At 37.4% G+C, this 1127654-nt stretch overlaps 6 protein-coding genes and 1 pseudogene across 11 annotated transcripts; 3 read left to right on the forward strand and 4 right to left on the reverse strand.

The window, feature by feature from the left end:
• Window positions 1-18041: 18041 nt before the first annotated feature.
• Window positions 18042-527798, forward strand: HMCN1 (hemicentin 1; the record flags this gene model as incomplete). Its single annotated transcript, XM_084251187.1, has 107 exons — window positions 18042-18294; window positions 130346-130416; window positions 145013-145171; window positions 146000-146122; window positions 180933-181104; window positions 184117-184223; window positions 194295-194415; window positions 195322-195585; window positions 196740-196884; window positions 203531-203652; window positions 208732-209007; window positions 236151-236292; window positions 237938-238065; window positions 241052-241165; window positions 247714-247872; window positions 261436-261630; window positions 264633-264728; window positions 265914-266041; window positions 269546-269690; window positions 273590-273702; window positions 278210-278369; window positions 278992-279160; window positions 281498-281625; window positions 283369-283641; window positions 284925-285020; window positions 287812-288006; window positions 288958-289088; window positions 289735-289882; window positions 295074-295200; window positions 297729-297883; window positions 305577-305855; window positions 306639-306920; window positions 307720-307828; window positions 308722-308891; window positions 310001-310155; window positions 318322-318445; window positions 333787-333888; window positions 334708-334884; window positions 335493-335644; window positions 336481-336604; window positions 352939-353114; window positions 354888-354984; window positions 360183-360305; window positions 361097-361258; window positions 362618-362899; window positions 364170-364337; window positions 376156-376269; window positions 376734-376820; window positions 381679-381870; window positions 386418-386591; window positions 387870-387983; window positions 388823-388968; window positions 393323-393473; window positions 395002-395196; window positions 396919-397032; window positions 400708-400895; window positions 402417-402513; window positions 407871-408032; window positions 409056-409169; window positions 409281-409483; window positions 409773-409854; window positions 409956-410087; window positions 410441-410590; window positions 412643-412802; window positions 416205-416329; window positions 423341-423524; window positions 424429-424526; window positions 425343-425621; window positions 439213-439409; window positions 443211-443292; window positions 444881-445017; window positions 448734-448875; window positions 449923-450067; window positions 450506-450633; window positions 451200-451356; window positions 452876-452997; window positions 453190-453354; window positions 454798-454905; window positions 455329-455466; window positions 455591-455725; window positions 460583-460852; window positions 463895-464085; window positions 468022-468235; window positions 469807-469941; window positions 470328-470518; window positions 472644-472725; window positions 476983-477252; window positions 478280-478450; window positions 478583-478753; window positions 483981-484151; window positions 484327-484497; window positions 485134-485304; window positions 485605-485775; window positions 491197-491346; window positions 491629-491766; window positions 492880-493001; window positions 493618-493855; window positions 499378-499440; window positions 500682-500801; window positions 501752-501886; window positions 511071-511184; window positions 511708-511833; window positions 514135-514263; window positions 515745-516095; window positions 519660-519779; window positions 525812-525938; window positions 527432-527798. 107 exons carry the CDS (start codon window positions 18042-18044, stop codon window positions 527796-527798), a joined length of 16893 nt encoding a protein of 5630 aa, XP_084107313.1.
• A 115606-nt stretch (window positions 527799-643404) lies between these two features.
• Window positions 643405-658858, forward strand: PRG4 (proteoglycan 4; the record flags this gene model as incomplete). Its single annotated transcript, XM_084250598.1, has 12 exons — window positions 643405-643480; window positions 645934-646056; window positions 647485-647604; window positions 649963-650112; window positions 650598-650720; window positions 652380-654644; window positions 655319-655396; window positions 656193-656329; window positions 656584-656740; window positions 657174-657371; window positions 657853-657978; window positions 658761-658858. The coding sequence occupies 12 exons, from the start codon at window positions 643405-643407 to the stop codon at window positions 658856-658858; spliced, it is 3651 nt and encodes a 1216-aa protein (XP_084106724.1).
• Window positions 658859-659047: 189 nt separating this feature from the next.
• Window positions 659048-723648, reverse strand: TPR (translocated promoter region, nuclear basket protein; the record flags this gene model as incomplete). Its single annotated transcript, XM_084251132.1, has 52 exons — window positions 659048-659103; window positions 659675-659770; window positions 665342-665460; window positions 667136-667292; window positions 667424-667519; window positions 668742-668848; window positions 671552-671646; window positions 671762-671830; window positions 673851-674035; window positions 676496-676586; window positions 676794-676925; window positions 678075-678272; window positions 680571-680654; window positions 681036-681184; window positions 682823-683095; window positions 685151-685359; window positions 685971-686032; window positions 686516-686721; window positions 688822-689020; window positions 689328-689465; window positions 690419-690629; window positions 691204-691334; window positions 692236-692367; window positions 692469-692606; window positions 694155-694302; window positions 695044-695228; window positions 695732-695935; window positions 697994-698110; window positions 698472-698624; window positions 699540-699706; window positions 700488-700653; window positions 701560-701700; window positions 702162-702296; window positions 703514-703676; window positions 704940-705088; window positions 705178-705311; window positions 706609-706772; window positions 707623-707849; window positions 708745-708852; window positions 711258-711455; window positions 712550-712641; window positions 713048-713188; window positions 713859-713946; window positions 714026-714106; window positions 714512-714604; window positions 715020-715184; window positions 715452-715555; window positions 716760-716856; window positions 719500-719573; window positions 721511-721615; window positions 722925-723233; window positions 723579-723648. The coding sequence occupies 52 exons, from the start codon at window positions 723646-723648 to the stop codon at window positions 659048-659050; spliced, it is 7311 nt and encodes a 2436-aa protein (XP_084107258.1).
• A 3250-nt stretch (window positions 723649-726898) lies between these two features.
• Window positions 726899-751505, forward strand: ODR4 (odr-4 GPCR localization factor homolog; the record flags this gene model as incomplete). 5 transcript variants are annotated; one of them, XM_084249710.1, is made up of 13 exons in its annotated part: window positions 726899-726997; window positions 727852-727986; window positions 731072-731167; window positions 733797-733903; window positions 735253-735289; window positions 736050-736190; window positions 736972-737067; window positions 737889-737957; window positions 740549-740677; window positions 741357-741453; window positions 745223-745408; window positions 750144-750254; window positions 751438-751505. In XM_084249710.1, 13 exons carry the CDS (start codon window positions 726899-726901, stop codon window positions 751503-751505), a joined length of 1371 nt encoding a protein of 456 aa, XP_084105836.1. The 5 variants fall into 5 exon arrangements, with proteins under 5 accessions (XP_084105836.1, XP_084105837.1, XP_084105838.1 ...); XM_084249711.1 differs by having other exon boundaries at window positions 741357-741446; window positions 745237-745408; XM_084249712.1 differs by lacking the exon at window positions 737889-737957.
• Window positions 751506-766147: 14642 nt separating this feature from the next.
• Window positions 766148-773153, reverse strand: PDC (phosducin; the record flags this gene model as incomplete). The annotated part of the gene is made up of 3 exons (XM_084251515.1): window positions 772963-773153; window positions 770530-770678; window positions 766148-766669 (listed from the first exon to the last, which is right to left on the reverse strand). Exons 1-3 carry the CDS (start codon window positions 773021-773023, stop codon window positions 766148-766150), a joined length of 732 nt encoding a protein of 243 aa, XP_084107641.1. The 5' UTR covers window positions 773024-773153.
• A 166539-nt stretch (window positions 773154-939692) lies between these two features.
• On the reverse strand, window positions 939693-945413 carry PTGS2 (prostaglandin-endoperoxide synthase 2; the record flags this gene model as incomplete). Its single annotated transcript, XM_084249033.1, has 10 exons — window positions 939693-940102; window positions 940242-940389; window positions 940809-941095; window positions 941412-941658; window positions 941787-941870; window positions 942489-942670; window positions 943427-943570; window positions 944249-944392; window positions 944511-944627; window positions 945362-945413. The coding sequence occupies 10 exons, from the start codon at window positions 945411-945413 to the stop codon at window positions 939693-939695; spliced, it is 1815 nt and encodes a 604-aa protein (XP_084105159.1).
• A 107953-nt stretch (window positions 945414-1053366) lies between these two features.
• On the reverse strand, window positions 1053367-1058804 carry LOC311181602 (lysine--tRNA ligase-like; annotated as a pseudogene). Its single transcript has 2 exons — window positions 1058460-1058804; window positions 1053367-1054371 (listed from the first exon to the last, which is right to left on the reverse strand). The product of its transcript is annotated as a lysine--tRNA ligase-like (transcript).
• Between the last annotated feature and the right edge of the window lie 68850 nt (window positions 1058805-1127654).

Raw genomic sequence — 1127654 nt, forward strand, 5'->3', positions numbered from 1 at the left:
GTCAGGCACTTTGAATATTTTGTCTTAAGCCTACAGCAGCATATTTTACAGAGAAGAGAGCTGAAGTTAGAGAGGGTAGGTGGCTTTTCTGCCACAGAGAGATAGGCCTTAAATCCAAGTCTGTCAAACTCCAAAGCATATGTTCTTCCAAAATACTATATACCACCTTCTAGCCTAAGTATTTTGTTAAGAAACACATCAGATTTGGTTAACCATCATAAATGGAATAGGTCAATTTATTTATCCACTCAACAACTTTCCCTAAACATCTACAACCTCTGGGACACTGTAGTAGAAATTTAAGTACTAGAAATACAAAGACGTAATGAAAGAACACTTTCTTACAACCAAAGTTTCTTGTATCCACAGACAGGTATGAGGGAGTGAGGGAGAGAGAGGGAGACTTATTAAAGACTTATGGAAGCACCTCTCATCCCTCCCCCACTAGCAAGAATGAAATCTTTTTTAAAAAAAGATTTTATTTCATAAACCTCTCAATTTATTAACACAGGATCCTGCAAAACTGATCGTTTATGCAAATATCTTGAAAGAGTCACACTCCCAAATTTTATTCCAGATCTGAAGTTTTAACTGGAGTGAATTTATGCACCTCAATGGTGAAAGGAGAGGCATAATTGTCTGTAATTGTCTCTTACAGGGACTGAAAAAGACTGGTCCAACTTAACAGTTATTCTTCTGGAGGCTGCAGTGTCTGATTAAAATATTCCTGAATTTTGAACCATGACCATGTCTGATATGTTGTGGGAATAACTGTGTTTTAAAGTACATTTATTGTGGTTGCTGCTGACTGTGTTTATCATTATTGCCTAGACACACAGACTTTTATTTCAGAAGAAATTCCAAATATTATTGATGAGAAGCAAACTCTAATCTCTTAATGTTAAAAAGTATCCCCAAAGACTGAGGAATAAGATACAAATGGCAAGACAAACACAATGCTTTTTACTTGAGGATCTGCCAGCAGAGGGCAATATTAGTTTTCACACTTTCCTAATACCCCTGCTGATCTTAAACCATTCAGTATGAAATAGCTATTTTGTAGAAATCTTAAGTTATCCATTTCTTTTTGTTCTAAGCAAGTTAAGACCAATAATATGGTAGAAGCAAAGATAAGGGATAATGTTGATTGTTAAGCTTCCAACATCTCTGATAAGAATGAAGCTTATTTATATTGCCAGGAAAATTCTAGATATTTGCTGATTGCAATGCAGCTGGCCAGTTGCCATCTTTTGTGGTATTTCCCTAGTATCTAACATATAGAAGTTTCTCAATGACTAGTTATTGAATGATTTATGAGTAAATGAATGATGATTAAATATATACCTGTGTGAGTTAGGGTGAAGTCTATAAGAGGCTGAAAACTTTTCAAACTTTCCTCTCATTTAGAATGTAATAATTTTTTGTTATAATGTGGTTTCTTTGAACACTTCCAGTAGCACCTTAGAAAGTGTTTTCTGGTCATTCTGCAAATTTTATGGTAACCTTGAATTACTGAGTTTAATATTCATAGCTTTGTATTAGTAGAAAACAAACATTATTGCGGAATTTTCCATAGAAGTGCTCCAAGGTTTTCTTAATATTCTTAAAGAGAGTTGGCTGGACTGGATTTGTGAAGAATAAGATTACAAAAATTAAAATATTGTTTATCAATTATTGGTTGAATTAAATGAACCACTTGATGGAACTAAAGTCAGAAGACTGGAACTGATTTTTTAAGACTGAATTCAGTTGAGAACTATAATACAAATTGTGAGGCTGTGTCTGCTGGTATCTATGTGTCTTTATTTTGTTATTTTTGGTGTGCAGTTATTTTATTATTTTTTCCTTACATAGAATGATAGCAGCAGTGTTGAATTTATTGGCATAATGCCCAACTTTTCCCCAACATCTGTTAAATGAGGTTCTAATTTTATACCCTCAGTTTCTGTATATAGCTAAATATTTAGCATTAAGGAATGCCCTCTGGGAATGACTGAATGAATTTTCATGCTTCCAATAGTTCATTCTGCATTTGTGTTTAAAAATCATCCTTAAGGCATAAACTACAGGTCCAGTGGGAATAAACCTTTTCTGTTACACACTTGATGCTTCATTCTTTGGCCAGCCTATAAGTCACAGCTAAAGAAATTTACAGAGATGCTTTAAGTGCAGTACAGAAAATCCTCTATCAGGGGACCTGGGATTAGCTACAGTGTGAGTGAAAGGATTTTGCTGAAATTTGTCCATCATATCTCAGCAAATTTCTCCCATTAGAGTCATTTATGGTGTAACTTGCTTTGCCTCTGCTCAGATTCTCCGCCTGGCTTAATATAGAACAAGTTTCATAAGACAATAACATACCCGTTCTATCATCAGTAAGATGTTCTGTTTAAGCAATTTTTCCAGAGCAGGATTTAAATTTCTGTTGAGCTAGGCACACTCTTGCCCCAGCAAACTGGTATTGGGCTGGAGTTTGTCACCATACATAGTCAAATTGGGCCTCTAATAAGGCATAAGGGGTTGAAATCTCTGTGCTATCCACTGCAGCAAGAGTTCAATCCCTGTCCAGGGAGCTAACCCACATGGCACAGCAGACCTCTCCTGTCTCACCCACTGCTCCCTTCATCAGTGTATTTCAGTAGATCCACCTATTCTGCTTCCCACTCTGTCTCTAGTGAGTCCTCTCAGCCCACATATCTCTGCCTTACATTCCAGCTCTTGTGTGCATAAATAAAAATATGAAATTGTATACAAAAAAGAGAGATCTATATGCTAATGACTTTGGTTTCATTAGCAAGTTGTTCTGATTAACTGGGTAAAGTAGTTGCATTTATTTAAAGGTAGGATTTTTGGGGGGTAAATTATTACTATCTTCTACATCAATGTTTCAATAACTAACACTAGACCTTCTAAGTTTTGCTTAAGTAACAATGATTTGCCATAAGGCAATGTGCAGCTGTAGTATTATTGCTTCAGGGTATGTTTCAATGTTTATTTATGCTACTGTAGGGTAAATGGTTGAAAGATTATCAGGTGGAGAGGCAGGATGGCTCAGGGCAGGATCTCCATGACCAAGCAGATGAGTGAAGGAGTCCTGGAGCTCTTGGTGGCTTTTTCAGGCTTTTATTGGGATTTACCAGGTACACAGCAGGCAGGGTTATGTGTGTGTGTGTGTGTGGGGGAGGGGTCCGGAGGCTGGCAGGTCTCCCAGACCCCAGCAAGTCTTCATTCTTTCTGGGCTCTCTGGTGTTCTTTCGTGGCCTCTGCTTCTCTGCTCCTTTCCTCTTGTCCTGGTGTCCCTGTGACACCACCCTTAAGTCCAGTCTCTCAGCCCAGGTGTGCCCATTTTCATATGCCCACACCCTTATTCCAGGACCACAGGGATCCATTATTAATCCTAATGGTGGGAGGGCAGAAAAGCCTGATATAGGGTAAGGTAAAAAGTATCAGGCTTTTCTGCCCTCCCACCATCAGGACTGATGATGGATCCCTGTGGTCCTGAATGCATGCCTCATGGTGGGCACCTGGAGTAGGGTGTGGGCATACGTAGGTAGGCACACCTGGGCTGAGAGACTGAGCTCATATAGGACAGTGTCAGGGGATGCCAGAGGAAATAAAGAAAACCAGAAGGGGAACAAGCAGAGAAGAGGAAAGGAACAGACCAGAAAGAGAATGAGACCATGAAAGAATGCCAGAGAGACCAGGAAGAGTGAAGACTTGCTGGGGGCTGGAAGGCCTCCCAGGCTCCCCGGCCCTCCAGCACCCCAGCCTTCGAAGTATCTGGCAGAATCCCAATAAAAGCTTGAAAAAGCCACCGAGGGCTCCAGGAATCCTCCTTTACTCATTACCTGTCTGGTCTGATCATAGAGATCTGCACTGTGCCTTCCTGCCCCTATAGCTACATAATGCCTTTAGCCTGATTTCCAATAGACCCAATAGAATTTCTTTCAGATGTTTTTCCTTTTAAGTGTAAGATATTTTTCTGCAGGTAAAAACATTCCTGAATTATGTATCATTTAATTAATATGATAAATGAAATTATTTGTGTTTTTTGATGTTACCACATTCAAGCCTCCTTAAAAATGGGTTTGAGGCAAAGTTTGCCATTCATTTTTTTGACTAAGTAGCCTTTTTGTTTTATAATCCTTTTAGATTTATAGAAAAGTCACAAAGATAGAACAGAAATCCCTGTAGACCCCACATCCAATTTTGCCTATTGTTAACATCTTTCATCGGCTTGGTACGCTTGTTACAAGTAAATCAATATTAGCTAAATGCCACAGTTTATTCATCTTTGCTCACTTTTAACCTAAGCTTCTTTTCTGGTCTAGGATCCGATCCAGGATACCATATTTCACATTAAGCTTCTCTACAATGTGCCAGGAAGTCCTGGCTGGGAGGGCTGGAAGGAAGAGGACAGATGCTATTCTCACCTCCTCCTATCAACGTACATGCTTTCAACATGACTTATCATTGTTGATGTTGACCTTGATGACCTGCTGGAGTTAGTGTTAACCAAGTTTCTCTTCTGCAAGTAAAATGTTTCACCCTTTCTTGTATTCTTGAGGATATTCTTTGTGCAGCCCACTTTAAGGGGTGGCTTATCCTTCATCTCCTTGAGTGGGGGTATGGCATTTATTATTTGGAATTCTTTAGCATGGCAGAAACTCCATTTACTTATTTATTCAATTATTTATTTGTATCCCTATGAACTTAGGGCTATTTCTTTCATACTTGGGGCTATATTTCAATATTATATCATTTGGTGCTCAAATTGTTCCAGTTTTGACCACTGGGAGTTTTTTCAGTTGGCTCCTATCTCCCTTTTGACAAATCCTGTGTGTGTGTGTGTGTGTGTGTGTGTGTGTGTGAAGATCATTTTGTAAATTTCCTGTCCCACGGTTAGACTCAGTCATTTCTGCAAGGAACCCTGGTTTCTTTTATTGGAAATTGTCTTAGAAACAGAGATGTGGGGACAAAGTGTGCTCATTGCTGCTGGAATCTCCTTGCTCCAAGGCCCTCTCAGCTGACCAAAGAGATGTATGTGTGTATATTAACCTGTAGACATACATCTCTGTAATTATTTATATAAAAATATATACACATATATACATATATACGTATCCATCTATATCTATAGTAGGTGAAACTTGACTTCATTTATGTTTGTGCATGTTATCATTCTTCCATCTCAGTGTAGTTAGGGGCTGTAGTTAGGGGGCTGTAGGTACATGGTTATGGATAGGGAAGGTGTATGCTCTGTTGTCAACCTTGCCTGGCTGTCTGGACTCCTGTCATTTCTCAGTGCAGTTATCTCTCCTGCAGAATAAGGTCTTTCCTCCTTCCATACTTTCATGCATTCACCATTTGTATAGTATTTCCGGCGACTGGGGTGTCCAAGATTCTGGTAGGTGGGGTGTCTGGTAAGGACTCACTTTCCATTTCTGCGGGCTGATATGGTGCAGGGGCCACAAACTTGACTGGCATCTCCAACTCTAATCTATCACTGCATCATGTTAGCTTTTTTTTTAACTTAAAAAATTTCAAAAAATCTTGATTTTTAACTAAGGATAGCCTGAAAACAAAAAGGAAGGAAAGAGTGAAGATTGGTTTCAGGATATATTCCTTCATTTCTTCAGAAGATCCTAGAGTTGCTTATTTTATTTTAATTAATGTGATTGGAATAAGATCAAGGTAGCTTTTTAAGTAAAGGCAGAACATCAGGATCCAGTTTATTATTAATGGAGCCAACACTTACCCCTTTAATTAATTGACATAGAAAAAAAAGTTTCATTAATTGACAGGAAAAAAAAGTATGCGGAAGGTTGTGACCAGTTATAGTTCTTCTGAAAACAGAATAAGAAGAGGCTTTAAACATATAGGAAAAAATATTCTGACAGAGTTATTGAATGTTGGATTGTAAGATAAAAAGAAAACTTAGAATTTCTTCCTCTGTTCTTTAAAATGAGGACAGATTCCCAGTTGTCCAGAATAATAGGTATTTTCTGATTTTCAAAACTCATTTCCCTGCTTGAATTCTGGAACTCTTTACACCCATAATTAAAGTCTTGTTCTAGGAAAGACCCTGTTTTAAAGACATGGGAGGGAGAGTGCAAGAAGAGAAGAAAGAAGGTTTTTTCTTTAAAAATCTTAGAATAAAGGTAAAAGCAGAAAACTTGTTTTGTATCTACCACCTAAGTGTTCCTGATACCTTTTCATGTGCTTTAGTATCAGGTAAATCATATTATAGCATTGATCTTCCCCTTTCAGATATCCCTGGTGGTTAACAGAAACTGATCACTGGTGCTAATGGATGTCTCCTGTGAAATTGGAATTCCCACTTGTAGTGTGCGGCCTGCAGACAGTCCCACCCCATGTGCCAGGCCCACCCCCTGTGCTGGTTGGGTGTGAATAATGCAACCTGCCCTACACTCCAGGCCCCAGCTGTAGCCACTTGGGCAAGCCTGGTGGGAGATTCCCTGCCCACCTCCCAAGCACGCAGCCTGTGGCAGCATTCAGGCAGGCCACTGTAAAAGCAGCACCTGCAGAGGGGGTTTTACAGCTTGCCACCCTCAGTGTCAGCTGCCCGCTGGGGTTCAGGCTGCCCGCAGCAACAGGCACTGGCAGCAGGTGGCGATCTTTTCTCTATCTGATCTGGCTCCTTGGCTCCTGGCCAGCTCCTGAAGGAGTGTTGTGCCAGGCTGGGCCAGCTCTGGCACCCTGGAGTTGAGAGCAGTGGAGGCTCAAGGAGGGTCAGGCCAACATGGCAATCTTCCAGTGGATCCCATCCTGTAGCTGCTGGGGCCCACATCCCAGTGCTGCTGCAGTTTCCCTCTCTCCCTTCCTACCCACCACCCTTGGCATAGTTACTCTGGGCCCTGCTTAAGGACCAGGGCAGTACGCTCCTGGCCCCACTAAGGCTGGCTTCAGCCATGGTTTCACGTAGCCCACAGGCCCATGAAACTTCTCAGACCTCTGGGGAAGGTGAGTCTGTGCAGGTGCTTGACTTTTCCCTTTTATATTTTGTGCTTTTCCCTTTTATATTTGGTGCTTTTGGATCGTAAATGAGTCAATCAGGTTTGTGCTCAGTTTGTGAGTAGATTATTTGGACTGAAAAATGGAAGCAAGCTGGTAGCAGTCAGATGCTTAGATTGAAAATGTTTCAATAGACTTGTAGGGTGGGGGAACCTGAAAGAGGATATAAGGCAGGGAAGGAGTCAGCCTGGATTCATTCTGCTCCTGGCCTCTGAAGAGAGAAGGACTCTGCAGCCAACTTCCAAAGAAGCATCAAACGGATAATGTTTGTGGGGTTCAGTATACCTGTAGACCTCTAAGCCTCAATAGACCTTTGTAGAGATCTGGCCACTGCATCTGCCTCCACCCTACCTCTGACACTGCCTGCAAAGAGCACCCCTGGCCTGGTCCAGTGTCTCAAAAAAAGCTGGTTGCTTTTAGCTTATGCCGATAACTCAAAAAGAACTATTCATTATTGGTATAGGCCAACAACTCACAAAGAGTTGCAACACAGGTGTCTCTGACACACTGCCTCCTGGTGATTGATGGTGACTGACACCACTGACAAGTGCTAATCAGTGCTGTTGATAGATGACCAGGACCCTGTGTCCAGCTACCTTTGAAAACTGTTCACCACTTCCGATTTTCTGTACCACTCCTGGTGCTGTTGCCTCCATTGCTACCCAGTATGGTATCCAGTGCTATCCAGCCTGGCCTCTAGGCTGTTGCTGTAGCCTGCTGTGGTGTCATCTCAGTGGCCTCACCAGTGAGCACCTCCTGCTACCATCATGCATTGAGCCATGGTGCACTGATGAGCAGTGTGCTACCAACTCCTGGCCCTCATTGATGGGACAGTATCATTTTGCATGAGCAGCCTTTGTTTGGAACTACTGGACACTGTGGAAAATCTCTGGGGTAAGATAGCTGGTCACTTGTGGCCTGAAGAACTCTTTTGTTTCCCCAAAATCCTGTTCGTTAAATAAAACCCGCTCTTGTTCCCTGAGCCTGAGTGGCCAGCAATTTTGAATGCATGAGTGCGAAGACACAGAGAGTGACCTGTCCCCGACCTGGACACTGTCCTTTGACACTCATTTAGCACTGCTTTACTAGTACTAATAGATGAATGATTATATATATATATTTTAAAGCTACAGTCTGCAAAATTGTCCTCTGTAACTCTTCAAGTATCTATCTAGAGCTAAATAAGATAATTTCCACGTAAGATGATTTAAATAATTACTTTGGCATTAGAGTGCTTAATTTTCTCTACAAAACATTCATTTTCCAAAAAATGTCATGTTCAGGCTAATCATATTGCATGGTGTCAATTATATTGCATGGTGTCAATGGGATGTAATGGAAACAGTCTTGAAAGACCTGGGTTTTACTCTTAGGACTGAGGTGATGTTGGGGAAGTTGCTTGCCATGCTGAGTTTAGTCTGCTTGTCTTTGGAATGATTATAGAAATACTTATACCATCATGGTAAACATTGACTATATTTATGTACATGAGCTCATCTATGTGTTAAAAAACATGGTTGAGGTACTTATAAGACATAATTTGTTTTTATTGTTGTTATTAATATCAATCATTATGAATTCAGCAATTTATTAAAAAAAACATGTTGAATTCCTGCTGTGTGTTGGGCACAGCAGACGTTGCTGGGAACTAACAAGCACTCTACATATTTAGCTAGTGTATCAATGAGGAGGAAGAATGATTATGACAGGTCTAGAATATACTTCGAGCATATTTCAGAATTGTATGAGATCCTGGACTAGTCATTATCTGCACCCAGTTTTCTCTCTGTAAAATGAAGGCCCTGGCATGGAAAAATGAATTAGGCTAAATGAATGGAAAAGATTGACTATGTTGTGAATGTCTCCTGAATCCTGGCGTTTATAGGGATGACAGCTACCTTGAGTGAGATCAGAGGTTTGAGAGGACATCAGAGAGGGGTCATTGCGGATAAACTTCCATTTCTTCAATATTTTTCCCCAGCAAGTTAAGCTGAGACATTCTTGTTCAAGCCTCTCTACTCTATGAAGCATTAAGTTAGACTAGTTAGATTTTCAAGACATTTCTCTAAGTAGTATGAAAGCAGCTGGGTAGGTCTCTTGGTCTTTATTTGGGGAGAGAGTGGATTGCTGAGATCCTTATAGAGACGATAACAATTGAAAGGAAAATGGAGAATCATGAGTCTGAGAGGATGAGGACATGACTGAGTCCAAAGGGAGACTCCCTTTGACAAGCTACCAGACACATGTGGCCTGTGTCTCTCTGCTGCTGCCAGGAGTCAGTTCCTCCCCACCAGACAGTGAATTCCTCATTCCATTACAGGCAATGGGAGGTTTGCCTATATAAGGAATAGGAGACCAGGTCTCTGATACTTTCCCCTCTTTTGCTGTCCCCTTTGCTGACCACAGGCTTTGCGGTTTCATTTAAAAAAAGTAAAAGCAGAGTGTTACATTCCCCAAAGTATGCCATGACATAGTTATTCTGTGCTTTCTTCTCTTGACATTACTACCAAAGGAGAATAAGAATGTAAACATCTGTTTTATATAAGCCAATTCCAGACTTATAACTTGATTAGTATAAGAGAATATTTGATGTGATTAATTTTCCAGTTACAATGTGATGGCTTTCCGTCCTTTTATTGCCTTCTTAAGGGAGACAAGAGAAGAAAAAATAATCTAACTTTTTTTTTGTTTTGTTTCTTAGTAGTGCCAAGTATAACCATTATGGTTGGTGCAAAAGTGTTCTATTTTTAATTCAGTTGTAATAGCAAGTTACTTGCCCTGTAGAAATGTACTAGAGTAAACAGAGAATAATCCTGGGTCTTATTACGTAGAGAACCAGACATTTTGGGGAGAGTCATTGAGGAAAACATTGAACCCTTTAGTGATTTGTAGGAAGCGGCTTATCATAAAGCAGTGCAACTTTGGAGCAGTCATCTTCAGGTTTTTATGCATTTAAGTCAATGTTTTTGAGAGCTGGGTTTTATCAACCCCAGTGTGATAAGTGCTTCCAACTAGGTGGCCAGTTAAACTACTTACTCAGTGGGCAGAGTCTTTTCTTCAAGGGAGAAAACTGACATGGAGGGAGGATTTTAGAATTGATTTTGCTATAAGTGTGCTGGAATTCTTTTAAAAAATGTTACCTTTTCATATTCTTCCCCTCGAAAATAAAACATTCATGATGGAAATCTATGGAGAGAGATTTTTGAGAGTATTAGCCTGAAACTGGTAACGTTCTGCAATGTGCAATCTGTCACTGCAAAGTCTACTATTCTGTATAATCTCCACAGGAAACTAATTCCTTCTCCACTCCCAGCCCCAACCTTCTAGGATCTTCTAGGACTTTCTGGAAGTACAGACATGTATCAGCTCCTGTTAAACTAAAAAAATGCCTTTACATTTCCAGTTATTCCTGTTTCTATTCCAAGAACATTTAAAAGTGTCTTGGACTTGTGTTTGTTTGGAGTTACTTATACAGATATTTTCATTCAAAGTAACTAGAAATTATCAAGTAACTTTGATATGGTATTTCCAGTCTAACCTTGTGCTCTCCATTACTATTGTTTTAGTTCATGTCCCCATAACTTAGAGCCTGAGGGTAATATTGCAAACCAATGAAGTCACAGGTTTGGGAGTCATCCTACCTGAGTTCAAGTCCTTATTCTACTCCTCATTAATTAACATTGACCTTCAGCAAACTGCTGTAATTCTCCAAGTCTCAGTTTTCTTAGGTGAAGGGTGTGGTCTAATATTGTTGCTACAGCCTATTCCTATTCCTTTTTTTTTTTTTTATAGAGGCATGTTTTATTTATTTATTTGTTTGTTTTTTGTTTATACATGCACTGGGTACAGTCAGAAGCGCAGGAGGGTGAGAGAATTCACCAGAGCCAGAGCAGGGAGCAGAGCAGGCAGAAGGACCGAAGTACACTGCTGAGGGGAGCAGCGGGCGGCAGGAGAGGTCTGCGCGCCATGTGGGACCCTCCTCTGGTGGCCGGGGAGCAGCCAGGGATCGAACCGGCGCCGCAGAGGCCGCGGGCAGCTTCGCAACCCAGCGCTCAACCGCTGCGCCACCGGGGAGGCCCTATTCCTATTCCTATCTTTGTTCTTCACCCCAATTAACTTTCCTTCTTACATTTTTCACTCTTTGCCTGACTGATTTTGCTGAAGTTTAAGCTCTTTGGCTTGAGTTCCTTCAGTGTCTTTATATGTCTTCCAGATAGGGTCCCAGTTCCACCAGCTTCAGGCAGGTGGCACCTGACAGTACCTTGTGGCAGGCATCTCCTATGTGTCTCAAGTCTCTGTCCTGGTATTTCCTCTGATGCCTGGCAGCAGATGCCAAGGAAACCAGATCAGCATCCGTGTATGTGATAACCAAAAGTATGGGATTGTTTAAACCCTTTGGGGAAGCTTTTGACCAATGTGAGTGGGAGCTGATGGGTAAGTTCTTTCTCCTTTTATTCCATACTCTCCCCTTTCTTCTTCACAGCCTTGAGACACCCAAATAAGGGTTATCTGACAGTTGCACAGGACCCAGCACCCAGCTAATAGCAGAGTGCAAGTTGATATTGTGCCCTTGTGCTGGCTCTCCTTTCGACCCTGCATCATTCCCTTTATCCCTCATGCCTGCACCCTGGGACTTGCATTCCATACCTTCATCTGAGGCTCTAGCAAACTTTAGCTAAGATCATCAGAGAATGTTACTGATGAAATGAATTTAGAAATAACTCTGCAGGATCTGAATAATAGAGTGATAGAACTGAAACAATTAGTGACTACATTAGGACAAGATTTACCAACCAGTTCTTTTTTCTACCTGGCAGAGACTGTTTTCAATGACAAAAGCAGAAAAAGGGTAGGTTATATCATTATTTCCAGGTAATGGTCTGATTTAAGTGTCACTTGCTTATTTGCCCAATCCTTCTTATCCCCACCTTAGGTCATGTCCTCTACCCAACTTATTCACTTTTCCAACTTACATTCTTGGTGTTATCATCTGACTGCCAAAATGTACTTTCAGGAACCCATTTATATTTTAATAAGATTTCTGTACAAAGAGCTACCTTGTCCCCAGAGATCTATATCTCAGCAGAGATTAAACTTTATTGAAAAGGAATGTGACATGGGCCTCCCTTGTGGCACAAGGGGTTAAGCGTCAGCTGCTGCAGCGTGAGTTCGATCCCAGGCCTGCTAGGGAGTGGCTCACATGGCTCAGCAGACCTCTACTGTCTTGCCTGCTGCTCTCCTCAGCAGTGTATTTCAGCCAGTCTGCCTGTTCTGCTCCCCACTCTGTCTCTGGTGAACCCTCTCTCCCCCTGAACCTCTGGCCTGTACCCCAGTTCTTGTATGCATAAATAAATAAAAATCTTAAAAAAAAGGAGTAGGACAGCCCATTGTCCTTTCTCTTGTGTCCCAGATCAAGTAGTTATTAATTTCATGAGACTAAGGAAGGGAGATGCACTTGGAATTGCATACGTGCAGATGGGATCACGGAAGACAAAAGTGTGTTTTTACAACTATACATCGGTCAGTAAAATGCCTTTGATAATTTAAAGGTCCCTTCAGTGTCTTTATATGTCTTCCAGACAGGATCCCAGTTCCACCAGTTTCAGGGAAGTGCCACCTGCCAGTACCTTGTGGCCATAGAAAGTTGCCACCATCTTTCTGTACTACAGTGCCTGTGGACCTTAAACATGTTCTTAAGTGCTACCATTCAGATTTCAGGATGTCAGTGAATTAGTGAAGCTATGGAGGTCTTCTATAAATAAACACATTAAAAAGCCTCTGTGGTCATCTGTTCCTTCCAAAGCATTATGGATCCCATGCACACACACATATGTTCACACTTTCAAAGTTGTATCCTCAAATATAATATTTAAATAATAAGAATATTTAACTTTCATTGAGTGCTTGCTTCATTGTGAGGCACTGGGTTAAATGCATTATAAGCACACTTTCATTTGATTCTCAAGCAAAGAAAGAGAATAACCCTAGAAAAATGAAAAGCAAATGAGGAAAATTCTATTATCTGTTTACCACCTTCAAAAGTTTCCAAGTCATGGTGGAACCAATATGGACCCCAGCAGGCTGTCTGTATTGAGATGCAGCTGAAAGTCCAGGGAGATGAGGAAAGCAGAGAACTATGTAGACAGAAAACTCCAGAACATGAAAATATCCCCTTCATATATTCTGCTGAGGACTGACCAGTACATGCATGGAATATACCCAAGACCCAGGAATGAACCACTTGAAAGGATGAAAGGAGACAGTGCCCATATGCACATAGGTGTGTGCTACCCGCACCAGCCAGACCAGAAAGCCTCCAGATTCCAAGAGTATCAGTAAGAGTTGGTAGAAGGGCCTTTTCTCAGTAATGAGGAACAATTAGTTCTAGACTGAATATTGCATTGGTATCTAACCAATTTTAAAGGTAAGTCCCCAACGGATCACTTGGTTTCCAAATAACTTAACTCTACCCCAAATCATGGCTCAAGGATATTTATAGAAATACAAAAGCATTTAGTACCCAAGTAGATAATATTCACTATGTCTGATGTCAAATCAAATATTCTGTGGTGTGAAAGGAAATAAAACATAACTTGTAAGAAGGAAAACCAGGGATCAGTTGAAACTGATGAGGAACTGACACAGATGTTAACTTTACCAATCTAGGCTATTAAAACAGTGATTGTAACTGTGTTCTATATATTCACATTCTTAAATGGGACATGGAAGATATTAAAAAGATCCAAATGGAACTTCTAGGCGTAAGAACTGCAATGCGTGAAATGAAAACTACATTGGGTGGGGCAATTGTCAGAACAGACAGTAAGGAAAAAAAAAAACGATTAGTGCATTTGAAGGAATAACTATAGACACTATCAAAAATGAAATGAGAAATGAAAATAATAACTCTATAACTTAAAATGAACAGAGCATTGTAAACTGTGCAACAACTTCAAGTGGCCTCAGACATGCGAATTGGGGTTCCCAAAGGAAAGAAGTAAAAATATTTGAAGAAATAAAGCCCTCAAATTCCAGTTTTAATGAAAACCATATTCTCACAGATGCAACAATCCCTAAGTACAAGAAATATGAGGGAAACCACAGCAAGGCACATCATAATCAAATTACGAGTGTGTTTTATTTTTAAATTTTTTAAGTTGAAGTAACATTGCATTATAACATTATATAAGTTTCAGGTGTGCATCAATACAAATTAATGTCAGTATATACTACATTAAATTCACCACTAAAAGTCCAATTTCATCCATCACCATACAGTTGACCCTTTTACCTGATTGACTTACTCCTCTTTCCACTTCCCTTTTAGTAACCACTAATCTGGTCTTATAGACTAAATGTTTTGTTTACCTCATTCATTTGTTTTGTTTATATACTGCATGTGAGTGGACTCATATGTTATTTAGTTTATTTTTCTCCCTCTGACTTATTCACTTAGCACAAACCTTCTAAGTTCATCCGTGTTGTGGCAAATGGCAGGATTTCATCTATTTTTATAGCTGAGTAGTATTTCATTGTATCTGTATACCAGGACTTTATCTATTTTCCTGTCAATGGGCCATAAAAAACTCTGAAAAACATAAGGAGAAAAAAAGAAAGGAACAAATATAAATATGATAGAGAGATGCTGCTGGGAATGATGCAAGCGAGAAGACAGTGGAGTAACATTTAAAGCACTGAAATAAAAATAAAAATATAAACGTGTTCATTTAGAATCCTCTGCCCAACAAAAAGAAATCTTTCAAAACCAACAGTGAAATTAAGATTTTTTTTTTAAAAAACTGAAATGTGAAAGAATTCATCGCTAACAGAATTACAGTATTGGTTATATTAAAGCAAGTGTTCTAGGGAGAAAGAAAATCAAACAGCTAGAAATTCAGATCTATACAAAGAAATAAACAGCACCAGATATAGTAACTGCATAAGTATAGATTTTTTTTCTTACTGAGATTAAAAAAAATTGACCATTTGAACAAAATATCAATGTAATAAGAGGTTTCAAACACAGTAATGTAAAATAAAATGGATGCCAATAGCAAAAAAAGGTCAGTAGGGGAGTAATGAAAAAATACTATGAGGTTATTTTACTATACATGAAGTAGTAAAATATTACTGGAGGAATACTATGATAAATGAAAGATGTATGCTGTAACTCTAAAGCAATCATTAAAAGTTATCACTAATAAGTTAGAAATGGAGGTAAAGTTGAATCCTGAAAAATATTCAATAAATCCAAAAGAAGGCAGAAAAGTGGTAAAAGGAACAAAGAACAGATGGAACAAATAGATCCAAATAATGAGAAGATAAATTTAAATCTACCACTGTTCATAGTCACATTGAATGTAAATGTTCTAAATGGTTCAAGTAAAAGACAGAGCTTGTTCAATTGCCATTTTTTCATAGAGGCTGCACCAAATCGTATTCTATCAGTGCACGAGCATTCCTTTTTCTCCACAGCCTTGCCAACATTTGTTGAAGAAACACACTTTAACTGTGAAAGACACCGAGAGGTCAAAAGTAAAAAGATAGAAAATAATATGACATGTTAATCAAGAGAGAGTTGAGGTGACCATATTATTATTAGACAAAGCATATTTCAGAGTGAATAATATTACCAGGGATAATGAAAGTAACTTAGTAATGCTAAAGGTGTCAATTAGTCTAGTGGTCAAAATAATCCTAAATATTTGTGTATCTAATTATGTGACTTCTAAATATATGAAGCAAAAAAAAAAATATATGAAGCAAAAACTCATGGATGAAATTCACAAATCTACAATTATGGTCATTCAGAGATTTCAGTACCTCTCTCAGTAAATGATAGAACAAGCAGGGATATAGGAGATTTGAGTAACAGTATCCAAACCCTTTGACCTAATTGACATTTATAGAACATTCCACCCAATAACTTTCTTTTCAACCATGTGGAACATTTACTGAGAAGGATCATTTAATGAATCCTTATTAGGTAGATGCTATCAGTACTCCTATTTACAGCTGAATAAAGGCAGGCAGGAAGAAATTAGGTAATTTGTTGAAGACACACTACTGCTTTGAATCTAGGCGACAGAACTCTTAATCACCAGTTCTAGGACCTCCCTTGAACACCTGGAACAGCTCAGGTCTCAGTGAAAACTCTGTGACTTAGAATGCAATCCCCTTTAAATAAACAAAGGCTAGGCTGCTCAAATAGCATTCTCTAAATACTACTTGGAAAGGAAGTATGTCCCCCTTCTCCTCTTGTATCCCCAGTCGAAATGGCCTGTCTGCTTCCTTTAAGAGACATGACTTATTGGTATCATAAACTCAGGTTCCAAAGCTGCTGGGGCTGAAAGAGAAGACAGTTACAGACCATAAAAGACTCAGGGGAGCTGACTCTTCCAGGCTGCCTCACTATGGGATGGGTGATCTAAAACACATTTGAACACCAATCAAGATGTCTGTTTACCCCTCTTTAAATGTCAGGATCCAGACCACTGCCCTTTTTTTTTTTTTTAAAGATTTATTTATTTATACATACAAGAACTGGGGTATAGGCCAGAGTTTTGGAGGTTGAGAGGATTCACCAGAGACAGAGGGGGGGAACAGAACACTGAAAAACACTGCTGAGAGGCGCAGCGGGCGAGTCAGGAAAGGTCTGCTGCGCTATGTGGGTAGCTCCCTGGTGGTGGATGGAACTTGTGCTGCAGTGGCTTCGGTGAGCTTCAGAGGTTGCGTCTTAATCCCTTGCGCCACCAGGGAGGCCCCAGACCACTGTTTTTGCAGGAAGGAAATAAGTTTTTATTAAAATGAAGTAAAGAAGCCTTAGTTTAGAGCCGACTTTCTTTGTGCAGCTTCTTATCTCAGTGATTAGTACTACAATGTATATAATAATTACAACATGGAAAAAGTTTGTAATGATTTCCAGGGTGAGGTTTCCTTACTTATCAGCAAGAAAACGTCATAGAGGGGGCCACCTTTTTAATAGATCTTGGACCTAGACTTGGCACATGGCAGTCCTATGAGAGGAAATGTGAATGGGGATATTATTCTGCCTCACCACACTAAGGCCAGGATTCAAACTGCCCAGCAAGCATGTGTCTCGATAATAAGATTTCAAAAAAAATCTGTCTTCTCTTTGAGATCTTTCTCTCTCACCAGGCACCATCTTTTCTACTGAATTTCCATCCTGTTTTCACACCCAGTTTCCTTCCTTCTACCATCTTTCCTAACTACCACCGGCGACTTCCCTCTCTTGTACGCTCTCATTTCCAACAACCTCGACTTCTTTTTCCTCCTTGAGTCTCCTCCCTTCCTCCCCCACAGCCTCCAGCGCCCCCTCCTGGCTGGGCCGTGTGGGTGAGCGACTGGAGGCCCGGTGGGCATCTTGACTTCTGGGGGGCTGTGCTGAAGGAGGTGTCTGAAGCAGCGGTGCACACAGCACAAAGAGAACATCCCCTTTTTGCGAGTTAATGTGTGTCCCTTAGCGTGCGTCTTGGCGCACGTTTTGGAAGCCGTTGTCTTCCGGGGCTCTGTGGACTGGGAGCGGGGCGCTGGAACGGGTCTGGCCCTGGGACCCCAGGCTCGGGGGCCGAGCCGACAGGGGAGGGGGTGCGGGGGAGCGCGGAGCGGCGGCCAATCAGGAGGCGAAGCCGCGCCCCCTCCCGCTCCGGCGGCAGGCGGGCGGCGGGGAGCCGGGGCGGCGGGACTCGGCGGGACGCGGGAGCACTGAGCGCCCCGGGGCATGGACCGCGCGCTGCCCGCACTCCTACACGCCGGGCGGGGGGCGCACCCAGGCCGGGAGGAGCTGCGTCCGCACAGAGTCGCCCGCCCAGGCCCGCTGGGGTCCGGGTTCGCCGCTAGTCCCCTTCTGACTCCCAGCTGCAAACTTGGTGCCAGTTCCCAGACATTTCCAGAGTCTCATGAGCGGCTCTGAGAGGAAAGCCTCTGCCTGTTGTTGAGGAGGGCTGAGCCCAGAGCGGAGACACTCAGAAAGAAAAGGAAAGAAAATGATTTCCTGGGACACTGCCCGCACCGCGTTGCTGTCTGCGCTCCTTTATTGTGCCCTAGCTCAAGAGGCGAGCCCCCCGGAGGACATCCCCGAGGGGGCCTCCACCTTGGCTTTTGTGTTTGATGTGACTGGGTCCATGTACGATGATTTGGTTCAGGTTATCGAAGGGGCGTCCAAGATTCTGGAGACGTCTTTGAAAAGACCCAAGAGACCTCTTTACAACTTTGCTTTGGTGCCTTTCCACGATCCAGGTAAGGGAAACGTTTATTCTTTGTGTTTATTTCTTAGGATTACTTTATTTCTATGCTGTGAGATCGCCTTTGACAGGAATTCCAAAACCGTTTTTTATGTGTAGCTAGCTGCAGTCGTAACAAAGAATTGCTGGCTGGCATCTGGCTTGCTCCTTATACCTACTCCAGTCTCCGCCAGGGGCTAGATGGCTTGTGGGGGATGCTTTGTACCGTGGACCCCAAAGCTGGAAGTATGGAATTACGGAAAGCAGAGCCCAAAGTCTTGAGCTATGACATCAGTATCAGAGGGCACTGACTTTTGAATTTTAGAACTAAAGAAATGTTTAATTACCAAGGCCGATTGGGACATGGCTATTCAGCAGCAGTGCTTGAAGAGCTATCATCCAGGTTGAGCGCACACTTAGGATAAACCCACATGACAAGGGAAGAAACTTGTGTGTGAGACATGAGGAAGCTTGTAGGTAATAACTACTGGGGAGGAGAAAATAAGAGAGAAGCCATTCATTTCTTAACCGAGTCTATTCATCTTTGCACCAGATCATCATTAGTTAGGCTCACAGATGGTTATAAACATTATGTCCTTGTTTCATCCAGAAACGCGTGTAATTTGGAATGGCGGTGTTCTTTAAAGGTAGTTGAAGCAAACTCACTTTATTTTTTGCCCTAAAGCCATGGGTTTCAGCTGCTCCACTGTAATATGATCCTATTTATTTATTTATTTCCCCCTCAGCTTCTCTTTAAAGTGGCACCTTTTTGTGAGGCTTCCAGGAGCCCTCCTTGTCCTTCCCCAGGGCAGCATTCAAGAGGGAGCCTGGGGCTGCCTGTCTAACTTTCACCTGAGTTTCATTAGTTCAGATCGCTGCCTACATGAAGAAATAAAGCAGTGGTTTCTTAAAGTCCTCCCCCACTGTTCTCCCACATTTCCCCTGCTTTGAAATTCTCTCTCCTCAGAAAGACCTTGACACAACCCCTTCCCAGTGAGAGCTTGATGTGAGTCTCAAATTCTTTCCTTGTGCATTTGACAAACATACATGTGTTGAAATTTTTGGTAGCTGTTAAATGTGGCAGGTTTCAGCTATTAAAAAAATGGCACTGGGAGAAGTTTAGAAGGAAATAGAACTTTCTGGTATTATTTTGCTCTGTAGATGATGAAAACAATAACCTATATTACTCTTCTAGCATATACATGTGTATTAGTAATTTCTGCATTGAGGAAACATGAAATGTCCCTTATATTTGAATAAGTAAGTGGATGGTTATTTATTGTGTTTGCTGTCTTAGTGAGATACCTTATGTGTTATACTGTTTTAATTTTTTAAATGTCAAGGTGCCAATTGTGATGCAGTTCAAGATTTTTGGAATTAAACAAATTCCAAAATTTGGAATAGCCTAAACATGTTTCTCTATAGGGATGAATCTGAAGTTGGCTGAAAAATAAGTAAAAATTGTTTTCTCTAATTAACACCACAATTTGCTTTTATCCAAAAGCCCTTATGAAATGATGTTGCTGTAACAAGAACACAAAAAAATTGCCTCAAGTCATAAATGGAAACTGAATCATCTTATTTTGATGTGATATGAAAAATTATTGGAATTGTGTTGTAATGTGTCGCCTTTCAATTGTTACCAAATGGGAAAGTTTGCTGTAGTAGACTTTCCTATAGTTTAGCAATCATGATTCAAAGTGGGGCAAACTTGGCATGCCAATAAAGATGACTAATAAATTAGAGCTTTTTTTAATTGAACAATGAAAGAATGATTAATTTTCATATTAATGCAGAATTATGAATACTTTATAGTTATGCATAATTCAGAAAAATTATTAATTTCAATTCCATTGTGATTCAAGATAGAAATAGCCAGTGTTTGTTATCTAAGACTATTTAAAGTATTATTGAAAATAAAGTGGGAAATAGAAGGTAAAATATATTAATAGCCTTTAGTTTACTGATCCACTTTAAAGGATTATATTTGTGTGACATTTTCTGTGCGTGTGTATTATCCTTAAGAATTTTTGATTCCCATTTATTTCTGATTGACAATCTTCTCCAACTAACACACAAAGGGCCTTGAATGGGGGTTTGACTGTTTCTCTGAGTGCAATTTTAAAAATCATTTTTTCTCTTTGAAACTATTTCCTCAACTTGTGAAATGAGAGGCTTGGAGTTGGACATCTCTCAGGTCACTTTTACTATGGCATCTGATGATTGTCTTTCACATGTAGCTATTTTTCATAGTTATAACACTTACTCCTATGATTGGGTAATGCAACTAACATGAAAAGAAACAATGTGTGGAATTTAATATAAAATTATATTAATAACCTTGAATATTTACAGCTTTCAAAGCCCATTTACATCTGCCATTATATTTGGCCAGACCAAATAAGTAATGATACGACCTGGGATATAGTTTAAGATATTTGACAAAAACACAGGGTTTTGCAGGTGATTATATAGATCTCTGGATTACAGTTTGGGATAGGTGCATGTTTGCAAGTGGAGATAAAAAAAAACCCATGGTAAAAATAGATATAGAGGCTAAAAACCGTCTAACAAGTTATGTAATCAGCTGACAATGAGGGGATGAAGTCACTTGGAATGTGTGCATGAGGCAGCCAACCTTGGAGGACCAGCAGCTCACCCTGGAAGAAGGCTGCATTGGAGAGCACCAGGGGTCTTGAAAGCCAAGCAATCTGTGATGCTGACTGTGATTAAGATTTGTTTTTCACTTCTGTTATCACATTTACGCTATTAATTTTAACAAGTTTAATGAGATACAATTTCCTTATCATGCAATAATGTGTTTAAAATGTACATTTCAATAGTTCAGTCTGTGGTGTATTCCCAGATATGTATGACCCTGTATACAGTCAATTTTAGAATATTTTCATCACCTCAAAGAGAAACCCCTTACTTTTCAGCTCCTTAATTATCAAATCCTTAATCCTCTATTACACTTGCCCAATCCCTAATCAACTGTTAATCTACTTTTACCTCTATAGAGTTTTCTTTTCTGGATGTACGTATGAATGGATTCATATAAATATATGGTATTTTTTGGCTGGATTCTTTAACTTTAGTATTTTTCAAGGTTCATCCATATTTAGTTTGTATCCTTTTTATGACCAGATAATATTCCGTTGTATGGATATACCACATCTTGTTTATCCATTAATTAATTATAGACATTATGGATATTTGGGTTTCCATTTTTTTGGCCGTTGTGAATAATGCTGCCATAAGCCTTTGTGTACAAGTTTGTGTGGCCATGTACTTTCATTCCTCTTGGGTATGTAGCTGGGAGCCAATCGTGGTAACTCTGTGTTTAATTGAGGAACTGCCAGAATGTTTTCCAAACCAGCTGCACCATTTTACAGCCCTACCAGCAGTGTTATGAGGGTTCTGATTTGTTTACATCTCATTTATACTAGCTTATTAATTAAGCTTTTTAATTCTTTTTTTAAGATTTATTTATTTATGCATACAAGAACTGTGGTACAGGCCAGAGGTGTGGGGGGTGAGAGGATTCACTAGAGACAGAGTGGGAATCGAACAGGTGGATCTACTGAAATACACTGCTGAGGGGAACAGTGGGCAAGTCAGGAGATGTCTGCTGCGCCATGTGGGTAGCTCCCTGGCCGGCCGGGGATCAAACTCATGCTGCAGTGGCTGTGCATAGCTTCATATGCTGCGTCTTAACCTCTTGCGCCAGCAAGGAGGCTCTAAAATTTTAATTCTTATGTGTTAATTTTTGCTAGGCTTTTATAACACTGAAAATGTATTTGTCTTCCTTAGAGCAAAACTTTGGGGAGGACTCATGGTCTATGTGTGACTACAGCTTCTTTACTCACCTGTCTTTCCTTTTCCCTCCCCCCCTTAATGCCCAAGCAGAGAGGGGGAAGAACATGGAATAGTGTATTTTAATGAGGCACTTCATATAAGGAAGGTTTCTTTTCTTCTGCTTCACAATTATGTCTCCATTCCCCCCCACCAGGAAATCTTATATAAGTCTTCATTCATTTATTCATTCACTAACCTATTATGTTTAAGGCATTGCTTTAGATATTGGGGATAGAAAGGAGCAAAATGGATGAAAGCTCTTGCATTCATGGAGCTTACATTCTTTTGGGAGGAAAAAAGCAAAATAGAAAATAATTAAAATACATGTCGTATGTTTGTTGGTGATAATTGCTTTGGAGAAAAGTTTTAAAAAGACACGTATGGGGAGTTTGAGGTGGACTCAGTGGTATAGTTTTGAGTGTGATCAGGGAAGCTTCCACTGGAAAAGGTCACATTTGAACAAAGGCTTAAAGAGGAAGAAAAGAGCAATGATGATATCTGAAGAAAGACTTGCAGAAAGAGGAATAATAAACGAAAAGCCTTAATGGCAAGTGTCCTGACTTTTTCATTAAAAGACTGGTTTATGTAGAGCACAACAATAGACGTAGGAAGTGAGGCCAGAAAGATGTTGCAGCTGGGTGAAAGGGTTCTTTAGCTATTGTGAGATGGCTTTTCTCTGAGTGAGGTAGGAATCACTTTAGGGTCTTGAACAGAGCAGTGGCATGATCTGATTTATGCATCCACATAAGCATTCTGACTGTTGTTTGGAAATAGTCTAAAGTGGAGCGAGGGCAGAAACAGGGAGGATATAGGGTTGTTGTATTTTATTATATCTTTCTGGCAGAGGGGAGTGGTATACCAGAGGTGAGGCTGGTCCCTGTAGAAGTTTTGAGAAACAATCAGATTACATATCCATATTGAAGATAAAACCTAAGGGATTTATGATGAACTGGATGGACAGTGTGAGAAACAAGATAGATTCTGAAGAGTTGGTTTGAGTGGACACAATCATACCATAAACATTTACTGAGATAGAGAAGGATGAGCAAGAAGCAGGTTTAATAAAGAGTGGGAAGATGAGGTCTTCCTTTTTGGATATATAAAAGTTTGAGATGTCTTTTGGGACCCAAGTGGAGATAGTAAGATGGCAGTTGGATATATGAGGTTAGAATTCACGAGGAGAGGTCTGGGTCAGAGATATAAATTTTGAATCCAAAGACATTCATAAAGAGGGTTATTTAGGGCTGCAAGACTGGGTGAGGCTACTGAGGACTGATTAAATGAAGCATAAGAAAGATTTTACGACCTAGCCCTGGGACACTTTGAATTTTTGCAGTCAGACAGATGAGAATAAACTGGCAAAGTAGCTTGAGCAATTAAAGCCAGAGAGTGAGGAAAAACTTGTTATCTCAGAAATAAAGAGTGTTTTAAGGAAGGACCTCTAATTGGTTAATTAAGAGGGGGGCTTAAAATTGGCTAATCAGTTGAGCAGTGTGGAAGTCATTTGTGACTTAAGTATAGTGAAGTAAGTGGCAGGAGTGAAAGCCTGTCTGGAGAGATTTCAGAAAGGCTTGGGAGAAAAGGAATTAGAAATCTTAGAATTATTTTGTTGTGTCCAACTACTGGAATGGTTGCTCTATTTACAAAGCTAAAGTTGAAACTAGTTTGACAAATGATTCCACCAGTGTTTTACAAAATACATTTGCAATGAAGTAGAAAGAACATCCAATTTGGAACAGAATATCTGCGTTCTCTTATTTTTGTTATTTAAACAAATTATTTAACCTTGCCAGACTTCTGTTTGTCTGTCTACAAAATTAGTCTTTTGGTAGGTTGTGAGCAGAGCCCATGACTTTTTAGCCTATATATTGCCAAAATGAGTACCAAACTCTGTGATTTCAATATTCACGATATACAGAAAGATAAATGCCTGCAAGGACATTCAGAGTAGCAAGGGCTTGATTCACTGGGAGAAATATCACCATTACATGTCTCTACCCTAGCAGTTTCGTTGTCGTAGAACCAGTGAGACCTCAGTGACTTGGTATGTTTCTGAAGGACTATAAGGTGCTAAGAAAATATTCCAGGACTTCTTTTATGCAAAGTTCTTCTTAGACTATGACAAAATCGCCTGAAACCATATGAATAGAAACAGTTTTTTTTTTAAAGACTTTTTTTTTTTAGATTTATTTATTGATTTATACAAGCACTGGGTACAGTCAGAAGCGTGGGAGGGTGAGAAAATTCACCAGAGCCAGAGTGGGGAGCAAAACAGGCAGACTGACGAAGTACACTGCTGAGGGGAGCAGTGGACATGGCAGGAGAGGTCTGTGCGCCATGTGGGACCCTTGCCGGTGGCCGGGGATGGAACCGGCGCTGCAGAGGCTGCGGGCAGCTTTGCAACCCAGCGCTTAACCGCTGCACCATCAAGGAGGCCCTGAATAGAAACAGTTTTTACAAGAAAATATTGCACATGCAGACCTTGAAAAACTATACCAATTTATATGAACTAGACTTCAAATTGAACTGTTTTTAGTTTCAATACGTATAGGAAAAAAGTCAGGAAGCTATTAGTCTTCCTTTCTCATATCCTACAAGAAGGGTTTTCATGAAGGGGAGGATTAGTCTTTTAAGTCCAAGAGAAAGCCAATGGAAGGAAATGCACCAAAATTTAAGACACAGAGATTTTGTGGGTTGGGATGTTAGAATATTTTAAACTGAGAGAGTGGATCCTATGTCACTGGATATTTTGTGAGGATATGTGGAGATGTTTTATTATGCACAATGAAAACATTTTCCTAAAATATGAGTACCAAATTGTGATGAATCATATATGTTGAATGTGTTAGGGATGTTTCTACTTTACATAATCCTCTCTGACTCCTGTGGAATGAAGGTTTTTTTGTTTTTGTTAAGTCAGAGAATAGCCCTCTGTGATAAATCAAAAATTGGGTTTGCTTGTAGTCTGTCAGGTCAAACAGACAATAACCATTGTTGATGGTTGAGATAACTCGGCTTATCTCCCTATCTATCAGGGTCAGCATGCAGTGGAAACTCAACAAATACTTCATAAATGAATAAATGAGTGAATGATGCTGCAAACAAGAACTGCTTTCTCTGGGCATTTTAATCTTTCCTTTCATGTCCATGGTTTTACTTTTTAAACCATACCAGCAAAGAATAAAACTTAGCTATATGATCATTTGCGGGTTAGATCTTTTAGGTGATATGTATCTTCCCTCCAAGATTGAATATGAGATGGAGGGATCATTGTGTCCAACTAATATCCAAGTACTGTGGGCATTGAATGTTTGTATGACAGGTGGTTTTGGTGGGGAGGTTTCTGTGGAGTTTGGAATGATCATGTACTTGATGTAAGACAATCTGCTTCCAGACCAACTGGACTGGCTAAAGGAGGTCACAGAAAATATAATAATGCCCAAGCAGATTGACTCAAATGAAAGTTTGATATCATTGGTGCTTCTTATAACTCTATGGGAATTCTCAGCCTGGTTTTGTCTTTTTTGATACATCTCCATGTGGAGCTCCCATATCTACAGAGAATAGGAAAAATTAAAAAAATGGACTTTTGTGTAATGATATTAACTTTTCCCACTTTAGTGATATTATCATGGTTATATAAGTGAAAGGACTTTAAAAGTGCTATAGAATCATTGGTATTGCTCTCATTGAATGACTCACACGTGTCTATAAAAATTGAATAGGTACTGTAGGGAAGCCAGTTATCAAGGAAAATAATAGAACATTTATGTAATAAGACTGAAAAAATTAACTTGGAAAAATACCTACTTGATCATTTGAAGTAATCAATCACAGGCAAAGTACAATTAAGACAAGTTCAAATGTAACATTATTCTAATACACTCCATGTTTAAAAGCATTTATTCATGGCTAACTGTCCTCTTGAGCCTGAGACCACTGCTTCATGATTGGAAAACCAGCAGGAGAATTTAAAATCCTAAGGTAAGCCATTATATTCATTCATTCAACAATGGATTCCTTACTATTTGTCAAGAGTGTTGCTAGGGGCTCTTGATTTTGACAATGAGTCATATAGCTTATGAGAATCTAAGAGTCTGTGGGGAAAAGCCTGAGAGAAGCAACGATACCATGTGCCATTGTGAACTTCATAGTAGAAGGAAACACCCCAGGGTGCTGGGGAATCCAGAACAGTGCTTCTGAGTTAAGAGGGTGATGATGGTCAGCAACAGTTTTCTGGAAGAAGTGTGCCCTGCGCTGAAACCTGAGAAACGTGCTTGAGTAAAAGCAGTTTAATCAAAATATTAAGGAGCTCAGATTTCATCCTGAAAGCTATTGGGAGCTTGAAAGAATCATAAGTGAGGAGTGACATGATTGAGCTTTCATTTCAGATCTCTATCTCCCAATGCAGTTCTGAGAGGGGAGCTATGAAATCTGAGGCCATCATAGCAATTCACAGGGGCGATATTGAAGTGACTTGGAATTAAGGAGAAGAATATAGATTTCTGAGAGCTATAAAGAAAGTTCAATGGGCTGGACTTGGCCCAAGAAGATGAAAAAGGAGAAACATGACTGCTTTCCGGTTAAAAAATGAAATTAATGTACAATGGAAGTGAAAAGATATGCAAAGTTAGCTTTAAGAGATGTTACTTCCAGAACACTAAGTCTTGACAGTAAGTTTCTTATATGTTCTTTTGTCCAAAATAAAATATCAACCAAAACTATGGGGGTGGGGGAGGTGGTCAGCAATGAAAAAGAGACTCACAGAAGCAGACTGAGTGATTTTACAGTCATGTTTTATCTAGAACTCAGGGTACTCACGCTATACTTGAATAGCCTCTTTACTTCTCAGCAAAATTACAACAGTGGTGGTGGACAGTTCATTCTTATAAATATGGGATGATGTCATATGATCTCTTCCTGTTCTGGTTGCGTGTTTATCAAACAACCTTCTGATAATTTAATGAACTTCCCTTATGGGGAGAGAATGCACTTGTGAGACTGATACAGACAGCAGATTCACCAGACAGTTATGTTCCTCATTGGCAACTCGTATTTTGTCATACCAATTTTATACATCAGTTCTATTGTTTAAAATACTCTGGCAGTGTCAAGTTCAAGTTCTAAGTTTGTAAGTCTAAGAGCTAGACTATGGGTCATAGTGAATTTATCACAGTACGTGTCTCCCTGTGTGGCTCTGTTTGGGTGGCTGGTCTGCCTCCAGGTATCACCCCCTCTGCATTTACAACTGTCATTGTTAGTGTGACTAGTGCCAAGTAACTGTTCTGTCCACTTGAAATTTATATAGATGACAGCTGGAATCAATGGAATAAATGAGATCATCCAAGGAAAGTATGTGGACTGAGTAAAAAAGGGAGACAGGATAGGTCTATGGAGAACACAAACATATAAAAGACAATGAGAGCAAAGGAAGTTCATACAGCATACTGGGAGGGAGAGTTCAGGTAAGCAGCAAGAGTAACAGGAATGAGCAGTGCCTGGGAATGAAAAAGTTGTGGGTTTTAAGCAGGAGAGATTTGTGTCCACTTATAAGCTAGCAAAATTAAAAGCCAAGTTAAAAGCCTAAAAATGACAGTTTCAGGGCCTCCCTGGTGGTGCAGGCAGTTGAGCGCCACACTGTGAAGCTGTCTGCAGCCTTTGCAGTGCGGGTTCGATCCCTGCCGGCCGGCGAGAATCCCAGATGGTATGGCAAACCTCTCCTGTCTCTCCCGCTGCTCCCCTCTGCAGTGTATTTCATCAGTCTGTCTGTTCTGTTCCCTGCGCTGTCTCCGGTGAATCCTCTCACCCTCCCGCGCATCTGGCCTGTACCCCAGTTCTTGTATAAATAAATAAATCTTAAAAAAAAATAAAAGGACAGACCTTTAAAAAAATGACAGTTTCATTGGAGCTGTATAGTCAGGAGACTGAAATGACAGGTAAGAAAGTGGAGGTGAGAATTCAGTGTTTCTTCCATGAAACATAGCGTCATGGTTTAAATGCATAGGCTCTAGGGCCTGATGTCTGGATCCATCGATTACTTGGTCAATGATCTTATCTTCTTTATGCTTTGGTTTTAGTAAATGGGGATAATACTATCTACTTTATAAGGAGGACTGACAAAATAGGTGTTCAAAATTTAGTGTAATCCCTTGCACAGAGTAAATTTTTAAAAAATGCTAGTGAATGGGACTTAGAGTTGGTAAAGGACATTTTTCTGATATTAAAAAGAGGAGGGAATGTTTAAGTAGAGTAGAAGAAATAGAAAATTCCAATGACAAGCCAGGTAATTTATAAAACCAGGACTTTGAAAAAGCAGTAGAGGATGGGATGCAAAAATAGGGGGATGGATTGGTAGGGAAGAGAAAAGCTTGGTGCAGTGTGAGAGGAGAGTGGCAGACTATGCTTGACATGTCATGGACAAGGTGTTAGGTGAGAGGCTGGTTGTCTCTCTGTTTGATGGACTCTTTTTTCTCCTAAAGAAGTAGAAAGGAGAGTAGTCATTTGATGAGAGGAGAGAATGAGAGAAGAGTAAGTATGGGACTTTAGAGGAATATTGGAGTTCTAGATGTAAAGGTGACTTTAGACATGTAGAAGGTTTCCCAGGATGAGATATAGTCAGAAGATGAATTTGTAATGCTTGATGACTGCTTAGCAGTATGATTTTCTCAGACAGCTCTCAGCATCCTGGGCATAACTGCTGAGATTGACCACTATTTTGATCTGAGACTGGGATTTTGTTGAGCAGGTGTGACTAAAGAAATAGAATATGGTGGAGAAAAATATCATTAAGAGAGAGACTGAAGTGACAGACAATAAGGCTAAATCTGCATGTACTGGGCTGATAGAAGTACAGATTTCAATGGGAAGGACAGCATGACAAGGAAGTTGAGATTATTGGTAAAAGTAGTCAGAGTGATTGGTCATAGACTTCAGTTTGCGTAGAAAAGGAAGTTAAACTAGAATAGAATGAAGATCATGGAACTTGGGGCTTCAGAGTTGAACATGGATGTTAAAATAATCTACATCCAGAGTGGTGAGGATGACAGTGAGGAGGGTATCACATTTTTATTTAATAAGAATTATTGAAGTCTCTGTGTGGCTGACAATGATGAAGAGGGGTGGGGGATGTATTAGGTGACATACACCTGAAAATGGCAGATGTGTTCTCTTAACGTAGAGAAATAACTGGGAGTGTATAAGTGTTGTGTCTCCTGACCCTTTCGTGTCTGGGGTGTAGAGAATTAGCAGACCCAAGTGGGAAAAAACTAGCGGAGGTGGTAACAAAAAATCCATTTCATTTGAAGTGAGGAGTTAGGTGGAGGCTGCCTGTAGGAGGATGGATTGGAAAGTCACAGGATATGGGTGTGAACTGACATTGAAAGAAGGAGAGGATGCAGGTGAGAGCAAAGTAGAATAGTTTGTATTTGGGGCAGTGACCACAGAAGGGGGTGGTGTAAAGCAGGGTGGGATATGCTTCTTACTGGGGCTTGGGTATAAATGTGAGATACCAGTTTGGGCCCTCCGTCTTATGGCAGCGCGGTGGGCAGGGACGCTAAGGCACCTCGTCTTATTGACACGGGCTTAGTAGTAAAATTTTCATTTCCAATGATAACAGCTCCCATGTTATTCTTTGAGTTATTACTATGGACTGCACATTGAACTAAATATATTCCATACTTTACCTCATTTAAGGTTCACAAAAACTCATGGTGGATGTTAATCTTTATTTTACACAAGACACAATGGAGGCTTGTATTATAGGAGCTCTTGCAAAATGGACCAAATTTCCTGAAAAGGACTAACTTTCTATAAACTAATTTTTGGCAGCTCCTCTATCGAGAAATATGTGAGATTGAGATGTGCCCAAAAAGATGTGGCAAAGGGACCATGGTGTTAATTTGCTAGGGTGACCGCAACAATGTGCCACAGATTGGGTGGCTTTGGTAACAGGAATGTGTCATCTCCCAGTTCTGGAGTCTAGAAGTCTAAGACTGAGGTGTTGGCAGGCTTGTTTCTTTCTGAAGTATGGGAGGGAGAATCTGTTCCCTGCTTTCCTCCCAGCTTCTGGTGTCTTGCTGTTGATCTTTGGTGTTCCTTGGCTTGTACATATACTGATTTCTGCCTTCATATTCCCAGAGCAGTCTCCCAAGTGCTGTGTCAAATTTCCCCCCCCCTTTTTTTTTTATAAGGATACCAGTCATATTAGATTATTGGCCCAGTCTCCTCCAGTGTGATCTCATCTTAACGCACTACATCTGCCACAACCTTATTTCCAAATAAGGTCACATTCTGAGGTGCTGGGGAATAGGACTATGTGAATTTTGGGGGGACATAGTTCAGCCCCTGGCCAACCACTCTTAAGTAATGTTTAAAAAACAACTATTTAACTCTTTATTAGAGCAACTCAGCTTGTTCTGCTCATGAGTAGCAGATCCAAATACTGTTGAAAGTATTTGTATCCGGGAGTATCGTGGATTCTGATCTCAGATTCCTTTTGGATAGGAACAAGGGTCTCAGTGGATTTTTGGAGGGGACTATTTAAGCTATTTAAATCATTATGAAATGATTTGGACTTTTTAAAAATGTGATTTCCACTCTTAAAGCATAACATTTGATTTTATTTGATTTTTGGGGGATGTCGAAACATTAGTTTTATTAAATTTTTTTCCTCTAAGTCTTCATTTTAATTTTATTTTTTTATTGTTATCATTTATTTTTTGAATTGCGATAGCATTAGGATCTTCCCCTTTGCCCTCCTCCATAAGGTATCACTGTTGAAATGGGGGAAAATTATATAGGAACTAGGAATTCTGGAAATTCTGTGTGAATTCCAAAATATTTTGACTTTGTATACATCTAGGTTTCTTTTCTTGGAAACATCAAACACCCTAATTGGAACAATTTTCCATTAGCACCAAATCTCTGAGAGCATTCCTGCGAGCAGGTGGGAGGAAGTCCTTGATGTTCCCAGGCTGGGAGGCATTCTGATGGCCATTGAAAATGCTTCAAGGGCCATTTGTAGCTCTTCCTGCAAAGATATGACAGGGAGAGGTGGGTTTAATAAGACGGACAGGTATGGAGAAGGCATAAATATGTGAGATGGAGCTTGTGCTTTCATATTTTTTACCAAGTAGAGGGTCGAGAAAATACAAGATTTCATTAAGCAGTAGAGAGCAAAATTCTAAAACATGTTGTACTATCTGGAATATCATTTTTTTGAGATTCAAAGTGAAATCTGTTTTGTTTTTTGTTTACTTCATTATTTGCACTTTGAAGTCCATTGCCAGAGTATATAGACAGCCTCATTTCTATTGTTTCATATTCCCCAGGGGTCCTTCCCTATTCTTCTTGGATAAACATACTCACCTGATCCCTTAGATCAGATGCTCACACCCTGTCTTGAAGTTTTCTTCTGAGTCAAACCATGTGATGGAATGTCTCACTGTATGCCAGACATTTTTTTCCTTTTTAATTAAAAGATTTTTCAAAATTTTACCTCTTCTAAGGAATTTTCCTGGAATATTGAAAAAGTGTCATTCAATACTGAATTCCCCTTTTATATTTATTTTATCATTTATGGATTTAATTTGTGCCATTGATAACTTCTTTCCCTCCCTCCTACATTATAACAAAAATAGTTGATTTGATTTATCTTGGCAAAGTAAAATTTGGTAGAATTAAAATGGTAGAGGTTTAGAGTGAATGGATTTTAATATCAAATAGACCAAGGTTTGATTGTTAGTATTCACTAACTTCTCAAAATCTGAGCCCTTATTGTTATGGTGGAAATAATAATCATGCTTTCTTTGTAGAATTGTGAGGTTACAAGAGAAAATGCACATAAAGCATTTGTTACAAAGTTTGGCATAAAGTAAGGACTTAAAAGGTTCTATAAGGGAAATGACACTGGACATAGAGTCCAGACATTGGGTCCTGGCTTTGTAACTGGGCAGGCCTATTGACTGTGAAGAGTCTGTAAAGTTTCTGTCTATCTAAAATAAGTATATAGTGCAACTTTTATGGAAGGCAAAAAGGATTTAACTTAAAAATCTAAAAATAGAAATACCAGAGGGCCCAGCAATCCTACTCTTGGGCAGATGCCCAAAGACTATCAAAACAAAATTCCATATATATTGCACAGAGCTGATAACAGTATTATGTACAATCGATTGGACATTGAAGCAGCCTAATAGTCTGTTGACAGACAGCTGGATCAAGATAATGTGACATATCCTCACTATGGAATACTATGTAGCCATAAAAAAGGATGAATTGCAGCCATTTTCAACAAAATGGAGGGAGTTTGAGAAAATTTTGTGTAGTAAAGCAAGTTAGAACAACAAGAACAAAACACTGGACATTTTCATAGAGATAAACACTTGGCAAAAAAAAAAACTAGTGGACATCAATTGAACACTGACTGGAGTTTGAATTTAAGAAGGAGTTGGGAAGGGAATGGAAGAAGGGGATTAAAGGATGATAATGGGGAAAAAAGTGTGGGGCTTATATAAAATGAGAAAAAGAATGATTATAAGCTGGTAGATAAAAAGCGAAACAAACATTAAAAAAAATCAAATAAGATGAGTGAGTGACCCTCATGAGTAGCAGATCCATTGCTTTGTTTAGTGAAACAAATTTAGTAAGTGTAGAAATCAAAATAGTTCTATATTTAGGTTGACTGGTCAAGATGAAATTATTTTTAAACCAACATGTATTAGCTATATGAAAATTTACTTTGTGTATTTTTAAGTGGAAATAAAAATAATATTCTGTTGGAAAAAGTATATAATCAGTGGTGTGCTGGTGTGAAACCTCTGGCTCAGAGGTGGGTGTGGGAGAGGCATTTGTGGCATCTGCCAATTTCTAAGATGTAAACACTCACCCTAGCCAATTTCAAGCTATTGACTTGATGTCCCTGGATGAGAGCTGACAGTAGATGTGCACTAGTCTCACTTTCTCTTAAAATCCTGGACACAACAGTTAATCTATGAAAGAGAAGCCAAGAATATACTCTGGAGAAAGAAAACCTCTTCAAGTAATGGTGCTGAGAAAATGAACAGCCACATCCAAAAGAATGAAAGTTGATTATTTTCTTAGACACACACACACACAAAATTAACTCAACATGGATAAAAGTCTTATATGTAAGATCTGAAATCATAAAATACATAGAAGAAAACATAGGGAAAACACTTCCCGACATCAAGGAAAACACTTCTCCAACATCAAGGAAAACAAAAGGAGATATAAACAATTGGGACTACTTCAAACTTAAACACTTTTGCACAGCAAAAACAGCTGTCACTAAAACAAAAAGACACCCTCCTAAATGGGAAAAAATAGCCCTGACAAGGGGCTGATATCCAAGTCTACAAAGAGCTCATGCAACTTAACCAGGAAACAAATCATCTAATAAATAAATACGCAGAAGAGCTAAATAAGTTCTTCTCCAAAGAAGATGTGCACAGGTCTGGACCTGTGGAAAACAGTATGGGCATTTACATAGGACATTCAAAATACTGAAAATAGATCTATGATATGATGTATTAATTCTACTTCTAGGTATCCACCTGAAGAATACAAAAGCACTAATTAGAAGAGAAATATGCACTCCTGTGTTCATTGCAGAACTATTACAATAGCCAAGCTATGGAAACAATGAAGTTCCCTAAAACAGATGAGTGAATCAGGGAGATGTGGTGTAGAGACACAATGGGATACTGCTCAGCTAGAAGTAAAGATAAACTATTACCATTTGTGACAACATGGATGGAGCTGGAAGGGATTGTGTTAAGCAAAATAGGCCAGACAGAGAAAGACAAATACTGAATGGTTTCATGGAATATAGAGAAACAAAGCAAAGAGTCAGATAAAGCCAAAATAAAAATGAACCCTAGAAATCTTACTGCAGAACTGAGGTTACCAAAGAAGGAGAAGGAGGGGAAGAGCAAGAAGGGAGAGAGCAGAGTGGAGTATGGTGCAGGACTATGGGTGTTTTAGGTGGTAGGTGTGGTGTAGAAATAACACCTGAAGCGCGAGATCCTATCCCTCTACATCACAACATTGTAGACCAATGTTACCTTAATAAAAAAATTCCTGGCCACAAAGGGGGATATTTATGTTTTAATGAGTCAGCATTTGCAAGGACTTAGTGTGATAGACGTTCTTTAAATACTAGCTTAATCTTGCTTGGAAAAAGTCCTTTAGATGGGTACAATAGTGAGGGTAGAATTTGTTTGAACAGAGAAAGCAGATTTGAGTGTTTTCTCCTTCATGATTTTGAGAGGCAGGCCAGCAATGCCAATGTAGAAGTGGAAAAGGAGACACCTACTACCTTAAAAACATCATAAACTGATAGGGCAAAGAAATAAAAATCATTAGAAATATAAATTTCAATAGTAGTTGTACCTATTCTGTAGCACTTACTCTATGACAGGCCTCTTCTAAATACTTCACATATTAATTAACTGATATGATAGAGGTATAAAGGAATCATCTACTGTTATGATTAAATGCCCCGTGTAAATCTTAAAAAAACCCAAACAACTAGGGAACGTTAAGATGCATCTCATATTTACCAGCACTTGCTCCCAGCCTGAAAAGGGACTTCTCCTGTGTTCCCTATCTTGATAAACTGCTATCATTTCCACAGTTGTTTGAACAAAATCCTTGGTTATCTTGGACTCTATTTCATGGCCCACATCCAATCTCTTATCAAATTTCTTTGGCTTGACCTTTAAGATAACTTTAATTTGACCACTGCTCAGTCCTCTACTCCTACTCCTGTAAGCTTGAGCCACTTTAGTCTCTCTGCTACTCTTTTCCAGAGCTACCAGAAGGATCCTTTCGGAAGGATGAAAGGCAGATCACATTATTTCCAGCTCCCACTTCTCACCTCCTCACTCACTTCACTATGCATATTGGATGTTTTATTGTTTCTTACAAACTAGATACCTCCCTTTTGAGACCACTGCCGCTTGCTCTGTCTCCAGATGCTTGTATAACTTATGTCATGGTTTAGTTTGGTTCTTATCTCAAAGTCACCTCTTCGGAGAGATCCTCCCTGACTACCCAGTGTAACATAATTACCCACATGACTGTCCTTTTGACTTGCTTTAGTTTTTTTCTGATAGCTCTTAGCATTGCTTTAACATTAGAGATGACACAAATCCATTTATGTAAGGTCTATCTCTCCCAGTCAGTATAAACTCCATAAGGGCAGAAACTTAATTTTCATGACTGCATTTCCCAGAACTTCATATAGAAGGTCTCTGGCATGTAAAAGTTATGCAATAAATAGTTATCTAATGAACGGATGAACTTTTGTAAATGTTCCATATGTACTTAAAAAAATCTAATTATTGCATGCTAAGTTCCAAATACATCCATAAACTCCAGCTTGTTGATAATATTGTTCAAATAAGCTTTCTAAAAAATCGTTGAAACTTTCGTGAACCAGTTTGGTCATTTATTATTTTCTAAACTTTTTTTTAAAGATTTATTTATTTATTTATACATGAACCAGGGTACAGGCCAGATTGCGCGGGAGGGTGAGAGGATTCACCAGAGCCAGAGCGGGGAACAGAATAGGCAGACTGACGAAATACACTGCTGAGGGGAGCAGTGGGCAAGGCAGGAGATGTCTGCCGTGTCATGTGGGACTCTCGCCAGCCGGCCAGGCTTGAACCGGCGCTGCAGAGGCTGCGGGCAGCTTCACAGAGCTGCGCTCAACCGCCTGCGCCACCAGGGGAAACCCTATTTTCTAAACATTTTTAATGTTTGAAATAAGGGAGTATTCTCTTTTTGTAGGGTCTATGATTCTTTAAATATATTTTAGATCAGTTGTTAATTTTATTGTATAAACAGGCAATATAATGTAACAGTAAGGAATATAGGTTCTCGAGAAAACAGCTTGAGTTTCAATCCTGGCTCTACTCAAAATTCATGAACTTGAGTATAATTTCTCTATCATCAGTTTCTTCATCTGTAAAATGTGGAGAGTATTTGTACTTTCTCATGGGGTGGTTTTTAGTGTTAAATCAATTAATATGTGAAGTATTTAGAACAGGCCTGTCATATAGTAAGTACTCCAGAATAGATACTACTACTGTTGAAATTTATATTTCTAATGATTTTTATTTGTTTGCCCTATCAGTTTATGACAGAGGTATAAAGGAATCATCTTCTGTATTTGATTTTTTTCTCTGTGTACTTCGGTCAGTCTTTCCTCTCTCTGTTGTAAATCTATAATGGTGTGTCCATATGAAATTATTATATTTACATGGGGTATTTATCCACTTTTTTGTGATATTGTAGTATCCTTTTTAATCCAGGATTTGTATTTGACCTAAGATATTTTATGAGAAATCCACACCCTGTGGATTATGTGGCTTGGCCTGCAGCCAACTCAGGAGATTGTCCAGGAAGCTTGAAACTGTCTAGGCCAAATAGCATCACAACTGGTCAAACCCTGTCTCTCTGGTTTTCCACTGCGTGGTGCTGTTGGCCCTCAGGGCACAGTTTATGTTAAGGCTCAAGCTCATCCTTAGCCACTGGATACCATTGTGAGGTGCTTGGACCTTCCTGAATGAGTTGGGTAACCCAGAATGAGAAGCCTCATGTTGCCTGTCAACCAGCTGAAATCACAGTTGCTCTAAAACCCACATCTGGAGTTCAGGAGTAGACTGAGGGCTGAGCAGGCCAGGCAGCCACAGCTGCTGAGAGAGGACAGTGGAAGCTTCATTGTTCTGTGGGGTGGCAGATGGGATGGGAACAAAGGAGCTACTCATGAATGAAGCAAAGGAGAAACAAGTTCTTACTCCTCTGTAGTAGCTTCAGAAAGCACGGACTCTTCTAGAATATCAAATTTCCAGGATAGAAAGACAGTGCTCGCAAATAAAGTTTTGGCAGTGGAAATCAATAAGACATGTTTTTGAGTGAGTCTGGAGGATTCTTTATGCCAAGATTTTTACAGAGCATCCATAGTGAAATTCTGGGAGAAGATATCACTGTCAAAAGCTGTATCCCAGTTCAAGTTCCTGCTATTCCTCTTTAAACATGCATTCTACCATCAAACTGACTAAAGGTTTCCCGTGCATAGTTTCCCACCCTTAGGTCCTTGCTACCACCTTTCTTATAGCGCTAGGGAGATACGAAGTCATAATGGACATAGGTTCTGCTGCAGATGGACCTGGATTATAAATCGTCCTCTCCTAATCATGGGACCCGGGCAACCTACTCAATACATTTCCTCTTAATTTTACTGCAGTAAAAAAGGAAGGAGGTTGTAATAGTATCTACCTCCATCATTATTGGGAGGATTAAATGAAATAATAAAATACTTAGAAATCACAGGTGAAGAATAAAGGAGAATTACTTGCCTTTTTTCTCTATCAATATTCCAGATGGTCAAGTTAAGCAATTTTACATTTCAATGGTGTAAATAATATTTTACATTATGTTTTCTTACACACACACACACACACACACACACACACACACACATACATGCACATACGGAGTCAACAAAGTTTGTTTTCTCTGAGTCCAATATACAGACTGGATCTGCTCATTTCTTTCAGTTGCCACAACTATCAACTATCACGTTCATCATCTCTCTTCATCTGATCTTAGCTGAAAGGCTGAGAAGCCATCATCACCTCTCTTCTACACTAGCTTTCTAGCTGGTTTCCATGCTGCCAATCTTAATCTTGACCTCTATCCTCACAATAGCCATGGTAGTCTTTTAAAAATGAAAATAAATTACATCAACTATAAGAAAGCAAACACAGAGCAATTTCCTGTGGGTTTTAAGTAAAATCTAAATTCCTTTCGGTTGCTATGAGGCTTGATGTGAACTTGCCCATGTATATATACTTGTCCCCTCTCTGACCCTTATTCCAGCTTTCTTACCAATGCTCTCTGATACTCAGCTCCTTCTCATTTCAGGGTCTTGCACCTCCTATTCCCTCTGCCCAGAAAGTTTTCAGGTCTCAGCTCAACTGTGAAAACTTCTTCCTGGGCTGCTTTATCTGTAGTTGTTGTTTCTTGCCCCACATTATTCACTATCAGATTACCCGATTTTAATTTATTCTGAAGCAATTGTCTTCATCTAAAATGATTATTATACATGTGAAAATGCATATTCTTGTCTATTGTTTTCTTTCTCTAGAGTAAAGTATCACCCATCTTGATTACGGATGTGTGTCTGACTCCTTAAATGCTGCCTGGTATATGGGAAAATGTCAGCATATATTTGCTTAATACGTGCATGCATGAATGAAGATTATTTCTTCATGAAGCCATTTTAGAGTGCTCCCACTTAGCTAATTCTTTTCATCTTGGAGTCCCCATTACATTTTTTACTAGTTCCTTGCACTTCTGGGTTATTATGGTTCTTATGGGTTATTATCATATATCCGCTACTAGTCTGTAAAGTGCTGGAGGGCAGGATTGGAGTACAAGCATTCCATAAATATTGGTTGAATTGATGAATCAGTTATGAAAAATAAAAGCATCTTTACTTAAATTCCTGAGAGAGGAGGCAGTGCTAAAAATGGCTATCGCCAGATTTATTGCATTTCTCAACATGCTTTGACCATTTTATCTTCTGGACCATAACCAGGCTTGTTGAAAGATATACCAGTCCTCCAGACCACCTCAACATGCCTGTGATCTTTTCTAAGACTACTTAGATTTGTACAATGAATTAATTTTTTTATTCACTTATACATAGCATCTTGAACAAACCACTAGTTTATCACTTTATTTCTTTTTATTCTTTGAATTTCATAGCTGTCCTGCTTTTGAAACCAGGGGCTATAATTTCCTTACTCGACATTCATGATTTAACCCCTGGCCTCCCATTGCCTTTATCTTCCTCATCCCTTCCCACTTCTCCTCTTGCACTTAGTCCTTTTCTTCCTCTTCTTTCCTCATCTCTTCCTCATTTTTTACAAATGATTTTTTTTTTAAGATTTATTTATTTATACAAGAGCTGGGGTACAGGCCAGAGGCACAGGAGGGTGAGAGAACTCACCAGAGACAGAGCAGGGAACAGAACAGGCAGGCGGACTGAAATACACTGCTGAGGGGAGCAGCAGGCTAGACAGGAGAGATCTGCTGCGTCATGTGGGGATCTCCCTGGCTGGCTGGGAATTGAACCTGTGCCACAGAGGCTGTGAACAGCTTCACAGCGTAGTGCTCAAACTGCTGTGCCACCAGGGAGGCCCACAAATGGATTTTTTTTAAATAAAGATTTATTTATTTATTTACTTATTTATTTATTTATACAAGCCCTAGGTACAATCAGCAGCGTGGGAGGGTGAGAATTCAGAAGAGCCAAAGTGGGGAGCAGAGCAGGCAGAAGGACTGAAGTACACTGCTGAGGGGGAGCAGCGGGCGGCAGGAGAGGTCTGTGCGCCATATGGGACTCTCCTCCGGTGGCTGGGGAGCAGCCGGGGATTGAACCGGCACTGCAGAGGCTGCGGGTAGCTTCGCAGCCCAGCACTCAGCCGCTGCGCCATCGGGGAGGCCCCATAAATGGAATTTTGATAGTAATCAGAGAGCCCAAATTTGCATGGCATTTTCATATAGTTTTGTTTTTATCCTTATAGCAAATGTGTCCAGTAGCTGTGATTTCTACCATTTTGTAGATGAAAATGAGAGAGGCAAAGAGCTCACTCAAGACTTCCACAGGTGGTGAGGTAGAGTTAGACCTAGGGAGTCCTGCTTCCCCACTCATAACTCCAGAATAATATCACACTATTCCTTGGAAAGGTATTTAATAGATAAAACAGAAAAAAAACATTACTGAAGGCTGTAGTTGAAGATTTATTAACAGAAATTACATTTATTCTTGAAAGGTGGTAGCTGTATTGGACAAAAAATTGTAGTCATGTGAATATAATTTTACTAAAATCTGTTTTTTTTTTTGTACTATGATTATAAACACTTGTCCTTCCCCTTATTTTCTTCTTGCTGTGAACATACTTAACTGCTTTAAATGTAGCAGTCATGTGAGTACACTGTATAGATGAGGAGAAAAATGGAGGGATCTATACCTGTTGAACTTTGCTTCTCTCCTTGTCTTTCCTGGGAATGTTCCTGCAATATAAAGAGTAGGGAATTATAACGAATTAGTTTTTCTACTCTATCCTGATCTAAAAATGCAGAGTCATAAGGACAGAAAATCCATTTGAATATATTCTGCATATATGGGAGAGATTTATTAAAAATAATGTTTCAAAAAAGGTGATTTCACCCTCTATTCTTCAAGGTCATATTGGTGCCTTTTTTTTCTTGGAAAGTTCTGTTTTTATTACAAATGCTTAAATGTTATTTTACCCTATATTTAAACTAGCTTGTGAACTGTTAAAGGTCTGAAGTATGATTTATTCATCTCTATCTTTTATCTTAATTCATGGTAATATAGTAGGAATTTAAAAATGTTTTTGAATGATCAGATGAAATAATATTGTTTTAGTATTTCTGATATGGATGTGTATATACCCAACCATGGTCTCTTTAGTTTGACACACTTTCTATTACACATCATGGACAGTGGGATGGAGTTATGAATGTGGGATAATTTTGAACATTACAAGTTATAAAACATAGAAGGGTAAAATGATACTGAATTTATTGAGTCATTTCATTATTAACAATACTGTTTGACATTGTACCATAATGACAAAGTGACAAATAATAGAACTACCTAATTCGTGAGCAAAGCTATATTTTGGGTATCAATGTCCTCACTTGTCGATTGATGGGGGACAGACTATAGACTAGCTGTGAGGAAATGCTTGTCCAGGTGAAGTAACAGCAGGGTATTTCAATATAGAGGGTGCAAAGTGATAGAAATAGTCCAGGAAACAAGCCAAGTCCAAATACCCAGCAAATCTAAGAACTGAGAAGTTTAGTCTGGGAGTCACGTCATCAAGTTAGAGAATTCCAACAGCAGACTCAAGACCAAAAACCTCAGCATAGCAGTTTCCTATATAATTAGTCGCCAAAAAAAAAAAAAAAAAAAAGGAAAAGAAAAAGAATTCAATCTTGTGTTTTAGGATGAAGGGCAGAAAAATGTTTTTAAAATAGACTTACAGAGGATAACTTCCCAGCCTGTTAAAAAAGGCCTGCTGAAGGCATTCCAACCTCACCAGTTGTAGGGGACCCTAAGAATTTCTATGTAGAATTCTTCATGTGATTTGCACTCTCGGGAAAGAAAAAGGTTAAGAGTATTTGAGAACAATGATCTCCTCTGTTTCTAGAAAACCTAAACTCTACTCTGTATTTCAATTCTGTCTAGAAAGGAATAACTGACATTATTATTATTTTTTAGAAGGGATTTCCTTGAAAAGTTTCAGATGTCTCTACCCCCCCCCTTTTTTAAAAAAAAAAAGTACAATCATTTGTTTTAATGAACTTCTAGTTTCAGCAGGAACATATTTGCAGATGTTATTTAGGATTTACACTTAAAGATGTCCTCATGTGCATTTGATGGCTGGTCATATGGGTACTTGTCACTCAGATTTTGCTTGGATACTAATGAAACTAAAGTAAATGAGGTCCATGCTTGAGCTTTTTAGGTCAGTTGTGAAACTTAACTTCCATAGGCATGGAAATAAATCAGAGGAGTAGAGAAGCTGGAAGTTTCTGTTCTATCAGCCTATCAATAGGCTACTCAGAGGAGAAGGAAATTTTAGCTGTTTCAATGATAAAGTCAGGCAGAGAGGCTAACTAACAATATAGGCACAGGGAATTCAGCAGCATTGTCCATAAGTGTAAGATATGTGATTAAATAAATCTATTTAACACTGTCTCTGACAATATGTGTAAACAAACAATATCCTAAAAGGAAAAACACCCCAGGCACCTGAATTGAAAGCTCTCAGTGAAGAGATATAATGTTGGTTAGAAAACCAAGCTATTTCAATGACAAGGATGTTGATGCAATTTTTTTATTTTTAAATTTTTCTGTTTTTGGCAAACATCTAATAGCTCTGCCCATCCCCCAATCCATTATACCCATTTGACTCTTTCTTTGTTCCTCCTCCCTCTTAAGTTCAGAAACCTATGTTTACTAGCATCTGCCAGTTTTTCAAAGTATTTTGCTTTACTGAATCATCCAGTATGTAAATATTCAATATTTGTCTTTGTCATTTTGACTTGCTGCACTGCACCTCAAACTCCTTCCATTTTGTGGTAAATGGCTGCATTTTTTTATGGCTGAATCGTATTCCATTGTGTAAATATACCACATCTTCTTAATCCAGTCCTCCTATCAGTGGAGATTTAGGTTGTTTCCCTATCCTGGATATTGTAAATAATGCTGCAGTTAACTTTGTAGAATATATAAATTTTGTGTTTGATGGTTTCAGATTCTTTGCATAGAAGCCCAAGAGTGGGGTCCTCAGTCATATGGTATTTACATTTTTAGTTTTTTCAGGTAAATCCAGATCACTTTTCAAAATGGTTGCACCAGCTTATATTCCTACCAAATAGGATTCCTCTTTGTCAGCATCCTCTCCATTGTTGGGAATTTTTTTTAAATATCTATAATGCTCATGGATATGAGATGGCAATGTCATTTTAGTTTTGACCTGTATCTTCCTTATTGAAATGTGATGATGAACAGTTTTTCATATGTCTCTTGGCCTTATTGATATCCTCTTTGGTGAATTGTCTTTTCCAATCTGCTGCCCGTTTATTAATTAGGCTATTCACATTTTTATTGTTAGATTATTTGAATTTATTTGTGTGTGTGTCTTGGATATTAATCCCTTGTTGGTTGTATAATGTGTAAATATATTGTCCCATTTAGTAGAATGTCTTTTTAATCTACTTATATGGTCTTTCCTTGCAATACCTTTTTAACTTGAGGAAATTCAATCTCTTGATTTTTGCTTTTATTTCCCTTGCAGTGGTGGCCAAGTCTTCAAAACATCTTGATCACTGATATCATGAAATGTATAGCCACTGCTTTCTTCTATATATCTTATTTTTCTAGGTTCTGTATTTTTTTAAAAGATTTATTTATTTATGCATACAAGAGCTGGGGTACAGGCCAGAGTTGTGGGGGGTGAGAGGATTCATCAGAGACAGAGTGGGGAACAGAACAGGCAGACTGACCAAAATACACTGCTGAGGGGAACAGCAGTTGACTCAGGAAAGGTCTGCTGCCCTATGTGGCTTAGCTCCCTAGCCAGGTATCAAATTCATGCTGAAGTGGCTGGTGATAGCTTGATAGTGCTTAGACTTTAACCCCTGCACCACTAGGGAGGCTCAGGGTTGATGTTTTTATAGGGGTTGTGTTAGATTTATATCACTTTTGGTAGAATAGTAATTTTTAATACATTGATTCTCCCCATTTATGAAGATGGAATTTCTTTCTGTCTCCTTATGTCATGATAAGTCCTTTAATAAATTCTTACAATTTTCACTGTATAATTTCTTTACCACCTTGGTTAGTTTAATTCTGAGGTATTTGATTATTTTTGACATGATTGTAGATAGAATTATTATCTTAATTTCTTTTCTCATTCATTCTTTGTATATAAAAATGCAAGGGATTTTGTATGTTGATTTTGTAACCTGCCAGTCTATTGTGTTTATTTGTTGTTTATAAATGCTTTTTGGTGGGAAACTTTTTACACATTGATAGCAATTTTTGTTCTTTCCTCTAATATTACCTCTTTCTTATCTTCCTCAAATCATAGAAATTTCTTCCATGGTTAACTTATTTATATATTTATTTATATTCACAGCTATCATAGCTGAAATGTTAAGGAATAGAGTTAGGGGTATGAGAAGAACATAAGAAATCTGCCCTCCTTGGATTTGGAATGCCTAAGCTCCCAAACCAGGGGCACTGGTAAATTGATCATGTCTGGGAAGATTGCATTTTTTTGCAGCAAAATGTGAGGGAGAACTGATATCAGATATGGTATCAGACACCCGAGAACAAGCAGTGGGGCAGCTGGAGAAAGACTGACAAACAGACTGCGATGAACTTAGACCTGAGGGAAAATTCCAGGGGTGAAGTGTGGGGTCAATAGCTGGCAGGGATTATGGAGAAACAAAGGGAGATTCCAAAAATGAGAGGTTTTGGTTGCTGATCAAATTTACTTGCATGGGGAGCAGAATAATCAAAGTGAAGGCAGAGACACAAGATGAGATTTTCTCTAAAATGGTATTCTTTATGGGTGCTCCCTACCTTTGTGAAGACATAACTCTTTATAGTAATTAAATTTTTGAATATAAGAAAATGGTAGGTTTTCCAGGAACTTCACAGTACTTCATCTTTGATGCTTAGTGAAAATAAAGAGCTACATCATATTCCAATACAGTTATATATATATATATATATATATTTGAAGATTTATATTTATACATATAAGAGCTGGGGTGTAGGCCAGAGGTGCAGGGGGAGGGGGTGAGAGGATTCACCAGAGATAGAGTGGGGAGTAGAACGGACAGACTGACTGAAATATACTGCTGAGGGGAGCAGTGAGTGAGACAGGAGAGGTCTGCTGCACCATGTGGGTCATCTCCTTGGCCGGGGATTGAACTAGCACTGCAGTGGCTGCAGGTAGCCTCATAGTCTGAGACTTAACCCCTTGCACCACAAGGGAGACCCTTACAGCTGTTCTATATTGCAAAAGATCCCTTATAGTTTTTTAAAAAACAGTCTTTCAAGTGCTAATGTGTACTATGTCTTTAACTCTTACAGTTATGACATGTATTCCCACTTCACAGAAGAGAAAGGTAATTCATCTAAAGTCACTTAGACCATGTTTCCTCTATTGGGCATTTACTCTGATGTTCTGAGTTTTTTGTGCTGGCATATTTGTAATAATTATTTTACAATTAAAAATTCAAATAATATAAGACAATGTTACATAATCGAGGAATACCTGCTTAAGTACAAGTAATTTATTCAGGTCAAGAAGAGAAGAATGTATTCTAGGGCCCAGGCGCTGGATATTAACTCTGGGTTGAGGTCCATGAGAATAAAGGTTCTTATCCTTCAGGAGGAGAAAGCCAGTTTCCTTAGTGGGGAGCAAAAATATACAATCAAGCATAGTTCAAAATAGTTAATAAAACAAACTTCTTGAGCCAGCTGTGTCACTCCCAAAAAATGAATACAGAAAGGATAAGTATATATCTACATACTATGTTAATGGACATTTTGAGATGAGAAACCTACATTATTTTTTACTTCTTTTTTTTCCTAAAGATTTATTTATTGATTGTTTGAGTGATACATACATACAAGTACTGGGTACAGTCAGAAGCGCGGGAGGGTGAGAGAATTCACCAGAGCCAGAGTGGGGAGCAGAGCAGGCAGAAGGACCAAAGTACACTGCTGAGGGGAGCAGTGGGCGGCAGGAGAGGTCTGCGTGCCATGTGGGATCCTCCTCTGATGGCCGGGGAGCAGCCGGGGATTGAACTGGCACTGCAGAGGCTGCGGGCAGCTTCACAACCCAACGCTCAACCGCTGCGCCACCGGGGAGGCCCTATTTTTTACTTCTTTGGATGGTGGAGAGTGCAGATGTGTAAGTATGTGGTATATTTTAGCATTACAAATAGGGCAGTAGAGATTTTGATAAACACATAGATGATGAATCTACAACCAGCATTTCTTTAAAAAGATAAGAGTTATAGTGGTTGATATTTCAAGATAGTATTTTTTTTTAAAGATTTATTTATTTATTTATACAAGCACTGGGTACAGTCAGAAGTGCAGGAGGGTGAGAGAATTCACCAGAGCCAGAGCGGGGAGCAGAGCAGGCAGAAGGACCAAAGTACACTGTTGAGGGGAGCAGTGGGCGGCAGGAGAGGTCTGCACGCCATGTGGAACCTTCCTCCTGTGGCCGGAGGACAGCGGGGGATCGAACCGGTGCTGCAGAGGCTGCGAGCAGCTTCGCAACCCAGCACTCAACCGCTGAGCCACTCGGGAGGCCCTTCAAGATAGTATTTTTAAAGCAACTTTGTATAAAATTATTATCTGATGCCAGTTTTGGAAAAAGTTGTATTGTTTTAATTCACATTGATATTTGCAGTGGTCTTCATGTTTGTATTATTTGTTTTACTCTGAATATTACTTTTCAATTATCTCCATAAATCATCTCTTCTATCATGCTTTCTGACTGATGCACCCAATATATTAATATCAAAACAGATAATATAAATATATACTTTGGAGAGCTTCACCCTAAAATAAGCTTCTCCTCTTTTTATTTACACTCAGTACAGATTTCCTACTATACTTGTTACTGACAACCTCCAATATATGTGGAATACATGACATGAAAGCTCAGATATATTTAAGTAAGGTCTATATAGAAAAGTAGGGAAATTTAATTTTAATGAGAACAGATTAAGCAACAACATTTAATATTTGTAAGCCTGTAATGATATTTCTTAGACATGTCAGTCATGTTGTCTGCCATGTGCCCAGGCCTTTCTAGGTGAATCTTCCCCATTTATCGTCACTGCAGTCCTGTGCAGCCTCATTTTACTCTGCTCAGTCTTCCTCATCCTGCTGCACAATGGCTGATTAGGCCAGACATAGTGAAGAGCAGTGAGAAGATTCCTGGATTTCTTAATAATCTGTGATGTGGCTTAGCAGCAAAAAAAAAGAAAGTAAAAGAATGTATGGACTAGTCAGATTCAATCTCCAGAATTTAAACTAAGAAAGATGCATATAACTGAGTATATAATAGCCGTTATTAAACTTAAAAGATGAAATGGGGAAGTCTTAAAGATAGTCATGCAAGTAGATAGTGTCTAATGTATAAGCATCATGGTAAAAGCCTAAGAAAGATGTACTCAAATATCTTAAAAGTGTAAGAGAGAAAGAAGAAAGAAATGTTTGGGGGGAGAGATGTGGAGAGAGAAAAAAGGGGAAAAGCAAGTTACTAATAAGAGGTAAAATTAGACATACATAAAAGGAGAATAAATACTAATATATAATTTATTTAAAATAGGTGAGTAGTAATAATAATAATATAATAGAATAATATAATAGATAAGGATTCTGAGTCACTGAGACAGGAAACTGAGCCATGGGGAGGCAGAATGGCATGTGTGGGTGACACAAATGCAGTGGATGGGGAATGAGCGTTGGTTTCTCAGCAGTGACACTTCAGAACCTTCCTCTTCAACAGTGAGGTGGCTGAACAGTGGTTCTCAATTGGTGGGTCCCTGGAGCAGCAGCAATGGGGAACTTTGTAGAAATGCAAATTTTCATTTTTGCAACTCTACAGGTGGGACTCACCCAGCATTCTGTATTTTAATAGCCCTGAAAATGATTGTGATTTTTTCCTCAGGTTTGGGAAACTTTGTGGTAGAGAAGGCCCATGGTCTCCTACCATTTTCAATTCTTCCTGTCTCTTCATGGCCCATCATGGAAAGTGCCTCCTCTTCCTGTGGTTTGGGTTGTTTAATCAACAACAAGGTCCTGCGCATCCTTATCCTTATAACTACTCTCAGTTATCTGAGATGGTTTGAGTTTTTTGTTACTTGAAATTAAAAGATCTAGCTAAAACAAACATTTTAGACTACTGGACTATGTTTGCTTTGATGGGATTTATTACCCAGGGAAGGTTCTATTTCTGGAAGCATGTAGTAGGCTAGGACACTCATACCTATGCTATACACATGCCACAGGAAATAGCTAAGAAAGGTGGTATGAACACATCCATAATCTTCAAAGCACCAGAGAATTAAAAAAAAAAAAAACAATAAAGGATCAGCTGGCCAAAATCTCAGAGGGAAGTGGGAACCCAGAAATGTCCATGGAACACCGAAATCACTTCTGCTTGAGAACCCTGGCCACATATTATTCTAAGTTGGGGAACCTGGTCACTGTGAGCATAGGACTCACACATGGTAGGGAGAATAAGAGGAGACATTTTTCCTGTAGGAAGCTGAAATCCCAAGGACTATACCCCCAGAATAAGGGGGAATGAGAAGTCAGCACTCGCTGCCCTCCTGTGCCAAAAGTGGTCACTTTAGTGCTTAGTAGAAGGCACAAAACTCCAAGCCAGGTGGAATAAACCAGTCATTGAGAAGCACTGCTGTTCTCCAGGATGTGCTGCTTGAAAACCCCCACCTGTGCTATTGAAGGAATGGTAGGTGTTAGTACCCTGTGTGTGCTAGGCATCTGATGTATGTCTAGTAAAAACAATTGCAAATCCTAGGCTTCCGAAAATTCCCGCAAATAATGTCATGAGTAAAATGGGAAAATAACAGTAAAATGTAACCAAACACACAAGGAAGCTAGTCACTAAGGACAAGAACTAGCAGGAACAATCAACTATCCAAAAAGACCTACAAAAGCTTAAGACTTAGGCAGTGTTACACAGATTATAGAATACAATACTCTCTTTAAAGAAGTAAAATAAACTTGAAAATAGTTTAAGGAAAAAGGAAACTAAAATCCTAGTCTATTTGCAAAAAAAAAATGAGAATTTAGAGAAATGATAAAGAAAAATTTAACTTATGGGTTGAAAACAAAGTATTAATACACATTTTCTACTTGGAGTAACCTGTATTTTTGACGAGTCGATTTTGCAAGATGTATTTTATGCAGTTAACTTTCTATTGAAATTTATTTGAAATTAATGCATTAATGACATACTTTGATTAGTATTTTAAATTCTGTGTTGTCAGTATGCAAAGATAATTAAAGATCTTTTCCAAATTCAACTGAAATATAGATACAGACATTGATGTAGTTTTTGAACAAGCTCTTAACAGAATAAGCAATTGTCTAACATTGATCTTGATTACCTGAATATATATGAACACTTAGTGATTTTAAGTCTAAATATTTCAGTTAAATGGGGTTGTTTTTCTATTTTATTTATAAATTTGTATTAAAGTGTTTAAGGGAGGAGATGTGCCCACCCAGTGGACTATGATGGAAGATTATTGGTGCTTTGGTGGTTGTGTTACAGGACAGGGAGCAGGACACCCCAAAACCTCCAAACCTGCCTGCTCTAACTAGATTCTGCCATTCCACAACATCAAGACAAAGCATACACTAGTGAGTAACACTTCCAATGGAAAGGAACTTTAATACAATTAGTGTGCAATACAGAAAAGGGAGAGAATGGGGAAGAATATAGTTTTCAAATCAAGCACCCGGAGTACCCATCCCCTCATGGGTAAATGCCCAGCCAGACAGGGTTGGCCCAAAGCAAGGCCACTGCGGCCTGAAAGCCTTCCACAAGTCTAAGGCACCTCCTGGGGGGACCCATAGAAAAAGGCAGAAGGGACCCATCATATCTGGGGCAAAAGGAGCAAAATCAAGACAAATGCTGCCATTGTTAACCTCCCCACGGGTCTCTCACCCACATCTGTTTCAACCAGTCCAAGGCCAAGAAGCAAGCTCAGTTTCTTCACATGTCTCTGCTCCATGTGCCTCCTCCTGGTCTCCTTCTGGCTCTCATCCTTCTTCCTCTTTCACCAGTCTCTTCCCTAGCTTCTTCTCTCTGTTCATCTTCACCCTACCTTGGGTGGGGCAGGGAATCTGGAACCTCCCCTTTTTCTAGGGACCACCCTGTTACAGTGGGTGTGGTGTGATAACATATTTGTACAGTGTGACCCTGTACTCCTAAATCACATACAGTATTGTAAATCAGCATTACCTTAATAAACATAATTAAAAAATAGACTATCAGTACATTTGGAAGAAATGCAAAGATATGATTATAAGGTCAATTTTCTAAGCATGCAAATGGAGAGTTTGGACCCTGCCGGCAAGTAACTGATTAAACAGTAAAACGATCTATGTTCCCTAGAGAGTAATCTCAGTTTTCAGAACTGGTAGAATTTATAATTGAGGCTTAGAGTGTAGAAAGGATAGAACCACTGTTTTCTAACTGTGAATAAAGGAATCTGCAAATGTTGGATAGGTAATACCCAACTCATCCCTGGAGATGCTAATTATTCTTTAAGAATGTGGTAATGAGGTGAAACATACTGTGTGCCAGCAGGCATAATAGATCATATTTCATATCACTCATTTAAATCAGGGCATTCATTTTCATTACAAGATAGAGTCAGCGATAGAAACGGAGGCAAATTGTGGGGAAAATAAAGTTTAGCAAGTACAGACAATACGCCACACAATAGTTGGCTCTTGAAATGCTGATCTCATTTACTTGCAGCCAGACTTGTTGAAAGATGGTGATAGGAAGAAAAACAAAAATCCCCTCAGTGGTGCAATATTAATAGCCCTTAGCAAGGAAAAATATAAAGTTCATATTAAATGCCATAAAAGATAATTTTGTTTTATGCAACACAAAGCCAAGGAGGAGGGGGGTATAGTTTCCACTTAAAATATTTCCTCAACCTTCATTTACCAAATACCCATTATTTCAAAATATAAGGGAAGAGATAGATCTCGTCCAAAAAGTGTACAATATGTATAATCAAGAGCCAGGTGCACCTTATAGGTGAGAGTAAGTTGCATCTTACATATAATGAATGTTTTCATGTCTTGATTTGTGCTCTGTTTTTTAAAAAATTCATTTATTTATGCATATAAGAGCTGGGGTATAGACTGGAGGTGTGTGTGTGGGGGGTGTGAGGATTCACCAAAGACAGAGTGGGGAGCAGAACAGGCAGATTGACTGAAATACACTGCTGAGGGGAGCAGTGAGCGGGTGAGACAGGAGAGGTCTGCTGCACCATGTGGGTCAGCTCCCTGGCTGGGGATAGAGCTCATATTCAAGTGACTGGCCATAGCTTCCTAGAGCTGAGACTTAACCCTTTGCACCACCAGGGAGACCCTGTGCTATGCTTTTGTGCTCTTCTCCTATACTTCAGCTGTGAATTAAAAGACAGGTTGGTCAAAGTGAGAACATTTAGAGGAGAGGGCTGATTTAACAGGAAAATCCACATTGAAATGAGTTGGTGAGATCTTGGAGGTAAGACCTTGGAGTAGGTAAGACCTTGGAGTAGGTGAGACCTTGGAGTAGGTGAGACTTTGGAGATGCTCCAGAGAATGGTGGAACTGAAAGAGTTCATACATTTATGCTGCATCTGCCACTTGAAAGAGTCAACAAACAAATTTAAGGAGTTTGGCTTTAGTTCTATGAGTTGATGCAAGTGCCATAAAAGATAATTTTGCTGAATGCAACACAAAGCCAAGGAGGAGGGAGATAGAGTTTTTATATGTCTAAGTCTTTAAGAAATTAGGGTATTAGTCACATACCTTCAAAATAAAAAGCAACCAGTCTGGTTTAATGGAAAAAGCAGATTTTGGAATCAGAAAGATGTAAATTTGATTATTAGCTCTGAACACTCATTTACTTTTTGATCTTGAAAAAATATTTAATCATATTAACCTATTTCTCATTTAGGAAAGCATATAGTCAGGTTATAATCCTAGAATGATTTTTAAAAAGAATTGACCTTATAATCATATCTTTGCATTTCTTCCAAATGTACTGATAGTCTATTTTTTAATTATGTTTATTAAGGTAATGCTGATTTACAATACTGTATGTGATTTGTTTTATTTTTTTAATGATTAATTTATTTTTATACAAGAGCTGGGGTACCGGCCAGAGGCATGGGAGGGTGAGAGGATTCACCAGAGACAGAGTGGGAGCAGAACAGGCAGAAAGACCAAAAACACTGCCGAGGGGAGCATCAGGTAAGACAGGAGAGATCTGCTGCACAATATGGGAATCTCCTTGGCCAGCCAGGAATTGAACCTGTTCTGCAGAGGCTGTGGACAGCTTCATAGTGCTGCACTCAACCCACTGTGCCACTGGGGAGGCCCTAAAAATTTTGTTTTTATATTACTATGATATGTTGCATAACGACAAGGATACATTCTGAGAAGCGTGTGTGATTTTGTTATTGTGCAAACATCATAGAGTTTACATTCACAAACTGAGATGGTACAGACTCTATATACCTAGGCTATTTATAGTGACCACTGTCATATATTCTTGCCATCATTGACTGAAACTTTGTTATGCCACACATGACGGTGTCTAAAAATTGTGTAAGTAAGCATAATCTAAAGTATTTGATTCTTGAGGGAAATTTTACATAATACCTCCTTTGACATCATTGTGATGAAAAACAGCCTTTCTGAGTGTTTGGGAATGAGGAGAATTTTTGCATTGGTGTCTAAGAATTTATAGTATGCAGCTCTATCAGTTACCTTTTGTTGTGTAACAAATAAACCAAAACTCAGTGGTAGAAAATAACTATAATTTAATAAAGTTCACAGCGCTGTGGGTCAGCAATTTTGACTGTGCTCAGTTGGCTGGTTTTTTGGTCTTGGCTGGATTCACTGATACTTCTGTGAGAAGCTGCTGACTCAGCCTTGATAGTCTAGGATAACTGCATCTGAATGTCTCACTCAGCCCAGTGTGGTCCTGCATTCTCCAGGATGCTAGCTTAGGCTTTATCCAAGAGAGCAAGTATGCAAATTCTTTGAAAGTTCTGTTTTGGAACTGGGGGGACTGGTCACTGGATTCTCACCCATTCACTTGCAATTTCAAGACACCACTCAGACTCAGGGTGCAACAACAATGGGGTTTATTAACAAAAGGGTAATTGGGGAAACAAAAAGTATCTAAGGCCACAAATGGCTGGCCACCCTACACCAGATAGTGTCTGCAGTGTCCGGTAGTCCAAATCAAAGTCTGCTGGTACCAGATGGCACAATTCAGTGAGAGCCTGGAGACTTTGTCAGGAAGCAGTAGACCAAGTTCCAACTCATGGCAACAGCCGGAAGTGCTCACAAGTGGCACCCACAGAAAAAAATTTATTTAGCTTTACCCTTTAAATTAGATAAAATGTTGAAGGCAATAATCAGGTCATTACAATATAGAGAAAAACAAGTGGTTTGCATATATTAAAAAAGAAGAGAAAATAATCACACAAGGAAATTCAGACATGATTATATATAATATACTAAATATTACATGTATCACATATATAATGTATGTCATAATATAACCTATGTGGTTTTTTTCCCTGTAGAAATATGGTGCTTTTTTTTTTAAACAATAAAGCAGTGCACTCCACGTTATACTACCAAAATGCAAAAAGAAATGTTTTTTAAAGATTTATTTATTTATGCATACAAGAACTGGGATACAGGCCAGAGGCATATGTTTGGGGGAGGGGGTGAGAAGATTCACCAGAGACAGAGTGGGGAACAGAACAGGCTGACTGACTGAAATGCACTGCTGAGGGGAGCAGCAGATGAAACAGGAGAGGTCTGCTGCACCATATGGGTAGCTCCCTGGATCTAACTCCTGCTGCAGAGGCTGCGGATAGCTTCACAGTGCTTTGTGGTGCTTTGCACCACCAGGGAGGCCCTCACATAGAAATTTTTAAGAAATTTGATCTTTGTGAACCTTTAAATAGGACTGGGGAAGGGAGAGTTCTCTTCAGCCCTACACCCTGCCTCCACTTCCAGCTTTCTGGAGATGGCCTTTATCCATTTTCAGAATTTATAATCTTTATGTGCCCACCACTAATATTTATTTGCTTCCACCATGGGGCAAAAAATTAGCAACACTTTTCTTTCTATTCTGGCTGAATGAGTAGGAAGTGAAAATACAAGAGACATTTAAGTGCCAACCCTCATGAAGGAAGTATTTCTGATCACCAGATATTAATTAAAGGTAATAGGTTCATGCTGCACCCAGCTCAGCACTGGGCTGTCTTACTTGTTTTTACCTCTCCCTTGGTGCGGTAACAGTTTTATGCCATTTCAGAGGAGAGCTGTGTGTATCCTTGCCTATTCCTGGCAAATGGGGCTAATAGAAATCAATGAGGATAGGCCTCCTTGTAACATTATTATCGGAATCTCACTTCAGATATAAGATTTAGCAAGGTGTTATTGGTACACTATTACGTTTCTCTAAATAGATTTAAGGGATCGTTCTTATATATGCTCAAAAAGAGGAAGTCCTTGGAACTGTAGCATTCCCAAATCCTGATTCCTTTGTACCATGATCAACAGGCTAACAATGTCAAGGTCCCGAACAAAGAGTAGTAACAGTCACCTAGGTTTGGCAGGTCACCACCACGATTAAGGTTCTCTCTCTGAGAAGAAAATTTTAGATGTTTCTGAGTGGCCCTTGTCAACTGGGTTTAGCTAATCCATATCCTTTTGGACAAGATTCATCAGGCTTATGACTTCAATTCTGAGTTCAGTTCCAAGATTCTGGGACTTTCTAAGAATTGACTTCAAACAGGGTGTTTATAAGGCCTGTGTAGACCTTCCTTAGTGATAATCCATCCCGACACTGGTCTTACATGAAGATGGTACTGTATGCTTTCTATGCTCAAAGGCATGTCTCAGTGGACAACATTTAATTATGACTGCATTGGTGGTTCTCCTGCTGACTTGAAGTTAAACTTTTTAAAAGTAATATACCTCAAGTATAGAATATTTGGATGATAATGACACTATAAAATTTAGAGATTGCTAACACTCTGTCATAGCCATTATCATCTTAGGTGTATTTTGGCAGCGCCTATCCATTTATAATTTTTTTCTTGATGTAATTGTGACTAGAACATACTCATATGTCATGGTTTCCTGTGCTGCGTAGTCTTTAGAGCAATTTCACTGAGTAAATGTAAAAAAAAATATAATTATTATACTAGATATGTAGGTACTTCCACTTTTTGTTCATAAGGAATGCCGTAGAAACATCTTTGTACTAACAGACTTCCTTCTGGGTTTTTGATTGTTTGCTTGGCAAAGATCCCAGACTGGAACCTCTGTGACAAAGAAAGATAACAATAGACTAAAAGCAATTAAGCAAAATTCAGTTTCTACTTTGGCTTGACAATTTTTTTAACACTCCTTATCTTCCAGAAATGTGGTTTTTGCTTGTTTTCTCAGACCTGATTGCTTTTCTAGTTTAGTAACTTTTGGAGTCCAAGGACCATCCTGTTCTAGAGCCTGTTCTCAGAGACCCCAACCATGCCTCCTCTTAGGGCGTGAAGGATGAGGAGTGATTTGGACAGTCTCTAGGAATGCACTTGTATAATGACTTCTCTGAATCATTCAGAGAATTGGAAATTATTGTCCCTCTTAACATTTTAATGATTTTATACTTGATTTGCTGGATTTTTGTCACACTGATTTTTCAATTATAATTTTTTATTTATTATTAATTGAGGGACTATTTGTATATCCCCATCAGGTATTACCACATTGGTGCACCCACCACCAAATCACCCATCAAACACCACCATAGTCATTGTGCTTCCTTCTCTCTTTGTTCTTACCCTTCCCCACCCTTTGACACACCGATTTTTGGTGTTTTGATTTGACTATTGAGCAAGTATTAACATTTTATAGGATATACACATTTTTCAGATAATTTGACATTATTAGAATGCTGACTGATTAGACTTAGTCCCGGAGACTCATAATTTTTGGCAAATACATTGAAATGAATTCATTTTACTCATTTCATCATCCCTGCATTTAGAGCCATCATGTTATGTTCTAAGCACTGTGCCAGGAGTTGTTGATATTCTTGGAGATAATGCCTCACTTTAAGCAGTGCATGATCTAGCTGGGCAGGCTGAATAAAGTTATAATATGATTCATTAAATCCTTCAGTTAAAATTATATTTTAATTTTATAAAAAGTCCTCTGGGAATTCAGCTGCTATAGTAATTTATTTTCTCATGGGATGAATAGAAGTCATCAAAAAAGAAATGATGCATAAGAATTATAAAGGACATGAAGAAAGATTAAGAAGTCAAAGTAGGTCCTCCCTGATGGCGCAAAGGGTTAAGCACAGCACAGTGAAGCTATCTGCAGCCTCTGCAACATGAGTTCGATCCTGACCGGCCAGGGAGCAACCCACATGGTGCAGCAGACCTCTCCTGACTTGCCCGCTGCTCCCCTCAGCAGTGTATTTCAGTCAGTCTGCCTGTTCTGTTCACCACTCTGTCTGGTGAATATTCTCACCCCCAGAACTTCTGGCCTATACCCCAGTTCTTGTAGGCATAAACAAAAACAAATCTTTAAAAAAAGAAGTAAAAGTGGAAAGTTTATTTCAGACAGAAGGACTAACACAAGAAAGTCACTGATTTATCAGATGGCATGTCTAGTTTGAAGAACGATAAATAGGCTGGAGTGGTAAAAAAAATAAGATAAGCAGGTGCCAGGAGCTGAAGCTGTAACCACAGAAGGGATAAATCACTAAGGACTATCTATGAAGATTTTCAGTTTAGATTTGTGGTTGGTGAGAAGTCATCAAATGGTTTTAAATTGGTGAGTGATGTCATAAGATTTGTCCTTTACAAGATAAATTTTGGGTCTCCCCAGTGGCACAGTGGGTTGCACGCAGCACTGTGAAGCTGTCTTTAGCCTCTACAGCATGGGTTCAATTCCCGGCCAGCCAGGGAGATACCCACATGGTGCAGCAGTCCTCTCCTGTCTCACCCACTGCTCCCCTCAGCAGTGTTTTCGGTCTGTCTGCCTGTTCTGTTCCCCACTCTGTCTCTGGTTAATCCTCTCACCCTCCCATGTCTCTGGCCTGTACCCCAGCTCTTGTATAAATAAATAAAACCTTTAAAAAAAAAAGATAACTTTAGGGCCTCCCTGCTGGCGCAGTGGTTGAGCGCTGGGTTGCGAGGCTTCCCGCTACCTCTGCAGCACTGGTTCGATCCCCTGCCGCTAGGCGAGGGTCCCACATGGCGCAGACCTCTTCTGCCGCCTGCTGCTCCCCTCAGCAGTGTATTTCGTCAGTCTGCCTGTTCTGTTCCCCACTCTGGCTCTGGTGAATTCTCTCGCCTTCCCGCGCTTCTGACTGTACCTAGTGCTTGTATAAATAAATAAATAAATCTTAAAAAAAAAGATACTCACTTTCTTATTCATTTTCCTGATCCCTTATTTAGGTTTTCTAGATTCCTGCTATGAGTGAGACCATTCGGTATTTTTCTTTTTCTTTCTGGCTAATCAAAATCAACAAAAAACTATGAACCAGAGACACTTTTTGGGGGGTGGGGGGCGGTAGGGGAGGGATTGGGGTCAGAATGGGGGGGTTGCAATTGTATGGGGAATATAAAAATAAAATTTATTTAAAAAAATAAAAAAAAATAAGACGAGTACTAAAAAAAAAAGATAACTTTCAAAACTGTAGGAAATTCTAGATGACAAAAACAGAGTGGTCACTGATCACATAGTTACTTAGGTGACAGTGGAAATGAGAACAATTCTACAAGATGCTTCATTATCAATGTTGATAGGACTGTGGGTGACTGGACATAGGTGGCAATAAGGGGCATTTGAGTATGACTCCCAGGTTTTTGTTTTGATCATTGAGTATCTAGAGAGTAATATACTAGTTAATGTTGAGACTTGAGGAGGAGAAATATAATTTTGGAGGTGGGAGTAGAAAACATTTGATTTTGAGCATTATAGTGGTCACTATTGAATGCCTAATCAACATTCATTATCTACCTTCTTAAGATGATACTTTTTTTAAAAAAAAAAAGCTATATCATGGTTAGTAGTATATCAGCTAAGTTGGTAGTTCTCACTCTGGGGTGATTTTTGCCCCACCTCAGGGGACATTTGGCAAAGTGTGAAGATTTTTGGTTGTCACAAATGGGGAATGTTGTGGGCATGTAGTGAGTAGGGCCAAATGGTGCTGCCTAGCATTCTAAAATGCATGGAACAAGCCCTCTACAACAAGGCACTACCTAGCCCTAAATGTCAAATTCTGGTCAAAGCTACGTATGGCAATACCATTCCATCTGTCAGTGATGGTTTAGGAATAATCATGGATCTCATTCAGTGGGACTTTCATCAACTTCTCTTAAGGATGTGAAACACTTCCTCTTATGGTTGATGGTAGGATAGAAGGTGACCCCAGAATTGTTGTATTCATCTTGCCAACAGCTCGAGAAGTTCCAGACAAAACAGGCCACATGTAGAGGTGGGGACAGCCAGAAAAAAAAAAGTACAGAGAGGATTCAGGTCCTTGCTATACATTTAAACAGTGCCAGTAGTCTGTTCTACCTATTGTTAAATGGGACTGTAAATTTACTTATGATCCAAGATAGAATCAGTAGACACTTTTTGTTACTTATAACCCAAAGCATCCTGATACTGCCATGTTGAATGGCTTGTAGATGATTCATAGTGGTAGTGTTAAGTAAAGTGTTGAAAATGTGAGTTTGGAGTTTAACTATGTAAGATTTTACATAGAAGTGATAGGTGTAGATAATCTAATCCAAGCAGGGCTTAGAGAGAAAGGAGATACGGCAATAAAAATAAAATATTAGAATGAGCTCCTCAATTGCAAATCTGAGAAAAAAATATTTCGTTAAAGGCTGGCTGAAAGGTGTCAGAAAAGCTAAGCACAGGTGTGATACAGACAACTTGCTGTCTACCGAAAAGTTGTGCTTTTTGTTCCACACTATAGAATAGTCCCTGGTATGCTGATGTTCAGCCAGAAACGACATTGCTCAGACTTCCTCAAAAATCAAGGAAGTTTAATGGGAGAGAATTTTTTATTTGCAGTTTTGAGCATGAGTTATAAGCAGAAGGGAGAAAGGGTCTCTGGAGTAGAAGAGAAACACTGATAAAAGAAATGGGAGATGTGGGCCTCCCTGGTAGCTCAAGGGGTTAAGATGCAACCTATGAATCTATCTGCAGCCACTGCAGCATGAGTTCGATCCCCAGCCAGGGAACTACCCACATGTTGCAGCAGACCTCTCCTGGCTCACCTGCTGCTCCTCTTAGCAGTGTACTTTGGTCATTCTGCCTTTTCTATTCCTCACTCTCCCTGGTGAATCCTCTCACACCTCTACCACCCACACCTCTGGCCTGCACCCCAGTTCTTGTATGCATAAATAAATAAATCTTTAAAGAAAAAGAAATGGAACATGTGATTTAGAGACAACTTTAGAAGAGAGGTGGAGAGCTGCATTTGAATCATGAAGGAGGGAATAGCTTTGGAAAAACACTGAAACAGGGCTAGAGCCATCCAAGATCAGCGCCCAAGAGAGGACAGGTCACTGTCTGTGGGTTTTCACCTGTGTGCACAATTTCAAGACCACTCAGTTTCAGAGAACAACAACAATGGGGTATATTTAACAAACGGGAGACAGAGGCTCTAAGGCCACAGGTGGCCAACTATTTCCCCCCAAAGATGTTCCAAACAAAAGGTCATTTATCCAAGATAACATTGTCCTGCCAACAAGGGTCTAGTCTAGAGCACGTGGCACACCATCACATTGGACCAGGATCCAACTCACTGCAGCTACAGGTGCTCACAGGCAGGGCCGCTGAGATGACGCCACAGCATCGCAGCAACAGTGTGGACAGCATGGGACACTGGACCAGATAGCAATGGAGGCAACAGCACCACGAGGCAGTGCCAGATGATCACATCTAGTTCTTTGTGAGTTGTTGGCCCACACTGACAATAAAAAGCTCTTTGAGATACCAGGTCTGAGGCCTTTGGTGCTATTTTCAGGAGGTGGCACTGGTAGGACTGGCGGCAGGAGAAGACATCCAGTGCTGCAAAGGTCGAATAAGATATAAATGAAGAAAAGGGAAGTTGAAGGAGTTCATGGCTAAAGTCTTCTCTTTTTCTTTTATTTTTTTAAAGATTTATTTATTTATGCATACAAGAACTGAGGTACAGGCCAGAAGCATGGGGGGTAAGAGGATTCACCAGAGACAGAGTGGGGAACAGAACAGGTGGATTGACTGAATGCACTGCTGAGGGGAGCAGCGGGGGAGTCAGGAGAAGTCTGCTGTGCCATGTGGGTAGCTCCCTGGCCGGGAATTGAACTCGTGCTGCAGGATCTACGGACAGCTTCATAGGTTGCATCTTAACACTTGCGCCACCAGAGAGGCCCTCTTTTTTCTTTTCTTTTCTTTTCTTTCCTTTTTTTTTTTTTTTTTTTTCTGGAAAGTTGTCTGCTCAGAACAAGGAAGGCAGAAACAAAAGCAGGGAGTCTAGTGCTTGAACTGACTGATGAAGGTTTGCAAGAATTACTTTTAGACACTGAAAAAGGGAGCAGAGAATAAATAAATTAATGGTTTGCTGAGCAGCTGGAGTTGAATCTCATAAATTTGTGATGGATCCAATTAACATATTTATGTGATTCCCTCTGGCAATGCTCAGTGACCCTTAAAAGGAAATAAGATGGTTATGTTAATCTAAGTTTGGGGATTGGAAGGAGTAGTGGAATTAGAAGGTAAGCTGACAAAGTAATAATTGAAAATGCTAGTAGGGATGTTACTGAAATTATTAATAGTACATTGTCAACAGAAATACATTCGGATAAATTCTGCAACTTAAGATATTGAAGAGAATATTAGGAATAATGAATGGTTGGAATGGCTCATTAGCCGCCCATTAACCTTCAGGAATGAAGTTTAGGGGTGAGGGTTGGGCTTACACTAATTTAAAATGAGAGCTCCCACTCTGTAATTGAAGACAGCAGACCACTTCTTGGATAGATGCTGCTTCATAAATTAGTAACGCTTTGACGTAGAAATGGAATTAACAAAAATTACCCATTTTGCAGTTAATGAATGTGAGCTTCTGAGATGCCAAAGGTCGTTACTGAGATAACCGGGAGTTCTGTTCTCTGTTGAGTGTGGTTTTCCTGGAGCCCTTCCAACCCAGAGGATATGACTGAAAGATACTTGCCCAAGACTCAAGAAAAGTACAAGAAAGGGAACAAGTGGTTTTCTTTAATGAAACAAATCTTGCACATGCCTTAGTTGCTTTGGGGAGTTACTTTGGAAACATTTTTCTCTCTGTCATATTAAAGAAATTCTAGAAGGCTCCTCATATCTATGGAGGCCAGTTCCTATCATCTGGGAGGGGCCTGGTTGGCAGGGAATCTGGATGCAAGCCAGAGGAAGCATTTGTTTAGGAGTCAAGTAACAGAGTGACAAAATGTCACTGGTGGGAAACAAAAGGGGATTTGATGTTAACTAATTGATTGTGAATGTGGCCTGCAGCCTGCGAATTGGGGGAAACCTTCACAGTCCACTGACTAAGTATGTGCTTTCTAATCAAGAGGGCTAGTGTTCATGTGAGTCCTATTTCTCTTTTTGAAAGGGGCTTATTCATGGAGGCAAGTTATTGGGAACATGTGTTTATTAGGCTGAGATGGTGAAAGCTTTAACATTGTTGAAAGAGTTCAGTCTGTTACTCAACCTCTGCTGTACACTAAGGTAATTGACAAAGCTGCTTAATGGCAGTGGGCTGTATGGAGTTGTGTTTTTCCCTTAAGGGTTTATTGACTTTTCGATATGTTAAAATATAATGCTGTGAAGTCTGGGTTTGACTTCATAGGTGACCCGAATCATGGCTCAGAGCATATGGTTTACTAGGTGATAAGCCATTGGTATTTTCTATTTCTATTTATTATTAGCTCCAGCTTGTTTTCATATTTCAATTCATGGTAAGCTTGCTCTTGTTAGCTTCTTAGAGTTGTTTATGAATTTAAATTGTCTCTCTTGTGCTTATAATAATTAGAGAGCGGAGTTGTCTTTCTGCGTTTTAATTAGATAATGTGTTTTTTAGGGTCTTCACTGTTTGGGTGGAATGCCAATTACTGTCATTGAATTTTTCCATACCTAAGCAAGAGGGGAACATGCCCTTCCCGGGGTGATTAAATTTCAGTATCAGCATTAATTATATACACTTTTTCCTTCAGTCTTTACTCAGTGAAATAGCCAGACTGTAATGTGGAACAAATAATGACTTTTTTCTGTAATTAAAAAAAAAAATTTCCCTGGGCCTCCCCTAGTGGTGCAGCGGTTGAGTGCTGGGCCAGCGAAGCTGCCGCAGCCTCTGCAGGGCCGGTTCGATCCCCGGCCACCGGGCAAGTGTCCCACCTGGCGCGCAGACCTCTCCTGCCACCCACTGCTCCCCTCAGTGGTGTACTTCTTCGTCAGTCTGCCTGTTCTGCTCCCCGTTCTGGCTCTGATGAATTCTCTTACCCTCCAGTGCTTCTGACTGTACCCACTGCTTGTATAAATAAATAAATAAATCTTAAAAAAATTTAAAATAAAATAAATAAATAAAAATTTCCCTAAGGATAAAGTTTGTGCTATTAGATTATTATGTCTCTGCTACGGGTAAATTGTTTTGGAAGCTTGATAAAATAAATAGTGTTATTATGCAAGTGGGAAAAATATATCAGCTTTTAGCATTCACAGATGCTTCAGTTTTTAGGACTAACAGAAAGCATGATTCTATGAAAATGCACATATGAATGGCACATATTCTGGTTGTCTATGTAGAATGTTTACTTTTCTTTTATCTCCTTCCAGGTGGATTATTCATTATTTGTAAGACTACAGATTTTGTTTCAATAATTGCTGCTTTTATTTGGTCAACTCCACTTTGTAAATATTACTGTTTATTGTTAAGACTGGGGCTTGCATTGCCTTTGAAAGTTTATAGTTGGCTGAAAAACAAGTGTAAGAAAGTGGTTAGTTATGCAGCATGGTTTTTTGCAGTGTAAAGGTGAAGTCTCTACCTCAACATAGGACAGTACTTTCTGTACTACTTCGTCTTACTTTGCATCTCATCATTACTGTGGAGCTGCTTTAACCTGTTGTCCAGGGCCTTTTCCCATCCTTCATTCCTTCTTTCTCCCTTTGACTGCTTCAATGATGGGTGGGAAGGAGGAGGAGATGTAGATGTAGGTTTCTTGCTCTCTCCCTTCCGTCTGCTTCTGCTCAAAGACCCAGTGCACAGTGGTTCATCTGCTATGTCCACAAGGCATGTATGGTCACATTCAGTGACGTGCCCTTCATCATCTTGCACTTGTATTATGAAATATTCTACACTTTACTATGTTTGATACAATGTTAATGTAGGATTACTGGGTCCCTAGTCTGCACAATGTTTCTGGTGCTCCGTGCCATTGTATTGTGTCTTATTCCTTTTTGATGTGGGTGCCTCCATCACCCTCTAATTGATTTTGATACAGTTTTGATGTATCTCCTTGCCTTCACCCCCAGCGAGGCTTTGTTAGTCTCTTAACTGTTCTTCCACGACTGGGTATATTGAACCTTCAATGTGCTTTTCTTTGATCTGACAGCATGGGGATAGAGGAGAGTAGAAGTTGATAGAGAGTGTGGTTGGCTGTGGTGATGGGTGGACCCACCTATGTTTATATAAAGGTCATTGAAAACACTTGGCCTATGGTTTCTCCCACCTGTTTGAGAGAAGTTTCTTATTTCTGTGGGTTTCAGATATTTCTCCAGGTTTAAGATGAACCACAGAACCCTCACTGCTTTCAAAGATAATTGACACTTTGTGTTTACTGACTTGTCTCAACTGCTCTTTTAGTTAGTGACAGGGAGATTCTGGGTTTAGGCCACATCCTCTTACTTCCCAGAGGAGTGGAGACTTTCATAGGACCTGCCATGTGTTTGTCTCCCGTTTTCCCTGAAAGTCATCGTATTTTCTCTTTTGTTTTTTCTCCTGTCAAATCCCTCTTTATTGTTGGTGATGTGCTGGGTTGATTTTGATAGTCCTGCCTTGTCATCCCAACTTTCCTTCTAGGCATGAAAAAATTAGTTGGGCAGACTCCATAGAAATTTCTGAAACTGTGACAGAGATTTGTTCATGTTGGTGTTACTATATGTGAATTACAAAATGATTACCTTTTCATGCTTAAAAGTTTTATTTATTTATTTTCTTTAAAGATTTATTTATTTATTTATACAAGCCCAGGGTACTTTATACAGGCACTGGGAAACGTGGGAGGGTGAGAGAATTCACCAGAGCCAGAACGGGGAACATAACAGACAGACTGACAAAATACACTGCTGAGGGGAGCAGCAGGTGGCAGGAGAGGTCTGAGAACCATGTGGGACCCTCGTCGGTGACCGGGGATCGAACCGGCGCTTCAGAGGCTGCGGGCAGTTTTGCAGCCCAGCACTCAACCACAACGCCACCAGGGGAGGCCCTATGTTTAAAAGTTTTAAATAAATGGGCCTTTGTTCATGTTGGTGGTTTCTGTGCTTTTATTCTTGGGCTGTCCAGTTATCCCTTCAGCTGCTGCTGCTTTTATTCATTTACTTAAAACTTTTATCTTTGAGATTTATTTTATTTATTTATGCATTCAAGAACTGGGGTACAGGCCAGAGGTGTGGGAGGTGAGAGAATTCACCAGAGACAGAGTGGGGAGCAGAACAGGCAGAGTGACTGAAATACACTGCTGAGGGGAACAGCAGGCCAGACAGGAGAGGTCTGCTGGGCCATGTGGGTCAGCAACCTGGCCGGGGATCGATCTCATGCTGAAGTGGCTGGCGATAGCTTCCTAGTGCTGAGGCTTAGCCCATTGTGTTACCAGGGAGGCCCATTTATTTAAAACTTTTAAGCATAAAAAGGTTATCATTTTGTAATTCACATATAGTGAAGTGTATAGATTTTAAGTGTATGGCTTGATGGGTTTGACATATGTATATGTCGTGTTATCTACAGGAAGGGACCATCAAGATAGAGAACTACATTTCCTCAGATATTGCCTACGAGCCCTGTCTGTCAGTCTTTTCATCAGACAGGCAACTATTTTTCTGGACACTATCATCATGGATTAAGTTTGCATGTAAGCAGAATCAGGATTATCTGCTCATTTGTGTCTGACATCTTTCACTCAGTTCTATGTCTTTTATGTAATGATTCCTTATTATGAAATAATATTCAACTGTGTGACTGTAATACAATTGGTTTATCCATTCTCCTGTTGATAGATACTTGTGTTGCTTCTGGTTTTGGCTATTCTGAATATTCTTGCACAAGTCTTTTTGAGAAATGTTTTCATTTCTTGTAAATAAAAATCTGAAAATACATTTGCTTGGTCATAGGATCTAGGTCTGTTGCTCAGACTATTTCTTTAAAAAATAACTGGGAATGTGAATAGAAAAGTTGGGTATTTTATCCACTCACTGCTCTTCCTTACTGCTCTGGTGTACAAGGATGTGGTTTGATGACTGAGTCACTTTTTAGAATCTTTACTCTCACCTCTGGCCATATTTCTTTAAAAAAATAAATTGTGCTTCCTACTTTCATTGCTTTGAAATATTTCTTGGTCAGTTTGTTAGTTTGTGAGAAAGAAGAGTCTGTGATCTGACTTTAAGAATATAGTGCTTTGCAAACGCGGATTGGGATCGCGGCTGCCCAGGTCCCCGCGCCTACGACCTAGGCTTGCAGGGAGACGCGCGCGAAGACCCTCACTGAGGTGAAAGTCCCTCACTGAGTATCCAGGAACCAGGCACCCAGGCACGGGAGCGGGGTGCAAAAGACGCCATTCTGTGGACACTGAACTGGGCTACAGCCCGCGTTCTGGACCTGAGGGCTTTGGAACTGAGATCTGGGGCACAAAATTCGGGGCGTGGGTTCTCCACGACGGTGGGGCACAAGGCAGACACAGCACCCCAAAGCCGTTGAGGTTTACCCTACCATTCCCGCTCTGTTTCCTGTCCCACGGGGTGAAAAAAAAAAAACACAGCTCCCCAAGGGCTCTAGGAGAGATCTCTGGAGCCACCTAGCGACTTGAAACCAGCAGAGGCTCCTGGAGGAGCCAGTGGCCAGCTGGGAAGTTAGCCCACGCTGGGACCCTGCCGACCAGTAGTCTGAGCCCACAGGGGGAGCGAGTATCCAAAGCCGGGGCAGAACAGGTGCGCAGAAGAGTGTGCCTGAGACTGGACACGCAGGGAGTGTGTCCCGCATTGCCATTTTAGAACAGGGACATTTCTTCAGTAAAGACTGCCTGCAGAAGGCTCCCTCAGGAGCCAGAGGTGAGCCGGGGAAGTTCGCCCACACCAGAACACCTCTGGCCTGCAGTCCAAGCCCAGAGGGGGAGAGGGAACCCACCGCCGGGGCAGACCAGGAGCACAGGGGAGTGTGTCCCCACATCGGCATTTTAGAACAGGGACCTTTCTTCAGTAAAGACTGCTTGAAACTGACAGATGGCTCCCGGAGGAGCCAGAGGGGAGCAGAGAAGCTCACCCAAGATGCCGGCCAGTCCTAGCAATACAGTGTCCCAACGCATACGGCAAATTGGAAAACAGACAGTAGGGAGTAGAAGAACCACACACAACATAGCAACTCCTCAGGGAAGAAGCACACCACAAAAAGTAAACCAGCCCCCAGATTGCAACGACAGTAACTTGGAAGAACTTCTGAGCCTTCCAGAAAGAGAATTTAAAATTGCCATGATTAAAAAAATGACAGAACTCATAAAGGAAAACAATGATAAGGGGAAAATAATCAACGATCAGAAGAATGAAATTGAGTCCCTAAAGAGGGAAGTAAAAGAAATGCAGGAGATCAAAAAATTAATGGAAGAACTAAAAAATTCTGGGAAAAGCAATGAAAGCAGAATAGATAAATGGAAGAACAAATAAGTTCTCTTGAAGACACAGAAATAAAAAGAACCATAACAGAAAAGGAAAGAGAAGTACGAAGGAAAAAGAACGAAGAAAGACTTCGGGAACTATCTCACACCATGAGGAAAGGGAATATAAGAGTTATAGGAATACCAGAAGGAGAGGAGAGAGATGTAGGAACAGAGAAAATATTCCAGGAGATAATTGAAGAGAACTTCCCAAATGTGAAGAAGGAGCTGCAAATTGATATACAAGAAGCAAGAAGAACACCAAACTTCCATGACGAAAGGAAAAATACAGCAAGACACGTAATAGCGAAGCTCCCAAGAATCCAGGACAAGGAAAAAATAATGAAGCTGACAAGAGGGAAGAAACAAATAGCATTCAAAGGAAAACCAATCAGGCTGATATCAGACTTCTCTGAAGAAACACTACGGGCAAGGAGAGAGTGGAAGGACATAGTCAACAGACTCCAAGAAAACAGATGTCAACCAAGAATACTCTATGCTGCAAAGCTTTCCTTCTTCTATGAAGAAAGAATAAGGACCTTCCCAGACAAACAGAAACTATGGAACTTCATTACCAATAAACCCCCACTCCAAAAAATACTACAAGGAGTCCTAAAGCCAGAACCTCAGAGGGACGAATAACAACGAAAGAAGGCAAGGAAAAAAAAAGATATTAAAAGAATAAATAAAATCAAAGGAAAGACAAACACAATGGCAAATACAGATGCTAACATATCAATATTAACCCTAAATGTAAATGGACTAAACTCTTCAATAAAAAGACACAGAGTTGCAGCCTGGATTAAGAAACAAAACCCAACCTTTTGCTGTCTCCAGGAAACACATTTAGCTACAAAAGATAAAAATAGACTCAAAGTTAAAGGATGGAAAACAATCCTACAAGCAAATGGACCAAAAAAGAAAGCAGGAACAGCTATACTTATATCAGATAAAACAGATTTCAAACTCAAAAAAATAAAAAGGGATCCCAACGGTCACTACATTATGATCAAAGGGACAATACTTCAAGAAGAAATAACACTAATTAACATATACTCACCAAACGAAGGAGCACCAAAATATATCAGACAACTGTTGTCATCTCTGAAAACAGACATCAGAGAAAACACATATGTAGTGGGAGACTTCAACACACCACTATCAACAATGGATAGATCAACAAGACAAAAAATAAGTAAAGACACTAAAGCTCTAAATAAGGATCTAGAGAGCTTGTGCTTAACAGACATCTATAGAACACTAAACCCCCAAAAAACGGATTACACATATTTCTCAAGCGCACAGAGATCATTCTCCAGGATCGATCACATACTGGGGCACAAGACAAACATCAACAGATACACCAAGATTAAAATCATACCAATGATCTTTTCTGACCATGAAGGCATCAAGCTAGAAATAAACCATAAAAAGAAGGCAAGGAACTTTCCTACCTCATGGAGACTAAAAACCACACTACTGGAAGACCATTGGACTAATGAGGAGATCAAAGAGGAAATTTAAAAATTCTATGAATTGAATGACAAGGAGGACACCAATATCCTGAATGTATGGGACGCAGCAAAAGCAGTAATAAGAGGAAAATATATAGCAATAGAAGCTCACATCAAGAAACAAGAAAGAACTCAAAGAAAAAACTTAATCTCGAACCTCAAAGATCTAGAAAAAGAACAGCAAAAAACCCCCAAAACCAGCAGAAGGAAAGAAATAATAAAAACCAAAGCAGAAATAAATGAAATTGAAACTAAAAAAACAATTCAAAAGATTAATGAAACCAAGAGCTGGTTCTTCCAAAAAATCAATAAAATAGACAAACCCTTGCCAGGCTCACAAAGGAAAAAAAGGGAGAAAGCACAAATAAACAGGATCAGAAATGAAAGAGGAGAAATCACAACGGACACAGCAGAAATAAAAAGAATAATCAGTAACTACTATGAAGAGTTGTATGGAAACAAGTTCAACAATCTAGAGGAGATGGACAAATTCCTACAACTCTACAATCACCCAAAGCTAGATAAAGAAGAAATAGAACACCTAAACAGACCAATTACAAGCAGCGAAATTGAAATGGTAATCAAAAAGCTCCCCAAAAACAAAAGCCCAGGACCTGATGGATTTACAAACGAATTCTACCAAACATTCAGAGATGAATTGGTGCCTATCCTTCACAAACTCTTCCAAAAAATTGAGAAGGAAGAGACAATACCAAACACGTTCTATGAAGCCAACATTACACTAATACCAAAACCAAACAAGGACAACACAAAAAAGGAAAACTACAGGCCAATCTCCCTAATGAACACTGATGCAAAAATCCTCAATAAAATTTTAGCTATCAGAATCCAACAATGTATCCATAAGATAATTCACCACGACCAAGTAGGATTCATTCCAGGGACACAAGGATAGTTTAACATCCGAAAATCAATCAACGTTATCCAACACATCAACAAAAAGAAATATAAAAACCATATGATAATATCAATAGATGCTGAGAAAGCTTTCGACAAAGTGCAACACCCATTCATGATAAAAGCCCTTGAAATTCTTGGGATACAAGGAACAAACCTCAACAACATAAAGGCCATCTATGTGAAGCCAACAGCCAGTATCTTTCTCAATGGTGAAAAGCTGAAAGCAATTCCATTAAGATCTGGAACAAGACAAGGATGCCCATTCTCACCACTGCTTTTCAATATAATACTGGAAGTCCTAGCCAGAGAAATAAGACAAGAGAAAGACATCCAAGGAATCCAAATAGGAAAAGAAGAAGTCAAACTATCACTATTTGCAGATGATATGATAATCTACATAGTGAACCCCAAAAACTCCACAGAAAAACTAATTCAACTAATCAATCAGTAAAGTGGCAGGATACAAAATCAACACACAAAAGTCAGTAGCCTTCTATACACAAACAATAAATCTGAAGAAGAAGAAATAAAAAAAATCCCTTTTATTATTGAAACAAAATATCAAATATTTGGGAATAAATCTAACAAAAGAGGTAAAGGACCTATACAAAGAAAGCTATAAAACACTGTTAAAAGAAATAGAAGAAGACACAAAGAAATGGAAAGACATCCCCTGCTCATGGATTGGAAGAATAAACATTATTAAAATGGCCATCCTACCAAAAGCAATATACAGATTCAATGCTATTCCAATCAAAATTTCAATGTCATTCTTCAAAGAAATAGAACAATTATTGATGAAATTCATATGGAATCACAAAAAACCCCGAATAGCCAAAGCTCTCCTGAAAAAAAAAGAAGGGAATGGAGGCATCAGACTCCCAGACTTCAAACTATACTACAAAGCCATAATCATCAAAACTGCATGGTATTGGAACAAGAACAGACATACAGACCAATGGAATCGAATAGAAAATCCAGAAATAAACCCACAGATTTATGTTCAACTAATCTTTGACAAAGGAGCAAAGACTATGCATTGGAGCAAAGAAAGTTTGTTCAATAAATGGTGCTGGGAAAACTGGGTCGCTACATGCAAAAGAATGAAGCTTGACCACTACCTCACACCATACACAAAAATCAACTCAAAATGGATTAAAGAACTAGACATAAGACCTGAAACCATAAAATATATAGAAGGAAATATAGGCGAAACACTACGTGATTTGCACATCAAAGACATCTTTACAGATACATCACCCAAAGCACTGATAGTGAAGGCAAAGATAAACAGCTGGGACTATATCAAATTAAGGAGCTTCTGCACAGCAAAAGAGACAATAACAAAAACAAAGAGAAACCCCACTGACTGGGAGAACATTTTTGCACCCAACACTAATGATAAAGGACTGATCACAAAAATCTGCAAAGAGCTGATGAGACTCAACAACAACAAAGAAAATAACCCAGTCAAAAAATGGGCAGAAGAGCTAAAAAGAAACTTCTCTGAAGAGGAAATGCAAATGGCCAACAGACATATGAAAAAATTTTCAACATCACTTGTCATCAGGGAAATGCAAATCAAAACTACCATGAGATACCATCTCACACCAGTGAGAATGGCACATATTAAAAAAAACTAGCAACAACAAATGTTGGCGAGGTTGTGGAGAAAAAGGAACTCTCCTGCACTGTTGGTGGGAGTGCAAACTGGTCCAACCACTATGGAGAGCTGTGTGGAGATTTCTTGACCTACTAAACATAGAGCTGCCATATGATCCAGCAATTCCACTCCTAGGTATTTACCCAAAGGACACAGAAACATCCATTCCAAAGAGCACCTGCACACCTATGTTTATAGCAGCACTGTTTACAATAGCTAAGCTTTGGAAACAGCCCAAATGCCCAAAAATAGATGACTGGATAAAGAAGATGTGGTACATATATACCATGGAATATTACTCAGCATTCAAAAAAGATAAACACATGCAATTTGCAGCAACATGGATGGCACTGGAAGGGATCATGCTCAGTGAAATAAGCCAGAAAGAAAAAGAAAAATACCAGATGGTCTCACTCATAGCAGGAATCTAGAAAACTTAAATAAGGGACCAGGAAAATGAATAACTATAAGAAAGTGAAAATCAAAATCAACAAAAAACTATGAACCAGAGATACTTTTTGGGGGGTGGGTGCCAGGAGGGGAGGGATTGGGGTCAGAATGGGGGGGGTTGCAATTGTATGGGGAATATAAAAATAAAATTTATTATAAAAAAAAAGAATATAGTGCTTTGGAGGTCTAATTTAGCAGAGAAAATATTGAAAATTACATGATTAATGCAGAGTTCTTCTCTCTTTGCATGTCATATATATATGTATACTTATACATATATATATTTCTCAAAAATGGATATGTTTTAGAACCAAATTTGGCTTGATTCTGCCATCTTGCCTGAGATGTCCAACAATTCTGCTTTGAAGGCCAAAGAGGGAATATTTTTCTGCAGCATGACAGATGTAATGCGATACTGTTTGTTGCTAATAGCAGATTCTCTGTCCTTAAAATTCAAGCACTTCATTTACATGAGTAAATCCTAGAACAATTCTGAAAAAGATTCTATTCTCTAGTAGGATGCTTTAAAACCACCAGGGATCATAAAAACCCCTCATGGCAATCTAAGTGATTCTGTTGTAATATACTCAATTTTAAAGCAGTATTGTCTATTCAGTAGAGGGGTCTGTTTTATAAATTGGGTGACATGGTGCTTAATCCAGTCTCCTCTTATCACCTGTGGTTGGCAACTCATTACTTTTTTTAATAAAATATTTATTTATTTATGTATATAAGAACTGGAGGTATAAGCCAGAGGTGCAGGGCATGAGAGTATTCACCAGAGAGAGTGGGGAGCAGAACAGAGTGACTGAAACACACCGCTGAGTGGAGCTGCGGGCAAGGCAGGAGAGGTCTGCTACGCCATGTGGGTTAGCTCTCTGGCTGGAAATTGAACTCAATGCAATGGCTGGTGATAGCTTGATAGCACTGTTATTAACTCCTGTGCCACCAGGGAGGCCCCAGCAACTCATTACTTTTAACATGATTAAAATTCTTAAGTTATCAAATGTTGCATGTATATCTCAGAGAATGTTGTGCAGTTGACACAAAGATGCCTGTCAGACATTTTGAGATATTTTAAAAGAATGCATTGTTATTTTATAACATCGTGGCTATCTTGTTATTTATCTGGCTCCAAGGAGGCCTCTTTAAGTTTCCAAATGGAAGGCCCAGAAATCATTTTCCCTAACTTAAGGTTTTCCATGGAAATGCAGAAAACAGTATTTGGAACTTAAACATTTGTACAATACATATCCTTCCATGTTCTCTCTGTATTTGGCCCTCCCCCACCCCATTTACATTGGTTATCCTTTTCTTCTGTCATTTATTTCTTTATAGGGAGATCATTATTTGGCCAATGAGAAGCAATTCTAATTTTGTCTTAGAACCAAAATGTACATAGGCAAAGGGAGTCTGGGCTTTGTATTAAAAATGGTCTCTTGGCTCTCTTGGCCTCATCTGGGGTTCTTTTGTATCTTGGCTCTCTTTGACTTCCTTGGAAATCTGTTCTATGGCTCAGTCTGGTTCCAGCGGTCGCAATGTATCATTGTACAAACCTTTGCTAGCTGCAAATACCCTCTTAAAAGTGTATTTAACCACAGATTTCAATCTGCAAATTATTAATGTTAAAACTATTTGAAGAAGGACACATTTCCAGACACCAAGCCAACATGAAGCTTTTACATAAATCAAATATGGCAGAACCAAATTGAAGCTATGAGTTTTTCTCAGTCTCCAGCTTGGGCTGTGGTGATGGCCTGCTTTCCCGTTTGTGGTTCGCATCATCATGTCCTCCGCTGTGGGTCTCCTCAATGCTGTGCTTGCTAGCGTTGGGTCTGGAGCCTTTTCCCTCCATGCTTGTTCAAAGTTAAATGTGGGATGGAGATACATGCTCTTTTGAGTTGGCTCTGGAAACATGAGATGATTTTGCTTTTCAATATTTTCAATTTCCCTTCCTCTATGTTAATGTAATTTCATTAGGTAAAATGTGTTCCTTTAAATTTGAATATGTGGGTGAATGTGTGCAACTGTGTAGAGTAGAAGAGAAAAAAGGGCATGGGCACTATGTCATATATGTTTTCTTGAGGAGAAATTGACCTGAAAGGCAGATAGAAAAGATATACCTCCTGGGAAACCCCTTGTATCAGATAGGAGAGAAATTAGGTTAAGATTGGGCCTGAGGGTAGCCAAGAACACCCCTCTTCAAAGCTGCTTAGTCTCTTACTGTGGCCTTCAGAGGGGCAGACTATGCCATACAGAATTGGACTCTGGAGAGTTTGGCAGAAGTGCATCCAGTACCCAGGGATGTCACTTGCTCAAACATGCTATGCTAACCATTTAAAACCAACTGAGAACTCACAGGAAAGTGTGTTGGGAGGGAGTAACCATTGTGGAAACAACGAAGAGATAAAACCACAATGGAATGAACACTGCTGTTGCCATATTTCAGCTGTTCTTGACAAGTCCTTACTCTTGGTGACTGAAATCCTTCATTAACAAAATGCCAGCATATATTTTATCTGTGTCTCTCACAATAGGAGCAAATGCTGGAGGGGAGAGTAGAAAGGAAACTAACTAATAGCCATTCTGCTTATATATGCATTTTTTCCTCTTTTAATCCTATGAGGTAGGATTTGTATTTTTATACCATATTACAGTAATAAGGTAAAGTCAATTCACTACTGAGATTTTTTAAAAAAGATTTATTCATTTATTTTTGCACAGAACAACTGGGGTGTAGGCTGGAGGTGTGGTGGGTGAGAGGATTCACCAGAGACAGAGTGGGGAGCAGAGCAGATGGATTTACTAAAAAAACACTGCTGAGGGGAGCAGCAGGCAAGACAGGAGCAGTCAGCTGTGCCATATGTGGCTTAGCTCCCTGGCCGGGGATCGAACTCAGCCTGAGATATTGAGATCTTAAATAGTAGTCATGTCTATATTAAAATCACTTTAATTTGCTCTCGCTATAGGCCATAATCCAGTGAATTAAATTCAGCTGATTTTAGACAGTTTGGTGAGTTTGAAAACCACCTTCTATTTTGATTTTTGTTTTTGACTTCAAGGATTTTTTGCAGAGTTTTTGTATTATCCTGTTTCCAGTGCAACAGGTGAAAAGAGGACATAACGTTATCTCTGGTTTTACATGCCATTTTAAAAAATTCAGTCCAGCACATCTGCATACACATATGTAAGGCATTGTCCTCAGCCATCCCCTCTCCTTACTCCATGTGCAAAAAAAGAGTGAAAATTAATATTACATTAGAATGCATAATAGTTTCTTTTTATTTTTGTGGCATGTAAAACATGTGGAACCTGAAACAGAAAAGATTTACTATTGACGATAAAAGCACAGATCAGATTTTAAATAATAGATGTTTTAACCTATGCTAGAGGTTTGGTTGGAGTTTTGCCATATTGTTTGAATCAGCCTCATTGCCTAGAGGGGGCTTTTTCAGGAAGCCATTGTAATTTTCATCCCTTCGACACTGGTATTTTCATGAGCTGAAGTTAAGTGTCTCAGGGGATAATGGAATATCACTAAAACATTTCCTGAGGCTGCACATGGGTATGCCCAAGTCTACTCTCAGAAGAATAGAGCTTTGTTCCATTTTTTTGAGGAAATGATGTTTCACCCAAGTACAATTTTTCTTTTTAATGGAGATTAAAAATATTGTATTCAGAAAAAATAGTTCAAGTAATTTATTCAGTACAAATGTCCCTTACTTAGTTTTCAAGAATGATAGGGATTTGATTATTTTTATTTGTCTTATAATACCTAAGTTATAAAGCAACGAATTCATAATATTTGACCATCCAAAGGTTTAATATGAAATAAAAATAAAGTGAATGAAATAAAGTGAAAAAAATATGAAATAAAGTAAAACTTCATAGACATTTTGAGGTAGAGAAATAACACTTTACACTCGTTTTTATGAGACATTTCCAAAGACTTGTAAGTTATTTTTTTAAATCAAAATTCATATACAACAATCATCAAAACTTTTCCTGTGTGATATCTATAAAGCAGTAAGAAGCTGTGATAAACAATGCTACCTTATTGGCTATTAATGCAACTGGCAGACTTCTGTTTTTTGGTTCTAGCATCACAGTTGGATGAATGAGTTTTCTGTTAGTTAAGAGATGGAATGAGGGTGTGTAGAAAATAACAAGCTGCCTAAAGCAGTTTGTGAGGGCACTTGTGAGGCATCACAGATGCTGGCAGCCAGCTCATGGAGGTTTGTCTGGACCTTCGTTCTGCTCAGGTAACATTTTGCAATCGCCCTGTTTTCACGATAATATAAAAAAGAACACTTGGGTACATGGATTAGAAAGCAAGTCATATACATTCATGACGTTGTGATATTGTGCAACAGAAATATTATAAATCTTACACAGTAGAAATATTGGAAAGTTTACCTACGTTGTGCCACTGAATGAGATATGGGTCTAATTCAAACAACATGGCATCATTACCTAAACGTATGCCGGGCTTTCTTACAAACCCTGTGAAGGAGGTTGTGTAATAGAGAACATTTCTGAGTAGAGACCATTTCTTTGATTGTGACCCTGTGATTAAACTAGATATATCTTGTGATGATCTTTCAATAATTTCAGGTAATCTGCTTTGGCTCTTGTCAGAGGCAATTTTATTTGCTATCTCTTAGCTCCAGTGGGCTGAAGCAAAGAAGCTCTGTTCAAGGTCAAAGATAATTCTGAGTTTACTGCTTACTGGTGCAGTTGTTAACTATGTTTAGGCCTGACTGCATCTCTGGACTCCACCCACCAAGATCTATAGAATCTCCCTGAGTCTTTCTGTTTGAAAGATCTTCAGTACCTGAGTATTTGTCAGATCCTTCCTTCCTAGAAAAATACCTGTTCTTGTTCTATTCTTTCAATACTGTCTTCTTTACTCAGTTTTGACTGACACTTGCAAATGGTCTCTCTTATGCTTTTTGAGACACACACACATACACACACACAACCCAATACCCCAAATAGTCTGAGCAAAACAAAAACAGTAAGAACAAAAACTTGCTGGTACAACATAATTTTTTCAACCTTTAATATCATGCATTCCTTCATTGTCAAATTTATTGAAAGCACATTTTAAACCTACTCAAAATTTCCACTTCCTAATCACCCCTTCCTGTATTCCTTGTAATAAAGCTACTATTTTCCAAGGTCGCCAACAACATGCTTGTTGCCAAAACAAACCATGATTTGGTCAGTCTTACTCTCCTTCCCTTTTCTGTAGATTGTGATGCTGTTGACTGCTTGCTCAGTCCTTTCTAAAACACAGTCTTGCGCTTGTTTTTTAGACCATGGCTTTCTCCTGACACGTGGCAGGAGTGGGGCTTTGCGATCACATAACTTTGACAGGCATCTTAGACTCAGTGTGATCTTTACTATCTGCACGTGGGCACCATATTGCACTTCTGGGCATTCGGGTCAGGAGACACTGAAAGAAGAGTGGAGTGGAAGGGCATTTGGTAGTGCTTGGCCTACAGCAGTGCATTTCAATGGGGTCTTACTGGCTTTGGGCTGGGCCTGGTCTTCTTTGTGAGGAAAGAACACATGTCCAAAGCATGGCAGGAGTTTTGGCATCCCTGAGCACAAGGCACTACTAATTGCACCATTGTACCAACTGAAAAATGCCCCACACATTCCCAAATGTGCACTAGGAAGTGCATCTGTCCTGGGCTGATGAGAAGGGGAAGGTTATGGTTAACTTGTTTTGGCAATTCTTTCACGTTGCATATAAATACTTTCACACTTTCTTCTTTTGAGAGATGAGTGTTGTACATCAATCCTCTATCATTGATTTTCATTACTTCATTACATAGTATGCACCTCATGTATTGTCCTATTTATACTTTTCCACATTGCTTTTGTCTTCATTTCCAAGTCTCAGTCTTTATTGATGGGGCACTGCTTGCAGAGATCCTACTTATTATATTTTGCATTTTGTTTAGACCTAAATTCCTTGACCCCCACCCCCCAATTTTGGAGCAGCCTCCTAGCATTTCATCAACATATGGCATTTACCGCATTGAATTCCTCCACCATCTTCATGTCTTAAAGATATGAGACTGTCTTGTTCATGTTTACCTCATGTTCTTGTTCACATCATAGTGTCTGGCACATAGTAGATCCTCAATAAATATTTACTGATGTGCAAATAAAACACACAAAAAGAAAAGTATGGTATGATTCACAAAAGATGTAGTGTAGGTAGAAAAAGATGTGGAACATATGTTAGTTGGCCACAAACATTGGAGAGTGCTGTGGGTTCTGTTAAAACTGGAAGTATGGAGGGAAATTTCACCATAATTTTTTTATCCTGGCAGTGCATAGAGCACCTGGACTACAAGGTATAGCACAAACTCCCATCTGAGCTCAGAAAGTATTTCTTTGTAGTAAACTTTACTTTTATTAAAGTCATTTTCAATCACCCCAGAGCAAGACAGAAAGAAGTGTAAAGATGCTCATTCAGAAACATTTTCAAAGAATTGGAAAAGGAGGACCAGTTGAGGCCCCTCATAACAAGAAGAAATTTTAAAAATGCAGTGAATAGCACTTCTTTAACACAGAGATATAAATGGATTTTGAGAATTTTATTTTTTATCTTCTCTGAACCCATCCTCTTTATTACTTATTATAAGACTCAGCTTTTCAGTTGCCAAGTTATAGTCTCAAAATTCTATTGAATTTATTCTTATGAACATGTCTTCAATTCTCCTTCCTTTATTCCAGCAATTAACAGTGGTCACAGCCAGTCTGTATAGAAGTCTTCCTCCCCTGCCTCCCCACTTAACCCATAAATACTAGGGGCTACTCTGGGCATGAGCACATCTGTTGGTTTTTATCTGGTTGTAAATATTCACTTTATTTGGTTCTATTTAAGATTTTATGTGGCTCAAGAGACAGTACACTGATTTTATTTTCTAGAGATGTTCTAACTTTGTCAATAAAAACTTTGTTCTATAGAAAATGAACTAAATCATTAGCCAAATGTCTTTTGTAATTTTCTTATTCTGTAATCAAGAAAGCTAGTAAAGAGATCTTTGTCCTAGGACATCAATTAACTAATGTAACCTCTTCTGTGTAATAATGCAGATAATCACATTTATAACAACAATAATGAAATAAAATCTCTTGTTTGGAAATAAAAATTTAGTTAATCTACAAGATAAGAAAAATTAATGTTTAATACTTATTTTTTGCTGATTTTTTTGGGTAATGTTTGAACCACTGATTGCTAAAGAATATATTTCTGCATTTGTTTAAGAAAAAAATAAAACCCTGGAATTCTCACAAGAACTAAATTAGCCATGATTGGTTCCTAACTACAAATTAAATGATGTAACTTTTAACATACCAGAAACTTTCAGAAATCTGAAATAACTTAAGCAAATTCATGGAAATCTGAGCTTATAGCAGGTGAGTTTGCTGTCCTTGTCTTGGGATGTACTTTACCCTGATATTCACCAAGATGAGACTGAAGGGTGCTGATGGTTGCATGGATTTATTAATTGAGCAGACGTTTAAAAATTGCTTACAATGTTTTGGGTAATATGTATATAAATTTAAGTAAATGGACATGAAAAGTAGTTATAATAAAAATTAAAAAGCCATGCAATAAATGTATAGAAGTCATTTTAGAAGGACAACTCTGAAGGTGGTGTTATGATAAGATTGGTTGACTCTCTTAGAGAAGAGCATTAACCATGCTCATAATAAACCGGAATCTCCACAAAAAGTGGAGGATCCAGGTTCCCTGCCCCACCTAATGAAGTGTGAATTTGAACAGCGAGGGGAAGCTAGAGAAGACTTGGAGGAGACATGTGGGGCAGAGATACATCTGAAGAAAAAAAATGCCTTCTTGCTTCTCGGCTTTGGACTCGTACCAGGGACCTGGGAGATGTTGATAAATCACATGGGTGAAAGACATGGGGAGACTGAAAATGGCAACCTTATCTTGACTTGTACTTTGATTTTTTTTCTCCTTTCCTTCCAGACCTGCCTAGCCCCTTCTGCCCCTTCCCCATGGGTCAAGCTTTTGGTCCTCACTGGTCCTGCTTTGGGTCAACCCTATTTGGGTGGGTTTTTTACTCACGAGGGAATGGGTAACTTTGGGGTGTTTCTTGGGAAACTATATCCTTTCTCTTCTTCCCTCTCTATGCACACTAGTCTATTACACATTAAGAGTATGCTTTGTTTTAATGCAGTGGATAGCAGAATCTCTTTAAAATATGCAAGTTTGGGGGAGGTCCCAAGGTACCTCTTAGTCTGCATACTAACAATAAGAGAATTATTTACACTTGCATAAACCATGTAGCATCCATCCATTCTGTAACTATGTATTCCCTATCACAGCCTTGTGGTAGATGAGGTATAGATATAACATTTTAATGCACTGGCATAAAGACTCCACAACTATAAAGCAAACCTTTCAAAATCTCTTACTAGGATTCCCCCCCTCCAATGCCCTAGTGCTGCCATCTTATTGAGTAAAAAATAATTTCCTCAGCATGTCCATGTTCAAGACAGGAACTATTTGAATTAATGATATATTGAAATTTAAATATCTTAACTCCAAAAGAACATAATATCAGAATATAAACTTGATCCACCTGATTCCAGCATCTTTTTTGCGCCTTTCCTTTTTGTGCATTTTTCTTGTTTTTTTTATTTCTATTATATAAATTAAGGAATAGTAGTTATGACCCAAGTTTTAATGATTAAATTTCTGAAGGTGATCGCTATCTGAAAGATATAAATGTGAGAGAATGGTTTCCACTGGGAATTTTCCAGTTATCCCACATCACATCACATCACATCACATCACATCACATCACATCACATCACATCACATCACATCACATCACATCACATCACATCACATCACATCACATCACCTCTCAATGCTTCCTGTGACTGTAGCTCATTTGTATATTTCATGATTGGGGTTGCAGTGATATTACCTTCCAGTCACTGGTAGGTCCATGATCACCCCTTACACTACAGAAAACTATGCTGTAATTATTAAAATGAAAGGATTAAAAATGGGTGTTCATTAACATAGTATTTTTTAGCAATTTTATAATTGTTATTAATTATTAATACAATCTTTATAATAACATGTCAATGTCTGGACTTATGGGCAATCTAGTGTGTAAGAGGTATCAACATTTCATTGGGAAAATAACCTACTGATATGTATGATTTCAATGCTTTTTCTCTTGATTTTGTCTAGACACATTCAAGTTAACACAATATAAGTCAATTATTTTTTAAAAAAATGATTTATTTATTTATGAATACAAGAACTGTGTTACAGGACAGAGGTGTGGGGGAGGGTGTGAGAGGATTCACCAGAGACAGAGTGGGAAAGAGAACAGGTGGACTGACTGAAACACACTGCTGAGGGGAGCAGCGGGTGAGTCAGGAGAGGTCTGCTGTGCCATGTGGGTCATGGCCGGGGATCGAACTTGTGCTGCAATGGCTTCACAGTGCTGTGTCTTAACCCCTTGTGCCACCAGAGAGGCCCAATTTAAGTCAATTCTTGCTTGAACTCCATGGCTGATGACTCCTGTTGTTACTAGGACTTTTGATTCCTTTGTCATTTTTTCTTCTACTACCTTTTCCCTCTTGCCTCCTCTGTAAGGGCTTTTGTGATTACACTGGGCCTACCTGACTGGTCAGGACAACCTCCCTCTAGCTAGATCCTAAGTCACATCTGCAGTGTCACATTTGCTATATAAGGTAACATATTTTCAGGTTCCAGGGATTAAGATGTGGATATTCTTTGGAGGAGGCATTTTTCTCTCTGTCTAAAAATAAGTGCCTAAATCATTAAGCAGTATTTAAGAATTTAAATGCTGGTTAAAGGCAAAACAAGACTGTTACCAAATATTAGAATTTATAATTTTTATTTATTTATTTATTTTTAAAGATTTCTTTATTTATACAAGCACTAGGTACAGTCAGAAGTGCGGGAGGGTGAGAGTATTCACCAGAGCCAGAGTGGGGAACAGAACAGGCAGACTGACGAAATACACTGCTGAGGGGAGCAGCGGGCTTGGCAGGAGAGGTCTGTCGTGCCATATGGGACCCTCTCCGGCGGCCAGGGATCGAACTGGTGCTGCAGAGGCTGCAGGCAGCTTCGCAGCCCAGCGCTCAACTGCTGTGCCACCAGGGGAGGCCCAGAATTTATGATTTTTAAAGTAGCTCACGGGGGAGCATTTTAGGAATCATCCAGGATTTAGAGGGGCATTTTTCAAATAGCATGTGTCTCCAAGAAGATTCTTATATATTCCACCTTGAGGCTGAGGGCTGCCTTCCGTTCCTCTCCCTTCAGTTGAGAATCACTGTATTTAATGAGAGATATTACTAATTGGAGTGTCCTGTGCAGATGAACTGTCTGCAGACTTAAAAAATGGTTCTGAAAAAAAAAAAAAATGGTTCTGAACCAGTGAGTTAAATTTTTGTTAAGAACTATCAGGAGGTTGAGCCATTAACTGCATTTAGATAAGCAGTATCCATGCATTCCACATGCTAATCATTTCTGACTATGCTTTTACTTGATTTCTGTGAAACTTCCCGATAAGTAGACAGCTCTGGGAAATGTAATGATTAGTCTCAATTATCCAAAGTTTTCTCTTTATTTGATAGGTTCTCTTGTCATTTTATTTTCTCTTTGTACAAGGAGAAAATGGTTTAATACCATCTTGAAAAAAGTAGAGGCATTCGACCACGTCTGTAATGCAGACACACCCAGGTCTAAATGACATGTTTAGCGATGCCTCCTTGAATGAATGCAGGACATTGATTTAAAAATTGTTGCCAACATGACTTTCATAAGGAAAATGAAAGTAATGCCACTATATTTGGAGTGGGGATTCCTTTTTTTTTAAGATTTATTTTTGTTTATTTATGCATACAAGAACTGGGGTGAGGGCCAGATTTGTGGGGGATGAGAGGATTCACCAGAGACAGAGTTGGGAGCAGGACAGGCGGATCTATTTAACTACACTGCTGAGAGCTGTAGCGGGTGACACAGGAGAGGTCTGCTACTTCATGTGGATCAGCTGTCTGGCCAGGGATTGAACTCATGCTGCAGTGGCTGGTGATAGCTTCGTAGTGCTGAGACTTGCACCACCAGGGAGGCCCTAGAATGGGAATTCTTAAATGAGAAGCTTGATATTTAGAATATTTCATCAGTTTTGAAATTGTTTCTATTTCCCTTTAAGCTCCATTGTCTGATTCTGGGAGCAGCTAGAAGTAGTCTTGACTTACTGTTGAAGGAACAATGTGTATGTTGCATTAGAAAGACATAAACATCCATTAATGACTATACTCCACTCTGGACTGCACAAAAAGGTCCCCCAACCAAGGGTAGAGTTTTAAAGGTAGGCTTGATCATGGCTGTGAAATTTTTTTCCCATAATAATTGGCCACTAGCTGAAAGAAGCTGTAGTGCCTTTGACTTATTTATAACTTTCTGTTGCCAGTCCAAATATTTCAGTTTCCTAGTTGTACAAAAAAAAGTACATTTTTATTGTGTTACTTTACATGATCACTCAATCTTAAAAAAATAAAATCATTCAAAATCTTTTCCCAGGAGAACCTTCCTCCTCCCACCCTCCATAAGGAGCTGTATGTTGAGTTGGTTGCATTACAAATCAACCCATTTCTGACAGTTGAAATGACCTGGTGGTAACATACTAAATTTAGTGCCCTCGTGCCAAGGACGCAACTCAAAAGATCATGATGAGCATTTGGGTGCCAAATTATACTTCCTAGTTCCTCAGAGGAATGTCTTGAATGTGGGGATCTCTTCTCACTGCCTAACAATCTCAGAAAAAGATGTAATCTCTATTTGCATTGATAGTTCTTGAAGAGGTGTTTGTCCAATTTATGAAAAATAAGAATTTTTCCCACCACTTTAATACTAGAAAACATTTACTTGAAAACCAAGGTCTTGGGGTTTCCCTTTTAAATTGCAACACTGATTCTTCTTATATAGGTTTTTAAAAATTTGCTAAAATCCTTGAAAAGTGTTAAGGGCTGGGTCTATAGTAGGTGCTCACTAAATACTTATTGATCAATTAAATGAATACTGTTAGTGGTACTCATCATACTTATGTCACTTTTTTATACATATTTCATTTTTTATTTTTTCACTGAGGTACAATATAGGTTTACAATACTGTACATGATTTAGGGGTGTAGGTTCATACCTCTTCAAAAATATGTTACCACACCATATCTACCACCAAAGTACCTATAGTCCTGCACCAGAGTCCATTGGACCTTTCTCCCTTTGTTCCCTTTCCTCAGCCAAGGCTTCCCTTGGTAGCCTCAGTTCTACAGTCATATATCTAGGGTTTGTTTGGGTTTAGTTTTGTCTGTTCCTTTGTTGTGTTTCTTTGTACTCCATATATGAATGAAATCATCCAGTATTTATTTATCTTTCTCCTTCTGACTTATTTTGCTTAGCATAATCTGTCCAGGCTGACCATGTTGTCACAAATAGCAAGATTTCAATTTTCTTTTATATAGCTAAGTGGTAGATATGGTGTGGTAACATAAGTATGATGAGTACCACTAACAGTATTCATTTAATTTATCAATAAGTATTTAGTGAGCACCTATGCTATTGTATATATGTGCCACACCTTCTTTATCCATTTATCTGCTGTTAGGCATAGTGTGGCCATAGTAAATAGTGTTGCAGTGAATATAGAAGTACCTATATCTCCCTTTGAATTAGTGTTGTTGTATTCTTTGGGTAGATACCTAGGAGAGGGATTACTGGATCTTATGGAAAATCTAATACATAGTAGATGCTTATTAAATGGTTGGGAATGTTGTTATAATTTTATATGGAATAATTCTAACTTTAAATATTTCATGTTTATATTTCTTTGCAAATGTGTTAGACTTTTCAGTAAGAATTTCCATGTATCAAAGTACTTTGAATTTATCACATCTAACTTATGGATTATTTATCCATTTAATAAATTGTTTATTCAAAGAGAAAAGAAGTGATTACCATTAAAACTGTTAGACTATGTATGAGATATAAGTATCTGATGATATCTCTTCTGTTTTATTCTTGTGGAAAATAAAGATTAATAAGGCAACTAAGGGCCTCCCCTGGTGGCGCAGCGGTTGAGCACTGGGTTGCGAAGCTGCCCGCAGCCTCTGCAGCTCCGGTTCGATCCCAGGCCTCCAGCGAGGAGCCCACATGGCGCAGCAGACCTCTCCTGCCGCCCACTGCTCCCCTCAGCATAATATTTCATCAGTCTGTCTGTTCTGCTCCCTGCTCTATCTCTGGTGGATTCTCTCACCCTCCTGCGCTTCAGACTCTACTCAGTGCTTGCATAAATAAACAAATAAATCTTTAAAAAAAAGAATTAAAACTAAGAGATATCATAGCATTAACATGTTTACAAGAGCATAGAGAAAAGGATCAGATCTCTGTCCCATGGTCTGAGGGACATGGGGCACTTTCTACTAGGGGCGGAGATTAGCTGATCCTTGCCTTGTCCTTAGAATGGGATGGGGTGCGGAGTAATTCATAATGAATATTTGAATCCCGTCAAAGATAAGCTGTATTGAGCTCCTATGTGGAGACAGGTATTACATTGCCAGTCAATAGGCTGCAATTTAATAGTTAAGATAAGATGTATATTAAGAAAATTAAATCGTTCTTATAAGAGTAAATATGCATATTAATGATAATTGACATCTTCCGTTTGCAAATGTAGAGGCTAATATTTTGATGTATGAACTGGCATGTTTTCCCTCCATAATTCTTGTTACCTGTGCACATAAGCTTTCTTGGCATACTGTCTCGGGGATGGGACCATACTATAGAACAAAAGAGGCAATTTCTTGCGTTTTGAATGTCGAAACCTGAAAGCTTGGCAAACACAATCTGTTTGGAAGAAAGATAAAACTGGAAATGGTCATAGATTTTTTTCTATTCCTAAGATAAAGTAAAATCCAAAGAAAAAGAAGGGCCTCCCCAGTGGCTCAGCGCCAGTTCGTTCCCCAGCCGCCGGCGAGGGTCCCACCAAAAAAGAAAAAAAAAAAAAAAAAAAAAAAAAAGGCAGCTAAGAAAATAAACTATCTCACAGAGCAAAAGATGAACTGCTTCGGAAACATTTAAAAGTAAAATAAAACCAAATAATTACAATCAAGCAAATATATACAGAAGTAGAGCTTCTGTTGCAATACTTGGTGCACAGGAGACACTTCTTGTTTTCAATTGAATTCACTAGAACAACAGCTCCTCTGTGAATGAAAATCATATACTGCTACTATGATGAGTTGTCTGGTTAGGAGAATTTGGTCAGTAATTCATTATGTTATTGATGAGTGCCAAAACATAAAAACGTCAGTTGACCAAGCTATTGTTACTTGCATGCTAAAAGAAGGAAATGTTCTTAGATCTGTAGTTACCAGAGGGGGAGGGGATAAAGAGCGAGAGGGGTAAAGGGCCTGATTTATGATGGTGGATAGAAACTAGACTTTTTGTGGTGATCATGTATTAGTATAGCAGTTATTTCATTTAGTGTTGTTTTCATTGTAATGTTGACGAGAAAAAAAGAAATCCTTGCTGATGTTGAATAAAATTACTTGAGGGTTTGCTTTTGTTATATTCCATGTTGCTCAAAGTCCCAGTTTCCAAGAACCTATTGGTGACATGAGGTGATGATTTAGTATATACAGATGGCAAATTATAATGGTGTACACCTGTAACTTAAATGATTTTTTAATCTCATGTTACTGCAATAAAAATTTACACAAAAAAGAAAAGTTTAAACTTTGCAGAAATGTAGAGAACAGAATACTTCAAGAATGTTGGTGGTACTTGAAAAAGTATGAAAAATATTAAAAATGTGTTAAGACAATTAGGTGTACTAAGCAGAAAGATGAATGCCAAAGGAACCTGTGGCATAAGCTGGAAAAGCTCATGAAATTTAATTTTTCTAAAGAAACAGAACTTAAAATTTAAACATGTTATGTCTGGCAAAGCAGGATGACAAAATTTGACCTTACATATATTTAAATGTTTCATAAATTATTGTTGTCTTTTTGTCACACCAGGATAGTTTTTTCCCTAATAAACAACCTCTGTTAGAATGAGAAAAAAGACAATGTATTCTGGAAAAAATAGTAGCCAAAATGAATGAATACATTCTTCTTCTATTTCTTGCTTGAAATTGCCAATAATTGTAAGTTGTCATAATGGTTCAATATTATGAGCTTCTAGTTTGGTCATTTACTCTTTCATTCTACAAGTACCGTTTACACAGTGGGATAGGTTCTCACTTGGCATGAAGATGCTTGAAGAGCAAAAACAGATGCAGTGCCTTCCTCTGGCTACAGAGTGACAGAAATGGATTAAATAGTCAGTTGAAATGTAAAATTTGGTTTAAGAGTATGAAGTAGTTGGGGAGTTCAGGCAAGGCTTCCTGAAGGTAGTGAAGGCAGAGCTAAATGCCAAGGAGGAATAGGAGCTAGGCAGAGAAAAAAAACGGTGGAGGGAAAAACACTCTTGGATGAAGACCAAAGGGAATGTCTGGTGGAATAGGAGTGTGCAGGGTAAATAAGAAAATCTAAGGCATGGGGAGAATTAGGGATTGTTGGGGGAATAGGTAGAAGCCATGAGGGACATTGTAGTCCAGGTTTGGGAGTTTCAACATCATTCCAAGAGCACTAGAAAGTGGAATGTTTTAATTAGTAGATGGTGGAATAAAATTATTTCAGAACAATCACTGGCTCCCTGTTGGGAGTAGATTAAGGAAATTCATAGTGGATGATGGAAGCTCTCTTAAGGTTTCTTCCTGTAGTCTTAGTCCTTTAAGAAACGGAAGATGATAGAAGTAGGGCTAATATTGTGATTGAGGACATGGAAAAAAGTAGAAGGGTTTCAGAGTTCTTTAAGGGTAAAATGGTTAGGATTTAATGATGTTTTGGGTAACGAAGGAGTGACTACAGGGTGGTGATGAATAATGATAATTTCTGTTTTTGTATTTGTAGCTAGATGGATGTATGCATTTCTCATACAGATGGGACCCAATGGTGACAAAGAAGAATGGAGGGTAGAGATAAAATCATGTTTTTTCTTAATATATTGAACTGTATGTAAGTTAGAGACTGCTGAGAATATAAACTGAAGATGTACATTTGTGAGTGTCCTATGTATATATTCTAACTGAAACCATTGGCATAGATGAGATCACCTAGGGAATGTGTAGGTAAGAAGGCATAGGAGTGAGCCTTTGGAACTGCAACATCTTTTTAGCAAGGCAAGGAGAATGAATGTGCAATGGAGAGATCCAGAATCAGAGATAAAACAGAGGGAAAAACCCAGATCAATGTTATGTCAAGGTCACCAAGCAGAATGAGTGTTTCAAGAAAGAGGGATAAGTATGCCAAGTGCTGCTGACAGAACTTGCAAGATGTGTACTGTGTATGGAGTGTGGTGAAGGTCATGGGTGATGTGACCCAACTTTATTGACTAAAGTTGAGGCTTTAGAGGGAGATGAAGGAAATACAAGGACAAATATTTGACAAGTTGTCTATAAGGGGAAGAAAAAGATAGCATGGCTTGGAGGAGTTTTCTTGCTTTAATTGAGGAACTTTGAAAGGTTGTAAAACTAATGTGAAAGAGGGAAAGTTTGGATATATGTATCAGAGAGATTGAATATAGAAAATAAGGCTTCTACTGCATGTTTGGAATTTGTTTTCTCTCTTAGGCTCCTGGAATCTGATTGCTCATTTATACCAACCCATAAGAAGAGAAATATCTGAATTTTAGGTGAACTTCTTGGTTCCCCCCAAGTTAATCTTTACAGAAGGAAAAAGATCATCTTTATTAGATGCCTTCTCTAAAATTCGCAGAACAAAGTAAGCAAGTAGAAAATTACTCTAGTGAGTAAACATGGTGAGATAAGAAAAAAAGGAAAGATAAATTCCACTGAACTTAACTTTTTAAAAGACCTTCAAGTATATGTAATATATATCATACATATAAAATTATATACTTATATTACTACAAAGGAGTTCCATAACAAACATCCACCATAGTAACTTCAGTTTATAGAGACAAAGATAAATATTTATCTGTGGAATTCAGGCAACATCTGGTTGTTTAAGGTGAAAGATCCATTATTTTTTTTCTTCAATAGCATTTTTTCCCAGTCAGTTTTACCTTCCCAAATTATTTGTGGTGGGAATAAAAAGGAGCTTAAAAACAAATCTCTATGGCACATGTTCTCCCAACATTTAAAAAATGGGACAGAAAAAAGGATGAGACAGGAAAGGTACTTTTTAAGATTCAGAGGAAAGAATTAAGTAGTATCTCAGTTTATAAAATTCCTTATATATCAGTTACCAATATTTATGTCCATTTTCCCCATTTCTGTTGAAACCTTTTCATCATCTCTTATACTTTTCAGTAACTAGTTGTGTAAGCTTAGGTAAGTCCACCTTCCAGTTTGTTATCTATCAAACAAAATGATTGGTAGAGATAACATCCAAGTTTCCTTCCTGATCCAAGATTCCAGGATTCAGGAAATTGCTGTTTCTTGACTATGACTCAGTAACAGTGTTCTCAGAATGAGTCTTCTTGGGTCCTTTGGTTATCTGTCAACAAAAATAAATTCTTTATTTCTTTTTTCTTTCTTTTTTATTGTGAAACTTTATTTTGATTATTTTATTTATTTAATATTTTATTTTATATAATTCTTACATCACTTCTCATTTTTGCACAATGTATGCATTTTCATTTTGGTTATATTCCTTATACAATTGTATCCCCCACCCCTTATTTTGACCCTAATCCTTCCTATCCCGCCCCCCCTCCCATAGTGTGTCTCTCGTTTATAGTTGCTTGTTGATTTTGATTTTTACTTGGTATTAATTAATCTTTTTTCCTGGTCCCTTATTTAGTTTTTCTAAATTCCTGCTATGAGTGAGACCATCTGGTATTTTTCTTTTTCTTTCTGACTTATTTCACTGAGCATGATCTCTTCTAGCTCCATCCATGTTCCTGCAAACTGCATGTGTTTATCTTTTTTGATTGCTGAGTAATATTCCATTGTGTACATGTACCACATCTTCTTGATCCAGTCCTCTATTTTTGGGCATTTGGGTTGTTTCCATAGCTTACCTACTGTAAACATTGCTGCTATAAACATAGCGGTGCAGGTACCCTTTGGAAGTAATGTTTCTGTGTCATTTGGGTAAATACCTAGGAATGGAATTGCTGGATCATACGGAAGCTCTATCTTTAGTAGGTTGAGGAATCTCCACACAGCTTTCCATAGTGGTTGGACCAGTTTGCACTCCCACCAGCAGTGCAGGAGAGTTCCTTTTTCTCTACACCTCACCAACATTTGTTGTTGTTAGTTTTTTTAATATGTGCCATTCTTACTGGTGTAAGATGGTATCTCATTGTAGTTTTGATTTGCATTTCCCTGATTACAAGTGATGTTGAACATTTTTTCATATGCCTGTTGGCCATTTGCATTTCCTCTTTAGAGAAGTTTCTTTTTAGCTCTTCTGCCCATTTTTTGACTGGATTATTTTCTTTGTTTTTGTTGAGTATCGTCAGCTCTTTGTAGATTTTTGTGATCAGTCCTTTATCATTAGTGTTGTGTGCAAAACTTTCTCCCAGTCAGTGGGGTTTCTCTTTGTTTTTGTTATTGTCTCTTTTGCTGTGCAGAAGCTCTTTAATTTGATGTAGTCCCAGCTGTTTATCTTTACCTTCATTATCACTGAAAGGGTAAAGGGGCAGGATACAAAATCAACATGCAAAAATCAGTAGCCTTCCTATACACAAACAATAAATCTGAAGAAGAAAAATAAAAAAAAAACTTTTATTATTGAAACAAAAAAAAATAAAATACTTGGGGATAAACCTAACAAAAGAGGACCTATACAAAGAAAACTATAAAACACTGTTAAAAGAAATAGAAGAAGACAAAAAGAAATGGAAAAACATCCCCTGCTCATGGATTGGAAGAATTAACATTATCAAAATGGCCATCCTACCAAAAGCAATTTACAGATTCAATGCTATTTCAATAAAAATTTCAATGGCATTCTTCAAAGAAATAGAACAATTATTGATGAAATTCATATGGAATCACCAAAAACCCCAAATAGCCAAAGCTATCCTGAAAAAAATAGAAGGGAATGGAGGCATCACATGCCCAGATTTCAAACTATACTACAAAGCCATAATCATCAAAACTGCATAGTATTGGCACAAGAACAGACACATGGCCCAATGGAACCAAATAGAAAATCCAGAAATAATCCCACAGATTTATGGTCAACTAATCTTTGACAAAAGAGCAAAGAATATGCACTGGAGCAAAGAAAGTTTGTTCAATAAATGGTGCTGGGAAAACTTGGCTGCTACATGCAAAAGAATGAAGTTTGATTACTGCCTCACACCATGTACAAAAACCAGCTCAAAATGGATTAAAGAACTCGACATAAGACCTGAAACCATAAAATATATAGAAGGGAATATAGGTGAAACACTACATGACATGCACCTCAAAGACATCTTTTACAGACACATTACCCAAATTCTTCATTTCTAAAATAGCCCTCTTAGAGACTCAGATATGTGAATTGGTACAGAAAAATGAAATCATTTTTACTCATCTCTCACTATCCTAACTCAGCTGAATTATAAGAATTTGTATGTCTGTGTTGTTTTGTTTTCATTTGAAAATTGAAATGGTTAAAGGTGAACACCATATACTTTATGCTTTCAACATATATTTTTAGTAATCAAAGTATGCTTGTGATAATTCCAGCTGTAATAATTTTCATTGAGTATCACAAAAATTGCACCAAACAAACCTTGTTTAGCAGAATGTCTGCTTTCTGAGGCAGTGCCTGAGACTTGCATGTCATAAACTGTGGTCACGAGTGGTGTTTTTTGAATTGTTGTGTGTCTGTTGGATTTTCTTCTGTAACATTTACTACCTAAGCTAAAATATCTAGTTATTTTTTCCCAAATATCTTGAGACTGCTTCATGGACTAATTGATAAAAAAGGCTGATTTACCTCAAGGTCAGTACAGCTTTATTTCCTGCATATCTCAGATTGTATAATATTTGTAGGTTTTTAAAAAACACTATTATGACTTTCAATTCAAAAAACTTTCATGTGCTTTAAAATGGGTACTTTTAGCACCAAAATGATCTCCTATCCTCTCTTCCACTCATTACATAATTACTTGTCTGTTGTTCTCACCTTCTGGACATTTCTTCAATGTGTCCTTACTTTGACCTGATTGTGCGGAAATTCTTATTTATGTCTTAATTGTTTCCTGTCCTGACTGTGGAAGTTCCCCCTTTATAGTCCTCCTAAGTCCTTGCTCTCTAAACTTCAGAGGGATCTTAGAATGTTATGGTGGGAATACAGATTCCTGCTTTTTTGACCTAGCATTTTTTTTAACTATACAATTTCCCTATTGACTTGTTATGACTGTTTGATTAGAAAAGAGATGAGGCAAGTATTTGGAGGGAATTGCATACCTGACAGATTCTATTGGAAAATGGATCCTGAATCATTTCAATTAGATATTTGGTGGGGATACATTATGATGATGGTAGATCTTCCCTAAATGTATGGTATATTTTTATTTAAGTTTCATTTATCTAGCTTAAGACAGGGAGGTTGAGAAATACATATGGAATATAATCACATTTCTCTTATTTTCAAAACATTAAAATGCTTTTAACAGTTATAGTAGAATTTGTAGTATTTAATATTATGTTTCTGAAATATTTTTTATTAGTAAGCTAAACTTTCTCCCCCCCATGTGTTTATGAAATGGAGAGTGGGCAGTTTTGCTCACTCCCGTTTCATAATTATGGAGTGGAGAGGTTAAGGTTCAAATATTTTCCCCCTGGAAATAGTAAAATTTTATTATTTTAGAGGTAATATTAGCGGATGTGTCAGTTTTTTGTATGTGGCAGGAAAGTAACTGAATGTCAAATAAAATTTGGTAGACACTTCTGAGCTTTATGGTTTTGTCACACCTTATAGTAATTCTAAGTACGCGTAGCCTTGGCTGAATAGTAATCATAGAAATGATGATGATGATGATGATTATAGATGTCTCCTATTGAAAGCTTGTCATATATTACCAGTATTATTTCTACAAATTTTATTTAAATGTGCAATAATTCTACAAAGTAGTTCTGTTATTTTGTGGATGAGGAAACTGACTGGCATTAAGAGGTTAAATGTTCAAACAGCTAAAGAGAGAGAAATGAAATTTGAACAGTCTCACTCTATAGAATCCACATTCTTAAGCAGTTGACATTACTGCCTCTGAATTCTAGGGAGTGCTTTTCTTAGATTTATTTTATGTGTTTATGAGGTCTAAGAGGAGCCTGTTTCATTTAGCAGTATTTACCAAGCTTCTCTCAGGTATGCTAACCTTGCTTCTGCCTTCATTTACCTTTATAATCTGTCTTGCATCTTAGAAAGAGCCTTTCATTTTGCTAGTTTGAAAATGTAATGTAACCCCTTATGAAGATTTGTATTATTGTAACATTATGAATACATATGAAAAATGCCCACCGTGTTTTGATTATGTTTACTTTATTTGACATGGCTTAATGCAGGCAATATGTTGAGAGGGTTGAATGAATCTTGCTATGAGAGGCTTCCCATTTTCATTTCCTGCCTTATAAAATTTTTCGCAACATTTCATTAATGAAACATTTTCCACACTGATTGAAAAAGTCTAAAATTTTACATTTGACTTTGAATTAACTTTAACTTAATTAGAATTTGTGATTGCAATAGTAGTTAGTAAAATAATGACTGATTAAGTTTATAAAATAAGTAAAATGGCTTTTCTGTTAAAAGTAAGTCTTAACCCATCTATTTAAGAATGTTCACAAACCCTGAATGATATGGAAAATTTGAACACTTCAGTGTGATTGTTTCCTGTTGAATATTACATAGTTCTTGTAGAATAAAGAGTTCTATGTTGGAACCATCCTGTCACTACTGTATCCAATATTTGCATGTAGTGTTTCAGCTCTGTTACAATTCTACATAGTCCACAAGCAAGAAAATAGGTTGCTTCTTAGACTATGAAGAATAAATATGACAAAGGAAAGCAAAACAGTGCAGTCACATGTGTAGTCACATGTAAACACAGACACACTCAACACATTCATCACTCACAAATGTACCACACTCTTGGATAAATGCATGATCAAGCATACCCATGCACACCTCCTAGCTTACAAAGACACACATATGTATGCACACATACATACATACATGTTCATGCACACTTACACAGGTAGGGTCACAGAGAAATGTACACATAGATACATACATAGTGTACAGAGGGTCACACTTATTTGAAAGTTAGACTAGTTTGGGCAAAAAGGCTGTTTTGATATACTTGTTTTGGTGTTGGATTCAAAAACTTTAAAATATGCCTTCCGACATTATTTATAATTTGTGGGAATAAACCTAGCATTCCTTTCTTTAGTATCACTTCCTTCATGTTTATAAATTTTGTATCTTTACGTTGGATGCTTTCTTCAAAAATTCTTTCATGATAAGGATACTCCCCCCCCCTTGCTGTCTGAAAGATAAGAGATAACTAATTAAGTGATATAACTTCATTAGTTTTCTAAAAAGTAAATATCATGGAAACATTATTATTTTCAGAAAAAGAATTGACAAATATTCTTGTTTAGAAACACTTAAGGCATGGAACTTTCTGGTCTGATTTTTGGATGTAGAGAGACAGTTCTTGTTTGGTTGATATTACCAAATAGATATATAAATAATTAATTGTGAAATCACCTAAAACTCAGAAATTTGTCCCATACTTATTCTTGTTATAGCTTGTGTTAGGGACTACTTATTAAAATTTTGATTGGGTTGTGATACTTCCTATAGATTTTATTTTGTGGGAATAAACCTATAGCTGCATTTCATATTAATTTTTTATCTTTGCAACATGATAAGCCATGAAGTAAAGGAATCTTTCAGAGTGTATTCTGCTTTCTCTAATCCTGAGGCATCCGAATGGCAAGAGGTTAACTGTTCCATTATCTTGGCAGGCCAATATTTCTTTCTTTGACTCTTAATGATGTGATGGCATCCGACATGGGTCTTTGGGCAACTCTTACAAGAGTCAGAAATATTCAGAAGGGAAATAGCAATAGGCAGTATGTAATGGATTAACTCTTTGGAATGGATAGCTATTAATTTATACCAGACCACTTGTTCAGGATTATTTTACCCACCCTCCTCTTCTGTTGTCCAGAGTCAGAGGATTCAAATGCATAAATTACCTTTTGTCAAACTGTATTTTGACTTACCTTATGATAGCACTTGGTATAGTTTGCCTCCCAAAGGACACATAAGCCCTTTATTAATAGGTCTTTCATTCCTAACATATGTCTAAGAATAAATAGAGGCCAAGTTTTTTCCTTCACCATAGTAAAAACCCCATTTTACAGACAAGGCTGGAGATTAAGGACCATTTTCTAAAAATGGATTTTGGCAGTTTTCTGCAAGTATTTTAATTTCAAAATACTCCTTTAATAGGCTTTGTTAATAAGAATCTTTTAGATATTGAATAAAATATGTTCTCTTTTTTCCTACTATACTGGCAATTATATGTATGCATATATGCATATGCAGACATACACACTTGATTATATATGTATATATGTAACTAGGAATTTGTAGGCATTATGTGTTATATAAGTTATAATTATAAATTAAATTATTGTATAATAAATACTAGTTTCAGGTATTCCTGAAATGCCAACTATGCATCTAAATTAAATTGGGTGATGAAGATAAGCATATAATGTTGATAAAAAATGCAGTTGGCATTTCTGAAAATAATATTAAGTAGGATCTTAACATACTTGTATGATATATGGATGTTGGAATCAGTCAGGTATGAAGTACTCCAAAAATATTTAGATCTTGTCTGCACTTATCAGATTTAGTAAATTACTTTCAGTCACTACTTACTCCTCTGAAGGGCTTATGATAGTTTTTGAGGCAATTAAAACTCTTAGCACTACCACTAGATACTACAAAATATTTGTTGCAGGTTTTAATTCCTTTTTCCTTATTGACTGTAAATCTTCTCTACTGAACAAACTAATGTTTTGATACAGTTGCTCTGGTGAGAAACTGTGCTCTTGAAGCCTATACAATCTATAAACTCTTTCCTCAATTAAAAAAATAAAAGTAAGAAGGTAAAGTTAGAAATTAAAAAAAAAAAGCAAAGGTCATCTTTGACACTTTTGTTATAGCACAGCAAAATGTAAGAGTCAGCGTCATTTGAGCTTTCATCACACTATTTAATAGAAAGAGGAGTTAGACATGTTCTTTATTTAAATTATTCAACCTGGTCCCCTTTCATACGATTTTTACAATATATATATTTATATATTTTTTACATTGTTGTTCATTTTTGTACAATGTTTGATTTTCTCCTGTCAGGTTTAATCCCCATAAAATTACCACCACCAAGACACCCATGGACAGTCACCGTAGTCTCTTGTGCTCGTCCCTCCCCTGTTTTGATTCCCCTCATATGATTTTTTAATTAATCAATGAGTTATTAGTATTTCAGTAGATCAACTGTTATAAATAAATTTAGAACGTTTTCTTAATGATTGGTACAATTTTGCATTTTGTTGGGAAGAGATGGAAGTGAAGCTTATGAAATATACTCAGTGAACATTCTAAGTCTAAAAGGATAAAATATAATTTAGCCTAATAAAAAGATCAGATGCAGCACAGTAATGACTGAAAGAGGCTCAAATACAAAATAAACATGTATTAGTGTTTTACTTGTTGATTAATTTTTTCTAACTTGACTTCACTGTAGGTAGTTTTGCACATTACATAAAGATTGATCTAGACTGCTGTATATAGTAAAATGAAATATTTAATCTCATAATCTGCTTATAGACAACTTTCAATATGTTCCTAGAGTGTCTGTTGAATAAATATTAACTGGTGTGTGTGTATATGTGCATGTACATTGTGCTAAGACTATGAATTCTTTCCATAATTATTAAATGTTACGAAGTATATGGCAAAGTAAATTAAAAGTTGTACAAAATATTCAGAAAATTTAAAATATATAAGTTCTAACCAAAATTCAATAAATTCTGTTTTTCAGACTTCTGCAGGGTGGTGGTTTAAGACAAAAAAAAAATTCAGACATTTCAACATTGTTTGCTTATGGAAAACATTTGCAATTTTGTTAGCAGAGAACAGTGTCAAACAATCTAAATGTTTTTCCCTCAACATCTGCATTTGCTTATTAAAAATCACCCCACACCCCCATTCTCTCAAACAAGTTAAGTCTGTCACGGAATGTTTTTCAATCTCATAACTTCCAATCTCAAAGTTTTAGGGGCATCTATGCATTTTAGTCTGTTTGTTTATTTCATTTCCACTTGTCCTTATGTTAAGGACTTGAGAGGGGCCTTATAAAATTTTGGAAAAATGCTCAAATAAGTTGGGACCTCCCTGGTGGCCTAGGGGTTAAGTCTCATTATTACCACCTGGAAGGCCCACCAAGAGGGCCTAAGATGTATCCCAGGTTAGGAAGCAACCCACATGGCATAGCAGACCTCTCCAGTTTCGCCTGCTGCTCCCCTTAGCAGTGTATTTCAGTAGATGTGCCTGTTTTGCTCCCTACTCTGTCTCTGGTGAATCCTCTCACTGCCCTCTCTACCCCCCACCCTGACCTACCCCCAGCAATTTTGCACAAAACTAAATAAAATCTTTTTTTTTTTTTAAAGTTATTTTGAAGTTTCAATCTGAGAAAGGTGTGCTAGAGGGGCAGGGTAGATTCTCTTATGCAGGCTCAACAAAGAAATATGTGTGTCCTGTCCTCCATGGGTGTGTAATCAGCTGAAATTCATCTATTTTTTTAGTCCCATGATGTATGCCGTTTCCCACATATCAGACTACTTGAAACAGAACTATATCTTGATAGATGTGTGTGAGCCTTTGCTGGTAGAACCCATTTTTTTAATGGATGTGGGTTTTAAGCTAGGAGACTAGAGAGAAAAATGGGCAATGTGATCTCTTTTTCTTGCCCTGAAAAATAAATATGTTTATAAATACATATGCATCTGCCTTCATTGGATGGCTTGAACAAAAAGATCGAAAGAAAATTATGTACCTAGTGATCAAAGCTAATTTTAGGACTTTCCTTCTTGACATTTTTGCACATTTTTCTTTTTAGTATTTGTTAGATAGTTTTAAGATCACCTTAGTTAATGAAATTAACTAATATGTAGGGCATTTCCTTAAGAATTGTGATGTTAGGGGCCTCCCTGGTGGTGCAGGCGATTGAGCGCTGCACTGTGAAGCTGTCCGCAGCCTCTGCAGCGCATGTTCGAGCCTGTCCAGGGAGAATCCCACATGGAGAGGCAGACCTCTCCTGTCTTACCCTGCTGCTCCTCTCAGCAGTGTATTTCGTCACTCTGCCTGTTCTGTTCCCCACTGTCTCCGGTGAATCCTCTCGCCCTCCCACGCATCTGGCCTGTACCCCAGCTCTTGTATAAAAATAAATAAATCTTTTTAAAAAATAGGATTTGTGATGTTAGAAAACTGGGGGCTGATTTAATAATGTTTACAAAAGTAATTTTTTTTAGGATTTATTTATTTATGCATACAAGAGCTGGGGTACAGGCCAGACATGCAGGGGATGAGAGGATTCACCAGAGACAGAGTAGGGAACAGAACAGGCAGACTGAGTGAAATACACTGCTGAGGGGAGCAGCGGGCGAGGCAGAAGAGATCTGCTGCACCATGTGGGTTGCTCCCAGCTGGCTGGAGATTGAACTCATGCTGCAGAGGCTGCGGATTGCTTCATAGTGCTGTGCCTAACCCCTTGTGCCACCAGGGAGGCCCCTGCAGAAGCAATTTTTAATTTGAAGCAGATCCTGTTAATTTGTACTGTAGAGTATTAGCTTTTAGTAACCCCATCTGCCTAATATCTAGGTACTACACAGTTGTTTCAGATGGTCAACTTTTAAAAATTTATAGGTGCTTAATAATATGTTAATTTTACAAGATATTAGTGATAGTAAGAAAAGTAAGTACCTGAGTGATCTGTGAATGGACTGATTGCTACCGTGTTTTCTAAATTATTTGGTTGATTTTCTCTCAGTCAATATATTTCACCAAAATATAGTTTTACTGTATTATTTAACTGAAAAATATAACACATACATACACATACACTCAAATCAGTGGAACACACATACAGAAGAGATTGGTTATCTTAAAACTAATTGGCATGGAAAAATGATTGTTTGGACTTACTGAACCTATTTCAAAAAAGAGATGAGTGGCCATATGCAGCTTCAAGAAAAACTCAAGTGATTCTTTATTTGAAATGCCTATTAGCTTTTTCGTGTTCTCCAGCTATCTTTAGTTATTTGAGATCTAAGAAGTGAAAATTATATTTATGATCTACTTCCCATTTACACAGTCCCCTTGTTAATTTTTAAAGGCAGATTTTTAAAGGTAATTTTCAAGGTGATATATATCATATTTTGAAACAGTTTATGTATTTGTACATAAAGCAAGAATAATTGAGGATTAGAGATGGATAATAGTCCAAAGTGTCCCCAGCAGGCTTTTGATATAATATGTGTCACCTTGACATGCAGTGCAAAGGTCAGTTGGAGCCCTGTGGGCTTTAAGATAAACTGTCACCATTGCCTTAAAGAATGTTGATTGCCCAGATTTATGGTCATCTCTGGAAACAATCCCCCCCCCTTTTTTTAAATTAGAGAAACCTATCTTAACGCAGGATAAACATCTCGAGCATCTGGTTTTGTCATATGAGTCACCCTCTCCAGATCAATTGAGACCCCTTCTCTTTCCCTGAAGCCTCAGGCTCCTATCTCATTCCTTAGCTCAGTAAAAAATCCTCAGTCTGCCTCATTTACTCTAGAATTTACAACCAAGTAAATTCTTCATATGTATCTAATTAAACTTATTCTTTTTTCTTGCTAATCTGTCTGATGTTAATTTGTTTGCTCCACTAGCCCAAGAAGAACCCAGAGGGATATAGGGGATTTCTCCCCTTGAAGCCAACAGATGAAAGTATTGAAAATTATTTTGGCAATTACTTGTCCCTAAATTGCTTCCTAGCTCCTTTTTCTCCCCCAGAAGTGACACTAGCTTGCAGTAAGTATACACATATACATAAACTCACACACATATTCCTTCACTGATACACATCAGAATCAATAAGATGGGAATGAGCCCTAAATCCTTTTCTTATGTAAGAAAGAAAATATGTAGCATAAACATTCAAAATTTACAATTCTGTGACTTTACAGAGATAACTGTTATAAGTTTTCTCTGCATGGCGTACATGGGTATGATTTTCACATGCTTTTCTTATGATAGCATTTCCTGATGATTTCCTCATTGCATTAGATTGCAGTGATAGTGAATAAGGACATTTTTTGTCACTCAGTTACATATATAATCCATTAATCCATGTCTGCCTTGCTCAATTTTGATCCCGGAGCCTAAAATGGGACTTGGACCTGGATAAGTAGGTGCTCAATTAAATTTGTGAGTGAATGAAGGAATGAATAGGTGGATATATACTGAATTATATAGCTTTACATAGCTTTTATTCACTCATTTAAATTCAAATGTGGGTGTTTGGGAACAGGGCAAATTTAAATTCAAATGTGTATATATTTGACTACTTATTTCAAATGTGAAAATATAAGCCAGTAATGTTACCCTCCCTTAAATTTCTCTGGTCATCAAATACAAGATGGCATATGTTGTGAATTCTATTTTACTGAATACTTTAACGTCAAAGTAATTTTGTTTAATTTTACTTTTGGTTCAATATTAAGTAAAATAAATTTTGAATTATTCTTGTGAAATGTATAGGAAGCTTTAGATGAGTATAAAATAAACGGAAATTAAGAAAGAATAATAGCTTACAAAAGATTTTTAACATAGATCTGGAAGTACCAGTAGGTGGCGCTGTATTCCAGCACTGAAAAACAAATGGACTCTTCTAGAGGGTTGACTCATGTGGTAGAACCAAAATCCCAATTAATAATTTTATAAGTATACCATAACTTTTTGATCCATTTGTCTGTTTTGGAGTGGAGGGAGAACTATGTAGACTACAACAATGTAAGGGGAAAAATAAGAAAAAATAATTTTATAAGGAATTCTGTATAACAGTATGAAGCGCACATTTTAAATCTGCAAATACTGTAGCCCATAATTTGGAGTTTAATAAAAATAGCTTTTTGACTCATTATTTTTTTGATTTGAACCATGGGTTTGCTATCATGAAAATAGTTATAATTTTGCTACATTGCATTTAATTTTCTTTGAATGTATACAAATAATATATACACAAACCAGGAATTGAAACAGAAGTAAGTACAATACCAAGTTTAGACTTATCGTGAAGAGTGTTGAATAAGATAATGGAATTTATTCAAGAGTGATGGGGAAGCTATACTTGGAGTTTTGGTGTTGTTAGTTTAACTGAGCATTTTTGACTTATATGTCACTTCTACATTGATGGCTTTTTGTTATTCACTGTTGAAGCACTGCATATTTTGTTCTGAGCAGTAGACTGGAATTTCAAGATGTGAAAACGAAATTTTGGTATGAACCGTCAAGTTCATAACCTCTATTTTGAAGAGAAATAGAAAATTTGAAGAGGTTTTCAAATTTGATTCTTGGCTTCTTTCTTTAAACCCACAAGTATAAAGCTAAAATTTTATAATTGTTGGTAAGACTCTGACTTAAATGCTTTGTTCTCTTGCTTTTTAAGTAGATGATTTTTTTTCTGGAACATCTGTATACTAAAACATTGAAAATTGGTGCTAGAAACAAGAGTAGGGAAATATTCCCCACTGTGTAGTGAGGGTGTTCAAAATTCAGTACATTTGAATACGTAATTGAGGGCCTCCCCGGTGGCGCAGCGGTTGAGCGCTGGGTTGCGAAGCTGCCTGCGGCCTCTGCGGCGCCGGTTCGATCCCCGGCTGCTCCCCGGCCACCGGAGGAGGATCCCACATGGTGCGCAGGCCTCTCCTGCCGCCCGCTGCTCCCCTCAGCAGTGTGCTTCGGTCCCTCTGCCTGCTCTGCTCCCCACTCTGGCTCTGGTGAATTCTCTCACCCTCCCGCGCTTCTGACTGTACCCAGTGCATGTATAAACAAAACAAACAAACAAATATAATAAATAAATAAAAACATGCCTCTATTAAAAAAAAAAAAAAAATAAAATAAAATAAAAAAAAAATGAATACGTAATTGAAGTTGTGTTCTTCTGAGAAATTATTCCCTAAGTGTAGTTGAAGATGAGCATCTTTTATATAAACAATAATTTAAATAATTATTAAACAATAATTTAAACATAGTCAATAGAAGGCAAATTTGGTGTCTGGTGATTTTTAATCAATTAGCACTCTTGGTACTCATTGACAACAAATACATCTATTGTATCCTACTTATTGTTTCTTAGAGGCTATCTTTTAATTATATCATCAAATAGTATTTATTGAATATTACTATATAGTTATCATAAATAGGGGAGGTAAAAAATATCAAGATTCCTTTCTGAAACAGAGAAAGTGGGCAATCTCGTTGGTTAGTCAAGGAAAAAGATTGCTTGAAACCTATGGCAAACAGAAGAGCTTTATATCTCAATGATTTTATACTTATAATACTAACTAGATCATTATTTTGCTGAACAATATTCTGAGAATGACCTAATTAACCTTCAAAACATATTGTTTGACATAGACTATGCAGGAAGTGGGATGAGAAATTTGTCAAGGAATAAGAGGTGTGTGTGTGTGCGCGCGTGTTGTATACAAATTGAAAAAACTATTTTTCTTAAGGTTGTAGGTGTCTTCTGTCATTTGGAATTCTTGTAAGTGGATTCCCTGTTTTATCATCCACACTGACTAGAGCTGTGCTCACATATAGAAAGTGTTCCAGGAAGATTCTGTGAATGAGAGAATGAATTTATTTTCAGTGGGAATTGTCAAATCCCTGCTTCCATTGTTTAGATTATTTGCTGTGGTGGTAATTTTGCTATTTAGTGTGAAAACCATCAAAACAAGTGTTCTAGACCTTACTACCAAATTAACAGTTTTGACCAACTAGGAGAAAAGTGATTTATCTTTGGTATTCACTGACAAGTTAGTAACAATTATGTAAATAGCTGTTTTCTCTGACTTTGAAAAGGCACCTATGCTCAAAGGAAAGCAATTAGAACTATAATAGTGCCATCAGGTTTTGCCAACCTGGCTGACTAGGAAAACAACCCTTGGTTTTGAGACTGTTGCTCTTTCCACAGATTGTTACTTCATTCTCATTGTTGCCACCTAAGACTTAAGATGTCTGGAATTCTTTGCTAAAATGTTTAGTATTTCATAGTGCTGAATAAATTATATTTATTATTTTATATTTCCAGTTTGATTTATTATTATAATTTCAAATTCTACTTTGTGCTCCACAACTCCTCCAATTTTCTTTAGCAATATTGTACCCATGAGACTGTGTAATGAATACTAAGAGGTCAGAATCCAGGCAAGAATGCATGGACTAAGTTTGACATAAGACAAAATTGGGACTAGTAGAATGGGAAAGTCTTTTCTTTACCCAGGAAAATTCCATTTTGTTTCCTGTTTAAGGAAGTATATCTAACATGGTTATGGGATGTGTCACTATCTGATCAGCATGGAAGGTTGAGAGAACTAAAAGGAGAACAAATAATACAGGATGTCACACAGACTCATCCATCTATGTACTAAGCTATGTACTTCAAAAAGAAGTTGTCAGTGATAGCTACTTTTAGCGCTTCAATAGTTGAAAAGTGGTCACTGTATATTGAAGTACCAGGCAGTTCATCACAGCAGTTTGAGGATGCTAATAATATTTTAAATGGAAAAGAGATTCTCAGAACTTTCCATAGCTTAATCAGCTTTCAAATCATCTGTATAGTACGCACCCTACGTTGACTTCCCAGTCTATATTCAGTTTATTAGTTATAGGAAAAGAGATTAAAACAATTTGTCTCCACCATGCCCATAACAGCATAAGTTTCAGATAATGATGGTTGATTTTTTTATGTTAATGTCAGCTGTATCTGATTAGCATTAAAGGCAAATTGGAACATAATGTGGAAAAACCAGTGGTCAGTGTTGGGTAATCTAGCAGCCTAGCAGCAAGAATGACTCAGTACTAATGCCCTAATGTGGGGGCTGAGGCATTTAAGTCCATTTTAGGATTTTATTTTTGTTAAGTACATCTTTAGGATTTTGTGAATTTGGAAAAACTATCAGGGTAAACACCTTGGATTGGATACTTCCGTGAGTCTGACTAAGGAGGTACTGGGAGACAAAAAGAAGTGGAAAGTGACAGGGGTTCATTATTGGTTGCTGCGTGCTTTGGTGGCCAACCGCAGGGAGTTCTTGATGCTATGGTTAGACTTCTTTCTCATCTGCTGCATAGACCTCTCTCTAGTCCCCAGTAGAAGTTCCATGAAGGCAGGATTTGCTAGTTGGGGTTTTTTTTCCACCTGTGTATCTTCAGTGTCTGGGACAGTGCCTGACATGTAGTAAGAGTTGTTAAAATATTTGTGAATAAAATTGCATAAATATTTGCTGAGAGATTATTCTGAACAAGATGCTGTCCTTGATGTGACAGGAGAAACAAAAATGAATGAAAAACTCTCCCTTCTTCAGCCAGCCTGGAGACCAGTAGGGAAGCACATGTTGTGGTTACAAAAGATGATCCAGAATATCTCAAGGGCTGTGGATCCAGAGGAAGCTGGGGCAGATTATTTATGAGGGCTGATGGCAAAGCATGATAAAACAGTTTATGTTTTACTTAGAATTAGAGGCTTGTGCATGTTTTAAGGGTTATGAATGGTGAGTTCTAAAATCTCAATGTCATTAGTCACAGTTTATACTTTTTAACATATTACAGTTTCAAAAAATCATTGATTAGATTGCTTCAGCCTTAAATTCACTATAGTGACTGCAATATATCTAATACATTTATCATAAAGTCTGTGCAGTATATTTACATATTTATTCTAAAGTGACCCAGGGAAGAACCAGTCCTTCATTACTGTCTACTTCTGAAAGAGGAAAGGAAGGTTGAGAAAACCGAAAATTCATTATTGTGTGTGGGGCACAGAAAGCTGTTTTGCTCATAGAATCTCAGGGGTTGAAAAGCAATTGAACCAACTTTAAATATGTTTAGACCCATACTTTTAGTATTTTTTCTCCCATATTAATGGTTTTATCTGTATTGTTTTCCTCAGTCCTTTGAACTGTCCATCTCCTGCATTTGATTAATCTCAACTGTAGTGGCAGGATGGACACTGTGCAGGTTTTCTGATCCAGCAGACCGGGGAAAGGAGGAATCCTGAAGCCCTCAGTGGCTTTTGCAGGCTTTTATTGAAATTACCAGGTACATGGCAGGCAGGGGCACTGGGGGGCCTGGAGGCTGGCAGGCCTCCCAGCCCCCAGCAAGTTTTCACTCTGGGCTCTCTGGCCTTCTCTCATGTTCTCTCTGCTCTTCTCATGGCTCTGCTTTTCTCTCGGCTTCTCTGCTCTTCTGCTTCTTTCTCGGCTTCTGCTGGCGTCCCCACGCCACCGCCCCTAAAAGCCCAGTCTCAGCCTAGGTGAATCCCATCTACGCGTGCCCATACCCTACTCCAGGTGCCCGCCATCAGGCATACATTCAGGACCTCAGGGTTCCATCATCTATCCTAATGGCGGGAGGGCAGAAAAACCTGATACTTTTTACCTTATCCTACACCAACACTTTCTTCAAAACTCAGATCATTTGTTATTTCTTCTGGGCTTCTGCAGAACCTTCCTTCAATTTCTTCAACTCTGTGTGAGGCAGGACCTACCTTTGTCTGCACCCAGGCATATCCTTTCCATAGTTCTTTCACTGTACAGTAATTATCTTTGATTTCAAGAACAAACTAATCACCATTTATTCTGAGCCCCACTACAACTTCCTTAGTTGATCATCTAAACTGCTCTGAAACACTCTGAGTGACAGCATATATCTCATCTTATACCAGTTTTAATTATTAGAAAATTCTTCATCATATCGAGCTAGATCTGTTTATCTGTTTCTTCTAAAAGACATTACTGTGTGTGGAGATGATCATCCTATTACTTAATGTTTGTATAATTTGATTTCTAGGTTGAGACTTCCTGCAACTTGATAGCTATTTCTGAATACATTCTACTTAATTGTTTTTGCTCATAAATGTGCAATTCTATATAATTTTCAAGATGTGAATCAAATAGAACTGAGTATGGTAAATTCTTACCTCCTTGATATAACACAGTAATTTTATTAGCCTCTTAAGAACTTTACCTTTGGTGATCACATCTTTGGGTGATATAAAGCTTGGAATTGGCTCAAGTCTGAGCTGAACACATTTTTTGTTCAACTGTAGTGGTATGTACCCAAAAATTGTGGGTATAAATGGGTAAATGAATAACAAATTTAACACTACATTTTTGAAAACTTATATGTAGGATGTAATTTATCCTCACTAAATCTTATTTTAAAAAACTTTCACTTGGATTCAGGTTTTTGTTTTTTTTTTAAATAAGATGCTCTAATTTTTTTTTAAGTTTTATTTATTTATTTATACAAGCACTGGGTACAGTCAGAAGTGCGGGAGGGTGAGAGAATTCACCAGAGCCAGAGTGGAGAGCAGGGCAGGCAGACTGAGGAAATACACTGCTGAGGGGAGCAGCGGGCAGCAGGAGAAGTCTGTGTGCCATGTGGGATCCTCGCCAGTGGCCGGGGATCGAACAGGCGCTGCAGAGGCTGCTGGCAGCTTCGCAACCCAGTGCTCAACCACTGCACCACTGGGGAGGCCCGTTTTTGTTTTTTTTTTTAAAGATTTATTTATAACAAGAACCGGAGTATAGGCCACATGTGCGGGAGGGTGAGAGGATTCACTAGAGAGAGAGAGCGGGGAACAGAACAGACAGACTGACTGAAATACACTGCTGAGGGGAGCAGCGGGCAAGACAGGAGATGTCTGCCGCACCATGTGGGTATCTCGCCAGCCGACTGGGTTTGAACCTGCGCTGCAGAGGCTGCTGACAGCTTCATAGCGCCACTCTCAACCACCTGCGCCACCAGGGGAGGCCCTGGATTCAGGTTTGTATCTCCTTGAACATGAATAATTTAAGAAAGTTTACATTTTTTTCCTGAAATGAAGTTATATTATGCAGTTCCTTAATCACCATAGAAGCCGTGTTTAGAAAAGGGACTGTTGTGTACAAAAATTTTCTCCCAACAGTGCCTTTTTTAAACACAGCTTCTATGGTGATTAAGGAGCTGCATAATATAACTTTATTTCAGGAAAGAAAGCAACACTAATGATAAAGGACTGATCACAAAATCTACAAAGAGCTGATGAGACTCAACAAAAACAAAGTAAATAATCCAGTCAAAAAATGGACAGAAGAGCTAAAAAGAAAATTCTCCAAAGAGGAAACGCAAATGGCCAACAGGCATATGAAAAAATGTTCAACATCACTTGTAATCAGGGAACTGCAAATCAAAACTACAATGAGATACCATCTTATACCAGTGAGAATGGCACATATTAAAAAAAAAAAAAACTAGCAACAACAAATGTTGGAGAGATTGTGGGGAAAAAGGAATTCTCCTGCACTGTTGGTGGGAGTGAAAACTGGTTCAACCACTATGGAGAGCTGTGTGGAGATTCCTCAACCTGCTAAAAATGGAGCTTCCATATGACCCACTCCTAGTTGTTTACCCAAAGGACACAGAAACATTAATTCAAAAGGGCACCTGCACCCCTATGCTTATAGCAGCTCTACTTACAATAGGTAAGCTATGGAAACAACCCAAATGCCCCAAAATAAAGGACTGGATCAAGAAGATGTGGTACATACACTCAATGAAATATTACTCAGTAATCAAGAAAGATAAACTCATGCAGTTTGCAGCAACTTGGATGGAGCTGGAAGGGATCATGCTCAGTGAAATAAGCTAGAAAGAAAAAGAAAAATACCAGATGGTCTCACTCATAGCAGGAATTTAGAAAACCTAAATAAGGGACCAGGAAAAAGACTAATTATAATAAAGTAAAAATCAAAATCAACAAGCAACTATAAACCAGAGACATGCTACAGGGTGTGGGTGAGAAGGGAGTAGGATCAAAATAAGGGAGGTGGGAATTGTATGGGGACTATAACCAAGATGAAAATGCATACATTGTGCAAAAATGAAAACTTATATAAAAATATGTAAAGTAAAATAAAAAACAAATAAATAAATGAATGAATGAATGCCATCCACAACTTAAAGCAATATTGTGTAAACATACTAGTTGATTCTAATAAAAACAACTTAAAAAAATAAAAAAGGGACTGTTGCTGGTTTGATATATTTTGTTTTTTATTCACACACGATTACATATTTTCCTTGTAATCATGACTATTTCAGGCATTTTTTTTATTTAAAGTTATATTAACAAGTCCTTGTATACTTTCCAACATTTGTCACTCTCTCCCACTTTTATGAAAATAATGTTGTTTTCTACTTTTTATTTTACATATTCTCATTATCCATAATTTCTCAGGTATTACATAAATCTGTAACCTCATATATGTTCTTTGAGAAACTAAAACATTTTAATTGTAGAAATTGGAGCAAAACATCTTACTCAAATTCTTTGATTATTCTTTTCCTGTCTTTTCAATGATTATGCACTTCTCTGATTACAATGTTTATTTTTTAAAAATAATTCCTTATAATGTCTCTTAAATATCTTACTTTAAAAATATTCTTCTGTTGTTTGGAGAGAATTGTAATCTTATAAGCAATTGCTCCAAATATATAAAAATAAGAGAAATCCAAAACAAATGAAGGAATTGAATTGGACCATAGGATGTGTTCACAGTGGAAATAATCACTACAACAATTCAGCATTTTATGACCCTCAGTCAGGATTCTGAACTGTAGTTTTATTTTCCTTTTGCTAACAATGCATCCTATCATTCAGCATGTTTAACATGGCCTCTGAAAGGTGCAGAAAGGCACAGAAGAAGGAAATAAAAACCCTGAGAAGGAGCAGGAAGGAGATAAAGGAAGTAACAAAGGAAGAAAGCACAATAAAGTGTGATAAAGGGGGCAGAAGGCTAGGGCAGCCCTGCCAATGGGCTGAGGATATGTGTTTGCTGTTGGCTTTGAATGGACACTGTCAGCAGGATAAAGTGTTGGTGTGATCTTGGAGTTACTTTTTCTTATTCTCTGAGAACTGAAACTGTTTTGGGTTCTGGATCCCAAATGAGATCAGTCTTCTCTTTCAATTCACCTGGCTTCCTCACTGAAGGACAGAGGTTCCATTTTAGTCATAAAAGGGTAAAGTTATTGGGCCATGTAAATAAGCATTTGGGATTGAATCTTGCTGTATTGACTTTATTACTCAAGGCATTCTTCATTCATGTCTTTTAAACTGCAATTTAACATTATGAAGATGAGATGGTCCCAAATAATAGATGCTCTTAATTAGTAGATTATCAACAAATCTATATCAAACTAGTCATAAGAAAGACTTGGTTCCCAGTGACTTCAATTTTAAAGAAATCTCTTTCTTTCTCTCTGAAATTATTTTTTTTCCTTTTATTCAAATAAGGCTCTAAATAGTAGATTTAAAGCATAATTTGAAAGTATAGTTAAGCTTTTGGTACATGTTTCTCTGTAGAGCTTTGGAATTTAGGGGATTAGTATGATTAAAATCAAGCTGAAGGTCAACAGCTAAAAGCCTTTGAGTTATCAGAGAATACTTTGCAAGAAACAATTTTGATTGACTGCATTATTTTAATGCTGTATTACATAATTGAACTAAAGATACACACTTTGAGAGGAATTCTGAAGAAATTAGTTCCAACTCTTGTTTTCTCTCAAGTTCATGATAACTATCCCTTATATCAAACATGTATCATTAGGTATTTGACATATGTTTGATATAAGGGAAAAGAAGTATATTATGGATAGATAGCAGGGTTTAGGAAATTCATATTCTATATTAGTAAAAAATAATAGATGATAACCAAGCTTAAGGGTAGAATACTGTAATCTCTACTGACTTACCCACAGCAGTGGAGACTTTATTTCCCCAGAATTGATAAATATAATGTGGGCAACCAAACCAGCTTTCTAGAATGTGTTCCCTTATCAGAAGTCTGGTAGTCTGATGACATCCATATAACATCTGGGTTTCAGTCCTGCTCTAGTTCAGCCTTTTCAGCTTTGTTGGGATTTACGGGACCAATCTCATTGTACTTTACTTTTTAAATTGAGGAGAAAGCTTAGCAGCAGGGCTTGCCCAAACTCCTCTTCTAATTGGCCAACTTGCGGAGTGCTCAGGAGAGCCAAAGAGAAGGCTGGCATTGGGAAGTGCCTGGCTGGAAGAATAGTTGATTCTGTAGGGATGAGAGATAGTGTACCCCACCCTGGAAAGTGAAGCTACCTGTTGGTTGTTTTCCTGAAAATTAAACTATGTTCTCCATGCTGGAGAACTAGGAGCCCCAAATATAAAACCTGGTTTTCTAGCTCCAGCCTCCCTGGTCAATATTCTCTTATTAACCTAAAGGACTAGATGATGTTTATTATAAATTTAATCCTTCCTCACACAGCTACATGCATGTGTCTGATTCTGCAGAATACCCAAGAGTGCATTCTTTCTGTACTCATTGGTGTTTTTGACTAAAGGGTCAATTATCATAGGTTAGCATAAGGAATTAGTCTGTTATTGAGTCTGTTTCAGTGAGATTCAGTGACTCATTGGCTGCCTGTTAGAAGTTGATGCATTCAAATGCATTCATTTAGTTGGAAGATATGGGATTCCTCATTTGTGATTCATAGTTTAAAAAACTCATAGTTTTCCTTTCACATTATATTTCTATGTAGTGGGCAGGAGTTATCCTACTTGACAGGGAATAATTTAGATTTAAGGCTTTTTGTTTGTGTGCTAATGAAAGCATTTCATGTTCCTTGCAGAAAATTTGGAAGCTATATAAAAATATAATGAACAGCAAAATCATCAAAAATTCCAATAATCTCACTCTTGAAATTTGGCAGATTTCATTTGTCTCCCCCAGTTTTTCTTTACTTCTTTCACTATTCTTTTCATTTTAAATGGAGGTTACATGTGATATTTTGTTTTATACTTCACTTCTCTTCCCCCTACAGAATATTATGAGTATTCACATGGGTACTTAAGATCATTCTAAAACATCATTTAACATAACACATATGGGCCATCATGTATTCCATTGTCTCCTATTGAAGACATTAGATATTTTTTCCATTAATATGATGTAATTTCTTGGGCATAATGTATTTTTAGATGTATTATATTATGGAAAAAAAGGTAGTCCATTCCCCCCCCTCCCCACAGCAACATTTAAAATCTTTATGCTGACATTTCCACAAGTTTCCTGTCTTAGCTAAGGCAAATATGAAAACCAATTGTCATCACACTTTTTTTAAAATAAAGCATTTTTAAGCATGTAATAACTAAAAACATTGCTCTTGGGAATTTAAGGTAAAGTGTAAATGATGTTTGATGCTAATTTTATAGTGATAAATATTGACAAGCAGTTTTTTGTTGATCTCGTTGCTTTAATTGGCTACAAGTTTGATGTTGCCCCAATTCACTACAGATTTCTGGCAAAGATACTTATTTTTATTATCAAAGTTAGTCATGAGCTTCCCAGGCGCCATTTCTGAGCTTTGTGGTTTTAGTGAAATCCAAGTCAGGTCACGTGAGGAGAGCCATAAGATAGAACTAAAACTGAGAAACCACCCAAATGACCTTTGTGTCTTTCATTAACTTCTTTTTATTTCTAATTTAAGAACAAAAATTCAAACAAGAAGCCACACTTTCAATTTAGTATTAAAACAATCCAAACTTGTAGAAACAAGTGATAAATCACTAAATTCATAGTCCAATCAAGTGCGTCACTCTATTTTTACTGCTTTTCTAATATGCTGCTATTTCTATTTTTTTTCTTCCTGATACATCTGGGCACTTTGGAACTAACAGCAAGTAGGTGCTTGTTTGTATTATCACCAATATGAACATTCTTTGAGGGAACTGGCAGCGTATCTTTGATAGAAGTCAGAGTGAATGTCAAAATATTCTGTGTGCACTGAGAGTTTAGGTGATTGCAACAATATTACCATTAATTCACAAATGTCTTAGGCACTGGACTTTGTGCTTCAGTTTTTTTTTTTTTAATTCTCTCAACAACCTTTTTCTAAAGATGAAGAATCTGAGGCTAGAAATATTAAGTGACTTGCCCATAGTCATGCATCTAGAAAGTGGTGATGGCCCAGATGAAGGGGATAGTCCATCTTCCCCAAGAGTACTGGGAGTACTGGGGCTTTGCTTCCACCCCACTTCTGTCACATAGTCTTGTTTGCACTTACCTTTTTCACATTTTTATCTTCCTCCTAAATTGTAGGCTTGTTGGGATTAGGGGTTGAAAAAGTGAGAATTCTAAAAATGTTTAATCCAACAGAATACACCCTCTTGCGAGATATATAATGCATTCTAACAGGAAACTAATAAATATTTAAGTACTAACACCAACTATGACTGAGCTCCAGCTAGATCCCAGGGATAAATTGGACACATACACTGATTGTAAATTCAGTTGAAACTGTCGAGTTTTGTAGTTTTCATGGGGAAGGAGCTCACCTTTACTGAATGCCTACAGTATTTTTTACATACCTGTCCCATTTAGTTCAAAACAATCTGTTAAAAGTTTACAGGTTAGAAAACTATCACTCAGAAATATTAAACAATTTGTTATATAGCTAGCAAGCAGCAAAGCCAGTATTGGTGTCATGTTTATTCTAGTCTATATTTTTTCAAAGTTTTCTTATTCTGTCAAAGCAATAGGTCAAATTTGTTTTTTAAAAAATCTTAAAATAGTATAGTGAACTTCTGGGTCCCTTCTAAAGTGAAGTCTTGCTTATATATTGTGGCCAAAGATAGAGGATGAAACAAGTAGACTATTAATATCCAAAGCTAATTATAATGGCTGATATATCCTTGAGAAAAATTATCAGTTGAATTTTATATTATTTATATTATTTTATATTATTTATATTATCATTGTATTAGATTTTTAAAACACCAGAAAGGAAAAACAAAAATTGTGCAAAAGGTTTTTCAGTTCAATAAGTACTTACTGAACATCTATGTATTATGAACCATGGTAGCTGTTTACACAGATACTACTAACACAGAAACATTTAGGAGAAACATTTCTCAGTCTAATGAAGATCCAAGTGCACTGAAACTTAGAAAATTAAGAAACTTATCTTAATTCACATTATGGACAGTGTAGAAGTGGTATGAAAACACAGGTCTTGCCTTGAAAATCAGGACTCTTCTGTGTTTTTCTTTAGTGCTATATTTTGAGGATATCTATTATACATATTGATAAAACTTTATTTTGAAAGGAAGAGGGAATTTGTGCAGTAGTTTCTTTGTTTTGAATGGCAAGAATAGTATGGTAGCAGTTGCTTATTTCTATCATTAACTGTGCTTGGAATATTGGATGTCTGGAGTTTTCATAATATAGCAAGCTCAAAACCTTCATGAAATAATTATAATAATTCTGAAGCATTTACAAGCTTACTCTCAAATTCTTTGTTACTTGAATGATCACCAGTTTGTTATTTATGTTATGTTTATTTAAAGCTCATTTTTTAGGTAAAGGGTGTATCAACATTTTTCATCTTTGTCAAATTCACTGGCACACAAATTTATAGTAGTGTTTGGTCAGTTGCTTAGGGGACAAAACCAAACAGCATATTGGTTGTGTTATGTTGGATCTTGTGGTTTTACAGTCTAGGAAGTTCAGTCCTTGTTCAATAACATGCAATCATTTGTGCTCTAAAAATTTCCTCCTATATGTAACCAGTGGCATAATAAAAAAGTATTTGGAGGAGACTTAGGAGGTTTAGACCCTACAGCAAAGGAATAATGCCACAATCTAATTGATCAGGTATTATTCCACAGCAATTAAAGATTTTAAAATTATGTTTAGAAAATAAAAATTTATTCAAGCATGGTTTGTAATAAGGGATGGGGATCCAGATTGATATCTGGGCTCTGCTATTCATTAGTAAAATGAAGGTTATAATACTTAATTTGCTGTATATAATACTTAATAAATGTATGTGTATATATAGTGCCAGACACTAAACAGATGGCTGCTATTACTTTTTGGTACTTCCAGCTCAATTCCTATACATAGAAAACCTGTGGGTCTAGAGAATGTTGAATTGTTAAGACTAAAAATTCAAAAATTTAGCATGGACTTCAACATTCATATTTGAATGTTGGTAGTTTAAAGTCATACTATCGACTCTTCTTACAGAAATTATCCAAAGCAGGAAGGTAAAAGAGAAACAGAAATATGAACAGCCATTTTAGTGAGATTAGGAGACTGCTGAAACCCCACATCTCAAAAAAAGGTGAATTTTTGCAAAAAACTGTGGCCATAATATAGCAGAATGTGGAGGTGGGCAAGAGGACACTTAATGCAGACTCTGCACTAAAAAAGGGCTGTTTCTGAAGACAAAGGGCAATGTCTGAATTCCACTTTTTTGGGTTTTTTTTTTTTTTTTTTTTTTTGCATAGAAGAACTGGAGTATAGGCTAAAGGTGGGAGGAGGGTGAGAGAATTCTCCAGAGACAGAGTGGGGATCAAAACAGGCAGATCTACCAAAACACACTGTTGAGGGGAGCAGTGGGAGAGACAGGAGAGGTCTGCTGCTCTCTGGCCAGGGATCAAACTCAGGCCATGGAGGTAATAGTGCTGACACTTAACCCCTAGGCTGCCAGGGAGGCCCTGAATTCATTTTCATTCCAAGACAAAATGGGTGCTGCCATAGAGGACAGGTTCTTTGTCAGATGCAGGTTGGCTTTCCGCTGTAAGAAGTACGATTAACCACATGAACATATAGGTCATAGGTTCAGCAAGCAACCTGTTTCTGTTGCAGTGGACAAGAGAAGGTCGGAGGTGTGAAAACCACCACAGCTGCCATGTCCATTGGTTGAGGAAATGTAAAGGGCAAATAAACCTACACAATAAAAGTCTTTGTGATGAGAAAAAGTGCTATGAGCCTAGAACATGTTCCTGGACCCTTCCCCACATGAGCCTCCAGCAAAACAAACAGTATAGACAAAACCAGTTTCAACACTGTTTTGAAACTCTGCATGGTGATGGATATCAACTAGATTTTTTTTTATTGTGGTGGTAAATTCACATTAGATGCAAATATCAAATCCTTATGTTGTACACCTGAAACTAATGTAATGGTCTATGTCAATTATATCTAAATAAAAAAATATATTAAGCTTCAATAATTAAGACAATTCGGTTCTGTGCGTAAAGGGAAAGATGAATGGAATAGAATATGGAATGCATATGTGAATCATAACAGCATGTAGTATGGATTTTGAAAAATGGATTTTTCATCAAATAATGATCAGCCAACAAGGTAGCCATCTGGGGAAAAAGGATCAATATCTCATATATTTTATCAGAAGAACAAATGGATTATAGATGTAAATGTAAAACATAAACCATAAAAGTATTAGAAGACATCATGGGGAAATTCTATATAATGTCAGCATAAAAGAAAGGATTCCCAACTATTATAAAAACCAGGAACTATGAGAAGAGGAGTAATAAATTTTACTTACTACATAAGAAAATGATTTCTACATGGCCAAAGCTGTTTTAGGAAACATCAAACTAGAGGAAAGTTTTCACAACTTCATCACATACAAAAACTTAGGTACTTAATGTGTAAAGAGTGTCTACAAATTGACACAGAATACCAAAAACCCAATATAAACATAAAGATAAGAGACATTCATTTTATACACAGGAAATAAAGTCTTTTGATACTGTATTATTAAAAACAGCCTCTCTCCCTGTTAATTCTGTCTCAGTAGTCTGCATAGTTTCAGATTAGCACTTACTCCAACTTGATGCTATTTTTTCTCATTACTTGTTTACTGATTTTATCCTCTTTCCTCTCTAAAGCTCTGAATTCCTTAAGGAAAGGGTTCATGTTCTCTTCTACAATTGGTTCTGTGGTAACAGTGCTATACGCTATGCGATGCTTAGTAGGCTGTTCTGTTCCTTCTCTAGAAAAATGCCTTCTAAATATACATCCATATCATCTGTGCCAAACAGTCAAATTTTTTACAGCAAACTTGATAGGTGGGTTGAGATATATATAGAAATGAAGGAAAGTTACATAAATTCACACAGTAGCTAAAGATACAAATTGTACTGTCTTATGAGGGATTCAATGGTCAGGCTTAAGCATGGTGCATGATTATGTGGTAGGGACTTAAATATTATGGAATTAAAAAGTATCAAAAAAAGGAGTGTTTGCTAGAAGAGATCTTAAATTTCTGTAACTTGTACTGCTTTGTTAATGACTTTAGAATCTTGAATTCAACTTCAGTTGCTTTGAATTCTCTTCAGTTCTTTCATCTGTCTCTGACTTCATTTATCATGATGAGATTGCATTAGAATAATATATGAGTGACTTCAGAAGTTCTACTAATGTTCACTATTTTTAAAATATTTTTGAGGATTAAGTATCATGATTGTTTTATTTCAGGAGAGTTTATAATATTGAGTATTTTCTTTTCTTAAATATATTTCAGACAGCCATACTAAAGATTTCCAGTTTATCCAGTCACCACACTTTTTATTTCCTTAATTATCACTTAAATGTTAAACTCTACTAATGTTGGTCATTTATGTATCTGTGTGTCTCCATAGTGGGCATATACTTATTATAAGCCATACATCTACACATACATTCATTTATATATTCCTAGTTTTGCAAATTAAACAACAGATTCTTGAAGACAGATACTATTATTTATTTCCTTCATAAATTACTATGGTATCTATTTTAAAGTAATTCTTTGTATATACTGTTCAAAGTTGTGTAAGTATTTCTTTAATTCATTATTATCAGACAGTGAGAGTCCTTGTCCAAGTGCTGGAGCTTAAAACTATCCCTGTTGCTGTCATCAGATCTGGTATAATCTAACTGGGGAGACCGAATGTCGAATTAAATGAAGGTAGCTGCATACGGCTGCATTAAAAATTATTCCAAAACCTAATGTTGTAACACAACTCGCATTTGTCATATCACAGTTTTTGTGAGTTAGGTGTCCCAGCTCAAGTTAACTGACTGCTTCAGATTAGGGTCTCTCCCAAGCCTGTGAACAAGGGGCTGGCTTGTAATTGAGATGATTATTGGCAGGGTTGAATTCCTAATGAACTGTTGGACTGAGGCTCTCAGGTCCTTGCTGGCAGTTGGTGGGAGGCTCTGTTCAATTTCTTAGGCTTTTTGGTTGAAAATGAGGTAGCTCATATCAGAAAGCAAGACAGAAGCCACAGACTCTTTGTAACTTAATCTCAGTGGTGACATTCTGTCACTTTTACACTATTCTTTTTTGATTTTTTTAAAAATATAAATTAAACAAATTAAATGTTTTTTTGTTTTTGTACAGTAATTGATTTCTCCCCTCAGGTGTAGTCCCACCACAGTAGCACCCGTGAACCATCACCACAGTCCCCTTGTGCTCTTCCCTCCGCTGTTTTGGTCCCTCTCCCTCCCTGTACCCTGCTGTATGCCTCATACCCATGGTCACCTGGCAAGTTTCATCTTTTTCTTGATCCTTTGTTCAGTTTCCCTATAAGTGAGACCATCCATTATTTTTCTTTTTCCTTCTGACTTATTTCATTTAGCATAATCCCTTCATTTTTTGGTCTTGATTACTTTGGGAGAGGTGAATAGAAAATATAACTAGACAGTAGTATGTTTATGTAAGTGTTAATTAGATATCCTTCATCAGACTCCTATTTTCTAGTTTTGGTAAATCCTGATTTTTATCTCAAGTCTTGTTTGGATATTAATATTTTTGAGTATCAGAGTTGTGGAAATTAAAGATCAAGCATAGTTCTAGAATACAGTATCATGTAATTTCAAATTCTGAGGTCTGGTTTAATGACAAATATTGGAAATTATGTTTTATTATCTCAAAAGGCAAGAAAATAAATCTTAGTAATCTAAAAACTCATGTAAACATGATCCACGTTTGACTTTTTCAACTTATGCAAGGTAAAAATACACATTTTTTTCGAAGCATGATTTAATTAGAATTTTTTTTGAGAAGGGGATTCAAATCCATTCCATTGTTTTAAATAGTGATAAACACAAGAAAAGTGCTTTTAAAAAACTCATTCCCAAGTTGAAATTGATCTTTGTATTATAGTAGATACTTATTGAACTAGTATTTATTTTACATTGTTATGAAAATTACTGGTAGTAGCGCAGTAGCAACAGCAGAGTTAATGTTTAATCTACCCCAAGCATTGCGCTATGCGTGTCAATCTCATTAAATTGTCACAACCACTCTGTGGTATATGATTACTAATCCCCAGTTTATAGATGAGGAAAGTGAAAGTCACTGAGATTTAGGAACATGACAAAAATTAAGTATAAAACAAAACACAAATATGTGTCAAATCCTTGATTCTAGCCCAAGAGGTTTTGATTTCACTGCCTGAGCTCTTAACCAAAACAACAGACTGCCTCTTAGGTCAGACATTTAGGAAATGAGGGCCATGTGAAAGAAAAATTCCAAATCATATGGCACTTTTCATCTTGGCTATGTAGAAATTCTGGTGGGGTCTGGACCAGCACCAACCTAAGCACCATTAATCAGTGTCTTCACTTGGCCAAATCTCCCTTTCAGTGTCTCTGCTAATTGTTATTAATGGATGCCTGTAAAACACATGTTAATTATTACATTTTGGTTTGAGTACAAACAAAGAATCGACTGTACAACAGAGTCGACTCTTGCTTTTTGAAGTTTAGGTCTTAAAAGGGAGGGTTGATATAATCAGTCGGCAAGAAGTTTAGGAGTGAAGTAGAGAAGCATGGGAGCTTGGGACGGAGGGATTGAAACTCTGAGTGGTATGAATTGGTAAGAGAGGATTGATGACTCTGATGACTGTGATGCCACAGAATGTTTTTTGTCTTTTGTTCCGTCCACAGTTTTTGGGAAGAGGATGTGTGCCACAGCCTGTTGGGGTGGATGCAGATACACAAACCTCTCCTTATGGTTGCAGGGGTACATTGGTGACTTGTGAAGAGAGGAAGGGCAAAGATGCCAGTGTGGGTGTTTTCCCACTTCCAGATGTGGCCCAGTTTGTCTTGGGTTGAAAATGGCTCTGGAGAAGATTGAAACTGGAACACAGTTCCAGGTGTGTTCCAGGTGGAACACATTCAACTTAATGAGACCATTTTCCAAACATAGTTAATATAGTTACCAACTAAGATGTAAGGTGAATATTCTGAGCTTTTTCCTTTTAGGAGAGGTATTTAAATTTAAAATGGATGCACACATTGGTGATTCAGTTTCATGTTTGATGTTTACAATTGTACCAGATCGTTTATATTTTCAGTATTTTTTTAAAGATTTATTTTATGGATACAAGAACTGGGGTATAGGCCAGAGGGGTTGGGGATAAGCAAATTCCCCAAAGACAGAGTGGGGAAAAGAACAGGCAGATTGACTGAAATACACTGCTGAGGGGAGCAGTGGGCAAGGCAGGAAAGGTCTGTTCGCTTTGTGGGTCACCTCCTTGGCTTGGCTGGGGATTGAATTCATGCTGCAGTGGCTACAGTTAGCTTCATAGTGCTGCATCTTAACCCCTTGTGCCACCAGGGAGGTCCCTATTTCTGTATTTCTTCTATGAAAAAAAAAGCAGGACAGATACATGTGTGCCATCAGTAGACAGACATCAGTGCAAGAATGTACAGAGAAAATAAAAATCAATAATAGGCAGAAGGAGATAACCACAATTTGATTGTTATTTAATTTTAGTGTTAAAAGTATGAAGAGTGTTTTATTTCATTTAATCAAAAAGGAATTCTTTTATATTCAATAACGACGAACTAGCAGCGAGAAGATAGCCTTGCCAAGAGTTGTGCATTTGAAAGATGATAACTTGAAGTGAGGGCATTGGGAAAAAAAAAAAAAACAACATATCCAGGTAATGACTCATTTTGATGAGATTCTAAATACTTAAAATATTTCACCTCCCAGCACTAATAGTGTCTCAAAACAATGCGTTCCTTGTCATTTTGCTTAATGCTAAGAAATATTTTTCTACCTTTGTCTAGTGACCATTATAAACAATAACCATTCTCAGCCAAAATTTATAAATACAACCTCAAACTTGTATGTGAACAAGTGAAATGACTTCCTTATGCTTAAATTTAAATACAATGATTTAAAAATTTGAAAATACTACTAGTTATTCCACTTAAAGATTAATTTTTACTCTGATGTAACCTTACAGAATTTGTCCTTAAGCAGATCTGTCTTTGTGGATGATAATCAAAGAGTACATACAATTCTATATTTTACTTCTTTATTTAACATTATATAATAAAATTTTATTTCTGTTTTTACATGGAACAATAGATGTCTGATTTACTTACCTAATCATATATTTTATTCATTCTGTCATTTTACATTATTTATTGTTGTCTTAGGAATGTCAGTGTCTTCTTATTTTCATTGAATTATAACGAGGGAAATGACTATCACAAGATAACTCTTATTTTTTTTAAAGATTTTTATTTATTTATCTATACAAGAACTAGGGTACAGGCCAGATTTGTGGGAGGGTGAGAGGATTTACCAGAGCCAGAGCGGGGAACAGAACAGGCAGACTGACGAAATACACTGCTAAGGGGAGCAGTGGGTGTGACATGAGAGGTTTGCTGCACCATGTGGGACTCTTGCTGGCTGTCTGGGATCGAACCGGCACTGCAGAGGCTGCAGACAGCTTCACAGCACTTCACTCAACCGCCTGTGCCACCAGGGGAAGCACTATCACAAGATAACTTTTAAGGCTTGAAATGCCTATAATATGCATAACTAATTTCATGAAGTGGCAACCATATATAATCTTAGCAGCAGTGCAGCTATTCCAGTTTTATTGTGACTCTGGTTGAAGTGCTATTCTTTTAAAAAGTTGTTTTCTCAGGGGAGGGAAGAACACAGGAGACTATGGTGATGGTTCATAGGTGACTTGATGGTGGGAATTTTATGGGAACTATACCTGAAACATGGTACAAAAATGAACAATGATGTAAGAAAGTATATATATAAACAAAAATATTTTAAAAGACAGTAGTTTCCTTTCTTACAATGTGTTCTTTGAATTTACTGCAGTAGTTACTTTTACTGTAATTAAATCTGAGCATTTGCTCCTGGCCTTGTGGTAGCCTTATTTCAATGAAGAATATGACATAGTTATTTGTGCTTGAATGATCTCTTCAGATGGTATATATATTTTAAAGATTTATTTGTTTTTATGCATACAAGAACTGGGGTGTACGCTGGAGGTATGGGGGTTGAGAGGATTCATCAGAGACAGAGTGGGGAGCAGAACAGGCAGATTGACTGAAATACACTGCTGAGAGGAGCATCGCGTGAGACAGGAGAGGTCTGCTGCGCCATGTGGGTCAGCTCCAGGGCTGATGATCCAGCTCACACTGCAGTGGCTGGTGATAGCTTGATAGAGCTGAGACTTTAACCCCTGCCGCGAGGGAGACACAGATGGTATAGGTTTAAATCTGTTTTAATTGATGACGTAAATGTTTTTAAATTGGCTTTATATTTTAATTTTCATTTTACTTTTTAATTTGATTTTAATTTTCATTTGATTTTTTATATTCACACCTATCAATATTTTCCCTTGTGATTTCTTACATTACTTTAAAAAGAAAATGTTTAATCTCCTATAGTCCTGATATATATTCTAATTAAGTTTTACTTGAAATAAATATAATGGTTATATTTAACCATTCAGTGTCTTGATAAATCTGGAAGTCACACTGTTGCCCAGATTTTAAATGAATAATTCCTTCTTCAACTTTCCTACTTTGGCTGTTTGTCTCTTCTGGAGGCACCATTTAGCATCAGCCACAAAATACTTATTGTATAATTTGGGTGAAATCGCATATAGTTAAATGTCCTAATATTTGCCTTTATTTATTTTTTAACGGTTTATTTATGCATACAAGAACTGGGTATAGGCCAGAGGTGTGGGGGGTTGGAGTGAAGTCTCACCAGAGACAGAGTGGGGAACAGAACAGACAGATAGACTGAAATACACTGCTGAGGGGAGCAGTGGGCGAGTCAGGACAGGTCTGTTGCACCATGTGCATAGCTCTGGCTGGGGATGGAACTTGTGCTACAGTGGCTGCGGATAGCTTCATAGGTTGTGTCTTAACCCCTTGCACCACCAGGGAGGCCCACTATTTGCATTTAAAAATGACTTTACATAGGGCTTCCCTGGTGGCACAGTGGGTTTAGTCTCAGCACCATGAATCCATTGGCATCCACTGCTGTACAAGTTCTATCCCTGGCCAGGGAGCTAACCCACATGGTGCAGCAGACCTCTCCTGTCCCACCCACTGCTCCCCTCAGCAGTGTTATTTCAGTCAGTCCACTTGTTCTTTTCCCTACTCTGTCTCTGGTGAATCCTCTCACCACCACTATCCCCCACACCTCTGGCCTGTACCCCAGCTCTTGTATGCATAAATAAATAAATCTTTTAAGTAGACTTTACGTAAAACAAAGATGAAATGTAAAATTCATCTAAGTTTTAATTCAGTCTGACCTTATGGTTAGAAGAAGAAAAATCTCATGCAGACTTGAGTGCCCCTGGGTGCCAGGATATTTGTGGGCAAAGTATGGACCCTTCTAGTCTTGGAGGTCCTGCCTGGGATGCTGCCTACCCTGGTGTGGGGGTGCTGACCATCTTCCGCCTCTATGCTGAGGGATTCCCCCACAACCAGAGCGCTCTGCCCCTCTTCCCAGGGCACTGCTGCCTCAGCACCCAGTAGATTGGAGACACACTGGATTTTTAAACCTTGGCTCTGGGATGTGCTAGGGACCCTGATTGGGACTGCATTCATAGGCTTGTCCAGGCTGTGGTGTGACCTCTAGTTTTGCCAGTGCTCACACCCTACTCAGCCCTCCCTCCCGCACTCCCTAAAGTCCAGGTCCCTGCTGGGCTGAATGGGGACAGTCTGCAGAAGCTGGACAGGTAACTGAACACTGTCCCGAATGGTGATAGAAAGGGGAGCACTCATGAAATAAAATTATTTCAAGACAACACTGCAAAGCACTAATTCCCCAGGCAGGAGTCCTTTTGAGAGCAGGGCCTTGTACCACCATGTTGGTTATAAATCCATGTCCTGGGTCCATTAATTTGTTAAACACATCCAGGTATTTCTGACTGTTAGGCTCAAGACTCCTCTTTTTCAGTGCATTTGTTTTTTTCTGTACAATTTGAGCTAGCTTTAAGGATATAGTGCTTGTTTGTTGAATGAAGGAACACAAATATTTAGGGAAAACCATTCACATTATCACATATATAAACACACACAAAAGCATCTATCATATTTTAGCAGTATCTGTGATTCCCATATTTTGAAAATAAAATGTTTACTTCATAAATGTGTTTTCGATCACTGAATTGTATTATCTCTGAAAACATGATCAAAACACTGCATATATTTGCTTAATGTTGGAGCAATCAGGACTGAAGCTAGTTGGAAATTTCAACAATATTAACAGTTCTCTTCTAAGGATTTGCAAATATATATTTTTCTTCTTAAATAACATCTTAACCTCTCTTTTGGAATTTTTCTTTTCTTTATCTCTCACTGATGTTCATACAATTAATGCAATGAATTGATTGTCTAAGGCAGCAATTAAAACATTGAAATTAATTCTAATATTTTTATCTTAAACTGTAAATCACATGTGTCTATGAGAATATCATTATTTAAATTTTAAAATGTTCTTGTACATGGCATTAACTTTCCTTCTGTCTGCCATTGGGTAACTTGATCACATTAGAAAGTTTGTTAATTAAATCTTACTAAACAGTATGACTTACAGTTTTCTTCTCTCTGAGTATACTTTATCAAACCATGGATACATTTTGATGTGAAAAATGCTATTTTATCCGTAGAATTACAGGTAAAACTGAGAATCTGCATTTTGTTGATTATTAAAAATCCCGTGCCTGTTTTGTAAGTGGGCTTGTGGCTCTGGCCAAAGCCCAGTCTAAGCAATAACATCCTATTCAGTATACCTCAAAGTCCTATATCAATTATTAAGGCATTCTTCTTTGCTTCCTGTTCTAAACAGCTGGGTAACATTGCAGAATTCATGTTCAAAATTTTTTGTGCTCACAATTTTTTCTATATCCTGTTCAGTAGTCCATGTGACCCTTGCATTGTATGTGTACTATCTACAATTTTGTTAAGTGCAGACATTTAAAGTTATGCAGCTTATTGTTAAATGAATAATATCTTTGGATAATGGAGGAAAATGCTGTTTAATCAATATTTGATAAAATGCTCTGGTGAATTCATCATTGACTTAGACTTTAATAAAGCAACCAAATACATTACTTTGTGTCAAAGCAGTCATTTAGGGCCATTAAGTAGTCTTGAAAATTACCTGTTCTAATGTGAGCAGGAATGGATTCAATTAAATGAGTTCTGAAATATACTTGGCATTAGTTCATCTCAAAGTAGGGAAACAGTTCAGTGTTTATAGATTAGATGCAGAAAATGTATAAATGGTGTTGGACAGCAACATTATAATTCACTGAGGATAGTGATATCTGGAAAGAGTGTGTTGTAGATTACATTGAAAATGGCAACAGTAAATATAGTTATTAATATGATTTTCTGTAGCATCCCAAAGCAGGGAACGTAATTTATTAAATTTTATTCAGACAACAACTTTAATGCTTTGACTAGGTGTAATTATTCTGGCAATTTTGCACATAGACTTTATGAGTGCATTGGGTTTAATTAATTGACCGAAAGTGGAACATATTACGATTCAGCTTATGGAAGGAATTTTAAGCAGACATGTCCCAATGCCTCGAATTTCTTCGTTCTTTGTCACCCTCACCCTCTGTTAACCCAATATTCTCTTAAAGTTTCAGCTCATTCCATATTTCCTCACTGATGCCTTTATTATATATTTTCCTGGAGCTCAAAGGTCTCTATTCTTTCTGGACACTAAGAAAATTTGCTCTCTCTGCATTTGTATCACTTGTCCCTTCTTTGATGCTGTGGTTATCTTTTAAACTTTTCATAGCTTGCTATTTTTAATGTTTTCAACTGTATTTAAATTTCGTGATGGCAGGCCTTGTGATTAATGTTTTTCTTTATTTCTTTGATTCCTCTATGATGCCTTGCAAATATTGATTTACATATAGTAAAATTTAGAAGTTTTGCTTTACTTTATTATATTTATGTGTAATTACAAATATAATGTTAAGAACTGTGTATGTTTTAAATAGACAAAGAAATTGTGAACACTATTATCCAACCATGGACAGGCAGTGTTGGGACCCCAGCAGGCAGCAGTAAATATTCCTTATTATCGAGGAACCACTTTGAGTGACGAAAAACTGTAAGGAGCAGAACTCTGTTAGTGGAAAGGAAAAAGGAAGTGAGGAACTGTATATCAATCTTGCCAAGTGAAGCAGGGAAAGAAAATATTACATTGTGAACTTCTTTCCATTATTTTCTCAAATACAATCCAGCAACCCAGATTAAGAGAACAATGGCTGAGATGCTGGAAATAAATCCAACCCATCTGATAAATCCCTGGAAACAGGAAATAACAAAATTAATGAGAAAAGAAACATTTCCTTAGAGTTGCAGATGCTGTTTTTTTTATTTTAATCAAAAATGGTCTCCTGATGAATAGCATATTGCTTATATTTGTAATAATACTGATTACCTTAATGTTTCTTTTGTTTTTAAAAATAAACCAGGGCCTCCATGGTTGTACAGGTGGTTGTGCAGCCTCTGCAGTATGGGTTAGATCCTGGCCAGGCGGGGAATAACCCACATGGAGCAGCAGACCTCTCCTGTCTCACCCGTTGCTCCCATCAGCAGTATATTTCAGTCACTCTGCCTGTGCTGTTCCCTGCTCTGTCTCTGGTGAATCCTGTCACCCTCCACATATCTGGCCTGTGCCCAGGTTCTTGTATGCATGAATAAATAAATCTTAAAAAAAAAATTAAAAATGTGGAAAATGCTATTTTAATTATTTGCATCACTATCTTGATTAAAGAACCAAATCTTCTGGTTAAAGCAGGACACTGCATTGTACTGTTTTTGTAGTATAGTCCTTTGCTATGGCATGGCGGCTTTGTGGTGTAATGAAAAGAAGAAATAAAGGATCTGAAGGATTTAAATGTTATTCTCAAAAGTTTAAACTTTATTCTCTTTTTTCTTCTCTCCCATTCTTCCCATCTTCAAACATTTATTGAGAATCTGCTGAGACTGTTTATCACCTGGCTGTGCTGACAAAGGAGACACAAGGGTGATGACACTCATAGTATGTGGTAGATGCTTTCTTGTCCCCGCCCCTCCCCCCATAGGGTAGTGTAGGAACTTCCAAGGGACTGGGCACCTCTGACTTATCTCCTGATCTTCCATTGTCTGTATATCTGTTTTACATTCTTTATGAGGTTGTGGTGAGGGTGAAAGGGAATCACTATATGTTAAAAGTGTTATGAATTGTAAAAATATTTGCAAGTACAGTTATAGGAAGTAACAGTAATTTAATAGAATATGGGAACATTAATATATAGACTTGAAGAAGGAATTAGCTTTAATAGAGATTTATTTGTTTTCTCTAGTTTAAAATCCCAATTTTAAAATTTTTTATTATTTTATTTTATGTATTTTTTACATCTTATTTAAAAAGGATTTATTTATGCATACAGGAGCTGGGGTACAGGCCAGAGGTGTGGGGAGGTGAGAAGATTCACCAGAGACAGAGTGGGGAACAGAACAGGCAGATTGACCAAAGTACACTGCTGAGGGGAGCAGCGGGTGAGTCAGGAGAGGTCTGCTGCACCATGTGGGTTGCTCCCAGGCTGGCCGGGAATGGAGCTCATGCTGCAGAGGCTGCGGAGAGCTTCATAGTTGCATCTTAATCCCTTGTGCCACCAGGGAGGCCTTAGATCATTTTTAATTTCTGCACAATGTATGCATTTTCATCTTGGTTATAGTCCCCATACAATTCCCACCCCCTTATTTTGACCATAATCCCTCCCCCACCACCCGTAGTATGTCTCTGGTTTATAGTTGCTTGTTGATTTTGTAAAATCCCAAATTTTTATCTCTGTTGTGAAATCTACTTTGGTTCTTTCTGGAAAAAAATGAAGTCCTCTATGTTAATTAGTGCACCCACACTACCTTTTCTATTTCTGTTTTCTATGCTTCTATTTCTTGCCATACTCATTGTACCGCCATGACATATTTACAGTTTTATCTTCTCCACTAGGCCATCAGGACTTTGAGGGTGGGATTCATGTTTGTTCATCTTTTATGTTACCGGAGCATCTGTACAGAGCAGGTGCTCAGTGTCTAATTGTTAAATAGATTCCAGAAGGAACTTTCCAGAGATATTTCTTTGTATGTTTAATTACAATAACTGCTAGGCAAGAGGGATAATTTTCCTTGGTCTGTTAAACATAAAATCCACGCATGAGACAATACAGAATTCTGGATTTTGTGTGCATCACATTAGGCCTATCCTGTCATGGTCCATAAGAAAGAAGAAAGTTAACAGTCATAGAATCTTTGATAGGGTGGAGATCTGGAAATGAGGAAATATTAGTGAGCTGCACAGGTATTATCAGGGAACTTGACCTTACTTTACCACCAAAGTGATTTTGCCACTGCACCAAAAGTAGAGATAAGGGGATTGAACCAAATGATCTTTAATGCCTTTGTAGTTTGATTCTGTTTGGAGATTGGTGTTTTGTTTTTGTATTTATTTTTGGTGGATTTTCTTTGTTTTTTTATTTTTTATCAATAGTTATTTTTATTTATTTTTACTTTTTTATTATTTAAATTTAAATTTTATTTTTATATTCCCCATACAATTACAACCCCCTTATTTTGACCCCTACCCCTCCTCTCCCCACCCCCCACCCTCCTTGTTGATTTTGGTATTTTCTTTCTTATAGTTATTCTTTTTCCTGGTCCCTTATTTAAGTTTTCTAGATTCCTGCAATGAGTGAGACCATCTGGTATTTTTCTTTTTCTTTCTGGCTTATTTCGCTGAGCATGATCCCTTCCAGCTCCATCCATGTCGCTGCAAATTGCATGTGTTTATCTTTTTTGAATGCTAAGTAATATTCCATGGTGTATATGTACCACATCTTCTTGATCCAGTCATCTATTTTTGGGCATTTGGGTTGTTTCCAAAGCTTAGCTATTGTAAACAGTGCTGCTGTAAACATAGGGGTGCAGGTGCTCTTTGGAATTGATGTTTCTGTGTCCTTTGGGTAAATACCTAGGAGTGAAATTGCTGGATCATATGGAAGCTCTATGTTTAGTAGGTCCAGAAATCTCCACACAGCTCTCCATAGTGGTTGGACCAGTTTGCACTCCCACAAACAGTGCAGGAGGATTTTCTTTGTAAACAATTAGTTAGAATTAACTGAAAACGCTCAGCATAGATGAGCTCTGTAAATGTTAAATCTTATACAAATTCATTATATGTTAATGTTCATGACAGCACTAAAGTAATTTGGAGAAAAGGCAAAACACTGAAGGAGATACAACTTAAATCAGACTTTGTAGAAGGAGAGGGTAGATGAAGGACAGTGGGGGTGGAAACACAGCAGCTTCATGCTGAGGGTGTCGCCTAAGTTTGAAAATTGGATTGATAGAAAAGAGGTCCTTGGAGACTTCCATTTAATTCTCCAAGCAATAAAGGGCCATGTTCAGGCTGGAGCATACAGTTATACCTACTGAATGTCATCAAAGACTTGGCAGGGGATGAAACCAACATGAGCAAAAGGAAGAGAAAAGGAAATTGCTCATGACACAGTTGGCACAAGGCTCTCTTAGGTGAAGAGAAAGACTGGAAAGGGAGCAAGACTTAAAAGGGAGCAAGGCTAATTTTGTGAAATAGTCATCATTTAATTCAAGAGTTGGAAAGGATGATTATAGATGGAGGGATATGGCGGCTCAGCAAGCCTCTACTTCTCTTGAGTACATCTCATAACTAATAATAGATTTATCTCAGCTCTCCAGTGTAGTTTGTAAAAATGTTTATTAATGAACTTCAGGAGAGATTTGTTTAAAACAAGCATATTGGAGTTATGGCTTACTAAATAAAGGTTAATCAGTCCTCATTTTAATATCATCTCCTAATCTCCACTCTTGAAGAACAAGCATATATCCAAGGCTTATTTTTTAAAAATTTTATAGGGAATAGTCTTTATGTTCTTTTGGCACCTTCACATTTAAACTCTAGGATTATTTAAGTATTATGCCACATAGGGACATAGAAGTTTGACTTGACAATGTTGTTGACAGTTTATATGTCAGCATGTAACTGCCTGCCATTTTCTTTACTGTTTTGCATTCTTTTGCAAAAAGTATGCCTTTGTTTAGTCTTGAGGGAGTAAGCTTCCTGATTTGTCATATACTTGAGACATGACTTTTATATAGCTAATGACTGTTGTTTTGTATGGAATGCAGATGTTTGCATTTTCATACAATTTCCCCAATATCCTTTCCATTCCTTTTGCATACTGCAAGGTGTCTAATTGATAGTAAATGATGGAGGCATTTTTCCATGTACGTTTTCAGAAAAATGACATTGGTTATAGTAGACACATTTTTCTGCCATTCCAATTTGCATCATTTATTTCTAAAACCCCATAGTCTGTTTTGTATCACATTTAGCACATAATGGAAGGCCTGGCTAATTAATTTTTATCCTTTGAGTTCACTGAGTTTTTTTTTTTTCTAGCAATATGCCTTAGAAGCTCGAAAATGTCTTATGAGCTAATATTATGTATTTTGTATGTATACTATTTTTTATGTAGTTGCATATTATGGTTTAAATACCGCATATAGCTTCACTAGATTAAACAGGAAACTTTATATCCACCATGAGAATGTAAAATAGTACATCCACACACATAATACTCAGATAAATTCAAATACTATTATTAAAATATGTGGCTTTTCCCAGAGAAAGTAATAGATACATGTGCTGTGATACTTTATGCTTATCTATTTTAAAGGTTTGTTTTTTTTAGAATAATTTTTAGTGAGTTAAAAAAGTGTTTTATATATTTGTACTGAATGCTATGAAAAATTGCCTATTTAACGCAAACTGGTATCTGGGCTCCTCTTCATCTGGCTTTGCAGGGAAAGCCATGACCAACCCCTCTACTTCCACTTGAAGTCACGGTTTGTGCAAACCTCCGGACAGATGTGAAGGTAGCTGCTACCACAAATAAATTATGGTGTTTAAACCAATTCAGGAGAACATTTATAGTGATGCACAACACCTCAGCCGTGGGGAAGAGAGGGAAAAGGATGATTTCCTGAACTTCTAACATTCTCATGTCTGTGCTTTTGCAGGTTCTTAAAAATGAAGGGTATTTTTTATTTTTGTGTATTATTAAAATTTTCATTTTGAGTTAATTTGACTTACAGAAAAGTTGCAGAACTATTTAGTACTTACAGTTGGGAAAACAGAATTACAGGATAAATAAGTGATTTGTTTAAAATCTAACAGCAAAGTAAGTGCTCAATAAATATTCAGTGACCAGTGAGAGTCAAAAAGGACTAAAGATGGGGTCTCCTTCCTCTTTGTCATATGATATTTTTCATTACCTGTCTGCATTTCTCAAGGCTGAAAATGCCCTTTTAGATACACATAATTTACAGTAAATTGTAAGTTACTCTTTGGTTACTTATAGTTATAAACTGAGAAAGTATCTTTGTTCTGTTCCTATTTTTTATTATAAATAACCATGGAATACACAGTGAAAAGACATTTGTAAACACAGCAAAGTAATGTTTTTAATGCTATTGTTTATTATTATTAATTGACCTAGGTAATTTTTGTCTTCACAGAAATTGGCCCAGTGACAATTACTACAGATCCCAAGAAATTTCAATTTGAACTCAGAGAACTATATGTTCAGGTGAGTGCTTTTCAGTTTTATTTTATGAGTATAATCTGAATTATTGGCTTCTAAATTACAAGACTGCTTCTTTTTCTCACCTGAGTCCTGAATGAATGGAACAATAGTTTGGAGTGTGGGGCAGATTGGGTTCAATTTATCCCTCCTTTATGCATTATCCATGGCTGTTTTCATGCAGCAAGGGCAGAATCGAGTAATTGTGACAGCCTGACCCACAAAGCCCAAGATATTTACTATCTGGCCTTAGCAGATAATGTTTATTCATTCCTACTATAGATGAGTCCTTTCACTAATTCTTCCCTAATACTTATAACTAAGGGAATGTGACTTTCTATGCTATAGTCAACTATACACAATTTTTTTTTTTTTTGCATAGAACTGAGGTGCAGTCCAAAGAACAGGGAGTGAGAGGATTCACCAGGGACAGAGTGGGGAGCAGAATAGATAGATTTACTGAAATATGCTGCAAAAGGGAGCAGTGGGCAAGACAGGAGAGGTCTGCGGTGCCATAATGGGTCAGCTCTCTGGCTGGGGCATCAAACTCAGGATGTTGTGGTGATAGTGCTGAGCCTAGGCCACTGGGAAGCCCTTTATACAATTTTTGAATGTAAGTATAATTTTTATCAGAGAAGATAAATAACATTAGTTAAATGTTACTTTGAAAATAGGACTTAAAGATAAATTTGAGATGAACTTTTGCTCCTGTGCTGCTTTGAGATCATTATTCCTAAATACATTCATTAAAACAAACAAACAAAATAAATGAAACACTTGCTTCTTGTACATGGTTTAAATATGCTACTTTCCATGTATGGAAGTGATCTAGTTAGAATCTTCTCTCCTCAGTTCCTTGATCTGCAACTTAGACATCCTCTAGACCTTACTGTCATCTCAGTCCACTCCATTGCTCAAATTGTTAATTCTAGCAGCTTAGTTTCCAGCAAGAAGCATCTGTCCCACCAGGTTTGTTGGTGCAACTTCTTACACTATAACTGCTCCTTCACCTTCATCAAATTCTGCAGTCTATTAACCCAAACTATCCCATCTCCCCTCTCTTGCACTTTAATCTAGCTCAGAGTCCTGTCATTTCAAAAACACTCTTATTTTCTTCTTTGTTCATTGCCTTTTTTTCCAAAAGGAAAAACCTCATTTCCTAATGACCCTATATATCTTTATTACTCATGTCCATCCACCAGTGACCAAGTGCTGTTGATATCTCCCAATATGGCAGGTTGATTCCACTGTAAATGCATAATAATTTATCTCAACTGGAATCTTCATACTCCTGTGTTCCTACTGTAGTACATTGGTCAATTAAATCTCCCATTTTCCCAGTGACAGTTTTTCTTTCATTCTTCTTAAATCTCCATTCCATCACTTTCACTTTGGTCTATTTCAGCAAACTTTCTACTCTGACTTCACTTACTGTTTCACAGTCACAAAAAATGGAAGCCACCTATTTCCTCATACCTAGCTTGTAATCCAGTACCCTACTTGATCTCAACATAGATCCAGTACCCTACTTAATCTCAACTCCTTGGCTTTCTTAGGATCTTAACACTATCAGATTATTTCTCTCAACTGTGTGAAAATTCTCATTTATTTTTAAATATGATCAAGTCTCTCCAAAAATCAAACAAATCCCAACAAACCAAACCATCAAAGCCAAAACAAAATAAACAATATTCTATTTTTTCTCAAATTCTCTTGCAAATACTATCCTTTTTTTAAAGATTGATTTATTTATGCATACAAGCAATTTCTATCCTGTACATGGATCACACTAAATTAGAAATTATATTGGCCTGATTGTTAAATTGTTTATGTTCTCCCGTTCTACTGGGAACTGAATGGCAAATGCCTTGTCCTCTCACTGAGCCTCTGATCCTGTGGAATGAGCCAGCATCTGCAACAGAGTGGACTTAAATGACTATTGAATAAAATGTTATTTGAGGGTGACTTCCTTTTTTTTTTTTTTGTGGGACCCTCGCCGGCGGCTGGGGAACGAACCTGCGCTGCAGAGGCTGCAGGCAGCCTCGCAGCCCAGCACTCAACCGCTGCACCACCAGGGGAGCCCTGAGGGTGACTTCTTTTAAAAATACACCATGGAATATTACTCAGCAATCAAAAAAGATAAACACATGCAATTTGCAGCAACACGGATGGTGCTGGAAGGGATCATGCTCAGCAAAATAAGCCAGAAAGGAAAAAAAAAATACTTGATGGTCTCACTCATAGCAGGAATCTAGAAAACTTAAATGAGGGACCAGGAAAATGAATAACTATAAGAAAGTGAAAATCAAAATCAACAAAAACTATGAACCAGAGACACTCTATGAGAGGTGGGGGGTGGGGAAGGGAGGGATTGGGGTCAAAATAAGGGGTTGCAATTGTATGGGGAATATAAAAATAAAATTTATAAAAATTAAAAAAAATATATAACAGTCAAAATTGAACAACAAAATATATCAAATATAATTTAAATATTACTTGATATTATAAAAGATGCCTTAAAAGCCTAATACATTTTCATTACATAGATATTTAGAAGGGCAAAGACATAAACATTTCTGATAGAATATTAGGAAGGGATTTACTGTACTCATTTATTTATTTATTTGCAAGATTAGAGCCAAATTATATTCTTGGATATCTGGCCAGAATGAAAGTACCTATATTCTCAATGAGACTTGGCATGGGCCCTTCCTGATTTCCTGCCTCTCCCTTTCTTTTGTTCTCAAAGATCTTCAGGGAGTGCCCTACTCTCTTTGCTCCATTTGTCTCCGGGGGTGGAGGATCCTAACTTCTGACTCATACTGCATTGATTCCCTAACCAGGGCCCTCCCTTCCCACCCTCTGGAATGGAATCTGATACCGATGACTCCATAGGGTCATGTAGCATCTCTGTTTAGGAAAATAATCTTTCTTTCTCCCCTGGAATGGAAGCTGGTGTCCATTTCTCTGGTGGTTTCCTCTGGGCTGACTTCAAGAGATTTTTTTTTTTTTTTTTGCATTGTTTGGGGATCCAAGAGGATGTAGAACAACTAGCCTGGGAAGAAATCAAATATTTACTTTGCCCTTCATTTGACATTGGGCACTGTTCTAGGCATGGAGGTTACCATGAAAGTGTTTTTATTTTCAAAATTTCTAGTGAATTCTTTTTTTAAATTAATGGCAAAAATTTTCATTAAGTAAGGGTTAAACATGAAAAGACTTTAGATTATATTACTTAACATCTAGTTTAAAGAATATGTTTTGGGCCTCCCTGGTGGTGCAAGGGGTTGAACACCGCACTATGAAGCAATCGTAGCCTCTGTGGCACGAGTTCGATCCCCGGCCAGCCAGAGAGAAACCCACATGGTGCAGCAGACCTCTCCTGCCTTGCCCACTGCTCCCCTCAGCAGTGTATTTCAGTCGATCTGCCTCTTCTGTTCCCTTCTCTGTCTCTGGTGAATCCTCTCACCACCCCCCATACACACACACCTCTGGCCTATATGCCAGCTCTTGTATGCATAAAGAAATATTTTTTAAAAACTTATTGAAAAAAAGGAATATTTTTTTTGTGTGTTGGCTTGGAGAATATTTTGTTATTTCATAAATCGAGACAATAAGCTTCCAAAATTTCATAAAATAGCGCAAGATACACTTATTTAATTCCCTTCCTGTCATTTCTAATAACTTCCTCAAAGTCACTGATATCAAAAGCATTAAGATTGCAGTCCTGTTAAAACCAACTTGGATTAAAAAAAAAAACTTTAAAAATATCCCTTTCATATTTGTAATAGTTTTGAAAACAAGAAAATTCAGTTTGAAATAAATTAATCACCCACTAACATTACACTAGGCTCAGCTGTTTTTCTTACAGAGATATGGAATTAACTTGAGGAAAAGTAATTTAAATTTTTCTAAGAAAAATGTAGCCAAAACCCACTAAACTTAAATCATTAAATTTAGAACATTAATTTTATTGTGATTTATCCTCTTTTATCTGGAATACAGAGAAAAAACTTGAAAAGCAACTGAGATTTCTCTTGGGGAAAAGAAGGGAAGACAAATGAGAACAAATGGTATTCAAATCACATAGAGCTTTGGGAATTAATATCCTTGTAAATATCAGTGCAAAGCCCTGCCTCGGGTCACATTCTTTATAAGAAGCTATAAAGTTTGTTGATTTTTAGAAAATGGTGTTGGCAGTAATATGCTTTCAAGCCTTTTATCCTTGTATTTTAAAGAACAAAAAACACATTAGTCAAACATTTGAAATGTAAAAAATAGAAGATATTTCTATAATAATGGAATTATAGTTCTAACTTTTATATAGATAGTTGTTCCCCCCAAACTGAGAAGTTTCACATGTAATTTGATTTTCCTTTGTGAAGATTCAGTAATTTAATTTTTAAAAAGGAAGATTAAAATTAAAAATAGGTGGAACAGCATTATCACATAGCAATAAGATAAAGTTATGAAGAAGACTAAGACCTAGTTATTGTCATTCTTTAACAGAAACAGAACACTGGATTTAAACTGTAACAGACGAAGATTGGGGGAAAATATTTTGCTGTAGAAAAGTCCTAGCAGTTGATGTTAGAATTAAATCCATGAAAAACCACAGCCAGATAGGCAATAACTGTGAAAAAGAAGGGGATATGATAATGGTGATTTCAGAATATTTTCCTCTGCCAACTTTGTATATGCTTTATCTAATTTCTAGTGTCCTAAACTATGCTATCATGTAAAAGTTGTTATGCGTTTTTTGTTACACATGCTTTTATGTTTTTTGTTCTTTAAAATACAAGGATAAAGGGCATGAAAGCATATTACATATGCTCTAGATTTCTAATGAATCCTAAACGAATGAAAATAATCAAACTGATATAAAACAAAAAAATTAAGAAAGAAAAATAAAAAAATTGACTTGAAAGAAAAGGGGAGGGATTTTATGTCAGCATGTAGGTAGAGTAGAGCTGTAAGAGATGTGATTTTCATTTTTCATTGAACATGATTCAGCTTCAGAAAGCAGGTTTTATTTCCATTTAAGTTTATCTTAATGCATTTGATTTACAAATGACATATACATGTCTGTCTAGGAAGATAAGAGTCTAACTCACATTATATATAAAAGCTTCCAGAACAGTAGAACTAGCTTCTGGATCCAAATCAGAGTTCAGTATGTGTTAGCCATTAATACTACTGTTACTACTACTACTAGCATTCTAAATTCTTATAAGGGAAATAATCACTAAATGTTTCTACCATAAAGGAGCAATAATCGTGGAATGTGTACCTTTTAAAAGGCTTTGAAATTATTTTAAATATAATTACTTTAGTTCAAGCTCACACAAATATTTCTATTGCATTTTACAAATGATACTCAAGTGTTGAGATTAATTTCTCAACCTGTCTTAGGTCACCAGTCTGGCAAGTAGCAAAACTGGAAGTATTTAATGCCAAAGTCAGTTTCCTTTATCACTTTGCTACTTTCCTTCTAAATATTATTTTAAGTAACCTTATTAATCTAATCAAATTAACTTATTTATATAACCTCTCTTTGTGTTTTATTTGAAAGTAGGGCAGTAGAGGATTAAAGACAGATGCAAGTCTGGGGCTGGTCTCATCCTCAATGAAGTACCTTTGTTTCAAGATTTTAGCTTCCATTTCTAACTCCGGTCACTGAATGATTGGTGCACCTAAAATTTCAAAATAGCAAGTGACAATGTTATTATAAATAAAAAGCTACTTCCTTTCCTGCACATGTTCTTGCTACTTAGTGTTTTAACTTATTTAGGTATGACCTCACAAACACCTCAAAGAAACACAACGAGGAGCATTTTAAGAGACAGAAAGATAATATTTATACTGTATGCATATTTATAGGTTTTGATTATTTTTATTGTTAGAGTTGAAACTTGGAATCTGAAGCTAGTAAAACTATAGTTTGCTGCTAGATTCTCTAGAGAAAAATTATCTTATATTCTTCAGGAGTGAAAGATGGAACTGAGATAGGAGAGTAGAGGCACTGGGGGGGAATGCTTGGCTCTTTCTTGCCATCCATCCTGGGATCTATGATTGTTAACTGATCTATGATGCCTGAATTCATACCATGCAAAACAGGCCCCTATCCTCCTATATTCACATTGACTTTCAAGAAGCAAATAACTGGTTGATTTCTTTATAATCGTTGGTATATACTTCAAAGGACATAGGACAGAGTTTAGAAGGATATGCTGACTATTAGGCTTTTTCAGAGCAGGATATATAGCTGGTTAATATGGAAGGATGTGGATTTTGATGGGAAATTTCTTAATTTTCTTTACAAGTGTGCACATGTGGGGATGTTCTTAAAGGTAAATAAGCAATTCATTGCAGGGTAAATATATGAGACAAAATAATGTTGAACAAGAGGAATAACTGATCTATGATGCCTGAATTCATCCCATGCAAAACAGGCCTCTATCCTCCTATATTCACATTGACTTTCAAGAATCCTCATTTGTCATGTGTGTGTGTGTGTGTGTGTGTATTTCCCCCTCATTTGGGATAATCTAGTACTTAGTTCACCAAGATTTGACACATGAACTTTGTCTGTCTTAAACTTCTCTCATAAATGATAATGATTTAATTAGTAAAATGCTCTGTATTGATTTTTTTCCCAAGACAAAATTGCATAAGATAATATTTTATCACATTAAATGAAAGTCACAGTACTGCAATATCCTTTAACTAATCAATGATGAGGTTAATAGCAAATATGCTCCATATGTGAATGTTGGAACAGATTGTCAGAAGATTTTAGTGGGCAGGCAGCTGAGCAGTGGAGAAGAAAGAGGGAGATACTTCCTAGGAGAGGGGGGATGGGGAGAAAGGAAGCCTGCCCAGGGGAAGGACAAACAGAGTAAAGGCCTAGTCCTTGAGTAAGCTGCTGATTGGCCATCTGGACATCCTTAGACCCTCAGCCTGTCTCCTCCTGCCTCATTCTTCCCAAGTAAACAGAAGAGCCATCTGTTAGGACAGACCAGGAATCTATCCCAATAAAGCAGCAGGATAATGTATTAATTTGAGGGGAAAAGAGGTCACAGTAAAATGGTAGAGTACTTGAAGGGGAAAGAGGAGTTACTACTCAGCAATCAAAAAAGATAAACTCATGCTACTCACAGCAACATGGAGGAAGCTGGGATTATGCTCAGTGAAATAAGTCAGAAGGGAAAAGAAAAATATCAGATGGTTTCACTTACAGGAGGAATATAGGGAAACTCAACAAGGGGTCAGAAAAAAAGAAGACAAAATTTCCAAGCAAACTATAAATTGATACATACAGTAGGGGAGGGGTGGGGTCAGGGGCCAAAACAGGGGAGGGAAGAGCACAAGAGACTATGGGTGATTTGGTGGTGGGGATTTTATGGAGATTACATCTGAGGGGTGAAATCAAACATTGTACAAAAATGAACAATTATAAATAAATAAATAAATACATAAAATTTAAAAAAGAAGTAGAGAAGTATTGAATTGGAGACTGAGAATACCAAGACATCATTTCTTGGCTTCCCATTTTTGCCTAGTATTAACCCTGTGTACTTCCACATCTTTTCATAATTAGAAGCTATAACATGATATTTTGTTATGCATGGTTGCCTTCATGCAGTCTCTTGAAGGGACCATGGCCCATTATAATTCATGTGAATTATGAAATTTTGCAATGTTTTAAAATATGAAGGCTCATTATTTTCTGGTTTATTAATGAAAATATTGAGTGCCTGCTACACATTGTATGTTTATGATTGCTTGAATTGAAGGGAACTGCATCTCCTTCAAAGATCCAACATGAAAGAATGCCCAAGTGAAAAGATCAATTGCTAAAGAGTTAGAGCCTTACTGCCGACAGGTGATTGTGTGAAAGCCTGGAAATGGTTGTAAATGTTCACCTTTAATGCATGTGGACTGGAGGTCAGCGGTTCTCTGATACTTTGGCTTGGATTCCACCTTCTTAAAGCTTGTTTGGTGATCACTGTAAAGAGTGTCATAGCAGGATCCCTGGGTTGTAACATTTTTGTTGTTAATTATGGAAATCTTAGTTTTGGGCCCTGAAAAGCTCTGTAGTAGTATATCTTTCCATATTTTCTATGAATGTTGAAGCCCAGCACATGTCACTGAGAAGCTAGGACTCTGTAGTCATTCTGATTTATTTTATACTTGCCTGGATGCAACTTTAAATTAGATTCAATTCAGGCTAATGATTTCCACATGTACATTCTGTTTTCTTGGTCATAGGATCGCAAAACTGTATTTTAAGAAAAAGAACTGAGGATTGTTTTAAGAAAGAAGACTGAGGGTTGTAACATTTGCTCAGCTTGCAACTGAGTTTCATTCCTAAAATTTTATAGGTAAAGGGCAAGTTAAACACATAAGGCATTTCAAGAAATGGGTGTTTCATGTGAAAAGAATACAGTCTGACTTTGAAACCAGGCTTAGTAGGATGCACTGTTTGTCAATGCCAGTACAGATTCTTTTAGACTCAGTGAAGTCTCAGCCTACCAGTGAAGTCTCATTTTCTGATTGCTTAGTTAGGCATACCTGGAAAACAACTGGCGTAAACACTAGTTCATTGAAAATAGATAATGAGAATAGATGAATTGAAATGGGTTAATAGAAGAGAAAGAGCAGGCCCAGGCAAATGCTTGTTCCAAGATTAGTGTGTTCCCTGTTCTCTGATCCCTTGTTTGAAGAACATTTTCCCATTAGGTTTTGGACAGGGACCTCATTTTTCACCGGCTCCTCTCAAGGTTTAAAGGTTCAATTTATTCTAGTGCCACTCCCACACTCTTGTATTTAGAAAAGACGGCACCTTTATCTATGTTTTATTACTCCCTTGACTGATAGGGTTTCTATTTATTCTTATTTAATACTGCTTTCCAGGAATTTATTTTTTTTACATAATTATCACTGTAACTCTGAGGTTACAGATAATTTTTTCCTTTAATTCCAGGAGCAACATTTACTGTGAAAGGTCAGATGTTTCTGTTTTTTCAACACAAATTCTTTTCTCTCTGAAATGTCTTGGCAACTTAGTAGATAGTTACCATCAGTAGAATTGTAGAGATAAGATGAATATCAAAATACTGAGCAAGAATGTGCCTACTGGTACCAATTAATTATGTTTTAGTGTTCAAATAAAAACTCAAAGTTAACAAAGTCAGACCCTTCTTGTATGCATTTAGGGAATTATGTAATTCAATGCATTATGCACTTCAACTCCCTCACACCTTTCATTTTCATGTGTGTGCAGATTTATGTGGTTTGGAGGGATACATTTACATAGCTGTGTTTGTTTTCTTTTGTTAAGTATTAAACCTGACTGCATGCCAGGATGAAAGCGAGAGACCAAGAGACAAAACAGAGACTGAGAGAGATGGGACATGGGAGGAATTAGTTTTATATTCCACCGAATATAACACACACACATCATACATATTATTATTATTATATACATATTATATATATTATTGTTGGTTAAAGAGAAACTTTCGACATTCATACTTTTAGGGGACTTAGCTTTGGAATTACATCACAGGAAATGAGATGGAGTAGGCTTGCGTAAAGCTCAGGTTAGTTATAACAACAGTGCTTATGGATTGTTTCAAGATTCCTTGCTCAAATTAACAATGATGTAAGAAAATAAGTAAGTATAATAAAAAAATAAAGATTCTTTGCACAATCTCACTCACTTATTTACTTACTTTTCATTCATCGATCTGTTTATTTGTTAAACAACAATGAAGCCCTTGCTAAATTACTTGACAAACAAAGATCTAGGAAAAAATAAATTATAACACAATGTAGGAAATGCTACAATAGAAAAATGAACAATATTCTATGGGCATCTGGAAGGATAGGAATAGCTTCCTCTGCTTTTGTAATGTCCCTGACAAGCTACTTGCTTGCAGCCACAGAAATTGATAAAGATAATAAAAGCCCTCACTGGATTTTCCATGAACCCTTAGGCCAGACAGAAATGAGTTAAAATCTCTCCTCTTTACCTACTAGCTATGTGATCCCAGATGCCCTGTTTGAAATAAAATGTGCCAAAAATGATACCTACATCATCTGTTGATGGAGAGTAACACAGTGTATGTGACAATACTGTCTCAAGGGAGCCATCCACTAAGCTCTTATAGAGTGCCTTATTACAAGTAGAAGAATTAAATTAATGAGGCTTTTCATAGATTCAACTTCATCAATTCCAAATTTCTCCATCATAGGATGTTTTATGGTATGTAATTTTCCCTTTTTTCCTATTTGGTATTCAGGTCAAAACAAAAAAGAATACTTTTAGTGTTATTTTTTTTTTAACTTTGGCCTTAAAACTTAAAGTACTTCATTTTTATAGTTTTAACCACAATCCCTTGCCCTCAAATTTAAAATACCACATGAGTTTGACACAAATCAACCTAATGTATCTGACTTTGCCAGATTCATATATAAGCATGGATATTTACCAGTTCTCTTTTTTGGCTACATTTAAAAATCAGACATCAGTTGCTAATTTGGGGAACACTGTAACAAACATGTGGGTTAAATCCTGGGGGTGTGTGTGTGTGTGTGTGTGTGTGTGTATGACTGTGAAAGGTGACATAATTCTGCTTTTTCAGTATTTCTTTTTACTTTTTCTTTTTTTTTTGAAGATTTATTTATTTATGCATACAAGAGCTGGGGTACAGGCCAGAGGTGCAGGGGGTGAGAGGATTCACCAGAGACAGAGAGGAGAGCAGAACAGGCAGACTGACTAAAATACACTGCTGAGAGGAGCAGTGGGTGTGGCAGGTGAGGTCAGGTGCACCATGTGGGGAGCTCCTTGGCTGGCTGGGTATCAAACTCATCCTGCAGAGGCTATGGATAGCTTCATAGTGCTGTGCTTAGCCCTTTGCACCACCAGGGAGGCCCCAGTATTGATTTTTTCTATCTGAAGTGCCTTTCACAACTTAGTAAGTTATAACCATCAATAGAATTATAATTTGTATAGCTATGTATAAATATGAAAACTTTATTTATAAAATTTGTACACTATTTAACCAAAATCAATAATCTGTGGTTTTTTTAGGTAGATCGTATCTTGATTCCTGACCTTTAGTAGATTAAAGCAACTTGAATTTTTGTTTCTAATAACTTCTGATAGGAAATAAAGTTCGTGGAGAATGTTTGGGTCAATGCATCTACTTTGTAGATATTAATCTAGAATAAAGTCTAGGTTATTAAGCCAAGCATATCATTCTGAAGCAGTGCTGTCCAACAAAAATATATGAGCCACATAAGTCATTTTTTAAAAGTTGAAATTAATTTAAAAAATCCATTTAACCCAATGTATCCAAGATGTTTTAACATGTCATCAATATAAAATATAAAATTAATACTTCTTTCATTTCCTAATTTAAATTTCAGTCAATTATGTTCAGCAACTGTTTGGGGAATGGATAAATTATATCATGATTCATATCATGATTCATAATCAGTTGTACAATATGAGCATAGAGGAGTATTTTTGTTTAAACTTTTAAAAAATACATCAGTAATTTAAACTTTTTGCATAAACCCAAATATCCATTATAAATATGCAAAGGTGGCCAAAGTAAAAATTATTCCCACACAACAGACTAAAATTACTAATGTGCCCAGTATCTCTTTCCCACATTCCTAGCACACAGGTGCTCAGTGAGGGTATTTGTTGCATGAGATAATTTCCCAAATAACCATTACACAAAGGAAATTATTTTATGGATCATTAAAGAGTAAAGGGTATAACAGTACATCTGTAGAGCAAGGAAGTATGACTGACTGGAAGAAAAGAGAAAGTTTTAAAGAGAGGAAAGCAGATTATCTCAACTTTTGACCAAAAAAAGTCTAATTTGACAAATATTTACTCAGTGATTTTTTTATGCTGGCAAATACTATGACCTGAGGGTTCAAAGACACAGCAAAGCAGTTTCTGCCTTCAAAAAGCTTATAGAAAATGGAAAAATCTAGATTTGTGACAAATGTTTTAGATACAAAGTAGTAGAAAAATCACTTGAATGGAAGGACTAAAGTCATTAAGGTGTGCAGCCAGCAGCATATTCAAAGAACAGGAAATAGTTTCAGCAGAAACAAAACAACTTGTGGAGAGAGAGCAGCAGGAGATAGAAAATAGAAAGATAATTTGATACAACACAAGTTGTTAGTGAAGGATTTTAAGTAGGAATAAATGATATATTTATATGTCTTTACTACAGGGGAAAATAAAGTTTGGTAATAGAAGGAGCAGAAGATTAGATAGGAGCTTATACTTGTAATGAAATCAACAGTAAGAAGAGTGCATTGTAGGAAGAGGAAGGGAAGGGACAGATTCATCTTAGGAGTAGAAGGAATATGGTGTGACCAGTGCTTAGGTGAAGGATATAGGAGGAGTCAGTGATGATTCACATTTGGAACCTGAATGTTAAGGCAGATGGTAACATCAACAAACAAATATAGGGATAACATGTTGGAGAACGATATAATGAGTTCCATTTTAGATGCATTGAATTATGGAGACCCTTACAACATTCAGGAGTACATGTGTAATGGGCCATTAAAAATTGAAAACTGAAGCTTGAGAGATAATTTCTCTAAAGATACAAGTATACAAATCATTGAGAGCAGTCTTCCCTGTTCAACTAAAGGCATGAAAAATACACATAAGTGATAGAGGACATGAGATAAGTTCCACAAATATAGAAGAGTTTTATAACTCAGTAACTTTCTGGGAATCTATAGCTTATATCATCTCAAATTTGAAAATCAAGTTACTATAGCTTTCAGTACCTATCACTAAGAAAGTGACATAATATTTAAAGGCTCTCTCAATTTATAATAGGGAATTTACAATAATTTCTCTTCTCTTCTAGCCCATTTAATGACTAGTACTCAAAGGCTATACATTTTGAGAGGGATCCAATACAAGATTCTCTAATTTGTCCAGACTGCAATGTAAACAGTTCTAATTTTTGTTTCTTGGGACCTTGATTGAATCTGGGGTGCTCAGGATATGTGTCTGAGAATCTGAGGCTGGAGCCTGGAGAAAGCCCCATAGGAGAACCAAATAGAATTTCAGAGTTCAAAGATAAAACCCTGTCCTTTTCATCAAGTTACTATTTTCTTTTTGAGAAAGGGGTCTTAATTCTTAAATTCTGCAGATATTATTCTGTTTCTGATGAAACTATTTCCTATTCTTTGAATATGCTGCTGGCTGCACACCTTAATGACTTTAGTCCTTTACTTCAAGGTTGCCCATGACCCCAAGCTGTCCTGCTTTTAATTTGTTTGTTTTCTCTCCTTATAAACTAGAATCTTATTCATTGCTCAAAGCATAGGGTTGAAAAACCATTCCCTTGGCCCTATAGTTATTAACATTCATGATAGGAAAATAATCAGACATGATATAATATAGGTCATATATACTTAGAATAATTTTGTATTTATATTTGTAATAGAGGAAAATTTGAAAGAGCCTTAATATTCATCAGTAGAGACATGGTGACAAAATTATGGGATGTAGACCTAATAGAATATTATGTAGTCATTAAAACCTGTGATCTTAAAATATGTTGATGACATGGAAATAGAAGCAGGGTAAAAGGGGTCAATTATATGGTGAAGGATGGAATTAGTCCGTTAGTAGTATACGTAATGTAGTATATACAGATGTTGATTTATAAAGTTGTATAGGGCTTCCCTGGTGGTGCAGGCAGTTGAACACAGCATTGTGAAGCTCTCTGCAGCCTCTGCAGTGTGGATTCGATTCTGGCCAACCAGGGAGATACCCACATAGTGCAGCAGACCTCTCCTGTCTTGCCCGCTGCTCCCCTCAGCAATGTATTTCAGTCAGTCTGCCTGTTCTGTTCCTTGCTCTGTCTCCAGTCAATCCTCTCACCCTCCGGCATATCTGGCCTATACCCTGGTTCTTGTATGCATAAATAAATAAATCTTTAAAATAAAAATAAAGTTGTATACCTGAGACCTATGTAATGTTATAAACTAATGTTACTCCCATAGAAACTTAAAAATTATATTCCTAAAATAAAATATTAAGTGTAAAACTGTAGATATAACATGCTCACAATTGTAGCTATAAATTTTTATATTTTTGAAGGAAATAAATGAGACCAGAATTCCTCTTAGGGTGAGGACAATTTTTGTTTCAGAAAATATGTTGACTTTATTCAAGTAGAAAAGACAATAGAGATTGAGTTCATAGGAAAAATAAAGCAAGTATAAAAAATATGAAGGGGTTGACAAGTGTGGTGTACTTTATAAAATGTAGTCATAGAAGGCTTTTCTGGTGGGTGACATTTGAGCAGAAATGTGGGGTCTTGGAGCTATGCCAGGGTGCTTGCATGCTGGTGGCAAAATAAGCCTGATGTGAAAAATTGCCATGTGCAAATTGCCACATACTGGTGGCAAATTGACAGCAAATAATATTGAAGAGAACTTATTTGGTTCTAAAGCTTCTAAGGCAACTTGCTATCACTCAAATAGCCCTTTTTTTCCTGCTGATGGAACAGTTTCATTTTTGCACTCTGCTCCTTAACAGGGTGGTGGTGATTGTCCAGAAATGAGTATTGGAGCCATAAAAATTGCCTTGGAAATTTCTCTTCCTGGTTCTTTCATCTATGTCTTCACGGATGCTCGGTCCAAGGATTATCGGCTCACTCATGAGGTGCTGCAGCTTATCCAACAGAAACAGTCACAAGTAAGTAGCATGAACACTCATACATTCCCATCTATCAGGAACATAGAATGGGAGGCTTCCTTTCCTGTTATGTGTCAAATATCAATGTTTTCATTTACTGATGCATATATGTAGGTGTCATATAGGTGTTATTGGCGCCTAGCATATGAATGCCATGTTTTTCAATAGAGAAGTGTTTAATTAAGGTGCTTATCCTTATAATTGACAAAAAAAGAGCCTTAAAAATGGCCTGAATTTCAAATGACCCCTGATAGGTGGAATCTTAATCAGAGTTACTCATTGTATCAATTAGCAACATGTTTTCTCACAGCCTTAAAACAGTAAACAGTTATTTCTCACATGTTTGCAGAACACTGTTGATCTAGATCTGCCTTGTTCATCTGTGTGTAGACAGAATAGTCTGGGTTTAATTCATCTGTGCTGGTCTCTGGACTGTTGTATCTTTGCCTCTTGGGTTTTCTCAGCCTCTTTATGAAACCAGTAGGCTAGTTTAGAAATGTACTTCTCACACCCATGGCAGAAACACTCGAGATCAACTAGAAATACACAGAGGATCTCTTCAGTCTAGCCTTATATTTGTAGAAGGTGCCTTTTTCATTGTGCTACTTGCCCAAGCACATCACATAATCAAAGTTGACAAATTTAGGCTCCACGTCTATAGTGAAAGGAACTTCAAACTTTTGATAAACTGCATGGATACAAGGAGGAATACAGAGAGGGTAGTGTGTTAACTTGTCTAGTTCTATGTTGACACATAATATGTAATGAATAAATAAATATTGAATTCTGAAAAATCTTTTAATTGTCTTTTTTTTTAAAAAATGATAGGTAGTATTTGTGCTCACTGGAGATTGTGATGACAGGGGTCATATTGGATATAAAGTGTATGAAGAAATTGCTTCTACAAGTTCTGGTCAAGTGTTTCATCTGGACAAAAAACAAGTGAATGAGGTTAGTTTAATAAAGTTGTTCTATTTTATTACTAGTTTTTCATACCAAAATCAGTCAGGCCAATCTAATTCTGATAGATTTTGAGAAAAATAATTTGGACAAACAGATTTTTTTTCTTGGCTGCAGGTTAATAAAATCATCAAACCAATATGGAGAAGCATGAATTTATCTAATACTAACTTCTAGACTGCATTATCCTGTATTGAGAAAATATTTGATTTAAATGTATTTAACATTTATTTAGCAGGAATTGAAAATGTTTTTAGTTCTTGTTCTTTAATAAGGTCATTTGTGTTTCTGATACATGACTTGGATAATGGGTTAAATGAGGTTTGACTGCTTATTGAATTAGAATGTGAGAAACCTAGAACAAAAAATGTGAATGTGAGAAAGTTATGAACAAAATTCTGAAATTTGATCTTTCAGAGTAAAAGCCAAAAACTATAATAACTATATAATATCTTTTATGATAATACCTATACTTAGTAAGAAAATCTTATTATTTTCTTAAAATATTTGAGGTTTGGTTGGTTCTTAAAAGTATTGGAGATATGTCTATTTGTCATGATTCTTTCTCTTTTTGTTATATTGTCTTGACATCACTCGTGATAAAATATGTATTTATAATTTATTTATTTGGCACCTGCTTATGCTTCTAGGAATATACCAAAAAAAATTATGTAGGCATAATTAACATTTGATTGATACGGTCACTATATCTAAACAAGCTCTATTAATTTTACTATATGCTCTTTTATGACTTGAATGAAATGATTCAGTAGTCCTTTTACGTTTAAAGAGTTATTATATCATAGTGGAACTAATAAGACCATTGCAAATTTTTAGGCTAAACAGTCTAGCAAAAACATTTTTATCAACCTACTGAGATGCAAACCTAAAAGGTGACTTTAGTCTATAACTTTTTTTTTTTAAGAAACTCACTTATAAAAGGTGCTAACTTAAGTCCTGTTGTGCCCACAGTAACCACACATAAAGGTCTGGACAAGAGAGCTTAGAAGTGGCTAGAGAGACAGATTTTTCTTTTTCCTATGTGTAAGAAAGATACTGGAACTGTTTAAACCAACATGTACCTTAAAGTCACAAAGGTTGAAGATTTTGTTTACCAAAAAGCAGTGACAGTATTAAAATGGAATTCACAAAGTTTTTACTATTTCGCCATGTATTTTCCTTTTCTTGTAACTTCAAATTGTCTAATTATAGAAACACTATAAATTTAGAGAAAACAGATGCTATCATGATATTTACACATTTAATAGACAAGAGCTTCAGGGAATTCATATTTATATTGAATCATTTTACTTGAGAGAAATTTTTCATCTAAGATTTCTAAAGGAAATTGTTGAATAGTATGCTTAACCCTCTTAACCTATTTCATCAATCTCCAAGCCTAGTGGGGCATATTTTATGTCAGTTTGATCTAAATTGAAGATTTTTCTTTCTTCATATTTTCTAACAAAATTGTGATTAAATAGACGATCTGGGCATCTTTCATCTTTATTTTGCATAAAAGGAAAATCAAAGTGAAGAAATTATCTGGTTGAGTGAGAGTCTGTAAGTCACTGTATGGTATGCCATACACAAGTTAAGATACGTCTCAAGGATAAATTTTAACAATTCGCCTTTGAAGATTAAAAAAGTACTAAGCCACTGCAATTTGCTTCTTCATTTTTTTGCAAGCTAGATAATTGTCAATTAATGCTTCCTTTTGGTAGAAGAAAAAGTCCAAATATAAAATCTCAAAGATTCACTGATGCTATATCCTTGTGTCAAAGAAGCTAGCACAGAAGATCCACTGGATATTAAGTGGATATTTCAGTTGTTCTGAGATTCCTTATCCCTTCTCCCAACTCATGTCTTCAAACTCTCTCTCAGTCCCCCTCTCCCTAAAAACCTACCTGGATATCCCAGCCTGGTGGATTGGTCTCATTCCTCACTACTAAATAATGCTGGTTGATAATATTGGAAGGAAGTTTCATCAATAAAGGAAAAATTAGCAGGTTTTGAAGGAAGTAAATGATACCTGAGAGACCCACAATGTCTCATCTTTGAATGGACAGGGCTTTGATGTGGATGCTTTGATTCCAGGGTTCCTATGAGGTATTTCATGCTTTCTTTTGAGTGATTCCCTGTGCTGCTGTCTGGTACAGGCGTACTCTGTTTCACCCTAAGTCTCCGTTAGATATGAATGGCTTCCACAACTCATTCCTTTCTTCCGTAATAGTTCTGTGGTTAAGAAAATAATCAGGGGCCTCCCTGGTGGTGCAAAGGTTTAAGCATCAGCACTGTGAAGCTATCGGCAACTACTGCAGCATGAGTTTCATCCCCAGACAACAGTGTATTTCAGTCAATCAACTTGTTCTGCTCCCCACTCTGTCTCTGGTGAATCCTTTCATCCCCTGCACCTCTGGCCTGTACCCCAGTTCTTGAATGCATTAATAAATAAATCTTTAAAAAAAGAATCAGGTGATTAAGACCCGAGTTGAATGACTCTCTGTCTTAAGATAGTTGAACAATTGGATGTAAATTTTTATTACTTCTCCAAGACTTTATTCACGTGAGAATAGGTATATTAATTAAATAAAGTAAGGAATATACATAGTAAGCTGAATAGAATCCCGGAAGAATGGAAATCACCCAGCCTGCAGGTTCCTAGGATAGGAATTGCTCATTTGCCAAAGAAGGTATCCACAGGTTTGCTTTCATTTAGGTCCTTGGTGCACTGTTACCCTACAGAGGGCTCAGAAGAAGGGTATTTTGGTGAGCCCCACTTTTACAAATAAATGATCAAGGAAAAGTGAACTCATTACTTCTAAAGATTATTTTAAGATTCTTAAACTTTTGTCATTTCCCTATACTTGTCAGTTTGTTAGAAGACAGAATGAAGGGCACCCTGGCAGCCCCAAACCTTGTATGCTGTAAGTAGTTTCTGCCATCTGCCTCATAAAGACAAGACATACTGTTAGTGTGTAAGAACTTCAATAGAAAAAACTTGAATAGAATTTGTGTTCAATAAAGAGAAGAATGGGTAACAGTTTCCAATAAAATACCCAAAATTACCTATCCTTGTGGATAAATGCCAGCCAAACAGGTTTGGCTCAAAGCAGGGCCATTGAGGCCGAAAAGCTTGCCACAAGTCTAAGGCACCTTCTGCCGGGAACTATAGGAAAGGGGCAGAAGAAACCAGGAAAGTGTGGAAGGAAAGGAGCAAATCAAAGTACAGGTCAAGATAAAGGCTGCCATTATCAGTCTTCCCATGTATCTCTCTTGTCTCTCCCATGTGTCTTCTTTCATGTCCCCCAAGTTTCTTGTGCAAGCCCCAGGCTGAGAAGCAAGCAAGGCTGTTCTTCATGTGTCTCATTGTTCTATGTGCCCCCTCCAGTTCTAAGACTTCTCTCCCAAGTGGTTTTTAGCTTATCCTCAGCTCCACTCTTCACTAGGTAGAGCAGAGAACATAGGACCTCCCCTTTTTACATTATACTGTTACAACTTTTCTTATTTACACATTTGGTAAAACTTTTAAAAGGTAAAAGATTTAACTGCTTATTTTAGGAACAATTATCACAGCAATAATAATTATGATTATATGGATAACTATCATGGAGTGTTTACTATATTCCAGACTCCACGCTGACTGTGTACCTTCAACTTCTTATGGGTCTATGGGCTACAGATCATTCTCCAAACTATAAATTATTGTCATGGTGTCATGACAATAATCTAAGGCTAAAAACTAAGTCCTCACTCCTTGCCCAGCAGGTAAGTTTGGAAAACTTGAATGGGTAAGAGGAATTGGGACAGCCATGGGAGCTGGGCCATTAAGCAGATGATCCAGATGGCGAGTCAGGACCCACCCAAGGCTAGATATCTAGCCCATTACTGACACCTGGAGTATAAATAGAGCTTCGGGACCCTCTGTCAGCGCAGAGGACCTCTCCTGTCTTGCCTGCTGCTCCTCTAAGCAGTGTATTTCAATGAACCCCCCTTTTGTTTTCTGTCTCTGGTGAATTCCTTCACCCCTGCGCCTCCAGCGTATACCCAGATTCTTCAGCTCAACATTCATGTTATTTTGTGTTTCTTCTATACAAATGGAAACAGTATACATAGCTTCATTTAACGATGATGATGATGATGATGATAAAGATGATGACATAACATAATAACATAATAAGCACTCTATATGTTGTTGGGGCACAAAGGAAATCATCCTCTGCCCCTCTGAATTCTTCTAGGCTGGCAAATAATCAAGCAAGCATCAGACAGGTTGATAAGAGAAAACATTAAAAAGTTGAATAATAACATTTTGCTTCCTGTACACATGGAGGAGACCCAGCATGACTGAGCAACTAAGCCTGCTACAGATGCCGTCTTAAATAACTTAGCTAAGACTGGAGAGACTCGGGGGAGAGAAAGTGGAAGTTTAGTTAGAAGGTTTATCAAGGAAGGCACAGTAGGAAAGATAAGCAGACTTGCATTCTGCCTTCTTCATTGAAAAGAAATAAGGGAGGGGGCCTTCAAAAAGAGAAGTTTATATATATATATATATATATATATATATATATATATATATATATATACACACACACACATACATATAAATATATATATATTTTTTTTTTCCAAAATCAACCTCCACCCAGCCTCAGAGCCCTTTCCATGAAATCAACCTTTTGTCAAAGACATATTTTGGGGTGACCGATATTTGCAGAGTTTGCTCCCCTACAAGGCAGTGAGGGAAAGCCCTAAGGAGATGCCCCTTCTGGAGTTGGTGTATGTACTTGCAGATCCCAGGAGCAGGAAAAGTGGTCAGTGGGCCCAGTGCCCTTCGTGGAACAGAGGATTAGGGCCTGGAACACCTTGGTCCTTGGAGTTCTTCTGAGGACGATAGAGTGGATGAGGCTCTGTTCTGTCTGTAACAGGAAGTGAGGCTCAAAAATAAAGAAACATCTCCATTTTCCACTGAGGAAGTTCCAATGGGAAGGGAAGAGTTGAACTAAAACCCAGGAAAATGAAGTTACAATCTTGTAACTAAATCTGTGAAAAATACCAACAACCTGACAACAAAAAACTTCATAGATGAGAGAATATTGAATCTATTTCTCTGCTAGTATGATAATCATTTTCACTGGGGTGAGTACTAATATTAGAAAAACCTCTAAACTCTGTTGGAATATGAATTCAACACAATACTTTCCTGCTATTTTGGCTAAAGGCCAGATGACTAGCAATCCACTAAGAACTTTCTACATCTGGGCTTATGATGGGGCCTAAAACCCAGGGCATTGTACAGTGAGGGCTCTGGAATTGGGTGTCTACCATTTTGTTTTCCCTTATTCTGAGTTTCTTTCCAGATGTTATTTGAAAACCACAACCTTACTGCTGACCTTGAAAACCAGTAGAAATGGGTGTTTCCTCTGAAATTTGAAAATGTATGACAATTGTAATATTCTAGAAAGCTAACAGGAAATGTGTGAAAACAATGTGTAAATGATTCCACTAATCCTTCTGAATTTGCCTAATTAAATGTTGAAAATGAAATGGAGAGCTCAGAATTCATAGTTTAAAATAAAAGGAATGTCTCTATAGCCATAAGCATACCTGAAATGGAATACTTATTTTGCTGAGATCGACATGATGCCCTTATGAGTGTCTGTGCAGAGTGCTAATGCTACAGTCATATAGCTGGTTTGTCGCTCTAAGGGCCCTTGGGGTGCTTTATAGATCACTAATATGGTTAAATGAAGCCATTGTACTTTATGTTTCTATTTGTTTACCAAAAAAACCACAAACAAAAACATAAACTCTTATCTAAAACAATTATTGTTCATAGGCCTCTGAGCATGTGAAGTTTTCAATGTTACATTTAAAATGTACATTGCACATTATATTCCTTGCAAGTGGAGAAAGATGACTCTCCTCAATAGAATCCCACTTAGGCATAAATATATATCTATATATCCTATATATACATATATACATATATATGCAAATACACACAATATATATGCATGTGGAACAGTAAGGATAGGGAATAGGGGATGCATTTTTAAAAATATTTATTTATTTATGCATACAAGAACTGGGGTACAGGCCAGAGGTGTGGGGGGGTGAGAGAATTCACCAGAGACAGAGGAGTGGGGAACAGAACAGGCAGACTGACGAAATACATTGTTGAGGGGAACAGCAGGTGAGACAGGTGAGGTCTGCTGCACCATGTGGGTATCTCCCTGGCTGGGGATCGAACTTGTGCTGCAGTGGCTGCAGATAATGTCATAGGTTGTGTCTTAACCCCTTACGCCACCACGGAGGCCCAGGGATATATTTTAAAGGGCTAAACCCTCTAAAATGAGAGGGTTCACCTTCTACTTCATGGTTTCTTGTACTGGCTCTGGGAACTGTGTGAAGCACTAATTTTAAATGGTTGGCAGCACAGTCTGTGAGATGTAATGGGTTCATGCCTACCAAACAAAATTTGCTGTCCATGAAATGTAAGTTTCAGTATGAAAGTGCTGTCCCACAGACCATCAGACATAGTCATGATAATTTGAGCCCTGGTATTGTCATAAAATTAAAATGACAGAATGGATCTGCCCACTAAAACATATTCCAAAAATACAAAAAAAAAAAAAAAAGCAAAAAAGAAAAAGCAAAAGGAGAGAGAAACTTTCATAAATGCCTAAAAGAACATTTATCAAAAGAATAAAAAAGAAAAAAAGGGTTTTTTTTAAAGGTTATTTATTTGTGCATACAAGAACTGAGGTACAGGCCAGAGGTGTAGGGGGTGAGATGATTCACTGGAGACAGAGTGAGGAACAGAACAGGCAGACAGACTGAAATCCACTGCTGAGGGGAACAGCAGGAGAGACAAGAGCAGTCTGCCGTGCCATGTGGGTCAGCTCCCTGGCCGGGGATCTAACTGGTGCTGCAGTGGTTGTAGATGACCTCATAAGCTGCGTCTTAACCCCTTGTGCCACCAATGGAGGCCCGAAAGAAATGCCCAAAAGTAGATGACTGGATCAAGAAGATGTGGTACATATGCACAATGGAATATTACTCAGCAATCAAAAAATAAACACATGCAGTTTGCAGCAACATGGATGGAGCTGGAAGGGCTCATGCTCAGCCAGAAAGAAAAAGAAAAATACAGGATTGTCTCACTCATAGCAGGAATCTAGAAAACCTAAATAAAGGACCAGGAAAAAGAGTAACTATAAGAAAGAAAAAATCAAAATCAACAAACAACTATGAACCAGAGACACACTGTGGGTGGGGGGTGGCGGCGAAAAGAGGGATTGGGGTCAAAATAAGGGAGGTGCAATTGTATGGGGAATATAAAAATAAAAAAAATTAAAAAAAAGAAAGGTTATTTAAGGGCATGTATTAGTTGATAGCTTTCATGCATTCAACAGGACCAAAATAAGTAGAAAAAGACATAAACCTGTTTACTTTGCTGACTCTATTTTGATTAGAAGCTGAAATGAAATTCCTATTTGATGTTAGTTAAAGATGTCAGCCTTAACTGAATTAACCAATCACTTGCATAACTAATTCTAGGCTTGCAAGAGTCTTAACTATAAAAAAGTTAGTGTCAATTTCAAAGTTAGTGTCAATTTCATTTAATCTCAAAAATACCTAGTATAATTAGGCTTGCATGCTTTATTAAAATGTAATAAGAAAAATTTGGGACCATATCGAAATACTTTCCATCTGCTTCTTTGCATGGTCAACCTGAAACTAACTTAATCTAACAAAGGGAATGGTCACTAAAGGGTTATTTTGTTCCTATACTGTTCCTGAGTCTTCAAATTGCACCAAAAAGGCATTAAAGCATACTTTACAAATTATGGCTTGCACACCATATAAAATAGAGAAAGCTACCTCTATATTTCAGATGACATTCTTTTCCCCAGTATTGGTTAGACTTTAAAAGAAAAAATATACAAGTACTATGGGTTTACATAGCTGTTAGTTTTTTAAGTATTGGGTTTCCCCAGCCCCCAGATGCAGTCAACATAGTGCATTCACCACCAAATTCACCACCAAATTAATTCAGATCTGCACTGACTTGAAAGAGATTATCTGTTCTTCCCATTTAGGAGGCTTGGTCTTTACTTTTACTGGAGTAATATAACTGAAGATTGGGTTGAGGGAAAAATGTGCCATCCCTGATATTTCTCACTGAAACAACTAGAAAACCTCTGAAGTCACTGTGATTTCCTGAGTTAACCTATTAGAAACCACAGCAGATCACAAGAAAACATGAAGAATGTCTGAAACCTGAGAAAATAAAATTCAATCAAGTCCTGTGTACAGAGCCCTAAACAATTTGGATAGTTTCTTTCATATTATGTCTATTTAAATTTTAAAGATTTATTTTAAAGTTTTCTGTTTAGAAAAAGCACATGTCTGTGATCAAATAATAAGCATGCCTTGCTCCTCTCCTTGCCTCTCTGTCTCCCTCTGCTCCGGTTCCATCTCTTCTTCCCTAGCCTTCTCATCTTCTGCCCCCTCATTCCTCTGCTTTTCTCTCTTTCTATGTGTTTGTGTTGTGTAGATACATACATACTAGAGTATATCTAATCTTATAAGAATTGAGAAAGAATAAGAACATGAACACATTTAAGAGGTTATAAGTCTGTTGTTTCAAAATATATATTGTATTTTATGAAGAATTTTAATCATTGTTAAGGGTACAACTACATTTTAATCATCTAATTTAGGAACTCTAAAAACATGCAGGAAAATGTTTTGTGGAAAACCAATGAGATCATGTGTCCAAAGGTCTTATAAAGGACTTAATTTTGAAAACTGGGAAGAATTTTAGAATCTTGGTCTCTTCTTTTGCAAAGGGCTTCTGTACATTTAGGTTAATTGGTCCAACCCAACAAGAAATCCCTGTGCCCAGAATATTAAAATGTGACCTCATCTATTGCAGAAGGAAAAAAATATCAGTTTTGTTCATTATACTTTGACTTCAGAGGAAGAGGTGTCCACTGCCCTTACATTTATGTAATTGAGAGAAAAACACACTAGTAATTTTCCTTAAGTAGTGATATTAAATAGTGTAGCCCAAGGTAATCTCTAGAAACAAAAGCTTACATAAATACTTTTTAAATTCTCTTTTCCTGATTACTTGCCCAGGAATCCTATTATATAATTACTGTTCATTTGAAAGAAAAAGTTATAGCATTTATATTAACACAGTAGCTGCTTTAAACATTTTAAGAAAACAGGAGAAGACTTCAGCAGAAGTAATTATAATAGTTAAAAGTAACTTAACAAACATGGAGAAAGACATTGAATAATGTTTCTTTAAAGGCAGTATAAGGGGCTTTACATACAAAGAATGAAGTAAACTGAAGGCCTTATTTTCAATATTTGTGTAATATGAACCAATAGACTGAGAACAGTATCTTTTCTAATAATATTGTGAATAGTTTGCGAAGATGTTCAGTTTCAAGTGTGTCTAAACCTCAAATATAGCTCATGATATATCCTTAGGTGCACTTCTTTCAATGTAAATAAAAACATTCATCAGGACCTTTTTATTTTGCAAGAGAGAAGAGGAGATGAGAGGGTTAATGGTCTAAGTAAAGGAAGTTTTAAAAAATTTCCTTATGACCTAGGATACATAAATGGAAGCAGAATCCATGCTTCATAAATATTCCAGGTTTCCTTATGCATTCTTAGGCTGTGTAATAGGTTCATAAAAACAAAATCTTTTGAGAGGTGGTAGGAACTATTTTTGAGAGACCTCTCATAACATTCTGATCATTACTTTGGCTTTGTGACAAAAACTGCAAATGACTTTGCTCTTTCTTGCTAAAGGCCCCAGATGAAAAATGTGTTTTCCCCCTTACCATATCATTTAAATGGCCTTGGTGGAAGTGACTGAATAAAAAGAAAGGAAAATTTTGTTTCAAATTTTCAATTATAATTTAAGTAGGCACAAATCACTTATTTACTTTATATCATTATTTTTTTTATCATCTTTAAAAATTGTGAACCTGAGAAAAAGACACTGGTATGGTCAAACTATTTAAAAGTTGAGTATTAAAATCTGTGAATAGGAAAAATGTCTTCTAGAATTAGTGAAACGGATTGTGAAAATTTGGTTATTGTTCATTCAAACAATATTTTTATATTAACACATTAACTTAATGTGATAATTAAAACCTATTTTAAATAATAAATTGATAAAAACAAGTATTAAAATTATTCCTACTTTAATGTCTGTTAACATTAATCAGGTAAGATTGCACTTTTTTAAAAAATACTTATTTATGCGTACAAGAATTGGGGAGTAGGCCAGAGGTGCTGGGGGTGAGAGGATTCACCAGAGACAGAGTGGGGAACAGAACAGGCAGATTGACTGAAATACACTGCTGAGGGGAGCAGCGGGAGAGTCAGGAGAGGTCTGCTATGCAATGTGGAGGCTCCCTAGCTGGGAATCGAACTCGTGCTGCAGTGGCTCAAATAGCTTCATAGGTTGAGTCTTTTTTTTTTTTTAATAGAGGTATGTTTTATTTATTTATTTGTTTGTTTGTTTGTTTTGTTTATACATGCACTGGGTACAGTCAGAAGCGTGGGAGGGTGAGAGAATTCACCAGAGCCAGAGCGGGGAGCAGAACAGGCAGAAGGACAGAAGTACACTGCTGAGGGGAGCAGCGGGCAGCAGGAGAGGTCTGCGCACCATGTGGGACCCTCCTCCGGTGGCAGGGGAGCAGCTGGGGATCGAACCGGCGCCACAGAGGCCGTGGGCAGCTTCGCAACCCAGCGCTCAACCACTGCGCCACCAGGGAGGCCCCATAGGTTGAGTCTTAACCCCTTGTGCCACCAGGGAGGCCCTAAATAAATAAATCTTAAAAAAAAAATCAAATAGAGATTTTTCCTTTGTAAATGTAAATCTTTTTTACATTTGCTTAAAAATAACGAGCTCAAAGTCATCACTATACCAAAGAGGCATATTTTGGAGTGGTATATTTTGCTCCCCTACACTTCAATCTCATGTTAGAAATGTTTTCCCTGTGACCAGTTCTGACTCCCCAGGTTTGGGTTAGGTGTCTGTAATTTGTCCTTTCATCTTTTCATCCTATTGTATTACAATAGCAATGTGTTCCTTGGGTAAATACATAGGAGAGGGATTGTTGGGTCATAAGGTAGATCTGCTTGAAATGTTTTGGGAAACCGCCATACTGTTTTCCATAGAAGCTCAACTAATCTACATTCCAAGCAACAATGTATGAGGCCTCCTTTTCTCCATCTTCTCACTAGTCAACACTTGTTTATCCTGGTCTGTTTGATGTGGATCTGTCTGCCAGGAAGAGGTAATATCTCCTTGTCGTTTTGGTTTGCATTTCCCTGATGATAAGTGATGATGAGCTATTTTTCATGTGCCTGTTAGTGATCTGTATGTCTTTTTGGAGATTTAGCTTTTCTATCTAATTTTTAGATTGACTTATTTGTTTTCTTGTTGAGTTTTAGGAATTCTCTGTGGATTTTTGGATATTGGTCCCTTGTCAAATATAATGTGCAAATATATTCTCTCATTTAATGGGATGTCTTTTTTTTTAATGATTGTTTCTTTCGTTCTGCAGTAACAGTTTCATTGGATGTAGTCCCATTTTATTTTTTTATTTTGCTTTTATTTTACTTGCCATTGTCATTGAACCTCTAGAGCCATCACTGAAAAACCAATAGGACGAATTATGTCACCAATCTTTTCTTCTGTGTATTTTATGGTTTCAGGTCTTACATACAGGTCTTTGGAATTAATTTTTGTGTATGGTATGATATAGTCCTATCACTTCATTCTTCTGTATGTAGGTGTCCAATTTTCCCAATACCATTTGTTCAAGCAATTTTTCCTTTCTCTGTTGTATTCTCTTGGCTCTTTAATTATAAATTAACTGTCCAAATAACTATTGGTTTATTTCTGGGCTCTCACTTCCATTCATTGATAGTGTGTCTGATTTTCCTTCACTTTACTCCTTCCTAGCTAAGAAAGTCTAACTCATGGCATATTGGGAGTTGTAACCCAAGGCAGCCGCATGTAAGTGGGGGCAGGGAAAATGGTGCCTGTTCACTGTGTTGCAGTGCTCCTTCCCCTTTCACAGAATGCAGTGCATTCTGTAACAGTAATACTTTGCAGAGAATGCTTTACACAGGGCCTATGAGGGTCAAATGGAGGGGCTTGGTACCTTAGAATCAGTTAGAGTTATTTTACTTTATGATGTCATATAATGGTCATTCTGGAAGAAAAAGTCTTAAAGACTGTTTTTTGTTATTTTAAAGGGTTGAACAGTGCTGATTTAGGGAAGAATGGAAATTATTATGTATAAAATGATAATAGGTTAGTATAAATAAAACCTAAAATCATAAAATCTTGTATTGTTTAATAGTGATAATTAAAGAGTAATCTCACACTAATATATCTTTGAGTGGTTTCTAATAAGCCATGATAAAAAGCATCTTTGAACACACCTTTATAGTTTTTTGTCCTTGTTTCTTGCAAGAACTGTGAAAAACTTGAATTCATAGGAACAAAAGTTACTGAAGAAATTGTAAATTTAGTATATAAGAAAATATTATTTATTATTTTCAAGAATGAAGATATAGGGGGCCCCCTGGTGGTGCAGGGGTTAAAGTCTCAGCACTATCAATCTGTCACCACCACTGCACCTGAGTTCCATCCCTGGCCAGGGTGCTACCCACATGGCACAGTAGACCTCTCCTGTCTCTCCCACTGCTCCCCTCAGCAGTGTATTTCAGTAGTTCTGCTTGTTCTGCTCCCCACTCTGTCTCTGATGAATCCTCTCACCGCCCCACCTCTGGCCTACACCCTGGTTCTTGTATGCATAAATAAATGAAAAATAAATCTTAAAAATGTAGTTATGAAAAAATATGAATATATTTTACTAAATTACTTTATAGATATGAAGGTATATATGGAAGATGGTAGATGATATCTCAACAGCCTTATACAGGGAAGAACAAGAATAATTATAGATTGATTACATAAAGCCAAATAGTTTGCTTATGTAAAGATTATAGTTTGCTTACATAGATATAATGATTATATAGCTTTTGAAAATCATTGAATAACATTTATTGTCATGTCACTTGAGAGTTATAGATATAGTTGATAGCTGGATAATCTGATTCTATCCCTTTCTGAATTATTATATTCCATAGGTTAATAGTAAGTCTCTTTCATTGCTAGTACTACTTTATTACTTTTATGCTATAACGACCAATTTCCCAAAGGATTTCTTTGTTTCTCTTCTTTTCTAAATTACTAGCATGTGTATCCCTATGGTAAATGACTATGTCACCATATTCAGTCTGCTAAATTAGGTTTCTTTTTTTTGTTTTATTAAATATATTTATTTCAATGTGTATATATATTTTACATCATTGTTCATTTTTGTATAATGTTTGATTTTTCCCCTCAGATGTAGTCGCCATAAAATTCAAATTATGGGGAATTTTTTTTGTTTTTTATTTTTATTTAAATATTTTTTTATATAATTCTTACATATTTTTTCATCTTTGCACAATGTATGCATTTTCATTTTGGTTATATTCCCCATACAATTGCACCCCCCCCCTTATTTTGACTCTAGTCCTTCATTTCCCTGCCCCTACCCCCCCATAGTGTGTCTCTGGTTTATAGTTGCTTGTTGGTTTTGATTTTTACTTTGTATTGATTAGTCTTTTTCCTGGTCTCTTATTTAGGTTTCCTAAATTCCTGCTATGAGTGAGACCATCCAGTATTTTTCTTTTTCTTTCTGGCTTATTTTGCTGAGCATGATCCCTTCTAGCTCCATCCATGTTGCTGCAAACTGCATGTGTTTATCTTTTTTGAATGTTGAGTAATATTCCATGGTGTATATGTACCACATCTTCTTGATCCAGTAATCTATTTTTGGGCATTTGGGTTGTTTCCATAGCTTAGCTATTGTAAATAGTGCTGCTATAAACATAGGGGTGCAGGTGCCCTTTGGAATTACTGTTTCTGTGACATTTGGGTAAATACCTAGGAGTGGAATTGCTGGATCATATGGAAGCTCTATGTTTAGTAGGTCAAGAAATCTTCACACAGCTCTCCATAGTGGTTGGACCAGTTTGCACTCCCACCAGCAGTGCAAGAGAGTTCCTTTTTCTCCACAACCTCACCAACATTTGTTGTTGCTAGTTTTTTTAATATGTGCCATTCTCACTGGTGTGAGATGGTATCTCATTGTAGTTTTGATTTGCTTTTCCCTGATTACAAGTGATGTTGAACATTTTTCATATGCCTGTTGGCCATTTGGATTTCCTCTTTAGAGAAGTTTCTTTTTAGCTCTTCTGCCCATTTTTTGACTGGATTATTTTCTTTGTTTTTGTTGAGTCTCATCAGCTCTTTGAAGATTTTTGTGATCAGTTCTTTATCGTTAGCGTTGTGTGTACAAATGTTCTCCCAGTCAGTGGGGTTTCTCTTTGTTTTGGTTATTGTCTCTTTTGCTGTGCAGAAGCTCTTTAATTTGATGTAGTCCCAGCTGTTTATCTTTGCCTTCACTATCACTGCTTTGGGTGATGTGTCTGTAAAGATGTCTTTGAGGTGCATGTCATGTAGTGTTTTGCCTATATTTTCTTCTATGTATTTTATGGTTTCAGGTCTTATATCTATTTCTTTAATCCATTTTGAGTTGGTTTTGTGCATGGTGTGTGGTAGTGGTCAAGCTTCATTCTTTGCATGTAGCAACCAAGTTTTCCCAGCACCATTTATTGAACAAACTTTCTTTGCTCCAGTGCATATCCTTTGCTCCTTTGTCAAATATTAGTTTACCATAAATCTGTGGGTTTATTTCTGGATTTTCTATTCGATTCCATTGGTCTGTGTATCTGTACTTGTTCCAATACCATGCAGTTTTGATGATTATGGCTTTGTAGTATAGTTTGAAGTCTGGGAGTGTGATGCCTCCATTCCCTTCTTTTTTTTTCAGGAGACCTTTGGCTATTCAGGGTTTTTGGTGATTCCATATGAATTTCATCAATAATTGCTCTATTTCTTTGAAGAATGTCATTGAAATTTTTATTGGAATAGCACTGAATCTGTATATTGCTTTTGGTAGGATGGCCATTTTGATGATGTTAATTCTTCCAATCCATGAGCAGGAGATGTCTTTCCATTTCTTTGTGTCTTCTTCTATTTCTTTTAAAAGCGTTTTATAGTTTTCTTTGTATAGGTCCTTTACCTCTTTTGTTAGATTTATTCCCAAGTATTTGATTTTTTTTTTGGTTTGATAATAAAAAGGGATTTTTTTAAATTTCTTCTTCAGATTTATTGTTTGTGTATAGGAAGGCTACTGATTTTTGCATGTTGATTTTGTATCCTGCCACTTTACTAAACTGATTGATGAGTTGAATTAGTTTTTCTGTGGAGTTTTTGGGGTTCTCTCTATATATTATCATATCATCTGCAAATAGTGATAGTTTGACTTCTTCTTTTCCTATTTGGATTCCTTGTATGTCTTTCTCTTGTCTTATTGCTCTGGCTAGGACTTCCAGTATTATATTGAAAAGCATTGGTGAGAGTTTTCTCTTTTGCTGTGTAATAATACTTTTCATTATGACTCAGGGGACTAGTTCTGTATCATACATGTGATACCAAATTTAAGTAGTCTTTAGAGTTATGTGGTCATTCTGAAAGGTTAATCAATTGAAAAGCTACCTTTTTAATTTAAGAAGTGCTTAAATACTTATTGTTTACCAACAATTTGTATAAAGACAAATAATCCATCATTTGCATAACTCAGCGATAAAGATCACACAGATTTTGCCCATTTCAGTAGACAAAGCACTTGACTTAATATTCTAAGCCTTAATGTTAGTATAAAGATTATAAATGCTTAAAGCTCTGTATTCTGCTGCATAAAAGAAAAAAGAATATAGTTAGAGATGAAAAGGGGTGGGGGGGATACTAGAAAAGAAAGACCAAATATGTACATGTGCAATGGCTTATAGTCATGCCTGATCTACATGAAATTAGCATTCGACATACATTTAAGTAGGTAGGCTCCCAAGAGATAATTTAGCTATGTATTTGGAAACTTTAGGTCTTTAGAAACTTAAAGATAAGGCTAGAATGAATCTCCTTTGAAAAAGTTGGGGAGGGCCTCCCTGGTGGCACAGGGGTTAAGCACAGCACTGTGAAGCTATCTGCAGCATGAGTTCAATTCCCTACAGGCCAGAGAGCTACCCACATGGCACAGCAGACCTCTCCTTTCTTGTCTGCTGCTCACCTCAGCAATGTATTTCAGTCATTCTTCCTGTTCTGTTCCCCACTCTGTTTCTGGTGAATTCTTTTACCCTCTATACCTCTGAACTGTACCCCAGTTCTTGTATGCATAAATAAATAAATCTCTAAAAAAATGAAAAGGTTGGGCATATTTATTTTCATTATAAAGCTTTTTTTCATCTCCTCTCTTTGCACAAAATATATTTATAGATCAAAAACATATTCATATTTCCAATCTAAAGTCAAATGTTTCATAAAAAAAGCAGAGTTTCATTTTAGGATGTTATACTTACTACAAGATCAAAATTAGTTTTATATAAAGTATGGACCATAAAGATACACTTTGCAATTTTCATTTAATGCATGTTCTAGTGTAGCACTCTAGCCTAAGTCTTCATCACTTCACACCTGTGTTGCTGCAATAATTTCTTCTTTCTATAGTTGTAGTTTCCCCCTTTCAATTCAATAAAATAAGTTTCCTTAAATATCACTTCAATCCCATCTGGCCCCTGTTCTTAAACCAGCTCTAACTGCCAATTGAGTGGTGTCCAAATTGTTTCTGTTGGAATTCCAATTCCTCTATAATCTGGCCTCTCCTTGGCACCAGATATATCTCCAGATATTTCCTAATACTCATTTCCCCACTCTAATTAGTCTATCTCCACCCCGCCTCTATATAGTGTTAAGTACTTTGCTGCCTCTGCACTTTTCAAGCTTTGTTCACCTGGCATAACCTCACTTTCCAGCTTTTAACTTCCTTTCTTTATACCATGCAAGGACCATCATTTATCCCACTTAATGTGTGACTTCTACCTAGAGAGTGCTTGCTACATGGACCCTTTCCTAGTCTGATTGTCTACTACTATGTCTCTGTAATGGCATATTTCTCATTTATTTTAAGAGACACTTATATTTATAATTTATATATAATGCCTTTTCCATTGAATGGAGATATGGAGATTAGGTTTTCTCAATAGAGGCTTTACAGAGATTAGTTTACATTTAAGTATATTTTTCAAAAGCAACTTTACCCAGCCTTCAGAAATACTCCAATGAAATCAAATTTTTTGCTCCTCTACTATCCTGCCTTTAGAATTTCTATCCCGCCTTTAGAATTTCTCAAGACGTTCCACAATACAGAAATTGAATTGTTTAACTATTTCATATAACTAACCTCTTTATTTTGAGATGAGATCAGTCAAATGAAAGATTTGTGTCCAATTTTTAGGGGTATTCCTGTAGGTGGGCCCCAAAGTGAAACCTATATTGTACAAGCAATAAGAGGCATTTCTATGGAAACAAAAGAAAAACAAAGATTATAGATTGAAGTAAAAGAGATATGGTAGTTTCTGAGAAATAAAAAAAAGCAGTGTGTAAAAGAGATGCTTGTTTGTAACCACATCTAAGCATTACTCTGAAATATACATGTGTGCATGTGTATAAAATGATTGAAATAAACCACAAAATCAGTTGGGTAGTCCTGAGGGAAGCTAGTTGAGATTTCTAGATGTTGGGTAGAAGCATCCTCAGAAGGAGTAAGGGTAACCAGTGGTTTCCCTGTTGTAGTTTGATGTCATTAGGTATTTAGAAAAAGAGCCACATTGTGGGGAAGGCCCATGCACAGCCATTGTATGATCTCTGAGGCTGAGTGACAGCAGACTCTCCTTTTCTAGCTTGTGTGGTTTCAGAAAGAGTAGTTTTCGTTTTCAATGAATCAAAGCTAGACTGGGAAATTGGGAGAAAGACCGGAAGCATTAGTTTGGAAAGTCATAGCCAGATACTAGAAAAATTCAGGTTCCAGGACAGCTTATATGTAGAAAACAAAAATCTCAAAAATTATGATGAGAACTAAACTTTGATGTCCACAAAAAGATATATAACTATTTTTTTCTTGCTATAATAATCACTCCAGTTCTACCAAATAATTACAGTAAAATTGAAGTGTACGTGCTGTATGATTTCACACCAATCATAGTTGTCTTTTTTTTTTTTTTTTTTGCATGAGCACACTAAGAACAAAAACAAGCATATAAACAAGCACATAGACTCTTTTAATCTTTTTGCTGGAAATTTTTATAGGTGTCTTTGAATGAGGTCTTAGTAGCCTCATAATGCTCAGAGCAATGCCAAGCTCTCAAAAGACTTCACCTGTAATATTCATACCGTAGGGTAAATTCTTTTCTTCTTGAAATCCACAAAGTGTCCTGAGTGTGCAGGTCTGCATGGAGTGACCTTCTTTATCCTTTCCTGATCCAGCTTTGGGAATTAAGGAGTCAGGCTGAAATAAACATATTTTAAACAGAACTTTTTACACTCAATGTCATGTCATAGATTGATTGGAAGTATTTTTTCCTTCTAATCGTTACATAAAAAAATTGCATCCTACAATTTACAGTATCTTAGGAGTCAAAAAAATCAATAAATATGTTATTATTCATTATTTTCTAATGGCTCACTGTGTAGTTGGTGGGTTGCCCAGCATTATTAAAAAATCTACTATTATGGAAATATTTTCCCTTTTTCCATTTTACTTATTTTGAATACCCAATAGTTCTAGGTATATAGTTGAACTTCTTAAAGTTAATTGTGAAATTTATTTTAATTGAATTTAATAAAGAAATGAATATGCTTGGCTTGAAGGTGCTTTTAAGAATTATTAATTTTTCTATCATTATAAGCTTTTCATTGATATATTATGTACATAGAGAAGAGTGCACATAAGTAATCAGCTTAATGCATTTTCACAAACTCTGTACATTGTGCATAATTAACATACACAGATGGACAAACAATGCATTACCGAGACCCCAGAAACTCTTCGTCAGGCTACCTTTCTGTCACAGGGTTTACCATTATCCTGATCTCCAAAAGCATAGATTGGTTTGGGAAATTCTGTCTCTTCTATCAATGAAATCATACAGCATGTACACTTCAATATCTTGTTTCTTTATTTCAACATAGTATTTGTGAGACTCAACCAAATTATTGCCTTGTAGATCATTCATTCCCTTCCACATATTGAATTACATTTTATGGACATACAACAATCTATTTACCATTCTATTGTTGATGCGTTTTGGGGTAAATTTCAGGTTTCATATAATTCAGATAGATAGTGCTGCTTTGAACATTCAAGGATTTATACAAATGTATTCATTTCTCCTGGTCAAATATTTGAAGGAGGGATGTTGGGTCACAGAGCATATATTTACCTTCTGTAAGTGCCACCTAACTCTTTCCCAAATTTGATTTAGCTCACACTCATACCAGTATATAAGAATCCTAACTGTTTCACATTTTTGCCAACACTTGGTGTTTTCTTTTTCATTTTAACCATCCTTGTAGGTATGTGGTGAATCATCATTATTTCTTTTTGCACACATTTAATAAATGCTTCCCGCCAATTTCTAAAAATTTCCTTTTGAAATATGACAGTTATTGAATATAAGCACTTCAGATTGAGTTATAAGTATCCACATGAAAATAGTTACTGAAATTATTACAATTTCTCATTTGGGAAAGTTCCTTGACTATAATTCAATGCCTGTATGACTAATAAATTCTGTATTTTGGATTCTTTCTGATGCTATCTTTCTGGTAATAGTTAACTATAATGTAATAATTTTTGACTTGTGTAAATTTACTGACCATCTCATTATTTAGTCTCCAGATTTATCTATTTGGTTCTGCTAACTGTTGAGTCAAGAATTAGGCTAATTCCTGGGAGTTAATTAATATTTGTTTATTACCTCTTTTGATTAATATGTTACTTTTTGTTTATAAATGTCTCTGGTTAATAATAACATTATTTGCTAGGCAAAGTTGGAAATAAAATACTTGAGTCCCACTGATGCTATGACTATTATCTGTTGTAATTGTATGTTGCTAGTGAAAGCCATGGTTGGAAATCTACACATTAAATCTCTAATAAATTAATTTTTTGTATTGATTTGTCCAAGCTATTTTATGTACTCAACATATTAGATAATTAGCTATAATTTCATTTCTCTACCCTATGATTAATTAGAGAAATACTGTGGTCATTTTTCTTTCCTATGTTCTTTCCTACTCAGATTCAGGCCAAGAGACTTGGTTTCTTACTAAATCATAAAGCAATATTTTTTAATTGCTTTAAAATCAAAGATGCTGACTTTGGTATATTTAACTCCAGAAGTCTGAACAGATTGTGTGACTGGTTACCATAAAAATTAATTATGGAACAGAAATGAGAAAGGTGTACCCCTTCTGTCTATTACAATGTTCCATTTACAAAACAAGGACTTATAAAATAAGTAGTTATTAATGCAATAGTTTTCTGAACTCATGATGAATTTCCAGCTATTTCTTTTGTGGTTTGGAAACTCAAAGTGCTGAGTTTAATCAGTCTTGAGGAATGGCATTTGAATTGCTTCAGTGAATTAGCAAGTGTAAGACCTTTCTTAGATCATTCAGTGAAGATTATCTAGACAGGATCTGTCTCTTGCCCTGGTAGACTTGAAACTGATTAGTTCATTAACTATAACCTGCAGTATTTAGTTTGTCTCCTAACTCTAAGTATCTTATTATAATTTCATTTAATAATTAAAAAATCTGCTTCAAGACATGAATTCTGTGTAATTTCTTGTGTATTTGCAAATGTCTACTATATGGGTAAGTAAATGTTGTGTTTATAAATAGGTACTCAAAGAATGATACAATATGTGTATTAAAATCCTAATTATGTCAATGAGTTTTGTGTATGCATACATACACACCACAAAAAAAAAAACCCACCAAAATACTGAATAATGTATTGCAGATAGTATAATAATGTGTGATATTTATTTTCTCCTATATAATTATCTCTTTTTCAACTTTTGTTTTACATAGTACATGTTGGTATTATAAGAAGTTTTAATATAACATTTGAAAATAAAAAAGTTAATATAAAATAATTTAATTTGTGCTCTATAAACAGCAGGATCCTTAGAATTAATCCCTTCCCCCAAATTTAGCCAAACCAAATTGCAGTATTATCAAATTGATAGAAAAATGAGGATTTTTCTAATTGCTTCAATATATAGTTCATTTTAGCAGTCAGAATATAGAAACTTTGTAGTCATTCTATTATAGTATAGGAATCCAAAGCTTACCAACCATTGAATGTGTGGATATACTATAACTTGAATTTCTCTCATTCTTTATAAAAACTGCGATCATTTATAATTAATATGTCATTTTGCCTTGATAGCAGATTTTAAACATATTTTCAGGTTTTAGTTTTCCTTTTTCTTCTTAATAATTGGATTATTTGTCTTTTAAAGGAATGACTCTTGAACTTCAGTCTCCTTTTGTATTTAGATCATTGTTAAACAACATAATTAGTTTCTTATTTCTCAAGCCTGAAATCTGAAAGTCATTTCACACTTCCCTTCTTTTTCATGTATCACATTACATTGCCACTTAGTAATGTTGAATCTGAGATATCTTTGACTCTATTTCCTCTTCTTCCTTCCCTCAGTCATTGGTTCTTTACTATTTTTTTTTTTTTTGCCTAGTCTATTTGAAATGCCACATTGTTGTTCCCTCTGTTTCTAATCTTTTTTTTCTCTTTTTTTTCTCATGTAGATAGTTTTATTTTTTTTATATTCCCCATACAATTGCAACCCCAATTTGGACCCTAATACCTCCTTTCCCTCCCCTCAAAAGAGTGTCTCTGGTTCATAGTTGTTTGTTGATTTTGACTTTTTTCTTTCTTATAGTTATTCATTTTCCTGGTCCCTTATTTAAGTTTTCTAGATTCCTGCTATGAGTGAGACCATCTGGTATTTTTATTTTTCTTTCTGGCTTATTTCGCTGAGCATGATCCCTTCCAGCTCCATCCATTTTGCTGCAAATTGCGTGCGTTTATCTTTTTTGAATGCTGAGTAATATTCCATGGTGTATATGTACCACATCTTCTTGATCCAGTCCCTTCTATTTCATCCTCCAGGTTCTTCCCTGTGATCCTTTATTTATTTATTTATTTTAAATTGAGGTGACATTAGCTTAGAACACCATCTATTATTTAGAGTATTCAGATGTGTGTAACCACACCAAACCCACAACCCATAGTCCACGCGGCCTCACCACATGTTGTTCTCCCCACCCCTTCCTCTTCTAGTAGCCTCAATTTACAGTCAGATTTCTAGGGTTTGTTACTGATTTGGTTTTATATGGCCCTTTGTTTCTCTATATTCCACATATATATGAAACCATCTGGAATTTGTCTTTCTCTTTCTTACTTAATTTTTCTTACCACAATCCCCTCCATTTCTATCCATGTTGTTGCAAATGGCAGTTTATTTTTTTTTATAGCTGAGTACCCCATTGTGTACATATATATTGCATCTTAAGGAAACTATCACTAAAACGGAAATACACCTGACTGAATGAAGAAAATATTTCTGCACCATATCTGGCAAAGGGCTGATATCCAGATTCTACAAAGAACTCAAGCAACTCACCAAAGAGGAAACAAATAATCCAATGTGATCCTTCTTAAATATAAACTGGATTGTGATTATTCTGTTTCCAGAATGACTTCAACAGGCCGTCAGGCCAGGCCTGACATGTAGCATGGCTTGTGGCCTGACATGTAGCATGGCTTCCTGTCCCTTTCTGTCCCCACTTCATATGCACACTAGCCATGGAATACTTTTGCACCTTCAGATGAGTCATATTATATCTTAACTCAGTAACTTTGACCTTGTTACTGCTTTTGTCACAAATGCTTTTCCTCTGACTGTGTGTTTGACTTCTGCTCATCCCTCTAACTTCATCTCAAGCATGCAGGGCCCACTTTCCAAATAAATACAGAATTAATCTTCTTCTGTACCAATATACCTGGTATTCATTTTAATTACTATGCTTATTATACTGTTATGGTTTATTTACCTGTTTATAAACTATGCAAATAGTATATCCATTCTTTACTCCTTGTCAATTCTTGATAGCATGGGAATACTTTCCTATTTGCTACCTGACTTTGAGAGATTGTCTTTTTTTTAAGCAAATTATATAATTTTTTATTTAAATTTAGAGAACTCTTTTTTTAGTGACTGTTTATTTTCTTTTTTTTAATTTTTTTATATAATTTTTTTTTATTTTTATATTCCCCATGCAATTGCAACCCCCTTATTTTGACCCCAATCCCTCCCCTCCCCACCCCCCCACCCATCATAGAGTGTCTCTGGTTCATAGTTGTTTGTTGATTTTGATTTTTAGTTTCTTATAGTTATTCTTTTTCCTGGTCCCTTATTTAAGTTTTCTAGATTCCTGCTATGAGTGAGACCATCCGGTATTTTTCTTTTTCTTTCTGGCTGAGCATGAGCCCTTCCAGCGCCATCCATGTTGCTGCAAATTGCATGTGTTTATCTTTTTTTGAATGCTGAGAGATTAAGTCTTTGTCTTTTAGCGGTAAACTTAATGTAGTAAATATGCATGTTGGGGGGCCTCCTTGGTGGTGCATGGGATTAAGTTGCAATACTATGAAGCTACCTGCAACCATTACAGCATGAGTTCTATCCCCAGCCAGGGAGCTACCCGCATGGTGCAGCAGACCTCTCCTGTCTTGCCCGCTGCTCTCCTCAGCAGTGTATTTCAGTACATCTGCCTGTTCTGTGCCCCGCTCTGTCTCTGGTGAATCCCCTCACCCCCATACCTCAGGCCTACACTCCAGCTCTTGTATGCACAAATAAATAAATCTTAAATATACACCCCCCCCACACACACATACACATACACATACATATTGATTCTCAATGGTGCAGACCTGAAACTGATATGACATAACACTGTATTACTTCAGTTAAAAAAATAAATAAGATTTAAAGAAGAGATTAGCTCTCATCTTGATATTTAACACTGCACCTATCCCCCACAGGCTACCCTCTTTATGGGTAATAAAGATTGCAAGAAATCACTTCACCCACCAGACCTACTCCTCCAATTGATTTGATAAGATGGGAAAAATAAGTCAATTTTTTCAATAGGGATCATAATAACATTATTAATGGCAAACCTGAATTGCAAACTAGAGAAGGACCTTCTTTCTCTTTTATCTTATGTCATATTTACCTGTTACCACAGTCATTGGCAGTGAAGCTGGAGACTGGTTGATCTCTTCCTATGAAGAAGAATCCCAGTGTATTACAGCAATGGATGAAATACAAAGAACTGGGTATGGAGGAGCTGCACGTTTACATTAGGGCCAATTGAGAGACTTAGATAAAACTACTTGTGAGCAGTGAGTCTGCTCCTGGATACTCTGGGAAAATGGACTCAGTAAAGTGCTGCTTTACTACCCATGAGAAGGAATACATATGGAACCTGAAAGAAGGGTCTAAATTGTTCACTCCCTTTCTCCCAGTGTCTGAAGATTGGATCCATGTCTGTGGTCTCAACAGGAATGAAGTTTTGGAAATTTTCTGAGAGCAAAAAATTTGCTGAGAGCCAATTAAAATAGAAGGAGATTAATTCTTTTAACTGAAAAGACAGATGTTTCAATAGGAGTACCTCACACATCAGGGAAGATGAGTTCTAGCTTGTGGGGACCTTGACAGATGGTCAGGATCTTTGAGCCCATTTCTGATAGTCTTCATGCTTTTGTGGGACCTGTTTTTAAGCAATAAGCCTAGGTCTCAGCCTCAGAGCCTCAGAGCCTGCCCCCTGGGACTTCCACATAACTAGTTTAGTTCATTTTAGTGATTTTGTAGAACCTGATGACAATTACTGAAAATGGTCCTTGGTCATTTACTCGTTAGTGACTTTTAATCCAGGAATGTGATATAATTGTATCTCTGGCTGTTACCAGGTAAGGAAGGTAGAGAAAGCCATTAGTGATTTGTTTTCAAGCAGAAACAAAAAAGAAAAGAAAAAATATCTGGTATTGATTATTGTCACTTGATTGGTGTGTTAAGTGGGCAAGGAAATAACAATTAATGTGTCCTCTAAAGGAGTGGAGAGAGATTTACAGTGAAGGTAATGCAGTTTAAATCTCAGGAATCTACTTTTGTATAAACCTTTTCAATTTCATTAAAAATTCACTTCTGGGCCTCCCTGGTGGCGCAGCGGTTGAGCGCTGGCTTGTGAAGCTGTCCACAGCCTCTGCAGCGCTGGTTCGATACCCGGCCGCTGGGTGAGGGTCCCACATGGCACGCAGACCTCTCCTGCCGCCTGCTGCTCCCCTCAGCAGTGTACTTCATCAGTCTACCTGCTCTGCTCTCCGCTCTAACTCTGGTGAATTCTCTCACCCTCCCGCTCTTCTGACTGTACCCAGTGCTTGTATAAATAAATAAATAAATATTAAAAAAAAATCACTTCCAAGGATCTGGGAAGAGATCTGAAATGTGCTCACAAAGTTAAATTGGAGGTGGGGTTTGTAAAACATATTTAAACTGTGATTGGTTAAGACCCCTATTTCCTTCAACTTGGACTGGCCCTTTGGAACACTTGCCCTTGTATCCAGTGGCATTGGATGACCTTGGCTATATATTTTTTAGATCCATAGCTTTAATAGCTAAACACAAAGTATGCCCATGTATGAAACTGAAAGCTTTAAAGCACCCCAGATAAGGATAAAAAACGTTTTTTGAAAACATATTAAAGAAACTACTAAATTATTCAGCTTTTTTGTTTATTTTGGTAAAAATATTTAATTTATATTCTCTTACATTTCTTTTTTAAATTCCTTCCTTATCTCTTTTTATTTTACTTCTTTTTCATTAAAGATTTATGTATTTATGCCTACAAGAATTGGGGTACAGACTAGAGGTCTGTGGGTGTGTGTGAGAGGAGTACAGAGACAGAGTGGAAAACAGAACAGGCAGATTGACTGAAATACACTGGTGTGGGGAACAGCGGGTAAGACAGGAGAGGTCTGCTGCACCATGTGGGTCACCTCCCTAGCTGGGGATCAAACTTGTGGTGCAGAAGCTGTGGATAGCTTCATAATGCTGATGCTTAACCCCTTGTACTACCAGGGATGCCCCTTCTCTTACATTGCTATTATACAATACAGGGGCATTAGCATGGCATCAATTATTTGTGAAAACTTAAAAAAATAGAGTCAAAATCAAAGAACAGTGAAAGAGTTGTTTCTAGGGGCTGCAGGATGGGGAAAATAGGGAGCAGTGGGTAAAAGGTACAAACTTTCAGTAGTGGGATGAATAAGGTCTGAGGAGCTAATGCATAAAAGTTAATCTTTCATATTTATTCTTAAATAATGCATATTTTTGGCAAGCTAAATTTCCTCAATCATTTATATGTCATTGAAGTTGTGACACACAAGAATTTTATGAAGATAAATTAATGAAATATACTTTGGCACTTTAAAATAGCTAGCAGAAATGATTTCACCCTTCAAAAATGCCTGAAGTATGCTGTTGTTTTTTCAGCTGTTGTGTATTAGGGAACTTTCATCATGTTGAAGGTGCAGTAGTTTTACACAAGTTTTAGGGGTTCATAGAGTCGACGTTGAGGTTCATTTTTGTCATTAATCCTCTCTTGTGTCCTTATTGATTTCAAAGTTTGTAATGTTCTTTCAATTTTCTACTTTTCCCGTAACCCATATTCTTTATATGACTTTTTTTTTTAAAGATTCACTTATTTCTGCATATAAGAGTTGGGGCACAGGCCAGAGATTTGGGGGTGGGGTGGTGAGAGGATTCACCAGAGACAGAGTGGGGAGCAGAATAGGCAGACTAACTAAAATACACTGCTGAGGGGAATGGTGGGTGAGACAGGAGAGGTCTGCTTCGCCATGTGGGTTGCTCCCTGGCTGGGGATCAAACTCATGCTGTAGAGGCTGCAGATTGCTTCATAGTACTGCTGATTAACCCCTTGTGCCTCTAGGGAGGCCCTTGGGTAAAATTTTAGTTTCAATAGAAAGTCTGGTTTTGCAAAAACCTTATAGCACATCAATTATTTCCTATTTTGCACACCTGCACAAATATTTATGCCCTATACAATGACTCACCAATCACACATACTTATCAGTACTTTTGAAAAAGGCTTATTCTAGAATTTTCCAAATTAAGTAGGCATCAGATACACGAAGAACAATACAAATGGGTATTGCCTGTTGACAACCTCAAGGAACTTCAAAGTGTGACATCTCTTTGGTGGATTTGCTGAGATTTGCAAATGATGAAGCTGAGTTTGTCAGCATTCTAAGGGGAGACCCATCCTCAACAATAGAGTCTCATGAACCAAATTCAGAGTGTGTTGTATATGTCAACATGCTGGCTAATTCATCTACCATGAGGTGTCTAATTGCTGCAAGTCTAGAACACTCTCTTTGGCATCATTCATTCATTTGCACACTATGAGTGCATAAGAGGGTGAATCATCAACTGAAGGTTGCCTAGAATCAGAACAAAGGGAGACTTGTTCCAAAACACTATTCTGAGCCACTATGTGTTGATGTAGAAGTTTATTTTCACAAGATGATGATGTTTAAGGATGATTTATTTCTTACTTTGTGTAATTCTTCATTGGGAAGAGGGTGCAGGGGAGCTTTGTGGCTTGAAATTGCATGATATCTCCCACCTGGACCTCTCCACTGAACTCCACATCATCCATATTTCTGACCACCTCCTTCATACTTACACCTGGACATCTGATTAGTGTCTCAAATTTAGCATGCCCCAAACTGATAGTGTGAGCTCTCCTACTCATTCTAGTCTCTGCAATCTGAGTTAATGGCAATTGAAGTATCATCTCTGACATTAAGTCTTCAGTAAACCCTATCAAGTCTGACTTCACTAGAAATCCAGAGCTGGCCACTTCCCAGTCTCCAATGGTCACAACCCTAGGCTGAGTAACCATCACCTCTCACCTGGGTTACTGAAATGCCGTCCTGTTTGATCTCCTTGTTTTTGACCTTGTATTCCCTACAGTGTGATTTTAACACATAAGTCATATTGTGTCACTCCCAGGATAGCAAAGTTGAGCTGGAATATATTGTCTAAATACAGGACTATGTAGAATCAAAACACTTCATTCTAACTCTTGAAATGAAAATGAGTAACAGAATTTGCCTGATGATGTGTCTGATGTATAACTGGAAGTTACCTGAATTATTTTGCAGAATATGATGTTTCCAAAGGAAAAGTAGTAAAAATGTGACAATTTGTAGCTCATATGTATTTTTGAAATTCAACAGTAATCAAAGCAATTGTTTAGAACATAGAGCAACAGACGATTTTGTTTCAAAAGGAATCCTTAATCCACATTGTCTAGAATTACCCAGGTCTGGTGATATTAAAAAATTTCAACTTCTCGGGTTTTTAAGTTCTCCACACGTAGTGCATCCTTTTATTACCTACACCCAGGGTGTACCTCTCCCATTGGCAGCACTTACTAGACTTTTCCCTTGGGCTTTATTTTGTACGTAACCAGAACCATTAAGACATTTTAAATAGAAAAGTGCATCACAGTTTAGAACTATAAATTGAGCATTTCAATAATTTTTAAATGAGAGTTTTTTTAAAGATTTATTTATTTATGCATACAAGAACTAGGGTACAGGCCAGAGGTGTGGGGGTGAGAGGATTCACCAGAGACAGAGTGGGGAACAGAACAGACAGATTGACTGAAATACACTGCTGAGGGGAGTAGTGGGAGAGACACGAGAGGTCTGCTGCACCATGTGGGTAGTTCCCTGGCCAGCAGGGTATCAACCTCCTGCTGCAGGGTATCAAACTCCTGCTAAGCAGAGGCTGCAGATAGCTTCATAGGTTGCGTCTTAACCCCTTGCACCATGAGGGAGGCCCCTTAATTGAGCATTTCTATACTGACCCTACTTACATGTACTTGACAATACCTGCTGGATTAATTTGTTTTTTAATGTCTGTTCTATATCTCCAACTGGACTGTCATGCTTTACAAACAGAAAATGTATTTTTTTCTTTGGTATTCTCCACAATGTCCTGTATCATCCTTTATATTCGATAGATAATAAATACTCTGTGACTTCCAAGAAAATTTTGAATTATGGGCTCTAAGCTATACTGAAGGGTAGAAATGAAGTAGAGTTGGAGCGGAGGGTGGGAGAAGCTCTCCTGATTATCCACAGGAGCATCTCTTTCTTAGTTGGGTCCAAGGTGAGTACAATAAGCCTTTCCCGTCATGGCGGGTTTATCATAGAACAATTCTTGGAAATGTTGCAAGTCTTTCTACATGAAATACAACATAGATTAAAGATGTTAAAATTTAATATCACTTAATTCTTTACAGTGTGCTAGCCAAATATGGTAAAAAAAATATGCAGCTACTCAAATTACTGTGCTTTGCAACTCTCTTTAAGAGCACCTGTATTGGATTTTTGGTTTAAGCTAGCTACTATTTCTCCTTTTCTCTCCTTGCATTGTCCTTTACTATGCCTACCTAATCCTTTTACACTCTCTTGCCTTGTAGCATTTATTTTCTGAGCAATTTTCTATCATTAATGAACTTGAAAAAATAAGTATCTGGTGCCTTAGAAAAGCATATGCATGAGAATTTTTCAAATTCTTGCTTAATTTTAAAACTTTCTCCCTTGAATTTTTAAGTCCCAGGCTAACTAGCCAAAAAAAGAAGCAACTAAAAGTTAAATAGAGCCTAATGCTCCCATGTAAGACTGCACATGCATGTTTGTACCCTGTTCGGCTTCAGTGTTGAAAATTGAGTGCTTGTTACAGTGAGCACAGGGCCCTAGTGCTACCTTTTCACACATTCTTGTTTTTTGTTTGTTTGTTTTTGTTTTTGTTTTTTCTTTCTTTTTTTTATTTTATATATTTTTTACATCATTATTCATTTTTGCACAATGTATGCATTTTCATTTTGGTTATAGTCCCCATACAATTTCCACCCTCTTTGTTTTGATCCTACTCTCTCCTCCCCGCCCCTGTAGTGTGTGTCTGGTTTATAGTTGCTTGTTGAGTTTGATTTTTACTTTATCATAATTAGTCTTTTTCCTGGTTACACATTCTTAAGTCTGAGGTTAAAGATCTGACAGAGTGTCTTCCTACCTTCTCTCTGTTTTCTTCATATACCCACCACCCTTTCTTTTTCACATATTTATTAGGAATCTACTATGTCTCAGGCACTGTATTAGGCTCAGGGATTATAGTAGTGAACAAATGAGCTGTAGTCCCTCTTTCTCACTGGAAATTAAGGTTTAGTGGGAAGATAGATGATAAACAACAAAAATACAAAGATGTGCATAATTACAAATTGTGTTTAATACTTACCCTATTTATTTATTTCCCCTTTCCTAACAAACCCCATCCCCTCATGTTCTGGGAAAATTCATGAGTGTGTAGTCGTTACATTAAAAAATCCTTCCAGATAAAGCTATTCTTTAAGTTCAGTTCTTGAAGATTTATCAAAATTTGACTTCACTTTACTTTCTACTTAATACTATTGTATTACATAATATGTAGTAATGTATGCTGTTTTTATGTTTGGAGACAATTTTACATCTCTTTTCATAGTGTAATATCCATAGGAAGTCACTACTGAGTATTGATTATCATATAGAACACAAAATCTTTAAATTTGACCAGAGTTTCTTCAGGAACACAGGCTTATATATGAAATAACAACTGAGCCAGAATCAATCTGCTTACATATTTAACAGGTACAAGAATTCTTTCAAATATCAGTTTCCTCATTTACAAAATAAAGAACTGGATTAGATGGTCCCAATGGCCTTTTGGAATATAAACTGCTACAAATCATCAGAGAACATTTTTACATTAAAACTTTTAATGTACATTTAACTGTTCCCTGGTGGTTTGAAAAAGTTTTTATGTAAGTATAAATGCACCAATCCAAACACTTACATTTTTCCAGTTCTATTTCATGTCATTTTACTTTATCATTTCCAATCTCATGAGAAGAAGATCATTTCCAATCTCATGAGAACATTTGTCATAGTTAGAAAATTAGAGATGTTTTTCCTTATGAGGGGCAACTTGGGATACCAGAAAACTCACTTGTGGTGGATTCTGTAGCCTGATTGTCAATAAGTAATAAATACCTTGGTAATAACTATATTTTTCTAATGAAATGGGTTGCATCTGTTTTCAATTTAATTTTTTTTCTTGAAAGTGGATGAAAAATGTGATTTGAGACTCTTGACAAGATGTCTGTACTTTGTCTTTCCCAAAAAGTAATATTATGATCCATGGTAATCCCTCTGTGAAAGCCTCACAAATGTTGATGAATGGGAAGTGGTATTAAGAATAAACCAAAGCCTGCTTATGTTCTCTACCATTTGAACACTTGCCTTTTGAAAATGCAACTGAATTAGAACATCTTTTATTTTCATAAGAAATTTTACTTTATAAGAATATCTTGCAAAGTTTTAGGGGTTTGGTTTCCATGTGTAGCTATGAGCAAGCAGGATAGATTTCCAGTGATATTGGTTTGAAGGAAAGATATACTTGAGGAACCACCCTGGAATATACTATATTTAAAGAAGTTTTAAGGAAGGCTGCATAAAAATATTGATGTCATTTCCATTTTTTTCTTAACACTATTGCAGTCCATTGTTAAACTTGAGATATTCTTGTTTTGAATTATTTTTCTTCCTTTTCCATTGAGAATAATTTGTGATCACACTGTGTATCTTGCCTTTAATACAAATTTTCTGTCCATTTATTTGCTTTGTTTTGTTCTTTGCCCACTTTAGTCTCTACGTGAGACATTATCTTCAAAGTTAATCAGTATGTCAAGTTTATTTAATCATTTTCCAGGTAGTAAGTCCTTTCCGTTTCCTTGAATTAGATAACCATATCAAGTGCAGAAGATATAAAATGTCAACTTTCTGATTATTAAAATGTGTTCTATTTATGGTTAAATATTAGTTACAATCAGTCTCAATTATGTAGCCATTGGATAGATTTGATTTGTGTTCTGTTCAAACAAAATAGATCACTCAAATGATTTTTTCCAAAAATGGTATCTCTTTTTGACAAATTTAGTGATGCATTCTTTATTACATATGTAAAATTCTAGGTGCTTTATAATGTGAAAATGTGAGAAAATCTGTCATTTGATTTATGAATTAATTAACCATGGATTTTGTTTTCTACCCAATTTATCCATGATACTGCTATAGGTTTTTCTTCACAAAATATCACATTCAATGTATTACTCTTCTACATAAAGCCCTTCAGCAAATTTTCTGTGACAGCTTTATAACAGATTCCAAATGTCATAGCCTGGTCTTGACATAAGCTTCCAGCTTCATCTTTTGCATCGCCATTTTGTGAACACTTTGCTGTAGCTGTTGGACTTGCTTATGTTCCCAATACATCTACAAGATTCCTGTCTCAGTGCATTTTCTCAGGTCTTCTCTTCTACTTGATATGACTTCACCTCTCCTTTTCATTTGCAGAAATCTTACCTAACTTTGATGGATAATTTTTTTTAACAGTACACAAAGTTTTCTTATTTTTTTCTTTTTTTAATTTAAATTTTATTTTTATGTTCCCCATACAATTACAACCCCCTTATTTTTACCCCAAGCCCTCCTTTCCCTGCCCCCCACCCCCATATAGTGTCTCTTGTTCATAGTTATTTGTTGATTTTGATATTTTCTTTCTTATAGTTATTCTTTTTATTGGTCCCTTATTTAAGTTTTCTAGATTCGTGCTATGAGTGAGACCATCCGGTATTTTTCTTTTTCTTTCTGGCTTATTTCGCTGAGCATGATCCCTTCCAGTGCCATCCATGTTGCTGCATATGATGCCATAGTTGAAATAGTCAGTTAAGGGAAGAGAAGAGAGGTTAGAGAGGAAAGAAGTCATTTGAGCGTTTACTAATGTGATAGGTACTCTGGTGGCTCTTTACAAACATTACTTCAACAAGGGACCCTTGTATCTTGAATTCCCAGAACATTCTTTAAGACCAACCTCACTGACATTAGTTCATACCCTACCTTTGATATGTGTAGAGCATGTCACTTGGTTTTGGGTCCACAAAGATAAAGGAGATCTGGATATTGACCCTGGAAGAAAGCCAAGAAGATTTTTAAAAACAAATGACATGTAATAAGTGCAAAATACTTAGTATATACTCATCCAGAGAATAAGAGTGGCTACCAAATATTGGCTAAAAATATGCTCATCAATACTTATTCAGTACCTGGAAGAAGTACCTTGAACAATAAACAATTGTTTTATGAATGAACATAATTACCTCACATTGTTAATTACTTGATAATATGTCTTAGCCACTTGCCTCATCCTTGAGGACAAAAACAGGAATGCTTTTTATAGAGAATGAAGTTATTGCACAGTATTTATTGCTTAATTAATTGATTTATAATGATCACTGTTGAAATTAAAGAAAATGTTTTTATTTTTAATAACTTGGCTGCAGCTTAATATATAGCTCTGTTCAATTTTTTATGAACAATTATAAGGGAAGTTGTTCACAAAAGGATATATGAACCAGAGAAAGATCTTAGGGGGATTAAAAATGAAAATGATTTAGAATTAATTGTAAGTTCAAGTAAACAACACATGTCTAGACATGCACTGTTTGTCTAATGAAGAATTGTATTTGCTGTTGCAATATCCTTCTGTGAATTGGAAGTTTTACTTTCTCACAGTGAGGCATTAACACCCTTCGACAACCCAATTTCTTAATATTTTACCAAAAACTAGTTTTCAAGAATATGTAAGTAGATTATAACTCGAAATATTTTTCTATTTTTTAACATACAATTATTTCTTTTTGCATTATTTTTTATTCTTATTCAATTTATCATAAAAATGAGCATTTTGCTGGTATTGCAGTTAGTTTTCAACAATATACATATTATAATACATGTGATTACAGTATAATACATTATAATAATTAATAGACCAAATATATTGAAATTAGAATTGGTAATTTGCTAAGTAGGTACCTTTGGTAAATTGCATCTTGGAAGAAAACTAGAAGAAACAATGGAAGGAAAAGGGATCACAAAATATTGGCAATACATGTTTTTTATTGGCTCTTTTTTTTGAGAAGTAGAAAACTGTAAGATCTCTGCATGTCTCATGTAACTGTTTTTTTTTTTGACACTAATCTCATTCTGAATATATTATCATAAAATAGAAAACTTGAAATTTGAGCATGGGATCACAAAAATATTGGCAATACATGTTTTTTATTGGCTCTTTTTTTTGAGAAGTAGAAAACTGTAAGATCTCTGCATGTCTCATGTAACTGTTTTTTTTTTTTTGACACTAATCTCATTCTGAATATATTATCATAAAATAGAAAACTTGAAATTTGAGCATGGGTTGAACCAGCTTTTTGTTCTGAATCTACTATAATAACTGGGTGTAGGCAAAGGGTTTGTCTTTGCTATGAAGGAAATAAACCTCACATCATTACAGGAAGTGTCTAAGTCATGCAATTAACTGAGGTCAACTGTAAGTCATGGTGGTATTGGTTATGGGACTGTAAATGCCGTCTTAGGTCACTTATACTCTTTTTCTCTTATAGGTGTTAAAATGGGTAGAAGAAGCAGTGCAGGCCTCCAAAGTTCATCTCTTATCCACAGACCATTTGGAACAGGCTGTAAACACTTGGAAAATTCCTTTTGATCCCAGCCTAAAAGAGGTTACTGTGTCTCTGAGTGGCGCTTCTCCAATGATTGAAATTCGCAATCCTTTAGGTGAGATATATGAAACATCATATAATGAAATAAAAAATCCATCAAAGAGAGGTTTTTTTTCATGCTCGCTTGTGTCAAGTTAACGCTAACATCATAAATAAATTCATACTTGATCATAAGTATTGTTAAATTAACATGAAATTTAAAAAGGCAAAATTGCCTGGTAATTTAAACAGATCAGATTTAGTATCTTAATTGTACTAAAATACCCAAAAGAAAAATATTTAAATTGAATATGAAATTATGTTTTTTACAAATGAAAATATCTCACAATAACTTATTCTTTAAAATTCAGTATTTCATATTATTTTAAAAAGAATCACATGAAAGAACTCCTTTTAAGAAAGCTGTTTTTCATTTTATCATTACCTTGATAAGGTTTAATTTTGCAGAATATTGTTGTTAAAAAAGCACACTATAGGGCCTCCCCTGGCAATGCAGCCGTTGAGCCCTAAGCTGTGAAGCTCCCCACAGCCTCTGCAGTGCCGGTTGGATCCCTGGCCACCGGCGAGGGTCCCACATGGCACACAGACCTCTCCTGCTGCACCCGCAACTCCCCTCAGCAGTATACTTTGGTCCTTCTGCCTGTTCTGCAACCCACTCTGGCTCTGGTGAATTCTCTCACCCTCCCGCACTTCTGACTGTACCCAGTGCTTGTATAGATAAATAAATAAATCTTAAAAAAAAAAGGACCAGAGAATAAAAATCCTTAAAAAAAAAAAAAAGCACACTATACACATATTAGAATAATTTTTTTATTTATTCTGCTTCCTTAATTACTTGTAATTATCATAAGATTTAGACTCATTCCATTGCTGGTTGAATATTACAATAAAGTTTACATTAAAGACGTTACATTATAAAACAAAAACCTCATTTTCCCTAATATTGCATTTTGAATTATTTTGCCTATTGATGTTTGTGAAATAAGTTTATTTTCATTGTGGCTTTAGTTTATGTTGTATTTTTTTTTTTGCTATTTATTTATTTATCTGTAACTGGGGAGGGAGTAACTAGGTTGCTCACTTTATTTGAGTCTTAGAAAATAAGACCTAAAAGAAACAACATATGAAATTGTCCTCAAAGACTACCTCTGTACTAGCAATTGGATAAAAATTTATAAAACAGAGCCTCCCTGGTGGCGGAAGGGGTTAAGTCTCAGCTCTGTGAAGCTATCCACAGCAACTACAGCACAATTTCAATCCCCGGCCAGGGAGCTGACCCACATGGTGCAGCAGACCTCTCCTGTCTTGCCTGCTGCTCTCCTTAGCAGTGTATTTCAATAGATCTGCCTGTTCTGCTCCCCACTCTGACTCTGGTGAATCCTCTCATCTCCCACACCTCTGGCCTGCACCCCAGTTCTTGTATGCATAAATAAATAAATCTTTAAAAAATAAAATAAAATTTATAAAACAAAACCTATTTTTTAAGACTTCTATAAATTTGTACGTGGATTTGCCTGTTGATAGCATTCTACTAACATCCCTCTTTGTGTTTTTCATAAATTGGGCACTGAAAAGTAGCCATACCCACTGCATTATGTCATTAACATTAACATTTATGTTTAAAATGTCATTAAAAATATTATAAAGCTCTTGATATAAGCATCAGATTCTTATAGTTGATTGTATAAATAATTGCAGAAGTAGTCTTTTGGGGAACTAATAGTACAGTGAATAACTGAACTATGTCTTAACTGTGCATTTGCTTTTCTTCCTCTCAAGTTCCAACTATTGAATACTTTAGATAAATCTCAGGTCAGTAGGAGCTGGTATCATACTGTTTCAGTAGGCTGCCTCCATTAACTTTTCCTCAGCCAGTTGGAACCTCGTGCGCTTCATGGAAAACTAGTTAAGGCTGAGACAGGGCAAGCTAGGATTATTAGGCAGTTTTAGGGATAGTGCAGGAGGGGACCTCTGAAAAATTTAGGGAGGCTTCAGAGATAAGGACAAGCAAGGGAAAGTAACCCATTCCATTAGGAAAAACAAACATGCCAGGACCAAGGACAACATTGTTAACGCTGGTCCTGGTTTCCTTCAGGTGGTAAAGGGAGGCGGAGATTGGAGAAATGGAGAGTGGTTTAATTTATGGTCACATTAGAAGGACAGCTGTTTAACTTCAATGCAGGGATGCCCATCCAGAAGACTGGGCCATAAATTTAAAGATGCAACAAATGGGGAAAGAAAAAGCTGTTAGATAAGAAATGTGAAGATCTCCCACTCAGTAACAAATTAAGTAAGACAGCCGAGAACTAACCAATCACAGAGAGACTGGTAAAGTTTTAGAATAATGAGGGAAAAAAGATATATATTCCCTAAGACACGACTCTACTTTGGCTTCCTTGCCCCTCCCAGGCCTGGTTCCCTGGCCTGGGAGTCCCACTTTATTTCTGCTCTTTTCCTCCTCAATAAACTTTTTCTTCTAAACAAACCTGACCTGCCTCTTCTTGCTTGCTTGCCTGAGCGTCTGCGAAGTCCCTGCTGCGGCTTCGTGAGACACCAACCCGTGGGGGTCTAGTGGCTGGGGCTCAGTGCTGCCCTGCAGCCTGAGATCCGTTCCTGGCTGGGAGACTAGACCTGACAATTCCGGTATCAAGGTTTTGCACTCTGCAAAGATATGCTTAGGGCTCTCATGTTAGTGATACCTTGAGAGATCTCCAAGGTGACATTTACTCTGGGATACTGTTTTTGCCATCTATTCAACTGCAATGTCTCTAGTGACCACACATAACTTCTCGGTAGCCCTAAAATCGACACCTACGCTGCCTTTGGAAATATGATTACAGTCTGCCAAGTTTATTCTCATCTTAATATCCAATCAGCGTAGTAAATGGGAATCTGTTACTTCAATTCCATGCCAGAAACCCTAAAATAAAGTATACATGAGAGATAAATAAAATGTTTTGAGATAGGGGAACAACTGTTCATCAGGCATTTGTACTGGAAATGTATACAGCTAATATACATAGCTTAAAGACAGATTATGCTTGTTTCCTTTATGTCTGTCTTTCAGGGAAGCTGATAAAAAAGGGATTTGGCCTGAATGAACTATTAAATATCCATAACTCTGCCAAAGTGGTGAATGTTAAAGAGCCAGAGGCTGGAATGTGGACAGTGAAGGTACTGTTATTTTACAAAGTCTATTTATTATTTTATTTTGACATTGGTGTGTTATATAAAGTGTACACAATAGTTTACTTATCTCCCCTGGCTATCATGAAAGTGCCTTTTTTCCTCCCAAATTACATTTATTGAAGTCAAGTAGGTTTTTACATCTTTATGTCTGCTTTGGGATTTATAGGTTCAAATCTCTACAAGTGTATAATTTTCATACCCTGTCCACTTACAGTGCCCCAACATTCCTCTACCATGTTCCATAGGGTCTCTTCCACCCCTGTTCCCACCCCACCAACTTCCCCCTGTGGTTGCCTCAGTTTTGCAGGCAGATGTGAAGAGTTTATTATTGGTTTGGTTTTGATTGTCCCTTTGTTATGTTTCTTTATATTCCATAAATGGAGAGTGTGTTTACTAAAAAGCAGTATACATAGTGCATTCGTAGGTGGTATCTTGATCACATGAATTTGGTAGTGGCATGTTTTTATGACCATGAAAATCATTGATACCTCATGATACACTTAAAATTCTCAAATCATTTTCATACTCTCTAATCTCTACACTGATTATATTACCCACCTTCTGCCTCTGGAACATCAGAGATTGAGTCAATAGAGAATAATGGTTAGGGGTCTGCTATGGAAAAAGTGAGTTTTAATCTCACCACCACCCCTTAGAGGCTGTAGTGCCTGAGGTCCATAGCTTCTCTGTGACTTGCTTTCCTGCTCTGTAATGTAGAGAGGGCAGTAATAGTCTTACTTCATATAATTGGGATGAGAATTAAAAAAGGTTGACAAAAGTGCAATTCACCACATAGGTCCTGTTAAAAAGTAAGCATTCGTTCAGGTACTGTTGGCTATTGTTATTTGGTGACTCTGCATTCATTGTTTCCTTTAACACAAAATGGTGTATTTGTATTCTAGAATTATACTCAGTAGTATGTATCCACTCTAAGAAGGCATTGTATTTTGACACTATGGAGAAAAGAACATATCCCTAAAATTCAGGTTACTGTACAACTGGGCATTAGCTCCACCATAAAATATATGTAGTGATGCTGAGTGACATGTCCTCGTTTCTCAGACTTTTCTGTGTACTCTGCCCTGTTTCCAACTCTTGTATCTGCATGTGTGTGTCTGAGGGTTTATTCTAGAACAGGAGAAGGTTGTTTTCCTGGAGAATTGCACTTCTCAGGAGCAGCTGTCCTACCTTGTAGGAATTAGCTCTAGTTGTCCACAGTGGGAGCAGGCTTAACAGCACCGTCCACTGGCAACATTCCTTTTCCTGTTAACATCCCTGCACCTCTCAGATAAACAAAACTAGAATCCTTTTGGACCACCTCAAATGAAGATACTCTGCATTTTTTACTCTTTCCTTGTTTCAGTAAACGTAGGATCAGTCATCTCATACTCAAATTACAGCACTTTAGTGAAAGTGCACGGGGTGTTATGCCATAGAAATCCAAGGTTCCATTTCTCCATGCCAAGTTTTGTTTTTTTCAAAAAAACCTGTATTAACTTTCCCAATTTAGAGTGAAAGTTTCCATTGTAACTCCATTCCAATCTTTGAATATCAGTGCTTTATTCTCAGAACTCTAAGCCCTTGTAGGGAAAATAGAAACTATAACAAGGATTGTTCTTGATGCCATTCTGTGGTCTTAATATTTGTTATGAAGCAGTTGAATCCATTTTACAGGTGATTTGGATTATTCCCAGTGGTATTTCCTCCAGTAAAACTCTTGCCTAGAAGAGGATTATTGCAGGTGTGTTGTTTGACCTGGTGCCTACTACATCTATTCAGTCATCTATTCAATAAACATTTATTTAGTGTCTGCTATTGGCCATGTTCCCTGATATTTCATGGGCATGCAGCCCATTTTAATTGATAATTAGAACAGAGAAGCACCGAGGATTAGTTAGTGAGGAAGGAGATGATAAAATGATGAGGTGATGGGAGCTGTTATGACAAGTCTCTAAGCTCAGTCTCCTATAATTAATAAAACAATAAAAGTACCCAGTACCTATTATTATATCATTTTAATTTATGTCTAGTCCTCACCCAAAAAGCCTCTGGTTCTGATGTTACACCATTTCTAGAGTACAATTAGTGGTAACCAAACAAAAGGATAAGCGTTGCAAAGCAACTTAAAAAATAAGCTTATGTTTCTTGTATATAAGATATCAAAATAATGTATCCAGTTAATGCAAAAAAAAAATGAACTGAAGTACTGACATAAATATTCTTCCTGACTTTGGATCTCCTTTTTGGATGGCTAATGAAATGTGGTATTTTATGTGTGTGCTTTCTCAAGAAGAGAAATATCTGAGATTAGATAGTATATCCCTGGTGCTATCTCCTGCACACTTTGCTATCTGGAAAATGTCTACCATATCAGGAGAATTAATAATGGCTTTTTGAATGTTTCACGTAACAGTTTTTATCAAAAGTATGGCGAGAAGTCTATTATTTAACCTTAGCATGGTATTAAATGGCCACCCCAGTGAACCTCAACCAGTCTCCCTGATTATTTCCCATCAGTGGCCTTTACTATCTGATCAGATATAACATGGTACTTTCTTTTTATTTTTTTTAATTTTTTTATTTAAATATATTACTTTATATAATTGTTACAGCTTTTTTCATCTTTGCACAATGTATGCATTTTCATTTTGGTTATATTCCCCATACAATTGCACCCCCCCTTATTTTGACTCTAATCCTTCCTTTCCCCGCCCCTCCCTCCCCCTCACCCCCGTAGTGTGTCTCTGGTTTATAGTTGCTTGTTGATTTTGGTTTTTACTTTGTATTGATTAGTCTTTTTCCTGGTCTCTTATTTAGGTTTCCTAAATTCCTGCTATGAGTGAGACCATCCGGTATTTTTCTTTTTCTTTCTGACTTATTTTGCTGAGCATGATCCCTTCTAGCACCATCCATGTTGCTGCAAACTGCATGTGTTTATCTTTTTTGATTGTTGAGTAATATTCCATTGTGTACCACATCTTCTTGATCCAGTCATCTATTTTTGGGCATTTGGGTTGTTTCCATAGCTTAGCTATTGTAAATAGTGCTGCTATAAACATAGGGATGCAGGTGTCCTTTGGAATTAATGTTTCTGTGTCATTTTCATTAATACCTAGGAGTGGAATTGCTGGATCATATGGAAGCTCGATGTTTAGTAGGTCAAGAAATCTCCACACAGCTCTCCATAGCGGTTGGACCAATTTGCACTCCCACCAGCAGTGCAGGAGAGTTCCTTTTTCTCCACAACCTCACCAACATTTGTTGTTGCTAGTTTTTTTAATATGTGCCATTCTTACTGGTGTGAGATAGTATCTCATAGTAGTTTTGATTTGCATTTACCTGATTGCAAGTGATGTTGAACATTTTTTCATATGCCTGTTGGCCATTTGCATTTCTTAGTGTTGTGTGCAAAAATGTTCTCCCAGTCGGTGGGGTTTCTCTTTGTTTTGGTTATTGTCTCTTTTGCTGTGCAGAAGCTCTTTAATTTGATGTAGTCCCAGCTGTTTATCTTTGCCTTCACTATCACTGCTTTGGGTGAGGTGTCTGTAAAGATGTTTTTGAGGTGCATGTCATGTAGTGTTTCGCCTATATTTTCTTCTATGTATTTTATGGTTTCAGGTCTTATGTCTAGTTCTTTAATCCATTTTGGGTTGGTTTTTGTGCAATTCATTTTGAGTTGATTTTGGTGTGAGGTAGTGTCAAGCTTCATTCTTTTGCATGTAGCAACCCAGTTTTTCCAGCATCATTTATTGAACAAATTTTCCTTGCTCCAGTGCATATTCTTTGCTCCTTTGTCAAATATTAGTTGACCATAAATCTGTGGGTTTATTTCTAGGTTTTCTATTCGATTCCATTGGTCTGTGTGTCTGTTCTTGTTCCAATATAACATGGTACTTTCTTAAACCCTGTCTCTCCCTCATGCCCTTGTCCCATACCTCTCTCAAGCTATTCCTTTTCTCTTGTAGCTCCTTCCCTTCTTACTTTACAAATCAGACTCATAAATGTACCCTAAAGCCCAGTTCTTTAAGACTTTTCTGACTTTTCCATCTAAAATACTCTCTTTCCCCTTGATTTCCTACTGCAGTTTTTCTGCACTTCCCTTTTGCTTTATTTAGTCATATTTACTTCTGTATATATAGATTTTCGTTTCCTATTTTACTATAGAGCTTGTCACTAGTATGTGCCACAATGCATGGGAAAGAACTGTGCGGATACCCATGACTAAAAACAAATACATTTATCCTGATGATTTCTAGGGACTAGGCTGAAGGTTTGGTGTGGCTGGCCTGCAGTTGGTTCATAGAACACTGTAACTTGTGTATTGTTTAAAATGTCATGAGCTATGAGCGTGGTGATTTCTTCTCTTCTATGTTTGCCTTCTGATACCCTCTGATACCACTTCCCCTAAACATAGAAAATGGGTCAATCATGTGTAGATCACAGAAATGACTCAAATGTTTTAGATTGCCTCTAATGCAGGTAAAATCCTCTGAAGAGGTATGAACATACCTCTAAACCACATACAGTAGTGAACCAACATTGCCTCAAAAAATACATTTTTAAAAAAGGAAGTAATTGAAAATAATGTAATGTTTTATTGAAAACAAAAGAGGAGGTTGTTTTATGTCCCTAAATTTCCAGGTGTAGGGAAGCTACAAGTCTTGGATGTATTTATAATTGTCAATATAAATTTCCCCTTCAGATATCAATATACTTCTAGGGGTATTAAAACATGGACCAGGAAAATGAATAACTGTAAGAAAGAAAATATCAAAATCAACAAACAACTATGAACCAGAGATACTCTATGGGGGATGAGGGGGGCGGGAAAAGGAGGGATTGGGGTCAAAATAAGGGGGTTGTAATTGTATGGGGAATATAAAAATAAAATTTAAATAAAAAATAAATTAAAAAAATAAAACTATTCTACAGTGGAAAAAAAACAAACAAACACAAAACATAGCCACAGAAACTCCCAGACTGGATCTCCCGGTGGTGTAGCAGGTTGAGCACAGCGCTGTGAAGCTGTCCACAGCTTCTGCGGTGCAGGTTCGATTCCCAGCCGGCCAGGGAGATTCCCACTCCTGCCTCGCCTGCTGCTCCCCTCAGCGGTGCTTTTGGTCTGTCTGCCTGTTCTGCTCCCCACTCTGTTTCTGGTAAATCCTCTCACCCCCCAACTCCCATGCCTCTGATCCGTACCCCAGCTATTGTATAAATAAAAAATTAATAAATCTTTAAAAAAATGTAAAAGCTAAAAAATCCAGGAGCAAAATATTTGAAAAAAAAAAAAAGAAACTCCCAGACTAAGTTTTTGTCCTTTGCTCTTTAGAAAAACTCCTTGCAAAGATATTACGTAATTGTGAGCAACCATTGGGTTTAGGTGGTATAAACTCCTTCTATTAGTTTAGGATTATCAGTGTGATCTTGTAATTTTACACATATCCTGGGGTGTGTTTCCATTAAGTAAATGTGGATAAACTGTTCTTTTGTAAGTTCCCGAGTAGAGAAAGGAGTGTACCTAGATACATGAGTATACATGAGTATATTTTAGATATCATACTCAAGTAGCATAAGCTTGCTTGGGAGGGGTCATAATTAAACAAATCTGTAGTCTACATAGGACCACACAAGAAGATTATTGAGCTGGTCTCCAGTTATTCTTACCTGGTGACTCTGTTAAATAAACTTGCAAACTATATAGCAGGTGTGTTTTTTAAATGGATTAGGCATAGTATTAATTCAAGTTTTGGGCCAATGGAATGCTTTAGAGTAAATTTTCTTGGAGAATTTCCCAGTTATTTTGGTCTGCCAGTAACAGATTGTCAGCCAAATGGAATGTTTCCTTTTTTTTAAAAAAAAAAGTTTGTACTCTTTTTTCATATATAAATGTGTATATGTATGAAAGTGCATTTGAATTAATTTGTTCTATATTTTGAGCTCATTTTTTTCTTATCTTTCTCTAAGCATGTAATACCTAATAAAAAGATAAGTATTTTTATATCTATGTGTCTGGCACAATGCTTAGCCCATGGTGTGCTCTAAATAAATATTTGATTGAAACTATCCTGTTCTTTAATTTGTAAAGAATGGTATGTTATTTAAGAGTAAATACTTGGAAAAGAGCTGAGAGTCTACTTGAATTCAAGATACACTACTTAATATCTTTCTGACCTTGAGGAAATTACCAAACCTCCTCAAGTCTGCAAAAAATTAAGAAAAATAATACCTACTTCACATTGTCATGATTAAATTAGATGCTGGTAAAAAAATTAGTGCTTACAGAAGAGCTTAAAAGAAACTTCTCTGAAGAGGAAATGCAAATGGCCAACAGGCATATGAAAAAATGTTCAACATCACTTGTCATCAGGGAAATGCAAATCAAAACTACCATGAGATACCATCTTACACCAGTGAGAATGGCACATATTAAAAAAACTAGCAACAACAAATGTTGGCGAGGGTGTGGAGAAAAAGGAACTCTTCTGCACTGTTGGTGGGAGTGCAAACTGGTCCAACCACTGTGGAAAGCTGTGTGGAGATTTCTGGACCTACTAAACATAGAGCTTCCATATGACCCAGCAATTCCACTCCTAGGTATTTACCCAAAGGACACAGAAACATCAATTCCAAAGAACACCTGCACCCCTATGTTTATAGCAGCACTGTTTACAATAGCTAAGCTTTGGAAACAACCCAAATGCCCAAAAATAGATGACTGGATCAAGAAGATGTGGTACATATATACCATGGAATATTACTCAGCATTCAAAAAAGATAAACACATGCAATTTGCAGCAACATGGATGGCGCTGGAAGGGATCATGCTCAGCGAAATAAGCCAAAAAGAAAAAGAAAAATACCGGATGGTCTCACTCATAGCAGGAATCTAGAAAACTTAAATAAGGGACCAGGAAAATGAATAACTATAAGAAAGTGAAAATCAAAATCAACAAAAAACTATGAACCAGAGACACTTTTAGGGGGGCGGGGGCGGGAGGGGAGGGATTGGGGTCAGAATGGGGGGCTGCAATTGTATGGGGAATATAACAATAAAATTTATAAAAAAAAAAAATAAAAAAATAAACAAGCAAAAAAAAAAAATTAGTGCTTAAACTGCTTTTGATGTATGAATGATAAAACTAATTAAATGAGCTGTTCTGTTGAAAATTTGTCAACAATAAACTGTATATATAATCTATTAATGAAGAAACACAAAGTTTCTTATATTAGGCTTGTTTATTATTTTATGAAACATTTACTGAAGGAAAGTCAGCTCTATAGATCATATTTTAATTCAATTTATAACAGGTCAGGCTTCACATTTAGTACTGGGTAGAATTCTGACTTTTCATTCTTCACCAAAGTTACTTTTCCAGTGGGGGTGACAGGATGTTCTTTACACAGGCACTCAGGAACCCAAACTGATGGAGGCTCTACCAAGCTTTAGAACATGTGGCCTTTTCAGTTACTTTAGTGGAGGAGAATGCTGGAGAGTGCACACTGAATAAAAATAAAGGCATTTATGTCACTTCCAAGATGAAACAGACATCTCTAGGAGTAGTAGACACCCTTTGGGGCTTATTGGCCAGAAATATTAACTACCTAATGGTGTGCTAGAGTTAACTCATAAAGTCTTGTGAAAGTCATGTATTCACTTTCTCTTCACAATTCTATGTTCAGTGACATCACATTGGGAGCTTGAAATTAGTCATTGTGTTAGTGGCCTTTTTTTCCTTTCAAAAAGAGGTTTAGTAACACTCCACTAACTTGACTCCTCCCAAGTTAAAGCATATTGTGAATGGCAAATGCAGTGCTGGAGAGTATTATTGTCTACCATGCCCTCGGGTCCAAATGAACCCAGAGATTTTGTTATCTTAAAATTCTATGCATAGATAAGGTCAGGTACTATATAAAGAGCATTGAACTTGTAATAACTGCTATTTAACTTACTGTCTAAACCTGGGCAAGTTATCATTTTTTTGAACTTCAGCATCTTTATCATGCTATAAAATCATCTTCAGAGGTAATAGAATATTATGAGCTAATGTGTGAACGTGTTTAGCATGATACCTGTAGAAAAATTCAATAAAGTGTCAATGAATCTGCCTTTAACTAATCATGAATTGTTGATGAATCTGCCTTTAACTGATCCTAAGGGAATCTAAGGAAAAGCATGAACATTAGAATTTTGCATCAATTTATTAAACCTATAAGTATTAAGTACATTTTGAGTGATATTTTGTAGGTGATAGATATGACATAGTTATTGCTTTAAGGGACTTTTGATACAGAGAAATATGTGCTGACCTTCATCTTTGAACTGAGTGAATCTATTTGCAGTAGAGCTAATAAGAAAATTATCAGGAGCAACTGTGTCCCTGGAGCTCTCCATGGTGCTTGCTCCAGGGTATTTCTGCCTGTCCTGCTCTTTTACTAAACTTGTAGAAATTCAGAAACCTAGAAACTCTGATCCATTGTGTTCCTTCTTTTCTCTTATTGTCTTGTGAATCAAGAACACCTATTTACAATTTTAGGATGCCAGTAGGTATGAGATATGATTTCATCTTTGCCTTTATTCTGTTCACAGAGCAGCAACCTGTATCTTGCTCAATCTAGCCCTTTTACTATTTGACCAACATGACATTCTAGTTCAGCATAGTTATGTAGCTCATTGTGAACTTTAAAAACTGTATATATAAATAGACTTTGAAATACAACGCTCAGAATTTCTAGCCCATACAAACCCTGTCCATTGTCCACTGTCTAAAAAATTTCCTGTTTTGATTGAAGCCATTATGTTGTTCCCTCCTCCTAACAACAGAAGTCATGAGGTTAGGAAGCTTCTGCAAGGCTGATGTACCTTAAAATACTCTGCCTTAAAATAGAGACACTTTTTGGAACCAAATTCTAATTTTATTGTAACCTATAGGTTGAATCTGTATGATATAAAGACCAAATTAAAAAAAACATTAAATTAGTAATCTTGATCTTAATAATTTTATTGAATGCATAAAACATGATCTTAAGATTGCTAAGATTATTTGGAAGAAAAGAGAAGGGGGATAAACATAATAGCTGAACTGTCCCTGCTTGGCTCAGTACAGAATTAGCTTAATTTTATTTGCCTCACCAAGATCTTAGAATCATTTAGTTCTTTTCCAGCCTGATAAAGGTCCATAACATGTGAGAATCCAAAGCTTCTCCCGACATTTCTGTGTTTCCTGAAAGTTTACTGTCTTATGGTCTCTTTACCTCCTGATAATTTGTGTGCTTATTCTAATCTTTCATACTATGATTAAGGAAAAAGCTTTACACCTTCAAAATGGCACAGGAAATTCACTAATACATATTTTGTGAGTTTAGTGGGTTTGCCTGTAGATTTGGGGATGTCTGCAAACATTGTGTTCTTCTCCTTACAACTTCCCTCCATCCTTTCCCCCCCGCCCTGTTATGTCTCTGCTTCTCTCCTCTCAAGAGTTCCAGCTCTTCCTGTTATGTAGAGCATAGTGGTATATAGGTTCACACTTCTTCAGGTGTATGTTACCTCACCATACCCCCCCACCAAGGCACCCATTATCCACCATCATAGATCATCAGACCCCCTCCAACTTTTCTTCCCCTCCCCTGTTCTCTCTCTCTGGTAGTCTCAATTCCACACACAGATTTCTAGGATTTGTTGATATATAATGATGCACACCTGAATCTTATATATTATTATGTAGTGTTACTTCAATTTAAAAAAATAAAAATTCATGACCTCATGGATTTTTTACAGATTTTCAAATCCATTCACTAGAGACTCATCACCAATATTTTTTACCATTGGGCATGCAATGTGTTACTGAATCATATTTTCGAACAGTCCCCTGGGATCTATATTATAAAACTTGCATTTAAGATATAAAAGCGTAGTCCAATTCACAACACCTGGATCGGAATCTGGGTGAAGGAATGTCAGTGCTAATTAAATGTTGTGGTTTTGTTTCCTACTGAGTGTTCAGTGTGACAGGAAACCTGGATCAGCTGCTGACAAATTTTGTCATTGACATGTTTCAGACTTCCAGCAGTGGAAGGCACTCCGTTCGCATCACTGGCCTCAGTACTATTGATTTTCGAGCTGGTTTTTCCCGAATGCCCACCCTGGACTTCAAGAAAACAGTCAGCAGACCCGTACAAGGTGTGTGTTTGTGTACATATTACTTAGATTGGTAGAGTAGAAATCCAAGTGCAGAGTATTTCTCAGACTGTGACTATATAATAGTCTCGTTTTCAATAAAATTCACAAACATATTATCTGTACTTTAAGTGTGACTATGGCCTGGTTACTATTTCTCAAAGTTTACTTCCAAGACCAGTGATATGGAAATTACTCCAGGAATTTGTCAAAATGAAGATTCCTGGACCCCACCATAGATCTCCAAAATTGGAACCACACAAAGGAGTGCCCAGGGCTGTTGTACCCCAGTTAATTCCTAAGCTTACTAAACTTTGAAAAACTACTGACCTAGATCTTGAGACTTTTTCTTACTAACAGCTACAAATTGCTTTGTTGTCAAGGTGAAAATGTGAATTGTGTGTGTACATGTACCTAAAAAACTAAAGGCACTGTGTATCATTGTATGTTTACAGATGAAATTGCTAATTTTTAAGACTTGTTCTTCCTCTTATTAATGCATGAAGATTTATAATTTTTTAGCTAAAAGGAAAACTGAATCATACTGTGCCTCCAATATTTTTTGTTTGTTTATTTTTATTATGGCAGTTTCTAAGACACAAAACAGTAGATCTTTAAAAATATTCATGTCATCAAACATCTTACAACACAGTATTCACTGGTCCAAGTTTTCTACAATAAGCATAATTAAAATGCTATAAAAGTCATTACTTCGGTTTTATACATTTTTCTGGATTTGAATAAACAATCTTGTACATGAAAGGACTCTACAATGGGCCATAATTTGTAGGGCAGCATGTGGTACTCATTTTATTATATTTGTTACCTGTTATTATAATGTAATTACTTATTTGATCTGTAACTTTAAGTGCATGTTACCTGTAAATGATGACAGTTTTTCTCTTGTAGGAATACCTACCTATGTGCTGCTGAATACGTCTGGAATTTCACCTCCAGCCAGAGTAGATCGTCTTGAACTTCTGAGTATTTCAGGCCGATCTCTTAAGACTATTCCTGTTAAATATTACCCAGATAGAAAACCTTATGGCATATGGAATATTTCTGATTTTATACCTCCAAATGAAGCTTTCTTTCTCAAAGTAACAGGCTATGATAAGGACGATTACCTCTTTCAGAGAGTATCCAGTGTTTCCTTCTCCAGTATTATCCCTGGTGAGAGATCATTTTATTCAACACTGGGATATTGATAGCTTAAGGGGATAATGTGGTCCTACAGGTAAAGAATGGACTATAAAATTACTGTGTCAGCAGACTGATGAACATTTACACTTTGAGTAATGCAACTTTTCTTAACCATAAAATAGTACATCTAAAGTTTCATGTTAAATTTCATTGATTATAGATCTGAAGTTTTGATATATCAGTGTAAGAATGTGAGCTGGGAAATTCTGGTGCCAAGAAATCCTGGCACATGTGTTTAATATCTGACTAAACAATCCCAATTATCTAAATGTTTATATATGATTGTCGGAAGTCTTCTACTTTGTGTACAGTAGTTTATTGTAAACAAAAGGTAACAATTCTGCCTTTTTGTGATTATTTAATTAGGAAGCCGGTACTTACAATATATATTCAATATACAGAAATGAGATTACTGATTAGGGATTATTTGGAAGCACAGATAGCATTTCAATTTGTGTATATTTGAGCTAATTCTTAATACTGATAACTCCTAAAATTGCAGTTTGAATGATGAATTAACAAAGATAGAGAAGGATTGTTTCTAATCATTTGCTCTTTGATGGAGGGACAATTATTTATCATTTAAACATAAGCTTGTGATTTGGGAATGCAGGAACATCTCTATAGCTGTTTAATAGTTGTAGAATGAGGACAATAAAACAAATCTTGATGTTTCCTTATGTACAATATACAAAGTTTGTTGGTTTGGCCTCTAAGTTCAACGCTACAAAAATCTATTAGATTCTTAAAAATCACATTCTCCACCCCTTTTGCGAAAACAATTACCCTAAGCATTTGATTCTAAAATATGTGTTTTACAATTGATGATGCGTTGTAACTTATTCAATATTTTTTTTCTATTGTGATGGTACAAAAAAGAAACAATGTTGTGTCTGAAAATTAATGGAATCTTAGATTCAGCAAATATTTATTAAAGGGATCATGAAGATATGCAGAAATTAATAAGCTTTGAACAAAGAAAGATAATTAAAATGATTTTAAGTGATTTAGATTACTCGGAATGCAGAGAATTTACTGGAATAATGTAAGCATGAAGCTTTTAAGTGGTTTAATAGGAAGTATTAATATCATCATGACCTTTTTGCCATGTTCTTTTTTTCTAGATGCTCCCAAAGTCACAATGCCTAAGAAAACCCCAGGATACTACCTGCAACTGGGCCAGATTCCTTGCTCTGTTGAGAGTCTTTTGCCCTTCACTTTGAGCTTTGTCAGAAATGGAGCTACACTTGGAGTAGACCAGTATTTAAAGTGCGTAAATAATTTAGAGCATTAAGCAGCTAGATTCACCTTGATACTTTTTTATTTCCATTGGAAGTTCTCATTTATTTGCTCTATAGTTTTGGAACATAACAGTGAATTAAACAGACATAAAGTCTGTGCCCTAGTGGAGCTTGTATTCTCATAGAGGAGCATAAAAAACAGATAATAGATTTAATATGATAATATAATAAATGCTAGGTTGCATTCAAGGGTTGATTAAGGTTTTATAGAATGTGAATTTTATATAATTTAAGAGTTTCTTGCTGAGACTCATAAATTTAAGAAGGCAAAGTTAGATACCTTGGAAGGCCCTGAAGCTTAAGCTTTTAGGTAAACATGTCTCTAAATCTGATTTAAAGTATTATGATAAATGAAACTGACAAGTGAGGTGGCAAAAGATAGATCAGGTTAATTGACATGCATTAGATTAGTAGGTGGGATATATATTGTTTTGGTCAAATTGTAATTTTAAAATTCAGGATAAGGGGTGTTTGAGCAAAAACCTGAAATTGTTGAGAAAAAAGTTCATGCAAATTTCCAAGGATGGGTACCCACACCCCAGATAGCAAGTGTAATTGCAAAAGGCCAGAATGGACCCAGCATATGGGAAGGAAAGATAGGCAGGAACTGCGTGGTGGGAGCTCAGTGAGATAGGATGAGAAGGGAAAAAGATGAGGTCAGGGAGACCTGTGATGTGTTGGACGGGGTCATGGGGGAGCAGAAGCCCGTGTGGCAATTACATAAAACAATCAGCTGGAGTGGGCTACATGGCAGTGGCTTCCTTTGTGAAGATGGGTGAATTTTTTAGTAACCTACTGGTAAAAATTAAGTATACTTCCAAAGCTGGAGGATAATATCTGGAAAATAATTTTTAGCTTACTATAAAACAAATTACATTTGGGGAACCCTAGGTATTATTTTGCAAAATTTTTATGTTGTTAGTTCAATATTGACATAAATAACTTGTTTAAGATATTAAATATTTGACAGTGTTAGCTTATACGATCTTTTTATGAGGTTCACTTCAAGCAAAAACTATGACAGGAAAGTTCATTATAACTTTAGAAAGTTTTCCTTTGTTTAAAGATTGAACTGTATTATTTCCTGCTACATTTTTTTAAACTTAGTATATCTTCATGATTTATTTAGTTGCATGTTTAATAGCCAGCCACATAACTGATTGATGAAATCAACTAATTCTATTTCATGTATAAATAGTAACATTTTCCAAAGACACTTGAGATTCTTTATAAATATTAATTCATTAATTCCACACAGTTCCTGGGAGGTAAACCACAAATGTTCTTTCTCTCATTCTTCCAGCTCTGTGACCCAGAGCTGTGGTAATCAAAATGTGATCAGAACAAGCAATGATGCTAGTAGTGTATTAGTTAGGAATGATAATAGAAGTTTTATTATTCTTCCTTGGTTTGTACTAAGACTGACTGATGAGAAATCAGCTGTACTGGTTAATTCTAAAAGAATAGGAGCCTGTTGATATATATTAAGTCCTTTGGACGTGAAAGGCTGATGACAAAATTAGGGATGGTCGGTGATGGATGAATAAATATTCCAATCCTGATTCAATCTCAGGTTGCTGCCCTAGATTATTTATTTATTTATTTATTTATTTATTTGAAAGATTTATTCATTATTTTATGCATACATTAACTGGGCTACAGGCCAGAGGTGTGGGGGTTTGAGAGGATTCACCAGAGACAGAGTGGGGAACAGAACAGGCAGATCGACTGAAACACACTGCTTAGGGGAGCAGTGGGTGAGACAGGAGAGGTCTCCTGCAGCATGTGGGTTGCTCGCTGCCCGGGGATCGAACTCATGCTGCAGTGGCTGTGGATAGCCTCATAGGTTGTGTCTTAACCCCTTGCGCCACCAGTGAGGTCCACCTTAGATTATTTAAATTTGAGACATGGGATTTAATTTTTATGTGATTAACTGATTCACTAGGGGATATAAGAAAGCTAGTTAAATTAGAAGCTGGATGTGTTTTTATTTAACATGTTCTTTCCCCTAGTCCTGAAACCATCCTGTCAAAATTTTTGTTGTAACCATATTGTAATTTTATTGTCAACTGAGAAGGCAACATGAAAAAAAATTATAATTTTCATATCCTATTTCATAAACAAGAGAGTAAAGAATATTCTTCAAGCAATCCATCAATTAGTTCTGTACCTTAAAAACAATCACATGTCCTTTCTGGATATCGACTTTCTTTTTTTTTTTTTTAAATGGGGGACTTAGGACTAGACAAGTTGTTGCTTTCTGTTCTAAAAGTTTCCATGTGCAGTTTTGATAAATTCTAATGTACGGTTAGCTCTAAATTAGGCACTGCAGAGGACATGAAAGACATGTATTTGAATTTCTTTCCTTCCTGGAACTTATGAGTACCTACTAGACACTGTATTTTATACACTTATGCTTTGCATATTTCTCTAAACTTTTAGGATACAGTGTGGATGATCAATGTAACACAGAGTCAAGTTATATTTCACTTTCTCCTGAATGTGACAATAATGACCACTGGCACCTTGTGAACATACAATTTAGAAGTAACGGTCATTGAAGTGAATATTCTTTATTCTTTATTATTTTTTTAAAGATTTATTTTATTTATACAAGAACTGGGGTACAGGCCAGATGTGTGGGAGGGTGAGAGGACTCACTAGAGACAGAGTGGGGAACAGAACAGGCAGACTGACAAAACACACTGCTGAGGGAGCATCTGGCAAGACAGAAAAGGTTTGCTCGCCGTGTGGGTTGCTCGGAGGCCAGTGGGAATGAAACTGGCACTGGCGAGGCTGCTTACAGCTTCACAGTGCTGCGCTCAACAGCCTGTGCCACCAGGGAGGCCCTTCTTTATTATTTAAATATCTGAACAATGACCTTGCTTAGTTTATTTTCCATAGCAGAAATTTGTGCCTTGATTTTTTTCTCATAAGCAGTAAGTTGGTGCATATATATATATATATATACATATATATGTGTGTATGTGTGTGTATGTAGACTCAATGGACAGTGTCTTGGATCCACAATATGCTTTTCATTTATTCTCAATCTTGAATATTTAAAAAGGTTATAAATAGCCACAGGTTAAGAGATAGTATATGAAAATATTTATGACATTTAATATTTTATTTTTTTTACTTTTTAAAAATTTTTTAACATTTTGTTTTATATAATTCTTACATCATTTTTTATCTTTGCACAATGTATGCATTTTCATTATGGTTATATTCCCCATACAATTGCACCCCCCCCCTTATTTTGACTCTAGTCCTTCCTCTCCCCCTCCTTCCAGCCCCGGCCCTCATAGTGTGTCTCTGGTTTATAGTTGCTTGTTGATTTTGATTTTTACTTTCTATTGATTAGTCTTTTTCCTGGTCTCTTATTTAAGTTTTCTAAATTCCTGCTGTGAGAGAGACCATCCGATATTTTTCTTTTTCTTTCTGACTTATTTTGCTGAGCATGATCCCTTCTTAAAACAAAATAATACCCGTTTTGTAAATTATTAGAATCATTTAAATATTAAATTAAATGATTGATTTTTTTTAAAGTATTACTGCTTTTTTTAAAAAAATATTTATTTATTTATTTATACAAGTACTGGGTATAGTCAGAAGCGCGGGAGGGTGAGAGAAATCACCAGGGCCAGAGCTGGGAGCAGAGCAGGCAGACTGACAAAGTACACTGCTGAGGGGAGCAGCGGGCGTCAGGAGAGATCTGCGCACCATGCGGGACCATCCTCCAGTGGCCGGGGAGCAGCCGGGGATCGAACCGGTGTTGCAGAGGCTGCGGGCAGCTTCTCAACCCAGTGCTCAACCGCTGCGCCACCAGGGAGGCCCATGATTGAATATTTTTTTAAACAATTACATGTCATATTTGATTTTTTATGTTTAGATTTATGTAACTAGTTATGTTACTATATTTATTTATTTTCTTTTTCTTTTTTTAATTATTTTTTACATCATTGTTCATTTTTAAACAATATTTGCTTCCCCCCTCCCTCAGGTGTAGTCCCCATAGAGTTTCCTTCACCAATGCACCAGTGCACCATCACCACAGCCCCCTGTGCTCCTCCCTCCCTCCCTCTGAGGTTTCTCCCTCCCCCTCCCCTGCAGGATGTCTCTAGTTTATAATTTTCTGTTTGTTTTTGTTTTGTTTGTATTATTTTTTTTCCTCTGATGTCTTATTTGGTTCCTTTATATTCCTGTTATAAGTGAAGCCATCCGATATTTTTCTTTTTCCTTCTGGCTTATTTCACTGAGCATAATTCCTTCTAGCTCCATTCACCTTGCTGTGAATGGCATGAGTTTATAGGTTTTGATTGCTGAATAATATTCCATTGTGTATATAGACCACATCTTCTTGATCCAGTCATCTATTTTTGGGCATTTGGGTTGTTTCCAGTTTTTACCTATTGTAAATAGTGCTGCAATAAACATAGGGGTACAGGTATTCTTTTGAATCAATGTGTTTATGTCCTTTGAGTAAATCCCTAGGTGTGGAATTGCTGGGTCATGTGGTAGCTCCATTTTTAGTAGACTGAGGAACCTCCAGACAGCTTTTCATAGTGGTTGGACCAGTTTGCACTCCCACCAGCAATGTAGGAGAGTTCCTTTTTCACCACATCCTCACCAACATTTGTTGTGGCTTGTTTTTTTGATATGTGCCATTCTTACTGGTATAAGGTGGTATCTCAATGTGGTTTTGATTTGCATTTCCCTGATGATAAGGGATGTTGAAAATTTTTTCATATGCCTGTTGATCATTTGCATTTCCTTTTTGGAGAAATGTCTTTTGAGTTCTTCTGCCCATTTCTGACTGGATTGTTAACTTTGTTTTTGTTGAGCTGTGTGAATTCTTTGTATATCTTCGTGATCAGTCCCTTATCAGTTGGATGAAGTGCAAACATTTTTTCCCAATCAGTGGGGTGTCTCTTTGTTTTGGTTAATGTCTCTTTTGCTGTATAGAAGCTTTTTAGTTTGATGTAATCCCAGGTGTTTATCTTTTCCTTGACTTTCTTTGCTTTGAGTGATGAGTCTAGATATGTTTTTGAGATGTATGTCTTGTGGCGTTTTACCTATATTTTCTCCTATATATTTTATGGTTTCAGGTCTTATGTCCAGTTCTTTTATCCATTTTGAGTTGATTTTTGTGCATGGTGAGAGGTAGTGGTCTAGTTTCAATTTTTTGCATGTGGTTGTCCAGTTTTCCCAGCACCATTTATTTTTTTTTAATTTTTTTTAAAAGATTTATTTATACAAGCACTGGGTACAGTCAGAAGCGCAGGAGGGTGAGAGAATTCACAAGAGTTAGAGCAGAGAGCAGAGCAAGTGGACTGACGAAGTACAATGCTAAGGGAAGCAGCAGGAGGCAGGAGAGGTCTGTGCGCCATGTGGGACCCTCCTCCGGTGGCCAGGGAGCAGCCGGGATCTAACCAGCGCTACAGAGGCTGCGGGCAGCTTCACAACCCAGCGCTCAACCGCTGTGCCACCGGGGAGGCCCCCAGCACCATTTTTTGAACAAACTGTCCATATTCCATTGCATATTCTTTGCTCCTTTGTCAAAGATCAGTTGTCCATACAAGTGTGGCTTTTAAATTATTGAATATTAAATTAAATATCTATTGCTAAAACATTTCCAGAAAATGAGAAATAATTTGAATGCTGAAATAATTTGTCCTTATAAAGTATATTTTTTAAATGAACAAATGTGTAATATCGCAAAGTTTTTTTATGTAGATGATAACTGACTATAACACAAACAATGATGTAAACCAAGGTTACTGAAATAAAACATTTTTTTAAAGATTTATTTATGTATGTATACAAGAACTGGGGTACAGGCCAGAGATGTGGGGGGTGAGAGGATTCACCAGAGACAGAGTAGGGAACAGAACAGGCAGATTGACTGAAATACACTGCTGAGGATGGCAGTGAGCGAGTCAGAAGAGGTCTGCTGCACCATGTGGGTAGCTCCTTGGCTGGGGATCAAACTCATGCTTCAGTGGCTGCGGATAGCTTCATACGTTGCATCCTAACCCCTTGTGCCACCAGAGAGGCCCAGAAATAAAACATTTTTTCAAAGAAAAGTACTGACAGACTGAAGCAGATACGGTAAATATGGTAGGTAGCCTTCATGCGGGCCTTGTATATAAGAATGTGACAGAGAATTTGCCTTTTTGGAATTAAAAATAATCTATTTTATACCATCAGACTTGTGAATTTTCTAGTTTAAAACCAGGTTAAAAACCCTGCTTAACATTACCAAAAAACTGGGAATGATAGAGAAGGAGACAGAGAGGATTTAATGAATGTTTGTCTGCTGGCTCTTTTTATTTTGACATACCCAGAAAATGTCTCTTGAAAAATTTAAAATCTGTTTAACTTAGTGTCTTTTTTGTGTTTTTCACTCTGAGTAGAAAGCTTAATTTTGTAATCTAAAAAAATCAAAAATGTGTAATTTCAAGCTATAAAGAACTCTGTAGTAATCAAAATTGTTTTTTTACATTTTTTAAAATGAATGCTTCAAAAAAAAATATAAGCGGTGGGATCACTGCTTTCCCTTTGGTCTTGAATTTACAGTATCTGAAAGCACTTGTATTTTCTTCCTCCAGAGAATCTGGCAGTGTGAGCTGGGACATCGAAAAGGTCACTCTGTCGGATGAAGGCCTCTACGAATGCATCGCTGTCAGCAATGCAGGCACTGGCCGGGCACAGACTTTTTTTGACGTGTCAGGTAGTTATCAGTTGCCTGGGAATTTATGCAGCTATGGAAGAAGTAGGCTGTTTACTAATCTTGGGTTCATTACATTTTAGCTGTTTGACCTTCTGTAGGCCAATTCTTTAGAACTCAGTGTCTTTGTTTCCTTGTTTCCCTAACTGTAAAATGAGGAAAATAAGTCTCTATTGCATGGAGTAGCTGTGAATATCAATTGAGACAGTATATATAAAGCATTTAGAGGAGAGCCTGGTACACACAAATGCTTTATAGACATTAGCTGTTATTACTGTTGTTCTTCTCTTTATCGTTATCACTATAGAAGAAACTTAATAGCTATTTTTGGTTATATATCATCTCCCATTGAGAAGATAAAATTTAAAAATAAAATTTAAGAAAAGAAGATAAAATTTTAGAAAATTTTTTCTAATAATATCTACGTTGAACTTTCCCTTTCCTACTCCTACATTCATAATGAACAGTGAGCTTTTATGAATGGATTCTGATATATGAATTTAAGACAGTAATAAGAGTGATCAAACTAGAAACATAGAACTTCAATGGCTATGATATTGCTATGAAGAATGGGAGAAGACATTCTAATTACTTTACATTTAGATAGTACACTTCCTGTGAATAAACAGGAGGCTAAACTCATTTTATAACTGTAAATAGTTATAGAATTATTTTAGTGGGAAAATAATTTTTCCTCTAATCTCTAATAATTATGAAATTAAATTAAAAAATACTACTGTAGATTGTAAGTGATCAGGATTTGAGTCACTCGTTTTATATACCTAGAATTTATAGGAAATTTGGTTTTGACTTAGTTATTTATTTTTCTTCCTAGTGTGTAAGACCTTTAATAGAAAATGATTTTAATGCAATTAGTGTGTAATAAAGAGAGGAGAAGGAATATTGTTCAAAATAGTTTCCAGTTAAGAACTCAAAGTTATCCATCCTCTTGTAGGTAAATGCTCAGCTAATATTGTCTTACAGACTAATGTAGTTGTGTGTTTGTCACATTGTGACCTAAGTGTGGCTGTTGAATTTATAGCAATGTCTGTACCTGCATTCAGTATTGATGTTCATTTTCTTGAGACAATTTAAGACAAAAGAATCTTTATAACTGTAGGACTGTGGTAAACAAAAGCCAAGAATTATGTTTCCTATCAATAAGCCCAAGTTGAACTTTAAAACAGAGGCATGCAAACATGTTCTCCTTACAGTAAATTATTTGTATTCCCTTATTCTTAGAAAAATAAAGTTTGTCTTCTGAAACAATTTAGCAACTTGACATGCCTCATAAACTATTCATTTTCTCCATCTCATGTAATTATAAAAAGCATTGGAACAGTGTCAACATTCCTCAGCTTCTGGGAAAACAAACACTTGAGAGCACTTGAGTTCCCCCACCACAGCAATATTGATTAAGGAAAAGAGGTTTTGAGTGAGTTGATTTGGATATCTGCATAAGTAATTGGGAAGTGGAAATAAGAACTTGCAAATTTTCTTTAAGAATTTGACTCACTTTGCAGCATCTGTATGTATACCCTACACATGCTCTGTTAGAATTAATCTGTGCCAAACAGTGGTCTCACTGTCCCCAAGCCAGTTTTCAGGAATTGTATTCCACATTGTCAATTATGAAAGAAGGGGACAGAGACACTGATGGTTATGTCAATGACTGTAACAGCAGAAGTAACAAGTAAGTAAATACCCTTTTGGACTTGAAAGAGAGGACATTTCTTTATGGGTTAACTGTTACCTTCCCTCCAGCCTCAAAAGACTACCAAATTCTGAAGCTCCCTTAATCTCTTAGCCTTGGTTGGAGGCCCCACTGATGGAATTAGTAACCTGCCCACTGGCTCAAGTGTGAATTCACAAAAGAGTAAGAGCTTACATTTGTACAGGAGTGTAAGGAAGTGAGACATGAGATAGTGATAGTCTTTTGTGACTGTGGACATTATTTTATCAAGCAATAGGACATACACAAACATCTTTTAAAAAAGATCACATTTTATTAATATGTTCCTTCAATTTTTTTCCAGCATTTTCTTTAGTTGAAGTATTTAAGGATTTTGGACTTACTGGAAATACTGGTTATTGATCATTTTAAATGAAAAGTGAATGTAAAATATATTGTGTCTTTTATTGCATATAAACACATAGAAACTAATGAATAAAACTGCAGAAGAAGGAAAGAATTCTTTTCAAAAGATATTTGGTAGTTTAGGACATGTACAGTTATGTTAATTTTCTCTACTGGCTTTTCTTGTTTTAGGTAAAACATTGAATAAAGAAAGTTTTCAAGGGTCTGTCAATGACAGACAATCTTAAATTATATTTATAAGATGTCTTTTTAGAATAGGATGCAACTTGGAAATAATCTTTTACCACCTTATCATTTTACAGCTATATAATCTGAAACCCAGAGCAGGCAAGTGACCCATTTTTAATCATATGGGTTGGTGAGAAAAAGCAAATTCCAAGACAGTTCAGTGGTCTTTACATATGTGATCTCCATGGCCATAAGAACTATATTTGTCATACTTCATGTCTCAGTTTTGGGTCCATCTCTTGTCCTTTAATCCTCACCTCAGGCATTCTTCACTTAGGAATGCCTCTTATATTCCTAAAACCAGGCTATGGTAATTTGTAATCTTGGCCTCCTTCTCTAATCTTGGCCTCCTTCTCTAACTTCCATAATTCTCTCTCATCATCTCCCTCAGCCCCACCAAATTTAACTATGCATGCATAAATATTTCAGTGTGGATAATATTTATTATCTCTAGGTATTTATGCAATGATGGTATTGTATGTCCTTGTTTCAAATGTCATCTGTGCCTGTTTGTTATTAAAAAGTTGGCATTTTACTTATTTAAATTTATGTTTGAAAGGGAATGGAAACTCAGGCAGAGTTTATATGCAAGAAGGCTATTGGGGAATTTTCTAGGGTAAAAGCTCCTGTAAGGGAATAAAGGAAATAGAAGTTGTTAAATGGTGATGAAGTCCCTACAGGGACCTCAGCTGATCTCACCAGGTGCTCTGGAACTGGGATAGCCATAAATTGAGGCAAATATGGCTGATTAAGTGATTTTCTGTGCTGCACTGCAAAATACACAGGCTTATCCCTGAGAGTGTTAGCTCCCTTGGCTATCAGTTCTCAGCAGCTGATAAAGACCTGCTAGGGAATGTGTGCCTTGGTATTTAAGGGGAATCTCAGTGTTCCCTCAGCATTGCCTACATAATCTTCATTTTATGTTCTCTAAAATTTACCCAAAATCTCTAGTCTAAGAGGGTGGCTACAGGGTCTATGATGGTAAATTATGGGTTTATGTTGGTGAGCGTGCTATGGCAACAATGCCTGCAGCATTATATCCTATTCTTCTATTATAGAAACAATGATGTAAACCAATATTAACTCAATAAAACATATTTAAAAAATAAAATTAGGTTTTCTACTCCATCACCCAAAATAAAATTTCTAATCTAGTTGAAGACATTTGTTTTAAGAGAGCTAAAAAGGAAAACTATAAAATATCTTGTGTTCTTTAGAAAGATTTGATAGTGTGAACACACACACAATCATTTCTGTTTTTTTTGGTCTACACTCTCTTATATGGTAGAATTACATAGATCCTTAGCATGGAAGGTATCTTTAGGATCACCTGACTTTATCTCATTTTTTCAGCTAGCAAAGCAAACACTGTGAATACCTTGGCTTTATCTAAGGTCACACAGCTAGGTAGGGGTAGAAGTAGAGTGACTGTGTAGTAAACCAGATTCAGCAAATGGAAACTTATGATGTCCAGTTAAATTTGAATCTCACATAAGTGTGTTCCAAATATTTCATGAGGCATTCTGAAATATTATTTAATGTTTATAAGAAATTCAAATTTAACAAAGTATCCTAGAGTTTAATCTAAAATTAGCCAAACCCAAATCAGAGCTACCCAACTTTGTCATGTACTTTCTATGTGATGCACCAGCTATTTTTGTAGCAAATTTTTAGAAATATAGTTTAATGATAAGAATTCTGTTTTTTTAAATAATTTAAAGTAGCATAAACTCCTAAAGTGTTTAGAAAACAGGGATAAATATAGAAGAAATATGGAAAATACACACATTTCTCTTACTCAGAGACAACTACTCTGGTCTTGTCATAATGGGTCCATGCTTATGTCATTTATCTGAACTTAATGCAGTGTTAAATAAAGAGTGACAAAATTTGATCTTGAATATGATGTTTTTCATGTCTACAATTAAGCAGACACAAGGATGTCCTGGTAACATAGCTCACCAAAGTTTTTAATGCCACATTATTGCTCAGTGTAGATCATTTAAGAGAATTTGGGAAAAATGGACCTTAGACGGGCACTTAGATTTACCCTCAACTCTGAGGAGTAGTGATTCTCTCTAGAAATGTTGGTTAAATATTTAATCAGAAAGTGACTTTTGACCATGAAATATGCATGCATTACCCGATGCCTTCTCTGTAGGTGACTTTCTGTTTATAAGCTGCATTGAAGGTCTTTCCCTACTGTTTACTCCATCTTTTGATGTCAAAACATTCTTCATCCATAATGGGAGATCATTCATCTTTCTGTGTTGTATTGTGTCTTAATGAGACCGTAACTGCCCTTAAAGTTAATATTGTCATATCTTTGCCGTGTCTACCATACTACCATACTTTATGTATGCTCTTTTCTATAAAAGACTAAATATGTGTATTTGAATTAAAAAAAAAAACATTTCTTAAAACTTCAATGCTTTCTTCAAAACTCAATCAAAATTTGCTTCACTCCACAATCCTAAATCAATCTAACCTACCCTTTGGTCATTCTTCTTTGACTCTCACACTGCTACTTTATAGATTTGGATTTGTATATACTTTGTTATGTAAATGTGTCCTGTTTTTAAAGCATCTTTGAATTAGATTGATACATTTCTTGAGGTCAAAGACATAAGTATTAATGAATGAGTTCTGTTGTACTGCATCTTTCCTAATAAATATTCAGTACATCCTCGCTAAATTTTTAAACCTCATCACTGTGTGTCTCTTGACTTGAGTTTTTTTTTTTTCCTTTCACACAGAGCCCCCTCCAGTCCTCCAAGTGCCTAATAACATTACAGTCGCTCCTGGAGAAAGAGCAGTTTTGACATGTTTTGTTATCAGTGCAGTAGATTACAATCTAACCTGGTACAGAAGTGACAGAGACACCAGACTGGCAGATCCAGCAAGAATGAGGATCTTGGCGAACCTCTCATTGGAGCTAAGGAGTGTGAAATTTACTGATGCTGGAGAGTATCATTGTGTAGTTTCCAATGAAGGAGGATCAGCAGCTGCTTCTGTGTTCCTCACAGTGCAAGGTACTGTGTCTATAGTAACTTGGGTGTTTTCTGTCTTCTTTTGATCTCTGGTCCTTACATTGGATGTCCAAAAGTGACAATATTTACCCGAACAATAGCAGTTTGTGATGATAGAATGTTGAGGATCTTGAGTGATCTAAAGCTGACTAAACTTTTGAGTGGTCTAAAGCTGACCAACCATCACTAACAAATAGGTGTCATTTAGACAGACTAATCATAGTAATTGAAGACTTTTAAAGAGACTATAAGAAGAAATTGTCTATGGATGATTCAGTAGTCTGAATCATCTACGATGTGGATTTAAAGAACATTGGATTTAAAGTCTACTATGTGGATTTAAATTCTACCATGTGGATTTAAAGAACATTCTAATTGACTTAACAATTGGTTCAAAAAATTCCTTTCTAATTTCAGTATTATTTACATTTATAGCTAATTTACTTTGATTGTCTTAATTAAGTTTTAAGATGTTTCTCATCTTGGTGAAATTTTATTGGAACTTTAGCAAAGTTGTTTTTTCCTAATTATCTCACACATACACATACATACAAGAGTTTTATTGAAAATAAACCAGTGGAAAGCCCATCTTGAATTATGGCTGCATAGACTATATATTCGTATAGCTAAAACAGGTGAATAAACAGTGTGGTTTAATGACTATGGAATATATATATGTATATTATTCAGGATCATCAAATGAACATCAGAAATTTCAGAGTATCTCTTTCAGCAGAATCATTGGACTTCTAAATGTCTGTAGACCAGCATGGGATCTTAATGCAATGAGCAAATTACCTTTGGCAGTGTTTCTTAAGCTGAAAGATTTGGTTGCTGCCTCAGCAGCTTTTCATTTCAAATCCTTGGATGTGGGAGACTGATTACATCAGAATTGTTTTTTGCTGCTTATAGTATTAGAAACAACTTTATAACATGCCTGAAATAATGCTCTCAGATGAATTTCTAACAAGGTTATCAAAGAGAATAACCTTTGAGTTTCAAGGTAATTCTTAGAAGGTTATTTACAGCAGGAAAGTGAAACTACCATAAGAATTAATAGAACGGTGACATCTGAGTCTGGTTTTCTCACAGGTGGTTGAGATATGTGTGCAGTCCAATGCATGCCTGTTGTTCATTGAGCTGGAGAAGCCGCTGGGGAAACATTTCTTTTGTAAATGGCTCAGTACCCTTCCATCTGGGAACTGCCTAGATAATTTGAGACAATCCAAGTAGTGACTTGAGTTACTAGAGTTTGGGAACTATTTACCAAATTGCTTCAGATAGAATAGATGCTAATGGACTTCTGAAATTTGATTTTGGTTCTTTACATGCAATCCCTCAGAATGGGATTGCAAAATAAAATCAGAGTCTGTCTTGTTTCTCCCCATTAGATTTTCCATCAGTTGATCCAGAGATTCTAGCTCCATAGATTTGGTGAATGGTCTGGAATCTGCATTTTTAACAAACTCTCAGGTGGTTTCATGGATAACATTTTCTGAAAAACAACATTAGAATCTGTTCTAAAGAATGAGGCATAAGCTCTAGAAGGTATATTTTTAAAGGAAGTGATTAATTGTCTTCTTTGTGGTCCAATAAAACCATGATTATCCAATAATTTCAGTGCATATTGAGGTAAGATGTTATGTAACACACAAAGCATAAATTCTGAAAGCATATGTCATTTTGTGATCATGGGCTAGTTTGTTATAATCTCTAGTGGTATAAATCTGTTTAGAGGCATTATTTTGTGGTCTGTCTAGTTGGCCTTGAATTTGAGAGACTACTTTTGATTAAAGATGTTTTAAAAATATAGTGAAAATATGAAGGGGACTAGAAGGAATTCTGCTAGACAAAATAAGTCAGAAGAAAAATGGTAAATATCGGATGTTTCCACTTGTATGTGGAATACAGAGAAATCAAACAAAAGGTCAAGAAAAAGACAAAACTAGCAAGCTAATCATAGACCTGAGGCATATGGCAAGGAAGAGGGAGGAAGGGGGTTCAAAACAGGAAAGAAGAACACAAAGGGCTATGGTGATGGTTCACAGGTAATAGATGGTGGGAAAACTATGGGGACTACAATGATGTAAGCAAATTAAAAAAAGAATAACAATTTAAAAAAAATCTACTGAAAATATATTCTAAAATTGCTGAAATGGTTAATGAAAGTAAGAAACTAGGTAAGTTATAGTCATGTGAGTGTATTATTTTTTATAATTAAATACTGCATTGAAAGGCTATGGATGTCTGATGAAACAAACTTGTACCTATGGTTATAATGCATGAAAATATAAAATGCTTATCAACTGTTGACATTGGATCTTATAAGTTAATTTGATTTTTATTCAGTTCAATGTTTTAAAATGTGGGAATAAGAAATAGTTCCAAAAGATGAAAAGATAAAATAGTTTCATTTTACACAGCTTATTATTTGCATCTCCATGGGGCTAGATTGTATTCCTCTCCAGCCGGTGTACTCATTTTTTTTTGTTTGTTTTTTAAAGGTTTATTTATTTATGCATACAAGAGCTGGGGTACAGGCCAGAGGTATGGTGGATGAGAGGATTCACCAGAGACAGTGGGGAATAGAATAGGCAGATTAACTGAAATATACTGCTGAGGGGAGCAGCAGGCAAGTCAGGAGAGGTCTGCTGTGCCAAGTAGGTAGCTCTCTGGCCAGGGATCAAACTCATGCTACAGTGGCTGTGGACAGCTTCATAGATTGCGTCTTAACCCCTGTGCCACCAGGGAGGCCCCAGTGTACTCATTTTTATTTCTCCCATGCTTTCACTTTCTCACCTTGTCAGCAGTTTCAAAAGCTTTCACTGAGAAAGTAATATTTTCTTTATTAATTAAAGATAGTGGGCCTTGAAAAATAGCTATTACATTGAACATATATTTTAGGAATAATTTTCTTGCTTACAGGGGAAATAATAACTTAATTCATAGACTTATTTATGTTGCCATGCCTCACAGGTCTATCTGAAAACTGTTTCTCTCTGAACTATTTTAAGAGTTAAACATCCAGATTTTACAAAATTTTGGTAGTAATTTTACAAAATGTAAGTAGCAGGAATTTTCTGGTGTAAAGTAGTATGGAAAGATACTATGGTAACCACACCTGAGGGGAGAAATCTTTTATTTTCAAAATATTAATAAAGATGTAAAATGAAGGCACTTCATTAATAAAAAATTCATTAATTAAAAACATTAAAATTAAAATAGTGTATGTCTAGTTATTGCAACCCCTTCCCTTATAAAAATACCTATCAAGACCCCAAAAAATACAAAATTAAAAAATAGTATAAACCAATGGCAATTAACAGTAATAAAAATCTGGGGAGAAAGTCTGTATATATGTATAATATTCAAATATTTATATAAATGTATATGTAATATACATGTGTGAATATAATATTTATATTTTAAGGTCATTGGAATGAAAATCTCTATTAGTGATTTTTTTATATTCACATGATAGCATGGAGGATGTGTTTTGGTTCCTCTGTTTCAGTTTGTTGTTGTGACAAGAATTTTATTGCCACTTTGCAGAGGGACTACAATGAGGGATGCAACAGCCATGGAGCAGGTTAGCAAGGCAAGAATCTGCTACTCGAGTGGAAGTGCTATTTATTGAAAGCATACAGGCTAGTAAAGGCTGATCATGCCACAATGGTATAAGGTGCAAGGTCTGGGGGCGAAGTGGGGTAAAGTTTTATGAACAGAGAAGGGGACGTCATGAACATACGTCAAGAAATAGTTGCATCGGCAAAATATATGTGCTGATGTGATCACAGGCAGAGTTATCCTGAGACCACCATGGCCTTTGTCATGTAATCAGGTCCACAGTGGCCTAAGCTTCCCTGGGCCTGCCTTTTGATACAGGCTATTGTCTGCAGGTAGTCATGGAATGCTCTGTTGTGATTTGCAGATAGCAAATAGTTCACTGTTACCCATGAGTGGCCAGCATATAAAAACCCACAGTTTATCCCCCAAAGAAAATATTACTCTTTAGATAGCCTGAATGGGGCCTCCCCGGTGGCGCAGCAGGTTGAGCACTGTGCCGTGAAGCTGTCCGCAGCTTCTGCGGCGCGAGTTCGATTCCTGACCAGCCAGGGAAAATCCCACATGGCATGGCAGACCTCTCCTGTCGCGCCTACTGCTCCACTCAGCAGTGTCTTTGGTCCGTCTGCCTGTTCTGCTTCCCACTCTGTCTCTGGTGAATTCTCTCACCCTCCTGCACCTCTGACCTGTACCCCAGTTCTTGTATAAATAAATAAAATCTTAAAAAAAAAAAAGAAAGCCAGAATGCCATTTCCATATACCTATTAATAACGCTAACTATCCAGTTAGGAAAACAGCAGGAGAGGAAGGGGGCAGTCAACAGAGATTCAGGTATTAAAGTATAGTCTGAGGGGCCTCCCTGGTGGCGCAAGTGGTTAAGCTGCAGCACTATGAAGCTATCTGCTGTCACTGGAGCACACTTCCATCCCCAGCCAGGGAACTACCCACATGGTGCAGCCCACCTTTCCTTTCTTGCCTGCTGCTCCCCTCTGCAGTGTATTTCAGTCAGTCTTCCTGTTCTGCTCCCCACTCTGTCTCTGGTGAATCCTCTCACCCCCCGCACCTCTGGCCTGCACCCTAGTTCTTGTATGCATAAATAAATAAATCTTTCTTTAAAAAAAGTATAGCCTGAGATACATGTTTCTTTTTTTTTTTAAGATTTTTTTTTTTAATTTATGCAAGAACTGGGTACAGTCAGAAGCGCAGGAGGATGAGAATTCACCAGAGCCAGAGCAGGGAACAAAACAGGCAGACTGGCAAAATACACTGCTGAGCGGAGCAGTTCACGGTGGAAGAGGTCTGTGCATCACGTGGGAGCCTCCCCAGCGGCTGGGGATCCAATGGTCGCTGCAGAGGCTGCGGGCAGCTTCGCAGCCCAGCGCTCAACCGCTGAGCCGCCAGGGGAGGCCCCATGAGATACATGTTTCTTACCAATAAAAATATTTGAAACCAGAGAAACATTGATAAGAGTTTTGGGCAGGGATTTCAGAGTCAGATGGTGGCAGAGGTAAGCCTCCCATCCCAGTCATAAGAGCATCGTGGATCAGAGTCTGGCAAGGGCTATGCACACCAGGCTCTCACTTAGCTGCAGAAAGGAAAAGGGGGTTCAACTAGAGCAGAAGCAATCAGAGCATAAAGAGCTCCATACGAATTCTTTGTTGACAGATGTGAAGTCTAGATGGATGTCACCTCATCTGAGGATGAATAAACAGAAAATTACTAAAACAAATAAAACAGGAAAAAAAATATTAAGAATAGAGCCTAGCAAAAAATACTTGGCACCAAGGCAAGGACTGGGGGATCTTAGAAGAAAGGAAAAAAAAAATATTTGGTGTCATCAATGTCTTTCAAAAAGATCTGTCCTCCTTTTATTTATTTTTTCAATTAAACTTTTTTATTTATTTTCTTATATCACTTTTTTTGGTGCAATATTTGATTTCTCCCCTCAAGTATAGTCCCGTAGTTCTCCCACCAACATAGCATCTGTTAACTGTCATCATAGAAAGTACTGGATAACATAATAGGACCATAGCATGTATGATAGATAAAAGAGAAAACTTTTTGATTTTAAAAAATTCAGCATTACATGGGGTGGGCCTCCTCAGTGGCTCAGTGGTTGAGTGCTGGGCTGCAAAGCTGCCCGCAGCCTCTGCAGCGACAGTTCGATCCCCGGCCACCACGAGGGTCCCACATGGTGTGCAGACCTCTCCTGCCAAGCCGGCTGCTCCCCTCAGCAGTGTACTTCATTGGGCTGCCTGTTCTGCTCCCCGCTCTGGCTCTGGTGAATTCTCTCACCCTCCCGAGCTTCTGATTGTACCCAGTGCTTGTATAAATAAATAAATAAATCTTAAAAAAAAAACACAGCATTATAATGTAATTTTAATAAGAGGTAATTAAAAGCAGAATTTATAATACATAAAAATAAAATCAGGGATGTGATGCATAAACTTGAGAATTTCGTTCAGAATGTTGAGAAAAAGAGCTGAGAGTTACATGATACAATTTTCTTTAAGTAGAAATAAAAACAAAGAATGGAACTTCAGTCTAAGATTCATAGGTATACAGCTAATATGGGTTATGTAGCAACTGCAAATGAAACAAAAGAAGTAAGTCGTCAAAGATATAATTAAAGAAATTTGCCTAAAGGGGGAAAAGAAATGTTCTTTGTGAGCAAACAGACAAGATTAATGGAAGGGAAAACTTCATTTAGGCAGATCCTTGCTGAAATTTCAGTTTACTAATATGAAGGGGAAAAACTCCACAAGCATATATACTAAACCAATATATTGTAAAAAGAAAGATAAAATCAGACTAGTATCAGACTTCTCAAATAAGCTAAGGCTGGAAGATAGCTGTGTGGATAGTTTTCATATTTTGACTATTAGTGTTTGAATATTTCCTCTAATTTGGGGAAATCTTTTGGGAAGCAGAAAACAAATTGGATAATTCTCTTTCCTCAACCCTTAGCAGATCGCACGATCTGCTACAGTCAGCCATTCTGATCTTGCTAAGACCTTGGAAATTCAAAATATTTCAATTATGGTGGTATCAAGGAATTTAAGAGTCCAGCATGAGTAGAAGCAAATGTCCCAGTGATCCTTTGAATCATTTTAGCGGTCATAGGTTGTGTTCCAAGTGCCTAACCTCCTTTGATTTCTACTGATATCCAGTATCTTTATAGTATGAAGATCAAAAAATGTGCTTTCAGTGAATTCCTACTGCTTAACTTAGTCAACTCTGGTTTCTGTTGTTTGCAGTAGAGAACTTTAACTGGCATTGTAATGAAAACGGTTTACATACTTTTGAAAGAAGAAATTGGAATTCAAGAATTTAAGATCTTGTTAAATTGTCTTTTTTATAAAAAACCATCAAGGAGATATTCTCAGATGTTTAAGGATTTAGGAAAAATAGCTCAAACATAAACTTCTTAATAAGATTTATCAAAAATGCCAGTTAACCACCAGAAGAGGATTTCTTTTAAAGAAAAGATAACAAAATTGGAGAGCTATGTTATAAAAGACTGGTGAATTTCCCTCAGTGTCTATTAGGGTCTTTGTTCACTGAGAAAAAGAGCGTTGAGAAGAATAATTCATCTCAGAAACTATAGCTGAACCAGTCATAGTAATAGGCATCAAAGAATATGAATAGGATTGATATGCTTATTTCATTATGAGAATTCCTCAAAATGGAGATGATGGTATAATTAGGCAAATTCCTTAGAAAAGGGATCCCCTCGAGTTGGATTTTCTACAAGACTCAGCAGTACAGCTATGCAAACAAATAAACAGATAGATGCTTTATTATAATTCGTTTTTTTCCTGGTCCCTTATTTAGGTGTTCTAAATTCCTGCTATGAGTGAGACCATCTGGTATTTTTATTTTTCTTTTCTGGCTTATTTCACTGAGCATGATCCCTTCCAGCTCCATCCATATTGCTGCAAATTGCATGAGTTTATCTTTTTTGATTGCTGAGTAATATTCCATTGTGTATATGTACCACATCTTCTTGATCCAGTCTTCTATTTTTGGGCATTTGGGTTGTTTCCATAGTTTAGCTATTGTAGATAGTGCTGCTAATAAAGTAAAAATCAAAATCAACAAGCAATTGTAAACCAGGGACACACTACAGAGGGGGGGAGGAGGGAGTAGAATCAAAACAAGGTGGGTGGGAATTGTATGGGGACTATAACCAAGATGAAAATGCATACATTGTACAAAAATAAAAAATTATGTAACAAATATGTAAAATAAAAAAAATAAAAATAACAGATGCCACCCACAACTATGCTAGAAGGAAAAAAAGCAGATTGCTGTAATAAAATGTGAATATGATTGTTTGGAGACATGGAACTATAAGTGATTCTTTACTAATGCTTTTCTATTACTTAGAGAAAGATAAATATTGGATGGTGTCACTTCTATGGGGAATATAGAAAAACCAAACAAAGTATCAGAAAAAGACAAACTTAAAACCAACCCTTGAAAGTTGGCCGTAGGTCTATGACTTTCAGAGTGGGGAGGGGTATTATGGACTTTGTTGGAGGACTATGGGTACTTAGTTGGTGGGAGAGCTAAGGTGACCGACTACACCTAAGGAGAGAAATACTATATTGTCAAAACACTGGAAAGGATGTGGAGCAATGGTACTTCAATAACATTAAATATATTTATATATATTTAAAAAAAAGATAAAGAGGAGGGAGAACAATGAATGATGGTGATGGACTATGGGTGATTTGGTGGAACATGCACTGCAATGTGATTGGGGAATGAGGGGGGAGTTCCTATACTTCAAAAATACCAAAAGAGATGTAAGTCAATGTTACCTAAAAAAAAAAAAAAAAAAGGAAAAGGAAAAAAAAAAGGTATTTATTAGGAATGGATTATTTAAAAACTTTGTATAAGTAACAGTTAAAATTTTTTAAAATGCTCACATAATATCATGATGTACCTGAATTAACAATGAATAATCCCTTCCAGATCCATCCATGTTGCCGAAAATGGCATGAGTTTAACTTTTTGATTGCTGAGGAGTATTCCATTGTGTGTGTATACCACACCTTCTTTATCCATTCATCTGTTTTGGGGCATTTAGGTTGGTCCCATATCTTAGCTACTGTAAATAGTGCTACAATAAACATAGGAGTGCAGGTTTCCCTTCAAATAAGTGTTTTTGTGTCCTTTGGGCATATTCCTAGGAGTGGAATCACTGGATTATATGGTAGCTCCATTTTATTGTTTTGAGAGTCCTCCATATAGCTTTCCATAGTGGCTAGACCAGGTTGCATTTCCACCAGCAATGCATATATCCTCACCAGCATGTGTTGTTTCCAGTTTGCTTTCTTTCTTTCTATTTTTTTTAACATGGCCATTCTCACAGGTGTGAGATGGTATCTCATTGTGGGTTTGATTTGAATTTCTCTGGTTATGAGTGACAGTGAACATTTTTTCATTGTTGGTCTTTTGCATTTCTTCTTTTGAAAATTGTCTTTTTAGCTCTGCTGCCCATTTTTTGATTGTGCTTTTTGCTTTGTTTTTATTGAGTTGTGTAAGCTCTTTGTAGATCTTTGATATCAGTCCCACTAAGGGAATATTAACACTTGATAACAACATAAGATCTTATGTAGTCTCCGTTGTGTCATCACTTATTTACTTCAGCTTTCACATTTTATATGGTTTAACTTGGGTTTCCTTTTCATGTTCAAAATGCAGCTCACTTAGTAAAAACTCTCATGGCTAAGTTTGCTCCCTCATACTCTAACTCTGGCGATTTAACTGTCACCTCTGGAGATGGACCTCGCTTAACTTGTTGGTATAGGATATCACTTTTATTTCTGGGGGCTAATGAGCTCGCCTCTCCAAGTTGCTGTTTTATATGTAATAAAAATAGACATCTTTGCTCTTTCACTTTTTTCTTCCATCATTGTTTAAACATGTCCATCTGGTGTCACACTCCTGAGTTCCCCACGATGCAGGCGTAACTTACATGAATAAAAATCTCCTATCAGAAAAATTTACTTTTGCAAAGACTTGCTAATATGAAATTTGTTTTCCTGCATTTGCTAGCCAGCTAGAAATTTCTTTCACAAGGCTGCATATTTCCTTCTCTAAAGACTTTAAAAATAGTTAAGAGTATGAATTTACCTGATGGCAGAATTAAGATATTGACCTCACTTGGTCTCCAGAAAGGATTACTTGTGAGTTCTATTTATTTGGGAGATATATTTCATACCTATAAAAATTCAGGTTTATTCTATATAACTTTAAATATCTTTGGTACTTAACAAAGTTTACACAAGTAGTGTTTTATAAATTAAGAATTTCATAAAGTGGCTAATATGTCAAGTTAGAATTTGTGACAGTACAAAGACTATATTTGTAAACTTAAGGGTCTGGAATTTTGTAGGACTACACATTACAGAGTAAGCTACTATAAAATCCTTTCTAAAGCAATGGAAGTTCTAAAAAATGAGTAAGTGCAGAATTTTAGTTCCTCACTATGTTAGGTTTTCTTATACTGAATAACCTAGTAAATGAGCCACAGAAAATCATTTCAATATCCTCTAACTTTCTTCTTTGTAAGATTTTCACATCAACACATTTTGACTTGCAGAAGTATATATCCATGTTTGAATATTGAACACTGATTTTTATATTTTTACTTAACATGCATGAAAGTCTTGTTAAATTTCTCAGTTTTAGACATTGGTCTGAGCCACATATATATCTGCTTTAAACATTTGTGACATCTTTGTGGATTTCATTTAGGTGGGGTGAAATCACATACTTAAAATGAAAACTCCCAAATCGTTATTTGCTCTGTGCCTTGATTGTTTGATGTCCCAGTATGAATGGACATGCATGAATAAGATGTTCTGTCAACATGCTGGTTTTTCTTATCTTCTGGATCACAGATCTAATGAGGACAAAGTTGTAGGTCTTCAGATTTGAAGGAATGTATTCCAGTGAAGTTTTGCATCAAGCAAGATTCATCACAGTAATATCTAAGGGATGTGTAGTTTTCCTATTGTAGTGTTTGCTTTCCTAATTCTTTCTATGGTGATGTAAACTTTATGAAGAACAAAGTTTAATACTCACTTATTTTATCTGACAAATATCTTTTATTCACCCCAGGGGTAGAGGCAAGCTTCTGTTATAACACTCTCCAATTCTATGCAATAAAATGTATAAATTAATAGCATATGTTTCATTTTCTTTGGTCTTTCATCCAAGGCATCTCTGAGCCGTGTAGATGTTAGACCACTTTATTATAGGTGGAAAGAATCCTCTCTCTCTAAAGCTTAGAATAGAGAAATATTATTAAAATGCCTTGAAAAATAAGTTAGAAGGAAAGTTTAAAGAATTAGATTTATTTACATTGTAAAGTGAAAAGAAAGAGATGAGGCAATGCCATAAATACCTGAAGTGTCTGAGAAATTGTTACAAAGAAGCTGGGCACCAAGGACATTTTAATTTCCAACAAAAATATACCATGAGAAAATATGTCCCATGCCAAGTCTGATGGAGTTAAATGCACTAGAAAGGAAGATGTGCAGATGTTGAAGAGGTTAGATTCAGGAATGTGATAACCAGGGCCAGGTACTCATGCTTTCACTGTGAGAGGGTGATTGGGAAGAAACAGAATGCAACAGGAGTCCACAGATGAATCAATCTCCTAAATTGTTGCCATAAAGCTAAAACGTCAAGCAAATTTGAGAGTTTATGACATACACTTTGTCATCTAACCCTGAACAGATTGTGGTATTTGTGTCTGTATTTTGCCCATAAGGAGGTGGTGTCTCTGAGGGGTTAGTAGGTTTCCTTGGTGACAAAGGGGGCGACAAAGCTGACAGCCTAGATCTGAATGAGGACTTTGCATTGTTCTGTATTCCATACAGACATCCTGCATGTGGTATTAGCAGGCCTAAGGTACAGTTAAATAAAGGAACATGGAAAAAGAAAATAAGCAAAGCGTTCTGGAGTATGGACAAAAAAGAGAGAGTGCTGAATTAAAAAAACAAAAACAGAAAAAATACTAAGTGGCTGTGTTCCCTGTGGTATCAGTAGGGAACCTCTGGAAATCTTAGCATTGTATAGAATGATAACTTAGAGAAATCACTGATGGTTGTACTTCCCCACCTCTCCCTTACTCCTTCCTTCTCTGGTGCCTGTGAAAGTAGACTAGGTACATTCTGAAAGTTTGATGAATCCTTTCATGTAAGTCTGATAGAGTAGCTGCTAAGGAATAGAGAGAGAAAAATTGTAAATGTGTTAGGACAAACATCTAGAGAAAATATAGGAAGACTAATTTGTTAAGTTTTATCAAGATGTGACCCAATTTTCTTTACTTTTGTTTCTTTAGACTCTGACATAACATTCAGCACTCAGCATTGCATCCATGCATGTCTGGGGAAAGACTGAATGGGAAGCAAAGTGTTTAGAGAAGGAAACTTACCAACTATGAAAAAATACGTCTGTCATAGCATTAGCATGTAGTCAAAAATTATTTGATTCAAATTCCCCCAAACATTGAATAATGTGTGTTATTATTAGATATTTGTAATGCAGGAGACAAAACAATAAGTTGCTCTTCTTATACATGAAGAAGGATCGTGGTATTTGATAATTATGAGTAAAAATGCAATTAGAGTCAATATTCCAAAGTAGGAGTAGTTATTGCTATACTTGTCGAAAAATATGTTGGGAGCACTTAGTTACTGAAAGTGCGAAGACTGGTAGATAATCATTGTGATGATTCATTTATGGGACTCTTCATTTATGATATTTCCCACAACACTTTTAAAGTGTACCTTGGCACATATATACTGTTTCCCATAATAATGAAAAAGTGCTGAAATTCACAGAGTGCTAGGCATTGTCTACTGAGGTTATCAGTGAGAAGAAAACATCTTCCCTTCAATAAGCCTATAATATGAAAAAAGAAGTAGGGTCTCCCCAGTGGCTCAGCAGTTGAGCGCTGGGCTGCGAAGCCACCCACAGCCTCTGCAGCGCCGGTTCGATCCCCAGCCGCCGGCGAGAGTCCCACATGGTGCAACAGACCTCTCCTGCCACGTCCACTGCTCCCCTCAGCAGTGTACTTCCTCAGTCTGCCTGTTCTGCTCCCCGCTCTGGCTCTGGTGAATTCTCTCACCCTCCCTCGCTTCTGACTGTACCCAGTGCTTGTATAAATAAATAAAATAAAGCTTTTAAAAAAATTTAAAAAGAAGTAATTCAATTATTTTTCCCCAACCCTGGAAGTAAGTTAATTATAATAAATGAATAAATAGTTGTGATGTGATGTGATAAGATCTCACCCAGGTAATACAGGAGCCTTTTTCTCTGGCTCAGGATGAGTAGAGATTGAGAAGAGCTTCCCACAGGAGATGGTACATGAGGTATTCACTGGAATATGAGTCAGCATTTTCCTGGTAGAAGTCAAGAAAGCCTTTCTAGGAAAAAAAAGTACCTGGGCTTGCTCAGGGTGGAGGCTGTGGCTGAATAGGGAGTTAGTGTCACCATCAGTGTGCAATTTTCGTTTGTCCTGCTTTCTTCATTAGCCTTTTTTTTTTTTAAGATTTATTTATTTATTTATTTATACAAGAACCAGGGTACAGACTAGATTCCCAGGAGAGTGAGAGGATTCACCAGAGACAGAGCAGCAAACAGAACAGGCAGACTGACGAAATACTCTGCTGAGGGGAGCAGTGGGCCCAACAGGAGAGGTCTGCCGCGTCATGTGGGACCTTGCCTCAGCTAGAATCGAACAGACATTGCAGAGGCTGTGGACAGCTTCACAGTGCAACACTCAACCACCTGCTCCACCAGGGGAGGCTCTTCATTACCCTTTTTAAATACTAGTAGAGAATCCTTATAGTTTGCGGTTTTGTGCAGTTGGTTCAACAAGGAAATAATGGAGAGTAGTGCTTACTGTGCTGTTTGGTGGGGTTTAGACTGGATAAGGAAGAAGGGCACGTTAAAGACCATGGTCTGGTAAATGGAATAGAAGGGAAGGTTCAAGGAAGATGTGGCCATGATGAAGCTGGAGAGAACTGAAGTCGGGGGTGACAGCTGGAAGGAGGGGACATTGTGAGCTTCAGTGAGGTAGGTGTTATTTCAATAGCATTGTGAGTTGCTTCCCTGATAAAATAACTGAGATAGCTAATGAATTTGTCTAGCAACATAAATTAACCGCCAGAATTAGGTCTTTTTGTTCAAGAAGTGCTATGTAAAACCACTTCCATATATTTTTGTTTCTATAATTGTTACTTCTTTATGTAAAATTATCCTTTTTTGAGTATCATAATTGACTTAAAAAGGTTTTATTTTTTTAGAGCAGTTTTAGGTTTACAGCAAAATGAATATGCAGGATATACCCCCATCTCCACACATGCACAGCTGCCCCCATTACTAACATCCCCACCAACTGATGAACCTGCACTGATACATTAGAATCAAAGTTGCATTTTACGTTAGGGAGCACACTTGGTTGTGTACACTTTATGCATTTGGACAAATGTACATTGACATGTATTTACCTGTATAGTCACACAAAATTTATACTGCCCTTAAAGTCCTCTTGCTCTACCTACTCATGTTACTCCCCCACCCCCAACTCCTGGATACCAGTGATCATATTACTGGCTCCCTAGTTTTGTCTTTTCCAGAACATGATGTAATTGGAATTATACAGTGTCAGCCTATTCAGATCATATTCTTTCACTTAATAATATGTACTTCAAGTCCCTCTGTTTTTTGATGGTTTAATAGTTCATTCTTTTTAGTACCAAGTAATAATTTATTATTCAGATATACAAAACCTATTTTTGTTAGCCAATAGATATCTTTGCCCTAATTGAGTCTGGATTAGGAGATCCATGTGCATATATAATGTGTTATTTATTTAATTTTATTTATTTTTGTGTAGAAGAACTATGGCATAGGCCAGAGGTGTGTGTGTGTGGGGGGTGGGGTGAGAGGATTCACTAAAGACAGAGCAGGGAGCAGAACAGGGGGGATTGACTGAAATACAGTGCTAAGGGGAGAAGCAGCGAGCAGCAAGAGAGGTCCACTGCACCGTGTAGGTTAGCTCCCTGGCTGGGGATAAAAGTCAGGCCTCAGTAGTGATAGCCAGTGATAGCCAGTGATAGCCGGTGATAGCACTAAGACTTAACCCTTGGGCCTCGGGGCAGCCCTATGTATAGTATCCTTTTAATGTGCCATGAAGTAATACTGCTAATTGTGATTTGCTACCTTTTTCTAAGTAGAACAATAATGTAAATCTAAACTTTGGTCATCTTGTATTACTCAGAATTTCTGTGATTTGGAAAAAAAGTATTATAGAGAGGATCCAATAAAGAAAAAGATGATGCAGTTGTCATGTTAGACCTCATTTAAATGAAGGTTTTTTTTTCTTTTTTTTTTAAGATTTATTTATTTATGTATACAAGAACTGTTATACAGGCCAGAGATGGGGGGGGGGCGGGATTGAGAGGATTCACAGAGAGAGTAGAGAACAGAAGAGGCAGGTTGACTGAAATACACTGCTGAGGGGAGCAGAGGGTGAGATAGGAGAGGTCTGCTGTGCCATGTGGGCAGCTTCCTGGCCAGGGATTGAACTCTTGCTGCAGAGGCTGCGGACAGCTTCACAGTGCTGTGCTTAACCCCTTGCACCAACAGAGAGGCCCAAGATGAAGATTTTTCTAAGAATGAATAAAATTCTTATATTCTTTCATTCTTATGTTATATGTATTATGCAAATCACCCAGAGAAGCTCTGAATCATGAAGTTTTTGTTAAGGAAAGAAAAAATACATAGCATTAAATAGAAATTACATTAAAGTACATATGTAATTTTATATTAGGAATTACATAAAATGTATATCAAGGCAGTAAACATTAGTAACATATACGTATCCTTATATCTTATTTTTTTTTGTTAAATGTCTCCATAAGGATTTTATTTTTTTATATAAATTTTATTGTTATATTCCCCATACAATTGCAGCCCCCCCATTCTGACCCCAGTCCCTCCCCTCCCGCCCCCGCCCCCCTAAGAGTGTCTCTGGTTCATAGTTTTTTGTTGATTTTGATTTTCACTTTCTTATATTCATTTTCCTGGTCCCTTATTTAAGTTTTCTAGATTCCTGCTATGAGTGAGACCATCCGGTATTTTTCTTTTTCTTTTTGGCTTATTTCGCTGAGCATGATCCCTTCCAGCGCCATCCATGTTGCTGCAAATTGCATGTGTTTATCTTTTTTGAATGCTGAGTAAGATTCCATGGTATATATGTACCACATCTTCTTGATCCAGTCATCTATTTTTGGGCATTTGGGTTGTTTCCAAAGCTTAGCTATTGTAAACAGTGCTGCTATAAACATAGGGGTGCAGGTGTTCTTTGGAATTAATGTTTCTGTGTCCTTTGGGTAAATACCTAGGAGTGGAATTGCTGGATCATATGGAAGCTCTATGTTTAGTAGGTCCAGAAATCTCCACACAGCTTTCCACAGTGGTTGGACCAGTTTGCACTCCCACCAACAGTGCAGAAGAGTTCCTTATATCTTATATTGGGAAAATACAAATTATAAATTTGTAGGGAAGAGATCTTGATGCATATTTGTTGTTATGATTTTGTCAAATAAAATGGAATTTTTCATTGTACAGCTCTAAAATTACTGCCTTTCTCTTTCATAACTACGTTGGTATTTGGGTGGGGAATTTTTTGCAAATCTAGCATAAAACTGTCAATATATCATCCATTTCTGTGCTTTGTTGTCAATGCACTACCTACTCATTAGTCAATGAACTGACAACCTTTTTCTCTGAGGCTTGATAGACCTCTGTATTCTAGCACTGCCCAGTAAAACTTTCTATAATGATAAAAATGTGTATCTGTGCTGGCCCATGTGGCAATACTTGCTATATGTGGCAGTTAAGCACTTAAGATATGATTAGTGCACTTAAGGCATTTGTGTTGCACTTTGGTTTAGTTGTAGATAGTTTAAATTTGAATTTAAATAAACATGGCTAGTGGCTACCACAGTAAACTGTATAGCTTTAGTCTTTCCCAGAGAAAAGGTGTAGGCCAGAGATGTGGGGGGGGGGGGGCAGTGCATTTAAATCTGAAAGGATTTACCAGAGACAGAGTGGGAAGCAAAACAGGTGTATCTACTGGAATATGCTGCTGAGGGGAGCAGTGGGTGAGATAGGAGAGGTTTGCTGAGCCATGTGGGTAGCTCTCTGGCTGGGGATCGAACTCGTGCTTGCAGTGGCTGCCAATTGCTTGATAGCGCTGAGACTTTAACCCCTGAGCCACCAAAGAGGCCCCCTCAGCACTACTCTTGACATGTCTGCAATCTCCAGAGGTAGGTTTGGATGGTGTGAGGTAAATGAATATTGCTTCTGCGGCCTTGAATTCAGGAGGCACTTAGGAGCGTAGGCGAGCGGTACACATGCCGGATGGTGGACACCTTGAGGGTAGTGTGGGCATGTGTTAGTGGGCACACCTGAACTGAGAGACTGAGCATATAAGGGCAGCATCACACAGAGTGGTGCACAGCGGCGGAATGCCTATGAATGGATGAGACTACCAGATGATGCCAGAGACCCCAGAGAGAGTAAAGATTCAAAGGGGGCCAGGAGGCCAGCCAGCCTGACCTCCTGCCCCACCGCCTGCCCTGTGCCTGGTTGCCTCACTGCAAATGGTGTAGAAAAATCATTAAAAACCTGAAAAAGCTACTGAGGGTTCCAGGACTCTCTTTTTTTACCCATCTGCCTGGATCCATAGAGAACCTGCCTTACGCCTTCCTGGCACGACAAATGTCCATTGAAGGATTCTGTGCCAAACTTCATGCTCACTGTGCTGTCAGTGCACTTCTGTGGGTACCGCTCTGTTATTTCCTGCTCTGTTATGTCCTAGCCATCCACGATTTGCCCTAACTCCACTTCCCACCATTTGAGTTGTAGAGGCATCCCAACTGCCTGCAATTTACAACATTCTCATTCCAGTTCTCTGACTTATCTCCCCATTTAAGTCCTATCATGTGAGTTGCTTGGATAAAGCACCTCTTTTCTCAGTACTGTTGGTCTTTTTGTTCTGGAGTCCTACAGAAGCTTTCGTTTTTTTGCATTTAGTTTTGCATTTAGTCACCATCACTTTCATGGGCTTGCTTGTTTTCCCCGATCATATTCTATGTACTATGAGATAGTTATTGCCCTCTTACCTTTTTTAGTAACCATATTACTTTGCACAGAGGGGAAAATATAGTTGCACCTGGGAGGTGTGTTCTCCTTAATTGTTGAATGGGTCCCAAAGTAGCAAAAACAGGTCATAGGGAAGATTTGGGTTGGCAGCTTTATCTTTCATGTTTCTGTGATAGCATCAGCGACTTGTTGGAATCACATCAAACTTCAGATTTCACCATGTAAGTACTTCATTTTCAGTTGCAGCACATACCAATACATTATTTCTTACATTTTAAACCCATTATTACCAAATCTGATCATTGCCTCATGTAAATTAATAGAGTTGGTACTTTGTTACACTTTTATTATTTTTGATAATTTTAATTTTATTTCTGGTGGAATTAAATATGTATAACAGGTGAAATTAAATGTATAATACTTTGTGATACACAGTATCAAATATTCTAAAACTGTAGACTTGGATTCTTACTTAGGCAGCTTCTCACAGTAAATGGCAACTCTACATGTGCAGTCATTTAACATATTGTTCTGTGCTAGAAATGCACATTGGGAGAGTACACATGGGGTGAGCCTTTCCCCATCATCATGGAGCTCACATTCTTTTTTTTTTTTCATTTTTTAAATTCTCTGTTAAGATAATGTTGATTAAAAGCACTATGTATTTTTTAGGGGTTTGGGGTCCTACCTCTACAAATACATCTTATTATACTAGGCTTACCACCAAATCCCTAATAATTCTCCACTTTAATCCACTGAGCTGCCTTCCTCCTTTACTCATAGCCCTATCCCTCTCCATTTGGCAGCCTCTATTCAGTAGTCAGATTTCAAATATTTGTTTTGGTTTACTTTTATCAGTTCCCTTGTTTTTGCTGCTCTATATTCCACATGTGAGTGAAATTATCTGGTATTTGTCATTCTCCTTCTGATTTATTAGACTTAGCATAATCGTCTCTAGTTCCATCCATGTATGGCAAGAGTTTATCTTTTTTAATAGCTGAGTAGTATTTCACTGTATTTACCACATCTTTTTTATCTACTTCTCTGTTCTTGGGCACTTAGTTTGTTTCCATAACTTGGCTATTGTAGATAGTGTTGCAGTGAACATGGAAATGTATATATCCCTTTTAATTAGCATTTTTGCATTCATCAGAAACACAGGAGTAGATCATACAGATCATATGGTAGATCTGTTGTTTTTATTTTGAAAAAACTCTATGCTGTTTATCCTTGGGCCTGGGCAAGTCTACTTTCCCACCAACTGTGAACAGCTCCTGTTGTTTCTGATCTTTTTGATGTGGGTCATTCTCACAGGTGTGAAATGGTATCTCATTGTGATTTTAATTTGCATTTTCCTGATAATAAGTGATGATTGTATTATTTCATGAATCTGTGGTCATCTGCATGTCTTCCTTGGAGAAGAGTTGCCCATTTTTTGAGTGGGTTATTGTTTTCTTTAGTTGAGATGTATGAGTTCTTTCTAAATCTTGGATATCAGTCCCTTGCCAGATATATGGTGTGCAGATATTGTCTTTCATTCAGTAGAGTGTCTGTGTTTTAATAATAGTTTCTTCTATTGCACAGAAGCTTTTTAGTTTGATGTAGTCCTCTTTGTTTATAGTCTTCTTTGTCTCACTTGCTGTTGGAGACAGATCCATAAAGTCATCACTGAAGCCAATGTTGTGGAGTGCTTTGCCTAAGTTCTATGTGTTTTATGTTTTCAGATCTTATATCTAAGTCTTTAATTATTTTTTAGTTCAATTTTTGTGTATGGGTGCAAGATAGTGGTCTAATTTCATTCTCCTATATGTAGTTGTTCATTTTCCCACCGCAATTTGTTTAGGAGGCTTTCCTTTCTCCAGTTTATATTCTTGGTTCCTTTGTTGTAGCTTAGCTCATTGTATAAGCTTGGGTTTAGTTCTGGACTCAAAATTCTGCTCCATTGATCTATCTGTTTTTATTCTAGTACCACCTTGTTTCAGTTAATGTAGCTTTGTAGCATAGTTTGAGGTTTGATGCCACCATTCTTTTTCATTTCTGTCAGGATTGCTTTAGGTATTCAGTGTCCTTTGTAGTTCTATATGAATTTAATATTTGTTTTATTTCTGATGAATGATATTGAAACTTGATAGGGGTTGCATTGAATCTGTATATTTCTTTGGTAAGATGACCATTTTTACATCCAAAAATTGATCATTATAATTCACAACATCAATACAAAGAAAAATAAAAATCAGATGATCATATCAATAAAAGCAGAAAAAATATTTGATAATATTCAACATCCATTTATGACAAAATCCTTCTAAAAATGTAGATAGATGGAACATTCTTCAACATAATAGAGCCTATATATGACAAATCGCAGTTTACACCCCTCTCAAAGATTAAAAAAAAAAACAAACTAAAAGCTTTTCCTCTAAGATCTGGTGCAAGACTGGATATCCAATCTTACCACTACTATTAATTACAGCCCTAGCTAGAGCAATTAGGCAATAGAAAAGGAATCCAAATTAGGAAAGAAGAAGTAAACCTATCACTATATGCCAATTATGTAATAATATATATCAAAACCCCTAAAGATGCCACTAAAATACTAATTGTAACAATCAGTACAGCAATAAAATAAATTTTGTTCCTGTATGCAGACAATGAGCTAGAAGAGGAAAAATTTAAAAAAAGTTCCCATTTACAAACATATCAAAATGATTGAAATACCTAACAGTAAACTTAACAAAAAAGGGGAAGGACCTATACAATGAAAAATGTAAGATATTGTTAAAAGAAATGGAAGAATACACAAAAAAATGGACAGATATTCCATACTCATGGATTAGAAGAATTATCATATGAGTGAATTTTGCAAAATTTTATAAAATAGCCTATAATAATTTGTCAGTTTCGAGGTGACATATTTGAATTTGTTAAATTCAGGCTGCTAAATTTCCAAATACTTATACTGGCCAGATTTAGAGATTAGACTAAATGCATGTATATGGTCTGAATTTCAAGTTTAAGAGAATCTTCCTATTTATCTGGGAAGAGAAAAATTTTCTATTGATTCCACTAATTACTCATTTATGAGGAATATTTTTGTAGTTGAAGATGATCATGAGTATCCTCCTTAGATTAAAGTATATTCAGTAGATAACTAACATTTTTCTCCATCAGTGCCGCCACATGGAAATCAAGGAGCCAAACAATACCTCCTTTCCTATCTAATGCCTTTTCTGTATGAATATTAAAAGTTTTCATTTGTCTTCTATGGTGTCAGGAAAGGGTGGATGCCTGTCACTAATTAGTCCATGTTGTGACAGAGAACATTGCAATAAAAAAGAAAGTATTTTTCAAGATGATTGATAAAGTCCCAAAGGACCTAAATTACTTCACTCTAAGATTAACATTATCATAACCACAGGCTCATGACATCATTATAACTCTTTTTTAACCTGTGCCAGGTGTCATAGATTTTAATATGTCTTTGTAATCAGCAAAATATGGAAAATTAGTCTATTTTTTATTGAAATTTCTAATAAACTTGAGTATATAGAAATGTCTGAAATTTCAGTATTAAATAAGATACAATAAATATTTATTAATAGGTATAGAATATAAATAGAATATTCAGGGCCTCCCCTGGTGGCGCAGTGGTTGAGCACTGGGCTGCGAAGCTGCCCGCAGCCTCTGCAGTGATTGGTTCGATCCCCGGCCACCGGTGAGTATCCCACATGGCACACAGACCTCTCCTGCAGTGCCCGCTGCTCCCCTCAGCAGTGTATTTTGTCAGTCTGCCTGTTCTGCTCCCTGCTCTGGCTCTGGTGAATTCTCTCACCCCCCTGAGCTTCTGACTGTACCCAGTGCTTGTATAAATAAATAAAATAAATTTAAAAAAATAAATAGAATATTCAGATATGAGAATTGTGATCAAATTTTATTTATAAATATCTATATAATGTATAGGTACATATATTTTAAATAATACCATACTTTATTACTCTTTGTCGTACTTTACCATGTAGTAGAATATTTATTTTTTTAAGTATTTTATTTATTATTTTTTAAAGATTTATTTATTTATGTGTACAAGAGCTGGGGTACAGGCCAGAGGTGCGGGGGTGAGAGGAGTCACCAGAGACAGCGTGGGTAACAAAACAGGCAGATTGAGCCGCGGCAAGACAGAAGAGGTCTGCTGCACCATGTGGGTTGCTCCCTGGCCAACTGGGGATCAAACTTGTGCTGCAGAGACTGCATATTGCTTCATAGTGCTGTGCTTAACCCCTTGCGCCACCAGGGAGGCCCAATGTAGTAGCATATTTATAACAGCAATAATCACATAGTACCTACTATTTTCCAAGACTTATTATAAATTTTTATGAATAATAATTTAGATAATCCACAATAATTCTATGAAGTAGGTGTTGTTATTATCTTCACTAAGATATAGACACACTGGTTTATTTTGAACCTTAGTTTCTTTATCTGTCAAATATCAGTTCACATAGTTATTGTTCAAATGTCACATGGTTATTGTGGAAAATGATGGGTCTAGACTTAGACACCTGGCACTCAATAAGTTGCCCACCTTCCTATTTTAATTAATAGACTACTGACTATTAGAAGTAGTTTTAGTCACTGATTTGATTGCAAATGCCTTTGTATATAATGTGCTATGAGATCTTTGAAGGCATAAAATGTTGAAACATAGAAGTCAGTAAATGTTTGTTGTTTGAAAGAATGAAAAACCAAAGAAATTGGCCTAAATACTCTCATTATACTACTGGCATAAAATATACTACTGTTATAAAAATATACTACTGGTGAAAAAATATTTTAAATCATTACTAAGGTAATCCAAAGAATTACCATTATCTGATTAATTTATCGATAATGATTAAATCAACTAGAAGAGAAAGTCTTTAGTCATTTGTTTGAGAGTTTCCTATAAGAATCACACCCCTTTGACTCCTAACAGCATGCTTTCTGCATATGAAGAAGACATTGATGATTTCCAAGGGTTAGGTGAGATTTTATCTGTCATAGTCCTTGTAGGTAGAGCAATGGCTGTGTTCGTGGTCACTTATAATACATTTTGTTGTGCATTAAAACATCCAAGTCTTAAATAAGTGTTTGTTTTTCTCGGCACTACATAATCTGTTTCATTCTTTGAAATAACTGGTGCTTTTGTTATGATTAAAATAAAAAAAAAAAACTGAATGGATGCCTTAATACCTAATAGAGTGTCATATTCCTATTACGTTTACTACCTGGAAGCAGGTGGTTACTTATGAGGATAAGGTTGGTGGTTGATGATGGTGGTAGCGATGATAATGGTGGTAATGCTAATGATTATGGTGGTAAAGTGAGCTTGAAAACCAACTCAGGGTGTGTGAGTCTCCTCATCTTTACTTTTATTTTTTTTAAAGATTTATTTATTTATTTATACAAGCACTAGGTACAGTCAGAAGCACGGGAGGGTGAGAGAATTCACCAGAGCCAGAACGGGGAGCAGAGCAGGCAGAAGGACCGAAGTACACTGGTGAGGGGAGCAATGGGAGGCAGGAGAGGTCTGTGCGCCATGTGGGATCCTCACCAGCAGCCAGGGATTGAACCAGCGCTGCAGAGGCTGCGGGCAGCTTCACAGCCCAGTGCTCAACTGCTGCGATACCGAGGAGGCCCTCCCCATCTTTAGTCAACTATTATTTGGCCAACTTTATTCAACTATTAATCCAACTTTGCTTCCCTATGCTTATTCAAATCCTTTATGATTTTCTTATCAGCAAAAATTTTCTTTCCAGAGCAATGGTAAATTTCTCACCTTCAAGGGATGATGTCATCCCATCTGTATTTTGCACACACTTATTTTATGACCTTGAGCAGTACTCCGTATCCAGGCTTAATTTGAGAAATGACCCCTTAGCTCTCTACATCCTTGTTTGGGTAACTGACATTTATTTTCTCTTTGATATCTGAACTCTTGAGTCTACCTGTGGGATTTGTTCTGGGAGAGAAATGCCAGGCCAATTCTGGCAGACTCCTTTGGAAGACACCATATTTACATGAAAGTCTTGAGAGCTGCTGAATATTTGCAGCAATTCTATGTCAAAATGAATCAACCATGAGAAACATTTTTTTGTAGAAAGATAGGAGAGAATAACTGTGGATATTAAATGATATTTGTAAAAATGAAAGAAGTGCTTATTACCCTCCCTCATCCCCTGAAGACTATCTTCCATAACCCCAGCATCTCAAATTGATGAACTCCAGATGGAATCACAATTTGAATTTACAGGACATCACCATTGCATCTTTGACCTCATACATTTCCCTAGCCCTATGTTCACCAAAAAGAATCCATGGAATAATGAGACTATCAATCCAGCCTCTCAGGCCGGAAAAACCCTTCAAACATTAACTTCAAAGACAATCATAATTTGAAAAACACAATCTAAACAGGAAATAAAAGGGGGGAGGGCAATTGTAAGCTGCTAGCAATTAGGTGCTAATTATGTTTGTTCAGTTTTGTAGCTGCCCCCACCCAATCATACCACTTGTATCACTTTCCGATGTGTGAGGCTTCCTCAGATTAATTTTTGTAAGTGAACCAAGCCACAATTTGTATACTAATATAAAAAAGATATGCCATAAATATGAACAGATCCGACTAGCTGAACTTCTTATTTTCATTTATATTAAAAACCCAGTTAAATGCAAAGTTGACATCATGTTTGTTTGGCTCATCAGTGTATTTCTACTAGTGAGCACAGAGCCTGGGACTTAATAACTGTGCAAAAAATGTATGTATCAATTTATTTATTCTTGTTAATACTCATGTTAATACTTATGAGGTCTTTTCTAAACATTGTAGATATGAATTCACTTTCATTTATTTTATTAAGTGGAGGATATTTATACCATGAAATATATTTAATATTTCCTTCATGGTATGTACCTTCTCTGAAAATTAGTTTTCACTCTGTGGTACTATAGATATAAACCATGTAACTGATTAGACCTGACATATCACTATCTCAGTTACCCCAGAGAATTTTTGTTTGTTTGTTTGTTTGTTTGAGAAGGCTCAAAGCAGGAAGAAAGAATAGATGGATGTTAGGTAAAGCTTTATCAAGGAGGTGAATTTGGAGACAAAGGCTGAAGGATCGGATTTTGACAGAAGATTTTTGTGGTTAGGGAGAACACACAAGCAAAGGCATAGAATAACTACTATGAAAAGTATAAAGCAGGTTGAGTAAATGGTGAAATCTAAGGTAAATGTCATATAGTGGTAAGAGAGGGTGGGAAAAGTGAAGCAAGGTTATATAATGGATGACTGAGGGTGTCAGGGTGATGACTGGTGCTCAATTTAAGTGATAGGGAGCAGATAAAATTTATTAAAGCCAACAGGGCTATAATCATGGTAATTAATTAGGAAGATTATGTTTTATTTTGTTTTGCTTTTAAAGATTTCATTTATTTATTTATACAAGCACTGGGTACAGTCAGAAGCGCGGGAGGGTGAGAGAACTCACCAGAGCCAGAGCGGGGAGCAGAGCAGGCAGAAGGACCGAAGCACACTGCTGAGGGGAGCAGCGGGTGGCAGGAGAGGTCTGCGCGCCATGTGGGACCCGCCTCCGGTGGCCGGGGAGCAGCCAGGGATCGAACCGGCACTGCAGAGGCTGCGGGCAGCTTCGCAACCCAGCGCTCAACCGCTGCGCCACCGGGGAGGCCCAGGAAGATTATGTTTTTAGTGGATGACTAGGGAGGCAGATGCCAGGGGGCTTTCACTACACAGATGACAAATTTCTATGTTGAGTTCTGTGTTACCAGATGGCATCTGTCTATAAAAGCAAAATGAAGTTCTTCCAAAATTTCCATTACCTTTATTTATGTGCACACTAATAGCTAGATTCACAAACACACAAATACTGAGTTTCACCAAATTAGAGAACATCTTGGGGTATAGTCAAAATACAGAATTTGTGGTCTATATAAAATTACTGTGGGAAACTCTGGAAAGCATTTTAAAAAGATAAGCAGTCATCCTCCAAGGTCAATAAGATCCTACAATTTTGGGGGTTTAGGAGAGACACTCCACAAGATGCTGAGAAAAAAAAAAGAAGAACAGGGTTTCAAAGACAAGCCCCAAATTGAAAATCGAAGGAGCAGAGGCTCCAGTTTGAAGACACTGATACACAGCTGGGTGCTTCTCATTCTGGATGACATGATAAGGATAAATCTTTAAAAAAAAAAAAAAAGAAAAGAAAACAGCAGAAAACTTCTGAGCAAGCTTCTTTGCTGTTTTCTTTTTTAAGATTTATTTATTTATTTATACAAGCACTGGGTACAGTCAGAAGCACAGGAGGGTGAGAAAATTCACCAGAGCCAGAGCTGGGAGCAGGACAGGCAGACTGACAAAATACACTGCTGAGGGGAGCAGCGGGCACAGCAGCAAAGGTCTGCACACCATGTGGAACCCTGGCCGGCGGCTGGGATCAAACTGGCGCTGCAGAGGCTGCTGGCAGCTTCACAGCCCAGCGCTCAACCACTGTGCCATCAGGGGAGGCCCAGAATTTTTGTTTTCTATGTGATAATAAATTCCTGATTTCATATTTCATTTCTGAAAGTTCATTTTTTCTTCCATGGAAGTGTAATGCAATAGGAACTTTGAAAAACTTATATTATTTTCTGAAGTGGAGAACCTGTGAATCCTTGCATGTGAGGCAAATGATCAATAGAGCAGGATCTTGAGAGGCTGGGAGTCGTGAAAATTCTCAGAGCCTATATTCTACCAACAGTTGTAAGTGTCTGTAATTTACAGGTCACTACATAACATGCAAAGGATTTTAAAATACTGTAGAATATAGTAGAATGTAGAATCCCATGAAAGACATAATCTCTGCCTCAACAAATTTACAATCTAATTGATAAAAGGAGAAAGAGCAGCAGTTCAAATAAAGCAGGGAGCAGCCAGGACAAGTTTTGGCTCCAAACCGGTCATCACTATAAGGAAAGAGGCACAAGTTCCTATCTAGACTTTTCTGGAAAACAGGCTTATATTGAAGTTCTGTATAAGCAGATGGAGACCAGTTGTCAGAGGTGGAAGCAAAGTAGCAAGGGGTCACATGGTAACCACTGGAGACACAGAAACATGACATCAGGTTCCAACGCATTTTATCCTCCAGGAGAATTTGCTTCCTCTGCTCTCATTGCTGTTGGTATTACTCTCCTGCACGGATGGACCAGATCTCTGATATGGGCCACTCAGAGAGGAAGACAATCAAGGGGTGGTGGTGAGAAGCTCACAAATCTGCTAACAGAGGAAGCTCCTCAAAACAAGGTGGACTGGCATTTCACTACAGATTTTGTTTTTTATTTTCTATTTGCAGAACCACCCAAAGTCACTGTGATGCCCAAAAATCAGTCTTTCACAGGAGGATCTGAGGTCTCCATTATGTGTTCTGCAACGGGTTATCCCAAACCAAAGATCGCCTGGACTGTTAACGATATGTTAATCATGGGTTCACACAGGTACTGGGTTTGTATCATGTTCTTTGTTTTTATTGAGAAAAGTTGATGGAATTTCCAGACAAAACAAATCTGACAAAATCCCTGAAAGGTTCGGCACAGTAAAGAACAGCCAGGCCAAGCTTCCTTGGGGGAAGGGAAAGTTTATTGCTCCCGGGCGGACCTCACAGACCCAAGGCAGGGGTCAGTGGAGTCGAGCACGTTGTTAGGGGGAAGCAGAGTTTTATAGGGTGAGGAGAGGTCAGGTGGGCTCATTCGGCGGGAAAAGTTTGTAGGGCACAAAAAGGTTCCGGGCAGGTAGGGGGTTCTTTGTCTGAGAAGAGACTTGTGAGGGGGACGGGGGAGGTGCGCTGCCTGAATCCTCCAGGCAGGTATCCACATTCCTGCCCCCCAGGTGGGCTTCCTGGTTGGCTCCTGCATTCTGGCCCCCTGCATGGACCTTTCAATCCCTAAGATTAAGGGAGGTTTAACTAAAATCCACAGCTTTAGATTTTCTAATAATTCAGGAAATTAAAAAAAAATAATGATGAATTTATGGAGGTTGAGGTTTTAAAGTCTTGAACTTAGTAGCTGGTATCAAGTACTTCCCAATACTTTGAGATGGAGAATAATACCATAACACTTGGTTTACCTTGAATCATTGAAATGAGGATAATAAACATTTTGTGGCATAACATGTTGTTTTAATAAATTTGTAAAAGGTGGGGTCATGGTATTCAACAGTAAAGAGAAAAAGAGACAGAACAGGAGCTCTAGAGTGTGTGTAATGCACTTTGTACCTCCCATTCACATTAGTCACACTATATCGAGAGGCATTTTATTGTGTTGGATGCTTTTCAAAGACATTGAATCCTCTCAAGTTCAAGTAGTAAAGTGAGCATGTGGAACATAACAAAGTTTCCAGCCATCAGGCTCCTATTGCTCTTGGTTTGGCATAAGGAAGAAGGCCTAGGTATAAGCTGGTTTTTTTTTTAAAGATTTATTTTATTTGTACAAGAACTGGGGTACAGGCCAGAGCGCAGGAGGGTGAGAAGATTCACCAGAGACAGAGTGGGAAGCAGAACAGGCAGACGGACCAAAGACACTGCTTAAGGGAGCAGCGGGTAAGTCAGGCGAGGTCCTCTGCGCCTTGTGAGTTTCTCCCTGGCCAGCTGGGAATCGAACCCACACTGCAGAGGCTGCGGACAGCTTCACAGTGCTGTGCTCAACCCACTGAGCCACCAGGGAGACCCTAAGCTGATTTTTATCCATAGCCTGATCCCAGACTCTGTGTAACATGAGGCCTTGCTTCTCTCAGGTTTTCATTGTGAGGAACCATTGGCATAGCTGTGCCTTCGAAGCAAAATTACTTAGTACAGTTTCCGTTTCTTCTGTTACCTCTGACTTTGGGCAAGTTATATCATCTCTTTGCTCATCTGTAAAACATAGATAGTAATATTTAACCCATTGGGTTGTTCTGAATTTTTTAAATGCTAATAAAGTTTCTAGATCGGTCCCTGGCACGTAGCCAGGTGATACATGCATGTATTATTATTATTGCAACATTTTTTATTACAAAGTGATGCTGATCATTTCTGAAATTAGAGCCAAAAATGTAATTCCAAAATATTTGAAGATATTTGAAAAGAATTTGTTTCTTTATCCATAGGTATAGGATGACATCAGAAGGTACCTTGTTTATCAAAAGTGCAATTGCCAAAGATGCAGGGATCTATGGCTGCCTGGCAAGTAATTCAGCTGGAACAGATAAACAGACTTCTATTCTCAGATACGTTGGCAAGTATAATCAGTTTTTAAAGTAATTGAAATAGAGTGGATATCATATTAAGCAATGTAAAAGTATTTTTCTAAAAGTTAATATTAGGGCTGAGTTATACTCCATCTTAAAATGTACTATTCATTTCATACACTGATTAAAGTAAATATTATAACTTGTTCAAGTTAAAAATTCAGGAAATGAACAACTTCATTAGTCAACAGAAATCAAAGAAGCTAATAGATTATGGAAACTTCCAGAATGTCCACAGAGTTCTGTAGTTCTATAGTTCATCTATTCTCTGTAACATTTCAGTTATACACAATTAATTCTATAATGTTTCTAGTTTACTGCAAATTCATGCTATATTTTCCACTTACATTCAAAACTTTTTTATTGGGGCCTCCCTGGTGGCGCAGTGGTTGAGCGCTGGGTTGCGAAGCTGCCCGCGGCCTCTGCGGCGCCGGTTCGATCCCCGGCTGCTCCCTGGCCACCGGAGGAGGGTCCCACATGGCGTGCAGACCTCTCCTGCCGCCCGTTGCTCCCCTCAGCAGTGTGCTTCGGTCCTTCTGCCTGTTCTGCTCTCCGCTCTGGCTCTGGTGAATTCTCTCATCCTCCCGCACTTCTGACTGTACCCAGTGCTTGTATGCATATATGTATAAATCAATCAATCAATCAATAAATAAATCTTAAAAAAAAACCTTTTATATTGTTTCTATTAAAATTAAAATTTTCCTTTATCTGAATATTTTCATTTTCTATTTTCAGTTTTTCTCTTGTAATCTCAAATGTTTATTGAGATGAACATTATTCTATAATATAGTATTCCTCAATAGAATATTATTCTGATATATAGTATGTATATAATGTAATATAGTATGTAATATAATCTATTCTAAGAAAATAGAATAGAATGCTTCTTTTAATTTGTTCTTTCTTAGATAAATAAAGGATTAAGATACTACATACTCAGTGTTAATTTGTAAGTTGTGAATAATTAATGGCCAGCAACCCACCCTTTCGCTCATTCTCATTCACCATCATTCATGATGAGTTAGTGAAACTGAGTGGAGAGTAAGACATACAGAAGAGCCCCAATTTAGAGAATTTAATTTAGGCAAGTGTAGTAACAAAAGAATCACAAGTATTAAACCTAGAAGGCTGTAAAAAAAAAAAATGGTCTCAGCTATAGATAAGCTCTATAGAGCTTAGAAAGAAAAATGGGCTCAGTTTTGATGATAGCAATTAAAAATGTTCACAGAACACCCAAGTGGGGAGGGAACTGACAAATGTGTAGACAGAGTTGAAGCATATAAGTCATTACAGAAATTGAATTTTGTTCATTCATAATGGAGCCAAAATACTCATTAATTTAACTTATTAATCACCCAGGGTGTAAAAGATGATGTGCAAGAGATTGTGCAGTGAAGCATAAGCAATGTGAGTCATGAAGTCCTTATTTTTCAAGAGCTTGTATAATAGGAGTTGATATACATGAAGTAATATCATAAGACAGACGGATAAGTACTATAGCGGATGGTTGGCAGAGGGGAAGATTGATTCTGACTGGGGAATTTACAAAGATTTCTCTAAGGAGACAGAATTTAAGCTCTGTCTGGAAGAATGAACGGGATTTGAAGAGTTGTGGCAAAGAGCTTGAAAGGATAATGCTAAGCAAAGTAAGTCAGAAGGAGAAAGATAAAATACCAGATGGTGTCACTAATATAATATGTGGAATATAAAGTAACTAAATGAATAGTCAGATGAAGGCAAGCTGAACAATTTATGCTTGATAGGTTGCAGACTACAGACTGACTACAGAACTGAGATACCAAGGGGGAAGGGGGTAGGGGAGAGGAAAGAACAGGGAGGGAAGGATGGACAATGGTCTGTGGTGGTAGATGCACTATGGTGAGGATACTCCAATGTTACCTCAGTTAAAATAAATAGTTAAAAATAAGTAAATAATAATCATAAAAAATGACAAATGAACAAATGGACTATGTGCATTAAGGATGCATGTGACCAATAAAATGATGAAATATATAAAAAAAAGAGTTGTGGCAAAGGGCATTTTAGGCAGGGGAAACAGTTTTAACAAAAGCAGGAAGACAGGAGTGTAAGGGGCATTTTGGACTATCAGTAGCTTCTTGCTTTATAAGTGAGGACATGTCATGGAAGGCAAAGTTAAAAAGAAAAAGTTTGTAATTTTTGAAAGCCAACTAGAGGATTATGGAGAGCAATCACTGAAGATTTTCTCATAGGAGAGTAACATGGTCTTTGATAATTTAACTCTTGGCTTTGTTTAAAATCATCTCAGTGGAAGCAAGGAAGTTCTAAATATCCCATTAAGAGAAAATGTGTGAGTAAATTAAAGTATTAGGCAAGAGGGTGAAGCAAACAGAGCTGAGGAAAGAAACGAGAATATCCGTAGTGAACAACAAAGGATAATAGAGACTCAAAATGGAGAATATCTACTTTTTGTATTTTATGCAAATTTTAGCCTCAGACTGCAAGTGTCTCTCTTAAACATGAATATTATAAAATCATAGAAACCTTTACAACAAATTCACCTGTGTTATCCTTGAGTCGTCACTTAGCCAAGTCATTTTTATCACCATAGCTCTTTTGATTCTATTTTTATTACTACTATCCTTCTGTCTTGTTTCTTTAGTATGGTTTCTATAGGATAGAAGCTTTTTTCTTTCCTCATGTACCTCATTTTTCATAATATCCTTTCATTTAATTTCCTAAAATATTTGGACTTTGTTTTATCAGAATGACTTTTGCCTAATAACCTTTTTTTTTTTGGTGTTAGTAAATGATCTTTCATCACATACCTGTGTGTGCATGTATATAATAAGCATTCCTTTTTTTTTAATAAATGATGAAGTGACCTAAAGCACATCAATACTAATAGATTTTTTAAAATTGGTTCATTTAGTAAATGTAAACAGGGTTCATGTGGCATTGTGGACATGTTAACTATTTGCATGTTTTCTTCAGAAACCCCAAAGCTGATCGTCGTTCAGAGTGAGCTCTTGGTTGCCCTTGGGGACACAACAATTATGGAATGTAAAACCTCTGGCGTTCCTCCACCTCAAGTTAAATGGTTTAAAGGTACTGTTCTTAAGTATGTTCATGTCTGGTTCACTTAGCTTTGTTTTCTCTTTAAAAAAAGTTATTTGTTAAAAATTTGTTTTGGTGCATGACTTAGCAGCCCCATAAAATGTGTTTATGATCTCACTAGAAATGATGCTTCACAATTCTGAACTCTAAATTTCAGGATTTGACATCTGGTGTGGATTATAGGACCGTGAAAATCAAAGCAGGAAAAGTTCGCCTTTGCTAATCCAGCTGAACATTCTCTTTGTTAGTTTAGGATTGTTTCCTGAAGAAAATTGTCCAAGAATACTCAGTTAACATTTAAAATATCTTCGCTGATTTTGGTTCACTTTTCTTAGAGATAATGACTCTCCCTCATAGAAAGTTTCCTAGATTCATAAGGACATATTCAATAAAAACACACATAGAAGTTAAAATAAAGACACACATAGAAACTCACACATAACTGAGAGACAAATGTAATGCTGGTCAGCTGCATCATGCATAGAAGATACTTAAGCATAGAAATGATCTGCCACTATTTGTAACATAAAGATCACGCCCCTGTAGTTCTCTAATAAAACAACTGTTGTGTGTCATCCGTCCTTAGTGAGGATACAATTGGGTCCAGGCCCAGACCCAGATGCTGACAGCAGATACCTGTGTAAAGCATCCTTCTTCATTTCTTTCTATTCTTCCAGTTTATGAGAAAGAAAAATACCCAAAAACACCATAACAGGGAGGTTGCTAGGATTATTGAGATGCAGCTTGCAAAATACTTTTTAATCTTCAGATGAAAAATGCTAAATAGTACAAAGCACTATTGTTATGATTCTGTTTGTTAAATCACAGGCATTCCCATAGCAACAGGTTGATGTCATAATCACAAAATTATGAATTCACCTCGGGTTCAAACTCTTGGGGAACATGAGGTGAAAAGAAGAACTTTATGTAGAAAAGAAACACTTTCAAATAATACAAATCAAAAACAAGGATGGAAACTAGGGAATAATGTCATTTTCACAGTTTTCCACATTAAGGAAAAAGTCTTTCTGTTTCCTCTGATAAGGCAGTTTTTATTTAATTTAGTGAAGTTTTATTTTTCAAATGTGCAGTTGATGGGACCTGTTCATGCATCTTCTTCCCCAGCAGCTGTGGCATCTCCACTTCTGGTTTCTGGTGTGAATTACTAGAGCTCTCTATTTTGAAACCAACTTGATAAGTTCTTTATTAGCTTGGGAGTTTCTGAGGAGCTGCCCTGGCCAAGGAACCACAAATGTTCAGCTCTCAGACACTACAGCTGGGTTATAAGCTTACATTTGGGAACTTCCTTACAGAGTTTGTCATTTGTAGCTTTGTCAGACAAGACTAGTTATTGAGCTTGTCCCAATCTTTGCCTTTGGACCACATCTTCTCTGTGGCCTTGCCTCGAGGTTTCTTCAATGGGTCTTTGTCTTTCTTGGCCAACTTATTGGCATCTTTCTCCTTATCATCCTTGGGTGGCATCACAAAGCTTGGAGCAGCAACTACCATGGCAGCTTCACTTAGATGTTGGACAAAAAGAAAGTCAAGAAAGTATATTTGGATTTGCTTTTTTACCTAGGTTTATTTCAGTTATTGTAAACTAATTTTACCTATTTAAAATACTCAAGTCTTTGAATTACAAGTGAAATAGGTATCAATTTTAAACTCACATCATAATGAATCCAGAAAAATATCCAGGCAGTATTTTAAAAAACAGCAGTCAGTAATTTATGTTCAAAATAAAAACACAAAGAATAAATGTGAAAAAAACTTTTTAAAAATTAGCGGAACCTGCTGATTTCTCTGCCTGTTTATAGCAGAGTCATACAGAGCCTTGCATTCTCCCAAATTGAGGCTACTTTCCTGAATAACTTATTGTTCCTCTCAGCCTTGTCCCCATTAATAGCTTGGAAGCTGGAGGAGGAATTAGGAAGCCCCTCCAAACATGCAACTGAGTACCTATTAGTTCAGTGGGCCTAGTAAGTAACATGCATTTCTCTGTCTGAGTTATAAACCAATAGAGCTAGAATATGGGCATTAAATACTGGCAGATGACGTTGGAGGAATGCGCCAAATCTCATGCACAATAGGCAGTATTGCCTCGAACTGGAAGACATTAGGCCAACTAACTCTCCTGGTCACAGGCAGACAACTGTATAAGTAGAATCTAGATCATCAGAGCAAAACTTGAGATCAGACACTTCTACATTCAGACCAGCTATAAAAAGAATGGGTGCCAGGGAGGCATAGGCCTTCCTTTCCCATCTCCACTGGGGATCGGACTCCAGGTGGATTAGGAAACTCCTACCTTATGGAAACCACAGGGGTAAAGAAGAGTTCTTATCCTGACCATGTAAATAATTTTCATATCTTTTTAAGCAATTCTAGTTGAATAAAGTAGATGGATGGTATCATCTACTTTATTTATGGTGTCATCTACTTTATTTATGGTGTCAATTACTTACATATGTATATATAGTTTTATTTATTTATTTACTTATTTATTATAGTGAGAACATGAAACATGAGATCTATCCTCAACAAATTTTTAAGTGTGCAGTATAACATTGCTTAAATACAGGCACTGTGCTATACAGCAGAATTCTGGAATGTATTCATCTTGCATTACTGAAACTTTATACCAGTTAAAACAGCAACTCCCCATGCCTCCTGCTCCCAGCCCCTGCATCCATCACATATTAACAAATCGCATTCTGCTCAGTCTATCAAAGAAAAGGAGTTCTATAATCAAAAATGCTACTGAGATTTTAGATTTTTCAATTTTAGAATTGAACTCCATAAAACGGGTTCAAGAAAGCATCAGCGATACAAAGAAAACATATAAAGGCTATCTTTGGTGGACCTCCCTGGTGGCACGAGGGGTTAAACACGACCTATGAAGCTATCTGCAGCCACTGCAGCACGAGTTTGATCCTCGGCCAGGGAGTCACCCACATGGCACAGCAGATCTTTCCTGTTTTGCCTGCTGCTCCCCTCAGCAGTGTATTTTGATCAGTCTTCCTGTTCTGCTCCCCACTGTCTCTGATGAATCCTCTCACCCCCCACACCTTTGGCCTGTACCCCAGGTCTTGTATGCATAAATAAATGAATCTTTAAAAAAATAAAGGATATCTTTGGTAAAATATTAAAGAAATTGGATTATGGTAGAGGACTGTGAGTGCCTTGGTGGTGGGTGTGGTGCGATAACATACACTTGAAAAGCTGTGAACCTAATTATATATGGTGTTATAAGCCAATATTATCTAATAAAGAAATAATTCGCCAAGAGAAAGAAACCGCTTTCATTTAGATGGATGCTTCTTGAAGTGTAGTCAGGAACTCCTGAGCCTACCCATAGTCTTTTTAAGGTATCCCACAAGATCAAAAATATTCTTCCTAATAACACAAAGGTGGTATTTCTCTTTTATACACTCATTGACTCATGAGTTTATTTTATTTCTTTTAAAGATTTACTTATTTATGCATCAAGTACTGGGGTACAGGCCAGAGGTGTGGGAGGGTGAGAGGATTCACCAGAGACAGAGTGGGGAACAGAACAGGCAAATTGACTGAAATACACTGCTGAGGGGAGCAGCAGGCAAGTCAGGAGAGATCTGCTGCACCATGTGGGTTGCTCCCTGGCCGGGGATCGAACTCATGCTGCAGAGGCAGTGGCTAGCTTCTGAGATTTCACCTTAACCCCTTGCACCACCAAGGAGATCTGACTCATGAGTTTATGATGGAATTTCTGGAGGTTTCATAATGTGTGATATGCCGTATTGTGAATGCAGAAGCACATATGAGTACTTAGCTGTATTCTATTAAGCTACACATTCTAGTGATTTACAAAAATGTGTAACAACATCACTCTTCTCACTGAATTTCTTTTGTTTCAAAAAAATATAACATTTTTCATAAAATATATTCATTATGTTAGAATACCATGAGTTTGTTATTATAGAATAAATACATGCATTTTTAATTTTTTCAGCTCTATTTCTAAAATACTAAGTACAAATAAATATAGTCCATGTAAACAAAAACTCATTAAAGCCCTCATTAATTTTTAAATATATGTAGGAGGATCTTGAGACAAACATTTTTGAAAGCCACTTAATTACCATCAACTATTTGAAAAGATCTTATGCCAGGAATAACGATCTCTCTGTTAGTCTTTACATCCAAGAGGCCAGGATTGGATTTAAACTACAGCAGAAAGAGAACCCTCTTTAACACTAATGATGGTTAAATCCTGTACTAGTTAGAAAAGTTTATTTATTTTACTATGTATAACATTCTTCTTATCTAATATAAAAAGTAAACAATCCCTATTTCATTTTCATCTCAGAGTTCTGTATTTTCTCTGGCTTCTCCATAACTTAAAGACTGATTTTTTTTAAATAGAAATCAAGAAAGGAGAGATTATCAAAATGTGATATTAATGCAAATTTGTTTTAACCAATGTTTTCCAATTTATATTTTCTTTCACTACTGACTGTTACTCTTTAAACATTTTTATTTTGAAAACCTACCAGTACAAAGGTCTTTATTTCTTACTGTTATGTCCTCTGACATATATGGGGAAAAAAAAAAGGAGAAGTAAATTCCAAAAATCTAAATGCATTTTATTCCAAACATTTTAATACTTGATGAACAGCTAGGCCACATTGCATCCTCCCTTAGTGGGAGGAAAGTTTATGTCAACATCATCTGCTTTTATTTATGAAAATTTCCCAGAGGCACATAGACATGGCTTTAGTTGCTTCTCTCGTCCTTCCATGGTATGTAGTAGCAAGCTTGAAAAGAGATTGGGGTTTAAAGTATTGGAATGCTGAAAAGTGCTTTAGTTTTGGCACTGATGGTTGCTAATGTAATTTTCTTGTTTTTAAATTTAGGACTCCTCTGACCTTTTCTCCTCCCCAGATTATATAAATAAAAAGAAGAATTGCCTGTTTGTTGTCTTGAGTCCATTGATTGGTGCATTTTGTGGTATCCTGGAGAATTTTCAATTCTTTGCTCGCTAGAAGCTAAGGCAGTTACTTCTTTGGTCTTCAGGCCCATGGCTTTATGTGGCTTTTCCAGGTCTCTGTGTGACATTTTGGAGACTTAACACTGGCTAGATTTTTCTGACATGACATCTATCTATAGACTTAAGAACAATACTTACAAACCTCTTGGAAGTTTTTAGGGTCTTCATAAAAGTTTGTTACTACCCCTCACAAAAAAAAAAAAAATGTAATATATGGACACTAAGCTGACATTAAACATCTATAGCAGGCATTTTTAATGATGCTGGTCATTCTGGTTAATTCCATTCTTAGGAGAGGAGCCACCCTGGAGGGTAAAGCTGTCTTCCAGATTTGTTGAGCTTTTGTCTGCCTTTAAATAGAAATGGTTCTCAGGGGACTTGGCATGCTACAAGAACAGAGCTTATACCCATAACCCACACAAGACTTAGCTTTTTTGGGTTATCCTACCTTCACTCTTAGGTGAAATTCAATATTTAATTCCATTGCATATACGTTTACCTCCTACTTGCTTCTTCCAAAAGGCCCGTAATTCAAACTTAAAGAGATTTAATTGTGAGCCTCCCCAGTGACCTAGAGGTTTAATATCAGCACTATTATCGCTACAGCCTGAGTTCAATCCCCGGCCAGGTTGCTGACCCACATGGCACAGCGTCCCTCTCCTATTCACCCTCTTCTCCCCTCAGCAGTGTATTTCAGTAGATCCACTTGTTCTGGTCCCCAATCCATCTCTGGTGAATCCTCTCACCTCCTGTACCTCTGGCCTACATCCCAGTTCTTCTATACAAAAAAAAAAAATCCACTTAAAAAAAAAGAAATTTGATAAGTAATGCAGATTTAATAAAGATGACCTCGGAGACAGATATCACAACACACCTCTCTATTCATTGTCACAAATTCCTCATATGTAACCTGTCTCCTCCCAATAAGCTCTTCCCTCCCCTCTCCTTATAGTTTTGGTTCCTTTTTCTTCCAACCATTATCAGATTCTTCTCAGGCAGCTCACACCTCTAAGACAAAAAACTGATAGCATTAGCATCCAACAAATCAAAAACCTAGTCATTGGCCAAACCAAGAACACCTATAGTTGTTGAAGCATTTCCTAGGTAACTGGAATTCATCCTGTCACGAGTCTTTCAACTCACATCTCCTCATGCCCTTCTTACCTGCCACAGCCATAGTGACAGCTTCTACCCTTGCCACTTCCTCAGTATTGTTTTGGAGGGTATGTTCCTCATATACAGTAGGAAATATTTGTACAAAATCCACATAGGAACAGATTTTTGGCTATAGATTAGCCTGTAGAATTATACATACTAATAAATCAGCTCAGTGCCAAGAAACACTTCATTCTTTCCTCATATAAACATCGTTTAAGTGTGTACATTGTGCCAGACACTTGTATTTAAAAACTTTACAATCAGTTTTCTTCAGATGTTTTGAAATCAAACCAACAGCAGAGTAAACTATGTAAATACTTTAGTGCTTAATGTTCTCCTTGTTTTGACTTAGGGGATCTGGAACTGAGGCCCTCAACTTTCCTCATTATTGACCCTCTCTTGGGACTTTTGAAGATTCAAGAAACTCAAGACCTGGATGCTGGGGATTATATGTGTGTGGCTGTCAATGAAGCTGGAAGAGCGACTGGGAAGATAACTCTGGATGTTGGCTGTAAGCATCCCAGTTCTGACTGATGATTTGTTTTGAAATTGATATGCTGTTTTTCAATGCTGATAACTTTGAAACAGTTGGGTCTAAATATTTGTAAGAATAACATTCAGCCATCCAGATACTTAATGTAGTAATGATAGTCAAGTGCTTTCTATATAGCGTACACTGTGCTAAGAACTTTTATATGCACTATCTCATTAAGCCCTAATAACAGTCCTAAGATGAAGATACTATAATTATTTCCATGAAATATAATTTGAAGGAAACATAGGATTAGAAAAGTTAAACAACGAACAGGGTCACAGAGCTATGGAGGGACAGAGTCAGGTTTTCTGACTTCACAGATATATCACATGTTCCCAAACAGATTCCTGTCAGGAATCATCCATTCTGACTAAATTCCTAAGTATTAACCAAATTCCTAAGTCTTAACATCTGGAAGCCAGAAATTAGGCTTTGGCCCTGGACCATAACTTGGAGATGCTGATGACAACAAAGGTAGCAGATTGTGCTTTACTTTTCTTTTATTTTTAACTCACTAGTATGACTCCTCAGTGTATAAAATAAAGTACTAACTACAAATAAATGTCAATCACAATGTGAAAGGCACACATGCGCATGACACTCTTGTCGGGTCATTCAAGAAGTTGGGTTTTCCCTCCTCTTGTCTCTTCAGTTCATGTTTTTCAAAACAAAACAAAACAGAAAGCTCTACACAGTGTGGTAAAGAATGAAATGAAACAGCTTGCTTTGTTTTAAAAGAACTTAGCAGCTTGATTTTAACAGATAATTCAAATGTTTGCATCACCTAAAAATTACAAATACGGCATAATGTTCAATTGTATGTTCATTTATGTACAATGATTTCCTTGCCAAAGCTGACTTTTTAACAAAAGTTAGAAACTATAAAGAAAAGGCATTTTTTTAGAGTAAAGTAACACAAAATATGTTCTTTCTACTCCCTTAATTTTAAAATGAAAATCATTGCCCTTTATGTTTAATATTCTGTTTCATATAAACTAATTTTTTTTTTCACTCTGAATCATATATGATATCCTTGCCCCTGGGCAGTCTGGTGAATATTCTGCATTCTTGGTGATCATGCCCTCAGGGTAAAACCAATGAAGCTAGAAATGGCCACAAAGGCCCCTGTAGAATCTGTCTAGGGCAAAGCAAGATGTGCTTGAACCGTGACTAAACTCTTTGGTTATTAAGAGAAGTGCCTTGTAAATAAGATTGGAATCTCTGGGTGGATGGGGATATGAATATACCAGCAGAGTGTAAAATACAAGTAGTGTTGTCAGATGTGAAAGGTCCAAAGGAAGAAGGTCCCTAGATATATTATTCTTGTTTTCAAGAGATACAAAAGTATAATGCTTCAGTTCTCAACATTTTCTAGTTTTGTTGCTTCCTCCTTCCTGCACAGATATTTTGTGTTTATCCAACACACTTTTACAATTGTCTTGCTCCAGTCTACTCCTCAACGAAGAGGGAAAGAATCTCAGATTGCAGATTGTTCCCAGCAAAAAGGGAATGGAACCCTCACTCTCTCCAAGATTATAGAACAACAAAATATCATGTACATGCTTTTTTGCTTACTTACTGCATATGCATTCACTTTTTAGTTTCTGAACTTTCCAGGTTCTCTCTTCTGACCACTGCTAAACCATGTAGCATTAAGGCTGTCTGTGCTGCAGTAACTTGCTTTGGATTAAAAAACTTCCTAACAAATGTTTTGTATTTATCCTTCTTTGCTTGAAATGAACTTTGTTTTATCTTCACTCATATTCAAGACCTTCACTCTATGACCCTTTCCAAAACAATAGCTTCCTCAACTCTTATTCCAGTAATTGTCCTGATGGAACCACTAATATAAACTCAATTGTTTGCTTACTATAATCTTGATCGTTATTAACCATTGCCAAATCATTTCATATTAAAGTCTACACCAGGAATGTTTCTGTTATGCCTTAACCCTCTCCTTGTTCACCATTAAAATTCTGATTATTGTAGCTTACAAAGTTTATTTAGACCATAAAGCTATTGTTGCATCTCCTAGCAGATATAATATTCAAGAACTGTGCATATCAATCAGGGTAATGATTGTGGTTATCACTCTTAAGTTTAAAAGAAAGCAAACAAATAACCCCCCAAATTTTTCCCCAGAATTCATATAATAGATAAGAGTATAGGTTCTGAAGAGTGCCTAGGTTTTCTTCCTGACTTTTATTAGTTCTTCTGACATAGGTTGGTTTAAAGATGAGAGAGCCTCTCCTATGTGCATGCACCAGGTATCAGATAGGTGTTAATTTCAGAGATTAAGTCTTGAAAAATGTAGAAAAACATATATAATAGTGGCATAGCATTTAAGAATAACCTTTGAGCTTTTAATATGAAAGTCACCATTTCAACTTGATAATTTTTTTTTAAAAGTACTTGAGACAAGTAAGTCCCACCACTAGTAGTGCGTAAAATTATTCATCTGTGTTCCAAAACTGTTGGGCATAAATTTAAGTAGCCTATGATTTAAGAAGGAAAACATGCTTTATTCATATCGTGTAGCTCTTTGGGCTTTCAGATTGTTTTTTTGGGCTTGTTACTTCACATCAACAATACCAGATCCAAAAAAATAATAAAGTAACCGGTATCATTCTTGAGTTCTTGTAGTGAGTCTCCTTTTTCCTCTTTCTCATTATCATGACTTTAATTTATGGACATTTCAGGTCAACAGGGAATGTTACCAAAGCTTTTCTTTCATTCTCAGAAGAGGTAGTGAATTGTGAAGTCATTTGGAAGACAAGAAGATTGACTGCATCAAACAAAAAGTTGGCTTGGCAGCATTTTTATTTGTAGCATTGCATACCACACAGGGTTTGAGTCTTAGACTGGTTTCATGTTTTGTGGTTTGGTAGAACCAAAACAGTATGTTCAGCCACATTAGAAAAGAAAATCTCTGACTAATATGGCAAAAGTTGTCATAGTAGATAGATATTTGATTGTCAGAAACTACAAGACTTTTATGGATTTTAGAGCAACATGATCAATCTGTTGCTAACTTTGATATTTTCAAAATATTCTGTGTGCACAGCCATGTCTGTCTGTAGGTGAAAATGCAGCCTTACCTTGCATAAACTGTCAGTTCTCAAGGCCTTAGCACATAAGTACTAAAGTGATCACACTGAATCAGGCAGATTATACACAAAGTTGAAATTCTAAATTGACAGTAGATGTTAAACTCTAGAACTTGAGGTTGAATAAATTAACAAACTATCTTCAATGGTTGCTAATATTTTGGTGATTACTACATGCTAACTCATTAATAAAGTCTATTTCTTTTACCACCATGAGATAGGGCATGCTATTATCCTGCTTCTGTTTGTGGGGAGTCTTAGACTAGGGAAGGTAAAACAATGTTCCATATTTACCGGCTGAGAAGGAGTAGAACAGCCATTTGAAACCACTTCGTGCTGTATCCTCTCTAAGCAACACCTCGTTCCTGTGCAAACCAGGGTTTATAATTCTACTCCCTTTCCCTAGTCTCCATTATCAGTTTACCGTCCCCCAGTGCAGTTCACTTGGGGAAGCCAACATGGCTATGCTTTCAGGGTGACCATGGCCTGAGTTAGTTGTTTCTTTTTTGACATTTCCTTGTTACTGATGTCATCTTGGCTGTTTCCTTAGTGCCTTGTACTCTCATTTGCCTTGTTTTCTTGTGCTAGCATACATATTCCCTGACCCTGGATTTGTCTTTTCCGGTCAGTGTTCCTGAAGCTTCGTTATCACTGATGACCTATCCCAACTTAACTGAGTTTTATGGGCACAACTTGAGCTTCATTTATTCCTTTTTATTTCAGTTTGCTCTTGGCTTTCTTAATTCTGAAAATTCAAGTTTAACTCCATTTTCACTGATGACTGTGCTCTGTTGTGTCAGTAAGCTTGGTTTCCGCCCAGAAGTTTGGTCAGTCCTAAGCTTCTGCATATCGTTTTGTTCTTCTGGAATTTGTTTTCTGTTCCCTAAACACAGTCAATACTCATACTTTGAGCCTAACACATTCTAAGACTTTTATATTTAACCTCTGTTTTAGAGGACAGCAACCAGCTCTAGAATAAGTGATTGTTATTACTTTAGAGAAAAATAAGGAGGTCTTACAAACCAGCACAATGAGAAACTTTGTAAACTTTGTAAAGCATTTATTTTGCCTATAATTTTTATAAGTCACAATCTCATATGTGTGAATCAAGGTAATCTAAAGAAAATGCACATGTTCTTTTTAAAAACATGTTGCTCAGTTGGGGTATTTAATTTTATTGTATTCAGGAATGATAAATAAGAATAGGGCCTCTGATACCACCTTTCTTTTTTTCCAAAAGTGCCAGGTCAGATGCACATGATCAAGAATGTTATTATATATACTTAATGTATACATACACACACCCAGTGTATTATTGTTGAAGTGTTAATATTGATTCAATCCTTCACAAATCTAGCAGCCATTTATAATGCACAGATTACTATGTTAATTGCTAGTGAAGATAAAAACTTGCTTTCGACTAAAAGTTCTCTAGGGAAAGTGAAAACATGCAGTCAATAAAAGGCTGAACAAGGCCATTGCCATGAGAACAGTGCAGAGTGAGTTCTCTGAAACTTCAGAGAGGGAAGAAATCTTGTCCATCTGGCAGGGTAAGACTTGCATAAGGGAAGGGCCTTTTCAACTGGTCTCAAGGATTGCCAGTATTTCAATTACCAGAGATCAAACGTAACATCAGCATTTAAGGGGGATGGCGGGTTACACATGTGAAAGGCCAATCCTGATTTGGAGAATAATAAGGAGTTATAATTGTTGGGGGAGTAGGAATTATATAGATAAATAATGGGGTATGAGGTTGCAAAGTTAGAAGAGGTTCTTTAATCCAGGCTAATAAGAACTAAAGCTGCTGGGAATTCAGTGGTACTCCAAAGTCCCAAAATTCTCATTGAGGAGGAAAGAGTGATCTCTACACCCATCCTTATTTGCCTGTAAACATAGAACAGAAGAGGTTGATAAAATGGCAAAGAATTGTGACACCAGAGTCGATCAACCTGGTTTTCAATCCTAGCTTCACCTTTGAACTTAGTAAATTAAGTGATATTCAGCCAATTAATGATCATTGTCTTCATCTATAAAATTGGGGTAATAATAGTACCTACCTTATAGGGATCTTATTAAGATTAAACAAGATAATTAATAGAAAGTACTTAACATAGCCCCAGGCTTTATAAGTGAGAGATGTTTGAATTCTTAACCAATGCGTGAACTGGATATTGCCAAGAATACCTATGTAAGGTGCCTTCTCTTAGAATCTTTCATCTATTACCTCTAATGGTACCCTATTTATTTTCTTGCAGTTTTTTAAATTTATATATTTCTGTGTCATTAATTTTTGTACAATGTTTGATTTCAGGTGGTGTCCCCATAAAATTACCACCACCAGGACATCTGTGAACCATCACCATAGACTCTTGTGCTCTTCCCTCCAGTTTTGATCCCTTTCCCTCCCACTACCCTGACAAATGTCTCCAATTTATAGTTTGACTACTAGTTTTTTTTATTATTATTTATTTATGCATACAAGAACCAGGATACAGGCTAGATGTGTGGGAGGGTGAGAGGATTCATCAGAGATAGAGTGGGGAACAGAACAGGCAGATTGACTGAAATACACTGCTGAGGGGAGCAGCAGGTGAGCCAGGAGAGGTCTGCTGTGCCATGTGGGTAGCTCCCTGGCCAGGGATTGAGCTCGTGCTGTAGTGGCTATGGATAACAGGGAGGCCCATGCTAGTTTTTGGGGTTTTTTTTAAGATTTTATTTGTTTTTGTGTAGAAGTGGGGTACAGAGGTGCGAGGAGTGAGAGGATTCAACAGAGACAGAGTGGAGAACAGAACACACAGATCTGCTGAAATATATTGCCAAGGGGAGCAGCAGGTGAAACAGGAGAGGTCTGCTGCTCTCTGGATGGGGATTGACCTCAGGCTGTACGTCATGGTGGACCTTCATGGTGGTAGCACTGAGATTTAACCCCTAGGACGCTAGGGAGGCCCAATGTGACTGCTAGTTTTGTCTTTTTTTTTTTTCCTGATCCCTTTCCCTATATTCCTCCTACATGTGAAACCATCTGATATTTTTTTTCCTTCTGACTTATTTCACTGAGCATAATCCTTTCCAGCTCTATCCATGTTGTTGCAAATGGCATAAGTTTATATTTTTTGATTGCTGAGTATTATTTCATTGTCTATATATAAGCCACATCTTGATCCAGTCATCTGTTTTGGGGCATTTAGGTTGTTTCCATATTTTACCTATTGTAAATAGTGTGCAATGAATGTAGGAGTGCAAGTATCCTTTTGAATTAATGTATTTGTGTCCTTTGGGTAGATTCCTAGGAGTGGGATGCTGGGTCATATGGTAAATCCATTTTTAGTAATTTGAGGGTCCTCCACACAGCTTTCCACAGTGGTTGGACCAGTTTGCATTCCCACCAGAAATGCAGAGTTTAATGGTACCCTATTTATTTTCCCTTGCCTCATGCCTCAAATATTATTACTCGTCAGTTCTGTGGGGCATATTGAAAACCCCATCTATTTGGGATTGCTGAGAGAATTTTCCCTCTATTGCTTTCCTGCATTTTCCAAGGTGTACTTCTGATGAATTTCTAATTCTTTCTCCCAGCTTTTGTGGTTAGTTGAATTATGTGGATAACTGGATCCTTTCTTCCTTAACTTTTTAATTTTTAAACCATTTCTTAGTTCTTCTTGAGGTTAAGTTTTCCCTATTTGTCTCATTATCAGATGTTACACTGTTATTTTAATTTGTATTGTTCTCAAGCATAAGTTTCTTAAATGGAATAGAACAAGGATTTAATACCATTAGAACAAGGATTTAATACCATACTAAACTCTGATACAAATGAATTTCATTTATAAAAGCAATAAGTTTTAAAAATATTAAAGATATTTTTTACCTATTTCTTTTTTTAATAATAAATTTTATTTTTATATTCCCCATGCAATTGCAACCCCCCCATTCTGATCCCAATCCCTCCCCTCCCGCAACCCACCCCCCAAAAAGTGTCTCTGTTTCATAGTTTTTTGTTGATTTTGATTTTCACTTTCTTATAGTTATTCATTTTCCTGGTCCCTTATTTAAGTTTTCTAGATTCCTGCTATGAGTGAGACCATCCGGTATTTTTCTTTTTCTTTTTGGCTTATTTCGCTGAGCATGATCCCTTCCAGCGCCATCCATGTTGCTGCAAATTACATGTGCTTATCTTTTTTGAATGCTGAGTAATATTCCATGGTATATATGTACCACATCTTCTTGATCCAGTCATCTATTTTTGGGCATTTGGGCTGTTTCCAAAGCTTAGCTATTGTAAATAGTGCTGCTATAAACATAGGGGTGCAGGTGTTCTTTGGAATTGATGTTTCTGTGTCCTTTGGGTAAATACCTAGGAGTGGAATTGCTGGATCATATGGAAGCTCTATGTTTAGTAGATCTAGAAATCTCCACACAGCTCTCCATAGTGGTTGGAACAGTTTGCACTCCCACCAGCAGTGCAGAATAGTTCCTTTTTCTCCACACCCTCGCCAACATTTGTTGTTGCTAGTTTATTTAATATGTGCCATTCTCACTGGTGTGAGATGGTATCTCATGGTAGTTTTGATTTGCATTTCCCTGATTACAAGTGATGTTGAACATTTTTTCATATGCCTGTTGGCCATTTGCATTTCCTCTTCAGAGAAGTTTCTTTTTACCTCTTCTGCCCATTTTTTGACTGGATTATTTTCTTTGTTGTTGTTGAGTCTCATCAGCTCTTTGCAGATTTTTGTGATCAGTCCTTTACAATTAGTGTTGGGTGCAAAAATGTTCTCCCAGTTGGTGGGGTTTCTCTTTGTTTTTGTTATTGTCTCTTTTGCTGTGCAGAAGCTCTTTAATTTGATGTAGTCCCAGCTGTTTATCTTTGCCTTCACTATCACTGCTTTATGTGATGTGTCTGTAAAGATGTCTTTGATGTGCAAATCACGTAGTGTTTTGCCTATATTTCCTTCTATATATTTTATGGTTTCAGGTCTTATGTCTAGTTCTTTAATCCATTTTGAGTTGATTTCTGTGTATGGTGTGAGGTAGTGGTCAAGGTTCATTCTTTTGCATGTAGCGACCCAGTTTTCCCAGCACCATTTATTGAACAAACTTTCTTTGCTCCAATGCATAGTCTTTGCTCCTTTGTCAAAGATTAGTTGACCATAAATCTGTGGGTTTATTTCTGGATTTTCTGTTCGATTCCATTGGTCTGTATGTCTGTTCTTGTTCCAATACCATGCAGTTTTGATGATTATGGCTTTGTAGTATAGTTTTAAGTCTAGCGTGTGATGCCTCCATTCCCTTCTATTTTTTTCAGGAGAGCTTTGGCTATTCGGAGTTTTTTGTGATTCCATATGAATTTCATCAATAATTGTTCTATTTCTTTGAAGAATGCCATTGAGATTTTGATTGGAATAGCATTGAATCTGTATATTGTTTTTGGTAGGATGGCCATTATAATAATGTTTATTCTTCCAATCCATGAGCGGGGGATGTCTTTGCATTTCTTTGTGTCTTCTTCTATTTCTTTTAACAGTGTTTTATAGTTTTCTTTGTATAGGTCCTTTACCTCTTTTGTTAGATTTATTCCCAAATATTTGATTTTTTTTGTTTCGATAATAAAAGAGATGGTTTTTTTGATTTCTTCTTCTTCAGATTTATTGTTTGTGTATAGGAAGGCTACTGACTTTTGCGTGTTGATTTTGTATCCTGCCACTTTACTGAATTGATTGATGAGTTGAATTAGTTTTTCTGTGGAGATTTTGGGGTTCTCTATGTATATTATCATATCATCTGCAAATAGTGATAGTTTGACTTCTTCTTTTCCTATTTGGATTCCTTGTATGTCTTTCTCTTGTCTTATTGCTCTGGCTAGGACTTCCAGTATTATATTGAAAAGCAGTGGTGAGAGTGGACATCCTTGTCTTGTTCCAGATCTTAATGGAATTGCTTTCAGCTTTTCACCATTGAGAATGATACTGGCTGTTGGCTTGGCCTTTATGATGTTGAGGTATGTTCCTTGTATCCCAAGAATTTCAAGGGCTTTTATCATGAATGAGTGTTGCACTTTGTCAAAAGATTTCTCAGCATCTATTGATATTGTCATATGGTTTTTATATTTCTTTTTGTTGATGTGTTGGATAACGTTGATTGATTTTCGGATGTTAAACCATCCTTGTGCCCCTGGAATGAATCCTACTTGGTTGTGGTGAATTATCTTATGGATACATTGTTGGGTTCTGGTAGCTAAATTTTATTGAGGATTTTTGCATCAGTGTTCATTAGGGAGATTGGCCTGTAGTTTTCCTTTTTTGTGTTGTCCTTGTTCTGTTTTGGTATTAGTGTAATGTTGGCTTCATAGAACGTGTTTGGTATTGTCCCTTCCTTCTCAATTTTTTGGAAGAGTTTGTGAAGGATAGGCACTAATTCGTCTCTGAATGTTTGGTAGAATTCATTTGTAAATCCATCAGGTCCTGGGCTTTTGTTTTTAGGGAGGTTTTTGATTACCATTTCAATTTCGCTGCTTGTAATTGGTCTGTTTAGGTGTTCCATTTCTTCTTTATCTAGCTTTGGGTGATTGTAGAGTTGTAGGAATTTGCCAATCTCTAGATTGTTGAACTTGTTTCCATATAACTGTTCATAGTAGTTACTGATTATTCTTTTGATTTCTGCTGTGTCCATTGTGATTTCTCCTCTTTCATTTGTGATCCTGTTTATTTGTGCTTTCTCCCTTTTTTCCTTTGTGAGCCTGGCTATGGTTTTGTCTATTTTATTGATTTTTTCAAAGAACCAGCTCTTGGTTTCATTGATCTTTTGGATTGTTTTTTTAGTTTCAATTTCATTTATTTCTGCTTTGGTTTTTATTATTTCTTTTCTTCTACTGGTTTTGGGGTTTTTTTGTTGTTCTTTTTCTAGATCTTTGAGCTTCAAGATTAGGTTGTTTCTTTGAGTTATTTCTTGTTTCTTGATGTGAGCCTTCTTTTTATGGTTTATTTCTAGTTTGATGCCTTTATGGTCAGAAAAGATGGTTGATATGATTTCAATCTTGGTGTATCTGTTCATGTTTGTCTTGTGCCCCAGTATGTGATCGATCTTGGAGAATGATCCGTGTGCACTTGAGAAAAATGTGTACTCCGTTTTTTGGGTTTAGTGTTCTATAGATGTCTGTTAAGCCCAAATGCTCTAGGTCCTTATTTAGAGCTTTAGTTTCTTTACTTATTTTTTGTCTTATTGATCTATCCATTGTTGATAGTGGTGTGTTGAAGTCTCCCACTATGTATGTGTTTTCTCTGATGTCTGTTTTCAGAGAGGACAACAGTTGTCTGATATATTTTGGTGCTCCTTCATTTGGTGAGTATATGTTAATGAGTGTTATTTCTTCTTGAAGTATTGTCCCCTTGATCATAATGTAGTGACCATTGGGGTCTCTTTTTATTTTTTTGAGTTTGAAGTCTGTTTTATCTGATATAAGTATAGCTGTTCCTGCTTTCTTTTTTGGTCCATTTGCTTGTAGGATTGTTTTCCATCCTTTAACTTTGAGCCTATTTTTATCTTTTGTAGCTAAATGTGTTTCCTGGAGACAGCAAAAGGTTGGGTTTTGTTTCTTAATCCAGGCTGCAACTCTGTGTCTTTTTATTGAAGAGTTTAGTCCATTTACATTTAGAGTTAATATTGATATGTTAGCATTTGTGTTTGCCATTGTGTTTGTCTTTCCTTTGATTTTATTTATTTATTCTTTTAATGACTTTTTTTTTTTGGCCTTCTTTCATTGTTATTCGTCCCTCTGAGGGTCTAGCTTTAGTATTCCTTGCAGTATTTTTTGGAGTGGGGGTTTAGTCATAATGAAATTCCAGAGTTTCTGTTTGTCTGGGAAGGTCCTTATTCTTTCTTCATAGAGGAAGGAGAGCTTTGCGGGATAGAGTATTCTTGGTTGGCATCTGTTTTCTTGGAGTCTGTTGACTATGTCCCTCACTCTCTCCTTGCCCGTAGGGTTTCTTCAGAGAAGTCTGATGTCAGTCTGATTGGTTTTCCTTTGAATGTTATCTGTTTCTTCCCTCTTGTCAGCTTCATTATTTTTTCCTTGTCCTGGATTCTTGGGAGCTTTACTATTATGTGTCTTGACGTATTTTTCCTTTCGTCATGGAAGTTTGGTGTTCTTCTTGCTTCTTGTATATCAATTTTCAGCTCCTTCTTCATGTTTGGGAAGTTCTCTTCAATTATCTCCTGGAATATTTTCTCTGTTCCTACATCTCTCTCCTCTCCTTCTGGAATTCCTGTAACTCTTATATTTCCTTTCCTCATGGAGTCAAGATAGTTCCCGAAGTCTTTCTTTGTTCTTTTTCCTTCGTACTTCTCTTTCCTTTTCTGTTTTGGTTCTTTTTATTTCTGTGTCTTCAAGAGTACTTATTCGTTCTTCCATTTCATCTATTCTGCTTTCATTGCTTTTCCCAGAGTTCTTTAGTTCCTCCATTAATTCTTTGATCTCCTGTGTTTCTTTTGCTCCCCTCTTTAGGGACTCAATTTCATTCTTCTGATCGTTGATTATTTTTCTCATATCATTGTTTTCCTTTATGATTTCTGTCACTTTTTAAATCATGGCAATTTTAAATTCTCTTTCTGGAAGTCTCACAAGTTCTTCCAAGTTACTGTCGTTGTAATCTGGGGGGTTGTTTTCTTTTTGTGGTGTGCTTTTTTCCTGAGGAGTTGTTAGGTTGCGTGTGGTTCTTCTACTCCCTACTATCTGTTTTCTAATTTGTCGTATGCATTGGGACACTGTGTTGCTCGGACTGGCCAGCATCTTGGGTGAACTTCTCCGCTCCCCTCTGGCTCCTCCAGGAGCCATCTCTAGCTTCTGAGAGAGTTTTCTGCTGGTTTCAGGCAGTCTTTACTGAAGAAATGTCCCTGTTCTGAAATGGTGACGCGGGACTCAGTCCCTGCGCATCTGGTCTCAGGCACACTCTTCTGCGCGCCCGGTCCACCCCAGCCGTGGGTGCCTGTTCCCTCTGTGGGCTCAGACTGCTGGTCGGAAGGGGCCTGGCATGGGCTAACTTCCCAGCTGGCCACTGTCTTCTCCAGGAGCCTTCTGCCCTTTTCAAGCAGTCTTAAGAAATTTCCCTGTTCTATGGGGTGTTAGTGACTTTTTTCCCCTGGTCGCTAGGTGGCGCCAGAGATCTCTCCTATTGTCCTTGGGGGCTGTTTTTCGCCCCCCCCCACCCATGGGACAGGGAACAGAGCAGGAATGGTAGGGTAAACCTCAACGGCTTTGGGGTGCTGTGTCTGCCTTGTGCCCCACCGTCGTGGAGAACCCACGCCCCGAATTTCGTGCCCAGGGTCTCAGTTCAAAGCCCTCAGTTCTAGGATGTGGGCTGTAGCCCAGTTAAGTGGCGCGGGAATGGCGCCTTTTGCACCCCGCTCCTGTGCCTGGGCGCCTGGTTCCTGCTCACTCAGTGAGGGTCTTTCACCTCAGTGAGGGCCTCTGTGCGTCTCCCGCAAGCCTAGATCACAGGCACGGAGTCCTGGCAGCCAGGATCCTGATCTGCGTTTGCTTTTCAAGAGCGCCAAGCGTGTGTGCGGCACTTTTCTGCAAAAGCTACTGGCCGGCCCGGGGCTGTGTGCAGGTCTCCTCCAGAGTCTCTTTGTTCTCCAATGGCGCCCGGAGCTGTTCGCTCACCGCCGCGGCGAATCCTGCAGGGTTCTCCACAGCTCCTGTTCACAGGGTGTGGTGGCTGCAATAGTTCCTTTCCACTCACAGTCCAGCTTGATGCGTAGTTTTTTCTTGTTGGTCGTTTTAGTTTTTTTTTCCCTCCTCTCCGCTGGTCAGAGAGTGCTGACTCTGTGGGTGGGGGAGGGGAGCAGGGTTCTGCGCTTTCCTCCCTTCTAGTCCTCTTTTATGGCAACTTTCTTTTTCAGGTAGTTTGCTGGAGTCATCCGTTTATCTTCCGTGTCCCAGTTCTCACTGGGACCTGCTGCTTTTCCTCCCTATTAACTTTTTTTTTTTTTTTAATGGGAGATCTTACTCGCAACGTCTCCTCGCCACCATGTTGCTCCGCCCTCCCCTCTAATCCTCAAAGATATTTTATTCCAAGGCAGTCTTATTTATTAGAAAGTTTAAAGACTTGAATAATGTGATATAAATTAAAATTGGTAATAAATTCCTAAAATGAAAAATTCTTTTAAGGTAATCTTCATTTAAATTCCCAATCTTTTCATTTATCAGTTTAGGGAAATAGTTGCACTTCTTCGTTTTGCTATCCATTCATAAAGTATAAAATAGTTGCTATTTCAGTAGCAGACAGCAATACTTCAGAGGTAAATTTATAATGTCATGTAAACAATGATTTAATTCAAATTCAATCTGTTGACAATTTATTAAATTTGTATTTGATGTGCCTGTCTTCTTCACTAATGCTGTTTTTTTTTTTTTTTTACTTATAATATCTTCCAGCACCTCCAGTTTTCATACAAGAACCTGTTGATGTGTCTATGGAAATTGGCTCAAATGTGACATTACCTTGCTATGTCCAGGGTTATCCAGAACCAAAGATTAAATGGCGAAGGTTAGACAACATGCCAATCTTCTCAAGACCCTTTTCATTGAGTTCCATCAGTCAACTAAGAACAGGAGCACTCTTTATTTCAAGTAGGTTAAAGGAAATGTATTTTATACAGATATGTGTATATTTATATTAATTTTTGATATAGCTATTGTGGCATTTAGAATAGTAAGTTAATTTTGCCAACACGTTTTGTGTTTGTTACATGTCACTTTAAAATAGTATTAAACTCTTATATATGGTAATTGTCATAAATGGATATTTTATCCAAATGCATGTCATTAATATATCATATAGGCTAATGAAGCAATGTGATTTATTCACATCTTACTGCTTTTTATTGCAGATAGAGTTAGTGGGCTATAGATGGATAAGTGATCACATCTCATTGAACTTTGTACTGACTGTGTAGAAAGCATTATATTACTAGTAGTAAGGTTTCATTATTTTTGGCTAGCAAAACATAACCATATGCATAGGGACCATATATCCTCTGAAGCCTCCTTGATTAAACACCTCCTACCTGGATCAAAAGGTTAAAGAAAAAGTCAGTACTCTCTCATCTGAAAATCTTACCCCAAAACCATTCAGATATAACCAGCATTCAGATATTTGTAAGCATTTTATACCTTTTCAAAAATGTTTGAATAGTAACCTTAGATGAATAATAACATTTAGATCATTAATTGATCTTTAAAAAGTAATTGCATCTTTGAGGTATTTTATAGAAAACCTTCAATAAAGGATGTGTATATTTATGAGCAGTAAGTACTAAGTGTACATATTGGAAGTACTCATATTAGATTGGCTCAAATTGTGCAGGCTCTGAAAAATGCAAGTAAAGAAGAGCTCTTGGTAAGGGAGAGAAAATAGATCCCCAAACTTCAAAGACAGGAAAAAGCCTATGAAAGTAGTTTCAGAACAACTCTTGCAGGATAAGTACAGAAATGAGAGAGAAAAAATGTGAGGAGGTTAGGGTGATAATGGTGTTGAAGAGCAGTCCAAAGGGAACACAATTGCTTGAAAACAAGCCAATTAGATGAGATTTAAAAAAGGAAAAATAAAAGGGCAATGTATTGACCAATGGATGCTTAATTGTATCATATAATCATCTGGAAGGACACTCATGATTAGAAACTTAGTTTGGGTGGAATTTTGATTTTCTGCGCAATTAGGACCGGGTTGATTATATGGGAAACATCTTGGTTAGAAGCAATGCATGACTTATTAACCAGGCGATTTGCTGCATTTCCCTTTGCAAATAAATGTTTATTATTGTTTAGAGTGGATACTGCCTGAATTTACTAATACAATTCTTCAGTTATTTGCCTATGATTAACAGAGGAGTAAAAACTTTGTTACTGCTGTTTATAGAGATCCTATGAAATTATTCATTATGGAAAGCTACATTTACTCTGCTAAAATCATGATCTGTCAACAGATTAAGCTGTGCTTATCTTAAGATATTTGTGAAAATGATAATCATTTCCCTATTTAACAACTTACCTTGTCTCCCCTTTTGCTCACAAGATGAAACCACAGTCTTTATAAGGTACTGGTCTACCTTTTCATTTTTGATTTCCTAACTACATCCACCCAACCTGTAACCTAGTAGTCTTCATTCTGACTACCCTATCACCCTTTTAATGAAAAATATTTTGTAATGTTCTTGTTATTATCCTGAAAAAATATGTAGGTATATTCAATGTACCTAGATAATGAAAATTATTTTAATATCCAAAATGGAGCACCAAGGAAGATAAAAGAAATTTATATTAAAATATTCTGAACAGCTCTGGCTTCATGAACTATGCATACACATTTATATAGCATTCCCATGTATTTGACAACTCAAATGTAGATCAAAGCAGGAATATGGGACTGATGATTCAAAAATGAAAACTAGTGAAGGAATTTTCTAAAATAGTGGCAATTCTGGCTGAAGTTTTTTATTTTCTTTCATTCACACAGAGTTATTTTGTAGGCATGTATGATTAAAGAAAGTCATCAGATCCACGAATTTCCAGTGGTACCTTCAAAAGTCTTGCTGGATTTGGATAATTGTTTATTTTGTGAATGTGTTCCATGCAAATGCCAACAAACTCCCCAAATCAAATTTCCTCTGTAAACTTCCACAATGCCCTTAGGGTGGTGTAGTGGCCATTGTTCTATTCTTTGAATAGATTGTCATTTTTTTCAAATCATTCTTCTGCCTTTGTAACCCATAAGTTTAGGCTGCCTTTTTATCCTACCAGCTGTGTTTTTAATGTCAGTTTTAATTGAAACAACATTGAATCATAATACTATATAAGTTTCAGCTGTATATCATTATAAATCAGCACCTGTTTATACTACTTTATAGTTTTCACCACTAAAAGTAGAATTCCATCATTCACCATATATATTCTCTATTTGCTCAATTTACCCATTCACCTTCCTGTTCTTTTCTGATATCCAATAATGTGGTGTTATAGTCTAAAGGTTTATTTTTGTTTTACTTTGTTTTGATACTTTATGCACCATATCTAAATGAAATCATACAATATTTAGCTTTCTTCATGTGACTTATTCTACTAAGCATAATACCATCTATTTTTGTCCATGTTGGTGCAAATGGCAGGATTTCATGTTTTTGTATAGCTGAGTAATATTCTATTGCATATATATACCATATCTCCCTTTCCACTCGTCTGTCAGTGGGCATCTAGGTTGTTTCTAATTCCTGGCTATAGTATATAATGCTCCAGTGAACATAGGGTGCATATATCTCTGTGCATTTGTGCTTTGTATTTGTCAGTCTACCTGCTATTTAGGGTAAGTTCAAATATTACCTCTATGTGTACCTTCCCTAACTCCCCTATATATGATCAGTCACTCCCGTCTCTGGCTCTCACAGTTCATTGTTTAAAACTCATGTTACGGCTTTTATCCTACTGCAGTGTGATTATTTTATGTGTGTCTTCTCCCTTAGAATGGGAACTACCAGAAGACAGCACTGTCCTTCCCATACACAGATCCCAGTACCACCTGGAACATAGTTAATGCTCCATAGATGGTGTTGATTTAGTAAATGGTCTCTTCTTTTTAGACTTATGGGCAAGTGATAAAGGAACCTATATTTGTGAAGCTGAAAACCAGTTTGGAAAAATCCAGTCCCAGACAACAGTAACAGTGACAGGACTTGGTAAGATCAATCATGTGCTTAAACACATATACTTCAATATCATCCAGCTTCTTTTACTGTATCATTTCCTGTTTATGCCACTTAAAGAAAAAAGATATCTGATCTCTGGACTAGCTTTTTGTCTCCACCCCAAGTCATAGATTGTTAGAAATGGAGATCATTCATCCAAACTTCCTTATCTTTCATTTGAAAAAATGAAGGTCAGTTTGAACGAATTGATTTAAGTCTAAATAGATACTAAGGTGGTAAAGTGCTTTTCTGGTTAACTTTTTTACATTTATCACTATAGTTAATTTGGAATTATTTTGGTATATGATATAAAATAAGAATATCATATTGTTTGTTCTAAGTGCTAACACATTAATTTCATTATCTTTCTTAAGTATTCTTTTCCCATTTATTAGACTTATTGGCATTTGTTCACATGCTGAATTTACATTTCTGTCTTCTTTTTACTGGGTCTTACATCTATGTCTATTTGTGCATTAGGACTACATTGTTTAAATTACTACAGCATTTAATGTGATTTTTAAACCTGTCAGTGTATGTTCCTCATTAATATGCATATATCAATTTTTCTTTATGTTTATCCCATTCTTCATTTACACATACCTTAAATTTTCCAAGTAGACTCTTGGGGAATTTTACTTTGATTTATCTTAAACTTATTCACTGATTTCTAGAAAATAAGATCTTTACAATACTTCTTTACCATTCCACTTAAGGCAGTCCATCTCATTTTATTTCCTTGAGCCATTATATGATAGCATCTGGCTCACTGATCTCATCTTTTGTGTTTTTCACTTCTTCAATAAATACTATTCAGTTTTCAAATTAATATTTCCTGAAAATAGTTCTAATTATTTCATTTTTATCTTTTAGTCACTCTTCATTTGTGTACTAAATACGTTGCAAATTTCTTAGCTTGTCATTTCTCATCTTCCATGTCATAAACTTACTCTTCTTTTTGTAAACTTCTCTACCTTTATGCAATTACTTCTTTAATTGAGTCTCCCAGTGATTAGAAGAGTCCTTTATCTCTACCTTCAAATTTATGCTTATTTATATTTTAAAAATTTGTTCTTAAAAACTCAATTCTTAAAGCATCGTTAAAGAGGACTATAAAATAGTTTGTCCTCCTTTTGGGTGAAATAGAGCTGAGTGCCTGTGGTTTCTCTGATTCAGTTGCTCCACTTATTGGAATCAGCCCATCAGTGGCCAGTGTAATTGAAGGACAGCAGCTGACTTTGCCCTGTGCTCTGTTGGCTGGAAATCCCATTCCAGAACGTCGGTGGATGAAGAATTCAGCAATGGTAAGAACATTTTAAACCCATGCTTTCAGTATTCTAACCATGAAATATCAGTTTAATAAATATGGTTTGTAAGTGTAACATGGCTGTTCTTCAGTGTTCACATGTTTACACAGTTCATATTACTTAGGAATTAATGAGATTGAAAAATAGTCAATGGTATCATTTTTATTATTTTTTATTAAATTCCATGTCACAACTCTTCTGAGAATACATAAAAGTTAAAACAAGTCATTTACATAACATTTTAATATATTTATATCCATTGCATGGCATAATGAAATGTTAAGATTTGCAGGAAAGTCTTCCATTTTATATATTAACCTTTATTATTATTAACTTCACACATTTTCTCTCTTATTATGAATTATTTAAATATGTGGTTCTATTTTATGTCTTTGTTTTTCAGTGTTTAATTCTTTTTGCCATTGACTTTTTTTTTTTAAATAATAAATTTTATTTTTATATTCCCCCATACAATTGCAAACGCCCCATTCTGACCCCAATCCTTCCCCTCCCGCCCCCCACCCCCCAAAAAGTGTCTCTGGTTCATAGTTTTCTGTTGATTTTGATTTTCACTTTCTTATATTCATTTTCCTGGTCCCTTATTTAAGTTCTCTAGATTCCTGCTATGAGTGAGACCATCCGGTATTTTTCTTTTTCTTTTTGGCTTATTTCGCTGAGCATGATCCCTTCCAGCGCCATCCATGTTGCTGCAAATTGCATGTGTTTATCTTTTTTGAATGCTGAGTAATATTCCATGGTATATATGTACCACATCTTCTTGATCCAGTCATCTATTTTTGGGCATTTGGGTTGTTTCCAAAGCTTAGCTATTGTAAACAGTGCTGCTATAAACATAGGGGTGCAGGTGCTCTTTGGAATTGATGTTTCTGTGTCCTTTGGGTAAATACCTAGGAGTGGAATTGCTGGATCATATGGAAGCTCTATGTTTAGTAGGTCCAGAAATCTCCATACAGCTCTCCATTGTGGTTGGACCAGTTTGCACTCCCACCAACAGTGCAGAAGAGTTCCTTTTTCTCCACACCCTCGCCAACATTTGTTGTTGCTAGTTTTTTTTAATATGTGCCATTCTCACTGGTGTGAGATGGTATCTCATGGTAGTTTTGATTTGCATTTCCCTGATTACAAGTGATGTTGAACATTTTTTCATATGTCTGTTGGCCATTTGCATTTCCTCTTCAGAGAAGTTTCTTTTTACCTCTTCTGCCCATTTTTTGACTGGATTATTTTCTTTGTTGTTGCTGAGTCTCATCAGCTCTTTGCAGATTTTTGTGATCAGTCCTTTATCATTAGTATTGGGTGCAAAAATGTTCTCCCAGTTGGTGGGGTTTCTCTTTGTTTTTGTTATTGTCTCTTTTGCTGTGCAGAAGCTCTTTAATTTGATGTAGTCCCAGCTGTTTATCTTTGCCTTCACTATCACTGCTTTGGGTGATGTGTCTGTAAAGATGTCTTTGATGTGCAAATCACGTAGTGTTTCGCCTATATTTCCTTCTATGTATTTTATGGTTTCAGGTCTTATGTCTAGTTCTTTAATCCATTTTGAGTTGATTTTTGTGTCTGGTGTGAGGTAGTGGTCAAGCTTCATTCTTTTGCATGTAGCGACCCAGTTTTCCCAGCACCATTTATTGAACAAACTTTCTTTGCTCCAATGCATAGTCTTTGCTCCTTTGTCAAAGATTAGTTGACCATAAATCTGTGGGTTTATTTCTGGATTTTCTATTCGATTCCATTGGTCTGTATGTCTGTTCTTGTTCCAATACCATGCAGTTTTGATGATTATGGCTTTGTAGTATAGTTTGAAGTCTGGGAGTGTGATGCCTCCATTTCCTTCTTTTTTTTTCAGTAGAGCTTTGGCTATTCGGGGTTTTTGGTGTTTAATTCTTAATTATGAAAGGAAGTGAAAAATGTTTACAATTCCATGAGGATTTTCTGTAAACATGCTATTATTCATGGAAATCAGTTTTCATTTAGTCAGAGCGTTTCTCTTTCCATTTTCCAGAATAGTTAGCCTCACTCTCTTCTTGAAATATCAAGTAGGAGTGAATTGTCTCCATGGAATAAGATATGAAATTGTTCATATTTGTGTAACAACCTAAGAAAAATTAGTACAACTTTTTCGATGATAAATACCTTTACAACAAAACATGATACTGTTTGAACAGTAACATATCCCTTTAATGAGTAAAGTGCATAAATGGTGCAGATTTGGAAGGGATTATTTTTACCTGAGATTATTCCCAGCCTTCTCTGACATACCTCCTATAGCCTGCATTGTCTTCTAATATTTGCATCTGTCAATGACTGGCGTGAGTATTGAGATTGTCACTTTATTTGACTCGAATGAGTATTTATGTGCCAAAATAAAAATATCAAGTGACTTGCTAGTAGTCATTTGAAAAGGCCTTATTTAAGCCCAAAGTGAAAATTGCTAGTGAAATTTGAGTCCTGAGTGATGACAAAAAAAATTACAGAAACTTGAACCAACTGATGTCTATTTCTCTTTTCCAGCATGTATATACTGTGACAAAAGTTAGTAGGAATAAATTTGGGAATTATATCATGATGACATATAATTGATACTGTGCTTGGTAAAAACTTTGGCTCATCATTTTTCATTGAAGGATGTTAAAATTGTTTTCTTCTTTATATGACATTAAAAACCTAGTTGGAAACAAAACAGATCCAGTTTTGGCGTAGGTAACATTGCATTAAAAAAACAAGCAACAACAATGTTGGTAAGGATGTGGTGAAAAAGGAACTCTCTTATATTGCTGGTGGGAGTGCAAACTGGTCCAGCCACTATGGAAAACTGTCTGGAGGTTCCTCAGTCTACTAAAAAATGGAGCTACCATATGACCTGGCAATTCCACTCCTAGGGATCTACCCAAAGGATAAAAACACGCTGATGCAAAAGAACACCTGTACCCTTGTGTTTATTGCAGCACTATTTACAATAGGTAAAAACTGGAAACAACCCAGATGCCTTAAAATAGATGACTGGATCAAGAAGATGTGGTACATATACACAATGGAATATTATTCAGCAATCAAAACAGATAAACTCATGCCATTCACAGCAACGTGGTGGATGGAGCTAGAAGGAATTATGCTCAGTGAAATAAGCCAGAAGGAAAAAGAAAAATATCACATGGTTCTACTATAATGGGAATATAGGGGAACCAATTAAAACATCAGTGTAAAAAATAATAACAGTACAAAGCACAACAAAGCAAAAATGGACAATTATAAATCAGAGACATACTGCAGGGGAGGAGGAGGGAGCGGGACCAGAGGGAGGGAGGGAAGAGTACAGGGGACTGAAGTGATGGTGCACGGGTGCATTGGTGAAGGAAACTATGGGGACTACACCTAAGGGGGTGGGGGAAGCAAATATTATTTAAAAATGAACAATTATGTAAAAATTTAAAAAATAATAAAATTAATTTTTAAAAAATTAATTAAAAATGACTTTTTCTCTTTAAGTTGGTCCAAAATCCTTACATTACTGTACGCAGTGACGGGAGCCTCCATATTGAAAGAGTTCGCCTTCAGGATGGAGGCAAATATACTTGCGTGGCTAGTAATGTTGCTGGAACCAATAACAAAACTACCACTGTGGATGTGCATGGTAAGAGACACTTGATTGTAATTCTTGCCAAAGCAAGTTGGGTTCTTATCTTAAATCTAGTTAAAAGAAGAAGATCTTTCCTAGTGGTTATTCTTAATAAAAACTTTATTTCTTGAACAATATTTACATTGATAAGATTGCAGATTTCCCTTTCCAATGTACACAAGAAGACATTACTGGGAGTCACCAGCTGGTCAAGGACTTTTGTATGTAATTCCTTAATTGATACAAGTGAAGTCAGTTCTCAAAGAATTATGTTTAAAAATACATGTTCATTTCAGGGAATCCGAACTTATATCATTCAAATTGCCGTTTCTTTTTGGATTGAGAAACAAGCATGTCTTACTAATGAACCCTTTATGTGTTAGTAGAAATGATCTAAACTTTTCTAAAGGTCACCCCATGTGCTCCAAACAATCTTCTTGTATTAGTTAAATAACTTAAAGGTCACAAATAAGAAAACCCAGAAGCAATCTTTTTCCATTTGTGACTAACAGCTTAACAGTTACCAAACATTTCATATCTCATTAAATGACAACTTCATAGCTTAAGAAATTGTCTTAATTATTTTTGTATATTTTCTTTAAAAAAACTTGCAACATTGATTTTATTTTTTAAGTGTAATATTAAAAAATAGCTCTGTATACAGGGATGAAAGTCTTAGGAAGAAAGTAGCACAGAAAATTTATTTTTGGTAGTTAATTCAATCTTTTTTAAGACATGAATTAGACATTCCAGTAGTTTCCAAATTCTGCTTGCTCTGTTGAAAATTTCACTGGATGCAGGCCATATTCTTTTGAAGAGATCATCTTTTTACTTTATTTCCGTATTTGTTTTTTATTTTGAATCTCTTTTATCAAAGCTTCAGGACTTGAGTATATTTAGTTCCTGGGCATGGACATCCAAATTGTGTTTGTAGTCCCCCTGATGTGGGGACTCCAAAGAGTTAGGCAAGAGTTGGGGCTAAAGAGTACAATGAATTCATAGTTGCCTTTTTTTCTTTTAAATATATAAAGTGTTGAGACTACTGAGACAGTTACCTTATTTTTGAATCATTTTTTTTCTGAATTATATATTTAACTTTTTCTTTGGTATATTTTATTGAGGTAATGTTGGCAAACATGCTGTATATGTTTCAAAGAATGTTAGATTTCTTTGTAAATAGTGCCTTCTATCTCTTTCAATTTTATACCAAATTCACACAAATATTCTTGAAGAAATACTATTTTGAAGAAATACAAAAGAAACATTAAATTAGTTATAGCCTAAAGGCCAAATTGAATATAGCTGTGTTTAACTCTGTGCGTGTGTGTGTGTGTATGTGTGTGTTTAAAGACCACTCTTCGATTTCTCAGAGAGAAATTATGGCCTGTCTTAAGAATCTAGTGTAAAAATAACTTCATGTCACTTCCCTTTGGCTTCTAGCAACTGCCTTGAATATTGTTGTAGCAGCAGGAAGGGGCAGAACAGGATATCTATGATCCCAGCAGACCTGGTAAAGGATAGTCCTGGAGCCCCCTGTGTGTTTCTCAGGCCTTTATTAAGCTTTTACATGTAGTACAGGGACTGGGGGGCGGGGGGAGTCTCCACTTTGGGCTCTCTGGCTTCTTCCTCCTGCATCTGCTTCTCTTAACAAATAAATCAGTACTGCATCCATGGCCCACAAGAGTAAAACACAACTAAATATAACAATGTAACAAAATGCAGGTGCCTGCCATCAAGCATGCAATCCTAATGGTGGAAGGGCAGGAAAGCCTGAAAATCATTTATCCTACAATTGTGTTGAGAAGGATTTGGAGGAAATTTTGGGTGTGTTGACCCCACCGAAATAAACAGTCAGTTATTTCACTAGCAATATGTTTTTTTCCCCAGAAATAACAGCAAAATTTTGGAAAGTGCAGTCTCATTTTGAAATATGGGCACACTTTCTCAGAATAAAGAACACTTCCTTCTGTACCTTTAGGAGGGGCATTTTCTTATTGGCTGAGCAGTTGCTGGATAGGTAGACATTGCCTATTTCCTCTGATGGGAGATCCATGTGTCCCCTACCTGGATTCTGTGATGTGTGGCGATTGCCCATGTGTGAGAACTTTCTTTCAGCCTCACAACCTCATCTAAATAAAGTTTCTGTATATTAAAGTCACAGGTGAAAGGGTGACTGAATTAGTTGTGATGTCTGCCAAGTCAGAGCAGCGAGGAGAAGGCAGACAAACCAATGTTGTGGTTTATCATAATGCAATAAATTTTAATAATTAAAAGATAATGTGTCAATTCACAACATCATTTCTTCCATCTTTGTCCAAAATGTGTAGTCAATTTAGAAAATAAGTCTTAAAAAAATCATTCCATTTAACATGAACTAAGCCAGCAATCATTCATCTTACAGTTTTGTCTTTGTGTTAGATTGATTCAGCATCACTGCCTTTCTGCACCTCTGTATTTATGTTGTTAGCACTGCCAAGCTTTCATCTCTCTGCCTCTTCACTTTTAAGAATACTCATAAAGAACTCTCACCCAATTCTTAGAAGAATAAATTGATGAATGCAAATATAAATGGAGACTAAAATGACAAACCATTTTCGTTGTCATATTGCTTTATAGAGATTGACGATCTGGAAAGAAACAACTCTTCCATACCCAAGTGTCATCGGATTTCAAAACTGTTGCTTAAATTTGCCACTTTCCTTTATAGCTGTCAAACTCAATATGCATTTAAGAAAATAGCTTATTCTATGTTGCCACAAAATGATATCATAGTTGAAAGTTGACTATTCCATGGTGATTATGGAAATTAAATTTCTTACTTTAGAGAGAAGCCTGACATTCTTTTTTAGAGATAGAAATTTGATGCCAATTCTTTATGAAGAAATTATCTAAAGAATAAATCCAGCTATAGGAAAATGTGAGTATGTGGCAAACCTAATCGAAGCCTTCCAAGATGGTTTTTACACTGAAGTCTCTGATATCTCTTGTTCTGGCAAACTTCTGCTCCAGGATACTCTGGTAATTCTGGACACATTTGACATAGAGGCAAGAGGCACAGTGAATGCTTGGCTTGCAGGGAGCTGTTCCATTCTTGTCTGGGGGACAGAAGGGATATACCTGGTCCATATTGGCTTGCATTGTGCTCATTGTTCTATGTTAAGAGTTTTCTTGTATGGTAGCTTCTATAGTTCAAGTAATTATTTTGAGAGCACTGAGTATTGTTAAGATTTTTGTATGTGAGTTGATTATAATTACTGGAGTTATATACAGAATGGATTGATTAACATTTTTCCTTTTCCTTTTACTTGTACTCATAATGTTAATTCTTCAGTTGCTTTCTAAAGTCAAAAGGTATGTTAGTCTTCTTAATGAAAAATATTAACTTAGAATTCTATATTTCAGTCTTTTAAATGTAATTCTAAGGCCCTCAAGTTTTACTGTTGAATTCCTTTTAAGAAAACAAATTCTTTTTTCTAGGTTATATTTAAAGGCTCACTAAGTGATTCTTGGGTATACACAGATATTTAATGTGTAGTGGTTAACCAAACCATTTCTCTGGTGGGTTTACTAGCTCACATATGCTTAATAGAGAATATACAATGACGAAAGAGAATTGTAAGCTATGTAACTGTTAACATATAATCCTATCTTGGATTTCCAGGGGGGAAATAAATGAAGTTTCTTCAGTCCCTTTTATTTTTACTAGAAAAGTTATTGGACATAATTTATTGCTCGATTTCAAGTTTTATTAACTACTTCAGATCACAACATAATTTCCCTATTTCTATCAGCAAGTGTTGAATCTTTGCTAGGTTTTGTGTTTAATATATATTTAAAAAGTTCAACTTTAAATATAGGAGAGGCTAAAATGGAAGTGCAGTTGCTCAGATTCTGGTTCTTGCTTCTTTTTTCAGTTCTGCCAACCATCCAGCATGGGCAGCAGATACTCAGTACAATTGAAGGCGTTCCAATAACTCTACCATGCAAAGCAAGTGGAATCCCCAAACCAGCTATTGTCTGGTCCAAGGTAAATGACACAATTGGTGATGTCCATTAATGTCACACATTATACCAACAATAGTTGAATATTTTTGATCAGACATGGTACTTGTGGCTATACCATAGAACTTTATAAAAAGGAAAATCTATGCAGCTATGTCAATTAAGGCACTCTTAAAGGGTATCAACTGCAATTACTAGCTGATTCTTGAACAGTATTACCAACTCATTGGTGTACATGTGGCAGCGAACTCTGTGTCAGGACCTTCACTAAGCTGCTTCCATTAGCAGATTCAACCCTCAGCCCTTCTGCTTTGAGCCACTCTGGGGTGCAGCTTGTACCCTCTGCCACACTTCATGCATGTCCTTCACTGCTTTTTTGGACTCAGGGTTTTCTCAAAATCCCAGAAGGCCACTCAGTCCTCACCCAGGGAGTCAAGAATTTGACTCTTGTGGGGAAGAGTAGGTGTCCTATAAAAATGCCCTGCTTTTTCTCCTTCAGAAGAAGGAGAAAACCTCCTGCATAGCTGGAGGTTCTTCGTGTTGAAACTCATCAGCCCAGCCACAGAGGCAGCAGAGCAGTGGAGCCCTTGATTAGCTTACTTCTCTTCTTCTTTTCTGCTCAAGCCTCTGGGGATCACATTCTGAGTAAATTTCCCACTCCCACAGCTTTATCTCAATCTGCTCTTCTGTGAAGCCAAAATATGACACATATACAAGCTCATTTATTCCCTACTATATCCTTGTCATGAAGTTGTTCGATTTTTACTTGTATTGCAGTGAGGAAAAACCCATTTCCTGAGGAAGTCCTTTCCATCTTTGAAAAACCATGAAGATGGCATATTTTCTATAAATTAATTTAAATTTGGCAGATAAAAAATAATTTTAAATTATGGAATAATAATGAAATATGGCATTTGTAATATTAGTGCTACAACCAAAATATTTTACTGTACCATCTAACTTTATATATCTGAAAATCTTTCAAATAATGCACAGTTTCAGTTCCAAACCACCATAATAAAGCAAATATTTCAATAAAGTGAGTCATATGAATTTTTGGTTTTTCAATACATATAAGTTATGTTAAGATTATACTATAGTCTTTTAAGTGAGCAATAGCATGTCTGAGAAAATAATTTATATACCTTAATTTAAAATACTTTATTGCTCTAAAATCATCTGAGATTTCAGATTATCAGGATGGTGATTGCTGAAGGTTGGGGTGGCTGTGGCAATTTCTTCAAATAAGACAACAATAAAGTTTGCCACATTCATGGATTCTTCTTTTCACAAGACTTCTCTGTAGCATGTAATGTTTTTGGTAGCATTTCACCCACAGTAGAACTTCCTTCTAAATTGGAGTCTGTCCTCTCAAACCTTGCCACTGATTTTTCTACTACATTTATGCAATATTCTAAATCTTTTGTTGTCATTTCAACAATGTTCACAGAATCTTCTACTGAAGTAAATTCTGTCTTAAAAAGCTGCTTTGCTGGCTCCCTCATTGGAAGCAGCTCCTCATCCACTGAAGTTTTACTGTGAGATTGTAACAGTTAATTTACATCCTTAGGTTCTACTTTATTCTATTTCTCTCATTATTTCCACCACATCTGCAGTTTCTCCTTCCACCAAAGTCTTGAACTCCTCAAAGTCATCTATGAGGGTTGGAATAAACATCTTCCAAGCTATCTTTAATATTTTTATTCCCTTCCATGGGTCATGAATTTCATTAATGCTATCTAGAATGGTCAGTCTTTTCCAGGTTTTCAAGTTGCTTTGCCCAGCTCTATCAGAGGAATCACTATCTATGGTAACTGGCCTTCAGCATGTATCCCATAAGTAATAAGTCTTGAAATTCAAAGTGATTCCTTGATCCATGAACTATGAAATGGATGTTGTGTTAGCAAGCATGAAAGTAACATTAATCTCCTTGAACAACTTCATCAAAGCTCTTGGGAGACCAAGTAAATTGTTAATAAACAATAAAACTTTGAAAGGAGTATTTTCTGATTACTAGATCTCAACAGAAGACTTAAAATACTCAATAATATAAACCATGCTGTCTATATGCTAATATATTAGAAATGCTAATGTCCACACTTTGTGTTTCATTTAAAGACCTCAGACAGAGTAGCTTCAACACCATTCTAAAGAGGCCCAGTTTTTTTCAGAGTGATAAATGAGCATTGGCTTAAATTTAAAGTCACTAGCTGTCCCCTAACAAGAAAGTCAGTCTGTCCTTTGAAGTTTTGTAACCAAGAATTGACTTCGGCTACTTTGGCTAGCTATGAAAGTCCTAGATGTCATCTTCTTTCTTATACTGTAAAGCTATTTCATCTACACTGAAAATTTACTGTATCGTATAACCTCCTCCATCAATGATCTTAGTAGATATTCTAGATAACTTATTACAGCTCTATCTTAGCACTTGCTATTTTACCTTGCAATTTTATGTCAGGAATATCATCTTTCCTTATTACCTCATAAACCAAGCACTGCTATCTTCAAACTTTTCTCCTGAGGCTTCTTTACCTCACTCATAATTCATAGACTCAAAGAGAGTTAGTAGGGCCTTGTTCTGGATTCGGCTTTGACTAAAGGGAAAGTTGCAACTGATTGGTCTTCTCTCCAGGTCACTAAATCTTTCTCTATATCAAAAATAAGTCTGTTTTGCTTTCTTATCATTAATGTATTCTCTGGATTAGCACTTTCAACTTCCCTCATGGATGTTTCCTTTGCATTCACAACTTGGCTATATCTTTGGCACAAGAGGCCTACTTCTCACCCTCTTTCAGTCTTTGACATGCCTTCCTCATCAACCTTAATTTACAGTGAGTGACATGTGACTTTTCCTTTCATTTGAGCACTCAGGGCTATGGAAATTTCAGGGCTATGGAAATAGGGACACCAGAGGAGAGGGAGAAAAATGGAGCAGCAGCCAGTCAGGGGAACAGTTAGAACACATATAACATTAGTGGATAAAGTAGGCCATCTTATGTGGGTACAGTTTGAGGCATCCCAAAAAAATTGCAATAGTAACACAAAGATAACTGATCACAGATCACCATAACAGATATAATAATAATGAAAAATTTTGAAATATTGTGAGAATTACAAAATGTGACATACACACACCATGTGAGCACATGTTGGAAAAATGGCACCAATTGACTTACTCAACACAAGATGGCCACAGACATTCAATATTGTAAAAATCTCAATATCTGGAAGTGCAATAAAATGAGGTGTCCCCAGGAAAAAGACTAATTAATGCAAAGTAAAAATCAAAAGCAACAAGCAATTATAAACCAGAGACACACTATGGGGGAGGGGGGGAAGGAAGGATTAGGGTCAAAAATAAGGGGGGTGCAATTGTATGGGGAATATAACCAAAATGGAAATGCATACATTGTGCAAAAATGAAAAATGATGTAAGAATTGTATGAAATAAAATATTTAAAAAAATTCTTAAAAACTGAAAAAAAAAATGAGGTGTCACTATACAGAGAAGTTGGTAAGTCAACAGCTTTAAATGAAATTAAAAGATAAAGATTTCTGCATTCTGGACAAAAATTACATGATGAAGGTGATCCCCAAACTGACAGTGTCTGGTGTGGAGTAGAAGTTTAATGCATTTTAGGGAAATACAAAATGGAAATCTTTCCAAGCTGGCCTGGGTGCTGTGGGCAAGCACAGAGGTTAAAAGTTTGGGGTTCAGAGTCTAACTGCTAGGTTCTAGTTCTTTATCACTGGCTGACTCTGTGACCTTGGGCTAGTTGCTTCACCCCTCCCTCCAGATTTTCACATTTCCTTCTGTAAAATGGGGTTGTGGTAGTTTCTCCTCATAATGTTTGTGTGGCCAGTTAAATAGCACTCAGGGCAGTACCTGGCTCTGCATAAGCACTGACTCATCCACTGCTGTTCCCATTCCCCCCTATATTTTTCAACAGCTCTATAATGAAGAGGACAGGGTTTAGTATGATGAAATAGCATCTTAGCTTTGTCTAATCTTTCTTATCAATAACTGCCTTCATCTTTTTAAATCTACTCATTTCTCTTTGGAAATATTTTTTTAAAGATTTATTTATTTAGGCATACAAGAACTGGGGTACAGGCCAGAGGTGCGGGGGGCAGTGAGAGGATTCACCAGAGACAGAGTGGGGAACAGAACAGCCAGATCTACTGAAATATACTGCTGAGGGAAGTAGCGGGTGAGACAGGAGAGGTCTGCTGCACCATGTGGGTAGCTCCCTGGACAGGGATTGAACTCATGCTGCAGTGGCTGTGGACAGCTTCATAGGTTGCGTCTTAACCCCCTGCACCACCAAGGAGGCCCTCTCTTTGGAAATATTTTGTTCCTCTCTCTTCCAGTCTATCAGTCACTTCTTTAGGATCTTTTCTCACACATTTTATTAATTTGTCAGTTAGTTACATAGCTACGTCATTGGCGGGGGGTAGGGAGCACATCTTCACACTTCCATGTATGCACCAACTACACTCATGAACACTTTGGTCCTTGCTGTCTTCTGCAGAAAGGAGAGCTGATTTCTACTAGCAGTGCGAAGTTCTCAGCTGGGGCTGATGGGAGTCTGTATGTTGTATCCCCCAGTGGTGAGGAGAGCGGGGAGTATATCTGCACAGCCACCAACGCAGCTGGCTACGCCAAGAGGAAAGTACAGTTAACTGTCTACGGTGAGAGCCCTGAAGGACTGGGTTTCTCGAACTCTGTCTGTGCCAAAGCTCATGTTTCTCTCCCAAATAATGTTATAAGGACTGTACCCCTAAAGCAAACTGTTCCCCCAAGTTTATAATTTTTTTACATGTGCATTTTCACTACCAACCAGCATCTCCTTTACTTAGATTTTGATATAAAGGGAGGCTACTTTTAAAGTCTTTTGGAAAAATTTTATGGTGTTTTCCCAAGGAGTAGGCTTATTGCACCCAGTGCTCTTCAGAAACACCACTTAGTTAAAACTCCTAATGAAGCCAAACCTCAGCTATGTCTTGGTTAGTGCTCTGCCTTGAGGGCTTTCTTTTGCAGACGGCAGACTCTAAAGGGCATTGCAGCCAACCTCTTCATTATGTTCTGAAAGGAAGAGCAGAAAAGGGAAACTTTCTAAATCATTTTCATTTTAGCTCTCCTAGTAAGTGTATTAATGGAAAGTTTTAGATATTCTCCAAAATTTTAGAATAAACATTTTGGTAAATTACTTAAGAATATAAGGACATTAGGTATTTCTAAATTTCCATGTAAATTAAAGTACACTTTGTTTTCAGTGGATTATTTTTCTTCCAAAACGTGTGTTTATTTTAGTAAGGCCCAGAGTGTTTGGAGACCAGCGAGGACTGTCTCAGGACAAGCCTGTGGAGATCTCTGTCCTTGCAGGGCAAGAGGTGACACTTCCCTGTGAAGTAAGGAGCTTACCACCACCCATAATTACCTGGGCCAAAGAGACCCAGCTCATTTCTCCATTCTCTCCAAGGTAGGAATCTTGGGTGAATTGCAGCCGAAGAAAACTTCATCTCTTGGGTCATGTGGTTCTATCCCTGTTCAGATTTGTATTTATTTATTTATTTTTAAAGATTTATTTACTTTTTATACAAGAATTTGGGTACAGGCCAGATGTGCGGAAGGGTGAGAGGATTCACCAGAGACAGAGCGGGGAACAGAACAGGCAGACTGAAGAAATACATTGCTGAGGGGAGCAGCGGGCGAGACAGGAGAGGTCTGCCTCACCGTGTGGGATTCTTGCCAGCCAGCCGGTATTGAACCCATGCTACAGAGGCTACAGACAGCTTCAAAGTGCGGTGCTCAACCGCCTGTGCCACCAGGGAGGCCCTGTTCAGATTTTTAAATGTCTCACAATTTTTTTTAATTTCCTAAGTGGTGTATTCTACTTAGAGTATGTGTGGCTCACATTTAACAAGGGAAGCTTTTATCAATTGTAGTTTTTATCACTATGCATATCTTGGTTTCTACATTACTGGCAAAGTTTATGTTTTGCTCATATTTTTTTCCTGATCAACTTAGATTCAATTTATTTATGTATAAACTTTATTTTAGGGCTTTCCTAAGCAGTCTGGTTAGTCCAAGCTTTTGTCTTAATATATTGGGCAATAGCAGTGGTAACAAATACCTTGTTTTTATTATCAAGGGATTAAGGGCAGATCTCAGTTAGCTATGGCCATGAGAGAATAGTTTTAAAAAAAAAAGTTATGGAAGAAGAAAAAAAGAGTCTACAAAAATGAGAAGAACTTCACCTAACTTGTCAAGAGTACTAGCCAAAAGAAAAAAAATCAGATTAAGAGGTCAGAAAATGAGAAATTCAGTTAGAAATAGCCGCAAAATTAAGATTTAAATTTAGGATAATTTAGATGTACATCCAGCCTGTTGAAAAGATATAAACTTTCTAAATCATTATTTAGAATCAAAAATGCCAACATCCATCCCTAGCATTATTTCCCACTGGTACATCTTGCAAGGGAGTAATTACAACAGAACAAATTTATGTGTAGATTCTTGTTATAGCCGGTGTATATCACACACAGAATTCAGTTAATCCCAATGGAGCAATAAAATATGATAGACACTCTGATATGGGATTTTGATGGTTTGTAAAAATCTTCTTGATTAAACCATTACGCAAATAAAGGCCTACTGAGATAGTATATTTGATAGGCTAAGTGGTGTGAAAAGCAGAATGCCAAAGCATTTAAGATCACAACCTTTGTTGCCAGGCAGGTTTCAGTTTAATGTTATCTCCATGACTTAAGCTTGCTTGAAACTCTCTGTGATTCTGTGATTTTTTTCAACAAGACTTTCTGAGCTCCAGATTTTTTGTTTATAGAATGGGATAAAACTTACCTGAAATTATATGAGATAATGTATATTCCACACTCCCTGTGTCAAATTCACAAGGAATGGGAGCAATTACTATTTTAACTCGACATCACGCCAGAATTTACTGGCAGAATGAGAACTATAGTCTCTAGATAGTGTCTGTTAGACTTGTTGATATGTAATTATGAAGTTATAGATTAACACCACTATAGTTTCTCTCCCATTGGTGACAAGAATGATAAACAGAAACAACTTTACAGTAAAACTTTACTATTACAGTAAAAAAAATTGCTATGAATGTTTTTGAATAAAAGAAACACCATACTACAGACAAGATGAAGTTTTATTCTCCCACTCTCCAGTGATTATCTTTTTTCTCCCTTTCCAAGAGCAAACACTGCCCAGACTTGGCATTCTGTATATACAACCTTGAACAGTATAGAATGTTGTTTTTGTGTGTCTGTTTTCAATTTTCCATTGTAACATATCCCATATTATTTTTCTTGTACTTGCTTTATAAAATCAGCATTTATCCACTTTGAGCATATAGATTTAGTTTTTTTTTTATTTTAACAAGTATATGGCACATTTTATTTATACATTTCCCTATTCATAGAAATGTATGTTCTTTTGTTTTTCTCTCTACTCTAGATGGCATGATAATTAATCTTTCCATGTGGAAAGCTAGTTGTCCAATGCCATTTGGACTAGCCATTCCATTCGTTGGTTTTTGTAATGTCACCTCTGATATTGCACATTACACAGATAGTTTTCCTATGTTTAAAACTTGTGTTTTGGGTGGGATGCTGGGGTATCTGGCCTTAACTATTTTTCCATTTGCCTGTTTAATCACTTTATTCATCTTAACTTTATAAGAAATGTTGGTATTAAGTAGATCTATCTGGCCTTCTCCACACTTTGGAGTAGTTCCATAAAGGATATCTAAAGTGCCATGTTCTGTGTGGTTTCTTTCTCTTAGACACATGTTTCTCTCTTCTGGCTCAATGAAGATCACTGAGACTCGAGTTTCTGATAGTGGGATGTACCTTTGTGTTGCCACAAATCTTGCTGGGAATGTGACTCAGTCCGTTAAATTAAATGTCCACGGTGAGTTTTGAATGAGAGAGTGTGGTCACTCTGAGGACTGGCCTTGTGGAAACCATCATCTGTTTCTTTGACAGTTTACCCCCAAATTGTGTAGAGGGTCTTTGTAGAAAAAAAATGTCTAAAATCTAAACTTGTGATTTTCTGTCATTTATTCTGAAAAGTTTATCTGCCATTTATAAACAAACTTCTCCTTGGTCCTCAAATGATAGTATGATTTTTGTATCTTTATTTTGCTTGTTGCCCATAATCAATTATGACTATTGTTGATTTAACAGTAAACAAATATGTATTCAGATGGGTGGGATTTTGTAGAAATGATTGTGAGTTCTCAGAGAGGGATTTATTAGTATTAAATAGCCATTTTCAATATGTAAGCAGCTCAGCAACTGAAAAAAATATACTTCCTAGGATTCTTTTACTACTTTAAGACTCTCTAGTTAATGTACTTGTATTCCCTCAATTTACCATAGTCTAGTTATTTATTTGTTTGACACGTACTTATTGAGTACTTACTCTAAGCAGTACTTACTCTAGGTGTTGGATATTCAAATATCATATGTTTTCTCAGATTGTACTGACCTGATTTAGCTCACATCAATCACAACAGTAGTGTCCTGTTGATCATGGGATTGAAAATCCCGAGAGACTTCTGTTATTTCCTAACCCTTGGGAATTAACTATATTAACTATATATTAAGTATATTGCCTCTTTAGTTTTGTCTTGTAAAATAATGATGATGATGATGATGATACTATTAAAATAATAAAGTTGTTTTAAATGACAGCCTGTGGAAAGTATTTCTTAAATACGAACTTAAAAAAAGAGAAATGTGCCTTCTTAAGGATGTAATATACATAAATTGTAATTACATCTTTGTAGGTCAACTTGATTCTGTAGTGCACAGTGAATGTATGTGGAATGAATGTATTTGTCAGTGTTTTGATAAATTATCTATCTAAATTTCAAAAGGAAGGTAAATAAAAGGAAATAATTGAAGCTCTATTTTGATTCTCTTCTCTGAAATTAGCAAAGGCTTCTATTAAAAGTTTTTCTTAATATCTGATTAAACCTTTCAAAAAGGGAGCAAAACCTGAGAGTACACGGGGAGAACTTTTTTTATTATAGGAGTTGTCTGAATTGTCTTTTTACAGAGTTTTAAACCTAAAGTTATTTAAAATTAAAAAAAAAAAACTAACATGCTTTTTCTTATTGAGGTAACATTGGTTTACAGTGTTATGTTGTTTGTGACTTAGTGGTCCAGGCTCTTCCCCTTCAGGTATTGTTACCACTCTGCACCAGCCACCAAGACACCCAGAGTCCTCCACCATAGCCCATTATGCGCACCCCCATTTTTGTTCTCTCTCCTTCCTCCCCAATCTGGTTGTCTCAGTCCTGAAGTCCTATTTCTAGAGCTCGCTATTGATTTAACTTTATATGACCCTTTGTTTTGAAAAAATTCAACATATGTAAATATTTTCATTCAAGTTTGGAATGAGCAGTTTTATCCTTCTCATTCCCCATAGTCCTAACAGTGTGTTGCCAAGAAGGGGTTATTTTGCCTAGACTATTAAGGAAACAAGTCTCAGGAAATTTCCTAATTTGCCCTAGATCACACATCTCAATGACCTGAGCCTGAGATTGTTGCACTTTCTTAGGCTGCCTCTTGGTGAGGAGCTCTCATTTAGAATGAAAAAAGGAATTTCTTTTTAAATTGCTTCTTAATACTCAATTTTTGTTTTCAGTTCCTCCAAAGATACAGCGTGGCCCTAAACTTTTAAAAGTCCAAGTTGGCCAAAAAGTGGACATCCCATGCAGTGCTCAAGGGACGCCTCCTCCTGTGATCACCTGGTTGAAGGGTGGCAGTGCCATGCCGCTTGATGGAGTGCAGCAAGCTAGCAGTCCAGATGGAACATTGCACATCAACCACGCCCTGCTCTCAGATGCTGGCATTTATACCTGTGTTGCTACTAACGTAGCAGGCAGTGAGGAAACAGACATAACACTACAAGTCCAAGGTGATTTTTGGCATAGGAAACTGTGTGTATGGCAGCATTGGGAGTGGAAAAATAACCTGTAGTCTACACAAAATATTTAGTCTTGAGTCACAGTGGGAAGATTATTATATATTTTTTATAACTGGTAACTTTGGAAGGAGATTCACTCCATACTATTATTAAAATCACACCCATCCCATTTTCATATATTTACTTTTGAAATTGAAGTTGGAATGAACGGTGCAGATGATGGAAACAATTCTGGAGAAGTGAACCATCCACTACTTTCGGTTGAGGAAAAGTTGTGGATGGGGTAAATCAACTTAAAAAGTTCAGCTGGTTGCATTCCAGTACTGATTGATTTGTGATAAAATGGCACCCACAATCAGGAGCAGATGAGCCAAGATGAGAGAGTTTAGACTTTAAGTGCAATGAAAAGACAGGTTATTCCTGGGAAAGTGATATGTCAGATCAGATTTGGGATTTTAAAAGATGACTTTTTGGGGAGAGTATGATTTGGATAGAGAAGACGAGGGGAAATAATTGAAGATTGTTGCAGTTGTTCAGACAAGAGATGATGGGAGGTGAACTGAAGAAAGAAGAGAATGGAATCAAAGAATTAAGGGAGAAAATCATCAGTATGTAGTGATGGATTGGATGGTGGAGTGCAGGGTTCAAGAGTGAGTCACAAATTTCCTCACGAAATTAGATGATAAAACTGTTAAGGGGGATTGGATTACTGACAGGGTACAAAACAAACAGGCTTGAAATTTTATTCCACAGACAAATGGAATACAAGTAACGATTTTAAGCAGGGAGGTCACACAGAATTTGTGGTTCAGAGAGAATATTTTGAGGGTTTTGTAGAATATGAATTCAGAGGAGAGCATGTTTGAGAGAAGGGTCCCCCTCAGGAGCCTATTGAAATATTTCTGGCAAGCAAAATTAGTATTTGAATAAGCTGTATCTGGCTCTATACATGGTGCAGCTGTGTGATTGATTGGCTGTGGAGGTCAGGAGTAAGGATGAAAGATGTAAGACACACTGGGTGGAGCCTGATACTGAGGGAATAAAGTTCATGTCAGCAGTGTGAGAAGCATGAAATTATAAATTCTAAAAATGGAATTGAGTTTTAAATCCTTGGGCCACATCTAGGTAGAAATGTCTGAGGGCTAGAAATATGAGTCCTATGAGAATCAGGAATGATAACAATTCACCCCTCTAAGTGGTTGAAGAAAGATACCTTAGGAGAGTTTGACTTTGCCCAAGGATAGTCTGTGAAAATGCATTTATTTTTCTAACAGAACCACCTGCACTGGAAGATCTAGAACCTCCATATAACACTCCATTCCAAGAAAGAGTGGCCAATGAACGCATTGCATTTCCATGTCCTGCAAAAGGTGTGTAATACTTAGACATATGGGCATCAGCATAATATAATATTGTTCCAGAATTCTGTAGTAAACTCAAACCATCACCTGCTTGGTGATGACAAACCATTTGGTGACAAACTACCACTTGTCCTTTCTCCAACATTTGAAAATATTAGAAACCAATTCCCCTTTGAAATAACAGCTAAGTAGTATTTTCCCCTCATAGGTATTTCATTTCCTTCAGTGAAGAGACCCTTCCATTCTTTCCAATTTGCCTCATTTTTATAATGTGTTTTTAAGGTAGTAGAGACTCCTTCCTATTACTTCAGAATTCATTTTTTTCTGACAAGATTTCTTTGTAAAATATGAAAAGTATCACAAGTAAAAACATATTGTACAATTATATCACTAAGTTAGAGGTACAAATTAGAACCATCCCCTTGCTTTTTCTGAACATTTCCTTTCTAAAAATCTCTTTTCCTACACTTACCCTCCAATGATAATTCTAGGGCCCAGATGTAACTTGGCATCTGAGGCTTGTCTAGGCCTCTCATCTTCTGAATTTCTGGACTTTCTATCCCACAATGTCTCCTAGCAAGAAAGAGACACTGTCGCTGTTCCTTTATTATATGCCCAGTAGGTGGTTAAGAACATTCTTTCATGTCCGCATTCATCTGCAGTGGGTTTGCAGCAGTTCTGGAAACGCCCAAGCAGGATTCTTTCCATAACCTCCTGGGGGACTCCGTGCAACTGGTGCTATTAGTGTTCCCACATATGCCTCTTAGCTGTTGCTACTGGAAGCAATAGAATTGAAGGTCCTCCTCTCTGACTCATGTTTCTGGAGCAAGATTTTGCATCTCTCAACAGTAGCTCTCTCCAATGATTATTTTCTAATAGCACTGAAAGAAAAAGAACTTCACAAGCTTTTCAGATTGCAAGAATTATCAGTAACCATTCCCAGAGCCAGAGAGGAAGGATCCAGGAGGCCTGGAGAGGAAAACTTTAGAAAGATTTCAATTTGGAAGCCTATTGTGGGTGTTCACGCCTTCAAGACTCCTGCCAGGGGCACTCTTGCTCCTTTGCTCTCCACTGGATCCCTTACTCCCAATGTTGAACTTGGTTGAATGTCCCTTTTGAGAGCTGTTTGACTTCCCTTTTATACTTTGAAAAAGCACCTCTTCCTAATTGCCCATTTTCATGTGGTATACAATTCTTGAGATCATTTTTTTTCTTTTTTTTTGAAGTGGGGTACAGGCCAGAGTCGCGGGGGGTAAGAAGATTCATCAGAGAGAGTGGGAGCAGATCAGGAAGATGTATTGAAATACACTGCTGAGACAGGAGAGGCCTGCTGTGCCATGTGGTTTGCGCCCCAACTGGCTGGGGATCGAATTTGTGCCGTAAAGGCCGCAGACAGCCTCCAGCACTGCATTCAACCCCCTGCACTACCAGGAAGGCCCAATTCTTGAGCTCATTTAAAGCAATTTAGATGCCTTTTCATTATCTTTTGCTATTCTCTCTATCTTGACCATGATTGTTCTGCATTTATAAGTTAAAAATAATATAAGTTCTTTGTTTTTGCTTGTTCATTTGCTTGTTCATTTATTAGCTCCACATATATTAATAGAGAAATCTGACTGAAGTCCATAAAGAAATGAATGGGATGTAAGGAAGTGATTATATAACCCCTCTTTTCCTTGACAACATGGACAGACAACCATAATCCATCAATTTTACCTCTCATCAAGTCAACACTACTGGCACAGTGAAATAGGCCAATCTTTTTTGTTTTATTTATTTCCCATAAATATAACTTTCCTAGTCACTTTTATAAGCATTTATAGCTCAATTTGAGTTTAACTTTAATGACATTCGTATGCTTTAGCTACTCTTTTATACTAGTCTTTGATTTTATGACCAAAAAGATAACATTTTTTAATTATCCTTTAATATGAAATTATAAATAATATCTTATGCAATCCTGTTAATTTTATTTACTGTGCTTTATTTTTATCTTTGGACAGATTAAGTTAAATTTTAAAGTACTTAGGTTAGTGCATGACATACTTTTTGTTAAATACATGTATTCTTAGTGTTAGTGTTGGTCTATTTTCAGTGTGTCCTTTCGCTCCATTATGCACATGAAAAATGTTTTATCACTTTTACTTATGAGCATTTCACTTCCATTCACTCTGCTGGTTACAAATAAATCTAGGAAAACAATTCTCATTGTTTTCTCAACATTTTTTTAGCATAAAAAAGAATTCTTTCACTGTCCTATGTTTACAGCATGAGCTCTCCAGAATGTGTGTATGGTATAAGTTCCTCATCTCTTCTGACTTAGTCCTATTTAAAATATGAATTATAAAGCACCATTTCCAACACCATATGTGGACTGCACTTGGTTAGGCAATCTTGTTATATTCCTGCAACAGTATCTTATTTTTGCTCTGCCTTTATTTCCATGCCCCAACTCCCCCCATACTTACTTCATTCGATTCATATAGTATTTCCCACTAATTACCATGAATTCACTCAAGAAAATGCTTTGCTTTGATTACCATTATCTGAATGTTTTGACAAAACAGCTTTAATCAAATTCTGCACTAGAAATGAAAGTTCTCTTAAACATGATAAGGAATTGGAGACATTAAATATACTCTCTTTAAATTCCATGCCAGGAGGAATATTTTGAAAGTGGCATAATCCCTAAGTACAAATTATAATCATAACAAAAATTGTATTTCCTTTCAACATACTTGATCCTAAATGATTTCTAGTTTTGTTGTAAGATTTCACAATGCTTTAATTTCTTACTTAGGTACCCCCAAACCAACCATCAAATGGTTACGGAATGGTAGAGAGCTCACAGGCCGAGAGCCTGGCATTTCTTTCTTGGAGGATGGCCAGTTGTTGGTTATTGCTTCTGTCACACCATATGACAATGGGGAATACATCTGTGTAGCAGTTAATGAAGCTGGGACCACGGAAAGAAAATATACCCTCAAAGTCCATGGTAAATGTAACATAATATGTTAAAATCATGTCATTGATATGTGACATTTCCAAGTCTTTTATGTTTAAGTTATTCTCTCAGCATAGTATTACTTAATATGAATATGAATAGAAGTGATTTAAAATTTCATGGTAATAATTTATTGTGACTTTTATCACTCCAAATTGAAATGGTAAAAGAAGATGCATTGTCAAAAATTTGCTGGCTTGAGATAAGTTATTCAGTACTCATCCTCTAGGGGTAAGGAAAGTTATTAGCGGTGGGGCATGTGTGTGTGTATGTGTATATGTTAAGGCATATATAAGTAAATTATATATTATCCTCTTTTATGTGTAAAAAGGTTCATATATAGAACATTTTATCTATTACTCTGCACCTTGTCTATTTCACTAAATGTATAACTTGCTGGTTAGTCAACATTCCTCTTATATCTCCCTATGTGGTATTCCCCTTTATGGCTATACATGATTTACGTAGCCTTCCCTTATTAATGATGAGCATATGGGGTTGTTACCAGTTGTTTGCTATCATATGTAACACTTCAAAGAGAATTTTGTGCATTTGTCATTTTGTCTGAGCCAAAGGGTATGTACATTTTAAAATTTGTTGTGTATTGACTTCCATAGATTTGGGGCAATATTATTCCCATCAGCAAAGTAGTGAGTCCCACATAACTTAATGAAGTTCTTAGCAATTTGCATTTTGAGTGGTATATGAAATAGGTTTCCCATTTATCCTTACTTCAAAACTCTGACGTAATAATTAAATACAAATTCCATAAGTTACTTTGTAAATATATCGGTTGATACTTTTCATTTTATAATAAGCTTGTGCTTAAATATGACAACTTTTAGCTATCAGATATCTTAAAATTTGCTTTTTAAAGTCTTTTGTAAAAATTTATAAATATTATTTATTATGAAACTAGTCATGGGCCCTCTCTTTTTGCAGTTCCTCCACTAATTAAGGATAAAGAACAAGTAACAAATGTGTCCGTGTTGGTCAACCAGCTGACCAATCTCTTCTGTGAGGTTGAAGGCACTCCCTCACCCATCATTGTGTGGTATAAAGATGATGTCCAGGTAACAGAGACATTCAATATGCATATTTTCTTGTCTCAAAATCTGAAAAAGTTGTTCAATGTGACTTTCTTATTAATAAGGTAGCAATTTTACCTCAATGTTTTTATATTTAAAGATTTATTTATTTATGCATATAAGAACTAGGGTGTGGGCCAGAGGTGCTGAAGATACCAGTGCTGATCAAACATCAGTTGAATATCAACATTATGATATAATCAGTACATATGCTAAGAACTTATTATTGAATAATATCTTACTAGCAAGGGTGTTTTTAACTTCCGTTTCCATTCTACCACTTGAAGTAGCTGTTATTTTAGAGAAGACACATTAATTGAATAATGATGTTTATAAAATAGATGACTGGATCAAGATGTGGTACATATACACAATGGAATATTACTCAGCAATCAAAAAAACATAAACTCATGCAATTTGCAGCAACATGGATGGAGTTGGAAGGGATCATGCTCAGCGAAATAAGTCAGAAAGAAAAAGAAAAATACCAGATGGTCTCACTCATAGTAGGGATTTAGAAAACCTAAATAAGGGACCAGGAAAAATACTAATTATAATAAAGTAAAAATCAATTTTTCATTATACATTTCATTAGGATTAGAAATAAAACTGATCATTTTAACCCTTGCAGGTGGCTGAAAGCAACACTATTCAGATTGTGAACAATGGAAAGATACTAAAGCTCTTCAAGGTCACTCCAGAGGATGCAGGAAAATATTCCTGCAAAGCAATTAATATTGCAGGCACTTCTCAGAAGTATTTTAACATCGATGTGCTAGGTAAGGAAAATATCCTTTTAAAAACCTACAGTCCATTTGCATATCTTATATCCAGCATAGCTGGCCATATGAAGGAATAAAGAGATAAAAAGTAAAGTGATAGGAAAAATATCTTTCATGTCACTGTATTATTATTTTTGTGTTTAATATTGATTAGTCTAAGACATATACTTTGATTTCACTCATACGTGTATGTAGAGAAAACAAGCATGAATAAACTAAATAAAACTATACTAAAGACCAATTAGCAGTTATCAAAAAGGAAGTGGGAAGAAAGGGAGAGCAATGAGGAGAAAAGAGTCAATTGTACAGTAAAGGATAGAATTGGACTGTTAGTGGTGAGCTTGTACTACATACACATGTTGATTCATAGTGATGCTTGCCTGAAGTTTATATTAATGTTATAATACAATATTACATCAAGAAAAAAAATCATATGTTGTAGAAAGTTTAAATATACATATACAAAGATGTATTTACATATTTGGTAGTCATACATAAAATAATACTAGTTAAATAATATTAACTATTAGTTATTTAACAACTAATAATAAAAGTAAAATAGTTATTACTTTTGTCAATTCCTACAATGCCTACCCTGTTAGGTAGGCAGAAAATTCTCTCAAAATTTTCTGTATCTGTACAGAATGATACAAAAAAAAATGCATTCATTCTGTTAACATCTCCTGAAGCTGCAGTTTGTACTTGAACTGGGGGAGGTAGCAAATCTACCTTCCCCTGCATTCTAATTAAATATTGTTACTAAATCACCTCTGGCCTCATTTTATTTTTATTTTTTATTTTTATTTTTTTTAGATGCAGGTAAGCATTTATTTTTTTTTTAAGATTTATTTATTTATTTATACAAGTCCTGGGTACAGTCAGAAATGCAGGATGGTGAGAGAATTCACCAGAGCCAGAGCGGGGAACAGAACAGGCAGACTGATTAAATACACTGCTGAGGGGAGCAGCGGGCACAGCAGGAGAGGTCTGTCATGTCATGTGGGACCCTTGCTGGCAGCCGGTGATCAAACCGGCACTGCAGAGAGGCTGCAGGCAGTTTCGCAGCCCAGCGCTCAACCACTGCATCACCAGGGGAGGACCCTCATTTTATTTTTTAATTGAGATTACTTTGATTTATTTTTTTAAGAAGTGGAGTACAGGCCAGAGTTCCAGGGGTGAGCTGAGAAGATTTACCAGAGAGAGCAGGGAGCAGAACAGGCAAACTGACTGAAACACACTGTTGAGGGGAGCAGCAGGCAAGGCAGGAGAGGTCTGCTGCACTATGTGGCTTGCTCCCCAGCCAGCTGGGGATTGAACTCACACTTGAAAAGGCCATGGACAGCCTCACAGCGCTGTGCTCAACCCCCTGTGCCACCTCTCGGGGGAGGCACCGAGTTTACTTTGTTTATTACATTGTTTAGCTTCTTGGATACAGTGTTACACTTTGACATCTGTATGTATTACATTGTGATCATCTCTGACTTCTACTTTCCACCAACCAATACAATTGACCCCCCCTTTTTTTAAAAGATTTATTTATTTATGCATACAAGCACTGGGGTACAGGCCAGAGGTGTTGGGGTGGTGAGAGGATTCACCAGAGACAGGAACAGAACAGGTGGACTGACTGAAATACACTGCTGAGGGGAGCAGTGGGCAAGTCAGGAGAGGTCTGCTGCGCTATGTCGGTAGCTCCCTGGCTACCCACAGTGGATTGAACTCATGCTGCAGTGGCTGTGAATTGCTTTATAGGTTGTGTCTTAACCCTTTGCACCACCAGGGAGGTCTGACCCCCTTTTCCATGTTACTATCCTCCTTCTTCCTTTCTGATAACCACTCTTCTGTGGTCAGAATCTTAGAGTTTTGTCTGCATTTGTTTCATTGCTGTTTCTTTATCTTCCATAATGGAGTGAAGTCATATAGTGTTTGTCTTTTCCATCTGACTTATTTTACTTAGTGCAATCCCGTCAATGTCCGTCCATGTTATTGAAACAGCAGGATTTCATCTTGTTTCATAGCTGAGTTGTATTCCATTGTGAATATGTTACATTTTCTTTATCTAGTCATATGTCAGTGGGCACATAGCTTGTTTCCAAGTTATGGCTATTGTGACTAATACTGCCCTGAACGTGGATGTGTATATATTTTTGAGATATGTTTTCATATTCTTTGGATAAATACCCAGCAGTGAAATAGCTGAATCATTTTGAGAACCTTAATCTTTTTGAGAAATCTCCATACTGCTTTCTACAGTGGTGCACCAATTTACATTCCCACCAATAGTAAACAAAAGTTCACTTTTCTTCACATACTCACCAACACACGTTTCTTATCATTTTGACAAAAGCTATTCTAACAGGTATGTGGTGATATCTTTGTGGTTTTGATTTGTATTTCCCTAACATTATAAGTGATGATGAACATCTCTATAATGTTGTCTACTAGCCTCCTGTAGACTTCTTAGTGAAATGTATATTCAGATATTTAGATTTTCTGCCCATTTTTTAAAATTTATTTATTTATACAATAACTGGGGTATAGGCAAGAGGTGAGGGAGGGTGAAAGGATTCACCAGAGACAGAGTGGGGAATAGAACAGGCAGACAGACCAAAAATACTGCTGAGGGGAGCAGCGGGTGACACAGGAGAGGTCTGCTGCGCCATGTGGGAATCTCCCTGGCTGGCCGTGAATTGAACTCTTGCTGCAGAGGCTGGGGACAGTTTCACATTGCTGTGCTCAATCTGCTGTGCCACCAGGGAGGCCCTGCCCATTTTTTAATTGGCTTGTCTTTGTTGTTGTTAGTTGTATGAGTTGTTTATATATTTTGGATTTAGCTCCTTGCTAGATATATGATTTGCAAGTATCTTCTTTCATAGGATGCCTTTTCATTTTGACAATGATTTCTTTTACCATGCAGAAGCTTTTTACTTTGATGTAGTTCTGTTTATTTTCCCCTTCATTTCCTTTTGCATTGGAATCAGATAACTCTTAGGCCAGTGTATAGAGGCTATGCTCTGTTTTATAGTTTCAGGCTTTACATTCAAATGTTTATTTTGAATCAGTTGTTGTGTGGTAGATACTGATATAGTTTCAGTTTTTGCATGTGGAAGTCCAGTTTTTTCAACACCATTTATTGAAGATATTTTCCTTACTCTACAATATGCTGTTTGCTCCTTTGTCATAAACTAGTTGTCCATTTATTTGTGAGTTTATTTCTGGACTTTCAATTCTGTTCCATTGTTCTATGTGCTTGTTTATACTCCAATTCCACAAATTTTATTGCTATTGCTTTGTAGTAGTTTGAAGCCAGGGAGTATAATTTCTCTAGTTTTCTTTTTTTTTTTTTTTTTGCTCATAGTTCAAATTCTAATCATGAGGGGAGAATTATGACAGCAGTAGCAGCTGTAATATGTTGGGGTACAAAGCATTTTAAATTTTTTAATGATAATCATGCATTTAAAATTTTATAACTTTAGTTTGCGAAATTATATTTGTTATTTAAAGTTCTCTTTGTGATGAAATTACTTTGTACTGATTCAGTATTTTACTTTTCAAAATGGTTTATGATTCATAAGTCTGGGGTGGAAGTGTCTAAGAATGATGCTTAAGAATGATGGAGTGGAAGGTCTAAGAATGATGCTGCAGTAAAATTACCAGTCATAAATTGTTGTAACATAAAAATAATGCCTCTCATTAGTGTTCTGACATACTGAAGTACTTCACATTTCCTCTACTAGTGAGTACGATTATTATATTTAAGTGTAGTTTATAAAAACAACGTATCATTTTCTATCATTAGTTTCATTGGCATCATTTCTGCTGGCACTTATTTACTGTGGATTCCATCTGTGTGCCAATAACACCCCAATTTTTATCTCCAAGTCAGACTTCTTTTTTGAGCTCCAAGGACAGTATTTGTATTCTTCATTATAGTATCTTGACTTGATTCCCTTAGTGAGATATCAAACAGACATCTGTTCTGGTCACCTTTAGTGGTGATCCCCCTCATAGTGACTGGCACCTCCACCTATCCACTTAGTCTTTCTGGAACCTGGAGGCGGAATGGAAGTCCTTCTCATTCCTCCTGCCTCCCTTTCCCTAACTCCTTCAATCTATCTACTACCTATGAAGCCCGCTTCTTAATTCCATGTTAACTTATCCATTTCTTTCCATTTCCACTGTTAAAATATCATTAATAAGCTGGATGAATGCAATGCCTCTTTTTTAAGATTTATTTTATTTATGCATACAAGAGCTGGGGGACAGGCCAGAGGTGTGGGAGGTGAGAGGATTCACCAGAGACGGAGTGGGGAACAAAACAGGCAGATCAACTGAAAAACACTGTTGAGGGTAGCAGCGGGAGAGACAGGAGAGGTCTGCTGCACCATGTAGGTTGCTCTCTGACTGGCTGGGGATCGAACTCGTGCTGCAGTGGCTGTGGACAGCTTCATAGGCTGTGTCTTAACCTATTGTGCCACCAGGGAGGCCCTGCAATGGCCTCTTAACTGCTCCCCTTCAAACACTGTCCCTCAAATCCACTATTCATTCAGCAGCCAGTGAGGTCTTAAAACACAGACTTGATCACACCCCTCCCCTAATGAGGCCCTTTAGTTACTGGCCATTGCTCCGAAAATGAAGACCAAACCTTTTAATATTAGGAGAAGGGAGAGGACTCAAAGGTTTTTAACATGCTTGATAATCCTGAGTATAAAATCTGGTATTGTTCCCATCTCATCATATACCAATGTTGACTCAGGAGTCCTTTAAGAGAGACAAGGATAATTTAGTTCAATAAACACTGGTGTGATATGTAGAATTTGAACATTATAAGATTGATATTGACAGTGTCATTGATTGTCATTTAAAATGTATAGCAGTGGTATAACATGAGTTTTACTGTTGACTTACATTCTAAACTCCATTTGTACAACAGTCCTCGGTATGAATACTACAGTATCATAATTCTTCCAGGTGTCCTACTAGAATAGCTTTTAAATGTGTTTCTATATTTAAATTTAACATTTGGATCCACTGATAGGATGTGAAAAGGGATTATTGTGTAATATTTTATTTTTAACACAAAGGTCTTACTGAAATGTTATAATCATCATTGTTCATTATCTGTTCCCCTTCTCCCTTCTCTTTTTGCTAAGTCATAGACTCTCATGATAAAATATCTTTGTTCAAGTCCCACCCACTATAATAGGTACCAACTCCCCAAATGAAGTCTCGGTTGTTCTCAGCCATAACACCACCCTCGAATGCCAAGTCAAAGGCACACCCTTCCCTGAGATTCACTGGTTCAAAGATGGCAAGTAAGTACCTTTGTTTGTTTGCAAAACTCCAACTGATAGGAAACAGAAGTGTTAAATGCATGCAGTTTTCTCCCTCCTTAGTTATTTTACCACATAAAGTACTATTGAATGAACATGACGGAAAACAATATTTTTGAAAAAGTGGTCTTAGAGTCTTGTGATTCTTTTTATTCCTATAAATAATAAGATTCGTTATAAATGCTGGAAATTTATTTCAGAAACAGAGCAACTCAGATTTATTATAGACTAAATATTTGGGCCAAAGGCTACAAATGAAAAATAAAAAGTACAAGATTGCACAGAAAATTAAGTAGCTGTTTCTCAGACTTCAAGAACTACTGAGGTTTTCCCACAGTGAAGTAGCTGCAGTGATTTGTATTACTCATGAGAGCTTATTTCTTACAGCCTGGTCTATTTGTGTATTACAGGAACTTCTGAAAGCAGGTGTCTAAGTCCTAGCTAGGAAAGAGTAAAGATTTGCAGCATGTGAAATAAAGAATTTTATTCAAATTTTGTACACATCAGTAAGACAATAACAACATAGAAAATGTAGGAGGGATATGAATAAGCAATTAAGCAATATATAAATAATGAATCAATAATTAACATATGCTTACCTTCATTAATTTGGAGAATATTTGGAAAATAATTTGATTTTGTTTTTCAGTTCAGATTGGCAAAAAAGAAAGTAAAGGTTTGAAAAATAAAGTGTTAACTTGGCTTTGAAAAACCAAAATAGAGTATTCTATTAGGAAAAAAGAGGAATTAATGTTCTGAAGGGCAGCTTGTTAATATTAAAATTTGAATTCTCATCTGCTGTGATAGGGCGATTACACATTCAGTATCCAGAAGGGAGAAGCATCATGTGTGTCATTAGGAAACTGGATGATATTAATCCATACAGCACAGTCATAGCAAAAATGGTAATTGTCTAAAACCCAGCATTAGGAGAATGAGTCGATTACTTATCACATTCAAATCATGAGATACTGTGCAGCAATTATGGAGAGTAAGACCGAGCTATGAGTCCCAAAAATATCTTCAGTGCTACTATGTTAAGAAAAGTAGAACAATCACACAATACAATTGTGTACAAAAACTTTAGATTCCTTGAAATACATTTATGGGTGAAAATGTTTAGGAAAACATCTGAAAGAACAACTGTGAGCAGTCTAGTGAGACTAACATCAGGGGTACGAGATCAAGACTATGCTCTGTATTGTAACACTGGCATTTCTTTTTTTTTAAATCTTTATGTTACTTGCATAATTAATGATCCATAAAAGTTTTTAAATTACTTAAATTTGTGTAGGATTACCAAGGATTCACTTACTTTAAACAGTTAAATTGCATCAAACTCACTGTATGTATGTATGTATGTATGTATGTATGTATGTATGTATTTATTTATTTATTTGTTTTTACGTAGAAGTGGAGTATAGGCCATAGGTGTAGGGGGTGAGAGGATTCACCAGAGACAGAATGGGAAGCAGAACAGGTGGATTTACTGAAATACACTGCTGAGGGGAGCAGCAGGTGAAACAGGAGAGGTCTCCTGCACCACATGTGGCTTAGCTCCTTGGCCAGGAATGACAGAGGTGACAGTGCTGAGCCTTAACACCCTACACCAACAGGGAGGCCCTCAAGCACTTTATTCTTTAGGCTTTTAAGAACTTCCTTCAAAGTGTCATGCCAAGAACTATAAAAGGATGATATGTAAAAAAGAAATGTGTGTTTTATTTAATCTTGTATTCTGACTAGCAGATTGTTACTACAGCAGTACACCTAATTGTTTATCAATTGTGTAAATCACTGCAACTTCTGTAAAACTAGCTTTGGGTCTTTCTGAAAGAAAATCATTGATTTTTATATGTATAACTCCTAGGATACCATAGGTTTTAATAGCCATTGTTTTTCATATGTTAAATAAACTATCAGTTGTATGACTTCTTACAACTATGTAAGAACTGCTTCAGACATAAATATATTTCAATAGTTATGATTATAAAAGCATTTTTATTTATTGCAATATCTACTTTTTTTAAGTTGGCATAATCATTAGTAAGTAATAACCATTCATTCTATTGTGAATACTTTTCCAGCTATTATGAAGGTAATTGCTTTATAATAATATTGCTTGATCTAAAGCTTCTATACTCTTAGCTTTTCTTTTCTAAATGATGGGGAAAAAATTGCTTATGTAATCCAAAAACATAAAAGGAGGAGGAAGAACATGAGAAGGGATAAAGGAGTGATACAAATAATGACACTACTGGGTTTCTGTTAATGTTATTAAACTAGTTAAGTTTTAAAATAAAGAAACTGTTCATCTCAAAGTCATAATGATTTAAGTTGCATTGGTGAAGTGGCTTAATAATTTCATTTGAATAGTAATACTAATCAGATCATTATGTATTTTTTATCAACTCATATTTTTGCCTTACATCAAAGATTTTTGTTGCTATTTATAAGAGAAGAAACATAGGAAAATTAAAATGCACCCATGCAATAAAATTTTCTTTTTCTAGGCCTTTATTTTTGGGGGATCCTAACATTGCACTTCTAGACAGAGGACAAATATTACATTTAAAGAGTGTGCGCAGAAGTGACAAGGGAAGGTACCAGTGTGTCGTGTCTAATGCTGCTGGCAAACAGACCAAGGATATAAAACTGACTATCCACAGTAAGTGTGATTCTCTTATGCAGTTTATTATCAGTTCTCATTATGAATTGAAAGGTGGGGTTCATTCTAGTGTTAATGGCTCTTGTTTTTAAATACTGAGTGATTTATTATTCTTCTTCAGAAAAATAGAGTCTGTCTTCTTATAGTGAAGGCTAGAATGTAACATCCCATTGTAATGTAGTTTATCAGTAAGTTTGGACTTGTTCAAGTGGCCTTTGATTTCCATATGATCTCACTGAAGAGGTATTGTATTTCCTCATTGTCTAGTTTATACAAATACCAAATATTTATGTCCTTGAAGAGGTTAAAACATTTCTTGAAATAGAATGAAGCAGATGGTATATAATCATCTCCATTGTTCTATTTTCATTCCATCTTAGTCTTTGTCCTGACCATGTGCTAGTATTTTAAATGCCTTATGTTTTCACTGCTGTTTTCTCCCAGTGAACTCTCCACCAGAAATAGTCCTCATTTCACTAAAATTCTCAATATCTCCTGAGAAAGGTGGTCACATTTTTTTAATTTTGTTTTTTTAAAGATTTATTTTATTTATTTTATACAAGATCTGGGGCACAGGCCAGATGCGCAGGAGGGTAAGAGGACCCACCAGAGACAGAGCAGGGAACAGAACAGGCAGACTGATGAAATACACTGCTGAGGGGAGCAGCGGGCGCGACAGGAGAGGTCTGCCATGCCATGTGGGACCCTCGCTGGCCGGCCGGGATCAAACCGGCACTGCAGAGGCTGAGGACAGCTTCTCAGCTTGGTGCTCAACCGCCTGTACCACAACATTTTTTTTTAAATGAACATAGCCATGAGGAATCACTTGGACATTAACTGTAGGCCTAAAGAATCATGCAATAGAAAGGAACAGAACTCAGCATTCCAATCCTGCTTCTTATAGTCCTGCTTACTATACTTTCTTCTGACTTTTCATACTGTGTGGCACTAAAAATATAGAAAAAATGTGGAAAAGTTCAGAATGTCACCTCTTCACAGGGTCTTCTCAATCTTCTGTTGTCACCTCGACACTCACTGTTATACCCCAGATGGTTTTTTTCTTAGCACATTTCACTCTCTGGTACTTTCCTGCCTAATTATGTGTTTATTTACTTTCCTCTCCAAGGAAGTTAGACTCCATAAGGGCACAGCGCCCTGTTTGACATGATCCTTTCTTTAATGTCTGATACACCTCTCAAGAAATATTTGCTAAATGAATGGATGGTTTAGTGATACACTGTCCTGTACTATAGCCACTAACACATGGCTGTTGAGCACTTGAAATGCGGCTGGTTGAAACTGAGTTGAGCTGTAATTGTCAAAGGATAAATATCAAAATATAAGAAATCTGTATAATAAAGTTATATTGATTACATCTAAAATGATATATTGGATCTATTGGGTAAGCAAATATATTAATCAAATTTTATTTGTTTTCATACTTTTAAGTGTGGCTACTAGAACATTTAGAATTATGTAGGTGACTTGCATTATATTTCTATTGGACAGTACAGGTCTAGTCAGTAATAAGAACATGGGCCTTGAAGAAAGACTTGGGTTTAGACCCAACATCTGATTTTTTTCTAGTTGTGTGACATTGGACAAATTGCTTACCCTTCTGACCAGCTTCCTGATCTATAAAATGGAAATAATAATAACACCTACTCAATAGTGTGATTTTGAGAATCAAATGCAGATACTTTACATGGATTACTTGGTTTATAATTAGAGTTTGACATAGGTTTCCCATTTATTGTTATCTACTTAGTGGTTGTATTGTCTGACAGTTTGAAATATATGGAGATTCTAGCTTGATTTCTTTATAACTTTACTGAATCTTTCTTTAATATTAGTGTTTTTATAATAAAGCTCTAATTTTTTAACCAAGAAATTTTATTTAAGGAACATTTTTAAATTATTTCTATCTATAAATAGAAGCCAGTGGAAGATGCTGGTCATGAATCATATTCTCATAAAAGAGTGTTACTGAAAGATTAACTCCATAGACCTCTAACTTGAACAAAAGTGTGATTGCTACTGTTGAGCTTCTACTAGAACCAGGCATTTAAACAAACATTTTCCCCAAGTTGTTGAGTAGTCTTCTTTATTCTGTTGTATTATTGCCAGTATTTGTGATTTAATAAGACTCCTGTTTCCATAGAACTTAGGTTCTTTTATTTCATTTCATATCCTCTTCCTTATTTTTAATGATGTCTCGCAGGCACCCGTGGAGAGAGGACTCTATAGTGATAAAACCTTCTGGGGTTGTCTGAAATGAAAGGCACTGTGACACTGTGAGGTTTTGAGTGTTGTAATCCAAGATATGTCATTTCCTCTCTAGGAAATTTGCCTGTAGTCACCAAGTTGGTAATCTAAAACATTTCATTTTGAAAATATTTATTTCTAAAATGGAAAAAAAATGATGCAAATGCCACATTTTGGCTAACTGTGAGGGATATCTGTGTAGATTTCAGACTGAGAATTTGTTGCATACCACATACACACTTGATTCATTCATTTCCTATGTCTTTATAAATATAAAGGTGAGGCAGATGGGCTAATGCACCTAAAAGGTAGAAATGCATATTGTCTCTAAATAAAGAAAGAAAGGAGGTAAAATGAGAGTGCAAATTAAACAGTTGGAGGGGAAAAAAGAACGTGAAAGAAATAAAAGGGATTTTAAAATCCTATAGGGCAATTGTGAATATTCAGAGTCAGTACTACTGAGAGCCATGGATGTGTTTCAGAATCTAAGAGCTTCCCCAAATTGTACAAAAATCTTTGAGTATATATTACACTGTAATATGCAGGGTGTTCATAACCTTTATCTGTAGCACCCTTCTTCAAACAGAAGCATCTCAGAAAATATATATATAAATTAAAAAAAAGAAGTGACGTTTATTTATTTGACAGCCTTAAGTGATAGGTGATGTCATCTGCTGTCCAATAGAAAGGTTCTTTAATCACTTTTTCTCATATTTTCATAAAAATAATTTTTGTTATTTTCAGTTATTTAATATTTTCAATTATTACAGATAATAATTCCTTTGTAAAATATTCATGGAGCATAGGAGTTGTTTGAACAATATGCATCATCTAATTAGTTAGGCTAGTCATCTGATTTAGGGAAATTGAAACAAAAAGTGACATATGTTTACAGATTAACCTATGATGTAATATAGCAGGGGAAATGGGAATGACCCAGTTTGTGAATCCTTACCCGTACACTTAAGAATACAGGACAAGACCCAAAGCAGACATACAGAGAGAAACAATAATAAGATTTCAAAGCATTTGCTTAAGTGTTGAATGGGGGAAAGGCAGGAAGGAGAGGACTGCTATATGGTAGGATAAGTCATTGTATTTAATTTCCACATCTGGCAAATATTCATGGAACTGATGACATTTAAGTCCATTAAAATTTAGCGCAGGCATGCATCTGGATGCTATCTGTCCACCTAAAGATGGCATCAGCTGAGCAGAGACCAGGGGGCAATGAAGGCCAATTAAAAAGAGAGCGGCCAACCTCTGCTCCTTTTTAAAATCCCCTTGGTGGCTCTTCTCCTTCCCTTATTCTCAGCAGCTCATTCAGGTAGTCAAGGTTAGTCCAGACAGATGTTCCTTTCGCCATGGAGTTGGCTATGAGAGTCACCCACTGGCTCAGAGTTGCTCCTTTTTCAATGGGAGTCTCAAGTCAAAATTACAATTTATAGTTTGAATAAAGTGCTCTTAAATTTTCAAAATGATCATTGAATTTATATTAATTAACCACTTATAGCAGGACTTTGCAGACCATTTTTAAAAGACAAAATATGAACTATTTTAGATTTTGCAGACCATACAGTAAAATCAAGTTTATTGTAATAGATCCCTACATAAAAAAAAAAATAGAAAGACATTTTTAAAATTGTTGATGAAATTCTTTTCTTTTGGTAATACAAGTCTGAGGGTTTTTTTTTTTTTTTTGTAATATAAGTCTGCTGATGAGAAGAATGGAGTTCATTTGGAAGAGACAACTTCTCATTAAATGGTCATTCGAAGTTAGTATTGTTGTCATCAAAGCTGTTTGCAAATATTCCTCTACTAATGCTGATCTGCAATGAGATTTTTTGTTTTTCATCTTTGAATGTATTCATAGATAGGTGCTGTCAAATTTTGATATCAGTCTATGAACTATGCTTTTATTTGTGCATATTCATTGCTTACTAGACACTTCAGAATTCTGCTATAGTCTCTTGATATTTGACTTTTAGCATGACATTCATTCTATTGTTGATTAATCAATTCCAATGGAAGATTAGATAGAAAGACCTCATTTTCAGAGTTGAATAGACTTTCAAATGTGAAACTTTCTTTTGTATTTACATCAAAATCTAAAAACATTAAGTGGCTGAAACTTGAGCTCAGAAAATATATCCATGCCAAATTTGTGGGAGAATCGAGATCTTATACCACAGTATAAGCTTTGCATTTAAGTGCTGGTTTTGACTACAAATTTTGTGTTTTATTTTGTGAATTCATTAGCAAATATTTTCAAATTTATGACAAATTTAATTTGCAAATTCATATAGTATTCAATAACAGTTTTTGAAAAATTCAATCCCAGTTCTAAAGTCAAAAAATTGCAATATACCTTTACCACCATTAAGGCATTCAACTGCTATATGGTAGGATAAGTTATTATACTTAATTTCCACATCTGGCAAATATTCATGGAACTGATGACATTTAAGTCCATTAAGAGCAAACAAAATATACCCTGGACAATACTGATTCAATCGCACATGAATATATGACACTAGGTGCTGATGAATAATACCAGAATAAGGATAAACTTTTAATTCGTAAATTTATCAATACCTTTTCCTTTCCCTACCTATCAGCTATAGTATATCATAGCAGATTCCATTTCGGGTTGTAATGGATTCGTGTTTTTTCAACTTATTTGAAAATATTTTGTCTGTGGTTGCTCTAGGCAGAATAATTTGACAGACTAATTCTTCAGTTTTTGCAAACGTACCACTGATTTTTCAAATAAACAAAAAATTTTATCACTAATATCTGTCAACAAGTCAGGAGCCAAGAATACTATTCAGAAAAGTGCCTTTTGGGGAAAAAAAAGTAACTTAATGTTGCTCACAGAATTCTCAACTTGTTAAGCAATTATTTCTCATGGAAATGTGCATTTCTTAAACAAATTGGTTTTTCTGGATACTTTTCTTTGGCTCCTACCATCTCCCCTGATTTAATTAAATTATCATTGGTAAGTGGCTTTTCTTGCTTAGTTAACAAATGAGCCTCTTAGAAACTTGCTTTTATTGTAACCTCATTTTGAATTTTTATCTTTGTGAGGAAATTCTATTATGATGAGACATTCAATTTGCATTTGCTATTTCTCTGTTGTTTTGCTTTGAATGGGGATATTGTAATGAGTGGTGTAGACTATCATCTTTCAGAGCAGCTATGGTGTTAATCCAAAATAAACACAAAGATTTGTTATTTAATTTGATAACAAAGTAATCCACACTATGGTGGGCTTTGAAAATGTGACATTTTAATGTCTAATTTTCTTTTCTTATTTCGACACAAGGAGTATACACTGGTGGTAAAAAAAAATTGTGGTTTAGTGATACATGTGGCATTTGAATACTGTTAAGTTAAAACTGTATCACTTAAATTTTTGGTGAGCAGAGCAGCAGTGAAAAGCCCCAAGAAAGCCAAGTTTGGTAATAAGTGCATCTGCTTAACTTGGCCATTATAGTGTGACAGTAGCCACAGACAATATGTAAACAAATGATCATGACTGCATCCCATTAAAACTATTTATGAACACTTAAGTTCATATAACTTTTCATGAACACTAAGTTTCATATAACTTTTACATGTCACCATATAGTATTATTACTTTGATTGATTCCCACTATTTAGAAATATAAAAACCATTCTTAACTCATTATCTCCATGCCTGGTCTATAGGCCATAGTTTTCTGCCCTGATCTAAATAAGAAAATTATTCCACCATTAAATTCATCTCAAAATATAGTAGATCATGCTTTAAATTATGCCTGAGAAAAGATGTATAAACATTTGTCATTCTGAACTAACTCTAAGAATGAATATAAGAAAATATCAGGTACAGCACTGCACTCAGCCCCCAGACCTTGTTTTCTAATATCCTTCTCCACTAAAATCAATCCGTCTTGAAATGGTTGCTTTTGGGGGAGGGATTATATAAGCTGAATCTGGAGCATGTATTAGGGCCAGAAAGTAAAAAAGTACTAAAATAATAAAATGACAATGGTATGACACAAGGATTTAAGAACAAACTGAAATAGCTCCAATGGCTCAAACTGGAATCATTCAAGCAACAAAATATATATAGTAGTAGATAGTGTAGTACTTGATTCTAACTCAAAGAATGGAATAAGTTTCCATGTATCCATATTGATAGAAATAAATGACTGAGTAAATAAATAAATTGGAGAGGAATGACAAATCTCCCATATGGAAAAATACCAATAAATTAGGTAGATATTTCCCTTTCAAAGAAGTAAAGCATAAATCCCTACCCCATACATTTGGACTGGGAAGAATGATTCCTTTCAAAAGAAAAGGAAAAGAGAGTAACTTTACAGTGGAGAAACCTGGCTAAAACTACCTAGACCAGGTTAATATTATCAGTGATAAGTCATGTTATATGTATGCGCTCTGGATATGAAGTGGTGAAAATAGCATTTTGTATCTCTGGTCTTTCTTTCAAAACCCACAACCCTTGTCTTACTGTAAGAAAAATTTGTACAAAATATTCTACTCTATGGGAAAAGTTTATAAGTAATGTGAAGGAGTTCAAATTCAGGCACTTGCTACTTGATTTCTTTCATATTCTTGCAATTATAGCACAATTTGGAATGACTGCTCAGAATCCATAGCAGGGACTGAGCCGCTTAGGTTGTTTTTCCAAAGGCACAGTCCTCATGTGATGTGTGAGGCCAGGCCTGCGGTTGCTGAATTGTGGAAGATACACATGTAGACAATTAGATGAGTTAAGTTGGGTGGATGAATTCTTGGCACACACTCCCCCCCCCCCAAAAAAAAGGTAAGAAACAAAATTAAAGACTCACCAGTTATGATCAACTAGTTCTAAAAGCACTCAGACCTTTAATTGTGGGGGGGAGAACACATACTATTGTAACAGATTGTACATTTTTATTTATATCTACTTATATCTACATTAAGTGGAGTTTTGTAACTGTGTTTTTTTTTTTTTTTTAATGCATATAAGAACTGTGGTGTAGGCTAGAGGTGCAGGGGGTGAGAGGACTCACCAGAGACAGAGTGGGAAGCAGAACAGCCAGATGTACTGAAATACACTGCTGAGGGAAAGTATAGTTTTATTTTGCTTTGCTTTGTATGTAAAACGTAACTTTCTTCATTATTATAATATGATCTATTGGACTTAAAAGAACCCCTGAAATTAAGGCTGTGAGTGACTTTCTGCTTATAGTAAAATCTGAAACTTAAAGGAAAGTGATAAAGATTGTTTGCATAAGACAGAAAACTAATCCTTAGTAGATAGCTCCACAGGCCTCCTAATTATCTTTATGTCAGATTTACTTAAATGCATTATTTAATGTGCATAGCATTTAAGATTTTGATGAAGATGCTCAAACTGACAAGACTTGTTCCTTTGTAGTTCCACCTAGTATTAAAGGAGGGAATGTCACCACAGAAATGTCAGTGTTGATCGACAGCATGATTAAACTGGAATGCGAGACTCGGGGACTTCCGATTCCTACTATTACTTGGTATAAAGATGGTCGGCCAGTCATATCCAGCTCACAGACACTTTATATTGACAAAGGACAGTTTCTTCATATCGCCAGGGCACAGGTCTCTGATTCAGGGACATATAAGTGCCATGTGACAAATGTTGCTGGAACTGCTGAAAAATCGTTCCATGTGGATGTTTATGGTAAGGAAAAAAAAATCCGTGCTTTAATTGTATAACTTTTTGTGTGTACTTCCCAGTATGCTAACACACAGCTTGTTCACTAGTGAGTTTGGTTATTTTCAGTATTTGTCCTATGATTTGGAAAAAAAAATTAAAAGCTAAGATTTGCAGGAAGTGGACCTTTCATTTAGCCAGTGATTGCCTGGGGCATCTGGGATATCTAGACCATTTAGTTTTTATGGGAAAGATAAAGTAAACACTCTTCCTTGGTAGCCCCAGGGACCCCCAAGGATGCCAAAAATCCTCAGATGCTCAAGTTCCTTACATAGAATGGCCTAGTACTTGCATAGAACCTATGCACATACTCCTGTGTATTTTAAATTATCTCTAGATTATTTACAATATCTAATACAATATGAAGGCTGTGTAGATAGTTGTTATACTGTATTGTTTAGACAGTAATGACAAAAAAAGTTGGTACAAGTTCAGTACAAATGACAAGTATCATTGATCTAACTATATAGTATGGATTTTCCATCTGAGGTTGATAGAATCCATGGATGTGGAACCAATGGATATCGAGGATCAACTATAGTTATTAGTACAAATATCTTTCTTTACAAGCCAGACACAGCACAGAGTGCCTCACACTATGTAGGATATTGTTGGTCACCTGAACCAGGAAATACTTTCTTTAACTATGTAGATAATTTTTATGGTCAAATGACATGAAGGGAAGAAAATCCCCTTTATTTCATTACAACTTCAGTGCATTACCTGAAATACCACTTTTTTTTAACCTAGTTCCTCCAATGATTGATGGCAACTTGGCTGTACCTCTGAATAAGCAAGTGGTTATTGCTCATTCGCTGACACTGGAGTGTAAAGCTGCTGGCAACCCTCCTCCAGTTCTCACCTGGTTAAAAGATGGTGTCCCTGTGAAAGCAAGTGACAACATTCACATTGAAGCTGGTGGGAAGAAATTAGAGATCACTAGTGCCCTCGAATCTGATCGTGGGCAGTATGTGTGTGTGGCAACCAGCGTGGCAGGGGAAAAGGAAATCAAATACGAAGTTGATGTTCTAGGTAAATAAGGATATCACAGATTGTCAGTTTCATAGCATAAGCTTTATTCAAATATTTATTAATAGAAAAGTTTATTAAATACTTTTTTGTTCATGGAATAGTGAAAGTCTTAGTCTATAGTCTAACTGCAGACTATATATTACTGAGTGGTAGATTTATCACCATTGAAACCTACATAAATCTAAAAATGCAACTATCTTTCAATTGTGATAGGAATACTTTGTAAGTGTATAGATGCATTTGTTAATCTGTGACAATATCTGATTGCAGAGAGTGACAACATGAAGCTTTTAAGTCTCTGTCTTGGGAGTTCAGCTTGCAATCCTGACTATATTTCTTTATAAATTGAAGGCTTTTAAATTTCCCTTCTTTTCTTCTTATGAAAAGAAACAATATAAAATATGAATCAACTTTAAATTCATGTGACATAGCAGCACCATACTGCTAGATTGAGGGAAACCCCTCAATGTCAGAGTGCATCCTGGTGTTTAGTGTAAAATTTATTTCAAAAGGCATTTCACAGTGGACCGTGGTGATGGTGCATGGGTGCCTTGGGGAAGGAAATTCTATGGGAACTCAATCTGAGGGGTTGGGGGGAAGTAAATATTGTCTAAAAAATGTTAAAAATGATAAATGTTTAAAAAAAAATCTAAAAAAAAAGGCATTTCAAATTCCCTTCATGTATTGAATCACTATGCTGCTTATCAGCCTCCTAAACTATAGCTTAGTTTTTCTTAAAGTAATGATGCCTATTTTCTTGAATCCATTTCTCTGTATGTTAAACTCTGTTGTTTTCCAGTGCCGCCAACTATAGAAGGAGGTGATGAAACATCTTACTTCATTGTGATGGTGAATAACTTACTGGAACTAGAATGTCCAGTGACAGGCTCTCCTCCACCATCTATCATGTAAGGGTTTTGGTATGTCTTCCAAATGCATCTCACTTCTTTATTTGAGGATTTTTCAGCTATCTTGAAACAGGTCTTATGTCATTAAAAATCAAATAAAATTATGTTTTATATTTCTCTTTTAAAAAGACAGACTCTCTATATAAGGCAACTTTAACTTCACACTCACAGCATGTCTTAATTTTCTCAGATAGATAAATTCCATTTATATTGTTAGAAATTACATTTTCAGTTCATATGAACAACTACACAGTATCTGCAGATCTTCCGGAGTCACTAAAATATTTCATAAGTGAAAAAGGAAATGTATCAAATACATTAAGGAAGTAGAGAAAGTTAACCCGCATATGTTTGCCAATTTTGTTCTCACTTCTTCATTCACAAAATTTTTCTGAAATATTTATCTTTCATTTCCCAATGTGCTATGGTTTATGCAAAGGAACAGTCAGCTAAAGTAATAAAATAAGTTCACACATGATTAAAAAACTCAATGAAAGGGAACCATATGATATGAAAAAATACAGTGTTATATGATTTCAAGGTTTTAATTTACAGATGTTTCAGGATTATGTTCATTTCTCGGTTAATACTGAGACATTTGAAGTCCATAGTATTTAGGGTGACTTGCTTCTTTTTGTAGCCTAACTTTAATAGATGGATGAAGAACTCCATCCAAACTTACTAGGTTCCAATAATATGCCAATTTCTGCGTTAGACCAGGTTTCCTTTTTACAATTCATTTTATAGAGTAAAAAAGTGGAAGTCAGGCACACACGATGGAAAATTTATGTATATGAATCTAATATATAAATAAATTATCTCCTCTGAGATATATCTTCTAGGAATATAATTCAGAACAACACACCTCAACTCCATTTGCCTTGTTTTTATAGGTGGCTGAAGGATGGTCAGCTAATCGATGGAAGAGATGGATTCAAGATTTTACTAAATGGGCGAAAACTAGTAATTGCCCAGGCTCAGGTGTCTGATACAGGCCTCTATCAGTGTGTGGCAACAAATACAGCTGGAGACCACAAGAAGGAATTTGAAGTAACTGTGCATGGTATGCTGAAGCAGTAACAGGAGCATTACACTGAAAATTTATGCATTGATTCATTATCTAATTCAAATTGTACCTTAGCATCTAGATAAAGCTTGCATTGTGGAAAGCAATGTGGAGGATACTAATTTGAATTAAAAACAGCAGATCTTAAGGCAGTTTACTGACAGAGATTTAGCCAATAATTGCCATGAAAACAAATTTAGACAGAATGTAAACATTAGGAAATGTATGCTGCATAAAATGCCCAGGTGTGAAGAATGAAATGAAAGAGGCAGACAGCAAATTCCAAGTAGAGAGGTTGTATCGGAATGGAGGGTTTAGTGAAAACAAGAGTGGGTGTGAATAAAGTTATTTCCAGAAATTGAGGCTGAGAATGTTACATGGGATCCAGGACACATAAATGCATGTATTGTAGTGTCACAGATAGGTTAGACAGAGCTCTCTCCCGGGTGTTACATGTCTCATTTGCCAGTCAGCTTCAGGAAGGAAAGGACTAGAAGGGGTACTGAAGAGCCATTTGGAAATCTCAAGCAGGTTTCCATGAATATCAACTTCCTTTTTCCCTCTGTGTGTGCAATTTTCCTGCCTTTTCATTTCTGTCATGGAATATAGCTGATTCTATTCTCAGTCTCAATTCCAATTCCTTAAGGAAGGGATTTTGCCCAAGTCCAGGTTAAATCAGTTTGCCATCCTGAGTTCAATCAGTCTCACTGAGGGGGACAGGCATGCAGTTTAAATATCGCTACTGGGCACCCACCCTGACTTAATGAAGTATTCCTAGAGAATGGGAGACCCATGATTGATTGGGAAAATGCATCAAAAGTCACAAGGTGTAATCCACATGCATGTGGGTTGCTGTGGCTATACATACATTTTACTTATTCTTTGGATATAGAAATCCATAGTGAAGAAATAAGTAATTTCTAAAAATTGCTGAAAATTATTAAATGCATGGAATGAAATTGTATCACTGTTTGATAAATTAAGCATTTGCCCCTTTTTCAGTTTTACAGTTTCAGATTCTTACAGATTTTTAACTGTTTGATTCCACTGATTATGTTTCTCCCCCTCTTCCTCCCTCCCTTCTTCATAACTTTTCTTAAATCTAGTTCCTCCTACAATCAAATCCTCAGGCCTTTCTGAGAGAGCTGTGGTGAAGTACAAGTCAATCATCTTGCAATGTATAGCCAATGGCATCCCAAATCCATCCATTACGTGGTTAAAAGATGGCCGGCCTGTGAACACTGCCCAAGGGAACCTCAAAGTAAGTACAAACATTACTGAACCCAAAATCTTCCTGGAGGTCCAATCTTCTTTCTTAATTGAAGATTTTCCTGTTGGACAGGAAATTTTGTGGAGTATTTATTAAAACAATATGTGTTTTCCTTAGAGTTCTTTTTAGAATTTAAGATTTTGATTAATAGGAATTAATTAAAGGCTAATAATCTTAATGTTGACATTGCTTTTAACATAGTCATTGGTATTATTATTTTTCTATTCGTGCCTTTTTTAACTATTGAAGAATTGAAGTCTTATTAATACTAAGTCAGAGTATTCCCTGTAGAGTCACTATAGATAAAGGTTAAGGTAAAGTTGTATATATATAAACCTATGTGAAATGTCTTGAGAAACATTTTTCAGAAGGCAAAGATGAGGGCAGACACCCAGTCTATTATTAAGTTCACTTCTGTGTGCTTTGTACTTAGTATAATCTCTGTCATATGGCATGTAAGTATATCTCAGTACATAGTTGTTGAATTAGTAGTTTTCAATCCTGGATTATTTTGGTGTTGCACTTAAAATCAGAATGAATTGATTTTGCTAGTAGGATCAAGTTAATAGGCAAACATGGGTTTGAACTCTTATTTCTAGTAAGCTTTGAAAGATTTGCTTAGTTTTTTTTCCTGATATAAGTGGTGGATATCAATTTATTGTTAATATTCCAAATCCAGTGGGACCAATCTCAAAATTTATGCCAATGATAGATTCAGTGTGTAACCCTCAAAAATAGTGCATATACCCGTATATCTGGGAAAATATTTATCACCTAATGATTCAAAAGTATAATTGCAAACTCTAATAAGTGATTTTAAAAGAAAAATATAGGGAGGTATAAGAAGAGATTAGGAAGATAATTTATAGAGAATGCCTTAGAGATCTGAAGCATTATGTAGGAGTTAAATGGATGAATTAATGGAAGAGAAAAAGCAGAGCGTTTCAGAGAAGGTATGCATGGGTAAATAATTGGAGCAAGAAGATGGATCAAGATACACAATGGAATATTACTCAGCAATCAAAAAAGTTAAATTCATGTCACTTTCATCAATGTGAGTGGAGCTAGAAGGAATTATGCTCAGTGATATGTCAGAAGAAAAAAGAAAAATATCTATGGTTTTATTTATGACAGGAATATAGGGGAACCAAATATGACATGAGTATAAAAAAAATAACAGTATAAAGCACAACAAAATAAGAACAGACAATTATAAATCAGAGACATCCTGCAGGGGAGGAGGAGGAAGAAGGATCAGAGGGTGGGGGGAGGAGCAAAAGGGACTGAGGTGATGGTGCATGGGTGCATTGGGGAAGGAAATTCTATGTGGACTACAACTTGGGGGGGGGAGCAATTATTGTTTAAAAATGAATAATGTTGAAAAAATTTAAAAAATTAAAACTAAAAGAGTTTGACCTCTTGAGGACCTGAAAGCAAGCCAGTAGACTGAGGAAGAGAACAAGGGAGAGATCAAAGTAGAAGAAACCAGAGTGGGTAGGAGGCATTTAAATAATGTTATGACTTTATTTTTACTTTAAAGCAATGGTACATCTTTGAAGAGTTTTAAGAGTGGCATGGTTGGCTTTGCATTTTATTTTATTTTTTAAAGATTTATTTTATTTATTTATTTATTTATTCATACAAGCACTGGGTACAGTCAGAAGCGCGGGAGGATGAGAGAATTCACCAGAGCCAGAGCGGGGAGCAGAGCAGGCAGAAGGACCGAAGCACACTGCTGAGGGGAGCGGGCAGCAAGAGAGGTCTGCGCGCCATGTGGGACCCTCCTCCGGTGGTCGGGGAGCAGCCAGGGATCGAACCAATGCTGCAGAGGCTGCGGACAGCTTCGTAACCCAGCGCTCAACCGCTGCGCCACGGGGGAGGCCCTGGTTTTGCATTTTAAATAGTTTCTAGATTCCTTTTGGAAAATAAATTGAAGTAGGGTAGATATGTGAAAATCATTTAGAATTTAAGAGAAAAGAGAAAACTTGGGCTCAAATGCTGGCCATTGAAGAATTAAATCATTAGGACTTGGCAATAGATTGCTTAGGAATGCTGAGAGATGGAAATATGAAGGATAATTGTAAAACTCTAACCCATACATGCATGTAGATAATGATGCCATTCAAAAATAGGAGATTCTGGTGAACACGTTTAAGGGGGAGAAACTGATTTGAGTTTTAGACTTTGTGGTGTTGACTTTGAAATAAACTAGTGAAGGTGTCAGGTAGACTATTAAATGTATGATCCTGGAGCTCAAAGGAGAGCTATTGACAGCTAGAGATATTGACAGATTAATATTTGAAACCGAAGTATAACAGAGTTGGAGGATCTGCTTATAGCTTGTGGGGTTCTCAGCCATGCATTGACAATTGCAAGAAAAATCACACAGTCTCAGGGTGCAACAATAGGTTTATTTACAAAGGGGAAATTGGGGAGAGGGAAAATGTCCCTAAGGCCAAAAATAGCCAGCTGTCCTACCCCAGATAATGTCCACAGTGTCCACTAGTCCAACACCAAAGCTGCCCATGCAAAACAGTGTTGTTCCTTCCATGAGAGCCTGGGACTGGTAGCAGGTAAGTGGTGGACCAGGATCCAGCTAGCCTGCAGCGACTGTGGTAGTCACAGGTGGCACTGCTGAGGCCATACCATAGCAGTTTCTCTTTTTAATGCGAAGCCAAGCCTCCTGAAGCTTCATCCAAGCTGAGTGAAACCTTTTCAACTCACTCAGGTCTTCCCAGGCAGCCTCTCTCAAACACACTGAAGTCTTTCCAAAGCAGCCTCTTTCCCAAGCAGCCTCTCTCCCAGACGATCCCTTGCTTTCAAGCTGGCTGAAGGCTTCCTAAGCAGCTCCAGCCTTAGAGTCCCCCTTCCTGGTACCCGCCTTTAAAACCTGATTTGTTCACTTTCCAAAACAGCTGTTTTCAAGACTTAATTCATGCTGCTTTACTCTTGAACTTAATTGGCGCCACTGGGAGTTCAGACCTGATCATTTTCAAAATCAGCTCAGAATTTAAAACCAAAACCTGTGTAGGGTAAATGAAGTGAATCAGGCTTTTCCACCCTCCCACCATTAGCCTCTGTGGCTACCACCTGCAGACTTGCATGCTTCCTGGGCTGTGCGGATGCCCAAGTCTGAGAGGTGTGGGTGGCAGGGCACGCATGCCTATGATCTTGGACACCTGGACCCAGAGTGCATGGGATTGCGAATATGTAAGTGCAGACTCCTGTGCCTAGAGGTGAGGAATAAAAGAAGGGGTGAGGAGGCACTCTGAGATGATCACACAAGACTGGGAGGGGGGACACTAGAGAGAGGTGAGGGAGAGAGCGTGGAGATTTGCAGGGCCTGGGAGTCTACCTGCCCCCTTGCTGGCCTCCCTGGTTCCCTGATTCAACATTAAAGTCCTGTAAAAATCTGCTGGGGAATCCAGCCTCTCTTGATCCATCTGCCTGAATCGAGTGAACCTTTCTGGCCTGGGATGGTTGCACAACACCCCAGTAGTGCATCTTATCCACCCTTGTGTAAGAGGCAGGAACGGACACAGTGTAGGTTCTCTGATCCCATGCAGACCGGGTAAAGGAGGAGTCTGAGTCCTCAGTGGTTTCGCAGGTTTTTATTGGGGTTCAGCAGGTACGTGGCAGGCAGGGGTGCTGGGGAGCTGGGAGGCTGGCAGTCCTCCCAGCCCCCAGCAAATCTTCACTCTATCTGGGCTCTCTGGTGATCTCGGCTTCTCTTCGGCTTCTGCTGCTGCTGTTGGTGTCCCCGTGACGCCGCCCTTAAAAGCCCAGTCTTAGCCCAGGTGAATCACATCTACCTATGCCCACACCCTATTCCAGGTACCCACCATCAGGCATGCATTCAGGACAAGGATCCATCATCTATCCTGATGGCGGGAGGGCAGAAAAGCCTGATATTTTCTTTACCCTACACTTGTAAGGGCAGGAAGGACACTGAGCAGGTTTTCAGATCCAGCAGACCAAGTAAAGGAGGATTCCTGGAGCCTTCAGTGGCTTTTGCAGGCTTTTATTGGGATTTACCAGGCATACAGCAGGCAGGGGTACTGGGGGGCCGGGAGGCTGGCAGTTCTCCCAGCCCCCAGCAAGTCTTCACTCTATCTGTGCTCTCTGGCATTCTCTCAGCTTCTCTGCTCCTGCTGGCATCCCTGTGACTCCACTCTTAAAAGCCCAGTCTTAGCCCAGGTGAATCCCATCTACATATGCCCACACCCTATTCCAGGTGCCCACCATCAGGCGTGCATTCAGGACCACAAGGGTTCCGTCATCTATCCTAATGGTGGGAGGGCAGAAAGCCTGATACTTTCACCTTACCCTACAACCCTGCACCATCTTGTGCAGGAGCTGGGCAGGTAAGCTCTGCTGCATCTAAAGGACACTGACCAGATTCAAACCTGATCCATCTGTCTCCAAAACTGCTATTTTTTTTTCTCTCTTTTTTCTCTAAACCCAAAACCAGCTGTGCAGGGTCAGCCATCAAACCCAGCTACCATGGCCAATGCACACAGCTGAGGGCCCCAGTAACTTCAGAGAACCAGGGGCCACAAGGGCTACTCTTACAAAGCCAGGGGGTAGGGTAAGGTAAAAGGTATCAGGCTTTTCTGCCCTTCCACCATCAGGATAGATGAGGGAACCCTGTGATCCTGAATGCATGCCTGATGGCGGGCACCTGAAGTGGGTACACCTGCGCTAAGACTGTGCTTTTTAAGGGTGGCGTCACAGGGACGCCAGAAGGCGAGAAAGCAGCAGCAAAAGCCAAAAGAGAAGCCAAGAAAGAAGCAGCAGAAGCAGAGAGAGAAACAGAGAATGCCGGAGAGCATGGATAGAGTGAAGACTTGCTGGGGGCTGGGAGGCCTGCCAGCCTCCCAGCCCCCCAGCACCCCTGCCTGCCATATGCCTGGTAAACCCCAATAAAAGACCTGCAAAACCCCTGAGGACTCCAGAACTCCTCTTTACCCGGTCTGCAGGGGATCCTAGAAAACCTGCTCAGTGGCCATTCCTGCTCCTCACAACTTCCATTTGAACAATTGACGTAGTCGGCAGGATCCATGTAGACAGGTATTGGAGCCCTCCGAAGACCTGGAGGGACTAAGGAGAACAGACTGTTTGCCTGTGATGATGCTGGAGGCGCCATGGCAGCACAGAAGGTGGACACCGTCCAGGAGCTGCTGGACGAGACCTCAGCTAGAGGAGGAGACGCCTGAGAGGACCAGCCAATGACCCCTGAGGCAGGAGAATCATCAGGGAAAGAGGACTATGATTCGGAGCTTGCCAGTGCTGATGCAGGGAGAGGCCTGATGGACTTGGACTAATGGAGTTGGACTGACAATCCTGACAGAAGGTGGAGAACCTGGCAGTTATGTCTTTTCTTTTTGAGAATCTGGGGGTGGCCAGTGGGCCTAGCAGCCTGTGTATGCCCAGCAGCCAGGCAGAGGAGAAAAGCCAACTGAGAAGGCAAAAGCTGGTGCTGATGCTAAGTTAAGAAGCCCTGAGTGGCTATTAAGCAAGGCTGAGTATGCTGAAGACCTGTGAGTCTCATAAAATCACCTGTGGGTGATGCCCTGCTCATTCTTGAGTGAGGGTGAGGAGCTGAGGAACCTGTCTTTGGGGGACGGGTGGGGAACTTGGCTTGGGGTAGAGCCCAAGCTGCATGTAGAGTTTGGATCCCCGACCCATGTGCTTGTGCAGTGGGTTGGCCTGAGTGCAGGGATCTGCGAGCCGCATTGGTGGCTATGAAAGCCGAGTGTTGGAGTGACTACTTCAGACAGAAACCCTGAGGGTTGGCGATTACCCCCAACAGAACAGAATCGCCAATCCCAGAGCTAGTGCATCCTGGGGGTGGATACTGTGTGTGGCTTGTAGCCGAGACTACAGCCAGAGAAGGCCAGGAAGCCTGACGGCTCCTGGTGTGTTACAGTAGATGCCGTGAGTGATTCCCCTCCCTCGTATGAGCAATGCCTTCGGCAGCAGATTTGGTGGCTCATCTGCTGGCACCAATAATTGTCTTTTGCACTAGGTTGGGGCCCTGCCTGGACTTATTTGTGTTCTGTTGTATTTTGCTGTTATTGTGATGTATTTGCTTTTATGGACTATGGCTGCATTGTTTATGTTTGCTAAGAGACAAAATTGTACATATGAAGACTATATGGCAGAAAACCCTGAGGGGGTGGACTGTAGGGTAAGGTAAAAGGTATCAGGCTTTTCTGCCCTTCCACCATCAGGATAGATGAGGGAACCCTGTGATCCTGAATGCATGCCTGATGGCGGGCACCTGAAGTGTGTACACCTGTGCTAAGACTGTGCTTTTTAAGGGAGGCGTCACAGGGATGCCAGAAGCCGAGGAAGCAGCAGCAGAAGCCAAAAGAGAAGCCAAGAAAGAAGCAGCAGAAGCAGAGAGAGAAACAGAGAATGCCGGAGAGCATGGATAGAGTGAAGACTTGCTGGGGGTTGGGAGGCCTGCCAGCCTTCCGGCCCCCCAGCACCCCTGCCTGCCATATGCCTGGTGAAGCACAATGAAAGACCTGCAAAACCCCCTGAGGACTCCAGAACTCCTCTTTACCTGGTCTGCATGGGATCCTAGAAAACCTGCTCAGTGGCCATTCCTGCTCCTCACAACTTCCATTTGAACACAGGGGCACATGAGTTAGTCTAAGGGGAGAGTAAAGAGTTAATCCAAGGGGAGGAAAAAAAAGAGTAAGAAATGAGAGGACTGAGCTATTTCAGTCTTAAGAAATTATGGCATTTAAAGGCCATGTGCAAAAGTCCAGAAGTGAATATAAATGCATCAGTGTGTTGCTTAATATGTTTAGTACAGTATGGCTGGAGAATAGTTTAAGTGGAATTTTACATGGGAGCGTGAGAGAAGATCATTTGGGGTGAGAATGTTGTGAACCTGGAAGGCTATACTGAGTTCAGATTTCATTTTGGGCAAAGTAGGAAATCATGAATGAGCTTTGAAGGGGGCTTGGTAAAAGGATCAAATTTGCTTGTTAGACAAATTATTCTGGCAGCAGCATGCTAGTTAGATGAACAGTTTGTGATGTTGGAGACACTGAAGTATCAGTATTATAATCCCACAGTGACTGAGAATGGAAAACAGGAGATCTGAGAAAGAGTGGTATAATTAATATGAAAATTAAAGTGGATTGATTCCATAACCCAGATGATTGGAAACATGCAAAGAGAAGTAGGTTTTAGAGAGACAAGGAAAACATTTACAAGCTCCGCTTTTGTATATGTTACATGTCATGTGATAACCTATCCAGCATGTGTGTAGGGCTCAGGAAATTGCGGTCAACACTGCAAATGTAGGAGTCTGCACAGAACTTATTACCAAAGCCATGGATTTGGATGAAAACTAACAGAAATCTAAGTTTCCTCTTTATGATACAGGAAGAGGAAGCAGATCCCGTAAACTCCAAAGGAATTAACTGAGAAAATGCTGTATCTCCAATACCCAAAGGATAGTGAAATTCAGAGTAGGTAGTCAATGATTCTCAATGTTGTAGCTAGTGAAAGAGAATATGAATTTACTATGTAAGCTACTGAATATTGCAGTTGAAAGTTAACGAGGAAACTCGGAATAATTAGTTTTCAAGATTAACTGTTCAATCACCAGTTCAAAATGATGGGTGCCAGGTGCCAGGTGCAATGAGTTTAAGAGAGAAGTAAGGAAAAGTAGTTCAGGAAAAAAATCATCTGCATTCCCATTACTCATATTTTATGACTTTTATTGCTTTTCTGGTATCTATGACCATTTAATCAAAAAAGATCGCTGCTCTAAAACTATTTATGAAGTGTTATATAAATGTAACCATGATTTTTTTTCAAATAGCTTAAATTTTCAGCACATATCTCATTGGTGCTAAAAATCTATTTTTTCAGTGGAATTTAATGATTATCCCAACAGGCTGGCCTTAGGTTATTTTATTTTATATTTTGTAATAAATAAGTTTTTCAGTCACATTAGTCTGTTTTCTTGTGTATGATGAAGTGATCTGGCTCTAATATGTCCAGAAATAATTAGGATATTGGCATAAACTATAATTAGATGTTATAAATTTAAATGAGTTTGTCTATCTCAGCAAATGTTTGCAAATCCAAGTGCAAAGTCAAAATGCGGCCATGCTTTCTGCTCCCAATTAGATACAGTCTTCTGGTCGCGTTCTGCAAATAGCCAAAGCCCTGATGGAGGATGCTGGCAGATACACATGTGTGGCTACCAATGCGGCTGGAGAAGCACAGCAGGAGATTCGGCTGCATGTGCATGGTAATGTCATCTCGTGTCTTAACAAAAAGCTACGTCTGTGCTTTTTTACATGGTGGGCTCATTTTTATTGAATTGGCATGTAAAAGCAACAAGTGTTTATTTCAATCTATGTGAAAAGAATCTAAATACTCTTTTTACATTATTGTAATTATGATTCCTTATTTAAAGATCTTCAATTTTCCAGATGTCACACAGGTCGTGCTAGAGATCATAAATAAATACACTACTCATGTTTTTAATTATTTGAATTCTATTAAGTGATAACTTTCTTCAGACAACATTTGCCAAAAAGAAGTTTCAAGGTTGTTCCTTAATCTTGTCTGTGCTTTTCTTGCCTGCCTATGAGAGGGATTTTGTAAGTAGAAGCTAAGCTTGGCTGAAGATCTTCTCTTTCATGCTTTAATAAAAAGTCCGGGTGGCTATGAACACCTCATGAATATTACAGCTTCACAGTAAACTTGAGAGACTTCCTGACCTTCAATTTAAGACTTCACATCTCTGGAGACTCATAAGAAAGGGCCAAGAATTGTAGACTTGGGCTTTTCTAATATAGCTAAGGAGAATTCACAGAAGTCTTCACTTTTGATTTTTTCAAAGGTTTTCACTTACTCATTAGTCATTATCTCTAATTCATGTGATTTCTTGTTAAATCTTTTATCCATCCATCCATCCATCCATCCATCCATCCATTCATTCATACATTCACTCTTTTATAAACAACTTAACCTATGTCAACTGAAACAATCACTGTGTAAAGTGAAATCAGACTTTAATAAATTAGAAGTTTATTAAAAGAGGTGATTCAGAGTCACTCAGGCCCTAAACCAGGGGAACAGCCATGAGACTTCTCTAATTGACCCACCTTTAGAGGTTTGGTCTCAGTTTATATAGATAAGTTGCATGCACAGAAAGAATACATAACACATTCTAGAACTAGGGTCTTGTTAACATCCAAGGATGTCAGAAACTAACCTGCTAGAAGTTAATCAGATGTCTCCATTCCCATTCTAGAACAAGGATGTTCTAGAACAAGGGTGTTCTAGAACAAGGGTGTTCTAGAACAAGGGTGTTCTAGAATGGGAATGGAGACATCTGATTAACTTCTAGCAGGTTAGTTTCTGACATCCTTGGATAATGATAAAGGAGGAGCACTGATCATAAGTTCAAAGTCATCCTTTCATTTACAAAGTCAACATCTCATATCTGTTTGTGGGGGTGGATATATGAGGGCCAACGCTACTTGAACCTCTTATACTAAAAAATCCCTATAGAGATGGAGGGCCAGAGCCTGTAGTCAATTATCATATGTTCTTCCTTCCAGCAACTTGTCAACATGACAGGTGAACTTTTGTATCTGGACTTTTACTGGCACTTTGTTACTTCTTGTTGCAGAACTTCTTTACAGCAAACAAAGTATTTGTTTTACTGACTCCAGCCTCTGCAGCTATTCTGCAGTACTCAGAGTGGAGACATCTTTCACAGATGGTAGAATTCTTTTTTTTTTTCCTAGTCCAAACCTATAGTAATGTCCAAAGTCTAGTTTAATTTCGGATGTAAAATAGGCTGTCAATAAATGTTTAACAAATGAAAGAATAAAATAGTGAGTGAATGAAAAAAATGCCTTAATTGGATATTAAGTTCTTCTAATTTGCTTCTTTACATATTTTCTTTTATTTAACTCAGCCAGTTAAAAGACTCAAATCATTAGGTCCCTTAATGGTTCCAATAAACTGATTTATTCTTTCCCGAGATCCCCAAATGGAAACACGTAACTTGTGGATGTCAACACATACAAATTATGTTCATTCGGAGGCCCTTAGTTTTTTTCTCTAATTAATCAACTTAAAGACTAACATTTGACTATCTCCATCTTGGGATTACCTTACCATGCTTGCTGGCAGGCGGGGCAGGTTGGTCCTTCCCTACCTTAAGTTGCCTTGAATTTATCTTGTTCCTCATAAAGCCTTTTATCTCTTCCTAATGCTCTTTAATAGTTGTCTCCAGCATCTCAGATCTAGACTTCCACCCAACTATATGCTTGAGGTAATTTTTTTGTTTGTTTGTTTTACTGGTGCCATAAATTTACCAGTGGTAAATTATATGTCCTAGTCAAGATAACTGTAGTTTTCCTTCTGAGACATGTTGTTAAGTGATCAGATTGTTAGCTTTTTCTGTTTTATTTCTTTTGAGAATCTTTGAATTCTGTCTTTGAATACTGATGGTGCTCTCCTTGTCCCTATTTTTCTACCCTGAGACTCCTGCTCTCCTTTATCTTCTCCTTTCAACAATTTCAGTTCTTATCTGGCCTCCATTGTTAACTAAGAGGAAAGAGTTAAGTAGGATAGTTTTATATGTTGTGATCATCTCAGCCATTGGAGTCAAACTAACTTTTGGTTTAAATTCTATGCTAACCATGATCTCTGTCTCACCAAAGAGGTGAGATATAGTAGGAGCTGAAAATGTTTCAGCTAGTATGATTTTGAATGTCTGGATAACAGTTAATCAACCTGAAGGAAAAATGAATGATAAAGTTAACATTTAATCTAATACTGGCTGTGATCAACCTAGAGAAAGTAGTTGGCTAAGTACACATGACATGTGACATATTGGCACGTGTGACAGCAGCATCAGATGCATATGGTTCCAAACTTGATTCTGTTCTCTCCATTCTTATATTAATAACTTCAGTGAGCATTACACATGTTCAAAAAGGTAGAAATTTCTAAGGGACAGAGTGATGATAGATTTCAATGACAATTTAACCTGTTGTGAACTACTCCATAGGATAGGGTGGAGAAAGAGAAGTAGAATAGCTTAAAGACTTGAGTTATTAAATGGCATGCTCCGATTACTATAGATAGAATCATTTCTAGTAAAGGTAATCATCCTTCGAAGTCAGTAACAGGAACTTATATTATCAAGAACAAGAGAGGAATTAGTTCTGTTATACTCTTTTGCTCTAAATGTTTCTGAAGTATTGTTATCTAATTCTGCTATTAAGAGGAACATTGAAAAGTTTATAGGGAAGCTGTGATCATTTCATTCAGTTTATTTATTCACTTATTCAACCAACTCTATAGTTGCCTTTTAAGTTAGGGTTTAATTCCAATCTTTATTGCTCCGGTGATACATTCAGCAAATGAAAATTAACTACAATTGTCATCCAGAAGTATTCAATCCTAAGAAAACTCAGCTTTCCAATTGTTTAATAGTTTGCTTTCTTATAAAGGAGATTTTAGATGCTTTCAGTTTTCTCAATCATGGAAAAAAGTGTTTCCAGAAGATGAAGTAAGTAAGGGTGGATGGTCTCCTGGAGTAGAAGACAAAGTCATGGTCATGAGAAGAAAAGCATGCTCATGGTCCCCTGGGTTTTCTAGGGAGCTCTGTCTATTTTGAAAGACAGAGGCTCTCAGTTGGTGGTCCTTTTTGATCATCAGTTTCATAATTCTGGAAGTTCTTATTCTCTAGAACAAACTATGAAATTGTATCTAAACGTCGGATATTTGCCAACTGAGACAGATGTTTCCACAAACAAATGATAATTTGGAGTCTAATGGCTCAAGCATTCATTTCATCTGTACTTAATTATTTTCTGGGGGAAATTAACTAAGGTGAGACATCCAGAAGTAGAATGTTGTGGCTGAAAATCAAGTCTTTGAGTGTGGGTCCCTGTTCTACAAAGTGAATACTGGAGGAGAGTTGGCTTACATGTTAACTTTTTAAAAACTCAGCTTTTTCATCTGTAAAATGGGAAGGGATAATAATAATCATTGGAAAGGTTGTTGTGAGGATTAAATGAAAGGCTACAAGTGAAAATCTTAGCCTGATGCTTGGTTCCTAGTCATCATTCATAAATGGTAGTTTAACCACTGTTTTGGCCAGACACATACTTAGCTTATGGCCCTTCTCACTACACCAACATTATAACAAATAAATCTAAAATCCTGTTGCCTTTCATTGTTGGCCAGGGACCATCTTGTGTCTGTGTTTGTAGTCTGGTGAAAACATTAGTAGAGCACCATTTGACTTTTCAAAAATCATTGCTTGGCTAACATCTGCCAACACCCACTTAAAAAAAGGTTTCTCCATTGTTTCTGTGTTTTGCTGACTTGTGGACTAAAGGACACTTGAGGATTTGTAATAAACCTTTTTTTTTTCTTTTCTAAATAAATAACTTCAATTCAGGACTCTTGTTATACTATTTGCTCAGTGTAGATGAATCTTCTGCTCACTGTCATAATTTTGTTGGTTATGGAGAATAAACTTACCCAAATCACTTTTAGATCAGCTATGTATTCATTCAGATTTAACCAGGATTTGGAAAAGTCAGTTTCTACTTTTGAGTGATTAAAACAGTAGGCATAATTTAGTTCACAATTTGCCAAGAAGTAAGTATGGTGGTTTTGGCATGAAGTGAGTAGGCAGCCTTTGGAGGAAGGGAAAAAAGCCACAAATTGAATGGAATTCAACCTCTTGCTTAGAATGTGCAGACCTCTTTTATTGTTCACATAAGATATTATTCCTTTACTAATATTTCTGTATAGAAAACTGTTCTCCTACATTCAAAATTGCAAGACTATCTCTTTAAATGATAGGTGGGACTAACAGAATTTATTTTTGTATTTACTCTTTACCTAAAATGTCCAAATTCCACTTGTTGAAAGTTTTTTTCCCCCTATTAAGTGGTCTTGGCACCTTTTAAAAACTCATTTGACTATAGATGTGTAAAGGTTATTTCTGTAACCTCAATTCTTTTCCATTGCCTTTATGTCTACCCTTAAGCCAGTACCACAGTCTTGTTTTGTTTCAGCTTTATTGAGGCATAATTGACTCAATATACTCAATATGCTAAAAATGTACATTATAATTTATGTAAATATCTTGAAATTGTTACTGCAATTGGTTAACACATCAATTGCCTCATCTGTTATCTGTATTTATTATTTATTTATTTATTTATTTATTTATTTATTTATTTATTTATTTATTTATTTTGCAGTGAGAGTGGTTAAGATCTTCTCTCTTAGCTATACTGATTATTAACTGTAGTCACATCCTGTATATTGTGTCACCAGAACTTACTCATAACTGAAGGACTATGACCAGCATTTTCCTGTACCTCCACCCCTAACCTCTGACATTCTGCTCTCTATTACTATGAGTATGTTTTTTTAATCGAATCTGCAATAAATTATACAGTATTTCTCTAGCTTATTTCACTTAGCATAATGTTCTATCAATTCATCCATGTTATTCTTGAGATTTCCTTCTTTTACATGATTGAATAGTATTAATGATCATGTAGTGTGTATATATAAAATGTGTGTACATACATCTGTATATATTTCACATCTTTTTTACCCATTCATTCATTAACAGACACTTAGGTTGTTTCTATATCTTGGCTATTGTAAATAATGTTGCAGTGAGCATGGTATTATAAATATGTCTTTGAGATAGATTCATTACTTCCTTAAGATAAATAGCAGAAGTGATCATATTGTACTTTGTTTGGTTGTTTGTTTTCTTTGAAGAACCTTCATACTGTTTTCCATAGTGACTCTACCGATTTACTAACAGTGTACAAATATCCCCCTTTATTCACCTTCTTGCCAACACTTGCCATATCCTCCCCATCACTTGTTATATTTTGTCTTTTGGATAATAATTATCCTAAAAGGTGGTGAGGTGAGATAGCTCAGTGTGGTTTTGATTTGCATCATCATGGATTTGATTTGTATTTTCCTGATGATTAGTAATTTTTAGACCTTGTCATGTACCCGTTGACCATATATATGTGTTCTTTGCAAAAGTGTCTACTTAGAAGCTCTACCCATTTTTAAATCAATTTATGTTTTGTGCTACTGAATTATATGCATTTTTAAATATTGGCCATTAACTCCTTATCAGATACATGATTTGCAAAATTTTCTCCTAATCAGTAGGTTCTTTTAATTGTTGTTTCTCTTGCTGTGCAGAATTTTTTCAGTTTGATGTGGTCACACTATTTCTGTTTTGTTGCCTTTGTTTTTGGTGTCAAATCCAAAAAAGCTCTACCAAAACTGACATCTATGATGCTGATATGTTTCCTTCTAGAAGCTTAGGGGTTTGTGGTTTCAGGTCTTACATTTAAGTCTTTAAAATCTATTACCACACTCCCGAATACTGTAGCTTTGCAGCAATTTTGAAGTCAGAAAATATAATTACTTTATTTTTAGTCCTTAAAAATTATTTTATTGTATTGAGTCTCTTGCATTTATATAAACAATTTAGTATCAATTTGTTAATTTCTGTAAAAAAATGCAATTGGGATATCAATTAGGATTTATTGAATATGTTGATGACAGAAATATTTTCATGTTAAGAATATTTATCTTCCAACCCATGAACATGTGCTTCTTTTCATAGATTTAGATTTGAATTCCTTTAATTTTTGTAATGATGTTTTGGAGTTTTTTGAAGAAAAAGCTTGTGACTATAATTAAATTTGTTCCTGAATATTTTATGTTTTGATGCTGTTGTAAATCACGCTTTCAGATTTTTATTTGCTACTGTATAAAAATACAAATGATCTTGTGTAATGATCCCATAGCCTACAACTTGGCTCAACTCATTTATTACTGATAAGCTTTTGAGGAGGTCTTCGGATATTCTACTTATAAAATCATGTCATCTGCCTTTAGAAATAATTTAACTACCTTTCCAATTTGGATGATTTTTTTTTTTATTTCCTACTTATGCTAGGTAGAGCCTCTAATACAATGTTAAATAACAATAGAACTGGTGATATCCTTGTCTTGTTCCTGGATTTAAAAGAAAGCTTTAAGTTTTCCCATTAAATGTGATATTAGGTGTGTATTTTTCTTCAGTGGTATTTATCAGATTGAGAATCTTTCTTTTTATTCTTATTCTGTTAAGTGATTTTAATCATGAAATGGTTTGGATTTTATCAAATACTTATTCTACATTTATTGAGATGATCATGATTTTTGTCCATGAACATTGATTTTCATGTTAAAACTCTGCTTTCCTGGGACAAATCCCTCTTTGTCATGGAGCATAATCTGTTTCAGATGTTGCTGGATTCATTTACTAGTATTTTGTTGATATTTTTTGTGTCTGTCTTTAAAGAGGATCTTAGTCTTTAGTGTCCTTTCATTGGATGTCTCTGGTTCTGTTATCATGCTGAAACTAGCTACTTAGAATCATTTGAGAAGGTTTCCTTCTTTGTTATATTTTGAAAGAGTTTGTAAAGGATTGATGCTAATTCTTTAAGTGTTTCATAGAATTCACCAGGAAAAATATATGGACCTGGTGTATACTTTGTAGGAAGTTTTTTGATTAATAATGAAATTCATTTGTTTTTATATGTCTATTCAGATTTTCTGTTTTATTAGTCAATTTGAATAGTCTGTCTTTCTAAGAAATTGTCTATTTTACCTTGGTTATCTCATTTCATGGTACACAATTGTTTGTAATATTCTAGTATAATACTTTTTTATCTCTGTAGATTTGGTAATAAAGAATTGGTTATCCTCTTTCACTCCCAATTTTAATAATTTGGTCTTAGCTCACTTGTGTTAGTCTAAATTTTTCTCTATTTTGTTGCAATGTTTGCTTTCTTTTCACAGGTGTAGTCCCTATAGAATTTCCACTACCAGTTCACTGTATCACCACAGTCCCTTGTGCTCTTCCCTCTCTAGTTTGGTCCCTCTCTCTTCCCCTCCCATGCAGAATGTCTCTGATTTATAGTTGTGTGTTTATTTTTGTTTTGTTTTGTTATGTTTTTATTGTTATTATTTTTCCCTAATGCCTTATTTGATTCCCCTGTATTCCTCCTATAAGTGAAACCATCTGATATTTTTTCTTTTTCCTTCTGACTTAGTTCATTGAGCATAATCCCTTCAAAAATGAAAAATGATTTAAAATATATATAAATAAAAATATATATTTATATAAATATATATATAATTAAATATATTTTTTCCATTTTTGTTGATTTTTTGCAAAGAACCAGTTTTGGTTTCATTCATTTTCTTTATTGTTTTTTGTTATATAATTCTTTATGTTCTAGTCTTTATTAAGATGGAATATTAGGTTATTCCATTTTCTAGAGCCTGCTTGTGTTCATCAGCTTCTGATAGAATGTTAGCTTATTTTTCTGAGATTTTTTAAATATAATTTGCAGCTACAAATTTTGCTTGAGAAGTGCTTTCTTGCATCCCATAAGTTTTTAATGTGTTGTATATTCATTTTTACTCACTTCAAAGTATCAGCTAATATTTTATGACATTTCTTCTTTAAAGCATTTGGTCACTTAGAAATGTTATTTAATTTCTATATATTTCCAAATTTCCCAGTTTTTTTCATGGTTAGTCATAATTTCATTCCATTATGGTTGGAGAACATATTTTTAATCTTTTTAGATCTATTGTGGCTTATTTTATAGCTTTACATAGCATCTATCCTTGAAAATGTTATATGTCTTCCTGAAAAGAATATACATTCCATTGTTGGGTGGTGTTTTTATGTGTATCTATTAGTTTACAGATTTGTTCAAGTCTTCTATTTTACTGTTGATTTTCTTTTCACTGTTTTATCCATTCTTGAAAATGGCATGTTGAAATCTTCAACTATTAGAGAATTGTTTTACATGATGAATCTGTCAATTTTTCCCCATGTATTTTGCAACTCTATTGTTACATGAATATATCTTAAAATGTTAAATCTTTTTGGTTAATCAGAATTTATATCATTGAAAAATGTCCTACTTTATTTCTAATAAGATTTCTTGTTCCAGGTCTTTCTTGTTTGGTGTTAGTATAGTATAGTCTCCTTGGCTCCTTTTTGGTTATTGTTTGCATGGTATATATTTTTCCCCATCCTTTCACTTCCAACCTATTTGTGTCTTTGAATCAAAAGTGTGTATTTTGTGGACAACATATAATTGGATTAGGTTTTTTTTAAATCCTTAGTTTTTGATTGGAATGTTTAGTACATTTGTAATTAGTGTAGTTACTGATGTCCAAGTCTATGTCTGTCATTTGCTGTATTTTTTATATGCATTATATTGTCACTGTTTTTATTTTCCATTATTACAATTTTCTACTAAATAGATATTATCTTGTGTACCATTTTATTTCCCTTTGTTCTTTTAATATATTACTTGGGTTTATACAGCTTTCTGGACTCCAAGTTTTTGTGGTTTTTTTTTTAGATGAATAATCAGTTGTTCAGCTTACTGAGGATTCCTGCATTTAATAAGTCACTTATTTTGTTGCCTTCAAGGTTACCTTCTATCTTTGCCTTTAAACAATTTGATTATGATATTTATATCTGGGTGTGTATTTTTTTGTTTGTTTTTCTGTGTTGGAGTGTTTTAGCTTTTTAGACTTGTTGTCCATCAAATTTGAGAAGATTTCAAAATATTTCTTGAAACATTATTCTTTCTGCACCTTCGCCTCCTCTCCTTTGGGAGACCCATTATGCATAAAGTTTGATGTTGTCCCGCAAGCCTTAAAGAGTCTGTTTTGTTCACTTTTCTTCACTTTTTTCTTACTGTTACCAAAACTAGATAGTCTCAATTGACCATGCTTCCTTAGTCCTTTGCATCTCTCTTAATTTATTCTTTAAAAGTAACATTTTAAGTAATATAGAAACTCTGTAAGTCATTTCCTTTTCATGATTTTTGTTGCTATTGTTGTTGCTATGTTTACTTATTCCTTTAGTTTATTGATTTGAGTGAATAGACAGAAAACTTCCGTCCCTCAAAATGTTTATATTCTAACCCCAGACCCTGTAAATAAGTTAGGTCACGTGGCAAAGGGGAATTAAGATTGCTGATAGAATTAAGATTGTTAATAATGTGACCTTTAAATAGAGAGGTCATCCTGAATTACTTAGTTGAGTCCAGTATAATCATAATGGCTATTAAAGCTGAAAGTGGGAGAGGGAACTTCAGAGTAAGAGGATGTGAAAAGAACTTATTAGCCCTCCCCAACCCCTGCCTACCCACTGCTGGCTTTGAAGATGGAGGATGGGAACAAGCAGCTGATCAGTGCAAGTGGCCATTAGAAAATGGAAAGGACAAAAAAAAAACAGAATGTAGAATGTTCAGAAAAGAACTGAGTCCTTCTGAGATCTTGATTTTAATCCAATGAGACAATCTTGGTTTTCTGACCTATAGAATTGAAAAATAATATGATTTAAACTACCAAGTTTGAATAGGTTCTGTGGGAACACAGGATGGTTACTATGCTAATAGCTTTTCTGAATAAATTCAGTAAAGTTTATTTTGTCATACTTTAAAGTACTTCTGGGGAAAAGATTTTTTTGCAATGAGCTAAATTGTGAGTCTGCCAAATAAAGATAAGTCCTCTGAGTGGGAATTTGCAGGAAAGGGCCAAACAGGTCAAATGGTGACAGGTTTTTAGGAATGGTGTTTTTCGGCAGCTGCAAACCCAGTCTTCTTACTCAATCATCTTCTAGACTGCCTTTTTCATCGTGGTCACAGAGGTATTTTTTTTCAAGTTACTTGGTAGAGAGTGATGGGAACAGGATGAAATTAAGTGCCATAAAACTCATTGTTCTTACTGAGGTTTAGCTGTTTTTTGTTTTTTTTGTTTTTTTTTTTACCTAAACAATTTAATTATTACAAGTTTTGGTTTATTTTCAGAGTTCTGAAGATATTGATTGTCACTTTTTTCCTGTGTTAACTTTTGCTTGTTTTGTTTTTCTTCTTTTTTAAAAAAAATAGAGTTTTTAGGTTCCTTACACTGGTGCTCTTAGTGATATCTTGTCTTTTTTCTTCAAATTCTCTAGTGAAATTAAAATACTAGCCCACTCCACAGCTCTGATGTTTCTTATTCCTACTGCATCGTTTGATTGCAGAAGCTACACAGTCTGTCAAATCACTCAGTGATAACTTCAGTCCAGATGGTTTCACTGAGTTTATAATTACTATTTTAAAGGACTGTGCCATGGACTAACTGTTTTTCATTTCCAGTTGGAAAAGTCAGCCAATTTAAAGGTCTTTTGCTCATAAGTACAATACTATGTGTGTGTGCATAGTGTGCGTGTGTTGTGTTTATATGTGTATATACATATGTGTATATATGTGTGTGTGTACCAGCACTGAATACGGAAATCAGAACTATACTAAGAATTTCAAGCAGTAAGTATTAAAATATTAAATTAGATGGATATGAAGGAACCACAGGAGCAAAGGAAGATTGGGTTCTAGGATTCAACTACAGGAACAACATCCAGGAAAATAAAGATCTGAACCACAAGGACTTCTGCCTCCAAGGAAAGACTTTATTTTATACTTGTCAACCAGCTTTAATCTTTTATTCCCTTTTATTTGGCCTTTTTTGGCCTCTTTTCCTGATTTTTTGGTAACTTGTATTTTTTTCTTTGGTGTCTTCTGCCTTTATTTTTATTATTTTTTATTCATAATTTATTATGATTTATTTCATTAGGTTTTTTCTAGGTTCTGGCTAGATGCTTAAAACATCTATTTTCAACAATTCATAGTTTTTAAGACTAATTGGGGTTTTAAGATTTCTGTTGAGTGCTGAGATGCTTGGTTACATCTGTAGGTTTTAATTTTTAAGTATTCTCACTGCAATTTTCTTTTTTAAAAGAGGATTTATTTATTTATGCATACAAGAACTGGGGTCCAGGCCAGAAGTGCAGGTGTGTGTGTGTGTGTGTGTGTGTGTGTGTGTGTGTGTGTGTGAGAGAGAGAGAGAGAGAGAGAGAGAGAGAGAGAGAGAGAGAAAGGATTCACCAGAGACAGAGTGGGGAAAGGAACAGGCAGACTGACTGAAATACACTGCTGAGGGGAGCAGAGACGAGACAGGTGAGGTCAGCTGCACCATGTGGGTAGCTCCCTGGATGGCTGGGAATTGAACTCATCCTGTAGAGGCTGCAGGTAGCTCCACAGTGCTATGCTTAACCTTTTATACCACCAGGAAGACCCTCATTACAATTTTCTGATCCCATACCTCTGTCTTGATTTCTTCTATAATGAAGCTTTTCACCAGGTATGATGCTTAATACTTTTGTTATGGATTTCTATTCATTTTTATTATAGATTTCTATTCATTATTTAATTGTTTTATATATACTTTATTGTTATATTTTGTCACCTAATACTTATATAGTCTATTTTGGAAGTATTCCATTGACATTGAAAAATATATGTGTTCTTTGTTATGAAAATGTACACACTCAATGGGAAATATTATTTTTCATATTCTTTATAATTTTTGTTTCACTATAGGGTCAATTTCTGAGAAAGGCACATTAACATATACTACTTAATACTTATATAATTTTGGGACAACAACATCACATTTCCATATGTGCATATGGTTCAATCAAGCAAAGTCTGTTTAACAAATGGTTTTGGGAAAATTGGACAGCCACATGCAAAAAGAAGTAATAAAACTAAATAATTACTCCACACATAAAATTTAATCAAAATGCATTAAAAACTTGGATATAAGACCTGAAACTATAAATGCATAACAGAAAACATAGGTTATACACTTCTTGATCTCAACCTCAGGCAAGCATTTAGGTATACTACTCCAATGGAAAGGAAAACAAAACAAAAAATAAGCCAATAGTACTCCGTCAAACTAAGGAGCTTTTGTACAATAAAAGAAGCCAACAACAAATCTAAAAGAATGAGAAAATACTTGTGTATCACACATTTGACAAGGGGTTTTAATTTTTAAAATATATGGAGCGCTCAAACAACTCAACAAAAACCAGCAACCCAATTGAAAATGAGCAAAAGACTTAAATAAATACTTCTCTAAAAAAGACGTTCATAGACAGACACATGAAAAAAAAATGTTCATCACATATTATAAGGGAAATGCAAATCAAAACTACAGTGAAAACTGCATTGTGTTTTATATGCAACGAATGACTTAGCAAAAAGAGAAATTAAGAAAATAACTCCACCTACAATGACAACAAAGATGAAGGAATATCTGGTAGTAAATTTAACAAAGGAGGAGAAGTACTTATATGCTAAAAACTGTAAGATATTGTAAAAGGAAATTTAAAAAAAGACACAAAGAAATAGAAATATGTTCTTTGTTTATGGGTTAGGAGAATAAACAATGTTAAAATGGCCATATTACCTAAAGCGATTGATAGATTCTGTGCAATATCTATTAAAATCCCAGTGATATTTTTCAAGGACAACAATAAAATTTGTATGGAACTACAGAAGACTCCAAGTAGCCAAAGCAATCCTAACAGAAAAGAGGAAAAATGGGGGATCAAATGCCTTGACTTCAAACTATACGACACAGTAATAATAAAAACAGTATGGTATTGGAACAACAACAAAAAAAAAAAAAAAACCAAACCAGAAACAGAGACCAATGGAATATAATAGCAAGCTCAGAAATAAACCCACAAATATCTGGACCATTAATATGAATGAAGACAATGAAGAAATATACCTGCTTTTTAACAATATTTGCCTTTTTATTCAATATATAAGGCATTGCCATTATGATGGATTTTTCATAAGCATAGCATTCTAAGCAACAGAAAGCATTTTGCTTTGTTGTGATTAATGACTTGCTTATTATATCAGTTAGAAATTGATGTCATCCCTGCTCACCTGGTAAAGCTGCTTATAGTCAAGAGTTTTGCAGTTTTTTATTTGTGCTTTTTATACACTTGGATTTTTTAATTATCAAAATATTAATTAGTTTTAACTTTGTCTAATAAGAAAACAAACTCACACATAATGCTTTTGATTTATATATTTGAGTTTATTTCTGCTGTCTTATTCTAATCATTTTCTTGTTCCTGTTACCTTTCTCTTTTCTCTGTTTTTGCTAAATTAATGGATAATTGCTTGATTGTATAAGCTGAAAGTGAGGGACTCCAGTGCACTGAATGAGTTAAATTTTAGCAAATCTTTAAGATTTACAATATAGCAAATCTTTGTTTTTCTATTAAAGTATTAAGTTTTATCTGCAGCATCTTCTTCAAATAAGACAAGACTACTAGCTTACTTGTAATTTTTTTTATCCTGGCCTCCCTCCTGTGTTCCTAGAGACAGTGTTGAAAATACAGGTGTTTTTTTTTTTTTTTAAGATTTTTTTATACATACAAGAACTGGGGTATATGCCAGAGGTGTGCGGTGGAGGGGTGAGGATTCACCAGAGACAGAGTGGGAAGCAGAACAGGTGGATCTGCTGAAATTCACTGCTGAGGGGAGCAGCTGGCGAGACAGGAGAGGTCTGCTATGCCATGTGGGTTGGCTCCCTGGCCTGAGAATAGAACTCCTGCAGCAGTGGCTAGAGATAGCTTGATAGCGCTGAGACTTTAACCCCTGCACCACCAACCAGGAAGGCCCCAAAATATAGGGTATTTCTATTCAAGTTGTTATCCCTTTTATACCATGTATCTCAGACTTTTCACATTCCCACTTTATAAGTATGTTAAATAATAGGGTAGCATTGTCTGTGACTACTTAAAATTAAAAAGCTAGTATTCTGTTTTATTTCACTATTTAGTTGTAACTTTTATAACAAAAGAAAAAACTACTAAAAACTGAAAAAATAACTTTATGTTTCTGAAATGGCTTAACAGTACTGCCCAATATGATTGTCCAATAAAGTCACATATTTTCAGAAATAATGATTTCTCCTTGGAAGACTTGAAATGGAATAATTTACTTCTTGGTAAAGACAAGTCCTCATGAGACCAATCAGGATCATTGAAATTTTATTTTTTTTCATTTTTTTAAAGATTTATTTATGCATACAAGAGCTGAGGTACAGGCCAGAGATGCGGGGGGGTGGGGGACGGTGAGAGGATTCTCCAGAGACAGATTGGGGAACAGAACAGGTAGACTGACCGAAATATACTGCTGAGGGGAGCAGCGGGCAAGACAGGAGAGGTCTGCCTCGCCATGTGGGTTTCTCCCTGGCCGGCCGGGGATCGAACTCATGCTGCAGAAGCTGCGGATTGCTTCATAGTTCGGTGCTTAACCCCTTGTGCCACCAGGGAGGCCCTTCATTGGAATTTTTAAAATATTCCTTTAATATTATTTTAATACTTACTAATCTCTAATTCTAAGGCTTTTCCTATCTGGGCACAGAGAAATGGATGATCCAGAAAAAATAGTAAGTTCTTTTTTAAATTCTGTTCAATTCTACTTAGTAGTATACTTAACTTTTATTCCCACTATATCAGCATGTACATGTGAAGGACAGAAAGAAATGGTCATTCCCACTAAGGAAATAATTTTACTTTAAATAGCTTAGTTGTACAAATTAATTATCTGTCTGTGCTTGCAGAGCCACCCAGTCTGGAAGATGCAGGGAAGATGCTGAATGAGACAGTGGTGGTGAATAACCCTGTACAACTGGAGTGTAAGGCAGCAGGAAATCCCTTGCCTGGTATGTTTATTTTTGCATTCTGGAACTTATTAACATTTTATGATATCTGTGAATAGATAAATCTGTTGATGAGCACAATGTATCAGTTACTATAAAGGAAAGATTATATTGTGCCTTTCATTGGTAAAGTATGGAAAAGGATATCATTGGGTGGGTGATGTTTTTGAATTTTCATTGCTTTTAAGTACATGAAGTAATTTAACCAGTTAAATGTTTTAGAAATATGTGAATACCTTGTATTATTGCTCATGCTATGGCCACAAAACCCACAGTGGTATTTCACATGTGTAATACATGTGAAAGCAAAATGCATCATGACTTTTCAAATATTCATATAAATATATATATAACCCAAATCAGTAATTTTATTAAGACTATCATTTTGCATTTTTTACTCTCATCACTGGTAAATTATTCACATGAATCAGTAATATAAATTTTTAGATTAATAATGTATATAAAATTTGCTTTGATTAGATGCATAGACAAAATATTTATAGATGAAAGGAATATCCACAATAATAAGCAGATTTAAAGTTTGTTATCTGACAATATTGATACCCTAGAGATAATACAAAGAATATACTTTTTCTAAATTCATTTTCAGGACTATTATATTGACTTGACCATTTGTATTCTTCCAAGGATTATCTCTGTGTTAAAACCAATCTTAAATAGGTATTTAAATGATTAAGCTGGAATGATAAGCATATGAATAAATCGTGTTGCTATTTTAGTTAAAGTCAGTTTAATATTCCTGTTGAGCTTATAAAAGAAAAAAATACTTAACAGATGGGCTTTTTTCTCTTCCCCTTGCAGCTATTACATGGTATAAAGATAATCATCCACTCTCAGGCTCCACCAGTGTAACTTTCTTGAACAGAGGACAGATCATTGATATTGAAAGGGCCCAGATATCAGATGCTGGCATTTATAAGTGTGTGGCAATCAACTCGGCCGGAGCTACGGAGTTGTTTTACAGTCTGCAGGTCCATGGTTAGTGCTACCTCCAGATTCATCTTAGGGTAAAGAAGCATCCAGAATGATAAGTGCTTCAATAAAATTTGAGTGCAGATATTTAACAGGGTGTGTTATTGTCATGTTTATTTAAGAGCACAGTGTTCTAAACCAATAAATGTTTTTATTTCCCATGATGTTGAACTTAAATTTGCTTTAGATGAATTTTTGAAATGGTCATGATTTATCAGCTAATGACAATAACCCTTTTTCTAAAATACTCTTGAAGAGAATCATAGATATTAGAGAAATGTTTCCAAGTTATTTTTTTCTTTAGCAGTGTTTAAAAAGGAAATAGTAGTTAACATACTACAGTGGGTGCAGTGGAGATAGACACACACACACACACACACACACACACACACACGACCTTAGAAATCAAGAAATAAAAATCCACTCTGACATTAGAACTGGATTTCCTAAACAGCTTTTCCTCAGCTGTCAAATAGAGATAATGATATAACCTCATAATATCACTGTGATTGGAATCTCAGAAGATGCTGAGATTACATAGAGTTTTCAGTCTTCTGAGATGAATTGTTGTGTGTTGTTAACATCTCTTACCTTTTTTTTTTATTCCTTTTCAGTGGCCCCATCAATTTCTGGAAGCAATAACATGGTAACTGTGGTGGTAAATAACCTGGTGAGGTTAGAATGTGAAGCCAGAGGTATCCCTGCCCCAAGTCTGACCTGGTTGAAAGATGGAAGCCCTGTCTCTAGTTTCACTAATGGGATACAGGTACTCTGCCATTTTTTAGGTGAAATGTACTACCTCATTATTCAATGAAGAATAGACAAAGAGTCAAAATATTAAGGAGAATTAATAGTAATTAACAAAAATTATCCAAATAAAAGAATTAACAAATAAGTATATAAATTCACAGCTTTTATGAAAAGTTTTATACATATATGGTATTATATATAAATACCATGAACACATAATTGGGATTTCTAAATTATTCATTAAAAGATCAGTATCTCATATGTGGGTGCTATATTTTTGACTATTTGTTTTGCTTTCTACTTAATCTCCCCATTCCCTGCCACATCACAAAATATCGATACCTTAGCTAAAGAAATTTTCATCAACAACAAACACAAGCATTTTTCTAACAGAATGTATATGTAAGTGTTCAGAAATAATGAATCAGAAAACTATATAGGGTATATTTATTTCTATAAAAATTTTTTAAAAGTAAATAAAAATTATAAAGGTAGCATTATAAGAATAGAATTTGGGCCTGAGAAAGAAATGAAGTGCCTTAATTTGAGTCAGAGTTAAAAATAACTGAAGCCCATATAGCTCATTTAAAGTGTATTTTAATTTTTGTTTTCCTGGCAGAGAAGATGGTTCCCCCATCATTCTACATGTGATCCTGTATGGAGATACTTGTTTTCAGTGGTTATTACCTAGTCTCGTCCTACCTTTCCTACTCAGAAGATGAGACTGGTATTATTATATAATGTTTGTCCGCTTGAAACTATCCATATTTTCTGATTAACCTCAGAAAAAGTCCATTTACACCTGCTATTCTCAAGGGGCATGTTGGCTATTTGCTTTCTTATTATTGATAGGTTCTGTCTGGGGGCCGCATCCTAGCATTGACCAGTGCACAAATCAGTGATACAGGGAGATATACCTGTGTAGCTGTGAATGCTGCTGGGGAGAAGCAAAGGGACATTGACCTCAGAGTATATGGTAAGGTATTTTAATAAGTATGTCTTCTCTGGTATAGCTGTGTTTATATAAGATCCTAAGGGAAGCTGTTGACAATGAGGAATTATGAGCAATAGAATTGATATTACAAGATTTGTTCAAATCAAATTCTTTTCTGACTTATATTTGACTTTAACTAATTTCCCTTCTTTAAAGTTCTGAGAGATTAAATTACATATATCTAACTTGTAGTATATTGACTTCATGGAGTACTCTTAACAGTATGACCACAGAGAGCAACAGTGCAATTTCAAAGACATCTCCCTAAAGCATGCATCTGTCCAGCTAGCTCTCTTGATGATTCTACTCAAACTCCTGGTTTCATTCTTTTTAAGTTTATTTACAATCAGTATATTTTGTAATCAATGCTATGCTAGTGAATTAAAGGTTATTTGAGAAGCAAAGCTAAACTGAACATAAATTTAGAAAAATATCAAGTTTACTTTCTTACTATGATGAGCTATAATGTACAAAACAGAATGTCTAATTCCATCACAACAAAATTCCTCCAGAACAAAGTTGGGCCTTCATCTCCATTTAGAGATTACATTTGTCATTCCACATTTTAGTATACCTTTGTGTTTAGGATACTTTCAGACTTTTTTCAGTTTTATTCTTTAGTTCTTGAAATAGTGAAATTGTTTCATTTGAATAATTCACTCATGTTCAAAATATATTATTTTTTTCTCCACATTTCCAGACCATGGAGTTGTCTTCTCTTTATAAGTTTTCCAAAAGCAAATGCAATGATCACAATTTTTTTCTATAAAAAGACCCCTTGCTAGAACATGGATGTCACACATGTCTCACTAAGCTAAAATCATCCTAGTTTGCATCCACAGGCTACCAAAGTCTCTCCATTCCCCTGCTTATTTATTGCTTCTAAAATTGACATGGATCCACATCTGACCTTCAGCTTTCCTGGTCTTCCATGTCAGAGATAACGCCTGGATCTGTAGTGCCCAACCGCAGGGAGTCAAACTTCTTTCTTTTATTGGGTCACTTATATGCCTTGTGAAAAACTGGACTGCTCAATCAAAGTTATCTTAGATAATGATTCATACTCTAACCATGCAACACATTAATTTCTTTGGTTTTCTAGCAAGGAAACAGAAGGGTCATGTTGGTATCCACTGGGTTTTAGTCAGCAGTGAAAATCTGGGATTGATTCCTTGTATTGGTGTCAAATGTGGGCCTGAAATAAAATAGACTTGATATTTTCCAGGAGTGATAGAAATATGCATCACAACTTTTATCAGTTGCTAAGATACTTCCATACTACCTTCTTAGTAGGAAATCCAGAATCTTTCCTCTGTTGTAAAAGTAGAGTGGCTAGCTAATATCTATGGATGTTTGAGAATGTGTGTGTTTTTAGCATTTGAAAAACCTGTGTGTTGCAAGCTACTAAAAAAGTATAAAATTAAAACAGATTTTTTTAAGATTTATTTATGCATACAAGAACTGGGGTACAGGTCAGAGGTGTGGGGGGTGAGAGAATTCACCAGAGACAGAGTGGGGAATAGAACAGAAAGACTGACTGAAATACACTGCTGAGAGGAGCAGTGGGCGAGTCAGGATCAGTCTGCTGCGCCATGTGGGTATCTCCCTGGCCAGAGATCAAACTCATGCTGTAGTGACTGCGGATAGCTTCATAGGTAGCATCTTAACCCCTTGCAACACCAGGGAGGCCCTAAAACAGATTTTTAAATGAGATTAGTTTCCAATCTTTGCTCAACTGTTAGTATTATTTCCATATATTATATTCCCATATTTGCAATAGTAACCATGGCAGTTTTGTATCTAATTTGGATCGTTATATGAATCTTTATCCCCAGAGATCAGTTGCCTTCAGACTTATATTGGAAGGTGTGGGGGTGGTAAGAAGGATAGACAGTGAAAAATAGATTTCCTTACAATTACAAGAGTATCCAATTTTTAATAAAAATTTGGTACTTTTGGTATAAAGTCAGATTATGTGTCATATTCTGAGCCATAGAAACAAGAGATTTGAAGTTAAATGATTTGAGTACCTATAGTACATTTTAAAATGATTTGGATACCTGTAGTTTTTTTTTTTTTTTTTTTAAGTTAAGCTCAGAGAATAATCTTAGAGCTCACACATTCTCCAGTCTTTGCAAGTATAACCTGATGGCAATTCTGATTTTGGTAATTAAATTGAACAAGTATAATTAGTAGAATGAGAAACAGACACAAGGCACTTCTTCTAAAGCAGCACAACCCCAAAACAGAATGTAAATAAAATGTAAGGAAGCTGAGAAGCAAAAAGGCAGAAACTTGTTCTCTTCTCAGACTAAATAAAAAGTTGGAAATGAAAAAGGACAGAAAAAAAAATAGTTGTGTTTGGGTAATATATATCCTCAGAAGTAATTAGATTTGGTTTGTTTCTTAAGAAACAAATATTCTATTATTTTTGCATTTCCCCTCTCAATTTTAAAAATATGGTTTCCTTCTCAACTTGATTCAGCTCATTTAGCTGTAAAAAAAATAATTGAAGGAAAATCTTTGGAAATAAATTAGTATCTGCTTTCTTGAATTGTTTCTGACTTTTACTTCTAAAAACAGGAAGAATTCATGCTTTGTGTTTTACAGTATCTGGGATGTCTTTGATATTACATCTGATTTTTTACATCAAGGGGTAAAATGCTTGGAATCCTTTATTTTTTGATAGTACATCATACATTTCCCGCATAGGAATAACCAATATCCAGTAATTCTCCTCTCTGAAAAAACGAAAAAGAATCTGTGCTCTCTTAAAAATTCTACAAATCATCTAAGAAAAACATATTTTTGAACAGTTTGATACTTGTTTAATCCAATGAAACGAGGCTTCCTGAAATTATTTCCAAGTTGTGAAAATTATTCCAGGAGAGGTCGCTTGCTTGGTTATTTGTATTTTTCCTTCTCCCTGTTGTTTGTTTTCAAATTTGTTCTATGTGCTGGGCCACTGTGCCACTGGTACTGGCGGGCATCTTTTTGGTGTGCTCCTACTGGGATGTCAGGGACTGGTGGCCAGGCCAACTTTGGCACTGTCATGCCAGACTTCACAAGGACTGTGATGCTGTGGATGGGTTGATGGGAATATCCCTGAAGATCACCAAGTCTCTATATGCTGCTGGTCTCTCCTCCTACATGTGTGTCTTAACCTACAATGTGGGTGTGGTCTGTGCATGCAGTAGGGTTTCACACAGACTCTAATGCTGTGTATGAGCCAAAAAGCACTCACCCAAGCAGTTGCTGCTCCCTTGGGAGCTGGGCCTTCCCTGTGCCTTCCTGACTTTATTCGATGTTCCAAATGGGGCGCATGGGTGCACAGGGGTCACCAACCTTCCACTGAGGTGTGCTGCCCAGAGGGCACTATCCTGGATCACACTCCTCACCTTTGTTTGGTGGGGCCTCCCTCTGCCTACACTTGGTTCCAGAAGAGGTGTTCACGGGCCACTGGCCTCCAACTGCCCCGTGAGCCAGCAGGCACTTCCCTGAGACTGGCTGCCCACCTTTGTTTGTGGGGCTCTCCCTCTGCCTTTACTCAGTTTCAGAAAGGGTTGTCAGGGGTTGCTGGTCCAGGCTTCCCTGGATCTGCCTACCATTGATTGCAGAGTCCTCCCTCTTCCTTTACTCCATTCTGAAAGAGGAGTGCAAGATCATTGGCCTCCAGCAGCCATGCAGGCAGGCCCGCAGTTTCAGTTGTATATTTTTTAATGTAATGCATCACATATTATAAACAACCCCATCATTTTCTGTTGCCATAGGTTAAGCATGTCAAAAGTTAGACATCTATGTGTGCTATTAAACCTAGCGGAAGAGGCATCAGGAATCACTGAGTGAATGCTCCTTTGCTCCATTCCAGTGTGAAATTTCTTCCCTTAGCCTCAATTCTTTTGGCTTTAGCACAAATCCTTCATCCAAAAACAGCACCACAGAGTGCCCTGTAATTCATAGGCCTTTGCTCTGTAGAAGCCATGGTGGCAGAGAAATAATCTCCATTACAAAAACAAATGTTGCTAGTCAAAATCTATTGCATTCCTTGTCATTTTGGCTCATGGAGTAGCAGCTTATAATATCAAGCCTGAAACAGTGACTACAGCATTAGACTAATGTTTCTTACCACAAAAATTTTAATTCTACCAAAGCATTTGGAAAGTCCTGCAGGATTTGTTTCAGTGCAATTTAGCTGTTCCTATGAAACAAGCAAACAAACAAACAAAATCTACAAATATGATGTTTCCTACAATCCTAAATAATTATGGGATTTAGGGAGAAATGGCCAATGAATTTCCCCCTCTGCTTGTTTGTTTGTTTGTTTGTTTGTTTTGGAGTGGTCCTTTTATAACAGGGCTGATTTCATCATTAGTTCGTGTTTTTTGAATTATTATAAATAGACTGAAATAGCCCTTGAGAGGTCATGGAGCCCACCCTCTCATTCTTGGCTTGGCTGTACCTAAGCCATCTATGACAAATGACTGTTTATTCTATTTCTTAATACACCCAAGGGAAGGCGATTCCTTAAACTTCTCCAAGAACACATTTCAGCATCTGACAAGCCTTATAGTTAGGGAATTCTAATTTTAATCTCAGTAAAATTTCAACTCATTTCCTCTTTTTATGTAATTCTGAGTATGTTGTCCAGCTGGTCATTGATTTAGTTTGTTCTTTATTGTGACAATTTTCCCACATGGTCTTTATTCTGTAGAAAGTTGACAAGACATGTGGAAAAGCAAAATGAGCTCTAAACTACAAGTCAGAAGACTTCTATCTTTGTCACCAATTAGTCATGTTATTTCAAGTAAGCTATTATCTGACACCCATTTTATGTTTTGCATACTCTGAGTTGGGACTGGATCTTCTTTTGCAATTCTATTTTTGAATATTGTTTCTATGGCTATGAAATTTATTTTGAAAAAAATAAATATTGCAAGTGTATTTGCTTTTAATTCAGAATATTTAATGAGTATTTTTTTTCATTTTCCACAAGCATTTCTTGTGTCCTTTTGCCCATTCCACCCCCTCTCTCTTAACCTCAGATCCCTTAGGATATTTATTGCCGTCCATGAGTTTCTGAATGCATTTTAAGCTGTCATGTTATCTGTTATATGAATATTCAATATTTGTTTTTATTGTCTGATTTGTTTTGCTGCATATAATTTTTTAAAAATTCCTCCAACTTTTGTTTAAAACGGCTGCATTTCATCCTTTCTTGTGGCTATGTAATATTCCATGGTATGCATATACCACATCTTTTTGATACATTCATTCATTGAAGGAGACTTAAACTCCCTCAGTCTCCAGGCTATTGTGAATAATGCTGCTTTACATATTGCAGAACATATGGGTCTTTTTATTGATGGTTTTGTGTCACATTCTGTGGATTTATACCCAAGAGTGGGATGCTGGATAGAATGTCTATTTTCAGTTTTAAAAGTAAATCCAGATTGCTTTCCCTAATAGTTTCACCAGTTCACATTTCCACCAACAGTGGAAATAACATTCCTTTTTCTCCACATCCTGAACAATGTTTTTTTTTTCATATGTGCCACTCTCATGGCTGTGAGATGGTATCTCATTGTAGTTTTAATCTATGTCTCTCTTATTCGGAGTGATGATGAGGATTTTTCCTATGTGTGAATTGTCTGTGTGAATCTGCTTCCCATTTGTTAATAAGGTTATTTGTTTTTCTGTTGTTAAATAGTGTGAGTTTTTCATATATCTTGGATATTAATCACTTATCAATTATATATTCTGTAAATATTTTTCTCATTCAATAGGGTATCTATTTAATTGTTTTGTGTTTTCTTTTGCTATATAGAAGCTTTTTAACTTGTGATCCCAATTGTTTATTTTTAGTTTTAATTCCCTTGCCATAGGGTTTAAGTCACCAAAAATGTCTTTATTAGTGATTTCCTAGAACACATCACCAATGTCTTCTGTGCACTTTATTATTGCAGGTCTTATATCTAAATCTTTAAAACATTTGGAAATTATTTTTGTGTAAGATGTTAGCAAGTAACCCAATTTTTCCAACACTATTTATGAAAGACACTGTCTTTTTCTCATGTTATGATCGTGGATGTTTTATCATAGACTATGTATTGGTATATGCATTGATTTATTTCTGGACTTTCAATTCTATACTATTGGTCCAATCATATTTTTTGCCATTACCATATTGTTTTTAATAAATTGCTTTTAATAAAATTTGAAGTCATATAAAGTGATACCTCCATTTCTTTCCTTTTTTCTTAAGTTGCTGTTACAATTCAAGGACTTTTGTGGTTCATATAAATTTAAATAAATTTTGTTCAGTTTCTTTGAAAAATATTGCTGGGATTTTGATAGGGATTGAATTAAATTTGTATACCATTTTAGACAAGACAGTTATTATGATTATATTGGTTCTTCCCATCCATGAACATGGAACATCCTTCCATCTCATTATGTCACTATCTAAGTCCTTTTATAACATCTTGTAGTTCTTGAATAGGTCTTTTACCTGCTGTGTTAGGTTTATTCAAGGTATTTAATTTTTTGAAGCAATTATGAAAGGCATTATATGCTTAATTTCTTTTGTTTATTGTTCACTGTTTGTATAATGGAATTTTGTATTTTGATTTTGTAGTCTGCCACTTTGCTCTATTTATTGTTTCTAAATTTTTTAAAGAAGTCTTTACCTTCTTCTATATATAATACCATAGCATCTGGTTTCACCTCTTCTTTTCTGATTTGGATTCCCTTTATTTCTTGTGTTTGATTGCTCTGGCCAAAACATCTAATACCAAGGTAAACACTAGTGTTGATAATGGGTTTCGTTTTCTTGTGCCAGATCATACGGGGAAAGCTTACATGTTTCTTGCATTGATGTTTTTCAAGGATATTTGTCTATAACTTTCTTTTCTGTGTTAGCTTTGTCTGGTTTTGGTATTAAGATAATGTTGGCATCATAAAATGTATTAGAGAGAATTCCTTTTTCTTGTATTTATAAAAAAATTTGAGTAGGGTGAACATTAGTTTTTCTTTAAAAGTTTGATAAAAGTCATTGGTAAAGCCATCTAATTGGGGTTTTTATTTTTTTCTAAGATTTTTATTGCTGTTTCAATTTCTATGTTTGTGATCATTTTGTTCAATTCATTTGTTTCTTCCTGTTCTAGTTTTGGTAGAATATGTTGATCTAGAAATTTATCCATTCCTTCAAGGCCATTGAATTTATTGGCATATAATTGTTCATAGTAGTCTCATAATCTTTTGCATTTATATAATCTATAGCGATTTGTCCTCCTTCATTTGTGATGGTTTTTATTAATGTTTTCTCTTTTTTGTTAGCCTTGCTATCGGTTTATCTATTCTGTTTATCTTCTCAAAGAAATATCTTAGTTTCACTGTGATTTTTTCTTGTATAAACTTTTCGATCGCTATTTCATTTATTTCCATTCTTATTTTTATTTCTTTCTACTAATTTTAAATCTTCTTTGTTATGTGATTTCAATTTGCTGTAGGTATAACATTGTTTATGTGATATTTCTATTGCTTTTTAATATGGGCCTATATTGCAATTATTTCCCCCTTTAAGACAGCTTTTCTGCATCCCATAGATTCTGGTTATTTATGTCATCGTTTTCTCTCGTCTCAAAGCATTTTTCAAATTTCTCCTTTGATTTTTCTCTTTTATACAGTTGCTATTAAACAGCATATGGTTTTTTTTAAAGATTTATTTATTTATACATACAAGAATTAGGGTACAGGCCAGAGTTGTGGGATGTGAGAGGATTCACCAGAGACAGAATGGGGAACAGAACAGGCAGATTAACTGAAATACACTGCTAAGGTGAGCAACGGGCAAGTAAGGAGAGGCCTGCTGCTCCATGTGGGTAGCTCCCTGGCTGGGGGATCGAACTTGTGCTGCAGTGGCTATGGCTAGCTTCATAGGCTGCATCTCAACCCCTTGCACCACCAAGGAGGCCCAGCATATGGTTTTAATCTTCATTTATCCATAGATTTTTTTTTTTTTTGGCACTGTGATCAGAGAAGGTCTTAGGTATAGTTTCATTCTTGGTGATTTTATTTTGTCCCAACTTATGGACTATTCTTGAAGATCTTCCATGTACACTTAAAAAAACGTGTGTGCAGCAGTTTTGAGGTGAAGTGTTTAGATGTCTGTTAAACCTGTTTGGTCTAGCTCCTCATTTAAAGCTATAATTTCCTTATTTATACTTTGTCTTGATCTGTTCATTATTGTAAGTAGAGTATTTGGGTTCTCCACTATTGTGTTATCAGTATCTTTTAAATTTTGTTATTATCTTATGTATCTCATCGCCCCATCACATTTCTTAAAGGAAAGTCTGTTCTATCAGATATAAGTATAGCTGTTCCTTATTATTCTATTGTGACTAAGGTGAGTTTCTTGTAAACACCAGAAAGTTGGACTTTGTTTTGATATCCATCCAACTATTTTGTATCTTTTGACTGGCGAGTTTAAACCATTTACATTTAAAGGGATTATTGAGATATGAGTTTATTGCCATTTTGTTACGTTTTTATTTTTGTTCACTTGTCTTTTTTGAGGGGGTTTCTTCTATATTTTATTTAGGTTCCACTTCCTCTGCTATTTCATGTGTTACTTTTATTATTTTTTTGTTTGAGGAATTTACTGAGGTTAATAAATGATGGACTATTTATGTGACCCATAGAGTAGTCTGGCTGGTTCTAATGGGTTGCATTGTTATTTTCTTCCTCCTCCTCTATGTTAAGTATAGATATTGATGGTCTGTTGCTTTATATAAAAACTCCTTTAGGATTGATTTCACATGAAACTTGATATTGAAAAATTCCTTTAGTTTTTACTTTTTATTGAAGCTCCTTACACTTCCTTTTATCTTGATTGTTTGTCTTGCTGGTAGAAGATTCTGGGCTGGCAGTCTTTTTGTTTGTTTGTTTCTTTAGTGCTTTGTGTATGTCTTTCCAGATGCTTCATGTTTGTAATGTTTCTGTTGAAAAATCTGCTGATAGTCTGATTGCCTGATTGGTGTTTCCTTAGAGTTTACCCTTTTTCTCTTGATATTTTTAATATTCTTTCTTTTTCATTGCTTCTGACAGCTTTGTTGTTATATATCTTGATATTTGTCTATCTAGTATTATTTTGTTTGGAACTCTTTTGGCCTCTTGAATTAAAAATCCTTGTTCATATTCCAGAATGAGATTGTTTTCAGTCATTCTTTCTTTAAATAGGTTTTCTATGTCTTTCCCTCTTTCTTTTTCTTCTGGAAACCCCACAATATGCGTCATTTTTCTTTAAGATGTCTCCAAATGCTGTTACACTGTTTTCATTTTTAAAATTCTATTTTCTTTACCTTGTTCTGTTCTTGTGGTCCCAATATTGTTTTTTTCAGGTTCATTATCTACAATGCTTCGGTTTATCTGCAGTTATGTCTCTCCATTTTATTTTTTAAATCAGCTATAGTGCTTTTTAACTCCATTATTACAGAATGCAGCTGCCTCATATTTTCATTGTCTTTATCCTGTTGTTGTTGTATATCCTCTATTGTTTATGTTTTATCAGTGTTGCCAGGACTGTTGTTCTGACTTCCCCTTTGTCTGCTCTACAACCCCACTATGTCAGGGCTTTTTTTGGGGTCTTCTTGTTTTGGCATTTGTACGGTGTTCTTCTGCCTCCTCAATTTCAAATTTGTATGTGTTTTAGTAAGTGTACATTTTCAAATGTTAGTGTAGTTGTTGGAGTAGTCAGGGGACTGGTACCAGCATGGTGGGGGTAGTATATTTAAAAGAGGATTTGGGTAATAGGCTGTAGTGCCAGGAAGACAAAGTGCAGGATCTCTATGATCAGGGCAGATGGGTAAAGGAGAGTCCTGGAGCCCTTGGTGGCTTTTTCAGGCTTTTATTGAGCTTTTTACATTTTTACATTTACATTTGTAGTGTGGCACCCAGGTAGATGGCAGGCAGGAGGACTGGGGGGGAGGGAGGAGGATCACACCCTACTCCAGGTATCTGCCATGAGGCACATGTGCAAGCCCACAGGTATCTATCATTAATACTAATGGCAGGAGGGTGGAAAATCCTGACAATTTTCAAGTTTCACTTAGCCTACTTAGGGATCAAAGAAAACCTCCAGCAGACTCTGGAATTTGAAATTTCTGTTGTAATGAGTTTCTTTGTGGGGGATGGAAAGTGTTTCAGATGTCTCAGCCTGGACTTCATTAGTAGTCTCTTTTTTTTTTAAATAAATTTTATTTTTATATTCCCCATACAATTACAACCCCCTTATTTTGACCCCAATCCCTCCCCTCCCCGCACCCCATTCCCCATAGAGTGTCTCTGGTTCATAGTTTTTTGTTGATTTTGATTTTCACTTTCTTATAGTTGTTCATTTTCCTGGTCCCTTATTTAAGTTTTCTAGATTCCTGCTATGAGTGAGACCATCCGGTATTTTTCTTTTTCTTTCTGGCTTATTTTGCTGAGCATGATCCCTTCCAGCACCATCCATGTTGCTGCAAATTGCATGTGTTTATCTTTTTTGAATGCTAAGTATATTCCATAGTGTATATGTACCACATCTTCTTGATCCAGTCATCGATTTTTGGGCATTTGGGTTGTTTCCAAAGCTTAGCTATTGTAAACAGTGCTGATATAAATATAGGGGTGCAGGTGCTCTTTGGAATTGATGTTTCTGTGTCCTTTGGGTAAATATCTAGGAGTGGAATTGCTGGATCATATGGAAGCTCTATGTTTAGTAGGTCCAGAAATCTCCACACAGCTCTCCATAGTGATTGGACCAGTTTGCACTCCCACCAACAGTGCAGGAGAGTTCCTTTTTCTCCACATTTGTTGTTGCTAGTTTTTTTTAATATGTGCCATTCTCACTGGTGTAAGATGGTATCTCATGGTAGTTTTGATTTGCATTTCCCTGATTACAAGTGATATTGAACATTTTTTCATATGCCTGTTGGCCATTTGCATTTCTTCTTCAGAGAAGTTTCTGTTTAGCTCTTCTGCCCATTTTTTGATGGGATTATTTTCTTTGTTGTTGAGTCTCGTCAGCTCTTTGCAGATTTTTGTGATCAGTCCTTTATCATTAGTGTTGTGTGCAAAAATGTTCTCCCAGTCAGTGGGGTTTCTCTTTGTTTTTGTTATTGTCTGTTTTGCTGTGCAGAAGCTCTTTAATTTGATGTAGTCCCAGCTGTTTATCTTTGCCTTCACTATCACTGCTTTGGGTGATGTGTCTGTAAAGATGTCTTTGATGTGCAAATCACGTAGTGTTTTGCCTATATTTCCTTCTATATATATTATGGTTTCAGGTCTTATGTCTAGTTCTTTAATCCATTTTGAGTTGATTTTTTTGTATGATGTGAGGTAGTGGTCAAGCTTCATTCTTTTGCATGTAGCAACCCAGTTTTCCCAGCACCATTTATTGAACAAACTTTCTTTGCTCCAATGCATATTCTTTGCTCCTTTGTCAAAGATTAGTTGACCACAAATCTGTGGGTTTATTTCTGGATTTTTCTATTCGATTCCATTGGTCTGTGTGTCTGTTCTTGTTCCAATACCATGCAGTTTTGATGATTATGGCTTTGTAGTATAGTTTGAAGTCTGGGAGTGTGATGCCTCCATTCCCTTCTTTTTTTTTCAGGAGCGCTTTGGCTATTTGGGGTTTTTGGTGATTCCATATGAATTTCATCAATAATCGTTCTATTTCTTTGAAGAAGGACATTGAAATTTTTATTGAATAGCATTGAATCTGTATATTTCTTTTGGTAGGATGGCCATTTTAATAATGCTTATTCTTCCAATCCATGAGCAGGAGATGTCTTTCCATTTCTTTGTGTCTTCTTCTATTTCTTTTAACAGTGTTTTATAATTTTCTTTGTATAGGTCCTTTACCTCTTTTGTTAGATTTATTACCAAGTATTTGATTTTTTTGTTTCGATAATAAAAGGGATTTTTTTTATTTCTTCTTCTTCAGATTTATTGTTTGTGTATAGGAAGGATCCTGACTTTTGCATGTTGATTTTGTATCCTGCCACTTTACTGAACTGATTGATGAGTTGAATTAGTTTTTCTGAGGAGTTTTTGGGGTTCTCTATGTATATTAACATATCATCTGCAAATAGTGATAGTTTGACTTCTTCTTTTCCTATTTGGATTCCTTGTATGTCTTTCTCTTGTCTTATTGCTCTGGCTAGGACTTTCAGAATTATATTGAAAAGCAGTGGTGAGAGTGGATATGCTTGTCTTGTTCCAGATCTTAATGGAATTGCTTTCAGCCTTTCACCATTGAGAATGATACTGGCTGTTGGCTTGTCATAGATGGCCTTTATGATGTTGAGTATGTTCCTTGTATCCCAAGAATTTCAAGGGCTTTTATCATGAATGAGTGTTGCACTTTGTCAAAAGCTTTCTTAGCATCTATTGATATTATCATATGGTATTTGTATTTCTTTTTGTTGATGTGTTGGATAATGTTGATTGATTTTCGGATGTTGAACCATCCTTGTGTCCCTGGAATGAATCCTACTTGGTTGTGGTGAATTATCTTATGGATACATTGTTGGGTTCTGGTAGCTAAAATTTTATTGAGGATTTTTGCATCAGTGTTCATTAGGGAGATTGGCCTGTAGTTTTCCTTTTTTGTGTTGTCCTTGTTCAGTTTTGGTATTAGTGTAATGTTGGCTTCATAGAATGTGTTTGGTATTGTCCCTTCCTTCTCAATTTTTTGAAAGAGTTTGTGAAGGATAGGCACTAATTCGTTTCTGAACATTTGGTAGAATTCATTTGTAAATCCATCAGGTCCTGGGCTTTTGTTTTTGGGGAGGTTTTTGATTACCATTTCAATTTTGCTGCTTGTAATTGGTCTGTTTAGGTGTTCTATTTCTTCTTTATCTAGCTTTGGGTGATTGTAGAGTTGTAGGAATTTGTCCATCTCTAGATTGTTGAACTTGTTTCCATATAACTGTTCATAGTAGTTACTGATTATTCTTTTGATTTCTGCTGTGTCCATTGTGATTTCTCCTCTTTCATTTATGATCCTGTTTATTTGTGCTTTCTCCCTTTTTTCCTTTGTGAGCCTGGCTAGGGGTTTGTCTATTTTATTGATTTTTTCAAAGAACTAGCTCTTGGTTTCATTGATTTTTTGGATTTTTTTTTTAGTTTCTATTTCATTTATTTCTGCTTTGGTTTTTATTATTTCTTTTCTTATACTGGTTTTGAGGTTTTTTTGTTGTTCTTTTTCTAGATCTTTGAGCTTCAAGATTTGGTTGTTTCTTTGAGTTCTTTCTTGTTTCTTGATTTGAGCCTCTATATCTATATATTTTCCTCTTATTACTGCTTTTGCTGCATCCCATGCATTTAGGTAATTGGTGTCCTCCTTGTCATTCAATTCAAAGAATTTTTTAATTTCTTCTTTGATCTCCTCATTGGTCCAGTGGTCTTCCAGTAGTGTGGTTTTCAATCTCCATGAGGTAGGAGAGTTCCTTGCCTTCTTTTTATGGTTTATTTCTAGTTTGATGCCTTGATGGTCAGAAAAGATTGTTGGTATGATTTCGGTCTTGGTGTCTCTGTTGATGTTTGTCTTGTGTCCCAGTATGTGATCGATTCTGGAGAACAATCAGTGTGTGCTTGAGAAAAATGTGTACTCCGTTTTTTTGGGGGGTTTAGTGTTCTATAGATGTCTGTTAAGCACAACCGTTCTAGATCTTTATTTAGAGCTTTAGTGTCTTTACTTATTTTTTGTCTCATTGATCTATCCATTGTTGATGGTGGTGTGTTGAAATCTCCCACTACGTATGTGTTTTCTCTGATGTCTGTTTTCAGAGATGACAATAGTTGTCTGATATATTTTGGTGCTCCTTCGTTTGGTGAATATATGTTAATGAGTGTTATTTCTTCTTGAAGTATTGTCCCCTTGATCATAATTTAGTGACCATTGGGGTCTCTTTTTATCTTTTTGAGTTTGAAATCTGTTTTATCTGATATAAGTATAGCTGTTCCTGCTTTCTTTTTTGGTCCATTTGCTTGTAGGATTGTTTTCCATCCTTTAACTTTGAGTCTATTTTTATCTTTTGTAGCTAAATGTGTTTCCTGGAGACAGCAAAAGGTTGGGTTTTGTTTCTTAATACAGCCTGCGACTCTGTGTCTTTTTGTCCATTTACATTTAGAGTTAATATTGATATGTTAGCATCTGTATTTGCCATTGTGTTTGTCTTTCATTTGATTTTATTTATTTATTCTTTTAATAACTTTTTTTTTGGCCTTCTTTCGTTGTTATTTGTCCCTCTGAGGTTCTGGCTTTAGGACTCCTTGTAGTATATTTTGGAGTGGGGGTTTAGTCGTAATGAAATTCCAGAGTTTCTGTTTGTCTGGGAAGGTCCTTATTCTTTCTTCAAAGAGGAAGGAGAGCTTTGCGGGATAGAGTATTCTTGGTTGGCATCTGTTTTCTTGGAGTCTGTTGACTATGTCCCTCCACTCTCTCCTTGCCCGTAGTGTTTCTTCGGAGAAGTCTGATGTCAGCCTGATTGGTTTTCCTTTGAATGTTATCTGTTTCTTCCCTCTTGTCAGCTTCATTATTTTTTCCTTGACTTGGATTCCTGGGAGCTTTACTATTTTGTGTCTTGCTGTATTTTTCCTTTTGTCGTGGAAGTTTGGGTGTTCTTCTTGCTTCTTGTATATCAATTTTCAGCTCCTTCTTCATGTTTGGGAAGTTCTCTTTAATTATCTCCTTGAATATTTTCTCTGTTCCTACATCTCTCTCCTCTCCTTCTGGGATTCCTATAACTCTTATATTTTCTTTCCTCATGGAGTCAGATAGTTCCCGAAGTCTTTCTTCTGTCTTTTTCCTACGTACTTCTCTTTCCTTTTCTGTTTTGGTTCTTTTTATTTCTGTGTCTTCAAGAGTACTTATTCATTCTTCCATTTCATCTATTCTGCTTTCATTGCTTTCTCCAGAGTTCTTTAGTTCCTCCATTAATTCTTTGATCTCCTGCATTTCTTTTACTTCCCTCTTTAGGGACTCAATTTCATTCTTCTGATCATTGATTATTTTTCCCTTATCATTGTTTTCCTTTATGACTTCTGTCAGTTTTTAATCATGGCAATTTTAATTTCTCTTTCTGGAAAGTTCAGAAGTTCTTCCAAGTTACTGTCGTTGCAACCTTGGGGGTGGTTTTCTTTTTGTGGTGTGCTTTTTTCCTGAGGAGTTGCTAGGTTGTGTGTGGTTCTTCTACTCCCTACTGTCTGTTTTCTAATTTGCCATATGCATTGGGACACTGTGTTGCTGGTACTGGCCGGCATCTTGGGTGAACTTCTCCACTCCCTTCTGGCTCCTCCGGGAGCCATCTGTCGGTTTCAAGCAGTCTTTACTGAAGAAAGGTCTCTGTTCTAAAATGCAGATGCGAGGACATGCCCCCATGCATGCCTGGTCTGCCCCGGTAGTGGGTTCCGGCTCCCCCTCTGGGCTAGGACTGCAGGCCAGAAGGGGCCTGTCATGGGCAGACTTCCCAGCTCACCTCTGGCTCCTCAGGGAGCCTTCTGCTGGTTTCAAGCAGTCTTTACTGAAGAAATGTCCCTGTTCTAAAATGGCGATGCAGGACACACTCCCTGCGCACACCCAGTCTAGTAATCTCTTCTAAATGGAAGTCAAAGTACTCTGATCTGATTTAGTCCACAGGTGTACTGTGTTATGAGCCTCAGACTCAAGCCAGTATTCACTGTTCTCTGCTTTCACCTCAGTACCTCTCCCACAATACACTTTTGATCCTGCCTGCCTTATATATCCCCTTGTATATCCCCTTCTCTGGTGCAGTGTTTGGTCTTAAGAGCCCTTATGTTGGGGTGTACCAAAGTCAAAGACTGCACAGCAGTCACTCTTTCTTCTTGTGGGTTGTACTGCACCCCTTTCAGTAGGGCTACTGCTCCCATTGAGTACACTGATAACCAATTTTTCCCTTAGGGGTTTTTGAATTTTTGGTTTTATTTTTTTGTTGTGCATGCCTAGTGTATGTGAGCCCAATATATTCACCACAGCCATCTAGCCAGACTCCCTTGCTGAAATTGCTCTATCTTTTCACTTTGAAAATGATTTTAACTATGAAAATGATTTTTGTTCAACAGGAACACATTAATCAGTGATTTATTAACACTTGATTCTGAACCAAATGACACAAAGCATATGGTAGAATGATTATTATCCTACATCCTAAATTAATTAATGAAGTTATTCAATATATGTCCTGATATTTAATAAAGATAAACAGTGTGCTTGCCTGCTTTATCCTGAGGGAAAACTATCTTTCACTTAGTTCCACCAAATATTATGGGAGAAGAACAGAACGTCTCTGTCCTCATTAGCCAAACTGTGGAGTTACTGTGTGAAAGTGATGCTATTCCCCCACCAACTCTGACTTGGCTTAAAGATGGCCGCCCCATGCTGAAGAAACCAGGTCTCCATATCTCTGAAAATGGAAGTGCATTAAAGGTAAGGGTAGAGTCATGTATTTTTTCTTACATTATTCCTAAACTCTTATTTCAATATTATGCCTATTAAACTCAACTCTCCTTTTTACCATTTCACTTACAAGATTTTAAGAATGCTTGTATTAATAAGGTCTATAATATTTTTAAAATTTTATACTTAGTAAGATTTAACTATTTAATTGTTAATACATTTTTGTAGCCAGAAGCCACTTGAAACAAATGCTTCTAGGATAATATTGTGGAAATATTCTAGAGAGTATTTCATCTTTAGCCAATCAGCAAATACACATTATAGGTATTGTAAATGGGGACAAAAAAATACATGAAATATTCCTTGCTCTCAGTGTCTTCCAGTATCACATAAATATATGAGAAATTAACAGTTCAGTTGGAAAATGCTGTAAATTTGAGTTGGTACAAACAAACATATTGGGAAGATAATCAAAGGTGAGGGTGTAGTTACCTGGAAAACTTGGCTTTTTAAAAGTAGTTGGGACAAAAGACCCATTTAATGAAAACAAGTAGGCTAGTGTGGCTGAAAAAGCAAGTTAACAAAGTGAATGTTTAGAAATAATGTTGACAAGATTGATTTAAATAAAATAAGAGCTAATATTGAAAACCAGCCTAAAAAATTAAGATTCAGGAAGACAGCAGGCCATTGGAATGTTTATAAAATTCCCATTAATCTTCTTGAGAAATTGCAAGGATGGCTCTATAATCTGCCGACAGTTACTGTGAGGCATAATGGGGGTTTGAATACAGGGAGTATAGTTTCAGAACCTAGGCTACTAACCACTGCATCACATTGCCTCTTGGTAAAGGAAGGTTATTCCTGGCAGACAAAGAGAGTCTTGAGTAATGTATGATGAGTGTCAGCATGTAGGAAGCTGAGAAGTTTCCTTCCCTCCTTCCACCAGGAGGACAGAAGCATGGGAGTGAGTAGGGGGAGCTTGAAGGTATATATAGAAGTAAGGGGGGTGTAGAGCTTGGGAATTATCATCTGACAGTAATGGAACTAGTGAGTAAGGAAGGCCAGGATTACTGATGGAGATAAGTAGTATAAGTCATTTGAGCAATCTCACTTTTTTGTTGTTGTATGTGTATTACCTTATATTATTTATATGTAATTATTCAACATTTTTATATCCACATGCTTTATGTTCCCAACTAGATTACAAACTCAAATCAGAAACCATATTTCAAACTATATTACTTTGTAACTGCAGTATCTAACACAAGGGTCTAAGTAACTACTGAATGATCAATGAATGAATGATGAGTACATAGAAAATATTTAGTGATGTTCAATTATCTATCGAGCACTAAAGATTGAGACTAGTTGGTTATAATACATGTCTTGTAGCTTACAAACCCAGTCTGGAGAGGGGACATGAAATAAGCCAATAAGGGCATTATTTCACTAAGCATTATCCTGTAAATAAAAATATTGTACATTTTAAATCCATAAATAAGTTATTCAGAAGTGATTATTTTTCTTTTTTATCTGAATCATATTTAGAAGGCCTTTCTAGACCTTCAACCAATAATATTGAAATTAAAGTAAGTATGGTAGATGACAATTGTTGAATCTCAATAAGTTTTGAATGTGGGTGGTTGGTATATAGCCACCATTTTTACCATTGTCTCAGTTTCTTTATATGTTTGAAAGTCTTCAGAATGCAAATGAAAAATAAGAGATTACAAATAACATTAACAGGAAAATCCCAATACTTTGAATATAGACAGTGGTTCCAAAGCATGATTTTATTTTCAGATTGAAGATGCTCAGGTTCAAGACACTGGTCGGTACACTTGTGAGGCAACAAATATTGCTGGAAAAACTGAGAAAAATTATAATGTCAACATTTGGGGTAAGTGTAATCAGCCCCTATAAAGCATATAATATAGCCTGTGGTTTTAGCCTTTTATTCTTTGTGTCAATTCTTAAAAATGCCATCCAAATAACTAAAATTCATCTTAATACATTGGTGATAGCTATGGATATCATAAAAACTATAATCAGTACATTCAGATGTTGAACTGAGTATTAGCTTGTATAATTAATTCAAGAGCATCTATAGTTAGATTTCCTGATCCCAAACCTATTGTTCATTGTAACTGATGTAGAATGTTCTCCTACAGTGAGAATATTCTGATCATGAGCCTTCTCCATGAACTGATAGTAGGTTGTTCTATTGAAAATAAGTCAGAAGGTCAAGCTATGTATGTCAAGTGTGTGTGTGTGTGTGTGCGTGTGTGTGTGAGAGAGAGAGAAAGAAAGAGAGAGAGAGAAAAAAATGAAAGAATGTGCACTACAGGTGGGAGATGCAATTACTATGTTGATTAATGAGAAAAGCTATTCTCACTTGAAACTTTACCATCTGTCACTAATTAAAATATTTCTTAGGAGTAATTACTTTTACCTCAACTCCAACTGCCTTCTATTTGTTAATAAGTGTTCTCATTTCCAGTATATTCACCTTTATTTTACATACTTCTTTAAATTCAATTACAGCATATTAAGCCCACTTAATTTTGATTTTATTGTTTAAAATTTTAATTATTGAGATAATGAGTTGAAATTTGTTGCCTCATGGGAGCAGTGCAGGATGAGGTAAAGGTTACTCAAAGTCCATGTGGAGCAATGAGAAGCATAGAGGGGCTACACTGGGAAGTAATGTGCAACCCCATTCATGGGCCGTCTGTATTTATTTAGAACCAGGTTCAGAGAAGGTGGACAAGTATGTGGAGAAATGTATATGTGTGTGTGTAGGGGGTGTATGTTATGGGGTGTTTATTGTCTGGTGCAAGCTTGAGTGGAGTGACCAGGGGCTATTGCTTGGGGGGCTCCATTGTTCATGCTAATCAAAGCATACTATCTCTAGTCCCTGTTCTTTTTTTTTTTAATTTTTTTTTTAAGATTGATTGATTCATACAAGCACTGGGTACAGTCAGAAGCGCGGGAGGGTGAGAGAATTCACCAGAGTCAGAGCAAGATGCAGAACAGGCAGAAGGACCGAAGTACACTGCTGAGGGGAGCAGCGGGCGGCAGGAGAGGTCTAGCGTGCCATGTGGGACTCTCCTCTGGTGGCCAGGGAGCAGCCGGGGATCGAACCAGCACTGCAGAGGCTGCGGGCAGCTTCGCAACCCAGCGCTCAACCGCTGCGCCACCGGGGAGGCCCTCTAGTCCCTGTTCTTATATAACTTTCAGCTAATCTTTATATGTAAGGTAGCTGATCTTGCTGATCTGGCCATAATGTCTGCCTGCTGTTTTCAGCAGATACTGGTTTCCCAGTATGTTCCTCCTACAAGGACTTTTGCCCTGATGCAAGAAAATGCTGCCTGCTTGAGCAGCAAGAACCCTGGGCACCAAGACAGTAGCCCCATAACAAAAAGGGCTGGGATTCCACAAAATTCATTTTTGATTTATAAAATAACTTTCAAAGACTCATTTTTAAATAAAAATGGGTGGAAGAAATAATTTTATATCAGTGGAGAACTTTAAAATTACTCAGTTATGTGGAGAATAACAATTACAAATCATTTTTATCATTTAAAAATTAAGAATTATCAAAAAATATATAAGAAAGAATTATTAAAATTCTGAAAAGTGTTATAATTCACCCTGTAGTGGAATTAACTTCTAAATAACAAAATTTATTATATGGTAAATTTATATTTGCTAAATATTTAATTATGTGTCATAACTTATGTTCCCACCTCCTTCCATCCTTTTATCTCCCTCCATTCTTTTTCCTCTATTTTCTTACTTCTTTCAAATGAGAAAGGCATTCATATAACATTCAGCATAGACAAAACAAAGAACTAGATATTATCTGGTAAATGTTGAATAAATGGTGAGTGACAATTAGGAAGAGAGGTGAAGAATTCATTTTCTAAAATTCTGTCTTGGAGATCCCTTTAGACTGCCCATGTGAAGCTATTCTCTGTGCAGTCACAGAAAATAGTTTAGGAGAGAGAGGTCAGAGTAAAATCCAAAAGGGTGGAGATGTGAATTCATTCCAACAATTGAGATCTCTTAGAGTAAAAGGATATGTAAAGGAAAGCACTGCAATGAATGACTCACATGTACCATATAATAAAGGAAACAGAAAAAGAGACTCTAAATAGGAATCTTAGGATGGGTAGTCAAAGTAAAATTTGTGTCATGGAAATTAATGACAATGGTGTTGCCAGAAAGAGAACATAGACAACAAATAAGTTGAACATGCATGGACAGATGAATGTATGCTTGGATGGGTAATGTCACATTTTGCAGAGAAGCCAAATTCAACATAAACTATAAGGCCAAGTTTATGAATAACTCGACCAGTGTCTCTTAAAAAAGTAATAGTGGAAATGGACTGCATTAGATATAAAAATAAGTGATAGGGAAGAGAAAGTTGAGACGTGAAAGATGGGTAAGAACAAATAGGGGAAGAAACACAATGGACTAAGGTGGAGGACTGGGTGGTGGATGCACTACAGCGGTGATACCTTATGGAAATATCCAAGTATTACCCTAATAAAAAAATAAATAAAGATTCCCCTATATTCTCCTATAAGTGAAACCATCCAATATTTTTCTTTTTCCTTCTTACTTATTTCAGTGAGCATAATTCCTTCTAGCTCCATCCATGTTGCTGCGATTGGCATGATTATCTTTTTTGATTGCTGAGTAATATTCCACCGTGTATATGTACCACATCTTCTTGATCCAGTCATCTATTTTTGGGCATTTGTGTTGTTTCCAGGTTTTACCTATTGTAAATAGTGCTGCAATAAACATAGGGGTACAGGTGTTCTTTTAAATCAATGTTTTTGTGTCTTTGGGTAAATCTGTAGGAGTGGAATTGCTGTGTCATATGGTAGCTCCATTTTTATGAAATCAAAAATCAAAAAATAGATCACTCCAAAAGATATGTATGGTGTAACTCTATGTTGTAGACATAAAGAGATTAGTGGATTAATGAATGGTTAATCTGAAATCATTAATTATAGAGGATGGAAGTATTTCAAACACTTGCAGCATACTGTGTGTTCATTGAACCTAGCATTACTCATTGCGGAGCCTAGTGCAGTCTGTAAGTAATGAGGAGCTATAGATAGGAAAGATTAAAAGAGGTAGATTGAAAAGGATCTCTAAAATCAATTTGAAAGTATGGAGTTGATTCTACAGGCAATAAAATACCATACAAGGATTTGAAGGACTGGGATATTCGGATCTATATTTTAGGAAGGAGGTAAATAAACTCGAAGTATTTAAGATGTTGAACTAACAGGATTAATTGATTAGATGGAGAGGTGTGGAAACAAGAATAGGAAAAGCTGGATGTCAGATGTTGGTGTGGTTTAGCCAGCTGGGCTGTGTGGACAATAGTGTTATTTCCTTAGAGAGGGAACAAAGATGACTGAGTTCACTTGTGGGCAGGTTGTTTGACAATGTCTCTAAGGTATCCAAGTTGAAGTATTAAGTAGTCAGGTCTAAAAGTCTGTATCTCAGAAGGAGTTTGCATTACAGATCCAGATTTGCAAGTATTTGTACTAATGAAAGCCATAGGCATCTAAGAGGATAGAGTTTTGGATCATGTATTTCTATTGATGGCAATCTGTGCAATTCTCATTTTTGTCTGTACTACTTTCCCTCTGGTGTAGGTGACGACAGAGTGCACTAATAGAATTCACTCAGTAAAGGTGTGGCCAAATAGCAAGGGCAAGAGTGCAAGCCACTTAAAATTATTGCTTGTGAAATCCAAGCTAGATAGAGAAGTCAGTAAGCCAAATAGATTGGGAAACTTCTGTGAGGTGAAAGGATTAGAGATTTAATTAGGTCAATGAACTTATAGTTGGAAATAGTTGAATAAAAGCACTGGAGGGCCTCACTCGTGGCGCAAGGGGTTAAGACACAACCTATGACGCTCTTTGCAGCCACTGCAGTACGAGTTCGATGCCCCAGCCATGGAGCTACCCACATGACACAGCAGACCTTTCCTGTCTCGCCTGCTGCTCCCCTCAGCAGTGTATTTCAGTCAATCTGCCTGTTCTGTTCCCCACTCTGTCTCTGGTGAATCCTCTCACCCCTCAAACTGCTGGCCTGTATCACAGCTCTTGTATACATAAATAAATAAATCTTAAAATAAACAAATCAATCAATCAATCAATCAATAAAAGCACTGGAAACAGAACAGTTTCAAAGAATGCTTTAAATTTACAAATTTATCAGAGAGATACTTTAGATGATGAAAAGGGTATCCCTGGCAGAGAAAGTGATGATCAGAGCAAGGAATGGAGGAGTCAGGTGTTTCAATAGATTATACGTGCGAATGTATTCTCATATTTTCATCGAGGAGGCAGGTCTTCATGTGAAGAGGAAGGATGAAAAGTTCCAGACTTTTCAGTGAATGGAAAAAATATTACAGGTTCACAGAGAGTGGTAAGAAAGAGAACTTGCTAGTATGAGCCTCAACGGATTAGAGGCTTTCACATGAGGGGAGTGATGGAGTGGTGGTTGAACAATGACTGGAAGATACATTGAGGGGGTAAGGAAGATTCTTCCATTCCTCAACTCCTTAAAGCTAAATGTCTAAATGTCTATTATATGAGCTTCATTTCAAGCCACTCTGAATGTTTTGATAATTAAGGTTCTATCTTTGAAAATGAGAAATGTACTGCTAGGTATTTATTCTACCTATTAATGTGGTTGTACTGCTAATATTATTTCCTTACATCATGTGATTGGGAATTTTTTTTAAATATGTAAAATTTGGAGGATATTTTATATTAAGTAATATATTAACTAACTTTAAAATTGCATTTTTTATTATTAATAATTTATTTTATATAATTCTTAAATCATTTTTCATTTTTGCACAATGTATGCATTTTCATTTTGGTTATATTCCCCATACAATTGCACTCCCCCCTTATTTTGACCCTAGTCCTTCCTCTTCCCACCCCTCCCCTATGCCACCCCCTGACACCGGCGGTAGTGTCTCTGGTTTATAGTTGCTTGTTGATTTTGATTTTTACTTTGTATTAATTAGTCTTTTTCCTGGTCCCTTTGTTTCAGTACCACCAAATATTTATGGTTCTGATGAACTTGCTCAGCTTACCGTTATTGAAGGGAATCCCATTAGTCCATTGTGTGAATCAAGTGGTATTCCACCCCCAAATCTCATATGGAAGAAGAAAGGTTAGTTCTCATTCTCATTCTTGGGCATTTATAAAATTAATTATAAAATTAAGCAATTTTTTATTTTGTTTAGCACATGTCAGTTTATTATCATGCTTTCCTGGGGTTTATATACTAAAACAATAGACAGCATAATTGCTTTATAGTAAATGTGCAACATGTAATAATTCTTCTACATCATCCAGATGAAAATACTCAGTTTGAACTTCCTGCTCCTAAGAAAAAATAATTTTCTCCGTCAATGGATAACTTTTTAATCAAATGCATCATAGGATAACTATAATGATCAAGAATCCATCATTCCAAAAACTACTTTTCTATAGCAAACATTTTTGCTGTAAATGTGACAGCTTTCCAGGGCATGTTAAGATTGAATTCTACAGTTGAAGAGACTTTCAATCTATTCATCAACACATATTTATTTGTGTCTATAAAGTGTAGCCAGACCATCTAACTTTGTAGTTGATGTTTAAAATCAACTTTTTTAACTTAAAACTTTTACTGCTTTAAGCATTTTTTTTTATTTTCTAAGTATGTTTTTTTTTTAAATGCAGTATTTACTGAAAGAAAAATTTGCAGAAGATAATCTTGGTAAACTTTTCCTTTTTCCCCTCCTTATTTTCCTATACCACTTCCTCTTCCATCTTTTTGCATAGGACTTAGATAATTGGACTAGGATGTAAATTAGCAAGTATTTATACTTATCAGAATATCTACACAAAATGCTCCATATTTTTGCCTTATAATTTACCATTTGTTTTGCTTGGTTAGCTTTATTTCTGTTTTTGCAGGCTCCCCTGTGTTGGCTGATTCTGCCGGAAGAGTCAGAATTTTATCTGGAGGTAGACAGTTACAGATTTCAATTGCTGAAAAATCTGATTCAGGACTTTATACATGTGTGGCATCAAATGTTGCTGGAACTGCAAAGAAAGATTACAATCTGCAAGTTTACAGTAAGTCATTGCTTAGCCATGCTTTGACCCAATTTTCTTTTAAATCTTTCCATCTTTCCCTTTTACTTCATAATTTCAAGATGCATTCAAAGTGATGTGATTATAATCTGCCTTTCATAGATCTGCAAATTAAGTTGTGCTGACATAACCAAAGAGCAAGTACTTATTTCTGTCTTTTGCTTAGTTAGTAATATAGCTTTCTACTCCTCATTCACTTGCCAATGGCAGACACATCAATGTAATTTGTTGGAAGCAGGATAGAGGTTGCATGAAATGGGAAATGATGGCATTGTATTATAGGATATATTTCCAATATATAAAAATACCTCACTTTAAATCATATTTTTTATATAAGACTTTACATTTTTAAAATATCTATATTATCTCATTCTTTACCTGTGATACCAGACAAAGCTATCACCTCCATTTTGTCTATGTAGACACTTAAATCAATAGAGGTTCCCATGGCTGACTGAGGTCACAGGAATTCTGTGTGGTAGGACCTGGTTCTAGAACCAAGAATGGCTAACACTGATCCATTTTTCTTCCCACACACCTATGTATTAAATTCCTTCTAATTTTTTTCTTGGATTCAGTATTGATTAGGTGAATCAACAGAATAACTGGTGATCGGTGACTTAAACAAATAGATGTGTATTTTCTTACAAAATGGGAAGCCTGAGGTTGGCAATCAGTGTATTTGATCAGCAGGAATCTTTGGTTTAGGAGTCTCCAGGGCTTTCCTTCCTAGACTCAAGGTGGTGGTGACTACAGCTATGGTACCAAGTCCACATTGAAAGCAAAAAAAAAAAAAGAAGAAGAAGAAGAAGAAGAGGAATTGGTATCTTTCCCTTTTAACCAGAGAGCAAAATGTTTCCCCCAACCACCTTCCACCACAGTTTGAATTTTATAGGCCTGAGCTGATTCACATGACCACATCAATTTTCAGAGAAGACTGAGAAAGTCTTCGCTTTTCTAGTTCCTATTCTAGAAGGTGGAAGATAGAAATTAGTAACAGACATTGTGGCATGAGCTAGGCTACTATATCTATTTTAAAATTAGTGCTAGGAAGACTTCTGTAAATCAGAGTTAGAAGTGATAGATTCAGTAGGGAAAGTAACAAACACGGAATTCTTTCCTCACTGTGTTGACAGCTTTACTTTCAGTTTGAACCCATTTGGAAACATTAGGGAAGAAACCTCCTTCTCCATACAGCAATGCCACTCCAGTTAGTCCATCTTTTTTTGGTAGCTAATATTTCAAAGCCAAAAATGAATTTAATATTGGTTGGTGAAAATTCCTACATGAGACTTAACAGCAAATATTTCCTATTTTGTTTTTTTTCTTTTTATTTCCCAGTTCGACCCACTATATCTAACAGTGGCAGCCACCCTACTGAAATTATTGTGACTCGAGGGAAGAGTGTTTCCTTGGAATGTGAGGTGCAGGGTATTCCTCAGCCGACAGTGACTTGGATGAAAGATGGCCGCCCTTTGACCAAGGGAAGGGGAATGGAAATACTGGATGAAGGTCGTGTCCTTCAGCTGAAGAACATCCATGTATCTGACACAGGTCGTTACGTGTGTGTGGCTGCTAATGTGGCAGGGATGACTGACAGAAAATATGACTTAAGTGTACATAGTAAGTATAATAAGACTCAAAAAGTCTATTTACTTGCTGAAATAGTCTGTTACATCCTGAACAAATGATTTCTATCATTTGTTAGTCTTAGTGTTGAGTCTTTTATTTATTGTCTATTATTTTCCACATACATCAGTCTCATTACTTATCCTTCTTTACCTGACCTCCCATTTCTTACCTTACTGAATTAAGTATGTATGAGATATTCTTTGGGAAAAGCACATGATAACATAAATCATTGTTATGTTCAGTACTCTTGGTCCAATGCAGTCCCAATTAAATTTCTTTGACTCTGTGTTTTCCACATTAGTTGACTTGGCTAATATAAATTTAGTTTTAGAACTTGAATGACTCAGCATGTTTAGCATGAGTTATACTTATGTCAGCTTTAATATTCTAATCAAGGAGCCATAAATATCAATATTTACATTACCCCATTTGACCAAACATACATGTACTCAGGGTCATGTATTTGTACATATACCATTTTAATTGAGTTATTTTAGAAACACTACTAATTTTTTTTTAAATATTTATCTATTTATGCATACAAGAACTGTGGTATAGGCCAGAGGTGTGGGCATGAGAGGATTCACCAGAAACAGAGTAGGGAACAGAGCAGGCAGGCAAAATTTCATATTTTTTTTAATAGCTAGGTAGTCTTCTGCTGAGTATGCCACATCTTCTTCATCTACTCGTTGTCAATGGGCATTTAAGTTTTTTATTGAGTAATTGAAAATGGTGCTGCAATGACCATGGGGGTGCTTTTTATGCATTCTCCAGATAAATACCTAGAATTAGAATGCTGGATCAGTTGGTAGTTCTATTTTTCTATTTTTAATTTCTTTAGGAACCTTCATACAGTTTTTCCATAGAGGGTGCACCAGTTTAAGTCTCCATCAATAGTGCACAGTAACTTGAATTTTAAGATTAGAATTTTTTGTTAGAAAACCCTGCATATAAGAAGGTCATGAATCTACATTAGAAATATACCAGAAAGGATGCGTCACACGTAGAAAATCATTTGCCATTATTATAATAACAATGTGAAAGTCATTTACTGCTATTAGTAGAAAGAAGTGACATTTTACTTGTGGGAATGTCACACTAAAATACTATTAATAAGCTCATTGTTGTGATTATTTATTTTGCTTACTGTTGATCAGAAAATGGATTCCTATTATTATTAATAAACTGTCATATTTGGTGTCTGATTTATGTTATCTACCTTCCCATTTCTTTCCCATTTTTGTTTTCTTCTGTTTTACAGCCATTCCAAGCATCATAGGAAACCATGGCACACCAGAAAATATCAGTGTGGTAGAAAAGAACTCAGTGTCCTTGACTTGTGAAGCTTCAGGAATTCCCCTGCCTACAATTAGTTGGCTTAAAGATGGGTGGCCTGTCAGCCTGAGCAGCTCTGTGAGAATTCTCTCAGGTATTAGAAATTCTTGTGGCCTGATAATCTGTTTAGCTTCATGTGACAATGATTTATCCTTAATTTCTCATTTTTCATTATTTTTCCTTCTGATCTAGTTGCTTAATATAATGCCCACTGATTACATTAAGAAAAAAACTACTTAGAAGGGCATCAGAAGCTATAGGAAACCTCTACATATTTCTAGGTCCTTTCATAAAAGAAATCTTGGCATTTTCTTATGACTTCAGATATGGAGATGCCAGAGCATGTGTGCTACCATGAGTTACCAACCCTTTTGAAAAGTACTAAAGTTGAAAGCAGAGTCAAGAGTGGACCACATCCCCGGGATTTCATAGTCCAACTTATTCATGCTTCTAACCTGAGTGGGTTTTAGGTTTTCAGGATGGGATCAGTTTCCCATAATCTAAGACCTAATAATTATTGTAAAAGAGATATTCAGTTTAGTCCCCTTTTAATTATGTAGGAAAAGCTATGAGCTTTCCTCTTTGGCTTGGTGTGAGCTTGGAGAGGGGTATCTCAGGACCACAGGAATCTGCACGTGACCCCTGTTAGTAATGACTTGGATTCATATTAAGAAGATAATCTTGCCAGGTTTGTGGTTATTACAAAGCTTGGGTTATTAGAAGAATGCCTAATATGTTGAATGAAAGCATCTGAATTTAAACACATCTCCTGCTGAAACTTTAACATTAAAACTCACAAGATGGAAGTTAAATAAACTTCTGCACTCACATTTAAAAACCAGTGGTGAAATTTATGTGAGATAACTTCAGAATTCTTCACGTGAAGAGACCACTGATTTGTGTTAGCTGTTAATATGTATTATCAGTGTAATGTGGTTATTAAGAAAACAAATTCAGGGCCTCCCTGGTGGCTCAGGCAGTTGGGCGCCGCACTGTGAAGCTGTCTGCAGCCTCTGCAGCATGGGTTCAATCCTGGCTGGCCGGTGAGAATCCCACATGGCGTGGCAGACCTCTCCTGTCTCGCCTGCTGCTCCCCTCAGCAGTGTATTTCGTCAGTCTGCCTGTTCTGTTCCCCACTCTATCTCTGGTGAATCTTCTCACCCTCCCGCACATCTGGCTTGTACCTGGGTTCTTGTATAAAAATAAAAAATAAATCTTAAAAAAAAAGAAAGAAAACAAATTCAGTATTCTATCATATTAATGGAATACATTTCCCCCAAAAAGAAAATTAAGAGACCAGTTGTACTGTGGACTTAACTTACCTATCAGAAAGAAGACTCATTGACAGTCTTTTCAAAGGAGAGTAATCAAATTGGTAAATTATTACAAAATAAATTATATGTCAAAAAATAAAGCTTATGTGACCTTATGCTACAAAGTGAAAATTAAATTTAAACACTTAAAGAACCATGGTATAGAAAAAACATTGTGTTGATTCTATCTCATTTCAGAGGTTAAAAATAATAACAGTGTATGGAAGATTCTAGGGACAGATTTGGGTGTCAATATTAAAAAACTTAAAAACATATCTATATATTTTAAAGTCAAGATGAAATAACTACTTTAAGAAGTAGTGAGCTCCCTGCACTAATCTATTCAAATAAAGTTTAAATTCCCACTTTTGAAGACTTTTTAAAAAAAGATCCTTTCCTGATCTTTGAGTTAAGTATACATATTATAAGATTCCTCTGCTTTTTCAAGATCTTACTCTATATCTATTAATCAGGAGCTTGATTAGGAATGTGCGTGGCTAATAACCACATTTACTGCCTTATGATGCTCACCATAGTTACAACCTCAGAGGAGTCACTTAGCTTTGCTAACTTTAGATTTTCACTTTCCAAGATATTTATAGCATTCACCTCTTAGGGTTCTGAAAAGTTGAAATGAGTTAATGTAGGTTAAACAGTTAACACAGTGCCCACTTACATGGTAAGGATCCAATACTTGTTTTATGTTATTGCCATAGATTGGTTGCCCCTGTGCAGGCCAATTTTTCTACCTGCTCTCTATGATACTTTCATTTTCTTAGGAACCACAGTCTCAGTTAATCTTAGGAAATACATAGTAATGGCAAAGATTTTATTAAATTTGATTGCCAAAACCATCTTGTCTTGAAGGTATCCTCCTCGATTTGGCTTATCTTTTAAAAATTCCCAGTGGCTGGGCCTCCCCTGGTAGCGCAGCAGTTGAGCGCTGGGCTGTGAAGCTGCCCACAGCCTCTGCAGTGCCAGTTTGATCCCTGGCCACCAGCGAGGGTTCCACATGGTGCGCAGACCTCTCCTGCCATGCCCGCTGCTCCCCTCAGCAGTATGTTTTCATCAGTCTGCCTATTCTGTCCCCCTCTCTGGCTCTGGTGAATTCTCTCACCCTCCCGCACTTCTGACTGTACCCAGTGCTTGTATAAATAAATAAATAAATCTTTAAAAAAATAAAAATAAAAAAATAAAATTCCCAGTTGCTGAAAAAGCAGAAACTGTTGTTAGATATAATGACAGCATCCGGGTTCCTAGAAATGGAACAGAGAAGATAGTGATACTGTATGCCTTATTATAGGTTGACAGTTTTGTTTTATTTAGTTTTGTTCTGCATAACTAGCAGCTGGTGATCCCTGAGTGATCACATTAAGAATCTTTCACCCTGCGGTGCTGCCAGAGGAGTCATTCAGTTTCAGTCTGAACATGAGTGTTGTGCAACAGATGAATGAGAATCAGATGCATGTCATATGATTGCTCAGTCCTTGGTCAGCTACATCCTTCTGTTTCAGTTAGAGTAGCCCTCCTGAGACTTTAAGGACAGTTTTTCTGAAAGCAGTATTTTGGTGAAAGCCCTGTCACTGGTATGAAGTTATCTGCCAAGAACAGAGAGCTGCTATAAAATTTTAATAGATATAAGATATGTCTCCATATAACTTACTATCAGATTCTTTTTTTGTTTGTTTGTTTTGTTTTTCACTGGATTAAGTGAGAGACCAGAAAACAAAGAGAAAAGCAAATCATGTGACTTACAAGGTTAGGGTTCCAGGAGTCAATGATGGCTCACAAACGAATTGTTTTAAGATCTCTCAACTGGAATCTTGTGACAGTCTCAATGATTTGAAGTAGTGTGAGTGCTTGAATCCTTTCCTGATTAGCAGAAGTTTCTTGATATGTACTTTGATCATTTTTGTCTTAGCTTTGTTTACTTAAATTCAACTGGAACAAAAGACTGAATTCAGATGATTTGACAAAGTAAAATACTTCTAAAGCCTAGTAGTCATTAATAAATGAAGTGTGGTTTCTGGAGTTAGGAAGGAGGGGAAAAGGTAAAGGGAAAAAATAAAGTTTGATTTGTAGGGTCTCATCAAAAAATGTTAATCACACATTTCAAAGTATGTTAAAAGATTAATTGACATTTGGATTAATACCTGTCTCAAATTTGGGGGAAAATGTCTGAGATTAGGCCATATTTTACCAAAAAGCTTGTACCACTTAAAAAAAAAAAAAACCTGAATTCAGGTCATCAACTTAGAATAAAATACTACTGATTTTGACTTTATTGACTTGAAAGGTGGGGAGGTTGTTCATACTCAAAGCTCAATGACAGCTTGTGTTTATAAAAACAGAAAACACATGGGAACTCCTGACAAATCCAGACCCAGGTGAATATTTACATGAAAAAGTCATGTTTAACTCTTGGTTTTTTTTAGTTCAAATTCAAGATGGCAAGCAAAAATTTATCAGCTGGAAAATTATTATAAAATCTAGAAAGTGATTTACATTTTTTCTTTGACTTCACTCCAGTGGTTTGAAGACTCCACACTCTTGGTGTCTCTAGGTGTCCCTAGCAGCCTGGTTCTGTCTCATTTGCTAGTTCCTCTTCCTTTGTCCTGAAAAGGTATTTCCCTCCAAGGCACACCTTTCAGCTTTTCAGAGTTCTATACTCAGACATGAGCATGTCTTAGGTGAGGACTCTTTCTACACAACATAATTCAAAATATAAATAACAAAAGCAGAATCACACTCATGAATGATGTGACTACCATTATTGTTGATGTGAGTAATTCCAGTGTGCCATGAAACTCATCTGAAAACTAGTAGTCAGTCTTGGGCCTCCCCCGGTGGCGCAGAGGTTAAGCCTTGGGTTGCGAAGCTGCCCACAGCCTCTGCAGTGCAGTTCGATCCCCGGCCGCCAGGCGAGGGTCCTACATGGTACGCAGACCTCTCCTGCTGCCCGCTGCTCCCCTCAGCAGTTTACTTCATCAGTCTGCCTGTTCTGCTCCCTGCTCTGGCTCTGGTGAATTCTCTCACCCTCCTGCGCTTCTGATTGTACCCAGTGCTTGTATAAATAAATAAATAAATCTTTAAAAAAAACAAACAAAAAAATAGTAGTCAGTCTTCATGGTTCCATGACACTTCAGTTTCCTTTACCTATTGATGTCTCCCAAATTGGGCGACTGTGGTCTTTCTCTTTCTAAAATTCCCATTTCATATATTTAATGGGAAACTGGGAATATTTTCCTAACATCCGGTCCTGATCCTGATTTTCTTTCTAAAACACAAATCAGAGCATGATCACTTTTTATTTACACACTTCCTTAGCTTTTTTTTTTTTTTTTTTTTAATTACAAGTGATTTTTACTTCATTACATTGAATGAATCCCTCAGTTTCCATTCATCAAGAAGGACTAAAGAAATTTTTTTTTTTAATTTTTTTTTTTTTGTGGAACCCTCGCCAGCGGCCGGGGAACAAACGGACGCTGCAGAGCCGCAGCCCAGCGCCCAACCGCTGCGCCACCAGGGGAGGCCCACTAAAGAAATATTTTACTGAGCTACATCATGAGTCCAGACACTTGACAGGTCTCTCTGTTTTCTCCATTTTGTTCTATTTTTTGCTCAATTAATAACCTTTAAGCACCCACTGGGTGCTAATAAGGCATCTTTCACAATTTCCCACTTATATTCAGTAGTAGTATGGGGAAAAGCAGAATTGCTTTTTTCTTTTTTTTTTTTTAATTTTATTGTTATATTCCCCATACAATTGCAGCCCCCCATTCTGACCCCAATCCCTCCCCTCCCTCCCCCGCCCCCCAAAAAGTGTCTCTGGTTCATAGTTTTTTGTTGATTTTGATTTTCACTTTCTTATAGTTATTCATTTTCCTGGTCCCTTATTTAAGTTTTCTAGATTCCTGCTATGAGTGAGACCATCCGGTATTTTTCTTTTTCTTTTTGGCTTATTTCACTGAGCATGATCCCTTCCAGCGCCATCCATGTTGCAGCAAATTGCATGTGTTTATCTTTTTTGAATGCTGAGTAATATTCCATGGTATATATGTACCACATCTTCTTGATCCAGTCATCTATTTTTGGGCATTTGGGTTGTTTCCAAAGCTTAGCTATTGTAAACAGTGCTGCTATAAACATAGGGGTGCAGGTGTTCTTTGGAATTGATGTTTCTGTGTCCTTTGGGTAAATACCTAGGAGTGGAATTGCTGGATCATATGGAAGCTCTATGTTTAGTAGGTCCAGAAATCTCCACACAGTTTTCCACAGTGGTTGGACCAGTTTGCACTCCCACCAACAGTGCAGAAGAGTTCCTTTTTCTCCACACCCTCGCCAACATTTGTTGTTGCTAGTTTTTTTAATATGTGCCATTCTCACTGGTGTAAGATGGTATCTCATGGTAGTTTTGATTTGCATTTCCCTGATGGCAAGTGATGTTGAACATTTTTTCATATGCCTGTTGGCCATTTGCATTTCCTCTTCAGAGAAGTTTCTTTTTAGCTCTTCTGCCCATTTTTTGACTGGATTATTTTCTTTGTTGTTGTTGAGTCTCATCAGCTCTTTGCAGATTTTTGTGATCAGTCCTTTATCATTAGTGTTGGGTGCAAAAATGTTCTCCCAGTTGGTGGGGTTTCTCTTTGTTTTTGTTATTGTCTCTTTTGCTGTGCAAAAGCTCTTTAATTTGATGTAGTCCCAGCTGTTTATCTTTGCCTTCACTATCACTGCTTTGGGTGATGTGTCTGTAAAGATGTCTTTGATGTGCAAATCACGTAGTGTTTCGCCTATATTTCCTTCTATATATTTTATGGTTTCAGGTCTTATGTCTAGTTCTTTAATCCATTTTGAGTTGATTTTTGTGTATGGTGTGAGGTGGTGGTCAAGCTTCATTCTTTTGCATGTAGCGACCCAGTTTTCCCAGCACCATTTATTGAACAAACTTTCTTTGCTCCAATGCATATTCTTTGCTCCTTTGTCAAAGATTAGTTGACCATAAATCTGTGGGTTTATTTCTGGATTTTCTATTCGATTCCATTGGTCTGTATGTCTGTTCTTGTTCCAATACCATGCAGTTTTGATGATTATGGCTTTGTAGTATAGTTTGAAGTCTGGGAGTCTGATGCCTCCATTCCCTTCTTTTTTTTTCAGGAGAGCTTTGGCTATTCGGGGTTTTTTGTGATTCCATATGAATTTCATCAATAATTGTTCTATTTCTTTGAAGAATGACATTGAAATTTTGATTGGAATAGCATTGAATCTGTATATTGCTTTTGGAAGGATGGCCATTTTAATAATGTTTATTCTTCCAATCCACGAGCAGGGGATGTCTCTCCATTTCTTTGTGTCTTCTTCTATTTCTTTTAACAGTGTTTTATAGTTTTCTTTGTATAGGTCCTTTACCTCTTTTGTTAGATTTATTCCCAAATATTTGATTTTTTTTGTTTCAATAACAAAAGGGATGGTCTTTTTGATTTCTTCTTCTTCAGATTTATTGTTTGTGTATAGGAAGGCTACTGACTTTTGCGTGTTGATTTTGTATCCTGCCACTTTACTGAACTGATTGATGAGTTGAATTAGCTTTTCTGTGGAGTTTTTGGGGTTCTCTATATATAATATCATATCGTCTGCAAATAGTGATAGTTTGACTTCTTCTTTTCCTATTTGGATTCCTTGGATGTCTTTCTCTTGTCTTATTGCCCTGGCTAGGACTTCCAGTATTATATTGAAAAGCAATGGTGAGAGTGGACATCCTTGTCTTGTTCCAGATCTTAATGGAATTGCTTTCAGCTTTTCACCATTGAGAATGATACTGGCTGTTGGCTTGTCATAGATGGCCTTTATGATGTTGAGGTACGTTCCTTGTATCCCAAGAATTTCAAGGGCTTTTATCATGAATGGGTGTTGCACTTTGTCGAAAGCTTTCTCAGCATCTATTGATATTATCATATGGTTTTTATATTTCTTTTTGTTGATGTGTTGGATAACGTTGATTGATTTTCGGATGTTAAACCATCCTTGTGCCCCTGGAATGAATCCAACTTGGTCGTGGTGAATTATCTTATGGATACATTGTTGGATTCTGATAGCTAAAATTTTATTGAGGATTTTTGCATCAGTGTTCATTAGGGAGATTGGCCTGTAGTTTTCCTTTTTTGTGTTGTCCTTGTTCGGTTTTGGTATTAGTGTAATGTTGGCTTCATAGAACGTGTTTGGTATTGTCCCTTCCTTCTCAATTTTTTGGAAGAGTTTGTGAAGGATAGGCACTAATTCGTCTCTGAATGTTTGGTAGAATTCATTTGTAAATCCATCAGGTCCTGGGCTTTTGTTTTTGGGGAGGTTTTTGATTACCATTTCAATTTCGCTAATTGTAATTGGTCTGTTTAGGTGTTCTATTTCTTCTTTATCTAGCTTTGGGTGATTGTAGAGTTGTAGGAATTTGTCCATCTCCTCTAGATTGTTAAACTTGTTTCCATATAACTGTTCATAGTAGTTACTGATTATTCTTTTGATTTCTGCTGTGTCCGTTGTGATTTCTCCTCTTTCATTGATGATCCTGTTTATTTGTGCTTTCTCCCTTTTTTCCTTTGTGAGCCTGGCTAGGGGTTTGTCTATTTTATTGATTTTTTCAAAGAACCAGCTCTTGGTTTCATTGATCTTTTGGATTGTTTTTTTAGTTTCAATTTCATTTATTTCTGCTTTGGTTTTTATTATTTCTTTTCTTCTACTGGTTTTGGGGTTTTTTGTTGTTCTTTTTCTAGATCTTTGAGCTTCGAGATTAGGTTGTTTCTTTGCGTTCTTTCTTGTTTCTTGATGTGAGCTTCTATTGCTATATATTTTCCTCTTATTACTGCTTTTGCTGCATCCCATACATTTAGGATATTGGTGTCCTCCTTGTCGTTCAATTCAAAAAATTTTTTAATTTCTTCTTTGATCTCCTCATTAGTCCAATGGTCTTCCAGTAGTGTGGTTTTTAATCTCCATGAGGTAGGAAAGTTCCTTGCCTTCTTTTTATGGTTTATTTCTAGTTTGATGCCTTCATGGTCAGAAAAGATGGTTGATATGATTTCAATCTTGGTGTATCTGTTGATGTTTGTCTTGTGCCCCAGTATGTGATCGATCCTGGAGAATGATCCGTGTGCGCTTGAGAAAAATGTGTACTCCGTTTTTTTGGGGTTTAGTGTTCTATAGATGTCTGTTAAGCCCAACTGCTCTAGGTCTTTATTTAGAGCTTTGGTTTCTTTACTTATTTTTTGTCTTGTTGATCTATCCATTGTTGATAGTGGTGTGTTGAAGTCTCCCACTACGTATGTGTTTTCTCTGATGTCTGTTTTCAGAGAGGACAACATTGTCTGATATATTTTGGTGCTCCTTCGTTTGGTGAGTATATGTTAATGAGTGTTATTTCTTCTTGAAGTATTGTCCCCTTGATCATAATGTAGTGACCATTGGGGTCTCTTTTTATCTTTTTGAGTTTGAAATCTGTTTTATCTGATATAAGTATAGCTGTTCCTGCTTTCTTTTTTGGTCCATTTGCTTGTAGGATTGTTTTCCATCCTTTAACTTTGAGTCTATTTTTATCTTTTGTAGCTAAATGTGTTTCCTGGAGACAGCAAAAGGTTGGGTTTTGTTTCTTAATCCAGGCTGCAACTCTGTGTCTTTTTATTGAAGAGTTTAGTCCATTTACATTTAGAGTTAATATTGATATGTTAACATCTGTATTTGCCATTGTGTTTGTCTTTCCTTTGATTTATTATTCTTTTAATAACTCTTTTTTTTTTGGCCTTCTTTCATTGTTATTCGTCCCTCTGAGGTTCTGGCTTTAGGACTCCTTGTAGTATTTTTTGGAGTGGGGGTTTAGTTGCAATGAAATTCCGGAGTTTCTCTTTGTCTGGGAAGGTCCATATTCTTTCTTCAAAGAGGAAGGAGAGCTTTGCGGGATAGAGTATTCTTGGTTGGCATCTGTTTTCTTGGAGTCTGTTGACTATGTCCCTCCACTCTCTCCTTGCCCGTAGTGTTTCTTCGGAGAAGTCTGATGTCAGCCTGATTGGTTTTCCTTTGAATGTTATCTGTTTCTTCCCTCTTGCCAGCTTCATTATTTTTTCCTTGTCTTGGATTCTTGGGAGCTTTACTATTATGTGTCTTGCTGTATTTTTCCTTTCGTCGTGGAAGTTTGGTGTTCTTCTTGCTTCTTGTATATCAATTTTCAGCTCCTTCTTCACATTTGGGAAGTTCTCTTCAATTATCTCTTTGAATATTTTCTCTGTTCCTACATCTCTCTCCTCTCCTTCTGGTATTCCTATAACTCTTATATTTCCTTTCCTCATGGAGTCAGATAGTTCCCGAAGTCTTTCTTCGTTCTTTTTCCTTCGTACTTCTCTTTCCTTTTCTGTTTTGGTTCTTTTTATTTCTGTGTCTTCAAGATTACTTATTCGTTCTTCCATTTCATCTATTCTGCTTTCATTGCTTTTCCCAGAATTCTTTAGTTCTTCCATTAATTCTTTGATCTCCTGCATTTCTTTTACTTCCCTCTTTAGGGACTCAATTTCTTTCTTCTGACCATTGTTTTCCCTCTCTAGGGACTCAATTGCATTCTTCTGATCGTTGATTATTTTTCCCTTATCGTTGTTTTCCTTTATGACTTCTGTCAGTTTTTTAATCACGGCAATTTTAAATTCTCTTTCTGGAAGGCTCAGAAATTCTTCCAAGTTATTGTCGTTGCAATCTGGGGGCTGGCTTTCTTTTTGTGGTGTGCTTTTTCTCTGGAGAGTTGCTAGGTTGTGTGTGGTTCTTCTCCTCCCTACTGTCTGTTTTCTAATTTGCCGTATGCGTTGGGACACTGTGTTGTTGGGACTGGCCGGCATCTTGGGTGGGCTTCTCTGTTCCCCTCTGGTTCTTCCAGGAGTCATCTGTCAGTTTCAAGTAGCCTTTACTGGAGAAAGGTCCCTGTTCTAAAATGCCGATTGGGGGACACACTCCCCTGTGCGCCTGGTCTGCCCCGGCGGTGGGTTCCTGCTCCCCTCTGGGCTTGGACTGCAGGCCAGAGGGGGTCTGGCGTAGGCGAACTTCCCCCGCTCACCTCTGGCTCCTGAGGAAGCCTTCTGCAGGTAGTCTTTACTGAAGAAATGTCCCTGTTCTAAAATGGTGATGTGGGACACACTCCCTGCGCTCTGGTCTCAGGCACACTCTTCTGCGCGCCTGGTCTGCCCCGGCTGTGGGTGCTCGCTCTCCCTGTGGGCTCAGCCTACTTGTTCGGAAGGGGCCCGGTGTGGGCTAACTCCCCAGCTGGCCACTAGCTCCTTCAGTAGCCTGTGCTGGGGTTAAGTCGCTAGGTGGCGCCAGAGATCTCTCCTAGAGCCCTTGGGGAGCTGATTTTCCACCCCGTGGGACAGGGAGCAGAGCGGGGATGGTAGGGTACACCTCAACGGCTTTGGGGTGCTGTGTCTGCCTTGTGCCCCACCGTCGTGGGGAACCCACGCCCCTAATTTCGTGCCCCGGGTCTCAGTTCCAAAGCCCTCAGTTCCAGGACGCGGGCTGTAGCCCAGATCAGTGGCGCGGGAATGGCGCCTTTTGAATCCCGCTCCCCTGCCTGGGCGCCTTGTTCCTGCTCACTCAGGGAGGGCCTCCGCCGTCTCCCCGCAAGCCTAGGTCGCAGGCGTGGGGACCTGGGCAGCTGCAATCGGAGCGCCGCTTTCGCGCAAGCTTACCGGGCGGCCGGGTCTGTGTGCTGGTGCTGGTCTCCTCCTGGGGGGCCTCAGCTCCCGTTCACGGGGTGTGGTGGCTGAAATAGTTCCTTTCCACTCACAGTCCCACTTGCTGCGTCCCTTTTTCTTGTTGGGCGTTTTGGTTTGTTGTTTTCCTCCTCTCTGCCGGTTGGAGAGTGCCGCCTCTGTGGGCGGGGGAGGGGAGCAGGGTTCTGCGCTTCCCTCCCTTCTCGTCCTCTTTTATGGCAACTTTCTTCTTTGGGCAGTTTGCTGGAGTCGTCCGTTTATCTTCCGTGTCCCAGTTCTCACTGGGACCTGCCGCTTTTCCTCCCTATTAACTTTTTTTAATGGGAGATCTTACTCGCAGCGTCTCCTCGCCGCCATGTTGCTCCGCCCCTACACTTCCTTAGCTTTTAATGAGCCAAATAAACCTAGGTTCCTTCATATAGTGTCCAAGGGCCTGCTGAATCTACCGGTTCTCCACCTAGCCTCATCTTTCACATTTCTTCAGCTGCTTTGATTTAGGTACAACAATCCACATTGCTTACTATTCTAGAACCTCATTCATCACATGTCTACAGTGGTGTCTCTCTATTTTTCTGTGTGTAAAAGTATGTTTACCTCTAAAGATTATGTTCAAGTATGACCTCTGTGAAACTCCATTTCTTGCTGTCAGCTAACATAGTATTTATTTTTTCTTTGAAGCAGCAAAATTTTCTGAATTATCTATTTGTATCATATAAACTTAGAACATGTAATTTTTTTAAAGCTTGACATACATTCATTTTAAAGGCCTTGAAGTGTATTATATTTTACCCAAATAGAACATCACTTGGAACACTTGAAAAGGTTCCGTTTTCTTTTTGTGTCATCTGATGCTTGGCTTCTCCAGGAGGTAGAACCCTGCGGTTGATGCAGACCAGAAAAGAAGATGCTGGCCAATACACTTGTGTTGTAAGGAATGCAGCTGGGGAAGAAAAGAAAATTTTTGGACTCTCAGTATTAGGTATATATATAATTTGCCATAACTAGAAAACAATCTGACTATTTTATATTCTGAAAGCAAAGTTCAATTTGTTGTTTTTCTTTGGTCCCTAGATTGTCAAAGCTAGCAATAATTCAATGTTAGAATTGTTTGGAAGTAATTAATTTGAATAAAAGAGCTGAAATGCTGTAGATTTTCAGTTCATACTTGTTCAACAATACTCTAAAAATCTAATAACTTCTTTAGTGAGAATTCTTGTTGAAATTATAGTGGGGGTAATCATGCCATTTGACTTTATATATACATATAACCCCAAAGTGTCCTTAAAATTAAAATTGATTAAAGCAGTATTATAATGTTATTTTAGTAATCAAATAATAAAAATTTGGGGGTTTGTTTTAAATATTATAATTTAATAAAAGTATAAAGATGCCCGTAAAATAACAGTCCTGCTGTTAAAAAATGTTACTTTTTTTTTTTTTAAGTACCACCTCACATTGTGGGTGAAAATACATTGGAAGATGTGAAGGTAAAAGAGAAACAGAATGTTACACTGACTTGTGAAGTAACAGGTAAGGACTCAGCTTTGGTTCTTTTGCTATTCCCCACTCACTGATTAGTCATGGTCTCTGTGATATATCTTAATTATTTGAGACAACAGCCAAACTCTATAACAAGCATTTGAAATGAAATGTCAGCTATTGCTGGTAGAAAATATAAGTGAAAACCTGTCAGATTCTGTGGAGATAAGAAAATTGCCACACAGAAAGGAAGGAGAGATGGAGAGAAGGGAAAGAAAGAGGGAAAAGGCAGAAAAGAGAGGAAAATAAGAAAAGAAAGACATATTGATCTTTTCTTTCAATTCAACAAATTATCCTTATTTTTAAAAAATTCTGGTTTTACTTCTATGTAAGGTTTCCTGCCCCACCTCCTCTTATGTTTTTTCTTTTTTTCTTTATGTTTGTGCCTTCCTTCACACTTCCTGTTTCATTTTAGTTTTATTTCAGTGAAATAGCAGGACTTTGGGTAGAAGGGTTACATTATTGAAAGCAAGGAATAACTGAGAACAAAACTGTCATCTTAATATGTTAACTTATTACAAAGGGAACAGAGACTAGTAAAAATGAAAATGAAAATTCAAAAGTGAATTTCACTAGCTTTACTTTGAACTGCTATGTTGCTATAATAAAAATAAATCTCTACAGGACATTTTCAAGCCTGTCTTTTTAATATAGATGGTCTTGGAGATTTAAAGAAACAATGGGAGTATTCCATAACATTTTCTAGAAGGCCAGCATTTCAAGGAAGATATAATTTGTTTTTTATATCATTGTTTATATACCTTACAAGAACATTAAATTTAAAGAAATGTTTCTGTTTTAAGAAAAGATAAAAAGTGTGACATGTCCTATAACTTACCCCTCCCTTTTTTTTCTTTAGAAATGATGTGGTAACTAGTGCTGCATAGAGATCAGTTGCCTAATCTAATAGCATCCTCCCTTCAGGGCTTCCAGTTTCTTCTTTTTTTTTGTTACACTGATTTTGTTTTTGAGGTTTTTATAAACAAAAATGTTTTCTTTGTTTTATGCAGCTATAATTGACCTATAACATTGTACAAGTTGGAGGTATACTATATCATGATTTCATACACACACAAAATTAATGAGATTAGTTACACCCATCACTGCACATAGTTACGAATGTTTATTCTTACAATGAGAAATTTTAAGATCTCCCTAGCAACTTTCAACTATACAATACAGTATTGTTAAATATAGTCAGCATTCTCTGCATTACATCCTCAGGACTTATTTCTCTTATCACGGAATTGTTCGCTTTGATCATATTCACACATTCCCTCACCCCCTAACTCCTGCCTCTGGCAACCACCCATCTGTGAGTTTAGATTTACTAGATTCCATGTGTAAGTGAAATCATATGGTATTTCTCTTTCTCTGGCTGACTTACCTCATCAAATATAATGTCCTCAAGGTCCACTGATACTGTTACAAATGACAGAATTTCTTTTTATATAGCTGAATAATATTACATTCTATGCATACATACATACGTATATAAACATTTATCACATTTTCTTTAATCAGTCCATCTGTTGATGAGCACTTAAGTTGTTTCTATGTCTTGGCTCATGTGAATAATGTTGCAGTGAACTTGAGAGTGTAGATGTAGATATCTCTTTGAGATAGTGATTGTGTTTCCTTTGGGTATATGCCCAGAAGTAGTATTGCTAGGTCATATGGTAGGTCTATTTTTAATTTTTGAAGGACCTTCCATACTGTTTTCCTTTCAAAAAGTGCTAATGATTCCCTGTTACATCCAGTATAAAGCCTAAGACAGCAGCAGGAGTATGCTCAGCAGTGAGCAGTCCAGTCTGGATGCAAATAATAAAGTATTAGATGTCAGTGGAGAATTTAAAAACAATAGGAAGTTGGACTAAAGCTGATAATTTCAATAACATACATCAACTTTCTACTTTTACTTCTCAGCCCTTCATATTTTACATTATTGATGTTATGTCATACATATAAATTACATATTTGTGTCATATATCCAAAAGTAAATATTGTAATTATGTTTATTTTGAATGTTTTTTTTAAACTTTTAAATTAAGTGTGTGTGAGTTATGTACCACTATTCCCATGTAAGAGACTCTGACTTTGACTGTATGTTTATCATTATAACTGAGTATTTCACCTGCATTCATATTCATATGCTTTTATAGTGCTAAGTAGCTTCCTTTCATTTCTGCATGAGAATGGCTTCTTTGTTTTTAACTTTGAAAATTTAATTTTAATGCATCTCAATGTAGCTCTTTCATTTCAAACTATTTGGATTTCGTGAATCTGGATGTACATTTTTCTTCCATGCTTACGAGATTTTGTATCATTATTGTTTTAGATATTCTTTCTGTCCCCTTCTCTTTATCTTCTGGAATTCCCATAATGTGCCCTCTAAGTCCCATAGGCTTTCTCTACTTTCTTTCAATCTTTTACTCTTTTTGCTCTTCTGGATAATTTCAAATGACTTAATCTTCTAGTTCATTGATTCTCTCTTCTGCTTTGTCAAGTCTATTGTTGAAGCTGTTGAATTGTTCAGTTCAGTCATTATGCTCTTCAACTCTGGAATTTGTTTTTTTTTCCTTTTTTTGATGGTTAATATTTCTTTGGTCAGTTTATCATTTTGTTCACATACTGTTTTTTCTATTTTTATTTAGTTTTTTATTGTCTCTTTGAATTTGCAAACCTCTTGAAGAGCTATATTCTAAATTATTTGTCACACAGTTATAGACCTTCATTTCTTTAGGGTCAGTTATTAAATTATTGGACCTTTATTTTTCCATTGATGGTATCATATTTACATGACTCATTTTATTGCTTTCTGCATATTGCATTGGCAACACCACACAGATAAAGAAACAGGAGTTGTGGAACAGGCTACACAATGCAGGGTGCTGCTTAATGAGCAAGATCCTGGACTTTTTATTGATAGAACAATCATAGAGCATTAAGTACATGGACTAGGAGGACAAAGAGAAAAAGATGGGTGAAACTGAAAGGGTACTTATGTCATCTAAGGTTTCAGGGGGACAAAAGTCAGCTGACCAGATATTTATCTGCTTGATGACCAAGTGTTGTAATTGAAACTATATCCTAGATCCCTGGCCATGGTTCCAATCTTATTAAGGTGTTCCACTGATCAGTCTCTGGGGCACATGGTTGTACATCAGTCAATGGCCCCCAGGGTGTTCCTGGCCATATCTCATGATGCATGCCCATTTTCCCAGGGTGATCAGGTGTCCTGCTCTTGCTTAATTTGAAAGGAGCCTTGTAGGGTCTGGTATATTACATTTTTTTAGGTCATATTGCTGATTGACTGGTTTGTTCTGACTTTGTATAAGAGAGCAGACAGCCCTTAACCAAAATGGTGGCCAACCAGGCCATTGAAGGCTTGCAGACCCACATCTGCCCATTTGAGTAAGTGGTCCTGTCATTCAGACTTAGAGTTTCACTTCATCAGTCAGCTCAGCTTGGCATTCTGAATGGGTCAACTGGTTGCAGCATCCTTGGGAAGTTGGGACTTATTTGTTTGAGATTAGTGTCTCTATTTGTTTGAGATTACTGCTTTACTATTATTTCAAGGTGGGGGTGGGATGCTTTTGATTGGGAATAGTCAGATAGGACTGCTGACTTTGTTCCATACCTAGAAGGTTGGCTGTAGAATATTGACTGTGTGGTTGTCCATATTCTCAGGTTAGGCTTCCCAATCTGGGGGATCTATAGTAGGGTAAGTCTGAAAATTGTGTTCCCTGTTTAGATGGGACCACAGGACAGACTCCATAACTAGTATAAGCAAGCCTACCAGTTTTAATATAATATCATCCTAGCCCTCTTTTCTAACTGAAGTTGCTTTGATGGGTTTAAAATTACAAAAACTTATTTGAGCAATTTAAAATTTAATATTTAACATGGCTTACATTAAAGCAAGTATAAAAGTTCTTTTCATTAGGCTGTGGAATTAGAGGATTAATGACTATATTTTTGTCTCTATTTACCTTATTATAAATTTATGCTAGAATATTGTTGTGATTCCAAATATCTGCATATTGAATTGTTTACTTAAAGTTTTTTTTCTCTTTGCACTTTTAAAATATATAAAACTTTGGAACTGTTAAATCTGTAGTTAATATGCTCTGTTAAGAGAATTATTTTCAGCTAGTTCTAGAGGCTTTATCTCTAAGATTCTTTATAACTCAGGCAAAGCTAATACAATGTCAATATATATTCAGATGTTTTTCAATAGTTAAGGTTATGATTGGCTTGCCCCCCTGTGTCTTTAAAGCTCCTACAAATATTTTTACAAATATGTTTCATGGGATCTAAGTGGGTGTAATAATTTTACTAATGGTTTTAATATAATGATTTAATACCTTAGTACAGGTTAATAGCCTGATTGTGTTGATTTTGATGAAAATTGTAAGTTACAATAAATCTTACTTTAAAAAAAATTAAATTTAATATGAATGTTAAATATATTCATATTAAATTAAAATGAATATAAAAGTATTTATATAATAATCTTAATAAAAATACATGCACCATTTGTAAGTGTATTTTACTCTTACAGGTGCAGTAAAATTTAGTTAAATGATTAATATAGAATTATTTCACTTGGGGAAAAAATTGGTGTATATGAGAAAGTGATTTATGTTAGATCATGTTTTAGCATGTTAGTATGATCATTATTGTAAATTATATAACGTTTGAAATTTTATTTTAAAACTAATGGTTATGGCATTGTGTTAGAAGTTGGATATTTAAAAAAGCAAATGAGTGAAAAATGCTTTCTTTCAGTTATCAGTTGCAGGCATGTGATTATTGGCCAGTTCTCAGAAATGATTTTTTGTTACAGGAATTCCAGTGCCAAAAATAACATGGCACAAAGATGGGCAGCTCCTTCAAGAAGATGATACCTACCACATTATGTCTGGTGGTCGTTTTCTTCAAATTACCAATGCCCAAGTATCACACACTGGAAGATATTCATGTTTGGCTTCTAATACAGCCGGTGACAAGAGCAAAATCTTCAGTCTGAATGTGTTAGGTAGGTATAATATTATTCTGAATCTTGAAGAATCACACTTGACTAAATCTTTTTATTCTCAGTTAATGTCCCTACTATAGAATTTAGTTATTTAAGGGCAAATGTTTGTGTAGGTTTGGTGTTTTCTTTCATTCATTCATTCATTCATTCATTCTACTTAGAATAGCTACTATAATCCAAGCAAGGTGACTTGTGTTAGGGACATGACTATGGACAAGAGAGATGTTAAATAAGGAGTAGTAAAGGGTAAATATATGCTGGTCAAAGAAAAACAGGTCAATAGTGAAATGAACATGACCTGAGATATGTTACCTTTGCTTTATGAGATTCTGCCATTATTGGTCATTGTCCATTTTATGGTCTTTGAGTACTAGGAATGATTAAATAACTTTATATTCATTTCCTACAGTGTCCAAGTTATGCATGTGTCTCAGGAATGACAATAAAATAGATTCTTACTTTTTAAGCAATTATCAAAATTTTAAATACAGCACCTAAATGTATTGTGTTTGATTACTACTATTAAAATGCTTTCTTTATCCTAAAATCAACTGATGTGTATTTGAGTATATACCTTCCTGCATTTTTTCCTTTTGTACTTATTGGCTAGCCTATTTTACTAATACATAGTCCTATATATAGGAGCCTCCCACACGTGTCATCTGGAAGCTCATCGTCTAACTAACTAAAGAGATATGCATACAAAGAAAGCTGTTCGAAATACTGGGTAATTTATAAAGTGTTAAATGAATGGTATATATTCATAATAATTAAATATAGCTATAATTGTCCTAAGGCAGAACTCTCTTTTTGTTGTATAATATTTAGCCCCAGTACTCAACATAGCATTGAATAACAAATACATGAATAATTGTTAAGTTTATGAGTCAGTTGATTCTAATACATCTGTGCTCATTGCATAGCTACTAGTGTAAAAAAGGCAAATTCTCAGCCCTGGTTGTGTTTCTATACATAAACAATAAACTTAGAAGAAAGGGAAGGTAAGAAAACAGTCTGCTTACAATTGTACCAAAAAGATAAAATATCTAGAAATAAGTAACGAAAGAGGTGAAAGACCTGCACACTGAAAATTATGTTAACAAAAGAAACTAAAAATGTCACCAAAAATTAGAAAGCTCTTCCATGGATTGGAAGAATTTACATTGTAAAATGGGCATTTTGCCTAAAATAATATGTAAATTCAATGCATCCCTATCAAAATCTCAATAGCATTCTTATGAAACTATAACAAAAAAAATCATAAAATTTACTTGAAACTACAAAAGACCCCCAAACCATCATTTGAAAAAAAAAAAAGAATAGAAATAGAGCTACCACACACCTGGACTTGAAACTGTACTACAAAGCAATATGGTATCCAATAATATACATACTCAAAACAGTACAGCAGTGAAATAAAAAGACATGCAAATCAATGGAACAAAATTTAGAGCCCAGAAATAGACCTACACATATATAGACAACTAATTTATGATGAAGGAGCTAATATCCAATTGAGTAGGGAAAGCCTCTTCAATAAATGATGTTGGGGAAATTGGGAAACTATATGCAAAAAAATGAAACTAGACCCCCCTCTTACATTTTATACAAAATGCAATGCAAACTGACTAAAGACTTGAACATAAGAGCTAAAAGTATAAAAAGACATAGAAGGAAAATATAGGTGATAAGCTTTTTTATTTCAGCCTTATATCTTTGTAGCTATGTCTCTAACAGCAAGGGAAGCAAAAGCAAAAGTAAACAAATTGTATACATAAAACTGAAAAACTACTTCTTTTAAGCAAAATATCATCAAAATGAAAAGGCTTTTGACTGAAGAAGATATTTTACACATCATTCATTTGACAAAGGGTTAATATCCAAACACATATAAAACTTAACAACAAAAGCAGCCTGAGTTTAAAAATGGGCAAAGGAACTGAATAGACATTTCTCCAAAGAAAAAATACAGGAGCCTAACAGTCACATGAAAAAAAAAAAAAAACAGTCACATGAAAACTTAAGTCTTTTATTGGGAAAATGCAAATCAGAAGCACAGTATCTCCTCACACCTGTGAGAATGACTATTATAAAAAATAGAAGTAACAGCAAGTGTGGGTGAGGGTGCAGACAAATGGAAAGCCTCATCCATGTTTTATGGTAATATAAATTGGTTCAGCCATTTTGGAAGACAGTATGAAAATTCCTCAAAGAATAAAGAGATACCATATGATCCAGCTATCCCATCCTAGATATTAAAGGAATTAGAAAATACTAATTTGAGAAGATATATGGACCCCCATGTTCATTTCAACATGATTTGCAATAGCTGAGAGTTAGAAACAACTTCAGTGCTCATCAATGTATGTGTGGATAAAGAAAATGTATATATACATAGTAGAATACTCTCTAGCTATAAAAAAAAAGATGAAATTCTACTTTTTGCCACAACAGAGATGGCCCTGCATGGTATTACATTAAGTAAAATAAGTCAGAGTGAGAAAGACAAAACTGACAAGACTGATTCCACTCATATGGCAATAAAGAAACAAAACAATTTAAAGAACAAAATAAAACACTATTATACTATAAAAACAAAATAATGACTACTAGAAGGGACAGGGGAAGAGCGGTGGATAAATCAGATCAAAACAGGCAGTTGTATGGTAATAGATGGAAACTAGACTGTCATAGTAAACACACTGTTGTGTAGACAGATGTGGTTTATCATGTTATATCCCTGAATTCAATACAATGTTATAAATCAGCATTACTTCAATAATCAATAAACTATGTTTCTGCTGTAATTGAAATCTGACTCTTCCCAAGAGACCCTAATTCCTTAGAAATCTTTCCAGTAGAAATCTCTTTAATTCTTTATCTTAGGTATCCCAAACCATTGCATCTGACTATCCCACCAATACCACCGCCACCACTTCCTGGTTGCTTATCTATTTCTTGTCATTCTCTCTCATTCATTAAATGATCTGAATCAAAGCCTTCTTTTTCATCAATTTCATAAAGTTAAGACTATTTGCGTATGTTTGTAACTTCTAACGTACTCAGCCATAATTCAGTGTCTTTCCCGTTTCTTTTCCCAGGGATGAGTTATGCACGTTCAGTTACTGGTTGCACTTATGCCCTTGAGCCTGTATCTTTCCACCTTCTTTGGTATGTCAGTAATTCCTACCATCCACCCTCCTGAAGCTACCATCTCTGTCACTTCATATTTCAACCACTCCCTGTCTTATTCCACTAAAATTGGACTCCTGCCCATACCATTTTGGACATTGCTATAGCAAAGGCTACTACCTTTTGTTAGCTCTAATAACTTTTTTTGCTCTTTATTTTAATGTTTTGGACATTATCCTGTTTTCTTCACTAGTTATCCTTGCATACACTTGATTGCTCCCTTTCTCTCTCCTGTGGAGACTCTTAATTAACCCATCTCTTAAACATTAGGATACCTAGCATTTTTTCCATACTACATTGCTCTTTTTACTCCAGATATTTTCTTCAAGTAATGAATTTAATTCCTAGCAATTTAATTTTCACCTTCTATAGATGTTTGGCTCTTTTTATTTTTTTTTGAGGTAACATTGGTTTTTAACACTGTATATGATTCAGAAGTATAAGATCACACCTCTTCAGATAAATATTACCACACCACATCCACCACCAAGGCACCCATAATTGTTTGTGACCCAGATCTTTCTTTCAAGGTTCCGATTTCTATGTAGTTTCCATTTGGCCATTTCTACCTGGAACTCTCATGGGCACTTAAAAATCAAGAAATTCAAAATGAGAACACCATTTTCCCCTCCTAAATGTCCATCATTTTCCATGTTTTCTATTTCTGTTGCTTCATTGCAGTCTACCTAGATCCCCAAGCAAGAAAACCAGAAGTTATCATTGACTCTGCTTTCCCTTAGCCCTCAGTTCTCTCAAGTCCTGCCAATTGGCATGCTAAATCTTCCTTTACACACTTCCTCCTCTTCCTGCCTGCTTTCCATGTGCGGTTCAATCCTTCAGTATTTTTCATGAAGCAAATGTACCTGTCTCTGACCCCCTTTCTTTCAGTATTGAGTATTGACACCCTCAAACCCATCCAATTTGCTCCCTGCTTTCCCCTCTGTTTACACTACTCTGCTCGTAACATGCTCCCTCTTCTTACTAGTTTCCCTTCTTTTACTTCCTAACTACCAATAATTCTTTAAGTCTCACTTTGAAAAACCCTCCTTTATGAGGTCTTTCCTTATGACACTCCTTTCCCTACACTTCGGATTGGGTTAAATGGTACCTTCATATATCCTGCACCAAAAATTTCCATTATTGCCCTTATTACTTTGTGTCATGATTCCTTTTTGTGTGCCATTTCATCTATTGCTTTTAGAGGTTCTCACTGCTTTTGTGTAGGATAAAAACAATAATTATGTCTTGCAATTGTAACAAGGAATGGATTTGTTCAAGTTAATAAAATGGAAATTTAGGAATCCATTAGAAATATCTAAATATATTTATTTGATCAAACTTTAAATGTTTTTTAGTATCTCCTACAATCGCTGGTGTTGATAGTGATGGCAGCCCCGAAGATGTCACAGTTATCCTTAACAATCCCACATCTTTGGTCTGTGAAGCTTATTCTTACCCTCCCGCTACCATTACCTGGTTTAAGGATGGAACTCCTTTAGAATCCAACCAAAATATTCGTATTCTTCCAGGTAATTAGTTTACTTCAGATGTTCAGGATGAAACTGTAGCATGTATGATTGTTGAAAAGCAGAACCATCAGTTATTTCCTAAAAAATATTTATGTTATTGTTTGTGTTTTATGGTATTTTAATATTTAAAACTATCTGTATATATCTTATAATCCTAGAAATTACTTTCTTGAAAAAAACAATAAAATATCTAAATAAAGACAAATAAACAGCATGATAGTTGCTAATTGCTGAAATATTTTATGATGTGGAATGCCAGAAAGGATAGAAATTTATGTCTTATTGAATTGAATCTTGAAGGAGTGTTAGTGTTTAGTTTGAGTTTCTTTATCCCTCATTGATACCTGGTGATATGTGTGAAAATAAAAAGAATTCAAAGTTATGATTGCCAATTTTAAGAAATTTATACTCTTACATGCAAGAGATAATATTTGTGGAAAGTTTATACCATGAATCTGAATAATGATATGGATTCTGAGCTGTTAAGGGACATGATAAATGGGTTAATCTTAAATTTTATGAGAATTCTCAAAAGAAAATGGCCACCATGGGTGGGAGTGGCTTGGAAATGCTTTGTTGCAGTTAGAACTTAAGCCAATCTTTAAAAAAGTTACAAAATTTCATTGGTTGGAATTGAGTTGGGAGAGATCTCAGATCCATCAGAATGAATAGCACTGGAAAGGTACAAAATGAGAATGGCCTACTTATATGCAAGCAATAATTAAATACTTACCTCCCACTTGAGTGTAGATATTGTTTGTGTGTGTGTGTGAGAGAGAGAGAGAGGGAGAGAGAGAGAGAAAGAGAAAGAGAGAAGGGTAGGAGATTGGAGTCATGTTTACAATGCCTGGATTAAAACTTTTAACTTTATGCTTTCAGCCAACTAAAGGCATTAAAGATTTTTAAGGAGGAAGTTTTCATAATAAAAACTATCTTAGTAAGCTCAAGCTCTACTGATAAACCAGACAGATGAGAGGAAGAAGAGACAAAGGCAGAAGACCTTGTTTAAAGAGAATAAAATGACCTTAGCTTGATTATGTATAGAACCATGTGGGTATCAGAATGAGCATGGGATTCATTACTTTAGAGGACTATCATCACCCACCAGGCAGTGCCCATTTGTCATCTGTCTATATTACAGTTTGTTTTTTGTCAAATACCTGCCACAGAATTGGCATATAGAAACAATATGTTAGTGGTAAGAGCTAAAATTTGGTAGTTTGTGCATATTCTGCTCTCACTGTGACATCAGTGACCCTTTGATGTTCCATTTTTTAGGTGGTAGGACCCTGCAGATCCTAAATGCACAGGAGAACAATGCTGGAAGATACTCTTGTGTAGCCACTAATGAGGCCGGGGAGATGATCAAGCACTATGAAGTGAAGGTCTACAGTAAGTTCTGAAAGAACAGTGTGATCATATCTTGCCCAAGTTTTCTGTTTCAGTCCTGTTTTTCATTGTGGATTCATAATTATTTCTACTCATCATTAAAGATTATTGTCTATGCAGCTTGCTTCATTAAGATGGAAGTTGAATTAAGCATTATGCCCATGACTTCAATTGCTTAAATATGTGAGGCGCCCACTCAGTCTGCTCACGGACCTCTTGTTGGAGAACTTGTCAGTGGCTCTGCCTTAAGTTTCTCTATTGTTTTCTTCTGAATTACTTTCAGGGCTGAGTTACAGTATTTGCATACACAAACTGTTTAAATGAACAATCTCTAATCCACATCCTAAAGTGACTTGAGGTTGATCCACTCTACATTAGCCTGTCCAAAAGAAAGAAAGAAAGAAAAAAAGCTAAGCTTAAGCTACCTTTAATGATGTCTACATTTCAGGACTTCCTTTTTGTTCTTAAAAAGGAAGAGTATCTTTTTTTTTTGTCTTTTGTTATTTGACTAGGTTCCTTTAATGACCAATAAAATGCATTTTATGTGTCATGCTCAGACTGTCTTGGGTACCTGGAACAAATGAAACTAACTGCTCTATAAAGATCATTAGCCTATTTGATAAGATTATAATGATGAAGAAAAATGTTTTCTTCACACTCTATCTGAACGATGCTGTTTCTAAAAATGTTAGCTTGGGTCCTGCATAAAAATGGAGCATAAAAAGTGTCTCAGTTATTTCCTTATTTTCATGTTAAACAATCCTTAATTTGATTTCTGCTGTATTCCATGTGTTTAAATGAACTAATGTTTAACTCTTTAATCTTCATTTTTTTAAATGCAGTTCCACCCATAATCAATAAAGGGGACCTTTTGGGGTCAGGTCTTTCCCCGAAAGAAGTCAAGATCAAAGTAAACAACACCCTGACCTTGGAATGTGAAGCTTATGCAATTCCTTCTGCCTCCCTCAGCTGGTACAAGGATGGACAGGCCAGTCACAAGTTTTTCATTCACTTGTAGTTTGTTAAAGACTAAAATGGTCAATTAAAAAAAATAGGTGCAAGTGACTCAGAGAATCAATGTCATCTTAAAGCCAGTTTGTCCATGAACCTAGAAATTAAAAGCAAAAAAAAAAAAAACCTTGAACTACATACAACAGTTGTGGTATCATTCCATCACTGGTGACTGTACATTTTGTTTTTGTGTACATTAGCAATGGTCTATGAATATCCAGTCACCTTCCCACTGAGGAATGTTTTGTTTTCTGTGATTTTACAGAGTAAGTAAAGTTTGCAAAGAAGAAACACAGAAAGAGCTAAATCACCTTAGAATGATAGGTATAACTTTGGTATTGAGTTGACAGTTTTCTCTGAACATCTTTAATTCATTTATAAAAAGTAACATTTTTTAATATTCCAAGATGAAGAGAAAAGCTGAATTTTATTAGGTGCACAAGTCAATGAACTGGTGGCAATGAGAGACTTTAAATAACAGGCAGATCCCACAGTTAATGTGATCTGACTCTGAGACCACACACACTTATTTCTCATTCAACTTATTTTCTTTCATGCTAGTTTTAAAGACATATACTCTGGTGTTTCTAGACCAAAATATTTTTTTTTAGCTGCTAGCACTGTGCTTATTAATACGGATGTGACATAGCTCAGCTGACATTTGACCTGTTTTACACATCATCAACCAAATGGTCAGTTAAATTCCAGTTATGGAAGTTCAGGTCAGAGCCATAATTTAAGGTACAGAGAGATAGACCTTTAATTTTTCAAGTCACAGATGGATTTTGCAATACTGGCAGCTAGGGAAAAAAATCACCTCTTATAAAATAAGCAAGTTTCATCTGGAAGCCATTGGAAAAGGATAAATATGGAACACTCACCATGTTCTGTTTACCGTTTCCCTTCTGATTAACAGCATACTTCATGGTACAACATCAATTCTGAGTGAGTTCGCTTGGAAACAATTTCTTTCTCCATTGAAATCTTATTTTTATTTTAAATTTTAAAATAAAAGCTGAGTTGTAAAAGCTGAGTTGACTAAAACTGCATGAATGAAGAATGAGCAGTTTGTTTCATTTTAACTTTACCGTAAAGAGTTAAATTAAATTTCAGATCCAGACCTTGCAATGATTCAATTATGATCCTCTAGTTAAACTGCTAAATGTTTCAGGGCTTGGGAGCGGTCACCTAGAAGGTATACTAAAAAATACTGGCTTTTAATTTCCATATCCCTTCTATTGTTCTTTTATTCTTTACATAAGCACTGGTGTTTGAAAAAGTAGTGTTTTGGAAAAAACCCACTAAAAATAGTGTCAGTGTTAACCACAATAAATTTTGATCAAACTTTTGAGTTTTGTTGACCATGATCTGAGGTATTTTTAGCACAGAAAAATTAATTTATGCTAGCTTATATAAATGATATGTTAACAATGATTTATTGCAGATTATTTATTAAGCAAATACTATTTGCCAGACATATAGGTGTGATCCTCCCAACAGCTTTGAGGTAATGAGACAAGAATCTCTACTTGCATAAAATTTGGGGAGACAAAAACTGAACAAACCATAAAACATCTGATGTGCCAGATGGGATAGATGTTATGGAAATATCTTGGTCAGGAAGACGAACTGTGAATGTGGAGAGTATAATCTTTTATTTATGTAGGGAAGAACATACCAATAAGGTGATATTCAAACAGAATTTCAAAAAAAGTGAAGAAAACAGATACAAGATAACTGAGGGATGGGGGGAGTAATCTAAAATAAAGAGAATTACAAATGCTAAGGCCCTGAGCCACTTTAGCTGAAACACAGTAATTTGGGGGAACACAGAAATGAGCGAAAGATTGGAGCAGATCATACTGCCTTGTAGACCAGTTGTCTTTATTCCCATGAGAAGACCCTGGGGAAATGTGAACATAATAGCCAAGATCTGGAAACAACCTCAGTGCCCAAAGACAGATGAGCAGATAAAGAAGATGTAGTGGATATGCACAATGGAATATTGCTCAGCTACAAAAAAAAAGAAAAAAAGATAAACTCTTGACTTTCGGGACATTATGAATGGAACTGGAGGAGATTATGCTAAGCAAAATAAATCCGGAGAAAGACAAATACCGGATGGTTTCACTTACATGTCAAATACAGAGAATCAAAACAAAGGGCCAAATAAAAACAAATAACAAACCCTAGAAATCTCACTATAGATTTGAGGCTACCAGAGGAGCAGGGAAAGGGGTGAGCAAGATGGGAAGGGAGTACAATGGACTCTGGTATAGGGCTGTGGGTGCCTTGGTGGTGGGTGTGGGGCATGATAACACACACCTCAATGGTGTGATTAAATATCTCTAAATCATATACAATGGCAAACCAATGACACTTCAAAAAAAAAAAGTTATATGGTCTGACTTAAGATTTTGAAAGGATTGGGGCCACCCCGGTGGCACAGCAGTTGAGCGCTGGGTTGCGAAGCTGTCCGCAGCCTCTGCAGTGCCGGTTCGATCCCTGGCTGCAGGCGAGGGTCCCACATGGCGCGCAGACCTCTCCTGCCGCCCGCTGCTCCCCTCAGCAGTGTACTTCGGTCCTTCTGCCTGCTCTGCTCTCCCCTCTGGCTCTGGTGAATTCTCTCACCCTCCTGTGCTTCTGACTGTACCCAGTGCTTGTATAAATAAATAAATAAATCCTAAAAAAAAAAAAAAAAAAAAACTTAAAAAGATTTTGAAAGGATTGTATTGGTTTCTGTATTGGGAGAAATAAAAAGAGGGTCCAGATATGAATTTATTTCAGTGATCCAAAAGAGAAATGGTATTTGTGTGGAGAACAGTGGTGGCAGCATGCAAGAGGAAGAGATGAGTCACGCTTTTGAATGAGATCATAAGGAGAGTGAGTTTAGATAGAACAGGCCCAAGAATTAAGCCCTAGGGTAACCGCTACATTTAGAGGTTGTAGAAAAGAGAGTCAAGTGTCACAAAAGATAAGGGAGGAATGTATTCCAAAATAAAAACAAATTAAGTATGTTAAATGTCATTCGTCTGTTAAAATATTGAGAATTGGCTGATGAATTTAACAATAGAGATGTCACTGGTGACTTGAACCATGCTGTTTTGGTCATATAGTGATGGTAAAACTCTGATTGGAGCAAATTCAAGAAAAGATGAGAGGAAATGGCATTAAAGAAAAGCAGCATTAAAAGGAATGACAGTAAACTAGAACTAGAACCTGCAAGGATAGAAGGGAATTTAGTATGAATGGAAAGGTTTAGAACATGATAGATGTCTTAAGTTTACTAATTTTACCACTATGACATAATATGAATATCTCTAGGCTAAAAATTTTTATTTACAAAATAATTACATTTGTGAATAAACAATACTGATTTTTAGATCAGATTAGACTGTGTATATGCCCTCAGTCTTGTATTTTAAAAAGTTTAGCATTTTCCACATATTAGCAAAGCATAATAAAAGATACACTTCTTTTTTTTTTTAAAGAAACATCATTATTTATTTATTTATTTATACAAGCACTGGGTACAGTCAGAAGCGTGGGAGGGTGAGAGCATTCACCAGAGCCAGAGTGGGGAGCAGAACAGGCAGACTGACGCGAAGTACAATGCTGAGGGGAGCAGCGGGCACGGCAGGAGAGATCTGCGCACCTTGTGGGATCCTCACTGGCGGCCAGGGATCGAACTGGCGCTTCAGAGGCTGTGGGCAGCTTCGCAGCCCAGTGCTCAACTGCTGCGCCACTGGGGAGGCCCAATATGCTTCTCTTTTTTTAAAGATTTATTTATTTATGCATATAAGAGCTGGGGTACAGGCCACAGATAGGGGGTGAGAGGATTCACCAGAGACAGAGTGGGGAACAGAACAGACAGACTGAAACACACTGCTAATGGGAGCAGCAGGCGAGACAGGAGCGATCTGCTTTGCCATGTGGGTTGCTCCCTGGCAGGCTGGGGATGGGACTCATGCTGCAGAGGACTAAGACTGCTTCATAGTGCAGTGCTTAACCCCTTGTGCCACCAAGGAGGCCCAAAGATATGCTTTCTTAATGTATTGTGAGATCAGCTGAAAAATTTTTTCCTACATGGGTATGGTACTGAAGAACATTTTCATCCTAAAAATGTGTAAATGTGTACCCCTCAGAAATACCTGACACAGATCTCAACTCTGAGTTATAATTTTTAACAATCATACAAAGTTAATTATTTTTATTGTTACTTTGAATATTTCACTTTTTTTATTAACAAATAATAAAATGCATTAACTGTATGGTCTCTTAGATCATTTACTTGAATATTTTATGCTAACATTATTGTAATTAAATCACAGCCTCTTAAATCAGATGATCATGTTAATATTGCTGCAAATGGACACATACTTCAAATAAAGGAGGCACAAATATCTGACACGGGGCGATATACCTGTGTAGCATCTAATATTGCAGGTGAAGATGAGCTGGACTTTGATGTGAATATACAAGGTAATACTGATACACTTTTTATTGGTAATTTAAATTATGTGATCTGTCAAAACAATGAAAAAAGATTTGACTTGGCTTATTTTTTTTCTGTTGACAATAATGTAAATTCATTGTTGAAAACTTGAGAAATTAACAAAGAAGAAAATATCCCATCATTTAGGATTACTTTCCATGATTTTTATATGCTTCCTTCTGATATTTTTTATGTATACCTTATTTACAAATGTATTATATCACACAGTACATACTTTTCTGTTGCATTAGCCTTCCACTAATATTATATCATGATTTTTTAAATAGCATTTACATGGAAGACAGGAAAGTGGTATACAATTTAAAGTAGTCAGACTGGAAATTGAATGATGATTTAGTCTCCTACAAATTTTGTGACTTGGACAAGTTACCTAACTATTTTTTAAAGATTTATTTATGCATACAAGAACTGGGGTACAGGCCAGAGGTGTGGGAGGTGAGAGGATGCACCAGAGACAGAGTGGGGAACAGAACAGGCAGACTGACTGAAATACACTGCCAAGGAGAGCAGTGGGTGAGAAGGAGAGGTCTGCTGCACCATGTGGGTTGCTCCCTGGCTGGCCAGGGATCGAATTTGTGCTACAGTGGCTGTGGACAGCTTCATAGGTTGTGTCTCAACCCCTTACGCCACCAGGGAGGCCCAGTTACCTAAATATTTTGAGTTCCAGTTTGTTCACTTCTAAAATGAAAACCTTAGAGAACTGTGCTGAGTTCTAACTAAGATAAAGTAAAACTTTTAGAAAAATGGTGAAGAAATGATACCTGTTATTGTTGATACTGTTACTCTGAATATGGTTTTTAATAACTATACCAGTTTTATCAGTTGAATATCTATTATTTATCAGATTTCTATTGTTGAATGTCTGACATATTTCCAAGTTTTGATTATTTACATGTGTCACTGAGCATCTTTTAGGTAAAACTGTAGCACATCTTTGATTTTTCATAAGATGCTAATTTTAGCTTAAGTGTAGCATACTTTTTTCAATGCTTTTGATGTGCAATTAAAATTACCTTCTAAAACGTTCATATTTCTCCCCACCCCAAAATTTCAGAATGTCATTATTTTTGTTACTAGATCATTTACGTTCTTACTAAAATACATCATTGGAAAATGCTCTCAGCTGAGTCAGAGTTTTTTAATGGTTCTTCAAAATTAGCTTTTCCTGCTATAATTGTATTGCATAGCCACGTTTATAGCAGTAACTCCTCCCTGAGCACTGACCCCATAAGGACTAACACCCTTTACCAGGTAGTGCTGCATTTGAGGCCCACATTTCTTGTTCTTCCACAGGAGAGTCAATCAACTTTGGTCTACTACTATTTTTGGCTAAGGGCTAGAGTAGGTAGGTGTATAAATACTTGAAAATATTTTCCCATTGTGTAATGTATGACTTTTACACATCACTCTTGTGAAAATACAGTCAAAATCTTTGTTTAATGACTTGACACTGGTATTCACATATGTTCAAAATTTCTTGTCTTCCCTTCATAGTTCCTCCGAGTTTTCAGAAACTCTGGGAAATGGGAAACATGCTGGATACTGGCAGGAATGGTGAAGCAAAGGATGTGATCATCAACAATCCCATTTCTCTTTACTGTGAGACAAATGCTGCTCCCCCTCCTACCCTGACGTGGTACAAAGATGGCCATCCTCTGACCTCAAGTGACAGAGTGTTGATTTTACCAGGTAAAGATTGGTGTGAACAGGTGAAAATTGAACTTCTTCCATGTTTTAAATCAGTGGAATTACTAACACAGGCTGTTGAATGCCACTCATGTCCAAGTAGCTTCAAGCCAGAGGAGTACAGGTCAAGTATTTGACATAGTATAGAACACCTTAGTTAGTTTTCTGATCTGCCACAAGATATTCTGTCCACTTAAAGTCCTTTGGCTTCCTGTGCTAGCATTTCTCTAGTAGTATGATGAATTCATCTGTTTGATTTCTGTACATTATTAATGATACTCTAAATATATTTGTAAAAAGTTATTCCATTTATTAACACATCTATCATAACTCAATCATAAAGGTTATTGGTTTGAAATATCTTGGTTATTTAGCTTATTAATGGAAAGGAGATGTTCAAATTATGATGGAATTATAATTTGTACTTTTAGCAAACATTCAAATAGGTGTGTCAAAAATTATCAAATTTTACACTTAAGGTCAATGAATTCTGCTGTATGTAAATTTCATCTCACTTAACTTTTAAAAAGACACTAAAGGGCCTCCCCAGTGGCGCAGCGGTTGAGCGCTGGGTTGCGAAGCTGCCAGCAGCCTCTGCAGCGCCGGTTCGATCCCCGGCTGCTCCCCAGCCACCGGAGGAGGGTCCCACATGGCACACAGACCTCTCCTGCCGCCCGCTGCTCCCCTCAGCAGTGTACTTCGGTCCTTCTGCCTGCTCTGCTCCCCGCTCTGGCTCTGGTGAATTCTCTTCTGACTGTACCCAGTGCATGTATAAACAAAACAAACAAATGAATAAATAAATAAATAAATAAAACATGCCTCTATTAAAAAAAATTAAAAAAAAATAATTAAAAAAATAAATAAAAAGACACTAAATAGAAATGACAATTAAATGTAATATGTGGTCCTAAATTGGATCAGAGTTTGGGAAGAAAAGCTATATGCAATTACTGTAATAATGATGAACTTTGAATATGGACTATAAAATTCAATAATAGTTTTATATAGATTTAAACTTTTCTGATTTTATCATTGTACTATGGTTATATAAGAGATTGTCCTTATGAAATATAGATTTATGAATATTTGGGGGGTAAATGTCTCCAACTATGGTTCCAACTTACTCTCAGATGGTTCAGAAAAATGTTATGTATATGTTAGAGATAAAACAAATGGAGTGAAATAAAAATTATTGGTAAGCATAAGTGAAAATTTCTTGTACAATTATTGCAACTTTTCTCTAAATTTGAAATAGTAGCAACATGAAAAGTTAAAAATACAATGTTATTCTTTCAGGGTTACATGTAAAATAGTATACTTTGTATCTTTTGTATCCCTGGTTAGTACTTTCCCAAACCAACACTTAATATCTAACAGTGAAAACATCTTTGATATGTGTTCTAAATTGTATCAGCAAGAAGTGCCTACATATTGACATGACATGTGGAATATAATGAGGGACAAAATTAACATTCACCTCTATAGACAAATATACATGAACTATTTATTAACTTATCAGGTGATCTGATTCTGTTGGATTACTCTTTAATAATGCAACATTTATTATAAAAATGGTATCTGGGTTTAAAAAACTAAATCACCGGATGCAGTAAGAAACTTGAAATTGAATGTAAGGAAGGCATTAGACCTGGAAAATGCTGCCTCTGTTTATAACCAGTATTCATGCTAAGATTTTGAAAGATAAACATGTGGGGGTACTTTTAGGAGGGCGAGTGCTGCAGATCCCCCGGGCTAAAGTAGAAGATGCTGGGAGATATACCTGTGTGGCTGTGAATGAGGCTGGAGAAGATTCACTTCAGTACGATGTCCGTGTACTCTGTAAGTTGGTTTTCTTTGTTGACTATGTATTCTTTGACTCAAACTTTTTTTGAAGAATGAATGTTTGCAAGATGTTGCACTTTACATTTTAGAGACAATAATCAGAAATGTATAGTTCTCCCCCAGGAGTTAGTTAGTTGTCTTACATAAACTGAGAGCACATTAGTTAGGACTCCTGATGTATTAAAAAATAAACTGGCTTAAACAAAAAAAAAAAAAAAGGAAGAAGAAGAATTCATTGACTCTTAAACCAGAAGAGTGCCAGAGGAGAGCTGATTGCAGTCAAGTCTGACTTCTGTAACTGAAAAGAGATCAACTAGACTTTACCTTTGGCTTTCTTTTTTTTTTTTTAAGATTTATTTTTTATACAAGAACCTGGGTACAGGCCAGATGCATGGGAGGGTGAGAGGATTCACCAGAGACGGAGCGGGAAACAGAAGAGGCAGACTGAGGAAATACACTGCTGAGGGGAGCACCGGGCGAGACAGGAGAGGTTGACCCAGCCATGTGGGATTTTCGCCGGCTGGCCGGGATCGAACCCGTGCTGCAGAGGCTGTGGACAGCTTCACAGTGCGGCGCTCAACTGCCTGCGCCACCAGGGAGGTCCACCTTTCACTTTCTTTTGGCATTGTTTTTCTCCATTAGCATCACTCTCGGTCTCGGGTAGGGGATCCGCTTGGATGCCAAGTTGGCCACTGGACACTCTAGTTCTTGCATATTCTCTGACATTCACAACTGAAGAAAAGCTTTTCTTTCCTACTATTTACAAGTTAAGTCCTAACATTAGAGTTGAGTGGCTTTAATTAGCCAAGAATGAATTACATATCCATACCTGAATCACTTATAGAGACTAAAAGACTAACTGACAAGACTAAGTAATAGTTTATATGACTACCATTAGACCACAGTAACCTCCATCTAAATGTTTGGACTAAGAGTGGAAAAATTGTTTTACCTTTGAGGAAAATGAGAGGCAATGTTACTAGAAACAGGAACAAATAGATGCTCTGTTAGAAGAGACTAAGCTAGTGAAACTGCAGAGGGTATATATAGGAAGCAGTTGATATAACAGATATAATAGAAGAGATGATTAAGTAGTATAAAGTATTAGGCCCTCATCTCAGAGTATAAGATGACACTGAGACTTTTATCCTGCATGAGTAAGAAAATGGCTAGATTAGTAAAAGTAGAAGATTTGGGAAAATGACACAACTTGGGAAGAGGAAAGTCAATTTTGTTTTGGACATACTGAATTTGAATTGGCACCAAGATAGCCAGGTAAAATGTGAAATTAGCAAATTGGCATGGGATCATTTACAAATAGGAGAAAGGAAAAGAGAGTTAAAGGAAGAAAAACTTAGGAGCTAATGCAAAGCAGTAAACTACCATGTTGCCAATGCCAAGGCACTAAAAAACCTATCCGGGGGTTAGTACTGAGATTGAAGCTAGTTTTAAGAAAATAAAAACTGAGGGGCCTCCCTGGTGGCGCAAGGGGTTAAGCACCACACTATGAAGCAATCCACAGCCTCTGCAGCATGAGTTCGATTTCCAGCCAACCAGGGAGAAACTGACATGGTGCAGCAGACCTCTCCTGTCTCGCCTGCTGCTCCCGTCAGCAGTGTATTTCAGTCAGTCTACAAGTACTGTTCCCTGTTCTGTCTCTGATGGATCCTCTCCCCACCTCACATCTCTGGCCTGTACCCCAGCTCTTGTATGCATAAATAAATCTTAAAAAAAAAATAAAAACTGAAAAAGAGGCCATTGACTTTTAAACTGAAAAGTCATGGGTGAATCTCAAAAGACCATTTTAGATAACAGGGTGTGGTTCTAAGTCAAAGAACAAGAGAATAAATGTTGAGCAAGTCATCAGAAATAAAAGGAAACAAATAAAGACTACTTCTAAGACATTTTGCACAGGAAGGAAGATGTGAACTAGAATTTTAAGACAAACAGCTTATTTGAAAAAAAATTAAAGAGAGATTTGAGTTTAATTCTATGCCAAAGGAAATGATCCAACATACAGGGACAAATTAAAGGTTCAAGTGTGTGTGTGTGTGTGTGTGTGTGTGTGTGTATGTGTGTGTGTATGTGTGTGTGTGTGAAAGATGCAGGGATTGATGAGCAAGGTCCCAGAAGAGGGGAAATGTAGTCAAGAGATCATTAAGGGTATTTTAGTGTTTCCTGGTAATGGATTACCACTCACTAGGATGGTTGGAAGGAAAATGCATATCAAGTATATATAGTCCTTTTTGTTAAGTATGAAAGCAAGAGAAACAATGGCAGGGGTAGTATTTGAAAATACCTGTGAAAAACAGAAACTGACCGCCACTATGAGGGATGGGATAGACCGTTTGCTATTGAATTTGGAGTCATCTGGCTCAGTCGCTGCTTTCTATAGTCATCCATAGCAACCTAGGACAAGGTAGAAAAAAGATCAGTGCTAATGTCATCATGACCAGTGAAGGAGTACTCCAGGCTGCCGGCCCTAATTTTTACCTAGATCTGGTAAAAGTTAAGTATAGGACAGTGAAGGGTCTGATGAAGAGGCACAGTAGTGTAGTTTGGGGAGAACTGGGATTCAGTTAAGTTGAAATGAATTGATCCAAGTAAATGATACTGTTTAACCAAAAATAAATTGAATTGGATTGTTAAGATTTAAGTTGTCAAGGGGAGTGATTCATGCCTTCAGGGTGTTGTTTTATAAAATTAGAAGGAAATTAGAAAGTATGTTGGAGATGAGTTTAGACTAGGAAGGTAAACAAAGAAAGAAAAAATAACTGGCCCCAAATCCCATCTAAATCAGGGCTGCTACATAAGATTTGATGCTCCTGTGTGGCACTAAGAGCAATTCTGAGGGGGTTCACCCATCCAGAGGAGGGTTAGGGGTCTCTGTAGGCAAAAAGCTGTCATAGGGACCTGGAGTGCACCCCCTGGCCCCTCCTTATGGGTCAGGTCCATGTCAAAGATGAGGACTCTTTATATTCCAACTTTTTATACTCTTTATATTCCAACATTTCGTTAGTTTTCTATTTCTCAGTTAAACTGAAATGGAATTATTTGTAAACTTTTAGTTCAAGTTTTATATTTTCTAAAGTATGGTGACAATCACCAAACTTTGATTGTGAAAACATGTCTTCAGTATAATGCTGAAATCCTATGATATGCCTGTTGCCTTGATGATTCTCTTACAAATTTTCAGTGTAGTTTTTGTAAGAGACCCAAATACCACAAGACTGCATCAACATGAAACATAGTCTTTATTGTTTGCTAAATATATGGCACATTTTTATGAATGTAAAACATAAAATAAGCATTCAAAACTAAGAAAAAAATATTCACTTTGAAAGTTAATTTCTACATTTACAAAAGCAACCAACACAAGCTTTCCTAACTTACTTAACATTCCCATTTTTATTTTTAATTCTGTGGGTAATATGTGATTTTTATACTGACTGTCTAAATGGGAGGTTAGTCCCAGGTAAGGAGAGAAAAAAAGAAAAAAGGAACCCAATCCACCTAATTTTTATTGCCACCCTATTTTATTAATATGTGACTTGAGGGTTGTGGTTTCAAGTTCTATTATCATTCCAAACTCTTTAAAGTTGTCAGAAAACCAGAATCATTTAGAAAATACCTTGTTTCCTGTCATTCTCTCTTGTTGCAATCACTTATTAGTGCCACCACTTATCAAGGGAGCAAACAGTGATCTCCCAGAGGAGGTGAATGCACTGGTGAGCAGGAGTGTGATGATGGAGTGTTTGTCCAGTGGCAGCCCCACGCCAAGGAACTCCTGGCACAAAGATGGCCAGCCCTTGCTGGAAGATGAGCATCACAAATTTCTATCCAGTGGAAGAATTCTGCAGGTAAAAGTAAAACAAAAAATTAGCTTTAAAATAGCTGTTTGACTTTGTAGTTGGTCATAATTGCCTTTTGACTTTTAAAAGTAATTTTTATTGGTTTAAAAATATTTGTAACAACTACCATAAAAGGATATAAAGTTCTTTTTCATTCTATATCCACTAGCAACAATGAGCATTTTAAATTATTTTCCCATTTAATAGATTTATGTAAACTCTTCTAGAAACTACATGCATACAACACATACGCACATATTCCTAAATTCACTATATAATGAATAGCCTTTGTAATGAAAGCCACATTATAATAAGCAAGTTATAATCCTTTGCATATTTCTAATGATAAAATTCTAGTGGTATAAATTTCCCTATAGATTTTTTTTCCTATTTCAGTCAATAATTGATGGTAATAATAATAACGAAAACCACATAAATATCTTGAATTGTTCTCTAGTGGGTATATTTTTCTTTTCAAGTATTCTAGAAGAAAGGTAGGCACTCATAGAAATAAGACAAACTCTTTTGTCAGGTACAACTTAATAAATTATTTCTTGAATATATATGTTATATTCTATAGGCCCAAGAGTCTAAGCATGACTCCCTGTGTATCTAACACAGGACATACTTCATGGAGTTCTTTATTAAAAAAGAAATCAGTCCCACTATTTGTAAAGAAACTTGAATTCTTTAAATATCTTCTGAGCATCATGAATATTTCTATTTGATGGTAATCAACCTTTATCAAAATACTTAAATGTTTCCGTGTCTAGAACAAAAAGATACATACATGATAGAAATTTCTGCATAATCAATAAATAGAACTGCTATATTAGCTAGCTCTTGCCACATGAAGACTTAAAAGAATGAGCATTTAATTAGTTCACAAATCTTGTAATTGGCCAGAGATTCTTCTGGTTTCAGCCAGGCCTACTCAAATATCTGTATGTGTGGACTGAAGTCATAACTCTGCTGATCTTGGCTGATCTCTTGAAACTCTGGGGACTCGATTTTGCTAACAGACTGATTCTTCATTATGTGACACCACACACTCCAGCAGGCTGGTCCTGACCTTCTCCTATGGGGGTGGCAAAGTTCCAGAAGAGTGAGGAAAAGAACACAATGCCCTTTCAGGCCTATGCTTGAGATGGTACAGAGCCAAATCTACCCCATCCTTTTGGTCAAAGCCAATCACAGGTTGACACAAATTCCACTACTTAATGGAAAGAGCTTCAAAGTCACACTGAACAGGGTGTATGTAAGGCAGTAAAAGCATAATTTGGTACATTGCTGTAGTCAGCCTACCACAGGTATGTATGAAATTGCCTTTTCTGATTGGAAATCTTTATAAATATTCATTCAATTGACTTTAATCAAAACCATCATCAACACTATTATGTTCATACTTTTTTTTCCTCTTTATCTTTTATTGACTAGAGAGAAAATGCATTGCTTATTTTGAAAAATAATGACAATTATGACAAGTTGCTTTGTTAATTTCAGCTGGAATTTCCTCATTTTTCCCCCTAGATTCTAAATACTCAAATAACAGATACCGGCAGGTATGTGTGTATTGCTGAGAACACAGCAGGAAGTGCCAAAAAATATTTTAACCTCAATGTTCATGGTAAGAGCTCAGTTCCAAAAACATCTGTTAGCGTATGCTTGAAAAGGCAGGAAAGCTGTGTTTTAGATTATGTGTTTTTTTGGGGGGGGGGTTGTATTTTTTAACTTGAACAATGTGTGGAGCTGCATTCATTCAGTCTCTTCCCTTTTCTTCCCACCACAGTCAGTAGGATTTATGAAGTAGAAATCTTCTAGGAAGTCTGTTTTTATATTAGTTCAGTCCCTCAAGAGAAAGCAGTGATTCCTGCATATTTGAAAGTAGAAATCAGAATTTGAAATCCAAAACATTACAAGTTTACATTAAATTAGAACCATATATGGGTCTTCTACTCATAAAAATTTATCCGTTAGTTCTGATTGGAACTAGTTTCTGTCCTCAAGTGTAGAATTCCTGTTGAGCTCTAATACCTAATATATTCTCTGGAGAAGAAAAAGACACTTTGGCATTAGATAATTATTGAAAACTATCAGAATATCCAATTCAATCAGCAAATTTGATTTTCTCAATGTACATTAGATGCTCCATAAACACTGTATTTTTTTTTGTTTGTTTGCTTAAAAAGCAGCTGGTTGTCTACCACAAAAGAATACTTCTATTTTTGTGCGACACAAGTGCTTCCAGAATTTTAAACTGGAAATTGTGATCATAAAAGATTATTTTACATGTATGATACACATATGAATTTCTAGTTCATTTTTTAAAAATAGCTAAAGTTTGAAATTTCACAAAAACTTTCTTGCAATGAGGATCATGGATTTTTTTTTCCTTTTTGATGCAATTAGTACAGAATATTGACACCTACCTATGTTTGGGGTTTGTGTAACAGATATTTGAGACTCACATCTTTGTGTTCCCGGTGCTAAGAACAGTGAGTAATATAGTGAGTGCTTAATAAATATCATTAAGAATTTTTTCATGAGTAAATCTGACCAAAACAAATGTGTTATGAGCTCACAGGAAAAAATGAATTAAACAAATATAATCATTGTGAAAGTACATATTCTAATTTGACAAGTGTAGTGTAATAAATGTTGAAAAGTATAAATGGTCATTATTTTTTCTGGTTCACCTTGGCAGAATTAATTTTTCCTCTCCTTTGTAATCAAAAACATCTTATGAAGACCCTAACTGTAATCATTAGGTATGCTGTGTTGTTTTCTTTTTATGCCTTATCTTCACCTCTTCCCATAACTGCATCCTAAATGGTGTAGACAAATGACCATTTCTGAACTTGGTCTCCCTAAGCCAGAAATGGGGTCTCTCATTGTGGCTATTGCTAAAAGAATGTTTGGTGTTCCTTTATTTTATTTTCTTCCTTTCTGTTGCCTCTTCTCAATGCACAGTAAAAATACAAGAAGTGGAAGCTCCTGTGACTTGAGAGGCAGCAACCCCCTCAATTTACCATACAGACTTGATTTGCAAGTGTGTTTCCTTTCTAATAACTAGTGGGGTCGTGACCTCTTGTTTGCATTCAGAAACTCATGTTTAAACATTGTAAAATTCATTCTTCATCCTTTATCTCTAAACCATGTACAATGTTGTAAACCAACGTAACCTTAATGCATACATACACACACACATGTACATATTGGAAAATCCATTCTGGGGAGAAATAATTTAAATTATAATATCTTTACTTAAAACTATTTCTTTTATTGCTCCCACTTCAATCATGCTCGCTTTTGGGGGGACTGCTGACCTCCCAGTATTGTTCAAGCCTCTGTGTCTTTATTTTCCTTCATGTCCACCGTAACTTTCATGAAACTTTTACTCTTTTCTCTTAGCCCATGTCTTATTTCTCTTGCTGATAAAAGGTTAAGTCTGCTTGTAACAACATGATATTCTGTATTGCTTGATCCTATCGGGTGCTGTTCCAAATGTTCTACCTGTTCTTTCATTTAATGATCTCAGTAGCCCCAGGTGGTTGGTACCGTTTTATATACCTCCTTTACAAATGAAAAAGCCAAGGCTTAGTGAGATTAGGTAACAGGTCCTGTTACACAGATTGCAAATGCAGAACCAAGATTTCAACTCAAGCACTCTGATTTCAGAGTTTTATACTTAATTGCTTTTCTGTATAACCTCTCATCAAATGCCGACTTTCCACCTACATAACTATGGATGGAGGAATTCTTGAAGTTAGGACTGTTGGCATCATTATAGATTCAATAGTCAGATGCCTGTGTCTTAGACTGCTGGGTCTGCCATAAGAGAATACCAGAGACTGCATGGCTTAAACTACAGAATTCATTTTTCTCACCATTCTGGTGTGAGAAAGTCCTAGATTAAACTTCTGGCAGAGCTCCATTCTGGTGAAGGCTCTTCCTGACTTGTAAATGGGCACTTAGTTCTCACAGTCCTTTCTGTTGGACAGGCAGGCACGGACAGAAAGATTGGAAGTTCTCCGGTGTCCTCTCTTATAAGGACACTAATCCCATAAAGTTTAACTAATTACTATCTTAAAGGCCCCATCACCAAATATAATCTCACAGGAAATTAGGACCTCCGTGTATGAATTTTCAGACATGCAAATATTTGGCCCATAACAGCTTCCCTATTATTTTGTCTAGAAATGCCTTCACCTTCTGTTTTACATGTAAAAGAGGAGGCAAATCCCCTAAACCACTTGCAATTCCTACTATCAAATTGAGAATATCAGCTTCAATTGTTACTGCCATTTCTTTCTTCCTTTCCCATTACAACAAAAGATGGAAGCATTCCTCTGCTTTCTAAAGACCAAAAACTAACAATTCTAGATCCCAGTTCACTGCCTTCACAGAAATCTCACCTCCTCTCTTTCTATCAGATATTGAAATTATCATTCTTATCTGGCTTCTTCCCAGTAGCACTAAATTTACTTTTATCTTTCCCCTCATTAAAAGAAAAATACCTTTATCTTTCTCTCCAGGTACATGCCTCGCTTTCAAAGTAAGTGTCTCTAGTAACTATACATATTTAATGTCTCCATTTCCTCACTTCCAGCAGTATACCTAAATTTCACCTCCACGGCTCCACTGAAATTGCTCATTGAGTTCATAAAATGCCCTCTTTACTAAGTCTAACAGGTACTTTCCAGGTTTCTTTAATAATTCTATGTATTTGACATTCTTGACCACTATCTTTTTTTTTTTTTAAAGATTTATTTATTTATTTTATACAAGCACTGGGTACAGTCAGAAGCGCGGGAGGGTGAGAGAATTCACCAGAGCCAGAGCATGGAGCAGAGCAGGTAGAAGGACCCAAGTACACTGCTGAGGGGAGCAGCGGGCGGCAGGAGAGGTCTGCACGCCATGTGGGACCATCCTCTGGTGGCTGGGGAGCAGCCGGGGATCGAACCGGTGCTGCAGAGGCTGCGGGCAGCTTCACAACCCAGCGCTCAACCGCTGCGCCACGGGGAGGCCCTTGACCACTATCTTTGTAAAAAAATTCTTTCTTTGTCCTTTGTGACACCCATACTTCTTATTTATATCTTGCCTTCCCATGCTGTCTTCCCCAGTTGATTTTTGGCTAGTTCCCTCTCCTCTACCTATTGCTATTATTTTTTTAGTTTTCTGTGCTCTAAACTTTATTCTCTTCCTATGGGATCTCATGTATTCCAAAATTTCAGATATTATCTTTGTACAAATATTTTCCAAATTTTTATTTCCAGCCAAGACCCTCTGAGAATGCCAGACCATTCCAGTCAAATAACTGCTAATTATTGACACAATCTCTCACAGTTACCCTCAGGCAATGTATACATAACTAAGTTCATTATCTTTTCCCAAAAATGCATTTTTCCTGTAATCATATTTGTCTCAGTAAAAGCAATGATCACCTATCTATTAAGTCAGAAAAATGACTATTCATTCTCCTCCATCCTGACTCCTCCTGTGCCTTCTTTCTAGAAAGTTGACCCATTTTCTGTCCCCTTGGTGATATTTCAAGTGTCTTCCTAAATGTCAATTCCTCTTCCTACTTCTCACACTAGATTAGGTTTCTGATGGATAGTCTTTACATTTACAATTACTGGGCAGTATAAAACAATGCCTAGGAGGAAGGGTGCTACAGCCAGATGGTGTTCTTCTAGCGTCTTCCAGTAACTTACTGTGAACTCTTAGGCAAGATACTGACCTCTCTGTGTCTCAGTTTCCTCACTAATACTATGAGGATAAGAATATACTAATTAAGGTCACTGCCACATATACATGTTGATTCTCCATGATGAACAACTGAAACATATATTATAATGCAGTACTACTTCAATTAAAAAAATAAAATCACTGTATCTAACAGAGAAGTTTGTATAGTGTCTAGTACCTTTCCTGGCCTAGTATAACCACTCAAAAGCATGTTAACTGGCATTTTTATTTTAATAACTATCATTACCACCAAATTGTTAATTCTATGTGGGTTATGTCTTTTACATTTTTCATATTGAATGAACATTAAAATTAACTAGTGGATGAAAATTAAATAAGAAAGCAATTTTGTCTTTTTGATTTTTTTTTGTTTTTGATGTTATTTTAAGTCTTAATATAAGTGTGTGTTATATTGGTTTCCTTAGTTCATATCTCTCTATTTTCATTGGCCTGAGTAAAAACCATCTCTATTCATCTAGTCATTCATTCATATATAGCTTTATTTGTATACATAAATAATTTATTTGTATTATTTCTTGATTCTTATTTCCCTCCCCTCTTCATAGAAAATCATTTCAATTGTTTATGTTGCTATTTCTTCCATGCACATGTTTTCTTATAAAACATCTATTGTTCCAAATGCATATGTTTTTATGTGTATAACTGGCACTGTATTACTAATCTCACTATTTTCTACTCCACTTTTTCCTCTGTACCACTTTCACTGTAGGCATTCTTTTTTGACTTTGAATAATAAACCATGGATTGTTTACTTCTTAAATTTCCTGCACATCTTAAATGTCTTTGACTTACATTGTTGAAATAACCTGTATAATTTATTTATAGACAGATATCCTAATATTAAGTTTCTGTTGTATTATTGTTATAAATAGGGAAATAAAAACTTTAAATAGGGTATAATATTAGAAATGAGGGTATTCAAGCATACCTAATAAAAAGCACATTAAGGTCTTTCACTGTACATTGACAAAGTCATCTTAAGAGTTGCCAGAAGTGTTTTACAAATAAAAATGTACAATCATTCTTTTTTAAAAATTCTGGTATTTTCTTCCAATTGGGATAAACAAATACAGTGGCCATGGATTTGATGAATACATTAGAGAAGAATGTTAGATAATTAACAGTATCGTTAACCAGTCATTAACAGTATAGTTGTTGGGCTGCTATTATTGGAATATTGATATCAGATTTCACTTTTCATGTTTATTATTATAGTTCCTCCAAGCATCATTGGCCCTAACCCTGAAAATCTCACTGTTGTGGTGAACAACTTCATCTCTTTGACTTGTGAGGTCTCTGGTTTTCCACCTCCTGATCTGAACTGGCTCAAGAATGGACAGCCTATCAAGCCCAACACACATGCTCTCATTGTGCCTGGTAAGGAACCAATTACTTTTAAGGGGGGCAAAACTTCCTGATTGTCCTCTATTTTTCATACAAATGGCATTTCAATTTAGCCTCTTTCCAAGCTTTTGTCTTGATCCATTTATTTTTTAATATTCTTTTATATTACTGGTTCCATTTGGAAATTCTATACACCCTTCTCTACACCCATTTAGAACCAGTAGATAAGGGTGTATAGAATTTTATTATTTGAGTGGGGATATACACGCATAAGGTCTACTTCAAGAAATTATGAAATTTTGGGACAGAACTGTTCAGTCGTTCCAGGGATTAATATGCTCATAATTAGTGTTGTCATTGCATAAAATCACTGATTATTTTTAATGATCAAAAATTAGCTTCTTTTTTTTCCTAAGAAGATTAGATTTTTTTTAAATATTTATTTATTTATTTTTACAAGAACTAGGATACAGTCAGAGGTGCGGGAGGGTGAGAGAATTCACCAGAGCAGGGAGCAGAACAGGCAGACGGACCCAAGACACTGCTGAAGAGAGCAGCAGGCAAGGCAGGAGAGGTCTACCACACCATGTGGGATTTTCCCTGGCTGGCAGAGAATCAAACCCGCACTGCAGAGGCTGCAGACAGCTTCACAGTGCGGCGCTCAACCCACTATGCCACTGGGGAGGCCCTCAAAATTAGTTTCTTGAGAATGACCAACAGTCACTTCTGCAGTATGGAGTATTTGAATCCAAAAAATACTTACCAACATATTTGATTGTAGTATAGTTGCTTTTTGTTCATTAGAACCTATATCAAACAGTTCTACATGTTTGGTTACTGGAAAGAAATAAATTACAAATTTTACTTTATAAAGTTATAAATGTTACTTTAGTAGAGTCAATAATAAAGGAAGAATTCAGGAAAACTGATTCCATTCTTTCTTTTTAAATATGAACCACATCTATATAATTTGCTCTAAGGGAAAAGACATATTTTGCCATTTTCTTTCTTGATAAAACACTATTAGTTACCAGTCTGCATTGTATTTGTCTACAGGTGGTCGGACTCTGCAAATTATTCGAGCCAAGGTGTCTGATGGGGGCGAATACACATGTATAGCGACCAACCAGGCTGGCGAAAGCAAGAAAAAAGTTTCCCTGACTGTTTATGGTTTGTTTTTATTGTCCTCATAAAATTTTTAAAATTTAAACCGGTGTTAGATATTTTCTATCTGATCACTTTAATGAAAAAACATCCTTCTGTTCTTTTTCCTTTCCTCAGTGCCCCCAAGCATTAAAGATCATGGCAGTGAATCTCTTTCTGTAGTTAGCGTCAGAGAGGGGACCTCAGTGTCATTGGAATGTGAGTCAAATGCTGTCCCTCCTCCAGTCATCAGCTGGTACAAGAACGGGCGGATGATTATACAGTCTGCTTACTTGGAGATTTTAGCAGATGGACAAATGCTACACATCAAGAAAGCAGAGGTGCATCTTTTATTCTTGTTTCTGTGTCATGATGCCTTAGTTTGATTATGGAAGAGATAATTGGAAGTTGCATATTCCCTTTACTATAGTGAAAAGTGATTTTCACATAAAAATGATTATCAATGCCACTGAGCTTATTTTCATTGAAAAAAAAAAAACAGGATTGCAGAAACAGTGAAACTGGGGTGTTTGAGCATAAAGATGACTGGTGATTTAATCGACACTCGGACAGTGTGATTGGTCATCTATAACTTAATGGAGCACATACAATAGTATCTTTTTCTTTTAGGTATCTGACACAGGCCAATATGTATGTAGAGCTATAAATGTAGCAGGACGGGATGATAAAAATTTCCACCTCAATGTATATGGTGAGCATCTGCCTCTAATATAACTCTTTCTCCCCTAGATATGCAAATAAAAGTGTCCTGTTTTAGCTTAATGAAGACACATGACTTTCTTCTTTTTACAGTGCCACCTAGTATTGAAGGTCCTGACAAAGAAGTGGTTGTTGAGACAATCAGCAATCCTGTGACCCTGACTTGTGATGCCACTGGAATCCCACCTCCCACGATAGCATGGCTCAAGAGCCACAAGCCCATAGGTAGGATCATTGTGTGTTTTGTGATTGCTTTCTTTTGCTTTAAGTCGCTAGATTTATAAACTGCATATTTTCGGTATTACACTCATAGCTGTGCTTAGTTTAAAAACGACTTAATATACTGAAATAAGAACTTAAAAGTAGACTCATAAAATGATCATGCATAAAGAGATTTTTCATTTTCCTTTTTCAAAAACATTAATTTAAAATGAAAGTACATCATAAAATGAAAGTAGGCCTTTTAAGAAATGTACTTATCGTACTCATCACATGAAGTAAGACATTTTTATGGTGAATTGTAGTGATGTTAAAAGTAAGTTTTTTAATGTTCTGTTTGTTTTTGTTTCTACTGCTAGAAAATTCTGACTCACTTGAGGTTCATATTCTGTCTGGAGGCAGTAAACTCCAAATTGCCCGGTCTCAGCCTTCAGATAGTGGAAACTATACATGCATTGCATCAAATACGGAGGGAAAAGCTCAGAAAAACTACATCCTTTCAATTCAAGGTATGTGATTTATCTTCAACTTATTTCTTATATCCTATTTATAGTAAAAATAAGTCTACCTCTAAGGAGATGATTTGTAATTGACTTAAAATATCTTCAGGTCAACCAAAAAAACTGTCAATTTTCTCTCATATTTACCAGTAGATTCTATTTTCAGAGAAATGGCTACCAATGTGGAAAAAATAGTAGAAATTTGATAATCTCTATTTTTCATGTTTACTGAAATTATTACCTTCTATTTTATACATTATATTAAATTATACTTATTTATTTGTAACTGGTATTATTAATTTAAATGCTAACCCTGTAGGTCTGTTCTCTTTTTTTTAAGATTTATTTATTTATGCATATAAGAGCTGGGGTACAGGTCAGAGGTGTGGAGGGTGAGAGGATTCACCAGAGACACAGTGGAGAACAGAACAGGCAGACTGACACTGCTGAGGGGAGCAGTGGGCAAGTCAGGAGAGGTCTGCCACATCATGTGGGTATCTCCCTGGCCAGCTGGTGATTGAACTGGTGCTGCAGCAGCTGTGGATTGTTTCATAGTGCTGTGCTTAACCCCTTGAGCCACCAGGGAGGCCCCTTATTTATATAGATAGGTAAAATTTAATTCATGAAGAGGTTGTAGTATGTTCTAACTACAAGGAAAGGATTAAATCAATTGCAAGTAATCTTGAATTTTATGCTGTTGTGGGATGAGAATAGGAATAAGCTATTAACACCTACTATGTTCTTGCATAGGATTAGGTACTGCAGGGAGAACTTGTGTCCTGAGGTACGTGATATGGCAAAATATTCTACCAGACTTTTAAAAAATGTTATGTCTTAGGGCTAGTAATAATGTATACACATATGGAATCTAGTACAGTGCTTGTCATATATTAGGGATTCATTATAGCATGTCTCTTAACATTCTTATTGATTCAGCCTCTTTACTACTCCAAATTCTTCAAATTTGGTGTAATTATCTTCTGGGTGACAAAAATGAGATTTGGACAGATAATGCAGTATTGTGCTAGTAAATGTTTAACAGTTGACTCTCCAGACAAAAAGCTCCTACTTGGCAGCCAACCGTTTGTGAGTTTCTGTGGTATAAACCTCCCCATTATGGCCCATTTCAAGCTACCAGTGTGATGTCACTGAATGTGGAGTCAGAAGCTGTGCAAAATCAGCCTGTGCAAATGGTATGAGTTACCACCAACACACCACCGTAATTATATAGAAAGGGAACTCAAATATAAGTTTCTGACACTTTTTCATTATTTTTATTCCACTTTATTTCTCAATTAAATCATTAAAATGAAAACCAAGGGCAGCTAGAAAAAGAGAACAGATATTATTGGATCTCAGAACATCATAAGCCTATCCATTGTTCAGAATAAATAATATTTAAATTTCATCATGGTGAAGAAATAACCAACTGAGATACTTTTCTCTCACATTTATGCAAAGATTTTATAAAAATAAATTCTCCTCAACCATGCTAATTCTAAGCTATCTATTAAGAATTTAATCCAAGAGCAATTCTATTTGGCCAGGCGGGGTGTCCACAGTATAGGTCTATCAACAGCCCCATGACTAAACAATTATTCAACTTACAAATATATCAGGAATATTGAAGTGATTACCTAATCCCCACTTAAAAGTAATTCATGAGAGTAACAACCTAGGAAGAATATAGAATAGGGCCTCCCCTGGTGGCGCAGGCGGTTGAGCGCCGCACTGTGAAGCTGTCCACAGTCTCTGCAGCGCCAGTTTGATCCCAGCCAGCCTGCGAGGGTCCCACATGGCGTGACAGACCTCTCCTGTCTCTCCCGCTGCTCCCCTCAGCAGTGTATTTTGTCAGTCTGCCTGTTCTGTTCCCTGCTTTGTCTCTGGTGAATCCTCTTACCCTCCCGCGCATCTGGCCTGGTTCTTGTATAAATGAATAAATAAATCTTTAAAAAAAGAATATGAAATAAAAATGGAATGCTGTTCTATGATTCTGATATATTCTTTAGAATTTATATCTATTGTGTCACGTTGATGAAAGTTTTAATTATTTTTCCAAAGTTCCTCCAAATGTTGCTGGTGCTGAAATTCCAAGTGAAGTCAGTGTCCTGGTAGGGGAAAATGTTGAGCTGGTCTGCAATGCAAATGGCATTCCTCCCCCCCTGATCCAATGGCTTAGAGATGGAAAGCCCATAATTAACAGTGAAGCAGAAAGAATACGGTATGTTTAAAGAGTCTTTGCATCCTTAATTATAAGATCATCAGCAATGCTTTATGCATCTTATTTCATAGGAATAATAATAATACTAATTCAGTCTCATTTGGACTTGGCTGTCATTCTATTCAGAGAGAAAAAAGATAAATTTTTGGAGAGTTGGACACAAATTCTCCTAGGAGAATCACTCAAAAGTGTGTGTGCATGTGTGAGTGTGTGTGTTCCTTATACATCAACTCCCTGTTATAAAATCTCAGACATTGCATTCATTCCTACAAATGTTGATTAGTGTTGATTTTATTCATCAAGACTCAAAGTGCTGGGCCTTCCCTGGTGGCACAGCGGTTAAGTGCTGGGCTGCAAAGCTGCCTGCAGCCTCTGCCGTGCTGGTTCAATCCCCGGCCACCGGCGAAGGTCCCACGTGTTGCTCAGACCTCTCCTGCCGCCCGCTGCTCCCCTCAGCAGTGTATTTCGTCAGCCTGCCTGTTTTGTTCCCCACTCTGGCTCTGGTAAATTCTCTCACCCTCCTGTGCTTCTGACTGTACCAGTGCTTGTATAAATAAATAAATAAATAAATCTTTAAAAAAAAATAAAGACTCAAAGTGCTTATAACAAAGTTCATGTCTTCTTCCTGCTAACTAGTTTCATGTGACAAAAAATATTGTCAGTAATTTTAGGTATGATTTCATGTCTTGAAACCAGTAAAGCACTAAATGTGCCTTACTCCTTGATTTATATTGAGAAAAAAATACAATACCATCATAACCTTCATTCCTTTTAGCAGTTTGTCCAAATTCAGTCTTCAGCTCTCACTCAATGCCACAAATCCACAGTGTTGAAATAATAAGAAGATAAGGGCCTCTGCTACTTGAAACAATAAATGCCTTTGGAAGGACATTTCAGAATCCTCTACTCTGCTAGATTACTTCATTTTATATACATATAAAAGTAATTATAATTACTAAAAGAATCATGTATGCATAGGTAAGCATTAACTAAGTATGTTTCAAATGTTATCATTTGAACAATATTTTAAATTTCAAGTTTTGGAGTGAATTTTCTAGTTAATGAATTTAATGTAATATAAATATTTTCTACAACATAATTAAAAGAAAGATAAATGTTTTAAGTCTTTGTACATTGGAATTTAGATATTTGTCTCTTTTTAAAATTGTCAAATAATATTTTACAAATACACTTTGGTGTGTTTCTTAATTACTATAAATATTTAATTATTTTTATTAAAAGAGCTGATATCAACCACATTCCAAACCAGGTAATAGATAGTTGCTGGGACCTGAAGATCTTCTATAAAATAATATATGTTCCTAAGAATTTCAGGTCTGTCAGTCCTTTTACATGAGTTTGTAACTTATTATAGCCTCCCTATTGATTATTTGTTCCTAGATGCAGATGCACTAGATAGATAGATAGGTAGATAGATAGATAGATAGATAGATAGATAGATAGATAGATAGATAGATAGATAGATATACATGCATACATACATACATACACATGTATGTATCAGTTTGTAAGTGGAACAGTTTGTCAGTCAAATAAAGTAATGTTTGGTTATGGCTACTTGCTCTTTTGTTCATTCATGTGGTTAAATATGTGTAATTTAAAAATTCATATTTTGAAAAAGAAAAATATAATAGACCCAAATAATAACACAGTAATTCTCTACAACATTTTTAACATGACATGATAGAAATGGATTATTTGCTGTTGACACTGAGAGATTCTAATAAAACCACTGACAAATAAATAGCTATGGACTGCAATTTAATCTCTATAAAACACGGGAAATTTTGTTCATAAATAGCGGTGTGTGAAGAAAATCAATATTGCAGTAATCTCAACTTAGATATATATGATGACCTATTTGTAGTTATTTGCCACACTGTAATTTAAAAAAAAAAGGCCTTTAGTAATTTGTAGAAACAAATTTGCAAAATATACCTATGCATGATTCAGAGTTGTTCATTTCTTTTAATTAGTTATTTTTTGGGTTATGCATTTAAATTTATTTATATATATTTTACCTCATTGTTCATTTTTATATAATATCTGCTTTCTTCTCTCAGGTGTAGTACCCATAAAATTCCCACCATCAATTCACTGGTGCACCATCACCATAGTTCCTTGTGCCCTTCCATCCCATTTTGATCCCTTTCCCTCCTCCTCCCCCACAGAATGTCTCTGATTTATAGTTGCCTATTAATTTTATTTTTTTAATTATTATTTTTTTAAAGTTTTATTTATTTATACAAGCACTGGGTACAGTCAGAAGTGTGAGAGGGTGAGAGAATTCACCAGAGCCAGAGAGGGGAACAGAACAGGCAGACTGACGTAATACACTGCTGAGGGGAGCAGGGTGCACGGCTGGAGATGGTCTGCGTGCCATGTGGGACCCTCACCGGTGGTTGGGGATTGAACCGGCATTGCAGAGGCTGCAGGCAGCTTCGCAGCCCAGCGCTCAACTGCTGCGCCACCAGGGGTGGCCCTTATTTATTATTATTGTTATGTTTCTTAAAGATGCTTTATTTGGTTCTCCTATTTTCCTCCTATAAGTGAAACCATATGATATTTTTCTTTGTACTTCTGACTTATTTCACTGAGCATAATCCCACCAGCGCCATCCAAGTTTCTGGGAATGGCATCAGTTTATCTTTGTTGAATTAATTAATTTTAATTGAGGTACTATTAAGATACCTCCAACAGGTATCACCAGTGTAGTGCACCCACCAACAAATCACCCCTAGTCTACCACCATATTCCATTGTGCTCCTTCTTTGTTCTGACCCCTCCCTACCCATCTCTTGCCTATGGATGTTTCTGTTTTATAGCCAGCTTTCAAGGGTTAGTTGTCTTTATCTAAATAACCCTTAATTTGATTTTTCTATACTCTACATATCAGTTGACACCATCCAAATTATTCTGTTTCCTCCTTTTCATTAAAACGATTATAATTTGCTTACAGCTAGATTCTTTGGTAGCTAATTTCTTCAATTATTCCTTGTAACATTGTTCAATTTTTTGTGAATTTTTTGTGATTTTTTTTTCATTCAAATCTTACACTGGTAACTAAGAATAAAATATTCCAAGTTAAGAAAAAAACATTTATTTGCCTATAATTTAGAGATGTTCCTAAACTGATAGTGCTATTTAACTTTTTTATCCTAAGACATGTTAGATATTTGAAACCCATTTCTGTAGGATTTCAGATAGGTTGCCTGAAATCACCATCATTTTCACTAGCTCTGACTTTAAGAGGTTTCCTTGTTCTCAGTACAAAGATTTGAACCATTATATTCAAGATGAAGACATATTTTATGACAGTATTTTTTTAAAGAAAAGATAATCTGCTCCACTGATTTGCCTCTATTGTAACCTTTCCTATAGGGTAACCGTAAATGGCAGTACATTAAACATTTACGGAGCTCTCCCATCTGACATGGGGAAATACACTTGTGTCGCTACTAATTCTGCTGGAGAAGAAGACCGAATTTTTAATGTGAATGTCTATGGTAAATATGAAATTTCGCATGACTCTGCTGCCTCAAGAATGTATCAGTAGAAATAAAGGTCCAGGAATAGGTGTCAGAAATATTAGATTTATTTTTTTTTATAAATTTTATTGTTATATTCCCCATACAATTGCAGCCCCCCCATTCTGACCCCAATCCCTCCCCTCCCGCCCCCGCCCCCCTAAAAGTGTCTCTGGTTCATAGTTTTTTGTTGATTTTGATTTTCACTTTCTTATAGTTATTCATTTTCCTGGTCCCTTATTTAAGTTTTCTAGATTCCTGCTATGAGTGAGACCATCCGGTATTTTTCTTTTTCTTTTTGGCTTATTTCGCTGAGCATGATCCCTTCCAGCGCCATCCATGTTGCTGCAAATTGCATGTGTTTATCTTTTTTGAATGCTGAGTAATATTCCATGGTATATATGTACCACATCTTCTTGATCCAGTCATCTATTTTTGGGCATTTGGGTTGTTTCCAAAGCTTAGCCATTGTAAACAGTGCTGCTATAAACATAGGGGTGCGGGTGTTCTTTGGAATTGATGTTTCTGTGTCCTTTGGGTAAATACCTAGGAGTGGAATTGCTGGATCATATGGAAGCTCTATGTTTAGTAGGTCCAGAAATCTCCACACAGCTCTCCACAGTGGTTGGACCAGTTTGCACTCCCACCAACAGTGCAGAAGAGTTCCTTTTTCTCCACACCCTCGCCAGCATTTGTTGTTGCTAGTTTTTTTAATATGTACCATTCTCACTGGTGTGAGATGGTATCTCATGGTAGTTTTGATTTGCATTTCCCTGATGGCAAGTGATGTTGAACATTTTTTCATATGCCTGTTGGCCATTTGCATTTCCTCTTCAGAGAAGTTTCTTTTTACCTCTTCTGCCCATTTTTTGACTGGATTATTTTCTTTGTTGTTGTTGAGTCTCATCAGCTCTTTGCAGATTTTTGTGATCAGTCCTTTATCATTAGTGTTGGGTACAAAAATGTTCTCCCAGTTGGTGGGGTTTCTCTTTGTTTTTGTTATTGTCTCTTTTGCTATGCAGAAGCTCTTTAATTTGATGTAGTCCCAGCTGTTTATCTTTGCCTTCACTATCACTGCTTTGGGTGATGTGTCTGTAAAGATGTCTTTGATGGGCAGATCACGTAGTGTTTCGCCTATATTTCCTTCTATATATTTTATGGTTTCAGGTCTTATGTCTAGTTCTTTAATCCATTTTGAGTTGATTTTTGTGTATGGTGTGAGGTAGTGGTCAAGCTTCATTCTTTTGCATGTAGCGACCCAGTTTTCCCAGCACCATTTATTGAACAAACTTTCTTTGCTCCAATGCATAGTCTTTGCTCCTTTGTCAAAGATTAGTTGACCATAAATCTGTGGGTTTATTTCTGGATTTTCTATTCGATTCCATTGGTCTGTATGTCTGTTCTTGTTCCAATACCATGCAGTTTTGATGATTATGGCTTTGTAGTATAGTTTGAAGTCTGGGAGTGTAATGCCTCCATTCCCTTCTTTTTTTTTCAGGAGAGCTTTGGCTATTCGGGGTTTTTTGTGATTCCATATGAATTTCAACAATAATTGTTCTATTTCTTTGAAGAATGACATTGAAATTTTGATTGGAATAGCATTGAATCTGTATATTGCTTTTGGAAGGATGGCCATTTTAATAATGTTTATTCTTCCAATCCACGAGCAGGGGATGTCTCTCCATTTCTTTGTGTCTTCTATTTCTTTTAACAGTGTTTTATAGTTTTCTTTGTATAGGTCCTTTACCTCTTTTGTTAGATTTATTCCCAAATATTTGATTTTTTTGTTTCAATAACAAAAGGGATGGTTTTTTTGATTTCTTCTTCTTCAGATTTATTGTTTGTGTATAGGAAGGCTACTGACTTTTGCGTGTTGATTTTGTATCCTGCCACTTTACTGAACTGATTGATGAGTTGAATTAGCTTTTCTGTGGAGTTTTTGGGGTTCTCTATGTATAATATCATATCGTCTGCAAATAGTGATAGTTTGACTTCTTCTTTTCCTATTTGGATTCCTTGGATGTCTTTCTCTTGTCTTATTGCCCTGGCTAGGACTTCCAGTATTATATTGAAAAGCAGTGGTGAGAGTGGACATCCTTGTCTTGTTCCAGATCTTAATGGAATTGCTTTCAGCTTTTCACCATTGAGAATGATACTGGCTGTTGGCTTGTCATAGATGGCCTTTATGATGTTGAGGTATGTTCCTTGTATCCCAAGAATTTCAAGGGCTTTTATCATGAATGGGTGTTGCACTTCGTCGAAAGCTTTCTCAGCATCTATTGATATTATCATATGGTTTTTATATTTCTTTTTGTTGATGTGTTGGATAACGTTGATTGATTTTCGGATGTTAAACCATCCTTGTGCCCCTGGAATGAATCCTACTTGGTCGTGGTGAATTATCTTATGGATACATTGTTGGATTCTGATGGCTAAAATTTTATTGAGGATTTTTGCATCAGTGTTCATTAGGGAGATTGGCCTGTAGTTTTCCTTTTTGGTGTTGTCCTTGTTCGGTTTTGGTATTAGTGTAATGTTGGCTTCATAGAACGTGTTTGGTATTGTCCCTTCCTTCTCAATTTTTTGGAAGAGTTTGTGAAGGATAGGCACTAATTCGTCTCTGAATGTTTGGTAGAATTCATTTGTAAATCCATCAGGTCCTGGGCTTTTGTTTTTGGGGAGGTTTTTGATTACCATTTCAATTTCGCTAATTGTAATTGGTCTGTTTAGGTGTTCTATTTCTTCTTTATCTAGCTTTGGGTGACTGTAGAGTTGTAGGAATTTGTCCATCTCCTCTAGATTATTAAACTTGTTTCCATATAACTGTTCATAGTAGTTACTGATTATTCTTTTGATTTCTGCTGTGTCCGTTGTGATTTCTCCTCTTTCATTGATGATCCTGTTTATTTGTGCTTTCTCCCTTTTTTTCCTTTGTGAGCCTGGCTAGGGGTTTGTCTATTTTATTGATTTTTTTCAAAGAACCAGCTCTTGGTTTCATTGATCTTTTGGATTGTTTTTTTAGGTTCAATTTCATTTATTTCTGCTTTGGTTTTTATTATTTCTTTTCTTCTACTGGTTTTGGGGTTTTTTTGTTGTTCTTTTTCTAGATCTTTGAGCTTCGAGATTAGGTTGTTTCTTTGAGTTCTTACTTGTTTCTTGATGTGAGCTTCTATTGCTATATATTTTCCTCTTATTACTGTTTTTGCTGCATCCCATACATTTAGGATATTGGTGTCCTCCTTGTCGTTCAATTCAAAAAATTTTTTAATTTCTTCTTTGATCTCCTCATTAGTCCAGTGGTCTTCCAGTAGTGTGGTTTTTAATCTCCATGAGGTAGGAAAGTTCCTTGCCTTCTTTTTATGGTTTATTTCTAGTTTGATGCCTTCATGGTCAGAAAAGATGGTTGATATGATTTCAATCTTGGTGTATCTGTTGATGTTTGTCTTGTGCCCCAGTATGTGATCGATCCTGGAGAATGATCCTTGTGCGCTTGAGAAAAATGTGTACTCCGTTTTTTGGGGGTTTAGTGTTCTATAGATGTCTGTTAAGTCCAATTGCTCTAGGTCCTTATTTAGAGCTTTGGTTTCTTTACTTATTTTTTGTCTTGTTGATCTATCCATTGTTGATAGTGGTGTGTTGAAGTCTCCCACTACGTATGTGTTTTCTCTGATGTCTGTTTTCAGAGAGGACAACATTGTCTGATATATTTTGGTGCTCCTTCGTTTGGTGAGTATATGTTAATGAGTGTTATTTCTTCTTGAAGTATTGGCCCCTTGATCATAATGTAGTGACCATTGGGGTCTCTTTTTATCTTTTTGAGTTTGAAATCTGTTTTATCTGATATAAGTATAGCTGTTCCTGCTTTCTTTTTTGGTCCATTTGCTTGTAGGATTGTTTTCCATCCTTTAACTTTGAGCCTATTTTTTATCTTTTGTAGCTAAATGTGTTTCCTGGAGACAGCAAAAGTTTGGGTTTTGTTTCTTAATCCAAGCTGCAACTCTGTGTCTTTTTATTGAAGAGTTTAGTCCATTTACATTTAGAGTTAATATTGATATGTTAACATCTGTATTTGCCATTGTGTTTGTCTTTCCTTTGATTTTATTTATTTATTCTTTTAATAAATTTTTTTTTTTTTGGCCTTCCTTCATTGTTATTCGTCCCTCTGAGGTTCTGGCTTTAGGACTCCTTGTAGTATTTTTTGGAGTGGGGGTTTAGTTGCAATGAAATTCCGGAGTTTCTGTTTGTCTGGGAAGGTCCATATTCTTTCTTCAAAGAGGAAGGAGAGCTTTGCGGGATAGAGTATTCTTGGTTGGCATCTGTTTTCTTGGAGTCTGTTGACTATGTCCCTCCACTCTCTCCTTGCCCGTAGTGTTTCTTCGGAGAAGTCTGATGTCAGCCTGATTGGCTTTCCTTTGAATGTTATCTGTTTCTTCCCTCTTGCTAGCTTCATTATTTTTTCCTTGTCCTGGATTCTTGGGAGCTTTACTATTATGTGTCTTGCTGTATTTTTTCTTTCGTCGTGGAAGTTTGGTGTTCTTCTTGCTTCTTGTATATCAATTTTCAGCTCCTTCTTCACATTTGGGAAGTTCTCTTCAATTATCTCTTTGAATATTTTCTCTGTTCCTACTTCTCTCTCCTCTCCTTCTGGTATTCCAATAACTCTTATATTTCCTTTCCTCATGGAGTCAGATAGTTCCCGAAGTCTTTCTTCATTCTTTTTCCTTTGTACTTCTCTTTCCTTTTCTGTTTTGGTTCTTTTTATTTCTGTGTCTTCAAGAGCACTTATTCGTTCTTCCATTTCATCAATTCTGCTTTCATTGCTTTTCCCAGAATTCTTTAGTTCTTCCACTAATTCTTTGATCTCCTGCATTTCTTTTACTTCCCTCTTTAGGGACTCAATTTCATTCTTCTAATCGTTGATTATTTTTCCCTTATCATTGTTTTCCTTTATGACTTCTGTCAGTTTTTTAATCACGGCAATTTTAAATTCTCTTTCTGGAAGGCTCAGAAGTTCTTCCAAGTTACTGTTGTTGCAATCTGGGGGCTGGTTTTCTTTTTGTGGTGTGCTTTTTCTCTGGAGAGTTGCTAGGTTGCATGTGGTTCTTCTCCTCCCTACTGTCTGTTTTCTAATTTGCCGTATGCGTTGGGACACTGTGTTGTTGGGACTGGCCGGCATCTTGGGTGGGCTTCTCTTCTCCCCTCTGGTTCCTCCAGGAGTCATCTGTCAGTTTCAAGCAGTCTTTATTGGAGAAAGGTCCCTGTCCTAAAATGTCGATGTGGGGACACACTCCCCTGTGCGCCTGGTCTGCCCCGGCGGTGGGTTCCTGCTCCCCCTCTGGGCTTGGACTGCAGGCCAGAGGGGGTCTGGCGTGGGCGAACTTCCCCCGCTCACCTCTGGCTCCTGAGGAAGCCTTCTGCAGGTAGTCTTTACTGAAGAAATGTCCCTGTTCTAAAATGGTGATGTGGGACACACTCCCTCTGCGTGTCCGGTGTCAGGCACACTCTTCTGCGTGCCTGGTCTGCCCTGGCTGTGGGTGCTCGCTCTCCCTGTGGGCTCAGACTACTTGTTCGGAAGGGGCCCGGTGTGGGCTAACTCCCCAGCTGGCCACTAGCTCCTTCAGGAGCCTGTGCTGGCTACAAGTCGCTAGGTGGCGCCAAAGATCTCTCCTAGAGCCCTTGGGGAGCTGATTTTCCACCCCGTGGGACAGGGAGCAAAGCGGGGATGGTAGGGTACACCTCAACGGCTTTGGGGTGCTGTGTCTGCCTTGTGCCCCACCGTCGTGGGGAACCCACGCCCCTAATTTCGTGCCCCGGGTCTCAGTTCCAAAGCCCTCAGTTCCAGGACGCGGGCTGTAGCCCAGTTCAGTGGCGTGGGAATGGCGCCTTTTGCATCGCTCCCGTGCCTGGGCGCCTGGTTCCTGCTTACTCAGGGAGGGACCTTCACCTCAGTGAGGACCTCCGTGCGTCTCCCCGCAAGCCTAGGTCGTCTCCCAAGCCTAGGTCGCAGGCGCGGGGACCTGGGCAGCCGCGATCCTGGTCTGCACTTGCTTTTCAAGCGCGCCGAGCGCGCTGCTATCCGCGCAAGCTTACCGGCAGCCCGGGCTGTGTGCGCATCTCCCGGGGTCTTTGTTCTTCTCTAATGGCGCCCGGAGCCGTTCGCTCACCGCCGCGGCGAATCCTGCAGGGTTCGCCTCAGCTCCAGTTCAAGGGGTGTGGTGGCTGCAATAGTTCCTTTCCACTCACAGTCCCGCTTGCTGCGTTGTTTGTTCTTGGTGGCCGTTTTAGTTTGTTGTTTCCCTCCTCTCTGCCGGTTGGAGAGTGCCGCCTCTGTGGGCGGGGGAGGGGAGCAGGGTTCTGCGCTTCCCTCCCTTCTAGTCCTCTTTTATGGCCACTTTCTTCTTCGGGTAGTTTGCTGGAGTCGTCCGTTTATCTTCCGTGTCCCAGTTCTCACTGGGACCTGCCGCTTTTCCTCCCTATTAACTTTTTTTAATGGGAGATCTTACTCGCAGCGTCTCCTCGCCGCCATGTTGCTCCGCCCCCAAGATTTTTTTAGATTTATTTTTTTTAAAAAAATTATTAATTTAAAGATTTATTTATTTATTTATTTATTTATACAAATAAATTTTAAAGATTTATTTGTTTAACAAGAGCCGGGCTACAGGCCAGATATGCAGGAGGGTACCACAGAACAGGCAGACTGAGATACACTGCTGAGGGGAGCAGCGGGCGAGACAGGAGAGGTCTGCTGCACCATGTGGGTTTCTCCCTGGCTGGCCGGAATCGAACCTTTGCTGCAGAGGCTGAGGACAGCTTCACAGTGCGGCGCTCAACCACCGGCGCCACCAGGGAGGCCTAACATTAGTTTTAAAAGTTAATGTTACTGCTGTTTCTTTCTGGGCTACAAAGAACTATATATCAGCCATTAAAGTTGAAATGATTTGGAGCAGTAAGACATACCTGCTTTTCTCTCTCATTTTCTCTATGACACAGTTCCACCTGTAATTAGGGGTAATAAAGAAGCAGCAGAGAAAATAATAGCCTTGTTGGATACTTCAATAAATATTGAATGCAGAGCCACTGGAATGCCCCCTCCACAGATCAGCTGGCTGAAGAATGGACTTCCACTGCCTCTCTCTTCCCATATCCGGTTGCTGTCAGGCGGGCAAGTTATCAGGTCAGCTTTATTGTGTGCGATTTACTCAAAGACAAAATCACTGTGATTGTAAACTTTGCCTTCATCTAAATAGTTGTTTAAGTATTTTTAAGCATAAAAATATTTTCTCCTAAGTTTTCACTACTGTTTTTCCCCTTTCTGGCTTTATAGAGAACAACAAATAGGAAATCCAAAGGTTTTTATTGTTTCAATCCTCATGTTTTAGTAAATTTGTATAAAATAGGTGTTTTATAGACAGATATATATAGCTCTTACATATTTCCAAAAACTACTATTTTAGCAGACTTTATATTACGAAATGGTAGGAAGATATTTACTCCAATCATGGGATTTTCACATTGGCATTGTTCTCTACTAATGTATGTTTGAAAAATATTAACCTCTCAAATTGTGTTATATTTTCAGTGGTTTGCTGTATCTAATCCATTTTGTAGAATAAATTGCAGGGCCTCCCCGGTGGCGCAGCGGTTGAGCAATGGGTTGCGCAGCTGCCCGCAGCCCCTGCAGCGCCGGTTCGATCCCCAGCTGCTCCCCGGCCACCAGAGGAGAGTCCCACATGGCGCGCAGACCTCTCCTGCCGCCCGCTGCTCCCCTCAGCAGTGTACTTCGGTCCCTCTGCCTGCTCTGCTCCCCGCTCTGGCTCTGGTGAATTCTCTCACCCTCCCGCACTTCTGACTGTACCCAGTGCTTGTATAAATAAATAAATAAACGAATCTTTAAAAAAACAAAAAACAAAAAAAAGAATAAATTGCATTTGCATATATATTTTGTGATGGGTGGTTTTAAACTACAAAAATAAAATTTTCCAGTATAAGTCATTTTCTATAATCTATGTTTAATTCACAATTACTTGTATATTTTGAATGAGATCAATTATAAAATGTTGGGTTATATTATTTTTCAGGATTGTGAGAGCTCAGGTGTCTGATGTTGCCATGTACACATGTGTGGCCTCCAACAGAGCTGGGGTAGATAATAAACATTATAGTCTTCAAGTCTTGGGTATGTCATAGAAATAACTCTATTACTTTATTATGTGTACAATATTAAGCACCAGGCTTATATTTAGATATTGACACATTTGAGAGGATATTCTCCCAAAGGGTCCATATTTATTGGAATGAACTGTTTGTATATCAAAATGCTTTTCTAACCTGGAATTTTGCACAATTTGAATCTAAATTTTTAAAAATAACATTTCAATCCAGATTCTAGACCAATTTTTTCATACAAAGAGAAAATTAAATTTGCTTTATAAGAATATTAGTAATGCTTTTAAGCATTACTTAGAGTACTTAAAATCTGAATGGATATATGTGTATATATATTATACATACACATATCTGTTTGTACATAGAGAGAGAACTCAGTCTATTTCTGAAATAAATCAAGGTGATCTCAGCACAGTTATGTACTGTTTGTTGTAGCCTACATATGACTTAGATTAGATTATATAAAACCTACTCTAGAACTTGATATTATTAAGTATTGAAAATACCCTACTAGAAATAATATACATTTTAAGCAAATTAAGGAGTCAAACTGAAGAAGTTAAAAAAATAGGCATAATTTAAAACACATTTACATTTTGCATATTCTACAAGAAAACAATTCCAAGGTTTCATTGCTAATGTTTTAGAAGGTAAATAATTAGCCTACCTATTTTTAAAGTCTTTAATTAGTGATATGCTGTTTTAAATTCTATACTTTTATATATTGTAGAAATACTGCAGAATAATAGAGTCATTTATATTTTATTTAAATTTATCTTAAATTATAATAGATATACAACTTTTGCCTGTTTTGTTTTCTATGTAGTACCCCCAAATATGGACAATGCAATGGGAACAGAGGAGATTACCATTGTCAAAGGCAGTTCCACCTCTATGACATGCTTTACAGATGGCACTCCGACTCCTAGCATGTCCTGGCTTAGAGATGGCCAACCTCTGGGACTTGAAGCCCATTTGACAATAAGCACTCAAGGAATGATCCTTCAGCTCATCAAAGCAAGCCCTGAAGACTCAGGAAGATACACCTGCATTGCCTCCAATGAAGCTGGAGAAGTCAGCAAAACCTTCATCCTGAAGGTCCTAGGTATGTGAACATTCTGATAAATGTTAGTCATTGGGAAGTAAGTGGCAAAAAAGACTTAGTAAATAAGTCTTTAGTAAATAATGATTCTTAGAATCATTACTCTGGGACAAAACTTGTAAAAATATCATTGTTTTGTAATTCATGTAAGTTGACACTTATCTGAAGCATATTTAAATTTAAATTGTGTTTCTAATCTGCCAAAAAAGTTGGAACTCCTACTTGTAAAACATTGTTCCATGACGATATCATAAAACCAACTGATACGTAGCTGTTTAATATTTTCCAAGAACTAAAAATGCATCCGATAATAACAAATTAATGGAAAAGCAGAATATTTATAATAATATTTGCTATTCCAAATTCACTTTAAGTAATCCAATCTGTATATTATGGTTGGAATAATCATTTCAAATAGTTTAGTTTTATTTACTCTTGTGTACATTAAAGTAAATATTTGTGCATCCCAATGTTCTATACATCACAAATATTATAAAAAGAAAATTCATCTTTTCCTTGTATCCAAAATATTTTGACTTGGAAGAGAAATGAAGATGAGTTTAATAATCTTAGTATTTTAATGATGAGTAATTTTTTTTGGAAACTGTTTTTACACTGTGATTTAGGTGAAACCTGCATAGAAATTTGTCCCACAAGGAACAAGAAGAATTTTGGCAAGCATCTAGCCAGGCTAGCATGTTCTCAGGACACCCTGTAATCTTTCACATAGCACCTATTAAAATGTAATTATTTGTGGAACTTTAAAAGTCTGCTTCATCTTTAATTAAGCTGTGTGAGAAGCAGTATCTACTTAATTATTGCCATATTCCCATTTCTTAACATGGCATCTAACACATAATGCTTAGTGGTTGGATTAAGCTCAACAGAATTAGATTCTTGGCAGCTGGATTAATGGGCATTTTAACTATAAAGGGAGGCAGAAAAATATCTAAATAAACTTGGAGAGCTACAGTGCTGTCAACAGTGTTCCATAAAATGAAAGGTAATATTGGAAGAGGTATTTCAGGATATTTAGAGACAAAAGAACAAGTGTGTCTGTGAGGGGGGCAGAAAAAATAAATTTCTGAATATCACTTCACACAGTATAAGGGATAACATAAGATGAGGTGAATGTGGATGTTGCACATTCATTATTCACATATTAAATAATTATCATTAAATATACATTATTGCCAGGCACACTGCTGGTCATCATGTAACAAATAATTATTGACTATCTATTATGTGACATATGGTACCTGAATGTGTCATTGAGAAAGTCCCACCCTCAAGTTCTTACTTCTGGTGGAATACAGAACCTGAGCAAGCAGTTGCTTTCGAGTGTGATGAATATTGTATAGCTAAAACAACATTCACTGCCATTGCATGCTTCTGATACTATTTCAAGGATCAATCTGAGCCCTAAAAGGGATAGTAGTTCATGGAGGTGAGTGAGGACTTGCCAACATCTTCCCCAACAGTGACAGCACTTGAATTGTCAGTTATATTCACATAGACTGTGTGAAAAGAAGAGTAGCAAGAGACAAGACTGGAAATATCAATGGGCAGAAACCATACTATGAGGAGTCTTGGGAACATTTTAGAGAATGTGGACCTCATCACCAAAGCAGTGGAAGAAGCCTAAACAGGACTATGTTGCAGCCAGATTTTATTTCCCCCAAAGCCCTCTGATGACAGAGCAAAGAGTGAATTAAAGAGTCTGCTGTATTCATACAGACATGAAAGCACAGGAAACTGTCTGCATGTCCAGTGGAGAAAGAGAGAAGACACACTTCTCTACAAATCAAAAATTCAAGAGCAGAATCACAACCCCATGCATTTCTGGATGGAGAATATATCAGTAACATATTTAAAGTTGTGTTTAAGGAACAGTCTTCCCAGTTGAAAGGCTTCTAACAATAATATTTTCTTAAAATGGGTTTGAAAACTGCCTCAGCAGAAAGATGAGGAGTTTTAGCATTTCAGCATTTGATGAATGCTAATTCCGTTAAAACCTGGAAAACTCCATTTGGATCAGTGCTACCCACAGACATTAATGTCCTAAGTTGTAGAGCTTCTATTTTCAACTTAATTCTGTCCACATGGTGGCAGGTACCATGATGAGATAGTATAGAGTCCAGTGTAGCTAGAATACTGGAAACAAGGGAGAAAATCACCTAAAATCAAGTTAGGGGGCTTAATATGTTCCAGACTATGAAGAACTTCGTTGACCACAGTAAGAATTTTAGTTTTCAAGAACCAGAGAAAGACAACCTTAAAAGCTAACCCTTAAAAACTGACTACAGGACCTCCCTAGTGGCACAAGGGGTTAAGACACAACCTATGAAACTATCCTCAGCCACTGCAGCATGAGTTCAATCCCTGGCCAGGGAGCTACTCATGTGGCACAGCAGTCCTCTCCTGACTCACCTGCTGCTCCCCTCAGCAGTGTATTTCAGTCAGTCTGCCTGTTCTGCTCCCCACTCTGTCTCTGGTGAGTCCTCTCACCCCCTGCACCTCTGGCCTGTACCCCAGCTCTTGTATGCATAAATAAATAAATCTTTAAAAAATAATAATAATAAAAAACTGACTATAGAACTGAAGCATCTGAAGTGGGGAGAGGGTGGAAAGAGGGAAGAAAGCGCAATAGTCTGTGGTGGGTGTCCAACGGTGGTGATACCTGATGCAGACTCCACAACATTATAATATTTAAAGGATAAAGAATTACTTATTAGGATAAAAAAGTTGGTTTTTATCTGAAAACAATGGAAAATCATTGAAAGTTCTGATAAATGAAATGCCATCAGGGAAATTACAGTTTGAAGAGACCACTCTATAACAAAGTGGAAAGCAATTTGGAGCAGGGCAGGAGTGGACTCTGCAAGACCAGTTAGGAATGTGTTGGCTTGAAGAACAATTTAAATGCAGTCACTGAAACAAAGAAATGTGTTCTTCTCACTAAGTGAGGCATCTGGAGCTGCAGTAATTGCATTGTTCAGCCGGTTGTCCTGGCCTTGGTTGGTCAGTGATCACGGATGGCCTCCTCATCCTCAGCATCACCAGCTGATGCTCTAGATGCAATAATAAAAAAGGAAAATGGGAAAGGAATGAGTTGTCCCTTTAGGGACTTTCTCAGAAAACTGCAAAACCACTTCCATTGATTGGTCTTTGATCAGAATTCTCACATGACCCTCCATCTGCTCTCTAATAAACAGGTTAAGAAATGTAGTTTTTAATACATTATCAGCATCCAAACAATCAGGCCATACTAAAATGAAAAATAATTAAGTAATATCGGGTAGATACCTACAACCAGAAAGGAGAAGATTCTAATTCTAAGTAAACCATATCGTACCTCAGATTAGTGCTAGAAGCTAAAAGCAAAGATGTATCTAGAAATGATCACAGGTAGAAGTATTAGGTCTTTGTTATAGATTTGAACACAGGACAATGATGAAGAAGATAATAACAAGGATGACTCCTCATTTCTGACTTATGTGATGGGGTGATTTGGTAAATCAGTCACATAAATGCTGGGAAAACTGGGGAAGGACCGATCAGGGATGGAGTATAAGAAGAGAGTCCATCTGAACACTTGTTGAATTTGAAGTTATTTTCAAAGATCCCACTAGAGATGTTTTTGTGATCATTAGATTTATGTATCTGGAGGTCAGGATAGAGATCTACTCTGGAAATATAAGCTCTGGAGTCATCAGAGTGTAAATAATGCTTGCTCTGCCCAAAGTACAAGACAGGACCAGACACAGAGTTAAATAGTTTACAGTCACTTAGCAAACGTAAGATCTGATGACTGGCATTTAAATCATTCGGAACATGTTATTTCTGTTGTCATTGTTTTAAATCTAGTGACTACAAGCCTTTGAGGGTAAAGGCCATATCTAATTATTCTTTGTATCCGCAGTCACTAATACATAGTATATAACCAGTAAGTGAGGAGAATAAAAAATTACCACAGTCAAGCATAGTCAAATGGAGAATCAGATAAGTGATTTTGAGTGATACATACTATGGAAATTAATAGGACTAGAAATTGTATAGTTTGTTGAGAGACTGAAGAAAGGATTCATGATTTTTACAAATGAACGTATGATATTTATGTGACCTTGATGGTACTTGAAGATGCTGAGTTAGGTGATGGGTCTGAGGGTATGTTGCAGTAAAAGGAATAGCATTTGTAAAGTCACAGAGCAAAAAAGTACTGGATTTGTTAAGGGAGAGAAATTGTCTAATTTGTAATCTAGGTTACATATAAGTATATTAAAAGTAGATCATGTTGGGCCTCCCCAGTGGCGCAGCTGGTTGAGCGCAGTGCTGTGAAGCTGTCTGCAGCCTCTGCAGTGCAGGTTTGATTCCCGGCCGGCCAAGGAGCTACCCAGATGGCGCAGACCTCTTCTGTCTCGCCCACTGCTCCCCTCAGCAGTGTCTTTGGTCCATCTGCCTGTTCTGTTCCCCAGTCTTTCTGGTTAATTCTCTCACCCTCCCCTGCTTCTGGCATGTACCCCAGTTCTTGTATAAATAAATAAATCTTAAAAAAAAAGTAAACCATGTTATAAAGATAGATGTTGTAGAAGCCTTGAATGCCCTGATGAGTTTTATTTAATTTAGTAAGCAACATAGATCCACTAAAATCTTTTAAGCCAAAAATTTTGAATCAATCTTAAATTGCAGTTAAGAAAATGTATTTTTGACAGTAATACATAAAATAGATGAAAGTAATGTGGGACAATGGTTAAGAAATTCTAATTTCTTAATTATACTCTAAAGAGGAGTACAGATTTAATATATCTTTGTCAAGAAAGAAAAATGAGGACCATAGATAAAATCTTTAGGAAACAGGTTTTAACAATGATACCAAGAGCTATAATTGGGATTGTAATAGTAGTAACTTTTTAAAAATCCTTATGTGTACAATAAGATAAAACAGATTCAGAAATACAAGAGAAATGCTTAGTGTATATATTATCTCTTGAATCCTCATAATTCTGTTAGTTAAGAAATATTTCTTTCCCTATTTTAAAGGATTTGCTCAAATTCACTAACCTAATAATTATTGGAACCCAGATTCAAACTCAAGCAATTTGACTCCAGATCCTTTGCTGAGAGTCTCTGTGCAATAAATATGTGCCTAATTAAAACCAACCAACCAACCAACCAACCCCAGGTAATTCCTGAAGCTGTCCAAAAACTATTTGGGCTGCTTGTGAAATAGTAAGCTTGGAAACAGTCATAGAAAACTTGAATGATCATTGTAAGGGAAGTCTGTTTTATTAAAGGTATTTCTAAAATGAGGTTAGTAAGACTAAGAAATGTTCATGTTTCTTCCAAATGTTTAGATTTTTTAAAATCCTCTTGAGATGTTATTGAGCTCTTGAGAAGGAACTTAGAAGTAAAAAAATAAAATAAAATAAAAATTATACCTCTCCAGACATATCAAATGAGTTTTATGCAGAAATCATTTCCAAATATAAGTATTTTTTCTTCTGCTTGGTCATTATTTCCTCTTAAAGTTCTGTGTAGAAAAGATAATACCAAAATTCCATATAATTTATCTATTGCTTCCATAGGAACAATAGATATTTGAAAGATGCAAAAACACACTAATACATTTAAATACCTCTCTTCAGGTTTACTTTTTAATTATGTTTATTGAAGTGACAGTTTATAATACTGTACATATTTTAGGGGTTTATTTTTGTGTGTTGCTTTGCTTTTTTTATGTTCAACATATGAGTGAAATCATCTGATCTTTCTCCTAACTGAGTAGTATTCCTTTGTTTATATAAACCACATCTGCTTCATCATCTTATCTGTCATTGGACATCTTATCTGTCATCTGTCACTGTTTCCATAGCTCAGCTATTGTAAATAGTGCTGCAATGAACAAAGGAGTGCATATTTTAATCAGTGTTTTTATATTCTTTGGGTAAATACATAGGAGTGGGATTACCAAATCAATGGTAAATCTATATTTTATGTTTTGAGAAATTTCTGTACCATTTCCCATAGAGACTGGACCAGGCTACATTCCTACCAACAGTGTACAAGAGTTCTGTTTTTCTCCACATCCTCGCCAATACTTCTTGTTTCTGGTCTTTTTACTATGAGCTATTCTCGTGCTTATAAGAGTGGTTTTCTGATGTGGTTTTGATTGACATTTCCCTGATAACAAGTGATGATCATTTTTTGAATGTGCCTGTTGTATATGTCTTCTTTGGAGAAGTATCTGTTTAAATCTTCTCCCTTTTTTTATTAAATTATTTATTTTATTTTGTTGAGTTGTATGAGTTCTTTATAGATGTTGGATATTAGTCCCTTTTTGGATTGTATTATGTGCAACTATTTTCTTTCATTTTTTAGCATTTCTTTTTGTTTAAATGATAGAGTCTTTGGCTGAGCAGAAACTTTAATTTGATGTAGTTCTACTTGTTTGCTTTTTCTTTAGTTTCTCTGACCATTGTAGTTGAGTTCCCAAAGACATTACTGAAGCTAATGTCAAGGAGAGTTTTTGTCTATGTTTTCTGCTATGTATTTTATGGTTTCAGATTTTACATACAAATACTTGATTTATTTTGAAATAATTGTTGTTGATGGTGTAAAATAGTTTAGATTCATCCTTTGCATGTTCCTGTCCAGTTTTCCCAACATAATTGTTTGAATAGATTTTCTATTTTCCATTTTATGGTTTGATTCCATTGTTGTAAATTAACTGTCCATGTACATATGGGTTTATTTCTGGATTTCCAATTTTATTCCATTGACCTGTGTGTCTGTTTTTATTCCAATACCATACTTTTTATTCCAATACCATACTTTTAGTTACTGTTTCTTTGTAGGATAGTTAGAAATCTATATTGGAAATAATACCTTTTTTTTTTTTTTTGGTCATGAGTCCTTTGACTATTTAGGGTTTTTGGTTTTTGTGATTTCATACATGTTTCAGTAGTGTTTTCTCTATTTCCTTGAATAAAGATACTGGAATTTTGATTCCATTAAATCTGTATACTGCTTTAGGTAAGATGGCTACTTTAAGCACAATCATTCTTCTAATCCACAAGTATGGACTAACTTTCCATTTCTTGTGTCTTATTTCTTTTTACCATGTCTTATAGTTTTTCTTGTATAAATCTTTCACCTTAGTTAATTGCAAGGTATTCATTACTTCTTGATGCAATTTTAAATGGAATTGCTTTTTTTTATTTCTTTCTCTTCTATTTGCTGTTAGGGTGTAGGAATATATTAGTCTTTTATATCTGGAATTTGTAGGCTGCAGCCTTACTGACTTATTGTTTCTAAGCATTTTTAGTAAAATCTTTAGGAGTTTCTATGTATATTATCATATCATCTAAATTTGTGATTGTTTTGCTTCTTCTTTTCCAGTTTGGATTCCTTTTATTTCATTCTCTTGCCTAATTGCTCTTGCAAGGACTTCCAAACTAGGTTGAATAATAGTGATGAGAGTGGACATCATTATCTTATTCCTGATCAGAGGAAAGGTTTACAGTTTTTCACCATTGAGATATCAGTTTGTCATGTGTCACCTTTATCTTGAGAAATGTTCCTTCTATACCATTTTATTGAGAACTTCAATTAGAAATGGATATTACATCTTGTCAAATTGCTTTCTGTCTGTTGATATGATCATATGTTTATCCTTCCCTTTGTTGATGTGGTGAATTACACCAATTTGTGTAAGATGAACCATCCTTGAATGTCTGGAATAAATCTCACTTGGATATGATGTTTGATCCTTTTAATGTATTGTTCAATTTGGCTTGCTAAGATTTTGCTGAGGATTTTAGCATCTATGTTTGTCAGAAATATTGGTCAATAGTTTTATTTTTTGTGATTTCCTGCTCAACATTTGGTATCAGTTTCAATTCTGATGTCATAAAGTGTATATGGATGTGTTCTCTCTTCAATTTTTTAGAAGATCTTGAAATGGATAGGCACTTAATTGTCTTTGAGGACTTGGTATAACTCACTGGAAAAACCTGTTTTATTTTTGAGGTGGAGAGACTTCTGATTACTGTTTTAATTTCCATGCTCATAATTAGTCTATTTTCTACTTCTTCCTGATTCAACCTTTGGGGGGTTGTATAATACTAAGGATTTGTCCATTTCTTCTACATTGACCATTTTGTTGGCATAAAGAGATTCAAAATAGTCTCTTATTATCTGTATTTCTGTGATGTCAATTGTAATTTCTCTTTAATTTCCAATTCTGTTTATTAGAGTTTTCTTTCTCTTTTTCTTAGTGAGCCTAGCATCTAGGTTCGCCTGTGTTATTTATCTTTTCAAAGAACAGGCTCTTAGTTTCTATCAATCCTTTTGTACATCATTAGGATCTTGTAAGATATTGTTGTATCTATTTCTATTCATTTATTTAGCTCTTCAAGAGTGTTCCATGTGCACTTTTGATGCAAGGGTGGAGGGTAGCATGCCCTATCAATATCTAGTATATGCATCTGTCTAATTCTTCATTTAAAACTGTTGTTTCCTTATTGATGTTCTGTCTGGTTGATCTGTTCATTGATTTAAGTGGGATATGTAAGTCCTTTACTACCATTGTGTTGCTGTCAATGTATATTTTTAGGCTTGTTAATATTTACTGTACATATTTTAATGCTCTGCTGTTGAGTACATGTATATTGATGAGTGCTATGTACTCCTGATGCATTGTTCCCTTAATCATTATTTAATGACCTTTCTTGTTACCTTTTTTAGCAGGAAGTCTTTTTTATTTTATATAAGTATGACTATCTCTGCCTTTTTGTTAAGTATCGTTTGTAGGATTCTTTTCCAACATTTTACTTTAAACCTATATTTATCCTCAAAATTCAGATGGTTCTCCTAGAGATAGCAGAAAGTGAAGGCTTTGGTTTCTGCTCCAACCAGTGCCTTTTGTTTTTTTTTGTTGTTGTTGTTGTTGTTTTATAGTAACATTTTCTGAATTTTATTTCATGCTTTTTGGTTAAATAAAAAAGATCATTTTTGATTAGGGAGTTCTCAGATGCTTTTGGAAGCCAGATCAGAAGAGGTCTATATCAAAATTTAAAGCTGATAATTTATTTTTTTTAATATTAAATTTTATTTTTATATTCCCCCATACAATTGCAAATGCCCCATTCTGACCCCAATCCTTCCCCTCCCGCCCCCCACCCCCCAAAAAGTGTCTCTGGTTCATAGTTTTTTGTTGATTTTGATTTTCACTTTCTTATATTCATTTTCCTGGTCCCTTATTTAAGTTTTCTAGATTCCTGTATGAGTGAGACCATCCGGTATTTTTCTTTTTCTTTTTGGCTTATTTCGCTGAGCATGATCCCTTCCAGCGCCATCCATGTTGCTGCAAATTACATGTGCTTATCTTTTTTGAATGCTGAGTAATATTCCATGGTATATATGTACCACATCTTCTTGATCCAGTCATCTATTTTTGGGCATTTGGGCTGTTTCCAAAGCTTAGCTATTGTAAACAGTGCTGCTATAAACATAGGGGTGCAGGTGCTCTTTGGAATTGATGTTTCTGTGTCCTTTGGGTAAATACCTAGGAGTGGAATTGCTGGATCATATGGAAGCTCTATCTTTAGTAGGTCCAGAAATCTCCACACAGCTCTCCATAGTGGTTGGACCAGTTTGCACTCCCACCAACAGTGCAGAAGAGTTCCTTTTTCTCGACACCCTCGCCAACATTTGTTGTTGCTAGTTTTTTTAATATGTGCCATTCTCACTGGTGTGAGATGGTATCTCATGGTAGTTTTGATTTGCATTTCCCTGATTACAAGTGATGTTGAACATTTTTTCATATGTCTGTTGGCCATTTGCATTTCCTCTTCAGAGAAGTTTCTTTTTAGCTCTTCTGCCCACTTTTTGACTGGATTATTTTCTTTGTTGTTGCTGAGTCTCATCAGCTCTTTGCAGATTTTTGTGATCAGTCCTTTATCATTAGTGTTGGGTGCAAAAATGTTCTCCCAGTTGGTGGGGTTTCTCTTTTTTTTTGTTATTGTCTCTTTTGCTGTGCAGAAGCTCTTTAATTTGATGTAGTCCCAGTTGTTTATCTTTGTCTTCACTATCACTGCTTTGGGTGATGTGTCTGTAAAGATGTCTTTGATGTGCAAATCCCGTAGTGTTTTGCCTATATTTCCTTCTATGTATTTTATGGTTTCAGGTCTTATGTCTAGTTCTTTAATCCATTTTGAGTTGATTTTTGTGTATGGTGTGAGGTAGTGGTCAAGCTTCATTCTTTTGCATGTAGCGACCCAGTTTTCCCAGCACCATTTATTGAACAAACTTTCTTTGCTCCAATGCATATTCTTTGCTCCTTTGTCAAAGATTAGTTGACCATAAATCTGTGGGTTTATTTCTGGATTTTCTATTCGATTCCATTGGTCTGTATATCTGTTCTTGTTCCAATACCATGCAGTTTTGATGATTATGGCTTTGTAGTATAGTTTGAAGTCTGGGAGTGTGATGCCTCCATTTCCTTCTTTTTTTTTCAGTAGAGCTTTGGCTATTACCAGTGCCTTTTGATTGGCGAATTTAGACCATTGATATTTAAGAAAGTATCTCTTGCAAGATGGATTTAGAAGAGATGAATTCTTTCAACTGTTTGTGTCTGCTATCTTTCCTGCAACTCTGAGTGTTAGCTAAGCTGGTTAGAGGAGTCTTAGCTGGAGATTTTTTTTTCCTTTTAGTACACTTAATATATCATGCTATTCTCTTGTGACCTGTGAAGTGCCTGGTGAGAAATATGTTAATAGCCTTATGGAAGTTCCCTTATATGTGACTTTGCTTTTTTCTGGTGGCCTTTAGCATTCTCTATCTTTATTTTTTGCTATTTTAATACATCGTGGTGTGTATCTGTTTTGGTCTATTTTGTTTGGAACTCTTTCTGTATCTAGATTCTGTTTGGTTGTTGTTTTTTGTTTTACCAGTTTGTGAAGTTCTCATCTACTCTTTTTTTTTTTTTTCAAACAGGATTTCTGCCCCTTCGTCTCTTTCTTTTCCTTCTTGGAACCCTAATGGTGTGAATGTTATTCTTCTTGATGCTGTGCTGTAGGTCTCTTAGGCTGTCTTTATTTTTCTTATTTTTTTTCTGCCAGTCTTTTTGGATTATTTCCTCTATACTATATCCATTTCGTTGATTCATTCTTCAGTCTCATTGACTCTGTTGGTGAATATTTCAATTGTATTTTAAGTTAAGCTAGTGTATTCCTTCTCTCTGTGATTTCTGTTTGGAGCTTTTTTAAATTTTCTCTGTTTGTACTTCTCTTTTTCGTTATCTATTTTCAAAATCCCAGTAAGCATTATTAAAATTATTGTTCTAAAGTCATCTTCTGGTAGTTTGGTCAATTCTGTTGTATTAGGGATTTTTTCACAGGTTTGAGTCTTGATCCACTCTTTATGGTAAATTGCAATTCCTCTGCCTCCTCATTCTGTTTGGTGCTCTGTGATTATTTCTGTAGATAAAACTCGGCTTTTATCCTTCCTAGTCTTGCTGTGACAGTCTTGCTTTGGAATTGTAAGTTACAGGGTATTGTTCTTTCTGTTGTACTAATTGAAGTTACAGGATTGTAACTTACAATTATACTAATTGTAAGTTACAGGGTGTTGTTCTTTCTGTTGTACTAATTGAAGCCCATCAGGTCTTCTGCACTGATTCTTAAGGTCCAGTCATCCTGATGAGCTTCAATTAGTACAACAGAAAGAACAACATCCAAGGCCAAAAAGAAACTTCTCTGAAGAGGAAATGCAAATGGCCAACAGGCATATGAAAAAATGTTCAACATCACTTGTAATCAGGGAAATGCAAATCAAAACTACCATGAGATACCATCTTACACCAGTGAGAATGGCACATATTAAAAAAACTAGCAACAACAAATGTTGGCGAGGGTGTGGAGAAAAAGGAACTCTTCTGCACTGTTGGTGGGAATGCAAACTGGTCCAACCACTATGGAGAGCTGTGTGGAGATTTCTGGACCTACTAAAGATAGAGCTTCCATATGATCCAGCAATTCCACTCCTAGGTATTTACCCAAAGGACACAGAAACATCAATTCCAAAGAACACCTGCACCCCTATGTTTATAGCAGCTTTATTTACAATAGCTAAGCTTTGGAAACAGCCCAAATGCCCAAAAATAGATGACTGGATCAAGAAGATGTGGTACATATATACCATGGAATATTACTCAGCATTCAAAAAAGATAAACACATGCAATTTGCAGCAACATGGATGGCGCTGGAAGGGATCATGCTCAGCGAAATAAGCCAGAAAGAAAAAGAAAAATACCGGATGGTCTCACTCATAGCAGGAATCTAGAGAACTTAAATAAGGGACCAGGAAAATGAATAACTATAAGAAAATGAAAATCAGAATCAACAAAAAACTATGAACCAGAGACACTTTTTGGGGGTGGGGGCGGGAGGGGAGGGATTGGGGTCAGAATGGGGGGGTTGCAAATGTATGGGGAATATAAAAATAAAATTTATTATTTAAAAAAAAAAAGAATCAGTGCAGGGTGGTAGTTCAAAAACATAGCCCACAGGGAGATTGCCAGAGATGTGGGAATGTGGAGGTTGTTGTAATAGTTTGCCAAGGGTGTAAACCTTCTTTGATGCTGCAGACACTGGAGCAGAGAGAGGGATCTGGCAATTACTATCAGGTCAAGATACTATCAGGTCAAGATACTATCAGTGATGCCCTCACAGAAGCTCCAAACTGCAATTGATCTTCAGTTACAGCCTAGTTCTGATCTCAGTGGGTTTTGCTGGCAATGCCTTTCCTCCAAAGCTCAGGGACAAGGAGCATGGCTAGAAGGTTGGGAGTTTTGGCACCATAGCAAATCACAGATTGTGCAATAGTTAAACTGTTCAGATGCCTGCTAAGTTCAGACAATGGAGGGGCTGGTTTTTCTTGGGACTGCCAAGCTAACCATCATCAGCCCCAATTGTATCAGCTCGGCACCTACCCAGTAGTTTGTTTTCTTTATCATCTGCAGCATTTACCTGTCTATAGCAGGCTAGGAATCAAAAAGAGACCATGATGTTAGGGAGGGAGAGCCATTGCCTCTCCCAAGGCCCCAATATTGTTCCTGGTAGGACAATTTCTCAGGACTTCCTACCCTTTCTAGTCATCTCTGTGACACTTCCTTGTGGAGATGCTAATTAAGTTCACAGTTCTCTTCCAAGTGCAACTGCTGGTCCACTGGCCTTGTAGAGGAAGATGTGACTCCAGGTCTGTGCTAGCCTGCCATCTTAGACACTCTCTCCTCTTTTAGTTTAATTTTTATTGTTTTCAAATATTTACAGTTGGGATTCTCTAAATCCCAATTGCTGACATGCCATTAAATTCATGATCTATTATTGTCCTAATCCATCTCTTTGGAATAGTACCAGTGACAAATAGTAATAACATCTAAAAATTATAGTTTTGGTATCCTTGTGATAATCACGTGTTTGCATCATATGAACATAAATTTGAGGTGAATTTTATCTTAAAGTTTTTCTAATCAACACTACTTGATCAAATAGTAAGTTTATTTTATCACTGTTTTTAATTCTTTTTAAACAGAACCACCTCATATCAATGGATCTGAAGAACCTATAGAGATCTCAGTGATTGTTAACAATCCACTTGAACTCACTTGCATTGCTTCTGGAATCCCAACTCCTAAAATTACCTGGATGAAGGATGGACGGCCCCTTCCACAGATGGATCAGATGCAAACTCTCGGAGGAGGAGAGGTTCTCCAAATATCTAGTGCTCAGGTAAGTGTCAAAGTTCGCTCAATTATTTGTCCCTAAGTTACACTTCCCACTTGCTAATATATGAGAAACTTTGTGAAATTATGCCTTTGTATATGAATATATCATAGATTTCTGTATCTTTATCAGGGGTACATTGCTTCTGTGATACGCATGTGTAGGTAAACATGAGGTAACATGTTAGATGGAAGTGAAGGCATTATATTGAACTGAAAAAAACAAGATACCTTCCTTCACATTCTTTTTGCAAGTTTTCACAATGCTGTGTTAATATATTACCCGATGCTCTTAATTTGTACCATGTAGTCCTTTGTAAAACTTGCAAAAAAGCAATCCAACATACATATATATAAGGCCTCAAAAGAGTGTGTCTCTCAGGCCTCCCCGATGGCGCAGCGGTTGAGCGCTGGGTTGCGAAGCTGCCCGCGGCCTCTGCGGCGCCGGTTCGATCCCCGGCTGCTCCCTGGCCACTGGAGGAGGGTCCCACATGGCGCGCAGACCTCTCCTGCCGCCCGCTGCTCCCCTCAGCAGTGTACTTCGGTCCTTCTGCCTGTTCTGCTCCCCGCTCTGGCTCTGGTGAATTCTCTCACCCTCCCGCGCTTCTGACTGTACCCAGTGCATGTATAAACAAAAAAATAAATAAATAAAATAAATAAATAAATAAATAAATAAAACATGCCTCTATAAAAAAAAAAGTGTGTCTCTCTAAAATACATAAAAATCTGAAGAGACACAATGTTTCAAACAATGATCAATTCAACTAAATTGTGATTTTTTTTTAGTTTGTATTTAAAGAATTTAATCTGAAATATGAATATATTAGAGAGTGATATGTCTCAGATGTCTTACTGTCACAATCTTTTGTCCTACTAAGAAAGGCAAAAGCTATATTACAAATATTCTCCATCTGTGCCCTAATGCTGTCATCTATAAATTAGAGATACAAATAGTAATAATACCAAACTCATACACTTGGAGATTTAAGGAGATCTTCTAAAGAGGAAGTGCTTATTAATGATACAAGCAAGTAGTGATGCTTAAATTGAATTATTGTTGAAATCAAATAATTGTTGCTGCTGCTATTATCAGTCACCATTCTTTTAAATACAGAGTAACAAATTATTAAATAATATTTTATGTGCATTTTCACTGAAAAAAAATGGGAAGGAGCTTTTTAAAGAGATCTAAGAATTTCTAATTTTCTACTTTGTCAGTACTGTTTTCAGCTCTGAGCTTTGTCATGTCTATAACACTCACAAAGACTTTATTTAGGCTGTGTTTTTAGCCATATTTTTTATATCTGTGAGTAAGCATGGAGAGATGTAGCATTCCCCTGTCAATTAAGCTTTGCTCAGTGGTGGAGTTAATTGCAATGCTAGGTTTGATTCAAAAACCTATCCTGTGGAATCCAGCCCAATTCATGTTTTTAACATTCTTTTCTCTCCATCAAACATTGCAGTAACAGCAAAAACTTGGTTTAACTATCATACCACTTGCTGAATCAGAATCCTTTGATGTTATAATTTCAATGTCAAAAAGGAAGTAGAAGAATTTTTTTAATTTATTTATTTATGCATAGAAGAACTGGGATATAGGCCAGAGGTGCAAAAGGTGAGAGAATTAACCAGAGACAGAGTGGGGAACAGAACACAGATTTACTGAAATACACTGCCAAGGGCAGCAGCAGACAAGACAGGAGAGGACTGCTTCACTATATGTGGGTTAGCTCCCTGGATGAGGATCAAAATCAGGCCTTCATACTGAGAGCACTGATAACCCCTAGGCAACCAGGGTGACCCCAGAAGAATTTTTTACCAAAATTTTTATCTTATTTTGTTAAGCCACTCTTATAACACACCTTATATTATATTTCACTTACTGGAACTTTGTCTTTTCATGTTTTATCTATAACATACAGTCATACCTGGCAGATAACAGATGCTTTGTAAATTCCAAATTATGTGGTAAGACCAGAGTTTCCTAAAACATGTTCATTAAAATACTAGTTCTGTGATTTATTCTAAATAGATTTGCGAAACTTTATCCACTATACCTTTCTCTCCTTTGTGAACTATAATGCATGTCAACAAGTCTGAAAAATCTTACTCCAAAGAAATCTCATTAGCTATAATTTTTCAAATACTCTGTTAACATAACACATTTTAGGTAATGTAGTTCCAAATAGTGACTGTCACTAAGTTGTCTTAAGTTGTCAGGAAGAAACAGTTGTTCCTCCTTCTTGGAGGAAGAAAGATTTAAGAGTGGTCATGAATGATGGTTCCAGTTCGGCTAAGTCAAAGCAATAGAGGGGGCCTCCCTGATGGTGCAAGGGGTTAAGACACAACCTATGAAGCTATCCACAGCCACTGCAGCACGAGTTCGATCCCTGGCCAGGGAGCTACCCACATGGCTCAGCAGACCTCTCCTGACTCACCCACTACTCCCCTCAGCAGTGTATTTCAATCAATTTGCCTGTTCTGTTCCCCACTCTGTCTCTGGTGAATCCTCTCACCCCCCCCACACACACACACCTCTGGCCTGTACCCCAGTTCTTGTATGCATAAATAAATCTTTAAAAAAAACAATAGAGGGGGCAATATCAATTGGGAATGAACTGAGTTGGTAGAGAAAAGTTGACTTTTAGAGGTTTTAAAGATATGATGAGAAATTTGGAATTTATTCTCTAAGCAGTGGTACATCATTTTTGAATTCTTAATTAAAGGACTGTGTGAATGTCATTCTTCTAAAATTGTACTTAAGTATTTTTCCAAACATCTAGTCATAAATTTTTTCAATGGAGTTTCTGCAGCTTACCAAAAAAGTTTTTCCATAACCTATAAAGTCAGTTTTGAATCAACAAATTTAAGAATTTCCAATATTCTAGGAATGTTCTAGTAGTAAAATAAATGAAAACATAAGTTTTCTACTTTTCAAAAATATATTTTTTGCAGAAATAGGATCATCTGTTTTTCAGAGTGTATTTTATACATACATAAGCATGATCTGTGTCTACACAATGTCAGACGTATAAATGAAGACTAACACTTTCAGTGGAAACTGTGCATAGGGATTTTTAAGAAATGTTTCTGTTTTCACTCATAGAGTCTGCTGTCAGGTTGACTCTATTTGTGATCAAATTACATAATATAGTCCTTTTGTTTCACTAAGTATTTCAAAAGGTAAATTATATAGGTGAACCAAATAAGACATCAGTGAAAAAAAATAAAACAATATAAAACACAACAAAACAAAAACAGACAATTATAAATCAGAGACATCCTGCAGGGAAGGAGGAGGGAGAGAGATCAGAGGGAGGGAGGGAGAAGCACAGGGGACCATAGTGATGGTGCACTCGTGCATTGGTGAAAGAAATTCTATGGGGACTACCTGGGGAGGGGAAGCAAATATTGTTTAAAAATGAACAATGATGTAAAAAATAAAAATAAATAAATAAATTTAACTCATAAGTACTTATTTCTTCATTAAACATTGACTATACAGTCTATTATGTATGGTACTAGGTCCTGTATATATTTGTCTTTTCTGAAATAGTTAAATACACCTAACATCATTAAATACACCCTATTTAAGCATTGATTTATATATAATAGAAATGATAAGCAATACTCAATATTTGAGAGCTCATCACAAGTGTTAAATGTTTATAAAATTTTAGATATTAGGCTATCATAATGATACCTTGCTTTGTGTGAGATTTTTATATTCACTCCAGTGGAGGGATTTATTCTTATTACCAAGACATATGTGTCAGCAATGCATAATTCTCTTATTTGGATTTTACAGGTGGAAGATACAGGAAGATATACATGTTTGGCATCCAGTCCTGCAGGCGATGATGATAAAGAATATTTAGTGAGAGTGCATGGTAAATTTGGCAAAATGTCCTGCAACTTATTGACACTAATACCTAATTAGAGTCCATAAGCTATGGAAGATGGAGCAACTCCATAACACACCAAGGCTTTATCCAAAATGACTGACATTTTCAGAATTCCTTTCAATAGTGCAACATCTGAGTTTTTCTGTAAAAGAGGATATGGATTCAATAAATCATTAAACACTTCAAAAATAGAAGAAAATGTTAAATATCTATAATCTCATCACACAAAGAGCATTTTGCACATCAAGTTTTTAATCACAGAAGTGAGATTCAGTATCTCAGAAGTGTGATATAGAAGTGTGATATAGTATTTGTTTTTCTCTCACTTAATGGTATAGTGAACATGTTTTCAGTCAAAAATCATATTTTTAGAACATTATGTTTTAGTAAATGCCTAGTGTCCCCTTTCATGGATATGCTATCATTAATTTAATTCCTTCCCTGTTTTTTAATATTTAGGCTGTTTCTGTATCTTATTCAATATAAGGATTACTTTTATAGATACCTTTATACATGTTGGCTTATTTCCTTAAATTATTTTTTAAATATTTATTTATTTATGCATACAAGAACTGGAGTACAGGCCAGAGGTGTGGGTGGATGAAAAGATTCACCAGAGACAGAGTGGGGAACAGAACAGGCAGACTGATTGAAATACACTGCTGAGGGGAGCAGGGGGTGAGTCAGGAGAGGTCTTCTGTGTCATGTGGGTAGTTCCCTGAATGGGGATTGTACTCATGCTCCAGTGGCTGCTGATAGCTTCGTTGGTTGAGTCTTAACCCCTTGCGCCACCAGGGAGGCCCTATTTCCTTAAATTATTCTGTTCATTTTCTATAAGTACACTTTACTTGATTTTGTAAGTACACACATGCACACACATGCATGATTTTTGAAATTTATTATTGTCACTTTCTAGAAAAGTCAGACCAATAAGATTCTGGCTGATACTATTAGTCATAGACATAGAAACCTTCATGGAGAGGAACATTTAGAAAAACTAAATAGATTTTTAATTCATTCTCATAGCCTAAATAATTAGGCAGTGCAAACTGTGATTTAAGTGCCCTCTTCTCCCTAACTCTACACACCTGCCTTTAAATCTGCCATTAGTTGACATGTGAATGTTTAATGAGTCAGATAATAAGATACATTCTGCATATCAAGAGAAGTATAGACATGTCTTTATATTATGTTAAAAATACCCTAATTTAGTAGTTTTAAAATCTGATGTTTTGAGAAAGTGATTATCAACTGTAGAACCTGGACAAGGAATCCCTTCTTTGTGTTGTAGTTTCTTTACCTGTTAAAAGGTAATAATCATGTTGATTATATTATCCTATCATTCATGTGACTCTTAGAAGAAGTTCACTATTTAATGTACATGAAAGTATTAAAGTAAGGTAAAAAAAATAACCTTATTTATAATCATTTTTACTGTAAATTGAATAACTAATGTTTTAAGCTTATGACTCATTTTATACAGCAGAAGCAACATGTGTCGAATACCTGTGATAATCCAGATTTTTACGTTTTATTAATTGAAAACCTTTGATGTGTTTGTTTTCATACCCAGTACCCCCAAATATTGCTGGAATTGATGAGTCCCAGGATTTCACTGTGTTACAGAACAGACAAGTGACACTGGAATGCAAATCAGATGCAGTGCCCCCACCTGTTATCACGTGGCTTAAAAACAGAGACCGATTGCAGGTAAGTCCTGATAATTCTGCAGATTATTTTTGAGAAAAAAAAATCTGCTGGGGAATCTTTGCTAGGTAGACAAGACCAAACAACATGAGGTAGTTGGTTGAACATTCACCAGTTATTCAGTATTCAAGGGTGGACACAGGATCCTTTAATCAGCCTTCTTTTTTCAATCTTTCCCGGGGTAGCTAGTAATTATGAATCAGAAAACAGGTATTTTTATTCAGACACTCTGCAAATTGACCCAAGAATGTATCTCCTAAAGCTCAAGAATTAAAGCTGCATTTGAAACACTCAATTATTTCTTCACTTGAGAGGGAAGAAGCCCTAACTAGAGTCTCAAAGAACTGAGCAGTCCTAACTAGCCTTTAGACAACCCTCTTACTGAATTTCCTTGGTCTAAACTTAGATCTCAGAAATGACCTCATGGATCTCTATAATACCCTTTACTATCATGAATCTAGGACTGGGATCACTGAATAACACATTTTCTTGCTCTCTAAAGCTTCTCAAGTACAAGTGATATCTGTGTGCTGTCAGAAAGTATCACAGCACAGGATCCTAAGTTGCTTTTTAGGCTCAGTATTGACTGAATCCTCTGACTGTTGGTTATTATCCTAGTAGTTATTTATTCTTATAACCAATTTTGCTACCCTGTGCATGATTATATAAATGAAATTATATCCCTTAACACATGTAACAGAACGTTTTCCACCACCACCAAAACACATCAAACACAGAAAGGCTGTATTCTAATTTTAAGAGTGGCATGATCATTTCGCATGAAAAGGCATTGCTGCTGTCCTGGGAACTGTTAAGTAGCTGGCTATGGGTGAATTAGACCTTGATTAAAATCCTTTGATGAATCCCCCTAAATGTTGGAATTCAGATTAAATGCCTGACATTCCCTCCATAGTCTTATTTCCCATATATACATTTCATTTTAGGCCATTCATTGTTCAGCTAGGGACTGAGTGAATGTTCATGGTGAAGATAAGACTAATCGGAGATAAGCAAGTGATGGCAATACTGAGCAGTTCACTGTTGAACTTTTTTAATTAAAAAAAAAGTTTACCTCATTTTTAGATACTTATAAGTAATTCAGGTATATCCATGTGGAAAGTCTATAAAACACATTAAGACATATGAGTCCACATTTTATGTCATAACTGTTGTTGAAGCCATGGTTTCTGTGAGGCTAACCAGTAAATGAGAATAAAGCCTCATTTCAAAGTGAGCATAAGAAGAGAAGGAGAATGGGATTGGGAAGGATTTAGAAAGCTCAGACTAAATGTAGGAGACACAGGTGTATTGAAAGTCAAGGAAAAGAGAAGGAGTAGTTAAAAGTTCGGTTAAGAGGGCCTCCCCTGGTGGCGCAGACAGTTGAGCGCCACGCTGTGAAGCTGCCAGCAGCCTCTGCAGTGCTGGTTCGATTCCTGCTGGCCGGTGAGGGTCCCACATGGCAGGGCAGACCTCTCCTGTCTCACCCGCTGCTCCCCTCAGCAGGGTATTTCATCAGTCTGCCTGTTCTGTTCCCTGCTCTGTCTCTGGTGAATCCTCTCACCCTCCCGCGCATCTGGTCTGTACCCCAGTTCTTGTATAAAATAAATAAATAAATCTTTAAAAAAAATTTTAAAAAGTGCAGTTAAGATACAGTTGAAACAATGTCCAATGGCTTTGACAATACATAAAAATTATTAAAGACCTGAGCATGGTTGATTCTTCAATAAAGTGATCAAAATAGAAGACAGTGACAGTTGTTAGGGCAGTTAAAGAAGAAGAGAAAGTGGATATAATTATGGACTGTTCTTTAAATATAAAAGAAATTTTTTGTATGTTTATTTACTGATAGAAATTGAAGCTATAGAAAATAGCAAAAGAAATGTATAGGACAGTGTGTTGGATGGGGAGCAAATTGGACCCTGGTCATAGTTGAAGAGTTTTGGAGCAAGGGTAAACCCTTTTCCACAGACATGGGGAAATGGAAAGGACGGTTGCAATCATGTGCAAGATGGAAGGAGAGAATTGCAGGCTCAAGACTTGTTTTCTCAGTGGAGTAGGAAACTACTAGTAGTGAAACTATCACTACTCACAGATGACATGACACAGATACATAGAAAAAGCCACAAAACTCCACTAAAAAACAAACTACTAGAAATAGTAAATAAACAGTAAAGTGGCAGTAAAGTGGCAGGGTACAAAATCAGTCTGTTAAATTTCTATGCAAAAAAAAAATAATTACAGAAAAGAAAAATTAAGATAATAATCTCATTTACAATCACACCATAAAGGATAATATACCTAGGGTTAAACTTAACAAAAGAGGTAAAGGAACTATGGAACGTAAATTATAAGGCACTCTCATAGTTAAATAACATAAGACACAAAGAAATAGAACAATATCCTGTGTTCATGGATTAGAAGAATAAACATTGTTAAAATGCCCATATTATGTAAAGCGCTTTATAGATTCAGTGCAATACATATCAAAAATTTTTTGAGGAAATCAACAATTATAAAAAAAAATTATGCCACCACAGAGGACCCCCACATGTCAAAGCAATACTGAGAGAAAAGAAAAAATCACACTCCGTAACTTCAAACTATACTACAAAGTAGTAGGATAACAGTATGGTATTGGGACAAATAAATAAACACAGATCAATAAAATAGAATTAAGAGCCCAGAAATAAAAAAAATATATATGGACAGTTATTCTTTGACAAAGCAACAGGTGTCCATATGTTGGAATAAGGAAAGCCTCTTCAACAAATGGTGTCACAAAAATGGGACAGCCACAAGGGGAATAAAAGAAACTTGATCATTACTTAATTCCATACACAAAACTTAATTCAAAATGGTTTAAAAACTTGCATATAAGACCTGAAAACATAGAGTACATAAAAAAAGAATATATAAACATACCTATGTACCAGAGGGTTTTGGACGATGAGAAGAAGATAAAAGAGGAAGGTTCATAGGGTATGAGCACTGGGGTTTTGAACGACAATGATGAAGATTTGCATACATGAGAGTGTGGGGTCATACTCCCCAAATTATATAGACATGTAAATGATTGGCAAATCAATAAAATTTGAGAAAAAGTGCAAAGGAATAATTGTTGCTTCTAACTTAACCAAACTTAATTTATTAGTCAGGAAGATTTCAGTTGGGATAGAATTCAGACTCAAATAACCTTAACTGAAAAAAGGTTATTTGTTGGCTTTAGTAATTGGCAAAATAGACTTTAGTCATTACTAGACCCAGAGGCTAAAATCATGTAATCAAGCTACTGTGTCCAAATGTCAGCTCTGCCTCTTTGTCTTAGATTCAGAACAGACTGTCCCCAAAGAGTTATAAGGCTGTCACCAGGCTTGGATATCCCAATAAAAAAGAGTATTCCTTATTCCTCAGCACTTTCAGCAGAAGTCTTACAAGGGATGGAGAGAGCTTTGCTTGTCTTAACTTAAGTCATCTGCCCTTTCTAGAGCATTCTATCTTGGTTACAAGACCTGGGTCATTGATTGAGCCTTTGCCTTTAACTCACTCATAGAAATAATTCCCAATGATTTCGGTTACCAGGATATTGGTGGGAGGAGCAGATAAAGAATACTTGAAGATAGGCACCCTACAGTTTGCTGTAGTTACTTTCAATGTTATAAAGTGATATTTTATTCCCTTTTCTGAACATTTTAATGGTAAATTTTACTTACTGAATCCAGGCAACACCTCGAGTACGAATCCTGTCTGGAGGGAGATATTTACAAATTAATAATGCAGATTTAAGTGATACTGCAAATTATACCTGTGTTGCCAGCAACATTGCAGGAAAGACTACAAAAGAATTTGTTCTCACTGTAAATGGTAAGAAAAATTAATCATTGTTTCACAATTTTAAAAGTGTAGCCAAAAGTATTCAAAGAGATAACTTTGGTTTTTATGAACATTCTAAATGAATTCTTGTGGTTATCTTATTTCCTTTGAAAAATAGTATTTCTATTATAGTTATATTCAAACTAACTCAATTTCAAAAAATTTATCTTGGAGGATAACGTATGTCCAATCATTACCATAATATCCTGATATTTTGTGTCATTCAGATCAGAGCCATTGAGATTTATCCAGCCACATCCCCCTGTAAGTTTCTGATCTCACATCAGAGCAATTGAGGAATATCTTGATGAAAAATGGCCCATTATTCACCTGTATTTATTTTTGTGTTTGAATATATAAGTACTAGAAAGAGACTGCTATAGGACTGTAAGTCTCATTTATATAAAATCTAAATACTAAAATTTGCCAAATATGGGGAAAATAATGCAGGCTTTCCTCAAGAGAAATTATCTCTGGACTTTGAATATATGAAACTGTGGGATATAAAGTGATCCACACAGTGAATATCTCTAATACTAAAATTAAAATTCTAGTTTTCTATTCCCACATGCGCTCAATGATTAATAAAATACATGCTCAGAGATTTGCATGATTAATCACAGATGCACTTTTTGTTGTAGCAGCCCACTTTCTGTCCTTTATTTAAAGTGAAGTTGTTCCAGCATTAACATTCTCTAACCATTATTTGGCCAAAGAGCAATAAGAAATATCATTTTTAATTTATATCAGACCAGACCTGATTTTTATTCTAGTTTCTCTCATAGAAAGCCAGATTTCACACACCATATCAGGGATGTAAAATTCCCTTCCTCCATCTCCTCTTTGTTTTTAAATACTGAGTATCTTGTGTAAGACTATAGGAATTAAACCACAATTCTACATATAGTAATCTAAATTAGCTGTAGGCAAAGTTATATACTTGATTCACAGTTTGTGCCTTGCACTACCTCTTCTGGGTCTTTGTTCAGGCTATGTAATTAGTATAAATGAAGTTTTCCACATGTGTCTCTTGTACAGTTCCTCCAAGCATAAAGAGTGTCCCACAGAGTCTTGTCATTCACTTAAATAAGTCAGCTGTCTTGGAATGCTTTGCCGAAGGCGTGCCAGTCCCCAGGATAACATGGAGGAAGGATGGGGCTCTTCTGTCTGGGAATCATGCAAGGTAATAATTCTAGGAAAGGATTCTAAATACCCTAAGAACTGAAATAATAACCCTTAAATCTTTTTCCCAATGCTTTATTTGGGGCTTGTATTTAAAATTGTTCTCTCCATGTTAATATAAGAATCAAAAGACAATATTTTAAAAGCATAATTTCTAAGACGTCTAAAACATGATTATTACAACATTACACTCCCATCTATAAACCTTTACATCTTATTCTTTTTTCTCCACCCACCCAAGGTGTTATAAATATGTGTCATCTGAAGCAAGAAGACTAAAACCTGATGTACCTAAGTCTTTAAGTGTGCTCTCAGTCAAATGTGAATAATCAGAAAAGTTGATTTAGGAGATTCCATTTGTGGTCTTTCTCATAGATACTCCATCTTAGTTTTTTAGCTTATCTTATTCTGATAATTTAGTTACTTTATATTCTACTAGATACTCCATCCTAGAAAATGGATTCCTTCATATCCGGTCAGCACATGTCACAGATGCCGGGAGATATTTGTGTATGGCAACCAATGTGGCTGGAACAGACCGCAGGCGAATAGATTTACAAGTCCATGGTAAATATGCTTTTATAGACAACATCCAGTCTTTGTGTTGGATGTTCTTTTATAGCCTAAACAAGTGAATTTATAGATTGTTTGATATCCAAGACTACATAAATGTATTCCCTTACATTGTATATATATATTACATTCCTAGCAGTCATGTCCCACATTTTCCTCACTATTTAAATTCACAGAGCTTTATTGTGTTTTGGTTTTTTTTTAAGATTTATTTATTTAAGCATTCAAGAGCTGGGGTGTAGGCCAGAGGGGCTGGACAGTGGAACGATTCATCAGAGACAGAATGGGGAACAGAAGAGGCAGACTGATGAAATATACTGTTGAGGGGAACAGAGGGCGACAGGAGAGTTCTGCTGTGCCATGTGGGTAGCTCCCTGGCCAAGGATTGAACTTGTACTGCAGTGGCTGCTGATAGCTTCATTGTGCTGAAACTTAACCCTGTGTGCCACGAGGGAGGCCCTATTTTGTTCTTAACTATGAGGCAATTTCCGATGACTCATTTCAGTTTGGCACCTGCTTTGCTGAATGTGTTCCCCTTCTAAGTGGTGACTTTGTTTTAGTTGCTCCATCTATCGCACTGGGTCCTACCAACATGACCGTTACAGTAAATGTCCAAACCACTCTGGCTTGTGAGGCTACTGGGATACCAAAACCCTCAATCATATGGCGAAAAAATGGACAGCTTCTCAATGTGGATCAAAATCAGAATTCATACAGGTAAGGAATAAATTCATTGAAAAATCCCACCTACTATTTAGAAACATCGTTAAAGAATTTTAACTCTATCAATAGGGGCAGCAAACATGTAAAAATTAGCTAGCATATAGAGAGTATGTTACTATGGAATTAGTTTTCAACCTAAAATATTTTTGTCATATGGAATTAGTTTTGGACCTAAAATATATTTTTTTATTTATAGATACAACTTTATTATCTATAAACACTGTGGTTCACTGTCAGCAGATTCTATAGAATTAAATCTTCTATTTTTATTTCTTGAATACCTTGTAGAATTTTATAAAAACAAAGGATGAAAACATCATTTTGGATAAAAGAAAAACTATTCTATCAAAATATATACAAGCTTGAGTTATATAACAAAAATCAAATTTTATATTTTAAAGTACAGCTTAGGTATTTGGCAGCATGTATGGGGAGAAAAACCAGCATTTTCTCCAACTTTTTACATTCCTTACACTTTAATACCATAGTTCGTAAAATGACAGTGTATATTTTTTAAAGGCGAACCTTAAAATCACTGGGAATTTGTGATGTTTTATGTGAGCATCATTTCTTGTATCTCAAATTAATAAATGTCAAAATATTTGCCATAGTGCTAAAATTTGTTCTCATAGATATACTGGACAAAAATCAACTGATATACCAGGTAATATGAAACTATAAGTATTCCTTTTGAAATTTTGTTGCTTCTCTCTCCTCACCCTTTTATTCTCTTGGTATTGGGTGTTTAATGACTGAAGGTGTACACTATGTAGAAAATGTACAATGTCTTGGACAAAAATTATGTACAGTATGTTCCCATTAAATCAAATAATTTCTATTCTGTTAGTGCTTATTTTGAAGTAAGAAAATAACTATTTTTATTTAAGTTAAATCATGTATGTGTATTTACCAAATTCCTAAATATTGGAAGTGATCCAGATTGCCTTATGTTTGCTTTGGTTACAAGTAGAAAAAAGAAATAAAGAAAAAAGACTTACTTCTATGCATCTCCAAGGAAACCAGTACATGTAAGGAAGCAGGTGAAGTTGAGAAAGATGTAAGACAGACTTGTAGTTACCTATCTGTCAGTGGAAATAATAAAATACCAACTTGCAAAGTCATTGTGAGATTTAGAGATCATTTATGTGAAGCATTTGTTGATATGGTGCCAGGAAGTTAGTGCTCAAGAAACAGTGGCTATGACTGATGTGTTCATTGCTTTGTATCTCAGTTAGGAGAGTATAGATATATCATGCATTCCTAAAAGGCAAGAGTCCCTCTTCAAATCTTCCTTCCACTCATTTCTGCAATGTCAAGGTTGAGGCCCTGTTAACCAACCTACTGCCCTATGCACTTAAAATTTGATACAGCTAGTTTGTATGAGAGAAATGACCTTCATTTTAACATGAAGGAAGAATCTGTTCCCCTCCATTCACAACATGGTACCATGTTGGGTCAACTGGAAACATTATAAAAACTGATACTACTCACTGCTTTGAAATCGCTCTTCTAGGCTCCTTTCTTCAGGCTCACTAGTCATTATTTCCCCTTCTGTGGAAGACACTGCAACCTATGAATGCACTGTGGCAAATGATGCAGGAGAAGACACAAGAACTGTGGCTCTCACTGTCCAAGGTAGAGTTGACTTAGTCCTGGATTGAAAGTTATTACAATGATGTAATTTCATTGTTGCACTGATTCACAAAGATGACTTCCTTTTCCACTTACCAAATACTCACTTTCACTGTGAAAAAGAAAAATGTCTTTGAAAAGTCTCTGAAGTTTGGCAACCTGTAGTTTTCTTTCTTTGTGTTGTTACTGTTTTAGTTCCACCTTCCATAGCAGATGAGCCTACAGACTTCCTAGTCACCAAACATACCCCAACAATACTTACCTGCACTGCATCAGGAGTTCCATTTCCTTCAATTCACTGGACAAAAAATGGCATAAGACTGCTTCCTAGGGGAGATGGCTACAGAATTCTGTCCTCAGGTAAGACCAACCAAACCTTGCCCAGTTTTCTCTTGCACTAAAAATAATAAAATACATTTGCATTCCTGGACTTAGGCATCTAAGGAAAAGTCCAATTAGAGTGGGGAGGGGAACTAGGGAAAGAGGAAAAAAAGAAGTCTGGAGAAAAATATCAATATCTAAGACTTACCTGAACATAATAAGCATGATCACTGGTATTTTATGTGTATATTTACTAAACCCAAGGTTAAACAAATTAACTAATGCCTTTGCATAAACCATGGGGTTTTTTGATTGGCCAAATAGAATGTGTTCATTTAAATATATAGTGCCTAAAATGAACTGTATGTCCTAATAAGTTTCCTTGGATGTAAAGCTAAGACAGAGTTCTTGTTTTCAAGGTTTTTACAATCTAGCAGGTAAAGCCGGTGATAAATGCTATGATGGATATGTTTTGAGGGTGGTAGAAGCTATTGTTAATAAAATTTAAGTATTAAAAATGTATAGTATGGCAGAGAAAAAACTAATTCACCTAATGAAAGTATAGATGATTCACATTGGTGTTTCTGAAAATTCATCCTGCATTTGGGAGGGTTGGTACACTGGAAATAAGTGAAAGTAGCAATCAAAATCCTGGGGTATTTTGAATGTGTGCATATTATTCTAAAAGAGTTTATTTCTTCAACAGAAGGGAAAGTAAAGGTTTGTTCTCAGGATGGAATTTATTTGTCAAAGCAAAGTATTTTGACTATCAGAAATCTGTACAGATCTTTACTATCAGAATTCTGTATATATAGATCTTTAAAAAATGAAATCATAAAATCTCAATTAATTACCTCTAGCCCAAAGTATTGTTCTAAGGAAATACTTTGGAACTTTCTCAAAATGTTTAACAGAGGTCCAATATCACCAGCAACTTCATTCCTAGATGCCTACCCCCGAGAAATGAAAACACATGTCAAAGACTTGTACATGAATATTCATACAGTATTATTCACAATAGGCAAACCATAAACAATTCAGGTGTCTGTCAGCTGGTGAATGGAGAAATATAGACACATCCATATAATGAAAATCTCTTTAACATAAAGTAGTTTAGTAAATTATCTAGGACCAGGGTTAGGAGTAAGGAGTGGCTGTTAATAGGATAAATTTTCTTGGGGGGGGTTATAGAGATATAAATTAGATTGTGTCATGATTGCACAACTCTGTGAATATACTAAAAATCATTGAATTATACATTTAATGAATGAATATTATGGCATTAAAATATACTCTATAAAGCTGTTAGTAATAATTTTAAAAAGCATTATGCTTGACCCTTAAGGGGATACAACTATGAATGTAAGGAACAACTATGAATATAAGTCAGGTGCAACTGTCCTATAGGAACAAAAACACAAAGATGAGACTTAATTAATTTGAAAAAATAAGGATGCATCATACATTGAAACTTTTTTTTAGGAGCAATTGAAATATTTGCTACTCAGTTGAACCATGCTGGGAGATACACCTGTGTGGCCAGGAATGCAGCTGGTTCTGCACATCGACATGCAACTCTTCACGTACAGGGTAGGAAGGTTATTTACTCATCAAAATCTTGCTGTTGTTTTTAAGTCATGTTTATTCTTGAAAAGCAGAATTGTCTAGAGCTTGGACTCTGGTAATACTTTGAGGCTATAAAAGCCAGGTAAATATTTATCAGCAGACTAAAGATTACACAGATGACATACCACACAAACCATCCCTTCAATCAGGTTTCTTCTTCAATTTTTATAATCTGTTCCTGCTTCCAAAAGAGTTCTTCTAACAGAGTTTAAATAAAAACTGGAGACTCAGAAAATGTAATATGGCTCTTATTCACTTTTCCCTGGGGCAATTAAATCACTAATATTTTAGAATTATGAGTTTGGACATATTTAATTTCATGATGACAGTAGACATTTTGGCCATTAACTAGTGCCATTGCTTATTTCTGTTCAATGGTTCTTGCAGAGCCTCCAGCCATTCAGCCTCAGCCCAGTGAACTAGACGTCATTCTAAACAATCCCATTTTATTACCATGTGAAGCAACAGGAACACCCACTCCTTTCATTACTTGGCAAAAAGAAGGCATCAGTGTCATCACTTCAGGTACCTCCCACTGTTTCTATCAAGCAAATCCTAACAAATCAGTGTTTTATAACTGGGAGTAAGCAAGCTCTTGTCTAATGAAAATAAAATTTCTTCTGTCCCTGCTTTTATAATTGTGATGTAGGCAACAGTCGTGCAGTTCTTCCCAGTGGTGGTCTACAGATCTCCAGAGCTGTCAGAGAGGATGCAGGTTCTTACATGTGTGTGGCCCAGAATCCAGCTGGGACAGCCTTGGGCAAAATCAAGTTAAATGTCCAAGGTACCCAAATGATCAATCTCTGTGTTTTTATTACAAAGATGCTTGTAACAATGTATACCAAATATTCATATATCTAAAATAATAATGCTGCCATAATTCTCTAAATTCTAAATGTATTACCCTATTTGTTTTAATCACCCTGGGGAGATGTTTGTTCTTTTTAATAATTTCTTATTCAATTAACGTTGCATTATAACATTATTTATGTTCTAGTTGTGCATCATTATAAATCAGTATCTGTATGCAGTAAGATACTGATTAAGTTCACCACTAAAAGTTCACTTCCATCCTACGTCCAGTTGACCCTTTTGACTGATTTATTCACCCCTTTTTTTTTTAATAGAGGCATGTTTTATTTATTTATTTATTTGTTTGTTTTTTGTTTTTTTGTTTGTTTGTTTGTTTGTTTATACATGCACTGGGTACAGTCAGAAGCGCGGGAGGGTGAGAGAATTCACCAGAGCCAGAGCGGGGAGCAGAGCAGGCAGAAGGACCAAAGTACACTGCTGAGGGGAGCAGCGGGCGGCAGGAGAGGTCTGCGCGCCATGTGGGACCCTCCTCTGGTGGCCGGGGAGCAGCCGGGGATCGAACTGGCGCCGCAGAGGCCGCGGGCAGCTTCGCAACCCAGCGCTCAACCGCTGCGCCACCAGGGAGGCCCTATTCACCCCTTTTTACCCTTTTCTTCTAGTTACCACTAATTTGGTCTTGTATGCTAAAACTTTATTTTTTGTTAAACTTAGTTCATTTGTTTGTTTTTTTCTCTATGTACCACATATGAGTGAAATCAAACTGTTGTCTTTCTCCATCTGGTTTATTTCACTGAGCATAATACCCTCTAGGTCCATCTAGGTTGCTGGTTGTTGCATATGGCAGGATTTCATCTTTTTGGATATCTGAGTAGTATGCCATTTGTATATATAGTTCATTTTCTGTTTGGGCTTTTTTTTTTTTTAGTATGGCATAAAACTAAGACATCTCATGTTTTGAAATTCTATGAGTCTTTTTGGTTACTCTATTTTCATCATATTACATATTTAAGGTGATTTTTAAACCATTATTTCACAATCCTACTTTTGTTACAATGTGAAGTACAAGATTACATATCTAATTGCATCTAATTACATATCTTAATTGCATTTAAACAAACTTGATGGGGAAAAATTATTCTAGACACAAAGCAGGGATTTTTTTCACATTGAACTGATATTTTCTTGATATATTTTTTATTTTTTTAAGGTTTGAAAAATGTGTGTTTTTATTTTAATCACAATAACTCTATTGCATGAGGTTGGAAAAAATGATCCCTATGTAATCCATTGACATAATTCCCATATTTTGCACGCATTGCTTTTGTGAGTGAAGAAGTAATTTTAAACAGGTTCTGAGATTCTGAATTTGCATTGGCTGATTTTGAATTTCCTTATAATGTGATCTTCCTATCGTGAATTAATGACTATAGTAAAGCTCACATTCTTGAAATTCATGAATTTTATTTCTATCTAATTTTCAACCTTTATTCAACAACTTATTGGGTTAATAAGTGAAAATATTTTGAATGTTTTAAACATGATCCTTCCTATGGTGTAGAGATATGAAATACTAAACTATCAAATAAATGAAATAATTTTAAATTCTGATATGTTATGCAGAAGAAAAACTAGACACTGAGCTGGAGAATAATAGGAAACGTGGAACCACTTTAGATTAGTAATTAAAATAGCCCTCATTTTTTTAAGATTTATTTATTTATGCATACAAGAACTAGGGTACAGGCCACAGGTGTAGGGGGTGAAAGGATTCACCAGAGACAGAGCTGACAGACTGACTGAAATACACTGCTGAGGGGAGCAGCAAGCAAGTCAGGAGAGGTCTGCTGCGCCATGTGGGTCACCTCCCTGGCTGGGGATCGAACTCATGCTGTACTGGCAGCTTACAGTTTCATAGAGCTGCATCTTAACCCCTTGTGCCATCAGGGAGGCGCCAAATAGGCCTCTTTGAGGGTGTACAAATTTAGCTAAAACCTGAATATGATCTAAGTCACGTAAAGTACTAGAGTATCCAAAGTACACAGGACATGATGTGTGGTGGCCCCCAGGCAGGAAAGAGTAAGAAAAGAAGAATGTCAGCATGGGTAGACAGTGGTGAATGAGGGAAAGACTCGCAAATATTTATATAAGAAGGCAGGTCCAGAGCATGGAGAGCCCAAAGGATCATAGGAAGGCTGGCTTTCAGTCTCTGTGCAATGGGAAGCCCCTTAAGGATTTAACCAAGACTCTGTTTTGTTTTATGAAGATTTCTTTTGCTGTTCCTATCTGAGATAGGAGCTGGAAGAGCTATTAAAGTCCTCTAGATTTTGTGTTCTGTTCTAGCTAGAGTAGAGGTGGGCCTGTGGACTGCAGAAATGAATGAGAAAATTGATGGATTGAAGATATTTTTGGACATGTAATTGTCAGGATTGTTGATGGATCAAATTTGGAAGTTTAGGAAAAGAGAAATAGTAATGATGTTTCCTAAGCTTTGGACTTGAGCTAATGAGTGAATGATAGTGCCATGGGGGAATACAGGAGGAAGAACTGGTTTTGGCAGAAGAAAACCATGATTTTTCTTTAATCATGTTAAGTCATATTAATTGTAGGAAACTATTAGCAATCCTAGTAGAGATGTCAAAGAGATTATTGAATATTTATTAATTCAGAGTTCATGGGAAAAGTGTAGTCTGAATTATGAATTTGGAAGTAACCAGTATATTTTGTTTCAAAAGATTGGATGAGAATTTGGATAGAAAAGAGCTAAGGACAAAAATCACAGGACACTGCATTTTTTAGAAGTCCAAGAACAGTGAGAACACTGGAAAAGAATACAAAGGAGAGGACAAAGAGGTCAGGAAAAAACTAGATGGCAGTTAGCAGACTGTTTAAAGAACAGGGAAATGGACAGCTTTATTGATGCAAGTGAAAAGTAAGTAGAATAGGAGCAAGAAATATGTATTAGTTTTAGCAACACAAAGACCTTAGAAAAGAACAATTCCTTATGGGCCTCCCTGGTGGCCCAAGGGGTTAAGCACAGCACTGTGAAGCTATCCGCAGCCTCTGCAGCACAAGTTCGATTCCCGGCCGGCCAGGGAGCAACCCACATGGTACAGCAGACTTCTCCTGACTCGCCCGCTGCTCCCCTTGGCAGTGTATTGCAGTCAATCTGCCTGTTGTGTTTCCCATTCTACTTCTGGTGAATCCTCCCACCCCCCCAACCCCTCACACACACACACACACACACACACACACACCCCTCTGGCCTGTAGCCCAGTTCTTATATGCATAAATAAATAAATCTTAAAAAAGAAACAATTCCTTATTGGAAGAACTAATTGATTAAACCCATTGATAGGAGCAACTATGGGAGAAAGAAACACATTGAATAATGAATAGTATTTCAGCATTCCAAAAGCAACCAGAGATAATTGCATGTTCTAGAGGCATGAAAAATTCTGAACAGAATCTCCCTTCCCAGATAAAGCATGTCTGGTAAGCACAAATCCACCCACATAATTTTAATTGTTGTCAATAATTTTAACATGGTTATTCATATTATTTTTCACAAGTTGATGATTTTATTTTACTCACAGCCAATTTTATACTCTCAAATTTGGTCTTTCCATGGTGATCATTTTTTCACCGCCTTCTTGGATCAGTGTAATGCTCAGAGTTCTCTTGTTGCTGATTCCATTTCTTTATCTGCATGTGGTAACAATGAATATTGTTGACCTTGTTTCTCAAGTTTTCTTGAATGGATGGTAGATGTTTTGTTTTTTTTTTTTTTTTTGGCTGTATGCTTTTAAAGGAGTATTTTTACCATCTTGGTTGTCTTCTGAACCTGTCATTGTCTCCAGACCTGCAATAACAAGGAGGCATCTTCCTCTTTTTCCTTTCCCATATGCTTGTGGCTGGTTGTTCTCACATCCTGATTTAATATAACTTTAAATCTTTTTTTTAAAGATGTATTTATGTATTAATACAAGCACTGGGTATAGTCAGAAGCACGGGAGGATGAGAGAATTCACCAGAGCCAGAGCAGGGAACAGAACAGACAGACTGATGAAATACCCTGCTGAGGGGAGCAGCGGGCACGCCAGGAGAGGTCTGCACACCAAGTGGGACCCTCACCGGTGGCCAGGGATCGAACCAGCACTGCAGAGGCTCGAGGCAGCTTCGCAGCCCAGCGCTCAACTGCTGCGCCACCAGGGGAGGCCCAATATATCTTTAAATCTTGATAGACTATGCAAGATAATACCTAAATGGTAATCAGCAAACAATAGGAAGAAATATTCCTATCATAAGTCACAGTTTTCTGAAGTGGAATGAGTCTTGTCTGTATTATTCTTTTCTATATAATGAATCATTAATTTATTCATTCATTCAAATAATACTTCATTACAGAGACACACTGCTAAGCACTGTAGGAAACACTTAAGTGAAAGTATCTCTGAACAGCTAAATAATTTCCAAACCTTGAAAGGATCTGTTTTGAAAGTTAAGTAGAACAATACACGTATGTTAAAGAAAATGTCTTTGTTGGCACAACCCGGCTTTTGTAGACAGACAAACTCTAGTAAATATATTTATTTCTTCATTTAAAACTGGTTACTATGCATATTTGTTAATAAATACAGAAAATAATTTTCTGAAATGGACTCAATGAATTTTTATTTTCCAATGAAAACAAACTGCTGTGATCCTTTGATGATGTGGTCAAGTTAGGATTTTGTTTTTCAATGTGACTTCACTCTGCTGGAGAAATGTCATAGCGTGTAAGTTATACATTCACGTTTTTAATAAGAGATTTAAACTTCCTGTGTTTTAGTGCCTCCAGTCATTAGTCCCCATTCAGAGGAGTATATCACTGCTGTGGATAAGCCTATCTCTCTACCCTGTGATGCAGACGGCTTCCCACCCCCTGACATTGCATGGCATAAAGATGGGCATGCGATTACAGAATCCATCCGCCAACGTATCCTCAGCTCTGGGGCTCTGCAAATAGCATTTGCTCAGCCTGATGACGCTGGCCAGTATACATGCCTGGCAGCTAATGTGGCAGGATCAACCAGCAGAAGCGCCAAGCTCACTGTTCATGGTAGGTGGTTTGACAGAAATTGTTTCCATCTGATACATTATTATGCAAAAATGAAAAATCACCCAGAAAAAATATTATGGAAATCAAAACCAGTAATCCAAATAGGGGTGCGTGTGTGGTATTTGCTACATGGTATACAGTGGGTGTATGTGGTATGTGTGTTGTCTGCATGGGGTATAGGTACATTGCCCTTTAAATCTCTTCTGTGGGCTGTGTTTAGTTATGTGTGCACATATGGGTGTGAGGGAGAGAACTTTTCTTATATAACCAGGATAATTGATATATTACAAAAAATCCCCTCATGATGTGATTGTTGGGATCTATATTTTGACTCGTGAGGGTCCCTTTGAGTTTTGTGACTCTTCCAATTTCTTTCAAAGCAAGTTATTTTGGTTACAATTACTAGCCATATGACCTATATTATTAATGCAGTTTGAATTTAATGGTATCCATTGACTTAAAGTAGCAAAATATTCGTGTAGATTTCATAACCAAAAAAATTACCTTTTCTTGTCCTTTGTATTCAAGCAACCAGCATAATATCTTAAGACTAGCTAACAGTTGCTAATATATATCTTAAGACTAAAGATAGAATATTGATTAATAACAGTGGTAGGAAACAAGCAAATAAAAGATTCCAATTAGTATTTTCAGTACTACAATCAGTACTGGTAATATTAATGTTAATAATAGTACTATTCTTATTTTTTAAAGATTTATTTATTTGTTTATTTATTTATTTATACAAGCACTGGGTACAGTTAGAAGCGCGGGAGGGTGAGAGAATTCACCAGAGCCAGAGCGGGGAGCAGAGCAGGCAGAAGGACTGAAGTACACTGCTGAGGGGAGCAGCGGCCGGCAGGAGAGGTCTGCGCACCATGTGGGACCCTCCTCTGGTGGCCGGGGAGCAGCTGGGGATCGAACCTGTGCTGCAGAGGCTGTGGGCAGCATCGCAACCCAGCGCTCAACCGCTGCGCCACAGGGGAGGCCCAGTACTATTCTTATTTTAATGATGTTTTGTTATTTCTTTTTTTCAAACTTTTCAAGTTTGTGAGACCTGTTTTTATATTTTTCAGGTGTACTTGAATTCCTGCAACTCCATAGTTACAGTGATATTTTCGCTGTAGAAATTTCACAAGTGGAAATTTTAATTGAATAAATGAATAATTTAGGCAAAATTAAAAAACATTTGTGAATTTTCCAAAATCCCTCCCTGGTGTATATCTTATTTTAGTTAATATAATTGAACTTATCAAAAATACACACTAGTTCTTTAGTTTCAAGTAAATAATGCCCCTTCTTCACAAACATTTGTAGAAAATTTATCAAAATTGACCATATGCTAGAGAGCAAAGAAATCGCTAGTAAGATTTAAAAATGCAGCTTTCAATTCCTGCCCACAATGCAATAAAGCAGGAAATGTGTAATAAACTTTAAATGCCAAACTCCAGCCCCAAGTAAATAAAAAAATTCCATTCTAGTTAAGAAGTAGGTCAAAGCATATGTTTTTGTTTGAAGATTATTTAGAAAATAATAAAAAGAAGGATACCACATATCAAAATGTATGATGTGTGCCAAAACTAAAATCACGTATAAAGACATTGCCTTAAAATTTTTTTTAAAAGACTTATTTTTATTTATTTGTGCATACAAGAACAGGGATGTAGGCCAAAGGTGCAGGGGTGAGAAGATTCACTGGAGACAATGTGGGGAGCAGAACAAACAATCTACTGAAATACACTGCTGAGGAGAACAGCGGGCAAGACTGGAGAGGTCTGCTGTACCATGTGGGTTAGCTCCCTGGCCAGGGATCGAACTCATGCTGTAGTGGCTGGAGATAGCTTGATAGTGCGAGAATTAACCCCTGCTCCACCAGAGAGGCCCCCTGCCTTGAAATTTTCTTTTTGAAAAAGGTTGAATTGAAATAAATGTATTAGTATTGTAACTTTGTGACCACTAATTGAATAACCCCAAGAAAACAGAATAAAAGAGATAACTAAAATTCAGCATAAATTAATGAAAAAATGAATATTTATGATGTGCCATACAGCAAAATAGATTGTTTTTCACATTGCCTATAATGTTTATTCATATAATCATTCATGTAATGTTTGCATATATGCTTATATAATCAAAATATAAAATAGGTAAATAAGATTTTACACAGCAGCTTCATTTTTGCTGAAAACCAACTGTTTCTTGTCCTATGCTTAAAATGTCATCACAGCTGATCCATTTCCCCTGACAGGTTTCTAGTTTATCTTTAATTTTTGAATTAGTGCGTTCTTCATATTTTTAAGTCTTTCTTTAGCAGGATATATCTTAGTTCTAAGTTCACTAAGGTATTTCTCAGTACAATAAAATATTCCATTGATTTTCTATATTGTCTAAAATCCAGTTCAAAAAATTTTGAGGCACAGGGACTATTTACTATGTATTACTATGCAGAGAAATAGGAAATCACTATAAAAATTTCCTCTGTGCCAGTACAGAGGAAGTAAATATCTTGATCTAGTTTTCCTTGTGTTAGTTGTAATATGTGAAGTACTACAATAAATAGTTTTTCTTTAGCAGCTTGTGATCTTTAGAATGGGGTGAGTGGTTTACCATATTTCTTTTAAACAAATGACTTTCATTATTTCATCCTCACAATGTCTGTGATACAAATCGAGGAGTTATACAACTATAGAAGCATTGTTTTGTTTTACTTCACTGAATAAAGCACAAGCAGCTCAAATAAGGAAAAGGTAGGAATCAAAATAAATTCTAAATATTTCCATCACAATTTGAAGTGATCTACTCAGAAATTGATTGCAAATGTATTTTGTAAGTTCATATCTTTTAGAATTCTTGCTAGTATCAAAAATATTTATTACTTTCAGAGTTACAAACAAATCAATGTCTTCATAGACTTTTTTAGTATTGCTGCAAGCAAAATTGCTCTCAAAAGTCTTTTGTGTGTTAGTTGTCAATGTGAATAAAGATGTTATTGAACTCAGCATCCTGAATGGCTATATATATATTTTTTTTAATTTCTCATAGTACCACCCAGAATCCGAAATACAGAAGACTACTACACGGTCAGTGAGAATTCACAAGCTGTTCTTCCATGCGTGGCTGATGGAATCCCCACACCAACACTTAACTGGAAAAAAGATAATGTTCTTTTAGTGAACTTGTTAGGAAAATACACTGTTGAACCCTATGGAGAACTCATTCTGGAAAATGTTCTGGTAAGTTTAATAGACAGGAACAGCCACATTAAGCCAAATTGTTAATTCACTTTTTAACTTTTGGTAATTTAACTTGGAAATATATTCTTTAATAATGAAAGAGATGCACTCATAAATTCAGGTCACAAAGTTAATTTTACACATATCATATCCTAAGTCTGAGAGTAGTACTTAGAAGATAGTAGAAATGGCTTCCTTCTAAAATTCGTATTTTACTTTTGTGAAAATTTGTGTTTATCAGAAAAAAATTCTAAGTGCCTCTGGTATATTCCATGTTTATAACTGTGTGTGGGATGGTTAGAAGAGTGAAGATAGTAGCATGTCTCATGTATTGTTAAGCAGATAGAAAAAGCAGTTTTGGGCTCTTTTCAGCTTTTTTGATAATGCTTTCTAATCACTTATAGAAAACTAAATCCTTAGGCATTTGTGTAAGCTGAGGGTTTTGAATAAACTAAGTTGGTCTCCTGGTGGGCAAAGCCTTGTATCAGAAGCATTACAGTGGTCAGTGACAGCCCAAGGGAATCTGTATCTGTGCATAACACAAGGCTTTAATAAGTGATGTATCTGAGCATATCAATACATGGTATCAATTAATAAACATAATTGAAATGTGAATCAATTTTCAGAAGTGTTGTGCATGTCTTCTCCCCCATTACTAAATGCCTAGATTTCATTATGAAAATCTCAGAATTAAATTTGAGAAGATTAAGACAAAAAAATTGATTATATTCACTTTACAAAATAATCTCAGCCATTTGCAGGACTCCTGCAATTACCAGGTAAATATCCCTAGTGAGAGGTTGCCAGTAAACCTCACTTTATCCCATGTGCCAGCAAAAATTGTATTTATTCAAATCTAAGTTTCCATTAATTGTACAATGCATCATTATTCTCTATACCTCTGAGAAAGAAAAAAATACAGACAAGTAGAGAAGATGTTTGGGTTTTTTAGATATATCCCAATCTCAGAGATATTAAAAGTTAAAAATGTAAATTTTAGAATTGATAAAATAAGGACAATTTGTTTAAACTGGTAAATTAGATTGTCAGAAAAGTCATAATGTATTTTTTCTATGTTTTTCAAGAAAAAATGCATCATGACTTCTCCAATAACCCAATACCTTTCGTGGGGATTATCCTCATGTTTAGAAATGTTAAATTTGGCCCTTTAATCATTCTTATTGACCTGAAGGAATTAAATGAGAAAAAAAATTAGAGTTTTCATGAGACAATGACTCAGATACACTAAAAGAATGCCAATGATGAGGTAGCTTATAAATGCCAGATAAAAAGATAAATAGAAATCTGTCAATAATGTGACAATCTAGATTTTTATTTTATTTTACTAGCATCCCTAATTTTTCCCAACTTCCCATCCACATCTTGAAATACTTCACTTTCATAAAATTCATTAAACTTCCATTGTCATAAACTGGGTATTTTAAGAATAACTAAGTGGGGCCTCCCCTGGTGGCGCAGTGGTTGAGTGCTGGGCTGCAAAGCTGCCAGCAGCCTCTGCAGTGCCGGTTCAATCCCCAGCCACCAGCGAGGGTCCCACATGGCACGACAGACCTCTCCTGCCGCACCCGCTGCTCCCCTCAATAGTATAATTTGTCATTCTGCCTGTTCTGTTCCCTGCTCTGGCTCTGGTGATTTCTCTCACCCTCCCGTGCTTCTGACCATACCCAGTGCTTATATAAATAAATAAATAAATCTTTAAAAAAAGAAAAAAAAAGAATAACTAAGTGATGTGAGGTTGGGGGGCCTTTACAGGATGTCTTCCTTTTGCCCTTTAAAAAGGGAAATCACGTGAATTTATTTTCTTTATAAGAATGATTATAAAGTCATTATCAATTGTTTGATGTTTTGATGCAAAAAAAATTCTTAGACTTTAAAAAAGAGAATAAAAGACTCATAATATGGGCCTGATACATTCAGAAGCATTCAGTTTATTAATTCAACAACTATTAATGAACACCCTCTCTGTGACCAACACTGATTTAGGCACTGGGAATACAGCAGGAAAGAAAAGAATAAAGTTCTCTTCCTCATGGAGTTTATTTGAGAAGTGTGATAGACAATAAAAAATAAAAATAATAAAGTATACAATAAGTCTGAAGAAAAGAGGTAGAATAAAGAGGAGGGCGTGATAAAGGGAATCATGACTTGGAAGGGTACAGTTTATATTACATAGAATATTCGGGGTAAGTCCCCTTTGGGAAGGTGACATTTGAACAAAACTTGAAGGAAGTGAGTGAAGCAAGCAAAGATCTTGTGAAGGGGAAACCCATGGAGAGTAGACAGGTAGAGTGGAGAACTTAAGATGTGAGGACACAGCTGATGTATTGAGAAACAGGATGCCAGTGAATGAAAAGGAGTAAAAAGTGAAATGTCAGAAAAAATGGAGGCTAGATCATGAAGTTTCTTGTAGGTTATCAACAGTTTTGCCTTTTACTCTATGTAAAGTCAAAATCCACTGCAGGTTTTGAGCAATCAACATGTTATCAGCCTAGCACTGTTTCCAGAGTGTTGTGATTATCACCTTCACCTCACATGTCATCTGCCTGATGTTTTTGCAGTTTTACTAAATTGACCATTATCACGAGAATAGGAATAAGGAGGCAAGGATAGAAGCCTGAATCCCTACTTTGGAACATGGTCTATAGTGGTATGAAAGAAAATGGGACTCAATACAGAATATAGTAGAGAAGGGACAAGAAGTGGTTAGATTCTGTGTATATTTTAAAGCTATGATTCCCTTGCTAGGTTGTAAGTGGAGTTTGAGAAAGAAAAGTAAAAGATGTTTCAAATGTCTTAGAACAAGGCATGGACAACTGAAAGACATGATAGCCATCAAGGAAATGGGGAAAGCTACAGGTAGAACAGGAAGGGGAAAAGAGAAATTATGAATTTATTTTTGTGTTTGTGTTTCAGTTGTCTTTTAAGCAGTGTTGGAATGAAAAGTTAGCTAAAATTGGAGAAGACATGGTCTGGGTATAGTGGTTCTCATCAGCATAAAGCTGTAAGACTGAATGAGATCACAGAACTGAATGCAGATAGAGAATAAAAGAGGACCAAAGATGGAGTCCTTTCACATGCCAACATAAAAACACTAATGATGAAGGGAAGTTAGAAAAAGGAGATGGAAAAGGAGTAATCAGTGAGGTAGGAAGGAAACCTGGGAACTGTGATGTCCTGAAAGCCCATTAAGACATGGTTTTATTATTTTTTTTTAAAGATTTATTTATCCATTTATACAAGCACTGGGCACAGTCAGAAGTGCGGGAGGGTGAGAGAACTCACCAGAGCCAGAGCGGGGAGCAGAGCAGGCAGAAGGACCGAAGTGCACTGCTGAGGGGAGCAGCGGGCGGCAGGAGAGGTCTGCGCGCCATGCGGGACCCTCCTCCGGTGGCCGGGGAGCAGCGGGGGATCGAACAGGCGCTGCAGAGGCTGAGGGCAGCTTTGCAACCCAGCGCTCAACCGCTGCGCCACCGGGGAGGCCCAAGACATGGTTTTAAAAAGAAAGGAATCACAATTGTGTCAAAATTGCTATTACTCTTACCATTTACTTTGGTAATCGTGGCGATCATTCGGTACCATATTACCCTAAGAGTCAACTGTGCTTCCAGCCTTTGGGATGGCCTGTTTTTTATTGTATCTTGCAGGTACTCTTGATGGTTAGTAAACTTTGGCATCTAAAGTTTTCTGAGGTCATATTGCTATAAAAATGCTAGATTTCTGTAAAATATGCCTCGTATTTAAATTCTTATACATTTTAAATTGGTATGCAAAAGTGAGCCAGCTGGTTCAGACAAGATGGAAATTTATGTTGTCTTTAAATAAGAGCACTCCGTTGGGGACCTAACTTTGCAATTTTGTGTTTTTTATGTAAGATTATGTTATTTTAAGCCCTGTGATTTTTTTTTTAAATTTAAGTTGGAGGATTCTGGCACCTATACCTGTGTTGCTAACAATGCTGCAGGTGAAGACACACACACTGTCACCCTGACTGTGCATGTTCTCCCAACTTTTACTGAACTTCCTGGAGATGTATCATTAAATAAAGGAGAACAGCTGCGATTAAGCTGTAGAGCAACTGGTGTCCCACTACCCAAGTTAACATGGACCTTCAATAACAACATTATCCCAGGTTGGTAACTTCATTCCAAAGAAGTGAATAAATACAGAAGTCTAGAATTCCAAACTAATCTGCATTTTCTTTCACTGTGGGAATTGCTTGAAAATTACATGAAGAATCGATTGCCTTAAGTTCTGTACAATGGCTTGCCTGGATTGTACCCTCTACCCAGTATGCATGTTCTTTTCATTCTTTTGAAAGGATAGCTCATTAAAAGACCACACATTGCAGGATATATATGTAAATTTTAATGGAAAAATAACTCCCCTCCCCTGTGTACATATTGTATATATAGATAACTAAATGTATCACATTTAGTCCTCCTTCATTGATAAATGGATTAAGATGTAGCTTGTTTGCATTTCTGAAGAGTCATCTAGTTTTACAGAGAACTCTTCTCTGTATGAATTAAGCTCTTTTATGCTGTTAATTGTATAGAAAATTTCTAGTCAATATGTTAGTCCCTGAAGCTCAAGAATACTTATCACTAGACTGGCCACTGTCTCCTTATTTGTTGGACTTTGTCAGTAGCATATAGATATTGCCAGTAATAAGAAGTTGACCACATCCCAAAATTGAGTCCTGAAGTACCACACCATTTAAGATTTAGTAAATGTGTTATTAAAAAAGCTGCAATAAGCATGACTTTTTTTCTGTTATGAAGATTTACATTAATGACTAAAATTTGTTACCTTATTGCCTTAATAATAGTGTACCTCGCTAATGAAAAACAAGGTCTAAAAAAATCTAATGAGTAACTGTTTTCTAAGGGTATAGTAATAATTTAGCTGTTTAATTTATTTTTCTATTCAAATTTAAAAGTTTAATTTTCCACTTCTTAATCTCCAGCCTGAAATTTAAAAAAAAAAATAATTCGAACCGGGGAAAGCAATGCATGTCAATATACTTCCATAATTAGATATTTGCTGATCTAATTATAACCTTATATATATATATATTGGCTGCTTTAGGATTATCTTGTTTACCTCATACTGTATTCCAAATATTGTAATTACCACTTTAAATATTTTTATCATCAACATTATAGAGAAGTTTTAAATTATTACAGATCTAATCTTGTTATTCTTAACTAACTAGCATATGTTTCTGGATTTCCCCTCCAATCTGCCAAGTCAGTTAAGTTATAACTGCAAAGGTTTTCATGTGTTTGATGTAAATTGTTTGGGAGGAAGAGTGGTGGTGAGATAAATGAAATGGAAAATGTCATATTTCTGGATGAAAGATTTTTTTGAAACCTGGAGACTATGAGCCAGCTTTAGGCAACATTTTGCCATGAAAGGTAGGCTTCAATTCTAAAATAATTTTAAAAGATGTTTATTTTCACTCTCTTTTCCTGTTCCTTCTGCTGTTTTTCATTCTTCAAACAAGTGTCTACAGACACAGCAAATAACTCAGAGGAAGAAATCTGTGGAAAAGGCTCTCTTCTCCAATGTCGGGATGAGCTCTTCTAGTTCAGTTGCTGGTTCAACTCATAAATCTAACTTGCAAAATATTTAGCTGTTGTGATGATCTTCCTATGTTACTGAGAGGCTTTTGTGTTGCTTCCTAACTTGTTCCCTCAGCCCACTTTGACAGCGTCCATGGACACAGTGAACTTGTTATTGAAAGAGTGTCAAAAGGAGATTCTGGTACTTACGTGTGCACAGCAGAGAACAGCGTTGGTTTTGTGAAGGCAATTGGATTTGTTTATGTGAAAGGTAAGTAAAAGTGCTCTTTTTTAATTTATAATTTATTTATAATGAGTGGTTTCTATTTTACTTCCTTATCATGTAGTAATACAACTTCAGTTTATTAATTCTTCTAGTCTTGTTCACAGATTTGTAAATTCATTCATATGCATGGTATGAACATTCAACTTAAAAGTAGAAGAAATTGTTTGGCACAGAGTAGGATCATCTGCTTAGATTCTTGAAACTGACAAAATTATCTGGTTAATTGTCATGAGCATTTGATTCTAGAAAATTCATGGGGGTTGAAAGTGGCCTTTCCCCTCTTCATTAAATGATCTTTCTAGAACAGGTTCAAAATCATAAAGAAATTAACAGTTTCCTTTCACTTGTACATCTCTTTTGATATTTCCCAGAGCCTCCAGTCTTCAAAGGTGACTACCCTTCCAACTGGATTGAGCCACTTGGCGGTAATGCGATCCTGAATTGTGAGGTGAAAGGAGATCCTGCCCCAACCATCCAGTGGAGCAGGAAGGGAATGGACATTGAAATTAGCCACAGAATCCGGCAACTTGGCAATGGCTCCCTGGCAATTTATGGCACTGTTGTAAGTCACAGTGGAATTATCCATGAGCATTTAAACTGCCATCATCCATGCATCTCTGTAGGCCCAAGGATGGGAATTTTCTCTTGCATCTCTATTTAAATCATAAACCAAACCAGTAGCAAACCCTTGACATCTGACTGCAAAACCAAGCTAGCAGAAGTCGAGGGTTATGGGAAGGAGCAGAGGAGGAAAGGGGCCCGATGGAGCTGGAGGAGGATTATTGGGACTTTTGTGGTGGGCATGGTGTGGAAACATACATTTTTGAGGCTTGGATCTGTAACCCCTAAAACAAATACAGTGTTGTAAACCTGTAAATATTACCTCAATAAACGTAATTGAAAAAAAAATAAATAAAATCTGAACCAATGGATTCATTTAAAAAATTGAAACAGTGGTTTAGATTGATTTTTAGTGCTTTCAAAGGAATATGGGGAATAAAATAATTTTGCTGCTTTGTTCCCCATTGTTGACATATTATTTAACATCAGTGCATAATTTTCTCAAATCTGTTTCAGAACAAGGAAATTGAACAATTATAAACATAATTATGAATAAGTTATAGAGTTGATTTCTTCACTAACCTGACAAACTTTATTAGGCTGTCTAAAAACTTCAGTAAGACAGAAAATGAATGGTGCTTTAAATTATTCTCATTTTGGAGTCAGGGAACAAGATATTACATGTAAAAATTTCTCTACTAGACTATATAATTTCTTAACCCATTGTTAGATTAACTGGGGAAAAAAAGGATATTGTATCGAAACACCTGAGCTGATGGCCCACTCTCAACATTTTATTTTCCTTCATTTATTTCAACATTAGATGTTATTGATTATTCAATTTTGAAATGGTTTCTAACTTTAGCTTCTGTAACACTAATGACTATCAATGTTAGATCCTGTTATTTCTTCATTACCACTTTACCATTCTCTCCCCTTGTCCTCTGCATAAATATTACTGTTTCTGAAACCCTTAATAATGCTAATTTTAATACTAATACTATTTTTTTCACTATCCAGTTTCAGATTCTTAAATATGTATCTTTAACCCTGAAACTCTTCCAACTTCCATTTACAATTTCCTACTAGAAATTTCTGCTTGGGTAATACATTGACACACCCAATTAAATATTTGAATCAGCAATTTATACATCTCCCACTTTCCTCTACTTGGTATAATTCAGATACCCTTTATTGACTAATTCTTTCTACTACGAAGATCTGTATTTTTCTCTGAGAGTTCTCCTATTCTCCCATTCACAGGACCTTAGTGATATCTCTAAGTGGTCACCAAATCTAAATTCATATGGAACTTATTTTTAATACCATATGTGTATAAATTTGTGGTTTTCAGTCTGTAATTTATGATTACCTGTAAATTTCCACTGCCAATTTCAAATCCTCTAAATAAAGTGAAGGTTAATGTTTTTATAAAGTAACCCCCATTAGAAAACACTCAGATTTTGTTTATTTATCCTCATTATCTTGATGCTGATGCTATTCTTACAGATAAAAGTATTTTTCTTTACTAAAATAATTTCGAAACTAACATTTGTGATCATTAAAAATGTTAGTTTGTTTTAGTTTCTTGCCAGTTACTATTCTCAAGCTTAATTACTGTGTGTTTTGAAAATATTTAACCTGGGAATTTCTGTTTCATTTTTTAAAACTATTTATGAGGTTAAATATATATAGGTTTTCTATTTCTATAAAATTTCCTTCTCAAAAGTGAAATTTCATGTAAATGAGCATCATGATGAAAATGAGTCTCCCTGCTCTGAAGGGTCATTTTATTAATTTTTTTTAATTTTCTTACATCATTGTTTATCTTTGATTTCTCCCTTCGTGTGTAGTCCCCATAACTCTCTCACCACTGCACACCATGAACCATCACCATAGGGCCTTGTGCTCCTCCCTCCATTTTGACCCCCTCTTGCTCCCTTATTGTAGGCCTCAGATCTATGGTTTGCTGGCAACTTTTGCCTTTTTCCTGACCCTTTGTTCAGTTTCCCTGTATTCCCCCTGTAAGTGAAACCATTCGGTATTTTTCTTTTTCCATCTGATTTATTTTGCTCAGCATAATCCTGAAGGGTCATATTTTTATAAAACACTGCTTACTTCCTTAGAATGAAGATGCAGGCGACTATACGTGTGTGGCTGCCAATGAAGCTGGGGTGGTGGAGCGCAGCATGAGCCTGTCTCTGCAAAGTAAGCAGCAGGATTAAGCTCTAATGGTTACACACTTAAGTTAAGAAATGGAGCCTAATAAAGAATGTTTGTTTTGTTTGACTTTTTAGCAAATATGTTAATGCTAGCTTTCAGAGTGTGTCTAATTTAATTTTCTGCTGCTGATGTCAAGCATATTATCAAGCATAAGACTTGTATAGCTTTACACAGATACTTTTTTTTAATCTAACACTTGCAGCTCAAATTGCAATTGCTTGATGACAGAGCTTTCATATTTTAAGTGGCCTCACCAATAAAATCAAACTGAAAAAAAAATTATGTGCCTGCATACAATAAGATATAAATGAATACTTACAAAATGATATAAATATATCACCCACATTTTCTTTATCCATTCATCAATCAACTGACACTTAGGTTGTTTCTATGTCTTGCTAAGACAGTGTTTTATTAAAGTACATATCTATCAAATGATAAACTTGTGGGATGTTATTAGGAAAAATGTAGAAGTCCATGGTCAGTAAGTCTGAGAAAAAATAAATTTCATTTATTACTATATAAAGAGCACCCACTATATGCCAAGCCTTGCTTAGGAGAATCAAGTTTATTTGTTCAGTTATAATAAATTTATTTTTTTTATTTGAGGTTACATTAGGATCCCTCCCATCAGATAGCACTGCCATAAGTATTCCCACCATCAAATCAACCATAGTCCCCACCATACTCCATTGTGTTTGCTTCTCTCTTTGCTCTTACCTCTCCTGCACCCTTGCTCCATCTGACCCAGCAGTTCTACTCCTAAGCATCTATAAAAAAAATCAAAAATATTAATTCAAAAGGAGACTTGCACTCCCATGTTTATTGCAGCACTATTTATAATAGCCATATTATGGAAACAACCTAAGTTCCCAAAAACAGATGAATAGATCAAGAGGATGTGGTGGATAGATCTACAGTGGATATTACTTAGTGATTAAAAAAGGAATTCCAAGTTTCTTTACTGCATATCTTCCCAGAAATGTTAATATGCTGATGTGAGTTATACCATGGAGAGAGGAGGATATAATCTGCCACATTTCCCAAGTAAACATTATTTCTATGAAACCTCCCTTCCCTTTTTGTCCAGTGAATGGAGGGAGGCCATCACATGATTAGTCTCTCCTGGAAGGGGTCCTACTCACTGGTTCAAGAACAGCTATATTAGATCAGCTCATATGAACATACTAACAAGAAATTATTTTAAACAAATGAGGCACATAAAAAATCCATAATTGTAATTTGTTTAAAATTAATATTAAAGCACCAAAAGTAATGTCTTCATCTAGATAAAATCTTCATATTTAAGTAATCATTATGTGACTCATTGAATTAATAAAAGCTCAAAAGATGTATATGTGGAATTTTATTGAATTAATTTATAACCTTATGCAAGTTGAGATATTGAAATATGATATTTAAATTAAGATTCTCAGTTTTAAACAAAAATTATCCCCAGGTTCTGACAAAAAAATAGTGATTACCAGAAGAGAAAAGGAAGGGGCATGGGAGGTAGAGCTAAAGGGGATCAATTTGATAGTGGTACGTGGTAGAACTTTGGTGCTGGGTGTGTGTATTTATATTGAGGTATAAAGCTTTACTACTGAAATATATAATTTATTAAATCAATTTTTAAAATTTTCTGAGTTTTATTAGATACTTTTTTGCCTCTCATAATAACAGATAAGCTCATTCAGTCATTATGTTGTCATTCAGTGTTGAATGATTGGTCTGAGGCATTTACTTTATTCAACAACAGTTCATTGATTACATGTGTATCAGAGCACCAGAAGAGAAATTAACCCTCAGCCCAGGAAAGTTCCTGGAGTGAGGTTAATATAAACATCAAGTAGGAAAGCAATTATGTAGGATGATGTGAGCATACATGAATAATGCATTATGTGACACTCACAGAAGGATTCAAACCACATATGAAATATTTATTTTGTAAAGAACAACATAAAATACCAACTAGTTAATACCATGATAAAACACATTTTACTTCTATTTTTGTTTCATATTATACTTATTCCAGATTCATTCCTTGATCTAAAAATGCAGCCACCCCCCTGAATTATATGATATTCATCACTTCTCCATGAGCAAATCATTCTACCATTCAATTTAATCTCACCAAAACACTGCTTTCATCTTATGTTCTTTCACAAATATACACACTGCCCTTTATTTACCTATTCAAGTGTAAGCCCTTCTGATTTTCTTTTAAGATTTTAACAAAATGTTTACAACCTTGTACAGTATTACTCTCCCCAGTGATTCATCCTTTCAAAGCTAAATCCACATCTATGCTATTTTCTCCCCAAGTAGCCTCCCTTCTCCTAGATATAAGCTTACCCATTTTTGAAAATCCAATTCAAGTTGCTTTTCCCACATGAAGTCTCCCATACTGTGTTTCTTGACACTATTGAGCTGTGTAGAGATATAACAGTGTGTCAACAGCTTTTGCATTCTTTCTGAGAACTTCCCTCAATCAGCTAGCCTCAACTATAGGTTAACTTCTCCCTCCTTGACACCATTTTCTCCTGACTTTCTTCCCACTCAATCATCAGTTCTTAATATCATTTATCAATTTGACTTCTGTCCAACTCTTAATGATGCTGCAACAGTTTGTCTTTGGCCCTGTACATCTCGCTTTATACTGCAATCTTATCCATTCGTGAAAACTTACAAATCTGTATTTCTAACCCATGTCTCTATTTTGAGTTTGAGATATGGATATATCTACATCTAACATCTCCACATGAACCTTCCACAGATAACCTCAATCCCAACAGTTCTAAATGGATGCAAATCATCATTCTTTACTTATGTCCAATTAATCTGTCCCACATTTTTTCTATTGAATTGCCCAAATATATATTATATTTATACTGCAGACATAAATTCCTGTTTTTATTCAACACCACTCAATGGCAAAGTCCTGTCATTCCTTTTCTCCCCATTTCCAGTGACCTAGTTTTATTGGCTCTATTAAATTATTGCTGTCTATGCTCTCATATTTCCACACATTTACTTATTTTATAGTAAACTCTATTCTGCCCATTCTATTACTAAATTCTGTAGGTATATTATATTACAACTAATTACTTATGTGTCTATCATCAGAAGATTATGAGCTCCTTGAGACTAAAGATTATATGTTATCTCTGCCCTCAGCATCTAGCACAAAACTGTAGGTTTTTAAGATACATGTTTATTAAATGAATGAATGATGACCAGTGATAAAATAAGTTTATAATGATTCTTAACCATAAAAATAAGATAAGGGAAAGAAGTGAATATTCACCATGTAAAACACAGACAAAAACAATGACGACAACAAAAACATGCTAATACTATGCTAATACTATTGTGTATTTACCTGTGCTTACATCATCTTGTTGGAATCTAACAAGAGACTTCTGAAGTGACTGTTTTTTTTTTTTTAAATAATAAATTTTATTTTTATATTCCCCCATACAATTGCAAACGCCCCATTCTGACCCCAATCCTTCCCCTCCCGCCCCCCACCCCCCAAAAAGTGTCTCTGGTTCATAGTTTTTTGTTGATTTTGATTTTCACTTTCTTATATTCATTTTCCTGGTCCCTTATTTAAGTTTTCTAGATTCCTGCTATGAGTGAGACCATCCGGTATTTTTCTTTTTCTTTTTGGCTTATTTCGCTGAGCATGATCCCTTCCAGCGCCATCCATGTTGCTGCAAATTGCATGTGTTTATCTTTTTTGAATGCTGAGTAATATTCCATGGTATATATGTACCACATCTTCTTGATCCAGTCATCTATTTTTGGGCATTTGGGTTGTTTCCAAAGCTTAGCTATTGTAAACAGTGCTGCTATAAACATAAGGGTGCAGGTGCTCTTTGGAATTGATGTTTCTGTGTCCTTTGGGTAAATACCTAGGAGTGGAATTGCTGGATCATATGGAGTGACTGTTTTTAAGGATGCAAAGGTGAAGAGAGGTAGTAAAGGACAGAGATAGAATTTGAGTCCAGAGGCATACCTGCACATTCCATGCTCTGGTTAATCTGCTTGGAGAGTTTAATTTTTTGGCCTTTACTAAATGAAACGGTAATTTATCAATGTCAATTAAAACATTAGCAAGTAAGAAGCTATAATGTTTTATTAATAAATCAGCCCAATGATTTTTCAAATTGATTTTACTATGTATGATAAAAATAACTCCACAAAAAAATAAGAAACACAATGTGTGTTTTTTCATAGGTCCTCCTATTATCATCCTTGAACCAGTAGAAACTGTTGTTAATGCTGGTGGCAAAGTCACACTGAATTGTCAGGCAACTGGAGAACCTCACCCAACCATTACTTGGTCCCGCCAAGGGCACTCTATCACCTGGGATGACCGAGTTCACATGTTGTCCAACAACTCATTATATATCGCTGCTGCTCAGAAAGAAGATACATCTGAATATGAATGTGTGGCCCGAAACATGATGGGTTCTGTCCTTGTCAGAGTGCCAGTGACTGTCCAGGGTGAGTGTGGTCAGGTGGATGTCCATGTTAAACAGCACCTGGGGCAATCCCAATCTTGGAAATTATTAAACGTCTTAGCCTAAACTTCCTTTATCCTTAAGATACTGCTAGATTATGGAGAAAAGACAAAAATCACTTTGCAATTTATAGACTGAAGTGCCTCTGTTTTTAAAAGTAGCTCATGATCTGTCATTGTGCAACACCTGCCATTATTGTTCTCTTCATTAAATCTTGCCATTAAAAGCAACCAAATTATGATTCAGCAATATTTCTTGCACAAAGAAATGAAACAAATTATAGAATATTTACAAATCAGTAAACCGAGTAGTTAAAAGCCACTGAAATGCTTTTATGGTTTTTGTGCGAGCCTAGTCATTTGTTGGACAAAATATAATGCTCAGGACAGTATGCAAGAGAGAGCAACCATCTTGCTGGCTAGTCCTTCTACTTGTTAACAAGAACCTAGTCATTACTTAATTCTAAAGATCCTCTAATCTCATTTACAAATGTTACCCAGTCTTAGAAATCTCAAAAAAAAATATTATGGAAATTTTATGGATGTTTATGGAAATTTTGGCTCTGGAAAAAGATTGCTAGAATATGTCACAATGTTAACAGAATTTCCAGAACATAAAAAAATATGGATTGTAGCTATAAAATATCACGTTAGCAATTCAAAACCCCAAACTGAAATTTGGTTTCCAAACCAAGTGAAAGTTATTCTCGGAAATCAGTGCATATATTTTGCTTTAGAAAATGATTTACATGTATATAAACACAAAAGTTACACATATAATCTCTAACTCTTAGCAGCTATATCCAAGTGAGTCAGAACTGGAACTGGAAAGAAACTCCAGTTAGCTGAAGTTCTCTCGAGCTTAGATTTTATTTTACCATAAAGGAGAACATCCATAAGTAATTCCTCAGTAATCATAGATAAGCTTTAGATCCAGTACATATCTTTAATGAAATTAGATTTGCAATTTTTTACTTACTGAAGAGATAACTTATCATGTTTTGTTTGCAGTTCACGGTGGATTTTCCCAGTGGTCTGCCTGGAGATCCTGTAGTGTCACCTGTGGAAAAGGTATCCAGAAGAGGAGTCGCCTGTGCAACAACCCCTTTCCAGCCAACGGTGGGAAGCCTTGCCAAGGGTCAGATGCAGAAATGCGAAACTGTCAGCATAGGCTGTGTCCAGGTATCCTCTTTGTTCAACAGATATGCACATGCTCAATAGCTACTCGTTTCTGTCCCCTAACTATGGATAGTCTCGATGCTAGTATTTTCAATTGAAATATACCTAATGATGTCACGTTTCACCACTGAATAGTGGATGGCAGCTGGTCAGAATGGAGCCCTTGGGAAGAATGCACGAGGAGCTGTGGGCGTGGCAACCAAACCAGGGTCCGAACATGCAATAATCCAGCTGCTCAACATGGTGGGCGACCGTGTGATGGGAATGCTGTGGAAGTAATTATGTGCAACATTAGGCCTTGTCCAGGTGAGAATCCTCAATAATTAAAGCTTATCTATTTTCAACTCCTATAAACAGGTTATAGCTACCTTTTCTTTTCTGTTATGAAAAGATGTTTATATGGCCCCTTGAATATATTCATTCTCTGTGCTCTTCTGTGTCATAGATAAACTTGTGGAGTCATAACATTAATCAGTGTTAAGTAAAATACCTGTTTTAATTGAACCTGATGACTCTAAACTCTAGTGTGTTTTTAATCATGTAGAAAAAAAAAACCAAGTATTTGCAAAGTCATAGAATTTTAGAGGTAAGGAGGATCTTACCTCTATCACAACTATTTATTCTCAAGTGAGAAAAATGAAGCCTAGAGAAGTTAGATTCACCCAGAAACACACCACTGCTGAGGGGTAAGATAACAGCTACTGTTCACTGATTACCTACCACTAATCACTTAATATCTAAGTAGGAACCACGCTAGGTGCTTTGTATACATAATATTTTTTATTTTAAACAAGAACTCTGTAATACAGATATTTCAGGGCTTTTAAAGTCACTGAAATCAAACTTAAATAATCTTAAGCTGAAAATGCTACTTTCAGATATGATTGAATTCAAGGATTGGGCCAATGTTTTTACTAGCATGTTTTCCATCTCTTATGTCTACTTTCCTTTCTTTGACTTTATTCTCCATTAAACTCTTCCATGTGGTGGAAAAAATGACTACTGGCAGCTACTGGCTCAAGGGATTTTATAATCTAAGACCTCAGAGAAAAGAGTTCCTCCATCTCTCAGATCATATCAGCCTCTGAGAAGCAATGATTTTGTTTGGGTCCCATGCTCACCTCTGTACCAAACTGAGTCCAGAAGAAGGATATTTTGAAAGCCAGCTTGGATTCCAGGACCACCCTGTGTCAAAAAGGGTAGACTTATGGAGTAGAAAAACAGCTGATCATTCACCGAGTCACTGGGTCATTTCTTCATTCATCCAACAAATATTTATTGAGCACCTTCTCTATGCTCAAGCCCCTATTGTAATTGCTAGAGTTACAATGATGATAAAGATGATATCATTCAGATATTGATAAGCATGCTGAACAAACTCAAATAGTTGAAGTGATAGGCCACAACTGGGAGAGAGGCTTAGTTAGGACAGTAGAGAAAGGTATTTAGACATAACAAGATGAGATATTAATCCACTGTGTTGATTCTTATATCCTATTATTCAGATAAAAAATTAATATTCAGAAAATATATGACAATTCACTGAGGTTTATAGCACTAGTAAAAAGTGAATCAAGGATTTAAACCCAGATCAATCTGATTCCCAGCCCTATTCACTTAGATTCTGGGTATCTTGCTAAGCAGTTTAGAACTTCCGCTGTATTGCAAAAACAAAATACTGTCGTAAAATCTTAAATAAACCAAAAGCCAAAATTGCTTTCTTTTTATCCTGAACAGACAGAAAACTAATTATAATTGCATAATGATTCAAAGAAACAAGAACCAGAAATACTTGATTCAAGCAATCTTTGTGCAATTTGCCAGGTGTGATATCTATGTAATGAAAAGTTAAATGGTTTTATAAGTATCCTAAAATGTAAGTCAGGTTTTTGTTTTCTCTTCATGTTGAATAGCTGTTGGCTTACTGTTCTTTTAGAGTTTCTTTGGCTCTTTCCAGTCCCTGAATTGATTGAATTGTGCTATTATTTTGGCATAATGTCATTGGGTGTCCCAGAATCAACCAATGACAGTGTGTATCTTTTCCCAACTAAAAACTTAATGACATTATTATTGTTAGATGATATGAAACCTAATGAGACTGTTTATACTACAAAAATCATCAGATGTTACAAATCAAAATTTTCCTCCCAACTTCCAGAGGGGTGGTTGCCAAACATTTATCACTATACCTCTAACAAAGTGGACAGATGGCCTAGAATAATCTTTCTCATCCAAAGGACATGCTGCAATCTTAGGTACAAGAGGTTTTCTTTTTTTACATTGTTGGATGCACTTGCTGTATTTGGTTGAGGATATTTGTGTCTGTGTTCTTGAGAGACATTGACCTATAGTTTTCTTTTTGTAATGTGTTTGTTGGGTTTCAGTGTTAGGGTAATTATGACCTTATAGAATGTCTTAGGAAGAAACTCTTCTGCTTCCATCCTCTAAATAATGTAATAAAAAACTAGTGGAATTTCTTCCTCAAATGTTAAGCAGAATTCAACAGTGAATCAGAGGGGATTGGTGCTTTCTGTTACTTAATTAATTAACTCTTTAATGCTTGTAGGCCTATTCAGATTCTCTTTTTGTGTGAATTTTGGCAAGTTGTGCCTTTCAAGGAATTGATTTATTGCAAATAAATTATCAAAATGAGGATGTAGAGTCATTCATAATACTCCTTTCTGTTCTTCTAATATGAAGAGTGTTTTTTAAATGCCAATCCTTCCCTTAAAAACAGATTGATGTTTTCCGGGTTGGACTAGTCCATATCCACTTGAGAGTCATTGTCATAAAAAAATATTGTTGTCAATTAATTACAAATGAGAATTTTTAAAATATTTTTATTAAAGTAGCAATACATTATAATATTATATGTTTAGGTATGCATCTTAAAAATAAACATCTGTACGCACTACATTTAGCCCACCACCAAAAGTTCAATTCCATCCTTCACTGTACAATTAAACCCTTTTACTCAATTTACACACCCTCTTGCCCTCTCCCTTTGTAACCATGAATCAGTCTTATAATCTAAAAACTTATTTTGTTTTCTTTACTTCATTTGTTTTCTTCTTTCTCTGTGTACCACAATATGGTATTTTTCTTTCTCCATCTGATTTTTCTCATTGAGCGTAATATACTCTATCTCCATTCATGCTGTTGCAGATCGCAGGATTTCATATTTTTTTAATAGCTAAGTAGTATTTCATTGTTTATGTATATACTTTGTCTTCATCTGATCATCTATTCGTGGGCATTTAGATTGTTTCCAATGCTTGGATGTTATACATAATGCTTCAGTGAACATGGGAGTTCCTGTATTTCTTTGAATTCATGTTTTTATATTCTTCAGATAAACACCCAGAAATGGGACAACTGGATTATATGGAATTTCTATTTTTAATTTTTTTTGAGGACTCTCCCATGTGTGTTCCATAGTGGCTGCACCAATTAACATCCCCACCAACAGTAGCAAGGTTCCCTTCTCTCTACATCCTTGCCAGCACTCTGCATCCTTGGATAGCAGCTGTTCTCACAGGTGTGAGGTGATGTCTCATAATTGGTTTGATTTGAAGCAAATGAAAATTTTTGATGTGTATTTCTGAATTCAGTTAAGAACTTTGAGGGAAGAATGGCCATCCTCACTCATAGCTCACGCTTAGGTACTCTTGTGCGCCTTGCATGTTGACGCTTAACTTTTATCTATCAGCTCTTTACTCTGCACATCAGTCATACAATGTAGGTTCTTATCTACATTGTAGATCAAGAAACTTGGCACAGAGAAGTCAATGAACATGCCTAGCATCACACAGCTAGTAAGCTCAGCATGGTTATTCAGGCCAGGGTTTGTGTTCAGAGTCCCTGCTCCTAATCACTATGCTGTTCCAGAATCAGAACTGCAGTGCCAGATAACAACAATGCAATTATTATAGTTTGCATTTTTCTTCTCTACCAATTCTTCCATAGTTGTTTCCTTTTGTATCATGTAGAAACCCTGATATTTTATACCTACTCTGGTTTATATTATCATTCTTCCTATCATTCTGCTCATGTAAAAGAAAACTTTTAACTCTACCATACTTTATGTCATGAAATTCAATTCTGTTCAATGTCTGTATTGATTGTAAAAATTAAAAAGGGCTTCCACTGAAAACCTTTGCTTGTATGTAACAGATACTACACCGATAAAGGAATATATATCATCCAATTTTAATTCTTCAATAAAAAGCACATCCATGTATATGATTTTATAATATAAGAGGTGTGGGCTATTGTTAACCAAGAGTCATGAAAATGGAACATATTAAAGTAATTGGAGCAGCATAATTTTGAAAACATGTATTCTGTACATGAAGATTATGAGTGTCAGCAGTCAAAATTTATTAAGGAATAGTTTTGAATAGTATCTGCTATGTATCTGGAGGCTTTCTCTCTCTTTAGAATTACTCAAATACTTTTTAGGGCAAATACCTATCAGCTGAAATAAATTTATATGACTACATTTGCCTGTGTATACAAAATATAAAAAGATGCAGTCCTACTAGAAAACAGTTAATTAAAAGGAAATATAAGATATATTTTTAAATATTTTCTAAGCAAATAGCCCATTAACAATTTCATAACTTTGATTTCAGTTTAATCTATTGGCATTGTAAAGGTTGTGATAAGAGAATGGACAGAAGCTTCAGGTCCTACTTTGGTTCACATCTTCTTAAACCAGGTGACCACAGACATATCTTATGATCATGATACCTAAAAAGTACCCCGAAAACAAAAAACGGGACCTGATGCTGACTTTTACATAAGAAAACCATAGTGTTGATTCTCAGCCCAGCACCTGGCAGGAAATCACATAAGGTTGTTCCAGTCTTAGGGTCAGATGGTGTAATATGTTAGTTACCAAAAGGAAGGCCTTAATTATCATTTCGTGGAAACTACTGGTCAGTTTTTTCTGTTGTTTAGGAAGCAGGTGAGTGTGTTATTCAGAACTTTCAATTCACGAACATTACGTAACAGAGAAAATTTTTCAGAGTTACAACTGAGCAGACCATCATACTGAAAGACCCAAGTACATTTGTAAACATGTGGCTAAATCAGGCTTAAAGAGGTGGACTTCCTGTCTGGGATCCAAGTTACCATTGTGGAAATATTTGTGTTGTCCATAACCACATCTAGATCTGTTCAACAGCCTTTCTCCTAACATTCTGGTTACTTCAACTTTCCCAGAGCATGGTGCACAAACACTTAGATTGTGTTGATATATGGCAGTTTGGTTAAATTTAACTTTAATGAAATGCCTCCTTTGGATAATTTTAAGCATTTATATTGGCATTAGATAACTCTGCATTTCCCTTCAAAACCCAGTGAAAAGGAAAGAAGAAAAAATATCATTGCTGTTTCCTTTGGTTCAACTTTGATTATTTCAGCTTCTGGGCAAATTTAGCTCATTACTGAGAACATTTATTGATTTTCTATTTTTTTTTAACAAACATGGTTGCCTGACTTGAAGCTCTGTCTCTTGGTACATTTGTAGTTCATGGATCATGGGGTGCTTGGCAACCTTGGGGTGCATGCAGTGAAACTTGTGGAAAAGGTACCCAGATAAGAACAAGACTATGCAATAATCCACCACCATCGTTTGATGGATCCTACTGTGATGGAGCAGAAACTCAGATGCAAGTTTGCAATGAGAGACACTGTCCAGGTAGGAGAAGTACAATGTTTATAGCTTTAATAAATGAGTGTCTATCTCTTATTTAGGTTTCTAGTGTGTCAGTAAGAATCATTGTCAATAACAACATCATTCCACCCATCTATACCCAAGGTTTAAACTAATTGTTTTAAAGTAGTAAGAAAACAAATGTTTTTCTTTAATCCAGTTGATGGCAAGTGGGCCCCTTGGGCTCCTTGGAGTGCCTGCACTGTGTCCTGTGGAGGAGGCGCCAGACAGAGAATGAGGGACTGCTCTGACCCTGTTCCTCAGCATGGAGGGAGCATATGTGAAGGAACTGATGTCCAGAGTGATTTTTGTAATAGTGACCCTTGTCCAAGTGAGTGTTGGAAATAGTGAGTCAATGTTATACTTTCTTAAAAATTTCATTAAAGCCTTATGTCCCTAAAGTTATAGTATTCTATGACTTGATTCATCTACCTTTGGCATAGGATATTAAAATGTTGGATGTCTGCTGTTGTACCTGGATGGTACCATAGATGGCATTGATATATGTGGGCAAGGACTGTGTCCTGTTTCATTTAATCTATGTAGGACTAGCTGCAGAGTGCAAGGATGAGCGGATCCTTACATGCTCACTGTTAATGATGCTTTATGGAGGCAAGCACGTGCCTCTCTGCCTAATCAGCCACCACCCCAGAATTTTAGACCCAGCAGCATCTGACTCCACTGTATCCTGAATGTTACAGCCTTGACTCCTCAAGAGCAGAGACTTTGTCTCATTCATATCCTTCAGCTCCTGGAATACTGTAAGACTCAATAATTGTTAAATGGAATTGCAAAATCATTGGAATGTATAACCAGTTTCTAGTCAAAACAAGAGCTAAACAATCTACTTTTGGAAGTTGACTATTTATAGATTTGTATGTTTCTTTTCAGTTCCTGGGGAGACTCTTCCAATACTTTTTGGATGAAAGTCATTGTTTAGCACTTCTCCAATGGTTCTGTGTTGTAGCTCATGGTAACTGGAGTCCTTGGAGTAGCTGGGGAATATGCAGCCGGACATGTAATGGAGGGCAGATGAGACGGTACCGCACATGTGATAACCCTCGTCCTTCCAATGGAGGAAGAGCTTGTGGGGGCCCTGATTCCCAGATCCAGAGATGCAACATTGACATATGTCCTGGTGAGCTTCCCAACTCCTGGCAGTAGAATAAGTCAAGTATTTTACTTAGTGTTCATTGCAGCAACCCCATTCCTTCAGATTAGATTTTATTGAAATAATAATTTATTCTTCTGATACCATGAGGAGTCTACCCATCAGGTATTGCTGCTGTAGGGTACCAACCACCAAATCACTCATCGTCCACCCTCATAGGCCACTGTCCTTTCAGATTTTGAAATGAAAATGATATAGTCAGGAGCACCCTAAGTGTAGATTTCAAAACTAATTTATTAATATTGACCATTCCATTTGTGCTCATAGTGGATGGAAGTTGGGGGAACTGGCAGAGTTGGAGCCAGTGTTCTGTCTCTTGTGGTGGAGGTGAAAGGACTCGAAAGCGACTGTGCAACAATCCAGTACCTTCCAAAAGTGGTCGCTCCTGTCCAGGAGATTCTACTCAGATATCTAGGTGCAATATACAAGCATGTCCAGGTAAGTGACTAGGTTAGACTTTGGCAGGATCATTGCTAGTACATTTACAGCATTTGCAAATTAAAAAAGAGTGTCAGTCTGAACCCACAAATTACAAAACAGTGCCAACTCTGGGAAGAAGAATTAGGGAAAATGAGCTTTTCCCCCATTGTTAGTAACAGCTCTACACCAAAGTGCATGGCTGAATTTTAGCCTCTGATGACCCCCTTTCATGCTCTTTAGGAAAAGGATATGTTCTAGGGCCTCCCCTGTTGACACAGCAGTTGAGCGCTGGGCTGCGAAGCTGCCCGCAGCCTCTGCAGTGCCTGTTCGATCCCTGGCCGCCTGCCAGGGTCCCACATGGTGCGCAGACCTCTCCTGCCACCTGCTGCTTCCCTCAGCAGTGTACTTGTCAGTCTGCCTGTTCTGTTCCCTGCTCTGGCTCTGGTGAATTCTCTCACCCTCCCACACTTCTGACTGTACCCAGTGTTTGTATAAATAAATAAATAAATCTTTTTAAAAAATAAAAGGATATGTTCTGCACAGCCATAAATAACAGCCCTGGGCTTGCAGAGTTAAGAAGATGGTGGAAGAGTGTGCAAACTCGAACTGAGATGACAGGCTGAAAAATGAGGGCAGAATTTTAATATCTAACATAAAAACACAGTTGAGGGGCTATTCTTACATGGGCAGAATAGCCACAGGGACCCTGGAACCTGAGTGTGAGAGAACCTAAGTGTGGAAAATAAAAGAGAAGCCAATTCAGTTCATGGAAGGAAAGTATAAGAGTTCAAATACCATAACCCAAATCATGAACATGGATAGATATTATAATAGATGTAAAATTTCAGACACAATGAGAATCCTAGAGTTTATAGACCTTACAAAGGATATGCTGGAGAGGCATCCCTGGTGGTGCAAGGGGTTAAGTTGCAGCACTATGAAGCTATCCATCGCCACTGCAGCATGAGTTTGATCCCCGGCCAGGGAGCTACCCACTTGGTGCAGCAGACCTCTCCTGTCTCTCCCACTGCTCCCCTCAGGAGTGTATTTTAGTCAGTCTGCCTGTTATGCTCCCCACTCTGTCTCTGGTGAATCCTCTTAGCCCCCTCCTCTCTGGCCTGCACCCCAGCCCTTGTATGCATAAATAAATCTTTGGGAAAAAAAAAAAAAGTGTGCTGGAGTCTCAAGAAATATGGGTTATGTCTCGCCTCAGAGGACAGACTTTCTCAGTGCTGTCAGAAGATCAAAAGCAACAGTTTCAAATTGCTGAAGTGTGGAGATGTCTATTGGATTTTCAAAGCTTCACTGTTGCTTTAGTAATAAAATGTTCCTGAAAATCAAGCATGCCCCATTGGGCAAAGAAAAAAAGGAAGTTACATGAAAAGATTTATAAGATTTATGTTCAACATCCCTTATCATCAGGGAAACACAAATCAAAACCACACTGAAATACCACCTTACACCAGTAAGAATGGCACATATCAAAAAAACCAGCAACAACAAATGTTGGCGAGGATGTGGAGAAAAAAGGAACTCTCCTACATTGCTGGTGGGAGTGCGAACTGGTCCAACCACTATGGAAAGCTGTCTGGAGCTTCCTCAGTCTACTAAAAATGGAGCTACTATACGACCCTGCAATTCCACTACTAAGGATCTACCTAAAGGACACAAAAACATTGATTCAAAAAATTCACCTGCACACCTATACACCTATGTTTATTGCGGCACTATTTACAATAGGTAAAACCTAGAAACAACCCAAATGCCCAAAAACAGATGACTGGATCAAGAAGATGTGGCATATATACACAATGGAATAGTATTCAGCAATCAAAAAAGATAAACTCATGCCATTCACAGCAACGTGGATGGAGCTAGACAGAATTATGCTCAGTGAAATAAGCCAGAAGGAAAAAGAAAAAATATCGGATGGTTTCACTTATAACAGGAATATAGGAGAACCAAATAAGACATCAGTGTAAAAAATGATAACAGTACAAAACACAACAAAGCAAAAACAGACAATTATGAATCAGAGACATCCTGCAGGGGAGGAGGAGGGAGAAGGATCAGAGGGAAGGGGGTAGGAGCACAGGGGACTGTGGTGATGGTGCACGGGTGACTTGGGGAAGGAAATTCTATGGGGACTCAATCTAAGGGAGTGGAGGGAAGCAAATATTGTTTAAAAAATTAGAGAAAGGTAAAATAATTTAAAAAAAGATTTATAAGATCTACACAAACCAAAGGCCAAGTGCCTATCAGTCCACTTGCTCCCCAAGGGTGTTGAGGTGCTCACAAGTAGACATGGTGACAGTTCTAGTTTCAGTTGGGACATTTTGTAGCTTAACCCCTGAAGGTTCCAGGGTCCCTGTGGAAGAAAGGAATGCAAATAGGCAAACAATTTGAATTAGAGCCTGGCAGAAAATGTCAGGGACGCCCAACCAAAGAGGAGAAATCTGTTGAGAACTGGGGCTCAAGTTCCTCTGCAAGATTAGAGAACCAGGGTCAAATGGGAGGCCAAGTTCATTAATGATGACTCAGAAAACACAGTGAATTAGGCTCATCCCCCATCTGCTGAGGACTAACGGTAAGAATGGAAACGGCCCACTCGGGCCTGAATGGACCTGCTGCTTCTGCACCCTCTGCAGTGTGGTTCTCATCACACCCCGGGCTCTCTGCTCCTTTGAGTTTTCTAGATTTGGGAAGCCACCAAGTCTCAAAAGGGTGACACATGCTCTTTCCTCCACCTAGAAAGCCCTATTTCTGACTTCTCTGGCTCAGTTAACACATAAACTTTGTTCTAATCGCTACTCAATTTTTGCATCCTTTTCAGACTTCCCTGAGTAGTAGCTATGTTGTGCATTAGTACACTTCAATTTTACTTTTATTTATGGAATTCTAATTAATGTCTATAGCCCTAATCAGAGATAGGCTATATTAAGGAAAGCCTTGTATTAATTTTTTTCTTTAGTACCATTGTATCCTCAATATTTGATGAAAAATGAATCTAATCCAGAACATAGTGGCAGAACTGATGTAAGAAAATGTCTCTCACTCATAAACAAAGAAATGCAGGTTATCATGGTGAAATACCATATACCATACTTACTGGATTTTCTGAGATGAAATACAATAGTATTTCTCCCTAGTATATAATATATAATAATATCTAAAGCATATAGTAATTGTTTTAAAAAATAGATTCAAAAAAGGGTACCAAATAATGAAGATTTATAATTTCACTATTAATTTTTCCCCAATGTTTCCCTCTCTTGAAAAAGTATGCAATTCATTTCAAAGACATTCATCTTTTCCATTTAAATCCTTATATAGAGGGTTTGGACTTTTTTATTGAGATAACATTGGTTTACAACACAGTATATGATTTAGAGGCATAGGATGAACCCCTTTCGGTGTTGTTACCACATCACACCCACCACTGAGACACCTGTATTCCCAAACCATAGTCTATTGTGCTGCCTCCCTACTTTGCTCTTCCTCCTCCCCATCCTTCTCTGGTAACCTCAATTGTACAGTCAAATTTCTAGGATTTGTTATTGGTTTGGCTTTATCTGACTTTTTGTTTGGTTTCTCAATATTCCACATATAAATGATACCATCCAGTATTTGTCTTTCTTCTTCCGACTGACTTTGTTTAGCATAATCCCCTCCAGTCCCATCCATGTTGTTGAAGATGGCATGAGTTTATCTTTTTATAGCTAAGTAGTATTCCACTGTGTATATATACCACATTTTCCTATCCCACTCATCTGCCTTTGATATTTGATACTGTATCAAGTATCACTGTTCCTGTAGGTTGGCTATTATAAATAAACAGTGCTGCAGGGAACATAGGAGGGCATGTATCCCTTTGAATTGACTATATTGCTCTCTTCGTGTGGATACCTCAGAGTAGAATTGCTAGATCCTGTGATAGAACCATTTTTAATATTTTGAGAAATCTCCATGCAGTTTTCATAGGCGCTGAACCAGTCTATATTCTCACAAATGGCGTATGAGGGTTCCTTTTTCTCCACATCCTCACCAGCACTTGTTTCTGATCTTTTTGATATGCGTGAGCTGGTATCTCATTGTGGTTTTTGATTTGTATTTCCCTGATGATAACTGATGATAAGCCTTTATTCATATGCCTGGTGGCCATCTGTATGTTTCTTTGGAGAATTATTACTTAGTTCTCTATCCATTTTTTGATTAGGTTGTTTATTTTCTTTTTGTTGAGTTGTATGAGTTCTTTGTAAATCTTGTATATCAGCCCCTTGTCAGATGTATGGTGTGCAAATGGTAGAGTCTTAAAATCAAAGCAGAGCCAGAAAGATAGTCATTGCTAATAATTAAAAGACTTTTCTCTTTGAAGTTGAGTTTCAATTAGAATATAGGGATTCTTTATTAAAAAGATAGGTTAAAACTAAATGCATTTTGCTTTATCCTTGGTCTTAATGAATATGTAATAGTTATTCTTGACTCATAGTTTATTCACACCTATACTGTGTTTGTAACCAATAATTTTGTCAAACAATGGAAAGTGGCATAAAATTACTATATAGATGCTTTTTAAAAATATTTATACTTGTTTTCAACCTAATTGTCTTGGTATGAATTCTGTAGCACTGTCAAAAGAACAATATTCTCATATATTTCTCAACTTGAGCATTTTTCTCTGTGGGGTCTGTGTGCGTGTGTGTGTGTGAGTGTGTGTGTGTATGTATGTGGGTGTATGTGAGGTGAAGAACTTGATAAACCCTCCATTTGAACCCATGCTTGAACAATACCCTTAGATCCTCTTCATTTATATTGGCAGGGACCTGGTTGGGGACTTAATTGCTGTTTTGTTGGTAATCCCCACTTTCCCTCTGTGTTCTCACAAAGGGAGCAAGAGATGAAAGAACCAAGTTCTAAGCCAAACATGCTTATGTTCCAATCCTCATTCTGCCATTTCCTAACTGTGTAATAATGGAAAAGTCACTTTTCTCTGAACCTCATTTTCCAAGTCAGAAAATGACCTTAAAGGATTTTTGGTGGGATTAAAAGAGTTAAATTATTTTCAATGCTTACTGTATTTCATGACATGCTCAATAAACTCACATTATTATCATCCTTTCATCATCGTCATCATCGTCAGTGAACACATACTTTATTTTGGTTTGGGGGCTGAAGCTAATTGTATTCTTTGGATTCTAAAATAATACCATGATGTGCCTTAATTGGAAGGACCCTAGATTTATGTGGGATGATGAGTGTTACATGAAAGTAGAATGTTTTCAAAGCTTATTTATTCCACTCTTAAATTCAGATGTCGTACAATCTTTGAAATGTTTGAGAGAAGATTTATAGAATCTTTGAATTACTGGCCTTCTTTTCACCCGTGTAATGTTGATGAAATGTTTCTTTATCCAAGAATGTTTTTTCTTCCCCCAATAGGTGGACCCCAGCATGCCAGAGGAAGTATTATTGGAAATATTAATGATGTTGAATTTGGAATTGCTTTCCTTAATGCCACCATAACAGATAGTCCAACTTCTGATACTAGAATCATACATGCAAAAATTACCAATGTCCCTCGAAGTCTTGGTTAGTGCCTTTGCTTATAAAAGTTGTTAATAAACCTACTTTGAAAAACTTATGTATTATTCTTTTATTATTTCTTCTTAAAATGTCTAAAACATGCTGTTATTAAATGATCAATATAATAGTCCTTGTAATATAATAGTCCTTGTATAATAGTTCTAGCCCAAACATAAGCTTCATATTTATTTTGTTCTTATCCTATTATAATAGGAATAATATGTTATAAAGACAATAATAACACTGAAGTATAAATATTTTGCTTTATAACCTATTCTTTTACTTTAGGCCCAGCAATGAGAAAGATAGTTTCTATTCTGAATCCCATTTATTGGACAACAGCAAAGGAAATAGGGGAAGCAGTCAATGGTTTCACTCTCACCAATGCAGTCTTCAAGAGAGAAACTCAAGTGGAGTTTGCAACTGGTTAGTGCCAGCTGAACTTAATATTCTCTTACTATAAATCAAATCAAAAAATGATTGTTTTAAAAGTTAGTGGTAAGAACAAATATATGTTCCCACAAAGAGCAATTTCAAAGTTTTTGATGCCATCTTATCATAAATAATATAAAAGCTATATCGTTTTTTCCTGTAAATTTATACTGACTTGGGTCTATAAGAGGCCATGTGTTTTAAAACCTATACTGATTTTTATACACCCCCCAAGTTTTTTTTTGTCTGTTCTCTAGAGTTTTAAAAACCAAAGAGAACAGGAAAAGGAGTCATTACTTGTGATCCAAGACTTCTGTCTTTGAAATTGAGATTCAATTAGGATGCCTTTAGGAAATCTTCATCAGAAGGATGGAAATAAATAATACAACCAAAACTAAAGACTTTTTGCTTTATCCTTAGTCTTAATGTATTAACTATTCATTGCCCTTTTCAAGTGCATGCAGGTTTTTGTAGACCTCCTTTTCAAGTCTCTTCAAAGGTAGGAAGTCCCCGACAGCAATTGTCTTTAAGGAAGATGGGCCAAGGGAGAGCATACTTTCAGTCAAACTGCAGAACACACGAGTGGGTCTGTGGGTAGCCCTCCACTGCTAAGATGCCATTTCACTACTTCCTGAAGAAGCAGGAACAACAAGTCCGGTGGCCACACTTGTATTTATTGCCTTTCTGCCTGGGAAAGCTGCCCTTTGACAGGCAATTCATTTCTGTGAATTGCGTTGTTATTACTTGAGTTTAAATTGTGGACTCCTTCACATAATCATATGCTACATTTTTGCTACAGAAAAAGAAGTTTTAGAACTAATAGTTCAATCAACCTAACTCTTTAATTTGGGGAATAACTTCTAATTCAATTCTCTTATCATCTTTCATTATTCAAGTTTGAGTTGAAATGGCATAGTTGTATATAAATCTGCTAGGTTTACACAGTCCTTTTTTTAATTTTTTACATTTTTATTGACATAAATTGAGATTATAAAATTAAACAGGTTTCAGGTGTATGTCATTATAAATGTATATATTACATTATGTTCATCTAAATCACAAATCATGTGTGTTTTGCTGTTAAAATGAATGGCTTGCAATTCCCAGGGGAAGTCTTACGGATGACTCACATCGCCCGTGGCTTGGATTCTGATGGTGCTTTGCTGCTGGATGTTGTTGTGAATGGTTATGTCTTACAGCTCCAGTCACCTGCTGAAATTGCTATAAAGGTAACTCACCTTCACTATGTCATGGGGCTATGGTAATAATAAGAGTGTGAGTCAAAGGTTCACAGAAAGAACACAGAGACTTGTGTTATTTCCCTTGTTTCCTGTGGGGGAATAAATGTCTTAGCCACTAAAGTTCCAAATGCTGAGCTGGTGTTGGTTTAAAAGTCCTCCAGTCCAAGTCTTCATAATGTCTTAGTAGTTTTATTACCTGCTTATCAGGACTGAGATCATGGCTATGTTGATTTAAGCCACTTGTTCAATGTTCTCCAAAGAAAATAGTAACTTATGCATAAAAGTTTGTGCATAATATCCGTTAAAGTATTTCAGAAATTAATGAATGATAATAATCACCCTTTCACATGTTTTCTTTATTCTTCACCTATAACTTTGAATCCCTTATTAAACTATTATTTATGGCAGCAAAATAGTAAAACTAATATAATTATAATTGAAAGCTTTTACCTTTACTTCCTACACACAGTGCTATACAATTACAATTTCATTAAGAGCTGTATAACCCCTAAGCTTTTTTTTCTCGTTCTCCCCACCCCCCACCCCCATCAAAAACAAAGTAGAATGAGTCATTCTGATCATCAAATCTGTATTGTCTCCTTAGGATTACACAGAAGACTACATCCAAACAGGCCCTGGGCAGCTGTATGCCCACTCCACCCGTCTGTTTACCATTGATGGCATCAGTGTCCCCTACACATGGAACCACACCATTTTCTATGATGAGTCCCGAGGCAGAATGCCTTTCTTGGTAGAAACACTTCATGCATCCTCTGTGGAATCTGACTACAACCAGTTAGAAGAGACTTTGGGTTTTAAAATCCATGCTTCAATCTCCAAAGGTAATTTGGTTGCAGGAAAGGTCAGCTCTTTCTGCCATCAAGCCTTCCTAAAAGGGTAAAAAGAATGGCATTGACATCATTTGAAATAAGATCACAGTGTAGATCTGACACAGTAGAGCCAGGCCTGTGGTCTATGTATATGGTAGGTGAAGCCAGTGGCGAAGTCAGTCCAACCAGAATTTTGCTACATTAGGTTTTAATATGCTTCTTCATAGAGCAGAGCAGAGTTGTAAATGTTCCGCTCTGTATATGCAGAGAGGCTTAAAAATGTATAGTTAATCAGAATAATTTCTCTTTGAGTATTAAAGTCTCTGTTCTTCTAAATCTTATCAATATCAAGGAATTTTTTAAATTCCTGAAATGTAAAGGTATTTCTTAATCTAAACTCATCCACAAAAATTTCCACATTTTAAAAGCAACTTTTAAACACCGCACAGCAGTAATTTTTCATCTATATTCCATTTTCCAAATGGAATTCTACAGGCCAGGAGCCCACTGGCCCACTCTGCCATGGTTTTCTTTGGTGTGTCCATCGTGTGAGAGTGCCTTCTCGCCCATAAGAGACACTGCAACAATTAACATTCTGTAGTCTGTGGGGTTTTGATGCTAGCAAATACTTGCATGTAGTGATGTTATAGAAGCTAACTTTTTTTTCCTCGAGGGAGCATTGACCTATAACACCATGTAGTCTTCAGGTGTATGAATCTACATTTGTACATACTACATCAGACTCATCACCAGAATTCTGATTTCTGCCCACCACCACACAGCTGACCCCTTTTACTTGATTTATCCATCCCATTTCTACCTTCTCCTCTCTAATCACCATTTTGCTCATATAATGTCAATTTTTGTTTGATTTGATCATTTATTTTGTTTCTTACCTACCACATACAAGTGAAGTCTTACAGCATTTGTCTTTCTCCATCAGATTTACTTCATTTTGCATAAATACCCTCTAGGTCCATTCAGATTGCTATAGGACAAGATTTCATCTTACTTTTTAGCTGAGTAGTGTGTATTGTGTGCATATTTTATATATCTGCCACATCTTCTTCATCTGTCGGTGAGCACTGGTTATTTCCATGCTTGACTATAATGAATAATGCTGCAATAAACATAAGAATGCATGTATCTCTTCAAAATACTATTTTCATGTTCTTCAGATAAATACCCAGATATTGAATGGCTGAATCAGATGGTATTGCTATTCTCAGTTTTTTGAGGCTTCCCCATATTATTTTCCATAGTGACTGCACAAATTTCATTCCCACCAACAGTGTACAAGTGTTCGGTTTCCTTTTCTCCATATCCTCACCAATACTTTTTTTTTTCCTAATCCTTTCTAATAATAGTCACTCTTACAGAAGCTGTCTCATGGTCTTGATTTGCATTTCCAGGATAACAAGAGATGACTAACCTCTTTTCTTGTGCCTGTGGGCCATCTGTTTGTCTTCTTTGGAGAAGTATCTATTCAGATCCTCTACATATTGTTAATTGGGTATTTAGTTGTTTTTGTTGTTAAGTTTCATAAGCTATTTATATATTTTGGACATTAACCCTCTTTAGTCATTAACTATTTGAATGACTTTAACTTTTAAGTTTGGACTCTATGAATATACTTAAAATGTGGTGTTGACCTTGTGAATTGTGTTTTACTGTGTGCTGGTATTCCCAAAATAGAGCCAAGTAGATTTGAAACAATATCATTTTTTTTGTCCTGCTCAGCAGGTATACTAAAAATTCATTTTCACTTTTTACTCCTGCTTTCATCAGTTGTATATATGAGTATTTTCTTCTTTACTACTTATCAGAACAGCTTTGTCAAACTTGATGTACTAGTAATCAAGGAGTGGGTGTTCATACTTTTTGAGATAATCATAGATTTGTGAAGCCTCATACCCAGTGGGGTCCAAAGCCCCACATCTCCTCCACCTCATTGTACTATGGTTTTTTGTTCAGGCCACTTGGAAAAAAAGGAAAAAGTCACAAGCATGAAGTGTTATGTTTTTTCTTCCCCAATAGTGTCTATTTTTTCAAATCTAACCTATGTTTCTACTTTTTCCAATACTCCATATAATTAGAAAATATAACTTGACACAATGCTTTCATTAAAAATGAATTTATACCGGGCCTCCCCTGGTGGCGCAGCGGTTGAGCTCTGAGCTGCGAAGCTGCCTGCAGCCTCTGCAGCACTGGTTCCATCCCCGGCCGCCGGCGAGGGTCCCAGATGGCACGCAGACCTCTCCTGCCGCCCGCTGCTCCCCTCAGCAGTGTACTTGTCAGTCTGCCTGTTCTGTTCCCTGCTCTGGCTCTGGTGAATTCTCTCACTCTCCCGCGCTTCTGACTATACCCAGTGCTTGTATAAATAAATAAATAAATATTAAAAAAAATTTAAAAAAAATGAATTTATACCATCTGAGACTAAATGAATTGAAACCATTTTTGAAAAGTCATACATACTTTCTCCCCAATCCTGTAGATGTTCTATGCTTTATTTAAACTTCGTGATGTGTATAAGGATGTTGTTGGGGGATTTGGGTTCCCCTATAGAAGAAATACACTATAGGTTATTTAAAGCCCCTTACTTACCTTAGAATACTGTGAAGTTATCAGTTACATCTGATATATATGTCCGTTTGTTGACATTATTCCTGTGAATTACAATTGTCTACCTGTAATTTGGTTTGAGTGACCGACCACAAGGGGGCAGGCTTGCATTCTCAGTAGCTCACCCACCATGTTCTATTTTATGTTGGACCTTGACTAGAGCTACCGTTACAATGCAATTAGATCACCTAGAGATCTTGATGAACGTTTATATTTCTGGTCATCGAGTTTTGTTTTAACTCACCCAAAGTAGAGTCTTTGATTCTGCATTCTTAACACAGCTCCTAAATGATTCTAATGTATCTGGCCTACGTACTGGTAATTGTAAACTACATGTTAATACAAGTCACTTGCAAATGAATCTCATCAAGTACAAATTTTCTATCTTTAAAAGCAAGTGTATTTTTTAAATTTATTTCTGAAACATAACTACAAATATTTTAAATTCATGAAAGAAAAAATTATAAAGGGAAAATGTACACCAAGAAAAAATATTTGCATCAAATGTTATAGACAACTATGATTAATCTAAATATATACAAGACTCTTAAAAATCAACAAGAAAAAGGTAAACACCCCAATAGAAAACATACATCAAGACTATGATAGGAAATTCACAAAGGAAGAAATAATAATGATAAAATAAATATGATAAGCTATTTACTCTCATTGAAAACCAAAGAAATACAAATTAAAACAATGGAATACCACACCCAACCATCATCGTCAGAAATGAAAAAATATGATAGTCACAGGTATTGAAGGGGCATAGGGAGATGAACACCCCTGTACAAGGGCAGCAGGGGGTTTAAATATGTTGGACATTTCTGGAAGGCAGTATGTATCAGCAGCTTTTCAAATACTCAAGACTTTTCAGTTATCTTACTCTAGGAGTCTGGCCAATGATGAATGCTCAGGAAGTTACTTATAATTGAAAAATTATTAATAAATATCCTGTAAGTCAGAATCAAATATGTACATCATGGTAGGACTGTATGATAAGTTCTTAAACAATGATTAAAAAATTAGCTCATCTATTAATTTTAAAATATTTGTTGAGGGCCTACTGAGGACTAGACACAGTTCTAGGAATTAACAATATAATTGTAAACAGTGACAAAGTTGTGCATGACATAGTAGTGACTGAAAAGCAGTTTAATACGATCCAAACCTAGGTTGCCCGCTTTGCATTAATTATAAGGAAACCTTTAAACTGGTTAAGACACAGATTTCTAGACCTCTTCCTTTGTAATTCTCACTGGAATGTTGGACTAACAAATATATATTTTTAATAAGCTCCAAGAGAATTTATGATCAGCCAAGTTTGGCAATTATTAATCTATACAGTAAGAGTCTGACTTATTTGTCTAACTTATTGAAGTATTTTAAGTTTCAGATATGCATTATTCTAAATCATTGTCTATATACACTACATGAAATCATTGTCTATATATACTACATTGTCTATATATACTAATTTCATCACTGAAAGTCCAGTTCCACATGACTCACTCAGTTCCTCATCTGAAAATCTGATATGGTGGGAGTAGGCGAACTGTGAGAAATAAATGAAATAAGCACACAAAGCTTATGGTCCTTACTATGTGTCTCTTGGTTCCCATGCAATAATCATTTAGTGATACACTAGAGAATTTTCTAACCCGTCCATCCATATTCCCAACCTCCAGCACATGTAGGCAGACCTGGATTCTTTCAGTGTCATTTTCACACTTAGTGTAGAAAGGGATCACGGGCCTCTATTTTCTGTTCAAGGTTTTAGATGAGAAGGTTTTTGCCATTTTTAATGCCTAGAAATAGTAAATAGGGCTCTACTTTCCTATTCAAGGAAATAGTTTTCCCTGAGTAGTTTTTCTTACACCCTCCAAATACATAAAATAGTTATGAACATTTTCATGTCCTCAACAGGGCACAAGCATTGAATTGATCATCACATTCTCTCCAAACTAGAATGAATTGAAGATATTTTCTGATGCCAGCATCACCTCTATGAAGTGCACCTAAAACAACAATAAAAAGCAATAATGCATTTAAAATTGAAAGAAAATCTAAGATAACTTCTAAGAGATCCAGTATGAATTAAATAAAATCTCCATTTAGATTTAGAAACACTGATTATGTTAGCAATTGTGTGTGTGTTTGTGTGTGTGAGAGAGGTTATTTTGGTAATTTGAAAGAGGAGTTTATTTAACTTTCTGCAGGTCAATAATGTTTGAAAAATATTTGCAAAACTACTGTAATCAAGACAGAGTTATTTACTTTCTCAGGAAAATCATTGCCTAATTAACATTATTCTTACTAATACGTTTTATTTCTGACAGCTAACTTATAATTGTTCTAACATATACACCTGTTTCCCATTGGTTCAATTACATGGAAAGGAAAACTGTTGGCCATACAGGGGGACTTTGACCCAGATGCTCCCTACTGCACATGGTGAAGAAATTACAAAAGGACAGGATCTCTTCAGTAGAGTTTCAGTTTTTCACTGACACATATTAAGTGGCTTGAAATAGTATTTCTATTTCTAGAACAAGTAGAGTAAGACTTAACTGGAAAAATAGGATTATTGCCTGTGGTTATGACTGGCGTGCACAGCGATGTCAGGTCCTTTTCCATTAGCACAGAATAATTTGATTTCATTTTCTTTCAATTAATGTAAATATCCTAAATAGAAAATCTGTTTGTAATGGCTGCTTGTCAACAGTCTCTGGGCTATGATTCCTTTAGTTCTGATTCATTTAGGAATGTTTCCCATTCCTGTTGTTTTCATTTATTGTGTTTGTTACATTAGATGTTCTGTCTTTGGCATGTCTTCCCAGGGAGGATTGTACTGGAAAGGAACAAGTTGCTTGTTCTAACAAGCCAGTAAATCTTGTTTTTCTCTCTGGTAGGAGATCGAAGTAACCAGTGCCCCATGGGGTTCACCTTAGACTCAGTTGGACCCTTTTGTTCTGGTATGTATAGATATAAATAATGCATTTTTGTTTTTATAAAAATGTGAATGTGGATAGCATTTAATGCACTTCTATGGCAGTTTTGCTAGATATTTATTTTTTATTTTCTTACATCATTCATTTTTGCACAGTATTTGATTTGTCCCCTCAGATGTAGTCCCCATAGCTCTCCCATCACTATAATATCACCACAGTCCCTTGTGTTCTTCCCTCCCCTGTTTTGACCCCTCTCCTTCCCCCGTTCCTGCTGGATCCCTCAGGTCTATCATTTGCCTGCAAGTTTTGTCTTTTTCCTGACCCTTTGTTTGGTTTCCCTATGTTCCACCCATAAGTGAAACCATTCAATATCCTCTGACTTATTTCACTTAGCATAGTTAATCATAACTGTCCTATGAATGTCCCATTTACAGGAGAGGAAACCGAGATATGAAGTTAGAGTACTTAAGATCACTCAGTTTACAGATGGGGGAACCATATTTGAATTTAGGACAGATAGGAAGTCCCGAGTGTTCTTTCAATTTGACCTCAATCAACTGTCTGGAAGTGACCAATACTGGGCCGGAGGGAGCACAGAGGTGATGAGCACTCTGGATGTGAAACAGCAATAATTCAGTCTAAACCACCAATCTCTGTACTTGATCAATCAGATAGGGGGAGTGTGAGCCAAGGACTGCAGCCTCACGTGCCAGTACCAGCACAACAGAGTCACAGATTGGCAGGTAGCTGCATCAGTGGCTGGAGGAGCTCACCTCTGTATGCACCTTGCCTTTCTGTGCTGAGGCCGTGTACTGTGGGAAAGTGATCAAAAGGTGGTGTGTCTAGAAGCTGTGTTGCTCAGGGTCAAATCCCAGCTCTGCCAGGCATGACCTTTGTGACCTTGGACCTCTTTGTTTCTCAGTTTTTTTAATCACATACAATGAGGAGAGTAATAAAAATACCCATCTCCTATGAATTTTGTGAGGAATGAGTTGAGAAGCATTTAGATCATAGCAAATAGCAATTATATCTTAACTGTCATCATTGTTGCTTTAGAAATAACCTAAACATCTATTTACTATCAAATATAATTTGGGGACCCTAAATGAATTTTTATTTAATGTTTCCATTATGTGGTACTTTGAGCATTTTTCTATTATATTTGCATTGGATTCAGTTCCTTGGTCTCTAAGCCAACTATTCTTACAACTTTGCTCTTAGTAGGAGGATTCCATGCTCATCAGACCTTCTGTTTCTTCTTTCAGATGAAGATGAATGTACTTCAGGGAATCCCTGCTCCCACATCTGCCACAATGCCATGGGAACCTATCACTGTTCCTGCCCGAAAGGCCTCACCATAGCTGCAGATGGAAGAACTTGTCAAGGTATTCCCAGAGCTAAGACTATACACACATTTAAGCAATGCTCAAGGCAATTCTGCCCTAAAAAAGTGCAGCAGACCAATGCTTTTCTCTTATGCTTTCTGCCCTGCACCTTGGTCACAAGCAGAAAAGATCTTCATTAGACTGAAAATAAAGAGAGTTTTAGCACATGACCAAAGGGTCCCCATGGGCCCCCAAGCTTTCATGCTCTAAAGGGATCCAGCCATCCACCCCAGTAGCTAGTCTCAGGTGACTGAATGTAAATGGGGACAGGGAACTTGGGACACACCCCACCCCCACCTTATGAGGATGCCTCTGTAACAGGAGCACGGCTCACACACTGACTTCCAGTGAGCAGGGCAGCCTGCAGTGATTCACTCAACCTCCATGACACAGCATGGAGAGGCAGGCGGGACTGCTATGTACTCATTTTTCCAATGAGAAAATTGTAGCATCAAGAGGTTACAAGGAAGTTAAGTGAACTGCATAAAAATAAAACACTTTTCCACCAGATTTTGTATACTTTACAGTTAGAATTATGCAAGAACTTAATTGCATAAATAAATAAATAATGATAGATAGAGGAAAGAATTTTCCTTCAAAGCCCAAGCGACTGCCCTTTTAAATGCAAAAGAGGGGGGACACTGAAGGAGGGAGGATTCTTTCATGGAATGTTCCCTGTGGATCAGGCACCTTAAATATATTATTTCCTTTAATGTGAGATCCATATTATCATCCTCATCTAGTGCATGGGTGGGTCTCAAAATATGCTGTTCAGCCGGAAGCTTGTCAGCTATTTCACCCACCTGAAATGATCCAACCAAAATATCCTATATTCCTAGTCTTGTATGTTTTTCAGTGCTGCTGATTGCCTTCTTTACCCTTATTTCACAGCAGGATTTTAAGTTGGTTTTCATCAACTCATCTTAGTTTAATGACTCACTATGTTGCAGACATTGATGAGTGTGCTTTGGGTGGACACAGCTGCCATTCGGGTCAGGACTGTGACAACACCATCGGGTCCTATCGCTGTGTGGTCCATTGTGGAACTGGCTTTCGCAGAACCTCTGATGGACTGAGTTGTCAAGGTACAAAAAACAGGAGCCCTCCTTCATTTTCATCATACTAAGAATTAAGACCTCCTGCCGTTCAAATCATTTACAGTAAACTCTGTTTTGTAGCTCAAGCTTCTTGATATTTGGATGTAATAGTCCACAGCTATTTTAAATATTTGTAGCACAGTGGTTTTGAATAACATTTGCCTGCTATTTTTGAGAAAGGAGATTATATAACAAGATCTAATAGAATCTATTTCATCAGATTCCATTGCACAAGACTACCAGAGTGTTTATTACAGGATTTTTCAATAGGCTTTATTTTCTAGAGCATTTTTAGGTCCACAACAAAATTAAGCAGAAAGTACAGAGAGTTCCCATATACTTCCTGACCCCACACATGGACAACCTCACCCACTATCAACATCCACTCCAGAGGAGTATGTTTGTAACTATCAATAAACCTACACTGACATGCCTTTATCACCCAAAGTCCGTAGCTTATATTAGAATTCACTCTTGATGTTATACATCCTCTGGGTTTTAACTAATAAATAACGATATGTATCCACCATTAAAATATACAGAATAGTTCCACGGCCCTAAAAGTCCTCTGTGTTATAGCTATTCATTCCTCACTCCCCTCTAACTTCTAGTGACCACTGATATTTTCATTGTTCCATACTTGTGCCTTTTCCAGAATGTTACATAGTTGAAATCATAAAGTATGTGACCTTTTCAGATTGACTGCTTTCACTTAACAGTGTTCATTTACGATTCCTTCATGTCTTTTCATGGATTTGATAGCACATTTCTTTCGAGCCCTGAATAATATTCCATTGTATGCATGTACCACAGTTGATTTCTCCATTCATTTACTAAGGAAAATCTTGGTGATTCCAAGTTTTGGCAGCTGCAAATAAAGCTGTTACCAGAATTTTTCATAGGCAGAAACACTGGATACAAAACTGAATGCCAGTCAATTGTAGAAAGAATGAAGGGATTAGATCCATACACACCATAAACCATTGTGCAGCCATTATGAGGAATGGAATGGAGCACTGTTGTTTGGCTTAGAGGAATTTCCATGACAAAACCAAGATGTAGGAAAATATATACAAATTGTGTAGAAAAGATGACTGGAAAACAAAAATAACTTAAGAAAATAGAAATGAATTTGCATGTTTAGGAGTGTATGTGTATGTGTGTGTGTACATAAAATAGATACATTATTATTCATAATAGATTGCTAATAACAATTGGCTTTGGTTGGCATGAAGGATAAAAAAGGGGTGGGGGCAAGAAAAAGAGAAAGAAAGGAAAACTGCACTGAGAAAATCTTTTAATAGTCTATCATCTCATTTGTGCATTGATGCTAACACATGAAGATTTTTTGAAATATTAAATGCCTTAAGTAGAAAACAAGTACAAAATAAGATATTGGCAATCTCAGGTTTGAGAATGCAAGATGGAGATGTCAAGAGCCTAAAAATGGTAATTACTCTTTTGAGGGGTTTGGAACAAAACAATAGAGAAGTGGCAGGCACTTGAGACAAATTTTGTTGCCATCGGACAAATTCGATGTATATACAGACTTGAAAAACACTCAAGAGGAGGGAATGGTAGAGGGACCACAATCCTTATGTTGGTGAGGAAAAAAAGGAGGACTGCAAATCTAGAAAGTTCAAATAAAGGGACTTTTCTTAAATAAGAGAAGAGAATTCTGAGACCTCCCTGGTGGTGCAAGTGGTTAAGTCTCAGCCCTATGAAGTTATCAGCAGCCTCTGCAGCACTAGTTTGATCCCCAGCCAGGGAGCTGACCCTCATGTCGAAGCAGACGTCTCTTGTCTCACCTGCTGCTCCCCTCAGCAGTGTATTTCAGTAGATCTGCCTGTTCTGCTCCCCACTCTGTCTCTGGTGAATCCTCTCACCCACCCACACCTCTGGGCCTATACCCCAGTTCTTTTTTTTTTTTTTGTCTTTTTTTTTTATTTTATTTATTTATTTATTTATTTTTTAAATAATAGATTTTTTTTTATATTCCCCCATACAACTGCACATGCCCCAATCTGACCCCAATCCCTCCCCTCCTGGCCCCCACCCCCCAAAAAGTGTCTCTGGTTCATAGTTTTTTGTTGATTTTGATTTTCACTTTCTTATAGTTATTCATTTTCCTGATCCCTTATTTAAGTTTTCTAGATTCCTGCTATGAGTGAGACCATCTGGTATTTTTCTTTTTCTTTTTGGCTTATTTCGCTGAGCATGATCCCTTCCAGCGCCATCCATGTTGCTGCAAATTGCATGTGTTTATCTTTTTTGAATGCTGAGTAATATTCCATGGTATATATGTACCACATCTTCTTGATCCAGTCATCTATTTTTGGGCATTTGGGCTGTTTCCAAAGCTTAGCTATTGTAAACAGTGCTGCTATAAACATAGGGGTGCAGGTGTTCTGTGGAATGGACGTTTCTGTGTCCTTTGGGTAAATACCTAGGAGTGGAATTGCTGGATCATATGGAAGCTCTATGTTTAGTAGGTCCAGAAATCTCCACACAGCTCTCCATAGTGGTTGGACCAGTTTGCACTCCCACCAACAGTGCAGGAGAGTTCCTTTTTCTCCACACCCTCGCCAACATTTGTTGTTGCTAGTTTTTTTAATATGTGCCATTCTCACTGGTGTAAGATGGTATCTCATGGTAGTTTTGATTTGCATTTCCCTGATTACAAGTGATGTTGAACATTTTTTCATAAGTCTGTTGGCCATTTGCATTTCCTCTTCAGAGAAGTTTCTTTTTAGCTCTTCTGCCCATTTTTGACTGGGTTATATCCTTTGTTGTTGTTGAGTCTCATCAGCTCTTTGCAGATTTTTGTGATCAGTCCTTTATCATTAGTATTGGGTGCAAAAATGTTCTCCCAGTTGGTGGGGTTTCTCTTTGTTTTTGTTATTGTCTCTTTTGCTGTGCAGAAGCTCTTTAATTTGATGTAGTCCCAGCTGTTTATCTTTGCCTTCACTATCACTGCTTTGGGTGATGTGTCTGTAAAGATGTCTTTGATGTGCAAATCACGTAGTGTTTTGCCTATATTTCCTTCTATATATTTTATGGTTTCAGGTCTATGTCTAGTTCTTTAATCCATTTTGAGTTGATTTTTGTGTATGGTGTGAGGTAGTGGTCAAGCTTCATTCTTTTGCATGTAGCGACCCAGTTTTCCCAGCACCATTTATTGAACAAACTTTCTTTGCTCCAATGCATATTCTTTGCTCCTTTGTCAAAGATTAGTTGACCATAAATCTGTGGGTTTATTTCTGGATTTTCTATTCGATTCCATTGGTCTGTATGTCTGTTCTTGTTCCAATACCATGCAGTTTTGATGATTGTGGCTTTGTAGTATAGTTTGAAGCCTGGGAGTGTGATGCCTCCATTTCCTTCTTTTTGTTTCAGTAGAGCTTTGGCTATTCGGGGTTTTTGGTGATTCCATATGAATTTCATCAATAATTGTTCTATTTCTTTGAAGAATGACATTGAAATTTTGATTGGAATAGCATTGAATCTGTATATTGCTTTTGGTAGGATGGCATTTTAATAATGTTTATTCTTCCAATCCATGAGCAGGGGATGTCTTTCCATTTCTTTGTGTCTTCTTCTATTTCTTTTAACAGTGTTTTATAATTTTCTTTGTATAGGTCCTTTACCTCTTTTGTTAGATTTATTCCCAAATATTTGATTTTTTTTGTTTCGATAATAAAAGGGATGTTTTTTTTTATTTCTTCTTCTTCAGATTTATTGTTTGTGTTAGGAAGGCTACTGACTTTTGCGTGTTGATTTTGTATCCTGCCACTTTACTGAATTGATTGATAAGTTGAATTAGTTTTTCTGTGGAGTTTTTGGGGTTCTCTATGTATATTATCATATCATCTGCAAATAGTGATAGTTTGACTTCTTCTTTTCCTATTTGGATTCCTTGGATGTCTTTCTCTTGTCTTATTGCTCTGGCTAGGACTTCCAGTATTATATTGAAAAGCAGTGGTGAGAGTGGACATCCTTGTCTTCTTCCAGATCTTAATGGAATTGCTTTCAGCTTTTCACCATTGAGGATGATACTGGCTGTTGGCTTGTCATAGATGGCCTTTATGATGTTGAGGTATGTTCCTTGTATCCCAAGAATTTCAAGGGCTTTTATCATGAATGGGTGTTGCACTTCGTCGAAAGCTTTCTCAGCATCTATTGATATTATCATATGGTTTTTATATTTCTTTTTGTTGATGTGTTGGATAACGTTGATTGATTTTCGGATGTTGAACCATCCTTGTGTCCCTGGAATGAATCCTACTTGGTCGTGGTGAATTATCTTATGGATACATTGTTGGATTCTGATAGCTAAAATTTTATTGAGGATTTTTGCATCAGTGTTCATTAGGGAGATTGGCCTGTAGTTTTCCTTTTTTGTGTTGTCCTTGTTCGGTTTTGGTATTAGTGATGTTGGCTTCATAGAACGTGTTTGGTATTGTCCCTTCCTTCTCAATTTTTTGGAAGAGTTTGTGAAGGATGGGCACTAATTCGTCTCTGAATGTTTGGTAGAATTCATTTGTAAATCCATCAGGTCCTGGGCTTTTGTTTTTGGGGAGGTTTTTGATTACCATTTCAATTTCGCTGCTTGTAATTGGTCTGTTTAGGTGTTCTATTTCTTCTTTATCTAGCTTTGGGTGATTGTAGAGTTGTAGGAATTTGTCCATCTCCTCTAGATTGTTGAACTTGTTTCCATATAACTGTTCATAGTAGTGACTGATTATTCTTTTGATTTCTGCTGTGTCCATTGTGATTTCTCCTCTTTCATTGATGATCCTGTTTATTTGTGCTTTCTCCCTTTTTTCCTTTGTGAGCCTGGCTAGGGGTTTGTCTATTTTATTGATTTTTTCAAAGAACCAGCTCTTGGTTTCATTGATCTTTTGGATTGTTTTTTTAGGTTCAATTTCATTTATTTCTGCTTTGGTTTTTATTATTTCTTTTCTTCTACTGGTTTTGGGGTTTTTTTGTTGTTCTTTTTCTAGATCTTTGAACTTCGAGATTAGGTTGTTTCTTTGAGTTCTTTCTTGTTTCTTGATGTGAGCTTCTATTGCTATATATTTTCCTCTTATTACTGCTTTTGCTGCATCCCATACATTTAGGATATTGGTGTCCTCCTTGTCGTTCAATTCAAAGAATTTTTTAATTTCTTCTTTGATCTCCTCATTAGTCCAGTGGTCTTCCAGTAGTGTGGTTTTTAATCTCCATGAGGTAGGAAAGTTCCTTGCCTTCTTTTTTATGGTTTATTTCTAGTTTGATGCCTTTATGGTCAGAAAAGACGGTTGATATGATTTCAATCTTGGTGTATCTGTTGATATTTGTCTTGTGCCCCAGTATGTGATCGATCCTGGAGAATGATCCGTGTGCGCTTGAGAAAAATGTGTACTCCATTTTTTTGGGGTTTAGTGTTCTATAGATGTCTGTTAAGCCCAATTGCTCTAGGTCCTTATTTAGAGCTTGGTTTCTTTACTTATTTTTTGTCTTGTTGATCTATCCATTGTTGATAGTGTGTTGAAGTCTCCCACTACGTATGTGTTTTCTCTGATGTCTGTTTTCAGAGAGGACAACAGTTGTCTGATATATTTTGGTGCTCCTTCATTTGGTGAGTATATGTTAATGAGTGTTATTTCTTCTTGAAGTATTGTCCCCTTGATCATAATGTAGTGACCATTGGGGTCTCTTTTTATCTTTTTGAGTTTGAAATCTGTTTTATCTGATATAAGTATAGCTGTTCCTGCTTTCTTTTTTGGTCCATTTGCTTGTAGGATTGTTTTCCATCCTTTAACTTTGAGCCTATTTTTATCTTTTGTAGCTAAATGTGTTTCCTGGAGACAGCAAAAGGTTGGGTTTTGTTTCTTAATCCGGGCTGCAACTCTGTGTCTTTTTATTGAAGAGTTTAGTCCATTTACATTTAGAGTTAATATTGATATGTTAGCATCTGTATTTGCCATTGTGTTTGTCTTTCCTTTGATTTTATTTATTTATTCTTTTAATAACTTTTTTTTTTGGCCTTCTTTCATTGTTATTCGTCCCTCTGAGGTTCTGGCTTTAGGACTCCTTGTAGTATTTTTTGGAGTGGGGGTTTAGTTTTAATGAAATTCCGGAGTTTCTGTTTGTCTGGGAAGGTCCATATTCTTTCTTCAAAGAGGAAGGAGAGCTTTGCGGGATAGAGTATTCTTGGTTGGCATCTGTTTTCTTGGAGTCTGTTGACTATGTCCCTCCACTCTCTCCTTGCCCGTAGTGTTTCTTCGGAGAAGTCTGATGTCAGCCTGATTGGCTTTCCTTTGAATGTTATCTGTTTCTTCCCTCTTGCCAGCTTCATTATTTTTTCCTTGTCCTGGATTCTTGGGAGCTTTACTATTATGTGTCTTGCTGTATTTTTCCTTTCGTCGTGGAAGTTTGGTGTTCTTCTTGCTTCTTGTATATCAATTTTCAGCTCCTTCTTCGCATTTGGGAAGTTCTCTTCAATTATCTCCTGGAATATTTTCTCTGTTCCTACATCTCTCTCCTCTCCTTCTGGAATTCCTATAACTCTTATATTTCCTTTCCTCATGGAGTCAGATAGTTCCCGAAGTCTTTCTTCGTTCTTTTTCCTTCGTACTTCTCTTTCCTTTTCTGTTTTTGTTCTTTTTATTTCTGTGTCTTCAAGAGTACTTATTCGTTCTTCCATTTCATCTATTCTGCTTTCATTGCTTTTCCCAGAGTTCTTTAGTTCCTCCATTAATTCTTTGATCTCTTGCATTTCTTTTACTTCCCTCTTTAGGGACTCAATTTCATTCTTCTGACCATTGTTTTCCCTCTTTAGGGACTCAATTTCCCCTTTATGACTTCTGCCACTTTTTTAATCAGGGCAATTTTGAATTCTCTTTCTGGAAGGCTCAGAAGTTCTTCCAAGTTACTGTCGTTGCAATCTGGAGGGTGGTTTTCTTTTTGTGGTGTGCTTCTTTCCTGAGGCGTTGTTAGGTTGCGTGTGGTTCTTCTACTCCCTACTGTCTGTTTTCTAATTTGTCGTATGCATTGGGACACTGTGTTGCTAGGACTGGCCGTCATCTTGGGTGAACTTCTCCGCTCCCCTCTGGCTCCGCCAGGAACCATCTCTGGCTTCTGGGAGAGCTTTCTGCTGGTTTTAGGCAGTCTTTACTGAAGAAATGTCCCTTTTCTAAACTGGCGAAGCGGGACGCATTCCCTCTGCATCCGGTCTCAGGCACACTCTTCTGCGTGCCTGGTCTGCCCCGGACGTGGGTGCCTGCTCCCTCTGTGGGCTCAGACTGCTGGTTGGAAGGGGTCTGGCATGGGCTAACTTCCCAGCTGGCCACTGGGTCCTCCAGAAGCCTTCTGCCCTTTCCAAGAAGTCTTAAGAAATTTCCCTGTTCTATGGGGTGTTAGTGACTTTTTTCTGGTCGCTAGGTGGCGCCAGAGATCTCTCCTATTGTCCTTGGGGGGCTGTTTTTCAACCCCCCCACCCCCATGGGACAGGGAACAGGGAGCGAGAATGGTAGGGTAAACCTCAACGGCTTTGGGGTGCTATGTCTGCCTTGTGCCCCACCGTCGTGGAGAACCCACACCCAGAATTTCGTGCCCCAGGTCTCAGTTCAAAGCCCTCAGGTCCAGGACGCGGGCTGTAGCCCAGTTCAGTGGCGCGGGAATGGCGCCTTTTGCACCCGCTCCCGTGCCTGGGCGCCTGGTTCCTGCTTACTCAGTGAGGGACTTTCACCCCCGTGAGGGCCTCCGCGCGTCTCCCCGCAAGCCTAGGTCTCAGGCACGGGGACCTGGGCTGCGGGGATCCCGGTCCGTGTTTGCTTTTCAAGAGCGCCAAGCGCGCCACTTTTCCACGCAAGCTTACCAGCAGCCCGGGCTGTGTGCGGGTCTCCCAGGGTCTTTGTTCTTCTCTAATGGTGCCCGGAGCCATTTGCTCACCGCCGAGGCGGATCCTGCAGGGTTCTCCACAGCTCCCGTTCACGGGGTGTGGTGGCTGCAATAGTTCCTTTCCACTCACAGTCCTGCTTGCTGCGTCGTTTGTTCTTGTTGGTCGTTTTAGTTTGTTGTTTTCCTCCTCTCTGTGGGTCGGAGAGTGCTGACTCTGTGGGCGGGGGAGGGGAGCAGGGTTCTGCGCTTTCCTCCCTTCTAGTCCTCTTTTATCTATACCCCAGTTCTTGAATGCATAAATAAAATAAATCTTTTTTTAAAAAAAGAGAAGAGTGGAGCCTCCCCAGTGGCGAAACGGTTGAGTACTGGGTTGCAAAGCTGCCTGCAGCCTCTGCAGCACCGGCTCGATCCCCAGCCACTGGAAGGGTCCCACATGGCGCGTAGACCTCTCCTGCTGCCCACTGCTCCCCTCAGCAGTGTACTTGTCAGTCTGCCTTGTTCTGCTCTCTGCTCTGGCGCTGGTGAATTCTCTCACCCTCCCATGCCTCTGACTGTACCCAGTGCTTGTATAAATAAATAAATAAATCTTTTTAAAATAAATAAATAAATAAAGAGAAGAGATTTCTGTTCCTCTGGGATTGGAGGCAAGGAGAGGGAAGAAAATACAAAATAAATAAATAAATAAAAGTAAATGCACAAGAGTTTAGGGAGTTCATGTCTAGGCTTTGTTAATTATACTATGACTCAGGTGGTGTTTGGGAAAATTATTTTGGCAGTGACAACAGACAAGGAGAAATGGTAAAGTTGCTGCATCCAATCTAGTGTAAGGTGATAAAGACTCAAATAAACTAATAGCAAGGAAAAATGGGGAAGGTCAATTGCGAAAGACCTTCACATTTCCTGCCCTGTCTCACACCCTCCACCTCTTCTATTCCTCCTCCCTGCCTCTGCCTCATCTTCAGTATTCCTTTCTGTCAGCACCATTCCAGAGCTGAAACTTCCTAGAAACAGGGGTGGGAGCCATATGGTAAAATAAAGTAGAGGTGTGTTATATAGTTCTGGAGTCATTAGCAAAGATCTATCTTTGAGGAGTCTTGAAGGGAGGTAACCTCTCCAGCAGTTTATTCTGTCAATGCCTTGGCAGACCATCTGGAGCAGATGTATTGGATTAGTTGTAGGAAAGATCTTAAACATGATAATGATCAATGGTCATTGAATGTTAAACATTGGGATAAACTAATCCAGGTGTTCTAACAACATACAATGAAAGTTTTGTTTTATTTAACAGATATTAATGAATGTCAGGAGTCCAGCCCCTGTCACCACCACTGTTTCAATGCCATAGGAAGTTTCCACTGTGGGTGTGAACCTGGATATCAGCTCAAAGGCAGAAAGTGCATGGGTAAGAATGGACTTTAAATTAAAAGCAACGACATCTTGACAACATCTTAACAATGTCTGGTCTAGTAAATATGCTATGTCCAGACTTGATTCATATATAGGACACCTACTATGCTATATAATCTATACACAAAAAGCAAAATGGAAGCAAATGCTATATTTTGTATACTTTGTTTTCCAATTACATAACTGTGTTGGTAATTTCCCCTTCTTCCCAATTTTTTCCAGATGTATATACTTGAGGTTATATATAACATATATAATTTTTTATCTTCCTAGGAGGAGGAAGTGGTTGGTATGACCACCAGCTCTGTGAAGTAATATTTTGATTTTGAATTTTATCACTCTGTTTTAAAATAAAATGTTTTACAAACTTTCATGAAATGTAAACACTTTTATATAATGATTATACATTTAGTATCTATATTAGTTTACGATATCCTTAAAGTCCAGAGGTATAATTTCTATGGGAAATGGAAGGAATTAGTTTCTCAGTATGCGTTACCTTTATTCTTTATTCTCAGATGTGAATGAGTGTAGACAGAATGTGTGCAGACCAGACCAGCACTGCAAGAACACTCGTGGTGGCTATAAGTGCATTGACCTTTGTCCAACTGGAATGACCAAGGCAGAAAATGGAACCTGCATTGGTGAGTGACTATTTTAATGACTGAGATCCATTTACTATCAACAAGCCAAGTAAGACATTCACTTTTTAAACTAATGATTCAATGGGGAGGAGGAAGGAAGAAAACAAAGTGTGGAGGGTGCCCAAGGGACTGTCATGGTGGACCGTGGGAGCCTGGGTGCAGCTGTGGTGTAGAGACATGCATCTGAAGAGGTGTGAGCCTCTGCCTGTGAACCACATAGAGTGTTGCAAACCAATGTTACCTCAATTCAAAAAAAATAATGATTAGGGTAAATATAACCTACCAAGGAAATTACTCCTTGCTGTAGGTGTTTTGCTCCCAATTTCTAGTATGGTTATTTCCAGATAATGGTTATACCAGGGGATAGCTGCTTACCATGAACACTTATGACCAATTTCAGCTCCCAACAATTGCACACTTGGTTTACCTAGTTTAGTATGCACATAATTTGATACTTCTAATATGAAACTTAGCATTTATGCTTAGAATTTCATGAGAGAGGGATAAAAAAGTAATGTTTGTAGAAGTCTATTAGAAGTTCAAAATATAGCTTCACTAGAACTAAATATTGTTGAAATGTCCAAGCATTGACCAGACAATAAAGTAAACTCTGTTTCTCCCTAATTGTATTTTTTGCGCGCCTATTCTATACCAGTCTGCACTAGTTAGTAAAGCAAGGAGCAGCAGAATTTACAAAAATGAAAGAGATTTCATTCTGTTCTCAGGTACTTACAGTCTATGGGATAGGTTGGCTAATTCCACTCTCTTCAACAAAAGAAAAAAGAAAAAGATCTGTAAAATGAGGCAAAGTAAAATGCTATAAAGGAGGTACAGATAAAATTGTATGAAAGAATGGTGATATCTAAAGAGAGTGTCTATCAGAGGTATCACAGAAGGATCCCATTAAATATAGCCTCAAATGGTGGAGGAGGTAGAAAAGGGAAAGAAACAAAGTGAACGCCTTGTGTGAGGGAAGAGAGCTGGACTTAGAGATAATGCATTAAAATTCATCTTTCCTGACAGCTCTCTGACCTTGGACAAATCTTAAGATGATATAGAAATTTGGGACCCATTTTTATTTTTTTATTTTTTTAAAGATTTATTTATTTATACAAGAACTGGGGTACAGTCAGAGGCACAGGAGGGTAAGAGAATTCACCAGAGACAGAGTTAGGAACAGAACAGGCAGACGGACCAAAGACACTGCTGAAGGGAACAGCAGGTGAGACAGGAGAGGTCTGCCATACCATGTGGGTTTCTCCCTGGCCAGCCGGTAATCAAACCAGTGCTGCAGAGGCTGCGGACAGCTTCACAGTGCGGCGCTCAACCTGCTGCACCACCGGGGAGGCCTTGGACCCACTTTTAAGTGGATCCCATTTGATGGACCCATTTTTAAAATGGGACAATTTCAAATCTTTCATTCTGAAAAATGCTTTAATAAAATTACAATATGCTTCTCATATGATATATAGAAGGGCATTGATAAAAATTAAAGGATATTGGCCACTTATTAATATTTGTTGAGGTTTTATACATGGAGGTTTAGTGCACTTCAAAAGAAAACTGAGGAGGAGGGGAGACAATCAGATTTCAAAGACTCTTTTCAAAAACTGAATGGAAATAGTAGAAATGCTTGACTCCTAACAGCAGCAGCCAACTTGGTACATCATCTACAGTTATCTACACTGTAACCATTTTTAGGACTACTGGTTCTGAAATTATGTATCAGATGGATTAGAAATGAGATAGGCTGAGAGATCAAAAACTGTTTAAGAAGCTACAGCAAAAATATAGCTAAGTGGAAATGGAAGGTGGAGATAGGTGGGTTTGATGAAAGGAAGCAGAATTACCGAGTCTTGGCAACTGAGGGTATAAGTTAAAGATGGCTCTGATATTTGCAATCTGATTGAGGATTCTTCCCTGAGGATTGATAAAGAATGGGGATAGGGTAGATCAACTAGCTGCTGGAAATGTGGGATTCTAACCCAGAAGCAATGTAACACTATTGCTCAAAATCTAGGTCAACAAGCTTGCTAAAGTCATTACTCCAGAATGGTCAGAGGAGGAAGGAGTATAAAGGGGGAGGGGGCAGCATTGAGACTAAAACTAGTAAGAAGCAAAAGGGGTATGGGACCACTTAATAAGTGGCAGGACTGGGACTTGAACCCAGGTTTTCTGATTTGAAATCCCAAGCACATGATGAGAAATGCAACCTTAGAGAGTTCTAAGGCATGTTCATTTCCAGTATACTGACTTTAAGTTTTGAAAGAGGAAATGTTATATTTGCCTCCATGTCTATAGATATTGATGAATGTAAAGATGGGACCCATCAGTGCAGATATAACCAGATATGTGAAAATACAAGAGGCAGTTACCGTTGCGTATGTCCAAGAGGTTACCGGTCTCAAGGACTTGGAAGACCCTGTATGGGTAAGTCTACAGGAACTCTTAAATTGAGTAATAAAACTACTAATATGGTTACATGAGCTAACAACTTGCTTCAGGTCATTCTCTCTCCTCAATGTTCCTTTAATATAATTGGAAGATTAAGTTGGTTTAATACATAATTTGACTTCTTCAGAGACTTCATGTTGAATTCAAATGACACTGGCATTTCAAATGATAACAATTATTATCACTTACTGTATACTGTCTTTACATATTATAATTTTTATATAATTAACATGTCATAAGAGGGATATAGCAGAGTGAAATGTTTATTTGTTCACAAATTTGACCAGAAATTGAGTGTTAGATATGGGGCTGGGGTAAATCAATGATGGACCTTTGCTTTTAAGAGATTAAAAATGTTAATTTTAACTTTTGCTTCCTGAACTAATTTTTAAAGCTAAATGTACTAATTTTACCCTTCTTATTCATGTTGTTTTTTTGCGTGCTGCTCTGGTAATTAATAAAAAATTTGGGTTTGATCTCGGGTTTTCATTTATTTTTCCAATTTATAAAGAGAGTTGTGAATACATATGCTGTGTTGACCTAGGGATAGAAAAAAGTAACTTTCTTTAATTTAATGGATTTTATGAGGTTTTTATCTTAGTAATAAATGATTCTGTGCCTTCATTCCCTTCTTTTTAATCTTTTGTAAAAAAAAAAAAATATGCTTGTTTTGATCATTAATTGAAAACATTAATTAAAAATCATGAATTAATTGTTGATTCAAGAGACAAAAGCAAATGAAAAGATTTGTAATCATACCCATATTCCTGCCCCTGAAACTTGTAATTGTACAAAAGAGGCTATGAGTGATTCTGTAATTAACTAGGCTACATCCTTTGGAAGCAGGGACAGAGCATTCGCCATCCTATGTATGCTTTCAAAATATTGCCTGTAATATGGTTGGTATAAAAGTTTATTGAATTAAGTTAAATGAAAAATGTGTATGTTCTTTTTAATACAATAATGACTTCATTATATGGGTATACAGATGTATTTTAAAAATCTATTTAACTCTACCAATTTGGTTCTAGAAAGAAATTATTTTCCAAACAAGTAAGGAAACTAAAAATGTATCCGGGGGGGGAATATTATAATCAGTGCAAATTTGAGACACAATTGAGTTCTTTCCTCCACCAACAGAATTAAGCTCTCTACTAGCTTTGAACTCCAGTTTGTCTGGATTCAAGACCACATTTTCCCATGTGACCTTTTACGTTCCTTTGTACATGTGGAGCAATCTTGAGGGAGAGTCACAGAATCTTTTTATGTATTCATAACTGAAACGATTAAACCTTTCTCAAAAGATCATAGCAATTGAGAAATAACTTGTATTCCTGACTTTGGAGGGTAACATAATGTCCTCAGTGTGTTTCACAGACTGATTCTTTATTCCTGTGTTTTGTGTGTGTATGTGTGTTTTTTTTTTCTCTTTTTTATGTATCATGGCACACGAGCAGACATTAATGAATGTGACCAAGTGCCTAAACCTTGTGCGTATCAGTGCTCCAACACCCCCGGCAGCTTCAAGTGTGTCTGTCCACCAGGACAACATTTATTAGGGGACGGGAAATCTTGCGCTGGATTGGAGAGGCTTCCAAATTATGGCACTCAGTACAATAGCTATAACCTTGCTCGGTTCTCCCCTGTGAGAAACAACTATCAACCTCAACAGCATTACAGACAGTACTCACAACTCTACAGCTCCTACTCAGAGTATAGAAACAGCAGGACAGCTCTCTCCAGGACTAGAAGGACTAGTAGGAAAACTTGCCCCGAAGGCTCGGAGGCGAGCCATGACACTTGTGTAGGTAAATGTCAGCCATATTACATTTCCTTTCTATGGGCTCCCTTAGGAACCAGCGTGTACGCATATGTACAGCACCGCTTATTGCTTGGGTGCAGTGAGTTATATCTGATCCAAAATCTTGGATCACTCAGTTTCAAGACATTTACTCTAGCATCTAAAACTATTTCAAATTTTATTCAAATAAATGTGTTAACATGTGTGCATTCTAATCACTTATCGTTTTATATTAACAGTTTCTCTCTTTTGATCATCCCTGGAAGTGTTAGTAAATTTAATGTTACAGAGAAATATCCAGACTGTTTTATTAAGAGAATATGCATATTGTCACATAACTGAATACCATCAGATTGTGATTGTATCTGATTGATACCAAAGCAATGGGTTAAAAATGGAAGTTCCAGCTACTCACTCAACTGCTGTTTATATGACAACACTTCCCATAGTATTTCTCAGTTCAATGATTTCATATATATGTAAATCACTGAAAAGATAATGTGAGTCAGGACAAAATTAAGTTGTTTCCATCACTCTAAAAGCCTGCTTTCAGTATCTTGATCCATGCCCACAAGTCTGTACTTTCTTTGCACAAGGAGGAGTGATTTCCAACACAAAAATTGAGACATTGTTTTCAGTTAAATTGCAAACATTGCCATCTGTCACTCATTTAATTCCATTTTCTGTGAGTGTCCACAGTTTGCATGTTATTAAGCTATTCAAAAGGAGAAATTAGCAAAAATGAATTAACCCCACTATTCTTTAGATAAACGAAAAAAAGAACGGTGGAGGCCTGAGGGAAGAAAGAAAGAAATCCTTGTTAAATTTGAAGACCTCTATGCCAACCTCATTTTCCTGCATTTTTATGTGTTCTAGACTTTGCTTATTCTCTCCTAAATATGGACTCTGTTAAGCACTTCTATCATACATTTCAAAACACCTTCATTTTCAGATTTCAGTTTTGATCATTTCTTTATCCTGTGGAAGCAATGTTCCTGCACATCATCTTCTCAGTGCTTCCACTCTTAGGTGAACCCAGCTTCTCAAATCTTTTCTACTCATTGGGCCCTCAAAAACTCTGGATAATTAAACTTCAATCTTTTTTCTTTGGGTCCATTTCTGTCTAGATGTCCTGATATACTTGATATTTAATTTTTCTGATGTGATCAGCTTCCCTGAAGTGAGACAGATCATTTCTTTTACTCTTTAAACTTCAAGCATTTTTGCACCCATTAACAACTCTCTACATATGCTTCATGTGGTTAAACACTATTTAATAATTAAACTTGTGGACTCTATTCCATTATCCTTACTAATACATCAGACAGCATCCATCCATCAAACAAGCTAATACATCCATCTGCTCAAAACTCTTTGGGAATCTTTCATACCCATGATTTTGATCTTACTCTGTTAGCTAAGACTTTATTCTTCTGTTGACAGAATTACTATCAGACAATCTGTCTTTCAATCCTTTGAAATCATCATTCCCACTGAAGAGTTTCCATATCTTATTAGTCCCACTGTCTACCTTCCTTTTAAACAGTCTCTTTTATGCTGCTGTCTTAACTCCCCTGCCCCCATATCTGTGTTTTTGCTATGATAAACGAAAAACACCACCCTAACACACCACACACCATCTGACTGATTTCTTGTAAATGATCTGAAGGGCCCTATCATTTAAAAAATGTGTCTCTAATAGCCCAATGTTCAATTTCTTCACTGCTGTCTATGCCCTGTAGCTTCATCATAGTCTTATAAATGTATTTATTCTATGTCTTTGTGTTTATATTACATGTTGTTTATGTTTGCAAGCATTATTTTTCCTAAACCATCCACTATTTGAGGGTAGCTACCGTTTCCAAGCAAGGGTAAATCTTAGAGAATCTAACATAAACATTTACAACTAGTCAACTACTGGCTATTTAAGTTTCATTTTGGAGAATTAAGTCTTCAACATTTAGAAGCAGTTTTTAAAATATGGTGAGTATTTTATAGTATTGGTACCAATAAAAAAAATTTACACTATGACTGCAGACAGTGTTGAATTATATAATAATAAACGCCAAATGCCTTTAATGAACCATCTGGGATAGACATCTTACAAAAGATTCAAATTAGCACTAGGAAATCTTGTTGAATTGGGGCTAAAATGTATCTTTTTAAGACATTGATTCCAAAACTTAACAGGAAAAAAATGGGCATTTCATTGCTTCTGGATGCAAAAGTAACACTTGGGACCACTTTAAAATTCATGCTCTTGGAAATACAATATTGACTATTTGGAGTTCCCCATAATTTTGTTATTTTTAGTCAAAGCAAATTATAAAGGGAAAACATAAAAATAATTCAACCAAGCTCTGGAATGAATGTTTCGGCTAATTAAAATGGGGTTAAAAACACTGACAAATATTTGATCAGCATTTATCATTAACAGATTCTGAATCATTGCAGTAATATCGTGAGCTTATGCAAAGTTTTCAAAGTGAACAGACCCTCTTGCTCTAAGTCATCTCCCAGGTTTCACTTGGTCTTCTGTTCACTGCATCCTCCAGCACGCCTACTCCCAGCTCATGTCCTGATCGTCTCATCTGTCACTGGTTCGTTTGTACTCGGGAATTGTGTGCAAATTCTAATATTGATCAAAACAAAAGCACAATCGGGGCAAGAAATCTGAGGCCTCCCAAATAACATCACATATTCAACAAATAACATCACATACTCAATTAATTTGTAATTAGCATGTCGTCTCACTCTCCTTTTTTATTGCCATTTTATTGGCTTAATAGTAGCAGATGGATAACTCTATAGCTTATAAAATGCTTTCCCATACATTACTGCATTTGAAGTTCCAGTATGCTTTGTGAAGTAGGGAGATTGTATCAATACAACTGCGGTCTTGAGGAGTTAAGTTGCGTGTCCAAGGTATTAGCATAGATAGATAGATAGATAGATAGATAGATAGATAGATAGATAGATAGATAGATAGATAATGTAGTTGTCATTAGTGCTTTACCATTACATAAAGTTTGATAAATATCCCAATCACAAAATATAACAACACTTCCACCTTGATGATATCTGTATATGGAAAAGCTATTCATGGATAATGAGAAGAGGGTGTAGGGACACAGACATAGCTAAAGTTTAAATAAAAGTTAATATTTCTTTTTGCTATTAATCCCAATAGAAGCTGTATCTTTTAGATAACTTCTATTCTTCTATTGATAGTTTTGTACTTTGTTGGCTTAGGATCTTATACAAATCAGTTTCCTCTGTTATTCCAGTTTCACCTCTTTAACTAACGTAGAAATTATCCAGACTGGGGCTTCAGCTTATACATGCTCATACACAAAAGAGAGGTCCACATTTGATAACATAGTGCAGATTATATTGGGCTTCTTCTTCTTCAGATCCTGAAATAAACAACTTTGGGAATGTGTAAATACATGTATGTAAAATCACTAAGATGCTTTTCTACTTTGTATCAACTTGTTTGTTTATAGTTGTCTCTGCCACCTTCTCTACCTTTGTTTTGCATGGTTATATGCTTTGCTTGCTTTCTGCACAGATATCAATGAATGTGAAAATAGAGACACCTGCCAACATGAGTGTAAAAATACATTTGGAAGCTATCAGTGTATCTGCCCACCTGGCTATCAACTCATGCTCAATGGAAAGACATGTCAAGGTGAGAGAATGGTGGGATGTTTAGTGCTGCAATTTTATTTGAAATCGACATCATAGAATGTGAGATATGAAGTGTTTTCCCTCTTTCTGAAGAACCGGGCTACTAGTTGTTCTCTTCTTCCCTGTTTCCATTGGTCAGACCTATCTGTAACATGGGTTTGCATGTAAGAAGGAAATAAAAAATGCAAAGGAAAAAATTAATAAGTATTTTTGGTATGACCATACTAGTAGAAGCAGGAAAGTCTAAACCAAACCAATGTATTTTATATAACATATATAACACATATATAATATTATATATAGTATATTATAAATATGTTATATAACATATATATGTAACATATAGGTATATGTACCTATATGTTACATATATATGTTACATATATATATTAGAACTAAATAGAAATAGACCTCTTCAAATATTTTTTCACATTCAGCTAAGATGGAAGGGAAAATGAAAAGAGTGCTCCGTAAACTTACTGCAGGGTTAGGCATTATTTTGTACTTTGTCTTAGTGACCAGTGAGTAATGGACCAGATAATCCATTCATTCTTTAAGTCCATAAATGAGAAATACGCCTATGCTAGCATAGCAGGATATAAAAAGTTTGAACAAATAAATAATCTATAGTCTCTTCCCTTTAGGATCTTAGTCTAATGGAAACACATGCCAACAAGTATATAATCAACATACAAATTTATGGATACTATAGCAGTTTTGGACAATATATAGGGCGATAGAAAACAATATCGATCTAATAGTACCCTCTATACACAAAAATGTGAAAGGAACATTGTAGTTTGATGAGGTTTATTGTATTGCTATATGTACTTAGATTTTTTTAAGTAATGGTAAAAATCTTAAAAATCTAGGAGTATTCTGTAGGTCTTAATAAGCCTCTAAATTTTATGTCTTTGTCATATACAAATTCTCGCTTTCTAAAGTTTAAAAGTTAAATCTCCACAAGTGCTTTTTCAGTAGTAATTGAATTTTCCCTCTCTTGAGATCCACAAAAGACTAACTAGTAGGGCCCTCAGCGAAAAAGTGTCCCTGGAGGTAAAACCAGGAGAGAGGATGGTTTCACCTGAGCAGAGGAGTTTCCTCATCCCTATGCACCCCCCATTCTTACATTCATAGTCCCCAAGAACCCCCATTGGATTGTGTTGGCTACAGAAGGAAAGTGGACACAATGACGGCTTTTGCTTCTAGTTGTCAGTGACCGAATATTTATTAAGCACTCACCCTGTACAGAACTATGCTGCGATTCCAAGTATTAGAATAACATTATATTTGTACACTTTTTGAAAATGAGTGTTACCTCATTCTAATCAATGCAAATTTGTTAGGGCAATAGTTAAGTATCCATTTTGCAGATAATAAAACTAGTTTTCAGAGGGATTATCACGTGAGCCTCAATGTCATAGAATAATCAAGAGCAAAGATAGTACTTGATCTCAATTCTCATGAGGTCTAGAATTGTCCTTTATTATCTCTATCATCCTATGGTGCTGAGGACACAAGTTCCCTGTGGCATCAAGGAGAGATGAGGTCATTTACATTGTCCATGTTTCATAATTTTGCCTCACTCTTCATCCTAAGAATCCTTCTGAAGAGGTGGCAATGCCAGCACTAATACTACACTGCCTAGAGTTATATCAGCACCAAGGAAGGAAGCCGGGTATATTCTGAAGCATTTGGAATAGCCAACTAGACTACAAAACACCTTAGCCAGAAATTTTAAGGCTATATTATGTCATTTTCTCATTAGAAGATTTTTCTTCTTTTCTAACATATGACAATGAGTTTTTTAATTGCTCTTGTCACTCATTCAGTTCAAAACTTTTCTAGCATTTGGTTGTGCTTCAGAGAGTGGAAAATAATGAGAACAAATCAGAAACAGGTGGCATTTGAAATGTTTGCAATTTAAATGGGTTACATATTTTGTGGTTTAAAAAAAACATGAGAGAAAACAATTATGTCCTTTAAAGAAGTCTTTACTCTAAAGAATAACTTGGAGTTCTTTTTATAGCTTTAGAAAGTGTTTGAGGCATTTATGGGGAACAAAAGACTGCTTTTCATTCATATATGCATTTTTGGAGCTTTTACATTAGCGATAAAAATGCCACTAATAAAAGGGAAATTAAAGTGAATTTGACACTGAACAAGAACAGAGTCTAGTCACAAGTGCAAGTCACCAGACTGAAAAATGAAAAACTAATGATCATGACTGATTGTGATTTTCCCAAGAGACAGAAAAAAATAAAGGATCCTTCTGCTAAATTTAAGCATCTTATTCTAAAAATTTAGAAACACCTTATTGGCATTGTATTTGAAATGTGTTCTGTCGTATTTTTTAAGTAATTAATAATATCTGTCAATCTGAACTGCTCTGTTTTTTCTGTATATAAGATAAATGTTTCAAGTATGTTTGTCATATTTTTAATGTATCTGGAAGCATTGATTAAATACATTTATATGTTCCTTCTTAAGCTATATAATAGTTTTTCAACTCACCTTGGTATTGTTTCTATCTAGCAATAATATGTTATAAAATGCTTATACTTTAATTTCTATCATAATAATTTTCTTATAACATTTAATAAAAACCAGACATCACCACACTGTCAGTTAACAGAAGACAGCACATTTCTCCATCTTTTCTGGTTTATTTTTCCATTAAGCACAGCTGTATTGTTTGGTGGGAATATATTTTATTGGAGAGTTTATTATTTAAACTGAGATGGGCTGTCAATATAAAACACACCCCAAACTTCAAAAAATAAACATGAAAAATAATGGAAAACATCTTATTAATAACTTTCATATTCACTGCCTATCAAAATAACATTTTGGCTATTTGGGATTAAACTGAATGTATTATCATGATTAATTTTACTTTTGTTAATGAGATAAAAGAAGATAAGACTAATTACATTTCTTTCACATTTTCCTAGGGAGCTTTTCACTTCATTCTGAGACAATCTTATTTTGTCAGACATGAAGCATTTTTGACAGATAAAGTCTTAATTTAAAATTGGTTCACAAAGACAATAGGAAAGACAAATGAAATAAAAACTTTTCCACCCTGTGTTCCTTTCCTGTAGTTCTAATGTAAAACTAGCAAGAGAAACTTGTAATAGAAACTTGTCAATACACCTAACTAAAAAACCAAGTAAGTAATTTATTCCGAATTACTTTTTACTTTTACATTTAAAGTAAATAATTAATTACATTTGTATTTCCTTATCAAACAATACATTTAGAAACAAACAAAAATGCTCACTATTTTCTTTTTCTTTTTATTATGAAAAAATTAGTTTACAACATGGTAGAGATTTGTGTGCAGCTTTTTGCCACAGTACACACTATGCCTACCACAGTACACACTATGCCCACCACCACTAGTCACCATCCACCACCAACCTCTTGGCCTTTCTCCTCACTCCTCCTTTATTTTCCACTGGTAACCACCATTTTGTTGTCAAAATGCAAGGGTTTGTTTTTGTTTTGTTTGTTCAGTTACTTTTTCTTTTCTTTATACACCACAGTGAGTGAAATCATGTGACATTTGTCTTTCTCATTCTGACTTATTTTGCTTACAAAATTTCCTCAAAAGCCATCATGTTATCACAAATGGCAAAATGACCTGAGTAGCATTCCACTGTGTATATGTACCACATCTTCAATCATCAATCATCAGGCACTTGGGTTATTTCCATATCTTGGCTATAATGAACAGTGCTGCAATGAAAATAGAGGTGCATATATCTTTCCTAATTATTTTTATCTATTAAAATTCTTTCAAAAATAAAAATTGACACTGCCTTTGATAATATACTGTCTTTGGGAATTTCTTATCTCCTGTTCTTTTCTTTATAGCAATAGTTCAAGTTATTTAAGAGTTAAGAAAAGAACTTCACAACTTTAATCCAAATCTAATAAATACCATCATATGACATTTACTATATAATGCGGCTACCAATTTGCTTATTACTGTGAAATAACATCACAGTTACACATGCCCATTCATCTTGGCACCAATTCCATGGTAGAAGAACGTTTGAGAGCCTCCCTGGTGGCCCAAGGGGTTAGTACACAGCCTATGAAGCTGTCCACAGCCACTGCAGCACGAGTTCAATCCCCAGCCAGGGAGCTACCCACATGGCACCGCAGACCTCTCCTGACTCGCCCACTGCTCCCCTCAGCAGTGTATTTCAGTCATTCTGCCTGTTCTGTTCCCCACTCTGTCTCTGGTGAATCCTCTTACCTCCCCACCCCTGCATCTCTGGCCTGTACCCCAGTTCTTGTATACATAAATAAATAAATATTTTTTTAAAGTACATTTGACTTTTAAAACCTATCTCTTCTGAAAACTAATTTGGGTCCGATTAATTGTAATTGTACGTCAGGATCCATGTTTATTCAGATGCTAAAGAAGGAAAATGTTTTAGGTGCCTCTATGCAGCCAATTGACAGACTTTCTCTAAATAAGGAGTCTTCAAATGTTTTGCTGGTCTCCTCTAAAAAGAACATTGAAAACCTTATACTTAACCAATACTACCTTTTAAAACTGACCTCTGAAGTTTCTTATCATAGGTTTAAATAATTGTGAAGGATGTGGATTCTGGCATTGTTGCTTGATGTGCAAAATTTTGAAACTGCAGATTTAAATCCCTCAGCCAATGAAGTGTGACCACCATATATATAATTTAAGTCTGTACTCCTTGCCAAACCAACCATGTTGACTGTTGGAAAAAGTCTACAATCACTTTTCTGTTCAAATAAAAGTATTACTAGTTGTCCCCACAACAACCAGCTAGCTCACTTTTGAAATCTAATTTAAAATAGAGACCTATGACCATTGGCCTGTTGATGTGATGAAATAAGGGCTGCCTCCATCAATATGTGCTCCAGTGTTCCCACACTTCATGTGTGCCTCGAAGCATTTTGTTCCTGAGTATGGTAAAAAGACTCAGGATTAGTAGAAAACTTTTGTGGGCATGTAAAATGGGAAAGGAAATCTCCATGTACTGGAAGTTCTCAGGCAGATTATTTTTTGGAAGGAGAACTTACAGAAAATGAGGATCTGGATGAAAATATTTGCCTGCTGTCATACTACTGGAAGGCTTTCACCAAGGAAATACAGATACCACAGTGTGAAAAAAAGTTCCTCTACAATATGGTTCTTAACTCTGGAGATCTCAAAATCCCTTAAAAATTTTGTTGAACTCCGTGGAAAATGTTTCTAGAAAATCTATCATTCTCAATCTTGTTCCATCTCGCTATTTTCCCTACCACCCCAGCACTTATTGTGCTTGCGCACACCACGCACACATACCCCTTTGTGCAGAATACAACAAAATGAAGACTATTTCATTTGCAAGCTTTCCCATTTCCCTAGGGAGAGTTACTACCCCAGGAAGAAGCTCTAGTTGCCCTCATTGCTGTAACAACTGAGGATGGAATCCTCACAGTTCAGATTTGAGCAAACTTGAATTGTGGATATTGGGTCACTTACTTCATTGTTTTATTCTTCATTCTGTCTCTTTCTACAACATCTCATTTACCTATACATTCTCCCCTAAATTTATAAGTCAATTCCTTTAATTTCTACTTCCCAGACAATAATTTGAACTTATAAAAGAAAATCCTCATATTCTTAAGATTTATTGTACAAAATTTGTTCACAAGTGTTCTGAAAGTTTTTTAGCTGGCTCTTAGTAAATTTAAAGTATTATTTGCTTTGCAGAGCTCAAATGCACACTTTTCCAAATTAAAAGACACCAGAGAATCCTTAATAACTTCCCTTCTACTCTTATAACTGTTATTTTTCACATGTTTAAAAAAAATCCCCAAAGCATTCTAGAACACCAGCACACCAGATAGCACAATTCCCACTTTGTGGCTAAAGAAGCTTAGGCACACTACCCAGCTCATCCATGAGAAGACTAGCCCTCACATTCCAGTGAGATAGAGCCCCAGTGGCAGGTTCTGCCCACGCACTGATGTTGCATGTTCCTGGTCTTTCCCTAGATGTCGATGAGTGTCTGGAGCAGAATGTGCGCTGTGGGCCAAACCACATGTGCTTCAACATGAGAGGAAGCTACCAGTGCATCGACACGCCCTGTCCACCCAACTACCAGCGGGATCCTGTCTCAGGGTATGTCTTGCCTTCTCTTTCCAGACATGCTTCTGGAAATCCTTCCTCTCTCCTTAACCAACAAACCCTGTCTGTGGTCATATTGACCTCCTAGGAAGTAAATAACCTCAGGGCAAATGGGATTACAAGCATGTTCCTTCCTCAGTGACTGGGCAAGAAATGAGACGTCTGCAGCCTAAACTATCACTCTGGCTGCCAAAGCTTCAGGGGCTATCTCCCAGCATGTAATTCATCTTCAACTTCTAGAATTCTGTCTCAGCAGTGACCATTTCATGGACTGACAGCACCTGCCCTTCTTTGCAATTTTCTAGCTTCCCTCAAGTTCCCTCCAGGTGTTAAGGCCCTCAGCACTTAGACCGTGAAGACATCCCTTGGCTATTAGTGTGATGATGGTGGTGACACCATGAGAGATGAATATGAGCAAGGATGAGTCAGTCGTCTGCCCATCCCTGCACCATCTTGCTTACTGTTCCTGCTGTCTGAAACAGTCTTTTCTGGGTTCTGAATAACCCACTTTTCTATATTCTCCCTCCCCTTACAGGAATGTTATACTCTGTTCATGCACCCAGTTAAGAAAGTGAAACAGATAAAACAGTCATCATGAATAGGCCCTGCTAATAAGGTGTTTCTGAAACCAAATGCTGGCCAGAGCTCACACTTAGTTTTTCCTCTCAGCGGTGACACCAAGTTCCTGTAACACAGTCAAGTGCGAACTGTCCAGGATCCACCAAAGCCTATTCATAAGTGTCTAGAGGAATAGGAAGGGGAAAGGGAAAAAAATTAAAAATATAGACTTATGAAACTTCTAAAAATACTATGACTGAAGTATCCATATCTTCAGAAAACAGTCCTTTGTGCATTATTTTAATTTTACTCTTTATTACCAGTGATTTCTGGCAGATAATTTAAAAGTTCCAATAACTCAAAACCAGGCAGTGTAGTCACTAGTAAAAGAAAATATAGTACTGTTCATTTAAAATAGTATGGAAATCAAATGCAAATGAAACTTTTCTTTCCAGAACTCCTAATAGACCTCTTATTCTTTTTAGAAAAATTAACTAAGCAACAAGATATTCTATTTCAGTTTTAAAAAAAATCACAGGATAAATGTTAAAATCTTAAAATAAGTGGTATTCCTCTCTTGATGAAGTACTTGTTTCCAATATATGTGCAGATGCTTTTATTTCCAAAACTGACTTTTCATTTTAAAGACACCCTTGTGGTATTCTTGCTTACTTTAGTGGTTCAAAAGCTGCTGACTTTAATGAAGCTGAGAGACGCTCTTTGCTGTTTGAGCTGTGTACTCTCCTAGCCATCTGGCATCTGGTTTGAGTTAATGACCCAGAACATGGGGTGAGCCTGTGGTTCTCACAGTCAGACTGTCTCCTGCCTTTAATGCCTCCAAGTTGTCAAGGATCCTGACCACCTGCCTCATGTTTCTCCTGCTTCCAACCCAGATAACTATATGCACTTCATGTGTTTGTCGTCCTCAGGTTCTGCCTCAAAAACTGTCCACCCAATGATTTGGAATGTGCCTTGAGTCCATATGCCTTGGAATACAAACTGGTCTCCCTCCCATTTGGAATAGCAGCCAATCAAGATTTAATCCGGCTGGTTGCATACACGCAGGATGGAGTGATGCATCCCAGGACAACGTTCCTCATGGTCGATGAGGATCAGGCTATTCCTTTTGCCTTAAGGGATGAGAACCTGAAAGGTGTGGTTTATACCACGCGACCTCTGCGAGAACCAGAGACCTACCGCATGCGGGTTCGAGCCTTATCCTACAGTGCCAACGGGACCATCGAGTATCAGACCACATTCATAGTCTATATAGCTGTGTCTGCCTATCCATACTAAGAAAGTCTCCAAAGCCTATTCCACATATTTAAACTGCATTAATCATGGGAACAAGTCCCCTTCCAGATTACTGTCTCCTGAACAGTTGCAATGTCAGCAACTTGAAAATGGTGCTATGCTCTGTTCCGCATGCTTTCCTTGGTACTGCTGAGGTATTTCATGATCCCACCATGCTAGTATCTTTTGGTAAGGTCTAGAAAAGTCCCTTATTGTTTTCTTTATTTATTACACTGGAGCATTTACTTTCCAAAGATCATTCTGAACATCTAACAGGACAAATCAATGATGTTTTAAATTTTATGGTAGCTTCATAGCTCAGATTAGCTTCTTAAAAAAAATTCAAAGTCCAGTGGATTTTTGAGCATTTGATCATTTTTAGAATAATAAACCAGTTGCTGTGTGCTTTGCTCAAAGTTGATTGAGTAACACATGAAGGTTTTTTTTAAGTATTAATATTTTATGGTAGGACTTGTACACCTAATTTTACTTTAAGGAAAAACAGAAACACAGCTCATTTTAGAAATATAGTGCAGCTTCTAGAAAGTTTTTTTCTTTAATCCCAAATGGTGCTTACTTACTCTGATTGAACATCCAAAATAAGGAGATTATTTTCAGTGACTTTGTGAAATTAACTGAATCATTTATGATAATAGGAAAAAATAAGACTTTGTCCTCAGATGATCACTCATGGCGTGGATCTTTGCTCTAAGATTTTGATATAAACTTCCATGCATTTAGCTCCATAACTTTTACATTCCAGCATTTTAAGAATTTTTCCTGTCAGTTGGAAACAATTTTTTAAAATATCAATGGGACAGTTTTCTTTTTCTTGAAAATCTCATCTTCAAATTAGCATTAATGTTAAACGTCAATACACTGTACATGGTGGTAACAGACTCTGGAAGCAATTGCCAAGATGTATTCTATTTTTATGAAGTGTATATATGTTACCTTAGTGTGTATTTTCTATATAATATCTTGATGGACTCATATAAAATTATTTTATAAAAAATACAATGTTACAGTAAGGCCAATCTAAATAAAATTTTCACATCTTTTTTTTCTTAACTTTTTTAAAAACCTAGAATTTGCTTCTTTCAGTTATAATAGGTATTAAAGTTTATGGTTACACACACGTGTGTATGTATGATATGCCTATATAATTTAATCATCATACAGCTCTTGAGATAGGTAGTGTGATTCACATTTTATAGCTCAGGATTCTGGGACTCATAACTTATGAAACTTCCTTAAGATGACAACTAGTTAGTTAAACTAGTTAGCAAAAAAAAACTAGTAACAAGAACAATAAGCCAGCAGAAAGATCCTACCTTCTATCTCTTATAACTCCAAGTCCAGTGATATCCACTGCATGACAATTTTCTCACCTGCCCGAGCAGTTTTTATAGCTCATCTCAAGTGAGTTCAAGGTAGTACACTAGTAAAGACCTTCTCACGACCTAGAGTTACATTATTCAAAGAACCCTGGAAAAAATCATCTAGTCCACAGTTTGTCCGTCAAACAGATGATTGTCTAAGTTGGTGTTTACCAAAAATATTCTATAGAACAATGGTCAGTGAAGGTACTTTATTTTTTTAAAGATGTATTTTTATTTATGCATCCAAGAACTGGGGTATAGGCCAGTGTGGGGGTTAGTGAGAGGATTCTCCAAAGACAGAGTGGGGAGCAGATCAGGCAGATACACTGAAATACACTGCTAAGGGGAGCAGTGGGCAAGACCAGAGAGGTCTGCTGTGCCATGTGGGTTATCTTCCTGCTAGGGATCGAACTCGTGCTGCAGTGGTGGCCAAGGATCAAACTCATGCTGCAATGGCTGATGATACCTTCATAGTTCTGCGACTTAACCCTTTGCACCACCACACACTGTATGTCAACTGGGTTTCATGGTCAAACAGGTTGGGGAAACCTATATAGCATATCCTATTAAATAGTTTCTGTGAACACTGACATTTAATGGATCTTAAAAGCTAAGTGTTAAACAATATTTTCCTTGCCTGAGTGTTCCCTTTAGGATGACTGGGCAGAGTTTTCCCTTTGGAATGTGGCAAAGCTGTGAGGAGAAATTCCACGAACTGTTGTTAGTCACCTGAGCCTGCAAATTTCACAAAAACCTCTGATAGGATGACAAGCAGAAAAGGGAAGGTCTCCAGAGGAAAGAAATCAAGGGGATAAATGTGAACTCTAATATGAAATAGTACATTCAAATACAAACAATCCCTCACATGTCATATAAAGTCTACATATAATGTTATTAGTTTAGTATTAACAAAAAAAGCATGATCTACAATGGATTGGTGAAATTTTACTATAAAGGGAAGTAAATATTTTATGGTCTATAAGAATAAATATTTTAGGGTCTATAAGCCATATTTCTGTTTCTGCTACTCAACGTTTCTTTTTTTGCTCAAAAGCAGCCATAGATAATATGCACACATATATTCCAATATCACTTTATTTACAAAATTAGACTGGTGGGCCTCCCTCGTGGTACAAGTGGTTAAGCATAGCACTCTGAAGCTGTCCACAGCCTCTGCAACACAAGTTTGATCCCTGGCAGGCCAGGGAGCAACCCACATGGTGCAGCAGACCTCTCATGTCTTGCTCGCTGCTCCCCCCAACAGTGTATTTCAGTAGATCTGCCTGTTCTGTTCCCCACTCTGTCTCTGGTGAATCTTCTCACCCCCTGCACCTCTGGCCTGTACCCCAGTTCTTGTATGTATAAATAAATTTTTAAACAAAACAAAATTAGACGATTTGGCCAGTCTAACTTTAGTGTAACTCTGATCTACACACTGAGTATAATTGTTTTATTATCAGCTCAGAGATAACGAATTGGCTCTGGTAAGTTTTGTAACAGCAGTCCATGTCTGCTGTGATGTGCAATCCTAACAACAGCTCCAGAATTCAGTCTGTCTACATTAGCCCAACCTTCAGACTCAGCTGCCACTGTGTTAGCAATCATGATCAAGCCCTGCAGTCCCCCAAGCAGATAGGAACATGCTTTGCAGGGTTAGATTACAACTCACTTATCATTTTGCATTTCAGCCCATCTGGGAGAGAAAGGTAGCAAAGATATGATACTTCCTTCTGAGATAAAGACCCCTTGTCCAACTGGTTACTTGATATTTTCTCTTAGTTATCTCACAGCCAACTCAAACATACATGCAAAATCTGGTTGACCCAAAGCCTGCTAATGTATTTCTCACTCCCTAGCAATTTTCTAGCTACTGTGTCATGTGACTCCATTTGTCCAATAAAATAAAAGCAGAAGTCACTTAATGAGGGTTTGCGGAAATGACTTTATTTTTTTTTTAATTTATTTATTTATACGAGCACTGGGTACAGTCAGAAGCGTGGGAGGGTGAGAGAATTCACCAGAGACAGAGCAGGAAACAGAACAGGCAGACTGATGAAACACACTGCTGAGGGGAGCAGTGGGTGCAGCAGGAGAGGTCTGTTGCACCATGTGGGACCCTCGCCAATGGCTGGGGATCGAACCAATGCTGCAGAGGCTGCGGGCAGCTTCGCAGCCCAGCGCTCAACCACTGTACCACCTGGGGAGGCCCTGGGGAAATGACTTTAAAGGGGAGGACTTGGATGCATGCTACTCTGCCCTTTTGCCTTTTCCCATATTTGCACACTTAGAATTTGGACAAATGTGGCAGCCATCTTGCAACAATGAGGCAACGGCTCTGAGGATGAAGACCTATGTGGAAAAGGAAAGAAAAAGCTGGAAACTTGTGCAATATGGCTGAAACACTCGAAAAACTTCTGGCTAGATGAGGTCAATAAACTCTTTAGTATTAAAGCCCTTGTTTTTTGGATTGTCTGTATTTACAACTAAATGCTTTCATCCCTGGGGCGTGACCCTCCAAGCCTTTTCCTCCCCATGTTCTTCCCAATTAAGTTAATGGCACCACCATTCCACCAGTTACTCCAACTGAAACCCTGGGATTCACTGGTAGCTTCTCACTCAAACTCCCCTAATACAGGTCACCTTAAGTGCTCCAGACTGAATGTTTGTATCCCCTCAAATCCTTATGTTGAAACCGAATCCCCAAAGTGGGATTATGGAAGTGGGGCCCTTAGGAAATAATGGGCATGTGAGGGCTAAGCCCTCATGAATAGAATTTGTACACTTCCATGGGCCTCCCCTGGTGGCGCAGCGGTTGAGCACTGGGCTGCAAAGCTGCCCGCAGCCTCTGCAGCGCTGGTTCGATCCCCGGCCACTGGTGAGGGTCCCACATTGCGCGCAGAACTCTCCTGCCGCACCCGCTGCTCCCCTCAGCAGTGTATTTTGGTCTTCTGCCTGTTCTGTTCCCCGCTCTGTCTCTGGTGAATTCTCTCACCCTCCCGCACTTCTGACTGTACCCAGTGCTTGTATAAAATAAATAAATAAATCTTAAAAAAAGAAAAAAGAATTTGTACACTTACAAAAGAGACCCAGAGAGCGCCACCCCCTTCCACCATGTGAGGACAGTGCAAATCACCTATGAACCAGGATCTATCAGCACCTTGACTTCCCAGACTCCAAAACCATGAGAAATAACATTCAGTTGTTTATAAACCACCAGGCTGTCTATTCTGTTAAAGTAGCCAAACTGAGGAAATCACAGGCTGTTATCATCTCATACAATACTCTCTTCACTGGTTTCTTCTCCATTTCTGCTCTTCTACCCCCCATTTTCTACCAGATTGATCTTTTTTAAAATATCAGACCACACTGATTTTCCAGTCCTATTTTTTTTCATGACCTAAAGGTTTTACATGATCTGGTTTCTCCCTTCCATGTTAGTTTAATAAACTGGAACTACATTCCTTCTCTGCGTGGTTCAGGCTGTGGGCCATAAGAAACATTTCCATGAAACCTGGAAGACAGAGTGAGCTGCAACTGCTTTGTTTTTACCTTTGGAAAGTCAGTGCAGGTGCTCATGGCCATTTCCACTATAGACTGGCTTCCCTCATGTGTGTGGGACAGATATTTCACCTCCCACTGGATCTTCTACAATCTCAGAGCCAGTTGTGTTATCTCAGTGACAAAAACCCCACCTCATTCTGTAAAAGACCCACGTCATCAGAGTTTGAGGACTGATGATGATGAGACACCAACACAAGGTCCAGTCTGTCCTGGTGAGTTCCAGTTCATATTTGTGATGATGGTTTGCCCTTGCTCTCCCCCAGTGCATGCCCACATCAAACTTTCACTGCAAGACAATGCTTTATAGAAACTTTACAGTGACATTAATTCACTCCCCAAATTGCCTCAGGTCACACACACACAAACACACACACACCCCTTACTGAAACAGATTTTGAATGCATTTTCCTGATTGGTTCTCAGTTATCTTCAATTGATTCTATGTGCCAGTCAGATTTAATGACATTAATAACCTGTCTTGAGAGGTAAACTGACACTGATAACTCCTGGGGCTGGGAGGGCAGCGCAGCGCAGAATAAAACTGAAATTATCATCTATAGACATTTCTAATCTGACTCCTGCAGAGAGCAAGAGTTTGAACTATCAATATATACTCCTACACATTATTTTAGTAAAAATAGAGAGGGTATTACTTGCATGCTTCTAAGTGATCTAAGAACACGAAGAAAGAAAATGAGCTCAGTGCTTTAAATTCTCAACCAAAGTTTTACAAAAAAAGATATAAAGTTGAATGACGGCCCAAGAGAATTCTTTATCTCCAATAACTGCAAGGCTGAGCTGTTTGAAAACCAAAGTGGCTGGATTTCAACACAGGTTCAATTGCCCACAGCACAGTTTCTCTGATATTAAACTTAGAAAAAGGTTGTAAAACTTAGGATAGAAGCATGACCCAAAACTTGGGATAGAGACATATGGTCAGATTCTGACAAAGCTGAAAACCTTAACCCTAAGTCTGATGTGTCATTTTGCCAATAGATACAGTTCTTCCTCTTTGTCTACAGGGTTAGTATTCTTTGTCAAAATAACCTATCATGGCTTCTTCTGAATCTTTAGCATGAGACCTCTGAACCTCCTCCAGCTTTACTCTCCTTTCTCATTGTTCTAGATCTTCAACCAGATTATACCTATGGACTCCAATAATTTTTTTCCCGGTAATTAATTTTTATTGTGTTTTCTGAAAGTATTTGCAACAGACTGACACTTCAAAAAAAATCAAAAATTTACCATGGTATCTTAAGAAGCATTGCACAACAGCATGCACTGAAATTGTAAGTGCCCATTTCACAGAAAAGAAAGCTGAAGCTCGAAGTCAAGTAAATTGCTACAGAGTCACAACACTCGTGGGAGAGGCAGAGCAGGATGGGGCGCAGGACCCCTAACTACAAAGTCATTCCACTTGCCAAGATTCAGAATAAAGACACTCCTTTCAACCTCTTCAGAAATAGCTGCTCATTTCCAAGCACTGTAAATTCAGTGTGGACAAGAACTGAATCTCCTCAGGCGGTGATTTAGTTTCCACCTAATCTAGGACCTCACCTCTGATGATTTGTGGATTTGCAGTTTCCACTCATCCTTGAAATTCATTCACTGGAATTCAGCTATGAGCATCCTGGGATTCTGGCGTGACTCTTCCTCAGTACTAGCTCACCTCCTTCCATAAGTCAGAAGCAATGAGCTCTCCCGCCACTAAGAAAATGCAGTAACCCCCATTTCCTGTGTGGGGGCTTGAACTTCAGAAAGTATGATCAGATCAACTACAATTTAAAAAATCAGTAACTTAGCTGATTTTTTTATCTGAGTTCTCAAGATCTGAGACAGTGTGCTCTCACAAAATTACCTGCAACTGCTCCTGACACTTGGGGTGTGAAACAATTTCTCCATATCTAGACTCCAACTTATCTTTGCAGAGCTGCTTTTCCAGCACTTCTCTGAAATACACCGTTCCCACGTAATGGCATCACACATGTCTCCTGCTTAAGGTTTTCTTCTCTTTTCACCTGTTGGAGTGTTCTCCTTTCTAACGCCACTTAAAATTATCATCCCTCTCCAAAGTTGTTTAGTGCCAGAACCTCTAGCTAGTCTTCCCTGATCTTTCAAATAAAAGATCTCACTCCTGGGCCTCCCTGGTGGCGCAACGGTTGAGCGATGGGTTGCGAAGCTGCCCGCAGCTTCTGCAGCACCAGTTCGATCCCTGGCCACCGAGAGGGTCCCACATGGTGCGCAGACCTCTCTTGGGGTGCCCGCTGCTCCCTTCAGCAGTGTATTTCATCAGTCTGCCTGTTCTGCTCCCTGCTCTGGCTCTGGTGAATCCTCTCACCCTCCCGCGCTTCTGACTGTACCCAGTGCTTATATAAATAAATAAATAAATAAATATTTTTAAAAAAATCTCTCTCCTGCCTCTGAGCTCACAGTCTTTCTCTGTGTCTCTGTTTCGTCACTTCAGCTTGCACTCAGTTGCTGTCCCTTGGCACGAACATTCAACTTATTGTCTACCTGAAAGCAAGAGCTCTGATTCCTCTTTCATCTTACTCTGCTCTTAGCACAGGGCATTATAACTTACACATGCTACACACACTGTGTGCAGGTGACTCATTTTAGATAAAAGAGGTCCAAGGTTTATAATTAAATTCTAAGTTATCTATAGAAAACACTTATATATGTATATATTCATTCAAAAGTATGTATTAATGCTTGTTTGCTAGACTTTCTGATAATCATGAGAAATAAAAAATAAATACTTATAAATGATATTTTTCTTTTTCCTTCTGATTTATTTCACTGAGCATAATCCCATAAAAAACAAAAATAAATTAATAAATACTTATAGCCTGCTTAGAATTAATATGTAAAATTAAGCTACAATTCAATATAATTGTACAATGGAAAGATAGGGAGATATAGCCCTAAATTCACCTGGGGAAAGCAGATTAGAGTGTATATTAGCTTTTTTTATTCTGTGTGCTTAATGCCATTTGGGTATCTTCTTTAGAAAGATGTCTATCAAATATTTTACTCATTTTGAATTGTCTGTCTCATTATTATAAGAGTTCTTTATATATTCTAGATACAAATTCTTTATTGGACATCTGATTTACAAATATTTCCCCAGTGTGTGGCTTATATTTTCATTTTCTTAATAGTGTTTTTTGAAATGAAAAAATTTTAATTTTTATTAATTCTGATTTACCAATTGTTTTCTCAACAGATTATGCATTTAGTGTTGTAGCTAAGAAATCTCTATCTTCCCTGAAGTCAGAAAGATTTTCTCCTATTTTCTTCTGAAAGTTGTAGGGATTTAGGTCTTTTATTTAGGTTTAGGTTTATGATGCACTGATTTAATTTCTGTGCATGGTATGAGGAAAAGAACTGAATTTAATCTTGTTACGTTTGGAGATCCACTTGCCCCCACACCATGGTTGGAAAGACTAATTCTTCCATTGAAATTGTATTGGTATCATTATCAAAAAAACAAAATCAACAAACAACTATGAACCAGAGACACACTATGGGGGAGGGGGGAGAAGGAGGGATTGGGGTCAAAATAAGGGGGGTGCAATTGTATGGGCAATATAAAAATAAAAAAAAATTTTAAATCTTCCCTGTGTACAACTCTTGGCAATGCCTTCCACTTGCTAGCTAGAAAGCTGCCCTATGTATGACTATGTTAATAAAGCAAATTAGATCTCTAAAAAAAAAAAAAAAAAAAACCAACTGACCAAAAATTGATTACTCCAGCTTTCTAGAAATTTCTGTAAGCAGGAAGTATAACTTTCTTTTCTTGTTTTCAATATTATATTGGTCATACTGGGTCCCTTGCATTTCCACATAAATTTCAAGGATCAGCTTGTTAATGTTTGTTAAAAGAGCTAGGGAAATCTTAATTGACTGTATTGAATCTGAAGATTAATTTGGGGGAATAAGGACTCCTCCTGAGTCCTGGCAAAATGGTTGCTGACATATTCTGGAGTTAAGTGACCTGATTTTCCAGCTAGTTTCCATTTCTATGGCATAATCTCAGATAAGTTAATGCCAGGGTGCCCCTCAATCTGCCTGCTAACAGATTTGGCAACCACGAATGAGGAACTTAAGCCATACAGGGTTAGTCAGCCCTATGGGGAAAGTTGGCTTCCCCATTGCACTGGCTACCATGAACCAAATATGGCTTTTGTTTCTGTAGCATGAGTTTGAGATTTGTGTAGATTTGCCCTGGACCTTTAGATTAGAAAAACTGGCTATGACCTTGTGGAAACTTCATGTGTATATGTGCAATTTGTTTCTAGTCATTAGTTCAGCACTTTGATTTTGTGGGAATCATTGTGTGTGATCATAATCAGATTTACTAAAAATATGGCAGTAAGCTGAAACCATAAGACCAAATCAAAGATGGTGTCTGCCCTTTCTTCTAGGGCCTATGTTTCCAAGATGGCATTTGCGTCTGCATGGCAGGCTGCTCTGAAACTCAGAGGGTTTCAGGTGTTTTTGATGGTTTTTTTCGTTAGTTTTGGTCTCCTACTAAGATTCTGTTTTTCTATTTATTTCATCATTTGTTAGCAAAAGTTCAGTTCTGTGACTTTGGCCTTTTGTGTTTCTCTGCTTCTCTATAGGTCTAATTAGCTATTCTAAAGGCAATAATGATTCAGTGATGGGTTCAGTGATGACTTTGAGCTTTTGTTTGTGACTAATCCTTATCACTGCACCCTGGGACCCCAAACTTTGCTTGCTCTATATGGGTTCAGTCCTCTGCTGCATAAAGACAAAACAATCTTAGTGTGTAAGGCCTTCAGTAGAAAAGAACTTTAATAGTATCAGTGTGCAATAGAGAGAAATAAAGGATAATAGTGTCCCAATGAAATACCCAAAGTTACTCATCTCCTTCTGGGTAGATGCCCAGCCAAACAGGTTGGCCCAAAACAGGACCAGTTAGGCCAGAAGCTTGCCACAAGTCTAAGGCACCTTCTGATGGGGACCCATAGGAAAGGGGCAGAAGGGGGCCTCCCCGGTGGTGCAGCGGTTGAGCGCTGGGTTGCGAAGCTGCCCACAGCCTCTGCAGTGCCAGTTCGATCCCTGGCTGCCAGGCGAGGGTCCCACATGGCACGCAGACCTCTCCTGCCGCCCGCTGCTCCCTTCATCGTTCTGCCTGTCCTGCTCCCCGCTCTGGCACTGGTGAATTCTCTCACCCTCCCACACTTCTGACTGTACCCAGTGTTTGTATAAATAAATAAATAAATCTTTAAAAAAAAAAAAAAAAGGAAAGGGGCAGAAGGGGTCAGGCAAATCTGGAAGGAAAGGAGCAAAATCAAAATGTAATTCAAGGTTAACAGCTGCCATTGTTAGCCTCCTCATGGGTCTTTCACCCACATCTCTTTCAAACATCTGTCCATGTCCCCCAAGTCCCTGTGCAAGTTCAAGACTGAGAAACAAGTGTGGCTGCTTCTTCACATGTCTCTCTGCTGCACGTGCTTCCTCCAGGTCTTCTCTTCCCAAGTACTCTCTCCAGTCCTTTCTAACTTCTCCTTGCAGTTTAGCTTCCCCCATCCTTTGGAAGTTGGGGGAGGGCAGGGAACCTGGAACCTTCCCCTTCCACGGAGATTGCACTGTTACACAAGTGGGCTGCCCTTGTGTACTGCACCACATTGTTCTTGTCCTATGTTTTTCAGACTCTCAGAGTATATAAGTTTCAGGCTTGTAACCCACACTGTCTTGATGTTTCCAGCTTCTTCCACCTCTGAGGCAGACTGCAGGATGGAGACGAGTTCATCATGCTTTGGCCTGGGCTCCCAAATAAAGTGATTCCATGTGTGGAGGCAGTGCCTGACATGTCCTGTTGGCCACAGGTTGTTCCAACTCTGTAGGGACTCTGAAAGAATGTATCAACAGACTTACCCAGGTATATAAAACACATTTTCAAAATGTCAAGCGACCCTTGATGACCAGTCTGCTGATTAACTGTAGCGTTCCAGGGGTCCTTGGAGAGGACAGGCTGGGATGAAGTTTTCGGTATGTAATCGCCTCTCTACTGAGTCAGAAAGCTCCCTGCCAAGCTGGAGCCGCAGTAGAACCTGTAACCAGTCAGAATGATTGTTTCCCAATCACCGTCCCCTGCCAAGGTTCTGTTTCAAATTCTCTATTCTCAGAGGAGCAGCCTGGGAACTTGGAAGTTCTTCACAGTGGTTTCTGAATGAGCTCCTCCCTTTCCATTTCTACCACCCCAACATTCACGCTGGCCATGATACATCTTAGTTGCGTCAGCTGACTTCCATCTTTGTCTCGTCTCCCTCCTTTCATACCAGTCTTCACTTAGCAGGAGAATAAGCTCTTATTAATATCTGTCTCTCTCTTCTTCAGAACTTCTAGTAATACTTGCTAAGGGTGTAGAGATGGCAGTAAGGTAGTAACCAAAACCCTCAACCAATTATTCTCCACCCAGTCTCAATTTCTTTGGAGACATACATAAAGTTAAGTCAAATGCATTTTCTCTATGTTAGCCAAGTGTTTTCCCTACTGAATAATATAGGCTTTTTTTTTTTAACTGGAATACCTTCTACTTACACTAAGAATAGGGCTAGAGACCTCACAAATGTCAGGGCTTGATCTTTCCAGGGAAGGTGTGACTCTCATTGTTATGTGAGAAATAGACTATAGAATTCAAGAACAATTGTGACTCTAGAAGGATAAATCTCAAAGAACTAAAGCAAACACATCTAGAAGTCCAAACTTTTAACCATTCTGTTCATCCCATTAAATGTGCCCCTCCTTAGTCCCAAGACCCATTAATATTCTTGTCTTGACTATTAATATCAGCAACCCCGGGCCTCCCCGGTGGTGCAGTGGTTTAGCGCTGACTTGCAAAGCTGCCCGCAGCCTCTGCAGTGCCAGTTGGATCCCCAGTCGCCAGGCGAGGGTCCCACATGGCGCGCAGACCTCTCCTGCCACCCGCTGCTCCCCTCAGCAGTGTACTTCTTCAGTCTGCCTGCTCTGCTCCCCACTCTGGCTCTGGTGAATTCTAGTGCTTGTATAAATAAATAAATAAATAAATAAATAGACCTTAAAAAAAAATCAGCAATCCCCTCTTTTAAGGATGAATTGGAAGTGAAGAGAGGTAAGGTCTATTAAGATCAACAAAAATGAGACATCCTAGAAAAGTTATGAATAAGATTTATAGAAAAGAGATGATCAAGTCAACTAATTGGTAATCAAATTAAAATAGGAAGAGGGGTACATAGCCAAAACTTATAAGGAAACCTGGCATCAGAATCAATAAAAAATCTGGAGTCAAAATTGACACAAAACATAAAGGGCAGGGAAAACCAGACAACAGAGGAGAAGAAGAAAATATATTCCATAGTGCAGGAAATCTAGCGAAATAGCCAACACCTACCATTGATATGAAAAATCTTCTGTATGGATTTTGAAAAGCTCTGCCAATTGAATACTCAATTGTCCTTGTCTCTTTTTAAAATTCTACATAAACATGACCTCAGGCTAATTCATACCCCGATCCATTGTGTCTGCTTACTCTTCATTCTTAATTATCTGAGGTAACTACCCATCTTCCAGAACTAGAATTTCCACTCCCACTTCTCTTTGACATATGGAACATCTTTCTCTTTACAAGCTTTACTCAAAACTCACTCTGTGGGGTCTCCCTGGTAGCACAAGAGTTTAAGTCTCAGTGTTACCAACATATCACCAGCCACTGCGGCATGAGTTCTATCCCCTGTCAGGGAGCTACCCCCATGGCGCAGCAGACCTCTCCTGTCTTGCCTGCTGCTCCCCTCACCAGTGTGTTTCAGCAGTTCCTGCTGTTCTGCTCCCCACTCCTTTTCTGGTGAATCCTCTCACCCCCCACATCTCTGTACTACACCCCAATTTTTGTGTGCATAAATAAATAAAAATAAAAATCTTAAAAAAAAAAAAACCTCCACTCTTCTAGGAATATATTGTAGTGCAAAAATAGGCAGTGAAAAGCATACTAATAAAACCTTGGCCCAAAGGTGGCAGCCATTAGCTCTTTTCTCCTTAGGGTGCTTCTTTTGTCTCTTTGTTCTGAACCATCACAACATTCCAGGCCAGATGAGAGCAATGATATGATATGCCAGGCACCCCTGAAAAGGTCTCTTCTAATCTGAGAACTCATCTGCTCTTTGAAAGGAGACTTTAATCTCTGTTGCAATTGAACAGAATTCAGTCCCTGGTGTTGAGAGTTTTCTGTCCTGTCCTATCTAGATAATCAGTTCTCTTCATAGATCTGGGATATCCAAAGATGACACATGACTTAATTTGAAGGCAAGGCTAGATGTGTGGGATCCAATACATGCTTTAATGAGAGAACTTTTGAATCTGTTTTTTATTTATTTTATTTTCCCCACTATTAAGTGGGATTTATTCCAGAGATGCAAGAATGGTTTAACATATTCAAATTAATAAATATGATACACCACACCAACAAAATGAAAACAAAAGTCATGTGATAATCTCAATAGATGCAGAAAAAACACCTGACAAGCTTCAACATCATTTTATGATAAAATTCCTCAAAAAAATGAGTATAGAAGGAATGTACCCCAACATGATAAAGTCCATATATAAAAGAAATCCACAGTTAACATATTCAAAAGCTTGTTTTCTACTTCTCTGCTATGTTTTCTTCTTTTCCAGAAACATCAACAATATGTAATGTCTAATAGCAAGATCTGACATTCTTTTAAAAAGACTGAAAACTACTGTTCTGGCTATTTCTCTTTGTATATGTGAGTAGCAATCACTGGAAAAGCATATATTCTGGAGCTGTCATTCAAACTGATCAGATTCTACAATGTTGAAAATCTGATAGAAACACCTATGTAAAATGCACATGCATTGTTCCTCTGAAAATACTCTTTTACATCTAACTGCAGCATTCTCTTCACCCGTCTTTCTTGAAATCCTAACTCTATTCCCAACTAAATCAGGTTCCCTTTCTTTGTACTCACATCACACCATGTGCTCATTAACAACTGTACAAACTATGACTGTTTTGTTATTTCTTATAACAAAACACTACAGACTAGGTAGCTTAAAAACAATTTTTATTTTCTCAAGCTTAATTGCTCTAGCTAGGACTTCTAATACCTTTTTTGTACCAGATATTAGAGGAAAATATTTCAGCTTTTCACCATTGAAAGTGACATTATGGGCCGCCCGGTGGCGCAGCGGTTGAGTGCTGGGTTGCGAAGCTGCCCGCAGCCTCTGCAGTGCCGGTTCGATCCCCGGCTGCTCCCTGGCCACCGCAGGAGGGTCCCACATGGCGGCAGACCTCTCCTGCCGCCCGCTGCTCCCCTCAGCAGTGTACTTTGGTCCTTCTGCCTGCTCTGCTCCCCGCTCTGGCTCTGCTGAGTTCTCTCACCCTCCCGCGCTTCTGACTATACCCAGTGCTGGTGTAAATAAATAAATAAATCTTTAAAAAAAAAAAGAAAAAAAAAAGTGACATTAGTTGTAGATTTGTCACATATGGCCTTTATTATGTTGAGTTATCTATCCCCATTTTTTGAGGAATTCCCTGAAATGCTTCCTCAACATCTAGTAACATGATCAAATGATTTTTATCTTTACTTCTGCTCATGTGAATGACACTGATCCATCTTTGTGTCCCTGTAATAAATCCCACTTGGTTGTGGTATATTACACTTTTAATGCATTGTTGAATTCCATTTGCTAAGATTTTGTTGAGGGTCTTCGCATCTACATTCATCAGGGAAATTTTCTGTAGTTCTTTATATTTGGCGGGGATGGGGGGAGGGGTGCTTTGTCTGGTTTTGTATCAGGGTACTGTTGACCTCCCTCTTTCTCAATTTTTAGAAAGGCTAAATGTCCAAGATCAAGGTGTCAGCAGGCTTGTGTTTCTCAAGGCCTCTCTTATTGGCTTGGTAAGGGCCACCCTCTTGCTGCCTTTTCACATGGTCATCCCTTTGTGCACCCCTGGCGTCTCAGTACATGTGCAAAATTCCTCTTATAGGGACACCAGGTAGACTAGATGAAAGCCTGCCCTGGTAGACTCATTTTAACATAATCAGATTCTTTTTTTTTCATTTTTATTTTTTTTAATTAATAAATTTTATTTTTATATTCCCCATACAATTGCAATCCCCCCATTCTGACCCCAATCCCTCCCCTCCCGCCCCCCACCCCCCAAAAAGTGTCTCTGGTTCATATTTTTTGTTGATTTTGATTTTCACTTTCTTATAGTTATTCATTTTCCTGGTCCCTTATTTAAGTTTTCTAGATCCCTGCTATGAGTGAGACCATCCGGTATTTTTCTTTTTCTTTTTGGCTTATTTCACTGAGCATGATCCCTTCCAGCGTCATCCATGTTGCACTATTCTCAAAGAGTCTCATTCTAATGTAATGAGGCTTAGGGCTCCAATATATGAATTATGTGAGAACACAATTCAATGCTTAAAAATAGTATGATAACTACCCATGTACATGATTGGTCCAAGTCCATACCACTGCATTTGTTACTAATGTACCTCTTGCGCTTAGCTCAGTGCATGCCATGTAGTCAGACTGAAAGAATGCTTGTGTAGGTGAATATACATAGGCTTAACACAATTGTGGTTATTGGGGAGAATTTCATTGATTTGCCTGACTTTATGTGGAAGAAAAAAACTTATATTGGCTATTGATTTAAAAATGCTTGAAAGTTACTTAGAAATTCTTTATAATGGTATCTGGGTGTCCAAAAACCAAAGGTATCTGAAGTTAGGTATCTACTGTGTTGTTTTATTCAATTAATATAGTTTATAAACTATATTATTATAACATAATAATATAATAATATAATTATAATGATAATATTATAATAGTTTATAAATTATATTATAATAAACTATATTATAACTATATAAACTGTATAATAATATATAAATATATATTATTTTATAACTACATAATAATATTATAACTATAATAAACTATATTGTAACTATAATAAACTACATAAGTTTGTTCAAAGTTTATCCCTAGACATTTCTTTTTTTAAAAGATTTATTTATTTATGCATACAAGAACTGGGGTATAGGTCAGAGATGCAGGGGTGAGAGGTTTCACCAGAGAGAGAGTGGGGAGCAGAACAGGCAGATTGACCCAAGTGCACTGCTGAGGAGAGCAACAGGCGAGACAGGAGAGGTCTACTGCACCATGTGAGCAGCTCTCTGGCCCGCCGGGGATCGAACTCGTGCTGCAGAAGCTGTGGACAGCTTCACAGTGCTGTGCTTAAACCCCTTGCACTGCCAGGGAGGACCACATTTAATTCTTTTTGATCTGATTGTAAATGGCATATTGTTTTTTTTTATTTCTTTCTCTTCTCACTCATTGTTTGCATATAGAAAATGCAGCTGATTTTTGTAAATCTATTTAGTAACCTACCAATATACTGTATTGATTTATTATTTCATTTAGTTTTTCAGTGCAATGTTTAAGGTTTTCTATGTATATTATCGTGCCATCTACCAAATAAAGATGAACTCTTGTCATTTGTGAAAACATGCCCAGCAAAATAAGTCAGGAGAAAGACAAAGATTCAATAGCTGCACTTATTTGTGGAAAGTAAAGAAACAAAACAAAGAGTCAATCAAACCAATCTAATAACAAATCCTAGAAACTCGTTCATAGAAAATTGAGGTTACCAGAGAGGAGAGCACAGTGTGGAGGGGATCCCAGTGGACTACGGTGGAAGAAAATGGGTTCCTTGTGGTGGTTGTGGTATGGTGTCGTGCATCTGGGGAGGTATGATCCTACAGTTCTGAGTTTTATACAGTGTCATAAACCAATATTATCTCAATAAAAATAATTAAATTATAAAAATGTATAACCTACAACAACAAATAAAACAAAAAACAGTTAAATAGAACAGGCAGAAGTTTGGAAGTACACAATAAGACCAAAGGCAAAATATAGTGAAAGCAGGCATACAGTCGTTACTAAATGAATCAGCTGTTTTGATGTCAAGGAGACAAAATGAGATTAAAGAAATTCAGGCAGTACATAGAAACATCTGGATGGCAAATGAAAAATTCAGTCAATTTCCCAGATGGTTGGTTTACACAGAGCTACATTCACTGATATCTGAAAGCACTCAGAAGAGTGGCCAAATGCTTGTCTTTCTCCTGCTTCTCTTGTGTGTCCAGGTCCAGTCAAGTCATACTCAACCTCATTAAGCTGAGGGCCTGAGAAAAAATGGGTTACCACTGACAAATGCTCATGGATGCCAAAAGGCAAAAATGGTGTGTGTGTCCTATGGCATTTCCAGGACATGGACCACAGTATCAGAAACAGTAGTAAAAGATTTGTGATGAGACATATGTGCCTGTCTGTGCACTTCACACATCCGAACATTTATCACCAACTGTGAGACGGAGCTGGAAGCAGATCTATGACAGAGGTAGAATTCCTTCATAATGAACTCCATAAGGTATCCTAGCCTTCTGGGATAGAGAGACTTGGTGAAAAGAATGTGTAACAAATGTGCCAAAGAAATGAAACAGCTACCCAGACTCGCTGTAGTGAATTAGCATGTGAAAAGAAGCTCTTGGGCCCAGTAGGGAAAGATGGGCTGCTTCACAGATTGGCTTTCATCTGTCCTCCTTTGAACACTAAACTTTTTATGTGGTGTCATCGAGGGTTAGTGGTTTGGGAACTGAAGGAACATTATTTAAGTAACTTAAATATTCAGTACTATTCAGTACAGGAGAGAGTAAAAAGAGATGAAGTATAATTACTATGTGGTATGGTATTAAATACCTACAAGCAAGACTTCTTTCCCATATTACAATAGTATGTAACAAAGGCTATGTAAGACATATCTGGGGTTACTAAACCGGGACAAAAGGTCCAGGAAGAGTGTAGCAGGGAAGATAAGTCTGAATCATAAATACTATAACTAACGCTTATGGAACCAGACAGAGTTTAACCAATTTTCATATATTACCTAAGTTAGTTAGCAAACACTTTAGCATTTCTTACACATAGGTACTGTAATTTATCCCAGATTATAATGAAAAAAATAGAGGCATAAAACTTGAGGAAACTGCCCAAACTTAAAATAGGCGTAGTGGCAGATCCAGCTTATACAACCCGGGTACCTTTGACTCTTAACCTCTGTGAGGTTCCCTGTGCAATAAATGACCAAGTGTGAACCAGATGGAAGGAGAGGGGACAAAGAGTCTATGGGAAAAGGTCATTTTCTAAAGAGATCATCAGCTTTGTAGAGACTCAAATTAGTTCATCATGGTTATGGCTGGAGAATTAAGCATATGCCCAAAATTTAAAGGGTCCCATAGATCCTTTTAAAGAGTTTTGACTTAATTTCCATAGTAATGTGGAACAGCATTTGTTTTGAGAACCTTGGAAGAGTTGGAGTCAATGACACCAATTCCGGGAAGTTGTTTCTCACCCCAAACTGAGGAATATTATAGGAAGTTTGGGTATCGATATTTTATGAAGTTTGCAAAGTTTGTTTATTTTCCACAAAGCAAAGGAGCAAATGTATTTATTCATGATTGTGAAGTCAAATGAGTTCTAGTCTCACTCACCCCTCTTAAGTGAAAATGTATCAGACAGCAAGGAGTTCAGGCACCAGGAAGGAGACCAGCACTATCTGACTCACAATGTGATTCCCTCAAAAAATAATGAGTTTGCCCAGTCAATGCTTCTCTGGCAAAGGCTGAATCTGGCATTAAAAGGCAAACGCGGCCTTTGTGGCAGCTGATACAGGGAGGTATTTGTCTTCAATGGTAATTCTCATTACTGCTCTGAGGTCAAAGTTATTAACAATTGTAGAATTGTAGGTGAAAATAAAACACTTGGTAGCATTTGGAGAGTCAACACAATGGGCAGGCAAATATCTAAGTACTTGCTATCAAGTGAGATTAAAAGCAAAGATAAAATCTACTAAATTAACCTTTTTAAGCTAAGTGGCATTCCATCTTGTTTGCAGTTTTAAATTTCACTTTGAAACAAACCACAGCTCAAATTACCAGATTGTGCTTCAAGAAAATGTCTATTTATATGGGAGTGGCTGGCAGAAGGCAGATTTTATTGTCAGGTAGCATAAAAACTAATGCTCATTTGAAGCACATGAAAATGAAGAAGCAATGCTTTACCCATCCTTTCAGGGTCCTGCTTTCAGAGTATTAGTTCAGAGACTGAAGGCAAAAATGGAGATACTTTAATCTTCTTTATACCTCAAGAGTTTCATTCCTATGAACTGACTTTTGAGTACCAGTTGCTACATCTGGATTCTGAACAAATGAAACTGAACCTTCTTAGCCTCCAGTTAAAACAGGCACATGCATCTGTCCTCAATTGACACACACCCAGTTAAAATGTTGCAGCATTGGCTGGCCTTTTGTCATTGCTCTCTTGACAGCAAAATAACTGTCATCTGGCTCAGTTGGATCAAAGAAGAGCATGCATTTGATGTAAGGCTGTTCCTTTACAGAATAGCACTTCGTTATTATTACCTCTTTGGTAACATAGCATGGAGATGAAAAATAGGCCTCCTTTGATATACAACAGAAACAATGACCAGACCTACAGATTGAACTTGACCGTTTGCCTAGGCTCTTTCAAACTGCTGCTTCCACAGTTCCTCCGTTCTTTGGACTTTGCTTTAGACAATCGTTTGAGGAAACCTTGAAGTATGAGCCAAAAACAATAAGAGAGAAAAATTGTTGATGTGTCTGCCTCAATAGAGAAATGAGGATGCACCATAGTTTATCTGCAGATCTTAGTATGCCAAACAGTGGGGCTTGTTTCAAGCTGCCTTATTCTCCACCCCTAACCAAAGACCTCTGTTTCAGAAATGTTGGCCATCCCAGTTTGTTAACACATACTATTATTTTACAAGCTGGGAAGTACAAAGTTCACTTTATTCATGAGGAAGCTGAGGTTCAGAAAGGATGAATAGCATGGATAAGGTCAAACCAAATTGTTTAGGTACCACCTTAGGTTGGATGTCACTCAATAGAGTTTTCCCAATCTTTTTGGTTACACTTATAAGTTTCTAATTTTACCATGGGTCACTGAATATGGAGAATTAAAATAATCTTAGTGAAAACAAACATGGGAGAGTTTGGAGATGGTGAAAGTGAACACGTGGTATAGAATAGAATAAAGAATAGACTACAATATAGAACAGAATAAAGTAATGAAAGGGTAAAAAAGAAGAAAGAGTGTCTTAGTAATGGGTTAAGTTTTGTCCCCAAAAAAAAGATATGTTGACGTCCTAATGCCTAGTACTCATGAAAGTGACCTTATTTGGAAATAAGATCTTTGCAGACATAATCCAGTTAAAATGAGATTATTAGGGTAGGCTCTACTCCAATATGACTGGTGTCCTTATGAGAAAGTAAAATGTCATTTCACAGAGAGAATGCCAAGTGATGACAGATTCAGAGACTGTAACTGCAAGCCAGCAAACATCAGGATTGATAGCCTCCCCCAGAAGTTAGGAAGATTCAAGGAAGGATTCTCCCCTACAAGTTTCACAGAAAATGTAGTGTCACTGATAACTTGATTTTGGATTTCAAATCTCCAGAACGCAGATAGAATACATTTCTGTCGTTTTGAGTCACCCAGTTTGCAGTAATTTGTTGCAGTAGTTCTAGGAAAGCAATATAGTAGCTCATGACTAGGAACATCAACCTGAGGTCCTCCAACTGTTCTCAGATGTGAGGTAGAATTAAAGAGCTTCCCTGTCTCATCAAAAACCTAACACAAGCAGAATTGCTTTACCCTTTTGAAAATCTGAGCAACTCTTGCTCTACAGAAAACCCTAAAGACCACCAGTAAATTGTTTGAACTAATAAACAAATTTAGTAAAGTTGCAGGATGCAAAAAAAAAAAAAAAAAAAAAGAAAAAAATCAGTTATTGCTATACACTAATAAAAAACTATAAAGTACACTTTAAGAGAAAAATACCATTTGAACTGCATCAAAAATAATAAAATACCTAAGAATAAATTCATCCAAGGAGGTGAAAGAACTGTAAACTGAAATCTTAAGACATTGATAGAAAAAATTAAAGAAGACACAAATAAATAGAGATTCCATGCCTATGGAGTGAAGGAATCTACATTGTTAAAATGTCCATATTGCCCAAAGCAATCTGTGATACAATGCAATTCCTATTAAAATTCCAACGGCATTCTTCACAGAAATAGAATAACCACTCCTAAAATTTGTCTGGAACCCCAAAAGGCTCTGAATAACCAAAGCATTATTGAGAAATCAAGAACAAAACTGAAGGAACCACAGTTCTAATTTCCAACTATATTACAAAGTTTTAGTAATCAAAACAGCATGATACTGGTATAAAATCAAACATATAGAACAATGGAACAGAATTAAAAAAAAAAAACAGAAACAAGATTTCATAGGAATCAAGAATGTAAATGGGATAGAATTGTCTTGTTAATAAATGGCATTTAAAAAAAAATGGACTGTGGGCCTCCCCTGTTGGCACAGCCATTGAGCGCTGGGCTGCAAAACTGCCCGCAGCCTCTGCAGCGCCAGTTCTATCCCCCACCACTGGGAGAGGGTCCCACATGGCACGCAGACCTCTCCTGCCATGCCCGCTGCTCCCCTCAACAATGTATTTCATCAGTCTGTCTGTTCTGTTCCCTGCTCTGGTTCTGGTGAATTCACTCACCCTCCTGCGCTTCTAACTGTACCCAGTGCTTGTATAAATAAATAAATCTATTTAAAAAATTTAATAAAATGTACTGCAAAGCAATGAAACTGGACCTCTATCTTACACTTTACACAAAAATCTATTCCAATGAATTAAAGACTTGAACATAAACCATAAAACTACTAGAAGAAAGTATATTGCTGAGCTCTTTGACATTTTTCCTGGTGGTAATTATTTTTTATTTGTCAAAAAAAAAATAAACAAGTAAGACTACATCAAGCAAAAAGAAACTAACAAAATGAATAGGCAGCCTACTGAATGGGAGAAAATATTTGGAAATCATGCATTTGATAGGGGTCAATATGTCCAAAATGTATGAAGAACTTTATATAACTCAATAGGAAAAAAAAAAGCCTGATTAAAAAGTGGGCAGAGGATCTGAGTAGACATTTTTCCAAAACAGACATACAAATGCCCAATACAAAAATTTAAAAGGTGCTCAACATCAGAAATCATCAGGGAAATGCAAATCACTTTTCAATCATGAGAATGGCTATTATCAAATAACAATCAAGAATATTATCAAGAGAGGGGGGCGGAGCAACATGGCGGCGAGGAGACGCTGCGAGTAAGATCTCCCATTAAAAAAAGTTAATAGGGAGGAAAAGCGGCAGGTCCCAGTGAGAACTGGGACACGGAAGATAAACGGACGACTCCAGCAAACTGCCCAAAGAAGAAAGTTGCCATAAAAGAGGACGAGAAGGGAGGGAAGCGCAGAACCCTGCTCCCCTCCCCCGCCCACAGAGGCGGCACTCTCCGACCCGCAGAGAGGAGGGAAACAACAAACCAAAACGCCCAACAAGAAAAACGGATGCAGCAAGCGGGACTGTGAGTGGAAAGGAACTATTTCAGCCACCACACCCCGTGAACGGGAGCTGAGGCGAACCCTGCAGGATCCACCGCGGAGGTGAGCTCCAGGCGCCATTAAGAGAGCCCCGCCCACCAGGAGGAGACCAGCACCAGCACACAGCCCCGGCCGACCGGTAAGCTGGCGCGAAAGCGGTGCTCGGATGGCAGCTGCCCAGGTCCCCTCGCCTGCGACCTAGGCTTGCGGGGAGACGGCGGAGGCCCTCCCTGAGTGAGCAGGAACAAGGCGCCCAGGCAGGGGAGCGGGATTCAAAAGGCGCCATTCCCGCGCCACTGATCTGGGCTACAGCCCGCGTCCTGGAACTGAGGGCTTTGGAACTGAGACCCGGGCGGAGGCCCTCCCTGAGTGAGCAGGAACAAGGCGCCCAGGCAGGGGAGCGGGATTCAAAAGGCGCCATTCCCGCGCCACTGATCTGGGCTACAGCCCGCGTCCTGGAACTGAGGGCTTTGGAACTGAGACCCGGGGCACGAAATTAGGGGCGTGGGTTCCCCACGACGGTGGGGCACAAGGCAGACACAGCACCCCAAAGCCGTTGAGGTGTACCCTACCATCCCCGCTCTGCTCCCTGTCCCACGGGGTGGAAAATCAGCTCCCCAAGGGCTCTAGGAGAGATCTCTGGTGCCACCTAGCGACTTGACCCCAGCACAGGCTACTGAAGGAGCTAGTGGCCAGCTGGGGAGTTAGCCCACACCGGGCCCCTTCTGAACAAGTAGTCTGAGCCCACAGGGAGAGCGAGCACCCACAGCCGGGGCAGACCAGGCGCGCAGAAGAGTGTGCCTGAGACCAGAAGCGCAGGGAGTGTGTCCCACATCACCATTTTAGAACAGGGACATTTCTTCAGTAAAGACTACCTGCAGAAGGCTTCCTCAGGAGCCAGAGGTGAGCGGGGGAAGTTCGCCCACGCCAGACCCCCTCTGGCCTGCAGTCCAAGCCCAGAGGGGAGCAGGAACCCACCGCCGGGGCAGACCAGGCGCACAGGGGAGTGTGTCCCCACATCGGCATTTTAGAACAGGGACCTTTCTCCAGTAAAGGCTGCTTGAAACTGACAGATGACTCCTGGAAGAACCAGAGGGGAACAGAGAAGCCCACCCAAGATGCTGGCAAGTCCCAACAACACAGTGTCCCAACGCATACGGCAAATTAGAAAACAGACAGTAGGGAGGAGAAGAACCACACGCAACCTAGCAACTCTCCAGAGAAAAAGCACACCACAAAAAGAAAGCCAGCCCCCAGATTGCAACGACAATAACTTGGAAGAATTTCTGAGCCTTCCAGAAAGAGAATTTAAAATTGCCGTGATTAAAAAACTGACAGAAGTCATAAAGGAAAACAATGATAAGGGAAAAATAATCAACGATCAGAAGAATGCAATTGAGTCCCTAGAGAGGGAAAACAATGGTCAGAAGAAAGAAATTGAGTCCCTAAAGAGGGAGGTAAAAGAAATGCAGGAGATCAAAGAATTAATGGAAGAACTAAAGAATTCTGGGAAAAGCAATGAAAGCAGAATAGATGAAATGGAAGAACGAATAAGTAATCTTGAAGACACAGAAATAAAAAGAACCAAAACAGAAAAGGAAAGAGAAGTACGAAGGAAAAAGAACGAAGAAAGACTTCGGGAACTATCTGACTCCATGAGGAAAGGAAATATAAGAGTTATAGGAATACCAGAAGGAGAGGAGAGAGATGTAGGAACAGAGAAAATATTCAAAGAGATAATTGAAGAGAACTTCCCAAATGTGAAGAAGGAGCTGAAAATTGATATACAAGAAGCAAGAAGAACACCAAACTTCCACGACGAAAGGAAAAATACAGCAAGACACATAATAGTAAAGCTCCCAAGAATCCAAGACAAGGAAAAAATAATGAAGCTGGCAAGAGGGAAGAAACAGATAACATTCAAAGGAAAACCAATCAGGCTGACATCAGACTTCTCCGAAGAAACACTACGGGCAAGGAGAGAGTGGAGGGACATAGTCAACAGACTCCAAGAAAACAGATGCCAACCAAGAATACTCTATCCCGCAAAGCTCTCCTTCCTCTTTGAAGAAAGAATATGGACCTTCCCAGACAAACAGAAACTCCGGAATTTCATTGCAACTAAACCCCCACTCCAAAAAATACTACAAGGAGTCCTAAAGCCAGAACCTCAGAGCGACGAATAACAATGAAAGAAGGCCAAAAAAAAAAAAAAGTTATTAAAAGAATAAATAAATAAAATCAAAGGAAAGACAAACACAATGGCAAATACAGATGTTAACATATCAATATTAACTCTAAATGTAAATGGACTAAACTCTTCAATAAAAAGACACAGAGTTGCAGCCTGGATTAAGAAACAAAACCCAACCTTTTGCTGTCTCCAGGAAACACATTTAGCTACAAAAGATAAAAATAGGCTCAAAGTTAAAGGATGGAAAACAATCCTACAAGCAAATGGACCAAAAAAGAAAGCAGGAACAGCTATACTTATATCAGATAAAACAGATTTCAAACTCAAAAAGATAAAAAGAGACCCCAATGGTCACTACATTATGATCAAGGGGACAATACTTCAAGAAGAAATAACACTCATTAACATATACTCACCAAACGAAGGAGCACCAAAATATATCAGACAACTGTTGTCCTCTCTGAAAACAGACATCAGAGAAAACACATACGTAGTGGGAGACTTCAACACACCACTATCAACAATGGATAGATCAACAAGACAAAAAATAAGTAAAGAAACCAAAGCTCTAAATAAAGACCTAGAGCAATTGGGCTTAACAGACATCTATAGAACACTAAACCCCAAAAAAACGGAGTACACATTTTTCTCAAGCGCACACGGATCATTCTCCAGGATCGATCACATACTGGGGCACAAGACAAACATCAACAGATACACCAAGATTGAAATCATATCAACCATCTTTTCTGACCATGAAGGCATCAAACTAGAAATAAACCATAAAAAGAAGGCAAGGAACTTTCCTACCTCATGGAGATTAAAAACCACACTACTGGAAGACCATTGGACTAATGAGGAGATCAAAGAAGAAATTAAAAAATTTTTTTAATTGAACGACAAGGAGGACACCAATATCCTAAATGTATGGGATGCAGCAAAAGCAGTAATAAGAGGAAAATATATAGCAATAGAAGCTCACATCAAGAAACAAGAAAGAACGCAAAGAAACAACCTAATCTCGAAGCTCAAAGATCTAGAAAAAGAACAACAAAAAAACCCCAAAACCAGTAGAAGAAAAGAAATAATAAAAACCAAAGCAGAAATAAATGAAATTGAAACTAAAAAAACAATCCAAAAGATCAATGAAACCAAGAGCTGGTTCTTTGAAAAAATCAATAAAATAGACAAACCCCTAGCCAGGCTCACAAAGGAAAAAAGGGAGAAAGCACAAATAAACAGGATCATCAACGAAAGAGGAGAAATCACAACGGACACAGCAGAAATCAAAAGAATAATCAGTAACTACTATGAACAGTTATATGGAAACAAGTTTAACAATCTAGAGGAGATGGACAAATTCCTACAACTCTACAATCACCCAAAGCTAGATAAAGAAGAAATAGAACACCTAAACAGACCAATTACAATTAGCGAAATTGAAATGGTAATCAAAAACCTCCCCAAAAACAAAAGCCCAGGACCTGATGGATTTACAAATGAATTCTACCAAACATTCAGAGACGAATTAGTGCCTATCCTTCACAAACTCTTCCAAAAAATTGAGAAGGAAGGGACAATACCAAACACGTTCTATGAAGCCAACATTACACTAATACCAAAACCGAACAAGGACAACACAAAAAAGGAAAACTACAGGCCAATCTCCCTAATGAACACTGATGCAAAAATCCTCAATAAAATTTTAGCTATCAGAATCCAACAATGTATCCATAAGATAATTCACCACGACCAAGTTGGATTCATTCCAGGGGCATAAGGATGGTTTAACATCCGAAAATCAATCAATGTTATCCAACACATCAACAAAAAGAAATATAAAAACCATATGATAATATCAATAGATGCTGAGAAAGCTTTCGACAAAGTGCAACACCCATTCATGATAAAAGCCCTTGAAATTCTTGGGATACAAGGAACATACCTCAACATCATAAAGGCCATCTATGACAAGCCAACAGCCAGTATCATTCTCAATGGTGAAAAGCTGAAAGCAATTCCATTAAGATCTGGAACAAGACAAGGATGTCCACTCTCACCATTGCTTTTCAATATAATACTGGAAGTCCTAGCCAGGGCAATAAGACAAGAGAAAGACATCCAAGGAATCCAAATAGGAAAAGAAGAAGTCAAACTATCACTATTTGCAGACGATATGATATTATACATAGAGAACCCCAAAAACTCCACAGAAAAGCTAATTCAACTCATCAATCAGTTCAGTAAAGTGGCAGGATACAAAATCAACACGCAAAAGTCAGTAGCCTTCCTATACACAAACAATAAATCTGAAGAAGAAGAAATCAAAAAGACCATCCCTTTTGTTATTGAAACAAAAAAAATCAAATATTTGGGAATAAATCTAACAAAAGAGGTAAAGGACCTATACAAAGAAAACTATAAAACACTGTTAAAAGAAATAGAAGAAGATACAAAGAAATGGAGAGACATCCCCTGCTCATGGATTGGAAGAATAAACATTATTAAAATGGCCATCCTTCCAAAAGCAATATACAGATTCAATGCTATTCCAATCAAAATTTCAATGTCATTCTTCAAAGAAATAGAACAATTATTGATGAAATTCATATGGAATCACAAAAAACCCCGAATAGCCAAAGCTCTCCTGAAAAAAAAAGAAGGGAATGGAGGCATCAGACTCCCAGACTTCAAACTATACTACAAAGCCATAATCATCAAAACTGCATGGTATTGGAACAAGAACAGACATACAGACCAATGGAATCGAATAGAAAATCCAGAAATAAACCCACAGATTTATGGTCAACTAATCTTTGACAAAGGAGCAAAGAATATGCATTGGAGCAAAGAAAGTTTGTTCAATAAATGGTGCTGGGAAAACTGGGTCGCTACATGCAAAAGAATGAAGCTTGACCACCACCTCACACCATACACAAAAATCAACTCAAAATGGATTAAAGAACTAGACATAAGACCTGAAACCATAAAATATATAGAAGGAAATATAGGCGAAACACTACGTGATTTGCACATCAAAGACATCTTTACAGACACATCACCCAAAGCAGTGATAGTGAAGGCAAAGATAAACAGCTGGGACTATATCAAATTAAAGAGCTTCTGCACAGCAAAAGAGACAATAACAAAAACAAAGAGAAACCCCACCAACTGGGAGAACATTTTTGCACCCAACACTAATGATAAAGGACTGATCACAAAAATCTGCAAAGAGCTGATGAGACTCAACAACAACAAAGAAAATAATCCAGTCAAAAAATGGGCAGAAGAGCTTAAAAGAAACTTCTCTGAAGAGGAAATGCAAATGGCCAACAGGCATATGAAAAAATGTTCAACATCACTTGTCATCAGGGAAATGCAAATCAAAACTACCATGAGATACCATCTTACACCAGTGAGAATGGCACATATTAAAAAAACTAGCAACAACAAATGTTGGCGAGGGTGTGGAGAAAAAGGAACTCTTCTGCACTGTTGGTGGGAGTGCAAACTGGTCCAACCACTGTGGAAAGCTGTGTGGAGATTTCTGGACCTACTAAACATAGAGCTTCCATATGACCCAGCAATTCCACTCCTAGGTATTTACCCAAAGGACACAGAAACATCAATTCCAAAGAACACCTGCACCCCTATGTTTATAGCAGCACTGTTTACAATAGCTAAGCTTTGGAAACAACCCAAATGCCCAAAAATAGATGACTGGATCAAGAAGATGTGGTACATATATACCATGGAATATTACTCAGCATTCAAAAAAGATAAACACATGCAATTTGCTGCAACATGGATGGCGCTGGAAGGGATCATGCTCAGCGAAATAAGCCAAAAAGAAAAAGAAAAATACCGGATGGTCTCACTCATAGCAGGAATCTAGAAAACTTAAATAAGGGACCAGGAAAATGAATAACTATAAGAAAGTGAAAATCAAAATCAACAAAAAACTATGAACCAGAGACACTTTTAGGGGGGCGGGGGCGGGAGGGGAGGGATTGGGGTCAGAATGGGGGGCTGCAATTGTATGGGGAATATAACAATAAAATTTATAAAAAAAAATAAAAAAAAAAAATAAAATAAAAAAAAGAATATTATCAAGAGATAAAGAGTATTGAACAGGAGAATGAAAAGATGGGAATCCTTATACCTGAGCTTTCCAACATTTCTCCACAATCACTCAGTGTTTTCTAAAGTCAATTTGATAGTTAAACTTGCCAGTTCTGTCAGGTTTCAGGAGTCAGTCTGTCTATTCCTAGAGACTTGAAATCATTCAAGGCATTCAGGTGACTTTCAATCTATCTTTACACTGTTGTTTCATGTTCATTTCAGTTTCAATGTTCTATCTTCTTCAACCTCAAGTTTAATGTTATCAGTAGACAGAACTGAAACTAATAAGACTGGGTGAAGTCCCATATCTCTATGTTAACCATAGTGGACTTGTGTACATTTTTGCTTAACACACAATTCTTACGTGGTGGAATATTTGCATTATGTAGTATTGCAGGTCCACCATGCTTTATCCCTTCCTTCTACCATAATTCTTAGTACTGAGACCCACCTCTTCCCATTTCTTCCTGGAAATTTGTAAAGAACACAAATGACACAATAACTCACAGACAAAGGAATGAGTGGGTTATTTCAGGTAGCATAGTTTTTACCCCTTGACAACCCCTACGTCCTGGCCATCTTGCTCTCTTAGGGGTGATTATTATACTTCCTATCTTTTTTACTCTGATTTTTTTAGTCACCATAAATAGCTGTTATTAAAACTTTGATGTTCATACATGTAGTGCCAGGAAGGGCACAGAGCAGGTTTTCTATGATTGGAGCAGACTGGGTAAAGGAGAGTGCTGGAGCCCTCGGTGGGTTTATCAGGCTTTTATTGAGCTTTTACATGTAATGCATCAACCAGGTACACCACAGGCAGGGGTGCTGGGGGGCCAGGAGGCTGGGAGGCCTCCCAGCCCCTGGAGCATCTTTCCTCTTTACTGGGCTCTCTGGCCTTCTCTCTCCTGGTCTCTCTTCTCTTCTGCTTCTCTTAGCAAATATATCAATACTGCTGCCATGGTCCATAAGAGTAAACAATACAACTGAAAATAACATTGTAACACAGTGCAGGTGCCCCTCCCATCAGCCATGCAATCCTAATGGCAGAGGGCAGAAAAGCCTGAAAATCATTTACCCTACAATATGTTTAAAATACATTTTTGTTTTTCACCTAAGGATGATTTCTGGCAGTGCAATTGCTGAATCAAAAGTTATGATGTGGCTCCTGGAGTTTCTCCAAATTGTTCTTCTAACAAGTGGGACCAATTTACATACCCAAGTGGAAACACTTAATTTTGTCAACTTCATAATACACTTTTACTCACGTAAAATTATAAGATACATTTTCCTATTAACTAGAAACCAGACCAGGACAATTTTAAAACTGACATATTTCTTTAACTCTGACTTTTCGTAGTTATCTTTCTAAAAAAATTGCTTTTTACTAACCACTGTAACCCAACACCTGTAAAACAAACACGTAGTTGTGTACATAATAAAGATTTAAATAAATGAGTATGAATTAATGTCTGACTGAAAGACTAATTTGAAAAAGAAAAATTAATAATGTTGCAGGGAACATTATCAGTTTTTTTCAAAATAGAAATTTCCTTAGTAGGTAAAAATGCAAAAAAAAAACACAAAGAAAAAAGAGTATGTTATCAATATTTTGACAAATATTATTTATTATTCTATAATTTTTAATTTGAAAATGAGTGATTTATTAGCAAAGTAGAAACAAACCACAAACAGCAGATACAGAAGTGAAAAGTAAATCTCCTTCCCCTTCCTATGTCTGAATCTCCTACTTTTCCTCCAAGAGGCAACTAGAATTACAGCCAAATAATATTTTTAAATGATATTAATTCACTAAGAGACATTCCCCAAATTCCATCAGTCAATGAACACCATTCCTATAGCTAAAAGCATGCCTTCCAAAGTGTTCCACCATTCCTCTCTCCACCCTTTGGATGAAGATACAGCTTAGAGGACTTTGTGCTGATGGGTGACATCTGGAGACCACATCACTACCCTCATTGCCCTGGGGAAAGAGGCAAACTTATGTAGTGTGTCTGCTTGCCTTCCAGGAGAGCACATTTGTGTGTTCTAAGGGTGACATCCACTGGTGTGCAATCAAAACTGCATGTGTCAGGACTAAGATCTGCAAATGAGAAATCCTCCACTTAAACACTGCGCCAAGCATCCATCCATATAATACTCCCATATCTCCATACACTGCGTCCAGCTCTACGTATTGACTTGGAATCTCAGAAGAGACAGTGTATTAAATACCTTAGGTAGATATGTTGCGGTCATCAATAAAGATGCAGAACATTCTGGACATTCACTTGCATGAACTTGTGGCAGTTACTGAACCCCTCACACAGTACTAGGAACCGTGATGAAAAAGACACAGCCCCACCTTCAAGGGTATTTTCAAATTAAAAAAAAAAAAAAAAAAGGATGAGACATGCACACAGGTAACAATTGGTGTGGAAGTGTATGGCACATTTCGGCACCCATCTGGGTGCTTGCTTGCTATATTATTTTTTTTAACCCTCACCATAATTCTCAAATAAACACAGGTTACTTGCCCAGGGTTATACACCAAGGAATGTCTGACTCCAGTTTGGCTTGACTCCAAAATCTAAATTTCCAATACTAACCAATGCAATCCATCAGTTTGGCTCATAGATCAAGGTATTGATGATCTATATTGCCTTTTTCGGGTTTTCTAAACTGCATCTTATTTTTATGCTTGAAAAGAGTATCTAGTGTCATTTCAGTACCAAATATCTATTCCTTTATAATTATCTTTCCATAAAACTACTGTTTAGAAATAATAAAATTATAAACATATTTGGAAAAAAATCTTAAAAGGCATTCAAATTGGTAAACCATTTTTTCCTTTGTATTCAGAATCTTGTTAAATTTCCTAACAGTTCACCTCTTAGAAGATTTGTTAGATCAATGTAAGTCCATAGTTTGCAACTCCCCTTGAGCTAAACTTTCCTAGGGAAATTAATTCTGGCTTCTACATTCTTGGATCCCAACTAAAAAAGACATGATGTAGTTAGAGAAGCAAAACAGCTAGAAATTATGTATGTAGTAGGCGAGTGTGGCGGTTTAATCTCACCCAATGGTCGAAGATAGTTTGGTGCTTTACTTTCTACTGTTCCCATATCTCTTGCAAGGCCTGAGGTCAGCAGGGCAGACTATCAGGAAGGAAAGAAGGTTGTCAAGTGAGGGAGAGCAACAAAAATTGGAACTCCTGGGACAAGTGGGAACTTGTGTTGCTTGGTTTCCTGCAGGTTCCCAGTCTCCAAATTCAGTGATGTGGCAGTGTTCATCATTGAGCTAACCATGCATTTTGTCCAGAAGTAGAAGCTAAAAAGAGTCTGCTGGGCACTGGAGATGGTCAGCCTCTGTTCATGCAAACTGAGCTAGCAAAGCTAGACCTGTGTGTGTAAGTTGCACCAATCAGCTGAATGTAAAAACAATATGGCCTGTGCTCACCCTCCATCTTCACAAAACTTCACCCTCTACCTTCACACAGCTTAGAGGACTTTGTGCAATGAAAAACTCTGCAGTGAAGGAAATTCTGGGAAACAAGTTCCAACTTAGATAAGTTGGCCCAAGACATGACAAACAATACACAAGCAGAATTATTTTTCATGATGTTTTATTAAAATGAGTTATGTTTATTTCTAAATCACTGTTAAGGTCAATCTTTGCTTTCTTTAGCTAAAATAATGTTAGTTTCAACCTATTAGAGATGGCAGTAAGAAAAATGGATTCCCAGAAAAATAACAGTGTGAGTGCTATGGTTTACCTAAAGGAATTGTCTTGTAGGAATAAAGGGAATGGGAAAAAGACACAAATGCCAGATGCATTCTGAGAAATCAAAGTTTTTAATAATCTCAAAATCCACCTGAATTCTTCTCTGTCATCCACAGGAAGCAAATTTCATTTTAGCAAAAGTAGCAAAAGGCCAGCCTTGGAGACCTACATTTTTTAATACAACCATTGACAAAATGTGATTCCATCTGCTCATGACTTTATGAAGCTGGAATCTGAGACTACACCCTCCAACTCTACATAGCACGAGTCTGCATCCATGGTGGCTGCCAAGCAGGGCTGCCTACGCGCCCCATTTTGGCATCACTGAAGTCATAACAAATGATCCTGGAGGCTTCAGAAGTTCTTCAAGGAGACACTTCCCAACAAGGTTTCCTTTCGGACAGGACTGTAACGGCAGTGGACGACATCCCTGGTCATTGCGAGGTATTCTTTCACATTTAACCATTTCTACGATCTCTTCACAGAATCGGTGCATAATGTGCACCGGAAATAATAACATGATGATGAGTGAACCCCGAGTGACAGGGGATCTGGTGCCACGTTTGCTCTGGGCCTGGGGTGACTTTCTCAGCATGATTTCAGAGTGGCTGGCATGGGGACCAGTCTGCAGAAGTGGGCTCAGTCCCTTCCTTCATTCGCCTATTCATTTATTCCTCCCACTAACTGGCATTAAGGGCATAGTTATGAGGACACGTGCCAGTCCCCACACAGGGTTGAGTGAGACCGGGATGGGGCTTGCCTGACAGAAGTTCCTACATGTGCCCTTCAACACCTAGGACAGTACTTAGAACAGAGCGGTAAATTCACATTTTACAAGATGCATCACAAATATACCTTTTAGTATTTCCAACAACCCTGGGCAATTAACATCCTCATTTTACTACTGAGGAAACAGAGACCATCTGGGACTTTCCTGAGAACCAAGGGCCAGGGAGTGACAGTGTCCCCTTCAGGGCTGAAGCACCTCGTGCTGGGGGCAGGTTCCAGGCAACACGAGATATAATGTTAATTATGATAGAAATAATTTTAATTCACATGTAGCTTTAATGAAGTTTTATCATAAAATTAAATGTTAGCTACCTCTCAATAGACCTATTTTTAATTTATATCCACTTCTATTATATTCAATATCTAATGTCAACTTTCAGAAAAATGCATGTGGCAGATAAAAAAATGTCTCCACTTGCAAATATGTGACTCTTTAGGAATAACCAGAGATTATAGTTTTTAGTAATCTATACTTCAGTAGAGAGGAGACCTGTAAGTAACCAAGTAAAAGCTCTGCTATATCTTATCAATCATGATTAACTGGGAAATTATCATGATTGAATTAGGTGGATGACATAGTTGCATTTTGCATACCCCAAGTTGAGACACTCGGGCTATTCGACCCTTATGAGCTTTGAAATATGATCAAAGCATTGTTTTAGTTATTTTTAGAATACAAGTATAGAATGTGTGCACAGTGTATGATATTATGTAAATCAATATTTTATATTTCAAATTGAAAACCATTATTGGTAGAAAATAGATTCCAAAAAATGATATCCAAAGAATTTAATATCAAGAGATTATTAAATACCAGAAAATTGATCACAAGAAGATAAGGCATTGTTACATTTGGCCAACAGAAATTTCTGAGCAGCGAGTCCACCATTGTATGACAAACAAATAAAGCAGCCTTCCAATTGAAATCATGATAGAGACCATATTGCATGAATCAGCCTAAGGTGCCAATCAAAACTTACAACTATGTCTAAAAGATATTAAAGATACAAGGGACTGCAGCGACAATGCATAGGTGAATTTGTGATGGGAATTCTAGGGGAACATACCAGAAAGAAGAGAGCAAACATTGTACAAAAAATGAACAATGATGTAAAATATATATAAATAAATAAATTATATAAAAATAAATAAATAAATAAAATTGGGGGACTTGGAAAACAATAAAAGACTATAATACCTAGAAAATGGTATTGTGGAAAACTGCACAAGAGAGTCAGTGAATGAATGTGGTAGTTATTCTTTTTTATTTTTTTAAAGATTTATTTGTTTATACAGGAACCGAGTATACATTTATTTCTTTATACAAGGCCAGATGTGTGGGAGGATGAGAGGATTCACCAGAGATAGAGCAGGGAACAGAACAGGCAGACTGACTGAAATACATTGCTGAGGAAAACAATGGGCGAGACAGGAGAGATCTGCTGTGCCATGTAGTTATCTCCGTGGGCAGCCGGGATCGAACAAGCACTGCAGAGGCTGCAGACAGCTTCACAGCACTGCATTCAACCACCTGCACCACCAGGGAGACCAGAATGTGGTAGTTATTCTTGTGGGATCATTTAACTGGTGGATGTCTTTGTCTCCCTTTGGGAGGTTTAATACAAAATTGTTCACAAATAGGGCCTCCCTGGTGGCACAAGGGGTTAAGCAGCACTATGAAGCTATCTGCAGCCACTGCAGCATGAGTTCGATCCCCGGCCAAGGAGCTAACCCACATATGGTGCAGCAGCCCTCTCCTGGCTTACCTGCTGCTCCCCTCAGCAGCGTATTTCAAATCAATTCATCTGTTCTGGTCCCCACTCTGTCTCTGATGAATCCTCTCACCCCCTGTACCTCTGGCCTGTACCCCAGTTCTTGTATGCATAAATAAATAAAAATCATTTTTTAAAAATTTGTTCACAAATAACAGAGACCTAAGTAGAACCTTATTGTTCATCACAGCTGAGAAAGATCTATACCAATAGGATGTTCCTCTGACCTGTTCTGGAAGACACTGTCATATTCACATTTCTTTAAAACACTGTATTCTTGACAGAGGAAACAAAATTTGTATTTAAGTGCCCAGTCTATGTCAAGCACCAAGTTTTGTATTTCTCTCATAACTTTCTTATAAACAGTGCTTATAAGAAAAAGAATGATTCCTTTGGAGTGTTACAAACAAAGTCATTTTTTAAAATATTTATTTATTTATGCATACAAGAACTGGGGTACAGGCCAGAAGTGTGGGGGGCAAGAGGATTCACCAGAGACAGTGTGGGGAACAGAACAGACAGACTGACTGAAATGCACTGCTGAAGGGAGCAGCGGGAGAGTCAGGAGAGGTCTGCTGCACCATGTGGTTTACTCCCTGGCTGGGGATCGAACTTGTGCTGCAATGGCTGCAGACATCTTCATAGGTTGTGTCTTAACCCCTTGCCCCACCAGGGAGACCCCTAAACAAAGTCATTTTTTCCTTTATGATTATTTCTATTTACTTGTGAGGAAGTTGAAACTCAAAAAGGTTGATTAACTCTTTTAAAGTTGATAAATTGAAGGACTCAATGAATGCCTGTTTTTCTGAATCCAGCCCTAGGTGTTCTTTGCAGGATGAAATTTTGCTACTGACATCCACACAGCTCCTGGCTTTGCTCAGATGCTACTTGGGCCTGAGCCCTTTGAGATCGGATCTAGGTTTTGGAATCTCTACACCTCTGTCACCTCTCTCAGGCTCTTTTGTTGAATTTTATTTAGCTGGAGAGTGGGGAGCAGAAAGGAGTTACCCTAACCAAATTTCTCTCATAGATACTCTCTGTCCTCAGAACTGCCAGAATACGTCATAGAACCTCTTCTCTGGGACTTGTAGAAAAACAAAAAACAAAAATACAGGGAGTGATGTCACAAACATCCCTTGAAGCAAAGCCCAGAGCCAGCTTCCTAATTAAACAGAAGAAACGAATACTAAAAATACTAAATATACTTGCAAAAATTTATGCTGCTGCTGAAGTGCTGGACACAGTGCATGGCCTGCTCACATACACTGGGTCAGACAGGGTCTTTAGCTGCAGTGGAGTGATTTGGGTGGGCCAAACGCAAATATGAGTAGATGGGCAAGCAGGTCTTTGCAGCAATCCAGGCAAGAGCAGATGATGACGGCAATCGTTTATAATAAGCAGTGGTGATGGGGATGAAGAAATGGCACACATACTTACAAGGTGAATCCCAAAGGCATAATTATGGACTGGTGGAAGTTAGTCAAGGAAAGCATCAATGATTCTCTATCTATGGTTATATCTTTAATCCTGATGGCAATCTTGGTGTATAGAAATTATTAAAAAATGAAAGAATCCAGAGAAGGTTTAAGTGTGGTGTTATAATAATATTGTCTGAGTTAATTAGCATTTGATCAAAGCCCTACCCCCTATAATCAGACAAAAAAACAACAAAATTTTGTTCTGTTAAATTGAAGCGGGAAGTTACTAAGGGCTGCTGAACAACTTGCCTACAATAATGGTTGCAGTTATCATGACCCCCTTCTGGTGTTGTGAAAAGTTCCTGATAAACTTACACTGGCAAAGCTTCTTCATATCCCATGCTGCCAGCTGTCGCTCAAGCATAGAAAGTTTCCACACACAGACTGTATAAAACCTTACCATTCCAAATTCCTGCTACAAGTGAGACCATCCGGTATTTTTCTTTTTCTTTCTGGCTTATTTTGCTGAGCATGATCCTTTCCAGCTCCATCCATGTTGCTGCAAATTGCATAAGTTTATCTTTTTTGATTGCTGAAAACCTAAATAAGGGCCCAGGAAAAAGACTAATTGTAATAAAGTAAAAATTAAAATCAACAAGCAACTATAGACCAGAGACACACTGTGGTGGGGGCGGGAAGAGAAGTGGGATTAGGGTCAGAAGTGGGGTGGGTGGGAATTGTACGGGGAATATAACCAAAATGAAAATGCATACATTGTGCAAAAATAAAAAAAGATGTAAGATTATATAAAATAAAATAATTAAAAAAAAAACTTTACCATTCCTGCTACTCGGGGCTCAGTCTTTTGGGAGCTAACCCAGTGAGACTGGCAGTGTGATGAATAAACCTCTCTCCACCTCTCTGAGTGCCTTCTTGTTTCTCTGAAAAATTGTCATAACAAAATAATAACAATCCAGGCTTTATAAGGAGGGATTTTATTTAAAAGATTAGTGCAAAGGGGGCCTCCCCTGGAGGCGCAGCGGTTGAGCACTGAGCTGCGAAGCTGCCCGCAGCCTCTGCAGCATTGGTTTGATCCTCCGGCCAATGGCGAGGGTCCCATATGGTGCGCAGACCTCTCCTGCTGCCTGCTGCTCCCCTCAGCAGTGTATTTCAGTCAGTCTGCCTGTTTTGCTCCCAGCTCTGTCTCTGGTGAATCCTCTCACCCTCCCACGCTTCTGACAGTACCCAGTGCTTGTATAAATAAATAAATCTTTAAAAAAAGAAAAAGATTAGTGCAAAGGATGGGTGCAGAGACACTACTACAATAAAGACAGTCCTGCAACCGCAAGTTCTACGAGTCTCAAGAGTCAGGCAAGAAACTCAGGTGGAATACAGAGAAACCAAACGAAATATCAAGATAAAAACAAAATAGGCAAGCTGACCCTAGACCTGCCTGAAGCACAAAGCAAGGGAAGGGGAGACAGAGGGGTCAAGACAGGGGAGGGAGGAGCACAAGGGACTGTGGTGATGGTTCATGGGTGCTATAGTGGAGAGAGAACTATGGGGACTACACCTGAGTGGAGAAACCAATTACTGTACAAAAAATGAACACTGATGCAAGAAAATAAAAACAAATTAAAAAAAAAAAAAGAATCAGCCAAAAAGGAACCTTCTCTTATAAGGAGTCCTGAACAGGGCTGGAAACAACTAGGTGTGGGAAGGGAGTGAAAGGGAGGGTGTGACAGGTGAGCAAATCAGAGAATGTTGTCCCCTGAGCCTAGCTTTCTCCAGGCTGGCCTGAGGGGGAGGTAATGTCCAAGCACAGGGCAGAGGAGAGAAGCACAAAACCTGAGTTGGATGCCCAGGTTTAGCTCCTACTGATCGATGAGGAAAAATAGTTTATTTATGAGGCAAGGAATGGGCAGTTGAGGAGATCCTGTTTGGCTTTGTCAGGTAAACATGGGCAGCAACCATGACTCTTAACAGAAGTCATGTGAGGGAGTGGAGTTTTGCAGAACACAAAGGATAGGTGGGCTTCTTAACCTTTACTGTTTTCCAGGATTAGTCAAAATTCAACAGAGTCATCTTGACCATGACCAACACTATTTAGTATTGACAGATATAAGCAGTCAGCTGGGGGATTCTGCTTAAAGATGCGCTTAATAGCTAACACCTCACAGCCATTTTGCTGGGTCTGACATTTGACACTGCCTGCTCAACATGCTCTTTTAATTTCCTCTATTCTTGGGAAACTATTGAACTGAAAATGGTTGATAGTCTTTAATGGGGTACAGAAAGAAGTGAATATATTCATAAGAGCTACTGGAGCCAAGAACATCCATTTTGCTCATTCCTTTGTTTATGCATGACCCTCTACTGCGAGCTGTCCTGCACCAGGGAGATTCAGCCATGAAAAATAACAACAAAAATCCTACCTCTGGCAACCTTCAGCCTGGAGGAAGAGCTAATCAAGCAAGTATATAAATATATAAAGCATATCATTTCTTTTCATCATGAGAGTTGTGAAGAAAATAAAATGAAGGCTAGACACATAGACAATGATAGATCAATGATCCAATTTTATATAGGAAAGTCCAACAAGGCCACCCAGAGGAGAAATTTAATGGAACCTGAACAATGGAGAAGAGAAAGACAGGCAGATTTGGGAAGAATATGCCAAGCAAAGTAATAGGCAGATGTGAAGACCCTGAGGTAACAATGGACCTAGAAACAGGAAAAGCAGAAATATTGGTGGGGACTGGAAAAGAGTAAGATAAAGAAATGGAGACAGGGTGGAAGGTAGAAGTAGAAAAAGAGCATTTCTTTATTCTTTTCATTTTCTTTTTGGTATTTTTCCCTTATTATTTTCATGCACTTTAGGTATAAGGAAAACTCTGAGATTCAGAAAGGTTTAGTGAATGTCTAGGGTCACACAGCTAATAAAAGAAAAACTGCCAGCTGATTGGCCATTGGTCTATTGTCACCAAATTAAAGGGATACAAACAAGTCAGGTAGAATCCACTTAAGAGCACCTTTGCCAACTCCACATTCTTGTCTAATGCTGTCTATACACCTCAGGATGCTAACAAGCATTGTAATTTACACAGAACTTGCACTCCATATTTAGATTCTAAACCAATTTTAAGGAGGAAACATTCATGGTTTAAAATAGGATTTCTAGCTCCTAAACTCTGGTGCTTACAGGATTCTGTTCACAGCTGAGGTAATCTGAGGTGCAATTGTTTTCTTTTTTCTTCTTTCAGAGGCACTTTATTTTTTATTATTTTTTTCTATCATTGTTCATTTTTAAACAATATTTGTTTCCCAACCCTGCCCCTGCTGTAGTCCCCATAGAATTTCCTCCACCAATGCAATCTGAGGTACAACTGTGAAGAGAAGGCCCTCTTCCCTTTTTTTTTATTTTACTTTTTTTAATTTTACTATTTTTAAATTATTATTTTTTTATTTTTTTACATTATTGTTCATTTTTAAACAATAAATTCTTCCCAAACCTCACAGGCCTGACCCTTTCCTCTCCAGGTGATCAAACTTCCAGCCCACCTAGGTCAATTCTCTGACCAATTAGAGCAGAGGTTTGTTCACACTGGCTTGTTCACGCTCACTTGTGTAGATTTACAAAATGCTATACCAGTGTTTGCCTTCCAAACGGGAAGTCATTAAAGTAGAAAACCCAGAATGGTGTGTCACTCACTAAGCTCTCAGTGAAAGAAGACCCTTTGGAAATTATGGACTGCAACCTGACCAACTTCTTCACCAAAAAGATTGAGTAGGATTTTTGTTATTAAGAATCACACCTACAGCCATCTTTCCCACTACTTGCTCCCTTGTTCTTATGCAAATCTGGCAAGAGTCCCAGCTTTGCCACTACCTCTCTGTGTGGCCTGAGTGTGTTAGTCCAGGCCCCATGAGAAGCAAATGCCAACAGAGGATTAAATGAGAAAAGCTTATATTAGAAAAACATCTGTTAGAAGAAATGAGGGAAGTGGGGAAGGTTGGAGAAGCCCTCAGACCATGAATCAAATCTGACCTTTAATGATAGATAGGAAGTGACAGGCTAAGGAAGGTCATCAAAAGCACCAAATATCCTCAAGGCAAAGACATATGACTGAGGAGTCCTGTGTCTCACAGGAATGTTTCTGCCTGGTGTTCCTGCTGCACTTGGCCCTCAGCTGGGAGAAGCCATTAAGAAGCTTGGCCTCGGAGCTAGCAAATGCACAGGCAGTTTTTTATAACAAAACTGGAGTTATTGGAGATCTACAAGAGGCATATTTTTTTAAAGATTTATTTTTTTATGCATACAAGAGCTGGAGTATAAGCCAGAGGTGTGGGGGCAGAGGATTAGAGGATTCACCAGAGACCGAATGGGGAGCAGACCAGGCGAATTGACTGAAATACACTGCTGAGGGGAGCAGTAGTGAGACAGGAGAGGTCTGCTGAGCCATGTGGGTATCTCCCTGGCCAGGGATCGAACTCATGCTGCAGTGGCTGGTGATAGCTTGAAAGTGCTGTCTTTAACCCCTGCACCACCAGGATGGCCCCTACAAGATGCATTTTTTTTTTAAGATTTATTTATTTATACAAGCACTGGGTATAGTCAGAAGTGCGGGAGGGTGAGAGAATTCACCAGAGCCAGAGTGGGGAGCAGAACAGGCAGACTGACGAAATACACTGCTGAGGGGAGCAATGGGCGCAGCAGGGAGGTCTGTGCGCCATGTGGGACCCTCGCAGGCGGCTGGGGATTGAACCGGCGTTGCAGAGGCTGTGGGCAGATTCGCAGCTCAGCACTCAACCGCTGTGCCACCAGGGAGGCCCCAAGATGCATTTTTTTATGGCTTCTACATTGAACTTTTCTAAACCTTTTTCCTCATTTCTTAAAATGGGAATAATGTAGTATCAAAATCATGTCCACAAAACATCAATATTCTCATTGTCTGTGAATGATGATCCTAATATAATTACCATTTAATTTTTACTTGCATATTTTTCCCAACCCTAAGAGAACATGGCAACCTTTTGCACAAGTATAAGACAATCAGCAGTTATCAGAAGTTTGTAAGTAAATTGAGTCTTTTCTAATAAACAATATCATTTCTCCTTATGATTTTCTTCCTATGTTGTACATGAGAAACAAAACAAACAAATGATCTAAATAAAAAAAAATTCCAGGCTATCAGATTAAAATTAGTGGTGAGTGGAAAGACAAGGAATGGATAAATCAGGAAAAGGGGGTCAATTATGTGGTGGAAGATAGAATTGGTCTTTTTTTTGGGGGGGACCCTCGCCGGCGGTGGGGGAATGAACCGGTGCTGCAGAGGCTGTGGGCAGCCTCGCAGCCCAGCGCTCAAACGCTGCGCCACCAGGGGAGGCCCTAGAATTGGTCTTTTAGTGGTGAACATAATGCAGTGTGTATGTGTGTTGATTTATAGTGATGCAAATCTGAAACTTACATGATGTTATAAAGCAATGTTACTTCAATAAAATTTTTGTAAAAAACAGGTATCATAGACTCAAAGAATTATTGTGTAGAGTAGTTGGTTTCCAATGGGAGCTTACCCCGCAAATCTATGAGACACAAGACAGATTTAATAAGAAAGTTTCTTCACCCCTCCCTGCATTTATATATTGAGCTACCTGAGTGAATATTTTTATCTTCTTTTTTATATTTATTATTAAAATAAGAAGTCAGGGGCCTCCTCGGTGGCGCAGCAGGTTGAGCAGAGTGCTGTGAAGCTGTCCGCAGCCCCTGAAGTGCATATTCAATTCCTGGCTGGCCAGGGAGATACCCACATTGGCACGGCAGACTTCTCCTATTTCGCCTGCTGTTCCCCTCAGCAGTGCTTTTGGCCCATCTGCCTTTTCTGCTCCCCACTCTGTCTCTGGTGAATCCTCTCACCCTCCCATGCTTCTGGACTGTACCCTAGTTCTTGTATAAATAAATAAATCTTTAAAAAAAAAAGGGGAAATCCTTTAAAAAAAATTAATAAATAAATAAAATAAGAAGTCAGGATTACTTGAGGCTCTTTATTCTCAAAACCTGTCTTTATAGCTCAACTGTTCTGACACTGAAGTTTCCTCCAGGGAAACTGTGCCCCTTGGGCATATATTCATTAAACAGGACTGAAACAAAGATATTTTGAGCCTATAATAATTTATCTTCACAGTTTGTTTTCATGACATAATGTGATAGTACATGCGAAACACTTACAATAGCACCTGCCAGATCATAGATACTCAGCTGCTAGTAGATGTGATGAGTCGTGATCACATTTCAGTCCCACCTGCTTTTGCAAATTTTTTTTCATGATTGGGGTAGAGTCATTTTTATTTATATTAGAACAATATAGAGAAGGTAAGAGTAAAAAGAAAATCATTAAGAGAATATTTTATAATACATAGTAAAATAAAAACTATAAAATATGAGCAAGTATTGTCATGAAAAAAATCACTATTTCTATACAGAATTTAAATCTGGAACTCTTTCAAGTAAAAGAAAAGAATTACTAGGTTCCATTTGGCATAATAGAATTTTCTACTTTTGTCTAAAGTTTATTTTTTGTTTTGTTTTTTTGTTTTTGTTTTTGCTGGCCCTTTTGCTGGATGTCATTAGGCCCTTTTTTGCAATTCCAAAATGCCCTGGAGACCAGCTCCAATGCTACAGCCTAATTGAAGCTTGTCCTTATCTTTCTTCCAAGCAACTTGTGCACATTTTTTTTCTCCTTTAGAGTTTTCTGTCCTTTCTCTTTTATTGAACCACAGCATTAAGTGATTGGATGGGAAACTCTTTGTCTTATTTATTTTTATATTCTCCACAATACTTAACTAAGTGATTGGTGCAAAGGAGAATCTCAATGAATGTTGGTTAATTCATTGTAATCAAGAGGTTAAAAAAAAAATCTGCTGGGCAGCAATGGCAAACAGGATCAGCACTTGCAGAGCAAGGAGGAACAAGTGAAGCAGCCAGTAGCTGCATGGGAAGGAGAAAAGGCATTTGAGGAAGAGAAAGAATGTGCTTGTATTTCCTTCTGTATATTTTATGGTTTCAGGTCTTGTGTCTAGTTCTTTAATCCATTTTGAATTGGTTTTTGTGTATGGTGTGAGGTAGTAGTCAAGCTTCATTCTTTTGCCTATAACGACCCAGTTTTCCCAACACCATTTGTTGAACAAACTTTCTTTGCTCCAGTGCATATTCTTGGAAACAACCCAAATGCCCAAAAATAGATGACTGGATCAAGAAGATGTGGTACATATACACAATGGAATATTACTCAGCAATCAAAAAGATAAACTCATGCAGTTTGCAGCAACATGGATGGAGCCAGAAGGGATCATGCTCAGCGAAATAAGTCAGAAAGAAAAAGAAAAATACCGGATGGTCTCACTCATAGCAGAAATCTAGAAAACCTAAATATGGGACCAGGAAAAAGAATAACTATAAGAAAAAAAAAATCAAAATCAACAAACAACTATGAACCAGAGGCACACTTTGCGGGGTGGGGGAGGGGAGGAAAGGAAGGATTGGGGTCAAAATCAGGGGGTTGCAATTGTATAGGGAATATAAAAATTAAAAAATAAATTTAAAAAAAGGAATGTGCTTTGACTTTGGGTGTCTTTTCCCTTCTGTCCTTCTTTCCTTCTTTTCTCCAAATTTTATTGAAGATCAACTATGTTCAAAGTACCTAGCAGAAAAATAGAAAAAGTAAAAATAGTAGTTAATGCTTATTGAGCACATTTTGTGGGCCAGACACTTGATATGTATAATTTTATCCATATTAGCATACTCCCAAGAGAGTATTTATTAAGCCACATTTGAGAAAGCTAGAGATTTGACAGGTCTGATGGTTTATCACTGATCTAACATGACACTGTTAGTGAGTGACAGAGCTAGAACTGAAGCCGGGTTTGCTGGCCTGTCCACAGTGTACAGTTTGCCCTGTTGGTAGATAATTAGATTCCAACTTGTGGCCCCTCCCTGCCAGCAAACCTTGAGCAACTTATACAAGAAAAATGAACGTCAAGGATGGAAATGAAATCACTGAGTTTGATTCAAAATCCACGGTGTATTTCTGTGAAGGCTTGTTGCTAAAGGACCTTTGCTCTGCCAAACTAGAAGTCCTAAGTTTCCCTTTCTCTGGGATATTCAACAGAAACAAATGATTTCAAAAATCTTTGACCAACGAAATGTTCAAGGGTGACACATATTGCTTCTGGATATTCTGTTATGAGGAGGAGGACCGACCCCCGTAGAAATCCTGGGAGAAACAGACTGGATTTTTTACTCTGTAATCACTGGTTACTTGACAAAACGGATGTTGGGGAACCCAGGGAAGATGAAAATCCTTGGGATTTGGGTGTGTTAAGAAAAACATACTTGCGGTAGAGTGAGATTGTCTCAGTTTATGTCACTGGGTTGGGCAGACGCCTCTCACTGGCTCACCAGTGTTTTAAGTTTCCGATCTCTGCTGCCTCAGGACAGTGAAGTCCTAGTGGAAAAAGAAATAAAGAGAAGAAAGCGCCCCTGGAGAGTCACCGTAAAAAGAACAAAAGAGAGACATTTAAAAGGGCCAGAAATTCATACCTCCTCCAGAGACCAAAATACGTTTCAGCATTCAGAACATATTACCTCACTATAATCATCTTATGAAACAAGTTTTAAACTACATGGGGAAAGGAGAGGATGGAATATAAAAAGAATGGAAACCAAGATGGCTGGACTTTTCCAGAAAGGGACGCAATTTCCCTCATTAGACAATTGCCACCTGGCAGTTGTCATGTAGCTGAATGAAATTTATACAGGCCCTGTCAGGATTTTGCCCCAGGAAGGAAAAAAAAAAATGAGAATGTCCCTAATTAGCATTTAATTGCTCCTTTTTACAGCTCTTGAAACAATGTGTGAGGGCAAGCCAGAAATAAGACCCCACGGAGGAAAATGACTTGGGGTGATGCAAATCAGCAACTCATTTCTGACTCTGACATACAGGCTATTGCACCATGAACAAGTAAGCTCCCCTTTCTGCTACCCATTTTTTGCTGTTATAAAATGCTGAATAACTACCCTGAAGGACTGATATGAGAAATAAAGAAAATAAAGTAGGCAAAATTATCTAGCACAGTCTAGGGTTTAATAGGTATTTGAAAGAAACTTTCTATGTCATAATCAATGATAAAGTACAAGAAAATAACTGGTTTTTTATCTTATCTGACACCAGATAATAAATTGGATGTATTTTCAACCAAATGGAAAAATTGTCCAGTTTACTGAAATGGTGGAATTCATCAGTGGTGTTCTGACCCAGCAACTGCTCATTTCCCTCCAAATTCATAAATGAAATCTCATTACCCAATGTGACGTTATTAAGAGGTGGGGCCTTTGCCAAAAATAGATGACTGGATCAAGAAGATGTGGTACATATACACCATGCAATATTACTCAGCAATCAAAAAAGATAAACACATGCAGTTTGCAGCAACATGGATGGAGCAAGAAGGGATCATGCTCAGCAAAATAAGTCAGAAAGAAAAAGAAAAATACCGGATGGTCTCACTCATAGCAGGAATTTAGAAAACCTAAATAAGGGACCAAGAAAAAGACTAATTAATACAAAGTAAAAATCAAGATCAACAAGCAACAATGGACCAGAGACACACTGTAGGGAGGCAGGGGGAGGGAGAGGAAGGAATAGGGTCAAAATAAGGGGGGTGTAATTGTATGGGGAATATAACCAAAATGAAAATGCATACATTGTGCAAAAATGAAAAATGATGTAAGAATTATATAAAATAAAATATTTTTTAAAAAAAGACCAAAAAAAAAAAAAAAAACCAAGAGGTGGGGCCTTTGGGAGGTGATTAGATCATGCCAGTGGAACCCTCCTGAATGAGATTACTGCTTTTACAAGAGACCCTGTTATAGGACAGGGAGCGGGGTTTGGGCTGCCCCTCTCCCTGTCCTATAACAACCCCACAGAGAGCCCCAGCCCCCTCCCATCACAGCAGGACTAATGAGAAGGCTCAGACAAGCCTCACACAGCCCTGCTAGCACCTGGCACTCACACTTCCTGCCTCCAGACTAAGACACTGGCCTTTTAACTATATTATCCACATTCTTTCTTGATGCTCTTTCTTTAAAGAAAAGTTTAAGTAAAAAATAGGAAAATTATTTCAAGTAATTTCATTCTGAGTCACATCACTCTGCCTTCCAATATCCATGGCTTTGGCAGTATCTGAAGGGTGCTTTCAGGGCATCTTCAAAATAATCTGTCTCCACCACCCTCACCACCCATCTTACCTCTCCCATTGCCTCATGACAATTCAAGACAATTTTGTGTTTGCTCCTGCTCAACCCAGGAGGATTTGCAGGGTGTCACTGCAGTGCTTATAGACCAGCTATTTTAGAGAAACCTGCCCTAAGGCTGGAAGACAAAACAGGTGAAAACAAATAGTGGAGAGAGCATGTTCCACAGGGTTTAAAGGGTAGCCACTATAGATTTGACAGCTGCATTTCAAATATTTTTGGAGAGCTGTGTGGTAGAGAGAATAATGGTTCCAAAGATGCCTGTGTCCTAATCTCTGCAATTTGTGAATATGTTACTCTACATGGAAAAAGCAGTTGTGACAGATTTCAGGATCAGGAGGTGGGAGATTATCCTGGTTATCAAGATAGGCTCAAAGTTAACTGTTGACTTCATGACAGGGAGGCGGAGGGTCAGAAACAGAGAGGCTATAGCATCCAAAAACAATGACTTTGGAGGCTGAGAGTCCAGAAAGGTAGGAGAATTCTAGTAGCTGGAAAGGCAAAGGAATCGATTTTTTATTAGAGCCTCCAGAAGGAATGCCAGCCTGCAGAAATCTTGATGTTAGCCCAGTGAAGCCCACCTCAAAATTCTGATCTCTAAAACTATAAGATAAAAAATTTGTGTTTTTTTAAGCCACTAAATTTGTTACAGTGCAATCTACAGTTCTAGATTACATATGCTTAGCTGAAAATTATTTTTAAAATAATTTTTTAATTATTTTTAAAAAAAATTTTAATGTCAGGACCTCCCCTGGTGGCGCAGCGGTTAAGTGCTGGTCTGTGAAGCTGCCCGCAGCCTCTGCAGTGCCAGTTCGATCCCCGGCTGCCAGCGAGGGTCCCACATGGCACAACAGACCTCTTCTGCCATGCCCGCTGCTTCCTTCAGCAGTGTGTTTTGTCAGCCTACCTGTTCTGTTCCCCGCTCTGGCTCTGGTGAATTCTCTCACCCTCCCGTGCTTCTGACGGTACCCAGTGCTTGTATAAATAAATAAATGTTTAAAAAAAATTTAAACGTCAGATGAACAGCACATGAGTTTTTAGTATAAGCATGTCCTAAGTGCAGCATTTGGAACACACTAAATATCATTAATTTTTTTAATTTGAAATTCATTTAACTGGGCAGCCTGTATTTTACCTTCGCAACCTTAGATCTGCATGTTAACTATCATGTAGGGTACTACTTCTTTAATTTTTTCATTTTAAGTCTAACTTTTTTTTCAATTTCTGAGATCTCACTTCACCCAGAGTTATCTTATGGAGAGTTGATTAAGAAGTCAAAATTCATCTCACCTAGTTTCATAAAAATATTATAGGTTTGGGCTATTTTTTGTTGTTGTTTTTTCATAGTGATTTTTCAAAAATATATACACATGGAAAATCCTGGTGCCTATTACCTGATCCTAATGTTGTGACCAGTCTTTTGAACTCCTCAAAAAAATCACACTTGGTATGAGGTGCAAATTGGAGAGGGCAACTAGGAAGGAAATATGCTAAGTGTGGACTAAATAAGGTATTCTCTTCTGATTTTATTACATGGACTGTATCCCCTTGGATGTCCCACAGACACCCCAAACACAGGTCCAAAATGTAACTCATCATCTCTGCTCCCTACTTCTCCCAGATCTACTTCCTTTTCTCCCCATTTTGGGAAAATTGGCATCACCATCCACTCATTCACTCAAGATTTTCTGGAGCCTTCCCTATCTTATCTCATTTGCACATGTTGGCCACACTACTCCTCAATATTTCTCAAATACATACCTTCCATTCCCCATCACCACTGCACTGGGTAAGCTCTCACTTATAATTTCCTATCTGGGCTTTTGATTTCTAGGCTTCCTCTGGATATGCAGTTATTTTCTCATTTTAGCATTGCATTGTAAGTTTTTAAATTTAGGATTTATAGTAAAATTCAAAAACAGATTGTTCTATCAATATAAACGATTTAATCAAGGTACCAATGCAATAAACTGATAGCTTTGATAAAAAGCTGTATGTATACATGCACACCTACATTACAAAATCTTACCTTGCCTAATGCTTAGAGTTGCATTCATTTCAAACATAAGAGCCTTTCATATTTTAGAAACATTAAAATGTAAAACATAAATACAATGTAAACTCAAGGAATAAAATTTTTATTTGCATTTGTCTGTCTCATTAAATGATTTTCCTCACCATATGAGTTCACTTATGTGTATATAAAGAAACAAGTAAAATAAATGAAACAGAAGAAAACTTTTATTTATTTAGTCATTGTGGTAACATTGGTTTTCAACACTGTATATAGGGCCACACCTCTTCAGATTTACATCAATCCACCACACCCAAACCAATGCACCCTTAATCCTGCACCAGAAACCAAAATTAATGGTGACCAGAAGGGAAGGGGGGAAGCGGAGGGAGTCAATTGGGTGAAAAATGTCAGTTGTGGGCTCCCCTGGTGGCGCAGCCGTTGAGCGCTGGGCTGCGAAGCTGCCTGCAGCCTCTGCAGCGCCGGTTCGATCCCCGGCCACTAGGGAGGGTCCCACATGGTGCGCAGACCTCTCTTGCAGTGCCAGCTGCTCCCCTCAGCAGTGTATTTTGTCGGTCTGTCTGTTCTGTTCCCTGCTCTGGCTCTGGTGAATTCTCTCACCCTCCCGTGCTTCTGACTGTACCCAATGCGCGTATAAATAAATAAATAAATAAATCTTTTTTAAAAAGTCAGTTGTATGTTAAGAGAGAATTGAACATCTGATGGTGAACTTAATACATAGATGTTAATTTATAGTGATGCACACCTGAAACTTGTGTTATAATACAATGTTATTTCAATAAAATTTGTTTTAAAAAGTGAAAGTGTTTTCCTATTGTAGAGGCATGGTACTATATCTTTATATCCTTAGATTAATATTTGGAAAATGAATGAATGAAAGAACAGGTGACAGTATTCAGGAAATTCATAAAATTTTATTCCTTGCTAGCCCACTACATTTCTTTGAAGAAACCATCTGGGGTAATTCTTTATATAGACTGTCTTGTGCCCGAATAACTGGTAGAATTGGTAATAGATTTATGCCAAGGAATTTCAGTAAACCTTAAGGTAATTGGGGAAACACAGCCCAATAGTGGATTGCAAGTATTACAGATAAATCGGTAAGACCCTTTCTGTGTATTCAGAGATAACACCAGAGAAAAATAAATTCCCACTCCTCAGAAGTAGAGATGGCTGACTTAACAGACAAGCCATTTTATCTTGAATTGCAGTGGGATATTGTTCTTCATGTGGCCCCTGAATATTGCATTCTTGTCACAGACAAGGTCTGTTTCCATCTTTCTTAATTGAACTTCCATCTTAAGTAATAGATATAATCCTAACTCCAGATAATATATTGCCTTTATTTCATTTTCCTCTAGTAGATTAGACTAGTGTCAAACAGATATTTACTCTCGCCAATCTATGTAACCTCCAGACATGTTCTTGTTTATCTCTACTTTTTGTTTTCATTCCTGTACTCAAAGAAGAAAAGCTAATAGCATGGTAATTCAATCATATCTTTCAACCTTTGCTACATTTTTAAGATTCCACAGAATGTGTGTATGTAAGTGGCTGACATTAAGTTTTTGATTGCCAGTGCATCCACTTCAAAGAAATCCATTTTGAATAAATATATTACCTGCTTTGTAACACAGTTACAAGCAAAACAACTAGATAAAGAACTGGCTGCCTACCACGAAGGATCCCTTTTACAAAGCTGACCACTTGAGTGACCCCACTTATCACTGCTGTGCCTTAATTACCACCCAAAAGCTTTTATTTCCTTTTTTAATTATTGCTTTACATTTTTGTTAATATTTTGACAATATAGTATTTTTCTCCTTAAATGTGGTCAATGTAGTTCTCCTACCACCAAAGCACCCCTAGTCCTCTCCACAGTCTGTTGTGCTTCTCCCCTTTCTTTCCTTCTCCCTCATCCTCTCAGATCTACGGTTTTAAAGTTTGTCTTTGTCTGACTCTTTGCTTGGTTTCTCTATATTCCACATATAAGTGACACCATTTGGTATATATCTTTTTCCTTCTGGCTTATTTTGCTTAGCATATTCTCTTCCAACTTCATCCATGTTACTTACCAAAAACAACATGACTTTTCTTTTTTGATTGCTGAGTAGTATTACATTATGTGTATACACCACATCTTCTTGATCCACTCATCTGTTTTGGGGCATTTAGGTTGTTTCCATATTTTAGCTATTGTAAAAATCCAAAAAAGATAAACCCATGCCATTTCCAGCAACATGGATGGAGCTAAAAGGAATTATGCTAAGCAAATTAAGCCAGACGGAGAAAGATATATACCAAATGGTGTCACTTATATGTGGAACATAGGGAAACCAAGCAAAGTGTCAGGAAAGATAAAACCTGTAGGCAGACCACAGATCTGAGGCACACAGAAAGGGGAAGGAGAGAAAGAGGAGTCAAAACAGGGGAGGAAGGAGAACAAGGGACACAGGTGATGGGTGGTTGGAAAATTATGGGGACTACACGTGTGGGAGGAGAAATTAAATATTGCACAAAAATGAACAATGTAAGTAACTAACTAAATAAATAAATTGTGCAACTCCCCTGTGTGTGGAAGGAGGGTGGTGAGAGTGGAATACTGCAATAAACACAGGAGTGCAGGTTTCTTTTTGAATTAGTGTTTTTATGTCCTTTGGGTACATACTTAGGAGTGGAATTGCTGGATTATATGGCAAATCCATTTTTAGTCTTTTGAGAACTCTCCACACTGCTTTCTGTGGGGCTGGGCCAGTCTATATTTCCACCATAGTGTGAGGGGGTTCTTTTTCCCCATTCCCTTGTCAGCACTGGTTTCTGGACTTTTTTTTAATATGGGCCACCCTCACAGGTGTCAGCTGTTATTTCATTGTGATTTTGAATTGCATTTGACTGATGATAAGTGATAATAACCATTTTTTCATTTTCCTGTTGGAACATTTATGTCTTCTTTGGGGAAGTACCTATTTCTCTACTTAGCTCTTCTGCCCATTTTTTTTTAAATTGGGTTGTTTATGTTCTTTTGTTGAGTTGATGAGCTCTTTGTAAATCTTCAATATCAGTCCCTTGTCAGATGTATGGTCTGCAAATATTTTTTCCCATTATGTGGGGTGTCTCTTTATTTTGGTTATTGTCTCTTTTATTATAGAGAAGCCTCTCAGTTTGATGTGATGTAGTCCTAATTGTTTATATTATATTATCCTTGCTGCTGGGAATGAATCCACAAAGATACTTCTGAAGTTTATGTCACAGAGTGCTTTGCCTCTTTCTTCTGTGTATTTTATGGTTGCAGGTCTTACATCCATGTCTTCTATGCATTTTGAGTTGATTTTCACGTATGGTATGAAATGGTGGTCTAGTTTCATTTTTTTGACATGTGGCTTTCCAGTTTTCCCAACACCATTTACTGAAGAGGCTATCCTTATTCCAGTGTCTAATCCTCCCTCCTTTGTCATAGATTAGTTGTCCATGTACATGTGGTGGCTTTTATTTCTGGGCTCTCAATTCTATTCCATGTCCACTCTTTAGCTTTAAATTCACCAATAAATGGTGAACCCCTGAAACTCTAGCATCCACACCTGATCCACCAAATCCTGTAACCAAAACTTCTTGTTCTTCAACTCCTCTGATGGTTTTGCTGAGATGCATCTTGCAATCATGATAATAACCAAGATGACCAATTCAGCCACAACACTGGCCACAGTAGTGGAGTAGGGGGATCTTTGTGGGGCTCCTGTGAATAAACACAGGGTAGGTGAGAACTTTAGGTATTCCTAGCTGAAAACAAAACCAAACATATTTTGAGACCCATACAACATTGCACTGTTCTTTTATAAATATTTTTTAAAGATTTATTTATTTATGCATACAAGAGCTGGGGTACAGGCCAGAGATGCAGGGGGTGAGAGGATTCACCAGAGACAGAGTGGAGAACAGAACAGGCAGATTGACTGAAGTACACTGCTGAGGGGAGCAGTGGGCGAATCAGAAGAGGTCTGCTACACCATGTGAGTTGCTCCCTGGCTGTCAAGGGATCACACTCATGCTGCAGAGGCTGCAGCTTGCTTCATAGTGCTGTGCTTAACCCCTTGCACCACCAGGGAGGCCCTAAATATTTATTTTTAACAATGGCATAACAAGCTATTGATTTATAATGATGCATGCCTTAAGCTTATATAATATTATAATGTCATGTCATGTCAATAAAAAATTAAAATGTATACATATTAAAATTTCATAATACAATTATATAATATATAAATATAAGCTATATGTGTGATTACATAAAATTATATGGTGCATATATACATATATTCTTACTTAATATATATATAATTGCATAATAGGGTTATATAACTATGTAATTGTATGACATTTATGTGTAATTGTATAAAATTACATAACATATATCTCTCTATATATATATATGAAATATTCTGCAGAAGGTAAAATAGTGATCAACAATGACTTTCCTGTATAAAGTATATTACACTGGGTCAATCTTTGTTTGGAGATATGGAATGGAATATATGTTCAACAAGTAAAAGAAATGATATAAAATATTTAATCCAAATACCATAAGGTTGAATTATGAGAAACATGAAATTATTTTATGTATCTGGCCAATAATCACACCACATCAAAATTAATATTCTTTACAACTATTTAAAATAATAATCATTTGTCAATCTAATAACAAAAAATCAAAAGCATTAGAAAATAAATTACAATAAGAATTATAATAAGACATTGTCCACAGTCTTAGCTTCCCTATCTCTTGTTCATCTCTCATTTGCAATACTTTAACTCTCTTGAATAAATTGTATTAATTATCTCATAGAGCTCAATTATATGTTTATACTTCTACTTCCTGATTTATCAGTTTTAGACTTTCCATACTTTCTATTATGATAAATGAAGATATGACCCTTTCACATCAAACCCAACTGCTCCTTGCCACGTACTCCTTATGAAATTTCACCATCAGTGTTTGCAGGAGTATAGTTATATAGTTTGTATAGTTACATATGTTTGATCTTCTCAAGGCCCAAGAAGCATATTATGATTTACATTTACTTTTTTATATAGCCTTCTTTTGGAAATTTTTGGTGTTTCTTTTTCTTGTAATATGTTCCTGATAACAATTCTCAATGTCCCACTATATTTGATATTCTAAGCAGGGAACCATTTACCTCAAAGAAAGTCTTTGGGGTAAATATTATATCACATATTACCAAACTATTAGCTGGGATCTATACATTCATACTCACCACAACCAAAATATACAGATGTGCTAAACACGGACTACATTTCCCAGCCAACCTTGCAGTTAAGAGTTGCCATGAGGGCCTCCTCGGTGGAGCAGCAATTGAGCGCTGGGTTGCGAAGCTGCCCACAGCCTCTGCAGCGTCGGTTCAATCCCCTACCGCCAGAGAGGGTCCCATATGGAGCGCAGACTTCTGCCTCCCGCTGCTCCCCTCAGCAGTGTATTTCGTTAGTCTGCCTGTTCTGCTCTCCCCTCTGGCTCTGGTGAATTCTCTCACCCTCCCGCGCTTCTGACTGTACCCAGTGCTTGTATAAATAAATAAATAAATCTTTAAAAAAAAAAAAGAGTTGCCATGAAACAGAATCTATGGGATGAGAGCATTATTAATACTGGCCCATAAGAATCTCATGATAGCATCAGTTATTATTATTATCATCATCATCATCATCCTTATCATCACCAGGTAGCTTTATGCAATGGTATCTATTCCCCAGGTTTCTTTCTTTTTTTTTTTTCATTCCTCAGGTTTCTGAGTTGGGGAGTCATAAAACCAAAGAGGAAACAGCAGGAGCTGATTCACACCTGGGCAGTAGATGTGAACAACATCATTATAACATTATAACATATCATTAGCACAGCATTATGCAATCACAGCCTAATGAGGATGTGAACACTCAAATGAACAGCAACAGCACAACAATTATTTACATTCAAAGATGTAGGTAGGTACCTAAGCAAGGTGGACCTGAGTAAAGTGAGTGAATTGCAATGCTCCTGGAGTAGGTGAGATGGAGACAAGTAAGTAGACAAGAATACACATAGAAAATCAGCTGGGCTCTTGGCTAAACTATGCTGTTCCCTTTATATGTTTAACATCTTCATCTGCCACCTGTTTACTACAAATCCCTCCCCAGAGTTCTATTTTCACAAAGATTTCACAGTTTAACTGCTCCTCAACACAGAGTTAGTCAGTAACTTCACCCATACTTAGAGCAATGCACACATTTAATAGCAAATTCTAGTAAAGGCCTGAACATCCTTCAGATCCCAGCACCCCTCAATCATATCACATTCTGTGAGCTCCTGCAAAAGCCTTGTTGTTTGGCAAAAAAAAAAAAAATCCCAGGGCACAAACTCATGTGTAATTTTTAAGTCATCTTCCTCTTTAGTAATAAAGTACAAGATGTTTCTCACTGTGCTGAACTCCTCCAGCTGACTCTAGAGATTAGGGAGGGAATATGAGAAAGGAGCCTGAATTTTCACACAACAAATCATTAAAATCTAAGTCGTTAAACTAAGAAACCACAGATGAATAAGGGAAGCTTTGTTACTTAAAGTCCCTGATCCAAACATCCAATAAAGTCCTGACCTTGCCCTCATACATACGCGCACACACACACACATTCTCGAGGATGGTAGGATCAACAAGGCATCTACATATGGACCAGGGAAAGACTTTTCCCACAACTCACTTCACCTCCATGAATAGGTTTTTATCGCCATTCTTTAGGAAGCTAATTATACGTGTCTCTGAAATGGTTCCTTAAAAGACAAGCATTCTCTAAGTGTAAGGTCAAAAACATGGAGCGTTTTCACCACCAAGACCAACCAGTCTTTAATTTATTTGATGTAGTTAAGGCTTCAATGATCCCATAAAAGCAGAAGAGCATTTAATTTCCCCCACATAATCTCTTCTATGACCTCAAGAGGTTCTCTGGGTCCCCAGGGAATATGTTTTCTCTCCATCTCAAATATTTCACCACATGTTTTTGTTGTGATTGGCTAAGTATGTGGTGACTATTATTTAATTAGGGTAAGAGTTAAACTCCTAAAAGAAGATGTCTCCTGTTTTCAAGATCTGACCATCTCTGAATGCCCTCCCAAACATAAACCAGTGAAATCATGGTTCTTTCAGTGAACCAGATTTCCATTCATATAAGGAGAGGGTAATTTTCATTTTCTTGAGTGATGTATGGGCACAGATAAAAATTTCAAAACCTCAGGACATCTGTTCTTGAAAATGAAGAAAAATGCATGATTCTCTATTACGATATATTTCTGTGGGTTTGCAGCTGACAAGTTTTCATCATGACTTTGAATTCAGGTCATTTGATTAAAATACGTCAAATTAAATTACTCACTATAATGCCCAAACTAATGTGAATTCCCTCCAGACACATTTCTATAATTGTCTACATTTGTTTCATTTTTTCCCTCAGAATTATTTTCTTTGCTTTGCATATTGGTTCTATTTCATACTCTTCCATAGTGAAGGCGGAATATTATATGTCCCCTTCTTTAATTTTTTATTATATGTAACAGAATTGTGACAACAAGCCTATCATCTCTCAGAGCAATTCTCTTCAAAACTGGCAGTGGTTGAAGGATTTTTATGACATAAAGTAAATGGATAATGAAAGAAAATTGTTGTTATCTAATATATAAAATACAGCACTTACTCATGCATAGTGTCACCTGTTGCTTACTCAGAAGCAGGGATTATTCTAAGTGATTTATACTTATTTAGTCCTCAGAAAAGTCCTGTGAAAATGTACTATAATGAGCTCCAGCAATTTGAAACAAAGAGGTTAAATAACCTGCCCTAGACACTAGCTAATCAGCAGAAAAGTCAGTTTCTAAACACAAATGGTCTGGCATTCACGAGTCCTTGATCTTGACCACAGGCTGGGCTGCCTCTCAGAGCTTATGTACCTTTACACCATTGCCACAAAGACATTTCAAGCGATTATCACTCCTCTGCTGAGAAGCCTCTGTTATCTCCTCACAGACCCGAACATCCAAGCGTCATGCCTCTGTGCATTCACCTCTTTGTCTGGCACTTAAGTCTATAATAACTGTCCACATGAGGATCAAATATTCTGCAAGGACAAATGTCAGCATTTATTTTTGATCTTGTAAACTTTTCTTTTATTGAAGTAACATTATGTTGTAACATTATCTAAATTTCAGATGTGCATCATTATAAATCATCATCTTTATAGACTATATTACGTTCACCACTAAAATCCCATTTCTATCTGTCACCACACCAATCACCCCTTTTACCTGATTAATTTACCCTTCTTCCCCTTCCTTTCTGGCAACCACTAATTTGGCCTCATAGTCTAAAATTTATTTTTTCTTTAGTCCCTTTATTTGTCTTGTTTCTTTATGTATCACATAAATGTGACATCACACAGTGGTTGTCTTGGATAAAGAAGATGTGGTGTATACACACAATGGTGTATACTCAAGTGTAAAATAGATGAAATCCTAACACTTGCAATATGGATTAACCTAGAAGGTATTATCCTACGTGAAATAAGTCAGATGGAAGAACACAAGTTCCATGTTATTGTTTTTTTTTAAACCTTTCTTTTTAAAAAAAAAAAAATTATTTATTTATTTATACAAGCACTGGTCACAGTCAGAAGTGGGGGGAGGGTGAGAGAATTCACCAGAGCCAGAGCGGGGAGCAGAGCAGGCAGACTGAAGTACACTGCTGAGGGGAGCAGCGGGCGGCAGGAGATATCTGCGTGCCATGTGGGACCCTCCTCCCGTGGCCGGGAGCAGCCGGGGATCAAACCGGCGCTGCAGAGGCTGCGGGCAGCTTCACAACCCAGCATTCAACCACTGCGCCACAGGGGAGGCCCCTCCATGTTATTGTTTTAAAAATAAATTTCCCCTCAATTCCTAATACCCTTCTGAAATGTTTGTATAATGAAGGAATACAAGACTGTACTGTGGACTGTCAGATGTTGAAGCTGAGCCCCATATTGAGGCAAACAATTAATTGTAGAGAATCATGAAAGTGTAAGGAAGTTCAGTTAAATTCAATTAGAAGAAAATACATTTATTCCAAATTCCAAAGGAATCATTTGGTTGGAAAACAATAGTTAAGAAATTGTAATCATAATATCAGACTAGGCACCTCACCCTCCATCACTCTCCTCCTCTCATATTGACAAAGCTGGAAAGAATGTTAGAAAGTTAATAACCTAAAGTCTTCTTTTACAGATAAAGAAACCAGGGCCCATAGAGGTGGAGTGACTTGTCTATTTTCAACCAAAAACTGGAAGGAAACTCAGGTCTAGAATCAAATCCCTTTACCCACTGCAAGGTTCTTTCTTGTACACCACATAACCACCTTTCTGTCTGACCCTGGTTTCTTGCTTAATTCTCACTAAACAAGATTTGATTTTGTCAAGAATCTGCTAAAACTAAGCAAACATGGGTGGGGGAGAGTGCTGTGGAATATTGTGGCCTGGTTGGTGGGTCCTCACTCACATGCTTAGAACTGCAAGACACAGCTCAAAGGCAGACACACAGAGAGAAATAGCAATAACATGATTTATTTAAGGGGGGTATAAAAAGAGAGAGGAGAGAGGGAGAGTGTGTGTTTATTCTACCCCAGTGTCCATGGCTCAGAGTCCAGAGCCCATGGCTCAGAGTCCAGAGCCCAAACAGTCACCAGCCATATCAAGATGGTGCCTGGCCGACTGAGGAGAGCCTGGGGCCATTTGTACACTGTGGAGGAAGATGAGGCTGAATGTGAAGAGAGCTGATCTGCTGAGCATTGAGGGCAAGCACTGGGACCAGCCAAATGTAGTGTGGGGACAAGCTGACGTGGCTCTTCAAAGAGATCAGTTTGCAGGATCTGGAGGAAAGGTACAAAAGCCACAGGGGCCAGAGCCTCACATACCACTGTTCAAAACAGAGTGTTCTTTTTTTTTTTTTTTCCAGAACCCTGGAAGGTTCTGTCTTTAAAACTCTCATAGCCTTTCTGCTCAGCCTCCTTGCTCAGGACCTTGCTCAGGAGTTTGGTCCACAACACTCCACAGCCTGCCCATCCTTCCAATTTGGGGCAGTGTCCAGATGTCAAGGGGAGGAGTTTGGACCACACAAGGCATTCCTTGTCCTCTGCCCTAGTGGCAAAGCTGAGCAGCAGGTACAATGGCCTGACCCAGCCTCGTTAGGGCCCCGGGGGCAGAGGGTGCAAAACCTGGGACTGCTCCTCAAATACTACAACCCCTGAAGACAATTAAAGTGAAATCTAGAGTGGGATGGAGTCATCTGTACCAGGTGGATTTGTTTATATTTTAAAAGAAAAATTTAAATATACACATATGTATAGGTTAATAGCATATAATAGTAGTTTCACAATTATCAACTCTTAAATTATTAACCTTGCTTAATAAGCAAGCTCACTTCTTCTCCCACCTCTAAATTATTTTTGAAGAAAATTCCAGACATCATGTTATATAAATATAAATATGTAAATGTAAATATTTCAGTGTGTAGCTCTAAAGAAAAGAACTCATCATTAATTATCACACCTAAAAATATGAACCCTAATTCCTTAATATTGACAGGTACTTAGTCAATGTCTCTGCTTAAATCACTGTTTTAAGTAGGATCCAAATAAGACCAATAACTTGCAATCAGCGGATATCATTTTTTAGTCACTCATAATTCCCCCACATCATTCTCCTTTATTTTCTTTTAATTCTTTCTTTGAAGACAGCAGGTTGTTTTAAGTAGGACCCAAATAAGACCAATAACTTCAATCAGTGGATATCATTTTTTAGTCACTCATAATTCCCCCACATCATTCTCCTTTATTTTCTTTTAATTCTTTCTTTGTAGACAGCAGGTTGTTTTCTGTAGTTTCCCTGAGGTTGTTTTCGGTTTTTTTTGTTTTTGTTTTTGTTTTTGTTTTGCTGATTACATCCTTTAACCTGTTTTTCTGTCCCCTGGTTTTCCTATTCCTCATAAATTAGCTAATTAACTGTTGGGTTTCACTCTCAATTCTATATGCCAGATTATTTCGTAGGTAGTGATATAACATATAATGCTTGGATGTCTGTTTGACATGCAAACTGTTAAGCACTGTACCTACATCCACTAAGTCACTTGGAGTTGCAAAAATATGCTAAGGTTATGATTTCTTCCTCAATCATTAGTTGATATACATTTATAAAATACTTCCCTTCATCAACTGTGCATTCAACTGGGGAATATTTCATCCAGTAGAAAGAAGAAAATCTCTGTTTTCCCTTTTTTGGTTTCCTTCAAGATAAAGAGTTGTTTAATGAACAATTTTCAAAGAATTTTGGTTTGTTTTGTCTTTTGGTGTCTTTAGGAGGTTGTCAGTATAAACATATTTGAAGTCCTTCAATGTGCTACAACTGTTATCCTTATCTATGAGCTTGCCAACATCTTTGCCAATAGGAGTCGCCAGGTTAGCTCATGCCTCTTTGATATGTCCCTAATAGTAGTTGATAGTCATGTTCTGGTGTTTTCCAAAATGATAAGATGTTCTGATCTCATTTTGTATGTTTTCTGTCCCAAAACTGAAATCAGCCTTTTTTCAAAAGAAGTTCTCCTGGTAATATTTAAAGTCAAGGATATTTAGAAGCCACTGAGTGCAAAAGTTGATCAATTTTACTGTGTTGCCCTTTAGTTTAAACTTTTCAGTCAACAGAATTAGATAACACTTTTTTTCAAGATAAAATATTTCATAAATTCATACTTTTAATTCCAATTCAATTAGATCTATAGGATATTTACTTCAACAGTTTATAATCTTCTTTCTCCCATGGGAAAAAAACATGGAGTTTTTTTTTATTCCAAAAAACTTTAGCATATCTAATCCATTAAGTTTATCCCATAATTACATACAACAGCATCTATAGCAATATCAGTACTAACAATGGGGCAATTCAATATATTGAATGAAATATAAGTCTTAATGATAATTATACAAAGAGTTTATTAGATAATCAAATGAGGATGCAAACCTGGGAAGGAGTCCCACATATTTTATTTTGTGAGAACTGTTCCAATCATCACAAGTTTGTGTTCAGTTTATATAGATAGGAATGTGAGTCATTGACATCAAAAATGTAATTAATCTTGACAAGGGCCATCTGGTTTACATCTTTCAATTTTCTAAGTTATCTTGACCTGAAGAAATGTTGATGCTATCTATATGCAGAGGAGGGCAAATACTGGGGTTTAATCACTATCCCTGGATTTCTAAAGAATGCACTGTGAAGATGCAAGGACTAGCTATTCATAATTTAAATCTTTTTTATCTGGCTCCTTGGGCTTTAGTGGGGGGCTGAGGGACAGTGAAAGTTTGGTTCACTCCAGACACTAGATTCCTACATGACTATGTCACAGACTGGGACAGAAGCTGTTCTGACTTTAAATCTATGCAAATGACTTGGCTTTCTTGCCTGCTAGACGGAGAAAGGAGAGGGGGCAGAATATTCATAGTATGTGCACAAACACATTTTAAGACATTTTGCAATTCTTTTTGTTCTAAGAGAACATTAGCGTGCTAGGGGATCCTCAGACAAATTGCCATGTTACAAAGTCACATGAAATAGTCCTTCCCTGTTTGGTTAAGCTGCTAATTCAATACATAAGACTCAATTGTTTTATACTTAGTGATTGATATTTGTTAAGTGATTTAATTTTTGTTTATAAGTATATAAAATATTTACACGGTTCCTAGGGTAAATCTGCACAACAAAATATATTCACATAAACCTAAATGTTATTCTTATACCATTTGCACCCTAATTCCTCCAGCACCCTACATTTTAAAAATGTAATGGTTTATCTTATCACATATTTTAAATTCACAAATATATACACCTATATTCATTCATATTTCTTCTTTTTTATGATAAATAGAGCAAATATAAGAAAATACAAATAAAAGTAAAAAATATAAGTAAAAGGGCCTCCCTGGTGGCGCAGCGGTTGAGTGCTGGGTTGCGAAGCTGCCCGCGACCTCTGTGGCGCCAGTTCGATCCCCGGCTGCTCCCAGGCCACCGGAGGAGGGTCCCACATGGCGCGCAGACCTCTCCTGCCGCCCGCTGCTCCCCTCAGCAGTGTCCTTCGGTCCTTCTGCCTGCTCTGCTCCCCGCTCTGGCTCTGGTGAATTCTCTCACCCTCCTGCGCTTCTGACTGTACCCAGTGCATGTATAAACAAAACAAATGAACAAGTAAATAAATAAAACATGCCTCTAAAAAAAAAAAAATTAAAAAAAAAAATAAAAGAAAAATATAAGTAAAAGAAAATACAAGATGCAACACTGATTTCTCTCTCCTGTGAAAGTACATGAATGACTTGGCACAGTTGCTCTGCTCCACAGTGTCCTCCAGGACCCATGTCCTTTCAGCTCACTGCTCTTGTTACGGAGCAGCCTCGATATAAAATGGGTTGCCTGGCTGTGGGTCCTCACCCGCGCGCTTAAAAAGGGACTTAATAATACTCCACTAGAGGCACACACAAAAGGTTAATAAAAGGTTTATTTGCAAGGGAAAAGGAATTGAGGAAATGTACAACTCAGGGAGAAAATAGGGAAATAAAGTCTTTAATGTGTCCTACCCAATCCGCCGACCTGGAAACCCAAAGGCACTCTCAGAGCTGGCCACGTGCTGTGAGCTGGCAGGGAGCCAAAATGGGGAATCCCCCAAAGCCCACGTGTCTGGTTTTATACCAAACCTGGCTGCTTAACCCCACCCTCAGGTCCCAGCCACCTTCCCTTTGGTGGTGATGGGATTTGTAGTTCCCAGTGTCTTTTGGCTTTGGTCTGGAGTGGGGGCAGAATCCACAAAGCCTGTATGGAATTAGCTTTAGGCCATCCTTTTCCCTCTAACACTCTGACTTCATAATAGGGTAGTCTTCACACTGATAGCCCAACATGAGATTATCCATGTTTCAAGCAATAAAGTGGAATAAAGAAAAGAGGTGCAGAACCCTGCTACACTCCCCCACCCACAAAGTCAACCAACAGAAAGGAGGAAAAAACAAAAAAACTAAAACAACCAACAAGAACAAACTACGCATCAAGTGGGACAGTGAGTGGAAAGGAACTATTTCAGTCACCACACCCTGTGAACTGGAGCTGTGGAGAACCGTGCAGGATTCGCCCCGGAGGTGAGCAAATGGCTCCGGGTGCCATTAGAGAAAAACAAAGACTCCTGGAGACCTATAAACAACCCCAGGCCAGCCGGTAAGCTTGTGCGGAAAAGCGGTGCACTTGAAAAGGATACACGGATCGCCAGGTCCCCGCGCCTATGACCTAGGCTTGCAGAGAGACGCGTGGGGGCCCTCACTGAGGTAAATGTCCCTCACTGAGTAATCAGAAACCAGGCGCCCGGACACAGGAGCGGGGTGCAAAAGGCACCATTTCTGTGGACACTGAACTGGGCTACAGCCCACGTCCTGGACCTGAGGGCTTTGGAACTGAGACCCAGGGCACAAAATTCGGGATGTGGGTTCCCCACGACAGTGGGGCACAAGGCAGACACAGCACCCCAAAGCCGTTAAGGCTTTCCCCACCATTCCCACTCTGTTGCCCTGTCCCACGGGGTTAAAAAAACAGCTTCCCAAGGACACTAGAAGAGATCTCTGGCGCCGCCTAGCGACCAGAAAAAAATCACCAACACCCCATAGAATAGGGACCTTTCTTCAGTAAAGATTACTTGAAACCTGTGGAAGTCTCCCGAGCATCCAGAGGTGAGCTGGGAAGTTCGCCCTGGCCAGGCCCCTTCTGGCCAGCAGTCCTAGCCCAGAGGGGGAGCGAGCACCAAAGGCCGGGGCAGACCGGGCACTCAGGGGAGTGTGTACCCATATCACCTTTTTGGAACACGGATCTTTCTTCAATAAATACTGCTTGAAACTGGCAAAAGGCTTCTGGAGGAGACAGAGGTGAGCTGGGAAGTTCGCCCACGACAGGCCCCTTCTGGCCAGCAGTCCGAGCCCAGAGGGGGAGTGGGCACCCACGGCTAGGGCAGACCAGGCGCGTGGGAGAGTGTGTCTGTCTCCGAATCACCATTTTAGAATTGGGACGTTTCTTCAGTAAAGACTGCTTGAAACCAGCAGAAGGCTCCCAGAGGAGTCAGAGGTGAGCTGGGAAATTTGCCCAAGCCAGGCCCCTTCTGACCAGCAGTCCGAACCCAGAGGGCGAGCGGGCACCCAGGGCCGAGACAGACCGGGCATGCGGAAGAGTGTGCCTGTCTCCAAAGCGCCATTTTAGAACAGGGACCTTTCTTCAATAAAGACTGCTTGAATCTGGCAGAAGGCTCCCCATGGAGCCAGAGGGAGAAAGTTCCCTGTGCAGTCAGAGGTGAGCTGAAGGCCCCCACAAGCCTGGTCCCACCTGGCAGGAAGTTGGAGCCCAGAGGAGGATCCAGAGATTTGGAACCCAAATCTCGGGTAGCATGCAATCCAGCTACCCGACCTCCAGGGAAGTCCGTGGGACTCCAAGATGAACCTGTAACTAAACACAGAAGGAGGAGAGATTCTGTGACAGTGACCACTGACATACTCAAAGTACCACCGCCTCACTAGACTTCTGGTATAAAAGTTTTTGACTCATTTGGATTCCCAGTTTCTGAAACTCCCGAAAGAACACACCAAAAAGATGCCAGCCAGTACCAGGGGCACAGTGTCCCAACGCATAAGGAAAATTAGAAGACAGGCAGCAGGGAAAAGAAAAACTACAAGCAAAGTAGCAATGCCTCAGAAAAGAGACACACCAAAAAAAAAAAAAAAATGCCACCCACCAGCTTGCAACTATGGTGACTTGGAAGAACTTCTGAGCCTTCCAGAAAAAGAATTTAAAATTGCCATGATGAAAAAACTGATGGAAGTCATTAAGGAAAACAACACTCAGAAGAATGAAATTGAGTCCCTAAAGAGGGAAATGAAGGAAATTCAGGAGATCAAAGGATTAACAGAAGAGCTAAAGAATGCTGAGAAAAGTAGTGATAACAGAATAGAGGAAATGGAAGAATAAATAAGCACTCTTGAAGGCACAGAAACAAAAAGAACCAAAACAGAAAAGGAAAGAGAAGTACAAATGAAAAAGACTGAAGAAAGACTTCAAGAACTATCTGATTCATGAGGAAAGGAAATATAAGAGTTATAGGAATCCCAGAAGGAGAGGAGAGAGACCTAGGAACAGAGAAAATATTCAAGGAAATAATTGAAGAGAACTTCCCAAACGTGAAGAAGGAGCTGAAAATTGATATACAAGAAGCAAGAAGAACACCAAACTTCCATGATGAAAGGAAAAATACAGCAAGACACATAATAGTAAAACTCCCAAGAATCCAAGACAAGGAAAAAATAATGAAGCTGACAAAAGAGAAGAAACAGATAACATACAAAGGAAAAACAATCAGAAGACTGACATCAGAATTCGCCGAAGAAACACTATGGACAAGGAGAGAGTGGAGGGAGATAGTCAACAGACTTCAAGACAACAGATGCCAACCAAGAATAATCTATCTTGCAAAGCTTTCCTTCCTCTATGAAGAAAGAATACGGACCTTTCCAAACAAACAGAAACTCTGGAATTTCATTATGACTAAACCCCCACTCCAAAAAATACTACAAGGAGTCCTAAAGCCAGAACTGCAGAGGGATGAATAACAATGAAAGAAGTCCAAAAAAAAAGTTACTAAAAGAATAAATAAATAAAACCAAAGGAAAGACAAACACAATGGCAAATAGAGATGCTAACATATCAATGTTAACTCTAAATGTAAATGGACTAAACTCTTCAATAAAAAGACACAGAGTCACAGGCTGGATTAAGAAACAAAACCCAACCTCCTTTTGCTGTCTCCAGAAAAACATTTAGCTACAAAAGATAAAAATAGACTCAAAATTAAAGGATAGAAAACAATCCTACAAGCAAATGGGCCAAAAAAGAAAGCAGGAACAGCTACACTTATATCAGATAAAACAGACTTCAAACTCAAAAAAATAAAAAGAGACCCCAATGGTCACTACATTATGATCAAGGGTACAACACTTCAAGAAGAAATAACACTCATTAACATATACTCACCAAACGAAGGAGCACCAAAATATATCAGACAACTATTGTCATCTTTGAAAATAAACATCAGAGAAAACACATACGTAGTAGGAGACTTCAATACACCACTATCAACAATGGATAGATCAATGAGACAAAAAATAAGTAAAGACACTAAAGCTCCAAATAAGGATCTAGAGTGCTTGGGCTTAACAGACATCTATAGAACACTAAACCCAAAAAAGTCTGAGTACACATTTTTCTCAAGCGCACATGGATCACTCTCCAGGATCAATCACATACTGGGACCCAAGACAAACATCAATAGATAGACCAAGATTGAAATCATACCAAGCATCTTTTCCGACCATGATGGCATCAAACTAGAAATAAACCATAAAAAGAAGGCAAGGTACTCTCCTACCTCATGGAGATTGAAACCCACACTACTGGAAGACCACTGGACTAACAAGATCAAAGAAGAAATTTAAAATTTCTTTGAATTGAATGACAATGAGGACACCAATTTCCTAAATGTATGGGATGCAGCAAAAGCAGTAATAAGAGGAAAATATATAGCAATAGAAGCTCACATCAAGAAACAAGAAAGAACTCAAAGAAACAACCTAATCTTGAAGCTTAAAGAACTAGAAAAAGAACAACAAAAAGAAAACCAAAACCAGTAAAGAAAAGATATAATAAAAACCAAAGCAGAAATAAATGAAATTGAAACTAAAAAAACAATCCAAAAGATCCAAAAGATCAATGAAACCAAGAGCTGGTTCTTCGAAAAAATAAATAAAATAGACAAACCGCTAGCCAGGCTCACAAAGAAAAAAAGGGAGAAAGCACAAATAAACAGGATCACATATGAAAGAGGAGAAATCACATCAGACACAGCAGAAATCAAAAGAACATAATCAGTAACTACTATGAACAGTTATATGGGAACAAGTTCAACAATCTAGAGGAGATGGACAAATTCCTACAACTCTACAATCACCCAAAGCTAGATAAAGAAGAAATAGAACACCTAAACAGACCAATTACGAGCAGCAAAATTGAAATGGTAATCAAAAACCTCCCCAAAAACAAAAGCCCAGGACCTGATGGATTTACAAATGAATTCTACCAAACATTCAGAGACGAATTAGTGCCCATCCTTCACAAACTCTTCCAAAAAATTGAGAAGGAAGGGACAATACCAAACACATTCTATGAAGCCAACATTACACTAATACCAAAACCGAACAAGGACAACACAAAAAAGGAAAACTACAGGCCAATCTCCCTAATGAACACTGATGCAAAAATCCTCAATAAAATTTTAGCTACCAGAACCCAACAATGTATCCATAAGATAATTCACCACAACCAAGTAGGATTCATTCCAGGGACACAAGGATGGTTCATCATCCGAAAATCAATCAACATTATCCAACACATCAACAAAAAGAAATACAAATACCATATGATAATATCAATAGATGCTAAGAAAGCTTTTGACAAAGTGCAACACTCATTCATGATAAAAGCCCTTGAAATTCTTGGGATACAAGGAACATACTCAACATCATAAAGGCCATCTATGACAAGCCAACAGCCAGTATCATTCTCAATGGTGAAAGGCTGAAAGCAATTCCATTAAGATCTGGAACAAGACAAGCATATCCACTCTCACCACTGCTTTTCAATATAATTCTGAAAGTCCTAGCCAGAGCAATAAGACAAGAGAAAGACATACAAGGAATCCAAATAGGAAAAGAAGAAGTCAAACTATCACTATTTGCAGATGATATGATAATATACATAGAGAACCCCAAAAACTCCACAGAAAAACTAATTCAACTCATCAATCAGTTCAGTAAAGTGGCAGGATACAAAATCAACATGCAAAAGTCAGTAGCCTTCCTATACACAAACAATAAATCTGAAGAAGAAATAAAAATAACATCCCTTTTATTACTGAAACAAAAAATACTTGGGAATAAATCTAACAAAAGAGGTAAAGGACCTATACAAAGAAAACTATAAAACACTGTTTTGTTTTTTTTTTTAAGATTTACTTATTTAGTTATACAAGCACTGTGTACAGTCAGAAGCGCGGGAGGGTGAGAGAATTCACCAGAGCCAGAGCGAGGAGCAGAGCTGGCAGAAGGACTGAAGTACACTGCTGAGGGGAGCAGTGGACAGCAGGAGAGGTCTGCGCGCCATGTAGGACCCTCCTCCGGTGGCCAGGGAGCAGCCAGGAATCGAACCGGCACTGCAGAGGCTGCGGGCAGCTTCACAACCCAGCGCTCAACTGCTGCACCACCGGGGAGGCCCCAAAACACTGTTAAAAGAAATAGAAGACACAAAGAAATGGAAAGACATCCCCTGCTCATGGATTAGAAAAATAAATATTATTAAAATGGCCATCCTACCAAAAGCAATATACAGAGTCAATGCTATTCCAATCAAAATTTCAATGTCATTCTTCAAAGAAATAGAACAATTATTGATGAAATTCATGTGGAATCACCAAAAACCCTGAATAGCCAAAGCTCTCCTGAAAAAAAAAAAGGGAATGGAGGCATCATACTCCCAGACTTCAAACTATACTACAAAGCCATAATCATCAAAACTGCATGGTATTGGAACAAGAACAGACACACAGACCAATGGAATCGAATAGAAAATCCAGAAGTAAACCCACAGATTTATGGTCAACTAATTTTTGACAAAGGAGCAAAGAATATGCATTGGAGCAAAGAAAGTTTGTTCAATAAATGGTGCTGGGAAAAGTGGGTCGCTACATGCAAAAGAATGAAGCTTGACTACTACCTAACACCATGCACAAAAACCAATTCAAAATGGATTAAAGAACTAGACATAAGACCTGAAACCATAAAATACATAGAAGGAAATATAGGTGAAACACTACATGATATGCACAACAAAGACATCTTTACAGACACATCACCCAAAGCAGTGATAGTGAAGGCAAAGATCAACAGCCAGGACTACATCAAATTAAAGAGCTTCTGCACAGCAAAAGAGACAAGAACAAAAACAAAGAGAAACCCCACCAACTGGGAGAACATTTTTGCACACAACACTAATGATAAAGGACTGATCACAAAAATCTACAAAGAACTGATGAGACTCAACAACAACAAAGAAAATAATCCAGTCAAAAAATGGGCAGAAGAGCTAAAAAGAAACTTCTCTGAAGAGGAAATTAAATGGCCAACAGGCATATGAAAAAATGTTCAACATCACTTGTAATCAGGGAAATGCAAATCAAAACTACCATGAGATACCGTCTTACACCACTGAGAATGGCACATATCAAAAAAACTAGCAACAACAAATGTTGGCGAGGGTGTGGAGAAAAAGGAACTCTTCTGCACTGTTGGTGGGAGTGCAAACTGGTCCATCCACTGTGGAGAGCTGTGTGGAGATTTCTGGACCTACTAAACATAGAGCTTCCATATGATCCAGCAATTCCACTCCCAGGTCTTTACCCAAAGGACACAGAAACATCAATTCCAAAGAACACCTGCACCCCTATGTTTATAGCAGCACTATTTACAATAGCTAAGCTTTGGAAACAGTCCAAATGCCCAGAAATAGATGACTGGATCAAGAAGATGTGGTACATATACACCATGGAATATTACTCAGCATTCAAAAAAGATAAACACATGCAATTTGCAGCAACATGGATGGAGCTGGAAGGGATCATGCTCAGCAAAGTAAGCCAGAAAGAAAAAGAAAAATATTGAATGGTCTCATTAATAGCAGGAATCTAGAAAACTTAAATAAGGGATCAGGAAAAAGAATAATCATAAGAAAGAAAATATCAAAATCAACAAACAGCTATGAACCGGAGACACTCTACGGAGGGTGAGGGGCAGGGAAAGGAGGCTTAGGGGTCAAAATAAGGGGGTTGTAATTGTGTGGGGAATATAAAAATAAAGTTTAAATTAAAAAATTTAAAAATTTAAAAAAGAAAAAGAAAAAGAAAAGAAAATAGGCAAAGGGCACACATCAACTATCATTTTAAAAATAGTTCTAGTTCTCCCTGGTAGCCTAGGGTATAAGCCTCAGGCTATCACCACTATAGACAGAGTTCGATCCCCAGGCAGGGAGTTAACCCGCATGGTGCAGCAGACTTTACCTGCCTCGCCCACTGCTCCCCTCAGCAGTGTATTTCAGCAGATCTGGCTGTTCTGCTCCCCACTCTGTCTCTGGTGAATCCTCTCCCCCCCGCATGTCTGGCCTACACCCCAGTTCTTCTATGCATAAATAAATAAATCCTTTAAAAAATAAATAAATACATAAAAATAGTCCTGTGAAGTGCTACCTGACACTTCAGTTTACATCCCAAATTAACAAAGACTGCAAAAAAATGAACAAAAATCAGCAAAATGGGTTATTCTGAAGTAACAATAATAAAGGCAGTTTGGAAAGTAGTCTCATAGCAAGACACGTGCACACCCCCCCAAATAAAAGATCAGCTTCCAGAGACATGGCAAGTGAGGGGCTTCTTCTTTCCACTGGGGCAGGAAAGCAATTTCATTTCCAGTCAGAGATGCAAAGCATATTGGGCCTGTAGTTTGCTGATTGCATGTACATGAACATGCTCCTCTAGCCTTCCCAATCTTATTTAAATAGGTTTCTATTAATGTGCACAGAGTCAGGTCACAACCAACCACAGCAAAGACAAATGAATCTTTATTTTGAGTGGCCATGTGGCCCAGTTTCAAAAAAAGGAGCGTTGGCGGGGAAAGGGGCTTTTAGAAAGCAAGTGGAAATTTTTGCTACAATTTCTACTTTTACCTCAAATGGTTGTTCCATGGCTCAAAAAGGCAGTGAAATATGAAAGACTTTCATAAATTATAAGATTATCAAATGGAAATAGTATTGTTATTAACTATACTTTGCTTTTAATCAACACTAATTCTATCATTTTAGTAAAGAGCTTGAAAGTATACCCTTTAACAAAAATCACTACAATGACAAAACTTTCCTAAATTTTAAATATAGAAGATCTTTCTGAAATCTACAATGTATATCTATACAAAAAAACTTGAATAAATATTATACTCAATGGTGAAGCATTAAAAATATTCCTTTGATGGGCCTCCCCAGTGGCGCAGCAGTTGAGCGCTGGGTTGCGAAGCTGCCCACGGCCTCTGCGCCGCCGGTTCCATCCCCGGCTGCTCCCCTGCCACCGGGGGAGGGTCCCACATGGCGCGCAGACCTCTCCTGCCGCCCGCTGCTCCCCTCAGCAGTGTACTTCGGTCCTTCTGCCTGCTCTGCTCCCTGCTCTGGCTCTGGTGAATTCTCTCACCCTCCTGCGCTTCTGACTGTACCCAGTGCATGTATAAACAAACAAACAAACAAACAAACAAATAAATAAATAAATAAATAAAAACATGCCTCTATTAAAAAAAAATTTAAAAATATTCCATTGAAATTCAGAAATATTTTATATGCCATTCTATTTATAGGTTGTAATATTTGTAGTTAAATAGAATTTATAGTTAAATGGAATAACCCATTCTATTTCCCCTTGTACTTTAAGTCCTATTTTGCTCAATTAGACAGGCAAAAAAAAAAAAATTACCTATGGGTTATAGAGAAGGAAACTAAATAATCAATATCCACTCGTAATGTCACCAACATGGAAAACCAGAAAAAACATACAGATAAATTAGGATTTAAAAGGGATTTTATCAAAGTTTGCAAATACAATATCAATATGCAAAAACTCATGGTAATACTATGCATGAATAATGATGACAGCATTCCATTTAAATGTTGCCAAATATATATCAATGACAAAACATCAAGATAATTTTGTGCACCAGCAATAATGAGTATATTTCATATTCAAAAATACTATGTTTAGTAATGTGCCAGATATACCCCTCTTTGTCTTGTTTTGTAATACTGGATCTGGATACTGTACATTTCTTCTTTGCCAGCTGGCACAATGTTGGGATTTGTCAATAGAGGGCACTAGTGAGATGCTACAAGACTGAGCAAGGAAAGAGTTTCTCTGACTGCCTTTGGTGTACCTTCTTCCTTTCCCTACAGTGTGGCCATCAGTGGTTTGCAAAACACACAGTGATGCCCACACTTTGACTAGTTTCACTGGTGTCTAAAGAAATACCTTTTTTTTTGCGAGTACTGTGTGAAAAATGCAATGTTGCACAGACACCAGTGAGTTTGTCTGGCACTTCAATAGACAGATTCTGTTTGCAGTCCTAATTCACTGGTCCCTAATCACCTGCTCATCAGCTCAGTCTTTAACTTCTTTTTAAAAATTATTATTATGATTTCTTTTCATTTTAACACTGGGATTACATTTTTGCTTTTCCGTAGTGGCACATGTTCTACTCACCCTCCACCAAATCACACAAACCCACACCACCTCAGCCTCCCTTTCCCATGACTTCCCCCCCCCCATTCCCTCCAGTAACCACTAAATCCTTTCACTAAGTTCAAAATTTATTACTGTTGTATTTTGCCTGTGCATGTTTTATGGTTATTTATAATCCGCAGATGAATGGAACCATCTGATAGCTATCTTTCACTTTCTGACTTATTTTATTTAATCACCCCATGGTTCCCTTGAACTTCTTCATCACTCAGTGATCCATAGACACTCTTTCCAATGAAATCAGATTCTCAGCCTTGGGAGGAGAGCTGTTCTGATGTGTTCTTCCCTTGGGAATTTTCCCTAAGCTCTTAAGGTAGTAACTGCTGCCTACATTTGCTGTTTCTGTGTTATTTAATGCTTTCTTTTACCCTTTTTAGAAATCAATCACCTTTTACTAGTTAATAATTCTTCATGTTTTCTTTTTTTAATTACAGATAAGGTAATTCATAAAGAGAGAAAAGACACATATGACCAACAAATGGTTAGCATCAGAATGCATTAAAAACAACAGCAAAACAAAGAAAAAATAAGCCAATAGTCAAATTGAGGAAAACCCGCCAACTCTGGGGGCCCAGCCACAAGCCATGGAAAATAACAGCAAGGCCTGGTCCCCATGAACTGTGGCTCTTACAGCAGTGAGTTGAAGGGACACAGATCAGAGAGATATTCCCATAGATAAGCGTGGAATTGACTATCCCTGGACAGCAGAGATCAGTGCAGACTTCAACAGGGTCTATGAGAAAAAATATGAAAAGGTACTCAACTTTCACTAGCACTCAGGGAAACATAAAGAAAATTACAATAATTGCTCATTTCCTATCTACCAGTTTGGCAAAAAAATAAAATCTAATGATGCCAAGTGTTGGCATAGGCGTGAAGCAATGCATATTGCCATGCTGTTCCAGGTGTACATTGTGCAATCATTTAGGAGAAATATTTGGAATTACCCAATAAAGCTGAATCTGACACCCAATTTTTTCATCTTAAATTCATATCCACTCTTGCTTCTCTGCAAAAGAATGTATATGAGAATTTCTGAATTAAAATGCATCATTTTAAAGAGGCAAAAACTGGAAACAATCCAATTTCTATCAAAAATACAACAAATAAAGAAATTTTGAGTTATTACCATGAGGGAATAATATTTAACTCTATTTGAAAAAATGAAAAGCTATGAATAGTAAAACAAATGAATCTCCAAAAATATTAAATAATGAAAATAAGTCAAGAAAGTATACATTGAACATGATCTTATTTATTAAATAGCTGTAACAAGATAAATTAAGCAAAATACTTTTAGGGAAAAATTCATTTTTTAACACTAAAAAAAGCAAAGAAATTCAGGATATAGGCTATCTCTATAGAGGAGGAAAATAGTTAGACTGGGTGGAATATATAGGGGCTTCAAAGCTTAGAAGTTCTGTACGTGTACTAAATTGTGGCTCCACACAGTCCCATTTTATTATTGCTATTTATTATTATTCCTTACAGTACACACTTTATAATAATGTAATGTATTTAGCATTTGTAATATGTTTATTTTATTTTATTAAAGATTTATTTATTTATGCATTCAAGAACTGGGGTGTAGGCCAGAAATGTGGGGAGTAAGGGGGTTCACCAGAGACAGAGTGGGGAGCAGAACAGGTGGATCTACTTAAATACACTGCTAAGGGGAGCAGTGTGGGGGGGGGGCAGGAGAAGTCTGCTGTGTCATGTGGGTTAGCTCCCTGGCAGGGGATCAAACTCAGGCCATAGCAATGATAGCTCTAAGACTTAACCCGCATGCCACCAGGGAAACCCTGTAATATGTTCAATAAAATTTTAATTACATGTAATTAATGCATGTAATACACATGTAAATCAATGAGAAAAATGTTTGAAAGAGAATTCAGGAGCAAGTGGCAAGATGGGAGCAGAATGAAGACAATGGGTTTGCCTTCTCCTTATATTCTCAACTAGATTACAACAGAACAAAGCCAGTAACTGAAGGTAAGACAGAGGATTGCAGCGCACACTGGGAGCAATACCCAGAGGAGGGAGCCTCAGTCTTGCCACAAATCACAAGCTACAGGAACTTGGTCACCAGCTGCCAATTATGGGAGCCCAGCCACAAGCCATGGAAAATAACAGCAGGGCCTGGCCCTCATGAGCTGTGGCTCTTAGAGAGGTGAGTCAGAGGGACATGGATCGGAGAGACATTCCCATAAGAGTGGAATTGACTATCCCTGGACAGCAAAGACCAGTGCAGACATCAATAGGGTCGACACTGAGGTGACTCACACGACATTGAAAATGAGGTGGATGTGGTCTGGAAGGCTTGTGGTCTAGAATAGAGGACACTGCGGCAGGACTGTGTGGTTGTGTGGAGGCATGCTCCCCTGAAGTAGGGGAAAGCCTTTTGGGGAGCTGACTGCTGCACATAGGCTGGATCTCCAGTACAGATCAAGAATTCTGATCTGCAGTCTGCTTTCCCACTTCGTAGGACAAGTACCTTCCTTTCAAGTTACACTGAGAGCACAGGGAATTCCAAGCCTAGCATCTCAAAGACCAGAGAGGAGGGATATAGTAGTGCCACAAACAGGAGCCAGCCCAAGTCCAATTCATCCACACAAATACCTGGACCCTCCATTGGCCCTCCTCCACTCTCCTCTCTCAGCAACTATAAAAAACAGATCCCTGTACAGAAAGCAGCAAAGGCCAAAATAAATCAATAAAATCAAACAGCACTACCTGTGGGAAAAATAAAATAGTTTAATCCCCTAAGTTACTGCCAAAGATTTTTTAAAATTATATTAAAATAGGGCCTTCCTGGTGGCGCAAGGGGTAAAGACACAACCTATGAAGCTATCTGCAGCCGTTGCAGCACTAGTTCGATCCTCAGCCAGGGAGTTACCGACATGGTGCAGCAGACTTCTCCTGCCCTGCCCGCTGCTCCGTTTAGCAGTGTATTTCAGTCAGTCTGCCTGTTCTCGTCCCCACTCTGTCTCTGGTGAATCCTCTCCCTCCCATCCCCCACCTCTGGCCTGTACCCCAGTTCTTGTATGCATAAATAAATATATCTTTTAAAAATAATATTAAAATAGGGAGACTTCAAGTAGCAAAACTGGCTCACAATAAAGAAAAAACATGGAGATCTCAGGAGCCCATAACACCACAAGGTCAGAAAAATTCTCCAGAAATCAAACACAAAAGACAGAAAAGCATATCGACTTATCAACTAGAGTTCAAAATTTCAATAATAAAGAAATTCAAAGAAGTGGAATAAAATTCAGAAAGTCAGAGTAATACAAGAGATCTCAGGAAAGCTAATCAAAAAGATACAACACTATTCAGAGAAAAAATTAGTGAGCTCAGAAATAAAATCAATGAGCAAAAGATAGAAAATGGAATTTTAAATAAAGTAACAGAAATTCTGGAGGTCAAGAACACAACAAATGAGATCAAGAACCCTAGAGAAAGCTATGGAAATAAAATATTGATCAGATGGAGGACTGAGTAGATGACCTTAAAGATAGTAATTCATTAAGGATCCAGGTGGAAGAAGAGATTGAAATGAGATGTAAAAAAATGAAGTAGGGCCTCCCTGGTGGCTCAAGAAGTTAAGACGCAGCACTGTGAGGCCTGTTTTGCCTGCTGCTCCCCTCAGCAGTGTATTTCAGTCAGTCTGTCTGTTCTGTTCCCCACTCTGTCTCTGGTGAATCCTCTCACCCCCCACGCCTCTGGCCTGTACCCCAGTTCTTATATGCATAAATAAATAAATCTTTAAAAAAACAAAGAAAAAGAAAATGAAGTAATCAAGTTATGAAAACAACCTAAATAACCATCTACAGATCAGTGGATTAAGATTTGATATATACACAAAATGGAATACTGGTCAACTATTTTTTTAAAGATTTATTTTTTATTTATACAATAGCTGGGGTACAGGCCAGAGGCACGGAGGGGTGAGAGGATTCACCAGAGACAGAGCGGGGAACAGAACAGGCAGATTGACTGAAATACACTGCTGAGGGGAGCAGTGGGCGAGACAGGAGAGGTCTGCAGCACCATGTGGGACTTCCCCTGGCCTGGCGGGAATCAAACCCGGGCTGCAGAGGCAGCTGACCACTTCACAACACGGCACTCAACCCACTGCGTCACTGGGGAGGCCCCTCAACTATTAAAAAAATATAATATCTTGCCATTCATGACAACATGGATAGAACTGGAGGAGATTATTCTAAGTGAAATAAGTCAGAAGAAGAAATGGATGATTTTTGCTCATAGGTGGAATATTCACATGTGAAATAAAACACAGGAACTGATAAAACTGAATGAAAACATATCCTAGAAATGTGACAATGAAGTTGAGACTACTCCAGAGTGGTGGTAGGGGCGGGAACAAAGTGGGGTGGGTGTGGACGACTTATGGTGAAGGTACATGGCTGCTTTGATGGTTGGTGTGTTGTGGTGATATATACCTGAGGCAGTGTGAACCTGTTCCCTAAGTCATATACAATATTGTAAACAATGTTACCTCAATAATAAATATATAGAGACACTCATATATGAGTTAAATTAGTTGAATCATATCCCAGTGTCTGTATTTTGAATTCTACCTCAAAATTCAGCATTTATAATAAACCATGGATAGGCCTACTGAAAAAAAATTCATCCACACCAGTGATCAAATATCTGAAATCAAAACAATAAAAATAGCTATTGAAACCACAAAAAATTAAGTTGATATGCACATAACAATGGAGTAATGAATTCGGTATTCATGTTCAGTGTATTAGGTATAAACTATTACATATCTGGAAAGTAATTTGCAATGTGCATCACTGGTGTTAAAAATGATTTCATTGTTTGATGTTATTTCCTGTTCTCATTATCAAAGTGGTCCCCAGAAAGAGTATATACTGATATTCATCAGGGCATTTCTTAAAAATCTCAAAATATTTAAAGAATTTAATGTCCACATAAACTATGGACAAGTAAATTAAATTATGGCACATCATTGGGTGAACTATGCAAACATCAAAGAGATATCTTTTATGTTTTAGTATGTGACAAAACATAAAATTATGAAGAATAAATAAAGATTCTAAGCAATGTATCCTAAAGACCCTAGAAATAATTATCTTTGATCCTCTATTCATGTTTTAGGCATCAGTTGAGAGTCTCTGACAATACTTAATAATTTACTCAGAGATTTTTTGAACTATGTCAGAATAGTAATAGTGACTACCTCTGAATACAAAAATTATCGGAGCTTCTTTTTTTTTTGTATGTTTCAAAATCTCACCTAAGAAGAACGCATGTTTTGTACAAAAATATGTTAGTAACATTTCATTAATTCATTCAATAAGTATGCTCTTAATATGTGCTCTGTCTAGACACTGAGGGTTTGTTTATGAATAAGAATGACACTACCTGGTTCCCTCAGAGCTCACATTCAAGGACAGGAGACAGAAAATAAACAAGGAGAAAAGTCCTGCTGCTTTGGTCATGGGGTGGATGTAATGGTCTCAGCAGCTGAGAATACGGTGTCACGTACCAAGAGGGGAAGAAAGCAAGAGTGTCAAACTCATTACCAAGTTACTGATCAAGCGATGCATGTGAAATATACAATACAGACATATTATTATTGAATTTAGTTCCATTGAATACTCTGGAAAATGGTTTAACTCCGCCTTTCTTCAAATCATGAAAATAAAAACAACTTTGTTTTTGTTATGAAAATTTCAATCTAATGAGTCTAAGCACTATTTATTAGAGAAATAATCTTTGAAAATTAAAGTAGCTCAAGAGTCTATAATTCTTTGCAGCTTCAGGTTTGAATTTCTTAACTTACTGTAGATTCTGAGAAAATTAGATGTGAAAGTTTTTGAGAAGCGTTTTGTAGTTTCTTTAATCAAATTATTGCACTTTCTGTCTAAATCTTTAAGGGTACTGAGCCTCCTCTAATTATACTCATCATCTGCCCCTTGATGATAGATTAATCAATCTCTTTTTGGCTTCAGAGGAGAGATTCAGAATTATGAAGTCATCTCAAAGTCAGAATGATGAGGTCATCGCCACATGTTTTAATATCACAGATGCGCCTCATATTTTATTTGCAGTTATTACTAGATTCACATGATGTTATTAAATGACAAGGTAGGTTTATTGTGACTTATCAAATACCAAAAGGAAAATTATATTTACATAGTCACAAACTTAAGGAAATAACCTGCATTCCTTAAGTTCAAATCGAAAGAAATTTCGGTATCATTTCTAGGACAAAAGTCATTGAAATCCACCGCTACCTCTTCACTGGTGCACTGATGGCCCACCTCAGGAGTTAGCCTTTTATTCTTGAGGATCCTCTATTGTCATCAGTCCTCATGAATGAATTTCAGACATTTAACTTACAGAGGTCAAACCACTTCTAAATGATAACTAAGTGCTAAAACAACAAATGAGTAAATCAAGTTGTGTGTATACGTATGTATGTGTGTACACATATGTGTGTATGCGTGTGTTTATATATATATGTAATACTACTCAGTAATCAAAAAAGATAAATTCATGCCATTTGCAACAACATGGATGGAACTGAAAGGGATAATGCTAAGCAAAATAGAAAGATAAGTACTAGAGGTGTCGCTTACATGTGAAATACAGAGAAGTTGGGGCCTCCCTGGTGGTGCAAGAGGTTAAGACACAATCTATGAAGCTGTCCGCAGCCTCTGGAGTGCGAGTTCGATCCCCAGCCAGGGAGCCACCCACATGGCGCAGCAGACCTCTCCTGACTCACCCGCGGCTCCCCTCAGCAGTGTATTTCAGTCAGTCTGCCTGTTCTGTTCCTGACTCTGTCTCTGGTGAATCCTGTCACCTGTAGCCTGTACCCCAGCTCTTGTATGCATAAATAAATAAATCTTTAAAAATATATATAAAGAAGTCAAAGAGTCAGCAAAGACAAACTTTGAAACCAACCCTTGAAATCTGCCCTACAACTGAGGCATCAAGAGGGGTAGGGGGAAGGGGAGAACAGGGTAGGAAGAGAGCACAATGGACTATGGTGATGGGCTATTTGCTTTACAGTGACTACACCTGTAGGGGAGACCCTCTACTTCCAAAACACAAACAAGGGTCAATCAGGGAGCTGCCCACATGGTGCAGCAGACCTCTCCTGACTCGCCCACCGCTCCCTCAGCAGTGTATTTCAGTTGATCCGCCTGTTCTGCTCCCCACTCTGTCTCTGGTGAATCCTCTCATACCCCCACACCTCTGGCCTATACCCCAGTTCTTGTATGCATAAATAAATAAATCTTTAAAAAAAAACTTCCAGGACTTAGGTTAAGCCAGCTGAAGTTGATAGTTATTAAATTTGATACAATTTACCTAGATCATTTGAGAGAAGGTAACTGTAATAAAATCAAGGAACATGACATAGAAAGAACTCATGGATGGTATGGTTCCCATCCCTGCAAAAGGCCTACTATGGGGAAAAAGACCAATTATCCTGACATATCATGACATTGACCTCAATTTGAACTCTGCTTCCCAGCACTTTTCTGTCTACCATGTGGATGCCCCAGAGCAACAGGAAGGTACAATCTCATCCCCAACTTTCCCAACAGTTTCCCACAATGAACAACTGACCAAAACATTGCCTTCTGTTCTTACTTAAGTCTGAAAAATTGTCCTTGGGGTTGAAGTTGGTGCTGGAGCTCACATCCTTAGTGAAATTGCACTCAGTCACCCAGTGCTTGTGAAAGACCTCATTAACATTGACCCTTGTGCTATAAAGTCAGGATTAACTGGGCAGTTTCCAAATTCTCAGAATTGACAAGCACTGTTGTGGACACTGTTTTGTCTCATTGCACTGGACAGGATGAATTGCAGTTCAATCTGGACCTGTTTTAAAGCTCCCCCACTGTTGGGCTTCCTGGTGGTGCAAGGGGTTAAGACACAGCAGTATGAAGCTATCGCAGCCACTGCAGCACTAGTTCAATCCCTACCAGGGAGCTGAACCACACTGTGCAGCAGAACTCTCCTGTCTCTCCCACTGCTCCCCTCAGCAGTGTTTTTCAGTAGATCTGCCAGTTCTTTTCCTCACTCTGTCTCTGGTGAATCCTCTTACCCCCCCACCCCCACACACACACCTCTGGCCTTTACCCCAGTTCTTGTATGCATAAATAAATAAATCTTTAAAAAATAAATAAATAAAGCTACCCACTGCACACTGCCCAAGATATAACCAAGATAACCTGTAGCACTTCTTGAGCTCCTATAAGGGATGCAGAGATCTGGAGATTGAAAGACACATGCTAGGTCAAAATGATAGCAGATCAGTGGAGTTTTTAGGGTTCTCTATGTATATTATCATATCGTCTGCAAATAGTGATAGTTTTACTTTTTCTTTCCCTATCTGGATTCCTTGTATGTCTTTCTCTTGTCTTATTGCCCTGGCTAGGACCTCCAGTATTATATTGAAGAGCAGTGGTGAGAGAACACATCCTTGTCTTGCTCCTGATCTTAAAGGAAAGGCCTTCAGCTTTTTGCCATTGGGAATAATGTTGGCGGTGGGTTGTCGTATATGGCTTTTATCATGTTAAGGTATGTTCCTTCTATGCCGAGAATTTCAAGGGCCTTCATCATAAATGGATGTTGGACTTTGTTGAATGCTTTCTCAGCATCTATTGATATGATCATATGTTTTTTATTTTTCTTTTTGTTGATGACACTTTCGATTTTCATATGTTGAACCATCCTTGTGCCCCTGGGTTGAATCCCACTTGATTGTGGTGTACTATCCCTTTGATGCATTGTAAAATATATAGAAGAAAATATAGGTAAAATACTACAATACATACATCTCAGAAACATCTTTAAAGACTCATCACCCAAAGCAGTGATAGTGAAGGCAAAGATAAACACCTGGCATTACATCAAACTGAAAAGCTTCTGCAAAGCAAAAGAGACATTAACCAAAACAGAGAGACACCCCACTGATTGGGAAAAAATCTTTGCACTCCATCCAACTGCTAAGGGACTGATTATAATGATATACAAAGAACTCACATGACTGAACAAAAACAAAATAAACAATCCAGTCAAGAAATGGGCAGAAAAACTCAAAAGACATTTCTCCAAAGAGGAAACGCAAATGGCCAACAGGCATATGAAAAAATGTTCAACATCCCTGATACTCACGGAAATGCAAATCAAAACCACTCTGAGATACCACCTTACACCAGTAAGAATGGCACATATCAAAAAAAAAAAAAAAAAAAAAACAGCAACAACAAATGTTGGTGAGAATGCAGTGAAAAAGGAACTCTTCTACATTGCTGGTGGGAGTGCAAACTGGTCCAGCCACTGTGGAAAGCTGTCTGGAGGTTCCTCAGTCTACTAAAAATGGAGCTACCATATGATCTGGCAATTCCACTCCTAGGGATCTACCCAAAGGACCCAAAAACTGTGATTCAAAAGAGCATCTGTACACCTATGTTTATTGCAGCACTATTTACAATAGGTAAAACCTGGAAACAACCCAAATACCCAAAAATAGATGACTGGATCAAGAAGATGTGGCATGTATACACAATGGAATATTATTCAGCAATCAAAAAAGATAAACTCATACCATTCACAGCAACATGGATGGAGGTAGAAGGAATTATGCTCAGTGAAATAAACTAGAAGGAAAAAGAAAATATCAGATGGTTTCACTTATAACAGGAATATAGGGGAACCAAATAAGACATCAGTGTAAAAAATAATAATAATAGCAGTACAAAACACAACAAAGCAAAAACAGACAATTATAAACCAGAGACATCCTGCAGGGGAGGAGGAGGGAGAAGGGTCAGAGGAAGGGAGGGAGGAGCACAGGGGACTGTGGTGACAGTGCATGGGTGCCTTGGGGAAGGAAATTCTATGGGGACTCAATCTGAGTGGGGGAAGCAAATATTGTCTAAAAAATGTTAAAAATGATAAATGTTAAAATTTTAAAAATCTAAAAAAATGATAGCAGATCAAAGACAATAAAGTGTTTTACTTTATTGAATAAGAGATATGAGCTTTGCCTTAAAGTTGAAAATGATTTTCAAAGTGATAAAGCAGTCCTATTGTCAGTCTATAAATTTTTTTTAGTTTTCAGCTTCTCATGTTTATGCATGTGAGCCATGACTTTAAAACCAATGTCATGTTGTATTAAAAATGCATAACTAAGAAAACAGACACTTAGACTTGCAAGTAGTACCATCATTTCAGCCTTTGGGGAGCTTTTGCCATCTTCCTGCTTATGTTCCTTAGTATACAAGTAGGTAAAAGTATTTGTTCTGTATTAAAAAGATTGTGATGAGATTCAATTGAGCAATCTTAAATGTGGACGTCCACTGAACTTAAAATTTATTAGAGAAACATATTTTGCTGGGGGTGGAGTCTTATCATCACTACTATGGTGAGCAGAACAGTGCCTGCTCCTAAGATGCCCTGGTCCTAATCCTCAGAAATTTTGAATGTGTTACCTTATATCCCAAAGGGAATTTTGAAGATGTTATTAACTTAAAAATGTGGCGATGGATAGATAGATCATCTGGGTGGTGACAAAGATTATGTTCTTGATCAAACTCTAGTCAGGTGCCTCTGAGCCCTGTTCTCAACTTGACTTCAACCATGACCCTTAAAGTCTTGAACACTAATAGTTTCTAACGGTTGAGGTCATATCTGTGACAACCTTAGTTTTGCCTTAAGTACCTATCTAAGAAGACTCAAACCTGACAAAAGAATTTACAGTTGTCTCAGTCAGCACCTGAAGCTAGGGGACCCCCATCTCCCAGTCTGTGGGAAGGAAGAAGCCTAACTCTCATGAGGGCCAGTCAACAAAACAATGGTTTTCATGTGGACCAACCTCCATATCCTGCTTTGCGTAATTTTTCATTTCCTACATCCTCTCAAGTTGCTCCCCTCCTCGCTCCCTCATCACCCTCTCTACTCCCTCACCCCCTCCACACTCCCTCATCTCCTCCCTCATCCCCTACTCCCTTGTCCCCTTCTCTGGTCCTTCAGCCCCCACCCTGCTCCTCATCTCCACCCTACTCCCTCATCTTCCTCCCCATCCCTTATCCCCTACCTACTCTTTCATCCCCCTTCCTACTTCTCATTCTCTCTTTAAAACACCTCATCCTTTCTCTGCAAATGGGAATGAAGCTCAGGAATTTCTCCTATTGTCAGTAGTCACTGAATAAAATCTGTTTTCACTTTTTAACTTCTTTTTGGCTGCATTTCTCTTTGACAGTGGGTCCTATATAAAATGACAAGTTTCTTATAAAAGAGAAGTAGGAAGATCACAGAGAAGGAGATGGGAAAATGCAAAAAGAGGTAGAGATACAGTGAAGAGCGAAGGAATATGGGTAACCTCTAAAACCTAGAAAAGGATTATTTCTTAGAGCCTAGAGAGGAATGCAATCCTACCAATATCTTGATTTTAGCTCTCTGTTTAGACTTTTTTTTTTTAAAGATTTATTTATTTATTTATACAAGCACTGGGTACAGTCATAAGTGCGGGAGGGTGAGAGAATTCACCAGAGCCAGAGAGGGGAGCAGAGCAGGCAGAAGGACCAACGTACACTGGTGAGGGGAGCAGTGGGCGGCAGGAGAGGTCTGTCCCACCATGTGGAACCCTCTCCCAGCAGGCAGCCAGGCATCAAACTGGCGCTGCAGAGGCTACGGGCAGCTTTGCAACCCAGCGCTCAACTGCTGCACCACCGGGGAGGCCCTCTCTATTTAATCTTCAAAACTGTAAGATGATAAATTTATGTTATTTTAATGCACTAAGTTTGTGGTGATTTGTTACAACAGCAGTGGATCACATCATCTGTGCTACATGATCAGCCCAACAAAAGTTAGTGTCATATAACTACTTCCTGGAGTAGTAGTAAATCAGTGATCCTTATGGACTTTGGGGACCATGAAAGAGCATGAACTTCTAACAGACTGACATCAACACATTTTTGAGGAATATATCTTCAAGTAGGTCCATGATTCAAATCAAATATTTTTCTTTGGGAACATGCAATACATATTAAATATCAGAGTCCTTGCAAAAGACTGAGTGGTAGAAATTTTTGACACTTAAGTGTTAAGATCATTTTCTTGTGAACATTTTACAAAGTTGATTCATCTTTACTGAAACAGATTCATTTCACAAATTCTAAGGGAAAATTTTAACTTATATGATAATGCTCTCTTAAGTAGAACTGCTCATAGGACAATGTGAAAACATTATCAAATGTGGCCCCTAGGCCAGGGGTTGATAGTGCCTATTTGGTGTGCTTCTCTATAGAAGGGAATGGATGGGGCCTCCCCGGTGGTGCAGCAGTTGAGCGCTGGGTTGCAAAGTTGCCCGCAGCCTCTGCAGTGCCGGTTGGATCCCAGCTGCCGGGAGAGGGTCCCACATGGCTCTACAGACCTCTCCTGCCACCCACTGTTCCCCTCAGCAGTGTACTTCATCGGTCTGCCTGTTCTGTTCCCCTCTCTGGCTCTGGTGAATTCTCTCACCCTCCCGCGCTTCTGACTGTACCCAGTGCTTGTATAAATAAATAAATAAATCTTTACCCAAAAAAAAAAAAAAAAAAACAGAAGGGAATGGATGATAGACTATTCTCCCAGAAACAGCAGAGAGAGACCAAATAGCAAAGATCAGCAATTATGAATGACCTCTATGGTGTGATTTCTTTAAAAAAAAAAAAAAGCTTTATTTATTTATACAAGAACCGGGGTACAGGCCAGATGTGCGGGAAGGTGAGAGGACCCACCACAAACAGAGCAGGGAACAGAACAGGCAGACTGACTGAAATACACTGCTGAGGGGAACAGCAGGCGAGACAGGAGAGGTCTGCTGCACCATGTGGGTATCTCTGCGGCCGGCAGGACAGGGATCGAACCAGCACCTCAGAGGCTGTGGACAGCTTCACAGCACTGCGCCTGCACCATCACAGAGGCCCCATGATTTCTTTGTGGTAATTCATTTTCCCTTTCTTCAGAGTTTAGAGTGATTTTTGTTGTTGTTGTTGTTATTGTTTTACCATGAGAGGCACAAAAAAATAAAGTTAGGGCTTTCCTAGTGGTGCAAGGGATTAAGCACAGCACTGTGAAGCTATCCAGAGCCTCTGCAGCATGAGTTCGATCCCCGGGCAGTCAGGTAGCTACGCAGATGGCACGGCAGACCTCTCCTGTCTGGCCCACTGCTCCCTTCAGCAGTACATCTGCCTGTTCTGTTCCCCACTTTGTCTCTGGTGAATCCTCTCCCTCCCCCCGCCACCTCTGGCTTGTACCCCAGTTCTTGTATGCATAAATAAATATTTTTTTTTAAAAAGAAATTTCCTTAGTTAATGTTAATTAGAATGAGTATCTGGTTCACATTTACCCAGTCATGAGGATGTTCACTAACATTCTCACTTCAGTGTATACTTTATAATCTTAAATGCAATGGTCTCACACAAAGCAGTTTTTCCAAGATATACTCAAAGCAAATAGATCGTGTACATTTCTGGTCCAGTCATCTGCATTTTTACCTGCCACAAGTATGGAAAACAACTGAAAAATCACTTATTTTCAGGATTCTTCCTGATGTTCATCTAGGGTCACGGATAGTAACAATTCAACCTGGATGAACACTTGTGGCAAGAGAAATGGAAATGATATTTTTCTGGGAACTCCTGTTTTGTCACCATTAAATCATGCTACGAAATGGTTTCAGACTGGAAAAATTCCATGTCTGCTCCATCGTCAGGCCCTGTGACTCCAGTGCTCTGTGGGTATTTTTCCTTCAAACTCTAAACTTCCTTTAGCTTAGTTTAAATTTAAATTCATTTCAACTGGAAAGTCTGTAAAGAAAAATATTATGTTTCAACTATAAGTTTGGAAAGGATTCTGTTGTTGTGGCCTTTTGCAGATTTTGTAATGGCAAAATTGCATTGACTACAAACAACCCTTCTTTTAACAGATGTGCATGATACACTTGGTTTAGGAAGAGGAAACCAATTATGGTCTGAGATCCATTGGTAATGAAGTAATGTCTCCAAAATCACCATGAGCATTCTATCTTCTCTGGTGGTAAGTCTTGCAAAAGCAAAGGCTAGATGAATCAATTTGTTACTTCAATGTGTGGAGGTTATAACCAGTACTTCCTTTTCACAAAAGCCTCAATGTTTCATTAATTGAGAGTTGCATTCTAAATTAATTGAAAAAGATCGACAGAAACACCACAGAGCTGGCCAACTTAATCATGAAGCCTTGGGATATAACATCAAGTTTCTCGATATCAAATTTCCTAAAGCTGACTTTGTCTTAAATAAGTGAAACTGCTCTTCTGAGAGTTGGATGAATTTGGTGACCCATATTGTTTTAGAGAGTGAGGCTGGATCACAGCTGGTTCTTTTTTTTTTTTTAATTTACTTTCTTACATCATTATTAATTTTTAGACAGTATTTGATTTATTCCCTCATGTGTAGTCCCTGTAGTTCTCCCACCACCATAGCAAACAGTTTATTCTTAATATGAAATAATTTCTAATTAGATCAAACTTAGGTTGCTAATTTTATGCAGAACTTTAAAGATAATAAAATATAACCATTAACCTCTTTAATTATATGATTTGAATTCATGCTTCTAGTAATGGTAGAGTAAGTCTCTCAGTAAAGACTAGAAATGAGCAAAATTTTAAAAGAAACTGCTGAGGGCATCTCAGAGCTAATAAAATAGTGGAACTCACTGAGCGAAGTCAGTAGAGGATATCCGCCTGTAAAAAATCATTTTCCCTGGGATGTTTGCTAATTCCAGGGCCAGTAGGGTGCCTCTACAGCGTCACCACAGTGGGGAACAGAGAATGAGGTTCAGAACCTACCAAAACTGTGTCTGATCTACCCACTTTCTATGGTTAGAGGAAGAGAGACTAGCTGGAGTCACCAGGGAGGCTGGGGTGACCAAAAGGTGACACCTCTCATGGAAACTGAATTCAGCTTTGAATGGTCTCATTGCTTAAAACACTGAATAAAATGAAGAAGCCAGACAGGAATAAAAGTAAAATCAACCCTGGAAGAAAATGCATCTTCCTAAAATTGATTGCTTCCAGAATCTAGCTGATGACAAGTCAGGGATAATTAAAAATAACCAGAAAATTAAGGAACCACATGACATGAATGAAAACTAGAATTAAGAAATAGATCTGCAGGAACTTTAGATAGTGAAGTGAACAGACATGGGTTCATAATTGCTGAAAAAAGTAAGTTTTCTCTCTGGGTTATTCCAGTGAGAAAAGAAAGAACTTCTGAAATGCAGAATTGCTGAAATATTTGTGCTTCCAGACTAGCCAATCTAGACATGTCTCCTGTTCTCTCTTTGCTCTTTAGAGTCACTCAGCACAAACCCAAAACTTACAGGAAACCCCTCCCTGCTCTGCTTTGCTGACACACCCATGGTCCCTTCTGAATGCATTGTCCTCAGGGCAGCAAGCTAAGTAAGTAAGCCTAACATAACTACCAATGTAGTTCTTATAGTCATTGTATTTATTTGTGACTTAGGCACAATTCAATGAAAGAGTTGCAATCATTTCCCTCCTTAAAGGTTGAGCAAGCTCTGACATGGCTTTCCAGCAATTGCAGACACGACAACATAAGAATAAGAGCATAAAATGAGGCAGGAGCCTCATTCTACTGCAGGGCTACAAATGTCCTTGACTTCTAACAGTTTGCTACTCAGTTCACAGCATTTTTCTGAATAATTGATTATTATTTAGAATCAACATTTTTTCCTTTCTTTCTCAGTCTTTGTAACTCATGTTTTTGAATTTCTTTTTCTTACTACCTCCTTTATTGACATGATGCTTTCATGAATAAATGCATATGTCAAAACTGATTAATTGTGCATTTTTAATATCTGCAGTTTATTGTGTGTTGATTACAAACAAAAAAATCTAGACCAAAAAAAAGAGAATGAGATAGTTAATTTGAAGAGTCCCATACTAGCTAGAGAAATTTAATTTTTGGAACTCCTGGAGGCACAGGTGGTTGAGCACCCTGCTGTGAAGCTGTCACAACCTCTGCAATGCGGGTTCGATCCTAGCCAGCTGGCGAGCATCCCACATGGTGCAGCAGACCTCTCCTGCCTGGCCCGCTGCTCCCCTCAACAGTGTATATCAGTCAGTCTGCCTTTTGTGCTCCCTGCTCTGTCTCTGGAGAATCCTCTCACTCACACACCCCCCACCGCGCATCTGGCCTATACCCCAGTTCTTGTATGCATGAATAAATAAATCTTTTAAAAATTTTTAATTAAAAATGTTCTCACAAAGAAAAGTTCAGGCACAGATGGTTTCACTAGTGATTTTAAATATTATATATATAATATATATAAGATAACCTTGATTTACATGATTGTTTGGAGCTAGAGGGGATTATGCTAAGGAATATAAGTCAGAAGGAGAAAGACAAATACCAATTGGCATCACTTATACATGGAATGTAACAAATATAACAACATGTTGTTAAATAACAAATATAACAACAACAATCTTTGGAAACCATAGAACTCAGATTACCAGAGGGGGAGTAGCAAGCACAAAGGGGGGAACACAATGGACTATTGTGATGGACTAAGGGTGTTTTGGTGGTGGGTGCAAGGTGGTAATAACACCTGAAGAGGGAGATCCTATACTTCTAAAACACAAAATAACCATTTTATTACATTTCTTAGAACCTCCAAAACAATAGTAACAATATTTGAATAGTTAAAGGAATGTCATTAGCTCTTCTCCAGATTTAATGGAGACTTCTCTAAAGTATCACCAAACTGTTAACTTTAATCTGTAATATACACACTGTTTCAAGTTTAGCAAATTCCTTCTATTTAGAGTGTGTGTAGGGGTAGAGGGAATGTTACTTAGGAATTGGGTTTTTATCAAATGATTTTCAACAACTATTAAGATATTGAATGATCTGCCCCACTTAATGAAATTTAATAAATTATAATAATTTTAAACCACATCCCACAGGTGTTATCATGTAGTGCTTTCTCTTTCGCTTATTCATTTAACAAATATTTGTTGAGCACTTAAGTTGTTCCAAGGACTATTCTAACTGCTGGAAATATAATAGTGAGACAACCAGACAGATAATTCTTTCCCTCGTGGGGTTTACATTCAATTTTTTTTTTTTTCCAGATCAGCTGAACAGAAAAGGCTGCCCCTCTCAGGGGGCAAAGTTGAACAAGAATGAGAAAAAAAATATTCAGATATGTTTCTGAAAGAAAATCATGTCTTCCCAAAATACTGAAGTCTTAAACAGAAGTACCTATGAATGTGACATTATTTGGAAAGAATCTTTGCAAACATAATCAAGTTAAAATGGGTTCACATTGAATGAGAGTGTCCATATGAAAAGAGGAAAATTTAGACACAGATACATAGGGAAGGTGGCCTGTGAGGATGGATAGAAATTACAGTGATATAATTACAACTCAAGTAGCAACAAGTATTGCCAGCAACCACCAGCAACCAGGAAGAAGCAAGGAAGAATCCTTCCTTGGAGACTTCTGGGAGTCCTATTGGCACCTTTTTCAGACTTCAAGTTTCTACACTTGTGAGTTAATAAATTTCCATTGTTTTAAGCTACCCAGTTTGTGGTATCTGTTTTGGAGATTCATTGAAACTAAAATAACTTCCATGTGGCAGGTAAAGAAACTAAATGAGTCCTGAATTAAGCAATAAATTGAGCCAGCTTACATCTAAGCTTGCATCCATCTCTGAAATATAATTGCATCCTAGTGCTATCTTTAAAAATACAGATAAATCAATAACCAGCAACAGTGGAAACCCAATTCCAGAATATATTTTATTTATTGTTTCCAGTGTTCTTCATTACTTTCTGTAAATTCAAGTTTCCATCTGGTGCCATTTTCCTTTAGTGTAAACAACTTCCTTTATGTTATTTATGATGCAGGCCTGCCAATGATGGAGTCTTTCAGCATTTGGTTGTTGAGAGAAATTGTCTTTTCTTCAACTTTATTTTTCCTTTACATTGTTTTACATCCTTGTCAATATCATGTCAGTATAGGATTTTTCCCTTTAAGTGTGGTTACCATAGCTGTCCCATCGTCCACTGTGTTCTGCACCCCACCCCTCACTTCAACCCTCCATCACACACTCCTCCTTCCCTCCTTGGGGAACCTCAGATTTATGCTCAGTTTTCAAGAGTTGGTTTTAAAGCTTGTCTTTGTCTTACCCTTTGTTTGGCTTCTCTATATTCCACATGTAGGTGATGTGATCCAGTATTTATCTTTCCCCTTCTGGCTTATTTCACTGAGCATGATCCCTTCCAGCTCCATCCATGTTGCTGCAAATGGCACGAGTTTATCTTTTTTTTTTATTGCTGAGTAGTATTTCACTGTGTGTATATAAACCACATCTTCTTGATCCACTCATCTATTTTGGGGCATTTAGGTTGTTTCCATATGTTAGTTATTGTAAATAGTGTTACAATAAATGTAGGAGTGCAAGTATCTTTTGAATTAGTATTTTTATGTTGTTTGGGTAGGCACCTAGGAGTGGAATAGCTGAGTCATATGGCAGGCCCATTTTTAGTCTTTTGAGGAAACTCCATACTGCTTTCCACAGGGCTGGGCCAGTCTATACTCCCACCAACAGTGTTGACGGGTTTCCTTTTCTCCAGACCCTTGCCAGCCCTTGCTGTTTCTGTTAACTTTATATTTGAAGGACATTTTCACTGAACATGGAATTATAGATGGACATGGACTTTTTTTCCTTTTAACACAAGCTTCCTTTTAAAATATGTTATTTTAGACCTCCCTGGTGGCACAAGGGGTTAAAGACAGCGCTATCAAGCTATCGCCAGCCACTGCAACTTGAGTTCGATTCCCAACCTGCCAGGGAGCAACCCTCATGGTGCAACAAACCTTTCCTGCTTCACCCGCTGCTCCCCTCAGCTGTGTATTTCAGTAGACCTGCCTGTTCTGCTCCCCACTTTCTCTGGTGAATCCTCTCACCCCCACACCTCTGGCTCGTACCCCAGTTCTTGTATACATAAATAAATAAATCTTTTTTTTAAAAAAGAATGTTTAAAAATAAATAAATAAATAAATAAAATGTTATCTCATTGACTCTGGCTTGTATTATATCTGAATAGAAGTCAATAATAATTCTTCCTTTTAAATGTTTTTTATTGAGGTAACATTAGTTCACAGCACTATATATGATTTGTGATATAGGATCATACCCTTCAGGTGTATGTTACCACACCATACTACCACCAAGGTACCTATAGTCCATTGTGCCCCCCACCAACTGCTTTACTTTTCCCCACTCCCTCTAATAACCTCAATTCTATAGTCAGATTGCTAAGGTTTGTTTTTGGTTTAATTTTATCTGTTTCTTTGCTTTGTTTCTCTATATTCTGCATACAAGTGCAACCATCTGGGTTTGTCTTTCTTTCTCTTTCTAACTTATTTCACTATAAATATTATCCCTCAACAATTCCTAATGTATGTAATGTATCTTTTTCTCAGAATGCTTCCATTATTTGCTATTTATTGAATATATTCAGCAATTTTATTATGTTGGGCCACAAGTGAGTCATTTTGTTGAGGGGGGGTGCTTAGAGGAGAGTTTCCTGCATGTGGTCCAATGACTCTCTTTGATTTCTTGGCAAATGTTTTTTATCAAATGTGCAGGTAAGCACATAGAAAGACTTATAAGCACATAATTAGACATTAAGGAAATATGGATAGTAAACATAGTGAGCTATTAGTGCATACCTATCATAATGTTAAATTTTTTAAATAATAACACTACCAAATGTTGACGAAGTTGCAGAGAAACTGAATCATTCACACATTGCTGGTGAGGTTTTGAATGTTACAATGACTCTGGAAAATAGTTTGGCAGTTTCTTGAAAAACTAAACATACACCCACCATATGACCATGAACCATGTTTCTGGACATTTATTCCACCCCCCACCCCCCCCAAAATAAAAAGATGATAACAAAACCCTTTCATGCTGTTGTTCATTGGATTTTATTTGTAATATTCCAAACCTAAAACAACCCAGATGAATAATCAAATAAACTATAGCATTTTTATTCCATGGCATACTACTTAGTGATGAAAAAGGAATGAACTATTGATACACACAACGTCTATGAATCTTGAGGGGATTATGCTGAGTGGGAAAAGAAATAAATCTCAAAATGTTGTATACTATATGGGTTCACTTATAATATTCTTGAAATGACAAAATTATAGAGATTAAAAACAGATTAGTAGTTGTCAGTGGTTAGGGAAGCAAAGAAAGGGTATGATAACAAAAGGTTAATATGAGGGAGATATTTGGGGTGATTGAATAGCTCTGTCTTGACAGTGTTGGAGGTCACGCAAATCTACATGTGATGAAATGACATTGGATACACATGAATGTTAGATTTCATAGATTTGACATTGTGCTATATTCACAGCACAATGTAATACTATTTATAATTGTACTATATATAGTTACATAAATGTAAACATCAAAAGTTAGATGCAGGTTACGTGGTCTTCTCTGTATAATCTTTGCAACTTCCTCTTAATCTATAAGCTTTAAAAAAAGTGTGGTGGAAGGTGAGTAAAGCATATACCCTCAAACTTTAATAGTATATAAATGACTTGACAAATTAATAAAATTAAAAAATAAGACAAAGATGTGGCGACTGTAATTTGACAGCCATTTAATCAGGAGGCCCTTTACTTAGTCACACTTTCTAATGATTTGGCACAGCCTTGAGACAGTGAGTTGAAATTTAAATGAATCACCACTAGATGACACCATAGATTGCATATACTAACCATCAGAATGTTCCCTAAATGGAATTTATATAAGCTTACATTGTCTTCAAAACACATGATTTTTCACACCTTAGAAGATGGGACAAAATTTTACTCTGTAGACTTTAAATAATGATAATATAGCACTCTCCCCCACACATACCATTAATTATGCCTTAAACCTTATAGATTTTTTTTTGGTTTTTAACTAAAAAAGGTTTTAAGGGCCTCCCTGGTGGTGCAGGGGGTTGGGCACAGCACTATGAAGCAGTCTGCAGCCTCTGCAGCAAGAGTTTGAACCCCCGGCCAGCCAGGGAACAACCCACATGGCGCAGCAGACCTCTCCTGTCGCTCCCGCAGCTCGCCTCAGCAGTATGTTTCAGTCAGTTGGCCTTTCTGTTGCCCACTCTGTCTCTGATGAATCCTCTCACACACACACCATCCCCCGCACCTCTGGCCTGTACCCCAGTTCTTGCATGCATAAATAAATAAATCTTTTTTTTTTTTAAGAAAAAAAAAGTGCATTTCATTTCTAAGCACTTTCTTAGAGGAGCTGAAGTTACTCTGTGGTGGTGATTGAAGACACAAGATAGAGGGAATAGCCCTAAAGAATAGATGTGAATCCCCTGAGTTAAACCTGTGGTTTAAGCTACAGACAAACTCCAGTGGTATCAACGAGTCTCCCCTATTTGCTCTAAGTGTACAGGAGTTGTTTCAGGCCAAGTAATGCCACGCCCAAATTTTTCATGAAGTTGCATGTGTTTTTCCTGGTCTTAGAGTCCAAGAGGAGGTGTGTGAGGTGACAGATAGATTCCAACATCAGAACCTTGGTTCATGTTGTTACCTATTCCTGAAAGAATCTCTTCCAGGTGTCCATATGGCCCACACCTTTCCTTTATACATGTTTCTAAAATGTTACCAACTCGGAGGTGTCTTCCTTGAGCTACTCCATCCTTTATAACATCCCCTACACACACCCCATATTTTTTTTCTTAAAGACTTATTTACTCACACATACAAGAACTGGGGTACAGGCCAGAGGTGTGGGAGGGTGAGAGGATTCACCAGAGACAGAGCGGGGAACTAGTGGGCAGACTGACCGAAAACACCACTAAGGGGAGCAGTGGCAAAACAGGAGAGGTTTGCTGCACCACACGGGCATCTCCCTGGCCTGCCTGGGATTGAACCCGCACTGCAGAGGCTGCCAATAGCCCCACAGTGCAGCGCCCAAACCCCTGCACCACCAGGGAGGCCCACCCCATATTTCTTTTTTTTTTTTAAAGATTTATTTATTCATGCATACAAGAGCTGGGGTGTAGGCCAGGGGCAGTAGAAGGCGGGGGTGTGTGAGTGGATTCACCAGAGACAGAGTGGGGAGCAGAATAGGCAGATCTACTGAAATACACTGCTGAAAGGAGCAGCAGGCGAGACAGGAGAGGTCTGTTCACCTTGTGGGTCACTTCCCTGGCCAGGAATCAAACTTGTGCTGCAGTGGCTGTGGATTGCTTCAGAGTGAAGACGCTTAACCCCTTGCACCACGAGGGAGGCCCTCCAACCCCATATTTCTTTATCCACACTACCTTCTTTTGTTTGATCCTAGAACATATCTGACATTGTGCTCAGTCTATTTTATTCACTACTTACTCCTGAGCACCTACATTAGAACAAAAACATGTTTGTGAGATAAAGAACAATCAAGGGAGATGATAAAGCTGTGCATATAGTACATTCTCAATAAATGCTAGTTGTTAGGACTCCTGAGTCCTTTACATTACTAGCAAATGTATTCCTGGTATCGTCCTCTGACTCTCAAAATCCATCAGCAAAGTGTGGCTATTTGAAGCTCTTAGCAACTTAGTGTTTATAATCTGATAACTTTTCAATAAATTTTTATAATTAACCCATATTTTTTAATTATATTTTTAAAGGACAGAAAAATACTAAAACAGGTTAATAATTTGTCGGTGAAATTTATAAATTTATACAAGCTACAACTTTGATTAAATTTTTATATTGGCTTTACTTTCTGCCAGTAGAAATCCAAATATTTGGGCTTGGCATGTTATGAAAAATTGACAAGTTTGTCTTTATATAAATTAAGTATAAATCATTAGTAATTTTTTATTCTCCTGCAGGTAGCATTGCAACAATGATACTCCATAATATCAATGTAAAAATGTAGTTCTCATGCTAAACTATCACTTATACACCAATACTTTCCTACTGTATGTTGAGAAAACTATATTTTCAGTCAATGATTTTGTTATCACCTTTGTTCACGTTGTGTACACTGCAAAGGTGAGTTAGATTCTAAAAATGAGGGCACGATTCATATTCAGAGTAAAACCTTATTTGCGTTTTTACAACTCAAAAAGCACTTGTGAAAATAATGAAAAGTTTTCTATAATCTACAAAATATAAGCATGGAATGTCAGCATAAGATGCTCTAAAATCTCAGGTCCTCCATCCAAACAATGAGAATATTGGCAAAAATCTTTAAATCAACCTTTCCAGAACTCTGAACATTAACCAAAAACTTGCAGTAATACCAAGGGCACTTATGAAAGGCTACTACAAATCACTAAAAAAAAAAACTAATAGGGCCTCCCCTGGCAGCGCAGGTGGTTGAGCGCTGTGCTGTGAAGCTGTCCACAGCCTCTGCAGTGTTGGTTCCATCCCGGCCAGCAGGCGAGAATCCCACATGGTGCAGCAGACCTCTCCTGCTGCACCCACTGCTCCCCTCAGCAGTGTATTTCGTCAGTCTGCCTATTCTGTTCCCCACTCTGTCTCTGGTGAACCCTCTCTCCTTTCCGCACATCTGGCCTGTACCCTGGTTCTTGTATAAATAAATAAATATATCTTTTTAAAAAAAAGACTAATGACCTGATTTTTAAAATGAGCAAAGGATTTAGATAAACATTTCTCAAAAGAAAAAAAGAGTGCAAGAAAAGATTTCACAATATTATCCATTGAAGAAATAAAAATCAAGACCATATACAATGTTGGAAACTAATTTAAATTAAAATGAAAAGAAAAAAATCAAGACCACAATGAGATATCACAGCACATCACTTCATAACTACTGGGATAATGAAATCAAAAAGACTAACAATAACAAGTATTGACAGAGATGAGGAGAAATTGGAGCCATCACATTGCTGCACATGAACTCCACATCAAAGGCTCTGAGTAGGTCTGCATAACCAAATAGGAAGGAAGCTCAGGGATCCAGAAGGACTAAATTGGGTCACCCCAGTGCCCCTTGAAGCAGTATACTACTTTCTTGGAGATATAAGTTCAATGTGCAGAGACCAAATCTGTTTTTTCTTTAAGCACAGCAGTAAAAATTATTTTTAGTGATTTTTTTTTTTTTGGCCTTGCTAGGCAGCTATTGGACTTTATATAGGGCACATCTGCCTGCTTTTAATGGGATCTGTAAATTGGTCTTGCCCTAGGAGGGACCCCACGTGGCTTGGCAACCTCTCTCTCTGGCAAGGCTTGGTTTTAGACTGGTATTTCCATGAAAATAAGGAGTTCAACCAGAGACAAGTTAGAAAGATGCAGAAGCTAGCACAGATGGGGCTCATTGACGATAATCAAAAAAGTGCAGAGGAAGCCAAGGCTGGAACATTCTCTTGTTCACTCTCATTCTTTGTATGATTGTCTTTTTATTGTACATCAAATTCACCTTTTGCCCTTTAAGCATCTGTTTAAAATAAAGAAAGCCATTTATGATTTAAGATGTTGATAATCATGCTGCCTTTTGAAAAAGCAGCACGTACTCCTTTACCCCCCCAGACTTAAAACCTTGGCCTGATTACTTGAAGTAGTAAGTAATCTTGATTTCATTACTGTCATCAGAATTGATTCTGCAAAGCAAAATATCATGTCCTTCATTCTTTGCAAACATAGATCATCAAATGTATAGATCATCAAATTATATAGCATGTGCATTAGCCTTATGTTTTCTTTGCACCAACTTTCTTCTAATTTGCATTGCACTTTTTATCACGCTGTTTTATATTTTATAGACATAATCCATAAAGGTTAACTCATAGTCTCTCCTTTTTCTTATATATAAAGAATAACAAAGTTTTTTTTCTTTAGCATCATTTATACCTTAATAAATATTTTTTGAACATTCACTGTGTCACCCTATGGCAGACACCAGAGATAGACAAAATTATATCACTTTTAATAAAACAACTAGGCAAATAAACCATACCAGTATGGAATCTTTCAGTTGTTGGGGACAGTCCCTGACAATGGTGAGGTGAAAAAAGGAATGTAATGAGCAGTGTTACCAAAATGGCTTGCAACCAGATTTCAGAGGCAAATTTAGAAAAGTTCTGCATTTCCTTCTTTTCTATTTAAGATAAAAATTGGAAAATAAAAGACTGAGAGATGATTTACTTAAATACTAATATTTTATTCTAATGACTCAAAAAAAAAAACAAACAAACAAGTAACCACAGGGGCCTCCCTGGTAGCCCACCGGGTTAAGTCTCAGCACTATGAAGCTATCCGCAGCCACCGCAGCAAGAGTTCAATCCCCAGCCAGGGAGCTGACTCACGTGGCACAGCAAACCTCTCTTGCTCCTGACTCTCCCGCTGCTCCCCTCAGCAGTGTATTTTACTCAATCTACCTGTTCTGCTCCCCACTCTCTCTCACCCCCCCCCACTGCACCTCTGGCCTACACCCCAGCTCTTGTATGCACAAATAAATAACTCTTGAAAATAGTTTTAAAAAAAACTAACCACAAATAGTATTATTAGATTGGTTTTTCATTAGATTGGTTTTTTTCATAGGGTGTGTGGGTTAGCATAGGAGACTACTTGTGTTCCAGGGCTGAATAAATATAGTGTGGGTAAAAGATTCAGCCTTCTCACTCTTAGAGTAAGGAGTACAAATGAAAAAAAAAAGGGTGAAGAATAGAATAAATCCTGTGATCTTGGACTGAGATTGGAGACATCACTAGGCAGTCATAATACACAAGCAGGTGGAGTCATAGAAACGGATAGAGGAGGTATGTGCTTCTTGTGACCATGTTCTTAGAGGGCCTGGAAACAAAGACATCTCAATATCAAGGAACACACCCAAGATGCAGACTTTGGGAAAGAGAAAAAGAAAAGAAAAGAAAAGAAAAGAAAAGAAAAGAAAAGAAAAGAAAAGAAAAGAAAAGAAAAGAAAAGAAAAGAAGGAAGGAAGGAAGGAAGGAAGGAAGGAAGGAAGGAAGGAAGGAAGGAAGGAAGGAAGGAAGGAAGGAAGGAAGGAAGGAAGGAAGGAAGGAAGGAAACCAAGACTCCTTGAAGAAGGACTGATTCCAGGGCTGCAGGAAACATAGAAGGAATGGCAACCAACTTGAAAGGACTCCCAGTGGCCAAATCTGGAATAATGAACAATAAAATAAATAATAATATAAAAGATTATAATCCATTTATTAAATTAAGAATCCATGAGTCTTTTTGGATAAAGAAATAAGTAAATAAGAAAAGTCTTTCTTTTAGTAGATGTCCAACTAATAAATATGAAAGGAACAAAGGAAATTGGAAATTACTGTTTGCCAAGCACTCGCGTGATGATTGTTTTAGGCAAAGATCATCAACACATGCTAACACTAGCAGCTGAAAGTGACATGGAAACAAATTATTTCCTCACAAGATATTTTTTAATCTCAAAGAAGAAGATGGAGACTTTACAGTGGAAAAATCTGGCAGACACCACCCTAACCAAGTGATTACATGGATAAAATGTGCCTCCTGAAAGGGTACATTGAGAAGAAAACAGCATCACCTCCATGGTATTCTTGATAAAAATATATGAGCAGAACTGAATCATGATGAAATATCACACCAATCCAAATACACATTCATAATTCCCCTTTCACAGCATAAGTTCTTTCCAGAACTTATCTGGGACAAAGCACTCATCTATATTATTTCATCCATGTGTTAGCATTTGGTTTACTCCTATTTTTACAAAACATACTTACCTCTTAAGTATAATGTAGTATATTTAAATTTACAAAGTGTTCTGTTACATCTGAATATGGCTCCAGACTTTACAATCTTGAGCCCAGTTTTATGGTTATGTAAGTTAACTGTCCTGATAACCAGAAATCTACTTGTCTGCCCCTAAATCCCCAGTAATGTAGGATTGGTCAGCAGCTAAATGTGGCTATTTTTCCCAAAGTTTAAAAATCAAGGTGGAAGTCCAGCTTGCTACAGTCACAGAGACAAAGGACGGCCTTGTGATTGATGTTATGAGTTTCCAGTTTTTTTTAAAAAAAATATTTTTCTCTTCTTTAATTGGAGATTTGTTAATGTCTAAATAAGCAAGTTAGGGAAAAGTATGAAAAAAATAATCAGATTACATATGAGAAAGAAAATAGTCTCAGTTCTGAATGGGGCAGAGGCTTATGATCTAATGTGATTACAAATATGTGAGTCTTCTTCCGAGAAGAAGTTAAAATGTTACTCGATACGTTTTATAAGTTTGAGAACTACATCGTGAAACTCACCCTGTCTTTCCAGGGCAACCCCTGGAGTAAATTAACCTTCTGTAATCTTTAGTTCCACCAAGAGTCTAAGGATCTTAAACTGTATTCTTTTGTTTTCTTATCTAATCTAACTGTAAGAGTTTAAGCTTTTACTTTCTCATATCTCTACCAAGGAATAGATCATTCAGGGAATTTTCCCTTACAGCCAGCTTGAAATAAAATTTTGACTCCTTAAAATGATCTTGCCTGAGAAATCACTTTAGAGTTATTTTATGAGACTGTGATTTTTACTAAAATTCAAATTCAACTGAGAAAGGTAATAAATTGTTACCAACTGCATTGTTGAATTTTATTCATTTCCTTTTCAAAGATTAGTTTTTGAGAGAATGGCTTTGATGGAAGGACATGACCTGAGGACACTGATGACTGTGGGGAAAAGGGGATTTTCTGAAGGAGAGAATGCTTTATATTCAGAAGTCAGCTTAATTAGAAAGGCCAGTACCCCAGGGTACAATTTAATGTATGGTCCAGAACTGTACAGTTTCATGACTATAAACCCTAAGAGACGATTCTGAGTTAGCATGTTGCTCTCTATTTTTTCAAAAATTATTACTTAACACAACTTAACTTTCGAAAAACACATTAATTTTCCTATGTATTGTTAGTTCCAGAGCATTCTTTGCTAGCTCCTGTGGACATGACTGGGGTGTGTCTGATGACTGGAGCAGAGTTGCCTAGTCATTATAAAATTATTTATGCTAATTTTATTTATTTATATTTTCCCATAAAGTGTACAGTCAAGTGCACATGCAAATAAGCTACATATATTTAATTCAGATTTACTTTTCATTGTATCAGTTTTTATTGGGGTAACATTAGCTTACACATTGTAAATGGTTTAAGGATGTAAACCTCTCTTCAAATGTATGTCCCCACACCACACCCACCAACAGAGCAGCCATAATCTTCCACCATCACCAATTTGGCCTTTCCCCATTTTGATCTCCATCCCTATCTCCCTTTCTGGTAAACTCAGTTCTACAGTGATATTTCTAGGGTTGGTTTTGGTTTAGTTTTGTCAGTTCTTTTGTTGCTATATATTTCATGCATAAGTGAGTGAAATCATCTGGTATCTGTCCATCTCATTCTGACTTATTTTGATTAGCATAATCCCCTCCAGCTCCAGCCATGATGTCACAAATAGCAAAATTTCACCTTTTATTTTATGGCTAAGTAGCATGCCATTGTGTATCTATACCACATTTCTTTATCCACTCATCTGTCATTGGGAACTTAGGTTGTTTCCATAACTTGGCCATTTAAATAGTACTGCAATGAACATAGGCGTGCCCATATGCTTCCAGATGAGTGTTTTTGCATTCTTCAGATTAATATGTCAGAGTGGAATTGTTAAATCATTTTGGAGATCTATTTTTAATATTTTGAGACACCTCCCTACTGTTTTCCATGGAGGCTGGACCAGTCTGCATTCCCACCAACAGTGTGTGAGTGCTTTACTCCATATCCTCTCCAACACTTGTTGTTTCTGGTCTTTTTAATATAGGCCATTCTCACAAATGTACCCCATTGTTGGTTTTTTGTCATTGTTATTGCTTCTTTGATTCCACTGTGGTTTTGATTTGCATTTCCTTCATGATGATAACTGAGGTTGAGCACTTTTTCTTGTGCCTGGTAGCTATCTGTATGTCTTCTTTGGAGAAGTATCTATTTAACTCTTCTGTCCATTTTTTTATTCAATTGTTTTCTTTCTGTTGAGTTGTATGAGTTCTGTGTCTGTCTTGAAATGAACTATACAATTTATATTTTTGAAAATATATAGACTTTTTAAAATATAAGAAAACTCATTAATGTTGAAGAACAGGCTTCTCCAACATGTCCTGAATAGGTGTCCCCAAGTTGTTCAGATGTGTCACTTTGGCAGGTAGGTTATTTTGATCCAAGGTCAATAGGTTATTTTGATCCAAGGTCAATCCAAGGTCAAACCTCATGAGAAACTTTTACCACTGCCTTAACTACTTAAAAGGATAAAAATTAAGAATGTTGGGCCTCCCCTGGTGGTGCAGCGGTTGAGCACTGGGCTGCGAGGTTGCCCTCAGCCTCTGCAGCGCCGGTTTGTTCCCCGGCTGCCGGTGAGGGTCCCCCCCCCCAAAAAAAAAATTAAGAATGTTACCCAGAATTAAGATTTTATAATATAATTATAGGACATTCAATATTTTTCACTTGAGTAATTATCTCCTCAGTTCCTTGAAGTCCAGGCCCCTACCCTATTCCGTAGTTCATATAACCCCATTTAACCCCACTAATCTATATTTTTATAGATTCCTCATATGGATGTAGTTAAATTTGTTGTTTTTCTCCTCCTAATATGTCTGATGTTGATTTGATTGTTCTGCCAACTTGAAAAGAAACCACGGGGATAGGGGAAATTTCCTTTCCTCCCAAGGTCATAAAAATTCTATTAATTAAAGCATGATCCTTTGAGGCAATGTTCAGGCAAGTGGCTCTGACTCAAAAAAGTATAAATTTTTCAAAAAAGGACAACTCTCCTGACATCTTAGTTTTCCAAACAAAGCCCTCTTCATCACTGTTTAGAAAGCCTGTAAGAAGTAATTTTCAGGTCTTTTCTTGCTTCGAGAGGCCTTTCCAGGGATCTGGCCAAATGCCCACCAGATGGCGCTGCACCTAGTTGCGTCTCAGCGTGTGTTCCCCACCTTCCCTTGGTCTGCTCTGCCCTATTCCTGCCCCAAAGTTGCTACCAGATTTAAAATATCCACTCACTATCTTTGTTCATGGACTCTCAAAATGGCGGAGCTGCCACTTCCAACCTACCACCCTGGAGAGCAATTACCCTCCCAGATCTCAACTTCAGTGTGGTGACTCACTCTTTCCTTCTTCAAACCCGCCTCATTGATCGTTACTTTTTATGTTCCACAATTCCCTGCTGATACTTTCTCAATAGCAGTTCTAGAATTGGCTGTTTTTAGACAAAATAAATGTCTGCTGAGATTTTTTTCCAAGATTTCTACTTAGATTCCCATCACATAGCTTCCATATTTCCTCTGTCTTAGGTGTTTTGAAATTTGATCCTAACCCCTTACATGTTATTCAGTCTGCTGGACACCTAGGGAGATCCTGTTGGGTTGTAACAACAAGCTTAGCAACAACTGCAAGTAATTAGCACTAGCAACTTATAAAATCTCCTGAAGGAGTGAATGGTCTGGTGTGCTGCCAACAGCAGGAAGCCTGCACTAGCAATTAGGTCACCCAGTTGGGTCTTTGATTCATAGGTTTGCTTCCTGTAAGAGGCTTTTAAAAATTGAAGTTGAATCCAACTTTCCTTAAGGCAATGAACCAGAAAGGAGATGTTCAGGTGAAATTCTCAGAGCAAAGGGAGAGGAAGAGCAGCTCAAACCAGAAGATATAAAGTGACGTATTTCCCCAAAGTTGCTGTAGTTTGTTGACCAATTTCTCATCATCCCTTGGTGAGTCACCACTGTCAGACTTGATTCCAGTTTATGACAGTGCATCACTTATAAGAATCACCATCAAGGAAGAAGGAACTGGCCATAGCCCATGAACAACAAACAGCCACCCTCACCTTTTCCATCTTATATTTCAAAATTTTCACTTGCCTTCAGAACTGTTTTCTTCCTATCATAACTCACTATTGTTTTTATTTAATGATAAAACAAATGAAAACCCAAAAGCCACACTGTTATCTTTCCAGTCCTTGGACACCTCTACCTTGAGCTGCGACTTGTGACAAATGAAGAGTCACCATAACCAGGACTGTCTGCAGGACAGATGTCCTGGGAGGTAGCAGGGATCTGCCTGACTGTCCCTCATAACCATCCTACAGGTCAGAAATATTCCTGCAAACACTTTTTTAGACTACTTCTAAGTGATCCTAGATTTATAAAAACTATTCATGGGCCTCCCTGGTGGTGAAGGGGCTAAATGTCAGCATTATGACATGACTCTATGAACTATGACAGCACTATGACAGCACTATGATTGACTCTATGAACACAGAACAGGAAGATACAGAGGACTGGCTATGAGGACTTGAGGCTCCAAGGAATTTAGTATCTGTGGGAGTCCTGAAACCAATTTCCCATAGTTAACAAGGGATGACTGTAGTTAAGTTTGGGGGTAGTCAAAAGTTGTATAAAATGTTCAACTGCACACATCCAGTGTCCCAACCCCATTTTTCAAGGCTCAGTTGTTCTTAAATTCATTGACTTCAGCAATTTTTGTGAACACTGTGGAATTTATTAATGGTTAGATAAGGTAGGGGGGTTCATCTCACACCACATAGTACATGCCTTAGTAAGGCCCCATTAGTCAGTTGCTATTTATCTAGATTCCCTTTTCAACGCCTTTGGGGACCCCTTGATCTCTTTTTCCCTTCCTTCCAAACCATACCTGCTCCCTCTGCTCCTTCTGCCTTTATTATGCAGAGTGTCTGTGTGCTGACCAACTTTTACTTTGCAAGTACTCATGAACATCTTATTTCAAAAACCTGTCTCTCCCAGGAAAGCAAGTGATGCAAAATGAGTCGTTGCTTAAAAAATTAAATTTTCGGGGCCTCCTTGGTGGCGCATGGGGTTAAGATGCAACTATGAAGCTATCTGCAGCTACTGCAGCACGAGTTCAATCCCTGGGCAGAGAGCAATACACATGGCGCAGCAGACCTCTCCTGACTCACCCGCTGCTCCCCTCAGCAGTGTATTTCACTCAATCCACCTGTTCTGCTCACCACTCTGTCTCTGGTGAATCCTCTCACCCCCCACACCTCTGGCCTGTACCCCAGTTCTTGTATGAATAAATAAATAAATCTTAAAAAAATTAAATTTTCCAGAGCATTATATTACACAATACATAGTTTCTTTGCTTTCCCATACTAAGCTAATTTTTTAGATAAAAAGAGTCACAAAATACTTTTATTTGTTTCCAAAATTTTTTTTAACAATTCCAATTTTAGTTTTACTGATATTCACATAAGTTACTTTTTTCCCCTCTGGTATTCCTACCGACCAGATAGGATAGGTAGGAATCAGATCTCAGAGAGGTTTCTTGTAAGACTTTGTCATCTATTTACACCAAGACTTATCTTTTTTGGCCTTTCACATCTTTTCTCCTGAACTCTCCCACATTCCCACATTCCTCTTCAACAAGAAGTGTGGAAGAGATAAAGGGTGGCGGGAAAGAAATGAGTTTTTGGCTATTTGCCTTAACTTTGACCTGTGTTCACCTGCTAACTTCCATACCTAGGAATAGACTTTAAGATAAGACTGGGGGCAGAAAAACAGAGAGGAGTTTCTGTTTTCAATGCTATGGAGATTTGACTGTAATTTTTCTGCATTCTGCGATCACTCAGTAGAAGGTTCCTTCAGAAGTCACATGCTTTCCAGCATCATTCCTCACTTTACAAGGTTTTTACAGCCTGTTTTCCAAGGGCCTCCCCTGGTGGCACAGCGGTTGAACGCTGGGCTGCGAAGCTGCCCGCAGCCTCTACAGCAACAGTTTGATTCCCGGCCGCCGGCGAGGGTCCCACATGGCATGCAGACCTCTCCTGCTATGCCTGCTGCTCCCCTCAACAGTGTACTTCGTCAGTCTGCCTGTTCTGTTCCCAGCTCTGGCTCTGGTGAATTCTTTCACCCTCCCGAGCTTCTTTTTTTTAATTTAATTTAATTTTATTTATTTATTTGTTTGTTTGTTTGTTTTTTGTTTATACAAGCACTGGGTACAGTCAGAAGCACGGGAGGGTGAGAGAATTCACCAGAGCCAGAGCGGGGAGCAAAGCAGGCAGAAGGATCGAAGGACACTGCTGAGGGGAGCAGCGGGCGGCAGGAGAGGTCTGCGCGCCATGTGGGACCCTCCTCCGGTGGCCGGGGAGCAGCCGGGGATCGAACCGGTGCCGCAGAGGCCGCGGGCAGCTTCGCAACCCAGCGCTCAACCGTTGTGCCACCGGGAAGGCCCACCCTCCCGAGCTTCTGACTATACCCAATGCATGTATAAATAAATAAATAAATCTTAAAAAAAAAAAAAAAAAAAAACCTGTTTTCCAAAATCAGAGCTCACTGTCATCAGTTAGGTCTAATTCTTACAAATATATACCATCAGATGGAAGAATAAACAAGGAGCGTATGTCTAAGTACCAGTGTTGAGTGGGGGAGAAAAAGATTTTAAAAAGACTGGCCTATTGATGACAGTCCTATAGTTTCATTAAATTCAATTAAATATGTTTTAGACACTTCAATTAAATGTTTTAGACAAGTCATCTGCTAGATGTTGGGGATACAAATGTATATGAAATTTCCTTGCCTTTGGGGAATTTACAATCTTGACATTAACACAACTTTGCAGTGGTTATAAAGAACCATAAAGATGTTCTCATTTCTAATACTTTATCTTAGAGTTAAGAGGCAGTACAAGCTGTGTGAGAAAGAGTGCTTACTGAGGCATTAATTGTAAGCAAAAGAACTGGAAGCAACTTATATAAAGGTCAAGAATAAAGTATAGTTAAGTGAAGATTGAAATAAGACACAATCATTTAAAATAATAATAGTAAAGATGAAAGAGAAAAATTAACTCTAAGGATATACAACTGTTATTTACAAAATTCAATTTCATTATGAAGATGTACTCCATATCACTTTTAGTTATTCAGACACATTAAAGGACAAACATACTCAAAGAAGTTTGATTTATAAGATAAAGGAGTTTATAGAAATTAGGACAAGAGGGTATTTCTTCAAAATTAGTTATTGGTCACTGAAAGAGGAGACTCCATAATATAGTGCAAAAAGTTTTGTGGGAGCATTTAATTATATAATGTATTGTTTTCTTTAGGAGCAAAAGTTTAAATTTATGTATCAGAAGTTTGAGCTATTTCTGACTGCCTCTTTTAACCTTCAAAAATAGGGAAAAAGGGCCTCCCTGATGGCACAAGTGGTTAAGCACAGCACTATGAAGCAATTCGCAGCCTCTGCAGCCCGAGCTTGATCCCCGGCCAGCCAGGGAGCAACCCACATGGTGCGGCAGAATTCTCCTGACTCGCCCACTGCTCCCCTCAGCAGTGTATTTCAGCCAGTCTGCCTGTTCTGTTCCCCACTCTGTCTCTGGTGAATCCTCTCAATCCTCACATCTCTGGCTTATACCCCAGCTCTTGTATGCACAAATAAATAAATCTTTTTAAAAAATTGGAAAAAATACAAGTTGTCTATTTTTCCCATGTAGAACCCCAAAGTTTCTTTTAAAGACAAAGAATTGAAAGCACATCCTTATCAAAAGATAACCACAGGAAAGTTTTACAACAGTGATTTATTATACAATAATTAGCATAAGAATTATGAAGTAAATAAAAATACTTTTGCAAATTCAGTAAGTAAAAACTTTAAAACTTTAAATGTTAATTATTATGGAGTTTGTATTTACAAAATTTTAATTTCATGGGGCAAAATCTGCAAGAGAATATGTAAGAATGTAAATATATTAAGGTGGTGAAATTATAGGTGAATGCTTTATCAGTTACAACATTTTTACAATTAAATAAAAAAAGAAATTTAGCCACCCCGGTAACCCTTCTATGAACTAGGAAGTCACATCCATCTTTTAAACTGGAAAATATTTTAAAGACCTAAATCTTCTCTGGGCACCTGTAGTAATTCAGCATTAGAACTTGGAATATAGTGTTAAAAGAAATCTGTAATTTTCAGAGAAATGTAGTATGGCTCCTGCACCTGCCATTTTCACAGTTAAAGCCACTCAAATTTTGATGCTTGGTCTCCTTATTTGTAAAGAGAATGATAATAATAAAACTACTTTGCTGTTTTTTCTTTTTGTTTTGTTTAACAAGTGTGCCTCATTCCTACTTAGCGCTCAATAAATATGAATGATAGTTAGGAGTGTGAAAAGTCTGAAATAGGACTCTGAAAGGCAAGATGATTGATAAAGGACACAGATCTTTACTAAACTACTTCAAGGAGGAGTTGGACAGGCAGAGGAGATGACCTCCATCAATTCCTCCTGCCACAAATATTTCCTTCACATAAAGACAAGAAAATAAATTAAAAAATACTTAAATACCCATTTGTTTCATCTCCCTTCTCTATCCTTTCACTCTTGAAGTCTATTTGACACCTACAAAGGCCATAAGGGTTTGCAAACACCAAGACTCCTTTCCCAGTGCAAGGGAGAAGCAGAATAAATGCAAATATCAGCCATGACATTCATTCATTCATTCATTCACTCAACATCTATCGTGCTCCCAGACATGTAAAGATACTCTGGTGTCAAGTTTCATGAGGAATCAGCACAAAGATTCAAAAGGGAGAGGGAAAATGTTTAATTTTAAGATTTTGATTGGGTTTTTCATATCAAGTTTACTACAAAGTTCATGGCAGGTAATCATTGTAAAATGTTCTGCTTTTCAGTCTTTTTGACAGAAATTAGCTACCATCTCCCGGAAAGGGATTTTACAAAGATTATTATGCAATGTTGTACGATCAGCCAAAATTGCATTATACCCAGTATTTTTAAAGTGCCTGGTGTTCCTTCTTCGGAATGACTCAATGAGATGTCCTCCACGATGTCTCTTTGGAGACTCCCCTCCCTTGCCACCTATCTGTGGTTCTTCAGCCCCACCCAGACTTTACTCCCACACTCTGAATTTCCCAATTCTCATGTATTTGTCACACTGACATATTATAGCACCCAAATTCACTTTCACTAACTTAAATAGTTGTGTGGCGATGACTCATGCTGTTGGATACTGGAAAATAAATTTGCAATGATTTTGTCTTAACTGTCACATAATAGGATTCCTGGAATCCAAGTGATGAGACTGTGATGACCACAATGCTAAGGATGTAAGATAGCAAACGGATACAAAGGGAAGGTGGCATGAACAGAAAGACACTAAACTCAAGTTGGATTTAAGAAGCAGATAGAGAGCATCAGTCAGGTACAAAAAGAAACTAGAGAGGGTGAAAAGGCTACCAAGGAACAAGATAGTGAAAATTAAGACGCTCAGGTGCCATGGGAAATATATGAGTAAGAGTGAAATGCCATTTTAGAAATATAATTAAAATCGTAGGGGCATAAAAGAAAATCGTTATTAACCCTTGATAACTGCAACCCTTGAGATTACAATTCTACAGAGTCGTTTGTAGAACTGGTTAAAACCATGGACTTTGCATAGATGAAACAGTAGTTTAAAAATGCAAACTTTACCATTTACTGGTTTTTCACTTTGTGACCTTGAAGTACTTAGCCTTTCTGAGCCTCAGCCATCTCGAAGGTAAATGGGTTTCTTTGTGATAACCCCCTCATGAGATCGCCATGAGACTCGATGAAGTCATGGTGTGTGCCTTGCTCAGCACATTTCCTGTGACTATTTGATTATGGAAACAGTCCATTGGGAAAAGTCTACACCAGGGTGACTATAAGGTCATTTTGTGGCTAGTTTCATTCCATGCAGGACCAAGATGCCCTATTATCAGGAGCTACCGAACAAATGAAAAATAGGATTTATATTGTTTAGTGTAATGACCTTTTTGTCCCAGTTCCTCATCATAGGAGTTTTCAAACGCAGTACCTGGTATCCTTCTATGAAGAATTCCTCAGGTGCTTTTTCATTTGCTCATCCAGGATTCCATGGCTGTTTGTGTGCAGTTCTAGAATCATAATCATTACCACAGTTGCAAAACCTTTAATTTATTGAGCCTATAATACTCAATATAGTTCTCTTATCTTTGATGCAGCTCTGTAATGCCAATAGTAGGAATTTCTTCTCCTAGTGCAGATAAGGAAACTGAAGTCTAGATAAGTTAAAAGAATTGTATCAGCCTGCGAAGTACAAAATTTAGCAACTGAGAGTTGAACAATGTTCTCACTGAAGGCAAAGCCCTATGTAACTCTTCATCACATTGACTCCTTCTTTTCACATGATGTTTGATCTGTTTATTTAATTGTCTGGCTTCCTAATTAGATCAAGAACTCTTGAGACCAGAGAATCTATCTTGCATATATATGTATGCCCAGCAATTCATATTGGGGTAGGCTTGTGGTAAGCACTATTTGCTCATCAAAAGAATGGAATGAATGAATGATTATTCTTAGCACATTCGTCATCTGATTAACGTTCTTCATGCACATCTAAGTTCATACATTAAAATGGCCTTAATATGGCTAGTGTTATTTAGCTTGTATCCTGCAAATTTCTTGCTCAGTTCAGGTTAACAATCCCTTTGTAGATTCCTTAGAATTTTCTACATATAGGCCTCCCCAGTGGCGCAGAGGTTGAGCGCTGGGCTGCGAAGCTGCCTGCAGCCTCCGCAGCGCCGGTTCGATCCCCGGCCACCGGCGAGGGTCCCACATGGCGTGCAGACCTCTCCTGCCATGCCCGCTGCTCCCCTCAGCAGTGTACCTCATCAGTCTGCCTGTTCTGCTCTCTGCTCTGGTTCTGGTGAATTCTCTCACCTTCCTGTGCTTCTGACTGTACCCAGTGCTTGTATAAATAAATAAATAAAATCTTTTAAAAAAAAGAATTTTCTACATATACAATCAGGTCATCTGCACATAAAATAATTTACTCTCCCTTTCTAATATCAATAGTTCATTACCAATAACACTTTTTTCTATACCATTGTATAGTCTACAGATTAGGTTTAGAATACAATTCCTTTAAATACTTGAGAATTTCCTTGATTTTATTATTAGGGTAACATCTAAGTTGGTATATCAAGAAGACCCCAAGTTAGATTTAATCAAATAGAATGGAAATCTATTTTTTTATGCAACTCACTGACTAGTCCAAAGAGAGAGTGTGTATGTTTGTATTCCATAAAGGTTACTCTTCCCTAGGCAAGCTACCCTTGTTTACATGATCAAGGTTGATCTCTAATATCTGGTTTCCAGTTTACAAGGTCAGGCAATATCTTGTTAAGAATGTAAAGTGTAAGTTGCACATCTCCCTTTTATTCCTATTTCATTGGCGTGAAAGCACACTCCAATGGGGCCACACATAACTGAAAGGGAAGCTGGGAAACATGATTCTAGCTTGGCAAAAAAAGGGTAGAAGAGTCCAAGAGCCATAATCAGATTGCTACAATCTCCAAAAATAAATGCAGTGATACTTATTCTTATATCTGCTGGTCAGACTTTTAATCAACATCCAGGGAAAAAAAGGCACAACCCTTTCCAGTAGATGAAAATGCCAGAGAAGTACCCAAGCCTGGGTCTTTATTCTGTATGAGAAGAAAGGAGTTATTCTACCTCTGGAGTACACTAATTTAGCAATTTGAGCAAAATTAGGGTAGCAAAGAGCAAGCTTGCATCAGTGGTTCTCCCCTGGCATGCTTCGCTTTTTCCTCGGCTGCTGTTGGAAGAAAATGAAGCACATCTAAGATGTAGGGAGGTGGAGAGCAGCCACTAGGTACAAACACAGTGGTTCCTGCAGAAAGTGACAGCTAACAGTAGGGCTGGGGACAGATTGCACCAAGGAGAAGGGCACAGTAGCCTGGGATAATTTAATGCAGAGGAAATATCCCTGAGCACACTTGAATCTTCTCCGAGGGCATCACTGCATTGCTGCCAAGCCCAGAAACTGATGTTCATCAGGGTGAAATGTGTGCAAGTCTCCCCAGCAGATGAGAAAAGAATCCAGTGTTAGTGATCCCCCTTCTGTCTCTCTTCACTCTTCTTACCCTATCCCCCTATACAAAAGACAAATCCTGCAATAATGTTTATCCCAACTAAATGATATTTGAATGGATATTAAGAAAGTATCTTTAGTTAGAAAAGAAATCTCAAAGGTGAAAATTGTAATCAAATGCAAAAATCACAAGGAATTTAATAAGCAAGGAAGAGTAAATGGCCTAATATTCATGGAATGAAGTGTTTGGTATAGTCTATAAAGGTATATTTAATAGACAAAATTAAAATGTGCCAATTTTTTATTGCAAACTTTATTCACCCAGACAGCTTCATTGACCAGCAGAATAAAACAAATCAGGTACTTCATAATTTAAACCTCATGAACTTGATATTTAACAAAAGTTTCTCTTTCTTTTTCATACCTTATTATGCTTTATTAGTGAAAACATATTTGCTAACAACGAGAATTTGTTAATGGATATGTTTTAAATTATTATTGTCCATTATAGTGTGTGTGTTGTTTTGTCAGTTTTCCAAGCCTGTAAGTTGAATTTAAGAATAAGTATTACAGAGCAAATTATTCAATCAATTAAAAAATGTCATTGGCAGGCCTCCCCAGTGGCTTAGCGGTTGAGCGCTGGGCTGCAAAGCTGCCCGCAGTCTCTGCAGCACCGGTTCCATCCCAGGCTGCCAGCGAGGGTCCCACATGGCGCACAGACCTCTCCTGCTGCACACACTGCACCCCTCAGCAGTGTACTTCATCAGTCTGCCTGCTCTGCTCCCTGCTCTGGCTCTGGTGAATTCTCTCATCCTCCCACACTTCTAACTGTACCCAGTGCTTGCATAAATAAATCAATAAATCTTTTAAAAAAAATGTCATTGACAATCACTATGAGTTTCTATTAAGAAGGAAAATGATAGTACTGATAGTTCTAAAAGGCAATAATCAGAAAGCAATGTATGGGGCCTCTCTGGTGGCGCAGGGGGTTGAGTGCAGTACTGTGAAGCTGTCTGCAGTCTCTGCAGTGCCGGTTTGATCCCCGCCAGCCACAGAGATACCCACATGGCTGGGCAGACCTATCCTGTCTTGCCAGCTGCTCCCCTCAGCAGTATATTTCAGTCAGTCTGCCTGTTCTGTTCCCCACTCTGTCTCTGGTGGATCCTCTCACCCTCCCGCACATCTGGCCTGTACCCCAGTTCTTGTATGCATGAATAAATAGATCTTTAAAAAAAAAGCAATTTATAATTGTGTTAAAAATATTTGTTTCTGTATAAATTTATATCTGAAATTCTTGGTATTCTCAGCATTTCAAGCAAATAATAAGAGAACACTGTGAAGCTCTGACTTGAAAAAGTTATTAAAAAGTTCTAGCTTTCCTCTCTTGCCTTTTTTTTTTTTTTTTTTTTTGTGGTACCCTCGCTGGTGGCCGGAGATCGAACTGGTGCTGCAGAGGCTGCAGGCAGCCTCGCAACCCAGCGTGCAACTGCTGAGCCACCAGGGGAGGCCTTCCTCCTCTTGACTTTTTAAAAGATAATAATTAAGACCATTTGATTCAATTCTAGCCAACAAGATCTTGTATGTATCTGCCATGTATGTGAAACAGAAAACACCTTCAGTCCCAAAGCAGGTAAACTACTATAAAGATACAGTGTTAGAAGTTATCTACAACTGGAGAGTATCCAATACTAGAAAGTTCTTGAACTTCTCTCTACCTCTCTGTGCATGATTGTGTCTATTATTTGTTTCTCTTTATTCTGAAGGACTCTCTCTACTTCTTTAGACTACGGACAGAATTTAACTTTTGTAAAGCTCCGTAGATAGACTAAAATCTCTAAATCTTAATTCCAAATTTCAAGGATAGGGAAATATTTTGGCCCAGTTTAGTTCAAATTTCAACTCCTTATCCTATTAGCTATGGTTGATGTGAAAATATCACAAAAAGAAGTTGATTAAAGGGAAATACCTCTTAAGATGGGGAAATAGTTTCCAGACAGATTACTGAAGTGGTGACTTTGATCAAAGGGGAGCTGAATATCTAAAAATATGAAAACTCTAATAGAGAAAGATGTATGCACTGCCCACAATTGTAAAGTCATGGAACCAACCTAAGTGCCCTTCAATAGACGAAAGGATAAAGAAATTATGGGACATATTCACTGGAATACTCTACAGCTATTACAAGGATGAAATAGTGACTTTTGGGACAAAATGGATGCACTCAAGGCAATTATATTAAGTGAAATAAGTCAGAAAATGAAAGATAGATATTGGATTGCTTCACACATCTGTGGAATACAAAAGCAAAAAAAACCCAAAAAACAAAAACAGCACAGGCAAAATGCAGAAATTCTTTCACTTGGGCATAGTGAAAGACTGTAATGTTTACCAGAGAGAAGAGAGGACTTGGGAAGGAGGCAGACAGGGTATTATATAGATGGTTTGGTGGAGGGTGAGTGGAACATGGACATATATGGAAAAGCAAAAATGTAACCCAAAATAAAAATTAAAAAGGGGAACTGGATACAATAGAAACATGATGGAACCTGAAAAGACAGGATTCACATTTTGACTCTGACTTCCACTCCTTATATATCCTTAGGTAGTCACAGATTGATCTTTTGTGGTGCTTTAGCTTATTTGTAAAATGTGGATGATTATATTTAGCTTAAAGGCATTTTGGGATAGTTAAAAGTAGTACTCACCAAATACATAATCCGGAGGAATCCACGTTATGACAACTTGGTTCAATAAGCATGTGGTCAGCACACACCTTGGTGAAGCACTAGACTAGAGGTTGGTGATACCGTGAAGATAAAGACGTTGGCTTTTCCTAGAGAAATCTGTCTGTTGGGCAGCATAACATATATTTCAAAAAAACAAACACAGTCCGTTTGTGACTATATTGTTGGAAATGGTTTGGATTCATCTGACAAGGTTTCAGAAAGGGGCACAGGAGCTATCAGTACAAATTTGAAGCAGGTTTTCACAATGCAAAGGAAGCTAGAAAATTCAGTGTGGATTATGCAAATCACATTCTCTGTGTTCAGTGAAAATGAAAATACTGAAAAGAAATATGCATTTAATTTCACAGGATAAGTTCAGAAAGTTAATGCCACAAACTCACCTTAGGTAAGTTTCAAAATCATGCTTTACCAGGTTTAACTGAGGGAGAAAAAGAAAGAAATGATGTGAGCATGTGATAATTTTAAGGTTGCTGCTTCCACATGCTAGCTCGTCAAAGCCTGCCAGGGCGATTTACCATCTCAGGACAATTTGTTCACTTCACTTAGAAATTAGAAGTGTGTTTTGGCCAATAAATCTAAATTTATTTTGTAGTAGTCATTTTTCTTAATTGAAGTGTTTTCCAGATGTTGCCTAAGTCTAGTCGTCTGGGCTGTCTTCCAATAATGAGGAAAGTTTGATTTCATAGGTTGTCACTGTTGATTTTGTCTAACCTTTGGACTAATTGGTCCATCCCAATATATTTGCACCAATATATAAGACTTCCAGGACATTGGAGAAATTCATCTATCCTTTCACCGGTAAGTGTCGACGTCAATTTGCTTCATGGAACTAACTCTTTTCAGTTCAGTAGGGATATACTTTATTAAAGGGGTTTGAGAAAGATTTATAAGGATAGCCAGTGGAAAGGTTTGGAAAGGATCTCATCTGTGCAATACACCTGTTGGAAACTTATAAAATTATATTGAGACTTAAGGGAAAGTCAGGAGAGTAACTTCTGTTACATTTTTTGGAAGTTGGTTATTTTATTTTATCTACAACTTGATTTAAACCTCACACAGTAAGTACATGCTATATCTTGAGTAGAATTTTAAGATCTCTGTTTTCTGTTTGGGGGAATTCTTAAGTATTAAAATGGTCAACTATTTACTATAAAGCTGATTGCTTTTTAAAAATCTTGTTTCAAGATAGGATGGTTTTATCATTAAATGACAATTCAAAAGTTACTAAGACACTGTGTGTAAATAAGTTAGGGTGACATTAAGAACAGTTTTTTGATAGTTTAATTTTCTTTTCAGTGAAGACTCGGTACCTGAGTCCAGCCATGGAGTGGAAAATGCTTCCTGTTCATTTACTGCTGCTGCTTTCTGTTTTCTTGATTCAGCAAGTTTCTTCTCAAGGTACCTCAACCATCAGAAATACTTTCATTTAACAACTGGATTTCATCATTCAGTTCTGACTTTTATTAAATCTAAAGAAATAGGTGTCTAAAAATGTCTATTGGTTGGAATTTACAGCAGCACATGAGCTTAAAATTATGTAAAGCAAAATGCAGCCTATTTAAACATATTTTGGAATTCTCACCTCTTTCTCATGTATTAGGAAATCTTTCAAGGAGTTTCAAGTTTTTCTAAGAATAATTTCTGCACTCACTGTTCTTATCGTTCTTGCAAAAGTTTTTAAAAACAGACTCCTACCTGATATAACTATGGTGAGAGATATTTAGATTTCAGATTAACTGAAAAGAACAATATTTAAATAGCATATAATTTTTGTCAACGTGTTCATAAGGAAACTTAAACTGGTCTTTGACATCAAATTACGGATATCTTATTTTGTCATCATATAGCTATAGATATCATGTTATAATGAACATTTACAATGTTTCAAATGACATTTATTTAATCTTGAAAGTACTCTCTTTTTCACGAGAATTATTCATTCAGGTATGGACTTAACAGATGTGAAGGCCATTTTATAATATAATCTTGAATTATTCACAGTCCTCCAGAGACAGAACTGGTCCTGAATGAACAGTTCTTTTTACTCCTTTTCAGCGTTAAGGAACATTTAATGGATCAACTCGGTAAACATCTCCACATGTCATCAAAATTGATTTGTGACAATCATACCAAGCTTTGCATTTTTGTTTTCTTTTCTTTGATAAGCAAAAGCTGAGAAAAGAAAAATGAGGGTGTATGTTTGTCATGGTGAGATTACATTTGTAGACATTTCCAGTAAAATAGTTAAAATTCTCATAACCTGAGCACAAGCCGTAACTTGCTGCCATAGATACTCAGAATCACTTAGATCAAAAAAGAAAGTTGGAAAAACACATGACAGCAAATATAAATATTTAATTAGGAATGAGATTACTCTGCTCCAGACCCTTCTGCTCTCTCATAATAATATTACAACACTGGGCATGTTGCCCAATCGCCTTTCCTCTGTTATGCAACTGGTTGTTCACTAGAGTAGTTTTACTTTTCTTTGAATAAATGAATTTAAAATATAATGTTAAAAGTAATAGCAATAAAAGTAGGACAGATGTCATGTCTAAATAAACTTTTCCTGTAACGATAATTGACGTCCTACTTCCGAAATCTGTTAACTGTGAAAGAATAGTCCATTGATGTTGTGTTGTCTGCTTTCCTTGCCTCCTCAACCTCTTCCCATTTTCTTTTTCTTTATATATAATATATGTATTTATATACATACACTATATATGCATTTTTGTATGTATTGTGCAAATATGTATGCATACGGTCTGAAATTTGTCCTAATATTTGCTGTTTTATTTGCCTATTAAGACTTTAACTTTCCTGGACTCATCATTTTGAGATTTTCCTTCAGTGTCTTTCAACATCCCTCTGTGGACCTATGATATTACATCTGCCAATTTCTATTCCAGAGATGGATTCACATGCTACATTGCTTTGGTTCTCTCTCAGGGAGGTTTTCAATTTATTTTTTTAATTATATGTGAGGATAATTATCCCCTTGTTCTTGTTTTTGTTTGTTTTACCCAGAATAACTCCACCCATGGTCCTTATATATGTGCCCAGATGCTATTTCAAATTATCCATTCTGTGCTCATGGTAGCAGAAATGACAAACATCTGTCTTCCCTAGTATTTAAAAAACCCATATGCTCATCAATAGAAGGAGGAGGAAGCCTAGAAAAGTGAGTGCTGGCACCACTAGCTTGCTTTAAACTCATTCTCAAGAAGAGAGGCAATTAGATTGGGTGGGAGAACTGAGCTTTAGTATCAGCTAAATCAGTTCCAGTTCTAGTTGGGCTGTTTACTTAAGATCACCATATAGTTTATTACCCAAATCAGGACATCTGAGGGAAAGAGGTCAATACAAATGATTGACAGGTAATCATTGACCCATAATACATACATATTTCAACTAACACTTAAATGGGTGCCCTTGAGCAAGAAGTTAAAATTTCTGTTTCATTTTCCTTATCTCTAAAGAAGGGTGATGAATCCTCTCCTGAAACATGTTCACAGCTTTCGGGGTGACATGCAAGTCAGTGTCTAGCACAAGGATGCTCAAGGAGTGGCCACTGGCTATCATTCTGGTGGTGGAAGCTGCCACCCGTGCCCCCAAAAGGGGTGCAAAGTCACTACTCTGCTTGATTTACATAAGTGTATTTATATTCTCAGTTTAAAGGAATGAAGAGGCAAGATCAAGGTCACATAGATCAGGCAGAGCTACCCCATTGCTAACTATCCCCTCCAAAGGATACAACCCTTCCTCCCAGGTGGCTTTGCCCTCGTTCAGTTCAGTCTCTTTCTTTCTTTAAAAGTCTGGCCATGTTTACATTAGTATTGTGTAATTTTTAGATTTATCAAGCTGTGCAGGGAGATGTGGGGAAGGGTATTCTAGAGATGCCATCTGCAACTGTGATTATAACTGTCAACACTACATGGAGTGCTGTCCCGACTTCAAGAAAGTCTGCACTATGGGTAAGTCCTGGGAGCCTTCTCCTCTGGCACCAGCACGACCTGTGAGCACCTCCCTGCAGCCCCTTGCAATGCCGCCTTCACATTGTTGCACTTCTTTTTTCTTAAATGCCTCTCCCCTCACTTGCATAAATGTCGCGGTGTGCTGTACCTGAGAATGGTGTCGAAGCTTGTGACCGTGGGGGCGGGAGGGGGCTGGAGAAGTCATTTGGACTAACCATCACTTGGACAAGTGCCCAGTAAAATGTCTTGTTTGAAACAGAGAAAAACTGTGACTCTGGAGGCATTAAGCAAATGAAGTAAAGAGTGTTTATTTACTAACAATCAGAGGTGAATTGCTTCAGGGTGGGGACTTTCAATGTTTTCATCCTAAGAATCCAGATATAACATAATCTTGTCTACTACTTGGGTTTTGGGTATTCACATATTTCTAAATTACCTGGGGAAAGTCACTTGTTTATTTTATTGGGGTAACATCACTTTACAATGTCTGCGATTCAGAGCTATGGGACCACACCATGCCCACCACCCAGGCACCCACAGTCTGCCATAATTTCTTGGGTCCCCTCACACCCTGCTCTCCACTCTCTCCTTGCCCTTCTGGTAGCAAAAAGGCACTTTAAAAATCAGTGTTTAATGGTGAGTTTCAATTAAATCCCCAAGGGTGGTAAGTTGAAATTATGAGTGGTCTTTCACTTGAACATATTTTGAACCATTTTACTGTTAACACAAATAATTCATATTCAGTTTATTAAAAGTATAATTAAAATTGTTTTAAATTTGCTTTAGAATTTGCATAGGAAGCTCATGAATAGATTGTTGCATAATCTACCTGTTGTATATGGTAATTATTTCAAGAAAGTCTCCATGAGCTACTATGACCTTAACCAAGGTTTTTTGTTTTTGTTTTTTTTTTTATTTTGAGTCAGCACACAGACAATGCCAGGAGATCAGGCTGAAATCTTTGAATGCTAAACTTTGCCCAGTTTGTCATAATAAAGTCTGCATTATAGATAATTTTTTAGTAACCCACTAATATAAATATATTTGGGATATATCATTGCAGGGTCCAAATATTCAATTAACAAAAATCTATTACAAAGTGGTAGGATGAGGAGGAGAGTATGAAGGTGTTTCTTTTGAAGGGTAATTCACAATTTAGTCATTCCCCAATTTTCCATTGTCCATACTTACAAATGCCTCAGGCCCCCTGGGGGCATCTCCTGGGGCCTTGAAGGGCAAAAAGAGTTTCCCTCAGTCACCATATTTCTTTCTTGGCGTGGGCTGTCTCCATTTGGGAAACCATCCATTTTCCAAATTGCAAATAAAAAAGACATAGCAATGTACTTTTGGAGCTCAGCTAGAAGGTGAGAAATAACTATCACGTGGTTGCCTAACTAATAATTCATAACTTTTTGTTGCTCTGGGTAGAGAGTTCCTGCAAAGGCCGCTGCTTCGAGTCCTTTGTGAGAGGGAGAGAGTGTGACTGTGATGCACAATGTACGAAGTTTGGCAAGTGCTGTCCTGATTATAAGGACTTCTGTGAAGAAGGTAAGTGCCACAGTGCCAGTCAGCGCTTCTTGATACAACCCCACCTGTGCCCACCTCTGCTTCACTGGTAACACCTGACATGTGGTCCTTCTGAGATCTTAATTTTACTAACATGCACTATTTTGTATTGCTTTTGCTTCACCAAGGTAAACCTTTTCTAACAGCACGCCCTGGCTTAGCCAGGCCCTGGGAGCTCAAGAGATGCTTTGAGTAAGGAGGATAAGGGCTGGGTGTGCATGCTTTTTTTCTGCAGGCAGGTGTAGTTCCAGTGCAGGTTAAGTCAACAGTAACCTACTTATTTGAGGACTTCTTGTCTCACTGTGTATATTTAAGGAGAGAATTGACACTTTCACCATCTCTGAACTAGTGAATTCTGGAGTTAGTTAAAGGCACTAAATTTATAGGTTGATTGACCAAGAAGTTAACTGTAAATGATAAGTCCCTTCCCATCCCTCCAGTCCCCTCAGTAGTCTCCACCGAGATGCCTGCCTGTTACAGAAGTAGTAGGAAGGGATGTTCCCACTTGAAATAGCCTCTGATTACAGTTCCTGGGATGTAAGACAAGTCTCCAGGTTTTACGAAACAAAATAATTAACTTTGCTTAATAGACTTAAATAATAGTCCTTCCTCTTCCCAAATGTTCATTCTTAAGTCCTACTTTGTTTAAAAAAAAGAAGAATACTTGTAGAGGTAAAAGTAAAAATAAGCATTTCTTGCATAATCTTATTTTACTTAAATAAGACTGTACTTCCTGCTTCCATCAAACAGTGGAGAAATAGGGTGGAAAACTATTAATCAGCATAGTTGAGGAATATTTCTTAACTGTGCTGTGTTTTCATTGGAAAGCATTCCAAAAATCATGGAGACAACACCCTCGTAATCAAAACCTCAGACTGCAGGAGCAGGACCAGCAGTCCTGCCAGATATTTATCCATCGTTCTGGTCATTGTTTTGGCTGTGAGACAAAAAAAAAAAAAAATTTTATTTTGGGCAGAGAATGGGTGGGGAGAGAAGATGGTGAGAGAGACATGAAGCACTGAGAGAACATGTCAGTAAAGACAAAGCTTTATCCTACCCAGCGATGGGGGTCAGCTCACCTGAGGCTTATGGAGAACATGATGAAAAAAAAATGATGAAGTTCATGCCCCATTTACAGGATTTATAGCGATAGTCTTGACCCCACCTGAAAATAGGAAACACCCAGACCTGCACTGCTTCAGTTTTTCAAAATAACCACCAAACTGTCTGTGACTCACCACATAGCTGACTGAGCTTTGCCACAGATAGGCATCTCTGTGTCTGAAAATCATAACATTTCAAGAATTGGAGGAATCTCAGCAGTCCAATGCCTTGAACGTGAGAAAGCACTACTGCAATGAAGAGGTGGATTGTGTTGCTTGAGGTCCCTGGTTGATTAATACCTGGTAGGACCATTTCTCAAATTTCAGTACATTTTTTGTTGGGTGGAAGAGGAAGGAGGAGCGGTAGGTGGTCAGTGCACAGTGCCTCCAGGACTGTTTGGTGCGAGCAGCAGGCCTTCTACGAGACTCCACCCAGCAAGTCCCAATGGCTCTCTGCCTTCCCACCTTTCAGAAGCCCCCGTCCTTTTTAATTTGTTTTGTAAGCATCAGAACATGGAAAAAGGGTGGCAAGGGGGGGTGGGGTGTGACAAAGGATTAAAAAGATGGCTATCAGGTCATTAATTGTTGTTCATTGGAACAGGATGACAAAAGTTGAGGAAAGCAGAATGGGAAGGTATGACATTTCTGTAAGAGAACAGTCATGTAGGATTTTTGCAATTAAGAAAGTAATAAAAGGTAAATTGGCACCATTTGATTTAGGTGAATATGAAAACAGGAAATTATATTTCTCTTGAGAGTTCGTGGATCCTGTCATTCACCTGTAGTGAGTTTTGAAGTACAAGAGATGATGCCAACATAGAGTATATTTAAGGCAGGCAAATCCCTTCAGAAATCATCTAGAATAAACACCTGTTGGCAGCTGAGAAGACAAGGCTCGAGAGGGGTTAGCCCATTGCCCATGGTCTCCACGGTGGAGACTCATGGGCTTGGGAACTGCAACTCAGGCCATCTGACTCTGGCATCTTTGCTCTTTGTCACAACTTACAACACTTTCAAATGCAACTTTGTCACAACTTACAACACTTTCAGATGCACTTTTCTAGAAATGTATCCTCAGAATTCACTGGTTTGGAGTTATCAGTGTTGTGCTGGGTCACGCCTGCACTGCTTTTCACCAGCATCTGCTCTTGGAGCCAGATGTGTCACTGCCTTTCACAGTTAGAGTTGCTGCTGAGTATAAACCAGATGTTAACTGACCTGTCTCGCTTGGCCTCAGTGCATAAACCCACATCACCACCGTCTCCCAAGACTACACCTCCGCCTCCAGAAGCTTCTCAAACCGTCAAAACAACCTCCAAACGTTCTCCCAAATCACCAAACAAGAAGAAGACTAAGAAAGTTGTAGAATCAGAGGAGATAACAGAAGGTAGGAAGATGACAGACGTTAAAAAAAGGAGGTCTGATAAAGCCTCTCACAAAACGGTGTCATCTTATGACTCGTGAAAGGTTCATTACACTTTTTATTTGCTTTAAGTCAAAGTGGCAGCCAAAGTATAAATCCCCAGGTATTTGTCTTCCTTATTTACCAAAGCCAGCATGCGTTCAGGTTAAAATAATCAGAAGCGACAAATCTCAGGGTTTTTTTTAATTCCATTAGTTTGTTTGCGGAAAAAAAATTGGATTTTGCTGAATTATGAGAAATTGTATACTCCTGTTGCTAGTATCTGTGATAAGCTCAGGTGTCTAGCTTTTAAGTGAAAATTGAAACGACAGCCGATCGAATTGCTGATAAAATCAGAGCAGAACACAGTTGTAGATCAGTAAATAGCCTTTCTTGTTGTGTTTCAACGGGCGGTTTGTTTTTGCTTTAAATCACAGTTGGTGTGATCAACCTTTTTATTTGATTTATAGAACATTCTGTTTCTGAAAATCAAGAATCTTCCTCCTCCTCTTCCTCTTCCTCTTCAACTATTCGGAAAATCAAGTCTTCCAAAAATTCAGCTGCTAATAGAGAATTAAAGAAGAAACTCCAAGGTTTGAGCATTGATAAAGATCAAAGACTGTATCAATGCCGTTAACAATAATATTGAAAGTAATCCTTGTTGCTAGAACAATTTGAGGATTTTTTTCAATATTTGGGAGGGGTATCTAAATTGATACAGAATATTTTTAAAGATACCACTGAAAATCTTTCATAGAAATTAGAGCCAAGTGGCTAAGAATTGACTCCTTAAAGCAAAGGATAAGAAGATGCTATTGCAGCAACTGCTGAGCCAGAGGATGGCACCAGGAATGCTTACTTTGGTTTCTATTTCCACTCCTATGTGCTATCATTTTTCTTTCTTCTTCTCCCTCCCTTTTCATTGTGTTTGTTTTCTTGTTTTTGTTTCGCAGATTTCCTTTATTTTATTTAGCAAACATTTAAGTGTTTTGTCATGTTAATCCATTAAATTTCCATGTGCCTCTCTGAGAAAGGCAATGTTATTATTTACATTTTACAAATCCTTTAACTTTCCTGACAAATTATATGTCACAGTGGGCTAAGTTTTCAAGATAGAGACTGTACTACAAAGCAGTCTAGTTCCTGCCAAAAAGAGAAACATTTTTTGGTGTTTTAAGTATTTTATTACTATAGTACCATACTTAAAACTTCTATGATAAAGATTTTATCATGGAAAATCTCAATCATAAAGCAAAGAGAATAGTATAATAAATATATAAATCCACTATCAGCTTTAATAATTGTCATTTCATGGCCAATTTTGTTTTATTCAGCCTACTTCCCCTCCCCATGTATTATTATTTCAGTATATATCTCACTGGACTCTTAAAAAAAAAGTCACAACTATTAACATACCAAGAAATTAACTCTTTGGTTTTCATTTTATTATTTCCGGAAATGCTAAAGTGTTTTCTCGCTGTCCAGGAAATATTGACTTTTGGATACTAGAGTTTCCACGAACTCTATATCCTGGGTAGTTGTGATTTCCCTTGAAGCTTTATCTCTAGATGAATGACCAGATACTTAATCTGGGAGTCATCTACAGAGTCTTGCACACAATAGAGCTTCAATCAAGACAATGAAGTGTTTCAGTGATGTGACCCTTCAGGTCTATAGTTCCCCTATGGGAACTAGCTAAAGGCACCTTATTGGTCCTTTTGCTGCCATGGCATCCTAATATCCTCTGGGCTTGAGAATTTAGGTGGGCAAAAAAAAGAAAGCTAACAGCCATGCGTGTGGAAACCGGGTTCAACCAAGATCATGGGGGTAACTGAAGCAGATTCCTTGGATGTAGCTGTAGAGAGAATTGGTACAGTGAATTTGCAAGATGTTGGAACTGAGTTTCCAGGAGGAAGAAAGGGGCACCGAGCAATAGGGAATAAGAAAATTGGAGAAAATGTGGGGCCAAGAGCATTAATAACGGTGTCATTGAACATGAAGATGATTTCAAAGTTGTTGCTTCCATGTATTAATTGTCTCCAGTGCTGTTAAGCCCTTATCCATTCCCTAAAATAGCCCAATAAGATAAGTTGAACCATTTCACAATTTAATTAATAGATAGTTGGAGGTTAGCAATTTGCCTAGAGACACAAAACTCATCAAAGATGATGACGGGATCTTTATATCACTATCAACAGAAAAAAAAAAAAAAAACCTTCAAACATAAAACATGTATATATTTTTCTCTCTAGCAAAAGATAAGAAAAAAGCACCTCAAAAAAAGCCTACCCCAAAACCACCAGCTGCAGATGAACCTGGAAGTGGGCTAGACACCCCGAAGCCTGACATTCCCACTACTCAAAGCAGTAAGGTTACCACAGCTCCCAAGACTACAACGGTAAAACCAACAGATCCTAAACCTACTGTCCCACCTAACTCTGCTACGGCCAGTAAGGAGACAACAGTCCAAACTAAAGAGACTTCAACAATAAGTAAACAGACTTCAACAAGCGCAAAAGAGAAGAAGACTACTTCAACTAAAGAGATAAGAAGTGCAGAGAAGTCTACACCCACAGCTGAAGTTCCCACTGAATCTACACCTAAGGCTGAAACTACAACGGAATCCCCTGCTCCCACCACCACCAAGGAGCCTGCAACCACCCCCAAAGAGCCTGAACCCACCACCACCAAGAAACCCAATCCCACCACCCCCAAAGAACCCGAGCCCACCACCCCCAAGAAGCCCGAGCCCACCACCCCCAAGGAGGCCGAGCCCACCACCCCCAAGGAGCCCGAGCCCACCACCCCCAAGGAACCCGAGCCCACCACCCCCAAGGAGCCCAAGCCCACCACCCCCAAGGAGCCGGAGCCCACCACCCCCAAGGAGCCCGAGCCCACCACCCCCAAGGAGCCAGAGCCCACCACCCCCAAGGAGCCCGAGCCGACCACCCCCAAGGAGCCCGAGCCCACCACCCCCAAGGAGGCCGAGCCCACCACCCCCAAGGAGGCCGAACCCACCACCCCCAAGGAGGCCGAGCCCACCACCCCCAAGGAGGCCGAACCCACCACCCCCAAGGAGGCCGAGCCCACTACCCCCAAGGAGCCAGAGCCTACCACCCCCAAGGAGCCAGAGCCCACCACCCCCAAGGAGCCGGAGCCCACCACCCCCAAGGAGCCCGAGCCCACCACCCCGAAGGAGCCCGAGCCGACCACCCCGAAGGAGCCCGAGCCCACCACCCCCAAGGAGGCCGAACCCACCACCCCCAAGGAGCCCGAGCCCACCACCCCCAAGGAGCCCGAGCCGACCACCCCCAAGGAGCCCGAGCCCACCACCCCCAAGGAGGCCGAGCCCACCACCCCCAAGGAGCCGAAGCCCACCACCCCCAAGGAGGCCGAGCCCACCACCCCCAAGGAGGCTGAACCCACCACCCCCAAGGAGCCGGAGCCCACCACCCCCAAGGAGGCCGAGCCCACCACCCCCAAGGAGGCCGAGCCCACCACCCCCAAGGAGCCTGAACCCACCACCCCCAAGGAGCCGGAGCCCACCACCCCCAAGGAGGCTGAACCCACCACCCCCAAGGAGGCCGAACCCACCACCCCCAAGGAACCGGAGCCCACCACCCCCAAGGAGCTGGAGCCCACCACCCCCAAGGAGGCCAAGCCCACCACCCCCAAGAAGCCCGAGCCCACCACCCCCAAGGAGGCTGAGCTCACCACCCCCAAGGAGGCCAAGCCCACCACCCCCAAGGTGTCGGAGCCCACCACCCCCAAGAAACCTGAACCCACGACCACCAAGGAGCCTGCTCCAATCACCTCAGAGGCCTCTACCCTAACCACCCCTGTGGAGCCTCCCACTGCTCCCAAGAATCCTGCTGAACCAACTCCTGAGCTTCCTGCAGAGCCCACACCAAAACCTACTGAAAAAAGTTCCAAGGAACCTGCTGCACCTACACCCAAGGCTCCCAAAGCCACCAAACCCCAAATGACTACAACAGCCAAAGACAAGACAACAGAGAAGGAGAAACCTACTCCGCCTGGAATGACAACAGCCGCACCTAAGAGTACAACAAAGGAGACAACAACTGCAGCTGAAGAGGCTACGGAAAAACCTGAGGAAACAACAGTTATTCCAAAAACTACAGTCACTGATCCTAAAGTGAAAACTCCTAAACCCCGAAGACCAACCAAAGCCCCCAGAAAGCCCGGTTCTACCAGAAAGCCGAGAGTGAGAAAACCAAAGACGACACCAACTCCTGCAAAGACCACAACACCAGTGCCTGAAACAACCCTGACCACCACAACGGAAGCCACGCTCCCGACTACCACTGGTCCCAGCACAACTCCCATCTCAGAAATAGTTGAAATAAATCCAAAGGACGAAGCTACAGATGCTGCTGAAGGAGACAAACCCGACATGATTCCCGGCGCCCCAGTGTTAACTCCTATGGGCCGTCCAGGTAGTAATTTCTTAGTGGGAGGACACAAGCAAGACATCGAAGTCAAACCCATGCTTTCAGGTAACAGATGTTTAATTTTTTACCTGGTAATGTTAACTTACATCTGAACGAGAATGCCCTGATTTAGTATCAGTCTGTAGATATACATTATCTAGACCCAAACTTGTTCATTTGTAATTTTACAGCTTCTCTGCAGGTAAGCAGGGGAGAAGCCACGGGAAACTTATCGGGTCTTTAGAAAGTCAAGTAATAACCTAATGTTAGAATTTAGTGCATCTGCACGTAGCAGAGCTGGTGTATAGAATGCCAAAAATATTTAGTTGCCAAAAATATTAGTTTTTATTTTTAAAAGTATGATGCAAAGCAAAAATCTGCATTACCTTCTTTTCAAAACTAATTCTGAAGAGCAATCAGAACTAAAAAAATGGAATTTCATCTTGAGATGAAACATCCAATAATTATTTTACAAGAAAAGCAGGTAACTCGATCCATTATAAATCACAATTTATTTTTTGCACATTTTTTTTGCTTATCACCTTTAAGATAATTATGAATTATATCACTTTGATCACTTGCATCTCTGAGATATATACACTTCAAACTCAACCTTTGGAGAGTTTAGGAAAGGGTCAACAGAGGAAACGAAATTCCATGTAAAGTTTTGACAAGAACATAAACATTTTCTCCATTTCATTTGATGTTGGCTTAATTTGTTTTTCTGTTATTTGCTTCAGATGAGACTGATCTGTGCAATGGCAAGCCAGTGGATGCAGTGACCACATTGCGCAACGGGACACTGGTTGCATTTCGAGGTGAGCTATGCACATAATTCTTTTTCTCTGCATCACTTTGTTCTTGGCATTTGTGTGAACCAGAGCCTTGGGCGAGTACTACTTTGAGTTGAGTTTTCTGGAGGGAAAGCTCATAGGTCAACTGAGGCTTCTACAATTTTATGGAAACCTGAATCAATTATCGAAATACTGAAAATAACAAACAGGTACATTAAGGTAACAAAAGAAATGAGCTTGAACTGTTCCTACTTAGATTTTTCCTACTGTTAGGATGAATAGTTCAAATTTTAATTTCACAGCAAATCAGGTTTTGCAGTCCCTGCCCTGCTTTATTTGAAAATCTTGATGGCGGTCTGTTCAGCAGTTATTCTGTCAGACAACAGCACATCAGCAGTTATTTCATGTTCTCAGTTTTACTGTCTGCTACTTTTGTCTTCTTATAATACAGATTTAATCTGAAAGAAAACAAAACACTATAGCCTCTCACAGTGGCATTGAGATTCTAGTAGTCATCTAATTATAATTCCTTATTGTAAAAGATGGATTGAGAGATAAGTTGCTTTCTCTAAGTCACAAAGCTAAAAAGATTTTTCCATACTAGAAAACTTACATATTTCAAAGGTAATGCTAAATTTCAGTCTTGACAAATAGCCACTCTCAGAAAAGTTCAAATACTAACTTCTGCACTTGTACTCACAGTTCTGACTTGTCAACCTGCTCTTCTTTAAAATGATTTAGAACATTTTCATTTTAGTTTCTTCCAGAATGGGTTTTAGCATTCATTATTTGCAAGCTGACCTACCACTTTGAATTTTAGATCATTATTTCTGGATGCTAAGACCATTTACTCGACCTCCACCACCTAGAAGAATTACTGAAGTTTGGGGTATTCCCTCCCCAATTGATACAGTTTTTACTAGATGCAACTGTGAAGGAAAAACTTACTTCTTTAAGGTAAGAAAAGTATCTTTGAGAGCAATCTGCAAATAGCTACCCTATGACAATGTAAATTAGCTGGACATCTGCTTCAGAAGAGTCCCTATATTTTCATAGTTTTTCAAAATTTAATAGAAAATCTAACTTAACTTAGCAATTAATGATAAGCTTTTTCTAACACTTGCTAAAAACTTCTTCCCTTTTATCTGAGTTCCTATTCCTAGCCTTTTTCCCCCTAAAGCTATTACCACCATTTTCTTTTTAATGATCAGGATTCTCAGTACTGGCGTTTCACCAATGATGTAAAAGATCCAGGGTATCCCAAACAAATTGTAAAAGGATTTGGAGGACTAAATGGAAAAATAGTGGGAGCTCTCTCTGTAGCTAGATACAACAACAGACCCGAATCCGTGTACTTTTTCAAGAGAGGTATGTGTTACGTAATTGACAAAATTATAAAACTTAAGAATTGACATGCCAGGAAAATGTTATTCAATTGTTTCATTTATTACTGGGTTTACTGTCAAAGAGATCCTTAGTAACTAGAATTAAATATTTTCAATGAGAAATAAAAATTGAGGGCAGTAAGACATATTCAGCTATCTTGGCATGCAAATCACAATTTCATCTGAGTTTTCAGGTCATCGATTGATACTTTCAGACAAGATTAAATATCTATGTAATTTGTTGGCTTCATTCAGCAAATATTTCAGGACTTTTTTATAATACTCTTGACTAGTAGCCATTATTAATGTCTGGACATGCTTTATGAAAAACAATGATCATGTCCCCCACCTGTAAAAATCTTTTCTTGGGAATTAAAAATAATTTTCTATTACATGCAATTTTTAATACATAATAGGTGGTGGTGTTCAGCAGTATACATATAAACAGGAACCTGCCAGAAAGTGCCCTGGAAGAAGGCCTGCTATAAATTATTCAGTATATGGACCAACAACACAGGTTAGGAGACGTCGCTTCGAACGGGCTATTGGACCTTCTCAAACACACACCATCAGAATTCACTATTCACCCATGAGAGTCTCTTATCAAGACAGAGGTAATGTTTTGTGCCGGATTACAAATTCTTATACATGAAGTAGATGTACTATAGTTTCTTATAAAGCTTTAATAAATATAAAAACTGCGTAAAAAGCCCTACTACTTTAAGCTTATTCATGCAAAACACTATGCCTCAGTGAATAGTCAAAATCAGTACTTTTTTCTTTGTGGGTAAGGAATGAAGTTTATTCAGGTTTGTTAATTATAATACATACTATTTATCCAGTACCACTTTCCAAGGACATTATTTACAAACCCGTAATGTAACCCTTCACAACAGTCTAACAAGCAGGCATGTGAGCCAGATCAGAAGGGCCAAAAACTGAGGTACTACAGTTAAGTAACTTACCCATAAGTTAACAGAGATACTAAGCGACCAAATTAGATTAAAACCCAGGTGTGTCTGACGTTAATAGTTGCTCTTTTCAACATAGCACAATTGCCTTTCAATGTGAAACTTTTAAATATGGCATCCACAGGTTTCCTGCATAACGAAGTTAGAGTGAGCACAATGTGGAGAGGACTTCCAAATATGGTTACTTCGGCTATAGCACTGCCCAACCTCAGAAAACCTGATGGCTACGACTACTATGCCTTTTCCAAGGGTAAGTCAATAAGTAAACATTTTAGTAGGCAAATCTTAATAGCATCACAAATATGCAATTTTATTTTGTAAATATGAATATTACCAAAGCAAAACCACAAAGGATTTAATGGTGTCTACAGGGGAGAAGCTAAACTACAATACCAGCTGCTCAGAGGAAGAGATTTTTCACTTTACTTGCAATTAAACTGAACTGCAGTTTAATTCTGCCCTTTCCTTCATGAGATTAAAGCCCATTGTGACAAAACATCTGGTCACTTGAGTAAAACTGCTATTGAAAACAGTATTCTACTTCTATTAATATTACCTGGGGCCTTTAATAGAGGTGTTGTTTGCCATAAAGTTGTACTGATTTGTATCATTCATAGTCTCCCAGATCAGAGAAAAGTTTCTCAGAAACTATTTTTATTAAACAAGCATTTCCTGGGACACTCTTCTTTGAAAAATTCAGAAGTGTAAGGCATTCTACCTATAGGAATCATGTCAGAATGCATTTTTTTAAAAGAGTAAAACCCAGTGAATTACTGTTTTTTAAACTAATTCATTTATTCTCAAATTCCACTTTGAAAAAGGAAGGTTGAATCTAATTTTACTGAAATAACATGAAAGGTCAATCGATGAAGGCAACTGACTTTCTTTTTTGTCAGTAAGTTCAAATTAATTAATACAAGTATTTCTGATATTAAACAAGTGTCTTTGAGCATAATAATCAACACAAACTATTTTTAAGTTTGAGTGCTTGGCTTTCTTTTAACTAAAAAAAATTATTTCTCTTTGATTTAGATCAATACTATAACATTGACGTGCCTAGCAGAACAGCAAGAGCGATCACTACTCGTTCTGGGCAGACCTTATCCAAGGCCTGGTACAACTGTCCTTAGACAAGAAACAAAGGAAGAACTACTAATTAAAATGAAGAAAAGTATAATAAATTTTGACACTGAAATACATTTTATTAATAAAGTATTAAGATGAGCATACCAATTTAAATACAAAAATGTTTCTTAAACTCGACAGTCATCACACAGATTTGACAATCTTATTCACAGTTATTACAGTTTATAGAACATTTAATTAATATTTCCTCTGTTTATTCCTCCTCTCCCTCCCATTGCATGGCTCACACCTGTAAGAGATAAAAAGGAAGTAAACTGAATACATCTTTTTAGGGATTGGCTTAAAACTAGAGTATTCAGTTGCCGTAATTCATTATAAAAATGTTTTTCAGTCTCAAGTATCTAGGCACTGCTGATACAGTACTTAGATATGTCACCTTCAGTGGAAATCATTACAGCAATTAGATTTTTTGTGGCATGAATAAAACAATTTTTTTTAGTAACTAAGCAGTCACAAGGCTTTATTCTGTTGTATAAAAAAGTATGTAACATTAACAGAGATGTAACAAATGACTTATATACAGAACCATAACACTCGAGTTTTTTCCAAATCTTAGTTTGAATTAAAGGAAGAAATGAATAAATGTAAACTATAACACACATCCATTATGTACCTATAGTTTACAAATCCGTCTGCAAGAAGTTTACGGATTAGTTAAACATCACATGCTCTATGCAAAATGATTTAATCAATCTTCGGAATATTTTTAAAAAATGAGATACAGGCCAGAACTTAAAAATTTGAAAACTTGTTTCATTCATTGCTATCCCACATCCTATCACATAATGTTAGAAATTTACCTCTCTGTCTGTTAAACTGACGACCACGGACACCTTGTCTCAATGTTGTCTGAAGTCTCACTCGTCTGAAAGGTTTTGGTTGATTGCTGCTAGTATCTAAGAAGAAAAACATAGGATATTAGAAAGCAAGTTAAAAGACAAGAAAACAGTTAAAATGGCAAAACAAATTATGAATGCTTGTATAAAAATACAATATTAAAGTGCTTGTTTTTTTAAGAAGGAACACTTAAAAAGGGAAAAAGTAAAACAAATATCAAATATCTTTATTTGGAAAAGTAAGTAAAAGTGTTTTGACTTTTTCTTCACTCACTCAACTAATTTAATAAATATTTACTCTGGGCCTACCCAAGTATCAGCCACTGTGCTAGAATTTGGGGAATACAATGAAAAACAAAACAATCATGTCTCTGAGAAAACAATCCATTACTATATAATGTGAGTCATACCTGACTCCTCTTCAATGGACAACCCAAACTCAATCATTAGCAAATCTCACCAGTTTTAGTTTAAATATATACCCCAAATCTGATTTCTTCTTACAACCATAACTATCCTATTTAAAAACAGGAATAATTACCTTCTATTATTATGCAACAGTTTCCAAAGCATGCCCTTGTTTCTGTACATTACTCATCTTCAGTCTCTTCTGTACATAGCAATCAGACTGACAATAATATTATCATTAACCCTTCAAGTCAGGTACATCACTACTTTTGGTTCAAATGCTCCAACAGTCCTACACTCTCGAAAGTCACAGCAGTTGATAATGATCTACTAGCTCCCCAGCACCCCATCCTATCTCTGGCTAGTCTCTCTCTGCCCTGTGCTCCAGTGACACTGGCCTCCTTGCTGCCCTTACTGGACTCTGCAGCTGCTCCCTCTCGCCTCCTGATACACTCTTCACCCAAGTAACCACATAGTTTGGCTCTTTAAATTCACTCTCAGTGACTCTATCTATAAAATTACCTGGTAACTCTAATATCTGTTGACTAAAGGAAAAACTGCTCAAATGTGGAGTTTTAGTGTTTTATAGTATCAAATAAAGTTAAAGAACAATCTAATTTCATACCATACTAAAAAACAAGGATATTTTCTTATGTAAACTCTGATAAGATACATAACTAGTGCAATTCTGCAGAGGAAAGTGTTCTCATGCGACATCAGAATATAAGTGGGGGCACAGAACCTCAGTAATTGTATTATTAATTGTTATAGTTGCAATTTTTTGAAATTTTAACTTTACTGTGTGCTGACCACATTGGATTGATGTGAGAATTTAAATAAGCAAATATATACAAAGGGCTTAGAATACTGCCTGATCTACAGAAGTGCTCAAAAAAATTCTATTTTTTTTTCTTAAAGTATAACAGTAGCTTTTACTGCAAGAGAGACATAGAACAAGGTCAGTTTGTTCAATAAATGGTGCTGGGAAAACTGGACCACGACATGCAAAAGAATGAAACTAGACTACTACCTCACACCATGCACAAAAATCAACTCAAAATGGATAAAGGAATTGAACATAAGACCTGAAACCATTAAATATATAGAAGAAAACAGTTGTAAAACACTACATGACATACACATCAGTAACATCTTTAAAGACTCATCCCCCAAAGCAAAGAAAGTGAAAGAAAAGATAAACAGCTGGGATTACAACAAACTAAAAAGTTTCTGTGCCGCTAAACAGATATTATCCAAACAAAGAAACACCCTACTGATTGGGACAATTTTGCACTCCACTCCACAAAAGTAGCCATTAAACTCCACACCACTGATAAGGGACTGATCACAAAGATATACAAAGAACTCAAACTCAAAAACATAGTAAACAATCCAGTCAAAAAAATGGGCAGAAGAACTTAAGAGACACCTCTCCAAAGAGGAAATGCACATGAAAAAAGGTTCAACATCCCTCATAATCAGGGAAATGCAGAACAAAACCACAATGAGATACCAACTTACACTAAAAGAATAGCACATAAAAAACAAATGTTGGCGAGGATGTATGTGGTGAGAAAGGAACTCTTCTACACTGCTGGTGGGAATGCAAACTGGCCCAACCACTATGGAAAGTTGTGTGTAGGTTCCTCAGACTACTAAAAATCAAACTATCATATGACCCTGCAATTCCACTCCTAGAGATCCAACCAAAGGACACAAAAACCTTCATTCAAAAATCCTTTTGAATTAAATCCCCTATGTTTATTGCAGCACTATTTATAATAGGAAAGATCAGAAACAACCCAAATGTCTAAAAATAGATGATTGGATCAAGAAGATGTGGTCTATATACACAGTGGAATACTATTTAGCAATCAAAAAGGATAAATTAATGCCACGTAAAGCAACACGGATGGAGTTAGAAGGGATTAAGCTCAGTGAAATAAGTCAGAAGGAAAAAAGAAAAATATTGGATGGTTTCACTTATGAGAGGAATACAGGGGAACCAAATAAAGGATCAGGGAAAAAAATAATAGCAATTAAAACAATACACAACAAAACAAAAATAAACAGACAGCTATAAATCAGAGACATTCTGCAGGGGAGTGGGAGGCAGAAGGATTGAGATGGGGGCAGGAGGAGCACAAGGGACTATGGTGAAGGTGCACAGGTGAAATGGTGGTAGAAACTCTATGGGGACTACACCTGAGAAAAGAAAGCAAGCACTGTTAATGAACAAAGATGTGACAATATATAGAAACTTAAAAAAAACAGACATATAATATAGATTCTAAAGATAAATACCTAATGGTGTCACTAACGTGGAATACAGAGAAACCAAATTAAGAACCAGAGAAAGACAACCTTAAAAGCTAACCCTTAAAAACTGACCAAAGTACAGAAAAATTCAAAGCAGGACTGGGGATAGAGGAGGAGGTAGGAACAAGAGAAGGAAGCACAATGGACTATGGGGGTGGACTTTGGGGGATTTAGTAGTGGGTACCCTACCATCAACATCTGAGAGACAGAATCCTAATGTTACCACAATTTAAAAGTAAACTAATAACAAAAGTAGCCATTTAAACTTCAAAAACCTGAAATGTATAACATTGAAGTTGTTTACAGCAGTAAATTTCAAACAATTTTTGAAGCAACAAATCCCCTACCCTTTAGCTCTCCCTAATAAAATCTCATGTAGAATCTCAATACAAAGAACAAATAAAATGGAGTTTCTCCGGTTTAACAAAGGCAGGAGGTCAATAGTACTATTCCTCCCAGCTTCCCTCCCAGTAACCCATTCACCACTGCCTCTGGAACACATCTAAGAGCCATAAGAGTTTTACAGAGCATATACTGACAATCACTTGTGTCTAGATCAAACAGGAGTGACATGGTGTGTAATTGCACAAAACTAGTGGTACAGCCTACTACACATTTAGGTTATACATAGGGACCAGTGTTGTATGTGTGGCTTGTAATTAACTGAAATGTTACTACGTGGCACATGACAGTAGTAAGACTTGAAAGTCAAAATCTCTCCTTACTCATGGACTGCAGAATGGATGTTATATTAGGATGAAAACAACATTCATCTCTTTATACGTTTCTATCAGAACTCCTGAGTGATCAGGTACGTATCAATGAGCAGTAATATTTTAAAAGGAATCTTTTCTAAGTAGTAGTTCTCAGCATTGGGCTTAAAATATTCAGTAAACAGAGGGTCCATTATCCAGGCTTTGTCACTCTATATGGCAGAGGCAGAGTAGATTAGCATAGCTGATAGATGAGCACTGACTTCAACTTAAAGTTACCAACTGTGATAGTTTCTAACAACAGTCAGCTTGTCCTATGACAATTTTAAAACCAGGCATTAACTTCTCTCATTAGTTATGAATGTCCTAGACGGCATTTTCTTCCAGCATAAGGCTGTTTCTTATATACTGAAAATCTAGTGTAGTCTCTCATTACTTATCTTAGGTAGATCTTCTGGGTATTTTTTTTTATTATAAATTTTATTTTTATATTCCCCATACAACTGCGACCCCCTTATTTTAACCCCAATCCCTCCCCTCCCTGCCCCCCAGCCCCCATAGAGTGTCTCTGGTTCATAGTTGTTTGTTGATTTTGATTTTTACTTTCTTATAGTTATTCTCTTTCCTGGTCCCTTATTTAAGTTTTCTAGATTCCTGCTATGAGTGAGACCATCCGGTATTTTTCTTTTTCTTTCTGGCTTATTTCGCTGAGCATGATCCCTTACAGCATGTGTTTATCTTTTTTGATTGCTGAGTAATATTCCATGGTGTATATGTACCACATCTTCTTGATCCAGTCATCTATTTTTGGGCATTTGGGTTGTTTCCAAAGCTTAGCTATTGTAAACAGTGCTACTATAAACATAGGGGTACAGGTGCTCTTTGGAATTGATGTTTCTGTGTCCTTTGGGTAAATACCTAGGAGTGGAATTGCTGGATCATATGGAAGCTCTATGATTAGTAGGTCAAGAAATCTCCACACAGCTCTCCATAGTGGTTGGACCAGTTTGCACTCCCACCAACAGTGCAGGAGAGTTCCTTTTTCTCCACAACCTCGCCAACATTTGTTGTTGCTAGTTTTTTTAATATGTGCCATTCTCACTGGTGTAAGATGGTATCTCATGGTAGTTTTGATTTGCATTTCCCTGATTACAAGTGATGTTGAATATTTTTTCATATGCCTGTTGGCCATTTGCATTTCCTCTTCAGAGAACTTCTGGGTATTTTGATGCAATTTCTACATTCAACACCTGCTTCATCTTACACTTTTATGGATTCTTTAAACCTCATGACTCAACCTCTGTTAGCTTCAAACTTTTCTTATGCAGCTTCCTCACTTTCTCAGGCTTCACAGAACTGAAGAATTATTAGAGTCTGTTCTAGATTAGGTTTTAGCTTAAGGGAATGTTGTGGCTGGTCTGATCTTCTACTTTAACCACTAAAACTCTTGGTATCAGGAATAAGGTTGTTTCTCTTTCTTATCATTCATGTGTTCACTTGAGTAGCACTTTTAATTATCTTTGCATACACTTGGTTAACCATTTGGCAAAAGAAGTCCAGCTTTCAGCATGTCCTGGCTGTTGACATGCCTTCCTCACTTAGCTCAATTATTTCTAGATTTTGATTTAAAATGAGAGACTTTTATTTGAACACTCAGAGGCCACTGTAGGTTATTAACTGATCTAACTTCAATGTTATCTGTCTGAAGAAATGGGGACGTCCCAGGATGGGACGGATGGGGTGGATGGAAACGATTGGTTAGTAGAGCAGAAACACATTTATCAATTAAGTTGGCTATTTCATAGGAGTACAGTTCATGGTGCCCCAAAACAAAAACATCAAAGATCGCTGGCCACAGATCACCATTACAGATATAATGAAAATGTTTGAAATATTGTAAGAATCAGTGAAATGTGACTAAGACACAAAGTGAGCACATGCTGTTGGAAAAATGGCACTGACCGACTTGCTCCGCGAAGGGTGGCCAAAGACCTTCAATTTCTAAGGAATATATAATCTGTAGTAACAGGAGATGTGACTGTTTTAAGTTCCTCTAGTAAAAATTCCCTTTTAAATAAAGTGTTTAAAATTCAGGAAAAATATAACATTACCACATTATTACTAATAAAACAGTCTCTGCAAACAAGTCTGAAGCATACAAGTTGTACTGTAGTGATGAGCAGGACCTTACCTACAGAAGAGCTGGAGGGAGGATCCTGGCTAGTGGAAGGGAGATCTGACTCATCAGATGCCTGCACAGGCTCTTCCTCCTGCTGGCTATCAATTTCTAGGCCTGCTTCCGAACTAATACTAAGAGAGGAAAACAAAAATTGGTTAGAAAATATATAACTGAGCCTAGAAAAGTACCTTTCCTAAATTGTTCCCAAACTGTTTTTGATCGTTTATCACTTGAATACTCCACCAAATTCCTTCACCTCAAAATTAGAGATACTGATAGTGGCTAATGGTAATAAAATGGTTCTTCTAAAGGAGCAGGGGCAAAGATAGTTTCAGTTGGTCTTTCCTCATTCCTCTTCTCACTAGGAAATATTCTAGATTTAGCCATTTTTTTTTTTTAACTTTTTGACAAAGGGATGTTTCTATTCTTGATATTCATAGAAGCCATATTATACAGATTTTGATAAATCTCAAAGCAACTATTTAGGAAAGCAGAGTATTAAAATAATTCACAGTAGTGACAACTATTATTAATACACCAGTGACTCACTATGGGTCCCAGCCCAGATGAGATAAGTTGTGGGTGTGTGTGAAATTCCTGACTCAGTGGCTATAACGCTGTCTTTCTCTCTCATCCCAGAAAGCTCAAAAAAACCAAGTGAGGAAGATAAAATAGGAAAAAATTGAGTCTGCTCCAGCTTTTATAATATGCAAGCTTAGTACAGTTATTAGTAACAAGGCATTGAAAGATCTTTCTCATGATTGTGTTTACGTTGAGAAGTGGTGAAGGCAAGTATCCAATCCAGTCTGGGTCAGTTACCAGTGGTATAGTCTAACTAAGCAAGCTATTTTAACATGCCAAGAGTTCTCATTTGTAAAATGTAAAATACTACATTGCAGAGATATTGTGTGGTCTAGAAATGACCTGCATACTTGCTATGGAATTAAAGGTAGTTAATATTCTTAGCAAGGTCTGCAACCTCCCCAAAATTAGGTACAACTGCAGTACAGCATAGTAATAAACCTGTTTTTTTCCTCATGCAGTAGGTGTGGCCTATACCTATTCTAAGAAAATACTGCTAAATAAAACAAAATCCTTTAGTTCTTCCTAGGAAATCTGATTTCAACTTCTGGCTAAAGTTTCTGCTCATGAAGTAGTCCAATTTTTTATTTATTAAAAAAGTAGGCTTTCAAGTTAACTTGAAAGTTAAAATTCTCCAAGATCACTCACTGTCCAGTGTTTCTTCCATTAAATTACTTCCTTTGGCTTAAAAAATACCCAGATGATTTGTCATGAAATACTTCTTTTGTTAAACTTTATTATAACTGATGTGTTAAAACTCAGTCAGGTCTTAAAAACTAATAGAAAATCTGTAATTGGAAGAAGTCAGTATTTCAGACACCAAGTTCTAAATGCACATAAATAAATAATAATTAAGTTCACTTGACAGTCCACTACTAAATGGAAAGTGAGTCATTCCCTAATTTTCACAGAAAGACTTCTTTCTTGGGGAAAAGTTCAGGAGCTACATTAATGGAAGGGTACCACTAAATTTAAAGAAATACTTTGTCTCAGAATATATCATGTAATTTTCAGAGATAATCTTTAAAAAAGTCATTTGTCTTCTGTAATAACAACTTCCAAGTCCGAAAATATACTATTACATGCAAAAGTTAGTCTTTAAAATACATGGCCTGATTTTTTTTTTTTGTAATAAGATGCTAATTTTTTCCCCCCAGCTAAAGGAAAACAAATGTGAAGTCTGGCAAGTCTAAAACAAACAAAAATTACAAAATAAACATTTACCCTTCAGATTCTGCCTCCACAAATACTTCATCTCCATCGTCACCTGCTGCTGTTTCATTTGTTGTGGATAAAGTGCCAGTGGATGTGGTCACCATTGGAACAGACTGAGAGGCATGCTCTGAAGCATCTGAGGTGGTGCTCTCAGTAAATACGGTCACTACAAAATGAAAAGATCAGAAAAGCAGTACAAACTTTAACTTTGTGATTTACCTAATTTTTAGCAAGCTATCTCACGGGTTTACATTTTACCAAAAAAACATGCAAGCTACATCTGACTTTGATGCCTACCTGGTGCTGCGACTTGTAAAGGAGTAGTGGGAACACTTCGGCCACCTGACTCCTCTTCATGAGCTAGGAAGAGGGGCGTTTCATACATTCCTAAACCTAAAGACAATTCTGAATATTAATGAACTATTGAAAGAACAAAAAAAAGAATTATCAATATACCAGGTATCTGAAAGAAAAAATTTATTAGCTTATTTATTAGCTTATTTGTTGAAGCCCACCACTAATCATTAAGAAAAAATCAATCTTCAAAACTAAAAAAAAATTTAAACTACCCTTTAATCTCCCTAACAGTAATTTAAGTACCCTTAAAAAAACAGCTAAAACATTGTTCTGGTAGTCTCATACAAGCTAACTTTATTCATAACTTGAAATAGGTATGATATTAGAAACTACTCATCAAAACTGCAAAGTATTATCAAAACTGCGAAGTATTGCACCTTTTGCTAAAGAAACTGAATTTCAGGGAGGTAGGTAATCTTCTGGAGGTTGTAAAGATAGTACGACATTGCAATTAAAACCAAAATCTGATTTCCATGTCTAGAAATTGTACTACAAAACAGTGCCACATAAAACTTAACATTTCTAAAAAATCAAACCAGAATTTCGTATTTGTAGAAGCACAGAGTACTAGAAATAACCATCTTAAAACACTGGGACTAAGATTACAGATTAATTATTACAGATTAATCATTTGTTTTGGACTTAAAGTAGTAGTATGTATCCTTATTTACTTACAAAATGCCACACAGCATCCCAGAAATACAGTGGGCTATATGAATATCAACAGACTAAAAATAATTCCACAAAAACATAATTCATGTCCAAACAATAACTACCATTAGTTAATTTAGGGGTCATTTTATCCCACATTTAATATACTTTTTCTTATTTTTAATGTTAATGGAAAATCTCTAACTAGTTTTATACATTTAAGGAGAAATGTTAAATGTCAAGCCAAAACCAGAAAATACACTGCATTTTTCCCAGTAATTAAAGTGCTTGGTAGTACCTATAGATATTTATAGCTTCAACAAATATCCCTGCATATTTAGTGACATGGATGATACTATCTTAGGAGTCAGAAGATATACAAATGTAAAAATTAGTCCTTATGTTCAAAGAACTCAGAACTTTGGTGGATAGATAAGATTTACATCTAAGTCAATGTTTATTTATAGCACTTTCCCTAAATTAGCATAGGGATTAATTTAGAGATCAGCCTTTTAAATATTTTCATTTGCTCACTTCATAAAATCACATCAGAATAGCTTATTACCAAATACATGCAGATCCACGAGAGCTCTATTTAGTTACTTACCTCCTTGGGAAGCAAGCTGGCCTAGATCTGAGTGACTAGAGCTTGTCTGTGGCATATCTTCAGGTGGCCCAAATCGGAATCTAGGAACACCAGCAACCTGTGGGGAACTAAACAGGCAAAAACTAACTTAAGAGAAAATTTAAACTTACCCTTTTTAAACCACATAATGGAAAGAATACAAATAGGAAGAATAAGCATAAATGAACTGAGAAAAAAACACACTGAAAATAAAGTTGATAAAGGAATTCTGAATTCTAATAAAAATATTTTCAAAATAATAGTTGTAAATGAATTTCATAATATGAATCATTTTATTCATACATGTGATCTGTAACCTCACCTCTCCTGAACTACACCTCTCATTTCTAACATCTGCTACATGTCTCCATATTGCTGCTAGATGTCTCTATGTTGCTTTCATAAGCAACACAAATTAAACATGAGACAACAACAAAAAGGTTAAAGTATAAGAGTAAGTTTTGTATATATTCACTATTTTACATAAAGAAATCAGGTCACCTCTCTGGCCCATTAGTTATCTGAAATAATTCACTTAACGGCTCCCAAGGTCTAGAAAAATTCCTATTGTAGGTTGACTAGAAACTTGTGTTCCTCCTGTCCTAGAAACACTACCATCCATTTTCCCTCCTGCAATCCAGGACATAAAATAGCATTTTTTCTGTCACACCTTATCCTATATCCTTCCTTAGCTAGCCAACTACTAATTTTATGGATTATTTCTCTGCAATAATTATTGAATCTATTTTCTTTCCACATCAACACTACTGCTTTAGTTAAGAATATACTTTTTTTTTTTTTTTAAAGATTTATTTATTTATTTATGCAAGCACTGGGTACAGTCAGAGGTGCGGGAGGGTGAGAGAATTCACCAGAGCCAGAGCGGGGGACAGAGCAGGCAGAAGGACTGAAGTACACTGCTGAGGGGAGCAGCAGGGCGGCAGGAGAGGTCTGCGTGCCATGTGGGACCCTCCTCCGGTGGCCAGGGAGCAGCCGGGGATCGAACTGGCACTGCAGAGGCTGCGGGCAGCCCCGCAACCCAGCGCTCAACCGCTGCGCCACCGGGGAGGCCCAAGAATATACTTTTTCAGGTAGATTTTTTAAACTTTTCTTCACAAAGCTATTTTTTCTTTTGGTAAAATTTTATTTATTTATGCATACAAAAACTGGGGTGTAGGCAGACTGATTGAAATACACTGCAGAGGGAAGCAGCGGGCAAGACAGTGAGATGGGTTAGCTCCCTAGCCGGGGACTGAACTCTTGGGGGATTGAACTCTTGCCGCGGATTGAGCTCTTGCCACAGTGGCTGGCAATAGCTTGATAGTGCTGACTTTAACACCTGTGTCACCAGGGAGGCCCCATAAAGTTATTCATGAATGGGAGAATCTTCTGGCTATGATAGAATGCTGTTGACAGGTGGGCACTCAGATTGTGCTTTTGGGTGACTTTTGGAGGGGAGTAGGCAATGATTGGCTGGTTTGCAAAAAAATGTTAGCTATGGTTAACTGAGCAAGTTTCAAATTGGTTCTAATGGCCATACATTAATACATACTACAGGGTAGGGCCTCCCCTGGTGGCGCAGTGGTTGAGCGCTGGGCTGCGAAGCTTCCTGCAGCCTCTGCAGCGCCAGTTCGATCCCCAGCCACCGGCGAGGGTCCCACATGGCGCGACAGACCTCTCCTGCCGCCCGATGCTCCCCTCAGCAGTGTACTTTGGTCCTTCTGCCTGTTCTGCTTCCCGCTCTGGCTCTGGTGAATTCTCTCACCCTCCCGCACTTCTGACTGTACCCAGTGCTTGTATAAATAAATAATCTTTTTTTAAAAATGAAAAAAAAAAATACATACTACAGGGCAATCAATCTTTTCCCAGGTTTGTAGAAATAATTTTCATTTTCAAGAACATCCTGTAATACAACTAATACTTCAGTCACAACTAAATGTGTACTTAAAACACAGGAATCCTTTTTTATTCTTTAAAAGGAGTGGTATAGCATAACAGTTAACATAGATTCTAGAGCCAGATTGACTAACCCAAAACACATTTCCTGACTCTGAACTCTAGCAAATTTGTTAATATCTGTGCTTCAGTATCCATCTGTAAAGTGGCAATATTAATAGTGTCTACTTTTGTGATTAGGAAGATTAAATACATTATTTATAGAAATAATAAATATTAAGTATTCTTTTCCAAGACTCAATTTAACATTGTCCTCATTATTGTCCCTTAATCACTGGAATAAATCACTTTGTCATTTATATTAACAAAGTCTATTGCTTGTGCCTCTATACTCCTAGATTGTTTAGGTTACAGCTAGTTGTTTATATGCTTAGCTTTCATAGTAATGCAATCAATTATGACCAATATCTTACCAGCACTACGTACCAAGCAATATTCTAAACATGCTAATAAAAATTATGGCTGAATCATCATAATTTATGAGATAGGAACCATGGTATTATTTTCACTAGTAAAAAGAGGGATCTTAGGAACAGAGAACCTAAGTAACTAGACACAGTACAGCTGAGTTTCAAATCCTGACATTACGTTCTAAAGTTGATGTTCTTATCCACTGTCATACTACCTTTATAGTTCAAAGTTTAATAGAAGCAACTGTATTTCATTCACCTGTAAGTAATTTTCTCAATACTACAACACTCAATAGTCCTACTCCAAGTGTTTAGTATACAGTGGAGTAATACTCAACATATAATGAACCAGTGAAATGTGAACAAATTAACAGGGGAACAAAGAAATTGAATTAGTCACAAACTGTTTCCCTTTCACAAACTTACTGAATTGCTTCAGCAAATCCATCAGTACGATGTGGAACCACAAGAGTTGGGGTACTTGGAACTGTTCTGTCTTCATCATCGAAAAAATGTTGCTGCTAAAACAAAGAGAAAACAGGAACTAAACAGGCATGACAGGAACATACAAATGGATTACACAAACATCTGCTGAGTAAATGAATCATTTATACATGACAGGTAAGTGGCACTTACCATGCCACCTATTCCTGGAGTCAGTTGAAGCCCACGTCCCACAGACTGCCTCCGAGTCATCTGAATTCTCTGTGTGTCAAAAGGAATTACATTTGCTTTAAAGAATTAGATAAAAAAACAAACACCAATTATCAACAGAATTAGCTTATTATGCTTGTTTAAAAAAAAGAAGTGCTAGCCAATAATGTAATCATCAGGACATTTTCTCAGGAACACTTCTAATCTTGTAATAAAGAAATCAGTTTTAAATAGTTATAAACCTCTAACTATATAAACTATTATTAACCAACAGATGAATATTTTATTAATCAAGAGATAAAACATAAATATTTAAAACCAATCCCTGATCCTATCTTTTCTGTATTCAACTAATTTAGTTCCGATCTCCTTACTTACAATGTTAGCAAATATACTATGCATATAAGTCTCAATAATTCTTTGGTATTCAAATAGCAGTACTGATGTCTTATAAACTGTTTCCCAACTTAGACAAGTCCTATCTTTTTTCCCTGTTTATTTGGTTTTTAAAGATTTATTTATTTATGCGTACAAGAACTGGGGTGCAGCCAGAGGTACAGGGGAGTGAGAGGATTCACCAGAGACAGAGTGGGGAGCAGGGCAGGCAGATCTACTGAAATACACTGCTGAGGGGAGCAGCAGGTGGACAGGAGAAGTCTGCTGTGCCATGTGGGTTAGCTCCCTGGCTGGGGATCAACCCCGTGCTGTACTGGCTGCTGATAGCCTGATAGCTCCACCAGGGAGGCCCCTAGACAAGTCCTATCTATGTAATGATAGATTAAGCGTATTTCATTAAGACTATATTTTCAGGGCCTCCTTAGTGGCGCAGGCAGTTGAGTGCTGCACTATGAAACTGTCCAGAGCCTCTGGAGCGCGGGTTCGATCCTGGCCGACCAGCGAGAATCCCACATGGCAAGGCAGACCTCTCCTGTCTCACCCACTGCTCCCCTCAGCAGTGTATTTCGTCAGTCTGCCTGTTCTGTTCCCCACTCTGTCTCTGGTGAATCCTCTCACCCTCCCACGCATCTAGCCTGTACCATGGTTCTTGTATAAATTAATTAATCAATCAATCAATTAAAAAGACTATATTTTCACATAATGCAGTTATCTTTCTTGGTATTTTAGTGGAACCCAAACTTGTCCTAAATCACAGGTAAGTAAAACTCAAGCTCTATTATTTTTTTATTTAAATATTTTATTTTATATAATTCTTATATCTTTTTTCATCTTTGCACAATGTATGCATTTTCATTTTGGTTATATTCCCCATACAATTGCACCCCCCCCTTATTTTGATTCTAGTCCTTCCTTTCCCCAGCCCCTCCTTCCACCCCCCTATAGTGTGTCTCTGGTTTACAGTTGCTTGTTGATTTTTAATTTGTATTGATTAGTCTTTTTCCTGGTATCTTATTTAAGTTTTCTAAATTCCTGCCATGAGTGCAACCATTCAGTATTTTTCTTTTTCTTTCTGACTTGTATCACTGAGCATGATCCCTTCTAGCTCCATCCATGTTGCTGCAAACTGCATGTGTTTATCTTTTGATTGCTGAGTAATATTCCATTGTATATATGTACCACATTTTCTTGATCCAGTCATCGATTTTTGGGCACTTGAATTGCTTCCATAGTCAAGCTCTATTATTAATAGAGCTTTTGTACTACCCCCATTTCTTCAAGAGTTTCTCATTAAGAGACATACAATCTTCCTACAAAATATGCTACATATAAAGGGTCATGAATATTTTCACTAATTTTAAGTGAAAATTAGTATGTGATTGCTAAACAATGAGAAAAAAATGCTGTGAAGCATGACAAAAACTTTCCATTTAAACAAACAAAATAACCCCTGTGCACTTCAAAGAAACAATTAAAAATAGTCACCATGTGCACAAATTCCCCATAGTTCACCACCATAGTCTATAGTACTTCCTTCTCTCTTTGTTCTTACCTATCCCCTGACTGCTACCTCCCTCTAGATGCTTCAGTTGTATAATTGGCTTTTAAGGGTTAGTTTTCAAGCCGAAAAAGACTTCTTAAAGTTCACTTTTCAAAAAACCAGTACTTTTAATACCTGAACTGGTGGTCCCAATTCCTGAGGTGGAGCATGAATGGTCAGCCGTGGAGGAAGTGGGTGTGGTGGACGTCTGGGTGACTGAGGAGCTCGAGGGGTCTGTCTTTCAGAAGCTGATGATGGCTGCTGTTCTCTAGAAATCTCCTGGGAAAAAGAAGACTCCGCAGCGCTTGTATTTCCTTCACCTGTAAGAAAAGCAAAGCTTATTCTGAACAATTAAATTTACTACAAAATAACTTAGACAATTCCTTAAGTATAAACCTTGCCACTAAGAATGCCACCAATCGTTTCAGAAACAAAATAGTGAGGTGAGGTGGAACCAGAGAAAATGGGTGTGCATGTAGTCACTTGAGTGTGGCCTTAAGGCAAGTTCCTTAATCTCTCTGAGTTTACTTCTTTGGTCGGTTAGAGGAACAAATATAATCTACAAGAAAAGTGTTTCTGAAGATTTCAAAATAAAACATTTAACCTAAACACAAGAGAAAAAACACATTTAATAAACTTTGGCTCGGGCCCTCCCCAGTGGCGCAGCGGTTGAGCGCTGGGTTGCGAAGCTGCCTGCGGCCTCTGCGGCGCCGGTTCGATCCCCAGCTGCCCCCCGGCCACCAGAGGAGGGTCCCACATGGTGCGCAGACCTCTCCTGCCGCCCGTTGCTCCCCTCAGCAGTGTACTTCAGTCCTTCTGCCTGCTCTGCTCCCCGCTCTGGCGCTGGTGAATTCTCTCACCCTCCCTCGCTTCTGACTGTACCCAGTGCATGTATAAACAAAAAACGAACAAACAAACAAACAAATAAATAAAACATGCCTCTATTTAAAAAACAAACAAACAAACAAACAAAAAACTTTGGCTCATGTTATTAAAATGGGCCAATTACCTAAAGGTCAGACCACTACAGTATCAGTATTACCCTCAAAGAGGGTAAAGGAGCTTGGGGGGAAAAAGTCCTATGATGACACTAAATTTTGGATCTCAATGATCTTTCAGATGTCTGGATCTCACACATACAGGTTAGAAACACAGAAGCTGTCCTCACTGTGAAAAGCTGAATGAGATATTACAGAAGTAGTTTGAAAATCTAATGGCTACAATCAGATTCTAGTTCTAATGCTTAATAGTTATGTGTCCTTAGTTAAGTTGCTATGCTCTGTTTCTTCATTGGTAAGTAATTCTGATAAATTCATAATATGAATTAGATAATTCAATAGAAGTATAGTTGCTCAGAAAAACATTTTTTGTAACAACTGGCAATTTTGTAACAAATGGCAATGCCTAATTCATCAATTAACTTAGCTTTTATCCATATCACTAGGTCTTTTTTGCTTGATTTTAAATAGACAGTTGGAAGTTTAAGCATTCAAAGACTATTTATTACCTACCTTGTGTTTAAAAAAAATGGCTAAGAACATTGCCCTCAACAGATTTAATTTTGAGAGATAATATCTGAAATGCTAAAACAAAACCCCCCAAATTCCCTTTGAATCCTAACTATGTGACAAAGGATATTTCTTAAGCCAAGAAAACATTTTATAAAATGTAAATGCTACTCAAAGCATCATTAATCTCTCTTTACATCCATATCACCTGTAAAAAGTAATACTATTCTTTATTAAATAGCTAAATGTTCATTCGTTTGCTTTTCTCTTAACAAATGAAAAAGGTTGAAAAGGTTTTGTACTTTATTTTTTTTTAATAATGCTTAATCTTGATTTATTGTACACTGGGGAAATAAAGGGAAATTTGAGTATCCAACCTGTTATATGCGTGGTTATACATTTATTTTAAAGCTATATATACATATTATAGTCCTGATACAAGAAGTACATTAAAAAAGAAAGCAACTTTGCAAACAATGATACAGATGAAACAAAAATCTTGCTAATCATCTTTCAAATTCTCATTTAATAATCTTAAAATATTTTGCCCATTTATTTTTATAGTTTGTATTGAGGTAATTTGGCTTACATTACCAACAGTAATGTTGTTACTTTGTACTTTCAAGTAACAAGCCTCTATGGAAACTCAGATACATGATTCCTCATTAATCTAAATACATATTAGGATTTATTAATCCCTATGCATTTCTGTATTATGTGTACCTTAAGATGTTATACTAGATGATTACCAATTCTTTGAAACATTCAAAAACAATTCTTAAACAATTTCCAAAATCTTTTATTATCTATAGAATTTCAGTGAACCCCCAGGACTAATCCCTTCAAATATTTAACAACAGGCATGTTACAATGATGAAAAAGTATTATTTTTATTGGGAAAAATATTGAAGACAGCATTTCAAATCATGAAACATGTAGCTTGATTAGACTGACCTCTTCTGGCTGCAAACTGTTGTCACTGCTATTAATGTCCCTGATTAAGTATTTCCACTAAAGAACAGAAGCATTATGTGGGGATTTATTAATACATATTTCAAAATGTTAGAATCTTATAGCAGTTCAACTTGGTAGAAGAGACAATATAAAGACTGATTTCACAGTCAGAAATACAATAGACTGATAAAATACTGAAAAAATTTAACAAGTGCCAACCTCATGCTTGCCAAATCTCATTACCTACATAGTTGAAAGCAATCCTAATTTAGAAACTATTACTAGAAACATTCAGTTAAAACAAACGAAAGTCCTCACCACTGTTTTGAGAATCAGCAGCTCTCTGATTACTTTCACCTCCACCCATACTTTCTTCAGTTTCAGTACCGGGATCAGTTCCATCCCCACCCTGAAAACAAAATATGATGACTTAAATACAAATAAATCAAGAAACTATTTTAAAAATAATTAACCAAACTAAACTAATCATTAAAAAAAAAACCAAACACATACAAAGTTTTAGTGTCCTAATAACATGGATCTCTTTCATATGCTCGGAAAACAGTAAGTTTTCTTAGCAAGTTCTTAAAGAAAAGATGGTCAGAATCATAGTTACCTCAGCATCATCAGCTTCATACCCATCATTGCCGTCGGCACTCCCAGTGCCCTCGTTACTATCTTCACCCTCATCTCCCATCCCTGTGTCGTCTTCATCATCATCATCATCTTCCTCATCTTCTTCATAATCCTAGTAGAGAAATCTCAAAGTATCAACACAGGTCTTGGACACAGACACAGACAGACTCTCTGCATTCTAATACCACAGTTAGAAATTTAAAGGGTCCATCCTGAGAGTTGTATGGTCTTAGCTTAGTGACAGTCAATATCAAAACCATAAAGCTTACTGGAATTAATACAGTAACAACCATTCTGAGTTCTAACTATTCTCATTAGATCAGTTCAAAGATTAAAGTTCCTAGATATCTAAAAAGTATCAAGTGGTTTACTTTAATTCTAAATTTAAAAAGTGATGGTGAAGAAGAAAATGACAAACACAGGCTATGAGCTTTGAAAAACAATGAAAGAACTAAAATCTGAAGCTGTCAACACAGGATTAACTTTCAAAAATAAAATACATTTCACTTAAAATACCCTACAACTAGCATAACAATTATTTTTGAAATTATAGAACTATTACTTTTTTCCACAAACTAACAAAAAATACCCTACTTCCTCTTTTCACATCCAGAAACCATAAAGCTTACAATTACTATTATTTATTAAAATAGTTTTTGAGAACCTCCCTAGTGGCGCAAGGAGTTAAGCACAGTACTGTGAAGCTATCTGCAGCCCAGCATGAGTTCGATCCCCAGCCTCTCAGCCAGGGAGGTAACCCACATGGTGCAGCAGACCTCTCCTGTCTTACCCACTGCTCCCCTCAGCAGCGTATTTCAGTCGGTCTGCCTATTCTGTTCCCCACTCTGTCTCTGGTTAATCTTCTCACCCCCCACCCACACCTCTAACCTGTACCCCAGTTCTTGTATGCATAAATAAATCTTTTAAAAATTATTTTGAGTTAATATTTGTTTGCATAGTGAATTACTAATAAGATTAAACTCAATCTAACAAACACAGAGCTTATTCTAGAGTCTAATAATCTTTAAAAAAAAAAAGGGGGGAATTTTCCATCATTTGCTCAATATATATATTATAAAATGTTAATCTCAGAACTACCCAGAATAAAAAAAAAGCAAAGTATCTATTTTAAACTGATAGAGGATCAGAATTTACTGGTTGATGCATTAGTAATCCCAAGGATTTGAGCATTCTGTCTTTAAGTATATAAGTATATAAGCATATAAGTATATAACAATGGATAACTGCAAACCAAATTTACCTCATGCTCCCCATCGTTGTCATCATCATCCTCTTCTTCATCATCACTGTCAATTACAATGACATCATCTCCTTTGCCTTGACCCTCTTGGGATGAGGTTGTTTGCTGATCTGACTGAAGAGGTCCAAGGTCTATTTGTAGAGATTGAGATGTTTCTTCACTATCTTCTATTGGAGTATAATCTCCCTGAGTGACTCCCTTTAAAAATAATAATTAAAAAATTTTAGTAGTCAATATAGCTGAACTATCAGTAAAAGATATAACATCAAAATAAAGACAAAAGAATACTTATGAATTACAAGCATTTTACTTTGAAAAATATTTTCAAAAGCAGAATTTGAAACACATGCTAAAGAAGATAAACTTTTGTTTCATTAATGTCTTCTTCTGGAAGAATTATTATAAATCTCATTGGGTAACACTCCAGAGGAAAAAATATAACTACATGTAGCTATGTGTGTGTCAAAACTACCAGTGTGATACTGTAGATCAGTGTTGGCCAACAGAAATGTGAGCCACAATGTGATTCACATATATAATTTGGAGTTATCTAGTAGTCATTTAAAAAATATATTTGAAATATTAGTTTAACATGTAATCAAAATAATTTCAGCTATTCTAAATTTAATATTAGTTTCTAAGTCTTCAAAATGTGAAATATAGTTTAAACTTACATCTTTCATTTGGACTAACCACCCGTCAAGACTTCAAGTGCTCAGTAGTCAATGTGGTTCAACTGACAGTGTTTGCACAACAAAGTCAGAAAAAAGAATCCATGTCATTATTAAAAAATTACCCTTTCCCCAATCTAGAAATAGTCTGGAAAAAACATACATTTTAAAATAATGTATTATTGTCTTTTTATGAAGACACTGCTCCCCCTCCAAAAGAACTCTACACTAAGCCTTCAAATCACATTAGATATCAGATATAAAAATAATTCTTTGCTTAATCTATTTCCTCACATTCCATCTTATTAATTAGAAAAAACTGAAACTTAAACTTATTTGATAGTTACTATAAAAAATTAAATCTCTGCTTTTAGGTTAAGCACTCAACAAAATGTTTTTCATATAAGCCAGAAACAATGTCTTGTGAACAAAATCATTCATAAAGATTTTGTTTATTTTAATGGAAAAAATGAGTAAGTCATGATATAATTTCAAATGTGCCTCAAATGACATGCTTATTCAAGAAAAGCAACATTTATAAAGAACATCTGCAACCCTGTCAGAAAATCAGAAATGAACTGTTACATATTCAGTAGATGGTGCTAGGAGGTTTAGTGGACAGCCAAATGGCACTTTTGAGTCACAATTTTGCCAATCTCAATAAAAGGTTTATACAGAAGATTTTAGTATAATTTAACCAAGTCTGGCAATAAGATAGAAATTCACATCTTATTATTTTAAAAATGCTATTACGCTCCTTAGCTGTGACACTGAAAGATACGTGAAACAGATGTCATTAAGAGTATCACATATTCAAATTGGAGGTTAAGCTTTTTGTTTTTAGCCAAAAACAAACAAACAAACAAACAAACAAAAAACCTGGAATAATTAACCTACAAAATTAATGCATATAAGAAATCAACATTTGCAATTTATGGTTAAGATTAGCTAGGGACCAATTTCTTAACTTTTACAGACAAAAAATAACTTTACAGCCTAAGCTCAGTTCAAGCTCTAGTGCTATGTGAACTTAGGTATGTATGTATCTGGGCACTAGTTTCTTCACTTATTAAATAGGATTGTTACGAGGATTCCATTAGTTAATAAACTCAAATTTCCTTAAATAACACTAGGCATATAGTATTGAATTGTCTTAATATCAATAACCTTTAACATTACTATGAATTTTCAATTTGTAAGGCAAAGATAGAAGGAAAAGTAAGTAATATTTTGAGTGCTATGTGGCAGGTACTACATAATACAAAAAATTATATTATCCCAACAGATGAGAAAAACTGATATTTAGAATTAATGACCAGCTTACAGTCACATAGCTTCTAAGTGGTGGAGTTAGGAATGGAACTGACTGCTGTATAACTTCAGAGACTGTGCATTTCTACTAGTGATGCTGCCTCTAGAAAAGCTCAAATAAGAAGTCCCAAAACCGATGCAGTGTGCAAATACATGTCTTATTATACATTATTTTAATTCAGTAAGATAGGAGCAACAGAGGAGCACCAAATGGGGCACCATGGACTGATGCAAAACTCAACTAGCACTCATCCTTCCAAACAATTGAGTTTGGATCATCTTTACTAACAACTGTTTGGAAAATCTGTGATAAGTACAAACAAAAACAATTCTTTAATAAAGTTAGAAGGTAGTACACTAATTAAGAGTAAAATAAAGCAGAAATCACACTGATAACTCTAATAATGCCATTAAATATAAAAGCAGCAAGTTAAAGTCCAACAATGCTTCATTTTGTCAAAACTAATTTCATTCATTAAAAGCAACAATTTGTTTCTTTAAATGTTTTACTTACTTCTCCAATGGAATCCTGAGAATCTTGGTTGTATGCTTGAGTCTCCACCTCTCCGTCGGTGCTTTCTTCTGCCATAACCTCCTCCTGAATTGTAACATGAGTGTGTTAACCATTTCAGTATACTAGATGAAAAGTTACCTATTCAATAGCTAATTCTTCTAGTAAAACGAAACTCAAATTGCAATTTTAGTCAGAAATGCTCATTTATAAATTAATCACATTCCTCTTAACAAAGTAAAGTTGATAATCATTAATTACATACTTACAAAATTTAGTAGTTATAATGCTTGATAGAAAAACTTATTTCATTACAATTTACATAATTTTGGACAGTAACTTCAGCAAGAAAGTTTTCAAGATAATGAATTTGGACTCCAAGAGTTCTATCACTTAATGGAATACAATGCTGTTAACTGAACATGTATCTTAGTTTCATAGGTAGTAAGCAGAAAGGCCTTTACACACCTCAGTTCCTACGGGGGTAACACTTTTCAGCTTCTTTGCAAGAGGCATTTCCACTGTATCATCAGACACCTGGTCTGATGCTTCTATGGTACTATCCTCTTCCTCTTCACGTGTACGCTTTGGCAAAGAAGAACTGGGGGTAGCTGAAACTTTGAAATTACATAACAAAAATCTCGAATCAGATTGTGATAATGACCAATTCATACAAGGTCAATTTTAAAAACATTTGATCATGTAATAAAAAACCGAAACATTAGGAATTAGGTCAAAATAAGGGGGGTGCAATTATACGGGGAATAAAACCAAAATGAAAATGCATACATTGTGCAAAAATGAAAAATGATGTAAGAATTATTTAAAATAAAATATATTAAACATAAAAAAAAAAACCCTAAGCATTTCAATGGACAGATCAAGACAATTTGTTCCTCTTTAGCTATGTGTAAACAAAGAACAACTTAGGCTCTGAAATCAAAGATTTTATATTATCAACCTAACCTTTGGTTAATAAAGTCAATCAAATTTTACAGCAATAGTTCTGATTCACCATATTGTACTAACACAGAATTGGTATTCTTAATGTTTCCATATAGCCTTCTAGTTTATAAAATCCAGAACTTCTTGGATAAAAATAATATATACTGTATACTTAGATTTGAAAATCTTTAAACAGTCTTACTAAGATGTCTTTTAGTTCTTAGGACCTGTATTAAATCACATATAATGTGTTACAAATTGTATTACCTTTAAATCAATCCAAAAAAATCACTGAAGGGGAAGAAACTTTAAGGACAAAAATGAGTAACAAAAAATAGAATTCACTACGAAACGTTAAGAATACATTCATTCAGGGCCTCCCCAGTAGCGCAGGCAGTTGAGCGCCGCACTGTGAAGCTGTCCACAGCCTCTGCAGCGTGGGTTCAATCCCGGCTGTCTGGGGAGATTCCCACATGGCGCAGCAGACCTCTCCTGTCTCGCCAGTTACTCCCCTCAGCAGTGTATTTCAGTCAGTCTGCCTGTTCTGTTCCCCACTCTGTCTCTGGTGAATCCTCTCACCTTCCTGTGCATCTGGCCTATACCCCGGTTCTCATATAAATAAATCTTAAAAAAACAAACAAACAAAAAAAAAAAACAGAAAAACTTTCATTCATTATTAACCCTATTAGAAAATAGGCATATACAAATAATATTTGAGGTATTTATTATATACAGGAAACTACAGCTGTACAGACCAACTCTAACCTCACTTTATTTTTAAAAAGACTTATTTATTTATGCATATACAAACGGGGATATAGCTAAAGGTGCAGGGGGTGAAGGATTCACCAGAGAGAGTAGGGAGCAGAATTTGTGGATTTACTGAAATACACTGCTGAGGGAAGCAGCGGGCGTGACAGGAGAGGTCTGCTGCACCATGTGGGTGCACATTCCTCTTTACAAAGTAAAGTTGATGATCATTAATTACATACTTACAAAATTTAGTAGTTATAATGCTTGATAGAAAAACTTATTTCATTACAATTTACATAATTTTGGACAGTAACTTCAGCAAGAAAGTTTTCAAGATAATGAATTTGGACTCCAAGAGTTCTATCACTTAATAATGCTGTTAACTGAACACATATCTTAGTTTCATAGGTAGTAAGCAGAAAGGCCTTTACACACCTCAGTTCCTACGGGGGTAACACTTTTCCAGGGTTTGATTTCAGGCCCTAGTGGTGCTAGCGCTGAGACTTAACCCCAAGGCCATCAGGGAGGCCCTAACTTCATTTTAAAATTAATCTTACCAGTGCCAAATACTGCTGTGGAGGTAGAAGGCCTCTCAACTGGTGAACTCTGAACAACATCTACTATGTTTGGGGATAGCTCCTGATTTGCAGGCTCAATTTGAGGATGACTCTGTTGAGTAGGCTGCACAAAAGCAGTTGCCTGTGTTTGCTGCTGAACAGTTAAAATTGGTTGAGAGATAGAAGGCTGGACATTAGGACTAGTAGAACGAACAGATCCACTTGTGCTTCCAAAGACTGGAACATGTTCCACAGGCCCTTCTGACTGCATAGCTGAAAAATAATTGTAATATTTAATTAGTATGTTTCTTCTATTCTATTCAAAGCTGAAGTTATCTTTCCCTATTCTGTTATAGTGACATTTTGCATAGTTACTGGTGCACATATCTTTTACTCTCCTTAGGCAAAACACTGTGGGTAAAGGTAATACACTCATCTATACGCTCTTTTATTGCCTATATCACTGATTTGATAACATGCAGTAAATTGTAGCTGAAATAACTAAACATCTAAAACTGTATTGCACCTAGTTCTACATATGAATTATGATCATATAAAATAAATGGAGTTAGAGATCAAAATAAGATTAACAAATTTTGATGAAGCATTCTGGTTTTAATTTATGTAAAATGATCATTTAATTCAACTAGTTTTATTCAGCAATCAAAGAAGATAAACTAATGCCATTCATAGCAACATGGATGAAGCTAGAAAGAATTGTGCTCAGTGAAATAAGCCAGAAGGAAAAAGAAAAATGTCAGATGGTTTCACTTATAGGAGGAATATAGGGGGCCCAATAAGACATCAGGGGCAAAAAATAATAACAATACAAAACACAACAAAAGCAAACAGACAATTATAAACCAGAGACATCCTGCAGGGGAGGGGGATAGTCAGGGTGAGAGAACAGAAGGGGGAGGGAGGAGCACAGGAGACTGTTGATGGTGCACAGGTGAACTGATGGTGGAAATTCTATGGGGACTACACCTGAGAAAAGAAAGCAAATGTTTAAAAATGAACAATGATGTAAAATACTTATAAATAAATTTAAAAATAAATAAATTCAATTAGTATTATATGGCAATGTATCTGACAATCATTCAATGCCACAGAAATAGGATATTTTGCATATTCGTAGCATGTACATACACATTATGCATTTCTAAATCTTAGAGCAATTAACTGAATTCTAGTATTTGTTAAGAATCTAAGGAAAATGCATTAGGGAAGTGCTACTGGACCTATCTTGGGGTTAGGCAGAGGATTAACAAAGGAAAACGAAACTTCTCCTTAAGGAGTTCAATGTAGTGGAATTAAAAAGGCATGTATTTAACTAAATAAAATGTAATTGCTGTAATGAGTTTAAGTGTCAAGTAGAGAAAGGAAAATGTCAGACAGTTTCAATAAAAAAGTGGTATCTGGGTGATTTAGTATGTTTTCCAAAGTACATTTGTCTTTCTTTGGTATAAAAAGTGTGATTTTGGCCTTGGAAAAATGTATCATATACTCAATATACTCATAAGGATGTATTTCTCCCTTTAATTAGCTTAGGAACATAACAAAGCAGCGAGGAAGGGAAGGAGGAAATTCATTACATTAACAAGTATCCTGGGAGCCATACACTTGAAAATATTAACTGTCCACTTTTACTATGATGTCTGACTTCAGCTTTTTTTTTTTTTTTTAAAAAGACTGTGGGCAGCTTCGCAAAAAGATTTTATTTTATTTATTTATATAAGTACTGGGTACAGTCAGAAGCACGGGAGGGTGAGAGAATTCACCAGAGGCAGAGCAGAGAGCAGAGCAGAGCAGGCAGACTGATAAAGTACACTGCTGAGGGGAGCAGCGAGCGGCAGGAGAGGTCTGAGCGCCAAGTGGGACCCTCGCCCGGTGGCCAGGGATCGAACTGGTGCTGCAGAGGCTGCAGGCAGCCTCGCAATCCAGTGCTCAACCACTGCGCTACCAGGGAGGCCCCCTCCCCTTTTTTAAAAGATTTATTTATTTATTTATACAAGCACTGGGTATAGTCAGAAGTGTGGGAGGGTGAGAGAATTCACCAGAGCCAGAGAGGGGAACAGAACAGGCAGACTGACGAAATACACTGCTGAGGAGAGCACCAGGCATAGCAGGAGAGGGCAGCCGGGATCGAATTGGCATTGCAGAGGCTGCGGGAAGTTTCGCAGCCCAGCACTCAACTGTTGCGCCAACAGGGGAAGCCCTGACTTCAGCTTTAATGGAAACCTCATGTATCCTTGAAGTTACTATCATCTTCTCATAATAAATCTAAATAAGCAGGCAGTGCAATCAGATCTGTATTATTTTACCTACCTTCCTGTGATTCCACTTGTGTAGTAGGCATTACTGTAGCTGTTGGGGTAGTAGTAGGATTTGTGACAGTTGCAGGTGTGACCATTGGGCGGATGCTAGCCCTTGGTGTTGACTTATTCCCAGCTATAGCTGCAGCTGTCACTTTACTTGGAGTAGAAACAACAGGCGTTGGCTTTATGTTGGCTGTCGGTGGATCTGATGTGCTGGCACTTATAGAGAGGAAAATGTAAGAACAACGATTCATAAGAAATCACTATAAATATCCCTTATAAAATACATATATAGGAGCAAAAGCAAGGCACTTATATTTCCTAAAGTGAGGAATCAGCAAGTATGACCTTTATAAATTGAGACCTTATTAATTCTGATTTCTCTTTGGGTAGACTTTTGGCAGATTACAAAAAAATTAAACAGGCAATGAATATACTGTATTTTTTTGTTCACTAAATATTTCAAAACTCGTACTAAAGAGATTCTGAATTAAAGAACTTAAAAACTGTAGGAAATGTTCCACAGTGGTATGTCCTAACAATGATTCAAGTGAACCCAAGTCTCTTACATTTGTTATTATATATACATCAGAGGAAAATCAGTACCCTATCTGAAAAGTCATCACACACTGAAGATAAAAGATGTTTTCTCTGTCACAAAGATCTACTGATAGAGGACTGAAAGCAAGTGTTATGGCAAGGAAAATGTTGGCAAATGCATGATATAGTTTTGCATGGATAAGTATTTGTTTTCTCCCCATGATCCTTAGATCGTCCCTAAACTGTAATAGAAAAACATATTAATAGGCTGTGAAAGAACTAAAACTCACATTCCTCTTTCACCAGAAGCTGGAGTTGTTTTCAATGTGATCTGCCGCTGCTGTTCTGGGACCTATAAAAATAAAACTATGGATTATTGTGCCTATCCCACAAAAGGCCACTAAACAATACCACCGAAGCATTTTACTTTCATTAATTCTCTGTGTACTTGGTCTGGTCAAAATTTACTCTGGGGCCTCCCCGGTGGTGCAGCGGTTGAGCACCACGCTGCGAAGCTGTCTGCAGCCTCTGCAGTGCTGGTTCGATTCCCCGCCAGCCAGGGAGAACCCCACGTGGCGCGGCAGACCTCTCCTGCCTCACCCGCTGCTCCCTTCAGGAGTGTCTTTGGCCCATCTGCCTGTTCTGTTCCCCGCTCTGGCTCTGGTGAATTCTCTCACCCTCTGGTGCTTCCAACCTGTACCCCAGTTCTTGTATAAAATAAATAAATCTTTAAAAAAAAAAATTTACTCTGACAAAGTCTCCTAAATCACCACACAATTAAAGTATAATGTAAAAAAAAAATGATTTTATCATTTACACGAATTAACTATATCACCTTATTAGTGGGTTCTTGAGGTTCATCTCTCTGCTCAAGGTGCCTCTCTTGATGCTCCCTGAGTTCTCTTTCCAAGCGACTAATTCGACCTTCATATTGGGACTTAAGGGCAGTCATTCGTACATCTAATTCATCTTTCTGCTGATCGAGAGCTCCATTCCTTTGTTTAAGTTCCTCATTTTCTTTAGTTAGCTGATCTTTCACACCTAAAAAGCAATTATGCGATTTTATTAATATAATCAAACACTGGAAATAAGCAACATTGATGTGCCTAGTACAAAGGTTGTATCCAATTCTATTGACAGTAATTTTAACAAGCTATTTTAAATATCTGTATTTCATTACTCCAGCATAAAATATACTTATTCCAGCATTAAAATATGTAACTTTTCCTAAGATCTCACAAAAATAAGGGATTCACCAAAAACTAACCAGAGGTCTTTGTATATGTCTTTTAATATTTCAATGTATTAAATGTTAAGAATCTCATGAATTACAAAGTTTCATTTCATATGAGCTAAAGCACATTTTCAAAAATAATGAATTATTTTCTATGAATTAAGTCACTACATTAGAGATCATTCAAAATATGTTCATAATAAAACACAATTTGGCATTATTTATCTACTAAGCGGATTGATAAGCAAAGTGCAGTAAGTCCCAGAGCACTGTAGTATGGCGCTTCTGATAGATCTACATGTACTCTTCCTGAAAGACAGGAGGGTTCCTCAGTAAAGTGAGGCTTCACTGGCCTGAGATTCAGGGCAGTCTAGGAGCTTACTGACGGTTTCTGGACAGCGTCCTACAGGCTAAAGAGACTTCTAGTCAATGGTCATACTACTACTAAATATTAATAAAGCAAAAGAATAGCACTTTTATTAGCAGTTAACAATTACGACCTCATAAATAAATCGTGGAAATCTCATCACTTAAAAATTACGACCGCTCTAATTGTTTTCTATCTAATAAATCTAATATTTAAAGCACATAAACACAAAAGATCACTTTGTAATATTTACTTTTTTCTTTCCCATTCAATTTTTAAATCTGTATCAAATATTCAACTGGCACGGGCTATGCTACTCATGCTGTCTGACAAGGTCCGGGCATGGGGGAAATTTCTGAAAAGTCAGAAAACTCCATAGCTGGCTCCTGCTACTACCTTTCATTTGTTTGTGGCAGTTATTGAAACCATGGAAATTTTCTACAAGCTTTAGAATAACACAGTGAGTACTGGCATCAATGCTAGTTTCATTAATGCACACTTCAGTAGTTTGAAAAAAGTACTTTCTAACATGATTAATGATGAAATGATTCCCGATAATTCTCCATGTCCTCCAATTTGTAATTCAGTTACCATGAGTAACACTGAGTTCTTTAACAAGCCACACTTGCTAGAACTGATGGAATTGAGCCTGGTAAAAGTACCCACTAGAGAAGGCCCTGAGATGCCCCAGGAGGCGAAATGGTCCGAGAGAAACACACCACATACTGTTTCCATGGTACTGGGACACCTCTGTCCTATATAGAAAATAGTAAGCCGCCCTCAATTTTACAATGCTGGCTGAATCTTTTAGCTTGACCACATAAATCACACTGTGTATAGCACCTATTTCTATTTTCTAAATAACATACATCACCTAGGGAATTAATGTAACCAAGTTAATGTAACCAAGCAACCAAGTTAATCATAGACTGGGAAAATTAAAAAAGGGCTGTCCAGGTGGTCTCACTCATAGCAGGAATTTAGAAAACCTAAATAAGAGACCAGGAAAAAGACTAATCAATACAAAGTAATAATCAAAATCAACAAGCAACTATAAACCAGAGACACACTATGGGGGGGTTGGGGTGGGAGGGAGGGAGGGGCGGAGAGAGGAAGAACTAGAGTCAACGTAAGGGGGCGGGGGGTGCAATTGTATGGGGAATATAACCAAAATGAAAATGCATACATTGTGCAAAGATGAAAAATGATGTAAGAATTATATAAAATAAAATATTTTTAAAAAGGGCTGTGCATTGATGATCAAAAATAAATTCTGAAACAATGTAAAAGTAAAATCACATGATTACATGATGTAATGATCAAATAACAATTTCTGATGTATAAATAAAGACCTTCTGAGACCCTCAGCAGGAGATACTTGCACCCTATCAGGGTCTGTGTCTCCTCATTCCCTCACCCACTCATCCCTCCACTTCGCCAATGCCATCTCGTCCTACGAGGACCCTTCCCTGGTCGGAGCTGGACTCCGGCATTCAACTTTCACTAATATGTTCAAATCTTAAAGTATACAGAAATTTACCAGCCAAATGAGCAATTTTTGATTTTGCTGCTACAATAGCCTTTCTTGTTTTTTCTTCCTTTTCAGTTATCTGCTGTCGAAGCTGCTCCTCCTGTGTAGTTCTATCTTGAAGATCCTGACGAAGTCGTGAAAGTTCAGACTGAAGTTGCACAGTCTGTTCCTGGAGATTTCTTGCTTCTGTTTCTTTTTCAGACAATGTCTTAAAAGAAAATTAAAGTATATTCAAAATGCATTTCAATGAGACAAATATAAACTGTATTCCCTTTAGATTCAAAATGTAAAACTTATTAACTTAAAGGAAGTATAAATGCAAAATGCGGTCAAACCAAGTACACGGACACTTGAAGATGACAGGGTATCATTTACAAACAGCCATTCAAAGTAAAAAGGATAAGCTATATACATTTCCATATGATAAGACGAAGTGTCAGTGTGAAACATTTTTCTTTAAATATTCAACAAGTAAAGCTAGGGACATGCACCTTTCACCGCTCTCACTCTCATACCTTCTGCAGATTTTCTACTTGACTCTCAAGTGATTTTGACTTTGCTTCAGTTTGGTTAAGGGTTTCTTTGAGCTCCTGCATTTCCTGGACATGATGTTCCTGATGGTCCCCAGAAGACTGAGCAGAGGTCTCCATGACCTATGAAAACAAATAATAGTAACATACTGCCATATTTATTCAATTATTCATTAAAAGAATGAATAAATTATTTATTAAATGCAATATTCAACAATTCCACTTCTTTAATGTTATCTAAGGCTATAGTCATGACTATTACAAAGGACAATTTTAAAGGCATAAATAAATTTTCCGTGGAACTTGAATGTCCAAAAATATTTGCTAAATTAGAGTTTTCCATATAATTGGAAATTAACCATCTAATCAAAATGATGATTTATTAGAGATGAATGTTTGACAGGGAAATACATTTTCACAAAGATGAATAAAGTAAAAATAATAGGTTATAAAAGAACACATGTATAAAGAATACACAGATGACCTTATTTCTTTGGAAAATCACATTACTCAAATGTAAAGTATATTAAAGTCTTAAATATACTAACTATATATATTTTGGTGGTTAAGAATTCTTTTTTCTATATATTTCTAATCTAGCAGAAAGTAAATATGTAAGTCCAAATACAAATTCTTTCCCTTTGGGAATTAAACAAAATTCAGATTCAAAATATAAAATGGTTTTAAAAGTTCTAGATGGCAGTATCCAAAGTATATATAGTAGAAATTATATATTATATACATAAAATGTTTTAAAAAAAACTACTTCAGGGCCTCCCCTGGTGGTGAAGAGGGTGGGCGCTGGGCTGCGAAGCTGCCCGCAGCCTCTGCGGCGCCGGTTCGATCCCTGGCCGCAGGCGAGGGTCCCACATGGCGTGCAGACCTCTCCTGCCGCCCGCTGCTCCCCTTAGCAGTGTATTTCGGTCCATCTGCCTGTTCTGTTCCCCGCTCTGGCTCTGGTGAATTCTCTCACCCTCCAGAGTTTCTGACTGTACCCGTGCTTGTATGGATGAATAGATAAATCTTAAAAAAAAAAAAAAAAAAAAAAAAAAAAAAAAAAAACTACTTCAAAATACCTTATCCTGCTGTGCTTTAAGTTCTTCATATTGAGTCTTATATCTACGTCCAATTTTCTTGACTTGAGTAATAGTTTTGACTTTTTCTTGGATATCAATTATTTTGGCATCTAAGTCCTTCTGGATAGTTTCCTTTTCAGTTCTTACTTTATTTAAATCTTCCTTTAGACTCTGGATTAAGTTCTGATTGTTAGTCAAAGATGCATTCGATCTAAACAAACAAAAAAAAAATGGAGAAGAGGAAAAAGGCTACACATAAGGATTTTTTTTCAAATTTTAAAATCTTTTAATTTCACCTTTTTTTGTGTTGTTAGTATATCTTCCATTTAAAAATTTTTTAAATATCACATACATATTTCCAAAAATAATTCCTTAACTTATGAATCACTGGTCCTTTATTTACTATTTAGGCATATATGCCCATTTCAAAGATGAGAACTGAGCTACCAGTGTCCAGTAATATGCACAATTTTATACAGTAAAATCTAGTGCTGATAGATTTTAGTCCATATCTGCTGGACAGCAAAACCCACATTCTTCCTATTATAATATTGTTAAAACTCTGTAAAAGACCAGATGGAATAAATATAGTTAGGCCTTGTAGGCTACAGTCTGTCAGTATTTTGGGCATACTCCACGTAATAAAAGGAAAGCTGTATGTGAGAGTTATAGTACTTCATATTCTTCCTAAATTTACAAAAACACTTTGGAAGTTCATGTAAAGTATAGAAACAAACTTTAAAGATTCCATGTAGTCTATTAATTGAAGGTTTCTTTCCACATACCTTGCAATTTCAGCTTTAAGTCTCCCTACTTCTTCAGTCAACTGTTGAATTCGTTTAGTATGAACTTCCTTTTCAGAAAGGAGCTTCCGATATTCTTCTGTATCTGGATCTTTCTGTTGATTCACTAGATGCTACAACACAAAAACATGTAATATCATTTCATAAAAATGACATGCTTAATAAAATAACAGAATACCTAATTACACTTGCATTAAGTGTATTACATACATATGTAATGGTATTACATCAAGCACCAAACTACATGATAATGCAGAGTTTGACTAAAGGTCTAGCTAAAGTGGAAGGAGAAAAAAAAGTGGAAGGAGAAAAAAAAGCAAATGTCATGAACTACTCAGTATTTTTTCATAGCTGCAAACAAATCTTTCAAAGTAGTTACAATGTATCCAAAGAAAGGGACACAAAGAATCTAAAAGCCTTTAATATGAAATACCTAATTTCACTTAAGTGATTTTTATAAGGAAAAAAGTTTATAATGCATTACAATCTAAACAAAAGTATAAAAATAATCCTTGATTTAAATGACTAGTAACTAGGAAAGGTAGTGCAATTTAACAGAAATACATCTAGTCATTTTTATAGAGGAGGAAATATGGCTCAGAAAGATTAAGAAACTCATATATATTACACAACTAGCATGTGGCAAGGCAGATCTCCAATCTTTGCTTGAATACAGGAATTTCTAGCCACACTACATGGTTTCATCCCCTCACAAGGTTCCATTAAGAATAAAACTGTTTCAATAAAGTATACAAATCCCTACTTTCAAGTACTAAAGTATTTTAAAGTAAAACTCTAAACCTTTGGAATTAAAGGAAACAATTAGTCATTTTTGAGAAGTACATAAAATGTAACCAAAAATTTAAAAAACTCTTACACTGAGCTGTAGTAACATCAGAATTTCACTGACACACAATTTTCATTAGTTTTTCAAATATTTTATTCCCTTAAATTTTACCTATTATTTAAAAACAACACGTTTCCATGCTTTGAAATGAGTTTAATGGCATTTACCTGGTTACGTGCTTTCCAACGTTTGACATCTTCTTCTAATAACTTCTTTTCTGCTTGTAACATACCACTTTTCTCACTCAGCTCAGCGTTTGCTTCTTGTAATGGTAGAATATCTAACTCCAGTTTCCTCACCTAAAAAGAGGGCCAATATTTTTTTAACATCTAAAGTAAAAACTCACTTGCAATAATATTAAAAATAACATTCCTCTAATCTTGATTACTACGTTACAAACCTTTGCTTGCATCTGCTGCAGATCCTGTTCCAGCCTCTCCTTTTCTTCTCTTAGCATTTTATTGGTTTCCATAACTACGTTCATGGTTTCAGTTTTCTTCATCAGTTCTTCATGCTGGGCCATTGTTTTTGCAGTTACCTAAATATTTACAACATAAGTGCATATCAGCCTCTAACAACAGGTGAAGACCTTTTTCCTACCAGTTCTAATCTTTCCAACAACAGATAAAAAAATTTAAACGTCACCTTTCAATACTAAAATTTTAAGTTTTATATGCTTATGTTTTTGTGATGCGTGTTAACTACCAAGAGTTAAAACAAACTATGCAAGAAACTACAAAGATGAAAATAAAAAAATACTACATATACCACCAAATAATCAATATTAATATTAGGTAAAAACATCACCCCAGATCTCGGTCTGTGCCTATTCTTTCTCTTGCAGTACTGAATTCACAAACTGTTCTAAAATGATGTTATTTTGATCCTCAGGTTTCCCCACTGTCCAGAAATTCTTTTAATTTCATTCACTTATTTCATCACTTCAGTTCTGAGCAATTTTATTGAATATTGAATTGTAAAGACGTTTTTTTTGTTATTTTGAACATACTTTACTTCATCACCAATTTTAATGTTAGGATTCATGGCCTTCATGAAATATTGTTCGTGCCCGAATAGCCTATGTATTACTTTTGTTTTATTGGATCTCACTTCTTGACTTTCTTCCTATTGCATGTAAAGAGTTGATTTTTTTTCTCCTGTACCTGTTCGAGGGCTGGGCATTTTCTAGTATTTGCTTTTCTTATAGCCCAAAAGAACAGTAAAGGAAGCCAAAGAGATGAAAACAATATGGCATTTTTGTTAAAAACCTGAATTCTACCCCCAACTCCTTTGCTCTGAGTGTTAACACCACTGGGTTGTAGGGTCACTATTATTTCATATGAAGATTTATCAGAATTTGAACTGTTTTCTATACCACCCTGAACATGCCCGATCTTGTCTGGACTGTTTTCTAAACAGGATGTGAACTTTTAATGTCTATCTGAAAACATAAATACCATAAAATTACTTGATTTTCCATTTTGATGGTTTCTCTCTAAAAGTCATACCTATCAGTTAAAACAAGGCAAATAATTAAAGGTTTTAATCTTTCTATCAGATGTATATGTATATTACATCTCCTCAGAATGAGGTCATTAACAGGAAGCTTTGGGTGGTAGTAAAAGTCAGAGTCAAGCTTATTTTTTGACCATCCATTCGCTAATACATATTTTCTTTAGTTTAGTTTTGACTTTTTTGCTCCTCTGCTGAACAAGAAATATTCTGCAAGTTTTTACCTAGAATGACTATCAGATGTATATATAAAGATACTAGAGCTTATTAAGTACTTAATATGCACTGAACGTGGTTCTAAGTGTTTAGTGTGCACAAACTTACTTAATCATTATTATCACCCCAATATTATAGAAAGGAAACACTTTAAAGCAAGGAAGTTAAACAATACAGCCAAGGCACACTTTAATGGTATGAACCTAGAATTTGAAACCAGGCAGATCACTACCAGTGTTTAATAAGTATTTATTGAAGGAATTTATGAGCTTAGGAAAAATACGTATTTTAAATAAATTTCATCATGTTACTATGAACTTAATTTAGTAACTGCTTTATTAAAGCTTTATTTACATACCTGGACTTTTTCTCTTTCAGCATTTAGACTATCCTGCAGTTCCTGCAGCTCTCTTTCTAAAATTTCAACCCTTTGTCGATAACGTAGACTCTCAACCTGAGCCACCTCAAACCTAGTTTCAGCAATTTCCTTTTCTCGTCGTATAAATCTACAAGTACACATAAGATTTGATTTAATTTAAAAGTGCTACCAACATTAACATTTCAAAACAAATAATTTTTATCAAAACAAAAAACATTTACTGTAATAACTACTTTCATACCAATAGGAGAAATGTTTTTAGTAGACAAAGGTTTTAGAAATGTATATTTAAAATGACCTGAAAATTGAAAGTGATTTAGTTTTTTCAAAGACCCTATTTTACTAGATTCAACTTAAAGTCATTTGTTTAACTGGCATATATATAATTATTTATTTTAAAGATTTATTTATTTATGCATACAAGAGCTGGGGTACAGGCCAGAGATGCGGGGGGGGGGGGGGTGAGAGGATTCACCAGAGACAGAGTGGGAATAGAACAGGCAGATTGACTGACGTACACTACTGAATGTACTCGAGCAGCAAGCGAGTGAGGGGAGGTCTGCTGCGCCATATGGGATGTTCCCTGGCCAGCCGGGGATCGAACTCATGGCCACAGAGGCTGTAGATTGCTTCATAGTGCAGTACTTAACCCCTTGGGCTACCAGGGAGGCCCTAACTGGCATAAATGTCAAAAGGGACCAATTTGGAGGTAGTGGGTTTTTTAATAAATGAAATGAGCTTTATACCTAAATAGAATAAGTCTCCCTTCTTCAATTCATAAGTCTCCCTTCTTCAATTCATGCATTTGTGCTTTCATTTTATAGTTGTTTTAATACCATAAAAAGTATTAATAATATATTAGATTTACCTGAGAATTTCTAAAATTTGTTCTTGAGATTTTCCTTCTTCAGTGAGAGACACATTCAAGTGACCTTGCACACCTTCTTTCATAGAGGCAACTACCTTGTCACTTAATTTTTCAATCTGATCATGGAGTAATCTGTTTTGTTTCTCTAAATCTTCACAGCGGGACACACACTTGGAAACTTCGTCCTATAAGCCAAGGGTCTATCATTATTGAGTTTTCCAATGTACAAAAAAACCCCTCAAAATACCAAGCCTTTCAAAACTCAGAAGATTCTATTATGATGTGCAATATTACCTTTAAGAAACCCTGCCATTTGCAAAAATATGGATGGACCTTGAGGGCATTATGCTAAGTTAAGTGAGAAAATGCAAGATAAATATTTTATGATCTTTTATGTGGAATCTAAAACAAGCTGACAGATACCAGACTGGTAGTTGCCAGAGGTGAAGGGATGGGTAACTGGCAAGATGGATGAAATAAATTAGTAAAAAGGTACAAATTTCCACTTATTAAACAAGTAAGTCCCAGGGATGTATTGTACAGCATGTTGACTAGTTTTAAAACCGGTGTTGTATTATTTGGAGGTTGCTAAGAGAGCAACTTTTTAAAGTTCCTGTCACAAGAAAAAAAGCCTATAACTATATGCAGAGGATGTTAACTAGGCTTACTCTGGTTATTATTTCCATACCTTCAACATTCTCTCTCTTTCCTCCCAAGATGCTTTACACTCTAATAACTGTGATTCTGCTTTCTGGGTTGTTTCTTCCAAATGCTGACGTACTGATGCCATTTTTGAAACCTGTTCCTTGGCAGCTTGCAGAGCTTCAACATCAGCAGCATGTAGCATTAATTCTCTCTCATACTTATTCTGAGCCTCCACAGCTATTTTAGCCTATAAGAAATTATTCCAACATTGACATATAAGATTCAAAAAACTGGTCGGTGTGTTTTGGAAAAACATACAAACTGCATTAAGATATTCTAAACATACCAAAATAGAAGCATAACTATGTAAGTTATGGGATATACATTCAATAATAAATTAAAGAATCGTTCAAATGAAACGCATAAAAAACTAGCAATTAGAACAGTTTCTGAAATTAAGGCTAGATATCAGTTATATAAAACATATGCATGTAAAACACCAAACATCAAGCAAACACAGGGTAATAAAAACATTCATCGGAATATTGAATTATGGATACGTTCTTTAATTACCAGTGATAGGTTATTTGGCAACAATACAAGGATAACCATTTTTGTCTAACATACCTCTGAAGCACTTTCCCTGTATCCCATTTTTAAAGTAACGTTGATAAATGTATATGATAGTTATTTACAAACAATAAAAAATAGTAACCAAAAGAACAGCTCTTAATATACCACCCAACTTAAAAAGGAGACTATAACCATTCCTTACATGTGCTCCTTCCCCATTTCAATAACCCACACTCTAAAAGCTTATATTACATTTACGTGTGTGTGCGTGCATGATATACACTTAAAACAAATACAACTTTGTATTTTTTAAAATTTTATGAAAGTGGCATATAGAATTGGTGTAATGCATTACATATACTATCAAGAGATCCTTCGTTTACTAAGAAAGGCATTTGCAACAATACAAGGATAACCCATTTTTGTCTAACATACCTTTGAAGCACTTTCCAGTTTTACAATCAGAACTAGTAAAGACTACAATAATAAAAAAACGCTTTCCAATGGAAACAAGCATACACTTAATTTCCTACTTGGCGCGAGCCATGCTACTCATGCTGTCTGACAAGGTCTGGGCATGAGGGAAAACTCCTGAAAAGTCAGGAAGCCAATGCTGTCTGACAAGGTCCAGGCATGAGGAAAATTTCTGAAAAGTCAGAAAACTCCACAGCTGGCTCCTGCTACTTCCTTTCATTTGTTTGTAGCAGTTATTGAAACCATGGAAATTTTCCATAAGCTTTAGAGTAACACAATGAGTGTTGGCATCAATGCCAGTTTTGGTAATACACACTTCAGTAGTTTGAGAAATGTACCTTCCAACGTGATTGATTATGAAATGATTCCCAATAATTCTCCACGTCCTCCAATTTGTAATTCAGTTACCATGAGTAACATTGAGTTCTTTAACAAGCCATGCTTGATAGAACTGTTGGAACTGAGCCCGGTGAAAGTGCCCACTAGAGAAGGCCCTGAGGCACCCCGGGAGGCGAAATGGTCCGAGAGAAACACACCACATACTGTTTCCATGGTACCGGGACACGTTGGTCCTATATAGAAAATAGGAAGCCGCCCTTGATCTTACAAGGCCTGCTTAATATTTTAGCTTGACCACATAAATCACACTGTGTATAGCACCTGTTTCTATTTTCTGAATAATGTACATCACCTAGGGAAATAATGTAATCAAATTAATGTAACCAAGTAACCAAGTTAATCATAGACTGGGAAAATTAAGAAAGGGCTGTGCACTGATTGATGATCAAAAATAAATTCTGAAACAATGTAAAAGTAAAATCACATGATTGCATGATGTAATGATCAAATAACAATTTCTGATGTATAAATAAAGTACTGCTGAGACCCTCGGCAGGAGATACTTGTACCCTGATCAAGTGTCTGTGTCTCCTCATTCCCTTTCCCTCATCCCCTCAGATTCGTCTACACTGTCTCGTCCTTGCAGGAACCCCTGACACGTTTTGCCGGAGCTGGCTTCCGGCACCTACTCATTTTTTCATAGTATTTTCCATTTGTCAAGATAGCTTTGTCAATGGATATTGCACTAATTACTTGTCACCTTTATCTATATTTTTAAAATGATTTAAGTCCAAGCTCAACAAGAGTAGAAATAACCAAATAGGATCACCAATTCCAAAAATGTACTAGTACACTCTATGAAATGTTCTCTAGGGTCAAGGCTCATTTTGTAGTAACTGATTATGACAGCAACACTTACTTGTTCCTGACAGTCACGTCTGGCTTGCTGTTCATTACTCAGAGCAGTGCTTGCTCTCTGAAGAGCTTCTTGTACTTCATTCTGAACACTATTAAGTGTTTTCTTTAACTCAGATAACTAGGGAGAACAAAATTAAAACGAGATTTAATTGCAAGCTTAAACAGATTTTTAAAAATCCAGTTAGCCCAAAGGAACCTCTTACTAAATTTAAAATAGTTATAACCTGATAAAATCTCCCATATAACTTTTGCAGAGCTACTTTATATTTGCAAAATTCAGTCTCAGGCAGTCTTCTGAAAAATAACATTAATACCTATACCAAAAGGAAACGTGAACAGATAAAATTAAAACATAAAACTAAAATTGCTGGATATGTGTTCAATCAATACCCATTGAAATATACTGAAAAATTAACTGAGGTAGATGAAAGAATTCAAATCCTTAACAAAGAAAGAGAGTTATGGTTAATAAAACTTACCTGTTGTTCCATGCTCTCTATGGCCTTTCTCTTATCATCCTGAAGTTCTTGCTTTTCCTTCTCTACTTCCATGAGTTTCTTTTCCAACTGTGTCTGAAATTCTGCAGATTCTTTTAAACGAACTTCAATATTCTTACGAACTTCTTCTGTCACCTTCACCATCACCCCCAAAAATACAAAAATTTCATGTATTTAAATTCAACACTTACTTTTTCCACATCTAATGTAAATTTGAGGAGTACTAAAATTAATATTTGTCTTGTATTAAAAATAAAATCCATCAAAAGCTAATTAGTGTTCAAAAACACTATTTAAAACTACAGTATAATTTAACACTAAACTTGATTATTTCTCATTTTTCTCTTGAAGTAAAATTCTCAACTTTCATTTCACCTTCAATTATCTATCTACCAAATCTATTTTATCACTGAAAGGTTTTCCCATCCACATATTTTGATTATCTTTGCTGCTAACCACAAAATATGTATTAAGATTGTGGTATAAATAAATGGTCCACAAAATGACCTATGGTCTACAAAATGAATTTTTTAACTCTAATCTATCTATTCTATTAATCTTTCAAATTAAAATAAATTCTGGCTATGAAATTTTGGAAGAAACAAAAATCAACAATACACTAGCCAAATTTTAATCATATGAAATCTTCCCATATATTTTGGTTGAGGCTTCTTACTACATGGAAAAATTTTCTACTTTTGAATATGCAAATGATATCTTCATTCAAGGCTGTGCACAAATGTCATCTGTTTTATGAAGCCACACTCAGGAGACAATCTTGCCTAGTCTCATCACTTTGACCTCTGATTTGTACCTTTCTGTGAGCAATTATACCTGCCCTTTCTTATTAATTTTTTTCTTTCCTTTTTTTCTTATAATCATTGTTTTCTTATTTATCATATCTGGCTTATTAGATCACTTTTAAGACATAGAAGCAATGATTTTAGTCCAACTTATTCTTACCATACTAAGTTCCTTACACATACCAAAATTCTAATTTAAAAAAAAAGGTAATAAGTCCATTGAAATTAAATTCAAAATTGAATATACCTGTTTTTCCTTGTTGAGGGATTCTTCCAAACTAGTAACCATTGCACGATACTGTTCTACATTACTAGAACTTGTTTTGAGTCTCTCCTTCAAATCATTCACCAGTTCTTCTGTCTGTCGTAGCTGACTCAGAAGATCATCCACATCTTCTTTATTGCTAGGCTGACCTGAAAGATTTAATAGCTTCCTTAAAATTAACATTTTAAGTACTTTTAGGAATGATTGTTATCAAAGAGTTTGTGATATTAGGATTAAGGCTCAAATGTAAAAGTGGCTTATCAGAAATATTTTCATTCTAATATCACTGGAAGAGAAAAATTTGCAGATGGAAGACTTTTCTTATGCTATCAACAAGGGCTACTGGGTAAATATCTACTACACACACACTCATATGTGCATGAATACATAAGCAATTATTACATTACACTTTTAGTTTCCCTTCTAAGAAATAAAACCATAGGGAAAAGATTATCCAGATATAAAGGTTTCTGAATTTAAAATAGTATATTCACAAATGGAAGTAAAATCTAATAAAATAAATCTTTAATCTGAGACTATCAATGAGCAATGATTAGAGATACTAGTCTTAGAGACCCAAAAAAAAAAACAATTATTTCTACGAGCCTTTCCAACACAGATTTAACAAGTAACCTTATCCTCAAAGGGAGAGAACTTAAAATCCAAGTATTAACCCTCCTCAAAAGAAACACTTGCAAGCTATCAATACATGGTTTCAGCAATAGGGACACTAAGAGTGTACCTTGGTCAGGTGCCAGGCATTACTACTTTGAATCTACCAGGTCTACAAATTTATTAATTTAAGCCTAAAACTAAACTTTACTATGGGAAGAGTAATTTTTTTCTTTTGATAGTAGTCACCAAGAATCAACTATTTATAAGCTATGTTATAAGCCTAAAGGAGTACTTTACTACCCGTTATTTACTTACCTTTACCAGCTCTCTGTGAGGACTGAGAAACTAGTTGGACTTCCATATTACTCAGGTGCTGTTTCAAGGTAGCAATTTCCTTCTGAGCATTTTTAAGTAATTCTTTTGTGTTAAGATGAAGATTTATCTCAGTATCCAGCTGTCTCTTTGTATCTAAAAGTTGAACCTATAAGAAAACATTACATTAATCCACAAACACTATTTTCAAGTTCTTAAGTAACTAGAAGGTTTAAGTTTTTTTTTTTAAACAGAAATTCAAAATTGGCCAAGAGATAGAACATGAAACCAGATTTACCTTCACATTTGAAACCAATAAAACATATGAAACTAGAATATGAAAGATAAGACCTATAATTTCCCTAGCTTACTGACTTAAGAGTGTCTGGATTGTGGCAGAGAGGAAATGAGCAAAGATAAGCAAGCAGACTCCCTGAAATGAGAACACAAAACTAAGAGGACTAAGTTAGCTCAAAATGGAAGATTATCAGGAGAGAAAAGAGCTACACAGATAGAAAAGAGATCTCAGCAGATCCCTCTTGAATATGCAGCAAAACAGTGATCAGTACATGAATGTGCAGTACCCCTTACAGAGTAAGGAGTCATCCAAAGAGAGTGGAGTAAGGAGTTATCTGGCACTCAGAGTCAGAAATACCTATCCCCAGGAGCCAACCTGAAGAAATCTAACTGTTAACTAGATGATGGAACTAGGACTGAGAGAGACCTTGCTTCAAAATCGGAAAATAACTAGGTCTAGTCTTTGGGCCTCCCTAATAAGCAATACTTTAGGGAATCAAACTGTCTGCAGTTAATTTTACCATATTCCCTCAAAAAAACACAAGATTTTTGGGGTTACAAAAATTATGAGCACCCAATAGGATAAAATTTAAAATGTATGGGACCCAATCAAAAATTACTAGGCATACAAAGAGGTAAGAAAAAACTTAAGAATTTGTAAAAAGTCTCTTTAATACCAAGCTTCCACATGAGAAAGCAGTATGTTCATACACTGGTTTAATTTTTTAACTTACATATATACAACTACTGACATTGAGCATACTAATAATAGACTCACATCTAGATTTCTAGTAAGCATATGCCTTTGTTCCAGCTCATTTTCCAACTTCTTCTTTAGATGAGATATCTCATGTTCCAGTTTCTCTATCTGGCTACTAAGCCTTTGTCTGGTTTCTGTTTCAGATCGCTCTAGTATTCCCTAAAGTAAAGAAAAGATTTATGGTTATGCTTTTAAAAAAAAAAAAAGGCAATACCAAAAAAAAAAAGGTTGTATGTAATTATAGCTTTAAAATCAATTCCTACAAGAAGAGAATTAGGAACATTTACCAACAACGTATTTTGACATGTTAATACACCTACTTAATAGGGAATGAAGGCAGAGATAATGATCATTCAGATTTTCTAAAAGTTTAAAGGAAAAACTAAAAACCAAGGATTTAATTCTATAAAAGATTCAACTGTGCAGATTCTACAAATACGAAAAACGTCAGGATCAACTGTCATCAGCATATTTGTGATCTATTCTCTGAATTCAAAGTTAAATTTAGAATGCTGATGTCACAGTAAACTGATGGCAAAGGTGACAATGAATTTTCTAATTAAGAAAACCATGAGAAGAAACGTTAAAATGATATAAACTTTTTTTTCTAATTTGGTTACCTGAATTGTTTGTAGATTAGTTAGCAGCAAATTTTGCCCTCTTTGTTCAGCTAATAAAGACTCTCTCTGCTGAGAGAGACGAACTTCTGACAACTTAAACATTTCTTTTTCCTTCTTCAAATTTTCTGCTCTTACCTGGAGGCAAATACAAATGAAAAAGAAAATGATAGAAAAGAGTATTTCAAATGTAACAACATTTTTTTAAAATTAAAAGGATCCTTCACTACTACACATTTCTTAGGGCTAACTAAATTATCTTTTCATTGTAAAAGGAAATATAACTTTTAAAATAGTTTTCACATGTTGAAATACTAAACAAAAATTACTGGAAATACCAATATAGCAAAGGAAAAAAACTTTTCAATGCCATGAATACTTATAAGACTTTAATAAATCAACAACAATAACAATAAAACTCAAAATGTCAGAGAGGAGAGAAACAAAACTGCAAATTAAACTAAAGACCTATCAGCTTGTTACTACATTATTTAAGTTTTAAAATTCAGGCTCGGCCGTAAGTATTCTGAGAGTGCTCACTGATCTAGGTAAGCTTTTTTCCACCCCATAGTGAGTACACTGAGTCACAGGAAATCTGGGTGGGTACTTTAAAATCTCAAAAGAATTCAGGTCTACAACCAGCAAGTCACAAACTATCAACCATATAACTTATCACACCAGCTAGAATCTGTCTACTCTCCACAGTGGAGTGTAAGCAAGATAAAAACACATTAAAATCCAAAGAATTAGAAAACCTAAGTTTAAGTCTCAACCTACCTATCCCTCATGACTGCCCCAAAAAGGAAAATACTGATCTTTTGAGTCTATTTTTAAAGAGGTTAAATGAGAAAAAACTTGACCTAAGTAGTGATCAAAACGATACAAAAGAGAACTTTATAAAAACGTAAAACCTATATAAAATTTACCACAAAATTCAGCTTTTAAGTTAGGAAGTAATGTTAATTCTGATGAACATTTATATTCATTTTCAAATTCAGAAATACAATGCAATGCTAATAATTTGTTTATATTTCTTCATTAAAAATGAGCAAGACTGGGTAAAATATTCATTTATTATTGTTATAAATGAAGAAACACTGACACATTTACTTTGAGATGGAAGACATATAAGAAATCCTAGTCTGGAAAAAGAAACTTCTATCCTTTTTCAATCTAAATAGAAACAATCACTCAATTGATACATAACTGGATATTTGGAAACTATATAATGACTTATAATCCACAAACTTTCCAAATATCTAGGTCATACCAACCAGTAAAATCAAAGTAATAACAAGAAAAGAAAAATCATATGTAATTTATAATGCAAGTCGGATGAGAGAAGTTGGACTCACTTCTGCAACAGCAAGCTTTTCATTTGCTCCTCTCAAATCTTGCGTCATTGTGTTGATGATCTGTTCCTGTTTCTGAGTTGTTGCTGTGAGTTTCTGATTTCTCTCATGTAGGGATGTTATTTCTCGACGATATCCTTCAACATTATCTTGCAGCATTTCATAACTTACATGAAAGAAAAGTAATTCTATACATGACTGAAGTATAACTTTCTAGCTTTGTTCCTTGAGGAATTTCACAACAGTTTTGTTTTACATGATAAAAAATGGAAAGAGTGCCCAAGTAATAATGCAAAACATTCTTTCTCCTAAACTTTCAATTTAGCTGTTAATTTCAAATTCTAAATAGCACAGTATTTTATGCTGATATAACTTTTTATTCTTATTCATCTACAAAAATTTTAATCATACTTAAAATGATCTCAATCCAATGCTTATACACCAGACACCCACAAGACAAGCAATTTAAGAATCTAATGCATACTTAGTGGTGGACTTTTGCCAGTCCTTTTCCCTCTATAATTCCTAATCTTCTTTCTTTCTTTTTTTTTTTTTAGAGATTTATTTTATTTATTTGTACAGCCAGAAGCATGGAAGGGTGAGAGAATTCACCAGAGCCAGAGCAGGGAACAGAACAGGCAGACTGACGAAATACACTGCTGAGGGGAGCAGCGGCCGTGGCAGGAGAGGTCTGTCACACAATGTGGGACCCTCGCCGGTGGCCAGGGGGCAAAACAGCACTGCAGAGGCTGCGGGCAGCTTCGCAGTCCAGCGCTCAACCGCTGTGCCCACCAGGCGAGTCCCCTTAATCTTATTTTCTTGTGTGCTTGAAAGCTTAGAAAATGGCTGCCTAGAGCTAACAATCCCACTTTTACCGGGGTGAGGGGAAATATCAAATTATAGGAATGTATAGGCAACCGCTTGTTCTAATCCTTACAAAAACATAGTTTTACTATGTAGCATATATAAAAAAAAATATCCAAACTTGCTAAACCAGTCAGTATTCAAAGGATCTGATAACAACAAATTACAATGGAATGAAATTTACTATTATGTATTTGTAAATGACCAAGACAGTTAATTTTCCCTCTAAGAAAACATCCAGCATCTTGAGCAGAAAAAACTGAATTTTTTTCATACTGCTCTCATCTTGTGCATTCAGTCCTACAGAATAAGCAGGTCCTTTAATCTCAGGAAGAAAAACTAGTAAAAGTTTTCACATGAATTTTAACTTATTTTCCTTAGGAATGCCCAAGAGAATCATTAACCAATATTAAAAAAATGAACCCCCCCCCCCAATAGCATCTTATCCTGCATTATGGATTAAAAAAAAGTAACACTACTGCAAAGTAACACTTTAATCTGCTTCATTTGAATAAGAAAATGTAATGTTTAGACTTTCTTAATTTTTGAACAAAAGAAACCTTACCGTTTAGAAGCAAAATCTAGCTGGGTAGAAATTTTGGTGTTTTGTGATCGCAAATCTGTAACTTGTTCCTGAAGTTTCTCAAGCTGTTCATTTTGCATTTTTTCATTATCTGCCTTTTCTTTTTTGTAGTTCTCAAAAATTTCCTGCAACTAAGTATTGGAAAAATTATCAGAAGATAACACTTTGTGTTTGCTAAAAACCTAACCCAAGATAAAGGTGTAAAGGAACTTATATTTACCTGTTTAAGGGCAGCCTTGGCTTCTATAGCTTCTGCTGACTCAAGAACAGGTACTGGAGCAGGAGTGGAAACAGTCTGTGATGTACTTGAACGTTTGGGAGTTGACACAAGAGAAATATCATCTAAACTCGAAGCTGCTGAAAAATAAAATGACTGATGTAATTTTTCTTTGCAAATATACCATTACCAAATCAACAAAGTAGCCTTAGGATCATCATTATAGAAACTATAAACAGGGGCCTCCCTGGTGGCGCAGGCGGTTGAGCACAGGGCAGTGAAGCTGTCCAGCCTCTGCAGTGCCGGTTCGCGGAGATACCCACTTGGCATGGCAGACCTCTCCTGTCTCGCCTGCTGCTCCCCTCAGCAGTGTATTTCAGTCAGTCTGCCTGTTCTATTCCCCGCTCTATCTCTGGTGAATCCTCTCACCCTCCCACACATCTGGCCTGTACCCCGGTTCTTACATAAATAAATAAATCTTAAAAAAAAAAAAAAAAAAAGAAGGGCCTCCCCAGTGGTGCAGCGATTGAGCGCTGGGTTGCGAAGCTGCCGGCAGCCTCTGCAGCGCCAGTTCGATCCCCGGCTGTCCCCGGCCACTGGAGGAGGGTCCCACATGGCGCGCAGACCTCTCCTGCCGCCCGCTGCTCCCCTCAGCAGTGTACTTCGGTCCTTCTGCCTGCTCTGCTCCCTGCTCTGGCTCTGGTGAATTCTCTCCCGCGCTTCTGACTGTACCCAGTGCTTGTATAAATAAATAAATATATTAAAAAAAAAAAAAAAGAAAAGAAAACTATAGGGCCTCCCCGATGGCGCAGCGGTTGAGCGCTGGGTTGCAAAGCTGCCCGCAGCCTCTGCAGCGCCGGTTCGATCCCCGGCTGCTCCCCGGCCACCGGAGGAGGGTCCCACATGGTGCGCAGACCTCTCCTGCCGCCCGCTGCTCCCCTCAGCAGTGTACTTCGGTCCTTCTGCCTGCTCTGCTCCCCGCTCTGGCTCTGGTGAATTCTCTCACCCTCCCACGCTTCTGACTGTACCCAGTGCTTGTACAAATAAATAAATAAATAAACCTTTAAAAAAAATTTGGAAAAAAAAAAAAAGAAACTATAAACAAAGAATCTACCTTTTAAAATTACTTTAGGTTTCTGATTAGCAGAGATAATCCTGGCAGATTAAATGTTAACACATAAGCAAAATAAGTATCTTAACTGATCCAAGATGCATACTTTTTAACAATGATCAGCCTTTCTTCATTCTTATTTGTACCTAAAATATAGGTGGGTTATAGAATTCATGACATTATGATCAACCACACAGGGTAGCCAAATTCAAAGCTGCCATCATTAGAGTGGATACTGCTTATGCTTGCCAAATCCATTCCCTAACATTATCTCAGAAATATTTTCCCAAAATCTTGCAAACTCTAAATATAGAAAAGTCTACCTTGTAATGGAATAACAACTCCTGTTGTTTGTGACAACAAAATACGGTACATGTCACGCTGACGTACTATGGAATCAACAAGCTGCATCTGATGTTGTCGAGACTCACGAAGTTGCTCCAACTCAGTGAGGGCACTCTCAAGTTTAAGTTGAAGCTCAGTGATTCTGTAGGAAAAAAAAATACTTTATTTCACAAGACTGATTTGAAAAGCAGTTATAATTTCTACCATAAACTGAAGCATTTCATTGTCTATCATTAGATGTAAGATTTTTGTACCTCTTTTCCTTTCTTCTGTTGCTATTTTAAGAACCACCCTTAACACCCCTACCATAAAGGACTCAAGTGCTCACCAACGCCAACTGTAAATTTTTTTTGCAAGAGTTAAACCAGTCCCACGCAGTACCAACTAGTCTTTGGCTTTCATTAGTCTTAATGCACCAAATACATTTTTAGAAAAATTTCTTTAACTGCTTAAATCATTCCTAAATATCTTCTCCATGAATACTGGTCTGGTTCTCTGGTCTGAAATGGAAGCTATGTCCTTGATCTTGTATGCGCCTATCTATTATAGCACAATCACGTTGAACTAAAATTACCTAATTTATCTACCTTTTCTTATTTAATATTTACTGTGTAGAAGCACTGGGGTGTAGGCCAGAGGTTCAGGGGGTGAGAGGAGCAGAGTGGGATGGAGAGGTAGACTTACATTTTAGTAAATATAAGGGAAGCAGCTAGTGAGACAGGAGAGGTTTGCTGTGGGTTAGCACCCTGTCCCGGGATGGAAATCAGGCCATAGCAGTATAGTGTTGAGACTTAACCCCTAGGACACCAGGGAGGTTCTGATTTATTTATCGATCTCACTTACAAACTAATGTTCCTTGAGAGTAGAATTTTTTTTTTTGGGGGGGGGGTATTACTCTTTCCCTATATCCCACTACCCAGCACTGCTAGCTGTACATATGACGTTTTCCCAATAAATATTTGCAGAATAAACTGTGGTAGTCAATTGCTTACTTGGATGAAGTTGTTTCTTGTTCTTCTCTTTCTCTTGTTTCCCCAAGCTCCCTAAGAGCCACTAAGAGACGCTGATTTTGCTGTTGAAGCTCTTCAATATTTCTGTAAGATACTAGATGTTGTGATATCACTTCAGATGAACTACTTATATCAGCAGAGCTTACTTCCTCATCACGAATTACATGGTTACCCCTTGCTTCTTCAAGTTCCATCAAAAGCACTCTAATCTAAAACAAAATTTAAATGTTATAAAATAGTATTGGACTTGAGTCTGGAAACATTTAGAAGAAAATGGTTATTTTCAAATGAAAATACTATTTTTATGAAAACTATCACTTTGTATCAATTTATATTAAAAGAACAAAGTGCCAGATGTTATTTTAGATATGAACATAAAAATCAAAGGAAATTAAAATTGTTTTAAATTTCTACAAGTGTTATAAAGTTTGTTGTTTTTTAAAAAGCGGCCAAATTACAATTTCAGAAGCATGGCTCCATTTTTGTAAAATAATGACCAAATAAAACAGAGAGAAAGCAGTATCTCAACTTTTCTCTCATGTATGTCTGTGCTTGCTCTTGTGTGGTTACATATGCATTATACAGTTGGAATAGACAGCATGGAAAATAGATTCTAATCTCATTCACGTTTCTTGTGTGTTTATGTATGCATAAAAATAAAAATTAGGGGAAAATATATAAAGAAATACATCTATATTTTCTGACTTATTTGGCTAAAGAAAGTAGCAGAGTAATGCACACAGTATGAATTTAGTAAAAACAAAGAATGCTACATGTGTTTATATATGCTCATACAATAAGACATGAAAGAGTAGAAACAAATCTATTAACACTGGTTACATTCTGATATTTGAGAAGGAGCAAAGATAGAAAATGTCTATGTATCTTTAAATATTTATTTCACTTATTAGAACCATTACCTGTAACTTGAAAAATTAAAAGGAAAAAAAAGAAGATGCAGGAGGCATGAAAAAACAGTGATTATACACTGCAATTCTGCTGGATTTATTACTAATGAGAATTTAATGTGTGGTAGCATCTTATATAGCTGCAAACAGATTCAATCATTGGGCATTTTTTTAGGAAAAAAAGGAAAATTCTAACCTGCTGTGAAAGATCTTTTATTTGTATTTCCATCCTCTGATTGTCCCTTTCGAGCACAGATGAATGTTTGTTGGCCTTATCAGTGTCCTCCTGCAGCCGTTGAATCTCCTTTAAAATGTAAATTCAAGTGAAAATCAGAGAGCTTTTTTTTTATTTTTAAGATTTATTTTTTATTTATACAATAGCTGGTGTATAGGCCAGAGGAATGGGAGGGTGAGAGGATTCACCAGAGACAGAGTGGGGAGCAGAACAGGCAGACGGACCAAAATACACTGCTGAGGGGAGCAGTGGGCGAGACAGGAAAGGTCTGCCGCGCCATGTGGGAATCTCCCTGGCCAGCCAAGAATGGAACCCACGCTGCAGAGGCTGTGGACAGCTTCACAGTGCTGTGCTCAACCTGATGTGCCCGAAAATCAAAGAACTTTACAAATGAAGCAGTTATAGGAATAACAAAGCTATACAGTGCTCAATTAGCAAGTCAATATATAAACAAAATGTTTTATATAATGCAGTACCCTCTAAAGAGAATTTTTTTAAACACACAAATACTCATCACTGTACAAAAATAAAGGGGAATTTGCCACTCCCCCAACGTTAATATCAGTCTCGCAGTCGTGCCAAATTTATAGTGAATTATGAAACGACCTCATAGTACTCTTAAAAGCATTACACCAACACAAAAGCAGACAAAATACAAAAATAAGACAAAAAGATAATCATTACTACACTGGTTATCTAAAAATAAACATCAAAATAAAAAAACACTGGGTAAAATGTAAGATTTGATTTTGTAAAAATCACATTAGGAATTAATTGCAAACAAATAGCAGTCACTGTCACTAGGCTATTAAGAAATTAAAGCATAGAGCCTCCCTGGTAGTGCAGGCAGTTGAGCACAGCGCTTTGAAGCTGTCCACAGCCTCTGAAGTGCCGGTTCGATTCCTGCAGGCTGTGGAGATCACCCACATGGAGAGCAGACCTCTCCTGTCTTGCCCGCTGCTCCCCTCAGCAGTGTATCAGTCCCCCTGCCTGTTTTGTTCCCCACTCTGTCTTTGGTGGATCTTCTCACCCTCCCGCACATTTGGCCTGTACCCCGGTACTTGCATAAATAAATCAATCTTTAAAAAAAAAAAAAGAAATTAAAGCATAATGGAATGCCTTGTGAAGTTTCACATCCCAATATCATTAATGATTTAGGGGCACAAGAATGTCATATAAGTAAAAAATGTCATTGAAATCTTATGCTTTACCTTACATTCATATAAACTATGCTTGTTAAATGTGTTGTTTTCACATAGTTTTTAAAATCATTCAAGTGAAAAATGATTCATATTTATTCTGGGCACAACGCCCTAAAGGTATGCATAAGTCAATTTCAGTAGCAATATGTGATAAAATGAAACAGGCAAATATTCATGGAAAAATTATATGACAGAAAGTTACTGAGTTCAAAATGGGATTCATAAAGATATGTAAGGAAATAATTTTGGTCATAAAATCTTGAGAATCTAACAAGTCAGCATCACAGAACTGAGACTGGGGGAGCACACAATGTACAGAAGATTTATCTGTTAAAATCTTTAAATTCTTTGATAATTTTGAAGAGTATAAGGGATTTTTATTATTGGAACTATAATAAGTAGTAACACTTTTTTTCCCCACAAATGAATAGCTGCCATTATCTGACTAAGTCCCTTGATTCACATCCTTACTATCCTCCTTAGATATTATCTTGTAGGCAAAACATTCGCTCTTAACAGTGGGAAACTGTTGATCATGTAATGAGATCAAAGGGACCTCTTTTCAAGGCGCATGGAGTGGGGGAGTATGTCAAAAAGCCAATATTCTGGTAAGGCAAGAACATTAAGATGCACTTAACTTACAAAGAAAGCTAAATAGAAAGATTAAAAAAAAACTGTTTAGAACTACTGTTCTAAACTTAGAACAGTATATACAAATGGATTTAGGTGAATTTCCCCAATAAAATGTTTAATACTAATCTTGAAGAATCTCAGTAATATTAATTTTTACAAAATTATCAGCATTATGCTTTTTCCTAATCATTACTTTTTAAAAAGGAAAGTTTAAAGAGGCAAAAGATATCATGAAATTTTCTTTGTACTTCTAATAAGCAAAGCAATAGTAACTATACATATGTATGTATATACATAAATAATACAAAGACTTGCCAAATTGTGAAGATTGTTATTTGAATTAGAAAAGTGGCAAAATCTCAGATAAAGTCATTATTTATCCACCAATAGATACCACTACAGAAAACTTCCTCTACATTACAAATATCACAGTTTCTCATAATTTAGGTAAAGGTAGAACACTTTGTCATTACCATTATTTAAAACATAATGATAATTTTTTAGATATATAATTACTATATTACTGAAGGACATCTTTTTCTAGCTCGAATACTTTTAAGAAAATACTACCTACTAAATCAAACCCAGTAATTTCTCATTTGTATTTGCCCACAGCTAAAATTCAGAAATCAAACAAACCTTCATAGCTTGTTCAAGCTTAACAGATAAACTTGCCACAGCTTTCTGGGCACGTTCATATTCTTCACGCTGCCGTTTCAAAATTGGTGCTTTGGCTTCAACTTCTTTCACTATTTCATCTAGGTACTTATTAATTCGTTTGTTCTCAAGTTTCTCCAAAAGCAACTGATCCTGAGTTTCCACATAAGCATTATATAGCTGAAAGCAGAAAGAAGGTCATTCAAATCTAATCATAACAGATGCTTACAATCTACTCAACTTCATAATGAACACTCATTAGCACATAAGTAGGAAATGTCTGCTATATGTTAACACAGAATTAAGAAAGGCTTTCCTAGAACGTTCCATTAAACATCAGATAACTTTAAGAATATTTCTTCTAACCGAAGGGAAATGCAAATGGCCAAGAGGCATATGAAAAAATGTTCAACATCACTTGTAATCAGGGAGATGCAAATCAAAATTACAATGAGATACCATCTTACACCAATGAGAATGGCACATATTAAAAAAACCAGCAACAACAAATGTTGGCAAGGTTGTGGAGAAAAAGGAACTCTCCTGCACTGCTGGTGGGAGTGCAAACTGGTCCAACCACTATGGAGAGCTGTGTGGAGATTTCTGGACCTACTAAACATAGAGCTTCCATATGATCCAGCAATTCCACTCCTAGGTATTTACCCAAAGGACACAGAAACATCAATTCCAAAGGGCACCTGCAAGCCTATGTTTATAGCAGCATTACTTACAATAGCTAAGCTATGGAAACAACCCAAATGCCCAAAAATAGATGACTGGATCAAGAAGATATGGTATGTATATACAATGGAATATTACTCAGCAATCAAAAAAGATAAACACATGCAGTTTGCAGCAACATGGATGGAGCTAGAAGGGATCATGCTCAGCGAAGTAAGTCAGAAAGAAAAAGAAAAATACTGGATGGTCTCACTCATTGCGGGAATTCAGAAAACTTAAATAAGAGACCAGGAAAAAGACTAATCAATACAAAGTAAAAATCAAAATTAACAAGCAACTATAAACCAGAGACACACTACAGGGATTGGGGGGTGGGCCTGGGAGAGGAAGGACAAGACTCAAAACAAGGGGGGGGTGCAATTGTATGGGGAATATAACCATAATGAAAATGCATACATTGTGCAAAGATGAAAATGATATAAGAATTATATAAAATTTAAAAAAAGAATATTTCTTCTAGGGATTAAGTTTCAGAGAGAGTCTAACATTTCTGTTGAAGGAAAATAACAAGCCAGATTTACTATTATTCTCACCTCAGTCAATTTCATGCCAGGCTTCACTATCTTTGCTACAGCTGCTGCAGTAGGAGACATAGCTGCAAGCTCTTCTTCAGATAATATGGCACCTGTGTCAATACACAGCAATCTAATATATTATTGTGAAATTTCAAACTAAAGCCATGAATCTTCTTTTTGAGACAAATAAAAAGTGATATCCTTATATACTACATACTAATTTTTAATTAGTATGTGGTTTAAGTTTTAAAAATATGATATCAAAATAGTAACATAAATACTAAGAATCATATAGAAACCATAATTAAAACTATTCTGGAAACTGACATACAATTACGAAATGGTACTTATATCTGTCAATACAATAAACATACAGATAATTTTCAGCTAAAATAAATTCTAATGGCATAATTTGATAGCTTTTAAAAACACAACAGAAATACTATTAGTGTCAATGAAAATAATGTAGGGAAATCTCATACTTCAAGTCATTAATAAGCACCTATTAGTTCATACCTTTACGCTTTGTGGCAGAAAGCAGATCATTTGCATTCTCTAATTCCTTCTCCAACTTCCCTATTTTCTCAAGCATTTCTTTTTCCATCTGTTCCTTAGATTCTTCCACCTCTAAAAGATTATGTTGTACTGCCTTATTAGCTAAAAAACAGAATATCCAAACACATAATTAAAATCTTCGAATTTATAAAATATACTAGGCTAGTGATCATTTTTCCCTTTAGCAGACATTAAATTCTAGAGGGATTGTGGTTGGCAGTCATTGCCCAGTGAAAGCTCTTGCTGTATTCATCATTCCTGGTGTGTCCTGACCTGGTGATTATCCAGAGAGGAAATGAGGGAACTCAAATAGCAACGAGGTGGCTAAAGGTATTTCCTTGATTTTAATTGTGATATTTAGTCTAGAACATTAAAATTACTGGGAAAGATCATAAATACATACCTTACAGTATTTTTTTAAAAAGTAAGAAAGTGAAGGACTTTGATACTTATTTATGAACTGACAGTACCAAACCATAAATCCTTAAGTACTTATTGTTTCAGAAGTTAAAGAAAAATGTTTTCTTAAGAAATCAAAATATATGTAAGGGTATTAGATGAAAGAAAAAGAAAAAATAATAGCTGCCATACTTTCAAATATACTATTTGCTAACTAATTCTAAATTTTTTTAATCCAAGGATCTTTCCTCTACTTCAAACTTTACCCCTAATTAATCCTAATATTACCTCAAATTGGCTTCTACCCCCAACAAAGGTAAAGAAAAAAATACCTAAAAACAAAATATGCTTCCCATTAAATGAAAACTTTTACCTTCTCCAGCTTCTTTTAGAAGTTTGTGTAGTTCATCTACTGCTCTGGTTAGTTCACTGCTCTTTGCCTCTGAGTCATCAGCAGCACTCTGAAAGTTAATCTCAAAAAAGTTACCAAATATCAATAATGCAACAGTGGGATACTGAAACATGTGGTAGGGTATTTACCTTGTATAGGTTAGAAAGTTTTATGTGAGCATTTAACTCATTGTGGAATTTTTCTTCCATACTGGCCTGCTGCTCCTTGGCCTGGAAAAAAAAAATTAGAGCAGTCTAATTTGAACTGAATCCAGAATGCTTAACAAATGCCACAGCAAAATAACTCCATTTTTGTAACAAGATGAAAATTAAAGTCTAAAATTATAATCCATTTTCATGATAAAAGTGAACTGTATTGAGGACAAAATATTAACATGTTTATCTTTAAGTGGAACAGTCAAATGACATTAAAATTAACCCATACTCATTTTTAGGCAGTATTTTGGATATAGCATGCAATTGCCACTTCCAATCCTAGCTGCAACATCTGAATGTCTCCTGGACATTTTATGGTGATAGGAACAGTTAAGGACATGAAGTCCTTTTATAAAATAACAGGTTTACAGGTGCTTTAATATTCTTGTAAAAAAGTCATTTAAAAATGATGGCATTTACCTCTTTCAATTTGGTCAACAGGTCCTCTACATGCTTTTGAAGATTCTCATTTGATGTTTTCAAGCCATTCATCTGTTCTTCCATTCTAGAAATCTGGAAGGGCAGGGGAAGAATGTCATATTAAATAATTTGAAACAGAATTAAAGCTGCTAAGTTAAAGCAAAACAACCCCACCGACCCCCCAAGAATTTTTACATAAAATATTTATTTACTAAAATGAAAAATAGCAGCTTAGGGAATGTGTTTGCACTTAGCTCACAAAAACTTACCACTTCTTAAACATACACCATAAAAGCAGGTAGTAGCAAAGTCCATACATGAATATCTTAATTTTTTATTTAAATGCAATTGGTAAATTCCCTAGGCTACATTTTTATGCCTTTTATTACCTCCTCCAGGTCTGACTACTATTCTTACGATACATTTAAATTGGTACACTGCTGAATGAATTAAGTGGCACACAAATATAAACTCTACCCCACGTGAAGATAAAATTTTACTAACTCACCTCCTCTTTTTTATTTTCAAGATTGCATTTCAACTCAAGAATCTCATTGCCTTTTTCTCTCCCATGAGCCAGAAGTTCATCAGTTTTCGTTTTCAACTCTGTATTCAGCCAAGTATTCTGACTATGTAATAATTCCTTTTCTTGCTCTAAGCGTTTCTCTCGATACTAAAATTAAAAAAAGCTCATCTGTAGTTAAAGATAATACATGGCTATTCAACATTTTGTATATGCTTAGACACACAAGCAGAATTTTACTGTAAAACAGAAATAAGTGTTACCTCAGGTTCTTAACAGAAAACTATCACATACAGTTCAATTAAAATTATCCTGTTTAAATTTTCAAACATTAAAAAATTTTATTACTTTATAAAATTTAATTTACATAAGCTTTAAGGAAAAGTTTTATTTTGTGCATTAGGAATTGTTACTTGCTTTAACAGAAACATCAGAAGCTTGAAGTTCGTCCAATTTTAACTGAAGTTCACCCTTTGTTGTATTACTTTCTTTAAGTTTTTCACTTAGACGTTTAACATCCTCTAGAAAGGACAAAAGAGAATTTGAAGAATGATTAATTTAACGAATGCTCAGAAGAACTGAATATTAAAAAGTACATCAACAGAAATACGAACATTTAATACAAAGTAGTTGTCAACTTAAAAACAAACATCATTTCAACAAATAAATTACAGAGAAGTCAAATTCATATATCCAAACATGGGTTATACTGGTAATTTTCCTTAATTATGGTATCTTAAGCTAAATATTCAAAATTAACACTGATTTTTCTCATATATATCCAAAGATCTATTTAAATTTCAAAATAGTATGTTAAGCTAAAGACAAAGATACATATATATATTAATACAAACCTCCTACACAAAAAAGCCAGAATATACATGCTTACTTTTCTTTATAATAACCATAAAGGATTTTATTAAAAAAAATTCCTTTAATTTTAATCTGATTTATCAAATCAACAGCATGCGTGAATACCCTGAAGTTACTTCTTGAGACTAGAAAAGTATAATTACCTAAATGAATTTATTATATAGCAACACAACTATCTTAAAATTCCTTTCATAGAAAAATTTCAAAAATCTTATAAAAACCAAAGAAAACCTGATGTTAAATTTAAGAGTCATGTTCACCCAAATATTCCATCAAATATATTACATTTCATATTGTTAATATCTTATATTCCTGCCTCCTAACTCCTCTAGCCTATATTTTTAAATATCGGTTTCTTCTTTTAGATTTTTTTTTTTTTTTTGGTGGGACCCTTGCCAGCAGCCGGGGGAAGAACCGGCGCTGCAGAGGCTGGGGGCAGCCTCGCAGCCCAGCGCTCAACCGCTGTGCCACCAAGGGGAGGCCCGCTTCTTTTAGATTTTTATATTGAACGCTTCTGGACAGCTCATGCCAGCACAGTTGTCTATAGAACATGATTAAGTATAACCTTGACAACTTAACATTTAAACTGTTTATAAGTTATCATTATAAATAACAATGTAGCAAATCATGATTCAAATTCCTATTTCTATGAGAGGTTTTTCATTTGTATTCTTGTCTAGATGAGTGAAAGAAAGATAAGTGAATGGGAGTAACAATAGGATGCTACCCTATCTCCATTCTGCTGCTATGACCAAAAAAAAAAAAAAATCAGTAACAGAAACTGACTAGGGCTTAATTTCTAGCACTGTTAGAAGACAAAAGAGAAGAGTCAGAGGTTAAAGGACTTCATACCTGTTAAATACTCAAGTTCTTGAGATAGTCTCTCGTTGGTTCTAACCAAGTCTCTTTTCTCAGCTTCTAATTCTTCCTTCGTTCTTGTAAATTGGCTCTGTCATTTAAAGGAGTTCAGAGTAAAATGTTTAAATACAAAGTTGATCAATGAATATAGGAACTTTAATATAGAATTATCACTTTAACACTAGCTATAGTTTAAAAATGGCACTTTTCTTTTTCTTACAACTTATACATCAGAAAGTTTAAAAATTACCCATAAAATCAACACTTCTTTTCCTATTTTGGATTTTTATAAGTGAGTTTTCCTAGGCACATGAAAAATTTTCTCAGGTCACTTTTTATCACATGGAAGTATCCTATTACTTAAACATGTCATATATAGTAGCATTTATTTTTTAAGTTTTTAACTGCCATAAATAAAATTCCAATGAACATCACTGTATTTACATCTTGGTTCAAATTATTTCTCAAGAAAGTTTTCTAGAAATAGAATTTCTGAAAACTAGTCAGTTTGCTTTGCAATAATGTATATTTTTTTCTTTGTTATAAATGCCAATCTCAAAGTAACTATGCCAGAATTGAAGATTATGTTTTAAAAAAAGGAAAGTCAACTAATGCTAACATGGGAACATTGCATTACTACATATTATTACAAGTACATCAACATTTCATAAATTCCTTTGTCCACTTTGCCCCCTTATTCTTTCCATTTGACAGTAGTTATGAATTAAGGATATAAAGTCATATTTTTATTGAAAAAGTACTTTTAAGTGGTTTATTTTTATTTCAGGTATTAAGTGAAGAATTTTAAATTTCTATTGGATAAAGTCTACCACTTTTTCCCATTATAAGTTCTTGTACTTTACATGATTAGAAATCTTTTTCAGCCAGAAGGCAGTAAATAATTTAAACTTTACTGTTTCAGTTTTGTTTCATTTTTAATATTTTAATCCAATTGAAAATTACTCAAAGTATAGAAAGAGATCAGGCTCTACCTTGATAGTCCCATTTGATTCCCCCATTGACCAATTTCTGAAATACTATTTGTTAAAAAAGCCCAAACACTTAAAATTTTTTGTGAGAGCTTACTTTTACTTTACTTTAAAGCATAGAGTTCTGGGGTTTGTGAATCCAGGGCTAAGAATCAACTTTGCAAAATTTTATATGGGTATGTGCATGCTGTTTACTAGGCTACAGAGCCACACAACTTCTACCAGATTTCCAAAGAATTCCAGTCACCCTTCTCACCCAAAAGGTAAAGATCCTTTGTACTGGGTTTTACTTCTGGGCTGTCTGGTTCCAGTGGTTTCTATGTCGAATCTTATATCAGCATTATGTTTTAATTGCCACGGGTTTATAAAGCTATTATGTAGCTAAGCAAATACTCTTAAATTGGTACTTCTTTTTCAGAATTAGCCTATTAAAACTATTAAAACATTATAGCTATTAAAACATTTATAACTATATTATCTAGTTTTTAATTGAACTCATTTGGATTTAAAAGTCAAAGTGTGTTAACCCAATAAATATTAATATGGAAAACCTTTCCATTCAAAAACTTGCTATACCTCTACTTAAGGTACAGTTTTATAACATCAATGGAGTTTATACGGGTATCTCACATTTCCTGTAAAGTTATGCCTAGATACACTAAAGAATGAGTATTTGTGCTCCAATTTAGATTCTAGGGATAAAACATTCTCTTTTACAGTATTGATTTCTACCTGGTTAAAGAATGACTGGGTATGACCATTTTATTAAATAAGTTGCTTAGCAGTCCTTATGATCATAATCTATCATTTATCATTGCTCAAGGAAATGATTTCTCATGTGAATTGATCCATATTCCCAATTATTTGACAATACTTGGAATCATGCTTAGACCATAGTTAAGCATTCAGTTGGTAATTTCTACATGAAGGGAAGGTAGACAGATAAGTGGGTGAGTGGGTGGGTAGGTAGGTGGATCACCAAACGTGTACCCTACTTTTATTTCTATATCACCTTGCTCCAAATATGAAAAATAAATCACAGCATAAGAACTCTATAGTTAAGTGTTTTTTTAAAATATGTACCACAAATATATTCTAATGAGTAAAAGAAATGCCCAATCAATAAAACAAACAAGGAACCAATTAAGGATTTTTCTTTAAAAGATTTATTTATTTATTTATACTAGCATTGGGTACAGTCAGAAGCGCGGGAGGGTGAGAGGATTCATCAGAGCCAAGGTGGGAACAGAACAGGCAGATTGACGAAATACAATGCTGAGGGGAGCGGCTGACGTGGCAGGAGAGGTATGCTGCGCCATCTGGGACCCTCGCCGGCGGCCGGGGATCGAACTGGCACTGCAGAGGCTGCGAGCAGCTTCACAGCCCAGCGCTCAACCGCTGCGCCACCAAGGGAGGCCCCAATTAAGGATACTTTTATTTTTGTTAGTAGCTTCTCATTAAGAGAACATGTTTTATCTTCCCATTGAGTAATAGGTGCAGCAGACCTCTCCTGTCTTGCCCGCTGCTCCCCTCAGCAGTATATTTCAGTCAATCCACCTGTTCTGTTCCCCACTCTGTCTCTGGTGAAACCTCTTACCCCCTGCACCTCTGGCCTATACCCCAGCACTTGTATGCATAAATAAATAAAATAAATCTTTTTTCAAAAAGCTATTAAGTATAATCAGAATAGAAAACCTCCTTAAGTATCATGTTTACAACCAATTTTTTGCATAGGAATAACTGACCTGAATGGAACTATTGCGATCCTGAGCAACTTCAAGTTCTTTATTTTTTTCACTCAGTGCCTTCAGTTGACTGTCTAGATAGAAGAATTTTATATACACATATTAGCTTCAAACTTGCATTGACAGCTTTTATCCAACTGTTATATATTTCAAAATTAAAACACCAAGGCTCAAAGACAGTTGTACAATAGTCTACTCTCATAGTCGCAAATACATCTTAAATTTATTGTATTTCTTGACTAAATCTAAAAATGATATCCTATCTTGAAAATCCCATTTGTGATTCGTATAGCCAAACATTTACAGGAAGGCCCATATGCAGCTAGCAACTTTCTTAATATTAAAGCTTTAATAAATTAGTCATGAAAAAATGAATTATATTTAAAAATAAGAACACTGAGTAAGAAAAGACTAAGAGATAATAACAGTACATAAAATGAGTATAACAAAATAATGGATAAATGTTAATTCAGTTCATTTACCACTCTGAAAGAGAGAGCTTTAAGAAAAAAAAGTTAAACTTGATATTCAATTATCAGCCCCACAATATCCTTTCTTAATGGACTGTCTTCCATTCTACAGTTTCTCTTCCAATTATACGCAAATAATTAGGATGAATATACATTTTGAAACTTTCTCCACTAAATGTCATTTATATTATATGCAAGCAATTTCATGAGCAAACACATTATTACCATTTCCAATTTTAAATTCTATTTAGACAATTGTTTATTAAAAGGAAAACTCAGTATACTATGGTACTCTAAACTTTGCTTTATGTTATTTATTGCTTTCCAGACAAAATTCCAGAATAAGCTGAAAAAACAAAAACAAACATAATTATATACCACAGAAAGGCCTCCTAGATGTCAGTCTAGATTTACTCCATCTCTTCCTCTCTCTCCTCTTCCAAAGCTCATAAAAACAACTGTAATCAGTTATTTTCCTGAAATTCATTAGCACCATCGCTCTACAGGCCCTTTTATTATGCCAAGGCGCGCGCGCACATGCACACACACACACACACATATACACACACAAATACTGAATCACATCTAGCTAGTCACTAAGTATGCATCCCCCATTACACATGTAAACATACCATCAGACATATATATTATATGTTTTAAGATGAGGTGTCAAAATTAGCTAGAAAATGCTATGACCCAAATAAATAGATGAATGGACGTGTTCCCAATTAAGAGAGAGGTGCTATTTAAACCATTCTCTTGACTATTAGCTTCCTGTGTTTCAAGTCAAATTAAAATCCAGCTATATTTAAGAACAATATTTACTACTTCCTTAATCCATAAAGACCTCTTCTGATATTTGCTCTTTTCCATTGCAAACTGCCTGAACTACACATCATCTTCCTAAGAAATGTCAGGACCTTTACGAAAGATCCTGTGTACCTTATATGGTTTAATGATGCATGAAAACTAATCAAGAAGAAACTACTGATAGTTATGAGGTAACTATCATCTTCCACAAAGAACTAAGCCATAAAGAGGAAATATCAGTCTGGGATTCACAAAGAACTAAGCCATAAAGAGGAAATATCAGTCTGGGATTCACAGATATTTGTAAAAAGTATGAAAACTGAAACAAATAAAATAGAATAAACTAATTTTTTAACAACATAAAAATGAAGTTACTCTACTTTTTCAGTTATATATGGACCTTGCAAATGCTTTTAAACAGCTCACTGGATCTGTACAGATGTGTAAACAGATGAACAGGTGGTATTACAAACATTTTATAAACAACAGAAACTTATGATTTACAATGGTATAGAGCTTTTAATAAAACAATCAGAACCCAAGTCTCATGACCACTAGGTTCTTACCAAGTCTTTACCATTAAATGAAAAATTAAAATAATCACCATTAACAAAAACAGTAACAATCAGTATTTTCATATACAGTAAACAGGCATTTCCAAAGCATACAAAGAAGTGTCTGAAGATCTCAGCACTCCAAGAATACCTACAAAAATGTAATTAAATACTTACTGAGTTTCTCCAGCTCAAGCCGCAAGCCTTGGCACTCTCGGGTTTCATTCACAAGTCTCTCCTGACTGTGAGACAACCTCTTCTCTATCTCAAAGTACTGTTGTTCTACAGGAGAGCAGAGAAAAAATAAAATCAAACCTGTATTGTCAATACTGCTGTTGTTTAATAAACAGGATTTCAAAATTTAAGACACAACACTCGAATTGCACTACAATCAAGAGAAATTGGGTAAAGACAGCTTAAGGAATGAAAAGCACTTTAAGATTTCCAACTAACATCTAAGTATGGCCTAATAAGAGTCTTTCAAGTCTCACAAGATTATGAAATTTTTTAAAGGAGGCAACATGTCTGTATAAAGCAGACTTTTTAAAAAAGTATTTATTAAATGGAGACAAAAATTGTTTAGATTAAAAACTTTTTCTTTAAAAGTCTTGTTTTAAAATAGCCAAAATAATACCTGAGAGTATAAAATTATTGAATTTATGTTAAAATGTGTTAACTTCCCACAGGATGGGGACCAATTCTGCATTGTTTAGTAAAGTATTGTAGTAGCTTATCACACACACAGGAGACACTCAGTATCTTATATAAATTTTATAGAATGCAGTGTACTATATATTCAGTTTGGCGATTCAAGAAAATTTGCACCATCAACTCTTTGACAATTATGTTATTTGCAGTAAAATTTATTCAGAATTTCTAATCAATAACAAAATTCAGTTAAAAAAAACCCAAACAATTGGTAAGTCAAGACACACAACTGAAAGTTTCTATTTCATAAATGGTAACTACTAAGCTCTTAATCTTCTTTCAGGAATGTTCACTACTGTTAGTCACTTTCTTATTTGAGGATCTATTGCATCTATTTATAAACAGGCCTTAACTTACTTTCTATAGCGAACTCTAACTTTCAGGGGGGTAAACCCGTTTTATGAAGCTTATTTCCTGCACGTTGACTGTTTCTAGCGCGGTATTGTTCATCTACTTTTTGGGGACCATCTAAGTCGCTACGGCCCCAGAGCGACACATACTCAGACAAAAGCACCGGACAGTTAGACAAAGGTCTTTGAACGCAGGTGACTAGAAAACGGCGGAAATTACGTGCAACAAGACAGACAGGCTGGAAAAAAAACAGTGAAAACACATCCAGATCGTCACCATTTCTGTCCTGGATAGGGACAATTTAGGGGTCGCTATATGAGAATACCAATTACATTTAAAAAGGGATTCCGCTTTTTAAAACAAAAAGGCTCCTTATCAAATGCGTAGAGGGGGAGTGAGGACTAGGGTGCCCGGGAGGCAGGAAAGAGAGGCCGCCCTTGAGGTCACGGGTTGCGATCTTACAGAGCGACAAAAGTGTCCAGAGATACCGAGTCCGGGCCAGAGCCGAGGGCGGGAAGAGCGTCGTACTTACCGCTTTCCACCTTAAATTTCTCGTGCCGCCCCTTCAGCCCATCGATCTCGGATTGTTGGTCAGCAAGGAACTTTTCTAGCTTGTTCTGCACGGACTTGGGCAGCTTGTTCAGTTCCGTCCGCTCCAGGACTTGCTGCAGCACTGCCGCCATGTCGGCTGGGCCAAGAGCCGCGGTGGCAGCGGCCGACGAAGCAGCAACGGAGAAGAGAGAGGGAGCCCAGTTGGACCCAGAAGCCTGGGCCGTCGCCTCTGCCGCCTCGCCGGGGGATTCGCGCGCGCCAGCCCGCCGGAGACTCCCGCGGCGGGACCCTGGGAAACCGAGTCCCGCGTAAAGGCGACAGCCGACGCAGCGCCGCGTCTGCAGAGTGCGCGCAGCGACCGGAAGCTGTGCACGCTGGGAATCCGAGTTCAGACGCGGCCTCTGACCCGGCGGTGCAGTCGGAGTTCCGGCCCCCCTACCGCCTCGCAGACTTCTGGGAAACGTAGTCTTTTTCTCAATCCCTTCAACGCGCCCAGGCCGCCCCTCCCGTTCCACTTCCTCCTTTCTCCCCGCCCCCCGACTCTCCTCTCCATGCCGCGTGACTGCTCTCCGCGCGGTGGCGCCACTTAGTACTTGTCAACCATGTCCCTCCCCGAAGAGCAGAACGACCTTACCCTCAAAGCCCCGGGATGCCATAGGTCGTCCCCTTTGGCGGCTTCTAGACACTGAGCCACTAGAGGGCATCGGTCCCGGCAGGGCCGGACGGCAGGCGCCGGGCTACCGCCACGCTCTCAATGGCGCCCGGAAGGGGGCGGGGTGGCGACCGCAGTGGCTTGGGCTGAGGCGCTGCGGTGAAGGGAGGGGGACTCGCGTCATCAGCCTGAGCCACCTAACTCCGGAGACCCCGGGTTTGCCCTGGGAAGTGAGGTGAGGGAAGTCCGTCGCATTCTGATGAATTCATTGCCTGTGGAATCGGGTCGGGGGAACCTGGACCCTGTAGGCTGGTATTTGAGCTTTAAATCCCCTTCTCCAGCGGACTGACAGCTCTACAGATATACCAGGCGTGCACATTCTGGTGAGTCAGCCCTAGTGATACGTGAGTGCGGGGTGGGGGGCGGGGGTGTGCACTCGAGCATGGAGCGCTCTCTTCAAGGAAGAAAGGGACAGCCAAGGAAACATATGGACAGACACTCCGGTGCACACTCAAATCCAGTCTGACTTGCCTTTTTCTGATGGGCGGCTGATGCAACAGGCATTTAAGGAGCCTGGTTCATTTTTCAGCAGGAGGACTTAAATAACACAGGGGTTTGGGTGTAGCCCATGTTTTCATACTTAAAGGTAACAACGTTGTAGAACATGTTCCTTTATGTTAATATTTGAAAGCCGGCTGTAACGAAAGTTGCTAAACACATTCTTAAAAACCGTTGTCACCATCCTACAGAACTACTTGTTTCCAGGCCTTAATTCTGTGACTTCCATACTGAATCAATAGATTGTTTCATGTTTGATGTTCTAATGTTGTAGAAATAAATTCTAGCCTTTTACCCAGGCAGAGGAAGAACAAGGTGTACTTCAGGAATGGTGAGGTCATGAGAAGCTTTATTACTCTTGCATGAGGTCCCAGACCTGGGTAGCCCTGTAAGTTCTGAGCACCGGTTTGACCAAGGGTTCCTTTATGCACAACTGTGTCTATATCTGTTATATTGATAGCATCATTTTCAGCAGACACAACCATTTGTGGCAAAGTCCCCAGACAAGGGGTGGGGGGACAAGGCAAGAGAGGAAAGATGCAGGCTTTTGGGAATGGCCTTGGAGAGATAGACCAGCTGGTTGGCTGCCTGACCTTGCAGATAACAGTGCTGAGGCCCTGGCCATGAATCTTGAAAGGGAAGGAGCTGTAAGTAAGCAAATTTGTTAATTATGCCTGCATTGGAGTGTTCATTGCACCTGGGCTGGAAGTTCTGCTGGAGTCTTTATTATATTCATTTGCTCAATAATATATTTTCACTTCACTAAAAGAATTGATTAAATTCTTTATAAAAAGTAAAACATTCGGAATGTCCTCTCTGCAACTCCCACAGTAGCAGGCCTTTTGTGAATATCAGTATGGAACTTAAAGTTGGTTTTTCCCAGAAATATTTTACATAATTTTGCTGATATGTACAGCTCTCTGCTATCTGAGGTCCACAATATAATATTATTGATCAACCAATTGGGAAAAGCAGATACTCTGTACTCAGAAAATCCTAAAATTAGATAGGTTTGCAGGCCTGCAGTTTTCCAAATTATTTTGTAGACTAGGTAACCAAGAATACAGGAAGTTTGAGTTGTCTTGAGTTATACTGCAGTACAACTTGCAAACAGCATTTCAGGTAACTTTTAACTGTGTAAGACAAGATCTACATTTTTATAAAGTATGATTGGCTACATTTAAAATTTTTGAAGGAGCATTAAAGAAATTATCTGACATTCAACCAAATTTCAAAACCCAATAGAGTTTCATCTTCAAGTTATATTCAATTTCTTACACATTATCATAGCTAATTGGGAACATACTGGAAGAAATAAGATAAGAAAGTTATGTAGTGCTTTGGAGTCACTGTCACTTGGTATTTTTTATAAAAATTAAGAATTATTAGGGCAGAAGCAAAAAATACAGATTAGCATAATGAAGTAGAAGAAAGATTAATACACGGAAATGCATTCTTTAAGGCACAGCTGAAAGTGGAAAGCCCTTATAGAGGTATTAGTAACTAGGCACACAGTTCTAGATTTAGTGTTAAAAAAAAGATACTCTGGTTTCTCTTCAGAGTGTGTAAGTCACCTTTTAAAAAATGGTATATAAACCAAGTTTACTTGTGTTGTTGTTGGAAAAGAGCTAGAAAGAAATCCAGTACATTTTGACACAAAATAGAATGGACTCCTTGAAAAAACAGTATCTGATGGCCATTTCAAACCGTGATCAATTCTGTGAACTTTAGTTTTAGAGTAATGCAAATTCATTGTGACTAGCAGTTTATTGGTTTCAGATATACCACCTCAGCAACTTTAGTCAGCATCTTTGATTTTAAGCTACAGAAAACCAGAGTTGTTTAAGCCAGTAAGAGGAATGTACTGGTTCTTATCCACAAACTGAAGAGAGAGCAGAGGTGGTGTTACCCATACTAATGGTTTCATTGAGAGATTCATTAGGAGATGGTGTTTTTAAGGGAAGAGATTCTAGAACCAGATTGCTTCAATTTAAATACAACCTTTGGCATTTATAAGCTTTGTAACTTGGGCGAGGCGTATTACCTCTCTTCAATTTCTTTATAAAATGAGGTATTAATAGTAGTATCTGTCTCATGGCCGTTTTGAGAATATTAAATGTTACTGAATTCAAAGCGTATATAGAACAATATCTTATAACAAGTAGGAGCTATACAAATTTCATTATTCCATTGTTATTTATCTTTTCATAACTGTTGTTGTACTATGAGTTACTCAAGGGAAGAGATCCATTATTTTTGTCTTTTTGCCATCCCCTGGCATAGTTTATTTCACACAGTAGTTCTTTAGTGTAATCTTGTCGAGTAAATGAGTTTGAGTGCCTCTGCCTCCCAGTGAACATCAGATATGGTCATCTTTCCTATTTTAGAAATCAGAAGACTGAGGCTTAGCACAGTACAAAGGTGATACAACTAAGACTAGTAGACCTGAAATAAGTCAGGGGTATTGACTGCTAGTTTAGTGTCCTCTCCCTTATCCCAGGAATAGAAGATTTCACCTCTCCCGTCAATGGTGGTTGATAGTTGTTTGCTGTGACACTATGTTGAGAATTCTGAAGCACACTTAAACTTCATAAAGATAAATATCCCTATTTAATAAGCAATCTCTGCAAGAAATGGAGTGTATCTTTATACTTTTCTTATGAGAAAAACATTGTAAATTATATTTTTACCAAAAAGCTACATATTTTTTCTTGTATTTTAGGATTTCAAATTAGTTCTCAGTAATGGGAAGAACCTACATTGTCGATGAAACCGTTGGCCAGTATCTTTCAAACATCAATCTCCAAGGAAAGGCTTTTGTTTCTGGTCTTTTAATAGGACAGGTATGTATCTTTCACTGTGCATTTGATAAAACAAACTGAATCTTAGTGCAGGTAAAGTCAGCTATTTTACCATAAACTCATCGTTGGGGTGGAGACATGGGTGTAAGACTAGTAAATTTAAAGTAAATTTTGAAAAACAATGTGGAAAAGTAGGACTAACCTAGCTTAGGTTTGCTCAAGTAAAAATGCCTTTGACATGCAAAAGTAATTTATAATGTAGGAACTCCATAATTAGAAATTTTACTGACCAGATTATTCATCTTTTCTAGGTATTTTTTGCTCACTTCTAATATTTATTATTCCTGGTTTTCCAATTCTTCACAAAAGTAGCTTTTGACAATTTAATTCACATTCTTCTTAAACTTGTAACAACATTGGTCATATATTTTTATTACAGGGTGATAGTGCCCATCTTATGGAATTTCTTTTTATGTTTATTCCATGGAGAGGAAGGGAAAGGGATTGAGGGAACTTAGGAAATTAAATAAATTTTATTATCCTTTTAGAGTTATATTTTAAAAATCAAACACAAAATGGAGAATTGACCGAGCATACTTTCAGTTTAAATGCAGTTCATTCACTCATTACTAAATTATTTTTAAGAAACACTGTGATTCACATTCAGGATGCCCAAATAAATAAGGAGCTGATGGCATTAACTGCATTAAGAGAGAAGTAGCTTGTGAAGGAAATGTCAGACTCCCTGTGAAAATTGGTTTCTTTGTAGATTCCATTGTAATTGTTAATAGATATTAACAATTTAACATACTATACATTATTTTTTCATGTCACAAAAGCCTTACCATATTCAGTTAGCTATCACTCTAATAAACTATATCTAATTTGTTTTTAAGTGTTCGTCACAAAAGGATTATGTGATTCTTGCCACTAGAACACCACCCAAGGAGGAACAAAATGAGAATCTCAAACAACCCAAAGCTAAATTGGATAACTTGGATGAAGAGTGGACTACAGAACATGCTAACCAGGTCATCCTATTTGTTTCCTTATGTAGTTAAGTTTGTGTTTATTTGACCAGCAAAATTATACCAATTCATCCTCAGGTGTCTAGATTAGGACTTCAGAGTACTCTTTATTTTTAAAATTTGCATGGCTTATCAAAAATATGTTACCTTTTATTCTGTTTCACCCATAGTGATATTTTTTATTTGTTGATTACTTGTGTCTAATTTAAATAGAAATAAACATTTTATTGAAAGTTAGGTAATCCAGCCAAGATTGAATAGTGAAAAAATGGCAGCAGTTGGATTTTGAACCCTGGCAATAGATCTTATCTGTTATGCATAGCTGTTTTTGTTTTTTTTTTTTTAGCCTATTTCCTGTTAGAAGTCATTTAGCTCATTTCCAATTTTTCTTCTTTTTTCTTTTTTTCCCAAGTTTTTTTTTACCTTAGAATACAAGTAATTGACAGTATAGTTGCTAGTCAGCTTGTTTTAAAGACATAGTGGTAGTCATTGAGTGAATAAAATGGTTAAATTTTTTAAAAATATCCTTTTACAACTTACATTTTAACGATAGCGAAAGTTCATTACCAAAAACAATTATAAGACATATGATAAAAGTAAAAAAGTAATATAGGAAAATGGAATGGGAACTGATTAAATATTTGACAGTGGCTGAATTGCAGACAGCTGTTCACAGAGGGCTCTGAACTTGAAGGATGAATAGGTCTTTGCCAGTAGAATTCAGGGAACACATTGGATGCACTGAGGGCAGTATAACCAAAGGCATGTATGTGTATAACTAAAATATGGGGTATATAAAAGGATTTGTTAGACTTAAGACCCTAAGGTGCCAGTTGTTGCATAGTTTTGGAGTGTCATTTTTAGATACGAGGCATTTGTTCAGTAGATAGTAGTTCCCTTCACAGCTCCCTATTTTGAGTAGTTAATTTGATTGATCTATCAATAATTTAGAAAATAATCTTGATCTCTTGGTACTGAGTAAATGGAGAATAGAGTGAGTATAGACAGAACACACTATAATTTCAGCAGTAGTACAAAAGAAGGTGATGTGAGTCTAAGCTAGTTGCTGAGCTTTATGAAGCAAGTGTCACATCTGTTTTGTTTATAGCTGTAGCCTCAGTACCAGTTGCAGTATTTTTTTTTTATTGTTTATAATGAGAATTCCAAGATATTGGATAAGTGGATATGTGAATAAACCAACAAATGCAATGTGCTAAAGCATCATTGTCAAAACATTCCAAAGAAAAAGCTAGTATTAACAATGTTTAATGATCAGGCAGATTGGGAATGAGGAGATATTGTGGGAGAGTAGCTAGAGATTACTGAGATTTTTGACCTGGGTATTTAGGAAGATTATATTGCTGTTACATAAATAGGAAGCATATTTGGGGATGGGTGAGAGGAAATGATAAATTTATTTGCTTGAAACTATTTATTGAATGGATTATACTATTTGATAAGGAATATTAATTTCCTTCTGCAATCAACTTTAAATCTTTCAGACACACAAACATGTATGTGTATGTACACACAATTTATAAGCAAGGTAGATTAGCCTTTTGCCTCTAGAAAAAAAATACCAGTTTTATGTATCGATGACTTTGAAAACACATACACATTCCCCATGCTAAATATAAACCTTTATTCTTTATATGCCAAGCTTTTGTTACAGCAATGAATAGAATTTATGAAATCAGAAGAATCCAACAGTAAAGAGGGGTTAGACTATGGTATCTGATTTTTCTGGAGACAGCTTTGCGACCAGTTTGCTCATACATTAAATATACAAAAAATAATCAAAGCACTCTGAACTCAGTGTATAGATGGTAGGAAAAAATTCCTATGGCATTAAAAACTTATCATAATCATGTGAAGGGAAATGTAGGACAAATTCATAATATATATCAAAAATCTTAAAACTATATATAACTTCTTGACCCAGTAATCCACTTTAAGAAATTTATCTTAAGCAAGTTGTTCTTCCTTCTGTGAACACAGAAGGACTTACAAGGATTTTTAACCAATATTATTTTAGTGTAAGAAATATGGGAAATAGCATAAATGCCTAATACCAGTGAATAGCCTTAAAAATTGAGGGAAACTTGAACAATAGAAGGTAATAAAATTTTGAAGTCAAATTCCCCCTGTTCAAATTCTAGGCTGTAATAGAATTTCTGCTAAATATTATAGGAATAAGAGTAGTTGAGGGCCTCCCCTGGTGGAGCAGTGGTTGAGTGCTGGGCTGTGAGGCTGCTGGCAGCCTCTGCAGTGCTGGTTCGTTCCCTGGCCACTGGCGAGGGTGCCACAAAAAAAAAAAAAAAAAAAAAAAAAAAGGCCAGTTGAGAATCACTTCCTCCCATAAAAGACCTCCCATTCCTGTTACTAAGGTACGTAAACAGTAATGATAACGTAAACAGGCTTGTGTGGTAGGTAAGCTCCATGAGGAAACTATGTCAAAGTCTTGTGGAAGTTTGGAGATGAGAGGATTAGGAAGGCATTCTTCAGGCTGACTTTGAAGTACTTGATAAGTCTAGTCACATAAACAAGTAAGAGGTAGTTGTGACTGAGGGAGCAGCCTGAGTGAAGGTATAAAGTCAGAAAGGCCAGGCGTATGTATAGAAAACAGTGAGAAGTTTCTAAATGATGCTTGAATAGTTTAGGGAAAATAGCATCAAATTAGCACCAGCTAATCTGAATGTCAGAGTAGCCATTTAGAGAATCTGAAATGCTAGTCTTAAGGTAAAATTTATATTTTATTTAGTTGATAGTGGAAGCCACTGAAAATATTTTAGAAGATATTTCAGTCTTTGATCTCATGAGAAAGGGGTTTATATTTATTAATGCAACTGAAGGGTATCATTATTAAGTGGTTATATTTATACAATAGTTTTAGTTAAGGGCACTCTGAAGATTGTGTTCAGAATATGTCGTTCATCTTGGTTGTCATTCATTTTTTGATATTTTAACCAGTTTTTCACTTCAATGCTTTGAATATAACTGTAGTGCTCAGTTGGTATTTGCTGATTTAATAGTTTCTCCAACTCTATTTAATGTGGGTGCTTATGTTATTCTGTGTTTCTGTTTTTAGGTATCCAGAATGTTACCTGGTGGACTTTTAGTTCTTGGAGTATTTATTATTACAACTTTAGAAATGGGAAATGATTTTCAAAATGCCCTGCGTAGAGTAAGTCTGATATGTAAAAAATTCTTAAATTACTTATTACTGTAATTGAGTATGCATATGTATACCAGTCCTAGCCATATTTAGATTTATGTTTCATAATTTTTAATGGTGGGATTATACTGAAACAACTTTTTCCATCAAATTGCTTGGTATCTTGAGTGTAACAAATGTCAGTGTTTATATTTTTTATCAAAGCTACATATTTTAAAATGGTCTTTATTTTAAAGATAGTTTTGTGTTACTATGAAATAAGTGACAGTGTGGGCCTCCCTGGTGGCGCAGCGGTTGAACGCTGGGTTGCAAAGCTGCTCGCAGCCTCTGCAGCACCAGTTTGATCCCTGGCCACCGGGTGAGGGTCCCACATGGTGCGCAGACCTCTCCTGCCACCCGCTGCTCCCCTCAGCAGTGTACTTCCTCAGTCTGCCTGCTCTGCTGTCCGCTCTGACTATGGTGAATTCTCTCACCCTCCCGTGCTTCTGACTGTACCCAGTGCTTGTATAAATAAATAAATAAATCTTTAAAAAAAAAAATGTTTAAGCCAAAAAAAAGAAACCACTTGTTTAAAAAAAAAAGAAATAAGTGACAGTTGTTTAACAGTTTTTTGTGTGTGCAGTAGCAGTATTCTGCCAGACCTTCCATTTGGTTCCAAGTGATTGCTATACTATGACATTAATAGGTCTTAAAATTCCTCACCTTCTGTTGAGTTTTCTCAGTATCCTAAAAGTAAGGCATAAAGAACCAATCGAGGGCCTCCCCGGTGGCGCAGCGGTTGAGTGCTGGGTTGCGAAGCTGCCTACAGCCTCTGCAGCGCCGGTTCGATCCCCGGCTGCTCCCCGGCCACTGGAGGAGGGTCCCACATGGCGCGCAGACCTCTCCTGCCGCCCGCTGCTCCCCTCAGCAGTGTACTTTGGTCCTTCTGCCTGCTCTGCTCCCCGCTCTGGCTCTGGTGAATTCTCTCACCCTCCCGCGCTTCTGACTGTACCCAGTACTTGTATAAATAAATAAATAAAATAAATCTTAAAAAAATAAATAAATAAATTCTTAAAAAAAAAAAAAAGAACCAATCGATACTTACTTTTTTTTTTTAATTTTTTTAAAGAGGCATGTATTTTTATTTATTTATTTGTTTGTTTGTTTGTTTATACATGCACTGGGTACAGTCAGAAGCACGGGAGGGTGAGAGAATTCACCAGAGCCAGAGCAGGGAGCAGAGCAGGCAGAAGGACTGAAGTACACTGCTGAGGGGAGCAGCGGGCGGCAGGAGAGGTCTGCGCGCCATGTGGGACCCTCCTCCGGTGGCCGGGGAGCAGCTGGGGATCGAACCGGCGCTGCAGAGGCCGCGGGCAGCTTCACAATCCAGCGCTCAACCGCTGCGCCACCAGGGAGGCCCCTCGATACTTACTTTTTATCCCTGGACAGAGTATCTATCCTGAATCCCCTGTGTTTTTTAATTCCTACATCAGAGTTGGATAACATAATCTACAAGTCAATTTGAAATCCAGAAGCTCTTTTCACTTAAATTATAGTCTAAAGTAAACTGCTTAGCTAACTTTAATTTCTTAGCACTCAAGATCCACATGAGCCCTCAAGAAGGCATTTCACACCCAGTTTTGTGACCTTCTTATCTATCACATATCCCTCTCTCTAACCTTTGACATTTGTACTTTGGGGAGTACTGGAAGAAATGGAGAAATTCCCCTCCCCTGGCAAGTTATTCACCTTTCTGCCATTTTTTCCATTTTAGTCAAATGTACCTCTTTCACAATTGTTCATCCTCTGGTGTTTCAAAATATATCCCAAATCTGTGTATTTAATGGCACTGGTTGTGCACCTTTTGTGTTTAGTACTGGATTGAGTGGAGTGAATGTGGCTTCAGTATTAGAGATGCAATCAGGTGCTCCTTTTTTTTACTTTTGTATTGTTTTTGTTCCTAAGAAGCATATAAGAGTTGAGAATACATTTTTAGAAATTTTTTTCACTTATCTAACTCTTTTCCATTGACCTGCATTGAGGGACATAATAAAAAATAGCCCTGTAAAACTTGTCATGCTCTCTCCTATAAGATCTCTCCTATTGTTAAGAACTTTGCTCCCTATATTACTTTTGTCTGAAAATTTTCTTTTGATGTCATTATCAAGAAAGTTATGCCTCTTCTGAGCAATTGTTTTCAGTATATAGATAATATGAATTAGATTAGTTTATTTTCTTTAAATTTCTCTTAACTAATCTCTAGTTTTCTCTCGGTGCATTATTGTTGGAAAGCTTAGAGTTAAATTTATGGCTTCTTTCCACAAATCAAGTATGCATTTTTATAATTCTTAATCCTAGCATAAATTTATATAACTCATTCTGATCTTTCTCACTTTTAATGTTTTTCATGTCATTTGATCATTAATTATGTGTTACATATATCATGAATTGTATTTTTCTATTTAAAATTAAAATCCAGTTTTTTATATCCTTAAAGTCCAAATGGCTAATAATCAGTTGTACTTCTTTTGAGGAAAGGAATATATAATGATAGAATTTTGAAGCTAAATGGGAGCTTAACATTATAGATGTCTGTTTCTGCACTCATTTTTCTTCTATCATTTTACTTTCAATTAATGTGTGCTTTTCTTTCTTTCAGCTTGTATTTGCTGTGGAAAAATCTATGAATAAAAAAAAGCTGTGGGACTTCACAGAGGAGGAAGTCTCAGAACGAGTGACACTTCACATTTGCTCTTCTACAAAAAAGTATCTTTTATCTAGGGTTTATGTTTTATGTAATACCAAAATATGTTCCTGCAAGTTTTTCCCCTAAACATTTATTTTAATCATTTTTAAAATGATTTATAAATTGTACTGTAAATAATATAATTAGAACTACTAATAGTAGTGGTATTGGTTGTTAATCATGTCAGGGTTGTAAAGAATTTGAGAAAAGGCTAAAGATTCTGAATTCTTTACTAGCTGTCTGCTCCTGTTGAAACTCATACATTTCCTGCAGAGAGGTTAAGTGCCCATCTGACTGACAACTTTGGTATAGTAATGCTTTTATGACGTTACATGTCAGCTCTAATTCCTATAGGTAAAATGCTCAATTCGAAGCACAGGTGTACCAGGATAGACAGTATGGAGTGTCCAAGAAATACTTGTCTTTGAACAAGATCATGTGACACAAAGTCAGTAACATAGTTTCTTTTCCTCTACATCTTGCCATAGTGACTTCTAAGCAAGAGACAGTCTCACCAAAGAGTGCAGCAAGACAAGGGTTCAATAAATTAGGTCTTCCAAAAGGCAGAATTCAAAAAGGGATCATTCCTGCAAGATCTGGGCTTTTATTTTAACTCTTTTGGTTATGAACTAGAAAGTTCCATGTACAGGCCCAATAAACATTGTCAGACTTGGCTCTATTCAAAACAGCACTCCTATTTGTTTCAGAGGGCACATGTTTGAGGAAAATTTTGCAAGTGCTGCTATTCTATTTGATGTATTAGTAGTATTTATAAGCAATAGGAAATAGTTTAAATGACTGCAAGTACTATCTAGGACAATTCACATGTGCATTTATACACATAATTATATCTATTTGTACAAACACATACATGAACATATATGCTTGGGTATATACATGTATGTACATATACATTTAAATGTATGCAGTCATATGCATTTGTAAAAGTTCTTGAATGCATGCACTTTATGTTTTTTTTTTTTTTTTTAAATAGAGGCATGTTTTATTTATTTATTCATCTGTTTGTTTTGTTTATACATGCACTGGGTACAGTCAGAAGCGCGGGAGGGTGAGAGGATTCACCAGAGCCAGAGCGGGGAGCAGAGCAGGCAGAAGGACCGAAGTACACTGCTGAGGGGAGCAGTGGGCGGCAGGAGAGGTCTGCACGCCATGTGGGACCCTCCTCCGGTGGCTGGGGAGCAGCCGGGGATCGAACCGGCGCTGCAGAGGCTGCTGGCAGCTTCGCAACCCAGCGCTCAACCGCTGCGCCACCGGGGAGGCCCTGCACTTTATGTTTTGATGATTTATTTTCCTTTGATTATCAAGAATTGCCTCTCTTTTTGTCCATTTCTATCCTTAATTAGTAAAGGACAGTTTGTCGAACTTATGATATTCATGATCCAAAGGTAAGAAAAATTACTGTTTAAATATTTTTCTGTGTTACAAACTGGTTTTTAATAAAATTTAAATTCCTATTTAGTTTAATAATCTACATGAAATAATAATTTTAATGATTTCAGTGCTGTCACTTCCTATTGATATCCACAACCACCTGTAATTTTTATTTTGAAATGTGATTAATTTCATTACAGGAAAGGAAAGCTTTTTTTTTTTAACTGTTAAAATATTTTTGCTACTCTCTCCCTAACTTGTTTGTGTATTAGGTATTATATTTGAGAGACTGGGGGTAAAGGTGGGCTTTTGCTTACTACAGTGCCAAGTATACAGCCTACCTGTACGTAGAAGCAGGCTAACATATTGCTGTGGTATGTAAAAACATGTGAAAAAGTAACTGCAGCATTTTGTTAGCAAAGAAGGGACAGAAAGGAGAATGTCTCACAATTATTAGTCAGATAGTTATAAGACTGTGGAAGAACACATACGAGCTGGAGGAGACCAGAGAACTTGCCAGAACTCTCAACATGGAACTGCCTGATCCCTTTTAACCTACTGCCGTGGGAAGAAGTTGTCAAGGTTACCTGCTTGGCAACATGACTTAATGCTTGCCTTAGTATTATTCTGTTCTAAGCTATTGCCCTTTCTTGAAGGAATTTAATCAGATATTTTAGATATCAGTTTGTATAAGTTATTAGGTTGATATTTATGGTATTTTAGTGATCTGTGTATTTTACCTAAGTCGCATATTTTTTGTTTTTCCTCTTAAAGAGTTCAGCCAAACCAGCAGATTGGAAGTATCAAAATGGACTATCATCTTCATGGGTTTCTTTAGAGTGTACAGTTCATATTAATATTCACATACCACTCTCTTCTACTTCTGTCAGCTATACTCTGGAAAAAAATACAAAGGTATCAGGGTAAAATGAATTTTCTTTAGTGATTATTAAATAGACAATCTCTTTTCATTTATTCTGGTTGTACTATTAATTTTATAATCCTCAAAAGTTGCATTCTAATTACAATGATGTTGTTATACTATGATATATTACCCTAGCCAGATTAGAAAATTATATAGAGATGGGAGAGTGTCGTAATACAGCTGTATTTAGCATAACAGCTACTCCATCCTTATTAAGTATAGTTAATTTACATTTAAAATATAAGAAAATATGCTATTTGGTCTTTTTACTTTCTCTTGGTCTTAATTTTTTCTTCCCTTTCCCAGTTAGTCATTTTTAAATTTTCTATTTTTTTTTAATTTTCATTTTTAAATTTTCTAATACCGTTATTTTATTTGCAACTTATTTCTCTTCTTTTTTCCTATGAAAGAAGGCAAATGGAGTAGGTTTGTTTTTCCTCTTAATGGTACTTTATTTTGAGGTGCTTTAAGGTAATGGGAATTAGAGCATTTATTCAAGTATGGTTGTGTAGTTAGTAAACCTCTTAAGTCTGGTGAAATGAATGTGAGTTTGGGATAAATATTAGAAAAACTTAGTTTAAAAATGTATGAGATGCCAAAAATTGGGGATTAAACTTTTTAATTGTTTATGAGACTGAATTTAAATACCACAATGCTGATATTTAGGGATTTTTAATATTTCAGAATATTAGGTGGAAAAAAGTAGACTCCAGGGCATTAAATTGAGATGGCATTATACCTGAAAGATATTCTTGTTCTCTTTCTTTTAAGACTGGACTAGCACGCTGGGCCAAGCAAATAGAAAATGGTGTTTATTTGATTAATGGACAAGTTAAAGATGAAGATGGTGACCTATTAGAAGGACAGGTAAGTTAAAAGGAAATCATCCTATGAAATTGTGGTTAAAGAAAAATAAAAGATGCCTTATGTTTAGTTCTTTAGCCCTTGGCTTTATGAAAACAATTTTCATCAACTTCTTATTTCTAAGGTCTTTTAAAATAAAGGGCAAATATTATTCTCAGAATATTATGGGAGAGTATATCTAAATTAATTGTATCCTTAAACCTGAGGGAGTAAATTTTACCTAAATTCTATTTAACCTCCAAATTAAAAACTCTCCACTTAAAGGCATGTTTTGTTCTGTTCTGATAACAGTTTGAAGACTAATAATATCATTTTGTAGGTGACAACCTGTCCTTTATGTGTAGATGTCCAAAGTAGCTTTGACCTAAAGGAAGACGAATATTGGTTGTATCTCCTTTTAGAGCAAGAGTCAATGAACTCTATGTAAAAATCCAAATAGTAAATTATTTCATACTTTATGGATCATCTGGTCTCTTTTGTAGTTAACTCTGCTGTTACAGAAGCATCACAGACAAAATGGCAATGAAATCTTGATTGTGTTCCAATAAACCTTTGTTTACAAAGACTGATGGTAGTCTGGATTTGACCTGCAAGCCATAGTTTGCCAATCCTTGCTTTAGGGGAATGAAAGTAGGGAATTAAAGGTTTTTAAGATACTCACTAATTGATAGAGAATATACAAAGTAATGTTATCTATAGAAAAGATAAAATAAAGCAAATAAAAAGACTTTCCTGAGTTACTTAGCAAATGTAGGATAGTTCCCATATGGTCTTTTATGTTTTACTCTGATCTCCTGTAGCTTTTTAACTTTTATGTTTTTCAGAAAAAATCTTCCAAGGGAAATGTTCAAGCATCTAGTCATTCTTTTGATGTCAGAGTGCTAACACAGTTGGTAAATATTTTTAAATGATTATCTAAAATACTTTATTTGTTAGAATAACTATAATGAAATTCTATTTGTGTGTTTGTTTTTATGCTTCTGTTTTTATGTTTCTAATTAGAATTTCAGAGAATTTCAGAGAATTTGTCAAAGAATTTCAGAGCTAGAATAGACTGTAAAAACATCAAGTTCTAGAAAAGGTATTCCCAAGAAACATTATATCTTTTTCTTTTAATTAGGTAATTTTAGTTTACAACACTGAATAGTTTCTGCATGTACAGTTTCTCATCTCAGCATCTGCGTCTATCACACCACGCCCACCAGATGTTCAGTCACCATCTGTTACCAACCAATGGGCCCCCTCCACTTATTCCCTCTCTCTCTCTTCTTCCCTGATAACCATCATACTGTTGTCAGAGTCTAAGGGTCTGAGGGTTTGTCTTTGTTTTTCTTTTGTTTGTTAAATTGCTTTTTCCCCTTCATATTCCACATATGAGTGAAATCATGTAGTATTTGTCTTATACCTTTCTCACTTAGCATAATTCCTTCAAGGTCCATGCATGTTTTTGTAAAGATGAGATTTCATGTATTTTTTTACTAAGAAACATTTTTTTATTTCTCCAGATATCTTTAAACATTTATTTTTAGGAAATGAATGAATAGGTATTTTGTTAAAGAATAAATTGTTTTCATTTATTGATTTTTTTTTTTATTAATGGGTACATTTATCTCCCCACCCCCCGGGAAATATGTATTTTTTTATTTTATATATTTTTACATCATTTTTAATTTTTGCACAATGTATGCATTTTCATCTTGGTTATAGTCCCCATACAATTCCCATCCCCCTTGCTTTGATCCTGGTCCCTTATTTAGGTTTTCTAAATTCCTGCTATGAGTGAGACCATCCAGTATTTTTCTTTTTCTTTCTGGCTTATTTCACTGAGCATGATCCCTTCCAGCTCCATCCATGTTGCTGCAAATTGCATGAGTTTATCTTTTTTGATAGCTGAGTAATACTCCATTGTGTATATGTACCTCATCTTCTTGATCCAGTCATCTATTTTTGGGCATTTGGGTTGTTTCCATAGCTTACCTATTGTAAATAGTGCCGCTATAAACATAGGGATACAGGTGCCCTTTTGCATTAATGAAGAAACATTATTTTAATAAAACCTGTTTGGGTCTTTTGCCTTTGCGCCAGGCAGATAGCTATTTAAACTAGTTCCTATGCATAGTTATATATGCATGTGTGCACATGTATTACATAATACTTTGGGTTATAGGTTTTATAAGCAAATTCACAACTCTTCCAAGTAAACGAGGTGTACACAGCTGTTGTATATGCTTGTTAGCAACATGAGTTGTTATATACTTAATTTGAAATAGATTGATGGTATCTCTGATTTGATAAAAATGACACAATATTAGGAATGTTTATATTTTTATGTTTGTTTTAAATTACACATCTCTTCAAAAATTGAAAATTGGCTATCTTAAACAAAAAATTAAAGTCACTAATAAAAGTATGAATGCTTTTGACTTTAATCTTCTCTTCGACCTCCATACAATATGTTGATTCTTCCTTTGCAGTGTTAAAGTCATCTCTTATCCTCCTTATAGTCCCACTGCCATTCAGTTTACAATTTTGTTACTTTGTCTAGATGATCACAGGTAAACTCTTAACTGGTCTCTCTCCATCTATTTATTCATCTCCATCTATTTATTCATTATTGCCCAACATGATTCTCTGAAAATCCTGAGACATTTGTTCACATATTTCTTGGAGTATTTTCCGTATTTCAAATCTGTCTTATATATGACCTCTGATCATCCTTCCTGAATTACATTTTACATTGATTCGCGTGTTCATTAACTTAGCAAATTTTTTCCAGAATTGAGTGTATGTAAGGGTCAAATACTAATTGTATTACCAACCTTGCTGAAAATTCTTTACTTATGCTATATTAAGTAGAAAGTCTAACTCAAGCCTCTTTTTAACCTTACCATTACTTTTCATTATTTTCTGACTTACTATTCTAAAGATAGTTTTTTATTATCATTTTCTGGTCACAAGTAAATTTTGTTTTTGCTCTAGAGCATGGCATTATTTTTAGTCTGAGTTATGAATTTAAAGTATACAAATAAGTGTCTATGTGTTGCTTTTTATCTTGGCATATTTATTACATCCTGCTTTGTGTCTCAGTTACTTTTGTGTAAACATTATTTTGTATAGTTATGTCCCTATGAAATCATATCTTCTTAATGTATCTTTCGTCCTAACAGTACTTATATGAGTTATCAGCAAATAATATATTTTCAGTGAATTTATTAACTGAATATTGGTACTTTAGATGTACTTTATGTTAGTAAGAAAAAAACTTTGAATGTAGTACTACTTAATTTTAGAGTATATCCAAAATGCTCATAAAATAGTATGTAACTTATAAGGAGAAGTATTAGGACATTTTAATTTGTGAAGAATATTTTCATTCAATCAAAAATCCCTTATTCCATGAAATGATTTATATGTTATTTAATTTAGTATTTCATATAGTTAATAATAGTTGGCTATTAGAACTTAAACAGATTTTGTCTTTCAGCGTTTGAATTCAGAACACAGATCCACAGCCACAGTCCAGATCTGCAGCGGCTCTGTAAATCTTAAGGGTGCTGTGAAATGTAGAGCTTATATTCACTGCAATAAACCCAAGGTTAAAGATGCTGTGCAGGTATCAAAAGGATAAAAACGGGTATATGACAAAAGGGAGCATGTTAACATAGCTATTCAAAAAAACTTTTTCTTAACTTCAGATTTCATAATTACTAATTTGATTAGTTAACTGATAAAGGCCTAATCTGTTGGGTGGACCAAATATATATAACTTGTCAGAGAATTTTCATTTGTATCTATTGGATACCTTTTTTAAAAGTGGTGTTTATATACATTTAGTAGGTTCTCCACAGTTGTGACGTATAAGTACACTTGAAATCATTTCTTTTGGGGAAAATTGAACTTTATAAATAATAGGAAAAGTATTCATAGGCAGAATTACTATGTAGTGTTGTATACTCTGTATAATTCAAAATTTTAAAAATGATGACTGGAACTTTTGTCACAGTTATACATTTCTTAATTTATAATGCTGGCATTATTTGTTTAGATGCAAAGTTTCATTAATTACTAGGTTTTATATTCTACTTAGATGAATTCTAGGCAAATTTGCTACTAAACTATAATGTGTTAATAAGCATGTTAAATATTTGGAAGTAAGAAGGTAGAATAATATATCAGTTATTTTTGAGGGCATGATTATACAGGGAAATCAGTTACCTGGAGGTTATTTGGTAGTAAAATAATATAGATCTAAAATAATTATTTAATTACTTATTGTGTTTTGTTTTCCGTAGGCAGTGAAGAGAGATATTTTGAATACAGTTGCTGACCGTTGTGAAATATTATTTGAGGATCTTCTTTTAAATGAAAGTCCAGAAAAAAAAGTTATGAGTATAAAATTAAGTACTTTTCTTGCATGTATTCAATTCATATAGTAATAGGATAGCAAAATAGAATAAATGTCATCTTTTATATCTACTTATATCTTTTATAATAATGTGTCATCTTTAACTTCTTGAATGAAAATTTTTTAATTGCCAGATTTTTTTCAGTACCCTAAAATATTACAAATCTCTTAACATAGCAATTTTGGAAGGATTTTTTTTTTTTATGCTACATTAACTTCAATCCAAATGAAGCAAACATTTTTATTAGTGCCTGAAGTTTTTTTTAAGGTTTATTCAGAATCAAAATATTTATTAGTGTTGAGTATTATATAATAGATTATTCAATCAGTATTAATTTCTGGCATATTTGTAATTGATTGCTCTTACTCTTACCAAATATTTCTTTGTATATTAGTTTATATACTTTGTAGGCTTTGGTTAGTTTAAATATAGCTAGAACTTGGTATCTTAACCTTTTATAACTATTCCATATTTTGAGAAATATAAATGTCTTCTTACATTTCAGTAATTTGTATTAAGCTATTTTTTTACTCAAAAAGTAATTTATAATACTGAATAAGCTTTTTGAAGCACACACATCTTCCCCTTGCTACTATTGAGATTTGAGTGGAGTGACAGTTGAAAGTTGAATGATTAAGACATATATGTATTAGCTTATTCAGGGAATATTTTATTGTTTATAGGAAAAAAGCATGACTCCTCTATATAACTACACATTTCAGTTTTACTGATAGCCATTATGTCAAGTTTGGTAGGCTAAGATAACAAAGTTATCCTTTATTTTATTTTATTTTATTTTATTTTATTTTATTTTATTTTTGCATAGAAGATCTGGGATATAGGCTAAGTGGTACTGGGGGTGGGGTTGAGAGAATTCACCAGAGTCAGAGTGGGGAGCAGAACTGGTGGATCTACTGAAATACACTGCCAAAAGGGGCAGAAGGCGAGACAGGAGAGGTCTGCTACGCCATATGTGGGTTAGCTCCCTGGCTCAGATTGAACTCAGGCCGTAGAGGTGATAGCACTGAGAGTGAATGCTTGGGCCACCAAAGAAGCCCAAAGCAATCCTTTCATACTCCTAATATAATAAACTCATGAATTTACCAGATTTACCATTTGCCTTTCCTGTAATTCACAAATAACCCTAACTTTCCACCCACTAGTCACATGCTTTTGCTTGAGACCAAGTTTGAATCTTTTATGCAGCTATGAGGTTGAGATTTTTGTTTTGGGAAGTAGTAAGACATGATCACTTAACCACACAATCTTATAGCAAAAACAAAGCTACATTGATGAGGCTGCTATGTCAATTTGATTTTGTTTTTACTACTTGACTTTGTGTATGTGATAACTCTAATGGTTTTAAACATTTACTTCACTGTCCTCAGCAACAGTTTGTGTAATAGCTAAATTATGAAGTTTGGTATTTTGAGAACATGGGGATGTATCCCTATTAGTGCCAGAGAGCTACCATATCACATGTTAGGTATTAGAATATTGCTAAGTGCCCTATTACATTTCAAAATGCTTCATAAAAATGGTACTGTGTAACTGTGCTGCTATTATTTTATATTTAGTAAAATTAGGTGCTTCTACTAACAGTTGTGTTATTTGTACATTAAATTTAATTTATTAGAAGTCAGTATCATAACCTCTTTCTAAATTTTTTTTAAATGGAAGGAAAAAACCTCACTGATAATTGAGTGGCCTTTGAGGCTTGTGTGAAGAGAATGGGTACTAGAGTTTGGTGGGAGAACAAAAATCTTGAAATTCTTGAATTCTGTATCTGCTCTGTTAATGGTAGGGTGACTGTGCACAGATAGTTCAGCCTGTAAGTCTGGAGTCTTCTATATAAAATAAGAATTGCAGTAGCCACTTTTTGATGCTGTGAGATAAAATTTTTTTAAAGTCCATAACAGAAGTTGGTAAGCCAATACCTTAGTAAGTGGTAGTTGCTATTATGTTGGAAATAATGAAAGAGGAGAACTACTTACTTTATGTTAATTGCCTTTAAAAAGTTTCTTAACCATAATTTTTGGAAAGTGTAGCATTGTAATTTAAAAATATGGTATAAATATATATTTTTTAACTTCATTAACAGGAAATTATTCCAGCAACATGTTTGTTGCTCTTTAGATATGACAGAAAATTAAATTGCAAGTATAATAATACAAATAAATGTATTATTTTTAACAGCAAACCTAGAATTCAGTTAGAAATAGTTTTAAAATTTTACATTCCAATTACACATGCACATTATAGCTATCTTTGAAAGGTTTGAACTTTTCTCATTTCAAGCAACTATGGCCCAAATAAAATATATATTCCTAATTTCAGTATGTGGACAAATTGATGTACTATAGTACAAATTGCAGTAATATAATTTTTTAACTAGGAGGCAGTCTGATCAAGAGTAAAATTGTTCTCCTAGTTCTCATATGAAAACAAGTTACAGTTTCCTGAGACACTTAAGGCATTCTTCATCATCTTCTGTTTATAGTTACAGAAAGCTACCACTAATTTCTTAATAAGGAAATATAGGTTACTATTAGAATGAGTCCTGGTTTTGTTCATCTGTACTTTTGTATCTTTCCAAAATCATATCTGTTGCTGAAAAGGTCATTCTTTATACAAAATCTATTTCTGTTAATAGTTCATTAGAATCATGATGTTAAGCCAAACAATAACTATGTTTTTGTGTAGCACTGACTATCTTAGAAATTGAGGGAAATATGTTTTACTTTGTGAATTTTCAAAGAATGAAATATAGGTGTTGTTTATTTAATTGCAGGTTATTTTTTTTTCCCTGAAAAATGACTTAAGGCTGTTTACAAATAGGCATTACAAGTATCAAGATAAAATTAAATATTAATAAGGAATATTAAATATTATGAGGAAAGGGGAAAATGAAAATAAAACAAGATGGAGTTGATAGGGAGGTTACTACATAAAATCATGTCTTGATGACTTCTATCTGCTTGATCTCTAGCATCTATATAGATGAAGTCAGTGTTGAGATTATACAAAATGAATGCCATTATGTATATGCTTGATGTTGGTAGCCATTCATTTACTCCTTCCCTGCATGAAAAAGGCAAGATTAATTTATAAAATTCAGTACTTGTAAGGTTAAAACAAATAAGAAAGACGAAATGTCTAAGACCAGGGTAAGAATTCTTTCTTGGGTATTCCTTGATAGGACACTGGGTAATACAGCAATGCACAATCAACAGAATCCTTTCCCTTAAGGTAGCCATAAATTTATGTTTATGGTACTTTAATTTCGGTCTCTTGTAGAGCCAGCAGTGTTAAGGTAAAGCAGTTCTTAGAAAATGAAAAGGCCTTTTAGATTTTACTTCTTTTTAAAAAAAATAATTTATTTTTATTTTTGCATACAATCGGGTGTAGACCAGAGCTGCGTGGGTGGGGGAAGTACAGGGGAGAGTGGTAAGAGTCACCAGACACAGAATGGGGAGCAGTACAGGTGGATCTACTGAAATACACTGCTGAGGGGAGCAGTTAGCAAGACAGGAGAAGTCTGCTGCATCATGCGGATTAGCTCCCTGCCTAGGGATCTAACTCATGCCACAGTGGCAGCTGATAGTTTGATCGCACTGAGACATTAACCCCTGTGCCACCAGGGAGGCACAGATTTTACATATGTTAAATGCTTTCATATCCTTGTCAAATATATGTCATTGATACTAGTAACAAACCTATCTAAATATTGATAATGTTCTTTCTCTTTTTAGATTCTGGAAAAGAGTTCCACATTCTTCCTCTCCGTGTTTTTGTCCCCATTCCAGGATCCTCTGTAATGTTATGTGACTATAAATTTGGCGATGAGTCAGCTGAAGAAATCAAAGACCATTTTAGAGAGATGTTAGATCATATGATTCAAATAGAAGATTTAGAAATTGCAGAGGAAATAAACACAGGTAATTATATGGTATTATTTAAGAACTTGAATATACTGTAGTCGAAATTACCTATGAGACATCTAGTTTAAATACCATGTCTTTTAGATTTCCTTAAAACTAGTTCTGTTTGACACACTAACCAAGGCATTTTTAAATATGTTTAATTTCTACGTATATAAATGTGCAGTATATTCATGGAAAATAGTACCAACATTTAAGATTAGGCTTCCAAACATAGTAAGTAGTGCTTCATAAAACAAGTGCAGCCTTAAGTAGGTGGAAATATATAACTTTCAGGTATTTTTACTATAAAAAACATTTTCTCAAAACACATTGTCATTATTTAGCTAAATATGTCAGAAAGTTTTGAAACCTCTTTATTGAATTTCTTTTCTATACTGTTTACCTTTATTTCCCTAGCTCTTTCATGTAACTATGCTTCTAAGCAGAAATGGGCAAGAATTTAGTAAACATGTTAGGGGAAATGGTTTATAAACAGATACATAAATGTAGGGTAATGTTAGCTAGCATTATTATAAGATTTTGAACTAACAAACCTTTTATATACAGATGGCTATCGGCACAGATGGCTAGCAAATCTATATATAGATGCTCAATAATGCTCAGCTTCACTTATTATTAGGGAACTACAGATCAAAACCATAGTGAGACATCGTCTCATTCGTGTGAGAATTCCCTACATCAAAAAGACTAAAAACGACATGTGTTGGCAAGGTTGTAGCCTAAAAGGAACTTTCATACGCTGTTAGTAGGAATGTAAATTGGTGCAGCTGCTGTGGAAAACAGTATGAAGGTTCCTTAAAAATCTAAAAATAGAAATACCTTATGATCCAGGAATACCTTTCCTAGGTATTTATTAGAAGGATATGAAAATACTAATTTGGAACAATTTAAATACCCCAATGTCCATAGAAACTTTATTCACGATAGTCAAGATGTGGACTCAATCTAAATTCCCATCAATGGATAACAAAGTTATGGTCTGTATACTCAATAGAATACTACTCAGCTATTAGAAAGGATAAAATTTTGTTTTTTGTAACTTGGATGAAACTTCAGGTGACCATGCAAAGCAAAGTAAGTTAGAAAGTAAAAGACAGTAACCAGATGGTTTCTCATAACAAATCACAACAAAAATCTCTCTCAGATTCTGTGAATAATATAGTGTTTACCAGAGGGGAGAGGAAGAGTTGTGGGAAGAAAGAATAGAAGGCATCACCTGAGAGTAGGAATGACATTAGAGTGCTGTTTAGTTACAGATAGAGGTGAAACTATGCCTCCAAATATATATATATTATTGTAAATTAATGGTGAATCAATAAAACTTATATTATGAAAAATATAATGCCCCTTCTAAATTATAATGAAAAATGCTAATATGAAAGTGTAATGTTTTATATGTATCTAGATTTTTATAAATATGTCACATCAGGTTTCCATATTAAATAAACCATTAAAAAAAAGTAGTTCAAATGTTCAAATTCAAAAATTAAAATCATTTACTATCCGTTTCAGAACGTTAAGCTTTTTATAAGTATCTAGGTTTAGTTTTTCAGATTTAATGTTATTATTTGACTGATTGTTATTTATTGGTATTGTATAGTACAGTTGCCAAGTAGTTGCTATGTTAAAAATATATATTTTGCCAAGTAAATATCTTAAAATAACATCATTCTAAATGACTTAAGGGATGAAGAACAGTTTGTCAAAATGACTCACCTAAGGTGAGGGATAACTATGACTTTAAGATTTCTGAGCTGCATTAGTCATCTCCTAGTAGAAATTAACAATTTAGATGTATTTTATCTTAAACACCATGTCACTTAAAATTTTGAGACACTTCTAAAATCTGGTGAATTTCATCTTTGCCAATTCTGCCTTGATATCGGAGCTAAAATTAATTTTTTGGGGGGATTTGGTTAAACATTGTTAATTATAAAGGAAAAATAAGCAAATGCCAAGGATGCACTTTTCTGGCTAAATCATTGACTGTCATGCAACCTCATTAATTTAATATTCAAGAATGAAGAAGAAAATAACGAATCAGTTCAAGACTCATTTTAAGATTCTGAATTGTCCTACCTTCCTGTCAAAAGCCTGGAATGGAATCAGAACATGTCTGCATCTTAGTCTGCATTCCTAAGGTCCTTGGTTTCTCTTTTGGTGACAGTTAATCAAGGAGGTTATTTTCTTACATGATTGATTTGGGGTTTGTTAGTAGTTAAAATTAACTGGATTTAAGAAATGGCTGAGATCTAATTTAATGTTAAATCATATTATTTGCATTTATATTTCAAATAACTTAAAAGTATTGGTGGAATGACATAGTATCTACAGTTTGTGTTAAAATCCTGCAAACCCCCACCAAAAACAAATGGACAAATTGTTATGACAGGGCCTTATTCATCTTGGAAAATTGTCTGCTTTGGTAAAATTATCTCCAATTTGTATCAAATCAAGATGATTTTTATGACATTTAAAAATAACACAGAGGTAAGTAAATTATTTGCCCAGGACTTACTGAAGCATGAATTTCCCATATAAAATTTAGTATTAAATGTTTAATATATCATGACAAATAAAACTGTTATGTCCCATACATATAAATACTTGAGTGAAAAATATTCCTGTAACAAACAGGTGTAATTCACCTTTATCCATTACTTTTGTTATCTGTGGATCTTAGTGGCCCAAAGGAGAAACTTTCTAGCAGTAATACTTGCTAATAGAAAATTCAAAGTGTTTGTGTTTAACATGAATATAATTATTCATTAAACTCCTAGACCCATAAATGAATTTGCGCCATTTGAAGCTGGTAGACTAACGTAAACTAGAACTAAGGTATATGTCCCTTGAGAAAACCAGAAGTTATAGAAACATAGAAGACTGAATAGTTCTAGAAACAGTTCTTTTTTTTTTTTTTAAAGATTTATTTATTTATGCATACGAGAGCTGGGGCACAGGCCAGAGATGCAGGGGGTGAGAGGATCCACCAGAGACAGTGCAGGGAACAGAAAAGGCAGATTGACTGAAATACACTGCTGAGGGGAGCAGACGGTGACACAGGAGAGGTCTGTTGTGCTGTGTGGGTTGCTCCCCAGCCCGCTGGGGATGGACCTCGCGCTGCAGAGGTTTGCGGATTACTTCATAGTGTGGTGCTTAACCTAACCTTGCGCCACCAGGGATGCCCTAGAAACAGTTCTTAATAAAACTTTGTTGGCTGTTGTAATTAATCTGGTAAAGGAGAAGGAAAAAAATGAAAATTAGTTTTGTATTTATTTTTAATTCTTTAGTTACATGCTTGAAGGGGGTGGGGAAGATGGTCAGGCTCTTGATTCTAATGACATAGTTACTAAGAATTATTTCTGAAAGTCATGGTTAACCTTTCTGCAGAGGAATTTGATGAGATGTAGGTTACTTTTTTCTTTTTCTTTCATCCATTTAGTACCATAGATTAATTGTTTCAGTGAGTTTATGTATCATCCTTGTAAGCCTATGTTAGTATATTGGATTGTAGAGATGGCTGCCAGAACTTTTTAAATCCAAGTGCTGAATTTAAACAGTAGGATTTACTCTCTCTCAGTCTGTACTTCTTGTCTTTGTGAATAAAGGGATCAACATGAAGTGGTTACTTTCAAACATAGTTCTCTAAAGTTCCCTACAGCAGCACTTCACTACCACTTAACTGGGGGAAACAGGAAGTCTGATTCCAGGAACCTCCAAGCTTGCATCAACCAGAGTAATTCTACTTTCATCTATTTTACATGTTGAGGTTTTCTGTCAGATTCTTTAGCACTAAGGGGGAAAAAACTGAACACCACCAGCATGTGCACTAAGGATATTTTTCGGTCAAAAGCTTTTAATCCATGTTAAATATGTTCAATGAAGCCAACTTCCATGAATTGCTGTTGGCATAATGAAGTAGAAAAATAATATGTAGGGCCTCCCCTGGTGGCGCAGCGGTTGAACGCTGGGCTGCAAAGCTGTCCACAACCTCTGCAACTCTGCAGACCTCTCCTGCTGCGCCCACTGCTCCCTTCAGCATTGTATTTTGTCGGTCTGCCTGTTCTGTTCCCCGCTCTGGCTCTGGTGAATTCTCTCACCCTCCCTCAATTCTGACTGTATCCAGTGCTTGTATAAATAAATCTTTAATAAATAAATAAATAATTTTTTTAATTAATTAAAAAAAAGAAAAATAACATGTATCCAATTTGAAATTGCTGCTTGCCAAAACCACCAATGAGTGATAAAAAATTATCCCAATTTAAGAGTGAAGATTATCCAGCTATGATCTGGTTTGATTTTTGGTATCAGTTTATCTTTGCTACCAAAAGTAAGTTATAATTTGTGGGAATCATTCAGCTCTGACTCTGTGACTGTCTGGTTTAGGTCAGTTACAAAACTACATAAAATATTTTCTTATTTTTTTTTTTACATTTTAAAAGGAGAGGCTTATTAGGAAAAGGAAAAAGAAAAAGGCACCTTCATAGTCACAGGTGGGCAGGAGAGACAACCATAAAGTATTTTAAATATGATGTCAGTTTGATACGTATTCCACAAAAATTTATTCACCTACATTTGATAATGAACAAATTCACTGTTATTAAAGAAATCAAGTAGAAGGAAAATGGACTTCACAGGGTGTTCTTTATAATGTTCTTCTTTAAAACTCATTTTAAAATGGTAATTATCCACATTTTATTTAGGGTTTATTATTATTATCCTCTTACAGTATGCGTGAGTTCCTCTATAAATACTGAACCTTCATTGGATAACACAGATGATGAACAGCCAAAACAACCCATTAAAACTACGATGGTATTGAAAATTCAGCAAAACATAGGTATTTTATTTATTTTATAATGTTGAAAGGATGGTATTTTGGATTTGAATTTTCTTGCCATTTTAAAATTTCATTTCATTTTGATTTTCTTAAAATTACTAGATTAAGCCAGCATTTACTGGTACTGTAGAAAAATGTCAGGCCCTGGAGATAGATTTACAAGTAATTTATAAGTAATGCATTTCCAAGTGCCTTCAAAGATAACACTTCTTAATCATTTCATTTGTGTTCTTAGAAAAGCTTGTTGAGTTTGGGGAATCAATAAATAGGAAAAGTCAGTGTTTTCTAAACTGGTATGCCCAGGATTATTGTTGCTGAAGATTTTGATGTTTTCTTTGGAAAAAAGTCAAATTCAAGTCTATAAATTTATAATGCATTTAAGCATTTTAAAAACTCCAAGAAGTACAGCAGTCAGTTCAACATTTTTCCAACTTACTGCATGGAGATTGTTGTTCAGTGTGGAATCCCAATTTGAGAAATGCTTTCAAGTATTGAAACTTTTGACTGAGAAAAATCGTATGCTTTAGTTATTGTCCTTGTCATTCATTAAAAAAGTTAAATTACCTAAATTCTTTGTATCATATGGATTTTGTGTGTGTGTGTGTGTGTATTGCTGTGCTACTGTGATCGATTTTTTTTTTTAATTTACAATAAGGAGAAATAAAAATTAAAAAAGTCACCAACCCAGACTTCCTTAGATTTTATAATGGTAGAATCTGAGCTTTTGCAGTTTCCAGTGACTGTACAAATGACTGTGTTATAATGATTGAGAACCACTGCCCTTTGGTGTCTTATTAGTTTAAGTAACATGAGATACCTGAATGTCACTGTAAATATTTATAGAAGTTTTTAAAATATATATTAATTTTTCTCTTAGATGTGGTAGCATGCACACATTTATAAGAGATACATCATTTTCTTTTAAGGTTTTGCTACAGTGGAGAAGTATATGTTTACCAGATAAATTTAATCGATCTATTTTTTCAGCTTAGTCATATATTTTTCTCCAAGATTTTGCTGGCTTTTGGTGCACATATATATGTGTATAAGCATTTGTATTTTTGTGTGTATGTTGTTGTTGTTGTTTAGGCCTGTCAGTTAACCACATTTCAGACCCTAGGATCAGCTAAGTCTTCTTTTGCTCATTCCATGTCCATTTGTTTTGTGTTTGTTTTACTTTTAGGTGTGATTGCAGCATTTGCAGTTGCAGTCCTTGCTGCGGGTATCTCCTTTCATTACTTCAGTGATTAGGTTGAGGCATAAAGAGCTTCCTGATCATCCAGTGAACACTGACCAGCAATTATGAATAATAAAGATGTAAACAGTCCATCTGCACTTAAGACAATAGCAGCCAGATCTGCTGCCGTAATGCCTAAAATGAAATCACCAGCTGCCTTGTTTAGCTTTGCTTATATTACAGGTGGCTCAGGATTCCAAAAATAAAATTATGCATCTAAAGGGGAATTGCATGCAACAATTCATTATTATCTTTTTTTTTTAAATGTTCAAAATGATGGCTTACTTTCACAGATTTTAGTCCTATTGATGTGAATCACATATTTATCAGGATGTTGAAAATTTGAATAGTTGACTGAATATCTTAGTAAGAGAACACAAAAGAAATTTCTGCAAACAGACAACAACCTGTTGGGTAAATTAGTACCAGTTGACCTCTCTAATGTATACTCAGTTCCAAGATACTGATGGAGTTCTGATAGAGAGGCAGGAAACTTTTCCATAGAGGTTTGATCAGAACGATTGATATAAATTACGTGCTTTCTAAAGTTAGATTATCATACTGTTTTAATACAAGACTTTTGCTTCTAACTACATTAGGCTAGTTGCTAAAAAAAAAAAGTAGATCCCGAATAAAATCTACATCTGAATGCATTAGTAGTAAACTAAAAGAAAATAAGGGAATTCTTCAAGCACAATAACCTCTATCTTTGTCCCCCACAAAAAATGAGCACATTTTGCATTGGGAATGATAAACATTAAGCATATAGGTGGACTGTGATTGCCAGATGGTAAATAGCACTACCATGTGCAGTTTGTCTGGGACTAGAAAAACAAGAAATCTGAAACTGAGATGATCCCCCACCTGTGACAGTTGAAATGGCCCTCAGCTACCCTATAGTTTATGGTAGAAGTAAAATATAGGCCAATATTCCCTAATTTAGGTGCAAGATCCCATAGATAAAGATCAGGCAATATTATTTCATAATTTCAGAACACAAGACACAAGTTGAAAGCATGAGAGAACCTGTAAAACAACCAACTTTGGATTAAATTCTTGAAGCTCATTACCAACATACATGAAGGACAGAACCACAAGCACACCTGAAAAAACCAAATAGAACACTGGAAATGACAACTGTATTACTTGAAAAAAAATAAAAATACCTCAGACATGTTAAATATTATATTAGACTCGCTAGAGAGATAATAAACTGGAAGCAAGATCTAAAATTACCCAGTGAATAGCAAGGAGAAATGAGGAACTACAAAATATAAAGAGAAGTGAAGCGATAGAGAAGAATTATGAAGACTGACAGTAGTAGGAAGAGAAAATGGAGAGGCAATATTTGAAGAGATAATAGCATTTTCTGCATTTGGTAGAAAAACATGAATTCATATATTGAAAAAGAAAATATGTCCCAAATACATATATAGATTAAATCCATGCCCAAACTCAATATAATGTCAGTACAAGATGCCAAGCATAGACTTTAAAAGCAATCAAAGCAGAGAAAATATCATTGAAGGCAAGACAAATACTCAGATTTCTCAATAACAACAATGTACCCCCAAAAATGGTAGAATAATACCTTCAAAATTCCGAGAAAAGCCTTTTATTAACTTAGAATTTGTAACATGCCAAATTGAAATACATATTCAAATGAGACACAGATTTTATCACAAACCTCATTAAAGAAACTGCAGAAGAATAATCTTGAAGAAGGAAAATGCTATCAAAAGTATCTGAAATTGAAGAACTGATAAAGTGATAAACATCAAAATCAAAAGCATGGTTTATGTAAAGCAATTATAATTAAGTCTTTTTAAGAAGTAAAGTTGTAAATATAACTAAACATGTAACTAATTAGACTTTTAAAATCAGTTACTATTGAAAAACTAGACAATGGCTTAGATAGTAGGAGAGGGATTAAAATTGAAATTGCCCTCAGTGATCTTATTCAGAAAGTGGAATATGATAGTGTTTAAAAATATGTTAAATATAAATAGTAAAATTGTAATTGTCATTGCTAAAATGATAACTAATGAATCATTGTAAAGGAAAATAATGGAATAGGAAGTTAGTAACTCAATACAAAAAAAGGAAGAAATTAGTAAAATAATTTAAGTCGAATAAAAATAAGTATGACTACACAACCCAATTAAACAAAATCAGAGTTTTTCAGAATCTAGCTATAGGCTGTTTATAAAAGAAAATCTATAATATAAGAGAGGTTGAAAATAAAAATGAAAACGACTGCATTAGGCAAATAGCAAAAGAAAATGTGTAGCTTTAGTGATATAAAATTAAAGTACAATAGTATTATTTAAAATGCAAATCACTAAATGACAGAACAGAATCAATTCACTAGGAATATGTAACAATTGTAAATTTGGGCATACCTTATACAGTGACCTCAAAAGGAATGAACTGTAGGACTAAACAAAGTGAATGTCAGTGCGAGATTTCAACAGCTCTCAATTGATAAGACAAGCAAACCAAAAAATGGGTGAAAACACATTTGAATAATATAAATACCAATATGGATTCAATGGACGTATTTTGCAAAACATTAAACAGGATAATCTTGAGAATATATTGGCAAAAATTGACCATATGCTGAGTGTGAAGGAAAACCACAAATCTCAAAGATTGGTATTAAATGGATAATCAGAAATGAGGTCAGTAATAAAGCTTAAATTTTTCTTAGTATTATAGGAAAACAGCTTTCAGCACTCTGTTTAAACAGATTCACAAGTTAAAAAAACTTGATAGATTTGAAAGAACAAAGCATATAATTAGGTCCTAATTATAAATACTACATTTGCAAAAATTGGGTGATACAGCAGAAACAACACTTTTAGGGGAATGACTAAGTGCTTAAATTAAGGAAAAGATGTATAACTTAGTAAAGAACAAAACAATGTAGATGCAAAAAGAAGCATCACAGGAAGAAGTCAATGAATTAGAATCACAATTGCCTTATCTAAGGTGATTTCATGACAAATACAATTGGCATAATTGAACAAGATGAAAATGGCTGAGAAGGCAACAACAAAGTTGAAAAGGATTTCCCACCCATTGGTTCTCCTGAGATGAAAATAAGGGACTATTAGGAGCATCTTAATATACTTGAAAACAGACAAAAATAGACAATGGTCTAGAAAAATAAAAATCCTTAAATTAGCTCCAAAAGAAATGGACAAGATGAATAGACTTATTCAATAATACTGAGTAGCAAAAAAAAAAAAATTTGACAGAACATATAACCCATATTTACAGATGTTTTACCCCTCTTTCAAGGAACTTACTATTTGAACATTTTCTACAAACTTCAAAAAAATAGATAATATAGGAATAACTTCAGCTCACTTTATGAGGACAGTTTAATTTTTACTAGTATTAGATCAGACATTCAATAGCAGAAAACTGCAAGTTAATAACACTTAATGCAGATATGAAAGTCAAAAGCACTATTAAGTGGAATTCAGCATACTATGGAAGGATAATAAATCATGACTAAGTTCTATACTTTTTAAATCAGGAATACGCAAATGCCTATTCCCACCACTTTATCATTGTCCTGTAGAAAAATGGGCCACAGGACATAAACCAAGTATTTTATTATCATTTAATCAGGATTTTTTTCTGCAACTATTTTTTTATATTAAGGTAACATTGATTTACACACTATATGATTTGGGGTAATAGGTTCACATTTCTTCAGATCCTTGATACAACACCACACCATGACCAGTCTTCCACCACAGACCATCGGGTCCCCTGTCCACTTGTGTCCTCCCCGACACTACTCCTGAGTCCTGCAGTTATATTTCTAGGAATTTTTTTTTGATAAACCAGGTATTTTAAGAGGATGTGACTGAACGTGTAAAGATGTTTAAATGACGAAGACCAAAATGAATATAATTTTACATTCAATAGATGTAAAATTAATGTTTTTAAATTTTAAGAAATTTGGCAATACCAATGAAGATGTATATGAAGAACACATCTGTAGGTGGGGCTGTAAACTGATAAGGCAATATGATGTTCTCCTGTAAAGAATTCACATAGTCTAATACCTAACCATTCTACTTTACATATATACCTTAAGAGAGATTCTTGCATATGTGTTTAAGTGTGTGTAAGAATGTTCAAGGCAGCCCAGTTTGTAGCTACCCAAATGTCCATTGACAAGAAAATAAAATGTGGGTTTTGTAATTCACTGGGGAGAATGACCTAAGAAATAAAGTGATAAATAAAGCAAGTCTCAAGCCATTCCATGCAGTAGTGATGCAGTGACAAGTGAACAGTTCTCTCTTCCTGCCACACCAGATAAGCATTCCTATCTCTTGTATTTAACAAGTTTGTCTTCCTGCATTCTAGGGAAAAGAAAGAACATTCCTAAGAAGATAATATGGAAATTAAATGGGGGTGGGGTTAATAAATCAGAGCTGGTACCAACCCTTGTCCATCTCCCCAGATCTCCAGAGCCTACAACAAAAGGCTATGCTGATCCTTGACCATCTTCCCGTTTTTGCACTCCTTTGTATAAATACCCCTGCATTCTACCAAAGAGCAGGACATTGATCTTCTCAGTTGTCAACTTTCCTTCTCAAATTCTGTTTCCTTTTATTGGCTGAGGAAAACTGAAGCTGGCATTTGGTATCATTTGGTTACAATTTTTGTAAAGCTTTTCAAAAACAAGTGTAAACTTTTATATAGGAAAACATTTGTGATAAAACTTTGTTTTTAATATGAATGAGTGATGTAGTGAAAATTCAAGATCGTTTCCATTTCAAGGTGAGAGTGATGGCAAGACAGAGTCAAGGAACAAATGAATAGATGGAACAATATTGGGGATGTGTTCTCGGGTTGAAATAGGTTTCTTCATGTACATTATTTACATACAAATACCAGCAAACTTAACTGACTTTATTTTTTTTAAAGATTTATTTATTTATTTTATACAAGAACCGGGGTACAGACCAGATGTGCGGGAGGGTGAGAGGATTCACCAGAGACAGAGTGGGGAACAGAACAGCAGACTGATGAAATACACTACTGAGGGGAGCAGCGGGCGAGACAGGCGAGGTCGGCAGCGCCATGTAGGACCCTCGCTGACCGTCTGGGACCAAACCAGTGCGCTGCAGAGGCTGCGGACAGCTTCACAGCGCAGCGCTCAACCACCTGCGCCACCAGGGGAGGCCCCATAACTGACTTTAAAGGAGCCATTTCATTTTTCTCACAATTCTGTAAGTTCACTAGGATCGGTTAAGTAATTCTACTCCATGTTATGTTGACTGGAAGAATTTCTAGGAACTCAATTAGACTTGAAACGTCCAAAATAGCTCATTTACATGGCTGCCTTTGATGCTGGCTGACAGCTGGAAACAGCTATCAATGCTCTATAGGGCCTCTCCATGTACTGGGGTTCCTCCATTTTGCATCATGTGGCTGGGCTCCTGCTGCTTTTATTTTTTTTTTTTTAATTTTTTTCAATGATGTGCCAGTATTTTTATCCTTGTTGATGCAAGATAAGGGTAGAAAAAACTGGAAAGGAGGTGCCACAAGGTCAGAAACCTGACTCACACAATGCCAAGAGCTGAAGGTAGGTGTAAAGGGGATTAACAGTCACTAACTCAGCTATAGGAACTAAGATCCTGAGGCGCCAATGCCTAGATCACAAAGCACTAAACCCATATCAGACTGCTGTAGGAGTGTCAGGAGCTCAGACCTAAAGGTAAAGATACGGAAATTGAAAGCCATTGTAGAAATCTGAGCCCTTTGAAATTCAATATAGTTATTCAAAACCAACAACAAACAAACCACTCCATCAAGGAGTGAGCCTCTCCCAAAGAGAAGAAGACTATATCAGGGCAATATCTGCAGGGCACAGTGCAGCAGTCTCTCTGCCCACCTGTGCCTATGCAGGTGCTCCTTTTTGCCAACTCTCTCCCTCTTCAGAGCAGCAGCCTCCTGCCTGCCGGTGACCTGTACCATGCTGGGGCCTGTCTTTACTGACCTTTCTCAGCAGAGGCAGGTCTCCTCAAGGCTGCCCACCTGTGAACATATAGGCCTCTCTCTTAGCAAATTTGTCCCCTCAGGCTGCCCTTTCTGCCCGTTTGTGTCTGTGCAAGTGTCTTTTATTCTTCTCTCCCTTTTATAATAGACCTGCCCTTTTGGATATAACTAACATCTCTGGTCTCTGTGTCATGGAGAAACTCACCTGGGAACTTACTGGTGCTGGTGAAAGGGGAGCTCTGGTGAAACCTTTCCCAGAGTGAACGCAAGGACCCCACTCTCTGAACCCAACAACTCCAAAAACGACATCATTAATACCTTGAAAGTATAGCTGTCTCCCTTCAGGTATGGTCACTGTACCTCTCCCACTACCAGAATACCCATAGTCCTCCACCATAGTCCATTGTACTTCTACACTCCATCCACCCTGTTCTCACCTGTCTTGATGCCTCAGATCTATGGTGCTTCTTATCATGATGGCTAGGATCCAAGAAACAATGAGCATTCCAAGAAAAGTAGAAAGTATGAAAATCTTTTGGGGACCTTGGCTTAGAAATCTCAGAATATTGTTTCTGCTACATTGTATTCATCAAAGTAATCTACAGGACCAGCACAGATTTAAGGTCAAGGGGAAAAACACCTTTACTCTCAATGGGCATGAAGATACAAAAAGGAAAAGACTTGTTGATGACCATCTATGGAGATTAGTTACCATAATGCACCCTCCAGCCATAACAATTCTTGTTCCTGACACATAGAAAATGCATTCATCACCCCCTAAGGCAACTTTATAGCATCAATGTAGGCTCAAGGCCCAGAATCTCATCATCTAAATCAGTTTCAGGTACACTAACTTACCTTAACAGCAGTTCCTCTCAATCTGAAGTGCATGAATTAAAGAAATAAGTTTTATTCCCCATATTCATCCAGTATACAGTGGCAAGACACCCCTGATCAAAAAAGAAGGAAAACGAGAGGTGCAGAGTGGTGAATTGTTCACATTAATTCTGAACTCCACTTGGGCACATGTCTCTAATTTGTCATGCTTCTAGTGTAACAGGGTGGTCCCCAGGAAAGGGGGAGGTTCCAGGTTTCCTGCCCCACCCAAAAGGAGGGTGGAGCTGAGCAGGGAAAAAAAGCTGCAGAGGAGACTGAGGAAGGAAGGAAGCAGGATAGAGAGCCAGAAGGAAACCTGGAGGGGGCACATGGAGCCGAGAGACACGTGAAGAAACTGCTTGCCTTTTGGTCATGGACTGGGTGACACAGATGTGGGTGAGACCCTTGGGGAGGTGACAATCGTGGTTTTTGTCTTGATTTTGATTTTTCTCTTTTCCCTCCAGACTTGTCTGGTTGTTTCTGACCCTTTTCTGTGGGTCCCCACTCTAAGATGCTTTAGACTTGTGGCAGGCTTTGGGGCCTTGCTCTGGGCCAATCCCATTTGGATGGAGTTTTACCCACGAGGGGAAGGGTAACTCTGGGTGCTTGATTTAGAAACTAGATTCTTTGCCTTTCCTGTATTGTTTCCTAATTGTATTAAAGTTCCTTCCCATTAAAGTCTCATATGTTTTGTGTTCATGCGGCGCATGGCAGAACCCATTTAGAGTAGGCAGGTTTGCGGGGTCTGGGCTGCCCCTCTCCCTGCCCTGTAACACTAGGAGCAGGATATGCTTGTCAATTAGTGCCTAATTCTTCTCCCTGAGAGAGGTTCTCAGGAATTGTCTTTTCCCTGTGAGAAAAGAGAGGTTAACTCTTTACTCTAAGTCATTATTTTACATGAGAAAAGACTTCTCTTTGAAGCTGAGTAGCTTCAACCTACTTCCTTAATTTTGAAGTTTGAAGCCTTTTTTTTTTTTTAAGATTTAGTTATTTATGCATACAAGAGTTGGGGTACAGGCCAGAGATGCGGGGGTCGGGGGTGAGAGGACCCACCAGAGACAGAGTGGGGAACAGAACAGGCAGATTGACCAAAGTGCACTGCTGAGGGGAGAAGTGGGCGAGACAGGAGAGATGTGCTTTGCCAGGTGGGACCCTCGCTGGCCGGCCGGGATCGAACCTGCAGAGGCTGAGGACAGCTTCACAGTGTGGCACTCAATCTCCTGCACCACCAGGGAGGCCCTATTACATTTTTTTAAATGATCAAAAATACAGATGAAGGGAGGGAGAGAAAAATTTCCCTAAGGAAATAATTACTGTTATTACTCTGAAAATATAATCCACATATTATCCTTAGCAATGTTTCTCTTTTACTACAGCACCTCAGTCTCCCTCCTTCCTATTGTGACAACTGTGGATAAATAAAATATCTTTTACTGACTCTGATAATACTCAAAGGTCAATAAATGCATAACTACTACCAAAACAGTTGGTAATAATCAAACTCTATTATAATGCTTGTTATGTTTATGGACTCTCTTCTAAAGGATTAGTATAAATATAAAGTACAATAAATATTTAGTAAATTGTTTTTGACTTCTGATTTATATCTAATGACATGGGGAATATCAAGTATGGTAATGAATATTCACCAAAGACAGCCAGTGAGTTTCCATACAATTCCTACTAAAAGATAAATTAATAGAAATGAAAATTATTTATCTCTGCTTTTGTCATTTCTAAAGTGTTTTCACCTACAATGGACTTTTGCAATACCTGTGTGTTGTAGCAGGGCAAAGATTTGTTTGGAGGGATCCCAATGTGATGGATACAGATGAAGTTTATGTTGATTTTTATTGCATTGTATCCATGGACCCATAGTTAGGGAGAGTAGGATTTGGATAAATAGCTATTAACTATCTCAATAATCAGAAATAGATTATTTCTTCTATTTTTAAATCATTATATAAATATTTAATAAATTATTTATATAGCATCATCAAATGAAGCTAGATTTTATAATATGATATGTTGTAGAACTTCTGAAATTCTGATTGCTAAAGACCCCTGCAAAGAAATTCTTAGTTAGGGGCCGCCCCGGTGGCGCAACAGTTGAGCACTGGGTTGCAAAGATGCCCTCAGCCTCGGCAACGCAGATTCGATCCCGCCAGCCAGCAAGGGTCCCACATGGTGCAGCAGACCTCTCCTGTCTTGCCCGCTGCTCCCCTCAGCAGTGTGTTTCATCAGTCTGCCTGTTCTGCTCTCTGCTCTGGCTCTGGTGAATTCTCCCACCCTCCCGCGCTTCTGACTGTACCCCAGTGCTTGTATAAATAAATAAATAATTAAAAAAAAGAAAGAAATTCTTAGTTAAAAAGACGACCTTTTATGAAGGGGATCTTTCACTCAGTGTGTTCAGTTTGTTAGGAAGTGCTTTTGTTTACAGAACTGTGAATGGGAATTTAATGATAGGGATAAAGGCAGCTTAATCAGCTCTTAGATTCTATTTTTGTCAAATCCAGTTTACTTGTAGATATACCAGATGTCTGTCCCCAGGATTAAAATTCTGGATGTCAGTAAGCTGCTAGGTTGCAATATCCATATAAACAAAAACATATAAACAATATCAATGTAAAACATTTATAAAAATTTCTATGTCACATTAGCACTGTTGAAAATGTTTTCTAGTTGTTACTCATAAATGAAATAATGGTAATGATTATGGAGAGTTGAGTTATACCCCCACGTCTTCCACTTAGACAATAATAAAATCATGGGAACTTAATTCCCTTGATCTTTAGGTTAAACAAATTCTAACATTAAACTAACTCTCATTGTATAGTGCCTTACAATTTGCACAGTATTTCACTTTTATCATGCCCTTTTCAACAACTCAGAGCTGAAGTTTAGAAAATGACTTGGTAAGCCCTGAGGTGTACATATAAAGGGGAAAGACTAAGTAAAGAAAGGGAGTGTTTGAGCATGTAGGAACAGAAGGCATGATCATCCAGGAGTAAGACAACACTAATGTAACAATTCTGAGAAGGTGGGAGGATTGTTAAAGCATAGGCAACTATTGACCTTAAGAGAAAGAGCATCTAATCTAACAAATCAGAAAGAGGATTGGTGTAAGGATTTTTGAGCTTGTAGTATTGGTGGTGGAAACTGAAGATGATCTCATTTGATGTCTGCAGATTTCCATGAAGTTGGCAATGTCATCTGCTGAGTGTGAAGAAACAGGGAAACAAAGAAGATTTGAAAGAATTGTTACAAAGTATGGGAAACCAAGTTGACCACAGCAATGTAGAGAGATTGCCAGTTGCTAAAGACTCACTTGAGGTCAGTAATACAGAATGAGTGAAATTGGGCCTCCCTGATGGCCTTAGGGTTATGTTTCAGTGCTATCACCACCCAAATATGGTGCAGCAGACCTCTCCTGTTTCGCCCTCTGCTCCCCTCAGCAGTGTATTCCAGTAGATCCACCTGTTCGTTCCCCACTCTTGTCTCTGGTGAATCCTCTTACCTCTCCTGCACCTCTGGCCCACATCCCAGTTCTTTTATGCAAAAATAAATAAATAAAATCTTTAAAAAAAACAAAATGAATGAAATTATGATTTCCATTCCTCCCTCAGCACTCTTTGTCCTCACAGATTTAAGAATAGAAAAACAATCTGTGTCTTTGTCTAACAGTTAAATTGACAGCAAAGAAGGACCAGGAAAATTAAGATACTGGCAAGAATATTTTTAATTGATGAACCATGCAATCTAAGCTGATAAAGAAGTAAATAAAGAGGAAAAAAAGGGGGATCCAAAAAGGTGGGGGGGAGAGAGAGACAGACAGAGAGAGAGAACATTTTGCCTTGACAAAATGATAATGTCATGTAACCCATGAGGGCAGTGGAATTCTAGAAGAAATCAGAGACCCCAAATTTAAGTAGACTCAACAAGTAAATAAGGAGGGAGACATGGTTATTATAATAAATAAGGAAGTTTGGAATTGTGATTTGGAAAAATAAGAATGCATGATAGCAAATGAAGTGAGTGGCTCCAGTGAAGTAGTTTATTGGAGATCAAGAGACTTGGTCAAAGAACAGAGTCCAGATTATGGGTAGTTGCTGGAATATTAATACTCAACATGGTGATAGAACTTAAAGCAAAAAGACACAAATAAAGCACTTCCCATCTATTGCTTATTTAAATTTCCAGTTTTTTAACCTTGAAATCCCCGATGTCAAGAACACTGCATGACCCATAGTAGCTTCTCACTTTACAAGATAATTCTGCTACTCCCTACAATTTTTCCTATTGTTTCACAACTAACACTCGTGGCTCTTTGCTCAAGTCTATTCCAGTTACTATTTGGGTGGTTTTGTTAGATTTGTTATGACATTTCAAACCTTTACATTTAAAACGTCATTCTTTTGCTGAGACCAAAATGATCTCTTTCTCCTCCTGCCAAATGAAATATGAATTAAGTGTTTACATGGGGGAGTTTGAAATCCAGGATTTCTTTAGCAGTGGGTTTCAAATGTTCTAGTCAAATCCTGCCTTTTGTCCAACTCTTCCTGTTGAATGTTCTGATCAAAGCCTCACTCTGGTATCCCTTAGTCACCAAGTGCTTATTTTGAGGATGGTTGCTATCATCACTTACTCCCTATACAGATGCCACCTAGTTACTTTTGTTTTGACAGTTATGGGTTAAACACATTTCTGGGTCCAGTCCTGCTTAAACTTGCTAACTCTCTATTTTTAAATTAGTGCATGGAACATTATTTCTTGTTGGAGCAAAGCTTTCATTGAAAGAGAACTTTCAAAGCACTCATTTTTAGTCTTCTCCATAGATGAGAGTCTTCTTTCAAGGTTTAGCTTTCCACCTCAGCCTTACAAAGCAGCACTATACTAGTTAATGATGACTGCTCTTTGAAAAGAACTTTTGTATTTTATGGGGAATATAACCAAAATGAAAATGCGTACATTGTGCAAAGATGAAAAAAGATGTAAGAATTACATAATATAAAATATTTAAATAAAAAAATGTAAAAAAAAGAAAAGAACTTTTGTTTTATTCTGAAGATATTGTTCTGTTTTGAGATACACATTTGACTATCCTTCTTTACTTAGTAGGAGTAGATAAGATGGAAGGCAAATAAACAGAAAGTGTTTTCAAAGAAACCGAAAGTGATTCAAAAAGAGAAGGTCAAATCTGATACATGCTTATAGGGACAGCATCACATAGAAGTGAAAACTGGCCACTGTAGTTTATAGTCTGATTACAGCTGTTCTCAGAGTGCTTTCTAGAAAGGTATGATTGGAATGGGATGAACAAAAATTGAATGAGAACTGAAGATGGGGACTTGAGATACTTTTCCAAGAAATGTGATTGTAAAATAGTAGGGCTAGCTGGAAATTTCAAATTATAGGTAGGACTATTTTAAATAGTGGATAGTTTAAAAACTCATTTATAAGTCTCATTGTGAATAATGCAACATAGAGAAATGGAAAGGGGCATTATTGCAGGAGAAAAATGGCTGTGTAGGTGAGAAGGCTCCACAGCACAGTCTAATCAGAGGGCCTTAGCCAGCTGCATGCATGCACACGTCTACCACACGGCTGTGCAAGTAGTGTTTACATATAGCTATGCAGTTCAGATTGTTGACAAAAAGATGTGGTAGGTCTCATCAGAGATCCTCTATGTTCTCGATGAAGTATGAGTAAGGTGAAGTGCTTAGAATTGGGAGTGGGGGGAAAAGGGTGTAAGAGTTTTGAGACAAGAAGCAATAAACTAGTCTTAGGGATGGAGACTAGAATTTGTGACAGACTTCTAGTTTCGACATTGACCCACCAGAGGAAAACATGCAAATGTTCTATCAGCACATGTCTCACAAGGAGCCTGTTTTAGTGACTTTATCAGGCACATGTCTTCAGACAGAAGCCATATCATTTCTTTACTCATTTTCCACTCTGGTTCACACACCTAGAAATTTCTTTTATCTTGCTTTTCACTGACTTTTATATTTTTTTTATTTTGCATTTCCACATGTCTGTGTAAGAGTTTTCTGAGTGTTTTCATGGGAAATAGAAGCAGACCTTCTACTTCACTTCTCTGCATTCCAGTTTCATCATTTATAAAAGGGAAATAATACTATCTGCTTGCAGAATGTGTTAAGGATTAGAGACAATATTGGGCCTCCCTGGTGGTGCAAGGGGTTAAGACGCAACCTATGAAGCTATCCCTAGCCTCTGCAGCACGAGTTTGATCCCTGGTCAGCCGGGGAGCTACCTACATGGCAGCAGACCTCTCCTGTCTCACCTGCTGCTACCTTCAGCAGTATATTTCAGTCAGTCTGCCTGTTCTGTTCCCCTCTCTGTCTCTGGTGAATCCTCTCACCACCACCCCCACCTCTGGCCTGTACCCCAGTTCTTGCATGTATAAATAAATAAATCTTTTAAAAAAAGATTAGAGACAATATTTTTTGAATACTGGCCCATAATAGGCAATCAACCATAGTTATTATTACTGCTAAATATTCTTTTGTCTAGAGAATAAAAATACCTTGCTTCCACTCTGGTCTAAGAAAAAAAGAGTGAAAGCACGGTATTTTTCTGAAATTGTATTTTTTTAAAGAATTATTTATTTATTTATAGAAGCACTGGGTACAGTCAGAAGCGCAGGAGGGTGAGAGAATTCACCAGAGCCAGAGCAGGGAGCAGAACAGGCAGACTGACGAAGTACACTGCTGAGGGGAGCAGCAGGCACAGCAGGAGAGGTCTGTGCACCATGTGGGACCCTTGCCGGCCGGTGGTGGATCTAACCAGCACTGCAGAGGCTGCAGGCAGCTTCTCAGCCCGGTGCTCAAACACTGCGCCACCGGGGAGGCCCTGAAATAGTATTTTTAACAGATAATTTTTCAACTTTAATGTGCCACAGTGTGCCTAAATTTTTAGTGTATTAGTTTTTGTTGAAATATAATATGCCTTGCTGAAGCATTTGGGGGTATATGTTTTTAGGTCCTTGCAAATGTAATAATTGAGAAAGAATAGACTTCAAATAGAAAATTTATTTTCTCATGAGACTTTTTTATTACATAAGCAAAATTATAATTAATAATGTAATTTGAGAATAATATGGGGGAAAATACAAGTAATAACACTGAGGAAACAAGCAGTAAAGAAGTCAATACATAACTTTTTTTTTAATATCATTTTTCCAGTACTATTCTTTTTTTTAAGATTTAATTAATTGATTGATTGATTGATTGATTGATTGATTTATACAAGTACTGGGTACAGTCAGAAGCGTGGGGGGGTGAGAGAATTCACCAGAGCCAGAGCAGGGAGCAGAGCAGGCAGAAGGACCGAAGTACACTGCTGAGGGGAGCAGTAGGCGGCAGGAGAGGTCTGCGCGCCATGTGGGACCCACCTCCGGTGGCAGGGAGCAGTTGGGGATTGAACCGGCGCTGCAGAGGCTGCGGGCAGCTTCGCAACCCAGTGCTCAACCGCTGCACCACCAGGGGAGGCCCAACACATAACTTTAAAGGGATTATGGCAAACATGGTGCTAAAGTGTTTTGTAGTAAGCATTATATGTTTGAATCACTAATATTAAGAAAGGTTAATCATATAATTTTTGGATCAATCAGATTTTTTTCCCCCAGAATAGAGCAGTCATGACCATCATTGGCATTCTCTAAAGAAATAAAGATACTACCACATCAAAGTTCAATGTGTAAAGGAGAAATATGAGTTATTAACACAGTGAATCTTTATTCAATATCTTCCCTCATGTCAGTCTGTTCTAGGACATGCATCTCTCTTTCAGGGAGCAATCCATATTCATTTAGGAAAGACTCCACATCCCCAGCAAAAAATTCTTCAGCAAACTGCTTAGCTACACTAATAAAATTGCATATGAGTTCCCCACCTTTGTAAATGAGCAGTGTGGGGAGTACATCTGAGGAAAAGCGTTCTCCAGCACCTGTGTTAGATGCTTTTATTTTACAAAACTTGACCATAGGGTACTTGACTGCAAGGCATGTTAAGCTACTGTTTAGAGCATCACAGCCCTTGATACCATCTTCATAAATGTGAACCACGATGGTGGTGATCTGCTCCTTCTCAATAATTTTCAGGAATTGCTCTCCAGTTTCCAGCTCATACAAAAACCCATATCTAGGCCCAAAACTCAGCTTCTGGTGCATGCCCTGCATACACTGTCTACGGTATTTACGAAGGCAATTTTCATCTTCTTTGTCTTGGTGGATTAGTTCATATTCTTGAGTACTCATCTGAAAATAGATTAAAGAAATTAAAGAGATCATTTTACCAGAAATTTATATCCCTTAAATACACCAAATTTCAACCCAAGGAATTTGTATTTGCTCTTTTCTCTGCCTAGAAGTCCCCTCCCCACCAATTCCTAATATGCCTTCTCCTTTATCTCACATAAGTCTTTGTTCAAACATGTATCATCACCTTTGATGATATTACCTGAGTTCCTTCTATACATTATACTGGTTTGTAATGCAAGCAAGGCATGAAGCAGGTTCTCTATGGATCCAGGCAGACAGGTCTAAAGGAGAGTCCTGGAGACCTCAGTAGCTTTTTCAGGTTTTTACTGATTTTTCTACACCATTTGTAGTGAGGTGACCAGGGGCAGGCCAGGCAGGGAAGCCTGGGGGCCGGGAGGCTGCCAGGACTCCCAGTCCCCAGTGAATCGTCACTCTTTCTGGGCTCTGTGGTGTTCACTCCTGGTTTCTCTGCTGGTCTCTACTGCAGTTGGCTGCATGGTCCTCAGCCTCCACCCTTCCTCTGATGCTGTCCTCTCTGGACACCGCCCTTATGGGTTCAGTCTCCTTGCTCAGGCATGTCCATTACACATACCCACACCATGCTCCAGGTGCCATTATCAGGCACATGTGTTAAGACCATGGTGTTGATCATGGTGCTCATGGTGGGAGGGTGAAAAATCCTGATCATTTCCATTTATCCTACAGGTTCATATTTTCTTCATATGAACCCATATTGTGTTATATATGTATGTGTTTAATATTAGTTTTTTATTACTGATAGATTCCAAGGTGCAAGAATTTTATTAATCTTGTTCATCACTCTTCAACATCTGCTATTGTGTTCAGTACATAATAGGGGCTCAGGAATAATTCCATGATGAACTGCATGCAGGACTATTGCTGAGTATAGTAGAAACAACCATGAGATGACCATGATCTCAGCAATGAGTCACTTAATTACCCATCAATTTGGGTGAAAATAACCCAACAAGAGCTACTCTGGAGTGACTTTTATAAAACACACAGACACACACACAAACTGTGCATTTAAATGATCCCCCAACAAATGCCTTGGGACATTGTCTCCTCCACAAAAGCTGTTAAAAAAGATTGTATCTTACCACTTACTTATTTTTTAACTATATAAGATAGAATTTAAGTCAAGACAACTTTTACTACAATTTGGAATTTATTAGATTAATCAAGCAGTTAAAACTGGCCCAGCAGCATCAGCATCACCTGAGAAGTTCTAGGAAGTACAAATTTTGGGCATCACCCCAGATCTTTGGAATCAGAACTTGTAAGGGTGACACTGAGTGAACCAGTTGAACAAATCTTCCAGGTGATTTTTATCCACTGATTTAGGCTAAAGTGAGAGAAGACCTAACTTCCACCTTCCAAAAAAGCTTCTCTTCACTGCAGCTGGAATATAAAAATACCTGCAAAACCTCCTTTAATAGTTGATTACTTCATTATGGACTTACTCAACTGAATGTTAAGCACCCCCTTTCTTCCCACCTCTACCTTTCTACCCCTCCCGCCACACACACACACACACACACACACGCACACGCACACGCACGCACCACCCCCTCCCCAGGAGTAATGATGGGACATTGTGTAGTTAAGAGTTTGTGAAGCAGCCCAGAGCCATGGAAGCTGAAGAGCTTCCCGGAGGATCAGCTGCCGCCATTATATCAACTAATAACCTCTCAAACAGAAACCACTGACAATTTATAAAGAAGAGAATTTAGAAGACATACTAGCCCTTATGGGAAACTGCCTATACTCCAAGTACTTTACATAAATAATTTTATTTAATTCTTACCACAATACCTATCATGTAGGTATTATTACTCTCATTTTACAGAAGCTGCTTAGCCTCAGATTTAGTAGAAGTATCTGATGTTTTCATTACCTCCTTATCTTGTTTCTGTCCCTTATGTTTATTTTTCCTAATGTTCTCATGGCTTGAATCAGATTTTTTCTTTAAGATTATTGTCCCAACTTAATTTGTTTTGATCCTCAAAATTAAATTTTGTATAATTTGTTACCATATGTTCTGCAACCATCCCAGGCCAGGTAGGTTCATCATTGGTTCAGGCAGCTTAAAAGAGAAACTTGGAGCCATTGGCATCATCCCCACAGGTTTTCTGATAGTTCACAAGGGGAACAAGCCCACAGGGAGACAGCAACTTGGGCCCTGTAGCACCACGGAGGCACAGAGCAGGATCTCTATTATCCTGGCAGATGGGTAAAGGAGAGTCCTGGAGCCCTTGGTGGATTTCAGGCTTTTATTGAGCTTTCACCAGGTACATGGGAGGCAGGGGGCTGGGAGGCTGGCAGTACTCCCAGCCCCCGGAGAGTCTTCACTCTTTCTGGACTCTCTGACATTCTCTCTGTTCTCTTCTACTACTCTTGTTCTCATTCCTTCTGCCAGCGCCCCCGTGACACTGCCCTTATAAGCCCTGTCTGTGTGTGCCCACCTATGCATGCCCACATCCTACTCCAGGTGTCCTCCATCTGGCATGCAGGTAGGCCCTCAGGGATCCATCATTAATGCTAATGGCAGGAGGGTGGAAAAGCCTGCGTTTTTCACTTACCCTACAGGCCCCCTTGTGAATCTTTACACACTTTGCTCTGCTCTTTCCTCTCGTAGCTCCTCCCTACCACTCCACTGCACTGTGCCACATGGTCCTCTGCCACCCTCCATCCTCTGTGATGCTGCACTTATATGGTCAGTCTCTCAGCTCAGGTGTGCCCACTTATGCATGCCCACACCATACTCCAGGTGTCCACCATAAGGGATTCGTACACTGAGCTAACATTCCCCAGCTCCTCCTGCATTCAAGGCCAAAGGTGAGAGCCACAGAAGCCAGAGGCGCAGAAACCTGAGCAATCTTCATTTAGCTTACACCATAGTTCTTTCAAGTTAATAGACTGAACCATACAAATATTGATTGACATCCTTTTGAGTATTCTTATAAAATTTGCTCCATTCACATATTGCAGCAGCAGGAAGACACAGGGCAGGTTCTATGATTCTATGCAGACGGGTGAAGGAGGAAAGTCCTGGAGCCCTCAGTGGCTTTTATTGGGGTTTACCCGGTACACAGCAGGCAAGGGTTCTGGGCAGCCGGGAGGCTGACAGGCCTCCCAGCCCCCAGCAAGTCTTCATTCATTCTAGGCTCTCTGGCGTTCTCTCATGGCCTTATTCTCTCTCTTCTTCTGGTTCTGCTCTGGTCTGTCTTTCACTTTGCTGTTCCGCTGGCATCCCCGTGACACCGCCCTTATAAGCCCAGTTTCAGCCCAGGTGTACCAACTATGCCTGCCCACACCCTATTCCAGGTGCCCGCCATCAGGCATGCATTCAGGACCACAGAGATCCATCATCAGTCCTAATGGCAGGAGGGCAGAAAAACCTGATTCTTTACTTACCCTACACATATTTAGGCATGTAGCTATTCTATTCTTAAACACTTCTAAAGCTTAATTTAGTACAAAATCTTCAATACTTGTCACATATTTGTATAACGTTTTATACTTACCAAGACAATTTGCATTATTTCTCTCCACACCCCTTTAAAACAAGTGAAAGAGGTACTATCATAATTCCTTGGATGGAAAAATTTAATTCTTTCATCCACATCAGTGAAGAAACCAACACCTGAAAATAAGACCTTAGACTTGAAGATTTTTACAAGGGCCAAAAAGCTGGCACCAAGTATATTTCTGCTGTATGAATGTGAATCAACACACAGCAACCAGTTGGTAGTCAGAGGTCCTACATTATTTTAGTATTATTTAGACTGAAAACACATTGTAAATAATTTATTAGTGATTTTACCTTATCTTACCTTTCTGCTGAATCTTTCTTTTGAATCTATATCATTTCTTCCCTGAGAAGACATTTGTCTCAGAATTTCCTTCTTGCTAGGTAGAGTTGAATCACTGTCTTCACTCTCTAATTTAAACTTTCTCCAATCATGTATTACTCCTTTGGGTCCTGGAATAAAATCAAAAACAAATTGCTTCCTTTTATGTTTTCATAAGGATTATTTATACAATTGGTGTTTGTGTAACTATCGTCATGGGAATAGCCTTGTCATATACTGCATTGGAAATAAACACTTGGGCTACAAATTTTTGGTTGCCTTGCTGATAAAAATGTTCTTACATTAACACTGTTAAGTAAATTTGGTTAATAATCTTTCTAAACAATAAGCAAATGAAGTATTTAATCATAACTCTGCCAATATCTTTATCTAAAGGCCTGTTAACTTTATGGCTTTTATGAAATTTTTGTCACCAAGAAGGATAGGATTACTTTTATTTTCTTCCAGATTGAGTTTGGTAATACATTGTTGGTTATCAAAATATTGATACAGTTTGAACTCTGAAATGGTAAATATTCACGGTGTGTGAATAAGCACAATACATTATACAATCTTAATTATATAAAAATGGATGTTTATAGTTACGGATGACTTTGTTCTTTTCTTTCTATGCTTTTTTGGTTTTCTGTTAAACACATGGTAACTTTTAAAAAATATATGTTATTTTTTAAAACCTGAAAAATAAAGAGTCTTTCTGAAACATCTGCATTAATGAAAATACAAGGCTAATATAAAATTAGAATGTAGAGAGAAAACTAGAATTTTAGAAAAATAGCACTTTTTATTAACTAAGAAAAAGTCTTCAGCAATAAACCATAATCAACACCACACTATTAATAAAGGAAACTAGGATTGTTTAGAAAAAAATTGAAATGTTATCAAGATCCAGAAAATAACAAGAGCAGTCAAACGATTTATCCAGTGAGGAAGAGACTGATGTTAATAACAAAAACTAAAATGGTTCTAAGAAAATTGTTACATAACCATTCAATTCCGCCTAATAGTCTTACAATCTTTTACAAATAAAAATGAGATAGAATTTGCAGGTTTAAGAAAACATTAATTAATTAAGTCAAGGATGATCCAGCTAAAATTCTGATGTTCACTTGCCCTGATAATAACAGTACTTGGAAGGTCTAAATTCCTGAAGATAAAAAGTTTTAAATAGGGGCCTCCCTGGTGGTGCAAGGGATTAAGACACAACCTATGAAGCTATCTGCAGCCACTGTAACATGAGTTCTATCCCTGGCCAGGGAGCTACACACATGGCACGCAGACCTCTTCTACCTCGCTCACTGCTCCTCTCAGCAGTGTATTTCAGTCAGTCTGCCTGTTCTGTTCCCTACTCTGTCTCTGGTGAATCCTCTCACCCCCCCCAACCTCAGGCCTGTACCCCAGTTCTTGTATGTACGAATAAATAATCTTTAAAAAAATAAAATGAATTCCGATGCTTTTTATATAGTATTCATATGAATTCATTCAAACATCTGGCTAAATTGAAAGTCTCCAATTAATATTATCCAAAGAGAAAGGGATATAGTCAAATAAGAGTCAATAGATTTAAAAGACACTTGACATTTTACTTTTGAGGAATGTTATTTGACTTTTAAAACTCTTAGTAGTGACATCTAGACAGCCCACAAAATTTAACAGATTAAGAAAACAGGCTCTGCATGAAGTGAAATCAATTTAAGACTGGATCATCATTCTCTTAATTTTTTTAAATTCAACAAATTAAAATTAAAAATTCAATTTATTTGTCTTTTTGCCTTACTACTTTATAATTGAAGGAAAATTTCAAATTGAGGGAAAAGAGGAGATAAGATAGTGGTTAATTATAGGTTAGATGGAGAGGTTTTATGATAGTTGGGCAGCAAGAAATTCTCAATGGTTACTGTTTTTTTGACATCTAAATAAAAGTGCTTTAAGAATCTCCCATTTCACATTAATTTACCTGCTGAAATATTTTTTAGATAGCTCTATCATTTAAAGGTATTGCTTAAATTTCAAGATAAATATTGGCAATAAGAACATTAGAAATTTCCAGATTAATTTTATTTATTTATTTATTAAAAGATTTGTTTATTTATTTATTTATACAAGCACTGGGTACAGTCAGAAGCGTGGGAGGGTGAGAGAATTCACCAGAGCCAGAGTGGGGAGCAGAGCAGGCAGAAGGACTGAAGTACACTGCTGAGGGGAGCAGCGGGCGGCAGGAGAGGTCTGTGCGCCATGTGGGACCCTCCTCCGGTGGCCGGGGAGCAGCCGGGGTTCGAACCGGCGCTGCAGAGGCTGCGGGCAGCTTCGCAACCCAGCGCTCAACCTCTGTGCCAACCGGGGAGGCCCTCCAGATTAATTTTAATTTAATATTTTTTTCTCTAAAGTTTCTCTTACCAGTATGTATAGCCTGTCTTTCAAAGTCTTCCTCCAGATTTTGGCTTTTGGCGTCTTCCATTTTGAAAATTATATTTGCTATAATCTGTAAGATGAAAAAACAGTAATGATTACATAATTCTATGTTTTATATAGTCCAGCAGACAGTTTCCAAGTAGGTTAAGGGTTATCTCTAAGCGATGGAGTATTAGAGTATCAGTACAATTTTGTGTGCATTGTAAAAGGATATTAATTTAATACTTGTATTATTAAAGATGTCTATGCCTCTAAGGATTTTATGTAATTCATTGTACGTCTTTTTTTTAACTTAACATGTCTTCAGTTTAGGCATATGTACTCAGTGAACATTGTTTATTACCAATTTTCTTTTATTACTGTTTGTTACTGGATTTCATAAAATTACATCCCAATATTTTATACAATACAAATATACAAATAGTTTTATTAATAATTATTATATATATTCACTTACTATGAACACTTACTATGTACCAGACATTGTTCCAGTAGGGAGTTTACATTACTTGCCTAAGATCACCTGGTGGAGCAATAATTTTATTTTGGAGCTAAGTCTTACAACATTACACTCTCATGGAAATTAACATGGTAATAATAGAGCCATTTTCCTTAATGTGGTTTGATAAATCCAGCTTCGGAAATGACATTAAAGAATGATGATCTAAAAATAAAAAATAAATCACTATAATTTAGGGCACAGTGCTGTTTAAAACCTAACACTGTAATGTCTCTCCATATCTTAAAGTAAGTTTTGGTGCTGTTACTCATCAAGCAAATGTAAACCAGTAAGTATGCCTAGAATTTTCAGAAGGTGAAATACATCAAAAAATCTATCAAAAACATGTAGAGGCATTCTTAGGAAGTTCCTTGATGTCCTCACATAGAACTTTATTTATTCTTAGTGCACACTCAAATTCAATCTTTGCTTATTTACCTTTCCATTATCTAGAAAAATCTGTTATTGTACATAATAACACATTCCATAAGGAATCCACCTAGTTGTAATTTTTCCTGAAATTTTCAAGTCATGGATGATATATTACCATTGATACAATATCTCTGCACTCTTTCTTCTTCCTTTGTCATCTCCCTTATCTCTTTCAAAATCAGTTTTAAGCAATGATATCATCCATCTTCTGCTTTTATTTCATCTTAGTTTTTTATTGGTTTATGCTGCAGCTCTGCATTTGAGTTGTTTGGTGCTTTTCCAACGAATGGTAAACCCAACTCTTAGTTTTGATTTTTTAATTTTTTTGCTTTAATACTTGCTCCTAACATTTGGACTGGTTTCAATTTATTGTCTCCCTCACTATAGTTCCCACTCCAGAATCACTGGAGTTCAAAAGATTGGATGGAGCGAAGTTTCAAAGCCAATTTTTTCTGACACATAAATCTCCCACGTCTTTATTTTCTCTACTATGTCATTCGCCTCTTCACGAAAATGCTAAATGAGTGAACAAATTAGTCATACAGACCAACCTAATGTTTTGCTATATGCTTTAAAATCAAAGTGAGGATATAAAAAATAACAGATTAATATAAGTTGCCATGTCTTTAAGTTCTTTGGGATAATACTTATTGAAATAAAATATTCAAACCTCATGATTATATGCTAACTGTAATAGAAGTGTCTGTTGATTTCATGTTATCATAATCAATTCTAAAAAACTTATAATAACCCTGGAAAGTTAATACAAAAGACAAAATGGCATTGCCTGCTGCTGGTTCTTGACACTAATGCATATTGATTGAGAATTTGTCAATAGTCTTTTGTCTCTGAATGATTTATAAAAGCAAGTGTAATAGACAATATACATCAATCAGATATTAAAATAAAACTAGGAAATGCAAGAGTAGTACTACTCTTACCTATGTGATAAAATTATGGAAATATTGCATTGTCAGTTTTGTACAGTGGAGATTTGTACAGCCAAGTAGGATATTTCACTCGTGGACTCATATTAACCATTCAAAAAAATTTATTCCACACTCCAAGAAATGGCCTTTAGTTTTTTAAAATTTTATTGAAATAACAAGTTGTGCCTTTGGCAATCTTTTAGATCAATTTCTAAAATCATCTGCCTGATTCTTAGTCTTGTTATTATGCATTCCAAATTTTATATAATCAAGGGGTCAGATAGACCAAAACCATAACCCTAGGAGTCTGATTGTAAAATTGAGGCTATCAGAGGGGAAGGGAGAGGGAGGAGAATAGGGTGTAGATGGTACCCAAATAACTATGGTGAAGGGCTATAGGTGCCTTGGTGGTGGGTGCGGTATGGTAACATACATCTGAAAAGGTGTATTCCTATACCTCTGAATTATGTAGCGTTGTTAACCAACTTAATAAAAAATAAATCTCAGTGTGGGGCTTATATTTGGGAATTAATATTTTGCTCTCTCAAACTTTCTGCCATTTTTCTCTTGGTCAAAAATCACATAGAAACATAGTTTCTGATATTTGTCTGCTGGGGCTGCTCTAACAAAATGCCACAAGCTTTGAGTTTTTAACACAGAAATTTATCTTCATGTGGTTCTGGAGGCTAGAAGTCCGAGACAAAGGTATGGCAGGGATGGTTTCTAGAGAAGCTTCTCTTCCTGGCTTACAGAAAGTCACCTTCTTTCTGTGTCTTCATGTGGCAGAGAGAGGAGGAGTTCTCTGGTGTTTGTTCTTTTTTTTTTTTTTTAAAGATTTATTTTTATTTATTTATGCATACAAGAACTGAGATATAAGCCAGAGGTGTGGGGAGTGAGAGGATTCACCAGAGACAGACTGGGGGAGCAGAACAGGCGGTTCTACTGAAATACACTGCTGAGGGGAGCAGTGGGAGAGACAGGAGAGGTCTGTGGCGCCATGTGGATTAGCTCCCTGGCCAGGGATCGAACTCATGCTGCAGTGGCTGGTGATAGAATGATAGCACAGAGACTTTGACCCCTGAGCCACCAGGGGGCCTCTCTGGTGTTTATTCTTATGAAAACCCTAATCGTATGCACCAGGGCCCTACCCTTATGATCTCATTTAACCACTGTAATTACTTCAGCAAGAGTCTATCTTTAAATTTAGTCATACTTGGGGTTAGGTCTTCAACATGTAAGCTTTGGGTGGGGGTCTCAATTCAGTCCATAGCACCTAGTTCTGACTTTTGTGATTTTTTTCTAAATTATATAGATGCTGACTGCTATTTCTGTGCTCTGAACCTAAAGGCTTAATTTTTCCTTAATTTATAAAGCTTTGGAGCTTCTAAATTTCTCAGGATTTCCCATCCTTCCATGATCATGGGAAATAGGAAATATACAACGACCAGCTCCAATGTGAATTTTACCAAATAACACATTTTCTGTTTTATGTAATTTAAAACAAATCCTCTTCTTTCTCTCATACATGACTGTGTTTCATTTTGGAGACACACAAGGTAAGAAATTATCTCAGAGAAGTTGCAGTAGTAAAAATGTCATTATTGTGTCTTAAATGTGATCAGCCATGGGATATAAATAACTGACTGGTATCCAAATATTGAAGTGCTTGATAAAAATAGTTCTTTAACTCAACTGAAGTTGAATTTCGCAAATTATCTTGTTATGGCACTAGCTGAAACATAGCGTGTTTGTAGATGCTATTACCAGACAAAGCTATTGGTTGGGAAACATCTATAGACATTCTGCTTCCCCTTCACTTTTGGTAGAAACCAAATTGTGTGTCTTGACCCTTGCTCCATAGGCGTATCACACACTTGTGCTGCTACCTTTGCTGGGCTTCAGGTGCTACATTTTTCCACCTCTAACTCCACATCTCTTTAGGTCTCTGCTTTCCAAGGTGACTGTGAGCTAATCTGATCAACTAAGCCAGGCTAATGTGCTTACCACTGCTAATATATAAATGTGAGATGTCTTAATCCTGTCATGACTTTCTTCCCCAATGTTTGGACTCTTGTTGAATTCAGTTCTTCTTTTTCTTTCTTATTAAGAAAATTAGTTGTGGTGGGAATGTCACATCACAGACCATGACAGTTCATGGGAGTGATTACTGGACTCATGGACATCTCCATTATCTCTAAAATTATAAAGGCAGCTTTAATAAGCACACCTAAGTCTTAATTTCCTCTGTGCCTCTATCCTACTATTTAACTATATAGGTCTTCTCTCCCAAGGAGGCACTAAGCTTTAGGTGAGCATGAACCATGTATAACAATGCTTGCAAGATCATTGCTGATTGTAAATCATAATGATTAGCATATAAACACATGGGTTCAAATCTAGCTCTGCCAATTAGTACCTGTGTGACCTTGAGAAAAATCACTAAGGCTCTCTGATTTAGATTTCTCATCTGTAAAACTGGACTAATAACAATGTCTACTTTAAAAGTCTGTATAAGAATTGAATGATGTAAAATGTGCTTTTTTAACATAGATATTTGTTTACATGTTAAGAAAAAAAAGAAATGTTGGAATATTGCAGGAAATTCAGAGTAGATATCATGCTTTGACTCTCTATCTGTCTTGTTAAACACTTATTCCTGTATATATTATTTAAATTCCACTATAAATATAATCATGAATAGTTTAGATATATTTTGACAGTAACATGAAATGCAGTCTATACATAATACTTAGGCAAAAAATTGCCTTGATGAATTAGATGATTTCTAAAAATTTTCCAGTTTTAATGTTAGGTGAATCTAAATAACTTTTTAGATAAAAAAAACTTTTAAAATGAATGCTTTGGTGTTCAGTTATTTTCTCATTAATAAAAGTAATCCATAGTGAAGCAGAGGGGAAACCCTTATTTGCTCATTTTCATGATGCAAATTACAGAGTTTATTAGTAATGATAATAATCTCCATGGCAGCAAAATAGAAGAAAATTTAAACCAATTGAAAGAAAAATTTCATCTTATTTATCAAACATCAACAAATTTCCTGTATTATTTTCTTTTATAAACACCATGTCTGTCTCATTAAATTTTTAAAATAACCTTCTGACCTTCTGAAATAGACATGAAAAATTAAATATTAAGTAAAAAACTAAGTACCCACAATTGGTTAAAAGTGGTTTAGAGACTGAGAATGCTTTTAGGGCTGATGATAATACTCCCTTTCACAGCATGGAGCCAAATCTTCAAAAAGTAGGAGGTATCATAAATTTTTCCCTTCAGATTAATCTTCAAAAAGTAGGAGGTATCATAAATTTTTCCCTTCAGATTTTCCTTCAATCAAAAGGAGGACAGCAGAATTTTAAATTTCAGCATTAATTCTTTCTTCCCGGTCTTATTTTAACTATCTAGATTATCAAACTGAAAATTTTCATGTTTACTTTGAATTTACATTTGTCAAGGTGCAAACCACTTTAAGAGGGAAAGATATTGTAGTTGTCTCTATGGTACACAAATCAATACTTAATACTACTTTGAAATATTTTTAAAGAACACAATAAAATATAAATAATGAAATCACTATCCTTTCCCCTCAGGTCAAATGTTTAAAATTATATTGCCAAGAAAACTATCTTCAAACTCACAGTTTATTCTCTGTGCCTGGTGTCCTTGATTATATCTGTTGGGTAAAATACGAATCCCTGTTTACGGAACTCCTCTTGAACTTGGACAGATTTAAACTCTCATTTAAGCTCCCTAGATATTGATGATCCTTGCAAAAATAGCTCTGAGCAAGTAATAGGATTTACATAAGAGAACTAAGAAGGCTATTCATTAACAGTAAGGCAAAAGCAAATAAACCAAAAAATAGAGCTCCAAATAAATACAATCTTTGTTCCTCTACTTATAATATTCATGAAAACAGTCTTTCCAACATTTATTCTCAGAAATTCATTTGTAATTTTCAGAAGAAAAAATTAGTTATCTGATCAAGGAATTTCCTTGTCTAATTGTAATTACTATCCTTCTCAACAACGTCATTTGGAATGGTTCATTTTTATTTCACCAAACAAATATTTTATTCTTCCTTTTCAGCACACTGAATTGCCTTGTTTATTAAAATCTCTCCAATTCCTATTATTTTGTTTTGGTAAAAAAATTCCTAAAAAAGTTTGAATATAGTCTTTGGTAATGTTAATGACCTTTGCCTGCTTTTTTTTGGTCCTTCCTAGTTCTTTGATTTACTGTTAGTGATTTTCCTTTCCTTCTATGTGCCACTCACAGCGATTAGCTTTTATACAGCAATTTATTGACTGCCCATGCTTTGTTAGGATGTTTAGCAAAAGTGCTAATGCAGCCTTTGGAAATTAGACCTTTAAAAGCTGACCATAGGTTCAAGGAGACAGCGTAGAATGTATAGTCTATGATTTAGGAGAAGTCAGCTTATAGTTTACATCAAATGGACAACTGAGTGTTTTCTTTCTAGCTGAAGAACCTAGAATGTATGTTTAAAAGATGTTTTCAAATGGAAAATGTGACGTCATTTTATGTTTCAATTTATTGCTAAAGATATCATAATTAATAGTTTAAGCATTCAGAGAGCATATGTTTAAGTTTCTGTCAACTATAACTTGGAACTCGATTCAAATATGTAATATTTGTACAAGTACAGAAGCTTATGGTAAAAAAAAAACTATGAAGCACATATACTTTCATAATTTGTACTATTTTGTGTGATCTTTGATATTTGTTTACTGAAGAGATTTGGGGGCATTATGGTTATCACACACTTCCTCCAATTTTGAACAGCACTGTTTGATTCTAGTGTTGCAATCATGGATTGTACAATTTTTATAGATTATAAAAACTTGTCAAAAAGAGTCGAAACCCACATGGCTCATCATTTCACATGCTTAGTTGCCAACCGATCTATCAAATATTTAAAAGTACTAGAACTTTATGTTGAGAATTTTTATTCAGTTTTTAAGGATATTGGTGGTAGATCAATATCAAGTAAGAACATTATAAATTAGCTGAAACTGTATTACAACACAGGAAAAAAGTCAGTAATTACCATATTTATTATACACTCTGTGCAAGATATAAGATACTAAATGTTCACCTCATTTAATCTTCACAACAATCCTCTGAGGTAGATCAAGTATAAGAAGTATAAATATGAAAAAACAGGCTTAAATAGGTTTTATAACATTTTCAATTTCATGCAGTTATTCCCAAATATTTATGGAATCTTTACTATGTCATAAACATTCCTCTATAGGCAAAGGATACAGTAACAAAGAAAAATATTTTCTTTTACTTTTACTTTTACTTTCAAAATGTTATAGACAATATGAAGAATTTAGGATTAGGATTCAGGTATGACTTAATTCCACAGCCCATGTTACTAACCAGTAAATTTCCTGCCTAGGGAAGATTAAACATCCTTTAAAAACATGAAATTGCAAAATATTTTTAAAATCATAAATAGTCTCCAATTCAGGTTTTCTGGTTCCAGAGCCATCATACAACTCTACCTCTCTCATTTTGTTGAGTATGAGAAGGTTTAATGAAGGGTTGAACTGGTTGAAAAACATGAGATATATATATATATATATATATATATATATATATAGAGAGAGAGAGAGAGAGAGAGAGAGATCTATCTATCTATCTCTATATATATATATATATATATATAGAGAGAGAGAGAGAGAGAGGCAGCATTGATTTACAAAGCTGTATAAGATTTAGAGGTGTAGGATCACACCCTTTAGGTATATGTTACTACACCACACCTACCACCAATGCCCCCATAGTCCTCCACCATAGTCTACTGTGCTCCCTCCCCTCTCTGATCTACCCCCACCTCATTCCACCTCTAGTAACCTCAATTCTACAGTCAGATGCCTTGGGTTTGTTATTGGTTTGGTTTTATCTGATCCTTTGTTTAGTTTCAGTGTATTCCAAATATGAATGACAGCACTTGGTATTTGTCTTTCTTCTGATTTATTTCACTTGGCATAATTCCTTTCAGTTCCATCCATATTGATGTAAATGGTGAAAGTTTAATCTTTTTTGATTGCTGAGTAGATTCCATTGTGTATCTATAACACATCTTGCTAATCTACTCATCTCTCTTTGGGTACTTAGGTGGTTTCCATAACTTGGCTATTGTTAATGAACATAGGGCTGCAATGAACATAGGAGTGCATGAACACTTCAAATTAGCAGAAAAGCATTAATTTTTTTAAAGATTTATTTTTATTTGTACAAGAACTGGGGTACAGGCTGGAGGCACTGGAAGGTAAGAGGATTCACCAGAGACAGAGCGGGGAGCAGAAGGGCAGACAGACCGAAAAGACTGCTGAGGGTAGCAGCGGGGGAGGCAGGAGAGGTCTGCCATGCCATGTGGGTATCTCCTTGGCCGCCTGAGAATTGAACCCACGCTGCAGAGGCTGCAGACAGCTTCACAGCACTGCACTCAACCTGCTACACCACCGGGGAGGCCCAAAAAGCATTAATTTTTAGGAACTCAAAATCAGCTATATATTCTGGCCCTAGGAGAATGGAATGGAGGTTCAGAGCTGGGAGGACACAATGCTTCTCTACACACAGTAGAATATTTATACGCAAAAATCATTTTGCTCTATCATAAAATCATATTCAGTGAATTCAATTAAAAAATAAATCTGGAAAGCATCCAGAGAAATGAAATTAATATCAAAGGGATTGAAAGTATTCATACCAAATATTGTCTAAACAGAAACTTAAGAATTGGCTATGACTATAATTTATAAAAACTTGAAGGCTCTGGGCCTTATGAATATGGACTTATTTAACATAAGAAATATCCTTTTACATTTGAAGGAAACAAATTTAAGTAAATAAAGGTAAGGAATTTTTTTACACAGGAGTTAGAAAATTTTATGGTATTTAATCTCAGGAGATAAACGAAGTTGAAAATTATCTGATTTAAATAGTTTCAAGCAGGGGAAAGCATACATGCATACATACATTGTACAAAAATGAACAATGATGCAATATATATGTAATAAAAATAAATGTATAAATAATTTCAAATAAACTTGTTTTTATTTGGAAAAATCACAAGTTTAAATTAGAGGTATCTGAAAGGAGCCATTTGTAAACTGAAATAACTCAGTCGTTTGAATTGGTGCTTGAAACTAGAACCTCAAAAAATAGCCACAAAGAGTTTCCTTGTCCTAAGGAGGAAAACAATGCAGTTCCAGTTCAAAATTCCGCCAAGGACAGCCTAGTGCTTAATAGTAGTCTCTGGGACTAGACTGTCTGGCCACACCACTTGTGTGACCTTGGCAAATTCCTACATGGAGATAGAGTCTAAAACTAGTGAGGAAAACAGAGTTATTTGTCCTGAGCTAAGGAATTGGATAAGGGCCTACAGCTTATGGAGAGGAGGGGGACTGAGGAGAGGAGGAGAAGAGGGTCTCATGTGACAAAGACCAGATACACTATCATTAAATGTTTGCCTTCCATCTAGAGAGATTTCTCCGATAGGTTATTTCTGGTAAATTCTTTGTTCTGAGCAATACTCCCAATTTTCATTCATCTAAGGGAATGATAAAAGCTTTTTTCTTGAGCCTGCAAGGCCTTGATTGACCTTAGCTGAAAATAATCCACATGACAAACTGACATGTTTTAGGAAAGCTCATTCTGGACATCCTGGGGGTATCTATTCCCCCCCAGAAACAAGATATTCCTTTGTTTTATATCTCTGAGAACACTGAATTTGAATGGTCAATAAATTGACTTGAACATACTTGGCAATAACTCCTTTTTTTATAACATATATATATATATGTATACAGTGTTGTCTTAGTTTTCTATTGTTGTCATATTTTACCACAGACTTCCTGGCTTAAAACAATAGAAACTAATTTTCTTACAGATGGGAACCAAAAGTCTGAAATCAGCCTTATGAGGCTAAAAAATCAAGTTGTCAGCAGGACAGGCTCCTATTGGAGTCTCCAGGGGAGAATGCATTCCTTGCCTCTCCCATTTTCTAGAGGCCGCTGACATTTGTTGACTTCTGGTCACTTCACCCCACTCTCTGCTTCAGTATTCAGATGGCTTTCATCCCTTCTGTGATCAAGTCTTCCTCTACCTTGCTCTTAAAAAGATACTTGTGATTACATTTGTGTCCCAGCTGGATCACCTAGGGAAATCCCCCTCTCTGAAAATCCTTAACTTACTCTGCCATGTAAGGTACCACTCACTTGTGATTAGGACCTAGATACCTTAGGGGTCTCTGTTCAGCTTACTACCTCTGTTTGGACAGGCATCATCTTTTCTTTCAATTATTTAGTGTTTGTGAAGCAATTTTTATAAATTCATGGTACTGGATTACATTTCAGGACAGAATAAATATTATTGAAGATTGTGCAAGAATAACTTACTAGTGCATCACAAGGGCAGGAGAAAATGCCTTGGTATTTCTTGACTTGAAACCTCCAATGCTGTGTATTAAACCAAAAGAAAGACTCAGTTCTAACACAACATCAATGAAATAGATTGATATGCACAGATTTTGACAAACGTTTGGTTAGGAGAATTTTGTATTTTTCCAGCTGGTAAAACAAACAAATAAGCAAAGCAAATAAACAAATAAACATTGGTGGGGAGCTCCTACACATATAACCAGAATTGAATGTGTTCCATTTTCTTTTTTTTTTTTTAAAGATTTATTTATTTATGCATACAAGAGCTGGGGTACAGGCCAGAGATGAGGGGGTGGTGAGAAGATTCACTAGAGACAGAGTGGGGAAACAGAACAGGCAGACTGACTGAAATATACTGCTGAGGGGAGCAACGGGCAAGTCAGGAGAGGTCTGCTTCACCATGTGGGTTTCTCTCTGGCCAGCTGGGGATCGAACTCGTGCTGCAGAGGCTGTGGATAGCTTCAGAGTGTGGTGCTTACCCCCTTGTGCCACCAGAGAGGCCCGAATGTGTTCCATTTTCAACAAGAAGATTGTCCCTTTCTCTTCCACATACAAGCTGTGTTGCCATCTTACAATTTAAATTTTAAATATGTCATCCAAACAAAACATTTTAGGATAAGAGATGTGATAAGAGGATGTAGAGATTTGCTCAGGATCTTCCTCCCTTTGAAACAGCTCTAGACTTTATCACTAACTCCAACTCTAGCCACAGAGTCAGCAATGCAAAGCTGGAAATGATGAAAAGTATAAAAGGACAAAAGGATAAAATTTCAAAGTATTTCAGGAGAAAAGTATCTTTTTGTGGGTATCTCTGAAGTTTCAGGGTAATTGCTAAGAAACAGCATTTGAGTTGTCTCCCACAATAATGAAAATAACTTCAAAATTTATGAATAGGTGAATGCTGCACCTCCCCCTGCAGTGACCCTCAGGGCTAATGGCTGTTGCCATGGTCCCTGAGGTCCGTCGTGGGCAAGGAACCATGCGCGCAGGGGGAGAACAGCAAACTCCCTAAGATGCAGAGAAGCCGAATGCCTGTCAAGAAATAATGACCACCAGAAGCTGCCACAAAGATGATTAAAAGAAATGCTGACCACTTGGAACCTTATCTCGCTTTCTCAAGGCCCATAAACTTTATTCTGCTACAACTGTCTCTCTAAAAACTTTCCTTTTTCTGGTCATTGATTGCTAATTAAAAAACATACCTAATTTAATAATTAGGCTAATGCAAATGAAACATTACTAAACACTGTGTTATAATAGAATTGTTAGTTTAATAATCTTTCTATTATGTGCTTAACTTTAGTACCTTTGATATTAACTGCATTATAAAATAAATTCACCCATGACAATTAATTATGATAGTTAGTACAACTAGAAAATAATTATATAGAACAGTAAAAAAAATTTATAGCCTGTCCAATTAGGAATGAGGCTAGATGTAACTTCGGACATAAATCACTGCCCTGTCAATTAAGCTAAATTTATGAGCAAACTGATCTCTTTGATGCTTTTAGAAAAACATATATATACTGACCACTAACTTAATAAAGACGCACTCAGATTTACACTCTCTCTTGAAGTGTGTCTGTTTGTCATTTCTTTAGCCGAATCCCTGACCACCCTGCGCAGTCTCTCAACTCTGAGACGGCCTCATCGTCTACTGCTGTGCTGGTCTGCGGCAGGTGAAAGTTAGTTTTAAATAAAAATTTTGTCTCAACTTTAAAATACTGTATTTATAAGAGAAGTCTATAACTACTACCATCAGATACTGGTGGTACCACCATCACATTAAATGAAACCTCTGAATTCTATGTTCATATTTCTGTTTCTTTATGTGGTGGAGAGAGGAGAATTCGGGGAGAGTTATGGTAAAACCTCAGTGCTCTCCTTCATTGTATACATTTTTATTTCAGTGAGCAGCTCCAACATAAATATTTAAAACTTAAATTCTTCCACAAGGCATGGAATTTTCAAGTGAACCATTAGTCACTTGGGCATTTATTTTTAAAAGCAAGAGCACAGATCATAAAGAAAACAATGGGAGGTTTCAAATTAGAAAATCACCAAGAGACCAACAATGCAAATATGTAGATGTGAAGACTGACATTGTTGTTCCCTTGGGAAAAGCTCAAGTTTTCAAAATATCTTATTTGATATATTACCCATATGACCTTTAAAAGAAAAAAAAACAAGATAAAGTCAGCCAGAGCACATCACCGTACTTTCAGAGCAGGATAATCTACCCACAGAGTGTCATCCTTGCTGGGGTCTGGCCATCCTAGGAAGAGACTGTGAGGATAAACGTATGTGGTGCCTTTTGGTTTTATGGTATTGGAATTCAGACTACATAAATTATAATTTGTTTATGTCTGCTCTGTGTTAAATTAAAAGAAGTTGGATTACCTAGACAATGACTGCTTTGCTTGAATGAGTTTCTAAAAAAGAAGCTAGTATTTATAATGTAATGAATCACGCTAAAAATTTCCCTTTATAAAACAAAAAATCTAAAGTAACAGTGGACTACAGATCGAGTGGAAACAGGCAGAGTGATTAAGAAGTTGGGCTCTGGGGGCCTCCCCGGTGGCGCAGCGGTTGAGCGTTGGGTTGCGAAACTGCGCGCGGCCTCTGCGGCGCAGGTTCGATCCCCGGCTGCTCCCCGGCCACCAGAGGAGGGTCCCACATGGCGTGCAGACCTCTCCTGCCGCCCGCTGCTCCCCTCAGCAGTGTACTTCGGTCCTTCTGCCTGCTCTGCTCCCCGCTCTGGCTCTGGTGAATTCTCTCACCCTCCCGCGCTTCTGACTGTACCCAGTGCATGTATAAACAAAACAAACAAACAAACCAGCAAACAAATAAATAAAGCATGCCTCTATAAAAAAAAAAAAAAAAAAAAGAAGTTGGGCTCTGGAGCCAAACAGACGTGTACTTAAATTCTGGCCATGTTACTTTACAGCAGTGCAATTTTGGGCAAGTTACCTACATTCTTTACACCTGATTTCCTTATTTATATAATAACTGCAATTAATAACAACAATAAAAGCAGCAGCACTAACCACATACATGTTTTGTGAAAAGTAGATATGTTGATACATCGGAATTGTGTCATTGCTCAACAAATAGTAGTTGTTAGGATATTGTTGCTGGGCAAACTTCATGGTCCAAGTTCCAGAACTTCGGGGTTTTATTCCCAGTGTGAGGGTATAGGGAAAATTCCCTGCTCGAGCCATTAAGACAATTTCAGAGGGATTAGTGGAGGAAAAAGACTAATTTAATAACGTGTACATTGCAGGGGCACTGCAATGATTATGCAGGTCCTGGTTTCAATCAGGAAGAAAAGGGTTTAAATCCACAGAAGGAAGTAAAGGGATTGGAGGTGCAGAGGAGAGAGGTAGGGGACTTCATGTGAGAAAAGGGATTATTTCTTTTCTCTGAAAGTAAAATTGTATTGTTCAAATGGAGAGGGCACATCTCCAGATATTGCTACGCCAGGATGATACCAACCCCAAAAGACATAATTTGGGTGTCAATAAAGGTAGCTGTGATCACTTTGGCTAGGGGAAGAGCAAAGGGATTAGGGGAAAGATAAGACCTTCTCCTTAGCCTCCAGGGTCTTCCTGGCCCTCAGCTCAAAATAGTCTTCTTTCTGAAAAATGATGTAAGAATTATATAAAATAAAATATTAAAAATAAATAAATAAATAAATAATGACCAAAAAAAAAAAAAATAGTCTTCCTGCCAGAGCCGGGTGTCTTGAAAAGACCAACTCTGAGAATCTTGCGGGAGTAGTCTGTTTTGAGTACTTTCACCAGCAAAGAAGAGTAATAAACTGTGGGAGAGACCATCACTCTCAAAGCCAAGGGTATCTCTTTGTTCTATCATATCTAAGTTGATCCTAACTTTTCCCAAACAATTGTTAAAAAAATTTACGGTTTCAATCTAGTCAATGTAAGGGAAAATGTTTTATAAATTTACATTTAAATTTAAAACATGATCCCTTCCAGCTCCATCCATGTTGCTATAAATTGCATGTGTTTATCTTTTTTGATTGCTGAGTAATATTCCATTGTGTATATGTACCACATCTTCTTGATCCAGTCATCTATTTTTTTGGGGGGGGGGCATTTGGGTTGTTTCCAAAGCTTAGCTATTGTAAATAGTGCTGCTATAACATAGGGGTACAGGTGCTCTTTGGAATTAATGCTCAGTGAAATAAGCCAGAAAGAAAAAGAAAAATACTGGATGGTCTCGCTCATAGCAGGAATCTAGAAAACCTAAATAAGGGACCAGGGAAAAGAATGACTATAAGAAAGAAAAAAATCAAAATCAACAAACAACTATGAACCAGAGACACTCTATGGGGGGGGGGGCAGGGAAAGGAGGGAATGGGGTCAAAATAAGGGGGTTGCAATTATATGGGGAATATAAAAACAAAATTTAAAAAATAAATAAATAAATTTAAAACAACATTGCCTTTTATGTAGCATTCAGGCCACCATGAAGTTAAAGAATGTCTCATTGTCCTAGGGAATTTATGATTAGGAAATAAATTTGAGTATACTCTCTATACTACTCACAAATGAAAAGAAATACAAACTTGTTTGAACTCTTACTGGAAATTCTTACCAGAAATACTTCATTTCCTCTATACATACTTCATTTCATCTATTTTAACTATACTTGTGAATAACCAAACCAGGTCTTCTGCTTCATCCAGAAGGAAACTCTGAACTATGAGAATTGTGTTTATAAAGGAGTTTATTTGAGATGGCCATCAAGAGAGTCAGTGGGATAGCCACCTCCAAAACAACCTGCTCCCCAAATGGCAGGAGTGCTGGGATTTTATCAGGGGTGAAGGAATGTGAGGGAAAGTCAGGGCTTCACATCTCCAGGTTTGGGGAGGTTCCAGGCACCTGAGGTGACAGGGGTCAAGGTGTGTGACTTTCCCAGCAGGGGGGGTTTCTTAGCAATCATCAGATATTTTCATCGGAAGCCACTGTCAACCCCAAAAGGATGGAGAATTTTATCAGGGATGTAACTCAATCGATTTTGCAAGTTCCCAGGAATGCAGGTGGAACCAGTTAACAGTTAGTCATAAGGTGGTGTTAGGGAGTGTAATTCAGTGAGTTAATAGTTAATCCTAGAGTGGGAATGCAATTTAGTGAGGTAAAGTTCTGAAGAGGGAATGGAATTCAGCCATGAGAGTTTTATTCCACTTATTACTAAATTTTTAGTCTAGGGGAGTTATTTTTTAATTTATTTTTTTATTATTTTTGCAAAATGGAGGAGATCTGGCAATATTCTTATGAGATAGGAACTATTGTGCTTTAAGAAAATGAACATTTTTTTTATGGAAATAACATTAATTTATTACACTCCATGTGATTTAAAGGTCTAGGTTTACACCTCTTCTACGGTAACCAATGTTACTGTATCACACCCACAAACAAATCACCCATCTTCCTTCAGCATAGCTCACTGGGCCCCTCAGGATTTGTTCCCGCTCCCTATTCCCTCCCCCTCTGATAGCTTTAGTTTGGTGTGTTCCATTGTCTTATTTCTTTGTATATTCTACATGTGAGTGAAATCATCCAGTATTTGTTTCTCCCTCTGACTTATTTTACTTAGCATTATCCACTCCAGTTCCATCCATGTTTCACAAATGGCAAGATTTTACTGATGTTTTTATAGCTGAAAGGTATTCCATTTTGTATATGTTCCACGTCTTCCTAAGCCACTCATCTGTTGTTGTCCACTTAGGCTATTTCCATAGTTTGTATATTTTTAATAGTGCCCCAGTGAACACAGGAGTGCATAGAGCCCTCTGAATTAGTGCTTTTGCATTCTTCAGATAGACACCTGGGAATGACATTTCTAGATCATATGGCAGGTCTATTTTTACTCTTTTGAGAAACCTTCAAACCATTTTCCACAGGGGCTGGACAAGTCTAAATTCTCACAAATAGTGTATGAGGGTTCCTTTTCTTCCACATTCTCACCAACACTTGTCTCTGATCTTTTTTTAAAGGTTTATTTATGCATACAAGAACTGGGGTACAGGCCAGAGATGCTGAAGGGTGAGAGGATTCACCAGAGACAGAGTGGGTAGCAGAACAGGTGGAGTGACTGAAATACACTGCTGAGGGGAGCAGCGGGTGAGTCTGGAGAGGTCTGCTGTGCTATGTGGGTCACCTGCCCTGGCTGGGGATCGAACTCCTGCTGCATTAGCTGTAGATTGCTTCATAGTGCTGGTACTTAATGCCTGATCTTTTTGATATGAAATGGTATCTCATTGTGGTTTTGATTTTTTTTATCCTTTATATATATACATATATATATTTTACATAATTTTTCATTGTTGTACAATGTATGCTTGTATGCTTTCTCCTTTTTTGGTGTATTCTGCATAAAATTCCCACCACCAATTCACCCATGCACCATCACCATAGTCCCTTGTGCTCTTCTCTCTCCTGTTTTGATCATTGTGGTTTTGATTTGTATTTCCCTGATAATAGTGATGATTAATATCTTTTCCATGTGCCTGGTAGCCATCGTAAGTATTTGGAAAAGTGCCTGTTTAGCTGTTCTACTATTTTTTGACTGGATTATTGTTTTCTTTTTGAGTTGTACGAATTCTTTGTACGTATTCTTTAAGCAGAGGCATTAAATGTATCAATTCTAATCATTTTTTTAAAGATTTATTTATTTATGCATACTAGAACTGGGGTGTAGACCAGAGGTGTGGAGGGTAAGAGGATTCACCAGAGACAGAGTGGGGAGGAGAACAGGCAGATTGACTGAAATACACTGCTGAGGGAACAGTGGGCAAGACAGGAGAGGTCTGCTGTACCATGTGGGTTAGCTCCCTGGCCAGGGATCGAATTTATACTGCAGTGGTTATAGATAGCTTCATAGTGCTGAGACTTAATCCCTTGAGCCACCAGGGAAGTCTGGATTCTAATCATTTTACCTTGTAACACCAATGTTCTCAATGTTTTTAGTTAGTATTATATGAGAGCCTTTTTATCGACTATATTTTTGTGTGTGTGATTGTGGTTAACTACCTAGAGCTATGCTTTAGGGATTATTAGTGTATTAGTTGAGGGCGTATGCTGTGAATTTTGAAAACTTTAGTTCCAATCTTGACTTCAGACTGTTAGGGGGAAAGGATGTCCTGAGCTAATCCCATACAGGCTTTGTGGACCCCACCCCCACTCCAGACCAAAGCCATCAAGACATTGGGAAAGACAAATCCCATCATCACCAAAGGGAGGGTGGCTGGGACCTAAGGGTGGAGTTAAGCAGCCAGGTTGGGTATAAAAACCAAACATGTGGGCCTTGGGCTCTGGCTCGCTGTCACTCACTTCCTGGCTTCAGGGCTCCTGGCTTGCAGCCAGCTCTCAGAGTGCCATTTGGGATTCCAGATCGGCGGATCAGGTAGGACTATTTAAAACTTTGTCTCCCACTTTTCTCCCAGAGCTGTACATTTCCTCATTTCCCCTTCCAATGTAAATAAACCTTTTATTAACCTTTTGCGTGTGCCTGCAGTAGAGCATTGATAAGTCCTTTTAAGCGCGCGGGTGAGGACCCACAGTCAGGCACCCCGTTTTGTATCGGGGGTGCCCTATAACAAGACTAGTGTTGACCTTAGGTAAGCTACTTAACTTTTATGGGTGTTTGTTATTTCACTTACAAAATGGGGTTAATGTCACCTACTTTATAGATTTATTTTGAGGATTAAATGACTCAGTGAAAAATGTTGGAGATAGAGCCTGGCACATAATAAGTACTCATTTAATGGTGGTCAAATAAACATGCAATGAGTTACTGATGGACAACACATACACACATATACCTCTAGAGAATGTGAAGATGCCAAACTGAACATAATAAGCATATAGAATTTGGATTTACAGTTTTAGCAAGAAAACAACATGCATTGTGAAAGAAGAACTTTTTTTAATAAATTATTTTATTTTATATAATTCTTACATCATTTTTTATTTTTGCATAATGTATGCATTTTCATTTTGGTTATATTCCCCATAAAATTCCCACCCCCTTTTTCTGACCCTAATCCCTCTTCTCCTCCCCCCACCCCCTGCCCCGTAGTGTGTCTCTGGTCTATAGTTACCTGTTGATTTTGATTTTTACTTTATTGCAATTAGTCTTGTGAAAGAAGAAACTTTTAATAAATACAAACAGGTTATGTAAATGTGTGGAGATTAATGACAAAATCTTAATATTGGGGTGTATCTCAATTGAATGGAGGTGTGAAGAAAATAGTACCTGAACTGGGTTTTGAAAGATAAATATCAGGTTAATCTTTGGAGAAGGGAGGAAAGAGAAGTAAGTCTGAAAGACAGATATGGCCAAGATTGTCAAATACTTGTTAAGGACTTTTAATCTTACTGCCTTATTGTTTACAAGACACTGTCATTGGGAATGTGGAAAGTACATTTGGAAAGGTGAAGTAGCCAGATAGTTAAGATAATTTACAGATGGTTTAACTGAAATTTGATAACAACACTACCTAGAGGCTAGGCAGTGAAAACAGGAACAGAAGAATAAATGAATATGAAAGATAGTTCAGAGATACACTCCAGTCTGTCTGTCTGTTCAGAGATACACTTTCAGTCAGTCTGTCTGTTCTACTCCCCATTCTGTCTCTGGTGAATTCTCTCACCACCCCCCACACCCCTACCATACTGCTGGCCTGTATCCCAATTCTTGCATGCATAAATAAGTAAATCTTTAAAAGACAAAACAAAACAAAAAACAAAGGTATGCATCCACTAATGGCTGTGATGGAAGAAGAATGAGAAAGATGATGTGATTTTTTTTTTAAAGATTTAGTTATTCATGCATACAAGAACCAGGGTACAGGCCAGATGTGCAGGAGGATGAGAGGACTCACTAGAAACAGAGTGGGGAGCAGAACTGGAAGACTGACTGAAATACACTGCTGAGGGGAGCGGCGGGCGAGACAGGAGAGGTCTGCTGTGCCATGTAGGTATCTCGCCAGCCAACCGGGATTGAACCTGTGCTGCAGAGGCTGCGGACAGCTTCACAGCACTGTGCTCAACTGCCTGAGCCACCAGGGGAGGCCCTGATTTGAAGTTTTAACCAGGAGGCTAGAAGGCGAGTGACAACTATTCAAAGACCAAACCCTCACAAAGGGGATTTGGAAACTGATGTTTCTGGATCTAATGAGTATGAAGTACTTTGAGTAGTCCAGGTAGATTTATCCTAAATATACATGTGAATGTGGCCCTGGAGCCTAAATGAAGACCAAGTTTGGATGAAGAAGAATATTGTTACCATTGACAAAGAAATATAATTTAAGATATACTTGAAAACACCAGGCATATTTTTGAGTTCCTCAAACAATTTTTAAAATCTAAATGTACAGAACACACATATTCTCTGTATAGCCTACAATGTGTTTTAGGTGGTATATATCTATATATTACCAGAATCTCATTTTTTTGTCCTTAGCTAGAGGATATAATTTTTTGGATTAAGAAGAATAGGTGATTTTAGATTTCACTTCTACAAATGTTTTGAAAGAATCTGTTTTGTCAGCTGTATACATTCTGCTTTCTGGAAGCTTTTTCTTGATTGACAGTCTTGTAATCCTCCTGTGAGAATTAACTGAGTGTTTCTATCTATAAATAACATTTATTTTCAAGTGTGAGATACAAACAAGTAGTCCTAGTGATTGTTTAGTCTACTGCCTTTTGAATCCCAGGTTAGTTCCTAAAATATTTGCTAGGCTTTTACATTCTTGCCACCTTGTTAATATCTTCAGGCATAATTGGTAAAGAAAACAACCTTTTGTGAAGAGAAGAGGCTCCTGTTTTAGGATTTAGATTATTATTAATATTATTATTTTAATACTTAATTAGATAACATTGACTCATTTCTAATAATTTACAAAATATGTTCACTGGCATGATTTCATTTCATTTCACCATAACCCAACTGAAGGGAAAATTATTCTTATCTAATAGAGGAAGAAACAGACTAAGAAAGTCTTTCATCTACTAGATGAAGAAATTTGTACTGGAACCAGGACTTTGACATTAATTTGACTCCAAATTTTTTTTTTTAAATTCCTAGTGCACATGTTTCTACTTTTTCTAGTACTATTTTACATTTGATATTTAGTATTCTTTCTTGTATAGTCTAAAATAGAAGGATATAAACATTCTTGTTTTTCACCTTAAAATTTTCAACATATTTTTTTGTATGGTAGATGTAATGTCAGCTTGGAGAGTTGTTGGGTTCAGATCTGAGAAAAGTTTCATCAGAGTTCCCCTTTCAGCAGCACGTGGCATGTTTCACCAAGAAAGTTTCCCCAGGAGGCAGAAGTTTAGTTATATTCAAGAAGGCAGGTTTATTATAAAAAGGGAAGGAAAGGAAAGGACGCTTGCACAGACACAAGTGGACACAAAGAGCTGCCCTGGAAGGGGACAGGTTTGTTAAAGAGACAACTGCATAGTCCCAGGCAGGCAGGAGGGCTGCTGCCCTGTGCCAGTGCAGAAATTGCCCTTATATAGTCTTCTCTTTGGGAGGGGCTTTTTGTGGGATTGTAAACTGCTGTTTAATTAATTATTTCTAGGGTTGGTGCCCAAGGATTTTTTTCTATATTTGGTCTGACTAGGTCAATTTGAAAGGATTCTCTGCAATGGCTCTCAATCTCCAAATCCCCACGTGGTCTGCACCTCCGGTTTACCTTTCTGTATTCTTTGTTTAATGACTATGTTGATCATTTCTACCCCTACCTCCAGTTTTTGGCCTTGTGTGAGCCAGTTTTTGGTCTTGTGATGCCTCCTTCTCAAATTTTCTGTTCTTAGTATCCATCAGATAAACTATTAAAATATGATTAACACCTTAGTAAGAAGTCATAGTTTGATAGGGATAGGTGGAGATTCTTATTTGATTTTTTTTTTAAATATTTTGTGTAGTTGCATGACTATTCTAAAAACTTAGCTTAAGTTTTAAGTAGTTTTTGGCCATAATTATAAACACACTTTGGCTTTTTTTTTCAAATGTTATTTTAAATTATGGCATTTAAACTGACAAAATTGAAAATTAAGAATGAAAAAATGGGATTAAGATAGAATGAGAGTTATAGGAAACTACGGCAGGCAAATGCCTATTGTTTATGTCCAGAATCTATGTTGATTGGCCATTGTGCTGCCTCACCTTTTTAAAGAAAATATTTTGAACATCATCCTTAGGGATTGGAAATAAAAAAAAAAAATGATCCCTTAGCTAAAGTAGCTTTTCCTTTAAGTGGAGAGAAAGGCAGAGACTAAAAGAGAAGCTACTTGAGACAGCACATTGTCCCTGTCTGGAAGGCGCACACTGTCAGCCCTGGCAACTTTCTGGGGAGAACTCAAATACCAGCACCATGTAAGGAATCTGACAACACTGTTCTTCCCTATGTTTAAATTGTATTCTAGTTGTCCTTTGGGGTCTTTACTGGTCATAAATGAGCAGAATTTAAACAAAAACATATGCAACATGGGATGTCAGAATATTTTCTTTATATTTTTTTTTTTCAGCCTTCTGTGCTTTTCCGAATTTATTGGCCTGCTTTTGTTCTTTTTTTTTTTTTTTATAAATTTTATTGTTATATTCCCCATACAATTGCAGCCCCCCATTCTGACCCCAATCCCTCCCCTCCCGCCCCCGCCCCCCTAAAAGTGTCTCTGGTTCATAGATTTTTGTTGATTTTGATTTTCACTTTCTTATAGTTATTCATTTTCCTGGTCCCTTATTTAAGTTTTCTAGATTCCTGCTATGAGTGAGACCATCCGGTATTTTTCTTTTTCTTTTTGGCTTATTTCGCTGAGCATGATCCCTTCCAGCGCCATCCATGTTGCAGCAAATTGCATGTGTTTATCTTTTTTGAATGCTGAGTAATATTCCATGGTATATATGTACCACATCTTCTTGATCCAGTCATCTATTTTTGGGCATTTGGGTTGTTTCCAAAGCTTAGCTATTGTAAACAGTGCTGCTATAAACATAGGGGTGCAGGTGTTCTTTGGAATTGATGTTTCTGTGTCCTTTGGGTAAATACCTAGGAGTGGAATTGCTGGGTCATATGGAAGCTCTATGTTTAGTAGGTCCAGAAATCTCCACACAGCTTTCCACAGTGGTTGGACCAGTTTGCACTCCCACCAAAAGTGCAGAAGAGTTCCTTTTTCTCCACACCCTCGCCAACATTTGTTGTTGCTAGTTTTTTTAATATGTGCCATTCTCACTGGTGTAAGATGGTATCTCATGGTAGTTTTGATTTGCATTTCCCTGATGACAAGTGATGTTGAACATTTTTTCATATGCCTGTTGGCCATTTGCATTTCCTCTTTAGAGAAGTTTCTTTTAAGCTCTTCTGCCCATTTTTTGACTGGATTATTTTCTTTGTTGTTGTTGAGTCTCATCAGCTCTTTGCAGATTTTTGTGATCAGTCCTTTATCATTAGTGTTGGGTGCAAAAATGTTCTCCCAGTTGGTGGGGTTTCTCTTTGTTTTTGTTATTGTCTCTTTTGCTGTGCAAAAGCTCTTTAATTTGATATAGTCCCAGCTGTTTATCTTTGCCTTCACTATCACTGCTTTGGGTGATGTGTCTGTAAAGATGTCTTTGATGTGCAAATCACGTAGTGTTTCGCCTATATTTCCTTCTATATATTTTATGATTTCAGGTCTTATGTCTAGTTCTTTAATCCATTTTGAGTTGATTTTTGTGTATGGTGTGAGGTGGTGGTCAAGCTTCATTCTTTTGCATGTAGCGACCCAGTTTTCCCAGCACCATTTATTGAACAAACTTTCTTTGCTCCAATGCATAGTCTTTGCTCCTTTGTCAAAGATTAGTTGACCATAAATCTGTGGGTTTATTTCTGGATTTTCTATTCGATTCCATTGGTCTGTATGTCTGTTCTTGTTCCAATACCATGCAGTTTTGATGATTATGGCTTTGTAGTATAGTTTGAAGTCTGGGAGTCTGATGCCTCCATTCCCTTCTTTTTTTTTCAGGAGAGCTTTGGCTATTCGGGGTTTTTTGTGATTCCATATGAATTTCATCAATAATTGTTCTATTTCTTTGAAGAATGACATTGAAATTTTGATTGGAATAGCATTGAATCTGTATATTGCTTTTGGAAGGACGGCCATTTTAATAATGTTTATTCTTCCAATCCATGAGCAGGGGATGTCTCTCCATTTCTTTGTGTCTTCTTCTATTTCTTTTAACAGTGTTTTATAGTCTTCTTTGTATAGGTCCTTTACCTCTTTTGTTAGATTTATTCCCAAATATTTGATTTTTTTTGTTTCAATAACAAAAGGGATGGTCTTTTTGATTTCTTCTTCTTCAGATTTATTGTTTGTGTATAGGAAGGCTACTGACTTTTGCGTGTTGATTTTGTATCCTGCCACTTTACTGAACTGATTGATGAGTTGAATTAGCTTTTCTGTGGAGTTTTTGGGGTTCTCTATGTATAATATCATATCGTCTGCAAATAGTGATAGTTTGACTTCTTCTTTTCCTATTTGGATTCCTTGGATGTCTTTCTCTTGTCTTATTGCCCTGGCTAGGACTTCCAGTATTATATTGAAAAGCAATGGTGAGAGTGGACATCCTTGTCTTGTTCCAGATCTTAATGGAATTGCTTTCAGCTTTTCACCATTGAGAATGATACTGGCTGTTGGCTTGTCATAGATGGCCTTTATGATGTTGAGGTATGTTCCTTGTATCCCAAGAATTTCAAGGGCTTTTATCATGAATGGGTGTTGCACTTTGTCGAAAGCTTTCTCAGCATCTATTGATATTATCATATGGTTTTTATATTTCTTTTTGTTGATGTGTTGGATAACGTTGATTGATTTTCGGATGTTAAACCATCCTTGTGCCCCTGGAATGAATCCAACTTGGTCGTGGTGAATTATCTTATGGATACATTGTTGGATTCTGATAGCTAAAATTTTATTGAGGATTTTTGCATCAGTGTTCATTAGGGAGATTGGCCTGTAGTTTTCCTTTTTTGTGTTGTCCTTGTTCGGTTTTGGTATTAGTGTAATGTTGGCTTCATAGAACGTGTTTGGTATTGTCCCTTCCTTCTCAATTTTTTGGAAGAGTTTGTGAAGGATAGGCACTAATTCGTCTCTGAATGTTTGGTAGAATTCATTTGTAAATCCATCAGGTCCTGGGCTTTTGTTTTTGGGGAGGTTTTTGATTACCATTTCAATTTCGCTAATTGTAATTGGTCTGTTTAGGTGTTCTATTTCTTCTTTATCTAGCTTTGGGTGATTGTAGAGTTGTAGGAATTTGTCCATCTCCTCTAGATTGTTAAACTTGTTTCCATATAACTGTTCATAGTAGTTACTGATTATTCTTTTGATTTCTGCTGTGTCCGTTGTGATTTCTCCTCTTTCATTGATGATCCTGTTTATTTGTGCTTTCTCCCTTTTTTCCTTTGTGAGCCTGGCTAGGGGTTTGTCTATTTTATTGATTTTTTCAAAGAACCAGCTCTTGGTTTCATTGATCTTTTGGATTGTTTTTTTAGTTTCAATTTCATTTATTTCTGCTTTGGTTTTTATTATTTCTTTTCTTCTACTGGTTTTGGGTTTTTTTTGTTGTTCTTTTTCTAGATCTTTGAGCTTCGAGATTAGGTTGTTTCTTTGCGTTCTTTCTTGTTTCTTGATGTGAGCTTCTATTGCTATATATTTTCCTCTTATTACTGCTTTTGCTGCATCCCATACATTTAGGATATTGGTGTCCTCCTTGTCGTTCAATTCAAAAAATTTTTTAATTTCTTCTTTGATCTCCTCATTAGTCCAATGGTCTTCCAGTAGTGTGGTTTTTAATCTCCATGAGGTAGTAGGAAAGTTCGTTGCCTTCTTTTTATGGTTTATTTCTAGTTTGATGCCTTCATGGTCAGAAAAGATGGTTGATATGATTTCAATCTTGGTGTATCTGTTGATGTTTGTCTTGTGCCCCAGTATGTGATCAATCCTGGAGAATGATCCGCGTGCGCTTGAGAAAAATGTGTACTCCGTTTTTTTGGGGTTTAGTGTTCTATAGATGTCTGTTAAGCCCAATTGCTCTAGGTCTTTATTTAGAGCTTTGGTTTCTTTACTTATTTTTTGTCTTGTTGATCTATCCATTGTTGATAGTGGTGTGTTGAAGTCTCCCACTATGTATGTGTTTTCTCTGATGTCTGTTTTCAGAGAGGACAACAGTTGTCTGATATATTTTGGTGCTCCTTCGTTTGGTGAGTATATGTTAATGAGTGTTATTTCTTCTTGAAGTATTGTCCCCTTGATCATAATGTAGTGACCATTGGGGTCTCTTTTTATCTTTTTGAGTTTGAAATCTGTTTTATCTGATATAAGTATAGCTGTTCCTGCTTTCTTTTTTGGTCCATTTGCTTGTAGGATTGTTTTCCATCCTTTAACTTTGAGCCTATTTTTATCTTTTGTAGCTAAATGTGTTTCCTGGAGACAGCAAAAGGTTGCGTTTTGTTTCTTAATCCAGGCTGCAACTCTGTGTCTTTTTATTGAAGAGTTTAGTCCATTTACATTTAGAGTTAATATTGATATGTTAACATCTGTATTTGCCATTGTGTTTGTCTTTCCTTTGATTTTATTTATTTATTCTTTTAATAACTTTTTTTTTTTTTTTTGGCCTTCTTTCATTGTTATTCGTCGCTCTGAGGTTCTGGCTTTAGGACTCCTTGTAGTATTTTTTGGAGTGGGGGTTTAGTTGCAATGAAATTCCGGAGTTTCTGTTTGTCTGGGAAGGTCCATATTCTTTCTTCAAAGAGGAAGGAGAGCTTTGCGGGATAGAGTATTCTTGGTTGGCATCTGTTTTCTTGGAGTCTGTTGACTATGTCCCTCCACTCTCTCCTTGCCCGTAGTGTTTCTTCGGAGAAGTCTGATGTCAGCCTGATTGGTTTTCCTTTGAATGTTATCTGTTTCTTCCCTCTTGCCAGCTTCATTATTTTTTCCTTGTCCTGGATTCTTGGGAGCTTTACTATTATGTGTCTTGCTGTATTTTTCCTTTCGTCGTGGAAGTTTGGTGTTCTTCTTGCTTCTTGTATATCAATTTTCAGCTCCTTCTTCACATTTGGGAAGTTCTCTTCAATTATCTCTTTGAATATTTTCTCTGTTCCTACATCTCTCTCCTCTCCTTCTGGTATTCCTATAACTCTTATATTTCCTTTCCTCATGGAGTCAGATAGTTCCCGAAGTCTTTCTTCGTTCTTTTTCCTTCGTACTTCTCTTTCCTTTTCTGTTTTGGTTCTTTTTATTTCTGTGTCTTCAAGATTACTTATTCGTTCTTCCATTTCATCTATTCTGCTTTCATTGCTTTTCCCAGAATTCTTTAGTTCTTCCATTAATTCTTTGATCTCCTGCATTTCTTTTACTTCCCTCTTTAGGGACTCAATTTCTTTCTTCTGACCATTGTTTTCCCTCTCTAGGGACTCAATTGCATTCTTCTGATCGTTGATTATTTTTCCCTTATCATTGTTTTCCTTTATGACTTCTGTCAGTTTTTTAATCACGGCAATTTTAAATTCTCTTTCTGGAAGGCTCAGAAATTCTTCCAAGTTATTGTCGTTGCAATCTGGGGGCTGGCTTTCTTTTTGTGGTGTGCTTTTTCTCTGGAGAGTTGCTAGGTTGCGTGTGGTTCTTCTCCTCCCTACTGTCTGTTTTCTAATTTGCCGTATGCGTTGGGACACTGTGTTGTTGGGACTTGCCGGCATCTTGGGTGGGCTTCTCTGTTCCCCTCTGGTTCTTCCAGGAGTCATCTGTCAGTTTCAAGCAGCCTTTACTGGAGAAAGGTCCCTGTTCTAAAATGCCGATGTGGGGACACACTCCCCTGTGCGCCTGGTCTGCCCCGGCGGTGGGTTCCTGCTCCCCTCTGGGCTTGGACTGCAGGCCAGAGGGGGTCTGGCGTGGGCAAACTTCCCCCGCTCACCTCTGGCTCCTGAGGAAGCCTTCTGCAGGTAGTCTTTACTGAAGAAATGTCCCTGTTCTAAAATGGTGATGTGGGACACACTCCCTGCGCTTCTGGTCTCAGGCACACTCTTCTGCGCGCCTGGTCTGCCCCGGCTGTGGGTGTTCGCTCTCCCTGTGGGCTCAGACTACTTGTTCAGAAGGGGCCCGGTGTGGGCTAACTCCCCAGCTGGCCACTAGCTCCTTCAGTAGCCTGTGCTGGGGTCAAGTCGCTAGGTGGCACCAGAGATCTCTCCTAGAGCCCTTGGGGAGCTGATTTTCCACCCCGTGGGACAGGGAGCAGAGCGGGGATGGTAGGGTACACCTCAACGGCTTTGGGGTGCTGTGTCTGCCTTGTGCCCCACCGTCGTGGGGAACCCACGCCCCTAATTTCGTGCCCCGGGTCTCAGTTCCAAAGCCCTCAGTTCCAGGACGCGGGCTGTAGCCCAGATCAGTGGCGCGGGAATGGCGCCTTTTGAATCCCGCTCCCCTGCCTGGGCGCCTTGTTCCTGCTCACTCAGGGAGGGCCTCCGCCGTCTCCCCGCAAGCCTAGGTCGCAGGCGCAGGGGCCTGGGCAGCTGCAATCCGAGCGCCGCTTTCACGCAAGCTTACCGGGCGGCCGGGGCTGTGTGCTGGTGCTGGTCTCCTCCTGGTGGGCGGGGCTCTCTTTAATGGCGCCTGGAGCTCACCTCCGCGGCGGATCCTGCAGGGTTCGCCTCAGCTCCCGATCACGGGGTGTGGTGGCTGAAATAGTTCCTTTCCACTCACAGTCCCGCTTGCTGCATCCGTTTTTCTTGTTGGGCGTTTTGGTTTGTTGTTTCCCTTGTCTCTGCCGGTCGGAGAGTGCCGCCTCTGTGGGCGGGGGAGGGGAGCAGGGTTCTGCGCTTCCCTCCCTTCTCGTCCTCTTTTATGGCAACTTTCTTCTTCGGGCAGTTTGCTGGAGTCGTCCGTTTATCTTCTGTGTCCCAGTTCTCACTGGGACCTGCCGCTTTTCCTCCCTATTAACTTTTTTTAATGGGAGATCTTACTCGCAGCGTCTCCTCGCCGCCATGTTGCTCCGCCCCTCTATTTTCTTTATATTTTAAAGAGCTCTCTTAATCACTGAGAGCCATGGCTTAGCAGTAGAGGGTATAGATATCATATCAGTATTTCCTATGGAAAGAAGAATATTACAAAGTGAATAAGTAAGTAACCTGGAAGTAGGTCTCCAGAAAAGGACTAACTAGCTAACTAACAGGACTTACTAATTACCAATCAATTTATCAAATTTACAAATAGAATAAAATAAAATAAAACCATCCCTTTAATTATTATCACTTATGAGGCTAACTTTCTTTTTTGTACAATTTTTTTTTTTAATTAATAAATTTTATTTTTATATTCCCCATACAATTGCAATCCCCCCATTCTGACCCCAATCCCTCCCCTCCCGCCCCCCACCCAATTTGGGAAGATTAGAATTATATTTTTCACCACTCCTCTTTTGTATCTGGCAGTATATTATTTTGGTTATGTTTATTTTCTTAAAAAATTATTGTTTATGTTTATTTAGTTCCTTCTAAATAGTTCAAGATACAATGGGAATAGAATCTTTAGGAATGTTCCATGGCTTTGTCCTAATCCTGGTGAAGAAAAGATGGAATAATCATTCATATTTAGTGGAGGTTTTAGCATTCTGAGACCCCTAGGGATTTCTATGTGCTGAATGTTTTATCTTTTTTTTTTTAAGATTTATTTATTTATGCATATAAGAGTTGAGGTACAGACCAGAGATGAGGGGGTGAGAGGATTCACGAGAGACAGAGCAGGGAACAGAACAGGCAGATTGACTGAAATACACTGCTGAGGGGAGCAGCGGGCGAGTCAGGAGAGGTCTGCTGCGCCATGTGGGTTGCTCCCTGGCTGGCTGGGGATGGAACTCGTGCTGCAGAGGCTGCATATTGCTTCATAGTGTGGTGCTTAACCCCTTGTGTCACCAGGGAGGCCCATGTTTTATCTTTTTAAAGTTAGTAAGAATTTATTTGTGGTAAAGTCATCAAATTTAAGTTCCTTGAAGACCCATTTGCTCATCCTATCCTTTCATTTATTTAATGTATAAACCGATTAAAAAAATTCCCTCCATATTAGATAATTTCCATATTTTAGTGGTGATCCACAAGCCAGTCCTATATACAATTCCCAAGTTTTATGTTCAAGTATCCCCCTTCCCCTTTCCCAGAAGCTGCTCAAGGACACATCCCTGAGGTAAAATATGTTGTTAAGACCATCTGGATGGTACACATGATTAGCCCAGCTAAAATCTCTATAAAATTTTTATTATTTGGAGACTGGAAATAAAACGTGCTGGAGAGGGCATGGAGAAAAGGGAATACTTACACACTGTTGATGGGAATGTAAATTGGTCCAGCCAATAGAGAAAATGGCATGGAGATTCCTTTAAAAATTAAAATGGAAATACCACAGATCACTGTTAGGAATTTATGCAAAGAATATGAAAACTCTAATTAAAGAGCAGAATTCTGCCCTCCTGTATTCATAGCCACACTGTTCACAACAATTCATGGAGGCAACTAAATGTCCCTTAATAGGTGATGGTGGCATATACACTCAATGGAGTATTATTCAGCTACTTAAAAGGATGAAGAAGTGTCTTTTGGGATAATATGGATGGATCTTCAGGTGATTGTGTAAAGTGAAATAAGTCAGAAAATAAAATGACAAAAAACAGCAAAAATAACTCTAAAAGCCATGGTGGTTACTAGTGAGGGGTGGGGAGACTGGATAGGAGGGCGTATGTGTGTGAGATGGGGTGTTGGCCCTGGACCTTTGCTGGAAGGGTGGGTGAAGCATGTGCACATGGTCACATATGAAGCTTTGCTCCCAAACAGGTAGTTGTTTTGCAAACAAGTGGTGTATCAATAAAAACTGAAAAAAAAAATAGCTAAGATTTAGAGGGTAGGTACAGAAAATGATTTGCCTCGCAACCACCTGAGACATTCTCTCTATAATTTTCCTTGGTTATTAAAACTGCCATATGGTGTGAAAGAAAAGTACTTTTCGTAGGTGTCTCCTTGCCCTCCACGTACAGGGGCCTCATTCAGATTACTCCTGAGTTGTGAACCAACACCTCTTTCCTCAAAATCTTGTTTACTGCTTTCCTTTAGAGAGTAAGTATTCTGATACATTCATCTACGATAAAGAATTAGTTATTTTAGTGTCTTATCTCTCTACATGTTTTATTTTGATATTTCAAAATCAAATTCCCAGAGAAACTACCAGGGGCATCATGTTGTAGCTTGGAAAAAAAATGTATTAATGGGATGAATCTTAAACTCTGGGCCAAGCCAGTTTTAGAGATAACTTGGAGGTCTTTAAGGGGGGGCCTGAGATTCACATTTCCTGGGCAGGCATTTCATACATTGTATACTCATAATTATACATAGAGGATTTAAGTTTGATGCTTTAAGTTCCAGTTTTGCAAGATTGATATTAAAAAGATAAAAAATGTCAGGACTTCATTTTTTTTTAATAGTTGGGTAGTGTTACATTGTGTGGTACACCACATCTTTTTGAGCGACCCATCTGTCATCAGGTACTTAGGTTATTTTCATAGCTTGGCTATTGTAAATAGTGCTGCAATGAACATAGGGCTACATATATCCCTTTGGATTAGTGTTTTTGTATTCTTCGTATACACACTCAGAAGTGAAATTGCTGGATCACATGGCAAATCTATTTTTACTATTTTGAGAAAACTTCATACTGTTTTCCACCAGTCTACATTTCAAAGCATATTAGAGTGCCTTTCTTTCGACACCTTTGCCAATATTTGTTGTCTCTGGTCTTTTTTTCTTTTGGTATGGGCCATTCTCACAGATGTGAGTTGTTATTTCATTTTGGTTCTGATTTGCATTTCCCTGACAATAAGTGAGGATGAGCATTTTTTCACACAGCTGTTGCCCATCTGTCTGTCTTTTATGGAGATGTACTGATTTAGCTCTTCCGCCCATTTTTTGATTGGGTTATTTTTTTTTCTCTTTTTGTTTTAAGTTGTATGAATTGTTTATAGAACTTGCATATTAGTGCCTTATCAGACAAATGATGGGCAAATGTTTTCTCCCACTCTGCAGAAGTTTTTTTAATTTGATGTAGTCCCATTTGTCTATAGTTGCTTTTGTTTCCTTTGTTTTTTTGTTATCTGTGACATCCTGGATGGAACTAGAGAGGATTATGCTAAAAAAAAAAAAAAAGTCAAAAGGAAAAACAAATATCGGATGATTTCACTCCAACATGAAATGTAAAAAACAAAACAAAAGAACAGGCAAAACTAAAACAAACAAACCCTAGAAATCTGACTGCAGAATTGAGGTTACCAGAAGAGGAGGGTGTTGGGGTTCGAAAGCAGAGGTGGGGAGAACCCATTAAACTGTGGTGGAGGATTATTGGGGCTTTTGTGGTGGGTGTGGTGTGCAGTAACACACATTTGAAGAAGTGTGAACTATACCCCTAAATCATAAATAGTGCTGTAAACCAATGTTACCTCAAGAAAACAATCATACAATTAAGATTTTAAACAAAATGGCAGACCTCGTTAGGTTGTGTAATCAAATAGGCAAAATTTTCCAATTTCTCAAAATATATTTTTTAATTTAATATACTAAATTTCCCTATTAGTTTGTTGAGTTCACAGGGAGGGCATTTCTATATTTATTACTACCAAATTGCAAATTGCAAATACATGCAATACCTGTAAACACAGAATATTGTAGATACCTGCACTAATAGTCTACTACATTGTATTTTTCTGTGAAGTCAATTAAAGATATGTTAAGATTGCCATGTATTTTTTAGGTCACAGGTACAAGAAATTTTCAAGTGGTCAGTGAACCATTCGAAGTACCTACACAGATTCTGTGAGTAGGACTTTAGACTTGCCAGTCTGTATTAGTCCACTTGACTTGAAGTTTATATAAGTGTGTCACTGGAGGGCAGTATAACCACGTACTGGTTTGTTTTAATGGCTTTAAAGGGACCACATAGCCAAAGAAGATGAAAATGGAATCCAGTTTTTTAATACACGTTGCTCAACTGAATGAAACACAAAATTAAAATATTTGGGAAAACAGATACACTTTAAAATATCTTTCTGACTGAAAATCCTCTTCAAAAGGATATGTGATTTTCATTAGAAAAAAAAACTTGCTATCAGAACCATACCTTGTAGTGAAGCCTTCAAGCATTGGTGTCTGATTACTTTGTCTTACCAGTTGTATTTTGGGTAAGTCACTTAACATACTATACCTTAGTTCCCTCAACTTAAAAATTGGGAGTAATCATTGAATGTATTCAGAGAATTGTTAAGGATTAAATGAGATAATTCAAGCAGGCCAATTAGAATATACTTTCCACATTATTGCACTAAACATTTAGTTTGTGTTGTATTCATAAGACAAATGCTAAAATTTTCAAACTAAAAGATCTTAACTAAGTATCAAAGTCCAATGTACAAGAAAGAATTTTACTAAGATGCTTAGACTATATTTTCTATTTGGTCACAAAGACCCTAGGGGGAAAAAATATGTTTGAAAGAGTTATTTAAGAGGAGGAGAATTCGAGGAGAGAAAGATCTAGTGCAGATTAGGGGAAAGATCTCACATAGGTTTATAAGGAAGAAAAATTTTTCTTCTTCTCAAAGACTTGAACCATTACTTTTTAGTTGGTATCAGAGTAGTGACTCTTTCCTCCTTCTAAGAACTTAGAGACATTAAAGGAAAATCAGCAACCTGGATGTCAGGTTGAAGTTGGAGCTTTGTTGTGTTTTGTACTGTTATTTTTACACTAATGTCTTATTTGGTTCCCCTATATTCCTGCTATAAGTGAAACCATCCGTTATTTTTCTTTTTCCTTCTGGTTTATTTCACTGAACATAATTCCTTCTAGCCACAAATGACATGGGTTTATCTTTTTGATTGCTGAATAATATTCCATTGTGTATATATACCACATCTTCTTGATCTACTCATCTATTTTTGGGCATTTGGGTTGTTTCCAGTTTTACCTATTGTAAATAGTGTTGCAATAAATGTAGGGGTACAGCCTCAGTCTCCTAAAAATGGAGCTACCATATGACCCAGCAATTCCACTCCGAGGGATCTAGCCAAAGGGCACAAAAACATTGAAGCCAAAATACATTTAAATCTCAAAAGACAACATGCTTTCCTATATTGAGTCTACTCAGATGTCCTAAATTCTGTCTCTGAATTTTTCCTATATGGCTAGGGTAGGTATTTCATGGGTTGAAATGAATTCAAAGAGAAGACTTGGAAGCAGCTGTCTTCAAGTATCTGAAGGAATTTTCTGTGGAAAAGATAGCTTGAACATGGTTTGTGTTGCTTCAGAATGACAGCAGTGTGAATGTAATGGGAAGGAAGGTTTCCATTCAATATGAAAACTTAAAATCTTCTAGCTCACTTCTGCAAGTAACTTTCCTAACCCTCCAGTCTTAGGCAGAGTGCAGAGTGCTCCACAGTGACCCTTCCTTCAGAATTGTACAGCCAAGCAACCTGGTCATCTACCTTAGTTTCCCTCCTCCCCGTGGATAGGTCAAATAAGATTAATTATTGTAAGACTTAATATCACTTTCTGTATAGCAATTTCAATCCTTGACCAACTCTTCTGTGTGTACTTATAGGTTCTATGTTTGTACAAAACAAACTTATTATATGACCCTCAAGAATCAGAAAGAAAATTAACTGATATGGCAGTGACTTACTAAAGCATCTTTCTTTTTTTAAGAAAATCCCTTGTTTCATGAGAGTATTTCTAATGAATTCTCTCCAAATGTTGACTTTAAACTGTTTTTCTTTTCTTTTTTTTTTGTCTCTCACTCTTACCACTACTGGCTTATAGGGGTGTGAATTCCTGGCATTAGAAATAAGAAGCCAAATCATCAAACTCAAAATCAGAAAAATGACTGATCAGAGGCCAAAAATCATAGCTTTTCTTTCCTTATTTTCATTTCTATTAGAATGGCTAAACAATGAATGTGCATTATGGGTTGCTAGAAATATTACCCAAACACTTCATCTGGAAAATCAGTGGAATGTTCAGTTATGCTTTCCCACTTCAAAACATATGATTATCTATGAAAACAGTATTGCAGCCAATAAGATCCTGAAGAAGTTAAAAAGAAAAAGAATTTGGAAAGAGAAAATAACACAAGTAGTGAATCTCTTGATATATAAAGCTTTCTAATAGTTTTCTCATAAACTGAAACATTACAAAAAGAGAAGCAGTGTCAGTGTGAATGTGAACATCTGATCTCTCAAAATTTCTCTGAGATGGGCCATGGAACCTAATTTATGAAAAGTCCACCCTGAGGAGAGATTATTATGGGCTCTCTGAGAACTCATGAAGGAGTTGGTGTTTTTTTTTTTTTTTTAAGATTTATTTATTTATTTATTTATGCATAAAATAATGCATACAAGAACTGGGGCACAGGCCAGAGGTGTGGGGGGTGAGAGGATTCACCAGAGACAGAGTGGGGAACAGAACAGACAGACTGACTGAAATACACTGCTGAGGGGAGCAGCGGGCACGACAGGAAAGGTCTGCTGTGCCACCATGTGGGTTAGCTCCCTGGCTGGAGATTGAACTTGCACTGCAGTGGCTTCAGGTAGCTTCACAGAGCTGCATCTTAACCCCTGCGCCACCAGGGAGGCCCTAAGAGTTGGTAGCTTTTGAAGGCAGTTGGATCACTTTAAAACATGGATAGGCTTCTCCGAAAGTTGCCAAATACCAAGTGAATTCTATCACTTACTACAGGATATTTCAACCTTAACACCATTTGATGTTTTGGACTGGATAATCCCTTGTGGGGGCTGTTCTATTCAACTGTGGGGTGTTTAAAAGCATCTCTGGCCCCATCACTAGATGTTAGTAGCAACCTCCATCCCTCCCTCCTTGGGCTGAGACATGCAAAAATGTCTCCAAACATTGCCAGTGTGCCCTGGGGGTGACCTGTCCTTGTTTATCACTGATTTAGCACAAAAAAGATAATAATGCACAATTAGAAAATTGTTTTCGTCTCAGTTTTTTCATAACCAAGCAAAAAGATAATAATACAATTTTGACACATTTAAAGAAAATCGCCCATGTTCCATCCTCATAGTCCTTTGTGCTCATCCCTCCCCAGTTTGATCTCTCTCTCCTGGTCCCCCCGTGTAAGCCTCAGATTTATGGTCAGCTTGCAAGTCTGGTCTTCTTCCTAACCCTTTGTTCATTTTCTCTACATCCCACATATAAGTGAAACCATGTTTATCTTACAATGATGTAAAAAAATTAACTGATTTTAAGAAATTGCCGAAGTTCTCTGAAGGAACTGGTTTGGTTTATTCCTGGCTGGTGCTGATCTGTTGTTACACCAGGTGATGCTCCCCAAAGAGATGTCATAGCATCTTATACCTGCTTTTCTGAGGGCCCAGTGTGACTGTGTTTTCCCTAAGATTTCCCAAATGATACATACAACACAATAATTTCTGATGATTCATTAAAATTACAGCTTAGGAAATATGAAGCACATTAAAAATACACTTTAAAACCCACTCATGTTTTACTTTCCCACTTCAAATACCAAGTGAATTTATACTTTTTCCATTTTCAGCAAATTCAATAAAATTGTAGACAGAAGTTTAGTCATATGCCAGGCTGCACCGTGGAGAGGATGACTGTCTCAGATTGACGAGGCGGCTTTCAATAGTTTTTTTATACTCAGACAACGATGAGGTGAGAATGGAGACTTGAACAAAGGAAAATACCTTGAGAGAATTAAAATAACAGAATGGAAAGAGGTTAAGCTAGCACAAATTTTTGTGGAGATGCATGATAAGTATAACACATGTTCCTACCTTTAGGTCTGATTACATAGGCACTATTGGAATTTCACAAAGGAAATCATTTCTTTTCGCTTAATTTCTTTGAATTACAACATTCAAACATGGGATGAATTTTGCCAATTTTAACTAGGATAAGATATATCAAAACAGGAAGTCTGGTCCTTATTAATTCATTTAAAAACATTTCTGTGTACTTACATGAGTCAAGCACTAGGATGGAAGCTTGAGGCTGCTGGAAATAGAGACAAGTCTTATAGGTTCAGATCCTCCAAAACCTATAAGCCAAATACAGGGAGTGTAAGCACACAAAGAGCATAAATACAACAAAGTGTTAATAGGTCATATATAATGGGACTACAAAGGGGGAGAGAAGGTCTACCCAGCAGGTTAACAGGGAAAGTGTGGAATTAAATCACATTTTTATCCATACAGGTGCTGTCTCACTGTGGCTTAGACTACATGGAGTGCTGTTTTGTAGAACATTTTATTTATTTGGTAAGCGAAACTGATAACTTGCATTTATATGTTGGGAATTTATATGTTGTATATAAAGATCAACAATATGCACATAAAGATTGACTATTTGTTTTCCACTTGTATTTCTCCTTTGTGAGTTGTCTGTTAATAATTATTTTTTCACAATTTTTAAATGTAGTGCCCTTAGCCCCTACCTTTCCTCCTAGCATATGCATTGATATTGTAATGATCCTAACTGATGGAAAGGTAGGGCAGTTGAGATAGAACAGCTTATCAATTAAAAAGCAACTACTTGTTTAGGAAGAAACTAGAAACAGACAAGGGAAAAGCAAGGACAGGATAATACTTGGCTGTATATAGGACCCTCCTAAATAAAAATTAACAGGTGGGAGCCTCCCTAGAGGCACAGGCATTAAAATCTCAGCACTGTCAAGCTGTCTCCAGCCACTGCAGCATGAGTGCGATCCCCAGCCAGGGAGATAACCCACATGAAGCAGCAGACCTCTCCTGCCTTACCCGCTGCCCACCTTAGCAGTGTAGTATATTTCAGTAGGTCTGCCAGTTCTGCTCCCCACTCTGACTCTGGTGAATTCTCTCAACCCTCACATTTCTGGCCTGGACCCCAGTTCTTGTATGCATAGATAAATAAAAAAAATAAAATCTTCAAAATTAACAGGTGGTCCTGATACTATGTCTCTGAAAAAGAGTATAAATGTAGGCACCAGATTGAAGGCAAATTGAGATGTTCCGTGCCTGTTATCCTGAAGCTTTCCCCAAAGTGTGGGTAGAGTCGCTGGGGACAAATGTTTGCATATGGACAGATGAACAGATGGACAGATGGACTTTGCAAATGGACAGATTCCAGGAGTTCGCACTGGGCCCGGGTCCTGCATTCTGTGCATGTCAGCTTCCTGAACTTTACCAGGAGGTTTGTTACCTCCTCCCTTTCCTGCCAACTACTAGTATGCTTTTGCCGTTATAAAGTAAATTCCTCCCAATAAATTCATATTATGATTATATGCATTTGACTTGAATCATAAGTGATTCAACCTTCCTGCTCTGTGGAAGTTAGCACTCCAGAGATCCCAGGACTGATAAAGTATCACTCCAACAAGTAAGGACACACACATTTAAATGGATGCCTGCTGCCACTGCCCTGGCAAATGGCAACCCAAAGAACCTCATTTTTTTTTTTAAAGATTTATTTATTTATTTATACAAGCACTGGCTACAGTCAGAAGCGCGAGAGGGTGAGAGAATTCACCAGAGCCAGAGTGGGGAACAGAACAGGCAGACTGACGAAGAAATACACTGCTGAGGGGAGCAGCAGGTGTGGCAGGAGAGGTCTGCGCGCCATGTGGGACCCTCGCAGGTGGGAAGGGATCGAACCAGCACTGCAGAGGCTGCGGGCAGCTTCACAGCCCGGCGCTCAACTGCTGCGCCACCAGGGGAGGCCCCCAACCTCATTTCTAAGGCGATGAGCTTGTTTCATATCTAATCTTACTGGGCATCTGGACTGTCTAGCCTTTCCTTCTTTTTTTTTTAAAGATTTATTTATTTATGCATACAAGAACTGGGGTGTAGGCCAGAGGTACAGGGGGTGAGAGGATTCACCAGAGGAAGAGCGGGGAGCAGAACAGGCAGATCTACTGAAATACACTGCTGAGGGGAGCAGCGGGTGAGACAGGAGAGGTCTGCTGTACCATGTGGGTCACCTCCGTGGCCGGTGATCAAACTCGTGCTACAGTGACTGTAGATAGCTTCATAGTGCTGAGACTTAACCCCTTGAGCCATCAGGGAGGCCCCACCAGCCCTTCTTAAAACGACTTGCAGGGTTACCTCATCAACTCTCTTTTTTTCTTCATCTCTTACCATCTCTTTTCACCTTCATTGGAGGGCCCCTCTTGTTTTGTGCATCCCTTAACTAACATTTTCATAGGCCTCATACTTTTTCTCTTTCTGGATCCTTTTTCCTGCTCACTGTGACCAACTTCAGGTTTTCTCATGGGTTTAACTACCACTTCTTTGTTGGTAGCTCTCAAATTGTCATATCTACCCCAGAATAATCTCTTGATTTCTACTCTCAAGCCTCCCTGGTTACTGGACAACTAACTCCATGAGGACATCTCACGATGGCACACTGGAAAGGCACAAAATCAAAACTATTCTTACTCATCTGCGAGACTCAACTGATGGAACGCAAATCTAAGAAAAACACTACCCTCTTGTGTGCCCCTACACCACCTTGTATTCTCTTCATTAGATTTTGCATGCATTTTTCATGTTTATCTTTCCCCTATTTTTTACTGGACTATGTATTTTTAAGGCAGAAACTGTATCTTTTATCTTTGTATCTCCAGTGCTTGCCTAAGTGAGTGCTCAGTTCTTGCTCAGTAAAGATATGTTGTATGAATATGTTTGGTTGTCTGAAGAGTATCCAGATTGTAATAAATGATTTAAACACACATGGAACATTATGTTCAATTAGGGGCTCCATAAAGCACTACTTTATAAGGAACATAAATTAACAGGAAGATATATCTCAAATGTGTGACTGTTATAGTTAGAAATCAGACCATCTGCAGTGCTCCAGACAGATGAGCTCACTGTGTATATTTTAAGGAATTTCCTTCCAGCATTCCTTCTATGCATACATTTTGCTATAGGTGCATACATCGAAGTTTTTTATATCCCATATTTGTTTACCATGTTACAATGTCCTCATGTTATTATCATTCTTTGTAAATGTGTTATTAATGGCAACATAATATTCTAATGTTCTAAGGAGTATTATAGGAAATACTTTCAGAATGAAAATATATTTTCTAAAAAAGTGTTTTTAATTCTTAGCCTAATTAAAAATGTTCTTAGATTATAATTCAAGTCAGGCATGCCTATGGTAATTCTACTATCAAAATCCAGAAGACAGATAAATAGTATAAATTCAAAATTCTTTGATTTGAATTTTATGATGATTTGGACAGAATTTGGACCTGGTCTATTTATTGAATGAATTTGCAAATTATTTTTTTTCTTTCATGGGTATTTCACATTTGAAGTTTGATATCTTATAAATTATTGAATGTAATATGTTATAAAAGCCTTAATAATCATTCTTTTTTATCAATTCAGACTAGCTTTCCTTTAAGTAACATGATTCACCCAGATTTTTACTATTAATTCTGTATTTTCAATGTGTTATAATCAAATTCTTGATATGTACTTAAAACATTGTAGTGGAAAAAAATGGCAGCGAAAATTTTGGAGTCCTTCATTTTGCTTGTGCTGTAATAAACCATTGAACATATGATAAAGTAGTCATGGTTTGGTCATATAACTAAGAGTTAATATTTTTATACTACAATAGAGATATGTAGGATAACTATCTTGGACGTTTTATCTTGTGCTCTGTGGTTTAGGCTGCTAACGTGCTGTGAATACTGTGTTCTTTTTTAATATCAAATAGAAGCAAATGGGGCTAAAATATTCGTAGCTTTAAATCTGACTGGATACTGCTGATAAGAGAAGACTTATTCGCTCAATGTTCTTTGATGAGACAAAGAATTTTGAGAACGATTTGTATTAGTAATTGTAATGTCCATGAAGATAGAAAATTGTCTTTTGTGAGGAAAAGGTCACTGGAGATTTTATGTGCTGTGAGTTTACTCTTCAAAGGTGGTTGGAGATTTAAAGAGCATTTGAGATGCTTTCGAGCTTAACTCACAGCTTAAGAAACAGATGACTATATCACTGTAAATAGCCCTTACTGGTGTGCCTTTCTCAGCAGGGATGTTACGGATCAGACCAGTGGTTTACAAATTATAATGTTACATCAGTCACTTGGAAAGCTTGTTAAATATGTAGATTTCTGGGAATCCCCCATAAAGATTTTTATTTAGTCTGCCTGACGTGGGTCATGTCTTAATATGTATTCCAGAGACTATGATATCGATGCCTCCACAGCCAAATTTTGTGAAATGCTACACAATGTCCTGATTCCCTTCCTGGAAAGACCATAGTGATGTTGCTCATTGCTTGAACGAAGTGAGGTTTTTTTCTTCTTCTGAAGGCTGTAAGAATAGAGGAGCTTCTTCCTACAGAAAGTTTTTATCTAGAGCCATGGACTCTTAGAATCCAAGTTCAAAGAAATCTTAAAAATTCATCTAACTCCTCTGATTTGGGGACTAGTTCATTTTTGCACTTTTCCCGTACTAGAGATTTCCTTATCTAGTGGCTGTCTGGGCCTGCTGACTTTGGAGTGTCCTAAGCATTGCAGTTTTCATCCATATGATAAGGTGAAATTTGTGCTCCTGACATAAACAGCTATTTTTCTAAAATATATAGCAAAAATACCTGTTAGAGTTGTAAGTTTCTATTAAAAAAAGAAGGGAGAACTGGCCCAGCCACTATGGAAAGCTGTGTGGAGGATCCTCAAAACACTAAAAATAAATCTACCATATGATCCAGTAATTCCACTCCCAAGAATCTACCCAAGGAACCCAAAAACACTAACTTGAAGGGAAATCTGCTCTCCTATGTTTATTGCAGCACTATTTACAATAGCTAAGGTATGGAAATAACCTAAACGCCCCCAAACAGATAAATGAATCAAGAAGATGTGGTGTATATACACAATGGAATACTCCTCTGTGATCATAAAAAATAAATTCATGCCGGGCCTCCCCTGGTGGCACAGCGGTTGAGCGCTGGGCTGCGAAGCTGCCTGCAGCCTCTGCAGCACTGGTTCGATACCCGGCCGCCGGCAAGGGTCCCACATGGTGTGCAGACCTCTCCTGACGCGCCCGCTGCTCCCCTCAGCAGTCTGCCTGTTCTGTTCCCTGCTCTGGCTCTGATGTATTCTCTCACCCTCCTGTGATTCTGACTATACCCAATGCTTATATAAATAAATAAATAAATCTTTAAAAAAGAAAAAAAAAAACAAATTCATGCCATTTCCAGCAACATGGGTTGAGCTGGATGGGATTATGCTAAACAAAATAAGTGAAAAGGGAAAAAAAAAATTGGATGGTCTCATTTATAGGGGGACTATAGGGAAACGGAAAAAAGGTTCAGGAAAAAGACAAAACTTGCAGCCAAACTATAGATCTGAGGCGTGCAGCAGGGCACGGGGTGGGTCGAGACAGGGGAGGGAAGAATACAAGGGACTGTGGTGCTGGGTCATGGGTGCTATGGTGGTGGGAGAACTATGGGGATGATACCTGAGGGAAGAAATCAAATATTGTACAAAAATGAAAGATGACATAAGAAAATTTTAAAAATTAATAAAAATTTAAAAAAGAGAGCAGTAAAATACTACTCAAAAGGCAAACTCCCAAGTTAAGCATTCTTCCCAAATTAAGGTTGTGTCAATGCTTTAAGTTTCAGAGACATTTATGAGATTAACTTTAGATATTGCCAATATCAATATCACTTTGAATATAGAATACTACTCAGAATCAAAATGCTATTTTATACCTGTAAGTATTCCTATCTCCCTTCTCCACTGAGGTCTGTAAATAAATCAATATCTGTTTCTGGACTTTATTTTATTCTAGAACTGCCATATGCTTGTTAGGAATGTAAGAACTAAGATTTCACTCTAATGTGGAGTATAAGGAAACAGAGTATAAGAAACAGACAAAGCTAACCCAAAACAAGCCCTAGCAATCTGCCTGCAGAGCTGAGGCTACCCAGGTGGAGGATGAAGATGAGAACAGAATGGGGAGAAGGTGCTAATGGTCTACAGTGGGTGTGGTGTGGTAACACACATCTGCAGAGGTGTGAACTTATACCCCTAAGTCATATACAGAGTTGTAAACTGATGTCACTACAACTAAAAGTGATATCACTGAAAATAAAAGACTATCTCGGGCCTACTTAGTGGTTTAGAGGTTAAGTTTCAGTGCTATCACTACAACCCCCTGAGTTCAATCCCCAGCCAGGGAGCTACCCACATGGCACAGCAGACCTCTCCTGTCTCGCCCGCTGCTCCCCTCAGCAGTGTATTTCTATAGATCCGCCTGTTCTGCTCCCCACTCTGTCTCTGGTGAATCCTCTCACCTCCTGCCTCTGTGGCCTATACCCCAGTTCTTGTATGCAAAATTAAAAAAAAATTAAAAAGATTATCTAAAGCGTAATGAATTCAGTTTCAATGCCTTCTTATTTCCTTTATCTTGAACACCCTTCCCTTCCTTCAGGAAGTCTTCTCATACTAATTTCTTACAATTTTGATCATTCTTTTACCCTCTTATTTTTGACATATATATGTTATACATATATATTAGAGAATGCATATATAGACATGTATAAATATATTTGTAAGGCCCTCAAGAATGAAAGTCATATCTTTCTTTGTTCTATTTATTCAAGGAGAGCAATATTTTCTGATTAGGCAACAGGCCACTCTATTACTTTACCTCCAATGCCAATGTCAGTTCAAATAGAATCATGTGCTATGATGGGAACCTGTGGAATCAGAATGGAAAGGCTCTACTAAGCAGCTCCTCATGTTATGAAACCAAGTGCTGCTCATCTAGTTATGCCAAAGAAGGCTGGTATCAGAGAAAGCAGTCTTGACTGAGTGATCCAGAATTCAGACCCATAGTGACTCAGAAGAGGAGCTATGGGAGAAGGTTAGAGGTAGGAAAGACTGTGTTGAGGCAACTTGGTTCAAAGTATACTTATTTCTATCCTCCCTGAACTCCAGGTAGTTTTTTTCCCAACATTTGCAGAACATAAACAGGAGTTCTCAAGGTTTCTTTGATGGCTATTTCCCTTCTTACTTTTGTAGTACTTTCCCTTACTTACTTAGGCCTTACTTTCATAGGCATATTTGTGTTCCTAGCATAGGTATTTTTAAAGCAGTCTCAAAAACTGTGAGTTAAGTAGGTTGGAATGTCTAACTTTGTTGAGACTCTGTGACCCAAGGCCTCACAGGGGCTGCTACCAACATTGGAATTTCCACTTACCAGAAAACATTTTGAATGTCTTAACGTTTTACTGTCTCATACTCTTTTTCTTTTTCCCACACAGTGGTTGGCATATAGAAGGTGATAAATATTTGCTGGATTAAATAAAAATTTGCTTTTTTGGAATATATTTTACTTGAATTAATTCAAGTTCATTTTTGTAAAACATCTCCTAATAGTCAGTGTGAATTGATAAAGACAGTAATCAGACTCACAATCTGGACATTGCTATCCAATACTAGTATTAAGCATTTTCCTTTGTACTCCTTCCAGAATATTGTAGAATCACCCATATCAAGGATCTTTTCTTGGACTTTGGACATTCTCTACTTTCCTGAACCTAATCTTTGTCATGTGAACGATATTTACAAAGCTTAAAAGGTCTTTTTGGGCCTCCCTAGTGGCTCAGCCAGTTGAGCGCAGCACTGTGAAGCTGTCCTCAGCCTCTGCAGTGCTAGTTCAATCCCCTCTGGCTGCAGAGATGCTCACATGGCGAGGCAGACCTCTCCTGTCTCTCTCACTGCTCCCCTCAGCAGTGTATTTCAGTCAGTCTGCCCGTTCTGTTCCCCACTCTGTCTCTGGTGGGTCCTCTCACTCCCCCCCACACACACATCTGGCCTGTATAAATAAATAAATAAATATTTTTTTAAAAAACAGTCTTCGTAAAGAAATAAGGTGAGAAAACAAGTGCTGGAGATGTACACAATGCAGTTCTTAGGGATTCCTTAAATTATAGAATTAATTATTGTAACCTTGTAGAACTAATTATTCTTTACTTGCTTCATTTGAAAATTACAAATTAATCTTTATTTAAGAAGAATATATACAATTGAGAAAAAAATGGAAAGCTGTGTGCCAAAGCATTAAAATAACTGGTAACACAATTAACCTATTGAATCTCATGAGGTTCTGTGTCGTCTGAGGAACAAGGGACCAGTGTTAGGAAGGAGAAGTCACAGACCAGGGGAGAAAATGCAAAAATCATGTGTTAACTGGAGCAAAAACAACTCCCTTTCAGGATGCCAGCGTCTGTAAGAGTGGTTTTCCCTACTCCCATGCCTCAGGAAAGGAGGGATGGAAAGAGGGATTGAAGAAATGACAAGGAGAAGGGAAGAAAGATTTGTTTCAGGTGTTAGTCTATTTTCACCTAAGCCAGAAACTCAGCTCTGCAATTACCTCATCTGTCCATGAGAGACCGTAAAAGGCACGGAGACCTACAGCAATGAGGTAATGAGGTATAAGTCTCTTTCTAATCCTGTGCATATCCTGACTGGAAAGAATGACTTCACATATAGGTAGTTAGGAAAGCACCTAGGTCTATAGTTATAAGATTATAAGGCTTAGATTTTCTCTTTATTGTAAGATTTGTAACATCATGATGGGAAAATTTTGTATCACACACACCTATACCTACATGCACACTTACACACACACACACAGGAATGTATAGGTACTCCCATACACATGTACACACAATATACATCTACACACAAGAACAAATTCACCTACACCCTCACAAACAAAAACACACCCCTGTGCCTATATAACATATACTTGCATAAGTAATTTTTTTCTCCCTATCCCTAACTCTTGCCCACAAAGAATCTTGTCCTTGCTTAGTTAACCTGCTTTTCCTATTTGCAAGAAAAAGGAGAGTTCTTTCTATTGTATGAATGTATTTGATGCACTTTGCCTCTGTGCCATTTTTCCTTTCTGTTTTACCTGAGCTCAAGACCCTGATTTTATTTTTTACATAATTGTTCATTTTTATGCAATAATTGATTCCCCCCACCCCCTCAGGTGCAGTCCCCATGGAATTTCCTTCCCCAATGCACCCGTGCACCATCACCTCAGTCCCTTGTGCTCCTTCCTCCCTCCCTCTGTTCCCAACCCTCCTTCTCCCCTTCAGGATGTCTCTGATTTATAATGTCCATTTTTGCTTTGTTGTGTTTTGTACTGTTATTATTTTTTTACACTGATATCTTATTTGGTTCCCCTATATTCCTGCTACAAGTGAAACCATCCGATATTTTTCTTTTTCCTTCTGGCTTATTTCACTGAGCATAATTCCTTCTAGCTCCATCCACATTGCTATGAATGGCATGAGTTTATCTTTTTTGATTGCTGAATAATATTCCCTTGTGTATATATACCACGAGACCCTGATTTTATAATGGTGAATTGTCAGTATTAAAATTTTTTGTTCTGCTTTCTTTTCACAATTAGCAATTTCCAATTTCCTTGTATTTATGATGACACTATAATAACTTGTAGGACAGAGTTTACCTGTTTGCTGATGGTACATTGGTTTCATTACGACTCCTAACACATATTAAATGGCATAAGAAAGTATTGTTTTTTAAAGATTAAGAGTGGTCAAATAGCAATTTCATATAGTTAAACTTAAATATTACCTTAATTTTCACTTAGTGATAATTTGATGACTGGTTAAATTTCTCAGATGTTGTTTTTTTTTCCCCTGCCATTTTTACTGAGATAAGGGCTTGAGTTTTTTTTGGATTGTGCTTTGATGATTAGGCCACTGACCTGTACACAGAGGAGGAGATTTATTTCTTAGTTTCTTCCTTCTTGGACATAGTCTGGACATCTTTTCCTTTCTGGCCTATAGTTGCTCCTCATAGTATATGGTCCACTCCTTGGGACCCTATCTGCCTTTGGCCAGTGGATGCATTTCATAAGAATCTCGATTTCTTACATGACAGTTAGGGTGTCCATTAAGAGAAAATGGACCAGAGTCATCACACTGATCTGAGCCTCCAAACTCCTCCTAATCCTTCCTGTAGTAAATGTGACTCCTCTCTGATGTCTGAAAAATGAAGCTTTCATGTCTCCTTTCATGCTTGTAGATGCCACTATATCTTCAGCTGAGTGATTTCACAATAAGAAAGTATTCAACAGTATTTCTCATGCCTCATATATGTTTACCCATATAATTAATTAGAATTTTACCCTGACATTCCCCAGAACCCAAACTCTGTCTTGGAAAATAACATTTTACACACAAAAAGGGGTGGCAGGCAGGAACTTGCTGATGTACATTAACCCTAGAGTGGGAATATGTGTGGGATTGGATTTTCAGGTGCTTGACTAAGGAGATAACAGCATGATTTTAGTTTCTCTGAAATTATCAGTGTGATCCCTGAACTAGAGGTTCTATAGGAAATAGGCTAGCTTCGTTGATTCTAACAATTTTTTGGTCTTGGTTAACACATATACACAAATGCATGGTTAAAAATACACTCAATTGTTAAAGAAAGTTGGAAGTTAGAATTTTAGAAATTTATTTTAGAAATTGTTGAAATAACCGTAACTTGGAAGTCTAAATGATAGTCTTTTCTACAATCACCTAAAACATATATTGAAACAAGCAGGAGTAGCTTTAAAAAGTCTGTTCAAAGCAGTTGTTCTCTTTATAACAGAACTGCTGATCTGAGATGCTGCATTAGAAAGGAATAGGACCGTGGTGGTGGCAGAGACAAGACCATAATAGTCAGTGCGACTGGAATGACCATCAGACCAACCATCTAGAGGAGCTACTTGGCTGTGCCTGCTTGATTATGAATGAGTTCCCTAGGAAAAGACTTGAAGTGGAACAATCACATAATATAAAACAAACAAAAAATGCTCTAGATCTAGGAAGTGGAGGTCTTACTTAAACCACAAAAGGAAAAGTCCATGATCAAATCCCTTAGCCAATTTCCTAACCTAATTGTTTGCATTGTCAAATCCCCATGAAAGAAGAGAAAACCACACAACTTGATATCAATTCTGCTGTAGCATTAAAAGTGCATGTGGGGGATGTTAGATATCCCCACCAAAGGGAGTAACATCTTTCTCTGCTTTTGGCTCTGTTCCACTAAGAGAGGCCAAACATTTGGCATGCTTTCAAAGAAACATATAGCCACTTTGTGTTTCCTGCTTTACCATTTACCAGGTGAATTTAAAAGCTTCCAGGTTTGATTGAGGCCCATAGTGGAAGAAAATGCCCCAGGGTAAATCCTGCAAATACTAACCTATGCTCATGACCAGGGCACAGCTGAGTATGAACGGAGGGAATGAATAGCTTTTACAGAGGAGATGGTGTAAACATGTGCTTTTAATTTTTCTGGAAACCTTGGCAGAATCCCTGTCTGTTGGGAACATATGCTCTTTTATTGGGAATTCACAATAATAGTGACCTTAATTCCTGAAATTTCCCCAATGAATGAATAATTAATACCATTTGTTGATTCTACAAAATAGAAATATCTATTAATAGCACAGGCTAAATATCCTGGTTTGAACTCTTCAGCAGTCCCATCGTTGCACGGAACTTTCATGTAGAGGCTGAAGAAACAGAATTCTTCCAGCTTAGTCATTATTCACTTTCTAGCTACTAAATGTTGCTAACTGTAATTTCAGGAATAGAAATTATTTTTTTGGGGGGGGTAGTATAGTCTCCACATCAGGTGAGATCAACAACATGAGGTATATGAGCTTAATGTTTCAATGTTCTTGAAAATTTATTGAGTTTATTTGAGTTTTTTTGATGTGTCATTGTTGCTTTAGGGTTTTTTAAAGTATTGTTTATTGAATCAGAATAGCATATAGCTCTGGCTCAAGAAACATTTATGTTCCTACTTCTTTTTTGTTTTAATGTTTTCTCTTTTTTTAAGATTTATTTATTCATGCATACAAGAACCAGGGTATTGGCCAGATGTGTGGGAAGGTGAGGATTCAAGAGACAGAGTGGGGAACAGAATAGGCAGACTGACTGAAATACACTGCTGAGGGGAGCAGCGGGTGAGACAGGAGAGGTCTGCCGTGCCATGTGGGTATCTCACTGGCTGGCCAGGATCGAATCCAAGCTGCAGAGGCTGCAGACAGCTCCACAGCACTGCGCTCAACTGTCTGTGCCACCATCGAGGCCCTGTTTTCATGTTTTCTTTAATTGAATTATTCTTTTTATATTTTAAGAAGTTATTTACAATATCCTATTACCTATGGTAATCATGTATACTTTTTTCTTACTAAATATTCTTTTGCTTACATTAAGACAGAAATAATAGACTTTTGTCTCAGTGTATAGTGGTTCTATTTCATCTATGTTTACTATGACAGATAACATGGAATGTATCAGACTTTAAAACAGATCTACTTATGGGAAAAAAGGATTAGTACATGTCTTGGGACTTCTAAAACATATTATTTTAAGGAAAGTTAATCTGGGATTTTTGTTTGTTTTGCTTTGAGGAGACCATGATTATATGTATCTGAGGAAGTAATAAGCTGTTGTTGATGTGTGGGTGTTTTTTGAACATACTTTACTTGGAATCTTTTCTCTGTGTTCACTTTACTTCTTGGAAATCTTCTACTCATGAGAAAGATTTATTTCTAAGAGCTACTTTGAGAAGACAATGAATGAGTATGGAGTGAATAAAATATAGCGTGATATGTTTGGAATGTAAGTACTTAAAGACAAAGCCTTAAAGAATGAAGCTTGACCACTACCTCACACCATACACAAAAATCAACTCAAAATGGATTAAAGAACTAGACATAAGACCTGAAACCATAAAATATATAGAAGGAAATATAGGCAGAACACTACGTGATTTGCACATCAAAGACATCTTTACAGACACATCACCCAAAGCAGTGATAGTGAAGGCAAAGATCAACAGCTGGGACTACATCAAATTAAAGAGCTTCTGCACAGCAAAAGAGACAATAACAAAAACAAAGAGAAACCCCACCAACTGGGAGAACATTTTTGCACACAACACTAATGATAAAGGACTGATCACAAAAATCTGCAAAGAGCTGATGAGACTCAACAACAACAAAGAAAATAACCCAGTCACAAAATGGGCAGAAGAGCTAAAAAGAAACTTCTCTGAAGAGGAAATGCAAATGGCCAACAGGCATATGAAAGAATGTTCAACATCACTTGTCATCAGGGAAATGCAAATCAAAACTACCATGAGATACCATCTTACACCAGTGAGAATGGCACATATTAAAAAAACTAGCAACAAGTGTTGGCGAGGGTGTGGAGAAAAAGGAACTCTTCTGCACTGTTGGTGGGAGTGCAAACTGGTCCAACCACTATGGAGAGCTGTGTGGAGATTTCTGGACCTACTAAACATAGAGCTTCCATATGATCCAGCAATTCCACTCCTAGGTATTTACCCAAAGGACACAGAAACATCAATTCCAAAGAACACCTGCACCCCTATGTTTATAGCAGCACTATTTACAATAGCTAAGCTTTGGAAACAGCCCAAATGCCCAAAAATAGATGACTGGATTAAGAAGATGTGGTACATATATACCATGGAATATTACTCAGCATTCAAAAAAGATAAACACATGCAATTTGCAGCAACATGGATGGCGCTGGAAGGGATCATCCTCAGCGAAATAAGCCAAAAAGAAAAAGAAAAATACCGGATGGTCTCACTCATAGCAGGAATCTAGAAAACTTAAATAAGGGACCAGAAAAATGAATAACTATAAGAAAGCAAAAATCAAAATCAACAAAAAACTATGAACCAGAGTCACTTTTTGGGGGGTGAGGGGTGGGAGGGGAGCGATTGGGGTCAGAATGAGGGGATTGCAATTGTATGGGGAATATAAAAATAAAATTTATTATTTAAAAAAAAAGAAAAGAAAAACATCAACAACCAACAAAAAGAACAATACAATCATTCAGTTAAAAAAGAAAAATAAATAAAGACAAAGCCTTTTATTCTAGACAAATGACCAGATTTACCATATGAAATGGGCATCAGATATTAGATTGTTATCAACAAAATTTTATTTGCAATATGCAAAGCACCATGCAAAGACAAAGGTCCCTTTTCCTTTTGCGATATGCAAAGCACCATGCAAAGCACAGAAATAAATATAGTTCCCCACTCTGTCTCTGTCTCTGGATGCAATATGAAAACAATTGCTAAGTTGTTCAGTTCCCAAGGTTGAAGAGCAAAGGAAAGAAGCTCTAAATATGGACTGTCCTCACATCAGAGCATCTGAGACAATCAATCCTGAGTAATCTCTTGTTAGCATTTTTTTTGAAGATTTATTTATTTATTTATTTATACAAGCATTGGGGTACAGTCAGAAGCGCAGGAGGGTGAGAGAATTCACCAGAGCCAGAGCAGGGAGCAAAACAGGCAGACAGACGAAGTACACTGCTAAGGGGAGCAGCGGGCGAGACAGTAGAGGTCTGAGCGCCATGTGGGACCCTCTCTGGTGGCTGGGGATCAAAATGGCGCTGCAGAGGCTGTGGGCAGCTTCGCAGTCCAGGGTTCAACTGCTGCACCACCAGGGAGGCCCTTATTAGCATTTCTTAAGTGCCACTTTTGCATTTCTACATGCAAACAATGAGTTAGTAGAGAAAGAAATCAAGTCAACAATCATATTCACAATTGCAATAAAAATTAATAAGGAGAATTAAGTGGGCTGCCCCTGGTGGCACAGGCAGTTGAGCGCATGATGTGAAGCCGTCCACAGCCACTGCAGTGCCAGTTCCATCCTGGCCTTTGGGCGAGGGTCCCACATGGCGCTGCAGACCCTTCCTGTTGTACCCGCTGCTCCCCTCAGCAGTGTATTTCATAGTCTGCCTGTTCTGTTCCCCACTCTGTCCCTGGTAATCCTCTCACCCTCCCGCGCATCTGGCCTATAACCAGGTTCTTGAATAAATAAATCTTTAAAAAAAAAAAAGGATAATTAAGTACTTTAAATACCTAATAAAAATTACAGCAGATATAAATGAAACAGTGAAAAAAGGACAGTTCAAAGTATCAATAAAACCAAAAGCTAGTTCTTTGGGGAAAAAAATGAACAAATTCACAAACCTTTAGTTAGACTCATTAAGAAAAAAAAACGGGGGTGGGGGGTGGCTCTAACAAATAGAATCAGAAAGAAAAAGAGGAGAAATTACAACAGGGCACTCAGAAATATAGAGGATCATAACAAAGGAATAAACTTACAAATGTGTAAACATAGGAGTAAACTTAACAAAAGAGATGAAGGGCCTATAAAAGAAAAAGCTATAAGACATTGTTAAAAGAAACAGAAGACACAAAGAAATAGAAAGATAGCCTCTGCTCAAGGGTTGGAGGAATTAACATTGTCAAAATGGTCATCCTACCCAAAGCAATATACAGATTCAATGCAATCTTTTTTAGTTTCCATGGCATTCTTCAAAGAAATAGAACAAACAATAATGAAACTCATACAGAACCACAAAAGACCCCAAACAGCCAAATAAATCCTGACAAAAAAGAGGAAGAATGGTGGCATCATACTTCCAGAGTTCAAGCTATACTACAAAGTTATAGTAATCAAAATAGTATAGCACTGGAACTAAAACAGACACACAGGTCAATGGAATATAATTGAAAGCCCATAAAAAACCCCACACATCTATGTTCAGTTAATCTGCAACCAAAAAAACCAAGAATATACCTGGAAGGAAGAAGAGTGTGTTCAACAAATGGTGTCAGGAAAACTAGAGAACCACATGCAAGAGAATTAAACTAGATCATCACCTCACATCTTACACAAAAATTAACTGAAAATGTATTGAAGACATTTAATTAAGACATATCCATGACCCAAAACTATAAAATACGTTAAAAAATAATAGGCAGGACATTCCACTAAATTGTCTTCTGAGATGTCTTTGGGGATACATCTTCGATGTCAAGAGAAACAAAGGTTAGCATAAACAAATGCAGGGCCTCCCCTGGTGGCGCAGCATTTGAGCGCTGGGTTGTGAAGCTGCCCGCAGCCTCTGCAGCGCCGGTTGATCCTCAGCCACCAGAGAGGGTCCCAAATGGCGTGCAGACCTCTCCTGCTGCGCCTGCTGCTCCCCTCAGCAGTGTATTTCATCAGTCTGCCTGCTCTGTTCCCCGCTCTGGCTCTGGTGAATTCTCTCACCCTCCTGCACTTCTGACTGTACCCAGTGCTTGTATAAATAAATAAATAAATCTTAAAAAAAAGTAAACAAATGCAATTACACCAAACTATAGGCTTTGTACACTGAAAGAAACTATCAATAAAACAAAAAGATATCCTGCTGAATGGGAGAAAATATTTGCACATCATGCATTTGATAAAGGGCTGATACCCAAGATCTACAAGGAACTTACACAACTCAAGGAAAATAAAATAAGTAACCCAATCAAAAACTGGGTAGAAGACCTAAATTGACACTTTTCCAAAGAAGATACATAGATTGCCAATAAGAACATGAAAAAGATGCTGATCATCACTTATCATTAGGTTAATGCAAATTAAAACCACAATGAGATACCACCTTACACCTGTAAGAATGGCCCATATTGAAAAGATCAGACACAAGTGCTGGCAAAAATGTGGAGGAGGGCCTCCCTGGTGGTGCCAGTGGTTCAGTGCCATGCTGTGAAGCTGTCCACAGCCTCTGAGGTGCCAGTTCGATCCCCACCGGCCTCGGAACAACCCACATGGCAAGCAGACCTCTCCTGTCTCGCCCGCTACTCCCCTCAGCAGTGTATTTCAGTTTGCCTGTTTTGCTCCCCACTCTGTCTCTGGTGAATCCTTTCACCCTCTCCCGCATCTGGCCTGTACCCCGGTTCTTGTATAAATAAAATAAATCTTAAAAAAAAAAAGAATGTGGAGGAAAAGGGACGTCTTACATTTTTGTGGGCATGTAGACTGGTCTAGCACCTAAGGTAAAAAAAAAAACAAACAAAAAACAGTATGGAGGTTTCTCTGAATAAATAAAATATGTCTAAATAAGAGATACTGCTATATTAAGAAAAAAAAATTATTCTTCTGTTTTCCTCTGTTTATTTTCTTAAACATCATTTTTTAATTGATTAAGTTTGCTTTCTTTGGTTTTATTTCCAGGACAATTTTTTGCATTTCAATTAATTTGACACTTTTGCACTTTATTTCCATTCATTTAGTGGTTATACTTAAAACTTTATATACTTACCAAAGCCTAATTGTATAATATCTTCTTTAAATCGATTTGGAAAATATGAAGTTTACCACAAATGGAAAAATGCAAACATTACCATATAATTTAATTAAAAAGTTAAAGCAAATACCTATGTACCACTTAAATTAAAAACCATAATCAGCAACTCCTGGAAATGTATCTATTTTATCCTGATCATAATTCCTTTCTCTATTTTAGACATAATCCTTATCCAAAATGTATAATTTTGATTTATCAGTTGTATATATATGTGCAAAATAGAGTTTAGTTTTACTCTGTTGGAATTTCATGTAAATATTACGAAGGTGCATGACTTTCTTTTAAGACTTTCTTCTTTCTCTCAAATTTGTTTCTAAAATTCATCCATAATTTTTTATGTAGCTCCAATTACGCAGTTTATTTTCATTTGTATATAGTTATTAGTACTTCTTGAAAATTTTTACCAATCTGGAGATTATGCAGTGGTATCTCACTATAGTTTTAAAATGTGATTGCTATTGAAAAATGATGATTGTCGTAAAAAGGAGTAAGCATGTTTTCATATGCTTGCTAGCCACTTAAATTTTCTCTTTAGCTAAATGCTTATTCTGCTCTTTTACATACTTTGCTGTGTATTGTCTACTTTGTTCCAACTAATGTGTAGGAGCAGTTTTATGTATTCTAGAATTCTTTTGCCAATTAAATGTTTGAATGCTATTAAAACTTATATTTTTAACATTCAATTTTGTAATAATTGGTTCCTGCTACATAAAAGCTAAATTAAATTATATATATATATTTGTATCTAGTTGTCTTACCATATTCTCTTAGTAATTCTCATGCCTTTTCCACTAATTCTTTTAGAATTTCTCCATGAACAACAATAATATCTGTGAATAATAACAAATTTATCTTTCCCTTTCAAATCCTTGCACCTTTCATTTTATACTTATTGTGATTTCCAGTACAATGTTGAATAGAAGTGATAAAAATGTTTATTTTTGTCTTGTTCCAGATTATACAAATAGATCTGTAAATTTTTAAAATGGGTTATAGACAATTTTCATTTGTCATTGAACCACTAATGCTAACAATTGGAAAAATAATAATAAAATAAGCTTTAAGGTCACAAAAGGGAGGAAAAAAATGTCAGGAAAAAAATGAAATAGAAAACAAATATACAATCTGCTTATAACGAAGGGATAAGTTAGAGAAAGAAAAATACTATGTGATTTTACTGATATGTAGAAGATAAATAAAATTGAAAGTCATAACTCAGAACTGATTTTATAAAAAGATAAAAGCATAAGAAAGGAATTTTCAGAAATGAGGAATAAATCTTCACTATTAATGTGCAGAGATCAAAAATAAAATGATATTATGAAAAAATTGAGTCATTAATCAAAACATTTGGTCCATAGCAATTCCAGTCCCACATGACTGTTTTAGTGAGTTCTGCTTTGAATAAACATTCAAGAAATAGTCCTAATCTTACACACTTCCTAAAATAGAAAAACTGGGTCTGTTCTCCAACTCATGTTAGGTGATGTAGAAAAAAAAATCACACAAGCAGTTAGAGAGCCAAGGAACAGATTATTCAATACGATTATGATGAGGAGAGAGATTGAACTCAACTCCACTACCAACAAAAGATGGCAGGATTTTTAAATGCAGGAGTGAGTTCATGGAAAAGTACACTACGTGATTTGCACATCAAAGACATCTTTACAGACACATCACCCAAAGCAGTGATAGTGAAGGCAAAGATCAACAGCTGGGACTACATCAAATGAAAGAGCTTCTGCACAGCAAAAGAGACAAGAACAAAAACAAAGAGAAACCCCACCAACTGGGAGAACATTTTTGCACACAACACTAATGATAAAGGACTGATCACAAAAATCTGCAAAGAGCTGATGAGACTCAACAACAACAAAGAAAATAACCCAGTCACAAAATGGGCAGAAGAGCTAAAAAGAAACTTCTCTGAAGAGGAAATGCAAATGGCCAACAGGCATATGAAAAAATGTTCAACATCACTTGTCATCAGGGAAATGCAAATCAAAACTACCATGAGATACCATCTTACACCAGTGAGAATGGCACATATTAAAAAAACTAGCAACAAGTTTTGGCGAGGGTGTGGAGAAAAAGGAACTCTTCTGCACTGTTGGTGGGAGTGCAAACTGGTCCAACCACTATGAAGAGCTGTGTGGAGATTTCTGGACCTACTAAACTTAGAGCTTCCATATGATCCAGCAATTCCACTCCTAGGTATTTACCCAAAGGACACAGAAACATCAATTCCAAAGAACACCTGCACCCCTATGTTTATAGCAGCACTATTTACAATAGCTAAGCTTTGGAAACAGCCCAAATGCCCAAAAATAGATGACTGGATTAAAAAGATGTGGTACATATATACCATGGAATATTACTCAGCATCCAAAAATGATAAACACATGCAATTTGCAGCAACATGGATGGCGCTGGAAGGGATCATCCTCAGCGAAATAAGCCAAAAAGAAAAAGAAAAATACCGGATGGTCTCACTCATAGCAGGAATCTAGAAAACTTAAATAAGGGACCAGAAAAATGAATAACTATAAGAAAGCGAAAATCAAAATCAACAAAAAACTATGAACCAGAGACACTTTTTGGGGGGTGAGGGGCGGGAGGGGAGGGATTGGGGTCAGAATGGGGGGGTTGCAATTGTATGGGGAATATAAAAATAAAATTTATTATAAAAAAAAAGTACTAAAGAACGTTAGGGGGAGGTAGCTAAGGTGATTAAGCGGCTGAGTTTGCTAACCTCTCACAGAGACTAGGAGACAGAGGCCTCATCTTGTGTTTTTTCACCTCGAGATTCATTTAATTTTTTAAATAAATTTTTATCAAGGCAACATTGGTTTATCACATTATCTAAATTTCAGGGGTACAACATGATAATTTTATATCTGTATATACTACATCATGATGCCACCAAAATTATAGTTTCTATACACAACTCCATATTTACCCCCTTTACCTGTTTTACCTACCCACCAGCCCCTTTCTGTGCTGGTAAACACAAATTTGTTCTCTGTATCTAACTAAGAGTTTGTTTTTATTTTGTTTTGTTTGTTCATTAATTTTGTTTCTTTATTTTCCACATATCATTAAAGTCATATGGTGTTTGTCTTTCTAGAACTTATTTCACTTCGGGTAATACTATGGGTTCATACATGTTGTGCCAAATAGTAATGTTTCTTTTTATTTTCCAAGTTTTATTTTTAAATAGCAGAGTAGTATTCCATTGTGTATATAACACTTCTTTATCCATTAATCTGTCAATGGACACTTAAGGTGTTTTCATATCTTGGCTGCTGTGAACAGTGCTGCAGTAAACACCAGGGTCCCCTCATCTTTCTTGATGATTACATTTCAGAGGGATGACTCCCAGGTTTTAGAGGAGAACATTCCTGGGTTGTAGAGTTATATCTCCAAGAGGCAAGGAAAAAATTTATAATTGTAATGGCAAGTTTTCTAAAGTAAATACTCTAAGAAAAGGGAGATCAAGGACCTTCAATCAGAAAGAAATCTGTCTAAAGTTTTGTTACACTGAGGGGAACATTAAGGTCATCTTGGTCACAGATTATGATAACCTTGATTCTAATACCTAAAGAAACAGTATAAGGACAGAAAGGAAAATTAAAGTCCAATTCTACTCATATGTAGAAAGATAAGACTTCTTAAAAAAAATCAGCATGGGGCCTCCCCTGGTGGCTCAGGCAATTGAGCACAGTGCTGTGAAGCTTTCTGCAGCCTCTGCAGTGCCGGTTCGATCCCGGCAGGCCAGCGAGGGTCCCACATGGCGCAGCAGCCCTCTCCTGTGGCACATGCTGCTCCCCTCAGCAGTGTGTTTCCTCAGTCTGCCTGTTTTGTTCCCTGCTCTGTCTCTGGTGAACCCTCTCACCCTCCCGTGCCTCTGGCCCGTACCCCGGTTCTTGTGTGAATAAATAAAAACCTTTAAAAAAAAAAAACTTGTTAAAAAAATCAGCAAACCAAATTCAGTAATATATTTGTAGGGTAAATGATTATCAGGCTTTTCTGTCCTCTTGCCATTAGGATTAATGATGGATCCCTGGGTTCCTGAATGTATGCCTGATGGTGGACACCTGGAGTTTGTTACATTGTTATATTCAGTTGTATTGTTTACTCTTGTGGGCCATGGCTGCAGTATTTATATCCACCAAGGGAAACTTGCAGAAGGCAAGAGAGCACAGTAAAGAGTGAAGATTCACCAGGAGCTGAGAGGCCTGCCAGCCTCCTAGCACACACCCTCCCCCAACGCCCGACCCCTTGGCCCCTGCCTGCTGTGTCCCTGGTTGCTGCACTACATGAAAAAGCTCAATTAAGGACTAAAAATGCCACCAAGGCCTCTAGCACTCTCCTTTACCCATCTGCTCGGATCATAGAGAACCAGCTCTGTGCCCTCCTGGCATTACAATTGGCTTCTGAAAGTTCCTTCATAGCTTTTCATGAGTTGATAGCTCATTTCTTTTTAGCACTGAATAATATCCCATGGTATGAATGTGCAGTTTGTTTACCCATTGAACTGTTACTCATGGATATATTAGTTGCTTCCCTTGTTTTGGCATTTATGAACAAAGCTGCTATAAGCATCTGCATGCAGGCTTTAGTGTACACATAGATTTTAAACTCCTTTGGGTAAATACAAAGGACCAGGATTGCTCAATTGTACGGTAAAATTATGTTTCGTTTCATGAGGAACTGCCAAAATATCTTCAAAAGTTGCTGTATCACTTTATATTCCCACAAACAGTGAATGAGACCTGTTGCCCCACATTCTCCCTCAGCATTTGGTTTTGTCAGTGTTCCAGATTTTATTTATTTATTTATTTTTTATTTTTTTAAGATTTATTTATATATACAAGCACTGGGTACAGTCAGAAGCGCGGGAGGGTGAGAGAATTCACCAGAGCCAGAGCGGGGAGCAGAGCATGCAGAAGGACCGAAGTACACTGCTGAGGGGAGCAGCGGGCGGCAGGAGAAGGAGAGGTCTGTGCGCCATGCGGGACCCTCCTCTGGTGGCCGGGGAGCAGCTGGGGATTGAACTGGTGCTGCAGAGGCTGCGGGCAGCTTCGCAACCCAGTGCTCAACCGCTGTGCCACTGGGGAGGCCCCAGTGTTCCAGATTTTAGACTTCCTAATAGATATGTGGTTTGTGGTAGCAGCTTATTGCTTTAATTCCCATCTCCCCAGTGATATATCAATAGGATTTGGAGACTCTTTTCATATATTTACCTTCTCCATTGTTTTTAAATTTTTCTTATTTTTCATTCTTTGATGTTGTTTGGTTATTTTTTGCATTTGCTATGTTATTTTTCATGATTTCCTATTTCCCGTATTTGTAAGCTTGTGATTTTTATTCTCTTAAACATGTTAAGTGAGGCTGTTTTAAAATCTGATTGATTGTCTCAAGATCTAAATCTCTACATATCTGGGTTTGGTTTTGTTTATTTGTTTGTTTTTTGCATTGCTTCTGCAACTCCAGAAGGAGTGTACAACACTGAAAAGAGAGCCTTCTAATGGTAGCTATATGGTACATATTTTACAGAATTAACACATTAATGCCTGCTCAGTGCCTTTGTGTCTTATTATCTCATAAGTGTTTTGAGCTCAGCGTTCCATTAACAGTGCTACCAGCATCATCTGCATTGTGATTTTCAGGGTACCCAAACCCTCTTTGGTGCCTAAACTCTTATCCCTAGTATTCATTCATTTATTTATTCATTCATTCATTCATTTTACTATATTCTGATTATGGATTTGCAGCTTTGGTAATATAATGGCTTGCTTTTCCTCTCTAGTTGGAAACATTTTTCCAAAAATTAATCTATGACTTTCCATTGTCTTTTCAGACACTCAGTATTGAACACTTTGAATTATTTTCAGAAAGAATGATATATGAATAACTTTGCAAATCACTATCAGAAATCAGACTTAATCATCTGAACTCCTCCTCCCCAAATATAAAAACCTTAGAACAATTTAATTCTATTTTTTTCCTAAACTTATATGCTAATGTGTGCAGGGTTTTAATTTTGTCCTTTCTTTAGACCCCTAAATTCAGTATTTTTATTTCTAAAGCCTGTAGTCAATTTTTGCACACACACTTATACACACATACACACACACACCATTTTATTTGATCATTTCTATTTGCATTTCAGACCATGCTTCTGGGTTAATTTTTCTTGTTACTAGAGGTCGACATGTGTAAATTGCTTAAAACTAAAGCCACTCAGTTTTTGTTAATCTTAGCGTATCTTTATTGACACATTCTTGAAAGACAGTTTTTTTGTTGGAAATATAATTCTCTTTCAAGAACTTGAAAAGATTAGACCATTGTCATTCCAATATGTTGCTTTGTTTTTTTGCATGTAATCTTATTTTATTTTCATTTGGCCTACTTGAAAATATTTTGATTTCTGATACTTTCAAAATTCATTCTACTATTAGATATAAGGAATCACAGCCTTTATGTCTTTAAAGTTGCCTCTCCTTTCTTTTTATTATTTTGAAACACTGGCTTTGTCTATGTTAACCTTATCTTTCTGTCCCATTAATCTCTTTATATTTCTCATATCCTTGTCTCTTTGTAGTACATTCTATATAATATTTTAAGATATATCATCATTAATTCTCTCTTCAGATGTATTTAATGTTTAGCACTGATTAAACTTTTATCTCAATAGTTACATTTCCATTTTTGTGTTTCCCTTTCCCCTCAAAGATATGGGTTTGTAGCTTTTGATTGGTTGTTTTTGTGATGAAATTATTTCGTACATATCACATATTTGCTCAAAATTCTTTTTTATAAATCTTTACAAAAATCTTGGTTCTAAATCTGTTATTTATTATTTCTGAAAACTTCAAGTAATAATGTTAACTTTGGTCTTTTCTTTGTAACTTTTGATTGTGATCTAATTTTCTTATCTTACTATGTGGCATTCCAGTTAGTGTAACTTAAGCAACAACTCCAGCAGAGAGGATTTGATTGTGTTTATATTAATAGCCAAGGGGTTCCAATAACTAATGGCCATTTCAGTTTCCTTTAAGTGTCCTAAGATCAACTGAGAGTTAAGGCCCAACTTGGTATTTCAGTGCTGACCTAAGGCTCCCTATACTAGCAAAATCTTTCCTCTGATTCTCAGGGAAACCCACCTCTTGTGGCTGCCTACTATGGCTAGATCCCAGTTCTGGCCATGACTAACTCTATTTCCAATCACTCCTCCTCCCAGAAAGATGCTAAGAAAACTTAGCATCTTAAATATGCTTCCTAAACATTTTTAAGAATCACAACGCCCCAAACACTCTATCCCACCCACAATTTGAAATTCTGTAGTGGAAATCACATAAAAAACTTATTTTATGAATATTAGAACCAAAAACTTTATTTTTTTATTTTAAATTTTCTTTTTATTTATATATGTTCTACATAAGTGTTCATTTTTAAACAATGTTTGCTTCCCCCCTTCTTCAGGTGTAGTCCCCACAGAATTTCCTTCGCCAGTGTACCCGTGCACCATCACCATAGTCCCCTGTGCTCCTTCCTCCCTTCCTCTGATCCCTCTCCTTCCTCCTCCTATTATTTTTTTCCCTGATGTCTTTTTTGTTTCCCCTATATTGCTCCTATAAGCAAAACCATCAATATTTTTCTTTTTCCTTCTGACTTATTTTTCACTGAGCATAATTCCTTCTAGCTCCATCCACGTTGCTGCAAATGGCATGAGTTTATCTTTTTTGATTGCTGAGTAGTATCCCATTGTGTATATGTACTACATCTTCTTGATCCAGTCATCAATTTTTGGGCATTTGGGTTGTTTCCAGGTTTTACCTATTATAAATAGTGCTGCAATAAACATAGGGGTACAAGTCTTCTTTGAATCAATGTTTTTATGTCCTTTTAGAACCAAAAACTTTAAAGTCAATGCTTAAACTTGATTCTGTAAACAGAATAGTATATGCACCACTATCAACAACCTCCTTCCAGGGACATCGGGTTGAAACAATTCTAAAAAGTTAACCCTTGTATTAAGAAAGTCAACATTACTAAATGCTATGTACTGTGTGTTAGGCTCCCAATAAATACCAGGTAATTTGACAATATTTTATATACAATTTTTTTCCCTGTTTTTCGAGCTTTTTAGTTCTTTTGTTGCCATACAAATTCTTTACCATAGGTCATAGTTTTACTCTGCATAATTGAAAAAAATATATAAGGTCTTGGGCATTTGGGAGAAAGGGAAGAAATGATTATGTAAATATACATTCCATTTCCAAATAATCACTTAGGCAAAATGGAGCAAAATCTGAAATTATTAACAAACTGTTCTGGACGTTAATTGGAAAGCAAAGCTTTCAGATAAACCCATAAGACCCTATTTAACTCTCAGTGTAGTAGATTACTCATGTGTTCATTCAATCACTAAATGATCACCAAGTGCCTATTTTTTTCAGGCACTGTGAAAGCTGTTGGAGACAAACTAGTCATCAAAATAAAATAAGACCTGTTTTTGCAGAGCTTGAAGTTCAGCTTGAAGTTCATGTAATTGGAATGAAAATGCAGCCAGAAATAAACAAAATGAGAAAATACGGGGGGATATGGAAGCTTACAAAACATGGAAAGGTTAGCTTCGCAGAGAAGAAAGGACAGTGAGAGGTGTGCAAGATGTGCAAACACCAGGGAAAAATACACTACCTTAATGAAACAGAGAAAGTGTTAAGATGGAAGAGAATGGTAGCTATATGGGATGGATGATGAAAGATGTGTCTGGAAAAATAAGCTAAGACCAAGCCATTGAAAGCAATGTTGCATTTTTATATATATCCTAAGAACAATAGTCATTAAAATAATTTATTCATGAAAGCAACTTGATTAGGTTTGCATTTCGTGTAGATTCTTTGGCTATTGTGTGAAATGTGCAGTGTAATGATGAGGGCAAATAGGCAACCAGGTAACTTGTATCTTTAATAATTCAAGTGAGATAATTTTGCCTTTACTAGATTACTGAAGATGAGTATGGACAGCAAAGGACAGATTAAAAGGAATTTAAATGTGCTGCTTGTATTAAGCACATACAAGGGTTAAGGAGTGAAAGGGTTAAGGAAAGGATGGAGAGATGACTGACTTAATTAGCTTTGTAGAGAGAAATTGTTGCATCTGTGAAATTTGGATCTTAAGAACACGTGGGGGGGCCTCCCCTGGTGGCACAGGCCGTTGAGCGCCACGCTGTAAAGCTGTCCGCAGCCTCTGCAGCCCTGGTTCGATCCCAGCCAGCCAGCGAAGGTCCTACATGGCGAGCAGGCCTCTCCTGTCACGCCTGCTTCTCCCCTCAGCAGTGAATTTCAATCTGCCTGTTCTGTTCCCCGCTCTGTCTCTGATGAATCCTCTCACCTCCCGTGCATCTGGTCTGTACCCTGTTCTTGTATAAAAATAAATAAATAAATCCTTAAAAAAAAAAAAAAAAAGTACACGCGGGCCTTGACAACCAAGCTTCCAAAGATACTTGTAAACAAGAGGGGCTTCTTCTGTTTCTGAAAAGAGGGATTCTTTATTTGCTCATCCCTGACTGAATAAGAAATGCTATCTCCAATTCATGCATTAAATAGAAGTAAAAAATCAAGTTGTCAGGGACTTGATGGAGATGAGGAAAGGAAAGGACTCATCAGCAGCAGTTGAACAGTGGGTGGACAGTGGGACAGATTGGGTCTGCAAGATGGCGGCTCATCCCAGACTCCAGAGGCAGGCTCTGCACAGATCCCAGGCAACGGGCTTCACTGCAAGAGGCCAGTTGTCCAACTTTCAGGTAAAGTCATCTCTCGATAATGCTCCCGTGGTGTTTTAAAGATTTATTTATTTATTTATACAAGAACGGGGTAGAGGCCAAATGCGTGGGAGGGTGGGAGGATTCACGGAGACAGCACGGGGGAACAGAACAGGCAGCCTGATGAAATACACTGCTGAGGGGAGCAGCGGGTGCGACAGGAGAGGTCTGCCGCGCCATGTGGGACCCTCGCAGGCTGGCCTGGATAGAACCCTGCTGCAGAGGCTGCGGACAGCTTCACCGCGTGGTGCTCAACCACCTGTGCCACCAGGGGGGCCCTCCCATGGGTGTTTTAAATTAACCTTCATAGTTATATGGGGTTAGTCTTAGAGACTCCTATCACAGATTTGTAAAGGTGTGACATTTTTGATGAGCAAATATGACAATTGGGGGCCTTCTGGATAAAATTCTCAATTGTGTTTGTGCTAAAGTACATGAAGTACATGTCACTTGTTCCCTCAGAAAGACTTGGCAGACTGACAATGTGAATCATTGCTGAAAGGTGTTCAAACAAAATTAGAGAGCAGAACCAGCCATAGAATCTAACAGGAAACAAGCCCCATGGGTCATTCTGAGTTACAACTTTTACAACGTGTCTGTATGAGTTTAAGTTTACTTGAATAGTACAAGGATGTACTGTATTGAGCAAGGGGAAGAAGTTTCTGTTATATACTGGAAATTTTTCTTTTATCCCTCAGGTTTTATTGTCTGATTTTTCACTTTTTATGCAAATTTTTCCCCTTCATGTTAAGTTAATTTTGGTCAGTGTTTTTTCAAGAGATGACTCATGTTTATTTTATTGTCTTTAGTAAATGTTAGTCACAATGATTTTCTTTTGTCAGAATAGAACCTATTCTACACAAAATTTAAAATTCATTCTTGATTTTCATCTGACAAAATACCTGAATTAATACTTTCTAGTCTTTTACTCTAAAGTACCTTTTGCAATCCCACTAATACTCAAATATGGGCTTTAATTTTCTTGCTAACCTCTCTTCGGTGGGATTCATTAACCTGAAACCTACCAGGCCTGCTCAGTCTAGCATCATTTAACAAAGTCAGCTCCTGATCTGGTCCCCTGTGTCTCTGTACTTATTTTGTTGTTCAGAGTCCAATCTTCTTCACAGATCAGATATCAAAAATCCAAATACAGACAGAGGCAGATTAATATAACATGAAACAGATTGGACACAAGGCAAAACGGAGTAGTGGTGTGTTTTGCAAATTGGATCACACATTCTTCTCAGAAAGTGTTGGTCTTTGGCTCAGCTGATCACTGCCATGTTGTTAGATCCTTGATTTTTCAAGAAATCTTTTTTTTTCCTATAATCTCAAAGTTCTTAAATAGTGGCAGCTATTTATTTTAAACACTCTGAAACTGAATACCTTATTTTCTGCTTACTATTTTTTATTCCTGTAGAAGTCAGTTTATTAGCTCTTAAAGACACTAGTCCTTCTTTCATTAACCCCCCCTTCCCTAGGCCTTAGTCTCTCATGGCCTCTGGATAGTACCTCTACAGTTAAATTCCCTTGGTCTGTATCTTTCATATCAGCTCTTACGTGCCTGTTGTTACATTCATTCATAATACTTTTTTTTAGTTTTATGTATTTTTTAAAAATTATTCTTTTATTGTAAGATTTTTATTTCATTTATTTTTGCACAGAAGAACTGGGGTGTGGGCCAGAGGTGCAGGGGGTGAGAGGGTTCACCAGAGACAGAGTGGGGAGTAGAACAGGTGAATCTACTGAAATACACTGCTGAGGGAAGCAGTGGGTGAGACAGGTGATATCTGCTGTGCTATGTGAGTTAGCTCCCTGGCCCGGAATCAAACTCAGGGCACTTTGCAGTGGGAGGGTCGTTGCGGTGGTAGCACTGAGACTTAATCCCTAGGTCACCAGGGAGGCCCCCATAATACATTTTTTGATTCATCATATTCATTAACACTTATGAATTATTTGAGACCACATATATAATCATTATATCTGAATAATGCTTGGAATATAAAAGAGCATGTTATATATATGTAATATATTTATATATATTTAAAATTTAAATGAATTATAATATTAGCTTTATTGTGTCAAATGCTAGATATAAAGGATACATATTATTCCTGCTTTATTGACTAAGATATAGTAAAGTTGTGGACTGAAAATGCCCTTTTTGAGTTATTTAGCTTTTAGTAATAAATCTGGCTTCTGACTCGGAGTTCATAGCTCTTACTGGTTAGAAGTGAAGAAAAGTGGTAACTAAACTTTTGGTTATGAACACAATATATTACACATAGATGTCAATTTGCAATGCTATACATCTGAGACCTATATAATGTTATAAGCTAGTGTTGTTTCAATTAAAAAAAAACCCACTCAGTAATCACTTCCTCCAAAAAAGAATGAAGAAAAAGAAAAAAATGCAACAGATGGTACTAAATGAAGTCACAAAAGGAGATGGAGGTTTATCACCTATTTCATTAAATATAAGTGCAGCACATATGCCAGTTAAAAGACAATAATTATCAGACTGCTTTAAAAAATCTTCCTATATGCTTCCTTTAAAGATATAAAAAACATAAAGATAAGGAAAATTTGGGGCCTCCCTGGTGACGCAGCGGGTTGAGCACAGTGCTATGAAGCTGTCTGTAGCCTCTGCAGTGCAGGTTAGATTCCTGGCTGGCCAGGGAACTACCCATATGGCGAGGCAGACCTCTCCTGCCTTGCCTGCTGCTCCCCTCAGCAGTGCTTTTGGTCTGTCTGCCTGTTCTGCTCCCCACTCTGTCTCTGGTGAATCCTCTCACCCTCCCGCACCTCTGGCCTATACCCCAGCTCTTGTAGAAATAAAAAAAAAAAATCTTATAAAAAAAAGATAAGGAAAATTTGAAAATAATGGAAAATTTAAATAGCACTTAAATGCTATCCAAAAGAAAACTGGTATAACCATAATCACAGGAAAGAAAATAGGCTTTAATAAAAAATATACAGCAATTACAGAGACCAGAAGTATACAACATGCATAGATCACAAAGAAATAATGTTGGGTTAAAGGAGTGAGACAGACACAATATATATTTTTATATTCAATTTTTGATGGTGTATTATATTTATATTTTGATGGTGTATTATATGTGAAAGGAGAGAGAGGAAGGAGGAAGGAAGGAAGGAAGGAAGGAAGGAAGGAAGGAAGGAAGGAAGGAAGGAAGGAAGGAAGGAAAGAAGGAAGGAAGGAAGGAAGGAAGGAAGGAAGGAAGGAAGGAAGGAAGGAAGGAAGGAGGAAGGAAGGGGAATAGGAAGGGAAAGGAAGAGAAGGGAAAAGAAGGGGAGGGAAGGGGAAAAAGAAGGTTAATAGAGAGGGTGAGTAAGAGAAGGGAAAGGAGGTGACGGAAAAGGAAAAAAGAGAAGGGGGCAGCATCAGGAATGCTTTTAAAAGCTGAAATTTTGAAATATGAGTGGTAACTAAAATAGTAGACCCACAGAAGCTGAATCCTAAACTAGCAGTAAGAAAATCCAAGGAGAAACATCTTTTTCATTATAGATTCCTAAGGATTCAGAACTTATTGGCATCATGGTTCCTGAGACTGCTATCTGCCTTTTACCCAAAGTTAGGAGCTCTAGGTGGAATCACATGCAACTCAAGATATTGATGGGTCTAGTGTGAATTGCTGTGCCAATGAATGCCAGTTTTGTCTTGAAGGCAATTGTGATCCAATACAGGATTAAAATCAGAAAATGTTCAGATATGGCAATGCAGATGTTGAACAAGAATGGTAAAACATATTTAGCAGAAGACAAAGTAAAGGCTGTTCCTATTGTCTTGGTGAGTGAGACAATAAGCAAGACAGTGGGCAAGAAGAAGGTCCAGAAGAGGAAGTTTTGCAAGAAACAGGCAGGGATATTCTTGTTCTTTGTTTCTTGCTTCTCAGAAGAATAGAGTGGGGAAGAGGTAGTTGTTTTAATGTGAAATGTGACTGGAAGCAAGGAGAACATAACAAACTAGAGTGCATATTTAGGAAAAGAAGAAACACCACTGTAGTTTTCCAAATATCATCCTCAAATTACATTTCAGAATTGATTAAACACTGACTGTATTTTTAAATTCCCCAGCTATTTGACTCACTCATATACCAAATATTATCTATTTGTAGATGATATCTTAAATCAGTGTTGCTTCTAAAACAGATGTTTTAAAATAATTTTGTAACAAAGATGTGGAAATTCTTTACAACTGCAAAGAAAACCAGATACATTTAAAGGGAATGTTTGTACTAGCTAAAAATTAATCACATAAGTTTTCTCATTGAATGGCCTATTTAACTTGTCCATTATTAACACCAGCACTTCTTGATTTCTTGGCTTTGTGCCTGGGTTATTAGAAGTAAAAACATGTTTTGAGTAAGCTGGCTATCTTTAAGATGACTTTTAAACAGACTGTTTGCATTAAGGTAACTACTATTGCATATAATGAGTATGTATTTTTTTTTTTTAATTTTATAGAGGCATGTTTTTATTTATTTATTTATTTGTTTGTTTGTTTTGTTTATACATGCACTGGGTACAGTCAGAAGCGCGGGAGGGTGAGAGAATTTTCACCAGAGCCAGAGCGGGGAGCAGAGCAGGCAGAAGGACCGAAGTACACTGCTGAGGGGAGCAGTGGGCGGCAGGAGAGGTCTGCACGCCATGTGGGACCCTCCTCCGGTGGCCGGGGAGCAGCTGGGGATCGAACCGCTGCGCCGCAGAGGTCGCCGGCAGCTTCGCAACCCAGCGCTCAACCGCTGCGCCACCGGGGAGGCCCACTACTATTGCATATAAATAAGAGTACTTGTGGGTGATTTCTACTAATCGGATGTGTCATTATGGTTAGAGTAAAAGTAATGAGAATTCTTGACTTTTTGGGAAACTGTAATGCTTAAATGGAAGGAATAAGGTTAAGTTATGACAAAGAACTGGTTGAGAATATGAATAACGTAACTTGGGAAAATATATTGATGGCATTTTGAAGTTCATCATCAGTGTCAAATTACAAAATGATGGTAAACAAAAATTTCTTTCTCTTAATTTCTTCTCTTTCTCTCATTCTCTTGTTTATGTATGTTTAAAATAAGAAAAAAGGCAAAGACAGGTCTATCATGGAGGAATCATGACTTAGAATGAACATGTGATACAAAGAAAAGAGAACTAAACCAAAACTGTTTTGCATTTATTGTCTAAGAAATGATATTTAAATTGACATGGAAACATGTTAATTGGTGATTGTAAAGAGTCAAATTGAAATTTGAGGAAAGGGACTAAGAGCAATGCAAGTGATTAATAATGAAAAAGAAATACAGGGTCTTGTGTTAAACCAGGGTTTTAATTTATGCCGCATTAGATATGTGATTAGTCAAGCTGCTTCATCTGTTTAAGTTGAGTGCATCTAAAGTTTCATTTTATTTTCATCTTTAGGGTGAAAATAATACCCACTGGAGAACTCATAAGGTAGGATCAAAGGAATTGATGTGTAAAGCTGATTAAACTTTGCTTAAGTTTTCTCCTTCCTTTCCTAACCTAACAACTAATAACTTTAGACTGTGTTCAAACGAAGTATAGTTGAGCTACCCCTGATTTCTCAAAGTATTTTGAGATTACCTGAAAGTCCTCCATTGGCAGTCTTTGAAAAACTACGTAGCAATCATGTAAGTTTTTTTTTAAGTGGAGAAAAATGATAGAGTTTGTGGATTTCTAATTAGTAAACTATATATCAATCCTTGGGGAAACTTTCTAAAATATACTTTTTAAAGCATAGCTCAGGAAAACTTAAGTAATGAAATTTCCAGTGAGATTTCAACATGAGTTCAAAAAGAAGATATATTAAATAAATAAATTTTTATTTTTGTTAGGGTTACTAGTTTGATGGAGGAAGGGAAGGTTGTAGAGACCACGTGACTGAAATAACCTAAGGCATTTAAAATACTGATAGTGGTAAGTTGCCCATAATCAATGATTATTAAAAGATGGGGGTTCACCCCAAATTGATTACCCATTCTTTACTTGTTATGGAATTTTTTATTTTTATTTATTTATTTATTTTTAAAGATTTATTTTATTCATATAAGCGCTGGATACAGTCAGAAGCGCAGGAGGGTGAGAGAATTCACCAGAGCCAGAGCGGAGAGCAGAACAGGCAGCCTGATGAATGATGAAGTACACTGCTGAGGGGAGCAGCGGGCTGCAGGAGGGGTCTGCACGCCATGTGGGACCCTCGCTTGGCAGCCAGGGATCGAATCAGCGCTGCAGAGGCTGTGGGCAGCTTCCGCAACCCAGCGCTCAACCACTGCGCCACTGGGGAGGCCCTGTTATGGAATTTTTTAAAGGTAAGTTTAAGCCACTATATCCATACTGATAATAATTTCATCTTGCTGATTTTGGATCTGCTCTTCTTGTTTGCTGAGTTCATCTGAAGTTTTATTAGTTCTCACTTTCAGCATTGTGCTATGTATACATTTGATAAGGGTTGCTTTTTAGTGTAAAGGACCTCTTGGTGCCTTCTGGATTGTGAATCTATCGGATGGAAAGGATTGCCTTTCTGCATAGAAAGAACATGGTTTGTTTTTTGGAAATATTGTGACTTTAGGCAAGTTGCTGACTTCTGTAAACTCAGTTTCCTCATCTGTAAAATAAGAATAGTAGCATTACCTCAGAGAATTTTTTGGGATGAGTGGTAATTGATTGACATAATATAGTGCATGCTTTGTACATAATAGGAACTAATAGGTAGAATAGTTACTATTAGATATCAATAGCATGTAAGGCTAGAGAAAAGTGCCTTCAGTTAAATTAGGATATGGAATCATAATAGAATGGTGAGAAACTATTGTATCAGTTAGTATTTTGGCTTAGCTACTCAAAACATTAATAGATATCTAGGATAATAAAAACATCATAGAATTTGGCATTGATTCAAAAATTAATTCTAAAGAATATTGTCTTCTACAAAGTAAATCATAAAAATGCCCATTATAGTCTTCCATTCCAGGTTCTAGGGAAACTCTTCTATGGTCAGGTCACAAAACAACTTAATTTTTAAATGTAAACTATCCTTTCCATAGAGGAAATATATACACTTCATCCACATTGGTTGATCTCATTGAATGGATCAATCAACTGGAATATCTGGAGAAATGGACCATGCCACACATCATTATCACCATTAATCACATCAATAAACTTATTTATTAATATTACATGTATTGTTATTGTTTTGATTAATTTCCTGTGCTTGGAATCAAGATTTTTAATTGAGGTCTTGTAAACTTTTTGAATAAATCCATATATGTGAAGATTAATGTGTAAAATATATGTAGATGCAAAGACAATCTTCAAAGGTAGGAGAAAAGAAAAACTTAAATTTATGTTTATAAGCTATTTATTTCATGAAACAATTCATTTTCATGTTTACCAAAACAGTATATTTGAACAGTGATTTGGACATAAAGGTAAAAAGTATAGATTATTATGACAGATTATAGTTAGTGGTATTCATTTTGTACCATATCTCTGAATTCTTTGTAAATTAGCAAATACTTAATCATCCAAACAAGATTTTCAGTTTGGTTCATTCAGGTCTATGGCTGTTTCCGTTTTCATCATCTTATCTATTAGAGGAAGCATTCAGGCATAAGTGCTTGCCTGAGGCCAAGGAGGTTGTGTGGGCTCAAGTACCTGCATGTTCACTGTAGTGAATCACACCTCACCTCTGAAGGAATTTATAATTAGTAACAGTCTGAAGATCTCACTGTATATGGGGCGAAATCATTTAGGGATTAGGTTGGGCCTGTGTAAGGAACCAGGAGGTGATGAAAGAAGTTTGGGGCCCATACCTGTATAGGCACCTAGTACCATAACCTTATATATAAGAAAATTTCTCCTCTTTTTGGTTCTTCCTTTTCCAATGATGAAAATGACCCATCCCGTTGGAATGGGAAGTTTCTGAAGCTGGTTTCTGAGAAAAGCAGATTTGTGAGGTTACATCCTATATTCAGTAAAGTTGGAGCTTGCTAGCACTCTTTTATCATACAGTAAAACAATAGTTTCACACGAAACCAATATACTTTGCCTTTTGCCTTTTGTGCCTTTCTTTTTATATGCAAGGATAAATATAATATGATCCTGTAAGATTAAACTTCTGTAGATAGCCATTGGCTTAAAAATCCGGTGGATGTTGGTAATAAAATCTAAACTCTTGATCAATATGTTTGGTCAGGAGTTCTCTGGGAAGAACTTTACCTTGTTGGGGAAGGTCACCAAGAGAATGTGGCCACCTCTTGACCTGGGAACTGTAACTGGGCAATTAGAGGCTCCTTACCCCTGGAAATTGGGTTCTGCTTGCCTTCCCTATTCCCATAAGTTGACCAAGGAAAATTTCTGGAAATAAATGCTGCTGAGACCATCTGGACATTGTTCATGATTAAATCCAGTTAAAGCTTCTATAAAACTTTTAAAATTTGGGAGTGGATACAGAAATCTCTCTTGCTTTGTGGCCATCTAAGACAAAACTTCTAGGTAAGTTCTCTTGGCTAGTAAAACGTCCACCTACCAATATGGTAGTCTACATTTTTCCTTCAGTCTCTCCTGGCTCTCCCTGTACTGTGATCAATTTCAGATTACATCTGGGTTGTGTCCCATCCTACTTTTCAGGTACTATTAGTCAATTCCTAGAGAGAATTTTTGTAGTCATAGATAAGAGACTTTTTATAAGTCACAGACTGGGGGGGAGTGTGATGTTCTGGCATAGAGTGAGTAGAGACCAAAAAGGATGCTGCTAAATATTATACATTGTACAAGATAGCCCTCCACAACAAAGAATCATCTGGTCTAAAATATCAATAGTTTGAGAAATTCTGCATTGAATACAAATGTTTTGGGGTGGGATGGTGGAGTGTATCTGAGCCCATTCAATCTTACAACAAACTCATAGAGCAGCAAATACCATGAACTCCTTTCTTCAGGTGATCAGTTCCTGAGGAAGCAGACTAATAATTGAAGCAAACTTTGCTGGATGTGCTAAGGAAAGAACTTTCACTGAGAATAAAAAAGTACTGAATTGCAACTGACAGGTTAATTATCATTAGTTGAAATTATTTATATGATCTATATGGTGTAACATTTAGCTGCTTTCAAGTTGCAAGTAGCGGAAAAATATGTCATTAAAAGCGATGTACATAGCTGGAAAGTCCATAGCTAAAGTGGGCTGTGTTGGTTTGTTTCAGCAGCTCAGTGATGTCATTGAGGAAGGACCTGATGTAACCTTCCTCCCTTCCACCTTCCTTAAATGTCAGCCTTCATTTAAGACTCATTCTCCCTCAGGGTCATTAGATGGCTACCACCCAGACATCAGTGCAAGAGAGGAAAAGGGAATGCCAATTCCAGAACCTCCTCAGAAGTGAGGAAAGTATTTTCACATAAATCTTACATTATGTCTCACTGTCTCTATTTGGGTCATCTGAACCAAGAACTTTACTCAATGTGTAAAATAATGCTGATTAGCTAGCACTGAACCACCTTCAAACCATAGCACTAAGGCAATATGAATAGCTTTAAAAAAATGGGGTTGCTATTGAGAGAAACAAGATTATAGAAAGGCAACCACAATGTCTATATGTGGGATGAACAGCCAAGGCATAACAAACTGAGTAAGACATAGATATAGGACAACTTGTGAATATGGCTGGAGGCCTGGAGTTGTGGTAAGTAGGAGGAAAACAGTGCTGGAAAGGAAGGCAGTAGCCAGGTCAGAAAAACCTCTAAATGTTATGATTGGGATGTTATTCTCTAACCAATTCTGAACCATTAAAAGATTGTAAACAAGGGACTGATATGATGGGAATTGTGTTTTTGATAACTATCTATGTTAAAATTAAGACGAATGGAAAAGAGGCAGCTTAACAGGGAGCAAAGAGAATGTAATTTTGGGCAGCTGACCAAATACCCCTGAGTTTATTTGTATTATGATACAATTATATCAGTTCTTTGAGGAACAGAAATAATGGAGATTAGGACTGTAGTCCGGCAGGTATAAAGCAAGAATTTATTGTATTTTTTAAAAGATTTATTTATTTATTTATGCATACAGGAACTGGGGTACAGGCCAGAGGTGTGGGGGTGAGAGGATTCACTAGAGACAGAGTGGGAACAGAACAGGCAGACTGACTGAAATACACTGCTGAAGAGAGCAGCGGGTGAGACAGGAGAGGTCTGCTGTGCCATGTGGGTTAGCTCCCTGGCCTGCAGGGGATGAAACTCTGCACTGGCGAAGCTGCTTGGACAGCCTCACAGCACTGCACTTACCCCTTTGCACCACCAGGGAGGCCCAAAGCAAGAATTTATTAAAGCTTATGCAATTATCATAAGGGATTCATGATTATGGATAGTCTGTATGCAGTATCCCAAGAAAAAGGTAGAGGCTCTATTTTAGTATTGTTAATCCAGCATAATTGAAGGACTGGGGTCCTTTGTTTGCCTTTCTTTTCATGATGTTATTCCATCTCTTGAACTTGTGATTTCCTGGTGCATGCCTGGAACCTCTGGATTGCATTGCATTAGCCTAGAGGAGCCATCAACATTGAGGGTTGCTAGAGGGAAAACTATTTCATCTAAAGCATGTTTTGGGGAGGGGTTCCTTCTTAGAGATAGGGACAGCCACTACCAGAGTGTGGTAAGTGACCCAGTGAAGGAAATGCTACTTTCTACCTTATAATGACTTGATTGGCCTCTGAGTTAGTGTTCAGCAGCAGTAAGCTTCCCAAGACTCACCAGACCCTATCTTTTGACTAATACAATTATATTTTCTTGTTAGGAGGGTTAAATGACATAAAATATGGAAAATGCTTAATGCATAGGTGGTAACAAAAATGTTAGTTATTTTGTTCACATACCAGTAAGCTCTGTTTTGGATTTTATCTCTACCAGTCACTGTCTGAACTCGATCAAGATAATTATATTGAATGAGTCCATATTCTCTCTAGCCCATGTGACATGATGATTATGAGGATTAAATGAGATTATATTTATAAAGAACACAGTGTTACTCAAAGAGACTGTGATACTACAAGTTTCTAAAATTGATTATTTGCAACAGGAGACATGAAGTAAGTTAGAGGGATGGTAAAGATATAGCATAGAGAAAGAACCAACAGGGTTTGCCAGCAGATCACATAAAGAATATGAGGAAGGGAGACATCAGTTATGACTGCTAGAACTTTAGGTATAAACAGCTGAATAGATTTTGACTTCATCAAAATGAGATTAGGAAGTTTTGGGGTGTGAGAACCATGTTGCATTTTATGTTTTGAATATTTTATATTACCTAAGATGTTCGGAACTTTTTAAATTAGTAAGATATGCAAGTTAAGATGAGATATCAGGGAAGGAACTGGATATGCAAGTCTGAAGCTTAGTGGAGAAATCTGCACTAGAAATATAGATATGCGAGTTGACAACACATCTGTAGTAGTTACACTGAGGGGACTACGAGATAAACTAGGAAGGAAAGACATTAGGGAGAGTGCGAGCTGAGTAGTCTACCACAAGGAGTTTAGTAAGGGTGGAAGAATCTGTTAAGGAGACAGAGAAGGAGGAGCCAGTGAGCTAGGGGACAGCAGGAACAGGTAAGTTTCTGAGAAGGAAGGAGTGATCCAACTCTTTGTCAAACTCTGATGAAGTGATGAAGAAGGAACAAGGAAGTTGTGCCAAACTGATGACTGAATAAAGCTGAATAAGGTGAACATCAAATCCATTAAATTTGGCAGCGTAACCTCTGGTGTCCTTAACCAGAGCAGTGTCTATGGGCTTCTAAGGATGGAATCCTGAAAGGAATCCAGACAGAAGGACTTGTAAATGAGCAGGACGTGAGAAATTGGAGATGATACAAGTGAACAATTATTTTGGGAAAAAATACATATCAGTGAAGATATCATATACATATGAAAAATACATATCAGATAAGATATCTCTTATTTTTAAAAAATTTCTGCAGCAAATGAAAGCTCTCAAGGGAGCTGAGAAGTGAGGTAGGATATAGAACAGAATGCAAGTAATGGGTGGCTTTTTGTCGTTACTTTAGGGTAAGAATTCTAAAAGGTATTTGCAGGCCTCCCCTGGCAGTGCAGCGGTTGAGCGCTGGGTTGCGAAGCTACCCACAGCCTATGCAATGCCGGTTCAATCCCCGGCCGCAATCCCCGGCCGCCGGTGAGGGTCCCACATGGTATGCAGACCTCTCCTGCTGAGCCCACTGCTCCCCTCAGCAGTGTATTTTGTCGGTTTGCCTGTTCTGCTCCCCGCTCTGGCTCTGGTGAATTCTCTCACCCTCCTGCGCTTCTGACTGTACCCAGTGCTTGTATAAATAAATAAATCTTTTTTAAAAAAAAATAAATAAAACTTATTTGCCTGTTGGTGGAAATGATATAGCTGGAAGGAAAGGAGCTAACTAAAGCAAAGATTTTGAGCAGATATGAGTTCTCATGCCCAGAGTACAAGTGAGAGCTTCATTGTTTTGTTTTTTTAACTTATCGAGGTAACATTGATTTACAACATTGTAGATGATCTAGAGGTATAGGATCATACCCTCAGGTGTGTGTTACCACACCAACCCACCACCAAGGTATCCAAAGTCCTTCACCATAGTCCAAGAGATCAGTTTTGAGAGCAGGATGCATACATTCTTCTCTGTAACAGGAGGGAAGAAGGAAAAAGATGGTGTGAAGGTGGGAGTGCTCACAAGTGGAAGGTCAGGGCATGACCCTCCCTCAGAATGTCTAAACACTATGACCTGGTTTTCCTTCAAATTCACTTTGCTTGGCACTTTTCGATCTTTTCAAAATGAAAATCTGAATTTTTCAAAGACTTTTTTTAAGAACATTTTTAAGTTTACAACAAAATAGAGCACACAGATTTCCCTTATACCCCCTGACTTTGAGCACATTGATACATAGCTTTCCCCTTTATCAACATCATTCACCAGAATGGTACTATTTTTTAAACAAGGATGAACCTACATGGACACATCCTATTCAAATTGTATCATTTACCTTAAGATTCGCTCTTTGTTGTTATACTTCTATGGGTTTAGAAGAATGTGTTATAACATCTATCCATCATTATAGTATCATCCAAAATATTTTCACTGCCCTAAAAATACTCTCTGTTCTGCCTGGTCATTTCTCACTCACCTCCCCTTACCCCTGGTAATCATTGATTTTTCTCTTGTGTCCTTAGTTTTGCCTTTTCTGGAATGTCATACAGTCATATTGGCTTCTTCCACTGAGTAATGTGCATTTAAGTTTCCTCTATGACTTTTCATGAATCGATAGGTCATTTCTTTTAAGCACTGAATAATATTCCATTACCTGAATGTACCACAGTTCATTTCCATTCACCTACTGTAGGAGGATCTTGGTTACTTCCCAAGTCCTGGCAATTATGAATAAAACTGTTCTAAATTTTTATATGCATGCTTTTTGTGTACACAAGTCTTCAATTGTGTAAATACTAAGGAGCAGATTGCCAGATCACATGGCAAATGTTTAGTTTTGTAAGAAACTGCCATACTGTTGTCAAAAGTGGCGCTACCATTTTGCATTCTTGTCAGAAATGAATGAGAATTTCTGTTGCTCCATAACCTTTTCAGCGTTTGCTGTTGTCAGTATTCTGCATTTTGGACTTTCTAATAGTCATGTGGTAGTATCTCACTGCTATTTTAACTTACATTTCCCTGATATAGGAAGTAGAGTATCATTTCATATGCTTATTTGTCATCTGAATATGTTTTTTAGTGAGGCATCTGTTCAGATTTTGGCCTATTTTTTAGTGGAATTGTTTATTTTCTTATTGAGTTTTAAGAGTTCCTGGCATAGTTTGTATAATGTCTATTATCGGATGTATCTTTTGCAAATATTTTCTCCCAGTATGTGATTTGTCTTCAAATTCTTTTGACAGTGCCTTTTGCAAAGCAGAAGTTTTTAATTTTCATGAAGTCCAACTTATCAATTATTTTTCATGGATCATGTCTTTGGTGTTGGATCTGAAAAGGTATCAATATCCAACATCATCTAGATTTTATTCTATATTATCTTTTAGGAGATTTGTAGTTTTTGTGTTTTACTTTTTTTAAATACATGATCCATGTCAGTATGGCCTTTTTTTTTTTTTTTTTTTTTTGGCGGGACCCTCGCCGGCGGCCAGAGAACGAACCGGCGCTGTAGAGGCTGCGGGCAGCCTCACAGCCCAGCGCTCAACCTCTGCGCCACCAGGGGAGGCCCTCGAGATGACTTTTGTGAGGTGTATAAAGCCTACCTAGATTCTTTATTTGCCTGAATATCTAGTTGTTCTGGGACTCTTGGTTGAAGAGACTGTTTTTGCTCCATTTTATTGCCTTTGCTCCACCGTCAAAGATCAGTTGGCTCTAATTATATAGGTGTTTTCTGGGCTTTCTGTTCTGTTCTAGAAATCTATCTATTTTGTCAATGCTATACTCTTTTGATTACTATAGTTTTACAATAAGTCTTAAAGTTTGGTAACAACTTCCTCCAACTTTGCTCTTCCTTCAATATTATGTTAGCTATTCTTGATCTTTTGGTTCTACGTATAAAATGTAAAATCAAAATGGATTAAACTTTTATGTAAGAACTGAAATCATAGAATGCACAGAAGAAAACACAAGCAAAACACTCCATGACATTGACTTCAGTAATGTAATTGGAGGCTCAATTCCAACATCAATGGATACAAAAGCAAAAGTAAAATGGGACTACATTGAACAAAAAAATTTCTGCACAACAAAACAATATAAAAAACTATCATTAAAACTAAAATGAATGGGAGAAAATATTTGCATATCATACATCTGACAAATGGCTTATATCCAAGATCTACAAAGAAGTTACACAATTCAACAACAGTAACAAAATAATAAAAATTACAAAAGGGTGGAAGAGCGAAATAAACATTTCTCCAAAGAAGACATAGAGATGGCCACATGCATATAAAACTTTTTCTTCAAACTCATCATCTGTGAATTGCAAATAAAATCTACCATGAGATATACCACTCATCTGTGAGAATGGCCCATATCAAAAAGACCAGAAACATCAACTGTTGGCAAGGATGTGGAATAAAGGGAACTCTCGTATTTAAAATGTAAATTTTCTGCTTTTCTTGAATCTGAAATACATGGAATGTAAATGGGACATCACTTTTACAGCTATGAAAACAGAAAGCTACTGTTTCTACACTGTTGACCAAACGCAAGCAAGTTACCTGGATCCAGGTAATAATGTCCAGGAGAGAAAGTTAGCAAGAACAGGGCTGGCTGAGTCTTCACTTTTTTGCTCCCTGATAAGCTTGAATAACTCATTTAACCATTCTAAATTTAAACTACATTGTCTGTGAAGCAAAGATCATAAGTTCTATCTTGTACAGTAATTATAAATATTAACAATGAGGCACTATTTTGGTAAACTTCATGGTAAGTGAAGAACAAAGAGTAACTATCACAACTAGTGCTACCATTACTGTTATTAACCCTATTGTTATTTCTGGGTTTTGGCAGTTTTGGATATTTTGGCTAACAGGCAAAATGGAATTTTGTCAAGACCATGAGATATTTCTGGAAGCTACTTATCCATTACATAGTCTTGTCATTTGTCTCCTTTCTAATTGATGTCATTAACTGTGAGCAAACCCCCAAATAACCTCTTTTTATAACTAAAATCCATCTTAAATGCAGTTGGTGATTGGTAGTTATACTTCCCCATTCTCCACAATTATTTTTACATACAAAAACCCTATACTCCAGGACAGCACAAAACTTGAGTCTTTATTCTTCTAAATGAGACTCAGGTTGCTATGTTTCAAATAAGGAAGCACTGAAAACCAATGATTTTTTTATACCCCTTTTCATATTTCTAAGTCATTGTTTGGAGTCAGTGATGGTTGCCTAGTAATAACATTGTCATTTAATTTAAGTACATAAAATATAACTAATAAGTTGACTAGGCGCCAGTGAAAAGTTAAATTCCAGTTTGAACTAGTTAAATAACTTTTCTTCTTAGGAATCACAGCATTATTATTTCAGCTTTGAGTCTTTTATTTATTGTTCCTCCAATTTAGAAGGTTTTTCTCTGTTGTATTTCTCTTTCAGCTTTCAGTTCGGACGTCACTTCCTTGGGGAGGAGTTTCCCCACCCTCCCCAGGCTAAGACAGTCTTCATTGTGTGGCTTTTTCATAGTACTTTGCTTCTTTTCTAAGATGCTTTACAACCATCTACTTGCATAGTTACTTGGGTTGATATCTGTCTCTCCACTAGAATGTAGGCTCCATCTAGGCATAGGTGACCTTTCTGGGCTAATACTACATGATAAAAAAAATTCATTGTTTATATAAATAGCAGCTGACCTTTAGTATAAAGTCAGATGTCTCTAATAAAAAACTCATGCATTCACTTTTGCCTCTAGAAAGATTTTCTTATTCACGGTGGTTCTTTATTTTAAAATATGTCCCATTATATTAGGACACAGAGGACGAATCCTTCTCAAACAGAAAAATCAGGATTCTCTTGGTAACTGGGAATCACATTTTGAATATAGAATCAATGAATGTACAATGCTGACCTCATTCCATACTAAATATAGCCTTGAAAGTTATACCAGAGATGAAGGCAAGAGAATGTCCACAGAAAAATACTTTCCTGACAAGAAAATATAGAATACATTCCAATGTCTAAGTCATTAGTGACTTTTGTTGTCATTAAGGTTGGGCTATTAGTCACGGTGTTTCATTGTAACCCAACCAAGGAATTTACTCCGCCACCAAGAATTCCTATGTTTCTACGTGCCAAGGATTTGCACTATGTCTTCTTATGCAGCTGGACAAATTTTAAAATAAAAAAAAAAAATGCTATGACTAACAGCTGCTTCTCACAAACTACATTTAGGTTAAAGAGTAAAAAGACACCAAAACCAATAAATGAAAAAAAAAATCAATCATGGTTAATATATATCCCAAACCTAAACACCTCTTTCAATCACATTTTTTTTATGAACTCCCATATATCTTAATAAAAATCTATTTTTTTCTTGTTAATTTCTATGTTGTCAATTTAGCTCACAGACTTCAGTTACTAAACCTAAAATGGTAGAAGAAAAGTTTTTCCTCCCCAGCAATATTATAACATACTTTCTTTGACCATTCTGTTTTAATAAATAAAACTACTCAAAACTGCTCTGAATTTTAAAAATTTAATCATGATATAGCACAGAAAATTACTTTGCAGATATTAACATTGTGTTGCAAAAGAATATTCACTGACATGAGATGCTGCCAAAAATATAATATTAAATGAAAATAATTAGGTAGTAAAATTTTCTATCCTTTAAAATTTCAATTTTGTCAAATACACACACATACACACACACATATCACAACTAAGAAAGATTGGAAACTAATGTTATTATGTACCTTCCTAGAGTTGCCAAATTCATTTAAAATTAGCACCCTGGGCCTTCCTGGTGGCCTAGGGATTGTCTCAGCATTATCACTGCTACAGTATGAGTTCCAACCCCAGTCAGGGAGCTAACCCATGTGGCACTGCAGACCACTCCTGTCTTGCCAGCTCAGCAGTGTATTTCAATAGATCTGTTAGGGGGAAATGATGTCCTGACCTAATCCCATACAGGCTTTGTGGACTCCACTCCCAGTCCAGACGAAAGCCATCAAGACATTGGGAAAGGCAAAGTCCATCACCACCAAAGGGAAGGTTGCTGGGACCTGAGGGTGGAGTTAAGCAGCCAGGTTGGGTATAAAAACCAAACAGGAGGGCCTTGGGGGAGCTCGCTATCGCTCGCCTCCTGGCTTCACGGCTCCTGGCTTGCAGCCAGCTCTCAGAGCGCCATTTGGGATTCCAGATTGGCGGATCAGGTAGGACTCATTTAAAACTTTGTCTCCCACTTTTCTCCCTGAGCTGTACATTTCCTCATTTCCCCTTCCCTTGTAAATAAACCTTGTATTAACCTTTCGCGTGTGCCTGCAGTAGAGCATTGATAAGTCCTTTTAAGCGCACAGGTGAGGACCCACAGTCAGGCACCCCGTTTTGTATTAGGGTTTCTCTACCACAGTTCCACCTGTTATGCTCCCCACTCTGCCTCTGGTGAATCCTCTGACCCCACCTACCACTGGCCTACACCTGGGTTCCTCTACCCCCACCCCCCAAAAAAATTAGCAACCTAATGAATTGTTCTAGTCAGATATAAAATAATAGTTATTATTACTCTCTAATCTCAAGACAATAAAAAGGAATTAACTTCTTAAATGTCTCACCTCTTTACCCCACAGTCACTTCCTCTACATAGTCTCTATTCATGATCTGTAAAGTTAAAATACTTTAAAAAAATAAGCTCTTAATTTTCCAACTTGATATAGTTATGATTTTGTTTTATGTTGTTGACCACTGACTATAACGAGGAAGTTCAATGTTTTAGAACTGCATTTACAATAAAATGCAAAATCTGCAATAATCTGGACTCTACCTTTCTTAGCAGACTCATTTCATGCCTCTTTCTCCTTGTTCCAGTACTCCTTGCTCTCTTCTGTTCCTAGAATACACTCAGATTCAAATTCTTTTTAGACTAGAGGTATTAGCATTTGTTGTTCCCTGTAAATAAAACCCTTTGACCCAAGCTTTATCATGTTGACTGAAGCTACATCTCATTCAAATATCACCTCTCAAAGAGAGTGCAAGCTACTATATTATGTTACTTGTTTTCTTTCTTAGCACTTATCATTATCTGGTTATCTTGCTTAAATTTCTTACTTGTTTACTATTTCAATGATTGGCACCCCAGCAGAATGTGAGCTCCATGAGAAAAGGAACTTAAACCTCTTGTTCAGCTCTATTTCCATAGTGCCAAGATTATTGACTGATAGAGAGTAAGGTAGAGACCAAAAAATGTGTGGTTTTTTTTTAAGATTTATTTATGCATACAAGAAATGGGGTAGAGGTCAGAGGTATGGTGGGGGTTGAGAGGATTCACCTAGAGACAGAGTGGGGAACAGAACAGGCAGACTGACTGAAATACACTGTTGAGGGGAGCAGCAGGCGAGGCAGGAGAGGTCTGCTGCACCATGTGGGTATCTTCCTGGCTGGCCAGGGATCAAACTTGTACTGCAGAGGCTGCTGATAGCTTCCTTATTGATTAAAACTACATTCCTATTTAAAAACACTTCCCTTGCTCCCACCCATGGGTTTCTTTGTCTTTATCTACACAGACATGATTATACCTATGCTGATGACCTATCTGTGACTTTTGTTTGTATATATCTTTTATTTTATTGTTCAGCTAAATGGGATTTTTCCACCACAATTTAAGCACTTGGGATTTTCCAATCTTTATTCTTCAAATATTTCTCTCTAAGCTTCTTATAATTGCACCATGGGAGGCCCCGTGACCCCCTTTTATAAATGACACATTAGAAAACACCTGGCACAGAGTGTTCTCCGGGTCACGAAGATCCTTCTCTATGCTTGGTGACTCACCATGTCACATTTCACTCCAAACATTAGTAAGGAAGAAGCTACCACCTAACTATAAAATTCTCGTGCTGCTATAACTGTCTTGGCAAAGTTCCATCTACCTCTTTAATGCAAAATACACTAATTCTTAGTTCCTATGACACTATAGGCTTTGTGTCAACATGTTTTATGTGATGACTTAATATATGTTGAAATGCAATGTACACCTACTCTTTAACACATATCACATCCATGTTAACTTTTTTTAAAAATAAAAAAAGCTTTATAGAGAGGGTGTAGAGATGGAAATTTCTGTCAGAATTGGAAATTTAATGAGATTCAGAATGTTGTCGAGTTGATCTTAGCATTCTTACAAACAAATCTACTTTGGTACATTTTTCTGTCATTAGCCTGAAAGCTAACTTGATATTCTTTTGTAAGTTGCATCAAATTTCTCCACAATGCCTGTTGCGTCAACAATTAAAGAAGGATAAGAAAGTACCCAGAACTTTAAATGAAATAGGACTTGTAAAAGAGTCTGACAAAGGATAGATTAAAGGAAATGACAATGACCTTGTTCCTGAGGGAACTCACTGAACTTCCCAGACTTGCTCAAGAGCAAGTTCATTGTCTAATGAACCCAAGAATCTTGCCCCTCCTAAGTTTGGGGAATATCCAGGGAATTAAGATGATAGGACTTGTGGCTCAATAAAATAGTAATAAAGATAAATTGGAAGCAAGAAAAATAATAAGTTCAAAAATCATTTAAAAGGAGTAAGTTTATTTTATTTTATTTTATTTTAAAGATTTATTTATTTATTCAAGAACTGGGGTACAGGCCAGATGTGTGGGAGGGTGAGAGGATTCACCAGAGACAGAGCGGGGAATAGAACAGGCAGACGGACTGAAATACACTGCTGAGGGGAGCAGTGGCAAGACAGGAGATGTCTGCTTACCATGTGGGTATCTCCACAGCCAGCGGGAATCGAACTGGCACTGAAGAGGCTGTGGACAGCTTCACAGCGCTGAGCTCAACCGCCTAAGTCACCAGGGAGGCCCAAAAGAAAAAGTTTAGAATGTGAATCATTTCCTGGTGTTTATAGAGAATTACTTCTAAATATGTGCTGTGACTCTCCAGAAGAGGGTTGTACTCTTTTGATTTTTCAAAATGTAACTGAACAATTTTGTGCTAGAATATCAGATGGGACTAGTACAAAGAATATCCTGAAGTAACTTTTGCTGTACTGTCAATTATCACTTTTTCAGGCATTGAGATGCTTTGGAACAACCCAGATTTATACAAATAATAGGCAGATATATGGTAATAAATATTCTCCCTGTTACAGAAATAAACAGAATTTGATATAGAGACACAGAAGTCATTATCTTCACCTGAGGAGCAAAATGGGAAGAAAACCAGGAGAGAGTAACTATGGTAAAGACAAGGGAAAGTAAAGTTTTGAGGAGATGATGCCAAATATGCAACACCAAGGTCAAGCAAGGTGAAAACAAAATGCACCGTGAACCAGGCAGTGAGAGTTGCTCTAATTATGAGGACAATTATGCTACAAAAGTATTATCAGACCAGAAAAGAGGTAGATACACTGGGCATCCTCTGCTATATTTTAAGGAATATCTCCTGCTTTTCTGTGAAGCAAAAAATCTTTGCGGACACTCTAATTTGGATTCCTCACAGGATTTAGGCATGTTTAAATTGTCATGAGACTGGGTCGGAAATACCCAAAGGAGTCTATTTGCTACATGACCGAGGCACTCCCAGGAACAGACTCATTTTGCAAGGAGTGCACGTCAGTCCCAAGTCAAAGGGTCGGTGTCACAATTCAAGGGTGGTTCTGAGTGCAACTGAGAAATGCAGCTATGATGGTTCCTGCTTTTTATTCTTGTTCCCAGGGAATTATGCCAGAGCCCCCCAGTAGAGGAGATAACAAAAATAAAAGCGATAATAAAATAAAAAAATAAAAGAGATGCATTTAAGAGCTTAAGGGCACCAAGCAACACTTCCAGTGTCCTATAAAACAGAGTGTAGCAAAGTTGTAGAATAAGGAAATGTTTGCACTTGTGGTTACTTTTGGCTGAGTTACAGCCCAGGCACAATAGTTGGAAAAGAGAAGAAGGAAAAAAGGTCACGCTTAGACACTACACAAGAGCAATTAAGAAGTAGAAGCAGGATCAGCCTTGTGGTGTGTTAATTGTGAAGCTTAAATGTGGTAAACTCAGAAGCTTCTGGGCATGGTTCTCTGTATTTGTGGCCAACAGAGAGAGGCAGGGAAATGTCATTTCATTACTACTTTGTGATCTTTTGTTTATGCTGGGAATGCTCCATTTCAAAAAAATCGAGATATATATATATTATTTTCACAGAATCAACTGAAATACAAAAAAAGAGAATTGTACCACCTCCTCCAGTCAGGAGAAATCCATAAAAGATAGTTGACAGTTTCTAGAAATGCTAAAGAAATTGCACTCTGGTTAAAAAAAATAGAAGTCCTCATGGATGTACTTCATTTCAGTGTTATACTGCTTAAAGTTTTATCTTCTCTTTTAGTAGATCCTTCAGAGCCTTGTGATTTACGCTGTCCATTTGGTGTTGCTGTAAATGATATTCTGGAAACATGCTCAGTTCATGTATTAAGAAGTTTTTATGTGTCAGCAATTGTTTAAAGGACTTTACACATTTTGTCTGATTAATTCCCTCAGCAACACTAACAAAAAAGTATTATTTTCTTCATATCAGAGATTGAGGACTGAAAAATGAAGTCTTTCCCAGGACCATGAAGGTAATAATCAGTAGAGCAGGAACTTGACCCTGGTTTGTCTAACCTTTCACTGCTTTGCTATCCTACAATCAGAGGAATCATTGAAAGTATCTCATATGTTGTTACAGTTTGCTTTTCTACTGTTATGAGATAAGAGACTCACTTGATCATTCTGGTTTACTGTAATCATCAAATTCTCCACATTGCAGGACACTTGGAGGGACACACAGTCATCCTTAAATTGTTAGGGGGAAAAGGATGTCCCAAAGCTAATTCCATATAGGCTTTGTGGACTCCACCCCCACCCCAGGTCAAAGCCAAAGACACTGGGAACTCCAAATCCCATCACCACCAAAGGGAAGGTGGCTGGGACCTGAGGGTGGGGTTAAGCAGCCAGGTGGATAGAAAAGGCAGACACGTGGGCTTTGGGATCCCCCATTTTGGCTCTCCACCAGCTTGCAGCATCCAGCCAGCTCTGAGAGTGACTTTGGGTTTCCAGGTCGTCGGATCGGGTAGGACGCATTAAAGACTTTATTTCCCTATTTTCTCCCTGAGTTGTACATTTTCCTTATTTCCTTTTCTCTTGTAAATAAACCTTTTATTAACCTTTTGCATGTGTCTGTAGTAGAGTATTCATAAGTCCCTTTAAAGCGCGCGGGTGAGGACCCACAGCCAGGAACCCGTTTAATATCGGGGTTGCTCTATAACAAAACTACAAACTGTGTTCCTCTCACTCCACCCTGTTTCTTTATAGCTTGAATTTCATCCTGTGATGGATATCCATCTCTAAGAAATATTTGCTGGGAAATTTTTATGAAAAATCCTGTCTTATGAATATCATTATGAGTTTTTACATAACATTATAATAATTAGTAATTGTAGGACTGGATAAATCTCATGGCTACCATACCCATACCCCACAAATAACACATTAAAATAATATAATGGACTTGAAAAGAGAATGTGACTCTTTATAGTATTCTATCATGCCTCACTTTATGTGGAATTAGAAAAGGCTAAAGGTTGCAAAATAGAAAATTGTTCAACTTTAATAATTAAGTAAAAGTTACTCTTATTTACATGACTCAGTTGGGAAATGTTTAGTATTACCCCATACTCTGAAGGTTAGTAACCTGGGACTGAGTTAGACCAAGGGGAGGAGATAAATTCTGGAGTGAAACAAGGAAGCCAAGAAAGAACAACATGAGAAAAATTGTCATCAGATTATAAACAAAATCTCTTTCCTTCTTTTCCAAAGAGGAAGGCAACTAAGGAATAGGAGTGTATGAACAGCTGTCAACTACTAATTAAAAGCAAGACTTGTAAACAGTATCTCAGAAGCCACATTAATATTGCACAAATTAGGGAAAAATCAAGAAATAAGGGAATAGATAAGTTGGTGGGAAAACATGGCTTAAGATACCAATTTTATTTCTAAAAATAATTTTATCTCAGCAGTTTCCTTTTGTGTGTTTTAAAAAATATACTGGATTTCCTAGCATTGGTCACAGGATTTCCTGGGTTCTCTGAATATGGTAGCAATTACTGTATCCACAATGTTTTGTATATTTACCAAATATTCAATTTTTTAACAGCCCAATATCTTGTTCTACTTTTTACAAGATATTCCCTTTAGGGAATTAACCTTTCCCTCAAATATAAACTGATTAAATAATAATCAGTTTTATTGTCCTTAACAGAAGACTGAACATCTTTACACTGAACAAGTACTGGAACAGTTCACATAGAACAAGTCTAAGGTGTGTTGAAAGTGCTCAGATTTTCAGGTTCCTCACTTTAATTACAATTAGACATTTCACATGCATTGTGTTCATTAAATGTTTACCTTGATCAGGAGCAAGGTAACTGAGTGTTGGACTTTATTCATTCCATTGCTAATTCCATAATGTTCTAGCCCAGAGAGTTTCTATATTTCCTGCATCAGAGCCCTCAAAGATTTGTTTAAGTTCCTGAGTTTCCTTTAGCTTCCCTACAGATTTTGTGACCTCACTCTGGCCTCCCACTGTTGGCGATTATTTTGTTTAAAAACCTGCTAATTAGCTTAGGTCTTTTATCCTCTTTCCTTACAATAACACCATAGTTTTGATTCCTCTCTGTCTCCTCAGAGATGGCTTCTGTACTTAGCAGGAAAGAACTCCAGCTTATACATACAGTAGAGTTTTCCTGACATAATTGTGCCTAAAGTGGTGTGCTGACTTTTGGAAAGAATTAAAATGAGTAAAGCGAATAAAGAATATGTGGGAATGAGAAAGAAGAATCAAGACTTGGGAGTAGGAAAGGAAAGAGGGGAGCAGTTGTGTGATTAGTTAGCATATTTTTAAAAATAAAACACCATGCATATGAATTTTAATGCAAATAATTATGTATTTCTATATCGAATTATTTCCCAAGTATGGTTCCACTCTTTGTTTCTGATATCATTTCCTTAGTTCAGGTTCTCATTTATTAGCCTCCTCCATTAATCTATCTCTCATTACTGCAAGCTCAGCTTTCATTCTGCAGTGCTTCCAGGATTCTCTTTTTACTGTGTTCTCATAAGAACCTTGCTCGAGATTATTCATTAGCCTTCCCTTGCCTTTGTAATGTATGTCTAGTTTACAAAAAACTAACAATGTAGCAGCTATCTGCTTATTCCAACTTCACAATTTGTCACTTTCTCCAACACACTGGCATTCTAACTCTTTGAAATTAATTTGAACTATTTGATTTCATCTTGTTTTCTGTGATCTCTCCTCCCTACCTCCCACCTTATCTCTGGATTGAAAGTGAAATAAATTTGACCTTTATCAAGTATTACTATGTCAAACAACACTTTTTAAACATCTTAAAATCCCTCATTTTCAGGTCATTATCACTTATAGACTGCATATCGATCACTATCCAGAAATACATCAGAAATGTAGTACATTTATTTATTTATTTTTGCTTAGGTTCATTTTTAAAAAGTGGGTGGTCTCTGGTTCTTCCAAGAGATCTCTTTCTAAACTGTGGCTTTCCCTCAGAATCCGCTTGGGAGGAAATTTTCCTGGCACCTGCCACAGCTTCCCCAGTTTCTTTACTTTTTAAAAAAGATTTATTTATTTAGGCATACAAGAACTGGGGTACAGGCCAGAGTGCAGTGTGGGGAGTGGGGTTGGGTGGGGTGAGAGGATTCACCAGAGACAGAGTGGGGAACAGAACAGGCAGACTGACTGAAATATACTGCTGAGGGGAGCAGTGGGCGAGACAGGAGAGGTCTGCTGCGCCATGTGGGTTTTTCCCTGGCTCCGGATCAATCTTGTGCTGCAGAGGCTGTGGATAGCTTCACAGTGTGTTGCTTAACCCTTTGTGCCACCATGTAGGCCCCTTCCCCAGTTTCTAACAAACAGTAATTTAACCTCCATGCATTTAGCATTTAACAAGGATTACACTGAAAAGAAGGTCAAGATTCTTCGTTGAATTTGAAAATATTTCTGCATTAAGCATCATTTATTTGGCTTAAAACTTAATTGTTGTGAAAAGGAAAACAAATAGTTTTGCCACACAGCAGAAGAACTTGGACTGATTTTATATTTTTCAATTTATTATAATAAGATGGAAGAAATCATCACTGAGAGTGTAAATATCTCAAAGCACAGTACCATGAGTGAATATGATTTCATTTAAGAAATTAAACATGTATTGATGGCCTCATAGTTAAAGTTACATAAAAACTAATAGTCAAAAGAATTTCATATGAACCAACTCCACAATTTTATGAAAATAAAAATAAGTATAACCTTGTAAGAAATTTAAGGTAATGCTTATATTCTTTATTTTCAAAGTATCGGTTATGTATCTTCTAACCCTTACCCTTATTTATACAAAAAGATACAACACCTAGTTTAGAGCATTGAAATTTTAATTTTTAACTTTCACAGTCTGCTTTCTCAAGCTAATAAAGTTCACTTCATTACTTTCAAAGTAATTATAGAATTTATAGCTTCCCAATTGATTAATGAATTACTTTATCTTTCCTTAAATTAATCTCAATTTTCAATTCCAGTGTTAAATTATAAACTTTTCACTCATTCAGAATCTCTTTTTATATTCTAAAGTAATTTCAACAAGTAAGTTTCTTATAGATTTTCGGATTGAAGACAGCAGTTACCTCTTTACATTCGATCTCACTGGTCCCTTTATTTCTCTTTTGCATACAGTGAAATCTCTTTTATCCTTCAAATGAAACACTGGGTTAATCCCTATGTGACATGCTAACATAACATCTTTTACCCAGTGGTTATTAAAATTATAATCTTTTTTCCAAAAAATATTTATTGAATGTCTATAATGGATCAAACATTAATCTTGGTGGATTCATCAAGGAATAAAAGTGACATCTTAATGCAAAATATAGACAATAAGCAAGGGAAACAGGCCATGTGTGATGTATATTCCCTGGTGAGAAGAGTTAAGGAGAAAAGGCAAGAAATTGAGGATAGGGGCCTCCCTGGTTGTGTAAGGGGTTAAGCACTGCACTATGAAGCAATCTGCAGCCTCTGCAGCATGAGTTCGGGGAGCAACCCACATGGCACAGCAGACCTCTCCTGTCTTGCCCACTGCTCCCCTCAGCAATGTATTTCAGTCAGTCTGCCTGCTCTGTTCCCCACTCTGTCTCTGGTGATTCTCTGGTGAATCCTCTCACCAGACCACATCTCTGGCCTGTACCCAGCTCTTGTATGCATAAATAAACAAATCATGAAAAAAAAAGAAATTGAGGATAATTACAATTATAATTAAAAATTTGCATAATTATTCCATGGATGTGCAAAGATTGTCTTGGAGCATTCAGATACTTATCTCCAGACCTGAAAATACATGGAAGGAATGGGGTGATCAAGGATGTTTTGATAAACTCTTGCATTGTAAGAGCACAGAGAGAAATATATTTTGATGAAGCTTGGAATCATTAACAGTGTGATTGATTTTTGTTGTTTTATTCTAATCAGCCAAGTGTGTTCTAAGGAGCTTCCATATGTAGAAGAAACAGAAAACAGAATGACTATTAGCCAATCATTTTTTAGGTACTGGTTACTTTGTATTTGCTATCGCATTTAGACCTTTAAGTGGAGCCGGAAGGTATTACCAATACTTCTCTCACCTTAGGTAAGTGGACTGAAATTATATTTTAAAGGTTTATTAAAGATTATTTTTTAACTAGTAATTCCAAATTGTCCTTCCCATGTTAGTGTAATTTCTTGCCGGATAAATTTTTATCTCTCAACTTTTCAATTAAAATTATGAAATGGCTTTCTTATATTTGTAATCTCCTGCTGGTTTTCAATTAGACAAACATTGTTCGTATCTGCTGTAATTGAAGGAGAAAAAGTACTGTTTGCAGATATGAATACAGAGAAAATGCCTGCTCTCCAGTTTCAAGAAGTTTCTGTTCTGAATATCAATATTTGATGTGTATTTTCATGACTAAATTTTAAGGAATACAGCCTGAAATCAACTTTTCCATTTTTTTCATTAAACTAGCTGTCCTTGTTTCCAGATTAAGAAGCCATGCTATAGTGGAATATTGTAGTCATTTCATAGTGTTGACAAAGTAAAAAAAAAAAAATTGGCAAGATTAATGAAATCATCAACCACAAAAAGGGTATGGGATTTCCCCTAATTTTACATCATTCTGATTTCATTAGTGTGTATGCAGAGTTTAAGGAGTTGGTGTGTGAGGTCACTTTCTGAATAGTTTATTACTAAGGATGAGATGATACAGAGGATTCTGCAATTTTTTTGAAAGAAAAATGTTGGCATCTGACTTTAGCATGTGGAAAGGTTGGAGTGGTTTAGCATGGTGGTGAAAATTTGTAAAGCAATACAGGAAGTATGTGTAAAAGCATGTTTTATTGCCTTACATTTACTTTTGTTTTTTTTTTTTTTTTTATAGAGGCATGCTTTTTTTTTATTTATTTATTTGTTTGTTTGTTTTGTTTATACATGCATTGGGTACAGTCAGAAGCACGGGAGGGTGGGAGAATTCACCAGAGCTAGAGCGGGGAGCAGAGCAGGCAGAAGGACCGAAGTACACTGCTGGGGGGAGCAGCGGGCGGCAGGAGAGGTCTGCGCGCCATGTGGGACCCTCCTCCGGTGGCCGGGGAGCAGCTGGGGATCGAACCGGCGCTGCAGAGGCCGCGGGCAGCTTCGCAACCCAGCGCTCAACCGCTGCGCCACAGGGGAGGCCCCTTACATTTACTTTTGTATTTGAGAGAGTACCATTTGTCTTTTTCTTGTAAAGTACTCCCACGTAGGGTTTAGAATTGAAAGCAGTTTTGGCTTACTAAATATGATTGTTTGGGAGTGAAACTATCTTGTAGGTGGTATCTTTGCAGGACCAAGAGCCTTAGAGGTAACAGCTCAAAGCTATGAACTCTGAGAAGGAAAGCTCATTCTCTTTGTTCAAGAAACTGACATATGGATTACAACTTATTACATAAATGTTAAGTTAATAAGTGTTGTATGGACCCAGTTGTACATATATTGTATTCTGGGAATCTATGGATATTCGTGAAGTCAAAAGCAAGCATAGATAAAAGATTATTTCAAGGTGAAAGAAAGGCCGATGGATTTTAATATAATAGTATGAAAATTGCATTGATATGATTTTGAAATCCACATTGGAATTCCTCTTTAGGAAGCTACTCTTTCTCAAGTTTCAGTGTACTATCAAAAAAGAACTTTGAAATTATATATGATTATATAAATAATATGCAATTATCTGAAAAAATTATTAAACAAACTTCTTTATAAATGCATAGTAACTAAAACAATACATCACAACAGACTGAATGAAGAAACAGATTTAAGAATACACTGACTTTTACTAAGCTAGATGTTTATGAGATTCATAAAAAATAGAACAATACCTTTCTTCTCACTGAACGGCTTTGGTTTTGGAGAATGGCTTACATAAAATAAGAATTCTCATAAAGGATGTTCTTTATACCATGTCATGGATTTTTAATCTCAAATGAATAAATGCATATTTTAAATCTTTTTGTTTTAATTTTGATATAGTAAGCATATATGTATCCCACACTGAAAAAAAGCTTTTCGGGGCCTCCCTGGTGGCACAGGCGATTGAGCACCACACTGTGAAGCTGTAGCAGCCTCTGCAGCACGGGTTTGATCCCAGCCGGCTGGAGAGGGTCCCACATGGCGAAGCAGACCTCTCCTGTCTTACCCGCCGCTCCCCTCAGCAGTGTATTTCATCAGTCTGCCTGTTCTGTTCCCTGTTCTGTCTCTGGTGAATCCTCTTACCCTCCTGCACATCTGGCCTGTACCCCGATTCTTGTATAAAAATAAATAAATCTTTAAAAAAAAACCAAAAGCTTTTCTAAAATTGCTCAGTTTCTAAAAGTAGTATAGGGTCTTGAGACCAAAAAGTTCAAGCACTGCTGATGTAATGACTAATAATTCCATGCATTAACCATTTGCTCAGACCCTTATCTGGGACTTATCTGACATTCTTTGCTTCTCCTCTTTCTCTACATATAGTGAACCAACAACATCTCTTACATTTGTCTTCTGCATTGGTCATGGCATCTGTTGCTACGTTTTTGGTTCAAGTCAATAGTATCTCTGTGGATGTCTCCTAACATGTGTATCCATCTCTGGATGCCAGAGAATTTATTCTTATTACAGCAGCCAAAGTGCCTTTTGTAAAACATAAGGTAGATTGTTTTATTGCCCTGCTTTAGACATTCCATAGGCTTCCACCATCTTCAAATAATATCCAAGTGCCTCCATGGTCTATTTGACCCTGATTTGCCTTCTGACTTTTCTTTTTTTAAAAGATTTATTTATTTATTTATTTATTTATTTATTTAACTATTTATCTATTTATCTATTTATCTATTTATTTATTTATACAAGCACTGGGTACAGTCAGAAGCACGGGAGGGTGAGAGAATTCACCAGAGCCAGAGCAAAAAGGATCAAAGTACACTGCTGAGTGTGAGCAGCGGGTGGCAGGAGAGGTCTGTGCGCCATGTGGAACCCTCCCCAGTGGCCGGGGATGGAACCGGCACTGCAGAGGCTGCAGGCAGCTTCGCAACCCAGCGCTCAACTTCTCCGCCACTGGGGAGGGCCTGCCTTCTGACTTCTGAACCTATCTCCTTCTACTTTACTTACGCCATGCTCCAGTGACAGCAGACTTTTGCTGTCCTTCAAACTGTCAACTTATTCCCACCACTCAGATCTCTGCTCGAATGATGTTTCCTTAGAGAAAACCTTCTTGAGTTTGCTGTCCCAATAGCCCCTGACCCTGATTTATTTTAGCTCTCTAATCTCTTAAACATTTGTATTTTCTTCACAGCATTTATCAGTAAGTTTCATATTTATTTTTATCATCTGAATCTCTGCCATGAAGTAAGGACCATATTTGTCTTGTTCACCTCTATGTACCTAGGTATAAACTAATATGTGGTTCAGAGTGGATATTCAATAAATATTTATGAAGTGAGACATAGAAAAACAAGACACAGATAAAACTGCCCATGTCAAATGAATTGATCCTTGGTTGAATTAAATTATGTCATGTCTCTCCAAGTCAGTCAGAGTCCAGTGAGAAGAAAGAATTCACAACAGCAATTTGGACAGTGAAAAAGTGGTACCCAATGGGGAGGCTGAGGTGGGAGTCAAGTGTGAAGGAGGCCTAATAGACTATGGTGTAGGACTGTGGGTGTGTTGGTGCTGGGCTTGGTGTGGTTACATACATTGGAAGAGGTGCAAGCCTATACTTCTAAACCGTATGCAGTGTTATATACCAACATTAACTCAGTGAAAAACAATGCAATTAAAATTATTAACCAGAAAAAGATGGTTAGCTACTAAAGGGGAGAAAGAAAAGATTAAGAAGTGTAGAAGTAGCAAGTACAGAAAGCCTTTACTATTCCTTGGACTGAAGGAAAGTGAAGAGGGAAGGAACTAGGTATCTAGAAGAGCCCTCCTCCTCACCCAAGGCAGAAGCTCAGACCTCTGGAGAGAGTGCAGCTGCTGCAGGAACGCACTACTGAGCTGGCAAGAAACTTGCTGAGGGTATAGCCATATTACACCCACCAGCTGCCAGGGGAAAGAAAGCCCCACTGGAGTGTTCAAGAGCTGAGCTGCTAAGATGAGTACTATTTAACTTCTTTCTGTCTCATCAATTGGCTGCCATGTCCTAAACAGACTTTTTCAAGAAGAGCAAGGGAAGCCCCTTCCTCCTGTCTGCCCTTGCAGTGTCCCACCAGCTCCCCCTATCGGCAAAACCTAAAACTCAGGCAGCTGTGAAAAAGAGAGCTCGAGACACAGCTCCAGGATCTCAAAAGAGGACAGAAAGTGTGGATTTGGACCCAGAAGGCCTTTGCTATAATAATTGGCACAATAAATTATGAAAAATATTTTCTATTATAAAGAAAATATTATAGAATATATATATATCATATTTCAATTTGGAGGCACCAACTCACCAATATGCTCCTATTTTTTTTTAAAGATTTATTTACACATACAAGAGCTAGGGTACAGGCCAGAGGTGTGGGGGGTGAGAGGATTCACCAGAGACAGAGTGGGGAACAGAACAGGCAGATCGACTGAAATACACTCCTGAGGGGAGCAGCGGGCTAGCCAGGAGAGGTCTGCAGCAATGTGTGGATAGCTCCCTGGAGAGGGATTGAACTTGTGCTGCAGTGGCTGTGGATAGCTTCATAGGTTGCGTCTTAACCCCTTGTACCAGCAGGGAGGCCCCAATATGCTCCTATTTTTCTAGGAACGAATAAAAAGCATGCCAGCTCCCCAGTCTGTTAACTCTGCTTATATTAGAGAATAAAATGTGGGACCAAAAGAGAATAGTTATTTTACTACAGGCACTCTTGATATACTGAATTGCAGCAATGAGGACTTACTACTTTGGAAATGCCTATAATTTATAGTCTATTTTTTGCCAACTTGAAAGCCATGTCCTCCCCTCTTCCATGTTGAATGGGTCCCAACATTGCTAGAAATCACACCTTTCTCCTTTAACTGCATCTTGCTTGTCTATGAGAAACAAAGTGGTCTCATTCTCACCCAGTTCCGACCAATGATATGTAGTAGTAATTGGGAAGGAGAGGGGGGATTCTGAAGAAAACTCTGTTCTTAGAAAGAGATCCATGAGATATTTATTTTCATCATGGATTTAATCACCTCTTTATAGTCATGTGGCTTCTAGACTCCTTGCTATGTAAGATAATAATACCTCTTGTTTAGTTTGCGTTTTAGTGGATTATCTGTCACATATGACAATCATTCATATGGGTCTTTTCTATGTACCCATCATACAAATAAAGCTTTTTTCATACTATTCTTTTTCACTCTGCATGTGAAACATTATTCCAACAATGTTAATTAATATCATTGAGGTAATTAATATTTGTTTACTGTTTATCTGGCTCTCTGATAAGGCCTCAAATATATTATCCATGAAATTGGCACAAAAATACTGATAGATGACATGCTTATTAGCACTTGGGCTACATAGATGAAAACAAAATCTATGCCCAAATCAATAAAGCAGACAAATAAACACCCTGCAGTGTTATAGTATGAAAGATTATTTATACATGTCCATGTCTGATGCCGGCGTGTGCAGTTACTATCCAGCTGCTGCTGCCACTTTACCACAAGTTCTTGTCTCGTGAAGCCGTAAGCAGGAATTCAGACAAGTAAGCAGAGAGAAGCAAATCTTGTCTTAGAAAGAAAAGTTTATTTTAATAAAAAGGGCAAAGAAGAAAGACTTCCAGGTAAGGGTACCTGGGAGGGGCCAAGATGAGCCACATGGGATACTGCTTTAGGAATATTTACACTTTCTTTCCCTCATTATCTTAAAATTTCAGTGGTCTCTCCATGATTGGTTAGTTCCCAGGGGGCCTCACTGTTACTGAGCAGGGGATCTTCACGTTCCTTATCTAACAGGTTTCTCTCTCCCCAGTGTTGCATCTTCTCCCTTGTTTGATAGATTTATCTTTATGGCCCAGTCTCCCAGATGGGCATCCCTGCAATTTAAGAAAGAGAAAGTTGAACATCAGCTATTGAAGAAAAACAGGTTGGGGCCCACCAGTCTCGGTACTGACCCCTTCTCATCTCCCCCTTGCATAAATATCCCTGCACTCTGACAAAGGGCAGGACGGTGGTCTTCCAGACACCAGTCTGCTGCCCTCCTCATCTGTCAACAAATTAAACCACTCTCCTTTTCCCCACACTCCACCTCTCTTTATTGGCTGAGGGAAACCGAGGCCAGCGTTAACAATGTTGTCCTTGGTCCTGGGATGTTTTTTTATTCCCAGCGGAATTAGTTACATTCCTCTAGTTGTCCTTATCTCTGAAGCCTTCCTTAACTCTTCGGAGGTTCCCTCCTGCAATGTCCCTAAAACTGCCTAATTACCCTAACTTGCCCTATGGCTCATGTCCAGCATCTTTTTGGTAGAATAATTTTTCCCATTCTTAGCTCATGGTTTGGAAGACACTGACACTACCTCCTGCCCCAGCACCAAGGGTGGGCATGGTCTTGGGCTGGCCAATCAGGTTATCTCGTTGTTCTAACCAAAATGACTGTTTAGTAGTAAAACAGATGAGTAGCCATTCCTAGGTCTGTGAGAAGCCATCCAAAAACCTTTGATGGGAATTTCAAGAAAGCAGCTGAGGTTCTCTTTGCCACCAGGTAGACACAATCTTCTTGAGATTAAGATCAACATAGAGAAAAAGATAAAGGTTGAGAAACATACATAGACTCCCGAGGATATAGGTTAAGCTACTGTATCTGATGTCGTTTTTTGGGGTCAATGGGTTTGGAAGGTGGGGTCCTTGGGTTCACTCTGGGAAAGGTTTCACCAGAGCTTCATTTCAGTGGCATACAGCGAGTTTCCCCAGTGAGTTTCTCCACGAGACAGAGACATTAGTTATATTTATTTATTTTAAAGAATTACTTATTTATTTATGCATATAAGAACTGGGGCACAGGCCAGAGGTGTGGGGGGGCAAGAGGATTCACCAGAGACGGAGTGGGGAACAGAACAGGCAAATCTAGGCCTCCCATGGTGGCACAGCGGTTGAGCGCTGGGCTGCGAAGCTGCCTGCACCCTCTGCAGCGCTGGTTCAATCCCTGGCCACCGGTAAGGGTCTCACATGGCGCTCAGACCTCTCCTGCCGCCCGCTGCTCTCCTCAGCAGTGTATTTCATCAGTCTGCCTGTTCAGCTCCCAGCTGTCTCTGGTGAATTCTCTCACCCTCCCACGCTTCTGACTGTACCCAGAGATTGTATAAATAAATAAATAAATCTTTAAAAAAAAAAAAATGAACAGGCAAATCTACTGAATGTAGATTTGTGCCATGTGGGTAGCTGTTGTGCCATGTGGGTAGCTTCCTGGCTGGGGATCGAACTTGTGCTGCAGTGGCTGCAGATAGCTTCATAGGTTGAGTCTTAACCTCTTGCACCACCAGGGAGGCCCCATTAGTTATAGTTAAAGGTTAGGTTTATTAGGAACAGGGACAGAAGAGTGAAAGATAATTGCATAGACACAAGCGAGCAAGAAGGGCTGCACAAAAGGGGCAGATTTGCTGAGAGAGGCTGCATGGTTGCAGGCAGGCGGCCTTGAGGAGAGCTGCCTCCACTGAGGGAGGTCAGTGAAGAGAAGCCCCGGCAGGGTACAGGTCACAGGCAGGCAGGAAGGCTGCTGCTCTGCAGAGGGAGAGAGTTGATGAAAAGAAACACCTGCATAATCACAGGTGTGCAGAAGGAGTGGTGCCCCAAGCCTATGCAGAGACTGCACTGACATAGTCTTCTTCTGTTTGGGAGGGGTCACTCCTTGTGAGCCTCAGCTGGTTGCTAATTTTGGGTAACTATGTAAAATTTGAAAGGGACTGAGATTCTACATTGGGCTCAATCTCCCTATCTTTACCTTTGGGGTCTGTTGGGCTCAATCTCCATATCTTTACCCTTGAGCCTGTGCTCTAGACACTCCCTAAAAGCATTCTGATACCTGCTTGGGTCTTATGCTTTGTAATCTAGGCATTGGCATGGTTTCCTAGCTGTGTCAATGGCTATGTTAATCCCTTCTACCCCCACCTCCTTGTTTGAGCCAGGTTTCTGGTCTTGTGGAGCCTCCTTTTCAGTTTTCTTCTATTCCTGTCCTCCATCACACCCAACTCTGCTTTAAAATTCACTTCTGGAGGAATTATACTCAGTGAAATAAGTCAGAAGGAAAAAGAAAAATATTGGATGGTTTCACTTATAGGAAGAATATAAAGAAACCAAATAAGACATTGTTGTGCCCAGCGTCGACCAGTGCAGCCCCCAAGGACACACAGACAACCGCTGTAAGAGCACAAAGGAGTTTATTACGGGCTCGAGACCGGGCCCTCGACACGCACCGATGTAACGGTGGAGGTCGGGAGCCCTGAACAAAGGAGACAGGGATTTTATATAGGGATACAAGTAGACTTCTAAAAATTAAATCATGTTGGCAGTCATTCATTAGTTACATAGGTGTATCATTCATTGATTACATAGGTGTATTTCTTAATAATGGTGGGTACACAGTTATTTTATGGCTAGTTTGACCCCATCAGTGGCCTGCATTGCTCAGTTCTATTTTATGGCCAATTAGACCCATTACTGGGCTCCACTGTGGCTGGCCATCAGAGATAAGACCAGAGTGGGGTGGGGGTCATAAACCCTCTTTGGAATGCAGGCTAATTAGTCTTGAGTAAGCAAAACTTGAAATACCAAAATGGCGGTTATACACAAGATGGAAGAATAGTGGCTAAGTCTCACAACATCAGGAGAAAAAAATAATAACAATACAAAACACAATAAAACAAAAACAGACAATTATAAATCAGGGCCTCCCTGGTGGCACAGGTGGTTTGAGCTCTGCCCTGTGAAGCTGTCTGCAGCCTCTGCAGCGTGGGTTCGATCCTGCATGCGGCCAGATCCCACATGGCGCAGCAGACCTCTCCTGTCTCGCCCACTGCTCCCCTTGTTATAGAGCAGCCCCCTAACACCCTCAGCAGTGTATTTTTTCAGTCTGCCTGTTCTGTTCCCTGCTCTGTCTCCGGTGAATCCTCTCACCCTCCCATGCATCTGGCCTGTACCCCAGTTCTTGTATAAAAATAAATAAATCTTAAAAAAAAATTATAAATGAGACATCCTGCAGGGGAGGGGCAGGCAGAGGGATCAGAGGAAGGAACACAGGGGACTGTGTTGATGATGCACGGGTACATTGGTGGAGGAAATCCTACTGGGTCTACACCTGAAGGGTGAAAAAAAGCAAACATTGTTTAAAAATGAACAATGAGGTAAAAATATACAAATAAATAAATTTAAAAATAAAACAAATCAGGTAATAATAATCCACAAGCAGAGACAAACTTTCCTATACTCTTAAGCTTCTATGGTTTTTAATTTCTGTATGACTCTACTGACTTTTTACTTCCTGAAAATGTCACTTATCTTCTTATATATATTTTATTTTGTCATATAAACTGTAAACTAAATCCTTTAAGAAAGAGAAAAATAAAATAAAATTCACTTGTGCGTTTTCCACTAGCTCTAGCTTAATGCATTCCACTGGGCCCTCTCTTCCCATTTTCAATCTGGTTTGGATTTACTTTTTAAACTTGCAAACAAAATCCTGGTATAATAAGTGTAACAAGGAAGACAAAGACCTATGGATTCCAAAGGAAGTACAACTATTTCAATTAATTGTTAATTAATATTCACTGGGTCAGGGAGATTCAGAGAAGATAAATCTTGATAAAAATAAAACTGAAATGCTTTCAGGGAAGAAATCATAGTTATCCAGGGTAGACGAAAGAGGAACTGGGAAATAATGGTGAGGCTTGAGGAGAGAAAAAATGAGATATTCACAAAACTGTAAGTTGTTGAGTGTGACCATGAGTTGTTAAATGTGAAATTCAGAGAAAAGACTGGGAAGGAAGGCAAGAATCAGATTATATACCGATCATGGACTTGGGCTGTGTCTGGAAGTTGAAAGGGAGTCACTAATTTGTGCATTAGGAAGTTTGTTGTGATGACACTGGGGTGGGGTGGGGTGGTTATATTGGAAGAGATGAAACTAAAGGCAGAGATTCAGTGAGGTCGAGCAATCTAGATAAGAAATGAAAAAGTCTAAATTAGTACCTAAAGAAGCACTAAATCAACAGAATTTCAGGACTTAAAGATCAGTGGATGTGGGAAATGAAGGAGAGAGAAAAATTCAGGAGGATTCCATGTTTTTCATTTGAGCAACTGGCTAGTACCATATCCCAAAATGGGGGCACATAGAGAACAGAGAGTCTGTGGAGTCACATGAATTTGGACTGAGAAATCAGGAAATTAAAATTGATAGAGGGGAGACCTGAAACTGGGTGGGAGGCTAGTAGGGGAATAGGACTTATGTGTGTCCACCACACCTGACCACTGGTAACTCAAATTTACAGCTACATGAATAAACCACTCTTACCAGGCCAGCATCCTGACCCCTGGAATTGGGGAGTTTGGAAAGGTGGAGCAAGTCTTGCTGAAAGAAACCACGAAGCAAATGAAACCTTTCCTGTTTCCTGCTAAAAGAGTCATAGGTCTGGTGCAGTAAATAATGCAAAGTATATGTAAACAACAAGTTTTGCTTCTCTAAAGCCTATCTAGATGACATTACCTAAAGGGGGTTACATTTTAACAAGGCCAGACATCTGCCAGGCTGATTGATCTCCCAGGGCATCCTTGAATATCTGTATTTTGTCACAGACTTTTGTGCTTGCTGACTGATGCTATCAATGTAAGATGGTTATTATGTATAAAAGAAACTCTTTGTCCCTCAACTGGTGCTCAGACCTTACGGGACTACCCAGGTCTGGGACCTCATGCATAAGTAATAAAGTTTCTCCTGACCTCTCCATTCCTGAAGTACTGTTTGTTCTTCCCCTGCCTGAGTAATAAGCTAGAATTTATTTCTGCAACATTCCCGAAAACTGATAAATCCTATCAGATCGTGTGTTAAAAACATAATATTTCACCTACACTGGCATGCAGATATCTTTCCTTTTTTTGCATGCTTTCCCCCCTCCTTTTAAAGAATTTTATTAGTTTACCTATGGGAAGCAGTTTGGCCTACATAAGCTTCGTACTTTTCTTCCCACTGGAAACTCATGACCTTGCTAATTCAAATTTCTAAAGACTTCAAACAGTAGACTTGTTTTTACTTGCATATAAAGTTCTGAGTTTTTACTTGCAGATAAAGCAGTTAAGTTATTCGTTGACAAGACTGGTGCTCCGGTAACAATGGTCAGCTCAGATTCAAAGATTAGGGTGCTAACTGCAGTCTGTGGAATCCTTCAGTTGAGACTCTGGACAAAAAGAGATGGTCAGGATCAGTGTATAGATTGAGAAGAGAGAGGGGCTCCTGGTGGAAGTCTATGGACACCAAATTTTAAATAATTAGTCTCCCAAATATATGCCAAAGGAACGGGAAGTTGAAGAAGAACATGAGATTATTGTTTCACATAAGCCAAAGCAAAGGTTTCAAGAAGGAACGAAGCATATAATGCCAAAAAATTCAGATGAGATGTCTGAGAACCAAAATTGGGTTTGGAAAATGGATGATCATTAGTAATGTTACATCACTAAAACTGTTTCATTAAAGTGAGTGAGGCAAAAAACCCTGAACTCTATGACATAAAAATGTGAGAATTCTTGGACATAAGATTGTTTTAAAGAAGAAAGGATTGATATGTCAAAAATTATGACAGAAGGAGATCTAGATGTTGCAGGGCCCCAACCCAAAAGACTGAGTCCTACATCCTCTGAAGAAAGAATTCATTAGAGAGCACTAGGTGTAGTTGAATCAGATAAGGCTTTATTTGAAAGTCATACATGAAGATGCTATGAATTCTCCAGAAAGGATATTATAAGCTCTTAGCCTACTCCCTCAAGGAAATTGTGGGATAATCACTAGTCCGGATTGATGTTTTTTTCTAACCTGACTCCTTATTTTCAGTTGGTGGGCTAGATTGTTTGGACAGGGCTTTTCAATTCATGATTTGTCCACCTATTCAAATAGGACTTGAGCCAACTCTTCCCACTGACTTGCAATTTCTTTTACGTAAGCTCACAGGAATCAAGGTGTGCCTCTGCCTCTGCCCCTGCCCCTGCCTCTGCCTCTTTCTAGTTTCTATGGGAAAGATGTGACACAAGTAAATACTGAGAGTACTGGTGGAAAGGGTTTCTTTTTATTTTTAAGATTTATTTATTTATACAAGAACTGGGGTACAGGCCAGAGGTGCGGGAGGGTGAGGGGATTCACCAGAGACAGAATGGGAAACAGAACAGGCAGAACAACCAAAAACACTGCGGAGCAGCAGGCGAGACAGGAGAGGTCTGCTGTGCCATGTGGGTATCTTCCTGGCCAGCCGGGAATTGAAGCTGCACTGCAGAAGCTGTTGACAGCTTCACAGTGCTGGGCTCAACCCGTTGCACCACCAGGGAGGCCCCTCTTTTTTTTCTTTTAAAGATTTATGTATTTATGCATACAAGAATTGGGGTACAGGCCAGAGATGCGAGGGGTAAGAGAATTCACCAGAGACAGAGTGGGGAACAGAACAGGCGGATTGCCTGAAGTACACTGCTAAGGGGAGTGGCGGGCAAGTCAGGAGGGTCAGGTCTGCTGCACCATGTGGGTAGCAACCTGGCTGGGGATCGAACTCGTGTTGCAGTGGCTGCAGATAGCTTCATAGGTTGTGTCTAAACCCCTTGCACCTCCAGGGAGGCCCCAGGAAAGGGTTTAATCTTGGAATGAGAGATTAATCTTGGACAGAAGGGAGTTTCCTTCTTTTTTTGTATGAAAAGACTGTAATAAGAATCCACCATGTAGAGCCATATACATGTTGTAGGTGGCAAAGGGAGTTGCAAGTGCTGTTGAAGTGGATGGAGTTCACTTTAAAGCAGCAACACTTAATATTTGCTACTCCCTGTGATGATAATTATGCAGAAACTAAAAGAGATTCTTTAATTTCAAAACAAGGATGTTATAAATTTTGTGAGATGTTTTAAATTCAAAAGTAACTTACAATTACAACAAGAGTAATATTATTGAAAGAAGGTAGAGGGCCTCCCCGGTGGCGCAGCGGTTGAGCGCTGGGTTGCAAAGCTGCCCGCAGTCCGCAGAGCCCGTTCAATCCCCGGCTGCTCCCCGGACACCAGAGGAGGGTCCCACATGGCACGCAGACCTCTCCTGCCGCCCGCTGCTCCCCTCAGCAGTGTACTTCAGTCCCTCTGCCTGTTCTGCTCTCTGCTCTGGCTCTGGTGAATTCTCTCACCCTCCCATGCTTCTGACTGTACCCAGTGCTAGTATAAATAAATAAAAATAAATCTTTAAAAAAAAAATAAAAAGAAGCAAACTTATTTAAAAAAAAAAAAGAAGGTAGAAAAAATTCTCAGGTAGTATAAGAAAAATGAGTGAATCAGGTTATTTTTCTCCTTTCACAACGAGCCCATACCTTGAAATGCTGTTTTCCACCATTCTGGCATCTAGCAAACAACAGATGGGCCTTGCATTTGGAACCATGTATCAGGTGTGTGGCTGTGGGCATTTAACAATATGAAAGGGGTGAGGCAGCAGAGTTGCCTCTCTCTGAAGTGTTGGAGGCTCTCTTGCTCTGTCTGCCTGCCTGTATATATGGTCCGCTGTCTCAACATTAAAGACCTGCAATATCTACCAAGGGCTCCACATTCTTTTGGTCTGGAGAACGGACTATGAACCTACCTGGCCTGGGATGGTTGCACAACAGGTAGTAAATAAAGCATTCATCTAGTAACTTCCAGGACTATGAAATTTTTGGTAAGTTTTAGAAATTCATTGCATTTTCCTGTCTCAAGTAAGGGAATCTGAGAAGTGAAATTTAGATAAAAATATAGATTTCCTCCCATCAAGCAGAATTAGATTTATTAGTTTGAAACAAAATTTGGAAGCATTTTGGGTAACTATTGAATCCTAGGGCAAGTTAGGGAGAATTAGGCAGCCTCAAGGACAGTGCAGGTGGGGATCTCAGAAGAGTTAGGAAAGTTCCAGAGATAAGGACAACAAGAGGAATGTAACTAAATCCCCTCTGAATAATAAACATCCCAGGACCAAGGTCAACATTGTTACCAAATGCTGGCCTCAGTTTCCCTCAGCCAATAGAGGGAGGCGGAGTTTGGGGAAAAGGAGAATGGTTTAATTTGTTGACAGATGAGGAGGGCAGCAGACTGGTGTCTGGAAGACCACCATCCTGCCCTTTGTCAGAGTGCAGGGATATTTATGCAAGGGGGAGATGGGAAAGGGTCAGCACTGAGACTGGTGGGCCCCAGCCTATTTTTCTTCAATTGCTGATGTTTGACTTTCTCTTCCTTAAAGTGCAGGGATGCCCATCTGGGAGACTGGGCCATAAAGATAAATCTATTAAACAAGGGGGAAGCTGCAACAAATGGGGAAAAACAAACTTGTTAACTGTATCAACAAGACATTCAGTAAGGAGGACCAAAGATAAGGAGTGTGAAGATCCCCCGCTCAATAGCAGATTAAGTGAGACCACTGAGAACTGACCAATCACAAAGAGACTGGTGGAGCTTTAGAATAATGAGGGAAAGAAGGTCTTTATTCTCTGAGACACGACTCCACTTTGGCTTCCTTGGCCCTCCCTGCCCTGGTTTCATGGCCTGGGAGTCCCACTTTATTTCTGTTCCTTTTCTCCTCAATAAACTTTTTCTTTCTCTGTAAAAACCTGCCTCTTCTCGCTTGCTTGCCTGAGCGTCTGCCAAGTTCCCGCTGCGGCTTCGTGAGACACCAACATGTGGTAGTCTAGTGGCTGGGACTCAGCGCTGCCCCTGCAGCCTGGGATCTGTTCCTGCCTGGCAGACTAGGCCTGAAAACCTACAATTCCGGTATCACTATGACCTGTAAAAGCAGTGAGTTGTTCCTGAAACATCCTTTAAAAATTTCAGTGTTTTGAATGAGAATGAGAAGTCTGTGATAGTTTTGACTAAAATCACCATTCCCTAGAACGATTAGCAAGCAGCCATCATGACAATATCTCTCTTAAAAATAAATAAAATGTAGGGACTATACAACGATGTAAAAGATACAAATTTTTAAAAATTATAAAAAATTAAAAAAATAATAAATCAAACACCCCCAAATAAGAAATCTGTGCTCTCATTGGGAATATTTAAAAAAATGCAATGTTGGCTTAGTTGGCAGTTCTTAAAGGTATATACAAAAATCCTTTTTTAGCATGACTGGAATAAGGATAAAATGTAGTCAAGTTTCTACTTCTTGAGTATAACACTAATTTATTTAAATTGCCAGTTTGGGGAAGTTTGTGAATATGTTTATTTTATGTTTGCAGTCACTTTCTTCTACTTATTTTTATTGAAAAAAATACAGTTATATGAACATATGATTTGTAAAAATTCAAACCCTATTTGTGTGTATGTGTGTGTACGTGTATATTGAGAGCTATTATTTATATACCTAATGTAGGGTTTTAATGAAAATGATCATGTTAGTATGTTGTAGTGCAACTTCATTTTTTACTTAATACTATATCATCAATATGATTCCATGTTATCATACTTCATTCTCTTTAATGGCTGTATACTATTCTGTGGTATGGATTTTTAAGAATAATTTAATCACTCTTTGGCATTATTAAAAAGATTATATACGTTCAGTCTTGACATATAGTAAGCATGCTATGTGTTAGATCTCATTGCAACTATTGTTATAATTTATTATGATTATTATTATTCATCGTTATTGCAGAGAAGAAAAGTATCAGAAAGATTAGGCTACTTGAACAATGCCATAGTGGAAAAGGCAGAGTTAGAACTCAGGACTTTCAGCTTTTACAGGAGGCACTAATTAATAGTACTTTGTATCCAGAAAAAAAAAAAAAGAAGAAAAAGAGGTCTAAACCATATTGTGAGAACATGAGGGAAATGAGTTAACTTCCTGGTGAGCTCAGGAAAGAATTTCACTTGCGCTTGTCATGGTTTCCTTTAGAGGACACTAGTTTAAGAAAGTGCATTAAAACATCCTTCCTATGCATCAGAAATTTTTTTAAGATTTATTTATGTATGCATATAAGAGCTGGTGCACAGGCCAGAGATGCAGGGCATGAGAGGATTCACCAGAGACAGAGTGGGGAACAGAACAGGCAGAATGATGAAATACACTGCTGAGGGGAGCAGCGGGCAAGACAGGAGAGGTCGGCCTCTCCATGTGGGTTTCTCTCTGGCTGGCCAAGGGATCGAACTTGCGTTGCAGAGGCCACGGATTGCCTCACAGTGCAGTGCTTACCCCTTGCGCCACCATGGAGGCCCTACAGAAATTTTTGAAATGGAATAGAAGGCAGTGGAAGGGATGAGAAGGAGAGGGAGCTGATTTGACTTAGGGGAGGTAAAGAAGTTTGGGAGAAACTTGTAGGGAGTCAACAGGGGATTAGTAGAGGATGAGAGAAAATTTTAAGCAACAGGTGAGGAGGCTCAACTTGGCCTTGTGCATGTGGCCTGAAGGGCTCACTGCAGGCCAGAAGGTGCTCTGGCTGGGAACAAGCATGTGATCCCAAGACAAGGATTTTAATGTACCATGTCTGGGGAAATCCACTTTATGTAAAACAGAATGCTTTTCGAGAGTCGTAGTTCCAGGATGTCATACAGATTTGTTCCTCTAGCCAGAGCTGCTGTGAGTCTTGGTGCCAAGTTGACTTGTTGGCATCTGGCAGGTGAAATCCCCAAACTGACAGATGACAGTGAGCATGCACCATGTGCGGGAAAGGAAACGCTGGCAATCCCTGAGAAGGGGAAATGATTAAGTGATTAGGCAGTGGGGACTTGTGTAATCAAAGTCATTGTCACAGAAAACTCCATGTGCGTATCAGTGTAAAATGCTGAATACACCCACAATTGCATAAGGACAGATTCAGAAGCGTAGAGCCAGACAACACAGATCATTCTGACCAACCTCTATTCCCAGTGCCTCAGTCTCCAAGAGCCCTTTGGGTCACTTTTAAAACCTGCCTCCAGAGCCAAAGAGGAAGCATTTTGTTGTGAAAATCTGTTGGGATTTTTTTGTGTGTGTGCGTGTGTGCATGGATGAAGAAAAGTGCATGCACATTTAATTCAAGAATTTAATATCCATCAAAGGAATCTGTCACACAGAAGAGATTGAACACTTTCATTTTTCTGTGGGTTAAACTAAGGATTCGTTCATTTAATGTTAATACACTTGTTCATTCTTTAATTTATTGATAATATATTCAACAGTTGACTCCTAACATCCCCTTTCTCTATCAGAAACAAACCAGCTTATCCTAATATGAGTTAAGCTCACTATTTAAGAGCCCTTTTGATTTTATTTTGATTTTTTGTTAAAGATTTTTTTATTTATTTATACAAGCACTGGGTACAGTCAGAAGCGCGGGAGGGTGAAAGGATTCACCAGAGCCAGAGCAGGGAATAGAACAGGCAGACTGACGAAGCACACTGCTGAGGGGAGCAGCGGGCGTAGCAGGAGAGGTCTGCGCACCATGTGGGACCCTCGCAAGCGGCTGGGGATAAAACCAGCTTTGAAGAGGCTGCGGGCAGCTTCGCAGCCCAGCACCCAACCACTTCACCACCAGGGGAGGCCCTGATTTTATTTTTATCATAAAAATTGCACATGCAAATATAGATGTATAGATGTCTTATACTTCCTTATGCTTTTATACAATATAAAACCAAAATAAATCCATAAAGTGCAAACTTAAGCAAAATATAAATCATTAATGTAATCAGTTGGCAATGACAGAGTGCTCATCATCGGAAGTGAGTGCTGACTGCGAGAGTCCAATTGACAGTCATTTGCTGTGAAATGGACAGCCGCAGGTTGTACCACCTATTGGCTCAGTTCTACTACTGCTTTTCTCACATCGTTTCATGGGGAAATGGCAGGGCATAGTGGTTCAGGGCAGAGACTCAAAAGCTAGACTACCTGAATAGTTTAAACCTGCCTCTGCTACTACTTGTTGACTCCATAACCTTAGACAAGTTACATGGCCACTTTGTGATTCAGGTTGCACACCTAGAAAAGGGGAAACAGTCCTTACATCCACATCTAGAAAAGAAAAAAACAGTCCTTACATCACTGGGTAGTGATAATTTAATGAGTTAACGTCTGAAGAATAGAACATAGAAGATATTCAATATATTATACTTATTATTATTTATACACCAGACTATGATGTCATCTGGCATACACACATCATTTTATTGTCACAAACCAGTGTGGTGACTTTACAGTGTGTCAGCTTGGCTAGCCTGAACTACATTTCCTGGATGACCTTTCTCATATGTTTCTGGTTAGGGTGACTGAGCCACAAGAGATAATTCTTGTGTAAGATTTGGAGAGCAGAAGTGAAGCTCCTCATGCACATTATCATTTGGATGCAGACTCACCCAATTTATGTAACCCAATGGCTGAATTTACAACTAATCCACCATCCCGTAGAGCCTCCTAGAGCTTCGCTGACTTTTGGGGGGCAGGTGCATTTGTTTTATTTCACCAGGAAACACCCCACTTCTCCAGGACACCCAAACCTCTAAAAGCAGAAGCAACAAAAACTAACATCAATTTCAGTCCATACTTGCAGGGTCCAGCTTGTTTTGGTAGGTCCAGCTTATTCAGTCTCCCTGACTACCCATCAGTCTTCTCTTCTTAACCGCTTGCCTCATGAATTTTAAGCTCCAGCATTAGACAGAAAGATAACAGATGTATAGAGACAGCTTCTTAACCAGCTCTCAGGATTGTGTAAAATCAAGTATCTGTAACAAATCCTCTGACAGATGATAGATCAATTGATGGATAGAAAAATAGATGATGAATAGATGATAGATGATAAATAGGTAGAGAGATGACAGACCAATAGATGATAGATCAGTAGATGATAGATACCCCTAATAGTCCCAATTCTCTGATTGAACCCTCTGTGTGATATAACCGTAATTAAAATAGTTTCACTTTGCAGCAACATCACCATAAACACAAATGAATACCTGAGCAATAAAATCATGTAGGACACTTGGTTAAAAGAAAGTCATTCATAAAATTTAGAATAAAATTACTTATTTGGGGGCCTCCCTGGTGGTGCAAGGGGTTAAGATGCAACCTATGAAGCTGTCTGCAGCCTCAGCAGCATGAGTTCAATCCCAGCCAGGGAGCTACCCATATGGCGCAGCAGACCTCTCCTTACTCACCCGTTGCTCCCCTTAGCAGTATACTTCAGTCAGTCTGGCTGTTCTGATCCCCACTCTGTTTCTGGTGAATCCTCTCACCCCTCGCCAAACCTCTGTCCTATATCCCAGCTCTTATATGCATAAATAAATATATCTTTAAAAAAAGAAAAAAATCCTTATTTGATTTTTATGAAAAAATGAAAATTCATAATCAAAAAAATTATCATAAGGTATACTACATTATGTTGAAAAATATCACTGTAATTCCTTCTAATTTGGCTCACTCCATAGCAAGTTTTTGAGGCCTTGAATAATTGATGGTCTCACACTTCCCATCCCACTCTTACTCTCTTTCTTTGTAGCAGATATTAGTCTTTAAACTTTTCTGAAAACAATTTCAAACATTAAATTCCACAACTGTTTCTCAACCTCTAAATTTATCTCTTAAAGAAATCACACTTATCTTTCACTAATTCACTCCTTCTTTATGTAGCCAGTCTTTTAGGAACATTACTGAGTACCTGTTATGCATTAGTATACAAAGAGAAACACTTTCTTCGTTAAAGGAGCCAAGTTTCTAATAGGAGAGAGAAGCAGGCAGAGTAACAATGACAGTACAGTGTGTTTCATGCCACAGTGGAGCTGAGCAGAGGACTCTCCCAGAAGAGACTTTGTCAACCCACAAAGGTAAGTTAGAGAGCTTTCTAGAGAGGGAGCAGTTGAGATGAACATTGAGTTGAACATAAAAGTAAGGATCAGGCTGAAAAGGAGAAGGATATTTTCAGACAAATGGGATTGAATTATGATGTTCTGAAGTTTTAAGGAAACATGGGGTGTTTTAGGAAATGCTTAGTAGGTACATGTGAGCTTGAAGGAGCAGGGTATGCGTGAAAGTCATAATTGCGGATTTATTCGACCTATGAAGGCAGTACAGGTCCTGAATGAGAGAATAGATTCCGAGTACATATACATGGGAGATAACTGTGGCTGAGGATAGTGCTCAGGCAAACCACGTTGCTTTACAAGGTGGAAGAAAGGAGAGCCTGGAAGCAAAGCAAAGAGGGGCCAAAGAAGAGACAGGGGAGAGATATGTCCTAGAATCCAAAGGAGGGGGGTACATTTGAAGAGTATGATCAAGAATATCAAATGCTGATGAATGTGCAGTTAAAATAAAAATTACAAAGGGAAATCTTGGGTTACTGGGCATCTTTCGAAGACTACTTTCAGAAAAGTATTTCAGAATTGCTGGAGTAAACAGGCTGTGCAGTTTCTTTATCTTGTCATGGAAGCATTCTTTTTTTTTTTTCTTTAAAGATTTATTTACTTATGCATACAAGAGCTGGGGTACAGGCCAGAGATGCGGGGGGTGAGAGGATTCACCAGAGACAGAGTGGGGAACAGAACAGGCAGATCTACTGAAATACACTGCTGAGGGAAGCAGCAGGCGAGTCAGGAGAGGTCTCCTGCGCCATGTGGGTAGCTCCCTGGCCAGGGATCAAACTCGTGCTGCAGAGGCTGCGGATTACTTCATAGTGCGGTGCTTAACCCCTTGTACCACCAGGGAGGCCCCCATCATGGAAGCATTCTTTTCCCTTCAGAATTTGCTAAGAGGATCAGTTTTAAAAACAAACCTAAATCTCCTGCTCCCCTCATGTGGACAATAAGCAATATAGTAACTAACAAAGCTTAGTAGAGTCTGTGTGCTATCAATTTCAGGTACATTCTCTTCTGTCTTGTAAAACGATTATGCATCACGACTGCCATGTGGCTTATAGCGCCTCCTATAGGAAGAGTTTATATTCCCATTCATTACGTTCAGCTTGGTCATGTGATTCTGGCCAATGACATATGAACAGATGTAACATTTACTTCATCCAAGCGAGGCTTTAGAAGCCACTGCATTTGTCCATCCCTCAACATTCTACCATGAGAATGCATATCTCTAACTGAGAATGCTCTTTGGTCCTATGAGAGGAAAATATATGGAATAACTTTACCTTAGCCACTCATTTCTAAGTATAGCTTCATCTGACCCCAGACCCTAATCTTGACCTAACCCCATTCCTGAGCCACATTTCATTTCACAAATTTAACCTATGTGGATTCCCCAGCTCCCCTTGTTCCCGGGATATGATCTAGGCTCTCAAAGTTGCTGATGGTCAAGCTAAAATGTAGTCAGGCAGGGACTCTCACCAGGATAAATATCTTGGCATGAGAAACATACTGGAAAAACCAGTAGCTACTGAAAACAGCAGGCGGACATTATGGCAAGATTAGCATAACCAGATAGACCACCTTAACAGAAAGTTATATGTAACAGGAACTAGAGGTAGGATGTTTTGATCAGCAGCAACAATGGAGCCTCCCAGGCTACAGCCCCTTTTCATTGCCTCCTAGCTCATTCCAGACAATTATGCATCCCCAATCCACATCCCCACCACATGCACTGTTGTATATCCCCAATCCACATTCCTACCATGCACATGAAATAGGGGCTACACTCCCTGAGATGTAAGCCCCTCTAGGTCTCTCCCTCTCTCTGTACTTGGACTTGGACTTTGAGCTGTCTTTTGTCCATCCTGCCTCACTCCCACAGCTGCCACCTTCACCAGCCCCCTGTCCCCCGCAGGCAACAACCTATGTCTTAATGGTGAAGTTCAGAGTGAGGTTTAGATGTGGGGGAAAATAAGTGTTTGCAGCATAAATTATTGAACAATTTTTAAAATATTTTTTTTAGTTTTAATTTTAATTTATGTATGCATTCAAGTACTGGGATGTAGGCCAGAGGTACAAGGTGGGGTGGGGTAAGAGGATTCACCAGAGACAGAGTGGGAAGCAGAACAGGTGCATCTACTGAAATACACTGTTGAGGGGAGCAGCAAGGGAGAGAGGAGAGATCTGCTATGCCATGTGGGTCAGCTCCCTGATCCGGAATCAAGCTCATGCTGCAGTGACTGATGATAGCTTGAAAATGCTGAGACTTTAACCCCTGTACCCCCAGAAATACCCAAATTATTGAATAATTTTAAAGTGATTTTTTTAGGTTATATCAAAATATAACATAAAATTGCTACTGTGTCAAAATTATCATATCAAATATTTTCTTCTATTTCTTTCTGCTTATTGCCATTTTTGATAGATCAGAGATATTTCTTTGCAATAAATCTTTAAAGGAACATACATGAAATCTCTGGGTCTTTTCCTTGGCCTCTTCGATGTCATCAACAGTGGTTTGGCCAAAGATTTAAAACTTAGTAGAAAGCAGAGCCATTGTATTGGACTTGAGAGCAGCTAAATCCCAACCAGACTGTAGATTGGTTAAAAATTTAGAAATAAGGCAACTAATTAGCTCACGGTCATCCTACACAAATAAGGTTAATTTCAGCTAATTCATATCTAAAATTTATGTGTGAAAGGTCGATGCAGGACGCAGGAATCCTGGATGCAAAAGTCCACCAGGAGGCTCACCTGGGAGCAGGAACGTAGGACTCCACCTGGAGGATTCAGGCAATGAGTCTCACCTGCCCTACAATGAGCCTCACCTGCCCTAAGAGGGCAAATTCACCGACCCCCATCTGGGGTCCATGAATCCCACCCTGGAGCAATAAATTTTTCCTTCCTTTAGAGAAAGCTTGGCCTGGCTCTTCCTTTCTGCGCCCTAACTTTCGCCCTACCTTTCAGTGTGGTCAAAGGTCAAGGCAGCGAACTTCAAGGAAGAGACCCAGCAAATATTATTAGATACACTTTTTTTTTTAACTAACTCAATTAAAAGTCACAGATTTAGGTAGGTCTTTGGTTATTCTTCTTCCCCGGAATGTCCTAAGACATCTACCTCTCCATCCTTCTTTACTTTCTTCCATCTATCCATTCCAAGGAAACAACTCTAAGCAAGTTTTTGGTTTTATTTTTGAGTAAGTGCTTTTTTCTCCGAGCTTCTGCAGCTTCTGCAGTCCTCTTTTAGCTGCTTTTTTAGCTGTGCTTCTCTTGTTCTCTTGTTTGCTGACCTAGCTTGGGTCAAGCAGATCTGGCATTTATATATATAATATATATATATTTATATATATAATATATAATACATTACCTTATTTTGTCTATTTCTACATGATACAGAGTTATTAAAATTTAAACACAAATTCTATATGGAGTCTAAACCAATGAACAGCAGTCCTCCCTGCTATGTCTCAGCACCATGACCCCAGTTCTGAACTTGGCTACTGTTATTTTCAATTTCTTTTCTGGTTGTGTGAATTCACATTTTGATACACTTCTATCACTGCCTATAAAACTGTTTAGGAATCACTTTATAGATGTCTTACTTAAATGTCTTGCATTAACTTTATATAAATATATATTACCCTTTTTAAATTAGGAACATTTAATGTCATCTCTCCTTTCTGGGATATTCAGTAAGACTGGCATGTTATTGCCATCTTAGGGCAGCCTCACTTTCAGTTATTCAGCATGTTTATACAACCTACTTTATTTGTGCTTTTCTTAACAGAAGCCAGAAGTGCTATAATTCCTACAGGAGATGCCAGAGCTCTTCTGAATGGGATCCTAAATATGTAGTCAAATAAACCTCGAATATTTCAGGGTAGACCTTAGTGCCTTTTTCAGGTTTTAAATTCTTCTCTGAAATTCCTTATCTACATGATAGTAAAATACACACTTATACTGTGCATAGGGTATCTGGTTAGCCAGGACAATTCATTTGGTTGTAGTTTTATTTTTAAAATAATGAAAAAAAAATCTAACTATTGGAATTAATGCATACTGAAAAGTTTTGGATGAAAATTACTAAAATTCACTTCATATTTTGAATTTTATAAACTTTCAAGATACTTGTTCATGGGAACAGTAATTTTTCCACTTTGAGACAATATGACTCTTAATGTGTTGTTTTCTCTTTCAAACCATTGATTTACTTTTCTTATCCAAGAAAATTTTGATTTTTATGATAACTTTGCTAATAAAAACAAAATTTTACTCTACAAATGAAATTTTTTTCCAATACAAAAACAGATCATTTGTTTAAACACAAATTTTTATAGACCAATAGAAAAATATATAAACCTTAAAGTACTTTTTTGTTACTTTTAATATAATGGCTGAATAGCATAAATTCAGTGTAAAATATAACAGAATAAAAACTGAGTGTGGAAGCCAGTTTATCCCCAATCTATTTAATAGGAAGAAGTTTAAGGTGTTCATAATGCAATTAATAATTTAGCAGCTCTCCAGTTCTCCAGTAAGCTATTTCACAATCATATTATTAATAAAGCAAATATGTTAGAAAAATGAGCATAATATGCAATGAAAACTAAGAACTAACAATTTTCCTAATTTTCTCCCATTTTTACAAAGTCCTGAAAGTGACATTCTCAGCTTTGTTCTCATCCTGCTACCCTCAGAGAAATTATAACATGTGTGAGAAAGCAGCAGTTTCTATCAGGTAATGAAAGCCAGTTCTATAGTTATATAATTGTAATTCTGTATATAATTTATGTACTATATAATATGTAATTATCTATATGATTGATATATGATATATAATTTTATATAACATGTAATAATTTCTACAGAATTCTATAAGCATCTGTGATTTACACAAGACTGCTATGTGATAACACTGAGAGGCACAGCCCATCCTCTGAGCAGGAGAAGAAACTCCAGGAGACTAGAATGGAAAACCAGAGAGGTAGAGTCCTCCCTGATGGCAAAAGGGGTTAAGTCTCAGCACTGTGAAGCTATCCACAGCCTCTGCATCATGAGTTCGATTCCCAGCCAGAGAGCTTACCCACATGGCACAGCAGACCTCTCCTGTCCCGCCCGCTGCTCCCCTCAGCAGTGTATTTCAGGAGCTCCATCTGTTCTCCCCACCCTATCTCTGGTGAATCCTCTCACCACCACCAGCCCCCCTTCTCTCGGGCTTGCATCCCAGCTCTTGTATGCATAAATAATTTTTTTTTTTTTTTAAAGAAAACCAGAGAGGTGAAAAAAAGCAGGAGAGTGTCTTCTCTTGTCTTGAGACCCAAGGAAGGGAGTATTAAAAGAAAGAGCAAGGTGACAAGAGTCAAAGGTTGCTGAAAATTCCAATGAGAAAAAATTAAAGGGTGGCAGAGGCGTTAACCTTGCCTATAGTTTCAGTGTGTGGGAGTAAGAGATAGACTCCGTGGACTGACGTAGAATGGGAGAATCAGGAGCAGGGAGGATAGACAAATAAAGCAATAATTTTGCCCATAACACTGCTGGATAGATGTACGTATTAGTTCAAAGTACATTTGGGGAAAAGGAGTTAAATATTCTTCTTGCCCTTCATAGAATAGGGAGGTTAAGAATATTTCAATGTTCATCAAATTAAGGAGCTTCTGCACAGCAAAAGAAACAAGAACAAAAACAAAGAGAAACCCCACCGACTGGGAGAACATTTTTGCACACAACATTAATGATAAAGGACTGATCACAAAAATCTAGAAAGAACTGATGAGACTCAACAAAAACAAAGAAAATAATTCAGTCAAAAAATGGGCAGAAGAGCTAAAAAGAAACTTCTCCAAAGAGGAAATGCAAATGGCCAACAGGCATATGAAAAAATGTTCAACATCACTTGCAATCAGGGAAATGCAAATCAAATCAAAACTACAATGAGATACCATCTTACACCAGTGAGAATGGCACATATCAAAAAAAACTAGCAACAACAAATGTTGGCGAGGTTGTGGAGAAAAAAGGAACTCTCCTGCACTGTTGGTGGGAGTGCAAACTGGTCCAACCACTATGGAGAGCTGTGTGGAGATTTCTGGACCTACTAAACATGGAGCTTCCATATGATCCAGCAATTCCACTCCTAGGTATTTACCCAAAGGACACAGAAACATCAATTCCAAAGAGTACCTGCACCCCTATGTTTATAGCAGCACAATTTACAATAGCTAAGCTTTGGAAACAACCCAAATGCCCAAAAATAGATGGCTGGATCAAGAAGATGTGGTACATATACACCATGGAATATTACTCAGCATTCAAAAAAGATAAACACATGCAATTTGCAGCAACATGATGGAGCTGGAAGGGATCATGCTCAGCGAAATAAGCCAGAAAGAAAAAGAAAAACACCAGATGGTTTCACTCATAGCAGGAATCTAGAAAACCTAAATAAGGGACCAGGAAAAAGAATAACTATAAGAAAGAAAAAATCAAAATCAACAAACAACTATGAACCAGAGACACACTATGGGGGGGGAGGGGTCAAAATAAGGGGGTTGCAATTTATGGGGAATGTAAAAATAAAATTAAAAAAAAAGAATATTTCAATGTTAAGTGGAAAGCATGAAGAGGAATTAAGATGCTTGAAATGTAGGTGGAAAGAGAAAAGGTAATGGAAGATGGTTTGTGAGGCAGGAAGGAAAGGAACCCTAAGCAGAAGCGAACTCCTGACTGAGTGAGACACCTTTTCCACTGTTGCAGAAGAGCTAGTGAAGGCATGGGTTTAGATGCAGGTAAGATTGTGGCTGGTGAGGCATGAGATTGAGAGAAGCCTTGTGCGGTTTTCTATTTTTCCATATATAAGTAGAAAGTTTCTATGTTCAACTGAGGAGTTAAGTAGTGAGTTACAGGGTTCATGAGAGTTGACAACATTGAATTCTATATGTATATCGTGCATCAGTACTTTCTGGTAAAAAGATGCTGCTTGATATTGATTAAAGTCTTTCAGTTGTATTGGGAGAGAAGAGAGGTTGAGCATGCGTACTAGGTTTTTAGGGCTATCTTAATAAGGTTCTATAAACTGGATGACTTAGAACAATAGAAATTTATTGTTTCACAGTTCTTGAAGCAAGCAGTTCAAAATCAAGGTGTCAGCTGGACCACACTTCCTCTGAAAGAGGCAGGAGTGGAACTTTTGTAGGCTTTTCTTCTAGTTTCTGGAGAACCAGAAATGTCATTGGCTTAGCAGCATGACATCAGTCTTCACATGACATTCTCCCTGTGTATGTCTGTGTCCAAATTCCCCCTTTTTATAAAGATATCAGTCATAGTAGGACCCCATCCTATTCTAATTGCATGCAATAACCTTACCCCAAGTAAGGCCACTTTCTGAGGTTCTGGAGGTTACAGTTCCAAGATAAAAATTTTAAAGGGGAAACAATTCAACCTATAACAGACAATGGCACTCTCAGATGTAAAGGAGTGGAAAATTGCATTTGGAACTAGAGTGGCAGAGATGGACAGTAGAGTCATCCCTTAAGGATAAGTAATGCCTCCCTCCTGGTGTTGCTGTGAAGATTAAAGGACATAGAATATGTTCAACATTTAACACAACACCCAGATTATATAGAAAGTTCTGAATAGATTAAAGATATTGTCTTCCTTTCTACAAGTAGCAGTTACCACTATAAAAATAGACCTACTACTACTATTAATGACAGTCTACTATTTTTTTCCAGCTTATTCATTCATTTGTTTATAATTTATGAATGCCGGGCCTCCCCGGTGGCGCAGCAGTTGAGCGCTGGGTTGCGAAGCTACCCGCAGCCTCTGCAGTGCCATTTCGATCCCCGGCTGCTCCCAGGCCACCGGAGGAGGGTCCCACATGGCGCGCAGACCTCTCCTGCCGCCCGCTGCTCCCCTCAGCAGTGTACTTCGGTCCTTCTGCCTGCTCTGCTCCCCGCTCTGGCTCTGGTGAATTCTCTCACCCTCCCGCGCTTCTGACTGTACCTAGTGCTTGTATAAATAAATAAATAAATAAATAAATAAATCTAAAATAATAATAATAATAATTTATGAATGCCTGTCTGTGCCAGGACCTGTGTAAGAGCAAATATATAATGTAGATTAGAATTAAATATTTATTTAATTAGTGAGCAAATGAGATTATAGTCTAATGGGGAAGATAGGAATGTAGGCCTATGTGGACTAGTGAAACAAGTATAAAATGGCATACAAAGTCCTATGGGAAGATTTGGAAGGAGCAGGAAGGTCTAAAAAAGGACGCTAGTTAAGTATCTACCTATGTCTGTGCACCCTTTGGAGCTGTAGAAAGTGGACACCACAACATGGACAACCTTTACATCATAACTCAATTACTTCATAGAAATGAGCAGTGAGTGCACCATCTTTCCCCATACTATTATAGCCTGATTTTATATTGTCAGTTCCATAAGACTAAGATATAGCATTTCCAAATTAAGCAAATTTGAGTTAGAATATAGCTCAAATGAAGAATATAAAGTATTAGAAATAGAGACCACACATAAATATAGTAGTACTTGATGAAAACTCTTATGAAGTATATGACGGTTTATAATTTTGAATTTTTGATTCCAAGGAAAAAGGACAGGTAATATGTTCATGGAAGCTCAGAAATAGGGAATAGTACCTACAACTCTGGAAGCAAAGATAATAGCAATATCCCTTACATTTTACTCTCTTTCCCTTCCTTACCTCTAAAATTACATATATAATATCTCTTACTTGGGCTGATATGTGCAGGAAGGATAGCTGTCACTCCACACAGAAACTCTTCAGGTCAGACCATGATAAATCACACTGGTTTTTCCTGTTTCAATGATGAGTAAATTGCCTAGATAGTGGTGCCCCCCAGTCTGTGTTTCTGAGTGGTTACCAAAGACATGTGCCATTCTACACCAAACAGTTGAGTGAGATATAAACTTCCTTTGTGTTGAAACACTAAGATTTGGGGATTTTTTTTAATGCAGCATAATCCAGCATTCTATTGATAGAATAATTGCTTTAAACTAGTATTTGATGAATAGTATCTTTGAGGATACAATTAGAAGCTGTTTTCTTTCCTTCCCTTTTGCCATGAAATCTTGTTACATCAATGGGATTGACATTCCTTACTTTACAAATAATCCCTTAATCAATAGCTGATAAAGGATTATAGATGGTTTGTTACCTCTTTTTTTTATTTTAACATTTATCATTTTTTACATTTTTGAGACAGTATTTGCTTCCCCCCACCCCCTCACATTGAGTCCCCATAGAATTTTCTTCCCCAAGGCACCCCTCCCTGCACCATCACCACAGTCCCCTGTTCTCCTCCCTCCCTCCCTCTTACACCTCTCCCTCTTTCTCCCTACAGTATGTCTCTGGTTTATAATTGTCTGTTTTTGCTTTGTTGTGTTTTGTACTGTTATTATTTTTTACACTGATGTCTTATTGGGTTCCCCTATATTCCTGTTATAAGTGAAACCATCTGATATTTTTCTTTTTCCTTCTGGTTTATTTCACTGAGCATAATTCCTTCTAGCTCCATCCACATTGTTGTGAATGGCATGAGTTTTTCTTTTTTGATTGCTGAATAATATTCCATTGTGTATATATACCACATCTTCTTGATCCAGTCATCTATTTTTGGGCATTTGGGTTGTTTCCAGGTTTTGCCTATTGTAAATAGTGCTGCAATAAACTAGGGGTACAGGTGTTCTTTTGAATCACTGTTTTTGTGTCTTTTGGGTAGATCCCTAGTAGTGGAATTGCCGGATTATATGGTAGCTCCATTTTTAGTAGACTGAGGAACCCCCACAGTGGTTGTACCAGTTTGCACTCCCACCAGCAATGTAGGAGAGTTCCTTTTTCACCACATCCTCGCCAACATTTGTTGTTGCTTGTTTTTTTTTGTTTGTTTTTTTTTTTTGATATGTGCCATTCTCACTGGTGTAAGGTGGTATCTCAGTGTGGTTTTGATTTGCATTTCCCTGATTATAAGGGATGTTGAACATTTTTTCATGTGCCTGTTAACCATTTCATTTCCTCTTTGGAGAAATGTCTTTTGAGTTCTTCTGCCCATTTCTTGACTGGATCGTTTATTTTGTTTTTGTTGATCTGTGTGAGTTCTTTGTATATCTTTGTGATCAGTCCCTTATCAGTTGAATGGAGTGCAAAGATTTTTTCAGTGGGGTGTCTCTCTGTTTTGGTTAATGTCTCTTTGGCTATACAGAAGCTTTTCAATTTAAGGTAATCCCAGGTGTTTATCTTTGCCTTCACTATCACTGCTGTGGGTGATGAGTCTTTAAAGATGTTTCTGAGATGTATGTCTTGTAGTGTTTTACCTATATTTTCTTCTATATATTTTATGGTTTCAGGTCTTATGTCCAGTTCTTTTATCCATTTTGAGCTGATTTTTGTGCACGGTGAGAGGTAGTGGTCTAGTTTCATTTTTTTGCATGTGGAGGTCCAGTTTTCCCAGCACCATTTATTGAACAAACTGTCTGTGTTCCACTGCATATTCTTTGCTCCTTTGTCAAAGATTAGTTGTTCATGTAAGTGTGGCTTTATTTCTGGGCTGGTTTGTCACCTCTTAAAAGTATCTTTAAAACTTTAATTTTCATGGCCATGCAAATATTTTTCTGGAGAGAATGGTTCATAGTTTTTATCCAGGTCCCCCAAGAAGCTGAAAACCCCTACAAGATTAAGAACAGTCACTATATAAGATATTATTTATAAATTCCTGCATCGGTAAACAGATGCATGACAACTTAACATTAACCAGTAAACAGGAGCAATAGTCAGGATGTAAGCTGGAGAGAACACTTCTTTGACGAGTTTAATGAATAGAAACTCTGCTCAGATCTCTAATTTAATGAATCTTTTGGCTTCCTGACTCTTAAATTTCTTAAGTTTTTCCATCATTAATAGTTCTCCAACTTATAACATGTTTTAAAAAAATACTGTTTTATCAATGGACTTTGGAAATGATTGCAGTCACCATCTGTCCCTACATTCTTCCTTCCGATGGGTCTTCATGTACCACAGAGAATGAAAGGTTAAAATAAAATTTACTAGAATACAACAAACAGATCCATTAGCAACAGATTTGGAAAGCAGAAGTGGGTGCCTAAAATCTATTTCTCTAGTCTATCCAGCATTTGCTATTTTCCTGGATTCTTATCTAATTCTGAATTGGGTCTACAGAAAACGCAAATGGACACATACACCCATTTACACACATACACACATATACCCACATACACACATATACATGCATATGCACACATATGAAAATTAATTAAATTTAATTTTAAAAATACTCAGATATTACTACAGATTGCATGGTGTGTTCTATGGAATCCTAGGGGCATCATGGCCAAGAGAGAGATCTGAGACCTCTGCTTCAACTGGAGAAAATCCTCTTAGGCATTTTATATTATTCTCTCTCTCTCTCACTCTCTCTCACTCTCTCTCTCTCTCTTTCTCTCTCGCTCTCTCTCTCTCTCTCTCTCTCTCTCTCTCTCACACACACACACACCACTTCTGTTTTAAAAATGTCCAAAAATTTACTAATATAAATTGTACATGAGATCATAGTGAGCTGTCTCCAAGAACTTGGAAATGAAGTTGACCTCTGAGAGTTAAACTATGAAATCCAAACTGAGAAATGAGGTAAGAAATAAGCAAATGGTTCTCAGGTCTGAAAAATATTTGACTCAAACAAATCAGTAATATTAACATTTCTAAAGAAATGTATTTCTATGAAAAGACTGAGAAAAAGGGTGATTATTAATAGACCTAGGAAAATTGAATGATAGAAAAATTCTCTATCTCCAGTCCTGAAGAGAAAGACTTGAGCAAATGAACCTGTTAGATTTCATCTGTTGGGCCCCAAATTCTCTCCCTCTCCTGGCATTTCAGCATTAACCCCAAAAGATATTTTTTTCTAAGGGAGAAAGGAAAGAAGGAATTGATAATCAGATTAAAGTCCTCTTTCACTGTCCCTTCCCCCCACCCCCCAATTTTAGCAAACCGATCTGGGAATAAATCTTTGGGATAGTTAAGTTTCACTAGCTCTGTGAACATGAGACAGTAGAAATTAAGTTCTGAGATTAATTTGACTTGCTAATGAGCCCAGAATCACAAAATTAATAGGTTGAACCATGTGAAACTTCTGATATTTGACCATTTGTAGCCTACAAAAATGAAAGTGACATCCAGTTCTACATAGTATTATGAAGCATTCAAGTTTGAGTTAAGATTGGTCTAGCTCTAAAACTTGGCTCTTTTTCCTGTCCAATACTACCTTCTCTGAGAAGTGTCTGGAATTTGTTGGTTGTTTATTTTTGAGAGGCGTGTATATGAGGAGGGGCAATAGAGGCTTCTCCATAAAAGGGGAGGTTTCATGTTTCCTGCCTCACATAATGAAGGGTAGAGCTGAATGGCCAGGTGAAAATATATAACAAAGAAGGTAGGTGGGATACCTGTGGCTAAGGAGAGGGACACATGGAGAGGGGCCCATTTGCTTTTCACCTTTGGAGTTGAACCGTAGGCAGAGTGGACATGGAAGGAGACAGATGGAAGAAAATCAAGTAGAAATACTAAGTAGAAATACTTGGAAGAGACATGAGGGCAAGAGACACACAGGAGGCTGACAATTGCAGCTGTTGTTTTGATCTGTACTTTTATTTTGCTCCTTCTGTCCCTAACCTGCCTGCCCCCATCCCGGCCCTTTTGTATGGGTCCCCACCAGAAGGTGTTTTAAACTCACAGCAAGCTTTCAGACCTCAGCGGCTACATTTCAGGCCAACCTTGTTTGCTTGGGTATTTGCCTATGAGGGGATGGGTAACCTTGGGTGTTTCATTGGGAAACTACTATCCTTTCTTCTTCCCTCCCTTCCCTCTCCCTCTCCCCCCCTTCTGTTATTCACACTATAATTTTATTAAAGTTTTTTTTCACACTAAGTTTGCTTTGCCTTTGTGCACATGAATGGCCAGACCCCTTGAAAGAATGCAAATTTGGGGGTCCTGGGATATCCTTTGGTCTGCATATTAACAAAGGGGGACTAGGATGACTGGAAATGGTGGAGTAGTTATACAGACTGATATGGAAACAATGCATAAGATGAATTGGAGAAGGTGCTTAAGGGAAGTAGACCAAGTATGAGAAGGTCCAGTAGATCAGGTAGAAGCATGAACAAAGGGATAGAAAGAATAAGAAGAATTCAAAATGGGAGGGTGGGGGGGCAACCAAGAAGCTTAATTCTCCACCCTTGCCAGAGGGGCACAAAAAAGATCACTCCTTGCCTTTCAGTCCAACCCAGCCCTACCCAGGTCTTTTTAAACTGCAACCATTAGACAGACCTGATATCCCTCTCATGACTCAGCTATGAAGCAATGAGGGTGATTCATTCTCTTTGGTCTACATTTGCTCTCTGGGCTGTCTTTTCCAGTCTCATAGCCTTGATTGCCAACTGAATGTCTATGACTTGAAAACCTTGCTCTCTTGTCCAAACCTCTCTCCTGGCCACAGACTCCTAATTGACAATGGAATAGCTTCACCTACTTGTTCCAGAAGCACTTCATACTCAATATATGGAAAATCAAACTCATAGCTTTCCCCCACTAATTCGATCTTCCTTGTATTTCTATAATTCACTAATTAATATCACACTAAGGATTCATCTTAGATGATTTCTGCTCTTCCCTCAATATCTACTCTGTCCCTTGATCTAGTTCTTTTATCTCCTAAACACATCCTCTCTCTACTTCCTTTGCCAAAGTTCAGTTGCCCACTACTTTTTACAATGGTGTCTTTATTTGCCTCCTACTTAATTTTAAAATACAGTTTTCAAATAAACTGCCACTAATTCTTTCTTCAGAAATCATCCGCAAATCAGTTATTAAGACTTATTTTCACTTCTTAGTGTTCAATATTTTCATTTCATCTCCAACATGCTCTCCCTTGCATTTTCCCATTTTTGTTATTATTTCTAAACAAAAATGGTTGTGACTCCCCAACCATGCCATACTTGCCATGCCCCCATGCCTGCATACAGATTTTTCCCTCCACCTGGAATGCCCTTTCCTCCACCTCTGCCACACCTCATACCTCACCTTGTCCACCTGGTTCTCTTAGTCATGCTTAAAAAAAACTTTTCCATCTCCTCCTGAATGTTTCCCAAACCTCCTTTCCCTTCCCTCTGACAGAATGTCTTGGTCTTTCTTCTCTATCCCCAGAATACCTTCTTCCTCTTTGACATGCTCTTTTATGTTTTACATCATAATAACTTTCTGCCTCCTAAATTGTGTGTGTGTGTGTGTGTTGGAGGGGCAAGTGTCATATCTTGAATGAACAAATAAATGACTTAGGGATTTGAGTTTTATTTATATTTTGTGATATAATAGTAGTTTAAAATTGAGCTGTTGAAATGCAAGTGATATTTCCAGAAATCTATGAAATACAAAATGTGACTCAATCCTAACAAGGACTAATTCAAAAATGGGCAGAAAATTTCTCTTATTTTCTATGAATAAATAAGAAAAACTTCTGGTATTTTATCTTGAAGGAATTTATATATATATATATATATATTTAATGTTCACAACAAAAAAGATTATGATGACATTGCAAATTATGTGTATGTTTAAGAATCTTTTATGTGATAGCAAAAGGATTGATTGGTCAGGGGAGATTACAAGAGAACTACATGCCTTGGAGGGTATTTTTTTTTACTTGCTTGTTTGTTATCTTCATAGTCTTTAAATTGCTCTCAGGTATCATTATGCTGACAACCACAAATTTGACTTTTGCTCTTTCTTTTGGATCTTGATGCTTTCATAGTGGGGGGTTTTCATCCTTGTGTATATAGAAATCATTAATGATTATTCACGGTGTTTCATTGTTTAATTGAGTGCTAAGCCAATAAACAAAGTCTTTTAAATAATCTATTCATTAATATTATCCAGAACATTTTTGTCCAGGGAGAGATCATAGTTTTAGAAATGTTGGGCCTTTCATAGTTCATAAAATATTGAGCTTAGATAGTTCATAAAAACAAAATTTCCTGAGTCCTGAAGGGTATAATTCAAAATTTCATTATTATTTTTCAAACATTTTTGAACAATGATCATTTCTTGATGATTGTAGAAGTACATTTCATTTCTCTTTCATTTGTAGTCTCAAAAGATTATTGAACCATTGTTTGGGAACCAGAGTAGAGGATGATCTCTTATTCCATACTTCTAAGAAAATATTTGCCCTCTATGGGATGCTAATATCATTGGAACAAAACTTTAGACATTGTTGAACAATAGTTGCCTGTAGGTGGGGTTATGGTATAGAAGATCCTGAAGCTAACTGTGTCTCCTTTCTTCCTCCTGACCCATGAAGCAAGAGCCAGAAAAAACTGTCAAAAGATCTTGTCTTAGCCTTCCCCCTCTTTTTCCTTGCCTTTCTTACCATCCACAGACACTCCAGTCACATTAGTTTTTTGTATTAAGTGGCTAACCTTAAGTTAGTATGACTCTAAGATACTTATTTGTACTTCAACTGATGATAAAGCAATTAAGGGAATCCTTCTCACCATGTCACATTTAGTAAATCTAACTATCTAGACATCTCTCTATTAGAATTTAAGCACAGGGCCAACTAATAATAAATTGGAGAGTGTCTTTGCCCATCTTCCATGGATCCTTGTCCAGATATCTTCTTTGTGGAAATCATGGGAGGAGGAATGACTGAGCAAAGACTAGATTGAAGCAATTTTGTGTTTTTTGGCTACCATACTGTATAAACATCCTTCAGCCTCCCATGACCATTTTCTCACAAGCTTTTCTGGTCTTTGCTTTTATTGTTTTCATTGCCATAGTTATAGTCACTATCACCATCATCAGCGTTTGGATACTGCTGAGTCTCCATGGCTAATATTTCTGGAAAAGAATTAAGAAAATATTGGCAGAAATTGGGATCTGAGTTGAATTTCAGTGTAAAGCTAGTAAGAAGGGAGAGCGACAGACAAAGGTGTTAAAAAGCATCATTATAATAATGCTCACAATGACAACATTAGCAGCTAATACTACATATTTAGTACACTCCAGATCTTGTGGCACCATCTTACATATGGAAATTTTCTGAATTCTCACAACAACCTCAAGAAGTGAATATTGTCATTTCCATTCCACAGATTAGGAAACTAAGGGCTAGAAAACTTATGTTATTTTCCCAAGGTTCAAAGTATTACAGTGTTTGGTATTATGTTCATTTGGGCATTTGGAAGAAAAACAATGGACAGAAAAAGAAATACAAAACTAGATTTATGTTTTCATCAATAACACAAAGAAAATTTGAAAGGGGACTAAATACAGAATTTGTAACCAATATTCTTTTATCTAACTTATATCCCAATGAAAATTATAAATTGTAGGATTTCAGTAATGTATCTAGCTCTGCTTCCTATTAAGACCTATGGATTTTCTTTCCATACAAATATTAGCTATCTGAACTCTAAGTTTTTTTTTTTAAGATTTATTTATTTATTTATACAAGCACTGGGTACAGTCAGGAGGGTAAGAGAATTCACCAGAGCCAGAGCGGGGAGCAGAGCAGACAGAAGGACCAAAGTACACTGCTGAGGGGAGCAGCGGGCGGCAGGAGAGGTCTGCGCGCCATGTGGGACCCTCCTCCAGTGGCCTGGGAGCAGCCAGGATCAAACCGGCGCTGTAGAGGCTGCAGGCAGCTTCACAACCCAGCGCTTAACCGCTGTGCCACCGGGGAGGCCCTCTAAGTATTTCTTAATAAGAAACACATCATTGCTTTGCTGTACTAAATAAAAAAAGTTTGGTTGAAAAACATACCTGGACTATTTTCTTAAGAATATATAATCTGTCCATTTTTTAATTAATTTTCTTAATTTTCCATTCATTTACTTAACTATATAATTGAGGAGTATAACTCTATCCCTCAGCAAGTGCACACACTTCATTCACCCTCCACAGAAGCTCTAGTGCCAGTATATTATCACATTCACTCCCCATCCTCTTCTTCTTCTTCTTTTTTAAAGATTTATTTATTTATGCATACAAGAACTGGGGTACAGGCCAGAGGTACGGGGGTGGTGGTGGGGAGAGGAGTCACCAGAGACAGAGTGGGCAACAGAACAGGCAAATCTACTGAAATACACTGCTGAGGGGAGCAGTAGGTGAGTCAGGAGAGGGCTGCTGCGCCATGTGGGTAGCTCCCTGGCTGGGGATTGAACTCATTCTGCAGTGGTTGTGAATAGCTTCATAGTTTGCATATTAACCCCTTGTGCACCAGGGAGGCCCCCCCATCCTCTTCTTACCCTTGCACCCCATCCAATCTGGAAACCACTGAATTTTTTTACAAAATCTAAGTGCTTTTTTTGTTGTTTTTCACAGTTCATTTTCTTTATTTATTCATATTCCACAAATGAGAAAAACCATCTGATAATTCTGACTTAGCATAATCACCTTTCCTTCAGATGCTTTTTTCTTTGAATTAAGCCCTCCAGATTTACTGAGTTGATGTGAAATTACACATCAGTCTAAAGCAAAAAAAAAAAAAAAAAACCATTAGCAAAGTATCCCCCCCCTTTTTTATTACACAATAATAAGGCTCCTTTATGAATTCAAAAGCAGAAATAGTCGGGCCACTCTTGGTTGGAGGTTTATTTCTCTGCATTTTGTTGATTCAAGACCTGATCTATAATAAGCTGGTGAAAATAGAGATTCTTTGTAGGTAGAATATGGTAGAATAGAATTGAAAAGATTACTTTTAAAGAATCTTTCAGTTATGGGTGCCAACAACTTCATCTATGATATTCCTCACAAGCTCCATTCCCTCAAGTGCTGACATCATACATATTAACTGACATCATACATATTAACTGTGTATTTATATTTGACTGTACTGAATATCGATAATTGGATTAAGATTTATTAAATATACTTTTTTTTTTAAAGGAAATGAACTCTTTTTTTTTTTGAAGATTTATTTACTTATACAAGCACTGGGGTACAGGCCAGAGGCACCAGAGTGTGAGAGAATTCACCAGAGGCAGAGCAAGGAGCAGAACAGGCAGAAGGACCAAAGTACACTGCTGAGGGGAGCAGCGGGAGAGACACGAGAGGTCTGCCGTGCCAAGTGGGAATCTCCCTGGCCAGCAGGGAATCGAACAGGTGCTGCAGAGGCTGCGGACAGCTTCACAGCACTGCGCTCAACCCGCTGCACCACCAGGGAGGCCTTAAATATACCTTTTAAAACAGCATATTGAGTGACCATGTGGAAGAAACAACCAAAAATTAGGTATGAAAGATATGTTCTAGTGCAGAATTTTCACCAAAGCTCTCTTTTTTTATTAAAACAAACAAAAATTAAGGACATTTTGCAACTAGCAAAGTGTTAGTATGAGTGTACTTCATATTTCACCTTCTCTAACACCACTAATAGAAATTTTTATTTTGAATTTTTTCCCCAAAGCATTTGACTTAGCTGTACACACACACACACACACACACACACACACACACCATGTAAAATAATTTTAATAAAATAGAAAATTAGAGCAAAGGTAGGAAAGGAAAGAACCCTGACTCAATGAAATTTATGCAACTGAAATTCACGTTTCAGAGATTTCTAGCATATAAGGGAAAAAAGAAATTGGTCAGTTACAACAGAGCTTCTTGCCTCTTATTATCACAGTATGAACAGAACATTATAATTACTTTAAGGGATCTGGTGGAAAACACAGCTTGGTTTATCAATTCGAGGTTCAGTTAACCTTAGGGCTGAGAGGATCAGTATTGGGGCATACCTGCAAACACTCAAGGGCACAGTCACAAGCCATGTTGTCTCGACTGAAACTCTGCTACATAGTCTACATTACTGGAGAAAAGGGTATCTCTTGCTATGGAGAGGAAAGTGCTTTTCTAGGTCTGAATTCTAAAACACTACATTTATCACACTGATAATAAATTAAGGATAACTTTCTTAGATTTAGAATTAATATCTGCATGGTCATTGACTTTTCATGTTAATTAGCGTCATAATTGACCATTAATAAAGAGGATTTTGTTTATAGCTTGGTTTGGTTTTCACCGTTTCTAGGCATGGACTCATCCTATGTGTCAGAATATGGTATCACCCTGTCTCCAAAGGAATTTCTTAGAGTAAGTGATATAGAGTTTCCCTCCCTGCCTTCTAAGAGCAGACACATACATTCCCCTGGAGAACCTGAAGACCAGCTAGTTCCTCAGCTATGTCAGTGATGTGTAAGTGTGTTCTGCATGGCCCAGCCCTTCCAAGGCCAGTGAATGGTTTGGAAGGGCGGGGCACTGCAACTTGATGCCTGCAGGAAGGGGAGACTAATTTTCATGTAAATGTAGACTTTCCCATCCTGAACCTATAGACCTGTTTCCAAGTTGTACAAGTTGGAACGGGCAGTATTTTGGAAACAAGCATGCAGACCTAATCAGCTACTAAGATACATAAGTAGAATATGTGGAAAATGTTCTTCTACTGGAGGACCATGTGAGGGGGTGGGAAGGAGCTTTTAAAATGAGGGAGACACCAAATCCTGTTGCCATGCAGACCTGTAAAAAAGTAAACAGTATACACACCCCCAAGGGCTTTACTTTAAAGGATGGGAATTGGAATTAGAACAGGATTTACTGCCTCCATCATCTGCTGCCATGAAAAGTAGGAACTAACCACACCCAGAAGATTCCTGTCTATAGGTAGTTTGGTTGGGAATCCCATTAGAAGCGATAACCTTTATTAGGTAAATGATATTTCCTCTTAGGCAATGTTTTTAATTGTTTGGTTTGAAATAATGTGATGTTTCTTTAAAGACAAGTTTTTAGGTGAATTCGATAGTGGAATATCCACTTCTTTTATGAATCATCGTGATTTGACTGCACAAATCACTACATTGTGCAAAATTGGTTTTCAGAATGTTAAGGGGTAAATGTTGCACCCCATATCCCTGCAAATGTATGGGTTGAAGTTCTTACTCCTAGTATTCAGAATGTGACTTTACTTAGAGGGAGGACCTTCAAAAAGGTGATTAAGGTAAGATGAGGTCACTTAGGTGGGCCCTGATCCAAGAGGACACAGACATGTGTGCACACCGGGAAAAGATCCGGTGAGGACACAAGAAGAAGGCCACAACAAGGAGAGAAGCCTCAGAAGAAATGAGACCTGCTGACACCTTGATCTTGGAACTTTAGTCTTCAGAACTGTTATTTAAGCCATCAGTGTTCTGCCACGGCCATCCCAGCAAACTAATACACAGGGTGTGAATTTTTTAAAAAATGACTTAGTGTTTTCTCATTCTTAAAAGAATGACTTCTGGTAAGTCTATTAGAGAATGAAATTCACAACTTTCTCTTGAAACTGGCTGAAGATCCAGAGCCCCCCAAGTGAGAAGGGGTGCCCTGGCTGGCCCAGCATGTGTCTTTTTCTCTTGTGCCTTGTCTGCATGGTAGCAGCTGTTAGGTATCACTCTTTAACTTAACTCCTTGATTTTTCATAAAGAAGAAAGTGAATTCTGCAAACTTGAAGTCAAAAGTCTAGCCTTCAACTAGAATTAGGAATCTAGAAATAATTCATTAAAAGGGTTTTTTGGGGTATGGAATTTCAGGTAGAGGGGTACAAAGGATCATAGCTTGCAAAAATTTAGCATGGGACCATTAGCAACAAGCAGTGGGAACCTCATCAATCATTCCTGGTAATTCGTTCAATGACATAATTGTCCTGCTTGAAACCTCTTTGTCTTTGTGACATTGTTTTGGTTTCTCTTGCTCCCTCGCTGGCATTCCCTTCTTCAGAACTGTTGTAGTAAATGCACATTGAGCAAGCACATTTCTCAACATAGTCAAAGCGTAACATTCATTATTAAGACTTTCTAAATTCTATTTGTAGGGCACTATTTTCTACCTGTGGATGGATATTGATGGAGATTCTATTGCTTTCCTGCTCACTTTTGACATTTTCAGGCACTGAGAAGGTGCTAGTCCTACTTGATTCCTTCTGTGTCTCTGCTCAGCCTTTTTTTTTTTTTTTCCTCAAAGATTTATTTTTTTATTCATGCAAGAGCTGGGGTACAGGCCACAGGTGTGAGGGGTGAGCGGATTCACCAGAGACAGAGTGGGGAGCAGAACAGGCAGATTGACTGAAATACACTCCTAAAGGGAGCAGTGTGTGAGACAGGAGAGGTCTGCCATGCCATGTGGGTCACCTCCCTGGTAGGGGGTAGAACTCATGCTGCATAGCTGTGGATAGCTTCATAGTGCTGAAGCTTAACCTCCTGTGCCATCAGGAGGGCCCCTCTGCTCAGCCTTTTTACTGTCTATATAGGACCTGGTTGCCAGGGACAATTCTCCTGGGTTTAGTCTTTGAAAGGCATTGCTATTGGACTGGATTTCTAAGCTAAATCCAGGTATTTACCAACTCTGAACTTTCCTATTCTGCTTTGTGCTGTTGGGGCTAGGCCTTAACTACATTTCTTAGACTCCCTTGTCAGCTGGGTTCATATTAGATTCTACCAATGGGAGCCCTAGAAGAAAATGAGAAGGCAAAAGGAAAAATAAATGAACTTCTCCTTTTTTTCAGTTTCCATCCCCTCAGTCTATCAGGCAGGGAGAGGTGCTCAACATCCAGCTTCTTTCTGAATCCCACACCCTCCTCACTGTGTTCTGCGGAGGAACCTGGCCATAGGCACTAAGAGTTGAACTGCTGGAAGGTGCAGTGAGAGTTTTTCTGCTGCACATCACAGATCATGCACTTCTTGGACCATCCAAGGATCTGTCCAGTCGAATCCTCCTCTTCAAACGTCACTCCTCAGTTGTGGGGAGATTTCCTCCACAGCCTAGGGGCACCAGGTCCTGAGTCCTCTACCTTGGGCACCTGGGTCCTTAACCCTTTATTTTGCTTTTCCAGACTCAGGGGGTAAAGCCTGGTTCCTGTAGTTATTAATCTCCTTTTGCTTATTCAACCTTCCCATACTTATAGAAAGTTTCCTGGAAGATTTCTTCTTTGAAATACCCAGTGTGGCTTCCGCTTACTTTATCAGCCCCCAAGTTACACAGGTGGCAGCATCAGTCATCAGTCACCAGAGCTAGAGAAGGGTCACTGCCAGCCAAGCCTGGGACACTTGCCCACTTCTGTGGTCTTTTACTGGAAAGGGGTAGAGGTGGAGTCTGGCACTTACAGACAGATATGGGGCAAGAGCTATAAACATCACAGTGAAAAATAGCTTTGCATTTTTTCATAGTAAACTGGGAAAAGGAGGAGGGAGAATGGCAACCAAAGTGAGACTAAGCAAGGAGTTTTTTCTGAGATGGACATCAACGTCTAAGTGCTGATGGGTAAGGGGAATATACAGGGGGAAGAAAGAGGAAGAAGTTAAGAAACCAGAGAAAGGAGAAAAAATGGTTGGTGTTGAATGCAAAAGAAAGTGGGAACCCAGGGTGAGTCCAGGCCTTGAATGCCAGGATGGGCACATTTGCTGAAAGAGGTTATAATAGGCTCAGGTATAGGGATGTTTTTTAGCTACGAGAGGAGGAACTTGGAGTTCACCTCTAATGGCCTCTATTTTCTCTATTAAGGTAGAAATAGATTATCTTCAGGGAACAAAGGGAGACTGGGTCTATGACAGAAACTTAGGAGAGGAAAAATGTGAAAAACTTAGAGAGGAAAATATGTGAAAAAGTCCTCTTGCAAAGGAAAGAGAAAGCTGGTCAAAGAAGCACAATGGATGGCCACAGAGCAGGATGCTTGATTTCACAGTTTAATGACTTTATCCACATGATGAACATGAAGTGAGCAACTAGGGCAGAGTGGGAAAAATTCATTGAAGAAGGGATTGTCAAGGAACCAGAGAAATATTTATGTGTAATCGCTAGGACAAAGTCTTGTGTATACACTACGTGCTGTCCACATTCAATACTTGTTTTCTTTGCTTACATTGTGAGCTCATTAAGAGCAGGGACTATATCTAAAATATATCTTTGTTCACCAAAAAGCCTCAAAAAAAAAATCTCTCTCCCATAGAATATTTTGCTAGAACACTATTTTAATAAAACACAAAATGGCAATTTAAGGATTTTTTTGGATATGTTTCATTACCTTCAGGAAAATGTATTATTCTATTCTCTTTTGCAGGTGTAGTGACTGAAGATCTGTATATGGTAAATTTATTTACAGATGGCAAGATAAAGCTAACTTCAAATACATAGATACTTAGTGAAACTAAAATAGAACACAGTCTTCTGAATTTGTTGTAATACAGAAATAGTGCTATTTTTTTCGTTTGTCTTCTTTCCATACACGACTTTGTAAAATCAGTAATAGAATAACTATTATGGGACATAGAATACAGGTTCAAAGTAGCAAGGTATCAAGTGATGGCCCAATGGTGACATGAGGGAAACGGGAAGTGCAAATGATGCTCGTGTTGTCATCTTTCCTGTTTCAGAACCAGAGGAAAGGTGAAGCTTTGCTCACTTGCACACCGTTTTCCCTCTGCATTCACCCCCTTACTCCTATGCAATGGTCGCTTGGGTTAGTCCTTCCTGACTCATGCCCTGTCTCTGGTCCCCCCTACACGGCTCCTCTGAGTTGACAGTTGAGGATTAAGTAATCAAATGATTACCATTGAGAGTTTCAAAAGGCATCCTTATAAAGTCATATTTTTCCCAGTGTCATATCCCATGTAACACTCATGACAAATGGTAGCAGCTTTCATGACCCACCTGCTCTGACCTGTGACCAATCCATCTAGCTCCAAACACTGGATCAGTGAGTCAAGGTGCATTGAAAAGGGATGCCCAATGTGGATAGAGAATTATTTCTAAAATTGAATTGCAAATGATTTACTTTTAAAAAATAATTTGGGGCCTCCCCTGTGGCGCAGTAGTTGAGTGCTGGGCTGCGAAGCTGCCCATAGCCTCTGCAGCGCTGGTTTGATCCCCAGTCACTGGCGAGGGTCCCACATGGTGCGCAGACCTCTCCTGCTGCACTCACTGCTCCCCTCAGCAGTGTACTTGGTCAGTCTGCCTGTTCTGCTCTCCCCTCTGGCTCTGGTGAATTCTCTCACCCTCCCACGCTTCTGACTGTACACAGTGCTTGTATAAATAAATAAATACATCTTTTAAAATAATGAGCAGAATTTGTAAAAAAAAAAATAATAATTTGAGAGGAAACAATTGAAAAGATTTTCAACAGGTGCATGATTATACAAACACCGATACATCCATTCAATGACATATTGTTCAGCAGTAAAAAATGAATGGAGTGATGATACCTAAACAAATTGGATGGATCCCTAGGACATCATGTTTAGGGAGAAAACTTACCTCAATATGATTCCATTTTTATTACATTCACAAAATGACAAAGCTATAAGGTAGAGAATAGATTAGCGGAAAAGGATGGATTGGGAAAGTTTAACTCTGGAAAGGGAGAATGAGAAGTTCCCAAATGCTGATGACAGAGTTTTGTATCCTTTGTCATTTTTCCCATCATCATATACAAACAGGCATTTATTTTTCTTGTGATAGAAACTTAAAGATCTCTTGGCAACTTTTAAAGGCACAGTACAATATTACTAAGTGCAAGCACTATACTGTACATTATATCCCCAAGGCTTACAAACTTGTAACTGGTAGTTTTATATTTTTTGGCCCCTTTTCACCCATTTCTCCCACTCCCCACCAACTATGAGTTGTTTTTTTTTAATTTTTATTTTGTTTTTTGAGTTCCACATAGAAGTGAGATCATACAGTGTTCTTCTTTCTCTGTTGGGATTATTTCACTCAGCATAATGCCGTGAGGTCCATCCATGTTGCTGCAAATGGTAGGATTTTCTTTCATTTTTATGGTTGAATAATGTTCCATCACATAGATATACACACATACATTTATCATTGAGTGCTTAGATTGCTTTTATATCTTTTGATTACATCATTTATGTACCACTCTCAGCTTAAATGACATTTCCTTGTAAGACCCTTCCTTTGTTCACCTTTCTGAATTCAGTAGTTCTGTTCCATTACTCTGTCTTGGATTAGAAATACAGGCATTTTCTAGCATAACTCTCATACATTTTGTGATTTTATTATATTTTTAAAATGTACTTAATGTCCATATTCCCATGATAAACTGATAATAAAATGATAAATTTTGTAAAGTGATAAATAAATAAATAAAATGATATATTTTATAAAATGATAAATTTTATAAATTTTTTATAAAATGATAAATTTTATAAAATTTTATAAAATGAATAAATAAAATGATAAATTTATTTATCAGTTTAATGAGGGCACAGATTATGTTTAGTTCCTTTCCTGGGTTGGGAACAGACCATATGGTGCATGTGCTTAGAGAGCTCTCAGAAGTAGGAAAAATAGGGGGCAAAATGTGTGCGGGGAGAGATTCCTGAAAGTTTGAGGAAGAATGAGGCCAGGTGTGCTGTAGGTAGCTTAGGGGAAAACATAGGGAGTGAGGACAGAGGTCACAGGGGTTTGGGGAGTGGGGAAGATGATTTTGGGAACTTGTGGGTCTACAATGACTTTGGCTTTTACTCTGTGAGATGGGAAACCTTGGCAAGCTTTTGAGAAGAAAGCTAGGACTTGTCATATTTTAAAGATACTTCCATTTTTTGATTCTTGAGCATCTCTTTAAACAACTTGAAAGATGAAAAGAGGGATGCCATTTATCAACCCCCCTAAAATCTCTCACCTGCAACCTGAGAGTCCCCACACTAGGTGTTTTTCCTGCCTCATTTCCTTTGATTCCATTATTTATCACACAAAATAAATTAAGAAACTAAGGCACAGTAAGGTTAAAAAAAAATCCAAGCCCATATCATTAGTAGATTGCCAATTCTGATGCAATCCTTGATCTGCATCAGACCCTCAAAAATCATTCTCTGTTCTTTTGGAGCATGTATCTGAATTAAGGAGTGGAGGAGATCAGCTATGAAGTAGGAGGTCTTCAGATTGTCAAAGATTTTTTAAACCATATAGAGCAGATGTTTATATTTTGCTTATCAGTTCTCTCCTCCACTTGCTCTGACTATCCAACATAGCGCCTGCTCCCCAGCGCTGGGAGGGGCACTTGATCTATACCTAACATGTCAGTGACTCATTCATTCCTCCAGCTGCAGTGCCTAAGTCACGGATGAAAATATGATCCCAATCACGCCAATCAGAGGATTTCATTTTGGAATTTTTATTGAAATGAAAGGAGATTTCTCTTCTGTGTCTGGATTTGGAATTATGTATCTGGAAATACCTTAAATCATCTTTTTTTTTTCTACATGAGAAATTAGCCCACAATGGGAAAAAAGGTGACTTGGGCTTAGCATTTTTCATTGTCATCTCAGGAATGCTCTGCAGTATAACCTAGAGCAGGGGTGGAAAGAGGATGAGTGTCATTTTTGCATAAATGCACCAGGCTTATTAATATTAAGTCTCTCAAAATAAAGTCAGTGATATATAAATGCATAGACTCTCTCCATCAGCAATAAGAAAATCAGCCTTTTCTGTGCTAGGCGTGCTTGACTACGATCTGGACAGAAGACTTCTACCACTGTTCTTCTCCTCTCAACCTCACCCTATAAATCTGTCAAGATCCTTCACTTTGCAAAGTCAAAGTTATCAGAAATAGAATGAAAAGATGCTGGAGGCTGTAATCTGTAAGACTTTTCTAAAGGGTGGATAGTAACACATTGTATGGTCAATGCTTGTCCTCTCTACTCAAAGTCCCCAGAGAATCACCATCATATTTAGAGTTAATGCAATTATTACCAGGGCCCATGAAGCCCTAGGAGATGTAACATCTGGCTTCCCTTCCAACCTCAGCATCTACTTTCCTTCTTGCTCACTCTATTCTAACCAACTGCATTCCTGGCTATACCTCAAACCCTCCTCACACTCCTACTTGAGAATACTTACACCTTTGCTTCCTCCTTCAGAAACACCTTTCTCTCAGACACTCACATGACTCCTTTCTAGTCTTCGCTCAGGTGACACCAAAAGATTGAGAACTTTACTAAATCTCCCGAAGCAAAATACCCTACACAAACTATCGTGCTGTTTTCTTTTAAAGAAAAATTTATTTATTTATGCATAGAAGAACTTGGGTGTAGACCAGCGGTACGGGGGCGGGGAGAGGATTCACCAGAGACAGAGTGGGGAGCAGAACAGGCAGATCTACTGAAATACACTGCTGAGGGGAGCAGTGGGCAAGATGGGAGAGATCTGCTGCACCATGTGGGTAGCTCCCTGGCCGGGGATTGAACTCATGTTGCAGTGGTTGGAGGCAGCTTGACTGCACTGTGTCTTTAACCCCTGCGCCATCAGGGAGGCCCCTATCATGCTATTTTCTTTACAGTATTTATCCTTACTGACTTTTTTATTTGCAAATTGTCTTCTCCCATTAAAATGTAAACTCATGAGAATAAAGACTTCTTTGCTTTCACCATCTTATCATCCACTGATCCCTCTGGCACAGAGTTGTGATTGTTCAATCAGTCTTTGATTTTTTAACAATGTATGCAATGAAAAATTATGTAAAAATGTATAAAATAAAAAATAAGTAATGAAAAAAATTACTCTTTGATACATGAAACATGACATTGTGCTAATAAGTGATTTATAATTATTGCTGAATTACTCAGAGTACCTTTGAATGTTTTAATTCTTATATTGACATCACTAAATATCTTTCTATTCCAAAGTTGATCATGCATATAATATATGATTAAGTAGAGAAAGAAGCTTTTATATTATATAGTTTTATATTTCTATCAATATATATGTTTAAATATATATGTTTAAATCATATATTAGTGTATGCAACTGTGTTTGTTAACATAAAAGATGCCTAGAAAAATAAATACAAAACTTTTAACATGGTAATTTATTCAGGTATGAGTCAGGGGAGGAAAGCTATTTCCACTTTTATACAAATGGAATATACATATAAGTAAGGTTGGATTTTTGTTGTTGCTGCTGAATATTTTTTTTATTGCACTCAGCACATTCCTTAGATCTGATTAGGAGAGGCTCCTACCTTAGATCTCATGTGTTAGAGAGTCTGATAATTATAAACATACAATGAACAATTTACTACAGAATCTATGGGATCAGGTGCCCATCGCTGACATGAAACAGCCGTAACCCTACTCATCCACACTGGTGCCTGACATGACTCAGCTCACAGAACATACTTCACCACATCACTGGTCTTCACTCTTGGAAACCAAAGGTAACTTTACCCAAATGTCCTGAGGAACTGTGCCAACTTCATAAAAGAAACTGCTTTTGGAGTGTGTAAAGAATTTGAGCTATAAAAGAATTTAGTTAAGGGAAAAAACTAACTTTCAAATTCTTCCTCTCAGATGTCTTAAATGCTATATATTCTTACAAAATTAAACATCAGTTCTAAGGGAAAAATAAAATAAAATAAAATAAAATAAAATAGGTCACACATGCTCACAAGTGTAAAAGATTGTGTAACAATAAACATAGTGATATCACTGTGGTGATTAAGTGAAAGGTAGAATTAAGGGAGATAAAAATGTAAACAGACTATTGGAATTTATGCTTTAAGTGATGAGTTGAATGGAAATAGAGGCACATATTAAAAATTTGGGGGTAATAATTTCAGCAGAAATTGAGAAATTTCTGTCGGGAATAAGTAAAAGGGAATAATCAAGGATGACACTACCTCCCTCTCTATGTTGGAATGAATAAGTTGATAATACCAATTGGAGATACTACAAAAGGCATCCTATAGAGAAAAATCCACAAAGTTATTTTGGCAAGACTGGCTTGAGGAAATGGTGAGGCAGACATCCAAGGAAAAATAACCAGCATACCAATGGATTTATACGGCTGAAGTCACAGTCTACAGACTTCGATTTCTGATGTCTCATCTTATCCAACAATTCCAACTCATCAACATGTCCCAGATTACAGTAATTGCTGTCTCTCCAAAAAATTTTAGCCTTTCCTTCTGTGTTACTTCTATAGTGTTATATTCAGGTTTTACCACTTTATAGTGGAAAATTATGGGAAATATAATTTTACTGAAATTATTAATAAGCAAAGTTTAATGATCAAGTAAGAAGTAGTGTAGTGAGAAAAGCTATCTCATTCAAACCATTAATTAGTACTCCCCTAAAACAACTTATTTTTTAAAAAGATTTATTTATTTATGCATAGAAGAACTGGGGTACAGGCCAGAGGTGCGGTGGATGAGAGGATTCATCAGAGACAGAATGAGGAATAGAACAGACAGATCTACTGAAATACACTGCTGAGGGGAGCAGCGGGTGAGTCAGGAGAGGTCTGCTGGGCCATGTGGGTAGCTCCCTGGCCAGGGATTGAACTCATGCTGCAGAGGCTGTGGATAGCTTCATACATTGCGGCTTAACCTCTTGTTCCACCAGGGAGGCTCTAAAACAACTTATTTTAGTTCTTAGCCTTTAAGGATCAATTTACTATTTTTAGATCTTATCCATGCTATTTTTGATTTATCAATTTTACACATTTTCTATTAATTTTCTGAAATGCAAGTGAGTTTTTCACTCACTCACTCACTCTCTTGCTCTTTGTTCATCTCCCCTCCCATTATCTTTCTCTAACTTTGTTATAGGACAGCCCCGATATTGAACAGGTTCCTGGCTGTGGGTCCTCACCCGCGCGCTTAAAAGGGACTTACTAATACTCCACTACAGACACACACAAAAGGTTAATAAAAGGTTTATTTACAAGGGAAAAGGAAATAAGGAAAATGTACAACTCAGGGAGAAAATAGGGAAATAAAGTCTTTAATGCGTCCTACCCGATCCACCAACCTGGAAACCCAAAGTCACTCTCAGAGCTGGCCGGACGCTGCGAGCTGGTGGAGAGCCAAATGGGGGGCCCTAAAGCCCACGTGTCTGGCTTTATACCAACTTGGCTGCTTAACCCCACCCTCAGGTCCCAGCCACCTTCCCTTTGGTGGTGATGGGATTTGGAGTTCCCAGTGTCTTTGGCTTTGGCCTGGGGTAGGGGTGGAGTCCACAAAGCCTGTATGGAATTAGCTTTAGGACATCCTTTTCTCCCTAACAACTTGATCACTATTTTGGGTTAGTCAACAGAATGTTTATATTATTATGACTGTATAAAAATGTCGCAGGACCATGCAGTGTCCTGATTGCTTAACCTTCTTTGTTTTTGCCCCAATTAAGCATTTCCTTCAGTCAAATTTACTAATCTTTGTAAACTGTTTAATATTTCTTATATATCTATACTTCATTTTTGCAAATATTCCATCGTGGTTATTAGATTGCCACCAGTGTTATTTTCTAAAATCTCAAACATCAGATAATCTCTCAATTCCATATTTTTTTCTGGAGACTTAAGCACCAAACTGTCCTCTTGTTCCTATATAGCCAGTGGCTTCCGGGCCTGCTGCATGTCTTGTCTTGGTTCTTTTGGCTTCACCATCAACATGGAACTAAATTGTATCTATTAGATAGTACTCTTGCATACCTGATCTAACCAGGCCCTTTATTTTCCACTCCAGTTGGTTTTTTTTTAAAGATTCATTTATTTATGCATACAAGAGCTGGGGTACTGGCAGAGGTGTGGGGGTAAGCGCATTCACCAGAGACAGAGTGGGGAACACAACAGACAGACTGACTGAAGCACACTGCTGAGGGCAACAGCTGGTGAGTTGGGAGTGGTCTTGTTAGGGGGAAGTGATGTCCTGAGTTAATCCCATACAGGCTTTGTGGACTCCACCCCCACTCCAGACTAAAACCATCAGGACATTGGGGAAGACAAATCCCATCACCACCAAGGGGAGGGTGGCTGGGACCTGAGGGTGGAGTTGGGCAGCCAGGTTGGATATAAAAAAACCAAACACGTGGGCCTAGGGCGCTCTCTGGCTCGCGATCGCTCGCCTCCCGGCTTCACCGCTCCTGGCTGGCGGCCAGCTCTCAGAGCGCCATTTTGGGGTTCCAGATCGGCAGATCGGGTAGGACTCATTTAAAACTTTGTCTCCCGCTTTTCTCCCAGAGCTGTATATTTCCTCATTTCCCCTTCCCTTGTAAATAAACCTTTTATTAACCTTTCACGTGTGCCTGCAGTAGAGCATTGATAAGTCCTTTTAAGCGCGCGGGTGAGGACCCACAGTCAGGCACCCCGTTTTGTATCGGGGTTGCTCTACAACAGTTTGGCGCCCAGCGTGGTTTCCAAGTTACACCCGCGGTTGACCAGCCCAAAGTAACATTCCTTGCGTTGGTCACCATAAGCGCACTAGTTCTGCAGGACTAGCAGTATAATATTTGTCTCTAGTCCTGAAAAGTCTGTTTTTTTTTTTCCCTGTGCGTACAGCCCTTGTGGGTGTGTTTTGACTCAAATATGGCCTCAACCATGAGCCTATACAGTTTCATCCCTAGCCTGAGTTCTTTCAGTTTCCTTCCGGCCTTGAATTTGAGCAGCCTTCTTCCATTAAATATCACCACCAGTTTCATTAATATAAATAATTTGATGAAGCCTGGTGTATGGCACGTGATTTTACTATTGTATACATACATGGGTGGTTTACAAGCCATCCCTTTACAGACTGTGCTTCTGGGTGGTTTTTTGGTAATATGTGTAAGCGCAGTTTGCTACATTCTTGTTTCTGTGAGAGGTAAGAGGAAAGCTCAGGTGGAGTCTGATGAGACTAACTTTGTACCTGAAGCCTACATCGACCGGATGCCAATGGTTCGCTCTGATCCTATATGGAGTATTTCAACAAAGCCAGCTAAAATTGCTGCTTAGTTATTCTGCCCTGTGATTTTATGCAAAAATAGGAAAAATGGTTTAAAAGTAGACTTAATTGCAAACTTTTGCTATGCTGTTAAAGTTTGGGATCAAGGTTGAGAGAATTCATTTTTGCATAAGTTGAACCATTTTAACATTTTTTTTTTCCTGTGATCTTGACATATCTGCTGTCTTGTTCTGGCTAATGCCTCCAAATGTTTTCTTTCGGCTGGGACTGATGAACTGTTTTTCCAGGAATGGAGGACTTTTGCTTTCCACAATGGACAATACCTGGAGGGATTCGTTTTCTTTCAGACTGGAACCCTGGAAAACTTTCATCTGAGACTGTATCCCAGCATCCATATGTTTGATCTTCATCACCATGGAAATGGTGGCAAAAAGTGAAAGGGGAGAATTGTTAGGGGGAAGTGATGTCCTGAGTTAATCCCATACAGGCTTTGTGGACTCCACCCCCACTCCAGACTAAAACCATCAGGACATTGGGGAAGACAAATCCCATCACCACCAAGGGGAGGGTGGCTGGGACCTGAGGGTGGAGTTGGGCAGCCAGGTTGGATATAAAAAAACCAAACACGTGGGCCTAGGGCGCTCTCTGGCTCGCGATCGCTCGCCTCCCGGCTTCACCGCTCCTGGCTGGCGGCCAGCTCTCAGAGCGCCATTTTGGGGTTCCAGATCGGCGGATCGGGTAGGACTCATTTAAAACTTTGTCTCCCGCTTTTCTCCCAGAGCTGTATATTTCCTCATTTCCCCTTCCCTTGTAAATAAACCTTTTATTAACCTTTCACGTGTGCCTGCAGTAGAGCATTGATAAGTCCTTTTAAGCGCGCGGGTGAGGACCCACAGTCAGGCACCCCGTTTTGTATCGGGGTTGCTCTACAACAGTTTGCTGTGCCATGTGGGTAACACCCTGGCTGGGGATCAAAATCCTGCTACAGTGGCTGCAGATAGCTTTATAGGTTGCATCTTAACCCATTGAGCCACCAGGGAGTCCCTCTACTTCCAGGTTTTATGCCTTTATTTTACTGTAGCAGTCCGCAAATAGCATCCTGTGAACTATCCCTGTATTGGGGGTCCATTTTTTTAAGAGGTCAATATATTTCACTTTTCCTTCTTAGCAGTTCTAAGTCTTATTTTAGTCTCTTATTTGCTTGAAAATGTAGCTAGCTATAGAATTTTTTCTTGAAAACAGTCCCCCCCTCAGAACTTAGTAAGTATGTTCTCATTGAATCCTGGTGTCTGCATATATAGACTGTATGGCAGAAAACCCTGAGGGGGTGGATTGCAGGGTAAATGGTTTTCAGGCTTTTCTGCGCTCCCTCCGTTAGGATTGCCCTGCCTGATGGGGCACCTGCAGTTTGTTACATTGTTGTGAGTTGTCTTGTTTACTTCTATGAGCCATGGGAGGAATATTGAGGTAGTCACCAGAGAAGCAGGAGAGAAGCATTAGCAGGAGAGAGAAGGGGAGAAAGAAGCCAGAGATGCCCAGAGAGAAGACTTGCTGTGGGCTTAGAGGCCTACTGGCCACCTGACCCTTTGACACCCCTGTCGGCTGTGTACCTGTTTGACACAATACATGTAAATCTCAATAAAAGCCTGTTAAAGCCCCCGAGGGTTCCAGGACTCCTCCTTTACCCAGTCTAGGTCTACTCGAATCATAGAGATCCTGCTCAGTGGCCATTCTGCTACTACAGTAGGTCTTAGGATCAACCTAGGAGGAATCATATTTTTATTTTTTTAAAGATTTATTTATTTTTCATTTATTTATACAAGCACTGGGTACAGTCAGAAGCGTGGGAGGGTGAGAGAATTCACCAGAGCCAGAGCGGGGAGCAGAGCAGGCAGAAGGACCGAAGTACACTGCTGAGGGGAGCAGCGAGCAGCAGGAGAGGTCTGCGCGCCATGTGGGACCCTCCTCCGGTGGCCGGGGAGCAGCCGGGGATCGAACCGGCGCTGCAGAGGCTGCGGGCAGCTTCGCAACCCAGCGCTCAACCGCTGCACCACCAGGGAGGCCTGGAATCATATTTTTAACAAAGAATCAATATGCTGTATTTAATCCAATCATATTTCTCTTCTATTTAGTGCCATCCATGGACTAGACATTTGGTGCAGTCTTGCACATCTCCACTTTCTTGCTAAATTGAGCATTCTTTAGCATTTTAGCCTTTTAATTTGTTTGCATTCCTAAATGTATCAAGGAATTCTAAGTAAAGGCGAATGAAGAGGTGGGGAAAGCCTATGAGAAGCAATCTTTTAAGTGTAAGAAATTTTATAAATCCCCAAACTGCTTTACAGAAGTCTTTCAACTGTTTCCGTACCAGCTGATTGTCTTGTCTGCCCCTGGTCTGGCTAACCCACTTCCTGGTTTGATAAAGATTGCTTGGAAGCTAAGAAAGCACTGAAGTGATTAGTCATTTATTCTGAGGAAGTTGCTTAAGAATTCATTTTATTTATATTTCCTTATAAACATTTCCACTTCTACCCTTTACCTGAACCACTGACACTTGCACTGCCTCTCACCCCAAATAGTTATAGCGAAAGCAAATTTATATGCTGTCTCTTCACGGGTGGTCCTCTGTGCTCACGATGAAGAACAGGAATAGAAAAAAAACTGAAAAGGAGGTGCGCCACAAGACCAGAAACCTGACTCACACAAGGAGGTGGGGGTAGAAGAGGTTAACATAGCCATAGACATGTTAGGGGGAAAAGGATGTCCTAAAGCTAATTCCATACAGGCTTTGTGGACTCCACCCCCACCCCAGGCCAAAGCCAAAGACACTGGGAACTCCAAATCCCATCACCACCAAAGGGAAGGTAGCTGGGACCTGAGGGTGGGGTTAAGCAGCCAAGTTGGTATAAAGGCAGACACGTGGGCTTTGGGGGCCCCCCATTTTGTCTCTCCACCAGGTAGCAGTGTCCGGCCAGCTCTGAGAGTGACTTTGGGTTTCCAGGTTGGCAGATCGGGTAGGACGCATTAAAGACTTTATTTCCCTATTTTCTCCCTGAGTTGTACATTTTCCTTATTTCCCTTTCCCTTGTAAATAAACCTTTTATTAACCTTTTGTGTGTGTCTGTAGTGGAGTATTAGTAAGTCCCTTTTAAGCGCGCGGGTGAGGACCCACAGCCAGGCAGCCCATTTTATATCGGGGCTGCTCCATAACAGACACAGCTATGAAAATCAAGATCCTTCACAGTTACAGAAACTAAGAGCCTTAGGCACATAGGACACAGTTGGGAAACTAGTATCCTAGGGGCAGACTATCATCCTTAGGCTCCATTGCCTAGATTACAAAGCATAACATCCAAGCAGGTGTCAGACTGCTGTCTAAGGAACAGGCCCAAGGGTAAAGATATGGAGATTGAGCCCATTGTAGAATCTCAGTCCCTTTCAAATTCTACATAGTTACCCAAAATTAGCAACCAACTGAGGCTCACTGGGAGTGAGTCCCTCCCAAACAGAAGAAGACTATATCAGTGCAATCTCTGCACAGGCTGGGGGGAGGGGGGGGGCAGCACTCCCACTGCCCACCTGTGACTATGCAGGTGCCTCTCACTTGCTCTCTCCCTCTGCAGGGCAGCAGCCTCCCTGCCTGCCTGTGACCTGTCAGGGCTGCCCGCCTGCAACCATGCAGGCCTCTCTTAGCAAACCTGTCACTTCTGGGGCAGCTCTTCCTGCCTGTTTATGTCTATGCAAGTTTGTGTCTATGCAAGTGTACTTTACTTTCCTGTCCCTTTTCCTAATAAATCTGCCCTTTAAATATAACTAACGTCTCTGTCTTGTGGAGAAATTCACCTGGGAAACTCGCCGCGTGTCTCTGAAAGGGGAGCACTGGTGAAACCTTTCCCAGAGTGAACCCAAGGACCCCGCACTCCAAAGCCACAGACTTCAAAAACCACAACACTCAGAGCCCACAATACTGTAGATTTTAGAACTGTTTCTTTCTTCTCATCACAAGCTGTAAAATATATCCTGCTAGTAGACATCTCCCTTTAATCCTGCATTCATTTCTTCTGACTCCATAGTCTTTTAATAGTTGCCTACTTTGCAGACATTAAGATTCTCCTCTCTGGGGTCCAGAATCCCATATAACTTGAGTAGGTTTAATTAACTATTTTCGGCTAAGGAAGCACACAAGGGAGATGATTTACTACCAGTATTCTTTCAATTCCCCTGACTTCTACTTTCCTAAATTCATAAAATGCAGACTGATTTTAATATGTAATAGAAACACAAGTATATATACACACTTTTTGAAGAGCAGCTTATACCTTCAGAAAATTACAAATGCAATAATCTGCTGTTATCTCCCCCTCAACATTGTAACTATTTTTCTCCTTGATAAAATAGGAGCTTGAGTTTCTCAGATTCATAAATTCAGGTAAATCAGATACTCTGAATATATAAACCCTCAGTCAATTCAAGTTCTGCTTTACCCAAAAAATGCTTTACCCAAAAAATGCTGAAAACATGTTTTCGTTTGTCAGGCTACCTTTTTCTTTCTCTTCAGTAAAAGTATCCATTAGGCTACAGTTTTCTTTCACATTTAGTTTCACATTTAGAAATTATGTGAATTTCAAGACAGTATTTCATAGATGCTTTGATGCACATTTCATGTGTGCATTTTGCATACCAGAAACAAGTATATATTTTATGGTTGATAACACCTTTAAATTAGTTGACTTTATTTTATTTTCATAGTTGTATATTAAATAATGGCACATCTTTGACTCAATAACATCTTAGGTTTTATGAAATATGATCAGTAAAAGAAAGTAGGCTTTATTATCTATACTTGCATATCTTTTCTATACTGTTGCTCTTCAAAATTTTAGGGAGTGATAGTTAATTTCATATGTCAATCTAACTGGTTTTAAGATGCCCAGATTAAACATTAAGTGTGGGTGTGTCTGTGAGGACACTTCCAAATAAAATTAGCATTTCAATAGGTGGACTTGTTATAGGACAGGGAGAGGGGCAGGGAACCTCCCCCTTTCCTGGGGACCACCCTGTTACAGACTCACTAAAGCAGAAGGCCAGTCCCAAATGTGGTTGGACATCACCCAATGTGTTGAGGGCCTGACTAGAACAAAAGGCAGAAGAATGAGAAATTTCCTCCGTTTCCTTCCTGACTGCCTGCTGGAATTAGGACATCTTGCTACAGCACAGCATGAGGGGTACTCAGAAACTCCAAACCTGCCTGGTCTTAATAGATTCTGCAATCTGCTGCATTTGTCTTTACAAATAAACTCTTAGCATGCAAGATCTTCAATGGAATAAAAAGAACTTTAATACAATTTGTGTGCAGTAGAGAGAAGAGAAAGGAAAGAATAGATAAATCAGTTTCCACATGAAACACCCAAAGTTACCCATTCGCTTGTGGGCAAATGCTCAACCAAACATGGTTGGTCCAAAGTAGGACTGTTGAAGCACAAAAATTCTGCCACAAGTCTAAGGCACTTTCTGGCAGGGAACCTCAGGAAAGGAGCAGAAGGGGCCAGGCAAGTCTGGAAGGAAAAGAGCAAAATCAAAACCCAAGTCAAGATAGGCTGCCATTGTCAGCCTCCCCCCAGGTCTCTCATCCACATCTCTCTCTCTTTCAAGTGTCTCTTTCCATGTCCACCAAGTTTCTGGTACAAGTTCAAGGGCAAGAAGCAAATGTTTCTGCTTCTTCACATGTCTCTCTTCTCCATGTTTCTCTTCTTGATCTCTTTCCAAACTTCTCCCTGTCTTCTCTCCTCCTCCCTGCTCAGCTACACCCTTCCTTGGGTAGGTTAGGGTACTGGGATCTTCTCCTTTCATTAAGGATTACCCTGAGAGCTGGCCGCCAGCCAAGAGCGGTGAAGCCAGGAGGTGAGCGATAGCGAGCCCCCCAAGGCCCACGTGTTTGGTTTTTATATCCAACCTGGCTGCCCAACTCCACCCTCAGGTCCCAGCCACCTTCTCTTTGGTGGTGATGGGATTTGTCTTTCCCAGAGTCTTGATGGCTTTAGTCTGGAGTGGGGTGGGGTCCACAAAGCCTGTATGGGATTAACTCAAGACATCCTTTCCCCCTAACAAGGGGAGCAGCAGGCGAGTCAGGGGAGGTCTGCTGCTCCATGTGGGTATCTCCCTGGCTGGCCAGGATCAAACCTGCGCTGCAGAGGCTGCAGACATCTTCACAGTGTTAACACTCGACCGCCTGCGCCACCAGGGAGGCCCTAAATCTCATTTTTAATATATGTGTAACCTACTGGTTCTATTTGTTTGGAGAATCCTATCTTTGTCTTTCTGGGGAGCCCTTACTAACACAAAAGAATACAAACTTGACTCACAAAGCCTTGTATGATTTTATTGCGGTTATGATATATGCTGCTAGATTTTGGTATCTTCTGCCAAACACCATAGATATATTTCTTTCTTTTTAAATTTTTGCATAGAAGACCTGGGGTGTAGGCAAGAGGTGCTTGGGGGAGAGGGGGTAAAAGTATTCACCAGAGACAATGCAGGGACCAGAAAAGATGGATCCACTGAAATACACTGCTAAGGGGAGTGGCAGGCAATAAAGGAAAGGTCTGCTGTGCCATGTGGGTTAGCTCCCTGGCTGACATTGAATTTAGGCCTTAGTGGTGATAGTGCTGAGATTTAACCCCTAGGCCACCAGGGAGGCCTCAGATATATTTATTTCTTAAATACACATGTAGGTCTATAATAAAACTTCTGTAGTAGGACAAAATAAGTCAACAACTTAATTATCTAACAAAAATTAAATTGAAATAAACATTCATGAATAATATGATATGTGTGGACACAATATTTTGTTAATTTCTCCAACAAACTTACTGACTTTCTGCCATTAGATATATCATTTTTTTTATTTTTGTATATGATTATAATGCAAGATGAAAATATATGACATAATTGTTATATTTATTCTTATTAATGTGATTTTATAATTAGTGATTTTATATATGAAAATTATGTTCTTTTTCTTATTTTCAAGTGAGAAAATTGACATAAATTTATCAATATTATAAATATATAAATATATAATAAAATTATTAATGAAAGAAAGTTTTTTAACTTTTGAATGGCACCATAAATATCCAAGGAATATAGAAAATCTTCAGGCTGACTGCTTTATTCATGAAAATGGATAATTTATGTCATTGTGTTAGGGGGAAAAGGATGTCCTAAAGCTAATTCCATACAGGCTTTGTGGACTCCACCCCTACCCCAGGCCAAAGCCAAAGACACTGGGAACTCCAAATCCCATCACCACCAAAGGGAAGGTAGCTGGGACCTGAGGGTGGGGTTAAGCAGCCAGGTTGATATAAAAGGCAGACACGTGGGCTTTGGGGGGTCCCCCCATTTTGGCTCTCCACCAGGTAGCAGCGTCTGGCCAGCTCTGAGAGTGACTTTGGGTTTCCAGGTCGTCGAATCGGGTAGGACGCATTAAAGACTTTATTTCCCTATTTTCTCCCTGAGTTGTACATTTTCCTTATTTCCCTTTCCCTTGTAAATAAACCTTTTATTAACCTTTTGTGTGTGTCTGTAGTGGAGTATTAATAAGTCCCTTTTAAGCGCACGGGTGAGGACCCACAGCCAGGAACCTGTTCAATATCGGGGCTGCTCTATAACAATTGGATTAAAAGTTTCCTATAAGAGTTTCATACTTTAAAAAATTTACAAATAAAGAAAGGTGAAAATATATTAATTGCTGAAGCCATTTTATGTCACAAAGTTGTTGAAATAGTTTAAGGGTGTTTTTTAAGTAATTTCATAATTCAAAAACTCTTTCGCTTTTGAATGTGCTATCTCATAATGCAAAAAAATGAAGCCGGAAGAATTTTAAAATGCTTACCAGAATATTTAGAAGAGGAAGAGACACTCAAAATGTTTGTGAAATGTATTCATTTTATTAGAGTATTTGCTGTAAAAATGACCCTTTTCAGATTATCATAGCTTAGTCATTAAAATGTCCTAATTTTGCTGATTGCTGACACAAGAACACTCCTGCTCTCAACTTTTATGTCACAAATTTCAAGGAATTACAGGGATTCCTATTGCTATATTTAGAACAATGTGTTATATAGAAATACATGGAGTGGCATTTGAAGGATGCCTCATTCTCCCTTAAATGACAACCTTTCATCAACCTGGTACTCATTGTTTTCTCATTAGTAAAGCTATGTGAAGAGATAGTAAATTCTACCTGATAACCTAATGTAATGCTAGGATGGCACCAAGCAGGATGTCTATGATCCGAGCAGACTGGGTAAAGGAGAGTCCTGGAGCCCTTGGTGGCTTTCTCAGGATTTTATTGAGCTTTTACATGTAGTGCAGCAACCAGGTACACGGCAGGCAGGGGTGCCAGGGTTGGGAGTGGGGGACAGGGATCGAACTCAGGCCATAGCAGTGATAGTGATGAGACTTAACTCCTCTGAAGTCTTTTCAAGTTGCTACTGATTCCCTTTCACTGCAGAACCCACTCTATGTTCTTAGATCATTTTCAAGGGCTCACGAAACTATTTGAAGTTTGTGACAATTTTTGTGTTTCTATTTTTTAGGTATATAGCTTTTATCAAATTCTCAAAATAACAGCAAAATCATCTATCGATTAAGTGGTAGTTTTTGGTATCCTCCCAGAGTGCTCGGTCTTCTCAGTCTCAGTGTGCTTTGTGCCAGATATAGCATATCCCGGAAATAAAAAAAACAGTGTGGAGTAGTTTGTGTTTCTAGTAGTGAGCTTCTTGTTAAGCATAAAAAAATTAAATATTACAATTCAGTTATAAAGGCCTCGCAAAACAGAAAATAAGAAGTTGGAGGGAGGTAAATTTTTTGAGCTTTCAGGTTTCTCTGACATTATTTTTTCATTTCACTGGGCTGTGATAATCCCTGTTCTGACTTGATGTCTCCTTCCGGATGTAATTAGTGCTGTCGGCTATGAGACATGAAACATCTAACCAGGTTTTTCCTTCTCATCTGAACTGACGTTAGGTTTGGAAAAAGAGGAAGCTGAGTAGGGTTGCACTTATTTTGCAAGTGGGCAAGTTCTCATTTTCAATTTTATTTCCAAGAAGAAAATTGCACATTATTCTTTAAAATCTCCCTTCAACTCATGTACAAAGTTGATCCCAACAAATATACAACAGAGTAAGCATATAGGAACCTGCAAAGAAAAGTCAAAGAAAGGAAAATCTCTGAAGAAATTCAGTGATGACTGCATATATAAATTTAAGAACTTAAAGACTACTTAAAACAATAATCTAAGATAAGAGCTAAGAAAATACAAATACAAACTTTTATCAAGAAGTCTACATTGTGCAGTCCACATAGAACACCAGAAGCAGGTCCAAAAGGGACCATAGCATTAATATGTGATATTGAAAATTGAGTTCAAAATGCTTAAGTGGTTTGCTGCATGCATCTTTGTTGAGTAATTTGTACATTTGCCATTATAGGAGGTGGTTCCCACTACTGCCAATCTATTCTTCTCCTGTCCTTGTTAACTACTGTATTCATTTCTTATTACTATGGCAATAGATAACCCCAAACTTAGTGGCTTCAACAATACAAATTTATAATCTTACAGTTTTGTGATTCAGAAGTTCTAAGTGGGTAACATTGGGCTAATGTCAAAGTGTGGGTTCCTTTGTCAAGACTCTACAGAAGGACCTCCCAGGTGGCGCAGCAGTTGAGCGCTGGGAAGCTGCCCGCAGCCTCTGCAGCACCGGTTCGATCCCCGGCCACCGGGCGAGGGTCCCACATGGCGCACAGACCTCTCCTGCCGCCCACTGCTCCCCTCAGCAGTGTACTTCCGTCCTTCTGCCTGCTCTGCTCCCCGCTCTGGCTCTGGTGAATTCTCTCACCCTCCCGCGCTTCTGACTGTACCCCAGTGCTTGTAAAAATAAATAAACAAATCTTTAAAAAAAAAAAAAAAAAACTACGGGAGACTCTAATGTTTTCTTGCCTTTTCCAGCTCCTGGTGGTTCCCACATTCCTGGACCCTTAGCTTCCCCCCATTTTTAAAACCAGTCAAATCTTTCTTAAATTGCATGACTCTGACACTGATGCTTCTCCCTGCTTCCTTTTTAGGTAAAGACTCTTAAAATTACTGTAGGCCCACCCAAATTATCCAGAATAATCTCTTTATTTCAGGGCCAATGATTAGCCAACTTAATTCCATCTTTATTCCAACCTTTATTCATCCTTGTTATGTAATACTTAGAATTAGGACTTGGGAAACTTTGGGGAGGGAGGACATTATTTTATCTACTACAAATACCAAGTTAAAAACACTCTAAGTAAAGTTTCCTATAATAGTATGACAGGGTGGACTTTTCCTGAGCTGTACAGCTTCTTATCCCCAGTCTCTCATGCCCATTGAAACAACTGAGAAACAACTATATTAAGTTACCTTGGCATATGCAAGTATTAAACAAATTTGAGGGTCGCATGTAATATAAGAAGAGGAGTCATATGACCTCTAAATCGCCTCATAATAACTGAAGAAAATGGAACACAGAAATATTGCTAAAACAAATATTAGCATCTCAGATTACTTCTCCTGTTTCTGATTTTCTAAGTGCAGTCAACATGATCATCAGAGCTCTTTATTATATGGCTGGAGAAATAAAAATAGAAAGGTCATATGCCTTGAATTATGGCTTGAAGCAGGAAATATAAAAATAGCCAATTCTAGCTAGAACTACGATAGACATTACCGTACTCACTGCACCTTTTAAGTGTGAGGAATGTGGAACTCTTAATGACCATACTGAGGCAAAGTGATGGCTGGGAATCAAATCCAGGCTTGCCCACCTCCAGAGCCCAAGCCCTGGGTATGGGCATCTGGCCAGTCCACTGCCAAACCATTATCAGCTGTTTCAAAGACACTCCCTCTGTCTGACACAGGTATCTCCCAACTTAAACAGCATTTCTGATAAACCAATGTCTAGAACATTAGTTGATAAATTAAGTCTAAGTAGACTATACCGTGATAATGTTACAGAAAATTTACATTTTAAATGGGAGTTTTTAGGGTGTGGAAGAAAGGAACATTCTTGTCCTTTGCATCATCTACAACTATTTTTGCTTAAGAAGATTGTTTACCCACTGGCCTTTTTTCCTTGCTTCTTTCAGAATACTACATAAGTGCAAAACACTTCTTCAAGATCAAGCAAAGTGTACTCCACCCTGTGTCTTGTGAATGCTGTCATCACGAACAGATGTTAAGTAATAATCAGGGAAAGTCATGCTATAAGGCTCTCACGCCACATGTGAGGAACAATCAGGACAGCAAAGGGCAAAGTGCTCTCTGAACTTAATGCACTTGCACACAGACTGAAGCTGGAGAAGCCGAAACCCAAGAGGTTTCTTGAAATCCCAGATCGGCGCATCTCTTAAGCTGCGTCCATTTGGTTTCAATGATGTGGGATATAGGAAAGAAATCAAGTGGGAAGTAAATGAAAGAAACCTATTCCTGTGCTCTTTATTTGATCAATTCTCTGAAGTTCTTTCCATGAGTTCAGCTCACAAACAACTTGGCCATTTATTTTTTTCTGATCAAATTTACATAAAATGCTGAAATAAATTTATGGCATATAAATTAATTTTGAGATAGACCAGTCTGATCACTTTTGAATGCCAATTTTATTTAATGAGGGTCCAGGAAAACAGTACTGTCAGTATTAAAAACCAGAATGATGTACAAACTATGCCATGGGTCTTTAACCTCTCCCCTCTTCTACATAGTCAGACTTACTAAACTCTCCAAAAGCACAAGTTCTTAGTAGTACATTGAAATTCAAGATGTAGTTGGGAATAGTTGGGATATTACATATTTTTCTAAACCTCAACTATTTTGGAAACTATAGAAAAAAAATAGCAGCTCTGAATCTCTTTAGTCTATAATATTGTTATAAAAATATAATTATTTAAAAATGTGTAACACATGTCAAAAATAACTATACCTATGGAATGAAGGAACATTAGGAACATCAGGGTTTTTTTAATTTATTTTTATGTAGAAGAACTGGGGTACAGGCCAGAGGTGTGGGGTGGGGGAGAGGATCCACCAGAGACAGAGTGGGGAACAGAACAGACAGACTGACTGAAATACACTGCTGAGGGGAGCAGTGGGCAAGACTGGAGAGGTCTTATAGATTAAATAAAAATGTACAAATGTCAAAAAGGAAGGAAGGAAGGAAGGAAGGAAGGAAGGAAGGAAGGAAGGAAGGAAGGAAGGAAGGAAGGTAGGAAGGAAGGAAGGAAGGAAGGAAGAAAAAATATGGCAGAGCCATAACATGGGCTATCATGTAACAAAACAGCTGCGCTGTGTGGGTAGATCCCTAGCCAGGGAGCTTGCTGATAGCTTCATATTGCTGATACTCAACACTTTGCTTCACCAGGAAGGCCTCAGAGGTTCAATTTTGAAAATGATAAATTACAGTTTCTTGGTAACTAAGCAATCATTTAAATATTATGAAACATGTAATAGCCACACATTACTCTAGATTTTATTTTGGGGGTATGTATTTAATTTTTTTCTGTGTTTCCATCTTCCTAACTACCAAGCTATCAGCGCCTTGGTGTAATCTATAGAGTTTATTCAGATTTCATGTTTATACTGCATGTGTGTGTGTATACTATATTTCTATGTGATTATTAGGGCATATATTTTATAACAAATTATGCCACATGTTTACTTTTTGTAACTGTCAATCAGGGCTCCTTCAAGCTATCTCCTTACAGCCTGCACTATCCTGCCCCATCCCTAATCTGGTAGCCACTAATTTGTTCTCCAACCCTTTAGTTTTGTTATTTCAAGAATGTTATATAAATGGATTCACTTTTTTCATTCAGCATAATTCCTTTGAGCTCCATCCATGTTGTTGCACATATCACTAGTTCTTTGTTTTGTTTTGCTACATCTTAAGATATTTTGTTTCGTTACATGATAGCCCATGCTATGGCTCTGCCATATTTTTTTTTCCTTCCTTCCTTCTTTTTTGACATTTATGCATTTTTATTTAATCTATAAAAACTTATTTAGAAATGTTTTTATTACTATTGACCAAACCTTGTCTTGACATTTGCTAGAAGAAACTAGCAAAAACTCACTGAGGTGACAATATTGTTCTTTAAAAAAAAAAGAAATATGAAGTCATTTTGAAAAACTACCTCACTCCTTTCCCCACTCCACCCACCACCCTTTCCCAAAGATGCTGATAATCTGTCAAACTTGTTTTTTCATTAAATCTGAATGAACAAGTTCCTAGGACTGTGGAGACATCACCACTAGGACGATGACGGGTCTTGACAATTTCTGGTACATGATGTTCCGTGAAGACAGCTTCTCTTGGTGTGTGCTGCCTTCATTTCCTTTCGGTTACTAATAATTCTTTTTTAAACATTTATTTTCTTAATGAAGCACCACTTTCTTACAACTTTGGAAATTTTTTTGACAATATAAGAGTTCTCTTCTCAGATGTAATCACCATAGTTCTCCCACCATCAAAACACCTATAGTCCTCTACTATAGTCCAAAGTACTCTTTCCCCTCATCTCTTGTTTTCACCCTTTCCCCTCCCCTCCATCTATATTTAACTGACAAGGTTTGTCTTTGTCTGACACTTTGATTGGTTTCTCTATGTTCTGCATAGAAGTAAAACCATCTGATATTCATCTTATTTATTCTGACTTATTTCACTTTGCATAATCCCTTCTAGCTTCATCCATTTTGCTACAATTGGCATGAGTTTATCTTTTTGATTGCTGAGTAGTATTCCATTGTGTATATACACCATATCTTCTTTTTTTTTGGTTAATATGTTTTGGGTTTTTTTGCATGTAAATTTCTTTTTATTTTTATATTCCCCATACAATTGCGACACCTTTATTTTGACCCCAACCCCTCCCCACCCCGCCCTGCACCCCCCATAGAGTGTCTCTGGTTCATAGTTGTTTATTGATTTTGATTTTTACTTTCTTATAGTTATTCTTTTTCCTGGTCCCTTATTTAAGTTTTCTAGATTTCTACTATGAGTGAGACCATCTGGTATTTTTCTTTTTCTTTCTGGCTTATTTCGCTGAGCATGATCCCTTCCAGCACCATCCATGTTGCTGCAAATTGCATGTGTTTATCTTTTTTGAATGCTGAATAATATTCCATGGTATATATGTACCACATCTTCTTGATCCAGTCATCTATTTTTGGGCATTTGGACTGTTTCCAAAGTTTAGCTATTGTAAATAGTGCTGCCATAAACATAGGGGTGCAGGTGCTCTTTGGAATTGATGTTTCTGTGTCCTTTGGGTAAATACCTAGGAGTGGAATTGCTGGATCATATGGAAGCTCTATGTTTAGTAGGTCCAGAAATCTCCACACAGCTCTCCATAGTGGTTGGACCAGTTTGCACTCCCACCAACAGTGCAGGGAGTTCCTTTTTCTCCACAACCTCGCCAACGTTTGTTGTTGCTAGTTTTTTTGATATGTGCTATTCTCACTGGTGTAAGATGGTATCTCACGGTAGTTTTGAATTGCATTTCCCTGATTACAAGTGATGTTGAACATGCCTGTTGGCCATTTGCATTTCGTCTTCAGAGAAGTTTCTTTTTAGCTCTTTTGCCCATTTTTTGACTGGATTATTTTCTTTGTTTTTGTTGAGTCTCATCAGTTCTTTGTAGATTTTTGTGATCAGTCCTTTATCATTAGTGTTGTGTGCAAAAATATTCTCCCAGTCTGTGGGGCTTCTCTTTGTTTTTGTTATTGTCTCTTTTGCTGTGCAGAAGCTCTTTAATTTAATGTAATCCCAGCTATTTATCTTTGCCTTCACTATCACAGCTTTGGGTGATGTGTCTGTAAAGATGTCTTTGATGTGCATATCATGTACTGTTTCGCCTCTATTTCCTCCTATGTATTTTATGGTTTCAGGTCTTATGTGTAGTTCTTTAATCCATTTGGAGTTGGTTTTTGTGTATGGTGTGAGGTACTAGTCAAGCTTCATTTTTTGCATGTAGCGACTCAGTTTTCCCAGCACCATTTATTGAACAAACTTTCTTTGCTCCAATGCATAGTCTTTGTTCCTTGGTCAAAGATTAGTTGACCATAAATCTGTGGGTTTATTTCTGTATTTTCTATTTGATTCCATTGGTCTGTGTGTCTGTTCTTGTTCCAATACCATGCAGTTTTGATGATTATGGCTTTGTAGTAGAGTTTGAAATCTGGGAGAGTGATGCCTCCATTCCCTTCTTTTTTTTTCAGGAGAGCTTTGGATATTTGGAGTTTTTGGTGATTCCATATGAATTTCATCAATATTTGTTCTATTTCTTTAAAGAATGTCATTGAAATTTTTATTGGAATAGCATTGAATCTGTAGATTGCTTTTGGTAGGATGGCCATTTTAATAATGTTTATTCTCCCAATCCATGAGCAGGGGATGTCTTTCCATTTCTTTGTGTCTTCTTCTATTTCTTTTAACAGTGTTTTATAGTCTTCTTTGTATAGGTCCTTTACCTCTTTTGTTAGATTTATTCCCAAGTATTTGATTTTTTTTGTTTCGATAATAAAAGGGATGGTTTTTTTTGATTTCTTCTTCTTCAGATTTATTGTTTGTGTGTAGGAAGGCTACTGACATTTGCGTGTTGATTTTGTATCCTGCCACTTTGCTGAACTGATTGATGAGTTGAATTAGTTTTTCTGTGGAGTTTTTGGGGTTCACTATGTAGATTATCATATCATCTGCAAATAGTGATAGTTTGTCTTTTCCTATTTGGATTCCTTGTATGTCTTTCTCTTGTCTTATTGCTCTGGCTAGGACTTCCAGTATTATATTGAAAGCAGTGGTGAGAGTGGACATCCTTGTATTGTTCCAGATCTTAATGGAATTGCTTTCAGCTTTTCACCATTGAGAATGATACTGGCTGTTGGCTCGTCATATATGGCCTTTATGATTTTGAGGTATGTTCCTTGTATCCCAAGAATTTCAAGGGCTTTTATCATGAATGGGTGTTGCATTTTGTCGAAAGCTTTCTCAGCATCTATTGATATTATCATATGTTTTTTATATTTCTTTTTGTTGATGTGTTGGATAACGTTGATTGATTTTCGGATGTTAAACCATCCTTGTGTCCCTGGAATGAATCCTACTTTGTCATGGTGAATTATCTTATGGATACATTGTTGGATTCTGATAGCTAAAATTTTATTGAGAATATTTGCATCAGTGTTCATTAGGGAGATTGGCCTGTAGTTTTCCTTTTTTGTGTTGTCCTTATTCGGTTTTGGTATTAGTGTAATGTTGGCTTCATAGAACGTGTTTGGTATTGTCCCTTCCTTCTCAATTTTTTGGAAGAGTTTGTGAAGGATAGGCATGAATTCGTCTCTGAATGTTTGGTAGAATTCATTTGTAAATCCATCAGGTGCTGGGCTTTTGTTTTTGGGGAGGTTTTGATTACCATTTCAATTTTGCTGCTTGTAATTGGTCTGTTTAGGTGTTCTATTTCTTCTTTATCTAGCTTTGGGTGATTGTAGAGTTGTAGGAATTTGTCCATCTCTTCTTTTGATTTCTTCTGTGGCCGTTGTGATTTCTCCTCTTTCATTTATGATCCTTTTTATTTGTGCTTTCTCCCTTTTTTCCTTTGTAAGCCTGGCTAGGGGTTTGTCTATTTTATTTATTTTTTCAAAGACCCAGCTCTTGGTTTCATTGATCTTTTGGATTGTCTTTTTAGTTTCGATTTCATTTATTTCTGCTTTGGTTTTTATTATTTCTTTACTTCTACTGGTTTTGGGGTTTTTTTGTTGTTCTTTTTCTAGATCTTTGAGCTTCGAGATTAGGTTATTTCTTTGAGTTCTTTCTTGTTTCTTGATGTGAGACTTTATTGCTATATATTTTCCTCTTATTACTGCTTTTGCTGCATCCCATACCTTTAGGAAATTGGTGTCCTCCTTGTCATTCAATTCAAAGAATTTTTTAATTTCTTCTTTGATCTCCTTGTTAGTCCAGTGGTCTTCCAGAAGTGTGGTTTTCAATCTCCATGTGGTAGGAGAGTACCTTGCCTTTTTTTTATGGTTTATTTCTAGTTTGATGCCTTCATGGTCAGAAAAGATGGTTGGTATGATTTCAATCTTTTTGTATCTGTTGATGTTTGTCTTGTGTCCCAGTATCTGATTGATCCTGGAGAATGATCCATGTGCTTTTGAGAAAAATGTGTACTCAGATTTTTTTGGGTTTAGTGTTCTATAGATGTCTGTTAAGCCCAAGCGCTCTAGGTCCTTATTTAGAGCTTTAGTGTCTTTACTTATTTTTTGTCTCGTTGATCTATCCATTGTTGATAGTGGTGTGTTGAAGTCTTGCACTACGTATGTGTTTTCTCTGATGTCTGTTTTCAGAGATGACAATAGTTGTCTGATATATTTTGGTGCTCCTTCGTTTGGTGAATATATGTTAATGAGTGTTATTTCTTCTTGAACTATTGTCCCCTTGATCATAATGTAGTGACCATTGGGTCTCTTTTATCTTTTTGAGTTTGAAATCTGTTTTATCTGATATAAGTATAGCTGTTCCTGCTTTCTTTTTTGGTCCATTTGCTTGTAGGATTGTTTTCCATCCTTTAACTTTGAGTCTATTTTTATCTTTTGTAGCTAAATGTGTTTCCTGGAGACAGCAAAAGGTTGGGTTTTGTTTCTTAATCCAGTCTGCGACTCTGTGTCTTTTTGTTGAAGAGTTTAGTCCATTTACATTTAGAGTTAATATTGATATGTTAGTATCTGTATTTGCCATTGTGTTTGTCTTTCATTTGATTTTATTTATTTATTCTTTTAATAACTTTTTTTTTTTTGGTCTTCTTTCATTGTTATTCGTTCCTCTGAGGTTCTGGCTTTAGGACTCCTTGTAGTATTTTTTGGAGTGGGGGTTTAGTCGTAATGAAATTCCAGAGTTTCTGTTTGTCTGGGAAGGTCCTTATTCTTTCTTCATAGAGGAAGGAGAGCTCTGCGGGATAGAGTATTCTTTGTTGGCGTCTGTTTTCTCAGAGTCTGTTGACTATGTCCCTCCACTCTCTCCTTGCCCGTAGTGTTTCTTTGGAGAAGTCTGATGTCAGTCTGATTGGTTTTCCTTTGAATGTTATCTGTTTTCCCTCTTGTCAGCTTCATTATTTTTTCCTTTTCCTGGATTCTTGGGAGCTTTACTATTATGTATCTTGCTGTATTTTTCCTTTCGTTGTGAAAGTTTGGTGTTCTTCTTGCTGCTTGTATATCAATTTTCAGCTCCTTCATGTTTGAGAAGTTCTCTTCAATTATCTCCTTGAATATTTTCTCTGTTCCTACATGTCTCTCCTCTCCTTCTGGGATTCCTATATGTCTTATATTTCCTTTCCTAATGGATTCAGATAGTTCCTGAAGTCTTTCTTCGGTGTTTCCTTTGTACTTCTCTTTCCTTTTCTGTTTTGGTTCATTTCTGTGTCTTCAAGAGTACTTATTCATTCTTCCTTTTTATCTGTTCTGCTTTCATTGCTTTTCCCAGAGTTCTTTAGCGCCTCCATTAATTCTTTGATCTCCTGCATTTCTTTTACTTCCCTCTTTAGGGACTCAATTTCATTCTTCTGGTCATTAATTATTTTTCCCTTATCATTGTTTTCCTTTATGACTTCTGTCAGTTTTTTAATCACGGCAATTTTAAATTCTCTTTCTGGAAGGCTTAGAAGTTCTTCCAAGTTACTGTCGTTGCAATCTGGTAGGTGGTTTTCTTTCTGTGGTTTGCTTTTTTCCTGAGGAGTTGCTGGGTTGCATGTGGTTTTTCTACTCCCTACTGTCTGTTTTCTAATTTGCCATATGCATTGGGACAGTATGTTGCTTGTACTGGCCGGCATCTTGGGAGAACTTCCCAACTCACCTCTGGCTCCTCCAGGAGCCATCTGCCGGTTTCAAGCAGTCTTTACTGAAGAAATGTTCCTGTTCTAAAATGATGATGCGGGACACACTCCCTGCGTGCCCTGTCTGCCCTGGTGGTGGGTTCCTGCTCCCCCTCTGGGCTTGGACTGCAGGCCAGAAGGGGCCTGGCGTGGGCAAACTTCCTGCACCATATCTTCTTGATCCAGCCATATGTTTTGGGGTATTTAGGCTATTTCTGTATCTTGGATATTATAAATGGTGCTACAATAAACATAGAAGTACAAATTTTCTTTCAAAATAGTGTTTTTGTGTTCTTTGAGTAGCTACCTAGGAGTGGAATTGCTTTGCCATTTGTTTGTTTGTTTCTTTGTTTTAACCATTAATCTATTGAAGGACATTGGATTATTTTCAGTTTGGGGCTACTATAAATATGTTTTCTATGAATATTCATGTACATTTTTTTCATGAATATAGGTTTTTATTCTCCTAGGATAAATTCTCAAGAGTGTAATTGCTGAGTTGACAATGCAGTAAACAAATAATGACTGTCAAAAGATGTATATGCCCTAATCTTAACGTCTTTTTGCATTCTGGATATGCTCTTTGGTGAATTTTCTGTTCATATCTGCTGCCCATTTATTAATGTGTTCAGATTTTTATTTTTGTTAAATTGCATGAGGTTTTGTTGTATATTTGACATTAATCCCTTATCAGTTATTTATTGCGTAAATATTGCTCCCATTCAGTCTGTGTCTATTCAATCATTTATTTTTTAGAGGCTGAAGCTTGTCTTTATTTTTTTTAATTATTTTTTTTTAATTTTATTTATTTATTTTTTTAAAAAAAGATTTATTTATTTATTTATATAAGCACTGGGTACAGTCAGAAGTGCGGGAGGGTGAGAGAATTCACCAGAGCCAGAGTGGGGAGCAGAGCAGGCAGAAGGACCGAAGCACACTGCTGAGGGGAGCAGTGGGCAGTTGGAGAGGTCTGCGTGCCATGTGGGACCCTCCTCTGGTGGCCGGGAGCAGCCGGGATTTGCACTGGCACTGCAGAGGCTGTAGGCAGCTTCGCAACCTAGCGCTCAACCGCTGCGCCACCAGGGAGGCCCTATATTTTTTATTTATTTTTTATAATTCTTACATCATTTTTCATTTTTGCACAATGTATGCATTTTCATTTTGGTTATATTCCCCATACAATTCCCACCCTCCTTATTTTGACCCTAATGACTCCTCTCCTTTATCATAAATGGATGTTGTACTTTGTCAAAAGCTTTCTCAGCATCTATTGATAGTATCATATGGTTTGATATTTCTTTTTGTTGATGTGTTGGATTACATTGATTGATTTTCATATGTTGAACCATCCTTGTGTTCCTGGAATAAATCCTACTTGGTCATGGCGAATTATCTTATGGATACATGGTTGGATTCTGATAGCTAAAATTTTATTGAGGATTTTTGCATCAATGTTCATTAGCGTTATTGGCCTGTAGTTTACTTTTTTTGTGTCCTTGTTTGGTTTTGGTATTAGTGTAATGTTGACTTCATAGAATGTGTTTGGTATTATCCCTTCCTCTCAATTTTTTGAAAGAGTTTGTGAAGGATAGGCACTAATTCATTTCTGAATGTTTGGTAGAATTTGTTTCTTCTTCTTTTAGGATCTGTATTATATAAATATTATTTCTCTTTAAATTGTCCCAGGGAATTTTATATTGTTTTCATTTTTTCAGTTCTTTTTTCTGTCATTTCTTCTATTTTTTGTTTCCAGTACTTTCTTTCAGAACTATAGATAATAACATTTTTTTAGGTTTTTAACTTCATGATAATTTTTATAGCATCAATAGAAAGCCAATATATATACTAATTGAATTTTAGTTTTAAAAAGAAGTGACTATTTTCCAGAATGAATATTTCCTCTGTTTAAGATCTAACTCTTCCTTCAAGCATCACAATATATTCTACTTTTTCATGAAGCCTATTCATATTCATTTATACAATATTTTTATTTATTTTTAAAAAAATTTAAAGATTTATTTTATTTATTGATGCATTCAAGAGCTAGGGTGTAGGCTAGAGGTGTGGAGGATGGGGGGAGGGGTGAGAGTGTTCCCCAGAGACAGGCTAGGGAACAGAACAGGAGGGTCTACTGAATTACACTGCTAAGGGGAGCAGCAGGCAAGACAGGAGAAGTCTGCTGAGCCATGTGTGTCAGCTCCCTGCCTGGGGATCAAACTCATGCTGCAGTGGCTAATGATAGCTTCACAGTACTGAGACATAACCCGTTGCACCACCAGGGAAGCTCTACACCATATTTTTAATACTTTTAAGTGTCAGGCACAGTGAACAACAAAAATAAGTTCCTTGCTTTCATAGACATGAAATTCTAACAAGGAATACAGTAATAAACAGGTAAACATACAAATCAAGAAAATTGTGGATGTAAATGAATGCCACAAAGAAAATGAATCAACTTCAGTAGTCATTTTAGTTTAGATGGTTGGAGAAGACTTTCATCAGAGAAAATTTAAATCATGAAACCAAGAATAGAAAATCTTTCATTAAAGAAAGTATGCACATCTGTATTAAATACTACTCAGTGAGAAGTCAAATAAACAGATTAGGAGGATGGCTGAAGTTGATTAAGCTGTTAAGCACAATAGTAGGAGATTAGACAGGGAATAGGAGAGTGATTATAGTGATGGGCAATGGAAACTGAACTAGGAAGGAAATGTACTGGTAAAATGGATGATGGTAGAGAAGTGATAAAGTGTATGAATCAAAGGACTAGTGAAACTGGGAGAGATGCTCTGTTAGAAATAAAGATGACGCTTGAAGTCAAGATCTTGGAAGTGGTACAGTAATTAATGATGGTGAGATAAAGACATGTATTATCATGGAAAATTTAGCAGCAGAGGACAACACTGGATTGGGGAAGACCAAGGGAGAGAGGCCAAGCAGAACTTTAAATGTGAGATCCACATGGACTCTAAAATTACCCAGAATATATCAAAAGCAGGGAACTCTTGACACAGCTATTGATAACCTATCAATGAGACAGATATTGATGATTTGCCCAAAATAATATATAATCTCTCCTTCTTTGAATTTCCTTTATAATTGTGCACTTACTTCATAATTCTTGCCTAGTTCCCTGACTTTAGTGTACTTCAATCCCCCTTATAAAGTAGACTGTGGAAATAAGTTTGTTGCTCTTATTGCACAAATCACGTTTTCCAATATAGCTTTATAGTTAATAAGTGACTATAGTGACCCTAGCAAGCCTTCATATGACTGAGGGGAGAGCCATTTCATTAAGGGCAGTGTGGTTTTGAATAAATGAGTGACTATAAGACAATTTAAGTATAATCCTTTAGAGAAATCATATCTCATATGACAAAAAATATATTAACAACAGTGAAAATTTATTTTAGAGGAGATTTTGCTTTGATTTTAAATAGTATAAAAATAAAGATATTTGCTCCAACCATTGTATTTTACACAAGTTAATTTAAATACACAATTATGTGAGGCAGCAAAAGATTCACATATACATTCCAAATTCCCAGGTCCAGTAGTAGGATAAATCTAATAACAAATCATTCTTTTTAAATCAATACAGTTTTTTTATATAAATCCTTCTAATACTGTTTCTTTCCTTAATCTTAAAACCTTTTAAACCAAAAAACCTTAAAGAAAAAAATCCCCTGAGTTATTTCTATTCAAAGAAATTTCAATTTCTCCTGTAACAGACATGCTCTTTCAACCATTGATACAACTGATGTTATCCGTAATTAGCACTTGATTTAAAAATATAAAAATCCATAATGCTTTGCAGATAATATATCCTCAATGTTATGGTTGAATTAAGTAATGGACCATCCACAGGTCTTTCAAAAATGTGTAAGTGGTCTTATAGTGTTTATGGTGTGTCCCGGACTAGTGGGACACAATGTTCTCTTATGTCCTTTAAAGACATAAATTCTTAAAAAAAAAAAAGACATAAATTCTAACTTTCTATATCTCAATATGCCAGAGTTGGATTATTGAACATTTAGTCACTAATCTTAGTCCAGACTATCATTTCTCTTGGAGTTTACATAATTCAGAGTTTATCCCAATGAAGAAAATTCATCGGAATCCCAGAGAAAGTAACATGTCAGAACAAATAATTCTGACATAATGCAAAAAAAAAAAATGTGATTACTGGTTAAGCCCAGTCTGTAACAATAATGTCCTAATAAATAATCTCAATAAATTAAGTAATATACAGTACCAGAAAAATGTCAGCTGACATTGAGATGTGGAAAAGAAAAAGCAGTATCCTCATGGGGACAATTCATGAATTGTTCAGTTTTGTTTTTCATCAAGAAAGATGTTCATGAGACTAGGAACATCACTGCCTTACTGTCAACCTTTGAAGAGAAGCTAAACAGTAGTCCTGAGCTGAGGTTTTCCTGAACATTTAGAGAAGTTCAGGTAAGAAAATATAGACAGTTGTAAAGAAAGAGGAACTCAGATCTTGAATTCTGGAAATAAAAGTAAAAGTATACTGGTCAGAAAAGAGTTTCTCTTCACAAAATGGTTGAAAGAAAAAAGTAAAAAGAGCACAATGCAGGTAGTTGTTTCTAATGTATCATGGAAGATACACTGGAATATATCAACAATGTAGAAAGAAACTTGCAGCATTTTGCCATTCTGTAACAGCATTTAAACCATGTAACAGCATTTAAACCATGTAACAGCATTTAAACCATGTAACAACATTTAAACATTTAAATGTTTTAACAGCATTTAAAACATCCAAACATCTTTGTTGTTGTTCTTATTATACATCACAAAAGTTGAAATTCAAGTAAAAAGATAATCAAACTCACTGGTTTCTCAACCAACTTCTCATTGGTTCATAGAAAAGAACAAAGGCTCTTTTCCTCTAAATTTGAAGAAAATCTGTCTGCAAATAGTGTCACAACGCTCTTTACAAGTATGACTCTTTCCTCCTTAACAGAAGATATTAACATAAGGAGTTTAATATAAATATTAAATAATTAAATCAACAGAAATAGTTCATATAAATAAATAAATATGACCAATAGACTTCTATAGTTCAGTTGAACGTTCTTTTAGTAGTACGGTGGGGTTGATGTCATCTAGTCCAGAGTGAGAAGAACTTGCATTAATGGTGACTGTTTTGGTCAGCTGTGGATCTTGAACACTGAATGAGGTAAAAGGACAGCCCTTCACGTTATAGCAGATGAGAGACTGGATTGAGGCAGTGTTGATGATCTTAAAACCTACTTCCCCACCAAAAGTACTAGGCTTCCAGTACTCAGGAGAGCAAATAGGATTACCCATAAGTCCTTTCAAAGAGAATGGTGCTCCAAGTTCTACCATGGTCTCACCAAAGATGGCATCTGGACGTGGCTTTTCTACCAGAAGAGCAGGATACAGTTCCATAGCATCGATATCACCATAGGCTGCTTCTAACTCCGCAGCCATTTCCTTCTCGCCTATGAAAGTGACAGAGAGACAACCGGTGTAAAACTTTACAAAGTAAAGAAAGTTTTACCCCTTCATTCAATTGGCTTTCAATTTTCCTGTTATTTCCATTTTACCCTGATTCCCTTAAGTTTAGACACTGATTCTCACCTGTGAGTTCTTCAAAGGATTTGTAGGGCTGTAGCAAAAAGCGCTTGCGATACTCATTAAAAGACTGGTATTTCATCTGTCTGCTCTGGTCAATTGAGGCCTGTGCTACTTTCTGTACTGCAGGTGAAAGATTCCTACCACCAGCAACCTGTGAGAAACAAATTAAATTGTCACACACAATCTTCAGGCATCATGACAATTTTATTTTAAAGCATTCAGTGGCTACAACATAGGTAACTGCACCAGTTGAGACTTGCAGAATACTATTCTATCGATAGCTATTCTATATCTATTTTTATAATCTATGACATTTCTAGTCTATAAAATTATAGCAAGTTTAAATATACATATATATCATTAAGGTATGGCTACATATTGCTATTTGATAACTGCACACAAAGTTAAGACTTTTCAAAAAAAATTAGGCTTCTTATTTCAAGAAAAGAACTTCACTAGCAAACATTTTAACAAATCTATTGCCAAGTTTAATAAAAGTCATTCTGTGGCAGAATTTCTAGTTACTGACTAGTTTTTTATTTTGTGTAGTTTTTCAATAACAATGCTTACCCTGCCAGCAATTTGCCTGCTGAATGATTCAACAAACTGGGTAAGACCATGTTCTAATAAGATAGAGTTGTTGTAGAGAAACTGTTGATAGTTGTACTCTTTTTCGTCAATTTGAAAGGCGTCAGGCAGAAGGGGATGCCAGTGGTAGAGGGTGTTAAACTCAGCAGCAATGCGGTTTTGGTATTGGAATTGTTGGTTGAAAAGCAGTTCTGGATCAAATTTAAGCTTGAAGTTATAGCCACTCAAGTGTTGGACATAGTCTTCAATCACAATCTTAATAGTTTCACCTATTTGCACAAAGTAAAAGGTTTCAGACATTAATACTTTCTGATCCCAAATGCCAAGCAATTGAAATGCAACTTTGCGAAATCTGCTGTTCCTTTACTTTGAGTTTTTCCTTTCCAAAATGAAAGTTTACTTATATGGCCTTTATATGGCCGGTCATGCTCAAAGACTCAATTTATATTATGTAATTCTTACTGCTTATTATATACCGCTTAGTATATAAGTATATATTATATACTTAAAATATAGCAAATGTAACAAATTAGCTTTCTATGGGGAAGAGGGTTTGATTGAAATCATTTTCTCTTTTTTGCTTACCTATCAGTATTAGCCTGCTTGTCTGGAATAACTGCTCATCACCCCATTCTGGATGTTCCTTTTTCAGCACATCACATACTCTGTTATGTTCCCGCAGCCAAATGGTGGCATACATCATCAGACCAGGCACCATACCAAAGACCTCCTGCCCCACAGCAAAGCGGAGATGTTCAGGGATTTGAGGTGGGTAGATCATTGAGACCTGAGTATCTTTGACTGTGGGAGGATACACTTCTCCATCAATTATCTAAAAAATAAGAGCAGTAGTAAACATTACTAAAACAAGAGCCAATTAACAAATTTTAATTAATCATTAAGATTTGAAAATATAGGTAAGTGGTGAGTCATCATTCTCAACGTTCAAATGGAACAAACCTGATATTTCATTTTTCCATCCTTGAAAAGGCGCAGTTTATGCTGTCTATCCAAAGTTTCGCCGTAAACATGACTTAAGTCCACCTAGAAAATTATGGAAAAATTTCAATTTGTTGCTGTTGAAGTTGTACTTATAGAGTGTCCATAATATAATTTATCATCAAACAATTTTCAATAAAATATATTAATTAATAGTACATTAATGTTTTTGTCCACTGAAGGTACAAATCTGTCTCTTGTGTATCAAGTTGTTAGTGTTTCATATGGAACATGTAAGAATATCACATGTTTCAGTATAATTATATGGGATTTGTTTTAAAAAGCTTCTGAAAATGTATTTTGACATAAAATTCTTATCAATAAATTGAAACTGTCATTGAAATCCAAGAATAATAATGCTGCAAATACCTCCCTTTTTAATGTCTAAAGAAGCATAATTGCATACAAATGTTTTTGCATATACGACTTTCTGCAATGTTAATATTTTAAACTAAAAATATAAGACAAATTACAAATAATAACAACATATGTACACTTGCATGTGTGTGTTTAATTAAGCAGTTAGTTACAATGGAAACTCCATTAAAATTTTTATAGTTTTTTAAAAAGGGTGAATTATTTGTTATGACAAGTATGTATTATGTGGCCTTTAATATCAATACTTCATTATGATTTGCCATAATTCCTATTTCACTCTCTTACCCCATGGCCCACTCCTTTGGTGAAAGCTGGTCCTCGCTTATGATCTGTTTTGAAGAATTGGTGGGTGAAGTGCTGAGCAAAGAATGTAAACATCATATTTGTGCCCTGAGGATCAGGGATGAACTTTCTTCTTAAAAGGAATTTTTCCACAATTTCTTTGGAATCAGGAAGCTTTTTCTTTCCTAAAAAAAATTAGATAAGAATTGATTGATATAGTCAAGGAAGCAGACAGTTACTTAAACAGGACATTTTTCATCTCTAGGAGAGTTACAGTTGTGAACATGATCAGAATATAAAAGAAAATCTAAGATATGGGGAACAAGTTCTTATTGAATAATTTTGTCTATTTTGCTTAACTAGGATTAATTTAGTTTTATTGAAAGAATTTGAAAACCTTAGGTATTAAACCAAAATATTCACTCACTTTCATGGAACCGTTTACGTAGATTCTCACATTCAAAAAAAATTTCCATAAACATTCAGAAGAAAGGAAAAATCTATACTTCTATTAACTAATAAATGATTATTTGTGGTGGTTATTTTCTAGGTCACATAGCAGAGCAAAAATCTGCTACCACAAAATGTCTTTTAGGCAAAAGTCTGATTTAATGAGAAGGATTCTGAAGGAAGGTGGGGGTTCTTTTGAAAAATACATTTATTTGTAAACTTCTCTGCAAGGCCCTCTCTCAGGAAGATCGAATCTTATTTCTTTCCAATGGAGAAAGGCAGGACTTAAATCTGCATCTTTGTCTGCTTGCCTTTCTCTTACTTCCCTAACTGACCTTCCTTTCTCCCTGAAGTTCTTCTGTTTCAGCTAAATGGCATCTCAAGCCACATGGGCTACTCTGTCATGCTGGTCTCATCTATGTATTCAGAAGACCTCTATGTTATCATTAAATACATTTTTTTCCTTTTTTCTCTAAGTGTGTCACACTCACCTTTCACACCCATGGGAGTTGGACAGTCATCAGGTACTGGAGGAAGAGCTCTGGTATAATAGGAGAGGTTAGAAAAGGCCTCCCAGCTTTTGTAGCCGTAGTGCATGTTGTAAGTTGGTGGGCTCTCAACCAAATGTGATCTGGCTGAAATTTTCAAGAAAATAGGAATCGTTTTATTTGTTCTGATGTGCAAAGCAAATCAATATTCATGTTCATTATTATTGAAAAATGTGTAAAGTAGCATCAGAGATTGAATTCTAATCAAGAAACTATTTTTAAACAATTACTTTTAAAGCTGAACTGCCATGTGTATTTTTTAAAATAAGGAAAGTGGCTTATTAAAATCCACCTTGAATAAGGTGTATATATTTTACACAGGATGTTCTGGTCTTGCTATCTTAATTTTTCAAGTACCATCCACTCACTGTACAACAAGGAAGGCTATGATGACACTCATTTCAGAAATAAAGTTATTTTCTTGCTTATCCAAATCCAAATTAACCATTGATTTTAATGGGGGCCATCCTGTAATCCATGGGCATTCAATAAACAACTGGACCACACTTCCTTCACAAACTGGCACAGGCAGTAAAGGTCAATATACAGGGTTTGTAAGTAGACAGTAAGACGAAACTTAAACTGGATGGGACTGAGATGCAAATATCTTTGACCATTAAGGTAGCAGGTAAATAAAAAGGTATATTTCAAGTCATTTTGGCAAAGCTAGAAATATGTCTTGAATTAGGCTGACCAATCTACAGTAATATAAAATACATTTTTCTTTGAGAAAACTGAAAACCTTAGAAAGAGACTTGTACTCACATGTCAACACATATTTCATAATTGCGTTCCGCAGGAAGGGAATGTTATTGACAATGTTCCAGAAACCCCTGAAGTGGGTAAGTATGTAGTGCACTGTATTTGGAGTAGGTTTCAGCAATAATTTTATTCTTGTCATTAATTCAGCTGCAGTAAGAGAGGAGAAAATGAAGACATGAACGGGATCCATTATAACATATAGATCTATAAAATGACATCTGCCTACCTCCCCACTCCAAATGAAGGCACCAAAGGATAAACTTACGCGTTGAACAGTTTTCGCCATAAAATCCGGTTCGGGTACAGTCACACTTATACCGGTCAAATCCTATAGTCATACACACACCTCGGTTTTGACATGGGTTGGAACAGCAAGGATTTGCTATAATAAAAGAAATGACAGTAAGTAAATCATTCTTCAGTGTCCTAAAATATTAAATTGTAGACTTACTATGGGTCATCTCTACAATAATAAATTCAAGAAACAAACAGGTAGTCTTGAGGAGATTTTTTTTAATCTGTCTCACAGAATGGTTGTATAGAAATGCCAACTTCCTATACTAAACCAGGGAAACAAAATAATCAACCAGGGAAATCACCTCACTGAAAATCTCTTTCCTAACTTTTCAGATACTCGAATTAGCATTTTTTTAAAAAGCTCAAATAAGTAGCACTTTCAGAAGTAAAATGCGTGGATCGAGTACATTAATCAAGACTTAGGAAACATTTCAAAGCCCAAACAACTAACTTTTAAAATGTTGTGCTCTCTTTAAAAAATAACCTGGGCTTTCCTTGGGCAGGAAAGCACAACCCAGTGTATTTAAAGCAATGACGCCTGTCCAATAACAGTTGGTGCCATAAACGTCTCAAATGTATTTCTCAGACCCTGTATTAGGTCACCTCGAAAATTCTGCCAGTATTCCTGCTTAGCGGAAAGAAAAGTGAACCCCAGACCGTTAAGTGAATAGTATATGGGAGGCGACAAAGCTGGGCTCTCCCGCCAGATCTATCGGAATAAGTCTCTGGATCCCGAGCTTGCTCCCAGGGGCAAGAGGACCCAGCGCCAACTCCGCGACAGCTCGTGAAGAGACGTGCCCGCGGGGACGCGGTACCCACCTGCGCTGCTGAGCGCCAGCGCCGCGCAGAGAAGCAGGGAGCAGACGAGCATCTGGGCGGCCGGCGGCGCGCGCGTCTGGAGCGGGAGGAGGCGCAGAGCCGGGCGAGTTCCTGGAAGTGCTTCTGGCGCGCTCTAGCTGCAACCCGATTGACTGCTTAAGGAGAGATCCTGCCTTTTATGCTTAAGTTACAGCCGCAGGGGAGGGTAGGGAGGGGGCGGGAAGGGGGAGGGAGGAGCAAAGGGGAAAGAGGTGATGGTGCACGGGAGCCTTGGGAAAGGAAATTCCCTGGGGGGGCTATACCTGCGGGGGTGGGGGGGAAGCAAATTGTTTAAAAATGAACAATGAAATAAAAAATAAAAAAAATAATTAATAAAAGAATACTTGACATCAAAACAGACACTTTGCCCTGCATATTGAGATCTATAATATATATTTAAAGTATATAATACATATTTAAATATAAAAACAATATATAAATATATTAAAAATAAACATATATATATCTTTTACATCATTGTGTTTTCCTCGTGAAATTTCCACTACCAGTTTACCCGTGAACCATCACCATAGTCCTTTGTGTTCCTCTCCCCTTTTTGCTGATATTGTTTTAAGACAATTAAAGTCCAAAAAACTAAAGAAAGGGCTTTTTTACCTCTTGCCTACCCTTACCTACTTCACAAAATATATTTACTACAATTTCTTTCTGTCTCGTTTTCTTCTGAGTGGCCAGGCAAACATTTGTGTGCGAAAGGTGTGATCTTGCTGTTATAGAGCAGCCCTGATATTGAACAGGTTCCTGGCTGTGGGTCCTTACCCCCGCGCTTTAAAGGGACTTATGAATACTCTACTACAGACACACACAAAAGGTTAATAAAAGGTTTATTTACAAGAGAAAAGGAAATAAGGAAAATGTACAACTCAGGGAGAAAATAGGGAAATAAAGTCTTTAATGCGTCCTACCTGATCCGACGACCTGGAAACCCAAAGTCACTCTTAGAGCTAGCTGGCCAGATGCTGCGAGCTGGCAGAGAGCCAAAATGGGGATGCCCCAAAGCCCACGTGTCTGCCTTTTCTATCCACCTGGCTGCTTAACCCCACCCTCAGGTCCCAGCCACCTTCCCTTTGGTGGTGATTGGATTTGGAGTTCCCAGTGTCTTTGACTTTGACCTGGGGTGGGGGTGGAGTCCACAAAGCCTATATGGAATTAGCTTTGGGACATCCTTTTCCCCCTAACATTGCGAATTACTTTTCCTTCCTTTAAAGTTCTAAGCCTTCATCCCTTTCTGCTTTGCCCAGGAGGGCATATATACTCCCATTTTGCCTCATTTTCTTTGGAAGCATTCTACCTCTATAGATTCCCCGTCAGTAAAATTGTTTGTCTAATGTTGTCTAATGTTGATTAGACATTATCTAATTTGTCAATTTGTCTAATGTTGATTATTCGCCAGCCAATAAGAAGACTCCAGAGGGGGTCACAGGATCAAAGTAATATCATTGCATTGACTTCTTTTTTTTTGCAGTTGAACAAAATTCATTTTTATTGGTATCTGCTACAACAAGCAAGGTTAACATGCGGGGGCATCTCAGTAAGAAAGAGTTGAGGGTCATATTAAATCACCTTATTGAAACACTGTCATTTAGTATAAATGTTATAGAGCAGCCCCAATCATTTCCCCCTAACATAAAGACTTATGAAATTTCAACTAAGAGCAAAATTTTTAAAACATAAATCTTTTTAATAATTCGATTTTTTTCCATGAATAGGTTGTAGCTACTCCAATTTAAAATCGATATTTAGAACTCCTAATTCAAGCTTGGTTTAGAGGCCATGTAACAATCCATACTCTGAATCTGAGAGTGTTTTAAAATTGTGCATTGTAATTTTGAATTAACTTTGAAGTCATCCTGTTCCTCATTAGCCCCATTGTCAGGCCTTAATTGTATGACGTATAGAAGTATGTCCTTTTGTTTGTAGATTGACTGAATTGAAGGTGAGGACAAATGGGTCATAGAGAATGAGAATAATCACATTAAGACTACCTGGAACCTAGGAAAATTAAACTCTGCCTCATAGTAGAAGAACCATACAACAGATCTATTTGGTTAAACTACTTGGTTTAATTTGTATATTCTGTTCCATGTACCTATGATGCTGGGAAAAGAGTTCAAGAAGAAAATATTAATATTTTAATATTTAATCATTAAATTAATTATTAATATTTAATTATTATTTAACTAATAATATTTTAATACAGTTTAGAAAAGTCCAGTTGTGGACTTGAGAAGAAACCATTATGATATTAATTGTTAAATAATTTCACAAGTCTGAGGCAATAAAAATGGAATGAATAGTATATTTTTGGATGCTAGTCATGGAGGGAGGTGACACTGAATGTCTCATACTAAATCAAAATGGCTAAATATGTTTTATGTGCAAAAGCTCTGTGATTATTTTGTCATGATCTATCACACCATAAAAATAAGGTTTTGATTATGTAAAAGCTAATTTCCTCTCATATATATATATATATATATATTGTGTCTCCGTGTCTATTTTAGACAAATATATGTTATCTGTTGCACGGATATTTTTATTGGTATTTTATTGCTCGTTGTAGCAAATACCAATAAAAATATACAGGGAAAATAAGACCATTTAAACTCTTTCAGAGCATTCTGTTGAGTTTTACTGCCCCCTTCTGCCGCTTGAATTGTTAACACTTTTGTTTCTCTAGGATGCTGTGGAGATCGAGTCTGTGTCAAGGTGACAGTGCTTTTAAAAGCCCACATATACAGTGTTCACCTGAGATTTAACTTTCATAAATATACTGAAAGGAGACGAAATAGTCATTAGTTGAAGTGATAAGCTATTCACATTAATCAAAAGGAAATGAGCAGATGGTGCCGTTTGGTGCTATTAAGTTTGCAGCCCAACAAAAGAACATGTCACAGAAGAAGAAAAGTTCTTGGAAGGAAAAGCAGAGAGAGAGAGGAAAGAGAAAAAGGTGGCTGCCCCTGCTCCTGAGGAGGAGATGTAGACATTCTGGAAGAGTTGAAACATGGAGAAACGTAGTTTCCAGAGGACGGAGAGGGAGGGATGAATAGGCAGAGCGCAGAGGATTTTTAGGCGTGGAAAACTACTCTGTGTAGTACTATATTAGTACTACATGTTTGTCAGACTCATATAATTACAACACCAAATGTGAACCCTAAAGAAAACCATGGACTTTGGTTGTATCCCCGTAGATTTATCAGTTGTAGCCACTGCACCACTTTTGGTGGGGGAGGTTGCTGGTGGGGTAGATGATGCTAGTGTGGGGGGAGGGGCTATATGGGCAATCTCTCTACTTTCTGCTCATTTTTTGTTGCAACTTTAAATGGCTCTAAAAGTGAAGTTTATTAAATAAAAAATTATTCTCAGTCCATAAATAAAGGCTTTTGATTTTAGCAGTCTTTTTATTTGTTCACATTATTTTTACCTCTCACAGATGTTTCACTTCCTTTTCAGTGATGTAAGAAAACAAGTCACGAGACTGTTTTGCTGAAGGCTGTCTTTGCCCACTATTCCCAATCATTGGAAAAATCTTCAAGGCTGACTGCTGTATGCTGAATAATGTAGATGCACATTTCTTATCTAAAAATCTTACTCTGCCCTAGGGACAATATTCCCTTGCAAGCATCTGAAGAATTTGTTCCTTCTCTCATTCCTCTCTTGTCCAGAGATAGCATTAATGCCAGGCCTCTCTTTCTCCTTTTCTTTCAACACTCTTAGAGGTTTGCATCTTTTCTATAGTAATTGTGATAGGACCAGAAACTTCAAGAACTTTGGAGTTTCTTGCCTCTAAATCTATACCTCTATCTTATATTCATACCTGAACCTCAAACCCACTTTTCCAGTTTTCATCTGGATCTTATGATATATGCTAAAAGCAGAAGCTATCTTAAAAAAAAATCTTTTCATATTCTCCATAGAAGTTAACAGCCTCAAAATGTACCCAGATTTATTATTTTATTAACATTGTCAGCTTCTCAGGTGCTATATATTTAACTTGTGTATTTTGTTTACTATTTGTCTCAGACCTGTACCATCTGCACAAAATGTGTAAATTCCATGAAGATAAAAGTTTATCTGTAACTCACCAACATAGCCTAGTCATTACCTTAAATACCCTTACTAAGAGAAGACATTCCTCAGAAACCAAAAGTTAATTCTTACTTTCATTCTTTTGCTAATCTGTATTTCTGTATTTTCTAAATGAATGTTCACTTTTATAAAAAAAATATTTTGATAAAAATCTATTTAAAATGGGGTGGAATGTCAGCTGTGAGAGGTTGTGGGGAAAGGCATAGCCAGGAAGGACATAGCCTTGATTAGATCCTCCTTACACAGTGATGGAGATACTCCTATTAAGGGAGATTTTCCTTTACACAACTAAATGTGTCTTACAAAGGGCAACTTTCACCCAGTCTTCAAAGCCCCTCCTGTAAAACAATCCTTCTGAAAAAGAAAAAAAAAAATCCTTTTGCCAGAGGCATACTTTGGAGTGGTGGATTTGCTCCTTATAGTCTTTTATATGTGGCAATTTTAATGCAAACTTTTTGAGCTATATAGTAAGAAACTTTGTAGTGAGAAGATGAAGAAAGCTAAGATACAATTTATGTCATAATATATCCTTCCTTTTTTGTACTGCTTTATAAAAAATACTTTAAACATTATTACCATGAAGTTGTCACTCTTCTCTCAGTCAGTAATTATTTTTTTTAATTTATTTTAGTCTTTTTTTAAAGATTTATTTATTTATACAAGAACTGGGGTACAGGCCAGAGGTGCAGGAGGGTGAGAGACTTCATCGGAGACAGAGTAGGGAACAGAACAGGCAGATTGACTGAAATACACTGCTGAGGGGAGCAGTGGGTGAGTCAGGAGAGGTCTGTTGTGCCATGTGGGTAGTTCCCTGGGTGGAGATTCAACTCATGCTAAAGTGGCTGTTGATAGCTTCATACCTTGAGTCTTAACCCCTTGTGCCAGCAGGGAGGCCCCACAGTTTATTTTTATCTCTCTTATCTTATCTTATCTTACCTGATCAGGGAAACATTGCCAGATATAATCTAACTGAAGTGTTGTTTTATACCATAAAGTATACCCAGCTGCCCTCAGATATATGTCATAGTAGCCTCTGAGACTAACAGGTGCTAAATCTTTGGTAATGTGTTTAATCTCCATGAACCCAAGTTTTCTCATATCTAAAATGTTTTCTAAGGTTTATTTCAGGTTTAAAATTTTCTTTGATGGTCCAATAGAAATCAAATTAAATGAGTACATTGGAAAATGTATGTAAATTAAGAAAAATAATATAAATAGTTCTCCTTTCATAATGTGATATATATATATTTTATAATAAACAAAAATGGTAAAGTGGCAGGTAAAAAATCAACTTACAGAAATCAGTTATATTTCCATATGCAAACAATAAGCTAGAAGAGAAATCAAGAAAAAATCACAATCACAATCACAACAAAAGAATTAAATACCTAGGAGTAACCTTAACAAAGGAAACTGTAAGACATTATTAAAAGAAATAGAAGACAAAGAGAAATGGAAATATGTTTCCTGCTTATGGATTGGAAGAATTAACATTGTTAAAATTACCATGTTACCTAAAGCAATATACAGATTACATATTTGATGCAATCCCTATCAAAACTTAAATGGTGCTCTTCAAACTGAAATTCAGATGGAACTAAAAAATGACCCAAATACCAAATGATCCTGAAAAAATGAGGAAGAGTGATGGTATCATACACCCACACTTCAAACTATACTACAAAACTATAGTTATCAAAACAGCATGGTACTGGGAAAAAACAGACACACAAACTAATGGAATAGAATCAAGAGTCTAGAAATAGGGCCTCCCCGGTGGTGCAGTGGTTGAGCGCTGGGGTCTAGAAATAAACCTGCGCATCTATGGATAGTAAGTCTACTACAAAAGAGTCAAGAGTATATGTGGTGTTGGGAAAACTATACAGCTACTCATGTACAAGACTGAAACTAGATCACCACCTCATCATACTTTATGTACAGATTAATTCAGAGTGTATTAAAGACATGGATATAAGATATTAAACTATAAAGTACATTGAGAAAAACATGGGCAAAATACCCACAATATTGGCTTCAGTGATGTCTTTGTTGATTCCAATCATAAGCAAAACAAATGTAAATATAGATAAATGGGACCACATTAAATCTAAAAAGTTTCTGATCAATGAAAGGAACTATCGGTAAAACAAAATGACAACCTCTTGATTGGGAGAAAAATTTTGCATATCGTACATTTGACAAAGGGCTGATATCCAAGATCTACAAAAAGCTCATGCAAGTCAACAAAAAGAAAACAATAACCCAATCAAGAAATGGGCAGAAAAGCTAAATAGGCACTTTTCAAAAAAAGACATAAAATGACCAACAGACACATGAAAAAGTGCTGTGTGCTCATCATCACTTATCATCAGGGAAATGAGATACCATCTCTCACATCTGTGAGGATGGCCCATGTCGGAAAGATCAGAAACTTGTGTTGGTGAAGCTGTGAAGAAAAAAAGAAACATTGTACACTGCTGGTGGGAATGTAGACAGATCCAGTCTTATTGAAAACAGTGTGGAGGTTTTTCAAAACATTAAAGGTAAATCTTCAATATGATCCAGCAATTCCATTCCTAACTACCCGAAGAATGCAAAAATATTAATTTGAAGGGATATGTGCTCTCCTATATTCATTGTACCCCCATTTACAATGGCCAAGTTATGAAAACAACCTAAGTGTCCAAGAACAGATGAATGGATTAGAAAAATATGGTATATGTACAGAATGGAATACTACTCAGCTATAAAATTAAGGTTAAGTCGGCATTTGTAACAACCTGAATGAAACAGGAAGGGATAATGCTAAGCGAAATAAGTCAGAGGAGAAAGAAAAATACCAATGGTTTCATTTATATGTGGAATATGGAGAAACAAAAACAAAGGGCCAGATAAAACCAAACCAATAACAAACCCTAGAAAACTGACTATGGAATTGAAGGTACAAGATGGGGAGGTCAGGAAACGCAGTGGTTGGGTGGCTTAATTCACCATGGTTGAGAGATATGGGTGCCTTCGTGATGGCTTTAGTGTGAAAATATGCATCTGAGGAGGTGTGATTCTATACCTCTGAATATTCTAAACCAACATTGCTTTGATAAAACACAATATGTAAGTAAATAAATTTAGAATCTTCCCCAAAATGCTTTATTTTAATGCATTTGTATTTATCAAACTCTTATGGTTTCTGGGTTTTAAAATCTCATGCTTTTATATGAAACTTTCAACTTTAGTTAAATCCTTGATATATTTGGAATGTACCAAGGCCTAAGGAATTACGTAGGAATACAGATTGGGTTTTTGTTTTTGTTTTTTTGTTTTTTTTTTTCAATCAAATAGCCAAACAGTTGTCAAGACAGATAGCCAAATTTTCCATTTACTGGATAGGGTACCATTACAACTATTTCAGAGTGCCTCATTATAAATCAACTCCTCCTGTTGTCTGGGTCTCTTTCTGAATGTCTCTATTGTATTGATCCTTTTATTTATAAATGCCATATTGCTTTAAATATTGCTGTGGAATTGAGGCTACAAGAGGGGTATATAATGTATATTATATAACATTTGAATATCTTATAGAACTAGTTCTTTATATGCATATTATTCTCTTCTACATGGACTTTATAGCAGGTTTATTCAATTCCCTCAAAAACATATTTGTATTTTAATTACAATTATAGTGCATTTATAAAATAACTTGAGGAAAATAAGCATCATAACCATAACAGTGAACCTTACCCCCCATCAAAAAAAAATTCCTGTTACTTATCCAACTTCATTTAATGTTTCTTTGGCTATGGTTTTTATCACATAATTTTTACACATTTAAGTTTATTTCCAAATATTTTTATTGTTGTTGCTATTGCAAATAATTTTTTTTGCTACATTTCCTATCAGGTTGTAAAGATAGTCATTGTAGGAAAATGATTAAAGCTGATATTTGTTTATTAATTTGTGTCTAGTTGGTTTAATTATTTTTTATTTACTATTGAATATCAGTTCTTTTTTTTAGACATCTCTTCTGATACAGTTCATTTTAGAGACATGCAGTCAGACGTTCTGAAATGAGTTATATTTTCTCTTTTATTCTTCAATTCTTATGATTCTTATTCTTATCATTTCTAATTCATTCTCTTTAAAATTTATGGTAGCTAATAGTTAAGGTACTATTTCTGAATTGTTTCTTCTCTTGCTTCTAATATTAGTGAGAGGTAGGGATATACTTGGTCTATTAGACATGATGCAATTTGAATTTGAAAAAAAATGTATTATGTTTAAAAAAATCTATCTTTCCAGTTTTATAAATATTTTATGTTAAATCAATAATGGATGTGTAATCTGATCACAATTGTGCTTTTGGCATCAACAGTGATGATTAAATGGCTTATTTTCTTTGCCCTTTAATTACATTAATTATAGCAATATATTTCCTAATACTAAAAAAACTACTCTGGGAAAACCCCTGTGAGTCATGATGAATTGTTTTTTTTTTTTTTTTACACCATGCTGGATTTTATTTAATGATTTTTACATTAATTTTGATACTTTTATAGTCACACCTCAGAGATACTGTGAATTCTGTTTCAGACGGCTGTAATAAAACAAATACTGAAATAGGGCCTCCCTGGTGGCGCAAGGGGTTAAGCACCTCACTATGCAGCAATCCGCAGCCTCTGCAGCACGAGTTTGATCCCCGGCCAGCCAGGGAGCAACTTACATGGCACAACAGACCTCTCCTGTCTTGCCCGCTGCTCCCCTCAGCAGTGTGTTTCAGCCAGTCTGCCTGTTCTGTTCCCCACTCTGTCTCTGGTGAATCCTCTCACCCCCTGCATCTCTGGCCTGTAGCCCAGCTCTTGTATGCATAAATTAAAAAAAAATTTTCTAAAAAAAATACTGCAATAAAGCCAGTCACATGATTTTTCTTGGTTTTCCGGTACATATAAAATTTATGTTGGCATGTAATATTAAGTGTGTAATAATATTATGTCTGCAAAAACAAAGTACATACCTTAATTAAAAATACTTTATTACTGAAGTATACTTTCACCTGAGCCTTCCATGACTCGTAACCTTATTGCAGGTGGAGGGCCTTGGCTCAATGAGGATGGCTGGTGGCTGAGCAGGGGGTGGTTGATGAAAGCTGGGGTGGCTATGGGAGTTTCTTCAAATGAGACAATAAAGTTTGCCACATTGATTGATCTTCCTTTCGTGAAAGATTTCTCTCAAGTGATGCTGTTTGATGGTATTTTACCTAGTAGAACACGTCTTTCAAAATGAGACTTAATCCTCTCAAATCCTGCTATTATTTGATCAACACACCTATATAGTATTCTAAATCCTATGTTGTTATTTCAACAGTGTACCCAGCTCCTTCTGAGGGAGGAAATTCCACCTCAAGAAACCACTCCCTTGGCTCATTCATAAAAACCACTTGATCTGTAGGGTAAAGGTTTTCAGGCTTTTCTGCCCTCCCACCATTAGGATGGCCCTGCCTGATGGGATACCTGCAGTTGTTACATTGTTGTAAGCTGTGCTTTTTACTTCTGTGGGCCATGGGAGGAGTATTGATATAGTCACCAAGAGAAGCAGAGGCAGGAGAGAAAAGGGGAGAAAGAAAACACGGAGAAGAGAGAAGCCCAGAGTGAAGACTTGTTGTGGGCTTGGAGGCCTACTGGTGTCCTGGCCCCTTGGCCCCCCATGACCCCTGCCTGCCATGTACCTGGTTGCTGCACTACATGTAAAAGCTCAATAAAAGCCTCAGAAAGCCACCAAGGGCTCCAGGACTCCTTTACCCCGTCTGCTCAGATCATAGAAACCTGCTCATCCTGGCACTACATCATCCATCCAAGTTTTATCATGAGATGAGATGAGCAGCAATTAAGTCACAGCTTCAGGTCCTGTAACAGGGTGGTCCCCAGGAAAGGGGGAGGTTCCAGGTTTCCTGCCCCACCCAAGGGAGGGTAGAGCTAAGCAGAGAGAAGCTGCAGAGGAGACCGAGGAAGGAAGAGCGCAGGATGGAGCCAGAAGAAGACCTGGAGGAGGCACATGGAGCAGAGAGACATGTAAAGAAACTGCGCTTGGGCCTCCCCTGGTGGCGCAGCGGTTGAGCACTGGGCTGCAAAGCTGCCTGCAGCCTCTGCAGCGCCAATTCGATCCCCGGCTGCCAGCGAGGGTCCCACATGGCGCGCAGAGCTCTCCTGCCGCCCGCTGCTCCCCTCAGCAGTGTATTTCATCACTCTGCCTGTTCTGCTCCCCACTCTGGCTCTGGTGAATTCTCTCACCCTCCCGTGCTTCCGACTGTACCCCAGTGCTTGTATAAATAAATAAACAAACAAACAAATAAATAAATAATAAAAAAAAAATAAAGAAACTGAGCTTGCCTTTTGGTCGTGGACTGGTTAACACAGATGTGGGTGAGAGACCCATGGGGAGGTGACAGTGGCGGCTTTTGTCTTGATTTTGATTTTGCTCTTTTCCTTCCAGACTTGTCTAGTTGTCTCTGATCCTTTTTTGTGGGTCCCCACTGGAAGATGCTTTAGATCTGTGACAGGTTTTGGGGCCTTTCTCTGGGCCAATCCCATTTGGATGAACTTTTACCCACAAGGGGATGGGTAACTTTGGGTGTTTGATTTAGAAACTATATTCTTTGCCTTTTCTGTATTGTTTCCTAATTGTATTTAAGTTCCTTCCCACTAAAGTCTCATTTGTTTTGTGTTGATGTGGCGGATGGCAGAACCCATTTGGAATAGGCAGGTTTGCAGGGTCTGGGGTGCCCCTCTCCCTGCCCTGTAACAATCCCACTTCTAATTCTGGGCTCACTTGTTAGTTTCATCATGTGTGCAGTCCTCCACTAAAGTCTTCAATCCTCAGCCATGAGGTTCAAAATCAACTTCTTTCAAACTTCTGTTAATGTTGATATGCTTCACACGTGTTTTTCATGGCACCTAGAATAGTAAACTCTTTTCAAAAGGTTTTCAATCTACTTTGCCCAGATCCTTCAGAAGAACAACTTTCTACAGCAGCTCTGACCTTTTAGCTCTGAAATAATAAGTACTGTGAGTTGAAATTACTCTGATCCATGAGCTGCAGAATGAATGTTGTGTTAGCAGGCATGGAAACATTATTTTCTTTGTCCATCTCTCTATACAACCCTCCATCAGAGCTTTTGGGTGACCCGATGTACTGTCCATGATCAATAATATTTTGAAATGAATCCTTCTTTCTGAACAGATGGTCTCAACAGCAGACTTTAAATATTCGGTAAACCAGGCTTGGAAAGAGATGTGTCATCCTGGCTTTGTTGTTTCATTTATAGAGCATGTGTACATTGAAAATACAAATAAAACATAAAAATTTCATTCCACTAAAGATATATACAAATAAGAAAGAAACTCTCAAAAATTGCAGAATATCAAGAAAATAACAAAAATATTTTGAAAACAAGGAAAAGAAAAAAATTCAAATAAATTAATCTACACATTCAATCAAAGAAATTAGGAAAAGACTAGTAATAACAAAAATGATGAGAAAAGGGGCCTCCCTGGTTGCACAGGCAGTTGAGTGCAGTGCTGTGAAGCTGTCAGCAGCCTCTGCAGTACCGGTTCAATCCCTGCCCGCCTCGGAGCAACCCACATGGCAGGGCAGACCTCTCCTGTCTCACCTGCTGCTCCCCGCAGCAGTGTGTTTTGTCAGTCTGCCTGTTCTGTTTCCTGCTCTGTCTCTGGTGAATCCTCTCACCCTCCCACACATCTGGCCTGTACCCTGGTTCTTGTATAAATAAAATAAATATTTAAAAAAAGAAATGATGAGGAAAATAGTGTTAGAAGTCAAAGAGAAGTCAGAATACTGCAGAAGAAAAATATTCAGCCTGACAAAGTCACCAACCTGCTGATACTTTGATTTCAAACTTTCAACCTCCAGCATTTTGAAATAATAAATTTCTCTTGCCTAGCCACCTAGTTTGTGGTACTCTGTTATAGCTATACTCATAAGCACAGAAATGTATGCTAAAGTTTCCTAACCTTGCTATTTAAGTATTCTTCCTTGGATTAAAATTATGCCAATTTTGTGCTATAATTTTCAATGCTGTTTTATTTCATGCATAAAGTTCACAAGTCATGGATCTTCATTTTTACTTGACTTCTATGATAATAATGTTTTCTCCTTTTTTTCTTCATGTTTTTTGTCTTACATCAATAATGTTTGGTATTAATTTCTTGACCAGTACTTCCTTTTTTTATTTTTTTGTCAGATACCTAAATTTGCTTTTTTTTAATATTTTTATTTTATTTTATTTTTTATTTTTATTTTTTTAAACAATATTTGCTTCCCCCCACCCCCTCAGATTGAGTCCCCATAGAATTTCCATCCGTGCACAATCACCACAGTCCCCTATGCTCCTCCCTCCCTCCATCTGATCCCTCTCCCAACTCTTCCCCTGCAGGATGTCTCTGATTTATAATTGTCTGTTTTTGCTTTGTTGTGTTTTGCACTTGACCAGTACTTCTTTATATTTGTCTGTCACATGGTTTACTGTTCTTTTATTTTCAGTTTTCCTTGTTTTATCTTGTATGTGCTTTACATATTACAAATAGATGGATTTTCTTTTTTCCATGAGTTCCCTTTGACATTTTACAATTTGATCATTCTAATATTGTATGCATGTGTTATTAGTACCTGGTGACCACGATTCATCATCTAATTTAAGAAATATATTGTGCAGTGTGGCTTTTACATTCAGTTGGTAGTTTCCAGGATCCAAAAATATGATCCTTTTTAAAAAAAAATTTCACATGTCAAAAAGAGGACTAGAAGGGAGGAAAGCACAGAACCCTGCTACCCTCCCCCACCCACAAAGTCGGCACTCTCCGACCAACAGAAAGGAGGAAAAAAACAAACTAAAACGACCAACAAGAACAAACTATGCATCAAGGGGGACTGTGAGTGGAAAGGAACTATTTCAGCCACCACACCCTGTGAACTGGAGCTGCGGAGAATCCTGCAGGATTCGCCACGGAGGTGAGCGAACGGCTCCGGGCGCCATTAGAGAACAACAGAGACTCTGGAGACCTGCACACAGCCCCAGGCCGGACGGTAAGCTTGTGCGGAAAAGCGGCGTGCTTGAAAAGCAAACGCGGATCGTGGCTGCCCAGGTCCCTGCGCTGGAGACCTAGGCTTGCGGGGAGACGGGCAGAGGCCCTCACTGAGGTGAAAGTCCCTTACTGAGTAATCAGAAACCAGGTGCCCGGACACGGGAACGGGGTGCAAAAGGCGCCATTCCTGCGGCCACTGAACTGGGCTACAGCCTGCGTCCTGGACCTGAGGGCTTTGGAACTGAGACCTGGGGCGTGAAATTCAGGGCATGGGTCCTCCACATCGGTGGGGCACAAGGCAGACACATGACCCCAAAGCCATTGAGGTTTTCCCTACCATTCCCACTCTGTTCCCTGTCCACATGGGGTGAAAAAAAAACAGCTCCCCAAGAACAATAGAAGAGATCTCTGGCGCCACCTAGCGACCAGAAAAAAAGTCACTAACACCCCATAGAACAGGGACCTTTCTTCAGAAAAGACTGCTTGAAACCGGCAGAAGGCTCCTGGAGGAGCCCGTGGCCAGTTGGGAAGTTAGCCCACCCCAGGCCCCTTCAGACCAGCAGTATGAGCCCACAGGGGGAGCGGGCACCCATGGCCAGGGCAGACCGGGCACGCAGAAGAGTGTGCCTGAGACCAGACGCGCAGGGAGTGCGTCCCGCATCGCCATTTTAGAACAGGGACATTTCTTCAGTAAAGACTGCCTGCAGAAGGCTCGCACAGGAGCCAGGGCTGAGCAGGGAAGCTCACTCACAACAGGCCCCTTCTGGCCTGCAGTCCAAACCCAGAGGGGGAGCGGGAACCCACCGCCAGGGCAGACCAAGCGCACAGGGGAGTGTGTCCCCACATCGGCAATTTAGAGCAGGGAACTTTCTTCAGTAGAGACTGCTTGAAACTGGCAGAAGTCTCCCGGAGGAGCCAGAGGTGAGCTGGGAAGTTCGCCCAAGATGCTGGCCAGTACCAGCAACACAGTGTCCCAAGGAATATGACAAATTAGAAAACAGGCAGTAGGGAGTAGAAGAACCACATGCAACCCAGCAACTCCTCAGGAAAAAAGCACGCCACAAAAAGAAAACCACCTACCAGATTGCAACGACAGTAACTTGGAAGAACTTCTGAGCCTTCCAGAAAGAGAATTTAAAATTGCTGTGATTAAAAATATGACAGAAGTCATAAAGGAAAATAATGATAAGGGAAAAAAATTAATGATGAGAAGAATGAAATTGAGTCCCTAAAGAGGGAAGTAAAAGAAATGCAGGAGATCAGAGAATTAATGGAGGAACTAAAGAACTCTGGGAAAAGCAATGAAAGCAGAATAGATGAAATGGAAGAATGAATAAGTATTCTTGAAGACACAGAAATATAAAGAACCAAAACAGAAAAGGAAAGAGAAGTGCGAAGGAAAAAGACCGAAGAAAGACTTCAGGAACTATCTGACTCCATGAGGAAAGGAAATATAAGAGTTATAGGAATCCCAGAAGGAGAGGAGAGAGATGTAGGAACAGAGAAAATATTCAAGGAAATAATTGAAGAGAACTTCCCAAACGTGAAGAAGGAGCTGAAAATTGATATACAAGAAGCAAGAAGAACACCAAACTTCCATGACGAAAGGAAAAATACAGCAAGACACATAATAGTAAAGCTCCCAAGAATACAGGACAAGGAAAAAATAATGAAACTGACAAAATGGAAGAAACAGATAACATTCAAAGGAAAACCAATCAGACAAAAAGAAACTCTGGAATTTCATTACGACTAAACCACCACTCCAAAAAATACTACAAAGAGTCCTAAAGCCAGAACCTCAGAGGGATGAATAACAACAAAAGAAGGCCAAAAGAAAAAAGTTATTAAAAGAATAAATAAATAAAATCAAAGGAAAGACAAACACAATGGCAAATACAGATACTAACATATCAATACTAACTCTAAATGTAAATGGACTATAATCTTCAATAAAAAGACACAGAGTCGCAGCCTGGATTAAGAAACAAAACCCAACATTTTGCTGTCTCCAGGAAACACATTTAGCTGCAAAAGATAAAAATAGACTCAAAGTTAAAGGATGGAAAACAATCCTACAAGCAAATGGACCAAAAAAGAAGGCAGGAGCAGCTATACTCATATCAGACAAAACAGATTTCAAACTCAAAAAAAATAAAAAGAGACCCCAATGGTCACTACATTATGATCAAGGGGATAATACTTCAAGAAGAAATAACACTCATTAACATATACTCACCAAACGAAGGAGCACCAAAATATATCAGACAACTGTTGTCATCTCTGAAAACAGACATCAGAGAAAACACATACGTAGTGGGAGACTTCAACACACCACTATCAACAATCGATAGATCAACAAGACAAAAAAAAAAAAAAGAAAGAAACCAATGCTCTAAATAAGGACCTAGAGCATTTGGGCTTAACAGACTTCTATAGAACACTAAACCCAAAAAAATGGAGTACACATTTTTCTCAAGCGCACACGGATCATTCTAGAGGATCGATCACATACTGGGGCACAAGACAAACATCAACATATACACCAAGATTGAAATCATATCAACCATCTTTTCTGACCATTAAGGCATCAAACTAGAAATAAACCATAAAAAGAAGGCAAGGAACTTTCCTACCTCATGGAGATTAAAAACCACACTACTGGAAGACCACTGGACAAATGAGGAGATCAAAGAAGAAATTAAAAAATTCTTTGAATTGAATGACAAGGAGGACACCAATATCCTAAATGTATGGGATGCAGCAAAAGCAGTAATAAGAGGAAAATATATAGCAATAGAAGCTCACATCAAGAAACAAGAAAGAACACAAAGATACAACCTAATCTCGAAGCTCAAAGATCTAGAAAAAGAACAACAAAAAAAAACCCAAAACCAGTAGAAGAAAAGAAATAATAAAAACCAAAGCAGAAATAAATGAAATCGAAATTAAAAAAACAATCCAAAAGATCAATGAAACCAAGAGCTGATTCTTCAAAAAAATCAATAAAATAGACAAACCCCTAGCCAGGCTCACAAAGGAAAAAAGGGAGAAATCACAAATAAACAGGGTCATAAATGAAAGAGGAGAAATCACAACGGTCACAGCAGAAATCAAAAGAATAATCAGTAACTACTATGAACAGTTATATTGAAACAAGTTCAACAATGTACAGGAGATGGACAAATTCCTACAACTCTACAATCACCCAAAGCTAGATAAAGAAGAAATAGAACACCTAAACAGACCAATTACAAGCAGCGAAATTGAAATGGTAATCAAAAACCTCCCCAAAAACAAAAGCCCAGGACCTGATGGATTTACAAATGAATTCTACCAAATATTCAGAGACGAATTAGTGCCTATCCTTCACAAACTCTTCCAAAAAATTGAGAAGGAAGGGACAATACCAAACACGTTCTATGAAGCAAACATTACACTAATACCAAAACCGAACAAGGACAACACAAAAAAGGAAAACTACAGGCCAATCTCCCTAATGAACACTGATGCAAAAATCCTCAATAAAATTTTAGCTATCAGAATCCAACAATGTATCCATAAGATAATTCACCACGACCAAGTAGGATTCATGCCAGGGACACAAGGATGATTCAACATCTGAAAATCAATCAACGTTATCCAACACATCAACAAAAAGAAATATAAAAACCATATGATAATATCAATAGATGCTGAGAAAGCTTTCGACAAAGTGCAACACCCATTCATGATAAAAGCCCTTGAAATTCTTGGGATACAAGGAACATACCTCAACATCATAAAGGCCATATACGACAAGCCAACAGCCAGTATCATTCTCAATGGTGAAAAGCTGAAAGCATTTCCATTAAGATCTGGAACAAGACAAGGATGTCCACTCTCACTACTGCTTTCAATATAATACTGGAAGTCCTAGCCAAAGCAATAAGACAAGAGAAAGACATCCAAGGAATCCAAATAGGAAAAGAAGAAGTCAAACTATCACTATTTGCAGATGATATGATAATATACATAGAGAACCTAAAAAACTCCACAGAAAAACTAATTCAACTCATCAATCAGTTCAGTAAAGTGGCAGGATACAAAATCAACACGCAAAAGTCAGTAGCCTTCCTGTACACAAACAATAAATCTGAAGAAGAAGAAATGAAAAAAAACATCCCTTTTATTATTGAAACAAAAAAAAATCAAATACTTGGGAATAAATCTAACAAAAGAGGTAAAGTACCTATACAAAGAAAATTATAAAACACTGTTAAAAGAAATAGAAGAAGACACAAAAGAAATGGAAAGACATCCCCTGCTCATGGATTGGGAGAATAAACATTATTAAAATGGCCATCCTATCAAAAGCAATATACAGATTCAATGCTATTCCAATAAAAATTTCAATGTCATTCTTCAAAGAAATAGAACAATTATTGATGAAATTCATATGGAATCACAAAAAACCCCGAATAGCCAAAGCTCTCCTGAAAAAAAAAAAGAAGGGAATGGAGGCATCACACTCCCAGACTTCAAACTCTACTACAAAGCCATAATCATCAAAACTGCATGGTATTGGAACAAGAACAGACACACAGACCAATGGAATTGAATAGAAAATCCAGAAATAAACCTACAGATTTATGATCAACTAATCTTTAACAAAGGAGCAAAGACTATGCATTGGAGCAAAGAAAGTTTGTTCAATAAATGGTGCTGGGAAAACTGGGTCGCTACATGCAAAAGAATGAAGCTTGACCACTACCTCACACCATACACAAAAACCAACTCAAAATGGATTAAAGAACTAGACATAAGACCTGAAACCATAAAATACACAGAAGGAAGTATAGGCGAAACACTACGTGATATTCACACCAAAGACATCATTACAGACACATCACCCAAAGCAGTAATAGTGAAGGCAAAGATAAACAGCTGGGACTGCATCAAATTAAAGAGCTTCTGCACAGCAAAAGAGACAATAACAAAAACAAAGAGAAACCCCACCAACTGGGAGAACATTTTTGCACACAACACTAATGATAAAGGAATGATCACAAAAATCAGCAAAGAACTGATGAGACTCAACAACAAACAAAATAATCCTGTCAAAAAATGGGCAGAAGAACTAAAAAGAAACTTCTCTGAACAGGAAATGCAAATGGCCAACAGGCATATGAAAAAATGTTCAGCATCACTTGAAATCAGGGAAATGCAAATCAAAACTACCATGAGATACCATCTTACACCAGTGAGAATGGCACATATTAAAAAAACTAGCAACAACAAATGTTGGCGAGGGTGTGGAGTAAAAGGAACACCCCTGCACTGTTGGTGGGAGTGCAAACTGGTCCAACCACTATGGAGAGCTGTGTGGAGATTTCTGGACCTACTAAACATGGAGCTTCCATATGATCCAGCAATTCCACTCCTAGGTATTTACCCAAAGGACACAGAAACATCAATTCCAAAGAACACCTGCACCCCTATGTTTATAGCAGCACTATTTACAGTAGCTAAGCTTTGGAAACAGCCCAAATGCCCAAAAATAGATGACTGGATCAAGAAGATGTGGTACATATACACCATGGAATATTACTCAGCATTCAAAAAAGATAAACACATGCAATTTGCAGCAACATGGATGGCGTTGGAAGGGATCATGCTCAGTGAAATAAGCCAGAAAGAAAAAGAAAAATACCGGATGGTCTCATTCATAGCAGGAATCTAGAAAACTTAAATAAGGAACCAGGAAAATGAATAAGTATAAGAAAGTGAAAATCAAAATCAACAAAAAACTATGAACCAGAGACACTTTTTGGGGGGTGGGGGGCGGGAGGGGAGGGATTGGGGTCAGAATGGGGGGATTGCAATTGTATGGGGAATATAAAAATGAAATTTATTATTTAAAAAAATTTTCACATGTCTAGTTAGTCATAGAACTTATGTATAGTGTTTTTAAATTAATAAAAGATAAAAATCAGGGGCCTCCCCGGTGGCGCAGCGGTTGAGCGCTGGGTTGCGAGGCTGCCCGCAGCCTCTGCAGCGCCGGTTCGGTTCCCGGCTGCTCCCCGGCCACTGGAGGAGGGTCCCACATGGCGCGCGGACCTCTCCTGCCGCCCGCTGCTCCCCTCAGCAGTGTACTTCGGTCCTTCTGCCTGCTCTGCTCCCCACTCTGGCTCTGGTGAGTTCTCTTCACCCTCCCGCGCTTCTGTCTGTACCCAGTGCTTGTGTAAATAAATAAATAAAATCTTAAAAAAAAAAGATAAAAATCATATAGAATATGTAGTAAAATAACACGTGTGAACCTCAAGCTAGACCTCATGATACCTAATCTTTCCACAGAAGTTGCTTGTTGATTTTTTAATTGTTTAAGCTTCCCTTTGCCTTGATTTTGCCTTTGCCTTGACATTTATGGCTACCCTGTCCTGTTTTGTTTTTCCTCCAAACTTGATTCCAGGCTCCATACTTTCTTACTTTCTGTGTCCTCTCTCTATGTTCCATTACACACATATAACTCAAATATTTTTCTAGTTCAGACTTCGCCTCTGAGCTCCAAATGTGAAATGAATTACAAGAAAAATTACAACTACACATTTTTGTGATTTTTCGGAGTGAGATTTCTCTGCATATAAGATAGGATTTTACTGAAAGGAGTTAAGTTGTAGAATCGTCTACTTGAAAATTACATCTATATATAAATATCATTAGAAGAGATGATTCACTGCAGTCAAATGATCTATATTCAGAAGCCCTGTCTTGAGAAATAAGTAAACAACCCTAGTCCTTCAAAAGAAAATCTAACAATTTAGACAGTTCTATGTATTTCCACTCTATTCACCTCATGTGGCATTAATCAGAATCAACAATTTTATGGTTCAGAAGTACAGCATCACCATAATCACATTAACTTTAAAAGCAACTTAGTAACAACATATGTCATAGTTGTATTAAACATGAATATTGTAGAAATGTATGGAGTGGAAGATTTAGGCAGAACACTGCTCTCACTCTGGCTCCATCATTTATAAATTCTTCAAGTACCAGCTTTTTTTTTAACTTGGGAAAAATAATTTCTATTTTATAATGTTACTGTGATAAATTCTTACCAAGTACTTACCTTGGTTTCCATCTTATACAGGCATGTAATATATTTTTTTCTATATTTCATCATCACTTTAATGCCAGAAGAAGAAAAAGGAGAGTTTATATTTTATGAATTAATCAAGAATTTCCAAATCTGACTGACCCTGAGAATCACTTTGGAAGTTTCATTTTTTAAAAAAAATTCCCAAATTCAATCTATGGAAATTTAGGCTCTGTAGGTCTGGGTTAAGGCCAGAGATCTGTTTTTCCAAAGCTGGATAGGTGATTTTGATAAAGAGGCAAATTTAACAACGTCTGCTGGGACATGTTTCTCTTGTTATAATTGTCATTTAGTACATAACTGTGTGAGTCAGTTGCTTTCATTTGATTGCTGACAGTAATTTCATAAAATGTCTAAGGTATAGAAGAGTTATGCAATTTCTCCAAAGTATCAGATCTAGTAAGTTTAGAAGACAGGGTGTGAATCAAATGTTGATAGATTCCCAAACTCATTTTCTTTAATCTATGCAGCTTCTCCAGTCATTTGAAAACATATCTTTGGTAACTTCCTGAAGTTCTGAATCACAGTATGTCATGTTCTCAACTAAGGCAGGTATCTGAAAGAGATGGATACTTATTCTCAGGGATCTTATTCTCTATGCCAGACATAGAATCCATGAAGCATCCTTAATGGAATGCATAGTACCAAACTGTAGGCAATAAACCAGAATTAATCCCACCCCTGACACTCTAGCTTTGTAACATTAGGCAAATCCATTCATTTGTCTGAGTCATATCTTTCTAATTTGTAAGACTTAGATGATAAATGAGAATACAAGAGTTTTCTCATTAAGTTCTTAGTGATAATGGGAGAATGTAATAAGAGATGCCACATGAATATAAGGTGATGTTATTATGTGGGTTAGTAAATCCTATAAAATATGTATATGGCCACCTCTCATAGTTTGAGAATTAAGAACTAAAACATTACTATAAAGATAAATTACAAATGCAAAACAATATAACTCCTTATATACGCTTTCATTTATTCAGGCATTTATTATAGTACAATAAAAGAGAGGGTGTGTTTGTGTATCTATGTGTATGTGATCATGCATGTGTATGTGTGTTTCAATAAGTTGTTAGACAGCTTTACACTTTTTAGTTGTTTCACCAGGAAACATTTGCTAGGACTGTAGAAACTGGTTGTTTAAATGAAAATTTAGGTACATTTTTACAAATCATCATATATCATTCATTTTCAGAAAGCACAATAAAAACAAGGTATAGCTGTATAGGGATTTTTTGTAAACCTGAAATGGTAACAAAATTCCCGTTGTGTACTAAAATAATGAATGAGACAGATAAGCTTATTTGGGTAGAGCATTCATTGTGTTGAGATAGACAGACATCACATCCTTGCTAGATAAAGAATGAGGAAGGAAGTTGATTGGGGAAAGAGTGGGTATTAGACATTTTACCTTAGCCAATAACATAATTTAAGTCACATAATACTGAATTTATAAGGAATATGAGAGAGAGGGATCCTATCCCTAAAAAAATGAGGAACGGAGGAAGTAAGTGTTCAGAAACTTCCAATAATTTCCATATCAACTTTCAAAGTTGGGAGCATGGAACTTATTAGAATAAGTCAGAGTTAGAGAAATATTTTGAAATGTGATCTTTAAGATTCATCTGACTCAACTGATATCATCAAAATTTCCTGTGACGTAGTTTGTCCACTAAAGATAACTCAATGCTGTAAAACACTGGAATTTTCCCTCAAGTCTGGTTACTCTAGCAGAACATTAATCCCAAAATAAAATTATGTGTAAAAATAGAACTCACCAGAAACGATGAAAAAGAGAGGGAAAATTTGGAAAGTGAATGAAAGTAAGTATCCAACATATACTAAAATGCTAATAGGTCTATAAAATGATAAGACATCATAATATTGAATAGCAAAGCTGAGTATGGCTATTTTTCCAATTGTGGTTTAATTTTCACAAGACTGTGGTTACCACAAAGTAAGATAAATGGCTAGTTTTGCTTGTTTTCACTGTTCTATCCCTAGCATTTTGTATAATACTTATACATATCAGATGCTTAATAAGTCTTTGTTGAATTACAGTTTACAAAAATTAGCTTCAAAGGAAAGAAGTCCAACTTTATATATTTTGAAAGAGAATGCATTATTTCTTTGAAGAGGTTATTTTTTTTATTTGTTTGTTTTACTGAGGTAACATTGGTTTACAGCACTGTGTGTGATCCAAAAGCATAGGTTCCTAAATTCTCAGATGCAGTACTTTAAAAAAAAACTTTTCCCTCTTGTTCTAAATGGAGATTATAATGACTTAAATGATTATCTAAGATTCTTTTTTTAAAAAAATTAATTTAATTTAATTTTATATATTTTTTACATCATTTTTCATTTTTGTACAATGTATACATTTTCATCTTGGTTATATTCCCCACATTGGGAGGGGGGAATTCTTTGAAGAGGTTTTTTAATCAATCTGTGTTTTTCCATTCTTATTTGAACACGGTGAGAACTGGGAGAGTGGAAAATTACAAATCTTTGGAGCTAGTCTTTTTAAAAAAATTGTTTGATTAATAACATAGTGTGATTTTAAATCTTAGTCAAAGATTTATTTTTACTAACAGTCTCTAGCAATTCTTAATTATAATTAGTGGAGGGAAAATTTAAAACTTAGCTTTACACAATAATCATGGAAAGAAAACCATTTTAATGAAGCTTTACATAATGGTTCCCTCAGACAATATTTTGATTTATTCAGTCTGGTGTGGTAGATGAAGCACTAAGCCATATGTCCCTTACTGACCTCTCCACCAAGTCCTGGGGAACTTTGTTTATGTCACTTAGCCAGTCTTTATTTTCTCACATGCAATGTAAGACTAAGGATTTTTTAAACCCCTCCAAATACAAGGAATTGGTTTTCTATAAATTTGTGCTGGTGTAAGGAAGTATGTTTAATGTAGGGATTGAATTTAATTGGGATTTCTTTTCAAGGCCCTTGGAGTAATCAAGTTTGTCCCAAATTCAAATTAAATAGGAGAATTTTTCATCTTTGAAGCACACATCTGTTCTCAATATTTGTCCTCTGAGTTTCTGCTGTCTTAGAGCATCATTTTGAATCATTGCCCAGGCATTTGAGGGATTTTTCTTTCTTAAGTTTACTCTGCAATTAAAGAAAGAACTCAGCAAGGAAAATGATTCTGAGGTCAAAATGCGAATTTCTGTTGTATTCATTGACCTATGACACACCTATGATGCATTTATGTGACACTAGCCATGCCCTTTCCCCTACTCCCAACAGAACCAAATCTATTCATTCTTTAAAGTTCAAGTCAAATTTGCATTCTTCTGAAATACCTGTTTCCTTTTGCTTTCTTCTGTCTTATTTCTCCTCTGCCATTCATTCATGTGCCTCCTTTCATATCACCTGAAGTGCCAGCTATCACTGACTTGGTTTTTTTTTTTTTTTAAGATTTTATTTATTTATGCATACAAGAACTGGGGTACAAGCCAGAGGTGTGGGGAGGTAAGAGGATTCACCAGAGACAGAGTGGGCAGCAGAAGTGGTGAATCTACTGAAATACACTGCTGAGGGGAGCAGTGGGTGAGACACGAGAGGTCTGCTGGGCCATGCAGGTCACCTCCCTGGCCAGGGATCGAACTGGTGCTGCAGTAGCTGTGGATAAGTTCATAGTGCTGATGCTTTACCCCTTGTGCCACCAGGGAGGCCCCTATCACTGACTTGTTAACTTCACAAGATCTACTCAATTCCTATGCCAAATGAATCCTAACATTCAAAATTGTACTCTAAAATACTGAATGAAAACATAGTGAATTAAACAGGCAAACCAAGTCTTTTGTTGTCCCCCCTTTCCAGATACTCCCCTAATGTGTCCTCTATTTCTACTGTGCCTGTTGCTTGTACCTATTGGAAAGACAACTCTGCTGAAATTGAAAGGTAAAACTTATACTCCTACCCAAGGTATCTATTGAAAGAATTAAAGATTGACAGAAATAATAAATTGAACATTTCCCTAGATATTTATGAAATAAACATATGGAAGCTATCTATTTTTATTGAGGTAACATTGGTTGACAATACTATTTGTGATTTAGAGACATAGGATGACACTTTTATGGAGATTTTTAAAATTTCTTCTGCGTACACTGCTTGTACAAGTAAATGATGCAGGAATGAACATGGCTGCCCTGAGGATAATGAGATTTTTGAATTTGTTTTGGTAGATACTAGTGTTACTGATGCACTGGCCTCCTGGGGAAGCTCAGGTAAGCATAAGCTTCTCTTAGGTCTGGAGCTTTTGGTGGAAGTAGGAAAGAAATTGTAAAGAGAATTGAGCTGAGGATCTTATCCCCAAATTTTTCTTTCACTTCTCACATGGAATTCTCTGGAATTGTAAGCTATCTGTTCTAATCACCCCTTCTCTGGCAAAACTAGGAAGCAACATGATTGGAGCTATAAGGGATTATGCTCAGTGAAATAAGTCAAAAGGAAAAAGAAAAATATCAAGTGGTTTTGTTATAGAGCAGCCCCGATATTAAACGGGTTCCTGGCTGTGGGTCCTCACCCGCGCGCTTTAAAGAGACTTATGAATACTCTACTACAGACACACACAAAAGGGTTAATAAAAGGTTTATTTACAAGAGAAAAAGAAAATAAGGAAAAGGTACAACTCAGGAAGAAAATAGGGAAATAAAGTCTTTAATGCGTCCTACCCGATCCGACGACCTGGAAACCCAAAGTCACTTTCAGAGCTGGCCGGACGCTGCAAGCTGGACGAGAGCCCAAAATGGAGAGCCCCCCAAAGCCCACGTGTCTGCCTTTTGTATCCACCTGGCTGCTTAACCCCACCCTCAGGTCCCAGCCACCTTCCCTTTGGTGGTGATGGGATTTGGAGTTCCCAGTGTCTTTGGCTTTGACCTGGGGTGGGGGTGGAGTCCACAAAGCCTATATGGAATTTGCTTTGGGACATCATTTTCCCCCTAACAGTTTCATGTACAGGAGGAATATAGGGAACCAAACAAGGGATCAGGAAATAAAAATGACAAAACTAGCCAGTAGACTATAAATTGGAGAAATATGAAAACAGGGGCAGGAAGAGCACAAAAGACAATGGTGATGGTTGACAGGTGATTTGGTGGGGACTACATCTGAGAGGAGAATTCAAACATTGTCAAAAAATGAACAATGATGTAAAATATATATAAATATAAATAAATATATATATACACACACACATACATATTAAAAAAAAAAAAACTAGGAAGAAACTGAAGTAGAGCCCAAGAGAAATACTACATAGACCTGAGGTAGTCCAGGCTTAGTGGCACAAAACCTCATTAAGGTAGAATGAAATTGGAATTGGAGTCAGTACTTGGGCTAAAAGTAAAGAATAGAATGTGGGGTTTTTTTTTTGGACTATGTTATCTATTTCTTGGAGAGATATCTATGATATCATTCATTTTTGCAAATGGCTAGTAAACAATTAGTAGTTTTGTCCCTAATTACCTCTGCTAAGTGATAGAATTGATAATATGATGTCTTGGGAAATGTTTTGGATTAAAGAGTGATATGATGAAAACAGTGTCCTGTGAAGATTAATCTGGCAGCAATATTCAGGGACAGTTGGGAGAAGATAATACTAGGGCTGAAAAATCAATTAAGACATTATTTTTGCTAATGTAGAATATGGTAATAAAAAATCACACCAATTAGTCCACAAGAATGAAGATGAGGAGAAAAATGAAAAGGGTAATCTTACTGCAAGGACACAGGGAATAAAGACAAACACAACTAATATTTGATGTAATTTTCTCATTGTACAAAAGACTAGGTTGCCAGCAGAAAGTTCATATTCAGCTTAAGGAAATGTTTGAAGAAATTTAAAAATGCATGCTATTTCTAAGTCATATATATAAACATTTTCTTAATTTACTTTATTTTTTAGTTTTACAATGTTTTCCTTTTATATTTATTTCTTAACTATTTTACCCAACTTTAAAATAAAATATATGTCAATTTAATTTGAATTATATTTGGTAGCTTCACAAAATTTTGAGCAATATCTCAGAAAATGTGTATGAAGTATGTAGAATAGGAACTGTCAAGGAGTAGGTAATCTATAAGTATTAATTCCCCTCATGCTTTGTGCCATTGAAGACACTATTAAATTGGAACTTGATATGTCTCCTTCAAGAAATAGAAGCCAAGTTAATCCCAAATTCCAAAATAGAGTTGATTCCCTTTGGTTGGTCTCCTAAGGAGTGATTTTGCTAGTTTAACCTCTTCATTTCCACTCAGATACAAAACAGTGGACGTGGCTTGGACTTGCTGGAAATTGAGGGTTTCTCTGAGAATTACTGTTTTATGAGGTCCACACCATTACCAAAAGATAAATAGGGGTTCTCATTTTGAGTGTAATGAGAGAAGATTTGTAAAAATCACTTGAAGAGCTCAGTGTGGATCCTGTGAATTATAAAAAAATAGTGATTTATATTTTATTCATTCATGAAAAAAAGGGAGTCAGAAGACAGTAGTAGCGAAAATCTCTGGCCAAGGAACTGCAGAGATTTTCAGAAGTACACCCTCCCCCTGAAAGTGGGTCAAAGTCAATGGATTTGTAGTTATCAGATGTGGAATCCAAAGTAAGAATTTCATCCTGTAATTATTTTGAGGGAGGTTCCCCTGAAAGAGGCTTCTTATTAGGTTGTTTAGGCAAGGTAACCTCAGCAGAAAGATGCTAAAGTAAATCTTTGGATAAGAAGTGGTGTCACACATTATTGTAGAAGTGTGTTGCCTTCGGTCAAAAAGATAAACTATGATAAGACTCATTAGCAAGTGCAAGAGAAAAAAAGACAAACTTTAAGTCTAAGATCAGTCCTTGAAGAACCAACAGCCAGTACATCAGTATGAGTGAAGTAGAAATTTTCTTATCCATTACCTCTGCAATCTATTAATTCCTTCATCAATCCTAGAGGGACAGAAAAGTCAACGGAAGAAGGAAAGTAAAAATCCTAAGTGGGATTTCTACTTCCAGTATTAGTGAATTAGAAAGCAAATCAATCTTCCACTAAGAACAATGAGAAAAAAAAATGGCTAAAATATTTTTAATTGATCCACTTAATGACATGAGAAAGCTACCAAGGTATTTATTTATAGGTCAACATTAGAAGAATAAAATACAGAAACATGAGCCCCAAATTTGGGATTTTTTTTTTCTTAGTGGTGTCTACCAATTCCAAAGGAGGTGACTTAGAGGATGAGAAGATAATATGATATATGTGTATAGATAGATAGATGATGGATAGATAGATAGATAGGCATAGATATATAGAGATTTTGGTATATAACTCAGCAGATTTTATATATTCCAAGACTTTTTTACTGGATGTTAATAAGCAGACTCTCTAATGTATATGGAAATGTAAAAGACCTGGGTAGGTAAAATAGCTCATCTGAGAACTAACACAATGCATTTTCAGACTTACTATAAAGTATTTGGTTTTTAGTTTATACACAGAAAATAATGGATAGATGGAACAAAACGGAGTCCAGAAATAGACTCACACATATACAATCACTTGACTTTTTTGTAAAGATGTCAAAGCAATACAATAAATGATGTTCTAGTAACTGAATGCTCTTATGGAAACTCACACCACACATCATCAAACTAAATGTGGAGGTTAAAACTACAAAGCTCTTGAAAAAAAAAAGTCTTCTTTACAATGTACAAAGATTTCTTTTCAGAAGGAAAATTGTCCTAGTTCTGAATATAGAGGTATAGACAGAACAAAAACAAGGAAGATAAATGTTTGGTAAACCTAAATGAAAATGACTCTGTAAAACAACAATAATTATAATAGTATATTGGGGAATGTATACTATATTAGCTAAAATATAAGATAAAAATAGCATATAAAAGTTGGGAGTAGGGTAAATATTTAGATTTTGATTGAGCTTTAATAATAAAAAGATAACTCTAAGGGTACCACTGAAACAATAATGAAAGCATACATAGCTGATAGTGGGGTAAGAGATAGAATAATTTTTTCAATTCATGCTAACAGAAGACAAGAAAGAGCCTCCCCGGTGGCTATGAAGCTGTCCGCAGCCTCTGCAGCACGGGTTCGATAACCAGCCAGACTGGGAGATACCCACATGGCATGGCAGAGCTCTCCTGTCTTGTCAGCTGCTCCCCTCAGCAATGTTTTTGGTCCATCTGCCTGTTCTGCTCCCTGCTCACCCTCACCCTCCCGCACTTTAGGCCTATACTCCAGTTGTTGTATAAATAAATAAATCTTAAAATAAAAGAAAAAAAGGAGACAAGAAAGGAGATAAAGCATAAAAAAGACACGACAAATATAACATTGATAAAAAGTGGTATTTTTTTGTAGCAGGGACGTTTCTTTGGTGGAGACTGTGTGAAACCAGCAGAAGGCTCCCTGAGGAGCCAGCGGTGAGCTGGGAGGCTCGCCCACACCAGGCCCCTTCTGGCCTGCAGTCCCAGCCCAGAGGGGAGAGGCACGCACTGCTGGGGCAGACCGGGTGCGCAGGAGAGCATGTCCCCCACATCAGCATTTAGAGCAGGGAACTTTCTTCAGCTTGAAACTGGCAGAAGTCTCCTGGAGGAGCCAGAGGTGAGCTGGGAAGTTCGCCCAAGATGCTGGCCAGTACCAGCAACACAGTGTCCCAAGTAATATGGCAAATTAGAAAACAGGCAGTAGGGAGTAGAAAAACCACATGCAACCCAGCAACTCCTCAGGAAAAAAGCACACCACAAAAAGAAAACCACCTACCAGATTGCAACGACAGTAACTTGGAAGAACTTCTGAGCCTTCCAGAAAGAGAATTTAAAATTGCTGTGATTAAAAAAATGACGGAAGTCATAAAGGAAAATAATGATAAGGGAAAAAAATTAATGACGAGAAGAATGAAATTGAGTCCCTAAAGAGGGAAGTAAAAGAAATGCAGGAGATCAGAGAATTAATGGAGGAACTAAAGAACTCTGGGAAAAGCAATGAAAGCAGAATAGATGAAATGGAAGAACGAATAAGTACTCTTGAAGACACAGAAATATAAAGAACCAAAACAGAAAAGGAAAGAGAAGTGCGAAGGAAAAAGACCGAAGAAAGACTTCAGGAACTATCTGACTCCATGAGGAAAGGAAATATAAGAGTTATAGGAATCCCAGAAGGAGAGGAGAGAGATGTAGGAACAGAGAAAATATTCAAGGAAATAATTGAAGAGAACTTCCCAAACGTGAAGAAGGAGCTGAAAATTGATATACAAGAAGCAAGAAGAACACCAAACTTCCATGACGAAAGGAAAAATACATCAAGACAACAACAGTAAAGCTCCCAAGAATCCAAGACAAGGAAAAAATAATGAAACTGACAAAAGGGAAGAAACAGATAACATTCAAAGGAAAACCAATCAGACAAAAAGAAACTCTGGAATTTCATTACGACTAAACCCCCACTCCAAAAAATACTACAAGGAGTCCTAAAGCCAGAACCTCAGAGGGATGAATAACAACAAAAGAAGGCCAAAAGAAAAAAAGTTATTGAAAGAATAAATAAATAAAATCAAAGGAAAGACAAACACAATGGCAAATACAGATACTAACATATCAATACTAACTCTAAATGTAAATGGACTATAATCTTCAATAAAAAGACACAGAGTCGCAGCCTGGATTAAGAAACAAAACCCAACATTTTGCTGTCTCCAGGAAACACATTTAGCTGCAAAAGATAAAAATAGACTCAAAGTTAAAGGATGGAAAACAATCCTACAAGCAAATGGACCAAAAAAGAAGGCAGGAACAGCTATACTCATGTCAGATAAAACATTTCAAACTCAAAAAAAATAAAAAGAGACCCCAATGGTCACTACATTATGATCAAGGGGATAATACTTCAAGAAGAAATAACACTCATTAACATATACTCACCAAACGAAGGAGCACCAAAATATATCAGACAACTGTTGTCATCTCTGAAAACAGACATCAGAGAAAACACATACGTAGTGGAAGACTTCAACACACCACTATCAACAATGGATAGATCAACAAGACAAAAAATAAGTAAAGACACTAAAGCTCTAAATAAGGATCTAGAGCACTTGGGCTTAACAGACATCTATAGAACACTAAACCCCAAAAAATCTGAGTACACATTTTTCTCAAGTGCACATGGATCATTCTCCAGGATCAATCACATACTGAGACACAAGACAAACATCAACAGATACACCAAGATTGAAATCATACCAAGCATCTTTTCTGACCATGAAGGCATCAAACTAGAAATAAACCATAAAAAGAAGGCAAGGTACTCTCCTACCTTATGGAGATTGAAACCCACACTACTGGAAGTCCAGTGGACTAACGAGGAGATCAAAGAAGAAATTAAAAAATTCTTTGAATTGAATGACAAGGAGGACACCAATTTCCTAAAGGTATGGGATGCAGCAAAAGCAGTAATAAGAGGAAAATATATAGCAATGGAGGCTCACATCAAGAAACAAGAAAGAACACAAAGAAACAACCTAATCTCGAAGCTCAAAGATCTAGAAAAAGAACAACAAAAAAAACCCAAAACCAGTAGAAGAAAAGAAATAATAAAAACCAAAGCAGAAATAAATGAAATCGAAATTAAAAAAACAATCCAAAAGATCAATGAAACCAAGATCTGGTTCTTCAAAAAATCAATAAAATAGACAAAACCCTAGCCAGGCTCACAAAGGAAAAAAAGGAGAAAGCACAAATAAACAGGATCATAAATGAAAGAGGAGAAATCACAACAGACACAATAGAAATCAAAAGAATAATCAGTAACTACTATGAACAGTTATATGGAAACAAGTTCAACAATCTAGAGGAGATGGACAAATTCCTACAACTCTACAATCACCCAAAGCTAGATAAAGAAGAAATAGAACACCTAAACAGACCAATTACAAGCAGCGAAATTGAAATGGTAATCAAAAACCTCCCCCAAAACAAAAGCCCAGGACCTAATGGATTTACAAATGAATTCTACCAAACATTCAGAGACAAATTAGTGCCCATCCTTCACAAACTCTTCCAAAAAATTGAGAAGGAAGAGATAATACCAAACACGTTCTAAGAAGCCAACATTACACTAATACCAAAACTGAACCAGGAAAAAGAAAACTACACCAAAAAAAGAAAACTACACAAAAAAAGAAAACTACAGGCCAATCTCTCTAATGAACACTGATGCAAAAATCCTCAATAAAATTTTAGCTATCAGAATCCAACAATGTATCCATAAGATAATTCACCACGACCAAGTAGGATTCATGCCAGGGACACAAGGATGATTCAACATCTGAAAATCAATCAACGTTATCCAACACATCAACAAAAAGAAATATAAAAACCATATGATAATATCAATAGATGCTGAGAAAGCTTTCGACAAAGTGCAACACCCATTCATGATAAAAGCCCTTGAAATTCTTGGGATACAAGGAACATACCTCAACATCATAAAGGCCATATACGACAAGCCAACAGCCAGTATCATTCTCAATGGTGAAAAGCTGAAAGCATTTCCATTAAGATCTGGAACAATACAAGGATGTCCACTCTCACCACTGTTTTTCAGTATAATACTGGAAGTCCTAGCCAGAGCAATAAGACAAGAGAAAGACATACCAGGAATCCAAATAGGAAAAGAAGAAGCAAACTATCACTATTTGCAGATGATATGATAATCTACATAGAGAACCCCAAAAACTCCATAGAAAAACTAATTCAACTCATCAATCAGTTCAACAAAGTGGCAGGATACAAAATCAACATGCAAAAGTCAATAGCCTTCCTATACAAAAACAATAAATCTGAAGAAGAAGAAATGACAAAAAACATCCCGTTTATTATCGAAACAAAAAAATCAAATACTTGGGAATAAATCTAACAAAAGAGGTGAAGTAAAGGACCTATACAATGAAAACTATAAAACACTGTAAAAGAAATAGAAGAAGATACAAAGAAATGGAAAGACATCCCCTGCTCATGGATTGGAAGAATAAACATTCTTAAAATGGCCATCCTACCAAAAGCAATATACAGATTCAATGCTATTCCAATAAAAATTTCAATGTTATTCTTCAAATAAATAGAACAATTATTGAGGAAATTCATATGGAATCACCAAAAACTCCGAATATCCAAAGCTCTCCTGAAATAAAAAGAAGGGAATGGAGGCATCACACTCCCAGATTTCAAATTATACTACAAAGCCATAATCATCAAAACTGCATGGTATTGGAACAAGAACAGACACACAGACCAATGGAATCGAATAGAAAATCCAGAAATAAACCCACAGATTTATGGTCAACTGATATTTGACAAAGGAGCAAAGACATGCATTGGAGCAAAGAAAGTTTGTTCAATAAATGGTGCTGGGAAAACTGGGTCGCTACATGCAAAAGAATGAAGCTTGACCACTACCTCACACCATACACAAAAACCAACTCAAAATGGATTAAAGAACTACACATAAGACCTGAAACCATAAAATACACAGAGTGAAATATAGGCGAAACACTACAGGATATGCACATCAAAGACATCTTTACAGACACATCACCCAAAGCAGTGATAGTGAAGGCAAAGATCAACAGCTGGGACTACATCAAATTAAAGAGCTTCTGCACAGCAAAAGAGACAAGAACAAAAACTAAGAGAAACCCCACCAACTGGGAGAACACTTTTGCACATAACACTAATGATAAAGGAATGATCACATAAATCTACAAAGAGCTGATGAGACTCAACAAAAACAAAGAAAATAATCCAGTCAAATAATGGGCAGAAGAGCTAAAAAGAAACTTCTCTGAACAGGAAATGCAAATGGCCAACAGGCATATGAAAAAATATTCAGCATCACTTGTAATCAGGGAAATGCAAATCAGAACTACCATGAGATACCATCTTACACTAGTGAGAATCGCACATATTAAAAAATCTAGCAACAACAAATGTTGGCGAGGGTGTGAAGTAAAAGGAACTCTCCTGCCCTGTTGGTAGGAGTGCAAACTGGTCCAACCACTATGGAGAGCTGTGTGGAGATTTCTTGACCTACTAAACATAGAGCTTCCATATGATCCAGCAATTCCACTCCTAGGTATTTACCCAAAGGACACAGAAACATCAACTCCAAAGAACACCTGCACCCCTATGTTTATAGCAGCACTGTTTACAATAGCTAAGCTTTGGAAACAACCCAAATGCCCAGAAATAGATGACTGGATCAAGAAGATGTGGTACATATACACCATGGAATATTACTCAGCATTCAAAAAAGATAAACACATGCAATTTGCAGCAACATGGGTGGCGCTGGAAGGGATCATGCTCAGCGAAATAAGCCAGAACGAAAAAGAAAAATACCAGATGTTCTCACTCATAGCAGGAATCTAGAAAACTTAAATAATGGATCAAGGAAATGAATAAGTATAAGAAAGTGAAAATCATAATCAACAAACAACTATGAACCAGAGACACTCTATGAGGAGTGGGGGATGGGGAGGGGAGGGATTGGGGTCAAAATAAGGGGGTTGCAATTGTATGGGGAATATAAAAATAAAAATTAAAAAAATGTAACATTAAAACTTAAAAAAAAAGAATATATTCAGAAGGCAAAAATAAATAAATAAATAAATAAATAAAAAATAAATAAAATAAAATAATGGGGGGTGGGAATTGTATGGGGACTAAAACCAAGATGAAAAAGCATACATTGTGCAAAAATGAAAAATGATGTACAAATATAAAAAATAAAAGATAAAAATATATATGTATAAAATAAATAAATAAATAAAAATAAAATCTCAAAAAAAATAAAAAGTGGTGGATTTAACACAAATACATTATTAATTACATTATAGTAAAATAAAGTACCCTAATTAGAGAATTTCAGAGTGAATAAAAATACAAAACGTAACTAAAAACTGCTTGCAATAAGAACACATGCAGTATGAGAATACTAAGGAATGAAAACAAAATAAACAAGAGGGGTTAGATTAAAGTGAAAAGCTTCTGCAAAGGAAAAGCATAAACAAATAAAAAGACAACCTAACATATAGGAGAAAATATTTGCAAACCAAACATCCAATAAGGCATTAACATCCAAATTATATAAAGAACTCATACAAGTCAATACAAAGAAAACAAACAGTCTGATTAAAATAGGCAAAGGATCTGAGTAGACATGTTTCCAGGGAAGACATACAAATAGCCAACAGGTACATGAGAAGGTGCTCACCACCATCAGGGGAAAGGAAATCTAAACCACGATGAACTATCAGCTCATACTTGTTAGACTATTACAAAAATAGATAACAAGTTTTCATGAGCATGTGGAAAAAAGGGAACCTCGTAGACTATTGCTTGGAATGCAAGTTGGCACAGCAGTATGACAAACAGTATGGAGCTTCCTCAAAAAATTAAAAATATATATTCCCCATATAATTGCACCCCCCTTTATTTTGACCCTAATCCTTTCTCTCCCCCCACCTCCCACATAGTGTGTCTCTGGTTTATAGTTGCTTGTTGATTTTGATTTTTACTTTGTATTAATTAGTCTTTTTCCTGGTCCCTTATTTAGGTTTTCTAAATTCCTGCTATGAGTGAGACAGTCCGGTATTTTTCTTTTTCTTTGTGACTTATTTTGCTTAAAAAAAAATTAAAAAGAGAACTGCTGTATGATTCAGCACACCCACTTGTGGACATTTATGCAAAGGAAACAATGGTACTAACTTGAAAAGGTATCTCTGTCTTCATTGCAGCAGTATGTATAATAGTCAACAGACGGGAGCAAACTCAGTGTCCATCAATGGACAGATGGATTAAAAAATGCAATGAAATATAATTCAACTATGAAAGTGAACAAAATTTTACTATTTGGAATAACATGGATGGAACTTGAGGGCATTATGCTGAGTGAAATGTCAGCCAGAAAGCCAAATACCATATGATCTCACTTATATGTGCAATCAAAAAAACAAAACAACACCTGATAGGCACAGATAACAGATTGATAGTTGACACAAGTAGGGCTAGGTGTGGGTGAAATGGGTGAGGTTGGTCAAAAGGTACATTCAGTTATAAAAGAATAACTTAGTTATAAAAATAATTAAATCCTGGGAATATAATGCATAGTCTGGGATCTATAGTTAATAATACTATAAAGTATATTGGAAAATTAGTAACAGTAGATCTTAAAAGTTCTCACCACATGAAAAAAAATTATAACTATGTGTGGTGATAAATGTTAAGTGGACTGATTGTGGTGATCTTTTTGCAATATATGCAAAATGTGAAATGTTGTGCACTTGAATCTAGTATAATGTTATTAACAAGTATTGGTGAGAACATGGTGAGGATGTCAGTGAACATTATTATGAAACATAAACAAGTTGCAGCAAAATTCCGGGATTGAAATTATTTAGAGAATGTCCTCAGAGGACCATGCAATTAAGCTGGAAATGGAAATAAGTAGCACAAAGATAGCTAGAACTACTAGATATGTAACAGGGTGGTCCCCAGTAAAGGGGGAGGTTCCCTGCCCCACCCAAGGGAGGGTGGAGCTGAGCAGGAAGAGGAGAAGCTGCAGAAGAGACTGAGGAAGGAAGCAGGATGGAGCCAGGAGACCTGGAAGAGGCGCATGGAGCCTAGAGACACGTGAAGAAACTGTGCTTGTCTTTTGGTCGTGGACTGGGTGACACAGATGTGGGTGAGACCCGTGGGGAGGTAACAATGGCAGCTTTTATCTTGATGTTGATTTTGCTCTTTTTCTTCCGGACTTGTCCGGTTGTTTGTGACCCTTTTCTGTGGGTCCCCACTGGAAGATGCTTTAGACTTTTAGCAGGCTTTGGGGCCTTGCTCTGGGCCGATCCCATTTGGATGGAGTTTTACCCACGAGGGGATGGGTACCTTTGGGTGCTTGATTTAGAAACTAGATTCTTTGCCTTTCCTGTATTGTTTCCTAATTAAAGTTCCTTCCCATTAAAGTCTCATATGTTTTGTGTTGATGCAGAACTGCGGATCTGCAGTTCTGCGGATGGCAGAACCCATTTAGAATAGACAGGTTTGCGGGGTTTGGGCTGCCCCTCTCCCTGTCCTATAACAGATAGACAATTAGAAAGGAAGGGAACCAGTGCCCTTTTTTCTTTTCTCTTCAAACAAGATTTGGAGGAAAAGAAGAAGTTTTAACTTCAGGTACCTTCTGCATTTTGTCTCTTCAGTTATGGGACTGTTAAATACTGAAATGAAAATAAAATAGGTCAACAAAATGACCCTGATTGTAAAAGTAAAGAGAGAAATTATAAAAGCTGCTAGATTTCAACAAATGGGGTAAAGAAAAGGGGAAAACACTATATAAAAGAAAATGAGACAAATAGATAAAAGCAGAATACTATTGACTGACTTGTCAAACATAACAGTTCTATCTTTACCAAAAAATGCTAAATGTAGAAAAAAGTAACTCAGATGTATTATATTCCCAATACTAACATTTTCATAGTATATTTAAAGTAGTCATTTGATTGCCTGCTATAATGCTTTTATTGGGGCATTTGGTCCTAAAAATCAAAATCAGTCAGAGAAATTTTAGCAAACCCAACCCTAGATGGACAGTGTAGTTAAGTAGGTAATCGTTAGGAGCTTGGAATCTAGGGCAGATTGCTTGTGTTCGAACTCTGGATCTGTCACCATGTGTGTGACTCTGGGAAAATTTTTTAAACCTTTCTGTTCCTCACCTAAAATAAGACAATTACAATAAGATTTTGTTAAAAAGTTTAAATCTTTTGTTGAAGGTAATACATGGAAAACACTGACTACACTAAGCACTCAATAATCAATTATTAATATTTGTTATCTATCTCACCTGGAGGAAATCCCTCTAAGTCAATCCCTCTAAGCTCTTTAGGTATTTGTATAGCTCTTAATCATTACCTTCACTGGTTACATAATAAACTATTGTATGGATGTACCATTGTGTTGAATCTATTGATGGAACTATTCAATTATTTTCTATGAAAAACACTGATCAGGAAAGGAGTTGCCATGACTCATAGACTGAATCATGGAGATGAGTCCTGTCATGTAGTTATTACAATGATTTAGAATAATTTTAGTATGAATGTATTTCTGGCAGGAAAACGGAGAATTTTGATAACCCTCCCAAACACACCTTAAGCATTGCTTAGTGATAGTCCTCTATCATCTACTGCAGTGTAGGATGAAGTGGGGTAGGGGGTGGATTTATCACCCCCTAGGAAAAGTGCATTTTCAATGGCAAGATTCCCACTATTAGCAAAATGGGAAAATAAACATTTTTGGCATAAATTGTACTTGTTTTTCTTGACTAAATTTGAAAGAATTTTCACTCTTCTTCAATTATTATTAATTTTCTAAGCAGACTCAAAATTCTACTGCTTAATATTTACACAATAAATTATTTGACCCAAGTCTGTCTTCCACATTTCTATCTACTATTATGCTCTTGCTAACTAGAATCATTTCATCTTTTCCCAACACACTCTTTTCCTCAACTTGGGATGTCCTTTCATCCATTTCTGTCAATTTCAAGTTCATGAGTTTGCTTCTTGAAGTCCTTTCTGTTTTCTGTTATGCCCTCAATAAAGCCTTTCCATTCTCTCAGCTCATATCATACAATAAATCTCTCATGACTTCTCACATATTCTTGCAGGTCTTGGTGTCTCTGTTAAATTATAGTCTTGTGGAAACAAAGAATCCCTTTCTTTTTTTAATTGAAGTAGTATATTGCCTTGTTATATTTAATGTTTAATAATATGGTTAAGCAAATGAATGAGAATTATAAGCTGAAAAGGTTGTAAGGGAGTTGCACTTTTAGGTAAATAAATATTATCACCCAGGCTAACTGATAACTCTTATTAACTGGTTGTAGTTATTAGTAACCATAGAAGATATAAAAGCTTATTTAAATTTCAAAAGTATAAAATACTCAAATTAGTAAATTTAATTAGAAAACAAGGCATTAAAAATAAATGTATTAGTATCAGATGAATTAATTTATTGCAATGCCTATCTGTATATTTATAGACTTTAGTAGAACCATCTAATGCTTCCATTGTTTGTATATGTTAGCTGTCAGTAATCATTTTGTTTTGAGAGATTTGCCTCATATCTAAAAAAAATTCATGTACATAGTTTCCAGTGGTTTATAAATTTCTTTTTTTTTTTAAGATTTATTTATTTATACAAACATTGGGTACAGTCAGAAGCACGGGAGGGTGAGAGAATTCACCAGAGCCAGAGCGGGGAGCAGAGCAGGCAGAAGGACCGAAGTACACTGCTGAGGGGAGCAGTGGGCAGCGGAGAGGTCTGTGCGCCATGTGGGACCCTTGCCCAGTGGCCGGGGATCGAACCGGCGCTGCAGAGGCTGCGGGCAGCTTCACAACCCAGCACTCAACTGCTGCACCACTGGGGAGGCCCTATAAATTTCTTTTTAGAAAAGGTATATTAATGACTTTTGATTGATTATATAATCACTGAAAGAGCAGTACCTTTTTTTTTTAGAACTTCACATTCTACATTTGTTTTTCTGTTAGTTGCTTTTAACATAAAGATTAAAAGAACAGAAAGTCTGAAGAATTTTATTAATGACATAAGCTCAAAACAATGAATATTTTAAGTGAAAACTTTTTAGTTAGATGGCCACTTTCCAGTTAAAATCATTCACTACTGGATTTTGATGTGCTGGACTGTGGTTAGATAGTGAAGAATTTGAAGAAAAAGTTCATAGCCCATTTGTATGAATTCCTGGTTTTTGGTATAAAATTGATGTTCAGTAAATGTCTGCTGAATCAACAATTGCTTGATGAATGAGTAAGTGGGTGAATGAATATTATGTTTCCTGCGCAATCTAGAATACCTGTCAGTAGCTTCATCTCCAACAGTTAAGTGAAATTAATTTCAGAACATGACATGTCCTGCTTCAATTAATTGTACAAGGACACCTTAATGAAGTATGATTAGTTTAAAATTGTGCGTAATTTTACTTTCATGCTTCATCTACCTTCCACTCCCACCTATCCCAGTTGTCTAGAGACTGTTTCTACTTGGGCATAACTTGACTTTTGGTCAATGATGATTCAGAGGAGCATCTTTAGTGATTCAGAAATATGTGCTGCACCTAGGTGACCTATCATTTACAGCATACCTTTTCCAGTCTGACACTGCCCAGTTTTGAGTCGAACGTAAATCCCATTAAATCATACATGTGATGGCTACTGGTCAGCAGAAATTTATTTATTGCACCTGTAAAATTAATTTCTAAGATTTTAGCCTTTATGTAGAAATCCCAGGATTGTTATTTAAAATAAGAGTCATCAATGGACATTTCTTCATCATCATTTCATGCACCATAAGGAAAGGTATGAGATTTGTTATAATTTTGCTGTGAAATAATCATGATCACTAACTCATATCAGTTGACATTTATTGGCCATCCACCATGTTATGTTGTCCTGTATCCTACATTTGAGGTGATTAAAACCTGAGCAGGAATATGTGACACACAATACAAAAAGTAAAAATATCATCACATCTATCTTCACCTTAAGTTCTAAGTGAATATGCCTGCAGAATTATCTGTGATAAGACAGTCACTGAGAGCTGAGGTGTTACATTCAACTGGAATGGATCTTATAAGCACTGTGGGTATTTTTATGTCTTTAGTCTTAATAGTCACAATGTATATCTTATAGACCAAGTCTGGGAGAACTCTAGATGCAAGAGTAGTCATTAGGCAGGAGCCACCTCAAATTACAAATGTTTTATTTACAAATTTCCTTAAACCTTCATATCAATGGAAGAGATAACTACCTAATATTTATTTCTCCACTTGAACCTTAGATCTAAGTGTCTCTTTTCTTCACAGGAAGCTCATTTCTCCAGCTTCTTTACCATCTACATTTAGGTATTCCTTATTTCTCATCTATTATAAGAAAATGCTTAAAGGAAACTTCATGGCCCCATTTAGCGCATGCTCTCCTGCCATTTTCACTCCACTTTATAATTTCTTTCATTCTATAGCCTCAAAATATCATCAAAACACTCCAATCTTATCTATCTCCTAACTGCTCAGAAACTTGTAAAAAGGTTACCAGTGATCTCTTGTTACTTATTCCAGTGAATAATTTTAAAGTATTATTTCTTTAACTTCATCATGACATTTAAGTTTTTAAATTATTCCCTTCTCTTTAAAGAAATCTTCCTGAGTTTCCATAATATCAATAATAGCATCTTCTCCCCCAACATCTACCTCTTTTTTTTTAAACAGAACACCATTTTTCTCCTAGTTATCAAGTAACAATATATTCAAGGTAAGTTATCCCATTTTCTTCTAGCAATGATTTAGAAGACATATGATCTACTTCTGGCTAGTAAGACATAAAAAGAATTCTGATAGAGGATTCCAGGGAGGCACTCTCAGTCTTCAATGAGTTGTGTGGGGAAGTGGTGTCTAAAGCTATGATCTAATAGTAGAAAGTAGAGGCAGTTATAACATAGAGGTAAAGATCATAACTCCAGAGTATATTGTTCAAATTCCAGCTTTCCAACAACCTTATGATTGGTAAGTTACTCACTCTCTCTGTTCTGACATTTTCCTATCTGTAAACTGGGAGTAATGATACTAATCCTAACTACCTAAGAGGATTACAGTAAGCCTCAGATAAGTTAATATCTCTGATACAAGGTATTTGTTAAGTATACCTGAGAACAAAGCCTAAAAGAAAGGTATAGCTAAAGGAGTCTGGGGTTTGGAGGCCTCATCAAGTAACAAAACTGCTACTTCCATATAACTTTTCTTGTGGATAACAAATCCCTAATTTTAATATTTTATTTAGTAGGCTTCTGTGTTAATTTTGTTTGAAAACATCCTGATACTGTTCACACATTTGTTTTTCTTTTTCGTACATGTGGTTCCTTCTTTGTCGTGTGTGAAGGTGCCTCAAGCATTCTTCACCCCTTGGCTTACAAGGGATTCATTGTTAGAGCCATTCTTCAGTCATCACCTTAAGTCCCATGACTTTGATCACTATGACATAATGGCTTCCATATATACATATAAAAATGTTTAATACAGATCTCTCTTCTGAGTCCTAATCCCAAATATTAAATAATTATTGTAACTCCATAGATGTCTCAGAGGTAACTCAAATTCAACACTTTCAAAACTGTGCTTATCATCTCTCCTCCCTCAATGCCAAAACCAATTTTCTAACTATGTTCCCTGTGTTGGTAAATATGCCACCATACCCCTAGTGACCTAACCCCTGGACTTACATCTCACCATTAATTGCTTTTCTCCATATCTGTCCATATCCAAATAAACCATTAGGTCTTATAAAAATATTCCACTTTAACTGGAACAGAGTGAACGATGGGAGAAGCTAGATGGAGATTAGATCACAGTGATTATTTATTTATTTATTTATTTATTTATTTTTTTATAAATTTTATTGTTATATTCCCCATACAATTGCAGCCCCCCATTCTGACCCCAATCCTTCCCCTCCCGCCCCCCGCCCCCCTAAAAGTGTCTCTGGTTCATAGTTTTTTGTTGATTTTGATTTTCACTTTCTTATAGTTATTCATTTTCCTGGTCCCTTATTTAAGTTTTCTAGATTCCTGCTATGAGTGAGACCATCCGGTATTTTTCTTTTTCTTTTTGGCTTATTTTGCTGAGCATGATCCCTTCCAGCGCCATCCATGTTGCAGCAAATTGCATGTGTTTATCTTTTTTGAATGCTGAGTAATATTCCATGGTATATATGTACCACATCTTCTTGATCCAGTCATCTATTTTTGGGCATTTGGGTTGTTTCCAAAGCTTAGCTATTGTAAACAGTGCTGCTATAAACATAGGGGTGCAGGTGTTCTTTGGAATTGATGTTTCTGTGTCCTTTGGGTAAATACCTAGGAGTGGAATTGCTGGATCATATGGAAGCTCTATGTTTAGTAGGTCCAGAAATCTCCACACAGCTTTCCACAGTGGTTGGACCAGTTTGCACTCCCACTTAAAGCCTTATTACAAAGGCCTTTATTGACCTTTGGATTTTCTCTGGATGAAAATGGAAACATAGGAAGGGGAATGGATCTTAAAGCCATAACATGATCTGTCTTCTTTTTGGGGGTTACAGAATGAAGGTAGAACTAAAGCAGGCAGCCAAGTTAAGAAGCTATTAGAATATTGCAGATGAGCAATAAAGGCAACTTGGACCAGATTATTGCAATGATGTTGGTAAGAAGTGATTCTGACTTTGGATATATTTTAAAAGAAGAGTGTATATGATTTGTTAAGACATTTATGAGAAATGAAAGAGAAAAAGAGGGGTCAAAGATCACATCAATATTTTAGTCTCAAATACTGGAAGTAAGGAGTTATCATTAACTGAGATTGGGAAAGCATGTATAATGATGAGGGGACTAGACCATTAACTGATTCCATACACAAAAAATCAACTCAAAATGGATAAAAGACTTGGATATAAGACCTGAAACTATAAAACACATAGAAGGAAACACAGGCAAAACACTTCATGACATAAACCTCAGCAACGTGTTTGCAAACAAATCTCCAGCAATGAAGAAAATAAGGAGGAAATAAACAACTGGGATTATGTCAAACTAAAAAGCTTTTGTACAGTGAAGGAAATAATGACCAAAACAAAGAGACACACTACTGAATGGGAGAAAATGTTTGTGCACCACATATCTGATAAAGGATTAATATCTAAGATCTACAAAGTACTTAGACAACTCAACAAAAAGAAAACAAACAATTCAATCCAAAAATGGGCAGAAGAACTAAATTGGTACTTTTCCAAAGAAGACATGCAGATGGCCAACAGACATATGAAAAAATGCTCATCATCACATATCACCAAGGAAATGCAAATCAAAACTGCAGTGAGATACCACCTCATACCTGTGAGAATGACCCACATCAAAAAATCGACAAACAGGGCCTCCCTGGTGGTACAGCGATTGAGCGCTGGGCTGCAAAGCTGCCCACAGTCTCTGCGGTGCCAGCTTGATCCCCGGCCACCAGCAAGGGTCCCACATGGAGCACAGACCTCTCCTGCCACGCCCGCTACTCCCCTCAGCAGTGTATATCATCAGTCTGCCTGTTCTGTTCCCTGCTCTGTCTCTGGTGAATTCTCTCACCCTTCCGCACTTCTGACTGTACCCAGTGCTTGTATAAATAAATACATAAATCTTTAAAAAAAAAAAAGCCAACAAACAAGTGTTGGTGAGGATGTGGGAGGAAAGGAACCCTATTACACTGTTGGTGGGACTATAAACTGGTCCAGCCCTTTGGAAAGAAGTGTGGAGTCTCCTCAAAAGACTAAAATTGGATTTACCATATGATCCAGCAATTCCACTCCTAGGTATCTTTTCAAATAGCATAAAAAACACTAATTCAAAAGGAAACCTACATTCCTATGTGATAGCAGTACTATTTATAATAGCCAAGATATGAAAAAAGCCTAAATGACAGAACAAATGAGTGGTCAAGAAGATGTGATAGATACACAATGGAACACTACACAGTGATCAAAGAAGATAAACTCATGCATTTGGGCAATGTGGGTGGAACTGGAAGGGATTATTTTAAACAAAGTGAGCAAGAAGGAGAAAGATAAATACCGGATGGGTTCACTTATATACGCACTCTAGAAAAACTAAACAAAGAATCAGACAAAGTCAAACTATAACAGTGACCCTTGAAAGGGTAGATCTGAGGCACTCAGGATGGAAGGAGGAGAGGGAAGAAGGAGGAAGAGCAGAAAACGGGGGGAGGAGAGTACAGTGAAGGGAGGTGGTTGACTGTAGGCACTTTTGTGGGGGGGGAAATGTAGTGACCACACCTGAGGGGAGAAATCCTATATTGTGAAAAAATAAATAAGGATGTTTAAAACCAAAACTATTTTTTTTTAAATGGAGTGTTAGAAATGTATCTTCGAATATACTAAGTTTAGAGATATTTATTAGTAATCCAAGTAGAGAGTCTGAGGAGGCTGTTCAGTGGCTAGGTACTCTCAGGTTTAGGAGGAATACTGAGTTGAAAATCTAAATTTGGAAATCATCAATATGTAAATGAAATATAAGACCCTAAACTGAGTATAAAACCAAAGGATTGAGTGTCAAGAGAAAAGAGAAATAGTCTAACACAGAATGCAGGGCACAAGGACCTAAGTGCGGAACATTTGGGGAGCAAAGGAGATTGGGTATGATTAGTAGTGGAAAGTTGGAAGGATAATATTCTAAAAGTTTAGTGAAGAAAGCTTTAGAAATATGCAGAAGCAAGGAACTATAGCAAGGCTGCTGATAGCTAGGTCATGTTAGATGAAGATTGAGAATTCACCATCAAATTTAGCAGCAGGGAGGAGCTATGCATTATATTCTACTTCAAGATCTCAGCTTAGACTTTACCTTTCCTGAGAAGTCATTCATGACCTTGGCTTAGAAACCCCTCAAAGTACCCCTGGCACTGTACACTCATCCTAATGTTTTGAGAGTAACTTTTTACTGATCTGTCTTCTTTAAGTTTTATATGCCTCAAGGGCAAGACTAAAGTGTGATCACTACTGAATCTTACATAGTAACTGGTAAAGAGTAAGGACAGTATTTGCCAAATAAAATCTAATTGAATTGCCTGTCATTTGTGCCAGAAGTCCATCCCTGCCAAATTAAAAAAAAGAAAAGAGGGAGTAGCCAAATCTTTCAAGTATCTGTGACGCATCCTCAGATGACAAAGACTAATGTTTTTGCCTGATTTGGATTACTTCCGATTTCAGAGAAGCTTGTTGAGACAATCTAAATTGAGCTCCTAATAGAATAGCTAGGTGTGCCGGTTACCTGGGGGCAGGAGAACAGCCCAAAGCCAGCTAAACAAATTAGCAAGCAACTATCATTAGTCAGCCATGCCACCTCAAACCTTATCAATGGATAGCGTGTACTTTTCCTAAAGTTTTCATGGAAGAGTTGTTAACAAAGACAATGAGATGCATGTGATTTAATTCCACATATTGAGTAACTTCAAAGTTGGCTAAGGTTTGATTGAAATCAAAGCTTTTGCTAGAATCAAGAATTATGAATAGGTTTCCCATATCATTTCTAAAGATTTATATAATTATTTTCATATTTCCTTTTAGGGTGAAAATACTCCCAAAATAGGCTATATGACTAATTATAATACTAATTAAATTAGCAATTACATAATAATGTTATTGAAAATTATAAGATTAAATAGCAATTATAGTAGGTCATTCTAATTTTAAGGAAAGTAAATGGTGTACTCATCATAAATAATTATAAGTTTTATTTATAGAACTTCTGGAAGGTTGGGTGAGAATAGACCATTAGTTCTGAAGTTTTGTATATTATTTCTTAATAGACCACACCTTACCAAGTTACTGTCACTCTATTTAGAAATCATCATCTGCATATCGAGTGATATTTACATATTGTGAATCACACTGATAACTTTTATACTGATACATAGTATAAGGTCTTGATAAGACCATTTATAGGTATAAAATTATAAATATATCTATGACTATCTATCTAACTAGGTCTTGTCAGAAAATTCCAGGAGCTGGAGCAGAGTGGAATGACCAAAGCAAAGAGAGACATTATTTATGTATTATATATACTACATATATATATAATATGTATAAATGTATAAATAGCTATGTATAGGTATATACATACATTAGAATTAGAAATGAAAAACTTGCTAGATTGATCACAACCATACAATGTGACATAAATGACAAAATAAAAAAGTAAAAAAATCTCTAAAACTTCTTAGGCAAGGTTTGTGGTAAAATATCTATGAAAAATGACTACAAAGTAAAATGATTTAATCTGAAAAGCAAATTAATTACTAACACTTATTCACGTGAATGAATATTGATCCCTTTAAAGGAGTAAGTTTGATAGCTATACAGTCAGTCCATTGTTTGTTCAACATTTTCTGACCTCTTTGGATATTTTAAGTGGAGCAGTATCATTTTATTAAATGTTCAGTATATTAAAGAGATTAACATACCCCAAAATATTCATTTGGATGCATTAGTACTAGTGTTTAAAATCCTTTCAGCTCTTGCTAATCATGTAGACTTATTTAAATGTCTTTGTAGTAGGGTCTCAGTGTGAGACTACAATCTTGATCATTCTATCTGCATGTGATTGAGAAATGTTATGGGTAGAATCACAGTAAGATCTATATTGTCACCTTTATTCCCACTCCTTTTTTGTAAGATTGAACCACAGCACAATGAAATGGGTAGACAAGAAAGACAATATCCATGAACCAAAATACCTGCAGCAATTGATTAAGACCTTACTCTCAGTTTAAAACCCCAACATGAAGTAGTCTCTCTTTACACCCATTTCTGCTTTCTTAACTATAACGATTGTGTTTTTCCAGAATTTTCTCTATCAAAAGCATTTCATTTGGGGGCCTCCCTGGTGGCACAGGGACTAAAGTCTCAGCATTATCAAGCTGTTGCCAGCCACTGTAATATGAGTGCAATCCCCAGTCAGGGAACTACCCACATGGCATGGCAGACTTCTCCTGTCTCACCCACTGCTTCCCTCAGCAGTGTGTTTCAGTATATCTGCCTGTTCTGCTTCCCACTTCCTCTCTGGTAAAGTCCCCCAACCCCCAGACCTATGGCCTACACCCCAGTTTTTGTATGCATAAATAAATAAATCTTAAAAAAATCATTTCATTTGTTTGTTTTGCTTGTTTGTCTATTTTTGTGGTCCTCTTTTTCTTTTTCCCAGTGATTGTGGCTTCATAAATCTTTTCCCTGTTCACTCCTCTATTCTTCATGCCCTGAATAATGCTTCATATACACTAAGTGTTCAGTAAATACAAGACAAATGAATGAGGAAATAAGGGAATAAATATTCAAATGATACACAAAATGGATCATACATTATCATTTCTTTCACAATGCCATTATGGCTTCTAAAATAATACTAAAAAACACTAAAATTTGGTAGTCACTTACATAGTAGCCGCAAGGATTTCTTTTTTACATCAACTAATTTTATTTTTTACTATTTCTGATTCCAAATATCTCCCTAATTCCCTTTTAAACACATTCTCTAATGAAGACTGAGTTCCATTACGTTACTGTAATGTATAAAATGTGTCAATGTTACATTGCAAGATCACAGACTCACTGGTACCAACCAAAATCTACAATGAACAGTACCTGTGAACCGATGCTCAACATTAATGCACAAGACCTGGCCAACCATGATCATGCAAACAAAAATCCTTTACAATTATTTTTTTTCTTTTTTTAAAGATTTATTTATTTATACAAGAACAGGTGTACAGGCCAGATGAATGAGAGGGTGAGAGGATCCACCAGAGACAGAGTGGGGAACAGAACAGGCAGGCTGATGAAATACACTGCTGAGGGGAGCAGCGGGCAAGACAGGAGAGGTCTGCTCCACCAAGTGGGATGCTCGCCCGCCGGCCGGGATCAAACTGGCACTGCAGAGGCTGCGGACAGCTTCACAGCGTTGGAGCTCAACCGCCTGCGCCAACAGGGGAGCCCCTCCCCACATTCTTTATAGCCAAAGACCCTCTTTGTAGTGACACGTCTCTGATACATTTTGTGTAAGAAATATAAGATGTGTCAGAAGGTTTATGATGGATTTGTATTTTCTCAAGCTCAGTAAAAGCACATTTTAGACATTTCACCACATGTATATTATTGAAAAATATTCTCTCCTAACAGAGTTCTCTTAAGCTGACTGACATGAAATTTAAAGCTGAGTTTACCCCCACTTTCATTACATTTATGCTGTTTATCTTCAAAATGTTGACGAAGATTCAAATGTACTGGTTTCTCATCAATACGTTTCCTCCTTTTGTTACTTGTACAGAGAGTTTCCCCTATTTGAGTTATATCATCTGATGACTATGATGCTCAGGATACCTGACAGTTTCTCTAGTCATACTAAAGACCTCAAGTTTCTTTGTAGCATGCATCTCATGAGGCTCAGCAGGGATAAACATGTTCTTACATACAGCAAAATTCTCAGGCATCGATGCTTAAATGTTTCCATTTCTGCTATTCAGGTTCAAACTATGACTTGAGTCCAAATTATTTGTTTTCCCAAAGTTCTTCCATGGTTGACGTTTTGCTGTTGACAACAACAACTTGCCACAAACATCTGTCCTGATTTGGCTGGTTGGCTTTAATCAGGTACTCCACAGTACAGGCATCTGGGAGGAGGACGGGATCTGCACTTCTCTTCACATCCCAGGGCTCCATTTTTTTGCTCCAACAAGATGACCAGCTCAGGCGTCGACACAGCAAGACCAAGGACACCAGGTTCCTGTAGGTCTCAAACATCATATCCCAGTACAAATCCCACTGCTCCTGGTCCAGGCAGTCCTACTCCTCGTGCAAGAATTCTACGGCCACATCTCTGAAGGTCAAGGGTTCCAGAGATTTATCCATTGTCCGCTGCTCTCAAAGATGCTGGAGGACTCTGGAGGCGGCGCTGGGAGAGATGATGGAGTCCCGCAGGAAAGGACTGAGGCAGCTGCACCAGGGTCCTGGAGTCTCCTGTCCAGAGCGCTCCACACACTGCCCCAAGCCCAGCCTTGGCGACAAGGCCACTCGCAACCCGCGGGGTGGGGGGGGGCAGCAGCGACCGCGGAGGCCCCAGGACCCCGGGAAAGACGGGGGGGGGGGGGAACGCGGGGCCGTGCTTGTGCAGACTACAATTATTTTTTATGTTTTATAAAACGGTCTTAAAGATATACTTTCATAAACATTTTTGGCGCAATTTTGCCAATGACAAAAAATACAAAGCTATTTTTTTTTATTTTATCGATTAAAAACATGCCTTTGTACTGCTGACATAGGTGGGTTTTACCACTGAGACTAGGGATTTTAAGGACCATTGTTGGGCTAGTGCCCCAAACACCTGGAGGTGTTGTAGCCAAAATGACAGAATCAGTGAGAACCAGGGCTTCAATAACATTTTTATCTTTTTTGTAGCAGCAGCTAGAGGAAGTTAGGAAAACAAAACTGAAAATGTACAAACAAGTAGTCTCGTAGCGAGCAAGGTAGCAGTGCTGTAAAGTGTCCTGGCTCAGGCTGGCCATCTGTACTAGTGAGGGGGATAATGGACCAGTAGGTCAATCCAAAGAATTGCAGTAAGGCAGAGCAAGTGGCCCCTTATTTACCAAAAAGGTGATCTTTTTGTTTGCCACTTCTAGGGTCACCTGAGGCTTATCCATATAAACAGTAAACAGGGGAGCCTGTCTCACCTCTGGGCTTCTTCAGAGAAGGTCTTCTCCTGCACCAGGTTCTTCATCAGAGGCAGCTGACCATCAAGCCTGTCCTCCCATCCTGGCCGGTGGTTTGTGCTGGCCCCCTCCCTCTCTGGAGAGTGGGACAGTCCCTCTTTTCAGTGCCTTGTGCGATGGCACTGAAGGCATGGCCCTGGGGACAGCTTTTTGCAGCTGAGGTGTCCCGGTTGCTGGCAGTGGAAGCAAGCTGGCAGCCCATTGAGAGGTTGAGCTCCCGAATGCCCTAGGGTGCATGGGGCCTTGGGTGAGTCTGAGGTAGCAGAGTACTGTGATGGCAACTGCCATTTATTAGGCCTTTTTTTTTTTTCCTTTTTTCCTTTTTTTTTTTCTAGCCAGTCCCCTCCATATTACTGTAGGCCTTGAAGGCCATGTCTAAATGTGTTAAAAGGATTTTAGGCCCTTGATTTAGTCTCCGGAGACTGTAACTGATGTCAGAACAAGGCTGGCTAAAAGAATCATATTTTAATTATACATTTTTATAGGTTTTATACAGTCTTTATATAATAGAGATTAGAGACCACTTGGATATTAAGTAACACCAAAACAGTGAATAATGTTTTTTCAATTTTGAACAATTAAACATTATAACATTTTTTTACATAGTGTCTACATATAATACTGGAGAGAAAAATAAAGAAAACACAAGAATTATTATGCTGACTCTTTTGTGAAGAAGCTAATTAGTTGTTTTTACCATTTTTGTTATTAACTATAAAACAGGTGTTCGTTATAAATTATTTTACTTTATTTTGTTTACCTGTCCTGTGTCTAAAATGTTAGTATTTTTTTATATACATATTTTTACATATACCACCTCTTTGCCTGGGACACATGGGATAAAATAGTTGTTTTTTTTAACCAAGCAATGAAAAGGCAATTGTCAAAATTTAGCAATGCACTACCAAAAAGGCAAGGGATTTTATAAAATAGAAAACTGAAACTTTTAAATTTACTTAAGAAGATAATTTTTAACCAGAGTCCAGACTATTACCTTATCAAAAGAAGTTTAGATAAAAGCCTAGAAATAAGTTTGTTTGTTAGCATTAACCAGATTAATTATTTTCTTTATATAGCATAAGTAAACACATTTAAACAAATTAAAATATTAATAATGCCCAACACTAAAACCTTAAGGCATGTATGCTTTAAACCATTAAATTTTTTTTTTTAGATAATAAATTTTATTGTTATATTCCCCATACAATTGCAGCTCCCCCATTCTGACCCCAATCCCTCCCCTCCCGCCCCAGCCCCCCTAAAAGTGTCTCTGGTTCATAGTTTTTTGTTGATTCTGATTTTCACTTTCTTACAGTTATTCATTTTCCTGGTCCCTTATTTAAGTTTTCTAGATTCCTGCTATGAGTGAGACCATCCGGTATTTTTCTTTTTCTTTTTGGCTTATTTTGCTGAGCATGATCCCTTCCAGCGCCATCCATGTTGCTGCAAATTGCATGTGTTTATCTTTTTTGAATGCTGAGTAATATTCCATGGTATATATGTACCACATCTTCTTGATCCAGTCATCTATTTTTGGGCATTTGGGTTGTTTCCAAAGCTTAGCTATTGTAAACAGTGCTGCTATAAACATAGGGGTGCAGGTGTTCTTTGGAATGGATGTTTCTGTGTCCTTTGGGTAAATACCTAGGAGTGGAATTGCTGGATCATATGGAAGCTCTATGTTTAGTAGGTCCAGAAATCTCCACACAGCTTTCCACAGTGGTTGGACCAGTTTGCACTCCCACCAACAGTGCAGAAGAGTTCCTTTTTCTCCACACCCTCGCCAACATTTGTTGTTGCTAGTTTTTTTAATATGTGCCATTCTCACTGGTGTGAGATGGTATCTCATGGTAGTTTTGATTTGCATTTCCCTGATGACAAGTGATGTTGAACATTTTTTCATATGCCTGTTGGCCATTTGCATTTCCTCTTCAGAGAAGTTTCTTTTTAGCTCTTCTGCCCATTAAACCATTAAATTTTGAATTAGTTTTTTTTTTACCACAATTTTAGATCGTGATTTTAAAATTTAGGATTTTTTATAGGCGCCATTTATAATTAATCCTCTGGAGGCAAAAAGCAAGAACAAAGAGATCTCTTGATTTTTATTTAAAATATTTGGCCACATGCACTAATTTTAAGAAACAGTTATTTTTACCAATATTTGCAAAAACACTGAGAAACTACAATTTAGTAAACTCCAGTTTTTTAGTAACAATTTTTTTAAGTTTGACATATTTATTTAGCCAAGTTTTTAATTTTTTTTATATTAAGCAGGTTTTTAATAACAGAGGTTAGAGGTTAAAATTTTTGCATAGAACAAGTATTGAATTTTAACCTTTACTTAAAACCTAGGGTTCAACAAAGACCACAATAATTTTAAAGTTAAGCAGTTTGTACTAACTTTTTTAGATAAGAAAAACATTTCGAGTTTGTATTTTTAAGTAATTATTATTTGGCTTTACATTGTTTTAGTTCTGTCTCACTGAGACCAAGGACATTTTTAAGACAAAGGACATTTTTTCCATTTCAGAACCATGTATGGGGAGAACAGGAAAAGAGGAAGTATAAGATTTTTTTTTTCAGTTTGCCTGTTTTTAGACTCTTATCAGAGATTAATTAGTCTTAATAAGAAACTAAACGTTTACAGGTCAAATAAGCAATTTAGAAGTTTTTAAAAAATTACATTAGCAAGTCCAAAGTAACTCAGCAGTTTTTACCTTAAACAATCTAGACTTTAGATCAGTAAAAACACAGGGAAAAAGAACTTTTTTCCCTACAATGAACCAAAATAGTTTTTCAGGGTGGACAAAGGGAGAGTCCAATTTCCCCACAGCTGGAAGGCAGCAAAGACATAACAATAATCTCAACACTGGAGAAAAAGTCCAGGCAGCTGCTTGCTGAGACCAGGACATTTCCCCACCAGTCAGTTGTAGTGGGGCCCTTACTTTTTATTATTTATATATTTATTTATTTATTTATTTATTTATTTATTTATTTATACAAGCACTGGGTACAGTCAGAAGCACGGGAGGGTGAGAGAATTCACCAGAGCCAGAGCGGGGAACAGAACAGACAGACCGATGAAATACACTGCTGAGGGGAGCAGCAGGTGGGGCAGGAGAGGTCTGCGCGCCATGTGGGACCCCGCCTGTGGCCGGGGATCGAACAGGCACTGCAGAGGCTGCGGGCAGCTTCGCAGCCCAGCGCTCAACCGCTGCACCACCAGGAGAGGCCTGTGTCCCTTACTTTTTAGTACCCAGCATTTTACTTTTTGCCTTGACTGTGACCAAAGACAGGGGGGTAGACATTGCCTGACCCATGATTACGAACACAAATGCAACAAGGACAACAGACACCAGGAGACACGGACAAAAGACTACAGACAACAGAAACAGGCCCGGGAACTTACCAGAGAGGACAGTGATTGTTTCCCAAATTCACCTCCATGTCCCGGCCTGTGCCTTGGGAAGGGTTCCGGAATTCCCGTGGTAACTGGCTCTGGAATTCCCATCGGAGCCCGATGGCCTCATATGCCCCAGATTTCCGGAATTCCCATCGGAACTGGGCCTCAGATGCCCCAGAAAAATCTGAATTTCTCTGGGCGTTGGCCGTCACGGGTTTGAGACATCTCTCCAAACCCCATGCCCCTGGTTGTCTGGAGCATCCACCTGACACAGGAAGCCCATATAAGCAAGAATCAGATGTCCTCTTCTGACCTAAGCCTTTCTCTGGCCACCTCGTGTAGTAATTGGGGATCCCGGACAAGCCCCCAAAATGTTAGGAGTTGGCACCTCAACTCCGTCCAGGGTTCCCAAAGACTACACAGAGCCAGAGATGCAAAAGCAAAAAGGCTTTATTGCTAGCTTAAGCTAGGGCCCAACTCTGCCCGGAGTACTGACATAGCAGTCTCACCAGGTTGGGAGAGGGACCCCCTCCAAGAGTAACCAGCTGCTTTTGTACTTTGTTGACAGGATGCGGGGACTTTTCACACTTGGGGCAGGGTCCACCCTGATTGGATAACTCTCACGGTGCCAGCTAGGTTTTGTGTCTCCTTATGTTGTGGTTTCTGCTCAGAAACAAAACCTAGCTGTGCATTTTTGAGATGGCAGTTATTTCTCAGAATGGCTGCAGTCTTGCTCATCTTACAATATGTATATAACATAATGAAGACTCAGTTACATTACAAAACTGTAAAATTATAACATTATCATTCCTTTCCATTTTTCTCCTCTCTCCCCCCTTCTATTCCTATTTCCCCTTGAGCCAATCTGTCTCTCCTCTACAGCAGACAGAAAATAAACAAATGTTTCCTCAAGGTGGAGTATATGGATTCCAATTTCCTAATAAGAGATGATGATTAATGATTTGCTTTCTATTGTTTGTGTTAGACACAGGAAAATTGGACAAACATATCTGGATAAGTTTATCAAAAAGGTAGTGAATCCATCTCCCTTTCTCCAGGAGTGTAGGTTGCGCTTAGTGACTTGCTTCCTAGAATAGACTATGGGGAAGGTGGGAAAGGTAGCTTTAAAGTAGAAAAATTGGCAAACTGTAAATTAACCACAGGATCAAGGTTAAAGTCATCAGTGCCATAATTTCAATAGCACGTACTCTTATTACTATGTAATGAAAACAGTGCTTCATCACTGTACTGTTTTCCCCCCAATTCCATAGCCCCAGTCTAAGAAAAGTACTGGACAAATCCAGAATGTGAGTGATTCTACAAAATACCTGCTCAGTCCTTCTCAAAACTGTCCAGGACACCAAAATCAGGTAAGACAAGAAGCTGTCACAGACTGGAGAAGACTAAGGAGATTTGATGATCAGATGCAATTGATGGGATCCTGAAGCAAAAGTTGGCATTGGTGGAAAACTTGAGAGATTGAAATAAAGTCTGGAGTTTAGTTAATAGTAGTATGTCCGTGTCAGTTCATTGTGGTAAGTGGCACTAAGGTTATGTAACATGTCAACACTAGGGAAAAATGGATATGTGATATACAGAAACTCTCTAGACTACCTTTGCAACTTTTATGTAAATCTAAAACTATTATAAAGTATTTAAAAAAGGATCTGTAAGATAAAACTACTGAATTCTAACTTAATGTGTCCTACAGCTATCAAGGAATGTTTGTTAAAATATTTCCCCTGTTTCAATGGCAATCATAATTTAAAATTTTGTTTTCTGGTAATATAATAACTAACGTAAGAATCTGATAGACTTATCTTCACAAATGTCATTCAATGTGCAGCACATTTAAAAATTCTGCAAATATTGTGTTTTCTGTCATCACAGGTTTTGGTTTTTAGCTTGGTGCTACCCTTCTCGAAGAGCTATTAGGACATCAATAAAATGATCAAACAGTTTATTTGAAAATATTTTTGATTCTTTGATAACTAATACCTAATGTAGAGTGTTAAATCAATGGTCACATATATTTGTGGAGAGAGAAGGGGGAAATTGTTCTCCTGTATTCACTTCTCTGTTGGTCAATATGCTACATGCATTGTCAGCATATTTTTAACTAAAAAAGAAGTAAAAAACAGTTATAGGAATATTTATCCTGACAAAATGTACTGACTGTGTTTAGGGTAAGTGATTTTCAGGCTTTTCTGCCCTTCCACCATTAGGCTTGCCCTGCCTGATGGGGCACCTGTACTTTGTTACATTGTTATAGTTATGTTATTTACTTTTGTGGGACATGACTGGAATATTGAGATATTAGCCAAGAGAAGCAGAGGCAGGAGAGGGAGAGAAAGGGAGAGAAAGAGAAGGGGAGAGAGAACACCAGTGAGCAGAGTGAAGACTTGCCAGGGGCTTGGAGACCTTCCTGCCTCCTGGCCCCTGGCACCCCTGCCTGCCATGTACCTGGTTGCTGCACTATGTAAAAGCTCAATAAAAGCCTGAGAAAGCCACTGAGGGCTCCAGGACTCTCCTTTACCCATCTGGTCTGCTCGAATCATAGAAACCTTGCTCTGTGCCCTTCTTGCCACTACACCATCATTGGGCATTAACCCATTGAGAGACATTAACTACAGACTTGTTTCTTAAGGCATTATTTGAGAAAGAAATATTTTGTATAGGACAGAAACAATTGCTTAGAACTTGCATTTATAAAGCTCCATCTTTTAATTAATGAAATAGGTTTATAGTATCCCAGGATGGCACAAATCAGTAAGGTTTTGAGCCTCAATCTTGGCCTTAGTTAATAAGTGATTTTTTTGCTACATTAGTTCTTTTTTATTTATATATTTTTTCCATTAGCAGAAGCTTTCAGAGAAATAGTTACTTGTGGTTTTGAAAATTGCTGGCTTGCTACTATTTATATTCATTAACAGCTAAACACTCAGGGACTATGTGCCCCAGGGAGCTTGGGTAATTGTCCATGTAGAGTGTTAAAACCAAGTAGAGTGATAAAATGTTTGACAAATAAAACTTTCCACTTCTACTTCCCCTGGGAAGTTTATTAGCATTTACAACCCCAATGATGTTAGGAACCAACACTTATTAAAAGCCACTTTATGTTGAAAAACTGCCTGCTTCATGCCAGTTCTTGAGGCTGAAGGAACTGGCTGGGCGTAATGATGAATGGGCTGTGTTCTCTGCTACTGGAGTACTTACACTTTTTTTTTTTTAAAGATTTATTTATTTATGCATATAAGAGCTGGGTTACAGGCGAGAGTTGTGGGGGGTGAGAGGATTCACCAGAGACAAGAGTGTGGTGCAGAAGAGGCAGATTGACCAAAGTACACTGCTGAAGGGAGCAGTGGGTGAGTCAGGAGAGGTCTGCTGCACCATGCGGGTTGCTCCCTGGACGGCCAGGAATCGAACTCGTGCTGCAGTGGCTGCGGATAGCCTCATAGGTTGCATCTTAACCCATGCACCACCAGGGAGGCCCAGGAGTACTTCCACTTAAAGAGTGACTTCAGCAATTACTAGTTCATGAGAGCACTTAGGCAGCAAGTATTTTCTAAACATTTCAGCAGTATTTGAGAATCTTGGCAAAAGTTTTTGCTCATTGCAAGGCATTCCAGAAGGTAGAGATAATGAGCTCTATAAATCAATGTAATAAAGTGGTCAGGCTCTGATTTGAAAGTCAAATGGCATTGTGTTTCCATGGTATAAAAATAAAACATGTTACCTTCATCTGTCTTTAATGAAATGATTATGTGCATTACAGATATGTTAGGAGTTGGTGAGCCCCCAAAATGTTAGGAGTCGGTGCCTCAACTCCATCTGGGGTTCCCAAAGACCACACGGAGACAGAGATGCAAAAGCAAAAAGGCTTATTGCTAGCTTAAGCTAGGGTTCGACTCTGCCTGGTGTACTGACACAGCAGTCTCATTAGGTTGAGAGAGGGACCCCTTCCCAGAGCAACCAGCTGCTTTTGTACTTTGTTGACAGGATGCGGGGACTTTTCACACCTGGGGCAGGGTCCACCCTGATTGGATAGCTCTCATGGTGCCAGCTAGGTTTTGTGTCTCCTTATGTCATGGTTTCTGCCCAGAAACGAAACCTGAGATGGCAGTTATTTCTCAAAATGGCTGCAGTCTTGCTCATCTTACAAATACATCTTGTATCATTGAATGTAGATATACATTCCATTTGGGAAAGTCATGATCTCATAGGTCACAATAAGAAAGATAAAAAGTAATTAAAATTAAAAGCATATTAAAATGCTTTTTCAGAAATATTAAAAATTTGAGATGTGATCCTATACATACAGTGTTATAACCCTATATTACCTCAGTAAAAATGATACATTAAAAAAATAAAATTTATATGGAACCATAAAAAGCCTCAAAGTAACGGCATTCCTGAAAGGCAAAAAGAACAGAAATAGAGGTATCACATTACCTGGCTTAAAACCATACTATAAAGCAAGAGTAATTAAAACAATATGGTATTGGCATAAACACAAGACATGGATTAATAGAACAGAATCAAAAGCCCAGAAATAAATCCACATATGTATCAATTCATGATAAAGGAACCATGGCCATACAATGAGGGGAAGGAGAGTCTTTTTAAATGGTGCTGGGACAAATGGACTGCCACATGTAAAAGAATGAGCTTGGCTCACTCCCTCATTCCATGAACAAAAATAAATTCAAACTATATTAAGGACTGGTATATAAGACCTGTGAAGAACACATAGGTGATACATTTCATAACATCACTTGATAAAGATGTTTTTGGAGATTTTTAGCTCTATGGCAATGGAAATTAAAAAAATAAATTATTAGGATGAAAATCAAATTTAAAAGCTTTTAATGTGGTGAGAAAAAATATAAGTAGGTGAAAAGACAGTCCACTAAATGGGAGAAAATACTTACAGTTTACACAATCAACAAGGGGTTTATATCCAAGATATATTATTTGACAATAAATTTAGACAATTTAACAATAAAGAAACAAACAATACAATTAACAAATGGATAGCAGATATGAGTAGACAATTCACCAAAGAGAATATTAAGATCAATACACACATGAAAAATGTTCTTCATTGCTTCTAATCAGGCAAATGCTGATCAAAACCACAATGAGATATCATCTCATACCTGTGAGAATGGCACATATTAAAAAGACCCCCAACACCAAGTGATGGCAAGGATATGGAGAAAGGAGAACCTTATTACACTGTTGATGGGGATGTAAACTGTGGAGCCACTTTGGGAAGCAATCTACATTATCTTAAAACACTGAAAACTGAAAATATCATATGATCTAGCAATCTCACTCTTGAACATATAACTATCAACTGAAAATATATGTCCTACAATGTTTATTGCAGCAATATTTATAATAACTAGGTGTGGCAACAACCTAAGTGTCCACTGATAGAGGATAGGATCAAGAAGTTATGGTAGGGGCCTCCCAGGAGGCGCAGGCAGTTGAGCGCAGTGCTGCGAAGCTGTCCACAGCTTCTGCAGCACGGGTTCAATCCCTGCCAGCCGGTGAGATACCCAAACAGTGTGACAGATCTCTCCTGTCTCACCCGCTGCTCCCCTCAGCAGTGTATTTCAGTCAGTCTGCCTGTTCTTTTTTTTAATTTAAATTTTATTTTTATATTCCCCATACAATTGCAACCCCCTTATTTTGACCCCAGTCCTCCTTTCCCCGCTCCCCACCCGCCTTAGAGTGTCTCTGGTTCATAGTTGTTTGTTGATTTTGAATTTTTCTTTATTATAATTAGTCTTTTCCCTGGTCTCTTATTTAAGTTTTCTAGATTCCTTCTATGAGTGACACCATCCAGTATTTTTCTTTTTCTTTCTGGCTTATTTTGCTGAGCATGATCCCTTCCAGCGCCATCCATGTTGCAGCAAATTGCATGTGTTTATCTTTTTTGAATGCTGAGTAATATTCCATGGTGTATATGTACCACATCTTCTTAATCCAGTCATCTATTTTTGGGCATTTGGGTTGTTTCCAAAGCTTAGCTATTGTAAATAGTGAGTGCAGATGGCCAACAAGCATATGAAAAAATGTTCAACATCACTTGTAATCAGGGAAATGCAAATCAAAACTACCATGAGATACCATCTCACACCAGTGAGAATGGCACATATTTAAAAAACTAGCAACAACAAATGTTGGTGTGGTTGTGGAGAAAAAGGAACTCTCCTGCACTGTTAGTGGGAGTGCAAACTGGTCCAACCATTATGGAAAGCTGTGTGGAGATTTCTTGACCTACTAAACATAGAGCTTCCATATGATCCAGCAATTCCACTCCTAGGTATTTACCCAAAGGACACAGAAATATCAGTTCCAAAGAGTCTGCCTGTTCTGTTGCCCACTCTGTCTCTGGTGAATCCTCTCACTCTCCCGCACATCTGGACTGTACCCTAGTTCTTGTATGCATAAATAAATAAATCTTTAAAAAATAAGATAGGGTAAACACACTATGGAATACTGTTCAGTCATAAGAAAAGATTAAATATTGCCATTTATAGCAAAATGGAGGAAGTTTGATGCAATTATGGGTCGTAAAGTAATAAAGTAAGACAAATATTGGACATTTACATAGTGGAAGATTCAACAAAGCAAAATACTTAAAAAAGCTAGTGGACACTAGTAAATGAAATGAGGTTTCTGAGGTTGTGAAGAATGGGGACAGAGAAAAGGACAAATGCATATAAAGAATGATGGTGGGAAAAATAATAAAATGTTTTTAAAATGTGAAGTACATGTTGGCGCTTCCAACTGATATTATCTGGTGAATACAGGAAAAGAAAGAGGAAGTTGCCCTTTGCTTTTTTTCCCCCACTGTTTTTACCACCTACCTCATATAGCACAGTATTGACTTCTAAAAAAATTTAAAAAGACAGGTTTTACCATAAACTAAACCATCCATTCTTAGTCTCTTTCAAAAAAAAAACTGAAACAAATGACTCAGTAAAATCCCCTGTGTTTTCATTATTTGCTTGGGTATATAAAAATTGTGGGTTTACAAAGACACTGGAGTCTAAATATTTAAATTAATACAAGATCTTTGAAGTAGCTTTTCCGTCCAGACATTTCTCCACAATTAGTGCAAAACTGGACTTTTATAATATATCCATTTCTCCACTTGGGACTTGGAATATAAACCAAAGACTCTCTTTTGGGTGCGTGTCTATATAGGCCTATGTGGATTTGATTGTTTTACAAATATTTGGTCCTTTAGCAGATTTTTTTCCCAAGCAGATGTTCATGAACCACTTCCAAGAATTTGTAATTCTCATGACTAAACTAACTATAAGAACATTTATGGGTGAAAACTAAGTATTTTTATTATAAAAATAAATGTCTTTACAAGGAATCCAAATACGGAAAGAAGTAAAACTATCACTATTTGCAGACAATATGATAATATATACAAGGAACCCTAAAAACTCCACAGATAAACTAATTAAAATAATAAATCAGTTCAGTAAAGTAGCAGAATACAAAATCAACACACAAAAATCAGTAACCTTCCTATATGCAATCAGTCTGAAGAAGAAGAAATTAAGAAAACCATCCCAGTTACAATCGAAACCTAAAAAATCAAATACCAGGGAATAAACCTAACAAAGTAGGTGAATGACCTATACAAAGAAAGCATTGACCTATAGAAAGCATTGTTAAAAGAAATAGAAGAAGAAACAAGGAAATGGAAAGACATTCCCTGCTCATGGATTGGAAGAATGAACATTATCAAAATGGCCATCCTACTGAAAGAAATTACAGATTCAATGTAATTCTAAATAAAATCTCAATGACATTCTTCAAAGAAATAGAACAAATGTTGATGAGATTCATATGGAACCACAAATAAACTAGAATAGCCAAAGCTCTCCTGACTAAAAAGAAGGAAAATGGAAGCATCACATGCCCAGATTTGAGACTATATTACAAAGCCATAATAATCAAAACAGCATGGTACTGGAACATAAACAGACACACAGACCATTGGAATTGAATAGAAAACCCAGAAATAAAGCAACACATATATGGGCAACTAATCTTTGACAAAGGAGCAAAGAATATGCAATGGAACAAGGAGAGTTTGTTCAATAAATGGTGCTGGGAAAACTGGGCCACCACATGCAAAAGAATGAAACTAGACTACTATCTCATACCATGTGCAAAAATCAACTCAAAATGTATAAAAGAACTGAACATAAAGCCTGAAACCATAAAATATATAAAAGAAAATATAGGCAAAACACTACATGACATCCAGATCAGTAGCCCCTTTAAAGACTCATCCCCTAAAGCAAAGAAGGTGAAGGAAAAGATAAACAGCTGGGATTACATCAAACTAAAAAGCTTCTGTACAACAAAAGAAATACTAACCAAAACAAAGGGATACTCTACTATTGGGAGAAAATTTTTGCACTCACTCCATACAACTGATAAGAGACTGATCATAAAGATCTATAAAGAGCTCACATGACTCAACAAAAACAAAGTAAACAATCCAGTCAAAACATGGGCAGAAAAGCTAAAAATACACTTCTCCAAAGAGGAAATATAAATGGCCTCCAGGTATATAAAAAAATGTTCAACATCACTTATAGTCAGGGAAATACAAAACAAAACCACAATAAGATACCACCTTACACCAGTAAGAATGGCCCACATTAAAAAAAACAGGCAACAACAAATTTTGGCAGGAATGTGGAGAAAAAGGAACTCCTCTGCACTGTTGGTGGGAATGCAAACTGGTCCAATCACTATGGAAAGCTGTGTGAAGGTTCTCAAACTATTAAAAATGGAGCTACCATATGACCCAGCCATTCCACTCTGAGGAATAGACCCAAAAGACAAAAAAACATTAATTCAAAAGGTTACCTGCACTCCTATGTTTATTGCAGCACTATTTACAATAGGTAAGATATGGAAACAACCCAAATGCTCAAAAACAGAAGACTTAATCAAGATGATGTGGTATATACACACAATGGAATTTTACTCAGCAATTAAAAAAGATAAACTCATGCCATTTGCAGCAATATGGATGGAGTTGGAAGGGATTATGCTCAGTGAAATAAATCAGAATGAAAAAGAAATATATTGGATGGTTTCACTTATAGGAGGATATAGGGGAACCAAGTAAGGGATCAGGAAAAAAATAATAATAACAATAACTAACAATAATAAATAAAACAACAAAAGTAACAGGCAACTATAAATCAGAGACAATCCAGGGGATGAGGAGTGAGAGGGAGGGGGCAATGCAGGGGAGGGATTATGGTGATGGTTCTTAGAGATGTCTTAGAGATGTCTTTGAGGATTTGATACTGACAGCAAGACAAAAAAAATAAAAAATAAAGTAAAGTAGCAGAATACAAAATAACAAGAGATTATGGTGATGGTTCATGGGTGAATTGGAGGTGGGAATTTTATAGGAACTACACCTGAGAGGAAAAAACAACCTAGTATAAAAATGGACAATTATGTAAAATAGCTATTAAATAAATAAATAAATAAATAAATAAATAAAGCAGGAGATGGTGACCTCTGAGTTTCTGACACCTCCAAAAAAAAAGAAGTTTTCTCCCTTTCAAAGGGTAAGAACAAAGAGGGAAGAAACTACAATGGACTGTGGTGGTATACTAAGGGTTGTTAGGTGGTGGGTGCAGTGTGGTGACAATACCTGATGGGAGTATGTAAATATTACCTAAATTAAAAAATAAGTAAATTTTTAAAAAAGAAATCTCTTACTAAATTCTTCTTGGAAAAATAGTTTCTTGGGCCTCCCCGGTGGCACAGAGGTTGAGCGCTGGGTTGCGAAGCTGCCCGCAGCCTCTGTATCGCCGGTTCGATCCCCGGCTGCTCCCTGGCCACCGGAGGAGGGTCCCAGACCTCTCCTGCTGCCCGCTACTCCCCTCAGCAGTGTACTTCGGTCCTTCTGCCTGCTCTGCTCCCCACTCTGGCTCTGGTGAATTCTCTCAACCTCCCATGCTTCTGACTGTACCCAGTGCTTGTGTAAACAAACAAACAAATAAATAAATCTTTAAAAAAAAAATTGTTTCTTTAGTCCTGAAAAGTTATAGACTCTATAGAGGTTTATGAAAGTCACCACTTCTGGTGACTTTATTTAACAAAATTTTCAGATAAGTAAAAATTTTTAATGGCAATTAACTCAGATTTTGTGTATGCATTAGCCATTATGTGTGATTTTCCTTCTCAAGCATTGAATCCTGCCATTCATCATTCACAGGCTGACCAAATCTCTAGATTCATTTGTCTATTCAGATCCTCTGCCTATTTTTTGATTGGGTTGTTTGCTGTGTTGGAGCATGACTTCTTTATATTTGGGGGGCATTAAGCCCTTATGGGATATGTGATTTAGGAGTATCTTCTCCCATGCAGTAGTTTGCTTTCCATTTCTGTGGTGGTTTCATGCACTGTACAGAAGTTTTTTAGTTTGATGTAATCTCATTGGTTTTTTATTTTTTTTCTCTTGCTGTCAGTATCAAATCCTCAAAGACATCTCTAAGACTGATGTGTTGGAAGGTGTGGCGTAAAGCAACCCTCATATCCTGTTGGTGGAAATGTAAATTGATAAAACCACTATGGAAAACAATAGGGAGTTTCCTCCAGAAATTAAAAATAGAGCTACCATGTGATCCAAAAATTCCACTTCTAGATATATAGCTGAAGAATATGAAAAGACATATGTTCAAAAGACATATGTACCCCTATTGTTAGCAGGCAGACTGAGGGAGATCCCAGGACTCCCAAACTGGCAAGCTCTTACAGTGTCTGGTCATCCACATACACAAAGACAAAGTATACCTAGTGTGAAAGAACTTTAATAGAATTAGTGTGCATAGAGAGAAAAGAAAGGATAATAGTTTTCCAATAAAACAGACGTTACCCATCCCCTTGTGAGTAAATGCCCAGCCAAACAGGGTTGACCCAAAGTGTGGCCACTTTGGCTTGAATAGTTGCCACAAGCTTAAAGTTCCTTATGAAGGAAGGGGGTGAAGGGCACCAAGTAAGCATGATACAAAATGAGCAAAATCAAAGTACAAATCAAGATAACAGCTGCCATTGTCAGCCTCCTCACATGTCTCTCACTCGTGTCTCTTCCAAAGGTCTCTATATGTCTCAACTCTGCACATCTCCTCATCCCCCAAGTGCCTGGTGCAAGCCCAAAACCAAGAATCTGGTCCTTCTCCATCTGTCTCTCTTTCCTGTGTTTCTTCTCCTGTCTCTTTCCTGTGTGTCCCTCCAAGTGTTCTTGCTCTTCATTTGACCCCTCATTAGGTGGTTCAGGGGACAAGGAACTTCCCCTTTATATGGCCATGCCTCCATTATACTGTGTCTATTGCAGCATTATTCACAATAACCAATAGATGTGGACACAACGACCATCGTGCCCATGGACAGATGAGTGGAGATATAGATAGCTAGATAGCTAGATAGATATAAATAAATTTATATAAATATATACTATATTTATATATATTTGTATATCTATATATAGATATATAAATAAAAAGAGCTATATATTCATATGTATATATGAATGTGTATATATGTGCATATATACACACAGATCTATATGTACATAGATCTATATATAGATCTATATAGTCATATGTATGTATGTATGTATTCATATATATAGATATATAGATCTATAGATAATCTATGAATATATGAATATATTCACATACACAGACACACAATAGATGGAATACTACTCAGCTATAAAAAAGATGAGACCTTACCATGGTGTTAACATGAATAAACCTTGAGGGGATGGTAAAAAAAAATCAGGAGAAAGAAAAATACATAATTTCAATTATATGTTGAATATAAAGAAACAAAGCAAATGGAAAACCAAAACAAACCCTTAGATTCTGACAACAAAATGGTAGTTGGGCTTGGGGGCTTATGGATGGGATGGGTAGAAGGCGTAATTATCATCCACCACCATAAATGCTAAAACATATAAATGCTAAAACTTACAAATGCTAAAACTTATAAATGCTACTTCAAGAAAAGGAGGAAGGAAGGAAGGAAGGAAGGAAGGAAGGAAGGAAGGAAGGAAGGAAGGAAGGAAGGAAGGAAGGAAGGAAGGAAGGAAGGAAGGAAGGAAGGAAGGAAGGAAGGAAGGAAGGAAGGAAGGGACATTCCAATATATAATCCATACACCTACATTTAGTTACAAACTATCAGAATTCAGACCAGCAAATCTCTCTGAGAAAAACAAAGCCTTATAAAATAAGACTCCTGCCCTCAATTGTTAGAGGCAAATATACATATGCATGAAACAAGAAAATAATTAAAACTGAAATTATCTTCTCTTTCTTAAGAACAACCAGAATTTAAGAAACTGAAAGGTGTGTGGAAGAGTACTAGAACAAATTTCCTGGAAAAAAATGAGACCTTAAAGAGGGTCCTAAAGAATGAGTAAAAATTAGTCAATGATTCTCAACTCTGACCACACATTTGAATCACTAAAGATCTTTTAAAAACCACCAGGGCCCCACCCTCAGAAATTCTGATTTCATTGGTCTGGGGTGGGGCCCCGATATAAAAAAACAAAACCATCAGGTGATTTTTAATGTGCAGGCAAGGTTGAGAACCTTGGAGTGAGACAATGAAGAAGAAAAAAGAAGGGAGAAAGTAAAAGTTTATGAACATGTGTCAATTCCTTTGCCCATTTACTCACTCAATAAAATCATTTATTGAGTGTCTACTCAATGCCAGTCATTAAACTAGGTGGTGGGTCAAACAAAAATGATTGAGAAATGATGGCTGGAGTTTCCTTCTTGTAAAGAGAGGCATGTATAAACTAGTCACTACAATGCAATGTGACACATACTTGCATATGCCCTGTGCTTCACAGCACATTATGGGAAAATGACTGCCTTGTTGTTGTTGCTTAGTGCACTAGTTCTCAAACATGGATGCAACTGGAATCACCTGAGTTGCTTTCAAAGCATTTCTTTCTGGGCCCCCACCCAGAGATTCTGATTGGATTGGTTTTGGAGTCAGAATTTATTTATTTTTTAAAAAGATTTATTTATTTATGCATACAAGAACCAGGGTACAGGCCAGAGGTGGCGGGGGGGGGGGGGATGAGAGGATTCACCAGAGACAGAGTGGGAAACAGAACAGGCAGACTGACTGAAATACACTGCTGAGGGGAGCAGCAGGAGAGTCAGGAGAGATCTGCTGTGCCATGTGGGTTGCTCCCTGGCCAAGGATGGAACTTGTGGCTGCAGCTAGCTTCATAGGTTGCATCTTACCCCTTGTGCCACCAGGGAGGCCCTGGAATCAGAATTTAAATGGAAAACAAAACTTTCTTAGTTTTTTCGATTCCCCACCATGGACTAGAGAAACTACTCTGATGGAATTGGAAGGTCCATTTGGAAGTGAGATTGAAGAGCCAAGCGAAACAAGACTTCCTAAAACCTTGAACTCCAGACAGAGGATCTGGAAATCTCTACACTTCATTATTGGCTCTCCTTGAAGACTCTCTGTGATGCAATGAAAAGTGTAGAAGTACTCTTTGACAATGCAGAATGGATAGGTGAAAGGATTCCCAGAGAAGTTACAGAGCTTAGAGTACTAAGAAAATAACAAAAAAATAAACTTTTAAGTCAGAGTTTATTTTAATATATAATATTAATAATTTGATCTTTTTACCTGCATAATCAGAAAATCTAATTTTTTTTATGGAAGAGGAGACCTACAAAGGCAAAAATGTTTAGACACAAAGGAAGTGATAATGCAGCCGTAAGTTAAAAGGTGAATCCAGTGACAATTCCTTTTAATATCTATTAGAGCTCTTATTTATACAAATAAACAAGTCCTTGTTCTATTTGAATTATTCTCATTCTGATTCTGCAGAACTGAAATAAAAGGGTCAATTCTTTTTTCTTATTAGAATACATATTCCATGCTAGAGAAAGCTGATTGTATGAATCAAGAAGGGCCACAGGCTTCCACTGCACACATGGTTTCCCTTGTCTGGAAAGATCTTACTCCTTTTGCCCAACTGGAGAACTCATAGTTATCCTTCAAAACTTTCTTAAAGCATTTAGTTCTGTGTGCAGCTTTCTCTAACCTCCCTGCCAACTAAAGTCATCACTGCCCCTGATGGATCCATCACCAGTTTGTTTACCCATTGCTACTTCACACTCATCTTGCACTGCAGCTAATTCAGTGTGGGTCAATCTCCTTAACAGGACCCCAAACATCCTCATTTATTCAATCTTGTGTTTGTAGATGCTACATAATTCCTGATATATGACAAGAAGCCCCAAATATTTGCCCATTAATGAAATACAGTATAAAATGCAATACTCCACATATGTACGCTACTTTTGGAGGAAATTTCAGCAAATAAAGCAAAGTCCTAGATAGCAACATTATTTTCATGAGATGAAGTTAAATTACTTCTCAAAGACTACACTTCCTCAGCTAAGACACAAATAAATGAAACTGTTAATTAAAACCATACAGTTTTTGATGGACCTTAAAGAATTTTTTTTCATTAACAACCATAATTGAATGTTCCAAAAAATAAAAGGCTCCATAAGAAATGATCATTTCTTGAACTTTTACTTTGGACAAGATTTTGGATGTTTCCTGCGTATGCTTATTTTTCGGCCACAATTGTAAGATATATAAACCAACATTGGCCACACATCTAAAGAAAGCCAGAAAAAGGCAAACTAATCATTTTAAAATCTATGATAACCTTTGTTCATAAGAAAATTTTTTAGCAGATCCATCTGTTCACATTAAAAAATATTCTTTTATCTCAAATATGATCAGACTGAAGATCTGGCCGCTCATTTTTATTTTCCAGGAAGCACCACGTTTCAGAGTGCTATTTCAGCTGGGGAACTTGTGTAAAGCAGGTTCTATTAAAGAAAGAGGAATATTTGAGTTATTTTTAATCTATGAACTACTTAGTTTTAATCTTGTTCCTGAAGAATGATTGCATTGCTTATAAAATGGTCCCTCATTCCTGAATCTTAAAGTTAATGAGACCAGTTTTACCTCTCTGGAAGTTATACTTTTTACAATGCATGGACAGCTTTGGGTCAAAGATGATCTCAAAAAGTTATTCCCATGGGCCTCCCTGGTGGCACAGGTGGTTGAGAGCTGCACCGTGAAGCTGTCTGCAGCCTCTGCAGTGCTAATTCAATCCCTGCCGGCCAGCGAGAATCCCACATGATGCGGCAGACCTCTCCTGTCTCGCCCGCTGCCCCCCTCAGCAGTGTATTTCATGAGTCTGCCTGTTCTGTTCCCCACTCTGTCTCTGGTGAATCCTCTCACCCTCCTGTGCCTCTGGCCTGTACCCCAGCTCTTGTATAAAAAAAAAAATCTTAAGTTAAAAAAAAAAAGTTGTTCCCAAACTGAGAATGAGGAAGCAAGAGAATTTGTTCACCTGAGTTTGAGAGATTTATGGGAAACTGAAAAAAAAATCTCTGGAGGAGGAAATGATGGAAGAATGGTTCAGGGAAAGGCATCATCAGAGGAAGACAAGAAGGTAGTGGGAAATATTTAGATGTTTCAAGGGAACTAGACTTGGGCATGAGTAAGTGTGACAGGCATGTGTGTCATCATGGAATCAGTGGACCTTTAAGTTCCACTGGAAACTGGGAGTCAGTCACATCAGGTCAAAGTCTGAGAAAGGGAAGGTTTTCAGGGCAGAATTTGGAAAAAGGATCTACGGGCATTTTTTGAAGTGACCTGCAGAGAAGATAAAAACAGCCCTTTATTATAAGAAGTTCACAGTCTAGTAGTAGTAATTTCAAGGAAAAAATGGTAGTAATAGGGTGACTGATACCAAAGAGGCAGGGGAAGAGTATGGGGCCACATAGACTCACTGGTACAGTATTGTGTAGCAGGGATGTGAGAAATTTGCCATTCTTGATGTTAAGAGGAAATTATTAGCCTTCTGCGCAGAGAAAGCAGCAGATTCAGAAACATAGAAACTAGAGTTCCTATGTTGGAGATCATTATACCAACATTCTCATAACTCAGGATAAAAAAAAGCTGTGTGGTACAGTGATTAGAAACACAAGCTCTGAGGTCAGATTTCCTGGGTTCAAATTTGAGTTCTACCATTTACTACATAACTTAACCTTTCTGTGTTCCAGTTTCTTTGATAGTAGAGTGGGGATGTGTACTTTCTTGTAAAAGTTAATTGCATTTACACAGCTAACATGCTGGCATGTAGTAACTGCTGAGTAAATATTCCCTATACTTATCTGCAGCTGCAGAAACTTGAGAAGGCATTGACTGACTTATCTCCAAAAAGCCAAAGGTTTCTCACTCTGACCTTATTTTGTTTATGCCTCAATTAAGTAACAAAATTTGGAGTCTTAGTTCTATTTTTATTTTTCCCTTGTTGGGTTTGGTTGTTTTCTGCTTACTTGTATAATATCATTCACTCATTTATTAGAAAAATAATTTCATTTTTGTTTTCCTTCTGACTTACTTCACTTCGCGTAATTCCCTCAAGGTCCAACAATGTTGCCTCATAGAGCAAGATTTTATCTTTTCTCTTAGTGTTCTGTTTCATATATACCATAGCTTTATCTGTTCATCCATCCATGGGCACTTAGGTTGTTTCCATGTCTGGTTATTGTGAATAGTGCTGCAATGAACATAGGGATATATAAAAATAGAAAGAATATGGAAAAATAGAAAGAAAATGCTAAATCAGGTATTGTTGGTCACATTTATATTGTTATTGATAGGATGCTTAAATATTTGCTTTTTATAGTACTCTTATTCTGTAAGAGACACCCCACAATTTCACTTTGTGTCTTGTTATTAGATCTCACATTGAACATGATCCAAAATCACCTGTTTCATAAGTTACTATATACATTCCTTGCCACTAAGAGTAAATCACTGATCTGGTCTTCAGTATCTTAAAGTAAAATGATTTAATTCTATCAGAACCACAAAACATTGCAAACCAATTTGAATGAAACCTACCATATGTACATAAATTTGCATTTTTTGGTCCCCATATTCAAATGTGAAAATTCTTAGAACCCTAATAACAAACTGTCTCCTATCTAGATAATCTCTTGAGATTGTTCATGATTGACCAAGTATCAAAATAGGTAGCAGCTAATTCTGCATAAACATATTTTATTACTTTAATATTTCATTAAATACTCTGATATTTAATGGAAAGTATAGTCTAGTGTTTTCTTTAAGTATTGCTAATATGTATTCCTATTTATTTTATTTTTTTACAGAACTCTTATGGGATCTTAGTCTGTTTGGACTTGACACACAGTGATCAGTGTGTTTTCTCCCTCTTGCAAGATCACATATCTTGGCCATTTTATGACTACTTGAAAACTGACCTACTAAATCAGGATTTGACTTTTGTCATATTACATCTTATAACACTATATTACATACCAAGAAAATATAAGTGGAAAGATGAAAGTTGAAAAATCTTTTAACTGAGTAAATGATTGAGATTTCTGATTTATTCTATTTCTTCCCTTTTATAGACTCAAATTTAGAATTTCTATATATCTGGAAAAAAAATCTATATATTCAACCAATCATTTACCAGCAGTTGTTGGAGCAGTCAGTTGCAGTTAAGAGGCTGAACTCCACCCTTGATGGCAGCATACCACCACAGCAGGAGGGGGTGACGCCTAGTAGTGGCTTGGTCTGAACGCTGCCCCTGATGTCCTGAGTGAGGGTATTTCTGGGAAGGGGGACAGAGTGTGTAAGCCATTTGGGAAATCTTTATTAGGGAGCAAGGCATGTGGGCTTGCTCTCTTTTTCATCAGAACTGTTTTGAATGGCACTCACCTTGCTGTTGGCCAGGTGGTGGGCCTTTGCCTCCTTGGTGGCAAGGGGTAGGAAGAGGAGAGGATGGGAGGCTCCAACCTCAGCAGCAGGTGGGAGGAGGAGAGGATGGGAGGCTCCAATCTTTGCTCTGCTATTCTCTATTTGGTTCTCCGTGATGAGTGCCTGTGCAATCATATGGATGTATTTCTCTTTCGTAAAACAACTTGCAGGTAGAAACATTTTGTAAAACAGCTTATAGGGAAATCATATATTGTATAAAAATGAAAGATGATGTGATAAATATGCATATAAAAAATAAAGTTTAACCAAAACAAAAAAAAGAGGCAGTTTACAGATAGAAAATATATTGCTGGATAATACTGCTCATTCACATTTAATCACATTTATAACCAATTTTGACTAGGTTGGATACCAAGGAAATTCATTGATTTATATTATACCATAGCAACTGACATTAGAGAAAATATTGCACTGCCTGTGCACACAAATAACCTTGCCTTAGCAATGGGGAAGCCTATACAACTTCAGAAACAAGAGCTGGAAACATTTTAGTAACTACAACAATGTTATCAAACACAAACATTCAGGGTGTTCTTTTCCCAAAGTAGTCTACAAACATTGGGATTTCCACCTCAGGCTGTTTTCACTGGAGAGAATCTTAATAGGGTAAAAAGTTTAAATAGTAAGAAGCAATGCTGACTAAGAGTTTGTAGTTTCAAGATCATAGCCTGTTTTTCTTTTCTTACTGTGACTGACTTATTTTAAAACAGTGACTCACTTGGTGTCTCCGTGCCTCAGTTTACAAACCAACTTGTATGACAACCATGTTGTAATGTTTGATTATGCCTTTATTTTTGTGATTCATCACTTGGGGATAAGTATTAAATAAGATGTGAATTTTGTTGTTGTTATTGTCCATTTCCATTTATACGAAATTGTTGTAAAAGACAAAATAATGGAGACAGAAAGCACCAGGAAAGTTGCCTGGGGCTATGAGGGAGGGAAGAGGATGGAAGAGTCTTCAGACTGGATTGTGGTGATAACGGCACAATTCAACTGCAAAAAATGTGCCTAAAACCATTGATGTAGATAACTACAATGGTATCTAAATTATACCTCAATTTCCCTTGCTCTGAATAAAACCCTAAACAGCCCTAAGTGTGCACAGGGTCATATCAAGATACTTGATGAGTGATAGTGAGACACACTGAAGAGGGAATGTGTGTGGAGGTATAGAAATAGAGACACAAAGGATAATTTTTTGTAGACCCACCTTCCTCATTTTAAAAATTAAGCAGAGTTTTGACTTACCTTGCAAAATGGCACCTGCCAGTACCTGTCATTAATTAGACCTGGTCTGGCAAACTTTTCTTGAATACTACCCTGCATAAAAAAGGGTAGAAAGCAGCAGAAAACCCTCACATAATGTTGACTATCTGTACACTTGTCATGAAATTATTATAAAAGCATTAAACGACCACAACTGTAATGTTAACAGTTGCTCTGTGTTGGCAAATTGACTAATCTTGTGCTACCTAATCAGATTTCGTGTGATGTATTTTTTTAAAGATTTATTTATTTATGCATACAAGAACTGGGGTACAGGCCAGAGGTGTGTGTGGGGGGTGAGTGGATTCACCAAAGACAGAGTGGAGAACAGAACAGGCAGATCAACTGAAATACACTGCTGAGGGGAACAGCGGGTGAGTCAGGAGAGGTCTGCTGCGCCATGTGGGTAGTTCCCTGGCCGGGGATTGAACTCGTGCTGCAGTGTCTGCGGCTAGCTTCATAGGTTGCATCTTAATCCCTTGTGCCACCAGGGAGGCCCTCGTGTGATGTATTGTGGCTCCTTGAAAGGACCATGAATTCAAAAAGCCAGTAAAATAGAATAATCTAATACATTTGCAAACTGTATTATTTCAAAAATAAACAATGAACTAACTAATTAAACCTCAACAGAAAATTCTCTGTAGCTCCCACTTCCCTGGCAATACATATAAGTACACACACTGTGGCCCTCAAATTTGACATGACTTGGCCCCCTCCCTGCTTATGATTTTAGTCCTCAGCCTTCACTCAACTGATCCTCTATACCATTCTTTTATCAGACCAAGGACCTCCCATCTCAGGGCCTTTGCACTGGCTGTTCTCTTTGCCTCCAATACTCTTTCCCCATATATCCAGCCTGACCCCCTCTCTGTGTCTTTGTTCAGATGTCAGCTTCTTTGACAAGCCTTCCCAGACTATCTTATTTAAATCACCCCCCTCCAACCCACCACCCCTATACTTCCTCTCCTCCTCCTTCTTTATTTCTTTTCATGACACCTACTGCCATCTGATCTGCTATATATTTTCCTTATTTCTGTGATTTTCATTTAGTCCCTGTCCTCTCCTGCCCCTTACCCACCCTTGCCTTCAGCTAGTACAGAGTTCCAAGAATCAGACCCTTTGGTTCCCACAGTAGTATTCCCAGCAATAGCACATGCCTGGCATGTGGCAGAGCTTGGCCAAAAGAAGGACTGGCAGAGCTGTAAGGCCCTGTGTCTAAACCCCTGGCTCTAAAAGGAGCAGGCTGGCTGGACCACAAGACCAGGGCAGGATCTGCTTACTCTGGGCTGGGCTACCTCCAGTTACGGGAAAGGTAGCAATGGTTGTGGACACAGCCATGACTCTTCTTATTTTTAGAACCGGAGATCCAATGTCACACACAGTCCCTAGGAACATCAACAATAGGGCCAGGAAGCAACTGAGACCATGAGGGCTGGGTAGAGGCTTCAGGAGGCTGGCTATTCCTGTGCATGCTCACTAGTGCCTGGATCCACTTTGGGTGTCAGTAAACCCACCTCAGCATAGCCTCAGCTTCAAGATCCATTTGTTCCACCAATGCAGAGCTCTCGTTTGGTGCCCAGTCCTAAGCTCGGCATTGCTGGGAACAAAGTGGTGATGAAAATTCTGCCCTCCTGGTGTTTGCAGTACAGTGGGACAGAGGACAAATTGGTTCCCAGGCAGGGACAGTCCTGAGTGGGTAGGGCTAGGGCAGGGGAACCTGGAGAACGGTGGGAGTTCAGAGCAGAAAACTGACTGGTGTAGGGTAGAGGAGGTCTGAGAAGGTCTGACGGGGCCTCCCAGGTCTGCAGGACTAGTAAGGACCACCAGAGGAGTGAAAAGGTAATAAAGCAACTCCTGGGAATAAGGGTGTTCAGACTGGCTAATCCTCCTGTAGTCCCACAGTTCATTAAGGGTAGTTTTACTCCTCAGGTACTACTGGTATGTCTGGAGTTATTTTTGACAGTCACACTGAGGAGAGGTTTGTGTGCAAGTGACATTTAGTATGTAGGGGCCATGGCTACTGCCTATACCCTATAACACACAGGTCAGCCCCTCACAAAGAAGAATTCTCCAACCTGAAATGTTAATAGTTCTGAAGATGAAAAGATCCTAGCAGAGCTCTAGTCTGGAAAAGAGTCAGATCCTGCAAGGCCTTGAGCTGCTCAACAATCCTTACTTTAGCCTGAAGGCAAAAGATAAGTCTTGCAATGTTTTCAGCAAAAAACAGACAAGAAGATTTGGGAATGGAAGCTCAGGGCTATCCTGACAGGCTGAACCAGTCTCTCTGACCACCCACCATGCCCTTCAATCCACAGAAATTCAGAGGAAAGAAACGCTTGAAGACAAGGAGTTTCTGTATTCTAGCACAACCTGACCAATCTTTTTTGTTTGCTTGTCTCTTTTTCCACTTTTGACTTGGAACTCTTTCATTTATTTTATTAAAGTAACATTGCACTGTAAGATTATACAAGTTCTAGGAATGAATCATTATAAATCAATATCTGTATATACTAGATTACGCTCACCATTAAAAGTTTAATTCTATTCTTCACTCAATAACTGTCCCTCTGGTACCTTTTACCCATTGGCCCTCCTCCCTTCCCTCCACGAATACAAACCACGAATACAAACACCACGAATACAAACACCACATGAATATAACCACGAATACAAACACCACATGATTTCATTCCTGTATCATATGAAGAGAAACTAAACAAATGAATGAGCAAGACAAAACATTTCTTGAGCTGCCTAAGGACATGACCCAGGTTGGGAGCTGAGAAGATTCACCCGAGGAAGGATGGATGCTCAGGGCACCCACAGTTCTTCCCAGGTGGCGGTTATTTGCCCTCCCCGGGGCTCCCTTAGTCTGGCACAGGCTCTGATTATCACCCTGCCATCTCGCTTCAATTGTGAGTCACCTCCCACTGCTCTGAAGGGAGGGAGGAGGCTGGAGTCATCTTCCCTGCCCTGAAAAGGGCTATGCTATTGACCAGTCCCCCATTAACTACTGGAGAGACAAAGGTCTAAAGAGAGAACGGACCTGCCCGAGGGCACTAGAGAATCAGCTGCATCCTCCCTCCCTGCCACACTGCCCCCAGCCTCACCCTGGGCGGCTCCCACATGGCAGCGATGACTCAGTGGTCAGTTCACAGCACCTAGCCTGAAGATCCATTTCTTGAGCTATTAGGTATTTTGCCGCCTGGTTTAGTGGAGGAGGTAAGGGGGGCAGAAGTCATCAATGCACAAACTAATTCTCTCCTAAAAAATATCCTCAGACGACATCCAGGCTGGTTCTGAACACTGTGGGTCAACCTTGTCTGACCATGCATTTCTACTTGGAATAGACCCCAAACCTATTCTGGGTGATTCTCTGTAAATGCCTGGCCTTAGCTCCATCTCACTACTTGGTTTCGAATTTGTGGAATGGGTGGTGGCCCCCATAGCCTGTGCCCTGCCACGACGGTTATCTTCCTTACCCAGAGCTAGAAAACTCCCATTAATATTGTCTGAACCTCAGGCACTACAGGCAAGACTCCTGGAGGCTAGCCCTCTCCATAGGTCTTGGCACCTGGACTTGGAAGGGAAACCCAGGACCTCGAGGTACAAGTGTGAACACTGCTGCTCTGGTTTCGGAGCTCAGCCAAGACCCTGCAAGTCTGGGGCACAAGGTCCATCCTCCCCAGCCAGCAGCACCACCTGGGCTCCTATACGAGGTCTGGGAGGAACTTGGTGGCAGGATGCAGGGAATTCTGTGAAAAAGACAACACCTTCCTCCACCAGCTGTCCCGTAAAGAACCCCTCAGGCCCACCTGTGCCTTCATGCTTGATGAGGAGCCGCCTCTCCAATTACACTCTGCGGTTTTCAGTATTTTACTTTTAATTAATCTGAGACCCTCACTTCCCTCTGAAATATGTACATGTGGTGTCCATTGCCATGCTAACTTTTCAAATCTCTTAAAAACAATAGAAAGTCACACACAAGAATAAATCTCAGGATCACATTAGAAATAAACTTCCATTACATAATATTCTGTATTACTTACCATTGAATTTTCAAAAGTAATTCACATTATAAAGTTACTTTTTTATCTTTTATTAAATGTGTGTAATGTAATTCATTAAAAATAAGTCATCACCTCTAACTTATATGTTAAGTGACTCTGTGAGTAATAGATTACTTTTCAAAAGGCCCCAACCTTCTAACTAATATAAATGTGACTAAAATGTAATTTTCTTTTTGCTATCCACTATTTTAAAAAAATCTTATAAATAATTCCCATTTGAGCCTCATACACTCCTGCAGCAAGTCAAGATGGAAGAAATTTTCTTACTTGACAAATCAAGAAATTGAAGCTGATGAAGTTTTGCATGTTTAAGTGATCTCTATGATGGCCATCTAGTCTCTAACATTCCTGTGTTAATACAAAAGAGTGGTTAGGATCTTGATTTCTACAGTCAGATAAAATGGTTAAAATACGTGCTAAAAGGCACCAGGCAGGTTGTTTAATCCCTAATCACTCAGTTTCCTTATCTTTGAGGGAAATACTTATGCCTACTTCAAGTATGGCTATAAGAAATAAATAAATACCCATGTAAAGTACTTAATATGTTGCTTGGCTTATAATAGGCTCTCAATAAATATTTGCTAATGTCTTCAACCTTGTCCTTTCTATTTTACAGAGGCAGCCTCAGTAAAGTGATAAATACTTGGCTTTGAACCAGAGAGATGTTTTCCAATTTCTGCTATTAACATATGACTTTTACATGAGTTACTTAGCTGTAATCTCTTCCGACCAGTTTTGTCATATGTAAAGCCTTAAGGGATATTATGAAGATTAAAGTCTGTACTCTAGAAGGGAAGGTTAAATATTCAATTTTTTTCTCCCATCTTGAAATGTCTGCAAAAAAGGTAACTTAGTGATTTCTTTTATACTGTGAACTTTCCCCCTGGCTTATACAAGCTATCTTATTCAACAATACATTATTTTCACCTACGAGAGTACCTGCCTCTTATTGGATGCCCAATAAGATTTGTTAAGCTACATATTTCATGTAAGGGGAGGGAGAATTTTCTGCAGTTTAAGGTGACCAGAGAAGAGTTCATGAAGGAGGAGGCATTTAGGTGGGTCTTGATTAAGGTTTGGAAAAGATGGTCACCAGGTCAGAGTACAGCATGGTATTTAAGAGACCCGCCCACAAGGACCAAACCAAAGCTTCAAATAAGAGGAAGAATGCTGATCCCTGTAGAAGCATTAGAGATGATATTCTTCCAATCTGATCCAGGAGCTACAGTTCCAAAATAGCAATGATACATATTTTGGAACAAGCACAGGGAAAAGTTAGGCTAGTCTGGTGGTTTAGGAAATGGAAAAAACAAGTAAACACTGTCTCTTCTGTCTTTTGAAAGTAGTGGCAGAATTCTTTATGAGTCTATGTTCACATTTCTGATTCAATTCATTCAGTGTCACTCCATATATTTCCCTAAATCTAACTCTAACTTTTCTGTTTGGATTAGAATCACCCCATGAATGTTAATGATATTTCACATATGCACATAAAGAAGCTTTGATAATAATGATACTGTGTCACTACAGGTTACAATGTTGTCAGGAGAAAAAGTTTTTGTTGTTGTTTTTTTTTAATCTCAGGGAAAATTGCAAAGGCATTGGTGCCCTCAAAAATTGGTATATTAAGAGACATCAACAGGTTGGATTTGTAGTTGAGGTGGTAGAAAACAAACACAGAAATTTCATTGTGTTTTCTTCTCCAAAGCACTCCTTGCCTATAGGTGCAAAGTTATCTCACTGCTAATGGATGGCTGTTTGGCAGGAGCTGAAAGTACTAAACACAAGGAAATGAGATACATAGATAGACAGAGAGAGAGAGAGAGAGAGAGAGAGAGAGAGAGAGAGAGAGAGAGAGAGAGAGAGAAGAAAGAATGTATATATAGTATGTATATACGTATATATAATCTCACATAGTATAGTGTGTGTGTGTGTGTGTGTGTGTGTGTGTATAATCTCACATAGTTTTTTCAAGGGTATGGGTCCAGGTGTCCTGATTTTGAAATTTCTTTTTTAGGTTACCTCTGAGATCACCTTCTTTCTTTGTTCTGATGAAAGAACTACAATATGATGAGGTTGCCCTGAGAAGACATTTCAGATTACATTTTGACTATTTGTCTAAGAGGATTTTACCTATTCATAAACTCTTTCAGTCCATTTCCATTCCAATGACCATCTCTGGAGCCTGTTATCACGCATATGGCCAGACTTGAAATTTTCCAATCATGCATTCAACTCTTGGCACAGTCTCTTAGTCAGTTATAACTTTACCATCTGTTCTTTGACCTAATGAGAACTTGCAATTCCAGAACCCTTTTCCTTTTTCTTCACATATCAGTTTTTACAGTAATCACAGCCTACCCCTTCAGCTCTGATTCTAAGGATCACAGGAACATTCTAACCCCACTTGTCACCCATAGTTTAGATTCCAATTTATCATCACACTGCCTTGTAAAATCCCAAATATGGACAGATCCAATATTCTCAGAATTGCACAACAAAGCAGACTTCTACCTAATGTCCCCTTAACTACCCCCTTATTCTTAGAACACCTTAATTCTTAATTCTTACAGGAAATATAAGCCAACAAATAAGTGCTCTTTTAAAATCTGTGTCTAAATCTAAAGCTCCACCTTCATGTATACTTGCTTTTCTTTTCTCTCATTTGAAAAAAGTGCTGTTGCCCTTTCTAAAATTAATCTCTCCACCTGAGCTCTCTGTATCTCTATGCCATCCACCCTCTCAAGGACACTACCTGCTAATGATCCTATCTGTCTCCTATACCCTCACATTCACATTCTGTGTTTGCTCCATTCCATCAGCATTAAGCTAACTTAAATCACTCCTGTCTAAAGAACAACAAAAGTTTCCCTCAACTGCATATTTGCCTACCTCTCCTCTCCTCTTTCCTTCCCATTAAGGACACCCCTTTACAAGTTATCTACTCTCACTTCTCCACTTCCTAATAACCCCTTACAATTCATACTTTTCTATGTGGTTTCTGCTTTGACAGTCCCACTACAATAGACTTGTCTTCACTAAGGATAACAGTGATTTCTTATCATTGAATCCTATGTATAATTATTATTCCTTGTAACTCTCTGTAGCATTTAACATTGCTTTTCAGCTCCTTTCTCTTGAATCTTTTTCTTTCCTTGGTGACACTGCACTCTTCTGTCTTATTTTGGGTTTTTCTCTCCATTTTTCCTCTCTAACTTCCCCTACTCACTGTTGGTTTGCTAGATCGTCTTCTTTTCTCCACTTCTTAAATGTTGATATCCCCATGGACTTTATTCTTAATCCTCTTCTCTGTATTATAGATCTACTTCCCACTCAACCTCATTAATGTTTCAATTTTCCACCCATAGACTCTTAACTCCCAGACATCTCTGCTCCAGTGGTTCTTCTTAGTGACAGGTTCATGTCAGCAGCTCATCTTGGATTTCTTTTTTTTTTTTTTAAAGATTTATTTATTTATTTATTTATACGAGCACCGGGTACAGTCAGAAACGCGGGAGGGTGAGAGAATTCACCAGAGCCAGAGCAGGGAGCAGAGCAGGCAGAAGGACCGAAGTACACTGCTGAGGGGAGCAGCAGGCGGCAGGAGGGGTCTGTGCGCCATGCGGGACCCTCCTGCGGTGGCCGGGGAGCAGCCGGGGATCGAACCGGCACAGTGGAGGCTGCAGGCAGCTTCGCAACCCAGCGCTCAATCGCTGCGCCACCGGGGAGGCCCTCATCTTGGATTTCAATAGGTATATGTCTGCCTTAGTCTGCTCAGGCTGCCATAACAAAATACCAATAAATGGGTGGGTTAAACATCAGAGATGTATTTTCTCATGACCGTGGAGAGAGATCAAGGCACCACATGACCAGCTGCTGGAACTTCTTGCTAGACTGCAGAAATTCACCTTGTCACTGTGTTCTCAAGCGAAAAGGGTGAGGGGAGAGAGAGAGAGAAAAATTGAGATATAGCTTTCTTATCATCTCCTTAACGCCAGTGTCCTACTGGATTAGGGTTTTACCTTTATGATTTTATGTAGCCTTAAATATCTTCACACATTCTGTATCTTCAGATACAGTAACACTGAAGGTTAGCATTTCAACATATGAATTTGGGTGGGGGAACATTATTCAGCCCATAGCAATATGCAAGATTGAAAATTCATGGGCTTTATACTAAAACCGGCTCCATTTCCTGTGTCCCCAATCTCATGGAAAGTCACCAGAAACAGTATAATGTAGCAGTGAAGAAAACTATTTCCTGGGCTGGCTCTTATCTTTAACGAACAATTTGCCTTTGGACCCCATTGTTTTCATCTGTGAATGGATTTATTATACTGTATTTATCTCATAGGAATGTTGTTAAGGTTAAATGAGTTGATACATTCCTTGAAATAGTGTCAGACGCATAGATATAAGTATGTAAACAGTGCTCAGTAAATATCAGCTATTACTATTACCTTTCTCTTCATTGAGTAAACCAAATGCTTACAAAGCATTCTCAACCTTTATCTCTTCCTTACATTTATTAGTTTCCAGATTCTGTAGCTCCTATCTCCTTAATATTCTGGAACTGAGTCACACTTTGCATTCCTTTATCTTTTGTCCAGACCAGTAACACTACTCTTTTCTGGATGACTAGAATAACTATAATATTAACACATAATTTCCTTGCCCCGTGGCTGACCCTTACTGCATTCTGAGTGGCTTTCCAGAAATGCAAATCTCCTCAGGTCAATTCTCCCATATAAACTAAACCTTATTCTTTTTTTAAGTTAATTTATCTTATTTGAATGACCACCAAACTTAAAAATAAAACTTTTACATAAAAGAAACATATCAGATATGAGAAAAGTGATTACAGGGAATTGGGAATATAAAACAAATTCTTCAAAATAGGGTATTTGGGGTTTTCTGCTGATAAAAATCAAAATCATAACATTAATTAATGAACATACTTACTACACAATGTCAAATGGAAATTTAGTAAAATTCATTAGGTTAGAGATTAAAGACAGCTGACTAGATAGCAAAGTAGCTATAAAACATATTCTTATATTAAGAAATTGGTTTGGAAGAAAAGGGGCTTAACCAAATGACATTTTGGAGTTCTCCTAAAAATGTATTTGTGCTGTCCATCTTCCCTTAGCATTCTTTTTCATCCTCTTTCCACCATATTTCCCTCTTTTTGGGCTCTTGTCCCTTAATTTGATGCTGGGTGAATCCTAAGGTTACCCAAGGACTCCAAACTGTTAAGGGGAAAAAAATGCTTTCTCCTATTCTAAGCCATCCTTGTGCACAAGGAAAATAATCACTCCAATGGGCTAAAAAGCAAAAGAGCAGGGCCTCCTTGTCCTCAGTGTTTTATTTTTTTAATATTTTATTTTATATAATTCTTACATCATTTTTCATTTTTGCACAATGTATGCATTTTCATTTTGGTGACATTCCCCATATAATTGCACCCGCCCCCCCCATTTTGACCCTAATCCTTCCTTTCCCCTCTCACCCCCCATAGTGTGTCTCTGGCTTATAGTTGCTTGTTGATTTTGATTTTTACTTTGTATTAATTAGTCTTTTTCCTGGTCTCCTATTTAGGTTTTTTAAATTCCTGCTTTGAGTGAGACCATCCAGTATTTTTCTTTTTCTTTCTGACTTATTTCGCTGAGCATGAGCCTTTCTAGCTCCATCCATGTTGCTGCAAACTGCATGTGTTTATCTTTTTTGGTTGCAGAGTATATTCCATTGTGTATATATATACCACATCTTCTTGATCCAGTCATCTATTTTGGGGCATTTGGGTTGTTTCCATAGCTTAGCTATTGTAAATAGTGCTGCTATAAACATAGGGGTGTAGGTGCCCTTTGGAATTAATGTTTGTGTCATTTGGGTAAATACCTAAGAGTGGAATTTCTTGACCTACTAAAGATAGAGCTTCCATATGATCCTCAGTGTTTCAAAAGTTCACTGGGCCCCTCAGCTCTGCCACTAGTTCCCAGCAGTCCCTTCCCCTCAGGAAGTCCAGTTCAAGGCATGCTGGGAATTATAATCCAAGGCAGCTGAAATGTAGCTGCTGTGGAACTGGAGGTGGAGAAAATAGTCCCAGTTCTTGGGGCCTCTGCAAGCCCTGCTCCCCTTGCCACTTGAACGCATTCTGTAACAAGTTGCTAATATATCCCAATGATCCAGTTGCAGATGTTGACAAACACCTCTTGGCCTTACTACCTTCTCTGGCCACCAGACTATTTTCCTTTCTCCTCAGCCAAGATTTAAATGGCAACATATGTTGGTCTTCTAATTGCCTCAACTTTTCTTTATGCCTTTGCACTTTATGGATTGCCTTGCAACTTTCTTTCTTTGGTAACTGGGTAACTGTAGGGGCAGGATGGCCACTGAGCAGGTTTTCTGATCCAGCAGACAGGTAAAGGACAGTCCTGGAGCCCTCGGTGGCTTTCTCAGGCTTTTATTGAGATTTACATGTAGTGGGCAAACAGGTACACCGCAGGCAGGGGTGCCCTACACAGCAGGCAGGGCCGGTAAGCCTCCAGGCCCCAGGCAAGTCTTCACTCTGGGATTCTCTGGCCTTCTTTCTCTCTTTCTTTCTCCTGCTTCTCTCCTGCTTCTGCTTCTCTTGGGATAGTATTGACTATCCTAATACTACTCCCATGGCCTACAGAAGTAAACAAGTTAGTTTGCAACAATGTAACAACTGCAGGTGCCCCATCAGGCAGGGTGATCCTAATGATGGGAGGGCAGAAAAGCCTGAAAAACCATTTATCCTAGAGTAACTTTCATAACTATATCTATGGAACTATATCTTCTTATCACAGAATGTTCTACTGATAACATCTTTTGACAACTCTTCCTGTCTCCCTTGCCTCTGAAACAGTGAAACTTACACCATGTCTTTGGGTTCAAGCCCATCCAGGAGAGGCATGGTAAATAGTTGTGGGCAAAACAGACACTCAAAGGATCAGATTGGCAGGACCATGTGTCCCCGGTACAGCCACAGCAGCTACAGCCCTCTTCTCTCTCATTAGCAAACTGACTTCAAGTTCCCAAAGAAGAGAATTAGAAAAGGAGGCTGAGAATATGACAGAGAAAAAGACAATCTGAGCACCTCTGTGTGATTTGTGAGGCCATTCTCTATTCTATTTGTGAGACAAGATTGTTAATCAAGGGTGTGCTTCCGTCCAATAGAATCCACCCGGCAACAACAGGAGCCTCTGCAGAAGCCATCATAAAATCATGGAAAACATCTAGAAATAGTACTACCTATGGTCAAAGGCATAATTTGAATTATTTAGTTTAGTATATTTAGTATATTCATTCAAAGATCTTCTGTCAAATTTGCAAATTTGAGTACTAAGACATGTTTTGTTTCTCATTCAAATATTATAAATTGAAGGGTTTGATTCTGCATTTGAAACTGATTTTAATGATTATGAACTATTTCTCCAAGTACTTGTATATATTTTAACATAGTCTTTCTAACTTTGTCTTAACTATTCCTTATTTTTCTGCTCATTGACTATTGCTGCTTTTCTTAATGCACCATTATTTTTATCCTCTCCTCTGCTTATGTTTTTAAAGATTTATTTATTTATGCATACAAGAACTGGGGTATAGGCCAGAAGTGTGGGGGGTGAGAGGATTCACCAGAGACAGATTGGGGAACAGAACAGGCATACTGATTGAAATACACTGCTGGGGGGAGCAGCGGGTGAGGCAGGGAAGGTCTGCTGCACCGTGTGGGTAGCACCCTGGCCGGCCGGGGATTGAACTCGCGCTGCAGAGGCTGCGGATAGCTTCATAGTGCTGTGCTTAACCCCTCGAGTCATCGGGGAGGACCCTCCTCTGCTTATTTTGTATGGTCAATCCATGTAACTTCATTGTTTTTATTCTGAAAGTGTGGACCCGCCTTCAGCCCCATCCATGTAGAACATTGACTAATGGACAAAGTTGATGTGCTTGTCCATTAGATGCCTTAAGTAAACATGGCCAAGAGATATGTGCAGATATTTTGTTTATGTGATGTAACAGACTGAGATAGTGGAAACCCTTCTGATTGGAAATAAAAACTGTATATGATAAAATACATTCCCAAAAAATGTATTTACACCTACTACATCTATGTATATATATTTATATATTCACATACATATATGACAGTGCTCAAAACACATCAAAGAAAATCCTAGGTGCCAAAATGAAGTGAGCACTTGAATCATTGGCAACAAGCTCAGACCTTTTTCTGATTTGACTTTAGAGAATCTTGAACCTGAATATTTGCTTCAATATCCAAGCAGTTGAGTTTAATGTCTATAGGATGACAACAGAGCCTTGAGTCTGTAAGAGGTAAGCAGTTGAAATTGAGATACCTCCTCAGTGAGATGGGAGATAGAACATACATGGATATAGACATCCATGGAAATCAAAATTTGAAGTTTGCGTATTCATAGTTATGGAATCTTAATGGTGCAGTAATACCTTAGCTAAAAAAATAAAACTTTCTAGAACAATAAAATAAGAAAAATATAGCAATTTTCTCAGAACTTGGGTACTTTGAACAATTCCTGCTGAAAATGATCTTAATAAAAGTAGCAAACCACAAGCTGATAACTCAGGGATTCAAGATTCATGTATCTCAGAGCACTGCCATCTTTGAATCCTTTCCTCTAAATGTGGAATTGGTACATAATTTTTACTCATATTTCATTAGAAAATATTACTCAAGTGAACCCACCTACGTACTCAGGGATGGGTGAACTGAACCTGCCTAAAAGAATGAAACTGCTTTGTGATCATATAGCAGTTCTCTTTGCCATGTTGTCCTATCAAATAGATTAGTAAGACTTATTGAGTTGGATGTCATTAACTAATCCATCATCTTCTCTTCCCACTGCTTCAAGTTTGTTTAAGCTGTGTCATTTTTCCCTGGTGAAACTGCAATAGACTTCTAAGTTGTCTTCCTACCAATTTTTTTCTCTCTACCACTGTTAAAATCCTTTGGTGGTTACCAAAAAAAAAAAAAAAAAAAATCAGTACTAACTAATTAGGGGAAATTGGGAAATTATCATAGAGGACTATATATCATCTTATGGACTCCATAAGCAATAAGGAAATTAGGTCCAGTAAAGTCCTGCCCCCCCCCAAAAAAAAAGATTGAAAAAATATTGGGTCTTCAACCAATTATCAGGTATCTTTATTTGGCCTGCATTTTCTTTTTTTTTTTTTTTTATAAAGATTTTTTTTTTTTTAATTTTCTAGAGGCATGTCTTATTTATTTATTTATTTATTTATTATTTGTTTGTTTGTTTTGGTTTATACATGCACTGGGTACAGTCAGAAGCGCGGGAGGGTGAGAGAATTCACCAGAGCCAGAGCGGGGAGCAGAGCAGGCAGAAGGACCGAAGTACACTGCTGAGGGGAGCAGCGGGCGGCAGGAGAGGTCTGCGCGCCATGTGGGACCCTCCTCCGGTGGCTGGGGAGCAGCCGGGGATCGAACCGGCGCTGCAGAGGCCGCGGGCAGCTTCGCAACCCAGCGCTCAACCGCTGCGCCACCGGGGAGGCCCGCCTGCATTTTCTTTGACTCTCTTCAAGAGAACATTTTTCTTCTCCCAATCCACAGTGTTGTTTCTTATCTTAATGTTGCAATTGTATTCAGTTGCCTTTCCTCCAGTTTTAAACCATTCTAGATAGATTTGGTATGTATTTTCTGAATATCTCTATTATCTACAAAGTCCATACTAAATCACTTACTTCTTTTTATCTCCCACAGATCCTAAATTGATATTTTGCACAATCAAGGAAGAATGAGTATGCAACACATGATCAACAAATCAGTAAATGGCCAACATTAAGCAATTTCATTCCACTGTTTGCTTATTGTTAACCATCTCTGATGCAGGAGTTGTGACAATGATTCATATTAGTGAGACCCTCATCCTTCAAAAAGGTTTATCATGAAGTCTAAGTCTTTAAACATGTAGACATTTGATCCTTTATTTTCTTGACTTTATGCCCTGTTTTACCTTATCTGGCTGTAGCCTCATAAATTGCCTACATCCTGTCTTTTGTTTGGTCCCATTGGAAAACTTTGTGTGTTTGTCGATTTGCAGACGTGTTGTTAACTCAGAGCTGACAAAGTGCTTTAGCAAACATTAATTTTTTAAAAATGTGTTTAATTTTTTCTCATAAAAAGTCATATATTAATACAATTTAGCCTATAGATAACTGTGTAGTGTTTAGAAACTATTTTACATTATTAATACTTTTTTCTTGCAATAATCCCTTAAGTAAGTAGGTATAAACTAATATTTTCCCCTAAGCATTATCAAATTTGATAACTGATTTTCTCACCATATCCCATATCTTACCATATCCCATGTAGCAGTTAGTAGGACTCTTGGAAGCAAAAACAAATGTCATCTTAAAAAGGTTGAACATGGTTATGAGAAAGCATAGGATGATAGCAACATGTATGAGCTCTGAAATCATACTTCTGAGGACTGAGTCCAAGCCTCTTAACTTTTTAACTATGGCAATTTAGGAAGGCTAATATGTCCATAAAATGCATATAATAATAGTACCCTCTTCAGAGTTTCAAGTTTATTGAGAGGCAATGAATGAAAAATATTTGTCACAATGTATAAGTATATAGGAACATACAATCCCCACTGGAAAGAAAGACCACAGAGGACATTGGTATAGAACCCAACTCTGGATTCATGACACTAGGGCTCAAATCCCAATTGTACCTTTTACTGCCTTCTGATCTTGGGCATGTTATTCAAATTCTCTGTGCTTCAGTGTTCTCATTTAATAAAACTGGGGCCTTAGTAGTACCCATCTCATAGAACTGTAGTGCAGAATAAATGAGCTGATGCCTATAAAATGTTCAATAAGTTTATTATTTGAAAACTGATTCCTTTTAGGGAAAACCTTCAAGACTTTTTTCAATATTGAGTACTCGGTATAGTTAAGTCTCACTAATTCTGCTATTATTGCTGTTTTATTTGCAGTTGGCAAATCAAAACCTGTGTATTTAAATATACCCCAATGTTTCAAAATAAATTTATCATTTTTATTTTTGACATTTACTAAATTCCAATTGCAGTTATTAAGCTTACCCTAAACAAAGAGAAACAGCAGCAAGAAACCACCTAATAACAAAACTAGCATTGTGTATGTAGCTACTTACCCACTAGCTAGGATGTGAGTCCTTATTTCTAACTATTGACATTTTCCTATTCCTGAAATTGATATTTTGGTCTTTGGGGCAACAGGTAGATTTTTTGCATTCCAGTTTCATTCAAACTGCTCCAGATCAGGTGCTTCTGTTTTTTTACAACCTTCTGCAAAAGTGCCAAGTAGGTGATAATTGTAGGCTTGAAGGATTAAAAATAGGTAGGTAGGTTGGTGGGTAGGTAGGTATATAGATAGAGAGAAATAAATGAGACATAGATAATTGATAGATAGATTTTCAGTTCTATTATTGAACTAAGCTATTTATGATAGTCAAATGCACTTCTCCTTTCTTCCTTTTCCAAATAGCTTTCCAACCTAAAATATGGATTTAAAATTTCTATTTATCGTTCATCATTATTTATAATCAGGGAAAATCAAATTAAAAACACAGTGATATATCATCTCACACCTATGAGAATTGCTTATATAAACAGGACAAAAAGCAACAAATTTGGCAGGAGCATAGAGAAAAGAGTACCCTCATAAACTGTTGTTGAGAATGTAAACTGGTGCAGCCACTATGAAAAAGTTTGGAGGTTTCTTTAAAAAAAAATTAAGAGTGGTATTTATCTGATGAATACAAAAATACTAACATGAAAATATATATGCATTCCTATGTTCCTTGCAGCATTATTCAATGCCAAGATATGAAAAAACTGTGTGCCCATCAACAGGTGAATGAATGAAGAAAATGCAATTATATATTATATATTACACAGTATATATGATGTATATAATGGAATACTACTCAACTATAAAAATAAAGTATTGACATTTTCAACAACATGGGTAAACCTAGAGGATTCATGTTAAGTGGAATAAGTCAGGAAGATGAAGACAAATACTGTATGATTTCCCTCGTGGAATAGAAACAAAATAAATGAGTAAAAACACAATACAACAAAAACAAATTCTTAGATTATAAAGACAAAATGGTAGTTACCAGAAGGGAGAGGCATTACAGAGGAGAGTAAATTGGGTAAAAGTTGCCAACTGTATACTGATGGATGGAAGCTGAACTTTTGTTGACAATCATATGAGGTGTCTACAGATGTTGAATTATAATGCTGTACACTTGAAACCTATGTAATGTTTTAAATTAATGTTATCGCAATAATTTTTTTAAAGATTATTTAATTTTATACAAGAACTGGGGTACAGCCCAGAGGCACTGGAGGGTGAGAGGATTCACCAGAGACAAAACGGGGAGCAGGACAGGCAGACTGATGAAATACACTGCTGAGGAGAGCAGCGGGTGAGACAGGAGAGGTCTGCTGGGCCATGTGGGACCCTTGCCAGCCGGCCGGATTGAACCTGCACTGCAGAGGCTGAAGCTTCATAGCGCTGCGCTCATTCTGCTGCACCACCAGGGAGGCCCCTCAATAAATTTTTTAATTAAAATTTGAGGTGATGAGTGTTAATGAAACTTATTGTGGTAATCATTTCACAATATATCCATATGTCAAATCGCTAGTTGCATATCTTAATTTTTAAAGATTTATTTATTTATGCATATAAGAGCTGGGGTGCAAGCCAGAGATGTGGGGGGTGAGAGGATTCACCAGAGACAGAGTGAGGAACAGAACAGGCCGATCAACTGAAATACACTGCTGAGGGGCACAGTGGGCAAGATAGGAGAGGTCTGCTGCACCATGTGGGTCACCTCCCTGACTGAGGATCGAACCTGTGCTGCAGTAGCTGCAGATAGTTTCATAGTCTGTATCTCAATCCCTTGCACCACCAAGGAGATATCTTAAACTAACAGATATCTTAAACTAACAAGATATCTTAAACTAACATAATACTATATGTCAACCGTATCTCAATAAAACTGAAAAATTAAAAAATATAAAAAATAAAATTTCTTTTGACATGATGTTAACATTTATCTGGAGTACTGGAATACTGCAGTAATTGTCTACAAATTTATGCACAATTGTTGCTTTTCGTAAAATAATCTTTGCAGATATTTAAGTCATTGCAAATTACATTTTTAGTGATCTAGAGTGCTTCCCCATACCCCCCCCCCCGGGGGGGAAATGACTTTTATTTATTTATTTTTACTTTATTTATTTATTTATAATCTTTTAACAATGTTTGCTTCCCCCCACCCCCTCAGGTGTAATCCCCATAGGACATCAATGTAAAAAATTAATAACAGTACAAAACACAACAAAGCAAAAACAGACAATTATAAATCAAAGACATCCTGCAGGGGAGGAGGAGGAAGAGGGATTAGAGGGAGGGAGGGAGGAGCACAAGGGACTGAGGTGATAAAGTGCTTTTGAAACAAAATCTTCTATTATTTCTTTCTCCCCTCCTCCCTTCTTTGCACCCTTCCCTTCACCCTATCTTTCCCTCTACCGCAGTCACACTGGTCTCCTCTCTCCTCCTGGAACATGCCAGAAATGTCCCCTCAGATGTCATTTTGGCTAATTTCACCTCTTTCAGATCTTTATTCAAAATTTTATGATTAAGTTTACTTGAGAATTTCCTGAGAATCCCTTATCAAATCATGAGTCCCCCATATCACACTTTGGGCCATCCTTTTCCCACTTAGCTTTAATTTTTTTTCATAGCATTATCTTCTAACATACTAAAAAAATTACATCTATGGTCACAGTCTCTCTTTCCCCACTCAAAAGAACCTAGAGCTATGCCGGGCACATAGAAACCACTCAAAATACTTGTTGAATGGATGGGCAGAATAAAACCTTTAAAGAGCATGCAGCAATTTTCTAGCTTAAATTCATCAAAAGCGTATCTCTATGTTCACATACGCATTGTGCAGAACCCCTGTACTTTTCCACAAAGTATCAAAGTAGATTATATGCATCATTTATTTTTCTATTCTAAAAGAATTGTCAGGGCCTCCCTGGTGGCACAAGGGGTTAAGACGCAACCTGTGAAGCTATCCACAGCCACTGCTGCACAAGTTTCATCCCTGGCCAGGGAGCTGCCCACATGGCACAGCAGACCTCTCCTGACTCACCCGCTGCTCCCCTCAGCAGTGTATTCCAGTAGATCTGCCTGTTCTGCTCCCCATTCTGTCTCTGATGGACACCCTCACCCCACTTACTCTGGCCTGTACCCCAGTTCTTGTATGCATGTATAAGTAACTCTTTAAAAAAAAAAAAACAATTGTCATTTCTTTTCAGATCAGATGAAGGTAAATTCTGTTAGAATATTGTGACTTTTTACGAAGTAGATACTCAGAAAAACTTTCATCAAATTTATTACTTCCTTACTTATAATAATAAATAATTACTTCCCAGGGCCTCCCCTGGTGGCGCAGCGGTTGAGCGCTGGGCTGCAAAGCTGCCTGCAGCCTCTGCAGCACCGGTTTGTTCCCCGTCCTCCCGTGAGGGTCCCACATGGCGCTCAGACCTCTCCTGTCTCGCCCACTGCTCCCCTCAGCAGGGTATTTCGTCAGTCTGTCTGTTCTGTTCCCCGCTCTGGCTCTGGTGAATTCTCTCACCCTCCCGTGCTTCTGACTGTACCAGTGCTTGTATAAATAAATAAATAAATCTTTAAAATAACTAATTACTTCCCAAAGTAAAAACCTGAGTTTGTAAATCAGGGGGGGGAAACTTTATTATATTGAAAAAAAGAAAAAGTGGTGGAGATGTAGTGTCAACACAGTTATTTCTTGTATGACTTAACTTCCTGGCAGCTTGTTCTTCCTTCCTGAGCTTCTGCCATCGTCTTAGTGTTTACTGTCTTTCCAGGCCTCCTCTCCTCACTGCTGAGCCTATGAAAATCCTTGTGTTCATCTAGGTTGCAGGTAGGACTAAGAAAAGGCCTCCTACTCCAAGACTTGGCAGGAAGCCGTCTTTCTGCTAGTCTTACTCTCAAGCCTCCTTTCTATTCTCCACCATAGGCTTCCACATACTGGCTGAAAGTTGACCCTGCTGTAGTTCTCAGTCCTGACAATTTCCCAAGTTCTGAAGTCGCTTGTGCCGAAGAACCTCCTTTGGCATTTCTGGGGCGCTCTGGACTGATGCTGCTTTAGTCTCTCTCACTTAATCCTTCTCACTCTTTATCCTGTGGAGAGTTAGTCTGTCAGATGTTGGAATTCACAATTGATCCTGTGTTCTGTCCTCCTTCTACTTACTTTCCATAACTACCTGCTCTTCTGTCTTATCATGTATTTTAGTATTATTTCCTGCCTATGTAAGTGGACTTCCTCCCTGCTACCTACCTCACTTTGGTGTGTGGTTAGAACCACAGTTTCCAGCCATGCTGAGGGAAAAATAAACAAATTTACAATATACTTGTGTGAGTTTTTACACATACATTTGCCTCTTTAAGCTTGTATTTTTACATCTATAAAATGTAAGTAATAGAACTTGTTTCATCAGGATTTTTGTATCCGATTATGTAAACTGAGGCCTTAAGATACTGTCCTTGGGCACTTTTGAAATTCTCTTTAGACCCAGTGTTGACTGGGCAGAAGAGAGGGCATTCTGTGGTTTCTCCTGCATTATCCGAGTGCCCTGGCAGGCCCTTGCAAACAGTAACAGGCACAGCTTCTGAGTTTCTTGCACAGCAAACCATCTGGAAGCACTGAAGCCACTTATTTGACAGGAGAGGCGTAGACTAGGTGATCTGTTATCATGTCCATTTTTAAGGATCAGTATATATGAACGTGCTCCTTGTTCATCCACCATGTGTGCTTTCTTTAAAGCTTCTTAGGGCATTCTAGAACACAATATTTATTCTAATATATATTTTATAACTGCCTTATGCATTTTAAAACTTGTTATTTACATTAAAATCTCAAAAGAGAATTGCCTCTGAACACATAACCATAAATAGGATAAATGCTTTGCAATGGACATCCCTTTCTATGAAAAAGGGAGTCTGTGCTAACAAATGCAATTCCTCACTTGGAGAGGCAGCCAGGGGTTGGTGGGTAGGTGTTTCTTGCAGATTACTTAAGGCTGGTTTCAGCCAGAACCCTGACCTGGCTGCATCTTGTTCTGTCTTGTTTTTTGTGTGCAGTTGGGTAAACCTTTTATTCTGAGGAATCTTAGGAACTACAGAACGTGCTGGAAAACAGGCTGAGGCTAAGCATTCCAGCAGAGAACAGGGACAGTGAGCACCTGCATCATGGAGCTAGTTCGGAATCTCAGAAGCCATTCAGTAAAATTCTCCATTTTTCAGATAAGAAAACTGAGATGCAGAGCAGGCAAATGGGTTGCCACAGGCCATGTAGAAAGCATGTAGCAAACCTAAGACTACAGACCTTTTTTCTTAGCTAGAAACTTGTCCTCTCACTTTGCCATTTTTCCTTCCCCAGCTTCTGTGAGGATTCATCATCTGGCTTCACAACTCTGGGAGAATGAGTCTAGGATTAATAGCATTGTTTTATACATTGAAAATTCAAATTTGCAGCTAGGCTAGGGTAGAAACAGCATGGATTCTAGGGTAAAGCTCCAGCACTGTTACTTCTCAGCTGCGTGAGCTTTGGTAAAAAAAAAAATGTCATCCCTTTAGGTTCAGTTTCATCATATATAAAATATAAACATCAGTGAGTTATTATATTACACCCAGTATTGAATATTCAATATCCTTCCCCTTGTTTCGCTCCAGAGTCCCATGTCTTTTGTCAGTTTCTTAAAGCAAAATGAAACACAATCAGCTAAATATTATGAATATATTATTTTTAAAGGTTACCATTGGGTGTACATCTAAGGAGAATTAAAATAATCACTTTATAGTTATTGCTTACCTGCATTTAGTCTGAGCTGAAAATGGCTGCTTTATCTTTTACGCCAGACTGCTGACCCTGGGTGTATTTACAAAAGCTATTTTGCGATGGTACAATTGTGTAGATAAGAAAAGATATAGCTCAGATTTTTCTGATTCCTTTAACAAAACTTATCTTTTGGGAAGATCCTTCTATTTTCAGAAGAAAACAAATTGAAACTAGACTTGCCAATCTTTCACCTTCAGACGGAATCTTGGGATTATTAGTTCTTGGTCTTAAAGGAACTTCCAGAATGCAACCCTTATCTTCTTCTACTGAGTTCCAGCACCCTGCTTGTACCCTTTGAGTCTTCTTTCTTGCTCAATAAACTGACCTTTCTGCTTTCATATTTTTTTTTCCTTCTTTGCCCATAAACATAGCAATATTTCTCCCAAGCTAAACAAAAACTAAATTAGACCCTACCTTTCCATTCACACATCATTCATATATCTTTTTCATATCCTTCACAGCCAATTAAAAAAAGCTGTTTCTCCTACTCTGAAATCCACTGTACTCTAACCTGAACTTCAACTACTCTACTGCAACTATTCTTATTAAAGACATTGAACACATGACTATGGGCAAAGTAAATATTCTTTCCAGTTCAGATATTACTTGGTTTTACTTTACACATTTGATTATCGTTCCCTTTTTGTTAATTTTTTTAAAGCTTTTTTTTTTTTAGATTTATTTTTTATTTTTATTTATTTATTTAATTTATTTATACGAGCACTGGATACAGTCAGAAGCGCGGGAGGGTGAGAGAATTCACCAGAGCCAGAGCGGGGAGCAGAGCAGGCAGAAGGAGTGAAGTACACTGCTGAGGGGAGCAGCGGGCAGCAGGAGAGGTCTGCGCGCCATGTGTTACCCTCCTCCGGCGGCCGGGGAGCAGCTGGGGATCGAACCGGCGCCACAGAGGCTGCAGGCAGCTTCGCAACCCAGCGCTCAACCGCTGCGCCACCGGGGAGGCCCTAAAGCTTTTTTTTTAGAAAACAAATTTAGCAAATGAGAAAGATAGAGGGCCTCCCCGGTGGCACAGGGGTTAAGATGCAACCTATGAAGCTATCCACAGCCACTGCAGCTCAAGTTCGATCCCCGGTCAGGGAGTTGCCCACATGGTGCAGCAGACCTCTCCTGACTCGCCTGCTGCTCCCTTCAGCAGTGCAGTTCAGTCAGTCTGCCTGTTCTGTTCCTCACTCTGTCTCTGGTGAATCCTCTCACCCTCCACACCGCTGGCCTGTACCCCAGTTCTTGTATGCATAAATAAATAAATCTTTAAAAATAAAAGAAAATGAGAAAGACAGAGAAGCATAAAGAATCAAATAAAAATTACCAGCATTCCACTACCTAAGACAAGTACTGAAAACAATTGAGTGTATATCTTTACACTAATACATATCCTCACTAGGAACACACACACACACACACAGGACATGTCACTTGTATTTTCAGTAATCTCTTTATTAATGTATTGCAAACATTAGCATAATTTACAATGTTTTAGAAATTATTTGTAAATTAACAAAATAACCCTTACCTGTGTCTTTTACAAATCTTTTCTAACCAATTGCATATCATAGTAATAGCAATCATAAGAAAGCTAATGTAACTATATACATTATGCAGATAGAATTTTAAGCAAAAATAGTACTAGAGATTATAATCCATTTTATAATGATTTCAATAAATTTATTTGTTTAATTCATCAGGAAAAATTAAGAACTTTTAATTTGTATACAAATGATATCAAAATAGATAAAGCAAACACTACCAGACCTACAAGCAGAAATAGAAAAACCCACAACTTAGTGGGAGCTGTAATACATCTTTCTCAGTAGTTGGCAGAGAAAACAAACAAAAAATTGGAAAAATGACCCAGTAAATTCATATGAAAAATGCATATAATTTCAGAATATTACATTTTCAAATACACAAAAAATGTTTACAAAAATTGCTTCTCTCTCTCCTCATATATATATATATATATATATATATATATATATAGGACTCTCGCTATGTATCTCACCTCATAGCAAGCTAGTCATTTAGTTATTTTGTTATTATTAATTATATCAATAATTACTATTATTAATAACACAATGATAACTATAGAATCACATATATTTTGAAACTAGCTCCTTAATAATCATGGGTCAAAGAAAAAAGAATGGGGAATTAAAAGAAAACGCTAAATTGAATAATGATGAAGACATCATACATCAGCCTGTGGAATATAGCTAAAATAATAGTTTGAGGGAAATTTATACCTTTAACGCAAATAGTAGGGGGGAAATGAATGATAACTTCATTTCAGAGTCATCTCAAAAAATTAGAAAATGAATAACAAACAAAAATATCTTATATCTTTAAAATAAATAATAAAGATAAGATTTGAACTTAATAAAACAGAAACTAAATATAAATAAAAAGAATCAAGAAGTTTAAATCGGTTCTACAAAAAATACCATAATTTTGACAAACCTTTGAAAAGGAGTTTTTAAAATGAATTAGTGAACAGATAAGTCTAAAAATAGAAATATGCTGCAGACATTTTAAATAAATATTGTGAACTACTTAAAAATTTAGATGAGATGGATACATTCCTAAAAAATATCAAAATGGATTCATGAAGAAATAGAAGCCCAATATGAAAACAGAAGCAGTAGTTAAAACCTTCTAAAAAGAAAGTGTTTAAATCCACTCTGCTACACGGAGGGTTATATGAAAGAATCCAATAAAAAATAACTCCAAGTTTATAGAAAATTTCTTGTTATGAAAAACAGTACAGAAAACAGCTCAACTCACTTTTACCTTAATACTTGATATGAAATCCAAAAACAGAAAGGGCAATTATAGCCCAATATAAATTATAAATATAGAAAATAGTGTAAATAAATATTTTCAAACCCTATCCAGCATTATATAAATAGAATAGTAGCTCATATCAAGATTCCATTTTATATGTACCATAATACATTTAATCAATCACTTGCTGCTAAATATTTCCAATATACCTTATCCTGTTCTTATATCTCTAACACTCCCCAGTTATAGAGTGTATTTATATATCTATGTTGGTTAACATGTATGATTATTTCCTTAGAGTAGGTTCTTAAAAATAGGACTTCTGAATCGAAGATTTACACAGCTTCTAAGACTTTCTGCACATTACAGATTTCTTTCTAGTAAGGTCTGATCCATTTCTACTTAGAGCAATTTCATAAATATGCCCTCATCAGCTCACTAGAACTCCTTTTAACATTTTTTTCAAACTAAAAGACGAAAAAAGTTAGCTAGCTTTTAAAGTTACATTATTTTGATTACTAATGCAGGTGAAGCTTTTTTAATTCATTTGTCAGTCTTCTGAAAAATATTCTTGTATAGCAGCACTGTTTACAATAGCTAAGCTTTGGAAACAGCCCAAATGCCCAAAAATAGATGACTGGATCAAGAAGATGTGGTACATATACACCATGGAATATTACTCAGCATTCAAAAAAGATAAACACATGCAATTTGCAGCAACATGGATGGCGCTGGAAGGGATCATGCTCAGCGAAATAAGCCAGAAAGAAAAAAAAATTACCGGATGGTCTCACTCATAGCAGGAATCTAGAAAACTTAAATAAGGGATCAGGAAAATGAATAAATATAAGAAAGTGAAAATCAAAATCAACAAAAAACTATGAACCAGAGACACTCTAAGGGGGGTGGGGGGCGGGGAGGGGAGGGATTGGGGTCAAAATAAGGGGGTTGCAATTGTATGGGGAATATAAAAATAAAATTTATTTAAAAAAATAAAAATAAAAATATGCTTTATAAAAAAATATTCTTGTTAATAACCTTTACCCATATTCCTATTGATTGCTTTTCATTGTCTTTAGATATGAATTCTTTTCATATAAATGCCAGCAACATTTCCTAGTGTATTTATAAACATGTTCCATTTGTCACTGGTATTTTTGATATATAATTTCGACTGCATTTTTCTTTATATGATTCCCAAGATATTATAGGAGATAATGCAGCATTTGAAAAACATATCAGAATTTTAATGGACTTAGGATATTAGAGACATAAAAGTACAGCGCATAGTAGACAAAGTATTCTACTAACTGAATGCTTTCAGCACTTCCATCAATTATTCAAAATAGAGAGATATTGCTTATGAGAGTTTGGGGATAGAGTCAGAACTTCTAAATGCCAATCCCAGGTCTGCAACCTTCTTTCTGTGTGAACTTGCCTAAGTCAGCCCCTCTCTGAGAAGGGGTAAAAATTGATACTATATACAAATAATGTCTCCAGTTAATGTGGTCTCTTATATAGGCCTAAATGCAAAAACAAAAACTGTGATATCCACAGATGGAAACAGAGGAGAATATTTTTCAAGTTTGTGTTGGGCAATGTTTCTTAGAAATAACACAAAGTTAGACCTAAACGAAAAAAATGAGGATAATTAAATGTTAAAATTTAAATCTGTGTATCAAGAGATGTTACTAAGAAAATGAATACATAGCCTTAGGTAGAAAATATTTACAACACATATGTATATGAGAATAGGTTGGTATTCAGAACATAAAAAATTCCTACATTTTGATAAGAAAGAGGTAGCCAAGTCACTATACAAATAAACAAAAGACTTGAACAGATACTTTTAAAAGAAAGATATATAAATGGCAAATAAGCACATGAGAATGTTTAACGAACTTAATCATTAGAAAAATGTGAATTAGAACTACCAACCATCACTACTTAGCCACTAGAAAGGCAATAATGCAAAGATATAATCAAATACTGATGAAGGTATAATACAATTAGAACTCATACATTGTTGGTGGATGCATAAAATGGAACAACTATTTTGGAGAATTTGTAGTTTTTGAAGAATTTAAGCATCCTTCTGCCCTATGATCAGTAAGTACACTTTTAGTTTTTAATTAGAGAAATAAAAATACATCTAAAAAAACTGTTATAAGAACATTCATAGAAAATTTATTTTTATAAATAGACCCAACCTGGGAACATTCTAGATTGTCATTAATGGAAGAATGGATAAAGACTAGAAATTATAGATGTAGATTACAGCATTATACAGAGTGAAGGAAACCTGAAATAAAGAAATATGTATTTATGTGAAGTTGTAGAACAAGAAAACCAATTGATGATAGATATTCTACCAGGCAGACAAACTGTCTTAAAGGCAATTTTCTGGTCCCCCTAAAATATTAAGTTTTCCCTCCTCATCCAGTAGATCTTATGCAAGAGATCAAGGTTTATTCTACCCTCTTGAGTCATTGGGAAAGTGAGGATCATTATACTTATTGCTTTCTGATTTTACTAGTGTATCATTATATGTCAACCTCAACTCTGACTCAATACATTTCTATTATATTACAAAATCACTATTCCCTATTATGCAGGAATTGGTCACTGACTGTGCTAAGATGCATTTCTTCCTGGTCCATTCATTTGTGGTCTCACTGGCCTTTGAGGTGACATTTCTTCTCCCAGAAACTTTAAAGTCATCAGACATGTAATTTTTCATGTGGGTAATTATAACGATTCATTCTCGTCACTTTCTCTTTGATTGGTGGTGCACAAGAGAAATAACTGGCAAGCTTTTCAATTTCTAGGTTATAAATAAAAATTCTACTTTAGTATCCTACTGTGCTTTGCATTACGTTTTCCATGCTATAATTTACTCATTGTGTGAGATTAATGGGATAGAACTAATAAGTAACCAGTTATCCCATTAAAAACTGTGCCTTAGGCTAGCAGTATATATGAACTCTGGGATGTATATTCTAAAACATTGTTATTCATGGTACACAGATACATTCTATAGAGCGAAACTAAAGGATTTGTAAATGTTTTACTATAATTTTTGAATATAGGTACTGATAAAAGAGATACATAGTTTTCCTGGGGAAGTTTGAATATAGTGACTATTACAACAGTTTTCAAAAGGCACTTCCTGTCTTAGAGGACTGCTCGATATTTGTTTAGGTTTCCAGTCTGAACAAGCATTTGGAAACCTGAATTGTTTTGGTTACACAGTGAGCAAACAGATAGGTGAAACGGGTTATAATAGCTACTAATTCAACATCCTGTGAGAATAAAACATTTGAGGGGTACTTGTCTCCTGGCAGTTCTTGTCCTCATGAATCTCTGAAGAAAAAAAAAAATACGTCACTGGATAAACTTAGGTGTATCTGAATGGCAGTAATGACCTCTATTAGAGATCTGGCTTTGGAGAGTAGATTTGCCTGAAGCTTAGTCTCTTAGGGTTTATATGCTTGAGAGTTCTGAAACATGTTTTCCATTCAAAACTAAGGGCAATTGTTATTCTTTAATATTTATGTAACTGGGCAGCCAAAGCCTGATGAAACTGACTCCCAAGGTGTTGACAGGTGAAGCTGAATAAAAGACAAGGAGTTCACAGAATTAACATTGTCTCTCCCATGAAATCCCCTTTTCCTAAGATATACCATGCCTATGTTTTGTACATATTGTTACATTGCTTGTATTTCTTATAATTTTTTGAGATATAATTCACATACTGTAAAATTCAACTTCTTTAAAGTATAATCATGGTTTTCAATATTTTCCCAGAGATGAACAATATAGAACATTTTAAGCACCCCCCAAAGAAACCTCATAGTCATTAGCAATCACTCTCCATTTTGCCAACCCCACAGCCTCTGAAACCACTAATCTAATTCTGGTCTCCACAGATTTCTCTATTATGAATATTTCATATAAATACAATCATGTAATACAATATCTAGTTTTTGGGACTGGCTTCTTTCACATAATATTTTCAAGATGAGGTCCTCCCTGGTGGCACAAAGGGTTAAGACGCAACCTATGAAGCTAGCCACAACCACTGAAGCACGAGTTCGATCCCCGGTCAGGGAGGTACCCACATGGTGCAGCAGACCTCTCCTGACTTGCCCACTGCTCCCCTCAGCAGTATATTTCACAATTTGCTTGTTCTGTTCCCCGCTTTGTCTCTGGTGAATCCTCTCACCCTGCCGAGAATATGGCCTGTATCCTGGTTCTTGTATAAACAAACAAACAAACAAACAAACAAATAAATAAATAAATAAATCTTTTTTAAGATAAACAAATAAATAAATAAATCCTTTGCCAATTTTTAAATTGGGCCATGCGACTTTTTATTATAGAGCTGTAAGTTCTTTAAGAGTTCACTATAAATTTTAGACAAAAGTCTCTTGTCAGACAAAAGTTTACAAATAAACACATTTCATTTTAAGTATCATTTACACTCACAATTATCACCTCCTAGAAGATAAGAATAATTTCTATGTTTCCCCACATTCTCCATAGTTAAGCAATAAACAGCTCTTATGCAATGTGTGTAATTCTTAAAAAGTGAGAATTGCTCTAGGCATGATTGAAAATTTCAAGTAAATCATGTACATTGCTACCTTATCTTCCACTTAGCTTGTATCTTTCTGCTTTACAAAACATCCCTACTTCTGGAATAACACCTTTATGCCTCTCAGGCAATGATTATGTTCCTTCTCGGTTATCACTCTTTTACCCTGGAGCTCTGTAATCTCTAGGATGCAGGTATCTGTAGGAGCTTGTCTCCCTTCAACAACTTTGTCAAAAGTAAAAATCATGTTATGTTCATTTTGATATCTTTAACAAGATATGAATTGTTGAATGTCCTCACATTCTTTTCCAGTTTCTCAAAGCATGTGGTACAATGCTCCTTCTGGTCAGCAACAGAGTTCTTGGTTGCAAGGGACAGAAATAGATTTTAGTTAAATCAAGCAAAGAAAAATTTATTGTATTGGTAGACTACACTCCCAGAGTCGATAAGAGATGGTCAGTCACCTAGACATGCATTCCCATAAATCCACACACAGTGGAACAAAGATAAATTTCCCAGTAAGAGGATGCTCTTAGCAAAGAAGACTAAATTATGAATAACAAAAGTCACCACAACTATTCTCTGAATTTTTCACATCCTGTACCTCTCTATATCTTTGTAGCAACTACCATTTTCTCAGAGTACCTTTCTTTCTAGGAACTCATATAAGTCTACAGTAGATTAGTTTAATGACTTAAGTTAACATCCGAAGTCAGCAATCTTTTTAATCATCCATTCATCCACCCATCCATTCATTCACTCATATATTCATTCACTCCACAATATATTTGTGAACCCAATACTAATCACTGGGTTAAGTGCTCAAGAAAACAATCAGCAAAAACAGTCAATGTCCCTGCTTTCATGAAGGTTATATTATGGGTATTGGACAATGTTCATGTAAGTGTACAGATTAAATATAGTGATAAATGGAATGAAAAATGAAGAGACATGATCCAACTAGTCAAGTCAGATCAGGATTTCCTGAGCAAGAATCATTTGGATATTTTGAAGGAAAAGGATAAGTAATGTGAAATAATGTGAGAGGTATTCCAGGCAGAGGGAATTGTACATGGAATGGTGTAAGGATCATGGTATTTTCACAATTAGAAAGGAGTCAGGAAGCTTGAATAATAAAGACTATAAGGAACTCAAAGTGGAGGCTGGAGCTGATATGGCATTAGTTCATTGAGAGATTTGTAGGGCATATTAAAGGGCCTCTTCCTTATCTTAAGAGAAAATATGTTACCCTTGAAGTGTTTTAAGAAGACATAACACGATAAGATTTATAGGGAGCAGAAATGTACAGGAAAACAAAGTCAAGACATTAGTCTAAGAGATTTTATTATTTGAATTAGACGTGGTGACAATGGAGAGAAAGAGAAATGTGCATCAATTTAAAGGATATTTTTAAAGGTTTTGTCAGTGGACATGATAATGGAGGTATCAAGAAATATAATGGCAAAGATGACTACCAAATGTAATATATTCCATTCACCAAGAAAGACCCACGAGGAGAGGACTAGGTATGAAACAAAGGTTGTAGCTTTTACATGTTGGTTACATTGAGTTTGAGGTACCATTGAGACATTTAAACATAGATGCCAAGTACAGAGTCAGATTCATAGGCCCAGAACTGGAAACTTTATTTTTAAATTTTTTCATTTTATATATTCTCCTTTTTTATTTTTATTTTAAAATTATGTTTATTGGGTCTCCCTCGTGGTGCAAGGGGTTAAGCACAGTGCTGTGAAGCCGCCCATGGCCTCTGCAGCATGAGTTCAATCCCCAGCCAGGGAGATGACCCTGTTCTGTTGCCCTCTCTGTCTCTGGTGAATCCTCTTACCCAATGCACCTCTGGCCTGTACCCCAGTTCTTGCATGCATAAATAAATATTTTTTTAAAAATAAAAATAATAATAAATTATGTTTATTGAGGTAACATTGATTTACAGCATTGCATACGTTTTAAGGGGATAGAGTCATACCTCTACAAATGTATCAATATATTATCAAACTAGGTCCATCACCAAAGCTCCAATAATCCTCCACCAAAGTCCATTGGACCCCCATGTATTTTTTTCATTTCTCTTTTGACTTCCTCATTAACCCAAATGTTATTCAGTAGCATATTGCTGAGTCACCATGAATATGAGGATTTTCTGGCTTTCTTTTATTGTTGTTTTCTAGTTTGACACCATCAGGAAAGATACTTAATATGATTTATGAGATTTATTGATTCATGTTTTGTGACCCAATATGTGATCAATCCATAAGAATATTATAGATGCACTTGAGAAGAATGTGTACTTAGTGTTTTGGGGGTGGAATGCCCTGCAACTGTCTATTGAGTCCATCTGGTCTAACTCAGCATTTATGGTTGATATTTCCTTATTGATTTTCTGTCTAGTTCATCTGTCCATTGATATAAGTGGAGTATTGAGTCCCCACTACTATTGTGTTACTGTTGATATTTGTTTTTAGGTTTATTAATACTTGCTTTATACATTTTGATGCACTTTCATTTGGCACATATACTTTGATGAGTATTATGTCTTCCTGATATAGTTATCCCTTCCTCTTTATATAATGCCCATTCCTCTCTCTTGCTAACATTTTTAGCTGAAAGTTTATTTTATCAGATACAAGTATTTCTGTACTTGCCTTTTAAAGTTACCATTTGCTTGTAAGATTCCTTTTCAACCTTTTACTTTGAACCTATGTTTATCTTTGGAAGTCAGATGGGTCTTCTAAGGCAACAAAAGATCATATTTTGATTTATAATCCAACCAGTCATTCTGTGCCTTTTGATTGATGAGTGCAAAATATTGACATTTAGGGAAATTATTGATATATAAGTATTTATTGCAATGTTTTTTTCTGGGTGCTTTTTCAGTTCTATGTTCTTTCCTTCTGTTCTCTTCCTTTGTATTATGAAAATTACCTTTTGGCAGTGTGAGTATTCCATTTTTATCTTCTTTTATATTGTTTCTTCTAGGTATTGTTCTGAGGATTCTAGGGTTCTATAATTACAACCTATCTTAAATCAGAAGCAAATTAATCTAGAACACCTTACACCTGTCCTAATTTTTATTCTGTTGTCCCCCCACCCTGACAACAGTTTGTATTTTTCACTTTTTAGCATCCCTTTTTCATTTCTTATAAGACAAGTTTGGAGAAAATGAATTCCTTCAATAATTGTTTGCCTGTAAAGCCCTTTATCAATCCTGCGATTCTGAGTGTTAACTTATCTGGGTGGAGGATTCTTGTTTGTAGATCTTTTCCTTTCAGCATGTTGAAAATCTGTCATTCTCTCTGATCTATAATATTTCTGCTGAGAATTCTGCTGAGAAATCTGCTGATGGTCATAGTCTTATTGGAGTTCCCTTATATGTGACTCTTTGCTTTTCTTTAGCTGCTTTGTAATTCTCTATTTATTTTTCATTTTAATTATAGTGTTATTAATGTACATCTGTTTGGGTTTATTTTGTTTGGGATTCCTTGAGCTTCCTGAGCGTCTGTTTCCTTCTCAAGTTGGGCGAAGCTCTCGTCTATTATTTCTTAAAATAGGATTTCTGGGGCCTCCCCGGTGGTGCAGCAGGTGAGCGCTGGGTTGCGAAGCTGCCCGCAGCCTCTGCAGCACCAGTTCAATCCCTGGCTGCTCCCCGGCCACAGGAGGAGGGTCCCACATGGCGCACAGACCTCTCCTGCCACCCGCTGCTCCCCTCAGCAGTGTACTTCGGTCCTTCTGCCTGCTCTGCTCCCCGCTCTGGCTCTGGTGAATTCTCTCACCCTCCTGCACTTCTGACTGTGCCCAGTGCTGGTATAAATAAATAAATAAATCTTTAAAAAAAATAGGATTTCTGCTCCCTTCTTTCTCTCTCCTCTGGGACTCTTGTGATTGAATATTTTCTTCTTGATGCTCTATAAGTCTCTTATGTTGCCTCCATTTTCTTAGTTTTGTTCTCTTTTTGTATATTTCCAGTACCCTATTCAATCCTTGACATCCCTGAGTCTAATAGTGGTCCCTCTGTTACATTTTTAATTTCAACTACTGGAATCTTTCACTCTTTTTTTGGAGATTTATTTATTTATGTATACAAGAACTGGGGTACAGGCCAGAGGTGTGGCGGGGGTGAGAAGACTCACCAGAGACAGAGTGGGGAGCAGAACAGGCAGACTGACTGAAATACACTGCTGAGGAGAGCAGCTGGCGAGAAAGGAGAGGTCTGCTGCACCATGTGGGTTGCTCCCTGGCCGGGGATCGAACTCATGCTGCAGTTGCTGCAGATAGCTTCATAGGCTGCATCTTAACCCCTTGCACCACCAGGGAGGCCCTGGAATCTTTCTATTTTTGACTTCTATATGAAATCTTTCATATTTTCTTTGTACTTGTTTTATTTCTTATTTTGTTCATCCATTGTTCTCCTAATATTAGTAGGCAAAATTAAGATGATTGCTCTGAAGTCTTCTTCTGGTAGTTTGGTTAATTTGTTGTATTATAGATTTTCCTGTTGTATTATGGATTTTTCCTTTCCATCCATTGACTGGAGCAAATTCTTTTGCCACCTCAGCTTGCCTGGCTGCAGGAGCCCAGGGAAGCCCTGAGTGTCTGGGTGGGGGAGGAAACATTTCCTTTTCAATAGCCAAGCTAGCGACAGCCCCACGTGTATCAACTCCATGCCCTCCCAGCCGCTAGTGTCCTTATGGGGAGGGAGGAATGTGTTGTTCACAGGTCTACAGTGATCTAGGAACCAAGGAGAACCCCAGGAGTCTTTGTGGGGGAGGGGTGCCTTTTGGTACTGCCTAACTAGCCACCAGCAGCCTCAAATGTGTCAAAGTCATCATTGCCCAGCAGTCAGTGTTCTTTTTAATAGGCAGTGTTTGCCTATCTTCAGTGGACTAGGCACTCAGTGAAACCTCAGATATACAGGTAGGGAGTAGGTTTTCAGAATTCCAAGATAGCTGCCAGCAGCCCCAGGTTTATCAGCTCCATGCCTGGCAGTGCTAGACCAGTTCTAATAGGCTCAGCGCCAAGGAGAAATAGGGCAGATTCTGTAGCTTGTAGAAGTTGAGACTTGGCACACTGGGAGCAAGCTAACCTGCTTCTCCTAGGGGCAGAAGTTAAGGACTTTCACACCACATTAAGCTGTGAGAAATCACAGAGATTCAGTATCAGATCACAGCCTCTGCTTTCTAAAGGTGCAGTTAACAAGGGGGAAAATGTTAGTCTACTAAATCCTATAAAAAAGAAAAGAAACCTTGTTTATTAAAATGAGTATCTTATCAAAATAAATATAAGTATCATCTTTTACAAAGTGTTAATACATTTCCTGGACTTTGCTATAAGAATAAAATAAGCATATCCCAAATTAATATGTAACAGCTTTATAAAACTTGGTCAAATTTATTCCCCTTTGTTCAGTTATTTCAGTAGACAGTTCCTTCAATTTCTATTCCTCACCTACTAATTCTTTGCTTTCCTGATCATCAAGCATACAATAATGCACTCCAGAACTTCAGTCATTTATGATTTTATGCTTTGATCAGGTGTGTTTCTGTACACCGTGGTTTTCTACACTTTCCCCCATACTATAAATTTTCATAGAGTAGCAGAGGCTGTTATTTACTAATGAAATTTTACAATCATAAATAAGCAACAAACTCTTGCATAAAAATTATAATTACTCAAATCAAATAAAGCAATCAAACGGTCCAATAGGACATGTATCTCAAAAACTTTAGTAGTCACATTACTATGAAGGTCATTCTAAGTTTGTCTACTCACTAGGCTCATTAGCTTTCTGACTTCCAAAGCATGAACAAATATTTGCTTAACTTATTTATCTTAACATATTTATCTAAATCCCTTGAGAAAGCAGTCCTCTACTGCTTGTCTTTCAAATTATTCTTTTTCAGCCCAATGCCTCTGTGGGAATCTGAGAAGAAAACATAACTCATGTTAAATGATGACCTTTGATTTTAGAAATGGAACTCTTTATAGTATTCAACAGTAGCAAATTTTATAGGGTTAGTTTCAGAAGCCAACTTTTAATTCAGGCAAGAAGTACTACTTTGGTATTACCTTTCAGGGAATACGCATCCCTTTCAGGTCTGGCCGTAGAGGAAGACAGCCGCCGTGCACTGGGCCAAGGTGAAAGTGGATGGCGGCGAGGCGAAACTGAGCAAAAATGAGCTAAAGAGACACTTGAAAGCTGAGAAGAAAGTAGCAGAGAAAGAAGCCAAGCAGAAGGAGCTCAGTGAGAAGCAACTAAGTCAAGCTGCAAACGCTGCCGCCAACCACACCTCTGACGATGGAGTGGCTGCTGAGAAAGAGAGCCTGGACCCAAATCAATACTACAAGATGCATAGTCAAGAAATCCACCAACTGAAAGTCAATGGGGAAGACCCGTACCCACACAAATTCCATGTAGATATCTTGCTTACTCAGTCCCTCCAGGAATACAATCACCTGCAACCTGGAGATCACCTGACTGACATCACCTTAAAAGTGGCAGGTGGAATCCATGCCTAAAGAGCTTCTGGAGGAAAGCTCATCTTCTATGACCTTCGAGGAGAGGAGGTCAAGTTGCAAGTCATGGCCAATTCCAGGAATTATAAATCAGAGAAAGAATTTGTTCGTATCAATAACAAACTGCGGCAGGGAGACATAATTGGAGTTCAGGGACTCCTGGGAAAATCAAGAAGGGTGAGCTGAGCATCACTCCCTATGAGATCACGCTGCTGTCTCCTTGCTTGCATATGTTACCTTATCTTCACTTTGGCCTCAAAGACAAGGAGACACAGTATTGTCAGAGATACTTGGATCTGATCCTGAATGACGTTGTGAGGCAGAAATTTATCATCCGCTCTAAGGTCATCACATTTATAAGAAGTTTCTTGGATGAGTTGGTTTATTTGGGAACAAAGCATGAAAAGGAACCCTTTATTCCTCTTCCCTCTCTGGTGGGTGAACGGAAGTGAACCACCACAGCAAAGGGAGAGCAACTCACAAGAATCCCTTGCAGTCCTTGAGCATCCACAGAAATGCAGAGGTGCCTGAGTTTTACAACTTGCCATTGTGATTTTTCTAGTCAGACGTGCCGGCGCTGGGACTTTCAGATGACCTGGGAGCTGCTACGTTCTCCTTCTTGTCTTCTGGTTTCATGGCAGGTAACAGAAGTACTTCCTTTATGTCAGTGGAGTCTGTGAGAAATATGGTGAGGCAGTTGATGCCCATGCCCCAGCCAGCTGTGGGGGGCAGCCCGTATTCCAGGGAAGTGCAGAAAGTTTCATCTATGACCATGGCCTCATCATTGCCAGCAGCCTTGGCCTTGGCTTGTTCTTCAAAAAGCTAGCATTGCTGCACTGGGTCATTCAGCTCAGTGTAGGCATCACATATTTTCTTCTTCATGACAAACAGCTCAAACCTCTTGGTCAAACCCTCTTTAGAATGGTGCCATTTGGCCAACGGGCTCATTATCTGAGGGTGATCACAGATAAACGTAGGATTGATGCAATTCACTTCCAGGAACTCCCCGATGAGCTTATCAAGGAGTCTGGCTGTGGTGCGAGGTGGTGAGCATTCAACACCTTTCACAACACAGATATTATCAAGAATTTTTCAGAGTTTCTTCAGTTTCAAAAAGGCGTGTTTCTGGCAGTTTCACACCCAGGGCTTTCACAAGCTCTTCTACCATGCTGATTCTCCAGAAGGGTAGGGTAAAGTCAATGGCTGGGCCTTCTGGGCCATCTGGGTGGTAGGTGACCTTGTAACAACCTGTAATGTGCTTCACCATACCTGAGATCATCTTCTCTGTGATTTCCATGACATCGCGATAGTCTGCATAGGCCATGTAGAATTCACAGGTGGTGAACTCAGGATTGTGAGTCAAATCAATTCCTTCATTCTGCAACTGGCATCCAATTTCATGAACCTGGTCGATGCCACAACCACCAGCATCTCATGGTAGAGCTCTAGGGCAATTCTCATGTACAAATTCATATCCAGCTCATTGTGGTTGGTGATGAAAGGCTTGGCCACAGCTGTCAGTGAAATTACACATGCAAGTCTCTGCACACCAGTGCGAATACCCTTAAAGTCATACGTGACACAAAGGAGTTGGCATCAAGTACACCTAATTTAAGGTAGCTTATGACACCTTGCCTAGCCACACCCCCACGGGATATAGCAGTGATAAGAATTAAACATGAACAAAAGTTTGACTAAGTTATACTGACACAGGGCTGGTAAATTTTGTGCCAGCCACTTCAGTCATACGATTAACCCAAGTTAATACACATATGGCGTAAAGAGTATTAAAGACTATAGCAACAAAATAAAAGCCAAGACTTAACTAAGATGTAAAAAACTACAGTTAAAGTAAAAACAAACTATGAAAGTGGCTTTAATACATTCTGATTACACTATAGCTAAGACCCAAACTGGTATTAGATACCCCACTATGCTTAGCCCTAAACCAAGACAATCCAGTTAACAAGATTGTTCGCCAGAGAACTACTAGCAAGAGCTTAAAACTCAAAGGACTTGGCAATGCTTTATATTCCTCTAGAGGACCCTGTTCTGTAATCGATAAACCCCTATAAACCTCACCAACCTTTGTTAATTCAGCCTATATACCGCCATCTTCAGCAAACCCTTAAAAGGAACCATAGTAAGCATAAGTATATACATAAAATATTAGGTCAAGGTGTAGTTAATGAGTTGGGAAGAAATGGGCTACATTTTCTATTTCTAGAACACATATAAATGAAAACCTTTATGAAATGAAAGGTTAAAGGAGGATTTAGTAGTAAATTAAGAATAGAGCGCTTAATTGAATCAGGCCATGAAGCACGCACACACCACCCATCACCCTCCTCAAGTACCAATGCCAACTATTTATAAATAATTCCCAGGTAATAAGTACAGGAGGAGACAATTTGTAACAAGGTAAGCATACTGGAAAGTGTGCTTGGATTAACCAAAGTGTAGCTTAAACAAAAGCACCTGGCTTACACCCAGAAGATTTCATTAAAATGACCACTTTGAACTAAAGCTAGCCCAACTAATAAATTACAATACAACACACAAACATAAAACAAAACATTTATAAAAATTAAAATATAAGAGACTGAAGTATTTTTTTTTAATTTTTAATTTTTTTTATTTTTTTTAAATAATAAATTTTAGTTTTATATTCCCCATACAATTGCAAACCCCCCATTCTGACCCCAATCCCTCCCCTCCTGCCCCCCACCCCCAAAAAAGTGTCTCTGGTTCATAGTTTTTTGTTGATTTTGATTTTCATTTTCTTATAGTTATTTATTTTCCTGGTCCCTTATTTAAGTTTTCTAGATTCCTGCTATGAGTGAGACCATCCGGTATTTTTCTTTTTCTTTCTGGCTTATTTCGCTGAGCATGATCCCTTCCAGTGCCATCCATGTTGCTGCAAATTGCATGTGTTTATCTTTTTTGAATGCTGAGTAATATTCCATGGTGTATATGTACCGCATCTTCTTGATCCAGTCATCTATTTCTGGGCATTTGGGTTGTTTCCAAAGCTTAGCTATTGTAAACAGTGCTGCTATAAACATAGGGGTGCAGGTGTTCTTTGGAATTGATGTTTCTGTGTCCTTTGGGTAAATACCTAGGAGTGGAATTGCTGGATCATATGGAAGCTCTATGTTTAGTAGGTCCAGAAATCTCCACACAGCTCTCCATAGTGGTTGGACCAGTTTGCACTCCCACCAACAGTGCAGAAGAGTTCCTTTTTCTCCACACCCTCGCCAACATTTGTTGTTGCTAGTTTTTTTAATATGTGCCATTCTCACTGGTGTAAGATGGTATCTCATGGTAGTTTTGATTTGCATTTCCATGATGACAAGTGATGTTGAACATTTTTTCATATGCCTGTTGGCCATTTGCATTTCCTCTTCAGAGAAGTTTCTTTTTAGCTCTTCTGCCCATTTTTGGACTGGATTATTTTCTTTGTTGTTGTGGAGTCTCATCAGCTCTTTGCAGATTTTTGTGATCAGTCCTTTATCATTAGTGTTGTGTGCAAAAATGTTCTCCCAGTTGGTGGGGTTTCTCTTTGTTTTTGTTATTGTCTCTTTTGCTGTGCAGAAGCTCTTTAATTTGATGTAGTCCCAGCTGTTTATCTTTGCCTTCACTATCACTGCTTTGGGTGATGTGTCTGTAATGATGTCTTTGATATGCAGATCACGTAGTGTTTCACCTATATTTCCTTCTATGTATTTTATGGTTTCAGGTCTTATGTCTAGTTCTTTAATCCATTTTGAGTTGATTTTTGTGTATAGTGTGAGGTAGTGGTCAAGCTTCATTCTTTTGCATGTAGCAACCCAGTTTTCCCAGCACCATTTATTGAACAAACTTTCTTTGCTCCATTGCATAGTCTTTGCTCCTTTGTCAAAGTATTTTTAAGGTGCTGTAGAAAAAGTACCGCAAGGGAACGAGTGAAAGAAAAATTGAAAGTAATGAATAGCAAAGCTTACCCCTTTTACCTTTTGCATAATGAGTTAACTAGAAAACCTTAGCAAAGAGAACTTAAGTTAAGTACCCCAAAACAAGACAAACTACCTGTGAGCAGTATATCAGAGTGAACTCCTGTATGTGGCAAAATAGTGAGAAGACTCTCAGGTAGAGGTGAAAAGCTTATAGAGCCTGGTGATAGCTGGTTGTCCAGAAAAGAATATAAGTTCAACTTTAATCTATACCAAAAAAAATCTTAAAATTTTTAATGTAAGATTAAATGTTAGCCTAAAGAGGTACAACCCTTTAGACATAGGATACAACCTTCAATGGAGAGTAAGTATAAAAAAATCATCATAGTTGGCCAAAAAGCAGCTATCAATTAAGAAAGTGTTCAAGCTCAACAATATAACTAAATACCAACAATATAACTAAATACCAAACTTCAACTGGACCAATCTGTATCAAAATAGAAAAAATACTGTTAATATGAGTAACAAGAATTATTTCTCCCTGCACAAACCTATATCAGATCGGATGCCCCACTGATAGTTAGCAAACTAATAATAATAACCTAAATATAAAACACTTATTACACAAATTGTTAGTCCAACACATGTTTGCTACAACCAAAGGAAAGATTAAAAGAAGTAAAAGGAACTCGGCAAACACAAACCTGGCCTGTTTACCAAAAACATCACCTCTGGCATTAATAGTATCAGAAGCACTGCCTGCCCAGTGACATAAGTTAAACGGCCGCGGTATCCTGACCATGCACAGGTAGCATAATCATTTGTTCTTTAATTAAGAACTTGTATGAATGGCCACGCGAGGGTTTAACTGTCACTTACTTCCAATCAGTGAAATTGATCTTCCCATGAAGAGGCAGGAATAATAAAATAAGATGAGAAGACCCTATGGAGCTTTAATTAACTCAAGAAAGCAACATTATAATCCGATAGGCAACAACACAACTATAACTGAGTTAACAATTTCGGTTGGGGTGACCTTGGAACATAAAACAACCTCTGAGAGATTTAAGACCGACAAGTCAAAACCTGTAAAAAATCATAATTGATCCAATAAATTTTGATCAACGGAATAAGTTACCCTAGGGATAACAGCGCAATCATATTTAAGAGTCCATATTTAAGGGACCATAGGGTTTACGACCTCGATGTTGGATCAGGACATCCCAATGGTGCAAGCACTATTAATGGTCCGTTTCTTCAACGATTGAAGTCCTGCGTGATCTGAGTTCAGACCAGAGTAATCCAGGTCACTTTCTATCTATTACATACTTCTCCCAGTATGAAAGGACAAGAGAAATAAGGCCAACCCTACATGAGAGCCTTAAAATTAATAGATGATTTCATCTTAATCTAGTAATTTATAACAAATTGCCCAAGAAAAGGGCTTCATTAGGGTGGCAAAGCCCAGTAATTGTGTAAAACTTAAAACTTTATATTCAGAGGTTCAATTCCTCTCCCTAACAATATGTACATAATTAATCTCCTAACACTAATTGTAGCAATCCTACTTGCTGTAGCATTCCTTACGCTAATCTAATGAAAAGTGCTAGGATACATACAACTACGAAAAGGCCCTAATATTGTAGGACCATACGGATTACTACAACCAATCGCTGACACTGTAAAACTATTCACTAAAGAACCATTATGACCACTAACCTCATCAATCTCCATGTTTATTATCACCCCAATCCTAGCCCTAACGTTAGCACTAACCATATGAATTCCACTACCAATACCATACCACATGAACTTAGCAATACTGTTTATATTAGCAGTATCAAGCCTAGCCATGTACTCCATTCTACGATCAGGTTGAACCTCCAACTCAAAATACGCATTAATCGGCGCCCTACGAGCAGTAGCACAAACCATTTCAAACGAAGTAACACTAGTTATAATTCTATTATCAGTTCTACTAGTAAGCGGATCCTTTTCACTATCAAACCTGATGATCACCCAAGAATACACCTGACTCCTATTCTCATCATGACCACAAGCCATAATGTGGTTTATTTCAACTCTAGCAGAAACAAACCAGGCTCCATTCAACCTAACAGAAGGGTGTAGGGGCAGGAAGAGCACAGTGCAGGTTTTCTAATCCAGCAGACTGGGTAAAGGAGGAGTCAGAGTCCTGGAGCCCTCAGTGGCTTTTGCAGCCTTTTATTGGGGTTTACCAGGTACACAGCAGCCAGGAGTACTGGGGGGCTGGGAGGCTGGCAGGCCTCCCAGCCCCCAGCAAGTCTTCACTCTATCTGGGCTCTCCTGCGTTCTCTCTCTCTCTCTGTAGGGTAAGGTAAAAAATCAGGCTTTTCTGCCCTCCCACCATCAGGATAGATGAAGGAACCCTGTGATCCTGAATGTATGCCTGATGGCGGGCACCTGAAGTGGGTACACCTGCACTAAGACTGTGCTTTTTAAGGGCGGTGTCACGGAGACGCCAGCAGCAGCAGCAGAAGTCGAAAGAGAAGCCGGAGAGAAGCCGAGAGAGAAGCAAAGCAGAAGCAGAGAAGGCCAGAGAGCCCAGAGAGAGTGAGGATTTGCTGGGGGGCTGGGAAGACTGCCAGCCTCCCGGCCCCCCAGCACACCTGCCTGCCATATGCCTGGTGAGCCCCAATAAAAGACCTGCAAAAACCCACTAGGACTCTGACTTCTCCATTACCTGTTCTGCATGGGATCCCAGAAAACCTACACTGTGCCCATTCCTAACCTCTACTCACTCTCTCTCTCTCTCTCTTCTACCTACCTCTCAATTTTTTTCTACCTTTTACCTACCCTACAAAGGGGAATCAGAATTAGTGTCAGGATTCAACGTGGAATATGCAGCAGGCCCATTTGCTTTATTTTTCCTAGCAGAATACGCAAACATCATCATAATAAATGTCCTAACCACAATCTTATTTCTAGGATCATTTCACAATCCATATTTACCAGAACTATACTCAATCAACTTCATAATCAAAGCACTAATCCTAACCATCTCGTTCCTGTCAGTACGAGCCTCATACCCACGATTCTGATATGACCAACTAATACACCTGGCATGAAAAAAACTTCTTACCACTAACACTAGCACTGTGCATATGACACGTCTCCCTGCTAGTATTCTATCAGGAATCCCACCACAAACACAAGAAATGTGATAAAAGAGTTACTTTGATAGAGTGTAGGGTAAGGAAAAATGTCAGGCTTTTCTGCCCTCCCGCCATCAGGATAGATGACGAACCCTGCGGTCCTGAATGCATGCCTGATGGCGGGCACCTGGAGTAGGGTGTGGGCATAGGTAGATGGATTCACCTGGGCTTTTAAGGGCGGCGTCATGGGGACACCAGAAGAAGCCGAAAGAGAAGCCGAGAGAGAAGCAAAGGAGCAGAAGCAGAGATCACTGGAGAGCCGAGATAGAGTGAGGACTTGCTGGGGTCTGGGAGGCCTGCCAGCCTCCCGGCCCCCCAGCACCCCTACCTGCTGTGTACCAGGTAAATCCCAACAAAAGACCTGCAAAAGCCACTGAGGACTCTGACTCCTCCTTTACCCGGTCTGCTGGATCAGGAAACCTGCACTGTGTCATTCCTTCCCCTACATAGAGTAAATCATAGAGGTTCAAGCCCTCTTATTTCTAGAATTACAGGACTTGAATCTGCTCCTAAGAATTCAAAAATCTTCGTGCTACCACATTACACCATATTCTATAGTAAGGTCAGCTTAATAAGCTATCAGGCCCACACCCCAAAAATGTTGGTTTATATCCTTCCCGTACTAATAAATCCACTAGTATTTTCCTTAATCTCATTTACCGTAGCACTAGGTACAACAATTGTACTAATAGTTCACATTGCTTAATCTGAATTGGATTTGAAATGAACATACTAGCAATTATCCCAATCCTAATTAAAAAATTTAACCCACTCTCAATAGAAGCAGTCACAAAATACTTAACACAAGTCACAGCCTCAATGCTACTAATACTAGCCATCATCATTAATCTGACATACTCAGGTCAATGAACTGCAATAAAAATAACAAACCATATCGCTTCCATAACAATAACAATCACCTCAATCATAAAACTAGGTATAGCCCCATTTCATTTCTGAGTACCTGAAGTAACACAAGGCATACTCCTACTATCAGGAATAATTTTACTTACATGACAAAAAAATCTCCCCACTATCCGTACTAATACAGACCGCCTACTCAACACAAATCTTATATTAACAACAGCAATATTATCCATTGCTGTGGGAGGATGAAGAGGATTGAACCAAACACAACTAAAGAAAATCATAGCATATTCATCTATCTCACACATAGGCTGAATAGCCGCTATCATAACCTACAACACCACAATAACCCTAAATCTAATAATCTACATTATACTAACACTCACAATATTTATACTACTACACATCAATTCATCCACAACTACCCTTTCAATATCCCATTTATGAAACAAAATGCCCTTAATATTAACATTAATTCTACTATCAATACTATCACTAGGTGGACTATCACCCCTATCCAGATTTATACCAAAATGAATAATCATCAATGAACTTACCAAAAACAACAGCATCATCCTACCAACAATCATAGCAATCCTAGCACTACTAAACTTATACTTCTACATACGACTAACATATTTAACATCTCTTACAATATTTCTACCAACAAACAACATAAAAATGACATGACAATTCGAAAACATAAAAAAGACACCACTACTCCCACCACTAGTAATCTTATCAACTATACTGCTTCCACTGACACCAATACTGCTAGCACTAGAATAGGAGTTTAGGTTAAATCAGACCAAGGGCCTTCAAAGCCCTAATTTACTTAACTCCTGAGAACTAAGGATTGCAAGACTCTATCCTACATCAATTGAATGCAAATCAATCACTTTAATTAAGCTAAATCCTTACTAGATTGGAGGGCTTTGATCCCATGAAATTTTAGTTAACAGCTAAATACCCTAAACAGCTGGCTTCAATCTACTTCTCCCGCCTCAAGAGAAAAATAGGGAAGCAGGAGAAGCCCCGGCAGAATTGAAGCTGCTTCTTTGAATTTGCAATTCAATGTGAAATTTCACCACAAGTCTTGGTAAAAAGAGGGCTTAAACCGTTGTCTTTTGATTTACAGTCTAATGCTTACTCAGCCATTTTACCTATGTTCATCAACTGTTGACTATTTTCAACAAACCACAAAGACATCGGCACACCGTACTTATTATTCAGTGCCTGGGCTGGGGTAGCTGGCACAGCCCTGAATCTATTATTTCATGCTGAATTAGGACAACCAGGTACTCTCTTAGGAGACAACCAAATCTATAATGTAATTGTGACAGCCCACGCTTTCATAATAATCTTCTTCATGGTTATGCCAATCTTACTGGGTGGGTTCGGCAACTGACTAGTCCCACTAATAATTGGAGCACCTGATATTGTTAGGGGGAAAAGGCGGTCCCAAAGCAAATTCCATGTAGGTTTTGTGGACTCCACCCCCACCCCAGGTCAAAGCCAAAGACACTGGGAACTCCAAATCCCATCACCACCAAAGGGAAGGTGGCTGGGACCTGAGGGTGGGGTTAAGCAGCCAGGTGGATACAAAAGGCAGACACGTGGGCTTTGGGGGGGGCTCTCCATTTTTGGGCTCTCGGCCAGCGCGGAGCGTCCGGCCAGCTCTGGGAGTGATTTTGGGTTTCCAGGTCGTCGGATCGGGTAGGACGCATTAAAGACTTTATTTCCCTATTTTCTCCCTGAGTTATACATTTTCCTTATTTCCTTTCCTCTTGTAAATAAACCTTTTATTAACCCTTTTGTGTGTGTCTGTAGTAGAGTATTCATAAGTCCCTTTAAAGCGCACGGGTGAGGACCCACAACCAGAAACCCGTTTAATATCGGGGTTGCTCTATAACAATATGACATTCCTGCGAATAAATAACATAAGCTTCTGACCTCTACCACCATCATTCCTACTATTATTAGCATCTTCTACAGTAGAGACAGGGGCTGGCACAGGATAGACCGTATACCCTCCATTAGCCAGAAATTTAGCCCATGCCGGAGCTTCTGTAGACCTAGCTATTTTCTCTTTACACTTAGCAGGTGTTTCATCTATTTTAGGGGCAATTAACTTCATTACAACTATTATCAACATGAAACCCCGAGCAATGTCCCAATACTGCAGGGGGCCTTGCTGCCCCAGCCAGGTAAGACGCTGGCAAGCAGTTAAGGAAAGGGCCTCACACCGTGGGGCTGAAGATTCCTTGTGCCTCACACCGTGGGGATGAAGATTAATCTATAACCTATATATATCCCTTTGTTTTTTGTTCTTGGTCATATAAGAAAAAACCTCTCAGAAAATACATTGGGCAATAAAGTATATGTATAAGAATATTATAAGCACATGGCACGGAGAATTACCTGCTTAAAAATTAAACACTGTAAATTTGGCCTGCCTGACAATGGGAATGAGTTTGTTACACATGAACATGACTGACAAGCAATCCAGGACAATTATAGTAAGTCCTTCTTTTGCTTTTTTTACAAGTTTCTTAGGAAAGTTTTTAAATGAAGTTAATTGTGTTAAGAAGTTTCTAGGTAGGGGCCTCCCCTGGGGGCGCAGCAGTTGAGTGCTGGGCTATAATTATTGCTAATCAACAACTATAATTATTGCTATTCCTACTGGAGTAAAAGTATTTAGCTGACTAGCAACCCTGCATGGAGGTAACATCAAATGATCACCAGCTATACTACGAGCCCTTGGCTTTATTTTCCTATTTACAGTAGGAGGCTTAACAGGAATTGTCTTAGCTAATTCCTCACTAGACATTGTGCTACACGACACATATTATGTAGTAGCTCACTTCCACTATGTTCTGTCAATAGGAGCAGTATTTGCCATCATTGCAGGCTTTGTGCACTGATTCCCACTATTTACAGCTACACATTAAGTCAAACCTGAGCAAAAATCCACTTTGCCATTAAATTTGTAGGAGAAAACATAACATTCTTTCCTCAACATTTCCTAGGTCTGTCAGGTATACCTTGACACTGAGACACAGGGCAAGCTAGGAATTAGGCAGTTTCAGGGACACTGCAGGAGGGGACCTCGGAGAGTTGAGGAAGGCTTCAGAGATAAGGGCAGCAAGAGGAGTGTAACTAATTCCATCTGGAAATACAAACATCCCAGGACCAAGGACAACATTGTTAACGCTGGCCTTGGTTTCCTTCAGGTGGTAAAGGGAGGTAGAGATTGGGGAAATGGAGAGTGGTTTAATTTATGGACAGCTTAGAAGGGCAGCTGTTTTACTTCAATGCAGGGATGCCCCTCCAGAGGACTGGGCCATAAAGATAAAGATGCAACAAATGGAGAAAGACAGACCTGCTAGATAAGGAATGTGAACATCCCCCACTCAGTAACAAGTTAAGTGAGACAGCCGAGAACTAACCAATCACAAAGAGACTGGTGGAGCTTTAGAATAATTAGGGAAAGAAGGTATATATTCCCTGAGACACGACTCCACTTTGGCTTCCTTGCCCCTTCCAGGCCTGGTTTCCTGGCCTGGGAGTCTCACATTATTTCTGCTCTTTTTCTCCTCAATAAACTTTTTCTTTCTCTAAACAAACCTGCCTCTTCTCGCTTGCTCGCCTGAGAGTCTGTGAAGTTCCTGCTGCGGCTTCGTGAGACACCAACCCGTGGGGGTCTAGTGGCTGGGGCTCAGCGCTGCCCTGCAGCCTGGGATCTGTTCCTGGCTGGGAGACTAGGCCTGACAATTCCGGTATCAACACTACTCAGACTACCCAGACGCATACACTACATGAAACACAGTATCGTCTATAGGATCATGCATCTCATTAACAGCAATTATGCTTATATTATTTATAATCTGAGAAGATTTCTCTTCAAAACAAGAAGTTTCCACTGTAGAACTAACAACAAACATCAAATGACTACACAGTTGTCCACCACCTATCACACATTCGAAGAGCCTACCTATGTTAACCCAAAATAAATAAGGAAGGATTCGAACCCCCAAAGATTGGTTTCAATTAAGGTTCTTTTGTCATACTACATAAACTACCTCAGCTTCTAGATATTTGTTAAACAGGTAAAAGAACTTTAAGGTACTCACCTACAAATAGAGTGAGACAGAACTAAGACTATGCAGTAGTTTTCTTCACCCATAATGCAAAACTTTTTTTTTTAAGATTTATTTATGCATACAAGAGTTGGGGTACAGGCCAGAGGTGTGGGGGGTGAGAGGATTCACCAGAGACAGAGTGGGGAACAGAATAGGCAGATTGACCGAAGTATACTGCTGAGGGGAGCAGCAGGCGAGTCAGGAGAGCTCCTCTGCACCATGTGGTTTGGTTGCTCCCTGGCCTGCCTGGGGATCGAACTTGTGCTTCAGAGGCTGCGGGCAGCTTCATAGGTTGCATCTTAACCCCTTGCACCACCAAGGAGGCCTCCATAATCCAAAACTTTTACCATAGTATCAGGCAGGTAGTTTTGATAATTAGGAAGAATATGGTTTAAAGAATAGCAGCCATGAACAGGAACATAAAAAATGTTCATCACTAGGGAAATGCAAACCAAAACCACAATGAGGTATTGTGGTTTTTGGAGTCTGTGGGTTTGGAGTGCGGGGTCCTTGGGTTCACTCTGGGAAAGGTTTCACCAGAGCTCCCATTTCAGCGACAAGCGGCAATTTCCCCAGGCAAGTTTTTCCACGAGACAGAGACGGTAGTTACATTTAAAGGGCAGGTTTATTAGGGAAAGGGACAGAAGAGCAAAGTACATTTGCATAGACACAAGCGGGCAGGAAGAGCTGCCCTGAAAGGGACAGGTTTGCTGAGAGAGGCCTGCATTATTGCAGGGGGTAGCCTTGAGGAGAGCTGCCTCCACTGAGGGAGGTCAGTGAAGAGAAGTCCCAGCAGGTACAAGTCATAGGCAAGCAAGGAGGCTGCTGCCCTGCAGAGGGAGAGAGCAGATGAAAAGAGTCACCTGCATAGTCACAAGTGGGCTGTGGGAGTGCTGCCCTGAGCCTGTGCAGACACTGCACTGATATAGTCTTCTGTTTGGGAGGGGCTCACTCCTTGTAAGCAGTCAGTTGGTTGCTAATTTTGGGTAACTCCCTAGAATTTGAAAGGGACTGGAGATTCTACAGTGGGCTCAATTTCCATATCTTTACCTTTGGATGTGCCTCTCCCTCTGATACCTCCTTGTATGTTATGCTTTGTAATCTAGGCATCTGCGCCTAAGTATACTAGTCTGCAACCCTGTGGTCTGCGCCTAAGGATCTTGGTTTCCATAGCTGTGTCAATGGCTATGTTAATCTCCTCTACCCCACCTCCTAGTGCGAGCCAGGTTTCTGGTCTTGTGGCACACCTCCTTTTCAGTTTTTTGTTTTTTTTTCTATTCCTGTCCTCCATTAGTATCATCTCACATGTATATAGAGTATATCAAAAAGACAAGGAGAAAAGGGAAACCTGGTGCGCCATTGATGGGAATGTGCATTTGTGCAGTCATTGTGGAAAACAGTATGGCAATTTCTAAAGAAACTAAAAATGGAAATACCATACAATTCAGCTATTCCATTTCTGGGTATTTTCCTGAAGAATGCAAAACACTATTTCAAAAAGCTATAGGTACCCCTATATCCTTTGCAGCATTGTTTACAAAAACCACCATATGGAAACAAATTAAGTGCCCACCAATAGATGAATGGATTAAAAAAGATGTGGCATATGGAATGGAATACTACTCATCTATTAAAAGGACAAAATTTTTCTATGTGGAACAACACAGATGGACCTAGAGGGTCTTATGCTGAGTGAAATATGTCAGGTGGAGAAAGACATACTGTACAACTTCACTTACATGTAGAAAATAAAACAAATGAGAAAACAGAACAAGAACTGATACTTAGACTATAAGAGCAAAGTGGTTATCAGAAGGGAAGAAGGAAGGGGATCAATTGTGTGGTGGTAGATGTAAACTAGACTTTTAATTGCAATTATATATGAGGAGGATTATACAGATGTTGAATTATAATGTTTCACATCTGAAACAAATAGGGTTTTTTTTATTAAACATTTTTATTTTCTTACATCGTTGCTCATTTTTGCACAATATTTGATTTCTCCTCTCAGGTGTAGTCCCCATAAATCTCCCACCACATCATCACCCATGAACCCTCACCATAGTCCCTTGTGTTATTCCCTCTCCTGTTTTGACCCATCTCCCTCCCCATGCCCTGCTGCATGCCTCAGATCTATGGTCTGCCTGCAAGTTTTGTCTTTTTTTTTTTTTTTTTCTGATCCCTTGTTTGGTTCCCTTATATTCCTCCTGTAAGTGAAACCATCCAATATTTTTCTTTTTCCTTCTGACTTACTTCACTGAACATAATCCCTGTTGCTACAAATGGCATGAGTTTATCCTTTGTGGTTACTGAGGAGTATTCCATTATATATATATATATATACCACATCTTCTTGATCCAATTATCTGTTTTGGGACATTTAGGTTGTTTCCATATCTTAGCTATTATAAACAGTGCTGCAAAAACAAAAGGGAGCAGGTTTCCTTTTGAATTAGTGTTTTTGTGTCCTTCAAGTAGATTCCTAGGAGTGGAATTGCTGGGTCATATGGTAGCTCCATTTTTCGTAGTTTGAGGAACCTCCACACAGCTTTCCATGGTGATTGGACCAGTTTTGCAGTCCCACCAGCAGTATAAGAGGGTTCCTATTTCTCCACATCCTTGACAGCATTTGTTGTTGCCAGTATTTTTTTTTTTTTAAATATGGGTCATTCGGACCTCCCCCAGTGGCGCAGTGGTTGAGCGCTGGGCTGCGAAGCTGCCCACAGCCTCTGCATTGCCCGTTTGATCCCACGCTGCCAGGCGAGGGTCCCACATGGTGTGCAGACCTCTCCTGCCACCCGCTGCTCCCCTCAGCAGTGTATTTTGTCAGTCTGCCTATTCTGCTCCCCGTTCTGGCTCTGGTGAATTCTCTCACCCACCCACGCTTCTGACTGTACCCAGTGTTTGTATAAATAAATAAATAAACCTTTTTAAAAATAAATAAATAAATAAATATGGGTCATTCACCAGTATTATCTCATTGTGGTTTCAACTTGAATTTCTGTGATAAGTGATGTTGAGCATTTTTTCATACACCTGTATGTAATCCATTTGCATTTTCTCTTTGGAGAAATGTCTTCTTAACTCTTCTGCCCATTTTTTTGTCTGGGTTGTTTGCTTTGTTTTTGTTAAGTTGTGTGTGCTTTGGTAGATCTTTGGTGTCAGTCCCTTATCTGTTGTATGGAAGGCAAATATTCTCTCCCAGTCAGCAGGGTGTTTCTTTTGTTTATTGTCTCTTTTGGTTTACAGAAGCCTTTTAGTTTGATGTAATCCCAGCTGTTTATCTTTTCCTCCATTTTCTTTGCTTCTGGGGATGAGTTCTCAAAGATATTTCTGAGATGTATATCTTGGAGTGTTGTATGTTTTCTTCTACATATTTTATGGCTTCAGGTCTTACAGTCAAATCTTTTATCCATTTTGAGTTGAAATGCCAATGGGTGAAATTTCAAATGTTTAGGTGAAAGGGTTTGGGAACTGGCAGTCAGTGGCAAAGTGAAATACTAAATGGTAGCTTCTGAGGAACTGCCCAGAAGTGACTGTTACACATATATGCATGCCCGTATTTTCTCCTTTTTTAACTTTCATTTATTTTTTAGATTTGTATTGAAGTAATATTGATTTAAAATATTATATTTGTTTCAGCAAATATTGCTGAAATTAATATTGAATAACAATAAACCTCAAATAGCCAAAGCTCTCCTGACTAAAAAAAGGAAGAAAGGAGAAGAAAGGAGGTATTACAGTTCCTTTGTACGAAAAAAGAGACAATAACCAAAACAAAGAGATACCCTACAGATTGGGTGAACATTTTTGCACTCCATACAACTGATAAGGGACTGATATCAAATACAGATATGTAAATTAATATATTACTATACCATTTTTAGGAATGGTAATTAGTAAGACCTAATCCTTCAAAGATATCTTATTAATCTACTCAGGAAATTCTCAGGTAATTTCCCAATATGGTCTTTGACCAGATATTAAAGAGAATCTATGGAGACAGTAAGGAAATCTTGTCAAAGAAGAAGGCATGTGGGTGAGGAACAGATGAAAGACTCAGCACAGCACATCACAGATAGACTTCCAGGGACTCTTTTTTTTTTTTTCAATTTATTTATTTATTTATTTATACAAGAACCAGGTTATAGGCCAGATGCACGGGAGGGTGAGAGGGTTCACCAGAGACAGAGTGGGGAACTGAACAGGCAGACTGACAAAATACACTGCTGAGGGGAGTAGTGGGTGCAACAGGAGAGGTTTGCCGCACCACGGGGACCCTTGCCTGCTGGCCGGGATCCAACCAGCGCTGCAGAGGCTGCGGACAGCTTCACAGCGCTGTGCTCAACTGCCTGCGCCACCAGGGGAGGCCCGGACTCTTTTTTTTTTTTTTTAAGAAGATTTATTTATTTATACAAGAGCTGTGGTACAGGCCAGAGGCGCGGGAGGGTGAGAGGATTCACCAGAGACAGAGTGGGGAGCAGAACAGGCAAACAGACCAAAAGCACTGCTGAGGGGAGCAGCAGGTGAGACAGGAGAGGTCTGCTGTGCCATGTGGGTATCTCCTTGGTTGGCACAGCGTTGTGCTCAACCTGCTGCGCCATAGGGGAGGCCCACTTCCAGAGACTCTTGCTCAAACCAGGCTTCCCCTTTTTCTGTGGTCTTTTAACCATTTTTCATTTGTGGAGTTCAATATTCCAGGATTCCCAATTTAAGGTCAGTCTCACTGATGGTTCAATTGATAATACAAACATAGATACACTCTGTACAAACATCTTTCAGGTATAACTGTGCAGATAATTTGGGGGCAAAACATGTTTCCCACTTAAAAAGTATAGGAAATTATGAGCAGACTATTATAAGGGGAAATCACAATCAGAGAACCAGCTTCAACACTTTGTTTCTGTTTCCATAGCCATTTGATCTAATAAGATTTTATAAATTTCACCTATGATTTAACATGTCCTACTGTTAGAAGAAGACAGAATAGAAAGTGGCGAAAATAAAAATATTAATCTCAAGTCATTGATATTACTGCTAAATAATTAAAATAAGCTCTCAAAGTTGACCCCAGTCACTAGTAATTAATAAATGTTTATTCACAGTATTAATATTTATTCACAGTAGTATTAACTACTGTGCTGTATTGACTACTAGTACTGTCCTGTTTTTACACGAGATCCCTGATGATTATTTCCTTTCTCCCTTACTCCTCTTTCCTTTCCTCTCCTTACCTTCTTATTCCTTCCTCCTCTCTCTCCCCTTTCTTCCTAAACTGATTGACTTTCACAACCACACTATGAATCAAGTTCTTTTTCTACTTACAGTCTCTCATTCAATTTTTTTACCCATCAATTTATAATTCTTTAGCATAATCCATACATATATAAGTATCCTATGAATATAATATGTCATTGAGGGGGATTTTTCTTAAGTTACCCAGACAACTGTAATTGCAAAATTATGTAATATTCACGGTATTCATAGCACTCTAATAGATATTGTCATGCTGGACTTTGATCAAATACCTGAAAATCTTTGTCACATTTCAAAGCATGACTAAGGCTGGTTCAAGTTATTGCTTTAGTGACAATTAGACATAAGGAATTGTGTGGAGATTTATTGTCACAAGATGCCATTGGTGTGTTTCCTTAATCCTACTCAAATTCTCCAGCTCTCCTCCACAACAGTTCTAGGATTGCAAATCCACATTCCTGTATGTATCTCATTACTCCAAGCTGACCAGCCAGAAAATGTTATCTCTCTTCTTGGGTACAACTTAAAAATATTTTTTTTTAAATTATCTATTGGGTTTTTCTGTTTCTGCCAGATAACATTTTTATCTACTTGATGACTTTTAATTTGTACTTTTTTGACTGACGCTATCTTGATATGAGATATCTAAATGTGCAGCCTTCATAGGAAATTCTGATAAAATGGTATGTTTTACCTTCCTCTACCTTACAACCCCCTTTCCTTCTAACTGTAATTTAAAGCAGATAGTATCTATTTCAAAATGTGGTTATAAACTGATAACAAAGAATGAATTCCTAAGAATCATATTGCGTGGACTTTAATCTTCTAGGGATTTAGAAGATACTTGATTCTTGAAGTAGTTACCTGAATATTCCAAGCCTTAAAACCATCAAATTAATTTTATTTAATTAGTATTTCAAAACATTATTTTTATAAGGTGATTTTATTCACTGCTATAAAAATCAGAAATATGTAAATATTATAGTGTATGTAGACAAATATCTATATTACATATTATGTAATTATATAGTAACTAGATACTTGGATGTCAAATCAAAGAAAATCTGAGGATAAAGAACTACCAAATGTTGTATTTTAATATATTATAATATAAAACATTTAAATTATTTGTTGCAATTGGTTCCTTCATTGCCTTTCTAGAGGCTGAACAAGCCCACTACAAAACAATAGCATAAAATAACAGGCATATAAATATTAATACTGTTATAGGACAGCCCCGATATTGAACGGGTTCCTGGCTGTGGGTCCTCACCCGCGCGCTTAAAAGGGACTTATTAATACTCCACTACAGGCACACACAAAAGGTTAATAGGACATCCTTTTCCCCCTAACAATACAATGAAAAAAAAAAATACAAAGCATAGCTGGTGCAACAGAAGAAAAAAACTGAAGTATTAATGTTAGTTAATTAGAAACATAATAGCTTTTAGTGACCAGTGAGTTGGATTCACATAGTCAACTTTTTTTCTTCCTTTTATAGTGCTATAGAATAATAGAAAGCTTGGGTGAAAACGCCATTACAGACAAAATATGGAAACTCATACAAGAAACAGCTAAGTAAAGTAACTATCAAAAGATACTGCAAAATGCCAAAAGAAACTGATGTTTTCCTTCTTTATTCCTTTCTTGGCCTAAAAGAGCCATAAGAAATTTTACTTGTGGCATATGCTAAATCTGTTTTATCAGAGTATTTAGTCAAAAATCAAGAAAGACTTTGTTCTTTTTGCTGAACTCAAAAGGAATTTATTTGCTTTTGTAAAAAGAGAAATAAAATATTAAGAATCCCAACAGAAAGGAACCAAACAAGCATAAAATATAATTTTTAAAGATTTATTTATTTATGCATACAAGAACTGGGGTAACAAATATTTTTGGTCAACTTTTATATTTTACTCAGGATAAAATTAAGAATAATTATCAGACATCAGCCATACTGGTTCCTAAAACCTCTGCTTATGAAGTTGCTGTCCTTGTCAGAAAGTTCTCTTTTTGCCCTCAGTTACAACTTTTTTTTCTCATTTAGGGTTCTGAGAGTGAAATATTTAAAAAACTAATGACAATTTGTTATGCTCTTCATCTTCTATGTGAAAGAATCACCAAATAGCAAATTAGCCAAGACCATGGCTCCTGACGCACCAAGTAGAATTTTCTAAGGGTCCTCAGGAATGTCTCTCAATTCTGGGGAGACCAGACTCCTGATAGACAATGCCATGGAATGTCTTTTGTTAGGTTTCAACCTTTCCTCACATTACCTTGAGCTGCCCTGAGTGAGGGTAGTTTTGAAAGCACCATTTACATCCTCTGTTCTACTTCTCCTCACCCTCAGGGAGAAGCTGCTATATATCTAGTACAAACTGGTTGGGTAATAGCAACCTTTTTCCAATGAATGGGAGCAGACTGTCAAAGGCATGTGCCTTATATTGGCCATTTCTTTATTCTTACTGCTACCACTTGGTCCAGCTTCTAACTGCTTTTCACAGAAAAACCATCGTATTTTATAAACCAGAAAACATGATTATTCACGGAGGCATAGATGAGGGATAGGAATATTTTAAAATGAGAGCAGATTTTGGATTCTGGAAGTCTGAAATCCTGGGGGCGGAAGAGATAGCAGGGATCTGAAAGAAATCAGGAAGACATTGGCCCAGATAAAACTTTTGTGCATTTTTTGACATCTTCACCCTCGTTCCTTAGGCTTCTGCTTTTTGCCCACAGTTACTTTTCAAAGAAGGAGGCTATGTTTAAATCAGTTACTTTTGGAAGTTAAAAAGTCGATAGGGATAGGGATATTTGTCCTTATTTACTTATATTCAGGCTTATTCTTTTATTAAAAAATGTATTGCAGTAGCATTGCATTAGTAACACATCATTATAAATCAAAGTTTATATATATTTTATTTAAGTTCATCACTAAAAGTCTAATTCTATTCTTCACCACACCTATTCCCCTAAACCACTACAGAATTGTAAACCAATGTGACCTCAATTAAAAAAAAAAAAAGTGTCCTGGAAACGAACAAACTTGTTTTTCAAAATAGTCAGTAAACTGAAGGATTTATGAAAGCACACCTAGACCCTTGTTTAGAACAATGGGACCACACTACAATTAGCTGAGAAAGTAACAGTTTACTGCTCTGTGTGTGTCAGAGGCTGGGTCCCCATAACAGGATATTGCAATTTAGTAATTCCCTTAGGAAAGGGAAATAATCATGCTGTTACTCTTTAACTATGGACAAGCTTTGAAATAACTGAACAGGGTATTCAGAAACTTAATGAACTGTGCTGTGAAAGGCAGGACAGTTATTATGCAAATTCTGAAGGGCACACAAGGATATTATTCACACTACCGTCACTTGGCCATATACTTCCCTTAACCCTCAGTGCTTGTTTTTAAACTGGCATCCACAAAGAACGCACATAATAGCGAGATTCTCGGTATAACATAATTGCTTTCAAATAACTATGTTCCTGCTCTGGGAACAGTTGCTCCCTATGAGAACCTTCTTTAATAATATGTAATGAATCAAACCACCATTGAAACATCACCAATCACCTAAGGTTTGTATTCTCCACTCTTTCAGGTCTTGTTATCTATGGCAAATGGTTAGAAAATTTATGTTCCTTTTATTGACTGCCTAGAGGTGAATTATTAGAGTCAAATTTTGTAACCAAAAAACTTTGCTCTGTATTTATAGAGTCTCTTCCTTTAGTCTTTATTTCGAAGTTCATGAATTGTCCTAATCTGTCCCCTAGATCCTGTTGGCCGGCTCATATGAGGAGTAAAGAACCAAGCTGATGAAACAGCTTCCATAGACAAAGTAGGTCAGAATTATATTTATCTATTACTGTGAAAGACATTATATAATAAGCTCACTTTCTGCTTCATTCTAAACATTTGTGTTGCTAACATCTATTGTGCTGCACTCACCTAGGGGCATATGCAATAGGTGAGAACAAGTCCAGATCTGAGGCCTGAGAGCATGGAATGCAGAACCCAGTTTCCTAGTTTCTATTGGAATAAAAAGAAAAGCAAGGAAAGCAAGTTTTTTTCCCATTCTCCCGACAATAGTGTTTTCTTTTCTCCATTCATTTTTATTAGGCTTAAAGAGAAACAGATAATAAGTTGTTTCCTTTTATGTTTGCCTCCAGCTAAACATTTTAAATGTTTCTTAATGTTTTATTACCATTAAAATGGAAAAATTCATACAGCCTTGTCGCCCAGTCTTTACCTGTCACCTCTGTTGTCCCCATGCTCCCAGAGAGCCATGATATCATCTGCCCTGATTGTGTGAGCCTTTCGCAGTGTTCCACCGGTCAAGCTAAGAAGCAACAGCATGGCATCAACTATATATTCTTGATTACTGGTTTGAATTTCATAGAGGAAAACCTTGCCTATTTGTAAGTAACACAATCACCTTTCAAGTCATTATATTCTGCAATGCTCCTTATGATATGAGGATTCCTATTGCTTTTCCTGAGCCAGCTTTTTTTCTTATATATTTTGAAACACATGAGTAACTTGATGCAATCATGTTTAAAAGTGGATTAATTTCTGTGTTGCTGGTAAACACAAGGACATGTTTGTAAGGTAAAAACTAAGAATTCTAAATATATTATGTGACAATATGTCAGATGTCTATAGCTATCTAGGCAGGTCTAAAAATCAAACTCAGGGCCTCCCTGGTGTCACAGGCAGTTGAGCGCTGCACTGTGGGGCTGTCCCCAGCCTCTGCAGCATGGGTTCGATCCTGGCCGGCCGGCAAGGGTCCCACATGGCGAAGCAGACCTCTCCTGTCTCACCCGCTGCTCCCCTTAGCAGTGTATTTCATGAGTCTGCCTGTTCTGTTCCCCACTTTGTCTCTGGTGAATCCTCTCACCCTCTCACGCATCTGGCCTGTACCCCGGTTCTTGTGTAAAAATAAAAAAAAATAAATCTTTAAAAAATAATAATAATAAAAAAATCAAATTTTAAGTGAATGGAAGGATATAAGTAGGAGTCACAGTCGCAACTGGTGTGGAGTCATTTCATTTGAATGCTTTGCACATTTCGTGATCTCTTCTGCCACAGAAGAGAAGCAGAAGCTGGTGGCGTGACACCCCCTGCTGACCTGTGGGAGAATGCTGTGTCACTATCCTTTAGCATTTACTCTGGCACAAAGTATCTAGGCTTTTCCTATTTGTCATTTTGATGGTTGATGATACATAGAATTCTTTCATCTCAGATCGTTATGGAAAATGTGTTGGAATTTGAGTCTAAGTTATATACTTGAATATAGGAACTTAATCTTCCTATAGCACCAAGCAGGCATAATTTTCACTAAAAACTTTGATTAATAGCTTTGATAATTGGAGAAATTGGTGTTAAGAACCGAGTTTACTCTAGTCACAGTTCCATCAATTCTGTTGAACTGCAGGAAGCTCATTAAGTTGGCTAGAGATTTTACTCTTCGATTTGGTGACATCAAAACTATCCTAGTTCTACCCAAGAGTGTGCTCTCATGGACTTACATGATATTGACACCTCTGAATAATCCTAAATTATTTAGCCATTTTTATTAGATCAAACTTTACAGATTCAGGCATTAAGTTTAGTAAAGCAAGCTAGATAAGATCATATAGTGCTATGTCTAGGGAAGCTAGTTTTTTACTTACTGGTATTTAGTTGGCTGGACATCTAGATGAGCGGTAATTGAGTCACAGGGATGTCTCCTCAGAATCTAAATGTCTTGGGCCTCCCTGGTGACGCAGCCTTGGCAGTGTGGGTTCGATCCCAGCCAGCCAGGCGAGAATTGCACATGGTGCAGCAGACCTCCCCTGTCATGCCCGCTGCTCCCCTCAGCAGTGTAGTTCAGTCAGTCTGCCTATTCTGTTCCCCGCTCTGTCTCTGGTGAATCCTCTCACCCTCCCGCACCTCTGGCCTGTACCCCAGCTCTTGTATAAAAATAAATAAATCTTTAAAAAAAAATCTGAACATCTTTTCTATTCTCCAGTCCCTATAATTGGGTACTAAAATTTCACTTTCATGTCATTTCTTTGGAGAAATATTTGGTTCAACACCCTTCTAAACTCTTGGCTTACACTTTGAACCAGTTATGGGGTTCTGTTGAATGGATACATTTTACAAATCATTTTGTGTGCTTTAAAATTCTTCCTTTGATTCTCTAAATCCCAAAAAATTTGGTGATTTGCATCATGTACCACTTAAAATAAGTGTTGGAATTTGAGTCTAAGTTATATACTTGAATATAGGAACTTAATCTCCCTATAGCACCAAGCAGGCATAATTTTCACTAAAAACTTTGATTAATTGCTTTGATAATTGGAGAAATTGGTGTTAAGAACTGAGTTTACTCTATTCACAGTTCCATCAAAAGATGCTGACTTTATTATAGTTTACTAGTGTATAGTATATAAAAGTATATACTTTAGATCTCAAGTTACTGATGAGAACATTTACTCAATATATTCTGTTGAAAGCATTTCATGATATTATAGTCTAACTGTTGTAGAGCAACCCTGATACAAAACGGGGTGCCTGACTGTGGGTCCTCACCCGCGCGCTTAAAAGGACTTATCAATGCTCTACTGCAGGCACACGTGAAAAGGTTAATAAAAGGTTTATTTACAAGGGAAGGGGAAATGAGGAAATGTACAGCTCTGGGAGAAAAGTGGGAGACAAAGTTTTAGATGAGTCCTACCCAATCCGCCCATCAGGAATCCCAAAATGGCGCTCCCAGAGTTGGCCGCCAGCCAGGAGCGGTGAAGCCAGGAGGCGAGCGATCGCGAGCCAGAGACCCCAAGGCCCACGTGTTTGGTTTTTATATCCAACCTGGCTGCCCAACTCCACCCTCAGGTCCCAGCCACCCTCCCTTTGGTGGTGATGGGATTTGTCTTTCCCAATGTCTTGATGGCTTTAGTCTGGAGTGGGGGTGGGGTCCACAAAGCCTGTATGGGATTAACTCAGGACATCATTTCCCGGTAACAAATCCTCTTCTTCTACTTTGTCACATTTACATTTCTCATTGAACTGAAAAGAAATGTTAAATTCATACTTAAAATAACACCATGCTTAGACAAGGACTTGGCTCATAGGAAAGTCAATGAACATTTGCTATTAACAGATTTCTCTAGAGCGACAGTGCTTAGAATATGATATGATTACCTGGGGCCTCCTAAATCCTACCAGGAGGTCCACAAAGCAAAATAATTTTCTAATAATATTTAGAAGCCAATGTATTCTTCCCTATTGGTATAGGCACCAGTAATAGTACTAATAGTGATTGAATGCACTCCCTCCATGCAAACTCAGTTTTCAAAAAGTCAGTGTCACTTAGAATGTCCTACATGAAGTAGTAAAATTTAGTAATTTTATTAAATCTCCACTCTTGAGTATGTATCTTTTTTATAACCTGTGCAACGTAAAGAGACAAATACATAAAACACCTCTGCTAATGTTGGAAGTAAGATGGTGTCTCAAGAACTGTTTGAGTTGCCTACTAAACTCTCCACAGTTTTCATGAATACCACTTCAAACTGAAAGACCGACTGACAAACTATGCATATTTAGACTTTAATATTCAGGAAACTTCTTTCATTTACTAGAAATGAACAGAGTGAGTCTGTCACTTCAAGGAAAACAACTGACAGTATTTGTTGCCAGTAATAACATTTGAAGTTTCACATGAAAAAGAGAACTTTGGAAATTTTACATCCACCAGTGTAGGCTTGACAGCTTCCAAGTAAGCAATTTTCTGATGAGATTGATGATAATAGTATTAATAAATGTGATGTTTCACTTTCTGTAATGAACTATATCAATATTTTATAGAACCTCACAAGGAAACAATGTTTACCTAATGACAAACATATTAAGTTACAAAATATGCATGGCTAAAAGATTCACTCACCGTGTGAGACAGAACAATAGATTAGAATCCAAAAGAATACAAAAAATTATTGATACTTAGTTTGTTTCCATATTACACTTCACTTTTAAGAAACTTCCATTTGTAGGGCCTCCCGGGTGGCGCAGCAGTTGAGCCCTGGGTTGCAAAGCTGCCCGCAGCCTCTGCAGCACCGGTTCGATCCCCGGCTGCTCCCCGGCCACCAGAGGAGGGTCCCACATGGCGTGCAGACCTCTCCTGCTGACCGCTGCTCCCCTCAGCACTGTACTTCGGTCCTTCTGCCTGCTCTGCTCCCCGCTCTGGCTCTGGTGAATTCTCTCACCCTCCGGTGCTTCTGACTGTACCCAGTGCTTGTATAAATAAATAAATAAATCTTTTTTAAAAAAAAGAAAGAAAGAAACTTCCATTTGTATAGAAAGGGACAATTACTTTGTGACTATATATAGATAAAATATACTAATGAATAAAATTTTTTGGAGGGTATTTATGATTTTATTTCAACAAGAACATTGTTGAACTGCTATTTACTCTTTTTGTCAATGTAAAACTAGTCATACTCTTCAAAAGTGCCCAAGATGATATTCTTATCTTCTGATTTGGAAAAATCAGTGGAGAAATAATGTATCTCAGTTCCAAGTAAATTTTTATCAAAGTTTTGAGACCATGTTCACTATCACTTGCTTCATTATGGTCATTTTATAGATTGCTTTCTCCACTTTACAAACCAGAGTAGCTTCACTATAGTTTGTTCTAATTAGTGCCTTTACCTGGGCTAGAATTCTCATGTGGCTTTTGGCTTTTTTTCTAATGAGCTACAAAGTGTACTGTCTTCTTTTTAAAGTTGTTTCACATTTGTTCCCCTTATTTCTATCCCTTTTCCCTCATTTTCCCTCCAGTCCTACTACCTGGATTAGTCATCACCTAATACCTGAATTTCTATAGTAACTTCTAAGCTGATCCTGGTGCTTCTGGGCACGTTAAAAATCTGCCTAAAGCAGTGATTTGATCTTGCTGTTTCTGATCTTAAACCTTTGGAAGGCTCCCATTACCTATCAAGTAAAATTCCTTATCCAGCATTGGGGGGAGTCAACATTTTCTATTATTTGCCCAAGGCATGTACTCAAAATGTCTTTCTCTACAGCTCATCATGAACCCTCTACTTCAGATAAGAAGGCATTCCCACTGTCTTGCATAAGACATGCTTACTACTGAAATTAGAGGTTAATTTTGTTATGCTGTACACACGAGAATATCTCCTTCTTCCATTCATAGATTCTATTCTCCCTCTTTGTCCAACATTTAGTATCCAACTTTTGTTTGAAAGACTCTTTCTTCCCTAGAGCATTTAGAAATAAAAACATTGGTTAGTAATATGATAAGGGTGCTTACTCTGTACTTCAAGTAGCAATGCTAGGTAACATGGGTAAACCAAGACAGGGAATATGCTATTTTTTCATTGTTGAGAAGCACTACGGTAAGTAACCAACTTTGCAGTTAGGTCAATTTCAACTCCAATAATGGTTAAGGGAATTTGGACAAGTCATACTAACTTTTCATATTTGGTTTTCTTATGTGTAAATGAGGTTGATTAAAGAAACAATCCATCTCACAGGGTTTTTGTAGCAGCAAATAAGACAATGTCTGTTGAAAATGGTAGAATTATAAAGGCATGTTTACTATTACTCTTATCATTATAACTTTTTTTTTGATGTGTATATGTATTTTCATAGCACCAATTTGTGTATAAGCTTTGGTAAGTGGAGTGTTGAGTCATTCTTTACTTTTGAATCCCTGGGAAGCTATTACATATTACAGATTTGAATAAGACTTATTGAAAGTATAAATGGATTGTTACAAAAAGAGAAATTAGGAGGGCTGTGGTAACCCAGAGTAATATTTTGTTTTGTTAAGAAAAAAATATAGGGTGGAAGGTTAGCAATATGAAGATTAATGCTGATTTCAATGAGGGATTGTCTTACAGGATGAAAATAGCTTTACTACTGAAACCTTTTGAACCACAAGAATTTTTAAAAGATTCCAAGATAAATAATTTATGACCCTTCCATGAAAAATGAAGTCAAAATTCTGCAGGAAAGGAATGAAATAAAAAATAAAAAATGGGTCTCCGCAGTGGCGCAGCGGGTTGAGCGCCATGCTGTGAAGCTGTCTACAGCCTCTGCAGTGCAGTTTCAATTCCCTGCCAGCCAGGGAGATACCCACATGGCGCAGCAGATCTCTCCTATCTCGCCCACTGCTCCCCTCAGCAGTTTATTTCAGTCAGTCTATCTGTTCTGCTCCCCACTCTGTCTCTGGTGAATTCTCTCACCCTCCTGCACCTCTGGCCTGTAACCCAGTTCTTATATAAATAAAATAAATCTTAAAAAAAAGAAATTAATGGTAAAATGGTAATTGCTTCTCCACTTTATACCACTTTTTCATAGGAATGCTCTTCTTTAGGATAGCAGGGGAAACCTGACTGCGCCATACAAATAGATGTATGTGGGAAGAGAGAAATAGAGCGAATGACCCTCATAAACAGAGGACCAAAGAAGTATGATGCAACCAGATGGTGTAGCTAAGAATATAATGTCTTGCCTGTGTCCTTTTCACTGTCTTTATGCAACCTTTATACCTGCACTTTTTGCACACCTATATGTGGTACTCTGCTCTGCTTTAAATTCTAGAAACAAACCAAGGGAAACATAGCAAACTTTACTAGCTTGCTTGTGCAGTCTTACGGAAAATATGTTGCTCCTTCCTCTCAAACTTTGAACTTTACCTAGTTTTCATCTTTTGCCTCATATATTTGAAATATGTCCCTTACTTTGATGCCTGTTTCTTTGTTATGAAGCTGTTACTAAGCATCCCATTTAGTATTATATTATCTTTCTTTGTCATATATATGAAGCCATTTCTTCTAAGTCTTGAGTCCCCTTAGCCAAAATATAGCAAAAGAGTTTGCAAAGCATTTAACCAGATAAAACACCTAAAATATTATAAATTCAATTTTCTTACCACTGAGGACAGAATAGCATTTTTATAATAAAAAAGTAAAATGAAATTATGAGGAATGGTGGACAATGTTTTTTATTTTATTTTATTTTATTTTCACTCTCCCCCAACATTTTGTTTTTTTAATGTAATTTATTTATATATATATATATTTTCCATCATTGTTCTTTTTTGTACAATGTTTGCTTTCTCTTCTCAGGTGTAGTTTCCATAGAATGCCCACCACCAATTCACCCGTGCACCATCGCCATTGTCTCTTGTGCTCTTCTCTCCCCTGTTTTGACCTTTCTCTCTTCCCCTCCCCTGCCACTTTATATTTTAGTACTATTTATTTATTTAGTATATAATTAGTACTGAAGGACAGGGCCCTACACACTGCAATCTGCATCTATTTGGCACCTATATGTGGTTCATTTAGCAGGTGCATCTAAACCTGGTGACAACCCTACAGAAGACAAAGTAGTAGAATCAGCACTTCAGGATCACATTCTAAGCTGCCCGTCTATTGATGCCACACAATACCTTTTTTTTGTGGCGCTCAACAGCTGCGCCACCAGGGGAGAACCCCACACAGTTCCTTTTGATTAATTTTCTTTGGTCTTCAGTGGCATTTTCTTGAACACCTGCTATCTGCCATCCAGTGTGCTAACTATTTGGATTTTATGGATGAATGAGACAGGATTTCTGCCCTTAAGGAGCTCACTATTCCAGTGGGTAAGAAGAGAAGGATTTGTAGCAACACATACAAAAAATGACTGAAGGAAAGAAGAAGAAAGTTGGGATTTGGTGAAAATCCGTCATTCTAATCACAAAACAAACAAAATTGTATGATGTCAATATACAATTATATTGAAAATCATTATTTACTTTTTACTCCTGAAAAGAAAACATGAAAGTGATAAAAGATAAATATAAAGATAAAAAATCACAAATAATATCAGTTTAAAACACTTGCAGTCTGGGAAAGAAGCACTAAAAATAATCACAGATACCTTAGTATCACACTTCATGCCTCTTGATTGGTGATATCACTCCATTTATTTGTAGGATGATAATGGATATACGAGACTTTATTACTACCATTATTTTGTTTTCTGGTTGTTCTATATCGTCAGCTTCCCACTTTTTAATACTTTTTAATTTTTTAAAGATTTATTTATTTATGCATACAAGAACTGGGGTATAGGCCAGATGTTTGGGGGATGAGATGATTCACCAGAGACAGTGGAGAACAGAACAGGCAGACTGACTGAAAAACACTGCTGAGGGGAGCAGCGGGTGAGACAGGAGAGGTCTGCTGCGCCATGTGGGTATCTAGCTGGCCAGCTGGTGATCAAACTTGTGCTGCAGTGGCTGCAGATAGCTTCATAGGTTGTGTCTTATTCCCTTGTGCCACCAGGGAGGCCCTTTTAATGCTTTTTTGATGCTCCAAATTTTGTCTTGTGTTTACCACGTGTTTTCTATAGAATGTCTCAAATCTCAAATAGTACCTTTTCTGTTGAAATAATTCTGTCTTCATTTGCTTATACAGATTCTGCCCTTTCTGTTTTCCCTTTTAATATTTTGTTATAAAAATATTCAATAAATATTAATTTATTCTGGAGATGCAAGGATGGTTCAGCATATGCAAATCAATTAATGTGATACATCACATCAACTAAAGAAAAAATCATGATCACCTCAATATATGCAGAAAAGTATTTGATCAGATTCAACATTTATTCATGATTAAAAAAACTCATTAATGGATTTAAAAGAAACATCTCAACACAATAAAGTCTATTTATGACAAACCAACAATAAACATCATAGTCAATGACAAAGAACTGAAACGTTTCCTTGAAGATGAGGAACAAGACAAGGATGTCCTTTCTCACCACACTTATTCAATATAGTATGAAGTTCTAGCCAGAACAATTAGGTAAAACAAACTAAGAAAAAGGGAAATAAAAGGTATCCAATTTGGAAAAGAAGTAAAACTGTCACTTTTATAGATAACGGATCATATACAAAGAGAATTCTGAAAACCACTATAAAAGTATTAGAAATAGTAAACATGTGCAATAAAATGAGTATAGAAAATCTATTCCATTTCTATATGTAAAAAACTGATCTAGCAGAAAGAGAAATGAAGAAAAGCATCCCATTTACAATCACATTGAAAAGAATAAAATACCTCAGCATAAACTTGAACAATGATGCGGAAGACCTATAGACTGAAAACTGTTAAAAGAAACAGAAAACAAAGATAATGGAAAAAATACTGTGCTTGTGGATTGGAAGATTTAACATCATGAAATGTATTTAAAAATACATAAATATATAAAACCCCTATCAAAATCCCAATCACATTCTTCACAGAAATTGAACAAAAAATTCTAAAATTTGTTTGCCACTGACTACACCTGAGAGGAGAAAGCAAACATTGTACAAAAATGAACTGTGGTATAAAATATATATATATATTTTACATTAATTATACATACATTTTATATAAATTATATTTAAAAAAATTTGTTTGCCACCATTAAAAACCTAGAATTCCCAGCCAAAGCAATCCTGTGAAAAAAAGAATAAAATAGAGGTATCATACTCCTGAACTTCAAACTATACTGCAAAACTATAGTAATAAAAACAGAATGGCATTGGCATTACAACAGAGACAAAAATCAATGAAAGAGAATTGAGATGCCAAAAACAGATCCACATATATGTGTACAACTAACTTATAACAAAAGATCCAAGAACAGACAACAGAGCAACAAAAATCTTTTCTAAAAGAGGTCCTGGGGAAATCTAGATAGCTACATGCAAAATAAAATTAATCTAGAGCACTGTCTTATATCATACACACACAAAAATTCAAAATGAATTAATAACTTGAATGTGAAACCAGAAACCATGAAATACATAGATGAAAACAGGCAGCAAAGGAGAGAAAAACAAAAATAAACAAATGGGACCACTTCAAATTAAAGAGGTACTGCATAGTGAAAGAAACCATTACACAAATGAAGATGCAACCTAGTGAATGGAAAAAAAATTCACAAATCCCACATCCCACAAAGTGTTAATATCCAAAATATATAAAGAATTTGTACAACAAACAAAAGTAAGACAATTAAAAAATAGACAGAGGATCTGAATATTCACTTCCGAAAAGAAGGCATTCAGATGGCCAAAAGTCACATGAAAAGATGTCCATTAGCTGTTATCACTAGGAAAATAAAACCACAAATCAAAACCACAATGAGTTATCATCACACATCTGTGAGAATGGCTATTACCAAAAAGACAAACAAGTGTTGGCAAGGCTGTGGAGAAAAGGAAATCTTTGTATTCTTGGTGGGAATATAAACTGGTGCAACTGGAAAGGTGTTGTGATTACTCAAAAGCTACTAATAGAAATACCACATGGTACAGCTATTCCATCTCTGGGTTTTTACCTAGAGAATATGAAAACATTCATTCAAATAAGTATTTGTGTCCTATGTTAATTGCAGCATTATTCAGAATAACCACTCTCTAGAAACAACATAAATGCCCATTGATAGATGAAGGGATAAAGATGTGGAATATACATATTAGACTGCTATTAAATTATAATAAAAGAGGGCCTCCCCCGGTGGCGCAGCGGTTGAGCGCTGTGCTGCGAGACTGCCCGCAGCCTCTGCAACGCCGGCTCCTTCCCCGGCTGCGGGCCAGGGGCCCACCAAAAAAAAATATATATAATAAAAGACATAATTTTTTCCCCATTTGTGACAACTAGATAAACCTTAGGGGTATAATACCGAGTGAAAGAGGTCAGGTGGAAAAAGACAAATATCATATGATTTGACTTCTCTGTGGAAGATTAAAGAAACAAATGAATAAAGCAAAAACAAACTCAATTAATAAAATATGAGTTAAAGGTTAAGATGGGGTAGATAATGGGTGACCTGAAATTATAGGTTAATTTAGATGTGGGGCTTGTATTGCAATCAGTGGAGAAGGTCCTCAGAGTTTACAACTACAAATCTACCCCAAAACAGAGGAGATTAGTGGCTCTGAGAATTTGGGGAGCAGGAGTCTATGGTCAAGAGCAAACTACTGCAATAGAAATAGTCTATAATTTATTCATTCATTAATCTGATACTTACTGATAATTTAAAGTGTTCCAATATATGTTCTAGGTGCCATGGAGGCCTAAAACATCTAAAAGAGTGACTAAAATTGTTGGGTTTTTTTTTAGTATTATTTTAATTTTATTTTTTTATTTATATATTTTTTACATCATTGTTCTTTTTTTTATTTTCCAATTTTTTTTTAAATTTTTATATTCCCCATACAATTGCAACCCCAATTTTGACCCCAATCCCTTCTCCCCCCCACAAAGAGTGTCTCTGGTTCATAGTTGTTTGTTGATTTTCATTTTTTTCTTTCTTATAGTTATTCTTTTTCCTGGTCCATATTTAGGTTTTCTAGATTCCTGTTATGAGTGAGACTATCCGGTATTTTTCTTTTTCTTTCTGGCTTATTTCTCTGAGCAGGATCTCTTCCAGCTCCATCCATGTTGCTGCAAATTGCATGTTTATCTTTTTTGAATGCTGAATAATATTCCATTGTGTATATGTACCACATCTTCTGCAAACTGGTCCAACCACTATGGAAAGCTGTGTGGAGATTCCTCAACCTACTAAAGATAGAGCTTCCATATGATCCAGCAATTCTACTCCTAGGTATTTACCCAAAGGACACAGAAACATTAATTCCAAAGAGCACCTGCACCCCTATGTTTATAGCAGCACAATTTACAACAGCTAAGCTTTGGAAACAACCCAAATGCCCCAAAATAGATGACTGGATCATGAATTGTTTTAAATTGGGGTGGCGGGCCTCCCCGGTTGCGCAGCGGTTGAGCGCTGGGCTGCCAAGCTGTCTGCAGCCTCTGTAGCGCCGGTTTGATCCCCAGCCACCGGTGAGGGTCCCACATGGCGCACAGATCTCTCCTGCCGCACCCACTGCTCCCCTCAGCAGTGTCCTCTCTCTGTCTGCCTGCTCTGCTCCCCGCTCTGACTCTGGTGAATTCTCTCACCCTCCCGCGCTTCTGACTGTACCCAGTGCTTGTATAAATAAATAAATCTTTAAAAAAATAAAATAAAATAAATTGGGGTGGGGTGGGGGCGGGGGCAAGTAAGCCACTAGTAAAGGGATCTCTGAAGAGATAACATTTAGGGGCCTCCCTGGAGGTGCAGGGGTTAAAGACAGCACTATCATGCTATCACTAGCCACTGCAGCATAAGTTCGATCGCCGGCCCAGCCAGGGAGCAACACATGGTGCAGCAGATTTCTCCTGCCTCCCCCGCTGCTCCCACCAGCAGTGTATTTCAGTAGATCTGCCTGTTCTGCTCCCCGCTCTGTCTCTGATGAATCCTCTCTCACACACACCCCCGTACACACACCTCTGACTTACACCCCAGCACTTATATGCATAAATAAATGTCTTTTTAAAAGAAAAAAAGAGAGATGACATTTAAACAGAGACTGAAATCAAGAAGAAGCCACAGACATACATCCAGGGATGTGTGACTGGGCTGAACATGGCCTGGTGGAGCAATTTCCAGCAGACAAACTAAATCTAAGACCCTGGCAGGCAAATCCAATCAAGAAGTAGATAAGATTGCATCAAGAAGATGTGGTACATATATACCATGGAATATTACTCAGCATTCAAAAAAGATAAACACATGCAATTTGCAGCAACATGGATGGCGCTGGAAGGGATCATGCTCAGCGAAATAAGCCAAAAAGAAAAAGAAAAATACCGGATGGTCTCACTCATAGCAGGAATCTAGAAAACTTAAATAAGGGACCAGGAAAATGAATATAAGAAAGTGAAAATCAAAATCAACAAAAAACTATGAACCAGAGACACTTTTAGGGGGGCGGGGGCGGGAGGGGAGGGATTGGGGTCAGAATGGGGGGGGCTGCAATTGTATGGGGAATATAACAATAAAATTTATTAAAAAAAAAAAGAAGTAGATAAGAAATGGCTAAGCAAGTAAGCTGGGTAAAGACCCAGTAAGTAAGGAACTTGAGAATTAAGCCACAATTCTGAGGTCTATAGAAGGGTGATAGCTCAGGGAGAACAGGTCCAGGGACTGGGTATGGGCATAGGTATGCAGTTTAGTCATGGATAAACTGGTCAAGTTTAAAATTCAGTGGAGCTAGTAGTTAGCTTGATGCAGTTCTTTAGAATAACAACCGTGAGAACAACAGTAATAACCATCATTGTAAAAGGGCAGGACTGGACACGGTGCAGGTTTTCTGATCCCATGCAGACCGGGTAAAGGAGGTGTCAGAGTCCTCAGTGGTTTTACAGGTCTTTTATTGGGGTTCACCAGGCATATGGCAGGCAGGGGTGCTGGCTGTGGGGCTGGGAGGCTGGCAGGCCTCCCAGCCCCCAGCAAGTCTTTACTCTATCTGGGCTCTCTGGCGTTCGTTCTGCTGCTTCTCGGCTTCTGCTTTGGCTTCTGCTTCGGCTTCTACTGCTGCTACTGGTGTTGCTGCTGCTGCTACTGCTGCTGGTGCCCCCCGTGACGCCGCCCTTAAAAAAGCACAGTCTTAGCTCAGCTGAATCCCATCTACCTATGCCCACACCCTATTCCAGGTGCCCGCCATCAGGCATGCATTCAGGACAAGGATCCATCATCTATCCTGATGGCGGAAGGGCAGAAAAGCCTGACATTTTCTTTACCCTACAGTCCACCCCACCCCCTCAGGGTTTTCTGCCATACAGTCTATACATATATTTACGATTTTCTAAGCAAACAAACAATGCTTCCATGGCCCACAAAAGCAAATACATCAAATATAACAAAATACAATATAACAAAATACAACAGAACACAAATAAGTCCAGGCAGGGCACCAACCTAGTGCAAAAGACAATTATTGGTACCAGCAGATGAGCCACCAAATCTGCTGCGGAAGGCACTGCTCATACGAGGGAGGGGAATCACTCACGGCATCTACTATAACATACCAGGAGCCATCAGGCTTCCTGGCCTTCTCTGGCTGTAGTCTTGGCTACAAGGCACACACAGCATCCACCCCCAGGATGCACTAGCTCTGGGATTGGCAATTTTATTCTGTTGGGGGTAATCGCCAACCCTCAGGGTTTCTGTCTGCAGTTGCTCCAACACTCGGCCTTCATAGCCATCCATGCGACTCGCAGACCTCTGCACTCAGGCCAACCCACTGCACAAGCACATGGGTTGGGGATCAAAACTCTACATTCGGCTTGGGCTCCACCCCAAGCCACGTTCCCCACCCGTCCCCCAAGAACAGGTTCCTCAGCTCCTCACCCTCACTCAAGAATGAGCAGGGCATCACCCACAGGTGATTTTACGAGACTCACAGTTCTTCAGCATACTCAGGCTGCTTAACAGCCACTCGGGGCTTCTCAACTTAGCATCAGCACCAGCTTTTGCCTACTTAGTTGGCTTTTCTCCTCCACCTGGCTGCTGGGCATGCACAGGCTGCTTTTGGCCATCAAGGCCCACTGGCCACCCCCAGATTCTCAAAAATAAATAAATAAATAAATAACCTGCCAAGGTCCTCGCCTTCTGGCAGGTTTTTCAGTCCATCAGTCCATCAGTTCAAGTCCATTGGCCTCTCCCTGCTTCAGCAACGGCCTGCTGCCTCAGGGGTCATTGGCTGGTCCTTTCCGGTGTCGTTGGCTGGTTCTTTTGGGCGTCTCCTTCACGCCAGGTCTCATCCTATAGCTTGTGGACGTTGTCCACCTTCTGTGCCGCCATGGCGCCTCCAGTGTCATCACAGGCAAACAGTCTGTTCTCCTTAGTCCCTCCAGGTCTTCGGAGGGCTCCAGTACCCGTCTGCATGGATCTTGCCAACTTACGCCAATTGTAAAGCAGGAACTGGCCACAGTGCAGGTTTTCTGATCCCATGCAGACCGAGTAAAGGAGGAGTCAGAGTCCTCAGTGGTTTTGCAGGTCTTTTATTGGGGTTCATCAGGCATATGGCAGGCAGGGGTGCTGGCTGTGGGGCTGGCAGGCCTCCCAGCCCCCAGCAAGTCTTTACTCTATCTGGGCTCTCTGGCGTTCGTTCTGCTGCTTCTCGGCTTCTGCTTTGGCTTCTGCTTCAGCTTCTACTGCTGCTGCTGCTGCTGCTGCTGCTGCTGCTGCTGCTGCTGCTGCTGCTGCTGCTGCTGCTGCTGGCGCCCCCCGTGACGCCGCCCTTAAAAGCACAGTCTTAGCTCAGCTGAATCCCATCTACCTATGCCCACACCCTATTCCAGGTGCCCGCCATCAGGCATGCATTCAGGACAAGGATCCATCATCTATCCTGATGGCGGAAGGGCAGAAAAGCCTGACATTTTCTTTACCCTACAATCATCATTGCCAGAGTATCCTACTTGCGACTATCTTCTCTTTCCTCACCTTGCCTTCATAACTCTTACTTATTTGGTGTCTTATCCTCCTTGACCTAATTCCTAAGTCTTGGCAGAGTTTTGGAGTCTTTAGTGTTTACTGTTCCCATTTAGTCATATTGCTGCTTTTGTATTTCATACAGTCATTGTGTCTTTATATTTTGCTACTATATGAGATTTTTCATGGTGAAGGATCACATCTTATTCTATACCAAATAATTGCATAGGTACAATGAAGTGCTACATAAATGTTTACCAACTGAGTAAATGAATGAAAGAATGAATAGATGACAGCTTATCAAATCTCTTGTGAAATTAAGAAGGGAAAAATATATAAATTAATAGTAGTTCAAAGATACAAGTATGTCCAATTCCATCTAGGTGCTTTTCTTGTGTTATGCCTGGTAATTTGCACAGTTAATATGAGGGGCGGGGAGTGAAATCACTTATCCTTTATAAACAAATAATACAGTGCTGAGTAGATAAAGGACAGCCACAAAGTCATAGCTGTTGGCAGGCAAGGCTGGGAACCATGCTGAATTCTTCCTACTACTTCACATACCCTACCCGGTTTGCCATGATCACTCACAGTGAACCCACAAACATGTGTACAAGAAGGAAAAGTTCCCATTAGAAGCAGACAGTTCTCGGTTGCAATAAACTCTTTTGATTTATTAGGAAGGGAGGCTGTAGAGGCAGGAAGGGCACAGTGCAGGATCTCTATGATCTGAGCAGACGGGGTAAGGAGAAGTAAGTCCTAGCACCCTCGGTAGCTTTCGCAGGCTTTTATTGGGATTTACCAGGTACACAGCAGGCAGAGGTGGGGGGGGAGGAGAGCAGGAGACTGGCAGGCCTTTTAGCCCCCAGCAAGTCTTCACTCTTTCTGGGCTCTCCAGCGTTCTCTGCTCCTCTAGTGGTTCTCTCTGCCCTATGCTCCCTGCTCCCTCATGGTTCTGCTGGATTCCCCATGACACTGCCCTTATAAGCTCAGTCTCTCAGCCCAGGTGTACCCACTTACGCATGCCCACTCCAAGTGCCCGCCATCAGGCATGCATTCAGGACCGCAAGGATCTATCATCAATCCTAATGGCGGGAGGGCAGAAAAGCCTGACACTTTTTTTTTTTTTTATACAAGCACTGGGTACAGTCAGAAGCATGGGAGGGTGAGAGAATTCACCGGAGCGGGGAGCAGAACAGGCATGACGAAGAAGTACACTGCTGAGGGGAGCAGCGGGCGGCAGGAGAGGTCTGCATGCCATGTGGGACCCTCGCCTGCAGCCGGGGATCTAACAGGCGCTGCTGAGGCTGCGGGCAGCTTCGCAGCCCAGCGCTCAACCACTGCGCCACTGGGGAGGCCAAATGCCTGATACTTTTTCACTTACCCTACAGAGGCCCATCTACACTTTTGAAGTGATAGGATAAAATGCAATATACTATGATGGAAATGATCCTTGTGATATGATTGTCACTGCTCTGGCTACTTGCAGTGCCAGCAAGGCACAGTGAAGTTTCTCTATGATCCCAGCAGAGAGGTAAAGGAGAGTCCTGGAGTGCTAGGTGACTTTTTCAGGCTTTTAATGATCTTTCTACACCATTTGTAGTGAGGCAACCAGAGGCAGGGCAGGCAGGGAGGTCTGGGGGCTGGGAGGCTGGGAGGCCTCCTAGCCCCTGGACAACCTTCACTCTTTCTGGGCTTTCTGGCATTCTTCGGAGGTTTCTTCACTGGTCTCTACTGCACTCTGTTACCGTATCCTCTGCTGCCTCCCTCTGTTCTCTGCTCTGCTTCACTGCTCTTATATCCTCAGCCTCCAGATGCCCACTCATATACACCCACACCATGCTCCAGGTGTCCACCATCAGGCACACAGGTAGTACCACAAGTGTCGATCATTGATGCTCGCGTCAGGAGGGCAGAGAATCCTGATCACTTCCATATACCCTACACTACCCTACATAGGCTGAATTACAGAGGAACCAGTAAGGGATTTATCACAGCCCTCCAGTCGTACAGTTTAGAAGAATTTGCCCTAGAACTAGAAATGAAAGAAAAAAAAATTTAGGAGATATATCAGGTAGAAGCGAGTGACAGAACTGGAAGTTTCATTAGATGTGGCATAATGAGGAGAGTTTTAAATATAACTATAGGATTATGAGTCTATTGGTCTCAAGAGCATTAGGGAGTTTGGGATAGCATCAATTTGAGGAATGTGCTAAATGTTGCTTCATGTTCATTATATTTTTTAGATACCTTAATGGTCCACTTAAAAATCATGGAATGGGTGAGTATAAATCTTCACAATTAGTGCCTCATCTTTAAATTAATAAATGTTAGGTGATTTTGATTCCATTTCCCACTCTAAACTCTCTAAATTTGTAAGATTCTTGTGAATTGGAGACATTTCATTCCTCTGCATGCCCTTTCTTTCTCTTCTTATTCCAGAATGATGGCCCTGGACATGATCATTATGTAGCTAAATATGTTTAAAAACAAGTATATAACTAGTGTAGGGTAAGGAAAAACGTCAGGCTTTTCTGCCCTTCCGCCATCAGGATAGATGATGGATCCTTGAGGTCCTGAATGCATGCCTGATGGCGGGCACCTGGAATAGGGTGCAGGCATTGGTAGATGGGATTCACCTGGGCTAAGACTGTGCTTTTAAGGGCGGCGTCACGGGGACGCCAGCAGCAGAGGAAGCCAAAAGAGAAGCCTAGAAGCAGCAGAACGAATGCCAGAGAGCCCAGATAGAGTGAAGACTTGCTGGGGGCTGCCAGCCTCCCAGCCCCCCAGCCAGCACCCCTGCCTGCCATATGCCTGGTGAACCCCAATAAAAGACCTGCAAAAAACCACTAAGGACTCTGACTCCTCCTTTACCTGGTCTGCATGGGATCAGAAAATCTGCACTGTGGCCTGTCCTGACCTTACAACTAGAAATCTTTCCTAGGTTTTGTAAACATTTTTCGTTTGAAAAGGCTGGAAATGTTTGTAACTATTTTTGGCTCCAGTAAGTATTGCTCAGCACAAGTACCTGCTTGTTTTTTTTTTTTTTTGTTTTGTTTTGTTTTTAATTGTTTAGGATGAGATTGGCTATTTGCTATTGTGGTTTTGCCCACTGTAGGGTAAAGAAAATATCAGGCTTTTCTGCCCTTCCGCCATCAGGATAGATGATGGATCCTTGTCCTGAATGCATGCCTGATGGCGGGCACCTGGAATAGGGTGTGGGCATAGGTAGATGGGATTCAGCTGAGCTAAGACTGTGCTTTTAAGGGCGGCGTCACAGGGATGCCAGGAGCAGCCGAAAGAGAAGCCGAAGCAGAAGCCAAAGCAGAAGCCGAGAAGCAGCAGAACGAACACTAGAGAGCCCAGATAGAGTGAAGACAGCACCCCAGCCAGCACCCCTGCCTGCCATATGCCTGGTGAGCCCCAATAAAAAACCTGCAAAACTACTGAGGACTCTGACTCCTCTTTTACCTGGTCTGCATGGGATCAGAAAACCTGCACTGTGTCCTGTCCTGGCCTTTACACCCACACTAGTCATTTAATAAAACTCTTTTTCTCTTTACCTTCTTTTCAATCACTTCACTCTAGCACACTCTCAGGTACAACTAGGAAACCCTGCTGCCACCAATCATCTAGTTGAGGTATGCTGCAAAACCTTAAAATTTCATTCTAGAATGCCCTGTAGGAAATGGTAATATCTTACTTGTGTAAATTATGCTCCAGAATTCATTGTGTCTTGCCCTTAAAAAAAAAAAATCATCCGCAGGAAATTGGAGAGCATGATTTGGTAGCACAGGAGAAGCATTAGAGGGAAATACTATCATCTATTTAGTACAGAGAAGTCAAGTTTTTTTTATCGCTTCTCGGCCTTTTGGCTAAGATCAAGTGCAGAGAAGTCAAGTTTTAGAAACTGGTATATTGATTTATCACACTGGCTTTTCAATTAATTGGGATGAGTTGTTGAAACCAATAGCAAGAATAAAAAAATAAACAAGGGAAAATGGCTTAGAAGGCTAAGCAGAGGAAATTAATTCATTTAAAAATGATTGAGGGGCCTCCCTGGTGGCGCAAGGGGTTAAGACACAGCACTATGAAGCTATCCACAGCCACTGTATTGTGAGTTCCATCCCCAGCCAGGGAGGTGACCCACATGGCACAGCAGACCTCTCATGACTCGCCTGCTGCTCCCCTCAACAGTGTGTTTCAGTCAATCCGCCTGTTCTGCTCCCCACTCTATCTCTGGTGAATCCTCTCACCCCCACGCCTCTGGCCAGTACCCCAATTCTTATATGCATAAATAAATGAATCTTAAAAAAATGATTGAACACCAACAATTAAAACATTCAGTCATGCTAGATATTGGCTACATAGCAGAACACACAAGGGGTTGCCCCTTCCTTCTCGAACTGACATCTAGATCATGAAACTATGGCATGTAGGCACTACATAAATGGAGAATTGCAGATGAAATTGAAGTAAAAGAAGAGAAGACAGACTTTCAATGGAGGGAGGCAGGTGTTGGCCTGGTAAGATATTTTAGGAGCAAGTGGAAAATTGCAGGTTAAGTAGGTGTTAGCAAAGCAGCAATGCTGGGAAAGGAATGTGATATGTGAGGTCATTAGTCAAGAACATGAGATATTCTTGGAATTAAAAGAAGTCTATGTAGTTCTAGAATAAGGAGAAACAGGTAAGACTTACTAGAGTAAAATTATTTTGAGATCATGTCAAAGAGAATGGACAGCACCACAAAGGAAATGGGGGAGCTATTAGAGGGAAGTGACAAAAGAAGGCTTGGGTACTAAAAGGATCAAGATGCTGCTGGAGAAAGCTTTGGCGGGCAAATGAGAGAAAGATGAGAATAATTTCCTTAACTCCTCCAAGAAAAACCCCAATAACAATTTTAAATACCATTTTTATGCCAAAATTTAAGAATAATATAACCTCATCATAAAGGTAAGCCCTTTAATTTCTCTGAAAGGACAATTAGTAACATTTCTGTGAGTGTCATTTTCCCCAATGTCTAGTTTGTTCACAAAGCCAATATTTTGTCACATTCAAAATGGTCCAGAGGTTGAATTTTGTAAACCTCACCTCTGCTCATCAGAGACAGGAATAAAAAAACTAGTCCTGCCTTTACCAGTGAACCAAACAGATTCAAGTTCACTGAATAGTTTGTTGTTTCTTTGAAACATGCCTTAAAGCCACAGCTGCAAATCTCAGGGTAGACTAGAGGGAGGCTTAACCCATCTTAGTGAGAAAGGGGCATAAGTTCATTGGAGTAAGACAGATGTTTCTCAGAATATCTGTTTGCTTGGTGGCTACTAGATTTGTAAATATACCCCTGAAAGAAACAACACAATTCTGGTGAGTCATCACAATGTTCTCAAAAGTAACCTCAGAATAGGAACAGAAACAGAAAACCTCCTATTTTAAGACTTCCTCAACTTGTGATATTTTCCTAAGGAACATACACATAAAATTATCTTCTGTCATGCAGCCAGGTAGCCGTTCCCAGAAGTCTTGCTACCTGCTCTTGATCTGAAGAATGGGGGTTAGCAGTACTTTGTGAACACACAGATTTCCCCGATGCATTCTACCTTGTCTCCATGTTTTCCCCTGTCATCACTCCCTATATTTGCAGACATAATTGGAAGGTAGAGTTGGAGGGAATTGGGGAGTCCAGTCGAGGGGTCTAAACTTCTCCATGAATTGCACTTGCTACTTTATAGTCAGACAACTTAAACAGTTGTCAATAGAATGATTTGTAATAGAGAAGGCAAAAATAACACAGTCATAAGAACTAAACACGAAAGGATGATACTTGCATGTATTTTCAAAATGTTTAGCATGGAGCTAACATATGCATAATATGCCTTTTAAAAACAATATGCATTTTAAAATGCATATAAATGTATATGCATTTAAAAATATGCATTTTAATGCATATTTCTTTTTTATTTAAATATTTTATTTTATATAATTCTTACATCTTTTGTCATCTTTGCACAATGTATGCATTTTCACTTTGGTTATATTCCCCATACAATTGCACCCCCCCTTATTTTGACCCTAGTCCTTCCTCTCCCCGCCTGTCCCCGTCCCCACCCCCCCGTACTGTGTCTCTAGTTTATAGTTGCTTGTTGATTTTGATTTTTACTTTGTATTAATTAGACTTTTTCCTGGACCCTTATTTAGGTTTTCTAAATCCCTGCTATGAGTGAGACCATCCGGTGTTTTTCTTTTTCTTTCCAACTTATTTTGCTGAGCATGATCCCTTCTAGCTCCATCCATGTTGCTGCAAACTGCATGTGTTTATCTTTTTTGATTGCTGAGTAATATTCTATGGTGTATATGTACCACATCTTCTTGATCCAGTCATCTATTTTTGGGCATTTGGGTTGCTTCCATAGCTTAGCTATTGTAAACAGTGCTGCTATAAACATAGGGGTGCAGGTGCCCTTTGGAATTACTGTTTCTGTGTCACTTGGGTAAATACCTAGGAGTGGAATTGCTGGATCATATGGAAGCTCTATGTTTAGTAGTTCAAGAAATCTCCACACAGCTCTCCATAGTGGTTGGACCAGTTTGCACTCCCACCAACAGTGCAGGAGAGTTCCTTTTTCTCCACAACCTCGCCAACATTTGTTGTTTCTAGTTTTTTAATATGCGCCATTCTCACTGGTGTGAGATGGTATCTCATGGTAGTTTTGATTTGCATTTCCCTGATTGCAAGTGATGTTGAACATTTTTTCATATGCCTGTTGGTCATTTGCATTTCCTCTTTGGAGAAGTTTCTTTTTAGCTCTTCTGCCCATTTTTTGACTAGATTATTTTCTTTGTTTTTGTTGAGTCTCATCAGCTCTTTGTAGATTTTTGTGATCAGTCCTTTATCATTAGTGTTGTGTGCAAAAATGTTCTCCCAGTTGGTGGGGTTTCTCTTTGTTTTGGTTATTGTCTCTTTTGCTGTGCAGAAGCTCTTTAATTTGTTAATGCATATTTCTAATATGCATTTTAAAAAACAAAAATTTTCAGAAAACAAAGCAAAGCACATTTATATAAAAACTATAAACTTTCTTTTTCATTTTCTATTTACTTGGGAGCACTTTCTTTGGCTTCAGAGGCCCAATTAATTTATTTGTGAATAGGTAATAGGAAATGGCTATAAAAATAAACACAGGTTTGAAGTCCCAGACAGTCAGTCTTGGGTTTATCACCTACTCTTCAAGAGTCCATCGTTTCCTCTCCTTCTAGTGGATGATAACAGTATCATCTGGGGCAATACTGTCAGGAACCTCTTTTATTCTAGGGGTCATGCACACAGTGCCAGCAGATAACTCCTGTTCACTGGAAAGACTTTTTTCCCCTAAGTTCTCATGCCTGCCTCTCTGAGGACTTAAACATAGAGAAAACGTTTTCTAAGCCCAAATCTCCTCTTTCCCCAAATCATTTTTCATAACTTTCAGATGGCAAAAGTGACTCCAGTTATATAAACCGACCTGCTTATCCAGATGTAAGTTTATGAGGTAAGAGGTAATTTGAAAGTTAAATCTTAATATAACATTATTATATACATACAACACAAGAGAGGAGTGGCTGCAGTGACCTGGGTACACAGCGAGATCAGAGCTCCTAAAACCCAGCACTGCACGGCATAAGCAGGCACCCAAGATAGAGGGTGCATGACTGGAGAGCTGTAGCAGTGTGGGCCCAGAGTGAGGACCACTGGCATGAATCGGAAGTTCATAACACAGAACAGCTATATAGAGCCTAAATTGGGTCAGAACACCTGAACCTCCCTATAGAAGAGGCTACTACAGAAGCGCAGGCTGAGATACACAAACTACCTGCCACCCCCACCAAGAAATGCTTCACAAGAAGTTCAAATGTCTAAGTCTATGGAGGTGATCTTTCCATGCCTATTGTCTCAGTCTTCTTTTATACCTACTACCCTTCTCAAGTACCAGCCCCCCAACTACTCCATGATATGAAAAAAATAAAGGTGAAAATCTAGCCCTACTAAAATCCATACAAAAGTGAAAATGGAGTCAGAAGGACACAGATGCCAGAACAAAAAATCCCTGAAAGAAGCTCTGACTCAGTGGAGTTGTGAAGCATGATGGATGGGGATTTAGGGCAACAGTCCTTGCAATGTTGATAGAACTTAAAAAAAAAAATAGAGGACATAAAACAACAGAATAAAGATAATGAAAATATGAGGCAGCTACATTCAGAAATAATGGAATTAAGAAACACTATAGCTGATTTTAAAAATAGAATTAAGGGCCTCAATAGCAGAAAAACAGAAGCAATGGAAAGAATTAATGAACTCAAAACACAAAGTTGGATAAGACAAGAATAGAACAAGGTAGAGAAAAAGGAATGAGAACAATGGGAGGGGCTGCTAAAGAGAAATAATATCCATATCATGGGGATCTCAGGAGAAGGAAAAAAAAGAAAGGCATAAAAAATCTATTTGAAGAAATAATTTGGGCCTTCCTGGTGGTGCAACAGGTTAAGCACAGCACTATGAAACAATCTGCAGCCTCTGCAGCATGAGTTCGAAGCCTGACTGGCCAGGGAGCAACCCACATGGTGCAGCAGACCTCTCCTGTCTTGCCTGCTGCTCCCCCCAGCAGTGTATTTCAGTCACTGTGTTCTGCACTCTGTCTCTGATGAATCCTCTCATCCCCCCAAACTTCTTTCCTGTACTTCTTTTTTTTGAAAAAAGAAATAATTACTGAAAACCATTTCAATCTGTGAAATGAACCAGAAGTTGTGATCCAAAAAACCAAGAGTTCCAAAAAAAAATAAATAAATAATGCCAGATAGACATACACCAAAACATGTAATAATAAAGCTTCCAAGAACCAACAGCAAAGACAGAATATTAAAAATATCAAGGGTAAAAGGGGTAACAAATAAGGGAATACCAATCAGATTGTCAGAGGACTTTTCAGCAGAAAAATTACAAACACAAAGGGACTAGAAAAAGATATTTAAAATACTTAAATACTTTACCCAGTAAGATTAACAATCAAGATAGAAGAAAGAGTAAGGACCTTCATTAAAAAGCAAAAATGGGGGCCTCCCTTGTGGCGCAAGGGGTTAAGACACAGCACTATGAAGCTAGCCACAGTCACTACAGCATGAGTTTGATTCCCCAGCAGGCCAGGGAGCAACCCATATGGCGCAGCAGACCTCTCCTGACTCTCCTGCGGCTCCCCTCAGCAGTGTATTTCAGTTAATTTCAGTGTATTTCAGTAGTGCCTGTTGTGTTCCCCACTCTATCTCTGGAGAATCCTCTCACCCTCCACACCTCTGGCCTGTATCCCAGTTCTTATATGCATAAATAAATAAATCTTAAAAAAAAAAAGCAAAGCAGGGGACTGTGGTGATGGTGCATGGGTGCCTTGGGGAAGGACATTCTATGGGGACTCAATCTGAGGGGGTGGGGAGAAGAAAATATTGTCTAAAAAATGTAAAAAAATTGATAAATGTTAAAATAAAAAAAAATTTAAAAAATAAAGATAGAAAGGATAATCCAAAAAACAAAAACAAACAAACAAAAAAAGCAAAAATGAAAAGAATTAAACACCAAGACTCAAACATGCGAAAGAAATTCTAAAAGGATCATTATAAAGCAACAGAACAATGAATAAATATTGAGGTCACAGACACCCAAACTACTTAATTTGGAGGAGGAGACGAAAAGCAACAATGTTATTCACTACAACTAGCCAGAGACCAAACCGTCCAATGGGTCACCCAAATAGCTCTTCATATGTTAACCTCAGTAGAATCCTCAGACAAAAAATAATGCAAGAATCTCATAAGACAACAGAAATGGAACTTAAAACATATAGGGGCCTCCCTGGTGGAGCAGCGGTTGAGCGCTGGGTTGCGAAGCTGCCCGCTGCGTCTGCGGTGCTGGTTCGATCCCCGGCTGCTCCCCGGCCACTGGAGGAGGGTCCCACATGGCGTGCAGACCCCTCCTGCCGCCCGCTGCTCCCCTCAGCAGTGTACTTCGGTCCTTCTGCCTGCTCTGCTCCCCTCTCTGGCTCTGGTGAATTCTCTCACCCTCCCGCGCTTCTGACTGTACCCAGTGCTTGTATAAATAAATAAATAAATAAAATAAATAATAAATAAATGAATAAATCTTTAAAAAAAAAAAAGACTTGTTTAAAAAAAAAAATAAAAAAAATAAAACATATAGGAAGTCCCCCCACCCAGCAAAATTAAAAAGACAAGAAAAACCAAACATAGCAAAATGGCAATAAGCGCTTATATCTCAATAATCACCTTAAATGTAAATGGCACGAACTCAGATGTATAGTGACTGAATGGCTTTCAAAACAAAACTCAGCTTTCTGCTATTTACAAGAGATTCACCTTATCAACACAGACAAGCACCAATTTAAAGGTTGGAAGACAGTTATACAAATAATAAATGGCAACAACAAAAATATTAGGAAGCATTAAAAAAGGTAATAGGATATAAAGAAGGACACTATATTATGATTAAGAGTCTAATACCACAAGAAAAAAATAACACTGGTAAATATATGTCTACACTGAATGATAGAAAAGGAAAACAAAAGGATTTGAAACTTGGGCTACAGAAAGCAAATAATCCAGATTTAATGATGGTGTCTGCAGAATTGTATTCTTTAAAGATGCTACAAAAGAGTTAGGAGAGTCTATTTAGTATTTGATTAAAGGCAAATTTAGAAGATCCTTGGTTGAAAACAAAATATACTAAATGAACACAAATCTTTAAAGCTACTAACCAATTTTTATGGAATATGGATAAATTTAATCAGTATACCTTCTTTATGACAGTGATAATAGGTTGTGGAATTTACACTGCAAATTTATAACTCAATCTGATCCTCCAGCACCACCAGCACCACCTAAAACTCAACATAGTATTATATATTCTTCGATATGCCTTTAACCATAAATTTATGAAGACATGCTTATCAACTCAGGTGTTTTGAGTCTGGGGCAGAAATATTTGAAGGGAATTGCTTCTTAAAATGGCCTTCAAAATGTATACAGTTTATATTTTGGGTTTGTTATAGTTTGCCTTTTCAAATAATTCAAAAATACTGTTTATTCATCTTTCTGATTTTGTTCTTACTTGCCTAAAAAAAAAGAGGAAGCAGTAAGACTCAAGGACAAGAGGTTTCTCTCTCTCTCTGTCTGTCTGAAATATGGGTCTGGGTAACTTATTATTTAAGCATGTTTTCTGACTTCAAACTCATTGTTCTAATAACTAAACATTTACCTTCAATATGTTCTGTGAAAACAGTACACTAGCTTTCCTCTTTAAGGCCACCTTAAGAAAAAAAAAAGAAGGGGGAAAAAAAAAAAAAACAACCACCACTTCTGCAGCAACTGAAGTGATCCAGCCCACATTTTAGCCCCTCCTACCAAGGAGAAGCCTTTACTTTTCTTTGGTCCTGGGGCTGAAAAAAGGATCCTGACGGAAAACTAGAGGCACAAAGGAAGCGAGGAATCTCATGTAACTCTGGGAACTGTAAGCATTACATTTACTCTTCCCTGCTCAATCTCTCTCTCCCACCCTTTTAGCTTTGAGTGAATGCCTAACTTGCAAGGAAGAAGGAATACGGGAAACTTGGTATTCCCTACTTTGCAAAACCTGCTCATTCCTTGCCTTTGAAAAAAGTCAGATCAGGGATCTTACTTCTTCACCAATGACCCTTTGCTTTCCCGGGTCTAAATCAATTCCCGGTGGAGTCGAAAGATGAGGGGGTTCCTTCAATGACAGCCCAGAGAGAAAGAAAAATTAATGTGAACATTCGAAAGGGCTGTGAGGTGGCTGTCTGCTCCACGTGACGCCATGTGGTGTCACCCACCCCCAGACTTGTACAGCCTGCTGTTTGACATCCCTTAGGATCTGTCTTGGCTAAGGAGTTTGGTGACTCATTTAACGTTTTAATTTAAAAAACAATGTCATTTGGGTTACATTTTATGTGTGGCAGAGTTAGGGGAAAGAAAGAGAATACTGAAATAGGAATTGCTAGCCGGCTGGTATTCCTATTCTCCCTTCCCCTAATTTATTTGACGTGCCAGGAGACAAAAATTAAAACTAGATATTGGAAAAAATTTAATCAAATAAGAAAGTTAAGTGTTGAATGTGGATATTATTTCAGTAATTTTGTTTTAAAGGAAGCAGTAAAAAAAGGCATTTGGACTTAAAATAATCGTGGTTTTAACATATCTAAGTCTCCTATAATTTATGATCTTTTATCTTAAAAGTAATTTTCACCTCAACAACTAGAACAAGAAATGTTATTCACACAGGTTGATAATGCCAAGGCATTTGGGGATACTGGAGGAATAATTCTGGGATGGATGTCAGTTAATTCTCAATTAAGGATTTTAGCAAATATGATCCTTTGGGTTCAAGGAGAATTTGTGTTTTGGCTTTTTTTTCCTGTTTGTTGTATAAATCTGGAATTGTAACCCAAGAGATATTTGCAGGCGATATTAGCAAAATATACCGTTAAAAGTTTTAATATTATATTCCAGAGTTCCTTAGGCAGTCAAGTTTAATGTTGGGTTAAAAAAAAAAAAAAACACACCAGGTATTTTGCTGCTTTTGCTGAGTGGAGGAACAGCTAATTTAAAATTAAGCAATAATTGTGAAATCCATAGAGAAGTGTTTAATCTGCATTTGCTCAAAGCAGCTTTACAAACTTCCGGTAGGGCAAGTGTATTTTATGGGACATGAAACTGCTTCTTTTTAACACTGGAAGACACCTTTGAAGTATTTTACATTTATACTTAATTAGGAAAACGGAAACTGTTAAATAGATTTTTTAATACCTGATAAAATTCATTCCATAGAGATCATTTGACTTGTGCTTTAATCCAACACTATCATCCCTTGTATCATCCCTTAGAAAGCAAAGTCATATAACCAAATCATTTATTTATTAAAAAAATGTTTCAGGAATTCAAAAAAAGAAGACAGAATTTGTTGCGGTTCCTTTTCATATAGTATGCATTTTATTTACCGTCATTTCCCCCCTTTCCTCTCTCTATTACGTATTTAATAGCTTTATTCTCAGTCCCCCTCCACTTTTTAATCACAGATCATTTTATGAAATTTTATGAAAGTTGTAGACCCCTCACCCAGGAGAATGCACACATGTTCTGCTGACATGCACAAATTTCAAAACACCTTTAGGAAGTTTTAAAAATTCTGAAAACATTTCATGTCACGAGGAAACGAAATATTTCTTAGAACTTTGGAGTTTTCTGATATCAAATAATTGATTACCAAATCATTATACCTATAAGAACTTATTAGGCTTGCCATTGTATTTATTGTTAGTTGTCTATATTTACTGCTTTCATTCCCAAATTCCCAGTGCTGTTTTATAATGTTCTTGTTTATTACAAAGATAATTCATGCTCATTATTTAAATTTCATTAAATATAGAAATTGCAAAGAAGAGTAGGAAAGAAGTTACCTATAATCCTCCTGAGGGCTAATTACTTGTAAATGTCATTCATTCATTCAATCAACAAATACTACTGAGTATCTAGCATGAATCAGCATAAAGAGACCAGGAATTCATGTGTGTGTACCTCTTCATACTTCTAGATATTTTTTTCTACATGGGCATTCACATGTAGATTTTATGAAATTGTAATTACACTTGTTAAAAGATATATTGAGGAATATTACAAATTTTAAGAGTTTATTTGAGCAAATACTGACTTGGAGAGGGTAGTACTAAATCGGAAGTGATCTGGAAGTTTCCCCCTGCAAGCACTTGGGAGAAACCTTCACAGAAGAAAGGCTAAAACAAGTTAAGGAAAAAATTGATTGACTATAGATCAACTTGGTTGGTTGGTTGTGATTGATTGTACTTAGGTTTCAATTTTGTAGACTTTAGATTTTGTGTTGTTTAGTCATGCCACCAAACACCAGTCTAAGGGCCTTCTTGCTTAATTAATTTAAGACACTATTCATGCTGTTTTATAACATGCTTCCTCTTCAATCATGAAATTTTCTGCTAAAACATCATTTTTTATACTTCTGCATTATTTTGATTTCATTCATAAACTAAATATTATTGAGTTCCTACTATGTGTCAGACTCTGTACTGGTAATGGCTGTCTGTCCCTGAGTAAAGCAGCATGATTCTCACCAGAAAGTAATTTTTATTCTTTGAAAATGTGTTGTCCAATTACAAATTGTTGGATACTTGGTAGTTTTCCACTATGGTAAATAATATTTCAGCTAGGACCTCTTATATCAATGTTTATACACATGGTTAGATTCTTAAAAGTGTATTTTCCAGGTTCTAGCGAAAGTTTCACTACTTAGATTGTAAGGTCAGAGGCCAATTGTTTTACTACAATGTTATTTCTCAACTGTAAAATAGGAATAATAACAACAGTTGGATATTTGGAGGATTACCAAAAATATTTAGCAAAATATCATAGTATGTTATTTATTATTTTGTCAATTTACTTGTGAGAAAGAGTCTGTTTATAAGCAGCATAAGAGAGTAGAATTTCTCCAAATCACTCAAATAGAAAAAAAAAGCAATAAAACTTAGATAATTATTACATGAAAACAGTGTCTGATTTAAATTTGCATTTCAGAAACAAAGTTGGACACTTTTCGTCATAACCTCTTATGACATAAATTGTAAATTGCCTTTCCAATATCTCTAAAAAATTTTTTTTATTTAATTTCTGATATGGTAAATATAAATACATGTAATTCACATAATCAAAGGAGACCATAATAATTTTGAAGAGTGTTAGGGATCTTAACGTTAAAGGCCAAATTTTGAACTAAAAATAGAAATTCTATAAATATTGCTTTTCTTCACCATGGAGAATTTTCCATACTGTTACTTAAAACCCTTTTTATTAAATGGATGGGCTATGTAGAAAATGTAAGTGAGGCATTTTTAGTCTCTCAACAATCTATTCCACAAAATTGGGGAAACTGAAAAGGGTTCAAAGAAGATGGTAGTGTCTCCCACAGCCCTGGGAGTATCCAAACTGGTTTAATGTAGAGAAGACGGAGCTAAGACTAAGGGTTACATGACATTTTTTAACAAAGGTATTGTAAGAAAAATAAATGTCTATGTTAGTCAAGAACCAACTTGTAGAAAACAATTTAAGTTTTAGCAAACACTTCATGTTCTACTTCTTGACAAATAGGGCAGTAATAGTTGGGGGAACCAAAAAGTTGGTCCTGAAGTTCTTTCCTGAAGTTCAGTCAATAGAGCAGATGTTGTAGTCCTTTGATCCCATGGCTTGCCTGAGTGGGGAAAAAATGTGCCCATTTTTTGTAAGTCTTACTAGGTGGTTTTCAGTTGTTTTATTCCTTCTGGTTCTTAATCAACCCTTATAGCTTTCTTTGAAAATAGAGTTTTTCTCGCCTTTCTATAAGTACAAAATAAGTTTAAATAATCCATTGTTAACCATAAGTAGATTTGCAAAGCTGCACTGCCAGTCCACTTATTTATTGAATTCAAGTGATTCAGAGAAACTAAGCAAGCACCTCTAAGTGATCCCTACCAGAGTTTAACAGTTTACTTTTTTCACCTATTCAGGGAGTTTTCATGAAAACCAATTGCATGCTAGGCACTATATTTAGGGCATATCTGGTTGAATAAGAGGGCTATGACCAACAGCCTCTTGGAATAGACAGATGATAATTTTTTTTTAAAAAAATTAGAGGTTTTACTTCCTTTTTTTCAAGATAGATAGATAGATTGATTGATTGATTGATTGATTTATATAAGCACTGGGTACAGTCAGAAGCACTGGAGGGTGAGAGAATTCACCAGAGCCAGAGCGGGGAGCAAAACAGGCATGACGAAGAAGTACACTGCTGAGGGGAACAGCGGGCGTGGCAGGAGAGGTCTGCGCACCAGGAGAGTTCTGCGCGCCATGTGGGACCCTCGCCTGCGACCTGGGATCTAACCGGCACTGCAGAGGCTGCGGGCAGCTTTGCAGCCCAGCGCTCAACCGCTGTGCCACGGGGGGGGGGGGGAGCCCTAGGCAGATGATAATTAATATGTGAATCAGTTGCTACCTTTTTCTTAATCTTCATTTGCTTAGCTTCTGAAGTCTTCAGGGAAATGTAGGTATAACAGGTAACATATATTTTGAACTAGAAAAAAAAGACCATAACATGTGTAATTTCACTATTCTGTAGTGCAAAAGGCTCACATATTTATTATACTCAGCATATCCTTACTTAGATTTTCATTTTATTGTTTAATTTACAGTTGTTTTCTACTTATCCAATGAGGAGAAAATATCAGGGGCAAACTGTATTCCATTGCAGATAGCATTTTTTACTTTAGATTGGTAAAGAACTTCACTCATTCCCACAGTAAACATATGAATTCATAAAGCAGGGAGAGATGCCGATAATGAAATTATTTCTTTATTTTAATAATTTTATTTATTTTTTAAATATTTTTTTACATTGTTCTTCATTTTTTTACAATGTGTGCTTTCTCATCTCAGTTATAGTCCTTGTGAAAATCCCTCCACAAATTCACCCGTGCACCATCACCATAGTCCCTTGTGCTCTTCCCTTCTCCCCCCTGCAGAATGTCTCTGTTTATAGTTGTCTGTTGATTTTGATTTTCCTTTTATTATAATAATTTCCTTCCCCTCCCCCCCCCATGCCTTATTTGGATCCTCTACATTCCTCCTATAAGTGAAACCATCCGGTATTTTTTTCTTTCTGGCTTATTTCACGGAGCATGATCCCTTCCATCTCCATCCATTTTGCTGTGAATGGCATGAGTTTATTTTTGATTGCTGAGTAATATTCCATTTTGTATATATCTCACATCTTCTTGATCCAATCATCTATTTGGGGGCATTTGGGTTGTTTCCATAACTTAACTATTGTAACTAGTGCTGCAATAAACATAAGGGTGAAGGTGTCATTTTGAATTAATGTTTTTGTGTCCTGAAAATGAAATGATTTATTAATGTCCAAATCTTATGGTTTCCACTTTGAATTTTTATGTGTTTCAATAGTTTCAGTTTTGATGCTTGTTATTTAAGGCTGTCAACCACTTCCTATTTGCATTAACATCAGAAAAACTGTAGAATATATAAACATAGGGCCTCCCTGGTGGCGCAGGCCATTGAGCACAGTGCTGTGAAGCTGTCCGCAGCCTCTGAAGCACCGGTTCGATCCCCGCGGGCCAGCGAGGGTCCCACATGGCACGGCAGACCTCCCCTGCCGTGACCGCTGCTCTCCTCAGCAGTGTATTTCATCAGTCTGCCTGTTCTGCTCCCCGCTCTGTCTCTAGTGAATCCTCTCACCCTCCCGCGCAACTGGCCTGTACCCCAGTTCATGTATAAATAAATAAATACATAAATCTTTCAAAAAATATATAAAAATAATAGCAATACAAAACATAACAAAGCAAAAACACAATTATAAACCAGAGACATCCTGCAGAGAAGGAGAAAGGAGAGGGATCACAGGGAGAGAGGGGGAACAGGGGAACTGTGGTGATGGTGCTCCGGTGCATTGGTGAAGGAAATTTTACGGGGACTACACCTGAGGGTCTGGGGAGGAAGCAAACATTGTTTACAAATGAAAAATGATGTAAAAAATAAAAAGAAAAACTGTAGAAGAAAAACCAGAAAGTATATACATCCTCATGCACATTTCCATATTAACTCAGTTATTCTACTCTTACAACTAACATAACAAAGGAAGTTACACAACATTAGGAATGATTGAACAAATCATGGATGATTTAGAATTCATTTTGTAACTATTTAACATTTTATGTTTACATATGCCACTCTAAGAAAATTAAGCATATGAGGATTTGTCCAGAATTACAAAATTGACACCTTATGAATTATAGAAGAGGTACCAACTTTATCAAAGGTTTTGCTGCCATTAAATAATAGATCATTGTTTTAGAATATTCTTTTTAAAAGTTTTTAAAGATTTATTTATTTATGCATACAAGAACCAGGGTACAGGCCAGTTGTGCGGGAGGGTGAGACGAATCACCAGAGACAGAGCAGGGAACAGAACAAGCAGACAGACGAAACACTGCTGAGGGGAGCAGCGGGCGAGACAGGAGAGGTCTGCCCCGCCATGTGGGACCCTCGCCAGCCAGCGGGGATCAAACCCGCTCTATAGAGGCTGCAGACAGCTTCACAGTGTGGTGCTCAACCACCTGCGCCACCAGGAGAGGGCCCGTTTTAGAATATTCTAAGTAGAATCCACAACGTCTGTGGTCTATGATTATTAATCCTGGCAGTTAGCAGGAATCTTTTTTATCAAAATGGCTACTCTGATCTTGGGTTTATCATTACACAAAAAAATCATTATTTTATCTTTCAAAAAAATCCAGTAGCTATGGTGAGCCAAGAGCTCCTTTTTGGAGGTAAAAACTAACTTTATTTAGAAAATGGTTAAAAAATGGTTAGAAAATGGTTAGAAAATACACATGTGTACATTCATAATAAATAATACATAGTTCAGAGTTGACTGTTTCCTGCAAGTTGCCGCTAAAAACTTTAGGTCAACAATGGTTTCTGAGTTCAGACAGTAAATTGACACACTTCCTGTTTGCCCCACTCTTAATGCCTAGGGCTTTTAGATAAGCTAGTTGAATGCAGTAAAAAGGCAACAAGCTAGAATGTTAGACTTCTGGTGGAAGGAGATGTTCTTGTTGAATTCTTGCACCCGTAATTGGGAAAAAGAGAATGTCTGCCTGGGGTAGTCTGGGGGTAATTAAGTGCTATCCTCAAGTTTTCCTCAGGCGCTTTACTTTTTCAGGTATTGAAACCAAGGGGAACTATTTTGTGGACTTTTTACATGCATTTGATACAATATTATGAAAGTATGTAAAAAAATTATAGAAAAGCAATCTGGAGGAGATTGTGTAAAGATGCATTTGGTTATGGAGATGTGTTATATAAACTTATTATAATTAAAAACTTAATATCCATCAGTCCCTGTATCTATCTCAAACCACAAACAGGTATCAACTTCCTTTCTATTCAATTTTCATGAAGAGACAGATAAATTTAAAATTGTTTGAGCTCATGAACTTAGACATCAAAGAGATAATATTAGAGCATCTCAACGATTTTTAATACAGTCTTCTAAACCACTGTTTTCAATGTATGATGGGAATTCAGGTTCAATTAATAACTCAAAGTATACCCTTCCTTCTTAAGTTGATGTTATCATCATAGGAAGATTTTTCACGGCAAAAAGTCTAATTTTAAAGTAGTATAGTGGTTATTCAAACTATTTATTTATTTATTTATTTAAAGCTTTTTTTTTTTTTTAAAGATTTATTTATTTATGCAAGCACTGGGTACAGTCAGAAGTGCAGGAGGGTGAGAGAATTCATCAGAGCCAGAGTGGAGAGCTGAACAGGCAGAATGACGAAGTACACTGCTCAGGGGAGCAGCGGGTGCCAGGAGAGGTCTGGGGCCATGTGGGACCCTCGCTGGTGGCCGGGGATCGAACTGGCGCTGCAGAGGCTGTGGGGCAGCTTCACAACCCAACGCTCAACCGCTGCGCCACGGGGGAGGCCCTATTCAAACATTTAATTCAAAATATTAAGATGTATATTTATTAAGTATATATGTAGCATATACACATAAGTATATAAGTATGTATATCTACATACATATGTATTTACATGTGTATTTACATACATATGTGTGTACAAACATATGTATATATTAAGTATATATCAAGATATATGCTTTGTACCAAATAGACTCATAATCTGCTACTTGGTACTTATTTTTTGAGGTGGTGATGACCAGGGGTTAATATTATAAAATCTATAAAAGTTCACAATATTTATATGGAATTTTTTTTCTTATCTTTCTTAGTGATTATGCTTCTGTTGGCAATGAGGAACAATAATCAATTTTATGAGGCTAATTTAGTGTGTGCAGAAATTCTTACTATCTGTTTAAAATATGTATTATACTGACAAATAGACTAGTAGAGAGTAACCTGGGAAGGTCACCTATAGGAAGGGTTTTCTGAGAGATAACATTTTAATACATATATATTTTTTTAAGATTTATTTATTTATACAAGCACTGGAGTACAGGCCAGAGGCACGAAAGGGTGAGAGGATTCACCAGAGACAGAGCGGGTAGCAGAACAGGCAGAATGACCGAAAGCACTGCTGAGGGGAGCAGCAGGCGCTACAGGAGAGGTCTGCTGCACCATGTGGTATCTCCCTGGCCGGCCGGGAATTGAACCCTTGCAGCAGAGGCTGCGAACAGCTTCACAGCGCTGCACTCAACCTGCTGCGCCACTGGGGAGGCCCTTAATATATTTTTTTGAAGTAAATTTGCATTGTAACATTATATTTCAGGTGTGCATCATTAAAAATCTACATATGTATTATACCACATCATTAAGTTCACCATTAAAAGTCTAACTGTATCCTTCACCATACGTTTGACCCCATTTCCAGACTGACTCATCCCTTTCCCCCCTTTTCTCCTATTAACCATCAATTTGGTCTTAAAGTTTAAAAGTTTATTTTTGTTTTATTTAGTTCATTTTTTCTTTATGAACCACATATAAGTGAAATCATGTGGTGTTTATCTTTCTCCATCATACACTCTTTGTCCATTCATGTTGTTGCAAATGGCAGGATTCCTTTTTATAGCTGAGTAGTATTCCATTCTGTGCAAATTCATATTCTTTATCAATCATCTGTCAATGGGCATGGGCATTTGGGTGGTTTCCCACTCTTGGTTCTTATAAATAATGCTGCAGTGAACATGGGGGTGCATATATTTGAAAGGTAGAATTTAAGTCGAGATTTTAGGGTGAAAATTCAAATGTTGGAGGTAAATGCAATGAGAATGGTGTGGTTCAGATAGGCAATCCAAGTAGAGAACAGTTATTAGTCTGTCACAAGGCAAAATAATTAGCTGGAAAAACAGGGATTAGGATGATAATCAATGAATCAAAGGAAGGAAAGTGATTCCAGAGACTCAAAGAGACTGAGTTAGATGAGAATCAAAAGTAGTGATGATTGCTTTTGGAAACTTGGAGGTGGTTAGTGATCTTGACTAAGCAGTTTCAGTGCAGTGGTGGGAGGGGAAGTGCTAAGAAAGTTGAAGAAGGAAGTAGATAGAAGACGAAGACTATGAGGACGTGGATACAGAGTGACGATTGCCTCTCAGAGAAATCTAAAAAAAAAAAAATGGAGACATAAAAATGGAGACATGGAGGGGAAAGGAATATGAAGTAGAAGGAGACTGTGACCAGCTTGCCAGTCAAATTATCCTGTAGAAAATAAAATCTGATATTTAGAAACAAAGGCATGGCCATTAGAGTGAAGTCCCCAGGGAGAGAACAGCTTTTGCTTCCAGATAGCCATGGGTGGAGTGAGGTCAATCACGGGAAGAACAACTCTGCTTCCTTTGTGATGGGGAGGAGTACCTATGTGCAGATTTGGCAGTGGGAAGATAGGAGTCTTCCTTCTGGCACTTTCTATTTTTTCAGTGGAAGGAGAGGTGATCACCAGCTAAAAGCAGGGGAGGGCGAGAATGTGAAATGAGGAGAAGAAAAGTCATTTCTTAGAGTGGGAATGCAAGTTGACTTAAAAAGACACTGTGTGGGGTTGAGAACCATTTTGGTCTAATTTTAGGCTCACTTCCTCAAAACTCAATCTGCCAGTTTAAGTAGTTTTTCTCCAGCTGTGTCAAAATGCTTGGAGCAAATCCAGAAAAGATGAAATGGTGGGGTTCTTCTAGAATGGGAGGTTTTAAAGAATAAGAAAAGCCTTAAAATGAAGCACCAGTGCACTAAGCAGAAAACAAAATAAATCACCTAAAACAAAATGCTTCCAAGCTTATGAATTCATGAGCTTATTGAATAGGGATTACTTTTTTAATTTTTTAATTATTTTTTGTTAAACAATATTTGCTTCCCTCCACCCCCTCAGATTGAGTCCCCATAGAATTTCCTTCCCCCAAGGCACTGGTGCCCCATCACCACAGTCCCCTATGCTCCTCCCTTCCTCCCTCTGATCCCTCTCCCTCCTCCCCTGCAGTATGTCTCTGTTTTATAATTGTCTTTTTTTGCTTTGTTGTGTTTTATACTGTTATTATTATTTTTTACACTTATGTCACTGAGCATAATTTTACACTTATGTCACTGAGCATAATTCCTTCTACCTCCATCCACGTTGCTGTGTATGGCATGAGCTTATCTTTTTTGAATGCTGAATAATATTCCATTGTGTATATATGCCACATCTTCTTGATCCAGTCATCTATTTTTGGGCATTTGGTTGTTTCCAGGTTTTACCTATTGTAAATAGTGCTGCAACAAACATAGGGGTACAGGTGCTCTTTTAAATCAATGTTTTTGTGTCCTTTGGGTAGATCTGAATAGGGATCATTTTATCTAACGTAATTATTGACTAGTTGGGAATATTCAAACCTGGGTTTGATTTCCTGTCTTTTTTCCTTTCAAACTCTTGTGCTTGTTATCCAAACAAAGGAATCTCAATGCCTCTACCTGTCCCAGGAGCCATTGTGCTGGGGTCCTTTTTCTTTATATCCTAGTTGGTAGAATTATTGTTGTCATTTTAAGTTCTGAATGCTTAACTGCTACCTTACCTACCTTTATGGGATGCTTACCTCAGTTCCTGTGCCCCATATATGTCCACCCTTCATCTTTTTTTTTTTAAAAGATTTATTTATTTATGCATACAAGAACTGGGGTTCAGGCCAGAGTTGTGTGGGGTGAGAGGATTCACCAGAGACAGAGTGGGGAACAGAACAGGCAGACTGACTGAAATCACTGCTGAGGGGAGCAGCAGGCGAGTCAGGAGAGGTCTACTGAGTCATGTGGGTAGCTCCCTGTCCGGCCAGGGATGGAACTCGTACTGCAGTGGTTGGCAATAGCTTGATAGCACTGTGTCTTTAACTTCTGCAGCACCAGGGAGGCCCAGCATACATAAATATTATTTAAGTGATCTACTAAACCACTGTGAACTCTTTGCATTTCAGTATAGTTGGCTTCTTTTGTAATCCAATGTTTTTATTTAATGAACTTAATGTAAAACTATATAAAGGGGTGCCTGGCTTACCTGACTGCCAAAGGAGTCTATAGAACATAAAAGACTGAGTATCTTAAAAGTGTACTCTCCTCGGATGCATGCTTTCTTTTTACAGCACTTGTAACCCTGCAAAAGTTTGTGTTTCGCACGCAATGGAATACTATTCAGTTCTAAAAAAGATGTGATCTTGCCATTTGCAGCAACGTTGACTGTGATAGAGAAATGTCAGAAATAGAAAGACAAATACCAGATGATCTCACTCATATGTGAAGCTTAAAGAAACAAAAGAAATGAGTAGACAAAACTAAACCTAAGGTAACCCTAGAACTTTAGAATTGAGGCGACTAGAAGGGAGAGGGATGGGAAGCAAAATGGGAAGGGGGCCCAATGGATTAAGGTGGGGGATTATGGGAGCCCCAGTGGTGCGTGCAGTATGGTCACATACATCTGAAGTGCAGTATGGTCACATACACTCCTAAATCATATACAGTTATGTATATGATTATGTTATCTCAAAACCAAAAAATACAATTAAAATTTAAACCAAACAAAAGTAAATTGCCATTTACAGTGTCAAGAAACACATTTCTAAAACTTCTTACTGTCTGAAAAAGAAATGGTGATTTGAATTCCTATCACATGTTATACATTCCAGATCTTGTATATGCTTATCTTATGTAGCTTCTGAACCTCACAATATTGTCTATCATGGGGCCATGCAGGGCACCTCTGATTTCTCCACACTTTCACCTACTTACCTTTTTCTGTTAATTTTCTCTGCCTGAAGATCAGAGTCAACATTCTTTTTTTGATCAAGAAGATGTGGTGTGTATATATTGAATTGTTGGAAAAGTCATGACACATTTTTGCTTGAAAAAACAGAAAAATATGTGGTGGCTTTTCCCACAACCCAATATAATGGACTGTTACTCAGTGATCAAAAAAGATACACTCATGCCTTTATGGCAATATGGATGGAGCTGGAAGGGATAATGCTAAGTGAAATAAGTCAGGAGAAAGAAAAATACTGGACAGTGTCATTAGTATGTTGAGCATAGAGAAACCAAACTGTGGGTCAGATAAAAGCAAGCTTAAAAACTAACCCTTGAAAGCTGACTATAGAACTGGAGCATTCAAAGTGGAGAGGGTGGAGAGAAGGGTTAGAACAAAGAAGGAAGGAAACACAATGGACTACAGTGGAGGGGCTGTGGGAGATTCAGCGGTGGGTGTACTACAGTGGTGATTCCTGAGTGGGGATCCTCATGTTACCTCAATTTAGAAAATACATTTATTAAAGCAAATCCCTATTCTAAAATATCAACCTCGTGGCTGACTGAAATACTGTGTTAGTTGAGGAGCAAAACAATTCCCAAATGTTGATAACTTCATTCAGTAATAAAATGACTCTCATGAAACATTTCAGTCAGAATGACGGCTTTCCTGGGTGTTTTCCCTGGATTGTTTACTTTAAAAAAACAGATATGGCTTTCCCCACTGTGGCAATCTTGAGTAAGTCCTGAAAAAAGGCAGCAAGGAGGGAGCGGAATCAGTCACAACAAACTAAACTCTTGTGGGGGCGGGCATATTTTCAGTCTTTCAGACTTGCCTAGAGAAAGAAAGTTATAGAATTAATATGCTCTCAAAACACCCTCTTTTTTCTAGCTTTTGTGCTACTCATTGTTAGATATACTTCAAAAAAGTTGATGTGAGTGCATTACCATTATCTTTCTTAAGTGGAAGGTAAAATATTTTCTTTTCTGAAAATGAGCATATTTTATTTAACACTGTCAATGTGATATTTTGCTATAAAGGTCTGTGCAGGGTGATGAATTTTTATAACTATCTAGTACTTGTAAGAGAACAAGTTATAACTATGATTCAAGCCTAGAAAAATACAAAAGATGAAAATGACTTCTTTTCCACTTTATTTGTGTAATCATAGAGAAATAATTCATTTTTAAGCTTCTCTCAAATGCCTATCTTGAGCCTGTTTTATACCACCAAATAATAACTTGGCAGCTAAAATTTGTGACTCTTACACCCTTTTGGTCTGAGTATGTGAAGGAGATGAAGGGGAAGAAGGGAGCATAGAAAGGACAGAGACCTGGATGAGAATGAAAATACAGATTCAGCTGTCCCTGAGCTGCGTAAACTCAGCCAGTTTACACATTTGTACAATGGTTTTCTGTCTAGGTGTTGATTATGAGTATTTCTTCCAACTCCAGAAATTCATGATATGAAAATATAGCCAGAATGGCAACTTGTTTTTGGCAACCAAGAGGTGAGACAATGGAAAATAACAGCAAACCAGCTGGTTAAGGAAAGAAAACTGGCTCGGAAGTGAGGAGACATTCTTGTTTGCTTCGTAATACAGCATGTGAAACTGGGCCAGCCAGTTTCCTAGCCCTTAAAATAGACAGGTTCACCTGAATCAGTCCTTCCCAATCCTAAAGCAGTAAAAGCAACTATGTTATGTGCTGTGTTTCATTTCTATAGAATGTGTGTGGGGGTGTGGGTGCTTTTTAAATAACAAAACCAGGGAGGCTGGCTCATCTAAAAAGATGCTGTGTGGTCTCTGTGTGCTCACCTCTCCTTTATCACCTCCACAGTCCTACTTAGCTGCATGTCACATCACACCTGGTCCTCCCTTCCTCTCTCCAGTATCACCTATCTCTATTAATAATTGTTTGTTCTTTGTTTAACTGCTATGGGTTTGTGTTATCAAAATATGTTATAAATTGAATTTCATCCCCATCCCTCAATTCAGATTCATTCACTGAAGCCCTAACCCCTCCCCATGCTCCCATCTCAGAATGTGACTATATTTGAACATAGGACAGTTTAAAGAAGTAATAGAGTTAAAATGAGACCCTTACAAGAAGAGGAAATTTGGAAGCACAAAGAGACAATAGGGCTTCATGGGCACGGGAAAGACCATGTGAAGACAGAAAGAGAGAGGCTGCAGGAGAAAATAAGCGTGTAAGCCACTTTGATCTTGGACTTAACAGCTTCTAGAACTGTGAGAAAACAAGTTTCTATTGTTTCAGATACCCAGTGTATCTTAAACATTTTATTACTTGATAGCTCTAGGAAACTAATACAAAGCTGACTTCTAGCACAGCAAATTAATACAAAGCATATCCCTTTCATCAGAGCAAATTCATACACAGTGTCACTTCCATCATACCACTCCTGGCTAAGTCTCTTTCATAATGTTGTTGCTTACTGTATAATGTTTCAGAATTTCTGCCTGTCCTTTGGGGTCTTTGTGGAGTGGCAGCATGATACAGAAAGAATTTAGTAGGCAGATGATCAGGATTCTAAGGGGAGCTTAGGCATTGGTAACCTGCATGACTGGGGGTGGGGGTGGAGGGGGGGGAATTTCTTAGCTTTCTGGTAGACAAATATTCTAAAATGTGTGCTTCTGTGACTCTCTGTCTCAATTTGAGTTGTCAGTAGGACAAATCAGTTGACCTTTCTAAACCTGTTTGTCTCAAATGGTGCTAATAATCCCTTCCTTGTTATGAAGATGAGATGAGATGGTGTACCTCACTTAGTGCAGCACCCAGAATCTGGAAATACTGAAAAATGGGAACTTTTCAAATTAGTGATTGCTAGGATCTGTTCTAGTTGGTCATTCTAGGTTCTAGAAATGAGCTCTACTTCCCAGTATTTCTCAACAGAATTCCTCATCTATGGTCTGGTCAGTTTCCCCCATTTGACCTCGCACATTCTAAAGTTTGTTCATGTGGTCACTCTGGGCCCTGCAGGAATCCAGAGAGGATACAGAACTTGTCTGCTGCTGTGTACAACTCCAGATATACACTCTAAATGATGGGAATACTGTATCTGATGCATTTTGAAGGTTTGAGTTTCTTCCACTTTGCCTTGCAGAAAAGACCGATATCAATCCCTGTTTTCGCTAACTGAAAGAAAACCAAAGAGGATTTTTGCTTTTATGACAAAAGTCAAAGGCAAAAATAGTGTTTAGCATTGGTTTTGCCCCAGCCATATGAGAGACAAGCAGCACCCTGAGCAGTGAGAGTGACCCCATCACACTCCTTCCCTAGAACTGCTCTCTACAGGTTGTGATTTTACCATAACATTCCTATTTTTACTCTAAGTTAGTTCTATTTTAGGTTTTATGTGCTATTTGGTGTGATCTTTAGATTATTTATTGGCACAAGCGAATAGTAATTTTTGGCATAAGTGAATAGTAATTACTGCTTTGCTTTGTGCAACTTTGACACAGGTTTTCAAAGGAATCTCTACATTCAGATACTGGGGAAAACCTGTATAGTATATAACATTGTGATGAGAGATACCAAGGAGAATTAAATGGGTCCTAAGCAGGTAGATAAATTAAGAGATAGTTCACTCAAAGAGGAGTTCAGGAAGAATCCTGAAGAATAGAAGAGGGAGGGCCTCCCTTGGTGATGCAGGGGGTTGAGCACAGCACTATGAGGCTGTCCGCAGCCTCTGCAGTGCCTGTTCGATCCCCACTAGCCTCGGAGCAACCCACATGGCAAGCAGACCTCTCTTATCTCACCCACTGCTCCCCTCAGCAGTGTATTTTGCCAGTCTGCCTGTTCTGTTCCCTGTTCTGTCTCTGGTGAATCCTTTCATCCTCCCGGCATCTGGCCTGTACCCCCGTTCTTATATAAATAAAATAAATCTTAAAAAAAAATAGAATAGAAGAGGGAACGACTAAACTATGGAAGGTCCAGCCTGAGGTAAAATGGAGTTGCCCCAGGATGGCAGCAGCTTCCTGCTCAAAGCCTTTTCCTCAAGGGAATGTTAGCCTTTACCCCTTCTATACATCTTTGCCCATTCATGATTTCAATATCAGCTCAGTCATTTATCTTTTGTCAAGCTTTTCCAATTCTAAACCATGAAATCTTTCCTTTCTCTGAAACTTTAGTAGCTGGTCTGTTTAAATAAATAGCTTTCAGTGATACAAATTGGACAGATAAAGGAACAGTGTTAGAGACCTGGAGATAAAAATAGCATAGAAAAAGGCAATCCAAAGTGAAAAGAGTGGCCATCGGGATGGGAATCGGGTGAGATTTATTGTGGGATATGTGAGGTGGTTTCCATCAGACTTAGGCTTTTATACTTTTTTATGACCAAGGAAGTTCTCTCAACATGTTTTCTGTACTAAATAGAGTGTATGGTTTGAGAGACATTTCTAGTATACAGCAGCTCATTTACCATCAGAATTTCTATTATCTTCATTTCTCTATGCCTGTTTGTGATATTAAACGTTGTTGAGCCTAAGTTTCAAAAAAAACACTAACAAAATAATTCAGAAATTTAAAACTTTAGTAACATTGTAGTAACTATATAACATATAAAACTATTTAAGACAAAAAAATGTTGATGGAAACAATAACATACTGGCCATTTTGCTTTTAGAATGTCTTTCTAGACCCAGAATGACTAAAAAAACTTGGTAGTTGGAAGCAGACACATCAGTGACTGCATATTTTTTTACTTTTAATTTTTTTTTTTTAAAAGATTTTATTTTAGTTATACAAGAGCTGGGGTACAGGCCCGATGCGCGGGAGGGTGAGACTATTCACCAGAGACAGAGCCAGAGCAGAACAGGCAGACTGACGAAATACACTGCTGAGGGGAGCTGCGGGTGAGACAGGAGAGGTCTGCTTGGCCATGTGGGACTCTTGCTGGCCGGCGGGGATCGAACCTGCACTGCAGAGGCTGTGGACAGCTTCACAGTGTGACGCTCAACCGCCTGTGCCACCAGGAAGGCCCTTTTACTTTTAAATTTTGCTGACTCAGAACCAGCAGCATTTCTTAATCTCTTTTAACTCATTTTTAATATGAGAAAGTATTTGTTCTTTATAATAAAAGTGCTCCAGAAATTTGCATACTTAAATTTCTTAAAAATTTCCTGAGAGCCAAATAAGTCTCAGGAAATTGAGGCTGTTTAGAGAAAGGCAGCTTCATAAACAAAAATAACAATAGCAAATGGCAATTTTGTGTATTTATGCCCTCCTAGGCACTGTGCTTGATAACTTAGATACATTTTCTCATTTCCTCCTCCCGCTGTCTCTATGAGCTGTGGAGACCATTTTCGCCATATTACAGATAAGGAAATTGAGGTCCAAGACCAAAACAGTCAGAGAAAGGGCACAGACCTGAATTTAGAGCAGTTAGAGAAACCTGCCATTACTTCACTGTGGAGCCTCCCGTTCTCTCCCCTGCTCTATTGCACAGTGAAATGAGGGAATGAGGAAAGGATCCTTTGCATTCCTCGCCTCCTTCCCTCCAGATGCCACAGACCTAATAATAGCCCTTCTTTTCCTGTTGTCCTATCGCTCTTCGCAGGGAGAGAGAATTGACAAAACACTCTAGTCTGTGTTTTTGGTTCTTGGTCACTTTTCCCAAAGAGGTTGCTCTTGCCCTGACTGCATGACTGGAAGCGTTTTGGACAGACCACACACTATGAAAGCCAACAGCTGCGTTGTATAGGCAAGTACGTGTTGGAAAGTGCATCCAGATTTCCCTCTCATTACAGGAAGTTTCTCATGACTGGGCAGCCAAAAAGGAAAGAAAAGAGAAGGGGAAAAATAAATTGTGAGCTTTGTATCTCTTGCTTCAGACTTAAAAGACTGTACACTCACCAAGACTGGTTATTCAACTTAGTTATTAAAAAAAAAAAGAAAAGAAAACCCCAGCTACTGTTTATGAGCATTCGTGCTGGTGGTTGTGTAACTTAGGTTTCCAGGACTGAGCTAATTGTGAGGGGGAAACATTTTCCTCGTGTTTCATGTGGCTAGCCAGACAGAGAAATACCTTAATTTAGCAGAAACCTAAAATATGGCTGTTGCTACTATAGACAGTTTTTTGGGGGTTTCTTTTTTTGGGGGCAAGGATGAGTCAGTGCCTTTTTGTAACTGGAATTGAAAATTGAAAATGCCATCACTGTCTGACAATAATGACCAATGGTTTCATGCAGATGAAAGTGAATTTTACCCATAATTTTCCCATATGACTCTTTTGTTATTTCTTTTGAACATAATTTTAGAATGAAAATTGTACATGTAAATTAGATCTATCCACATGTGTTGGATTTTTTGAATAGCTTTTTATATTTTTGAAATAATTTAAGTAATAGCAAAAATATCACAAATCATTCTCACGTTTTTTGTCTAGATTTCCCCAATGTTGTATCTTATATCACCATAATACAGTAAAAAACCAGAACACTGACACTGGTGTTGGTGTTGTTGTATCTTATATCACCATAATACAGTATCAAACCAGAACACTGACATTGGTGTAATGCTATTAACTAAACTGTAAATTTTATTTGGATTTGATCAGACTTTCAAATGTGTTAGACTTTATCCAGTGTGACAACCTCTCCTTTTGATTGGAGTGTTCAGTTCACTCACATTTAAAGTGATTATAGTTGTGATTGGATTTCCATCTGTCATTTTGCTTTCTGTTTACAGTTTGTCTCTTTTTCATTTTTTGTTCATCTGTTCTACTGCCAATTCTAATCTGTTTATCCTCTCTAGTAAATTATTCATTTCAATTATTGTTTAACTCCAGAGTTTCCATTTGGTTATTTTTTCCTATTGTCTATATATCTTCATACATATCTACTGAATATATGTGTGTGTGTATATATATATATATAATATATCCATTTTTATTTGGTATTTGGTATGCTGGCATGCCATACTTTAATTATTTAAGCATGGTTTTGTTTAGTTCTGTGAACACACATGTAACAGATATTGTGAAATATTTGTCTGCTGAGTTCATAGTCTAGAGTCTCTGAAAGATAGTTATTATTGACTGCATCTCCCACCTGCCCCCCAACACCCCATTGTATGGCTCATATTTTCCTGGTATTTTTGTTTGTTTTGTTATTGCTTTTATTGCAAACTGGAAATTTTAGATTATACATTGTAGCAAGTGTGGATTCTGATCCCTCTGGAAAGATTAGTATTGCAGTTTGTTTGCTAGTGACTTCCTCAGCTTCTTCTCTAGAGTCTTCCCCAACAATTTCCACCTCTGATGTGTCAGCTCACTTTTTATATTTCATTCTTATTTTTATTTTTAAACCTGGTTTCCTAAGGGCTGCTTCTGGGTAAGCATAGCTAGGCTGTCAGCCAGTGATTGCTCTAAGGTTTACTTAAACACCTTAGATAAGCAAGTCTTTTCCCCATTGATATTTAATATACATATGACTTGCACTTTCAAGTACAAGGGAAATTACATTCCTACCAAGCTTTTACTTTATGCATTTATAACACATCACACAGTCTACCCCTTTACATTTTTGGGGGGAAACATGTAGTCAAGAACATTATTTAACTCTAAAGTCCTATACATACTTTAGAGTTAAATAATGTTCTATACATACTTAAATGTTCTATACATACATAAAGTCCTATACATACTTCATTGGTGTTAAAGAATTGGAATAGTAGAACTATGAGCAGGACTTTGAAAGAGCTTATTGTTGCTCATTTGTTTTGGAGAGTGCATTCTTGGAGTAGAACTCTTTTTCCCTTGGTGAGGAGATCTGTAGGAAATATATCTCCTAACCCCCAATCAAGAGAGGGACCTTTAAAGATACTAAGAAAGCTTATCAGAAGGGTTGTTTTTTAGTTTGTTTATTTGAAAAATAAATGTTTACCGGAGGATTTAATATGTGTCTTCAGTATTAGTCTGGTAACACTTAAGAAATACGGAGTGGGGGCCTCCCCTGGTGGCGCAGGCAGTTGAGCGCCGTGCTATGAAGCTGTCCGCAGCCTCTGTAGCGCTGGTTCGATCCCGGCCAGCCAGCGAGGGTCTCACATGGCACAGCAGACCTCTCCTGTCTCGCCCACTGCTCCCCTCAGCGGTGTATTTTGTTAGTCTGCCTGTTCTGTTTCCCACTCTGTCTCTGGTGAATCCTCTCACCCTCCCACGCATCTGGCCTGTACCCCAGTTCTTGTATAAAATAAATAAATCTTTTTTAAAAAGAAAGAAAGAAAGAAATACGGAGGGGCATGAGTGACAGAATAGGGTTTCATTTGGGGAAGTAATTGTGCTCTTATAGTCTGTTGGAAGAAAGGAAACATGAGTATTGTCCATGGACTAAAGAGACCCTGGAATGAGGTCTTAAATCTTGTACAAGGGGTTTACTGCTAGAGCAAAATACCCTTAGAAGAAGATCTATAGAAGAACCATAGGATACACTGCAGAAGAAAATACCAGACCCAGCTAAAACAGAAATGCATTTGTATATGTCAGAGGATACAGGGAAGAGATCTCAAAACTAGAGTAGTTCAGAAGAATCTACCAAAGCATCCATGAGAGAAAAAAATCAGCTGTAATATGTGCCAGGTCCAGAGAATACAAAGTCAGCTTATAACAGTACTGTAAAATAACTTTTTTGTTGTTGTTCCCATCACTTCAATCTTTTCCAGCCACAAGGGATTAAAAACCAGAGTTACCAATCTTAGCAGGGCTGGACTATACACAGAGTGGAAGGGGTCAATGACCTTATTCTTCAACACTTCAAATCTAAATCAAGCTTAATATTATATGAACATATACATTTTAATTTCTGAATTAACCTTGAATGTATGTAAAGAACAAGGAAAAGTTATTCTGTATTCAGTGTCCTGAGTCATATTTGCTTAATTTCAATTCACTTTGTAATCTCTAACTTATAGATTTGAGCAGATAGCGACTTTAGCATATTTTCTACTTTGGGGTTTAATATCGGGGGTTTAATATAGTTCTTGCTGTAGGCTGCAGTAGTAATAGCAGTTCTTTTTTTTTTTTTCTTTTCTTCCGCGCCCCAGTAATAGCAGTTCTTAATAGTTAGGCGGTGAACACAGTGATAATGAATGGAGTAGCTGGAAATGAGAAGAGGAAATAAAATTGCTAACACCAAACTTTGGGCCCCAACCACAGATTCCCTCTAAGTATTTTAGCACAAGGCTTACCCCTTCTGAATTTTACTTGTTCTGCTTTTGATTGCTTGTCTGTTTGTACTACTTAGTGTCTATGGAGTGACATTTAAGCTGAATCCTGAAGAATGGGTGAAGTTTCTTTGGGTGAACAATAGTCTCCTGGTAGGCTGTATGTAATCTACCCCTCACTATATTTCTATCCTCATCATAAGCCATTTTCACTTTTGCTCACCATTCCTCTGTCACTTGTCACCTCTCAATTCCTCAAATGGCCTGCCTGAGACATTGTATTTCTAAACCCACTCCCTCCACAACCTCTGTGACTAGCTCCCTCCTAGGCCTCCAGTTCTTCCTAGTTCTACTTTTTGCTGATTCTCAGCATTTTATACATCTCTAGTTCAAAAAGTTGTATTTGTTTTTTGGATTACCCATTTTATAACTGACCTCTAGAAATGGAAGCTCTAAGAGGAAAGGGAACATATCTAACTCACCTTTGTCCCTCAAGATCCTAGAACAGGGCCTCCCCTGGTGGCGCAGCGGTTGAGCGCTGGGCTGCAGAGACTGCCCGCAGCCTCTGCAGCGCCAGTTCATTCCCCGGCCGCAGGCGAGGGTCCCACGGAAAAAAAAAAAAAAAAAAAAAGATCCTAGAACAATGCTTGACACAGAATAGATATGCCTTATATGTTTGTTGCGTAAGGGATGGAGAGAAGAGGCAGGTAAAGCCCTGGCTGGAAGACAGTATGCCACACTTGAAAAAAAGGAAAGAAAATAGTATGACTATAGCAGAAAATAAAAGGAAAGGGTGATGGGATAGGCAGAGGAAGTATCTGTAAATTCTATCTTGAAGCCTTTACATCAGTATTTTCAAACTTCTTAGTTTAAAATTCATTTCGTGGGTTGCTATTATATTTATTTATTTGTTTGTTTTTTTTAAAGATTTATTTTATTTATACAAGAACTGGGGTACAGGCCAGATGAGCAGGAGTGTGAGAGGATTCACCAGAGACAGAGCAGGGAACAGAACAGGCAGACTGACTAAAATACACTGCTGAGGGGAGCAGCCGGCGAGACAGGAGAGGTCTGCTCGCCATGTGGGTTGCTCCACGGCTGGCGTGGATTGAATCTGTCCGCAGAAGCTGCGGAGAGCTTCACAGCGCTGCACTCAACCCCCTGAGCCACCAGGGAGGCCCTGCTATTGGATTTAAACAAATGAAATAGAATAAAGATCAGGATACATTTTTTTAAATTTTATTTGTATATTCCCCATACAATTGCAACCCCCTTATTTTGATCCCAATCCCTCCCCTCCCCGCACCCCACCCCTCATAGAGTGTCTCTGGCTCATAGTTGTTTGTTGATTGTGATTTTTACTTTCTTACATTTATTCATTTTCCTGGTCCTTTATTTAAGTTTTCTAGATTCCTGCTATGAGGATACATTGTTCTTGATGAAACTATCACTTTATAATTGTTTCCATAGTTTATTTACATATGTGTTTACTGATATTCGGGCATTATATTGTGATGTGAAAAGTTTTCTGTTTTGATTTGCGGTAAATATGTATGAAAGCCACACTGTAGACCGTGTTTAGCATTTCTAATTTTCTGCTAAAGGATCAGGATAGTATTTTAAATATTTTCTCATATATCTATCCATTCATTCATTCATTTAAAAATATCTACTAATTGGCCATATATGTCACATAGATGCTAAGAATATTACAAAGAATAAAACACATGAAAAAAATCTGTTTTCACGGGCTAATTATGGATGAGGGGAGTGAGGCAAAGGAAACACAATGAAAACTTCATAATAGATGTTAGATGGCAAAGTAGGAAAGCGGAATTTATGACATTTAAAATAGACTTCTCTGAGAAAATGCTATTGGAGTAAAGATATGAAAGTTATTGACAATATCTGCCAGATCCAACTAAAATAACAGAAATATGATAACTAAGGCAATTATTAATTTACTAATGTTATCAGCAATTTTTCTTATTATATTTAAAATAAGCAAATGAAAAAAAAATAAAATAAGCAAATGTAAGACAAAAATTATAGTACAGCAAATCCTCACCTGTCATCAATATATTCTTGGAAATAAGACTTAAAGTGAAAAAAATAAATATAACAAAGCTAGATCTCTGAATAACGTCATTTCAAATAGTCAATGTGACCAGGGGTTCATTTTCTCATCAATATTATAATGAAATGATGTGGAAGAAAATAATATTAATCAAAGATCTACTATAATTCATTAAGATAAAATCAGGATGATGATTTGGACTAACCCTGATTTTAAAAAATTGATTTAAAATGGTACCTACATTTCATCCTGATCAAATACACTATGAGAAAATTAAAATACACTCTGTATTTGGAATCAATATAATCTGCTCATGCATTGGCAATGAGGTATGTGACAGATAGTAAAAATTCCAAAATCATTCCTAAGAATTTGCAGAGCAAAGAAAGATGATTATTTATTAGTGCAATTAACATTTGTATTGCTAGTACCTACCTGAGAGTCTCCTGATGAAGATAACAGTATTTTAATGCACATCTAAACATTTTAGAGTATTGTGGGACATAAGTGCTCAGCCAAATATATTATTACCGATATTATATATATCAATTTAAAAATACAGATATTTGTATTCTTTGTTATCACATTATGTTAAATACCATTTGGCTTTGTACTAAATACTAGAATATTATGTCTTAAAGTACAACAAATCACATCTCACATTAAAGGAAAATACCGAAGAAATGCAGAAATTTAATATTGCCATAGATCATGCAACACATACGCAGCATTATGTAAGTGTTTTCTATACAATGGTATAAAGAGAACAGGGTATCTCCATAAAGCATTGCCTAAAATTAAAAAAAAAAGAAAATTAAAATAATCAAGCTTTAATAGCTTAAGAAATTAATATATTGTTAAATACATGTTTTATTTTAACAATAGGTTTTTTTCTTTCTGGTAAAAATAATTGACTTTGGTGAATCAGAATGATAAAGAAAGAAAATTCCCATTTCATATGATTGTAAATAGGGGATTATGTATACTTTTCATCTTTCTTATAATATTGCTTCATATTTTATACATTAAGAATGATGGTGAAAATATTTGCAAATGACATACTTGATAAAGAAATATTATCCAAATTATACAAAAGACTCATAAAACTCAACAATAAGGCAACTCAATTTAAAAAATGGACCAAAGACCTTTCCTTATCAAACACTTCTCCAAAGAAGATATACAAATGGCAAATAAGCATATGAAAAGTAACTTCACATCATATGTCTTGGGGGAAACCAAAACAATGAGAGACAACTAAACACCTACTAGAATGGCCAAATCCAGACGCTGATAGTTAAATATTCAGTAGTGGTAAGAATATGGGGTGACAGGAACATCACTCATTGCTAATGCAAATGTAAAATGGTACAGACACTTTTAAAGATAGCTTGGCAACTCTTAAAAAAATACACATACTTTATCCTAGGATCCAGCAGTCTGGTCCTTGATATTTGTCCAAAGGAAATGAAAACTTGTGACCCCACAAAAACATGTATGCAGATGTTTAGTTAGAATAGCTTTATTTACAATTTCCAAAATTTGGAAGCAACCAAAATGTCCTTTGTAGGTGAATGGATAAACTGGTATATTGTGACAATGAAATATTATTCACCTCTAGAAAAAGTTATCAAGCCATGAAAAGACTTGGAGAAAATTTAAATGCAAATTACAAAGTGAAATATGACCATCTGAAAATGGTACATACTGTATGATTTCAACTGTAAGATGGTCTGGGAAAGGCAAAACTTGGAGACAGCAGAAAGAAAGATGGTTAGTGGTGGTTTGGAGACAGGGATAATGGATAGGCATAATTCACGAGATTTTTAGGGGAGTAAAAATATTTTTTATGATACTATAATGGTTGTTACACATCATTGTTTGTCAAAGCCCAAAATGAACCTTAGTGTCACCCAAACTGTGCATACTGGGTGACTGTGATGTGTCACTATATATATTTGTCAGCTATAACAAGTTGTCTCAGAATCTCAGTACATTCCTCTCAATTTTGCTGTGAATCTAAAATTGCTCTAAAAAGAAGTCTTAAGAAAATCAGCAAATAAAGCTAAATAAACACATTGTTCTTTTTGCTTGAAAAATGATGAAAGAATATGATTTTTTAATAAAATCAAAGGCATATTGTGAAATCCCATTTTGTATTAAAAAAATTCAAATTCTCAGGTCTCCCTGGTGGTGCAGGGGTGAAAGCCTCAGCGCCATGAATCTAGCACCTGAGTTCAATCCCCAGCCAGGGAGCTACTCACATGGCACAGCAGACCTCTCCTGTCTTGCCCGCTGGTCCCCTCAGCAGTGTATTTCAGTAGATCTGCCTGGTCTGCTCCCCACTGCCTCTGGTGAATCCTCTCACACACATCCCCTCCCTCCATACCTCTGGCCTAAACCCCAGTTCTTATAAAATAAAATAAATAAAATAAATCTTTTTTAAAAATTTCAAATTTTCTTTTCCTTTTTACTGTAAATATATGAAGATGCATTGAAATAGTCTGAAAGGATGCATCAAATGAAAATAGTTATTATACTTTTTTATTTCAATAGTTCACATTTGTGTCAGTGAATATGAGTCATTTTCAATCAGTTTTTCCCAGTTTTATTGAGAATAAACATCAGCTAAGGTATACAGCATGGTGGTTTGATTTATATATATTATAAAGTGATAACCACAGTAGGTTCAGCTAATATTCATCTTCTCATATAAGTAGAATAAAAAGAACAGAAAGGAGAGAAAAGGAAATCATTTCTCCTTGTGATGAGAATTGTCAGGACTTTCTCTCTAACCAACTTTCTTATATATCATACAACAGTGTTAACTATAGTCATGTTGTACATTACACTCCTATTACCTATTTATCTTTTAATTAAAATATTCGTAAGTATTGCTTTATAAAGTCTCAAGGAAAAATAACTGTGATAGTGTAGTGAAAATG

This window comes from Talpa europaea (genome assembly GCF_964194135.1).
Source record: "Talpa europaea genome assembly, chromosome: 12".
Lineage (NCBI taxonomy): Eukaryota > Metazoa > Chordata > Mammalia > Eulipotyphla > Talpidae > Talpa > Talpa europaea.